At 45.7% G+C, this 926,616-nt stretch overlaps 4 protein-coding genes, 1 long non-coding RNA gene, 1 other non-coding gene and 2 pseudogenes across 10 annotated transcripts; 3 read left to right on the top strand and 5 right to left on the bottom strand.

Moving 5' to 3' along the window:
• Positions 1-16,955: 16,955 nt before the first annotated feature.
• On the bottom strand, positions 16,956-416,271 carry ZCCHC10 (zinc finger CCHC-type containing 10). Of its 2 annotated transcripts, XM_050792876.1 has the most exons (6): positions 416,268-416,271; positions 48,367-48,415; positions 44,550-44,615; positions 26,768-26,929; positions 20,116-20,157; positions 16,956-18,827 (listed from the first exon to the last, which is right to left on the bottom strand). In XM_050792876.1, exons 2-6 carry the CDS (start codon positions 48,405-48,407, stop codon positions 18,560-18,562), a joined length of 579 nt encoding a protein of 192 aa, XP_050648833.1. In that variant the 5' UTR covers positions 48,408-48,415; positions 416,268-416,271; the 3' UTR covers positions 16,956-18,559. The 2 variants fall into 2 exon arrangements, with proteins under 2 accessions (XP_050648833.1, XP_050648832.1); XM_050792875.1 differs by lacking the exons at positions 48,367-48,415; positions 416,268-416,271 and adding an exon at positions 45,846-45,945.
• On the top strand, positions 23,659-24,317 carry LOC126956036 (cytochrome c oxidase subunit NDUFA4-like). Its single transcript, XM_050792921.1, has one exon. The coding sequence runs from the start codon at positions 23,718-23,720 to the stop codon at positions 23,964-23,966; it is 249 nt and encodes an 82-aa protein (XP_050648878.1). The 5' UTR covers positions 23,659-23,717; the 3' UTR covers positions 23,967-24,317.
• HSPA4 (heat shock protein family A (Hsp70) member 4) lies at positions 71,369-121,275 on the top strand. Of its 2 annotated transcripts, none has more exons than XM_050792786.1 (16): positions 71,369-72,562; positions 85,217-85,274; positions 87,641-87,781; positions 90,980-91,102; positions 94,181-94,280; positions 94,948-95,081; positions 97,605-97,849; positions 107,961-108,037; positions 109,568-109,719; positions 110,224-110,330; positions 110,727-110,860; positions 112,337-112,518; positions 113,194-113,283; positions 116,565-116,717; positions 117,978-118,103; positions 120,982-121,275. In XM_050792786.1, exons 1-16 carry the CDS (start codon positions 72,456-72,458, stop codon positions 121,102-121,104), a joined length of 2,052 nt encoding a protein of 683 aa, XP_050648743.1. In that variant the 5' UTR covers positions 71,369-72,455; the 3' UTR covers positions 121,105-121,275. The 2 variants fall into 2 exon arrangements, with proteins under 2 accessions (XP_050648743.1, XP_050648744.1); XM_050792787.1 differs by having other exon boundaries at positions 72,225-72,596.
• Positions 161,750-163,556, bottom strand: LOC126955990 (E3 ubiquitin-protein ligase ARIH2-like; annotated as a pseudogene).
• On the bottom strand, positions 218,634-631,186 carry FSTL4 (follistatin like 4). 3 transcript variants are annotated; one of them, XM_050792758.1, is made up of 16 exons: positions 630,869-631,186; positions 622,147-622,282; positions 591,955-591,988; positions 425,729-425,977; positions 341,471-341,664; positions 337,633-337,756; positions 272,808-272,974; positions 258,373-258,493; positions 250,341-250,502; positions 249,834-249,968; positions 248,854-248,880; positions 245,427-245,545; positions 241,914-242,063; positions 234,579-234,686; positions 225,725-225,834; positions 218,634-223,597 (listed from the first exon to the last, which is right to left on the bottom strand). In XM_050792758.1, the coding sequence occupies exons 2-16, from the start codon at positions 622,270-622,272 to the stop codon at positions 222,895-222,897; spliced, it is 2,529 nt and encodes an 842-aa protein (XP_050648715.1). In that variant the 5' UTR covers positions 622,273-622,282; positions 630,869-631,186; the 3' UTR covers positions 218,634-222,894. The 3 variants fall into 3 exon arrangements, with proteins under 3 accessions (XP_050648715.1, XP_050648718.1, XP_050648717.1); XM_050792761.1 differs by lacking the exon at positions 234,579-234,686; XM_050792760.1 differs by lacking the exon at positions 248,854-248,880.
• On the top strand, positions 223,766-232,301 carry LOC126956048 (uncharacterized). The gene is made up of 3 exons (XR_007726224.1): positions 223,766-223,940; positions 228,938-229,048; positions 232,209-232,301. It is a non-coding gene; the product is annotated as an uncharacterized LOC126956048 (long non-coding RNA).
• An 89,270-nt stretch (positions 631,187-720,456) lies between the features above and the next one.
• Positions 720,457-738,085, bottom strand: LOC126956115 (dnaJ homolog subfamily C member 24-like; annotated as a pseudogene).
• Positions 738,086-867,407: 129,322 nt separating this feature from the next.
• LOC126957812 (small nucleolar RNA U13) lies at positions 867,408-867,508 on the bottom strand. The gene has a single exon (XR_007726973.1). It is a non-coding gene; the product is annotated as a small nucleolar RNA U13 (small nucleolar RNA).
• Positions 867,509-926,616: the final 59,108 nt, after the last annotated feature.

The following is a 926,616-nucleotide window of genomic DNA, read 5'->3' as shown; positions in this document are numbered from 1 at the left end:
GCGTGAGCCACCATGCCCGGCCTAGGAAACTTTCTATGTAAGAAACAGATAGTAAAATATTTTAGGCTTTGCAGATCAAGTGGCAAAATCAAAGATTTTTTTTCTTTTTTTTTGAGACGGGATCTCACTCTATTGCCCAGGCTGGAGTGCAATGGTGCGATCTCGGGTCACTGCAGCCTCCGTCTCCCAGGTTCAAACGATTCTCCTGCCTCAGCCACCTGAGTAGCTGGGATTACAGGCACCCACCACCACACCCAGCTAATTTTTGTATTTTTAGTATAGACAGGGTTTAATCAAGTTGGCCAGGCTGGTCTTGAACTCCCAACCTCAAGAGACCTACCCACCTTGGCCTCCGAAAGTGCTGGGATTCCAGGTGTGAGCCACCATGCCCGGTTAAATCAAGGATTTCATCTAGGTACTTATATAATAATATAAAAGTTTCCATGAATATTTTATTGATAACATTTACACTTTCTGGGTGTATGTATGGAAAACAGAGTCTCACTGTATTGCCCAGGCAGGTTTCGAACTCCTGGGCTCAAGCTGTCCTCCTGCCTCTGCCTCCTTAAGAGCTGGGATTACAGGGTTGAGCCATCACGCCTGGCTTATTGATAAAATTTAAAATATAGTAGTTAAGTTTTCAGGCCTGTTAACAAGAATAAAGCAATTTTGGCTAGATGCAGTGACTCACGCCTGTAAACTCAGCACTTTTGGAGGCTGAGGCAGGAGGATCACTTGAGGTCAGAAGTTTGAGAGCAGCCTGGCCAACATGGTGAAACCCTGTCTCTACTAAAAACACAAAAATTAGCTGGGTGTGGTCGTGCATGCCTGTAATCCCAGCTACTTGGGAGGCTGAGGTAGGAGAATAGCTTGAGCCTGCGAGGCAGAGGTTACAGTGAGCGGAGATTGATCACACCATTGCACTCCAACCTGGGCTACAGAATGAGTCTCTGTCTCAAAAAAAAAAAAAAGAAAAAGAAAATATCTTTTCACACAGATAGGTACTGCTAAATATGGTATCAATCCACTGTCATGTGATATTATTTTAGAATAATCATTGCTGGAGAGAAATTTATAAAATTCTACTATAGACTGGACCCAGTGGCTCATGCCTGTCATACCAGGAATTTGGGAGGCCAAGGCAGGGAGATCACATGAGGTCAGGAGTTCGAGACCAGCCTGGCAAACATGGTGAAATGTCGTCTCTACTAAAAATACAAAAATTAGCCAGGCATGGTGGTGCTCACCTGTAATCCCAGCTACTCAGGAGGCTGAGGCAGGAGAATTGCTTGAACCAAGGAAGTGGAGGTTGCAGTGAGCTAAGATGGCGTCACTGCACTCCAGCCTGGGTGACAGAGCGAAACTCTCTCAAATAAATAAATAAATAAATCGTATTAGACTCTTCTCTTAATATATGCCTTTGAGCATATACATTGAAAAGTAATCACCTCCAATTGAAGATTAGATGGGAGATCCTCAATTGTACATTTAAACTGATTTTGAAATATGGAAATTTCCAGCTGGGAGCAGTGGCTCACACCTGTAATCCCAGCACTTTGGGAGGCTGAGGTGGGCACATCATGAGGCCAACAGATGGAGACCAGTCTGGCCAACATGGTGAAACCCCATCTCTACTCAACATACAAAAATTAGCTGGGCGAGGTGGTGTGCGCCTGTAGTGCCAGCTGCTTGGGAGGCTGAGGCAGGGGAATCACTTGAACCCGGGAGGCAGAGGTTGCAGTGAGCTGAGATCATGCCACTGCACTCCAGCCTGGTGACAGAGTGAGACTCCGTCTCAAAAAAATAAAAAGGAATATGGAAATTTACTTTATATGTGAGAGCCAAAAACATGCTGCAAACACAGTAGTTCAAATCACAGAAAATATGTATGCTGCAAATTTGTGCAATAACAGATATCTGAGGTCTTATTTTCACTTTGACACCAGGCCAGGGACGGTGGCTCACACCTGTAATCCCAGTACTTTGGTAGACCAATGCGGGCAGATCACTTGAGGTCAGGAGTTCCAGACCAGCCTGGCCAACATGGTGAAACCCTGTCTCTTCTGAAAATACAAAAATTAGCCAGGGCTGGTGGCGCTCACCTGTAGTCCCAGCTACTCTGGAGACTGAGGTAGGAGAATCACTTGAACTTGGGAGGCGGAGGGTGCAGTGAGCCGAGATCGTGCCACTGCACTCCAGCCTGGGCAACAGAGTAAGACTCTGTCTCAAAAAAAAAAAAAAATTGACACCATAGGAAGTGTGTAAATCAACTTGACATTTCTTGTGATTCAAATAACATTATGTATTGCCCAAAACAACTTTATCACAGTAAGAGTTTCACCTATCAATACCATTTTAACTGGTAATTTTAGGTTGAACTTATTAAGAAACATTATCACATCTTCAGCAAAAGCTAACCTCTAAAACCACTTAGTATTCAATAAAACTGGTTGAGGGCAATTCTCATTCATAAGAATTTCCATCTCACAGCATTATTCAGCATAGCCAAAGGTAAAAGCAACTGACTGTTCAACAATGAATGAATGGATAAGCAAAATGTGGTATATACATACAATGAAATATTATTCAAACTCAAAAAGGAGGAACAGCTGGGCACAGTGGCTCATGCCTGTAATCCCAGCACTTTGGGAGGCTGAGGCCGGCAGATTACTTGAGGTCAGGAGTTTGAGACCACCCTGGCCAACATGGTGAAACCCCGTCTCTACTAAAAATACAAAAATTAGCCAGGTGTGTTAGCGCATACTATAATCTCAGCTACTTGGGTGCCTGAGGCAGAAGAATCCCTTGAACATAGGAGGTGGACTTTGCAGTGAGCCGAGTGTCACTGCACTCCAGCCTGGGCAACAGAGTGAGACTCTGCCTCAAAAAAAAAGAAAAAAAGGAAGGACAAGTGCTAAAACATGGATGTACCTTGAGGATATTATGCAAGATGAAATAAGACAATCAAAAAAGACAAATACTATATGATTCCACTTGCATAAGGTACCAAGAGCAGTCTAATTCACAAAGACAGAAAGTAGAATGGCAGTTTCTAGGGGTTGGGAGTAGGGAAGTAATGAGGAATTACTATTATTATTATTGTTTTTTGAGATGGAGTCTCGCTCTGTCACCCAGGCTGGAGTGCAGTGGCGCCATCTTGGCTCACTGCAAGCTCCGCCTCCCGGGCTCACGCCATTCTCCTGCCTCAGCCTCCCGAGTAGCTGGGACTACAGGCGCCTGCCACCAAGCCCAGCTAATTTTTTTTTATTTTTAGTAGAGACGGGGTTTCACCGTGTTAGCCAGGATGGTCTCGATCTCCTGACCTCGTGATCCGCCTGCCTCGGCCTCCCAAAGTGCTGGGTTTAGAGGCGTGAGCCATCGCGCCTGGCCAAGGAATTATTATTTAATGGGTATAGAGCTTGAATGTTGCAATATGAAAAGTTCTAGAGATGGATGGTGGTAATGGTGGCCATGGTTTCACAACATTGTGAATATACTTAATACCATTGAACTGTATACTTAAAAATGGTTAGGATGGTAAATTTAATGTTATGTGTATTTTATCACAAGTTTTAAAAATTTCCTTCTTGGCCAGGCACAGTAGCTCACACCTGTAATCCCAATACTTTGGGAGGCTAAGGCAGGCAGATCACCTGAGGTCGGGAGTTCAAGACCAGCCTGACCAACGTGGAGAAACCCCATCTCTATTATAAATACAAAAAATTAGCTGGGCGTGGTGGTGCATGTCTGTTCTCCCAGCTACTCGGGAGGCTGAGGCAGGAGAATTGCTTGAACCCAGGTGGTGGAGGTTGCGATGAGCCGAGATCGTGCCATTGCACTCCAGCCTAGGCAACAAAAGCGAAACTCCATCTCAAAAAAAATAAATAAATAAAATAAAATTCCTTCTCAGCCCTGAGCTTAAATAAAATAATAAGTTACAACTGCTAAGCCATCAAACTGCTATATGGTAGATCAAGTCAGGATATTCAGCTTCATTTCTGAAAAAAATCCTGGAATTCATAATGATTAAGTCCAGAAGAGCAAATAAAGTTCATTGTTGACACTATTGGCTCAATACACATGATAAATTCAAATATTTCCTGCGATGGTTTTGTTGTTGTTGTTGTTGTTGAGACGGTGTCTTGCTCTGTCACCCTGGCTGAGTAGCTGGGACTACAGATGCACACCACCACGCCCAGCTAATTTTTGTATTTTCAGTAGAGACAGGATTTCACCATGTTGGCCGGGATGGTCTCGATCTCCTGACCTTGTGATCCATGTGCCTTGACCTCCCAAAGTGCTGGGATTACAGGCATGAGCCACTGTGCCCAGCCCCCTACAAGGCTTTAAACATCTTACATTGTCACAAGCTTCGTGAATCTGCCCAGCTAAGTTTCTTCTGTTCCACAAATATTGGTAACCCCATAAATTATAACACATCTTAGCGGATTCCACTTCAGGTTTACTGAATTTCAACTTCTTTGAAAATATTCTTGCGGCCGGGTGCGGTGGCTCAAGCCTGTAATCCCAGCGCTTTGGGAGGCCGAGACGGGCGGATCACGAGGTCAGGAGATTGAGACCATCCTGGCTAACATGGTGAAACCCCGTCTCTACTAAAAAATACAAAAAACTAGCTGGGCAAGGTGGCAGGCGCCTATAGTCCCAGCCACTCGGGAGGCTGAGGCAGGAGAATGGCATAAACCCGGGAGGCAGAGCTTGTAGTAAGCCGAGATGGCGCCACTGCACTCCAACCTGGGCAACAGAGCGAGATACCGTCTCAAAAAAAAAAAAAAAAAAAATTCTCGCATGTACTCATTACATAGAGACTACTCTTTGAAGCTAATTCTTCAGTCATTTCCAATTTAACATTGCTCATTGAATAAATAACAACTGAACAGTATTGCTAACATCCATCACCTTTTTAAGAGGCAAAGACATACAGATAAAAAGGATAAAAGAGTCCAGAAATAAACACCCCACATTTATAAGTAGTTGATATTCAACAAGAACTCTTTTTTTTTTTTTTTTGGAGACAGAGTCTTGCTCTGTCACCCAGGCTGGAGTGCAATGGTGTGATCTTGGCTCACTGCAACCTCTGCCTCCCATGTTCAAGTGATTATCCTGCCTCAGCCTCCTAAGTAGCTGGAATTACAGGTGCCCGCCACCACACCTGGCTAATATTTGAATTTTTAGTAGCGACAGGGTTTCACCAAGTTGGCCAGGCTGGTCTCGAACTCCTGACCTCAGGTGATCTACCCACCTTGGCCTCCCAAAGTGTTCAGATTACAGCATGACACACCTTGCCCAGCCCAATATTCAACAAGAGTTCTAAGACAATTTAATCCAATTGCCACTGCACCCAACGACAATCCAGTTTTTTTTTTTTTTTTTTTTTTTTCGAGATGGAGTCTCGCTCTGTCACCCATGCTGGAATGCAGTGGCGTGATCTCAGCTCACTGCAAGCTCCGCCTCCCAGGTTCACGCCATTCTTCTGCCTCAGCCTCCCCAGTAGCTGGGACTACAGATGCCTGCCACCACGCCTGGCTAATTTTTGTATTTTTAGTAGAGACAGGGTTTCACCATGTTAACCAGGATGGTCTCGATCTCCTGACCTCATGATCCACCCACCTTGACCTCCCAAAGTGCTGGGATTACAGGCATGAGCCACTGCGCCTGGCCTCCAACAATCCAGTTTTTAAAAAATGGTCAAAGGGACCAGGCACGGTGGCTCACGCCTGTAATCCCAGCTCTTTGGGAAGCCGAGGCCAGCAGATCATGAGGTCAGGAGTTCGAGACCAGCCTGGTCAACATAATGAAACCCCTCTCTACTAAAAACACAAAAATTAGCCAGGTGTGGTGTTACACCTGTAGTCCCAGCTACTCAGGAGGCTGAGGTAGGAAAATCACTTGAACCCAGGCAGTGGAGGTTGCAGTGAGCCAAGACTGTGCCATTGTACTCCAGCCTGGGTGACAGAGCAAGTCTCCGTCTCAAAAAAAAAAAAAAAAGATCAAAGGGCCAAGGGCCACCAGCACTTTGGGAGGCCAAGGTGGGTGGATCACCTGAGGTCAGGAGTTCGAGACCAGCCTGGCCAACATGGCGAAACCCCGTCTCTACTAAAAATACACAAATTAGTTAGGTATGGTGGTGCACACCTGTAATCCCAGCTACTTGGGAGGCTGAGGCAGGAAATCGCTTGAACCCAGGACGTGTAGGTTGTAGTGAGCTGAGATCATGCCACTGTACTCCAGCCTGGGCGACAGAGCAGGACTCCATCTCAAAAAATAAAAATGAAAATAAATAAAAAATGGTCAGAGGATCTCAATAGACATCTTTTCTTTCTTCCTTGCTTTTTTTTTTTTTTTTTTTTTTGAGACAGAGTCTTCTCACTCTGTTACCCAGGGTGGGGTGCAGTGGCATGATCTTGGCTCACTGCAGCCTCCACCTCCTGGGTTCAAGTGATTCTTGTGCCTCAGCCTCCTGAGTGGCTGTGATTACAGGCGTGCACCACCACGACTGGATAATTTTTATATTTTTAGTAGAGATGACTTTTCACCACATTGGCCAGGCTGGTCTCAAACTCCTGACCTCAAGTGATACTCTCACCTTGGCCTGCTAAACTGCTAGGATTATAGGGGTGAGCCATCGTGCCTGGCCCTCAATAGGCATCTTTCCAAAGAAGATATACAAATACGAATGACCACTAAGCACATAAGAAGATACTCAGTGTTATTTACCATCAGAGAAACACATATCAAAACAGTGAGGTATCACTTCATACCCCCTAAGATGTATAATCAAAATGATAGATACTTGATTTTGATTATAGTGCTGGTGTCTTAGTCTGTTTATATTGCTATAAAGGAATACCTGAGGCTAGGCAATTTATAAAGAAAAGAGGTTTATTTTGCTCACAGTTTTACAGGCTGCACAGGAGGCATGGTGCTGGCATCTCTTAGGCTTTTGGTGGGGTCCAAAGGCTGTTTCCATTCATGACAGAAGGCAAAGGGGAACCAATGTGTGCAGAGATCACATGTTAAGAGAGGAAGCAAGGGAGCAGGGGAGGTGCCAGGCTCTTTTAGAAACTAGCTCTTGTGTAAACTAATAGAGTAAGAACTCACTCACTCCCTGACCAGGGAGGTAATTAACTTATTCATGAGAGATTCACCCCTATGACCCAAACACCTTCCAGTAGGCCCTACCTCCAACACTGGGGATCAAATTTCAATATGAGGCTTGGAGATACAAGCATCCAAACTATAGTAGTTGTGAAGATGTGAAGAAATTGGAACACTTATAGATTGCTAGTGGGTTTACAGTGTAAAATGGTATAGCTGCTTTGGAAAACAGTCAGTTCCTCAAAACACTTGATCCAGAAATTCCACTCCTGGGTATACACCTAAGAAAATTCAAAACATATATTCACACAAAAACCTGTACACGAATGTTAACTATGGCATTATTCATAATAACCAAAACATAGAAAACAACCCAAATGTCCTTCAACTGATGAATCCATAAATGAAATTGGTATGTACATATGAAATATTATTTGGTAATAAAAAGAAATTAATTACTGATATATGCTGCAATATGAACAAACCTTGAAAACATTATGCTGAGTGAAAAAAAGCCAGTCACAAAGGAAAATACATTTTATGATTCCATTTGTATGAAATGTCCACAATAGGCAAATCTATAGAGACAGAAAGTAGATTAGTGGTTGCCTATGGCTGGGTGGTTGGGGGGTGGACACTGGAAATGGGTAGTGACTGCTAATGGGTACAGGGTTTTTTTTTTATTGTTGTTTTTGTTTTGAAACAGAGTTTTGCTCTTGTTGCCCAGGCTAGAGTGCAGTGGTGCAATCTCAGCTCACTGCAACCTCCGCCTCCCGGGTTCAAGCGATTCTCCTGCCTCAGCCTCCTGAGTAGCTGGGATTACAGGCATCCACTACCATGCCCGGCTAATTTTTGTATTTTTTAGTAGAGACAGGGTTTCTCCATGTTGGTCAGGTGATCTGCCCGCCTTGGCCTCCTAAAGTGCTGCAATTACAGGCGTGAGCCACCACGCCTGGCTAGGTTTTCTTTTCATGGTGATCAGAATATTCTAAGATTTATTCTGGTGGGCCAGGCATGTTGGCGAACACCTGTAATCGCAGCACTTTGGGAGGCCAGTGCAGAAGGATCCCTTGAGCCCAAGAGTTCCCAAGCAGCCTGAGCAATATAGCAAGACACTATTGCTCTTAAAAAAAAAAAAAAAAAAAAATTAGGCCAGGCACGGTGGTTCACACCTGTAATCCCAGCACTTTGGAGGCCAAGGTGGGCAGATCACCTGAGATCAGGAGTTCAAGACCAGCCTGACCAACATGGTTAAACCCCATCTCTACTAAAAATACAAAATTAGCCACGCATGGTGGCACATGTCTGTAATCCCGGCTACGTGGGAGGCTGAGGAAGGAGAAGTGTTTGAACCCAGGAGGCAGAGGTTGCAACGAGCCAAGATCGTGCCATTATACTCCAGCCTGGGCAACAAGAGCAAAACTCTGTCTCAAAAAAGAAAAAAAAAAAATTAGTCGGGCATGGTGGTGTGCGCCTATGATCCCAGCTACATAAGAGGTTAGGGTAAAAGATCTCCTGGGCTTAGGGAGATTGAAGCTGCAGTGAGCCATGATCATGCCACTGCACTCCAGCCTGGGCAATAGAACAAGTCGTGAGTGTTTCAAGAGACAAAGCAGAAGCTGTAATGCCTCTTATGACCTCACCTCTGAAGTCACACACTGCCATTCTTGTACTATTCTATCGGTCACATAGGTTAGTTCTGATTCCATGTAGAAAGGGACTATATAAGTTCATAGGTAACTGGAAATGATTATCATTGGGAACCATCTTAAAGCTGGTTATCACAATCCAAACCATAATTTTAAGCAATTTATACAGGGAAAAAATGCTAATGAACACTAAAATCTAATTTTTAAAATATTGACTCAATTTTATTTCCAGTTCATATCTATATGTATACCCTACATATACATTGCTCACTGTTTGAAGTTTATTCCCTTTAGGTGTATAAATTTATTTGTTTATTGTTTTTTCTTTTTATTTTGAGATGGAGTCTCGCTCTGTCACCCAGGCTGGAGTGCAGTGGCACAATCTCAGCTCACCGCCACCTCTGCCTCCCAGGTTCAAGTGATTCTCCTGCCTCAGCCTCCCGAGTACCTGGGATTACAGGTGTGTGCCAACACGCCTAGCTAATTTTGTATTTTTAGTAGAGACGGGTTTTCACCATTCTGGCCAGGCTGGTCTCGAACTCCTGACCTCAAGTGACCCGCCTGCCTCAGCCTCCCAAAGTGCTGGGATAATAGGAGTGAGCCACCATGCCTGGCCTGTTTGTTTGTTATTTGTGTTTTTTGTTTGTTTGTTTGTTTGTTTTGAGACAGAGTCCCACTCTGTTGCCCAGGCTGGAGTGCAGTGTTGCTATCTCAGCTCACTGCAACCTCTGCTTCCCGGGTTCAAGCTATTCTCCTGCCTCAGCCTCCCGAGTACCTGGGACTACAGCGCACACCCCCACGCCCAGCTAATTTTTGTATTTTAGTACAGGTGGATTTTCACCGTGTTGGCCGGGATAGTCTCAGTCTCTTGACCTTGTGATCCACCTGCCTTGGCCTCCCAAAGTGCTGGAATTACAGGTGTGACCCACCGCACCTGGCCTATTTATTTATTTATTTATTTAATTTTAGTTTAGTTTTAGGCTAGCCAAGTGAAACAATGGGAGTGGATAAGGAACAAATAAAATTGTAACTGGTTGTGATCAGTTAGTTGTAAACACCACAGCACTTGGACCAGCCTCCCTCGGGACTTCTTAAGGAAGGGAATCAGTTTATCAGGTAGACAGCACAGTGTCCAAATACTAAAAAGTTACCCAGCAGTTCTATGGTTTTTCATTCTTGATTTTGTCCACAATTTTTGTTAGAGAAATATCTGGAGCTGGAGATTTATAAATGAGGCACATTACTCATTGTCTTTATTCCAAGTGGTTCTTAGCATATGGCAACTTGTATTCTTTCTTATTTAATTTTAAATTAGTCATGGGCAGGACGCAGTGGCTCACGCCTGTAATCCTAACACTTTGGGAGGCTAAGGTGGGTGGATCACTTGAGGTCAAGAGTTTAAGACCAGCCTGGCCAACATGGTGAAACCCCATCTCTACTAAAAATACAAAAATTAGCCAGACAGTAGTGGCGTGTGCCTGTAATCCCAGTTACGCGGGAGGCTGAGGCAGGAGAATCACTTGAGCCTGGGAGGCGGAGGTTGCAGTGAGCCGAGACTGCAACACTGTACTCCAGTCTGGGGGACAGAGTGAGACCCTGTCAAAAAAAAATAAAAATTGGCCGGGCGCGGTGGCTCAAGCCTGTAATCCCAGCACTTTGGGAGTCCGAGGCGGGCGGATCACGAGGTCAGGAGATCGAGACCATCCTGGCTGACACGGTGAAACCCCGTCTCTACTAAAAAATACAAAAATACTAGCCGGGCGAGGTGGCGGGCGCCTGTAGTCCCAGCTACTCGGGAGGCTGAGGCAGGAGAATTGCGTGAACCCGGGAGGCGGAGCCTGCAGTGAGCTGAGATCCGGCCACTGCACTCCAGCCTGGGCGGCAGAGCGAGACTCCGTCTCAAAAAAAAATAAATAAATAAATAAATAAATAAATAAATAAAAATGTAATTAATTAATTAATGGAGTACTCATTAATCATGGCAGACTGAACATAGATGTTCCTGCTGGGCGCAGTGTCTCACATCTGTAATCTCACCACTTCGGGAGGCTGAGGTGGAAGGATGGCTTAAGCCCAGGAGTTCGAGACTAGCCTGGGCAACATGATGAGACCTCATTTCTACAAAAAATACAAAAACTAGCCAGGCTTGGTGGCACACACCTGTAGTCCCAGCTACTAGGGAGGCTGAAGTGGGAGGATTGCTTGAGCCTGGGAGGTCAAGGCCGCAGTGAGCTGTGATCATACCACTACACTCCAGCCTGGGGAACAGAATGAGACCCTATCTCAAAAAAAAGAAAAAAAAAAAACCACACACACGCAAAGAAAAAAAATGAACATAGATGTTCACTACTGTTCACTTGCAAAATTTCATGATAAAAAAATAAACCCACTAAGACAGCACGAACAGGAGAGGAGTGCATAGGGGTGCATCTCCTTATATAAACTTTCTACCAGTCTGCTTTCAAGCCCTCCTTGTGCCTTGGCTGGCAGAAGTCTATGGTGCCATCAAGTTTGGAAGCTTTTCAGAGTCTGCAGCTGGCTTCCTGTTGTCTTTTACTCACTGTGGGCTTAGGCTTTGGCTTTCTTTGGTTATTCAAGTCAACATCCACTTTTCAGGTTCCAGTATAGTTGTCATTTCTCATCTGTTTCATCTCCTATGGTGATGAATTTGATGTGTCAATTTTACTGGGCTAAGGGATGCCCAGATAGCTGGTAAAACACTATTTCTGGGTGTTTTGCGAAAAGATTAGCATTTGAATCAGTAAACTTACTAAAGAAGACCCATTCCCCTAGGCATTATCCAATCCATTGAGAGCCTATATAGAAATAGAAAAGGCAGAAGAAGAGAGAATTCTCTCTCTTTTTTTTTTTTTTTTGAGACAGAGTCTCACTCTGTTGCCCAGGCTGGAGTGCAATGGTGTGACCTTGGCTCACTGTAACCTCCACCTCCCAGGTTCAAGCAATTCTCCTGCCTCAGCCTCCCGAGGAGCTGGAATTACAGGTACCCCACCATCATACCTGGCTAATTTTTGTGTTTTTAGTAGAGATGGGGTTTCACCATATTGGCCAGGCTGGTCTCAAACTCCTGACCTCAGGTTATCCGCCCACCTTGGCCTCCCAAAGTGCTGAGATAACAGGCGTGAGCCACTGCACCCGGCCTCTCTCTCTTTGAGCTGAAACATCCATCTTCTCCTTTCCTTGGACTTTGGAGCTTCTGGTTCTTGGGTCTTTGGACTTTGGGACTTAACATCAGCAGCCTCTCTGCTTCCCAGGTCTTTTTGGACTCAGATTAAGTTACATCACTGGCTTTCTTGTCCTCAAGCTTGCAGACAGCAGATTGTGGGACTTCTCAGCTTCCATAACTGCAAGAGCCAATTCCCACAATAAATATCCTCATATATATCTATATGTTTATATGTGATATGTGTATATATATATAGTCTCCTATTGGTTCTGCCTCTCTGGAGAACACTGACTAGTACATCTCCTCTTTTTTTTCTTTATGCTCCTTTGTCTATTTTCTGCTATTTTAGTCAAATTTTAAGAGGAAATAATAGTGAAAATTGGGTTCAATTTACCATGTTTAATTGAAAGTTCTCTTTTTCGTGTTCTTTTTTTTTTTTTTTTTTTGAGACAGGGTCTTGCTCTGTTGCTAGGTTGGAGTGCGGTGGCACTATCTCCACTCACTGCTACCTCCGCCTCCCAGGTTCAAGTGATTCTCCTGCCTCAACCTCCAGAGTAGCTGGGACTACAGGCACGTGCCACCACGCCCAGCTAATTTTTGTATTTTTAGTAGAGATGGGGTTTCACCATGTTGGCTGGGATGGTCTCCATTTCTTGACCTGGTGATCCTCCCGCCTCAGCCTCCCCAAGCACTGGTATTACAGGCATGAGCCACTGTGCCCGGCCAACTATTGTTTGTTTTTTTTGTTGTTGTTGTTGTTTTGAGACGGAGTTTTGCTCTTGTTGCCCAGGCTGGAGTGCAATGGCGCAATCTTGGCTCACAGCAACCTCCGCCTCTGGGTTCAAGTGATTCTCCTGCCTCAACCGCCCGAGTAGCTGGGATTACAGGCATGCACCACCACACCTGGCTAATTTTGTATTTTTCGTAGAGACAGGGTTTCTCCATGTTGAGGCTGATCTCGAACTCCTGACCTCAGGTGATCCACCTGCCTCGGCCTCCCAAAGTGCTGGGATTACAGGCGTGAGCCACTGCACCCTGCTGTTTTTTTTTTTTTTTTTTTTTTTGAAAGAGTCTCGCTCTGTCACCCAGGCTGGAGTGCAGTGGTGCAATCTCGGCTCACTGCAAGCTCCGCCTCCCGGGTACAAGAGATTCTCCTGCTTCAGCCTCCCGAGTAGCTGGGACTACAGGCATGTGCCACCAAGCCTGGCTAATTTTTTTGTATTTTTAGTAGAAATAGGGTTTCACCGTGTTAGCCAGGATGGTCTTGATTTCCTGACCTCGTGATCTGCCCGCCTCAACCTCCCAAAGTGCTGGGATTACAGGCATGAGCCACTGCGCCCGGCCATGTTCTTTGTATTTTGTTTGTCTGGTCTCCCCAACTAGATGGCGAATTCCAAGGAAACCACTGTTGAAGTGTTATTTATATGTCTTTGTATAGTACTTTCCAAAGAAGAGTTCTGTTAACGTTTGTGGTTATTACTGATTAGCTTGAATAGCAGACACAAATGCCCTTGGGGGTACACAAAAAACTTTCAAGAACATTGGCAACATCCAGGTCTTCAATTTCCATGGGTACCCACTCCTAAAGTTGAACTGAGAAGGAATCTGTAGCCCAGGTATCATATAGGTTTTCCTTTCTCTCTTCTCCTTTGATAAAGCCGTTCTCCCTCTTTGGCACAAACACACCTCTAAATCTCTTTATGGCACAATTTTTCCCAGGGTGTAAAAACCTACAGGGAAGCATACAAAAGTACAATTTGAAATCGTGTTTTGGGTCAACTTGTTTCAATTAAGGCACCATAATTCAAGGTCTGGTTTCCAGTATTTTCTTTTTTTTTTTTTTAACTTCTGTCAAAGGCACAACCTGGTGTCAGAAAATGGATATTCTCCTACTTCAGCCTCCCGAGTAGCTGGGATTACAGACATGCTCCACCATGCCCAGCTAATTTTTGTATTTTTAGTAGAGACAAAAATTAGCTGGACGTGGTGGCACATGCCTATAATCCCAGCTACTCGGGAGGCTGAGGCAAGAGAATCACTTGAACCTGGGAGGCAGAGGTTGCAGTGAGCAGAGATCGTGCCATTGCACTCCAAACAGGGCAACAAGAGCGTAACTCCAGCTCAAAAAACAAAAAACAAAAAACAAAACATGAAAACCATTATTTGGGGTCAGGCTCAGTGGCTCACACCTGTAATCCCAGAACTTTGGGAGGCTGAGGCAGGCGGATCACCTGAAGTCAGGAGTTTGGGACCAGCCTGGCCCACAGGACGAAACCCTGTCTCTACTAAAAACACAAAAATTAGTCAGGCGTGGTGGCGGGTGCCTGTAATCCCAGCTACATGGGAGGCTGAGGCAAGAGAATCACTTGAACCTGGGAGGCAGAGGTTGCAATGAGCTGAGATTGTGCCACTGCACTCCAGCCTGGGTGACAGAGAAAGACTCTTCAAAAAAAAAAAAACAAAAAAACCATCATTTGGAAAAGAAGATAGTATAGTAATAATTGTTGTAGACAAGGTCCACTGATCCACTAAAGCTAGTGAGTTTTGCATATACTCAAAATATCTTCCCTAAAGTATCTGTCAACAAACAAGGAAAAGGTAGTAATATACAGTGGAAAAATCTGATTATAACCTTTTTTTAGTTAGGGTCTCACTCTGTCACCCAGACCAGAGTTCAGTGGCCTGATCTCAGCTCACTGCAGCCTGGACCTCCTGGGCTCAAGTGATCCTCCCACCCTCTGCCTTCTGAGTAGCTGGAACTTCCAGTGTATGCCATGCCACCATGCCTGGCTTTTTTTTTTTTTTTTTGAGGCGAGGTTTTTTTATTTTTGCTCAGTCTGGAGTATGCAGTGGCACGATCTCGGCTTACTGTAGCCCGGGCCTCCTGGGCTCAAGCCATCCCTCCACCTATTCTTCCCCCGTAGCTGGAACTACAGATGCACACCACCACGCCTGGCTAATTTTTTTTGCGGGGGGATGAAGTCTCACTCTGTCGCCCAGGCTGGAGTGCAGTGGTGTGATCTCAGCTCACTGCAACCTCCGCCTCCCAGGTTCAAGTGATTCTCCTGCCTCAGCCTCCTGAGTAGGTGGGATTATAGGCATGCAACACCATGCCTGCCTAATTTTGTATTTTCAGTAGAGACGGGGTTTCACCATGTTAGTCAGGCTAGTCTCAAACTCCTGACCTCATGATCTGCCCGCCTTGGCTCCCAAAGTGCTGGGATTACAGGCATGAGCCACCATGCCCAGCCATGCCTGGCTAATTTTTGTGTTTTTTGTAGAGATGCGGTTTCACCATGTTGCCTAGTCTTGAACTCCTGAGCTCAAGCAATCCGCCTGCTTTGGCCTCCCAAAGTGCTGGGATAACAGCCGTTAGCCACCGCGCGCAGCCTGGAACCACTTTAATCAAGTGATCAAGGTCAACATTGCCAGTAATAAATAAGACACATGAACATTATTAATCTCATGGTATCATTGACTGAGGACATTCCATTTCTGTGATATTCTTCCAAAAAGCATAACCTCAGTTCAATCACAAGAAAACATCGGACAAATCCAAATTTTTTTTTTTAGAGTCTCACTGTCACCCATGCAGGAATGCAACAGCACGATCTCGGCTCACTGCAACCTCCACCTCCCAGGTTCATGCCATTCTCCTGCCTCAGCCTCCTGAATAGCTGGGACTACAGGTGTGCGCCACCACACCTGGCTAATTTTTTTGTATTTTTAGTAGAGACGGGGTTTTGCCATGTCGGTGAGGCTGGTCTTGAACTACTGACCTCAAATGATCCAGCTGCCTCGGCCTCCCAAAGTGCTGGGATTCCAGGTGTGAATCACTGTGCCCGGCCAAACAAACCCAGATTGAGGAGTATTAGACAAAATAATTCTTTAAAAGTGACAAGGGCATGAAAGACAAGGTAACACTGAAATATTGAGACTGTAGTAAAGGTACAAGTATCTAAATGTATTTTCTGGGTAGTATTCTGGAATATAAAAAGGATATTAGTGGGAAAATGAGCAAAATATGAATAAAGTTTTCAGTTTAATAGTATTTTACTATGCTATAATAGGATGTCTTTAAAAGATAGTGTTTTACTAGATGTTAAATTTCTTGGTTCTGGCAACTGTGACATGGTTATGTAAGATGTTAACACTAATGGGAAGCTAGATGAGGTTTATAAGGAAATTATACTATTTTTGCAACTTTTCTATAAATCTACAGTTCAAAATTTAAAAAGAATAAATATGGCTAAGAATATGAAACAGCCTCTCTGCACTTTTTTCACTTCCAGTGTTAACTTATGGCTAATGCTGTATTTTCATTCTAGGGCAAAATTGCTATATTGTATAGTCTATTAATAACACAGTATGTGTGTGGAATGAAAACCTATGATCTAATGACTCCTTTTGATATGAATGTGGTTAAGTAACATACTCACTACATTTGCCAGAGACTCAACTTCCAGAGTCCTGCCTTCAGGCAGGACTAAAAATAAAACTCTTTAAAAGTTAGTCTCCACTTTGCCATTGATTCTGTTTTTTGTTTTTTCTCACTCTGTCACCCAGGCTGGAGTGCAGTGGCACACTCATGGCTCACTGCAGCCTCAACCTCCTGGGCTCAAACTATTCTCTTGCCACAGCCTCCTGAGTAGCTGGGACTATAGGGGCACATTACAATGCCCAGCTAATTTTTAAATTGTTTTGTAGAGACGCAGTCTTACTATGTTGCCTAGGCTGGTCTCACACTCCTGGACTCAAGTGATTCTCCCATCTTGGCTTCCCAAAATGTTGGGATTAGAGGCGTGAGCCACTGTGACAAGCCTGATTCTGTGTTTTTGAGTGAAATGCTTGACTAGAAGAACTGAGTTCCTGCTCTCTCTACTTCTCCAGTCATACTTTTAACAGCCATAATAGTAAAACTCTAAAATTGGAATTTGTTCAAATGTCTTTACACCTCAAATGGAGTAAGAACTGGCATTAAATAAAACAGTAAAGAGATAACAGAATTTTAAGCTTGTGAGCACAAATTGTGAGTTTTATTTAACTGCAAGTGATGCAACCTATGTAACACATTCTTTTCTCATCCGTGTTCTTTAACTGCTAATATTACCTTTACAGAGACAAACATTATAAAATGTACCTGATTGGTAATTTATTAACTCTATCTGTCAAGTGATAATATTCTGTAGGCAGCCTTTGAAATGATGTTTTGAGAATTTATTTACAACCATTGAACACAGATGGTTTTGTAAAACTGACAATTATAGGCTCCTTAAACTCACAACATACATATATTTTAATATTTAAATAGCCTGTTTTCTTCAAAAGTAATTTTCTACTGCTTTTTCATAAAAATATAAAAAAGACAACATTTATAGTTTTAAAAACCTATATTTAACCCAAATCAAATTTTTTCTACAAATGATACCTCTTTCCAAAAAGTTAAAAAGACATCACAGAATACTGTGATGTTAAACCAAAGACTCATAACAATAACAGCATTTTACTTTTAAGAAATATTGTGCAGTATTTCCTTTTTGACCTTTCATGCTAGATTTCAACTATGTATATCCTATGTAAACACACCAGATTAATCCTAGTCATTCATATATATGCAGTAGACTGTCATATATATGACCAGTTACCATACAAACTGTCATAACGTGTTTTCAAAAATAGCAAAGGCAATCTTTTATGAAAGCTTAAAAAAAGCTTTTAATAAAAGGTGACCAACACTGCCCTAATTTTCAGTAAAAATTACGTCTTCTTCCTACCTTTCCCCCTGCTTTGAATGGTACCTTTTATTGCATGTTAATACACAAAGATATTTCTAGCACTTCTACTTGAGTTAGCCTCTTACATGGCTGCTTTCTTTTCTGATACACTGACTTTTGTCAGAAGGCACCAATATTAGACTCCTAAGTAGTTTCAAATGTTTTGTCCCTTTTTAGGTTCCTCTAGAATAATTTTCCTCAGAAAAGGATAACTTGAAAAACTTAAGGAACCAGAAGAAAATGAATGATATAACACAGTAATTTGAAACTTATAGCATTCAAAAACTATAAATATATTAATAGACTCCTTGAACATACCACTTAGGACAAAAAGTCAGATAACTTTCTGAACATAAATGTAAAAATAGAGCACATTTATTAACGGTAGGAAAACTAAGCTTACAGTAACAACATATTATATCTTACATAACACACAGCCAAAAGCATTAGAAATTCACTGCCAGATGTCCTGATGCACCATCCTGAAAATATGTCTGATACATACCACCAACATATATAACAAAGTATGGCATTTATTTCACAGAGAGAAAAGATAGTTTCATCACACAAACAGATTTGCAGATTTCAGCTTTAAGTTCTAGAGATATATTTTAAAGATAAAAAAGAAAAACAAGATTCACCCTTCAAATAAAAAAGTCTCTCTCTATAAGCCATTATTAATACTCTTTATGCTCTTACAATGTAAAACATTGAGAAACTTTTGAATTCTAGAAATGTTCACCAGTTAACCTACTTGGCCTTAACATATTCTAAATTCCCTTTCAAGAATCACATTAATGTTTTCAGTCCATCGGTCCAATATGGATGGAGCAACTCTATTTCTTTTTCTTCTTCTTTGGTGGTTCATCGTCAGAGCTGCTATCTGTGCTGGTGCTGCTGCTACTGGAAGAACTGGAGTCTGAGTCTGAATCAGAGGAGGAGGAAGAGGTTGTGGAGGAGGCTGAGGATGAGGAACTAGAGGAGCTTTCATCAGTGTCACTGTCCTCTGAGGAGGAAGAGGTAGATGTTTCTTCACTCTCTGATGAAGAATCACTGGCAGAACTGTCACTGCTACTGCTACTGGAACTGGTTACACTCTTAGACCTATCAGACAATACACAGTTATATACATGGGAAGGTGACATGTAATAGAATGTTAAAAGTAATTTCATTTTTTTTTTCTTTTCAGGACGGAGTCTTGCTGTGTCACCCAGGCTGGAGTGCAGTGGCATAATCTCAGCTCACTGCAACCTCCGCCTCCCGGGTTCAAGAAATTCTCGTGCCTCAGAGCCTCCCGAGTAGCCAGGATTACAGGCGTGCACACCCACGCCCAGCTGATTTTTGTATTTTTAGCAGAGATGGGGTTTCACCATGTTCATCATGTTGGCCAGGCTGGTCTCGAACTCCTGACCTCATGATCTGCCCGCCTCAGCCTCCCAAAGTGCTAGGATTACAGGCATGAGCCACCATGCCCGGCCAAAAGCAATTTCATATGATTCCGTTTATAAATATGCCTATATTCTGAAGCTTTGCTAGCATGTTATCCTTAGGTTTGATGTTTTGGAGATTGCCTAACTGCTGTAAACCACAGCTCCTCTCTCTACAAGGCATTGTTACTTCAGCAACTTAACTCTCTTGGATGGAATTCAAGATAAGCATATCTACTATATTACGTTTCAGAGGGAATAATGTTAGAATAAAGCTGCAGTATAACAATTGGGTCTATTTAAACCTCACGTAGCATAGCTGGTGACTATTTCGTCATCTTTATTTTAACTACTTTGGACTAGATATGGCGGGCCAATAATTTCCTACCAGTCTATTAACACTTCCTATTCTAAGCCAAGGGACGACAATTATTTATTGTTTCCAGGTATAAGGACTCTAGAAAGTTGGAGTAAAAGGAGAAACAGAAGCAATGCATTTCCAGACAGGTTAAAAAAAGGAACTTATCGGAAAATAGGATGATTATTTAATTATAAATTGCAATAAGAGACTTCAGATCCAAATCTTATAGCTATTTTTTTTGAGACAAAATTTGCTCTGTTGCCCAGGCTGGAGTGCAATGGCATGATCTTGGCCCACTGCAACCTCTGCCTCCTGGGTTCAAGCAATTCTCCTGCCTCAGCCTCCTGAGTAGCTGGGATTACAGGCATGTGCCATGACACCCAGCTAATTTTGTATTTTCAGTAAAGACAGGGTTTCACCATGTTGGACAGGCTGGTCTCGAACTCCTGACCTCAGGTGATCCACCCACCTCAGCCTCCCAAAGTGCTGGGATTACAGGCATGAGCCACCGCGTCCAGCATAGCTATTATTTTAAAATCACCTTTCCCATCCCTCCAGTTAGTATTACATGTTATCTATAAAACACTACTAAAACCACACATACCTTTTTTTCTTGGCCTTTCTTTCCACATTGGTTTCTCCAATGCTGATAAACATGAGGGGGAAAAAAGCTCCTGTTAATAGAGTGATTATACACAGCTCAGACAAGCCCTTCTGCTATCCCCCAAACCATTTTACTCTGGAGAAACATTCTGTCTTTTTATCACATCTAGAGTACAGTATTTCTTATTATAAGCAAGTGGAAAGTCTGCTATTGTTGGATGTATATGGTACATGCAGTCAACTTAACCAGCATTTAAGCAAGATAACATATCTTAGCACCTGTATAAAAGTCGGGTAGGTTAGTAGTTAAGATGATTACTTTTTTTTAGTCTGAAACTGAGGCTGACATAGCTATATCACTACTTACTGAACAACAGAACAAAGCAAATAGCACAATAGCCGTAATTTGTAGTTTGAGTTCTCAGAATCATATAAATAGCTATTTCATAATTTTTCAAAATCAGCCCTTTAATTTAAAATATTTCTTTTTCTGTATGTCCCCCAACTGTTGAGTTATTTACTTTTTTTTTTTTTTTTTTTGAGATGAAGTCTTGTTCTGTTGTCCAGGCTGGTGCAGTGGCACGATGTTAACTCACTGCAACCTCCACCGGGTTCAAGCAATTCTTCTGCCTCAGCCTCCTGAGTAGCTGGGACTGCAGGTGTATGCCACCAAGCCCGGCTAATTTTTATATTTTTAGTAGAGATGGAGTTTCACCATACTGGCCAGGCTAGTCTCAAACTCCTGACCTTACGATCCGCCCACCTTGGCCTCCCAAAGTCCTGGGATTACAGGTGTGAGCCACCCTGTCTGGCCGAGTTACTTTTTTTTTTTTTGAGATGGAGTCTCACTGTCGCCCAGGCTGGAGTGCAGTGGCGCAATCTCGGCTCACTGCAAGCTCTGCCACCAGCGTTCACACCATTCTCCTGCCTCAGTCTCCTGAGTAGCTGGGACTACACGCGCCCGCCACCACACCCGGCTAATTTTTTGTATTTTTAGTAGAGACAGGGTTTCACTGTGTTAGGATGGTCTCGATTTCCTGACCTTGTGATCCGCCCGCCTCGGCCTCCCAAAGTGCTGGGATTACATGCGTGAGCCACCGCGCCCGGCCAATTTACTCTTTAAAGACCAGAAATTTGGCCAGGTGCGGTGGCTCAACCTGTAATCCCAGCACTTTGGGAGGCCGAGGCGGGTGGATCACGAGGTCAGGAGATCGAGACCATCCTGGCTAACACGGTGAAACCCCGTCTCTACTAAAAATACAAAAAATTAGCCGGGCGTGGTCACGGGCGCCTGTAGTCCCAGCTACTAGGAGGCTGAGGCGGGAGAATGGCGTGAACCCGGGAGGCGGAGCTTGCAGTGAGCCGAGATCGCGCCACTGCACTCCAGCCTGGGCGACACAGCAAGACTCCGTCTCAAAAAAAAAAAAAAAAAAAAAAAGACCAGAAATTTAATACTTCAAAACTATGTTCACTCACATTATTTATAAAGAATAAAGTCTGGTAAATCTGAACAAAAGGGACAAATGGCTTGCTGCTACTATTCTGTCAAACAACATGCATACTAAATCAGGTTTTCAAATTACAGAATTAGGCCAGGTGCAGTGGCTCACACCTGTAATCCCAGCACTCTGGGAGGATGAGGCGGGCAGATCATTTGACGTCAGGAGTTTGAGACCAGCCTGGCCAACATGGTGAAACTCTGTTTCTACTAAAAAAATACAAAAATTAGCCAGGCTTGGTGGTGCACGCCTGTACTCCCAGCTACCCAGGAGACTGAGGAAGGAGAATCTCTTGAACCTGGGAGGCGGAGGTTGCAGTGAGCCGAGATCGCACCATTGCACTCCAGCTTGGGTGACAAAGCAAGACTCTGTCTCAAAATAAAAACAACAACAACAACAACAAGAAAAAACAGAATTAATTCTATCACCACTGTCCTGAAAATTTAACTTTTTTTTTTTTTTTTTTTTTGAGACAGGGTCTCACTGTTACCCAGGCTGGAGCGCAGTGGCACGATCTTGGCTTATTGCAACCTCTGCCTCCCAGGCTCAAGCAATCCTCTCATGTCAACCTCCGGAGTAGCTGGGCATACAAGCATGCACCACCAAGCCTAGCTAAATTTTGTATTTTTTGTAGAGATGGGGTTTTACCATGTTGCCCAGGCTGGTCTTGAACTCCTAAGCTCAAGCAATCTGCTCACCTCAGCCTCCCAAAGTGTTGGGATTACAAGTGTGAGCCACCACACATGGCCAATGTTTTTATCTTCTGGCCTTCTCTATATTTCCTAGATAATGCTTCCATCCTTATTTCCTGAGTCTCCAAACATAAACATGTATTTATGTAAAGTTTTTTACACAATGGAATTACTTACTGAATTGTCATTTTGGGAGTAAAATAAGAGGGTGAAGTATACTTACTAAATTATAACTGAATCAAAACTCAGCAATCTTTTTTTTTTTTTTTTGAGAATGGAATCTCCCTCTGTTGCCCAGGCTGGAGTGCAGTGGCGTGATCTTGGCTCACTGCAAGCTCCACCTCCCGGGTTCACGCCATTCTCCTGCCTCAGCCTCCTGAGTAGCTGGGACCACAGGCGCCTGCCACCATGCCCAGCTAATTTTTTTGTATTTTTAGTAGAGATGGGGTTTCACCGTGTTAGCCAGGATGGTCTCGAGCTCCTGATCTTGTGATTCACCTGCCTCGGCCTCCCAAAGTGCTGGGATTGCAGGTGTCAGCCACGGTGCCCGGCCAGCAGTCTTTTGTTTAACAAAGCCAGATTTATGTAATTATATACGTTTTAGACCAAAATACTTGTGAGATACAATTAGAAAAACATAAATGTCAAAATAAAATTTTATTTATTTATTTATTTTTTGTAGAGGTGGGTCTTGCTATGTTGCCCAGGCTGGTCTCAAACTCCTGTCCTCAAGTGATCCTCCCACCTTAGCTTCCCAACGTGCTGGGATTATAGGTGTGTGCCTAAACTAGAATGAAAATTTTCATAACCCGTATTTCATTCTTTAGGACAGGGGTTTTCAAACATTTTTTTTGCTTACATTCCTAATAAAATAATTTCTGGAAAATTTGTACTAGCAATTCTAAGTTTCAGTATTTGCAAAGGGCATGTTATATAAATATTATAAAAAGTTCTACAATAATTTAATACCTATTATTCACATAAGAACATGTGAACATGTTTAACAGTTGATACTTTTTTTTTTTTTTTTGAGGCAGAGTCTCGTTCTGTCGCCCAGGTGGGAGTGCTGTTGCGTGATCTCGGCTCACTTCAACCTCCTCCACCTCCCAGGTTCAAGCAATTCTCCTGTCTCAGACTCCTGAGTAGCTGGGATTACAGGTGCCCGCCACCATGGCTGGCTAATTTTTGTACTTTTAGTAGAGATGGGGTTTCACTATGTTGGCCAGGCTGGTATCGAACTCTTGACCTCAGGCGATCCACCCACCTTGGCCTCCCAAAGTGTTGGGATTATAGGCGTAAGCCATCACACACAGCCTTTTTTTAAGGAACAGGGTCTTGGCGATACTACTTAGTTCAGGGCCTGGTGGCTAGGCTGGCTCTCTCCTTTCCTGGCGGAGGCTTCTGCCGCAAACATGCTCCGCCAGATCACGGGTCAGGCCAAGAAGCATGCGAAGCTGATCCCCCTCTTTGTATTTATTGGAACTGGAGGTACTGGAGCAGCACTGTTTCTCTTGCATCTGGCATTGTTCAATCCAGATGTTTGTTGGGACAGAAAGAATAACCCAGAGCCCTGGAACAAACTAGGTCCCAATGATCAATACAAGTTCTACTCAGTGAATGTGGATTACAGCAAATTAAAGAAAGAAGGTACAGATTTCTAAATGAAATGTTTCACTATAAAGCTGCTTTAGAATGAAGGTCTTCCAGAAGCCATCTGCCCAATTTTCCACTTAACCAGGAAATATTTCTCCTCTAAATGCATGAAATCATGTTGATGTAATCTACTGGAGATTACACTGATTAATAAATAACTGAAAGTTGAAAAAAAAAAAAAAAAGAAACAGGGTCTTGCTATGTTGCCTAGACTGGTCTTAAGACTCCTGGCCTCAAGTGATCCTCTTATCTTGGCCTCCCAAAGTGCTGGGATTACAGGCATGAGCCACAGCATCTGGTTGATAGTATAAAGTTTAATAATTATTACATTAAAACAAATTTATTGGTAATGTATATACACATATGTGTATATGTGTGTGTGTGTGTGTATGTGTATATATATATATTTTTTTTCTTGGTGAGATAGAGTCTTGCTGTATCACCCAGGCTGGAGTGCAGTGGTGTGATTTCAGCTCCCTGCAACTTCTGCCTCCTGGGTTCAAGTAAGCCTCCTGCCTCAGCCCCCCAAGTAGCTGCAATTACAGGGTGCACCACCGCACCCAGCTAATTTTTGTATTTTTAGTAGAGGCAGGGGTTTGCCATGTTGGCCAGGATGGTCTCGAACTCCTGACCTCGAGTGATCCACCCACCTCGGCCTCCCATAGTGCTGGAATTACAGGCATGAGCCACTGTGACCAGTCCGGAAATGCATTTCTTAATGACAGATTTTTTTCTAGTTTATGTATCTATAAATAAATATTTCTTCATAGTAGAATGTGACCAGGTTTGGCATCAATTAAATTCCTATTTTTAAATTTTATTTTTTCAATAGAGATGGCTCCTGGGGAATTAATTCTTATTATTTATTTTTTTTTGAGATGGAGTTTTGCTCTTGTTGCCCAGGCTGGAGTGCAATGGTGCAATCTCGGCTCACCACAACCTCTGCCTCCCGGGTTCAAGCAGTTCTCCTGCCTCAGTCTCCCAAGCAGCTGGGATTATGGGCATGCACCACCAACGCCTGGATAATTTTGTATTTTTAGTAGATACGGCGTTTCTCCATGTTGGTCTCAGGTTGGTCTTGAACTCCCAACCTCAGGTGATCCGCCCGCCTCAGCCTACCAAAGTGCTGGGATTATAGGCATGAGCCACCATGCCCAGCTTAATTCACGTGCCTGTACTCCCAGCTACTCTGGAGGCTGAGGCAAAATCACTTGAACCTGGGAGGCAGAGGTTGAAGTGAGCTGAGATCGCACCACTGCACTCCAGCCTGGGTGACACAGCGAGACTCTGACTCAAAAAAAAAAATTTTACTCTCAAAAATTATGGCCAGCTGGGCACGGTGGCTCACCTCTATAATCTTAGCACTTTGGGAGGCTGAGGTGGGTAGACTGCTTGAGCTCAGGAGTTTGAGACCACCCGGGCAACACGGCAAAATCCCATCTCTACCAAAAATACAAAAAATTAGCCAGGCGTGGTGGTGGGCACCTGAAGTCTCAGCTACTTGGGAGGCTGAGGTGGGAGAATTACTTGAACCCAGGAGGTGGAGGTTGCAGTGAGATGAGACTGCACTCCAGCCTGGGTGGCATAGTGAGACCCTGTCTCAAAACAAACAAACGAACAAACAAACAAAACTATTATGACCATTCACTTTCTCAGCACAAACGTCACCATTCTGAAAAACCGTCTAGGTTTTCATACATGAGGACAATACACTAAGGTATGTTAGAGATGGGTGAGAGGTATACCTTTCTTTTATGAGATTAGAAAAGCATCGTTAGAAAAGGGGAAGTAGAAAAGGAGACCAGTAGGCAAGTCCTCATCCAGATTTGTTTTAGGAAGAATTGTATATGAATGTTGATAATCTAGAAATTGGTTATCTGTTCCTGCATAACTCTTGAAGAACTTTCATGTCCACAAATTGGAAGACTGCTGCCTTGAAAGTCTAAATACTTAAGACACTATTCTACAGCTAACAGCCCTTACGAAGATGCTGCTTTTTTTTTTTTTTTTTTTTTTTTTTTGAGACAGAGTCTCGCTCTGTCGCCCAGTCAGGAATGCAGTGGCACGATCTCAGCTCACCAAAACCTCCACCACCCAGGTTCAAGTGATTCTCTTGCCTTAGCCTCCTGAATAGCTGGGATTACAGGTACCTGCCACCATGCCCGGCTAATTTTTGTATTTTTAGTAGAGATAGGATTTCACCATGTTGGATGGTCTCAAACTACTGGACTCATGTGATCAGCCCGCCTCAGCCTCCCAAAGTGTTGGGATTACAGGTGTGAGCCATTGTGCCCAGCCAATTCTTCTTTTTATAAACATAAATCATAGCATATTATATATTCTGTTCTCTACCTTATTTAATATACCTGATACTTCTTGGATAGCTTTCCATGTCAGTTCATATAATCAATCTCTTAATTCAATTGTCATTTCATTGACAGTTGAGGCAATAAAGCAAAATGACTAAGACCATGAATCTGGGGGACAGGCTGCATGCTTTAACACATACTTTTTCTTCTTACTAGCTGTATGACAATGAGTAAGTTATTCAAATCTCCTTGCTTTAGTTTCTTCATATGTAAAATGAAGACAATAATACTACCCACCTTAATAGTGTAGATATCAGGTTTAAATAAACTAATACTTATAAAGACCCTAGAATAGTGCTTGGCACATAGTAAGCATCCATTAAACATCACTAACATTATAATTAAAATCTGGAGAACCACCATTAAACATTTGGTCCTTTAATAAAGTCTATAAATACACATTAAAAAAATATTCCTTTGTATACCACATGTAAACCTACCTTTGCTGTAATAATAATCTGTTTTCTTTTTCTTTTAAAGCTTTCTTTAGTTCTGCTGTCCTTGAGGGCCTGTGTAGGTATTTTCTTTTTCCTGTGCATTCGTAAGTCCAATGTCCAAATTCCAAGCATTTCTGACATCTTACATGTTGCTTATTTGCTTCACTACAGAACAAAAAGTAGAATACAAGCCTTAAAATTCTATCTTGTGACTTTCACACTGAGAACTACAAAAAATATGAAGAATAAAATTATGTTTACTCTTATGGTCCAATTCACAAAAATAAACATTTTATTCTTTGTATTATGTGAGACTGAATACAAGTCTAATAAGTATAATTATATGGTTTGGCTGTGTCCCTATCCAAATCTCATATTGAATTCCCACATGTTGTGGAAGAAACCTGGTGGGAGGTAACTTAATCATAGGGGCAAGTCTTTCCTGTGCTGTTCTCGTGATAGTGAATAAATCTCACAAGATGTGATGGTTTTAAAAATAGGAGTTTCCGGCCAGGCACGGTGGCTCATGCCTGTAATCCCAGCACTTTGGGAGGCTGAGGCAGGCGGATCACAAGGTCAGGAGATGGAGGCCATCCTGGCTAACACGGTGAAATCCCATCTCTACTAAAAATACAAAAAATTAGCTGGGCGTGGTGGTGGGCGCCTGTAGTCCCAGTTACTGGGGAGGCTGAGGCAGGAGAATGGCATGAACCCGGGAGACGGAACTTGCAGTGAGCCAAGATCGTGCCACTGTACTCCAGCCTGGGTGACAGAGTGAGACTCCATCTCAAAAAAAAAGAAAAAAAAAAAGAATCAGAAAATCAGGCCAGGCGCAGTGGCTCATGCCTGTAATCCCAGCACTTTGGGAGGCCGAGGTGGGTGGATCACGAGGTCAGGAGTTCGAGACCAGTCTGGCCAATGTGGTGAAACCCCGTCTCTACTAAAAATACAAAAATTAGCTGGGCGTGGTGGCGGGCACCTGTAATCCCAGCTACATGGGAGGCTAAGGCAGGAAAATCATTTGAACCTGGGAGATGGAGGTTACAGTGAGCCTCGATTGCGCCATTGCACTCCAGCCCGGGCAACAGGGTGAGACTCCCATCTCAAAAAAAAAATAATCAGCAAATCAACAAGGGGGTAAAGAATAATCAACCTGACCAGCTGAAGTGGCTCACGTCTGTAATCCCAGCATTCTGGGAGGCCACAGGTGGAAGGATTGCTTAAGGCCAGGAATTTGAGACCAGCCAGGCAGGACAACACAGCAAGACTCTATCTCTACAACAAATTTTGGAAAATTAGCCCAGGCCAGGCCCGGTGGTTCACGCTTGTAATCCCAGCACTTTGGGAGGCCAAGGCAGGCAGATAATTTGAGCTCAGAAGTTTGAGACTAGCCTGGGCAACATGGTAAAACCCTGTCTCTACAAAAACTACAAAAATTAGCCAGGTGTGGTGGCAAACACCTCTAGTCCCAGCTACTTGGGAAGCTGAGAGAGGAGGCGCAATCGAGCCCAGGAGTTCAAGGCTACAGTAAGCTATCATTGCGCCACTGCACTTCAACCTGGGTGACAGAGGGAGATTCTCTTTTTTTTTTTTTTTTTTAAAGATGGAGTCTCACTCTGTTGCCCAGGCCGGAGTGCAGTGGCACGATATTGGCTCACCACAACTCTGCCTCCCAGGTTCAAGCGATTCTCCCACCTCAGCCTCCCAAATAGTTGAGACTACAGGCATGCACTATCATGCCCGGCTAATTTCTGTATTTTTTGTAGACGTGGGGTTTTGCCATGTTGGCCAGGCTGGTCTCAAACTCCTGGCCTCAAGTGATCCACCTACTTCGGCCTCCCAAAGTGCTGGGATTACAGGCATGAGCCACTGTGCCCTGCCTGATTCTGTCTCTTTAAAAAAAAAAAAAAAATGGCCAGGCACGGTGGCTTATTCTCGTAATCCCAGCACTTTGTGGGGCTGAGGCAGGCGGATTGCTTGAGGTCAGAAATTCGAGACCAGCGTGGCCAACATGGTGAAACCCGTCTTTACTAACACAAAAATTGCCAGGCTTGGTGGCGCACACCTGTAATCTCAGCTACTCAGGAAGCCGAGGCAGGAGAATCGTTTGAACCTAGAAGGCAGACGTTCCAGTGAGCCGAGATCACGCCACTGCACTCTGGCCTGGGCGCCAGAGTGAGGCTCTGTCTCAAAAAAAAAAAAAAAATTAAAACAAGATATGGAACAAGACAGAAATCCAGAGTTCAGTCAACTTCTGTGCTGGGTGTGTCTGTCCATCACAAGAGAGTAAGTATCACATATTACAAGCTAAGGAGACAAACTCTGCGTCAGAGTTAAGACGAAGGGCTATACCCTACGAATAAACCCAAGTTTTTACAAACTTCAGCCAACTTCTAGTTACCTAGAAGACTGAGAAAAATCCAGTCCCTGAAATTGGACTGATACAGCCAAGGAAGAAAAAGAAATAAAAGAACTGAAAAGGAAAAAACCTGTCATTTCTTATCGATTACGCATTAGGTACACTGTAAATCCTAATGAATCTACAGATAAAATATTTTGAAATAATTAGAATTAAGTGAGTTTAGCAAGGTTTTACATTTGGGTCCGCAATTTTTTTTTTTTTTTTTTTTTTTGGAGACAAAGTCTTGCTCTGTCGCCCAGGCTGGAGTGCAGTGGCGCGATCTCGGCTTACTGCAACCTCTGCTTCCCAGGTTAAAGCAATTCTCGGCCGGGCGCGGTGGCTCAAGCCTGTAATCCCAGCACTTTGGGAGGCCGAGACGGGCGGATCACGAGGCCAGGAGATCGAGAGACGATCCCGGCTAACACGGTGAAACCCCGTCTCTACTAAAAAATACAAAAAAACTAGCCGGGCGAGGTGGCGGGCGCCTGTAGTCCCAGCTACTCGGGAGGCTGAGGCAGGAGAACGGCGTAAACCCGGGAGGCGGAGCTTGCAGTGAGCTGAGATCCGGCCACTGCACTCCAGCCTGGGTGACAGAGCAAGACTCCGTCTCAAAAAAAAAAAAAGCAATTCTCCTGCGTCAGCTTCCGGAGTAGCTGGAACTACAGGCACACACCACCACGCACAGCTAATTTTTTGTATTTTAGTAGAGATGGGGTTTCACCATGTTATCCTGGCTGGTCTCAATCTCCTGGGCTCAGGCAATCCACCCGCCTCAGTCTCCCAAAGTGCTAGCATTACAGGTGTGAGCCACCACGCCCGGTACAGGTCAGCAAATTTTTCTGTAAAAGGTCAGGTAGTAAATATTACAGTCTTTGTGGAACAAGAGGCAAAACTGTGGATGTTATATAGGTACTCATGTAACATGAGAGAAAACAAATTTCCATATTTTGTGGACAAAATGGAGGCTCATACATAAACAACATTCTTAGCTTATGAGCCTCCAAAAACAGGTAGCAGGCAGGATTCAGTGACCATGGTTTGTGGAACCTTATATTAGCTATAGAGGCACCATATAAAGATGAATTGAGTTTCTATACAACAAAAACAGTTTTTGTATTTAGTTTGTAGAGATGAGGTCTCCTTATGTTGCCCAGGCTAGTTTCAAATTCCTGAGCTCAAGTGATCCTTGCACCTTGGCCTCCTAAAGTGCTGGCATTACAGGCGTGAATCACTGCACCAAGCCACAAAAACAGTTTAAAAGGAACTTTTTTTTTTTTTTTTTTTTTTTGAGATGGAGTTTTGCTCTTGTTGTCCAGGCTGGAGTACAATGGCGTGATCTCAGCTCACTGCAACAGCCACCTCCTGGATTCAAGTGATTCTCCAGCCTTAGCCTCCCCAGTAGCTGGGATTACAGGTGCCTGCCACCATACCCAGCTAATTTTTTTTGTATTTTTAGTAGATGCGGGGTTTCACTATGTTGGTCAGGCTGGTCTCGAACTCCTGACCTCAGGTGATCCACCCACCTTGGCCTTCCAAAGTATTGGGATTACAGGTGTGAGCCACCGCACCTGGCTAAAAGGAATCTTTTAATTTAAAAGAAAATTTTTTTTTTTTTTAAGAGAAGAGGTCTCACTAAGTTGCCAAGGCTGGTCATGAACTCCTGGGCTCAAGCAATCCTCCTGCTTTGGCCTCCCAGATTACAGACATGAGCCACTGCATAAGTGAACATTTTAAAAAGATAATATTTATAATAATCCTAGAAACTACCAAATACCTAGAAAACAGAGAAAAGAAGTGTGAGACTTTTAGGCAAAAACAAACCTTAGACCAGGCATGGTGGCTCACGCCTGTAATCCCAACACTTTGGGAGGCCAAGGCAGGTGGATCACAAAGTCAGGAGTTCAGGACCATCCTGGCCAAGATGATGAAACCCCATCTCTAATAAAAATACAAAAAAATTAGCTGGGCACAGTGGCAGACACCTGTAATCCTAGCTACTCAGGAGGCTAAGGCAGGAGAATTGCTTGAACCAAGACCAGGGCAGTAGAGGATGCAGTGAGCCAAGATCACACCACTGCACTCCAGCCTGGGCAGTAGAGTGAGACTCCATCTAAAAACAAAAACAAACAAACAAAAAAACAAAAACCCTGACTGAGATAAATTAAATACCAATATAAGTAGCTAAACAAATAGAGGGATATACCATGTTCATAGACTGGAAGGTTCAATATTATAAAATGTCAATTCTCTCCAAATTCCTGTATAGATTCAAAGCAATTCCAATAAAAATCCCAAAAGTTTCTTTGGGTGCAGAACTTAACAAGCTCATTATAAAATGTGTACACAGCCAGGCTCGATGGCTCTCTCCTGTAACCCCAGCACTCTGGGAGGCCAAGGTAGGCAGATCACTTGAGGTCAGAAGTTCGAGACCAGCATGGGTAACACGGTGAAAGCCCATCTCCACCAAAAAAAATTTTTTTTTAAATTATCTGGGCATAGTGGCATGCACCTGTAGTCCCCAACTACCTGGGAGGCCAAGGTAGGCAGATCACTTGAGGTCAGAAGTTCGAGACCAGCGTGGGTAACATGGTGAAAGCCCATTTCCACCAAAAAAAATTTTTTTAAATTATCTGGGCATGGTGGCATGCACCTGTAGTCCCCAACTACCTGGGAGGCTGAGGCAGGAGAATTGCTTGAACCTGGCAGGCAGAGGTTTCAGTGAACCAAGATCGTGCCACTGCACCCCAGCCTGAGCGACAGAGAGGATCCATCTCAAAAAAAAAAAAAAAAAAAAAAAAAAAAAAAAAAAAAAAGTGGGCCAGGCTCGGTGGCTCACTCCTGTAATCCCAGCACCTTGGGGGGTCGAGGCAGGCAAATCACCTGAGGCCAGGAGTTCAAGACCAGCCTGGCCAACATGGTGAAACCTCACCTCTACTAAAAATATAAAAATTAGCCGGGTGTGGTGGTGTATGCCTGTAATCCCAGCTACTTGGGAGGCTGAGGCAGGATAATTTCTTGAACTTGGGAGGCAGAGGTTGCAGTGAGCCAAGATCATACCACTGCACTCCAGCCTGGGCAACAGACTGAGACTCCATCTCAAAAAAAAAAAGTGTACAGAAATTCAAAAGGCTAGTAACAGACAAAATATAACAGAAAAACAAGATGAAGTAGAATATGAAAAGACAGTACAAAAATGGGACTAGGGGCCAATCACAGTGGCTCATGCCTGTAATCCTAGCACTTTGGGAGGCCAAGGCGGGTAGATCACTTGAGGTCGGAAGCCCAAGACCAGCCTGGCCAACATGGTGAAACCTCGTTTCTACTAAAAATACAAAAAATTAGCTGGGCATGGCAACACACACCTGTGGTCCCAGCTACTTGCGAGGCTGAGGCAGGAGAATTGCTTGAGCCTGAGAGGCGGAGACTGCAGTGAGCCAAGACAGCGCCGCTGCACTCCAGCCTGGGCGACAGAATGAGGCTCCATCTCAAAAACAAAAAACAAAAAACAAAAAAATTTTTAAAAAGGGACTAGGAAACACAAATGAACAATAAACATATGAAAAAGTATTCATTAGTAATCAAAGAAAAGCAAATTAAAACCCCAACACCACTACACCCCTCCCAGAAAGACTAAAAATAAAAACTAGTAATAGCAAATGTTAGCAAAGATATGTAGCAAAAGAGGCCAGGCGTGGTGGCTCACATGTGTAATCCCAGCACTTTGGAAGGCTGAGGCAGGCAGATCACAAGGTCAGTAGTTCGAGACCAGCCTGGACAACATAGTGAAACCCCATCTCTACTAAAAATACAAAAATTAGCTGGGCATGGTGGTGCGCACCTGTAGTACCAGCTACTAGGAGGGCTGAGGCAGGAGACTTGCTTGAACCCAGGTGGCGGACACTGTGGTCAGACAAGTTTGCGCCACTGCATTCCAGCCTGGGCAACAAAGCAAGACTCCGTCTCAAACAGAAAAAAAAAAAAAAAAAAGTTATGTAGGAAAAGAAACATCCATCCACTGTTGATAAGAATACAAATTGGTACAACTATTTTGGAAAAAAAAAAAAACCTCAAAAACAACCATTTACTATATTTGAAAAGATATGCTTACTCTATGGCTCAGCAATTCTACTTGCATGCAATAGAAATCCACGCGCAAGTATACCAAAAAATATTTACAATATTGCTTTTCCTTTATGTATTATAGCTTTTAAAAATTTTCAGTCACAACCTTACAGAAAAGTTCTAACTCTGTTTCAAATTATTTTTCCTGAATCATTTGTAAGTTGCCCACTTGATTCCTCATCAACCCAAAATATTTTACTGCATATTTTCTGTAAACTAGAAACTTCTCCTATATATCAATCAAAATCAAGAAATTAATATTGATACATTCCTACTATTTACTCTTTAGACCACATTTAAGTTTCATCAAATGTCTTAACGTCCCGTATAGCAAATTCAGTTTAGCGCCAGAGTTGCACTTGTCACATTTCTTTAGTCTCCTTCAGTAGGAAGAGTTCCTCCGTCACGTCTTGCTTTCATGATCTTGACACTTTTTTGAAAATTACAAGCCAGGTATCTTTGCAGTGTGCTTTAATTTGAGTTGGAAAATTTGCTTCCAAGCCCACTCATGTGGCTATTTGCAGAAGGCGTTAGTTTCTTGCCATGTTGGCCTTTCCACAGTGCTGCTTACAACACAGCTTTGCCCAGAGTGAATGACCAAGACCATCACTTTTGCTGTATTCTACTGATCACACAGACCAACCATGGTATAATGCGTGATTACACAAGGGTGTACCGGGAGACAGAGATCATCATAGTCCATCTTGGAGGCTGGCTATCACATCTGATATCTCTGAGTATCTTTGGCAGGAATAAAATAGAAGTGATGCTGTGTACTTCTCATTGTATCCTAGCAGGTTACCATAAGACTTAAATTTGTCTTATTACTGATGACGTTCACTTTGATCCCTTGGTTAAGGAGTGTCTACCAGACTTCGCCATTGTGAGGTTTTTTTGTTTTTTGTTTTGGTTTTTTTTGAGACTAAGTCTTGCTCTGGCACCCAGGCTGGAGTGCAGTGGCATGATCTCAGCTCACTGCAGCCTCTGCCTCCCGGGTTCCAGAGATTCTCCTGCCTCAGCCTACTGAGTAGCTGGGATTACAGGTGCGCATCACCACACCCAGCTAATTTCTGTATTTTCAGTAGAGACAGGGTTTCACCATGTTGACCAGGCTGGTCTCGAACTCCTGACCTCAAGTGATCTGGCTGACTTGGCCTCCCAAAGTGCTGGGATTACAGGCAGAAGCCACAGCGTTTGGCCTGTAAACTTACTTTTCATCCTTTTGTAATTGTGGCAGTTTTAAAATATGTCCACAAATTTTGTGGAATTGTAATTCCCCTCTCCTTGGGTGTGGCTTGGACTTCACAACTTGCTTCCAACTAACAGAATGAAGCAAGGTGAGGGAGTGTGACTTTGAAGACTAGGTCAAGCAGCTGTCATGTTATCAAGATAGTCAAGCAGCCGCCACAATGACCTATGTGGCAAGGAACCTCACCCTTCTGTCAATAGCCATGTAAGTGAACCATCTGGGAAGCAGATTCCTAGTTCTGGTCAAGCCTTCAGATAACTGCTGCCCCTACCAACATCCTGATCACAACCACATGGGACAGCCTGAGTCAGAACCACTCACCTAGGTCACTCCTCAATTCCTGACCCAGGGAAATTATGCATTAATATTTATTGTTATAAGCCACTAAATTTTAGAAGTAATCTGTTACACAGTAATTGGTAACTAATACAGTAATTATTTTGTGGGCTAATACTTGAAAGTCCATAAATATCCTACTCCTCATTAAATATTTAGTTCCTTTATTCATGAGTATGGATTAATGTTTTTCAATTTTATTCAATGGGTTATAATCCATCACCATCTTTTAGTCTGAGGCTCAAATTGTCACAGTTTTGGTCAGTGGGAGCCCCTTCAAGCTGGATTCTGTGTTCTTTTGACACGGCTCCTTTATTATTTGAGTATTTCCTTGCTTTCTGGTACAACAACAAAAACATCCAGGCTCAGTTTGTATTTTCCCTGCCCTAGCCTGAAACCAGCCATTTCTCCAAGGTGCTCTGATAATGTTTGGAGCCAACATGGGGGCACACACATGCTTGCTGTTACTGGGATATTGCTGCTCCTAGTTAGTGTCAGCGGATAGAGCTAGGGAACACACACACCTACTCATCTGTCAAATATACACACTTACATCTATATTTAATATTTTGAAAACCATGATTTCACACTGATAATCTTAATTCTAACCCAAATTCACAGATTTTTAAAATTTTTCTCCACTTCATCTTAGCCAAAAAGCCGAGAAGCAACTATTGTTTATTTTTCTCTTTTTTTTTGAGACGGACTTTTGCTCCTGTGCCCAGGCTGGAGTGCAATGGCGTGATCTCGGCTCACTGCAACCTCCACCTACTGGGTTCAATCGATTCTCTTGCCTCAGCCTCCCAAACAGCTGGGATTACAGGCGCCTGCCACCACACCCGGCTAATTTTTACATTTTTAGTAGAGGTGGGGTTTCACTATGTTGGACAGGCTGGTCTTGAACTCCTGACCTCAGGTGATCCGCCCACCTCAGCCTTCCAAAGTGCTGGGATTATAGGCGTGACCCACCGCGCCCAGCTATTTTTCTCTTCTATATTTCCTTCTTCAAGAATAAACCTGGTTGCCACTATCCTTAATAGATTACTTATTTGGTCAATTCCCCTTACGTAACCAAATACCCATTGTTGCCACTGCTGACTCCTCCCCCATATCCTCTTCACTTCACTTGAGATCTGCCCTGCACCCCCACCCCCCTGACTCCCATTGCCAGGCGGGCCCCCCAGCCACATTTCTCTTTATACTCAGGCTCCGGTACCCTATACCAAATTATACCCACCCACATACCCTGTGTGGATGTTCTCTCCATGAGGAGACAACTTTTGTTAAACTGCCTTGTGTGGACACCCCTGACCCAGCTTGGGATCTGACGCCCTGCACCAGACTTCCCCACTACTGGATGCCCTCTGCAACCTGTTGACATCACAAGCCAGTTCAAGCTCCTCTGTAGGTGCTCTCCTGACTCCACATTCAGCTCTAATATTTCAAAGCCAGGTTGATCCTCTGCATAGACACCTAGTGTGCTTATTCTAACCAATACCTTTAGGATTGCATTGTTCAGGAAAGGAAGGAGAAGAACTATAAAAATGTTTATAGCATGATTTTTTCATTTTTGAGACAAGAGTCTCACCCTGTTGCCCAGACTGGAGTGCAATGGTATGATCATGGCTCACTGCCCCCTCAATCTCCTAAGCTCAAGCCATCCTTCCACCTTAGCCTCTCAAGTAGCTGGGACCACAGGTGCCTACCACTATGCATGGCTAATATTTTTAGTTTTTGTAGAGATAGGGTCTCGCTCTGTTGCCCAGGCCAGTTCCAAACTCCTGGCCTCAAGCAATATTTCCACCTCAGCATCCCAAAGTGCTGGGATTGTAGGCATGAGCCACTGTGGTTGGCAGCATGATTTGCAGTATCCTCAAAATTGGAAATAATATGAAAGTAGAACAGAAATTTGTGGTACAGAATACAGTGGAATACTTCATGGTAATAAAAAAGAATAAATTACAGCTTTATTTAACATAAGATATAAGATAGACTCAAAAGAATCCAAATTGAACGATTCTATACAAAGTTTAAAGAGATAGCCAGGTGTGGTAGCTCACTCCTGTAATCCCAACACTTTGGGAGGCCAGGTGGGTGGATCACTTGAAGCCAGTAGTTCGAGACTAGCCTGGGCAACATGGCAAAACTCTGTCTCTACTAAAAATACAAAAAATTAGCTGTGTCGTAGCACATGCCTGTAGTTCCCAACTGCTCGGGAGGCTGAGGCCTACGAATCGCTTAAACCCAGAAGGTGGAGGTTGCAGTGAGCCGAGATCATGCCATAGCACTCCAGTCTGGGCAACAAAATGAGAATCTGTCTCAAAAAAAAAAAAAAGACAAAATTAAACTGTAGTGCACAGACAGTAAAAATATAAACCGAGGCCAGGCGTGCTGGTTCACACCTGTAACCCCAGCACTTCTTTAAAGTTTTAAAGAAATCTTTACTCTTCCACGACATAGCTATATGATCTTCAGCAAGCTGATTTTTTTTTTTTTAATTACAATAGAGACAACGTCTCACTATGTTGCCCAATCAGGTCTCAAACTCCTGGGCTGAAGTGATCCTCCCTCCTTGGCCTCTCTTTTTTTTGAGACGGAGTCTTCCTCTGTTGTCCAGATTGGAGTGCAGTGACGCAATCTCAGCTCACTGCAACCTCCACCTCCTAGGTTCAAACAATTCTCGTGCCTCAGCCTCCCAAGTAGCTAGGACTACAGGGCGTGCCACCCTGCCCTGCTAATTTTTGTATTTTTAGTAGAGACAGGGTTTCGTCATGTTAACCAGGCTTGTCTTGAACTCCTGACCTCAGGTGATCCTTGACCTCGGCCCACCTTGGCCTCCCAAAGTTTTGGGATTACAGGTGTGAGCCACCATGCCTGGCTAAGCAAGCCGATTTTTGAACTGAGTTCCCTCTTCTGAAAAATGTGGTAATACTGGCCAGGTGTGGAGGCTCATGCCTATAATCCCAGTACTTTGGGAGGCCAAGGCAGGAGGACTGCTTGAGGCCAAGAGTTTGAGACTTACCCTGGCCAACATAGCAAGACTCCATCTCTATTTAAAAAGAAAAAGTAGTAATATCTACTTTACTAGGTTATTCAGAGAATTAGCTGAGACCATAACCATGGCTCATACAAACTGTGTGCCAAGAATTTAAGTAAGTACTACTTATATGTGGTCACACCCAATCATAACAACCCAATGAATTAAGGGCACTATCTACTCTGTAGATTGGGAAGCAATATCTCCATTCTATAGATTGGAAAGTATATAAAGCAAGCAGTAAGGCATCTGACATAAAGTAACAAATAAATGAGAGCTATTATTACTAATCCACATATTAGAGCAATCAGAACGATGTGGACTAATGATACACAGAAATTAACATGTTCTCAAAACATGGTTGTTGGTTTTTTTGTTTGTTTTTGAGACGGAGTTTCGCTCTTATTGTCCAGGCTGGAGTGCAATGGCACAATCTCAGCTTACCGCAACCTCTACCTCCTGGGTTCAAGCAATTCTCCTGCCTCAGCCTCTCGAGTAGCTAGGATTACAGGCAGGCGCCACCACGCCTGGCTAATTTTGTATTTTTAGTAGAGATGAGGTTTCTCCATGTTGGTCTGGCTCGTCTCGAACTCCTGACCTCAGGTGATCCATCTGCCTCGGCCTCCCAAAGTGCTGGGATTACAGGCGTGAGCCATCGCGCCCAGCAAAACATGGTTGTTTTAAAAATAAAAGGTGTGAAGTCGCATGCAGGCCTCCCACCTCCCAGGCTCAAGACTAGCCTGGATAACACAGTGAGACCTCATCTCTACAAAAAAACAAAAATTAAGGCTGGGTGTGGTGGCTCACACCTGTAATCCCAGCACATTGGGAGGCTGAGGCAGGTGGATCATGTGAGGTCATAAGTTTGAGGTCAGCCTGGCCAACACGGTAAAACCCCGTGTCTACTAAAAATACAAAACTAAGCCAGGCGTGGTGGTGGGCTCCTGTAATCCCAGCTACTAGGAAGGCTGAAGCACGAGAATTGCTTGAACATGGCAGATGGAGGTTGCAAAGAGCTAAGATTGTGCCACTACACTCCAGCCTGGGTGACAAGAGCGAAACTCTGTCTCAAAAAAAATAAAAAAAAAAAAGTAGCCCGGGCACAGTGGCTCACACCTGTAATCCCAGCACTCTGGGAGGCCGAGGCAGGCGGATCACGAGGTCAAGAGATCGAAACCATCCTGCCCAATATGGCGAAACCCCGTTTCTACTAAAAATACAAAAATTAGCTGGGCAGGGTGGCGCGCGCCTGTAGTTCCAGCTCCTTGGGAGGCTGAGGCAGGAGAATTGCTTCATCCTGGGAGGTAGAGGTTGCAGTGAGCCAAGATGGCGCCATTGCATTCCAGCCTTGGCACAGAGCCAGATACCGACTCAAAAAGTAAATAAATAAAAATAAAAATAAATAAATAAAAAATTAGCTGGGTGTAGTGGCACCCCATAGTCCCAGTTACTCAGGAGGCTGAGGTGGGAGGATCATTTGAGCCCAGGAGGTTGAGGCATGTGAGCCATGATAGCACCACTGTGCTCCAGCCTGGGTGACAGAGTGAGACCCTGTCTCAGGAAAAACACAAAAACAAAAAAGTCATTGAGGGAGCCAGTAGATATTGTCACTGGTTCAAAAGATAATTCAGGCTGGGCATTGTGGCTCACGCCTGTAATGCCATTACTTTGGGAGGCTGAGGCGGGTGGATCACCTGAGGTCAGGAGTTCGAGACCCGCTTGGCCAACATGGGGAAACCCCATCTCTACTAAAAATACAGAAAATTAGCTGGGCATGGTGGCGGTCACCTGTATTCCCAGCTACTCGAGAGGCTGAGGCAGGAGAATCACTTGAACCTGGGAAGTGGAGGTTGCAGTGAGCCGAGATCATGCCACTGCACTCCAGCCTGGACAACAAGAGCAAAACTTCTATCTCAAAAAAAAAAAAAAAAAAAAAAAAGATAATTCCAACAACACACTTATATGGGCAATCAGTAATGCTGAAATGAATTTACAAATAGTTGACAACTGGTCAGTAGACATTGGGCAATAACTGATTGTATTGCACTGCCTTTTTAAAATTTTATTTTATTTTTTTTGGAGATGGAGTCTTGCTCTGTGGCCTAGGCTGCAGTATAGTGGCATGATCTCAGCTCACTGCAACCTCTGCTTCCCGAGTTCAAGCAATTCTCCTGCCTCAGGCTCCTGAGTAGCTGGGACTATAGGCATGCACTACCACACCTGGCTAATTTTTGTATTTTTTAGTAGAGATGGGGTTTCACCATATTGGCCAGGCTGGTCTTGAACTCCTGACCTCAAGTGATCCACCCTCCTCGGCCTCCCAAAGTGCTGGGGTTACAGGCGTGAGCCACCACACCCGGCCTTTTTTTTTTTTTTTTGAGAGAGGGAGTCTTGCTTTGTCACCCAGGCCACTGCAACCTCCGCCTCCCAGATTCAATCAATTCTCCTGCCTCAGCTTCCCCAGTACCTGGGATTACAGGTGCCTGCCACCATGCCCGGCTAATTTTTGTATTTAGTAGAGATGGGGTTTCACTATGTTGGCCAGGCTGGTCTCAAACTCCCAACCTCAAGTGATCCGCCTGCCTCGGCCTCCCAAAGTGCTGGAATTATAGGTGTGAGCCACCACATCCAGCCTGCACTGCATTTTTACGAGCAAGAATCTTCCGCAATACTGTAAGTTTCCTATGACTTAAAGATTTGAGAAACAGTGCAAAGACAATGAAAGAAGCGGGCCCTCATAGAGTCACATAGCCAGGAAGGGTGGACTAAACGGAGCACTCAGTAATCATCTTGTCTTTCTGTCCACTTCAAAGCCTTTCACGACTTTCCCTAAAAATGAAAATATGTGAGGGTGTTGGGGGTGGAGGTCCATAGTCTTCTTTTCCAAGCTTATAGGTTGTTTTCTCCAAATTGAGAAATTGATAGCTTGGGACCCTAGTCATTAAAAATATCCACCAGATATTGTGCAGCTTGTTTTTTATTGTTATAAATATGACATTCACAAATATCATCTAAAGCTCAGGTACGAGGCTGGACGCAGTGGCTTACGCCTATAATCCTGGCACTCTGAGCAGCCAAGGCAGGATCACCCGAGCTCAGGAGTTTGAGACCAGCCTGGGCAACACTGTCTCTAAAACAAGAAAAAAAAAAGAAAAAAAGGAAAAAAAAAAGAGAGAGAGAGAAAACAAATGAAGCCCAGGTATGATTATCATATTTTATATGTATGTTTTAAACACTCACAACTCACGAATCACCCCTAAAAATACTAATCTTCCATAAAGATTGCTGAGTTAGACAAACATAATTTCAAAACAAACACAATTACCATTTCTTTCTACCCAAATGAATTATCTATTCAAACAATATTTCATTTCTGTTTGCTAAGGTAAAGTTGAAGGATGTATTTGAATGGTACAGGCTTTTTACGTGAAACGACGTTCTTTGATACCAAAAATACTAGGACACACTTCCCATATTGGCAAAGTTGTTTTTTTAATGCCTATTGTCGGCAAAAGCGGGGAATAGCCACTCTGTAAATGGACACCGCTGGTGAGAATGTAAAGTGGCACAAATTTTTCAAAGAGCAACTTGTTAATATGCAACGAAAAAATTTAAAATGTGCACACCAGCCAGGTGCAGTGACTCACACCTATAATCCCAGCACTTTGGGAGGCCAAGGCGGGTAGATCACTTGAGGTCAGGAGTGACCTGTTGACTAGCCTGGCCAACATGGTAAAACCCTATCTCTACTAAAAATAAAAAAATTAGCTGGGTGGGGTGGTGCATCTGTAGTCCTACCTACTCAGGAGGCTGAGACAGGAGAATTGCTTGAATTCCAGAGGCAGAGGTTGCAGTGAGCTGAAATCGTGCCTCTGCACTCTAGCCTGGGTGACAAAGTGAGACTCCATGTCATAAATAAATAAATAAATAAATAGTGCATACCAAAAAGGGAACATAAAAGATGACCATTTATCTAGAAAATACCTAAGAATCCAAAAAATAGAGCAACTAGACCAGGCACAGTGGCTCACGCCTATAATCCCAGCACTTTGGGAAAGAGAGGTGGGAGGATCATTTGAGCCCAGGAGTTCAAGACAAGCCTGGGCAACATAGCGACACCCTGCCTACACAAAAAATAAAATTGTGACCAGGAGTGGTGGTTCACGCTTGTAATATCCCAGCACTTTGGAAGGCCAAGGCAGATCACTTGATACCAGGAGTTTAAGACCAGCCCAGCCAACACGGCGAAACCCTGACTCTCCTGAAAATACAAAAATTAGCCTGTAATCTCAGCGACTTGGGAGCTGAGGCATGAGAATCACTTTAGCCAGGGAGGCAGAGGCTACAAGGAACCGAGATCGTGCTACTGTACTCTAGCCTGGGCCACAGAGCAAGACTCTGCCTCAAAAAAATATAAATAAAAAAATAAAATAAAATTGCTGAGTGTAGTGGGTTGCAGCTGTAGTCTCAGTTACTCGGGAGGCTGTGGTGGGAGAATCATTTGAGCCAGGAGTTCGAGGCTGTAGTGAGAGATATGATCATACAACTATACTCCAGCCTGGGTGACAGAGCAAAAGCCTGTCTCTTTAAAAAAAAAAAAAAGAGCTACTAGAACTAAAAAATTAGTAAGGTCAGAGGACATAAGAACATTATACAGAAGACCACCAGCAACAAGTGAAACTAAACATTTTTTTTAATTTGTATTTATTTATTTTTTTGAGACAGAGTCTCGCGCTGTCACCCAGGCTGGAGTGCAGTGGTGCAATCTTGGCTCACTGCAAGCTTTGCCTCCCAGGTTCACGCCATTCTCCCACCTCAGCCTCCTGAGTAGCTGGAACTACAGGCACCCACCACCATGACCAGCTAATTTTTTGTATTTTTAGTAGACGGGGTTTCACCATGTTAGCCAGGATGTTCTTGATCTCCTGACCTTGTGATCCACCCACCTCGGCCTCCCAAAGTGCTGGGATTACAGGCGTGAGCCACAGCACCTGGCCTAATTTTTTGTATTTTTAGTAGAGATGGGGTTTCACCGTGTTAGCCAGGATGGTCTCGATCTTTTAACCTTGTGATCCGCCCACCTCGGCCTCCCAAAGTGCTGGGATTACAGGTGTGAGCCACTGCGCCTAGCCTTTTGAAACTAAAATTTTTTAAAAACACTATTACAATACTTCAGGACAAATCTGACAAAAGACATGCAAGACCTCTACCCTGAAAACTACAAAACACTGCTAAGAGAAATTAAAGATGACCTAAACAAACGGCGAGATATACACATGCACGGATCAGAGAACTCAATACTGTTAAGATGTCAATTCTCCATAGGTTGATCTGTACACTCAACGCAATCCCAGCTGAAATTGCGGCAGCTTTTGGTAAGCTAATTCTAAAATTTATCTGGAAATACAATATAAAATAGTCAAAATAACTCTGAAAAAGAGAAAAATCAGAGGGCTAACACGTGGTTTCAAGACTTACTATGAAGCTACAGTAATCATGACACTACCAGACTTTATAAATACTGTCCATTCGGCCACTCTAAATTTACAAATTTTTTTTACTTCAATATTAAATTCATCTTAGCTTACTATAATTTTACTTGATAACTTTTTTTTTTTTGGAAACAGAGTCTTGCTGTGTCACCCAGGCTGGAGTGCAATGGTGCGATCTCGGCTCACTGCAACCTCTGCCTCCCAGGTGATAGTGATTCTTCTGCCTCAGCCTCCCAAGTAGCTGGGATTACAGGTGCCCGCCATGACACCTGGCTAATTTTTTGTATTTTTAGTAGATATGGGGTTTCACCATGTTGGTCAAGCTGGTCTTGAACTCTGGACCTCAGGTCATCTACCTGCCATGGGCCACCCAAAGTGCTGGGATTACAGACGTGAGCCACCACACCCAGCCTACTTTATAACTTATAAATGTTTAAAACTTTTTGACTCTTTTGTAATAACAACACACAAACACATAGCTGTACAAAAATACTTTTCTTTCTCTGTATCTTCATTCTATAAGCTGTTTTCTGTTAAAATTTATTTTTCTTTTTAAACTTTTTTGTTAAAAACTAAGACACACACACATTAGCCTAGGTCTACACAGGGTCAGGATCATCAAGATGTCACTAGGCAATAAAATTTTTTTTTTTTTACCTCCATTATAATATTATGGGACAACCACAGAATTAATATATGGGATCTGTTATGTGGTGCATGACAAAACAGAGAAAGATCCAGTTACGGCCTGCATGGTTTGGTACTGTCCAACCTTTTTTTTTTTTTTTTTGAGACGGACTCTCGCTCTGTCACCAGGCTGGAGTGCAATAGTGCAATCCTGGCCCACTGCAACCTCTGTCTCCTGGGTTCAAGCAATTCTCCTGCCTAGCCTCCTGAGTAGCTGGGACTATAGGCGCGTGCCACCACACCCAGCTAATTTTTGTAGAGACGGGGTTTCACCATGTTGGCCAGGATGGTCTCGATCTCTTGACCTTGTGATCCACCCGCCTTGGCCTCCCAAAGTGCTGGGATTACAGGTGTGAGCCACCACACCCGGCCTTGTTCAACATTTTCATAAATGCCTTGTATGAGGACACAAATGTACATATTTATCAAACCTGCAGTTGACACAAAGCTGACAGGGATACCTAATAACGATGGATGGCTGAATCAGGATCCAAAACGTCTTGACAGGCTGCAACTCTGTGTCGAATCTAACAAGATGAAATTTAACAAGGACAAAGGTAAGTCTGACACTTAAGTCCAGAAAATCAGTACAAGGCAGGGGAGGTCTGACTTGATGACAATTCAAGTAGAAAACAAGGTTTTTTAGCCGACTGAAATCATAGCAAGGGTCAAAAACAAGGGAGTCAGAAAGAAGTGAGGTTTAACTTTATAAATATTATTTCTTTTCAGCTCAACATAAACTTTTAGATAGATTTGAAAAACACAACAGGCCACGTCAGGAGGTAGTACACATTACTGGAAATCTTCAAGCCAAGTTTGATAACGACTCTGGATGTTGAAGAGGAAGTAGTGGAATCTCATATAAGGTTTAATAGAAGAAATGACCCCAAATGTTGCCTAGATTCCATAGTTTACTTAATATGGGTATATGTAAGTACAGTTTACAAGGTAAAAATAATTTCATTCCAATTGATTTAGTAGACTGACTAGTTAAGTCTCTGAAAGAGCTACTCAATGAGGAGTTTGTATTTAGGCTTTTTTCCCCGTTTTCTTCTATTAGTCCAAAGATCTTTTTTTTTTTTTTTTTTTTTTTTTTGAGAACGATAAGGCCAGGCGCGGTGGCTCACGCCTGTAATCCCAGCACTTTGTGAGGCTGAAGCAGGCAGATTACCTGAGGTTAGGAGTTCGAGACCAGCCTGACCAACATGGAGAAACCCCGTCTCTACCAAAAATACAAAATTAGTCAGACGGGTGGCACATGCCTGTAATCCCAGCTAAAGGAGGCTGAGGCAGGAGAATCACTTGAACCTGGGAGGTGGAGGTTGTGGTGAGCCAAGATTGTGCCACTGCACTCCAGCCTGGGCAACAAGAGCGAAACTCCATCTCAAAAAAAAAAAAAAAAAAAAAAAAAAAAAAAAAAATGATGATAGTACTTTCTCACTTCTCATTACTAACTTAAAAACTATTTTAAATTTGTTGTTATAGAAGTAATATATGCTCCTTGTAAATAAAATTAAACCTTTTTGATGAATATAAAATGAAAAGTAAAGGCTCCTCTTCTGCTTTCCCCCCAAATACATTCCCCAAACTCTCTTGGACTTCGCAAGCCTCTAAAGGCCCTCCTTTGCTGAATCCCTTGGAGACTTACACTCTGTATACTGTCCGGAGCTGCACGCCCCGGCCATAGCGAATAATAATTAAAGATTAAACGCCTGAGCTATATTCATTTCCACCCCACACCTTCTCCCTAGATTTACCTTCTTCCCTGTATTAATACCGCCATTAAAAGATGGCGCTCTTCCTGCTTCTTCTTCATTCATTTTTCCTGCGCCCGCGAAAAGACTACCTGACTGCGCAGGCGCAACATGACGTCCGACCAACCGGAGAAACCGAAGCCTATCTGGCCACACCTTCCGCAATGAGGTCATTTCCGCCTTAGCCCAACCCCTTCCCCTCCAAATGTATATAAGGCATTGCATTACCACCATTAAACCAGACTTGATCAGAGCACTGTCTTGTCTCCATTTCTCGTGTCTCTTGTTCCCCAAATTCCCACCCCCTCCTCCAGGGCCTGCTCTGACTATCCCGCGGGCCGGGATACGTGGCGCCCAACGTGGGGCAGTATACCACAACGGTTTTTACAGTATGCCACATGTTTGCTTCCCAACAGGACCAAAAGCTCCTTAAAGGTAAGATTTGTCTTTTACAAATCATGTAACTCATGTACCAAATACAGACACGTTGTAGATATAAAACATTTAACTTTTGATACTTCTGAAACAATAAATAGCAGTATTATCCAGATGCTAAGTCTTATTTTCACTTCATATTTAAAGTGGACATTAGTTTTGCCAATCCTGCATTCATTTACCTCCTCTGACCTATCTACCCTGGTTATCATTGGCTTATGGTCATCCATTCAGTTGTACTGAAAGGAGAATAAGATCTCTAAATCAATCAGATATTCACAATCCCACAGGCATAGTTTAACATTGGGCATGTAATCCAATCTAGACCAAAGAAGTACAATCAACTTGAAGCTGAGAGAATATAAAGGACCCTGGATACTGCAGCCATCTTGGGAGCAAAGAATAGAGCCTATTCAAATATGGAGCCAACAACCAAAGAGCAAGTGTGAGAGACAGACAGGGAGAAACGGAACCTGGTGACATCATTTAGCACTCCCTTTAAGTATTATCATCCCATTTTTGATCTCAGAATTGTCTGACTTAATGGTAGGCACAGTGGCTCATGCCTGTAATCCCGGCACTTTGGGCGGCTAAGGTGGGATCACTTGAGATAAGGAGTTCGAGACCAGCCTGACCAACATAGTGAAACCCCATCTCTACTAAAAATACAAAAATTAGCAGGGCATAGTGGTGGGCACCTGTAGTTCCAGCTACTCGGGAGGCTGAGGCAGGATAATCATTTGAACCAGGGAGGCAGAGGTTGCAGTGAGCCAAGATCACACCACTGCATTCCAGCCTGGGCAACAGAGTGAGACTCCGTCTCAAAAAAAGAACCGTCTGACTTCAAGCCTTCTTTCTTCACCAAGCTTACTACTCTAACTCCCTAAGTCTGTCTGTACATTTGAGGAACTCTTCTTATCAGGCCTGAAAGTGTAGATGGAAAGGAAAAGAGAAAAAAAGGGATTATTTGAATTAAAAATATATAAAAAGATATAAATACACATATATATACTAGCAGACTTTGAGCTATATATGGACATGAAAATGGAGATGGCATGAAATATTTTATGAAAAAGAGGCAGATGTTTGGATGTGCAAAGGCTGTTGGAAAAAAAAGCTTTATAAGAAAGGGCATCTGGGGTGACCCTTGCATTATTTGTCAGGTGTGAATCTCTTCTGCCACTCTCTCTTATTCATTAGGCGTAATGGCCATCTTTCAGTTCTTTAAAAAGTAAGTTTCAGCCTCAAAGCAATTATGCCACTATCCGGATGCTCTTTCTCCAAATCCTCTTACGACTGTTAATTTTTCACCCTTTAAATCTCTGTTCAAATTCCACCTCTTCAGAGATGCCTTTTCAGTCCAACCAACCTAAAGTGGGCCTTTCTCTCTTTCCATCACAACAGTTTGTTTCCTTCAAAGCTGTTATCACCAGCTGTATTTACATTTAGTAGTTTATCGACTGTTTCCATCACTAGAATGTAAGCTCTCTGAAAGCAAGGATTTTTGTCCTAAAAAACACCTCTTTTTCTTTATACCCAATGTCTGGCACAGAACGGTAGGTACTAGATAAATTAATATTTATTGAAAGAATGAGTACCAAAAAGTGATAAGATAGCTTGGGAGGGCAGTCGGCATTGTAGGCAGGATTCCTAGGGAAGGCGCTAGAATAAGGAAGTAGGAAAAGGCAGCAGGGATGGACGCTAAATAGGAAACTGAAGGTTTACGTCGGCCGGCATAAAGGTGTCGGACCGGGGCTTCAGGGCTCCCTTGTCGACGCCTGGGGTTGGCGGAGGGGCATAAATCACTGAGTGACCAACTGTGGGCGTTCCCTTCAGAGAAACCAAACGCGACAGTTGTCTTCAAACCCCGCTCTGTCCCGTGCCGCAGACTTTACACGGCTGTCTTCCGTGAAATCGCTAACCCACGGTCACCAGACTTATCGCTCGGGCCCGAGCCCCTCGGGAGCCAGAAGCGTGTTTGAGAAACAGACATTCTCCGCCGGTCCCAACAGGGGTCCGACACTAGCCCGTTGACGCGCGTTTCACCGCTCCCAGCCCGCCGGTGGGCCCGAACCGGATCCTTACTTACGCTTGTCTCCGAGCTATGAGCCGATGCATGGGAGTCGCCATCTTAGCGCGGTCAAAGCCGGCCGCGCAGGGTTTTGGGAAACTCCTCGGAAGGGCGGGGCTTCCAACCGGCAGGCCGTAGACGTAGGCGAGGCCAGACAGGCCTCTAGGGGTTCTGGGGCAGCCTCCGCGGCAGGATCTCAGTGCCGGCTCGGGAGGGGAGGGAGGGGAGGGGAGGGGAGGGGAGGGGAGGGAGGGGAGGGGAGAGGCTGGTGGATCGGGAGGGGCCGGTGTCTCCAGTGTGGGTCTCGGGTTCTCTGGCGGAACCGGGTTTCAAAGGATGATTACAGGCAAGAACATTATCTGTGGAAAATGAGGACCACATTCTCGAACGAGGGATACACATACAAAGACAAAGAATCAAACTGTGGTGTTCAGAAACTTAGTAGTCTGGAGAATAGAAAGGAATTAGTTGACCAGCAATTGAAAGAATGACTTTAGCAAGCCATAGAGTGCAAACATACACGTTATTTCTGTTTTGTATCTATTTCACAGGGTTGTTACAAGTACTGTGTAAAGCTGCTTTGTCAAGCAGAAAAGGACTATACAAATATTTTACAATATTTTAGCTGCACCTACATCTAATGTCAGCTCACGGAGCTATTATTCTCTTAAAACACGTTCTCTGAAATATATATAACTTTCTGAAGTGTATGTGTGTGTGTGTTTCCGGGTCATCCATATTTTTTCCTTTTTTTTTTTTTTTTTTTTTTTTTCCATTTGAGACAGAGTCTCGCTGTGTCGCCAGGCTGGAGTGCAGTGGCGCCACCTTGGCTCAGTGCAACCTCCAGGTCCCTGGTTCAAGAGATTCTCTTGCCTCAGCCTCCCGAGTAACTGGGATTACAGGCACACACCACTATGCCCAGCTAATTTTTGTGTTTTTACTAGGGACGAGGTTTCACCATGTTGGCCAGGATTTTCTCGATCTCCTGACCTCATAATCCGCCCGCCTCAGCCTCCTAAAGTGTTGGGGTTACAGGCTTGAGCCACCGCGCCCAGCCATATGTTTTCAATTAATAATTAACACTTAAAATGTTTTAGGAGCTGAGGACAGAGCATTTGAACAAATAAAATCCGTGTACACATGGAACTTTCTACACACCATGAATGAAAACTATTCCCATGGGATAAGTACTCTTAACGAAAAATATCTTAGAGTAAGGGATTAAAGAGTGATTAGGAGTTAGGGAGAGTGATGATGTGACCTTTGAGCACAACTTGTTCTTCAAAAATCTTGGGCTCTTACGTGTTGTGTTTTCTAGCTTGCTTTTTTCATTCATCAGTGTATTTATGAAAATGTTTCCCGGCCAGGCGCAGCGGCTCATGCCTGTAATCCCAGCACTTTTGGAGGCCGAGACGGGTGGATCACCTGAGGTTGGGAGTTCCAGACCAGCTTGACCAACATGGAGAAACCCCGTCTCTACTAAAAATACAAAGAAATTAGCCGGGCATGGTGTTGCATTCCTGTAATCCCAGCTACTCGGGAGGCTGAGGCAAGAGAATCACTTGAACTCGGGAGGCGGAGGTTGCAGTGAGCCGAGATCGCACCATTGCACTCCAGCCTGGGCAACAAGAGTGAAACTCCGTCTCAAAAAAAAAAAAAAAAAAAAAAAAAGAGGCCGGGCGCGGTGGCAGCACTTTGGGAGGCCGAGACGGGCAGATCACGAGGTCAGGAGATCGAGACCATCCTGGCTAACACAGTGAAACCCCGTCTCTACTAAAAAAAATACAAAAAATTAGCCGGGCGTGGTGGCGGGCGCCTGTAGTCCCAGCTACTCGGGAGGCTGAGGCAGGAGAATGGAATGAACCCGGGAGGCAGAGCTTGCAGTGAGCAGAGATCACGCCACTGCACTGCAGCCTGGGCGACAGAGCGAGACTCCACCTCAAAAAAAAAAAAAAAAAAGAAGAAGAAGAAAAAGAAAACTAACTTGGATAACTAGGGGAGCAGGGTGACCACTCATTTTGTAAAGAAGAGTGGCTATGCAAGGGGATTTGAGAATGGCCATTCTGGGCCTCTGTGGGTAAGAAGCTCTGATTCTCCAAATGAAAACAGGATTGGCTCTTGAGGGCATGAGTAGTGCCTGAAACTCCCCAGAATGAGGTGAGAGCTGCTTTCCTCAGTTTATTTCCACTTTCCAAGATGACCTAAAAACAAAATGCTCAAAAGTTGTGTCATGTTTCCTTATCTTCAGATGAAGCTTCTTGGTTTCCTTAAAGTCCTTGGGTTTCGATGCAGCACTTTGCTGTAACATAGATCATAAGGCTGTGTGATTGTGAGTCCAGGATTTGCTGGCTCCTCTGGTAATTTAAACTAGTCTGCAGTAGAAGAGAAGGAAATTGACATACCAAGAGAAAGAGAGATGAGAGACAGAAAAAGACCTACCTAGACTTGATTTGCTTTTCCTTTGATTATTTGGGGTTATCTCAGCTTCCTCAGTATATTCCTTTTTTTTTTTTTTTCTTTTTTTTTTTTTTTGAGATGAAGTCTCACTCTGTCACCCAGGCTGGAGTGCAGCAGCATGATCTCGGCTCACTGCAACCTCTGCCTCCCGGGTTCAAACAATTTTCGTGCCCCAGCTTCCCAAGTAGCTGGGATTACAGGCATGTATCACCATGCCTGGCTAAATTTTTTGTATTTTTAGTAGAGATGGTGTTTCACCATGTTGGTCAGGCTGATCTCAAACTCCTGGCCTGAAATGATCTGCTCGTCTTGGCCTCCCAAAATGTTGGGATTACAGGTATGAGCCATCGCACCCAGCCTGTATTCCTTTTTTTATTAAGATAGTTCAAGTTAGGTTTCTGTTTCTTGACCCCAAATGATTCTTGACTTTATCACCAGAGGTAGGGTTTATCCTCATTTTACAAAAAAAGGGACTGAGACTCAGGCATGTTAAGAGATGTGTCCAAGGCCCATAGCCTTGAGCTTTTTCCATTACACATCTGTTCCTCCCCTTCAGCCAGTTTTGTTTGAGATAACATAGAACCAATTTCCTTATGTCAATTCAGATTCGATTGTAAGAAAAACAAAACAAAACTCTGGCTAAATAAACAATGAATTTATTGGAAGTTTGTTGGCTAGCTCATAGTATATAAGTAATTGAACACCCAGGCCTTGCAAAGATCTTGAATCAGAAAAGTTCAGATCTCAGGACTGGGAACTTGTGTGCTTCCTTTTTAGACAATTGCCAGCAAGCAGATCATCAGGTTCAACCCCCTGCAGTATCAGTGTACCTAATGTTGCCTCGGCTTGAGCCGAGGTCACACCACTGCACTCCAGCCTGGTTGACAGACTAAGACCCTATCTCAAAAAGAAAAATACTAAATCAAGATTAAGTTTACATGGTGTGTAATGCAAAATAAAACAGTAATTATAATTTGTTTTATAAATAAGAATGGCAAGATAGCCTGTCTCCACAAAAAGCAAATATAGCTTAAGAACACTTTAGGGCCAGTCATGGTGGTTCATCCCGGTAATCCCAGCAGTTTGGGAGGCTGAGGTAAGTGGATTGCTTGAGCCCAGGAATTTGAGACCAGCCTGGGCAAAATGGCAAAACTCTGTCTCTATTATATATATATATATGATAGAACTATATTATATATAATTTTAAAATTTGTTTTTATTTAATTTTATTTTTGAGACAGAGTCTTACTCTGTCACCCAGGCTAGAATGCAGTGGCGCGATCACAGCTCACTGCAACCTCCACTTCCCAGGTTCAAGCCATCCTTCCACCTCAGCCTCCCAAGTAGCTGAAACTACAGGCATGTGCCACCACACCCGGCTAGTTTGTGTGTGCGTGTGTGTGTGGGCGTGCCCAGGCTGCTCTTGAACTCCTGGGCTCAAGTAACCCACCAGTCTCAGCCTCCGAAAGTGCTAGGATCACATGCATATTAAAGCTTGCTTCAAATTTCCAAGTATTGCCAGCATTTGTAAATGTGTCCACTTTAGGTAATACAGTACACTTGTTCATTTATTATATATGGGGCCAGGATTATTTTTGTGACAAAATATTCATGTTCTATCTTTGCATTTAAGAAATACTGTTTCTGGCCAGGCGCAGTGGCTCACACCTGTAATACCAGCACTTTGGGAGACCAAGGCGGGCAGATCACCTGAGGCCGGGAGTTTGAGACCAGCCTGACCAATATGGAGAAACCCCATCTCTACTAAACACACAAAATTAGCTGGGCGTGGTGGTGCATGCCTGTAATCCCAGCTACTCTGGAGGCTGAGGCAGGAAAATCGCTTGAACTCGGGAGGCAGAGGTTATGGTAAGACGAGATCGTGCCACTGTACTCCAGCCTAGGCAACAAGAGCAAAACTCCATCTCAAAATAAAAACAAAAAACTGTTTCTTTTCCATTTTCTCTGATGAAATTTTATTAGAGGTCATTTAAAAATCGATGTTCTGAAGGGCTATTTTTTAAAATTTTAATTTAATTTAATTTAATTTAATTTTGAGATGGAGTCTTGCTCAGTCGCCTAGGCTGGAGTGCAGTAGCGTGATCTCGGCTCACTGAAACCTCAGCCTCCCAGGTTCAACCGATTCTCCTGCCTCAGCCTCCTGAATAGCTAGGACTATTAGAGAGCAGTGGTGCATTCATAGCTCACTGCAGCCTCGACCTCCTGGGCTCAAGCCATCCTCCAGCCTCAGCCTCCTGAGTAGCTGGGATTACAGGCATGTGCCATCATGCTTGGCTAATTTAAAAAAATAAAATTGCCGGGCGCGGTGGCTCAAGCCTGTAATCCCAGCACTTTGGGAGGCCGAGGCGGGCGGATCACAAGGTCAGGAGATCGAGACCACAGTGAAACCCCGTCTCTACTAAAAATACAAAAAATTAGCCGGGCGCGGTGGCGGGCGCCTGTAGTCCCAGCTACTCAGGAGGCTGAGGCAGGAGAATGGCGGGAACCCGGGAGGCGGAGCTTGCAGTGAGCCGAGATCGTGCCACTGCACTCCAGCCTGGGCAACAGCGTGAGACTCCGTCTCAAAAAAAAAAAAAAAAATAAAAATAAAATAAAATAAAATAAAATTGTGGGAGGATAGAGATAGGGTCTTGCAGGTTCACGACCACACAGGCTAGTCTTAAACTTCTGGACTCAAGTGATTCTCCTGCCTCAGCCTCCCGATTAGCTAGGACTACAGGTGCTCACCACCAGATCCAGCTAAAGGGTTTTTCATCATTGATAAACCCTCAAAGTATATTTTAATCCCTGGCACTTTTATGTGTACATACCTACTGCACCTGCATCATGAATTTTGTATGTGGTAGACTGATTCGTTAGGGCTCCTCAAATTGCAAGTGAACCAAAATCAATCCTTGAAAAAAAAAGTGTATTTAAAGGATGGGAAGATACTGGGAGATGCCAGAGCAGGGAAACTAAGCTCCTCGGTCCAAAACCAAGGATGTGATGCCTTTTGGCAGGACAGACTAGCCTCTGCTTTCCTCCAAGTAGTGGTCTCTTTCCTTCAGGCCTCTCTGACTGAAAGTATGGCCACTGAAACCTTGGGAACACATTCTTATGATTCCACAGCCTGTCAAAGACAAAACCCAAGCAAATAAGGAAATGGATTTTATTCAGGCTGTTGTGATAGAGAAAGCACCTTAGATCTGAAGGTCAGACTCTTGACAGGGTATGTTTGTCTGACACTTACAGGGAGGAGTCGATAATTCATAGGTGGGCTGTTCTATAGTTGGAATTGTTTTTGTGATCAAGGTGAGTCTCAATCAGCTGAACAGGAAATATCTCTATGGCTAGCTAGTCTCAGGGGGAGAAACAGTTCCCCTTATGAGAAAATGATGCAAATTTGGAGAGTCTGTGTCTGGTCTTGCCATAAGTAAACAGGGGTGTCTTCAGTGGCCTTATCTAAGTCCTATCCAGAAGAGTGATCCTTTGCAGTAAGCTGGGACAAAGGGTGTGTGTGTCACCGGTTGGTGGGGGGTGGGGGGCGGTTGGTTCTTAACCATCTCAGTTTTCCAGAAGTGTAGGACTTACATAGAGTTCAACATTGTGAAAACAGGAGAAAGAAAGACTATTCCACCAGCTGAAAGAGACACTCTGAAGAGAGCTCCATATGCTTGGTCACATGCTTATCTGCTTATCTCTCATTCAAATCATCGTGGTCCAGTGAGAGGAGGTGCTGTGAATAACTCAGCTTGGGTTATGCCCACTCCTATTGTTAGCGTGGTAAAAAGAATGGGTCCTGGGCAGATCAAGAAAAATCACCACCACAGTGGGCAAACTGTCACAATTTAATTCCAATGGAACTTAATTTGAAAACTTTTTCTTAGAGCAGAAAAAGACACAAACTTTTGTTCAAAATTAGATTAAAAATTAGATAAAATCAGATAGTGGCACTATAATGATGATGCTCCTAAGTTACCATGAATCTTTTTCTAGACCTTTAGACAGTCTAAGGAGTCTCATGTTTCCCTTCCTCAGAAAAATTGCCCCTCCCTCTTTCAAATCTTAGTTCTATAAAATTGAGACAGCAAGGCCAGGCGTGGTGGTTCACGCCTGTAATCCCAGTACTTTGGGAGGCCAAGGCAGGCCGATTACCTGAGAAGGCGGGCAGATCACCTGAGGTCGGGAGTTTGAGACCAGCCTGACCAACACGGAGACATCCCGTCTCCACTAAAAATACAAAATTATCCGGGCATGGTGGCGCATGCCTATAATCCCAGATATTCAGTAGGCTGAGGCAGGAGAATCGCTTGAACCTGGGAGGTGGAGGTTGTGGTGAGCCGAGATCATGCCATTGCGCTCCAGCCTGGGTAACAAGAGTGAAACTCTGTCTCAAAAAAAAAAAAAAAAAAAAGGTGAGATGGCAAATGTTAAGAAGCGTTGGTAATATTTTTTTTCCTTTTTTTTTTTTTGAGATGGAGTCTCACTCTGTCACCCAGGCTGGAGTGCAGTGGCACGGTCTCAGCTCACTGCAAGCTCTGCCTCCTGGGTTCACACCATTCTCCTGCCTCAGCCTCTCCTGTAGCTGGCACTACCAGGCATCCGCCACCATGCCCGGCTTTTTGTATTTTTAGTAGAGACGGGGTTTCACCGTTCGAGCCAGGATGATCTCGATCTCCTGACCTTGTGATCTGCCTGTCTCGGCCTCCCAAAGTGCTGGGATTACAGGCATGGGCCACCGTGCCCAGCCGTGTTGGTAATATTTCAAGTTACTCTGTTTTTGACAATTCTTTTGTCAGTACTTCCTAATTTCCCATCCTACCTCAAGGCCTAATTTGGCTTAATGTGAGCTAGAGGTCACAGAAGTCCCTATTCCCAACACCTAAGAGCTTTAAAGCCTCAAGATATCTGAATCAGTAAGGTGAGAAAACAGCCTTTCAATAATGCTCCAGGGAAATTGGATTCCTTGGGCCAAAAGAAGCAAATATAGACAGGAAGTCTTAGAGCTTAAGAAACACAGAAGAGTTTTTAAATCCTTACCTTTCCATTCCAACCAGTGAAAATGCAAACAGGGAAAAAGAGCTCAGAAATCTCTTCTTGTGAATAATTGGATTTCCAACCAGTAGTTAATTGGGCTTAATGTAATCACAGGTTATTTAATCAGGCTACTATTAGTGAAATCTACGTGGTTTTCTTTTTTTGACCCTTAAAATTATAACCCAGGTGTTACCTAGGGGCTTTGTTGAACTTGGAGAACTGGGTTTTCTTGGCTCCAACATCTAAAGTCTAGGGTAGTTGAAAGATGACTCTATACTTTTAGGGATTTAATTTCACATAGGCTTCACTGTCTCTGTTCCTGCTCCAGGTCACATCTGAATAAGAGGCTGCATCTCATTTGTGGGTGCCCACCAGAAATCCCACTGCGCCAAGCATCTCATGATTTTATTGAAGGTTTGTGGGCTGCAGTAAAGGATTGTCACATGCCAGATGACGTGACCGCTGTCTCTCTGGCTCTCAATGACTTTCCCCACTTCCTCTCTGATCAGGACCCCTTCCAAAACCCCACACTCCCTACATATCGCCTTGCGAAACTACTAGAAAGTTATGTAAATAAGTGTCCCCTCCCCTATATAATTTAACTCAAAGCCCACCCAGGCCTATTTGGATTCCTCTGCTCACTGGTACTCTGGTGCACAACTTTTCCTCTAATTACATCAACACTGTGAGATATCTTTTAAAGTTTTTTTTTTTTTTTTTTTTTTTGAGACGGAGTTTGGCTGTGTCGCTGAGGCTGGAGTGCAGTGGCATGATCTTGGCTCACTGCAAGCTACACCTCCCGGGTTCACACCATTCTCCTGCCTCAGCCTCCCGGGTAGCTGGGATTACAGGCGACCACCACTACGCCTGGCTAATTTTCCTATTTTTAGTAGAGACAGGGTTTCACCGTGTTAGCCAGGATGGTCTCGATCTCCTGACCTCGTGATCCACCCGCCTTGGCCTCCCAAAGTGCTGGGATTGCATGCGTGAGCCGCCATGCCTGGCCAGGGTATTTTTTTTTTTTTAGACAGAGTCTTGCTTTGCCGCCCAGGCTGGAGTGCAGTGGTGTGTAATCTCCTCTCACTGCAACCTCCGCCTCCTAGGTTGAAGAAATTCTTCTGCCTCAGCCTCCCAACTGCTAATTGTTGTATTATTAATAGAAACGGGATTTCACCATGTTGGCCAGGCTAGTCTTGAACTCTGTCCTCAAGTGATCCACCAGCCTCGGCCTCCCAAAGCGCTGGGATTACAGGCGTGAGTCACTGAGCCCGGCCATTTTAGTATATCTTTCTAGTTCATGATGATAGTCCTCTAAAAACTGGATGTTGGTGACCCTGTACCCCTAGCCACACTTGACTGAACTAGTTTGATCCGAGCTGGGTCAGTCAAGGCCTCTTATCTGAAAATTTTATGTTAGAACTGACGGTCTTAGATGCTGGGTGCGGTGGCTCACGCCTGTAATCCCAACACTCTGGGAGACCGAGGCAGGTGGATCACGAGGTCAGGAGATTGAGACCATCCTGGGTAACACGGTGAAACCCTGTTTCTACTAAAAATACAAAAAATTAGCTGGGCGTGGTGGCGGCGCCTGTAGTCCCAGCTACTCGGGAGGCTGAGGCAGAAGAATGGCGTGAACCCGGAAGGTGGAGCTTGCAGTGAGCCGAGATTGCGCCACTGTACTCCAGCCCAGGCAACAGAGTGAGACTCCATCTCAAGAAAAAAAAAGAAAGAAAGAAAAAAAAAAAAAAAAAAAAGCCGGGCGCGGTGGCTCAAGCCTGTAATCCCAGCACTTTGGGAGGCCGAGACGGGCGGATCACAAGGTCAGGAGATCGAGACCATCCTGGCTAACACGGTGAAACCCCGTCTCTACTAAAAAATACAAAAAACTAGCCGGGCGAGGTGGCGGGCGCCTGTGGTCCCAGCTACTCCGGAGGCTGAGGCAGGAGAATGGCGTAAACCCGGGAGGCGGAGCTTGCAGTGAGCTGAGATCCGGCCACTGCACTCCAGCCTGGGCGACAGAGCCAGACTCAGTCTCAAAAAAAAAAAAAAAAAAAAAAAAAAAAAAAAAAAAAAAAAAAGAACTGACAGTCTTTACTTTTCATCCCTGTATAGGGCTGGTCCTGAAGCATGTATATTCAGAGCTAAGGGGCAGCCAGTGTCTGGAGAGAGAGAAATCTGGTCTACAGAGAAAGAAGGCTGAGGCAGGTGGATCACTTGAAGTCAGGAGTTCAAGACTAGCCTAAAATGGTGAAACCCTGTCTCTATTAAAAACACAGGGCCAGGCATGGTGGCTCATGCCTGTAATCCCAGCACTTCAGGAGGCTGAGGCGGGCAGATCATGAGGTCAGGAGTTTGAAATCAGCCTGGCCAGCATGGTGAAACCCTGTCTCTACTAAAAATACAAAAAATTAGCCAGGCATGGCGGTACATGCTTGTAGTCTCAGCTACTTGGGAGGCTGAGTCAGGAGAATTGCTTGAACCCAGCAGGCGGAGGTTGCAGTGAGCTGAGATTGCGCCACTGCATTCCAGCCTGGGCAAGAGAGATTCCATCTCAAAAAACAAAAAAACAAACTAGCCGAGCATGTTGACACATGCCTGTAGTCCCAGCTACTCAGGAGCCTGAGGTGGGAGGATCTCTTGAACCCAGGAGGTGGAGATTGCAGTGAGCCGAAATGGCGCCACTGCACTCCAGCCTGGGTGACAGAGTGAGACTCTCTCTCCGATAATAATAATAATAATAAATAAATAAATAAATAAATAAATAAAAATAAATGCTTTTTGTAGAGACAGGGTCTCACTATATTGCCCAGGCTGGTCTCAAACTCTGGTGCTCCAGTGATCTCCCCACCCAGACCTTCCAAAGTGCTGGGATTACAGGCGTGAGCCACCGTGTCTGGCAACCATCACTACTACCTGTTTCCAGAACATTTTCATCATCCCAAATAGAAACTCTGTATTCACTTAAAAACGATTCCCCATCTGGCTGGGCATGGTGGCTCATGCCTGTAATCGTAGCAATTTGGGAGGCCGAGGCGGGCAGATCACGAGGTCAGGAGGAGTTGGAGGCCAGCCTGACCAACATAATGAAACCCTGTCTCTACTTAAAATACGAAAATTAGCCGGGCATGGTAGTGGGCGCCTGTAGTCCCAGCTACTCAGGAGGCTGAGGCAGGAAAATTGCTTGAACCTGGGAGGCGGAGGTTGCAGTGAGGCAAGATCGTGCCATTGCACTGTAGGCAGGGTGACAGACTGAGACTCCATCTCAAAGACAACCAACCAACCAACCCCATCCATTCTGCTTAGCCACTGGTAACCTCTATTTTACATCTGTCTCTGTGAGTTTGCTTATTCTAGGTACCTTTTATAAGTGTAATCATATCCTATTTGTCCTTTTGGGTCTGGCTTATTTCACTTAGCATAATAATTTCAAAGTTCAGCTAGGGGGGTGGTGGTTCACACCTGTAATCCCAGCACTTTGGGAGGCCAAGGCAGGTGGACTGCTTGAGCCCAGGAGTTTGAGACCAGCCTAGGCAACATGGCAAAACTCTGTCTCTACAAAAAATACAAAAATTAGTGAAGTGTGGTGGCATAAGTCTGTAGTCCCAGCTACTCAGGAGGCTGAGATGGGAGGATCACTTGAGCCTGGGAGGTGGGGGTCTCAGCAAGCCGAGATTGTGCCACTGCACTCCAGCCTGGGTGACAGAGTGAGACCCTATCTGAAACAAACAAAAAACAATGTTTTCAAGGTTTATTCATGTTCTAGCATTTATCTGGATTTCATTCCTTTTTATGACTGAATTATGGTCCATGTAGAGCCGGGTATGGTGGCTCACGCCTGTAATTAATCTCAGCACTTTGGGAGGCTGAGGTGAGAGGATCACCTGAGGTCAGGAGTTCGAGACCAGCCTGGCCAACCAACATGGTGAAATCCTGTCTCTACTAAAAATACAAAATTAGCTGTGCGAGGTGGTGGGCGCCTGTAATCCCAGCTATTTGGGAGGCTGAGGTAGGAGAATCGCTTGAACCCAGGAGGCAGAGGTTGTAGTGAGCAGAGATCATGTCATTGCACTCCAGCCTGGGCAGTAAGAGCGAGACTCTGTCTCAAAAAAAGAAAAAAAAGTCGGCCGGGCGCGGTGGCTCAAGCCTGTAATCCCAGCACTTTGGGAGGCCGAGACGGGCGGATCACGAGGTCAGGAGATCGAGACCATCCTGGCTAACATGGTGAAACCCCGTCTCTACTAAAAAAAAATACAAAAAACTAGCCGGGCGAGGTGGCGGGCGCCTGTGGTCCCAGCTACTCGGGAGGCTGAGGCAGGAGAATGGCGTGAACCCAGGAGGCGGAGCTTGCAGTGAGCTGAGATCCGGCCACTGCACTCCAGCCTGGGCGAAGAGCGAGACTCCGTCTCAAAAAAAAAAAAAACCAAAAAAAAAAAAAAAAAAAAAAAAAAAAAAAAAAAAAAAGTCTATGTATATAGCACATTTTGTTTATTTATCTGTTGAGGGACATGGGTTGCTTCCATCTTTTGGCTATTGTGAATAATGCTGCTATAAACATTGACGCACAAGTATCTGTTTGAGTCTTTGCTTTCAATTCCTTTGGGTATACAGGCACTTGTGAGTGGAACTGCAGGCTCACAGGTAACACTATGCTTGGCTCTAAATTAGATACAAAACTTGTTATTCTACAGAGCATAAAAACATAATTTTGGAGAATATTTTATCTTTTTTTTTTTTTTTTTTTTTTTGAGACGGAATCTCACCCTGTAGTCCAAACTGGAGTGCAGTGGCGCCATCTCAGCTCACTGCAACCTCCACCTCCCGGGTTCAAGTGATTCTCGTGTCTCAGCCTCCCGACTAGCTGGGACTACAGGCATGTGTCACCATGCCTGGCTAATTTTTTGTATTTTAGTAGAGATGGGGTGTCACCATGTGGCCCAGGATGGTCTCAAACTCCTGAGCTCAGGCGATCTGCCTACTTCAGCCTCCCAAAGTTCTGGGATAACAGGCATGAGCCACTGTGCCCAGCCTTTTTTTTTTTTTTTCAGACAGAGTCTTGCTCTGTCACCCAGGCTGGAGTGCAGTGGCGCTCTCTTGGCTCACTGCAACCTCCACCTCCCGGATTCAAGCGATTCTCCTGCCTCAGTCTCCTGAGTAGCTGGGATAACAGGTGCTTGCCACCAGGCCCAGCTAATTTTTATATATTTTTTTTAGTAGAGTCAGAGTTTCACCATGTTGGCCAGGCTGATCTCGAACTCCTGACCTCAAGTGATCCCCCTGCCTTGGCCTCCCAAAATGATGGGATTACAGGCGCAATCCATTGCTCCTGTGGGGGAATATTTTTTTCTACCAGATACAAATAATTTACATCTCAGCTGGACATGGTGGGTGAGTTATGCTTATAATCTTAGTACTTTGGGAGGATGCAGCAGGTGGACTGCTTGAGCCTAGGAGTTTGAGACCAGCATGGGCAAGATGAAGAAATCCTGTCTCTGCAAATAAAATAAAATAAAATAAATTAACCAAGCATAGTGGCATGAGCCCGTGGTCCCAGTTACTTCGGAAGATGAAGCAGGAGGATGGCTTGAGCCTGAGAGGTGGAGGCAAAAAAGAAAAGGAAAAAAAAAAAGAAATAATTAATATCTCTACCATACAAATAGTATTTGCAATTTATCAGTCTTCTATAAGTTAACAGCTAATTTTATAGTCCGAACCTTAATCAGTAGAAAACGGCAAGTCAGTTACATTTTCTTTGAGAAGTGCATGACTATTAGATGGACTCATTAGACAACGATTTAGTATGATATCGAAAGGTCAAGCAAGTCAGGTGCGGTGGCTCACGCCTGTAATCCCAGCACTTTGGGAGGCCAAGGCAGATCACCTGAGGTCGGGAGTTTGAGACCAGCCTGACCAACATGGAGAAACCCCATTTCTACTAAAAATACAAAATTAGCCGGGTATAGTGGCGCATGCCTGTAATCCCAGCTACTCGAGAGGCTGAGGCAGAAGAATCGCTTGAACCTGGGAGGCAGAAGTTGAGGTAAGCTGAGATTGCGTCATTGCACTCCAGCCTGGGCAACAAGAGCAAAACTCTGTCTCAAAAAAAAAAAAAAAAGAACTTCCATTGAAAGTCCTAGAGAAAGACACTAACTTAAGGAACTTGAAAGCAAAGCAAATGCTGAGTGGTGTGTGTGTGTGTGTGTGTGTGTGTGTGTGTGTGTGTGTGTGTCCAGGTGGGGAGAGATAGAATCAGCAAACTTGTGTACTCAGAGAAGGCAAATAAATGAAATCTTTGACTTGAGTGGTTCTCAAAAGAGGAGCCCTTTCTTTTCTGTACTTTTCCCTTTGCCATTTTTCTTTTTCTTTCTTTTTTTCTGAGATGGAGTCTTACTGTGTCGCCCAGGCTGGAGTGCAGCAGCGTGATCTTGACTCACTGCAACCTCTGCCTCCCAGGTTCAAGCAATTCTGTCTCAGCCTACCGAGTAGCTGGGATTATAGGTGCCTGCCACCACACCTGGCTAATTTTTTGTATTTTAGTAGAAACAAGATTTTACCATCTTGCCCAGGCTGGTCTCGAACTCCTGAGCTCAGGCAATCCACCCGCCTCGGCCTCCCAAAGTGCTAGGAATACAGGTATGAGCCATTGCGCCCAGCCACCATTTTTCACTCTTGCCCTTCTTAGGCCATATTCTTTGAGCTGAGGCTGCACCTCCTCCTCTTCATCCTGGCATGCAGTGAGGTCTCAGGAACAGGCATCAGGGGCCTGCCTACACTAGGAAAAGAATGGCCTGTTTCCGGGAATGATCTCCCAGAAGTTCAAGATGTGAGTTTATAGGATTTTAACTGTCAGGCAGAAGTGTTAAGAGCAGCCTTCCAAAACCAGCCAGGTACCACAGGTCTTCATTGTTTTCTGATCTGTCCCTTCCTTCTCCAATCTTCTTAATTTATCCCCGCACACAGGCATTGTCTCTCCCTATGTTACATGTGCCTGCATGCCCACACACCCACAGCTGGGCTTGTAACTTTAAATTCACAGTCCCTTTGCAATCTGGCTTGCAACTTCATATTTAAAGTCCCTTTGAAGCTATTCCATGTACTCCCTGAACACTAAGTTAAGATTTGACCAAATCAGACCCAAACAAATGAGGAGTCATGATGCACCTAGAGAAAAGGTTGGTTGGTCCAGGTACCCTGTATTCTATAGTTAGGCCATGGTATTTGGAATCCTAGTTTTTGATTCCATCTTATCTTCTCATGGTGTGTGTGGGTTTTTGTTATTTTTATTATTATTTTTGAGACGGAGTCTCACTCTGTCACCAGGCTGGAGTGCAGTAGCATGAATAGGGTTCACTGCAGCCTCCATCTACTGGGCTCGAGCAATCCTCCTGTCTCAGCTTCCAAAAGTGCTGGGATTATAGGCATGAGCCACCATGCCCAACCTCCTGGTGGTTTTGAATTAAAACAACATCCTGATTTGGCCTGTGGTAGGATCTCTAGAGGGATTCAATATGCTGCCACATAACTTTCCATTCCTTTAAAAGGGTTCTGTTATTAATGTTAAATTATTTTTGCCACTCTCCAAAAAAAGCCTACTCTAACTGGATTAGATAGTGCATAGTCGGCCCCTTCAGCAAAACGGTAAAGTTGGTAACGTTTGTCTGCCTTTGCCCCTTTGAGCCTTCCTTCTTGTGCTTGCATTACATGCTTTTTCCTAAACTCCTCTCATTTCTGTGGTTATCATTTGTCTTCATTCACATGGAGATCTCAGACTGTTACTTTGTCTCCTAACCTTGGAAAGGAATTTTACTTTGAGAGAGGATGCCCTTGGAAAGAACATGAGAGAGAAGCCCTAATGGAGATATTTCAGGTACTGTTCTAAACTACAAAAAGTTATTTTTAAATTTTATTTATTTATGTATTTATTTATTTACTTACTTATTGAGATGGAGTCTTGCTCTGTTGCCCAGGCTGGAGTGCAGTGGCACAATGTCGGCTCACTGCAACCTCTGCCTCAGCCTCCTGAGTAGGTGGGACTACAGGTGCGCACCACCATGCCTGGCTAATTATTTTGTATTTTTAGTGGAGACGGGGTTTCACGTTAGCCAGGCTGGTCTTGAACTCCTGACCTCAGGCAATCTGCCTGCCTCAGCCTCTCACAGTGTTGAGATTGCAGGCGTGAGCCACTGCGCCCAGCCGAAAGTAACCTTTTTAGTATAGGTAGGACGCTCATATACATAAAGAAGAGTTTATTAACTTAAATGATCACAGGGTCCCACAATAGACTGTCTGTAAGCTGAGGAGCAAGGGAAGCCAGTCCAAGTCCCAAAACTGAGGAACCTGGAGTACAATGTCGGAGGGCAGGAAGCATCCAGCACGGGAAAAAGATATAGGCTGGGAGGCGAGGCCCCTCTCCTCACTTCATGTTTGTTTGCTTCGTATTTGCTGGTGGCTGATTAGATGGTGCCTACCATCTAATCCCCAGCCTGCCCACCATCTAATTCCCTATCCCACTGACTTGAATATTAATCTTCTTAGGCAACACTCTCACAGACACACTCAGGATCAATATTGCACCCTTCAATCAAGTTGATGCTCAGTATTAACCATCACACTGATCCTTTATCAAATTCACACTCACCGAGGTGACTCACGCCTGTAATTCCAGCACTTTGGGAAGCTGAGGTGGGTGGATTACCTGAGGTCAGGGGTTTGAGACGAGCCTGGCCAAAATGGTGAAACCCAATTTTTATTAAAAATACAAACAAATTGGCCAGGCGCGGTGGCTCATGCCTTAATCCCAGCATTTTGGGAGGCCGAGGTGGGTGGATCACCAGGTCAGGAGATCGAGACCATCCTGGTTAACACGGTGAAACCCTGTCTCTACTAAAAAATACAAAAAATTTGCCAGGCGTGGTGGCAGGCACCTATAGTCCCAGCTACTAGGGAGGCTGAGGCAGGAGAATGGCATGAAGCCGGGAGACGGAACTTGCAGTGAGCCAAGATCGCGCCACTGGGCGCAACAGCCTGGGCGACAGAGCAAGACTCTGTCTCAAAAAATAATAAAAAAAACCAAAAACCAAAAACCAAACAAATTAGCTGGGTGTGGTGGTGAGCGCTTATAGTCCCAGCTACCTGGGAGGCTGAGGCAGGAGAATCGCTTGAACCCAGGAGGCGGAGGTTGCAGTAAGCTGAGATCGTGCCATTGCACTCAAGCCTGGGCAACAGAGTGAGACTCTTAAAAAAAAAAAAAAAAAAAAAAAGTTTTGTAAGTTGCAGGTATGAGATGGCAGCTGCTGTTACTGCAGTATAGTTCCCTGTAGGGGCCTATATACTCAGTGATAGGACAGGGACAGGCCAGGCCAGAGCAGAGCTAAGCAGGGAATCATGTTGGGCATCAGCATACTAGGCCAGTAGGCAGGACTTGGGGGTGGAGTTGGAACATTAGCTGCTAGAGGTGGAAAAAGACCTAGTCTGGGGCTAGGTGAGGAGTGTTGGAGCCAGTGAAAATGTGAGTCATGTCAGGAAAATCACTGATGATCAAGGGTCCTAGATGAAAGGGTTAACATTTCAGAATAATGTCAGCTTATGTGGCCCAGAGAAATCTGTGCAGAGTTCCCACAGCATTTAAAAGTTACAGAGGGAAAGGGCTGGGACTATTAATGACACTGCAAGCCACATACATTAAGTGAACCAACCTGAATAAGGACAAAAAAAAATAGGGCTTAAGAGAAAAGGCCGCTCGATTAGATCATAGTGCTGTTACATAAGCAGACAGTTTGATAGCCAGAGTGGAGTAAAGACCCTGGGATTTTAGCCAATTTGGAGTTAGAAGTGAACTGTGAGGCCGGGAGCGATGGCTCATGCCTGTAATCCCAGCACTTTGGGAGGCTGAGGCAGGCGGATCACGAGGTCAACCTCGTGAGGTCAATCCTGGCCAACATGGTGAAACCCCGTCTCTACTAAAAATACAAAAATTAGCTGGGCGTGGTAGCACGTGCCTGTAATCCCAGCTACTCAGGAGGCTGAGGCAGGAGAATCACTTGAACCAGGGAGTCGGAGGTTGCAGTGAGCCGAGATTGCACCACTGCACTCCAGCCTGGCAACACTGAGACTGCATCTTAAAAAAAAAAAAAAAAAAGAGAAGTGGACTGTGATGGTAGTTTTTGTATCAAGAGCATTATGGGCCTGGCATGGTGGCTCACGCCTGTAATTCCAGCACTTTGGGAGGCCAAGGTGGGAAGATCACTTGAGCACAGGAGTTCGAGTCCAGTCTGGGTGACAAAGAGAGACCCTATATATACAAATAATTAAAAAATTAGCTGGGTGTGGTGGCATGCACTGTGGCCTGAACTACCTAGGAGCCTGGGGCAGGAGGAGGGCCTGAGCCCGGGAGGTTGAAGTTGCAGTGTACCATGATCAAGCCATTGCGCTCCAGCCTGGGCAACAAAGTGAGACCCTGTGTCAAAAAAAAAAAAGCGTTATGCTTAGAAAAATGCTTGAGTGGCTGGGCGAGGTGGCTCAGGCCTGTAATCCCAGCACTTTGGAAGGCCCAGGTGGGTGGATCACTTGAGGTGAGGAGTTCGAGTCTAGCCTGGCCAAATAGTGAAACCCTGTCTCTACTAAAAATACAAAAATTGGCCAGGTGTGGTGGCTCACGTCTGTAATCCCAGCACTTTGGGAGGCCAAGGTGGGTGGATCACCTCAGGTCAGGAGTTTGAGACTAGCCTGACCAACAAGAGAAACCCTGTCTCTATTAAAAATACAAAATTAGTCAGGCGTGTTGGCGCATGCCTCTAATCCCAGCTACTCGGGAGGCTGAGGCAGGAGAATCACTTGAACCTGGGAGGTGGAGGTTGTGGTGAGCTGAGATTGTGCCATTGCACTCCAGCCTGGGCAGCAAGAGTGAAACTCCATCTCAAAACAAACAAACAAACATTAGCTGGGTGTGGTGGTGGGCACCTATAATCCCAGCTACCTGGAAGGCTGAGGCAGGAGAATCGCTTGAACCCAGGAGGTGGAGGTTGCAGTGAGCAGAGTTCTCGCCACTGCACTCCAGCCTGGGCAACAGAGTGAGACTCCATCTGAAAAAAAAAAAAAAAAAAAGAAAAATGCTTGAGTAAAAAAAGCAGAAGACTAAACTATGTTCTCCCAGTATTTTTAACCTGGTATTTCTTTCTTTTTCTTTTTTTTTTTGTTTGAGAAGTCGTCTTGTTCTGTTGCCTAGGCTGGAGAGCAGTGGCGCGATCTCGGCTCACTGCAGCCTCTGCCTCCCAGGTTCAAGCAATTCTTCTGCCTCAGCCTCCAGAGCAGCTGGGACTACAGGTGCACACTGTGACGCCCAGCTAATTTTTGTATTCTTACTAGAGATGGGGTTTCACCATGTTGGCCAGGATGGTCTTGATCTCTTGACCTCGTGATCTACCCTCCTCCGCCTCCCAAAGTGCTGGGATTACAGGTGTGAGCCACTGTGCCCAGCCATTAATCTGGTAGTGTTTTTTTTTTTTTTTTTTTTTTTGTGAGATGGAGCCTTGCTCTGTGGTTCGGGCTGGAGTGCAGTGGTGCGATCTCAGCTCACTGCAATCTCCCTATGTTCAAGTGATTCTCCTCCCTCTGCCTCCTGAGTTGCTGGGGCTATACGCATGTGCCACTGCGTCTGACAAATTTTTGTATTTCTGGTAGAGAAGGGGCTTCACTATATTGGTCAGGCTGGTCTTGAACTCCTGACCTCATGATCTGCCCGCCTTGGACCCGCAAAGTGCTGGGATTACAGGCGTGAGCCACTGCCCCCGAGCTCCCAGTATTTCTTATATTTATATTTTTATTTATGATTACACAAAGTTAAAGAGGTTTTCCACAGGACTTCTCGGAACCTTAAAAATGGTAATATTAACCTATCGATATCTCCTAGAACAAACGCTGTCCTGTGAAACACAGTTTGGGAGGCCGAGGTGGAAGAACTGCTTGAGGCCAGGAATTCAAGACCTGTCTGAGCAATGTAGCAAGACCCCCATCCATTTCCTTCTTTCTTTCTTTCCTTCCTTTTTTTTTTCTTCAGAGTCTCGCTCTGTCGCCCAGGCTGGAGTGCAGTGGTGCGATCTCGGCTCACCACAAGCTCTGCCTCCCGGGTTCATGCCATTCTCCTGCCTCAGCCTCCCACGTAGCGGGACTACAGACGCCCGCCACCACGCCTGGCTAACACTTACCTGATGGTCTCGATCTTCTGACCTTGTGATCTGCCCACTTCAGCCTCCCGAAGTGCTGGGATTAGAGGCGTAAGCCACCGCACCCGGCCTCTTTCTCTCTTTTCTTTCCTTCATTTTCTTTCTCTTTCCTCTTTTCTTTCTTCTTTCTCCCTTCCTTCCTCCCTCCCTCCTTCCCTTCCCCTTCCCTTTCTTTCTTTTCTCTCCCTCTCTCTCTCTAAGACGGAGTCTCTTTCTCTCGCCGAGGTTGGAGTGCTGTGGTACCATTTCAGCTCACTGCAACCTCTGCAACCTCCACCTCCCAGGCTCAAGCGGTTCTCCTGCCCCTGCCTCCCGAGTAGCTGGGATTACAAATGCGTGACATCAGGCCCAGCTAATTTTTGTATTTTTAGTAGAGAAGAGGTTTCACCATGTTGGCCAGGATGGTCTTGAACTCCCAACTTCAGGTGATCCACCCGCCTCAGCCTCCCAAAGTGCTGGGATTACAGGCGTGAGCCACTGCACCTGGCTACAAGATCCTCGTTTTTACAAAAAAATAAAAAAATGAGCTGCATGTGGCAGCACATGCCTGTAGTCCCAGTTACTCAGGAGGCTGAAGTGGGAGGACTGCTTGAGGCCAGGCTGCAGTGAGCTATGACCATGCCACTGCACTCCAGTCTGGGTGACAGAACATGATCATCTAAAAGAAAAATAAATTGAGAAGCAGTGTAGTTGTGAGAAAGTTGTGTGATCTTGAACAAGTTCCTTAACCTTATCAGGTCTATAAAATAGGAAAAATAACAACTACCTGATGGGTTTGCTATGTAAAGGAATTATGATATTGAAATCAGTAAAATGTCTGCCATAATGCTAGCATATGCTGTAGGAATGCCAGAGACATGGTAATTACATTATTGAGTTATTGGAGTTTTAGAGTTTAAGAAAGAGTTGTTGCTTTGACTATAGGCATTGATCCACTCACTGTAAGATCAGGGAGGTCAGAAAATCACCATTACCTGAGGAAGTAGTTTCCTTGTGAAGCAAAAAATTGCAGAAACTGCTCCAGAGTGTAGGGCAGGATTCCACTGGACACTTGGCAGGGAGAAATATGAGTCCCCAGTTGATGGAGAACCTTTTGTCTTTTGGTGGGCAGCCTATGAACACTGTATATCTAAAAACAAACACTTCCGGAATTGCTTAGGACTAAATTTAATCATATTTGAGAGTGGCATTTAACAACTTCCTGCTTCTAAAATACTTAAATACTTAAGATACTCTGCCAAGTGGAAAGAATTTGTCCTCCGATCACAGTGTCTCCAACATTAAATATTCTGGACACTTTGTTGGTTCACAATTGTGATTCTTGGAAACTTGCCACTTTAGATTCCTCAGGATTCTAAAATAACCTTTTCCTGACTTCATTTATTTAAATATCCCAGAATAATCTCTTGAGCTATAAGTTTGATGATCCAGGAAACTATTTATAGCAGGATGAGTACTCTCTGTGACTGATGGTAGTTATGTTTTATTTTGAGAAGGACAAATCATTAAAAAGATTGATAGGGCTGGTGGTATTTTAAACTGAAAGCAGAACCAAGGCAAACAAGGTAGTTGAGGTATGAAGTTGGAACACAATAAGATAGGGGTGTACTTTTCATCAATTTAGCTAAGACCTAGGGAGGTCTTCCAATAGACGGAAGGCAGAAACAGGCAGTAACACAGACAGTGATCTTTAGGTCCACTGGACAATTTAGCATAGGCAGCTCGGGCTGTTTGCTCAGTGATTAACAATTGAGATAAACAGATGGAGACAGGACTGTGTCATAATTAAGGTCAACAGTGTCCTTGGTATTACTGATACTGCCCCTAGGTAGGAGAAAAACAGACAGAGGAAGAAAGGTCAAGGTCAACGTAACTTAAAAAAACTTTAAAAAATTATGATTAAAATATACATAAAATTTACCATTTTCATCATTTTTAAATGTACAAATCAGTGTCACTGATCATGCACATTGTTATGCAACTACCACCAGCATCTATCTCCAGAACTTTCTCATCTTCCCAAACTGAAATTGTGTATCCCTTAAACTCTCCATTTCACTCTACTCGTGAAACCGCTTTTCTCTCTTTATGTAGTTGTCTATTGTAGGTGCCTGATACAAGTGGAATCACATTAAATTCTGAATATAAAATTAAAAAAATTTTAAAAAAATATTGATATTTTTGATTTGACTTTTCACTTAGCATATTTTCAAGGTTCATTAATGCTGTAGCATTTATCAGACTTTCATTCCTTTGTCTTTTCAAGGCTGTATAATGTACTGTTGCGTGTATACACTAAATTTAGAAAACTAATTAATCTGTCAATGGACATGTGGGTTGTTTCCTCCTTTTAGCTGCTGTGAATAAGCTACTATGAACACGGGTATACAACGTACAAATATGTCCCTGCTCTTGTTTTTCCAAAGGCTGCTCCTTGCTGCCTCCACTCTTTTTACTCCCAGTACCCTTTTACAGGTAGCACCTGGTACTTGTCTTTGAAGCAAAAACAGGTTTTAATTAGGCAAAATGTGAGAAATGTGTGGCCATTTGCAAGTTTTAATGGTAATCAACCCGGGTTTGGGGTTGCTCCTATAAAGTGAAGTACCTCCTGAGGTGGCAGGAAATGCAGGTATTTAAAGGGAAGGGCATACCAGGGCAATGTAATTTCTTCTTTGCTCATTCACTTTTAAAATGGCTGAAGGGCAGGTACTCTAGCCTTGAGACCTTCAACTCATGGTGTACCCTCCAGCAACAGAGAACTTCTTTTTAGTCCTTAAACTATGCTCTCTATTGCTAGTTTTTCAAACTTGAACACAGCCTTTTCCTTTTCTGGGAAGTTGTCCTAGTCTCCACCATTCTGTGCATATAGCACTTGCCGTTCTGTACTGGGGTCACCTTTACTTGTTTAGCCACCCTCATGATGGGGATGATCCTGGTTTTGTAGAAGTGAAACTTATATACCATTGGGGGGCCCTAAACAAAACAAATAATTAAAATGACAAATCCCAACACATTACTAGAGACTTGGAGATTCAGATCCTCCTTCTTAGATCTCTCTGGGTAACTTATTAGAAATGCTTACATAGATTTGCTTCCTAATCCCTGGGGCCCATGCTTTCTACAGTCTACAGTAACAGGACTGGAGAAAAACACCCGAAACTCTATGAACAAGAAATTGTCGATCCCACGGAAGCCACTGTAAAACCGAAGAGGAAAGATGGACCGAACCTGAACTAGTTACAATCTAAACCCCTCCTGGGATTACCCCTACCCAGTCCCCTCCCTCACCACACTCCTCTTATGAGGAACCTCTCCACAACTCTCAGCAACTACCTGTTCTCCCAGGAGGCCATGCAAGCGAAGGGTCCTGAAGCTTAAGATTTATTAGCTTCATATAAAGGTCTGAGCGGACCTTTCAGGCCAGGCAGCGTATCACTTGCCTATGTTCCTTGCATCCAGGTTAGGGCCTACCACAGGGCAGGTGCTTGGAATGTGCTGGGGATTAAAGGCTTAAATCCTGCGGGCCCCTCAATCTGATCTAAGGACACGAGTGGCTTAGAAAACGGCGCGACAAGGCTGAGCGAAAGAAAACAAGGTGGTGTGGCTGGGAGTGGGCTCCTTCCCTCCGCTGGTGAGGGTGTGATCTTAGACTCTTGACAGAACAGGACATAAGGGCCGCGTTCCAACGGCGGCCTTCTCCCCTACCGGGGATAAGAACAGAAAGCACCCTGTAGGATCTGCAGAACAGCTCGCGTCTCATTCCAGGCGCCCGACAAGATGGAATGCAAGACACCCCACTACCGGAAGTGTCTTTGAGAGAAAAAAAAAAACGGCGGAAGTAGGCCGCAGCGCTTCCTCAGTATAGTCCCTCAAGTCGGCTCGCCTACTTTCTACGGGAAAGGGAGGTCCTCCACATTTCCATGCAGCTGTGCAGCGCCGCGGGTTCCACGCGCAGGCTCGGTTGGCCAATTGCACCTCCCAGCCATCTTTTAGCCACCCAGTCCTTTCCCAGGTTCTCGAGCCAGGACGTGACGTATTCATACGTACGGGGGGCGGGACCTGAAGGGGAAAAGCGTTTGAGCCGGGATATCGCGAGAACATTCCGTTCTTTCGTAGTTCTCGTGCTGCGGCTCAGCTCTCGTCGCAACGAGATCTTTCGAGATCTTCTCCGCCCCCGCTACCGGCGCCTCCTCTGCGGCCACTGAGCCGGAGCCGGCCTGAGCAGCGGTCTCGGTTGCAGTCCCCACTGGAAGGACCTAGGCGCTCGCGTGGACGCCGCACGCCCCTCAGTAGCCTCGGCCCAAGAGGCCTGCTTTCCACGCGCTAGCCCCGCCGGGGTCCGTGTCCTGTCTCGGTGGCCGGACCCGGGCCCGAGCCCGAGCAGTAGCCAGCGCCATGTCGGTGGTGGGCATAGACCTGGGCTTCCAGAGCTGCTACGTCGCTGTGGCCCGCGCCGGCGGCATCGAGACTATCGCTAATGAGTATAGCGACCGCTGCACGCCGTAAGTGTGGGCCGGGCCGGCCGCGTGCACTGGGGTGAGGAGCTAATGCTTGTTCCAGTCTGGGACCCTCGCTGCTTGGGGAACGCGGGCCGAGGAGTCTCCTCCGTTCCAAGCCGAGGTCCCGGTGGGTCAGGGACCCCCACTGGGTACTAGGACACTAGGGGCCGCGACCCACTATGACCGTGGGTGTGTGCTAAGCGCGAGGCCTTTTCCCCGGTGACCAGCCGGCCTAAGGAAGGCTTCTGGCCGGTACGCGGACCAGCGGAGGGCACGGATAGGAACTGGAAGGACTGCAGGCGTAGGATGTAAACGGATCGCGGTCCTTTTCTGGAGGGCAGAGACCAGGCCCAGGTCGTACTGAGTCTTGTGAGTCCAACAGAGAGCTCAGAACTTTGCACACAGCAGGCGCTTAATAATAGTTGAATTGAACGGGTTCTGGGGCTTGCCAGCCTCGAGACCGTGGAGCGGTCAGCGTCCCACGTGAGTGGGGGCGGGGCAGCGCCCGGAAGAGAGCGAGCTGGAGCAGCCTCAGGCTCGGATTCCGGATGGACTCGGGATCTTGAGATTGGGGTGGCACGGATAGGAATTTAATAAAACCGGTGCCCTTACGGTAACTTTACAGTCGCTTTTGTTTTCCACATTATTTCGGGGTATTGTACTATATTGGGTCATCCTCTGTTTTGTGCGCGTTAACCCCTCAATAGGGTTGCACTTTCCTGATAATGCATTCTAATCAGCGTGTTGGCCACTAGTGGCTCAAGGGCCCTCGTTGACTTCTAGAACCCATGGTAAGTTTTGGGACCAGCACACACAGCTCTAAAAAATGGTGAGTCACTCAGGTCATTCATTGGTTACAGTAAAAGAGTCTGCCTTTCGAATACATGTAGATACATTTTAATCCATTGTCATGTTCTTAGACAAAACCTTGTAAGAAGTTCTGTATTTTCCATTCAGGGTCTCAATTTTTTTTTTTTTTTTTTTTTTGAGGCAGGGTCTTATTCTGGCTACAGGCTGGAGTGCAGTGGTGCGATCTTGGTTCACTGCAGCCTCGACCTCCCTGGCTCCTGGCTCAGGTGATTCTCCCACCTCAGCCTCCTGAGTAGCTGGCATTGCAGGCCTGTGCCACCATGCTAGGCTAATTTTCTGCATTTTTAGTAGAAATGGGGTTTCACTATGTTCACTCAGGCTGGTCTCGAATTCCTGGACTCAACCAGTCCTCCAGCCTCGGCCTTCCGGAGTGCTGGGATTACAGGCATGAACTGCCGCGCCCTGTTCAGGGGCTCAGTTGTTACTGATTGATTGATTGAGGTGGAGTCTCGCTCTGTCGCCCAGGCTGGAGTGCAGTGGCATGATCTTGGCTCACTACAACCTCGGCCTCGTGTTCATGCGATTCTCCTCCCTCAGCCTCCTGAGGAGCTGGGATTACAGGCTCGTGCCACCAAGCCCGGCTAAATTTTGTATTTTTAGTAGAGACAGGGTTTCGTTGAGTTGCCCAGGCTGGTCTTGAACTCCTGACCTCAAGTGATCCTCCTGCCTCGGCCTCCCAAAGTGCTAGGATTATAGGAGTGAGCCACGGTGCCCGGCCCCAGGGACTCAATTTTAAGGTCCATTATTTTCACCCTGAATTTTTGTCACATTTCTTTAGCAGGTTTCAGCCAAACTAGATTGTTCACAAGTCTCACATTTCCCTTCTGATTGTCAAATTTCTGCACCCTCCCCACCTCCTAACCCAGGTGCTTCCCCTGAAAACTCATCCCAGAAACCAAAACTGTAGTTTGCCGGCCCTTTGCTGAGTTTAGTCTTGTTAGCAGCTCTATTAAGGTGTCTTTTCTTTTTTTTTTTTTTTTTTTGAAAAGGAGTCTTGCTGCTCCCTAGGCTGGAGTGCAGTGGCGTAATCTCGGCTCACTGCAGCCTCTGCCTCCTGGGTTCAAGCGATTGTCCTGCCTCAGCGTCCCAAGTAGCTGGGATTACAGGTGTGCGCCACCACGCCTGGCTAGTTTTTGTCTTTTTTAGTAGAGAGGGAGTTTCACCATGTTGGCCAGAGTGGGCTTGAACTCTTGATCTCAAGTGATCCGCCTAGCTTGGCCTTACAAAGTGCTGGGATTACAGGAGTGAGCCACTGCACTCGGCACAGTTTTATTAAGGTTTAATTCATATACTATACAATTTACCCAGTTGAAGTGATCATTTTTAGTGTAGTCACAAAACAATGCAACCATTACTGTAATCAATTTTAGAACATTTTCATCACTCCCCCCAAAAGCCCTGTGCCCTTTAGCAGTCTATTTTCCCTATTTGTACTTTTTAACAATAGGTAGTCTAACTTGTATCTCCAGAGAAGTGTATCGTCCTCTTTTTTTAAGCATTAAAGTTTGTTTTTAAGCAATTTAGTATTTGAGAATATCTTTGGATCCGTGTTTTCTTGGGTCTGTAAAATGTCTCCCCCAAGGAACTGAAAAGGCTAAAGCGCTGAGTTAATGTATTTAGTGGCTTGGTCCTTTCCTGCCCTGTGATTGAACACACTTTAGCTCCAAAGGAGGCACAGGAAGAGAATCCCAAGTATTGGGAAGAACAGTGTTCCTATCCTTTCTTTTAGATTATTATCCCGTGCTTCTGTTTTTCTTTTAGAAAGACAGTAGCTGCAACAATTATACCATGAATTGTATTTGAAACTGAGTTGTTTCAAATAAAAAATTTGCCTCAAAGACATTGATGTATGACCCCATACACCATGAAATTGTGATAAGAAAATTCCATTTAAATACTTTAATTTTCCTTACATGTTTTCTTTATATTTTCTTTCCTAGTTTTCATTGACATACAGGCATGCCATACATTTCAAGTAATTTCTGAACTGTATGACTTTGATTCACTTTGATTACTCTGTTGGAGTCTTGGGCTAAATAGAAAATGGTAGCAGGAAGGTTGATTTATTTTTATTTTTTTGGTAGCGGTTATGGAGGAAGGGATTCGGAGCTCATACATACAAAAAGACTGCATGTTGTGGGTTTGTTTTAATGTGAGAGTGGAAATGAGATGCAAGTCTTAGAGGGTTTGCTATGGTGGAAGTACCTCGTTTTCAGATTGTCGATGTAACAATCTGGATTAGGTTTTTGAGGAGCCAGTGGAGTCTCATCCAGAAGAGACCCTTGATTTTCCACCCAATTTAGGCTTCCTTCATTTTATCAGATGTTGAGTGCCTCTGATGTGGTAGCCATTTTTCTAAGGACTGGAGGTACTGTCGTGAACAAATAAGATCATGTTATTATGGACATGGCTGGTGGATTAAACCAAATGCTAAACAAAAATATATAGTAATTAATGTGGTAAAGGGCAAGGTGGAAAAGTACAGAATACAGTGAGAGTATAGAATAAGCTGGTCTAATTTAAATTGGATGGAAGGATCTGGCATGATAGCTTATGACTATAATCCCAGCACTCTGGGAGGCTGAGGTAGGAGGATCGCTTGAGGTCAGGAGTTCGCAACCAGCTTGGCCAACATGGTGGAACCCTGTCTCTACTAAAAATACAAAAATTAGCCAGGTGTGGTGGCCGGCACCTTTGGTCCCAGGTACTCTGAAGGGTGAGGCAGGAGAATCGCTTGAACCTGGTAGGCAGAGGTTGCAGTGAGCCGAGATCATGCACTGCACTCCAACCTGGGTGACAGAGCGAGACTCTGTCTCAAAAATAAGTTGGATAGGAGGTGCTTTGAAAGAAATACCATTTGTGACCTGAGGATGAGTAGGATTTTACCTTGGAGGTCACAGATTTGAGGAAGTGTTGTTGCAGGCAGAAGGAACAGCAAGTGGGAAAGACCTGAACAGCAAGAGCTGCATGCTTGATATATTGAAGAGCAGCCACGACTCTTGCAGCTGCTTGAGAGAATGCTGTGAGATGAATCTGAGGAATTAGGCAGAGCCTTGTAAATAATAATAAGGATTTTTATCTAGGTGCGGTGGGAAGTGATCCAGTATTTATTTTTTGAGACAGAGTCTCGCTTTGTCACCTAGGTTGGAGTGCAATGTTGTGATGATGCACGTACACGTGGCTAATTTTTGTATTTTTAGAGAGACGTAGTTTCGCCATGTTGGCCAGGCTGGTCTCGAACTCCTGGCCTCGAGTGATCTGCCCGCCTTGACCTCCCACAGTGCTGGGAATACAGGCGTGAGCCACCATGCCCGGCCTGTAAAATTCTATATTATGGCTCTAACATGTTTTATTCAAACAGGTTATTTCTAATTTTTTGCTGTTACCAATAGTTCTTCAATAAGTAGCCTTACATATTTATGTTACAATGTTAATGCTTTTATTTTTGTTGTATAGATTTCCAGAGGTGAAGTTGCTACGGTAAGGGATATACTGTATATACTTAAAGTTTCAGTAATATTGCCAGAATTCTTTACACAAATATAAGGGATTAATTTGCAGTAGGAACAGATGTGATTTCTCTACTTCATTGGAGATTATGAGAATTATAATGAGTTAAAACTATAACTCATACCTTTTTCTTGCCATAGTGCTCAGAATAGTGCCTGGGATTCAGTAAATACTACCAAAGTATTTGCTAATGATACTATTACATATTATATTTTTTATTAATTTTTTATGAGATTAGGACAGTAAGATGAAATCTATGGAAGTTTACCTTTTGGGTTCTGCAACTGTGTACTTTTAAAGTGCAAAGGTTAATTACTGAGGAATTTGCTGTGTTTTTAGGAACTGCAAATCTCAAAAGTATGAGTTGTTTGGTCTGTTTGGTATCAGCCCTTTTTGGTACTTTCTAGTCCATGGCTAATGCAGTAACCAGAGAGTACTCTGATTAATGTCTCTATTTCCATTCCAGTTTTGCCTATTAGTTGTATTTGATCGTCTAATTATTGCGGTTTCTCTGAAAAGCTCATTTTCTCCAATTGTTGAAGAAAGTGAATTAGAGCAACAGCTGTTGTAATATCCTGAGAGTAGTTCTGCATACTTTTTTTTTTTTTCTTTTGAGACAGTGTCCCACTCTGTTGCTCAGGCTGGAGTGCACTGGTGCAATATTGGCTCACTGCAACCTCCGCCTCTCAGGCTCAAGCAGTTCTGGTGCCTCAGCCTCCCAAATAGCTGGGACTATAGATGCATGCCACCGCGCCCAGCTATACATACACTATAAAATCGAAACTATACCTTTTAAAGGATCTGTGCCAATTGCAGCTGTTCATAATATCCTCTCAGAATGTGCATAAATATTTGGTCAATAGTCTCTTTTAAGAAAGGGAAAACAGTGATATTCTCTGGCTGAAAAAGGATGTAATTTCTAGGACTTAAAGATTAGAACAGAGAGATCTTAAACTTGATTTGAATTAACTCCCTGCAGTTTGGAATGGAGGAAAAGCAGTATCAGTCAAACAGCAAATGTATGAGTACTTCTTAGGAGTTAAGCAGCATCGACTTGGCATTGTGTGTAGTATACAGGAAGTGTAAGATAGAGATTCCTGCTGTCTAGTTGTAATCAATGTAGTTAAAATATGAATAACATCAGCAGCAGTAAATAGAATGAGTCCAGTTATGGACAAGGCTGTGTGATACAGACCTAAAATATGTTCAAAGGAGATGTAAGCAGTGGAGGCTAAAGTGATGAGGAAAGGCTGGAGTGAGACTTGAACAAATAGGATTAGATAATACATGGAATAAAGGATTCAGATAGTTTGAGTGACGTATAGAAGTAGGAATGAATTAAGGCTGGCGGTGGTGGCTCATGCCTGTTATCCCAGCACTTTGGGAGGCCGAGGCAGGAGAATTACTTGAGGAGTTTGAGACCAGCCTGGACCCTGTATTTAATTTTTTAAATACAAAAAATTTAAAAAATTAACAGGCTGTGGTGGTATGCCAGCTACTTGGGAGGATGAGGTGGGAGGATCACTTGAGGTCAGTGATCAAGGCTGCAGTGAGCCGTGATCGAGTACTACATTCCAAGACTGGGCGACAGAGTGAGAATCGTCTCTTAAAAAACATAACGAGGCTGGGCACGGTGGCTCATGCCTGTAATCTCAGCACTTTAAGAGGCTGAGGTGGACGGGTCACCTGAAGTCAGGAGTTTGAGACCAGCCTGGACAACGCGGTGAAACCTCATCTCTACTAAAAAATACAAAATCAGCTGGGTGTGGTGGTGCATGCCTATAATCCCAGCCACTCGAGGCTGAGGCACGAGAATTGCTTGAATTCGGGGGGTGGAGGTTGCAGTGAGCTGAGGTCACGCCATTGCACTCCAGCCTGGCCAACAAGAGTGAAACTCAATCTCAAAACCCCAAAAACAAAAACAAAACAAAACAGGGCCGGGTGTGGTAGCTTACACCTGTAATCTCAGCACTTTGGGATGCTGACTGAGGTAGGGGGATCACTTGAGCTCCAGAGTTCGGGACCATCCTGGACAACATGGCGAAACCCCATCTCTACAAAAAGTACAAAAATTGGCCAGGCGTGACTCACGCCTGTAATCCCAGCACTTTCGGAGGCTGAGGTGGGTGGATCCCCTGAGGTCAGGAGTTTGAAACCAGCCTGGCCAACATGGTGAAACACTGCCTCTACTAAAGATACAAAAATGAGCTGGGCGTGGTGGCGCGGGCCTGTAGTCCCAGCTCCTCAGGAGGCTGAGGCAGGAGAATTGCTTGAATCCAGGAGGCAGAGGTTGCAGTGAGCCGAGATGATGCCACTGTAGTCTAGCCTGGGTGACAGAGCGAGACTCCGTCTCAATAATACAATAATAATAAAAAAAGAGGCTGGGTACGGTGGCTCATGCCTGTAATCCCAGCACTTTGGGGGGTCGAGGCAGGTGGATCACTTGACGTCAGGAGTTTGAGACCAGCCTGGCCAACATGGGAAAACCGTGTCTCTAAAACTACAAAAATTAGCTGGGTGTGGTGGCAGGTGCCTGTAATCCCAGCTATTTGGGAGGCTGAGGCAGGAGAATCACTTGAACCCGGGAGGCAGACGTGCAGTGAGCCGAGATTACACCATTGCACTCCAGCCTGGGTGACAAGAGTGAGACTTCGTCTCAAAAAAAAAAAAAAAAAAAAATGAGCTACGCATGGTGGTGCACACCTATAGTCCCAGGTTCTTGGGAGGCTGAGGTAGGAGGATTGCTTGAACCTGGGAGGTGGAGGGTTGCAGTGAGCAGATATGGAGCCACTACATTCCAGCCTGGGTGATGGAGTGAGACCCTGTCTCAAAACCAGAAAAAAACCCAAAATGTGTGTATACATGGAGTTTGGAGTCTGATGGTCCTAATTTTGAATCATAGACTCTAATACGTTTCTGGGCACATTGACTTGACTTGAATCAGCTCTTCCTCTATACGAATCCCATTTCTCAGAGAATTTAGGATTATCAAGTGTAGGCTGCTTAGCACACCACCTGGCACAGAAGGCTCTGTAATGAGAACTATGAAACAAGGAAGCTTGACCTGCTTGGATGAGAGAGGATTCCTGCTATGGATAGGGATCAGGGATGTAGAGTGTGCAAAATTTGAAAGTTCTTGTTGACTGGAAAGTAGTAGATGTATTTCCTTTGAATGTTCTTGTCATGCTTATTCCATGTCAAAATCCTCAAGGAATAATTCAGCCATTGAAGACTTTTCAGAGCATTTATTGAGGAGAAGCAAACTGATAGTGGTATATCAGTTTTACTTTTTTTTTTTTTTTTTAAGGACTTACTAGATTTATTAGGATTACATAGGAGTATTTACCTAAATGTTAATAGTGGCCCTCTGTGGTGGGGGGAGGGTTGTGGAAGTATATATAGTTTTTATTTTTTTTCTTCATACTTTTCTAATTTTCTACGGTAAACTTGTACTAAAAAGCATTGAATTAGGTTCTAGTGCTAGCGCTAATATTCAAGTTATTATTTTTGAGTATTCATCTCATTTAGATATTAGGTTTATGTAAGCTTTTAGTTTTCAAAATCCTTCAATTTGGGCTGTTTTACTTTTTTTTTTTGCGACGGAGTTCACTCTGTCACCCAGGCTGGAATGCAGTGGCACAATCTCGGCTCACTGCAACCTCTGCCTCCTGGGTTCAAGTGATTCTCCTGCCTCAGCCCCCTGAGTAGCTGGGATTACAGGCATACGTCACCATGCCTGGCTAATTTTTGTATTTTTAGTGGAGACGGGTTTCACCATGTTGTCCAGGCTGGTCTCAAACTCCTGACCTCAGATGATCTGCCTGCCTCGGCCTCTCAGAGTGCTGGGATTACAGGAGTGAGCCAGCACGCCTGGTGCTGTTTTACATATTGACCCAATTCAGCAAATTGATCATACTCTGTTTTCAGTTGTCCTTTTTTAATGGAAGTAGTACTTTTTTTTTTTTTTTTAAATCCCACATCAATAGATAATTTTAAAGGTAGCTGACTGGGTTTCAGTTCCAGTAGGTGAAACAGTATTTTTTTTTTTTTTTTTTGGGACAGGGTCTCACTCTGTCACTCTGACTGGAGTGCAGTGGCGTGATTATAGCTTACTGCAACCTTGACTGTAAGAACTGAGTTTTAAATTTTATTTAGTTTTAAATAATTTAAATTTAAATAGCCACATATGGCTAATGGCTGCTTCATTAGACAGCATGTATCTGTAACAGAAGACTTCGGATTTTACATTTTTCATTAAGACCTGGTACACGCACACATAACTGAAAAGCTTCATTAAACAACAATACATTCACATGCAATGCATGCATGTTTTCTTTTTTTTTATTTTGAGTCGGAGTCTCGCTCTGTCACCCAGGTTGGAGTGCAGTGACGTGATCCCCGTTCACTGCAAGCTCCACCTCCTGAGTTCACACCATTCTTCTGCCTCAGCCTCTTGAGTAGCTGGGACTGCAGGCGCCCGCAACCACGCCTGACTAATTTTTTGTATTTTTAGTAGAGACGGGGTTTCACCGTGTTAGCCAGAATGGTCTCGATCTCCTGACCTCGTGATTCACCCGCCTCGGCCTCCCTAAGTGCTGGGATTACAGGCTTGAGCCACCGCGCCCGGCAAATTATTACTTTTTATTTGGGGGTCGGGGTGGGGTGAGAAGGCTTTACAGACAAAATAGATGCCATTTCTAGAGAATACATGAAGGTACTGGGCATTTCAGATGTAAAAAGTGACATAAGAAAAGTAGGAAGATTGGGATACTTTATTCAACTTGGGTTGATTGTGTGGATGAAATACAGCTGGAAAAGGGATTGGGTTGGGAGAAGCCTTAGGTTCCATATTAAGGAATATAGATTTTTGTTTGCTGGTAGTTGGTTTTGTTAGGAAGATAATTGGAAGCAAGACGGTTTCAGAGTTACTGATGTAGAATAGGAAATTAACCCTACAGCAGGATTTGCAGGAAAGTTGGGAAATGTAATTGTTTTGAGGAGATAAAGGTTTGAAAAAGGGCTGCAGGAAACAGTGGAAGATGAGTAACATTGCTGTTTCATTATGTTGTGATTGGGGTTATGGTGGGATATACCTTAGAAATTTAGATCTGGTGGTATTTAGAAAGATGGAGGTGTGCCAATTGTTAGGCTTATGCTAGGCAGCCTTTTTGAGGTGGAGGAAGTGGGTAAGATTGCCTTGGGCAATTTCCTAAGGGGCAATATAGGCTTTGAGAGGAGTGACATTTACTTGGTACTGAGGATTTTGTTTATTTGCATCTAGTGTCTAAAACAGATTTTATTTGTTTTAGTGATTGGTGACATAGTTGCAGAAAGGCAGAGCTTGACACCCTTGCTTTTGAGGGGCTACTCCCAGCACTTTCTAGGCCCAAAAGCTTAGGATTTGGAGGAATTCTGATGAGGTCCTAGGGTATACCATGTTTGTTCTTCCTGTCATTTAATAGAAGGTGTGGCTTCCTGTAGCTGCCCTGGGAGATTGGCTCGCAGGGGTTCTTCGTCATTGGTTGTAAAGGACCACTGAAGCCCAGGGAGGCCCAGCATTCTACCAGTTTCCACAGGGCTCTTAAGTTTATGTTTCTGCCAAATTAATAGGTCATGTAATTTAGTCAGATTTGGACCAAGGCAGTATGGTTCCAGAGCTCTTATTTACTCTGTTGACTTGGAAGAATCAGGAGTTCAGCGAGGATAAGAGTCAAAGCTTTAGACATCACCTACAGTCCTGACTCCATTGCTTTCAGATTGCATGACCCTGGATAAATTTATTTACTATGGTCTTGCTCGCTCTGTCTCCCAGGCTGGAGTGCGATAGCATGATCACAGATTGCTGCAGCCTCAGCCTCGTGGGTTCAGGTGATCCTCCTGCCTCAGCCACCCCCACCCTGTGACTCCGCCATAGCTGGGACTACAGGTGCTCACCACCATGCCCAGCTAAGTTTTTTTTTTTTTTTTTTGAGGTGGAGTCTTGCTGTGTCGCCCAGGCTGGAGTGCAGTGGAAAGATCTGGGCTCACTGCAAGCTCCGTTTCCTGGGCTCACGCCCTTCTCCTGCCTCAGCCTCCCGAGTAGCTGGGACTACAGGTGCCTGCCACCATGCCCAGCTAATTTTTTTGTATTTTTAGTAGAGACGGGGTTTCACTGTGTTAGCCACAATGGTCTTGATCTCCTGACCTCATGATCCGCCTGCCTTGGCTTCCCAAAGTGCTAGGATTACAGGAGTGAGCTGCCGTGCCCAGCCTTGTGTGTTTTTTTTTTTTTTTTTTTTTTTTTTTTTTAATAGAGACAGGGTTTCACCGTGTTGCCCAGGTTGGTCTTGAATTCCTGGACTCAAGTGATCCACCTGTCTTGGCCTCCCAAAATCTTGGGATTACAGGCTTGAAACACTGCCCCCAGCCAAATTTACGCTTTTTTGTTTTGTTTTGTTTTTGAGATGGAGTGTTGCTCTTGTTGCCCAGGCTGGAGTGCAGTGGCGCGATCTTGGCTCACTGCAACCTCTGCCTCCCAGGTTCAAGTGATTCTCCTGCCTCAGCCTCCCGAGTAGCTGGGATTATAGGCGCCCACCACCACGCCCAGCTAATTTTTTTGTATTTTTAGTAGAGACAGACCATGTTGACCTGGCTGGTCTCGAACTCCTGACTTCAGGTGATCTGCCCTCCTCGGCCCCCCAAAGTGCTGGGATTACAGGCATGAACCACCGCACCTGGCCAAAATTGACTTATACTTACTAATGCCTTTTTTTGTTTGTCTGTTTTGTTTTTGAGACAGAGTCTCGCTCTGTTGCCAGGCTGGAGTGCAGTGGCGTGGTCTCGGCTCACTGCAACCGCCAACTCCCCGGTTCAAGCAATTCTCCTGCCTTAGCCTCCTGAGTAGGTGGGATTACAGGCACATGCCACCACACCCAGCTAATTTTTGTATTTTTAGTAGAGACAGGGTTTCACCGTGTTGGCCTGGCTGGTCTCAAACTCCTGACCTCAGGTGACCCACCTGCCTCGGCCCCCTCAAAGTGCTGGGATTACAGGTGTGACCCACCGTGCCCGGCCAAAATTTACTTATTAATGCCTTTTTTTTTTTTTTTAAGACAGAGTCTCGCTGTGTCACCAGGCTGGAGTGCAGTGGTGCGATCTTGGCTCACTGCAACATCCGACTCCTTGGTTCAAGTAATTCTCCTGCCTCAGCCTCCTGAGTAGTTGGGATTACAGGCACGTGCCACCACGCCCAGCTAATTTTTGTATTTTTAGTAGAGATGTGATTTCACCATGTTGGCCAGGATGGTCTCGATCTCCTGACCTCGTGATCTGCCTGCCCTGGCCTCCCAAAGTGCTGGGATTACAGGCGTGAGCCACCGCGCTTTTTGAGCATAAGCACGGCGTTTTTTCTTTTAACCTTCAAGCAGGTTTCAGTTTCGCCTTTCTAAAAGAAGCAATAAATAGATTAAATCAGGAGATATTGTATGAATTGGTGATTTAGAAGAATGTTCAAAAGTGGGGATGAAGTTCCTTGCAGAAATTCTGAGTCCTGGCCAGGTACAGTGGCTCACGCCTAAATGTCAGCATTTTGGGAGTCCAAGATGGGTGAATCATCTGAGGTCAGGAGTTGGAGACTAGTCTGACCAACGTGGTGAAACTCCGTCTCTACTAAAAATAGAAAAATTAGCTGGGCGTGATGGTGCATGCCTGTAATCCCAGCTACTCGGGGGGCTGCGGCAAGAAAATCACTTGAACCTGGGAGGTGGAGGTTGCAGTAAGCTGAGATAGGGCCACTGCAGTCCTGCCTGGGCGACAGAGTGAGACTCTTAAAAAAATAATAAAATTGAGTGCCTGGAAACTAGTTTTGGAAAAATTACTTTTTTACTTATTTAATAGGGCGAGAATTGTTTTCAGGGTTTGTAGACTATATTCTTGGTGAAGTTATGAGCTGTCTTAAAAATGTTAATTGATACATTGATATGAGGGTACATTATTTTATACTGGGATTTTGAACAGGAGACTTGAAAAATAATTAGAGAATGGTAGAGACTGTCTAGTCCACCTCTCTTACAGGTAGTTATCACATCAGACCTGTGCTCCAGCATGTAAATGACAGGACTCAGTTGTAAGAGGCAACCCGTTCCATGGACAGATTTACTCAATAGAAAGGTCAAAATCATAGATTTGTACCATTAAAATATATGACATTTTAGCTGACACTCAGATCTTGCCTGCTATGCTTTTGGATTTATTATTGCAGGAAGATTTAGTTCTTAAAGTGTGTGTTTTGTCTTCCAGGGCTTGCATTTCTTTTGGTCCTAAGAATCGTTCAATTGGAGCAGCAGCTAAAAGTCAGGTAAAGTTTCATTTTTTTTCCTAAACTGACTTACTTCTTCTGTTCATCCATGTGTTCAGCAAGTAGTTGAATGCCCATTATGTACCTAGCACTGGTAGACCCTGGGTATACAACTGACATACACACCTGTTCTCTGTTCTCATGGACAGTCAGCCCTCAGAATTCCATGGGTTCTGCATCTGTAGATTCAAACAACTGTGGATCAAAAATATTTTTGGGAAAAAATATAACACTGCAATAATAAAAAATACAAATAAAAACAATCCAGTGTAACAACTATTTACATAGCATTTACATTGTATTATGTGTTATAAGTAATCTAGAGACAACTTCAAGTATACAGGAGGATGTGCATAGGTTATAGGCCAATACTGTGTCATTTTGTATAGGGACTTGAACATCTGTGGATTTTGGTCTAATTCAAGGGGTGCCCTGGAATCAATCCCCTGCAGATACCCAGGGACTACTGCGTCAGTGAGAAGCACATAGCCTTAAAATAGCATTAGCAGTATAATCTGTTTAATGCAAACTGCCAGGGTGTATTTTGTCCAGATCTTGTTAAGCAAGGCTTGCTTGTTCCTTGATATTTTACATGCTCCTTAAGTCTGTCTTGTTGGGCCTTTCATCTTACTCATATATAAGGTAAGTGTTGATCTTATTAATCAAGTTTCTCAAGGAAGGAAAGCATATCTCTAGAAATACATCAAAGGACTTGCCATTAGTTTACTCTGTAAACCAGGAACCTGATGTAGTTGCTGATTTCTGAATAACCAGAGCAGCAGAACCCCAAGAGTTCTGTATTCTAAGTGTCTGAGATATCTGTAAAATTAAAGAGTTGCATATTTGACCTTCTTATGGTTCAACCTGGAGCAACCCTATAGGGTGAATCTGTTTTTGAATGGGGCAGGGCTTAAAATTTACTAGCCTAAAAAAGTGGTACTTGGCCAATTGGTTTTAATTAAGTTGGATGTTTTATAGTTCATTTTCACAGTGTTAGAGATTTTTTAGGAGATAGCAGGTAGACAATATTTAACCATTTTGAGATCTCTTTCCTTCTGAAATTTGAGTCGATGGCTCCTGTTTTTTAAACTTGCTTTTCATGATTGAGAAACAGTTACTATACTAAACTGGCTGCCCACTTCTAGGTTGATACAGTTATTGTGTTACAGAGTTTCTGTTTGGCAGCTTACTCAAGGAAGACATGATTTGGGAGGCCTCATCTGTTTCACAAAAGGACTTCTGTGTGTTCCCTTTCATCTAGGGGATACAGGAGCTTTTTACATCTCCTACATTGGGAGGAGGAGCCTGTAAATCTTAAGCAGAAGGTCATGGTCATTCTGGAATTTTTTGAATGTTTTTGTCAGCATTTTCCCTTCATAAATTGTGATAGCTTATTCTAGAGGAATTAGAAAACATAAATAAAAAAGTGTAAGGAATTTGAAAATCACTTGTTCAACCATTATTCGAAAATCATATAGACATTTGTCTTACCACCTTCTGAAAACTTTTACGTATTATATATTTCATTGTATGAATATACTATAATTTATTTAAGCATTTCCCTGTTACTAACCATTTAGGTTGTTTCTAGGCATCTGCTGTTGCAAATAATAGTCTCCCAATATCCTTTTGTGTTCATTTTTGTGTACTTAGTACATTTTTTTCTTTTATGAGCAATTTGTTTCACTGGAACTTCTTTCTTTCTTTTTTTTTTTTGAGAGTGCAGTGGCCCTGTCTCAGCTCAGCACAACCTCCACCTCCTAGGTTCAAGTGATTCTCATGCCTCAGCCTCCTGAATAGCTGGGATTACAGGTGCACACCACTATGCCCGGCTAATTTTTTGTATTTTTAGTAGAGACAGTGTTTCACCATATTGGTCAGGCTGGTCTCGTACTCCTGACCTCAAATGAGGCCCTGGCCTCTTTCAAAGTGCTGGGATTACAGGCGTGAGCCACGACACCCGGCCTTAACTAGAATTTCTGAATCAATTTATGTATTGCTGAGTTGGTTCCTGGAAACTTTCAACCATAAACTATGGGCAACTTTTAAAGGCTACAAGTTATTTTATGTAAATGTTTACTAGAAATTTAAGAACAGAAAATACTTATACAAGTGTAATGACCTGACTTCATGGGATATAGGAAGAGCAGGGCTCTGTTTTTAGCCCTGCCGCTCTGAGACCCGTGCAAATCCCTCATCCCTCACTTCAGATGCTAGTGGGCACCATTTAGAAAAGTTTAGTGTCTGAAGAAACTGAAACCAAGGAGACTGTATAAAGTTAAAATGTTGCTAATTTAATATGAGGCTGTTGAAATTAAAAAAAAATTATTAGTAGTTTTTCCACTCTTTGATATTCTTTCTCTTAGGTAATTTCGAATGCCAAGAACACAGTCCAAGGATTTAAAAGATTCCATGGCCGAGCATTCTCTGATCCATTTGTGGAGGCAGAAAAATCTAACCTTGCATATGATATTGTGCAGTTGCCCACAGGATTAACAGGTATAAAGGTAAGGTTGTCAAGTTAATGCCTTATAATTAAAATGCAGTATTATATTTTATCAGTTCAATATCTATCTGTACCTTTCTGATGTCAGATTGTAGTGAAAATGCTTACAGATGCTTAGGAAAAGTTTTTTTCTGGTGAAGACTATTTGACATTTTTTGAATGATCTGGATTTTGGTTGGGAGCCGTGGGTGGTGCTCTTAATATGGGTTGGATGCCTGGATAGTGATGATTTGAAGTTAATACTGCCATTGCTGCTTGTTTTGCTCACTGATGCAGTGGCCTTTTTAGCGTGATTTTAGGGAATGACTTCTGGAAGAGCAGGCAAAGGAATCACAGTTTTTTTTTTTTTTTTTTTTTTGAGATGGACTCTCCCTCTGTCACCCAGGCTGGTGGGCAATGGCGTGATCCTGGCTCACGCCTCCTGGGTTCAAGTGATTCTTCTGCCTCAGCCTACCAAGTAGCTGGGATTACAGGCGTGTAATCCCTCTGCCTCCTGGGTTCAAGTGATTCTCCTGCCTCAGCCTACTAAATAGCTGGGATTATAGGCGCGTGCCACCACACCTGGGTAATTTTTCGCATCTTTAGTAGAGATGGGGTTTCACCGTGTTGGCCAGGTTAGTCTCGAACTCCTGACCTTGTGATTTGCCGACCTTGGCCTCCCAAAATGTTGGGATTACAGGCGTGAGCCCTGCGCCCGGCAGGAATCACAGTTTTAAGTCACTAGCAAATAGATGGACATACTCTTGGATATAGGACTTAATTTAGAAAGAGATGTTCTTCTGAGGAAAAGTGAGTTTGGTCTTTATCTCTGGTACATCTAGTGGAGTCTCTGTGAAGTATGCAGTGAACTGATCACAGAAAAGAGGTAAGAGGCTGGGAGATGGATAGGGTGGACACATTTGCCTTTCTTGTACTCAGAGGTAGTAAGAGGAATCCACAAGGGGGGAGTAGGGGCGTGATTGGCTTTCCAGGCAGGTGAGTTTATGGCGATATTTGGTTTTGGAGACCAAGAATCAGGAGAACAGGCTGAAAAGCCAGGAGATGTTGAGAACCATGAGAAGAAGGTAGTCTACTGTTGCAGTGTAGCCGTTAATTTAGTTGTATTTAGAAGTGAAAAATTCTGAAAACTAAAGAATGATGACTGGGTTTACTTAAAATATCTGTGGTAATTAAGGACAGTTTGAATGGGATAGTAAAAGATGAAGCTGAAGCACAGGAAAGAGAAAGGGGTTAAAAAGGGAGGTGAAGAAATGGGCAGTACTTACTAGTTACAAAAGAAATAGGATAAGTATTGGCAGATTTAGTCATAAGCATTGCAAGATCCAAAGAAGAAAAAGACTAGGAAGAAGATTTGGGAAACAAGTAGATGCAAGTCTAAAAGTGGAGGACTTGACCTCAGAATTAGGCAAATAGCAGGGAAGAAAGAGATAATTTAGAAAGGGCACCAGGAGGGATATTTCCCTATCTTTATCATGCAATATAGTAAGAGCTGTTCAATTCTAAACCAGAATAAACTGTGGTTGGGTTGGGGAGTGAGAAGGTGGCACGCAAGCTGAGTTAGGGCAGCAGCTAAAAGAAGAGAGCAACATGTTCTATTCTGGATTGTAATTGGGGAATATGGGCATGTGGGATGGGATGGGATTATTTTAGGCAGTCTTTCAACATTTAAAATTCATAACTGTTACCAAAGTTGCAGACTTTTATCTGGAATAGGGCTTTATCTTGAAGCTTTGTTCATTCATTATTGTTACTTATTTTATTTTATTTTTTGAGACAATCTCGCTGTGTCGCCTAGGCTGGAATGCAGTGGCAAGATCTAGGTTTACTGCAATCTCCGCCTCCTGGGTTCAAGCTATTCTCATGCTTCAGTCTCCCTGGTAGCTGGGATTACAGGCATGGATCATCACACCCAGCTAATTTTTTGTGTTTTTAGTAGAGAGGGGTTTCACCATGTTGGCCAGGCTGGTCTTGAACTCCTGACCTCAAGTGATTTGCCCGCCTCAGCCTCCCAAAATGCTGGGACTACAGGTGTAAGCCACTGCACCCAGCCTATCTTTTATTATTTAATTCAACCAGTATTTATTTATTTATTTATTTATTTATTTTTTTTTTTTTGAGACGGAGTCTCGCTCTGTCTCCCGGGCTGGAGTGCAGTGGCCGGATCTCAGCTCACTGCAAGCTCCGCCTCCCGGGTTCACGCCATTCTCCTGCCTCAGCCTCCCGAGTAGCTGGGACTACAGGCGCCGCCACCTCGCCCGGCTAGTTTTTTTGTATTTTTTAGTAGAGACGGGGTTTCACCATGTTCGCCAGGATGGTCTCGATCTCCTGACCTCGTGATCCACCCGTCTCGGCCTCCCAAAGTGCTGGGATTCCAGGCTTGAGCCACCGTGCCCGGCCTCAACCAGTATTTATTGTGCCAGGTCTTGTTCTAGGTGCTGGAGCTATGGCAGTGAACAGTCAGACAAATGCATGTCCTCATATTAGATTGAATCCTAATTGTGGAGATGGATAATAAACAGTAAACACATTAAAATATACATAGTATGTCAGATAGTAAAATAGTTTCTACCAGCAGCCTCTTTATGGAGGGACAGTGTGGGTTATGGTGAGCTACACTGATTTGCCTTTGCAAAGGAACTTTTCTTAAGATTTGTCGTTTTACATTGTGGTCCTTCATCTCCAAGTATCGTGTTTGGTTGAAAGCTAAAATAGTCTAGGTGTGGTGGCTCATGCCTGTAATCCCAGCACTTGGGGAGGCCGAGGCAGGAGGATTGCTTGAAGCCAGGAGTTTTGAGACCAGCATCAGCAACAAAGCAAGAACCCTGTGTCTACAAGGAAAAAAAAGAAAAAAATTAGCTAGGTGTGATGACGTGCGCTTTTGCTCCCTGCTACTTGGGAGGCTGAGGCAGGAGGATTGCTTAAACCCAGGAAGTTAAGTCTCCAGTGAGCTGTGATCATGCCACTGCACTCCAGAGAGAGAGAGAGAGTGACAGAGAGAGACCCTGCCTCCAAAAAAAAAAAAAACTAAAAGTGACCTTCAAGGTATTACTTGCAAAACTAGCTTTTTTTCAACCCCCTCTTGAGATAATGTTGTGTTGATAATGGGAGGCATTATTCATTTTAGCTTTTAGGACTAGGACATGAAGAAGGAAATACAATAAGTCTAAGCCTTTTTGTTGTTTTTGTTGTTTTCTTGCAGGTGACATATATGGAGGAAGAGCGAAATTTTACCACTGAGCAAGTGACTGCTATGCTTTTGTCCAAACTGAAGGAGACAGCCGAAAGTGTGCTTAAGAAGCCTGTAGTTGACTGTGTTGTTTCGGTGAGTTTGATCCCTATACATTATTGGGAATTTGCATGAAGAAGCAGAGAGAAGAAAGCTGCTAATTTCAAGTAAAGTTTTTTGTCTCAGGTTGTAATGGTTATTTAAAAAATTTGTCAGGCTGGGCGCAGTGGCTCACGCTTGTAATCCCAGTACTTTGGGAGGCCGAGGTGGGTGGATCACCTGAGGTCAGGAGTTTGAGACCAGCCTGGCCAACATGGTGAAACCCTATGTCTACTAAAAATACAAAAATTAGCTGGGTGTGGTGGTGGGCACCTGTAATCCCAGCTACTTGGGAGGCTGAGGCAGGAGAATTGCTTGAACCTGGGAAGCTGAGGTTGCAGTGAACCGAGATGGTGCCATTGCACTTCGGCCTGGGTGACAAGAGCGAAACTCTGTCTCAAAGAAAAAAAAAATTATGAAACTAGTCTTCATTTTCTTACTCTCTTCTGCTGCTTAGCTTTTGCTCAGGCCTCCTTTGTTATTCTGCCTATTTAAATCTCTTCTGTTCTTCAAGGTACATTCATCTCAGCCTGCCCACTTCTTCCTGGATTTTTTTCACCACCTAGCATAGTGCCTAGCGTAGCACAGGGTAGTCACTCATTTGTTGAATTAGCTGAATACCCCCAATTGTAAATGGCACTTGTTCTTTATTTGTATTTGCTGTTGGTATCTAGCATTAAAGACAAAGGCAAGGGCTGTGCTTGGTGGTTTAATCCCAGCACTGTGGGAGGCGAGGGCAGGAGGATCGTTTGAGACAATCCTGGGCAACACGATGAGATCCCTGTCTTTACCAAAAAAAAAAAAAAAAAAAAAAAAAAAAAAGCGTGGTGGCGCACATCTGTAGTCCCAGCTACTTGGGAGGCTCATTCGAGCCCAGGAGTTTGAGGCTGCAGTGAGCTGTGATCACACCACCGCATTCTCGCCTGTACAATAGAGTGAGACCCTGTCTCAAAAAAATTATCCAAAAAACAGAAAGACATGGCAGCAATTGACTTTATCTTTTGCATATCTCTGTTAAGATGAAAGCCTGGCTGCTGTAGCTTTGTGCTTTAGTATGGCGGAATCCTTAGGGACTGTTGAAATATGTATGGTTACGTTGGCTTTGCCACCAAATCTCCTCATTCTGCAATTGTTACCTGATACTTTAGTTTTGTGGCCTCTTTTGTCTTAATGTTGGTGCATTGATTGGCAAAGCATGGACTGTTAGGTGGCTTTTTCACCCCAGAGTCTGTTGCCTGACGGATTCCTTGGTCCTTGGTTATCGTAAAGTAGAATTGACATTTGTCAGAAAGAATTGGATTATAGTTGTGTACACCATTCTGGGAATGGGCTTTATTCTTTATAGAAGAATAAAAATGCTGTGTTCCTTTAAAAAGCTCAGATTCAGTGACCTTGATTCCCCAGTGGCTGATACACCAGATGCTGTATTTCTTAGATGTTTCCTACCTTTCCTCGCCTCTCCATTGGTCTCCCAGATTTGTTTCCATTCCTCCATCTAGTGCCCCTAGCTTTGCTCCTGCATTACACTGTGTGGGAGTAAAATATATGTAAAATATTGGAATGCCTAGGTGTCTTTTCTGGTTTTGGGTAAGAGTCATGTTTGGGCGGGGCCTGAAGATCACACTTGAGTTTTGGTAATTTGCTTAGGAGGGTTCACAGGCCCTAGCATATAGCTATTCTCGTTTTTTGTTTTGTGTGTTTTTTTTTTTTTTTGAGACGGAGTCTTGCTCTGTCACCCAGGCTGGAGGGCAGTGGCGTGATCTCGGCTTACTGCATGCTCTGCCTCCCAGGTTCACGCCTCAGCCTCCCAAGTAGCTGGGACTACAGGCACCCACCACCATGCCCGGCTAATTTTTTTGTATTTTTAGTAGAGGTGAGGTTTCATCATGTTAGCCAGGATGATCTCCATCTCCTGACCTTGTGAACCGCCCGCCTTGGCCTCCTAAAGTGCTGGGATTACAGGCTTCCCAAAGTGCTGGGATTACAGGCTTCCCAAAGTGCTGGGATTACAGGCGTGAGCCACCGCGCCCAGCCGCATATAGCTATTCTCATGCTAAGATTTATTATAGTGAAGGGATACAAAGCAAAATCAACAAAGGGAAAAGGCACATGAGGCAGAGTCTGGAGGAAACCAGGCACAAGCTTCCCAGAGTCAGCATGTGCTTAACTCCAGCAACAGGTTGTAACAATATGGGTGAAATGCCCTCTACCACAGGAGTTCTGCCTGAGCCTGGTCCAGGGTTTTTTTTTTTTTTTTGAGACTGAGTTTCGCTCTTGTTTCCCAGCTTGGAGTGCAGTGGCATGATCTTAGCTCACTGCAGCTTCCACCTTCCAGGTTCAAGCCTCAGCCTCCAGAGTAGCTGGGATTACAGGCATGTGCCACCACACCCAGCTAGTGGTTTTGTGTTTTTTTTTTTGTATTTTTTGTAGAGATGGGGTTTCACCATGTTGGCCAGGCTAGTCTCAAACTCCTGACATGAGGTAATCCACCCACCCCGGCCTCCCAAAGTGCTGGGATTACAGGCAAGAGCCACCGTGCGTGGGTAGTCCAGGGTTTTTATCGGGGGTCAGTCACATTGGTACCCTACACCTAGCATGAACCAAAATTCAAGATTCCCAGAAGGAAAGCCGGTAGTCAGCACAAGCTACATTTTTGTATAAACAGTTTAGGTACAGTGAGCCACTCTTAATCATTTAGGGAAATTTTTTCTGTTGATTTAGTGAACTGTTTGTGAATCAAGATCCTAGATGCCAGGCAAGGACCAACATGCAAGCAGGCGTTTTCTAAGGATAGCAGTTTCTGGCCTCTATATTAACTCTTCTCTGCAGTCACTACTTTAGCTGTTGGTATTTTGGTCTGCCATGTAATCTGTGTATGTGAGGTAATGGTATGGCTATTGTGTATCCTAACGCTAACACTAAATACGCTAACTTTTCCCTACGAGTTTGAAATATTTTCTTGATCATATACAGAATAAATTGCTGTAGGTATTTGATGGCATTCTTGGAATTTACTAACTAAAATTAGAATCTATAATATAGTAAACATTCATTTTTTTTTTTTTTTTTTTGTAGGTTCCTTGTTTCTATACTGATGCAGAAAGACGATCAGTGATGGATGCAACACAGATTGCTGGTCTTAATTGCTTGCGATTAATGAATGAAACCACTGCAGGTAAGGAGGACCATTGATTAATTTTTTGACTTGGTTAATATTGAAGATTGTGAAATTTTAAAACTCTAGGGTTTCTTGCTCTTTATTTTGCTTTCAGCATTGCTACTCTTGCTTACCACCTGTGTCATGGTGTTTTTGGACACTGTGTCACTTGTGAAGAATTAATCTGACCAATCCTTTTTGTGTACCCTTATAGCATGCATTTTGGTATTTAACCACATGCTTTTTGGGGAAGGAGCACACTTAGCGTGTGGAACAGTGCTTTCGGTTAAAGATTGGTCTTCTCTTAGACTTGTGGACTGGTAGAGTCAGAGGAGTGGAACATTAAGCAGCCTCTCATGGGCAGAACATGTGGGGATGTTAAACATAGCATAGGGGTAGAAGAAATCCAGGAAAATATATTTGGAAAATGGGGGAAATGGCTTGGGGAAAATTGTGCTAGAGTCCATTGGCAGCTATAAGGAAGTCTAAGTGAATGTCAGTATTTAACTCTTGGAAGATAATCTTTTTCTTGAATAAATTATATAGTGCTTATAAAGAATTTGATTTCTAAAACATAACACATGTAGTTGCGTTCGTTATACATAAAACCTCTTTTTTCCTGCTTAAATGAATCTTATTTACTTAGATGTTGTTACGTTTAATTTTTGTGTTTTTTCTTCTGTAGTTGCTCTTGCATATGGAATCTATAAGCAAGATCTTCCTGCCTTAGAAGAGAAACCAAGAAATGTAGTTTTTGTAGACATGGGCCACTCTGCTTATCAAGTTTCTGTATGTGCATTTAATAGAGGAAAACTGAAAGTAAGCATGTTTTTCTTTTCCCCAGAAGACTGTGTTACTATATGGTAATTATGAAATTTCGAGAGACAACTATTTTTTCTCATTTTACAATATGGGAAAAATAATGCATACCTTACAGGGTTATTCGGAGGATTTTTTTCTTTCTTTCTTTTTGTTTTTTTTTGAGACAGAGTTTTGCCCTTGTTGCTCAGGCTGGAGTGCAATGGCGTGATCTTGGCTCACTGCAACCTCCACCTCCCGGGTTAAAGCGGTTCTCCTGCCTCAGCCTTCCAAGTAGCTGGGATTACAGGCATGTGCCACCTCGCCTGGCTAATTTTGTATTTTTAGTAGAGACGGGGTTTCTCCATGTTGGTCAGGCTGGTCTTGAACTCCTGACCTGAGGTGATCCACCTGCCTTGGCTGAGGTGATCCACCTCCCAAAGTGCTGGGGTTACAGGCATGAGCCACCATGCCCAGCAGGAGGATTTTTTAACATGTAATTCCTTGGTGAATTTTACACTGGGGATTGAGAGGGTGGTACAGGTGCTCTGTCCTCTTGAGGTTTTGAGTGTTCTGGAAAAGGGGTTTCTTTTGGATTCCAAAACAAACTGGACTGGAAATTATAGATTTCTAGAAAGCCTAAAGTGTAAGCGGTTTTGTACACACAGAAGTATGGAAGGCAAGGAGGGGCCAGAGGGTGATCTCTGTCACAGTTGAGTTTGCTGGTTTATGCTAGTTCCACAGTAAGGTATAAAATTCTCTGTCTGTCTAGGATGAGTTTATAGATGAGTTTATCTAGAATTTGGTGAATAACCAAGGATTTCTCAAGTGTTTGCTTTAATTATTTGAAATGCATATTAAAATACTTGGTGCTGAAGTCTAAATTGAACCCCTTGTATCCATTGGAGATTGGTGGAGAGGGATTACCCCAAACTAAATATTTGGTAATTTTGGAGGCATTTTGAGACTTTATTTGTTATGATCTTGTTTCTTTGAAAAATAGACATTTCCACTTTATATTCTGGTTTATATTGTTTTTAGGTGGTTTTGTTTTTAAATAAAAGGAAAGCGAATCTTTTAGATAATTGGGAAATGAGAGATTTGTGATTTTGCTTTTTTACAGCTATAAGTGTGGGCCAAATGTAATTCTCAGTGTTTAAACTTTAATCACTAATAGAATTTCTAAGATCTATGCTATGCTTTCATCTTTTTAAGCAGAAGAATCTGGTCATAATTTAGCCTGGCTTTGGATCAGAGTGATGTATATTAGTAGCCATCTGCTTCTGTTTTTCTAAATTGTCCTTCAGTGTCACCTGTTACCTGTCAGTTTTCCAATCCTTTTGATTACTTTTAAATTACAAAAATAATCATTACAAAAATCTCCCCAAATTGGAAAACACTTATGTGTAAAGAAAAGTATGGGCAACATGGTGCAACCCTGTCTCTACAAAAGTTAGCTGGGTGTGGTGGTGTGCCTGTAGTCCCAGCTACTCTGGAGGCTGAGGTCAGGGGATTGCTTGAGCCCAGAATTTGAGAAGAGCCTGGGCAACATGGCGAAACGCTGTCTCTACAAAGAAAATACAGAAATTAGCTGGATATGGTGATGTGTGCCTGTAGTCCTAGCTACTTGGGATGCTGAGGTGGGAGGATTGCTTGAGCCTGGATGGTTCAGACTACAGTAAGCTGAGATTGTGCCACTGCACTCCAGCCTGGGCAACAGAGTGAGACCCTGTCTCAAAAAAAAAAATAAAAATAAAAATAAATAAATAAATAAATAAAAGTTACTTACAATCTTACCATTCTTGGTGTATTTCATTCTAGTTTTCTAAGAAAACAACTGGAGTCACTATATTTAGCTCTGTGTCCTGTCTTTTTTTTTCAGTTTAACATACTAAGAAAATTTCCCCCATGACGTTTAGCATTCTTTGAAGAGTTTGTTTTTACTGGTTTTATTCCTTCCTAAGGATGTCATCACTTATTTAGCCTAACTTCTATTACTGAATCTAATTAGATCTAGTTTGCTTCTAATCTGTTAGAGATTTGAAAACGGGTAACCCAGGCTAATTAGACTTCCAGGTTAAATAGAAACACATTGCTGTGAGCTAAGGCTGTAACAAATCCTTTGGTAGTAAGCTGCAGAGAGTTGAGCCTTTGGTATTACTCAGTTTTGTGATAGTGAGTAGACTAGAAGTATGTACATGACACGTTAGTATATTTTACCTTGGACATGTAACTGCTATTGGGAGTCAGACTGGTGTAGTGGGGAGGGCATGGACTTTGGAATTAAGGAGATTTGGCTTTGAATTCCACTTCTACCACTTAGTAGCTTTGTGAACTGCAGTTTATCTCATCTGTCTAGGTCTGTAGCATTATCTGTAAATTGGGGATTATAGTACCTATTTTTACAGTGTGGTCGTAATAAGGATTAACTGATGTATACATTGCCTTGTTTTAACCTTAATGTAACCCTCCCTCTTTTTTTTTTTTTTAAATAAGCAACTTACCAGGTAAATATATATCCATAATTCTCATTTTTTCCCTGAGGTTCTGGCCACTGCATTTGACCCAACATTGGGAGGTAGAAAATTTGATGAAGTGTTAGTAAATCACTTCTGTGAAGAATTTGGGAAGAAATACAAGCTAGACATTAAGTCCAAAATCCGTGCATTATTACGACTCTCTCAGGAGTGTGAGAAACTTAAGAAATTGATGAGTGCAAATGCTTCAGATCTCCCTTTGAGCATTGAATGTTTTATGAATGATGTTGATGTATCTGGAACTATGAATAGGTAAGTATATTACTATTTTGATGTTAAAATGTTCAGTGAGTTTTCTCCACATATGTTAACCTTAAATTGACTAATTGTTATTAAAATTATCATGGGGGTTATATGATAATTTTGGTTCTGTTTTAAAAATTAGAAACCATTCAGGACCCTGCTTTCTATGAAAAGTTGGGTCTGGTTATTCTAATAATGTAGACTAATGTTTTTGTTCTGATTAATTGGATATTCCAACATGTTGGTAATTCTTTACATATGCATTTGTCATACATGAAATTTCCATAAAATCAGGTCAAAGGGCTATAATGCAGAATTAAATTGAAAAGAATTTACCCAGTGATTAAGAAATTGTTCTTTTTTTTTTTGAGAGAGTTTTTGCTCTTTTGCCCAGGCTGGAGTGAAGTGGCACGACTTCGGCTCACTCTAACTTCTGCCCCCGGGTTCAAGCGATTCTCCTGCCTCAGCCTCCCGAGTAGTTGGGGTTATAGGTGCCTGCCACCACGCCCAGCTACTTTTTGTATTTTTAGTAGGGGCGGAGTTTTGCCATGGTGGCCAGGCTGGTCTCAAACTCCTGACCTCAGGTGATCCACCCGCCTCAGCCTCCCAAAGTGCGAGGATTACCTGTGTGAGCCACTGCGCCCAGCCTGAAATTTTTCTTTTTGAAAGATTGGGTTCACTTGAGGGTGACAGCTCTTTTTGTATAGTGCTGCAAGAATTCTGGGTAATTGACATTTCGGGGTTATCCTCAGAAACACCCAGAGTGTTACTGTTGCCTGGTTCGGTTGCTTGGATGATGGGAGTAAGATGTTCTTTTGACTGTGAACTCTACTGGTAGAATTTAGGCAAGACTGGTGGTGTATTTGGAGACGTGTGCCTGAGCTATCCGTAAAAAAATTGAAATGGTGTTTATTGTTGCCTTGTATCCAAATTTTTAGTCACCTCTCCCCCTACTTGCAAGAGATGGCTTTCGTTTTTGTTAAGCAGCAGTCTTGTGTGTGTGTATGTGTGTTCCATGAAGTCTGGAGGTAAGCCAATATGTTTCAGAAATTGTTAGTGAAATGTTACACGTTTGTAAGAGCTAAGTAGATACTTATTAAGTAGTTCAAATTTTTTAAAAACTGAATTTGCCTGTGTGCTGTTTTTTGAAAATAGTTGTGGCCGGGCACGGTGGCTCACACCTGTAATCCCTGGGAGGCAGAGGCGGGTGGATCACGAGGTCAGGAGATTGAGACCATCCTGGCTAACACGGTGAAACCCCGTCTCTACTAAAAATACAAAACATTAGCTGGGTGTGGTGGCGGGCGCCTGTAGTCCCAACTGCTGGGGTGGCGGAGGCAGAATGGTGTGAACCCGGGAGGTGTAGCTTGCAGTGAGCTGAGATCGCACCACTGCACTCCAGCCTGGGTAACAGAGCGAGACTCTGTCTCAAAAAAAAAAAAAAAAAAAAAAAATAGTTGTACTGTGGTGGGGCGTGGTGGCTCACTCCTGTAATCCCAGCACTTTGGGAGGCAGGTGGATCACTTGAGGTCAGGAGTTTGAGACCAGCCTAGCCAACATGGTGAAACTCTGTCTTTACTAAAAATACAAAAAACTAGCTGGGTGTGATGGCGGGCGCCTGTAATCCCAGCTACTTGGGAGGCTGAGGCAGGAGAATCGCTTGAACTTGGGAGACAGAGGTTGCAGTGAGCTGAGATCGTGCCATTGTACTCTAGTTTGGGCAACAAAGTGAGACGCTGTCTTCAAAAAAAAAAAACCCCAAAAAGTTCTACTGTATCTACATCATCAGAATACATAGCTCTTATATGTTCTACATTATAATCTTCATTTAGTGTGATTGTTGTTGCTTTTTTGAGACAGGATCTTACTCTGTCACCTAGGCTGGAGTGTAGTGGTGTGATCTTGGCTCACTGCACCCTCTGTTTCCTGGGCTCAAATGATCCTCGTGCCTCAGCCTCCTGTGTAGCTGGGACTACAGGCACATGCCACCACGCCTGGCTAATTTTTGTATTTTTGTAGAGACAGGGTTTCACCATGTCGCCCAGGCTGGTCTTGAACTCCTGGACTCAAGTGATCTGCCTGCCTCAGCCTCCCAAAGTGTTGGGGTTACAGGTGTGAGATAACCGTGCCTTTTAGTCTTTAACATTCACCTTTGTTTAAATTGATGAAACCGGATTTTTTGACAGCATATTTCTTTTAATTAATGGTTTCTTCACTTAAAAAAAACTTGAGGTGAAATTCACGTACCATAAAATTAAGCATTTTAAAGTAAACAATTCACTGGAATTTAGTACATTTCCAGGGTTGTGCAATGGCCACCTCTGTGTAATGGAAAAACATTTTCGTCACCCCAGAATAAAACTTCATACCCAGTAGGTGATTATTTCTTGTTTTCCCTTTCCTTTTCCCTTTCTCTGGTCCCTGGTGATCAACAGCCTGTTTTCTGTTTCTGTGGATTTATATATTCTGTATTTTTCATATAAGCGGAGTCATGTAATATGTGTCTGACTTCTTTTGTTTTAACTTCTCAGTGTAATGTTTTTGAGGTTCATCCACATTCTGTATCAGTACTTAATTTTTTTTTTTTTTTTGGGCAGATGTTATTTTCTTGTGTGGATAATACCGCAGTTTATTCATCCATTCGTTTGCTGATGAACATTTGGGTTTCTACTTTTTAGCTATTGTGAATAGTGCTGTGGACATTTTTGAACAAGTACGTGTTTTCGGGTCTTTTGCATATATACCTAGGAGTGGAATTGCTGGCTTATACAGCAGTTTTATGTTTAACTTTTTGAGGAATCTCCAAACTGTATTTCTCAGTGATTACCCCACCAGCGCTGTACTGGGTTTCAGTTTCTCCACATCTTTGTCAGCACTTATTTTCAATTTTTTGGATTATTTTAGTAGATTACTAGTAGCTTTGTGTTAATTCATTGTTTTGATGTTGGAAGTGCATTCTCCTGCAGATTCCTAAGGGATAGCACATGTGAATAGCGTTCCTTAAGTTCTTGCATGTTGATGACAATTTGCCATGTTTATACTTAAAAGTCACTGTAGTTGGATAGAACCTTCTTAGCTTTTCTTATCTTGTTGAGTGTGTTAAATACAGAAACAGTCTATTTTTTTTTTTCTTTTTTTTGAGACAGAGTCTTGCACTGTCACCCAGGCTGGAGTGCAGTGGCACGATCTCGGCTCACTGCAAGCTCTGCCTCCCAGGTTCACGCCGTTCTCCTGCCTCAGCTTCCCGAGTAGCTGGGACTACAGGCGCCTGCCACCATGCCTGGCTAATTTTTTGTATTTTTAGTGAGACGGGGTTTCACCGTGTTAGCCAGGATGGTCTCGATCTCCTGACCTTGTGATCCGCCCGCCTCGGCCTCCCAAAGTGTTGGAATTACAGGTGTGAGCCACCGCGTTCAGCCAGTAACAATCTATTTTCTTTTGGTGTATAACATTGCTGTCAAAGTGTGACAGCATAGTTTTTAGATATTTGTCACTTGTTCTTTTTGCTTAGATGCCCAAATGTTTTTGATTTTTTTTTTTTCTTGAAAGTCCATTTGGGTGTGGTGGCGCACACCTGTAATCCTAGCACTTTGGGACGTTAAGCCGGCGGATGGCTTGAGCTCAGGAGTTCGAGGCCAGCTTGGGCAACATGGCAAAACCTCATCTCTACTAAAAATACAAAAAAAATAGCCTGATGTGGTGGCATTCGCTTGTAGTCCTGGCTACTTGGGAGGCGGAGGTGGGAGGATGACCTGAGCTCAGTAAGTCGAGGCTGCAGCGAACCACGATCATACCACATTGCACTCCAGCCAGGATAATGAGAGTGAGACCCTGTCTCAAAAAGAAAAAAAAAGAAAGCTCAATAATTTTACTACAGTATGTTTTGATGTTGATTATTTTGCATCAGTTTTTTTTCCAGGTACATAGTGTGCCTTTTTGTTATATAGTTTGACATTACAAATCTAAGTTTAATTAAATTTTCTTAAGTTTTCTTGAATTATATTATCTGTTGTAGTGTTGTGGTTTTCTTTTTTGGGAATTCCTACATAATTATGTTGGATCTTCCTTGCCTGTCTTATTAGGTTTTTCTGATTCTGATTTGTTCTTTCATTTCCTGTATCACTTTTATTGAGATATAATTCATATTCCATAAAACCTTACTATTTTAAAGTGTACAATTCCAAGGTTGTGCAACTGTGACCACTGTTTAATTCTAGAATGTTTTTATCACCCCAAAAAGAAACCTTGTACCCATTAGCATTTACTCTCCATTTCCCTCCGTACCCTAGGCAATTACCAGTATGTTTCCTGTCTCTCTAGATTTGCCTGTTCTTTTTTTTTTTTTGGAGACAGAGTCTCAGTAGGTCACCCAGGCTGGAGTGTAGTGGTATGATCTCGGCTTGCTTCATCCTCTGCCTCCTGGGTTCAAATGATTCTTATGCTTCAGCCTCCTGAGTAGCTGGAATTACAAGTGTTCGCCACCACACCCAGCTAATTTTTGTATTTTTAGTAGAGATGGGGTTTCGTCATGTTGGCCAGGCTGGTCTCGAACTCCTGACCTCAAGTCATCTACCCGCCTCTGCCTCTCAAAGTGCAGGGTTTATAAGTGTGAGTTCCTCTTTTGTTTTTGTGAAATGTTTTAAAAATGTGGCTTAACTTTCTGAGATGTTTTCCCTCCCTCTTATCTTCTTGTATGTTTACTGTGTTGTCCTGCTTAGTTTGGATTTTTTAATCAGTAGTTTTTCTTCAGTGTAGTTCTTTTTTCTTTGAAGGTAACTTTAGGTTGGGCTCAGTTTGCTGTGGTCCCTGAATACCTCGTTTTAGGGCCTTTTATACTTGTTTTGAAACATGCCAACCCCTGCTGATTTCAGCTTCTGTTTTCAGTTTGGCCCTCTGAGTTAGGTTATTCTGGAGTTTTCAGGCCAATTATATACCCTTTTGTTTCCTTCTGTTTATTTTGCACAGAGCTGGTACTAAGCAGGAATTGTAACTGTGGGTGGTTTGTCTCTGCCTATATGTATTTTGAGGTTTGTGGGCATATGTCGTTACCTAATTTTGTTGTAGGATTGTTTAATCCCAGGAGATGGAGGCTGTAGTGAGCCATGATTATGCCACTGCACTCCAACCTGGGCGACAGAGGGAAACCGTCTCAAAAACAAAACCAAAAAAATCCGCATCAAATTATCACATTATTCAGCAATTGTATTTCTAGATACATATTCAAGAGAAATGGAAACACATGTCCACAGAAAAACTCATATGTGAATGTTCATCGCACTACTCATAATAGCCAAAAAGTGGAAACAACCCAAATGTTCATCAACTGATGAAGTGGGTAAAGAAAACATGCTCTGTCCATACAATGGGATGTTTTTGGCAATTGAAAAAAATGTAATACAAATACATACTAAAACATGGATGAACATTGAAAAGTTCGTGCTAATGAAAGAAGTCACAAAAGGCCACATTTTGTATGATTCCATTTATATGAAATGCCCAGAATTGGCAAATCTATAGACAGAAAGTAGATTTAGTGGTTACCTAGGGCTATGGGAGTTGAGGAAAGTAACAGTTAAGGGGGATGAAAATGTTCTTTTTTAGACTGAAAATGTTTCAAAATTGATTGTGGCAATGCTTGCACAACTTTGTATATATGAAGTCACTGAATTGTATACTTTAAGAATATTTTTGTACCAAAACCTCATGCTCAAAAGTCAATAATTACATCTTTATTTTTATCTTTTTTATTTTATTTATTTCTTTTTGAGGCAAGTTCTCACTTTGTCATGCAATGTGGAGTGCAGTGGTACCATCTTAGCTCACTGCAGCCTCAATCTCTCAGGTTCTAGAGATCCTCCCACCTCAGCCTCCCAAGTAGATGGGAGTATAGGTGTTCACCGACATGCCTGGCTAATTTTTGTGTTTTTTGTAGAGGCAGGATTTTGCCATATTGCTCAGGCTGGTCTCAAATTCCTGAGTGTAGCCACCCTTCACCTGATTACAGGTGTGAGCCACCTCACCCAGACGGGAATTACATACTTTAAATGGGTAATTCTATAGCATGTAAATTGTATTGCAATTAAACTTTTTAAAAAGAAACTATCAAAAAACCTCTACCGTCCAGGCGTGGTGGCTCACGCCTGTAATCCCAGCACTTTGGTATACCGAGGTGGGTGGATCACCTGAGGTCAGGAGTTTGAGACCAGCCTGGCCAACATGGTGAAACCCCATCTCTACTAAAAATACAAAAATTAGCTGGGTGTGGTGGTGGGCACCTGTAATCCCAGCTACTCGGGAGGCTGAGGCAGGAGAATTGCTTGAACCCAGGAGGCGGAGGCTGCAATGAACCGAGATAGTGCCTCTCTGCTCCAGCCTGGGTGACAGAGCAAGACTCTGTCTCAAAAAAATACCAAAAAAAAAAAAAAAAAAAAAAAAACCAAAAACCAAAAAACCCCCAAAAACACAAAAATTATCCGAGCTTGGTGGTGTGCACCTGTAGTCCCAGCTACTCGGGAACCTGAGGCGGGAGAATCGCTTGAACCTGGGAGGCGGAGGTAGCAGTGAGCTGAGGTCGTGCCACTGCACTCCAGCCTGGGTGACAGAGTGAGACTCCGTCTCAAAAAAACAAAACGAAACAACAACAACAACAAAAACCTCTACTGCTGTTGCTATCTTCTTACAGTCTTTTCCTTTGCTTTTCACAATTTTGATTTCAGATATTTTCAGACATGAAACAAAGTTGGAAGAATTTTACAGTGAATGTCCTTATGTCACCGCTTAGGTTCTACTGCTAACATTTACTGTACTTGTTTTATTACATATTTGTTCATGTATCCTATAAAGCCATCAATTTTTAATTATTATTATTATTTTTTGAGATGGAGTTTTGTTGTTGTTGCCCAGGCTGGAGTGCAATGGTACGGTTTCAGCTCACTGCAACCTCCGCCTCCCGGGTTCAAGCGATTCTCCTGCCTCAGCTTCCCAAGTAGCTGGGATTACAGGCATGCACCACCACGCCCAGCTAATTTTGCATTTTTTGTAGAGATGGGGTTTCTCCATGTTGGTCAGGCTGGTCTCGAACTCCCAGCCTCAGGTGATCCGCCCACCTCAGCCTCCCGAAGTGCTGGGATTACAGGTGTGAGCCACTGCGTGGCCTGGCCTCAATTTTGTTTTTAACATATCTCAAAGTAAATTGCATCTGTGTACTTCTTCCAGAAACTTAAATTGCGGACATTATAAATGTAGACTTCTCCTCAAATACTAAAGTTTGCATATTGTCCAGAATTCGTTGTTTTTGGATATATTTTTATATAATGACACACTCAAGTTTTAAGTGCTTATATACTGAGTTTCAACATACACATATCTTTGTAACTAATGCCTTTATTATGAAATAGACCATTATGTTGGAATGTTTCCTCAGGCTTCCGTAACCACTGATGTGCTTTTTGTATTTTTCAGTCTGTAGATTAAGTTTGCCAATTCTGTAACTTCTTGTAAGTGGCATCATGTAGTATGTAGTTTTTTGTGTGAGGCATTTTTTTAGTCAGCATAAAATTGAGATTCATTTGTTTATTCCACGTGCCATTTGTTCTTCTGTATTGCTAACTACTATGCCATTGTAGCTTTGTTGTTATTGATGGACAGTGACTCTTCAGCTTTTTTTTCTATTAGAAGTAAAACAGTTAAAACTTCTAACATGTAAGAGCTCTGGTTGCTACACATCTCACCAATATTGATGTTAGCAGTCCTTAAGTTTTGCATGCTCTGGTGGGTGTATTCTATACTTTACTATTCTTTTTTTTTTTTGAGATGGAGTTTCACTCTTTTTGCCAAGACTGGAGTGCAATGTCGTGATCTTGGCTCGCTGCAACCTCTGCCTTCCAGGTTCAAGCGATTCTCCTGCCTCAGTCTCCCAAGTACCTGGGATTACAGGCATGCGCCACCGTGCCCGGCTAATTTTGTATTTTTAGTAGAGACGGGGTTTCTCCATGTTGGTCAGGCTGGTCTCAAACTCCCGACCTGAGGTGATCTGCCTGCCTTGGCCTCCCAAAGGGCTGAGATTACAGGCGTGGGCCACCGCGCCCAGCCTACTATTTTTTGTTGAGATGTAATTTAATAAAGTCACCTCCTTTTCCCCTTTTTTTGGAGAAAGGATCCTTGTTGCCCAGGCTGGAGTGCCATGGCTTGATCATGGCTCACCGTAGCGCCATGGCTTGATCATGGCTCACTGTAGCCTCGTCCGGGTGATCCTCCTGCCTCAGCTTCTTGGATAGCTGACACTACAGGTGTGCGCCACCATGCCCGGCTAATTTCTTGTATGTTTTATAGAGATGGGGTTTTGCTGTGTTGTCCAGGCTGGTCTTGTACTCCTGGTTGAGCTCAAGCCTTAGCTTCCTGATGTGTTGGGACTACAGGCGTGAGCCACTGCACCCAACTAGAGAGTCACCTTTTTAACATGTGTAAATCAGTGATTTAAAAAAAAAAGAATTTTTTTTGTGTGTGTGTGTTTTCATAGAGCTCAGCGGCCATCATCACAACTAAATTTTAGAACATTTTCATTACATCTTAAACCCTAAATGAGTGAGCAATCAGGCTGTGAAAAGACATGGAGGAACCTTAAATGCATATTGCCAAGTAAAAGAAGCCAATTTGAAAAATCTGCATGTACTGTTGGATTCCAACTATATGACATTTTGGAAAAGGCAAAACTATGCAGACGACCGGGTGCGATGGCTCATGCCCGTAATCCCAGCACTTTGGGAGGCCGAGGCGGGTGAATCACTTGAGGTCAGGGGTTCAAGACCACCCTCACCAATATGGTGAAATCCCATTTCTACTTAAAAAAAAAAAAAATTAGCCCGGTGTGGTGGTGCATGCCTGAAATCCCAGCTACTGAGGGGGCTGAGGCAGGAGAATTGCTTGAACCCGAGAGGTGGAGGTTGCAGTGAGCTGGGATTGCACCACTGCACTCCATCCTGGGCAACAAGATTGAAACTCCATCTGAAAAAAACTCCAACCCCCACTCAAAAAAAAAAAAAAAAAAAAAAAAAAGACTAGGCAGACAATAAAACAGTTAGTTACCTGGAGTTTGGAGCAGGGAGGGATGAATAGTTGGAGCACGGGGGAGTTTTAGGGCAGTGAAATTGTTCTGTATGTTACTGAAGTGGTGAATACTTACACATTGTTAAAACTCACGAAACACTAATAGAAACTATCATATTTATCACCATTGACTCATTAATTGTAACAAATGTATCTTACTAATGCAAGATGTTAATAGAGGAACTGGGCTGGGGCTGAGGAGGAGATATATGGAGATTCTTGTCATGTTCGTTTCTCTGTAAACCTAAAACACCTAAAAATGTATATTAATATAAAAGAAAGAGACATGGTTGTACATGCCTGTAGACCCAGCTACTTGGGAGGCTAAGGTGGGAAAATCACCTGAGCCTGGGAGCTCACTGAGGTTGCAGTGAGAGTGAGCCAAGATCGTGCCACTGCACTCCAGTCTGGGCAATAGAGTGAGACCCTGTCTCAAAAAAAGAAAAAAAAAAAGAAAAGTAAAACCCTGTACTCATTAGCTGTCCTTCCCATCTCTTCTTCTTCCCTTTAGTCATTGGTAGCCACTCGTCTCCTTTCTCTGGATATACCTATTCTGAATATTTCACATAAATTTGTGTTCTTGTTTGACTTCTTTAACCCAGCATAGTGTTTTCATGTGTTGTAATATGTATCAGTTCCTCTTATTGTATTCATTCATTTGTATTGCTTCATATAGTTGATAGGCATCTGGGTTGTTTCGGCTGCTTGTGAACATTGATACACCAGTTTGGTGTGTGAACATGTGTTTTCTGTTCTTTTGGCTGTATACCTAGAATGGAATTGCTGAATCGTATGCTAACTCTCTAACATCTTGAGGAACTGCCAAACACTTTTCCCAAGTGGCTGCACCATTTTCATTTTCTATTACCTGGGAATGTATGAGGGATCCAGTGTCTCCACATTTTGCCAGCACTTGTTAACTGTTTTTTGTTATAGCCATCTATTCCACATACAAGTGGAATGTGATTTAATATACTGTGTTTTTTTTTTGTTTTTGTTTTATGTTTTTTAATAGAGGCAAATTTCTGGAGATGTGCAATGATCTCTTAGCTAGAGTGGAGCCACCACTTCGTAGTGTTTTGGAACAAACCAGTAAGTATTTTTGTGATTGAATTTGTTTGCGTATCTCAGACTCTTTGGAAATTGTTATTTATTATCTTAGCTTTGCAAGCAGCGATACAAATTTTTATTGTGTGAACTAATTCAATAGTATATATTAAGCTTTTAAAAAATCTGTATCTTCCCCCTGCCCAAAGTAATCTTTTGAAACGTCTAGGGAAATCTAATAGAAGTTTCTCCAAGACACTGAATTCAGACTGAAAGTTAGATATAAGCCTCACAATTATTTAATGGTGGTAAAAATTGTCTTTTGCGATGCTGATACGGTAGTCTTGTAAGCTTTTCTGTCAGTGAATTCTTCCCTAGCTGGATGAGAGCTGCAGCAAAGGGATAACCACATACTTACTTAATGCTTTAATCTTGTCTCAGGGTAAAGGTGACTGATTTAGGAGTATATACTAATTTTCCTAAAATCTTTGACAAACCATTTACCTGCACTTCACTGTTGCGTTGATTGCTATTTCAGAGTGTTGAGATATACTGTCAGCTTGGCACAGGCCTTCCTTTTTAATTAGTGATGATGGCAGATAGGCTTATTTCCACATTGAGAAAGGCCATTTCTTTAAATAGCCCTTCTCAAGAAATTATCAATGGTTGTTAGATAAAATGTGACAAGGAAATCAGGTGTTATTAAGAAATATTTTATGAGCAACAGCAGATCATTGATACACATCTTCTTTCTTTCTGATACGAAGAAACTCTACCCGTATTTTATTTTTTATTTTATTTTATTTTTATTTTTTGAGATGAGAGTCTTGCTCTGTCATCCAGGCTGGAGTGCAGTGGTGCAATCTCAGCTCACTGCAACCTCTGCCTCCTGGGTTAAGGCAATTTTCCTGCCCTCAGCCTGCTGAGTAGCTGGGATTACAGGCGTGCGCCACCACGTCTGGCTTATTTTTGTATTTTTAGTGGAGATGGGGTTTTACCACGTTGGCCAGGCTGGTTTTGAACTCCTGACCTCAGGTGATCTGCCCGCTTCGGCCTCCTAAAGTACTGGGATTACAAGCATGAGCCACCATGCCTGGCCTCTATCTGTGTTTTAATGTGGACTATGTTTATGTGTTGGATTAGAACACTGGAGTAGCTGGATGTGATTCTCCTTTTTTTTTCCTTTAATGTCAGGTCAGAGTAACTCAGTGCTTTGAGGCCCTCTTATTTTCCTGACGGCTAACATATTTGTTTGGTCTGTTGATGTTTTAACACTTCTTTGTGTGATATTGTGTGAGAAATTCAGTACCTGTACACTGCATTACATTTGAGTATTCCTGGCCCTCACTTCCTAAATCCCACTAGCTACCCTTCCCCCATTATTTTAAGAATTAAAACACCTACTTGTTTCCAGATGCCACATGCCTCTGTGAGTGTGGGCATGAGTATATGTGTGTTGTGGAGGTGGGTGAGGGAGTGGAGGAGTTTTGTTACACATCTGAGTTGTTTCATCGTGGTAAGATGTTACTGTTCTTTCGTTTAATTAAAAAAATCTGTCTAATTCTTTAAAAATAGAGTTAAAGAAAGAAGATATTTATGCAGTGGAGATAGTTGGTGGTGCTACACGAATCCCTGCGGTAAAAGAGAAGATCAGCAAATTTTTTGGTAAAGAACTTAGTACAACATTAAATGCTGATGAAGCTGTCACTCGAGGCTGTGCATTGCAGGTGAATATTCTTTCTTTTATAGGTAACCGTTTATAAATCATGGTAACAAGATGGCAGTGGTTTATGTATCTAATAACCTGGGGTTAGCTCAGGGTGATTTCAAGGTGTTGAGATTCCAAAACCTTTGTTTTAAAATAGAGGTGATGTTCCTAAAAGTAATTGTACTCTATAGCACATAAGATGAATTAATTGACTAGAAACATAGGTAACTCTGAGCCTGAAGTATGACTAGAATTTGGCCTGTTACCTATGTCTGTATGAAATAGTGTACATCAATTAAATAAGGGTTGGGGTTAATAGAAAAATAAGGAATAGTAAGGAATAGCTAGATTATATAGGGGATTGACATGATAGAAGTTTGTGAAACTGTTCAGACACCATTAAATTACTAATGTAAATATTTTAAAAAGACCATTGATTTCTGAAGTCATTTGTAGGTTTAGTGATATTATTCAGTTTATAATGTCTATACTTGTTAAATGGAATTTTTGAAAATTATTCTAGTGCGCCATCTTATCGCCTGCCTTCAAAGTCAGAGAATTTTCTATCACTGATGTAGTACCATATCCAATATCTCTGAGATGGAATTCTCCAGCTGAAGAAGGGTCAAGGTATCATGTTTATTAATCATTTATATACCTAAAGTTGACTATTAGATCTGAGTAATATGTTGCTCTTCATTTCAGTTTACATAAATCCGTAACATTTTATCATAGTGCATGAAGGAAAGTGATCATTTATTTTAGTCAGAGTAAATTTGTGTCCTTATTTAGTTTATCACACTTGATTCTGCTGAAATCCTTGGTGCCTTTTATGTGCAGATTGACGTATTTCCTTTTTTTACTGACTTTATATATAAAGATTCTTGGGAACTCTTATAATCTGGAAATAATGCCATTTGAAAAGAGAGAGAAACTAACACTATACAATAATTACAAACCTAGAACACATGGGTAAAAGTGTTAGGAATATCCTGAATTTGTTTTTTGTCTTTTTCCTCCATTCAGTGACTGTGAAGTCTTTTCCAAAAATCATGCTGCTCCTTTCTCTAAAGTCCTTACATTTTATAGAAAGGAACCTTTCACTCTTGAGGCCTACTACAGCTCTCCTCAGGATTTGCCTTATCCAGATCCTGCTATAGGTAAGAGTTGGGAATTTAAAGGAAAAAAAGGCACAGTGGCTCACAGCTGTAATCCCAACACTTTGGAAGGCTAAGGTGGGAGGATCACTTGAGCCGAGGAGTTCGAGATCACGTAGTGGGCAATGTAGTGGGACCCTGTCTCCATTTAAAAAAAAAAAAAAAAAAAAAAAAGAGCTTATCTACTTGGAGAGTTGGCGTAGTAGAAAGAACAAGTACGGTATTCTGAAATTTAGAGGCTTTAGATTACAAAAGAAAACCTCTTCCAGTCTCGTTAACAGGTTTAGAACCAGCCAAATGGCTATTATTTAATTGGATCTCCCATTGTATTGGCAGTTTTTCTTGGTTAACGCACATTGTAGTTACAACTTGTGTATAAGGTGGGGCTGTATACTGTAAGGAATTAACGAAATTCAATTTGGACCCTAACATACAGTTATAAGATGTATACAGAAAATCGCCAGGCGTGGTGGCTCATGCCTATAATCCCAGTGCTTTGGGAGGCCTAGGTTGGCAGATCACAAGGTCAGAAGATCGAGAGCATCCTGGCTAACACGGTGAAACCCGGTGTCTACTAAAAAAATACAAAAAAAAATTAGCCAGGCATGCCGGTGGGTGCCTGTAGTCCCAGCTACTTGGGAGTCTGAGGCAGGAGAATGGTGTGAACCCAGGAGGCAGAGCTTGCAGTGAGCCGAGATCATGCCACTGCACACTACCCTGGGCGACAGAGCGAGACTCCGTCTCAAAAAAAAAAAAAAAAAAAAAAAGATGTATACAGAAAATTATTAGGAGATGGTGATACAATATCAAAGCATCCTAGGTTTCAGAACCGTGTTATCTAGAGTATAGACTCTGAGAAACTCTGGAAATAATACTAGTTGAGAAGAGAGAGAGAAACTAGTTATACTATAAAGACCTAGAATATATGGGTAAAGAATTAGGAGTATCTGGCATTTAGAAGCTGTGGAAAGTTAACCTATTCTGTTTTCCCCATCTGTAAATCTGTAAAACCAGGAATAACAGTGATAATTCATACTTTTCAGAGTTCTGGGAATGAAGAAAATGTAAATAAAACGCTTGTACAGTAACTGGATCTAGAAATGGCAATTTACTGAGAAATGACAAGCAGTGTGGAATCATTTTTTTTTTCTGTTTTGTTTTTTCAGTAGAGAATGTGACAAATATGTTTTAGGAATTAATCTGAAAGTACCATTTAAAGATAAATAGAAAGAAATTGGAAGAAAGGAAAGAATTGGGAGATATTTGAGTTCTTAATTGGGGCAGGATAATAAGAGACTGAAAGAAGAAAGAAATCTGATGATTTAATAAGATTCTAAGAGGACCCATTTTGCTTATTTTAAGCATCATGTTACTGAGCTATCATTGAAAAGTAGACATAATGTAACAGTGTAGGCATATATTCATGCTTGAATTCATCCTCTTAGGTTATGTGTTCTTTTGTCTCTCGTATATCCCTAGCTCAGTTTTCAGTTCAGAAAGTCACTCCTCAGTCTGATGGCTCCAGTTCAAAAGTGAAAGTCAAAGTTCGAGTAAATGTCCATGGCATTTTCAGTGTGTCCAGTGCATCCTTAGTGGAGGTTCACAAATCTGAGGAAAATGAGGAGCCAATGGAAACAGATCAGAATGCAAAGGAGGAAGAGGTAATCTAGACATTGTATACCATTTGTGATGGCCCAGAGGTGACTTGGGTAGAAATTATAGCAAGTAGACTTGGTAGCAAGGGAGGAGCGTTGTGACAGAGCTGCTGAGTGAGAGTGGATTTATATGTTTGCCCTTTCCCCAATATAAGTGAACCAGCAGTAGATTTTTATGCAGAATTTGTATAGAAATGGAACACAGTTGATTTCTCCTTTCAGATCTTATACTTCTCAACTTGAGTTATTCTTGATTCTGGTTATTGAATGCTCTGAGTCTCAGTTAATTATTTTCAAAAGTAGAATAGATTGTACACTCATTTGTTGGAGTTATGCACTGGGTGTTGTCTTTATTGTGCATCAGAATCAAAGCTTTATAAAACTACAAATTCCCTATGATTCTAGCACTTTGGGAGCCTGAGGCAGGAAGACTGCTTGAGCCCAGAAGTTTGAGGCCAGCCTGGGCAACAAAGTGAGACTCTCATCTCTACTAAAAGTAAAATTTAACCAGGTGTGCTGGCACACACCTGTGGTCCCACCTACATGGGAGGCTGAGGCAGGAGGATTGTGTGAGCCTAGGAGGTCGAGGCTGCAGTGAGTCCTCATTACACACTTTGTCAATGTGTAATGAAGGTTGTTTAGTCTTCCTAATTGCAAGATTTAATTTGACCTGTTTTTCAGAAGATGCAGGTGGACCAGGAGGAACCACATGTTGAAGAACAACAGCAGCAGACACCAGCAGAAAATAAGGCAGAGTCTGAAGAAATGGAGGTATGAATTGTATGTTTTTGGTTTTTGTTTTTTTTTTTTTTAAAGGCAGACTTTCACTCTATTGCCCAGGCTGGAGTGCAATGACATGATCTCGGCTCGCTGCAACCTCCACCTCCCGGGTTCAAGTAATTCTCCTACCTCAGCCTACTGAGTAGCTGGGATTACAGACGCACACCACCATGGCAGCTAATTTTTTTTTGTATTTTTTAGTAGAGATAGGGTTTTACTGTGTTGGCTAGGCAGGTCTTGAACTCCTGACCTCAGGTGATCCACCTGCCTTGTCCTCTCAAAGTGCTGGTATTACAGGTGTGAGCCACCACGCCCGGCTGAGTTGTGTTTTAGAGTATGCACTGCAGGCTTTTTAAAGTACATGGTTTTGACTGAGGGGCAGTGTCTTGAAAGATAGTTATACTTAGAAACTCAATTTATTTGAACATTTTTTTTAGCAAGATTTTGTAGTGATATTTGTAGTGTGCTATTTGCAAGATGGCCTTTAAACTCTCTCCTGGTTTATACATGGGAAGAAAGCACTCAGGAAGCCTAGTTTTACTAGGCTAGTGATTTATTTATGCTGGTTTCTGAATGGCTTATACTAAGTCATTCTACCCATAATTTAATTCATTACCGATAAACAATAATGAAACTGAAAATTTTTTCAAAATTATCAATAATTTTTTTATTTTTTTGAGATGTACTCTAGCTGTGTTGCCCAGGCTAGAGTACAGTGGCGTAATCTCGGCTCACTACAGCCCCCGCCTCCCATGTTCAAGTGATTCTTACGTCTCAGCCTCCCGGGTAGCTGGGACTACAGGGGTCACCATCACGCCTGGATAATTTTTGTATTTTTAGTAGGGACAGCGTTTCTCCATGTTGGCCAGGCTGGTCTCGAACTCCTGACCTCAAGTGATCCTCCCGCTTCGGCACCCTGGGATTACAGGCACGAGCCACTGTGCCCAGCCAAAATAACATCTTTTAATAAAAAGGCATGGGGCCTGGTTAAGTGGCTCACGCTTGTAATCCCAGCACTTTGAGAGGCCGAGGTGGGTGGATCACTTGGGGTCAGGAGTTTGAGACCAGCATGGCCAACACGGTGAAACCCCATCTCTACTAATAATACAAAATTTATCCGGGTGGGGTGGTACATGCCTGTAGCCCCAGCCACCCAGGAGGCTGAGGCATAAGAATTGCTTGAACCTGGAAGATGGAGGTTATGTGAGCTGAGATTGTGCCACTGTACTCCAGTCTGGGCGACAGAGCAAGACTGCATCTTAAGTTATTTTAAATCATGGAATAATGGATTTAAATGTATTTTGTGAATAATGTAAATAATGTATTTATTTCAAAAAGAGTAGTAACATTTTTGAATGAATCCTTTACAACCTATTATTTAGTTTTTAGTTGTCATGTTTAAATTTTATCATTGAAAATATCTTTTAAGTTATTTATAAAATTACAGCGTATAATCTTGCCATCTTAGGAGTTTCTAATTTTAAAAAGTTCTGATTTAAAAAAATTTCTAATTTAAATGTGGCATTTAAAAAAGTTGGACAGAACCTTAAAGTGGCTTAAGTCTGTTATATATTTTCATGTCAATTAACAAAATTTAATTGCTTTCCTTTAGCTGTGCAAGTAATATTAAAAAAGAAAATGGAAAGGAAATGGTGCTTACAGATTCTTTAGTTGGGTCAGGCCTTTTTCAAGATGGAAGACCCTTTATGTTGTTGGGTGGGATGGGGGCAGCAGTGGCAGAGACAAAGACTTGTTCTCCTATGTGTTTGTGGAAGGTGGGTGAAGAGAAGGGAGAAATGACAGCCCCTTCCCCAATGCCCTTGAGCTGTGGGGGGTTCTAGAGGTATTAGTTATCTAGGCTTCCTTGGGATGGCTCAGAAACTAAAGTGCCTTTTGCATAGTATTGCTTCTAAAGGCAAATGAAATAGAAATGATAGATAAATTTAAGCAGCCGACTTAAGTTAGTTTGATAGGAGGTGGGAAATGACATTAAAATTTTGCTTTATCATAGAATAAATTGAATTCCAGATGAATTCTAAGGTTCAAAGTTGAAAAGGAAAAAGCTTGAAGTGAATATTTTTCTAATCTGTGGATGAGGAAGGGCTTTCAGAGTATGAAAGCAACATAAGTAATCTCAAAGGAAAAGATATGGATATATTTGACAGTCAAAACTTACATATAGACAAATAATACAGTTAGAAAAAACTTAGAAGAGTCGCTGTAGCTCACGCCTGTAATCCAGCACTTCGGGAGGCTGAGGCAGGTGGATCACTTAAGGTCAGGAGTTCGAGACCAGCCTAGCCAACATGGCGAAACCCCATCTCTACTAAAAATACAAAAATTAGCTGGGCGTAGTGGTGGGCGCCTGTAATCTCAGCTATTCAGGAGGCTGAGGCAGGAGAATCTCTCGAACCCGGGAGGCAGAGGTTGCAGTGAGCCGAGATCATGCTGTTGCACTCCAGCCTGGACTACAGAGCGAGACTCCATCTCAAACAAACAAACTAGAAGAGTCAGTTGTTTGTGGGGAAAAAAAACACTGCAATCCTAAAAGAACAGTGGATAAAATATTACTAGGCAGTTTGAGGAAATAATTAAGTATGGCTTGTAAGTGTCTGAAAAAGGTTAAAAGAAAGTCATACTGAGTAACAGTGAGATGATGTTAAATGAATTCTCATTTGTGGATAGGGTGCAGTGAAATGAGTTTTCTCTGTCAGAATGTAAATAGTTATAGACAGTATAGAAATCAAATTACCAATATGTTACTGATCCGTAAAAATTTCATACCCTCCTCCCCACTAACTTCATTTGCATGTCTATATGTTTAAAAGTAGGAGAAAAATTTTTAATAGTGATTATATATTGATATGGGATTATAGGAGAGAGGTATTTTGTAAAATTTACCATCTTAATTGCTTTTAAATGTACAGTTCAGTAGTGTTAAGTATATAGACATTGTGGTGTAACCAGTCTTCAGAACTTCATCTTGAAAAACCGAAACTCTATACCCATTAAATAACTTTCCATTATTCCCCTCCCCCATCCCCTGACAGCCACTATTCTGATTCCATTTTTATGAATTTGACTGCTCTAGATACCTCATCCTATTGACGTAGTTTTTATTTTCTAGATGTTATGGTAGTCCTAAGTTACTTAGATCATCATCAAAAGAGAACGAAGTAAAAAAAGCAAAAACAGCTTTTCAAACATGACCCATTTTGAAGTTTAAGGTAGTCTGTATGTGTGTTTGTTCTTAATGATTTCTATTGTTTTAGACCTCTCAAGCTGGATCAAAGGATAAAAAGATGGACCAACCACCCCAAGCCAAGAAGGCAAAAGTGAAGACCAGTACTGTGGACCTGCCAATTGAGAATCAGCTATTATGGCAGATAGACAGAGAGATGCTCAACTTGTACATTGAAAATGAGGTTGTTATTTAAAGTCTATTGGAACAATGAGCTACTAACAAATTAACGTTACTATAGTATTCAGACTCTGCGTTGAGTGACTTAATGCATTTTTGATTGTTTGGACCTCGAGAAAATAATTTAGACTTTTGCATGGTATTTTAAGGGCAAGTTGAAGCAATAGATCCCATGTTATTTCAGTTCTTCTATGGTGGTACTAATATGTCTGTATTGCTAGAAGCTCTGTTGTGAAAATTTTGACATATAATGTCTTTGGTGTAGGGGAGGTATTGTTCATTTTTGAATACGTGGGTATATTTGTTCACTAGAGATTGGGATATTTGAGGTTGGTGGTCATGAAAGTTGATCAGTAGGAGAAATCATATAGCATTGATGGTGGCAGTATTTTGCTTATTCCTTTCTGTTGCCAGTCAGTATGTAAATATAGTAACTCTTATTGAGAGATGTAAGGTTTGGGATTTGTGAGCACATTTATTGAATTAATTTTTGTCTATGAGGTTTCTTTCCAGGTTTCCACTGGATCTTAGAATAGTTTTGTCTTATAGAAACTTCAGCATTTATATTGCATGAATGAATTTGATTTTTGTTGTCTCATAATAAATAATACAGCAGAGGATATCACTTAGTGACATTGAAAACAATAGGTTTTTTCATTTAATAGATGTTTTAAAAACAAGAGGCTTTTAAAGTTCTCTTTGTCTTAAATTCTTTAATTTTGCTTTTGGGTGTCTATACCTTGATGTTTCTATTGTTCTTTTTTTTAATCCCACCCACAAAACTCTTTTTGATATTCAAAGTCTGTCAAGGATTAGTCTTCCCACTTGTGTTTGTTATGTGACTTGCAGAACTAAAAGGATTTGGGGAAGAAAGCCTCTACTTTTTTTTTTTTTTTGAGATGGACTCTGGCTCTGTGGCCCAGGCTGGAGTGCAGTGGTGTGATCTCTGCTCACTGCAAGCTCCGCCTCCTGAGTTCACGCCATTCTCCTGCCTCAGCCTCCTGCGTAGCTGGGACTACAGGTGCCCACCACCACGCCCGGTTAATTTTTTGTATTTTTAGTAGAGACGGGCTTTCACCATGTTAGCCAGGATGGTCTTGATCTCTTGACCTCGTGATCTGCCTGCCTTGGCCTCCAAAGTGCTGGGATTACAGGCGTGAGCCACCGCATCAGGCTCTACTTTTATAATTATATTGGTATTTAAGAGGAAATGATTTCGGTTGTCCTAATGTCTAATTAATTTATACATAATATTTATTCTCAGGGTAAGATGATCATGCAGGATAAACTGGAAAAGGAGCGGAATGATGCTAAGAATGCAGTGGAGGAATATGTATATGAAATGAGAGACAAGCTTAGTGGTGAATATGAGAAGTTTGTGAGTGAAGATGTAAGTCTGCCGCAATATGCCTAACTACTGTGTGTCTTCTGTGAACATCTTTAAATGGGTTAGAAGGGAAATCTGCAGCTATATGTGTATAATAGAATTATTAAAAAGTTTTTTTGGGGGGGCGCAAAATTTTATATATTTGTCTATTAGCACAGTGTTTTGCAAAGTTTGGTCTTTGTGCATCATGTTCACAAATCACTTTTGACACATTCGAATATTGTTATTTATCTGCTATTTTTCTTTTCTTTCTTTCTTTCTTTTTTTTTGAGACAGAGTTTTGCTCTTGTTGCCCAGGCTGGAGTGCAATGGCATGATCTCGGCTCACCGCAGCCTCCGCCTCCCAGCTTCAAGCAATTCTCCTGCCTCAGCCTCCTGAGTAGCTGGGATTACAGGCATGCGCCACCACACCTGGCTAATTTTGTATTTTTAGTAGAGATGGGGTTTCTCCATGTTGGTCAGGCTGGTCTCTTAACTCCTGACCTCAGGTGATCCGCCTGCCTTGGCCTCCCAAAGTGTTGGGATTACAGGCGTGAGCCACTGTGCCCGGCCTGTATTTTTCTTTAAATTGTTAAAGCTCACTTTTTCCTGTTTATTGTTAAAAAAAAAAAAAAAAAAAAAATTTTTTTTCAATAGCTCTTGGGTTCAGGTGGTTTTTGGTTACATGGATGAATTATATAGTGGTGAATTCTGAGATGTTGGTGCACCTGTCATCCATGTCCTGTACGTTGTACCCAAGATGTAGTTTTTTTATCCCACACCCCACTCTGTCCTCCCGCTTTTGAGTCTCCAAAGTCCATTATATTACTGTGTATGCTTCTGGGTACCCATAGCTTAGCTCCTACTTATAAGTGAAAACATAACAGTATTTGGTTTTCCATTCCCAAGTTACTTCACTTAGAATAATGGCCTCCAGCTCCATCCAGTTGCTGCAAAAGACATTACTTTGCTCCTTTTTATGACTCAGTAGTATTCCGTGGTGTGTATACCATGTTTTCTTTTCTTTTTTTTTTTTTTTTGAGACAGAGTCTTGCTCTGTTGCCCAGGCTGGAGTGCGGTGACACGATCTTGGCTCACTGCAAGCTATGCCTCTTGGGTTCACGCCATTCTTCTGCCTCAGCCTCCCGAGTAGCTGGGACTACAGCGTCCACCACTGCAGGGGCCTTTGAAAACAGTATGCTGAGAATAGATAGGGCTCAAGGACAGCATCTCCAGTTGAACTTTTAATGAACTCCTGTAGGCGCCAAGAAGGTGGGCAAATAAAAAAAAGCATAGAAACAAGGAACTGAGTAGAAGGTTACATGTGGGAAAAGAAAGTTTGTTTTGCATTGCATTCTTTCTGCTGACGTGAGGTTTATGGAGTATAAATAAAGTGAGGCGGAGGCGCTGAGTGCGGCCGCCATGTTCTCTGTGTGTCTTTGTCTTTGTGTGTGTTCTTTCATTCTCCACCACCCCCGGTGCGGCCCCCAACACACCACTGAGCCCGGCTAATTTTTTTTGTGTGTTTTTTTAGTAGAGATGGGGTTTCACCATGTTAGCCAGGGTGGTCTTGATCTCCTCACCTCGTGATCTGCCTGCCTCGGCCTCCCAGAGTGCTGGGATTAGCGGCATGAGCCATTGCGCCCAGCCTACTACTTTTGCTTTATTTACTCATTGGTTGATGGGTACTTAACTCAGTTGTTATTATTTTTTAATTTTTTTGAGATGGAGTTTCGGTCTTGTTGCCCAGGCTGGAGTACAATGGCATGATGTTGGCTCACTGTAACTTCCGCCTCCCTGGTTCAAGCGATTCTCCTGCCTCAGCCTCCCTAGTAGCTGGGACTACAGGCGTGCTCCACCATGCTTGGCTGATTTTTGTATTTTTAGTAGAGACGGGGTTTCACCATGTTGGCCAGGCTAGTCCTTACCTCAGATGATCCATCTGCCTCAGTCTCCCAAAGTGCTGGGATTACAGGCATGAGCCACTGTTCCCGGCCACACTTGCTTTTAAATGCAGTTTTTAATTCTGAAATTTTTTAACTTATCCAAAGTCCTCCACGGCAGGGAGAATAATATAATAAAACCCCCCATACCTATCAAGTGGACCAACATTTGCCAGCCTTGTTTTCTATGTCTCCCATCTCCTTCCTCCCCCTGTATTTTATCTTATTTTATTTTTTTTGAAATGGAGTATTGCTCTGTCGCCCAGGCTGGAGTGCAAATGGCCCCATCTTGGTCACTGCAACCTCCGCCCCTTGAGTTCAAGCCGTTCCCCTGCTTCAGCCTTTCTAGTAGCTGGGATTACAGGTGTCCGCCATCATGCCCAGGTAATTTTTTTTTGTATTTTTAATGGAGACAGGGTTTCACCATGTTGGCCAGGCTGTTCTCGAACTCCTGACCTCAGGTGATCCACGTGCCTTAGCCTCCCAAAGTGCTGGGATTACAAGTGTGAGCCACCACGCCTGGCTGCCATCCGTATTTTAAAGCAAATCCCAGATACATCATTATATTCTTTTTTTTTTTTAAATTCTTTTTTTTGAGACAGAGTCTTGCTCTGTCACCCAGGCTGGAGTGCAGTGGCCGGATCTCAGCCCACAGCAAGCTCCGCCTCCCAGGTTTACGCCATTCTCCTGCCTTAGCCTCCCGAGTAGCTGGGACTACAGGCGCCCGCCACCTCGCCCGGCTAGTTTTTTGTATTTTTTAGTAGAGACGGGGTTTCACCGTGTTAGCCAGGATGGTCTCGATCTCCTGACCTCGTGATCCGCCCGTCTCGGCCTCCCAAAGTGCTGGGATTACAGGCTTGAGCCACTGCGCCCGGCCACATCATTATATTCTATGCCTCTGACTGTATTTGGGATGTAATTTTTGAATGACCTAATTATAATATTTTCTTTATCATTAGGATCGTAACAGTTTTACTTTGAAACTAGAAGATACTGAAAATTGGTTGTATGAGGATGGAGAAGACCAGCCAAAGCAAGTTTATGTCGATAAGTTGGCTGAATTAAAAGTAAGTGACTCTTGAGAGTAGGGGTATCCAGAACCCTTGTTGAAGCTTCCTCTGAGGACCTCAGATTTGGGAGGAATTCTCAAGTAAAGAAGACAGACTGAAAATGATGTTTGATTAACTAAACCCTTTATGACTTAGGCTCATTGTCATTCTCACTTTTAGAACCTTGTAATAACAAAATGATTTTTCTGAAAATTGAGTTTAGGTTTATAATACTTCACTGAATTGGATGTCTAGTGCATTCTTGGTGTCAAGAGATACAAAGACTAGCAAGACTTAGTACCTTCCCTAAAGGCACAGGGAATGCAGTTGGGGCAGGGCTGTTTCTGTTTATGTAGTTTGGATTCTCAGTAAAAGCAAAGCATCTGGTGGGTTTTCTTTTTTTTATAAGACAGAGTCTTCCTCTGTCACCCAGGCTGGAGTGCAGTGGCGCAGTCTCAGCTCACTGCAACCTCTATCTCCTGGATTCAAGGGATTCTTAGGCTTCAGCCTCCAGAGTAGCTGAGATTACAGGCATGTGCCACCATGCCAAGCTAATTTTTGTATTTTTAGTAGAGACAAGGTTTCACCATGTTGGCCAGGCTGTCTCGAACCCCTAACTTCAAATGATCTGCTTGCCTTGGCCTCCCAAAGTGCTGAAATTATAGGTGTGAAGCCACCACGCCTGGCCACAGCATCTGGTTTTGTATTTAAAGCATCTCATCTTTTAACATTAGGATTAAAAATGCAAAGAATTACATAAAATTGAGGCCGTTTGTTTGGAAAAGGTTGCAGATGCACAAGAATGAACTTTTCACATTTCTCTTTAATTTTAGCTCTGGATTACTTTCTTGTGGAACTGGGCCATTTTGAGTCTCACTCTGTCACTCAGGCTGGAGTTCAGTGGTGTGGTGATGGCTCACTGCAGCCTCGACCTCATGCTCAAGCGGTCCTTCTGCCTCAGTCTCCCAAGTAGCTAGGATTACAGCTGTGTGCCATCACGCCTGGCTGTTTTAATTTTTTTGTAGGGAAAGGGTCTCCCTGTGTTGCCCTGATTGGCATAGGAACTCCTAGACTCAAGCAATTCTCCTGCCTTGGTCTCCCAAAGTGCTGGGATTACAGGCATGAGCCATGGAACCTGACCAAGCATTTCTTAATATCGCTGTTGTATTAAGTTTTCAAGTTCCAGTTATTTCATAAATGATTTTTGTGTTTGAATTAGTATCCATATAAGGCTCATGGATTTTATTGATGTTGCTTATAACTGTGTCTGTAGTTCTTCTTCCATCATTTCCCCGTGTTGCCCCACCCTTTCCTTATTTATTTTATGAGGAAATTGGATCATTGGTCCTGTAGGATCTTCCTGTAGTTGGATTTTGCTGATTTTCACCTCCATGGTGGTATTTAATATTATTTGTCAAGTTGATGGTTACATTTAGAGGCTCCATCAGATTCAGGTGTTTAAAATTTTAAATTAAAGCACTTTTTATTTTTGGCAAGCATACTTTATATTTAGTACTGTGTATCTATATTAGGCGGCACCTAATTTTTGGTAGTCTCCCTGCTGTGTTTTGAGAATAAGGGCTCAGGTGACAAATTGAAGCGATACCACATAGAACAGTACTGAGGTACCAACAGTATATGAAAATAATCAGCTCTTTCAAAAACAAGGTAACTTTTTTTCTTTTTCCTACTCTTATTTTAGTGAAGTTAACTTCTTTTTTTTTTTGAGACTGGTAGGCTGGACTATAGGCGTTCACTGCAGCCACTGGGTTTAAGCTCCTGGCCTTTAAAGTTAACTTCTGAGGCATTTACATAGCATTTTTTTCTCTTGTTCTCATTAACTTGTTTAATAGCACTTTTTATTTTGGATATTAACGTAATGTGGAATGTTTTATAACATCTTAATAAGAACCATAGGATTTGCTATATCTCTTTAATAGGTGGAATCTGGAATTGAACAGTGTTGTTCAGTTTCCTTTTCATTAGTGTTTGACTTAACATGCTCTATCCTGGTCTTTCTAAGAACACCTGAGGCCCAGTAATTATGCACACAGTACCTTTATAAGGTAGGGGGTGGTATCAACATATATAGATAAATTCCAACTTATTTAAGCCTCATTTTCCTTAAGCAACATTCAGGGTCACTAAATTGGGAGAACTGTCATTTAGCCAGAAGTCTGACTCCAAAGTTCAGACTTTGGAGTATAAAGTTCCTCCATTATACCCCAGGTTCTTGACATATTGTTAGTGTAAGAAACTTTGAGTGACAAATTGAGCTTTTGTGGTTTTTTTTTTTGACAAGTTCTCACTTTGTCACCCAGGCTGGGGTGCAGTGGTAAAATCTCGGCTCACTGCAGCCTCAACCTCTCTGGCTCAAGCAGTTCTCTTGCCTCAGCTACTTTCTCAGTAGTTGGGACTGTAGACATGTACCACCACACCCAACTGGGGTTGTCTTTTTTTTTTTTTTTGAGATGTCATTTCACCATGTTACCCAAGCTGGTCTTGAACTCCTGAGCTCAAATGATCCACCCACTTCGACCTCCCAAAGTGCTACGATTACAGGCATTAGCCATCAGGCCCCGCCTTTTTTTTTTCTTCTTTTTTGTGAGACAGGGTCTCAGTCTGTTGCCCATGCTCAAGTGCAGTGGTGTGATCATAGCTCACTGCATCCTCAGCCTCCTGAGCTCAAGTGACCTTCCTGCCTCAGCCTCCTGAGTAGCTGGGACTACAGGCATGTGGCCCTCATGCCTGACTAATTTTTGTATTTTTTGTAGAGACGGGCTCATCGTGTTGCCCAGGTCTTGAAGTTATGGGCTTAAGTGATCCTCCTGCCTCAGCCTCCCAAAGTGCTAAGATGACAAGCGTGAGCCACCACACCCAGCCTGAAAGGCCTTCTTTTTTTTTTTTTTTTTTTTGGGACGGAGTCTCGCTCTGTTGCCCAAGCTAGAGTGCAGTGGTGTGATCTTGGCTCACTGCAAGCTCTGCCTCCCAGGTTCACACTGCATGCTGAAAACTTCAGCTGTCATATCTAATGTAATTTTTTTGCATTGTGAAATTATCTTCATAAGATTTTGTATAAATCAGGTACTGCTGTTTATCTTGTTGAAGCCTTTTAATTGATACCTTATGAATTTTCTTGGCCTTTAAAATTTAAATCTATCCTGAGTGTATTGAAAAATTGGGATTAGGTTTCTTTTGAATAATGTCTGTTCAGATTGTGAGGCTAAATATGCTTTATTTTTTGAAAGATTATAAGTTTTTGAAAAATGGCATGAAAGGCCAAATCAATGGAGTGGATGAATAACAAGCTAAATCTGCAGAACAAGCAGAGTGACATTGATTGATTCCAACACTTGTTTCTATTAAAACAGACTATTATAAAGCTTTAAGTTGTCAACTTTGTTCTAAATATCAACTAGAGCAAGTGAATACTGAAGATTTCTTAGTCAGTTTTTAGGGGATTTTCGGGGAGGGGATATAGGTAATGTATGGAGCATTTTGACTTCTAAATAGTTAGATACAGAAATTAAGTGCATTGTATCTTTTTCATAATGGTACTATTTAGAAGCCCAGTTAGTCTTACTGAGCTAATGCTTCACTCCTTTATGTTTAACCATGTGTCTACAATAATAAGTTTGTTTTGGAAAGTTGAGCTATAGCTACAGCTCTAGCTATCCGGCAGACTTTTCATTATGACTTACATGGCAGGAGCTCTAATTATGCTTTAAAAATCTGTTGTGGAGATAGCTCTAAAGGCTCCCTGCCTGGTGTGGGGATGGGGTCTCCCTCTTTGTGAGGGTTGGAGCATGGCACAGCATGGATTAACACGGGAGAGGAACAAAGGTGTGCTCTGAACGTCTTCATATTTCACCTTCACCCTCACCTGTGTTCTGTTCCCTATCTCCCAATAAAAGGGCTCCCATTATAAATGCCATGTACTTCTCTTGGGAAAATAGACCCCCTTGCCTAGAGTAAGTTGTTAACTGAGGGCTTTAAACCTGGAGGCTCTTTCTGAAAGTTTGTTCACGAATACCCCAATCATCAGGGTCTAAATAATTTTCAGAAGATTAGAATTGGGTAGATATACTGTTGGAGATAGCCATGGTAAATTTAACTGAGGAATTAAATCCTTGTTAATTTTGGTGTAAAGATTTGTATCCTGGCCTGTTTATTCAGGTGGGAGATGTTCTGTATAATTTTGAGGTATAGCTTGAACTCCTAGGACAAGAGTTAAAAGTTCTTTTTAGCTCATTCACAATCACTTGTGTGTTGTGTTAATATCTATCATGAACCTGCCAATTTGTACATGTTAAGCAGCTGACAGATGATAGAAAAAAACTAAGATACACTGGATTGTACTGGATGAGTCTGAAATTAGTGTTAAAGAAGTGTGGTGCCTGATGTTATAACAACACCTCATTCTTAACTGTGTGGCCAGTGTCAGGTATACCAAAGCATTCCTCTGACTGCTTTTTGGGGCAGTGTTGACAGGAGTGAGGCATTTTGGAAACTCCAAGGGAAGCCTGTGTTTGAGGCCAGAGTTGGTACCTGCTTTAAGAAACTGTTAAAAGACTTGTTGGTAATGTTTTGGATCTTTGTAAAAATTGATATTCTGTATAACAGAGTGCCTCTCTGTTACTTTTGGCCTATGTTGTTAGAAATAAGATGATATGTTGCGTAGTTAGAATTAAGCGTTTGTCCATCTCTAGATACATCGAAAAGTTTGAGTGTTACAGGCTCTCAAGTGCTACAGAGAAAAATTGCTTAGGAGGAGGAAGGGGAAAGTATACTTACACTGGTGTGTAAGCACGCATGGAAGCCTCGCGGCACCGCAACAAGGCCCTGTTCTTAGCACATCTCTGTTCTCTACCTGTCATGCTTCAAGAGTTCCAGCTGGCCTGCTGTGAAGCCAATAGCTATTATAAAAGTGCTGGCTGCAGGATTAAGCCAACCCTTGTACAACTGGCCAAGTCCTTAATGGCCATTTCTTCTAAAAAAAAAAAAAATTGTTTTTGTTTTTTTTTTGGTGTGTGTGTGTGTGTGGTGGGGGAAGGGTGTGGGTGTTGGGATGGGGTGAATTTGAAGTTGAAACAAGATGATGTGGTCTACTTGCTCTCTGCTTAGACAGACTTTAAGACCAGTTGGATTTTCATGGAGGCCAGGACAGAGAGAGGTAATTGATGGCTTGTGTAGAGACAAGCATTTATCCAGGTTGCGTTATCCAAACTGATTTGTTAAAGCTCCAGGTCACATTCTTACACTAAGAAAATCATTCAGTAAACATGAGACAAGTTTAGGAAAAACTAATAAAGTAAACCTGTCTTACACTTGAATGGTTTCCTTAATTCCATAATGAAGGCTGCTGGGTGTGTGTGGGTGTGGGTGTGTGGGTGTGTGTGTGTGGGCGGGGCGAGGTGTGTGTTTTCAATAATAACGTTCTCTAGGAGTAGGAACCCCCTGAGCTAAATTTCACTTAGCATCTGTTGAAGACCTCCAGCCTGAAGAGTGACAGCTGAAGCACTGCCTACTTTGTAAGAAAATGTTGCTGATTTTTCTGTACTCCAGTTGAGTCTTGGCCCAGTTCCTTTGGTGTTAGGAATCCTTGTCTTGCTCCTGTGACTGGGCCTTACTTTGAGGGTTTTGTTAGCAGAAGGTGGGGGTTATGGCATAAAGGTAAGTGCTAGGACTGATACCTGGCCAAAGAACAGCACGGCCCAGAGTCCTAGAACAGTTGCGGCCACTGGATATGTGGTGTGGCTGTGTGGAATGTGTGTTGGTGTATATATATGGTGGTGATGGGTGTTTAAAGGGCATGAAGCCAGTGAAAAAGACCTTAATTGGAGAAGGCATGGGTCTAGATGAGGAGGGGTCGGGGTCTTGTTCCCTGGGTCATGCCCCTTACACAGTCCTAGTCCTCTGGCTGTAGGAGCGGCTTACCTGCCAGGGCCTACCAACAGGGCCTATTGTAGCCACGTGTCTTAAGAAATGTGTCTCTAGTAGGTTTGAACATTTAAGTGGTTTGTGTAGGGGAATTGTTAGATGTGGTAGAAAGAGCTGAGATAGCTGGGTGTGATGGTGTGCACCTGTGATTCCAGCTACTTGGGGGGCTGAGGTAGGAGGATCACTTGAGCCCAGGTGGTCAAAGCTGCAGTGAACCAAGATTGCGCCCTTGCAACTCCAGCTGGGGTGATAAAGTGATACCCTGTCTCCATAAAAGGTGGGGGGCTGAGAGATCAGGGTTCTGTTGTGGGGCAGTGGGAGCTGTTTTGCGGGGGCATAGGGGGACTGGGGGATGTTGGAGGTAGTGGGACTTGGTGCACCTTTGAGGGGACAGCCAGATGAAGGGGAAAATGGCTGGTTTTGGTACCTGCAGGAAGAGGGAAGATGTAAGCATGGTTCCAGCTCAAAACCATGCTTTAGAAGTTGGGATAGTAGTTACTCTTTGTGGAGTAGTGACAAGATGATGTGAGACTTGGTGATCCTTCTTTCTTGATCTGACTTTTGATAGTGTACTTATATGTACACTTGATCTATTTCAATAATTTCAAGTGGCTTTAACAGAAAGGTGTGTATTATTATTATTATTATTTTAGATGGAGTCTCACTTTGTCGCCCAGGCTGGAGTGCAGTGGTGGGATCTTGGCTTACTGCAGCCGCTGCCTCCCGGGTTCAAGTGATTCTTCTGCCTCAGCCTCCTGAGTAACGGACTACAGGCATGCGCCACCGCGCATGGCTAATTTTTGTATTTTTAGTAGAGACGGGGTTTCATTGTATTGGCCAGGCTGGTCTTGAACTCCTGACCTTGTGATCCGCCTGCCTTGACCTCCCAAAGTGCCGGGATTACAGGTGTGAGTCACCATGCCTGGCCTACATTTTTACACAAGAATGTAGGTTATAAAACTACATAGCTTCTCATGTTTGGAAATAACATTAAATGGGTTTGCAATAAAAAAGCCAGAATGATTTTCCCAGATGAAGTGGTTTTTAGGGTGGGATTGTGGGTGATTGTAGATTTTTTTTTTTTTGAGACAGAGTCTTGCTCTGTCGCCCAGGCTGGAGTGCAGTGGCGCTATCTTGGCTCACTGTAAGCTCCGCTTCCTAGGTTCATGCCATTCTCCTGCCTCAGCCTCCCGAGTAGCTGGGACTATAGGCGCCCGCCACCACACCTGGCTAATTTTTTTTGTATTTTTGGTAGAGACAGGGTTTTACCATGTTAACCAGGATGGTCTCAATCTCCTGACCTCGTGATCCACCCGCCTCAGCCTCCCAAAGTGCTGGGATTACAGGCGTGAGCCACCGTGCCTGGCCTGAAAGATTTCTACAATAAGCATTTAGGGCCAGGCATGGTGGCTCATGCCTGTAATCCCAGCCAAGTTGGGAGGATTTCTTGAGTCCAGGAGTTCAAGACCAGCCTGGGCAACATGGGGAGACACGCCCCCACCACCCCCCACCTCCTGTCACTAATAAAAGCATTTAGGAATTTTATAATGTTAAGAAAACTAGAAGTGTGTTTTAAGAAGAATGGCTCCAAGGTTTCAAACCTAGAATACAGGATATGATTGTACATGTGGAGCTTCTAGTCTTGAGGAGTCATTGGAGATGTGGTGGGAGTTTAGATTGAGAAGTTTTCCTGGGTGAGGTTGAGACATTGATGCTCCAGGTGGGTGTGGATGGAAGCTTTTGGGGCTGGAGTTGTGTTCCTGGTTGACGGGATGAAGACTTGTGTTTGGATGTGTTAGGAAGAGGAAAGTAGAAGCTTTGAAAGAAGGAACTGCCAGAGAGGAGTTATGATGCATAAAGCATGTTGGGAGGAAGGGAGCTAGAGATGTGAGATGTGGCAGTGGCCAGCAGGGTTAGATTCTTCAGGAGGGTGGGAGCCGGGTGGGTTGAAGGGGCTTGAGGTGAGGGTCAAGAAGCTTGGCCTCTCTGAAAGGAGGCATCAGTCCGTGAGAAAGGAGGTTGGGCAGTGTCCTGTGCCCACAGTCCTGTGTGTAAATGGGGATGGTTCCCACCACTTAGTTGAGACTATTGGGAGTCTTGGAATTGCCAATACATTCCTTGGATGTACTTGGCTTTGGCTGGGGCAGCCCTGGGCCATGACCCTCTAACCTGGAATGCCACTGTTTTTGTGAACTGCTATTTTGAGCAGATGCTGCAAGAAGTGTAGAAGCTAAAGAGGTGACGTCTTAAGCATCAGTCTATGAGGCAAATGGGGAACATGGCCAAGTTGAGGTACAAGCAGCACATTTGGGAAGATAAAGGAGGGTGTAAATTTTTGGAGGATCAGGGAGGGAAAGACCTCAGAGGATGTGAAAAAAATACAGAATGCTTTCCAGATTTGCTCAATATCCATGAACAAGTGCCAGGCTAATCCTGACCTTATTCGTCCAGTTTCAGCACACGTCATTAGAACAGGGAGAGTAGAGAGACTCTTTACTCTCACTTCCTAAGTGGCATTCGCCAGCTTCAAACAACACAGAAAAGAATTCAGAAAGCTGTGTTTTTATCGGGCCTGTTCACTAGTGTGTCTGGGTTTACATCCTTCAAGGGCCAGGTGGACTATTAGATTTGGAGTCCTGGATCAGTGGAGGGACAGAACGCACTTCAAGTGCTTTTCTTATCACAAGTAAGCAGACCCTTACTCACAACATACTGGAGGTCTCACATTTTTTTTTTTTCTACATGAACTTTAAAACGTATTTTAAAATATCTATTATTTAAATTAGACTCAGCTAATGCTTGCAGAAGAGAAAGCTGGAAACAGATGGTGTTGGAAGACCAGTCAGTGGCCCAGCTTCCAGGATGTAAATCCCGGCAAAGCATGTCTAAGGATGAACTGGGTCAGTATATACTCCACAAAAGGATGGTTCCAATTATAGGGCACCTTTCAGGAGTGCTGGCGGGGGGCTTCATAGGACCCATGTGAGGTTGCCGTGAGGTTACCATGAGGAGCCAGTGAGCTGTGTGGGTTAGGAAAGTTGAAAGGGCCCATGCGGTGGCAAAGGAGGCTCCAGCATGAGTGAAGGTCTTTCCTCTGTGACTGGTCCTGTCCTTGTCTTCTACATCCCACAACTGAAGGAGGGACTCTGCCTGGGTTACGGCTGCCTGCCTGCAGCCTGGCATGAAACAGGGAATGGAGAAGGCGCTCAGTGAATACTTGAAGGCGGAAATGCAGTATTTTATTGTTTTATATTATTTTCAATGAGGGGAAAAACGGTAGAACTCCTCTTGAAGTCCTCTTATCCGAACTTCCATTTTTGGGGATGAGGAAAGAGTCTCTCAGAATGGGTGGATGGCAGAGGCAAGAATTTTGATGCCAACTGTTTTGAAGAGTGTTACACTTCTGGAAAGTTGTATGGCTAGACTATGGGGCTTTTGCCTTCCAAAAAGTCGCCCTGAGTATAGCATTAGTTGGAGTCACACTCCCTAAGAATCTGATGTTCCCCTCCGGCCAATTCTGATTTGGTCTTGTGTGAAATTGCGGTGCTTGTGTTGCCACATGGGGGCGCCATCGCTCTTCTTTTGCCGTGGTGGCTGGTTCCGTGCGTAGATCAGACTTCACTCCTTGAGGAGTCCCACAAGTTTGGAGAACACAGCCAGCCACCTCTTCCTCTGGGTAGCTACAAGCAAAATAAGTATGGTTTAACAGAGTCCTCAAGCTAGCAAGCAGGGGCTCAAGCAAGAAAGTAGGCCTTTTGCTACTGACTTCTTAGGTCCTTATCACCCAAAGTATGGCATCACTGTTAAAAAGAAGAATCTTGGACTGATCCCAGACCTCGGGTAGATCCCAGCCCGGTGCTTCTCAGTATACCTAGGGATCTTGTTAAAATGCAGATTCTGATTCAGCAGGTCAGAGTGGGGCTGAAGAGTCCATTTTTTTTTCCTTTTTCTTTTTTTGAGATGGAGTCTCACTCTGTCACCCAGGCTGGAGTGCAGTGGCGCAAGCTCTGTTCACTGCAACCTCTGCTGCCCAGGTTGAAGCAATTCTCCTGCCTCAGCCTACCAAGTAGCTGGGATTACAGGCACCTGCCACCATACCTGACTAATTTTTGTAGTTTTAGTAGAGATGGGGTTTCACCATCTTGGCCCGGCTAGTCTTGAATTCCTGACCTCGTGATCCACCTGCCTTGGCCTCCCACAGTGCTGGGATTATAGGCGTGAGCCACCGCACCTGGCGAAGAGTCCGTTTCTAACAAGTTCCCAGGAGATGCCTATCATGGACTGTGCTTTGAGAAAGACAACCTATAGGACCCTCAGTTCCTTCGTCTGTAAAACGGGGGTAACAGCAGGCCTGTCCGGCATGTGAGATGATGGATGCGGAAGGCACTGAAGACAGGAAGAATAAAGGTATTGCTCACAACAGGTGTGTAACTTGCCCTTTAAAGTGCAGAGTAGCTGACCCAGACATCAGCAGTCCGAGTTACCGCAGCCTCCCGGCCTTTCTTGTCCTTATCCCACCAGGAGCCCAGGCTCCAGAGGAACAAGGTAGAAAGTCAACCTAAGAACTAAAGATGTACCGCCCTCCCGTGTGACCTGGTCATAGTCCCTGGGTGGGGAGGGAGTGCTGCTTCCTGTCCCTGGGGTGACACATGAATCCACCTGGATGGAGGAACGGAGGTCCCTCTGTTCCTTTTGACTTGAGCCACTCCAATGGACTCAGCCTCGTGTGATCCCATTAGTAGCCTCAGCAAGGAGCAGGAACAACACACTAACCCTGTTCAAGGTGGAGTTCTGTAGCTGTGGATAGAGACTCCTAGAAAGCAGCGATTTGCCTCTGAATCCTGGACATCTGTTGCAGAGAAATGAGGAAGAGCTTCAGAATACCTGGGTTCCGTGTGAGGCTCCTCAGGCCCAGTTTTGTTTCCTTGCCTAACTTGTGGTGGAGAGGCCAAATATGCATGGCATAAAAGAGACAAGGCCTGGTGTGGTGGCTCATGCTGTAATCCCAGCACTTTGGGAGGCTGAGGCAGGCAGATTGCCTGAGGTCAGGGGTTCAAGATCAGCCTGGCCAACATGGTGAAACCCCGTCTCTACTAAAAATACAAAAATTAGCCTGGTGTGGTGGCGGGTGCCTGTAATCCCAGCTACTTGGGAGGCTGAGGCATGAGAATTGCTTGAACCTGGGAGGCAGAGGTTGCAGTGAGCCGTGATTGCACCACTGTACTCCAGCCTGGGTGACAAAGCAAGACTGTCTCAAAAAAAAAAAAAAAAAAAAAAAAGACAAGATTTCTTGGTGTATGAGGGTTCCCTCCTTCCTTTGAAGAGGATTGCCTCTTGGCATTCATTACTGTCTACAAGTTCTGTCTTGGTCATCTTGTTTTCCAGATTTCTATAATCCGGAAAATGGGCAGAAGAGACAACACAGGAGAGGCGGAGGAGAAAGGGTGGGAGGACGCTCACTGTGGACCAGCTCCCGGGCTCTCCTCTGAGGTAAAGCAGCGGCTGAGTGTGCATCTGAATCCCCTGGGGACCTTGTTACACAGACGACTGGGCCCGCCCTCCAAGTTTCAGATTCCACAGGTCTTCAGTGGGGTCCTGGAGTTTCATTTCTAACAAGCTCCCAGATGAGTATGCTGCTTTTGTTCTGTGGATAGAGAGTCTGAGTGATGGGTTAAAGGAGAAATAACTGGGACTGCTGATTAACATCACAAACAGCTGCGGGTGATGGAGGTTGTGGGCAGGAGGTGGAAAGAGCGAGGCTGAGTACAATGGTGAGGAGAGGGAGAGGCACAGTGTTTCTGAAGAAATGCCAAGGAAAGTTTGGTATTTCTCTGGAACTGTTTCTGACCACAGGACATTGTGTCTTGTGGGCTATGTGACTTGGCTCTAGCTTGGTTGTGGCCAGTGCTAGTATGCGGAGTGGTTCTTGTCCAGGCGACTGGCTTATCTCCACAGTGCTCCTGGCTCCCTGGTCTCACCGGGTAGTTGGCAAGTCTGTGACTTCTTTATCCACATGTGTCTTTTTCCTGGCCAGGTGGAAAGCTTCCCCAGGGTGGAGGAGGCATTTGCCAGGTTGAGGTCCCTTCTCTAATGGCACCCACAAGCCAAGCTGCACCTCTGTCTGCCCCTCTCCACCCTTGTCCTCAAAGTGGAGAATGGCTCTGTGACTTGGAGGGGCCCTCACAGCCCAAGGGAAAGGCCTCGGGGTCTCCCATGTCCACAGGTGAAACATGCATGTCAGTCAGTTTCCATTAAATCAGATCCAGCGCTTCAGCTTGCTCCACACAGCTTTTAAGGGCACTAAAAATAAGCCTTTAATTGGAGCTAACTCCTCAAGCAGCACTATCTGTTAATGAAATTGCTTCCTGTTAATTTGAGTTTACAGAATAAGTGGCGCCTGACAATCTGGCATGGCTGTCATGGCACCCACCCCCAGGAATGGGCTGCTGGTGGAGGACTTCACCTGGGAGCTGAGGACTTTCTGGCCTCAAGTGCTGTGGCAACTGAAGGGGACCCAGCGGTTACGACAAATGGGGAGCCTGGACTTCGTTTCTTGGCTTATTTGGTCCCTTTTGTCACCATTCTCTGAGTGGCCAGTTCTTAATCTAGCAGGGCCTGCAAGTAAATAATTAACAATCAGTGTGCAAGGTAGCAGTAAGAGAAGTACAAGGAGCTAGGGAGCAGCCTGAGGAGGTAGCCAGGAGTGGCGCGGGGGTCAAGGATGAATGTGTGTCGGCTGCATAAGTGAGTAGAGAGAGGGTTTGGTGAGGGAGCTGGAGGCAGAGGGGACGGCTGGACCACAGACGTGCAAGGAGCGACCAGTAGTCGGAGTGGAAAGCTCAGGGCAGAGAATGGAGACAGAGAAGGCTGACAAGATGCTAGCCAGGGCCTGCAGCACAGATGCTGTCAGTGGGTGAAGTCACATAAAAGGTTCCCCCACCTTTTTGCAGTCACTACTTGATATAGGAGTTGGGAGGATGCTGCTCTTGAAAAGGGGGCCTTGTGAAATTTAAGATGATAGACACCATCAGAGATGGGGTGATGACAAGCAAAGTCAGATTCTAGGAAAGGGCAAGGGGTGCCTGGCAGGGAGGAATCTAGCCTCATGATACAGGAGGGAGGAGGGCATCCTTACCCCTACTCCCGCAGCTTGAAGGCATCTGGGTGTGGGCATGGAGAGAGCTGGCCCCCAAGTCACAATGCCTTAGGCCCAGGCACCCTTGCTGGGGGGCACTGCTGCCTGAGTGTGGCACGCTTGAATAGGCAGGAGAATGGGTCAGGGAGTTGAGCAGGTGTAGCGCAGCTTGCGGGCTGCTTGCGGCTCTGGGGCCTGGCTGTGGAACCTGCTGATGCCTGGCACCCCTTGTCAGACACAGCAGCCAAGTCATCCATGTAAGCAACATCTCAAGGAGGCCTGAAATATTTGGGGGAAGGAATTCCTGGAGCTCAGAACACTTGTATCTTTCATACTGAGACAAATGAAGGCTTCATTTGTACCTAGACAAAGGGCCTTGATTTTTTCCTTAGGGTATTGGTAAACCATGGTGAGTTTTTGTTTGGTTTTGGAGGCAGGGTCTCACTCTTATGCCCAGGCTGGAGGACAGTGGCATGATCATAGCTCAATGCAGCCTCAAACTCCTGGGCTCTAAGTGATCTTCCTGCTTCAGCATTCTGAGTAATTGGGACTACAGGCATGAGCCACCATGCCTGGACAGCCATGGTGAGTTTTAAAGCTAGGACACAGCCCTCCTCCTCCAATGCCTGGCCCTCAAGGGACAGGGAGTTGAGGGTGAAGGGGAAGGACTGGGTGGGTTTGCAGGAAGAGAGGCTTTTGTGAGGATGCACCATCAGAGATGGGGTGATGACAAGCAAAGTCAGATTCTAGGAAAGGGCAAGGGGTGCCTGGCAGGGAGGAATCTGGCCTCATGATACAGGAGGGAGGAGGGCATCCTTACCCCTACTCCCGCAGCTTGGGTTTGGGATGAGGGCAGGACTAGGGGGCTCAGATGCTCACTGTAAGACATGCTGGCTGTTATCCTTGTTCAACCAGCCTCTCTCGTGTCTCACATTCTATTGTAAAATAGCTCTGGGGCTGACCTGTTCCTGGAAGGGTTGGCCCCCATTTATAATAGCAGCGATCAAGGCAGCTCCCAGACAATGCGTGACCTCACCTTTTCTCTGAAGCAAATAGGAAAGAAGAATAGGTCCATCCCTGATGGCAGAGGATACAGTCCAGCAGGGTCAGGGCCTGATAGTAGGGCTACTGTTCTTAGGAAGGACACACGGGGCCGGGGGCGGTGGCTCACACCTGTAATCCCAGTACTTTGGGAGGCCGTGGCGGTTGGATCACTTGAGGTCAGGAGTTTGAGAACAGCCTGGCCAATATGGTGAAACCCCATCTCTACTAAAAATGCAAAAATTAGCTGGGAGTTGTGGTGCGCACCTGTATCCCATCTGCTCGCAGGCTAGGACATGAGAATTGCTTGAATCTGGGAGGTGGAGGTTATAGTTAGTCAGGGTCATGCCACTGCACTCCAGCCTGGGCGGCAGAGCGAGACTCCATCTCAGGAAAAAAAAAAAAAAAAAAAAGGAAGGACACACGAATGCTGCTCTTTCAGGTCAGTCCCTGTGTGTCTTCTACTTAGTGCCCGCTTTGTTTCTAGTGGACCTACATGTGCTATTATTGGTCATTTTCTCCTCCTGGTGAAAATGTGGATTGACATCCCTACCTCCCTTTCACACTGGGCCTTTGGGGAGAAGCTGGGCAGTGTGTTAAAGGGTTTCTGTAGAGGCCGTGGGGATGTCCCCTTCATACTGTTTTCTTGGGCCTTCTTTTTCTTTCATAGACAGACCTGACGGTGAGTAAACTTCGCTTTTCTTCAGTCCTATTTGTGTTAAAATGGCCCAGTTTACACTTCACCAAAACCATGGAATCATGTGGACACTTTGTTAGGGCCCCTCCTGGGCCCTGGAGGTGCAGCCTCATGTTAGGGTGGATGCGCCTCTGCCCTGAATCTGCAGTGGGCCAAGTGCAAAGCTGTGTGGTCAGTGCCAGATGGCCCAGTGATAGTGAGTGTACTGGTTTCCCAGGGCAGTCGTAAAAAAGTATTCAAGCCTGGGTGGCTTAAACAGCAAAAGTCTGTTCTCTCACATTTCTGAAGGCTGGAAGTGTAAGATCAAGAGGCCAGCAGGGCTGGTTCCTTCTCAGGGCTGTGAGAGAATCGTCTTCATACCTCCCCCCTGGCTTCTGGTAGTCCCAGGCATTTCTCGGCTCATGGAGAGCCATCTCCCCGTGTCTCTTCACATAGTCTTCCCTCTCTGCAGGTCCCTGTGTCCAAATTTCCCCTTTTTATAAGGACACCAGACTAGATTAGGGCCCACCCTAATGACCTCATTAACTCTAAAGACCTTATTTCCAAATAAGGGGATATTCTGACGTGCTGGAGGTTAGGACTTCAACATATATTTTTTAAGGGGACACAAACCATTACAGACCCCTTTGCCTGTGGATTTCTTGGGGACTTCCAGGGCACACATGCTCAGGCAGGGCCGTGTTGACTGAGGGTTTCCAGGGTCACCCTTGGAGCAGACCTAACAGGTGGCCTGAGAGGAAGGGCTCTGGGCTTGAGGAAGGATGCCAAGGAACTGTTGAGAATTGTTGGGGCAGCTCCACCTTCCCAGACTCTTCACTGTTCTCCCTACCTCCGTGTCCCCCCAGTTCCTCGATGGGCAGTTGTGTGAGGAGGCTTGGGAGCAGAGCTGGTTGCATGACTGCCTTCCTGGAGTCTCCACTATGGGAGTCCTGGGAAAGTTCCAGAGAACCTGTATGCAAATCACATCCAAATGTTCATGAACCCACCTTCCTACCTGGCCTGTATATACGTGCCAAGAATTAGGCTGACTTGGGTTCTGGAGGGGTGAGAGGGGCCTGGCTTGCTGGTCCAGGTTTGCATCGCTTGACCTGTAAATTCTGAAAGACAGGGGCTGGCGACCCCATCTACCTCTCCTCCCAGTACTGGGGTGGTCAGGGCTGAGCTGCGGGTGGCCTGGCCTCTGCTGCGTGTCTGTCCTCTGCTGTGTGTTGTGCAAGGTTCTTTTCTGCATGTTCACAGGAGTTGAGTAAATTACGAGGACATCAACTCTAAAATGTAGCCTTGGCTTCAGAAACGTGGGACAAAATGGCAACAACTGAATTTCAGATGTAGAGCTTGTCGCATTTAACATTTATGAGTGGCAATAAAAGGGAAGGTTGGAATTGTATCTGCGGTTTCCAACCACAAGCCATAATTTTACACACTCGAACATCTGTTTTAAGATCGTAGCAGAGAGTGTTGGGTAATTGGCTCCCTTTTGTCCTGGGCCCATCAGTTAGGCCCCATCAACTTTATTATAAATTCTCAGGGATTTATTAGTAAACAACATTTGGGGAGCCTGATGCTGCCACACTGTAGCCAGGGAGCTTGAAGTGTCTAAGTTAGGACCTATGCATCGGTGCTTTCCTGGGCAGTCAAGAGCTTCTAACCCAGGGAGCCTCGACTTCTCAAGAAGCCCTTGGGGCAGGAGGGAGCAGGAGAGAAGCTAGAAGGTGTGCTTCCTGGGAAGGAAGTGCTGAGGGTTTGTTCCCACAGCCTGACCTGCCCTGGGGGTCGGTCTTGGGAGATTTGGGTGCAGAGGTGTTTGGCAGGACAAAGGTGGAAGGCTTTGGAATTGGATAGGCCTGGTCTCATCCTGGCTTCACCACAGGTATGCTGGGTGATGATGGGCAAAGCGTTTATGTTTTCTGTGCCTCAGTTTCTATATCTGTAAAAATGGAGATGACGATAATACTCCTATTTCCTGAGGTGATTGTGGAGATTAACATGAACACATGTGAGGGCTCAGCACTGTCTGGGCACATGGAGAGACCTGGCAAGTGTGATATTAGTACCAGGGAAGTGAAAGGAGAAGGCAGAACCAAATAGCTGGAGAAGCAGATGGCTGTCTGCAGGAGCACTGGGGGACCAACAGAGCTGCTTCACCCACAGTTCCATGTGGCTTCCAGGTGTGGGCCTATCAGGAGGGGGAAGTTGCTGACTGTACCTCCGTGTCAGGGCTGGGAGAGTGGGCGGTGTCCCTGCTAGCTCTGCAGGCCTCATTCTAGCCCTTAGGTGGTCCTGGTATGCCCACAGCCCTTTGCCCGACCCCTTGTCCACCTGCCAGCCCACCAGCCTGCCTCCACTCCTTCAGGGGTGCTGAGCAAGGCCTAGTGTGGGCTGTGGTTGGCTGCAGGGAACTCCCACGGGTGGGTGGTTCTTAAGGAGGCCTGGGGTAGGGTCTGGCCCAGCTTACTTCCTTACTTATATGGTGGGGCACTCACAAGACAGGAGGATAATGGGAAACCAATTGGTCTGCAGGCCTGAGCGTCAGGGTTTGGGGGGAGGGATTGTCTGGCTTGGGGCCTCTCTTTTGGGTTTATTGGCCTTGGCACAGCCTGGCTGGCTGGGCTGCCTGGAAGAGCTGAAGCTAGAGCAATTAATCTGGGAGGTGAATGTCCCAGGATGGCTGCTCTCAGCCTGGGCCAGAGACAGGCTCAGCTTTCCTGTTCATGACCAAATGCTCCAACTGACCTCCCTGGGTGGGGTGATGAGGAATCCCAGTCTGCCCCAGAGCACCTGAGGGTAATGGGATCCCAGCAGCAAACACACAGCCTGGCTGTGTAGCTAAGACAGCCCTGAGCCTGCATCCCCACTGCCCTGTGACCCAGCCCTGGAGCCTCTAATTAACCTCTCTAAACCTCAGCGTCTTCATTTGTGAACTGGGGGTAATAATAGAATCCTCCTGTGAAGATTGAACAGGATAATGCGTAGCAAATGCTTAGTGCCACACCTGTCACCTACTAAGCACTAAATCAGTGTTAGCTGTTCTTGTTCATGAGGTTAAATGCGTTGGCATTCAGTGGGAGATAAACCTAATCCAGGCCTCTTGGTGAGGCATAAAAACACAGCCTCTTGAGTTGCATGAGGCCTGGTTCAAATCCTGCCTCTGCCATCTGTGTGACCTTGGGGAAGTTACCGCCTCTGGGGCTCCATGTCCTCCTCTGTAAAGTGAGTGTAAGAATATGACCTATCTCGGCCGGGCGCGGTGGCTCAAGCCTGTAATCCTAGCACTTTGGGAGGCCGAGACGGGCGGATCACAAGGTCAGCAGATCGAGACCATCCTGGTTAACACGGTGAAACCCTGTCTCTACTAAAAAATACAAAAAACTAGCCGGGCGAGGTGGCAGGCGCCTGTAGTCCCAGCTACTCAGGAGGCTGAGCCAGGAGAATGGCGTAAACCCGGGAGGCGGAGCTTGCAGTGAGCTGAGATCTGGCCACTGCACTCCAGCCTGGGCGACAGAGCTAGACTCCGTCTCAAAAAAAAAAAAAAGAATATGACCTATCTCATAGGGTTATTGTGAAGAGTAAATGAAACAGTGTCTCACTCAGTAAATGTACTTTTTTTGTTATTAATAGTATTATTCACATTCAAGGGAACATTTTTTTTTGAGCCTGCTTCTCCACCCCAACATGTCCTGGCCCAGTGCCCAGCTACGTTGAGGGTGTGGGGGCAAACCCTGTCAGTGTTTGGCATGAGAGGTGAGGATCCCCCGAGGCCAAAAAATTCACCCACAGTTTCCCTGGGATCAGCATGTATCCATGTATCTTCTCATCCCCAACTCCAAACTGCCCAGGGAAGCCTTGAGTCTCAAGGCACAGCCAGAAACTGGTGTAATTCGCGTTCAGGTCCTTGCAGGTCCAGGAGGGAAAAGACGGTTTTTTTGGTCCCAAATAGGAAATTAGTGGCAGGAGAGGCCAGCTTGGCAGAGAGCTTCTGCCACGTTGTCTGCCAGCTGGATTCAGAGGCATCCTCACTAGCAGCTGGAGCTCTGGTCTCACCCAAGAAATAAACCCGCATGTCCCCCACCTCACCCCCAGGATGAGTGCAGTATGGCCCTCGGCCTGTGATCACCCCTGGGAGTGACTACCCTGAAAGGTGCCCGCTTTTTCCTGTTACAGCCCAGGAAGGTGCGCCAGGCCTCTGTTTTCCACCAGCAATAAGACTTTGTCTTGTGTGATCTCAAAGGGCCTGGAACAGGCCAGGGCCTCACCAGTAGGGGAGGAAGGGTGACTCAGTGTCAAGCCTGCCTTCTACCCGAGTGACTCGGAGCATGCTCTCCAGTGGCTTCTGGTGTGCTTTGAATCAAACCCACCCTCTTCAACAAGGAGATCTGGGTCTGGCCTCACCCCGACCCACTGCCTTCCTGCTCCCCTGGACTCCAGCTTCCTGAGCCTGCCTTTTATTCCTTGAACATGCCCATGCTTGGTTCTGAGTCAGGGGCTTTGTGTAGCAGTTTCCACTGCCTGGAAGGCTCCCCCCACACACTCTCCTGCCTCCCTACCTCACTTCCTTCAGGTCTCCGTTTCTCCCCAGAGAGGCTTTCCTTGATTTCCCACAGCAAGAATGGCCTCACCAATGGCTCTTTCCTGTCACCTCGTTTCCTTCACAGGGCCTATCACAAAAAGCGCAGAGTGAGGGGATTGAGAGGAAGGCCTTAGACCTAGACACACCTGGGGTGGCTGTTCTTGATCTCCCGTTCACTGGCTGTGTGACCTCAGACAAGCTACTTACTCCCTCTGCGCCTCATACATAAAGTGGAGATAATAACAGGACTTTCCCTTAAAGGACTAGATGAGTTAATCCATGTAAAATGCTGAGAATCATGCTTGCCGCAGAGTCAGTGCTCAGGAAATAAGAGCTATTATGATCACAGTCTATACTTCGTTACTGGTATTGCAGTGGCTAGACTATAAATTCCAGGAGGAACCACATCTAACCTGTTTATTGCTCTACTCCATGATATCAAGGGTGCTCAATAAATGCTCACTGAATAAACCAATGGTGCCAAGGTGATCACAGTGAATAGCTTAGCCTGGTCTCAGGTGCAGAGAGGCTTGTTCTGAGGCCTGAACTTTGTTCATTTCCTGCTGACAGTCCTAGGTCAAAACATTTCGAATTATTTTAACTCAAATACTCTGGTTCAGTTTTATGCTTTCTCTCAGGAAAATGATTTATAAAACAAAAGGGTGTCCCTTCTGCCCACTCAGGCTTGGCACCGAGCTCTGCTGTAGCAGGAGCATCTTGGTCACAGTGGTGAAGGTGAAATGGGGCGGGGGGCAGAAGTCAGCCTGGCCTTCCCTTGCCCTTCACAAAGGCTGTCTGCCAGAAAAGGAGACCCGCCCCTGTGTGCGGGGTGGGGAGTGCTAGGGACTGTCGGCTCTGCCCTCTGGTGCTTGGATTCCCACACAGGTCTGCACAATGGCCTGGTCTTTCCCCCTGGTGTCCACTGCAGCCCAGCCTGGTGCTCTGGCCCTGGGAGATGAGTAGAGAGGGGCCTTTGGGGCAAGGATGGCATGTACTTTGGAAGATGGGCCTGTGTCCAGTTTTCCTGAGGGGTGACTGGGAGAAGGGGCTGGCAGTGTGGCCCTCAGGGTGTGCCTGGCCCGTGTTGGGAGAACACTCAGGTGTTGGTATCTGCCTCCTGGGCAGCAGGGAGACAGGAGGCTGAGCCCACTTTGGCTACCTCATCTTGGACACTTCATGTGACCTCTGAGAGCCTCAGTCTTGTGTGGAAATAGACATTCTGTCTTATTATCTCCTCTCCCCTCTCCATCTGCCATATTTTTAGGCCTGTGGCAGCACCAGGCCTGGAATTCCACAGTTCAGGAACCACCTAGGCAGGTGAACTGGAGTCTCCCCTCTTGGCACCCCTGCCTGTCATGAGTGATACTCAAGCACCCACATAGGTGTGGGAGCTGCACCCCTTTTCTTGTCCCCCTCTGGCAAGGGACACTCTGCAATACTCTGCCCCTTCCTAAGAATTCCCTCTTTATAACATAAGTGTTAAAAATGCTGGAGAGTGTCTCCTCCAGCCTCTCTTCTACAGGCAGGAGGGGTGACAGGGTGGCTAGATGAAGGGCCCACTTGGCCACGTCTTAGTAAGTTCTGCTTAGGTGACCTAGGTGCTCTTTTTAGAGTGGGACTTTCCTCCCAGTGTCCTGAGTTTTGGGGTTCAATCCAAATTCCAAATCAGGAAAATCCCATCTACTGTCATTGACTCTGCTTCGTCAATAGATCAGCCTGGCCAAATAACAATTTATTGGAGGGGAGGGGCCTCCTCCTCTCCCGCTTCCTCCCTCCCCTTCTATCCTCTCCCCCCTTCCTATCTCCCTGCTTGGCTGGGGTGTCGGAGCATGCAACTACTAGAACACAGCATTCACTCCACAAATATGTACTCACTACCTGCTATGAACAAGACTCCCATTTCTGCCTTCTATTTAGCTTGAGGTCCACTGGCAGAGCATTTGGGGAGAGCTGCATTAGGAGCCCATGGGAGTGAAGCTCAGGCCCTCACCTTTCCCTGTCTCTTCTCCCCAACTCTGAACTCAGTGTTCGCAAGACTTAGGGGCTGCTGGCCCACGTCCAAGCCTCCTCATTACTAAGAGGACCGCAGCTTCATTTGTTTGATTTATGTTTAATATTCTACTGGTTTATACCTTTTCTCAGCAGTTTAATAATGATCCATAAACCTGTCTCTCTGGATTTAGATTTGGAAGGCCTGTGTCTCTGGGGGCCATTATGATTTTACAAAATTTTTAGAGTAACCAGGGGTGTAAACTGTCCTGACTCAACATATTCACACCTGTTCCCTGATACTCAGCCCCATTGGGAACCAGTGCCCAGCACAATTTCCCCCAACATTTTGTGATTCCTTTGTATGTTCATAGGCAGGCTGAGTTGGGGACCATGGCGGTGTCTCAGTTGTGTTCTTTCTCCTTGCTCCAGGTCCTGTCTGCTGGGCGCTGGCAGGTCCCATGGGCCCTGCTGACTCTGGCTCCAGTTCTGAAGGGCACTGTCATCTCTCCCTGGAGCCACTTTCTAGTGTACTTGAGGTTCACCCATGTGGCCCTGAGCTCATGCAGAAGTAGAAAGGTACCTGTTCCTTATTTGTGTTTGATTCAGCTGTGGGGTCCTGTAGCCAGGTTTTTGGGGTCCTTTAGCACTGCAGTGTTTGCACGAGAGAGGTTTTTAGGTTTCAATTTCTAGCTCTCTCCTTTCTTGCACCCAGGTTGAATCACCAGGGACAGAGCTGGCGATGCCTCCTTTCTTATTGCCAGGTTTGTCTCTGGGTCCGGTTCATCGTGCCTGGCCCTTTCCATCTCAGGACAAGTCCTCTCCTGGGAGAGGCCTCAATGTCTCAGCAGGTGGATACCTGGGGGCCATCATTCCAGGCTGTGAAGCCTGCCATTCATGAGCCCAGCCAGGGTCACCCTGAAACATTTCTCCATGCACTTTAGGCTTTAGGGAGTTGTTTAAGGATGATATATTTCTCTGAAGAATGTTGAGGGGCCTGCAAGATGAGGGCTGCCTGTGTTGGTGGGGACAGGTAAGGGAAGATGGAGCTGCCCATGGGTGGGTAGGTGGTTCTGGTTTAGTGGACCCCAGATTTCTTAGAGAAATGCCTAATGCTAATTTTCCTACGGTCACTGGTGTTCCTTAGAGGGGCCTCAAGAGTGTGCCTGGGAGAGTGCTGGGATGTACGTTCCTGAGGATGTGGATAAGTGGCCCTGAGCCATTGCATTAGGATTCTCCAGAAAGACAGAACCAGTAGGAGATAAGGAAGGAAAAGAGAGAGAAAGAGAAAGAGAAAGAAAAAAGAAATATGGGAGGGAATTTATTAGGGGAATTGGCTCACATGATTATGGAGGCTGAGAAGTCCCACTCCAGGCTGTCTGCAAGCTGGAGACCCTGGAATGCTGGTAGCATGGCTCAGTCTGAATTTGAAAACCCTCAGACAAGGGGAGCTGATGGTGCAACTCTCAGCCTGAGGTCCAAGGCCTGAGAAACTGGCAGGTCACTGTTGCAAGTCCCAGAGTCAGAAGACCAGAGAGACCGGAGTTCTGATGTCTAAGGGCAGGAGAAGACGGATGTCCCAGTTCCAGTGGGGAGAGAGGGTGAGCTCCTCTTTCCTCTGCCTTTTTGTTTTATCCAGGCCCTCAGTCATTTGGATGGCACCTGCCCACATTGGGTAAGGGCGGATCTTCCTTATTGGGTCCATTGATTCAAATGCCAATCTCTTATGGAAACATCCTCACATACCCAGAAATAATGCTTTACCATCTGACTATCCCTTAATCAGTCAAGTGGACACCTAAAATCAACCATCACAGACATTCAGTCTCACTCAAGGGAGTTATAAATGAAGGGTTGGTGTCAAGGGTCAGTCTTGGGCCATTGGGGACTGACTGCTAGGCTGTGTTAGGGAGAGGATGTGCTGCCTCTGAGAAAGACTGCTTGGCCTATGACATTAAGACCCTGATCTTGTCCTTATTCATTGCTTATTTATACAATAATTTTTCACTGAAGGTGAATGATGAGCAAAATAGATGCTATGGCCCCTGGACTCTACTGGGGACAGACACGTAATAACCACACATATGAAAGCATTGCTGTAAACTGACAAGTGCCGTGAGGAAAATGTACACGGGCGGAGAGCCTTCCACCATGGGAAGGCATGTTTAAGCTGAGAACCTGAAAGATGACCTTGAGTTAATTGAGCAAGAAGGGTGGGGTGCGTGTGTGGGTAACGACGAGAAAGAACACACACATCCAGGCTTCAGACTCAGCCAAGAGGACTCGGGGCTTCCTTTGGGCAACAGGAATGATGAGGAGAACAGTTTGCTTATGCAGTGTGACCCTCTTCACTACCACTCACCCTTTTGGGTGGGCTGTGGCTATTCTGGAAATGATGCCCAGTGTTTTGCTTATCTTGCTTATTTGATTTTTTAACACCACTAAAAAATCAGTGGTGTTCAGAATAAGTTTTTTGGCAGGCTGAAGATATCCTTTTGCTTTGCTTTATTCGTTGTTATGAATTGCAATCAAAGACAGTTTAATGGTGAAATTTCTATAAAATGGCAGAGAAAACATTTCTTTGGGTATTAGTTTTGTTTTAGTAAATTTCAAAGCAGTGATTTAACTTGCCACCTTCAGGATTATTTCTGCCTCTCAGTGGGGTAATATAATCAGTGAGATCTACTACAGCCTTCATTTTCTAGAGAACACAGATAAATAATCTCCCAATATGCTCTTGAGCAAACTAAATTACCTGTGACATTTGATATCCCCCATACGGAACCAAGGGATGTCACTTGGAGCGTGAGGGTGTGTGTGGAGGCTGCTAGAGATTCATGGGAATTCTGTAGCAAAGGAGACAGAGGATTAAAGATGGAAATTGGATCCCAATGGAAAATCACTTGAAAAGGGTCCCTGCATGTGTGAATGTATGCAGGAGTTTCCCAATGGCATTGCTGCACCAAGACTGGGAGTCAAATTTAGCTACGTCCGCAGACACATGGGAGTCCAGAGAAACGGAAGGAGGCTGGAGCACAGCCAGACCTCTCATGATGCAGGCTATTTGTGCATCATGAGCTTCCCAGCTGACATTTTAGTATATGTGCTGCCACAGTGACCACATGGCTGTTTATTTTTTTAAAGTTTTTTGAGACGGAGTCTTACTCTGTTGCCCAGGCTGGAGTGCAGTGGTGAGATCTTGGCTCACTGAAACCTCTGCCTCCTGGGTTCAAGTGATTCTTCTGCCTCAGCCTGCTGAGTAGCTAGGATTACCGGCGCCTGCCACCATGCCCGGCTAATTTTTTATTATTAGTAGAGATGGTGTTTCACCATGTTGGCCAGGCTAGTCTTGAACTCCTGACCTCAGATGATCTGCCCGCCTCAGCCTCCCAAAGTGCTGGGATTACAGGCGTGAGCTGCCATGCCCGGCCACACATGGCTATTTAATACACATTTTCTGAGTCTCTACTATGTGCTTGTTGGACACTGCTGGGGTAATAGGTTCCACATCTGTCCTCTGCAGAGCTCAGAGTGTAGAAGGGCACTGAGACTTGAGTACCATCAAGTATGTTGTTCATAGGACAGAATGTGGGCCAGTGATCATTCTGCCTGGGGCTCTGACAACACTCCACTGAGCTAAGGGTCTGGCTGAGCCTTGAAGGCTGTAAGAACTATTCTAAGCAGAGAAGGGAAGGGAAGGAAGGACAGTCCAGGCAGAAGGGACATCATGGGCAAGGGTGCAGAGGTGTGAAGTCCTGCTGTTGTTGAAGGCAGTGGGCAGGTGCAGTTGCCGGAGGGTGCTCTTTGAGGGAGAGAGAGTGGGAGGAGGGTGGGACCTGACGACAAGAGATCTTGAATGATAACTCAGACGGGGCTCCTCCTCTTGGGCCTGTCTTCAGGATGGAATGGTTTCGGGATTTTGGAGGAGCCCCTCTGAGACCCGTCTCTTCAGCCTAATTCCCTAGCTAGAGGGGCTGCCTGTGGGAAAGAGAGAGAGGGAAGGGGCACAGAGTGGGCTGTGGGTAACCTGGGACCTCATCTACTGCATCACTTTTACTGATACCATATGTGGCTTTGGGTAAATCACTCAGCCCCTTTGAGCCTCAGTTTTCTCATCTCTAGAATGTGATAGTAACCTGCATCTTCCTTGCCCCCTGGCTGTTAGAGTCTGATGAAGTCATGGGAGCACCAGGTACACAGAATGGGACAGTCTGTCCCAGGGATAGGTATCTCTGTGTTTTCCCTGCCTTCTCTGCTGGTCCTGGGGAAGAAAAGGTTTGCCTGACAGAGGAGCTCTGCCTGAGCAGTAGTGAAGCTAGTGAAGAGGCAAGCTTGCTGGGTAGTGTCCTGGAGCCTTATTGCTGAGAGGAGCTAACCCTGCTTGGATCATGCGAGAAGAGGGAGAAGACTGTGGTGACAGAACAGCTCTCTCTGCAAGTGGCTGGAACAGATGACCTTGAGGGGCTTCTAGGGAGGGGGATAGCCTTCTGAGAGGCAAAGTTCAGTACATGGAGGGTGACTAGAATGCCTGGAGGAGGACAGCCTGGCAACTGTGGGGCCTGGGCTTTGCTGAGGGGGGTGTGCAAATCTGGGGCTAGACCTTAGTTGCTCAGGACAGTGGAGGTCCTGTGAGTCATCTTCAGTACCCTTTGCTTTCTGTCTTTGCCATGGTGCTTGGCTGTTCTTCTGACTAGCTGCCAAGCAAATAGTTAGCAAATGTCAGTTCAAAAAGGTCCCAAATGGTTAGGGTGGCCTCATGTCTTGGTCTGGACTTAAAATAGTGGTGGTAGGGTCTAGAGCTGCGCTGGTCAGTGTGGTAGCCACTAGCCACATGTGACTGTTGAGCATGTGAAATGTGCCTGGACTGAATTAAGATGTGCTGTAAGCATAAAGATACACACTGGATTTTGATGACTTTGTACAAAAAATATAAGCTGAGTACATGGTGAAATAATATTTTAGATACATTGGGTTGAATGAAATGAAATATATATAAAATATAGTATTATAATTTAACCTGTTTCTTTTTACTTTTTAACATGGCTACTAGAAAATTTAAAATTAAATGTGATTCGCACTATATTTCAATTGGACAGTGCTGGTCTAGAGGCTGAAGGGAGGAAGCATTGTAGATGAAGAGCTCTTTGCATCTCCAAAGAGGACTTCCTCCTGCCTAGACTGGGCACTTGAGTGGCAGCTGCTCTGGGAGGCTGGGCACTCAGTTAATGGCAGCCCCACATGGGTGATTGTTCCCCTCTTCTGTTTTCTGAGTCTGCTAGGAAACTGTCTCTGGGCTAGACAGTGATGGGGCTGGGACAACCAAAAAGTATTGAGGATCCCAGACAGAGGACATATTCAGGCCTACAGAGAAGGTTACTGCATGGCCTTTATTCATAAAGGCTCCTATTCATTAGACAGAGGTCTCTCTGGATGGGGAGCAGCTCATATTCATTCTTATAGCCACAAAACCTGGCACAGATCTTGCATACAGTAGGCTGACTGGATGGATAGGTGGACAGGTGGCAGGATGGTTTTTTAAGGACATGAATGGAACATAGAGACTAAAGACAGTGCAGCTGGATGAAAGGTGGCTGGATAAGGCTCAGAGAGATGGACAGATGGATGGCTGGGTGAAAAGATGAATGAATGAAGGGGTAGATGGAGATAGAGGATGGTGAATCTGGGGGCAGATACATGAAAGGAAGATGGATGGATGGATGGATAAATAAATGGGATGGGTAAAAGGAAGATGGATGATTAGGCAGGTAGATAATTGAATGGTAGGTTGATGGAGGATGGAAAAAGAATGAAGGGGCTCATCCCAACACAAGCAAGCATTGGTCAAAGTTTGTTAAGGACATTTTACCTCTTCTGCTCAGCATGCAGCACCTTTCCCTAACTCTTTTTGTTTTGCTCAGACATGTCTGGAGCTTCTCCAGGCTTTCATTGGATTCTCTGGAGAGTTCTCATTGCTGTAGCTGTGCTAATCAAGTCTCTCTCCCTAATTAGAACTGTCAGCTCCCTGGTGGGCCACCTCTGTCATTCTGGGGGTTGGAGAGCAGGTTGGCAGGCTGGGACATGTGTATGAGGGTGCAGATGATGTGTGGGGAATTCTTTATGACAATCATTGTTTTATACAAACATCACAGGATTCTCCAAATAATCAAGGAGTCAAGAGTGTGAGAGAGGAAGAGAGAAGAGAAAGCGACTGGAAGGATTCTGAATGAATGGGATAGGGGAGAGAAGAAAGAAAGAGATTTCTTTTTACAACCCTATCCCTGAATTTGTTGGAGTATAACTGCCTTCACATGTACACACATGACTATGACCTTTCAGAAAGTCCTTTCTCTGATAGCCCATTCTCCTTTTTCATGTCCTAGAAGGCCACATGGAAAGCTCAAGTCTCCTTTGGAGAAAATGAGTCTCAGAAGAAAGTACTGCCTTGGCATTTCTGGATTTGAGTGGTTTCTCTGGAGGTGGCAGGAGTGGGTGCTGGATGGGAAGCTCATAGCCTCTCTAGTGGCAGGGATCCTAACAATACAGAGGAGAGAACAGTCATTCATTGTTAGCTAGTGAGGCTGCATCACTGCCCAGGACAGTGGGTGGGGGCGCCTGAATTTTCTGCATCTGCAAAGGCTTTAATTGTTGTGATCAGCAGTCAACTCATCACCATTAATTGAATTGTATTTCAAACAAGCTTCCTGGAGAGGTTCCACTGCAAATGATGCAGAAGGATGGCTGGAGCTCTTCTGCATACCACAGCTTGTTCTGCATGCTGGGGAGTAGTCTGAATGTGTAGTTGCCAGCAGTACTTTTCTCAGGAGATACCCAAACCTTTCTCTACCTCCCTTTCCTCTTATTTTTAAGATTACAACCACCAAATCTCATCTTTAATACTCTAAGTAGCAAACAAATCACTTTCCCTACTGTATAATTGAAAGAAAACTGGACTTTCTTTTATTAATGCAATCTCAGTACAATTAAACATCCAAAGGAAAGGCACAAGGCCCTAGAAGCCTTGCGAGGGTCATGAACAGTGTTGCTGAAGGTTTCCTTAGGGGGGTTGCCAATGGGGAGTTATTTGGCAAATTTCCTAAATGTTCTCTCTTACTGGTTTATCTCCTTGATGCCTGGATTTTCTAGCAACTGCTGAGCTCTCAGCTTTCTCTTCAAAATGCTCAATCTCTGGGCTGGCTTTCTTCTCTCTGGCTCTGGCCAAGACCATTTAAACAACTCCCAGCTCCACAGTTTTGTTTTCCTTCCAGCAAAGTCAAGTCCATCCTTATGCAGATGATTTAGACTCTGGCTCATTCCTGTTCTCTTCTTGTTTCTCACCCTGATCAGTCTGATGAAGGGAGCCGGCCAAGCTGGTTTGGCCAAACGCGTGTGGGGGTAATTCTACCTTTTGGATGTACAGGCTGATCTAGGAGTGGCAGCCTCTGGAAGGTGAAGGCTGAGATGGAGAGAAGTCAGGATGCTGAATGAGGTGCCCTCAGAGTGCTCCTGGCATCCTGAGATTTCACCTTTAGAAATATGTCCTCGAGTAACAGAAACCCACTTATACTAGTTCATGGCAAAAATCATTATAAAGACATAGGTGTTGGTTTCAGAGCCTAAGACCAGGAAGGAAGCTGGAACTTGGGAATGGGCTGAGACTAGAACCTGGACAGCTGTCAGTTTCCTCACTTGCTCCCTTGCTCTCTCCTTCTCCTCCCTTCAATTCTTCTCTCTCTCTCCCCCCTTCCACTTCCTCTCTTCTCTCTCCTCCCCTCTTTTTTTCTCTGTAGACCAGCTTTCTCTGGCCATAAGGGGGAAGATGGCCATCCCACACTCTTTGAGTTCTACTTGGCCCTTAGTTCCAGTCACACGAGGAAGTTAATAACTGAGTCTACCTGGAGAAGATTCTCACTGACCCACCTTGGGGCAGGTAATCTTCCCAGGTAATAGGTCCTGTCACCTCTGGCCAGGGAGATGTGCTTCTGAGGTGCACACATGGCTGCTGTGACCCACACTTGTGGTGTGGGAAGGCAGTTCTCAGGATGATGGGATGACCCACGGGCTGGGTGAGTCATCCCTTTAAGGTGTTTCCCACAGGAGGCACTTATGTGACAAATACGAGGAATACATCACCCAAGTAGGGGAAACGCTTATGGGGCTGCTGTTGCTATTAATGTGGCCAATCAGACTACATAGGATTTTGCACTATTGTCTGAGCAGTTTTCCATGTTATTACAAACATTTTATAATAGAGACTTTAAGTGACTTTATTACAAATTACTTAATAAGTATCTCATTGTGGGACACGTTTTAATTTTGTTTCCACCATTACAGGTAATATAGCAGTAGTCATCCTTATGTATAGGCCTCTATCTAGGTTTCGGATTATTTTCTTTGAAATAGATTGCCAGAGGTGAAATTATAGGTTAGGGTTTTTATTTGTAAATGAGCGAATCCACTTTCTTAGACGTAGATGTTTAAGGAGAAAGGAGTCTTCATAGAAGATACTTAGCCACTTGGGGAGATGGGTGCAAAGAACCAGGTTGGGATATGACAGCAAGGAATGATGTTGCTAGGATGAGTGCTCTGCCCCATTATGGGACTTTCCAGTGAAATATCGCTGCTGCTGCGACCTGCTGCCTGGCACGAATGACCCCAGGGCTGGTCTTTAGAAGCTCTGCCATAGATTCTCTAAAAAGACCAGTTTTCTCCAACATCATACTACTAGAAGACTGAGCTGCCTGCACATGACTGTCAATTCATCTCCCGTTCCATCCATATGGATGGTTCTGATTGGCAGAACCTGGGACACTTGTCCTCAGTGTAGAGTAAGGTTGTCTGATAAGTGGGCTTTGACTTTGTGGTACAGGAAGGTAGGACTCATGAAACTGCCAAAATATCAAGGAGTTATTAAAAAGATGCCAGTTGTCTATGAATAGTGGATACCTACTATGTGTTCAGATGTAAGTTTAGAGGAAAAACTATACAGGCTGGAACAATGGCTCAGTGATATCGTCAAAAGCTCAGGTGCTTTCTCTCTTCCAATGTGTTGACAGAGTGTCCCATCATGGCCCAAAACAGCTCCCACAGTGCCAAGTATCACATCCTTGTTTGTAGAATCCCAAGGAGGAAAGGAAAGTATGGGAGCAAAGGGGATTTATTCTTAAGAGCTCTCCCTTTCCAGGAATCAAAGTCTCCAACAGGGCTGGGCACGGTGGCTCATGCCTGTAATCTCAGCAATTTGGGAGGCTGAGGTGGGAGGATCATTTGAGCCCAGGAGTTTGAGACCAGCTTGAGCAACATGGTGAAACTCTGAATACACACACACACACACACACACACACACACACACACACACACACACATATATACACACACACACACACACATACACACACACACACACATATATGTGTGTGTGTATGTATTAGCCAGGTGTGGTGGTGCGCACCTGTAATCCCAGCTACTTGGGAGGCTGAGGCAGGAGACTAGCTTGAACCCAGGAGGTGGAGGTTGCAGGGAGCCGAGATCGTACCACTGCACTCCAGTGCAGGTGATCCTCCCGCCTTGGCCTCCCAAAGTGTTGGGATTACAGGTATAAGCCACTGTGCCCGGCCTCAGATACTATCTCCAAAATGGTTGTACCAACTTAAATTCTTATGAACAGCATATGGGTCTATATGTTTTAGCACATCTTTGCCAGCTAGTTTCACATATTTATTTATAACCGTGGTACTAAACTCTATTCTTAGTAGTTCTGATAGTTTTTTAGATTAAATGACCTTGAATTTTATAGAAATACAATCTTATGAATGAATACGTGGAAATGATTTTAGTCTCATTTTTAATGGTTACATTTTTAAGTATTATTTTTTACATTATACTTTAAGTTCTAGGGTACAGGTGCACAACGTGCAGGTTTGTTACATATATATGTATGTGCCATGTTGGTGTGCTGCACCCATTAACTTGTCATTTACATTAGGTATATCTCCTAATGCTATTCCTACCCCCCACCCACAATAGGACCCCGTGTGTGATGATCCCCTTCCCGTGTCCAAGTGATCTCATTGTTCAATTCCTACCTATGAGTGAGAACATGCAGTATTTGGTTTTCCGTTCTTGCGATAGTTTCCTGAGAATGATGGTTTCCAGCTGCATCCATGTCCCTACAAAGGACACGAACTCATCCTTTTTTATGGCTGCATAGTATTCCATGGTGTATATGTGCCAATTTCCTTAATCCAGTCTGTCACTGATGGACATTTGGGTTGATTCCAAGTCTTTGCTATTGTGAATAGTGTCACAATAAACATACGTGTGCATGTGACTTTATAGCAGCATGACTTATAATCCTCTGGGTATATCCCCAGTAATGGAATGGCTGGGTCAAATGGTATTTCTAGTTCTAGATCCTTGAGAAATCGCCACACTGTTTTCCACAATGGTTGAACTAGTTTTCAGTCCCACCAGCAGTGTAAAAGTGTTCCTATTTCTCCACATTCTCTCCAGCACCTGTTGTTTCCTGACTTTTTAATGATTGCCATTCTAACTGGTGTGAGATGGTATCTCATTGTGGTTTTGATTTGCATTTTTCTGATGGTGAGTGATGATGAGCATTTTTTCATGTGTCTCTTGGCTGCATAAATGTCTTCTTTTGAGAAGTGTCTGTTCATATCCTTTGCCCACTTTTTGATGGGGTTGTTTGTTTTTTTCTTGTAAATTTGATTGAGTTCTTTATAGGTTCTGGGTATTAGCCCTTTGTCAGATGAGTAGATTGCAAAAATTTTCTCCCATTCTGTAGGTTGCCTGTTCACTCTGATGGTAGTTTCTTTTGCTGTGCCGAAACTCTTTAGTTTAATGAGATCCCATTTGTCAATTTTGGCTTTTGTTGCCGTTGCTTTTGGTGTTTTAGACATGAAGTCCTTGCCCATGCCTATGTCCTGAATGGTATTACCTAGGTTTTCTTCTAGGGTTTTTATGGTTTTAGGTCTAACATTTAAGTCTCTAATCCATCTTGAATTAATTTTCGTATAAGGAGTGAGGAAAGGATCCAGTTTCAGCTTTCTACTTATGGCTAGCCAATTTTCCCAGCACCATTTATTAAATAGGGAATCGTTTCCCTATTTCTTGTTTTTGTCAGGTTTGTCAAAGATCAGATGGCTGTAGATGTGTGTTATTATTTCTGAAGGCTCTGTTCTGTTCCATTGGTCTATATCTCTGTTTTGGTACCAGTACCATGCTGTTTTGGTTACTGTAGCCTTGTAGTATAGTTTGAAGTCAGGTAGTGTGATGCCTACAGCTTTGTTCTTTTGGCTTAGGATTGTTTTGGCAATGCAGGGTCTTTTTTGGTTCCATATGAAGTTTAAAGCAGTTTTTTCCAATTCTGTGAAGAAAGTCATTGGTAGCTTGATGGGGATGGCATTGAATCTATAAATTACCTTGGGCAGTATGGCCATTTTCACAATATTGATTCTTCCTATCCATGAGCATGGTATGTTCTTCCATTTGTTTGTGTCCTCTTTGATTTCACTGAGCAGTGATTTGTAGTTCTCCTTGAAGAGGTCCTTCACATCCCTTGTAAGTTGGATTCCTAGGTATTTTATTCTCTTTGAAGCTATTGTGAATGGGAGTTCATTCATGATTTGGCTCTCTGTTTGTCTATTACTGGTGTATAAGAATGCTTGCGATTTTTGCACATTGATTTTATATCCTGAGACTTTGCTGAAGTTGCTTATCAGCTTAAGGAGATTTTGGGCTGAGACAATGGGGTTTTCTAAATATGCAATCATGTCATCTGCAAACAGGGACAATTTGAGTTCTTCTTTTCCTAACTGAATACCCTTTATTTCTTTCTCTTGCCTGATTGCCCTAGCCAGAACTTCCAACACTATGTTGAATAAGAGTGTTGAGAGAGGGCATCCCTGTCTTGTGCCAGTTTTCAAGGGAAATGCTTCCAGTTTTTGCCCATTCAGTATGATATTGGTTGTGGGTTTTTCATAAATAGCTCTTATTGAGATACGTTCCATCAATACCTAATTTATTGAGAGTTTTCAGCATGAAGGTCTGTTGAATTTTGTCAAAGGCCTTTTCTGCATCTATTGAGATAGTCATGTGGTTTTTGTCTTTGGTTCTGTTTACATGCTGGATTACATTTATTGATTTGCATACGTTGAGCCAGCCTTGTATCCCAGGGATGAAGCCCACTTGATCATGGTGGATATGCTTTTTGATGTGCTGCTGGATTCGGTTTGCCAGTATTTTATTGAGGAGTTTTGCATCGATGTTCATCAGGGATGTTGTTCTAAAATTTTCTTTTTTTCATTGTATCTCTGTCAGGCTTTGGTATCAGGATGATGTTGGCCTCCTAAAATGAGTTAGGGAGGATTCCCTCTTTTTCTATTGATTGGAATAGCTTTAGAAGGAATGGTACCAACTCCTCCTTGTACCTCTGGTAGAATTTGGCTGTGAATCCGTCTGGTCCTGGACTGTTTTTGGTTGGTAGGCTATTAATTATTGCCTTAATTTCAGAGCCTGCTATTCGTCTATTGTCTATTCAGGGATTCAACTTCTTCCTGGTTTAGTCTTGGGAGAGTGTATGTATCCAGGAATTTATTCATTTCCTCTAGGTTTTCTAGTTTATTTGTGTAGAGGTGTTTATAGTATTCTCTGATGGTAGTTTGTATTCCTGTGGGGTCAGTGGTGACATCCCCTTTATCATTTTTTATTGCATCTATTTGATTCTTCTCTCTTTTATTCTTTATTAGGCTTGCTGGCGGTCTATCAATTTTGTTGATCTTTTCAAAAAACCAACTCCTGGATTCATTGATTTTTTTGGAGGGTTTTTTGTGTCTCTATCTCCTTCAGTTCTGCTCTGATCTTAGTTATTTCTTGCTCTCTGCTAGCTTTTGAATGTGTTTGCTCTTGCTTCTCTAGTTCTTTTAATTGTGATGTTAGAGTGTCAATTTTAGATCTTTCCTGCTTTCTCTTGTGGGCATTTAGTGCTATAAATTTCCCTCTACACACTGCTTTAAATGTGTCCCAGAGATTCTGGTATGTTGTATCTTTGTTCTCATTGGTTTCAAAGAACATCTTTATTTCTGCCTTCATTTCATTATGTACCCAGTAGTCATTCAGGAGCAGGTTGTTCAGTTTCCAGGTAGTTGAGTGGTTTTGATTGAGTTTGTTAGTCCTGAGTTCTAGTTTGATTGCACTGTGGTCTGAGAGACAGTTTGTTATAATTTCTGTTCTTTTACATTTGCTGAGGAGTGCTTTACTTCCAACTATGTGGTCAGTTTTGGAATAAGTGTGATGTGGTGCTGAGAAGAATGGATATTCTGTTGATTTGGGGTGGAGAGTTCTGTAGATGTCTATTAGGTCCGCTTATTGCAGAGTTGAGTTCAATTCCTGGATATCCTTGTTAACTTTCTGTCTCATTGATCTGTCTAATGTTGACAGTGGGGTGTTAAAGTCTCCCATTATTATTGTATGGGAGTCTAAGTCTCTTTGTAAGTCTCTAAGGACTTGCTTTATGAATCTGGGTGCTCCTGTATTGGGTGCATATATATTTAGGATAGTTAGCTCTTCCTGATGAATTGATCCATTTACCATTATGTAATTGCCTTCTTTGTCTCTTTTGATCTTTGATGGTTTAAAGTCTGTTTTATCAGAGACTAGGGTTGCAACCCCTGCTTTTTTTTTGTTTTCCATTTGCTTGGTAGATCTTCCTCCATCCCTTTATTTTGGGCCTATGTGTGTCTCTGCATGTGAGATGGGTCTCCTGAATACGGCAAACTGATGGGTCTTGACTCTTTATCCAGTTTGCCAGTCTGTGTCTTTTAATTGGACCATTTAGTCCATTTACATTTAAGGTTAATATTGTTATGTGTGAACTTGATCCTGTCATTATTATATTAGCTGGCTATTTTGCTCGCTAGTTGATGCAGTTTCTTCCTAGCACCGATGGACTGTACATTTTGACATGTTTTTGCAATGGCTGATACCTGTTGTTCCTTTCCATGTTTAGTGCTTCCTTCAGGAGCTCTTGTAGGGCAGGCCTGGTGGTGACAAAATCTCTAAGCATTTGCTTGTCTCTAAAGGATTTTATTTCTCCTTCACTTATGAAACTTAGTTTGACTGGATATGAAATTCTGGGTTGAAAATTCCTTTCTTTAAGAATGTTGAATTTTGGCCCCCACTCTCTTCTGGCTGGGAGACTTTCTGCTGAGAGATCTGCTGTTAGTCTGATGGGCTTCCCTTTGTGTGTAACCCAACCTTTCTCTCTGGCTGCCCTTAACATTTTTTCCTTCATTTCAACTTTGGTGAATCTGAGAATTATGTGTCTTGGAGTTGCTCTTCTTGAGGAGTATCTTTGTGGTGGTCTCTGTATTTCCTGAATTTGAATGTTGGCCTGCCTGACTAGGTTGGGGAAGTTCTCCTGGAAGATATCCCGCAGAGTGTTTTCCAACTTGGTTCCATTTTCCCTGTCATTTTCAGGCACACCAATCAGACATAGATTTGGTCTTTTCACATAATCCCATATTTGTTGGAGGCTTTGTTCATTTCTTTTTACTCTTTTTTCTCTACACTTCTCTTCTCACTTCATTTCATTCATTTGATCTTCAATCGCTGATACTCTTTCTTCCAGTTGATCGAGTTGGTTATGTTATGCGCGTCCATGTGAAGAGACCACCAAACAGGCTTTGTGTGAGCAACATGGCTGTTTATTTCACCTGGGTGCAGGCGGGCTGAGTCCGAAAAGAGAGTCAATGAAGGGAGTTAAGGGTGGGGCCGTTTTATAGGATTTGGGTAGGTAAAGGAAAATTCCAGTCAAAGTGGGGTTGTTCTCTGGTGCACAGGAGTGGGAGTTACAAGGTGCTCAGTGGGGGAGCTTTTTGAGCCAGGATGAGCCAGAAAAAGGAATTTCACAAGGTAATGTCATCACTTAAGGCAAGGACCGGCCATTTTAACTTCTTTTATGGTGGAATGTCATCAGTTAAGGCAGAGCAGAGCATTTTCACTTCTTTTGTGATTCTTCAGTTACTTCAGGCCATCTTGGGGTATATGTGCAAGTCACAGGGGATGCGACGGCTTGGCTTGGGCTCAGAGGCATGACAGGTTAATGAAACTTGTGAATTTGTCACGTAGTTCTTGTGTTATGGTTTTCATCTCTATCAGTTCTTTTAAGGTCTTCTCTGCATTGATTATTCTAATTATCCATGCATCCATTCTTTTTTCAAGTTTTTAGTTTCTTTGCGCTGGTTACATAGTTCCTCCTTTAGCTCTGAGAACTTTGATCGACCGAAGCCGCCTTCTCTCAACTCGTCAAAGTCATTCTCCATCCAACTTTGTTCCGTTGCTGGCGATGAGCTGCATTCCTTTGGAGGGGGAGATGCGCTCTGATCTTTTGAATTTTCAGCTTTTCTGCACTGCTTTTTCCCCATCTTTGCAGCTTTATCTGCCTTTGGTCTTTGATGATGGTGACGTACTGATGGGGTTTTGGTGTGGGTGTCCTTTCTCTTTGTTAGTTTTCCTTCTAACAGTCAGGACCCTCAGCTGTAGGTCTGTTGGAGTTTGCTTGAGGTCCACTCCAGACCCTGTTTGCCTGGGTATCAGCAGCGGAGGCTGCACAAGATAGAATATTGCTGAACAGTGAGTGTTGCTGTCTGATTCTTGCTCTGGAAGCTTCGTCTCAGGGGTGTACCCTGCTGTGTGAGGTGTGAGGTGTCGGTCTGCACCTAGTGGGGGATGTCTCCCAGTTAGGCTACTCAGGGGTCAGGGACCCACTTGAGCAGGCAGTCTGTCGTTCTCAGATCTCAACTCCCATGCTGGGAGATCCACTGCTGTCTTCATAGCTAACAGACAGGGGCATTTACCTCTGCCGAGGTTTCTGCTGCTTTTTGTTTAGCTATGCCCTGTCCCCAGAGTAGGAGTCTACAGAGGCAGGAAGGCCTCCTTGAGCTGTGGTCGGCTCCACCCAATTGAGCTTCCCAGCGGCTTTGTTTACCTACTTAAGCCTCAGCAATGGTGGGCACCCCTCCCCAAGCCTCGCTGCCACCTTGCAGTTAGATCTCAGGCTGCTGTGCTAGCAATGAGGGAGGCTCTGTGGGCGTGGGACCCTCTGGACCAGGTGTGGGATGTAATCTCCTGGTGTGCCGTTTGCTAAGACCCTTGGTAAAGCGTAGTATTAGGGTGGGAGTTACCCGATTTTCCAGGTGTTTTGAGTCTCAATTTCCTTTGGCTAGGAAAAGGAATTCCCTTCCCCCTTGTGCTTCACAGGTGAGGCGATGCCTCACCCTGCTTCAGCTCTCACTGGTCGGGCTGCACTCGCAGACCAGCGCCAACTGTCCGACACACCCCAGTGAGATGAACCTGGTACCTCAGTTGAAAATGCAGAAATCACCCATCTTCTGTGTTGCTCACGCTAGGAGCTGGAGGCTGGAGCTGTTCCTATTCGGCCATCTTGGGCGTGCCCCAAGTATTATTTTTATGTTACTGTATTGATCAGGCCTTTCTGAACAGTGTTTGATAATAGTGGTGGTGATGAACATCCTTGTGTTTTCCTGATTTTAATTTCAAAACTACAGTGTTGTTTTGGTATGTGTGATGTGAGTTGTTCATTTGAGATATATCTTATTTTCTCAAATTAAGCTATTGCTTATAAGATGCACCAACTTAATAACAGCTTTTGGAGGGTGGAGTGGGGAGAGGAAAAAGCTACTTAACCATACACATTGACTGAAAGATATTCTTATTGCAATGATGGCAAATGTGAAACAAATATACCTTAGAATAACTAAAGGAAAAATTATATATAAAATTTTTTCCCTCCCATTGTTAGTGTCATAATTAAATACACACTCACTTGATGTAAGCAGTATCCTCACAGAAGATAAGTTCTTTTTTTTTTTTTTTTTCTCCTGAGTTGGAGTCTCGCTGTGTCACCCAGGGTGGAGTGCAGTGGCACGATCTCAGCTTACTACAACCTCTGCCTCTTGGGTTGAAGCGATTCTCCTCCCTCAGTCTTCCAAATAGCTGGGATTACAGGCGCCTGCCACTACGCCCTGCTAATTTCTGTATTTTTAGTAGAGATGGGGTTTCACCATTGTTGTCCAGGCTGGTCTCAAACTCCTGACCTCAGGTGGCCCACCCACCTCAGCCTCCCAAAGTGTTGGCATTACAGGCGTGAGCCTCGGTGCCTGGCCAGATAAATTCTTTATACAGTATATACTTTATGATATTCAGCAAGCAACATTCTATTCCCAGTTTTTAGAATTTTCATGAGAAATGGATGTTGAATTTAACAAGAGTCTAAGCAGAAGGCTATCATTAGAAAGATTGATGCCCTGATATGAATAATTTCCTAATGCTAAACCATTTTTGCAATCCTGGGATAAACCTTACTTTATTGCTCTGTATTATTCTTTTAATAGTCTGTTGAATTCTATTTCTGGTATTTTATTTAGGATTATTACAGCTATTTTCCTAAGTGAGGAGGATCCATGGGATTTTTTTTTTTTTTTTTTTTTTTTTTTTTTTTTTTTTTTGCCTATTCCTGTCAGATTGTGGTGTAACAGTTATGATCATTTCATCACATAAACTCGATTACTGTGCATCTTTTTTCAATGTGGTAGAACAGTTTATATGACAAAAATTAGCAGTTCTTGAAAGCTAATTCAACATCTGGAACTAGAGTCTTTTGCGGAAGTAAATATTTGGTAACATCTTCAACTTTTTTCTTGATTATTGGTCTTAAAAAGCCTTATAGGGTCAATTTTGAGAATTTATATTTTCCCACAGAAATTCTTGTCACTGAGATCTTCAAATTCGTTAGCAAATAACAGTGAAGTGTCTCATAATTTTTAAGTCTTCCCTTCATCTGTTTCATTTATTTATTTTTTATTTTATTTATTTTATTTTGAGACAGTGTCTCGCTCTGTTACCCAGGCTGCAGTGCAGTTGTGTGATCTAGGTTCTCTGCAACCTCTGCCTCCTGGGTTCAAGCAATTCTCCTGCCTTAGCCTCCCTAGTTGCTGGGATTATAGGCATGCGCCACGATGCCTGGCTGACTTTTGTATTTTTAGTAGAGACGGATTTCACCATGTTGGCCAGGCTTGTCTCCAACTCCTGGCCTCAAGTAATCCACCCATCTCAGTCTCCCAAAGTGATGGGATTACAGGCATGAGCCACTGCGCCCAGCCTGTTTTATTATTTTTGAATTAATTTACTTAGCTCCTCTCTGCTTTTATTGAAGTCATCTAATGCTCTCAATCCAATAAGTGTTATGCCTCATCTCATCTCGTCTCTTTTCTTCTCTTTTCTTTTCTTTTTTTGATGGAGCCTCGCTCTGTTGCCCAGGCTGGAGTGCAGTGGCGTGATCTCGGCTCACTGCAACTTCCACCTCCCGGGTTCATGCCATTCTCCTGCCTCAGCCTCCTGAGTAGTTGGGACTATGGGTACCTGCCACCACGCCCGGCTAATGTTTTTTGTGTTTTTAGTAGAGATGGGGTTTCTTTCTTTTCTTTTTTTTTTCTTTTTTTTTACCAAGATAAAGCAAATTTATTTGGGAGGAACAATTCCCTTCAAAAGTAGATCCCTATCTTTAGGAGACAAAAGGAAACACTGTGATGAACCTACGGCCCCTAGTTTGGGGGTCCACAGGCCCACCCTCATGCTGCTGTGGGCTCTAGCCTCAGTAGCCAGATCCAGGTAAACCTCAGTTTCAAGAATAAAGGTGAGCCACAGACATGCAGCACCACCAGAGACAACAACATCCCGTGGCAAGAAGGCCAGCCTCTGGACTGTCTCCGTACTGCCATGGTAAGGCAGGAGGCATGCTGGGACTCCTTGTGCTCCGTGCCCATTGCACAGGCCAGTTCAATTCCCTACCATCTGCCACCCATGCTCTTCCTTTGGGATTCCAACTCTGGCCAGACAAATGTGAATCTGGAAACAGAGGCCCAGGGCCCTCTTGCAGTACAGACATTTTGAGGTGGGTAGGCAGCATATGTTACATTCTAAGTAAAACAGCTAGAGGGTAAAATACTCCAACGCCAAGTTATTTTCAAAAAGGGCTCTGTGTTATCCTATAGTTTGCCTTTTTTTTTTTGTATAATTGTACAACCTTTGAAAGTTACATAAGTTGTAATGATCTAGTACTATTAATAGCCATTCAGAAAACACTTTCCCTCCCTCCCAACAACCATCCAGGGGGAAATAAAAGTCCTGAAAAGAGGCCAGTTCAATATGGCCTCTACTCTGGCAGAAACAGAAAGTGAAAAGAGAAGAAAACAGAGATCAACTAAGAGGTGTTGCCAGTGTCTCTCAGGAGTGGGGCCCTGGCTGTCGCCTGGGGTCATGAAAGGCAGAGCCTGCGGCATGCAGTATGGCAGCCGGGAGACCTTGCAGCCACATCTTCCTCACTCCGGCACATCCACATCCCAACTTAGGTGTCATGGAAATCTTTCAGCAGGGTTCTCCTCCGCTGCTCTGCTATATGCATCTGGTTCTCCAAGTCCCCTCTGTCATAGCTGTCTGCACGCTCCACTTTCCGTGAGAGGTTTTCGATCTCAGCCTCCAGCTGAGCCTGCTGGTATTCAAACAGCTTCTTCCTGGGTCCGGACTCCATGTAATATGCATATGGGTAGGTGTATCGACACTTGGCCAACAGCTTGGCAGCATTCTGTATGTACTGCCAGTCGATCCATGTCCCCAGATTGTTCATGACCCTCTCCTGAATCTTCTCGTGAATCCACTGGTATGTCTGTGCCTCAAGCTGCAAGCTTTTGTTGTGGTTTTTCCCACCTCTCCAAGTAGAATAAGTACTTCTTGACGGCTTCCCTCACCTGGGCTTGTTGGCTCTGGTTCACAATGTCAGAATTCTCCTTGTAACGACTGCACTCACAGTATTCACTGCCATGAGTCTTCCAATCTCCTAGACACATCCAGCAGAAGTCATGTTTACATTTGGAGCAGTGCATGTGATTGCAGCCTCCATTCTTCTCAATGCAGATGTTGCACTTGGGACAGTCTTTAGTGTGGGCACTAATGTAGTTGGCTGTTTCAGAGTTGTCTGCACACTTTGTGAGCCATTTCCGGATTGTGGCGTGTCTGTGGGTGCATGATACATCTGATGACACTTGAAACAGAAGACCTCGTTGCACCGATTGCACTGTACTCGGCAAGCTCTAGGCTCCTGTACCCAAATAACCATGGGGCAGTCTGCACCAGGGCACAGCTGGAGCTGGTAATGACTCTCCACATAGTCCCTGAAGAGGTAGCGCCTGTATTTCTTTCTCAGTTCTTCATTGGGAAGCAATGGAAACAAAGTCCTCTGGTGTATGGAGTGGACAGTCCTAAGCCATATGAGAGACTCCCATGCCCACGCCGTCCTTGATGAGAACTGAGCAGTGCTGCTCCCAGCAGCTGCAGCAAAACTGGTGCTGACAGGCCAGAGAGAGTAGGTTTTCCTTTCGCACAAACTGCATACACACTGCACAGTGGTGAGGGGGATGGGATGTGGAAACATGTTTTGATGGATTAGGCTGAACTCGAGCCTCAACAAGCAGTTGAGCAGAATTGGACTTGAATCTGTCCAATATCTCTGAAACTTGCCAGTAGAAATTAACTAATATAAGTTTAGCAACTGAATGAGATACCTTTAGGACAGAAGCTAAGATGCTCATGTGCTCATTGAGGGCACCCTCAGATTCCTTGTAGGTCAAGCAGGTGAACTGGTACTCCTCGGGATCAAAGGCATCAGCCCCCTGCTGCTCCACATCACTGGCTACTCCCACGTAATAGTCCTCTATGTCCCCAGGGTCTTCATCCTCTTCTTCCTCTTCCTAACAATTTGGGTCACAGTACTCTTCATTGCTGTCAGACCCTTGGCTATTCATGTCCACCGACATCTTAGCATCCAGCCAAGTTACAGATCAGGAAAGCAGTTGCTTTTTCCCCCTCCCCACAAAACTGCTGCTTTTTCAAATGCATTAGTATTTTTGTCTTCTGTAATTCTTGGAGATCTCTCAGGCAGATGTCACCCAAGTATTCTACGTAATAGGATTTCCATCGGGAGCTGCGCCCTCGCGGCTGCTGAGCCCAGACAAGCCAGACCGGGTCAGGCCGGGCCAGAGGGACCACACTGGGGAGAAGCGGCGGCGGAGGCGGCGGGCCGACACCGGTCAAACCCGCGCTGCTTCCTCCAGAAGCGAGACAGGGTTTCACCGTCTTAGCCAGGATGGTCTCAATCTCCTGACCTCGTGATCCGCTCACCTCCGCCTCCCAAAGTGCTGGGATTACACGCGTGAGCCACCGCCCCCGGCCTTTTTTTTTTTTTTTTTTTTTTTGACAGGTAGCGAGAATTGGGCTCCCAGTTTGACCTGTGACTGTTTTGCTGCTGTGTTTTGGTGTTTCTGGATTGTTCCATGAGTAAATGCTAAGGGGAAAGGGACTTTGTTCTTTCAGTCTCTGAAGTTTCTTGAGCATCTAGAACACTTCCTGGCCATAGTAGGGGCGCAATACTTATTCGTTGGGCAAATGAAAAAATGACTGTGGGAAACAGGTGAGAAGTTGCCAGAAGCCTCCTTTTCAGGGAAGACCTCATAAGGACAGAAAGAAGTAAGCAACAGGTCTTCTATTGTCTACAAAGGTGAACTTTTGCTATTGCCACTCCCCACCTCACCCACCCACGACCACCGACCACACAGTTCAAACGGAATTCTTTCTTGGAGCTGGTGGTGGGTGACTGGTGTAAGGAACCATCCCCACTGAGCTCCCTGTTCCCAGGCCTGAGCCTTCAGGGCAGTGAGGCCTTCTGATCACGAGATGCGCAGGCAGGAGCATGATGGTGGGGAGACAGGCGGGCTCCTGGAGGAGGAGAAGGTGACCGCTAGGGCAGGAGATGAGTCACTGGGATAGGGGGCTGGGTGGAGGAGGTCTTGGGACAGGGGTTGAGGTAAGAAGACAGTTACTTTAGGTAAGGTTGAACTTCTGGTCCTGGAAAGCTCTGAGCTTGAGCCTAGGATAGGTGAGCTGTGGCTGCTGACCATGAGGGTGACTGCATCAGACTCTGCCTTAGGGATGAGGGGGCGCCCTGTGGGCTGGCCACGAGAGGCCCTGAAGGTGGACACCTGCCTTCGCCTCATCATTGGGAGTTGCCAGATAAAATGCAGGATATCCAGTTAAATTAGAATTTCACATAAATGATGAGCAATATTTCTTTAGTATGAGTTTGTCCCATGGATTTGGGACCTCTTGATTTACCCATCTCTGAGGCAGGGGACTCCCAGGACCTGGGAGAGGCTTCTCACTGGGAAGGCAGGAAGGCGCCTCCCTCTACCCCATATCCCCCTAAGATATTCTCAGCAAAAGGGAATCTTTAGCTGCAAAAGAGCAATACCCCTCCTCCCTCATCCATTCTTGCTTCTCAAATGGAGGTGTGAACTAAGCATACTCTCTACACACTCCTCTGTTTGGGGGTGGCCTTCTGGCCAGCTTTATGGGCTCTGCTGGATACAGAGAAGAGCCTGAGGAGTGCTCACTTTCCAGCAAGCCACAGTCAGTCAGAGCAAGTGAGGCATAGGCCCTGTAAATAGGAGTCTAGGCAGGCTGGTGGGCTTCTGTAACCTAGGGGTGAGGGGCACAATCAGAATGGTGGGCTGGAAGGTGAGGTGGGGAGGAGGGGCAGGCAGAGGCCAAGGGGAGCAGCCCGATGGTGTACAGTGGGAGGGGCAAAGCAGGAAGGTCCTGAGCCCCGCCTCCCAGGTACTTCCTTGGTGCTATCTAATCTGAGGTGCTCTGGAAAAGCTGAAGGTCAAATTCTAACTTCCTGGGCTAGAAAGTAAGCTTTGGGAAGTAAGTGTTGCGAAGGAGACAACCTCTAGGTATTGTCACGAAGTTTGTGTTACCCTCAGATTAGCCTCATTTATTTCTGGCAGAAGGTTAAAAACTATACAAATAATTTTTATGGACATAATTATGTTCTCATCCCAAAATAATGTGGCACAGTTCCATAATTACTCAGAAATGATCATTGTGTGAACAGCTATTAATTAGTGAATAGCTTTGGAAAAAAGTTTCAATAGGTTTGGGAAGCATTGTTAATAACCCATTATGATATGTCTGGGGGTCAAATCACCATGTCATGTCAAAGCATAGATTTATAGTTCCATTTTAAATCATTTCAAAATAATTAAGAATGTGCTGTGCATCTGAATGGGCAGAGTTGAGGCACAAAAACCATATATCTGCATTAGGAAGGGAACGGATCATTTCCGGCCAAAATGGAGATCAAAGCTCTTTCAACATCCATTTGGCAGAAGCATGCACATTTTATGGCTTCTCAAAAGTATCAGTGATTTTAGATAAATAGCATTCAGCTCTTCTTTCCCTTTCCCCATGGCTTTCTTGCAAGCCAAGAGAGGAAAATTACAAATCATCAGGAACTTCTGACCTTGACTTAGAATTTCAGGTGGGAGGTCAGCCATATGCGCTCTTCCTGGCGGAGTAGGGGTATTTCTACATTACTCTTTGCCACCTTCTGGAGTGGGTCTTGGGGAGGCAGCTCGGCTCTTTCCTTTGAGACACATTCTCTTTTTGGGGTATGTGTGCTAGCATACCTTTAGCCCAGGAACCTTCCTGCCTCCCTGGAACGCTAGGGCACCTCTAGTCTTTTGGAGCCGCCTCTCCTCCTGGTCGTCCTTGGAGACCTTGTTGGGGAGGGGAAGGAGGCTGTTCCTTACTGAGTGTTGATGTGCTCCGGTCCCTCTGCTGCACATTTCATGCACTTGATTGCAGCCTCTGACTGGGCAGGTACTGTCATCCCCGTGTGGCCAGGGAGGAGATGGAAGCTCAGAGAGATGAAAGGATTTCTGCAAGCTTGGGAAGGAAGCCTACAACTGGAGAGAATCTTTAGGTTCAATACGCCATATACCCTTAGATGTTCGACCCCTCTCCACCACTCCCTTTTTTTCTTTTTTTGAGACAGGGTCTCATTGTGTCACCCAGGCTAGAATGCAGTGGTGAACAATGCTCACTGCAGCTTTGACCTCCTGGTCTCAAGTGATCCTCCCACCTTACCCTCCTAAGTAGCTGGCACCACAAACCTGTGCCATCACTCCCAGTTTATTAAAAAATTTTTTTGTACAGACAGAGTTTCGCCATATTGCTCGGGCTGATCTCCAACTTCAGGCTCAAGTGATCCTCTTGTCTTGGCCTCCCAACATGCTAGGATTACAGGTGTGAGCCACGACGCCTGGCCTGGCTCCCTTTGGTGACTTACCCATGATGAGGTCATCTAGCCCAGGCTTAAACACCTCTTGTGGAGTGGTGCTCACTGGCAGTGACCTGTTCCACTCAGCATGATTAGTATACACCCATTGTTTAAACCAAAAATGCATATAAAGTAAAAGATGATGGCCTCTCCTATGCCCCTGCTAATCCTATTCCTCAGAGGAAATCACTGTCAGCAGTTGGGTGTGTATCATTCCAAATACCTTCCTATGCTAGATGTATGTACACTGAAAACATGTCAGTAGAATCATACATACTGATGTGCTTTTTCACTCAATAAATTGTGGATGTTCACTCAGGTAAATGTATGCACCTACATCATTCTATCTATTGCCTGTTGACCTAGCTTTCACTGACATTTCTTTCATCTCTGTTTTATCTCTTTCTGTTTATTTGCATAGTCAGTTCTGTCTTCCAAATATAATCTTCAAAGTAGATCTTACCGCTTCTCTCACCTTGTCCATCTCTGATGTGGACTATTATCATAGCCTCCTACCTGGAATCCCTGCTTCTGCCCTGGTCCTGCCCTATAGCCTGTTCTGAACCCAGCAGGTGTAGTGGGCCTTTCAAAATGCAAGTTGCATCATGACACTTCTCTGCTCAAACCCTCTTACGGCTTCCCTCCCATCAGAGTTAAAGTCCAGCCGTCCCACAGCTCGGAGGCCCTCCATGCCCCTGTCCTCCTGCCGTCCTGCTCTGTGTCTTTGGCTTCATCTTCCCATTGTTTTCTCTGCCCCTGCCATGCTGGCCTCCTTGGTGTCCTTTGGACTTGCCAGGCCTGCTGCTATCTCTGGGCCTTAGGACTTACCATTCCTACTGCCTGTAAAGTTCTTTCCAGAAAGCCAGGTGGCTCGCACTCTTACTTCCTTTCAGATTTTTGCTCAAATGTCAGTGAAGGCCTTCCCTCCCTCCCTCTCTGTAGACTGATATGATTTCTTAAGGCGAGTTTAGAAAATCATCTACACATGTACGCCAAGTCAAAGCTGGCATTATACTTACTGATAAAACAATAAAAGCATTCAAATTAAATGAGGTACTTACGTACCTGCACTGATGGTCCGGGAAGAAAGAGAAAAGACAAAGAACTGGAGGGTCTAGAGTGGTCAGTGATTGTCCAGTGTGGCAGTAGTCTAACAAGCTCGAAAGGGAGGGCATGGTTTGAATTAACGATACTGATAGGGGAGTATTATTGTTGGATGACAAAGTCCAAGATGGGATGCTGAGCGGCCAAGATGGAGTGAGCAAGGACACTGGAGTGAGGTGGTGATATGGCTTGGCTCTGTGTCCTCACCAAATTTCATCTTGAATTGTACTCCCATAATTCCCACATGTCATGGGAGGGACCTGTTGAGAGATAATTGAATCACAGGGGTGGTTTCCACCATACTGTTCTCGTGGTAGTAAGTCTCACGAGATCTGATGGTTTTATCAGAGATTTCTGCTTTTGTGTCTTCCTCATTCTCTTTTTGCCTGCTGCCATCAATGTAAGATGTGACTTGCTCCTTCTTGCCTTCTGCCATGGTTGTGAGGCTTCCCCAGCCATGTGGAACTGTAAGTCCAATTAAACCTTTTTGTTTTGTAAATTGTCCAGTCTCGGGTATGTCTTCATTAGCAGCATGAAAATAGACTAATACAGGTGGTGAAGGAAGTGAAGGTCAGGGTGCAGGTTGGGCCATCCATGTGGATGTTGGTTGCCTAGGAGGAAGGAAGGACTGAGGCTGGAGGGGAAGGTGGGCACCAGGTGCCCAAGTCTCAGATGACCCTCCTCACAACACAGTGAGGAGGGTCCTGGTGGTGGGGAAGTAATGATGTAAGAGCAGAGAGGACAGGGACTCCACTTCCCATCCCTGAGGGCCCTGGGGAGGTGGCATCCACTGTGGAAAGCCAGGTTTCATTCAAGGCAGAGAAGGCCTGAAGGCTGGTGATGTGGAAGGGTTTTGAGTAGAGGCTGGTGATATGGAAAGGTTTTTGAGTTGTGGAGCTGCAGCTCTGGAAGGCCCAGAGGAAGGCTGGGGTGTTAAGAGAGCCTGTCCTACAGAGCTGCAAATAGTAAAAGTCTTTTTTTTTTTTTTTTTTTTTTTTTTTTTTGAGACGGAGTCTCACTCTGTAGTCCAGGCTGGAGTGCAGTGGCCGGATCTCAGCTCACTGCAAGCTCCGCCTCCCGGGTTCACGCCATTCTCCGGCCTCAGCCTCCCAAGTAGCTGGGACTACAGGTGCCCGCCACCTCGCCCGGCTAGTTTTTTTTTTTGTATTTCTTAGTAGAGACAGGGTTTCACCGTGTTAGCCAGGATGGTCTCGATCTCCTGACCTCGTGATCCACCCGTCTCGGCCTCCCAAAGTGCTGGGATTACAGGCTTGAGCCACCGCGCCCGGTCAGTAAAAGTCTTAATTGAAAATTTCAGACATCCTAGGCCAGGCGCAGTGACTCACGCCTGTGATCCCAGCACTTTGGGAGGACAAGGTGGGCGAATCACTTGAGGTCAGGAGTTTGAGACCAGCCTGGCCAACATGGTGAAACCCCATCTCTACTAAAAATACAACAAACTAGCTGGGTGTGGTGGTGTGCACCTGCAGTCCCAGCTACTCAGGAGACTGAGGCAAGAGAACCGCTTGAACCCAGGAGGCGGAGATTGCAGTGAGCTGAGATAGTGCCATTGCACTCCAGCCTGGATGACAGAGTGAAACTTGATTTCAAAAAAAGAAAATTTCAGTCATCCTTAATGTATTTATCATATTTATACTTATTTCCCTTCACAGTTTATCAATCTAAGTATAATTAGCATCTGATTGAGGCCAAATTCCTGCTTTCTTTCTATACACTTTATGATTCCACTGTTGTCTCAGTTGGCATGTCACCTCCCAAATCTGAGTAAAAGTACCTTCTGCTCTAATTGCATCCCCTCTTTCCGTAAATTCACACCAGAATCCATGAGCCCAGCTGGGGGCCAGTATCCAAGACAGCTTCCGGCTGGATTCTTCCCAGCCACCATCCTTCTGAACAGCAGGCCCTGGACATGGGCAGCAGTGGCAGGAGTGAGGCCCTGTCACTCCCAGAGAGGGCTGTTTGGCCTCATGAGAGATTGCCCCAGAGACCCTATTTTTACTCATATTTCTGGGGAAATCTTACTTGAGGATCAAATGGGAGAGAGCCTATAAAAATGTTTAGCAAGTTGCTTGGTGCATAGTAGGTTGTGTGTTTTGCTAGTTGAAGGCATTCTTCTGGCAGTGGGATGTCCGAGCAGCTTGTCTAGCCTTCTTGTCGCACAAACACTGCTGCTGCAGGCCCCATCTATCAGAACTGTTGCCGTCATGGAAGAAGTTGCTGATGCACAGCCATGAATCACAGTGTGAGAACTGCTCATAATTGCCTCATATATGTTTTCAGTTCTCAAATTTAAAACCATTTACTGCTGGGAACAGATGTTAAATTCAGGACGCTTGTCAATTGTTGGCGCGATACACAAAAAAAGATGCTTAAAATTAGAAGCCTGATTGAATTTTAAGTACAGTGATCACAGTGGTTGGAATGAAAATAATTGAAAGGGTAAACAGCTTATTGTGAGAGATGGAAGTACGTAATGGAAGGAGAACTGAATTTGAAATTGGAAAACTCATGATGTGGAATTGTAATAGGGATTCTACGATGATCATTAAGTTAATTAATACTTAATTGTAATAGAAACTCTCTAACAGCACTTTAGGAACATTAATACCAGATAGACTGATTCATAACTTAGGTGATCACAAGAAAAGCCACATAAATTCAATAACAGTAACAATGATTACTCTTATGTGTTGGGCACCTACCATGTGTCAGATAATGGACTTGAACCTGTATCTATCTGATGAGCATTTAGATCACTGTTCTTGGAGACCACGAAGAACTGGCAGTCCCTTGCTTTGGCCAGTTGAAAAAATCATGCTAAAATGACATAAAATTTACCATTTTAATTATTTTGAAGTGTAAGATTCAGTAGCATGAAGCAAATTTACAACACTGTGCAACCATTACTACCATCCATTTCCAGATCCTTTTCATCATTTCAAACAAACTCTGTACATATTAATATTAAACAGTAAATTTCCAGTCTCTCCCACTCTCTGGTGGCCTCTACTATTCTTTCTATCTCCAGGAATTTGCCTGGGCCAAATTTCATAACACTAATGTCACCTCTACCTCACCCCAGCTCCCAAAGTGCTCATTGATGACAAGGTCTGCTGTCCTCATTATGCTGATTCCTCATGGCATGCAGACCTGGGCAGGCTGGCTGGAAACACCTCTGGACCCCCGGAACGTTCTCAGAGGCATTTGAACCACAGCAACTCCATCTTGAATAGGAGCTGGGTAAAATAAGGCCAAGACCTACTGGGCTGCATTCCCAGACCATTAGGCATTCTAAGTCACGGGATAATATAGGAGGTCGGCAGAAGATACAGCAACTCTGTCTTGAATAGGAGCTGGGAAAAATAAGACTAAGACTTACTGGGCTGCATTCCCAGACCGTTAGGCATTCTAAGTCACGGGATAATATAGGAGGTCGGCAGGAGATACAGGTTGTAAGACCTTGCTGATAAAACAGGTTGCAATAAAGAAGCTGACCAAACTCCGCTAAAACCAAGACGGCGACAAGAGTGACCCCTGGTCATCCTCACTGCTACAGTCCCACCAGCGCCATGACAGTTTACAGATGCTATGGCAACGTTAGGAGGTTACCCTATATGGTCTAAAAAGGGGAGGCATGAATAGTCCACCCTTTGTTTAGCACATCATTAAGAAATAACCTTAAAAATGGGCAGCCAGCAGCCCTTGTGGCTGCTCTTCCTATGGAGTAGACATTCTTTTATTCCTTTACTTTCCTAATAAAGTTGCTTTCAAGATGGACTCGCCCTGAATTCTTTCTTGTGCTAGATCTAAGAACCCTCTCTTGGGGTCTAGACTGGAACTCCTTTCTGGTAACATCACAAGGAGGTCGTTCTCAGAGAAGGCTGGACACCTGCCATCAGGCTGCGGTAGGCCTGCTTCCCCTGCGAAGGCCATGTGCTGGCTGCTGGCTGCGTTCCTCATCCTGTCAGGGCTCAGGATGGAACGAGCACGTGGAGGGTAAATCCTCCCATATTGCACACCAACTGCAGCAGCTGCTTCTAGTTTTGTGAGTGGGCCACAGCCTTCCTGGCTTCCAGGCATTTGGACATGTTGGTGCTTCTTTCAAGAACACTGGCCCCTCACTGTCTCTTCTGCTTTGCAGAGCTAACTTATAATTCTTCAAGTCTTGGCTGAGAAGTTCTTCCAGGAAGCTTCACTGGTTCTGCCAGCGTGCCCCTCCTCTGCCTGGTGTGGTATCCAGCATCCTCCCAGGGTGTTCCGTGTGTCTTATACCCCAGCTCTGATCACACTGGGCTGCTGGCATCTGCTCACTGGTCCCTCCGTCCTCCCAGCTCAGGGGTTGTGTGAGGCAGACCCAGGTCCCATTCACGGCTGCAGCCCCCATCATTGGCACCATGCCTGGCACATAGTTGTTATTCGGTAAGTGGGATGAATTCCCTCCATAGCCTCTGAACCCTGGAGAAAATCACAGTACATGGCCCCTTCTCTGCCTATTTTGACTGGCATGTGCCCGAGTCCCCATGCTCCTGTGCTCACAGGGTCGCCCAAACACATGGACTTCTGGGAATAGATGTATATGGAGGGTCCATAGAAAAGGGATGGAAAGGGGAGGAGGCTGCCGATCACCCCTGCTCAGAGGCTGCACTTTGGCTCCCTGAGGGGGAAGTGTATTGTGTTGCACAGAAATGGGTATTTGTTGAAATTCAGTGAGTTCAGGTCACGACTCGGTTTGTTTCCTTCTGAAGTTTGCTCCTCAGCTGGGATTCCTGGCTGCACGTGTGAGCTGTGAGTCTTACTTGCTTCCTGTTGTGGTTGCTGGGGGACTGTGAGCAAAGTGAATTTTAATTTTCCTAAACCTACAAATGTTATTTCAGTTTGAAATGAAACAGAGATATCCTATTTCTGCCTTGTTATCTGTTTCGTGTGGTGGGTGAGAAAATTATGATGTAAATACTGTGTGACGGGCCTGGATCTTACATAAAGAACTCAATGAAAAGCACCAAGAGGGATCCAGCCATCCAGGGAAAGTCCTTGGTGATGTCTCAGGGTCAGAGTTCAAGTTTCCATTGTGAGGTCTTGACGTGGAAGAAGCATGACCAGCACAGTCCATCAGTGTGAACAGAGGACTGACATGCAGCTTGGGAAAGTCAGAGCCCCTCATGTCTCTTTCCTTTACTGAGTCCTCTCCCAAAGGTGCATCTTAGAGACATGTGTCTATAAATTTGTAATTGCCACAAAGCAGTGAATGATTAAGATAGAGCTAGATTTGAGTTCAGGTTCTGTCACTTATTAGCTCTGTGACTTAGGGCATGTTACTTACCTCTTTGGGCCTCAGTTTCCTCATCTGTAAGTTGGAGGTGACAATTCCAACCTCCTAGAGTGGTTGTGAAAACAAAATGAGACAAAGCAAGTGCTCACCACTAGGCCTGGCATAACACGAATGTTAAGTATAGAGTAGGTATAGTTTTAGTTCAGTGGCGACTTAGAATTGCTAATACACATTGAATTTGGGTTGCAGTCTCCCATGTGCTACCAGACAGACTCTGGTTTCTATATTCTTTCTTCTTTCCAGACTAGAATCATCCGTGATTCCTATCCTGAGACCAATTTATTCTGTGATCGAATAAAAGATCTTCAGCAGGGCGTTCCAGGCAGCTGTGTGCCTCCCCACTTGGGGAAGACCCTTCTGTCTCAGGTTATTCCTGCTTAAGGTGTTTGGCAATACAACCATGAAGGAGAAATGTTTGGTGTGGTTGGGGCAGGTAACAAAGGACTTCTTGTGGCAAGTCTGGGTGACCCTATACTATCAATTGTGTGCTCCTCAGCAGGCAGGGCCGTATGCACATGGGCATGTGTATGTACATGGCCATGGAGGCCTCACTGTGCCTGCTGGGGGCCTGGGGATTGGCCCAGCTGTCTAATGTTGACTAAAGCTGCTGCTGTGACAGATGTTCTTTTGCTTGCAGCTTCACTGTGGAGTATTTAGTACAAGAACTTGGGGTAAGCAGTTACTGCTTGAAGATTCATACTCTACATTAAAACTTCTTTATTAGCAATCTGATTTAATGGGCAGATAATCCAGAGTCCTGGAGACAGTCATCTGCTACCAATTGAACACATTTTATCAGATAATGCTGTGAGAACTGTCTGGGCAGCAGCCCTGCAAGGGCGCAAGTTGCTCTCAGAGCTCCCAGGATCTACAGAAGTTGTTCTTTTTTAAAAAGTGTCTAAAGGTGTCCTTCCGTTTCCACTTTATCTCAGTCCTGCTAGTTTTTATATGCAAAATCCCTGGTGAGTGGAGTCAGAGGGAGAGTTGGGCCTGGAAGTCAGGCTCTGCTGTTTGTTTGCTGTGTGACCATTTTGCCTCTCTGGCCTGGCCTTGTGACCATATCATTACCTCTTATAATACAGATTATGGAAAATTCCCTCACAGCCCCTCGGATGCAGAGTTCTGGTCTCATGGAGGAGAATGGGTGATCACTCAGCTCTCACCACTCCTGATGACAGTGCTCTAAGCTCCCAAAGCTTTCCATTTATCTTCCAAACAGCCAGGGTTATGGATCCCTTGAGAGGATTGCCTCGCAGGCCTGGCTATTCTGGGGTTAGGAAACTGGCAATGGAAACAAGATGCAATGGTTGTCGAACTCCCGTTGTGTTCTGTCTCCTGGGGTCTCTCTCATGGGTATTTTGTTCTTAGTGGATTCTGGAGAAGTCTGAGGAATGGTGGCAAAGGCAGCTGGAATGTCTGTCATGCCAACAGGTATGCTTCCTTCTCAGGACACAGGAGCCTTGTTTGCTGGTTAGCCATAGAATTCTTTTTTCTTTTGTCTTTTCCATTGTCTGTCTGATATATTGCCTCTTTTCAAAAGCATTAGTAGGTAGTTTTCTTAAAACAAGAAAAAGGCGCTGGGCGCGGTGGCTCATGACTGTAATCCCAGCACTTTAGGAGGCAGAGGCAAACGGATCACCTGAGGTCGGGAGTTCAAGACCAGCCTGACCAAGGTAGAGAAACCCTGTCTCTACTAAAAATACAAAATTAGCGGGGCATGGTGACTCATGCCTGTAATCTTAGCTATGCGGGAGGCTGAGGCAGGAGAATCGCTTGAACCCAGGAGGCAGAGGTTGCAGTGAGCTGAGATGGCGCCATTGCACTCCAGCCTGGGCAACAGGAGCGAAATTCCATTTCAAAAAAAAAAAAAAGGAAAAGAAAAAGTGAGAAAAAGAAAAATAGTTTGAGCCAAAGCAAGAAAAATATTGAAAAGTAAGATCCTTATCTAGTTTGTCTAGCTTTGCAAAATCTTATTTATCTTGACAAATATTTCCATATTTCATCTTATTCTTCCTTATGTATTCATATATTAAATCAATGTGCTGTGACTTGCTCTAGTAAAGTGGAACTGAAGGTCAAGAATTCAATTGCCCAGTAGCCACAGGGATACTCTTTGGTGTAACACTTGACTGGTTAAGAGATGGATTTCCGGTTATGGAATCCATTAGGGCCTGCAGTGGTCCTCACAGTAACTCACAACAGAAGTGTGGCCACTCATCTGTAAAGCCCGTATCTCCTTTTGAGGGCTTCCTCAGGCATATCCCCAGACTTGAGGGGATGGTGGCATATGTGTGCATCTGGCCTTCCACTCTCCTGCGAGAACCCCCTTCCTGGTGTCAGGAGCTATGTCTTGGTCTGTAGGGCAAGGAGTGGGCCTGCAGGGCAGGCAGTGCAGGCTTATAGCAGATGACTTTGCTAAAACTCAGAGAGTGTTGTTGGCCTGGAAAAAAGTTGTACTCAGTCGCTAGCTTTCCTCTTACCTGGACCCAAGCCTATAGAGGTACATGGCTCTTTGTGGTGAGGTTTGCAAGGGCATCAGAAAAGTTCCCCATTACCCTGAAACACTGTCCCCACCAACTTGCATTTGTGTTTGACGTCCTAGAGCTCTGCCCTTTTTGTGTTAAGACACCCCCCGCCCCCCATGAGGGAGCATCTATATAACTATGACCATGGTGCTGGAGGACACTGGTGGTTCAGCTCCTTCCTCTGAGGTCGGGGCTGGGCCCTGGGACAGAAGAGGTAGAATCTCCAAAGCCCTACTGGGCCTGGGAGCTTTGTCCCATGTCACACTGTCAGTTTGTTTCAGAGTGATGCAGTCCTCGCCAGGTTGCTAAAGAAGAACTTAGTCACTGGAGTGAAGGTGTTTCCTGGGGCTGCTTGACTTGGGCCCTGGGATTCAGTAAATTCTGGGATTATAAGAGCTGAAAAGGAGAGTGACAAGGCTGGGTGCAGTGGTTCATGGCTGTAATCCCAACACTTTGGGAGGGGCAGGAGAATTGCTAGAGACCAGCCTGGGCAAGATGGCAAGACCTCATCTCTATAAAAATTTTAAAAAGCTGGGGTAGCCAGGCGTGGTGGCTCATGCCTATAATCCCAACACTTTGGGAGGCTGAGGCGGGAGGGTCACTTGAGGTCAGGAGTTCGAGACCAGCCTGGCCAACATGGTGAAACCCCGTCTCTACTAAAAATACAAAAATTAGCTGGGCATGGTGGCGGGTGTCTGTAATCCCAGCTACTCGGGAGGCTGAGGCAGGAAAATCGCTTGAACCTGCAAGGCGGAGGTTGCAGTGAGCCACTGCACTCCAGCCTGGGTGGCAGAGCGAGACTTCGTCTCAAATTAAAAAAAAAAAAGAAGCTGGACATGGTGGCACGTGCCTGTAATCCCAGCAACTCGGGAGCCTGAAGCGGGAGGATCACTTGAACCCAGGAGTTTGAGACTGCAGTGAGTTATGGTCACACCACTGCGCTCTAGACTGGGTGACAGAGTGGGACCCTGTCTCCATTAAAAACAAAAAAAAGTGACATGGATTTAGCTGGTCCAAGTTTGTTGCAAATCATAATCCCAGAGAAGAGAAGATGATTAGAGGAAGGTGATTGCCAGAGGTGGGTGCTATGTGCAGACAGCTGGCCTCTGCTCCCTGTGTCCTCGCTAACTTCCTATACCGCCAGCTTCCCCAGTCTCCCTTAAGAGGATGCCCTTAGCAGTTGGGCCCCTCTCCTCCTTGGTGTCCCTCCGTCCTCTCTAGCTCTGTATTGGTCTTTGCCAGCTCCTCAGCTTCTCTGGCTCAAAAAAATCTCTCAGTCCTATCACTGCTGTGGTAGCCCCACTTTTTTCTCTTGGAGTTTTCTGGTGGCTCTCTAGGGCCTTCGGTGGGTCTCTGTGTGCAAAGGGGCTGAACTTCAGGCTGAGGATTGGCTAGGGTGGGAAGGCCCAGCTTTCCTCAGTGTCCTTGTCCTGCCTTAGTATCTGTGAGGGGCAAGGCCTAGGCTCCTGAGCCCTGACAGGAGGCCAGAGTGTCTAGAGCAGGGTGGCTTGTAGGGATGGGTGTTCCTAACCCTAAAGAGCTCTTTTGTTGGGGGCTGTCAGGCTTCCCCTCCTGAGGAAGTTGTATTCCAAGCTCTGCCTGAGCTTCCCCACCATGCATCTCTCCTGTGTTATGTCCCTGTTTCTGGACTGGGAACCACAAAGCTTGGGCCTGTATCCTGGTGCCTGGCCCCTTCCAGGGGTTAACGAAGTACCAGGTTGGGGATATTTGAGGACTGGGTGCAGTGAGGGGGATTTTCTCTTGGAGCTCAGTAAAACGATCATGGGTAGAAAGAAAATGTTCCCACAGCCCTGAAGCTGAAAACAAGGGGAGCAAAAATAATTAAGACAGAAAATCCTCTGGGGCTCATGTCTGAGGTGGGAGATACAGATTTGATAATCAAATTTCATCCAAGTGCCACATGCAGGCTGGGTAGCCAGGCCCATGAGCAGCAGAACCAGGACGTCTCTCCAGCCTGGAGTGTGACACCATCTGATGCAGGGGAGTGCAACAGAGATTCAGCTAATACCTGTAATTTCCAGAGAAATCAATTTAGGTGTCACAATCAGAGCATGGAATTGGAGAGAAGAAAATGCCCAGGAGCTGATGAATGTCTTCAAAAGGAATTGGAATTTCATGCATAATTTTTTTTTTTTTTTTGAGACGGAGTCTTACTCCGTCGCCCAGGCTAGAGTGCAATGGCACGATCTTGGCTCACTACAACCTCTACCTCCTGGGTTTAAGCAACTCTCCTGCCTCAGCCTCCTGAGTAGCTGAGATAACAGGCACCTGCTACCATGCCCGGCTAATTTCTGTGTTTTTAGTAGAGACAGGATTTCACCATGTTAGTCAGGTTGGTCTCGAACTCCTGACCTCAGGTGATCCACCCACTTTGACCTCCCAAAGTGCTGGGATTACAGGTATAGGCCACCGCACCTGGCTCAAGCACAAATTTCATATTCACCAGAGATGAGCAGAGGGAGCATGAGGAGGAAGATGTTTCTTTTTTTCTTTTTCATTTCTTTTTTTTTTTTTTTTTTTTTTTGAGACAGAGTCTTGCTCTGTCTCCCAGGCTGGAGTGCAGTGGCGCAATCTCGGCTCACTGCAAACTCCACCCCCCGGGTTCACGCCATTCTCCTGCCTCAGCCTCCCGAGTAGCTGGGACTACAGGCACCCGCCACCATGCCCGGCTAATTTTTTGTACTTTTAGTAGAGATGGGGTTTCACCGTGTTAGCCAAGATGGTCTTGATCTTCTGACCTCGTGATCCTCCTGCCTCAGCCTCCCAAAGTGCTGGGATTACAGGCGTGAGCCACCACGCCCTGCCGGAAGACATTTCTTAAATGTTGTGTCACAGATCAGGCCCTGGGACTTTGCCTAGAAGAGATTGTGTAGAGGATCCTGATGGAGGGGTCATCTTTGTGGTCACACCCCAGGCACTAGATAGAGGGGTAGGCCAGTTCTTTAGTCAGGAAAGTAGTGTGCGAGGGACGAAGTTCACTTTTGACTGCATTTGTTCAGGTCAGAACCATTTTGGAGGGCTCTTTCTTGGTCTTTTTGCCCTTTGCAGGCAAGGTTGTCCAAGGCAACGATTGTCCTTCCTGAGGGTTGGAACCATGAGAGCCTGGGAGTTGCCACAACTAGGAGGGGATAGAGGATCTTAAATATTGGACTGAGCTCATGGCTAGTAAAGACAACAGGAAACCAGCAGGTGCTGGTAGGTGTCACTTCCTTTAAAACCTCTCCCAGGGCTGGGCGCGGTGGCTCATGCCTGTAATCCCAGCACTTTGGGAGGCCGAGGCAGGCAGATCACGAGATCAGGAGATCGAGACCATCCTGGCTAACACCATGAAACCCTGTCTCTACTAAAAATACAAAAAATTAGCTGGGTGGGGTGGCAGGCACCTGTAGTCCCAGCTACTTGGGAGGCTGAGGCAGGAGAATGGTGTGAACCTGGGAGGCGGGGCTTGCAGTGAGCCGAGATCATGCCACTGCACTCCAGCCTGGGCGACAGAGCGAGACTCCATCTCAAAAACAAACAAACAAACAAAAAAACATCTCCCAGGCCAGGCTCGGTGACTCATGCCTGTATTCTCTGCACTTTGGGAGGCCGAGGTGGGCGGATCACCTGAGGTTAGGAGTTTGAGACCAGCCTGGCCAATGTGGTAAAACCCCGTCTCTACTAAAATACAAAAATTAACTGGGCATGGTGGTGCATGCTTGTAATCCCCGCTACTTGGGTGGCTGAGGCAGGAGAATTGCTTGAACCCAGGAGGTGGAGGTTGCAGGGAACCGAGAGAGTGCCACTGCACTCTGGTCTGGGCAACAGAGTGAGATTCTGTCTCAAAAAAAAAAAGCCTCTCAAACATATATACAGTCATGCACCACTTAGGATGGGGATGCATTCTGAGAAATGCGTCATTAGGTGATTTCATCATTGTGCAAATATCATAGAGTGTACTTGCACAAACCTAGATGATACAGCCTAATACACACCTAGGCTGTATGATACAGCCTGTTCCTCCTAGGCTACAACCTGTACAGCATGTTACTGTACTGATTATGATAGGCACTTGTAAAACAATCTTAAGTATTTGTGTATCTAAACATAGAAAAGGTACAGTACAAATATATTTATACATATATACATATATGGTATATTCTATGTATTTACATAAATACAAAAATACCCATGGAAAATTCATAGTATTTATGGGTATGTTTTATGTGTGTTTAAAAATAGGAGAGGTAATATATACATTCTACAAACTTGCTTTTTTCATTTAACAAAATTTCTTGGCTATCCAGCCATATTATCAGTATCTAAAATTCTCTTATTTTTAAAAAACAGCTTCAGGATTGTGGTAGGCAGAATAATCCACTCTGCCACCCAGTCCTCTAGAACCTGTGAATATATTACCTTGCATGGCAGAGGAACTTTGTTAATGTGATTATGGGTAAGGACCTTGAGAGGAAGAGATTATTTTGGATTATGAAGGTGGGCCTAATCTAATCAATGGGGGCATTAAAAGTGGAAGAGGGAGGCAGAGGGTGGGTCACAGAGAGGCGATGGGAGAAGGACCTGCTGTTTGGAGGATGGAGGAATTGGGCCATGAGCCAAGTAATGCAACAACCTCTAGAAACTGGGAATGGCTCTCGGCTTGCAGCCAGCAAGAAAAAGAACAAATCAGTAGGAAATGAATTCTCCCCTCAAGCCTCCAGAAAGGAACACAGTCTGGAGACACCTTGATTTTAGTCTGGGGAGACACACAGTGACTTCTGAGCACCAAAACTGAAAAGGAATACATTTGTGTTGTTTTAAGTTGGTAATTTGTCATGGCAGCAATGAAAAGGACCGCAATGGTGTTCCTTGGGGTGGCCTCCCCGTGGTTCATTTAGCTGTTCCCCTGTTGGTGATGGAGGTTTACATTCCTCATTTTCTTTAATGGAACGCTTTATGGGAAGTGTACACACTTCCTGCGCACAAGGCAAGGTGTTGTTCTAGGACAGGGTTTTCTGAAAATATCTTTGATAATCTCTAGTAAGAAATACATTTTATGTAATGATCCAGTGGACACAGCCACATAAAAAACAAAACTTCAAGAAACTATACTTGTCTTCACTACCTGTGTTACATTCTGATTATTTTCCTGATAATACTCTATTCTATTCCATTCAGAACAAATGCTGGTTGCCAGCCACTAACTTTTTTTTTTTTTTTAAATATACTTTTTAAGTTCTAGGCATAACGTGCAGGTTTGTTACATATGTATACATGTGGCATGTTGGTGTTCTGCACCCATTAACTGATCATTTACATTAGGTATATCTCCTAATGCTATCCCTCCCCAGTCCCCCGACCCTACAACAGGCCCTGGTGTGTGATGTTCCCTTTCCTGTGTCCAAGTGTTCTCATTGTTCAATTTCCACCTATGAGTGTGAACATGTGGTGTTTGGTTTTCTGTTCTTGCCATAGTTTGCTGAGAAGGATGGTTTCCAGCTGCATCCATGTCGCTACAAAGGACATGAACTCATCCTTTTTTATGGCTGCATAGTATTCCGTAGTGTATATGTGCCACATTTTCTTAATCCAGTCTGTCATTGATGGACATTTGGGTTGGTTCCAAGTCTTTGCTATTGTGAATAGTGTGGCAATAAACATACGTGTACATGTGCATTTATAGCAGCATGACTTATAATCCTTTGGGTATATCCCCAGTAATGGGATGGTTGGGTCAAATGGTATTTCTAGTTCTAGATCCTTGAGGAATTGCCACACTGTCTTCCACAATGGTTGAACTAGTTTACAGTCCCACCAACAGTGTAAAAGTGTTCCTATTTCTCCACATCCTCTCCAGCACCTGATGTTTCCTGACTTTTTAATGATTGCCATTCTAACTGGTGTGAGATGGTATCTCATTGTGGTTTTGATTTGCATTTCTCTGATGGCAAGTGATGATGAGCGTTTTTTCATGTGCCTGTTGGCTGCATAAAAGTCTTCTTTTGAGAAGTGTCTGTTCATATCCTTTGCCCACTTTTTGATGGGGTTGTTTGTTTTTTTCTTATAAATTTGTTTAAGTTCTTTGTAGATTCTGGATATTAGCCCTTTGTCAGATGAGTAGATTGCAAAAATTTTCTCCCATTCTGTAGGTTGCCTGTTCACTCTGATGGTAGTTTCTTTTGCTGTGCAGAAGCTCTTTAGTTTAATGAGATCCCATTTGTCAATTTTGGCTCTTGTTGCCATTGCTTTTGGTATTTTAGACATGAAGTCCTTGCCCATGCCTATGTCCTGAATGGTATTACCTAGGTTTTCTTCTAGGGTTTTTATGGTTTTAGGTCTAACATTTAAATCTCTAATCCATCTTGAATTAATTTTTGCATAAGGTGTAAGGAAGGGATCCAGTTTCAGCTTTCTACTTGTGGCTAGCCAGTTTTCCCAGCAGCATTTATTAAACAGGGAATCCTTTCCCATTGCTTGTTTTTGTCAGGTTTGTCAAAGATCAGACAGTTGTAGATGTGTGGCTTTATTTCTGAGACCTATGTTCTGTTTCATTGGTCTGTATATCTGTTTTGGTACCAGTATCATGGTGTTTTGGTTGCTGTAGCCTTGCAGTATAGATTGAAGTTAGGTAGCGTGATGCGTCCAGCTTTGGTCTTTTTGCTTAGGATTGTCTTCACTCTACGGGCTCTTTTTTGGTTCCATATGAACTTTAAAGTAGTTTTTTCCAATTCTGTGAAGAAAGTCATTGGTAGCTTGATGGGGTGGCATTAAATCTATAAATTACCTTGCGCAGTATGGCCATATTCATGATACTGATTCTTCCTATCCATGAGCATGGTATGTTCTTCCATTTGTTTGTGTCCTCTTTGATTTCACTGAGCAGTGGTTTGTAGTTCTCCTTGAAAAGGTCCTTCACATCCCTTGTATGTTGGATTCCTAGGTATTTTATTCTCTTTGAAGCAATTGTGAATGGGAGTTCACTCATGATTTGGCTCTCTGTTTGTCTGTTATTGGTGTATAAGAATGCTTGTGATTTTTGCTCATTGATTTTGTATCCTGAGACTTTGCTGAAGTTGCTTATCAGCTTAAGGAGATTTGGGGCTGAGATGATGGGGTTTTCTAAATATACAATCATGTCATCTGCAAACAGGGACAATTTGACTTCCTCTTTTCCTAATTGAATACCCTTTATTTCTTTCCCTTGCCTGATTGCCCTGGCCAGAACTTCCAACACTATGTTGAATAGGAGTGTTGAGAGAGGGAATCCCTGTCTTGTGCCAGTTTTCAAGGGGAATAGTTCCAGTTTTTGCCCATTCAGTGTGATATTGGCTGTGGGTTTGTCATAAATAGCTCTTATTATTTTGAGATATGTTCCATCAATACTGAATTTATTGAGAGTGTTTAGCATGAAGAGCTGTTGAATTTTGTCAACAGCTTTTCTGCATCTATTGAGGAAAATAGATGGCCTTTTCTGAATCCATTGAGATAATCATGTGGTTTTTGTCTTTGGTTCTGTTTATATGCTGGATTACGTTTATTGATTTGCGTATGTTGAACCAGCCTTGCATCCCAGGGATGAAGCCCACTTGATCATGGTGGATAAGCTTTTTGATGTGCTGCTGGATTTGATTTGCCAGTATTTTATTGAGGATTTTTGCATCAATGTTCATCAGGGATATTGGTCTAAAATTCTCTTTTTTTGTTGTGTCTCTGCCAGGCTTTAGTATCAGGATGATGTTGGCCTCATAAACTGAGTTAGGGAGGATTCCCTCTTTTTCTGTTGATTGGAGTAGTTTCAGAAGGAATGGTACCAGCTCCTCCTTGTACCTCTGGTAGAATTTGGCTGTGAATCCGTCTGGTCCTGGACTTTTTTTGGTTGGTAGGCTATTAATTATTGCCTCAATTTCAGAGCCTGTTATTGGTCTATTCAGAGATTCAGCCTCTTCCTGGTTTAGTCTTGGGAGACCGTATGTGTCCAGGAATTTATCCATTTCCTCTAGGTTTTCTAGTTTATTTGCATAGAGGTGTTTATAGTATTCTCTGATGGTAGTTTGTATTTCTGTGGGGTCGGTGGTGATATCCCCTTTATCATTTTTTATTGCATCTATTTGATTATTCTCTCTTTTATTAGTCTTGCTGGCAGCCTATCAATTTTGTTGATCTTTTCAAAAAACCAGCTCCTGGATTCATTGATTTTTTGGAGGGTTTTTTGTGTCTCTATCTCCTTCAGTTCTGCTCTGATCTTGGTTATTTCTTGCCTTCTGCTAGCTTTTGAATGTGTTTGCTCTTGCTTCTCTAGTTCTTTTAATTGTGATGTTAGGGTGTCAATTTTAGATCTTTCCTGTTTTCTCTTGTGGGCATTTAGTGCTGCAAATTTCCCTCTACACACTGCTTTAAATGTGTCCCAGAGATTCTGGTATGTTGTGTCTTTGTTCTCATTGGTTTCAAAGAACATCTTCATTTCTGCCTTCATTTCGTTATTTACCCAGTAGTCATTCAGGAGCAGGTTGTTCTGTTTCCAGGTAGTTGAGCGGTTTTGGTTGAGTTTCTTAGTCCTGAGTTGTAGTTTGATTGCACTGTGGTCGAGAGACAGTTTGTTATAATTTCTATTATTTTACATTTGCTGAGGAGTGCTTTACTTCCAACTATGTGGTCAATTTTGGAACAAGTGCAATGTGGTGCTGAGAAGAATGTATATTCTGTTCATTTGGAGTGGGGAGTTCTGTAGATGTCTATTAGGTCCGCTTGTTGCAGAGCTGAGTTCAATTCCTGGATATCCTTGTTAACTTTCTGTCTCGTTGATCTGTTTAATGTTGACAGTGGAGTGTTAAAGTCTCCCATTATTATTGTATGGGAGTCTAAGTCTCTGTAAGTCTCTAAGGACTTGCTTTATGAATCTGGGTGCTCCTGTATTGGGTGCATATATATTTAGGATAGTTAGCTCTTCCTGATGAATTGATCCCTTTATCATTATGTAATGGCCTTCTTTGTCTCTTTTGATCTTTGATGGTTTAAAGTCTGTTTTATCAGAGACTAGGATTGCAACCCCTGCTTTTTTTTGTTTTCCATTTGCTTGGTAGATCTTCCTCTAGCCCTTTATTTTGAGCCGATGTGTGTCTCTGCATGTGAGATGAGTCTCCTGAATACAGCACACTGATGGGTCTTGACTCTTTATCCAGTTTGCCAGTCTGTGTCTTTTAATTGGACCATTTAGTCCATTTACATTTAAGGTTAATATTGTTATGTGTGAACTTGATCCTGTCATGATGTTAGCTGGCTATTTTGCTCATTAGTTGATGCGGTTTCTTCCTAGCATCGATGGTCTTCACAATTTGGCATGTGTTTACAGTGGCTGGTACCGGTTTTTCCTTTCCATGTTTAGTGCTTCCTTCAGGAGCTCTTGTAGGGCAGGCCTGGTGGTGACAAAATCTCTAAGCATTTGCTTGTCTGTAAAGGATTTTATTTCTCCTTCACTTATGAAACTTAGTTTGACTGGATATGAAATTCTGGGTTGAAAATTCTTTTCTTTAAGAATGTTGAATATTGGCCCCCACTCTCTTCTGGCTTGTAGAGTTTCTTCCAAGAGATCCACAGTTAGTCTGATGGGTTTCCCTTTGTGGGTAACCCAACCTTTCTCTCTGACTGCCCTTAACATTTTTTCCTTCATTTCAACTTTGGTGAATCTGACAATTATAGAGCTGCTCTTCTCGAGGAGTATCTTTGTGGCGTTCTCTGTATTTCCTAAATTTGAATGTTGTCCTGCCTTGATAGGTTGGGGAAGTTCTCCTGGATAATATCCTGCAGAGTGTTTTCCACCTGGGTTCCTTTCTCCCCGTCACTTTCAGGTACACCAAGTTTATTTCACAGTTAATGAATAGATTTCAACCAAAAGCTAAAAAAAATGCTACTCTAGAAGCTGCCTGCCTAGGCTATCATGTGGTAAATAAACTAAGTGAACATGTACTCTGACCACCACTCAGCCCAGCAGGGACACCAAAAAATGAGGATTCATTTTTTTTTTTTTTTTTTGGTTCTTAATTTTGAGGAGTCATTTTTGATGACATAATCTACAATTCTGCCATCAGAAAATTTAGAAATAAGTGATTTTATTTTAGTATATGTTTTATGGTTTAGTATTGCTCTTATTCATTAAATTTGAAAACTTTTTATTTGGAAATATGGAGTCCCAAGAAGTTACAAAGACAGTACATAGAAGTCCTGTGTACCCATCATCCAATTTCCCCCAGTGGTGACATCTTACAGAATTTTTTTTAGAGATGGAGTCTCACTTTGTTGCTCAGGCTGGAGTGCAATGGCATGATCTCAGCTCACTGGAACCTCTGCCTCCCGAGGTCAAGCGATTCTCCTGCCTCAGCCTCCCAAGTAGCTGGGATTACAGGCACCTGCCACCACGCCTGGCTAATTTTTGTATTTTCAGTAGAGATGGGATTTTGCCATGTTGGCCAGGCTGGTCTCGAACTCCTGATCTGAGGTGATCCACCCATCTTGGCCTCCCAAAGTCCTGGAATTACAAGTGTGAGCCACCACACCCAGCCATATCTTACATAATTATGGAACAAGATTGAAACCAGGAAACTGACATTGGTATGATGTATTGTATGGTTAATATCATTTTGTCAGTTGTGTGGATTCCTGTAGGCATCAGTGCAATCAAGATACAGAACTAGTCCCTTCCTGTAAAGATCTCCCTGGTGCTACCCCTTTAGAGTCAGACCCATGCCTCTTCCTCAGCCATTCCTAACCTCTGGAGCCACTAATCTATTTTCTGTCTCGATAAATGTGTCATTTTGAGAATGTTATGTAGATGGAATAATACAGTATGTGACCTTTTAAGATGGGTTTTTTCACTTAGCATAATGTCCTGGAGCTCCATCCAAGTTGTTGCATGTATGAATAGTTCATTCCTTTTTACTGATGAGTAGTATTCCATGGTATGGGTGTTTGACCGTCATTGTATTAAGGGAGGTTTTTATTGTTTCCAATTTGTGGCTATGGTAAATAAAGCTGTTATGAATAATCATGTTCAAGTGTCATATGGATATTTTATTATTTCTCATTGATTTCTGGGTCAAACACAATTGCGAGTCATATGATAAGTATATATTTAATTTTTAAAGAAATTGCTAAGTTGCTTTCCAGAGTGGCTATATGAGCAATGTGAGAGAGATACAGTTTCTCCACCTCCTTGTCAAAAGCAGTTGGCATTGTCACTATTTATTTTAACTGCTCTAACAGCTATAGTGATAGCTCATTGTAATCTTGATTTGCATTTCCCTAATGGCTAATGATGTTGAACATCTTTCTTGGGCTTATTTGCCATCTGTATATTCTTTCCAGTGAAATGATCTTCATGTGTATTGTTTTTTATTTTGAGAGTTACTTCTTAGTCTGGTAGGAGATGTGGTAGAAGCACAATATTTTTTGGTGATTTTTAGTGCCGAATGGATACTAAGCTTTGAAATTTCTTGTCTTTGAATAATCAGACATAGACAAAGTGACTACAGTAGTTTATACTTCTGGCACTTTTTGGGGTTTCTGTTTCCACATACCTTCATAAATATTTAATGTTATTAACCTTATTCTTTTTTTTTTTTTTCCAATTTGATGAGTCGCAATTGATCCACCTATTTTAATCTGCATTTGACTGAATACTAGTAAGGATAAGCATCTTTTTATAATGTTTTGGGCATTTCTATTTATTCTAAAAAATTATCTGTAGCTTTTGCTGCTTAAAAAATGAATCTTAAGTCACACAAGTAATTTACATCTTATTTATTTATTTATTGAGACAGAGTCTCTCTCTGTTGCCCAGGCTGGAGTGCAGTGGCATCATCTTGGCTCATTGCAACCTCTACCTCCCAGGCTCAAGCGAATCCTCCTACCTCAGTCTCCCAAGTAGCTGTGATTACAGGCCAGTGCCACCACAGCCAGCTAATTTTTGTATTTTTAGTAGAGATGGGTGATTTGGTTTGGCTGTGTCTCCACCTAAATCTCATCTTGAATTGTAGTTCCCATAATCTCCACATGTCATGGGAGGGACCTGGTGGGAGGTTATTGAATCATGGGGGTGGTTACCCCCATGCTGTGATAGTGAGTTCTCATGAGATCTGATGGGACACTTCTCCTTCCTGCTGCCTTACGAAGAAGGTGCCTTGCTTCTCTCTCGCTTTCTGCCATGGTTGTAAGTTTCCTGAAGCCTCCCCAGCCATGCAGAACTCTGAGTCAATTAAACTTCTTTCCTTTATAAATTATGCAGTCTCAAATATGTCTTTATTAGCAGTGTGACAATGGACTGATAACAAAGGGGTTTTGTCATGTTGTCCAGGGTGGTCTCGAACTCCTGAACTCAAGCCATCTACCCGCCTTGGCCTCCCAAAATGTTGGAATTTTAGGCATGGGACACTGTGCCCAGCTTGTCTTATTATTCTTAATTATCTTTTTTAAAAAGGAAAATTACTGGTAAGGTTAAAGTCCCCTTTGAATACCGTTCTGTCTCTTAACATATCACCCCAACACTTAGTTGCTTAAAATGACAATCATTTATCCATGAGTCTACAGGTTGGCTGGGTGGTTCAACTGATTTGGGCTGACCTTACTCATGCATCATGACCTTGGTCAGCTAGCTGGATGCCTGTAGTGTAGTTGGTCTGACGGCCTGGATTGGAACAACTTTGCTTTCCTGCTCTTATCTTTCGTATCTTTCCATTAGGGTATTCTGGGAATGTTCTAATCATTTGAGTCCAAGAAACATTCAGGCACTTTTTGACCCTTCTTCCGTCAATTCTGCCTCTGTTCCATTGGCCAAGGCAAGTCATATGGTTAAGTACAGAGTTAGTGTGCAATGATACTACTAAAAGGCACAGATAGAGGGAGGCATGAAACTTTGGGGCCACTAATATAGTCTACCATTGTGCACTTTTGGCCACAACTAACCATATCCCTCCCATATGCAAAATATTCTCACCCCCATTCTAGGATCCCCAAAAGGTTATCCAAACACGTAATTATGTTTGAAGCCTAGCATCTCATGATCTGTATCAGCTCTGCTTGTGGCTCCTTGGATACAATTTCTCTTGATCTGGGGACCTATGAACTAAAAAGATAATTTATCTCCCCCTCCCAACATACAGTGGTGAGACAGGGATAGGAAAATTACAATAGATACTCCCACTTAAAAGAGTGGGAGGTACATTGCATCACTGTCATAGCAATTCTACAATCTAGCTTGGAAAACATTGTCAGGATCCCCTATTTTGGGAAGAACTTCACTTGCAGATACCCCTTACCACAGGGGTGGTGAATATCCCTTGATGAACACCCAATTCTGCTCACTCAGAGTAGCTTTCCTTCGTTTTTTTCTTTTTGTTTTGAAAGAGGGCTTCTAGTTTCTATGAAGTTTTCAAATCCACTATTTTCCAAGGCCCTTGACTTCACCCTTTGAGGTGTCCTTCTTCTTCCATTATCCTCCTTGCCCACTTCTGAAGAGAAAATACGCCCTTTAAGCAATGTCCCTCTCAGCCTTCTTCCTGTCCACAGGCCTTTTTTCATTTTGAATATTTTCTACTCAGGCTGGGGGCATTTATGACAATGGAACATCCTCAGAAACATTGTGGGTTTTCTAGGCTTCTCATTGCATTTAATGCCATTTGTCAAAAGCCACACCCATAATTTTTTGAGAACTTTATCTTTTTTAGACGTAACCACTGCTGCTCTGGGCATGTCAGACATGTTTTAAAGACTCCTAGATTCCCTTTTTTCAGGGACAGGAACGATAAGGCAATGCCAAGTGTTCATTCAAGCTTCCGCTTATGCCAAGTTTTCTATTGCCCCATTGGCCAAAGCAAATACATAGCTAAGCCCAGTGTCAGTATGGGCAGCACTGCAAGAGGGCATGGATTCAGGGAAATATGAAAAATTGAGACTTTAATGCAATCTATCTATCATAAAAGGTAATTTAAAAAAGTTTGGTGTGATTTCTTGGGTGTGTGTGTACATAAATATTAACTGTGTATGATTCTGCATCTTGCTATTTTCACTTTGCAGTATCTTTTCTTTGATAAATTTCTTTTAACTGCTATAAGAATTTCATTGTACAAATGTATAGTGCATTTTATTGAGCCATTTCTGTGATGAATGAACATTTAGGTTATTTCTAATTTTTTCACTATTACTTTATATAGTCTGAGATGTACTTTTTTCCCCCCTCATTTTATCATCTCTGATATTATTATGATACCTTACAAGTATTTGAAAGTTTTATTCTTAGTATGTAGAATAACGATGCATCTTGTAATCAGTGTTGCTTTAGTTTTGATAAAATGTGATACAGACGTTGATGAACATTCTGTGTGGACTGATTTGTGAATCAGTTTAACCATTTATACTCTCAGCATTGCTTTCCATCCTTGCCAATAATAGGTTCATCGTTACAGTTTTTTGTGATTTGCCAACATGATAGATGTGAAATGGTATTTCATTGCAATTTTAAATTTACTTTTCTGATTACTAGTTAGGTTAAACATTGCTTCATATTTATTGGCCGTTTAGGTTTTCTTCTGTGCTAATTATCTGTTTAAATCTTTTCCCCATTTTTGTAGGGTTGTCTTTTTCTTATTGATGTGTAGAAATTCTTTATATATTATAGACACTAATCTTTTGTTGGTGTATTGCAAATATCTTCTTCCATTCTGAAGTTTAACTTCTTTGTTTATAGTGTTCTTTATTATGCAGATAAATTGAATTTAACAGAGTTGAATTTTTAAAATTAATTTTTTTAATGGTTTGAAATTTTTGTGCCTTGTTTAAAACATTCTTCCCTACTATTGCTGTCAGTAGTAGCAGCTACTATTTCTCGAACAGTTACTGTGTGCTAGGCACTATTCCAAGTGTATTAACTAATGCAATTATCATAATAACTCTTTTGGATAGTTTTATTATTAACCTTACCCTACACCTAGAAAACTGGGTGAACCAGTTTGTGCTAGGTTAAATAATGCACCACCCAAAGATAATCACATCCTTATTCCTGGAACCTGTGGATATTACCTCACATAACTAAAGGATGGATTTTATATGGTGAGATATATAATTGAGGTGAAATTATCCTGAATTATTTGGGTGTGCCTCCAGTGTAATCATAAGTACTCTCATGAGAAGGAGGCAGAGGGAGGTACCACATAGTAGAGGAGGGGAAGGCAATGTGGCCACAGAGGCAGAGGTTGTCATGATGCAGCCACAAGCCAAGAAATGCCAGTACCACCAGGAGCTGGAAGAGGCAAGGAACATACTTTCACATTATTGTCTATGTGTTTTTCCTCTTTAATGAATTACCTGTCTGTCCACTTTCCTACTGGGTTCTCTTTTTTCCTGGGAGATCTTCATATAGACTGGATACCTAGTTATGTGTATGATACATACATATTTTCCAGTATGTAGCATGACTTTTTGTGTTGCTTATGCTGTTTTTTTTTGCCAAAATTTTACATTTTTAGTCAACTTTATTATTTTTTCTTTATATACATCTATTTGTGATTATTATGTATGTTTCTAGAGACAGGGTCTCATTCTGTTACCCAGGCTAGAGAGCGGTGGCCTGATCATGGCTCACTTGAATCCTAGTCTCAGGCGATCCCTCTATCTCAGCCTCTGGAGGAGGTAGGACTATAGGCACACATCACCATAGCCAGCTAATTTTTTTTTTTTGAGATGGGGTCTCGTTCTGTCACCCAGGCTGCAGTGGCACTATCTTGGCTCACTGTAACCTCTGCCTCCCAGGTTCAAGCGATTCTCCTGTCTCAGCCTCCCGAGAAGCTGGGATTATGGGTGTGTGCCACCACGCCTGGCTAATTTTTGAATTTTTAATAGAGACAGAGTTTCACCATGTTGGTGGTCTTGAACTCCACCATATCAGGCTGGTCTCGAACTCCTGACCTCAGGTGATCCACCTGTCTCAGCCTTCCAAAGTGCTGGTGTGAGCCACCATGCCCTGCCTAATTTTTAAAGTTTTATGTAGAGGTAGGGGTTTTGCTGTGTTGCCCAGGCTGGTCTTGAACTCCTGGCCTCAAGAGATCCTCTTGCCACAGCCTCCCAAAGCACTGGGATTATAGGTATGAGCCACTACACTTGGCCTGTTTGTGATTTAAGAAGATTTTCTCAAACTTTATATTGTCTTCTAAAGCTTTGACTTTTTGGAATGTTTAGGTTCTTTCATCTATCTGGAATTTATTTTTGAGAATAGTGTGTAGGGACATAATTTTATTCAAAAATAGGGAGTCAGTTGCCTCAATACCATTATTAACACGTCCAGTTTTCTCCCACTGACTTGAAGTGATGCTATCTACACATGAACCCATTTCTGACATCTCAATTACATTTCTTTGGTCCATCTGTCCTTACTCTAAAATCAAACAATATTAATGCCGATAGTTTCATAACATGTTTTGATATTTGGTAGGACAAATTCTCCTCTCTTCGTTTCAAAACAGTTATTTGCTACTTGCACATATTTACATTTTCATGTGCATTTTAGAATCACCTTATGCAAGTCGTTGCAAATCTTGTTTTGGTATTGGGATTGTGTTTGCATTGAATGTTTAGATTATTGGAAGGGAGCTGAAAATGTTATTATAACAAACTTCCTGTTCTCGAAAATGGTTTCTCTCTCTGGGTCATTTTCATTATTGTTCAGTGAAGTCTTACAGTGATACTATTTCTTGCACATTTCTTACTAGGTGAATGCCAAGGCACATTATGGTACTGATATCTTTCCTACTATAAAACTGGTTAGTGCTAATATAGAGGAGCAATTGATTTTTTGCTGAAGTTTGACTTAGTTGGAGTTGTAGTCAAATTTATGTTTGTTTTTTTTACTTTAATAGCCTCTAGGTTTTAAATTATATGAAGGAACGTTTTCTCCCAGTCATCATGTTGGATATTTACCTGTGTTTTTTTCTAATATTTGTATGGTTTCATTTTTTAACTTTTAGGCCTCTGATCTGTTTGGCGTTTATTCTGGGGTTTGGTGTAAAGGATGGACCCAGTTTTATCTTCTGCTCCATGACTATCCTAGTGCACCAACTCCGTTTTGTCCCTAAAGCCTATCTTTCCCCACTGATTTGAGATACTGCCCTAATGTAAACTAAATATTCTTATTACTGAGTTTTCTCTTCTGTTGATCTGTCTAGTCATGCCCAGTACTCTACTGTCTTAACCGTAGAAGCCGTATAATGAGTTTTCATGCCTAGTAGGGCTGGGTGCGTGTGATTTATTTATTTTGGCACTTAGTGGGCCCTTTCATTCTGCAGACACATGTCTATCTTCTGTTGTGGGAGGTGTTTGTTTTTCTTCCCTCTTCTTTTCCTTTGCTAATTTTCTTGGGTAGTTTCTATCATTCTATTCCTTGATGACCAGTTCTGGAAGAGCTCTAGGCCTCTGATTCATTCTTTAGATGTGTTCATTCTGCAACTCAGCGCTTTTATTATCTTTTTAATATCAACAGTTCAATTTTTATTGAGATTGGTTCTTTTTTCATGGCCTATTCTTTTTATTTAATGGATGTTGTATCCTCCCACATTTTTCTAAGCATATAAAATATTCTTATGGTAAAAGATTCTGTTCTAGTCATGCTATTGACTCTGTTTCCTTTGAGCTCTCCTGTTTGGTGAGTTTGTCTCTCCTTCATGTCGTAGACAGTCCTCAAATGTTTGGAGATCTGTCATTGAGTGCTTATTTTTAATGGAGAATCCTTTAGCGCTTGTTTGTTGCCTGTTATGATAATTGCCCTCTTAAGTTACCTCTGACCCAAGCCTTCTCTAGCTCTGGGTTTCTACTGTGAGCATGAAACATCTTGTGTTTTACCATCATTTTCTTTTCTTTTTCTTTCCCTTCCTCCCTTGCTCCCTTCCTCTCTCTCTCTCTCTCTCTCTCTCTCTCTCTCTATCCTGGCCAATGGCATTCCTTTGCCGCTTTCTTTTATTTTTGTCTTTCAGGGACTCCTCACATTTTGTGGTCAGCCAGAGTGTCCCTTCTTGTTTTGAGCATGAGTATATAGTAATTATTAAAATTTAGTCCAGTATTTGAATAGATTTGTTGCAGGAGTGGGAGACTATCCTTGATTTAGTTCATCATCTTGAAACTGCAACTTCATCGTGTTTTCTCTTTTCTTTCCTTTTTAAAATTTTGAAATAGTTTTTTTCCAGATTCGTGGTGGATTCATGGTAATTTTTTCCCCAACTAAAAATATGTTGGAATATACATAACATGAAATGTACCATCTTAGCCATTTTAAAATGTACAGTTCAGTGGTATTAAATACATTAATAATGTTGTGCAAACATCACCACCATCTTTCTCCCAGAAACTTTTCATCTGATAAAAGTGAAACTGTATACCTGTTAAGCTACATCCCATTAGCACTCCTCACAGCCCCTGGATGCCACCATCCTACTTTCTGTTTCTATGAATTTCACTACTCTAAGGACCTCATATAAGTGGAATCATAAAGTATTTGTCTTTTTGTGACTGGTTTATTTCACTTAACATAATGGTCTAAAGGTTTATCCATGTTGTAGCATATATCAGAATTTCTTACCTTTTCTTTTGTTGTTGTGTTGTTGTTTTTTGAGACAGAGTCTCGCTCTGTAACCCAAGCTAGAGTGCAATGGTGCCATCATGGTTTACTCCTCGACTTGCCAAGTTCAAGCAATCCTCCCAGCTCTGCCTCCCGAGTAGCTGGGACTACAAGGTGCATGCCACCACACCTGGCTAATTTTAAAATTTTATTTTGTAGAAACTGGGTCTTGCTATGGGCTCAAGTGATCCTCCTGCCTCGGCCTCCCAGAGTGCTGGGATTATAGGCGTGAGCCACCGTGCCTGGCATTCTTACCTTTTTATGGCTGAATAGTATGTATACCACATTTCGCTTATTCATTCATCTACTGATGAATGCTTGGGTTGTTGTCACATTCTAGCTATGGTGAATAATGCCGCTGTCAACATGAGTGTACAAATATCTCTTTGAGACCCTGTTTTCAATTCTTTTGTGTTTATCCCCAGAAGTAGAATTGCTGGATCATATGGTAATTCTATTTTAAATTTTTTTTTTTGAGACAGAGTCTCACTCTGTCACCCAGGCTGGAGTGCAATGGTGTGATCTTGGCTCACTGCAGCCTCCACCTCCAGGGTTCAAGTGATTCTCCTGTGTCAGCCTCCTGAGTAGCTGGGACTAAAGGAGCATGACACCACGCCTGGCTAATTTTTTTGTATTTTTAGTAGAGATGGGGTTTCACCATATTGGCCAGGCTCCTCTCAAACACCTGACCTCATGATCTGCCTGCCTAGGCCTCCCAAAGTGCTGGGATTACAAGTGTGAGCCACTGTGCCCAGCCCCTATTTTTAATTTTTATGGAAGCCTCATACAGTTTTCCACAGTGGTTGTACCATTTTATATTCCCACCAGCAGTGCACCAAGGTTCCAATTTATCTACATCTTCTCCAACATGTTATTTTCTGTTTTTAATTTTTTTTGATAATACTCATCATAATAGATATGAGGTGATAACTCATTATAGCTTTCATTTGCATTTCTCCAGTGATTACTGGTGTTGAGCATCTTCTCATGTGCTCATTGGGCATTTGTGTATCTTTAGAGAAATGTGTATTCAAATCCTTTGCTTCTTTTTGAATCAGGTTTTTTTAAAAATTTTATTTTGGACATTAATCCGTTATCAGATATAGGCTTGCAAATATTTTCTCCCATTTTGTGAGTTGCCTTTTTACTTTGTTGATATTGTCTTCCAATGCACAAAAAATTTAAAGTCCAATTTGGCTATTTTTTCTTCTGTTGCCTGTGTCTTTGGTGTCATATCAAGGAAATCATTGCTAACTCTGGTGGTACAAAGCTTTTGCCCTGTGTTTTCTTCCAAGGCTTTTATGGTTCTAAGTCTTACATTTAGGTCTTTGATCTATTTTGAATTAATTTTTATTATGGTGTTAGGTAAGGGTCCAACTTCATTATTGCGCATGGATATTTAGTTTTCCCAGTATCATTTCTTAAAAAGACTGTTCTTTTCCCATTTAATGGTCTTGGCATCCTTTCAAAAATCATTTATTTGACTATGAGAAAGTTTATTTCTGGGTTCTGTATTTCTTTGGTCTATATGTCCATCTTTCTGTTAGTACCACACTGTTTTGACTACCGCAGCTTTATAGTATGTTTTGAAGTCAGGAAGCATCAATCCTTCCACTTTGTTCTTTCTCAAGATTCTTTTTCTATTTGAGTTCCCTAGAGATTCCATAAATTTTAGAATGGATTTTTCTATTTTTGCAAAAAATATCGTTGGGATTTTAATAGGGACTACATTGAATCTGTAGGTTGCTTTGTGTAATATTGACATCTTAACAATATAAGCCTTCCAATCTATGAACATGGAATGTGTTTCCATTTATTTATGTTATCTTTAGTTTCTTTCAGCAATATTTTATATAACAATTTTTGTTGTTCAGTCTTTGACCTGCTTGGTTAAGTTCCTAAGTTTTTATTATTTTTGATGCTATTGTAAATGGATTTTTTTTTTCTAACTTTCTATTCAGGTACTTCGTTGTCAGTGTATAGAAATGCAACTGAATTTTGTGTGTTGATTTCACATCCTGTTACTTTACTGACTCATTTATTAGTTCTAACTCTGTTTTTGTGGAATCTTTAGGGGTTACTTCAGAAGACCAAATAACTTGTGGATGGAGAGAATTTTACTTTTTTCTTTCCAATTTGGATGTCTGAAAAAAAAATACATATATTTTTATGTTCCGTCAATACCAAGTTTACTGAGAGTTTTTAGCATGACGCGCTGTTGAATTTTGTCGAAGGCCTTTTCTGCATCCATTGAGATAATCATGTGGCTTTTGTTGTTGGTTCTGTTTATGTGATGGATTACATTGATTGATTTGTGTGTGTTGAACCAGTCTTGCATCCCAGGGATGAAGTCAACTTGATCGTGGTGGATAAGCTTTTTGATGTGCTGCTGGATTTGGTTTGCCAGTATTTTACTGAGGATTTTCGCATTGATGTTCATCAGGGATATTGGTCTAAAATTCTCTTTTTTTGTTGTGTCTCTGCCAGGCTTTGGTATCAGGATGATGGACTCATAAAATGAGTTAGGGAGAATTCCCTCTTTTTCTATTGATTAGAATGGTTTCAGAAGGAATGGTACCAGCTCCTCTTTGTACCTCTAATAGAATTCAGCTGTGAATCTGTCTGGTCCTGGACTTTTTTTGGTTGGTAGGCTATTAATTATTGCCTTAATTTCAGAGCCTGTTATTGGTCTATTCAGAGATTCAACTTCTTCCTGGTTTAGTCTTGGGAGGGTGTATATGTCCAGGAAATTGTCAATTTCTTCAGATTTTCTAGTTTATTTGTATAGAGGTGTTTATAGTATTATCTGATGGTAGTTTATATTTCTGTGGGATTGTTGGTGATATCCCCTTTATCATTTTTTATTGCGTCTATTTGATTCCTCTGTCTTTTTTTCTTTATTAGTCTTGCTAGCGGTCTATCAGTTTTGTTGATCTTTTAAAAAAACCAGCTCCTAGATTCATTGATTTTTTTTGAAGGGTTTTTTTGTGTCTCTATCTCCTTCAGTTCTGCTCTGATCTTAGTTATTTCTTGCCTTCTGCTAGCTTTTGAATGTGTTTGCTCTTGCTTCTCTAGTTCTTTTAATTGTGATGTTAGGGTGTCAATTTTAGATCTTTCTTGCTTTCTCTTGTGGGCATTTAGTGCTATAAATTTCCCTCTACACACTGTTTTAAATGTGTCCCAGAGATTCTGGTACATTATGTCTTTGTTCTCATTGGTTTCAAAGAACATCTTTATTTCTGCCTTAATTTCGTTATTTACCCACTAGTCATTCAGGAGCAAGTTGTTCAGTTTCCATGTAGTTGTGTGGTTTTGAGTGAGTTTCTTTTTTTTTTTTTTTTTGATGGGGTCTTGCTCTGTCACCCAGGCTGGAGTGCAGTGGTGTGATCTCAGCTCACTGCAAGCTCCGCCTCCTGGGTTCCCACCATTCTCCTGCCTCAGCCTCCCAAGTAGCTGGGACTACAGGCATCTGTCACCATGCCTGGCTAATTTTTTGTATTTTTAGTAGAGACAGGGTTTCACCATGTTAGCCAGGATGGTCTCGATCTTTTGACCTCGTGATCCCCCTGTCTTGGACTCCCAAAGTGCTCAGATCCCAGGCGTGAGCCACCGCGCCCAGCCTTGAGTGACTTTCTTAATCCTGAGTTCTAATTTGATTGCACTGTGGTCTGAGAGACAGTTTTTTTTGTGATTTCTGTTCTTTTACATTTGCTGAGGAGTGCTTTACTTCAATTTTAGAGTAAGTGTGATGTGATGCTGAGAAGATTGCATATTCTGCTGATTTGGCGTGGAGAGTTCTATAGATGTCTATTAGGTCTGCTTGTTGCAGAGCTGAGTTCAGGTCCTGGATATCCTTGTTAACCTTCTGTTTCATTGATCTGTCTAATACTGGCAGTGGGGTGTTAGGTCTCTCGTTATTATTGTGTGGGAGTCTGAGTTTCTGTGTAGGTCTCTAAGGACTTGCTTTATGAATCTGGGTGCGCCTGTATTGGGTGCATATATATTTAGGATAGTTAGCTCTTCTTGTTGCATTGATCCCTTTACCATTGTGTAATGGCCTTCTTTGTCTCTTTTGATTTTTGTTGGTTTAAAGTCTGTTTTATCAGAGACTAGGATTGCAACCCCTGCTTTTTTTTTTTCTTTCCATTTGCTTGGTAGATCTTCCTCTAGCCCTTTATTTTGAGCCTATGTGCGTCTTTGCATGTGAGATGGGTCTCCTGAATAGAGCACACTGATGGGTCTTGACTCTTTATCCAATTTGCCAGTCTGTGTCTTTTTTTAATTGGGGCATTTAGCCCGTTTACATTTAAGGTTAATATTGTTATGTGTGAATTTGATCCTGTTATTATGATGTTCGCTGGTTATTTTGCCCATTAGTTGATGCAGTTTCTTCATAGCATCAATGGTCTTTACAATTTGGCCTGTTTTTGCAGTGGCTGGTACCAGTTGTTTCTTTCCATGTTTAGTGCTTCCTTCAGGAACTCTTGTAAGGCAGGCCTGGTGGTGACAAAATCTCTCAGCATTTGCTTATCTGTAAAGGATTTTATTTCTCCTTCACTTATGAAGCTTAGTTTGGCTGGATTTGAAATTCTGGGTTGAAAATTCTTTTCTTTAAGAATGTTGAATATTGGCCCCCACTCTCTTCTGGCTTGTAGAGTTTCTGCCGAGAGATCTGCTGTTAGTCTGATGGGCTTCCCTTGGTGGGTAATCCGACCTTTCTCTCTGGCTGCCCTTAACATTTTTTCCTTCATTTCAACCTTGGTGAATCTGACAATTATGTGTCTTGGGGTTGCTTTCTCGAGGAGTATCTTTGTGGTATTCTCTGTATTTCCTGAATTTGAATGTTGTCCTGCCTTGCTAGATTGGGGACGTTCTCCTGGATAATATCCTGCAGAGTGTTTTCCAACTGGGTTCCATTCTCCCCATTGCTTTCAGGTGCACCAATCAAATGTAGATTTGGTCTTTTCACATAGTCCTATATTTCTTGAAGGCCTCGTTCATTTCTTTTTACTCTTTTTTCTCTAACCTTGTTTTCTTGCTTTATTTCATTAATTTGATCTTCAATCGCTGATGCCCTTTCTTCCACTTGATTGAATTGGCTATTGAAGCTTGTGCATGCTTCATGAAGTTCTTGTGCCATGGTTTTCAGCTCAATCTGGTCATTTAAGGTCTTCTCTACACTGTTTATTATAGTTAGCCATTCATCTAATTAAGCTTCCTTGCGTTGGGTTAGAACATCCTCCTTTAGCTCAGAGAAGTTTGTTATTACTGACCTTCTGAAGCCTGCTTCTGTCAACTTGTCAAAGTCATTCTCCGTCCAGCTTTGTTCTGTTGTTGCTGAGGAACTGCGATCCTTTGGAGGAGAAGGGGTGCTCTGATTTTTAGAATTTTTGGTTTTTCTGCTCTGGTTTCTCCCCATCTTTGTGGTTTTATCTACCTTTGGTCTTTGATGTTGGTGACCTATGGATGGGGTTTTGGTGTGGATGCCATTTTTGTTGATGTTGATGCTATTCCTTTCTGTTTTTTAGTTTTCCTTCTAACAGTCAGGTCCCTCAGTTGCAGGTCTGTTGGAATTTGCTGGAGTTCTACTCCAGATCCTGTTTGCCAGGGTATCACTAGCGGAGGCTGCAGAACAGCAAATATTGCTGCCTGATGTTTCCTCTGGAAACTTCGTCCCAGAGGGGCACCTGCCTGTATGAGGTGTCTGTTGATCCCTACTGGGAGGTGTCTCCTAGTTAGGCTACACGGGGGTCAGGGACCCACTTGAGGAGGCAGTCTGTCCATTCTCAGAGCTTAAACGCCGTGCTGGGAGAACCACTGCTCTCTTCAGAGCTGTCAGACAGGGACATTTAAGTCTGCAGAAGTTTCTGCTGCCTTTTGTTCAGCTATGCCCTGCCCACAGAGGTGGAGTCTAGAGGCAGTAGGCCTTGTTGAGCTGCGGTGGGCTCCGGCCAGTTTGAGCTTCCCGGATGCTTTGTTTACTTACTCAAGCCTCAGCAATGGCCGACGCCCCTCCCCCAGTCAGGCTGCCTTCCGGCAGATGGATCTCAGACTGCTGTGCTAGCAGTGAGCAAGGCTCTGTGGGCATGGGAGCTGCCGAGCCAGGCACAGGAGAGAATCACCTTGTCTGCCGGTTGCTAAGACCTTGGGAAAAGCACAGTATTTGGGTGGGAGTGCCCCTTTTTTCCAGGTAGCCTGTCAAGGCTTCCCTTGGCTAGAAAAGGGAAATCCCCCAACCCCTTGTGCTTCCCAGGTGAGGTGATGCCCCACCCTGCTTCAGCTCACCCTCCGTGGGCTGCACCCACTGTCCAACTAGTCTCAGTGAGATGAGCCAGGTACCTCAGTTGGAAATGCAGAAATCACCCGTCTTCTGCGTCAGTCACGCTGGGAGCTGCAGACCGGAGCTGTTCCTATTTGGCTATCTTGGAACTCCCTCCTTTTTTTTTTTTTTTTTTTTTTTTGAGATGGAGTCTTGCTCTGTTGCCCAGGCTGGAGTGCAGTGATGCCATCTTGGCTCACTTCAACCTCTGCCTCCTGGGTTCAAGTGATTCTCCTGCATCAGCCACCTGAGTACCTGGGATTACAGGTGCCCACCACCACGCCCAGCTAATTTTTTGTATTTTTTAGTAGAGATGGAGGTTCACCATGTTGTCCAGGCTGGTCCTGAACTTCTGACCTCAGGTGATCCACCTGCCTTGGCTTCCCAAAGTGCTGAGATTACAGGTGTGAGCCACCACACCCAGCCAAAAAGAATTTTTTTTGAGACAGAGTCGCACTCTGTTGCCCAGGTTGGAGTGCAATGGTGTTATCTTGGCTCACTGCAACCTCTACCTCCTAGGTTCAAGCAATTCTCCTGTGTCAGCCTCCCAAGTAGCTGGGATTATAGGTGCTTGCTGCCTTGCAAAGCTAATTTTTGTATTTTTAGTAGAGACGGTTTCACCATGTTGGCCAGGTTAGTCTTGAACTCCTGACCTCAAATGATCTGCCTGCCTCAGCCTCCCAAAGTGCTGGGATTACATGCATGAGCCACTGTGCCTGGTCGCTGAAAAGGATTTTTATTTATTAAAAAAAATTAGAAAATTATATCCACCATCCAGAGTTACATTTGTATGCATGAATAGATGATCACAATTCATGGTATGTACTTATTTATTTGTACTTTAAATAATAAAAAGCATAGCAATGAGTTGTTTATAATATGAAATACAGTAAAGTATAAAAGTTGGAATTCTCTCAAGATTTTTTTTTTAAATGTATCAGTTATTAGGTTCTTTGTAACACATTTAATGTACCAATTTGTGAGGATAAACTCCTTTCCTCAGGGCAAATAGATCACAAGTAGCCCTGGAGACAAGAAACAGCTTTGATTTTTGGTAAAATTTGCAAGTCCACATCTTTCTGATCAATCCTGCACTGCTTTGTAATCTCATATTTCTCTTTATGTGTCAAAGATCTCACCTTCCTGGCTTCTGGGCTTTCTCAGCTGCTTCTTGAAGTAAGCAACAGCGAGATTATTTGGGATTTTCACATTGCTGATATTAATTTTTGTGGAGGTGGCAATGATAATTTCTGGTGTGTTCTATAAAGAGGAACTTGCTTAAAGACCAGAGGTCTAGTCACAAGCAGCTCAGCGGCTTCAGAAAAGCCACCCTCTTGTCTCTGTAGTGCCCAGTGAGGATGATCAGATGGTCCTGGGAGCGATGCTGGCTCAGTTTTCTTGGATGCTAACTGAAGCTTTAAAGGCACATGGCGTGGCAGCTTTAAAGGCACATCTTCAGTAGGGTAATATTTGGGCATTTTGCGATGTTTACCCACCTGGATGCTACTATTCTCATCACCAACAGTTTTTTGGTTTTGTGATGGTGGCGAGAACCTTCTTCTTTTTCTTTTCAATCCTGGATTTAGTGGCTGAGTATTTCCTCTTGTACTGGAATTACCTGCCAGTTCCTCTGATGAGGACAGGATTTCAGCTGTCATGGGGCTTCCCCTTCTTGGGATTTTTGGCCATGAGATTATCCTTTTTCACCTTGCCACCAGCATCAGCCTTCTTGGCTTCACATTTCTTCTCTTTAGTATCTGGCTTCTCGACTTTTTACCTACCAAATAACTCAAGATTCTTGAATTATTTCCAGGCTGGGTTTAAACTTAAAAATTATATTCATTATACAGAAAAGTACAGAGGAGTGTATAGCAAATACTGATGTATAATCGTCACTTACTGTCTGCTACTTTATCAAATGTCAATGCTATATTTAGATTAATTTTATTTAGATTAAAAAATAATAGAAAAAGTCTTATAGATACAGTTGAATTCCATTACACACTTCCCTTCTCCGATTCTCTTTACTTCTACTCCTGAGGTAACCATTAATATGGATTTTTTTGGTTGTCATTATCATATGTATTTCATTACATATAAATGTAGCAAGGGACAATGCATAGTGTAATATTTTGAGTATTTAAAAAGCTATATAAATGGCATACTGTGCACATCTTTATAAAATTTCCTTTTTTCTTTTCTTTTTCCTTCCTTCTTTTTTTTTTTTTTTTTTAGACAGAGTATTGCTCTGTCACCCAGACTGCAGTGCAGTGGCATGATCAGAGTTCATTGTAACCTCAATTTCTTGACCTCAAGTGATACTCCCACCTTAGTTTCTGAGGCATTGGGATTACAGGTGTGAGCCACAACACCCGGCCTAATTTTCTTTTTAAACTTGCTTGACATTTATCCATTAATACATATAAATCTAATTCATTCACTTAATATTTCATTCTGTAAATATACCACGATTTGTCTGCTCTTTTGTCATGGTCATTTAGGTTGTTTCCAGCTTTTCTCTATTACGAACAGTGTTACTGTGAACCTTCTAAAAATGTTTCTTTGTGCATATGTACCAGAGTTCCTCTAGGGTATATACTTAAAAATGTAACTGCTGGATTGCAGGGTGCACACATCTTTAACTTAATTAGATTTTGCCAAATTGCTCTCCAAAGTGGTGGTGTCAATTTGCACTCCACTAGAAGTGTATAAGATATCCTCTTTTTCCAAGTGCTCATCAACACTGGGTTTTATTGAACCTGTTAATTACTGTCACTCCTCTGAGGGTGAAATTGTATTGCAATGTATATTTAAACAGCATTTTCCTGATTATTAATGAGATTGAGTAACCTTTCATTTGTTTACTGGCCATCAAGTTTCCTTCTATGATTTGCGTGTTCATATCTTTGTCCAGTTTGTATTGGATTATCATTTTCTTAAGAATTTCCTTATGTAGTCTGGGTAGTAATGCATTATTTATTGTATGACTATAAATATCTTACTTCAAATTATATGCCTTGTGTTTTTACTTTGCTTATGGTATCTTTTGAAGTACAGACTTTAAAACACTTGTTTGTAAAATAGGTAGTATAGTCATATGGTTAATGCTATTATAAGTACTCAGTTCCATTGGGGTACCTTTGTCTGTCCCTGCAGCAATACAACTGTGTTTTAATTATTATAGCTTTATAAGAAACCTTACCTGGTAAGATTAATTCTGTCATTCCCTATCCCCCAGATGGTCTTGATTATTCTTGGCCTTATAGGCATTTGATTGGATTTAATTGGAATTATAGTTATGCACTGCATAATGATGTTTCAGCCAATGATGGACCACATATGTGATAGTGGTCCCATAAGATTATAATGGAGCTGAAAAAGTTCTTTTCTATGTGTAGATACATTTAGATACACAAATACTTACCTGCCTATAGTATTGAGTACAGTAACATGCTGCACAGGCTTATAGCCTAGGCGCAATATGCTGTACCATATAGGCTAGGTATGTAGTAGGCTATACCATCTAGGTTTGTGTTAACTATGATGTTTACACAATGGTGAAACCACTTAATGATGCATTTCTCAGAACACATCCCTCTCCTTAAGTGGTGTGTTACTGTACATAACATTTATAGATTAATTTGGGAGAAAACTTCTATCTTTAGGATACTAGGCCTTCCTAGTCATGAACATAACATATCACCATTTAAACAATTTTATTTGTTTATTTTTTTGAGACAGAGTTTCACTCTTGTCACCCAGGCTCTTGTCCAGTGTTGTGATCTTGGTTCATTGCAACCTCCCCCTCCCTGGTTCAAGCGATTCTCTTGCCTCGGCCTCCTGAGGAGCTGGGATTACAGGTCCCTGCTACCACGCCTGGCTAATTTTTGTATTTTTAGTAGAGATGGGTTTCGCCATGTTGGTCAGGCTGGTCTCGAACTCCTGACTCAGGTGATTCAGTTCAGCCTCCCAAAGTGCTGGGATTACAGGTGTGAGCCACCATGCCTGGCCATATCATCATTTACATGAGTCTTTAAAATGTCTTTTATAAACATATAATTTTCTCCATAAAACACCTGCGTACTTTTTGGTTAGATTTATTTTTTGGTATGTTGTATTTTTGTGCTATCATACATTATGTATTACTTAAAAATTATATTTTCTAATTGTTGCTATTATATAAGATCACAACCAACTTTTCCATATCTATTGGCAAAGTTACCAAACTCTTATTAGTTCTTAATAGTGTATCTTTAGAAACTCTCGGATTTTCTACACATTTATATCCACTGTAAATAATGATATTTTAATTTTTTCTTATGCAGTTCTTATGCTTGACATCTGTCCGTCTGTCTCTCTACCTTAGTACATTTGCTAGAACCTCCAGCTCCATACTGAAAGGAGGGAGGCATGCTTGATTTGTTGTTGACTCTAAAGTGAATGGGTTTAACATTTTACCTTAAATGTGATATATTGTTTCATTACCTCCATTAATTAAGATAATATTAATAGCGGCTATAACAAGCATCAAAATCTCAGTGTCTATAATAAGTTTATTTTTTGCTCAATTAAATTTCAAAATATGTATTGTTGATGGGTGGCCAGTCTCCAAAAGATCACTTAAGTGGGCTGGGAATGCTGGCTCATGCCTGTAATTCCAGCACTTTGGGAGGCCAAGATGAGTAGATCACTTGAACCCAGGAGTTCCAGAGCAGCCTGGGAAATCCTGTCTCTACAAAAAAACACAAAAATTAGCCAGGCATGGCGATGGGTAACCGTAGTCCTAGCTACATGGGGGGCTGAGGCAGGAGGATTGCTTGAACCCAGGAGGTCAAGGCTGTAGTGAGCCAAGATTGCATCACTACACTCCAGTGTAGGTAACAGAGTGAGACCCTGTCTCTCGCAGAGTAGGATTTCATGGGCTAGGCCTGGAAGTGGTGTGCACCACTGATGCCTGCTTTCAAATCAAACTCCAGGAGATCTCCAGGTGATATGCAGGCCTCTCCTTTAGGTCCTGATATAGTTTCTTGTCACGTGGGGATTCATGATTTCAAAAGACAAGTCCCAGCACCCCCACCACCCGTGCCCCCGTGAATGACCAGTGGTGTTGCAAGCACAGGAAAAAGCACAAGAAGAATTAGTATTTAGAAAAAGGAAGAGGAGAGACATAGCTGTGCCTGGTCAGTAGCAATGATTAAAAGCTGCCAGGTAGGTATCGGGAGGTCCCTCTGCCCACTCAGTTTCAAGTGTCAGCAGTCTCACCCAAAGATCATTACTAGAGGGAATTCGCAAATCTGACTTATTTCCTAAGGAAATTGCTATCTATTCCTAATTTATTAGGAGTGTGTGTGTTTTTATTAAGGGGTGGGAGTCTTGCTGTGTTGCTCAGGCTGGACTTGAACCCCCAGGGTCAAGGGCTCCTCTTGCCTCAGCCTTTTGAGTAGCTGGGATTACAGGTGCATGCCACTGCACCTGGCAGGAGTTTTTTTTTATTTTTGTTTATTTATTTTGTGATGGGGTCTTGCTCTGTTGCCCAGGTTGGAGTACAGTGGTACAATCTCAGCTTACTGCAACCCACTCCTCCCAGGCTCAAGCAATCCTCCCTCCGCAGCCTCCTGAGTAGCTGGGACTACAGGTGTGTGCGCCATCATGCCTAGCTGATTTTTTAGTTTTTTTGTAGAGAGGAGGTTTTGCTATGTCTCCCAGGCTGGTCTTGAACTCCTGAGCTCAAGTGATCCATTGGTCTCAGCCTCCCAGTGTGCTGGCATTACAGGTGTGAACCACCATGCCCGGCCCAGAGTTTTTTTAAACGATGAATGGGTATTGAATTTTATCAAATGTTTTTTCCGTATCTACAGAGGTGATCACGAATTTTTCTTCTTTAACGTGTTAATGAAGTGAATTACATTAATAGATTTTCTAAAGTTGATCTACACTTGTATTACTGGGATATTCCCTTCTTGATCACGAGGTATTCTAAAATCTGATTTGCTAGAATGTTATTTAGCATTTTTTCTATCTATTGCTCCTAAGTGAGATTGGCCCATAATTTTCATTTCTTTTACTGTTCTCATATGGCATTTGTTTCAGGGTTTACTAGTGTCATAAAATGAATTGAGGAGCTTTTCCTTTTCTATTTTCTGAAACATTTTATATAAGATAGAATTGCCTCTTAAACTGTCTGGGCCTAGTGCTTTTGTTTTTGTGTGTAGATTAACTATTGATTTGCTTTCTTTTATAGACTTACTTGGGTTTTCCACTCCTTTTTGAGTTTGTTTTGGCAAACCATTTTTTCTAGGAAATGGTCCATTTCATTTAGGTTTTTATATGAACTGCATAAAGTTGTTCATAGTGATCTTTTGTTTTAAAAAATCTTTGCTTAATCTGTGAAAACTGTGTCTTCTTGTTCATTCCTAATGTTGTTTATAGTCTTTTCCTGGTCACTCCTGCTATGCATTTGCTATTCTATCAGTTTCTGCAAAGAGTCAGCTCTTGTTTTTTTCAATCCCTTTTATGATTTGTTTTCTTCTTTTAAAATGTCTCCTCTTCCTCCTCTGTTTTTGACCTCCTACGTTCTTTGGTTTTACTCTGCTGTTCTTCTTGCAATTTCTTGAAGTAAATGCTCAGATCTCTGATATTTAGCCTTCTATTCTTTTCTAATGTAGGCATTCTTTTGTAATGTATACACTTCTATTACTTCATGTGCAGTATAAAGCTCTGATATATATCCCTAATATGTCAACTAATGTATTTATGATTTGATATATTTATGTATATCAATATATATGTATGTATATAGTTATATCTCTGATAATTTAATTGGAAATATTTTCTAATTTCCATTATGATTTCTTCTTTGAGTTCTGGATTAATTACACTTTTTTTTTTTTTTTTTTTTTTGAGATGGAATCTTGCTCTGTCACCCAGGCTGGAGTGCAGTGGTCCCATCTCAACTCACTGCAACCTCCACCTCCTGGGTTCAAGCGATTCTCCTGCCTCAGCCTCCCGAGTAGCTGGGACTACAGGCGTGTGCCACTGCGCCCAGCTAATTTTTGTATTTTTTGTAGAGACAGGGTTTCACCATGTTGGCCAGGCTGGTCTCAAACTCCTGACCTCAAGTGATCTGCCTGCCTCGGCCTCCCAAAGAGCTGGGATTACAGGTGTGAGCCACCACACCCAGCCTAATTACACATTTAAGTCTCCAAATGTCTGGAGATTCTTTGGTCATCTTTTCAGTCATTGATTTCTATCTTATTGCATTGTGGTCAGATAATATGCTCTATGATTTTGATTCTGTGGTAGTTACTAGAATTTTTCTGTGGCATCGTACCTAGTAAAGGTTAGTTTTTTGTATAGTTTCATGTGAGTTTGAAAAATATTGTATTTTTTTCTAACTTCTATATGTAGGGTTCTATGTGCATCTATGGATCAAGCTTATTGTGTGGCTCAAATATTCTGTTTTTTTTTTTTTTTTTTTTTTTTTTAAGTACAGTGGTGCAATCTTGGCTCACTACAATCTCTGCCTCCTGGATTCAAGTGAATCTTGTGCCCCAGTCTACTGAGTAGGGGTGCTACTATTACAGGCGCATTAGGATTACAGGCATGTGCCACCACACTCAGCTAATTTTTGTATTTTTGGTAGAGATGGGGTTTTGCCATGTTGGCCAGGCTGGTCTCGAACTCCTGACCTCAAGTGATCCACCTGCCTCGGCCACCCAAACTGCTGGGATTACAGGCATGAGCCACTGCGTCTGGCCATTTTTATCAGTTTTTATTTGTTCAAGACAATTACTGAGAGAGCTATGATGCGCTCTCTCTCTCTGCTGTGATGATAGATTTGTCAGTTCCTGGTAACACTATCAATTTTGCTTTATATATTTTGAGGCTATGTTTTTAGAATTTTTTTTATCTGCCTGGTGAGTAGACACTTTTATCATGTAGTAACTCTTTTTATTCCTGCTGTTTGCCTTAAAGTCTATTGTCAGGTATTAATATGACTACAACAGTTTGTTTTTTAAAAATTATTACTTGGTGTGTATTTCTAATCCATTGTTTAAAAAATTTAGATATATTTTATTGAGATATAATTCACATACCATAAAATCTATCATTTTAAGGTATACAATTCAATGGTGGTTATAGTTTATTCACACAGTTGTGCAATAATCACCACGATCTTTTTCCAGAACATTTTCATCTACTGCCAAAGAAATATTATAGTTAGCTGTCGATCTCCATTTTCCTCTCCCCCAGCCCCTGGCAGTCATGAATCTCTCTGTCTCTATAGATTTGCTTATTCTGGGCATTTCATATAAATGCAGTCATATGACACATGCCTTACTGCTGTGCCTGTCTTCTTTCACATAGTATAAGGTTTTCAAGGTTCATTCAGATTGTAGCATGAATTGATATTTCACTCCTTATTTTGGCTGAATAACAGTCAGAGTTTTTTCTGATACTTTTTCATACTTTTTCTGGTTTCCCTGAGCTAATGGGTAAATTCTTCTCTAGATCACTCTTTCCCTGAAGATAAATTCCTTTGAGTGTCTCAGGTTTATTCAGGAATCTCAGTTGACAATGTTTCACCTTGCTTGGGTCTGAGGTTTTATCTCTGTTCACACTTGTGTATCACAACCCAAGCCCCAGTTTGCTCATACTTTCTCGTATTTATCTTTCTCTCTTTTTTTTTTCATGGCTGTACATTTTTAAAGGTATTTGTTTTCTTTTCTCCAGCATTTCTGGGTTGTAGTGGATTTTTTTTTTTAAAACATGGTTCGTGATATTGCCAGAAACAGAAGTCTTTTAATAAACATTTTAATGTAAGATATAACATAATGCACAAAAGTACATGTAACATAAATGCACAGTTCCATGAATAATTACAATCACTACCAGGCCAAGGAATAGAACATTGTAAACACCCAAGAACCTCTTTTTGTGCCTCTTCTCAGTAGTAATCTATTCTCGTTTCTCACGATTCTGACTTTTGGGATAAGCATTTCTTGCCTCTCTTCATAGTTTTGTTACTTATATGTGTCTGTGATAAAGGACAGTTTAATTTAATTTTGACTGTTTTTGAGTCATATCTACCCTTTTGTTTGACATTACATTTGTGAGACTTACTTGTAATGTTTTGTGTAGCTGTACTTAGTTCATTTTCATTGCTGTATTCCATTATATAAATGTATCATTGTTTTCTTTGTTCTGCTACTGAAGGACATTTGCATTGTTTCCAGTCTTTGCTATTACAACAAATGCTGCAATGACTATTCATGAACATGTATCCTGGTGTATATATTCCAGCAACATTTATCGAAAAAGTTTGTCTTTTCCCCACCAATCTGGAGTGCTACCTCTGCTGTACATAACATTTTCGTATATATATATATTTATTTCTAATTCCTATATTGTTTCATTGATCTGTTTGTGTAATGTTGCTCAATTACATACTGTCTTAATTACTGTAACTTTATATTAAGTCTTGTATTTGATAGAGTAAGTGCTCCCAAACGGTTTTTTTTTTTTTTTTTGAGATGGGGTCTCACTCTGTTACCCAGGCTGGTGTGCAGTGGTACAATCTTGGCTCACTGCAACCTCTGCCTCCCATACTCAAGCGATCCTCCCATCTCAGCCTCCTGAGTAGCTGGGACTACAGGTGCACACAACCACACTCAGCTAATTTTTGTACTTTTGGTAGAGATGAGGTTTTGCCATGTTGCCCAGGCTGGTCTTGAACTCCTGAGCTCAAGTGATCCACCTGCCTTGGCATCCCAGAGTGCTGGGATTACAGGCCTGAGCCACCATGCCCAGCCCTTCCCAGACATTTTTCTTGAAGAATTTCTTAGCTATTTTTGACCTTTTAAACTTCCATATAAATTTTAGAATTAACTTGCCAAAATCCCTTCTTAAAATTGTAATTGGGCAGGCACCTGTCGTCCCAGCTACTCGGGATGCTGAGGCAGGAGAATGGCACGAACCTGGGAGGTGGAGCTTGCAGTGAGCTGAGATCGCGCCGCTGCACTCTAGCCTGGGCAAGAGTGCGAGACTCTGTCTCAAAAAATATATATACATATAATTGGGTTTGCTATTATTCTCTAAATCAGTTTGGGATAAATTAATATTATTACATTATTAAATCTTTCAATCAACATGGTGTACCTTTCAACTTAATGTTTTTAATGTCTCTCAAAGTTCCGGAATTCTCTTTAGAGAGATCTTGTATATCTTTATTGATTTTATTCCTATTAAAATGTTATTATAAATGATATTAAAAAATCATTTAAACTGTTGCTGTTATGGAAAAATATAATTATTTTTGTTGTATTAATTTTTCATCATCAACCTTGCTAAACTCTCTTGCTAATTTTAGTAATGTATCTTGCATATTCATTTTAATTTTCTTTTTGTAGAGACAGGGTTTCCCTCTGTCACCCAGGCATGGAGTGGCACAATTATAGCTCACTGCAGCCTCACTGGGCTCAAGCAAGTTTCCCAAGTAGCTGGGACTACAGGCATGTGCCACCACGCCCAGCTAATTTTAAAATTTTTTGTAAGACTGAGTCTGGCTTTGTTGCCCAGGATGGTCTGGAGTTCCTGGCCTCAAGCAATACTCACACCTTAGCCTGCCAAAGTGTTGGGACTATAGACATGAGCTACCTCGCCCTGCCCCCTCATTTGAATTTTTTACATACACAATTATATAGTCTTGTTTCTTTCCAGTTCTTACACCTTTTGTTTCTATTTCTTATTTTATTGATCTGGCTAGGACTACAGTGTACAGTGCTAAGTCAAAGTGGCCAAAGTGGATCCTTGCCTTATTCCCTGTATAAAAGGGGGCACTCTCAATGTTTTACTTTAATGTTTTTACTTCAGTGAAGCATGTTTGCTATTGACCTTCATCTCTAATAATTAAGACAATTTCTGTTTCTACTTTGCTTAGAGAAAATCATGAATATGAATGAATTTAGGATTTTCTCAATGCTTTTTCTACATCTCTTGAGATGCTCATAGGCTTTTCCTTTAAGCTGATAATGTGGTGAATTACATCAGTTTTTTTTCCTAATGTTAAATCAACTTTGCATTTCTGGGGTTCATCCAACTTACACATAATGCAGTATCCTTTTTTCTAAATTGCTGGATTTAGTTTGCCGATATTTTGTTTAGCATCTTGGTATTTACATTATGAGTAAAACAGGCTGGTAATTGTCCCTTTCTGGGGTTGTTCTTATTTTCTAGTATTGCAACCTGAGTTGGGGATTTTTTCATCCCTTTCTATTCTCTGGAAGAATTTGTGTAAAATTGATGTTACATCTTCCTTAAATGTTTGATAATATTCACTGGTGACACCATCTGGGCCTGGAGGTTTTCGTTTTTTTCTTTTGAAATTATTACAGATTCACATGCAGTTATAAGAAATACTATAGCAAGATCCTGTGTACTCATGCTCAGCTTCCTCCAAAAGTAACATCTTGCAAAACCATAGTACAAGATCACAGCCAGGATACGGACACTGACACAGCCAAGATACAGGGCATTTCTGTTGCCACAGGATCTCACATGTTATCCTTTTATAGCCACACCCAGGTCCCTCCCACTGCATCCCCCTTCTGCATCCCTGATGATCATTAATCTGTTCTCCATTTCTACAATTTTGCCATTTCAGGAATGGCATATACATGTATACGTATGCAAACTTGGAATGGAATCGTGTACAGTATGCAACATTTTGGTATTAGCTTTTTCACTCAATGTAATTCTCTGGAGAGTCACTCAAAGTCGATGTGTCTATCACTAAGTCATTCCTCTTTATTGCTGAGTAATATTCCACAGTATGAATACACTGCAGTTTGTTTGACTTTTCACCTGTTGAAGAACATCTAGATTGTTTCCCATTTTAGTCTGATATGAGTAAAGGTGTAATGAACATTTGTATAGAGGTTTTTCTTGTGTGAAGGTAAGTATTTCTGTGGGATAAATGCCCAAAAGTGCAATTATTGAATCAAATGATAGCTAAATGCTGATTTTTTAAAAAAATTGCCAAACCGTTTTTCAGGGAGTCTGTTCCATTTTTTATATTCCCATCTGACATGCATGAGCGACCCAGTTTTTCTGCAGCCTCAGCAGTGTTTTTTGTCACTGTTTATTTTATCAGAGTAGTATTTTCACAATTGTAATAGGTGTATAGTGATATCTCATTGTGTTTTTAATGTGCATTTCCCTAATGGCTGATAATGTTAAATTTCTTTACCTGTGCTTATTTAACATCTGTATATCCTCTTTGGTGAAATATCTGCTTAAGAATTCTTTTTGCCCATTGTCTTTTGTCTGTCTTTTTTTTTTTCTGAGACGAGGTCTCGTGCTTTCACCCAGGCTGGAACGCTTTCACTCACGGTGTGATCTCAGCTCACTGCAACATCCAGCTCCTGGGTTCAAGCAATTTTCCTGTCTCAGCCTCCCAAGTAGCTGGAATTACAGGTGCATGCCACCATGCCTGGATAATTTTTGTATTTTTAGTAGAGATGGGGTTTCGTCATGTTGGCCAGCCTGGTCTCAAACTCCTGACCTCAAGTGATCTGTCCACCTCCACCTTCAAAGTGCTGGGATTATAGGTATGAGCCACTGTACCTGGCCTTTTTTTTTTTTTCCTATCTTCTAATTGGATTGTTTGTTATTTTACTGTAAGTTTTGTGAGCTCTTCATGTATTCTGGATACTAGGCCTTTGTTGGATATGTGGTTTGCAATATTTTCTCCTGGAATGTTGTCTTTCCATTGTTTTAACAGGATCTTTTATGTAGCAAAAATGTGAAATTTTGATGAGGTCCAGTGTATCAAATTTTTGTTTTATGGATCATGCTTTTGGTGCCAAGCGTAAGAACTCTTTGCCCACCTGTAACTCTTGCCCCCATTTCCCTGTGAGGCCATTGGAAGGAAAGCCCAAGTGTGTGTGGAGAGGCAAGCGCTGTTGGGAGAGAAGCAGCTCCCTGCCCTGCCCATCTCTGGGCGCTCACTTCTGCGTTCTCTCCTTATCTCCTGGATGATGTTCTTTGAAATGTTTTATTCCATGTTTTTAGTGGTAAAATTGTTCTGAATGATTTAATCTTCCCCCTGAAGAGGAAGGGAGATCTGACCATTGTTTTCGAGGTAGAAGTTGGTGAGGCACTTACAGACTTGGTGGTAGCCCGAGGGGAATTCTTGCCTGGATATAGGAATGAGTCTATCTTCTTCAGCTCATCTGTTTTGTTTTCCTCCCCTTGGTTGAGGGGCAGGAGTGGGAGTGGTGGGGGGTGGTGGGAAGGAGTAGGTAGGATCTACAGGCTCTGTAATCGTGTCTCACTTTTGGGAGATAACAGTCTCCCCTCAGGGTGCCCCTGTTTACCAAAGACATGAGTCCTTGTTCCTGACTGCTGCAAAGGGAGCAAGGGTGGATGGGGAACCATACTGTCTGTGTCGTACTTGTGCCACTCAGGAATGAGTGCCAATGTCAGGTTTCTCTTAATCTTAATCACAGAAATGATGCACACAGTTTACTGTAGAAGTTCTAGACAATAGAAATAAACACGTAGAGGAGAACCAGATCCACTTATAATCTGAGAACATTGTGTTTAATATTTTAGCCTATTCCTACTTGCCCCACCAACCCCAAATTCTTTTTTTTTTTTTTTTTTTTTTGAGACAGGGTCTCTGTGAGGCTGGAGTACAGTGGTGTGATCTTGGTTCACTGCAACCTCCACCTCCTAGTCTCAGCTGGGACTACAGGTGTATGTCACCACACCCAGCTAATTTTTGTATTTTTTGTGGAGACGGGGTTTTGTCATGTTGCCTAGGCTGGTCTCCAACTCTTGGGCTCAAGTGATCCACCCACCTTGGCATCCCAAAGCAGTGCTAGGATTACAGGCATGAGCCACCAGGCCACCCCCGCCCCCTGGCTCCCACACTCCAGTATTCTTTTATAAAATGAGAATATACAGAATGCATTTTCTTATATCCTGAAGCAATGTGAGTGAGTTACCTAGCAGTGCATCAGGAGGTGCTGATTCAGATTGCCTTGCAGGTTCCAGAAAGCCTGATCATTGGGAGCACAGGGCCTGGCTCCTTTTAGGGTTCCCCCAGGGACTGTAAATCACATTCTCTGTCTTGTGCCCCAGGGATGCTGAAAGTCTCCCTGTTGTTGCTCTGCCTGGGGTTGCATTGTCCTCATTGCATACAGGGTCCTGGGGGCTGTCACTTACATCCCTTCTTCCTGGGCCGCCCAGTTCCACTGGTCACTGCTGACCAATATCTCCTGCCTGATAACTGGATTTCACTTTGGCAGGAGACTTTGGTTCAAAGGGAGGAACTCTGAACATGCGGATGATGGCCAGTGGCCTTGGATAAGTGAGAGTTAAGGAAACATAAAGTAATTTTCTTTGGATGGAAGTTTACACATAAAGATGATACTCACTTAGACTTGCAGATAATATGATGCACTCTTTATTGCATAAATACATTTGATTTTAAAACAATATTAATTTTAGCTCTGGGCATATCCAGCCTTCGCTAACGGAGAATTGTGGCTCTGGGACCATCTGCTGGCTACTTTCCAGACTGCCACACCGGTCTGGGAAGCTGGCTTTCTTGGGATGGAGGTTAGAGCAAAGCCCCCGCGATAGGTAGCCTGTGCTTCCTGGCGTCTGCAGGGAAGTGAGGCTAGAGCAGCTGCAGTTCAGACATTCTCATGGTGGTGGATGTCGCAGGTAGCAGGATCAGCAATTAGAGTGCGTGTTCTGACCACAGACGTAGATTCGAATTCTGGCTCTGCTGCTCTGAGCCTCAGCTTCCTCTTCTGTAAAGTGCGGATAACAATAACACATACCTTGTTGGGTCATTGTAAGGTTTAAAAACAGGTGTTTATTAAGTGCTTATCACAGGGCTAGGCACATGTAGCAGGTTACTCCTCCAGTAGAGATGGGGAGCAGCACCTTGTTTATGTCACCGTGATGATTAATTTTATGTCAGCTTGGCCAGGCCACTGCTAAAGACTGAATGTTTGTGTTCCCCACAAATTCATCTCTTAAAACCCAGACCCCAGTGTGATGGTACTGGGAGGTGGGGCCTTTGCCAGCTGATTAGGGTGTGAGAGTGAATGGGATTGGAGCCCTTAGAAAGAGGCTCCTGGAAGCTCCTTTGCCCCTTTCACCAGGTGAGGACACAGTGAGAAGATGGATACCTAGGAACCAGGAAGTGGCCTCTCACCAGACACCAAGTCTGCTGCTTGGGCCTCCCGAACTCCAGAATGATGAGAAATAAATTAGTTTATAAGCCACAAAGTCTATGGTATTCTGTTATAGCAGCCTGAACAGACTAAGATAACCATGGTCTCCGGTGTCTATCAAACACTACTCTAATGATTCTGTGAAGGTATTTTAAGAATGAGATTAACATTCATTTCTTTGTTTTTATTTTTTGAGACAGTGTCTCACTCTCTTACCCAGGCTGGAATGCAGGAGTGAGATCATGGCTCACTGCAGCCTCAAACTGCTAGGATCGAGGGATCCTCCCCACCTCAACCTTCCAAGTAGCTGGGACCACAGGTGCACATCACCATGTCTGGCTAATTAATTAATTTTTTTTTTTTTTTTTCGTAGAGACGAAGTCTCCCTATGTTGCCCAGGCTGGTCTCAAACTCCTGGGCTCAAGCGATCCTCCTACTTTGGCCTCTCAAAGTGCTGGGATTACAGTCATGAGCCACCATGCCCAGCTCAGATTACCACTTAAATCAGTAGACTTGGAGGAAAGCAGATTACCCTCTGTGATGTAGATGGGCTCCATTCAATCAGTTGAAGGCCATAATAGAAAAAGACTGGCCTCCCCCTAAGGAGGGGATTCTGCCAGCAGACAGCCTCCGGACTCAAACTGCAACTCTTCTCTGTGTCTCCGGCTGCTGCCTACCAGGCCAATTTTGGCCTTCACAGCCTCTATAGTCACATGAGCCAATTCCTTAAAATAGATCTCTCTGTCTCTTTCTTCACATACACACACACACCCTAGGGGTCCTGCCTGATACTGTCATGGCATAGCCATCTTAAGCTCGCTGAGGGCAGGTGCTGTGTCTCCTTCGTTCAGCCCTTTATCACCCATACCCGGCACAGTGCTGGCTCCCCAGTAGCAGCCTGGTGATTACTGGGCACTTCCCACTTTCTGTGTCTCAGTTAGAAGCTCTGCCCCAGTGAGAGCCCAGAGTGGCCGGGGTAATAGATTCACGTCTGGGGCTGTAGTGAATTTTTAGTGCCTGCCAGGGCAGATGTGGGGTGGTTTTGAACCAGATGTGGTTGTGCATTTTGGGAGCTGAAACTTCCACATGGGGAAGAGAGACTTCTGGGTCCAGGTGCCTGCCTTTGTCCAGCCACTCTTCGGACTGGCCAGAGCACGACTATCACACTGTGATCAGCAGGGAACTGCAATTGCGATGGAAAGGTGGGAGAAGGACGCTGCGTGGTTTTGCCTTAATCAGTTCTCACTTTAAAAACTGCAAACAGACTGGCACCAGAAAAAGGTAACTTTTCTCAAGTTTTATTGTAAAATCCTCAGAAAAAGAGCATTTACAATGACAATAGTTTATGATAATTTGGAGTCATCGTTATACCAAGTGGTACTGCAAATACACCATGTGTTCAATACTGTGTAATAGGTCAAAGTAAACACAAACTTATTTCAAATGCCACATACAGTTACTGTGTTGGTACAAATTTCTACTAAAGTTGATGTATTAAAAATAATTTATATATATTTTATAAATAAGGAAAAATTCACATGTATAATAATTACAGGAGGCCTTTTGAGAAATAGTGGTGAATACAGAAAATATATTTTGGATGCTACACAACGGTTCAAAATAATGTAATCTGCCTTGACATGAGAGATCTGAGAGTTTTCTGAGGTGAGGAAGCATGAGACTCGAATAGGACAAATGATGTGTGTGGCTTCACATCTTGAGGGTCACTCAGCTGCACTACAGCATGAAACGGTGTGTGTGACCACGCCAGCAAAACTCCATGCCCAGTTCTGCTTTGAGATCTTCTCACACAGCCTTTGGGAAGCATGAGAAGCAGGGGAAAGGTAGGAAGCCACAGGGCCGGGCCAGGATAGGAAGGATGAGGGGGCTGGCCAGCCGCGGGAGCCAGGCAAGGAGGGAGCTGTGGGTCTCTGGTGTGCGGCTTGCAAATCTGTTTCCCTCACCTCTCCCAAGTAGCACAGGACCCACAACTCTTCAACCTATGGCAGATATCATGCTGGGCAGTGGATAAAGGTTTAGATTTGGGGCATTTTCTCAATTTAGAGCTCTTGGGCCTCACAACCCAGCCAATACTGGTTGATCTTACTCAGAAACAAAGCTCTGATCTTGAAGAGGGTGCCTCTGAAGGGCAGCAGTATCTGATTCTGCCAAGCACATGTCACCAGGCTTGCTGTAGGGGTAAGTCAATAGTTATTGCTTTGTGGAGTGCTGGCTGATCCCTCGAAAGCCCTCTAGTGCATGGCCCATGTTCTCTGGGGCCACATGAGCAAGGGCTGGTTCCACAGATGTAAAGATGAGCTTGGAAAGAAGTGTGCGTGAAATGTGGCTTTTTTTTTTTTTTTTTTTTTTAAGTGCATGGTAAACACTCTGGTGCTGGCTAAAGAAGCCTCGCTGTGAATTTTGGAGGATAATCCCCACTCTTGTATTCACCATAATTTCATACATTATTATTTAGTTAAATTAGGCTTCCCCACTTGCTGCCCATGGCTCCAAAGGAGGATGTGGATGCACAGGACAATGCTTGTTTGTGTCCCAGGGCCTACTGTGCGGCTGCTGCCTAACGCATGCAGGCCCAAATAAGATGCTCAAATCCTCATGTGACTTAGCAGGTAACCTGGTATAGATAAAAGCAGGGAGTGGATTGTATTCCACTGGCTACTTGGGGTCTTGTAGTCATACCCTGAAGATAGGCACTGTATTTTTTTATCCCTTGAATTTTTAAAGCATCTCTGTTTTATGATCTCTATAATTTTGGAGAGAAACCAAGGCAGCTAGTGACTTTCTTGAACAAAATTTCTTTGCCTACGTGCCAGTCTGGCAGCACATAGTAGTATCTGGCCTATGAATGACTTCTGGTTTGTACCCCACAGCAGGAAAGCAGCACGAGCAAAGACCACGGGGTAGGGGCTGGTGTAGCCATCAGGTCAGTTGCTCCTTGAATGGTCGGAGCTGTTGTGGAGTGGCTCATGAGCAGGGGGCCTGGACACAGGAATGGAACAGGAAAGCGGGGAGAATAAAAAGGGAGTTGGAGGGAGGTTGCGGGGGCTCGGGCCCTCTGAGAGATGATGCTTCGCTGAGATGTCATGGTCTCACTATTCCTGCCAGAGAACACCTGACTTCCTTGATGGTTCCCAGCCAGCTGTCTCTAGTCTTGGTCATCTAACTCCAAAGGTCTGCAAGCAAGGGTTTGGAGGGTGTGATTCTGGGCAGCAAGGGGCTGTGTCCCTATGAGTTCTGACTGTACTTGGAGTGGAACCCGGGGTCCCGGGTGGGGAGGCTGTCGAGGACTTCTGTGGCAGTGCTGCAATCTTATTTGTTGCCTGCCTGGCCTCCTGGCTGGTGGTGGAGGGGAGTAGCATTCCGGGGGTGCTGGGTGCAGGGGCGAATGTGAGGTAGATTGGTGGATGCATAGGAAGGATCTCGGAGTGGTAGTGTCAATTCTCCTGGAGGCTTGCTTCTGAAAAGGAGGGTTGAAGAGTGGGAGAGAGAGAGTTGTGGGATTTGCTAGTGAAGATGGTTCGGTGTCTGTAATAATGGAATGAAACACGTCATGATAAATGAATCAACTATACTTTTTAAGCCCCTTGTAGAAAAATATATCCAGAATGAATCTGTTTCACATCTGAGTTCTGAAATCTTTAGTTCACAGGTTACTGGTCAACAGAAAACAAGATGTGGCTGTACAAAGCCAACTCCTGGCTGCTTTCCTAAATGAAGACTCAGCAGTCGCAATCTCTATGGCAGCAGGCCGTTCTCTGCTTTATTTGGGGTTGAAAGCTGGCTTCTTCCAGTGCCTACCTGGAATTGGGAGCCTTGTCTGGACAGATGGAGATGGGGAGATGTCTGGGTTGGGGGTGGGAATTGTAGGGGTTGAGTTTCTGTCTCTGGTGATGCTATCTCTAGGTCATAGTACCTGAAGTTTGGTATTAGTAGTTGGCCGCAGCCAGGATTTACAGGGCTCTTCCAGCTTCTTCCTGGAGCTTGGGGAAAAGTAGGACACTCGAATGGTTTGGAGACTGAAGAAATAAGCCTGGGCCAGCCCCAGGCGGAGTAGGCTAGGTCAGTGTTGGTGAGGCTGGGATGATGGCTTTGGCCGTGGGTGCGACGCCCGTCAAATCTCCTCATGCAGGCGGGTTGTGCCATCATCCAGAAGCCGACAGTCCCCCTTCCTGTCATCCATCTGGGGCTGCCTGGGTGGGCTTTTGGACCCAGAGCCTTTATGCAGGGTTCTGCCCACTGGAGCAGAAGAATGAGGGCCCCTATTTCAAAGCCTTCCTGTCACCACAGGTGCAGATTATTTGTCATTTTGGGGAAAAAAAAAAAAAACCTATTGCATTTTTGTGAAATTAATTTTATTGCAAAATGACTGAGGGAGTTTATGTAAATAGCTTTCTTGATGATTCTTTTGGTAAAGTCAGTACTTCTTGAATAGCGTAAGGTATCAGTGTGAATTGTGGGTTCATTAGGAGGATTACTGGCTGGGCTTGCTACAGGAGGCCCCCTGTAGTGAGGCATTTCCTACCAGTGGCTTTCCGACTGTGTCCCATGAACCTCTTCTGGGGTGAAGTACGGGAGAAAAGGCAGGCCGATCTGGCCTTCTTCTTCCTCCTCCTCCTCCTGCCCCTGACTCCCCACCCAACCAACTCTATTGGTTTCCCTGCTAAAAAGCATTTACCTGCCTGCATTGGTGACTTTGCCTCCTGGGGCTGGACTCCTGAAACCCTGACCCAGGCTTCAGGCCTGCTTCGATTCAGTTGTGTCTGGCATGCTGTCAGTGAGACCTAAGCCTGCCGTCTCCAGGAACTGCACTCTGAGGACAGTGAAGGGCAGCTATGCTTTTTAGACACACTCCGAGATGAAAGGGACAGTGAGGGAGGAACCGGTGCTGCAGAAGTTGACTCTGTCACTCCTGATTATTTTAAAAGGCCAGTTTGGGTCGAACTGGTCTTTGACTTAGGAATCCTGCTGCCCAGAGGGGCTGGTGTTCTGGCCTGGTAGTTGGTGGGACTTTTCCTCCTTTAGGCTCAGAGATCCTTTTTCTGTCAGGGGCTGATACAATTGAGATTTTTCCAAAAAGAGAAGTTGATGAAAGTTGGAGAATTTTAGTCATAAAAATGGGAGATTGGGAGTAAACATATCAAGATATTGAGGCAGGAAAAATAAAAGGGGCGAGATGTGTCATCCATGCATCCCAGCAACGGTGAAACTGCATTCTAGGCTTTTGAGGTGAGCTTCCTCAACTTCTATCTACATAGCATATCTTTTAGAATAAAAAACAGATGTACATGTCTAGGCACACCCCTAGGAGTTGCAGGGGACAGGCATTTGGGGGACCAAGATACATGAGACATACAAGACAAGTGATTGGTCTCACGACAGCTGGGGCGGGGGATGCAGGTGGCTTGGGCAGTCAGGCAGGAGGGAAAGGAGCTGTGGATGTTGAGTGACACAGAGTCTAGGGTTTCCTCTCCTTGAAAGGGTTTGTTCCTCAATGGCAAAGGAAAATCCTGGTGATGTCAGTAGGTGAAGGTGGCCAAATGAGCAAAGATGTCTGTGGTGAGATCACCTCTCCCAATCTGTGTGGCTTGCAAAATGATCATTCAAACCAGAACACATGTAAGTTCCACTCAGATGCGGGAGAGGGAAGGGGAGCCTGTTTTTGCCGAGTCTCTGATCTAGGCAGTCTCCAGAGGGCTGTGTGGGTTGTACTTCTTTGACGGCCACCTGAGAGTCACCGCAGCCTGAGACACGTAAGGAGAATGCAGTGGTGCCAGCCTGTGGCCTTCCGCTCTGGGCTCTGCAGGGTGTGTGTGTTGACTGGGGAGTGTGGGTAAGAAAACCCTTGCTGGAATGTGTTCTCTCCGCAGTGCTGATGCGGGGATGGGGTACCAGAGATGAGTGGGTAGGCCACAGGCAGGAAAAATAAATCTGTTTTGACAAGGTATAGCTTCAGGAACTCACCTGGCCCCACTCGTGTCCCTGGGGTTTCTGCATTGAGCCTTGGGGCCACCCATACCTTGCCAGGCAAGCCCAGTCTGCCCTGAATCTGGGGTCCAGAACCTGACTAATGAGATGTCTCCCTTCTGTGCTGACAAGCAGGCACACAGAACTCGTCCTGGTCTCTTGGGGTCCCAACACAGAACCGAGTCCTTATGGATGAGGTGGCCTGGTCTGCTCTTGGAGAAGCAGGGTGGCAATAGTTGACAGGGCTGGTATTCTTAGATGACCATTGTTCTCTCTGGCTGTGGAATAGGGGGGTTGTGACCCCCCTAGAGACTCGGCCTAAGGCAGGGAAGGATACAGTTGGACCTCGGAGAGCATCTTTCTGCTTACTAGCATTTGAGATTATAAAAATTTTTTTTAATCAAAAATTTCCAAAATAAAGTGAGTGATTTCCCCATCCCCCAAGATGCAGTGAGTCTTGCTGGCTCTCCCTCAGGCTTACAGCAAGTCAAATGGAAAGAAAAGCAAGAAGCAGCTGCGAGGGAGAAGATGTGGTCCCACGCGAGGACCGATGGGCTTTCAGTTCGGGAGGGAGGCCCCTGCTCCTGCTCGGCCTCTGCTTCTGGGCCACTCCGTCAGGGCGGAGTCTGGCTGGGTCTGGCGGTAAGGGACAATGACTATGTGAAGGCAACCGACAGAGGTGTCCGCCTGGAGAGCAGGATCCCTTGGTTCCATGATGTCCCCAGGTCACGCGGTGTGCAGCTCGGCCCAGAAATGATCCCTTTACACAGCAGCATGTGTTCTCATCGTAGCTCAAGGCATAAATCATACTTCCTAACGAAAAAACCCCAATCTTGGTAGCAGCGCATACCTTATACTAGAAACTTGCAAGGAGACCAGTGTTGAACCACAAAGCGAGTACAGGTTTTTGCTTTTGTCTGTAAAAATGTACAGCGCACCTGCTTGGGGCTGCAGTGTCAGGACTAGGGGGTGCTCCTTGGCCCAGGGCTCTGCTCTGGGCCCTTCATACCTCACCCACCCACACCACTGTGGTCCCCCCCTTTATACCTGACACCTCACACCGCAGCGTGTTTTGTCTCCCATTGATGAGGAACAGAGACTCTCGGGCTGGTGTGAGGAGGTACTGTCCAAACAGCCCACTGTCCCTCATGATTCTGCGGGCGCCCCCCCAGGGCTGGGGTGGCCCTGTGGGTGGCTCCTTTAAGTTCTTCAGTGTGCCCACCTTCCCTGTGGACAGCTCCAGGAACAGCAGGTCTGGCTCCGTGTGCAGAGCCGCGTAGATGTTGTATTGATTGCTTTCAGTGAAGGAGCGCTGGAAGGCCAAGTCTGAGATGCCTGGGTTTATTTGCAGGTCATACAGGGTCTGGATCTCCCCCCGCACCGTGATCTCCTGCACGTGCAGCCAGGGGCTGTCAGCTGCAGCGCTGACTATGAAGCGCCCGTCGGGGGATGTGTGTGGGGTGCCTGTTACATCACCGTTGGGGCCAACCACAGAGTCTGTGACACTGTCAACGAGCAGCTGTCGGGCAGCAGAGGCAGGGCTGTCCTGTCGGCACTGGATGAAGAAGTAGCCGCCCAGGTGGGTGTGCGCCATGGCCTGGGGCACGCAGCCATGGTGGTGCAGGCCGATGGTCTTGAGGGGCATCAGCGTTTCCAGGTCCACTTTGTGGACTGCAGGGTCAGACTTGTTGAAGATGAAGCCAAACCTGGGAGGGGAAGAACTGAGGTCAGAAGTCACCTCCAGGGGTGGGGAATCTGTCATTTTTCTTAACCAATTACATCTTCTGCCTTTTCCCTTTATTATAATCCTTCGTGATCTAATAGCTTAGTAATAAGATCTATCATTCTGCAGGGGATGTCTTCATAAAGAAATTTTCTATGATCTCAATCCAAACGCAGTGGAGTTACAAATGTTGCTGGGTTGATGCTCTTGTAACATGCACTCATCATTGGAAATGATTGTGGAGGAAGGCGAGAGGCCCTTCAACTGCTTCTCCTTTTGTAATGCCTATGATCTGCTTCTCTGAGGCCCATGCCAGCTGGAAAGGGGTGAGTCTGTGTCTGGACGGTGAGCATGGAGGAAAAGGGCAAGAGATCCCTGCCCCGATTCTGCCTGTTACAAAGATATGAGTTCTATATCCTCGCTGTTTTCTAGACTAACTGGCAAGTTAGAATTTGAGGATGCAGATGCAGCCCAACAAGTGCAGATTTCCTATTAGTACCCTCTTCCCCTGGAAGGGAAACATGCGGGGGCGGTCTCTTTTCTGGCCACACTGGTGGTGTGGGTAGGAAGAACCCTGGGCATTGGGGTTGAGGACAGCTTTTCCCTCTGGAGCCAGATGGCCTGGTGCCGGGGCATTGCCCTGCTAGCTGCAGAGCCTGGGGCAGGCTGCTTGCCTCTCTGAGCCTCAGTGACTCTAGCCAGGGTAGCTCCTTCCTAGGGCTATTGGGAAGATTCAAAGAGGGAAGTTTAGCAGAGGGGCTCAGGTAGGTGGGAGTTGCTCACATCTGGATTTTCTAAAATTCCTCTTTGGAGGCTGGTTGGAAGTATGGAAAAGCCTGGCTCCAGGCAGGACTTCCCTTTGATCTTGAGAGCCTGTGCCTAAATCCCTTGCTCACAGAGGCCTTTTGGTGCTGTATACACTTACAGGAACAGAGCAGAACCTCTTCTGTAATTTTCTTTAGAAAAACTGTACCCCAGAGTGGAGGAAAAACTCCCTCCAAGGCGTATCTTTAAAGCATCCTTAAAGAATCAGAGCATGGAAATAGCAAGAAAGAAAACTTGGCTCTTAAAAGAAACTTTAAGTTAAAAGCCACACACAGGAACTACAGAGCCTCTGAGTGTGCCCGACCCCCAGCTGAATACAGCTGCTTTACGAGGGCTTCACCATTTAATATACTCTCAGAGGCTCTTGCAAAGGCTCTCTCTGCAGTGAGAGGGTTCATAAAGTGGCTTTCTTCCTTGGGTAAGGGTGAATGGGTGCATCTCCAGCATCAGCTTGCAAAAACGAATCACTTCTTTCTGCAGAGAGGTGCTTGATGGTGGATTATAGAAAGGTATAAATAGTGCTACAAGACATTTGGGGTCTTGATGGCTTAGAGACAGGCTTGGTCGTCTGGCAGTGGTAAGTTTATAGAAGATGTTGGGGGCTCTCTGAAGTGAATAGGGATGGGGACTGACCATGCTGGGCTGAGGTCTGCAGTTGAGACCATGGCTCTTATTATTGGGTGGTTGTTTTAGGTAGTGGCAAACCATGGCAATCAGGAAGCCTTGCCTCTTTGTGGGCTCCTCGCACAGATGCTCTGGGGGTTCCTAAAGTATTATGGGCTGTGGTTAGATGGGAATGTGGAATAATGGTGCACTGAAACAATACTTGGCTTTACATTTAGTCTGACTTTGCCAATTCCTACCTGTGTGACATTGGTCAGTGTCTTAACGTCTCTGATCCTTATCTATAACATAGGGGTTAAGACCACTTGGACTAGATTTTTGTGTCTTGCAAGCAGAGGGTGCTCAATTTACCACTACTGTTTCCTTCTTTCCTCTGCTGCCCTTACCTTGAGGATGGGACTTCCTGACCTTTCTGGGCCCCTGAGGGCATTAGGAGCTGGGTGCCTTCACTATAACAGAGTCACTGACCCCAGGCAATGAGGACTAGGCACTGGGTCTGTTTTACTGGACCTTCTCTATTCCTTCGTGATGGGGTCCAAATTCAGCATAGGAGGAGTAGGGGAGACAGAGAAATGAGTAGGTCCCATGCTGGGCAAAGCTGCCCCTTGCAGGGCTGAGCTGCAGCGGGGAGTGCCTTAGAGGCATCATGGGCCAGTCTCACCTGATGTGGTTGATGATGAGGTTCGTTGGGGGAATGAAGAAGTCGTCCACTCCTGCGAAGGGTGTGCGGATGAGGTGTTGGTCCTGGCCGGCGCTGGCTTCTGTGATCACCTACAACACAGAGTGGGAATCCTAGTGAGGGCCCATGCAGGTGGGGGCTGAACCTGGAGACACCTGTATGGTCAGGTGGAGACACCCTGGCAGAGGGGTGCTTGGGAGAGAGATGACTAACCTCAGTATCAGGGAAGAGGCATGAGCAAAGTGGGAGCAGTTCAGGAACATCCTAGAAAGGGGCTTGTTCTTCCTGAAAGAGGAAGTGGTGGGACAGGACTGACTGCCCAGATTGCCCTTGCTCCATGGTTACGCCTGCCTTGCTGCACTTTTTCAGCCGCCATGATGGCAGAGTGAGAACCTGAGGGGTGGGGATGGGGTTTCCAAGGGAAGTCCCCGGAATGGAAACATCACTGTGGTTGCTCAGAGACCACCTCCTCTTGCAATGAGGAATCCTACCTTCGCAACATGTAAGCCATGCTAGGGAAAGAGGGAGAGGGCTTTCAATCATGAAAATGTCACGTGGTGGAACTGTCTACTGGGAATTCCTTTTTCTCTGGTGCCAGATGCCTGGGCCAGTTTGTTGGTAGTCTCTGTCAGATGCTGCTCACAGGCGTTCTCTGAGGTACCACTCCAGGATTGACGAAAGACAGTAGACATCCTACGGGATGCCACTCTGAGATGCTGGGCTGTTTAGATGTCTTGCAATTAGAATGCTGGGAAGAGGTCCTGGTCTTACAGAGGAGACTTGCTGTAGAAAGTAAACAATTGGGCCCTGTGTCTTGTACAAATTGGTAGTGACAGAGCACGGCCGCCTCTGTTTCCCTGGAGGTAACCCTTTCTCCCCTGTGGACTCGGCAGGAGGAGAGGAGAGCTTTTCCCTGGTGTGTGTCCCAGCTGCACCCACGTGTCAGGGAGGGCACAATGGCAGCTCCGAGCAGAAGCCAGGTGGTGTGTGAAGTCACATAGGATGAGTGAGTGGTCCGGAGTCCCTGCCGTGAAACCCCTGTGGTCAGGCTGGGCAGCCCCTCTGCCAGCTAGTGAGGCCAAGCCAGCCAGCCTGTGTCCTCCTGCCTTCTGCATATGCTCATCAGCCTTCAAGTTCTAGGCCACTGCCCAGACAGCAGCAGACTAGTGGCCCGATGAGGGGCTTGGCCAACTTACAGGCCCTGAGGAGAAGCCCAGACCATCTGTGCAGGAGAGGAGGCAGATGCTGAGCCCACGAACGGGAAGCTGGGACACTTTTTTGTTTTTTTGAGACGGAGTCTCGCTCTGTCGCCCAGGCTGGAGTGCAGTGGCGCAATCTCGGCTCACTGCAAGCTCCGCCTCCCGGGTTCACGCCATTCTCCTGCCTCAGACTCCTGAGTAGCTGGGACTACAGGTGCCCGCCACTGTGCCCAGCTAATTTTTTGTATTTTTAGTAGAGACAGGGTTTCACTGTGGTCTCCATCTCCTGACCTTGTGATCCGCCCGCCTCGGCCTCCCAAAGTGCTGGGATTACAGGCGTGAGCCGCCGCGCCCGGCGGGTGAGACACTTTTACTGATCATCTGATCATGATATTGTGGCCATATGTGTAGAAAGAAGGGTCTAGATTTCTGAAGCCTGAGGCTTGGCCTGCAGGGTGAGAGCTGTCTGTGGTGGGAGCTCCTGACTCCCATGGCTGAGAGCTCTGGATGCTTCTACTTTTTAGGAATGGAACTGCCTTCTGGCTTTTACTTTTATGACAAAACAAACAGCACCTGGCCTGCCTCCTCAGGCAGGCTGGAGGCTTGTGTCTTTTTTGGTCTTGCTTTCCTCTGCAGTCGGCAGGCAGAGTGCTGGCTGGAGTGATGCGAGCCATGATTTTCAGGCTTGAGGCAGTCCTCACGTTGCATTAGGTTATTTCTCTGTGATTTTTTAAAAGAGGCCAAATGATTACTTCTATGGCAAGTTCATAAGAAAAAAACTCATAGAAGTGGGTGTTAAGAAAATATCAGCATTAGGAAACTGGATCTTAGAGAGTCTGAAAAGAAAATGCCAGGGAATTCCAAGGAGCCATGCAATCATTGCTTGATATCAGGCCTGTCATTTTAGCTCACAGCAGAGATGGAAAATTACAGGCTGTCATCGGTCAGCGTCATTCATGCTTCACTGCTCTGACACCCTATATTCAGAGGTTACTTCATCAAAACGCAGTGCCACGGGCCGTTGAACTGATGTGGGCATGTCAGCCTTGTTTCTCTGAGTCACGAGTTCCTCCTTGGCTTTTTCTTGAGTCCTAACACACAGCTGGGCCCACAGTGCCCTAAAGATAACTGTCAAGCCCCTCACATTTGCTGCGTTATGGGCATGGTTCAGGAGATGTATGCGTGTGCCTGAATCTCAGGATATGCCCATCAGTTGGCAGAGTGGGGACAGGAAGGCTGGGCATCTCCCGCAGAGGGGTGTACGAAGCCAGCTGGGAAGTGGCATGTGGAGGGGCGGGAGAACTTGGTATCTAGAGGACAGGCTGGGAGGCAGCTAAAAGCTGGCCTTAGAAAGCAGGTGGGCCAGAGAGTGCTGGGCAGCATCGGAAAAGATGCCAAATGTTCCAAACCTGGGTGCTGAGGAGGGCTTTGGTGGAGGGAGCCTCATTTGTACAAACACGTTCATGTAGTCTTCCCAAAGTGTGTTCAACAATTCCTTCAGTGTTGGATATTTAGAAACAATATTAGGATATTATTTTTAATCTCTTGCAAATACAAACAATGCAGTAACAAACATTGTATTTGTGGGAGACTAAAAATGTCATAGCTCAGTTTTTGTCCACTTCATGGTTATGGCCTTTGCAAAAATTCTGAGAAGTTGCTGGATCAAAAATTACTCTTTCACTGGCCAGCCATGGTAGCTCACACCTGTAATCCCAGCACTTTGGGAGGCTGAGGTGGGCAGATCACTTGACGTCAGGAGTTTGAGACCAGCCTGGCCAACATGGTGAAACCCCATCTCTACAGAAAATATAAAAATTAGCTGGGTGTGGTGGCGTGTACCTGTAATCCTAGCTACTGGGGAGGCTGAACACGGGAAGAGGAGGTTGCAGTGAGCTGAGATTGTGCCACTGCACTCCAGCCTGGGTGCAGAGTGAGATTCTGTCTCAAGTAAATAAATAAATAAAAATAAAAAATAAAAAAATTACTCTTTCAGGCTTTTGGTTCACACTTCCCAATTGCTCACCACAAAGGCTACGCCAGTTGAATTTCCAGGAGCAGTTTTTGTAAGCACTGGTTTCTTTAACCCTAGACCACAGTGGTGAAGGTAGGTTTATTCAAATGATTTCATACTTTTTAAAATGATAATACATATCCTAGTCATTTAGGCAAGGGTAAACTATTGGTTATTGGTTTTGGAGAAGTAGTCTTTATTATATTTAAAGAATTTCCTTCTATTCCTATTTTTAGGCTTCTTATTAAGAATGCCTGCTGTATTTAATTAAATGTCTTTTCAGTATTATTGAAAACATCCTACATTTTTCTCTTTCAATTTGTTGGTGTTATGAATAATATTGACTGATTTCCTGACAGTGAACCATCATTGCATCCTGGGAATGTGTTCCCTGCTTGAGCATTTGCACACATTCCTGGGTTCTATGTCTTTTTCTGTGTGTGTGTGTGTGTGTGTAGTGGTTTGTTTATACACCTGCATCTCTCCTGTGAAACTCCCTTTTTAAAATAAATTATCAGCCGGGCACGGTGGCTCAAGCCTGTAATCCCAGTACTTTGGGAGGCCAAGGTGGGCGGATCACGAGGTCAGGAGATGGAGACCATCCTGGCTAACACGGTGAAACCCCGTCTCTACTAAAAAATAAAAAAAACTAGCCAGCTGAGGTGGCGGGTGCCTGTAGTCCCAGCTACTCAGGAGGCTGAGGCAGGAGAATGGCATAAACCCGGGAGGCGGAGCTTGCAGTGAGCTGAGATCCGGTCACTGCACTCCAGCCTGGGTGACACAGCAAGACTCCATCTCAAAAAAAATAAATAAATAAAAATAAAAGAATAAATTATCCTTGCACAATATTCCTGGATTTGTGTGCATCTCTCCTGTGAAACTCCCTTTTTAAAATAAATTATCCTTGCATAATATTCCTGGATTTGTATGTTAGACAAGGACATGGGTCCAAGTCATCTCTTGGATCCCAGTCATTCCTATAACCAAAACCAATTCTTCACAATTTATTCATTTAAAAAAATCACAAGCCATGGGGCTTCAATGCGCTTTATTTTGAATTCAATTAAAAAGAATTTAACGAGTCAACTTTTCCCAAAGAAAACTTTATATTCTATTTTCTTTAGGAGCTCAGTGAATATAAACATTAAGTTTCAATATCAAATCTTTAGAAATACTGTAAAACTATTTAAACAGTGGTAGTTTGCATCTCTTTGTTTGTAATCACTGAGCCCATGAAATTCAAAACCAGACAAATCCTTGTACTACTAAGGATCATAAGCCTGAACTTCTTAAAAAATATCCTCAAAGCTTTGGAATCCAGTAAGAATTAGGAAATGAGTGGGATTCAGAACAACCCAAGCAAAACTAGCGCAACCCCACAAAACGTGTTCAATTTGAGTTTTCATCCTGGACTCTATTTCTAATGGGATGTTAGAATTAAAAACAGAATTCTGCCTCTGTATTTATCAGTGAGATTAGTCTACAGTTTTATTTTTTATACTATTTTAAATCAGGTTTTATAATCACAATTACACTGGCTATTTAAAACAAACTAAGGAACTGTACTATTTCACCCTATGGTCTTGGGATAGTTTAAGTAAAATTATCTATACTTTGAGGACTTGACAAAACTCAGCTGTACATTTTTCTATGGTAGATTTTTCTTTAAAAAATCCATGGTAATTGCTCTAGTTCAAGTTTCTCTTTTTATAAGTCATTTATTTATTTTTTAACATTTTGCAAGCATTCACTCATTTCCTCTAGGTTCTAAAATTTGTTGCCTCAGAGTTGCAATGTAGTGTTATTTTTTGAGATAAAATCTCACTCTGTCACCCAGGTTGGAGTGCAGTAACGCGATCTCGGCTCACTGCAACCTCCGCCTCCTGGGTTCAGGCGATTCTCCTGCCTCAGTCCCCTGAGTAGCTGGGATTACAGGCACGCATCACCACACCCAGCTAATTTTTGTATTTTTAGTAGAGACAGGGTTTCACCATGTTGGCCAGGGTGGTCTGGAACTCCTGACCTCAGGTGATTCACCCACTTCGGCCTCCCAAAGTGCTGGGATTATAGGTGTGAACCACTGCGCCTGGCCTATTTTTCAAGTCTTTTCATCCTCCTGTATCTGCAATAAAATTCCCTTTCTCATTCCTCATTTTGTCTATTTTTGTTTGCCTTTTTCTTTATTGGAGTTGTGAAGGATTCATCTTTTTTGTTTTGCTTTCTATTAATTTTAGTCTCTATTCTTTCTTGCCACTTTTGTTCTCTTTCAATTTCTTAAATACCTCCTTTTCAGGCTTTTAAGCCCCAGTAATTAGTTGGTACAGTCTTCTCTATATCCTGTAAATTTTGCTACAAAATAGTCTCTTTTTCATTGCTTTTGAGACCATTGGTAGTTTTCCTTTTAATTTCCTCTTTGATCCAATAGATATATCCAGGAATGTTTTCTTAATTCTCAGAAAATATAGTTTACAACATCTACTTTTACAAAAATTTAAAGTTTCTTTAGTGATATTGTAGACATTAAAAAATTCTATTTGACTGATGAAAGGCTTTCTATATTTTTATTAAAGCAAACTTCTTGTTTATATTCAATTTTCCTCTCATCTTGTCTCCTTTGTATGTACTATTTAAGTATATTTTAAATCAAGCTCTTCTGTGTCAATCACTTTTGTTTTATGTATTTGTTATGTTGTTTGATATAGATCAGCTGTTCAGCACCTACTGTCTCTCAACATGCTTAGTGCTCTTAACCCTAAATTCCACATTGCCTGATGCTACCATGCGTGCATGCTTTTTTGTTCACCTGTCATCACTATTCTCACCCCTTTAAGGGCAACCTTTTATTATTACTTTATGTGTGTTTCTTGGAAAAAATTTATTGCTAGTTTTTAAAACCAATCAGCTCATCTCTGCTTTTAATTGGAGAATTCAGTCATATTTGGTATAATGAGATATTTCTCAACTACCAATTTCAAACAACATTCTCTGTATCCTCTCTTATCCCAAGAAAGTGAGGTTTAAAGTAAGGTTTTGAGTATTTTTACTCCCCCTTTCTGCATACTCCCTACTTTTGCTTATTTTTTGAAACAGGGTCTCACTCTGTCACCCAGGCTGGAGTGCAGTGGCATGATCTTGGCTTACTGCAGCCTCCATCTTCTGGGCTCACGCGATTCTCCTGCCTCAGCCTATCAAGTAGCTAGGACTACAGGTGCGTCATCATGCATGGCTAATTTTTGTATTTTTTTTTTTGTAGATACGTGGTTTTGCTAGGTTGCTCCTGCTGGTCTCCAACTCCTGAGCTCAAGTAATCCTCCTGCCTCAGCCTTCCAAAGTGCTAGGATTACAGGTATGAGCCACTGTAACTGGCTCCTACTCTTTTTACTGAAATAATTTATCTTTAGTTACAGCTTGGTATCAGAATTTCTTTCATTGTCTCTCTCTTAATGCAAATATCCTCACCTAGCACTTATTGCACAGTTCCAGATAGCCTCTCCTCATCCATTTTACTTTTAATTTTAGATCTTCCTCTCCTGGTTCATTACTTGCCACTATCTCTGTCCACCTTGATGTCTCTAATCTGGCTCATCTGATGTTTGTCTAGTATCTTTCCTTAGGTGTGGCCCATGAGTGATGGGCTCCCTGAGTTCCTGCATACCCGTATATCTTTCTTTTGTCCTGACAGGTAAATGATGCCTTGCTTGGGAATAGAACCCTTGGAGCATGTAGATGGGATTCCATGGTCTTCCAGCTCCTGTTGCAGGTGAGAAGTCCACTGTCAATTTGATTAGTTTTCCTTAAAACTTGGAGTTCTGGAACTTTATCACTAGTGAAGGGATGTGTCATTTCTCATCAGTTTAGCCTGGGACTTGTAGATCCCTTTTAATCTACAGGATTAAGTTTCTTCAACTTGAATATTTTATTGGAAACTTATTTAATGTTTGACTCCATTCTAATAGTTATCTTTTCTTTCTAAACTTCTGTTCTTCCCACTTCACGGCTCAACCTCTTTATGGGTTTGCTCTGTGAGTTGAGAGAGCTTTTTTCGTTCTTTATCTTTCAGGCTACTATTTTGGGTCTCAGTAGAAACCATGCATTTGTTTGTTTGTTTGTTTGTTTTGAGACAGAGTCTTGCTGTGCTGCCCAGGCTGGAGTGCAGTAGTGCTATCTTGGCTCACTGCAACCTCTGCCTCCTGGGTTCATGCGATTCTCTTGTCTCAGCCTCCCAAGTAGCTGGGACTACAGGTACGCACCATCGCGCCCAGCTAGTTGCTGTATTTTTAGTAGAGACGGGGTTTCACTATGTTGGCGAGGCTGGTCTCAAACTCCTGACCTCAGGTGATCTGCCCGCCTTGGCCTCCAAAGTGCTGGGATTACAGGTGTGAGTCATCTTGCCTGTTCACATTTTCCAACTCATCTATTGCAGTTTTAAACTGCGAAATCTGTTTTGTTCTTTTTCTGGTGGCCCCTCCCCTTGAATTTTCTGAAGTGCTTTCCTATTTTTTTTTTGTTGGTATTTCTGGCAGCTGTATCTCTTTGGGCTGGTACTCTGTTCTGAGTGACCTTTATTCTGGTGTCCAGGCTCTCTGATAGGTTATTACTACTTTTTGTCAGCTCACTGGGCCCAAGAATGGTTGGTGGCTTCCCCTGTGTGACAGTGGCCTCAGCGTGTAGAAACTGAAGTTGTGAGTGGTGCAGAGGTGCAGGTAGGTGGTCAGTCCCTAGGAGAAAGCATCTCCAGACCCTGGTCTTTCTGCCCTCTTGCCAGTCTTGGTTCCAGAGGGTTCTACAGAGGAGTTAGCTCCATTTGCAGCCCTTCTCACCTAGGGTTCTGAGAGAGAGCGAGAGACCCTAATCTCCAGAAGCATCCATTATTTTTAATGAATTAACTTTTCTCCTGTGCACCTAGAATGGTTCTATGCACCATCTTTGGGAGAATTGAGAAAATAGGCATTCAAATCACTTTTTATAGGGCGCAGTCCTCTTATGGATCCCTGATGGGCAAGGCTGTGCAGGGCATACTCAAATTACTCAAGTCAGGGTTGCTATTGACCTTTCTTGGCTGATGGGGGAAGGGATCCCATGGATCTCTGGAGCCCAAGCTCTACCCAAGGGAGTGCTAGATGTTTGGGCTCCAGAGCCACACTGTCCAGGGTGGACCATAGGCAAATTATAGAACTTTTCTGTACTCTAGCACACTGTAAGCACTTGGTAAGTGGGCTTTTGTTTATGGATATAATTGCTGCTGCTTCTCCTTCTTCACTGGCCAACATGTGCTGCTTGCTTTGACACTATTCTCCAGCCTCCCTTCTAGATCACAGAGCCCCATTCTGTTGGGACCCAGGAACTATTGGCTCAAGAGAGGCAGGATTGTGGGGCTGGATGGGTATTGGGTGCCACGTTCTGATTGTTGTGATGTCAGAATCCTATTCATCATCATTATTGCTGTCTTCAATTGCCTGTGAGGGGCATTGGCCTGAGGCTGTTTCCTACTCTCCTTGAGCCTTTATGGATATATTTTGGACAAATGTAATTAGCCACCTGGGGAAGCAGGAGATACTTATTTTATAGGGAGAGAGTTCTTCTCTCTGGAGTGTGGGTATCAGCCTCCATGTGCTCAACATACCTGGAGACTTGGCTGAGACTTGTGCACGTCCCCCCAGCTCAGGACCCACACTTGGTCATGTGACTTGTCATAGGCCAGCTTAGCCGGCAGAGGGTCCACACCTATGGACTTGAAAAAAAATAGTGACAAGTTGGTCATCATTGTTGTGAAAGCTGACATGATGGTCATTTCTGGGCATTGTATGCATGGGCATCACTCCTGGGTGAGGGGAAAGCCAGTCTAGGAGCCTTGCCAATGGTGCCATTTGGGAACACAGGGCAGAAGCTTCCCCTCTGGCTTTTCTCTTGGAGATACACACACACACACACACACACACACACACACACACACACACTTCTTTTTCCTTTTTTTTAAGATGGAGTTTTGTTCTTGTTGCCCAGGCTGGGGTGCAATGGTGCAATCTTGGCTCACTGCAACCTCCGCCTCCCAGGCTCAAATGATTCTCCTGCCTCAGCCTCCCAAGTAGCTGGGATTATAGGCATGCACCACCATACCCTGCTAATTTTGTATTCTTAGTAGAGACAGGATTTCTCCATGTTGGTCAGGCTGGTCTTGAACTCCCGATCTCAGGTGACCCAACCCCCTTGGCCTCCCAAAGTGCTCGGATTACAGGTGTGAGCCACTGCACCCAGCCCAGAAGCATAAAATTAGTTGTCAATAATGTTCCTTATTTTCCTGCATGTTTTACTGAAAGGGACCTAGACCAGCATGGCAAAAGTCTGAACACAGAGGCTAAGTTTTTCACTCACGAACCAGCTCCAGGGTTCCTTCACTCTTCCTGAAAGTCTTGGACCCTCAGCATCCTTCCCTAGACTACTGTGTGGCCTAGATTCTGGTGAGTTGGCCCTTCCTCCTAGGTCATCTGAGGTGGACTTTGGGATCATCCATTATCACCCCTCTCTATCTTTGTTCTATTCTGGGCAGTTTCTATCTTGCACAGCCTTTGACTGGTGCCTCTGGGACTCAGACTATAGCATCAGCAGATGTGCTCTTTTTTAACTGCAGTACTGCTATCCCCGATGATATAGTTTCTCCTGTGGCTCCGTCAAATGAAAGCTGTTTTCTACTTCTTATAATATAGATTATAAGCTCAAAAACTCTGTTCTATAATGCTCATGTCACCAGACTATGGCCCCCCGCTCTTATTCTTGTCACTGGTCAACATTCTAGTCACTCCCTTTGCTCACTGTCTTCCTCTCTACCATTTCCTTGGTCACTAACTTTGGTGCCTTCAATCCATGTGGAAGATGCATCCAAAGCCCTCCTTTCTTAGTTCCTTCTTGGTTTCAACGATCTTTTCCTCCTCCCCACCTCAGCCACCATAACTTATACTTTGTTTTATTTCACCCACCCATATTCTAGTATTCTAGTCTTTCCAATGTGGGGGAGAAAAACCGCATCATCTCTGCCTCCATTGGCCAAAACTTTTGTAAAGAAGTAAGCATTTCTCCTTAACTCACTTTCACCAAGTTTCTGAATTCATGCCAAATTCAGAGATCATTTTGTAATCCTATTTGACATTTCAGTAAGATTCCATATGATTAAACCCTTACATACCCTTCCTTACATCAGGTGGCCTCCCAACTTCCTGGCTTCTCCTCTTCATTCTGACTTCATCTTTGACTGTCTTCTCTCTACCTCCTTTTACTGGAATGCCATGGCTTCTAATAACTCCCTATACTCTGATGACTCTAGAATTCATTCGTCTGTTGATGATCTCAACCTAATGTATACAGAATTGAACTCCTGATTTTTCCCACCCTGCTGAAATATATCTCTTCTCCACTCATCACCATCTTTGAAGTCTCCCTTTACTATCTTGCTTTAATTAAAAACCCTTGTCTCCTGAGCCTTAAGTAGAAGCTGTTTTTATTTTCTAGACTTTACATACCCCAAGTCCTTTGTAGCCTCCAGCTACCTATATTTGTTCCTGTCAGCTTCTCTTTATTCACCAAAGGCTTTGGCACCTGACACTGTCTTCCTCTACCCAAAGCTTCCTAATCCATCAGTAACAATACCATCTTGACAACACATTCTCTTCCAGCTATCCTGTTAGTTTTCCCTCTTTATAGGAAAACTTCCCTCAAGTTTGGACTTTAGCTATTCTCTCTCCTTTCTGCTTAACCTTCTCCCATTGGATTTCATTCTCTCATTCTGAGGTGGTATGGAGCAGGAGTCTGGAGAACTTAAACCAAAAATCATTTAAATTCAGGACAGAATTTTTTACAGTCTCAATGCACTGAGCAGCAAGGCTATGGCAGGCAAGAGATCTGATCCTGGCGAACAATCCCTAGGATTAGGGGCAAATCAGAGGCAGGCTGAGCCCTAGCCCTACAGAAGCTGCAACTCAGTCTGTATTCTCTCTGCCTAGCAGAGGAAAGTGTAATTTTCTATATAGAGTGTTTGCCATTAAAAGCTTTATTAGAAACAGAAGACAGATTGATAGAACATACCCAAATTGAAGCAGAAAGAGACATGTGGGACTCAATGGAAAGTCCTAACTTTTCTTTTTTTTTTTTTTTTCTGAGACGGAGTCTCACTCTGTTTCCCAGGCTGGAGTGCAGTGGCACAATCTTGGCTCATTGCAAGCTCTGCCTCCCGGGTTCACGCCATTCTCCTGCCTCAGCCTCCCGAGTAGCTGAGACTACAGGCGCCTGCCACCACGCCTGGCTAATTTTTTTTTTGTATTTTTAGTAGAGATGGGGTTTCACCGTGTAGCCAGGATGGTCTCAATTTCCTGACCTCATGATCCGCCTGCCTCAGCCTCCCAAAGTGTTGGGATTACAGGCGTGAGCCACCGCGCCCTGCCTAACTTTTCTTTTAAACAGAGTTCCTAAAGAAATGAGAGAGAACGAGGCAGCAGAATATTTGAAAAAATAATGGCTGATCTTATTTCAATCTTTTGAAAGATATCAATATACATATTCAAGAAATATACATATTCTTTGTAAATCCCAAATCATAATAAACACAAAGAATACCATATGTACACACATGATAAACTGCTAAAGACCACATAGAAAAATCTGGAAAGTAGAGAAAAATGATACAGCACCTTTAAAATAGCAAAAATAAGACTGACAGTTGACCTATCAACAAAAATAACTGAAGATAATGAAACGATAGCTTGAAATGCTGAAAGAAAAGAATTGCCAACATAGAATTCTGTACTCAGTGAAAATTCTATACTCAGTGAAGAATAGAAAGTAAAGATATTTGTTTTTTTTTTCTTTTTTTGAGACGGAGCCTCCCTGTGTCACCCAGGCTGGTGCAATATCAGCTCACTGCAATCTCTGCCTCCCAGGTTCAAGCGATTCTCCTGCCACTGCAATCTCTGCCTCCCAGGTTCAAGCGATTCTCCTGCCTCACCCTCCCTAGTAGCTGGGATTACAGGCCTGCACCACCATGCCCGGCTAATTTTTGTATTTTTAGTAGAGATGGGCTTCACCATGTTGGCGAGGCTGCTCTCAAACTCCTGACCTCAGGTGATCCACCTGCCCCGGCCTCCCAAAGTGCTGGGATTACAGGAATGAGCCACCGCACCTGGCCTGAGAAATAGAAAGTAATTTGAAAAGAAAAACTGTGAGAATCTGTTTCCAACAGATCTTCAAGCAAAGTTGGTGTTAGACCTATTCAGGAACTAATGGCAAATGTGTGGGTGAATATAAATTAATATCCTGTGGGGTTAAATTACATATACAGTTAAAATTCATTACCACTACAGTGCAAAAGTAAGGGGCAGGAGGGTGGAAGGAGTTGAAGTGTTTCATGGTTCTAGCATTATTGGAGATATTAAGTAACAATTTGTATGAGACTGTATTGATGCAATGATGCATGTTATAATCATAACGATGTTAACAAGAGTGCATCATCAACAACAGAATAATAAAAATGTTTGACAAATCCACAAGAAAGCAAAAAGGAGAAAAAAGCAACATAAACAGGTAGGTCAAATAACAAAAGTAACATAGTAGATAAAAATCAATAATATAATTAATTACATTAAACATAAATGGATCAAATACTCCAAGTAAAAGACTAAGATGATTAAATTAGATAAAAACTCAACTACACATGGCTTTATAGAAGAGGACCTTAAGTATAATGACCCAGAAAGGTTGAAAGTTAAAAAGATGGAAACATTATACCATTAGAACACTAATTAAAATAAATCTGATTTAGCTACACTAGTGTTAGACAATAGATTTTCAGGCAAGCAGCATTACCAGAGATAAAGAGGGATATTTTATAAAAATAAAAGGAAAATGATATAATTTCAAAGCAAAAATGGATAGAACTTTGAGAAATAAAGTACAACCATAGTGGAAGATGTTAATACACCTCTCTGCAGCTGATGGACTAAGCGGACAAGAAAATCCCCAAGGATAGAAGATCTGAACAAGACAATGAACCAAGTAGATATAATTGACACATATATAGAATACCATATCTAACATCAAAATGCACATTCTTTTAAAGTGCACATGGAACATTTACCAAAATTGATCATAAGCTCAGTCATAAAACAAGCTTCAATAAATCTCAAAGGATTGAAATTATTCAGAGTATGTTCTCCGGCCAGGGGAATCAGTAACAGAGACAGCTGCAACATGTCCCATTATATTTGCCAAGAGAAACACGACCCTGGCTACTTCCAACTTTCTTCATATAACAAGCCTTTACTGGGGAAACTGAGCATTGTTGAAAATATACAACTCTGCGCACTGGTCTCACTTTAAATTTATACCCACAATTCTTAAGTGGGCCCTCATTGTTGCCCAGCAGTCCTATCATATTTGCCTGGCCAATTCTGTCTCATGTTCAACTTTTATCTCTCTCTTCAAACCTCCAGGCTTGACTGAGAAAAAGCAACTCAAAAAAAAGTTCATCTAACTACCACCCATTGCATCACCTATTTGTACTTGTGCCTGTACTTGTAAGATATTCCATTTCCTCCTGTTATAATGAAAGAATGTGATTTTATCTGGGGCTAGATCTCCACTTGTGTGCTTTGGATTTCATTGACTCCTGCCTACAGTCAATGTAGGATGAGGATGCAGGAAAGAAGAACTGTGGGAATAGTTATTGTCAGTAGCATACAATGTTGTAATGTCATCGACTTTAAAAAAGTTATTTTGGCATTCCCTTCCAGGCATTGCCTCATTTCCTTACATTTACTCACCTTTACAGCAAAACCCTTCCAATATGATTGCCTGTATTCACCATCTCCATTTCCTCACCTACAATTCTAACCAGCAGGCTTGCATTCCACCATCATTCGATCTGTTCCTGCCAAGGTGATCCACAACTCTATGGTACCATATCCAGTGGTCAGTCCTCAGTCTTTATAACATGCACATGCTCATCACAGCATAACTCTCCCTTGAAACACACTCTTCTTTTAGCTTTAAGAATATCTCTTTCTCCTAATTTTCTTCCTATCTTTCAGATTACTCCTCCTTGGTCTCCTTTGTTGGTTTCTTCTCTCCTTACTAATCTTTAAATCTTGGAGTACCTTAGGCCTCCAACCTTGACCTCTTCTCTGTCTATACCACCTCTTGATGATTTCATCCAGTTTTCTGGATTAATACAGTTCATATGGTGACGATACCCAAATCGATATCTCTAGCTTAGGCCTCTCCTTTGACTCCAGACCTGTTTATCTAACTGCTACTTGACTTCTCTACTTACATATCTAACAGTATTTTAAACTTAAATCACCCCCCAATCTGCTCCCTGCCTTGCCTGAAGTCTCTTCTATTGTAGTGTATTAGTTTCATATTGCTGCAGTAACCAATTACTAGAGATTTGATGGCTCAAAACAAATCTCTTACAGTTCTGGAGACCAGAAAGCCAAAATCAATGGAAACCAGTGCTCCTTCTAGAGGCTCTAGGGGAGATTATGGTTCCATGCCTTTTTCCAGTCTCCAGAGCTGCATTTCTTGTATCCCTTGGCTTCTGGCCCCTTCATCCCATCTTCAAAGCCAGCAATTCAGCATCTTGTTTCAGTTTTCACATTACCTTTTTCATCTATGCAGTCAAATTTTTCTTTGCCTCCCTCTTATAAGGACATTTGTGATTGCATTTAGGGCCCATCCAGGTAATCCAGGATAATCTCATTTAAAAATCCTTAATTTAAACACATCTGCAAAGTCCCTTTTGCTATATAAGGTGACATCCATAGGTTCTGCAGATTTGGATATGGACATCTTGGGGGCTATTATTTAGCCTACCACACATTGTAAATGGCATCACCCTTCTACAGTTGCTTAAGTTAAAAGACAACTTAAATCCTTTTTCTCTCAAGCCTTATATTATCTGTCAGAAAGAATCTATCAGTCTTTCAGGCTTCATGGTTAAAATACGTCAAGAAACTAATCATTTCTCACCACCCCTACTGCCGTTGTCATCTCTTGCCTGGATTACATCAGACCAGATCCCTGCTCCATCTTCCCGTTCTTTTGAGACAGAGTCTCGCTCTGTTGCCCAGGCTGGAGTGCAGTGGCGTGATCTCGGCTCACTGCAGCCTCCACCTCCCAGGTTCAAGTGATTCTCCTGCCTCAGCCTCCCGAGTTGCTGGGATTACAGGCACCCGCAACCACACCTGGCTATTTTTTTTTTGTAGTTTTAGTAGAGACCGGGTTTCCCCACCTTGGCCAGGCTGGTCTCGAACTCCTGACCTTAGGTGATCCGCCCACCTCAGCCTCCCAAAGTGCTGGGATTATAGGTGTGAGCCACCACACCCGGTCCCTGTTTGTTAACACATCCACCAGGTTGTTTCTTTAAAGATCTAAGTCAGATTGGATCAATCCCCTGATGAAAGCCCTTCTGCAACTTTCTCACTGAAATGTCCTCACTTTGGGTTTTGTTCTAGCTCCTGACTGGCCTCTGAGGCCCTGTGTGAGTGGGCCCTTGCATGGCCTGACTTCATCCTCCCACTCTACCCCCTCACCACTCTGCCTGCTATCAGAGTCTCAGTTCTACCTGGCATCTCATTCACCTTGAGGGAGAAGGCCAATTGAAAATAGTCTTCCAGTTCCTCTTTTGCTTTGAACCCGGATTTTCATAGTCCTTATTACTTACAGTTCTCTAAAATTCTCATTTATGGTCTGTTCCCCAACTAGAATAGGAATTCTAGGGACATTATTGCTCATTCATGGCTGTTTCCCTACGTAGTAGACAATCAATACTTATTGAATAATTACACATGAATCTTTCCCCCCTTTAGTCTGACCGGTTGGCACAGGAGCTGGGGAGTATGCAGAAAGCAAAGAAGAATGTGGCAAGCTGTGCCCCAGAATTTGGAGTTTTCCTCACTCCATTAAAGAGGTGTACCTGTAGGACTTTCTGGGCTCGGATGTCAACCACAAGGACTCTGCTCAGTGCTGGCTGGGCCACATAGATGTACCGGTTCCGGACGTTGACTGCAGATGCCCACTGGCAGGGCTGGGTTGCATTTTTTTCTCTTTGAGGACAGATTTCTTCCTGAAAAAGAGATAGGCTGTCATATATCTTCTTAATTGCCCTTTCCCTCCAACATCTCTAGGTACCCTCTCCCCTGATTCTCCTCTGTGCCTTTTTTCCCCTCTCAGAATCCTTTGGATCCATAGAACAGAGCACCCAAGCCCTCCCACATCACCAACTTCTCACTTAACATTCCTTTAATTTTTGGGGGCTAAAACTCCCTTTGCACCCGCTCAGTTAGCAGCTTCCAGGTCCATGTTCTTCTATTCTGTATGCTACCTTCTCCCTCTCCTCATCCTCATTTTAAAAACTTCTGTTCATGGCCAAACTTCTGAAAGAGTTGCCTATACTCTTTCTCCACTTCCCACCTCTCGCATGCTCCTTAACACTCTGGCTCTAGTCCTCAGAGTTGACATTTTCTCCCAGAGGTCAACATGGACTCCTTACTTATTACGTTAAACCCGTGTTGACTCGCCCTCTGTTCCCTGTCCTCCATCCTCCCTTGGTGGCTGATCCTCTGTTGCTGGACTCTGCTCAGTGTGCTGATCTCTATATGCTAGCATGTCCAGGGTTCTTTCTTGTTTCTTTCTTCTCTAAAATCCACCCCCTTGTTACTCTCATTGAAACCTCTGGCTTTAAACACAGTCTATGTGCTCACAATTCATACCCAATTCATACCTTTAGCTCAGGCCTCTTCCCCGGACTCCAGACTTGAATAACCAACTGCCTAGCTCCACTTGGTTGTTCAAAATCAACTCTTAATTTTACTTCCTAATCTTGCTCATTCTACTGAAAATCTGGCAATTGTGCTATTTTACTTCCATAGGCCAAAACCTTACAATCTAGTGAAAGGCCATCCTTGATGCCTCTAACCTCAGGCCCCATCCAATGTCTCACAAGTCATTTCAGCTTTACCTTCACAATATATCCAGAAATAGGCTTTGACCATTTCTGCTTCATCACTCTGGCTTAAGCCACGCTACCTGCCACTCAGGTGACTGCTATAGCATCTGGATATGCTCCTGGGTTCCACCATAGCCTCCCAACCTGTTCTTGACACAGCAGCCACAGGGATCGTTATAAAATGAAAGTCAGATCATGTGACTCGTCTTTCTCAATTCCCCCTCTCTCCCAATAACATTCTTTCTTGCTCAGAATAAAATCCCAAGTCTTTCCTACAAGGCCCTCTACGTTTGGTCTCCTGCTTTTCTCTTTCCCGCCCCACTCCACGCCATGGGCATGTTCAGCATTCCTCAGTCATGCTGCTCTCCTGCACCAGGGCTTTTGCCTTGGCTGTTCCTTTTGCTTGGAATATTCTTCCCCAGATATCTACAGGGTTTATTCTCTCATTTCCTTCAGGTCTCTGCTTAGTGTCACCTTATTGGGAGGTCTTCTCTGACCTCATCTATCTCAGCTCTCCTTCCACCCTTACTCTCTTACCGGCTGCATTTTTCATTTACCACTTGAGTTTCTGCATTCATTTGTCTAGCTGCGCACAACCTTTCCTCCTTCGCTAGATTGTAAGTTCCTTGAGGGCAGGTCTTTGGTTCACTGCTGTATAATTGGCACCTAGTACAGTGCCTGGCACAGAGTCAGTGCTTAAAATGTATTTGTTGACAGAATAAATGAGTGAAAAAGGGGACCTTCTTTTCACTTGTCTTACATGATATACGGTCTCATGGTTTTCCTCATGACTGTGGCCCAACTCTGTCTCAATCTTCTTTGTGTTTCTTGTTAGTCTGCCTGTCTCTGAACTGTTGGTGACCCCAGGGTTCTGTTCTAAATGCCCATCTCAAATCACTTGTGCCCGCCCTTGTCTGTCCCATTTGGCCAACACTCACATGCTAATGGCACCCAGATCTGTCTTTATCTCAGAACCTTCTTCTCCAGCTCCTGCTTAGTTCTCTCATGCCACCCCCATTTCTCTCCTAGGTGACTGCAATAGCATTGAAGCCAGTCTCTCTCCTTTTACTCTTGTTCTCATATTTAATCCTTACATAACCCCAATTTGCCTATGAGACACCTGCGGCTTAGAAAGGCTAGGTAACTTTTCTAAAGCTACTTAGTCTACAGAGGTGGGATTTGAACCCAGGTCTACCTGACTCTGAAGCCCATGTTCTTATCTGTGACATCACACTGCTTCTTTCTGGAAAATGTAGACCTCTAAGCCAGCAGAGAGGCCTGACGTGGGATGCACCAGTCTCCTACTCACCAGCCCTTCAGGAAGAGGCTTGTCCCATTGTAACTCTCGTTAGGTGTTTGAGCAGTTTCTAGATGCAAAAATCGTTCTTTGGGATTGTTCCCCAGCTCACCATACTCTTATGTTGCCTGAAACACCTTCAGGACCTCTGTGTCTTGTATCTAGCTTCTTATCCAGGAAAACTGAATCCCGGTTAGGATTTGAGAGAGTCCCTCCAAGTTACAGGTTAGGTTATTACAAATGTATGAGAAATGTGTGCCAATGTGATGGAGTGCAATTATTTAAACCTAATTGCTAGAACTCTTTCTAACTGGTTTCATAGCTGTTATTAATATATGGAAGGAACATTGATGGGAAATAACACTTCTAAAAAATAATTAACTCAAATTAAACAGCCTGGAAAACAGCTTTTCCCAAAGCCACAAATGTGAGAAATGGAACAGCCTGAGATATACCAATAGCCAGCACAGCAATGCTTTAGGAACTTGCCTGGGCCAAGCCCACTTCCTCCATGGGCTCCAAGTCCATAACTATTCACTGAGTGGATTGTGCACAGTTATTGTGTACAACTGAGGACACACTGTGTGTATCCTCAAGGGGAAGGCATATGGGGGCTTGACATGACCCTTTGGGCTTCAACACTATAGTCCTATCCTCAAGGAGCTCAGAGTATCCCACAAGGCCAAGTGGGAAACAAGCCAGAGGAACAGAGGCCTGGTGTGGGGCTATAGCCCTGGGGCAGGCCTCCTAAGGCTATCCCGGAAGGGCTTTCCTGGATCCGCTATCAGCATCATCTCTCCTGCCTCTGCCCACTGAATGTTCCACTGTTATTTTCTACCTGGCCTTAGTTTCCTGAAGGCCACTGAGAAAACACCTGTTTGGCAGCTGTCTGTTCACATTGCTGTCTCCATCATTTGACTATGAATTTCTGGAGGCCAGGAACCCATTTGTACCGCCTGGGCCTCACCTGAGGCTCAGTGCAGAGAAGTGGCTTCTGGATGAAGGAATGAGAGTTGTAAATTCTCGGCCTCCTCTATTGCTCTCTTAGCCTGGGAAAAAATTTGAAACCACACCACATACAGCAAATGGAATTTTAGAAATCAAATGGCATGCCTGGTTAAAGATGGACTTTTAGGATTTTGCCTGTGTATGATGTAGAAGCCGCCCCAGGCACAGATACTTACATAGCTCATGAAAATCTTTTCCATGGGTTTGAGGTGCCTCTGGATCTCACAGTCCACAGGATGGATGATGATGATGCCGTCGTCGGAGAAGACATAGAACATGTTTCCCACGCTGAGGCCTGGGAGGAGCAAATGGAATGGGCATGCCCCTCCAAGCAGTTGGCCCCTGGGCAGGGTCACACGCAGCATTGAACACACAAGAAACCGGCCACGTGGATGCATCTGGTGCAGGCACGAGATGCAATTCCTGGTCAGGGTGGGGTAGAATGAGCAGCCAGCTCGTAGCTGGATGGGTGCAGAGAGGGCCCCCAGGACTATGAATCAGTAAAGCATGTCACAGGCTGCGTACAGCTGCCCTAAGTCATCTAGGGTTGGCCACAGGTTTTCAGATAAAAGCCTTGGCTTTCACATGCATTTGACATTTCCTGTTCTGAAAGGGAAAGCCTCCCTTGATTGTTCATTATATACTAGTCACATCAGGATGGCTCAGTGGATGCCAAAGTAGCAAAGGCTTTCATTTGATTTTTTAAACCCGTGTATGTACAGTGTCACTTCCTGGAATGTGGAGTCCTAAGAATGCTGCCCTTTGCCCAAACTTTGTCCTGGCTGTGCTGGCCAACCCCTCTTTCCAGACAGCTTACTCTGACTTCTGCCCCCGTCCCCGCCACCCTTGTTTCTCTGTGGCAGCCCGTGCCAGGCAGCAGAGCCTACACTCCAGTCATGCCCCCCTGCCAGCCCTGACCCCGGCCCAGGGCTTTGGCTGTCTGCGGAGAGGGTCTAAGCAAACTGGCCGAGAAGGGGCCTTGGGGACCAGTTAGCTCAGCCTCCTTATTTTAAAGACAAACTGAGGTCCAAGGAGGGAAAGGGGCTTGTCTGAGGCCACCCGTCTCTGTGCCAGAGCTGGGGCTAGATCCTGGGCCCTGCCTTCTGGCCTCTGTCCCTCATTCTGTCTCTATAAAGGGGAAACAAGGTAAAAAGAGATGTAAGCTCTAGAGTGTTCCTTCCCTCTTTCCTTCTCCCTGTTTTTCTGTCTCCTCATTTCTCTCTCCCCTTTCCCTTTCTTTCTTCATTTCTTTTAAATCTAGAACATTAAGATCTCTATAAATTCTAGGGTAAACATGTAGAAAAATCTCTTTTCTAGTTTTTTTTTTTTTTTAAGCATGCTGAAAAAACTGGTATGCTGGTTTAATGGACTATCTGGGCAAGTTTTTAGTGAGTTAGAAAACAGTAACACAGGAATCACTGTTTTACTTTTTTCCAACAACTCTGCAGGCAGTTTTCTGGGCCTTAGGTCCTTGGCAACCCAGAGGCATTAATGGGGGTGGTCCTTGCTGTTGAACAAGGGGCGGACTCTATGATAACCCGCAGCCGCCTCCAGCGTCTGTGCTGAGTCAGGCTCTGGGCAGGAGGGCTCCTGCCAGCAGAAGCAGCTGGAAGCCAGCCTCTCAGAAGCTGCGAACACCAGGGAGTACCCAGCATAGCTCTCCATAAGCAATCCCTGGGGAATCTGGGGCACTGGGCAGCCTATTTCTCGAAAGCCAGATGAAGCTCACCTCCCTCCTGCCAAGAGTCTGGTCTTAGCTCCACAGCATCTTGGTGTTTGGAGCCAGCACTCCAGCACACACCTGCTCTGACCCCATCTCTCTCACCCACAAGAGGAACTTCTCTTCTGTCCTCTTTCATCTGGCAAACTACTTCCACTCAAACCTAGGGGCCAGAGGGGGTCCAAAGTCCCCGCTAAGCCACAAACTCCAGGAACAGCCACCCACGGCTGCTTGGAAAATTGGTAGCTGGAAGAACCAACATAAGACTGAAAGCATAATAGAGCCCACATGGGGTTTGTGGCTATAGCTACATGCCGGGCTGAGTGCAGTGCCTCGGCCTTGCTCACAGTCGGCCCTGGAATATGAGGCTCAACAGTCATTCAACAAATAATTGACTTCACGGGATACCCAGCTGCCTGATCCAGCTCCCTGGAAGCTGCCTGAGTGTAGCTTCTGCTAACAGGGCCTGAAGGAGCTGTTTTTGCTTTTGTCTGTTCTCATCTCATTTCTCCTATTGAGACTTAAGTGTCCCCTGAGGCCTGCTGGCTTCTTCATTTTGGCTCCCTATCCCTATTTCCGGACCTCGACTTTCAGGAGTGAAGGGTCCAAGCATCTAGCTACCCAGGCAGGATGGAATTTGTTCACTGCTCAATTGTTCAATATACCTACCAACCCTATGCCCCAAGGCGGCTGTGGGTCTTTAGTGGGCACTTGGGTCTTTACAGCTGATTTCACATCCCACAGGGCCTCTTGCATTCTTGGCAGGTCTCTACTTCTGAAACTTGAGACCCTTTGTAGTAACCTCCCCTTAGCAAAACACCACCTCTTAAACACTTGAGTGACTGTGCATCTCAACCTAGGTGCTGCTCGTTCAGCAGCCGTGAGAGCCTAAGGGACCGCCGTGATCAGCGACTGTTGCTATTGACAGCAGTTCCTCATTTTCTGGGCTCTGCCTTTGTTTTGTTCCCAGACTTATCATGTCAGCTTTAGTGCCTGACGTTCAGGGAATTGTTCTGAGTATGTGTCTGCATTCATATGCCAGACTGCAGGTAACACCGTGTGAAGTTCTTGAGGAAAAAATGAGATGGGAAATGTCTTGGTTTTCAAACAGGGAGATTTTGTGCTTAACCCATCAATCACAGGGTACCTCCTGCTGCTGCCCACTGAGCTACAGAATGAGTTGTCACAAGGGGATCTGGACTCTTATCTGTTTGTGGGGACAGGGACCCGGGCACGTATCTGTACCCCACACAGTGACTCAGGCTCTGCCACCAGCTCCCACACGTGCCCACTATATTTTGAGTCATATGAAATTGTCAATATTAGACCACTATGATGCACAAAAATGGCAATTTCATATGGCTCAACTTACTAAAGATTTGCTTGATAAATATATTTCTGAAAATCTATACATTTAAAAATATACATTGGCAGAAATTATGGCAGCTTTTGTCCTCCGCATTTCCTTAATCAAAGCATATTTAAGGTACAGTGACTATCTAGTAGAGATCGACAACTTTTTTTGTCATTTTTAAACCACACAAGATAAGCAAAGCACTAAATCCAACACCAGTCAGCTACTGGAAAAAAATTTAAGGCCCACATCTGACCAGGAACCCCTGCCAACTGTTCTGCTTCAGCGGAGGTTACGAGCCACTTTCAATGAAAGCTTTGCGTTTAAAAATTTCTCATTAAAGACATGAGTACATTTTAAATTTGATTCAATGCATATGCCACTTGAACTTGACACTGACTTCCTGCTCCCATACTTGTAGGGCTGCTTTGCGTGTGGGAAACCTGATGGCAGTTCACGGAAAGATGGCCCATCACAGAACCACACACACATGATCACAAGCAGGACGCAAAACAATGAAGCTTGGTACCTTCCTCTCGCCACAGGATGTTTGCAACTGGAGCAGCAGAGAATGAGGAAAGCAGGAATGTGAGGGAGGAAAGGAAAAAGAATAAAGCAGTATCAAACTTTTACTGTAGTGATTCCATTTATGAAGATCCTGGTACCTAGTCCATCACTTACAGAATCTGCATTGCCCTAGGAACAGTATCTTGGGGGAAGCTCTGGACAAGAACAAATGCTTTCAGGTCTCCAGACACTTTTGATTCCTAAGTAAATCTTTGAAATCATGCCCCAGGACCACAGAAGCTAATGGAATTTCTCACATTCTATGGATGATCAAGAGTAAGCAACATCTCTCCCAGATTTCCTGGACTACCACCAGGAGAAGTGACTTTCAGCTAGGATTCTCCTAGGATGACCATGTGAAATACTTCTGATTATCTACTTTGATGAAAGTCGCTTAAGCCTGGAGACTTTGACCATGATCAACACCCACGTCTATGAAATCACACCTGCAGGCCTACCTGGGGAGCAGTGGTTATGAGGAGAGCACACTTAGCACACCGATGGGCCGGATCCCTAGCGTAAAGGCTACCACACTCCCAAAGGTGTGCATGTGTGCACAGGCCAGGTTCTGAGCCACTGTGGGACATCAGTACCTGGTGGGCGGATAGTGTAACTGATTTTGTGGATGAAGGGCAGAGGTTCAGGGCATACAGCAAGTAAAAAGCAGAGCTGGGACTCCACTATTTGGGTTTCCTTGTGTTCCCGGGCTCTGTCTGCTGTCCAGGGAGTCTCCCTGTCTGTTTTCAGAGCTGTCTAGGTTGCCAGGGAAGGCCTGCTCACCTCTGGGTGCCCTCTGATTCCAGCTTTATGCACAGAGGGATATGAAGTCCCTGTCTTCACGGACTCATGGTTGGCAGCTGTGGCCCTGGTCAACTGGTGCCCTCCTTTGCCACCCAACACCCCTCAGCCAGCTCAGAAGCATAAATGCAAGTGTCGACTCACGGGTCTTTCTAGCTGAGTCTTCAATGAAGAGCGAGGAGATATCTTCATCCACGCCCACTTCATTTTTGGCAATGCAGGTGTATGCCCCTGTGTCTTCATACCGAACACTGCTGATGTGGAGTTCGCTCCCATTGGCTGCAGAAAGGACAGTGCTCAGGGTGGACTGCTCAGCTGGAGACGCCCTCACTTTCCTTTATGGGGCTATGAGAGTGTTAGGGCTGCCCAGCCCCTGGGCAGCCAGCAGCCCTGATCATATGCCTAGGAAGGGCTGGCACATCTGAAATGCACTGAGGGTGAGCTGGACCCGAGTGACAGCTTCTCATTATTGCTCTCAGAAAGCTCAAAAAGACCTGTGTGAGCCCAGATAACAGGGAAATTTGGGAGCCATCTGTTCATTCCTAACCTGTCTGACTTAGAAACAAATTATACTTCTCATTTCCATTCCTGGCGTCTCAGCTGGATTTGAATGGGAATATCACATAGATGTCTACCAAGGGCAGTTCTTACCTAAAAGGGAGAGCTGTTTAGACATCTGAGTTGAGACATCCACGCCGTTTTTCAGCCAAGTGATTCTGGGCATGGGAATGCCCTCGGCATGGCATCTCAGGCTGGCCGCCACTCCGGGCTCCTGTGCCTGGCTCTCTGGATAGACGCGGATGACTGGCGGCACTGTGGGTGAGAGTCAGTGCTGGTGAGAAAGAGATGGCCCTGACCTGGACTTGGGCCTGTGGTCCAACCTGAGACCCTGCTCCAGAGGGGGTGAACCCAAGAGGTGACTGGAGTTCTGTGTTTAACCAGCTTACAATAATCCTGTCTAGCAACTCTAGCTCTAAAAGAAAGGGCTGTAAAATGGATTGCAGACAATAAACATGTCAGACTTTGTACCCTATGACTCATGGCTTTCATCATTATTCTAAATACGATCAGAAGGCCATCCAAATATTTAATGCTGTTCAGCTGCTACATGTAAAGAGCAGCAGCCACTGAAATTTATTTCTGAATAAAATGAATAAAATTTAGATATATTCCCTTTCTGTTATCAGAAAGCCATTGGATAGGGGTTAATTTCTTGCAGGAAATGTATCACAAAACACTTATGGCACTGACTGGCAGGGCCTCTGTTCTGGGGAAGTCCATTCATTTTCCAGTGGATCATTTTCATTTCTCCACTTCTCAACCCCCGGAACATGGGTGAAAGGCCAGGTGTGCCCTCCTCAGCTTGAAGTGACTCAGCCATGGGCCCTGGCAGTCAAGTTCAGGGTTGGGGGTGTGACCCTGCCCACTCACCAGACAAGCATGGGTGGGCAAGGCTCCACACCCTCCACAGAGCTCTGGCCCTACCCAGTGTGGCTGTGGGGAGGGACCTGGAAGAAGCAACGAGGGTCCTCCCTCCTACCCCTAGCTTTGGGTCCAGGAAATAAGTATCATTTTTAGTGGAATTGAGGGTTCTTCATTAGCTATACCTTTTACTTTACACACTTTCAAAAAGGATTTGTGACATGTAAACATACCTGCATATTAAACTAAACTAAACTAAACACACTGCCCCTGGAGATGGGGGAGATGGATTCTTCTTGAAGTGGACAGCTACATTTTCCTAGAGTCATCTGGACTGTTGTTCAGTAAAAGAAAGCATCTAGTACTTTAGAACTGAGATTTTTTTTTGGTTTTTCTTGGGACCAGAGCATAGAACAAATTGGTACTTATGTAGAAACAGGCAATGGTGTGGATCCCGGGACCTGAGTGGGGTAGAATTTTTGTGACTCATGTGGGGTGGGCAGAGGATAAAAGAAAAACTCCACTGCCTCACTGTGAGAAATGAACTCTGTAGCTCCTGTCACAACTCCTCAGGGGCTGCTCATAATTCCATCAACTCAGTCTGAATTTCAAGTCTTCTCTTGTCTGTGGGACACAGTTGGGGGCAGGGGTGAAAGCTAAATGGACAACCGCCAAGGGAGACAATCCCATCCAATGGCCCAGAGCTGTGACAATAACATGAGCTCAGAGCACCCAATACCAAACCACACAGAGACCCAAAACAATAAAGTCGGAGTCCTCGCCTCAGTTTTTCTTTGTTTTAAGCTCTGGGGGAGAATGCCAGGGAGTGGCAGAAAAGCCTGTCACAAGTCAGGCCACTAAGGATGGAGGAGGTCCACGGAGCTCCAGCAGAGGCACATCTGGAGGACTGCTTCCAACAGAAATGTGTAGCTCTCTTCTCTGACCCCTGTTTGATCCAAAGAGGAAAGAAAGAAACTTCCCTACACCTTGCCTTGGGTAGAGGGAGGAGTAGGGTTCCCTTTGAATAGATAGAATTTTGGTCGGGATTCAGGAACACAGAGATAGAACCTGGAGTACTGGTCTGGGGGGTGGTTGGAGAAGGTGGTAGGGTAGAGCCACCAGAGTTCTAGAGTAGGAATGGCCAGGACCTGGGGTTAATAAGCTTGGGTTCTTACTAGATCACTGTCTATTTCTACAAGCCTGCCTGGCAACCACAGAGTAAACTTAAATAAAGTAGAAGAATCATCAGTGGAGACAGAAGCAAAAATGAATGAATCAACCAGAAAGCTGAAGAGCAGAACTGGTAAAAAAAAAAAAAAAAAAAAAAAAAAAAAAAATCTAAGAGCTGTTTGTAAAACCCAACAAAACAACTAAATTCCTGGGACGTTTGATCAATGTAAAAATAGAAAAAGAACACAGAGGGGATTAATATATATGAGAACATTCAATTATTGGTAATAAATGTGAAAGTCTCAACGAAATGGATCATTTAAAAGGAAACTTTAGACCAGGTGTGGTGGCTCATGCCTATTATCTCAGCACTTTGGGAGGCCAAGGTGGGCGGATCCCTTGAATCCACATGTTCGAGACCAACCTGGGCAACATGGCAAAACCCCGTCTCCATCAACATACAAACATTAGTCAGGTGTGGTGGCACACACCTCTCTGGTCCCAGCTACTCAGGAGACTGAGGCGGGAGGATCCCTTGAGCCTGGGAGGTCGAGGCTGTAGTGAGTCATGATTACGTCACTGCACTCCAGCCTGGGTGACACAGCAAGAACCTCTCTCAAATAATAATAATAAAAATAAAAAAGGAAACTTGGAAGTACCAGCATTGAATTAAGGGGAGAATATTTGAAACAACCGTAAAGTACTACTAACTCAAAAGGCATTCTGACAAGTTTTTTCAGATAATTCCTTCATTCATTTAAGGAATGAATAATTCTTAGAGCATAGAACAGGGAAGATGTTCCAAATTACATCATGAAGGTAGCATAACCTGGACACCAGAACCTGGCAGAGAATGCAAAAAAGACTACAGACTGATCTCACTTAGGACAAGATACACCAAAATTCTAAGTAGAATATCGACAAGTCAAATCTAGCATGGTATTAAAAGAACATACTATGGGCAAGGGTAATATGTTTCAATGGCTATTAGGAAATCTACCATTAATCATTCCGAAGTCAAAGAGAAAAACCATTCGATTCTCTTGTTAGACACTAGAAGGGCCTTTGAAAAAAGTTCAAAATCAATTTCTTGGGGAAAAACTCTCAATAAAATAGGAACAGAATGATATTTTCTTCATGCAATGAAGAATATCTCTATAAAAAGAAGAAACGGCACCATTCTTTTTCAAATGGTGAAACATTAATTTGGGAAAACAGAAGAAGGACAAAGGAAGGGAGACAATACCAGACTCCCAATGTCATGCTGGATGTTGTCAATGGAAGGCAAGAAATGAGAGGTACAAATAGTACCAAGGTGGAGAAAAATGATATGTGGCTATATCCAGGTACTGCACCAATAAAGCTATAAGGATTAATTGGTACGTAAAGAGGCCAGTACCAAAACGTACAAAATTAACAGTTTGCTTATACACCAGCAATGGCCAGACAGAAAATATAATGGAAGTCAATGAAGAAAACAACAAAACTTCACTGATGATATTAAAAAAGGCTTGGATAGTTGAAGAGAGATGTTCTTGGGTAGAAAGACTTAATATCGTTAGGAAACAAATTCAAAATTAAGCCATATGTTTAATCTAACTCCAATTAAAAAATCATTTGGTAGGTGCCAGGTGCAGTGACTCATGTCTGTAATCCCAGCACTTTGGGAGGCTGAGATGGGCAGATTGCTTGAGTCCAGGAGTTCAAGACCAGCCTGGGCAACATGGTGAAACCTTGATTCTACCAAAAATACAAAAAATTAGCCAGATATGGTGGCATGCACCTGTAATCCCAGCTACTTGGTAGGCTGAGATGGGAGGACTGCTTGAGCCTGGGAAGTTGAAGCTGCAGTGAGCCTAGATCATGCTATTGCACTCCAACCTGGGCAACTGAGGGAGACCCTGTCTTAAAAAAAAAAAAAAATCAATTGGTAGGGGCTTGACAAAACAATTCTGAATTTAGAAGAAAAAATATGCAAGAACAGCTGAGGAAATTTTGAAAAAGGAGAGTGATTGTATTTTGCTATACCAGATAGTACAAAGTTTGACAAATGTTGCAAAGTGGGGTGGAGGGAGAGAGGACCACGGAAAAGCTGAGGGCCTTCTGAGTGTGGCACCACCTTGATGATCTTGCTGCATTTTACAAAGCTGTCAATTCAATACTGTGTAGCCAAAGTTTACTAAATGCCAGCCAAGTGTCAGGCATGTCACACACAGCAGTGGGTGAGACAGCCTCAGGCCCTACCCTCATGGAGCTTTCTGTCTGGGGGAGGTGATTCAAGAATTAACCATGAATGAGACAATCACTTCCAGAGGGAGCTTTGGGAGCATGGGGACAGTGGTCCCAGAAAATTGTCAGAATAGGGACTAGGCTCCACACTCTCAGTTCATCCAGGAAGTGCTTCCTGATGTCTGCAATGCCTGTCCTTTCACTGGTGGTGGGCTTGTCCAGTGAACTGGAAACTTAAGGAATGAGCTTGCCTCTGTATGGTGGGTGGTACACCGGCCCCTCAGTGAGGTGGCCAGCACCAGTGCTGGACACTGGCCTGTGCCTCAGCCCTGGCCTCTGATAGGAATCCTGCAGACCCACATGAATTGCACAGAGGGCACATGGCGGGAGCTTGGTAAAGCACAATGCTGGGCTCACCCCCAGTGTCTGATTCCTAAGATCTGAGATGGGGCTGGAGGATGTGCATTTACCTAACAGGTTCCAAGGGAGACCCTGAGTCAGTCCTGACTTGGAAGCTCTCCCAGACCAATTCAGGGCTAATTTTGAACTGAAGTGCATGCCAGTGTTCTAGAACAAAATGAAACCTGACTGCAAGTCAAGGGTGTGGAATGAATCATTCACTTAAAAATACATGAGTAGACCGGGCACGGTGGCTCACACCTGTAATCCCAGCACTTTGGGAGGCCGAGGCAGGTGGATCACGAGGTCAGGAGATCGAGACCATCCTGGCTAACACGGTGAAACCCTGTCTCTACTAAAAATACAAAAAATTAGCTGGGTGTGGTGGTGGGTGCCTGTAGTCCCAGCTACTTGGGAGGCTGAGGCAGGAGAATGGTGTGAACCCGGGAAGTGGAGCTTGCAGTGAGTTGAGATCGCACCACTGCACTCCAGCCTGGGCAACATAGCCAGACTCCGTCAGAAAAAAAAAAATTACTAAATGCAAGACACCTGGGTCTCCATTAGCAGGGGCAAAAAAATGGCTCACATGTACCTAGAGTGAGATGCGCACTCTGCTGGTCTTGAGGGTTTTTTGAGCCAAAGCAGGTTAGATGACTCCCCACTGGCCTCCAGCCCTTCAGCAGCACTAAAGAGGGAACCTCAGATGTGTCTGCTCCAGCTCTGGTGCCCCTGTGTCTCCCCAGTTTTGCCCCAACTCTCTACTGGGGATCATTAGGCCTCTTCTCCTCCTGCCCCTTATCCCAGATCATGCCAATCTCCACAAGCAGCCTAGGCCTCTGGGGCATCCCTCCTCCCCAGAACCTTCTGTTATGCCTTCTGGAACTCATGTGCTGTCATTAGCAACATCTCCCACATCCTCAGACTCTTCTATGAGTGCTCCTTCACCTTCTTGCGCCAATGGAAACCTGGCTTCCTCCTGAGGATGCAGCTTCTCCTGCAGCGGCTTCAGAGGCAGCCCCTTTCTCTTGGTACCACTAGGGTGGGAGGTGGGGTAGGCGTCCTCCTGGGCCCTCGTTGCCACTTCCAGACCATTCTCATGTCACGCCCACCTACTACCTAGACACCATCCCCGCTTGGACATAGCTCCCACGCCTTTCACTCCTGCATCCTGGTCCCCTTTTCTACTGGATTTTTCCTGTTAGCCCACATAATGCTTCTATTTCTCCTACCTTGGAAAAAAAAAAAAAAACCTTCTCTTTACCCCAGTTTCTCTCTCAATTATGCCCCATTTTTCTCCTTGAAAACACCCTGAAGTGTTGTCCACACTCGAAGTTAGAGCCAGCTCTGGGCAGCTCCTACCCGTGCTGGAGCTCTGGATCCAGCCTCCCGCCAGGAGGATGGAAGTGTGGACAGGGAGCGTCTATGTGGGTGTGTGAAGTTCCTGGGGCCCTGCCAGGAAAGGCGGAGACCAAGCTCTCTGCTGGCAACATGGCAGAGACCCAACTCTTTGGCCCTGATCTCTTTTCCTTTTGTGTTAATCCACACATTAAAAATAATGTGAAATTAATATATCCTAGGCACACACATTCATTTTCTCCCTTTTTTTTGAGATAGAGTCTCCCTCTGTTGCCCAGGCTGGAGTGCAGCAGTGCTATCTCAGCTCATTGCAGACTTCACCTGCCGGGTTCAAGCGATTCTCATGCCTCAGCCTCCCAAGTAGCTGGGATTACAGGCACATGCCACCACACATGGGTAATTTTTGTATTTTTTGTAGAGACAGGGTTTCACCATGTTGGCCAGGCTGGCCTCAAACTCTTGGGCTCAAGCGATCCAGCCTCAACCTCCCAAAGTGCTGTGATTTTAGGCGTGAGCCACCACACCAGCCTCATTTTCTCTCAAATTTGAAAACCTTCAAGTGAAAACATTTGCATCCATAACACAAAGGCCCACTGTCTTTGGGAAACACCGACCATTCCCAACGTGAAAGGCAGCGTAAATACATCCTTAAGTAGGAGGCACAGCCACGAAAGTAGCATGCAGGAGTAATAAACAGATTCAGGAGGTTATTATTGTGTTTTTGGGAATGAATCGCGACCTGTCTGAACTGTGGGGAGGTCGAGAGTGTTTTTAATTTAGTGGATTAATCATTTATGTCTGAAGTTCTTTTTCCTTCCTATGAAAACAATGCAAGAGGTTTACCCAAAGTTATAAATCATTGTCAGTGCTCTGGCCACATCTCTGGGAGGTCTGGGCCATGGGCAAATTATACTAATAATTTGAAAGAGGAAGTAGTTGCCTGAAATGGTTTCTTTAGTCAATCGAGTCAGGGCAGAGTCATGGAAGGGGAAGTCCGAGAAGCTGGCGGCCCCGCCTGTGTATGGGATCCTGCCTCCACTGCTGGCAGTGTGGCAGCTCCAGGGAGAAGCGGCCTATATTCTATTCTTGGTTTGAACATTTTCTCTGGGTCTTGATTTCCCAATCTGTATAATGGGAAGGAGGCTCTCTGAGGGGCCACCAGCTCTGACCATCTGTGTGCACCAACTATAGCTAAATTTGGCTTGAGCTACACCAACAATCATCCCCGTGTCTGCCCTACCTTGGACTTTGAACTACATCCTCTGCCAGGCATTTCCCAAGCATTATATACATACTCTATTTCATCAGACCAGATTAAGGCAGCCAGCAGTGTGACCTAGAGGTCAGAGTATAGGGTTTGGATCCAGAGCAACACCCAGCAGTTATGTGACCCCAGGCAAGTGACCTTTTTTTTAGCAAATCATCCATGAAGTGGATTAAGATACATGGATAGGAAGGTCTATGTGAAGGGCTGATTACAGGGACTGACCAAGGCAAGTGCTGGGAAAACCCTGGCCACTGTAATTACGAGGCAGTGAATTCTTCAGGGACTCCTGGCAACACAGAAGCCTGTGAGAATCAAGGAAAAGCTTCCAAGCCTCAGTTTCTGTCCTGGCTTGTCTAAGAAGAGGCTCATTGGGCCTCCTGGGGAGGGAGATGGACACAAGCCCTTGTCGGAGGAAATACAGGCTCCTAATTGAACAAGTGATATGGTTCCATACCACCTGGAGTGGTGGGTTTCAGTTTCTGCTCTCGCTGGATCCAGAGGCCACAGCGGCTCACCAGCACCGTGTTGCCTAAGGGGCATGCTCCACACTCCACGTGGTCTGTGGGAGCCCCAGCTGCCGAGTGTGACTGGCCTGAATGGCTCACGCCATGGCACTTGGATTTGTTTCATCTGTGGAGGCTTTGGTTGGAGCCAAATAGGAAAATTGGTCAACAGACTCTGCCCTTTCCACACAGTTCCCCTTTACTTATAAGTGAGATGAGATATTTTGGGGTTAGATATTTCTTTAAGAAGACAGAATACAGGAGGGTGCGAGGGTTGATCTGAGCAGCAGTTTGGGGAGGCTTTGAGGGGACAACATGCATGGAGCCATTTACTAACCATTCACCTGCAGGACGTGGGTCTGGAACAGCTGCTCGTGGCCGGAAGCATGGCAGGTGTAATTGCCCATGTGGATGGTGGTCACCTTGGTGATGTACAGGGAATCATCCTCTCCGAAGTCCTGCACAGGGCAAAGACGACGATGAGACCGGCCTCTTTATTGAACAGGCTGGAAACCATAGCTGTCTCCTGCTTTTCCAGAAATCCTGCAGCTGGGAGACAGTTCCTTTCTGCCTGGCCCTGGCTCAGCCAGGGCTGTCTGCAGGGGTGAGCCGTCCTGGGCAGCAGCAACCAACCCTATCTCGTCTTCACATGGTGGGCCCAGAGCCCTGCATCTGTTTAAGGCCTTGTGTACCTGGCACCTCCTCCATCAGGCCTGGTTTGAATCCTTCCCCCAGCACATGCGCTCTCAATTTCAAGCAACTAGGCCCACGTGTCCCCCCATTTACCTGCTGCATGCTTGTTTCTCAGGGATCTTGCTCACCTGATGAGCAGCTCTGTTTCTGGAGGCCAGGCCTTGTTTGGAGCAGGGGTTAGCCGACTTTCTTAAGGGGCCAGCGAGCAGGTATTTTTGGCTTCCTGGGTAACACAGTTTCTGCCAAATACCCAACTCCGCCATTACAGCATGAAAATAGCCTTCATGACATAAATTAATGAACGTGGCTGTGTTCCACTGAAGTTTTATTTAAAGTTGGTGGCCTGGATTTGGCCCATGGGCTGCAGTTGGCCTGCCTATGGTTTAGATCCCACCTCAATCCCAGAATGATTTCAGGCTGCTTGCAGACATCTTGGTAACCCAAGGGAAGGGAAATAGAACTAAGGGGAAAATGGGGCAAACAAAAAAAACAGGGCAGGAACATCAGAGAGCATGAGGAAGGGCAGAAGCCCACGGGTTCCACAGGAAATGGCTTAATAAGCCTCAGCACTGTCATCTCTGCAGCCTCACACGATGGGGTCTTATTGGGCCAGTGCATAGGGGAGGGATGGGAAGGAGGGGCTTTTGGCTGCATCGGAGTCCCCTGATGAGCACTGGGCACCGAGCACTCGCCCAGTCAGCTGCCTTCCCTTTTGCAGACCTGTGCCCAATGCTGGCCCTTCTAGGCACCAACTACAGACATGCCAGGGATTGGAGTTACCCACTTTCTACAGAGAGCCCTCATCAGGTTGGGCCTTGGCTACCAGACATCTCCCAGGATATGGTGCTCAGAACTGATGGTACAGAGAAGGCCCAGGCTCATCAGCACTGTCATCGGCGGGGAGTGATGGGAACTCAGGAGATCCAGGATTTAGCTTGAGCTCTGCCATTGACCAGCGTACCCAGTCTCTTGGGGCACTGGCTTCTCTACCTGTAAGTTGTGGACAATATATATGGCCTGCCTGCCTTATGCGGTGTTGGGAGATCTGGTGAGAAAATGTATATGAATGTATTTTTGAATGTGGGGTGCATGATATACATGGGGGATGTTATTTTTCTTGTTATTATTAGCAGAAGATGTAAAACTCCTCTTGACCTCCTGGAGCAAACACCAAATCATCCCTCCTGCCATTCCCTGGCCCTTTCTGAGCTCCCTTTTCCCACAGAAGCATTCTGGTGGCAGGAGAGAAGGCCATGGTGGCATGAGGGCTAAGAGCAGCTGAGGGCAGCTCCCTGGGTCCTCCACTGATATTCATGTGAGCTCCTGTCCCTGAAATGCCAGTGTTCTCTCTTGCTCACACTCCAGAAGGCCCGGCCACAGTGGTCCCGAAACCCCTTAAAGACACTTTCTGGGATGGGTGCGGTGGCTCATGCCTGTAATCCCAACACTTCCAGAGGCCGAGGTGGGCAGATCACTTGAGGTCAGGAGTTTGAGACCAGCCTGGCCAACATGGTGAAACCCTGTCTCTACTAAAAACACAACAACAACAACAACAAATTAGCTGGGCATGGACGTGGGCGCCTGTAGTCCCAGCTGCTCAGGAGGCTGAAGTAGGAGAATCGCTTGAACCCGGGAGGTGGAGGTTGCAGTGAGCTGAGATCGTGCCACTGCACTCCAGCCTGGGTGACAGAGCGAGACCCCACCTCAAAAAAAAACAAAAAACAAAAAACAAAAAAACAAAAGACACTTTCTAGCTAATTAGCCAGATGAAGGGGTGCCGGCCCAGAGTGAAGCTTGGGGTAGGGCAAAGGCAGGAAGGTAGACGGTGGGCACACGCAGCCTGCTTGCAATAGTCAGGAGAAAAACTCCTAGCAGTGCTCCCAAAGAAGTAAAATGTTGCAGAGGCCTGCGGGAACCCTGAGAGTTTGCTGTGAAACATTGCTCTGCTTCAAAGAGCCCTTTCCTACCATTCTGCGGAAGCCTCCATAATAAAATAAAACACCAGATAGCTGATTTGTCCTGCATCATAACAGAGTGATAAAAGGTTCATACCTGAGTTGCTTATGAAAAGTTAATGACTAGTCAGTTCTGGGGCCGACATATTTCTAGTCTAAGCTGTTTCCTGTGTCAATACCTAAGTCTGGAGGAAAATCTCTTTAGCTTGGAGTCTCAGTGGTGGGATGGCATCCTGCGATGGTACAGCCATTTCAAAGGGAAAGGGGTGGCAGGGCTTGGAAACTCCTCAGCGCCCCAGTTGGCGGGTCCCAGGGTAGACACCATCCCAGAGGGCAAAAACCAGAACTGCTTGCAGGGAGCCTGGCGCTGTGAACGTGCTGGCATTTTCCCTCCAAACTGCCTTCCTGAGCCTTCACACCCATAGCCCCTTCTCATGACGGCCCTTGAAGCTGGTCTCAGGCCCTGGCAGGCCCTGCCCTCATCACCACCTGTATGATGTTGCTTAGTCATCAGCACCACTACATTCCTCAGGTTGAGATGGGCCCTGGGCTCCGAGGGCTGCCTCAAGGCCACTGTTCCCAGCTATCAGCCTCAGTATGATACTCATTAATACCAACATATGGTCTTCAGAGGTTACCGTGTGCTGGGAACTTACACATCACCTTGTATGTATTTAATCGTCAGGAAAAAAACCCTGAAAACCCCAATCCAGAAAACAAAACAAAAGCCCAGTTCCCCAGGGGCTGAGACACTAGGCTCTCCTTGCAGATTCATTCAGAGTGGGGTCTTCTCCCACCACCTCCACGGTTCCTGCTCTGGCCCGTCGCCACCTTCCTGGGGGATGCTAGGGACCCCGGCTTCCGGCCCGCAGCCTCTGCCCTGAGGCAGATGCATCATGCCCCTCATACTCAGAGCCTTGTTTGCTGGGGGCCAGCCCCTCTCAGACCCTGTCCGCTCGCACGCTCCCCTTGCTGTTGCTCTAGGGTGCCAGGCATGCTCCCCTCCTCCCGGGCCGTCTGTCTGTCTCCCTCTCCTGCAAGTCTGCTCCAACCTTGTCTGGCAGCCCCATCTCTGGAGCCTAACCTCTGCCCCACACCCTGCTTGGCACCTCCTGTGGACCCACTGCTGTGCCGCCTGCTGCTTTCTGTACTTACCTCGTTTGCTGTCTGTCTTCGCTTGCAGAATGTGAGCTCTGCAGAGGAGGGCAGGGAGGCTTGTGCCCTGTGTGCGTGGCACAGTCCTGGTGCACAGTGGGCCCTCAAAAAATAGCTGTCGAGTGGACTGCACAGGGCACTGAGCTAGGCTTTCTGTGGGGATTCTTTCAGTTTGACAGCCGAGGTGCCCACCTGCCTTCCCATCCACTCAAATATTACCCAGCCACACAGGCTCAAAATGAGGCAGCTGGTGGGAAGAGCAGAGCACTGGTCTCAAGTCTCGTCCCCACTTCCTCACTTGTCCCCTTCTCCATCCTGCAGCCCTCGGGAGAACTCGAGGCTCCTTTGCGCTCCTCAGGCTGGGGCACGCTGGAATTGACCAAAGCTCAGAGCAGCAGGAAGAGCTGGAAAAGCCTATCACACATGGATTCCCACCCTCTACTGATGACTTGTGCTGTGCCTCCAACATAGTCATTTAACCTCGCCGTCTGTTTTTTTCTTGCTTACCAAGTACAAATCCCTGCTCCCCAGGAGCAGACACTTAACTCTTGGGCAATCACTCAGGTGCTAAGGGGTGTGTGTCAGCTCTTGGAGGACTTGAGGGGCTGCTGGGTGTGTTATGGCTCTTCTGTGAGCACCTAAGCATCACCTGCCTGTGGCTTCAGCACGGGGGAGAAGCTGACTCTGTAATAAGTAAAATAACATCTCTGGGTGAAAATGATGGGCATCATATAATGACAGAACAAAGTGCATATTGTTTTCTGGATATGAATACCGGCTACAGAAATCAAATTTACCTCATTGAATGTGAGAAAATTACTTTAACAATTGATTTATAAGAAGCTACATAAAACTAAGCCTGCAATCCTTCCTCTCCTGAATGTTCTTTGAGATACATCTGAATACTGCTATCAACGCTTGATTGCATCTCTGTACTTGTCTCTTTATGGATAGCTTTTTTTTTTTTTTTTTGCTCTGATGCATAGAACTGTATTAGCAAAATCAAGGTTCCTTACAGAAATAAACAGATGTCAGATTAGACTATTCTTTGTATTGATGCATATCTGTTTTTTGGGAAAGAGATGATTTTAAAGACATGGTTCTCGCCTCTTAAAAAGCAATTTTCTAAGTATCTGCCCTTAATAAAGAACACAATTAAATGAGACTTAAGTATTAAACAATAGTTAAACAGAGATGAGATGGGGGATGTTGTCACAGTGATCCATGGGAGTCAGGTATAAGCAATATGGAAATGAGCCATCAATACTGAATATTTAGTGACTAAATGTTCAACGCAAGGACTCCAGAGTGATATTAGAGTTTAGGTTAATGATGCTGTCAATGTTACAAGTTCAGACTCAGTTTAGAAACAATTATTCAGAGCTTTTCCAAGGTTGCCCTCCTCAGGAGCACCCCTGGCTCTCTTTGTGGGAGGAGGGAGTAAAGGGGGGGTTCTCTTCCCCCACAATCCTTCAATTCTGGCTGCTAGAATGCCACTAACTGTAGCATCTCACCGCACAGTCGAATGCAGCGAACCTAAACACAGAGTGACATGCAGTGCCTTGGTGATGGCCATTCCTCAAACACATCTAGACTTGCCTGGCCCTTATCCAGACCAAGCCAGGACAGCATGCACATGTGGGTGAGCACACACAGGCATCCACATGGACACAGGCAGTACATGTGAACGCACACATGGGGGAGGGAGCACACTCAGACATCTACATGGATACATGGCACACATGATGGACATGCATGAGTGCACACACATACCAACACATTGGCTCTCTAGTGCTGACCTCCGTGACCAACACTGAGGTTACAGCGCCATTCACTTCCTTCCAGCCCGTCATAGGACAGACTTGCCATCCTGCAAAGACCTGAAGAACCATCCTCTTTCTCAGAGTCCTCTCAAGAAAAAGAAGTCTCTGCAACTTGGAGCAATCTCTAAGTAGCTGACTGAGCCCCCTGGAAGAGGGCTGTTGTGGGCAGCTGCATTCAGTGTGAACAACTCGGAGTGGCCTGTCCTCCTGCCCGTTCCCAGGTTCAGGTCTGGAAGAGGGAGTTGGAGGCATGAGAGAAGCCACTGTGGGGAGAGCACCTCGTTCCTCCAAGGCTCAGGGCATGTGTGGTCCCTGGCTGACTTGGGTGTCCTCTGGTGTGTGCGGTCAGTCTCTCCTTCTGACCGTGGGTGCCAAAGGGGAGGCCCTCATCTCTTGAGGATGACTCATCTCTTTGTGCATGACTGTATTATCCTCAGCATGTCATATGGTTCCTGTGCGTAACTGGAGCTCAATGAATATTTGCTGACTTCAGGGAGGTGTGTTAGCCTAGCATGCTACCTTCTGGGGAGCCCTGAGAGGAAGAATAGTGAAGAATTCATATTACCCAGGGAGGTCTGGCCTTGCCCTCTTTGGCTACAGGGAGGCAATCTCTAGGCTCTGGAATGTCATGCCTCATAGGGGTCTCTTTATTTGCCTGGGGTCTTTGGGCCAGGTAGTATCAGTTCTGCCTCTGGAGGGGCTGGGGACAAGGGGGCAGCCACGTGGGCAGTATTTGAATGAGCTCCAGCAAAAACTTTGGACACCGAGGCCTGGGTGAGCTTCTCTGGGAAACTGACGCCATGACAGTGACGTGTCTATGACTCCACTGGGAGAGAACAGAGGTTCCACGTTCAGAGCCCTCCTGGGCTCTACCCTGTGGGCTTTGTCACTTGGCTGACTTTAATCTGTACTCTGTTTGCTGTATTAAACTTTAACTGTGAGTATAACACTTACAATGAGTTTGTGAGTTTTTCCAGCAAACTGTTGAACCCTAGGGTGGTTTTGGGAACAACCTGACTTCGTCTATGTCAGAATTGAGGGCGTCTTCTGTGGAAGAGCCAACTTCAGTTGGCTCAAAAACTCAAATGGGGAAGTTCTGACCTAGTGGTATGTGTGCTGGAATTGCATAGAGGGACAAACCTGATTATCTGGGTATACACAGGTGCCCAGGCACCTGCAACAGAAGGCTCATGCCACAGACATTGCTCTGAACCCTCCACTTGTCAACCCTTAGAGGCCAGAGGGCAAATACCTCTTGACCTGCCAGGACTCCAGAGTGTTATGTAGTAGGGGTGGCAGCTAAGGGGCCCTCTGGTGAGGTGCAGGCCTGAGCCCTTGAATGGGGCTTTGGCTCCTTGGCTAATTAGCCTGGCATCCCCAGCTGGGGCGGGAAGGGACTCAGGTTCTAGACTGCACTGCAGCAGTCATCTGAAGTTCCAGACCACCTCACACCTACTGCTTTCCTTTGGAAAACCTGCAACCCTCTTCCTGGGGACCCTTGGATCATGGGGACCCAGGCTGAGCAGTCTTTACCAAGGGTTCCAGCTCCTGACTCTAACCTGGACCACACTCACAGCCATGACAGCTGATTCCTGACCTTGAGACACTCCAGAGAGGATTTAAGTAAATTTCCTTCTACGGCTCATTTCAGGGACCAAGACGACTTTCAGTTAGAAATTTTCTCCTGACATGGTGTTCAAAACTCTCACACGTTGTTGGAGAGGGCGTGGACTGGTGCAGCTATTTTGGAGGGAGATTTGGCAAAATCCATCAAAACTGAAAATGCACCACTTCCAAGAACTTATCTTACATGTCAACTTACACACATGTGCAAAGAGGTGTGTGTAAGGATGTTTACTGCAGTCTTGTTTGCTGTAGACAAAACCTGAAACAGGCTGAATGTGAGCTCCGCTGCATGGGGCTGGGGAAGGGGAGGAAGAGCAGTGCTTGGGCATGGCTCAGGGGCTGCAGGACCTCCTGGTGGCTCCCTTGTCCTTGCTCAGTGCGGAGAGTGCACCCCACCTTGGAGGGGTGGTCTCCAATCTGTAGTGGCCAAGAGAGGCACCAATCGGCCTCCTTCATTGGCTGGGCCTCTGTAGGGAGGCAGTGAGGAAGAGACTCTGTGGGGAGTTCCTGGGCTCTGCACTCAGGGTATAGAAGTGGAATCAGAACCTTCCTGAAGGACCCTGTACCTTGGAGATGGGGCCGGAAGTGGTCACTGAGTACAAGTCAAGCCCTGAGGCCAGGGCTTCCCATAAGGCTTTCCCCTAAAAGGGGAAAGAGGACCTCAAAAGAGGCACTGAGAAAGCAAAGGCCAGAGGAGACACTTGGCGGGGCAGAGTCACCCCACAAGTTCCACAGGCTGGAGTACCACAGGCCCCGGCCCTCATATCTTGGAGAGCTCTGGACAACACTCTCAATGGTTTGAACTCATTCAATACTCAAAAGAACTGGATGTTCAGATGTTTTTGTCACATGCTACAGAGAATTGGTCAAAGCCTTTAAGTGCTTCAAGTGTAGTGTTTTCTAAGATTTTAAAACAAAATGTACCCAAGCGTTTAATGAGATTATTTTAATGCAGAGCCTACAACCACTGTCTATCGTGGTGCAAACAGCTCTCCATGCTAATCAAACGCCTCTCATCTTTTTACAATGAATTCATGACTGGTTCATATAAAGACAATAAAAATTAAATGAGTCATGAGCTCCTAAATCATTTTCTTTTGGTCTTTTTAATAACTCACTTCCAAAGAAGAGCTAGCTGAGAGTATACGCTTCATTAGAATTATTTGTTCCTGGTTTTATACCATTTAGGTAGGGGGAGAAAAGTGAACCTTTTTTAACACATCCTTCAAACACTGCCACAAATACTTTCTTCTAATAGGTTTTGTTTTTCTGCTTTTATCACCGTACTCTGCCTGCCAACATTTGAAAGCCCCAAATAGCGAGACTCAGTGGAAAAAAAAACAAAAAACAAATCCAAAACAAAAAAGAGTGGCTCTTTCAAGTCATTTAAAATATACCAAGTTTGTTGTAGGCCTTTTTGTTTTTTCTCTTTCTTTTTTTAAAGAATACAATAGAAAAATGTTTTCTCCCCCTCAGAATATCCTTGCTAAACAATTCCACGTGCTGGTCTCAGAGCACGTTGCTTCCTTCCTTGCTGGGGCCAGAGGCCAGCAGCCAGTAAGAATAGGAGCTCCACACACAGGGACCCATATCCAATTTGATACATTCCACTGGGGCCTGGGAACTACAGACAGCCCCACAGCAAAGACTTGGAATTGCTGGGGGCTAGGTAGTATGTCCCACAAGCAAGGAACCCAGAGAGCTCTGGGCCAAGGCATGTAGGCGGCTGTAGGCCCACAGACAAGTTCTCTACTCCTCTGAATGACTTAACCTCATGTGCCTCATGGCGCAGGGGTATGGGATGAGGTGATGCTTATGGCCTGACCGGCACGGAGCCTGCGCTGTGTATGAATGATAACAACACTGGCAACAACACTTGTGATGGTTCAGCCCATCAGCCATTACCTGTGACTTTTGAGATGCCCTGTCCCTATTTCTGCCAGTTCCTGTTCCCTGGCCCTCAGGATCATAAGGGACAGTGAGGAAGACAGTTATGAGACAAAGGGCGAGTGACATTGTTGAGGCAGGACATGCAGACTAGGTTTGGGGACAGTCACTTCACCCCTCCCTGAGTGGCCGCTGTGCAGGCTGGGTGGTCAGAGCAGCAGAGGGCTGAGGCCCAGAATGGGTTTGCATGTTCTGCTTCTGCAGAAAGTGAGGCAGCACCCCATCCTTCCCAACCCCAATACCTAGAATGGTATTTCCCAATACCTAGAATGGGGGCCAGAGCAGGGAGGGAACGTGTGGATCTGCTTCTGAGATGGGTCTCACCCCAGCCCCCAAAGCCTGGACCTGAGTCCCCAGGAGACAGGGGCTGCAGGGGAAGCTCACCAGGGAAGGGTCTCCTGTGGGGGCTCCACAACAGGAGCCAGGGGTGAAGGCTCCCCTTCTACCAGACACACTCCTGGGGGCAGCCAGGCCCAGGCCCAGGTCATGCAGAGCACAGGGTGCTGCTGGTGGCCACCCCTCCGCTTAGCTTCTGAGGTAGGGGCAGTGGGCTGTGCCTCCTCAAGGACTGAGCTGAGCGGGGGCACAGGGCCAGGTCAGAAGCATATCCAGACACACAGCTGCTTCAGTAACGAAACCCACAGTCGGCCAGGAAGTAAACAAATTACAGGCTGCACTTGTTAGCTCTGGGGAACATGAGCGTGAGCAGACACTATTGATTTCTCATCAGACAAACAGAAGGCGGCGTCATAATCCAGAGAGTCACTGCCATGAGGGGCTGCAGCGTGTGCCCTGGGCTGCTGAACTGCTGGGGAGCACCTGTCTTTGGGGGCCTTACATGATTCGTCCATAATTCTAGCCTCGGCTCAGTGGTGGACTTGTTTTCCCTCCTGCAAGCTGGGGGGTAAAGCTGAAGCCTCCTGCAAGGCAGTGGCTCAGGTGTCCTTAGGAGACATACCAGGTCCAGGCCCAGGCTGAACTTCCTGACAACCTTAAGAAGGCAAAGGCCAGGTATGGTGGCTCACACCTGTAGTCCCAGCACTTTGGGAGGTCGAGGCAGGAGGATCACTTGAGCTCAGGAGTTCGAGGCCAGCCTGGGCAACATAGCAACAGCCCTCTCTACAAAAAAATAAAAAAATTAGCCAGGTGTGGTGGTGCATGCCTGTGGTCCCAGCTACTCTGGAGGCTGAGGTGGGAGGATTGCTTGAGCTCTGGAGGTCGAGGCTACAGTGAGCCAGGAGCATGCCACTGTGCTCCAGTCTGGGTGACAGAGAGAGACCCTACTGTCTTAAAAAAAAAAAAAAAAAAAAGCAAAGTGAAGACATCATGAACTGAGCCCAATGGAGCCAAGGCTCTATCAGGGGAGCCTTGGGTGGAAGCCAGGCGGACTCTGGGGCACTGCTGCACTCCAGTGTGCTGCTGGGGAAGTTACAGAGAAGGAAGATTCGGAAAACATCAACAAGGCTCCCCTCACTTCTGGGCCCTCTGTTATTTGAACTCCCTCTTGGATGCAAAAGGCTGGAAAAGGCGCTCCAGACTCTTGCAGCACACACATCTGACCATGTCACTCCCCCATCAAGCATCTGTGCTTCCCCACTGCCCACAGGGCAATTGCTAAGACTCTTAATGTTAACATTCAAGGACCTTTATGTTCTAGCCCCAATCTGTCCCTATACACTTCTTTCTTACTCACTTATTCCTGTCTCCTGAAGCCCCATTCAGAAGGGCTCCATTTCTGTGGCCCCCAGAACAGTTGTTAGCAGATACCTCGCCTCCCTGGAGGCTGCGAACAGTGTCTTTGTTCTATACTCTGGTACGGAGCTTGTGACTCTCAGGCACTTAGCAAGTGAGTCAACCCAAATGATGACTCCGCATGTACGCCACCTGGATGGGCCACACGCGATTGGGTGACTCATAAGTGCTTCTGAGAGCAACATTGCTCGCTGCAGAATCTGACTGGCTCCTTCTTACTTGGCTCCAGGCGAGAGGGGTACATTTACTTTCTGATCAAATATTATTCTGATGCTCAAGGCATGCTTGATGTTTGCAAGTCAGAAAAGTTTAATTACATGTGTCATTAGAATGGCATTCTATAATAGCTCTGTGACTGAATTCATTAACAGAATTCTTAACAGATAAGACAAGACAAATTAATATTTTGTTGCTCACGAAAGCTTCTCATTAAGAGAGTAGTGAAAAAGTGATTAATATTTTGTTGCCAATCAAGATGTCTCACACAAACGACAAAGACAGGAGGCCCACACTCCTTCGTGCTCTGTGATCTCCCTGCCTTGGGTTTTGAAGGCCAATCAGCTTCCCCCTGTGCAGGCGTGTTTGGGCATCACCACTGATTACAATGCAGGTGACCGTATTTCATCGGTCGCTGAGACACCTCAGGCCGAGGGACTCTGGGAGCCTCATCAACCCCAGAATCTTTGCTGCATCAGTGTTGCAGTCCTGGGCTGTTCTCCCCTGACTAATTCTTGCTTCGAAAATGCAAGTGAATCCCGATGACCTGGCTCTAGCCCTCTTCAGCCTGATTTCTTGCAAGGGTTGCTTTCCGCACCGTCCCGAGTGGGGCTACTGCTTAGGAGCACCTCTTGTGTGCCAGGCACTGAGCTGGGTCCTTGACACACTTCAGCCTAAAAACACCCATGTAAGGAGGACATCATGCTTTTTCTCCACAGGCTCAGAGAAGTCTAACAGCTCACCCAAAGCTGCTCTGGATTTGCTGGAGGTGGCGGGTCAGTGCCTCTCTCCCTGGGTGAATCAAGGCTGACGTGGACAGTGAGACTTCAGTCCCCACTGCCAGCAGCGGGGGCATGCCAAGGTCCTATCTGCCTGACCGGGGAGCCTCACCCAGCTGTTGCTGGCTGCTTGGTCGGGACTCAGGCTGCAAGATGCTGAGAATGCTATTTAGCAGCAGCAGGAATAATATGAATGATAGCAACAATAGTAATAATGATAATGACAGTGATAATAGTTAGCATTTATAGAATACCATATGTGAAGAGCCTTACATGCATATTCTCATTTAATCCTCACTGGAACCCTATGAGGCTGGTTCTATTATTTATCCCCATTTCACAGAAGGGGAAACTGGAGCTTAGAGCAGTCAAGGTTACTAGACTAGTAACTTTCCAAGGTTCTACCTAGTAAGTGGCAGATCCCAGGCTCATGCCCTTCACTAGCAAGCTGTGCTGCCTCCTTCCCTCAGGTAGGGGAGGTGTGCGTGTGTTTTGTGTGTTTGTACACATCGGGCTTGGACCCCTGCGGGGCTGGCGCTACCCTGCTCCCTCGCGTAGGGGTTCTGAGAGGCACTGGGCCCTGCCTATTTGCGGGCTACTGACTCAACCACGAGCAGCAAGTGTTTCCTGGGAGGTAACAAGGGGCCATTCATCTCTGGTTGCACCCACAGTTACCCAAATTGCTAACCTTATTGTGAAAAGTAGAAATGCAATTGAGTTGGTGCTGGAGGCATGTTTGAGGGAGGGGCAAACCACTCAAAGTAATTTAATTAACTGATGGCAAGTACATTAAGTGGAGTCTTGCCTCTGCTTTTATTTCTGATGTCTTTCAATGGAGCACCAAGTAATGCACATGAAATGCTCCCACAGACACAGGTGGACCTGTCTCAGTACTGATCAATCTTTACTGGCCAAACATGTTTAAAAGCTGGCACTGTACCTTGTGAGCAGGTACAGTGGAGGATATCACACTCACAAACATGCACCCCAACACAGTCCAGTCTTTACAGACAGGACACTGCTCTTTCTTGTTAAGTTCTCAGACAAGCCCTCGCCATCGCAGGCCCAGAAAATGAAGGGTTCTGCCCATCCAGCATCTGTCCAGCAAGCACCCACCAGGATTGTGCTGCGTTGACACTCAAAGCTGTATAGGATACTGGCTATGTTCACTGTGGTGGGAAATCACAAGGAAACCATCCCATCCAGTGTGACGAGGGTAGGGAAAGGGCACTCCCTGGCAGCGCTGCCCGGGGTGGGACCTCCAGAGTGGTCCCCTCTTTCCATCTGCTTCCCCCATGATCCCCAGGGTGTAGCTGAAGGGGCCTACAGAGTAGGAGACGACTAACTTTGGTGGTTCCTGCAGCATTTCATGCTGGGTCTCTCTCCCCACAAGTCTCAGAGTTGGAAGGGACCTTCAAGGTCACTGGGTTTAGCTGCCCTCTTGTGGCTAGCAGCATTGCTGACCCAGTCCCTGCTTGAGCTTGCATATGCCGCTTGGGATAAGGAGCTCCCTCATGTGGCGGCTCCCTCCCGTGGCGGCTCTCTCTCCATGGTGGGGCAGGTTTGATGGCTGGAATGGGGTTCCATCCAAGGGGCCCAGATTGATCTGTTGAGGTGCACCTTGTGCTAGTCCAACTCATGGGGTCGCACAGCCCAGGTCAGCTCCCTTTGCCCCAGCCCCTACCCCACCACCTTCGAGATGTTAGCAGGAACTGACCATTCATCCCACGGGTCTTTCTTCTCTGGGCAAGCATCCCACTGTGGACCAGCTGCCCTGTCCTGTGCCAACAAGGCTAGGGCTGCCCTCTCTTCTGCCTGAAAATTATATACCTGTTACTGTAACCCAAGACCTGTCAGCTGTCCTGGCAGCTCACTACATGGGTGACATCACTCTGTCTTCTCACATGAACTTCTGGGAAGCCACGTCACCTCTTGTGCCAAACCTGGACCAATAAATATCCTTGAATTATGCCACTTCTTTAAGTCCAATAGAAGGGAAGTATTGCTAATGTTTTTCTTATAGATTAATTCATTGAGGATCAGCAGGTTAAGAAATTACTCAAAGTCACAAAGCTGACGTGGGTAATGCTGGGACCCCAACGGAGGCTGCCTGGTTCCTTAGAGCACAAAAGTACCCCCTGATGGCCACGCTAGGCTGCATGAGCTCAGCTGCTTTCTTCCACACAGCACCACTTAACTCATCACACCCTTGTCCCCTCACCCAGCAACGAACGTCCCCAAGGTAGGTCCCCTCTGGCCTGACCTGGTTTCCCTCCACCTTCTCATCTGGCACCTGGGACTTGTCCTCCAGCCAACCCAGCCCAGTGGCTCACCTCTGCCCTCCACAAGGACCACCCCTTCCCTGCATGCAGCTGTCTGCAGCCTACCCAGCATTAGGGCCCAGAACCTCCTCCTAAGGTAACCCAGCCCGCTGTTCTCTCAGCTGTGGAGCCTGCTGCACTCTCTGCTGGCCTGTGGTCCATCCCTCTAAGCCCTGTGAGCGGGCCCACACAGCCCATTCTCAGGGTCACCTCCAGGCCTTTGCTAATGCAGCCCCGTTCAGAGGCCTCCTGTCCTGCCCATCGCATCCCTCTTCTCTTCCTTAGCCAGACATAGCTACAAGGCTGATGGCCACCATCCATCTATTTTCTGCTGTGGTGGGACTTGGATTTTCTGATACTGCCAAGCTGACAACGGGCTAGAAAAGCACCAAACACGGGATGTTAAACTAAAACTCTCCGGCCCTGCCACTGCCTGTGGCATCTTACCCAGTGTACTCTCCCAGGGAGGTGCGCTTGAGCTCAGAGTGCATTCCAAGTGACTTACATTGATGTCTTCCAAGTCCAGGAAGTTCAGGATGAGCCCGTTGCGCTTCCAGATGATTGGTGGCCTCAGGTCTCCACGGACGGCGCAGGTCAGCACTGTGCTCAGCCCCACGGTCACTGTGGTCACACTGACCCTGTCCTCGGGGGCGAGGCTGAGCTGAACCACTTCTGCAGAGGGAAAGGAGGAGGCACGGTCAGGTGCAGGCCCAGGGAGTGGAGTCTCAACTCAAGGTGAATAGCCATGAATTTCCTGGGTGGAAGGGGCCCAGAAGGGCTCCACGGCTCCCTGAAAATTGTTTACAATGTGCTGACTAAATGTAGAGATAGACACTTTTGCTGGGCGATGAGCCAAGACTTAGGTCAAATGCCCAAGAGGCTGTGTGAGTCCAAACAGGTCAAGAACCATAGTAAATGTGCAGGGGACAATCTGAGCCATAGATTTGTGTCAAGCCAAGAATGTGGGCTGCTAAGGCCAGGGGGCCCACCAAACAGAGAGACCAGGGGGGAAGGGGTGCGGCATCCTGCTCACAGCTCCCCTGGACTACTGGAGTCTGGGCCTTGCTAAGCGCAGACAAGGTCTGCTGAGTGAGCCAACAGGTTTCTCATCCATCTGGCGTCACTTTTAAAGGTTGCGCTGTCTGAAATCTGGGGAATGAACTGGCTGATCTTTGGTTTGTTTCTGTCTGAGGACTCGCTGAACTTTGGATTTGGATTTCTGTTCTGTGACCATGCACTGTAGCTTTTAATTTTCTGAAGCATACTTCAGGCTGCAGAAATTATTAGTCCTCGCCATTTTGCACTTGATAACTGGCATTAGGACTGATCATTCTTCAGGCAAATGGTAAGAATCTAAGATATTTCTCTGCAATCACAAGTTTTTTGAAATTCTCAGGATTTATGAAAAAATTAATCAAACTCAGGCTGCTCAAATGACCAAATGGGATGGGCTTTAGGGGAGAGTCAGAGGCCACTGATGGGACTGGCTCGTTTTTGCTCTTCTCCCAAATCTGTGCACTCAGGGAGGCTGGGGCAATAGCCAGAGGGGGCATGAGCTGCAGGAGGCAGGCTGGCTCTGGGAGCAGTGGGTACTATTTTGTCTATTCCCTATTCATGCTTACTACTCTATTGGGACCTGGGGGACCCCAACAGATACATCCCCCTGAACTGGAGCAAAGCAGAGTTGGGAGCTGAGCTCTGTCGTTCTGCGGGATGCTTGTGAGCTGTGGCCAGGCAGCAGCAGCCCCGCAGCAGCACATCTGTGCTCACACCCTCTTGCCCTGGGAGAGGGAAGAGGGAGGGAAAACAGCCGCAGGTGCAAGGCACAGCAGCGCAGCTGAATTGAAAGCAGGGCCCTGAGGTCAGACCCTGAGCAGCAAGCCCTCCCTCCTCCACAGATGCTGAGGGGCCCCGCCCTGGGCTCACAACGATGAACCAGATACGCTAGGTGCTTCATCAGTGCTGTTGGATGGATGGATGAGAAACGGAGAAAATGAAATAAAGAAGTAAAAGAGCCAACAGGCCAGTGGGGAGGGGACAATCACACTCAGGAAAAATGCGACTCACGGTGAAGGAACCCTCAAGGAAAGATAAGCACCGAGTGATGGATGCAGATGCAACTGGCATAGTATTTTACCAACATTAAAGTGATGCATTTCAAGTTCCCCCTTAAATCAAGTTCTGCTCACTACCCTCCCACCTCCAAGTCATGAGGCTTATTGCTCAGGGCAGGAGAAGGCACTAACTCTGTAGCAAGACCCGGGCTTTGGAGAGGGGAAAGAGAGTGAGAATGTGCTAAAATGGTTTAGCTCCCACCGTACTCTGCGGGTCAGTAGGACTCAGACCTCAGCATTCCCCCCAGGAGAAGAGGAGGTATCCTTTCCTCATCAGATGACCAAGAGGCTCCCCTGGGCCACGAGGCTTTGTGCCGCTGCTCCTGCCACCTGGGGCAACGATATGTGTCTGGGCAGAGCCAGAACCGCCTTGGCTCCTGGTATGGAAACAGGCCCAATTTTCCCAGATAACTGAAGCTTGAGAAACTTCAATTTGTTTTATCTGAGATTTTTAACAGGAAACCAACCACCAGGCCTCTAGATTACTGCAGCCGGACAATGAGACACACACCTGCTGCCTGTTGACCATCTCCTGTCTTACCCCTCCCTAATTCCCCGCTATCTAAACTCTGAACTTTAGTCAGAGAGATGGATTTGTGACTAGTCTCCCATTTCCAGGCTGATGTCACTGAGATTAAAGTCTTTCTTCCCTGGCAATACTCATCCACTCCTTGATGGACTTTCTGTGAGGTGAGCAACCAGACGTAGGCCGAACCCCTGCTGTTCAGCAGCATCATCTCTGTACCTGAGAACTGCCTTGAGCTGCCAGACCAAGGTCCAAAGGGAAGTGCCCCTAGCCTCAAGGGGCATGGAGGCCAGTGGTGGCTGTGGGGGGCCTTGCTTGGGGGAGCCTCCTGACCCCCGAGTCCACCAGGCTGTGAGCCCAGATCATGAGCACACCCAGGGCTGAGCTCAGCTTCGAGTGACCTCAGACAGGGCAACCCAGAGTCCCTTGCCATGGGAAGTGAGGCTGCAGTGCACCACCACGCTGCTTCCTTGGGCACTCAGAAGCCAGCGGGGAGAGCAGCTGGAACTGGGGCTGGCGGGCGGGGGGGAGGGGTGGGGGGGAGGAGTGGGAGGGTGGGGGTCTGGGGGGTGGAAGCTAGAGACAGAGCAGTTTTTAGAGCACTACTTACGTGGACTGTTAAAACTGTCAGCTCGCGGTAATCTTTACAATGGATTGAGCATTTAGTTGTGTTTTTCTCCCAATGGGGTGAGGCTTGTGAAGTCAGGTTAGTTACAAAAGGAACCTAGATTTTCCCTGCAAGTCTTATCTGTGGTCAGACTTGAAGGAAAAGACCAATTGGGCCTTCGGGGAGGGGCTTGGAGGCCACAGCAGGGCTTCCCCTGGGCCCTAGAGATCCGCTTCTCAGGTGTGGCTTCCCGGCCACCTGTATCATATCTCTGGGGGTGGGTAATTAAAACACAGATTCTTGCCCCTCTACCTCAGGCTGATGCAGACTCTCTGGTGGGCTGGGTGGACATCCAGATTTTAACAAGCATCCCCAGGGGTTCTGTGGTGGCCTGAGAACCACTGTGTTACAAGATGAGAAGAGCTCTGGGTACATAGAGAGGGGGAATGCTGGTGGGAGACAGGGAGACGAGGTAGTCTGGTAGGCTGTGGTTTCCTGGGGCTCCAGACACAAGGCTAGGAGCATGGCCCCTCATTTGGAACACGGGACTGATGTGAAACGTAGTATGCCCTCCTCCATGTGGCCCCAAAGTCATATATTCCAAGCAGCTCTAGAAAAAGGTCTGCGGGAGCCTCAAACATGGGGCTAATAGGAAACAAAAATCCAAGTGGGAGATGGAAGCCTTCTGTGTCCCTCTGGTCCTGTGCCGGCTGGGATAACTGGCTGCTGCATCCTCTCTGAGTTATTCCCAGTCATTTGTATGTAGAAGATGTGCACTTTGCACAGGAAAAACTCATGCAAAATTAGAATGTGTGAATACTGATAGAACCATCGTAATTCTGCTCCTGTCAGCTACGTGAATATTAACCAAACAGCAAATATTTGGATCACTTAAAGTTTAATTAAATGAATGTTTTATTGGATTTAATTTGTGTCAATATTCCCCAGCTCCTTTCACAATTCTGAAGGGATTTAAGGCTACTGAGCCCTCTCCTTCCACCCTCACTCCCAGTTATTTCCTGGTCAACAAGCCTCCCCCTGGCAGGTCCTCCTTCCTTGCTAAGTGGCAAGAGTAGGACTAAGTGGCTTCCCAGTGTGACTTCCAGGGAGAGTAAAAAATAAGACAGCATCATGTGCTGGGCCCCAAGTGAGCAGGGCAGGCCACCTGGCCCCCAGGCCTGGCTCTGCTACTGACAAGCTCAGTGGCCTTGGCAGCTCCCTTCCTGTCACTGGGCCTCAGTTTAGACATGGATACAATGAGGGCTTGGGCCCCCCCTCGCTTTTGCCTCGAAGCCGATTATTCTATGTTGATGTCCCCGGAGACCCCCTGAGTCTTGCAAGTGCTCCCACTGCATCTTTTCTTGCCCCTAAGTGTGATCTGCCCCTGTTCTTTGCCCACTTACCCATGATGGTAAAAGTGACACCTCCAGCGGCAGCACCAGTGGGTGCCAAGTCCCACTGAGGCTTCCCTCCTGACACCCTCTGAGGACTCCCCTGCCCCACCCCAGGCCCCCTATAGCCTCCTGCATGGTCACCCCTCCAGTTTGCCTCAGCTGCCTGCAAGTCTCTTGTTGCCACTGGCAGAACAAGGTACATCTCAGCCCTGCTCAACAGCTGCCAATGGCTGCCTATTACCCACAGATCACCACATAGAATCCAGAACAGTCCCCAGTCTTGCCCCTGCTGTGTCTCTAACATTTTTAACCACTGTGCCAGCTAGCTCCCCATGGCATTTGTGTCTTCAGACCTCAGTGTGGGCCTGCTTGGCACCTGCTACTTGCCCATTCTGAGCTCCTCACACTGTTGGCCCCTACCTCCAAGATGACCTCATGGGATGTTTCTGGGACCCTGAAGTTTTTAATGTAAACAAACACTTGGACAGATAGTAGGTGAAGAAGATTGAAAGAAACTGTCCTGGTGAATTTATCAGAACTTTTTCAGGCTTAGTAACAGAAACACTCAGAAATGCTCATCTATTAATACCTTAGGGGAAAAAAGGTGGTTTAGTTCCCACAATGGGAAATCCAAGGGAGGTGGAAGAGGTTGCAGGCAACCAGGGCCTTTGACAGTGGCATTCTCTACTTGGTTGCAAGATGTCCATTGGTGGCCCCACACTCACATTGTTTCTGTATGTGGGATTCCAGAGGAAGGGACCAAATCTTGCCTGTGAGCCCTGGAAAAAAGCATGGGGGAGCTCTGATTGGCCACATACAGCTCCTGTGTTCTTCCCTGAAGCAAACACTGAGGGCAAGAGGATTGAATATTGTGCAGGTACAGGACTGATTGGCCCATCAGGCCTGGGCTGAGTGGCCACCTCCAGGGGCAGGGACTAGGTGTTTGGGCTGGGGTAAAACGTCTCACGGAAAGGGTATACTGGGCAGATCGACACCCTGTGACCATCATAGGGATGCAGTGAGGGCCCCCTCCCTTCCCTCCATCTCCATCACAACTGCATCAGGAAGCCTGGGCATCGTGTGTGATCAGGGTAGATAGCCGCAATCATACAGTGAAGACCGTAAGAATCATCAGAACTGAAACCTGATCTAGGCTGCTGCAGCCCTGCCTCAACCCTGCCCCTTCTCTGGAGAGTGATGCGGGCAGCTTTCACAGGGAGGCGATGTAGCCCAGCTAAGCAAAGTCCACCATCCTGTTGAGCCTCACATCCTGATGGCGAGGGTCTGGAATTTGTGGAGATGGCCTTTTGTCAGTGTTCAGTGATCACACATCTGAACCTCACCCGTGCTGGCCACATCTGCAGGGCTGTGGACCAGCGAAGTCCCAGGCCTGGTCTCTGCTCTGGTGGGGAGCCAGGTCACATGAGAGGAAGGTGAAGATGCCACATGCAGCCCTCCAGGGGACAACGAGTGGTCCTTCCAGCCCCTGGCTGTGGCTCCAATGCCCCTGTGTTGACTGACCATCTGTGGGCTCATTGGCCACTATATGGGAAGGTTTCCAAGGTCCCTGGAAGACCAAACGAGATACGCCCAGCACTCAGAGTATGATCAGGGGTCAGTAAGAGAGGGCTCGGCCAGACACTGTGTCTGGGGTGAGAATGTGTCTACACATAGAGGCTGGTGTCTTTGGAAAGAGAGGGCTGGGCTGGGGGTCAGAGCAGCCCATCAGGGAGCTTGTCTGGCACTGCTGGGCGGAAGTCTGTGCCCACAGAGAGACTGACGCCCCGCTATGAGAACTGGCATTGGAGAGCTGCTCTGTAAGTAGGGAATCTGAGGAGGGCAAGGGAGTTGGGGGGTTCTCAAAGCTCAGGGCGTCCCATGATATCCTCCTGGGATGAAAACACATGGGCCACACTGCAGTGATGGCCCATCAGTGTGGGTTGGTTAGCACAAGACAGAGCTTCCTGGGCCACTAGCTAGGCTGCATGTCCCACAGTGGGATTCTGGGCAGGGCTGTTTGGTACTCTGGTGTCTAGCATAAGGCCTGGCATACAGTAGGTGGGCTCAAGGCCATGACCTGTCTCTCTTGACCCTTCAAACCAGTGCAGTAGCATACCCTTGGTTTTCCAGACATGAGATGCCACAAACACCCGTCCTCACCTTTCTCCCTGAGTCTTGGAGCTTGGAGACAAAGGGCGATCACAGGGAATTAATGGGCTTACCATAAGCAGGCTAACAAACATCCTTCCTGAAAGCAGGAGGCCATAACATTTCAGTTGTTGGAGAATTGGGTTTTAGTTCCCATTACAGCTTTCCCTTAATCTCAGGCGCTATTTCTCACACTGACTTGAACTCGATGAGACACTCATAAACCCATCAGCACCCTCTCAAACAGGATTCTGGTGCTTTGTAGCGATAGAAATTAAATTTCTCAAATTCTTGTCAAGCTGGTGTTAGTTTTCCTAAGTCAGAAACACACTAATGGAACACATTCCTACTTGGACATTTGCCATTTTTCAAATGATGCTGTTGGTGAAAAAACCCTGTCAAAAGCTCAGTAACCTGCCTGCACATCAATATTTTTGACTGAGCCTCGGAGGGCAAACTCAGGCTCAGGGGCCTGCTTGGGAATGAGGGCAATTTGGAGAGAGCACAGGCCAGGCGCTTAGACACAGCTCTGTAACTGCAGTCTCTTCCCACATTGCTCTCCCTCTAAATTAATGTGCTTCCCTGAAACAAACCCCTCAGGTGACCTGGGTGCCACCAAAGAAGCTGTGGCATTGGAGTGACAAAGCCTATTGTATCTGGTCCCATCCCTGTGACCAGAGCCACACTGTGAAGTTGGTGAGAAGGGGAGGAGCCAAGGTAGAGTGCGCACGCCCAGTGTCTCCTGACCAAATAGGGCAACATCCCAACATCTCCTGGACCTTGTGACTTTGGCTGGTGTTTACAGAGTGAAGCTGCTTTGGCATGTCCTGGTGGGCCGGGCAAGGCGGGTGGGAGGGATGGTGTGCTTTTCGTCTCCTCTGTTCCCTCTACCGGAGATTGTCACTCTGGGATTCTTTCAAATAACTGCTGAATCTTTGTGGATGGGAGGCTGGGGACAGGATGTCTTAAAGCCTTTCATCTTGACATTCCTGTTTAGAGCACCAGGGTGCATCTAGCCTGCACAGGTGCCTCTGTATTAGCCAGACTTGCTCCAAAGCCATACAAGAGAGCACTTGCCTCTGTGCCAAATCTCCTGTTTCCTTATGTGTAACCAGATTCAATCTTCCTGCCATTGTCATTCCCTCTTGCTGGCTTCATTTTGGGGATGGCAATAAAATTACTAGTTAATTACCTGCGGGTCAGTGGGTAATTTACTTTTTCAACTGGCCTATGTTGCTTGGTGTTGCTTCAACTTTTATTACAGTTTAGTTACCAAGTTCTGCTCTCTGGTGTGAGCAAACACCTTTGTAAGCTGCATAAAGGCAGAGACTATATCTGTTTTATTTGTGTTGTATCCCCAGCACCTAATACAATGCCTACCACGCAGAAGGGACTTAATAAGCAGTTTTAAGCAAGTGAACTACCAGGGTAGTGCTCAGACAACAATTATTTATGGGGCTGGTACCAGGAGCCAGGATACAGTGAGAATATACTGGCGAGAAAAACAGGCCCAGTGCTTGCTAACCTGGAGCTCATGGCTTAGCAGGGAAGACAAGTGTCAAGTGGGGAGGGAGAGCAGAGGCCTGAACCTGTCTACAGACCCCAGGTTAAGGGCCCGTGATGCCTGTAGAGCCTGGTTGCCCTCTTTCTTGGTAGAGCCCTCCCTGTGTGCCCGGCAGACCTGTGTCCTGCTATCAAGACATCCCATTCTGGTGTAGTATCCTCCTTGTTTGCAGGAGGGGCCTGTGCAGGGGCAGGGTTACCTGGGCATCCCTCTGGGCTCTGGGGTTCCATTTAGCCTCCTCTGGCCAATACATCTTTTTGGTTTTGGGAAATCTAAACCTCAATGTGACTGCTATGTGCAGACGAAGAGGAAGTTAGAGCAGAACTCAGTGCCCAGGGGCTGTGACATCACCATCCTGGGTGTCATGGGGTGCCACAGTGTGGCAGGCAGGAGAGGCATCCATCAGAAGGAGCAAAGGGTCCATGCTGAGGTGGACAGCACAGAGCCTCCTGGTCAGCAGGGGCATGGCTGTCACAGTGCTGCGTACCAGCGCTTCCACCCCCGCTGGTTCCTGTGTGTGTGGGGGGTAGCCTTGGTCAGCTCAGCCAGTCTATGAGTCTCTCCCACCCTACCGAGTCTACACCCAAAGATGACGGGCATACCTCTGCTCAAGATATTTGCAAAAGGAGAGTATCTTAACTGCCTATTACTTTGGTGTCTTAAGGGAGAAAAGAATGTATTACCTTATATAATTATACAGAGCTACTCAGATTTTACAAAAATTCATACAGATCTCTAAGGTTGGGTCCAGAATCTCCTGAGCAAGTCAGTGGAGAAGAGCAAACCGTTTTTACCTAACTAGCAAGAGGGGTCCATGCTGTGTGTTTCCAAATGCCAGCTCATCTTCCAATTCCTGTGCACTCATCATGACTATTTCCTGGCCTCTCTTGGAGCCAGAATGAGGCCATATCATTGGGTTTGACATGGTAGGTGATGGGAGGTGACCATGCCTGGCCACACAACCTCTGTGTCATTGTCTTGGTTAGTTTTATGTGTCACCTTGACTGGGCCACAAGGCACCCAGATACTTGTTCGAGCATTATTCTGGGTGTGTCTGTGAGGGTATTTCTGGGTGAGATTGACATTTGAATCAGTAGACTGAGTAGAGCAGATCGCCCTCCCCAGTGAGGGTGGGCCTCATCCAATCTGTTGAAGACCTGGATAGAGAAATGAGCCTGGGTGAGAGGGAACCCTTCCTGTCTCACTGCGGAGCTGGGACATTGGTCTTTTTCTTGCTTTCAGATTGAAACTGAAACACTGGCTTCAACAGGAGCCAATGTTTTATTGGTTCCATAGAAGACATATACATCTTCTGTTGGTTTTATTTCTCTGGAGGATAACACAGTCATCATCCATGCTCTCCCCTCCCCGCCTTTGGAGGCTGTGTGGTCATGCATTTGATGAGAGTGAAGAACACGGTCTAGTCACTGTTGAGGGAGAGCTGCCTGACCCCATCAGACATGATGAGGATGGGAAACCAGTCTTTACTGTATTACACTACTGAGATTTGGGGATATCTATAGCAGCTGGTGTTAATTACATAACACACCCCCCTCAGGAGGGAAAGAAATACCAGTTAACGTATTTCCACTGAAGAAGTCATAAGGAAATGGGAAAGAGACTTTTGAGAAGCCAAGTCACCCAGGTCAGGAACCTTCTGAGAATGTTCTAACAAGAGTAGATCCAACTTTGGCTCCAATCCCCAGAATACCCTGTGTACACCTCCTTCACCCCACAGCTGTATCTGTTGCTACAGTGTCCAAACTGCTGGCCTGAGGGAGCAAGGGCTGGGGGGAGGGGGTGTCTCAGATGGGCTGGCAGAGAACGTGTAAACAAATTACACAGTACAATAAGCATTATGGATAGAAAGAACAAGATGAGAGAATACCAAGAGAGTAGCAGGGGAGGGCTATGAAGATGTGTGTGTGTGTGAGGTGGTGGTGGTGGTGGCAGTGGTGGGGGAAGCCTCTTTGAGTAAGGAATATTTAAATGAAGATCTTTAAAATGAGAAGAAACCAGCCAAGACAAGAATGGGAGCAAGGATATTCTAGTTAGAGAAAACAGCCCATACAAAAGCCTTGAGGCAGGGTGGCGGCTTCGAGTGTTCTGGGAGCTGAAACAGACCAGTGCGGCTGAAACACAGGGCACAAGGCAAGGGCATGTGGCACAGATGCGGTCAGGGGCAGGAAATAGCCAGTTGGAGTGGGCAGAGCAAGGTAAGGACTGATGACTTTAATTTAAGGGAATGAAAAGTGATCAGAAGGATTTCTTTTTTTTTTAGGAGTCTCGCTCTGTCACCCAGGCTGGAGTGCAGCGGTGCGATCTCGGCTCACAATCAGGATTTTAAGTCAATCAGGGATGTGACATGATTTGCATGCTGAAGGACGCTGTGGCTGTTGTGTGAATAACGGACTGGTGGGAGAGACGAAAAAAATGCAGGGGGACCATTTAGGAGGCCAAGGTGGTGGTTCAGGAGAGAGACGGGTGGTGACTGTGGAGATGAAGAGGAAGGGACAGGGCTGGGAAATAGTTTGTATGGGGTGGGGAGAAAAGAGAGTGTCAGGAATGACTCCCGTGTTCCTGACTTGATCCTCTTGCATAATATGGTGTGATTTCCTGTGATGAAGCAGGCTGGGAGGGGAGGTCCAGGGACCCCACACAACCTTGAGGTCCCATCTTTGTCTTGATGATAACCCCCTAACCCTCCCAAGGCATTTGATTTGAAATGTAATTTGGGATCACTTTCTTGGCCTCCTCCAGTGAATGTGATTTGACGATGATTTCTAAACTGTGGCATTCTTGTTATTAAAAACCCTCCTCTAAGGAAGCAGAATAGATGCAAGTCTTTATCATCCGGGTCCCTGTCCTCCCAAGTTTCCTGGGGTTGGACTGTGTACGGCGGGCCGCTCCAGCAGCAGGAGGCAGACACAGAGCCTCCCCTACTGCATCCCTTCACCATTTCCACCCCACAGCACAGGCTGTGTCCTCTCCAAATGGGGGACTGTGCTTCACATGCAGGAAGGGGAGAAGCCACTGCGTCCTGAAAGAACATGAATAAATATAACTTGTTTTCTGTTTAATTATCCAGTCTCCTGAGAACGCTCAGTCATGGCTGTGTTTTGTAAACAGGCATCTGCAGACCATTTTGAACAGTTTACATCAGTGTATTTGTTTTTGATTCCAATTTCCCGTGTGTGCCATGGTGCTGACGAACTCCTGATGAGGGGTTCCTGTGCCAGCTATCAGCTCTGCTGCTCCCAGGGACCACGGGGCTCCTGCTGCCTTCTTTTTGTAAAGGAAACATTGCTCACAGCTTCCTAGCCCCTCTCTACGCATGGCTCCCAGGGACCTCCGTCCTCTACCTCCTGGTCCAGGAGAAGCCGTGATCAGACTCTGCTCCTCACTATGGGAGACTCCTGGTATCCTGGTTTCAGGGCTCACCTGAGAAGCTCTTACAGCTTGTTTGCTGAATATTTAGTAACCTGGGTAGGGAGTTCAGCTGAGCCCAATTGTTGGAAGGGCAGGGGCACTGGCCCCTGATGGCCTGGTTTGGACTTTGGCAGAGGGGTTCAGGAGCGGGGTTTGGAAAAGCCTCATCCCTCTCCAACTGATGACACTGCGGGCACGAGCAGAAAGCGGAGACGTGGAGTAAGGAAGCCCTCTGAGTGCAGTGGTAAGAAAGGAGGCTGGAGATGTTGGGAGGGCTGGCGGGGCCTGTGGTCTGGTGAGGAGTCTATGTTTGATTTTCTTATAAGCTGTTGTAGGATTCTATGCAGGATACTAAAATGGTCTGATTTACACCTTTAAAGACCATCTGTGTATTGGTTGAGATGGTCTTCAGCTGCATTAACAGAAAATCCTGACTGGAAATGGGGCTGGCTAATTCGGAAATTCGACTATCTCCATCACGAGAAGGCCCCAGTGCATGTTTTCTGGGCAGGTGAATTCCATGGTTCCAGAATGTGACCAAAGCCTCAGGCTCTCTCTTTTCTGCCCTGCAGTCCTCAGTACGCTGCCTTGATGCCCGTCGGGGTTACTGGGAGGCCTACAAACAGGTGGAGGCATCACAGGTAGGTACACATCTGGTGGAGAGGATGTGAATTTTAAGAACTATAAACAAAAATAAAATCCTAAGATACCCACCAAATGAATGGACCCCCTCTTAGCCAAGAGGACCCCAGAAAACTCTTAAAAACTGAGTTCCCAGCCATGAAGGCAACAAAGGTTGGACATGCCTTGTTATATCCACTCTGTTTTGCAGTTTAGACACAACAATGGACCAGCATTCATGTTAAAACAGAGCTCATGAGAGTGACAGGCCAGGCGCGGTGCTCATGCCTGGAATCCCAGCACTTTGGGAGGCTGAGGTGGGTGGATCATTGAGGTCAGGAGTTTGAGACCAGCCTGGCCAACATGGTGAAACTCCGTCTCTACTAAAAATACAAAAATTAGCTGGACGTGGTAGCACGTACCTGTAATCCTAGCACTTTGGGAGGCTGAGGCAGGCAGATCACTTGAGCTCAGGAGTTCAAGGCCTGCCTGGGCAGCATGACGAAACTCCACCTCTACAAAAAATACAAATAATTAGCCGGGCATGGTGGTGAGTGCCTGTAGTCCCAGACTACTCAGGAGGCTGAGGTGGGAGGATCGCTTGAGCCCAGAAGGTGCAGGTTGTAGTGAGCTGAGATTGCGCCACTGGACTCCAACCTGGGCAACAGCAGAGTGAGATCCAGTCTCAAAAAAGAAAACAAAAAAAAAAAAACAAACAAAACCCAGTGCCAGAACAGATTCTTTGTGGTAATAAAATACCAAATTATAAATGGGACACAAAGCCATGCCAGGCAAGGGTTAAGTCTCGCACCCCTATGCTTGAATAAACTGCGCTCTACTTGCCACGAGGCTTTTCCTTTCCTCCAGTGGCTAAACAAGCTCTGGCCTTGAGATAAGCAATGCTGGAACAACTGCAGCTCCCCTGGAGGCCGACTCACTGCCCCAGCCCCTGTTCCGCAAGTCACAACTACAGCTTCGACTGGACAAGAGACTGATTTCAGTGACCTTCTCCTGATAAGAAGACCACTGCCCCTGGACTGATCCTGGCTGGTTTACACAGGCTGCACACTTGAGTGCCTTCACATCCTGAAAAGACCCTTTCACCTATGGATCCTAACTGTAATAGAGTTAAATGTTAATTTTCCACCCCAAAGTGAAAATGGGTCATATGTTACATGCATGTTTGTACATACATACACATGCACCAGGACCACCTTCCTAAATATCCACAGCTCCTCCCGTAACCTGTAGAATATGTCTACTTGGCCAACCACATTCAGCATAAAGCTCCAACCCCAACCCCTTCTCCTTCTAAACGCCTGTCTCTGGTCTTTTCTGCAGGCTGCACTGCCCAGCCCGCGGGATGGCCACCTTGCAGGCTGTAATCATTTATAAGAAAGAAAGTCTCCTTTTCTAAATTGACACTTGTGTGATTTTTTTTTTTAAGTTCACAAAACAAAGAAACTTCTCCCAAAACTTCCCAGCCGACTTCCCCTCAGGTTCATTGGCCAGATCTGTGTCACATCACTCCTAAACAACTGTGGCAAAACCACCCTGACTGGCACCAGGACGTTGGTGGCTGTGGGGGGAGGTGGGCAAACAGGTTCTGTCAGGAGGGAGGGAGGGGTGAGGGTGTTGGACAGCACTCTGTTGGTTTGGGTGTTGGGGGGTGGATGATAGAGGAGGCTGCCACCCAGGCATGGCGCTCCGGACCGAGCATGGCTCTGAGAGCAGGTGCTGGGGGCGGACTGATCGGGCCACCTGCTGGAAGAGGGGCCAACAGGCTTGACTGGATGGGGAGATTGAGGGAAAGGGAGGAATCCAGAATGAATACTGGGTTTTTGGCCTGAAAAACTGTGTGGGTGATGGTTCCATTTGCTGAAAGACTGAGGGTTAGGATAGACATTTCAGCTGAGATGCAGGGTTCTGTCTTTAACCATGGGAGGTGGGCTGAGGGGGTAATCAGTTGGATATGGGAGTTTGGGGCTCAGGAGACTGGCCTAGGCTAGGCATGCAACCTTGAAATTCATTGATGCATAAGTAATACTTAGAAACACAGGATCACATGAGATCCCTGGGGAGAGAGTGTGGAGTGAGGAGAGATCTAAGGGTGCAGTTTCTGGGACCCCCAGTGTTTAGAGGTGAGTGGATGGGCAGGGGCCAGTGAGGAGGGTAGGGCTGCAGAAGGAAGGACCAAGGAGGGTGTGGGTCACTTGTACCCAGTGTGGCCGAGAGCTCCAGGTGGATGAGGAGTGAGATTTGGCCATGCGCTTGGCAACACAGAGGTCATTTGGGGCCTCTCATGTTTCATTAAAGCCCTGGGGAGTGAAGCCATCTTTGGAATGGGTTGGACAGAGAACGGGAGGTGAGAAGGTGAAGAGGCATTCTTTAGAAGGGTTTTGTCATGACGCAGAGCAGAGAAACGGGATGGTAGACAGAAGGTCAAGGAGAGTGGGTTGTTACGTTTTTAAGGTGTTGTGTTTGTATGCTAGTGGGAGTGATCGGATAGCGAGGGAGAATTTCAGAAGAAAAGTCTCTGAGTGGGTGAGGCAGGGGCATGGAGCCTGAGTGGTGGCCCAGCCTCTGATGGGGCAGAGACCTTGTGCAGTGTGATAGAAGGTGGGCAGAGCCTGGAGTATAATGGGGATGTGGGAAACTGGACCCAATGGTGGAAAGATTGGGTAAAACCCATTTGGTATACATTAGTGCTTCTCAACACAAAGCAAGTTTTCTCAAGAGACATTTGGTAAAGACTGGAGGTATTTTTGGTTGTCGCAACTTGGGGGAGGGGGTGGTTTCTTACTGGCATCTGGTGGACACAGCCTGAGGATGCTGTGGAACAGCCCAAAATGCACAGAACAGTCTCCATGACAAAGAATTAAACGGCTCCAAATATCAATAGTGGCACTGTTGAGAACTGTGCTATATATTAATAACCACAATGCTAGCAAGGAAAATGTGGCTTGCACACCCTTAAAATAAATACTTATCTTCCGTGTGTTGGGAGTGGCTGCCCACCCACTGCCCTGCCCTAGGCAGGGGAGATCGCCTGTGTGGATACGTCCCTGTCCTAAATCACCCATGTCTTGGTGGTTACACTCTGAGGAGGCCGCCTGTCATTCCTCATCTGAGCTGGACAAGGCCAAACCTTGCCCAGGGGTGTGGCTATCAACTCTCCCGCAGACACCAGGCTTGGCTGGCCCACCTGCCGCTCCTGGTGGTGGCGGGTCTCAGTGCAGGCAGCTGACTGGGAGGGAGACTCAGAAGAGTGGGTGTCACCACCGTTATCACTGTGACATAAAACCAATTCCTTTGCCTTTGCCAAAACCTTTTCTGTGTTAGGCAGAGGCGTGGCAGCAAAGTTTTAAAGTACTGGGATGTGAGAAATCTCTTTCCCTTATATGGGACGTTTCTCTCTCTCTTCGTCTTGAGTAGGTTCTTTAAATTATCTTTCAGTGAGAACCCTATCATGCCATGTATGCTTTGTCCAAGGACAGGTCTTGGTAAGAAAAATGCCTCCTGTTTCCTCTCCAAAGACTCCTCCGCCATCTGTCAGTTTGGAAATCTCCACATCTTGACCCATGGCAAATTGCTTCTCAGCAGCCCTGATGTGGCACTTGCTTTAGGAGGCACAGGCAGAGGCTGCCAGCTGGCTGAGTGAACGGTCCATTTTAGGGATGAATGAACCAAAATCTCATCTACTCTCCCCATCTTAAAAATTACAGCCAGGTACCCTCCCACTCCTCTGAAGCCACACTTTTCTCTTCATCCCCTCTGTGCTGCTTCCAGTAGGGACCTCAGCATTTGGAGCCAGGAGGTGGCCTCTTCCCTGGAAATGCTGACCATGGGGTGGGTCTGTGTGGCACCACCTCCTAGGCCCCTTCCCCCACATTGTCTCGGAGGGAGCGGGCTCCTCTGCCTGGCACTGAAGGCCTGCTAGCACCTGGTTTCCAGCCTCATCTCCCACAACTCACACTGAGCTAGACACAAGTGGAACTGCCAGCCACTCTCCAAATGTCCTGGGCCTTCCCCCATCGCTGGCCACCAGGGAGGGCACCACCTCACAGAGGAGCTCAGAACTATGCAAATACGCCCAGGTCGTCTCAACTCAAACTGGGCAGCCGAAAGTCAGTGTGAAAGTTCCAGGCTTTAGTGACACCTCTGCCCTGCCCTTACCCCACCCTGCCTCTGGAGGTGGCACAGGTGTGGTGACTGCCCTGCATCCAGTGAGGATGCCTGTCTGGGGCCGCTGGGGCAGGGGTGGAGCAGGACACAAACCCACAAAAATAAATTTCAATGATCACAAAGGTAGGGGTGAAACTAAATGTTTGAAAAAGCATCTTTTGACAATTTGCCATGTGGTGGGCTGGATTTTGGAGAATTGGCCTGTACTCTGAATGCAGGGGAGTCACTCCCCCTCCCACTAGGGACCCACAGGCTGGTAGATGCTCCACAGGTTGCCCCTCCCCCAGCATCCCTGCAGGGCTGGTCATCCTGGACCTGATGCCACTGACAGGCCTGTCCATGTGGGGATGTGAAAGCGGAGGTCCAGAGAGGTACTGTGGCAGGACCAGTGCCCCGGGGGGGATTCCAGCTCACTTTTTTCTTCTTAGGACCCCATTTCAATGCACTCGGGTTGGAGAGAGAGGGGGACAATGATAAATTCAAGGAAAAAAATCTGGATCTCATCCTCACATAGCTAACAAGTTAGTGAAAGGTGATTTAAGACTTAGACATGGTGCCTCTGCTCATTCTCCCACAACCCACCCAGCCAGGCTAGGGAGGGGGCAGGGGAAGCCCCCAGGAATAAGTGCTGTCGCGACTGTCCCTTGCCCCATTTATACTCCCCGGCAACAGGAGACTGATTTCTCTTGATCTTGTGTGGTTTGTTTGCGGTTGTGGTGCTGATGATTTCACTGTTAGAACTGAACAGGCTCACACAGGCAGGGCCACTGCAGGGGTCCCAGTGCCCTGGGTGGAGGGGCCACACGCACAGCCTGAGCAGAAGTCTGCATCCTAACAAATAGCTCCTGCATCATGAGGTCTACAGCCCATGTTGGGCTCAGTTTCTCTTTTGCACATTGTAAAAACTGGATCACATTCAGGTTCAAAAGCCTCAGAAGTGTTTGGGATAAAACCATCCTCTGGGTTCTTGGGAGGCGAGACTGTGGCTCCTTTATAAACATGAATCACATAAAGAAACCACACAGATACCCCATGGCTAGCACTGCCCTGCTCCCTCCTTCTCTATCCCTGGAAACCCCAGTTTCACCCATGTACCCTGCTTTGTGCTGACATCTGGCTGCCAGGAGTGCCCTTACGAGGTGGTCCTTTCAGCCCACCCGTAACCCCAACTGTGCCAAGAGGGCCCCTCTCAGTCTCACCTCCCCTTCTCCACTCTGGCCCATCAAGAAGGAAAGGGTTCTGAGAAACTCACTCGTGCTCAGGAAAGATCAACTGATGGCAACCAGGTGTGTTCCCCTCCCAGGTCCCGGCTGTTTTTGGTCTCCCCCAACCTCTCCAGGTCCACCTGAGCCTTCATCTGCAGAGGTCTTGAGAAGGCTAGGGTGGTCCATCAGTCCGTTCTTGCATTGCTATAAAGAAATATCTAAGGCTGGGTAATATATAAAGAAAAAAGGCTTAATTGGCTCACGGTTCTGCAGGCACCAGCATCGTCTTGGCTTCTGGTGAGGCCTCAGCAAGCTTACGTTCATGGGGAAGGTGAAGAGGGAGTGAGAGCAAGACAGAGAGGAGGAAGAGCCAGTCTCCTTTCAACAACCAGCTCTCCCGTGAACTGAGAACTCACTTATCACCAAGGGGATAGTGCTTGGCCATTCATGAGGGGTCCGCCCCCATGACTCAGTCACCTCCCACCCGGCCCCACCTCCAACACTGGGCATCTCATTTCAACATGAGATTTGGAGGGGACAAGCATCCAAACTATCTGGGGTGGGAAAATGATCCTGACACCAGGAAGCCTCCACTTGCCCTCAGCTCCACAGATGCTGCACAGCACGGCCTGTCTGCAGCCCAGGGGCCAGCCCAGCAGTCCCCATAAAGCCCCGGGAGCCATCGGTGGCCACTGGCTCCTTCTGCTAAATCCGGGGTGCTTCAGGAGGGCAGAGTTACTGTTTCAGATCCCAACATGGCCCTCTTGGGGAAAACAAATACGGCGTGATTGGAAAGCAGTCACCAGTGTGAAATGTATCCATCCACGCAGCTGCTCACCATACCCTGGAGATGAGTTTCTGCTGGGAGCCATCCCCGGGTGGCCTCTGAGAAAAGCCACAGCAGTCTGACCCCTGGCATTCCCAGCTGGGCCAGCCTAGCTCTGTTGGACCTTGTCCTCTATGTCCACAGGACATCCACCCTGGGTGACTTGTCCCATCCCTCCCTTATCTCCCCTGCCAGTTCCACTTTCCCAGGCTCAGCCTCATCATCCTTCCCATCCCTCCTTCATCTCCCCAACCAGTTCCGCCTTCCCAGACCCAGCCTCATCATCCTTTCTGGCTCCTTCAGGTCCTGCCCTCCAGTCCTTGAGTCCGAGCACCTTCTGCTTCCCAAGCCTTTCAGCTTGGCCTCTCCTCCACTCCCATAGCCACAGGCAGAGGCTCTCCAAAGGGCTCCTGCTTGCAGGCCATGTCCTGGACATGCACCCTGACACCTGGGACAGCCTGGAGACCTCAAGTGTGAGCTGGCTTAGCACCTTCTTGAGTCTTCCCTGGCAGCCCCTCACTCACACCTTCCTCTCGCACCTCGTGTTAGGATCACAGCCTATCAGGGTGCCCTGAGCTGGGTTTTGTGCCACGTTCTGTGGAGGCCAGGTAAATGGGAGGCATGGGGAGGCATCAGCTGAGAAAGCAGCACCTGGTGGGGCACACAGGGCGGGGTGAGGGGTAGGTGTGGTTGAGTGGCAGGAACGATCTCTGCCTGGCTTCCACACCTCCTCAGTGCCTTGCACGGGGCCTGGTGCTCAGCCAACCCCAACAGACATTAGCTGAGTGAAGGAGCCATGCTTGCCAACTGGAGAGGAGGAGGAAAACGGGTACTGTATGCACTGAAGGGCAAAGGAAGGCTGAGGAGCAGTAAGGGTCTCAAGATGCTTGGGCCATGGCAGGCAGCAGGGAGAGGGGCAGGGGTCCTGGCACCCTGGTTTTCCACGCCCCACAGCAGGCACCTCACACCCCCAGTCATGAGGTACACTTGTGGGTGAGGGGAAGGCCTCAGGGGCTACAGAGATGACACACGGGGGCTGCACTGAGCTCAGCTGATGCACCGGGCATGCTGCCCAGCACCGAGGTAGGGGCCCTCTCCCAGGGGCCTCATTTTGCTGTGCTGAGCGGTTGGGACTTCACAGCCTACCACCTACATGATGGGGGATTGTCGAATGGCTCCAACCAAAATGTACTCTCCCTAGAGGCTGGTGGCAGCCCTACAAGTCCTGGTCATCTTGTCCCCACCCAGGCACACAATGGAGTGCCTGAGCCCTCGCTAAGCGTGAGCGCACCATGACTACACAGCTGGCAGCCCCGAATCCCACCGCCTGAGCCCGAGCACTCCCATGATTCCCTCTCTGGACACCGTGAGCCCAGCCAGCACTGGCCAGACAGCTCTGTGCATGCAGAGAGCAGAGCCCAGGTGTGGGGGCCCCTGTGGGCAAACCCAGGGTACACAGACCACAGCACGCACACCCAACATGGCTGCTGACTATTTTCAAGGTCCTGACCTTGGGAGCTGAAAATGAGTTTCCCTTCTCCTGGCAGCTTCTACAGACGGATTAGGAAGCTGTGGGCAGAACAGCTTTGTGCTGTCCTGAAACAACACTCTGGTTTAATGAGCTCCCTGTACATGCAGGGCAGTTGTCAGTGAAATCTGCCTATTAAAATGCATGTGGTTCGGAAGGAGGCTTGGCTCTCTCCCGGCTGAGGCCAAGGCTATGCCCGGCTCCTGCCTCTCCACCCTTCCCCAGGGCTGCTGTCCCCATGGGCTCGGAGAGAAGGCGTGAGCCAGGAATGCTGTGGAGCAAATCGCTGCATGTCAGCAGAACCTGGGCTTCGGGATGCCTCTGTCCCTCTGTGAGAGGCAGGTGAGGCAGCTGCCTAGATCTGCCCAGTCCCTCGCTGACTAAGGAGTGGGGGAGTCCGTGGCAGCAGATGGTAAAGGACACCTGTGTCTCCACACCTGTCCTCTGCTTGCCTGGTGTCCTGGGAGCTGGGAAAGCTGGATCAGGCCTAGGACCCCCTCTTGGTCAGCCTGCAGCAGCTGAAGCAGCCTCTGCTGCCCTGCTCAGAGGGAAGCCTGGGCAGTGGAGGTCTGGAGCAGTGACCACAGCTTCCCCTTTGTCCCTGGCTCCTCACTCGGTGTCCTCAGCTTTGGGAGGGTCCTGACGTTTCTGGATCGCCCCCATGGGAACCAGAAAGGGATGCGCGTGCCGCTGCCCCCAGTGCCTTCTGAGAGCACAGAGGTCCCCAAAATCACACAGGTGGAGAGTCTGGCCTGCCAGCTGGGCAGGGTGGGCTCCTGTGCTGTGTCTCCACACCTGGAGTCTTCCTGATCCCATGTCTCAGAACCACTTTTCCCAGGAGGAGGAACAGTAGTAGGAAAAACTGGGTGATGTTGATTCAACAGGTTCTGGGGATAGGGGAAGAAAAGGGAGGAGATGGGGTCTGGGAGGAGGAGGTGCAGGATTCTGGTGGGGGGTGGTGAGGAGGCGGGCACGGGACACATCCAGCACCTGCCACCTGAAAGCTGCAGACTGTGTTTTCATGGCGCTGTGAGGGCCTCTCCCTGAGCCCTGGCTTAGGAAGGCCCCGACACCTATGAGAGGGCCTGGGGCTGGGGTTAAACAGGCAGGGGCAATAAAGACAACCCATTTTTCACAAAGCACACTCGTATCCACAGCTGCATAAGCCCCACAAGGAGGCTGGGTGAGGAGCATCTGCCCATCTCACAGATGAAGAGGCTGAGGCTGAATAAGGTGAAGCAATTTGCCCCAGGTCTCAAGTGGATCCTCTCCCCTGATGCCCAGGCTGATCAGAGCAAGCGAAGCACCATGGCCACAGTGGTCCTGCAGTGCCCTTGCTAAAGCGGGGACTTGGTGTTGCTCTCCTGCCAGTGGATGCCTGAGTCCATCACTGAAGATTTGTTTCAGAAACTGAGACACACCTGGGAAGGAACCACCTGCCATGCTGTCAGTCATTAACACACAGGCAGAAGAGACTGCTAGATAGGTTCCAAATCGGGGAAGTGTGGTTTGCTTGGGGCAGAGGTCAGGCTCCAGAGAACAGGAAGAAGGTCATGAGACACAGGAGGCAAACTCTCCCGACCTCCACATTTCACTGGCTTGGCTGGGGCAAGAAGGGCTGTGTTTAGAAGGCGCGTGAACCACACATTCAGGCTGGGCAGAAATGAACAGTATCACTGAGGAGCTGTGTCTGCCACTGACTCTGGAGGAATTTGCTTTCACTAGCATCAGCCATCTAACCGAAATTTTACCTTAAAAAATGCCAAAACTAATGGGCTCAAATAAAGTGTTAGCTATTATGTAGTAGTTTCTAAAAAACCCAGCTGGTCACACCTCAAGCTTTTAAAGGGAGTTCACTTGGAAAACCTAGGTGCCAGAGACATCACGTAATCAGAACAGAACTGATAAACCCACTCAATAGGCTTTAGCATGAGCACTGTTTTCACCAAAAGTGGAGGCTGGATTCCCCTCCCTGGGAGCTTCCTCTGTTGTCGCCCAAGCTCCCAGATCATCAGGTTACAGCACAGAACACTTTGGGTCTGGTCAACTTTGGTCTGTGCCTTCTCACACCACATGATGGAGAATTTTATGCTGACTCCCAGGGCTCCAATGCCCCCTGACCTGTGTGCTGTCCCCTACTTTGAGTGAGACAAGTCACTACCCCTCTACATGGGCGCTGTTTGAAAAGTTGGGCTAATGTGCATTTGAGTTCCCGGGTGACTGAGGAGTCCTGCGGAGCTCTGAGGCCTTTGCAGGTCAAATGGGAGGTGGTGGAGGCCCGGCTCATTTGTCTTGGTAGCCCGGCTTCCGCAGGAACACATTCTAAGTGCAAACCTCAGCTGCCTTCCTGCTCATCCCGTGACAGGGAGGAGGGAGTGGCTTGTTTCATTTTTCCTAACTTCGGAAACAATAAGACATTTTTCCTAACTTCGGAAACAATAAGACATGGAGATAAGAGCTGGTCACTTTTGGAAGAGTTGCCAGGCACCTGCAAAATCAGGCCCCTCAGGAAGCCTCTAGTGAAGGTATCCAATGGTATACTTGCACAGATGTGCAAAGATATCTGTGACCAACGATGCCAATTGCAATATTATCTAGTGAAAAACTAAGAACAACCTGAATATCCATCATCAGGGGATTGGTTATTATGTTTTGGTTTCAAATAGAATTTGAAAGAGCCAGGCAAATCTATTTGTACTGACCTGAAATGGTTTTAAATGAGAAAAGCAAGTTGCAAAACAATGTGTGGAGTCTGATTCCAGGTCACAAAAATACCTGTGTGGTGTTTGTACATGCAGGAAAGAAAGCCTGCGTGGGTCCAAGCAAATTGCCAATGGAATTTATCCATGGGGCGTGAGACGGGGGATAAGACAGCAGTGGGATCTGGGAGGGATTATCTTTCAACTTCTTATGTGCAGTAGTGTACAATTAGCATGTATTACTTTGAAACAAAATATATTCCAAAAGAAAGAAAGCCCTGAGGAACATCCCTGTCTCAGGGTCTAACGACAGCCACACAGAGGCAGCTGGACTTGAAGGATATGTTCTTAGGAACTCATGCTCACTTGGGTTCTGGGGTTTTTCAATCAGCCCAATGCTCTGGCCCAAGCCCTCAATAGAGGTGGTCCTTTGCCTGCTCCATGTAAGGGGTGCTGGAACTGTTAATCCCATTTGCCTTTGAGCTCACTTTGGTTGGGGTCTGGAAAGTTCTACCAGGCACATCGATGTGTCCTCTCTCATCTCACTGGGTTGCTGACTGCAGACTTCACTGCAGCTCGGACCCTTATGAATATGGGTTTGGTGAACACTGTGCTTGTAAAGCTTAGAGAGGAGGTCTCGAATTTGACGGCATCTGTTGCTGCCTACCCAGTTCCGATGGAAGCCTCCATGCCCACACACCTGCTCTGCTTCTCTCTCTCCTTTCCTCTCCAGTTTCTTTAATTCAGGTCAACCTTACCTGGTAGCCGCTAACTCAATAAAGTATGTGTGCCTACCATGGCCCTTCCTGCAGGGTTCCACTTCATTATCTCCATAATCCAACCTGGGACTGGGGAAGAAGAGCACAGCCACTCTCCAAGTGATTTAACGGGATGCTTTAATGATGTATTGAAAATGAACATTGACCCCAGGTAAGAGGTGCTAAACTGATACTTTAAAAGCACACCGTCCATTTCACTCTGATGGACTCTCCTCCTTAAATCACCGTGGTGTCATTTTTACGATGCAGATCTAGCTATTGAGGCTACAGGACTGTGAAATGTCATATAAAAAAGCCAATAAGAAAAAAATAAAATTAAGTTGCGGGGAGCGTGCATTAGCATTTCAAAAATGTTCTGTTGCATTATGCTATTATTCTCTCTCTGTCAAGGGGCACTGGGATCCTGTCCTCCCCATAAAGAGACTGTGCCACAGAATGTATTAGCGCTCCATTCCTGAAACGGCATGGCAGCTGAAGGGCATAGTTACAATAATGGCAAAATATATTCTGGACTAAATTTGATAGGACATGGGGGCAGTCCGCCTCCTCTGATGACAAAGTCCTGATTGTTTCTCTCCTTGTTGGCTCAGTCCTGCGGCTTTCAAAGTTTTGACAAATGAATGTTTTCAGCATTTCTGCCCTGCAGGAAAGTGAGGAATGAGAGCTGCTGAGGTGAGGGTCTGACTCTTGCACCTCAGATGACAATGCGGGGGCTAGGATTTTGTAAAGGGCAGGTCACCCCCACTCTATGCTCTTCTCCCCACAGCTGTATGATTACCCCCACATTATCCAAGGCCCAGAACTACTCCAACTGCTGGGTCTAGGGTTGCATAGTCACGACCCACTGTGCCATCTAGAAAGGACGAGTGTAATAACTCACAATGGGCCTCGGTCTTCAGGACTGGAAGCCTTTGAACAACTTTACCCCCATCCTTGGAGCTCGAACATTTGGCTCTCTGAGGTGCATCTTCCCCTGTAACTTGGAGTTCAGTTATAGCTGCTTCCTGAGCTCACCTTCCAGGCCTGAGTTGGGCCAGACAGAGGGAAGTGGGTGCAGTGGGAAGAGGCTCTGCTAACCCTTGCCCGCCTTGAAGGGCCCTCTCAGTCTCCTGGGTAACTGTGGGAATGTGATTCCTTTCGATGGCTCTTAATTTGCCCAATTGGGGAAGATGAATCTAGTGCCCCTGGTAGGTGATTACATTAAGCCATTGAGACAATTGCAGTGCTTTATCTGGGACGTTTCAGAAAGCTGACTTGTTCTATAGGAGCCATCGGCTTAATGGAATTCCACTGTGTTGTTTTCCAATGGGATGTGCTGCAAGATGGGTTTGGTCAGCACTTTGGTTTGGGGAATATATTTTCATTTGAGAAGATGCCTCTGCTGGGCTTCTTGCGGCATTGGTTTTGGAAGCACAGATTCTCAGCCCAGCCGAGGGAAGGCCATGACACGTACAGGGTGTGGAGAGCACAGACCTGCTATAAACTTCCTGCCAGGAGTGGCTAGGCTTTCCCGCCCCCCACCGCCCCAGCATCAAGCCCAGCTAGTGAGATTCTGTTCTGAATTGAATTTTAGCCTTAATGAGATACCAAGTCCCTTCTGTTCTCAGTAACAGAGACCTTGAGAGTTTTTATTAGAGAGTGAGCGAGACAAAACTTTTCACTGTTTTCATGTTCCTAATAACAGCCTAAGTCGTAACCTGAATTTTTATGTAACTAATTATGACTGTGACTTGGGTATGAAAGATTTATACAATCAGAAAAGAAATTACCTGGGTTATCTCTGAGCAGGCGGGGGATGAATTGTGTAAGGAAGTTAATCAGTTTTCTAGGTCATACAAAAGGCACCTGCACGGTGCTGGGTGGCATGGCCAGTGGTAGAGGGAGGGAGGGATGCAGGGGATGCTTTCCTGAGACCTCAACGGAGCTGCTGTTCCTCCTCCACCCTGAAGAGCAGCCAGCTTTGACGGGGGGCGGGCTTTGGAATTGATACTTTCTCCCAACATGACTTTCCCACCCCCTGCTTCCTAAGACCGACGCACGGGACTCAACAGTCCCAGGGAAATTAAAACACAGTGAGGTGAGTGGGTTAATGGGAAACAGGAGACATCTCAACAAGGGGAATGCGCCAGGAATGTCAATTCCTACAATCAGAATGGAAGCCAGAATTCTATTAATTTTTGCGCCTTAAAGTTTCATTTCAGTTAAAAACAGGGACTGAAAATTAATGACACGGCCATTTCTCGAAGCTCACAACCAAAGGAATGAGTGTTTGCCAAGAAGCAATAGCTCTTGTAACACTTACACTCACTGCATTCTTAACGCATTGTTTATCTGTGGAAAAAGCAGTTTGCCCAGCGTGGCACTAAGGAGGGCATGATGGAAAGCCGGCGTGGAGGGAGAGAGGAGGCACGCGCGTGCAGGGCCGTGATGTGCATTTAGTTACACGACGGCTTCTGGAGGCCCACAACTGATTAATATACACGGGCTTGTTCATTTACTCAGCATTACGTTTAATCATTTAATTTCGCAAGAGTTTTTAGATCTTTTAATCATCCTAATATTCTTCTTATTGCAACATATTACTAAGCTGTTAGTTCAATTCAATTAAAAAGTGTCATCCAAAAGTAATTTATTCCATATGCGTTGTTAAGTGGATACCCCAGATATGTCTGCGTTTTAAAGGAATAATAACTCTTCCGATTTTATTAGTCTGTAAATGAGTGCGCTGTGTTAGCACTAAAGGCAGCATCGCGAGTGGTGAATGTTCGTAGGCATTGATGTGGCAACAGATCTATAACTGTTTCTCTGGATTTTGTACTAAAACTCAGAAGAGAAGATGAAAACTTGGGCCATCTGTCAGGACTTGTAATTCTCAGGTGGCCCCTGACACCCAGTTTGACTTTCTGATGCTGATAACATTTGTCATAGAACAGCCCTTCAGTTCCCCTTCTGGGAGCTTCTTGCCAGGGTTTCCCATCCCCTACAGGAGGAGGACGGATTGGGCCATCAAGGGCCAGAGTTGCATGTGCTGGGGGCCAGCGCTGGGCGTGGGGAGAGGTTAGTGCCTTATCACCGTTCTGACTTTCTGTTTGACTCTTGTGATACTTCCTCTGTTCTCTCCAGAGAAGTGCTGTCCAATGGTATGGCAATGCAAGCCACGTAATGTAAATATGTGATTTACATTTCTTGTAGCCACGTAAAAAGAAGAAACAGCTGATAGTAATGTAATAATATCTAAACTATTATTTTAACATAAAATCAATGTAAAAATTAGTTAATGAGACATTTACCTTCATTTTCCACAGAAGGCTTTAAAATCTGGTGTGTATTTTATACTTACATCTCAATTTGGACCAGCCTAATTTCAGGTGCTCAGCAGCCACACATAGCTAGGACTTGTAACATAGCCATGTTGGAGACTCAGCTCTAGAGTCCTCAGGCCTGGGGCCCCGTGTGGCCTGTGGCTGTGGCTTACCTGGGCCTGTGGTTCCTCTTAATGGAGGAGGGAGCTACTTGGGGTCAGGGTTACCTGGGGGATCTTCCTGAAGAAGTTGGCAGCCCTGTGCTTGGAGGTTCTCCCAAGGGGTGCAGAACAGTGGATACTGGCTACTGATGACCTCTGAGGTTTGTCTTACCCTGAGGTTGCAGGAACCCAGCAGGCCCCAGGCTGGTGGAAAGAAATAGCTGTAAAGATGCTTGTGACCACGTATCCGTGTTCACAGGCCTTTGTGTAGCTGAACGGAAACCTAGTTTTGCAGGTAGAGGAAGGAGTAACCCACTCCAGGGACAACAGGGAGCTCTGTCCAGGGAGGGTCCATATCCACCTTTCACTCCACCGTCCTTCCCCCAGGCATGAGTCAGGGCATGCAGGAGGTGCCGACACACAGGGGAGGTCCCTTCTGCGCCTCCAGCAGGGGACTAGCCTGATGACTGAGCTCAGAGAGTCAGCTTTGTCCTTAGCCTGCTGAGTCCCACAAGGAAAGATTTACTCTCCTTGGGGAACAAAGTCTTCCATGATGAAGACATTTGGGATATTAATGCCTGCACTTTGAGGCCTAAGTGTTCATTTTTCTTCGGCAAACTCTCAACACGGCCAGGGCGGTGACTGGGGCTGATGGAGTCGCTTGCAGAGAAGTCCTCTGGGCAAGCAGGGATGTTATTTAATACTTGAGTCTGGTGACAGCAGTCAAAGGTGGTTCCCATTTCCTGGAACTTTAAGCAGTTAATCCCCTGGGCCTGTGTCCTACTTGGGCCAGCAGAGGAGCCTTGAGAAGTCAGGGACAAATACAGAGACCTTGCAAAATCTTAATACCCTTCTCTACTTTTGCAAAGTGCCATGCTTATTAATATCTCATTCTCAGAAAAAGGGCAATCTGTGCTTTTTTTTTTTGAGAATAGCAATAAAAAAGGAAAATTAAATTAGCAACTCTGTCTGAGCTTCTCATCCATTCAACTGTCTTCAACTTCATAACCTGTTAACTTAAACTCTGACCACCTATTTAAGAGGTCTCAAGAAGACACCAGCATTCTGCCTGGCCCCGTTGGAACGTCAGCCTAAGGGACACAGGTCTGAAGCCTGGGGGGCTGGTCCTGAGTGAGAGGGCTCTGGTGGGGTGGTGTGCTCAGCCTGCCCACGTGACCCAGAAAGCTAATCTTTCCATCAACACGGCGGTCCTCGCTCCAAAGCACACACTCAACTCCAAGAATTAGTCAAATACAATTACACACATGAAGTAGCCTCTCCAACCCCTATTAAATAATGGGAAGATAAAACTGTCTTCAGAGCAAAACATCGCAAAGAAACTGCACTTAGTAACTAGGACAAGGTAGCAGTAATAGCTGCTAACAGTTATTTGGTGCCAACTGTATACCTGACTCTGTTCCATGCATAAGACCTGCTACATAATTTACAGGGCCTTGTGTAATATAAAAACGCAGTTCCCTTTGTTTAAAAAATTATAAGAATTTAGGCTGGACACAGTGGCTCATGCCTGTAATCCCACCACTTTAGGAGGCCGAGGCGGGTGGATCACTTGAGGTCAGGAGTTTGAGACCAGCCTGGCCAACATGGTAAAACCCTGTCTCTACTAAAAATAAAAAAAAATTGCTGGGCTTGGTGGTGCACACTTGTAATCACAGGTACTTGGGAGGCTGAGACAGGAGAATCACTTGAACCCGGGAAATGGAGGTTGCAACGAGCTGAGATTGTATCACTGCACTCCAGCCTGGGTGACCGAGGGAGACTGTCTTAAAAAAAAAATTATAAGAATTTCAAGATGTGGCCAGGCACAGTGGATCATGCTTGTAATCCCAGCATTTTGGGAGGCCCAGGCAGGCAGATCATCTGAGGCAGGAGTTTGAGACCAGCCTGACCAACATGGTGAAACCCTGTCTCTACTAAAAATACAGAAATTAGCTGGGCGTGGTGGCGTGCGCCTGTAATCCCAGCTACTTGGGAGGCTGAGGCAGGAGAATCACTTGACCCTGTAAGGCAGAGGTTCCAGTGAGCCAAGTTTGTGCCACTGCACTCCAGCCTGGGCAACAAGAACAAAACTCTGTCTTAAAAAAAAAAAAAAAAAGAATTTCAAGATATCGACAGCAGAGCATTAAAGCAAGCATGGGCCCCTTCTGAGTGTGGACCCCTGTGTGACTACGCATGTCTCAAGCCAGGAGGCTGCATTGCATCAACTGGTTTAATTCTCACAACAAAATACATACGAATACTCTCTCCATTTCACAGATGAGCAAACCAAGGCTTAAAGAGCTAAGGAGACTGTGGGAATGAAGGTTTTGAAGTGGGCTGAGTGGAGAAAGAAGCAGTGGGAGAGCTGAGTCATTAGGCAGCACATGGCAAGTTAGCAGCAAACCCCGGAGAACAGCAGCAGGCTGCCCCAGAGTCAGCCGTGAGCGCTGATTTAGTTTCAGGAAAACAATAACACTGTCCCATTAAATTAATGTTGTTAATTTGAAGTTTATTGGTTTTGCAGTTTGCTTTTATTTCATTTATAAATTTGTTTTAGCTTTATGGCTGTTGAGAGAGCTCTCCACATAAGAAACGTGTACCTGGTTTTATGTTTGTACATATTTAAGTAACATTATACTAAATATAACTCAAGTCAACAGAGAGCAATCACAGTGTTTCCCGTTTAAGTGGGGTCTGCACATTCCTTAAGGAGGGAAATACATCTCTTGTCCCCCAGGGTGGAAGCCATAGAGGGTGCTCACAACCCTGTCCTCAGCTGGTTGCCAGCAGGGCTGTCCTGGCTGGCTTGGGGCCTGTGCTGGATCCCAGTGGAGAGGGAGGGCACGCGTAGCAGGCTCCTCTGAGCAGGTGGCTGTCTGCAGGCTGAGGATGGCAAGGCCCTGGCCTCCCTCCTGGCTGCTGCCCTACATTCCTTTGCCTTGGCCCAGGGAGCCCTTAGCCTTATGGCAAATTCTTGAAGAGTGTCCCTGACCCAAAGGCAGGTAGGGCCCTGTAGGAACACCCAGGGGCTGAAGGCCATGGTGGGGGAAATAGTAATGACCCCTCAAGACTGTGTCCCAAGCTGGCCCTGAATGGGTACCTTGGGGCCAAAGGCCATCCCTCCCCACTCCCCACCATGGTTAAGTGTCTACTCTTTCTTATAACAGGAGCATGTTTAAAACCAGGCATCCATATCTTGTTACTCTGTGCATATTCTCCACCAGCAATTTGATGCCAAGAGATAGATTTCCGACAGAAATGCATACCAAAGGCTTGCACAAGAACATTTGTGGGACCATTATTTATAATTTTCCCAAACTGGAAACATCCCGGTACATGAACCCAGGTGGCATATTCTTACAACAGAATATTATCATCAATGAAAAGGAACAAACTCCTGCTATAGATGAAGTGACAATAGGCAAATCTCACAGACATAGTTTGAAGCAAGCAGCCAGGCACACAGAGGTCATTCTGTATGAGTCCATTGATATAAAGTTCAAACATAGGCAAAATTACTCTGTGGTATTAGAAAGACAGGATAGTAGGCTGGGAGTAGTGGCTCACGCCTATAATTCCAGCACTTTGGGAGGCCAAGGTGGGTGGATCACCTGAGGTCAGGTCAGGTGACCTCAGCCTGGCCAACATGGCGAAACCCTGTCTCTACTAAAAATGAAAAAATAAATTAGCCAGCTACTTGGGAGGCTTAGGCAGAATTGCTTGCACCTGAGAGGTGGAGGCTTGCACAAGCCAAGATTGTGCCATTGCACTCCAGCCTGGGCGAAAGAGCAAGACTCGGTCTCAAAAAAAAAAAAAAAAAAAAAAAAAAAAGAAAAGAAAAGTGTGATGATAATTGTGTCAGGTAGGAAGACGGGTATGGGGATTGGGCGCGGGCAGGAAGCGGGGTGTCTGAGGTGCTGGCAGTGCTGTATTTCTCATGGGGACAGTGGCTGCACAGCATGCTCTTGTCTGCTTCATTGAGCTGTGCACTTTTCTATGTATGCTACACTCTACTTACAATCTAAAAAATGACGGAAATATTATCATAGAAAACAAAGGGCTAAACAGCACATAAAATCTTTACAGAGGAAAGAATGTATTGCTATTCCCCATCAGCTCCCATCTCTCTGTCCCTAGGCAAGTCCTGGGAGGAGCCTGCAGAAAGGCTGGGGTCCTCCTACACCTGACTTGCCCCTTGGGGTGGCCCCTGCTGCTCTGGATAAAGCAGCCTCATGAGTGGGGCTGACTCTGGGGGATCCTGGGGCTCCAGGCTTTCTTCCCCACTGGCATGATGTAGGAGGAGGCCCTCTTCTGAGCTGTTATTGGGGGTTCATGCCAGGGACACTTGGTGCTGACGTGAATTCAGCGAAATATAAAGAACAGCCAGTCTGGGGTAGGCAGGGGCCTCATAGCAAAGATGCCACACAACAAGGGGTTTCATCACCCTCTGTCCATTCCTGTGACCAGAGCTGTGTGCTCCTCTGAGCTCAGTCCCATGGCCTAGAACATGCGGCCCTCACCACAACAGCAGGAAGGTGAGCCTAATTCACAGGTGGGAAAACTAACCCCACGGACCTTAAGAGATTTGCATGGGTGCTCCCAGGATCACCCCCAGCACATCAGAGGTGACTGGTCTCATGGCTTGTACAAAGTGCTGCTGGGCTGACACAGTGACATTCAGAAGCAGAGAGGTTCCATGACAGCCTGCAAGAATGGCCAGTCTATAGGAGGGCCAGGCATCCTGTCCAGAGGCCCGCCTCCCCAGAGCTCTGGGGTCCCATGTGGCATGTGTGTTTGGAGCAAAGGGGTCTTGTGAAGCCCTGTGTAACTTTCTCAGCTCCCCAGGCCCTCTGCCACACCTTGGCTGCAGTCTTGGCTTGTGTTCCCAAATCCTATTTGTCTTCCAGCCACACAGACAGCCCTTCCATTTTCAGGAGTCCCACCTCCCAGCAGGGCTCTGTCTGTGCTGGAACTTTCTTTCCCATGTTCTGTCAGGGCTGATACCAGCATATGCTTCCTGCTCTCTCAGAAGTTGGGTGTGTCTTAGTGATGACTTTTTCCCTGCAATACAGTCTAAGGGAGCTGAGACCTGGTCTCCCGCCTGTCCTGGAAGGCCATATCAGGTGAGGTGGCATCAGGAAACCTCTTGGGTGACATGAGAGGTACAAGGAAGACCTCAGTGGAACACTGTACCCTAGGAGCTGAGCTCAGATGGACATGTCCCTCCCTAGAGAGGGTTCCGACAGGTCTGCAGGCCACTGTCATCTAGAAAACACCAGCCACTTCTTCACAGCTATGCAGGGGCATTTCTTGCTTCAGATCAAGATATTAGGCAGGCATGAACCCTTCAAGACAATCTGATCCCCTGCTCCTCCCACAGATGAATCAACTAAGGCCCAGATGGCAAGGTAGCCTCATGTATACAGGGCAGTAACAGCCTTCCTGGACCTGAGTAGCTGAAGAGGTAGCTGCACATGTGTTTTGCCCGCCCTGTACTGGGAGGCCCCAGCCCCTTGCCAGCCCTGCTCAGTAGGCTTATACTGTGTGGTTGCAACTCAAATGCTGCTGTGAAGCTGGGGGTTGGTGCAAAAGAATGTCAGTTTCTATAGAGAAGTTCTTTTGAACTGACTGTGTGTTCTCTGTATGTCTAGTGCCCTAGACCAGGGCTTCTCAATCTCTAGGTCATGGATGGTCCATGGCCTGTTAGGAGCCGGGCCACAGAGCAGGAGGTGAGTGGCGGGCACTGAGTTCTGCCTCCTGTCAGATCAGCAGCAGCGTTAGATTCTCAAAGGAGCACGAACCCTATAGTAAACTGTGCATGTGGGGGATTTAGGTTACGCGCTTCTTATGAGAATCTAATGCCTGATGATCTGAGGTGGAACAGTTTCATCCCGAAACCATCTCTGTTCCCCGCCCCCAACTCCCAGTCTGTGGAAAGACAGTCTTCCAGGAAACCAGTCCCTGGTGCCAAAAATGTCTGGGCCTGCTGCCTTAGACTGTTGTCAACAGGTGGGGCCCAGGAGCCTGGCAAGGAGATGCAGGCTAAGTCTGGGTTGGCCATGTGCACACATCTCCTAGGATGGTCCAAGGGGAATGTGAACACGGGGTGGGTGGAAGCCACAGGATCAGAGTGGTCAGGTGGGGTGGAGGGGTCACAGGGCTGGCAGGCCTATGAGACCCGAGTCAGGGCATGAGGCAGGGTCATGTGGCAGGGGCATCCTCCTTGGGGCCTATGGTGGGTTGAGTAGTGTCCCCAACCTCTCACCAAATTCATGTCTATCAGAACCTCAGAATGTGACCTGATTGGAAAATAGGATCTTTGCAGATATAATTACTTAAGGATCTTGAGATGAAATCATCCTGGATTTACTGTGGGCTTGAATCCAGTTACTGGTGTCCTCAAGAGACGAGGAGAAGACATGGAGGACAAAGGAGGCCCTGTGAAGATGGAGGCAGACACTGGAGTTACGTTGCTGCAGGCTGAGGAATATCAGGAGCCACCAGAAGTGGAAGAGGCAAGGGCCTGGAGCCTGTGAAGGGAGTGTGGTCCTGCTAGCACCTTAATTTCTGAGTTCTGGCCTCCCAACTAGTGAGAGCACACTGGTGAGAGCACACAGTAGTTTAAAGCCACTGTGTGATCAGCTCTCATATCAGCCCTAGGAAACCCATGGAAGGTCCTTTAGTGCATTCAGGGAGCAAATCAACCTCTAGCACCCTCTAGGCCTCAATGTGGCCACCTGCTGTGACCCCGGCCAATCATTTCAGTGCCAATCACAGCCACATTACATGGACGTGAGTTCAGGTGGCAAGTGGCAGGTGGGCATGGGGATGGGATGAGGGGAGAGACCTTGAAATGGCAGATTGCAGGCTCAGTTGGCCCACTCAAACCCGCTGCACTTAGCACAGAGCTCGCCGCCTCAGCCCAGGCATAAATATTTGTGAGCTGAGTTATTCCCAGTTAAGACTGATGCCATTTGGGACATGGACTAGGCCAGGGTGTGCAGATGAGGCATAAAAGTCATCCCCAAGCTGCTCTGAAAACTGCTCTCAAAATGTGGCAGCACCAAGTCCTCAGCCCCAAAGCAGGTCTCCAAGATACTGCCCATGACTGGAAGGCTCCCCTCGACTGCCTGGTTCTGCTCCTGGTGTTTTGCCAGGGGCTCAGCACAGAGCCTGGGAACACACATCCTCCAAAACCAAGGCCCACTCAGAGCCACAGGGTAGCCACTGAATGCAGAGTAAAGACCATCCTCCTTTTGTGATGGCCTCCCTTACAGCTTCCCTGGCCTACCACGCTCCAGCCACACTGGCCTGCCTCCAGCCTTCAACTACAGTAAGCTCCTCCCTGTCTCCAGGGCTCCTAGACTCCTAGATATCTGGCTAGTTCCTCTCACCTCCCTGTCTCTTCCTTTACATTCTCAGACAGGTGCCCTACCCATAACTACCCTATCTAGAGCAGATTGCCACTGTTTTCCTATCTTTCTCCCCAGAACTGTAAGTTCTCCAAGGGCAGGAACCACAACTGGCTTTGTTCACCATCAAATGCTAGCAGCCTGCCCAGTGCCCCGCACATGGAACATGCTGGGTAAACACTTGGTGGGTGAGCAGTGAGCCTGCACACTGGTGCCTGTGTCTGGGACACCCCCTGCGATGCTCTCAATGAGGAGTCGCTTGTGTCCTGCCGTTTCCACCAGCCTGACCTTGTTGGAGCCCTGAGACAGCTGGTTCTCTCCTTTAGCTCAAATCCTGGGCCAGGTGTTTGTGATCTGCATTAATGGCCTTGAGGGACACTTGAAGGTCTTGAGTCCAGAGACCCCATAAGGTCCCTGCTGACTGTTGCCTGAAACCCTTTTCCTAGGAAAATATCTCTGAAATAGGTTGGACTTAGGAGGCAAATAATAACATTAGTAAAAATCTGACATTCCCTGAGCACCCTGCCTCGCCCTCTGCTAAACCCTTTACACACATTTTCTCCTTGAACCCCCAGAACAACGTTTCTGTACAACTACTTCCATTGTACAGATGAGAAAACTGAGGCTCAGAGAGGTAAATCTGCCCAGCTCTGCAGGATTCTCCAGCTGAGCTCCCTAAAAGCTGCTGCAGTCCTGGGCCAGGACTCTTCTATGATTTGGGCTGAAGAGCTAGACCCAGAGAATACAAGTGGAAGGCTGTGATGGGCATGGAGACGGAAGCGAAGTGGCCAGGGACGGGTTTTCTTCTCTCCTGAGCTACCAGTTGAGGGTCTGCACTGGCAAGGCCCCCTGTTCTGGACTAGGACAGTCCCAGCCCCCAGGGCATGAAGAGGGGATATAGATTTAGGAGGATTTGGCTTTTCCAGGGCATGGGTTGGGTCTCAAAGGAACAGGTCGTGGGGTTTGGGTCAGGACTTCTGGGGAGAGTGATGGCTGAGATTTCACTATATGAGTTGTTGACAAACCTGGGTCTGAAATCCAAGGTTCTAGGCTCCCCGACTAGAGACCAGGCCAGAGCCTGGCCTACCAGGTGGGTGGAACTGGTTGGGAATCTGAGGACCTATGTTTTCCCCGAAGCATGAAATCATAGAGCACTCATGATGTGCCAAGCCCCATGTAAGCTCTTGGGAATGGCGGATGAGTGAGTCCAGGGGAGGGAGATGAGAAGAGACATGGGAAATGCTTGGTGGGCATCTGCGGTGTCCTCAAGGCCTCTCTGAGCAGGAGACACTAGAACTGAGTCTTAAAGGAGTTTGCCCAGAAGATGGGAAGGCTAGGGTCTGGGGAGGGGCTTCCAAGCAGAGGAAACAGTATATGCCCTTCTGTGGGCACAGATGAACAGGGCCAGTAGCACTAAGCCACGTGCTCAGGGAGTGGTATAAATTCCTGAAACACTGGGGCCCCAGAGGAGTCTTCCTGGTAGATCCTTGTGTGTTCCAGGGCAGGAAATCTGTGGCCATTTGGGGGAGAAGCCACCAGTTCTGGTTTCCTGCCAGCTCACAGTTGCATTGTTGAGTTCCAATTAACATTCACGGAATAATTGAAATATGTAATTGGAAAACTCAAAATGCATTTTAATCCCATTAGCAGCAGGATCATTTCTCCCATATGATTCTTCTTGGGGGTGAGTTGGAGGTACAGCAGTGGCTCCTGTGGGTGGGAGCAGAGGCCTTCTGTTCTGGGAACGACAGCCATCCCCTCTTCATGCCCTGGGGGCTGGGACTGCTCTGGTGTCCCCTGAAAAGAGACCTGAGTTACTTCGCCCGTGACTGCAGCCTACTGACTCCATCTGGTCAGTGGGAACTGCCCTGAACCCTCACCTGTGCTCAGCCCCATTGAACCAGGAGTTTGTCACACTTGTTCTAGTCGTCTGAGGCCCTGAACTACTGCTCTGAAAGGGTCTGTCCTGACCTTGTTACCACAAAGAGGAGAAGCCCCTTTCCCAGGAAGATAACTTTCTCTAAACAAATACTACAGTCTTGCAATGCTCTTCTGACACTTGTCTCTTTCCAAAGAGATAGCCATTAATACTTGTCAAGTTCTGAGAAATGATTTGGGAGCAGAGGGGCATGGAATGTCTGTTAGCACAAGCTTGGGGTCCTGGGCTGGAGGAGATGCACCCCATCAAAGTAAACATGCCACTGTGTTCTCACCAGGCACAAGGCAAACCTGCTGCTCACCTCTGAGAGCTGCTCATCCGTGACAGGTATTTTCAAGAGTGGTGGTACAGAAACTGGGTGTCCTGAACCGTTTGTACCCTAAAGGTGTGCTACCCTTCCTGGGGTCCTCTGGGCCTCTAAGCCTAGCTTGTGTGTGTGTGTGTGTGTGTGTGTGTGTGTGTGTGGCAGTGTTCTCTAAGGCTCTAACGGGGCCCTGCTATGCCTTAAGACTCCAGCTGGCACAGCTGGCTGGCCCTTGTCCAAATGGTGGACAGTGACCTGGGCCTCGTCTTGGAAAAATGTGTCCATTGGCAAGTGATAAAGAAAGCAATACAAGTCACTGAGACAGAGCTGGTGAGGAGTCCACTGCACGGTCCAGATCCAGGGGACAATCTGCCTTCCACTTCTCTCACCTTCTTGTTCATCCCAAATAATGCCAGACACATGGTGGCATTCCTTCCTCTACAGACCTGGGGAAGCAGATCCCCAGGGATAAGCAAATTCTAGTGCTGCTTGGGGTGGAATTGAAAGCAGACCCTGGAGGTGTTTGGCCAGAAGGTACAGATGTCAGGGGCAGTGGCTCATAGAAACCATTATGAGGAATTGGACAGTGGGCTGTTGGCTCACAGCACTGCACGGGTGTAGGGCAATATATTAGTTTATTCTCACACTGCTATAAAAAACTACCTGACACTGGGTAATTGATGAAGAACAGAAGTTTAGTTGATTCACAGATCCTCAGGCTGCACAGGAAGCATGGCTGGGAGGCCTCAGGAAACTTACAATCATGGCAGAAGGCAGAGGGGAAGCAAGCATGTCTTACTATGGCAGAGCAGGAGAGAAAGAGCAAAGGGGGAAGTGCTACACAGTTTTAAAACATCAGATCTTATGGAAACTCACTCACTATCATGAGAGCAGCAAGGAGGAAATCCGCTCCCATGATCCAATCACCTCCCACCAGGTCCCTCCCGTAGCATTGAGAATTACAATTCAACATGAGATTTGGGTGGGGATACGGAGCCAAACCATATCAGGCAAAGACCAGGAGACATATGTAGAAGGCAAGATATTATCTGCACAGATGTGGGAGGGGGCTGCCCAGCACTGGCCCTTCTCCCACGCTGACCCAGCTCCAACCTCAGAGAGACCATCTGCAAATCTGGAACTCTGAGCACTTCATAAGGAGCAATTCTCACAAGTCCATGCCCCTGGGTCAGACCACTGCTAATCAAAGTGTTGCTTCCTCTAATTAGAGTGAGTCAAGTCATTAAAAACACTATCTTTCAATTGTTGGAGTGTGACATTTCTTCTTGATCCTAAGACAGATGCCCCTCAGGGCAGAAGTGGGACTGGAGGGAGGGGAAGGAGTGGGCAGAGGGCAGCAGTAGTTCCACTGCTGAGGCCCTGCTGATGTGAGCAGTGCCTGCCCAGGCAGTCTCCTCCCTCTACATTCTTGCCATTATCCTCTTCCTCTTCCCACCCAACCTGTGCAGACAGCCCCTAGCATGCGCTGGTCTGGAACCACTCCTTGGACTCTGCCTTGTGCACTTGCTTTTTTACTTCAGTCCTTGGGCAACCCTCGTGGAGAAGATTCAGGCATCCAAAACTTAGATGAACCCCCATCAGCCAATATTCTTGGCATTCTCTGCTTTGAAATGGTTATAAACTGTCTCAAGTCAGAGAGGATGCTCGGTGTCAGATGCTGGAGGATATGTGACATGGTCCTTGCCTTCCTTAACATATTAGCTTTTTGCTTGGAGGGAGTCCTGGGGTGGGGTAGGGGAATAAACAGACCCATGGTAAGAGACAGGCCGAGTAGGGTGTCAGGGTGCTGTGAAAGGGCTGGCTAGGGCATGAGACCTAATGAGCAGGCAGAGGTGCTCAGACTTGGTGAGCTGGGAAATAGGGAGCCAGCGAAGGCTCTGGAGTAAGTGGGCACAAGATGATAGGTGATGCTATGGAAGGCCCATTGGGTGGCCCTGAGAGTAGTCAGAACATGGCACTGAGTCATCATGGACACCCTTGGTGTTGCCCCTTCTAGCTTGGCTAGTTCATGAGGGAACAGGGAGATTTGCACAAAGTTTATTTGCCCTCTGTTTATAAATGGGCAGGGCGCTGTTTGAAAGAAGAGAGAGAAGGCAAGAAATATTAGTGAACAATGAGAAGAGAAGCGAGAAGACAAATGGAAATCTTGGTGGAGGTGGCACTGCTAAAACTCTGTAATAGGAATAATATTTCAGCTTTGACCAGTGTCCTGGCAGAAGGAGGGGAACACATACAGCTCAAGTGAGGTTCAGTCAGGTGCCAGCTGGCTGGGACCCTAGCCTTTCCCTGAAGGCTGCCTGTGGCACCAAAGGTTCTCTCTGACTTGGGCAGGAAAGGTCCCCCATTCCCTTGGCCCTAAAATATTACCCTCAGAACTGCCATGGAGTAGGATCTGAATTCTCACATTTTCCTCTTAACAGTTCCAAAGGAATGATTTCCCAGTTTCCTCCAAGGCCATCCTGCCACCACAAGGAGCCTCCCTCACTCATCTCACGTGATCTTCCTCTGTGAGGAAGTCACACAAAGTTCCCAGCTGTGGAGTCGGTCACACCAAGCTCCCTGGTGAGTCAGTCTCTGAGGATCACTCAGACTATGAGGTTCAATGGCTCCTTTGCTGTCCCAGCTGCACCCAGCTCAGCACCGCCTGGCCCGGTTTGGTGCTTTGCTTTCCATAAACCTCAGAATGGGCCCCCAGGCTAGGCCACGTCCAGGTATAGACTTTACCAAGACCTGTCCACTGGGCTCTCAGCACTCTCAGGGTTGACCACGAGTAACCCTGCATGAAGCTCTGGGAAGGGAGCTGGATCGGTGGTCCCAACTCCCAGGGCACCAATAACTCAGCTCTGCACCAAGCCCTGTCCTGGGTGCCTGAGCACAGCAGAATCTGACCTGCCCTGTGTCCATGGCACTTGCAACCTAGGTGTGTGTGTGACATGGTCATGACACAAGGCTGACCTCTAAGCATCCCTGGGTGTGATGTTGTGCAGTGCTTAGGAGTCTGGGTTCTAATCCCAACTCCACCATTTACTGACTATGCAACCTTGAGCAAATTTCTTAACCTCTCTGGACCTCAGTTTCCTTTTCTATAAAATGGGACTCAGAATCTGCCTCATAGACTTTTAGTAAGGCCTGAATATGTGAAAAGTATTTAGCATGTATCAGGCACATGGTTAACACCTGCTAGGTACTAACAGAGAGTGACAATGGACCTTAGAGCTTTGGAGGCCCTACCCAGAGCTCCACATTCGGGCATGTAAAAACACTTGTAATGAGGCCTCACTTTTTCTGAAGAGATCTTGTTTCTGTGGAACACGTTTTTGATGTACATCCACCCGCTACAAGTTAATCGTCTCTTCAATCTTGACAAAAACCTTTCTTATTACCCATAGGCTATGGTTCAAAAGGCTTAAAAAATCAACTCATGACCCGTGTGGCTCTCTGGAGCCCACGGATGTTGCCCCAGCTGGAGGTCACATCATCACATTGGCCCTCCACTATGCATCTGAAGCAAGGTAGGACTGCAGGCAGCGGACTTAGGGAGGGCTTCTTGGAGGCGGCGGCATCTGAGCTGGCCCACAGTGGACTGCAAGGATCCTAACAAGCAGATGAGCCTTCTGTGCTGCTTTTTGGAAACAATTTTGTTTCTCTCTGTTTTTACTCAAAGTGTCTGTGAGCATCTGGAAATTTTAAGACACACTGATCACCTCAATGCTGCCCTCAGACCATATCTCTCCACGGGGCTTGAATGGAGCATTTTCAATCCCATAAAAAGAATACCTAATTTGAGAAGTACTGATTGTAAATATCATTCTGTCTTTCTCACTTAAAAAAAATCCCTCGACTCTGGGCAGCCCCTGCCTTGCCTGGCTGCATTCCCACCTTTATGTTCACAAGTCCAAATACCAGTGCTTTTCAGGCAGAAATCCTCAGCTTCCAGTGTGTTAAAGCTTTGTAGGTGACTATTCTACTGAGGAGGTGAACACTACTGCTGGGAGTCTGTGAATGACAGCTGCATGCACATCTGTTGAATCAGCAGTGGCTCGGGATGCTACCTGGGTGCTGGCCTACGATGGAGGCCGCAGTTGGGTCATTTCATTTCCTAAGATGCAGGCATGGGCATCCCAACCAGCTCAGCCCTGGTTCTGCTTCTCCCCTGCCCAGAGCTTTGGATGGCTATTCTTGACCTCACATTCCAGGCCTCTATATTCTGACTGACCTCACACTGTGGTGCCAACTGCCCCCTGCTACCTGCACTCTGCTCTAGGATGACAGCAGTGCTGTTTCTTGAATATATTCTGTGTCCTCCAGCCTCACTTCTTTCTTTGCTCCCACTGTTCTTCCTGCCCTTTACTCCAATCGCACACATCCTTCTGGATGCCACTCAAATGCCAAACACCACCTCCTCCAGGGAGCCTGCCTTCCATGACTGCCACATCACAAGCACTCTGCATCTCTCCCTCATACCATATCCCCAATCTCCTGACTCAGGAAAGCAGAGAAACGCTGTTTCTTTTGGACTTAGACTTGCCTGGATTTAATCCCAGCTGTGCTATTGCCCGACCTCAGTCATCTCATCTGTAAATTGGGGTTAATAATAGTACCTGTTTGAGGACGGAATTACATACAATATAAATGATTTAACATAGTGCCTGGCACAAAGTAATGCCTCAGTAAAGAACAGTTATTATTTTTAAAAATGATTAATGTATTTTGAGTATTCCAGCCCCACCTTTTGCTAACTAGGTAGCCCTGGGAGGGAGTGACTTAACCTCTCTGAGGGTGGAGCTTTGCGGACTCTGCAGGCCTTAGACAAGAGTTTTGGAGACAGGCTGCAGGGGCCCCGTAGCAGAGGCCCCTCTGTCCCCGGGGGCCCCCACAGTGGGACAAGGAGCCCCAGATGCCCTCAGCAGCACAGCCAGGGAGAGGCTGCTGCCTGCCCCTCCCAGGCCTGTCTGGGTCTGCCCAGGCCCCACTCCTGGCCCGCTCGCTGTATTGAACTGTTTGGAGCGATGTTGCTGTTCATCTGGAAACAGTGTCATATTCAATACCCACAAGAACAAACACAGACCCTGCCCAGCCACTAGGGGCTCAAAACCTGTCATAGTCACAATGCTCAGAGCCCCCAGCAAGAAACTCATCAAGATGAAGCACCAAGCTTTTAAAGAGCCTCCGCCTGAGCCCCTTGGCCCTGGATGCTGGGACAGGGCCTGCCTACGGAGAGCCTTTGTGTCCTGGAAAGTGGAGGTGGATCCAAGACCCCAAGGTGCCTGTGAAAAGGGCTCTGGCCTCGCTTGACTGACCTATCTGAGTGGTAGCCCCTGTCAGGACAGCTGGACAGTGCTAGAGGGGGCATCTGGGGACTAAGCATCACTCCATTTTTCTGGGTCGCATGTCCGCCTTGATAATTGTTCCCCAGTTACAGGAAAACTGTCTGCTCTCTTTCTACAAAGACCGAGGTGAGGGTCTGTAAGAGGCTGCTCTCCATACCCTAGAGGTGGTGCTGTGCCATCCTCCTGTCTCTGCAGCCTGGGCTCGGAAGCACAGCCTGGCCTGGAGGAGGCCCTTGGGCAAGGAATGTATGCCCCTCTTTGATGTAGCATTTCTCAGGAGCAAGGTCAGCTCCCAGCCACCCTTGGGAACTGGGATAACAGTGGGAATCTTAGGGGCTGCGAGGTCTGGAGCCTCAGGGCAAAGCAGGGCAGAGATGAAAATGAGGTCACAACTCCAACTCCAACTGCCCCGCCATTGATCTGCCCACCTTTAGCAGGTACTTAATACTGAAGGAATTACATTCTTGAATTGCCACTCCTAATCCTTCCTCTGAGCCTTTCTCTCACCTTGAAGTAGAGCCCTTGCCTTCTCTGTCTGTCCAAATCTATCCCATCTTCATTCTTCAAGATCCAGCCTAAGCCCATCTTCTTCCAGGAAGCCCTCCTGGCCGTCCAGATGGTTCCACAGCACCTATCATCCCAATCCTGTGGTTTAGCACTTGATACTTACATACCTCCCTTCTTGCCTGGGAGCCCCACTTCCCTAGATGGGTTGGGAGCTGCTGAGAGCAGGGCCTGGGCTGCCACTTTCTCGCTTCCTGAATGAAGGACTGCACGTGTCTCCCTTCCCTAGGATCCATGCTGAAGGAAAAGGCCTCTAAGACACAGGGCAGAGGCGCAGGTGTCCTGCTGTGGTGGGCCCCTGTCTTCCAGCTTGCCTGACTCTGGGACTAGTCCTGCAGCCTGTCCTGGCACAGATGTAGCCCGAAGCCTGACATTCTGCCTCCAGAGCTGCCCAAAGACCAGCACCAAGCCCTTGACTGGTAACACAACCTGACGGTACCATGTCCCGGTGATGGGTGAGGGAACTTATTTCATCTGGCTCAGTCAGGCACAGAGTTGTTTATTTCAACTCTCTTAGGCTGTCAGTTCACTTGGCGAGAAACAGAAATGGAGCAATGACTTCTGAAACAAAAAGAATCTTGTCTCAATTGCATTTGTATTCAAATGGGCAAAGTAAATTCCAGGGCCTTTCTGAGAGTGTGCCTGAAGTGGGGCCTGCGTGCAAAGGGGGTGCTGATGGCTCTCCAACCCCGAGAGTGGCCAAGATCAAGAATTCAGCCTCAGAACACATCTTTGGCGGCCAATCTGTTAGGCAGCTGCACAGGTGCAGCACCAGCAGGAACCCTGTCCTCCCTGCCCGGTGTGGCCCCTCGTAAAAGCAGGCTGGTGATTAATTACTGTGTCCTGCCATCCAGGACTGTGAGGAGGAGAGTAAATAAACGAGAGGGAATTTTATGTACCCGTGATGGGCAGGAGACAGGTAAGACTGTTTGCTGCTCTAAGTGAACAGAATGTCTGGAGCTGCATCAGAGGGCACTCGCCATGCCTGCACCTCTGCTGACCCCGTCTGCCACCAGCACTGGGCAAATGAGGAAAATGGAGCTGGGGGCAGAGCTCCTGTGAGGGCCACTGGGGAGTCCTTGAGCCTCCGCGGCATGGAGACAAGGCAAAGTTTCCAGCCTGGGTCTCCCCTCTTTGTCCGGCAACCCTGCTTCCCAGCAGGCCAGCAGCCTTGGGGAGGGGTCTCACACGGGCGACTGGGGCCCCAGGGCATTGTACTTTCCGCTGGGTCTGTGGATTATGATGTGGCTATCTGAAGCCCCTGAATTTTAGCTCTAGGCATTATGCCTAGGCTGTGTGGTCTCCCAGGATGAGGTAAAGCAGGAACCACAGGGGCCACAGCAGAGGGTGGCATGTGGCCTCCAACACAGCCCCCCTCGGAGCCCTCTTGGATGGCTCTAAGCACGGCCCTCAGCTCAGTGACCTCAGCACACTTGGGGATGGACAGGCTGGCAGACAGGGGCCCATGGCTCCAGGACTCCTGCCCTTGACCTGCGGTCACTTGCCTGCAATGTGGACCGCTTCCCTTCAACATGACCCTCTGTAGGACCCCACTGAAATGCCAACGTGGCTGAGTGCTGGCCAGCCCATCAGGGAGGAGCTTGAGCCCAGTGAGCCCCCAGTGCTGCACTTCCCACTCTCATGCCACATCTCCCAGTCCCTCAGTCTCCCCAGAGCCTCCGTCTCCGCCTCCCCACTCTTCTCCTGAGCCTGCGCTCAAGGTCACGTGCAGCTTCTCAAAGACTCAGCCACCCACTTGGAAGCACTTAACGATCTGATTACAAAAGAAGTACAATGGGAAGGGGGAAATATGTTGGTGATACAGGAGACACAGGAGGGGAGGTGAGTTTGGGGGAAGAGCGGGCAGTTTAGTCACACTCAGTGTGTGGTGCCTCTAAGTAATGACCCTTGGATCCCTTGGTCCCCTTGGACCTTAGGGACAACTGAAGACCTGGTGCTAGAAACCTCATGTCTGGAGGCTTGGGTGGGACAAGACCCTCCCCAGGGCAGAGTAAATTGAGGGGAGCAGCATACCTGACTGTCTCAGGCCCTCCGTCTGTTTTTGTAAATCAAGTTTTATTGGAACACAGACACATTCATTTGTTTACATCGTATCTACAGCTGCCTCACGTTACAATGTCAGAGTTCAATGGCTGTGGCAGACACTGTATGGCTTACAAGGCCTAAGATGCCTACGTCCTGGCCCTCTACAGAGAAAGTATGAGGGGCTGGCAGGGGAAAGGAGCTCACTTTCAAAGAAAATGGAGAACAGGTGGCCAAAGAGGTGGACAGCAAATGAGCGTCTCAAGGAGAGAGAGGTCCAGAGGGCCTGATCTGCAGAGAGGTCAGACTGGATAAAGTTAGGAGTGTTCTCTGGCTATGCCAACCGCAGGGCAAGAGTGACCTGTTGCAGGCCTCGGTTCCTGTACAGGTGTGGGGGAGGGGGGGAGGGTGTGGACAGAGCACAGAGGGAAGCCAGGGGTCAGGATTAAGGCCATGGAGTTGATGAGAAGAGCCAGCCTTTCTGAAGACACTTGGCTAGTTCAGTGGGAGGGGAGAGGGCTGTGGGTCATAGGGTACACGTGTCAATCCCCAAGCCCTTCGATTTCAGACCTAAGCCTAGAACACTTTTCTAAAATATCGGAGACTACTCTCCTACCTTGGTTACAACTGTCCAGCAGCTTCCCAGACTCGGCCCTGCCAGGCCTTAAGTCTCCACCCAGACCCATGGAGATGGGCACTGGCAGATGGAGGACCTCAGAGAGAGGGGAGAGGTAGACCCAGGGCAGAGCCTTGGGGTCGTGCTGCCCTGGTAGTGCCCGAGCCTGGGTCAACTCGCCAGTTCTTTCTCCATCTCTGACCCCTCTTCCACACCAGAATGCAGAAAACAAGTCCACCTTGCCATTGTGGCTCCCAACCCTTCCTCCTGGGGCTGTACTGGCCTCTGGGTTCTCTTTGTGGAAGACCTTTGTGGCCCAAGAGCTCAGACCACCAGGCCTGCCTGGAAGGGGCCAAGGGGTGTGAACCATGCCCTTTCCTCCAGGCCCCAGTCCTCCTGCCTCTACGTGCTACCTCCCAAGGCTGTGCCTACCTTCCCCTACCTCGCACAGCTTGAGCACAGGGGCCACTCCAGGAGGGGTTGAGTCAGCCCACTGGCCTCCTGGGGTGTGCCATCACGATTCATCACAGTGGTGCCACAGCCAGGCCTGAGGCCCGCCTGTGAATTGAAAAAAAAAAAAAAAAAAAAAAAAAGAGTGTGAAATAGCAAACTCATCATATGAGACTCTCACGCTTCCCGAGATGAGCTGATTCCCATTAACAAAACACCTTCATTTTCAGAAAATCCATGTTCACAGCTTGCTCTGTAGAGCCTGCCCCCACAAGTTATGATTTATATTTTATTACAAGGTGAAAAGAGACAAAAAAAAAAAATCCTTACAAGGGGGGAGGGAAAAAGAAAAAGCCCACTGACTCTTTACAGCAACTCCTAGGGCATTTGATTTAAAGGGACATTGTCATCTTTAATGTTTTCATCCCAAGGAATTAAGAGAGCGCCACTGCGATAATTTAGCAGCTCCTGATTTAAGGGGCAGCCATCGTGGTCTAGCTTCACTGTATTTCCCTTTTTATGATTCCAGAGAGTATTTTCTGAGAGATAATAATGTTGGGTGATATTTCTCCTTTGTCATGTGGAGGCCTGAGAAGAAAATTAAAAGAGATCTTCTTCTCCCCTCTGTGAGGCCAGGCTATGGACTGTGGAGGACCATCACGGCCACCTCACGCCACTCCATCTCCACAAGGCCTGACCCTGCCTTCCGGCACCCCCAGCGCTGAGAAGGAGAGGCAGGGGGCCATCTTGGCCCTGTGGGGCGCTCTCAGAATGGTCTTCACTGTTCAGCTCCTTCTCTCCCGACCGCCTCCCCAGGCAAGGGCCACAAGAGCCTCCCAGAGTCATCTTTCTTTTTGTGTCCTTTTCTGTTCCCTTTTTCATCTGTGTTCAGTTTCCTAGTCCTCACTCTACTGTCTCTGGAGTTTCCTAGCCCTCACTCTTCCCTGTGGGTGTCCATGGGTCGGTCCTCCTCAAACTGACTTTGACCACACCCTCCATGCTTCCCTGGCTTCCTTGACACACCAAACTCTGTGGCCTGCATGTCTGTGGCAGAGAATGCTGTGTTCACCTCAACCTGCATCCATTCCCTCCTGTGGACACAGCTGGACTACATTTCCCAGCTCTTCCTGTGGTTAAGGGAACCATATGACTGAGTTCTGGCCAGTGGAATGTGTCAGGAGGGATGGGTGCAAGGGCTTTGCTGGGCTCCAGAACCTCTCCTGCAAGCCTCTCTACTCTCTCCATCCCTCTGTATACCGGCCAGATGCAACATCCAGTAAAGGAATCTGAGGCCCCAGGAGATGGAAGAACCATAAACTGAGAATGCCCGAATCCCCATGTCACCATGTGCACAGAAACTGAACACCAGTATTGATCCGCTACAGGAATGAAGAACAAATCTTTGCACTAATAAATATTGCACTAAGCCCCTGAGATTCGGGGGTTGTGTGTGACTGCATTTAGCTCCCTAACACATGCCCTTGCTGCTCTCATTCTAATCCCTCCCTCCAGCATCATCTCTTCTCTTTTATTTGTCAATGGCATGGGACAAGTTGGCCATATCAGATGGTCTGGAGCCTTCCCATCTGTTCTTATGCTTAGGCTGTTGCCTCTGACTGGGATGCCTTTCCCCACTCCCATACCCGCCTATGAAATCCCATCTGCCCTCCTTTGTGAAGACTTGTAGCATCATTTTGCTTAGCTGCATTGCAGCCTCCTCTCAGTTTCCATGGCGTTCTTTTGGCAACCGTCCCACAGCCTTTTGCCTTGTTTTTGCACACATCTTATTTTCTCATAGCAGAGTGAAATTCTCGGGGCCAGGGACCAAATCTTACTCATGGTCAACCTGTCTGTGTTGGAAGGTACACCATGGTGTCCAGGGTATTAATTTTGGAGGACATCCCCTGATTTGAGTTTCATCTCTACCACCGTGTACAACTTTTTGATGCCTTAGTTCCTTTTCTGTAAAATGGGGATAAAAAGAGACCCTGCCTCAAAGAACCTGCTCTTAGGGAGAGAGGGAAACCCCCATGCATGTGCCACGTGCCACCCACTGCCCCTCTTTGCTGCAGTCACCTGCCAACTCTGGGTTATGCCCCACCCCATTTCCTGTGTTGTAGCCTATGGTTAACAGTAGTCTCCCCTACCTGCCACCTGTGTTAGCGCCAGGTGATTTAAACACCCAAGTTGATTATTTGCCAACTCTCCACCTTACAGGCCCTCACTCCACGGCCATATCCTGGAGTCCAGACACTGTCATTACAAATAACAGCAGCCTGAAAAGTCATATCTTCAGGCATCCTACTCTTTGGTCACCTCCCATCTCTTCTGGTTTATTCTGTCTGGTATCCAGACTCCAAGAATTCTTCAGCTCTACCAGGAATCTACTGACCAACTGTATGCCTGTCACCTATTGTGATGTTGCTCCCTCCTTACCATGGAATTCCATGGAATTTAAATCACTGGAATGATACTGTTGCACACACTCAATTCCTTTACCCGTCTTGACAACCCTCCAGCCCTGGTGAAATCTGTCTGGGTGCTGTCTACTTATACCCGGGTAGCTGAACATGCTGGGGAAACAGCCACCCTGCTGACTAGTCTCACTTTGGATTCAGGACTAGGACCCTCAAGTGGGTCCAAAAGCTGCCCAGAGATCACACCGCCTCCTCTGCATCTGTCCCTCTTTCACTCTCCTACACAATCGTTCCCGACCTTCTTCTCCCTCCTCAGGCTTCCTCCCCCATCCTCACGCTTAGCCATGACCTTGCTTCCTGATTCACTGAGAAAACAGATGTCTGCATATGCACCCACCACACCGACCCACCCATCTCTATCGGCTCACACGCTCAGGCTTCTTTCCTGTTAACTGGGTCTGCCGCCCATGCATCTAAGACAATCCCCAACCTGGGCCCTGGATTCCACCTCCCCTCGCCTACTCAAAGAAGTCATCTGGTTGTACTGCCTCTTCCTTCCACAGCCTCAATTTCCCCTTTCTACTTGAATCTGCTCATCCACAGACATACTGGTTGCCCCTGTCCTATTCTGTACTTTGCTGCAAAACTCCTCAGAAGACTTATCTTCAGTTAGTTTCTCCAGTTCCTCTCTTCCCACTCCATCTTAAACCCAATCCAATGAGACTTTCATACCCCTCTCCCATCCCATTGCATGGAAACTGCCTTTCAAGTCAAAGACCTCCAAACGACTAATACAGGTCTCTTTTCTTTGTCCTCATCTTAACTGAGCTTTCAGCACTTGGCATAGCTGACCGCTTCCTGACTTACTCTTCTCTTGGCTCCCAGGACATTGCACTTGCCTGGGTTTCCTCCACCACTCTGGCATCTTCCTCTCATTCTCTTTTGGGGCTCCTGCTCCTCTTCCTGACCTCTTCCCATCAGAGGCTCTTAGGGCTCAGTCTTGGCTTCTCTTCTCTATCCACATTCACCTACTCAGTCATCTCATCCAACTCATAGCTTTAAACGCTGTCAGTATGCTAAGGGTTTCCAAGTTTCCATCTCCAGCCTAGACTTCTCCTCATCTATCCAATTGCCTGTTCAACATTGCCACTTGAATGTCTGATAGCATCTCAAACTCAGTATGCCCCCAAGTTAACTCCTGATCTTCCCTCCCAAACCTCCTCCACCCATGGTCTCCGTCTCAGTTAATGGCAACTCCATTCTTCCACTCCTCATGCCCAAAACCCTGGAGTCATCCTGGACTCCTTTCTTTTCTAATAACCACATGCAACTCATCAGCAAATCTCTTGGCACCGCCCTTCAGAATACACCCATGATGCCGCCTCTCCTCACCACCATCGTGCCCAATACCTGGATTATTGCAACAGCTTCCTAACTTGTTCACCTGCTCCTACTTTTGCCATGTAACAGTCTTTTCTCAAAACAGCAGTCAAAGTGCTTCCTTTAAAATATAAAGTCAGATCACATCCCTTCTCTACTCGAAGCCCTCCAATAATCTAGTTTTACCATTGTGAAAACAAAAGTGCTTAGGTCAGGACTTCTGACCCTGCCCCCAGCTTCCCACACCACTCCAACCATCAGACCTATTCTTACCTAGGGGGCTAGGACACATCTTCCCCCAGTGACTGCATGGCGAGTGCCCTCACCCCTTCAACACCTGGCTCACGTAGCCCCTCTGGATGAGGCTTTCCCTGGGCTATCGTATTTAATTTTGGCCACCCCTGCCCTGCCCTACCCTGCCCTCTGTGTTGCTGTTCTCAAAAGTACTACTCATGTTGTAATCTATGCTTCCATTGTTGTTTATCTGTGTCCTCTCCCTGCAATGCAAGTTCCGTGAGGGCAAGAGTTTTTGTCTGTGTTGAAACCTGTTGAACCTCTGCAGCCTAGAACAGCTCCTGCCAGGCAGTATTTGTGTGAATGACCGTGTGCTGCCTCCAGGGCTAAGTGCTTTTCACTGGCAGGCCCGCCTTGGGGGCTGGGGCTGGTGGGGACACTGCAGCCTCAGGTGTAGGTTCTAGGGGGGGGCACCTCTGAGGTCACATGGGCAGGGAGTACCTGCCTACCTTGACGGCATCAGGAAGTCTTCCAGAGTTCATAATTGCACCCTTTGATGGAAAACATTTTGAAAAAAAGCTCTCTATAAGAGAAAAAAAGGATAATTTTTCATGCCAAATAGTGTTACCAAAAAAACTGTTTTTGCACAAATGGTATCCTACATGCAGGATCTCAAAGCATTTTGCAAATGTGTATTAATTGGTTATCACAACATCCCTGCCAGACACAGGAAGAATCAGTCTCCTGAATAAGAAAAGAACACTTGGTTTTCATGATTAAATCAGGCACAAAGATGGAATGTGTGAGCCCCAGGTTTCCAGGAACAGCGAAGGGTGCTCCCACATGTCCTGAAGCCAAGGTTCGGTGGGACTCCTGGGTGGCAGGTGGCCTCATCAGATGTGCTGATGGAGTGCTGGAGCCATCATGCATGGGTTGGAATTTTTGGTCTACTGGGTCACTGCAGGCAATTACTTAATCTCTCTGTGTCTCTGGCTCTTCACCTCTAAAATGAGACACATGGGCTGGGTGCAGTGGCTCACACCTGTAATCCCAGCACCTTGGGAGGCCCAGGTGGGTGGATCACGATGTCAGGAGATGGAGACTATCCTGGCTAACACCATGAAACCCCATCTCTATAAAAATACAAAAAATTAGCTGGGCATGGTGGTGGGCGCCTGTAGTCCCAGCTACTTGGGAGGCGGAGGCAGGAGAATGGCGTGAACCTGGGAGGAGGAGCTTGCAGTGAGCTGAGATTGCACCACTGCACTCCAGCCTGGGCGATGAGCGAGACTCCATCTCAAAACAAAAAAAAAGAGACACATCGTATCTTTTCAAAAGGATTGAATGTCACTAAATGAGATAATGTTAAGCTGCTCAACACTCAGTAAATGTTATTAGTAATAACAAATGTCACAGCACATCCACTGGCCACAGCCTCCTGCACCCTGCCTCCTTCATGAGACTCCTGTGCACCTGACTGGCCCCAGCTCCCACAGAAGTCTAGAGTGGGCACATGAAGTCTCAGGAAGAACTTGCCAAATTGGGATTCGGACCCCTGAGGCCTCACTGTAGTTCTTCCTGGACTCTGCTGGGTAGCACAGATTCTAGAAGCCAGGGTATTTCTGATGGACTGGGCCTTGTTGGACAGGATGCCAGGTGGGGTGGGCAGCGTTGGGATCAACAGTCCTCCATCCCTCATCTGGACCAGCAGTCCCCTATCCCTAGCCACTGGTACGTGCAAGGCCAACACCTGCCAAGTTTGAGGTACCAAAGAGGTCTCCTGAAACAGATGCTGGTGACCAAGATTGTCTAGAATGACTTGAGATGCAGCATAGCTTAGTAGGTAAGAACATAGGCTTTGAAGCTGAACTCCTGGGTTCAAACCCTGCCCTGTAACTCCCTAGCTGACAGGTGGGCAAGTTAGTCTAGCATGGTGCCTCTGGGCCTCATCTATAAAAAGGGGATAATGATAGTTCCTCCCTCATAGATTGTTACAAGGATTAATGAATTCACTTAGAATAGCTTAGCATCAACTATCAATGTTGTATGATTTCCTGATATTAATTATGTGGCTTCAGAGGCAAGCTCTGCAACACATGGTGAGCCCTGCAATGCTCTGCTCCTGAGGAGTGCGATGCCTCTACACCAGGTGCTGGGCACGGTGTCTGCCCATCCAGCCAACACTCCATCGTGGGTGGGCTTCCCCACTGTGGGCCCTGGACTGGTTTTCCAGTAATCAACTTGCAGACAGGATAACAGGGCCAGGCTTGTCGCATCACCATTCTTTTCCCAGGGCCCAGTCCAGAACTTGCCTGGGGCAGATGCTAGGCATGAATGAATACATGAGCGCAAATATTCACCTGTTGTTTTGCTTCAATTTGGGGTGTTTCCTTAAACTCCTGCCTACTCAGAGCTGAAGTCCAAGAGCTTCCTAACCTGTTGGTTTTGTGACTTCAAAGACCACGTCTATGACATCTGAGAGCAGGAAACTCAGTCATGGTGCTGATCCATGTGGCACCTGTAGGGGTGTCTCAGTTCGCTCTGGAAGCTTACTATCCTCTGCAGAGAACTGAGGGACAGCCGCTTGCCAGGCCACTCTCCCTGGAAGTGCCCATGGCATCACAGCATCTTCATCTGAGGATCAGGAACCGGGGCTGGAGACCAGGAGGCCAGTCCCTTTGGTGAGACTGAGGCCCAGGCCAGAGCTCTTATGGTCATGCCATTGTAAGGACTGTACTGCTCCCGTGGGATGTGGGCTACTCCCTGCAGCCTGGGCATCTTGGTAGACATTTTGTTTGTAGACATTACAGAGCTTGTAAGGGCCTGAACCTTCTGAGACACTGTTTTCAAAAGGAACAGGTTGGGTGCAGTCAGTCTAGTCTAACACAGACTTTTTAAAGTCACGCTGCTCAGACTGTGGGGCCTGGGAATATTTCGTCTGCTCAGCTGCCTGGCTAGGGCTGCTTACAGAGGGGCTGGGGCCTGTGGTCTCAAGGGCAGGGATCATAGGCTTGGGCTGAGTCTGGCAAGATCAATTACCTCTCTGACTTCAAAGGGAGGTGCACACATGAGTACAAAGGCTCAAGAAGGGCCCACATGGCCAGATGTCCCCAGTTTCTCTCCTTATGTCCATTTAAGGCAGAATAGCATCTGCCTTTAAGGTGCGGCCACTATTGCTCCTTTTCCAAACCCCCACCTTTCTCACAGCTGGCCCTTCTGCCACTGAACATTCCACATTTTCTGTGTTTTGCCAAACTCAGAAGCCCTTAGCTTTACCAGGAAGCTCTGTCCATCTCCTGGCCACCATTCACAGGACAGTCATTCTGTAAGTGCCCTAAGCGCTCAAGCCTCAAGGGTGTCTGTGGAGGCCCAGGCTGCAGAATGGCCATATCCAGTTGCACCTTGCACCTACTCTGCTCTCTCTGCACTAGGTGACGTGAGGAAGGAGACATGGTGGCCACATCTCCCACAGGGACAGAGTCTGCTTGTTACCAAGTCCGCTCATTCACTCAGCACTTCCAGGTGTCAGGGGTGGCAGGGCCCTGGGCTAGCCTTGCTCTGGAGCTTTCTAGATGCTGAGTGATTTAACCGGTAGTACTTTTAGGCCCAGTTCCCCACCGACCCCTGTTTGTTCTGTCTGAGGCAGCCAGGAGTCGACTCCACTGCCTTAAATCCCCTCCTGTGCCCTGAACACGGAGCAGTGGCCTCCCCAGTTGTGGCCGGGTACAGCTGCTGCCTGGACAGTATTCAGCCTGGGGCTTCCTGCGAGCTCCTCCGAAGGCTGTCAGCCTTCACCAAGGTGTCAGCAAGTTACCCTGAGGGATGGGTGTTCTGAACACCCATGAAAGGCAGGGATGTGACTTTTGTTTCCAAGCCATCATTTCCCCAATGTTGAACCTGCTGCCAAGCATCAGCACATTTCCAAGCACCATGGCACAGAGGTAGACTACTGAGGGTCAGGACAAACACCAGGGCTGGAGGTGGCTCAAAGAGGAGTCTCTGGAGGTGCATTTATTTGTGGGAGCTGAGAAGGAATGGATATTTGATGGGGTTTGGGTTTGAGAGACAGCAGCCCTCCACGGACACCTGTTCTGAATAACAGGTCTACTGCTCAGGCCCGCTTTCTCTGTGGAGCCGGAAGCCTTGAGCTTTGTCAGGAGGTTGGAAGCGTCAACTGCTGTGGTTCTGCAGGACAGTAATCCTGCTCTTTTCACACTGTCATCTGAAAGGGACCCAGGTAAAATGTGTCTGAAAACACCTGTGGCATATGGACTTCAGGACTCAGAAAAGATGCTAGTTCAGGGACCCTGCCCTCTGCAGCAGCAGAGGTGAACAGCTCCCAGAGAGGGTCTGCCTCACTGAGCCCACCCTCTGCCCACCCCAGAGTCACACCTCATGGGGGAAGACACAAAGACTCCAAAGAGTCCTGGCTGGAGCGGAAGTGCAGCCAGCATCCTGCCAAAGTGCTGAGGTCTGGAACTGTCACACCTGGCTGGGAGCTGGGCTCTGCAGCCCCAACCTCCTTGGGCCTTGGTTTCCTTATTTTTGGAACTCGGAGGTCAGGAGAGGTGCTGCCTGCCAGATGCCTCGCAGGGCATGTGGCATGCAGTGAGCGCGCAGCCTGCAGTGGTTGCTGGGAAGCAGTGGGCTCTGGAGAGCCATTAGCAACTCACTAGTGGAGGCTCTGTCTGAAGGGGTGTGGGAAGATGAGTAAGCTGAAAGATGCCACTTAGATGGAGAATGTGGGGTGGGCTTGGAGGTACCGCTCCATACACTGCCCATCCCACCACCTGTGGAGGGGGAGAGAGTCCTTTGGGGCCCATTCCCACCCCACCTGGATGCATTTTGCAGTCCCAATAAGTGTATAAACAGTTGTTCTGCCTGAAGCACGTGTCTGACGACAAATTGCCCATGCCATCTGGAGAAGAACAGCTCTCCAAGGGCACAGCTTGCAGGCTGCCCCAGGCGGCTTGCACAGAGGCCCCTTGCACCTTCCCTGGGCAGCTCTACAAGGGGAGTGGGCACTGGATGGGACTCTTGCTGCAGTGTTAGAATTCTGGCAGAAGCCCAAAATGGAAAGCCATTACCAAATACCCCCATGCTAAAGAGTGACAGAAAGCCACCTCATGGTGGCGACCAAACTGCTGGGTGCTCCTCAGCTCATCACCCTCCTCAGCCCACAGCCAGGGGAAGGTTTGGATTCACCGGGAAGTCTGAGCAGAGGAGAACAGAACTCTTCTCCTGCTTGTACCTGTGCTGAGTCCAGCCTGTAGTTCCACAAACTAGTTATGAGTGTTCGCTTGTCCCAGTCAAAATCAGGATCCCAAGGGTCCAAAGATGCTATCAGCCTTCATATGTAAAGGCAAAAATCTGGGACCTCCAGAACCCCACCAAATCCTGTGTGAGTTAAATGGGAACTCCGGGCTCTGAGCATATGGCCGTTAGGCGTGTCCCCTTCTACGTACACTCAGAACATCTGCTCCTCCATCCACGGGGAAGATCTCTCATTGATTTATTTCCATGCTGCACTTGCGATAACCTTTCTCTTCCTGCTTATCAAGAACACAAATAAATACCCAGAAAGATCAACTTCCACAGCCACTGCCATCCTCTGACTTCACAGGTCTTTCAAAAAGGGAAATCAGATAAGACTTGGGTACGAACACTTCACTGCAGAGCACATTTTAATCCCACTCTACCCCTTGCCTTGGGCCTCCTTATGGTATCCAGGGAGTCTCTGGGAGGCATTGGGTAAGGACTTGTCAGATGCTCTGTTATAAAGGGTGCTAAGGGTGGCTTGGCACTGTCCTGTGGGAGGCCAGCTTTGGGGGAAACAGGAGTCCCACCAGGACAGCAGTGAGTAAATGAGAGCATGGTGCCAAACCGAGGGATGACTGCAGGTTCCATGGCTCCTCTGTGCCCCCCAGCCCCCGGCTCACAGACCACTGTGTGGAACCATGGTGGGCTGCTCACCCGGTGTGTGCCACATGTGGGCAACAGGATGCCTCGACCATCAAGGGGAACCCTCAGGTCTGTTCTTCCTTCTCTCTGGGAACTGCCACAACAGCTCTGAACATTTTCTCTTTACTACAATTTTTTAAAAGTCCACCATGGTCTTTAATCCCTAGGATAAATGTTTGTCAAGCACCTACTCTTTGCCAGGCTGAATGCCCACCGCATGGAAAGTGCTAGGCTCCTCTTCCCTGCTCTGCTGGCCTTGTCCTCCCGCTGGAGCAAGACCCTTGGGCTGGAACCACCCTGCCAGCTCTCAGAAGTCACCCCTACTTTCCCTTTGGCCTTTGGTGCCTCCTGTGTTTGTTACTGTGTAGTCCTGCTGCTGTCTTTGCATACACTCATTAGTCCTGTGGCCTCTGCCTATATTTCAACCACCTGGCAACTCTCCTGCTCTCAGCCTGCCTCGGTCCTCAACCCAGAGTGAGGGTGTGGGGAATAGCTGGTGTCTGGGTTAGAAGAGGTGCTTCTTAGCCTTTGGGGCTAAAGAGTTGCTCAGGAAGGGCCACGATAAGTAGGGATCAGTATCGCTGATGCTGAGAAAATCTCAGATGGGGCACTGGCCCATCTTCTGGGGGTTTCCAGCTCACTCCTCATCTGCTGCTTCAGGCAGGCAGTAGTAGCTCAGGTGTCCAATGCCTCTCTCTGCCTATCCAAGGACTGTCTGTCCCCAGGGGGCCAGTTTGGTGCTGAGGCTTCTGAGTGCCCCGGCCTTGAGGGTGCCCACAGCTGTTCACCCAGTCAGTCGCTATGTCCCATGTAAGTGGAGTTCCTCTTACATCCCCACCATTCCCTAATCCCGGGACACAGTTTGTTCCTGTGCAGCCCACAAGCTGGGCCTTATAGCAGTGGTGGTGGGGTTTTACAGGGTGCTGTCATGGAGCCTGAGAATGGGTGATCAGAGAGGAAGGAAAGAGCAACAAGCTAGAGGACGAGTGACTGTGCCCTAAGCATCCTTCCTAGGCTGGTACAACCTCAGGCAAGGTTTACCTTTCAGAAACATGCCAGGGTGGGTCTTCTCCACACCTTGGGACACCTGGTTATCACAAGGTACCTCAGAGCTCACACCACCTACACCCATGCTGAGACAAGGGCAGTGCTGGCAGGCCAAGGAGGCAGCGGGCTGGGGGCCTCCATGTTACCCTCAGTTTGGTTTCTGGGCTCCTGCCTGGAGTCTGGGAGGTAGCCTCGGTCATGCAAAGATCTCCCTTGAGATGCGAGCTCTGGATGACTCAGGCATTCACATCCTAAGCCCCGTCAACACTCCAATCCAAGGGAGCAAGCTGAGAAATCGGGAATGTGACCTTCAGTGCTTAATTGCATGTTGAAGTCCTCACAAAAGCTTTGCAAAAACATGGAGATTTATAAGGACAATATGGTGCTATCATAGTAAAAAGCTGACATTTAAATTGTTCTCATTTTATATCTTTGTAATGAAATTCTTTGTTTCCTCTGCAGCCATTTTTGAGTATTTACTAACATTCAGAGAGCTCTCTCCTGCAGGCAAAATTTCAAGCTTCACGATGTCAGGCTGGGCTGTGTGACACATGAACACGAGACTGTAGTGCAGCCCCTGGGGGAGTTCTTACTCCAGGAATAGCGAAGGACAAGGTGTCCAGCCACCCCACTCCTGCCTCTCCCTCCAAGAGGAGGGTTTTAAAAAATCACCAAAGCTTCATATTTTAATGAGTTTTCTTTGCAATTTGTATATAATAGATTTTCAATAACAACCTGTAATTAGTTCATTTTCTGCTATTCAATTGCTCTGCACGGAGGCCATTGACAACTTCCAGCTGGGATCTTTAAAAATGGAAAGTGCTTGAAGACTCAGCTCCAGACAATGACTAGAAAGTGCCGGGTCCCACCATGCAGCTGTTAGAAGTAAACCATTGAGATGGGAACGGGGCAGTCTGGGTTTGAAACTTCCAAGTGTGGGAGAAGAAGAAACTGCTGCAGGGTGCACTGACAAGCAATCACCAGTTCTGGTTCAGAATCAAGCCCTCTGTGGTGTAATGGGGGGCAGAGATTGTTCCACCCAGAACCCTAATGCATAGTTCGAGGCCCCATTCCTGCCACCCCTGTTCCTCATGCAGATGAGGCACTCATCAGACACTTGCTAAGGGGCTCTTGACAACTTTTCCTGCATAGCAGGGGCAGGTGGAGGCAGGCGCATGCATCAGTTGTGTTTCTGTCTTTATATAGCAAGGGACAGCCAAAAAGGACAGAGTCCAGAGCCCAGGACATCAGGAGGTCTTAGATAACATGTCTAGGTCCTAGGAGGTCTTAGATAACAGCTCTGCTCACATGTCTGTCCCGACAGTCATCACTGGAGGCCTTCAAAGGCCAAGTCCAGGTCTCCAGCTGATAGTCAGTCCCCTCTCCAGCGGCTCGCAGGCTGGTGTACCTGCAGTGATGGGGACTCACCGCTCACTGGGCAACTCTGGAGAGGCTGGGGAGGGTCCCCCTCAGAGCCGAGCTAAGCCGCCCTTCTCCAAGCCCTGGGCTCTGAGTCTGAGTTCTGCCCCCGGGGCCCTAACTGTGGTGGTGGCCTTTCTGCCCTGGGTATTGCCTCTTCCCTCAGGCAAGTCCCTTGTCCCTTGGGATCACATGCTCCCCCCACCTGCCCGGGAAACCTTTTTCCTCACCCTCTGTCTGGTTATCTCTAGCTCGGCGTTGAGGTCTCCGCTCCGATGTCCCTTCCTGACCTCTCTGGGGACAGTTGGTCCTCCTGCACCCAGGACGCTCTCTCTCAGCTCCTACTTTGTTTATTGGGTCATCTTTCTGTTCCCCCACCCCCACCTCTCTACCCAGGTGGCAAGCTCCTCATGGGCAGGGCTGCTGTGGTCTTGCTCACAGCTGAGTCTCTGCCCAGCGCTTCCCCGAGAGTGAGCTCTGTGTGCATTTGCTGACCTAATGCCACCTCAGCTTCCATGGTTTTCCTCCTCCTACGCTTCCCAACCTCAATTCCTGACCCTTTCCCTGTGCTGCTCTCCCTGCTCTGGTCAGGCTCCTCTGAAAGGCTCAGGTTGGTGGCCTGCCCTTTCCATACGACTCCATGCCAAGTATACGGATGAGAGAGGAGACAGGGCCTGTCCCTCCCTGCCCAGGAGCTCACCCTACTTTCAGAGAGCCTTGGCCTACAGCAGCTTCAGCGTGGACCCGCTGGCCTTCCCACAGTGGTCTTCCTTCCAGATTTGCCCTCACCTGCAGTTGGGAGCTTGGGTATTTGTGGCCGATGGTTTTGCTCCAGAGGCCTGACCTGCCAGCCTGCCAGGGCCCAGCATGGAAATACAAACCCATATTCTATGCCTATGGATCATTTCCAAGGTATGCAGATTTACACAGCCAGCAAAGCTGACCTCCAGGTGAGGTGGCAGGAGTTGGGCTGGGTGGGGCTGTTGGTCCTAGGCTGCTGCAGCCGGAGTCTGCTGCATCATGAGGGATGTGGCTGTGGGCCAGCAGGCATGCAGGGCTGAGGAGCGGGCTGAGCAAGAGCCCTCCTCTGCACCCGTGGTTGCCGGAGGTGGAGGTAATTATGCAGCCTGCCAGCCGACCAGAGCACTTACTCTGAGGAGGGCTGAATGGCCAGTTAGTGGCCCTGAGGTCAGGATGAGAGCTTTCCAGTGGGAATTGCTTTTATCTTCAATAAGGTGTCATTAGCCCATGTGAGAAGCAGGGGCTCCCCTCACACCCAATTGCTCATCCAGTGATTAGGGATGTCTGGACTGGGGATGTCCAGCTGCCCTGCTCCAGCCAGGCTGATGCTTCTCTACCAGGGGCCCCAGCTGTGGGGCCCCAGCAAGGCACTTCCTCTGCCCCTGTTTTCTCCAGGCCCCCTGGCGGCATGCAGAGACCCTCTGGGATCGCTGGCCACAGCTTCATGTCTGGACTCCTCTGCTGGCCCAAGGTATTTCTCCATGTCCTTCATGCCCTCAATGAGCAACACTGACCAAGGCCTCCCTGGGTGACATACCCCATGCTGCACAGGAGTGCAGGATGAGTGAAGCAGCCTCTATCCTCAGGGAGCCTCTATCCTGCGGTCTAAAGGGGGAAGGACAACAATGGCATGGCACAGGGTGATGGGGCACACACAGAAATCTTCATCATCACCCTCACCGCCACCATCATTGACTTGGTTAATGTTTGCCTAACACTTACTATAGGCAAAGTCTCATGCTAATCACTTTACATTAAGTAGCTCCTTTAGTCCTCAATAACCCTGTGCATGGTTGTTATTCCCATTTTACAGATGGGAAACTTAAAGCCCAGTTTAACCTCCTGTAGGGAGCTGTCCAAAGTTACACAGTTAGTCACAGAATAAAGATTCAAAACCAGGTCTAGCTTGGACTCTGGAGTCCACACTCTTAATGATCAGGCCACAGCCTTGTTAACTGAGGGCTGTGAGCACACAGAGGAAGATGTGTGGGGCTTGGTGGAGGAAAAATAAATAGAGGAAGACCTCCTGGAGAAGAAGACCATTGAGTTGGGGCTTGAAGTTAAGGGAAATCACTGTGAGGACAGTGAGATTCTCTTCAATGGAGAATGCAGATGTGTTGCAAAGTTTGTTTAAATGCATGAGAAAGTTCTAGAATCAGACATGCCCATTGAATCCTGACTCTGCTACCTGCTGACTACGTAACCTTGGGTTAGCTACTTCTCTGAGTTTCAGTTTCTTCATCTGTGAAATTGGACATAGTGTACAGTGCTGACACGTTAAATGCTGGGTATCACTTTATACAACTGGAGTACGAAGAGCCTATTACTAACCACAGCAATCCTGACGAGCAAAGTCATTCAAATGGAACACTGACTGTGAACCCCGTCCTCCAGCGCTGGCCTCAGGAGCTCACATGGCAGTCTTCTTGAAGCCCTCTCTATACACTTGAAGTCAGGACAGCAACCCCACTTCTGTCTCTGGGAGGAGGTGGTGAGATCACCCCTTCTGTCTTCCAATTTTCAGTTCCTCCCTTGGCCACTCCAGCTTTAACTGTTTTGTGCCCTTGAGAAAATGAGGGACCAAGGGCAGTGAATCAGTTCTTCGGCCACTTTATTTGCAAATCCTGTGTGGCAAAACCAGTGTCTTCCTTTGGGGTAGGGGGAGTCATTGGCACCTAGAGTCTTGGCTTCAGTCAAAACAGACCAGCTCATAGGCATTGCTTGCTCTCCGAATTCAAGAGCCGAGTAAATTCAGATAAAATTTTTGATGAACCCCATGCTATTTAAAATCTTGTTACTTACTATCCAAAACTCAGGAATGAGAGGGATTAGAACAAAGCAATATCCTTGCTATCTAAACTCCTTGTCTGAACTCACCCTACCCAGATAAAGAGCCAGATAGATCTGGGTAGTGAGGATGCTTACGGTTGCTTATTTTACCATCCTGCTCAGTACAGGGTGGGTGTGAGGATTGGCTGAGATAGTGTGTATGGAAGTCTGGTATGGTGCCAGGCACTATTAGTTCCAGAGGATAGGGGCGTGGTAAGTGAAGCTGCACCATCCTTTCACTTAGCAGCAGAGATGGTGAAAAAACAGCTGTAAATTCACCAGATGACCATATCATCTGTTTCATAGAGTTGCCCTGGCTGTAGTGGTAGTGCTGTAGATTAAAACACCGTTTTCCTTTCTGCTTGCCTGGAGTTTACACATGTCAGAGGTGAGGAAGGGTGTCTGGTTCCCCGGCATTCAGCACCCCAGGTCCTCCTGACACTCTGCCTGTGTGGTCCCAGGACATTAACATGTGAAGCCCTTTATCCTGCACTGCTAGCTGCTCAAAACCTTCCCATGCATCCAACACATTTGTGGGTTTTGCTCTCACAGGAGTAATTAAAAGGACAACTATTTTCTAAAAAGCAGAAGAAACTTGCAATGAATTTAAAGTGAGAAAAACCTTTGTTTTAGCAATGTGTTTTCCCCGATCCCAACCTGAGCATTCAGAACAGTGCAAAAACCATGCATTATTGAGAAGCTTTTTAGATGAGCAACTTTGAGGTTAATTTACTGTGATGAACAGACAGGGCCAGCACACACCTTGCTTATGGTGACCCTGGAGACTGGGTCTCTGCCATGGCAGGGACAGGTGGCACCACTCCTTGTTGGGCTGGTGGGAGGTGGTGTGGGGAAGGGGAGGCAGAGGGCATGTGCTGGAGAAGGACACTGAGCCTTTAGTTCCTAGATCAGCCTGTGGTTTGGGAAGCCAATACAATGCAAAGAGAATGTTTAGTTGACAAAAGGAGGAAGAGGGGGCACCCTCATATTTCATTCCTGTCCCTGTACAGAGAGAGGCAATTGGGAGGCTTGGCTCCATCTGACAATCAGAAAGAGACTTAACTGACTCCCATGACTAGGCACTGCCTGCCACCCTGGAGGAGAGTCACCTGTTCCTCACAGCCAGTAAGGGGGTGCAGCCCCATCACGAACCAGCTCAGCACAGACAGCCACCAGCTGTGGGACTCCTAGCATCACCCCCTGCTGGCTGCAGACTGTGGCAAGCATGGCCCAGCCAGGGCCAGGCCAGCTGCACGGGAAGACATGATTTAGGAGACCTCTCCCACAAACCTCAAAAACTGATAAATACAACTTCCTTCTCTGGGAAAAACAGCCCCAAACCCAACATCCTTTAGTAAAGTGATTGACTCTGCATCGGTAGGCTACAGAGCTGGAGTCACCCCACAGACCTCCCCCTGCCTTACACCCAAGGACGCCAGCAAAATAGAGACTAGAAAATAAAATGCTAATGCCTCAACCTCTGCCAGCCCATCAGCTCTAGTTTTTAAAATTAAATCCAGAATGTTGTTGCTGAAATGTTTGAGATATTACTTTCTGGGTTTTAGTGAGATTTCTTTAATGCCCATCGATTGCTGGATAATAACTTGTACCTATATGTCTCATTTCAATTACCTATTTAAAATTCGCTGAACCATAAATCTATTCCCAGAGCTATGGGAATTTAGTTTAGAGTTCCTGTGACTTTGAAAAACCATTGATCCCCATATGCTCCAAGTGGCTGCATGTCAAGCCTTTATAGTGGGGGTTAACTCATTTTGCGGCTTGCTTAATGGCTGTGAGTTTACGTTTTATTGCATATCTATTATTTGGGCTGGGCTGTGATGAATGGTTTGGCTGTCTGGTTCAAAACAAGTCCAAGGCGACAGCAGAATCTAATTTGTTTTAAAAATGATGATTATAAAGCTTTCCAAATAATAATCCAGGAACGAAGGGAGCTGACACCACATTGCTCTGTATGAGACATGTGGCTGGAGGTCAGGTAATGACGTCCTTCCCTTTCCAGGGCAGCTCATGTTTATAATGACCTTACTAGGGAAGCTGGAGAGGCCTCCTCTTTCATCATAGGCAATAGGGATGCTTCCATTTCCTTGCGAGCAAAGCCAAGAGCTTGCTGTTTGGCCCCAGACCCATTCACGGGAACTGTGCTCATAAAGCAGAGGCTGCTGTGGTACCAGGCACCAAGATGGTGCCCAAACAGTGCCATTATCTGCTTAATGATGGCATCCTGGGACATTAAGTAATGATGCCCAGTATGCCCTGCAAATCCCTGAAGTCCAGTTTGGCCTCTGGCTCTAAAAATGCACTGAGCTTTTCCTTCATCACTCCTTTGGCAGAGGGGTCTGGGTTCAGAAGGCGTTTTTGGGAATGTCTTGGAACTATCCCCAGAAAACATGTTGCTGCTTTCCTGACTCGGAGAGCTGCTGTTCCTGTAACCTGCCCTAGCTGCTCGAGCCTACTCTTGTTCATGTTCCATGGAATCATCAAGGAGTCTCAGTGTGGGGAGGCAGGTAGGGAGGATATTGCCAGAAGTAGACTCCGAGGGCAGGAGAGATGGTCTTGTCCAGTGATATGTAGGTCAATGTTTAACAACCGGCTCGCTAGAGAAGAAAAAATGCTCCCCCTTCCCTTTTTTGGTAGCATATGTGTGCTGTGAATTTCTATGATGTAAATATTCCCAATGTGGCCAATTTAATGCGACCAAGTATTTAAACTGCTTGCAAAATTCCTGAAAATTTAACAATGGGCTCTTGTGAACCAGGTGTGGGGAGTTGTGGATACTTCCACACATTCCAAATGTATTTCCAGATGTATTTCTGGAAATAATCTCTTTGGCCCACAAGACAAACACCTCCACAGCAGGATAAGTCTACCAGTCACTCTCACCTTATTATGAACCAGCACAGGCAGGTATGAGTTTGACTAGTGGGCAGGGAGGAGGATGATGGGGACCCTGCACAGTCACAGTAAATCAAGCAAAGCCCTGGAACTGGGGGGTGGACTTTGGTACTAAGGATGATATGAACTAGAAAGGCCCCTGAAACCAGGTCAAGCTCATGGACACTTCCCATAGGGAAGAATCATACTTGTTTCTCTCCTTCTATGTCATCCAAGTACCTCTCTATTTGCCACAAGAGCCCTGCTTGCCAACAAATCATAAGGATCCCTCTTCAGGCCTTGTGAAGGTGTGGAATAGCAACAGCCCAAAGAGATGTCACTCTGAAGCAGGAATACTTTGCTGGAAACGGGACTCCAGGTAAAGGCTGGGGTTGAGGGAGGATGCCAGGCTCTGTGGCTAAGGGCCCCTGGGGGTGGGGTGGGCTTGCACCCACCTCCTGAATGCCAGGGCTTGCGCTTAGGAACTGTGAGCTGGCAGGTCACACCCAAGGGTATATGCATTGCCCACTTTAAGCAGAGCTTGAATATCTTCTAACGTAAGGGGCTTCATCTCTTTTGGGCCAAGGATGTCCCCTCTAGTCTCCAGCGTGGGCCCAGCACCGCCCTTTCCTCTCCCCTCTGCTGAGCCCTGCCTGGAGCTACACAGGGCTCTTGTATCTTGCATTTCTTGTAAGTCCTGTCCCAGCACCGCCTCTGGTTAATGTAATCTCTTGGAAGATCACCTTAGTAAAAGATACAGGTCCTGAAGGCACCCATCCACTTGCATATGCACCAGGCACTCCCTGGAGGGGCACTCAGAGTACCTCCTGTTTTCAAAGAGCACCCACTTTCCCTTCTTCTCCAGGGATCCCCTGCCTCTCTTCACTTTGGACCCTCACTCTCCATTGTCCTTGGGTAGTCACTGCTTCCTGCTGCTGCATGGCCAAGCCTCCAGGTCCTCCTGCAGGGTGGTTTCCTCCAGGCAGGGCTCCCCACATGGCCAGGCTGTAGCCTGAGGATAGCCCTAAAATCTGCTTCCTTCTCCTTCAGTCATAGAACCCCCAAGTGGGGGGGTGCTCACAGTGCCCTCACGGCTATGCTTCAGTTACAGCCCTGGCCCCTCAAAGAGCGAGAAAAATCTTTATTCAAAAGGAACAGGGCAAGCCCTCTCTGGCCCCATCCACTCTCCATTTAGTCTTTTCTTAAAGCTCAGGCTTGTTGCAAAACAAATTCAACAGCTTTTCTCTGTATAAGCAACCAACCTGGGAGACAACTGAGGACAGACTCCAGGCACCCAACAGCATTTTGGTGCAGGAGCGCCTGGGGAAATAAGCCCTTTTCCCACTAGAACCCAACTTACGGAAGGCCATGTAGAACTCGCGGAGAGTCAGGGAACTGTCACTGTTGTAGTCGTCAAATCGGAGGAGGTCACCTGGTGAGCAACCAAGTAAGTCTTCATCCAGGTCCTGCTTCTTCAGCACATGCTGTGGGGTGAGGAGGAGAACAAGGCCAGAGTCAGGTGAGTTTAGAGTCACGGGCATTGATGAAAATGACTCAGGCCAAGAGGGAATCCAGGGACAGTTCAGTGGGCCTTGAGGGGTACCTGAAGCTCTTTGGTTTTGTCTTGTCTGACTCCTTCATTTTATGGATGAGAAAACTGGGGCTCAGAGAGGGGACGTGGCTTCCCCAGGTTCACACAGTGCTTGGGGCAGAGTCTACACTAGAGTGCAGGTGTGTCTTTTCCCTGTCTAGGCAGACAGACCCAGACCGTCTGAGATGGGAATCCTTGAGGCCACTTGCTCTACTGCTGTGTGCTATAGATGGGGAGACAGGAGAGAAAAGGCCCCATCAGATAAACCCAGCAAACTGTGGCTGAACTCAGTATGCGGACAGAGCTCCGCCAGCTTCCAGCTGTGTAGAGCTGGAGGTCACTGCTGCATCATGCACCCACCCACCACCCATCAGCCCTTACCCATGGCAGGCAGTGCTGCCTGGACACAGCACACTCCCAGACCCCTCCGCTCTATCCACCTAGACCTGAGCTTCGCCCCTGCCTGCCCTGTCCTGCCCGGGACACAGATGTCCACCTTTGTGACTCTGGCATGGAGGCCACAGATGATACAGTAAACTCCTCTCCAGCTGTGGTCTGAGCCATAAGACACAGAGGCCTGCCCAGCACCATCAGCCACATGTCCCAAGGTAACTAAGGGTAGAAATTCTAGGCACCCTCACTCAGCTGGAGCTACGGCCAGAGGCCAGTGTGCTTGGAACTGAAGGTCTTGCAGGGAAAATGCTCAGAAGGAAATCTCAGAAGAAAGAAAATGATTTTGTTTTATTTTGGTGCGGGGGGAGGGAGGCAGAGGCATTTTCTCTTTATTTAACATTCTCAGCTTGGTCTGCTGTATTAAAGGCAATTTAATGTGATAATGTTAAAAAAATGACCCTTCACCCAGCAAGTAAGAGTGTTCGATAAAAGGGAGATCAACCATAACGCCTGAGATCAATCTTCTGAAGACGGAAATTTCCCTTTGTCTATTTCTGCATTGGAAATTGATGAACTTTTTATAGGACTGACGAGTTTTTTTCCCAGCACCTTTGATTCAGTGTCAAGGAAAGGCCCACTTTAGCCGGGCTCTGCTTGGCAGATTTATGAAATGGACTTTAACTATATTAAATTTTAAAGAGGAAATCATTGTCCAATTACCACACTTCTTAATGGCTTCAGGTGCCTCAGGCCACATATCTGCCAGGTTAGAACGAAGTGCCTGGTAAGGTTCTGTTTACCTGGAGCTGTGTGGGCCTGGATACCAAGATCTCACAGCGGCCTCTGTTAAAGACAAGCTGATGCCACCTGCCCTCGGTGCTCCCTGCTCGGTGGTTTGAGGAATTGCCAGGTGGTTCTTCCTGCAGGTAGCTGTAACTCTCAGGACCTGGGATTTTCTCAGAGCAGCCTGAGTCACCTGTAGGTCCCTGGACCTGCCCCTCGGGGTCTTAGCCAGAGCTGAGGCCTAGTGCTGATGGAGGTGGTGACATGCTGGCAGGGTGGTTGCCCTGGGGGCCAGGGGCAGCAAGCCTCCTGGGATGCAGGCCTTGAATGGGCTTGCGTGAGTCGCCCAGGTATGGGTGAGCAGAGCAGAGTCATCTGAGATTCCCAACGTGCTTCCTGGAAGCAGGCTCAGGACTGCCTGGAACAGAGGGCCTACGTTCCAAAGCTTCTGGTGGCTGCTCCTTGCTAGGGTTCTGTGGGTACTTGCTGTCCCTACAGACCTTCAAGGAACCATGCGGTGCCTCTTGGTGGGAGCCATTCTCCCCAGGGAGATTCCGAGTGCTCTGAGGAGAGCAGACGCATGCATGTCAGCCTGCCAGGGTTTTATCTCAGTTCTATCATGTCCCAGGCAGTGAACAACTCAGGCAAGTTGTCTGATTTCTTAGAGCCTCAATTTCCTCATCTGAAAATATCTGTGAAGTGGGATAATAGTAGTCTCCTCCTTACAGCAGAGGATGGTCAAAAGATTTAAGGAGGAAATAATAATAATAATGATGATGATGTCAACAATACTGATGACTCTCTCTATTGAAGCGCACCATGTGGCCAGGCATGGTGGCTCACACCTGTAATCCCAGCACTTTGAGAGGCCAAAGTGGGCGGATCACCTGAGGTCAGGAGTTTGAGACCAGCCTCGCAAATATGGTGAAACCACATCTCTACTAAAAATGCACAAATTAGCTGTGTGTGGTGGTGTAAGCCTGTAATTCCAGCTACTTGGGAGGCTGAGGCACAAGAATGGTTTCTGCCCGGGAGGCAGAGGCTGCAATGAGCCAAGATTGTACTGCTGCACTCCAGCCTGGGTGACAGAACGAGACCACGTCTAAAAAAAGAAAAAAAGAAAAAAAGAAAGAAACATACCACATGCCAGGTACCACTCTAAGGCATTCACTGTCTTAGCTCATTTAACCCTCATGATGACCCTGTGAGGTTCACAGATGAACACAGAGGCACAGCAAAACGACATTGTCTCCCACGGTCCACTAGCTCATACATGCTGGAGGCAGCACTTCACCTTAGGCAGTTTGACTCTAAAGTCTGCATTCTTTGCCACTATCCTACATAACAATGAACCCTTCTGAGTTTATTAATCACAGGTCAAGGGCCTAGCTCAATGTCAAGCACATGGCTCAATGAATGCTAGGGCACTCCCCACCCCACTTCCTCCCAATGACTGGGCCACAGACTTGAGAAGGTCCCTGTGCCATGTTTAAGATTTCTTTAAATTGGCATCAAAGGTGGGGACCTGTCTTTATTATCCATCCACTGGGTGGACAGTCTGTGGTCACAAGAAAAGAGCTGCCCACCGTCCCCCACCACCCAACTTGGGGAGGCTGATCTCACTCTCCTTGCAGATCTTGCACCTGCTTGGTGTGGCTCTAGGGCTCCAGACCCATAGAAACAAACCAGTAAGCAGAAGTAGGAATGCAGGCCCCTCCAGCCCACCCCAGCTTTTCTACCATCAGGACTCTACAGGCTCCTCCCTGCAACTGGCAGTGGCTGTGGCCCCAGTGAGTGAGGTCACTCTTTCCTTGCTTTCTACGCTGCAGACACTAACTACCCCTGCACCACCCTGTAGCTCAACAAAGGACATGTGTGCTGTCCAGACTAACACTGCAGTCTCGGGGGAGGGAGGCAAACAGCAGGGTGTAATGCAAGTGTTTTCCCAAATGAGAGCAGTGCTTGGTGGGGGTCGACGGGTAGACACAGGGCTTTCTGCAAACAAGCAGGCTGAGGTTTGGGTTCTTAATCTTCGGATACCAAGGAGCAGTAATGTCCTAAGGTAGAAGACTTGGGGACTTCCAGGTTATAGCTCCAATGGTGTTCAATGGAAACCAAGCACTGCTTCCTTGTAACTTTTCTGCTGAGTAACTACTCCTACTCAACGAAGAAAAGATTGATTTCCGAGTCAAAATATGAGAGACCAGGCCCTCTGAAGTGAGTTTTTCGCCAGATAGCTGAGAGGGCCTGTGAAAGCTTGTTTGTAAATAGAGGCTGAAGGTGGCTGGTGGGAAGAGGAACCTGACCTCATTTTGTTTGTGAGATGTTCTCAGAGGTATTGAACACACGCTTTTAGACACCTGGAGTGGGGGTTGGGAAATGGAAAACTGGATTCCCCCATAATGTGACTTTCACTGAACGCCTTGCCCACCTGAGCCAGTTCAGAGCTGCTGAGGTGGCCACTGCCATCTGCATCTAAGTCCCTGAACAGAGATTCCACCACGAGGCGCTTCTGGGAGGCAGGGTCTTGTCTGCTGTCTCCTTCCCGGAGTGGCTGCAGGCGGGTCTGGAGCGCCAGAAGGACGTTCTTCAAGCGGGCATAGCCGGCTATGGTGCACGTGTCACCTGAAAGAGAAGGTGAGGTTATTATAATGAGACTTATCCCGTGGTCTTGAGAGAACGCTCTTGCCACTGGTCCATTCATCCATATCACTCACAAATAGGCACTGGGCATTCACTATGTGCAGTGCATGGTGCAACTGTAGTCAATGGGACTTGTTTGTGTTCTGCTCACCAATTTATCCCGTAAATATCGATCGAACATGAAATGCATGCTACACATGATGCAAATGCTGGAGGGAACCTGTTTGTCCACCTGACAAATATTTATTGAGCACCTACTACAAGCCAGACTACAGTAACTGCCAGATGGAATGGGAAGTTCTTCCAGCAGAATATATAGCGGCAGCCCCACAGAGGTTTTAGGAAAGCCGCCCCCAATTCCATTTTGTAATCGCTGGTTTTTGCCTTAATCCTACCTTAAAGGCTGCTTTTGAATACTTGGCCTCCTAGATTAGGGAGTTTTAGTTAACAGGACTAATAAACCCTGCTTATGTTAATTAGGTACCCTCCCAGAGCTGGATTACTTCAAAACAAACACATACACAAGTCTATGACCAAGAAACAAAAAGCAGCTTTACAACATTAAAACCAAAGCACACAGCTCGTTTTATCCCAGGCGTGCTTGCTGAACGGCAGCAGAACCGTGCAGTGTTTGGGCAAGTAAGGCCTGGGATGCACTGCAGCATGGCGTAGTTTATCTTGCTGGTGACGGGCTTCTAGGATGGACACTACGCAGGGCATGGCCGGTACACTGGGGCTGCAGGAGTGTCAGCAGAGAGGGCAGCCCCTCCAGTCCCACTTCCCATCTCCCTGGGGGATGAGTACTTTCAGCGCCTGGCTTTGCTGAATCCTGGAGAATGGGCACGGGCTCCTCACTGACCATTCCAGGTTGAAGGCCAATGGGTTGATGGAGCCTGGGGCGCTTCTCTTTAATTCCAAGGCCAATTTAGGGCCTGAGGTAATATCCCAGAGTTGGAGAGTCAATAGGAAGAAGTGCTAGAGAGCATGGGCTCTGAGGTCCCATGGGTTTGAGCTCCAGCTCTGCTGCCACCATGCATGTAGCCTTGGACAGGGTGTCTCAGTGACCTCATCCGTGAAATGGAGACACCAGTGTCTCCCACACGGGGTCGTTACGAGGATTAAATAAGATGTGCACATACAGGCCTTTGCACTGGCGTGGCACCCAGTAAGGGCTCATAACATGATAGCTACTCCCTCCCTTGTCATTATGGGAACCACATTTACTGAAGAGCAACTGTCAGGGAAGCTACTGGGGGGAAAGGGGTGATGGGGAAGTCTGTCCGTTTCTTTCTTCTACCCTTCCTCTTTTCCTCCTTCATACCCTCCCTCCTTCCCTCCCTTGATAAGCCTGGACAGCCCAACCACTTTTTCTTGTGCTTGTTTATATTTCTAGATTTTCTTCTAATTTGGGGTCAATTGATTTCCGCCAGAAACAGATGCCCGTTACCATTTCCTCCTGCATGTTTATTTAGAAAAAAAATCAATTGTTGTGTTCAATATAATCAGATCTATTTGCTCTCTGGGAGTCTTTGTGCTCTGACAAGAATGCCTCTCTCCCACCCCTTCACCTTGCTCGCATCCCTCTTTTGACTAGTAGGATATTGATTCCTGAGAGTTCTTGGGGCCTCCAGTTGGCAAACCCAATTCTCAAGTCTGTAGAGCTACATGGCATTGAAAACAGTGGCTTTGTCCCCCTACAAAACTTGCCGGGTTCTTCCTTTTTCTAGGCCTGGATAAGGATCAGTTTGGGGGAAAGGGAGGAATAGTTTTGCCCGAGTCTAGCTCCTCACTGCCTGAAAGAGGCTGAAATTTGGTCCTGGCAAACGGACTAGAAGTGGGGGTACAGAATGAAAGTGGAGGTGGGGCTGGCTGCTGGGGTAAATGGAGATGGATGTGTGCCTGTGTGGAGGGTCTGCAGGAGCCAGCACTGGGGGTGCTCCCAGGACTTCCTGGAGTGGGGGTGTTTATATCCAGATACTGAAAAACTGACGTACACAGCAGGTGGATATGGTGTCAGGAAGAGGCTGTACTCAGAAATGCTGGTGAGTAATCAGGCTCCAAAGAACATGCCACAGCAGGGCAACCTGAAGGTGAGGCCAGGCTGGGTCAGAAGGGCAGGATGCCCCATCCTTGCAGATCCCCCCAACCTTCCTCCTGGACCTTGGTGGGGTGTAAACCACTTCTGAGCTGCCAGCTGCCCTGGGCAAGATTCCCTTCTGGAGCCTCTTGTTTCGTCTCAGGACCCCAGTGGCCAGGCCGGCCTAGGCATAGAGAGCGCCCTGGGAGTTCTTGGGATCACCAGCTGGCAAACCCGTTTCCCAAGTCTGTAGAGCTACATGGTGTAGCTGGGGTCTCCCTGTGAGCAGGGGTCTGCAGCTAGACACCTCCAACACCGGCAGGCGGGGGAACCATCCAGGTGGGTCTTGCTGGGATGGAAGTGGGGTGCTGCGGCATCCTCCCCAGGCTCAGCCCCTCCTCACATCCTCACAGCTGCCTGTGAGCACAGACTGCTGGCTGCTTCACCCTGGCAACTGCCCAGCAGACACCTTCTGGTCAGGAAGGTATGTGCAGGTCTAGAAGTTAATCATCTGGGGGAAAGGGGTGGGTTCCCCAGGTCTCCAGCATCAGCTCCCTGAGCCCATGGTCCCACCCCTTGCTAGGGCCCACACTGGCCAGGCCCCTCCTGTCCTTTTACCAGCGTTTATTTACATACTGTGTGCCTGATGCTGGGCAGCTTCTAGTCCTGGGGACTCTGGGTGCCTGTGGTGGGAGGCCAAGGGAGGGATGTTCAGGATGAGACCTGTAGGATGAGGAGTTGTGGGAGGGAAGAGCAGGCCAGGAGCAGGACTGTGTGTGTAGGAGCCATGGTGCGGCACATCTGGAGACTGGTGAAAGCTGGTGTGGCTGGGCTGGAGGGGCTGAGTCAGGTGGAGAGTGAAACAAGACAGGCGGGAGAGGGCAGTGGGGCAACCCAGGCAGAGCCTCCAAGGCCGTGGGGAAGTGTGTGGCCCCACACATCATGCTGTTCAAAACTTCCTTTGTCATTTCTTCCCTTTACTGAGGGCACTCCATCCCTGGGCCAAGCTTGCCACTGGGGTCCTGAGATGAACCAAGGGATTCCAGGAAGGGAATCTTAAATTATTCTTTATCCCAGGAACAATTGTGCTTTAATGAATTGCAAGAGAGAACTCTGCCCAAACTCAAATCATGAAGTCATTTGTCCAAAATTACTGAGCTCCTCTGGTGCCTGATAGCACTGGGGAAGGGCTGTGGACCCTGGAGGAAAGGTGGCCTGATGGTGGGAGCTCTGCTTCTGTGCAGATGATCACTCAACATCCCAAAGCCCAAACTCTCTTTCTGGGAAGGATTTTGATCCTTCATCTCTAAGGGTTGCCCTCTTGGTGGCTCCCTGCCTTCACTCCCTGCCTCTGTCATCCGAATTCTATAGGGCTTATGGTGGGGTGGGGGAAGGAAAACTTCCTTCCTTGCCTTCTTCCAGCCCCCAGAGGCAGGTGCCCCAAAGCTGCAGCCTCTGGCTCAGTCTCCCAGGATAGCTTTCCTCCCTCACAGCTGGCCTTGACTTCCAGGATGGGTATCTTCCTAGCAAGGTGTGTCAAAGTCATAGGTTACCAAATTCCAGTTTTATTTTTACATTCCTGCCCTCTGCTGGTTTCACTGTGGGGTCAGATAGGAGTGACACAGCTGTGTGGAGCACTGGGCATTTTGGACACCACAGGACATGGTCTTCAGCTAAAGGCTCCCTCCCCACTTCCAGTTTCAAACATTTGTCTAATTCTAAAAGAAATACATGCCCATCAAAGAACCACTTGGAAAGCACAAATAAATATAAAGAAAGAGAAGATAAATCATCCTGAAATCTACCTCCCAGAGGCAGCTGCCGCCAACACACTGCTGGCCAGAAGTGAAGCTGGGCCCTCTCCATGAGTGACACTGAGCCCATGACTGAAATGAGCTCTTTCACGTGGTCCAGCCCTCGTCTGCTGTGTGGGCTCCAAGGTCTGTTTTCTGATCTTCCTTCTATTCTTCTCAAATTCCAATCATTTTGGGAAGAAAGTGTCAACACCCAAGGTTCATCTCTTTCTTATCTTCACCCCAGTCAGCCCTGCCCACCTGCCCAGCAATTCCACACAGGTGACTGCAAGAGAGGCAGGGGGTGTGGGGGGACCAGGGGGGACAACTTCAGCAGCAGTGATCACTGGGCATGTTCCTGCCCAGAGGCCTGGCATTGACTGTCCCCCTGGCTGGAGTGCTATTCACCCAAATCTCCACCTGGTGTACTCATCCTGGCCGCTGCTTAAACATCACCTGACATAAGCTGGCACCCCTTACCTTCATCACTCTCCGTGCCCTGATGCTGTGTGTGTGGGACCTGGCTCCCAGGGAGGGAGGGAATCAGATCTCTCCGGACAAGGGCAGGGTCCAGTCTTAGCCTTGGTCCACAGGATACTTTCCTCCTTCAGAGGGAAGGACCCTGGGGTGCGTGGCAGAGGCTTGGGGCTCACCCCACCCCTCCCTGTTGCCCTCGTGTGTGATGGTCAAGATGATGTTGAGAATGATGGTGGCAGGCCGCGTGCGGTGGCTCATGCCTGTAGTCCTAGCACTTTGGGAGGCCGAGGTGGGTGGATCACCTGAGGTCAGGAGTTTGAGAGAATGGTGCAAGAGCATGCCATGAGGAGCCCTGAGCTGGCGCCCAGATCCCATTGCCAGGGCCTCTCCAGCTTAGCCTGGGATGGGGAGACTCGGAATACAGTTGAACTTCAGCATTGATTAATCCAGAGGCGTGACTCTTCCAGAGAGAAGTTGGGATGCTTGCATATAACCTTGACGTCCATGCCTCGAATGAGGCTCAGCAGGGGCTTCCCAGTTGGGACCCGCAGGGGACCTCCTGCATGAGTGGGCAGGACCGCCGTGATTTGGACTGAAGAGGTTTCAGCCCACATGTTTGGAAGTCATTTCAGTGTTTCCTCTGAGTCTTGCTGGTTTCCAGGTAAAGAGAAATTTGTGCTGTCACAAATAAGGGGATTTTGTTTTTGCCTTTGCGGTAACCTTGGCTAGGTCAAGCCTTACAGTGAGGTTTGGAGAATTTCAGGGAAGCCCCCTCTATAGCTGGAAACTCCCTGTGCTCTGAACACAGCTCCCCTTTCTCATGCTGCCCCACTCCCTTCCTGTCTTAGGCCAATCTACCTCATCTGTAGGAAGCCTGTCCACTTACACACACACACACACACACACACACACACACACACACACACACACACACACACAGAGGACTGCTTTCTCCCTCAGCCTTCCTTTCTGCTTGCTATGAAATCATTTCTGGGTGAGGCTTGCCTCAGCCTTAGTTTGGGCTCCCCCAAAGCAGACCCTGAGATGAGGATCTAGGGGCAAGCAGCATATTTGAAGATGATCCCAAGAAGTGCTGGAAGGAACAGGAAGTAGACTGGGAAGGGAGAAAAGCCAACAAAGGGTGCAATCATGAGTGGGTTGCCGCTGTGGGCAATGGGGGCTCAATCCCATGGGGTCCTCAGAGGGACTGTGTAGAACACACCGCAGAATTGCTCCACTGAGGTGGGAGGGAGCCGGGATATTTTTCTACCGACTTCCATCCCTGTTAGCTGAGGTTGCTCTTGGAGGAATTCACCACCTCCAGCTAGCAGTTCTGGACCTCTCAAATGAGGACTGAGCACACGCCTGAGACCAGAAAATGCCCTCAGACTGAAGCTGCAGGTGCCTGGGATAGGATGCTCTTGGCAAGTGTTATGGGGAATCGTCCACCCAAGCTGCACATTACCTCTGGGGTTGACTGAGAGAAGCTGGATGGGCTGCTTTCAGCATCTGCTAGGTCCCCTCAATGGGATTACACGTTCTGAGCAGGCAGGGGTTGAAGTGGACAGTTCCCCATGCAGCAATACAGTATGAAATGCTTGTTGAATGAGAGGACCAGAGTCCTGTGGCTCCAGGGCAGACAGTCTCATGAAGCAGCCAGGGTGACGGGCTCACCCTGTAACAACCTTGTCTAAGGTCTTCAGGTGGACGCAGACTTCATCATAGGCTGCCGTGTCTACCTGATATCAACACTGCTAATGACAGTCACCACAAGGCCAGGCAGAGCACTGGCTGGGGGATCAGGAGACCACCTGACTTTAGCTGTGAGACCTTAGGAAAGGCATTCACTCCCCTGCCCTTCCTACTCCTATTCCTTATCTTAAAATGGGGATAATAATAGCCTCTTACTGCCTTCCAGGGTCATGACATGCAAGGAAATGTGAGGACATCAGCAAGTGGTTGGCCAGGCCTGGGGTCTTCTCTTGGTGACATGGGCTCAAAGCCCCAAGGTAGGGGTATGGCTCATTTGTCTTTGTCCCCTTTACTGTGGGGCCTGGGACACGTTGGCCACTAAATCAGTGCTCATGGCTAAACAGAAGAGAGAAGATGTCCTGATCTCCCTCCCGCCCTCCCTCCCGCCCGCCAGTGCACATGCCCCGTCTGGGGCTTCTCAGGGAGACAGGCTGCATGTCCCGGTCAGCCTGACACTGACAGCATCATTGACAGGCTCTGTGAAGGGCTCAGCCACCTTCCTGCTGGCCTGAGTGCCCTCCATGCCACGGGGCTGGCCTGGCCAGCCCCTGGCCCTGGCCTTGGGCTCCTTGCCAGCACATGCGTGGGGCTCCTCCTGCTCCCAGACCAGGCCTGCTTTGGCAGATAAAATATTGATCAGCCTGCCGAGCAGCCCAGAGTGTGATCCTATTTTCATGTCAGAACTTGGTAATGAACTACATTTATCAAGCCCGTTCTCCATGAGAAAGGTCAGTCGCAGATCCGGCTAAGTTGTTATGACACCTCATTAATCTAGTTCCCTCAATAATTGTCCCTCTTTGAAGATTCTAATGTTCTCCCATTCCCACTGCACTCCCTCCACACAGAGGAAGATGATTATAGCAGGAGAACAGGCACATCCACATGTAATTTTTGAGCAAAGGGAGATAGGTAGCAGGTAGCAGTCTCTGGAATTAAATGCCCATCAAAGAAACACTTTCTATTGCAAAACAAAGGGAAGCAAGGGAGACATTGTAAATATTCCATCAGCCACGTGTGCCCCTGCCAGACTGTGCTCAAAGGGACCATCTTCATTCTGTGGCAGGTGAAGCTCCTGTTAAAGGTGTGGGTGGGACTGGGAGACTCCGAAGCACCAAGGGGAGGGAGGCATTGTGTAATGTGGGCAATGTGGAAGCCGCTACACAGGCCGCCAGGAGCTCAGATTCTGAGAGGGAGACAGGCCACGTGGTCAAGGCCCAGGCCTTGAATCCCAGGGGTGAGGCACCTGCATGGTGGTGGGGCGGGAAAGGGGGCTGTCTCTTGCTGCCCTGTCCTACTCTCTCACCACAAGGTATTTCTTCACCGACTCCTTCAGCCTCCCTCACCTAACACACCAATCCTGCCTAACGGGGGCCCTCGTGTGCTGCCCTGTTCTCTCCTGCCAGCCTTCTCCAGCCTTCAATTTCTGTGACTTTTTCATCCACTGTGGATCATCAGGCTCCCTGTTAGACTGTGAGCTCCTCCAGGGCAGGGCGGCCTTGCTTACAGGTGTACCCCCAGCACCTGGCCCAGCACGTGCACATAGAAGGGGCTCATTCAATGTCTGTTGCCTGTATGACGGTGGAAGACGGGCGGCAACTGGGCTTGGAGAGTGGTTACAACCCTGCCCTGAGGAAGAGACAATCCCAGTCATGCTGCACCATGGTGACAGGTCTGGATCTCTGGAGGAGACTGGTGCCTGTGTCACCCATCATGTCAGTTCCTTGAGGGGCGTGCTGAGCATGTGCTACATGTGGCCATGCTCACTGAAGCCCAAACCTCCATACCTCACCCAGTGGGGACACCCCAAAACCTGCAATGCTGGCTCCGTGGAGTGAACTCCAGCATGGCCAGGCTGGGGGTGGTGGCAAGGTGGTCTCTGGACATAGGTTGCATAGAAGTATGGTGGGCACAAGAAAGCTGCCTGGGAATTGCTTCTGGAGAGGAGGAGGAGGAAAGCTGTTGTCCTCTTGTCTTGGCATTGCTGGTCAGGACAGCCCTGGATCACCCTGTGAAGAGGCCAGCTGGGGCCCCTGTGCTTGAAACAGCCACCCAGGTAAGGAGGCCTGTGGGTGAGTTGGGCTATGGCACACCTTCAGGAAAGACCCTGTTTTTTGCCCCGGCTCTGATCTGTGTTCTTGGGGACAGCGTTATACACAGGCAGAATGTGGCGTCAAGGTGGGTGGGGGGAATCCCCAGGCCACTATAAGACCGCAGCCCCACGAGTCTCCAGGGTGCTGGAATTTCCCTTCTTGGGGTCACTGTACTCTCAGGAGTCCCCCCTTTGAAGAATATACAAAATGTACTAGAGAGGGGAATGCAGGGCAGGGCTCAACCTCATGAAAGAGCTCAGCTGCCACTGCTGGAAGCAATCCCTTTGGGGTAGGGGGCGTGGACCAAGCGGCAAGGGCATGGGGAAGAAAGACTTGCTTGAGTGGGGGATGGTGGGTCTGCTCTGAATGCCAACAAATGGGATGAGGATCTCTCTTCCCAAACCAGACACAGGCCATCCCTGCGGAAACCAGCCACTCTCCGGAGCCGTGCTCAGTGGGCTCCAGCCCCTCTTCAGCCTGGCAGGGTGGCTAGAGCTCGGATCCCCAAACCTCACCTGAGAATCCCCAAGAGAGGCCCAGGGGAGAGACAGGACGTGCCCCCACCCTCTTGGCTGCCCATCCCCAGACATTAGCAACACTGGTTGCCATACTTTCCCCATCAGCCTGATAAGTCATGTCACGTGCTGGCCCAGCAAAGCTTTGATCTTCACCACTAAAGCAAAAACCTGGCTTAATTGTCTGGCACCCACATTATAGCTCCGTGTGGCTGCGTTACAGGGGCCTCAGTTGTGATGTGTCATCCTGAGGTCTATTTTGAAACTGCTAAGCTGTGCAAAGAACAAGCAGCATTTTACTCCCAGATCTAATTTAGGAGCTGCTGTAACTTTGCTGGAGTTTAGCTTAAGAGGAACAGATGTTTAACTTGATGTAAATTCATGAACATTAACAATCTTTCTGCTGCCATTTCTGGGAAAATTCAATTAACAATAAATGCCAAAACCAATGGGCTTATCTTTAAGATACATTTTAGCTAACATGATGTTGTTTCACTGACAGTGTTGACTGAGCCACAAAATTCTGAAAATTCCAAGAGATTGTTACACACATATGATACAGTCTCCTCACAATCTCCAAACAAACATAGACAGGTGTACTGGAAGTTGTGCCACCTGGTAACCCACTGCCGCTATCCCTTGGGGTCTGTGACTTCTAAGTGATTGGGTCACTATCCACTTCTCTCAGCCCCCTGTGGCGGTGTTTATGCCTGTCATTGGTCTAAAACCACTGGCTACTCTAGCCTTGAAGGCCCTCCCAGTGGTCCCAATCTGGCTCCACTGACTTCCCACTCCCTGCCAGAAAGCCCGCCCACAGAGCTTGCTCCCAGGTGCCCCACTCCTGGCAGGCCCTCTCTTCAAATCTGACTTTTCTGCCAAGGCCAATTCCACAGAACTGTTTCCATCCCTTCCAAACCATACACTCTGGACCTTGGCTCTGTGAGCCTGGAGGGGTTTGTCCCTGTCCTGTCTCCTAGACTGAGCTTCTTGAAGCAAGGACTGCTCCCAGCATCTTTGCATCTCTTGGGTGAATAGCTTCATGCTCTTAGAGAACACTGCTAACAGGGACCTACGGAGGGCATACCTTCACCAGGTGCTGCAGCCTGCCCATGGCTTGGAGGAACTCAGCCTGCCTCCTGTCCCTTCCATCACTTGGAGCTCTCCCTGGAACACTCCTCACTCCTTAGTCCCAATACCAGAACCAGCAATGAGCCAAATGTACTCATTAGACAGATGGGAAAACTGAGGCCCAGGGTGGGGAAGGGACATGACTGGACCACGGGGCTGACTGAAGCAGATCCAAGATCAGAATCTGGATCTCCTGACCCTGGTCTTTCAACCACATAACACCAGGGCCTCAGGAAACTCAACGAAGAACCTGTTTACTCTGGCTTTCCCTAGAGGAAGCCCAGGACAGGCCTCGCTGAGGAAGCGCAACGGTATGGGAGAGCTGCTATAGAGTCTCACCTCTAGAAGGTCTGCAGGTCTGTTAGAAACAAATTTTCAGCTTCTAGAAGGGTAGCAAGTATGGGGTGAGGCCCGGAAAGCTGCATGTTAAGAGTCTCTGCTGATTCTGGCACAGATAGTCCACTGAGCACACACACTTTGGGATACACAGTTTTAGCAAACATGCTTACCTTCCCCCTACCTGACAGAGCTCACTTGGCCACCTTGCTTGAGAGCTGACTGGCTCTCAGGAGGGGCCTGGAAGGGAAAACTACCAGGGATTAAGTCAGAAAGAGAACCTGGGTAATAGCTGGAGGGTGCCCGCCTCTCAGCCAAGACCCAGAGACAGAGCTGAGCAGTTCCTTCCAATATCCTGGCTCTTGCTTCCCTGCAAGGCATGGTTGTGCTGCTGCCTCTAACTGGGAAACAGAGGCCAGTATAAGAGCTTCAGGAGGAGGAGGGCGTGGCTACAGGACTGGGTCTGTCTCTTGTTGAGCTGAGCTGAAAGCCATCACAGGCCGCTGAGTTTGCAGCTGAAAGGGTTGGTTCTCTCCAAGGTCACCTGCTGGCATTTGGCCATGGCAAGGTCCTGGGATCCTACACAAGGATTTTGGCATGTGAGTACTCTAGCAGTCAGGGACTGGCTGAGGGAAATCAAGTGGTTACAGCTTCTTAGATGCAGCCCCTCATCCTCCCAGGATTCAAAGAGGGCCTTGCATCAAGGCTGCCAAACTATTCTCGGTCAGTTTCCATCTGGTCTTTTCCCTGGAGTGTCCATATTTGTCATTTCAACTAATTTTGGATTTTCTAGGTTGAGGGTACAAGGCTCACTTTGGGACCACAAACAGAATCTGCATGTCTAAGGCTTGACATGGCCTTTTACCTGGGGTTAAACACACACGAGGCCATACAAGACCTTGTGCCTGATTCCCACCTGCGCTGCACTGGAGCAGATCCAGCCGACTCCAAGGCTGGTGGAAATATCCACCGCCACTTGCACCTGAATCTGCAGACGATGCCTCATCTCAATTTGCACCCCAGCATCAGGTCATTTAAATTAACAAAACCACCCAGACCTTTGTTAGATAAATGGTACATTTGCTCATGAATGCCTGGTTCAATTGATGTTGCTATACAATCTGCCGTCTGACATTTACAATCCTCTCTTTTATTCCTATTAGAGAAAGCAAAATTGGTTGGATTCCTGGGAGAGGGATCCACATATACTTTTTATGGTTGACTGGCACATCTCTCAGGTGGCCCCAGAGTGAAAGAGTGCTGTTTGAAAACATGAATAAACGCTAAAGCCCTCCTGGCATTAAGAACTTTATTTTTTACTGTTAGTGGAAAACCTCCACCAGCCAGATTCCCTAACAGGTCAGCATTCCTTGTGGAAGGTGGGAAACAGCTCCTTATGAACTCTGGTCCCCCTTTTCCCTGTCAGCAGCTCAGCTCTCCTCCCACTCTCCCCGTCACCAGCCCCAAGAGCAGAAGCAGTAGTGCTGGACTAGCGGTCAGCCACCAGGCGGGGAAGTCAGAGGGGATGTGGGATTGTGGGCACCTTCCCCACCTCCTATTTAATTGTATTAATTTTGTTCCCAAGACTTCCTTGGGAGGCTGCATCCTCCCAAACATCTAACTAAGGGGAAAAGGCCGGCTGTTGAAATGGCAGTAACTTTGCTCAGCATCGGCGAGGCAATGGCGTCAGCGATGTCCAGAAATGTAGCTGCTTGGAGCTTGAGCTACTGTGGTCTTTGAGTGGCCACTAGGCTGGGTGGTGGGCACATCCATAGAGACACGGCCGGGTCTGAGGCTGTTGCTTCCTCCTCGAGTGATCAAGATGAGGGCTACTGGCTCCAGAGTGAGGCTGATGGCTCAGGCAAAGGGGGCACTTTGCTCCCACATGGACTCATCACACATGCAAGGAGTCTCTATAAATGGCCTCAACAAGGGCAGTGCTGTCCCCAAGAGGCGTTTTGGAATTTGGTGGGGATGTTTTTGGTTGTCACAATGATTGGAGGGCCTTGGTGGCACTTAATGGGTGGGGCCAGGGGTCCTAGTCATCCTGCCCTTCGTGGTACCATTCTGCACCAAAACTTCCACTGGCCTGGTGTATTAATTGGGGTTCTCTTAGAGAGCCAGAACTCAAAGGAGATATATACATATATATATGAGTTTATATATATATATATGAGTTTATATATATATATGAGTTTATATATATATGAGTTTTTACATATATATATATGAGTTTATTAAGTATTAACTTACACACCTGTAACAGGTTCTGTTTGCAGCTCTCACAAGGTCCCACAATAGATGGGGAGCACCATAGATGCTCCTCAGTCTGCAAACTGAGGAGCAAGGAGAGCCAGTCCGAGTCCCAGACTGAAGAACTTGGAGTCTGATGCTTGAGGAAGCAACCAGCCCGGGAGAAAGATGTAGGCTGGGAGGTTAGGCCCATCTCTCCTTTTCACATTTTTCTGCCTTCTTTATATTCACTGGAAGCTGACTAGATTGTGCCCACCAGATCAAGGGTGGATCTGCCTTCCCCAGCCCATTGACTCAAATGTTAATCTCCTTTGGCAACACCCTCACAGACACACCCAGGATTAATACTTTGTATCCCTCAATCCAATCAAGTTGACATTCAGTATTAACCATCACACCTGGCATCTCATCTGAGTTTTTAAATGTCTCAGTCATGGCAGCAAAACATCTGGTTAATATTACTTGAGCCTAAAATCTAATGTGTTACACAGCATTCCCCGCCCCCCACCCCGCCAGGGTTTGGCAAAGGCATTCCAAAGACGCACCTCTGCTGTCAGTTGTAAATTTTGTTTACTATTCTATCAAGAATCATTCACCATTTTGGAGAAACTCATCTCTAAAGTAATGACACTTGAATATTCAAGTTGTGAACATAACAGACGTGTAACAGGTTCTGTTTGCAGCTGTTGTGTTCTTAGGGTTCCACGTGTAGGTGCTGATGTCTGGCCTCCATGGGTACAGCTGGTGCCCAGATATTTACATACTGAAAGGTTTATTTTATGCTCATCACTTTCCCTGCATTTCTCCTTTTTATCACATTGTGTTAGGCTGTTCTTGCGTTGCTATAAAGAAATACCTGAGTCTAGGTAATTTATAAGAAAAGAATTTTAATTGGCTCACAGTTCTGCAGGCTGTACTGGACGTACAGCACTGGCAACAGCTTCTGGTGAGGTCTCAGGAAGCTTTTACTCATGAAAGAAGGTGAAGGGGGAGCAGGTACCTCACAGGGCAAGAGCAGGGGCAAGAGACTGGGAAGAGAGGTGCCACACCCTTTTAAACAACCAGATCTCTCAAGAACTCACTACTGAACTCACTACTGTGAGGACAGCCCTGAGGGGATGGTGCCAAGCCATTCATGAGAAACCCACCCCCCCATGATCCAATCACCTCCCACCAGGCCCCACCTCCAACACTGGGGATTGCATTTCAACATGAGATTTCAGGGTGCAAATATCCAAAGTATACTGCATCACACATATATGGGATAGAACTTAGATATCTCCTTTATATCAAATATATGTCATATTTGATGACGTATCCATTTCACGATAATAAAGGGGGGTTTTACAAAAGATATGCTATAAAAAGGTGGCTTTAGGTCCAACAGGGGATAAAGACAAGTGATTTACATGAGCAACCCAAATCTGTGGCCTTGTTTCTTTTCACACTCACAGGTACTGTGATTTTTAAAGAACAGCAGGAACAGTGTGGGAGTATGCCTGTGTGTGTATGTGCTGAAGTGTGAGTGTGTCCCTGTGGTTATGCTGTGGACACACGTGCACCTGTGTGCAAGCTCTGCTAGCAAGGTCAAAAACAGGGGGGCAGGGGATTCAGGGTCATGCCTGGGGGCCATGGAGGCTCCTGGCCTCTAGGAAGGCGGTCCACAGCAGCCCCGGAGGAAGAGGCATCACCTCTGCACACTGGGGTAGAGACAGCAAGCCCCACTGAGCGGGAAAGCAGCCCCATATAGGTCCTGGTAGGGCCTCCGCCAGAACTGGGCTCTCTCCTGTCTCTGTTCTCCCAGGACACCCCCAGGCAAGGCAAGCGTGCCCCGAAATAACAGGTGGGGAGACTGGGGCAGTAGCAGTTTCTGAGCAGGCGTCTCACAGGCCTGGCGGCTCACGGTGTTTTGCTCTCCTCTGTGTTGATCCTCAGCTTCTGAGCCAAGCCAAAGAGTCACTGGGTTTTAAAGACAACAAGCAGAGATTCTGGTCCTCTGGCATGAGGGGTGCCTGGACTGCAAATCAATGCCATTGAACTGCGGTCTCCAGGAAGGAACTCCCCAAATGTTAACACATTCCACATTCACCTGCGGAAGCTTTGCTGGGCTCCTGGGGTCATTTACTTTAGAAGAAAAGGTGTTAGAGGGAAACTGCCTCAGAATGCTCTCAGAAAACAGGTCTGCTATAAGCCGGGGATTCGTGCTCTTCCATGAGCTTGGCAGGAAATGGCATTTCAGAGAAGAATGACCCAAACAGAGGGTTTTAGACGTGAGATGGCTCACAGAAAATTCCTGAGGTTTGAAGATTTATCTTAACCTCTCAGACTTGAACGACTGACAGTAAATCCCTGGTCAAAATAAAACAAAACTCCACAACTCTGACAGCGGACACCAGCCATTTCAGGAGATCTTTGGAGTATTTCCAGGGCTTGAGCCTCTGGGAGGAGAGTGAGAAGGCTGTCTTTCCCCGTCACCTGCACTGCTGTTCTGGAGATTATCTATACGGGAAACTTATCAAAATGTGGGCAGCTTGTGGAGGGAGCTTCAGAAACCTTCATTTCTGTGAAAATCGGTGCCGGGCGGAATGTGTGCGTTTTTCAACCCGAAGCTTCTGAGCTGATGAGCAGGCTGTGGTCCCAGCTCACACCCAGAATGCAGGGCCTGCCAGTGTGAGAAGCCGGGGCTGCCGAGGGAAGGTTGGCAGTGGGGATGAACACTAAACCAGGTGTGGGTCCACTGAGTGTTCAGAAAGCCCTCTGCTTCCAGCGATGGAGTTGGATTCCAGACACATCTGTCATAATGCATCTGCACTGCTCACTCCCTGAACACTGGGAAAGGAGCGAAAGCAGCAGCCTGATGGGATTTAGCAGATGTGCTGGCTCTCACTAGACTCACACACTGAGCAATCACTCCAGCCTGCTCTCTGCCTCCATATTTATCAGTTCCCGGAGCCTGAGAATGGCCTCCTGCCTGCCTTGTCTGTCAGGGTAACAGATTCAGATACTTTGAGAAGTTCAGGACCCACGGTTGATGGGAGTGACAGGGACCCTCTTGGATTCTCCAAAGGAAAGTGTACACGGCTCAGAGAATACCTGGGGCCGGAGAGGCGGAGCCAGTAGCCTGCAGCCTGAGGTTGTTCCCATCTGAGATCCCAGCAGGAGCCCTGTGCACCTGTGTCCCCATGGATACGGCGCAGATCCCGTGTCATAGAATTAGCATGCTTTGCTTCAGGATGTGTTTACCTGTTTTCTGATTCAGGCTTTGAAAATGTGGTTAAAATGTTCATAAAGAACTTTCCGGGCAGAAGGGCAAATACTGAGAAATCACCTGGTAAGTCAGGCTCAAGAAATGCCACTTGATGATGTCATGGCTCCTAAGAAAAACAAGAGCCATCAGCTAAATAAGCCAATCACACCGTCACCTCCATTTTTGTTTTTACCATGATTGGTGCTCTCTGTTTGGTGAGGATAACTCTCTGGTAAGAGTTTCAAAAGGGTGGGGTGAGAAACTCTTTCATTTCTTTGGGAGGCTTACGGCAGCCAGTATAGGCTCAGGTGCAGAGAGGACGCTGGAGAACAGGTCCTTGCATGTGCAGGCGTCTCTCTCTCTGTCTCATGCACACACACACACACACTCACCCACACTCTCACACACAGCTGTGGATCTTGGTGTGCATCCCAATGACACTGCTCCTGTGGCGGCAGCTCAGCCCCAGCCCCAGCCCCAGCCCCATCCAGTACCCTGTTTGCCTCTTGGAGGCTCCTATGCAGCTGGCCCATCACAAATCCCAGGCCACAGAGCCCAGGAGCAGGGATAAAGGTTTTGGAATGATGTAGTCCAGGCTCCTCATTTATTGATTAGGAAACTGAGGCCAAGGAACAGTGAGAGGCCTGAGGCCCCGGGCATTGGTGATACAGCCGGGCCATTGTCTGCCTGTCATTTTGTGCCCCGCATTTTTATTTTCTTTCCTGCCCCAGCTCCACCTCCTTTCTCTTCTGCTTCCAGCCGTCCAGCTCTAACTGTGATGGGAGAGGACAGGAATCTCTATAGCACAGGGACCATGTTGAAACCCTGCCCAGGCATAGGGGCCTCTTACTGGGCAAATCTTATTGTCACTAATACACTGGCACATCCTGCCTTTTCCTGCCAACAGCTGTGGTTCAGAAATCCAGATGTCTGGGCTGGTCATCTATCTCATCCAGGGCTGAGAAATGTAGGGAACACAAAGATGGGATTTCCAGGTCTTTTAACTGACAGGAGTGACCTGTAGCTGATTCCCAGAGCAAGGTGCCTTTGGAGGAAGCAGAGTCACACCCAGTGAGGGCATTTCCACGTCAGGCAGAGGCTGACCTGCATTGAGCAGGGCCTCCTGCATCAGGCAGAGGGTAATGTCTGAGACTGAAGGGAAAGGAAATCTGGAAAGATCCATGTTGCAGGATGTTCTTCAGGGCCCTCAGACACAGAGCCACGAGTATAGCTGCTCTTGGGAAGGGCAGAGTGAGCTGGACCCCAGCCTGAGCCAAGAGGGCCCTTCAATGCCCCATGTCTGACCTCTGAGGCATTGGAAGGGCCAGACCCCACCCAGGTCCTGAGGTCTCACCTAGGGCAGGAGGAAGCCTGAATGCCAACAGGAGATCTTTGTTTTCTACTCCACTGGTAATTTGTATTGCTTCCACTCAAAAGTCTGTCTTCCTTTGGGCGTAGTGTCTAAAAATGGTTCGAGTTCCAAACTGATAAAGCATCTGAATCCACTACCATGACAGACGAGTTCCTAGATGGTTGCTTCATGTTCTACGTGCAGCTCCCAGTCACAGGCGGCGAGGGTCCTGCCATGCTCACTGGGTCCTTCTCTTCCACATTCATATGAAGCTTTCCTTTACCTCATGGCCTCTGCTCTCTTCCCTGTTTCCCCTCTACCTGGGCACTCCTCTAAGTGGCTGCACTGGTGTTAGCCACCTTTCTGCTTTGTCACAGTCGCACCCTCTGCTCTTTCAAAAGGCTACCTGAGTAGTGGTTATGCTTGGGTAGGTCATGCTTGAATGGAGCATGGTGTGGGGGAGTCTGGGCGCTGGTAAGATTCTGTCTTTTGATCTGGGTGCTGTTTACGCAGATATGTTCTCTGTGGAAATTCATTGAGCTATACACTTATGATTTATTCATTTTCTGTCTGTGTTACGCTTCAATGATATGTTTATTTAAAAAAGGTAACCTGATGTTTCTCAATATGTCTGAAAGACAGCAGTTGCTTTGAGTAGACAGTATTTGTCCTCAGCCAAGCCCAGGCCTAGGTACATGAAGGAGGGGTGGGAAGGTGCGGGGCTCACAGGAGAGGGTCACTGATAGGGAAGTGGGGGCAGCTCATCTGGTCCCTGAGACTCTGCCATCCTGGGCTGGGCATCCCTTCAACCCAGGGCTGCCAGGAGGCCTGGGGTCTCTGGGGAGGAGGACGGGCGGGGGTGTGCGGTTTGCTAAGCAGCCTTAGGAGAAGAATACAAGGCCTAAGAGTCAGGGATCCCCACTGCCCCAGGGCGTCCTGGCCTCACCCCATACTCAGCTCCAAGAGATATCTAAAGGAGGCTCAGTCCAGGAGCTAGGATACCTTGGGGTGTCCCACACAAGCCCAGTGAGCAAGGCTCCAAAAAACCTGGCGGTCTGTGCTGACACGGCACCACTTCCTCATGCTGAAGGCATGGCTGACCATGGCTCCTGGCTCAGAGGTATCAGCATGCAGGCAGGTGCTCAGTCAGTCTGTTCTTGGTGAGGGTTTATCACGGGCCCTGACATAAAGCTGGGCCTCCTTGGAGACCCCTGAGCACACAGGGCCAATGTGTAAGGCCTGAGGAGCCTCTCACAGGCCATGCTCTGGCCTCATCAGCCCTGCTGTCCCCTCCTGGGCTCCTCAAGGTTTTGAGGACTGAAGTATGCACTCAGGCATGGCTGGAACTCGACCTTCATGGCCCTGGCTGTTCAGCTCACCTGACACAAAAAGCGACATCAAGGGTCTCCTGCTGAGGAGGAATCAAGATGGACCTTCTGTCCCCTCCCATCATGGTCCAGTTGTGCCTGACTGGCCAGGAAGCCACCCCTGGACAGGCCCAGCCTCCCTGCCTCCAGGCCTTGCATGGTTGGCCTCCTCTACCTGAAATGTCCCCCTGTCAGCCCCTAACCTGTCCCCTGGGTACAGCTCAAATTTCTTTTTTTTTTTTCTAGAAAGCCTTCCCTGAATAGCTCTCCCCTCCCCTTTTTTGGGGGTGACAATCAGAGTCCAAATTATGCACTTAACTTTCAACATTAACTGCCCTGTACAGCGGATTCTTCCTCCAGTGTGCAGTGTGATGCCCACCAAGCAGATGGGCCCTGATGCACCAACACTGGGATCCTCGGGACAGGAAGAGTTTTGCCTTCTGCGTTATTATACCCACCATACCCATGAGGGACGCTTCTTAATTATTTGGAATGAACTAATCGATCCCAAGCTATGAGGCTTGCACTGAGGGAGCAGAGGGACCTCTACTCGACAGTGGGAGATATTTATAACCATTCCAAACATCTGGCTTGGCAGAGATGGGCAACCCATAGCTTATCCTGCTCTGTGAATTCATGAGCATGTGAATTACTTCTGGAACTTACTGTAACTCTAGATCCCAGATTGAAAATAGACCAAATATGCACAAGGCAAAGAGCTCCAAACCATAACCACGGGGCAGCAGCCCTAATCATTTTGAGGCCCCGGAACTGTCCCTGACCCTTGCCTCATCCTCCCCAGCAAAGCTGGGCTGTCCAGCTGTGGGAGGAGGCAGGGATGGGGTAGGGAATGAGCACAGCCAGCCCTGAACAGTCCTCATCACTCAACAAACAAGCACTGACCGACCCCCACCCCACCCGCCACTGCACTGAGGTGTGAAGTGGGTAGAGAAGTGGGTGAGGCTTGGGCCCTGCTCTCCAGAAGCCCATGCCCCAGGACATGAGAAGATGTGGGCACAGCTGGCTGGTCAACTTCCCTTCTGGCTGTCTCTCTCCCATCCTGCTCCCCTCTCCTGACCACAGCCTCCTCTGCAGTCAGCAAGAGTGCTGAGCGCTGTGTGAATGCTCTTCCATTCAGGAGGGTGAGGAAAGGATGGTACGGATTTTATTCTCTGCCCCCATTGACCCAGGGCAGGGGTGAGAGGCTGATTGATGAAGTCACTGCCTAGACTTGTCAACAGGGCCCCCACATCTTCTTCAACACATCCTCCTGCCCACTCCATCTAAACAACCCTAGGGCCAGTTCTGTCCCATGGTCCCCTGCAGACCCGACCCTGTGTGCCCTTCTTTCTCTTGAGCCAGCCAGGTCCTTCATCCTCCCTGGGTCCTTTTCTGATTCCCCAGCTTGTGCTGGTCTCCCTTGAGCCCTTGTAGGCATTTGGCATCTAACGCTTGAAGAGAGTGAGCACCATTTCCATGACTACACTGTGCGCCCTGGGGCAGGGGCTGTGTCCACCCCTTCCCAGGTCTCTTCAGATTCATGGGGATGGTGGGCTCACAGTATGTCTTCAAGACATGTGACCACTGATGGAATGATGAGTGATTTGCCCTATCACAGCGACGCACCCCTGTCTCGGGGAGGAGGAATGGGACACCTCTGGCAAATGGGCACAGGCCTGCATTCGGGGATGGCGGGCTGCAGGCCCACAGTGCTCGATTTGGGATATTGTCCTCTCCGGTAAGGTCCAGAGACCCCAACCTGCCCTTTCACCAGCATGGGGCTGGGGTGGGCAATCTGGGCCTTACCTCCAGACAGTGTGCACCAGGGTGATGAGGCAAACCACTAAGAGACATCATGATTGCATTCTAGGTGGGGGCTTCTTGCACCTGTGACCCAAATGCAAGGCCAAAGGTACATTTTCCAACTAGGAAGCATCTGTTCACAGTCCTCTGCAATGGACTCTTGCCCACATTTACCAAGTTTTTAAATGGAGATGAGGTATAACTCACGGTGGCGGCTGCCTCTGCTTGTTTAATTGGGGTACATTAGCGCTGAATTGGAGCCCGAGGCTTCTTCGAGGAGTGGATCTGGGTCCATTCATCTGGATTGCATCCACCTGAGCAAACGGCCATGATTATAGCTTTTAAATGACTTCCTAGAGCTAATGGATCACAGAAAATAGTGTGGGACTAAAAGTAAATATAAAATGAGGGAGTTGGCTGGCTTGAAAGCTGGGCTGCCAAATGGGAACACCAGCAATAATTACATTTGAAATGCCACCCATGTCTTAGGAAATTTTCCCAGCTTGTGCCTCCAAGTTTCAGGCTGAATTAGAGTCCATGCTGCATACCACTCAGAGCTTTCAACATGCGCCAGGTAGCTAAGGCTAGTTGTCCCCTCCACCAGAAAGCAAACATAAGAGCTAGAGAAGCATCTTTTAAAAAGTGAGCCAACTCAGTGGAGTTGATTTGACTTTTAAGGCAATACAGGTAGTGAGTATTTTGGAGGATAGGATACTATTTGAAGAAATGGAGATCAAATGTGAAGACAGTCATGGTTCTTGCCTACAAATCTCTTATAATTGTGTGGCCTTAGATGAGGGGGTTTGGGTGGTGAGTACGCGTGTGGAGGGCATCTGGCAGGAGAGCTCCAGGGGTGTCTGTGCATCACAGGATGTATCCGAGTGTAAGCGTGATTGTCTGGGTCCTTGGGTGTGTACATAAGTCTCCCAGGTCACCCGTGGGGGGACGTCTAATCGGCAGGTGTAAATGTTGATTGAGTCATGTTTCTGGATGACTTGGGTCACTCACTGGCCCTGGCCCTGATGAGCCCCCGGGTGTGTGCCCCTATCCCTGTCTGCTCCATGCTTGGAGGCCCTTGTGGGGGGTGTGCTGACCCATTTATGCCAGTGCACACTCTGGACTGGCTCCTGTGGGAGAACACAAGCATGGCTGTGGAACTGGCCTCTACCATGCTCCATCTTCCCACCCTGGTGTTCTCAGGTCCCTTTAAATGTGATTGTTGCTGAGAGTATTTGGCTGCTTCTCCTGCCCCATGCTTTTCGAGGTTCCCAGAAACTGTGGTTCTTTGGGACGTGGGGTGCATAAGCTGTCCAGAAATTTCCCTCTGCTCCCCATGGACACTCGGTTTCCTCAATCAAGGGCTGGTGCAGGGGAAGCTTGTAGTGGTGTCTACTCACTCTCCAGCCCAGGCCCTCTCTTGAGCTCGTGATGTCACACCCCACTATTGGCCTGACATTTCCCTACATCGCCCCACAGGCCCCTCGACTCAATATGGCCCAAACGGAACTCACCATCAAGATTGCTCTTTCTTTTACATCCCAACCTCCACTGACAACCCCTCCACCCAAGCCCCCTGCTCCCCAAATCGCACACCTGGCACTACCTCGCCATCCTGCCCATCCCCAGCCAATCAGTCCTGGCCCCGGTCATTTCTACCACTGTGTCTCACAAGGTGCCAGTTTCCCACCACTCCTACCACCTCTGTCCTAGTTGAGGAAGCCATTAACACCCCCGGATGACCACTATGCCTCTGATCATGTCTCCACCAATCCTTCCCCACTCAGTAGCTGGAGGTATCTTATGGGGGTTCCCACTGCCTTTGGGCTGGAGCCAGGCAGGGCCCTCCCTGACTTGTCCTGATACATCTCCAGCCTCATCCTTCCCCACTTACACACCAGTTCTGGTGACTCTGCACCACACCAGTTCCTTAAACATGCCTGCCATTACCTTGGGGCCACAATGCCATAGCCAGAATCTTGCCCCCGCATCTTTCCAGGCCTCTTCAGATCCGTGGGGCTGTGCAGAGGGCTGGCTTGCAGCATCTGCTCAAGACACGTGGTCACTGACGGAATGATGAATGCTTTGCCCTATCATGGTAGTGCAATCCTGAATAGAGAGCAGGAATAGGATACCTCTGGCAACTGGGCACAGGCCTGCTCTCGGGGAGGGAGGGGCGGAGGGCTTTGGATCTTAGCTGGCACGTGGCTTTCCTGCATGTCACTCTCCTGACCACTCCTGGCTGGGTTCAGCCTCCTGTGTATTCTGAGAGCCCTGGACACCCCCTCAGAGCATTGATCATTTCTGCTTCCTCTACTTGTCTACATGTCCCTCCCACCATCGACAAGAGCCAACTGGGATCCTAGAGTACAACAAGCACTCAACAAACATGTGCCAGATAAACGAAGGAACAAACATACGGCTTTGTCCTGAGTTGCTTCTACTGAGACATGCATGGCCTCTAAGTTTCCTTTGACCCCGAGTCCAAGCTGCCATAGGACAGCCCCTTGGTAAACTGAACACGAATATTCCATGCTCACAGGCCTTCCCTTTTGCTTCCCCTTGGAACCTTCCTCTAGTGAAATCCAACTCCTTTGCCTAGGTGAGAGCAGGAGAAGAGAAACCGTGACAAATACATCCAAGTGTGAGGTGCTCTAGCTCGGAGCCCTGTCCCTGGCTGGGACCAGCCTTGATAACCTGGGGTCTGTTCTCCTCTTCAGAGATGGGGGAGGGAGCTTTACTCATTGTGAAAAAGTATGGGGATTGGAGTCCCTGTGGCTTGAGAATCCTCCCACTTCTCTCTTTTGCTTTTATTTCCCTGCATGGGTGCTCACAGGACAGGCTGGAGGGCACGGGGTGCTGTTTCTCCCCCACACTCGTGTTCTAGCCATGGGGGGTCTCAGAGCAGAGCAGCACCCACTTGCTTGCTTGCTGGAAGCCCAGGTCTTCTCTCCCTGGGCCTCATTTCCTCATCTGTCAAAAGGGGTGATAATCTCTGTGCTGTAATTGCTGTAGGAGTCAAGGCCCGGAATGGCACCTTGCCTGGCCTGGCTCCAGGGGAGGAGCACCCCGGATGACAGAGAAATACTCTGCATTTTAGTGGGTCAGATTTTCATCCCTCTGAGGCGTGGGGTGCGTGTGGTGTGTGTGGAAGGTTCTGGGGCCAATGTCTCTTTGGAGGAAACCTCCAGGGGTTTGATGCCAGGGAGTCCACGGGATCCAGGGTAGATGTCCCCTCCTGGCAGAACTGTGTATGTGGGGCACTCACGAGGTGACTGTAATGGAAACATAAATTGTCCTACTTCAAGGCAGCCACTTCAAAATGTTATAATAACCATCATAAACCCATTCTCTGCACACCCACTAATAAATACCTCAGTCCCACGTCACATTTCCTGGTATCTCCAAAGACACCAGGAGAAGGCAGGAAGGCCATAAAAGAAACATAAAAATACAGTTGTAGATGAGCCTAAAACCCATTTCTTTGAAGCTTAATTGATGGGAAAAGCTTCTGGCCCTAGAGAACTTACAGGCTCATCGTGCAGATATTTGATTAAGCGTCCTCATATCACAGACCACGCTAAACTGGAAATCATTATGCAGTAATTGCAAATACATTAATAAAATGATGATGTGGGTTTGCTCAGGACATAAAAAAGGAATAAAATAATTCACTCAGATAACTCAACAAAAATGTGCAGGCTGCCCCCAAGACAGCTAGAAGAGAGCCTCTTGAGACAGTGCCTGGCCCTCTATTGTCAAAAGCTTTTAGGGTAAGTGGTTGCATAGCTAGGCTTCAAAACCACCTCAAGGCCCAGGTGTGGTGTGCCTGAGGGTGCTCCAAAGTCACTGTCCACAGTAGGGGCCGCCAGCCCACTCTCATTCGCATCCCACAGCAGGGAAAGACCAGGCTCTAAAGACAGTGCTCCTTAGACAGCTTCTGCAGACATGACCTCTCGGAAACTAAGAGCACAGCAGAGAGTTCACATTAACTTCACTAGTTAATGTGAATATGTTTGAGTTTCTGTACACATTTTTTTTTTGTTTTACTTAGGGGAAAGTAAAAAAAAAAAAAAATACGTGCTGGAACTCAAACAAAAAATATGTGCAGGAATTCAAACACATTCACATTAACTAGTTGAGGTCTAAGACAAGGTCAAGGTGACTCCCTAACCATGAGCTGGCTTCCCACAGGACGTGAGTCAGGCCCAGCGGCTGGTTCTCATACCCCAGAACACGGCCTCTCCTGGCATTTCCCTTGCACGTGGTCCTAGGAGTGCCTGCCAAGCCCCCGTGTGAGTGCATGTGAAAGAAGCAGCACGGGATGAGGGAAGGGCCAGTGGAGACCTCTCAGACAGGAACCCTTCCCCCTCTCTCTCCTGTGCTCTTTTGTGAGGGGAGCACAGCCACCTACCAACACCTCTGCTCTAACTCCAGGGCCTGTCACTTCTCTGTGCCATCCTCTCCAGCCCCTGCTCTCTACTTCTCCATATCCCATATGTCCTACCAGGCCCACTTTGAAGCATTCTTCCTTTAGGAAACTCTAGGTGTCAACCTTGAATGTGCCACTTATAAGCTATGTGACCTCGGGTAAGTCACTTACTCTCTCTGAACCTTAGTTCTGTCATCCATGATGCAAGAACACTAACAGTTTCCATCTTATTGATGTAGCTGTGGCCCTCCAATGTATGACAGTCAACCCCCACCTCTCCAGCCCATAAGAGAGCTAGTACCTTTGCCACCAGGCCTAGTACCTGTTCCAGCACTGTCTCCCAGGCACTCACGGCTTCCTGTGTGATTCCTCTGAGGCTGGAGCCATCTTCTCTGGCTCTGACAACTCACACAGAGCCCACACAGGGTGGGGTCCACAGAGGTCCCAGGAATGGACAGGGAATCAGGCAGACGAGTGGCAGGAAGGGGAGCTGGAAGGAGAGCCTTCCTGTTGACAGGGGGCGGCACTGAAGGTCTGTGGTGAGGTCGCTTGAAGCTCAGGAAATGGCAGCATTGACAGGAGGGAAACAGGCGCTTGGACCCCAACGTAATTGGAGAGAGTGACGGCAGCGGTGGGAGGATAAGCTGTGGGATCAGGCTGGTCGACACCGTGGAGGGGCTTAGGGAACACCGGGGGCGGGTTGCAGAGAAGGGACGGGAAAATTTAGCTTGGAGTCAAAGAAAACAAAACTGTGCCCCTGCCAAAGCAAGGAGTGGAAAAATCCTGTGTCAATGATCTCCGAACAAGCAGCACCATTCACCTTCTACTCACAGCACCGCAGTGAGGAGGCAAGCTGCCAACCTGCTCATCGCAGCGCTGTCACCCCAACACCTGATCAGGGAGGAACATCTGGAGTCGGCCTCTGCCTGTCTGCTCTGGCCTGGGCTGTGTGTCCCACGAGTCTTTCTGAAGGGCCTACTGTGGATGTCCAGCCCAAATCAGATACTGCAGGTGAGCTGAGCAGAGACACCCCAGATACAGGGCAAACATCAGTTAAAAGCAAATTAACATTGCAACCCTAACCATTCCCCTTTCATGGGGACTATGAGAAAACTTGGGAAAAAGAAAAACAGAATGACTAGTGATTCTCAGACCTCTAACAAGGCCACATCGATTTGTGCATACTCCCTTTGTCGTTTGCCTTCACACTGTGTGTGTTTGCACATGGCAGCCATAGAACTGTGGTACCTAGAGTTTGCCTTTCCAATAATCTCCCAGAATACCCTGGTTTCTGATTGCTCATGGATCCTTACACTGTAAGGGGAGCTGCTTTCCACCATCCCTAGAAAACCCACCTGCATGTGATTGTTCTAATGACTGTGGGAGTCGAGGCCTTTCCGTCCTAGGAGAAGCAGGCCAAGGACCACCCCTGCCAGCCCATTGAGATGAAAGATGCTCTTATCGCAAGGGTGATTATTGTGCATCATCACAAGGGCTCAGGCCACCTGTCCTGGAAAACCTCATTTTATTTCAGTTAGCAAGAGGTAAAGCAGGGTGCAGATTTCCTTAGCAACTCTGGAAGAAGACAGAAAGTTCTGAGTCCTCTGTGAGGAGGACAAAGGGAGGGTTGAGGCTGGCTCTAATGTGAAATGTCTCCTTAGGGCCACTAGCGGTGCCAAGAGAAAGCAGACATGCCTTGGCTGGGCTGGATGCTCAGCACGGGTGTGGAGACAGCCTGCAGCCAGCATCTGGGCTCCCTGGGAGGCTGGCCCATGGCCACCTCTCTGTTCCTGGGAACACCTGAGCAGCTCAGCAGCTTCACACAGAACATGGAATACAGAGGACTTTTCAAAACACTGTGGCATCTTTCTGAACCCTGGGGCTTGAGAGTCTTAGGTTTTCCAAAACCACACATATCAAAAATATACGTTTTGGTCAAACTGCTTAGTGCAGTTGAAAGACTCTGACCCTGTACTTGAAACAAAGTTTTTTATAACTGGGGGCTGCAGTTTGGTGATGTTTGGTTGTATTCAAGGCAGTAAGAGACATTTTGTCAAGGGCACAGTTTCCATCTACTGGGTTTCTGTTTACTCTGCAAGACCTAATTCTGTATTGTCATTCCGTGAGCAACACTGCTTGAATTCAATTGCTAGATTGTGAATTTCCTCAAGCAAGTTCTATTTAGTTGAGGCCAGAATCTCAGTGGGTGGTAATAAATATCATAGCACAGGATGGTCAAGGGAAACAAAGTAAAAATCCCAAATCAAATATGATTATTGATCAACACTGAACTGCTTTAACCATTCCTATGCTAATTCCAGATAAATACATACATATTGGCATTTTCATTACATAAATACATTCACTACATAAATACATTGACATTTTCAGCTGAGAAAATATATTGAGCAATTTAAAATTGCTCAATTCTTTGGAGAATGGAAGATAAATAAAAATATAGTAAAAGGCACAGAGCAGAAAAGGCAGTGAATTCTTACAGGCCTGAGATAGCCTGTGAAACACCTTCAGATATTTAATACGGCACCACTTTCTTGAAAAATTTTTAAAAGCAAAATATGCATACCATGAAAAAAACTGTAAATAATACAATTGGATGAATTAAACAGTCTTCCTTGCCCCTTCACTATGGAAAACAATCGATTCCCTGATCTGTCCCTGTTACTTACATGGTCTAAAACATTAATTTTTACCTCATTACATTCTGTAACTATAAGTAATAAGTGTAAGTTTCTATTCATTGACTCTAAAAGTGAAAATGAATAAAGAACATTATCAACATTCTGATGATGTAACCCTCATCCATGGCAGAAAGATACAGTGAACCTCACCGCAGGGGAGATGTCAGCCCAGGTGACTCACCTGTGCTGTTTGAAGGAGATTATTTTAAGCTTGATAGTTAAATTGTTCTCTTTCTTCATCTTCCTTTAATTGCTCAAAATCGTGACATATTTTAGTTTGCTTAATATTTTATGATGCCTTTCTGGTTTAGCAATTTGCCTTCCCCAGAATTTTTAACTGCCTTAACAAATTTATTGAGGGATAGCACATATGTATTCTTCATCATATCTCTGAGGTCTTCCAGCTTATTTTTGTTCAATGGAATTAACTTTCTTCTTGAAGACTTGCTTTTCAGAACCTTCTGACTTTCTCTTCTAACTTGAATGGGATTATCTCCCAGGTTTCTTACACAGTTGTCCCACATGTCCTGCCGGGGTGTTTTCATTGGATACCTGGCTTAGCTCTTCTGTTTCTTGGACCAGCTCTTCTTTCTAAGTTCCTTTTCTGTCTTGTTGGATTACACTCCTCACCCTCCATGCCCTACTTTTTAAGTCAGAAAGATATGTAAGAAATCTCATTTCTTGGATATCTGAAAATGTTTTTATTTGGTATAGAAGTCTAGGTACAAAATTGTTTGCCCTTAGAAATGTGAAGGCAAGTGTCTGTTCATATCCTTTGCCCACCTTTAGATGGGGTTGTTTTTCTCTTATAAATTTGTTTAAGTTCCTTGTAGACTCTGGATATTAGCCCTTTGTCAGATGGATAGATTGCAAAAATTTTCTCCCATTCCATAGGTTGCCTGTTCACTCTGATGATAGTTTCTTTTGCTGTGCAGAAGCTCTTTAGTTTAATTAGATCCCGTTTGTCAATTTTGGCTTTTGTTGTAATTGCTTGTGGTGTTTTAGTCATGAAGTCTTTGCCCACGCCTGTGTCCTGAATGATATTGCCTAGGTTTCCTTCTAGGGTTTTTACGGTTTTAGGTTTTACATTTAAGTCTTTAGTCCATCTTGAATTAATTTTTGCATAAGGTGTAAGGAAGGAGTCTGGCCAACAAACATATGAAAAAAAGCTCATCATCACTGGTTATTAGAGAAATGCAAATCAAAACCACAATGAGATATCATCTTATAACAGAATGGCGATCATTAAAAAGTCAGGAAACAGATGCTGGAGAGGGTGTAGAGAAACAGGAATGCTTTTACACTGCTGGTGGGAGTGTAAATTAGTTCAACCATTGTGGAAGACAGTGTGGTGATTCCTCAAGGATCCAGAACCAGAAATACCATTTGATCCAGCAATCCCATTACTGGGTATATACCCAAAGGATTATAAATCATTCTACTATAAGACACATGCACACATATGTTGATTGCAGCACTATTCACAATAGCAAAGACTTGGAACCAACCCAAGTGCCCATCAACAGTAGACCAGATAAAGAAAATGTGGCACATATACAACATGTAATACTATGCAGCCATTAAAAAGAATAAGTTCATGTCCTTTGCAGGGACATGAATGAAGCCGGAAACCATCATTCTCAGCAAACTAACCCAGGAGCAGAAAACCAAACACCACATGTTCTCACCCATAAGTGGGAGTTGATCAATGGGAACACATGGATAGAGGGAGGGGAACATCACACACTGGGGCCTGTCAGGGGGTTGGGGGGCAAGGGGAGGGAGAGCATTAGGACAAATACCTAATGCATGCCAGGCTTAAAACCTAGATGACGGGTTGACGGGTGCAGCAAACCACCATGGCACATGTATACCTAAGTAACAAAACTGCACATTCTGCACATGTATCCCAGAACTCAATGTATAATAAAAAAATTTAAAAATAAAAATAAAAATAAAAGAAATGTGAAGGCAATTACCCCACTGCCTTCCAGTGTTGATAATGCCAATCTGCCAACAATGATTCCTGATCCTTTGTTGATAACTTGTCTTTCATCTCTGGAAGTTTTGAGAATCTTCTCTTTATCCTAAATGTTCTGAAATTTCAAGAGGATACATGACTATACAACTGTGGGTTTTTTTTCATTCCCCCCTGCTTATGTCTCAGTGGGTCATTCCTTTTGAAGGTCTATATCTTAGCTCAGCTCTGGGGAGTTTTCTTCTGTTATTCCTTCGGTAATTTCCTGCTCTTAAATTTCTTTGTTCTCTCTTTCTGGGTTGATATTAGTTAGATATTGGTATCACTAGTCATCTGTGTTTCTCAGTTTCTCTCTCGCCTTTTCCATTTCTTTGCCTTTTAATCTAAGTTGTAGGATACTTCCTTGACTTATTCTTTGGCTCCTTCTATGGCATGTTTAATTTTGGTGATTGTATTTTTCATTTCCAAGAAATATTTCTTGTGCTGTTTTCCTTTCTCATAACATCCTGTTCTTATTTTATGGAAATGTTTTATCAAGTCCCTCTAAAGGGTTTTTTTTTTTTTTTTTTTTAGATTTAAAAATTTTTCCTTTGTTCCCTATCCCCCAAGGCCATTTGCTCTTTTCCTTCCTGTTGGTTCTTCCCTTTTGTGCTCTTGGCTTTCTCAAAATGTCTCATGATCCCCATTTGTCCACTGCATTGTGCATGATGGGTTGATCAGTGCAGGCAGTAGACAGTGGTGTGCATTGCCTGTGGCTGTGTAGGTCTGTCTCTTCCTCTGGGAGGGCTGTGTGTGAACTCCCTCTGTGGGGAGGTGTGTCACACAGCAGGCTCAGTTTAGGATGCTCCCTGGGCAGCATACAGGTGACCCCACCCAATCCTCTTGACTTCTAATCTTTTTTATTTTAATTTTTTTGATACAGAGTCTCTGCTGCCCAGGCTGGAGTGCAGTGGTGTGATCTCAGCTCATTGCAACCTCGGCCTCCTGGGTTCAAGTGATTCTCCTGCCTCAGCCTCCTGAGTAGCTGGGACTACAGGCGTGTGCTACCATGCCCAGTTAATTTTTGTATTTTTAGTATAAATGGGATTATAGATGGGATTTCACCATGTTGGCCAGACCGGTCTTAAACTTCTGACCTCAAGTGATCCACCCACCTTGGCTTTCCAAAGTGCTGCGATTATAGGCATGAGCCACTGAGCCCGGTCTTGACTTTCAATCCCTTGAGGTCAGATCAACACCATGTGTTTTCCTTTTCTTAGTCCTCAAGAGGACCTTGAACAAGACAATCATTAACTAATAAAACAAAAACAGACAAAACCTCCCTTATTATTCATTAATGGCCCACTCTGAGCCAGGTATGTTATAGTTGCATTATTTCTATTTATTGTATTTAATTCCATAAACAGCCCTATTTTCCATTTTAGAGAAGAGGAAACAGACCCAAAAAGTGTGAGACACCTGCATCATAGCCAGGAAGAACCTGAGAGACCAGCATATCAAACTCCTCACTCAAAAGACAAGGAAACTGAGGCCCAATTTTGTCCAAAGCCATAGTTTGGTGAGGACAGTATTTCAGAATCATGGCCAGTGGTTTTTCATTTTCAGAGAATTACTTTTTCTCCTGAGTTCTTCCACCATTAAAATAAGATACAAAACTGAATGTTATGGCCTCAGAGAAGAGTATGGTGCACAGAGCATAAAGGTATCAAACTCTTGGCTCTTGAAAAGCATACCAGAGACCATTTTCTGAAAATGAAGGCTTTTCATTTGCAGAAAAAAGGCTTTTGAAAGATAATTTATGTCTAAAGCTGCAAAATCTTAGCTTTTCATAGCAAGGAATAAAGCTATGGAGTCCATAAAGTTTAGAGCCTAAGCAGAGCTGCTGGGGAAAATGTGTAGGAATTTCAGAGCTAGTTTCCCTCCCAGTGAGAGATCAAGTCACTTCCCCGGGAGGGAGAAGGGAAAGGAATTGGGAGATGAGAACAGTAGAGACAGCCACTAGAAGGGGGGTCTACATCCCATTTTCCTGGGAGGAGCAGATCGTAACCCCATAGGAGTTGGTGGGGATCCCAAGATGCCATGGGAAAGGGTCTGGAAGACTGTGAGAGCCCCCAAATCTGGTCAGGTGCAGGAGATGAGGGGCAGACAGGGCACGAGTGCTCACGGAGGTGACTAGGCAGGAGCGGGCCACTCTCAGCTGTGTGTCCTCCACCTCGCGACCTGTGCCTCTCTAGTCCAACTGCTCAGAACTCACAGCTTGCTGCCTCTGCTTCCTTGTGGAGGGACTGTGGGCTACTTATCTGTGCCTCAGTTTCCTCATCTGAAAAATGGGGATACTAATAGAACTTGCCACACTGGGTAGCTGTGAGGATTAAGTGAAATGGTGTACGGAAAGTCCCCAGCATGGAGCCTGGCACAGAGAAACTGCCTGGAAAATGTAGCTCTTATCACCATGGCTAACAATGACACACCAGCTTTAAAATCAACCTGCTTGAATCAGCACAACTAGGGTACTCCTGCATGGAGGCCAATTAAAACAGCTAAGTCATCACCATCTTTTCAATAAGTGCCACTTAGAGCCCTGACACCAGGGCTTGTATGGTTTCTAATCGTATTCAGTGAGATCTCAGAATAGTTCTCTCAAGTACACAGACCCCATGTCCCCCTGAAAATAAATAAAACACATCTTGTAACAACTTCAGTCCTCTTTGCAGAGGGAAGGCTGGGATGTGGGCCCTGCCTGTGTGTGAGACTCACACACCCAGAGATGAGCAGTGGGCGGCCCTGGGGAAACACCAAACACTCTTAATTGCTAAAAGATGGAGTGCAAGGCTGCTCCCCGGTTGAAAGCCTCTGTGTGTGTGTATGTTTCTCCATGTGTCCTCTTCCCTGTAGCCCCATCTCTCTGAGGAGCTTCCAACGGTGCAGAAGTCATTGACCCGCAAGGCACAACCTCACTGCACCAAAGAAGCTAAGAGTGCAGCCAGCACAGCAGAATACTTCAAAATGTCATGCTGCCATGCAACTGTAAAGGACCCACGGGATGGACTATATGTTTTTTTCTGTTCTCGGAGATAGTGTCATACAACTACCAAGAGTGATGGTTATTAGAGGCACTGAGACAAACCCCTGCTGGGGGCCAGCACTGCTATGCCCGCTGGAGCCCCAGGCTGCCTCTCTGCGTCCGGCCCCATGAGAACTCGCTGTTGCAGGAAGGGCTCACACAGCACAGGCAGGTCTTCCCTCCAGTCCCAGGCTCTCAGGGTTGACTACCTCCCCTGGTTCTTCACTCCCTCTCTTCCTTCTCAAGGTTTCTCTCAAGGTTTAGGTTCCTGTTTTCTTTCCTACAGTCAAAAGCTCTTGGGCATGAGCAAAGATTAAATTTTCTGTAACAGGTACCGTCCACATAATGGACTAAACAAATGATAAGTTTTGCTGTCTTCATGTAAAAGAACACAGAGGTGGGTGATCCAGAGCTGGCATAGTGTCTCCATTAACTTATCAGACCCAGGGTCATCTCAGTTCATCATTCTGCCATCCCCTGGGTGTGGCCTTGGGCTCCATGGTCCAGGAGGAAGCTAGCCAACATATTCTCCTTCCAGGCCGTGATAGGGAGGAAAGGAAGGAGGAGGATATCCCCTCTCTTCCTTAAGGTGGCTTTCTGGAAATCTCACTTCTGCTTCATCTGATTGAAAGAACATGGTAGGAAGGCTAACTTAGCTATAAAAAAGGCTGGGAAATGTAGTTCTTATCTGAATGGCAGGGTATCCAGGTAACTTGAAGATTTTGTTACTAAAGGAGGAGGTGGGGAGATGTTTAGTGGAAGTAGTACCTGCATATGTAAATATTTATTTCCCAGCAGAGGGAAAGCGGCACAGATGTCTCCATTGCCCCTTCGCTGCATTTCCAGTCCCTATACCTGAGCCCTTCCCGTAGCTTCTAATATTATTCCATTGTGTTCCGGCATCTGTTGTGTTTTTTCTACCTATATAATTGTCCCTTTGTAGGTAATATGTCTTTTATCTCTGGTTGCTTTTAAGCTTTTCTCATTATCTTTGACATTCTACAATTTTACCATTAAGTCTTGCATCACTTTTATAATTTTGCCTGGAACTTATACTTTCTCAATCTGAAGATGAAAGTATTTTTCAATTCTGGAAAATTCCCAGCCATTATCTCTTCAAACATTACTTTTTCATTCTTGCTATTTTCACCTTCTATAAATCCTATTAGATATATATGGGTTCTTCTCATTGTCACCCATATCTTAGCTGCTATTTTATGCTTTCCTTTTCTTTTTCTCTCATGCTATATTCTGGGCTATTTCTTCAGTTGTCTTTCAAATTTTTAATTCTCTCTTCAGCTGCCTAATCTATATTGTTAATTTTTTTTTTTTTTTTTAAGTCAGAGTCTTGCTCTCTCAGGCTGGAATGCAATGGCATAATCTCCGCTCACTGCAACCTTCACCTCCTGGGTTCAAGCAATTTTCCTGCCTCAGCCTCCCTAGTAGCTGGGCCTACAGGCACGTGTCACCATGCCCAGCTAACTTTTTTATTTTTAGTAGAGATGGGGTTTTGCCATGTTGGTCAGGCTGGTCTCGAACTCCTGACCTCAGGTGATCCACCCACCTTGGCCTCCCAAAGTGCTGAGATTACAGGCGTGAGCCACTGCCCTTGGCCTTATATTTTGAATTTTTAATTAAATAGCAATTACATTTTTTCTATAAGTCTAGTATGGCTCTTCTTTTTATTTTTGAAGAGTATTTAGATCTGTCATGATTTCTTATTGCTTTAAATATTTAATTTTGCTTTTTGTTCTGTACTTTTTAGAATTGGGGGTACATATGCAGGGATGTTACAAAGGTATATTGCGTGATGCTGGGGTTTAAAATATGACTGAATTCGTCACCTTGGAAGTAAGCATGGTACCCAATAGGTAGTTTTTCACCATTGCTCAGTGCCATCCCCCCCACCCAGTAGTCCCCATGTCTTTTGTTCTCATATATATATATATGTGTGTGTGTGAGTGTGCATGTGTGTGTGTGTGTGTGTGTGTGTGTATATATATATATATATATTTTTTTTTTTTTTTTTTTTTTGGAGACAAGTTCTTGCTTTGTCATCCAGACTAGAGTGCAGTGGTGTGATCCTGGTTCACAGCAAACTCAACCTCCTGGGCTCAAGTGATCTTCCCACCTCAGCCCCCCAAGTAGCTGGTACTACAGGGACATGCCACCATGCATAGCTAATTTTTATAATTTTTGTAGAGACTGGGTTTCACCATGTTGCCCAGGCTGGTCTCAAATAATGTTCCCATCTTTATGTCCACATGTACCTGATGTTTAGCTCCCACTTATAAGTGAGAATATGTGATATTTGGTCTTCTATTTCTATGTTAGCTCACTTAGGATAATGACCTCCAGCTGCATCCATGTTGTTGCAAATGACAGGACCTCCTTCTTTTTTATGGCTGCATAGTATTCCATGGTGTGTATGTACCAGATTTTTTTTTAAAAATCCAATTCACTGTTAATGGGCACTAGGTTTGATTCCATGTTTTTGCTATTGTGAGTAGTTTATTGCTTCATTTTAAACACTCTTTAAAAAGTTATTTTTTAATCAAAGATACATAAGCCCATCATTTACAGTCCAATAATTATTTAAGGTTTTTAAATGACAAACAGCAGATCTGTCCCCTTCTTCCCATTTCTCTCCCCTTCCAGCCCATTTTGTTGGTTCTTTTGGAATTTACCTTAAAATATCCTACTTGTACGTTTGGCATCTATCAACTTCCCAGTATAAAGACAAGAATTTAGCTCTTTTACACACTTCCCTACCCCCTGTACAAAGAAACACCCTCCTGCTCCTCCACCCCTTCAACAAAGATAGACAGCATTTTGGTTAGTTCCGTGTTTATGTAATTGGGCCTTATAAATGCCATTCACGGCCAAGCCAGGAAATGCACTGTGAAAAGTTCTTTTCTTGAACAGCCTTTTTTCTCTCCTACTTAATTTTTGATGATGAACAAATAACCCCTCTGCAGAGGAGGAAGCAAAGGTCTGCACGTGGGCTGGAGCCAGACTGTTCCCTGGCCTGAAGAGGTGTGCAAGGGGTCCCTTCCACATCCCCAAAAGGGGCCCCAGGCACTCCTCCTGCCCCCCTCTGGCGTTTGGCAGGAGAGTATGTGGGGCACCGTTTCTCAGATGGGAACTAGGAGTGAAAATGAGGAAGTGTTGTATAGAAAATGAGGGACAGAGTTAGGTGAGGTGGGGGTGGGACAACCAGAGTCATACAATTTGGATTAACACTTTCTAGAAGTTTTTCTTAAAAAGTTGCCGCCTGACAGTGTTACAGCAGAGGCCGTAAGGCCAAAGACAAAAATAACCGTACACAAGCACACACACACAGTTGCCATCTGAAGTAACAACCTCAGAACAGGAAGGAGGCATGCTGCCTGCGGGGCTTTGTTCACCACGGGCCTCTGGGTTCCAGCAGCACTTCCCAGAGGCCAGTTCTTTGAGCAGCGGCAGGAGCCCTGAGCATGCTGGACAGTGTTCTGGACATGCCGGCCAGTGCTCATCCTGCTTGGCTCTTCCCTGCTGAGGACAGGCAGGCCAGAGCTACTGAGACTGGGGTAGAGGTCAAGGGGTGGGCTTTTGAAAACAGGCCCCTGCAGCTATTCTGCACAGGCAGCAGGGTCAGGAGCTGCATCTGGTCTTAATTCTGCTCCTGCTATGTGGCCTTAGAGAACCTTAGTTTGTGCATCTGTAAAATGACCCCTATTATGCAGGACTATTATAAGGATGGAGAGATAGTGGCCAAAAATTTAAAAAAAATTTAAAAAGCACAGGGAGTTGATGATGCTATGGACTAGGTGGGAAGCCTTTCAAGGCCTTACCAGGGTGGAAAGAGACAAGGAGCTAGAACGACACATGCATGAGCTAGTGCCATTTGGCCTTGCAACAGAGGAGAGCATGATCCCTATTGCTGAAATGGGAATGTGACCTGCTGTTTCTAAAAGGGGTTCCATGAATGTTTTCAAAGACGAATGGAGATGACTGGGTAGGTCTGGAAGCTCCCCCAGCTCAGCCCTCATGGTTGAGCGTGCATTGAAGTTTTGACATGCAGAGGACATCCTGGCGAGCCTTGGTGGCTCAGGCCCTGGTCTCACTGAGGAAGTAAAGTGAATCCACACCTAGCAGTGACTGGCAGTTCCTTTTACTTCCTCAATGAGACCATGTAACCTCCCTGTGAACAGAGTTTGAACTCATCCCTCCTGTGGCCTCAGAGAGTGGGCAAAGGGCGGGTCACTGGGCAGGGAATCCATGAGATCAATCCATAGATATTGGTATAACTAAGGGCACAGCACCAGCCCTCTAGCTGACGGCCTTGAGACAATCTTATAATTCAAAGGCCACAGCTGTGCTCATGCAGATCTGATGTCACCTACATCCCACCTGCAGCCCCAGGAGCGCCATCTTTCCACCAGAGAGTGAGACTGACAGCACCCAAGTGATGACAGTAATGTACATGCATGTGTGGGATGAGGAATGTCACTGCTGTGCTGACCTGGGCAAGGCCTGCTCTGTGCCTGCTGGTTCCTGTCGTGCTGATGGTGGGCTCTGTCTACTGCTAATTGAGTCTAGGAAGCCCTGCTGTCAGCAGCGGTCTTTGGCTGTGGTTGATGCTGAACTCCCAAGGGCAGATTTTATCAGTCCTAAGCAGTTGTTGGTATGTAGTTTACATGTTAAAAGAGGCTTAGCATCCTGACAGGCGCTACTGGAATTGCAGAATACATATTTACAGGTGCCAGCCACCTGTGCTAGATGTCTGTGCAGCCTGGCTGAGGGAGGCAGTGCTCTAGACACTTGAGTGCTCTCCTCAGCTATTCCCAGACAGCTTCCCAAGTTTTGAAAACAAACAACACTTAGCATGAAGCTAAATTGAATACGAGTGAATCTTTCCTTGGGTTCAAAAGACACACCAAGCTCTAGCAGAAACTTAGGACTAGCATTAACAATGTCTAGTTTTGGGCTGGGCATGGTGGCTCACGACTATAATCCCAGCACTTTGGGAGGCCGAGGTAGGTGGATCACGAACGAGGTCAAGAGATCGAGACCAGTCTGGCTAACATGGTGAAACCCCATCTCTACTAAAAATACAAAAATTAACTGGGTATGGTCGCGCATGCCTGTAATCCCAGCTAGTCAGGAGGCTGAGGCAGGAGAATCGCTTGAACCCGGGAGGTGGAGGTTGAGGTGAGTTGAGATCACGCCACTGCACTCCAGCCTGGGCGACAGAGTGAAACTCTGTCTCAAAAACAAACAAACAAACACAAAAAGAACAAATGACAACAACAAAACAATGCCTAGTTTTGTTTTAAAAGAAAGGAGGAAATAAATCTTCCAGTTATTTAGGTTTTAATGGCCAAGAAGGGGTTTCTAATCCTTTATTTCAGACTCAGAATTCTGTTTTTGTGCTAGTCTGTGCTCCCCTTCACACTCCTGAGAAACTCCTTGAAACCAACACCCATGGCTGTGCCCTGGTCCCATGGGAAGGTGCATCGAGAACTGTCTGACTCCTCCTGAGGACTGATGTCCGGGCCTCTCGGGCAGTCCTCGCATGGCTGGTGTTTTATCTTTTAAGAGGAAGAGGCTCAAGGCCTCTTACAGAAGCATGGGGGCCTGGGTCCCAGGGGGCCTTCTGGGTCCCAGAGGCCAGTTATAACTGCTGCCCAAACCTACCCCACAGCCAAGGGCTAAGGGGGCTGTGCTGTAAGAAGTCCTGATCATGAAAAGCATAGTCTTACAAAGCAGACAACTACGTACACTACAAAATAATTCTTATTTGCCATAGATTCAATCACAGACCATACTGTGTGCCTACTGTGTGCTAAGCCCTGGGGACACCACTGTCATCACCAGCCATAGCCCCTTCATTCATGGGCTCATGGCTTGTGGGTGCCAAGACAAATCTGGGCATGTCCAAGTAGTCCACTGAACTCTACCTGCATATGCCACTGAACCTGGATTTAGAGATGAAGTCTGGGAGGGCCTCTAGGAGGAGGTACTGGGAGGGGGAATTTGAGAGGAAGAAGTATGTCATGGAGAGTTTTGATGGCCAGGGCCAAGTTCTAGACCCGAGGTCCAGCTACCTCCCCTGGGGAGAGGCCAGGCTGGGAAGGACAGGGGGAGGCCCCTGCAGCATGTTTCAGGAACCTCTCAGCTTTCTTCAGATGGGACTGGTTACCAGAGAGGCCCCAGGAGCTCGTTGATGAGTATATGGTAGTGACAAGTGAGCAGAAACCACTTTGTAAGTGTCAACTGTAGGGATGCCACAAGACTAGAAACTTAAAGGGAAAAAAACCACGAAAGACCCACCTGGGTGGTGTGAAACACGGCTGCCTCTTGGACTGCCTCACAGGGATCCCCCAGGCCTGCATGGTCTTTTTGGCAGGGGACCCCCCAGCTTCCTGCAGGAGTTTTATGGGGACAACGCTGGGCATGCAAATGAGGCCCTAGGCCACATAACACAGCCCCTTCCCTGCCCATCAGGAAGAGCATGTGCTGGGGGCTGAGCTGGTAAAGGGCCATGCCACCCTCTTTTCCATTCCAGGTTGGTTTTACAGTCCAGGGCCAGAGTGGGGCCCAGCACCCAACTAAAGGTTGCAGTAACTCTGGAGTCTGAGAAGTCCATTGGGCACAAGTGTGGAGCTGGGGCGAACTGGGAAGCCCTGGACAGATCCCGGGCAGGGACCAATAGCCTGCTGGTCAGTGTGGCCAGATCAGATCCCTGGCAAGTGGGAGAGGAAGGACAGCATGTTTGAGATTTGGTGTGATTCACCTCAGCTGGCCTTGGAAGCACAACTCTGATCCTTTGGCAAAGTCTCAGTCCCCCTCCTGTTTGTGCTGTCCCTGTGCCCTGCCCTGCCCCTAGGAGAACTCCCCATTTGCCTCTCTTTCTGCTCCTCCAGACTGGGAGCACCTCCTTCACTTTCTTCCCTCCCTTCTGCCCCCAAGGCAGGAGCGGGGCCCCTCTCTCTAGTTGCACCTTCAGCCTGGCTCACAGGAGATGCTGATAGATATTCATCATACAAACAACAAACTGGCAGTAAGTAAAAAAGGCACAGGGGTTGGGAGCCAGGGAACTGATTTCTAGTTGTGTTTGGCCTATCAATGCCTGTTTACAGTTTAGAAGGGGCTGATTTCAGCTAAGACTTAAAGCTCTGACATCATCCCTTGTTAAGCAAAATGGAATTCTTCCCAAGTAATCTAACTGCGAGAATGGTCATTTGCCTCCAAACCTACAGGGCCCTTTCATTGCCTCATCGACTTCTGCAGGCTCTGCAGACCCAGGTTTCTTGTCTACCCCATTTCTTAAGATTTACTCCTTCTGGCCTCTCTCCCTAGCACCCCCCACATCCCCTAAAATGAGGCCAAAGCAGTTGACTTGGGCACAGAGACACCTACGCTGAGGTCCCCAGAGGAGAAGTGTGCTAGGGCGACAAAACAACTGGGGCCTTCCGGAGGTCTCTGCTGCCTCCAGCTTCTCAGCCCACTCCTGTTCTGGTTGAGTGTGGGCAGAGGCAGCACAGTTAGCGCTGGTGCCCGCTCAGGAGGACCAGTCGGCTTGGGTTGGGCATAGAGCTCCAGCCATGCTAGCCAGTCTGTGGTCAGCTCAGCCTGGCAAAGTGTGCAGTGGGCCCAGGGCCACCTGTCATCTACTTGGCTTGTCCTTGCCTGCTGCAGGATGCCACCTGGCCTGACTCATCTCAGTGTAGCATCCTCAAATCTCTGACTCTGACCCCCATTCACATAGAAGAACCCTTATGATTACATGGAGTCCTCGTGGATAATCCAGGATAAGCTCCCCTGGGTCTAGATCCTTAACTTCACCTGCAAAGTCCCTGTGCCATGTAAGGGGACATACTCACCGTTTCAGGGGATTGGCTATAACTACCTCTGGGGAGGGGGAGGCGGCATCCTGACTAATACACTGGCAGATTCCACCCATCAGCTCCCATCATCAACCTGGGGAGGCTGATTAGAGGAATGAAGGCTTTACATGTTGTTCTCCCAGTGAATCAAGCAGCAGGGGCAGGACTCTGAGAGCAAAGGCAGCCCCCAGCAGGGAGGGTGAGGTGGCCTGGGCGGGGTGTGCCAAGCGCTGTCCTCCCGAGGCCCTGGAGCCCATGCTGCCAACACTTTGTGTTCACTTGCACGATGGTGCCCATCCCCCCCAAAAAAGGTTCCATTTCCTTTTTTTTTTTTTTTTTTTGAGATGGAGTCTTGCTCTGACGCCCAGGCTGGAGTGCAGTGGCACGATCTTGGCTCACTGCAAGCTCCGCCTCCTTGGTTCAAGCAATTCTCCTGCCTCAGCCTCCCGAGTAGCTGGGACCACAGGCACCCGCCACTACACCCGGCTAATTTTTTGTATTTTTTTTTTTTTTTTTAGTAGAGACGGGGTTTCACCGTGTTAGCCAGGATGGTCTCGATCTCCTGACCTTGTGATCCTGACCACGGCCTCCCAAAGTGCTGGGATCACAGGCGTGAGACACTGCGCCCGGCTGGGTTCCATTTCTTCTCAGGGTGTGAATTGTCCTGCTTCTCTTCTCTGGGGTCAGGTGCGCAGTGGGGTGACAGATTTGCAAACACTTTAAGGCCTTTTTTCCAGAAGAAAGGATTTTCCTGGGACACTTCTTTTATTTTGTTATTTTATTTTATTTTTTTTGAGATCCAGTCTCACTCTGTCTCCCAGGCTGGAGTGCAGTCGCGCGATCTCAGTTCACTGCAATCTCTGCCTCTCGGGTTCAAGTAGTTCTCATGCCTCAGCCTCCTGAGTAGCTGGGGTTACAGGCGCCCACCACCACGCCCAGCTAATTTCTGTATTTTTACTAGAGACGGGGTTTCAGCAGGTTGGGCAGGCTGGTCTCAAACAAGTGATCCACCTGCATCAGCCTTCCACTTCTTTTCAATAAAATGCTATTTCCAGATTGCAAAACAGCACATACTCTGTGAAGACAGACTGGAATATAAAGGAAAGAACTAAAAAGGAAATAAGTCTCTGATGATCCTAATATGCAGAGTGAGCATTCAGGTCTGGTTACCCATGTGGAAATTCTCACACACTGGGGTCTTTCTGTACACTCTGACTTTTTTGCTCTTAACCTGTTGGCATTTTCTTTTGCCATTGGCCGCTCTTCTGGCTACAGCGTGATGTGTAACAATGCACAGGATTTGGTCCTTCCCTTCTCCTATAAATGACTTAATCTTTGGTGGCCAATCTGTGTGCCTTTTTCAATAATATTAGTAATGCTGCCACCTACATCTTTTCGTATCATTGTGATAGTTTCCTTGGGACAGATTCCTGGCAGTAGAGAAGCTGGGTCAAAAGGCGCATAGTAAACTCCAAGAAGGCAGGGACTGTATCTATCATTTTCCTGGTTTATCTGCAGTGTGAATTACTGTGGATATGTGAAGACTGACTGACTATGAGAGACTAATGAATAAAGGTGATGAATTTCAAAAATATTCAGCCGAGGAAAACAGGCCAGACACAAAAGAGTACATACTATATGATTATGCTCACAGGAAGTTTTAGAACAGGCAAACAAACCTATCAGAATAGAAATCAGGTCAGCAATGGCCCTTGGCAGGGCAGTGATGGGGGGACTGACTGGGAAAGCACCGGCGGGAAACTTCTGGGGGTGACAGCAGTGTTCTGTATCTTGATTGGCACAGTCGTTACAGGGGTGTGATGCCTTTGTCAAAACTTACTGAATTTAGCCACTTATTGTTAGCAGTAATATTAGTGTCTTGCTTCTTATAGCTTTAGAGTACACTTGAATTAATGAAAGGCCCCACATCTGCCCCACCCGCACTCAACTTTTAAAAGCATTTCCTTTACTCTTCTTTGGCTTAATTGAAGTCACTCTTCTCCGAGCCCCCTTTCCTGCCTGTTCTGCAGATGGTGATGGTCTCAGTTGTCCCTCACAGGAGCTTTCCTGGGGAGCCAAGGAGGCCAGGGCAGGTGTGGAAAGGCCTCTCCCTGACTCCCTGTGCTGTCGAGACTGCCCTGGCAGACTGGGGAGCCAGCATTCTGAGCTCCAGCCTGCCCCAAGGCCCCTAAGCTCTCTGCTTTCTAAACCCCATAAGCGGGTTCCAAGAGAACAGATGTCCTAAAGTGCTCCCCAGGAATCAAACAGCCCTAACAGTGGGCCCTCAGTGTGGCTTCCCTTACCTGCAGGGCTGGGGCCTTCATGGGAACACACCCTGTCCCTCTCTTCTTCATCCCCAATTGGGTACCTATAAAGTACACTCCAAGTACGATCTTCTCAATATTTTCTCAAAATAGGAAGGAGAAATTCTGGCGATTTTCCTCCCACCAGCACCTCGCTGTTCCTTGACCTTTTAAAGCCCATTTTATGATGAGAAAGAAATAACCCACTGTTTAATTCAAAGCTGGCTCTAGGATCTGACCTTAACACATGAAAATGTGTTTTGGTCCAATGATCATTTTGCAGAATCTAAGTCTGAAAATATTTTTGTTTCAAATCTCAAGTTAAAAAACATAAACATCACTATAGTGTCTCTTAGAGTTTGTTTTCAGGCAATAATTTTTTTTTTTTTTTGGCACCAAGTCAGCTTTCATTATTCGTGAACAATCTTTAAATTTACTAAGTTTGATAGGCTGGAACAGGAACCTAGACAAAGCAATAAAATCTCAATAGCAAAGTTCCTACTGATGTGATTACAGTTTTAAAGAAACAAGAGATGACACATTGAAAAAGTAAACTTTTTATATTGTCCAATTATGCTCAGTAAAAATAAAAATAAGCTCATAGAAGGGCTATGTTTTCAACATCCACTTTAATTTCAGGCAGTTAAGTGCAGCAATGCATTACCCTTCAAAAATAATAAATAAAGTTCCAGAGTACTTGAAAAGCCTCTTCATCTCTTCTGAGATGGTGCGTCCCATTCTCTGTCATGTTTCTCAATTATCACCGTGAGTGATACTCCCTAACACAGGGAGCTTAATTGCCATCTTACCATGTGTTGCATTTACCGTGTATTCCTAAAGCAAAATTTGGGAAATTAAATCTTTGAGAATAAAACTGTTCAATCACAATAACACAATTGTGTAGGACCTTTTCTTCTCTTCTTGGAGTTTACAAACCTCGAAATTCTGCTCTGAGCAGGAAACCAATTTTAGAAATGAGTTAAATGACCCAGAGTCAGGAGAACATCAGATTAACTTTTTCTGAGCCCTTGCAGCTGAGAGCAAGTCTGAAACATGATTCCTGACCTCTTCTCGCTCTAATAAACTTTCCAAGGAGGGGTTGCATTCCAACCCTGCAGTGCTGGCTTCTTTCCAGAGCTTTCTAATGAATTGGTATTGTCTCTGGATGAAAACCATCTTGGGAGTGGGAGACCCTTACCTCTGCCCCTTTGTATGTCATCTTGAGATTTCATGGTTGACTGCGATAATCCTTTATAGTTATTTACTATCTAATTGAGAAGCACCCTTTCTGTCATCTGCAGTTTCTTCTACAATAGCAGCAGGCCCTCTCAGTGGGCCTCTTGCTCTGCCTGAGCTCCAATCTTTCCTCTTTTCCAGCTGCTATCTTTAGTCTCCAGAAAGCCCACTTTATCCTTATCTGCCCAAGGATCTCTGGGCTCCCTGCAGCATCAGACCAGTATATCTTGGCCAAAATGCATAGGTATCTCTTTCAGAGTCTTCTGCTCTTGCTCCTAAATGTCCCTTTTTACCCCAAAAATTTCCCTAAAAATATTGAGGCTGGGAATGTATAGCCACAAGGAAACCCAAAGGAGGTGTCAAATGTCTTCTAGTCCTGACAAGTTTCCCCCTCTAAGACAGTGGTTCTAAGTGGGGCAGAACTGCATCATAGTGGTTTTTCAGAAATCACTGGGGCATTTTCAGCAGTCTCAATGATTGAGGTGGGGATGGGGTTGCTATTAGTATTGAGTGGGCAAGGACCAGGGATACTAGACATTTTGCATTGCATAAGACAGTCCTTCACAACAATATATTGTCACGTGTCCCCATTTTTTGAATATCCCATTGGATATTCATGTAGTTGAAAACATATTTATAATTATTTGAGCCTAGAACCAAACTCTAGTTATCCATGAATACAAAGTATTTTGCGTATGGCTTAATATACTTGGAATTTCTCTGGGATACAACTACTATAAAAACCAAGGAATGAGTATACATTATTTTGTTCAGAACTTTATCAACAGTTGTTCATCATTATCTCGTTGCCAATGGCAACACAGTGTTGTGGTATATGAGCTGCCAGTTCCATACACCTGTATCAGTTGCATTTGTAGAGGCTGCCTTCATGCCAGCATCTGCCTACATCATTATGAATTCCGTTGTGGTCTTGCATATTGAAATATGTAATATTTGACTACAAATTACTTTCTGTGTATTTCTCATTTATATTTTAATTAGGACATCACATTGTGAAATTATGTGTGGAAGTGGATTATATTGTCTATAATTTTCGTTTCAGGGCAATACATGGGGTATTATTAAATATTTGTTCTAAAAAGTCACACTGGGTCTGAAAGAGTTGAGAACCAGTGTTTGAAGATTTGGCAGTGGAATCCAGCCACTCCTCCCAAAAGAGGGCAGGAGGAGCCTTTATTCACTTGCTTGTGTCTGTTGATTACTTTTCACTCACCCAGCACGTAGCCTGAATGCCTTCTCAGTGCGTCTGTGGGGCTCCCTGTCTATGTGCTCAGGATTTCTCTGATAGGTCTGGGGGCTGAGGCCTCTGGGCCTGCTGTGTGCCTGTGCACATGGGAAGGCAGTCCTTGCCCATGGAGACTGGAAAATGCTCCCCCTCCAGAGCAGGCAAAAGAACACAAGGGGGAGGTTGAGCACAGGAGGTGCTTCCAGGCCTGGTCCCTGCTGGCCGGGAACTCCTTCCCATAGTCTCAGCAGCCATTTCTAGATCCTAGTTAATTTCTGTTTTAAAAACATCATCTCATACTTTTATTTTAACTCATCAATTACTATGCCTTTAACCTATCTCCTTTTTAAATCATTAATTTTAAAATTCATTTTTTCTTTCTTTTCTATTTCATCTTAAGTTTAACATCTGAGATTTAAATTCTAGGCTTCTAATTTCTCCACTTTTGTCTCCAATAGCTGTCAGCCTTTTAGACCTCTTATTTAAAACCTCTTCTGTTTCATTGATTTCTCTTTCTTCTAACTTATTCCTGTTTTACCTCCATTTGGGGTTTTATGTTTGCTCTATCATTCTTAAAGAAAAACAATTACCCTTCTTTATTCTTTTCTCTTTCCGAATAATCTGCATACTTCACAGAGAAAAAAAAAATACAAACAAAACCAGGTGTACAAATTACCTCATGGTTAAGCATGTGGTGGGGGGCACCAGCGACAGGTACCAAGTGCCCACAGAAGCTGCCCACATTTCCATCAGTGGGGGTGTTCCAGAAGGCACCCAGCTCTAGCACTGCTTTTCCTTTGGGAGATATCAGGTTATGGGGGAGTCATTTACTGTAGCCCCCTCAATCCTTGTTTTCCCCCAGCAACTCCAGAAATTCCCACCCTTAATGACTTTTCTTCTTCTACTTGTCATAATCACTCCTTTCCTCAAGCTTGGCCACTAATAGGAAGGTCTTCCCTGACCACTGCAGCCTGAAGTACTCTGTCCAGCCCTGAATTTGAATGGCCAGCTGCAATGTAGGTCTAACTACATTAAGTGCCTTTTCATTTCACTTTCCTTGCTCTTGCCTTAACAATAACATTTAGCATCCATGTGGGAGGCCAACAAGGCTGCTCCTGAACCTCCAGCCAGTGTTCTTGGAGATACAGACAGGATGAAACCTGGGCTGAGAGCATCTCAAAGCTGGAAGGCTGTGGACCACAGGGACCAAACTCCTGCTTACTACCTTGGTTGAGCTGCAATTTCACATCCCAAGGGTTGCCAAAAATGAGGGCTGCCCACACCCTGCCCATCCCTGTCTTTCCATCAGTCTTCACAGATGACTTTGTGTCACCTTTGTGCAGGCCCTGTCACCACTGAGCTGGCCTCACACTGAGCTAACTCTAGTGTTCTGATGACCGGGGTGGTTCGTAGACAGTGGCGCAGATGGCACTTAATTAACACCTGCCACTTTGCAATACCTCACCAGCCTTCCCAGGGATGCTTTAGGCCACCTCTGGGCCCTGAATGTGCTGCTGGGGACAGATCTTTCAATAACTCCCTTCTCACTGAACAGGACAGCCTGGCTAAGGCAGGACACGCCTGACATTCCAGCATCATAAGATGATTGACAACTCAAAAATATGGAACCAAGAGTGCCCACGGGGTCAACAGTTTCCAACACTGCTCAGCAAGGGACATGTTCAAAGTGCATCTTGAGCTAGACTCTGTTTCTGAACAGAGTCCCCAGACTGCTTGTAACAACTAAAGCCCGGTTCTGTTGGAGGTGTGGGGGTGGGCAGTGGTGGTCACAAGTAAAGCCTGCTGTCTCAAGGCCTGAAACTTCAGAGGGGACTCTGAGTGTACTTCCAGTAGGCACCTGCCCTCCTGATCAAGGTAGCAGCAGGCCACCACAAAGGAGGAATTGGCAGGGGCTGCCCCAGGCCAGGGGCCTCTTACACCTGCTGAGCCCTGATTCAAGGTCCTATGATGAAGACTCTCTGCTCCTCCCGCAGGAATCATCCCTCCTGACACACATTAGCAAGCAGCATTTGGGAAATTGTGCAGTTATGAGGCAGGCGCCTAAATGAATCCTGAAGGAGATGGTACATTTTTTAAGCCACTTAATTGAATCTGTGGCAGTAAATCTTTTAGTCTTCTCTCAGCATTTAGAATTTCAATTTACTCCATGGATTTTTTTGTGCTCAACCCCCAGTGAAAATGAACATTTGTGCTGAAAAGCTTTTAATCAACCGTTCTCAAAATGTCAGTCCCCCTTATCTCCAAAGCCCACTGAAATCTTTGTGCCTGTGGTTTTAAAAATATATTCTGTGTGTGCCGTTTCTCCCTTTCAGATTCTAGCATTCTTTATCGTGGCTTAATCAGAGTCATTTTTGATGTTCATCCCTCTCTTAATCTCCTTAGATTTCTTTTAAGGTGAGCTTTCCACTTCAATCTAGCTTCACTGACCTATTAAGATTCTCTGAGGCCGCTGCCTCATAGATGAAGACACGCTTCTGTGGAAAGCCCTCAGAAAGCCCTCTGTTTTAGCACACAGAAGGTTAATTGCCCAGTCTTTAATTAAATCAGTCATTTTCCTTTAATGTTGTTTGTGGAACTCTGTAGTAAATTAAGCCATAAACCTGTCCTCCTTTTATGAGGAGTTTGAGTTTTGACTGTTCTTGCTCACAGTCCAAACTCAAAAAGGCGGGTCACAGCAAAAGTTAATTTCTAAATAATAATAATAATAATAATAATAAACCTTAATGGAAAAAGAACACAAGATATCCTGAAAGAGATCAAATTTTAGGGATTTTAATGGCAAATGTTTTATTTGGGGAAATGTGCTTTTTAATACTTTTCTGGTAAAATGGAAACGATCTCCAGCCAAGTTGCTGAACCAGGGAGACCACCCAGGCAGGTGCAGATGGGACCTCCCCTCTGGGGTCTTTCAAATGTGGCTGTCATTTGAGTGGCCACCAGGGGACAGCATGCCCCCACCTGCTGACTTGCTAATCAGCACCCCTGCGGCCCTGACCCCCTGCAGGAGGCAGGATGTTCTATCGATTTCTCCCTGGCCCTCTGGTTTCCCATGAGCCTAATCAGCGGTGCAGTCTTCAGTCCTTGCTCCTTGATTTGTCAGGAGAATGAGTTATCCGAGCTGACGCTCCCTGTGATTTGTAGGTTGGAGAACTCAGCCATACTGCTGTGACCTTTTCAATATTCTGTTATTAGATGGGCTGGCCATTTCAACTTCCTCCTGAACAAAGTATCTTCAACATGTGCTGAAGAGGGAGAATGGCCAGTTAATCAGAACACCGAATGCTGAAAAGGTCGGACCAGGGCCACGGGTATTAACATTCACCGTCTGCGTCAGTCTCCTGCAGCTTGCAAGCCTCACAACTGGCAGGGACTGGTGGTACCCGACAAAGGGATGAGGGCTAGCCCTCAGCCCTCCTTCCACCCCTTGCAGACAGGGACTGCTTCTCCCAATATTACCCTCCTCTAATGGGCAACCCAGACTCCTAACCGTCGTCCACAAGGCCCCACCTGCCTGGGCTTCTGGATCCTTCTCCAACATCATCTCCTACCACCCTCTCACTTTTGATGCTCCAACCACGGTGGCCACTGTGTGCCACCTTGAACGTGCCAAGCTCCTTTCAGGTGCAGCGCCTTTGCACTTGCCGAGCCTTGGCTTGGGTCTCTCTTTCCCCTGATTTTCGCATGGCTGCCTCCATCTCAACATGCAGCTCTCAGCTCAAATGTCGTTGCCCAGAGGCCTTCTGAGGATACCCCAGCCACTGAAACTCCGCATTGGAACATTTCCCTCAATGCTTTTCTTTATGGTCTTTACCGCCTGTCATCCTTGTCTGTTCATGTGTTTATTCTCTGTTTCACTCTATTCAAATGTGAGCAGCTTGAGGGCAAGGATGCCGTCTGACACGGTCACCTGTGGTATTGCCGGTGCTTGACACAGCACAAGTCCACAGCAGTCCTCAATCCATGTTTACTGACAGAGTGACAGTGACATGCAATTTATTTTTAAAAAATCCATAACTGCGACTTCTCTCTGGTCACTGAAAACTTTCTTCTGCCTGCTTCCCCATGTCTCTTTCCTCACTTTCTTCTTGGAGGACCCACAGCACACCCTCTGGTGACTCAAGAAGCCAGGTGAAACCCAGCACTCAGAATTTGAACTCACTGCAGCTATTCAGTCCAAGGAACGTCAAGGGACTACTCCAAGATGAAAGCGTCTTACACAAGCACAAGGCAGCATCCTAATTTATGGTAACGGGACCATTTTCAAGACTCCAATTTTGAACTGAGGTCTACTTAAAATACTAATAGCTTGAAAAGGCCAAAAAATTCCTAGAATTCCCTTTACTTAATTTTTTGGTGCAGAGCATTCTAATACTGTTAAATGATGTATTTAAATGTTGAAGTATTTTAAATGAATATTTAAATGTATTGAAATGTTGAAGCCAAACAACAGCAGGATGAGAAGGCAGCCCCTGCCATTCAGGGTTCTCCCCTTGAAGGTCTCTCCTGAGGGTGACTCTGTTAGCTGCTTGGGGGCAGACTTTGGTGGAAGACAGCTGTGCTTCTTTCCTGGAACAGCTCAGCTCAGGACTAGCAAAGGATGAGACAGAGCCAACTGATCTGCTTAGGCGGCAATGACTAGAACAGGCACCAAGATGTCCACAAACCCTACAGAGAATAAAGACTCCAGTCAGCCAGCAATCCCTGTTCCAAAGGCCTGAGATTCATGTCTATATCCCCACAAAGTGGAACAAGACTGGTTTTTAGCACCACAAAAATGTGTGAGGTTGGATGTGTTGTCTCTGAAACAATGTGGAAGATTTCAGTCCAGAATGTCTCTCTTTAGCCCCAAGGTAAACAAGGAAACAGCCATATGGCAATGCTTTATTCTCAGAAGTTTTCTAGGAATCCAACCAAAGGCATCCCAGAAAGACCTGCGTTTTTAATTCCTTTCCAATTAGACCCTGGGATTTTAGGACAGCAGCATGGGGAGGTTTCACCGCCATGGCATGTGACAAATTTCTGGGAGTGCTTTCACTCCAGATCTTGGTCGGCAGCAGGCAGAACCGTTTGAACAGCTGCAGCTTGGCCACGCTCTCTCTCCTTGGCTCTTCCGCACCTCGAGGATGAAAGATGTTAAGAAGTGCAAGGAAGCGGGTTTCCCTGCCACTGTGGGGTTTCTGCAGTAGGGCACATCAGGAGTTGGAATCAAAGATCAGGAGAGTAGAAAAGGAAATTAAAGCTAATGGTTTTAAAGAGCCTGCCAGCTATGATCCTTGGGAGAGAACAAATCAAATGCAATTCCACAGGTGACACGGGATGTACCTGAATAGAAACCTAACACAGTTTCACGTTTCATTTGGCTGGAACTTTGTTCTCCATATTCTGCTGTGAATAAACACAGATCCAACAGGCAGGATCAAGATTCCAGAGTCTAAGACTTTGGTGGAACCAGGAGACCATCTTGTCTAGCCTCTGCCTAAGAAAGATACCCTTGTCCAAGGGGAGTTCTGGGCTTTGCCCCCTGCCCCTGGGAGGGGATTGCTAAGCCCTTGGACTGTGTTGCCTGATAAGAGCATTTTTGTTTACCTGGGGGCTTTGGGCCATGACACAGTCTATGCTAACAATGTGATTTATGGTGGGGGGCCATGGACCATGTGGTGTCAGCTCAACCTCTGAAAGGCCAGAGACTACGGTCAGCCATGCAGCCAGCCGGCCATATCCATGTGACTGAGTTTCAGTAACATCCTTGGATGCCAAGGCTCAGGCAAGCTTCCCTGGTTGGTGGTGCTCTGAGTGTATTGTCACACACCAGTGCTGTCTGCACAACTCCACTGGGAGGGGACACTTGGGAGTTATGTGCTTGGAACTCTTCTGGGCCCCATGCGCCTCTTCCCTCTGTTGATCTTAATGTCTCCTTGTGCTGTAATAAGCCATAACCATGAGCATAAAGGTTTCTGTAAGCTCTGTGAATCCTTCTGGTGAATTATTGAGCAGCTGATGTCAGAAGTGAGGGTACCTTAGGGGACTGCCAACCTCTGTAGAAACTAAGGTCCAAAGAGCAACAGGAAGAGCCTGGGAGAACTCGGGTCTCTTGATGCCCAGTCGAGTTCCCTAGCACGGGAAGTGCATCACACGCAGATAGTTTTCCTGAGCCAGGAAACAAATGTGCACCAGAACAGAACCAGTGGGTAGTCGTTCCTGTAGTTTAGCCCCATGGGCAGCTGTGCCCTTGGCCTTGCTGTCAGATGTACCTGGACCCTCCAAGCCAAAGTCTACTTGGTCCCCACTTTGTCCCCCAACTGTGGACATGCTGGCTTGTCATCTAGCCCATTCTAATAATTTTATTTCACTGAGTGAAGATCAGTTGGCAGGCCAAGACTTTTCCTACTGCCAACTGGCTTTTTCTGCAAAAAGGGGATTTTCCATCAGATGGTGCTTCAGGGATTCAGTTTGTCTTATGCTGGGAAAAGTCAGTCTTGAGCCAAATGTAGGTACCCATCCCAACAGACGAAGAAGCCTCAGGAACTGACTTCCAAGGTTGGCTTGGGCTACATGCAGGGTTCTGGCAGGCACACCCACACATGGCCTGCTGAATGCCACCAGCCTCCAAAGCTGCCCAAGTTTGTCCTTTTCTTGTTAATGTTAATCTCTATATCTCCAAAGTTTAATGCCCATCTGGCATTTGAGGCTTGGCTAAAGAGAATCATGCCTCTTAATAAAACAAGAAGCCAATTACACAAGTTGTTACATTTGGCAGCTGGTATCTTGCTAATTTGCAGCATGGGTAGTCCCTCTGTTAATCCCCTCCCTGGGCTCATTGCTCCTGTGGCTCCTCAGCAGGACCTGGGTGGAAAGCCACACCGAGACATCTCATGCCACTCACAGCAGAGTCTCAGAATATCACGACGAGAAGGGGACTGAGAAAACAGTAAGGCCAACCCCCTCTATTGCACAGAGGAAGAAAATGAGGCCACCTGGCAGCGGGGTAGGTGGGAGACCAGACTCATACTGTCACAACCCAGTGAGGCTAGAACACCAAGTCCTGGCACCCAGCCTGACACAGCCCCTCCTCCCACTGCCCAGGCACCTACTTTCTTATTCGCCACAAAATGCTCAGCTTAGGTGGGCCGCATTCTGACAGGTGGGCGCCTCCTACACAGTGTGATTTTAAGAGACTCTAGAAGGCTCACTGGGCCTCAAATGACACCATTAAGGGCAACACACTCGTGCCATTTGATTTACTGGGTGGGTTCTGTCACCTGGCATCAGCAGGGCTTAGTTAACCCATTAGGGCCCCACTCCAGATAGTCTCAGAGCTGAGGAATCCCTGGTGGCAGAGGACACAGGGCAGCTAGCTATGACACAGGTAGAAGAGCACCTCCCTCCCTCCCCAGGTGCCAGCGAGGCACTGCTGATTTGACCCCTTTGTTGGGGTTGGTCCTGTCTAGCAGGCCTGCCCTCCACCCACCCAAGCCAAGACCATCCTACTGGATTCCAATCCCCCTCCTCCGGGAAGCTTCCTGGCCACCCGGCTCTCACTGTTCTAGATCCTTTGAACCGTCACCGTGCATGTGGTCATAACCCCGCAACCTTCATCTTCAATCATGCCCTAATATTTTCTGTCTGCCCTGATGAGACCCAGAGTTCTGCAGGGCAGAAGAGGAACGTGATTTCTGCCCAGAGTTCTCTGCTTGTCGCTGAGGAAATGACAAGGTCGCTTGGAATATGGCAGCTGCGGTTGGCAGGCTGGGCCGTGGGCAGGGAAACAGGCTGAGACTGAGATGGCCCCTCACTTGGTATCTGTCTGCAGGCCAGCCTCTCTAAAGTGAAGCATCTGGATCCTATTGAAGGAGCCTCTCCCTGTGGGAGAGTCCTAATTTTTTTTTAAAACATTAGCCATGGTTGGGCAGGAAGCCTGCTGGAGGATACCCAAAGGAAGACAGGGGTCCCAGGCCTGAAGGGAAACAGGACAATAGTTCTCCCGGGCAAGCCAGTGTACTCAGGGTCCTGTGCCTGGCTTCCTAGGCAGAGTTGTGTGAGGACAGGCTTGGGGAAGGGCAGCATGGGCCCTCAAGCGTGGTCTTTGGGCAGCTTTGGGGTTTGGACTCCCGTCCCGCCAGCTGGAGAGAGAAGGAATGGGGGATGAGGCGGTGCTGTGGGAAGTGGGGAGAAGGGGTAGGCAGGTGTGAGGCAGCAGTGAGTCAGAGGCTCAGGCAGCCTCCACCTCAGAGAAGAGGAGGTGGTTTCAGGAATGAGAAGAAGGAAAGAAAGCCAGAGTTCAAAGACCCACTGGGGTCTGAGGTGACTGGCTCCATGGAGCAACAGGGAAAGGCAGGTTGGGGTCATCGAGGGGGTGCTGGGGTGCTGAGTCAATCCAGGGTAAGAGATTGCTCTCCCCTGTGATGACTGGCTGCAAACGGGGTCCCCAGCACAGATGTGAGCTTGGACATCAGGCCTGTGATGACAGAGGCCCTGGCTGCCTCCCTGACCAGCACCAGCCTGGCTCTCTGAATGCCTGGGTAGTTCCGGGCAATATTGGCAAGCAGGGCCCATGCAGGGATGGGGCATGGAGGGACAGGGCACAGAGGGCCAAGGGCCCCAAGGACTCAGAGGGTCACCAACCCCAGGCCATCAAGACCGGCCAGCTCTGGGACTTAATGGGATGAGTTAAGTCCTAGAAAGGGTGTCCACTCCGAGACTCTGACCACGTAAACTCTGCCCATGTTTTGGGGCTGCCCAGAAACCAGCACTGCTTTCCCAAGGCCCTCACTGCAGGAGGCACTCCTGACATTAAACATATCTACTCCTGAGGGTTTATCCCATGTAGCTCTCATGAAATTTCAAATCATGGCTAGTGTCCCTAAAACTCCCAGGGTGGGAAAAACCGAGCATGAGGGAAGAGGGCCTAGGGAAAGTGTGGGCCTGACTCCTGGTGGCAGGACAGACCCGTCTAGGGTATGAGAGCCACTGAGTGTCCCTACAGCAGGGCCTCCACTTGTCTGGCACAACACAAGAACTCCCTGGGGAAAAGCCTCCATTTGAAGTGTCTGTAAAGTAATGTGGAATGTGGCAGATGATTCATATGCGTAAATATCAGTTGGAAGACAAGGAAATGTCATTTTCACCTTTGTTCTAAGATTCCTTTGAAGTGCGAAAAAAGATGGTTTCAGCGATCACTGGGCATTGTTTGTTACAGGAGCATCATTAAAGAAACTGATTTGGGGCTTGAAAAATACTGAGGTATGAACACTGTCTATTACAGCTGGAAGGATTCCTCGTCGTCAGACCTCGCTCCGGAGGCAGAAATTCCTCCGCCTCTTCCCCAACAGCCTCGGCTGCTGCTTGTCCACTCCCGGAGACAGGATGCCCACTTGTCACCAGGAGGCCCATTGCAAAGACAGCCCTAGCTGTCGGAAGGCTCACCATTTTATGGTGGAAGCTGCTTCCAGGAGAGAGGAATTGAAATCCATGACACTGACAAGCAGGGCATTTGAAATCGGCTTCCCTGTCACCCACCCACAGGCTGAACGTCTGCCTGCTGGGGCTGCCCAAACACATCTCATCAAACTTTCAGGTGAAGGGCCATCAGCTGGAGACAGTTTTCATGTTTCTCCCACCAGGGAGATAATGCTTCATGCTGAGGTTTGAGGACTGGCAGGGGAATAATCTATCTATCTATCTATCTATCTAATCTATTTTTTAAAACTTATTGTCCTTGTAAGTTTTGTCCTTATTGTCCTTATCCCACTTATTGTGGGATAAAGTTTCTAGACTGTGTGTGATCCTAGTCTTTGCCCCCGGAGGTCACCTGTGTGTCAGAATCCCCCTAAGCATGTGACACCAAGGAGAGAACACATGTTTATCCTGAGCTCAGTGTTTATCCTGGTATTAGGACTGACTGGGTCATGGCCCAAGGCTCCTGGTCACAAACCTTCCAGGCCTTTCCACAACGAGCCCTGCAGTCAGCAGGAAGCCAGCCTCCAGGCTTCTGCAAAGGAACTTTTAAAGGTAGTAAAAAGCCAATGAGGACAATTGCAATTCCAAGCAACACTTGGAGTGGGAGTCATGAAACCAGCCCGATGAAAGAGAGGTGTTGTGTTTTAGTGTTAACATCACTTACAGGGGAATGGATCCAGACACATTATGAACAGCCTTTGTTTCCCCTTGGGTAGCCAGCTCCTCTCTGGAGAGTTCAGGGAATCTGCATATCAAATGTGGCATTTTATGGTGCGAACTGGGCCTCCAGTGGGAGGAACTGAAATTTCTGGCATATACAGGCCGGGCACTCTGCTTTAATTGTGCCCAGAGGGAGAGTGGCTCCTTGTAACAGGCTTCTTCATGTTCTTGGTTACAGCTGCTTTCTCAGCAGCTCCCCTCTGTGGGAACATCATGGCTGGCTGCTATGGACTGAATGTGTCTCCCCAGAATTCATACATTAAAGCCTAAATCCCCAAGGTGAAGGTATTAGGAGGTGGGAGGAGCCTCATGAATGGGGTTAGTGCCTTTCTCAGAAGAGACACAAGAGAGAGGATCTCTCTGCCATGTGAGCATGCAACAAAAAGGTGGCTGAAAAGCCACTCCAAAAAGGTGGAATACAATTTCCATAGTTGTTTAAATCACCTATTTGGTGCTATCCTGTTAAGGAAGCCCAAATGGACTATTCTAATCCCTTCCAGGAAGGCCTGCAGCTATTACAAAGAGCCCCCAGGGATCTGCAGCCAACAAGCGCTGACATGATACCACCAGCCCACTGCCTTTAGGGGTGACGCAGGAGGTGGGTGGTCAGCACCTTGAATCTTGGGCTGTGGGAACTATAGGGATTGGAAGAGTTTGTTGCAAAGGTAACTTCCTTGAAACACATCCTGAGAGTAAGAATGTGAAATCCATGAGTAACACCACCATGTGGGAGGGTTGCACAATGAGCTATATGTAGAAGCAGAGATCCACTGGATGCATATACAAGAGGGAACCAGTGTGAACAGGCGGCAGCACCAATGTGAATATGAGTGAGCTGGAATATACTGCTTCATGGTCAAGCTAATCCATGACTTAACACCAGGTTGGGTGTGTGGGATGCTGGCCCCACACTGAACAACTGTTTGCGGCAGACCCCACCAAAGCTACCCTCTCTTCTTGGGAAGACTTGATCATAACCTAGTCCATGCAGACTGGGTTGGGGCCATAGGGCACCCTCCATCTCCCTGGGTGGGGCACTAAGATGGGTGACCAACACAAGCACCTGAGCAACAGTGGTCCCCAAAATCTCAGGATGAAGCATCACTTGCCTCTACCTTCAGCAGCATGATGCCCTTCTCTATATTGGCTTAAACAGAACTGGTCACAGAGCTTCAGAATTATCTCCACTCTTCAAGAAGCATGGGAAGTTTCCTCCCTTAGACTCCCCTATCTCCTGCAGTAACCACACTCAGCAGCACAGATGTGAGGGCTAAGCTGCTTGCCTCTGCCTGACCTGAAATGAAGTCCCTTGGGCAGGGAAACCCTGAGCTCCACACTAATCTATTCCAGCCATGCCCTGAGTGGTAACTTAGAAGGGTGACTTCATAGGATCTGGGAAGGTCCTCCTGCCCCCTCCCCTGGCTTCCCTATCCTCCTCCAACTGCCCACACTCAGACTTACTGACTTGGGCACAAAGGATTTTATTTGATAATTACAGGTAGTTAGATGTGCAACTTTCTCCTATTCGGTCATTATGGAGACAAATTTATTCACAAGAAGGCCCTTTCTGGAAAAGGGTCCATTGTACTGGTGGAGCTGAAGGGAGGAAAGGGGTTCACACAGGGGTTCTGGGCCCAGGGCACATAGTGATTTAACCAGAGACAAATCTGAATTCACCATTTCTTCTCTGTGGAATTGAGCTGTGCAGATGAAATGGTCTTTTAATATTATCTCTTCTAGATAGACATTGTGACAGTACTACTATCTTGGTTAAATATGAACTTTCCAATCATATTCTTGGTGGGCAGTCAAACAAGCAAACCAAAAACCCCTAGCTATGGACTGAATGTTTGTGTCTCCCCAAATTCATATGTTGAAGCATAAATTTCCAACGTGATGATACTTGGAGGTGAGGTGTTTGGGAGGTAATTAATTCACAAGGATGGAGTCCTCATGAATGGGATTAATACCCTTTTAAAAAGAGACAGGAAGAGATGATCTCTCTCTCTCTCTCTCTCTCTCTCTCTTTCTTTTTCTCTTTCTCTCTCTCTCTACCGTGTGAGGTCACAGCAAGAAGATGGTCATATGCAAACCAGGAAGAGGACCCTCATCAGACACAGATCTGCTACCACCTTGATCTTGGACTTCCCAGCCCCCAGAACTGTGAGAAATAAATTTCTTTAAGCCACTCAGACTATGATAATCTGTTATAGTACCAGACTAAGCACCCCTCATTTCAACAATTCAGGCCTATGACAGTGTCAGGTGACATGGGGCCACAGATCTGAGAGAAATCTTGGAGTCCCAAAATTTTAGAGTTGGATGGAACCTTGAGAGACAATCAAATTCATGTCAGCCATCTAGAAATCAGTAGGTAGTATTCTCGGAGTGAGCTGGTGCATAACTTGGTTGGCAGTCTCAACTTAAACACCTCTGTCCCTCCTGAAGGGATTCTCTGCACTTACCCTGCAGCACTCCTGAGCACCCAACACCTGCCGTTTTCCAAAGAAAACAATGGTTTGACTTACTGTTGAGTAAAGAGATCCATTTATAAAGAGCTATTTTGAAAAAAAACCCCAAAACATAGGATGTGCATGGCATATCTATCTATCTATCTATCTATCTATCTATCTATCTATCTATCTATAGAAAAGACTCTGAAGTTACATACCAAAATATTATCCCTGGTTCTCTCTGATGGTAAGTCACTTTTATTTTACTCTTTTGTGCTTTTCTGTGTGTCCTAAATTCTCTGGAAATAATACATAATACCTTTGTAATCAGAAAAACAACAATAAAAAGAAAGCAACAGCAGTTACTTTTAAAGACCCCCAATCAAGATTTTCCTGCCTTGATTGAAATAGCAAAGCCTCATGCCAGTTCCCCATTGTCAGAAAACAGCTGGAGTGTTGGTGAAAGCATGAAAGGAAATAAACTGGTTAGTAAAAAGCGGTGGAGGAGCTTTAAAGTAGGTGCTACTTTGTGATAAAAATGTACCTTATTCTCCTCTCACTCCTGTTTGGTATAGTTGATCCATTAGAGGCAACTACCAAAAATATTTACGTGTCTAGAAATCTGGCTTTCTGTCACATTGGGATCAGTAATAGCCTCTAAAGTTAATTTGTTCTTCCCACATTGACATGATTTAAAGTGATATGGACCCTTGTGAGATGTGTGGAGATAGGAGAAAATATTACAAGTTGCTGGAAGATCCATGGCCTTAGAGAGCAGACATACTGCTTGCATCAGCTGATATTTATACTTAAATAATGGAGAGATATACTAGGTTTACATATGGAAAGCCACAGTCTTGTAAACATGTTGATTCTTCCTGAATTTACCCATAGACTCAATGCAATGCAAATCAAATTTCCAACAGGGTGTGTGTACACACACATGTGTGCACTTGACAAGCTGAATCCACAATTTATAAACATGTACAACGTCCTGAAGACAGCTTCAGAGCTCTCAAAGGAGAAGGACAAGGGCTTGCCCTATGAGATATCAGAACCTGATATGATGTGAAGCTTTTGTTTTTAAGACATTGTGGTATTGGTACAGGAATACATCAACTGAACAGAAGAAAGAACTCTGCAATAGGCTCCTGTAGAAACAGACATTTGCTACAAGACAGAGGCAGTATTGTAGATCTCTGGGGGAACAAATAGACTTTTCAATAAATGGCATTAGGGCAAATTGGAATTGGAATCCATGTGAAAAATAATAAAACTAGGCCTTTGCATTATACCATTTATAAAACATTAAATCCAGTAGACTAAAAAAAATAAACATTGGGTCCTGCTTTTAGAATGATGGCATATGGAACTCTGTAGACATGCTCTTCAGAGAAATAACTATAAATGGTGAAATGATGATTTGATTAAAAAAAAAAAAATCCAAACCCAACCAGTTAAAGTGCCTGGAAATTTTCCTAAGTACCTATAGCACATGAAGAAACATTTATTCAAGAAAATCTACTTTTGGAAAGCCAAAGTGGGGGGATCACCTGAGGTCAGGAGTTAAAGACCAACCTGACTGACATGGTGAAACTCTGTCTCTACTAAAAAATACAAAAATTAGCCAGGCGTGGTGGCGGGTGCCTGTAATCCCAGCTACTTGGGAGGCTGAGACATGAAAACAGCTTGAACTTGGGATGTGGAGGTTGTGGTGAGCTGAGATCGTGCCATTGCACTCCAGCCTGGGGGACAGAGCAAGAGTCCGTCTCAAAAAAAAAAAAAAAAAAAAAAAAAAAAAAAGAAAAAGAAAGAAAAAAAATCTCACATCAATAACCTAATCTTTCACCATAACACACTGGAAAAAGAAGAGCAAACTAAACCCAAAACAAGCAGGGCAAGCGAGTAGTAAAGATTAAAGTGGATATTAATGAAAAGAGAATAGAAAAGCAATAAAGTAACTCAACAAACCCAAAAATTGGTTCTTTAAAAAAAATCAACAAAATTGACAAAACCTTTAGCTAGAGTAACAAAAATTTTTTTTAGAAGTCTGAAATTACTAAAAACAGGAAGGAGGATGATATTACTATTGACTTTACAAAATAAAAAGGATTATAAGGGAAAAGTATGAACAAGTATATGCCAATAAATTAGACAACTTTGATGAATTGGACAAATTTGTAGAAAGACACAAACTATTGAAAGTAACTCAAGAAAAAATAAAAAATCACTATATAAGTAAAGAGATTTAGTTATTTAAAAATCTCACACAAAGAAAAGCATGGGACCGAGTTAATTCACTGGTAAATTCTATCAAACATTTAAAGAAGAATTAATACCAATTCTTCATAAACTCTTCCATAAAATAAAAGAGAAGGGAATATGTTTCAACACATTCTATGACTTCAATATCAACCTTATATCAAAACCAGGCAAGACAATAGAAGGAAACTACTGACCAATATCCATTATGATTATAGATATTAAAAAATCTTCAACAAAATACTAGCAAACCATATCCAGCAATATATAAAATATATATCATATATATAAAACTTATAAAATAAATTTATAAAATATATTTATTTATCCAATTATACCCAATATCAAATCCAGGGTAAAAAAAAGGACTATACATCATTACCAAGTGGGATTTATTCCAGGAATGTAAGACTGTTTTAACATATGAAAATCAATTACTGTAATAAACAATGTCAACAGGAAAAAGGGCAAAACCCACAACAGTCGCAGAAAAAGCATTCTGTCAAAAAGGGGTTTTGATAAAAGCACTCAACAAAGTAAGAACCGAAGTGAAATTCTTCAACCTAGTAAAAGGTACCTATAGAAAATTCACAACTCATATACTTGATGGTGAATGACTAACGTTTTCCCCTTAAATAATGAACAAGACAAGGATGTCTGCCCTCATCATTGCTATCCAAAATTGTACTAAATCTTCTAATCAGGGAAAGAAAATAACACGTAAGGCATCTAGATTAGAAAGGCAGAAGTGAAACTATTTTTACTTATAACCACACTATCTTTTTATAGATAATCCCAAATCATTCAATTTAAAAACTACTAGAACTAACAAATGGGTCTTGCAAGTTTGCAGGGCACAAAGTCCATATACAACAATCAATTGTATTTCTATACCTTAGCAATAAACATTCTGAAAATGAAATTGTGAAAACAATTTCACTTGCAATAGATTGAAAAAATAAAATATTGATAAATTTAACTAAAGAAATGCAAAACTTATATTCTGTAAATTACAAAAAAGTTGAAATTAAAGAAGACCAAAATAAATAAAGACATCCTATGAGTTGAAAGACTTAATACTGTTAAGATTGGCAATACTTTCTAATTGATCTACTCATTTTATGTAATACTGTTCTAAATCCCAGCTTGCTTCTTTGAGAACTTGAGAAGCTGATACAAAAATTTATATGAATTTTTAGGATAGTCAAATGATCTTGCAAAAGAATAACAAGTTGGAGGACTCACATTTCCTGACTTCAAAACTTACTACAAGGCTAGAGTAATCAAGACAGTTTGGTATCAGCATAAGGACAGACATATAAGATCAATGGAATAGAATTGAGATCCAGAAATAAACCCTCACAACTACAGTCAATGGATTTTTTACAAGACAATTCAAAAGAAAAGAATAGGGATTAAAACAAATGATGCAGGGATAACTGGATATCCTCATATAAAAGTCTGACACCAACCCTGACCTCACACCGATGCAAAAAGTAACTCACAACAGACTTAATGTAATGTAAAAACTAAGTATAACAGCTGAAATGACAAAACTATTTTTGAGACACAGTCTTGTTCCCTCACTCAGGCTGTAGTGCAATGGTGTGATCTTGGCCTACTGCAACCTCCACCTCTTGGGTTCAAGCAATTCTCCTACCTCAGCCTCCCAAGTAGCTGGAATTACAGGTGCTCACCACAACGCCCAGCTAATTTTTTTTTTTTTTTTTTTTTTTGTATTTTCAGTAGAGACAGGGTTTTGCCATGTTGGCCAGCCTGGTCTCGAACCCCTGACCTCTGGTGATCTACCTGCCTCAGCCTCTCAAAGTGCTGGGATTACAGGCATGAGCCACTATGCCCTGCCCAATAAAACTCTTAGGAAAAAAAAAGTGGTGGATCTTTGTGACTTTGGGTTAGGCAAAGCCTTTTTAAATATGACATCCAAAGCACAAGTGACAAAAGAAAAACATAGATAAACTGGACTTCATGAAAATGAAAAACTTTTGTGCTTCTTAGAATAAAATAAAGAAAGTGAAAAGAAAACCCATAGGATGGGAGAAAATATTTTCAAAGCATATATCCGACAAGGGACTTGTATCCAGAGAAATATATAGAACTCTTGCAACTCAATCTTAAACAGACTAATAATTCAATTAAAAAATAGGTAAAGGATATGAATAGACAGTTGTCCAAAGAAGATATATACACATGGTCAATAATCACATGAAAAGATATTCAACATTATCCACCAAGGAAATGCAAATCAAAATCACATGAGATACCACTTTAAGTTCACTAGGGGACTATAGTTAAAAAGACAAATAATAATAAGTGTTGGTGAGAATTTGAAGAAGTGGAAATTCTTACACATTGCTAGTGGACATATAAAACGGACATATAAAATGGCAGAGCCACTTTGGAAAACATTCTGGCAGTCCCTCAACATTAACTTTATTTTAGAGTTAATTTTTGTATATGGTTTGAGGTACGAGTCCAACGTCAGACTTTTTATGAGGATATCCAGTTATCCCTGCACTGTTGAACATAAAATTGACATATGACCCAGCAATTCTACTCCTATGTATACACCCAAGAAACATAACATATGTCCCCACAAAAACTTGTACACAAATGTTTATAGCAGCATTATGGCTATTCATGATAACCATAAAGTAGAAGCAACTCAAATGTCCATCCACTGATAAATGGATAAAATTTGATATATCCATGCAATAGAATTTTATTTGGAAATAAAAAGGAAGGAAGATTGATGTATGTCAAGACATGGATGAACCTTGGAAGTCGGTCACAAAAGACCACATAATATCATTCCATTTATGTGCAATGTTTAGAATAGGCAAATCTTTAGAGACAGAAGGTAGATTAGTGGTTGCTAAGGGTAGGGGGTGGGTGGGTAGTGGCAGCAGTAGGAAGGGGAGGAATGGGGGATGACTGTTAATGGATGCAGTTTCTTTTTGGGGTGGTAAAAATGTTTTAAAATGGATTACAGTGATGGTTGTATAACTCCGTGGATACATTAAAAACCATTGACTTGTATATTTTGAACGGGTGAATTGAATAGTATGTGAATTATATCAATAAAGCTGTTACGGTTAAAAAACTGAAAATGAAAGGCAAAACTGTAAAGTTAGAGATGATGTAGAATAATGTAGGGCCTCGGGAGCAGGGAAAGATTTATTTTAAAAGGCACAAAATCTACTAATCATGAAGGAAAAGATGGCTTAATTCAACTTTATGAAAATTAAGAACTTCCATCCTTAAAAAGAAACAAAGATAGAGTGAAAAGTTGAGCCACCAGTAGAAGAATGTTTGCAATAAATACAATCAACAAAGAATAGATATCCAGAATATATTTTAAAATCTTCCATAAGTCAATACAGAAAAAAAAAAAAAAAAACAACTTATATGTAAAAAACTTGTGCAGGTACTTCACAGAAGAGGAATCAAAATGGTCAATAAACACATAACACGATGCTTAGCTTCATTTGTAATCAGGAAAGTATCAATTAAAACCACAAAGAGATGCCAGTCATACCTAACATTTTTAATGTTTTCTAGTCACAGGTGTTAGTAAGCACATGAATTATGGGAACTCACACACTGTTGCTTCCAAGGAAAGTTGGTCAACAATTTTGGCAAAGAGTCTGGTGGTATCTAGAAAGGAGAGCAAAGTAACAGTGCCTAGGGAACATGCTAGAGGAACACTTTCACAGGTGCACAGGAAGACATATCCGAGAATGATTCCAGTTGCACAGCTTGGAATATCCCCAAATGGGAATGAACCCAAATGCTGGCTGTCAACAGTAGAATGGATACATTGTGGCACAGTTATACAAGAGGTTATCCAGGAATGAAGAGAACAAGGTACAACTATACCCCATATGGACTAGCCTTACAAATAAGATACTGAGTATAAGAAATACATCTGAAAAGAACACCCACAGCATGGTTCCCATCTATATGGAGTTCAAAAACAAGAGAAAGTAAACTATGTTAATACACATTTATGAATATAAATCTAGATAACTATAAAGAAAGACGGAAGATGATTATCACAGAATGGACAGTGGTCACCTCCAGGCAGAGAGGACGTTGAGTAGGGAGGGACACGAGAGAGGGAGCATTTCTAAAGCACAGCCTAATTCCTAAAATGTGGCTCTTGTCTTCATGATCATTCTTTTAACTGCATGTACACATTTTCATCCCATTGTCTGTATGCCATATGTCATAATAGAAAATGAAGAAAAACATTTCCTTTTCACCAAGTGGTTTCCCTTCCAATTCTATGAATGTGCCAGTCGGTCAGCCTTGCACATGGACACAGCTATGCGCAGGGTTGTATGTTCAAGCATTCCTATAAGCACTCAGCTCACTCTAGTTAAACACGCTGGTCGGGGTGCCATGGACTGAGGAAGAACATGAGGAAGCAGGGCGTCTGTCCTCCATGGAGAAAGTTAGCCAAGTTAGCTGTGGCTGTGTGACTTACTTTTCCAAGGAAATGGGGGTACGTGAATGTGTGTCAATTCCAGGCTCTACACTGAGGTTTTACTCCCTCTTCACATCCCCTTCTGCACCCTGCACTTCCTCCTGGTCATCCCAGAGCTCAGACCCTGGTGGGCTCAGCAGGGGCTGCCCAGACACCCCTTGAAGGGGTGGGGAGTGCCACCCTCTCACGGAGGAGGTTTGCTCAGCACACCGCTCACCTGCCAAAATCCTCCTGGTTCTCAGATGCCTGGCCTTCCTTACAGTGCTGACTGCAGAAGGCCATGTGGGCCTGGGTCTGCCAGCCGAGCCCCTGCTCATGTTGGATGTATTGTGTGAGTAAGAAACTTTTACTGGGGTGCCGAGGTTTTGCAGTTGTTTGTTACTGTGGCATAACCTAACACTCCTCTGAAACCTCCATTTCTTTATGTGGGTAATAATTTCCACCTACTTGTGATGATTGTTAGTTCTCATCATTCCCTCCTGCTCCTCCTCCTCTCACTTTAAACTGGATGCAAGAACACTGAGAAATAACTCATTTGTTGAATTAGTCATTTACTTATAATCCAGACTGTGATTGTTTGGAACATTGGAGAGAGGGATTTCTCCAATAAAAGACAAACTTGCTGACTCATGTGGGGTTGACAGCATTCACAGGATCATGAACAGTCAGATGGCGTAGTTCATCCCCCGATGCTGGGGAGCATGGGTGATCACCTATTTCAGACTGAGCCTCAACTCTGCTAGGGAAACTGCTTAACTCCCTCAACAAAGAACTAGTAGCTTGCACCACATAATACATACTCCCAGTTAACTGAGAAACACATTATTTCAGCCACTTGTTTTAGATATGTGTAGGCACACTCAAGTCAGACGTCACAGGGAGGGCATGGAAAGGGAAAATGAAATAGGAGGTGAGAAGATGAGGAGGAGTACAGGGAAAGAAAGAGGGCACAGAGAGAGACAGAGAGAGAGGGAGAGAAGAGGAATGGGGCAAGGAAGAACAGAGTGTGTAACTGCCTGGTGGATATTCAGGTGGCTGGACCAGGCTCTGCGTGCCCACATGAACTTTACTGACATGTTACTCTTTGGCCCATTTTGAAATGACCTCTCCATTGGCAAGACCAGCTATTCCCCAGCTGGCCAAGCCCAGCCCACCCTGATTTTGTCCTACCCTGAGTCTCAAATGTCTCCCAGTCACAACTCTTCCTGTGGACCACATCCTGCACTTCCTCCTGGCCATTCCAGAGCCCAGACCCTGGCGGGCTCAGCAGGTACCACCTGAAGGGGTGGGGAGAGCCACCCTCTCAGGAAGGAGGTTTGCCTTCTCCTTTCAAAATTCTCTTGGTTCTCAGATGCCCAGCTGTGCCCTTTGGCTTTGAGATTCCTGGGGCTAGAAACCCCCAACCAGAGACTCTCAGTGGTGGTGCTAGGGTCGCGGGAGAGGAAAGCCTTTCTGAAGGATGTGTCCTTTCTTGGGTCAGGCAAAGGTACTTGTCAAAACCAGATCTCCATCCCATTGAATGACAAGCCAGTGCCCACTTCCCTGGAAGGAGTTTTTCTCCAATTAACTTAAGTCATGTACCTGTCTGTCTAACTGACAGACCCCAGGGCCTTGGGAGAAGACAAGACATCCCATCACTCGGCGGGGACACCTCAAACATTTGCTTTGTTAATTGGCTGCTGCCTTATGAAGAGGCGGGTCTCCTGCCACAGCCTTCATTACCGATTTCCAGGAGTAACTAGGCTCCCCCACGCTCCAGTCACCAAGGCGGTTGATTAAATACCCTGATTCCCACGTCTTCGAACTCAGCAGCTTGCTGGCCGAGGTGTGCATTTCCCAGACAAAAGTATCCTTAGAAAGGAGGCACACTTGGATCTAATCAGCAGCCTTTGCGCTCTGCCACTCCTCTCCCTCCATTTGTGGACTGTTCTTTTGTTCTGAGAAATCCGACGCCTACATTCCCCTTTGGTCTTTCTCTCCTTAAGTTTGCATCTTACATTGTTTGAGTGTTTAAATATAATTTCAAATGGATATTGTTTAAATCATTAAGCTTCTGGAAGAAAAGAAGACTTTGCTGGGAAAAATGTGATTGGCAGAAAGCACCTCTAAGGCTGGTGGATGAGGAGAGGTAAGGACTTCCGGAGTCAAGCGCTGCTTCCCCACCCTCCTGCGGAACCCCTGCGTACTGGAGGTGGAGGTTGCAAGTCAGGAAAGGATGGTGCAATGACCCTAGAGTGCAACACTCATCCAACTATAGTCCAGGACAGGGACTGAGCCACAGGGTAGGAGAATCACACTCTGACTTGGGCTCCAAGCAGCATTTCCTTTCTGAGTCAGTGGCCCGCTCTCCAGATGGGGTGGTGACAGGGTGCGCCCTGACGAAGGGCTGACACTTCCACAGGGCTGTTCAGGGCCCAGTCCAAATGGGACACTCGGCTCCTGTCAGTTGAAGGATTTCACTCAGGCCTCGCTGAGATGACTTGTACTTCTGCTTAGACAAGGACTGGCTAAGGATGGAGGCAGGCAGTTAGAACCATCCTGGGGTGGGCAGGTGTGATGGTTAATTTTCACAATCAGTGCCTGGTCCTGCCGACTGTATTTTTCCTAAGGGGTTCTCCGGTCTGCCAACTCCCCCTGATTCAGGCCTCTGTGTGGCTTTGCTGAATGTCCTCGATGCCTTCTGCTGGGCCCCTGCTTCCAGGGTCACTCTGTCCCAAGGGCAACACAGGTGATCTTTCTGAACACCAGGCCTATGGTTTAACACCCCAGAATGCTGCCTGCCCTTGCATCCAAGAGAAAGTCCATGCTCCTTAACCTGACGGTCCAGGTCTGGCCCCAGCTTGGTCAAAGCTCCTTTCCAGACTTGACCTTGCTGCTTTCTCTCTGCCCTAAACTCTGTATTTGGAGAAACACCAATTGGCTTGTGACTCCCTATGCTGGCTTCATACCCTAACACTTGGCCTAGAAGACTCCTTTCCTCTTTCCCTAACCCATTTCTCATCATTTAGTACTCAGTCCATATGGCACCCCCTCTCGGAGTCCTCCCTGTTCCTTCCATAACAGACTGGACGTGCTCTGTCATGATGCTCCCCATCCTAGTTTACAACAGGCAGGGGGTGTGTGTCCCCCTCAGCTCCCCAAGGGCAGGGCCATCTCACACTCCTCTTGGACCCCCGCCACCAGGACCTCGACTAGGCCTGGTACACAGCAGGCTGTCAGCACTGTTTGTTGAAGAAAGGAAATGCGGAATTGCAGAAGCCTGCCAAGGCACGAATGGCCCAGATACAAGAATCACAGATCTTTCTATGAAATCGTGAAACACAAGAGTGAAACTTTTTTTTTTTTTTTATACTTTAAGTTCTAGGGTACAAGTGGATAACGTGCAGGTTTGTTACATATGTATACTTGTGCCATGTTGGCGTGCTGCACCCATCAACTCGTCAGCACCCATCAACTCGTCATTTACATCAGGTATAACTCCCAATGCAATCCCTCCCTGCTCCCCCCTCCCCATGATAGGCCCCAGTGCATCATCACTGGCCATCAGAGAAATGCAAATCAAAACCACAATGAGATACCATCTCACACCAGTTAGAATGGCAATCATTAAAAAGTCAGGAAACAACAGGTGCTGGAGAGGATGTGGAGAAATAGGAACACTTTTACACTGTTGGTGGGATTGTAAACTAGTTCAACCATTATGGAAAACAGTATGGCGATTCCTCAAGGATCTAGAACTAGAAGTACCATATGACCCAGCCATCCCATTACTGGGTATATACCCAAAGGATTATAAATCATGCTGCTATAAAGACACATGCACACGTATGTTTATTGCGGCACTATTCACAATAGCAAAGACTTGGAATCAACCCAAATGTCCATCAATGACAGACTGGATTAAGAAAATGTGGCACATATACACCATGGAATACTATGCAGCCATAAAAAAGGATGAGTTTGTGTCCTTTGTAGGGACATGGATGCAGCTGGAAACCATCATTCTCAGCAAACTATCGCAAGAACAGAAAACCAAACACCGCATGTTTTCACTCATAGGTGGGAAGTGAACAATGAGATCACTTGGACTCGGGAAGGGGAACATCATACACAAGAGTGAAACTTGATCCATGCAGCGCTGAAGACAGGGACCACTACTTTACTTTCCTCAGGAGTGTGAAGAAACAGGCGCGATGAGGTTTAGAGCACACGCTGGTACTGCTCATGGGTTCCTGTGCGATGTGCACTAGAGAAGCTCTATTCCTGATCACACCCACCCTGAATTCCTTTTCCAAGGCTGCCATCTTGGGCTGCCCCACAGGTTCTGGTTCCCCTAGAACCCAACCTGGGCTGCACAGAAGCTGAGTCCACTGGTAGCAAGTCTAGTTAGCAGCTCAGTCCCGAGCCCACTCTATCCATTGGCTCCTCTGAGGTGAGCCATACACAGTGCCCGGCTTTTTGCTAATTTTGAAAAAGGGAGAGACTGTGCAGGCGCTCACTGCAAGGCCTCCTTTCTTTTCTAATTACAGAAATCATGATATACATAGACAGTGTGGCACAGTAGAAGGAACAAAGACAACAAAGAAACAAAGGTTTTAAAAAACCATCGCACTTCCTTTGTTGAGTCAAGAGTGGCTAACAACATGGGCACATGTCAGCTACACGTGCAGAAAGTTTCCTTCAGAACACAAGTGAGAGTGCAGGCACAATCTGCCCAGTTGCCGAACGATAATCACTGCGTGGTTTTAAAAAATCATACATGTAAGAGATGTGGCAGAGCAGACAGAGCAAAGACAACATTTGACATTTCAAATCAGTCTGAATTGCAGCTCTCCTCCTCACTGGTTGAGTGGTGGTGGGCAAGTCATTAAACCTCTGTGAGCCTCAGTTTCCTCACCTGCCAAGTTACGGGTAATAACAGTCCTTACCCTGAAGGACTGCTGTAGGATTAAAGAACAGAAAGTGCACAGAATGCTCAGCCTTGGACCTGGCATGTAACAGGGGCTCTTTGAGTTAGTTGTTACCCTGCCCTCCGTTCTAATCCAATCTCTATTTATTCAAAAAGGGTAAGATGTATAAAATCACAATCATTTGCTGCAAAGTTTGATGATTATAATCACAGCCAGCAGAGTCTCCATGGAGCTATAGCCACAGGAATTGTGGTGGTGCCTTCACTCTGAGTTCTTTCTTTCCCAGCCTTCTAGACAGGCACGCTCAAGTGTGCATCTTGTTTTGTGCCAACTGTTTCTCTAAATTAGTATCTGGGCTTCTGTCGGCATGTTTTACAGAGAGAAACCACGTTTCTCAGCAGTGGACTTTGCCTTCCTTTTGTATAGATTCCCTGTTTCTTCGGGTCTTCGTGATACCCACAATTGTTTACCCTGAGAACCACAAAAGTTTTTAATATGGAAAGTTTGCTCCTTTAAAATCACTGAGAGAATGTTTATTGAGACAAGCCTGGCACATAAACAAGATCTTCATGTCACCGAAATTTGGCAGGGGGCAGAGGTGGGGACGCTGGCGAGAAGGAACCCAGGCAGAAGTGGAGAGACAGAAAGGAGTGACCGAGAAATATGGGCGTTTTTCTTCCTGTGTGATGAAGCCCTCACCCTGTGTTTCACGTGGCATTGGCGGGGACTTTCTTCCTTTGTAATGTGCTCACTGGGGCTGTGACATCACATAGCCATGTGGAGACAGCCACTGAAGTTCAAAGACAAGATAAGTGTAAATATGAATCATTTCATTAAAACAACTGGATATACAATACTTGATGTCTGTGGTAACTCTAACTTCTCCTCATTTCCCTTTAGGGGAGTGAGGGTTTTCAGGTACCTGCTGTCTGATCAGTTGCAAGTGCCACGTCTGGTGAAGGAGGAAGGAATGCAGCCATAACATCAGCAAAGCTGCATGAAGTATTTCCCTCTGCTGCTGCCGCTGCCCTGTACCTGGTTATTCACGTCCCACCCACCCAACCTTCCAGGTTCAGGTCAAGCCCCGCTCCCCGACAAATATCCCTCCTAACCATAGGAGTGGTCACTGGCACCCAGTGAAAGAGGATAGGCAGGTGCCAGTACTGGTGCTGTCATTTACAAGTTCAGTAACTGGGAAAGTTATCTGGCTTCTCTTTGCCTCTCAGTAAACACCAACTAGGAAGAAGAGTACATGAGATGTCCATACAGCCCCTGGCAGTGGGCTGGCAGCCTGGCAGATTCTCACTGAATGAGAATGTGTATTTCCCATGATGCTATCCACCCCACCCTGATGACCATTCCTTCTTCTTTTCTGCAAGGCTGTGTCCCATGGTGGCCCTTTATTGTCTTGGGGGTTGAACTTCTACCTTTCTCTCTTAACAGAGCAGCTCTTCTGCCTTCTTTGCCTTTTCTTGGCAACAGAGTTTGGCTCTCATGCATTTCCCTCTAATTGGTTAATCACATTGTATCGACTGCAACATTACAACTAATAGTTCAGGCCTTCCCAATCATCCTGATCATGTCACTGGCATACTGACACACGCCCATGAACAAAGGCTTCATCACACAAGGAAGACACACTATGACACGCTAGAGTTTTCTTCTATTTCAGTTGCAGCCCTGCATGCTTTCTGGTGAGCACACTCTAGCTACCGAGATGAAGGCACGGGAGGCTCCACTGTAGGGTCGAGCACGTCAGTCAGTGGCTGATCCTTCCCATGGTCTCTGGATACACCAGTGAAGACATGAGGTGAAGTCTCCCAGGTCAGCTGGGAACAACCAGGGACACTTGTCTGGGGCTGTGTGAGGTTCGTTCTGGGCTCTGATGGCATATTGCCTTCATGTATGCTTTTTAACATACTGAGTCAAGAATTAAGCGTCATCTGTTGAAATTCCCATAAGTCAGTCAAGAAAATTAAGTGTACTTAACCTCATCATTTACCCTTTGCAATTTTTGGTAACTATAGTTGAAAAACTTATTTAGACACCTTCTCATTTCAAGAGGCCCTGTGCTCACCTAAGCCTTGAGTTCCTCTTTGTCAGATTCTCTGATTTCTCTGTAGAATGTGAACGGCTCATCTTTCACTTTTTTCCCCAGCCAAGAGTACATGGGTGGTGTATTATTTGAACCCTTGCCTAGCAGAAAATACTTTTATTGTTTCCACACATGGATCACCATTTGATAAGTATAAAATTCTTGCATCATGGTCTTACCACCTCAAAACTCTACCAATAATGTTTTTTTCCTTTATATCAGACAGTATCTGAGACTCACCTTTCACACAAATGTAACTGAAGGGGAGAAGCTTCCCCTGGGCAAGCCGGCCAGCTAAAACCACTCGAGAGCCCCCAGTGCAACACCAGGTGGTTTTATTTTGTCTGCTTTGTTTTTCTCTTCCTGGACACTTCAGATCAATTTAATTTTTTTTTCGAAACCTAAAATTTTAGCAATTATATTTTGACTTATTTGATAAATCTTTCAGCATAAGACACTTTTTTTTTTCAGATCTCTCTTTGCTTATTGTGTCCATTTGAATTGCTCTGAGGTCTTTAAGATAACCAATCACTGTTATTTTAAATCTTTTATCTCTGTCTTACATATCTATCATCCTCTCCCACATTATTTTTTAAATCTTCTTCTCATTTCGATATATTTGGGCAGCGGTTTTCAAGTTTGTTTTCTGTATTGGAACAACTATGATTTCTGTATTGTTAATCTTTTCTTTTACTGCTTGAAGTAGAAAAGCAACTTCTGCAATTGTATTTCAGGTTCTTTATATTCTTTCCTTACCTCCCCCAGCTTCCATTTTATTTTTGACTGTGGCTCAGCCAATTTACAATCCCATTTTTTATCTCATTTCAGAGTTCATGTTTTCTTGAATTGGAAGAACACGTTGCTGTCTAAAATGTGCTCCTGTTTCTTGTAATAATTTTTCCCCAAAGCATGCTCTTTTGCTGCATCTTAAGTGTGTGCTCTCCTCCTCCTCCGTTGCAGAAGCCAGCTTCACCTTCATTCTTGTTCAGACAGGTCTGTTCAGGCTTCACCTCTGTTTACTCTCACCGCCGCCCAGTGAGATTGACCAGACTGGAATTACAGCTAAATCTATGGTCACTGCCATGACATGCTGCACCTGGAGAGGGGTCTTAACTTCCCTGTAACCAGCATTTATGGCTAAACAGTTGAGAGACGCCCTTGAAGATCTGGAGTTTTGCATGTGGGTGGGAAGGAGAACAAGCGAGCTCACTGTCTACGGAATTAGGATGATGTGTCACTGACCCTTTCTGGTCCCATCTCTGCCCCTACCCTGGTGTCCCCTTCCGAAACCTTCTCCTTGGTCTAGGATATTTCTTCTTTTGCAGCTTTATAAAAGACATCTTCCTCACCCCTGCTTTCCTGTCCATCACCCACCTATCCAGAAAGGTTCTGCCCTTCAGAACCTCTGATGGCTCTAATCTAGGGTTCCCCAGCTCATCGGACAAGCTTGAATGGGGAAAAGATTAAAATCTCAGAAACGAGGACTCACGCAGACCTGGGTCTGTACAAGCTCCACCTGACTGGATACAAGCAAAGATCTCTGCAAATCCCTATAAAAATACCTTGGATTTATTATGTTTTGATGGAAATACGGATCACTGGATGAGCCACACAGCATCTGAGAAACAGAGACAAAAATGGGGTGGAAGAAGACAGGAGGAGACAGAGATGTACAGGTGTATTGGAGGAAGAGTCAGAGAGCTAGCCAGGCAGAATGAGCGAGGGAGGCAAGGGCTCAAAGAGGCATTTGCTGGCCCACTGTAGACTAGGCCTTTGGGCACACCTTAGCCAACTGAAGGGAGCATGGGGTGCACTGAACACAAGCAGTGGAAGAGAAAGCACAAGTTCCCTAAGGAAGACAGGAAAAGAGAGATGGCTGCTAAGTCCCTGGATGAGCCCTTCTTTCCAGCTACAAAGAGAAATGCATAACTCAGATCACCCTGCTTATAGTAAGTGGATGGAGTTCACTGCATCTGGCTATTTTAATTACCTGCAAGCAAAGTGATTTTGCTACTTTCATCTAGAGGAGCTTTTTGAAAGTAGTTTTCACTCCGATTACTTTCATTAACAAGTGATCAAAATGCATCAAAGCAGAAATGAGCACAAGAAGAAGAAAAGCAGAGGGAAGAACTCTCTAGGAGATGTTCAAACCCAGTAGTCACTGTGAAGCTCTGTCTTCCCTCAGTAGCCTGGAGAATACATGTGTTCTGGATCCGGCCCTCACAAGGCACCCAGGTGCAGGACTGGGCACAAGCTCACCTACAATCAGGAAGCATGGGTGGCTCCCAGAGACCCAGGATGCTGTACAGGGCTGGGCCCCAGCTTTCTGTAGTTCTGTCCCTCAGTTCTCCTGGCCGAGGACTCAACTCTACAGACCTTACATTCAGTTGTTTGGTGGGGCCTTGTTCCTCATGCATCCTCCAATGAGCTTGCACTGCTGGGAAGTGTTTACTCCTGAAGACTCTCTGCTGATGGAGATGAGCCATCATTTACTCTCCCCCAGCTCACTGCCTCTTGACCCCCCTCATTTCTTTCAGTTAATTTGATACAGTGGTAAGTGCTCCTCCCTCTCTTTGGAGAAAAGAAGATGGCCCAAACTGGGTCATTGCTTCCCTGTCCAGAAAAGCAGGCAGAGAGGCTGAGTGCCCATGCCAGGCACAAGGGCTGGGGCGAGGGAGGAAACAGTCCAGCTCCCAGGCCTCTGCTCAATTCTTGTACCCACTGTCCTCCCAGCCACTGGTCCCTTCAATGCCTTATATCACCAGGCAGCAGAGGAACCTGAAACGGATCCCACATCTAGAAAAGAGCACGAAAGTTCTATCCTCGAGCTTGCTAGTGAGCATAAAACACTTTGAGGCAGGCGCACAGAGTCCACGTATTTGAGTTGTGGCTGGTCTGACAGCTGCTGAGTCTATCACACAGATAATTAGATAAACTGCTTGAGCACAGAGATTCAATACATGGTGTCATTTAGCAGCTGCTACACGGGGGCCTTGATCTTAATTGAAGGCACAATAGGGGAGAACCTTAAAGGAGCACCAAATGAACTTCTTGCTCCAGTAATTAAACATCTGACTCGTGGTGATCATCTGAAACCTCTCGAGTGTTGGGCATAGGGTCCACTCACATGGATCTGAGCACCTGAGCCCCCGGCACCCCTCCTGTCCACACAGGCCCTTCCTCAAACAGCCTCCTGTGGGGAAGTCACTGCCTCCCCTTGTCAAGGCCACTTCTGGGTGGGCCTCATGGAGTAATGAGAAGTAATGAGTAATATAGCCTAGTGGCAAAGAGCTTGGGCTTCCAATGGCCAACAGGGTCCTGTGTGGAGATCAACCACATCAGCTTCTCTTTGCTACCTCACCCTGGTCCAGCAACTCTGGCCCCTTGTGAGTCCCCAAACCTGCTAGACAAGCTCCCACCTTAGGATCTTTGCAAACTTTGTATTGCCACTGCCTGGGATACTCTTCCCCCAGATATTCAAATGCCTCACTACCTAACCCCCCAGCCTCTTGCAGGCCTTTGCCCAAATGTCACTTCTCATATCAGAGGCTCTGGCTAACTGCCCTCCTGGCTTTATTCTACTCCATGGCACTTGTCACCATCACATAGACTTCATCTCGTTTACTGTCTGTTTCTCCCACAAGACTGTACCTATCATGCGGACAGGGCTGTTTTTTTCCCTGCTGTGTCCCCATATCACCGAATAGTATCTGACTCATAGTACATGAATGTTGCTGAACAATTGGACAGAAGGGTTTGAGCAGGACAGCACCATGGTCAAACTTCCATCTTGGAAAACTTATTCTAAATGCCATATGGAAAGTGGATTTGAAGAAGCATCTGAGCTGGGGCTCAGAGAATAGCTAGGAGGCCATATAGGTCATCCAGCTAGGAGATGATGGTGGGATGGACCATCCCAGGTGGAATGAGAGGTAGACTGAAACGTGAGGAGAGGTCAGGCAAGAAGATATGGTTGGGTCTTTTCTCATGGGACAGTCTGGGTCTTTGAGGCATAGCTGGAACTGTGAGAAGAGGGCCCCAGGGGACCCTCCTGGAAGCAACTGGTATAGAAGGAGGGGCCTATGGAGAGTCAGAAGGATGGTGGCTGGTCCCCAGAAGACAGTGGAACAGGTTTGCAGCGAGGATGACAGAGCTCACTGCAGGAGGGATGCAGCAAAACCAGGCCTGGAAAGTGCCTTCTTGGCATTTAGAAGGGTAAGGTGATCTTAGCAAACTCAGTGACAGGGGTAACAGGACAGGAGCTAGGTGCAGACCCTAGACAGCAGAACACAGGGAAGCTGCAGAAGTGGAGACAGCCAGTGCAGAAAATGCTCTGCGGCCTGAGAGGGAAGAGATGAAAGGCTACCTAGGAGGATGCTGGGACAAAATCCTGCGCCTTTGGGCTTTAGGATGAGAGAGATGAGTCCGCCAGCAACCAATGGGAATGAAGAGTGCACAGCAAAGGAGGGGTTGGAGAAAGAAGGACGGGGTGCCAGAAAACAGCCAGAAACAATGTGGGGGACTCGGAGGCTATAGCTTGTTTCCATAAGAGAAATCAATGCACCGCGAGACTTTCTCAGCTCAATAACTTCTTAGCAATTTTTAATTACCAGAATGTAATTAATTCATTCAAAGTGCAGCAGTTCTATAAAGCACACCACACATGCCGAACTGATAATATTCTTGCACATTTGCGAAGTGCTCACACCAAGACATTTCCTTGCATAAAACCTAGAGGAAATATCCAAAGAACACACATGTTTGTTTTAAGTCACTTTTCTTGATCCTGGAAGCAGATACTGTAAACGGGACAACTGAGCTCCCAGGGATGCTGGACTACGGGGCTATGAGTGAATTTTCAGTTCAGTCAAATCCTAGCTGTTTTCACAGATGCTGACAGAATCTGTGGAGTGAGGAGGGGGTATCCAACATGAGAGACAGTCCGTAAAGATTCCCATTTGTGCTTAAGGTCTTGGAGGCATCTCTGGCTAAAGCAGCCCCCAAAGGATAACCCAGAGAGTGGAGATGTGTGGCATTTCTTTTGGCTGTAAATTCCTTGAGGTCAGGCCTGGTGTTCTGATCCTACTGGTATTCTCAGGTCCTGGTACAGCCTTAGCACCCAGTGGGCATTCAACAGATGTCTGTGAAGCTGAGTGTCTTGGCAGAAAATAGCCAAACCTCTTCTGTGGAGCTTAAAGTGAAGGCCAGGAACAGGGCTGGGTACAGAAAGATCCTTTTGCAAAGACCGAAAGAACAACAGTGGCCACTGGACAGAAATGTGGGTAGGCCCAGAGTGGAAGGGCAACTGGAAGAACAGGAAAGGGAGTCTGGAGAGAAAGTGGAGTCCAGCTTCCAGAGCCACACCAGGCTGAAGGTGGGCTTGTCCCCAGAGGCTCTGCCTGCTTTTGACCCCAGGTTCTCCTGGCAGCCTTCTGGGTATCTGTGGGTTTCCTACTCTTTCCTTAGAAAGGAGACAGGGGTCTGGTTTCCTGTTGTCCAGAGGCCCTGTGAGTTTTTGATGATTGAGCCAGTTTTCTCTGGAGAAGCTGTAGCTGGCTTCTTAATGACCTGTAGAGCAGGGAAGCCCTGCCCAGCAGTGGCATGCAAGGCCCTTTCCACTGCCCATGGCTCCTGAGCCTTCCTTCTGCACCACGAGGTCTCCTGGGGGAGAAGCATAAAGCAATTGCATCTGTTGGGAACGTGTCTTGCTGAGACCTAACTAAAAACAGCCCCAAAGCTGTTGGTGCCTTTGAAGGGCCTGTTGCAGCAGCAAAACCTGGGCCCTGGCTCGGCTCTGCCTGTGTGACTTGGGACAGGTATTAGCTCTCTCTGGGCTTCAGGGTCCCTCTTTGGGAAATGAGAATGTTGCAGTAGCTTACCTGACACCCGGTCAGCTTGAGTTCAGACTACCCTGTTTGGCACACAAGGCCTTTCCCCAGCTTGCTGTGATCCACTTGTCTGCCTTTATCCCCAACTATACTCTCCCCCACACCCAGGATCCCATAATCACTTGCTCTTGCCTGAGACTGGAGGTACCTCATGCTGGTACCCCTCGAAAGCCTTCTCCATCCTCTCAACCTAGCAAACCCTCCCTTGCCCTTCGAGATCCACCTTCAAGGTCTCTTCTCCTCCAGCACCTTCTCTAAACATTCTCATCCTGAGTTGGATGAATTTTTACCCCAGGCTCCACTGGCATTTCCTGAGAGCCCGGAGGTACATTCTAGGGGCTTTGTCCGGACTGGGGATCAGAGACACCTGATTCTCCCCTTGCTTTTCTACTAACCTGCTACATGAACTTCAGTGGCTCCTTACATGTCTTTTCAAAAAGCAAGACAGTTGGAGAAAGTGATCATTAAATTTGACCAACTGGAGGTCAAATTCTAGGCATTCATTAAATAAACATGAAGGGCCAATGTTCTTCTCTCCCCTCATTCACAGGAGGACCCACCACCCCGACCTCCTTGCTCATTACAGAGTTGTCACATAAACGGGCAAGTGTCTTATAGCCTGTTGCATCTGCTCCTTAAACAAGCCGTGGTGTTACAACGGCATCACCATCATCCCTTGTGCTGTTGCTACTGCTTAGAGAAGAAAGCTCACTGCACGCCAGGTGCTGCTCCTGTCATACAACACTCTACGAGGTAAGTGCTGTTATTACTCCCATTTTACAGATGAGAAAAATGAGGCACAGAAAGCTCACGTGCCTTGTCCAAAGCAGCACCGTCGAGCACGTGCCACATTGTCCCATCAGCCTGGGGCTCCCTGATGCTTCCTCAGGCCCCAGCACCTCTTGCTGTAGGGACTGCTCCAGCAGAGTTACACCAAATCCCCTATCAATGCCTTACGGCATCACAGCCCTGCAGCAGGATTGCACACATCCCAGGAAGTGAGTCTCCTGCTGAGAGCTGGACTGGGCTGACAAAGCTGGGGATGTGAGAAGCTTTCCCTGGCAGGACAAGAAAGACTTGTGGAAGTACAGAAATGCCCCTGGAGGTGTGGGGCCCAACTTCAATTCTTAAAGTAACAAGACTCAAAGTAACAACAGCAACAAAATAAGAAGAAGAAAAATAAAAGGCTCTTAGGCAGCAAGCTCTATTTGCTCTGCTAACTTCCAACAAAATACTGAGTTTTTATACCTGTTTAGTAACAAGTAAGAAAAAGAGATTTCTTAGTGAGCCTGTAGTATGCTTAACTTGTTTCCAAACATGGAAATGACTTCCTGTCTTTCATCAGCTTGTGAACTCTCCTCTGAAGCACCAAAACTACCTGAACCACCATCAGGCTGAGGCAGCTGAAGGGCCCCCTTAAAACGGAACCTCCAACAGGCCCCTATCTTCCATAATTTCATGCTTTGTTTGGAAAACTGCCCAACTATGACATTGTGTCATCTGGTATAATACAGCCCTGGCTTGGTGAGTGATTGCTGAAAGGGAAGCTCATCTTCTTGAACAGCGTAGGAGATAAAGCGTGAATTCAAAACCAAGAAAAATGGGTTTAAAAGTGCCAACTAATACACAAATAGGAATGCGATGTCACAAGATAACTTTGAAAACACAAACTCTATAAGTAGTTAAACAGTGAAATCCATCCAATATCTTGGCATTCTCTTGGTAGGATTTGGTGTTGAGGAAAAATGTGACTCTAATTTTGCCACAAGAAGAGATACATCTTTCCCACACCCCCTTTTGCCCCTCACTTTCAGTGAGATCCTGCTTGTGACTCAAGAGATCTGGGATCAAAGCTGTAAACTCTAGCTGCAGCAATCCTTTTGAGTCTGGTTGATTTCCCGTACATGCTAATGATCCCTAAATGATATATTTCATTTTACATTCACAAGGAATCCCATTGCCATAGCAACTGGAATGTGATACCAGAAGTTTTCTTATAAATGGGATTTACAATGCTGCCTCTTATCCCTTGCTGGGTGATGAAGGCTATGTGTCCCCCACCCCTCCTCAGGAGAACCCCTTCCCCAACAGGAAATCAGGAGCTCTGGCCACAGACAGGGAGCTCCGAACTGCAGTGACTTAGCCCAGCACAGCCCATCACCTCTCTTCTCTTGCTCCACACATTCCAGCTGCACAAGGAATTGTACTAATATTGACTTCTGGGGGCACATAAAGTCCCAGAGATGAAGTCACAACTTCTTCTTGTAAAGTCTGATAGAAATAGAGAATGAAAGATGGATGATTTTAGAATTTTTGCTTGCATGAAAAACAAGGTTTTTTTTTTTGTTGTTGTTTCCTGTATTAATAACTCCCTGGAAATTTAGGACAAATGACAAACTGTCATCCATGGACCTCAAGCTGTTGTTAAATATTCTGCCATTGTAGGGTGGGGACTGTAAGAACTTGTTTATATTCTCCTTTGTTCCAGGACCCCCCGTCCCCACAAAAGCTCCCATCTGTTTCCTTCTATTCCCCGCTGGAGCCATGGTTCCGGTCAAAGTGAAGTGCTCACATCATGGAACTCACCTCGGGGCTGGCCTGCTTTCCCTTCATCAGGCTCCTGCGAATGAGCGCCCAGGTCTTTCCTGTTTGTTGGGCACTCCCTATGGAAATGACCAAGGAGGAGAAGCAGCCCAGCTCTCCTGCCCTCCCATCAGGACTAACAGCTGACCCTGAGGGTGAGGCACTGAAGGCTTTCAGTGGAATCCAGACCCAAGACGCCACCTGCAGAAAGATAACCCCAGCTCTAGGTGGACACTGCTGGGACAGGCCCGAGCAATGTGTGTCTGCCTGACACTCATGTTTTCCTCACCCACTCTTCACGTACCTTTAAACAATCGGGGCCCAGAAATCTCTCCCCACACCTCCCAGGCAGAGCCCTTGTTCCTGTCTCTGCGTTCTTCAGAATTTGTGCATCTGTCTACTCTCAGCGTGTGACCATGTTGAATTAAATAATGACGGCAGGTCTCATGAACACTAGATCCATGCAATGCATCACGGCGTGTGCTAAGCGGTGTTTGTGCAGCCCCTCTTTTACCTCTCTCCAGGGCTGCAGCAGGTGGGTACAGCTGTTAGTCCCATTTTACACCCGAGGAAAAAGCCCAGAGAAGCAGAGTGATGCATCCAAGGCCACACAGCTGGGAAGTACTGTGTCTGGAACTGATGGGTTCTTGGTCTCGCTGACCTCAGGAACGAAGCCGCAGACCCTCGTGGTGTTATAGCTCTTAAAGATGGTGCATCTAGAGTTTGTTCCTTCAGATGTTCAGATGTGCCCGCAGTTTCTTCCTTCTGGTGAGTTCGTAGTCTCGCTGACTTCAGGAGTGAAGCTGCAGACCTTCACCGTGACTATTACAGCTTCTAAAGACGGGGCATCTGGAGTGGTTTGTTCTTCCCAGTGGCTTTGTGGCCTCGCTGGCTTCAGCAGTGAAGCTGCAGACTTCCGTGGTGAGTATCACAGCTTTTAAATGTATCATGGTCCCAAAGAGTGAACAACAGCAATATTTATTGTAAAGAGGAAAGAACAAAGCTACCACACCCTGCAAGGCAACCCAGTCAACTGCTATTGTCTGGCTGCGGCAGCCTGCTTTTATTCCCTTATATGACCCCACCCACATCCTGCTGATTGGTCCATTTTATAGAGAGCTGATTGGTCTATTTTACAGAGAACTGATTGGACCGTTTTGACAGGGTGCTGATTGGTGCATTTACAATCCCTGAGCTAGACACAGAGTGCTGATTGGTGCGTTTACAATCCTTTAGCTAGACACAGAGTGCTAAACAGAAAAGTTCTCCAAGTCCCCACTAGGTTAGCTAGATACGGAGTACTGATTGGTGTATTTACAAACCTTGAGCTACACACAGGGTGCTGATTGGCGTATTTACAATCTCTTAGCTAGACATAAAGTTTCTCCAAGTCCCCGCTATGTTAGCTAGATACAGAGTACTGATTGGTTTATTTACAAACCTTGAGCTAGACACAGGGTGCTGATTGGTGTATTTACAATCCCTTATGTAGAGAGAAAAGTTCTCCAAGTCCCCACTAGACTCAGGAGCCCAGCTGGCTTCACCCAGTGGATCCTGCACAGGGGCTGCAGGCTGAGCTGCCTGCCAGTGCCCTGCCCTGTGCCCTCACTCCTCAGCCCTTGGGCGGTGGATGGGACAGGGCACTGCGGCACAAGGGGCAGCGCTGCTTGGGGAGGCTCGGGGGCGCAGGAGCCCATGGCGTGGGGGAGGCTCCGGCAAGGCGGGCTGCAGGTCCCAAGCCCTGCCCTGCGGGGCGGCAGCTAAGGCCCGGTGAGAATTCGAGCACAGCGCCAGCAGGCTGGCACAGTTGGGAGACCCTGCTGCACCCTCTGCAGCTGCTGGCCCAGGTGCTAAGCTCCTCACTGCCTGGGGCTGGTGGCATCCGCTCCCCGCTCCGAGTGCGGGGCCCGCCGAGCCCACGCTCACCTGGAACTCACTCTGGCCCGCCCGCGATCACGGCGCGCAGCCTGGGTTCCCGCCTGCGCCTCTCCCTCCACACCTACCTGCAAGCAGAGGGAGCCGGCTCTGGCCTCCGCCAGCCCAGAGAGGGGCTCCCACAGTGCCGTGGTGGGCTGAAAGGCTCCTCAAGTGCTGCCAGAGTGGACGCTGAGGTGGAGGAGGTGCCCAGAGTGAGGGCTGCTAGCATGTTGTCACCTCTCAGTACCAGAGCTGGGATGCCACCCTTGGTCTTTCTGGGAGCTCACAGGCACCACTCTCCACCAAAAAGGGGTCCTTAAGAGAGGAGTTCTGCTATACCAAGTGGGGGGCAACTCACAATCTGTGAAAACCTCAATGAGTCAGAAGGATTCAGTGGATAAATTCAATCAACATGAAGCAGAACTGAGCCCTGATCTGCTCAAGGCTGCCTGCCCCCCCGCCCCCCCACTCCACGCCAGCTTGTTCCCATCCCTCCTCACCTCGGTGGGTTTTGTGGTGGCTGGTTTTTCCCTCCCATGAAATGAGAAATGTTGTTTGAATAACCGATGGTGAGGGAGGCTGTGCACACTCTGATGCAGAAATAGAAACCTTTAGGAAGATGCAATTTAGAGGATATTGGAAACCAGAGAATGGAACATCAGTCTATAAAACTCAACACGGCCAATAAAGCTGGAGCAACTGGTCAAGTGTTTTAGTGTGCACAGTTGCAGAGGAATTGGTAGCACGTGGCCGGGCAGCGCTTCCAGACTGGGGACGTTTTTCCTAGGCTCATTTTGGCCTCATTTCCATAATGTGTCTCATGATCTCTGAAGCACCTCGGTATTAGGATTATAAGCACAGCCGTGAAAGTGTCCAAGACTATTGTCATCACCAGGTAAAGGCACCTTTCCCAAGCCCTGCCCTGCCTAGCACTCCATGCTGCCACGACTGCTAAGTGGAGTGGCCCATTAGGTGGGTGCAGGTGACACAGGTAGATGTAACAGAGGCAAACACACCTTTGCTCCACCACCTCAGCCGTGAATCCGCCTCCACACACACGTGTCATGCATCACACCATCCTCAGCGGGGGTCTGTGAGGGTGAGGCAGGAGCTCTGCCCCTTCCCACTTGGTGCCCAGGCCTCTACAGCCTGAACTGCTCTCAAGCCTTTGTCTCCCAGTGTTGCAGGCACTTGGCAAGTCTCTAGTCCAAGCATCCTTCTCTCCTCCCTGCACAACCTAAAGCACTTTCCTGACCTCATGCAACTCCAGGTGGGCTCTCCTAGCTCAGGCTGTGTGGGCCTGTTTCCATCTGCCTGCAAGCTGCTTCTGTCTTCTACACATTTCCTAATTCATGTATACCCATTTTGTACACAAATATTTGTACACAATAAATACTTCTACAGGCCATGGCATGTACTATTTACCAGGGCCACATCAATCAACACAGGATGTGCATTCTGACTCTTGTATCTTCAAGCATCTGGGAGCCATTGAGCATTTTCTTGGCGCAAGGCACTGTGCTAGGTGCTGCAAATACATAAGCGCATAAAACAGCCATAGCCGCTGCCCTGATGGCTCTTACCGTCTAGTGGGAGCTGGTACTTGCCTTCTCTTCTGACTCAATCTCAGCCCAAAGCATGAATCCTTTGGCCCCAGCTCCATGGACATATTCTGATGTCCACCCAGAGGCTTCCTTGTCTTGCTCAGAGGTATTTTGGACAGGTAAGACATGGGATGCCTTCCCAATGACAACTACTCCAGGCCAGATTTTGTGTTCTTGCCATGCTGGGAGCCATTGTGCTGGTGTCTGCCTGACCACATTCTATGCACAGCACAGCCTCCTGATTCATGGGACTCTGTGCAGAAGGGTAAACATGGTCCTTGTCACAACCTTGCAAAGGCCCATCCTGTATGGAGAACTGGGTAGTGCCCTGTTGTCTCGTTACTAGTGAACCTGTACCAGCCAGGGTTTAATTTGACCTGCCTGGATTCTGCTCCCCAAGAAGCTTCCTCTAAGGGCAGGGGTCTCTGGAGGTGGCACACAGGTAGAGTATGCATCACCAAAATGCCACTGCTGCCATTTTGTTACACACCAGTCTTTGTCTTTATTTCCTACAGATATGTAACTTGTAGACTCAGCACCCAGGTCACTTGTCAAAAAGGCATTAGAAGATCCATCACAAAACTCAAAACCACAGGGCAAGGGCCCTGTTCCTACCTTTGAGGAAACAGTCCTTGCTGTGGATGACAGTGATCTTCTTTCCCAGGAGGCAAGCGGCACGGTGGAGCTTACAGTGGTTTTCATAAAACCTCCCATCAGAGCCGCACACAGGCATGTAGCTGGGCCTGCATGCCTCCAGGCACTGGCATTCAGGCTCCCCTGTCTTCCTGCTGAGCACGCACCGGCTCCCTCGGCTGCAGAACTTCTTCCCGCAGGAGGCTAGTAGCTCACTGTGGCTGGAAAGCCCTGCCGGACACACAAACACAGAGGGTCAGCTACAAACACTCAGGGGGTCTGGGGTCAAGGGCCTCTTTTGTAGCTCACAAGCACAGACTCCATTTGCCTGTGAAGCCAAGCTACTCAAGGTGGGGCCTGGGGACTTGGGGTCTCCTAGGGAGTCCCTGTCCCTCCATGAGGTGGCCATTGGTGCCAAGAAGGGTGTCCTGCCTTGCAGAGCTCAGGTTTCATGGCTGACTCCCTCTCAACATCTGAAACACAACACCTGCCCATCCTAGGACCCAGCTGGGGGCTTTTGATCAACTCTTGGTTCTTTCTTAGACTTACTTTTCCTGCTTCCAGTTGAAAAATGAAAACACTCAGCCATTCTGTGCTCACAAAGAAGCACCTTACACCGAAGGACAAAGCCTGCTACCACTGCTCCCAGGCTCACAGTCAGCCTCCCGGACTAGAGACCTATTAAAATCAATGACTCTTTAAAAAGCTATCCCCCCACCCACCCCCTGCCTGCAACAACTTTTCCTTCCTTCCTTCTTTTCCTTTACTATATCATGACTTTGGACCAGGCTGTGTACTAGGCACCTTAGGGGTCTCAAAGATGAACAAGCCATGCCTTTTCCTCTTTCTGACTTTGTCATTCTGTAAGGTGGTGACAAGTATGCAGATCAGGCAAAGGGCATGGGAGCCAGGGAGCTAAGTTTGGGAGAAGTAACTGGGAGTGGTAGAGATGATGGAGGGGGTGATGTGCCAGTGGGCCCTGCAAAGGAGAGAAGAGTTTTCCCAGAAACACAGCAGGATTGAGCCAAGACTCCCCCAGCTGCCCTGTGGGTGGCATTCGCAGGTCTCAGAAGACTAAATGTGAGTAGGAGTTTTGTACAGCGGTGGGGTTGGGGGGCAAGGTGTGATTTCTGGGAGACTTGGAGAGCCAAGCAGAGAAATTTAGGTACTCTATTGTAGGCACTGGGGAGCCATTGCAGGGAGGAAGCATGGCATAAGAAGAAAGTCATGCTCCAAGTGTTCAGGAAGCGGGTGGGGATAGCTGAGGTAGGGAGACCAGTGACTGGCCATTTCCTTGGGGGAGAATGTGGTTCTCCAAGACACACGTCATCAGGGGAGACACCAGCAGCCTTTCCCCACCGCCCAGTCCTTTCTAGCACAATGTTGCAGTTATGGGCAAGAAGGCTGAGCCCCTGGAAATGGCAGCTGCCACATTGCTTGAGTATCCCCTGCACCCTACAACACCCACAGTGAACTCAGGCAGCAGCACCCAGAGCTCACACACCAAAGAGGTCAGGGCAGCTGGAAAGGGCACGTTTAAGTAAAAGGCAAAACAGGCATCCATCACCAACATCACACTGCATTGTGGGAGTCTGGAAATGAGATAATCGGCACATGTCACTGAAGGTACAGATGGAAAGTTGGGAATTACACAGGGACACCAAAAGACAACTGAAATGTGAATACAGACTTTTATGGCCTCAGAAGACTTTGCTTTAACTGTTAATTAAATCTCCATCAAAATACTCAGCAAGACAGAATGGTCCTAGTAATCATGAGCAAACTTTCAGCCCTAGCTCCTACCCATAGGATTAAAATGTCTAAGCAAAGAAGAAAGAAAAGAAAAGAGAAGAGAAGAGAAGAGAAGAGAAGAGAAGAGAAGAAGGAGGGAGGGAAGGAAGGAAGGAAAAGAAAAGAAAGAAAAGAAAGAGAAGAAGAAAAGAAAGAAAAGGAAAGAAAGAAAGAAAGATCTCCTTTTTCTTGTTTTTGGTTAAGTCTGCTTTTCATCATTATAGATTTAAAGGGAAAAAATCAGTTATTGGCAGATTAACTGCTTGATTCAATAATTCATTTAAATTCCTCCAACCCTGGCAAGCTAAGAAGTATTGACTTTTTCTTGAATCATAATAAACTAGAAGGTCAAATATCTCTGAGCAGTGTAAAAGTGCAGATCCTAAGCGGGCGGGAATCTCTTTTATCCACTTTGCTAATTGTCTGCATGTCACCATGAAGGCCCAGTGGCATTCAGCAGCCCCTCTGCACGCCTTCCTGTCAAGGTTGACGGTGGTGGGGAGGGAAGGAGGCAGAAGGCAGGCAGGCGCCTGGCAGGGAGGCTCTGGGCTGGAGGCCCCCCACTCACGGTGTTTATGGCTGCTTTGCCACAGAGCATGTTTGATTAGCGTGATTCTCCTGGGTTATTGGAAAATGGGTTACCCTAGAAAGTGCTGGCGGCTACTAGAACAAACTAACAGCTCCAAAAATATCAGGCTTTGTTTCTCTCCCAAGACAGGGCCAGGACGCAGAGCACTGCCATCAGATCACTGTTTTAATAACCTTCCCATGCAGATAGGATGCAACCCACTAATTGCCCATTTTGAAGAAACAAGAGGCAAAGTCTCTGCACCCTGGGCTCTGAGCCTGCTTCAGGGTGTGTGCCCTGGCCCCCATTGCTCTCTCCCTCTGGTTAAACCAGTTCCAAGTCACCCTTGTAGGCATTTCCTCTATGAAGTGCTTGCTACCAGCCCAAGTCCAAGTGTCCCTCTCTGAAGCCTCCTACCCCAAAGTGCCTGCCCTGCCCTGGCCTCAGGAGGCCCCAAAAGTGCTGGGCCTTTCTCTTCGTGTGGCCCCAGTATACTCAGGTTTTAAGAAATGCAGAAATGTTCAGAACTGATCTCCTGAAGGCTAATTCAGTGCAGGTAAGAAGCCGGCTAGGGGTCAGATGGGGAGGCTGGTGAAGCCTCACATGTGTTGGCCCAGTGGGGGTACATTTTCCCTTGCCTTCTCCAAAGCAGGCAGGAGGGAAGTGGAAGGGTAGATGTATGAGGGGAAGATGGATGTCTGTAGAGATGGGCTTTCTGGAGTAAAGAGAACTGGAATCCTGGAGAAGCAGAGCTGGAAGGGGCTTCAGAGACCACCTCCTCCAGCCCAGGCAGGCAAACCAAAGCCAGTTCATGGGGGGCTGGGGGAGAAGCTACTTTCCCCGACCCCTCCTTTGAAAGCGGTGTGTCCAGATGGTAGTGAGCACCTCTGAGGCCCAGCATCACACAGGGCAGCAGGCGCCCACGTTTGCTTAGCTTGCTGGGGAGGCTCCCATGGCCTTCCCTGCAGGCTGCACTCCGAGGGTCAGTGTTAAGGAAACACTGGTGCCAACCTGTGGCTATTGAAGTTTTCAAGAACACTCATGTTCTCCCTGACATGGAAATTGACTGTCGGCAAATATTTGATTCCTGATTACTTGCAATTAAGACAAAAGTAGCATGAAGGCCCTGCATATGCCCTTCACAAAGGCCCCACAGAGCGTTGAGAATACCTTGGGTTGGGGAAGGCCCAGAATCTGATCCACAGCCCCAGACATGCTGACCTAGGGGTGGGCTCCTCATTAAACAAGCCCCTTGTTACCACTTCCTCCTTGTCATTAAAACAATGAATTCCCCACTCCTACTACGATGACGATAAAACAGTAATGGGAAAGGTAACCAAGTGAGACTACCAGCAACTGCCTATAGTATTTATGAGGACAACTACAATGCATGAAAAGTACAATGTGCTTAATTTATAGTCATCAAGAAAGCCATTTAGTCAGGTTAAAAACTGATCATCTTGCCAAATAAGCTGCTTTTCAACACAAATTAAATTTACTGAACATGGTCAGAAATGGGAACTGTTACATTAACATTATGGCGGCAGGAGAAACAAGTCTATTGGTACCAGTTGGTGCTAAAGACTCCCGCTGTAATCTGATTAAGGATTCTCAATAAGAATGCCACAGACCCAGGACTGCCATGAACTGGGAGCATGGATAGGTACAGGTGGTGTAGTTGAGTGGTTGTGGAAGGCAAGCCTGTCTGGCGCCGGTGGAGGGCATAAAAGGAGGCTGAGTTCTGAGATGGGCCCCAGAGAGAGCGGGTCTACATCCACCTGGAGCAGGAAGCCCCTCCGTTGTTTCACCACAGCCAGCCACAACCAAGAGCACAGAAAGTTGGGTAATTTTGCTTCCAAACTCTGACTCAGCCTCTGTAACTGCTTCAGCCCAGAGAAAACTCATGAGTGCTCCCTTCTCAGGGATAGTGCCCCGAGTGGCAATGAGGGAAAAGCCACGAGCTCTTCCACTCTTGGATGCCAACGGCCTGCTGCCACATTCTTCCCAACACAGCTTTTCTGTGTCTGAGACCTCATCTCCAGCTTGACTACTGATGAGAGCCCATCTCTCCTGACAAGGCCTTGGGAGCTCCCTGCTCCCATCTCAGCCAGAGGTTCTGCCTAGGCCTCCTCTTGAAGGCTGTCAGTGCCCCCAGTACACGACCTAGCACTCAATTCCCAACTCACTATGAGGCCTCAATGAGGTGATGGCTTGGCTCTGAGGAGGCCACTCACTGGAAAGCCCAAAACTGACTGAGAAGAGCAGGGTGTGAAGGCAGAAGACCAGAGGCAGTGTGTGCAGCACCAAGAACCTCAAGAACCTCATCTGCCACCTGCCACGAACCCCAGCCCAGCACAGCAGCTGTCTCCAGCTTCTGCAGCAGAGGTACTTGTCCAGCCAAGTGCCTGTCATGGGCAGATACAGCCTTTTATACATGGCCTTATATACTTTATCCTCCAGGTCTTGACATACCAACACACAGGGGAGCGGCAGCCCTCACCTGGGGTCATGGTTGGGTTTCTTAATGACCCAGAGCTGAGGCTTTGCCTGTGGAAGAGCCACGTGCATGTAGCCATGTGCAGATATGTGGGGTGCGCCTCCAGGGATTGGAGGCAACAGTCCCAGTATTCTTCCCTGCTTTAAGATAACTTATACTTTCACACGTGGCAAGGTGATCCAGGGACAGAGAGTGCCTATCAGTGTTGACTCTCTCATTGCAGAAACCACCCAAGTGCCTGGTATGCGGCTAGAGAATTCAGGATTGTGTGAGAACCAGGCAGAGCCCCACGCTCCAGTCCCATGCCATGTCCACCCTAAGACAGGGTGGGTGGTAACAACGGGGCACTTCCGGAGTGCCTGCTTGCCAGCTTGCCATCTGTCTATTCATCCAACAAATATTTACTGAGCACTCACTATGTGCCAGTCCCGATTCCAGGTGCTGGGGATTCAGACAGAATAGGCTCCTATCCTCAGGGCACTACCATGACAGTGTAGGAAGACACACAAGAGGGTGAACTGGCAAACAAGAAACAAGACAAGCATAGATGGTGTTAAATGAGAAGAAGGAAATAACCAGGGTGCTGCAGCCGGCACACTTTACTCTGGTGGTCAGGGAAGCCTCTTTCAGGAGGTGAGATTAGACCTGAGACCTGATGGCGAAGATGGCAGAGACCTGGGGGAAGGAGAGAGTGAAGTACCCTCGGGTGCCCTGGAACCTGGCATACAGGGCGAGGAGGCCTGGTGTAAGAAGAGGCCTGACTCCTGAAGCCCTGCCCCAAGGTAAACATCACCAGGCAGACTCAGTCTGCAGGGAGCTGTGAGGCAGATGCAAAGTTTCACCCTGCCCAACTGTCCTACCTGGAAAGTAGGGTGAGGCCCCGCCACCCCACCACTCAGTCCCCCCAGCTGAAAGAGGTCTGTCCTCCTCTTAGGGGCCAGAAAACTCTCGGCACCCCTCAGGGCTGCTGGTGGGAAGAGAGCAGCCCTCTCTGAGCTCTGACCACAGGCCACCTTGGTGAGGGCCTCCATACTCCTAGATGCCCTGGGTGCTGGGGCTGCGTCAGGTCCACCTCCAGCCTGTAACGCCTCATTTATACTCAAGGGTTGGGAAGAGAATCTGTGATTCCTCCCAAGGACATATGTGTGTTAACACCCAGCCAGAGAAGGTCATGTGTAAAGTGACTATTATTTACTGAGGCATGCCCACCAGGCACCATGCTAAACTCTGAGAATCTATGTGTTCGTCTGATGCTCCTTTAATCCTCCTCAAAGCTCTATTAAGTAGACACACAGGCCCTAGTCAGCACATATTTGTGGCATGAATATATGCCCATTTTACAGATTAGGAAACATGAGTCAAGTGACTTGCCTATGGTTAGACAGCAAGTAGGTGGTAGAGCCTAACTTTGCATCAGTCTCACTCCAAATCCCTCGAACTTGGGATAATCTGCTCAGCTGGCAATATGGTCCCTGCTTCAAGGAACTCATGCCAGGAGGATCTAGATGTCCATAGTGTGAGCTTCTCCAGCGTCAGGATACATCCACACATCAGCAACCCCGGCTGCAGGATGGCTGCTGCTCATCCACCTCATGGACACATAGCTTAGAGGCCCAGGTAGCAACTTCTATAAAGGCTAGAGGTTTACAGGGCTGCAGAAGGAAGCCCTGCTTGGATCTGTGAACATCACAGGCCCAAACCCACTCCTTGTCATGCATGGACACCTGGCCATTAAGCCCCTTGCCCACTATGATGTTTCCAGCTTCATCACCTCCCTGTCTCCACTCCTGCTATTTTGCCTGAAACGGGACAGGTGACTGCTGGGCAGATGTGATGTACGCTCAGTGACCACAGGTGATTTCAAACTCAACCAGTGAGCACAGCCTGTATGCTGAGGTTCTTGTGCACTTGATGAAAGCAGTTTGACCAGCTCTGAAAGACTTGACCACATTTTCCAATCCCAAAGCTCAACAGAAACACATGGTTGCCCATTGCTGGAAGGTAGTGCAACCTGTCATGCATAATGTTTACAGATCCTAACCTGAGGTCTGATAAATTGACTTCAAAGTCAGAAATGCCTGGAACAAGAAGAGACAAGGAACACCTTTCATCTGTCAGTAGGCCTCTCAATTGTGCCAAAAGAGTTTCTATCTAACCAATTTGTATCAAACCAAAGCACAAATAGGTTTCTACATATTGTCCAATGCCCCAGGGCACGGCTTTTGGAGGTGGTTATTTTTGGTCACAGTTGAAGATCAAACACCAAACACAAGTGCCAAAGCATACTTTTCAAAAACTTAAAAATGTGACTGTCATGAGAATCTAAAATGAGCATGTGTTAAAGCTGTGTTTGCCTTCTTAATGAGAGAGCCCACAGTGCAGATGCTGGTTCACAGGAGGACTGGAGGAACCACATGGGCACCGGAGAAAGAAGGCTGGGATGAGATGCCTAGGCTAGGCACACAGTAGGTGAGTGACCTGCCTGGTAAGAAAACCACAACATTTCGGGTTCTCTTTTCCACCAAAAAGAATCATGTGCATTTTTACTGGGAACAAATGTGAAAGTTAACATGTCACTGCAGTCTGGGCCTTTAATCAGTGGTAAATTGTGAGTTGAACAAAGACATAACCCTCTAGCCTGGATCAGCAAATAATCCTTGGGCAGATCTAGTAAACAAGGTCCCAGAGGGAGGACTTGCCACCCTCTCTTTGCCTTATTCCCAAGTTTTGGATAATTTTCTCAATACCACCAAAATCCCTACACTAACCAACATCACCTGAGGGAGCTGCCAAGGACTCTCATCTCTTTCTTCTGCCTGGGGCATCTTCCTTCAGAGCCCCCAGCCTCACAAAAAGACCCCAGAAAGGGAGGAACGTGAGGCTCCAAGTCACTTAGCGGAGACTTACTGAGACAGAGAGAACTTTCTCCTGGGAAAGGCCCCTGGTAGAGCAGAGGGAGAAGGCGCTGGAGCCAGAGGCCATGTTGCTGCGGTGGGAGCTGACAGAGCTGACAGGCAGCTCCTCTTCACTGGGGCGGGGGTGGGGCAGGGGCAGGGGCGGGGGTGGGGCAGGGGCAGGGGTGGGGGGCGGGGGGGGTTGGGGGAGTGCTGCAACAGAACTTCCTACAGCGCTTGTGTTAATCCCTCTCGGTCTCAAGTAACACAGTAACACAGTAAAACCTTGGCCTCCACCCAGTCCTGTGCTCCTTCACAGTTGATAGCTGCGTAAGCCCAGACAAGGTTCCACCATCTTTTCCCTATTTAAAAGTGAGGATAACAATGGTCTGCCCCTTACAGGATTGCTTTGAGGATTACATGAGATAATTCATGTAGAGAGCTTGGCGCTTAGTAAGTGCTCAATTCGGACACTCCGAATTGGTGAAAGGTTGAATAAATAGGACTGGAAAAGAAGTAGCCATTTGGTTTTACTGATTCAAGTGCATGCAAATGTGGGGTGGTTGCTGTCTTCGGGAGGCCAGCCTTAATGGAAAGGTGAACATATTTATGTTGAAAGTATTGAATGGTTTTTAAAAAGGCAGATGCAAAATAGCACGCTTCAAAATACCCCAAGGAAATGCTTCCCTTACCATTTCCCTTGCGCCAGGGCTTCCAAGGTGGGGGAGTCTGAAATTATACATTCTCAGGGCAAAGTGACTGGAACTAACTCACAGCACAAACTGCAGGCTCCACTCAACACCTAAGGGCAGTGTCAGGTAGTCACCAGGGCCGCTGGCCTGCCAGAGGAACCCTGGAGTTCAGTTTCAAAGGCATCCCCTGACCTGGGCCCAATGCCAGCATATCTTGCAAACCTCTCAGGCTCACCTGCTACAGATAGGTCCTATGGTTTCCCTCCTTCTGGGAGCCCTTTGCACTGTGTGTCATCTTCCCAGCTACTGTGTGTGACAACAGTGAAACTACCTGACTCACCATTTCCAGAGATTTCCCCCCAGCCTTCCCAGGCCTCTTCCACCTAAAGGATGCTGCCAGGCTGCTGGCCTGAGGACCCCACTCCTGTGGTTCCTTAGGCAGAACAGCAGGCCCTGAGGCAGGGCCCCAGCAGCACCTTCACAGCTGCTCAGAACTCCAGGCTGGGCGTCAGGCAGCGTCTGTGGTTTCAGGGCTGGAATCAGGCTCCACTTCAGAGCTCAGCACCGGGCCTGGCACAGAACGGGCTGGGTGGAAGACTGAATGTGATGAAGACACTGCAGAGACCAAGATTGGCTGGATAGAGAGCTGAATCATCAATCAATGGTTTTACAGAAACAGAGACCCAAGATTGGCTGGATAGAGAGCTGAGTAATCAATCAATGGTTCTACAGAAACAGACATGGTCACAGATTGAGTGGAAAGAGTGGAGATTGTAGAAAGCCCTTGGTGGGAGAACAGCGACCTGGGATCTACAAGGTGTGGTGAGCCTCAGTTTCCTCATGGGTACGTGAGAGGGCTGCATAGCGATCCCTGAGATCGAAAAAAATCATCCCACATCTATGAATTGAGGATGTACATCAGAGCCTGTGTTTTAACTTGGATGTCTTTTGGCGATAATAAAACTCCACAAACCTTTTTCTTTTCCCTCTATTTGTCTTATCAAGTTATCTCAACCGGCTTTTAAAGGGTTATTTTGGAGACCTTCTTGGGAAGAAAAGCTGCATAAAAATGTCAAGTACAATAGGATTTCTGCCCTTGGGAGAGTTTCTTTTACAAAACGGCTTTGTTTTAGAACACTTCCTCCAAATATATTCCTACCCCCGAGTTCCTTTCCTTTGCCTAAAGCCTCTTCAGCTTGCATCTGTCTTATTCCCTGTCACCAGCCCTCATTTTTCCTTCAGGTACTTAGCTCCTTTGTCACTTTCTCCAGCTCCTCTGGGCTCCTTCCGTCTTGGAGCCAAGGGGACCAGATGTTGCTGCTCTCCACGGTCTGCACCGTCTCGCTGATGCGCCACTACGTGGGTTCTTTCCTGCTTTTCCACCAACTAATGATTCAAGGCCGTGACACCCCAGGCTGCCTCCAATTATTTCAAGAATCACTGTGGAGTTACTCGTGAGCCACTGTGATGCTCCTTGTCACTTTATCCTTGGAGACTTGCCAGCACAGATGGGGAGCTAAATTCTCCCAGGGCCCTTTACCTGCCATACAAGGGCCGCCCCGGTCCGCACCTTGCCTTGGTTGGATCACCTGTCATAGATGTGTATCACAGTAACAACATGCTTTTCTCCCTCATTCTACTTTTAAAGAAAAAAACAGGGGCCCAATTAAAATATCTAATATTAGCACAAAAAACTACCATTTTATAATCAGGAGCATTTCAATTTCTCCTCTCAAGGATCTGCCCTTGTCTCTCAATGGGATTATCAGCCATAAAAACATGCACTGGATAATATCAAGACAAAGCTTAGTAACAATATTGGACAATTTGATTTCATCTATTTTCAACTTCAATCCCCTGGCTCAACTGAGCCAAGCAGTGGCTGAAGCCTCTGACAGGTGGGCCTGAGGGTTCTGGGAGGCTGGCTTTCCTGAATGCATGGGTAGGCTGGTCTGCTCTACCCCTGAGTCCAGGAGAGCACGTGGAGACCAGGGGTCTCCACTGGGGCCTGACAACCTGTCTACTTCTACGAGAAGCTCATAGGGTCAGCAACTGCCCTATCAGGTACTTTCTGTGAGACCACCACCACCTCAAGGTACTTCAATGTTGCCTTCAAACAGGCTATGGAAAAGAACCATATACATCGGGAGCTCCAGCCTCTGAAAAAACGACTAGAATTACAGCTACTGCAGGGGAGGGGGGACACCTTAAATAGTGACAACAAAATACCAAAACACCACGAGAATCAAGCGCAGCACAAAGAGGGTTTTTGAGGGAACTATGATTTTTGAGCCGACAAGAAAATCAGGAGAATTTCAGGAAAGAATTTAAGGAGATAATGTTCACTATTAAGACTTCAAGTCTTCCAAGGTTAAGAAAATCAGGGCAATTTAAGGAAAGAATGGTCACTATTAAGACTCCAGTCTTCCAAGATCAAGTAGAAGACACATCTCAAAACCTAGAGTGAAAATAGAAATAAAGAAAGTCTTAAAATACAGTAATAATTCCATTTAAAACTTTAAGGACCAAGAAATAGAAGAAAACTCCTTAAATAGCCAATCGCTAAGTGTTTCCAATTAAAATCAGGAGCCAGACAAGGATATTTGTTATCACCATTCTTATTCATAAAGGAAGTATAATAAGACAAGAAAATGAAATAATCATTAACATTTGGAAAAGAAAGACAGCTAACAACAATCTCTTTTTGCTGATTATGTATCTGTATACTTAGAAATCCAAGAGACTCCAGTGAAAAAATATTAAAATTATAACAGAATTATGAAACTAGTTGGACAGATGATAAATATGCCAAAATTAATCATTCCTCTTAACAGTAGCAATAAATAATTAGAAGTGAAAAAGGGAAAAACCGTCTACTCATAATCATGGTAAAAACTGTAAAATGTTAATAAACAAATTTGACAAGAAAGCCACAAGACCAATATAAAAAAAGGCTATAAAACCCTATTGAAGGTCATAAAATAAGATTGGAACATTTCTTATTTGTGGGTAGGAAGACATTCTCATAAATATACAAATTTAATGCGATTATTTTAGACTTAGATAAAATGATCTTAAAAAGTTCATTTGAAGTAATAAGTGCCCCAGATAACCAAGAAAAATAAGAGAAAGAATAGTGTAGGGGGATGTGCCTTCCCAGATACTAAAACATTCAAGCCAGAAAACTGCTGTGATAAAATCAATATGAGATCGACCTAGGAATAGGCAAATCGATGACTGCAGATTTGGCAATAAAACAGAAAACAGGGTCAAGAAATAAATCCCAATGTATATGAAAATTAGATGGGTAACAAGAGTTACCACTCCAATGGGAAAATGATAGCTCTCTGATAGGTGATGCTGGGGCAACCTGCTATCTACCTAGAATGAAACAACATTGGAAACCTATTTCACACCACATAAAAAATCAAATTTGAATAACTATAAATGTTTAACTTATTTCTATTAAATAATGAGTAGACAGAAAAGAACACTCATCCACTCTGTGGATGGCTTAAGCATTATCATACAACAAACATGGACGAATCCATTCATTTAAAGAAAAAGAAACGTGTCTTTCATTTTGAATTTTCCCATTTGTCCCTCTCCAATTCTATTCCCTCATTGCCACTCAGAGATAGTCATTAGCCTGAATTTTGTGTTTATCATTATTTTGGTTTATCTCACCTTTGTATTTCTATGCAGTATGTTGTTTTACATGCTTTTGAACTTCATATAAATGAATCACACTCTATGTACTCATCTGAGACTTTTCTTCTTTTGCTCTCACACTATATTTAGTTACACCCATGTCTGCATATAGCGGTGATTCATTCATTTTCCTTATAGTACCCTCACATAAACATGCTATTTATTTAGTTTATATTAGATTGTTTATTTGCTTTTTTCTGTGGTCCTCTTTCTCCCTTTTGTTTCCTTATTTTGAATCAAATACTTCACCCTGATTTTCTTCTTCTACTCATATAAACATTAAATATCTCTTTTATTCTTCTACTGTTTATCTCAAATTTTAAAATGTATAATTAAGCCAAAGTCTATAATCAACACTTTAACCCTCCCCATGAAGAACCTTAGAACACCTTAGAACCCTTCCTGACCTAACTATATGACAACACTCTATATTGTGAGTCTATCTTTATTCCTCATAATTCCTTTTTTTTTTTGAGAAGGAGTCTTGCTCTGTCGCCCAGGCTGGAGTGCAGTGGCACGATCTCGGCTCACTGCAAGCTCTGCCTCCCAGGTTCACGCCATTCTCCTGCCTCAGCCTCCTGAGTAGCTGGGACTATAGGTGCCTGCCATCACGCCCGGCTACTATTTTGTATTTTTTTTAGTAGAGACAGGGTTTCACCATGTTAGCCAGCATGGTCTGGATCTCCCGACCTTGTGATCCGCCCGCCTCGGCCTCCCAGAGTGCTGGGATTACAGGCGTAAGCCACCGCGCCTGGCCCATAATTCCTTCTTATACCTTAAATTATCTTTGTTATGTTTGTCTAAAATGTCTAGTTTATCCTAATTTTAAAGAGCTATTTATGCTGTGTAATTATTCTTACATTCATGTATTTTTTTTTTCTTTCAACTTGATAAACATTTGCCCTCTGGCTTTGTTGAGATGTCACCTGATAGCCTTTTCATTCCTTTGTAGATAATCCATTTTTGATGTTTGGATAATTTTAACATCTTCTCTAGTTTTCTGCAATTTCTTTGTGATGCAAACACACATACTTCTTTGCATTTATTCTGCTTATAATTCATCAGGTTTCCTGACAGTGAGGATTTCTGTCTTTCATCAATTCTTGAATATTCTTACCTATCTTCCATTAAATGGTATCTCTATTCCATTCTCTCTCTCCTTCTTTCCCAGGTATTCTAATTAGACATATGCTACAAATTTTCATTCTATCTCTTATCTCTGTCACATTTCTCATCTTTAGTTTTTCTATGTTGCATTGTGTATAATTTTTTCAAACCAGTCTTCCAGCTCTTAACTTACCTCTTCAGCTATTTCTAACCTACTGTTGTTACACTCTTCTACTGAGTTTTGAATTTTGAATTTTCAGAAATTCTTTTTAGCCATTCATAAAGATGATTGGTCATTTGTAAAATCTCTTGATTTTCAATCATATTTTTAATTTTTTAAAAATACTAAATATACATATTTTATATTCGGTATCATTTTGTTATTCATAGATTATGTTGGTTCTTACAGGGTACCCTCTTTTGGTGTTTTGATTTCTTTTTAAAAGAGCTCACATTTTCTAGAAATTAATCTGTGAAAATGTTTGAGATATAGTTTGGATATAGGCTCTTCTTGATTGTGCCAGGCATCCAAGGACTAAATTTTATGTTTTCCAAAACCTAAATTTTATGTTTGAGATTTTTCAGGCTACTCAGGTAGTTTGCATATGAGCTACAATTCCTTATGGAGATCAGCCTATGGTTATAAATTATCAAGGAAATTTCTCTGTCTCTACTCAGTGCCAAGATTTGAGACAGGAACATTTTCTTGCCAGTCCTTGGGACTGGGTGGATTTCTCTTTCTTGTTCACCCTTACACTGCAGATATAGCCCTTGAGGGGCCCAGGTGTATATATATATAGGGGACTGGGAGTGGGAACATTCCACATATGCCCACCTCGGAAGGACCCTGGGATTTGTCCTTGGTACCCTGAGTCATGGAGGGTATGTAAACCAAAACCAATGTTCACCTAGTTTGGCAAAGCCCTCAAGGTAAAGTCAGTCTCACAGCTATCTTACCTCTCTGGATTCCTGATTTCACTTGTATTTTTAGCCTCTAGATAGTCCTTATTTTCTTACCAAGCATACCAATGTTTAAAAGGATTTTAAAAATCTTTATCTGCCATATTGCCAGAGGCCGAAGTCAGATTATGACTTTTAAAAGTAGAATCCAACAATTAAAGAAACACTTCGAGGTAAATACAGGGGTATTATTTTCAACACAGTACCATTTAGCCCTTTGGAGAAGAGACAAGAACAGGTCCTGTTGCAGAGGAACCCCAGGAGCCTGGGTTATTGCCAGACAGCCTATTTTCATTTTCCTGAGCCCACCTGCATGTTAAAAGCAAGTTTAAACTTTCCTACCACCAGGAATTTAAACAATATAAAGAGAAGTATATTAATGGGGTACAATGGAGGAAAAAAATGGACACATTTGTTACCAATAACCTTTGCACCTCTCTTTCACCTCCAAACCCAACGTAGAAGCCCTTAGCATCAGTACTTTCTTTCTTCAATATGTAGATGTGGCTGGCTACAAATACAAGGTCAGTGACTAGTTCCTTTTGAGCCACTTCTGATAGAAGAAATCAAAAGACTGAGTTGAGTTTGAAGTATCTTCTGAGCAGGCAATGCCTTGCTTTAGGCAGGCCCACCACAGTGTGGGTCTCGACCTATAATGTCATCTGGTCTCTCATCTATGTTAGTCAGGACAAGCCTGTTTGACTGGTCCTGCTCTCCTGAGACAGTAGCATCCAAAAGTGAAGGCTTTATCCTCCACTGTTGTTGATGTATTTCCACCTAAAGCTTGGACAAAAGTCATTCTAAGTATTGGCTCAGTCTTACTTATGGTGGCAAAATTAGACAATCTTAAAAATCAAAATATTCTTCTGAGCAGGTCACATTAACCAAAACTAAATTATCTTTGATTCTTGTTAATATACTTAGATCTCAACTCTAAACACATAAGAATGACTTTTGCCTTTTTTTAATTCCAAGGAGAGGAGATTCTAACAATGTTTTATCTTCAAAAAGTCATAGTAAAGAGGAGGGTGGCAGAGCATGGTGGTGGCCAAGTAGGGGTCAAGCCATTACAAAGAAAGGGACATCACAAGTGGGAGGGTGGCCTCTTCGGTCTCTGGTAGGCAGCTAAGGTGGGTGGTGGCAAGGTGGGATTAGGTGCAGGAAGGTGGCTGAGTGGTGCAGAAGCTTGGTAGGGGCAGGAGATTATTTCATATAGAGGAGAATCTAACAGTACATAAATATATTGAGGACAGTGGGAACTAGGTTTTTCATGGAAGAAGAGAATTACAAATATGAAAAGAGGGAACACTAGAATGAACTCTGTGGTTGGACTGGCATTGGAGGTATTGAAGGGAACTCATGGATTTTAGCTCAAGGTACATATGTATGTGTCTATGTATATATAGGTCCTTATCCCCGCCTTCAGAGAGAATCTGCAAACAGCAAAACCCAATAGCAAGGAGCACGTTTAATGCTCACATCTTTGCTTCTAAATATAGCTCACCACTAAAAAGAACCAAGGCTTTTTGAAAAAATGGTTTGTTCCAGGGAAGGGGCAGGGAAAGAATAAGAATAGCCTGGAACATCTTGTACCAGAAAGTAAGGAATCACTTAAAGAATCATGAGATGCATCAAAAAGGACAAGAAGGCAGTCTGAAGAAGCTCCTACTGGCCAAGTCTGGGACATTTTAAGCATGAAAATCAGGATAGTAATGGATAATAGCTTTCTGTTAATTCGGTGGAACTGATTTTTAAAAAGTGAACAAATAAATGGGGATAAGAGAAACTCTTCTTTACAGTAAATTTTAACTTGTAAATGTAGAAGAAATGATGGAACTAGAACATTTTCATTTGGCAATCATAGTACTGTTAATTCTGGTTACAAGCCATCGAGACATGTTAATATTAGTGGGTGAAAGAGAAACAACAGAATATTTACATAGTCTCAAAGTATCTCATCAGAAAATATTTATTATTTTTATACATTTTATTAATTTTAAAGAAAAACAGGACAAGCTTATAGTGGAGAAAGCTGGCAGATATCACTTTAGTCAAGTGATCAAAATCAATATTACCAATGGTGTCACCAGTTGACATTACTTTCCTATTTGATGGGATGTGGAGAGAAGAGTTCGGCATAATTTCAGTAATATTCTTGCCAAAAGTTCATGAAGAAACATCAGACAAACTCTAATAGAAATAAGTGGCCTGTAATTTTAAAACTGTTAAGGACATAAAGATCAAGGAATGACTCAAGCACTGTTCTGAATTGAAGTAGGCTGAGGACAGATGACAGCTCAGTGCAAGGAGTGCTCTGGTTTGAATTTTCTATCAAGGACATATTAAGACAGCTGGCAAAATTTGAATGGGGTCTTTGGGTAAAGGATATGGGAAAGTTCTGTGTACCGTACTTGCAGTTTTCCAATAATATTGAACATACTTGAAAAAAATAGGGCATCCAAAATTGCATACACAGAATTCTACTTCTAACTACGATACAGAAGTTTGAAAAGATTGCTGTTCTCATAACAGAAAATGCCAAATAAACTAAAATTCATATCTTTTTAAAAGCCATGGGGCAGTAATGAAGGAATATATGTCCAAGTCAATCATATTCCAGAGAAGAACAAGCCTTTAGTAGAAGTGATATATACAATATCTGAAATAAAGGATTAATGGGCTTTGATAAGATTAAGAGCTGACTGGACGTAGCAGAAAAAGGGATCAATAAATTCAAAGACAGGTCAATAATAAAAAAGGCCCATACTGAAGCACAGAGAGAAAAAAGAATGAAAAAAAAATTAAACAGATCATTAGAGAATTATGGGACAATAAGAATAGGACCAACATAATTGAAATTTCAGAAGGAGAGGGGATAATGAATAGGGCAGAAGGAATATTTGAAAATATATTGGCTAAAAATTTACAAAACTGAAGAAAGACAACTCAATATCCGAGGCAAGGAATCCTCAAGCAAAATAAATACAAAGGAAATCACAAAGGCAAATTGTCGTCTGACCACTGAAAACCAAAGATAACAAGAAAACCTAAGAAGCAGCCAGAGGAATAAAAGACAGGTCGTCTTCAGAGGAACAATAAGAATGAGGTTTCAGCTGGGTGTGGTGGCTCATGCCTGTAATCCCAGAACCTTGGGAGGCTGAGACACGCGGATCACTTGAGGTCAGGAGTTTGAGACCAGCCTGGCCAACAAGGTGAAACCCCCATCTCTACTAAAAATACAAAAATTAGCCAGGCATGGTGGTGCACACCTGTAGTCCCAGCTACTAGGGTGCCTGAGGCAGGAGAATCTCTTGTAGCCAGGATGTGGAGGTTGCAGTGAGCTGAGATTGTGCCACTGCACTACCGCCTGGGTGACAGAGTGAGACTCCATCTTAAAATAAATAAATAAATAAATAAATAAATAAATAAAAAGAGATTTCACTTCTGATCAGAAAAAATGGGAGTCAGTAGACAGTGAACTAACTTTCCACCTCAAGAATAAAGGAAAAAAGAAAGAGTATACCAAAAGGTAGCACAAACAAGAAAAATAAGGAAAAGACATCACTAAACTAGCAAATGAATAATAGAGAAAAATCAGCAAAGCTAAAATTTGGTTCTTTTAAAAAATTATGAATGTATAAACTCTTAGCAAGTCTGATCAATGAGAAAAAAGATGGAAATTATAAATTACCAATATCAGGAGTGAAAGAAGGAGTATTTCTATAGATATTACAGACATTAGAAGTTATTAGGTGATATTAGAAACTTTACACTAATAAATTTGACAAATTAGATAACATGAAAAATTCTGTAAAAAGCATAATTCATGAAACAGGTCAATGTGCTCATGGATTAGAAGACTCAATATATCTAAGATGCGGATTCTTCCTAAATTTACCTACAGATTTGACACAATCTCATTCATAATACCAGCAGACTTTTTGAAAAAAATCGACAAGCTATTCTAAAAATTGTATGTAAATGGTTATAGAAATAAGGAAATAAAGTCTACATAGAATATGCAAAGCAATCTTGAAAAAGAACAAGTTTGGAGAACAAATGCTACCTCAACTCATGAATTACTATATAGCTACAATAAATAAGACCATGTGGTACTTGAATAAGGAGAGCGACTGAGAGAGGCCAGAAATAACATTATACTATACAGTCATTTGACTTTTAAGGACACACTTTCATTGAAGTATAATTGACAATTAACTACACCTATATACAGCATACAATTTGAAAGGTTTTGACATATATGTACACCCATGAAACCATGTCACAACCAAGACAACAAACACATCACCCAAGATTCCTCATGCTGCTTTGTAACCCTCCCTTTGCCCCTCCCTGTCCCTCCAACCCAAGTCTGATCTGGCTTTTGTCATCAGACATTAGTTTGGATTTCCTATAATTTTATATAAATGGGATCACGTAGTAGTGCTCTTGTTTTGTGTGGCTTGTTTTACTCAGCATAATTATTTTGAGATTCATTCATGTTATAGAATGCATCGATAGGTTTTAGCTTCATTAAAGTTTGCCATGTGCCAATAGTTCATTCCTTTTTTTATTTTTTATTTTTATTTTTTGAGATGGAGTCTCGCTCTGTTGCCAGGCTGGAGTGCAGTGGTGTGATCTTGGCTCACTGCCACCTCCCAGTTTAAGTGATTCTCCTGCCTCAGCCTCCCGAGTAGCTGGGACTACAGGCATGCACCACCATACCCAGCTAATTTTTGTATTTTCAGTAGAGACGGGGTTTTACCACATTGTCCAGGATGGTCTCGACATCTTGACCTCATGATCCACCTGCCTCGGCCTCCCAAATTGTTGGGATTACAGGCATGAGCCGCCATGCCCGGCCAGTTCATTCCTTTTTATTGCTAAGTAGCATTCTACTATATGGATATACCAGTTTGTCTGTTCATTCAACTGTTAATGGACATTTGGGTTGATTCTGATATTTTACAATTTCAAATAAAGCTGCTATGAATATCTGTGTACAAGTATTTTTATGGACATATGCTTTAATTTCTTTTGGGTAAGTAGGTAAGAGTAGAATGGCTGGATCATATGGTAGATATAGGTTTACTTTTTAAAGAAACTGCTAAACCATCTTCCAAAGTGGTTATATATACCATTTTACATCCCCATCAGCAGATTATGAATGTTCTGGTTCCCCCAGATCCTTGCCAACACTGGCTATGGTCAGTCTGTTAACTTTTAACCTGTTTAAATTTAGTGGTATATCACTAAATGCGTAGTGGTATATCACTGTATTTCAATCTGTATTTCCCAATGACTAATGATCTTGAGCATCTTTTTATGTGCTATTTGCCACTCATAGGTATATATCCAAGAGAAATGAAAGACTATGCTCACAAAAGGACACATATAAAAATATTTATAGAAGTTTTATTCATAGTAGTTCCCAAATGGAAACAAACCTAATGTATGTTAACAGGAATCACAAAACAAACTGTGATATAGTCATACAATAAAATACTACTTAGCAATAACAGGGACGAGCAATGGATTTTCCTAGCTACATGGATAAAACTCAATGTTATGTTGAGTTTGAGTCAAAGAAGCCACAAAGTTTCCTTACTGTATGCTTCCACTTATATAAAATTCAAAAATAACTAAAACTAATCTATGATGCTAGAAATCAGAACAGTACTTGCCTCTGTGAATGGGAGGGTTGACTAGAAAGATCATTTTCTAGGTTGATAGCAATGTTTTATATCTTGATTGAGTGATGGTGTATACATTTGCAGAACATCATTGACAAGAATCTATGCATTTAATTGTATGTCAATTATACCTTAATTTAAAAATAATTCATATTCAGGTTTTACTTTTTGTTCAAACCACACTTGTGATTAAATAATCTCAAGTGGAAATTTAAGAAACCTTTCATTCCTCCCAAATCTTAACAAGCAATCCAGGGCTTCACACCTGTGCAGGCTGGCTGGCAGGGGCTCTGGCCCACTCTGGGCTCTGAAGATGATGGGGTCTCTCAGACAGGGGCTTCTGTGCAAATTCCCTAACCTCAAATGATGGTGCCACCACAGCAGCAGGAGCAAGAAGACAACAGGGACCTGGTGTGGTCCAGAGTTGCTCAAACTGCAGAGATGCTTCTAACGCAGGAGAGGGTCACATGGTCATGCTGGTGGGCCCTCTGTTTGTGGCTGCAGCCAGGGCTGGCCCATGGGTGCATGGCTGGTAGAGTAATACAGGGTCCCACACTCAGAAGGGCCTCCAGCTTGGGGCTTACTGCTGGGGTTCTTGTCTTGAAATGCTTGCTGATTCTCTTTGAATTTGTATTCTGTAAGAGAAGGGTGATGGGACAGTGGAGAATGTACCAGGGCTTGGAGCTTCGGCTCCTGTGTGGCCCTGACTCTCACCTCCTCCTCAGCATCCCAGAATGGCTCTCTGCTGCCTGCTTCCCACTTTTATGTCCTGGGTGGCCTCCCCCACTCACCCCTGCTGCTGCCTTCAACCTTGAACAGCGACCTGGTCACACTGCGGGAGGGAGCATTCTGCTGTTGCCCTCCACCCCTGGCAGGGGCCTGGGTGTGGGTATGGGTGGGGCAATGGTTGGGCCCACACCACCAGGCATCTCAGGGCAGGGCAAGGGGATGGCTGTCGCTGCCCAGGCTGACAGCACCATGGCACATACAGCGGGCCTCTTGTTCACCTTCAAGTCAGGTTTTGAACACATCCTGGTACAGGGGTTGCCAGCTGTTGGACGTTGTCTGTCTGTAGAGGGTTGGGCAGTGGGCCCAAAGGAAACCCCTGGCTGAGGCTCTACATTTCCCTTTTGCAGTGGGTCCTACAAATTATGTGGCCAGTTCTGGCTACAGCCACTGTCGGGGGACTCCCCTGCCTGCTGTCTATATACTTTCCCTTGCACGATCCCAGGCCCGACAACTGAGCATATGGGATACGAGTTTCCCCATTCGCTGAGGTCTTCGCTTGCCCTTGTGGTGTGCATTCCACGGGGTGGCCATTGCCCTAACGGTGGGTCACACTGGCAAGCTGGTCCAGGAGGTGGAGCCATTTCCAACGCCTTATGTGCTCTCTTCAGAAATGATCTCTTAAATGCTGCTCTCGGGAGGACAACAAGTGAGCCCATCCTGCCACCTTGAATGACAGCCCATAGGACACAAAGATAGGCAGCAAGCTCCTTTGGGTGGGCATTATGCTCACTCATTCATTCGTTCATTCATTCAGATATCTACTGAGTATTACTGTGTGCCAGGCCATATTCTAAGTGCTAGAGATACAGCAGTGAACAAAACATACAAAAATCCCTGCCTTTATGGAGCTATATTTGAGTGGAGCAGACAGGCAGGAAATGACAAGTACCATGAAGAAAAAGAAAACTAAAAAAGGAGATAAGGAGTGAAGGGACAAAGGATATTTAGATAAGGTGGTCAGGGAGGGCTTCTTGGAGGAGGTAGCCTTTCAGCATGGAGTGAGGGAACAAGCTGGAGAGGATCAGAGTCCAGACCAAACGCCAAGTCCCTCGGGTGGGAGTGAATTTGATGTTTTCAAGGAAGAGCAAGAAGGATGATTAGGATGAAGGAGAGAAGAAGGACGTGGGCGAAGATGGGGTTAGAGGCGAGTTGGGGACAGAGCAGCAGGGCTGGGTGGGGAGCTCTGGCTGCATCCTAAGTGTAGTAACAAGCCACTGGAGGATTTTAAGCAGGAGAGTGGTACAACATGATCTGTATTCTTACAAATGCATGCTGGCTGCTGGATGGAGGATTGATGGAAATGTGGCAAAAGGAGAAGCAGGGAGGCAGCCTAGGTCTGAGAAAGAGAGGTGGGCCTGGACTGGGGGTCGCTGAGGAGGAGCAGAGGGCTTGGTGAGACAGTGGAGGGTAGTGTGAGTGAAGGAGGCGGGGTAAGAAGGACTGTGTAGGTTTGCGGATGAAAAATGAGGAGGATGCTGTTTACCATTTACTAAAAGGGGGGAAATGTGTCAAGACCAGGTTTGGAAGGAAAAAAAAATCAAAGGATTTGTTCCAACTACTTTAAGAATAGGATGGCAAGTAAGTATCTAAGTGGGGAAAATCAAGGGACAGTTGTCCAAGTGAACCTGGAGCTCAGGAGGGAGGTGTCCCTGGAGAGGCAGAAATGGAAGATTTTAAAGTCACGGGATAGATGACATCACCTAGGGAATGAGAATAAATAGAAAAGAAAACAGTGTCATACTACACAAATTACTCTTAGACAATTATTGAGCATGGTAATTTGTGAAATTTAATAATTCTATCTCTACATTAGAAAAGGTGTGTTTGACTTGAAAATATGTGTTTAATTGGGTCATTCAGACCACTTTAAAACTCTTGCCACGTTTATTTCATTTTTCCTGTATGGCTGCAAGTTGGAATGTCTTAGAAACAACACCCAAACCCCTCTGGGCTGAAGTGATTGTTCTGACGAATGAGGCTTTTCATCTTCTGAGAGAATGAGGCTAAATGAACAAGAAACAGGCCAGTGCTATGCAGGCTCTGAACGGCTGAGCTCTAGGTTTGAAGTTTCATTTGTACAGTTGCTGTCTGGGGGAAATGGAAAGAAAAAGAAACGATCTCCTGGTATTTCTGTCACAACAGGTTGGAGCTGGCCCGCTGGCTTTGTTCTTGGACTGCACGAATAAATGGGTGGCTTGTTTCCCGGCCCCTTTTGACTACTCTGCACTGCTCACCTGAACTGGGGTCTTGGGACATTCCTAGAATTCACTGACATCAGCAGAAACTTCAGTCCTAAATACATCCAGGCGGTACCTTGTGCTGTCCTGTCTGCCAGCTAGGAGCTGGAGAAGGCACATCCTCCCTCTGCCTTGCTCTCTTGGGTCCTTCCTGCCCTCCTGCCAAGAGCCTCTCACAGCAGTCTCTGTGGAAGAGGCCCTCAGCCTCCCTCCTGGAACCTCAGAGGGTAGGGCTGCCCAATTCTGCTGCTACCAGAGGAGTTAGCCCCTGCCACAGGAGTGGCAGAGTAGATGGGGTGACAGTAGTGAAGGCAAAGGTGGCTATGGTCATTGAGGGGTGGTGGGGATGATGGTGGTGATTGCTAATGGTGGTGGAGGCAATGTTAGTGTGGACGGCAGGGATGGTGGTGGTTGATGGCAGTAAGGATGGCGATCGGGGTGGTGATGATAGACGTGGTTAGAAACAGCTCATTTTCTTCCCCTCTGAGAATGAGTACAGACAAATGACTCATGACTGAGGCCATGGGACTGCTCTCTGCACAGGGCAGGAAGACGACATACATAACTGAGTATAACTTTGTCACAACAGAGCACTCGGTGTGTGCACAAGACTGAGTGTGCACGTGCCAGGACGAGTCCCGCGGTGCACACAGCGCACGTGAGCTGAAGCCCAGCAAGGAGCTGAGAACAGCGCTGGGGTCCCGGCAGTTCACTAGCTTACCACCAGGTGTCGCTGTGCGCACAAGGGCAAAGGGCACCTGCAGACCAGCGTGGCGGAGCACGGCTCTGCAGAATTGGATTGGGCTCCCTGTTGGGAGACCACATTCTGTCTGACGCCGGCAGAAAGAGTGCCTGTCCCCAAGATTTCAGGGGACACCTCAGACCCGAGTCAGGCAGCAGCTCCGAGGCAGGTTGTGCCCCTGAACATTCTAGCCGTTCAAAGTCAATGCACATCCAAGCATCTGCTGAGTGATTCTGCTGCGCGGGTAACCAGCCAGCCCCGTGAACAGTGCAGGAGGCCAGTTCGGAAGTTATCATAAGACGATCACCCAGCATGATGGAAGCATCTCCTGGGACCCGCTGACAATTTGGGAAGTTTACAGAGCACTTGAGAGAGATATAACCCGAGGGGACTGTTTTGGAGATGGGAGATAAAAAGAGATGATATTTGTATTCAATACTTTACAGACAGGAAATGACATGTTCTGTGAGCTTTGCATTTCCCAGCAGTCTCTCAGATGATGGTCTTTAGAATGTCCAGGGGCACCTGGGTTCTCTACAATTTCCCTGGGTGTGCTGTCCCACAGCGTTTCCGGGTTGGTGACACTCAAGCACTACAGGGGTACACGATGGTGTCCTCTGAGAGGCACCATGGCATATCTCAGGCCAGGGGAAGGCTGGTCTGGACAGGGAAGCTGGCAGAGACCGTGTGGTTACTAGGGAGCATTCCTATAGCTGGGCTCACTTCTAAATACCACATAAATAGGAAAGAGTACTGGCTTTGGAGTCTAATGATCTTGAGATCTTGAGTCTAATTCTCCCATTTGGAAAATGGGAGAATACGCCTTTCCCTGAGGCCTGTAGAGAGAAGCACATGTAATAGTGAAATGTAAGGCACTTAGCATAGTTCCTGGTGCACAGTGGGTGTGGAACATGCTAGGCCTTTCCGCCATTCCTATCAAATAGATAACCTAATCAAAAGAAGATCTGTAAAAACAACAAAAGATATAGCAGCCTTTCTTATGTGCATCAGATTGGGTCTAACTATTAGACTGTGGATTAATCTATTTCAAGTGAGTATTGATAGAAAAGATCTATGGGCTCACATGTATCGCACATTTGTTATGTTCCAGACACTATAAGGACTTGATGTAGATTTTGTTACTGATTTTTGACAACACTTTATTATAAAGTTTCTAGTTTGTAAATCTTTTTAACATTAAGATTTCTTCAAAGTGACCTAAAAGAAAGTACCTTAGCTAAGTCTGAGGTTTGTCCTGGGAGCTTCCCTCAAGCTGTTTGAATGGCCTATCCCAGCCTGGTCTTGTCTCTCAGCAGGAGACCCAGAACAAGTCGGCCAAAGGCTGGCAGAGACAATGCCATCCTCAGGTGGCAAAGCTGTTAACCGTGCATCGCCAAACCCTCCAGGCATAAGGTTTAACAATGGCCCACAGCAGGAGTTGTGCTGAGATATTAAGAAAGAGACATAAGCGAAAGCTATTTTGATTGTGAGTTCAAATTGTTCAGCAAAAAACCTGGAAAAGTAATTAGCAGACTCTTATAAGGAAAGATTTAATGCCCAACTGACCTCCCAAGACTCTGTGATATCTGAATTTCCACTGTTGGAGATTCATTTCTTTGAATGGCCCTTCTGGGCTCCTCTCTGAAACTCTACATTTAAACTTTAAAGTGAAAGCATTAATTAATTAATTCACTCATTGAATAATTCTGTGTTCCTACTATGGGTGAGGTGCTAGGTCCTGGGGACACAGCAGAGAATAAGGGAGATATGGATTCTGCCCTCAAAACTTATGATCCAGTTTCTGGCTGTCATATGTAGCCGTGTGGTTTGTCCACTGCACAATAAGCCAAATGGCAGATGAAATCCAGGAGCTGGTTGGGTCCAAAGGGAGAACAGGGACATAGGAAAAAGTCTGTATTTGAAGTTAGGGTGAGAAGAAGGGAAGCAGGAATGACGCGGGGGGCTCTAGTCTTCCTGTCCAAGTGCCGAGGACGCCCCTGGGCAAGACCATTCTCTCTTGGCCTTGGCCTTCGGCCTTCTCCTCTTCCGCATATGGGGAGCTGGGAGTGGACCAGTCTTGATTTCCTCTGTAGCTTTCACCTTCCTCATTGCCCCAGTGTCCCTGAGAGTGTGCCTTTGATCTCAAAAGAAGTCATCTTTCCCAGTTAGGAATTTTTTTTTTTTTTGAGACAGAGTCTTGCTCTGTTGCCCAGCCAGTTAGGAATTTTCAAAACATCGAGTGTGCTAGCCGAAGAGTGAGTGTTGTCCTTCAAGCCTGACGGAAGGAAAGCCTTTCTCATGAAGGGAGGACACAGGGAGCAAAGGATAGCCGGGAGTCTGGGGATGTGAGAGGGGGAGACCTGCCTCTGTGGCCCTCCTGGGCTGTGCTGACCCACAGGACCAGTGGCTTGGGTCTCCTGCATAATGAGCCCATGTCACTTCAAGGGGGTTCTGGGCAGATGAACGGCACTGTCCTGCCGGCTCCGCACTCCCTAATTGGAGAATGTCATGAAGTTGGTCTCCAGACAGAGATCATTAGGAAGAGACTAACAATTCTGATCACTCATAACACAGCTCTCATGGCCAATTAGCAGCAGAGGAAATGGAACTGTACCATGGGTTGGGTAATGATCAATGCCGGCATTGTGCCTCCTGGCAGGGTGGGTCACTGGGTGACTGGGGAGTGGAGGCAAAAGTGGCGGAAGTGGTGGCAATGGGAGCTATGGAGGAGCAATCTCTGGCTGGAGGCACAAGCCTCAGTCCTGTTATTTCCCAGGCAGACAGTCGGCCAGTTCTGCTTTAGTAATGCACTGATAGAAGCTCTAGTTCTCTTCTGTAGCTTAGCAAACACCGCTGCTACCGCAACCCAGAACCCAAGCCAGGCTAAAATGTTTCCTTTCTCCAAAAGCGAGCACAAGTTCTGGAAGGAGTAAGCTGAGATTTCGGGTTCTAAAACAACCAAAATCTCAGCGTGTCTTATCATGTTCTCAGTGTTTCGTCTCTCAAATGTCCAACAGCTGAGAGGAATTGTGGTTTATCAAACCTTGAAATACCCCAACATTCCTCACAGTACTCTTCCGTCCTATGAACTAGCTCACACTGCCCCCTCCGAGACTACCCCGGCAATGTCACCGCTGGAGAACACGCAGGCTCCGGAGTCAGGCAGCCCTGGGTTACAATCCCACTCCGGCTGTGATCAGCTGTGTGACTTGGACCAGCCACATAACCTCTCTGGGCCTCAGTGTCCACACCTATAGAGCATAGATAACAACTAGTATTTTCCCCAAGGATGAGAGGTGGCTCATGTGCAACGCCTAGCACAGTGTGGGCCACTAGAAGGTGCTCAGTAACTGGAAGGGTGCCTTGTTTTATCAGCTCCCACAGCTGAGCCCCGTTCTCAAGGAATGAACCCAGGAGCCTGAGAGGATGGAGCCCCTTTTAGCAGTAGAGATGTGATAGTCCACTTCCAGGGCTTACCTTTCCCAATCTGCAGGGCTACTGCCTTCTGCAGACCTCCCAAGCCCAGGAAACTGTTGGTAAGTGAAAGGGTGAGTGAGTGTGTGTGTGTGGGGTGGGAGTTATACACAACACGGGGGGCTCTCCTTATTAGTGCTTCCAGCAATTAGTGCACACAATGGCAGGGGGAGGGGTGGGGAGTGGCGGGGGCAACAGGGGTAAAAATGCAGATTCCTGGACTCCACACCCAGTGACCTTGTTCAGTAGTTCTGAGGCAGGTTCTAGGAATGTGCCTTCTTAACTAGGACCCTGACTGAGTTAGGTTACAAAGCTGTGGTCTTAGATCACATGTTGAGAAGCCCTACAGGGTTACAACTTCTGCCATCAGGACAGACAGGGCTTCTGTTTACATCCTTCTGAGAGGTTTCATCTGGCCCTGTGGCTCCAGAGAAGTGTGAGGGTTTGGGTTTCTCTGGGGAGGTCCACACAGGACCTTTGGTGTCTATGGTTGAGCCTTCTGGAAACACTGGGCAGGCACAAGGGGTGAGAGATGGAGCTGGGGAGGCAGCTATTTCAAGAACTCTTCTGAAGTCCCTAATGGGAGACAAATCACACTCTATACCCAGATATCAACTTCTGTGAGTTGGGAGGTCACAAGTAATGTGTGAATAACAATACCTAAGGTCTGCTGAGTTGGAAATGAGTTGCTTTTATGATAATGAATTTTAAGTGGATTTAAATTTATCCCTGTAATAATATCATTGCCATACACTTATACTATGAAAAACTGTGTGTATAAAAGAGATTGCAGCCAATGTGTGGAACTGGGCAGGACTCTTGATCTATTGTACCTGGGTATGCCACACAGATGATGTAATCTGTCATACATGTCATGGCAGAAGGAGGGCCTGCTGCGCCATCTGGGCTGTGATCTCTGACTCTCTGGCTTGCCCTAGCTGCCCTGAGGTGGTGCCTTACTGAGCTCACTTTGCTGCCACCTCTAACTGGACAATGGGTAGGGGCTGCCCAGGGCCTTGCTTGACAGGCTTGTGGAGGGTACCCTGTCCAGAACCAATAGGACATGAACAATAGAAGGTCAGGCCCATTCTGGGTTCCAGCTGTCCACTGTGAGGCATCTGCTAAGGACATCCTGGGCATGAGACCTGTGAACTGGCACCTGTGCTGTGCTCAGCATGGCAGCACCTGCAGAGACCAAGGCCCTGAGCGCCAAGTGGTCACACAGCAGAAGTGACTGCCCAGGTGCAGAGGTGCTACAGACAGGGGCTCCTGTCCTCACTCTCTGCAGAAGCAGCCTCAACTCCAGATATTGAGGGCTGCCTCATCCTGGATGCTCCTTTCTCTATGGCCACTAAACTTAACATGACTCTTCCAAAGGGTTCTTCTGAGAATTGTCGATGCCAGCACAGGGCTGGCATGCAGTGGGCATGCAATGTTTCATTGTTAAGAGTAAACTACGACACACAGAGGCACCATTTCCGTTATGGTGTGAAATGCAAATGTCATCATCCTAAGCAGCTTCCCCAAGTCTCAGTTGTAGTTTCCAGAAATAAGTGACTGCCTTCTTATCCACATGCAGGAACTTCAGTTATTTCTTCCTGGCCTTAGTGGTGGAATCTTAAGGATAGCATAAATCAGGGGAAGAAACCCAACATTACAGTTTCCATAGAGCATTACCTTGTGAAAGCCTCTTCTCCGGAGCGCCCTAACCTGGGTCCCAGATGTGGTTAAACTGATTTGCCTCTCGTTGGCCCACATCAGCAGAGATCTGCTCGTAGGACACCCACAGCCCATGGAATCATGAATGCCGAGGAGCTGCCCCCACCTGGCAATGGCACTGATGTGGGCTAAGCTCTTAACACACGCCAAGCTCTGTGCAAAGTGCCCTCTGGAAATGATCATCTCCACAACCATCTCACAAGCGAGGTAGAAATAATGCAACCTGTTTCCATTTTCTAGGTGGGAACACAGGCTGAACGAGGATTCCACCCCAGGACTGCCTGGCACCATGTCTATGTTCATGACTCCCCCTCCCCAGGGATGAAGGGAAGAAACTGCATAAGCTGGAACAACAGTCAAGCCAAGAGAGGATGTCAGGAATGGAGGATGACTTTAAGCTCACTCTCCCTCCAGAACCTGCCTTCTCTAAAAGTAGGCCTGTCCTCTTGATTGTGAATCTCCAGGCTTCAGGCTTCTAAAGACTTATCAGGTCATTTGGATTCCCTGTACTATGGGTTTTTGGACTCTTGGATGCACCGTCCTATGGGTTGCTGGACTCCCTGGGTTGTCTACAAGAAGAACAGAGCATGGTAAGTTTAGGAATCCCTTCCCCGTGGGGCGTCCACCCTCAGCATGAGGCCACCATCCCTCAGTGGCCTCCCAGAAGCCATCAGCTTACTCCACCTCAAGATGTAACTCAATTAGAGGATAAAGTCCCTTCTCTCCTATTTCAGGTTAATTGGGTCTGTGCCAGAGTTCACACATTCTTGTTTTCGCATCTCTGACTATTGATTAATGACAAATCATTGGTAATAGACACACACTGCATACTATGAGTATTTGAGACGTGAGTTGTAAATAAACGCTCATAATTAATACTTGAGAAAGATTGGACAGCCATAAGACATAGAAAGCACTTGGGAAATGTGAGGTGCAATTTTTCCTTGTCCAAGCAATTTTCAAACTCTAGATAGAAAGCTGCTTGGGTGTAGAATGTAAGTTGAAAGTGAGACTTTCACACTAGGGGCAAACTTTGCAACACAGGAAACAATTGTAGAAAAACCAATTTAGCTAATTGTCTTTGTTTCACCTGCTGTTTATGTGTACCTGGAGCTTGACGCTCTCCTGAAGCCTAGTCTTGCTCCAGTTGGAGTGGCCCTGTGGGGTAGATCTTGCTGCTTCTGCATATATTTCCACATCTCCCAGGGGTTGGGGTTAATGAAAAAGTGGTGTCTGCAAAGGGTTTGAGGAGTGGCTCTAGGACAGTGATGTTTGTTGCCATGGAAATGAATATAGTCTCCAATTCATCACTATCATCTCAGCAGGACCTGGGAGAGGAATGGCCAAGCCAGAGACCTTACAAGTTTGGTCACAGATGCACCCATAAGCTAGCAAGAGAAGTGGAGGAAAAACTGGTCAGGCATGCCTCAGCACTGCCTGTGTCTTTTCAGCCAAATGAATACCAAAATCTTACTCCACAGAACAAAAGGGTAAAACATGACTCCAAAATAACAGATTGGCTTGCTCTTCCCTCCCTCTTTCCCTTCCTCAAATTCCTGATGTACTTTTCAACATGATTCCACTGGTGGAATTAGAGGTAACACAAATCATTGGTGATATTCACCGACTATTTTTTGAAGAATGCTCCCATAACTGGATATTGAGATGCTTGGTTGGCTATGCTTAACTCTAACTTGGCAAAACTATACAGAGGGGTCAGCAGAGTCTTCAGTCAAGGCCCCACAGAGGAGGCTTAGAGGAAAAGGGCACCTTATACAAACAAGAGTTTCCCCTCCATTCCTGCAAAGTGGTGGTGAACAATAAAGTGTTCTCTAAAACTTCCCGGTGGACAATAACTAAATGCAACCAGAATGGACTTTTGATGGTAAAAACAGCACATATATGTTGATAGGAAGAAAACAGGAGAGACCTTGAGGGATGCATCATGAAGGAGAAATTTGTAAGTCAAAGGTTGCAAAGATAGGGCTCCCAGGCCCCCATTCCCCCAGCAGACAGTGGTAAACATCCGGCACTTTTCCACTGAGCCCAGGTGTGGCCTTCTCATTTACCTTTCTCATCACTCCAGGCAGCCACTACCAAGAGGGCTGTTACCACCTGTGGAAGATTAAAGATGGCAACACATTCTCTGATGCTCCTTCCTCTAGGACGTAGAGTACAATTTTTCTCTTCGCAAATGGGGCGTGGCCTTAGTAACTTGCTTGAACAACAGAACGGAACAGCTAAGACTTGACTTCTGAAGCTAAGAAGGCTTGCAGCTTCCACATGAATGTCTTGGAACACTCACTCTTAGACCCCTGAGCCACCATGTAGGAGATTTGACTACCCTGCAGGAGAGACAGTGAAGAGATGCTCTGAGACTGCAAGGGGTGGAGGAGTACAGCCAAGCCTAGCCTTCCAGCTGACCATATCAAGATGCTAGATGTGTGGGTGACACTGGATAAGGCCCTCAATTATAGCCCGGCCAGCAGCTGAATGCTACTGACACTACTGAGTAACCCCAGTCAGTGCCACCTAGAGCAGAAAAATCACCCAGCTGAGCCCTGTCTTAATTCCTTATTCACACAATCATGAACTAAAATACAATGGTGGTTGTTTTAAGCTCCTAGGTTTTGGGGTAATTTGTTACACATCAGTAAACAACCTGAATACCACACAAAGCAAAACTCATTGGCCACCTGGGTCTACATAAAATTTGTATTCAGGGTCCAGAATGAGTCCTTGGGGTTGTTTTTCATTAATAATTACAATAGTGATACTAGCATTTATTAAGTACCAGATATGTTGGAACCATTTTATATGGAAGAACTCATTTATATGCAAAATCCAAGTACCCAAGGATAGATACAAACCCCCATGAACTGAGCCAAACACTGATGGACCTACCTCAGCTAAGAGTTAAGTAACAATTCAGTAAGACAGAGGGTGTAAGTATCAGTTGTCCAGTCACATCTGTTCTGTCATTTGCACTTCACTATACCTCCATTCAAGCTGGGAAAGACTGATTTCATTATCTTTTAAAAAAATGGATTAGAAAACTGAGGCTCAGAGAGGTTGTGATTTGTTGAAGTTCACACAGGTTAGTGAAACAGGTAAATTCGGAATCCAGATGTGACAAGTGCAGGACATCTTTTTGTACGTCGCAGTGCCTCTCTAAACATTAGCTAATAGAGAGAAGTTCTCTTCATAATGACATTTCTGCCTCTCCCACAATATCTACCCAATGCCATGAACATCAGACAATACCCTGCAAAGGAAATAAACTTTCAAATAGACATGCACTGCACGAGAGATTTGTAGCGCCTAATTTCTCAGGTTCCCCTCTGCCAAACCTACCGTGTGGGGGTGATGTGAGGGTTAAGAGTTCGAGTGGCTATGAGACTTGAGCCAGATGAGGCACACAGTAAGTGCTCAGTAATTGGGGAAAATATTACTTCTCCTTTAACTTATTCAACAATTATTTATTGGGCATCTGCTATATGCATGTGCTGTTCTAGGCACCAAGGATTTGGTGGCAAACCAAATAGGCAGAAATCTGCCCCTTACAAACCTTATATTCCAGTGTCAAGTGGAAACCTATGGAAGATAGGATGCTGGGTGGGTGGCTGGCGAGGCCCACTCACTTGGTAACGGACTGATTTTCACACAGCAGCACTGGATTACACTTGATTCAAATTTATCCACAGCAACATAACAAATCTCCATCTTTAGAGATCCTTGCAGTACACCCCAAGCCACAAGCACTAAATCTGGCAATTTTTCATATGCTTCTGTGCCTTGCTATGTGTGGTCATGGCTCAGATCTGTTAAGCAGTCCTAAGGAATGACTTACAAAGAGAGTGCAGAAGGCTTCTTGGGTTCTATCTCATTAAAAGGCATCTGGCTCCTCTATTCTCTCTGCCCCTGACTCCTCAGGCTGTCAAAGAGGGAAAGAGAAATTTCTGGAGTTGCAAGGCAAAGAAAATCTAAGCTGTTCTCTTTTTCAGTGAACTAAAAGCCAGAGCTGAAATCCTGCATGTTTAAAACTGGAGCTCATTGGAATTCACCAAAACCTGGACAAGTTCCCCAGAGACCTGCAAAAGCTTAATAGTCCTATTTGTTTTTGAAGTAGGGGACACTGTGCAAATCCATTCCACCTGCCTGTCCATATTAGTGTCATTTTCTGGTCTGGTGGGTTAGACGGGGGAGGGATTACCCACTAACTGGCAACAGGGCACCCACGCAAGGGTAGGGCACCCCTTCAAGTCTGGAGATTTTCCAAAGTATTGGAGTTTTTTGAGCACTGTTAGTAAGTCAAGCTGTTTGGCATGATTTACCTTTTTCAGTTTCAATGAAATGTTTTTTGTTTGATTTCTATTTCATTCATTTGGCAAGCATTTATTGCCTACTAAGTGCCAGGCAGTGTTCTAAGTGAATATAGCAGCCTGCAATGGAGTTTATATTCTCATGGGCAAAGCTTAGACAATACAGAAAGGAATCAGTTAAGAAAAAAAATCAGATGGTTGGGAGTGCAGACAATTAAAATACACTGATTCGATAAGTAAATCAGGGTGGCAACTCTAGGTAATCAGGAGGCCTCTTGGAGGAGGTGGATTTAAGCTGAGACCTGAGGAGGAGTCAGCTCTGCAAAGAGCTGGGGGAAGCATGGCAGGCAGAGGGAAGAGCTGGTGTCAAGGCCAGTGCAGGTGTCTGGGCCAAGAGGGGAGGCCAGAAAGGATGAAGCACGGCAGGAAGGGAGGGTGGCAGGAGATGAGGTCAGACAGGGAGGCAGCAGTGGGATTTCAGGGGCCTCCCAGCCGCGGCAAAGGGAAAAGCTTAGAATTTTTTTCAAGGTGTGATGGGAAAGCCCTGGAGGGTTTTAAGTAGGAGGTAATACAATCTGATTTACACTGAAAACAGATTACTCTGGCTGTTGCATGGAGATTGGTCTGTAACTGGGCAAAAAGGGAGGGAGAGAGACCAATGGGAGGCTTCTGAGTTTCTCAAGATGCAAGATGGTGGCTTTGACTACGGCATAGTAGTGGTGATGAGAGAAGTAGACAAGACTCAAGGTGCATTTTGGAAGTAGAGTTGATAAGACTTGGTTTGATGGATTAGATGAGGAGCTGTGGGGGAATGTTATAAAATAAATGGAATGTTTTTCAGAGAGAATAACTCCATATTTTACTATATTTCACCCTAGTCTTTTCCAGTTACATAAATATACATATGTACTTTATAAAACTGGAATCTGGAAGTAGTTTTATATCATGCTTTTAAACTTAACATTCTTTTTGTGACTATTTCAACAAGTCATAATTTTTAATGACTGAATAATATCTCGTCATATGGGGCACACCATACTTCCTTTAACCAGTTGCTGCTTGACATTTGGGCTGCTTCCAAAACTGCTTTGACAAACAAGGCTACAGTAAACATCCCTGAACATAAATCTTTAGGTGATCTCTGATATTTTTCCTTGTGATAAATTGCCTGAAGCGGAATTACTGAATCAAAAGCATTTTTAAAAAGATATTTGATAAATAAGTACTGCCAAATTACTGGCCATGGAGTTGGTGCCATTTTATATTTTCATTGGCTGCGTTTGAGAGTCCACATTTCACTCTACCCTTGCTAAAACTGAATTTTATCATTAAAAGTTGCCAATTTCATAGCCCAAAATGTATTATGTTACTGTTTTAATTTGCCTTATTTTGATTATTAGGAAGGTTCAGAATCTAATATTTAATAATGATATATATTTGGTGGATGGATGTGAATGTGTGTGTGCCTCTGTTCATGTTCTTCACAAACTTTCCTATGTGGATGGTCATCGTTTTTGTTGATTACTAAGAGCTCTTTATATAGTAAAGTCATTCATACCTCCAACTATTTTTTCCCCAGTTTTTCATTTGCCTTATGATATACAGAAGCTTAAAGATTTTATGTCATCAAATATATCAACCATGTCTCTAATTGTATCTTCATTTTTTATTTGGTTTAGGAAAGCCCCCCACTCACCTTAGTAAAAGTACAAAAATATCTGCTCATATTTATTTGAGGTATTTTATGATTTTAAGTGTTTTATTTAACTTTTTAAGCCACCATTTCCCAAGTGATTTCTGTAGAACATGAAACACCAGTCTCATAAAATACTCAAGTAATTCTGGGAAAAGCATGTGCTATAGTTCCCTCTTGGGACTGTAGCATGTACAGTAGCATCAAAGATGGTTAAAAGTCCTGCAATAAAAATATCTGCTTAACTTTGCTTACCATGGTGTTTTGCAGATGTATTTACTCCAGAATCCTTTTCTTGTCATGATTATTAATGTCCTGTAAGAGTGTTTTGGGACAAGTGCTTTAGAAGAGCCATCATATCCTACTGCAATATGGGGTCATCCACCTTTTTAAAACAAATACTTAATCATTTGGCCCAGTACGATTTGAAAATAACTGATCCTTTTCTCACAGTTTTGAAATGGTGTGTTAGGTGAGCACTGTGTTCTAAGGTTTGTTCCTGGCCTTTCTGTTCAGTTCTACTGGTATGTTAAATTCTCACACTACGATTGTGCTCCTATTTTCCCTTTTATTCCTAACAGTAATCACTGATACTGTGTTATTTGGTACATAAAGCTCCATGAACACAGCATCTTCTTTATGGATTTTATCACCATAAAATGACCTCCCTTTTTCTCATTTAGTGTTGCTGCCTTGAATTCTACTTCCCCTCTAAATTGCTAGCCTTGCTTTCTGTTTTTGTTTTTGACTAATAGAACTTTGTCCACTCTTTTTCCTTTAATCTCCTTGTGCCATTTGGCTTTAACTGTGTGTCATTTCATTCTCTCATTCATCAGAAATGTCTTGAATACTTCCCACATGCCAAGTGTTAGGCACTAGAGAATACAGCGGTAATCACAAAAAAATACAATGCTTACCCTCAGAAATAAGTACAGTATAAAAGACAGACATCAGCCAATAGTTTCATAAGTATATGTAAAATTACAATGGTGGCCTATGTTTTATGGTATATAGCATTATGAGCTAAGTGCTACAAAAGTTTACAATGGAATGACAATTTAGTTTGGTGGAATTGGCTCAGGAAAGACTTTCTAAGGAGGGGACATTTGGACTCAGCTCCGAAAGATGTGTTTGTTAACTAAACTGGGTAAGGGGGAGGCACTGGGAGTGCTCCAGATGGAGGATGACCTGTGACAGGAAAGAGCGTGTTGTCAGTTAGTGGGGTGAGGCATGGAAAACCAAGAGAACATGGTATAAGTTGAGGCTAGAAAGGTTAATAGGGTCAGACCATGCAGCATCTTTTGGATCCTGCTGAGAATTTGAGCCTTTATTCTAGAAGCATTGAGAAGTTATTAAAGGGTTTGAAGCAGAAGTTTTACAAGCAATGATATGCTGGAGACTACTATTTATAAGGGCAGATGATTCGTATTTCTTCCCAACTCTGTGTTCCATGACGTCACTGGACTGGTCAACTGAAGTCATCCACGATAGTAGTATGTACACTATGGAATTGGCAAATGCTATGAATCAGGACTTTTCCCACCAAGAGCCAGTTGTTAAACATTTATCAGCACACCACTGATTGACATAATCACCAATTGTGTTTTGGAAAGAAATCACTCTGGTATTTGGGTGGAAAACAGATTCCAGGGGAGCAAGAAAGAATGCAAGGAGACTGGTTAGGATGTGATTATGAGAGTCTTGTCGAGAAATAACTGTATTTTGAATTAGAGTGGTGGTAGTGGAGATAGAGAGAAGTGAATGGATTTGAGATGTGTATAATATTTAGAGCCAAAAATTAATGATGGATTGGATTGAGTTGCTACAGGAGACAGAGATGACAAAGATGGCTCAAAGATCTTTGGCTTATGAAGACGGATGAATGGTGGTACCATTTACTGAGATAGAGGCACTGGTTGGAGAATGGTGCTTTTTTTGGTTGTTGTTTATTTGTTTGTTTTTCTGGCAGGAGGGTTAGTGATGGGGAAAGACCATGAGTTTAGATTTGGACATTCTGAGTTTTAGTTGCTGCTGAGGCACTCAAGTGCCTTTGTCAAGTAGGCAGTTGGACATATCGGCCTGGAAATCAGAGCAGAGGTCTGACTAGGAGCTATCAGTGAGAGACACGGCACTTGGGCACTATTTCAACCTTTGGGCATGGTTGAGGTAGCCTGAGAAGGGAATATGGAATCAGAAGAGAAGATTGCTCATTTAATCTCTAAGATTTGAGTTTGAAGAAAGAATATTTAGTAGCCAACACTTAATGCAAACTGTGTATAGTATATAGTAAATAGGTGTTTTTTTTGTTTTTTTTTTGTTTTTTTTTTTGAGATGGAGTCTCACCCTGTTGCCCAGGCTGGAGTGCAATGATGTAATCTTGGCTCACGGCAACCTCCGCCTACTGGGTTCAAGTGATTCTTCTGCCTCAGCCTCCCGAGTAGCTGGGATTAGAGGCACTCACCACCACACCCAGCTAATTTTTTGTATTTTTAGTAGAGACCGGTTTTCGCCATGTTGGCCAGGCTGGTCTTGAACTCCTGATTGCAGGTGATCCACTCACCTCAGCCTCCCAAAGTGCTGGGATTACAGGCATGAGCCACTGCACTTGGCCAGTAAATGGTTTTTTTTTTTTAAGTCAATTTGGAGTCCTTTGCATTATCATTCAGAAGTTGTTCTTTTTACTTCATTTAAAAAATTTTTCCATCATTTATGTTACTGAGCTTTCTCCCTTTGTCCTTTTCCTTTTATTATTATTATTGTCTTCAGCTTTGTGGGCCAAGTTTTCTTTCTTTGGTTGGAATTTATAGCTAATGAATTGTAACGTATTACTCTAATTATATATATTTAATTCTATAATTGACTCATTTGGAATCTCATGGCTCATTCTTTTATGATACAGTTTCTCTTCCTGAGTTATTTATTTTGATTCATTTATCAATTACATGGAGTATGACTTGAAGTACTTCTTTTAAAAAATAAGAAAAAGCAGGAAGATAGTGTATATCTGAACTCTTGCATATCTGAGAATGCCTTTCTTTTGCCTTTAACATGAACAACATCTAGGCGAGGATAAACTCTTGGATCATAATCTTTTGTCCTTGAAACATTCCAAATACTGCTCCATTATCTTCTGGTATTCAGTGCTTACAGGCAAGAAGTCATGAGTTGATTTAATTTGTTCTTCCAGGATGCTAGTACAGTTTTTTGGTGTGGGTATTTCAAAACCCTTTCCAGGATATGTCCATGGAGTAGATGGTATTGATTGGAAGGAGAATATATGATATTGGTGGTAGGAATTATATTAGGGGTTGTTAATAGAAAAGAATATATGAAGTCCCTGAATTTAGGGACACATGTACATGTCACTAAGATGTAGAGAAATAGATACAGGGTGTGGAGGAAGGAGGTGGATCTGGTGGAAACTGCAGAACCTTTACATTCACATGATCACAAGTGTGGGACGAGTGAGGAACACAGTGGGAGTTTGACTAAGTAAAGATTTCAGTGAAGGCTGAAGTGCAAATTCATCATCCGGATTGCCCTGACAATGGGGCTCACACCTCATGGAAATGACATTATAATGAGGAAAACCCACATGCAAGATATAAATTTGATTTCGAGGATGAGCAGAACTGATCTAGTTAGCTGTGCCTTTGGGGAAGGTCTGAGGAGGAGTTAAGGAGGTATCTGGCTGCAGGCTAAGAATGGGGTTATGTGAGAAACAATTTACATTATATAAAAAAAGGGCTGGGATGAGCATGGATGCTCAAGATCTTCTGGAACCTCACACGCCTTTGATTCCTCCTGCCCACTTTGGTGGATGTCGGTGTAGATAATAAAGCTTGTACCTGTGAAGTCACATTGTCTCGCTCTTGATCTACTTATTGTAACACTGTCTAGAAGGAAACTTGGACAGGGAAATGGCCAAGTGTGTTTCCCAGTAGCCTGGGATGAAGTGATGGGCTGTAGGGATTTTCTCCCAGCCCTTGCTAACATCTAAGCAGTTTGGGCCACCTGGGGATGGGGTGAGGTGGACAGGGTGGACAACGGGAATAGAACAAGAGTGTCTAGGCATATCTTCCTTTTTATGTTTCCAGAACTCTATGAGACCTTTGAATCTATTATTTATTGACTTTCAATAAAACATTCTTTTTAGAAGCCTTTGACATGACCAGGCCTAAACTTGCCAATATTTGGTTACTCCTGGAGCCATGAATTTCTACCTTCAATCAGGACAAAAGCTATTTGAGGCCTCTGGGTGGGATTGCTATTGATACCACACGTTAAATTTTTTATTCTGTTGTTGTCAGCTGGGAGGCTGGCTGTCCTTTCTACCACTAAAAAGAAACAGCTCAGGATGACCAGGTTGCTAGCTAACTTAAGAAAACTCCTTGCCTTCATCCTTCCTGCTTCAGAGGTCTTCAAGTGCCAGCTCGTGGGGGTAACTGGGAGAGTCACTTCCCTCTTAGGGCTGATCTCTCCCTTCGTCTAAAACAGGGCTTAGAATGAGAGGTGCTGCAGGCTCTGGCGCCAATATCTATGAGGGCAAAGAGAGGGTCACTCTCCAAAGACGGCTGTGCCTGACAGCGTGCAGGCTCCAGATGCACACGGGCAGAGCAGGCCACGCCATTGGGAAGGCTTTGCCAAAGGGGGCGGGTACGGGGTTTTCATGTACTTAGCCCACCCCCACCCTCTTCCACACGCCTGGCACCACCAGTGCTAGAAATGCCTTCATTAGGAATTCACTTCCTCAGTAGTAGGCATTGTTTTATCCAGGGCATAGACACCCTGGGAGGGGTCAGATGTTGATCTGTGCTAGCTGGAAGCACAGAGGATCTGTTCAGTCATGCTGCAGACCCACAGTTCTTAGTAAGCAGGGCCCTGGGGGTGGGGGCCACGTGGGGGTCGGGAGGAGGGAAAGGAAGAGCCACCCTGGAGCACAGGCCCTGGCTGTGGAAGAAGGGCAGGTCCAGCTGGGCGGGTGGTACAGGAGAGAGCTCTGGAACCCGGGGCGACACCCATTCACTGAATAACTTCCGGGCGCTGTGGAGGGAGAGGGCCTCAGCGGGCAAGGCGGGCACAGGAACAAGACACATCATTTGGGTGGCTGTGGCAGCTCAGGGGTGCCCGTAAGATGCCTCACCAAGCCTGTTTTTGGCAAGGGTTTGGACTTCCAGGCCCTTTCTTGTGGAAGGCTCAGCATCTGCCAGCTTCTGCTCCACAGGCCCACTGGGAGCTCTCATCAGCCAGCCTAACGTGGGGCTGCACTGAGCCCTTACATCTGGCTGGCCGACCAAGCTGCTTATGGCAATGTCAGGCTTGAGCTGAGACTTTAAATTCAACTTCCTGGGAGAAGCAGTCGGTACTGGACTTAGCTTATCGCCTCCCCAGGACGGATGTGCCAAGGAGTGCTAATAGTTTTCCACGGAGCTGGGCCACCTCCCTGGAGGCACAGGGTAGTGTCCTGAGTCATTCCACTGGCACAACACAACCTCTGAGAGGCCTGGGAATGTCCGAGAAGAGGGAAGAGAAGACAGTGGAGACTGCAAGGGGCCTAGCCCAGACACAGTGTGGAAGTCAGGTTTCAGGCAGGACATGAGAACCACGTCCCCAGCCCTCACCCATCACTTCTCCACACCTCAGCACCACACAGAGGAGGAATGTGTCCTAGAGGCTCGGATACAGTGACTACTGCCTCCTGCACTTGGCCTCCTGGGTCTGGGTCAGGGCCAGCCCTGCTCCTGAAGATAATCAGAAAAAGGAAGGAAACACTCCTCGTGTCAGGGCCTGCACAGCACAGGGCCTGGCTTGGGGCAGTCGGTGCCCGTCTTGATGTGGTTCCTCTGAAATCAGACTCTGAGTAGTACTTGAATGCAAATATATTGGGAAGTGATATCCTAGGAAGCACTGGTAGGGAGATGGGGACATGAAAGAAGGGAGAGAAAGAAGCCAAGACAGGGCAAATTAATGAGCAGGTTATCACTGTGGGCAGCTGGGATTAAGCCTGCCAGGAAGGCACCTGGGAGATGGGGCAGGATGCCTTCCTGTACCTGAGGGGTGCAGAACTGGTACTTATCCAGCAACTCTTGCTCATTGTTGGTTGAAGGCTGCTCCTGGACACATGAACTCCCAGCACTCCTAGCCTGCCCTGTGCACTGACTAGACATGCCCCTGCATCTTGGTAGCACCCCAAGGGGAGGCAGAGAGTTACAAAAGATGCCTTCAGTGTGTAGGGAACAATGAGAGCACTGCCAGTATCTGCTACAGTGGCCAATAAACGTTTAGTGCAGATAGGCAAACTGTGCCTCCAGCCCTCACCCATCACAGTGACAGAGGGATGCAAGTGGATAATCCACCAACACGGAGCGCAGGACGAGGGAGGGCCACCTGCTTGGAGGCCTGAGGCAAGCAGGTGACAGACAGGGCTACTGAATCCTGGAAAAGTCCAGGGAAATTGAATTACTTCCATGAGGCTCTAGAGATAGCTGGTGGCAAGGTCAGGACCAGAGAACTCAGATTTCCCCACTCCAGCAATGTTGCCACCAGAGCCCACTCCCTCCCACAGGCATGCTCCAGCGCAGCAGGGTGGGCTGACACTGCTCCACACGTGGCAGCTTCACACAGTAAGTGATTGTCGACCTGGCAAGCCTGGCTTCTCTCTTGCATGGATTTTAATCCAGGCTGGCAGGGCCTGGGACAAGCGGATGTTCACTAGTGGAGCTCTTTTCATGCCTCTGAATGGGTATGGGTGGCCATGCTGCCAATCAGCCAGTGAGTTTCTGGCATTGTACCCACAATGGTGAGAAGCTGGGCTGGTAGGGACAGCCCCCGTCACATGGAGAAACCCCATTCTGTGGATTTGAGCTCTCAATAAGTTCTCAGACGTGCAGGTCAGAGGCAGGGCCAGGCAGCATCCTCCAGGGGGAGTGAGGGTGAGTCTCCATGCAAAGGTCTCAGCTGATTATCTGAGGTGGCAATCACCTTCCAATGGCTAATTGGCTAAGGATAAACCACTCAGTGGTTAAATCCTACAAGTGTGCACCTTGGGATAACAAGATCCTAGCTATCAATCTTCTTTTATTTGGTTACAAGAAGAGACAACAGGACTGAAAATTGATGATACAGGCATCCCTTTCAGCTCCCAATAACTTCTCTTTGTTGCTAATTATATCGTTGTGATATCTGGCCATTAAGTCATTAGAACGAAAGATGCTAAATAGAGCTATGCTTGCATGGAGTCAGATCCATTTTTATTGAGCCTTCTCTTCTGCAGCTTTTCTTGAGATGTGATGTTGATGCTTTTTATCTACTATTCATCAAGATTAAGGAAAAAAAAAAAAATCCTTATCCGTTTTTGACCAGAGTCAATAAAAGCATGTTCAGAAAACCCAATATAATATAGCATGGTGTCATTCTTTTATTTAGTTTTAAAAAAATGCTCATGCAGTGGTACATAATCTTAAGCCCTGGTGGAAGTGAGAATTAAACACATGGAGGCATCGTGGTATGACCCCCTGAGTCATAGGACCCCTAAATTTCATGTCCTCCCTTCTCCTGAGTCATAGAGGCTCAATCAGGTTTTTGGAGTCAGCAAAACAAAAACTGCTCAGTGGCAAAGCCCACGTTCTACAACTGACCAACGCCATCAGCATCCCCAGAGTTGATACCTGATCTATAGGTTTCACTTTCATCGTATCCAAGGCCTCACACCATACCTTCTTCAAAGCAACAACAGGTATCCTGTATATCTTATTAAACATGAGCAAAGCACAATAAGTCAAATCTGGTGATTTTTAAAGAATACTTTTGAAGATTCCATTCATCAGAAAATTGTTACCTCTAAATACACCTGCAGAAATATCATTCTTGTTCCATATGGACCACCTTTATTTCTGCGCATCCTCAAGCTCCTTTGGAGAACGTCTTCTGCACGACACCTTGTGTTCCTAAGGTAAGTGTCACATTCTAATTAGAAATCAAACATGGGTGGTAGAGTCTAAATGTGGAATTTAAATTCAAGGTCCAAAAATATCCAATCATTCCTATCTGAGGTTTTTTCCAGGTGCAAGAAGTGATAAGCGGAGCTCGATTCCTCTAATGTGCCTTAAAGAAGAAATTGCACCATTTAAGGATTCCCATCTGGGAAAGCAAACACTCAACTGTTCTAAACATCCAAGCTTGAACTGAAATTGTCACACTCTCTCGTGTTGGGGCAACTCATTCATGGTGTTGGGAGCTCCCCAGTCCCTTCTGCTAGGACATCTGTTTCTTAAAACCAGGGCAAATGGTTAACCCTTCAGGCCCATCCCTCCAGAAAAGGAGAAATACTGGGCTTTCACCTAACACGGCTGCTTTTTAGATGATGTTCTCCAGTCTGGGCCTGGGCGTGTCTGGACCTGGAGTGCTTTGGTGGTGCTCTGACTCCTCTTAGTCAAGAAATCCAGCACCTCTCAGGCCAGCCCCTCTGTGGGTTCAGCCCGATGTTCTGAGGAGGGCACAGACTGACTCACTCACTAGTGGGTCAATTACTGCCCACAGGGACCCTCCAGTCTCATAGGAGGCCCCATCCCATCTCTGCCCCTTGCACCATATTCCAGCCACACTTTACTATCTGCGGAAACCCACTACCCCATATGGGGTTCTGTCTGGCCTGGCCTTTCACATACACAATTCTCTCAGTTCAGAATACTCCCCTCACTCTCTTGCTTTAGACCCCGGTGGGCTTTCAGTTTAGACATCACTTCGTCTGAGGCACCCTTCCTATATCTCCATTTTGGGGCCTGGGGTTCCTCCTGCATGCTCCTACACACCCCCCTCTTTTCCTCCTGGGCACCTGTGCTGGGCTACAGTTGCTCACCCACCACGGCACATGGAAGGTAGGAGCCACGTCTGGATTGGTGACTACTGTATTTCCAGTCCTTAGTGTCTGGCTCACGGCAGGCACTCAACCATGTTTGTTAAACAACTAAACAACTGAAAGGAAGAAAATAAAAATAAAAACATAAAGACAGACAGATAGGTAGGTACCTTCTTGCCCACAGTCCCCATGGGAGGATTCACCCTCCAGACCATTCATGATTTCATGGTTAGAAGCACTGAGCATAGTTGGGCCACCTGGCTTCTCCAGGGCCCACCACCAATGAAGGCCAGTCCTGGGAGCTCCAGCACCCTCCTCATCTGCAGCTGCCCTGCCTGGCAGTGCCCAGCCCTCTTTGGGGACCATACTGGCCCTCTGTTCCCTCTCTTGCCCAGACATGTCATGCTCAGACTCAGTTCCCTCTGTTCCATGCAGGGTGATCAAAAAAGGTCTGTTACATCTTTTTATTTTTTCTCTCTTGCTAGACCAACATGTGCTCCCAGTGCTGCTCTATCCAGGCCCTGGCCAGCCTTAAATCAGAGGCCTGGAGCTGCTGGGCCCTGGCTTTCCCTCTCTGAGCCCAGCTATAGCCCATGGGCTCTCAGGGACTGGGCAGGAATGGAATGAAAGTGAAGTAGGAGCTTCTGCAGGGCACTGAGTGGGGCTGTCCTTGGGGTAACTCACAACTCACTCTTTCCCCAGACACGTGGTGCTTATTAGCTGTGGGCCCCATGGCATGAGGGATGAGATGAGCACACACGAAGGCTCAAGCAGCCCCTCACCTACTCCATTAAGCCCATGGCATCTCTCCTTCCAGCTTCCATTTCTGGGGCCAAGGGAGGAGGGTGAGATGCCAGATTGCTCCTAGCCCCAGTTTAACCCCCCACTGTCTCCTACTGCTGCCACTGACCTTGGTGCGTAGCCTGTGGAAAGGTGGAGGCAGCCTCCAAGCTGGGCCCAGATGGAAACACACACCTCGTAGCATGTGTGAAAAAACATTAAACCCTGCACCTAGCACATAGCACCTCTCGAAGGGTAAGGACTGAAGACCCAACAATCCAGACCTGTTTCTGCTCCCAGTGTTTTCACATTCAAGCAAAAGAGCAAGTCTGCCTTCTTTTGGCATGGAGGTACCGTTTACCTTCAAAAATCAGAGAAGCAGAGGGGCAGCTCCCAGCTAAAAAAGCTTTGCTGATGAGGGTCCATCTGTGGGGATTTCCAGGTGAGGGACTGGCCTGGCTGCAAGAGTGCTCCCTCAGATCACTGCCGCGGGGCAGTGCAGGCCGGGGAGTGCTCCCTCAGATCACTGCCGTGGCGCAGCGCAGGCCGAGGAGTTTGGGTCTGGCCTCGTCTGGGTCACCTGTGGGCCCGCTGCCACCCCATTGGCCCTGTCTGCCCTGACACCTGGCTGCAGTGCTGGGGTATGCTGGCTCACCCAGGCCCTCTGTCCAAGGACCCCCAAGGCCACTCCTGGGAGCCAGCTGGCCCCACCTGGGAGTCTCTAAGATACCAAGCTGAGCATAGACTGGGATGGGTAGCTGGGAGTATGCCAGGGGCATCCTTCCCCAAAGCGTGCAGGCCCTCCCGGGTCCCCAGGCCTATGTATTTGCCTGTCAGAGCTGCAGCAATATTTAACAGAGAGAAATTCTTGGGGATTATTTAACTGAGTTTTGAATTTATACTTGAGTTTTAAAGGAGAAAAAAAGAGACAATCTTCTTTAAACAACTTCCATGAAAGGTTATAAAACACAGATAATTTACATACAGGAGCAGATGGCAGGCTGGGTGCCATTCTAGGCAAACCACGTGTCCCCTGGCAGTTCTTTTTAATGGATACTACAAGTTTATCTGTGGTTTATAAACTCAAGGGCTAGCCATTTCCCCAAGTGATTGATTGGAGGGTATAACAATGATGGCAGTCATGACCTTCATTTCATCTGAGGAGACTTCCCCACCCCACCCCTGTTCGGGGGCAGCCAGAGCTATTTGAGCCCCATCAAAACCCTCAGGCTCTCAGGCTGGGCGTGGTGGCTCACGCCTGTAATCCCAGCACTTTGGGAGGCCGAGGCAGGCAGATCACTTGAGGTCAGGAGTTGGAGACTAGCCTGGCCAACATGGCGAAACCCTGTCTCTACTGAAAATACAAAAATTAGCCAGGCATGCTGGCAGGCACCTGTAATCCCAGCTACTTGGGAGGCTGAGTCAGGAGAATTGCTTGAACCCAGGAGGCGGAGGCTGCAGTGAGCCGAGATCATACTATGCCACTGTGCTCCAGCCTGGGTGACAGAGCGAGACTGTCACAGCAGCAACAACAACAACAACAACAACAACAAATCCTCACACTCTCGTCCACTGGTGGGTTTTACTGGCTACCTGTTCCACACTGTTGGGCTCTCTTCTGCTCCCAACATGCTGACACTGGTATTCCCCCCACTCCTCCAAGCGTTCTCTTTTGAGTGGTTCCTAACCCACTATCAGGAGAGCCTGCCTGGAACACATCGGGGCTCCTCCCTCCCGGGGCCCTCCGCATGTGGGAATCAGGAGCTGGTTCTCTTTCAGGTAGCTGTATTCCCACAGCCCAGCCCCCTCCCAAAGTCCACAGCAAAGGTTCCTGTTTCAGCACAGGCCCCTAAGAGGACGTGTCTGCACAACGTTGCTCCCTCCTCTGATGGTGGATCCAGGTTCCAGGCCTCGCCCCGGTCCTCCCCAGTTCTGTGGCTCCACTCATCCTGTTCCCTCTGTGGACCTCCGTCTCAGGCACTCTGATCACCCATGACTGGGCTGGCGGCTGAGGGGGGTCTGGAGGCAGAGGAAGAGAGCACAGGTCTAGGGTATTCAGACCACAACTGGTTCCTATAGGCTGAAAAGACAACTCCTACAAAGTACATCTTTCAGCTCTTCAGGACCCAGGAGACTGTTCACTGTGGGCTCTCCTGCTGATGCTCTGAAGCCACCCGTGTGCTGTGATGTCAGGGCAGCAGAAGAGGCAGTAGGAAGAGCAGTGACACTGATATCCAGGAGGACTTGTGTGCCAGGCCCTGGGACAAGCTTCTTGGTGAGCTGTCACCACCAGCCTGTGTGACAGCCAGGAAAGTCAAGGCACAGAGTGTGGGCACCACCTGTCCAAGCCTCTCTATGGCCAAGTGTGCAGCCCAGGTCACCTGATGCCCAAGTCTGCCCTTTAAACCACTGTACTATTCTGCCTTTTCTGAAGGCCCAACTTTCATCTGATGAATCAGAACAGTACCTAATGCATCTCCCAGAAATTTCCAAACCCTGTGCTTTTGAGAAGCACCTGGCTGGCAGAGCAGAAAGAACAACATGCTTCGTAAGATGGTGGGTCATGTTCCTGCAGTTAGAATTCCCTAAAGTTCATAGAAACACATGATGAGCAACCATGTATGTCGGATTATAATTTCTTTTTTTTCTTTTTTCTTTTTTTTCTTTCTTTTTTTTTTTTGAGACTGAGTATCACTCTCACCCAGGCTGGAGTGCAGTGGCACAATCTCGGCTCACTGCAACCTCCGCCTCCTGGGTTCAAGTGATTCTCCTGCCTCAGCCTCCCAAGTAGCTGGGATTACAGGTGCCCACCACCACACATAACTAATTTTTGTATTTTTAGTAGAGACAGGGTTTCGCCATGTTGGCCAGGCTGGTCTTGAACTCCTGACCTCAAGTGATCTGCCCGCCTTGGCCTCCCAAAGTGCCGGGATTACAGGTGTGAGTCACTGCACCCAGCCCAGGATTATAATTTTCTAAGATGTCATTTTAGTGCAAGCTACATAATCCCAACATTGTGATGGAAATTTCCTAATTTTTCAGCAGAACGCTCCCTTTTTTTTTTCTTTCTTGGAACAGACGGCAAGATTTTTTAATTTCAGGTAACTTCAAGGAGGAAATTGTTATTTCTCCTCTTTGTTTGCATGTGTGAGTACCATGTTTCACATTTAGCATGAAAGTAGCTGTGGTTTAGTCTTTGCTCACACTTGAGATGCTGAGAACACACTTTAAATTAAGCACTATCAGTAAACAGTGATCATAAAGTAACAGGAAGATAACATTCCGTTAATTCGCTCCTGCTGAAACCATATGCCACTTCCCTCCCCAGGGCTGTCCTGCCGAATGGTTTCTGTTCACTCTGTAGTCACAGTCATGGCTTCTAGACTTCTCCCCACACCTCTAATTTCCACAGGCCCAGCGACCTTCCTCAGTGGCCCAGGAGATCACCAGGCTCAGCACCCACGCCGTCTGAAGGAGAGAAACAGGGGGGTCCCCGCATGCTGCCAGTGGCACAGCCCAGAGTGCAGGTGTGTGGATGGCTTTTCGTAACCCGTCCCCTCCAGGTGCCACCCTTGGCTTTTCAATGCGTTCCCTCAGAGCACACGATGTCAGGTGCTCCCGGCTCCTGGGGCTCACAGTAGGGGGCACACAGAAGTTAAGGGGTGGTAACAACAAAGCGAACGGGAGCAGTGGGCGCTCGCCTCTGTCAGAGCTCACCTCACTGTCACTGTCCTCACCATGACACCATTGGGAACACACTAGCATCCCCACTCTCGAGATAGAAGACTGAGGTGGAGAGGTCACTGACAGCTCCCGAGGTCAGACAGCGCGGCTTCAGAATCCCCAGGGGTGCGGGAGGTGAGGGGGGTTCAGAATTTTCCACCTTTTGCACAAACTCCCCAGATGCTTCTTAAGCACAGTGAAGTTTGACACCCAAAGGTGATAAGATGGGGTTTTAAATTCAGGTCCCCAAATCTAGTGCTCTTTCTAAGCCACAGCTGCCACCAATGTTTAGGTAATCAGCTGACTAATTCTCACCCAGATGTTTAATGGCGATTGACTAATTTGTACTGGGGAGGTAATTCTGACAACTCCCAGATAACATTTCCATTTTAGTGGTAGCCTTCAGGCATATATATGTATATATTATACAGGCAGGGATTGAAAGGGAAGGGAGTAGCTCTGAAAACAGCCCCACTCCTCTGATCCCCTGAAGATGCCCCCACACAAGCACCGAGCGTTCTACAGAACGATCCGCCCCACGCGCGCCTGTGCTGCTGCGTCTGTGCACACAGTAGGCCTGGGGGTAGGGTGGCCTTGCCCTGCACTGCCCCTTCGCGCCTCACCTTGAATCTGCTTGCCAGGTGGATTCCTGGCACTGAGGCCACCCTGACGCCACTCTTCAGAATGCTGGGCCTGGTGCCTTGTTTGGGGGCATCTCAACCCCAGCATGTGGAGTTTCGTGGCATCAGGCATCACACAGAACCCTTTAGGGTCGTGGGAGGGAGGCTGGCATGACACTGTCCCCTGAAAAGCTAGCAAGGCCAAGGGAAACCATGGCCAAATAGTCTAACACGCGCGGGCCTCTGAAAGGCAGGAGCTGTGGCTGGGGATGGGGCCTGGAGACAAGCCTGAGGTTTGGGACCCAATAAAGCAACCAGGAGGGATCTCCGCGTGGGGAAAACCTGGAAAACAGACAGTGGCTGAAAGGGCAGATTCCAGGGAGAGCCTTCCTCAAGCATCCACCCCAGGCGGGGTCCGAGGTGAGGGGTGAGGTCTGGGTCCCTCCTGTGTTTCAAGGTCCATCACAGCAGTTGCCAGACTTCTTTCTGAGATGGTGGGTTTTCCCTGCGGGGTGAGCTCTTTTCATCTCCCTTCCCCCAACGCCACTGTGCAACTCATTTTCCCTGTGGGTTTTTTAAGCATTGGCAAATGCAGGAAATTTTTAAAAAATGAAATGGAGGGCAAATTAGATTTCATCTTGAGCGAAAGGAATCTATAGAATTGATCCCCAGGCCCTCTGCTCTTGGGGTCCCACTAGGCCTTTACTGGGGACATGCTGTGGTCCGTTGTCTAGCAGAAGTTACAATCCAGGCTTCTCTTTCTGCGTTTAGGTCCAGTTTGCTTCAGAAATGTGAAAGGGCTTTTGTGTTGGCAGCCACTGTACAAGTAGCTTTGGAATAGCCACTTACCAGCTGGCTTTGAAAGAATTCTTTTTGCTAAGAGCTTTACCTAGGTTCCTCACCAAACACGAATGCTAGTCTTTCCTCCATTTCCATGCCCAAGGCAAAAACAGCCCAGGATGCAAACCCACAGCAAGCACGTCGATTTCTATCAGGGGAGACTTTTACAGGCAGACCAGCTGTAGGGTCCATTCTCTTTATGACATGCGTTATGGATCTCCCCAAGAGAAGGAGGCAGAGGAGGTCACCTGAGGGTGAATCTACTGAGCCCAGAGTGATGGGCCCCTCAGGAGCTGGGAGGCTCAGCCAGGACCGTGCCCTAATGGCTGGGGGAGGCTATGGGCTCCGGCCCTGCTGCTTCCTTTTAGCCATCTGCACACACACCAAGCACTCACGGCCCACAGGGCCCAGGGGAGCTCTGAGAACCACCACTGGTCTTGTCCATCTTTCATAATTCAGGAGAATCAGGGTTAAAAAAAGTGCATGAGCAATTGACATAATTTATATGCTGCAAGTGGACGAGCTGGCATCCTCTCGCATCATAAAGTTTAAATAATGGTGGTTTAACACCAGATGCAAGTGCAGCTGTCCTGAGCGGAACGCCATTAGCTCCATTACAACAGAAGATGGTACTTTTCCCAGTTCAGCATCCCCAGGTAAACATCACACCTGTCATCTTGGTGCCACAAGCAGCTGACTTAATGCAGAGTCTACCAGCACCTTTTCAGATCAGATCCATCAGGGAGCTGGAGCATTCATAGAGGAGGGGAGATGAGGGCTGCAGACCAATGGGGGAGAGCCAGGTGATGCCAGCACTTAGTGCATGCTGGACAAGACCCAGACCCCAGGTCTTCCCAGTAGCCAGACTTCACCCTGGAGGAAGAATGGGGTGAGTGGAGGGAGACAGGGACAGAAGGAGGGAGAGGCATGATGGGAGGGAGGAAAGAAGAGGAATTGGGAGAGGAAGAATGAAGGAAAGGAAACCGAAAGGATGGGAGTTAGGTCTGGGCCTTAAGTAACTCGGAGAAGGAAGCTCTTTCCCAGTTATGGCAAAGTCCCTAGGGGGCAGGTTGAATTGATTTAGACAGGCAGGGTCTGCACACATTGATTTGTTCCACCTGCACTGGCTGAGGGTCAATGTTTCCCTTCCAACCAGGAAGACTTCTGAGGGCCTGCTGTTTACAAAAGGAAAGTTTGAGAATGTTGGCCCGGCGCCGTGGCTCACGCTTGTGATCCCAGCACTTTGGGAGGCAGAAGCATGCGGACCACCTGAGGTCAGGAGTTCAAGACCAGCCTGGCCAACATGGCAAAACTCTGTCTCTACTAAAAAAACCCAAAAACATTAGCTGGGCATCGTGGCAGGCGCCTGTAATCCCAGCTACTTGGGAGGCTGAGGCAGGAGAATTGCTTGAACCCAGGAGGGGGAGGTTGCAGTGAGCCAAGATCGTGCCACTTCACTCTAGCCTGGGCAACAAGAGCGAAAGAAAAAAAAAAAAGAGAGAATATTAACATCAGGAAAAGGCCAACAGAGCCAAAACACAGCAGAAACACATGTGTGGAGCATAGCCACCAGCCTCTGTCTGTACCTGGGCTGAGCCAGGGTCCGTGGAACACTCTGCTGGATACACAGCAGCCTCATCTCAGAGATGAGAAACTGAGGCCTGGGGGGAGGGACAGGAACTTCTCCAAGGCCCCTGAGGCAATGAAGGAGGAAACAGAATTGTTGAAGTTGGGCAGAAGAATTGAGTAATTGAATATTTCTGTTTGTCTGGCAATGGATTTGCCGTACTTCTCCACCAAGGGAAGAGAGCATCGAGATTGCCCATGAGGACACCAAGGGGGCCACGGCCAAAGAGAGAAGGAGCCATCTGTCCTGCTGTCTGCCTGCCTCGTAATGCTTCCCTGTCAGGCACTGTGGATGCAGACATAAAAAGCATGGTCGCTCTTCCCCCAGGAGCCCACATCTGGCTGGGGAGAGAGACCTACAGAGTATCTGGGGCTTCCGTGGAGTTCCACACAGCAGGCTGTTGCGGCACAGAAGATAGAGCCCTCCCAACTTGGCAGAAGAGCCTCGCCAGGAGAAGGAGAAGCTGGCTGCCTGGCGTCACTCCCATTGGAAATAGAAAAACTCCAGCCGCACGGCAGAGTGTCACTCTTGCCTATCTGATTACCTGGGGAGAAGCATGTCTAAGAAGATACAGACTATTCTTGTATCATCCTTTGCTCATATCTCTCAAGTACCAAACCAAACAACTGAATGTTTTAAAGGCGACAAAGGTATTTGTGTTTCACTGAGCAATGAGAGGAAAACAACGCAGGAATACTTAGCAGGATCTGCAGCCAGAGAAATTTTCCTGAGCTAAGAGATTTCTGTGCAGGCAATTTCCATAGGCACTTCTCATTTAAATGGAAATTCCTCCGGAAACACCACCACCACCAATAGCTAACATCTAGTGCTTGACTAAGTGCCAGGCGCTGAGAGGTGTACATGTATTAACTTACCTAATCCTCACAACTTCCTTATGAGGTAAGTGCTCTTATTAAATATACTGTTTGGATGAAGAAATTGAGGCTCAAAGAGGTTAAGCAGTTGGTCCAAGATCACTCAAGTTGTAAGTAGTAGAGCCAGGATTTGAACCCAGGAAATCAGGAGCTGTGCTTGGGCAGCCCCAGTAGATGCTCTTCCAGGGACCCCAGGCAGCTGAGTGGAGTGTGCTGTTGCTATTCCTGCCAGAGAGACCACACATGGCACAGCTGTGCTGTTCTCAGACTACATCTAAAAGACAGGACGGCGACAGTTCTTTAATGCAGGTGCACTCTGTGCAGTGTCCCATTTAGTCAGAGTCCTACCAACAACTCTATGAAGCGACTGAGGCACAGCAGTGAAGTGACTTGTTGGAGGTTATACAAATGGTGCATTGTGAACTTGAATTCAATATCAGTGCCCAGGACAATGCCTGTGCGCATACAGGCTCAAAAATGAATGAATGAATGAACAGATGAATGACTCCAGATCCAAGCCCAGGCCTCTCCTCAGTGTGCCTGTATCTTCTATGTCACTCTTCTTCTACATCCAAAGACAACACAGATAGCGAGAAGGCAGGAACAGAACATGGCATTTTTTTCTCCTTCCTGAAGGGCTGCATTCATGCCACCTTCTCTTGAAGTCTGGAGTTCTTCATCATCACCATCATCATAATCATCATCATCATAATTCCCATGGCCTTCATATGACATCTGAGTGTACAGAGACTGCATAATAGCTTTTCCAAGATCTTGTATTCAGACTAGAGAACTTCTGAGCGGATGCTCCCACCTGCAGGCAATGGAACCTGTCCCTGGGAGCAGTGCTTCACTACACCGGGGCAGAGGGGCCTCACATAGGGGCCTATGCTGTCTTATCTTGGGCTATCTCAAGACAAGTCCCTCCTGGACCCAGGCCAAGGAGCTGGGGACCAATATCTGCCTGAGCTTAGACCTTGGGGCCAGCCCTGACTCTTGCTCTCCTAAGACTGTCACTTAGAGAAGGAAATGGAAGAGAAGGAACAAGCCACTTTGTTAGAAACCTCCCAGTGGGTCTGTGGTTGGGAGCCACAGCATTCCCCAAGCAAGGGCACTGATGCCCATGAAGGGCCACCATGTCCAGCACAGAGTTACCGTCCAATAAGGACTCTTAGGTCATCTCATGACTAATCAGGAAGAGGGGACTAGGTTGAAGGGATGGAGGCTTTGGAGGAACAGTGGCAGCCCAGCCTCTAAGGCAGTGTTTTCATAGTCCTGAAAACCATTACAGCATTTTTATCTTTCCCAAGAAGTGGAAACAACTAAGTTGGGTTGGGATGAGGCATCCCAGCAACACAGCAGCTGTCAGAAGAGAAGCATAAACCATTCTCAGCAATATAAATATCATATTTCCTCCCAATCAGCGAGTTTTAATTTATTTATCTAGCCGAGCCATGATGGATACAGTCTGCCCAAATATATTACATGGGGATAATGCAATCTCTTATCCAGAAAACCACCATATTATAGATACTATCAAGCCACTTTCTCAAAAGCATTTGGTACCCTAGCAACCAAAAAAGAAAAAAAAAACAACAACAACTAGGACATAAAAATTACATTGCATCTGCAATACTTTGTTGAAATTGGTTTTGCAATAAAGCATGTATTGTAAAAACAAAGGTTTAATGATATATCAGTTTGGTGAAAATCTGATTACAAAGCAAAAATACGTACATCTGAGTAAAGTTGCAGAGCTTTTAAAAATGAAACTTGGCAAGGAAATCCTGGACAAGCTTCAGCTGGAAGGGTGCTGGATTTTAATTTTTTCTGAATGGTGGGTTTGCACCAGTGACACCCCTTCCTCCACATACAACTTCAGCATCAATCCTGAATCTGAACCTGCAGCAGCAGTCGCTGGAGCTCATAAGCTCACAGAGATGGCAGATGGCTGCCTGGACATAGAAACTATTTGTCAAGAAAAGAAAGTATCTCTGCCCTCGAAGGCAGCATTTCTCTCACTATGGAATCACACGTTAGCTGGGAACATTTGAAGGGAATTCATGAGGCAGCCGAGCGCAAGTCACGATGGCTGCCCCACTCTGTGATAAGCCACCACCCACATTCTGTTGACCTAGAACTTGTCTGTTCTGAACACCACACACAGTTTGCCAGTCACCCTCTGGGGCTTGAAGGCTCTTTTTCTTTTCTGTGGGGGGTGGTCCCTCAGCAACCAGACTGGGCCTGCAATTTCTGAGACCCCAAGATGTGTGGGCTCCTAAAGCACTCTCTCCTATCACTGGGGTCTCCTCATGGCATTTCATTTTAGTTTTCTCTGTTGACAATCTCCTTCACAAACTGAGATCGCCTTGAGGGCAAGGCCTTGTCTTGTTGGCTCTGTGCCCCACCCCCAGCGCAGTACTTGGTGCAGAGTAGGCCTCACTCAACATGGGTTGGTTAAATGAAGGTGTGAGTGCCAGGCTCCATACCAAAGGAGCAGGGTAGAGAGATGAGGGAGATGTAGCCCCTGCCTTGGGAGGTTTGTGGTTGAGTTGGGGAAGAGTAGAGGGGGAGAGGTGCACATGGCACACTCAGTAATCTTCCCATGTTTAGATTTCCTCCTCTTTATTCCTTCACCTACCCAGGCTACTCTTCTTAGTACTTCCAAGCTTACCTGCTATAGAAAAAAGATAAACTCATCCTATGAAAATGCTGGGCGATTATCTTGAGAGGTATTTTTATTTCCCAAGAAAATAATAGGCAAGGAAATGCTTAACCCAAAAGAATGAATGAGAGCATTTCTGGCATAGTGACCTCTGGGTGAAGGTAAAACATTGCCACTACTACCAATAATACAGCAAAAGATAAGAGAAATTTGTTTTTTAAGCATATATGTATACGTACCTCACTGATTACATTTCTTAACATAGATTGCGTTTTCAAATACCTGCTAGAAAGGCCTAGGAATGCAGACTTAGCCAGCTGAAGCTGACAGAAGAGGGTCTTTGAAAGAGGCCTGCAAAAGAGAAATGTCTAGAGGGGGAGAAAAGAAGGAAAATCCCAAGGGAAGTTTTATGTCAGCTCAAGACCAGATTCAAGGAGGCTTCAAGAGCAAAATGATACTTAAGGTGTTTGAAGAGAAGTGAACGGTCAAAAGGCAAAGGGTTGGTGACGTGGAATTATGAACAAGACTCCTGGCCTGGTGCCCACACTCCACCACAGCCTGAGGACAGCGACTTCTGCAAACTTGTGCTGACCTCCTGCTCCCTTGCCAGGAAGGGGATGCCTCCAGCCTGCATGAGCACCTAGAAGTTCATGTGCATGCTCCCTCTGAACCCACAGGGAGGCTCCTGGAGGTCTGACAGTCGCCGAATACTTCTAGGGTCCCAGCCCTCGTAGTGTCTTGCCATCAGCAAGTTCTACTTGCTATGTGTGAGGCAGGGGAGGGCGTTCTGGGGACAGTAATGTCAGCAATGCAGGTATTTCCTGTAAAGAACCTCAGCCATGTGGATCAGCCTTTTGGGCATAATGTCCTGGTTATATTAGGACCCCAGGGACCCTTGGAGGAGCTTCTCAGGGTCCTTCTTTATCTCTGATTTCTTCAGCACGTCATTCACTGACTCACATGTGCACATACACACACCCTAGCCCAAACCTCCTGGTGGGAGGAGATGAAGCCCACTGGCTGTGAAGCTGGCCATCCTGAGAAAACAAGTGGGCCATGCTCAGGCTGGACGCCAGCTTAGGCCTTGTGATTGCTTTGACTTCCAGTTTTTGCTTTAGCTTTGATGTGCTCTGGGTTACCCACTAGACTAGTGAGCCCTGCTTTCGGATGGTCACCCTCTCCTTTCCTCAGTGTAGCTTGCACATTAGTCCAGCTTAGCGAGGGGGAAAACCAGCTGATTCTCTGCCTCCCGCCTACAGTGCCTTCAAAACCCAGACACAGGCTTTCCCTGCTCAGGACAACAACCTTTGGTGGTCACTGGCACTTTGGGTTAGGACCCAGTAGTATGAAACTTTCTTTCTTTCCTTTTTTTCTGAAGACTTGTCAATGATCAAGGCATATCATACAAAGTTCTACTTAAGAAAAACAAAACAAAACAAAAAAAACAACCCTGAAGCACAAGTAACACACCACATAAACCTGAAATTTTCTTCACTATGATTTTGCCCCAGCATAGGAACAAGCCCCCAGCTATCTGTGACATGAACGGTTCTGAATTGAGAAGAGCCGGGAGTACACACAGCCTGGCAGCTCCCAGAGGATGCCCCAGGACACCTGTGTGCTTCCTACCTCTGGTCCATTTGTGCCCTGCTGACTTTCTGAATTTTTGCCCTTCAGATCTCTACTCAGTGCAGGAACTTGCTGAAAGACCTCATGAAATATGACTGGTGAGATTCCATTCCACTGACCCTCAGCAAGGATGGAGCTAAATGCACTGGGTGGAATTTACAACCTATAATTTTCTGTAACATTGTTCCTGGAGTGGGGAGATAGAGAAAGAAAAAAAAAAGAAGAAGAAAAAAGAAAGCTAAGAGAAGGAAATATAATTTCAATTCATTCATGATTTATCTATTCCCTCCCTGTGGCTGCAGGGGAATTTTAACTCGGTTGCAAGATGGCCTGGTTGTGCAAGATGCCACATGCCATGGAGCTGCAAACAGCATGAGCACATTAACCTTTTCTTTGCTGGTTGCTTCCAGCCTTTCACCCTGCTGCTACCTGGCCTGACATTTTATAGATTTCAGCAACTGGGCAGAACATCACGGGCCTCCTGGAGCACACAGGTGGGTGGTACCTGGTATGCATAGACGCACCCCTTTCCCCACACAAACAAAACTCTGGAGCCAATATGAAACAGAGAATGTTTGAAATCTGTGTCCTTTCCACTTCTGCTGCTTTCTCCTTTATCCAGTGCCTTTCCTTTGAAATGCTGTGAAGCCCTGAAGGGATGCGAGAGAGCTGTGCAGAGGAGCCTCTTAGAATTGTCAGTTTCCATGTTAGCCAGCCAAGGCAGCGGGGCCAATCAAATGCTTCTCAGCTGCCTGTGTCATTTGTACCGATGGGCTCCATCTACAAAGGAGTCGTCAGCATCTCAAGTCTGCATTGCCCCACTTGGTGTAACAAAGCCCTTCCCCATACATTTCCCCATTCAATCTGCTTCTGCCATTTAATCAAGGATTCTTTAACTTCCAGAAGAAAAGGGAACACAGTGACCTTGGAAGGAGTGGATGAGGCCATTAATCAATGGTCTTTGCATGCAAGTGAGGAGCAGCCAATTCCTACAGCTAAGCATCAGATTCCAATTAGTGCACAAGACCGAGTCCGGGAGGAAGGGGTTAATGCCAATGTCACCAGGCGTAAGAAACACAGGAAAATTCATTCCCATAGCCGGGCCTCCGACAAGCATCCATCTATCTATACATTCAGCTGAACTTTCCCTTCCCACTCTGCGCAGTGAACAGTCATTGTTTAAAAATGTCACGATAATAATCAGCTTTTGCGGCAAAGATATGAAAAATGTATTTTAAGATCAAAAGGATGATATTGTCTTCCAGGAGATTACACATTCCGCCCACAGAAAAGGCTAATCTGATGTCCTCAGAGAGGAAATAGGTAAACATTTTCAACATTATCACCATCTGTGTTTCATTTCTTTGGGCCTGCTCAAGAAAAAAGTTATTTATGTATTAATAAAAAAGAATGATTTTGTCCTTAAGAAAATGGTAATGGCAGCCTTGAAATATCTGCCTTGGGTTTTACAATCCCAGCCGTGTACACTTAGGAAGAAACAGGGATGCCATCACCCCACATCCTTGGGTAGTGAGCCTCCTTCTTCCCCATTCTCTGTCTTCACCCCAAATTGAAGTTAGGTCTGGCATTGGCCAAGGCAACATCTTATCCCATGTATTTCATGAGGAGAGAATAGGCTTCCTTAATGGCAATGCCAGAGAGGAGCCCTGGGGTTGGAATCCCCGTCCTTCTGCATCTGGCAAGCCACATGTCCTCTCTGGGCCTGGGTCCCATCTGTGGACTGGGGATGGCCTGGCCTCATGGGAATGCCCTCAGATGATGGGCAACTGTTTTCCAGTTACCAGGGCCTCACAGACACAAGCACTGGCATCACTGTTGTCTGCAGGAGTATTATCACCAAACACAAGGAGGGAGAGGAGGAGGGAAGGATTCAGTGCTGTAAAACCTGCAACCTTTTAGATTGTTTCAAGCGTTGGCTTGGACAGCCTCCTGTGAAGGCCCCATCACATCCTGCAGGAGCTCTGGAGCAGCAGGGTGCACACACGCCCATTGTAGAAGGGGATGGAGGAGAGGTGCAGGGGACATCAGACACCCCATCTCCCATGGCCTTTGAAAGTCAGGCTGGTGCTGATGGATGGCTCAGACCTCTGCCTTAGAGGTGTGGTGTCACTTCCCCCACCTCCAACAGACCCCACCTGCCTCTGGAAGCAGGGAGGCATGTGTGGGGCTGAAGGCTCTTGGGAAGCTTTCAGTCAGCAGTCTTCCAGAAACTGCAGAGATTCTATTGTTTTTCCACATTTCCTTGGGCCTGAGAGGCTGAAGCAAAGGGCACATACGTTTATTCTGAGGCTAAAAACAAAGAGCAAAGCAAACCCACCAACAGTCCCCGAGAGTGCTTTCCCTTTCCCACCGCCCTGGGGTCCAGGGCAGCCCTTCCTCCAAAGCAGTGGAGAGGGAAGCCCCCATCAGCCACCACCCATGAAGAGTCCGCACATGGAATTAATACCATACCAAGAGTCATCATTCAGTATTTAGGACAATTAAATATGACAAGGATTAGATTTTTAAATTCCAGGTTAAAAAAGAAACACTTATCTAGAACTTCAAGTGTCAATATTAAACAATGGTGTTGTTTTTTAAAAAATGTTATGCTCTCAAAAATCTGCCTTAGAGTTGAGTAAATTAAAAATTCAATCAGCAGATATTATCAAACATCTGCAGAGGAGACTGTGGAGAATTAACAACAAAGCGAAACCAAACAGACAGTCCTTGTCCTCAAGCAGTTTGTAGTCTGAGGCAATGGGTCACACAGGAGAGGAAAGAGGCTGTGGGGGCCAAGGATACCTCTCTCTTGGGAGAACAGGAGACCATAAGCGCCAACTCAGGCTTTGGGAAGTGAAATGTTGTGGCTTTGAGTTCTTGGGTTACCTTTGATGAACTCTGGCTTATCCACACTGGACTAGCGAGCTGTGTGTCTCACCACCCTCCCCTTTCCCTAGGCAAGGAATCATGCCACACTCTCCCCCGGCCCCTGTCATGGACACAGGGTCCTCCCTTTGAGGTAGGAAAATAGGATCTGGAGGCAGGAAACACATAAGGCTGATTCACACTTCAGCTACGAAAGGAAATATCCTCCCCATAGGGTGTACGCCGAGTAAATGACTTTGTAACTCTACTTCATCCTCTTCACTTAAATAGGGTGTAAACCAAGTAACCAATGGAATCCTCTAGAAGGTATTTAAGCCTCTGCAAATTCTGTAACGGGGCCCTTAAGGCCCTATGCTCAGGCCTGCTTCCACATTGTGGAGTGTACTTTCATTTTCAGTACATCTCTGCTTTTGTTACTTCATTCTTGCTTTGTTTGTGTGTTTTGTCCAATTCTTTGTTCAAGACACTGAGAACCTGGACACCCTCCACCAGTAACACCTTCCCCAACGCTCTTTCCAAGGGCAGCAACCAAGCCACCTGGGGTGGGGGGTGGGGATGACAGTGCCACCTAGTGTGCAGCTGTCTGTCCGCCATCTGATTTTGGAGTCCCGGCTCCTCCTTGCGCGGACCACACATTCCCTGCTCCTGGTCTTTTGCAGTTTCCAGCTAAGTTAGTTTCACCTTATCCTTGCTTCTCGCATGAACACACATTTCTTTTCTTTCTGTCTATGAGCTCCAAGGCTCTATTCCTAGAGAAACCTAATAGTCGTAAGCCTCATCTCCATTTTAAGAAGGAACAGGGCATATTTTATAGTGAAACTGGAAAAACATCGACTTTCCAGTGCGGCCCAAAGCTACCTAGAGGATCTGATTGTCTCTTTGGCAACTTTCTACAAGGAGTATTCACTGGGTCAGGGCAAGCCTGAGTGCTAGTCACACTGCTGGCTGTGTGACTTTGGGCTAAGCACCAAACTTCTCTGAGTCTCAGTTTCCTTATTTGATAAATAAGGACTTGAACTCAGCTCTGACTCACACCCCTTCCAACTCTTGCATGCTATGAGGCTAGCTTCTCATCTTCTTTCAGTTAAACCTGTTTCCTTCAGGTTACACCAAGCAAGAGGAAAAAAAAGGAACAATTTTCCTTTCAGTGCTACAATTTTTCTTATAACACTGGGTTCCATGATATTAATTGTATGTATAGAGTAGTTTTTAGCAACATTAAAGGTTAAATAAAGCTTTGGACATTCATCCAGAAGTCAAACCACATTCAGGAGAATACTCCTGTGGAAAAAAATGCATTTTTGTTTTCAAAGGTCCGGATGACTGCCTAATGCTAAACTGCTGGGAACAAAACCCTCTTGCGAGTTGTGGACTGCTTGCACAAATCACTTACTTAAATTCCGTCTGTCAATGTGGCTCTGATATTAAAATTTCCAATCTAAAGGGACAATGCCCTAACTAGCATGGGTTTCAATCCACGACGCAATATTGGGGCCTCCATCCATCCTCCCCTGGCATAACAGACTGATTACCTCCAGAAGCGGTTCTTCAAGAACAGGGTGAGTGTCACATTTTCAGCATTTTGGCCTCTTGCAAAGGACTTAATTATGTTTCTAGGTAGTTTACTGGAGCTTTAAAAATTTTCCTGTTTCAGCCGGGCGCAGTGGCTCACGCCTATAATCCCAGCACTTTGGGAGGCCGAGGCAGGCGGATCATGAGGTCAGGAGATCGAGACTATCCTTGCTAACAAGGTGAAACCCCATCTCTACTAAAAGATACAAAAAAAAATTAGCTGGGCGTGGCGGCAGGCGCCTGCAGTCTCAGCTACTCGGGAGGCTGAGGCAGGAGAATGGTGTGAACCCGGGAGGTGGAGCTTGCAGTGAGCTGAGATTGCGCCACTGCACTCCAGCCTGGGTGACAGAGTGAAACTCCATCTCAAAAAAAAAAAAAAAAAAAAAAAAAAAAAATTAAAAAAAAAATTTGTCCTGTTCCACATCCTAACTCCATGGTGCAATTTCCCAGTTTTAGTTCACCAGTGTTTGTTGCTGTAAATCTGTCCTTGAAACATCCTGGGAGGAATGCAAATTTGATTTTCACCCCCTAAACAAACAAACAAACCCTCCAAATTAGCAAAGAAATTCTACATAAGTTATAAGCTAGGCTCTGTTGCTGACTGACAGGACATATCTGGGGCTCCCAATAAGATATTTTTCACTCCAGTGACCTTGGAGAAGGGTTGGATGCTTCCTTCTTATTCACTATTCTGCTATTCATATCAAAGCATTTTATACCATTTATATGATTTATCATGCCATTTGATCAGCCTGCGTAATAAATCTCATAAATTGTATTCATTTGATAACTTTACTCCCCCCAACACATTTAAAAATAAAAGACCGAGACCTAGGATGTTTAAATAAGAAAATAACTACACATTATCACAACCACACCTCAGAACCTCCTGGCTCTCAACAAGGATGAGACAAGCTTTAGGCCTATGCAAGTTTAGAGGAAGAGTCCTGCCAAGCACAGTCCCTGCTGCCAGCCATGATATGAGAAATAAACAATGGTCTCAGGCAGCACGTGGGGGCCATCTGCTTTCAAAAACCATCTGACCTCACCTGAGTCAATCACAGACACTGTCTAAAGAAGGGGCAGTTGGGAGAGAAAGGTAGACACAGATCTCAAGACCACATCCTCACTGGGGCAAGAGAGCCATGACAACTGCTTCTGTGACATCCCCCGATGTCCCCTCTGGCACCCCAGATGATGTCTTCTCAAAGAGAAAGCTGGCCAGGTGCTCACACGCAGGCTTGGCACTCATAGCCCTTGAAGGGCAGGGCCTGGGAGCTTGGTCCTCCCTCTCCCCACACCCTGGAGAATTCCTAGGAAATACGCCAAGCTCTGTGTCCCTTTGGTGCCAGGGCACATGCATGCTCTTGATCTCACTCCAAGATGTAGAAAACACCTTAATTATCTTTCAGCCCATCAACACTCAACTCTGTGGCCCAGAATTCAATTTAATTCAAGTGGACTCAAAGTAGCACATGTGGAGGATTCAGGGGTTGACTCTGGAGCCTCTACTTCACTCCTAATGATTAACAAAAGACACTCCTGAAATCCCACTTCCATGACAATGATTGGTTCGGGAAGGAGGAGGTGGACTACCCCGGCCAATGAAATGTGAGGAGCACTAAGAAGGATTCTGAAGAGATAAGTCTTTTTCTTTGGATATGGGTTTGTGGGTGACTCTGCACAGTCCAGCTGGAAGGCTAAGCTGACCCACGAAGGATGACAGAGTGGAAGGAAGCCAGTGCTTGATATTGGTGATGGTTCTGAGCCTGGTGCCAGCCCTATTCATGGACTTAGCAATGTGTGAAAATAACTTTCCCTACTATTTGAGACAGTTTGGGGCTTTCTGTAACCTGGAAAGCAGGTGAACTGACAGCACACTCAGTTTCTGAGCTGCCCCTGGGCCAAGGTCTCAGAGATGGGAGACTTTGTGCTCCTGGAGTTCGCAAGCAACCAGAGTCTGGCTTCATCTTCCTTCCAAAGCCTGGCTGAGGAACGCCATGTGAGGCAGGAGGTCTCTTCTAGGTCTCAGGGATTCGACCATCTTTACTATGCATGAAGCCCCAGCAAACAATCACGGCAGGCTCAAGGCCACGCCAGCATCCTTAGTGACTGTGTGTTAGGCCTCCCAGACACTCCCTGTCCTGTGAGTACCTGGTAACAGAGACTTGAACAAATTTTAGTCAGGCTTTTTTGAGCCCTCTGTTTTGTAGGGCCTAATCCTTGGTCTACTGGGCCCAGTTTTAGCAAAGAATCCTGAGAAGCCAATTTATCTGGATCCTCCACTCTTGATATCTAATCAAGTGTCTCTTCCTCCACCTAGATGTCTAATCAAGTTCCCCACCCCCTACACCAAACTAAGCCCTCTTGGTAATTTTCCATCCTCTCCCTTACTCTACCAGCTATAAATCCCTACCTGTCCCTATTGTATTTGAACTTGAGTTCAACCAAGTGTTAGAGCAATTTCTCTTCACCACTGGCCATCCATTTTCCCCTTGTGCTTGTGCTTTGTATTTCTTCACTGGGGTGCAAACCCAGAGAGCAAGGCAGGGGAAATGGTCTGTTCCCCAAAGCATCCTCTCCTCCCTCATCTAGTCCTGGCTTCTCAACTTCCTAAGACAAAGTTCTTACATAATCAGGGGACTGGGTTTTTCAAACAGCTATGAAGATTAAAGTACAATATCCTGTGTCAAGGAGCTTGACTTTAATATATCCTGGCATAGATGACTGATAGCCTTTCCTGAGAGCAAATGAGGAGACAGAATGAATACAAGTGACTGCATGAATGAATCAATTACTAAATGAAGGTGCTGAGCACTTGAAGGTGGGTTGGAGAATAGGAAGGACCAGCAAAGTTAGGTGGAGGCTGGAGAAGCCATGGACTGGCTTCTTCACTGGCATTACCAATTTGGTGCAGGGCAGTTCCAAGCCTTCTTGCCAAACTATTCTTCCATGTTAGTATCGATTTGTTGTTTTGAATTCAGTCTCAATCACCTCCCAAGGTGACAGTCCCTGAACCTGGAGTGTGTACTCACTGACATATCACAACTGTGATGGATCAACCATCTCACGTCTCAAGGTGCCCCCGGATGTTCCACCTAGAAGCTCTGCTCCCAAGATGACATTTACACTAAGCAGGGTTGGGGCCGCCCCTCCCCGTCTGCACAAGACATCTGTAGCCTAGCCCTGCCTCTGCTCTATCTGAGTGCAAATCTACCAGGCCAGGTGCAGCAGTGGAGGTGCCCACAAGAGCCCAAGTTACTAACTTGAAGGCTGCTACATTTTCTCAATAACAAAATCACTCTTCATTGCTGAATGCATATGCAGGTTTTTCTGGTTTAATAATGAGAAAGACTGTCCCACTCCCCACCACCAAATACCCCAAACAAAACCATAGCCCGGGCTTAAAAGGTTCCAGTTGTTCAAGGGATATTTCTCTCTCTTTCACAAAAGGAAAACCTCTACTAGTTTTACAAACACAGCATCAGCAGAAGGGCCAGCCTGGGGGTAAAAAAGGGCCTTGTGGGGAAAAGTTCATTTGATTGCTGTAGCACAAGCAACTCTCCCAGACCAGCAGCTTCCAGCACTGAGCTCATACTCCTACCCTCCCCACCTGGAGGGAGAGGTGCAGGTCAGCCATGAAGGAGGGAGAAAGTCGCTGTGAGGAAGTGTGGGGAAAACGTGGTCCCTGGACCTGGAGGCCACAGAGAGTCAAGCCAGGGAGTTGCTCACCCAGCTGCAGGATTTGATGGGGGAAATTCTCAAAGGTTATGCAAAAGAAGAGGCTGTTTTCATACTTTTTACACATCCATATGAAATATAGTGGAGTTGACTAGTAATTTAAGTGGGACCTTTCTGTGACCTGCCCTGATAGGAGCAGTCTCTACTCAACCACATCTACAATACATCCCCAAGAATTCAGTGCTTGGCTTCCCCAACCCCCACCTACCTTTGCCGGTCCTTCCTATTTTCCAACCTGCCTTCAGGTGCTCGACACCTTTGTTGATTAATTGATTCATGCATGTGGTCACTTTGTATTTACTCTCTCTCTCCTCATTTGCTCTCAGTAAAGGGTATCAGTCATTTATGTGAAATGGTGATTTGCACATAGGGCAGTCTGGCCTGCCATCTTTGCTAGTCCCTGGAAGGCGCTGCCACATTGGCCTCCCCTGGCCTCTGCCCATGCCATGCTCACTCCTTCCTTTGCCTGGTGTTCCCTCCATTGGGAGCACCCATTCTATTTCCTACCCACCCTTCAAAGTCGGGCTCAAGTTCTTATGGCCTCTCAAAGTCTTTCCTACCTGATTTAGCCCACATTAGTCTCCTCTGAGCTCCTCTCATCCATAAGACTGTGCCACAGAAATATGAACAGGACTCTGTGCTGTCTTGTATTACCCTGTTACTTTCCCCCCAAATAGAGAATAAGCTTCCTGAGGCCAGGTCCCATGCCACATATTCTACGAAGCCCCAAGCAGAGTGCTGAGCTCAGTCCATGGTGGGAGCAGTGGGTGATTCAGAGGAGAGGCAGACTTGCCCTGGGTTCTAGTCCTGGGCGGGTGACCCAGAATCAGTTCTTGCCCTGGGCAGAGGGTGGGGAGGTCACTCCCCACACACATAGAGGAGCACAGTGGGGTTGGGCCAGTGCTCACTGTCCTGGCAAGGGAGCAGGTCCTCTCAGACCCTGGTGAGTGGCAGCACAGCTGCAGGTGGGCCTGGGTGACAGCGACTATGTGAGGGACAGTGCAGTCTAAGGTGAGAGGAAGAAAGTCTTAATGAGGACCCTGACAAAGCAGCATGAAACATGGGCACGGAAACCAACTCTAACATGGATACCATATTTCCAAGTGATTTTGTCGACAATTGAAGGCTCAACATCGTTTGGATGATGTGGGAGCAGGGGGTGTTTCTTCAGAGGCAGGAAAAGCAGATCAAAGAGCAGAGGCTGAGGAAGCCGGACTGGGGCGCAGAGGCTGTTGAACCCGTCGGATGGGTTTCCAAGAGGCCAGGTCCGGGCTCTGAGAGGAGATGCACAGCAATTCAAGTTGCTGTCATCTTAAACTCTTCTCCAACTACCATGGAATTTCTCAGGCAATGAATATCAACCTTTGTGTTGGTAAGAATCCCCAGGGAAGCCAGTTTGAAATACTTGTTCCTACATCCCACTTACATACACACACACACACACACACACACACACACACACACACACACACACACACACTCTCTCTCTCATATACTCTCTCTCTCTTTCTCACACACACACACACACTCATATACTCTCTCTCTCTCTCACACTCTCACACACACACACACACACACACCCCAGAGATGCTGATTCAGTGGGACTGGGGTAGGGCCCAGGAAGCTGACTTTTAAGAAACTCCCCCCGTGATGTGAGGCAGGTAATCTGTGTCTCATGTTATAGCAACCATATAAGTCCCAAGAACAGAACATACCTCCTGGCTGTAGCCACCTCTATTTTTCAACATAAAATCAAGGAAAACTTTCAACAAATGAGCGTCTCGATTTTTCAGTTCTTTCTGTGAGGACACAGAAGCGGGTGGCTAGCTTATCCTAGAGACCAGACCTCTAACTCCTATGCCAACAAGCTTTCACTGCTTAAGGGAGAGATTAAGTTAGGATTTGCACATTTTCCTGCAGTGGGGCAGGGAGAAGGAATAATTTGTGCCCCTCACTTGGTTCTGAGTGGAAGGAAATGGGACATGGCCTCTGCCATCAAAGTGTTTACCCACTTCTTGAGCAAGTTTCTTACCACACCCTGTTCCCCACATGGGAAAGGAGGGGGCAGGATGGGGACAGAGTCCCCGATGAGCCAATCCATCAATCTCTGTCTCTCCCCCGGGGTTCTTATTTTGAGTGGAGTTGAGGTAAAAGAATTCCTTGGGACAAAAACATTCAGCAATCCTCAGGGTTGCTCATTCATTCAAAGTTCATCCATCTACCCATCTACCACGTATCCAGTCAACATTTATTGAATTCCCTCTGAGTAAGAAATAGACCCTTTGCCACACGACAGGAGTATAAAGTAAACAGGGCAAGGCCCTGCCTCTCTCAGGCTGCTGACAATCTGGCAAGGGCAACAGAGAGACAAATGGATGCAAGACAGTGTGAAAATGAGATAAGTCCTAAGCCCAGCGCAGGCACAGAGAAGGGAGTACCTGACTCTTCCCGCCACGGCTGGGGAAGGCTTCACAGGGAAGGACGTCTGGCCTGAGGAATGAGGAGCAGTCTCGGGTCAGGGTGTGAGTGTGTGTGTGTGTCAGTGTGAGTGTGCGTATGCGTATATGAGTATAAGTGTAAGAGTGTGTGTGAGAATGTGAGTATATGAGTGAGTGTATGTGTGTGTATGCTTATGTATGAGTGTATGAGTGTGAATGTATATGTGAGAGTGTGTATAAGTGTGTGTATGAGAGTATGATTGTGTGTATGAGTATGTGTGCATGTGTATGTGTGAGTGTAGGAGTGTAAGTGTGTGTATGTATGTGTGAATGTGTATGTGTGTGAGAGTGAGTGTATGAGTGTGTGAGTGCATGTGAGTATATGAGTGTGTTTGAGTATGAGGGTGTATATGTGAGTATGAGTATATGAGAGTGTGCGTGTGTGAGTGTGTATGTGCACACCACCGCATTCCCTGGGACAGAGGCTCAGCAGCATGACAGAGCTGGGCCTGCAGGAGAAGGCTGGCTCTCCCCTCCCTGATGCCAAGGGTTGTCTGATACGTTGTCTCCTAGCTTACAGGAAGCCACAAACCCGTTAAGAAGTGGCAAATTAGGATCTGATTGTGTTACTTGTGTCTTGGGCAGCCCCTACCGCAACCGAGAGGAGGGCAGCTGGGAGGAAGACAGTGAGCTCAGCAGGGGCTGCTGTAGGAATCCAGGTCACAGAGGGTGGGCCTGAATCAAGGCTGTGACGGAGGGGATGGGCAGGAGACAGAATCCATAGGTCTTGCAGGCGATGGGGAGAGAAGGGCAGGAGTTCCCTCAGAGAAGCCAGGAGTAGAGGCTTACACCCCCCCACCCCAATGGAGCACACGGCTCACCTCAGAAAGGCCCCGACCTCCTGAGCAGCCTGCGCTCCCTGGTGACTGCTTTCTGGTTGTTTGCTCAGACGCGGCTGGCTGTGAACTAAACACTCCTAAAAAGTTTCTTATACATTGCAGACGTTTTTCTACCTTGAAACACTCGGGTGGTTTAATTTGTTTTCTGAAATAACAAAAGCAATTAGAGTAATTGCCTTCAGAATGGGGCACTCATAGGGAACAACCTCAACCCCACACAGGAGGTGCCTGGCAGATTCCTTTCAGGTTCATAATTTATGGAGCAATTTGCCTGTCCTGTTACAGGCAGGAGCCTCTCAGCAAGGGGAAGGTGTACCAGGCACCAGGTGCCTCACTTTGTAGCCTGTTTGTAGCTCCTCTTGCTGGGAAGATGAAAATAAGAGATAGTTACTTCCTACCACGGGGAAGGCTGGGGGAGGCCCGCCCACCCGGCACAGGACCTCTGGGCACCAACAAGGGCTCTATGGGCCTTGTCTTAGTGCCCCGTGGGTGTCCGTGCCCCAGGCCGTCGCTCTTCTGGTTTGCAGATGACTCCATCTCACTGAGCCAGAACCAGACTCCGGGTCCCAGTCCAGGATGGGTGGGAATGATAAGCTGGATGTGGTCCATGGCTGTCTGTATTTTGGCTCACTTCTGAGACAGGTGATCAGCAGTATTAGGGTGAGTTAAGAATAGAAGAAGGTGACTGTGGCTTCGTCTCTTCCTGTTTTCTTATGAAGGCCGACTCGAAGTTTCTCTGAGAGAATTACTAGACCTGCCCACTAAAGCAGAGGAGCCCAAGCCGTGGAGCCCCTGCCTTTTCTCCATCTAGCCATATCAGCATTGTATCAGCAGCACCACCATTCAGGCCGCAAGTCAGCTGCTCAGCAAGCCACACCCCAGCCTAAGGTCCAGGTCCCAGACCTGAGACTTTTAGTGTGGCAGCACTGGGCAAACTCCCCCAGTTGCTCCTGTGCTGCAACGTCTGCCAAGGGACTTCTGACAGGCAGGCCAGCTATGACCAAACTCACCTCCAGGACTTTCCAGCTCAGTGCGGGAAACAGACGGCTCCCCAACTAACATGCATGTACAGGGCAGAATGACCTATACGCTACACAATAAGACACAAGAAGGAAGAGCTGAAAAGGTGGAGAGGGGTGAGAGATTCCCTACAAGTGCAGGAATCACGAAACTTCCTTGGGGAAATAGCATTTAATCCAGGCCCTAAAGGAAGGGCAGTATTTGAAAGGCAGGTATAATTACTTGTAATTGCAAAAACCACAATTACTTTTGCAGTGACCAAATAGAAGTCAGTGCATCTCAAGCTGAAAAAATGCACAGATATGTGAAGGCAGAAGATATGTCTGAGAGCAGACTGCTGGTCTCACTTGGCCAGAGGGCAGGAGCCAGAGGAAAGCAGAGAGAGGTAAGGTTAGAAAGACCCCTCAGGACCGGATTGTGAAGAGGCCGAATGGCAAACAAGGTGATGGATTCTCCTCTGTGTGCTGGGAGAGCCAATGCTGCCAGTTCTGAAGACTGTGGGCTGCATCGGCCAGGGATGCAATGGAGCCAGGAACTCTGTTGGAAAGATCTGCCCAAGGAGAAGAGAACTGTCCAAGAGCTCATAACTAGAACTGCACTGAGATGTGGATATGGGAAAGGGATGAATGACAGATGACCCAGTTTTCCAATTTAAGCAAGTGGGTGAATTTTGGTGCTGTTCCCTGTAGCCAGCATAACTGGAGGAGATGCGGATAGTGTTGGGCCTGGCAGAGGGGATGTAACAGCTTTGCTTTGGGCATGTTAAACTGGTGATGCCACGTGCTAATATTAGAAAGCCAGATGTTTCAAATGTTTTAAAAACCAAAGGGGAGGGTTCAAAATGACAGGGAAGGTACATGCATTTCTTTCTTTCTCCTGCTGAGACTCAATTACAATGTCTTTAAAAGAGTAAATCACAACAGTAAAGACAGTGGAAGAGGCACCCTTGGTGAGCAAGGGATTTAAATACATTTCCAGAACATTCACTGGTGCACAGGGCAGAGGACACCTCAGTCCACAGCCCACAGCCCTGAACATATGCAGAAGAGGCAGCCGCCGTACAGGGAGCCCACCTCCAAATAACACCTCCCTCATAGGCACAGTCAAGATAAGGATGGGGAAAAAATTGAAGCGCTATATGTGGAAAACTCTCTTATGCAGAAAAAAAAGAAGAATTTTTTGCCTAAAGAAATGGAATCCACAGCCTGCGGAAAACCACGGTGGTTTCTGTGGGTGTTAGCACCTTCCTTACTCTGGAAGGGCATTGCGTAGGGGCTGCTCACGTGACATCCAACTCTCAGCCTGCTCATCCTAAAGTGGAAACTGCCAGCTGACAGGCCCTGCCCTGAAATAAGAGTTTCCAGTCAACCCTTGTGCCGTCCTTACTCCCATATTGGAGTGGACAACCAAGAATTGCCAGACCTGCAACAGAAAACACACAGAGCAGGATCACAGATGAACTGAAGACAAACAGATGAACAAACAATGACAGCTGACTAAAAATAAAATCCAAACAGAGATAATCCATGTGACAGAAGAAAACTAAAAGTAAAAGCATAATTCCAAAAGAAAGCCAAACACTGCCAACTAGTATCCTCAGTGGGTTTCGACAAGATGCCACTTCTAGGAATCAGAAAGCAAGAACGTGTGCTTGAAAATTAAAAGCATGAGTCTTAGACCAGGAGCAGTGGCTCATGCCTGTAATCGCAGCACTTTGGGACGCTGAGGCAGGCGGATCACCTGAGGTCAGGAGTTTGAGACCAGCCTGGCCAACATGGTGAAACCCGTCTCTACTAAAAATACAAAACTTAGCCAAGAGTAGTGGCACACGCCTGTAATCCCAGCTACTCAGGAGGCTGAGGCAGGAGAATCGCTTGAACCCGGGAGGCAGACGTTGCAGTGAGTCAATATTGCACCACTGCACTCCAGCCTGGGGAACAAGAGTGAAACTCTGTCTCTAAATAAATAAATAAAATAAAAAAGAAATAAAAGCATGAGTTTTGAAACAAAAAGTTCAATACGCAGATCAGATGATAAAGCCAAGAGAATTTTCCAGAATATAGAATAAAATATATAGAACAGACACTTTGAGAGAAAAGTAACAGAAAATATTGATATAGGAGGTCTCATATGCTATTAAGATTTCTAGAAAGACAGAAATCTGAGAAGAGGAAATTGTTTAAGAAAATTAGAATTGCTTTTGTTTGAGGAAGGATATATGTCTTTAGGCTGAAGGACCCAGAGAAGGAACCACAAAGTCAGACACATCGTTGCAAAATTTTATAATGCCAAGGACATTAATGTTATTTTGTTCATCATGGATTTTTTTGCATTATTTTGATTTTGTAAAATATTGCATGAAAATATTATTTGTTTTAACTACTGAGTCTTTGTGCTGGAGGCACGCGCCTCAATTGCCTCGCTCTGATCCTCGCCCTGTTTTGTGCCAGGCATAGAAACTGGAGATAAGTGAGTGAATCAGCTTCTACTCTCATGAACCTTAAATGGTTCATGAAGGGATTGCTCTGGTCCCAATGCTGTGTCCCCCTAAACTCATATGTTGAAATCTTAACTCCCAAGGTGATGGTAGTAGGATGTGGGGCCTTTGGGAGGTGATTAGGTCACGAGAGTGGAATTCTCATGGATGGGATTCGTGCCCTTATAAAAGAGATCCCAGAGAGGCCTCTGCCCCTTGTGCCATGAGAGGACACAGCTGGAAAGTGCCATCTATGAACTAGAAAGTGGGCCCTCACCAGACTCTGACTTGGCCAGTGCTTTGATCTTAGACTTCTCAGCCTCTGAAATTTTAAATTTCTGTTGTTTATCAGCTACCCAGGCTATGCGATTTTGTTACAGTAGCCTCAGTGGACTAAGACAGGGATGATCCTAATAGCTTCCAGATAGCTTAAATGGGTCACCCACAAGGAATAAGAATCAGTCTAGCATTGGGCTTTTTACCAATGACACTGCTTGCTTAAAGATGATACCTTTAAAAGTATGACACTGTGGTTTTTCTCTCCTGGATACAGTTACACTACACTTTTCATCTCCCTTGCTCTAGAGGGCGCCATTCCACTAGGCCTCACATACAGGGTGTGAGTAGAATATGTCACCTCTGGGCTGGGTCAGTTAAGAGCTGCTGGGCATTTTCCATGTTCTTTCACAATCTCTCTCTCATCCTTGTCCATAGTGACCTTGGGGACCACACTATAGAAGGAATCTTGTTTCAGAATTACTGTGTGGAGCAGAGAATCCCTGTACTCCAACAGGGGAATGAGCAGGCTGTGCTGTGACTACACAATAAACTCTATTATACTACTGATATTTGGGGGTTATATAGCAGTCACACTACCTTGACTATTAGAAGAAAAATTTTCAACCTGGAATTCTATATTCAGCCAATCTGTCAATCAAGTACAAATACAGAATGAAAGCATTTTCAAATATTTGAGTAATAGAAAGCAGAACTCTGGTGCACACTTTCTCAGGAAATAACATAAGGGTGTACCCCAGAAAAAAGAAAGTGCATGCCAAGAAAGGAAATTCAGGATATCCTGGGAAGAAGAGTGCAAGCAAAAAGAGCATTCTAGATTAGAATAAGAAAAAGAGCCTCCAGAAGAGAGGACTCCATGAAAAAACAAAACAAAACAAAACAAAACTGATGATAAAAGAAATCGTATTAGTGAATGCCTAGAAAATGTGAGGATATGTGGAAGGCAATTCACGGAGGGTAAAAAAGGAGAATTTATTTCAGCCTGATACCAGAAAAGAGTCTTCACTGAATGGCATAGAGTTGGTATGCTGGATGCATAGAGAACTAAATGAAATACTAGGACATGATTTGACTCTCCAACAATGGCATCTCATAGTCATACTAATGTAAATGTTATTTATTTGTCTTCAGCTTTCAGAATCAGCTTACAGACAAATGATGGGAGACCATCCAAATGCTGACACGGCAGGGACATCTTGGTCATCAAGTCTAACCCCAGCCTTGAAAGATGAATACACCAAGGTTTGAACAGGGATGTGATTTTCCCAAGGTCCCTGAGTGTGTAGCAGGGGTTGGAGGGCAATGGCCTTGGGGCCTGTATTCCCAGTTCCACTGTGCCCTGACTCTTGTACTGTTCACTTTGCCTGGACTCATACTCACAAGCTGTGGTGGGGGAGCTCCTGCCCCTGACCTTGCTTTCTCATCAAAGGCTATTGTGACTCCTGCAGGGTTTATCATCTAGTTCCAGTTCTGACACGCCTTCCCCTCCCTGCTTTTTTAGATACTTTTCCTCCCAGTAGGGGCAGCTGTCGATTTCTTCTCCAGAGTAGATAACCTTGCCTGTCCAATGTGCTCTAATCTAGTGCTGTTTCTATAGTTTTCAGATGTTATTGGAGAGACTCTGATTTGAAAAGAAAAAAAAAAAGAATCGATGGTGTGCTTTGTGGAGGTGACACATCAAAGCATGTCAGCTGCTTGGCAGTTTGACTCCACACCGCCCGGTCTGCAGCATCAGCGACAGGGTACAATGCTTGGCCCTTTGGTCGTGACTGGATGAAGTGGCTCCTAGCTGCACGCAGTGTGTCCCTCCTATGGTCTGAGATCCGCACCGACCAGTCAAGCTTGACCCCCTAACCACTTGGACAGCCATCGGCACATGCTGCAGCATCACACATGCAGTGTGTGGTGATGGCTGCCCAAGAGGTTAGGGGGTCAAGGGGTTATTAGGCCAGTCCTCTGCCTCTGCATCATTACCTACATCTGCTTGAATAGAGGAGTCTTCCACATTTGGAATCTCTAAGAAAGGTGTAATGACAGAGACAGAACCTCTACAGAAATATTAGGTATTAGTCTGTTCTCATGCTGCTATGAAGAAATACCCAAGACTGGGTAATTTATAGAGGAAAGAGGTTTAATTGACTCACAGTTTCGCATGGCTAGGGAAGCCTCAGGAAACTTACAATCATGACAGAAGGCACCTCTTCACAGGGTGGCAGGAGAGAGAATGAGTGCAGGGTGAAGAGGAGAAAAGCTCCTTATAAAACCATCAGGTCTTGTGAGAACTCACTCACTATCATGAGAACAGTGTGGGGGAACTGCCCTCATAATCTAATCACCTCCCACGAGGCCCCTCCCCCAACACGTGGGGATCGCAATTTGAATTACAATTCAAGATGAGATTTTGGGTGGGGACACAGCCAAGCCATGTCATCTTGCTACAGGGATGGTATGATCTACCCCACAGTAAAGAAAACAGATTCTAAATCTCACTTCAACTCCTGCTGTATTTTCTTTCCACCCTAGGCTCATCTTCAGGGGCAGCTGAGACATGGGGAGTGCAGCATCTGAGGTGGCATCTTGCATACAGGTGGTGCCTAATAACCAGGGAACGGGACATTCACACAATCCCTCCATGCCCCAGTTTTTGACCCCTGCATCACCCTCTCTCATCATGTCCTCCACTCACGCTGCCCAAGAATGAACAAACGGGAGATGGGGCCAAACCCTTGCTGAGAACCAGCAAGTGCCAGTGCCCAGTTAGAGAGCACAGCACCCTCTGGAACACAGGTTCAGGCTGGGCATTTTCATCTGTAGCTCCCGTGAAGGAGTGTCTCTAGCTCCATCAGCGCACTGAGAAATGCACAGGCTAGCGGAAAATGCCAGGATTTGCTCATTTCTGTTAACAATTCTATTCTGTAGCTGTCATTAAAGGCATTCTGTGCTCAAGGATGGGCAAAACTCCACGGCTTTCGTGACTTACAGGCAGGCACTGCAACATTAAGCAGCTATTTGCGATGAAGAGCCTTCATTTTCTGCTTCCCTACCCTGGCATTAATAAGGAAAGCACATCTAATTGCCAAAAATGGTTGATGCAATGAGAGAAAACTCTGAGCACCAGGGTCAGTGGAAAGGGCTGGCGCGCCAACGATTACTCTTAAATTATCTTTCCTGTCTTAGCAGCTTCCTTTAAAGGCAGTAAACAAACAGCAACTGCTTTGCAGTTTTGAGTGATAATTATCTCATGAACGAGGCCCGTAATTTTAATTGATGGCACCCACTTCCTCCCAGTGCTCCCAACACCCATGGGGGATCTCAGCCTCACAGTGTCTGTGGGGAAACCCAAGTCATTCCATGGCCCCGAAGTCATCCTAATATTAGGTTCCCAAAGGCTGTCCTCAGTGCGGAGAGAATAGAAAGGAATGCCACAGCTTGTGCGTCACAAGCAGGCTGTGAGCCTCGTGTACAGTCCAGGCTGGCCCCAGGACGTGGCCCTGGCAGGCATTTAAGTCTGGGAAGCAGGGGAGCTGGACGTCTATCACATGTCTCAGTTAAGAACTAAAACTAAGCTCCAGGCTTCTGTTCCTGAGAATTTGCTCCGTCCTAACAACAACTGCATCAATTTTCCCAGTTAACTACCAACAGGTGGGAGAGAAGGGCACACACCAAAATGTCATTTATAATTTAAAATTCATTATTGAAAAGGGCTCTGCAGTAATAGTTCAACCTCAATCTTCACAAAGGCGGCGTCCGACTGTGGGAACGCTGTCCGACTGTGGGGAGGCCAGGCGGGTTCTCCAGGGCTGCCTTCCCTGTTCCCTGTACCATGCCTCCCTCTCCCCTGCCACAACCCTCCCGTCAGAAAGCTATTTTATCTCTGGAGAAGTTTTATGCCAGGGATATATGACCAGAATACATGAAGGTCTTTTGAATTTATTTTCAATAGCCCTGCTACTCTCTTCTCTATGAAATATTTAGCATTTAACTCGTTATTTCTGCTGCTGGCAAAGTCTCAGGTGCAGGTGGCTTTGTAGAGATGGCAGAATGTCACACCAAGGTAATTGTTTCTCTTTATTTCTTCTAGATAAAGAATAAGTAATAGGCAAGTCTGAATTATCGGGCGGTGCTTCCATCACGGGCTCATGTGATAACATAAACTGGGAGATTGAATTTGGAGTGGTCTGCATAATCAGCCCTCCCCTCTACTTCAACAATTTGCCTATGAGTGAACCTGCATTCATGAGCCACCGCTGCTACTCTGCTCTCACATGTGTGTGATAGTTCCTGCCTTCTAGGAGCTCTGAGTGGTGGAACTGGCTTTTAATGTCCACCTTCCAGAGGAGTCCAGGCCAATAGGGCCTACCTTGTGGGGCTCTCTGAGATGGTGGCAGGAGGGTAAGGTGGGTGAGGGGTGCACAGCAGAAGCAAAGTTCAGGAAAGGAGGAGGACGAGAGAAAAGGAAAGTAGCAGAGGCAAAGAAAGGTGCTGAGGTCTGCGGGAAGGTGTGAAGAGAGAGGCTGGCCAAAAACGAGATCATCACTCCCGGACAAGAGGCTTGCTGAGCAGCTAAACCAAATGGAATCAGTCTCCAAACCTTTTGAAGCTCTGTCATTCAGCTTGAGGCAAATTCCATTAAGCTCAGTTACAAAAAGATGAAGGAATCGGGTGACCAGTGAGTGCTACATCTTGGGCGACGTGCTTATGGCCCCTCGACTGCCTTGTCTTGTGTATACCTTTTTGCAGTTTGGTTTTGATGCATGGCTGAATGGGCTTGACATGAACACTGGTTAAGGCCCTCAGTTTAGCAGCACATTGTTATACCAATGCTTTCATAGCTCTCAGGAAAATTTAAGACTGAGAACAAAGTTTGTTCCTCCAATCCCCAGCATTTTATGCAGATGTAAATATTCATGCATCATGGGAAAGCTAGTTAGAGAGAAGTTGTTGTGGAGAGAATGGTTCTGTGAAATTTTTATACCCTAGTCACTTACCTTCTTGGCAAACTCACACAGAAAAAAAGTGCACAGGTGTCAAAATGTCCACCTTCACTGACGTATGTCCATTCTCTCAGGATAGAGGAGAAATCTCTGTCCATGTCCGACATGTCCTTCTGAGCCCTGTTTACCCAACTACAATTCCCCTATTCAAGGGTCAGAGCTTGTCCTTTCTCCGTAGAGTGGACCTCACTGACCCCGAGTTAGTGGGACACTCACTGAGCCATCTATATCTATATCTATATCTATATCTATATCTATATCTAATCTACATCTATATTATATAGTGGTCACGGGATCCTTCTTCACCTGAAGATCAAGCCAATCAGAATGAATCTAACGGACCCACCTAAAGGTTACGCCCATGACCTTGGCCTCTTAGGCAGTGCCTCAACATCTGGGGGTGGGGCTGCATCTGGCACACAGTATGTCCTCAGTAAGTCATTTTCTTATTGAAGACTTTTGGGCCCCTGCAGCCTTATTCTGCTGTCAGCATTTGGCTTAAGGAGCAAGCAAACTAATACTATTGACATGAAGAAGTTTACTGTTTATGTTTAAAATTTGGTTTACAATATGTCTAAATGATTCAATAATTATTAGTGAGAAAAAACCCAAAAAGAAAGAAAAAAGGAAAAGAAAAAGTTTAAAATATCCTCTTCAAATCTGCGGATAGCTTAGTTGGCTTATACAAATACTACTCTGATTTCTAAAGGAAAGGAGTCAAATGTCTCACAGATAACCAATAAGCAGTTCAGCCATTTTCTCTCTCATTTGCTTTGCTATTCTAACAAATTCCATTCTTTTTAGGTCTTTTCAATAGACTACCATTATGTTGGGCATTTACTTTATGCCTGCTAGCCTGTGTTCAATGATTTTCATACAACTCATTTAATCCTCCTAGCAAACCTGTGGAGACAGGGTGTAAGTATGTTCCCAATTTACAAATAAGGAAACTGAGGCTGGAGAGCACATGCAGCTCGCCCAAGGCCACCAGAGTTGTGAATCAAACTGTGCTGTGTGATTCCCAAAATCCCGCTCTTAATGGACTCAAGTTCTTCTCTTCTCAGGAAGACACAGGGGGGAAATGACCCTTTAATGTTTTGTCTGCTTGTCTTAGAGAACAACCTGCTGAAATTTTAATTGGTTTGGGTGGCGCCTTTTCTGAAAGCATCTTCTTCAAACTTTATCTTCAAAGCTCTGCAAAAAATTGTTTTTTTTTTTTCTTTTCCTGAGAAGTGCCAATTTTCCAGAGAATTCAGACAGAAATTTGCCCAAATAATTAATAACTCTGTCTTTGGTACTGAGGCATTCCTCTTGTTGGGGACATTTCATGTCACTTTATGCTTCAATTACTGGAAAGTTCCCATTGTCTGGCCAGTGTGGCTTTGACAGCAATGACATCTGAGGGAGATGCCAATCATTAATGCTGGCCATACAAGTATCTCTTCCTGATTTTCACTGTGGTACATACTGTTGTGTGAGTGAGTTTCATTAAGAGGCAAATTATGTTCTTCTGCTGAAGGTCCCCATTGAACCAAAAACCACTTTTGATGTTCTTCCAAGATATTACTAATGAAAAATGTGTGGGAATGAGCCACATAACCAATTCCCTGATTTTTTTCTCTTAATAAAATGTATGCTGCGTAAAGCCCACATTGTGGCCCCATTTGGGTTTAGGCTCACTCAGCTACCTTCATCCTCGCGATTTATGGTGTTCCTACACACACAAGCAGTCTAAAAATATCTTGACTGCTCATCTGAAATTCTCACTGTATCGGTGAGCAAGTCGTCTGTCTCTGGACTACTTCCATAACCCGCTCGGGTTCAGACCACAGGAAGGAGCATCCGTAACTGTGGTAACAGGCAGGGATAAATAATGCATTTTCAGGAGAGAGCCTTATTTTGCTGCAGTTGTTAGAATGCATTCCCCATATTACAGGCTTGCAAATTTAATCTTAATTTCTTCTGTGAGTTTCTCTCTAAGATTCTCCATTGATCCCTTGAGTCAAGAAAATGTGTAGTTTATCATCTGCCTGATCAACAATAGCTGAGTTGCTCCAAGTTGCCTCATCCTTTTCCTTCCATCAGATCAGGACAAGATTTTAATTTTTCATGAAGAGCAAAACTGTAGCTTTCTACATGGCCAGATAACTGGGGTAATTTGCTCACACACACGAGTGCAGTTTTAGCTGGGGGCTACTGAGGCATCTGCGCTGACCCGGATTGCTGAATGGAAAGGAGGGTGCCTTGTTAGGCAGGGATGGTGGCAGAGGGAAGCGGGGAGTCCTTCACTGACCCCACAAAGTATGGAGAGAAGCTGCCCCATCCACAGGAATGTCTCAGTCCCTAAAGCATACAGATAAAAATGATTTCTCACCTCTCAGATCTTTGCACATTTTCTATGTAAAGTGAAATTTATTTGGATAATTCTTTAAGTAAAATAGAAATGTCTATTGCTGGGGAGAAATTGCAAGAAGTTTAAATAAAATTAAAAAGCAGAAAAATTCTAAAGTCCTTATTACATGTCTCCACATTATCTTATTTGATTTCCTTCCCAGCACTCATCACTACCTAATACTCACCTGCCTTGATTTGCTCACTTACTGCTTGCCTGCATGACAATCCCATGAAGGCATGGGCCATGTGTGTCTTACTCGCTGCAGGGCTCCCAGGGCTGAGCCCAGTGCTGGGCACAAAAAAGGAGTAAATAGGTGTCGGTTTCGATGAGTGAATCAACCAGAAGGCACTGGCCTGGGCCAGCCAGACTCCACGGATGATGTCTATACCGAGGCCATATAGACATCCTTCTCTAGGATGCAGCTTTTTCCATCTAAAGAGGGTAATACAACAGCCAAAAAATGGAAGCAACCAAGATGTTCGTCAGCTGACGAACAGATGCACAAGATGTGGCACGTGTGATGGAATATGATTCAGCAACCAAAAGACATGCAACAACATGGAAGAACCTCAAGAACACTGCGCCCAGTGGAGAAAGTCAGAAACAAAGTGACACATTGTGTATGAGTCCATTCAAGACATGCCCAGAGGAAGCAAGAGTACAGTGACAAAAAGTGAGTTAGGGGTTGCCTACGGCTCGGGTGGGCACGGGGGTGCCTGGATAACAGCATGAAGTTTCTTTTGCAGGTGATGAAAATGTTCTAAAATTAGATTGTAGTGACAAACTAATTTTAGAAAATTCTGTAAATAGACCAAAAATCATTGACTTGTACATAAAATGGATCAGTTTTATGGCATGTAAATTATATATCAATAAAGCTGTTTGAAAATAAATACTATGTTAATGCCATGAGTTTTTTTCCTGTGGTCTTTGGGAAATGCATAGCAGTGTGGCCAATGTGTCTTTTATCTGCTTAAACAAAATAAATTGAATAAAAACTCCAAAAAACTAGAAAAGAGGGGGATACTCTACCCTCCCTATGAGGATCCAGTGGGACAATGTTTGTGACAGGACGTAACACCAAATGCAAGGGAGAAAGGCAGATGTGGACTCCAGGCAAAGTAGACCCTGCTGGTCATACCACGCCTGCGTGCAGAAGGCAGATGGGGAGGGACTCACAGTCTGGAGCCAGACTGCCTGGGTTCGAATCTCAGCTCCACCACTAACTAGCCTGATGACCTTGTGCAAATTACTCCACCTCTGTAAGCCTCAGTTTCCTCATCTGCAAAATTGGGACCATAATATCAATTTCACCGCGAGATCTGTACCTGGTACAGAATAAGCCCTATGTAAATATTTTCCATTACTACTATTTGAGTTTCTCATAGAAACTGAGGCATTTAAAATGCCCCCAAAGTGCTTCATGATCATCCTGCGGCATTGAAGGTGAGAGGTATGGGTATAAGTGACCTCTGGAATAGCACACATGGTTTTCAAAGTCACCAAGGGTTTGCCTAAGTGGACATTCTCTGATTCAACACCAGCCACTCCTTGTCCTGGTTATACCTGACTTGGATCAACGTGAAGCCAGTTCTACTTGTGGGCCTAGCTCCTGGAGAGGGGGGTGACAGAGCCCTGGTATGGAAGTGGTGTGAGTCAGAGTCTCCTCTGCCTCAATGTTTTCCACTGTATTCTCCCCAGCGAGGCCTCTAGGCAGTCCCCTTACAATCTAACATCTAGTCCTGGAATCTCTGCTCCAGATGCTGCCACCCCAGCTGAATAACCTTCTTCATGATCCTGAAGAAATTGCTTTAGTGGATGATCTTCTGTTTCTCTGGGAAGAGGAAACTTGATTTTTAAACAAGATTTCTCCCCAAGGCTTCACCTACCTTTCAGCAAAACTTCCAAGAAAAGAGCAGCTCCTGACGCCAAACAGCAGGTGCCGCACATCACATTTACAGCCCTGTGTGTGGAGGAAGACAGGCCAGCCCATGATATAGCAGCAGTCCTAGTAATCTCAGACACCTCTGGAAACCAGGCTGGAAAGGACCGTGGCTGTTGGCCTAATAAGCCCTAACAAGCTAGCCTGCCAGGGGCTGTGCACTGCGCTGTTTGCCAAGGATGTACTGAGGTCAGTATATGTGACTCCATGAGCAGTGAGCATGTGGTTCTCTGGCCTTGAGATGTTTAACCCTTGCTTGGCATTAATCTTGATTGCAAGTTTTATTTCTGAGACTGATCATTCAAGAGCTATTGGTCAGGCATGGTGGTTCACATCGGTAATCCCAGCACTTTGGGAGGCTGAGGCGGATAGATCACTTGAGGCCAGGAGTTTGAGACCAGCCTGGCCAATATGGCAAAATCCCCATCTCTATTAAAAATACAAAAATTAGTTGGGCATGGTGGCACACACCTATAGTTCCAGATGCTTGAGAGGCTAAGGCAGGAGAATCACTTGATCCTGGGAAGCAGAGGTTGCAGTGAGCCAAGATTGCGCCACTGCACTCCAGGCTGGGCGACAGGGTGAGACTGTCTCAAAACAAAAAACAAAACAAAACAAAAGCTATTAAGCATTACTATGGAGGGAACTCATCACAGGTAGTCAGCCGCTCAGCTTGAGAGAACATTCTATTTATTTGTACATTCAATAAATGTTTATCAAGTGCTCACTATGTGCCAGGCTCTGGGCCACTGTATGGGTTCACAAGGGTGAACAAGTCAGACATAGCTCCTACCTACATGGAGCTTACAGTCTGATGAAGAAGCCAACAGAGCAATTGACCTGTCATCAAAAGGAAGAGGTCTGCTGCTGGGGACAGCAGCTCAAGTGCAGTCATAATGAAAAGGGTTGTAAATCTCCAATGCCTCTCTGTGCCATCTAAGAGGGCATTCAAACACCAACAAAACCCATGAGAATAGGCAGAAAGTGCTAGGTCCAAGCTTTGGGGAATTTGTCTTGAGAAGGAGGGAAGGAGCAAGGGAAGCTGCCTCCAACATGGAAAAGGAAAACATCTGAAGATGAGCTGGGCTGTGGTCTGGCGATGTCTGCCTGCAGATGCAGTGCCAGTTTCACTAACAGCTAATGCTAACTGATGCAAAAACGTCCATATTGCAAAGGAAAGGTGGAATCCCAAGACTGTTGATGGAATCTGCTCATTATGGAAGGAAATGCCATGCAAACGTGTGTTTGAAAGAGAATCAGGAAGCCAGACTGCAATGCCAAGAAAAATAAACCCAGTCTGATAATCCAGACTACCCTGGGCCAAAGAGCCAGATCTGAGCATTGCACAGGTTTCTGGCTGGCACTACCCTAGCATCAATGCTGCAGAGCAACATTTACTACAAGCAACTGAGACAACAGAGGAGTCTGTTAAAAATAATCAGGCTCCCGTGAAACATGACTGGCAAGGGTAGGGGCTGCCTAGGGGTTAGTCTGGGTTCAGCCATGGTTGTTGCAGCCCCTCAAGAGTTCACAGAAATGGACTACTTCCAGAGAATGCTGTAGGGCTAACAGAGGCTGACCCCTCACCTTGCCCATGGTGCACTTCTCCTTGCCAGAGAACTAGCCAGGCCACCCACAGCACAGCCTCACAGCTCCACAGTAGAAACACAGATGCCAGGGGCCCCGGCTATGGCGAGAGTGAGCAGGTGGCAGGGGCTGTCTCACCACAGCACATGGCTTGCAGGGTGTGCAGGTGAGGAGAAGGTGTTGGTGTGCATGAGAGTGGGGATCCCAAGGCCTCCAAGGGAGGGCAGAGGCTCTGAGATCACTCAGCTGTGCAAATTGGCAGGAGGGAACTTTAGAGTAAGCCTACAGGGAAGCTCTGCATTTCCTGGGAATGATGACTCTCGGGCCCCTTGCTGATAATCCAGACTACCCTGGGCCAAAGAACCAGGCTGGAGCATTGAACAGGAACTTGCAGGCTGTCATGGACCAAAGCCACCTTTGGAGAATGATATGATTTGGCTGTGTCCCCACCCAAATCTCATCTTGAATTGTAGCTCCCATCATCCCCATGTGTCGTGGGAGGGACCCAGTGGGAGGTAACTGTATCATGGGGGAAGGTTTTTCCCATGCTATTCTCATGATAGTAAGACTCATGAGATCTGATGGTTTTATAAAGGGCAGTTCCCCTGCACATGCTCTTGCCTGCCACCATGTAAGATGTGCCTCTGCTTCTCCTTCACCTTCCACCATGACTATGAGGCCTCCCCAGCCATGTGGAACTGAGAGTCCACTAAACTTCTTTTTCTTTGTAAAGTGCCCAGTCTTGGGTATTTCTTCATAGCAATATGAAAATGAACCAATACAGAGACAGCATAAGAGCTCAGCAAAGGGCGTGTGACTGAAAGCAGGCCTTCTTCAGGGATGCAAGTGTACATGCCCCTTCATGTATGTGGACTGCAGAAGCCCATTCCTAGCATCCATCCTGATAAAAGGGCTGGGATAAGCTGGCTGGGGCTCTCACTGGACCCTATTTAAAGCCAGATCATTTAAGGCCACTCCAGTCCCCCATGGATGGGCTAGTTATCGTCTATTCTTTCACCACAGTTCACCCTCTGACCCTGGCTTCAGAGCTGCCTCATTATTTAGCCTGGAGGCCAAGGCCAGGTCATGATCCAGCCTTTTCCTTTTGGTGTTTCAGTGCCTCTCATGATCAGTCTTTGTGTTTCAGCAAGGCATAGGCGGGGCATGGTAGTGGGAGACATCAGTAGGTCTCCAGGGCAGGTAGGGGCCTCTGGGCAGGGGCAGAAGGTGCTCAGCAGGAAACAAAATCCTTTCCTGCTGCCAGTTCTGTTACACAGCCCACAGGCTGCCTCCTTGGCCCTCACCCAGGGCAAGGCCTTGCCCAGCATTCTGCACTACAGAGGTACTGGCTATAAAGGCTTTCCTGTCTGTGGCTCCTCCCTGTAGCCTGCCAGGCCTCCAAGCGAGAATGTCCACTCCTGCTGTCTTTCTCTGGACAGAAAAGTCCAGCGTCTTCTCTGGAGAGAAGACTCTCCCTACCCCTACCTCAAATCTCCAGCTCTCCACATCCTGACTCCAGCTACCTGGCTGCCTTTACTTCCTTCCACCTTCCCCCAGATGCACCTCTGCCTAAGTAGGAGGTCCTTATAGATTCTCCCCCTCCGGGTGTGGCACCTTCCCTGCTGTACAGCAAATTGGGCAATGTCCTCCTCTCCCAGGCATGGACTCCTGAAGCAAATGGAAGGCTCTGCACAAGTGGCACCATCACCATCTCTGAGCCCTCCCTTTGCAGAACATTGAAATGGAGGAAGAAAAAAGCTTTAAGCAGCATTTCATTGAAAGGCCTTCTCACACAGAACTTTGACAATGACACTGGAAGAGAGGCCACTTATACAAATAAAACTTTTTAAGAAATAGAGTTTAAAATCTCAGTTTTCTTCACTAGTCCAGGAGGAAGGAAGAATGGAAGATATCTACTAGCCTACATGGGAGAAAAGCTTTATTCTCTTACATTTATAAGAACCATCATGTGTGAAAGAAAAATATGCTATTCTATAAGGTTTAAAACAAGTCATCTTAGAATTCTCATCCTACTTTTGCCAAAACATAAAGAGAATTTCCCCTGCTTTCTAGACCTCCACTGCTTTATCTGCCCTTGGTGGAAGCCCTTTCTACACGCTGCTCAGCAACATGTTCTACCGTCTCTTAAGTAACAACATAACACAGTGAAAAGAGCCTAGTGTCAGCCGTCAGGACGCTTGAAATGTAGCCACACTTCTGCAACCGATGTCAGTATGAGGGCTTCATATTCCCCTTCTGTAAAATGGAGACTCCTTCCTTCTTACTTTGCATGGTTGTCATAGAATCAATTGAGATGGTGAATGTGACAGCTCAGAGCTTTCTAAACGTAAGCACCTTGTATTTATTAGGTAATAGTTCTTATTATTGCTGCAGGGAAAGGTGCCATGCAGTTCAGACTCAAGCTCAATTCAGGCGTGGTTTGAAGGGTAACTTCACCCAAAGAACTTTCTAGCTCTTCTCTTTTTTCTTTGTCAAGGATTTTAAAACATTAATATTACCCTTGACAGTAACTGTAAATTTTGGCTTAAAAATGAAATGTGTCTGCCCCAGGTAGTGCCATTTCTCTGTCCAGAAAATAATTTCATGAGACATTCCAAGAGTTTCTTTCAATGGCCACAAAGAGGACCCTTGAGCAGCCCCTGCTGTAGGAACATTTGTTCTCTTAAGCATGTGCTTCTGAACAACCAAGGAGGCAGAGTTCACATTCTCAGCCAGCCCTTGGGAGCAGATGCTGAAGAATATCCGCCTGGAGACTCATAGAGAAAGCAGGAGGGAACCCTTTATGGGCAGGTAATGGCGCTGCTTCCCATGCAGGCAAACCTCGCTAGTTCAGGCTAATTGGGAGGATGGCCAGCCTGTGTTGGCAACAGTTGAATTTGGGAACATTGAAAGTGAAAAGTAATTTAATTTCAGTATATGCAGCAACTCAAATTAGGCTAAGGATGCATGGCCAGGACTTGCTGCTCAGCAGAGATCCTTTAAACCCAGTTTAAGGGAGGTAAATGATTTATAATCAGCACATTCCAAGCAAATATGCAAATAGCAAGAGTCATTGCAGCTGCAAACAAGCTGTTGTCCTAAGTGGGCTGGCAGGGCAGGCAGGAGGCACTCCTTCAGGCTGAAGCAATGTTTGGGTCCTCAGCAAGCACTCTGGCCCTGGAAAACTCAGCCTAGCTGCTGGCTAAAGAGTCAAATACCGTGTAGGACCAGGGCTGAGTTGCCAAGGTTTGCCTCGAGTGCCTGGGAGCATCTTACCCACTGTACATGGACACGTTTTGTTCCTGAACCACAGTTATCTGAGGGAGTACATCCCCATTACCTCACCACATTACTTGTCACAGTGGGCTTCTTCCAGAAGACAGACTCTACTTCAAGTGGCAAATCCCAATTTTCTCCAGTTCTGGACTATGGAGCCTGTCTTCCCATTGGTAAATGGGCATATTCCCAAGGGAGCAGGAAGTATGAAGGACCAGCTCCTGGGGCAATGGCAATCACGGCGAGATTGGCTCACACTCATGAACATGTTGCCTTCATGCGACCATCGGTAAAACACGGGCTCATGGAGGAGAAAGAGCAAGGTGTGGGCGGAGGGGCCTGAGAGACAGACAGAGACAGGACTGGGGGAAGGAAGGAGAGAGAGAGCGGGAGCAAGAGACTGACACAGAGAGACACACTACGAAAGTATCAGAGAGAGACCTAAAAAGGAGGAGGACAGGGTACGAGGGGCAGGGAGCAGAAGAGACCAAGAGCGGGCAAGAAAGAGACACACACAGAGACAGTGAGGGACGGAAGGAGAGTGATGAAGAGTGGGAGGGAGAGGAGGGGAGAGACAGGTGCGGGGAGAGGGAGAAAGAGAGGAGAGGAGGGGGGATTGATTTCTCTGAGGAACAGGAGAAAGGGACATAATTCCAGCAGACATTCCCTCTCCTGGTCTGTGCTTCATTTTCTTTAAAACTAGCTCAATCATCAACCACATCTGAAAGCACATTTGAGGAGATAAGTTGAAGAAAAACGTGTTTCCCTATGAAAAATCCATCACCCAACACAAGTTACTCTCATCTCTTGTGCTGAGAAAGTCAAAACAACCCCGGTGACCCTTTACAGCTGTGCTAGTGCTAGAACCTAGAAACGGCCCCTCTTCACCCTGCCAAACCCCAGCTCCTGGTCTGAAGCGATGGCCCCACAGGAGCCAGTGATCCCAGAGCAGGAGCTGGTGGTGGGTGGGCGGAGCAGGAAGGAGCTTTGAACCACACCTTCTTAGGCACTAACATACATATTGAAGTGCCACAAAACACAGCAAAGTAATATTATCCCTATTTGACCTATGAGGAAATTAAGGCCCAGGGAGGACAACTTGTTCAAAGTTATACAGCCAGTAGGGGAGAATCCGGGGCTCCCACCTGACACGTGACACTGGCAGGAGGCCCCTGACCCTGCCTTCTGAGAACTGCACACTCTTGCAGCACACAGCTTTGCCAAGGAGTGCCACTTACTTATATTACCCTTGCCAGCAGCTGTGTCTGGGGGGAGTGAGTCTGATTCTGGAATCCCATACACCAACGAACTGCGTAGAAGGACCCTGTGACACATTGCTCAAGAGGACGCTCTGATGTAGACATTTTCCTCTCTGAGCACGTGGAAGGCCTGACACAGAGCTCCTGGTCTCACTGCCCAAGTCATGCCCTTACATCTCCCTGCACTTGGCACGTGGCTGTGCACCCCTCCCAGGGTGACCGGGTTCGGGATGATCACACACAGTAAGGAGCAGGTGCCTGCGATGTATGTTGCTGCTTGGTATTCGCTTCCTTCTGCAATCTGAGCTGTCACCATCTCCTTGCAGATGATGGAGCATGAGCCACTCTGAGGTTCAGCAGCACTCACAAAGTCCCTGCATATGCAATGGCAGGGTCCTTGTCTTGGTGAACTGTTCTGCTGTCCATCAATCTCTGTGATCTCAGGTGAGCTCCTGCCTCTGAGCCTCAGGCTTTGGTTTATTAAATGTAAAAGCCGTACCCCATTGGGTTTTTGCCAGTGTTTCCTGAGTTGATGTACATTTCAGCAGGGTGCCTAGTTGATGACGAGTCCTCTCTCAGTAAAGGAGAGTTGGCCCTTTACTACTTCTCCCTATGCAGGTGCTTCTCCCTACGCAGGTGTGGCCAGGGACTGTGTTCACCTCACCATCTCAGGATGGTGCTGACCACCCCCAGCAACTGCCCCACTGAGCTCATTCCCAGCCCTCCACTGAGCCACAGCAAAGGACTAGCATAAGCACTTCGTGACTGTCTCTGAGCTACTTAAAATCCTGCAGACACCGGGTCTGGCTCTAACTCTGCTGCTGAGGACACTCAGGCAAGTCTCCCCACTGGTGTGGGCCTCAGTTTTGTCATCTTTAGAAAAAGGCATAGATCATTAGGTCTGAAAGAGACCAACCAGTCAAACACCAGCCTTTTGCAGATGGGAAAACTGGCATTCAAAGAGGGAAGGGCTCACTACTAATACGAAGACAATGAAGGAAATAGAATTCAGACCTCTTCCTGAACAGCTGATGCTTCAAAGGACTGGAGCTAATTTGAGTATCTGCTACCATATACACAAATGGTTTTTAACTGGCATTTTATAATTTTGATTTTTGCTGACATAATTATCCTGCATTATTTAGGATTATTTTGAAAAAGAAAAACCAAGAGAGCTAAGATAATCTTTGTGACGAGCTCTTTTTTTTTGCCCAGGCTGGAGTGCAGTGGCACAATCTCTGCTCACTGCAACCTCTGCCTGCTGGGTTCAAGTGATTCTCATGTCTCAGCCTCCTGAGTAGCTGGAATTACAGCCGCCCACCACCACATCCACCTAATTTTTATATTTTTGTAGACATGGGGTTTCGCCATGTTGGCCAGGCTGGTTTCTAACTCCTGACCTCAAGTGATCTGCCCACGGTGGCCTCCCAAAGTGCTGAGATTATAGGCGTGAGCCACCACACCCAGCCAAACTCTCGTCTTATGGTAAGAAATATATACAGATTAATGACGGGACATGTCCTTTCATGCATAGGGTAGAAATCATGTTTATCTCTAGATGAGAAATATGCCATTAAAAATGTAGATTTGGAAGAAAATTCCCAAACCATTGCCAATTTTTATTCTCGAGGAAAATGAAAACATAGTAGTAAGAGCTTCTGTGGGATGGAAGTCGGTGTGGGGGTGCTGGCTGTGAATGAGCCATGGCTTCAGAGGGCCACCCTCAACCCAATCTCATGGGCCCCAAGATGCCCCTCACCCCTCCCACTGCCTCTGGATGACTAATCCTACTCTCTGGCATCTGGAGACTGCCCGTGAGAGATTCACAGAGCCTGGAAACTCCAGAGCTCCTGCTGCAGGACCTACCCAAAAGGCCATCTTGTCAACCCCCCACTGGACAGAGGGTAGGAGTACTGAGAGGGGCCAGGTAGCAGGGGTTAAATGAGCACAATCAGTGCTATTGGATGGTTGACTCCTCCTTCCTCTGGGCCCTATCCTGGCACAGGGTGCCACTACTAATCAGGCCCAGAAGCATCCAAAATTCTTAAGATAAATACCAAACTCTGGACCTCTGAAGTGATACGGCAGACCCTCAGGGGAACCCATTTCTCAGCTAACCTTCTGTGGGGCATCTGCCTGGTCTAGTCCACTGCAGAAACCTGGTTCCTGTTCAGAGATGTTCATTGCACTCAGTGTTGAGATGGGGCCAAGTGTCATGAGAAGTGAGGAAGATCCTAGTCAGCTAAATAATGTAATAATCCTATACATGTGGCAGTTCATGCAAGTGATTTCCATGGCCGCCACACAAAGTAGCACAGAGGGCCTCCATTTCTCTTTTCTTTTTTTTTCTGTCACATGTCTGTACCGGAGGCTTCCATTTTTCAAGTGAGAAATGCTAGAATGCCTTTGAGGTACTATCTAGAAGGTTCTGCTAGCAGGTATTGCCTGTGACATTCAGGAGAACTTGGGGCTAAGACTCTCGAAATATTCTTAAGAAGACATGCAAAGAGCCAGGCTCAGGGACCAATGCCAGTTCTGGTGGAGAAAACGTTCCCTTTTACACACAGACAGCACACTGCCTCTGGGCAATGGATACATAATATGTCATCGCCAAAATAGCCCTAGCTTCTCCACTCCATGTTGACGAAGAGAGCTCCTTGACTCTACCTGCAGGGCCCTGATGCCCTCCCTGGGTGATGACAAAGGACAAGGAGACACTTATCACTGACATTTGAACAGATGCCCATGAACATTAGTGAGATCAAAGGCTTACCTCTAGCCCTGAAAGCTAGCCTCCAGCCTGAAACCAGTGACATCATCTGCTGCAACTGCAACCAGTGACATCATCTCCTACAACTCATTCCTTTTGCCAGGAAATGCCTGCTTCCATGCTAACCTTGACTGCCAGGAAACATCTCATTCCAGGTTCTCAGTACAGGACATTCTCTTCTTTGCCAAATTAGTTTCTTGCCTTTATAAACTTAATGTTACCTGCCCTGGTTTATGTGTATTTTCCTCATAAGTCTCCTCCCATCTTTGCCCCATTGATTTTTTTTTTTTTTTTTTTTTAAATCTGCAGGGTGCCATGAAAAATGCAGAAATGTCCTACAGTGGAAGTGTTTTGTTAAGGTGTCACCGAGTACTAGTAGCTGTGTGGTGAAATTAATAACAAACTGACTTACTTCTTAGGTCATTTTAACCTTCGAGTGAATTAAAACATAATTCACATAGAACAGTCTCTGGCACATAGGCGTTATTGCCAGTCTTGTCAGAGTTTGACAATTTTGAAAAAGTTTTTCTTTTTTTTTCCAGGAGGCCAGATTTTGATTTTGTTGATCCTCACTATTTCTTTATTTTCTATTAAGCCATGCTGTTTTCTGTATTATTTTTAAAGTACTTGAGTTGAACTACTGGCTCTAATTTTCTAAAATTATACTGAAGGCTATAACTTTTCCTTCAAGTATTACTTTAGCAGCATCCTATATACTTTAACATGTAGTGAATTCATTATTGTTTGCTTCTAAACTTTTGGTGGTTTCAATTAGGACCTATTCTCTGACCCCTGAGTTATTTCAAAATATGTTTTTAAGTTTCCAAATGTATGGCTTTTTGTTTATTAATTTATAATTTTGGTGCAAATTAGTTAAGGAATATGGCCTATCAATTAGTTGGTATTTGTTGACACTTGTTTTGTGGCCAAAAATGTGGCTAATTTTTGTATTGTGCATGCAAAGAATGTGTGGAGTTTTACATATAATGAATGGATTAATCTTATTAGTTATCATTTTCAAATAGCCAGTGTTTATTGAGTATACACGGACACAAAGAAAGGAACAATAGACACCAGGGCCTACTTGAGGGTGGAGTTCAGGTGAAAGGAGTGGAAGGACTAAAAAACAACTATCTTTACTATGCTATTTACCTGGGTGACAACATTATCTGTACACCAAAACCCTGCAACATGCAATTTATCCACATAACAAACCTGCACATGTACCCTGAACCTAAAATAAAAATTGGAAAGAAAAAAAAATCCAGTTTTTAATAAATTTTTGTTTGCTTGACATCATTTTATAAAAATATGTGTCACAATATCCTATTATTGTAGATTGTAAATTTGTCGATATTATTGTATAAGTTCCTAGACTTTGCATTATGTCTATTTAGGAGCTGTGTTAAATGCATATAGCTCATGATTATTATGTGTTCCCAGTGAATTGTTTCGTTTGTTACTGTGCAGTAAACTCAATAATGCTTTTGTGCCTTAAACAATACTTTGATATTAATGTTACTACAAATAACTTTTTATTTTCTTTTTTTTTTGAGATGGAGCCACCGCGCTGGCCTAATTTTCTCTTTTAGTATTTGTTAGTATACATTTTCCATTAATTTCATTTCAAATTTTGTGCCATTATATTTAGACATGATCTTTGTAAATAGCACATCCCTATATTTTAAAAATTCAATCTGAAAATTGCTGTTGACTAACAGATAAATCCAATCCACTAAAACATATTACTGATATATTCGGTTTTTGCCAACTTAATTTTAGTATTTATTTAATATTATTTTTATTTCTACATATTATTACTACTTATGATGCTTTTACTTTGCTTCATTTTGTCGACTTCCCTGCCGTCTACTGAGTTGCAATCTAGGCATTTATATCTTTAAAAACAAATTTAGGGGCCAAGCGCAGTGGCTCACGCCTGTAATCCCAGCACTTTGGGAGGCCGAGGTGGGCGGATCACAAGGTCAGGAAATCGAGACCACCCTGGCTAACACGGTGAAACTCCATCTCTACTAAAAATACAAAAAATTAGCCGGGCGTAGTGGCGGGTGCCCGTAGTCCCAGCTACTCAGGAGGCTGAGGCAGGAGAAAGGCGTGAACCTGGGAGGTGGAGCTTGCAGTGAGCCGAGATCGCACCACCGCACTCCAGACTGAGAGAGAGAGCGAGACTCCATCTCAAAAAAACAAAAAAAAACAAAAAAAAATTTTTGGAAAAGGCCTTGCTATTATCATTTCCAATGTTTTTTTTCCCTCACCTCCTCTACATTTTTCTTATGGACAGCCCTACTTGTTCTTCAAAACTCTTAATAATATCTTTTAACAATATTTCTTAATATTTCAATATCTTAATATTTTCTCTTAATATCTGTTTTATATTTTCCATCTTTGTGTCTCTCTGAGTTCTTCCCTGAGTAATTTCAGAGCTATCTTCCTGTTCAACAATTCTCTCTTCAGCTATACCTAATATGTTTTTAAATCATTTATTGTATTAATTTAAATAATGTTAATTTCTAGAAATTCTACTTTTCCAAATTTGCTTGTTTTTCCCCTACAATTCCTTCTTTATAATTCTCTTCTCTCTTTTTATTATTCTAATAATTTCAAATATGGATTTTTAAATAGTTTTAAAAACGATTTTTATATCGTTTTATTACATGAAGATTCTGAAGGAGCTAAACCAAGTGGGTTGAGTCTGGGGTTAACTCTTCCCAATGGCAAATTAGTTCCTTATGATCTGCAATTTTATGTTGTAAGTTGAGATTTTCTTTTTCCCATTGGCATCCTGTACATTCTGGTGTGGAGATGGTCCTTTAGAATGGATTTACATGTGTTTCTTCTAGGAGCTCTAATGGTTTTACTGATCTGGGACCTATCTTTCAGTTTATTTCTAGGTTTAGAATTTCTGTAACATGTAAGTAGTGTAAATTCAATGTGGTTCAATGTCTAGGCAGACCACAAGCTACTTGCCACATTCCTTGACCATTAGGTAAAATTTTCTTAGAGAGGGTAGTCCTCTCAGGTCTCAGCCTTAAGTAGAATCCTTTCAGTAATGTGCAGGCCCAAACCACACTTGCTGTCCTGGGATGGAGATCAAAGCCTTTGCTCCTAGCCCTAATGGCCTATACTGGGTCTGACGCTGCCCCTCAAACCTCAGGGCGCCATGACACTGGCTTGCTCATTCATCACTGCCTTTGAGACTGGTTTGTTCATTTTTTGTAGCTAGAAACTTCTCTAACCTTCAAGTCCAGCCATATATTTAGAAAAATAAACATTTTGCCCAGTCATATTTTAGCTGGCATTTCTATATGTTTGGAGTCAGGAAAATGGAGGGGTCCAGGGTCAACTCAGATCGTCCTTCTGCCAGATGTTGAACCTTCTAGCCCCTTTCTTCAATATTTATTTTCTACTGAGACAGAAACCTGCCCCCAGCCAATCACTGCTTCAAACTACACAAGGTTATGAGAAAGAAATCCCAATAGTGAATTGCAGGGCTTCAGCATGTATAAAAACAGTAGCATATTTACTAGGTGCCAGACACTGTTTTAAGCATTTTAGCCATACTAAGACATCTGGTTCCTATGACAGCCCTGTGAGGTAGGTATTATTATCCATTTTACAGTTATGGATACTGAGGAACAGACATACTGTGTGCTTAATAACATGTAAACAATGGCAGAAAGAAATAAGAAGAGATTTCCACTTCCCCTGGAATCTGGGATGATGGAGGACTTCATGTGCGATGTTTTTGCGACTGTTACCTGCCACCGGAGCCCTTACCGCTATGTTATCCTGCCTAAGATGATCATCGTGAGATTTTTTTGTTGTTGTTTTTACAACACTGTGTTGTACTAATGTGTAATTTAATTTCCTTGAAAGCTTTCCAAGTCTAGCATCGCACAGGAGTGAGCTCGCTGAATCACTGGTGTTACTAATGTCCCTAGCAGACATTACCACAAACGGAATCCTGCGCTGAAAACACATTTTCAGGCATTTTTGGATATCCTGCCAGCACAGAATACACTGAGAGGCAGTAATTTTTGAAGATAAAATGTTCAACAACTGCGTCTTTTGACCTTCTGGGATTCCTATCATACGTTTTGATCAACTTAGTCTGAATTCCATGGGGCTAAACAGTATGTGAGAAATGTGAAATCCTGATATCACTTTGAAGAGTATGGCCTGGTTTATGCACACATTTATTTCAGTATGACATTTAACAGAAGAGGGGCTGTGGCCCAGGCATACTGAGGAAACCCCGCTCCTGAGACTCTCCTTGAGCACATCCCGCTGGCACACTGAGGGGCACCGGCTCGCATTTTAAGGCATCTTATGCAAATGTTTTTATCAACGTGGAAAGTGAACTGTGTGTTTTCCCTCCTCTCAATCCTGGAACTGTAGGTTACGTTTAGTAAATATTTTGACTGGTGAGGCTGTAAACAACTGTCTCCATTCTGAGGCAGAAAAGCAAACATATCTGTGTTGAATCAACAAAGCGGATGGGATGTTTCATGTCTTGGCCCGTAGCATCCTGACAGGAATCCATCCGGGGAAATGAGCAGCCGGAAACGTTTGTGAGAAGGATCCACGCACATGCTAGTCCACTTACACACCGGTTGGGAATGAGGGATTGTAGCCAGTATGAGAGATGGGAGAATTGTGCTATTGATGAGCAAGGCCAAAAACTTGACCAGGCCCCTGCGGGGAAGGGCTGGGTGGATAAGTGGGTACCTCTGAGCTCAGAGAAACTCTGCAACTTATCTCCAGGCCACTCACTGTGATTGCTGGAGAAAGGAGCAAGGATCCCATGATGTGGCAGGCACACCCAGGAGGCAGCTGAAGTAAGCGCCACAAACCATACCCTAAAATTGGTTCATTTGTGGACACCTCTAAGGGGATGAGCGAATAATCCAAATAACTGAGCTTAAGGCCTTTACATGACAAAATATGTTTTATTCTAAGTATAAATATTTTGGATGAAGTTCCTGCAATGGGTTTTAACACTCTTCCACACCTTCTACAAAGAGAGAACTGAAAAGTCTCTGGAGCTTGATGGAGAAGTTAGGATCATCACAGTGAACAGCAATGATGAGCCCATGCTCTGCTCCGGAGACCACCCCGGGGCCTAATGAGAAATTAGAGGGAGGTTTGAGGCAACCCTGTGAAAACTAGTGGCCTTCTGTCCACTTTTGCAATTTGCATTTGGGTGGCCATCTGTCCCCTGCACTGTGACCAGAATCTGTCTCTGAGAGCTCCTTTCCTGCATCTCAATGTCCATAGGCCGTGAAATCAGATGATCAAGGTGGTTGGAATTATGTTTAAAGCAGGAGTCACGAGGCTGTGAGGACACCAAGAGGGGTTCCTCCACTGAAGTAAGTAAGAGCACATATGCAGGGACAGTGGCCTCGGCATGGGTAGCTTAGGGCTCTGTGGGGCTCCTGCTGGGTTTGGTGATGTTCAGAGGCAGCGGAGGGCAGATGTGTGGTGCTGCAGCTCTGCCGCTGGGAGCGGAAGGACCAATGCCACCTCTAGCACATAACCTGAGATTCCATCCTCCGATCACTCACTTCTGTCTATACCACTACACTCTACAGCATGTGCCCTGACATCCAAGCCCACCTACACCCAATTCCTTTAAGTAGAATGTATGCAACAGTGTGAAATAAAGCAGGGAGATGTAGCAAATGCTCTGTGGGTATGGAAACACTCAAACAAACAAAGAAATCTTGTAGATAAAAGTCCTGGGTGCTCTCCAAGATGTTAACTTGGAAGAGAAGTAACTGCCCAATTCCGTAGTCTGACACTCAGCTCTGTCTCTCATGCTAATCCCCTTCAGAGGCCAGGTGTGCAGACGTCTAAGATTTAAGACAAAAAACCACAATTGACTGAGCTTTTCCACTAAACCTGGCCACATGGCCCTCCCACCAAAGGAATCAGGGAGCCCTGGGACCTGTGTTGTAGGCAAAGATCTGCATTCACAGCATGAGGCTTTGAATCAACCCAGGACCAGGAGAGAAGGCTCCTGCATTCCCTGACGTGGTATCTCTGGCCACGATACCCTCACAGATACCCCATGACGAACATGATAGGAGGCTCCGTAGGAAATGCAGACACAAGGACAAGGAGTGAGGTGATCCTGGCCTGCCCTTCCCCTGCCTTTGCCCCACTCTCAGACTGGGGCTGTCCCAGGAGGGAGGTTCTAAGGGACACTCAAACCATTTGCAACCAGGCTGCACTGCCATTCTTCCCCTGCCAAGCCATCGCAGGCCACTGTCCCGCCCACTCCCACTCAGCAGCTAACCTTGCTCTTTTCCTCCCTGTATGTCCAGCTGGACTTCCCAAAGCCCTGACTCCCCCTCACTGCCTCCCACTCACCTTCTGGTCTTAGCTGGCCCCACCCCAATCCTCTCCCCTCACTTGTCCCCTCAGGGTGCCAGGGCCACCCCCCTCCCCACGGGAGCCCAGGGAGCCTCTGCCCACCTCAGTCCAGGGTCTGCTGTTCCTTCATGGGTCCCGTGCTGTGAACATACTTATGCTGACAGAAGAAACCGGAAATCTCTTCCCTAGGCCCATCCTTACCGGCATTGCCCACGGTGCCTAGCTCTGAAGCAACAGGTCTACCACAGCATTAGCTGAGATCCCCACTTCTCTATGAAGAAGGAGCCTTTGCTGGAGGGAGCAGGTCACTGAGCCCTGGGCTCAGGCACGTCTGAGTTCTGTCACTCAGGTGGCTGTGTGACCTTGAGATGGTCACCTTCCTTAAGTTTCCTCTCCCGATGGAAGATGATGGATAATGAAGCCTACTTCATAGAGGGGTCGGGGAAATCAGAATAAGATACATACAGCACTGCTGAACACACAGTGCATGCTCAGTAAGTGGTAGCCATAGCTGCTGAGAGTATTTTTGCTGTTGTTTGCCGGAGGGGGCAGGAGAAGCCTCTGCATCCCCTTCAGCCCAAGGCCAGGCAGCTCCTGAGGCTTATTCCTTATCCTCATTCACCAGGCCTCTTTCTCGCACATCAGATCCTGAATCTGTAGGGGCCACAAAGGCAGGAGGGCAGGCGGACAGGGGAACTGGGCTGAAACCCTCTGACCTGGCACTGGGGGGGGTGGAGTCTATGATGCATGGACATCCATCTCTGATAAACTTAGAACATGATTCAGACCCTGATGCATGAACTTGCTGCTTCCAGAGGATTCCTGCCTACATTTTTCGCCCTTGCTCTTTACATGGAAAGCATAATAGAATATAGTTATACAACTAAAAAGAAAAATGTTTTCTAGGTAGGAGATGCTCTCAAGAAAGACAGGATTCAGGTGAAGGTTTACAGAAAGGAAATTTGCATGAAAGATTTTATCCAGAAGGTGCTTCTGCTGAAAGCACACTAAGTGGTCAGAGGGGTTTCTGAGGGCCCAGTTCTGCGCACTGGGCTTATCTGTGACTTTTGGGGTCTGTCTCCACGCATGGCACCCAGCCTACCCATTAGTGGCAGTGAGGGGCAGCTGGAGAGAGGGAAGCCTCCACTCTCTCAGAGTATTCTTTAGCACCTCCCCTATAAATCCATACTGGGAGTCGCAGCAGTGGGTATACTGTGCAAATGGGACTTCCAGATAAATCCTCAGGTGCCTCACCACATGGTGACTGCCTCCCCAAGCCCTTCTCCTCAGAGCTTCCAGAGCTGCTGTTTGAGCTAATCCCACATTCTCTCGTCTCTGTCTTCAGTGAAATAATGTTTGAGAAAGTTTCCTCTCCCCAAGACTCATTATTCATGGTCTTGCTTACTAAGAATTGCAACACAGAGGTGGATAGAAGCCAGGATTATTATTACAGGGTCTGTACATCTATACATTATCTATATGTCTATACATTAAAGTTATCATTTAAAAAATAATAGATCAGTCAGGCATGATGGCTAACGCCTGTAATCCCAGCACTTTGGGAGGCTGAGGCAGGCAGATCACCAGAGGTTGGGAATTCGAGATCAGCCTGGCTAACATGGTAAAACCCCGTCTCTACTAAATATACAAAATTAACTGGGCATGGTGGCACACGCCTGTAATCTCAGCTATTCAGGAGGCTGAGGCAGGAGAATCACTTGAACCTGGGAGGTGGAAGTTGCAGTGAGCCAGGATTGTACCACCACACTCCAGCCTAGGTGACAGAGTGAAACTCAGTCTCAAAAAAAAAAAAAAAAAAAAAGGATCATACCTTGTGACCATATTCTCCCCTCCCTACATATTCAATCCACACCAACTCACTTACTTTTTATTGAGCACCTGCTGGGGCCTGTCTTCTATGAGGTCTGTTTTAGCAGAACTAGAGATGGGAGTAGGAACAGACACAGACCCTTGCCCTCAGGGAGGCTCTTGGGAATCAATGCCTGGAATCCCAAAGGCCACCATGTTTTCAGCAGCAACAAATTACACACACACACGCACACGCGCACACACACACGTTACACTCTCAGGTAATTTTCTAAATACGTAACAACTGATGTAGCATGAGCAGTGACCAATCAGAATGAACCCAAGTCATACATGCCCAGTTCGACCACACAGTTGCAGATTGAGTGAATAACAGTTCTTCTCATGACCATGTTTCAAAAACTACACACAGGAGATTTGCAAAGCAGCTCTCACACCATCCCTGTCTAATGTCCTGGGATGGCTGGTTTAAGTCAAATCTCTGGAGGGATCTGATCATTTGACAGAGCCCTCTTATGGCCACGCACATCACTGTGTCCTGGAAGTGCCTGGGAGACGTGGTAGGATTCCCCTAGTAAGCAACACAAGGGGAACACACACACACACACACACACACACACACACACACACAGAGTGAGTGTGGATCTAAGCAAAAGTCAGACATCTGTGAATCCATGATCTGGGCTCTGAGGGTGGTGCAGCTAGTATCAGCTTGCACAAATTGCAATTACCAACTGCTTCCCCAAATCCAAACCCAAGAAACAACCTTCTAGGTTGCAGTTCAGCTGAAAGGTGCTGTTCATAACAGTGACAACTCATATTTGCTTCATTGAAGCACACTCTTACATGATTTTCAATTCCTTCTGTGACTAAGCACAGGCTTGACTGATTAATCCTGTGCTGGGGATTTGGGGCCTCTGACATGCTGTCAAGGCCATGCCACCCAAGCCTCTCTCTCATCCCTTTTAAGTCCTTGAGGCAGCAATGATCTGTACTCATCTCCACCTCCCACAGTACACATTTTAGCTTTATTATGAGATCCTGGAAAGGTAGAGCCTAAATCCTGCCATATCATATTTTGTTTGACATTCATTTATTTGATCAACCAATATGTATCTAACATCTACTTTGAGCACTCTCATCTTTACCACTAGATCAGAGGGGCTGCAAACCATGCTGCATATTTCCTTTTTATCACCTCTCATGGGCCAGGAAAAGGCTGGGGATGTGTAGGGCGCTTCATAAACACTTAGAGCATTGAATCAATATTTGCTCTGCTACAGGAATAGGGCAGGAGTTCTAAGAGCATGTCCTGGGCCCCATTTTAAGTTGAAGGCTTACGATGAGTGTTTTTATTGCCTGGGCCTGGCTCACCATCCTCCTCTTCCCTGAAGTCTTTACACTTTCATTTCTATGAACTCATCTGATCCTTGAGTGTCCCTGGAAGAGAAACTGAGCTTTCACTTTACAGACAAAGAAAGAAGTTAGCTGACTTGTCCCTGGTTTTGTATGCCAATGAGCCTCAGCATTGAGACTGGAGCTCATGCTTACTGAACTCTGAACTTGGGCTTGTCACCCTGCCTGACTCTGCCTTTGAACAAAAGGTAGTAAGATCTAGGCTATCGGTTCAATTCCTTCCTCAGAAGGAACGCCTCATCATCCTTTCTTCACAGAATGCCCCACAAGACAAAGCTTTGGTCTCCATGGGTCCAGTTAGACCAGATATGCCTGGAACTTTACCTTGGCAACAATAAGACCCAGCCTCCTGACTCCAGGGTGTCCTGTCATCTTAGGGGTACAAAAATCAACACACATACCCACAAAATAATGAAGCTGTTAATTTTCCAAGCTTGCACTCTCAGGCTATTTTACAAAATAGTCATGTTAAAAAAAATTAAACTGATTAACATATTCACCTTTCAGAATGTAAAAGCTGATAAAATAGCCAAACCTATTTCCAAAAAAGATTTCCTAATGACTAATTCTACTCTCTAACCTTTCTAGATAGAGTAGATGATCATATAATAATTTAGCATAATTAAATTCTCCAAAGGAAATTGCCCAGAAGAGAACAAACTGGACACACAGTGGGAAGCCATTCAGCTTTCAACACTCTTGTAAAGCACAGAAACTGACAAGACTCCTGTTTGCTTCATGAAAAAAAAAAAGTCATCTGCTTTAACTTTTGAATTTGCTTGACATCTGGAGGAGGGGGAGATAAAAGGGAGACTGTAAGTGCCGTGTAATTTTAGCCAGTTGCAGATGGAACATGGCTATCACTCATGGTGGGAAATGCACTCCTGGGGAAGATGAAAAGGGAGGGCAGATCACAAGGTGGCCATAGAGACGACTCCAGCCTGAGCCTGAGTGTGCTGAAGAGTGAGGTACAGCAGACGGCTGGGGAAAGAAGACGTCTTCCAACCACAACCATGTGAGAGAAAATGCAGAGCAATTTGTTATATGCTTTACAATTTTAAGAAAAAAAAATAAAAAGCAAAAGCAAACTTTCCTTTGCTGGTGATTGGAGCACAAAATTGATCATGTTTGAAGGATAGGAGAGTTCTTCATTTTCACTGTGTCTTGTACCAAATATTGTAATCAGCTCAGGCACTGAGTTTCTAGGAGTCTGTCCCTCTGGAAGGAGAACACTGCAGTCCATGAGAAAGTTCTGTTTGTCAGGCAGACAACACTCAAAACTGGAGGAAGGAGGAAGGTATAAACTGAAGTCATCCAAAGAGGCACCATGGATGACACGGGATCTATTTTTAGGTGAGTCAGCAGATGAGACAATTATTTAAAGGGCATCTTTGAAGACTATGGTAGGCAGAATTATAAAAATGCCTCCTCACCACCCGATATTCCATGCCGTAACCCCTGGGACCAATGAATATGATGAAGCACCATTCCTGTGATTATGTTCTGTTTTGTTACATAGCACTGTTATGGGTTGAATTAGGTCCTTCAAAAACGTATGTTGAAGTCCTAACTTCCAGTACCTGTGAATAGGGCTTTATTTGGAAATAAGGTCTTTGCAGACATAATCAAGTAAAGATGAGGTCATTGGTGTGGCCCTAATCCAATACGATTAGTGTCCTTATGAGAAGTGATAAGTTTGGACACAGACACCACAGAGAGGAGAATGCAGACACACAGGGAAGAGACCATGTGAAGACAGAGGCAGAGATTGGAATGATGCTGTCATAAGTCAAGGGACACCTGGGGCTTCTAGAAGCTGGAAGGGGCAGGAAGGCCTCCTTTCTTAGAGGCTTTGGAGGGAGCACAGCCCTAATGACACTTTGATTTTGGACCACTAGCCTCCAGAACTATGAGAGAATAAGTCATTCCCAACGCTTTAAGCACCCATTTGGTGGTACTTTGTTATAGCAGCCCTAGGAGACTAACACAGGCACAGGTGGTGCAAAGACAGAAAGGTTATCCAGGTAGGACTGATAGAATGACATGAGCCCTTCAAGCAGAGAGCTTTGTCTGGCTGATGGCAGAGGAGAAGTCAGAGAGAATCAAATCCTGAGAAGGGTCTAACATGCCACTGCCAATTTGAAGATGGAGAGCCACATGGGAAGGGAAGAATGTAGGTGACATTTAGGAGCAGACAGTGTCCCCTAGCTAATAGTCACCAAAGAAAGCAGGTGATATGGTTTGGATGTGTGTCCCCACCAAATATCCTGTGGAATTGCAATCCCTAGTGTTGGAGGTGGGGCCTGGTGGGAGGCAGTTGGATCATGGGGGCAGACTTCTCATGAATGGGTTAGCACCATCCCCTCAGGGTTGTTCATGTGAAATAGTGAGTTATCATAGGGTCTAGTTGTTTCAAAAGTGTGTAGCACCTTCTCCCTCCCTCTCTTCCTCCTGCTCTGGCAGTGTGAGACATGCCTGCTTTTCCTATGCCTTCTGCCATGACTGTAAGTTTCCTGAGATCTCCTCAGAAGCAGAAGCCACTATGCTTCCTGTAGAGTCTGCAGAACCATGAACCAATTAAACCTCTTTTCTTTATAAATTACTCAGTCTCAGGTATTTCTTTATAGCACTGTGAGAGTAGCCTAATACAGCAAGGATCTCAGTTCTACTCTCACATAGCACTGAATTCTTTTGATTGATTTTAAGTTTGTGAGTCCCTAAACAGAGAATCTCACTAAGCCCTCATGAGGACTCCTAATCTACAGAAACTTTAAGACAATACATTTATGTTAAGTTGTTATGTTTGTGGTAATTAGTTACAGCAGCAATAGAAAACTAATACAGAGACTGAGGAGGTTCACTGTCTCAATGTAAAGTCATTTGCTTACTCCCTCATTAGCAGAAAGGACTGGTAATTTACGACAAAATTAGAGACTTTCCAGAAAGACATAGAAATGATCACAGATCATGCTTACTCCCAGATTCCAAGGGAAAGAACCCACAAAGTTGCACTAGAAGCAAAGATGAGTTGGTTAGAAACAGAGATATGCTGGTAAATGTTAAACAACCAGCACTCCAGGAGGAGGGAAAATTTTTTTTTTTAAAACTTGATTAGTAGAATTTGACAGTTTCCACATGTGATTGCTCCTATCATGGCCAGTATCAAACAAGCGGCTCACAAAATTAGTGCAAGTTTAACAATAAGCTCTCCTGAGCCACTATGTACTGGTTCCAGCACACCACTGGGATCACAAAGCAAATGAAGGGAAGTTGTCTTGAGGGAATTCAGATAGGTTTGGTGTGAAAGAGACAAGGAGACCCAGCCCCAAATGCATCCACCCTCCTATGAAAGAGCTCAGTGGCTCTGGCTCTTCAGGCCCTGTGGTAGACCTTCTCTTCAGACTCTACCTTTTTGCCCCAGACAATTTCAGCCACTCATGGCTTCTTTTGCCATCCACGTGCTGATGACTCCCAAATCTCCATATTCAGCCCAGTTCCCTGTGATGCATTCCAGCCCTACATAGCCAACAGCCTGTGTGCTCTCTCCTCTCCCACTGGCACATCCAATTTAACATGTCTAAACCAGAAGTCCATCATTGTATTAGTCCATTCTCACATTACTATGAAGAACTGCCAGAGACTGGATAAATTATAAAGGAAAGAGGTTTAATTGACTCACAGTTCCCCACGGCTGGGGAGGCCTCAGGAAACTTACAATCATGGCAGAAGGGGAAGAAAACATGTCCTTCTTCACAATGGCGGCAAGAAGGAGAAGAATGAGAGCTGAGCAAAGGGGAAACCCCTTATAAAACCATCAGATCTTGTGATAACTTATCACAAGAATAGCATGGGGGAAACTGCCCCCATGATTCAATTACTTCCCATCAGGTCCCTCCTGCCATACGTGGGGATTATGGGAACTACAATTCAAGGTGAGATTTGGGTGGGGACACAGCCAAACCATATCAACCATTTACCCCCAAAAGACCTGGTCCTCCCCCGAAACTCCCTGTACTAGTGTTTAGTGCCTCTGTCCAGGTGAAAAAGGCAGGAATCTAGGAAGTATCCCTGAAGCTCCTTTTTCACTTTCCATATCCAGTAAGTCACCATATCTGATCAAAATGCTTCTAAAACAGAAGGAAAAATAGGTACAGTCCATCTATTTCTCCCATGCCTACCATTGTACTATTCCAAACCACAAGTGTTGCTTTTCTAGGTTATTATAGTAGTTTCCTAACTCAGCCTCTTACAGCTACTCCATAATCCCCATTCTTTACAACAGAATAATCCTTTAAAACTATAAATCTCATCAAGTCACAACCCTGATTACAACCTATTGATGCTTACCATTGCTTTGAGGATAAACTCAACATCCTTCACTGGGGCTCTGAGTGATCTAGTCCCTGCCTACCTCTACTGCATTACCTTGTCCCATGTATCCCCTCACTCTCTAAGCCATGCTGGCTCTTCTCAGATCCCAGAGCTCTCGTCTTCCTCTCACTCTTATCCTGGGCTCTCTTTGCCTAGATAACCTTTACTTAGCTACTAGTTCTTGGCCTTCATGCCACTTCCTCAGAGAAGCCTTCCTGATTTCCCCAGACTAATCAGGTGCCCACAGCCCTCTGTCCATTTCCTTCATAGCTCTTATCACAATTGCAATCAAATAATTACTGATACAATTATTTGTTTAATGCCTGCTCTCCCCCCATGAATATGAACTTGAGTAGGGTCAGGACCCCTGTAAGAGACTGGTCACTGCTGTATTTTCACAGTTCAGATGTTGTCTTTATGCAGAGATGCAGAATATATTTTTTAAAAAACAATAAAGAAAAAATATAGTGCTAAGTGAAAAACCTCAGGTCACAGAATAGATTGTACAGGAAGATTTCAATTTGTGGAAACAACATAAATGCATTAACAGAGAATGGGCTGGATATAAATCAGAGTAATAACAAAGGCTATTTCTAGGTGGTGGTATTACAAGTAATTTTTGCCTTCCTCTATTTATATATTCAATTTTTTTCTAAAAAGGACAAGTTTTGTTTTTATCATCAGAAAAAACTATAAAGAGTATTATTTTTGAACACAGCAGAACAGGCATTGTGTCTGAGGTTAAAGAACAGAGGAGGTTCCTGTCCTCCCTTCTCCAGTCATCAGCAAGTCACTGAATAAATGAGCACCCTCAAAGCACACCTGTGGCAGCAGCAGGTTTCAGCAGGTCTGTGTCCCAGAAGGTGCTTGCCCCAGTAGATGCCGAAGACAAGATTCTCTTCCTAAAGTCTGATTAGCCCAGAAGACAAACTATAAGAGAAGAAAAGCCCATCCTTATAAGTCCTTCTTAATCAAAGCCCAGGAGATATTCTGAGCCATTAGACAGGATTTTTATTTCCATTGGGATGAAGATATTTTGGAATAAATTCTCTGTCCTGTTCCTTAGAATGAATTCTTTAAAAGAAGGGATGCATTCCCTACAGCTGCCCAATTTTTTCACAAGTGGATGAGAAACTGCAACTCTATCACCTACGTGATAAATTAAGGTTCCTACTAGCAGATGAAGGAACGGAAGGTTGTTTATAATGTTACTGCTCCCGAGGCCTGAAATCACAGCATCAGGGTTACATATCAACATCCGGCAGAAACAAATCAGTTGCAAGATAAAATCCAATAAACTACACTTCGTCTCAATCCCCATCAAAAATACCCATCCTATTTGCTTCTGAATATATTCTTTGAGTAGGTTTATTTAAGGAAAGACAACTGCAGAATCCCAGACAGAGGGCAAGTAGGCTGCCTGCCAATCCTGGCAAGGTGGGAGTCTCTTTTGGAGCTGGGGAAGGACCTTCACCTTCAGGAAGTCTTCGTTGAATGGAAAATCATCAGAGCTGTCACCCAAACCCACCTCTTACAGAAAATTGTTTTGTAAAAAAATAATGACTGTCAATTCATTTGATTGTCCAGGGATTTGTGACATGGCAGAAATATGCTCTTACCTCATTATGAAGTTTCAGTACATGTGTTTCCCTAACTCTAGCTAACACAGGATCTGTTGGAGCCAAAGGCAGGGGATTTGTCTGACAAGCTGATGACCTTGTGCCAGGATAGCAGCAAATGCACAGCAGGATAATATTAAGCCATTATTAGCTTCCTAACCATTCGCAGAGATGAGTTGATTCTATCAACTTGTCACTCTGAAAAGTCAACAGCTCCACTCTAGAGGAATGAGAAAGGGGACAGATTTGGTCTGATGAGCAGGGAGGGAACAGAAGAAAGATCGGAAGCTCAAGTAGGTGGACAAGACAAGCAGGATGAATAAAAATTCTGGGTTTTGATTTTTCACTTATTTGGATGGTTCATATAATCGCTACACAGTCTTGGGCTCCATTTGCTCACCTCTGTAACGGAGGAATAATTTGCCCAGCATTGTTATGAGAGTAGACGTGACACAAAGTGTTTCATGAATTTGAGGGTCAAGGCAGGGCACAAACAAAGGTGAGAATTAGGTTGAAAACAAAGTTGTCCAAGCACCCATCTTGGCTCTCAGTGCTCAGATAAGTGCCTGGCAAAAGTGAGGTCATTCAATAAATATTTGTTGGATAAATATTTGTGGGATGAATGACTGGCTGGCTGAATGAATTAACAAATAGCAAGTCTTTCTGAAAGATTCACTTGAAATAAATTAGACTGAGCCTTTAAAAAGCAGGCAATAGGCCGGGCGCAGTGGCTCACGCCTGTAATCCTACCACTTTGGGAGGCCAAGGTGGGTGGATCGCCTGAGGTCAGGAGTTCCAGACTCTCCTGGCCAACATGGTGAAACCCCGTCTCTACTAACAATACAAAAATTAGCTGGGCATGGTGGTGCATGCCTGTAATCCCAGCTGCTTGGGAGGCTGAGGCAGGAGAATCACTTGAACCCAGGAGGCTGAGATTGCAGTGAGCCAAGATCACACCATTGCACTCCAGCCTGGGTGACAGTGAGACTCTGTCTCAAAAAATAAAATAAAAAGCAGGCAATATAAATATTGGTTTAGTTTAATTTTTTAAATAAAAATGAACAGAACAATGCAGGATGCTGTACCAGCTCTTAATAATCTTGCCAAGCAGGCGAAAGTGTTTGAGCCCATTAGGTCTTTTCTGCAGGCTGATCAGAAAGCTGCTTTGGAACCAGCCCAGAAACTACCTTCGCCATTTCCACAGTCTACTGCTCTTTTTTGAAAGTAAGTACGTACAGTCGGCCCTCTGGATCTGCAGGTTCCACACCTACAGATTCAAACAACGGAGACTTGAAAGCATTTTTTTTTTTTTTTTGATATGGAGTCTCGCTCTGTCGCCCAAGCTGGAGTGCAGTGGCATGATCTCGGCTCACTGCAACCTCCACCTCCTGGGTTCAAGTGATTCTCCTGCCTCAGCTTCCCAAGTAGCTGGGATTACAGGTACCTGGCACCATACCTGGCTAATTTTTGTATTTTTAGTAGAGACGGGGGTTTCACCATGTTGGCCTGGCTGGTCTCAATCTCCTGACCTTGTGATCCACCCTCCTCGGCCTCCTACAGTACTGGGGTTACAGGCATGAGCCACTGCACCTGGCCAAAAGCATTTAAAAAAAATAAACAAAAAAAATAACACAACCATAAACAATAGAATTTTTTAAAAAATATAGTATAACAACTATTTATACAGCATTTACATTGTGCGAAGTATTACAGTCACAGATTGCTTAATGATGGGATCAGTTCTGAGAAATGCATCATTGGGTATTTTGTCTGATGTCATCATTGTGCAAAACTGTATTATGAAAGGGAACAGCAATGAATTTTTCTATTAGCTACACTGGTCCCTGGGTGCATGAGTATGGGCCCGCTAATTAGGTTACTAAGTCTCTTTGCACCTCACTTTCCTCATCTGTTAAATGGGATTAGAATAGCACCACCCCCACAAAGTGATGAAAATTAAATTGCAGGTAAGATTGCTGCCTGGCACTCAGCAAGCACGCAGGGAATGTTAGCTAACTGTTATTAACTATTATTCTGCTATGGGGATGGGTGGGAATCATCTTAAAATGCAAGGATTCTAACATAGAAAGCTCTTTCCTCTGAGGTCAGGCCTCATGTGTCAAATGCTTGGCTTTGTATCTTGAAGGTCTGAGCTACCTTTGGGAGGGTCACCCATGGATAAGCTAAGTACTCCCCAGCATAGTTTGCAGTCGGTTTGTTTACACCTGCATTGCCACAAACACGTGAATAAGGATTATGCTATGATGTGACAACAGCTATGATATCACTAGGTGATAGGAATTTTTCAGGTTCAGTGTGATCTTACAGGACTTCCACTGTATATGCAGTCTGTTGTCAACGGAAACATCATTATGCAGCACATGACTAAGGAATCCAGAGATGATTTAAAGTGTATGGGAGAACGTGTGTAGGTTATATGCAAAAACGACACCATTTGTAGAAGAGACTTGAGCCTCTGAGGATTTTAGTATCTGTGGAAGTCCTGGAAGCACATGAGTGAGAGGCAAATAACTTTAAAATAGCATTAACAGTATAATCTGTTTAATGCAAACTGCTAGGATGTATTTTGCCCAGATCCTGTTTAAGCAAGGCTTGATATTTTACATGCTCCTTAGAGTCTGTCCTGTTGGGCCTTTCATCTTACTCATATATAAGGCAAGTGTTGATCTTGTTAATCAAGTTTCTCAAGGAAGGAAAGCATACCTCTAGAAGCACATTAAAGGACTTGCTATTGGTTTACTCTGTAAACCAGGACCCTGACATAGTTGCTGGTTTCTGAGTAACCAGAGCAGTACAACAAATAAAACGAAATAAATCTAGCTTTGATTTTCAAAATGCAGGCCTATTCCAGCCACCCCATCATGTTCCCATCCCTGTGTTTAAGCCTCCTTCAGACCACAGCAGAGCTGCCCTGCTACGCTGGGTGAGCTTTTCTCCTGCAGTTTTGCCCTGGCTGCAGAGCTGCCATCCCCACACCTCATCTCCTCTGGGTTCTAGATTCTCACGAGACAGAAACCTCCTCTTTTTTACAAGACAGCAAAGACCTGGCCAACCTTCTCCGTCTCCTCATTTTCATGGCCTGTTCAGATTTTTGCTTTTCTAATTTCCTCTTCTGATTCTTTATCAGAGAGGCGCCTTTGTGGTCCCAGGGCCTGCCTCCTCCTTGCTCATTACAGCCAGCACCCTGAATACCCTCACACAGAAGCGAATCACTCAGCAAGCACCAATTTATCCCAAGAAAACCTTTTAAGGGGTTGAGACCACTGAGTGTTTGCTGTCGCTATTTAAACGGTTATTGCTCTCAGCCCAGGAGTATGGCTGTTGGAGCTTTCACTTGTTTTCTCCTGGAAATGATTCATTTCATAACAACAGAGTCCTTCAGCGAAGGACTGCAATAGCTTCTGGGTTGCTAAACACTCTGAATGTTTCATTATGGATAATGGGCCTAACACGATAACATATGTAAGCAACCAAGAAAGGAGAACAGATACAAAGACAGCCGTGAAGCTGGGCAGGCAGTGTGCCAGCTCTGTCTCTCCTGCTGCCCTGGGCAGTGCCCACTGGCCCAGAGCCTTGACCTTGAAATGCTTGCTCTGAACCTCGGCAGGAACCTCAGAAGTCATGCACATGTTCACTGACTACAGAGCTCTAGGGACAAACATCTGGTTTCAGATATGGAGAGCAGGCAAAAGATCTGGTCCACTCACTCATACTTCATAATCATAACTGAGGATTTAGTGCCCACTGTATGCTAGGCCCTGTGCCAAGGAATTCAGTACGTTATATCCTTTAATCCTCAGAATAACCCTATGAGGAAGGCACCAGTATTATCCCCATTTTACAGTTGAAAGAACTGAGGCTTAGTGTGACTAACGAATTTGTCAAAGGTCACAGAGTTAAGTGGCACGGCCAGACAATGGAACGCTTGCCTTACCCTCAATGCCGCAAAACAACAGACAACAGCCCATAGCAACACCCTCCACACAGTGGTTCTGGGCAAAACACTTTGTTGGCATCATATATTAACAAATCCACTGACCCCCAAAAGACCATGTGGTAAGTTAAATGAGCTCCTATTTCTATATAAAAAATTACTTTTCACACCCTAAGGACTGTGCATGGATATTCCCAGGTTGGGCTGACACCCATGTTGTCCAGGTGGTACCTTCCTGTCAGCTGTCCACATTTAATTTATGACTCTGGAGTTTACTATTGGACCTACCCAGCAATGTTCCCAGCCTTCCCTGAGAACAGACCACACAAGCTTTCAGGAAGATCAATTTTCCCAGCAGAAGGAAAAAACCACAAACTCAGCTCACTTCCCAGATTTTATCTCCCACTCCAAGAGAATTGGGGGGAAACAAAAAATTTTAAAGGCAAACAGGAACAAAATGTAGTGCAAATGTTACTGAGGGCGCTGTCTTCATGGAGCCCCAGGGAGTCCTTTCTGGAAGGCAGGAGCTTTGCGATCCTGTCCTCTGCCTCCACCGGTGAGCCAGCAAAATGGATCTGAGCGTAAGGTTAGAGCCACGGCCGTGTCCCGCTCGATAAGGTTTCTGCTGGTTCTCTTCTCTGATGTCAGAACCCATCTGTGAGATGGGGACATGAAAGGCAGCTCTTGGTCAAAAATGGTTTCTGTACAGCTCTGGGGCTGGCCCCTGTTTCAGAAGCCATTCTTAACAGTGATTTTGTAGCAACTGATGTTTCTCTTGCTTGGTCATCTCTCACCTCCAGCTCAAGGAGTTTTTGCGAGCTCAGTTTCTGGGCCTGAGATGAGATGTATCCCCTTTGAGTTCCATCAAGGCCACAGGCCATGCCTTCAAGGACACCCTAAGCACAGCCAGACCAGCTGTGGGCCAGGCTCCTCTGGGTCCCTCAACCTAGGCTGGCATCTCTCTGTGGCACAAGTGGTCTGCCATGGGCCTGGATCCCTGGTTAGGACATGATCAGGGCCCTGATATGCTCAGGATCATTCAGCAATGGAGTTTCATGTGCTCTTCTTCTTTCCAGTCAGACCGTAAAGGACAAAGAACCAAGCTTCTGGATTTGTGCTGTTCCCTCCTCACCTCCCCAGTAGCCAGCAACATCATACCAGTCCTGTCAACCACAGTCCTTACCATACCCACAGCCTCATCTAACGAAAACTCTTGACCGCAGACCCAACTGACTAAGTAGCTCCAGGCAGCCATATTTTGTACCCCACAACTTCTTGTGACCACGTCTAACTGGAGCAAGGGGCACATGTGACCCAAAGGCTGCAACTCCAAAGTCTCTCCTGTGACACATCCTAAGAGGTGTGCAGAGCCAGCTGGATAGACCTTTTTGAGAATTTAAACTGAAAAAAATGATTAATTTTTCAAGTGATTTATCAGTTTGCCCCACTAAAAGTGAGACTTGGAGGAAGCTTCAAAATGAGGTATGCCAGGAACCAGAGGGATCCAAGCCAAGCTGAGTTAGGAGGAGGCAGAAGCCAGGAGCATTCAGAGGCTGAGAGGCAGAGGAAAGAGACAGGGCAGCGGGGATGCGGCCAGCTGACATAGCCGTCGTGGGTGGAGCAGGAAGACTGGGGGGCAGAAGTGAAGACAGAGCTGAGTGTCATTCAAGGCGGGGTGATGGAGTAGAGAGTGAGGAACCACAGCTGCATGGTGGGAGCCAACCGCTTTGGACCAATTCCAGTTTCATGGCTCTACCATGTTTGTAGTTTTCAGCATTCTGCAAGGTCCTTGCTCTCTTATTGCCCCTCATGTAACCCACAGTACCCTCCTTCTATATCCTTCACTGAGAAAGATTCCACAGGACATGCATGCAGGCCAACACTGGGCGAGGCCATTCCTCCCTCCTCCAAAGCCCAAAACCCACGCATCATCCTGCCTCACCACAGCCTCACTCTTTCCCTAGGGCTGTAGGCGGCAGACTGTGCTTCTCACCTGTGTCCTACCCACCTCTCTCTCTGCCACATGTGGTCTAACACACAATTCAGACTCGATACTGACCACACAAATCTCCCCACAGCTCACTGGATTCTCTTCAAGACCCTCAATAGGTGCTGCAGATTCCCAAATGACACAGTGAGCAAACAACCATGTCGTAGGAAGGATCTGTGATCTTACTTACAAGGTTTGGGTTTTCAATAGATTGGAGATTTGGAGTTTAAAATCGGCTATGGTCCAGTGAATTTTTCCAGTTTGCTTTTTAATAGAGATTTGACATAGAATAATGTGGGTAATTCTTCAAAGAATTTTACACATTAGACTTTTATAGTACATGTCCTTCAATTATACTGCTACATATCCCAAGCAGTATTTTAGGCACTTGCATGTGTTTTTCAATCTCTTTCCACTCTGCATCATAAATTATGTAGTATATTCTGTAAAAAGATAAATGTGTACCTTCACACATATCTATATACCCAGATACCTGTACACTCAGAAGGAAGAGAAATGGCTTATGCATATGATGCTGCAGTAGACTTAGTTGCCAACAGGGAGGTAGGACTGGGTGGAAAGGTGATGCCCAGAGATTGGATAAGATTTTCTTTCTTTCTTTTTCTTTTTGAGACAGTTTTGCTCTCTCTCTCGCCCAGGTTGGAGTGCAGTGGCATGATCTTGGCTCACTACAACCTCCGCCTTCCAGATTCAAACGATTCTCATGCCTCAGCCTCTTGGGTAGCTGGGACTACAGGCATGAGCTACCGCGCCTGGCTAATTTTTGTATTGTTTTTAGTAGAGATGGGGTCTCCCTATGTTGGCCAGACTGGTCGTGAACTCCCGACATCAAGTGATCAGCCCGCCTCAGCCTCCCAATGTTCTGGGATTACAGGCATGAGTCACTGTGCCCGGCCTGGATAAGATTTTCTAGTATCTCATAGACCTCCTCCAGAGAGCTGTGCCTTTGCTAATCCTCTTCTGTAACAGGCATTTTGCTTTGATGATGCCTAATTCCAAACTATAAGCATGGAATATCTTGGTATACTTATATTCACATCATATATGTTCCAATAGGGCAGAATTGTTTCTTTTTACAAATATGTATATTGTCATATGAGGAGAAATGTTGAATTGTATTCTTTGGTCACAGAGAACAACGGTTACCACTAGGACAAGCAGGAATATATGAAATTCATGCCGACACAGTGGGTAAGAGCAGAGACCCCAGCAGCAGTATACACTATGAACTGCAGTGTGTCCTGTGCCCATCCATGTGTTCAGCAGGGCACAGCAGCAGTCAGGGGGGCTGGAAGAGGAACTGCATGAGGTGGATTCTTCCTATAGAATTCTTCCAATCCCAATTCTATGGAATTGGATGCTATTAAACCTGTCTTCAGTCATCTACGTGGACAGACGACAAAGACAAAAGCTTCAAACATCCTGGCTATTGGTCAGCAGTGAGTGGGAATGGATCACTTCTTTTTCAGTGGTAAGTAAATGTGATTTAAACCCAACATGAGGCCTGGTACAAAGGAATGGGGATAGAGGTGGGAGTAGAATCTGTATATTGAGACATATAGAACATTATCCTGAAGAGTACTCTCTGAAAATGATCTACTTTAGAATTCAGAAGAAAATGTAAGAGAACTTCAGCACCTCAAGAGAATTAAATAAGCCATCAGTTCAGGGAGAGCAGGAGGAATCCCTAGAGAAGAGGAACAGATGAAGAAACAAGAGGGTGAATCAAAGGCTCAAGAGAAGAGGATAAAGGAAAAACACGAGGAAATGAGAAGTGAGGTGACTTAGAAAAAGGAGTTCAAGAGGTGGAAAATGCATTGCATAATTAGCATCCACATAGGAGCCAGTAAAGAGCAGAACTGAAATGATACAAAATTCAGACAGTGACATGTAGGACAAACTTTAGAAGCTTTCCCAGAGTGCAGAGAAGAGAAGGAGCAGATGCGCAGGGCAGGCAATAGAGTTTCCACTACACACAGATAATTTTAGAAGACAAGGCTAGAACAAATAATCAAGACAAAGACATAGTTGTGGGAAATGTTCCCAAAGACTGAAGCATAGATTAAAAGCGTTTATCATGTTCCAGAAGAAAAAAATGGTAAGAAATCGATACTATACTTACCCAAATAAACATTTGGATAATCAAGACAAAGGACAAGTGATTCTAGCATTTTAGCCAGAAAACCACAAAACATTTTTTTTTTAAACAAAGGAAACAAACCAGGCCTCCCTTAGACTTTTATTCTGCAATATAAAATACTGGAAGATAATGGACCAATGTCTACATAGTTGTAAGGGAAAATAATTTTATTTAGGAAGTATAATAAGAAAGGTGGTCTTTACTATATAAAAGTAATACTTTGTATTCTTGGATATGCAATATTCAAGACAATATAACACTCATGCATTCTTCATTCAAAAACATCATTTGAAAAAGTAATATTAATATAACTAACCTAAGAAAAGAAAATTAACATCTGAAACCATAATATAGAAGAACCCCCAATAAGCCATGCAACCAAATAAATAAGATAAATCTAAACAAATGTTATAATGTTGGTTAATAAGTTGAATAAATTGTCAGCATGTTTTAGAAAGAAAAGACTAACAAAAAGTTTTTCATTGGTTGGCTCCAAATTCCTAAAAATAATAGAAACTAAGAAGTGGTACAGGGCCAGGCATGGTGGCTCACACCTGTAATGCTAGCACTTTGGGAGGCTGAGGTGGGAGGATTGATTGAGATGAGGAGGTCAAGGCTGGAATGAGCCATGATCACACCACTGCACTCCAGCCTGAGCAACAAAGTGAGACCCCCATCTCTTAAAATGAGAAAAAAACAAAACAAAACAAAAGCTTTCAAAATGTTTAAAGGTAACCTATGGGAGATTTAAGAATAGGGAATATACAAGGCACTGAGAGATGATAATAAAATAACAACAATTTATAGAGTATAATACAGGAAACAAAGAAAAAGAAAGCATAAATTCAGAAAACAAAATAAGCTGCAAGAAGCAATTCTGATCATAACACACATTATAACAACTATAAATAGGTTAAATCTTCCTGTGATAGCATAAATAATTCTCAGATTGGCTCAACAAGTAACACCTGCTTTTTTTTTTTAAAAGGAAAACATACAAAAAATATAGATTAAATGATAAACCAGTATAAATTAGTATTTAGAACATAGTATGCACTCAATAAATATTTGCTGGCAAAGTGAATATCAGAAAAACCAAATAAATAAAAGCAAGGATGGTAATAACATCAAAGTACTTAGGATGGCAAACAATATTCAACAATACCGTATATTGAAAAAACTGAGTTTCTTAACTCATTTTCAAAGTACATCAGTCATCATATGAGAAATGAAATGTAAAAACTAAAATCTACAGCTCATGAAAAGTAATGCAAAAATAAATAAATAAAAACCATAAGTAAAGGATACCAAATCAAACCTAGCGCTATTTTTTTTTTAAAGAGTAACGTGCCATGACCAAGGAGGACTTATTCTAAGAGTTCAGTGATATTTTACCAATATCATTTTAATGAGTAACTTAGGAGCATTCCTTTTACTTTCAAAATTGAGACAAAGAAGCTCACGTACTATGTACTAAGACTTTGTTTTCTGGAAGGTCTAGACTTTGCAGTTAGACACGAATACAAGTTAATAGTCAAAAAACATTGAAAGGAAGATGAGAAAATTATCATATTTTCTGGAAAAAAATCTACAATTCACAAAATTACTATTAGAATTTGTAAGAGATTTAGTGAGGCACTGTTTACAATATAAATTAACAAACACACTTACACAAAACCAGAAAATTATAATGACAAAAAATCCAAAAGCAACCAAAAATATAAAATGTCTATAAAATGTGCAAAACACCTATGAAGAAAATGACAAAAATTTATTGAGAAAAATAGGAGGGTTGAGTAAATGGAGAGATTCTATATCCCTGAATAGGAAAATTCAGGATTGTAAAGATTTTAATTTCCTCCACATTCCCCTATAACAGTAACACAATTCCAATAAATTGTGAATGGGATTTCTTTTGAGAACATAACAAAAGTTATTCAAATTCACTCATGTGGAAAATATTTCCAAAGAAAGATTCAGAAAAGGTCGTCTGAGGTGTTGACTCCTCTAACATTAAAGTGCATCGTAAAACTAAGGTTACCAAAACAATGGGGTATGGGAGCAGGAACAGGCAGATCAAAAAAACAGACTAAAAATCTAGGAAGATACATGTAAATAGAGCGTCATTTCAAGGAAAAAAAGAAAGGATATGTCATTCAATTTATGGTGTTGAAACAATTAGTTAACCACATGGAAGATAATTAAATCAAATCTCTGCCTCTCTGCCTTGAGACTGGGCACAGTTGCTCACGCCTATAATCGCAGCACTTTGGGAGACTGAGGCAAGAGGATTGTTGATCCCAGGAATTCGAGGCTACAGTAAGCCATGATTGCACCACTGCACTCCAGCCTGGGAGACAGAGTGAGACCTTGTCTCAAAAAAAGAAGAAAAAAAAAATCTGCCTTATAGCAAACATTGAACTCTCAACCGACTAAAAAATGTACAAACTGGCCAGGGTCTGTGGCACATGTCTGTAATCCCAGCACTTTGGGAGACCAAGGTGGGTGGATCACCTAAGGTCAGGAGTTTGAGACCAGGCTGGCCAACATGGTGAAAACTGTTCTCTACTAAAAATACAAAAATTAGCCGAGCGTAGTGGCAGGTGCCTGTATTCCCAGCTACTCAGGAGGCTGAGGCACAAGAATTGCTTGAGCCCGGGAGGTACAGGTTGCAGTGAGACGAGATCATACCAGTGCATTCCAGCCTGGGGGACAGAGTGAGACTCTATCTCGGGGCAAAAAAAAATACATACACATACACACACAAACTGAAAGCATAATAATACTAAAAGAAAATATAAATAAACATTTACATAATTTTTGGCTTGTATGTTATTAATCAGAGTTCTATAGAGAAATAGAACTAATTGTGTGTGTGTGTGTGTGTACGGTGATTGAGGGAGAGGGAGAAATAGATCTTTTTAAAGGAATTGACTCATGTGATTACAGAGGCTGACAAATCCAAAATCTGCAGGGTAGGCTGGCAGGCTGAAGCCCCAGAAAAGAGTTGATGTTACCACTCAAGTCGAAAGGCAGTCTACTGGCAGAATTATCTCTTCTTTGGGGGAGCTAAGTTTTTTTCTGCTAAGACCTTCAACTGAATGGATGAGGTCCACCCACATTATGGAGGGTAATCTGCTTTACTTAAAGTCTACTAATTTAAACATCAATCTCATCTGAAAAATACCTTCACAGAAATATCTAGAACAATGTCTGACCAAATATTTGGGCACTATGGCCTAGCCAAGTGGACATACAAAATTAACCATGCCAAACTGCAAAGCACTTGCTATGCACATAAACAAATGCTGATACCATAAAGGAAAAAAAGTTAAACATTTTTGACTAAATAAACATCAAAAACCTTCTGTGTGTCAAGCCTACCATAAACAAAATTAAAAGACAAATGACAAATTGGGAAAATATTTGCAAAATGTATGCCGAAAAGTCAATGTCTTTAATATATAAAAATGTTACTTTACAAATCAATAATAAGAAGGAATACATCAATAGAAAAAAGACAACGAGCAGTCAAACTACAGAGAAATCAATACAAGTGGCCAATAAACAAATGAAAAAAATGTTCATCACCACCAATAATCAAAGAAAGGCTAATTAAAACAATGAAATACCATTTTATACTATCAAATTAGTAAAGATGTTTAGAAATGTTAACACCCCCTTTCTGAAATGGTTGTGTTCTAATGTCTGAGCTTAAGCAAAGGACTTCAAGCACTCTCTAAGACCATATTACCAATATGGCGGTGAATATCAGGTCTCTCAGACCATATGGTGAATAGCAGGTCTCTTTCTAACGTGTTCTCTGCTGCCCTTGTTCTTCCTGATATATTCTGAGGGCAAAATGTATATAAAAATGGAGTGTAACATTCAGCAAAAAAAAAAAAAAAGAAAAGAAAAGAAATGTTAACACCCAGCAAAGGATAGGTGGGGCAGGGGGGGCGGCATCATCTTAAATTTCTGGAATGTGAATTGAATAACCTTTCAAAATGGCAGTTTGACACTATAGCTCTAAAGATCTGAAACTCTGCATATATTCTGCTCTGCATTCCAACAATTTTACTACTAGACTCTATGTTAAGGACAAAATTTGGAGTATGTGGACAAGGGAGTAAGAACAGAGATGCTGAATGCTTGTTTTTCTTAACCCATGCATAGGAAAAAGCTTGGCTGGGAGATACATGCCAATGGTAATGGTTTTTAATGTCTGGATGATAATTTTAAAATATTTTTATGTGCTTTGCTCTATTTCCAAATTGGTTACAATGCAAATTTATCTGTTTTGTAATTGGGGGAAAAGTTTAAAATGTTCTTAAAACCAAATTACAAAGGATACTTATTCCCTGACCCCCATGGAATGTATTACATTAACAATAATCTTTGTATGTGGTTAGTACTTGAGTCTTTCATCAATCCAGTGAAAGAAGAAAGACTATTATTAGCACTACTTTACGAATAAAAGTATGAGACCTGGAGGGAAGAAAAAAACTTTTGTAAAACCAAGCTCTCCGTTTTGAGTTTCACTTGTCAGGCAGAGTCCAATGTCCTCCATGCAAGGAGCAGGTCCCCTCCTGCCTCTGTCCCTTAACACTCCATTGCTTGTCCTTACAATCTAACATTGCTCACGGTACTTTCCAAAGGCCACCATTTGTTCTGATCATTGTAAAAACACACAACACATTTCCACCCCAGGGCTTCTCTTCTATAAGCTGGAATGCGCCCCTGCTTTCTGGATGTACACTGACTAACCAGGTACTAGAAGTCACACACATACGGTTGACTTGCTCCCAGATAAACACCTCTCAGACCGGGACGAAGTCCCTTCTGTTCCTATCCCAGCACCTGGCACCTTGTGAGGTGCTGAGCTGGCCTCAGGAAGCAGGTTCTGGGTTCGTGCCTTGAGGCTGTCATGCCACCAATCACCAAGGTGCGCACTTCTTTCTGTCTGTTCACTACAAAGTAGCAACATAAAGGAAAGCCAGGATGGCCACAGTCAATTTCAACGTGTCAGCCTTTCCGAGAAGGGCAATAGCAGTAATGATGGTGCCTGAGCCCCTTTGGTATTTTTCATGCAATAACTATCTGTACTTTTTCAACCAGATATTATTCCTCCTTCCCCAGCAAGTTGCCTTTTATAGAGAATTTTGTTGTTTAGCAAGAACCATTTCTGCCCTAAGAGGCACAATCAGGAAGAAGAAATCAAAATAAGTCATTCTAAGATCTTCTAATCAGAGAGTGAGGGCACTGAGCTTTCGACCCTGCAAGTCACATGCATTTCATTTTGGGTCTAATTATAATACTTAGGCAGGGGATGTAGGTGTCACCCTAGCAAGGCGAGCTACAGAGGATTGAGGGTAAATTTTTTACATGAAATTACTTGGGATAAACAAGTAGCTAGAGTAGACCGTGGGCACCACTGTGTTAAAAGAGCAACAACATAAAACAGATGCACACGAAAAGAACCTGCAAGTGGCAATTGAAGGTGGGTTTCCACACTTCTTTCCTCAATTTTTCTTCCTTGTTTTCCTCTTCTCCTCTCCTTTCTCAGGACCCTCCCTCCTCCTCCTCTCATTTTTCTTTTTTTGCAATGTGGCTGCATTGCTTATGTACCTAAAACCACAGGTTTGGGGAAGAAGGTGTGGAGTGGATGGGCGGAAAGCTCTCAGACGGTGTCACAGGACACTGGAGGAGGTGCAGTGAGCAGTAGAGATGGCCCTGTGCCCACTCCTTCTCTTCCACGCTGCAGGCTGCTTCTCTTCATGGCCTCGAGAAACCCATTTCACTCAACCATCCAGAGTACACCACAGAGGGCTGTGGGGAGCACCCAGATGGGAACCACAGGGCTGCCCCCAGAGATATCTGGCATTAGGGTGGGGGTGGGAGGGGCCAGAGGAGAAGCAGCCAGTGATAGACAGCACTTTCATAGGACACAAAGGACCTGCCCTGGAGCGCAGCACTTCAGGAAGAGGAAATAGTACATTCTTCCAATGGCAAGGTGCTAAGTGTGAAATTAGGGGGCTGGTGGGTTCCTGCTGTCAGCAAAGTGTAATCTTTACCTCAGATCTGTCAGAAGGCAGGGGAGGGTGCAGAGTGTTCACTGAAGGGGTTTGAAGAGCAGGGTTGCTTTCATTAAAAGTCACATATGTCATCCAGACGCAGGTACGTGTGTGTATTCTGCATACATGTATTTCTCACTGTGCATAATATAGAATGATGCAGCATTTGGGGCAGCACAGAGCTAGGCACTGAGAAGAAGTTGTGGGCTAGATGGGTTCTGATGGGACAGAGGGGTGGGTCTGAATCACCGGAAAAGCTGATGTGGAGGAAGAAGGTTGTGGCAGGGGGGATGAGGCAAATATTTCCCCTGCTGCTTCTGAAGAAGCACCATGTAAGGAAAGATGTGGGTTCAAAGTCCCTGTGTGGATTAAACTTTCTCAAGTTTATTTTCTCCTCTGGTAAAAAGTAACTACCTTAAAGAAAATTTTTTTTTCATCAAGCATCTACTGTTCCTTCTCAGGGCAAACATGTCCTGAGCTTGCGTTAGCAAAATGACGCAGTCCCACTCTTAGGGTGAAGCTGACCCCCATCCCCAGCAGCAGGGGGAACATGTCTCCACTGAACCTTAGGCATAGCAGCCTTTCCTTCTCTGTGTAACTGGTGTTCAGGGATGGCCCCAGGACCCAAAGTGGTCCGGCAAGAGGAAACCTCAGAGATTCAGCTGAGCAATCGGGCAGGCTGTCACTTGCTTCCCTGCTGAGCCCTGAATCCAATCCAGCAATAATATGGAACCAGTTATCATCAGACTTCCCAGTTACAGATCCTTTTCTCCTGGCTTAAAGCACTTTGGGTCAGATTTTTGTCACTTGCAGTTGGAAATCCTAATTGATGAGGACTTGCAAGCTCACCAAGGCAGGAGCTTTGTACTGCCTGCCACCCTATCTTCAGCACCCAGGAGACTGGCATCTAGCTGACTGTCAGAAGTCTCTGAGGAATCATCAAATAAGTGATTCCAAAATAGCCACTCCTTTGTGAATCTGCTACATTTTAACAGAAGAAATGATTCTCAATAAACATTATTTCCTTTTCTATTTTATTGCCCATTATCCTACCAACTCTTTCTAAATTAACACCCAGAGAGGAACCCTATTAAGTCTTTATTTGGCTATTAATGTCTTGTGAGAATTTTTATTTAATTCCCTCTCATGGAGAGGCAGAGTGGGCAGCCATGACATTGCATCCATCTTTAATTTCTAAGTAAGAAAGCCGCTAGATGTTTTGGCCACAAAGGGGCTTCACAGGTCATCTGATTTGATCTCCTGCCTCCAGGTAGATGGATTTATAAACTGCAGGGTTGTCCCAAGAGAACAGTGATGCAATTGAGGACAGATGCCAGAAGGCAGAATTAGATGATGTAAAGCTCTCTTAGTGCCAAAGATGTGGAAACTTCAGGAGATGCTGTGCAAAGCAGAATAAGGGTGTAGATCCCCAGGTCCTCAGAGTTCCCCACAGTGACATATAGCTGTGGGGAAAATTATCTATGAGGAGCAAGAATTCTAGCAGGTGGGAGAGGCTTGAGTCTATGCACATTAACCATTCCAGACAAATAGCTGTCAAGACAGGACCACCGATAGTGCAATTCCCTTGCTGGGAATTAATTCAGCATTTAATCACACTAAAAATCAAAATGATTGCTTCTTTGCCTCCTCCACTTCTCTTATGCTGGACTTGAGCCCATGACTCCTATTAAATTTCCCAAGAAAATGTTAAACAGTTGGTCAGCATTCTTCCCTTAACCACCCTAGAAGATAGTAATTACCAATGTGCCACAAGCTCTCGGGCTTTGGGATTTAAAAATAAAAAACACAACTCTTATCACTTTTTCTCATAGCATTATTTTCTCTCCCTTAATTCATCCTGTTGTTTATTTCTGGACCTTCTCCAGCTTTCTCACATCCTGCCTAAATTTTGGAGGCCAAATCATGACATAATGCTGATGCAGCCATCTCTCTGATGTGACTTGCAGACTAAACAATTTTCAGTAGCATCTTTCACATTTACTATTTCAGTGGCTGCCACTTTTTAAATTAAGCTAATTGATTATCCAATTGACATGTTCTTAGCATGTGTCTGCCCCAGTGGCCCTTCAGAGCTGAGGGGCTTCAACAGGGGCATCCAGTATTCATTCTAAAAGCCCCAATTATCATTAATGAAGCACACAACTCAATGAGTCCACGATTTGAAACGCTAAGTGCCTCAGGGGCAGGGATGCATATTTTTGTAGCCCTCAAGCGCTGAATGGGAACTGTTAATATTACTTTTGTATTTTAATCAGTTGGGTATAATTAAGGCATTGGAAAAAGTGTTTTCACAGAATGTGTAAGGGACTGAATTGTGCCCCCACCCCACTCAGCCCCCATTCATGTTAATATCTTAACCCCAATGTGACTATATTTGGAGTTAGAATTTTCAAGGAGGTAATTAAGGTAAAATGAGGTCAGGAGGGCGGGGCTCAAATCTGATAGGACTGGTGTCCTTATAAGAAGAGACACCAGCTGTCTCTCTCCCGGCATGTGTGCAGAGGAAAGGCCATGTGAGGACACAGCAAGAAGGCAGCTATCTGCAAGCCCAGGAGAGAGGCCTCACCAATCCTCCTGGTACCTTGGCCAGGCATCCAGCCTCCAGGACTGTGAGAAAATAAACTTCTGGTGTTGAAGCCACCCAGTCTACGATATTTTGTCATGGCAGCCCAAGCAGACTAACACGGGACAGACACGGGAGAAATCTGAATGGACTGGCATCCATGCCTGGAGCTGCGTGGGTGGTGAGTGGGTGGGAAAGAGAAAACCAGCCAGCAGGGAAAACCACCAGACAGTGGATGACATAGCAAGTCAGATACTTCTTCTTTAGAGAAAGGGCATGGGTTTCTGAGCCAGTCACACCTGGGCTTGAATCCAGGCTGTTATGCCTATTACAAAAGTGAAAATCAATGTAACATTTGTGAATCTTGGTTTTTTTCATATGTAAAGTGAGGGTAACACCACTGGTCACTTGGGGTTGGTGTGATGATTAAATGTGGAGCCTGACACATAACAGGTACTCAATAAACAGTAACTACTCCTATCATTGTTGCCATTCATTCATTCAACAGCATTCCAGGGACCTAATATACAATTTATTATTTATTATGTTATCCATTTATTACACTTGTAAATTTGAAACACAATTTAAAATACCAAGTCTGACAGGACATTTTTGTCTTAGAGTTGACATCCTAGTCCACTGTACAGACATTAAACAATAAATAAGACAATTTTTGATAACAACAATTGCTGTGAAAAAGCTAAAACAAAGTCACAGGCAGGGAGGGAAGAGGGGCCTCCTTGTGATGGGAATGTCAGTGGTGGTCTCTCTGGGAAGTTAACATCTGGGAGACACCAGATGAGACAGCAGCGGTCACAAAAGATCTGAGGGGAGATGCCCAGGGAGAGGGGACAGCACAACACGTGCACAGGCCCAGGCTGGGAGCAGGTGTGTCCTGCTTGAGGGGCAGAAGGAGGACAGGTCAGTGTGTCTGGAGCATAGGAAGCTGGAGGGAGAGATGGACGGGCTTGAATGGAGAGAGGCAGGCAGAGGTGAGATCACACAGGGCCTTGGAGGCCTGGGAAGAAATTGGATTTTATCCTAAGCCTAATGGGAGATCACTGACAATTTAGGAAGATAAATCATTTTCATGACTGTGGGTTTTCCAAGGTCTGACATGATAAAGGGAAAAGGCTTTGTGACGACTGAAGAGTGAAGAGCCAGAGTCACAGCCTCTGGCAATGCAAGAAGAAAGGGGAGAGCAGTGTCAACCCTGAGGAGTTTGTAGGGAATACACACCATTTGCCCGTGTGTCACTTTGCCTCACTTGAGATGCTGTAACTTGCAGAACAGAGGGCTAAAACCACTTCGCGCAGAGAAGCCTGCTGTAGACAGGGGCACCACAGAACATGTGCTTCCTCCAAGCTGCGTCTCTCTGGACCAGTACTTGCAATACTAACAGGTGCATAGAGGGCCCTCTGGAAATGCACCCCCCACCCCGCCCCGGGGTGGATGTACAATACTGCAGTGATTCAAACGTATAGGGCTAAAGCCAGGAAAATCACAACCAACACACAGCCCCCATGGGCCTCTGCACACACAAGGCAGCCATCCCCCTGCCTGGCCCAGCTAGTGAGTGAGGCCACCCACTGGGCACCCACTCAGATGCACTGGCGGATGTTAGGTTTCCAGACTGAATTTGTCCTCACTGAATCAGTCCTCCTCACAGCCCTTGGAGTCACCTCATCTTGCTAATTTGTCTGTAAGTGCTTTAGATGAGGAGTCCCTGAACAGACACACACACCACTAACTTCATGGATCGGAAAGTCCTCTGAAACTTTACCTTTTCAACCCTGTTACATGGAGTCTTCTCAGCAGACGGGTGCCCCAGCCTTTCCACTGTTCTGGCAAAACAGGCCCACGGTCAATATGTCAGTTTGATGTCTCAAGGGCTACCATTCATTATGTATCCCTTTGGTTAGAAATGTAAATGACCCTTGGCAGTCATTTAGATCTCCATGTGAATTTGCTTATCATGCACATTCCACCCCAAACAGAGCTGGCCAAGCCAAGCGTGATGCTTGATGTGGGCTAGGTTATTTCTCCCTGCACTGCCCGAGTCCGTGTCTGGTTAGCCTGTGCCTGGCTTCCGCCTCGCAAGGATACACAGAGTTCCCACTCAAAGGCAGCTGCTTTGTTTCCCACTGAGAAAGAGCTGCTTAGGGAGAATTAGAGCAAGCTAAATTAGTGGCATTGAAACCATCCTGCCCAGTGGTGTTCCCCAGCTGTGGATTCATAGCTTTCTCATTTGATGGTGAGCGGGGAGAGTTTCTCATTCATCTTAAGCAGTCTCCTCACGGCCTCTGTTCTCCTGAGACTGGCAAATGATCATCAGGAACCGTCCTGGCCTTGGCAATGATGCCAGCCTCACTAACAAGCTATATCTCAGCAGTGTAATTGCCAGTTAAAGAGCACTTCGTCCTAATTAACCTCTTCAGGGAATGAGTAAAAGCATCAAGAATTCCAGAGTTCACAGAACCTGTGCACAAGCCCTTGTCATGCAAATGAAGAAATTGAGTCTCAAGGTGATCAGGACCCGAGGTCCCTCAGCTGACCAGCGCAGGACTCGGACCAGAATCTGGACTTCTAGACTGACTCCTGAAGCCCTGGTTTACTCCACCAGCCACTGGGAACAGTCAATATTCTCCTAGTTCTTTACACCTTCAAATTTGTCTGTCAAAGACATATTAGTTGAGTATGTATTACATGCTCAGCACTGTGCTGAGCGCTCGGGTCACGGGGGAGATGGAGCAGCTTGTTATTCTCTCAACTGTCTACTGAGCACCTCTCACAGGGAACACACTGAGGGCCCTGGGAAAGCACTACTTTAACAGATGAACAGTGTTGATACCTAGCAGTGTAATTTTCTAACTACAGTGAGACATTGATACTTATCACACACAGTTATTGGACATACTAAATGCCATGATATTTATGAGGCCCACGGTAAGCAATCAATACACTGTAGTTATTTTTATTCTCTTCATTACATAGCTGGGGAGATGAAGCCACCCATGAAACCAAGAGGGTAGCCTCATTATCAAGCACTGGACAATGAGGGGTGGGGTTTGAGTGGTGAGGGAAAGAAGGTGAACAGGAGGGAACTGAGAAGTCTTCGCAGAGATCAGATGTCAGCTGAGTCTTGGAGGAAGAGGAGAATCCATTCGCAAATAGGGAAAGCCCAAATGTACAGCTGGAACGAAGGCGGCTTGCTGGGTTAGGGTGTGACTCCCATTGGAGAGGTAGGGTAAGGATCCCCCATGGATGGTCTCGAAATTTTGGCAGAAAAACAGTGAGGGTTCCCAATGACCCCTGGAGGCCATTTAGATCTCCATGTGGATTAGCTTATCACACACACTCCAACCCCAACTGAGCTGGCCAATGGTGAGAAGATAACATTTGCAGATGAGTTGTGGAGTGGCACTATGCAGACAGGGTCAGGGAGGCTCACGGGGAGGCCTTTGCAGGGAGCTGGGGATGAGGACTTTGATCACATAGGAGTAGCGGGAGGAGGTGGGATGAATGCGAAACAGGAACAGAACTTGGCCAACCTGGACAATGCAGACTCGGACTAAGAGGAGCTGGTGAACGGGCTGAAGTTTGGAGCTTGAGTGGACAGAGTCGCCAGTCAACTTCCTTCACCTCCAAAAGGCTCTCTGGAGGCAGTTTCCAAGTCCTCCCTTTTCTCACCCAACAGAGGGGCAACTGGCAGCAAGCTGCCAGTTGTGTAAGTCCACACAGCCACAATCACTGTGGACGAGGATAAATCTTGAGTGCAGCCCTCTGTCCTGAGAAGCCCATCAGGCCTGTGTGGCTATCTCCAACAGACTGCTAATGCACTGATTCTCAGTCTCCGCATGTCCCCACTGTCTCTTGTTTTGTTTCTATCCTGCTGGAAAATGAGAGGTTTCAGCAGAAGATGGAAATTTATCCTTTATTTTGATTCTGTGTTTGAACACCTTCCACTTCTCTGCAAATTGAGGGGTATATTTTAATATAATGCTTGGCTAATGGAACCAGAGAATCAAAAATTAGTCAAGGCTCCAAGAAGACTGGTGAAGCTTTATGCCTCATACAGACATGCTACTTTCACTAGAAACTGCTTCTGACTCCTCATGAAGACCAGGGTTCACCCCCAAATCAGGCAGGGCTAGCCAGTGCCTGTTCTTTCATCCTCTCAGTTGTGATCTCTTTCTTTTTCTCTGAGATGTGCACACACGTACACACACACACACAAACCCATGAGTGCATTCACTGTATAACTGACCAATGTTATAAGCATTCCAGACACAAGATGCTGTTAAACAACAAGCATCATCCCTGAAAATGCAGGCCTGAACCGATGCTATAAGAACTATAAACTGAACAGCTGAGGGAACTCAGAGTAGCAAGTCATTCACATTCTAAAATAGTCTCCCCCTCCCCCCATTGCACTTTTCCTTATTTGGAAACATGAAGGTGAAGGTGCAAAACACACATCACACACAGACTGAGCTATAGAGTGATAACCAGCAGGCTGCCTGGTCCAGCCAGCTATGTCAATTCTGGGCCCAGACAAGAGAGTCCAAGTGACCCCCTGATATCCAGGGGTTAGCCACCCCACATGGCAGCCTTGGCCTTGCTTGGCCTCCCACCCTCAAGGAACACTGAGCACTCACCTGCAAGTCGTTAAGACACAAATCTCATTAATTTAGCTCCCCCAAGCCAGATGCCTATGTTGGGAAGGAGGGTGAACCTAGTCATCAGGGTTAGTCCAAGCACCACAGCATAACCTTGGTAAATGTTATCATCTCAGGGATTTGGTTCAGGTGTACACCGTGGAACAGGCGGAATGTGGTTGCAGGTAAAATGCCATGTTCCCTCTTGCTGTTTCAGTCACAATTTCAAATACACACTATTATGGCTGTAGGAAATAAGTCACCTTTAACATAGGGGGGATTTCCCACAGAAAGGTGAGCTGCCCATTAGGCCTCACCATGGACTACAAGCTCTGCCAACCTTTCTGGTCTCTTGGTTTCTTCTCCTCCGTCCAACATCTGATCATATTGAGTTTTCGTTCCTAACTCAAGCCATGCTCTCTTGCTCTCAGGACCACCGCTCATGGAATTTTCTCTGCTTTAAACACCCTCCCTCCACCTGGCCTCTGCCCCAGCCTGCCCCAGCCTTCCCCAGCCTGCCCCTGCTGGGCCATCTCCTTCTGTTCTCTGGTTAGATGACCTGTCCTTGGAAAACACATCCTGACCACCGCATGTGGATTCGACACCACATGCAAGCTCTCATGCTTCATGTCACACTGAACTGTGATTCCTCCTCCCTGAGCTTGTCATGGGACAACTGCATCCCCAGCACCCAGGGGAGAGCCTGGCACACTCCTCTGTGAACAGTTTTTGAATTGAGTTATGCTGCTGAGACACCAGCAGAACCCCCGCCCCACTCTTCTGCAGGCCAAGGCCACTGTTTCCAGCCAATAACTCCTTTGTCCAAACAGCTCCTTCCATGCCAGGTGACTTGATAATCCATTATAGCACATGGTTCCCCCAACAACCCATGTAAGTCAGCATAGAGGGATACCACCTCATATTTTAGAAATAAACAAATTGAGATATCTAGTAAAACCTGTTCTCCTTGTTTGGACACAGAGCTGTTTGCTATCTTCAGCCTCTCTTGCCATTAGATGTGGCCATGTGATTAAGTCTCCTTCATGAGAATATGCATGGCAGTGAGCAGTGCCACCTCCAGCTCTGGCCCATGAGAACGTCCCACAGGCATGCAGGAGTCTCCATGTTCTTTCTCCAGCTGCCTGGGATGTTGACGTCCAGGGCAATCTTGGAAGCCATTGTCAGCCTGGATCCACAAATGACCACGTGGAAGACAGCTGCCTTGACAATCCGAACGCCTGCTCAGAATTATTCCTGGAGCAAGAAGTAAATGTCTATTGTATGAAGCCACTGAAATCATGGAGCCTATTTGTTATTGTAACCTAGCATTCCATATGAATACCCAAAGACTCAGAAAAGATAAATGACTTGCCCAAAATATTAGCAACAAATGCCAGCACCAGAATCCGTGTTTTAATTAAGAATCCTCACATGCCTCTGTGCGGAACTAGCATTCATCACAAGGTATTTTATTCAGGTGTCTCCTTTGTCTTCCCTACTAGACAAAAACCAACCCAGACACAAACAGTCGGCCCAGGAACCTACCGAGCTAGCACCATGCCTGGTACATTGCAGGCTCCCAGTGCTTTCTTGAGCACACACTGACATAATGCTTACTATGCACCAATCTCTGTTTTAAGATTTTTATAAATTTTAATTTCTTGAATTCTCCTAACTTTATGAGGTATGATTATCATCATCTCCATTTTATAGATGAGGAAAATTAGGCACCACTGCCTCCCTAGTGCCTGATCAAGGAGCTGAAAAATCCCCAACCCAGACAGGGCATTTCTGGTTCTAAACCCTCTCCTAAACAAACAGGTTCAGCAAATGGTAAAGTTCTGCTTCGTTGAAGACTCACCCTTCAGAGTTGCTGGTTCAGAACTCTGTTGAATGGTTTTTTGTATATTGCTATTCATCTGTGTAACATTTATTTTCTATGGGAAAGGAAAATAACGCAATAAAATGTTTTGGTATTTTTTTTTTAAAGCATCCTGTATGATTGGATTTGTGCAGCAGTCCTCAGAACACTGATTCAAACCAGTACATGGTTACACTGGCTTTGTGTAACCATTTCTCTTTTCTAAGGCAGCGAGTCCAGTTTTTTAGAGTGTGACACCCAATTTGCTTGTTTGGATTTTGTTGCACTTTTTTTTCTTTCCTGCCTCCAAACTCAGTTAAAACTGCTGTATTCTGTGTATTTGGTTTTTGTTTGAAGCAAATGGTGTCGAGACTTCTGTGCCAGCCCTTGAGACAGCTGGAGACACCCTGGGGTGCTGTAAAACCGAGGGTGGGAATCACTGATTTCAGAAAGAAGAAAAAACAGTTCAGGGAAAACTAGCAAATCAGCATCTTCTGAAGCTGCAGCATGAGCCAAGAGTGCTGCGGCCCTGGACAGCCCCGTTAGGAGCCGCAGAAATGCCTCCCCACTCACCGCTGGAATTCAAGGTTACGGCAGGTTAAAAACACCTCGCCGGACTCCACGTGCCCACCTCAGCACCTTCGCTGCCTGCTCAGGGTCATTCATGATGGAGCAGTTCTCAGGGCCCATGTGTAATCCTCAGTCATGTGACATGCATTGTGTACTCAACACTAGCCTAGGCACCTTGAAGACAAAGACAAGTAAATAAGCTTAAATGAAGCAAATCTAGTTTCTGCCGTCAAGGAGATTGTGGTGAGGAAGAAGATAAGACACGGCATAATACCTTGCATGTGTCCTGGAGAACATATGACTTTAGCTAGAAAGAGAACCTCATCTCCTCCAGCAAGAAATTGCTGTGTGGCTGTGCCACTTTTAGGTGACTTATGGCCAGGGACCCTGCCCTGACCACAGGGACCCCTCCCCATGGAGCCCCAAAATAAACAAGGCACATTGGCAGAGAAGGGCCAAGAAACCCCTAACTAAGGGCTACACTCAGGCCCCACACCCCAGTGCAGAGACCTGGCAGGCTGAGCTGGGCCAGAGACGCAGACTCACACAGGCCCTGAGTGGGCTCTCCGTGGTCTTTCCTCTCACACCCACAGACTCTCATCTGGGGTCTTGCCCCAGTGCCCAATGCTGCGCAAGCCTGGACCACAGTGGGCTGTGCCCAGACTGGACATGGGCCAGACTCTCACATCTAGGAGGTGGGACTGGAGATGAGGCTGGGCCCTGGATGGGGCCGACATTCTTCTTTGCCAGGAGAGCGAATGCAGAAAAGGATGGGCTCAGACACACGAACTGACTCCTCCTTGTGTCTCGCTGGCTGACCATTGATGGGACACTCTCTTCACACTGTTTCTTTCAACATCTTTCCATCGAAATCTTAGCAACCTTCTTGTCAACACATTCCTTTAAAGCAATTGTTACAACGCACCTCTTTGGGAGAATGTGTTGCCCCCTTCCCCCAGTGCTATGAGTTAGGCATGAAAGGGGAGGAGGTGAGGTATCTGGAGCTCTGACTTTGGCCTAACCTCCGTGGTCACCTTGCCAGGGAGGGACCCACATCATGAGTTTCGGGATTATTCCTACCCATGACTCATGAGGCCTTGAGCGTCCTGCTTCTGCCGTGGAAGATCCCCTGGGAAGACTGAGGGCCAGAGCTGAGTGTGGAGTGTGTATGCCTCCACACCGGCAGCAGCCAAGCCCCACCACACTGCATTTGTTCCCTAAAAGAACATTTTTCTAAGCAGGCCTCTCAGCTCTGGGGAATGAACAGCAATTGAGTGAGCAACAAATTGTTTCATTTGCTAAGACTGTGAGCTACAACTTGCAATAAATCAGTGTGAAATGAGAAAATAGAAAAGGAAAGATGATCCTTCTCCAATTGCCAGTCAAGCTTTAGTTTACGGCACCACAGGTTTGGTGATGGGGCGGAAATCATCAGACTCCTCGCTCACAGTCATATTCTCAAAGGAACCATACTGCAAGTATTCCAGTGAGCTCATTCCTGGTATCCATCCCCACAGGACGCAACCCTTCAATAATCTGCATGCCTTTACTGTGGGAAGGAAAACCAAGCACATTCCAGGTCGGGGTGGAACAGGGCATGCCTCGCAATAGATGGAATAATGGCCCCACAGATGTCCACGTCCTAGGCCTGGTACCTATATATATGTTCTCTTACACTGCCAAAGGGACTTTACAGAAGTGAGTGAGGTAAAGATCTTGGATGGAAAAATTATCCTGCAAGATCCAGGAGGGCTCAATACAATCACAGGTCCTTCTAAAAGAGAGGCAGGAGGGTCACAATCAGAGAAGGAGACACGATGACAGAAGTAGACAAGTAGACGTCAGAGTGATATGGAAACACAAGCCAAGAAGGCAGGCAGCCTCCAGAAACTAGAAAGTTCAAGGAAATAGATTCTCCCTTAGAGCATGTAGAAAGAACTGCCTCTGTGCTTGTTGGCAGCCACATAGGCCAACCATTATAAATAACTTTCAGGAATCTACAGTCACCACAAACTGCCCCACATTATCCCCTCCATGCTGTGTATTTTCTACATTCCTAGCATAGAGAATTATGTTCAATATCATCTCCAGGTCCGATTGGGAATACGAACAGCCTCCTTTGTGGTTGTGTAGGCACATGGCAAAGACTCCATTGTAGAATAAGGCCAGGGAGGGAGGTATTCCGGTTAATCCAGGACACTGTTTACTCAAGAGCTCCCAAGGAAGACCCTACTAGAGGGAATGGAGGCCCCTCCTATGAGCCACTCATAAACAGGACTCTGGGCGTCAGAACCAGGCCTTATCTACCCCATAAGGACTTCTGATTCTCTAAACACAACAGGACAAAAATGTGCATTGCATGGTAAACATAAGCTGGATTTGCTTTCATAACCAAGGTCAGAACCTTCTTTAACAACATCAGCAGGGGCAATGTCACCTGTGGCCATCCTGGCTCAGAAAGGCTGGTCACAGATGGGATGGCCAGCCAGAGTCCTAGAGTACCAAGCCTGAGCCTCCCCTTTGGTCAAGGGCCCTGGAGTACCTGGAGAAAAACCATTCAGAGGACAAAATACAGCCAGGACAGGTGATCTCCAAACCCCAAGCATCCAACCAGAAATTAACCCCAGAGACCCTGTCTCAGCTGTGAAACTTCTAGGGCACAGTTCCAGGGATTCCTGCTCAGCAACAAATAGCATTTTGTGGATTCTAGGAGTTTATGCAAGAAACAGAGGGCCCCGGTGGGCTTTATCATGGAATTAGAGTTACCAAAAATAATCCCCATGGTCATGATGTAGCTTTCACACCTTGATTTTAGCCTAGTGAAACTGATCTTAAACTTCTGACTTCCAGAAGTGAGATAATAAGTTTATGGGCATTTGTTGGATTTTGTTTGTTTGAGACAGAGTCTCCCTCTGCTGTCTGGGCTGGAGTAAAGTGACTGATCTCTGCTCACTATAGCCTCAAATTCCCTGGGCTCAGGTGATTCTCCAACCTCAGCCTCCTGAGTAGCTAGGACTACAGGTATGTACCAACATGCCCAGCTATTTTTTTGTATTTTTAGTAAAGACAGGATTTTGCCATGTTGGCCAGGCTGGTCTTGAACTCCTGGCCTCAAGCAATCCACTCACCTCAGCCTCCCAAAGTGCCGGGATTACATGCCTGGCCAGTAAGTTTATACTTAAGCCACCCAGTCCATGGTAATTTGTTACAGCAGCAATAGGAAACTAAGCCAGGCTCTCCATGCTCACAGTTATCTCCGCCCTGCTTTTGGCAGGACAGACCTTCAGCAAAGCCTAATGAGGAGCAGAACAAACATTCGCTTCATCACCAACTTCATCCCACATCGGAAATGAGTCACCCTGACTGCCCACCCCAGAGCAGATGGACTGTGAGCCTCAATAAGGAAGACTGGGTGGTGGATCTAAGTGCTCCTGAGGAGTCTCCATCCTGCCCCAACGCCCTTTCCTGCCCCAATTTCTCCCCCCAGGTGCTCCCACAGCTCTGGCTCCCCTGAGCCCTCACTCCTGCTGCAGTGCTCCTCATCCACATCTCCTCCTGAAACCTCGGGCCTAATACTGTACATTGGGCCTAACATTCTCCTGCAGCACCTACTTGTCTTCATCTGTTTTGTGCTGCTATAACAGAATTATCTGAGACTAATTTATAATAAACAGAAAGTGATTGGCTTATAGCTCTGGAGGCAGGGAAGTCAAAGAACCCATCACCTGGAAAATAAACTGGTTGTATTAAAAAAAACTGGTTGTAAAAACAAACAAACAAAAAAAAAAAACAAATAAGTAAACTGAGTCTCCTATGAAATAGCGGAGACTCCATGTTAAAGCTAACAAATCATCCTAAACTATCAGAAATAAATTACTTTTCTGTCACTTGAGTTTAAGAAAAAGTCGGTAAGAAATTCCCTCTGCTGTTTTCCAGTGAGTCAAGGCCTTCTCTGCCTTCTACAATTTGGTCCTAGCTCTGGGACAAGTCCAGGCACAGCGTAGCGAACTGAGCCCCAGGATAAAAAGTGGATCTTCTCTAAGACATCTAAGTACAGTAATGAATTCCTTATATTCTGATGTATTTCTTCACACTATTCCTGTTACTTTTATGCCTAGTGATGGAGTTTCAGATACTCTACCCTCCATGTGCCCATGATGACTATTATTGTGGAATCATGAAATTCAGAACTCATAAGGTCCAGCCTTGGAAGAATAATATGCTTGAAGGAACATAGCCCCAAGATCAAAAATAATTTTAACAACACAAATTCTTTCCTTGCTTTTTCTGAAAATGGTTACTAGGATACAAATATCTAATTCATGGGGACATTTGATAACATCCCTTCTTTTCTCCCCCATTTCCCTCACACGCCCCGCTGTCCCCAGCATCACATCCCCAGCTGTCCCCAGCATCTCTCCCACAATGGTCTTAATCTCTTCACTCCCAGCTTCTCTGCAACTCCCTCCCTTTTTTCCATGCAACCTCCTTTTCATCCTTTTAATATGTGGGCCGACCTGCCTCTTAATGAGGAAAGAAGGAAAGAGGGGTGCTCTGAACTGGTGTCCCCCCCAAAATTCATATGTTGAAATTCTAATCCCTAATGTGACTGTATTTGGAGTTAAGACCTTCAAGAAGGTAATTAAGGTTAACTGTGGTCATATGGAGGGGGGTTATCTGATAAGAGGGTTGGCCTCATAAGAAGAGGCACAAAGAGCTCTCTCCCTCTCTCTAGCATGTGAAGACAGAGCAAGCAGACAGCTATCTACAAGCCAGGTAGAGCACCCTCACCAGAAATCAAGCTGGTCGGCATCCTGATCTTGGACTTTGCAGCCTCCAAAACTGTGAGAACAAATGTCTGTTGCTTAAGCCACCCAGTCTATGGCATTTTGTTATAGCAGTCCAAGCAGATTAGGACAAGGGGGATAGAAATTGGGTTAGAAATTATGGGATTTTCTTTGGTGGACTGAAGGAAGAGGAAGTAAACGTTCTCATACTGTCATTTTGTGTCATAATAGTGCATATGGTACAAGGTTATTATTTATACAGAGACTGAGACACTGAACTCCAGAGCAGGGACAATGCCTTGTTCATCTTTCTTTCCCTGTCTCCAAGCAGAGGGCCTCTCACACACAATAGATCCTCTGCAAATACACATCAAATGGTGAATAAGCAAGTGAATGAGTGAATGAACTGAGCACATGATGGAAAGATATGCACTGGTCTCTGGTTAGCATCAGATTTTACTCCCATTATAAAAGTAGTATCTGTTTATTGTGGGAAAATATTAGAAAATACAGATAATAAGGAAGGAAAGAAAAATTATTCAAACTGACTAGTCAGAAATAAACCTCAATTTTTAGTCCATATTCTTCCATATTTATCTCATTTATTTATTTATTCAAATTAGAAACCTACAGTACATTCTATTTTTATAACTTGCTTTTCTCCTCCCTTAACAGCATATTGTGAACAAATTTCTATTTCAACAAAATACTTGTAAAGGTACAACATTGTTTTAAATATTTGTTTAGTATGCTATGGCATGGTTGTATTGTCATTATTTCAGTCAGTTACTTTTGGGGGACATTTAAAGGTATTTTATTATTATAATCAATGCTGTAATAAGTATTTAAAATTTCTTTAAAATTATTTAAAATTAACTTCTGAATAGAAACAAAATAGTTATAAAGTATATGTGGCATATGAAATAACAATACAATGATTATCCATGTATGAGCCATGTATAATAATTTTACTTGTTTTTGTCACTTGCTTCTTTTTGCCAAATAGTATGTGCCTGAGATTTATCAATTTTATGACATGTAACTGTAATTCATTCATTTTTCACTCTGGGTATAGTATTCTAGATCTATCTCTTTATATTTTATATATTATTATAGAATAATTGCTATATCTTCATCACTGTAGGCTATTCACGATTTAGAATTTATACATTCCTCTGTTGCTAGATCTTTACGTTGTTTATAATTTTAAATTATGATGAACAAAGGTGCTAGAACTTTCTTGTTCGTGTCTCCCAGTACAAATATGGAAAAGATTCCACGGGAGGTTGCTCCTGGGAGTGGAGTGCCTGGTTCCTAGAGTACAGCATTTTCAGCTGTATTAAATAAAGCCAAACTGTTTCCCCAAAGAGTTGCACGAGCTTCTGCTCTCACCAGCAGTGTCTTGTGCTATTTCTTTAGGATGGCCATCATTATTTCTGGTCCTTTGGTTTCCACAGAAATCATAGAACCCACTTGTCAAATTACACACACTCATTCACATACTTTTAATAACAAGTTAATATACTGTTCATTCTGGGGGAGAATAAACTCCTTCACAATACTGACCTTGCTATTAATTAATTAGGCCCTTCAACAGAGTTTCATAATTTTTTCTCCATGAGGACCTTATGCATTTTAGTTATATTCATTCTTGGGGCTTTATATTTTTGATGCCAGTAATGGTATCAATTTTAAATTGCATTTTCTCTTTGTTACTGTTATATGGATAAGCAGTTACATTTTGCATGTTGATTTTGTATTTAACAACCTTATTAAAAGATATTAGTTATCCTAATAATGTATTCACAGAGCATTTGGCTTTTCTACACAACCATATCATTTGTGAATAATCACAGTTTTGTTTCTCTCTTTCTAATTTTCATATGGTTTATTTCTTTCTCTTGCCTTACCGCACTAGCTAGGACCTCCAGTGCAATATTAAATAGAAGTGAGATAGCAGGTGCTCTCATCCTGCTCATGTTTATTTTGATATCATTTCAAACTCACAGAAAAATAGCAAGAATAATATAAGGATTTCCTATACTTTATCTCAGATTTAGCATTTTGTCCCATTTGCTTATCATTTCTCTCTCTCTCTCATTCATATATATATACACACACACACACACACACACACATATATATAGATACACACTATATATGTGTGTGTGTGTGTGTGTATATATATATGAATATAATATATATATTTTATATAATGAATATTATATATACAGATAATAATGAAGGAAAGAAAAATTATTCAAACTGACTAGTCAGAAATAAACCTCAATTTTCAGTCTGTATTAGTCTATATTTATCTCATTTATTCAAATTCCATACACACACAAATATAGTGTATCTATATATACACACATACATATATAAATACATAGGCATACATGTATATATGTATTTTGGGGGTAACCATTTGAGAACAAGCTAAAGCCCCATGTGCCTTTAATCCTAAAGCATATATTTCCTGAGGTCAACGCAGCCTCCTACAGTATAACTGTAGAAATCAGCATTGCTATGATGCTATTACCTAATCCACAGTCCATATTCAATTTGTGTCAATTATCCCAATAATGTCTTTATATCTAATTTTTTTTCCTAGTCCAGGTTCCAACCCAGGATCACATATTGCATTTAGTTGTTATGTCTCCCTAGTCTCATTTTATCTGGAACAGTTCCTCAGCCTTTCTGTCTCTTGACCTTAATATTTTTGAAGGGTACAGGCAAGTTATTTTGTAGAATGTCCCTCAACATGGATTTGTTTGATATTTCCTCCTAAGATTCAAGTTATAAATTTTTCACAGGAATACCAAAGAACTGACACGTTGTCCTTCTTAGTCTATCACATCAAGAGGCATATGATGTTGGTTCATCCCAATATTGGTGATGCCAGCTTTAATTGCTTGGTTAAGGTTATATCCACCAGGTGTCCCTAAAGTAGAGTTACTCTTTGTCCTTTTGTAATTAAAAAGTAATGTGTGGAGAAACACTTGCAGAATATGTAAATAATCTGTTTCCCATCAAATTTTGACTGTTGGTTTTCTGTATCCACTGAGACTTTTTTTTACCTTCATCTTTCCTTCTATATTTCTTATCTGGCATTCCACCAGGAAGAGCTTTCCTTTACATCCATCTGCTTATTTATTCATTTATGTATGTAGGGACTCATGCATTCCTATTTCATTCAGTGTGTTGTAATTATTTTCCAGTAGTGTTTTGTTGTGTAACCATTCAAAAGCCTGGGGGTTTGACACAACATTTATTTTATTATCTTTCACGGTTTCTGTGGGTTGGGAATTTGGGATGGACTCAGCTACGTGATTCTGGCTCAAGGTCCCTCATGTGGTTAGAGTCAGACCACAGCCAGAGCTGGGAGAGTTGGGGGCTAGCCAGTTGGGGGCTTGTTGAGCATCTCTCTTTCTCTTCGTGTAGCCTCAGAGCACCTCCACTTGGTCTCTACATGTTGGCTCACTTGGGCTCCTTCACAAGATGGTAACCTCAGGGCACACTGTTTATATGGTGGTTCAGGGCTCCACTGTGAATAATCTAGCCAGCAAGGTGATGATTTGTCATTTGTATGACAAAGCTTTAGAAGTCATACAGAATCACATCTGCCACAGTTACAACCTGCCCAGATTCAAGAGGAGGGAAATAGATCCCATCTCTACATGGAAGAAAGGTCAGATTCATGTTATAAGGATATGCGTGATGAGAGATACTGTTGCTGCCATCTTTGGAAAATCAGTCTGCTATGATCCACCCTCTGGCCACAATTCACATCCCTCCCATATGCAATAATCCTCTCTCTAATATCCCCAAATCTATTAGTGCAGCAGCACAAAATCCAGGATCGAAATCAGGTTATCTGTTATCTAAATCAGGTCCAGGTTCAGACAAGACTCCTAAGGTGAGGTTCCTAGGATTTGGCTCCTCGTGCACCGTCCCTCTGAATCTGAAGACCTGTAGACACTCACCCCATAGGTCCATGCATAACAGTGGGGCGGCACAGCACAACTTCTACAGATATTTTCATTTAGAAAGGGAGAAAATGTGAGGCCCACATCAGGTGCTGATCCATAGCAGTTCTGCAATTTAGCCAGTATTTGTTTCTAGTCCCTTGATCAGGACTCAGGTCGACTCCAGGAATAATTCTCCAGGGCTCTTGGCTCCACCCTTCTGAGTCTTTCTTCCTTTCCATGCAAAGTAACCCATTTTAAGTAGTTTTCTCAGCCTGCTTCCTGCATGTAGAAGTTAGGACATTCAGGGGCCTCTTCATTTTGCACTCTCTGTCACTTACAGTTTAAGCTTGTATAATATTTGAAAAAACAAACTTGCATTCTTTTAGTGTATCAGTTTACAGTGTATTTTGTGGTGATTAGTGTTTCATCTTGGCTGGGTCACAGAGCCCAAATATTTCATCAAACATTTTACTGGATGTTTCTGTGAAGGTTTTTTATTTTTTTCTTTGATAAGGTAAACATTTTAATAGCGACACTTTGAGTAAAGCAGATTATCTTCCATAGTGTGGGTGGGTCTCATCCAATCAGTTGAAGGCCTTAATAGAAAAAAAATTGACCTCCCCCAAGCAAGAAGGAATTCTGCTAGCAGACATGGCCTTTAGATTCAAACTGCAACCCTTCCCTAGGTCTCCAGCCTGCCAGCTTACCCCATCAGATTCTGGATTTGCCAAGCCTCCACAATTGCAAGAGACAATTCCTTAAAATAAACACATTTTTAAACACACACACACACACACACTCATTCTCTCTCTCTCTCTCTCTCTCTCTCTCTCTCTAGGTTCTGTTTCTGCAGAGAACCCTAATACATACTCTTTCCAAGAAAAGTCAAACTTGTAAATCTCTTTGAGACAAACCCTACTGTTTCCTGGGCTCCCTATGGGACAATGCTCTTAGAAGCCCTATTGTTCAGCAGCAAGGCACACCTTAAGATCTGTAGAAGTCGTTCTTTTTTTCCTGGATAGAAGGGCCTATGATACCTTGAATATTTCTGGGGTTTTAACAAAGAACCTTATAGGTACCCCTCATGGATTTTCTTTTTGCCCTGAAATCTTTTCTTAATTTGACAACTTTCCTCCACCTTTGAGAGGCTGGGAATGAGAACAAGTTTGACTTTCAAGCCTGGTGAGTCTTGGCTCCTTTATATTTAACAGTTTGTTCTCCAGTTCACCTCTCCCTCTCATGTTTTAACAAAAGCAAAAAAACAAAAAACAAAAAACAAACCAAAAAAATCCGAATCTGGTGGTACTTTCAAAATTCTGTCTAATAACCTCTTTAGTGGAATCCTCAAGTTTATTTAGCATATTTCCTATCTTTTTGCATTACCAGAGGTGACAATATTACTACACCACCCACTACCCCATATCCAGGGTTCTTCCATCCAAACTTCTTGGAACATTTTCCTCCCTTGACTTTAAGTGCCCACTGAGAGCCTCCTCAGGAGGCCAGCCCGCTCACACAGCCCCTGCAAGCTTTCACCAGCAGTCTCAAGGCCTCCTGCCACCAAAACCAAGGTCCAAAACCAAAGTCAGGTGTTCTGAGGTTTTGTCATGGTGCCATCTCATATTTTTGTCCCTAATCTATTATGATTATCTATCGCTATGCAAAGAATTGCCACAAAACGTAGTGACTTAAAACAACAACAAGCATTGCATTATTTCTCGATATTTCTGTAGGTCAGATATCTGGGGAGGGTTCAGCCAGGTGGATTTGGCTCAGGAGCCTCTCACGTAGTTGTTGTCAGATGGTGGCTGAAGCTGTTGGGGGCTGATGTGGCATTCTTCTCTTTTCAGGCTCTCTCCACGTGGTTCTTCCACGTGGACTAGTTTGCACAGGGACCTCAGGACAGAAGACAGTTGACATGGTGGCTCAGGCTCCAGCATGAGTGTTCCAGCCAGCATGGTGGAAGCTACCTATCTTCTATGATTTGGCCTTGAAGTCCTACAGCATCACTTCCACAAAAGTCCCCAGGTTCAAGGGGAAGGGACATAGACTCTGCCTCTCAACAAGAGGAGGGTCAAAGACACATTGTAAGAAGAATATGTAAAATGGAAGATACTGTTGTGGCTAGCTTTGAAACATATAATATGCCACAAATCCATTAACATGTTTTTTCCTTTTTATAGCTCAAATTGTCCAGATATGGCCAGCATGAGTCCTTTAAGTTGGCTATTGTGACATTTAACAAGTCCCCATGATGCTTTGAGTGCTGCTTTAGTTTTGTGACACAAAACAACCATCCAGATTCATTGTAAACTTTTTCTGCTCCATTTCCCCACTTCTCCAAGGAAGCTTAGTTCCCTTCAGTGGAGAACCTGGCTGCTAGGGGTGTACATTGCTACTGAAGTATCACTGCTTCTGTGCCTTCTCAGCACACAGAGCTAGAGAATGTTACACACACACACACACACACACACACACACACACACTCTTAAGTGACACTTAACTGATACTTCCAACTCCCATATGAAAACAAATGTACCATTCTAGACTTCCCACTTTCCATATCTATAAAACCCTTTCTTAACAGTGAAAAACCTTGCTCACATTATATATTAAATACATTTATTATTTGCTACTGGGTTTTAAAAATGGTGTTTGAAGTTAAAGAAGTTCCCTTCTATTTAGTTCTCCTTGTGTAAGAATTTTTTCTATAATAAATGAATGGATATTAGATTTTTAAAATACTTTTCTTACATCTATTGAGATGATTATATGACTTAAAACTTTCTTAAAACTGTTTTGTGGTGAAATACATCAAGAGACTTCTAGTGGCAAACAAATATAGTTTGAGATAAATGCAAATTGTTATGGTTTCTTATCTTTTATTAATAGACTGCTAAATACAGTTTGCTAATTTTTGCTTAGGACTTTCATATTTATGTTCAAACTAGCATTTAAAAAAATTTTTGCCAGGTTTTGGTGTCAAATTTATGCTATTCTCATCAATATACTCACTTTTTCTGGATTCTGGAATAGTCCATATGAGATGAAAATTGTGGTTCTTTGAAAATTTGTTAGTACCCACTGGTAAAATATCTGGATCTGATATATTCTTTGTGGGAAGATTTCCAGTTGGAAATCTGATTCTATTTCTTGAATGATTCTATGACTGATTAGATTTTTTATTTCTACTGAAGTGAGTTTGGGCAAATTTTTTTTTCAGGAAATTTGACCAGCAGAGCTTTCAAATATATTGGTGAAATAAAATTCTATTATTGTTTTGATTTCTGCAGCTTTAATTATTACATACTCTTTTCATTTCTCATATACTTTCCCTCTGATATATTTATTCCCTCCTCCTCCCTCTCTCCTCTTTCCTTTATTACTCTTGACAGAGTTTTGTTCATTTTATTGGTTCTTTCAAAAATCAGTCTTTGGCTTTGTTGAACCTTTCTGTTGTACTTTTTGTTTTTCAATTTTATCCATTCTTTTTTATTATTATTCTTTATTACTTCCTTCTTTCAACTTTATTTGGGTTTACTCTGCTACTCTTTTCCCAACACTGTGAGGTAGAGATGTTTAACTCATCAACTTTGGTCCTGTCTTGTTTTTTCTTGTCTTGTCTTGTCTTGTCTTCTTTTCTCTTTCTTTCTTTCTCTCTCTTTTTTTTTTTTCAAAGAAACAGAGTCTTGCTCTGCCACCAGGCTGGAGTGCAGTGGTGCCATCAGAGCTCACTGCAGCTTCAAACTCCTTGGCTCAAGTGATCCTCCCACCTCAGCCTCCTGAGTAGCTGGGACTACAGGTGTGTGCTATCATGCCTGGTTAATTTTTTTATCTTTTTGTAGAGACAGGGTCCCACTGTGTTGCTCAGGTTTCTCTCCAACTCCCGGCCTCAAGCAATCATCCCACCTCAGCCTCCCAAAGAGTTGGGATTACAGGCATGAGCCGCCATGCCTAGCCTCTTTCTTCTCTTCTAATGGAGTTATTTAAGATTGTGTAATAGCTCCCATTGTGATCATGAGCTTGTCTATTTCTCCTTAGAAGTCTGTCAATTTTTACTTTACAGATGTTAATCTGATCTTACTTGGTAAATACATACTTGGAATAGTTATTATCTTCCTGGTGAATTTAATCTATTATTACACAGTGGTCCTCTTACTCTCTAGTTAAGCTTTATGCCTTTATTATATTGTGTTTCACTTTATTATACCTATACCAGGCTCTTTTTGCTATTTTTCTGGAATATTGTTTTTCATCTTTTATTTTCAGCCTTTATCCTTGTATTTTAGATATGCTTGTTTGTGAAACAGCTGGGCCTTTTTTTCTATTCCTGTAACTATCATCTCTCAATTGGAAGATTTGGTTTGTTTACATTTATTGTAATTACTAATATACTTGAATTTAAAGCTAATATTTTGTATTTTCTATTTTTTCTGCCTTTTCTATTTTTCATTTCCTCCCTTGAATTCTTCCTGGATTTTCTGAATATTTTTCTCACTTCATTTATTGTCTACTACTAAACTTGAAAGTTATGCTTTGTTAGTGGTTTCCTTAGACATTTTTACCCTCTATACTTATCAAAATTAAGTTTATAGGTATCTTTTTTCTTTTTCTCAACCATACAAGGATTTCAGTACAGAAATTCAAAGTTGACCTTTTTTTGACTGATCTGCTATATTCTCACATATTTTCTGCCAAACTTTTAAAGTTATGAGACATTATTTCATACAATTCATACTTAGATTAACACAAATATTCCCACTTTTAATTAATTAATTAAAATTAAATTAATTTCCAAATATTACACCAAACATTGCCACTTTCTTTACTCATTATTACTTCTTATATCTTAGACTTCCTGTTTTAAAACATCCATTAAAATTGCCTCAAATGAAAGTGTGTTAAAAGTCTTTTATTTTATTTTTTTCAGAAATGTCTCCATTTAAAAATTGTATTCAAAGATATTTGATGGTATAAAGTTCTATACTGAGGAAACATTGGCAACTTAAGGTTCTGGCTTCAATAAAATAGATGTCATTTGACTTAAAAATCACTATACAGCGGGACAAGAACTGTAAAACAATTGTTTCTAGGCCCTGGAGGCAGGCATCACGTGCTGCTATTCTTGAAAGAAAGAAAACACACGAAATGAGCACCACACTCACCCCAGTTTTCTACCCGAGGGTAGTTTTTAATGGGTTCACGGCCAAAACCTTGTCACAGGGAAATGGAGCTCAAGTAGAGAGCAGCCGTCTTACTAGGCAGAAGAAAAAGATGTCAAAGTCTGAGATTTCAGAGGCTGGAACTGAGCTCAGGATAAGAGCAAGTTACAGAAAAGGAGCCCCAAAAGCCTGAATAGGGTTTCTCTTTGGTCCTGGACTAAATCCTAAGCTGCATGAACAGCAGCAAGATTTCAGGGGCCTGGAAATCTTTGGGAAGTTAAGAGCTCAACAGATTTTACAGGTTGTATAGCACCGAGTAGGTGAAATTCCGGCCCAGTCAAAGTATAGAGACCTTGGTAAATACCCTGAACTTTTGGGCAGTGGAGACTCAGTGGTATAATAAAGAATTTGACTGGTATTTGTCCCTGGTTTCTGAAAGGGAGAAGATCCTTGGAGTAATAGGAGTGTCTTTATTATTTATGAGCCCCTTATATCACACCTGAGTTTACATTACGAGATGGCTCAGGACAGGGGCAGGTCACCAGAAATATCAACCATGTGAGTAGAGGTTAGGGCTTAGAGCTAGCCTGACTTCTGGACAAAAAGAGGTATGATATATGGTTTGAGAGTGCTCCTCAAGATTCCAGTGTGAGATTTAGTCCCCACTGTGGCAGTGTTAGGAGCTAGAGTCTTTAAGAGGCGATTAGGTCACTAAGGGGGATTCATGCCACTCTCACAGGACTGGATTAATTCTCAAGGAAGTGACTGAGTCCTTGCTCTCACAGGACTGAATTAGTTACAAGAGTATGTTATTATAAAGCAAGGCTTCTCCCTGAGTTTTCCCCTTTTCACACCCACCCACTTCCCTGCTGTATTATGGCATGATGCAGCATGAAGCCCTCACCAGAAGTCAACCAGATGTGGCTGCCTGATCTTGGACTTCTCAACCTCCAGAATTGTGAGCCAAAACAAACCTTTTTTCTTTATACATTACCCAGTATCAGGTATGTAGTTATAGTAACAGAAAATAGACTAAGAGAAAATTGACACAAAAAAGTGGGGCTACTGCTATACAAATACCTGAAAATTTTGAAGCAGCTTTGGAACTAGACAATGGATAGAGGCTGGAACAATTTTGAAGCGAATGCTAGAAAAAGCCTATATTGCCATGAATGGAGGATTTAGGGTTCTGGTGAAAGTGCAGAAGAGAAGACTAGGGATTGTCTAGAATTTCTCAGAGATTATCTAAATGGTCATGATCACAATGTTGACAGAAATGTGGACAGTAAAGGCCATTCTGACAAAGTCTCAAATGGAACTGAAGAACAAGGTCTTGGAAACTAGAGTAAAGACCATCCTTGCTATAAAGTTGTAAAGAACTTGGCTACATTGTGTTCATGCCCTAGGGCTCTATGGATTACAGAACTTAAGAGCAATGAATTAGAATATATGGTGGAAGAAATATCTAAGTGGCAGCAAAGTATTCAGCCTATTATATGGCTACTTTTAACCACTTTCATTAAGTAGTGAGAGAGGAAAAAATGACTTACAGATGAAATTCATAATCAAAAGGGTAGCAAAGTAGAAAGACTTAGAAAATTCTCAGCCTCGCCATGTAAAGAGTGAAAAAGTGGCTGAGCGTGGTGGCTCATGCCTGTAATCCCAGCACTTTGGGAGACCAAGGTGAGTGGATTACCTGAGGTCAGGAGTTTAAGACCACCCCGGCCAACATGGTAAAACCTCGTCTCTACTAAAAATACAAAAATTAGCCAGGTGCGGTGGCACATGCCTGTAATCCCAGCTACTTGAGAGGCTCAGGCAGGAGAATTGCTTGAGCCCAGGAGATGGAGGTTGCAGTGAGCCGAGATCATGCCACTGCACTCCAGCCTGGCTGACAGAGCAAGACTGTCTCAAAAAAAAAAAAAAAAAGAGTGAAAAAGTGTGCTCAGGAGAGGAAACCAAAGATGTGGTCCAGCAACCTTTTGCTAAGGAGATTAGTAAAGACAAAAGGGATAAGCAAGACAATGGAAGACAGATCTTGAAGGTATTTCAGAGAACTTTAAGGCTCCTCCTTCTATCATACACCCATAGGCACAGGAGCGCAGAATGGTTTCAGGAAATGGGCCTAGGACTCCCTCCACAGGCTTGCTTCCCAGGGCTCCCTGAGGTCTCTGTTCCCCACATTCCAGTGTAGCATTCCTCTGCCAACCCAGCCACGGCTCCAGGTATAGCTGGAGCCACTGCTCTAGAAAGTACAAGTTGACCTTTGTGGCATCCATGTGGCATCAATTCTGCAGGCATGAAGAATGCAAGAGATACGGGGGCACAGCTTCCTCTCCCCAGATTTCAAAGGCTATTGTGAACACCCTGGGAGTCCAGGCAGAGACTTGTCACAAGGATTGAGCCACTGCAGAGAGCCCCCATTAAGCAAGGCCTAGTGGAGTCATGAGAATGGGATCGCCATGGAGACTTTAGAACCATGGAGCTATGAGCATGCAATACCATTCTGGGAGACCTGAAGTGTGAGACATGGAGTCAAAGAAGATTATTCTGGAGCCTCAAAACTTAATGTTGTTTTCCCTGTAGGGCTTTGGACTTACTTGGGGCCTAATACCCCTTTCTTCTTGCCTGCCTCTCTCTCTCTGTCCTCTCTCAGAATGGAAATGTCTATCGTATACCTGTCCATTCATTGTATCTTGGAAGTAGATAACTTGTTTTGATTCCACAGGCTGCCCGCAGGTAAGACTTGGGACTTTTGAGTTGGTGCTGGAAAAAGTTAAGACCTTTGGGACTATTAGAATGGAAAAATTGTATTTCACATTGTGAGAAGAACATTAATTCTGGGGGCAGGTGTGAAATGCTATGGTTTGAGTGTGTCCCCCAGAATTCATGTGTTAGAAATTTGGTCCCCAGTGTGGTGGTGTTAGGAGATGGGGGCTTTAAGAGGTGAATGGGTTGTTAAGAGGGATTAATGCTGCTCTCACAGGACTGAGTTAATTCTTATGAATGTGGGAGCCCTCCCCTTCATTGGACTGGATTAATTACCACAAAAGCAAGTTGCTATAAAGTGAGGCTGCCCTTGCATTTGCCCTTTTGGCATGCACTCAGCTTACCCTCATGTTACGATGAAGCATGAGGCCCTCACCAGAAGACGATCAGATTTGGCAACCTGAGCCTCTAGAATCATGACCCAAAATAAACCCCTTTTTTTTAAAAAAAAATTAATTAACCAGTCTCAGGTATTACCTTATAGCAGCAGAAAATTAACTAAGACAAGAGGGGAAACTGGATTACATGGCCAATCATTAAAGTTACATGGCCAATCATTAAAGCGATAATACCTACAAAATAAAATCCCAATAAAAACCATGGACACCCAAGCTCAGCAGAGCTTCCTGGTTGGTGAACACACTGATGTGCCAGGAGAACAATGTAGCCTAATTTCATGGGGAGTGGGCATGGAAGTTCTGCATTTAGGACCCTCCCAGACCTTGCCCTATGTATTTCTTCATTTGGCTTCATCTGTATCATTTATAATAAAATGGTAATAAAAAATATAGAACTTTTCTGAGTTCTGTGAGTCACTCTATGAATTATCAAACCTAAGGGTGTCATGGAAAGGATTTATAGTCAGTATTTATAGTCAAGAATTTATAGTCAGTAGGTCAGAAATGCAGGTGGCTTGGGGGAACCCTGAACCTATGGTTAGCCTTTAAAGTGACAGCAGTCTTATAGAGGACTGAATCCTTAACTTAGGGGGTCTCCTAACTCCAGGTGGTTAGTGACAGAAATGAATTGCAGCATACTAGTTGATATCAGACTACACAAAAAGGCTTTGTCCTGTGGGTAAGAATCATATCCTAGGAATAAGGCCGATACACTACAACTGAGGGAGAAACCAAAAAAATCCCCTAACAAAGTCTAAACATGCGCAGCAAAAAATGGCAACCTGTAATCATGAGATAAAATCATCAATTGAGGTAGACCTAGAGATGCTAACACTATGGGCATTAGCAGACAGAGGACTTCAAAATTACTATCATCAGTGTGGCAAAGAAAAGAAAGAGTAGCTCAACAGAGAACTGGAACCCATAAGAGAGAATCAAGAGGGCACTCTAGAACTGTAAAATATAATATTGAATTTTAAGAATTCACTGGCTAGAATTAACATCAAAGAAACTCTGAAGAAAAGGTTAATTAACTCAAAGGTAGATTGAAGCTTGAAGGGGGAAAAAAGAAGGGAAAAAACATAATGAGTAAGAGTGTTGTGGAACATGGTTAATAGGTCTAAAATTCTAGATTGGCCAGTGTTTTCTCTCAGCATATTAAAGATATTCCAATGCTTTCTGATTTCTACCAGGAAATAAACTGTAAGTCTCTCATAAGTAATCTGTTTTTTCTCTCTAGCTACTTTGAGGTTTGTCATTTTGTCCTTAGTATTCTGCAAGTTTATGTTGTAGATAGCCTTACGTTTCTTTTTGTACATCCTATTTGGGATTTACTGGGCTTCCTATATCTGAGGATAGCTGTCTTCCTTTGGTTTTGTAAACTTTTTTTAAGCATTATCCCTTCCAATATTACTCTTCCTGTTTTCTCTCTTTAATCCCAATTACAAATGCTTGAGTCCTCCTCATCCTAGTCTCTTTGCCTCCTAACCTCGATAGCTTTGTCTCCTCCTTGCATTCTGGTTATATTTTCAGATGTATCTTCCAGTTCTCTTCAGTTATGCCCTGTTTGTTCTGAAGTCTATCCTTTGATTTTTAAAATTTCAATTACATTTTTTATTTCTAGAAATTCGACTTGGTTATTTTTCAAATAATCAAGATAGTTTATATAGGTTTATTCTTTGTTTATATTTTCAGCTCCCTTTTTATTGCTTATAACATAGCACGCATAGTTTTTTAAATGTTAATTCTATTATCTGGTCTTTATAGTTCCATTTCTGCTGGCTCTTCTTTTGGTGTTTTGCACCCTTTCATTTTTTAAAATTTTAACTGGGAGCCCATATTCCTTGGATGGAAAACTGTCAAAATTATTTGAGGCCTATATTGAAGAAGAGTTCTTTTACACAGGATTTGTGTTTGCTCTGCCATGTACCTAGGAACACTATCAACCAGGACTATTTCAAGCTAAAATCTTGGCTGAGGCTTTCTCAGACTAGTCTGTTATATGAATTCTACTGAAAGCTTAGCTTGTGGTTCCTGTTCTCAGAGGAAACATTTTGGCTCCCACTCAGCATCAAGGTTTAAGGCAGGCAATTTTCTTCACGCATCCTTGAGAGAAGACAGGGCATGTTTATTTTTAATTCACCCTTACACTAAAGAGGTAGCCTCCTGGGGTCTGTAGAGGTCTCAGCTTTTACATAGAGGAGGTTTTCTAACAGGCTGATCTGCCTTAGGCTTGACTCCTGTCCCCATATCTCTCGAGGTCATAAAAATCAGAGCTCAAGATCACCTGCATTGGGCAAACACTCTCAAAGCAAAAGTCTGCTTCAGAACCGAACTTTCTTTGAGTTTTGGCCTCTTAAGAATTCTTTAGTTCCTGCTTTCTCACTGAGGTATTTAAAAGATTGTTTAAAAGTTTTATCCATTATTTAAAATTGTTTTAAGTGGGAGAGTCAGCGAAGTTATCTAGCCTCCCACATAGCCAGAAACAACAAGCTGCACAAATAGTTCTAAAATTTTCTTTTTATTAGTACCTACTCTTCCTGAAATGGTGGATAAATGTGATTACTCAGTTTTGAGGAAAGAAAATAAGTTGGTCCAGTTAAATCCAAGGCTTTCTAACCCAATGCATTTCAGTAAGTATTCACCAAAGACATCCTAGTCCCCCGTACTATAGGCCCACTTAGAATCAGAAGTCACAACCCCAGGCAACCCCAGCTCCAACTGTGGGTGAATAATAGCTAACAATGATGGCTAATATAGGGCCTACTCAGAAGGTGGGCCAGTGCTATGCTAGGCTTTTGAATATGCATTTAATCCACACAACTGCCATAGAAGGTAGATAGAATTATCACCACTATTTTAGATGTGAGAAAACCAAAGCACAGAAGTTTAAATAACTTGTTCAAAGTAATATAACCAGTACATTGGATCATACTCAAAATGTCTGGCTGTATAATTTTGAAAAACTGCACTGAATAATTAGAGAACACAGAAGGAGACAACTCTCAACTCAATGAGATCATATGAGTAATAAGGGTAGGATAAAGTCCCAATGTAATGGTGGCTGGAAATGTTATAGAAAGCCAACTTAGGTAGAATGGAGTTTGGCTCTTCTCACTGTGTAAGTGATGATTTTCTTGTCCTTTTATATAGCATGCCATATTATGTGGTCATTGTACACTTACAATGCCTGCCCCAAGCTAGAAGGACTCATCTTGCTCCTCTCCTCCTTTAGGGAGGGAGGTTAGAGTTTCCATGCAGACCCTGTTAATCCAACTTTCTTACTATTACTTAGAACATGTTTCTAATAAACCTCCTGGGATTCATATAAGTTCTTTCATAGCAGTCAAGCAATTGGGAATGAACCATCCTAAAGACAACGGGCGAGTCACCCAAAGCAACCAACAGCACCCAGCATCGCCAGCTTTGTTTTCCTGGGTCTTGCCTTTGTTTACGATACTTGGAGAACAGCAAGTGTGGGAGAGAGGATAAAACACAAGATAGCTTTTACAAAATGACTAATAAAGAAATAATGGGAACCCAATAACTACCAATTACAGAGGCAAGAGAAATAATAAAAATAATAAAGCAGAAAATGTACAAAGCAAACAATTAAGACTATTTTATCAAAACAATACTGCGACTCAGCAAGCATTAATTCTCACTGCACAAGGGCAGTAACTGTTTATCATCTGAATTTTGCACATTAAGAAAATGACACCAAGGGAGTTAATAAGTTTCTCCAAGCTCTAGGACACTTCGGAGCCCAGATTAAAAGTTAGCCATGCTCACGCTCAGCTGAGATGTCATCTCTCATTAAAGTCTAAATCAGCTCAGAGAACACACCACATTTATTACTTTTTATAAAATCGTATGACTGATTCTGGAGGAGCCAACAGTATCTTTGGGATAAACACACTGATTAAAAACATACTTTTAAAATGTCTCTTTTTCTAACCCAGTGGACCAAATATATAAATTAGAGCTATTCTGGTCTACTGAGTACTGTAAATGTATATTTAGATGTAACAAAATACCAGCTGGAAATATCTTTGGAAAGTAATTACTCTGCAATATACGTGGAATGTCTTAAATGCTTAAAGCAATTGCCTCATTTTAAAGACATAACTTACATAGAGAGGCACAAATATTAATTACCAAGCTCTAAGCTTGCTTGTAAATTTATTGCCTAGAGGGAATATTTATAGATTAAGGCACAAATATCAAAAAATAAGATAGAATGATGGAAGATTTAACTGCCTAAACCAAGGACCCACTTCTAGACACCAGCATCATTAGAGACATTCAAGGAGGGCTGAGGAGGTAAAGGGTTGCTCCAGCCTTTACTCTAAATTTCCCCACCTTCTCTCCTACCCTCCACTTTCCTCTCTCCCCCATCTCCTTACTGACATCTGACTCTACTGGTCCATAATTAACAAGTTCTATACCTTAGTACAAAACAGGGATTGAAAACTCAAATGTCTATGGAGACCACACAGGTAATTTAAGGAGCATAGGTCTTCTGGAACTTCTACTTGGTTATATTTATTCTACAGAACTGTATCTAACACTTAGTCTCACTATGAGGAATGCACTAGGGAGTGGTGAGGACTGTGGAAAAGCAGGAGAGCATGTATACCCTTCAAAGACATGGCTGCTCTCACCCAACCCTGTTGCTGCCATGAGGTCATGTGGGCCCAGTGTTATCAAAGCATTTTACTTTCCAAGATCATCTGTATATTTGGATATTTGAATCTGTTGGTAAAATGCCCTTATTTTTAAACTATGGCAACTCATCTCATTCATATTGAAATATTTTTATGTTTACAAAAAACATCTGCAGGCCAAGACAGCATAAATCAAAATATGGCTGCAGGCAGAATCTGGCCCACGGGCCACCAGTTTGAGACCGGTCATATGAAACAAATATGGACCAGAAATCAGGCTCAAGGGTCTTAGGAGAAACCTGTCTTAGGTTTTCTTACGAAGAGGCAGACAGGCTTGGTGAGTTTCCAGGTAGGAGATGATGTGGCTCAATGAAAGTTCTGCTATTCCTTCAGGACCCAACGTGATTTGGTGGGTATTCATAAGGAAACAGGGGATGAAGCCCTAACAGTGGGTGTTCTAGGAATTAGCAACAGATAGGAGAGATATATGCGTGCAAAAGTCTTTTCTGGACACTTGTACATGGTAGAAGAGCCACAGAATTCTCAACTGTAGGGTTCAGGGCAGGCAGCCTCTGGGTAGTCTCCTGGTCCTGCCGTTCCCTGTGCTCCAACCGCAGTGGCTAGTCTCTTGCCGTCAGATCTCCGGGCCTGCAAAACATAACCCTCCCTCTGACCTCCAGGGGGCGCGGGAGAGCAGGTGAGTCCCGTGGTACCTGGAACCCACAATCTGTATCAAGAGACAGGAAGCCTAGGTTTGTCCAAGACTAACAGCCTGGACCAGCATCTTCACCTCTTTTCCGAGGCATGGCAGCAGCTTCTCACTGTCTTGCCTCAGACGTTTCTCTCCCTGTTTCCCTCTGTCCTCCACATGTTCCCCTCCCATCAGGCACAGCTATGGGTGCGCCCGCTCTTCCTAAGCTTTTCAAGGACTGTCCATTTAGAAGTGACCTTGCAGACTTGCCTGAGAGCTAAGAGTCCTCAGGACAAGGGTCCTAGCAAAGCTACAGTAGCAAGACACAGGGACACCCCACCACAAAGGACTAAATATTTAGGTATGGTGAGGTCAATAAATAAGTCACTACTGAAACGCCCAGCAAACCAAATCACAAATCCTTTCAAAGCTGTGTCTTCTCATTTCTAAAACAGAGTATCACATGATCTGGCCACATTGAACTATTGTGAGTGTTAAAATAAGCAAAGCATATGGCATATGGTGGAGCTTTAATAACAACAGTTGTCATCATGTGCCCCCTCCCATATAATCTCCTATCCCCTAGGGCTGGAAAACAAAACATGTAGGAATAATCTAAATGAAAGTCAAAACATAGAACTTAACTAGAAAACTCAGTTAGCCAGGACCCCCATCACTAGGGTATGGTAGCTAATTCTCTGGGATATGTTGGACACTGTGCCACCCTACAGAGAAGGGAGAACCTAGACTCAAGGGTGGGAAGCAAGGAAAGGAAGCAAGAAAAACAACCCAGAGAGCCCTGAGAATTAAGAGCACTGGCTCAGAGCCCCAAATCCCTCCTCTGCTACTCACTAGTCCCGGGACCTCAGGCACGTCACTGTACCTGTTCAAGCCTACCTCATCTGTCCAAATAAGGGGTGACCCTGTGGGGCCTTTGATCTGGAGTTGGATCATTTGGATGATTCCATGAATGGTAGAGATGAGAAGCAAGCCCAACCTTGCAAGGAGGGAATGGTCACCACCATGCCCAGCATTCAGGCAGGCTGCTTGGTGGGTGGAGTGCAGTTGTGAAGACTGGCTACGCAGTTGACCTTTTGGAAATCCAGACAGCGAGCTTGGGGAGGTGGGGGGAGGTGCCTGGACCACAGTGGTGGGCACATCTAGTGCTCTCTCAGGTCATCTATATGGGCCTCTGCTGCGGGTAGCATGTTTCTCGCTATATTCCAAATGTCTCTGATCCATGACACTCGCATCCTAATGGGTCCTGCTGTCAGCAATGGATGAGCATTGAGCTAATAGATGTCAAACAGCATTTACATTTATGAAATGGCTTCATCTGCTCCCTCTCCCAGGACTCTCCAAAGTGAAATTTGAAATGTGGACAGACGGGTCAGCTCTGGACAGCTCCACTTCCAGAATTCTCACGGGCAAGAAACAATTATTTATTTTTTCCTAAACAGACAGACAGCGCTGAGCTTATTCAACAACAACAACAAGCTGCTTTTCAACCTTGTCGTCTTGGAAAGGCGTGCAATTTCCTAAGAGGCACATGGAAATATCTGTCACCTTGTAGCTTAAATAGCATTCATTCATTCATTCAAAGCACACTCGCAATGAATTACCTTGTTCATTCGAAATTCTGCAGAAGACCAGTGAGAGGTTTGGATTGGAGAGAGCATGGGGGAGTTTAGCATCTGCGATGTGGTACGAGAATCAAACCGCGCTGCTAGATTCACCCAAGCGCCCTCTGCATGATGACGGCAGGGTCAGAATGATATTCTCAGTCTGGGTTTCAGTAGCAGGGACATCTGTAGCTATCAGAAAATGCTGTGGAATCATCTGTCTAGGGACCATCTGTATTTGGGGGTTATTCCAATGTAGCACCTGACACATGATAATGAATGGATTTTTCTGGCTCTCTCTGGCTCTATTTTAAACTGTCATCATTTTAAACCATGAAATATGTCAAGTGATAATTAAACCTCACCATAGACAGGTACTGTGAAAATGATTAACTTTTACCATTTCCTCCATACACATTTTGAATATTTTGAATACCCCAGGTATGGGATCATTACATTGACAGATGAGAGAAGTCATCTTTACAATAATTTATTTTTAAAAGAACCAAAACAGGGCTGAAAATTCTGTGTTTTCCCATTGGGTTTTAATTTGAAAACTTCTGCCACAAACTCCTATTTACAGAGGAAGCCTGGTGAGAGGAATACAGAACTGGACGCCATAATCTCCAACTCTGCCTCAATTAGCTGTGTGACCTGGGGCAAGTCCCTTGCCATCTCTGAGCATCAGTCTCCTCCTCTGTCAAATACCAATGACCATATCTTCACTCTTCCTAACTCACAGGCTTTCTTGAGCGTATTAAATGAGAGGACAAATGGGAAAGCTCTTTGAGAGCAAAAGGCACACCGGTTACCCTATCTGAATGTAAGGTATTATTTTAAATTCTGTATAAAGGGGAAAAAGTAATATGCCAGCACAGCTTTACAGGCCTACTGTTTTTTAAAAATAAACACATACACAAAACCAAAACCTCAACTCATTTTATTTTCAGCTGAAGTTTCTGAGCAGGAGATTAGATCTGACCCTATCAAATCAACGTCCCCTCGGAGCCACAGGACTCCCATTTTGTGTCCAAATACGCAGGGGCTCACACAAATGATAAAAATTCAAATGAAGCAGCCAAGCAGCTGGATGGGAATATTGCTTCCAGCAAAAAGGAAGAGCAAATAACTGCTAAAACTAGTAAAGCAAACAGCCTGAAATATATTTTTACCCCCCACAACTCATTGCCTAGACCTGTGAATTTTTTTACAGGCCTATTTCTTCTGAACTTGGGGTTCTCCACTCCCCTTTGGTAGCAGCAGCAAGACACAGCTCCCCGAGATGGGAGGTTGGGGGAGGCCCCAGGACCTCTGACTCTGCAGGCATGCTGACTGTAGAACAATGAATCCACGTTTTTGAAAACGAATATTTCAATCAGAATTACACAAACATTGTCAGATTCTCATAGAATGTGTCTTCCTGAATGACCTCAGTGAAGCCCATTTTAATTCTTTGATCAATTTCCTACAGAGTACAAAAGGTCCTCATTTTTTAAATTTACAAAATAAGATTGCAATGCCTATCTCAGAGGTTGTTTATGAAGATTAAATAAGAAGTTGAACGTGAAAATGTTTCCATTTCCAATCTACAGAATTTATAGTAAAGGACTAAACCTTTTGCCTCTAAATTGTTTTGAATGTGTGAACGCACAGGAAATTACTTATTATAAAGTGGCTCCTGGTAGGGCGCAGTGGCTCACGCCTGTAATCCCACACTTTGGGAAGCTGAGGCAGGTGGATCACCAGAGGTCAGGAGTTGGAGACCAGCCTGGCCAACTTGGTGAAACCCTGTCTCTACCAAAAATTACAAAACTTAGCTGGGCATGGTGGTGCATGCCTATAATCCCAGTTACTCAGGAGGCTGAGGAAAGAGAATCACTTGAACCCGGGAGGCACAGGTTGTAAAAAATGGCTCCTGAACAGCAGCCCTGGTTATAGGTAAGGTCCATCCTCCAACCTGTGTTCCTGTCTGCCACCCCATGCCCATTTAGAAGCAGCCAGCCCAGCAAGCCTCCACCAACCCCTTCCCAAGAAAGAAGGCGATCTCTTATGAAAAACAGAAAATAAAAGCTTCTGACAAACATCATCGAGGAAAGGACTGAAGCCACTGCCAGGGAAGGGGCTTGCTCATTCACTTTTTTCTCTATTTTGGGTGATTTCATTTGGTGTTCATTTGCTTTTCATCTTTATGTACTTTGGCTAAAGGGCTAAAGACAGGATATCATGTCTAGGGTAAACCCCTCTCAAGTTGCGGCTAGTGAATGCTTGGTGCACCTCCCCAGGTATCTCCTGCACCTACCCTAGGAGACAGGACAAAAGAACAAGGTGAAAGAACCCAGTCGCTGGAGGCAGCTGTGATTTGAAGCAACAAAAAAGTGCCCTTTATTTGTCATCAGGGACCTGAGTTCAAACTCACACTCTGTTAGAAGCTCCTGTGACGTTGGGTCAACTGCTTAATCTCTTAGCCTTGGATTCCTTCTGAAGGCAGAAGACAGCACCTCTCCCTGAAACGCTAGGTAAATGTTTGCTGATTCTTAGCCTGCTTTTGAGGCACTCAGAATCCTTTTAGGGGTGGAGGGTGTGACAGACACCCAGATGTGAAACCATTAAGTAGATGTTAATATACTTAGGGAATTTCCTTTTACCTTCTTGCTTCTGTGTCTCTTATTCAGACCCAATTGCCATTTGGGGATCCACCTTCCTCTCACTCTCACTTCAGGATATCCTGACCAGGGGTATGGCTGGTGACTGTCAGGAAACCCAGCAGCACACAGCATTAATTAAGAGCATGAATCGCATGACCTGAGTCTGTCCAATCCCAGTGAGCTTTAGCACTTTTGTGGGATACACTGGACTAGAGGCCATCTGTCTTCCACCGGTCCCAGAGTTGTGAGGAGGGGAGGCTGGCATTCACCATGAAGGGGAGCCCCCAGAGAGGGGCAAAATGGAGGGAGAAGCCAGGTTCTTACATTCCCTATCAAGTATATCTGAAGCCACCCCTCACCTTCCACCCTCACTGGACTGTCCAATTACATAAGCCATAAGTCCTCTTTTTGTTTGAGCTAGTTGGGTTGAGGTTTGTTATTTGCAACAAAAACGTCATCAATGGTAAAGTATGCCCTTAAAAGTCAAAGGGGACCCTCTGCTGAGGCAGCCAGGCTTTGGAGAAAAGATCCTGAAACTTCACCTCCACCAGAACATTCAGAGAGTTGTTCTCCCAGATTCCAACATCAATTACACTGAACAAATGCTCTCTCTATGTTGCGAACCCACCTGCGAGGTGGCTGGCCATGGTGCAGGTACACCAGGTAGACATCTGTCTGCAGGACATCTTCTCAACTGACTCATCTATAAGGTCAGGGACTATGCTGGGTCATCTCTGCACACCAAACTCCAATCAGCCCAAGGAAACTTCTATAAGCAACCAATAAAGCCTCAACACATGCCCTGATAATTATATTCACCTTTCCACAGGAGTCATTTCTCCATTACAAGTAGTAGTTGTCATACTAGGGTCCCAGGTACTGTTTTTGAGACACTGATGGGGTGAGAGAGCCATTGAGGGGCAGAGAATGGAGTTGAGAAGCTGGAGCTCTGAAGAACAGGGCAGGGGCAATCACTGGCTTGCAGTACATGGGAGAACCAGGCTCTGTACACCATCCAACTGCTCTGACTGCACTCAGACCCCGGCCCAGGTCTCCCCACTCTTGGCTGCATTCTTATCCCAGAAGGCTGTGGGTCACTGTCTCCATGGAGCCAGTGCCCATCCCACCTGCTCATTTCTGGGGCACATGCTCCCTGACTTCCTGGAGAGCTCAAAGCAAGATTCAACACTTTGTGAAAAGGTGTTTTTTTTTTTTTTTTTTTGTTTTTTTTGTTTTGTTTTGTTTTTTTAAATGCAGGCCCTGAAGCACTTCTTGGAACTCAATGGCAGCCTTGGCCAAGAAATATAACCCAAATAAGAGTGTGTAGAGACCAGTGGGTGGGTTAGAATGCACAGGATTTTCCAACCCTGGTTGCCTGATCTGCCAAGACACCATGGCTCATTCACCAAGCCCAACTTGTGCACCTTGGAAGCCCTCACCACTGCCACAGGAGAGAAATGGGCGAAATGCAGAGTGAGTGAGGCCAATCAGGAGAGAGAGCGTTGGTTGGCAGGTCTTGCTAATTTAGAGGAGAGGTCTCCCGTTACAGATTATTTCCATCCTGACTCTGCTCCTGCTGAAGCAGAGAGATTACAGATTTGTTTAAAAAAAAAAAAAATCTTAAAACAATGAAAAGGCAGGTTTGTCGTTTTTTAAAAAAGAGCTTTAAAAGATGAACTCATTTTGATGAAAAGAATTGAATTAGACTATAATGGTCAGTTGCATTCCGTACCTCGTTTCCTAATAAAGAAAGATTGTCTAGCAGCAATGAGACAAAAGAGACAGAAACAAATGATTTTTAAGTCACAGATAATTAACCCCAGAGGCTTGTGGATAGCACATTAATATGCTGGGGCAAATAGCTTAATGAGGTTTGAAAAGGGCTTCCATGTTTATATGGAGAAGATAATTTCAAGGGTTCCTGAAAAGCAAAGAAATGCCTCTGGCTTGGGGACCAGTCAAGGAACAAAGATGACAAATGTCAAGCTTCACTTCTGCTGGGATCTCAGAGATGAGGGTGAACCTCCTGGGTGGGGTAGGGACCTCAGCAGGTGTACAGGGAGCACCATCATCTCTCTCCACGGTCCTGAGGGGCAGGATCAGCGTGCTTCAGGCTGACGCCATCCTGTCTTTTGGTCCTCGGGAATGTGCAGTGGTTCATACCCCTTAGGAGTCATGAGCTCTTCGACAATGTGACTCTTTCCACAAATTCCAGATAGTGACCTATGCCCAAATATTGCATTGCAACCTCTAAGGAGACCCCTAGGCTTGCCTAGGGGTTCATTATCCTGCCCACACTGACCAAGGCTCTATAGCTTGCCCATCATAACCACAGAGGTTTAGCTCATGTGCATGAACACATTTTAAGCTCCTTCTGGCGGAAGAAGCCACGCGTTGTTGGAAAGGGCAGAGGAGCTCTCTGAGGATGGTAGTTAAGGAAGGTGAGCATTCCCAGGGACTGGTGGGAAAAGCAAGCACAGCAAACAGGACCAGGTATCCTGGAGCTCTGGGGTTCACAGTCAAACAACCTGGAAGGCCCTGTGCCTGCGATCTGACCTTTGTGAGAAACGGAGAGATGACATAGAGCCAAGTCAGCCCTGGGACATGCCAGGCATCTAACACTTGTTCAGTGCCCATGCTGTGTCAGGGACAGGGGACCCTGGGAGGAAGACACCTAACCCCTGCTTTTCCAAAACTTGTGCCTGCACGGCAGCATGAGAGCTGTCCAGGGCAAAGGCTCCAGGTACCAGTGTCGCTGTGGCTCTTGGGGAGGATTTACATACCTCAAGTTCAGACAGCATCACTGGCAGATCCATCATGAGCCCTGAGCTATCCACCACAAGGTCCTGCTGCCTCCAATCCCTGGAGAGAGCTGAGCTCAGCCAGAGGATGGGGTGGAACAGCCACTTACTCAGGGCCTGGAAGGCCTGGGATCAGGGAGATCATGTGCAGGGACAGGAGTGAGAACCCCGCTCACCTGTACTGTCTTAGTCCAGGCTCGCCTTTCCAGTTCCAGGCACTAGAATTACATTGGAGAATCCTGGGGAACAGAACCTTAGAGTTATCTGCAGCCTGGGAATTCTCTGGATAATGCCGTGCTTGGTCCTCTGACCCCAGTGCTCAGAAATCTTGGGAGATTTTGGGATCTTGGGAGAGAAGTTTATGTTTAAGTACTTTTTTTTTTTTTTTTTTTCTGAGACAGAGTCTCACTCTATCACCCAGCCTGGAGTGCAGTGGTGCAATCTCGGCTCACTGCAACCTCTGCCTCCTGGGTTCAAGTGATTCTTCTGCCTCAGCCTCCCGAGCAGCTGGGACTACAGGCATGCACCACCATTCCTGGCTAATTTTTTGTATTTTTAGTAGAGACGGGTTTCACCATGCTGGCCAGGTTGGTCTCGAACTCCTGACCTTGTGATCCAGCCACCTCAGCCTCCCAAAGTGCTGGGATTACAGGCATAAGCCACCACGCCCGGCTGTTTGTCTTTAAGTTCTTAAAGGCACCATCTTAAAGGCTTAGTTCTTCTGATTGTAGAATGAGAGAATTAGAGCATAAAGTTAAAGACTCTGACAGAGGAAAGGGACCAGAATAGGCTAAGTTTAAGATAATTCTCCGGCCGGGCGCAGTGACTCACACCTGTAATCCCAGCACTTTGGGAGCCTGAGGCGGGCAGATCAAGAGGTCAGGAGACAAAGACCATCCTGGCTAACACGGTGAAACCCTGTCTCTACTAAAAAAAATACAAAAACCTTAGCTGGGCATGGTGGCGGGCACCTGTAGTCCTAGCTACTCAGGAGGCAGGCTGAGGCAGGAGAATGGCATGAATCCGGGAGGCGGAGCTTGCAGTGAGCTGAGATTGCACCACTGCACTCCAGCCTGGGTGACAAAGTGAGACTCTGATTAAAAAAAAAAAAAAAAGATAATTCTTCATAGAAAAGTCAATAGGCTACAACATCCAGTGTCTCATGAATGCATCTTGGAGACAGAAGAATGAACTGGCTTACTTGAGAAAGGCCTCTATGTCTATGGCCAGGCCTGTAAGAGCTCTAGTAAAAACTACCCATGCACTGAGCACTGCCAACACTGCCCATCCTGTGCCAAGGGCTCTGCATACACAGTCACCCCTCCCAGTATGTCCATGAGGCTGTGTGGGCACCGACCACATCCCTGCCCAGAATCTTCGTTTGAGGACAAACCATTGCCTGTGGCCTGGATGAGGATGATTTTGCAAATCCTGATGGGATTTTTCTGGTGTCATTCTGGGGGAAAGTTTCACCCTCTGAGATGGTGAGCAGGCAGGACTCTGTGAGCTGCAGCTGCTTGTGGCCATCCTGGAAGGCTGCCTGGAAGAGGCCAACGTGCCAGGAGAAGGAAGGACAGGAAGAGTGTGAGAATCCTTTTATCAGCTATTCTTGAAGCCAGATCCACCCTTAGACTCTGCAGCTTCATAAGCCTCTCAGGCTTCGGCCAGCACAAGTTGGGTTTCTACAACTCAGAATTCGGACTGATGGTTTGTACTATTACTATCCCCATCCTTTTTCAGGTAAGGTTGAGTAACTTACCCAAAGTCACGCTGTGAGTAAGCTGCCTACCAATTGGTCATGATCAAAACCGGACACCAAATCACTACTTAAGCAGAACACATGAGCTAGGTGCGCGATGCACTCCCCATTCAACTTCCGGCAACCAGACACACTATAGTTTCCCAGCAGCTGAAAAAAGGCAACACGACCCAGAAAGAGCCAATTTCTGTGAGGCTGGGGGACAGGAGATAGATGTCACTTTCAACTTCTTTGAGCCCAGTGACTGTAGAAGAACACGCAGTGCCCCACTGCATGTGAGAGACGGTGGGATGGGGGAAGGAAAGCCATGTCTTTCCCCAGATGGCAGTCTTGAATTGAAAAAGAGCCACGGTTCCAGGCACTGTCAAATCTGGATGGCTCCCTTTAAATTCCCTACATCTGCAGCTATTAAAGAAGTTACCTCAAAATAACCTAGGAGTTTATTAATCTGTTTCACTGAAGACACTCAGCCACTTCACATTACACCAAGATAGATTAGGCAGGGAACTGAGAGATCCAGAAAACATCTGCTACACAAAATCAAAATTAATGGTAAACAGAATGCAGTTCTTGATAGCTGAAGTTCACCCAGATGCAGAGAACTATAAAGGGGCTACTGGAGGCAGCTGCCAATGAGGGACCGATTCCATGGGTTTTCGGAAAGTGACGCTCTAGTTTCACACTCAAGACTGGCAGGTCACGTTTGCTTAGGAGATTTGCACTGCGAAGCAGCCAGAGCCACGCTGAGTGTGCATGTGATGGTCACCCTCTTTTACCCTTTTCTCTGAAGACAGCAGTGTCCCTCCTCTCCCGGGCTCCCTCACAGCCTTGCTGGAAGCCAGGCCAGGCTGGACAGGGCTAGGATATGTGCGGGAGCCAGCATAGCGGGGGGAGGTAATGCAACCTGACATTGGTGCTCATCCCCAAACTCGCAGCCCCTAATCACAGCACAATCACAGACATCTGGAATAGCTCACAGATCGCCCTATGCTCCTCAGAGATGGCTGACAAGGGCTGAATTATCTCTGCCATTTGCTCAGCCTACTCAAGTGTTTGCTCGTGGCTGTAATTCAGCGTGATGGGATCAGTCAGAGAAAAGCACTGGCTTGAGTAGATGAATTTTGGCAGTCGCAATCAGCACTGGCCCTCACAGTGGACACGGGAGTGTCTCAGAGAGGTAAGGGTGGCACTCTTTGCTGAAGCTTCAGAAAAGGGTGAAATTAAATTTTAGTTGTCTGGAGGGAGTTATAAAAATACCTGCATTGGAGAGCACAGAGAGATGCAGCCATCACTCCTTCCCATGCAGCTCGCATAGGTAGGTCCCAGGCATGAATATCCAGGGTCACACAGGACTCCCCTAAAGGAGGAATGGCTCCGTCTCCCTTGGGGAGGCACATTACCTTCCCAGGGGACACCCTATCAGTCTCGTAGTCCTGCCACAATCTTTGCTACAGTGTCTACCTTCAAGTCTCACAAATCTAACTTGGAAACAAAGCACCCCCAGGAAGTCCCTCTCAGCTCTCTGGGCTTGGCAACCAACATAAGGTACAGACACTCCGGGATGTGATGAAGCAAGATCAAGTCACTTAAGCAACCACCACCCATTAAAGAGAGGTTCAGGGCATCAGAGAGCACCAGCCCAGAAGCATTCCTCATCCCTACTAAAAATTAACATGAAAAGGAAGGAGTCTCATGTGTACAGGGCTATCTGCTCTGCGTCACAGGTTACTCAAGGAAAAGGGAGGTAAAGAACGTGAACGTTCTCTGAAAACTTCAGAATGACCAAGAAGATATTCTCATTATTGCTGCCACAGTGTTCTGTGCATGCACAGCCCATGGAGCACAGTCTGGTGCCTGGGCACTCTGAGGAGGAAGCTCTCCCTCTTCCTGGGCGCTCTAGGGCAGGGTTTGCCAAAGGCACTACATGGAATGCCTGCCCTGAGATGGTCAAAAACAACACAATTAATTTTGTTAAATTCCACAGAAAACCAAGTTTGGAAAATGCTGCATATTACATTCCTTGTTGAGAGCGACATTTTGCCTATGAAAAATCCTGGGAGATTCTCCAGTCAAAATATCATCATCAACAACAACAATGAAAACTAAAGTTTACTGAGTCCAACATTTTCCAAGTGTATTACTGTCCTTGGGCCACCATAATAAAGTTCCACAAACTAAGTGACTTAAAACCAGAGAAATGGATTTTCTCCCAGTTCTGGAGGCTGCGAGTACAAAATTAAGGGACTGGCAGGGCCATGATCTCTCTGAAGGTTCTAGGGATGGAGGGTTCCTTGCAACTTGCCAGCTTATGGTAGTTGCCAGCAATTCTCTGCTTCCATCATCATATAATGTTCTCCTTGTGTGTCTGTGTCCAATTCTCCCTTTTCTTATAAGGATCTCACTATTGGATCAGGGCCCACCCTAATCCATTACGACTTTGTCTTTATATCTGCCAAAACCCTGTTTCCAAATAAGGTCCCATTCACAGGTTCTGGGTTAGGACTTTGACATGTCTTTTTGGGGAACATAATTCAACCCATAATACTAGGCTTATCTGAATTTCATCAGTGCATCAGCCAGGAATATCTAATGATAGCCACAGATCATTTCTTTAAAAGTGCCTTTCTAGAACCAAAGGGCCCAGTGCCTTACTTGGATATTACTAGCAAAGGCCAGAATGAAAAGGCAACACACACAAAGCAAATATGCAGCTTGCATTTAATTTAAGAAACAATTGTTGGTTAACTACCGGCCCTGAGCTAGGGCTGTGAGGAATTTGGGGATGAAGGAGCGGGGAGGGTCTCTGATCTCAGGAAATTAACAACCTGATAGGAGCCCTTCCCTCTCCAATTAGATAGGGTAAGCTAAACACTTCAAGAAACAGAGTTGGAAAGGATGAAGGGGAGGTGGATTTGACAAGGATGAGGGACAAGGCATGCAGGAACAGTGTGAGGCCAGAGGCAAGAAAGCTAGACAGCATGACATCTATAGCTGGAGGGGAGGAGGGGGAAATGGGGCAGAGGACAGGTCTAAGGCACACAATGCATTCACTGTGCCCCAACTGTCCCTAGTTCCCACTATGATTTGACCTGGACTCGATTTTCACTGCTAACATTAGCCCCTCTCACTTCTCAACACACATACTTAGTCAAGAGTTTCCGAAAGTCACATGGTGCGAAGTTGCAGTTGGTTAGCCATCTGTGGCTCCAAACCTTCAACGGAGTGGATGCTCCTGAGTCAGGTACAGCATTGAAATAAGACAAACCAAAACAGAAAACCTCCTCAGGTTCTGTGACTGGGAGCTTCCTCTCCAGACTTGAAGACTTTCTAGACTCTCCTGGGCCTCATAAACTGTGCAGAAAAATCAACTATTACTCATCTGTTCCTCTTTCAGCCCCGGGTCAAGTCATAGCTGGGAACCAACCCAGATGTTCATTGCTAGACAATATCTTACTTTTCTTTGAAAGAAAAATAGTTTACTGAAGCACCATAGTGCTTCTATTATTTTTATACTTGTACACTGTTCTGGAGAAGATTAACAACCCCACAACCCAAGTCAGTGAGTCAGTGAATTCCCAGACCTAAAAATACTTAGAACCAGCCGGCAAGGTCCCACTCCTTTTCTTCCTGCCAGGTTGTAAGCATTGACGTTACAGCACTGGGCTATTTCAGGAACTCTCAAACATTTAACTTTGACAGAAACAAGCAAGAAAGACATCAGTGCACAATAGGAAGAAAAAAGTTTGTGTGATGTCAGAACAAATTTGCTAGTACAAACCCACAGTGTATGTTCCTAGTCAACCATCTGTGAAGGCTGACGCTTCCAGCAGTGGAGAGGTTATGGATGAATGCAGTGCAGCCTGACTACACCTTCACTCATCCTCTGGACACTCTCATTCTTCCGGGGTTTTGAAGTCATAAGTTCAATCAGGCCTTTTTCATGCATTTGAATAGAAATACATGGCTCTTCTATAACCCCAGCCTTATTAGAGACATTTTCAACACAAGGACAGTAAGATTCCAAAAAGGTTAAGTTTATATGTGATTTTATAATGCAAATCAATTCCAAACATTCACAGTCGGGATACTGGCATAAACAGATATTATTCAAAGCCAAAGTTCAGGTCAAACTCTCCTCTCCTTACAGCTATTTCTCTCCAACTTACACGGTCACAGTACCCACTGTGAACACTACTTTCCATAAGAAATATCCTTCCCAGCCCCATCCACCTTCATCCATTTGGTTTTGGTATCCAAACAATGCAGTTTGCTTTACAAATTGCCCTACAGTTCAGAGGACATCGAGTCTGAAACCAAAGATAATGGCAAATGGGAATGCAAGCCAGAAAGTTCATCTTAGAGTCAGATTATCCAGATCCTATGACCCTAGGGATCCAGCACCATGGACAGCAACAAACTACCCGCTGGCCACAATAGATAGTGTGAAAACTTTGTGTTACCAAGCTCTAGCAACACATGTTGATAACATAGCCATCCTATGTCTTTTGCTGTGTTGCATAACACAAGAACTAATCAGGAGGCAAAGCAATGTTAGATTTAGGAGTCAATATAGAATTTGCTAACTTCTTTTAGATTGTCTCCCTTTTTGGAGACAGTACCACAGAGAAAGACGTGGTGAAGGCTAAAACCAAAGCCACATTCTAGACCAGGAACTTATTTTCATTTCTGATCTCATCGTTCCATCCATGTAATAAAAAGATGATTGCCAATGATTCCACAAATCATACAAAAGACATCCCTTATTAGAGACTAGGTATTACTGAAAATGAATAAGGCAAACTTCAATTTCCACTAAAAGATTTCTGAAATTATCACCCATATATGTTTACCTCAGAGACCATAAAACAAATGTGCTACAAGAACTCTGGCAGGGGAAACAGAACATCATGGAATTGTTTTCAAAAGGAAAATTAATTAGTTATTTCTATTTCAGCTTAACTGAAGCTGTAAGAAATCTATTCAGAAATATTTTTCACAGAGGTATCTCTTCCTAGATATTGAAATACCACAAACCATAAGCAATTTTTTGTGTTGTTCGTGTTGTTTTGTCGGGTAAAACTAATAATTATTCCAAGCTTCACTCAAAAATGTGGCTTCTCTTAAGAAACCAAAAACATGATTGTGAATGAGCCAGTTCTTCAAGTACCCCCTCCTCTGGTACTTGTAGGTAGAAGTCATAGTTTTCACAAGCAAATCTGGCCTTCAGTCCATCGAGTCCCTACAGACAAATACCAAGTAGTCGGCACCCAGAAAAGGCCACATGAAATTTCAAAGAATGAGCTGCCCACAGTCTGAAGTTCATCTTAGTTTCAGCAAACTACTTCAAAAATGTCAACACTGAAAAGAAAATGGGTATGAGTGCGTTTTTCCTACCTTCTCTTCTTGTGACTTCAAAGCTTCTGGGCTCCTGCAAGAAAAGAAAGACTTTGTGTTTTTTGAAGAATAATTCATATGTACAGATACTTGCAAATATCTCCTCTCTTGTTAGTCACATATTTATGAAAAGGTGAACAATCTACTAAGAAGATGACACTGAGCAATGTTGGGTTTACTGAACTCTCAACATGTACATCTATAAATGTAAACAACTTGTTGCTTTGAGGGTTTAGGCAAAAAACAACAAACAAACAAAAAAAACACTGTTAATCACAAAGTTTTCAGTGAGCACAGCTAATTCTCAGGGTCTTCCTTATTTGGAATCTGGGCTGGTACCAAGTGTTAAGGAAGACTCTTCCAGGTTGATGACCCACCCTCTGCCTGAACTGTAGGTGCTTTTAGGGACTGAAGAAAACATAAGCAGACAGGGGCTAAAATTATCTGGCTAGCAGCAGCTTCTTCTTCGTGGTGCTATGGTGAAGACCACCACTGCTCCTGGGTATGTCACTGACATCACCTGATGATGGATTAAACACAATTTATAGTTTCCAAAGGGTGATATCCTATGAACAATTTGAATAGCCAGTCCATGCTACTGAACTAAATTAAGCCCTTGGGTTTTCCTAATTCAATCCCATCTTTATTGATGCCTACTATGTGCAGGGCAATAAGTAAAGTGCTCCAGAAGTTACCCAGGTAAAACAGAGTACCTACATTGATATTCACAGTTGATTGGGGGCTACAGAACAAATGCAAATTACTGAGAAATCAAAGGGTGATTTGTCTTGTAAATACCAGTATTTCACATTCCAGTTGGAAACATAAGGAAAAGTGTTTTTAAAAGAACCTTTGAAAATAGCACTGAAGAATAGGCAGGTTTTCAGACAGAAATGGAGGAGGGAGAGTGGACCAGGAAGAGTGAATGGCATAGGAAAATGTTGGGTGGTAGGAAAATTCAGGGTAGCTCTAGAAGAAGGAAAAGTCTTGGTGAGAAGCAGTGGGGGGAAAAGACTAGAAATGCATATTGCAGTTTCATAACTAATAAAAAGTATCTCCAACTCATCATAAATGACATGTTTTGGATAAAAAGCCTAAGGTTAAAAATAAGCTGAAAGTCCATACTAGCAACTAAAGAAGAGAAGAGAAAACACCAAACTATGACTACCGCCTCAACACCGCAGCCAAGAAGGTAATTCGGCAACAGTGCTTTTTAAGGCAATAGCATTGTCTTTCACACCTTAGCATTCTTGTCTAGCATCCTCTTGTGGTCAGAATGGGGAGGCAATATTAGAGATGAAACTAAGAGGGCACTGGGAAGGTTGTCCTACCCAAATTACATTCCCTGATTGCTACCTTTCTACTGAGCAAAAAGTCCCATTGGAGACCAGTGGAAGATCCACGTCACATGCTAACAGCCCATCACACAAACCAAACTCTGGTTCTTGAAGGAGTACTCATCAGGTAAGGGTTCAGAGGTGGGGGCACAGAGATGACAGGTGTAATGCAGGAAACATAAGCCACCGAGCATATTTTGCACAAAGCAAACCCAGCTCCTCCCAAACTTCCTCAGTAACCTGCTCCAAAGCCTGGCATCTCTGTTTCTTGAAACAGCTAGTATTCACGGAGCAGGAGATATTCATAATCAGCTCCAGAAAAAAACTACAAAACTTTTGTTGTGGTTACATAAAATTTATAAATTAATTTAGGGAAAGCTGACATCTATATAATATTGCATGTTCTTATCTAATAACATGGGATTTTAATAATTGTTCGAGTCTACTTTTGTTTCTTTCGAGAGTATTTTATAGTTTTCCTTGTGCATATTTTGAATATTTCTTTTTTGTATGTCTTTTGTTATCATAAATGTTCTCTTATTATTTCTTCTAGCTAGTTTACCAATATACATTTTATTGAGTTTTAAAAATAAATGTATGTGCTAGCTGAAAAACAGCTTGTTCCTTTACTCATTTGTTTATTGACTGTTTCCCTCTAGTGGAATATGGGTTGGGATGGCGCCAGTATCTTTTTCACTCTTGCATCATCAGTGCTATAGCAGAACAGATGCTCAATACATATTTGTTGAATAAAAAATAAAATAAAATAAATGTGTTGGATTTTATCAAGTACTTTTCTCTGGCATTTAAGGAGATAATCATATGATTTTTTGCCTTAGTTCTATTAATAGGCTGACTTACATAGTAGATCTCATAATATTCCACTACCCCTGTACTTCTGAAACAAGCTATTCTTAGTCATAATATACTTTTTAAAATATGCTGCTGGATTCCGTTTATTATTGTACATAAATTTTGTACATATATATGTACCAAATTATTGGTCTATAATTTTTTGTATTGACATTCATAAATGAGATTGGTCTACCAATCTCATATTTTTCTTATCAGATTTAGAAATTGGCGGGCACGGTGGCTCTCACTTGTAATCCCAGCACTTTGGGAGGCTGAGGTAGGCAGATCACAAGGTCAGGAGATCGAGACCATCCTGGCTAACACGGTGAAACCCCGTCTCTACTAAAAATACAAAAAATTAGCCAGGCATGGTGGTGGGCACCTGTAGTCCCAGCCACTTGGGATGCTGAGGCAGGAGAATGGCGTGAACCCGGGAGGTGGAGCTTGCAGTGAGCTGAGATCGTGCCACTGCACTCCAGCCTGGGCGACAGAGCGAGACTCTGTCTCAAAAAAAAAAAAAAGGAAATTAAAACAAAACCAACTTTATGTAATGAATTTGGAAGTTTTCCTTTTATTATATTCTGAAATAATTTAAATAAAAATATGATTATCTGATTTAGTTTAAAATTTTTTAATTTTTGAGACAGAGTCTCACACTGTGGCTCCAGCTGGCGGGCAGTGGCACAATCTTGACTCACTGCAACCTCTGCCACCCAGGTTCAAGCAATTCTCCTGCCTCAGCCTCCCAGTTCTTCCACTTCATTTCTAAGAGACTGACTGAAAAGGGAGGAGAAGTTAAAGTTGTCCAAGGTCTCACATTTTGGTCAGTGGGCAGCTAAGATTTAAATCCCAAAATCTGATTCGAACGCCTATGCACATAGCATTCCAACTTTAAAAATAGTCATGATAGTTAATTCCTAGGGACACTGAAAATTTTATGATAGACTTCTTCTTTGTGCCATAAAAAAAGTAGCATGTATTAGACTAATACTTCTGCTACCAACAACTATAAAAGTGGAATTTAAAAAAAGTTTTTGAAGGCATCCAACAGCAACAAAGCAGCCAGAATTTAAAGGAAAGTTATGAGAGAAAAGTCGATTGAGATGAGCCCCATATTCACAGCCACATTTCCCCTTTGCGACATTTGCTGTTTTGCATAGAAGCCAAACAGAATGTAATATTCTAGAACTTAGAGAAGTCTCTCTGAGATGGGAAATAAAAATCAGAGTCCAAGGCTACCAAAGAAGCCAGAAATTGAGGGTCAGAAACCCTGGAAAAGGAAACCAGAAAGAACTGAGCTCAACATTTTCAGCTTCCCCTTGAGTTATATGATTATGCCTGAGCTACACATATAAAGGGCAAAAGGCCAAGAAACAAGTTAAAAAGTAGCCTCAAACAAGCAAAAAAAAAAAAAAAAAAAAAATGAAATAATAAAATCTAAGTATAGATTTTGAAAGTACATGGCACTAGAGAGACAAAAATTAGGCTTTCCAAGAAATAATGGTCCTGGGAAATGCAGCAGACTTACTGCTAAGACCATATATTCTCAAATTATTCCTATTCTTAAGTAGATAAAGATGATATTCCAGGGCTCTAACAAAGAAAAATAAATCCTCTGTGGAAAACAATAAAGTGATTCACAAACTTCACAATTTTTCATATATAATCTCCAGCATTCAATCTAAAATTACCAGGCATAGCAGCAAATGGGATTGAATGGCTAAAATCCAAGAAAACAGACCACAGAAACAGCCACATGTTATCCAGATCTTAGAATTCTTAGGCACAAGCTTTAGAATAACTATGGCTAATATGTTTAGGAAAACAGGAGAAAAGATGCTGAACTTCGTTATAAAACTGGAATCAATTAAAAGACTATACATTGGGTAGAGTGTATACTGCTCAGGTGATGCAGGCACCAAAATCTCAGAAATCACCACTAAAAAACTGTAATCAAATACCATCTGCTCTCCAAAAACCTATTGAAATAAAAATAAACAAAAGTAATCAAACAAAAATTTCATAACCGAAAATTAAATAACTGAAAAATTCAATAGATGGATTTAACAACAGATTAAACACAACTGAAGAAAGGAATAGTAAGATGGAAGCTAGATCAGTAAAAAATAACCAAATAAAAGATCTGAAAGGAAAAAAGATAAAGAATGAAAAATACAGAAAAAAATATGAGACACTGTAACATGGTGAAGAGTTCTAACAAGCATGTAATTAAATTTTCAGAGTGAAAGGACAGAGGAAATTGGGCAGAATCAATATTTAAAGAGATGCTGGTTGATACTTTTCCAAAATTAATGAAAGACATCAAGATAGAAATTTGGGAATCTCCACATGCCCCAGGCAAGATAAATACAAACACAACCATACCTAAGTACTCAGTAAAATAGTTGAATATTCAAAGACAAACAGAAAATCTTTAAAACAGCCAAAGGGTGGGTGGTAGAGATGGGGAGAACATTGCCTACAAAGGAGCAACAGTAAGTGTGATAGCTGATTTTTCAGGAGAAAATAATGGAACCAGAAGACAATGGAATGCCATCTTTAGTTTTTAACTTTTTTAACTTTTATTTGAGGTTCAGGGGTACATGTGCACATTTGTCATACAGGTAAACTGCATGTCTTGGGGGTCTGGTGTAAAGCTCACCCAGGTAATAAGCATAGTGCCCATCATCTTTAAAATTTGAAAAAAACATAGAATCCAATGAAAATATGGGTATTTATAAGGTAAAATAAATGAAGGTAAAATACAGTGATATTTAGACCAAAAAAAAAAAAAAAACCCTGAGAGAATACATTGCCAACAAATTAACATTAAAAACAATACGTTATAGGGAACTTTTAAGGCAAAAAAAGGCAAAAAATTATTCAGATGAATGTATAGCTATGTAAGAAGAAATAAGGAGCACTAAAAAGTGTAAAAATAAATAAATAAATAAAAATACATTTGGGCTACTTAACAATAATGCACTGTAAGATAAAAATATTTGTAGAACTAAAATACATAGTAATATGATTTTTTTAAAAAGGTCAGGAGATCAAATGAGATTAAAGTGTTATAATGTCCTAGTACTGTCCAAAAAACCAGCAAAATTAGTGCTATGACACCAAAGGAATGAAATAACCAAAACTGTCTCATCCAAAAGAAGACAAGAAAGGCAGGAGAAAAAGGAATATAGAACAGAGAAAACACAGGTTTATATTTAAACTTGTTTAGCTATAAATGGGCTAAATAATCCCACTAAAACACAAGGATTGGGCCAGGCGCGGTGGCTCACGCATGTAATCCCAGCACTTTGGGAGGCTGAGGCAGGCGGATCACAAGGTCAGGAGATCGAGACCATCCTGGCTAACACGGTGAAACCCTATCTCTACTAAAAATACAAAAAATTAGCCAGGCATGGTGGCGGGCGCCTATAGTCCCAGCTACTTGGGAGGCTGAGGCAGGAGAACGGTGTGAACCCCGGAGGCAGAGCTTGCAGTGAGCCGAGATCGCGCCACTGTACTCCAACCTGGGCGACAGAGCATTACAAAAAGGCTGAATGTAAAGATTTAAACGATAACCCATATTAACTTCAACCAAGAAAACATGGCCATACATAAAGTAGGCAAGAATCATTATTAGTGATAAAAAGGGATGGTTCATAACTAGAAAAGGAACAACTTAACAGGAATATACAGCAGTTCTAAACTTGCACATACCTAGTAGCATAGTCTAAACATATACAAAGCCAAAACTCAAAGAACTAAGAGGAGTATTTTTTTAACCCACAATAATGGTTGGAAAATTTTAAAAATCTCTGTCTTTCACTGGTAGAACAAGCAGAGGAAAAAAGCATCAGTAAGGATATAGAAGAGTTGAACATTATAATTTTAAAACTCAACCTAATTGATATACATCAAACACTGTACCAAATAGCACTTCATTTCAAGGGTCAATTCAAGATTTATAAAAATTGACCATATGCTGAGACTTAAGCAAGTTTAAACACATCATGGGAACCTCATGGAAAAAATGTAGAACGTATCTTAGAACATACATGAAAATCATTTCCTGATGGATTATAGATCTATATGCGAAAAGTAAAGCAGCTAAGTCTCTATAAGATATCAAGAGTATCTTCATGACTTTCATGTAGATGAAAATTTCTTAAAGAGGATGTGAAAAGCAATACCAAAAGAATATCTCAGACTTTATTAAAATTAGGACTTCTGTTTATTAAAAGATAGGATCAAGACAATGAAAAGGGAAGCCATTAAGGAAATATATTTGCAATCCATATATCTTACAAATGACTTACTGAGAACATATAAAATACTTTTGCAAATCAATAAGAAAAATACAAATAACCTAACTGAAGAATAAGTAAAAGATTTGAATAGGCACTCCACAAGTTGAAACCACAGTGGGATACTGTTATAAACCACAATTATATGTGATTTATAGATGACATTTAAAAAAACTGATAATACTAAATGTTTACAAGGATATGAAGGAAGTATAATTTTTATACTCTCAGAGGAACCAGCACCAGCAAAACTTTGCTCATTGGTCTGAGTCCCAGTATGGCGAGGCTCCTCCCCTGGAGACAGTAGTGATAAAGGTATTCCTTCCAGCAGGTACTGCTCTTAACTATTGCCGTGTTTCCTTTTCCACCTTCTTAATCCTTTCATATCTGTTTAACCAATTCCCCGTAATTAAATTATGTTAAAATAACTATGTGACATCTATGTTCCTGACCCAACAATTTAACTCCTAAGTAAATGTCCAACAGAAGTACATTCATGTGAGCACCAAAATGCATGTATAAGAATGCTGAATGCAGCATGATATGTAATGCAAAAGTGCACCAATGGTAGAATGGATAAACTGTGGCATATCCATACAACGAAAAACTTCACTGCAATGCGAAAGAAAAAACTTTGCAATATGTGATAATGTAGCTGAATCTCACTGTCATGACACTGAGGGAAAGAAGGCAGGAACAAAGAGTACAATTTATAAGATTTTATTTTTATAAATCTCAGAAACAAGCAAAACCAATCTCTGATGATAGATGAGCAGTAACCTTTGGGAGAATAATGACCGGGGGGACACAGAGTGGTTTCTGGGATGCTGGAAATGTTCTATATTATCATCTTGGTGGTGGTCACGTAGATGTGCTCACTTACAAAATATTCACCAAGTGCCACACTTCAGATATGTGCCTTTACTATATATTTGATATGCTCCAGTAAAAGTTTTTAAAATTAGACAAATTACCCAGGAGTAATCAGAAGTTTGTTAAATAGAGGGAACAAACCCCACTTCCTAATTTACAGATGAAGAATGATGTACTGAGGGAAAGACTGCAACTTGCTGAATATCACGTGAGAAGTGGCCACATCAGGACTAGACTCAAACCTCTGAGGTCCTACCACTATACTTCCTCCAAGGAAATAGTCAACACACGTTCATGAAAAATATGACAGGGATTAAGAGTGGGGGCTCTGAAGTCAGATGGATTCGGGCTAGATCCTCACTTGTTCCTGCCAGCTGTGCCTCTGTCACCTTTGTTGAATTATTTAACATTTCCTAAGTCTCTGTTTGTTCATCTGTAAAGGCAGAAATAGTACATTCCTTATAGAGTAATTGTGATGATCAAATGAAATAATAATAAGCTTGTCCCATGCTTAGCATGGTGTCCGGCACATAGGCAGTCCTCCAACATGTGCCACCATCATCATCAACGTTACCATTCATGAAATGAGCTAAGAGAGGGAGACGATAAGATTATTTTTGGGAGGTAAATGAGTTCAATGGCTTCCTCAATTATTGAGGCTAAATAAGAATCCATCTTTCCAGTCCTTAAAAAAGCAACCCCTCAAAAGCTGTAGCAGAAATGTAAGGAATGAAATTCATTGACATAATGACACCAAGGCCCTAGATGCATTGTCTAAGGAAGAAATTATTTTCTGCAGAAGCTTCAAACCAGATGGTTATAAATGAGACTTAGCGCATGGGCATTACTTAATGACTAAATTTCTTTAACTAAAAATCTAATTTTATTATAGTATAAATCACACTTTCTTGAAGCAGGGAATTAATTTTAGATGTTTCATTCACTGTTCATAACTTTTCTACGAGTTTGACAGCCAAATCATTTAAAATGTCATTTAACCAATACAATACAACAAATACAACAGCTTTATTCCTCATTGTGCCCTTCCTGAATCCATTATCTCTTGCTATAATGTAGAAGAACTTAAATAAAAAATTACCATTCTATAAAGCTGTATTTTACTATGCAGTTAAACTACACAATCTTTATTTTTGAATCAATATGAGTGCTGAGCAATATTTTTCATAATCCAAAAGCCGATTACAGATTCTCAGCTACCAAAAAACAGTTTGAAGGCTGCTGAAATAGTATAAATGAGCACTCTCAAATTCCACCCCTAGATCCATCCCATGTCTATCTTGGGCACGGGGGGTGAGGCTCTAGAAAAAAACGGTGAAGCCCTGCCCCAGACCATAGTCACGCTTCCGCATCCATGCTCTCAGAGGTCCTTGGTTAAGGAGTAAGCCTCAGTCTGTCACCCAAAATATTATGGGATTCACTGGAAAAATATTGGCTATATGGGTTAGGAAAGTGGGGGATCAAAAGCATCCACACTGAGAAGAGAATGAAATGAAACAGTAAATGGAGTAGAGTTCAACGTGGCCAGATCTTCGTAGACAAAGCCGAAAGGAGTCTGCTGTACAAGGGGCCCAGCCTGAGGAGGTCCCTGTGCCAGTGCCCTGAAGATGGGCCCCTGACTGGCAGCACCTCCATCCAGCAGCAGAAGGGCTGAGGAAATCCCTGGCTTCAGAGCTCCTCGGGCCCAACTTCCTGAAGACACACAAAAGGAAGCCCACATGTTCAATTTATGAACCAATTAGTACAGATGAGATGGAAGCTTTGCCATGGGACTCATTGCTACTGAAATTCTGACGTCTAAGTTTTTCATATCTGAGATGCTCTTAAAATGAGTGCTTCTTTAATAACCTTTCTTACAGTTTTTCACTTATTCACTTGAATTTTAAAAACTTGACTCTAAGCAGGTTCATTTTTGCTAGCAAGACACTATTCTGCAATTAAAATCTTCACTTGGACTGACAAAATACAGCTAAATAAAGTGGCGCCTTATGTAGCACGTATTCCACTGCTGGCTCCCACTTACTGTGCACACAGTAAGAGTTTTGCACACTTTATCTCATTTATATGGCTTAGTTAAAGGCAGAAGGAAAACTATTGAGTTGTTATATTTCTCAGCACACCATGTCTGGGTCTTCAAAGCCAGAGAAGGTTAGGGAATTAACCCTAAACCCGGGGCTAGTTTGAAAGCCAAGCTGAATAATCCAGCAAAGAACAGGATTTTCTGGGGGGGTCTAAACACCCCCTGCTTCCTCCAGTTATGCAGAGCCTGCTGCAAGTGCTCAAGAAAAACACGAAAGGGGTGCTGGCTCTTGAGAAATGCCACTTAATCGAGGGGTCAGAGTTCCCCTCCTGCACCACAGAGAACAGTGTCAGATGGCTCTGGGGTTAATGAGAGGTGTGTGTAGCCCTGGTGGATGGGCTTACTGCCTTAAAGGCCAGTCAAAGGTTGGGGAGGCACAGCCACCAACACTAAACCTTTAGGGGCTTAGATAGCTGAGGGAGTTTGATAAAGGCCAGGGGTCCCTGCACCTTTCAGCCAGCCCTGCCTAGGAGTTGCCCAATCAGCAGAGGTTGAGCTTGCCTTTCTCATCTTCCCAGGAGACCAAGTCTGAAGGGGAGAGGGCTGGACATGGCCATATAGGCAAAGAAAGTGCAAGTCTCCTTTGAGCCCAGGGGTTCAAGACCAGCCTGGGCAACATGGTGAAACCCTATCTCTACAAAAAAATATGAAAATTAGCTAGGCATGGTGGTGCCTACTTATAGTCCCAGATACTTGTGAGGCTGAGGTGGGAGGATCACCGGAGCCCAGGGAGGTGGAGGCTGCAGTGAGCTGTGATTGAGCCACTGCGCTCCAACCTGGGTGATAGCGTGAGACCCTGTCTCGAAACAAACAAACAAATAAAACAATGCAAGTTTCCCCACTTTGGGGCTGAAACACAGACGGTACAGCAAGCAAGCTCTGTGTCCCCTGTATTGCCTATCTTACAATAAATGACAATAAATGGATCAATGTAAGGAAACCAGTGTTACACGGGGCTGGGAAGTCTAAAATAACTAAGCCAGAGAGTTTAAAGGGAGGTTTATCAAGACAAAAGGAAGAGATCATGTCAGACGACTTTTTAAAAATACCAAGGAAATGTCTTTACTGTTTAGGTACTCTTTTACTTTACTAATTTAAAAAAGAATCACCATGATAAACCCATCAATAGCTTCTTGTGGGGAGACCTGGGAATACCAACTTTATTACGCCCCTGAGGGCAAAGCCTTCAGTAGGTCTGAATCACCTGATTCTTTTCAGTAGCTGCTCCACCAGCTGCAGTCCTGAGGAAGCCACCCGGATACTTCCCACTCCAGTTTGCCCATCTGTAAAACAGGCAGACCCGACAGCCCAGCCAGGACAATTGAGGCGATATCGCAGAAACACGGGCAAAGTCCCACAGAGAGTTCTGTCCAGGGCTTTCTGACGGGAAGCAGAGGGTGGTCAGTGAAGGAGAAAGCTGTGATACTCTAAAAAGAAACGGAATTAATGGTGATTACCAGACACTAGACAAAAAAGAAAGCAAAGGGATATGTGCCCATCTTCAGAAATTAAGATGATTTGGAAATATAATATGAGAATTTAAATTCTAGATATCATTTAAAGCTTTATGCTAAAGGTTATTCATTTACAACTTAAAAAGAAATGTTAGCCCTGAATTTAAGACAGTCTTTGATAGTAAATCCACCAAAGTGACAATATGAGTAAACACTCAGTTACATTTGATGAAATAAATGTCAATAACTGATTGATCACTGCTCCTTGTTAAACACAGTCGCCTGCACACAGCCAGATTAAGGGACCAAGAAGGCAAGAGGGGAATTTTCTCATTGTATCTCTCAGACAACCCAACAAATTAAAAACTAATTAACTTTTTGATTTGGAAAGTAATCCACATCTCTCAGAATGAATAATCACCATGTCCAAGACCATCATAACAGTTAGCAGCATGGGGCTGTAACTCAGCACCCCGAGGAATGACCTCATTAATATGTCATTGCTATTTCCACTGACATTAGGAGGGCTCGACCTAACACAGTCATTATCTGCAGAACTGCTTAACCACAAAAGCAATGGTCGTTACCAGACTGTAACCACAAGAGGGGTATCCATCTCCCCCAGGGTCCACAACTCTTTCATCTTTTACTGCAGCACAGGGCCTGGCATGGCATAGGCCCTAAACACATTCTATTGCTAGAATGAAATCAGATTATCCCAAGATCTCCGGGTAAGAATACGGAGGTGAGTGCAACTTCCCAATTCGCTCACGGAACACACCAACTACCACTGAAGCCTGACATTCTCTACTTTTCCTTTTGTAGATAAAGTTTCTACGGAAACACAAGGACAGCCTGTGATGCGTTCCTCCTTCTGAGATGCTTCATGTCCACCAGCTGTCCAACTGAACAAGCTTCTTTCCTGCACTGACTTTATTCCAAGAGTCCATGATCCATAAGAAAATCATGACAGTCTTGTAGGTGTCTGGGGGAGGAGAGAGGACAGCAAGGACAAGTGGCTCTTGGGAGGAAAGGGGGCAGGAGTTCATGTTTAAATTATTTATGATACCCTCCACGAACCATCCAATAAATGATACAATTTAACATCCACCTGTTTAACATGATATTCCAATCTGCTACTTGTTTTTTTTCTGCCAACTGCAAGCCCAAGATGAGGTTTAGAATAACCTGTGCCTAGAAAACTAAAAGACAAAAAAGGAAGAAAGTGTGCCCTCCAGCACAATCCTCATGTCTGAGTCTATTTTTCATTCTTTGTTTTGAACATAGAGTTAGGGAGTCACAGATACAGATGGTCTGACGTGAAGATGCAAAATGTGCCAGAGTCATGGTGGGGCCAGCGGTGATGGATCGGGCTGGAGCCTCTGAGAAGGTGAGCAAGCTGGGAAAGGCCGGCTGGGGACAGGACTGGGTGCAAGTGGTGTCTGATTGGGATAAGCTGAAAATACCCAAAGTGGCCAATGCTTAAGGTCAGGCATACCCTCTTCTCCAAAGGGACACCTGAAGACCCCTTAATCCAAGACTTCCCACCAGAAACTGTCATCTGACACAGCAATAGGTTCCCTCCCCTTGGATCTTCCTGCTAGCCATGTTCCCTCTGTCCTCCTGAGCATCTCCTCTGCCCCCTCTTCACTTCCACTCCCATCACTCACAGCCTCTGTGGGCTCAGCTTTGTAGATACCTTCCCACCAGGTCCTACCTTGCAATTCCCACCTCCTCGACCCTCCCCAAGACCCTCAGCCCCATCACCCAGGGCTCTCAGCAGAGCTCTTGATGGACCTCCTGAGCAATTCATTTCATCATCCCTTTGTCTCTTCATTCAATAGATATTTATTGTCCTGGAGATGTAGCAGTGCCAAGACAGCCCCAGCCCCAGTCCTTACGAAGCTTAGGATCTCACTGGAAGAGACAGGCAACAAACAAACAAACAAAGGAAATATAGAGAATATCTCATGCTAAGAAGCGCCATGGTGCAAAATGAAACAAGGAAGGAGGATAGACTGCCAGAGGGGAAAGGCTTTGCTTTTTAGGATCAGGCGGTCAGGCCGGGTCCCTCCTGGGGGTTGGTACTGGAGTAGGTCTCTACTCCAATACCCAATCTGAGCACCTTTGTCTGCTCAGGACTGTTCAATCCCTCCTGCCCACTCGGTGAGCCTCTCTCTTTACTGTCATCTCCCCACTTTGTAGCTGTGGCACCAGCAGTAAGAACTAGCAGGGGAAGCAGCGGAGGTCCTAGGGATGGCAGTAGCATCCCAGTGGCAGCTTCTATTTGCTAAGCAATTACCCATGCCAGGCTCCATGCTGAGCCCTCTCCACACCCGCCTCCTTCAATCTTCACAGCCCCCAGAGGAACTTCCGACTCCTACCCACACCCACGAACCTCCACCATGCATGCCTTCCTCAGAATCTGGTGATTTTTGATTGCTGTCTGAATAAATAATTGGTTTGGGCTCCCACAGGCTTTTTGTACGGGGAGATAAATCCCCATACACACTTTGATTAGAAGGCACTTTCATTGTACCACTATAACACTTATATTAAAACTGGAACTTAAAGTAGTTTAAATTAAACGAGTTATATTTAATTAAAAAGCCTTTAAGGCACAATAAGACTGTTTTTCAATTTTCTTTTCCAACAGAGTCAAAAGGCAGAAAGGCCCCAGTGGTCAGCAGAGCTAGACCGGTGTTTACTTAGGACCTGGCCCATCCGAGGATCCCAAGGGAAATCCAGTTTTATTCCCCGTCCTCTTTCCGTTCCTTAGGTAGGATGCACCATGAGCTTCAGTTTCCTCGTCTGAAGTGGAGATTGAAAGGTGCTACTTATAAGGTTGTCGTGAGAAAGGAATGAGGGAGCATGCAGACAGCATGCAATGTCACTCCTCAAGTAGAGAAATATCTGCCCCACACGTGCCATGTCAGGAACCAGGCCAGCCTTAGCCACCCACACCTCCCAGGAGGGTCCTTATGCCTGGGCAAAGGCACAGGGAAGCTTTGTCCCCTACAGCCTGAATCAGCTCTTTCCCTTGAGGAGTAGGTGCTGAGAAAGACAATGAGGGCAGAAGTGGGCATTCTGCCTGCACTTCTCTCATATGCTAACACAGCGGTTCTCAAATGGGGACATTTAAATAATCCAGAGTACAGGCCATACCCTAAACCAATTAAATCACAATCTCCAGGGGTAGGACACAGGCATCAGTACTTTTTGAAGCCACCCCAGTAGTTCTAATGTATGGACAAGTTTGGGAACCACTGGGTTAATCACGCATCTTAACACCTTACAAACTCTTGCCCCAGTGAACCTGGCCAGTGTGTGCACCATGGTGCCCAGCAGCCTCAGACAGACCTCTGCAGGTGACAGCGGGCTGGCAGGGTCCTCCACTGAGGGTGCCCTGCTACTCCCACCTATGGAGAGGGGTGTCCCTTCATAACAGAGGGTATCAGCTGGGTGTCGCAGGCACAGAAACTACTGTAAACAGTGGTGCCAGTTTCTCTTTCCAGCAAGAGTCAGTGGAGCCAGAGGATGGCTTGGGCAGGCCCACACCAGCCTTCCATGAGGACCGATGCCAGCTCAGCATCCAGAACTCAGTAGGCACAGGTGGGAAGAGTAGGCTCGAGCAGCCAGGACCGAGAAGCCTCCCAGTGACAGGGAGAATGGGGTGACTGGGCTTGCAGTGCTCGAGCCACAAAGGGGTTCACCTGCACCCCAGACCCCCAGCACTGGGTCACCATATGCATGGCATTAACCTTCGGGAGCTTGTTTCCTCATCTGCAAAATGAGATAAGGTAGTGCCTATGAGACAGTGGTGAGAACTGAGAGAGCAGGGCACAGAGCACTCCATCTGGTGGCTGCTGTCCACTTGCCAATTTCCACCCACAAACAGCATCCTCGCTGTGCCCCCCAGCAATCAGCATAGCACCCAGCCTGGAAGAAGTACTCATCATTGTTTCTGAGACTCTGGAGTGGGGAAAGGTCCCCTAGTTCTACTGTGGTCAGTAAGCAACAGCTGGGAGACACAGGATGGGGGAAAGGCATCTGTTGGTACAGTGTCAACCCATGGGCCACGGCCAACCCCTGTCGACACTGCTCCCTCACACCTCTTCTTCCTTCCATGCTAGGCGCTCACCCATGACTTTCTCTCAGTCTTTGGGGCTGCCCATTGGCTCATTTGCTTCAATCCACTTGAATAGCCAGGATGCCTTCCACTTGGTCTTCTGCAGGTATAGATACCTCATGTGTCCTGGGCCCTGTATGTGCCTGGGGTATCCCTGTCCTGCCCATAGCGATGCTCTCCTCTCCTCACTCATGGGCAGCTCTGACCACTCACTAGCCATGGCCATCCCATAGAGCAGGGGTGCTCACCCACCTAGATGAAAGGGGCATACTCCGAAGGAGCCACCACGGCTCAACCAATCTTTAGTACCCAGTGTGCCTGGGGATGCCTGACACTCCCACCTCTGAGGAGGAGGCTGTCCCTCCATGGCAGCACCTCCAGCAGGAGCACATGAGCTTGCCTTTGGCCTCATCTCAGCAGCAGCCCTGCTGCTCTCTCCAGCAGCCAGTGGATGAGTCAGCAAACACCAGCACATTCCCACTGGGTTTCCTGACCCTCCAAAAGCCCTGTAACCAGCTTGGTTGCCAATGCTGGGAATCTTACCTCCTCCTTAAGATCAAGGCCCCAGAACCTTGCTTCTGAAAGGGAGACTGCTGTGGTCAACCCTTAGGAACTTCCCAAGGCCAATTCTTAAAAGCAGAAACAGAGACCACCACACATCACACACTTAGTCCTCCATCCAGAACTGACACCCACAGACACTGCCCTCACTGTCCCATGTGAGGGCAGTAGTTGCCAAGTGCCCACTGGAATCCTGGAAGAAGTGCAAGGAAATAGCCAAAGAAATGTTAATATGTTAATTCTCAGAGGTTCAGTGGTTGCCTGATGGTGAAAGAAGACAAACTGTGGGGGAGGAGGGTGAATGGGGCAGAACTTATCTCTCCCCACAGGTCAAGAGGCCCCCCACAGCCCAGCCCCAGGAGACCACCACAAACTCTGCTGCCCTCCAGGAGGAGGGATGCCTCCTCTGATGTGATGTTGTCTGCTTTGACCTTCCAAAGCTCAATGTCATCAAATGTCCTTTCCCTAGACTCAAAAATATGTCCTTGGGGATTAGAGCACAATACTGTGGTTAGGAATACATGCTAGACAGTCAGAAAGTCAGGTGCAAACCCTGGCTCCACCACTTACTATATGGGAGATCTCAAACAGCTCACTTATCTTGAAGCCTCAATTTCCACATTGTGCAAAAGAAACAAATTAATAGTACCTCATAGACTCTCTTTGAGAAGTAGTGAATTAATCCACTTAGTGCTTTGGCAAAATGAAAGCTGTTTATTAATTCTATCACTATCAGTAGCTATGGAACTAAAAGAAATTCATATTAGGAATGAGAATTCCTATTGGGAATCTCCTATTTATTTATTTATTTATCTGAGACAGAGTCTTGCTCTGTCGCTCTGTCACCAGGCTAGAGTGCAGTGGCTCGATCTTCCTCTTTATTCTTATAAGAGAAGGATAAGAGGAGCCATTCAGAATTCCAGCCCAGAGCTCCAGAGGACACTGCCCTCTTTCTTCCTCACCCGAGAGATGCCCCTGGCTCCCTAGCCCTCTCTAACTCTTGGCTACACAGAAAGAGACATCACAACAAAAACCACATTTTTAATGCAAGAAGACTTTGTACCTAGCCGGGAGCAAAGCTGAGATTCAGAACTGGTGAGGTGGGGAGTGCATCTATCGCATCTTGTCTTCCGTGATGAGAGGCCAAATTATCCCACAGCAGCTCAACTGCTATTTTGCTTGTTGGATTCAGCAGGGTGGTCGACCTTCTAAGAAGAGGCATCTGGTCAAGCCATGACTCCCCTCCCATGTAACCCCTCTTTCTTCCCAAGAATGATTCCAGCTAAACCTCAAAGCAGCTGCACTGAGGAGCTCCCTATAGCCACAGGATATGTATCTCTGGAGTCACAGGGCCACAACTGAGCACCAAAGCCTGTTCCCCTTTAGTGAGTTGGATAGGTCAGGCGTGGACACAGGCTGCCTCAGCCCATTTTGTGCTGCGATAACAGAATACCTGAGACTGGCTACTTTATAATGAACAGAAATTTATTGGCTCACAGTTCTGGAGTCTGGGAAGTCCAAGATTGTTGGGCTGGCATTTGGCAAGGGCCTCCTTGCTGCTTACTCCCATGGTGAAAGGTCAAAGACAAAAGCAAGAAGTCCAATTCCCAGCCGCAAGCCCTTCTATAATCGGCATTCCTGAGGGTGGAGCATGGAGCCTTCGTGACCTAAACACCCCCATTAGGTACCATCACCCAACATTGTGGCATTGGGGATTAAGTTTCCAACACATGCTTTTTGGGGAACACATTCCTACCATAGTACCCTAGGAGCCAAGGGCACTGGCACCAGGATGGAGGGGAGGGCCAGGGTAGTGACTGGCAAAATTCAAGTCGGCCTGTGGAGGCCAAACCTATGTTACAGCCCATCTGCAGGGACATCCTAGGAATGGATACGTTGGGTTCCCGAGCTGCCCAGCCACGGACAGGCCGCGTTGGTAAGGTAGGGTATGGACAGGGTGCCGACAAGACAGGGAAGAAGGCAGGCAAGCAAAGCAGGGGAGCAAAGATTTAACAGCACAAGGCAGGCCTTACTGCCCAGGGCCAACCCCTGCTCTGAAGATCCAAAAATGCAACTCCATAAAATGCTCCATGTCTATACAAACTTGCCTCACATTTCTCTGTGTGCTTGTTGAGAGGTTTGAGGCTGGCTCTGCAGCCTTGCCAACTGTCCTCCACCCACAGTAACCTCCTGCCACTCCTTCACAAGAACCACCCAGCACTGCAGCCACACCCTCCCCTCAGAGCCCCTGGAGGCCTCCTCACCCGCTGGGACCTGCCTCCTGGCCACAGGCAAATGGACCTGGGAAGATATTCCCCCAGGCTTAGCCAATAAGGCTCTGCCCCTTGAGAACCTGAGGACACAGACAGACCTCAAATGAGACAGTCGGGGCCCAGAGCTGCAGCAAGGGCTATACTCAGAGCTCCCTGGAAAGACCAGTCTCTGGAGAGAACAGGCAGAGAAGAGAGAAATGGAGAAAGGAGACAGTGTGGCTCAGAAGGGAGCTGGAAGACAGACTGCCAATGCCTCTAAGCCTGAGCCCACAAGGGCATCCTGCCATTGGCTTTGGGAGAAGATCTGGGGCCTCATGACAACCCTTCTTTGTACATGAGCATCTTAGCAGGTGATTCTGCTCCTGGCCACCAAGAGGTCCCTGATGAATCCCCTGGTCCACAGTCCCAGATACTCACCTTAACCAATATCTTCAGTTTTCCCCTCCTGCCAGATATGGCCCTATTCCACCCTACACCTAGACTCAGAGGGTTCCTCCTCCTTAAATACTCTAATACTCTGCCCAGATCTTGGTCTTCCTCTCCAAATACCACTGCCTCCAAGAGGTCCTTCCCAATCCCACCTTCCACGCAGCGCGTTTTTGTGCTAAATTCTCACGTCACCCACGGTTTGGCCTGTGCAGCTAACTAAACACGCTCTGTGCTGCATTCACCATTCACCATGCGCTCACCACATTCTTAAAGCTGTTTGTGATTATTTTTTCTTCTTTCTCATAATCCCATGGCGAAATATCAGACAAGAATTTCTTGTACAGTGCAGTTCATGATCATCTTTACTTGTAACACAAGAACAGTCATTTTGAATAAATTCAGATTTAAATTACATATACCATTCTCATCTGGAATAGATAATGAATCACAGATAATTTTGTTTCAGTCAGCATGGTCATAAAAGTGTTTTTATTCCTAAGAATTACTGGACAACTGGTGCTATGGTTTGGATGTTTGTCCCCTGCCAAACCTCATGCCAAAATTTGGCCCTCACTGTTGGGGGTGAGGCCTAATGGGAGGTGTCTGAGTCATGGAGTTGGATCCCTTAGGAGTGGCTTGGTGCCATCCTTGCAGCAATGAGTGAGTCCTACCCTACTAGTTCCCAAGAGAGCTTGCTTTTAAATAGAGCCTGGAACCTCTCACTCCCACCTTGCTTGCTCTCTTCACCGTGTGATCTCTACACACACCCATTCCCTTTAACCTTCTACCAGGAGTGGAAGCTTCCTGAGGCCTCACCAGAAGCAGATTCTGGGCCCATGCTTCTTGTACAGCCTACACAGCCATGAGTCAAATAAACTTATTTTCTTTATAAATTACCAGACTCAGTTATTCCTTTATAGCAACACTAAATGGGCTAAGTCAACTGTCTACAATCAATTGGACCAGGAAGGATACGTGGACCAAGGTGCAACTCTCCAGCAAGGAATAAGACCTCCAGTAGGACAGTTTTGGCCACTGGGGTGGTAGTGTCACATGCTGCAGTACCCTAAGCAAGATGAAGGACGACAGAGGAAGCTGGAGTCTCTAAGTGTCATCCACACAGGATAGACACAGTGCTGAATGCAGCAGCCCTGTGGGTGTCCAGAACCTCAACAGTCCCCTTCTTCACCCTCTTTCAACACCACCCCTGGCCCTGAAACTTGTCCACCAGTAATAATGAGCACTCACATCCTCTACACTACCAGCCCAAGTCCTCTGAGGGGAGGTTAGGCGTCACTGAGCCGATAAGAACACAGCCATATCACGTGGAACCACTTCAGGGGAGAGGTCCCAGAGCGGCGTAGGCTCTGGTGGATAAGTTTTGGGAGGGAGTGTTGAAGGATGGTAAAGGAGGGGCCTGGTGGAGGTTCTGGACACCAGAGGGCTGCTGCATTCAGCATTACGTCCATCCTATACAGGTGACACCTAGAGACTTCTGGCTTCCTCCAGCCCCCAACCCACACTCTTGAGGACTTTAGAACAGCTGAGCCAGGGGCCAGGACAAATCTGTGACACCAGATGTGCTATCAGCCACATGCACCTGGGTGGGGAATGTCTGGACCATGAGCACAAGTGTCCAGCCCTGGGACCAGGCATGGGAATCAGGGAGGCACATAGACTTCCTTCTTTATTAACATGTATTTCTTTCTAATAAAGATGTACTTCCTTATTACTCAATAAATATGCCCGCTTTTCTTTAGGCTAAAGTTGAGAACTTAATTTAATCATTATATACAGACTAGAAAACATCATTAACTAATGTAGGTGTTTAATCCCTTCTGCTAACTTGGAATCCATTCTGAAGCAGCTGATTGCTCCTACCTCCCACCCCCATCCCAGTGGTCCTCAAGCCTCAAGGATGGAATCGCAAATCCCCCCCATTTCCCTTCAGCCACTTAGCCAACCTTAGTACAGGCCAGGCACACAGCTAGGTGCTCAGCGGATGTCTGTTGATTACTAAGATTTAAGTAAACCAGAGGTCCCTATTGGCCAAGCCAGTCCAGGGCTCAGAGACCCTCTAGGTAGGGATACAAGAAAGTCAAATGGTAATTTCTGCTTCAGGACACAAAGATATGATCCTAAGCCATACTGCCAGGCATGAACACTCAAGCATGAAGCAGAGAAGCCTACTGTTTTTGTTTTTATTGAGACAGTCTCACTCTGTTGCCCAGGCTGGAGTGCAGCGGTATGATCTTGGCTCACTGCAACCTCTGCCTCCTGGGTTCAAGCGATTCTCCTGCCTCAGCCTCCCAAGTAGCTGGGATTACAGGTATATGCCACCATGCCCAGCTAATTTTTTTTTTATTTTTGGTAGAGACTGGGTTTCGCCATGTTGGCCAGGCTGGTCTCAGACTCCTGACCTCAGGTGATCTGACCGCCTTGGCCTCCCAAAGTGTTGGGATGACAGGCATGAGCTACTGCACCCGGCCAGAAGCCTGCTCTTCACTCTTCAAATGCTAATATGAGAACAGCAGTAACAACCAAACAGAAAACAGCAGAGGAGGAAGAGGAGGCACCATGGGGCGTATTTCAGAGCCACTCCAATTAGAGTATCTGCCTGGCAGGCCTCTCCCGTTCGATACCTCCCGGCATCCCCACATGAAAGCCTACTTACCTGGTATGGACACTCAAAACGTGGCATCAGCAGAACCAGCGGAAACTTGACGTCTTTTCTACAGAGACCAAAGTTTTCAAGGACGTTTTAAATGCAAGGCCAGAAAGGGAAATAAATGGAAAAAGACTTCTGTTCTCTTTATTTAGAGAGCAAGCTCTAAATGACAGCAGAGCTCAAACAAGCCTTCAGTTCAATTGTCCTAAGACTGGCATTAAGGAAAGCCATCAAGGGTCTTATACCTACTTAATGACATTTTAAAAGAGAAGTTCTGCTCCTTTCTTCCCTCTGTGGAGATGGCTGGCAACCACCTACCCCGGAGCCACAGACTATTTCTACTGACCCTGAAAATTCTAAGCACAAACAAAGCATCCTGCATTTGTTTGACTTTACATTTCACTCTGCGGGCTCATGGTTTCGGCAAGGGTCTGGCTGGCTGCCAGTGATGCTGGCCTCTGCAGAGGAAACAGAGCCAAGCAGGCCCTCAAAGTCATTCTAGGAAGGAGATGGCAACTGAGTCAGGGTCCCACCTGTTCCTACACACAGCCCATAGGACTCTCTGAAGCCTCTCCTGGTTCAAGAAGAAAGTTAAGAAGATTTGAAACTGATGGGATTCTGCCAGAAGTGGCCAAAGGCAGTCCAGTGACTATTTCCTGGGATTTCTTATGCAAGGGGTCCCAAAACTCAAGACACCTTGTCCAAACCCCATATGATGACAAAATGAATAGTATAAGATGGCTGACTCATTCACTTATTCAACAAATATCTGAACATCCTGCTGTGTGCCAGGCTTTCTGGACACTGAGGATATAGGGCCCAGTCCCAAGGTATTTACCACTCCACTGAAAAGAGGACCCTCCCACCCTGAGGGCTGCCTTGCTACATGGTATGTGGCCATGGCCAGCAGTGACAAGAACTGCAGCAGCTGAAGTTGACATATCAGGCTGTGGCTCACAAAGGGCACACAGTCTTCTTGACAGCCACCGACTGAGGTTCTGGGATGACAATCACAAAACCACAGCTCTGACTGCCATGTTCTGTGGAGGCAATCTGTTCCGGGCACCTCACGTACCATCTTAGTGCTCATGACAACCCTGAAAATGGTGCTGTTATCGCTGGCATTTCACTTGTGGCAAACCTAAAGGCTGGAGAGGGCGATTCCCTTAGCTCCACAGCTGGCAAGGGAACAAACAGATTTTAGCCTCCGGACCCTCTGAGTTGAGGGTTCAGTAGAAGCAAAGGCAGGGCCGAGGATGCCTTAGGCAGCAGCACAGACAGGTGGCAGGCAAAATGATTTAGCCTCAACAGGAAAAATCAACTATGGGGTTTTAAAACAACAAACACCCTGGAGGAGAAAGTGGCAACATAAAACACACGAAGTGAGAGTTCACAGGGTTCCATGGCGGGAGGAGAAAGTGGTAACATAAAACACACGAAGTGAGAGTTCACAGGGTTCCATGGCGGGGAAGGAGGACAGCAGCCATTTCTCCCAAGAGCCTAGAGAGCCACGCACATCCGCCTGTCTACACTGAGAGCTAGCCCTGCCACCAGCCAAGCAGGCCACCAGAAGCACTGAGGACTTTCAGCCTGAGCAGGGGAAGAGGTCCTCTGAAAAACAGGCCATGCTTCAGGGGCCCAGGCCCCCAGTTGGGGCTGAAGCCTGGGTTGTGCTGGGGGTGTCTGTCACCTCTGAGGCTAGGCCAACTCCCTCACAGGTCGGGAAGCGCTTCTGTCAGCTGCATCACAGGCTCGCTGGTGGTCTCACTGATTCTCCGGAAAGGGCTTTTGCAAGAAATAGAATATGACTTCCCTTCTCAACTCTTAAAAAGAAAAATACACACACAGTTTTCAATCTAGATCCCAAATAACACGAAACCTTAACCTTCAAAGTATTTTAACAAAAGCAACAGTGGCAGCTTCCATCTCCAGCTGAACCCTCCAGAAGGGTTTCGATTTGTACCCGAGGCCGTCTTGGAACAAACGAAGAAAAACCAAGGGCTCAGTGTCTAGATGCAGCATCAAGCAGGTAAACAGGTGTTACCTTAGCCCAGGCCCACCGACCAGTCCCACCCACCAAGGGAAGACAATTCTCTCAGGGTCTCCTGACCAACGCCAGCAGCAGCACCAGCTCTCCCCACCCCAACCCCTGTGCAAGATCAAACTGAAACTCACCCTGTGATTGAGGGAAGACCCCAGCCCCGCAGGCCACTCACACTCATTCTTCACCTCTGTCAAGAGCACACACTCCTGGCAGGAGTAAAACAAGGCTGATTTTTATTAGGAGGAAAGAAATTGGGTTTCTCTTGTTCCAGACCTTCCTGACTCAAGGGAATGCCCCAAAGGATGGCTACTCATCAAGAGAGAGGCGAGGCTGATGGACAGATGGCTTCTCAGCCACTTGGCCACACTTCCTCCCCTCAACACCAATGTGCCAGCACCCACCACAGTGTCCTCGGTATCGCCTGCTCAGAGCACTGGACCCATATCCTCCCACATCCTCCATGTCTAGATCTAGTATGCTCCAACTCCCAGGTGGCTGGTGACAAGACAAACCCCGGGAGCCAGTGGCAGAGACCACAGCCATGGAGGCAGAAGGACAATGGCTCTGGCTTGGCAGCCCCGAAGAGTAAAGCCCACTCATTGGGCCTTGTTAGATCCTGCCTGACACAAGGACGACCTTTACTTCCATCCAAATGGGAAGCAAGAGCAATAACCCACAGGGCATAGGCGATAAATCAAGCAGATGATTGGGACTTGGCAGATCTGTGCTGCCAACTCCCCAAAAAATGGAAATTGGAGCCCCATTTACAATGCATGGCCTGATGTCCTGATTACAACGGTGGGAAGTTTCCTAGAGGAGTATAGATTATTTAGCAACAGAGGCATAAATAAAGTAGTTAGATGAGTAAATGCTAAATTAAGAGGAAGAAAAATAATGGTTTTCTGTGAACTCATAAATGCTCATTTTCCTGGGTCATAGAACTTTTCAGGGCCAATTAAAATTCTGTCAACTATGATCTCAAAATACTAAAGAGGCACACAGTGCACTAACTGGTACAGTGTGGAAGGGCTGGCTGGGAGCAGTGGAGAGAACACAAAGAACAAAGACAGCGACTTTCCCTGTTCAAGGATAGAGAGAAAAAAAGACTCCAAAACAGCGCACCAACGTAGCAATGCTCATCCCCAAAACAGGCTGGCTGGCTCTGGGGGCAGAGAAGGGACAGGATACCAGTAAGGGAGCCACGGTGGTGGTGAGAGGTGAGTGTGTTGTTGGTCCTCGGAGCAGGCGGTGTGGGCTAAGCCTCAGCATTTAAACTCACCTCTCTCAGAATTTAAAACCACCTACAGACAAGCCAGGGAGGAATCACGGGTTGTGAGAGCTAGAGTTACCTGTCCCGCTGCTTAAAAACAGGTGAAAATGACCCTAGAACCAAGGTTAAGTTCATCTTTCCCATCCCCTACCTGCCCCCTAAGCGAGTCTCATCAAGCTATTTTCCAGCATGCCTGCAGCCTGCCCATTTCTCTCCTTTTCCTGACTGCAGTCAGCACCATCATGTCAGCAAGAACTAAAAAAAGGCCAGGGTCAATCCAACTGGGACTCTCCTTGCGTGTGTGCACGGGAGGAGGCAGGAGGCTCTTCTAAGGCTTTTCTGCCCAGTGTCCCCTGGGATCTGAAGTATCAGCATCACCTGGAGCTCAGAATCTTGGGACCCACATCAGATTTGCTGCATCAGAATCTGCATTTTAACAAGATCCCAGACCATTCACAAGCACATTGCATCTCAAGAGGTGCTGGAGCAGGGTACAGCACACCCCATTCTATAATTGGGAATGGGCTCATCCCTGAGACCTTGGGAGGTTCTGCTACCATTGTTTGCCTTGAAAATTATGAATGTACTGATAACATCTACAAGTGGGAGGTTGTGCCCTGCCAGTTTTACCTGAAAAATGAATATACATATCCTCTGACTCAGAATAATCAGCAGAAAGCCCTGGCTAAGTGTTGGGGACCCAGAGAAGCAGCCCCCACGTCAACTAGCACCGCATCTGCAGAGGAAATTCTGGATCCTTTTGAAAGGGGTATGTGGTTTGGTTATCCCAGGGCTCCACAGCCCTAGGGAGAAGACCATTCTCGTCTCTTGCTGAGAGACTTTGCCCAGAGTCTCATCTTCTTTGAAAGCAAGTCAAATGCTAGAATTTGCAATGGTGAGTATCACAAGGGTGATGCGGCAGAAAAGCCATGAGAGATGCACACATACTGCAGGTGAGGCTTAAGAACACCCAGCTTGGACCCCCGTTGGTTCACAGGAAAGAAAGAGTTTCTTTTATTTATGCCCACAAACCAGCTGAGGGCCAGGGTGAGTAGAGACACCAACGGGCAGATCTCAAACCCTACAGACGATCAGCTGTTCACCAGTAATCAGTCAAAGAGCACAGTCAGGGTTATGGGTGCTGGGGAGAACTTTATCAGAAAGGGTGATTGGGGGTGAGGGGCACTAGTGTTAAGACAACCAATACACAAGAACAGTGAAAGTGTTTTGGAAAAATCAATGCTCAGTCTTCGCAGCCCAAGTACTACTGAATGCCCAGCCAAGGCAGAACGAAGCCACGGAGCATCTAAGGATGCTGCAATTTGAGGTTGCCCTTGTGGGGACAGGAGTGCCATGCCTGTCGTCAACACTTGTAGCAAGGGGAAGGGGCCAGGCAATCAGGGTAGGATCAATGCTGTCTTAGGCTGACCCCTGAGGTTAGGGAGGCGGTGAGTCATGTTTAAGTTAGCTGACACCACTCCACATATTTCTTCTGCAAAGACTTTACTTTGAGAGAATTTGCAAATACTGAAAACCCATGGTGTCTGAGCTCAAAACCTATCTCTGGTCTATAAGCACTGAGGCATATGAGGTGACAATTTAAGAAGGAATCAATATTAACATGTACAGGTATATAGTACGTGACTATGTATATGCCATGGGTAAGAGTCATCTAGAAAAAGTTCAGTAAAATGCATGAAAGATGTATAAGACCATGTAACGGCCACCATTCAATCCCAGAGCCCAGCAAATAGATGAGATGCTGGTGCTGCAACACAGCACCCAGGACCCAAAAGTGGGGTGCTCCCACAATAGCATCCTGGCCCCAAAAGTGGGGTGGCTCCAATGGCAGCACCGAAGCCCCAAAAGGGGAGGTTCCTGCCACAGCACCCAGGCCACAAAAGTGGGGGGCTGCCACTGCAGCACCCAGGCCCCAAAAGTGGGGGGCTCCCACAAATGCCTATTTCTCAAAAGCAGGTCTGCTCTTTGGAGGCTGCTACCATATCACTTCTCACCCCTTCCTGGTTCCTTGGTTCCCCCCGAAATATAAAATTCTACCAATATTGATTTTACTACTATATTTATCTTGACCAGCGTACAGACAGTCCCTGACTTAGGTTTGGTTTGACTTAGGATTTTTCAGCATGAAAATAGTATGGAAATGATATACATTCAGTAGAAATTCTACTTTTAAGTGCCCATACAACCCGTCTGTTCGTCACTTTCAGTACAGTATTCAATAAATTATATAAGATGTTCAACATTTTATTATAAAATAGTTTTTGTGTTAGATGATTTTGCCTAAGTGTAGGCTAATGTCAGTGCTCTGAGAATGCTGAAGGCAGGACAGAGTAGGTTATGATGTTTGGTAGCATAGGTGTATGAAATACATTTTTGACCTATGATGTTTTCAGCTTACAGTGGGTTTATTTGGATGTAATCCCATTGTAAGTCAAAGAGCATCTGTGTAGGATAAAGGGGGGGATATAACAACATTTCATTATTTCAATAAATTGTACCTCTCAGAATTGTTTCCTCTGAATTGAGAATTCCATTAGTATTCTAGGGCACGTTCTGCCACTCCACTCTTACGAAAGAGGCACTCCACCCAGCCGTATTTCTTTTTATCTATGTCTGTAAAATGGTAAACTCCTTGAAGCTATTTCCACTGCAGTCTCTGTACATAAAACAATAATTTAACACTTGCTATAATTGCTTTAAAAATATGCGCACACACACTCGTTGGTCATTTAATTCTATTTACCCTTAGGTCATTCAAGTAATTGGTATAATAACTTTAAAGGTAAATCAAATCTTATTAATGCTTTCTAAGTACTTTAAAAATCTTAAGTCAATGAGTATTTGTGTGAAGTACTACTATCAGGAAGAAACATACAGAAACAGTTTACTATCTGGTTCCTAAAAAAGGTTTTTGACTTATTTAGAGTCTCAGGAAACTCTGCTGGTTTTGATTCTTCCAGGAAATAAGACTGTCTGAGGAAACTGCTAGAGGAGTTTAATATAGTTTGGACTGTGAGTTATCGATACATTAAAAGCTACAATTCAAATAAGAAACTACCCAGAAACTATAACGCGCAAGGACTATCTTGGATATTAGGATGCAAGCCTGCCTGGCCTGCAGGCTGCTCACAGATTGGCTGGGGAAACCATCCACTTCCGCAGTGGGAGTGAACCTGCTGTGCAGGGAGGTATGCCCTGTGCTGAAATATCTGATGGTCTGGTCTGAATTTTGGAAGCACCAGAGTGACTTTATGACCAGGACCAAATGTCACATAAATATCGATTGGCTTAAAAATGCATTGAACCTCTATTTTGCTTATAAAATTATTAGACACTGTGAGGAAGAAAAGATAAATAAGATAGGCTCCATCCATATGCTAACATAAATATAAAAGAGTAAGAAGACAAAAAGAGAGAGGAAGGACTAAGAGTTCAGAAAAAGAGACCAGGTGTGACCAAGAGTGGTCCAAGAAGATTCTAAAGAAAAATTAAGAACCAGAGCTGGGCCCTGAAGGAGGAGGAGAGTCAGGTGTAGAAAGGAGAGACATAGAAAGAAGAAACAGCACGCCCCGCAGGAGGCCCCTGGTAAGCAGGGCCGTGGGAGTGCATGGAGGGATGCACAGAGTATGAGCAACGGATGCAAATAAATCCACTAAAATAAGTGCTCCACTCTCTGTTTTCTTTTTTTTCCTTCAGGTTTTTTCTTTTTCTTTTTTTCTTTTTTCTCAGACATAGTCTCACTCTGTCACCCAGGCTAGAGTGCAATGGTGCAATCATGGCTTGTTGCAGCCTGGACTTCCCCAGGCTCAGGTGATACTGCCACCTCAGCCTCTCGAGTAGCTGGGACTACAAGAGTGCACCACCACACCCAGCTAATTTTGTATTTTTAGTGGAGACAGGGTTTTGCTATGTTGCCCAGGCTGGTCTTGAACTCCTGGACTCAAGTGATCTGCCCACCTCGGCCTCTCAAAGTGCTTGGATTATAAGTGTTAGCCACCGTACCTGGCAGTGTTCTGTTCTCTGCAGCTAAACATTTAACCTAGGCCATCCTATGCCCTAGGTCCATTCCCATTATCATCTCATTTAATCACTGATAGAAACAGTTTCAATGATTAGAAGTTACAATATTGCAAAAACAAAAGCTATAGCAAAAAACTATATATATGATCAATAGGGCAATAGTTCCTGTGGTGCAGAATCTACACAGTCATCACTTTCCTTTCCTAAAGCAGCAACACTCCTGGACTTGGAAGACAAAAGCTACCCTGGAGCGGGGGTTGCAGGGGAGCAAAATAACAACCCCCAAAAAGCGTTACTTCCTCCCAATGACTGGCATGTGCTCCTTCTTGTTGACACACAAAGAAGTAGGGTGTTAACAGCTAAGATAAAGAGGCCCTGGGTTGATATTAACTTACCTTCAACTTACCTCCAGCTAAATCCCACCTTAATTGACTTGACACTTTTATTTGAAATAAGTGGTTTAAAACAGTGGGCTGATGAGCCCCAATAGTAGGAAGACTAAGCTTTACTGTGTGTTTGTCTGTTTGCTTTGCTATTAAATATTCAACAATATATGTGTAGGATTTAAGTGATCATTTTCTCTTCGTATGGATATGAGTGTGCTGATAAAGCCGTTCCCATAGGGAACTGCTGTTCTCACCAGCAAGCCAGCCTCCAGACTCTTTCAGAAGAGCATTAAGTCGCGTCCTTCATGGATTTAGATGGCAGAGATAGTGTTTCTATTTAATCATCTGCTCACCACAAAAGGAAGGCACACTAACTTCAGCAGGAAAAGTGTACATTAAATTACTTCTGAAGCTCCCCAAAGATTAAGGCTGGTAGTTTTGGGATTGCATTACAATTAAGTAATAATGAAAGAGAAATCATGTCTTTTGATCAAATAATGCATTAATCCTACCCTACACTGAGTAACCTTATTCACTCTCCGGGAATGTTGACTTTTTGAGGTAATTTTTATTTCTCATTCTGCGAGACAGGAAACAGGGACAGAGAAAAAGAGAACGGCAGGCATCAAGGAAGACAATGGGAGGAAAAGCGCCCTGGAAAGCTCCCTATTAGGAATGAGTATTCGTCACAGCATAGAGAAAATCCCAGGTGGTTTTAATGGAAGGGTGAAGCCATTTCTTAAGGGTCAGCACACACAAAGCATTTTCTGCAGAAAAATACATTTTGCCCACAAACCCCAAATTCATGGGATCTATTACCTTGGGCAGGGCCAGGTTGCAGCTTAGGAATCCTCTTTACTACTTAAGACCAGGGTTCACTAAGCAATTAGCAGAACATCCAGACTCTCCAGGGAGGTATTTGAGAACAAGTTTTTCAAGCACTTTAGAAGCATTTATATATACCTAACATGCCATTAATCATTCTTATCTGTTCATTAAAACACTCTCCCTTAGGACCTCCACTTGCCAGTTCTTTCTCAGCCTGGTGCTTTTTATCTATATACCTGAAAACTAGTCCATTTCTTTTCAAATATATTTTATAATTAAAATACTTCATTAATTCACATGGGTGTACTCCACCAATTACTCTGCATTTTCAGGGTTTTATTAAATATACAGAAAGGCCATTCTCTTGAGGGTCTTTGTAGAGACTAACCAGGCAACTCAAGCTTGGTTTCGGAATACATTTTCAGCATCTGAGAGGTTTCAGAGTCATCACTCACGTCGTATTATCAACCTCTTGTCCGTATCCACACGTTGCGGCCTTCTGTCCCCCACCAAAAAGGAAGTGCAATTTTAATTCACTCTGTGATCTAATTGATCTAAACTAAAGGTGGAGAGGAAATCAGATACTGTAACATCGGAGAGCAATCAGTTTGAAACGTTATGCCAGCGGGGATTTGACTATACCTCTGCCTGTGACTCCCCCACACCCACATCCGGGCCTCTGCTGGTTCCTGGGTCCGTCCATCCCAGCGCGGCCGGCAGGGAGGCTCCGAGCAGTGTGAGATGCAGCCAAAAGCCTCCTGGTTTCATTTTGTTGAGTCTGTTGAAGAAATGACAAATGCTGAGAATAAAACATTGTGAGACAGATATAGTAAGTCACAGTGAGTTAGTGTGTGTTCACCAGAATCAGATAAACCTGGGTTTAAATCCTGGCACCAAACTTCTGTTCTACCTCAGAGAAGTTATATTACTTCTGAGCCTTAGTTTACTTATTTCTAAAATGGCAATAATACATACCTCAAAAGGCTTTTGTGAGGATTGAAGGAGTTAGTGTCAGGCATATAGTAAGAACTCTATAAATGCTATCTGTTACATAGAAACCCATTTGAAATGCCACCTACCATTACATCTACAAGAACAAACCAGGGTGAGGCAGCTGGGTCACCTCTATTAGGTTGCCATATAGCCATGCCTTAGTTTCCTCAGAAAGCATTTGGGGCTGGGCACACAATTAGTGCTCGAGAAATTATGATTATGGCTGGGCACAGGGGATCACACCTGTAATCCCAGCACTTTGGGAGGCCAAGGCAGATGGATCACTTGAGGTCAGGAGTTTGAGACCAACTTGGCCAACATGGTGAAACCTGGTCTCTACTAAAAATACAAAAATTAGTCGGGCACGGTAGCGGGTGCCTGTAATCCCAGCTACTCAGGAGGCTGCGGCAGGAGAATCGCTTGAATTTGGGAGGCAGAGGTTGCAGTGAGCCAAGATCACACCTCTGCACTTTAGCCTGGGTGACAGAGTGAGACTCTGTCTCAAAAAAACGAAACGATGATTAAGAATTGTTACATCTCTGGCACCTCATTTGCAGCCGACACCTCAGTTTATAAGACAGCTTCAAAATGGCATCATAAGGTCTAATATCTTAGTTTCAAGACCAACCATTTTGTAGCAGAATCCAAGCATCAAATGATAACAGAATTTCAATAGCCTTTAAGGTGTTTCCTGAGGCTCACTAGATAACATTATTGTAAACAGTCCTAAAAGACAAGAAGTGAGCAATTCAAGGTAATCAAATAATTACATGGATGAAAAAACTAAGGATCAGCTACAACAAATATTCAAGTCCAAATCATGTGCTAAGCATTGTGCTAAGGAATGAGGACACAGACTATCTTACTTGTCCAATAAGCTGTACTTTTTTGGAAAAAGTTTTCTACTGTGAACACAGTCCAACCATAATTTCAGTATTCTGATTATGAAACATAACCAGATACAGCTCATTATGCAGTACTTAGAACTCTTACTCAAGGAAACTTTAGGGGTTATTGATTTCTGCTCGTACCAAACAATTTAGTGCTTAATCACATATGGTTCACACTGCATCCTGATCTAGGCTGGTAAGTTAAAGACACCGGAGCTCCTTGGAGGCCAGCACCCAGCATGAACTGGCCTAGGGCTGGTCCAGAGCAGACATCCAAGTCAGAAAGAACTGGGTGTTTGAGGGACCTGGCAGTCCACCCCTGCTCACTGCCATAGGCAACAGCTTCGGAGCATCCCTACTTTGGACAATGCGGGGTGGAAGTTGTCACACAGTCACTAGTGCTGAGGCCAGGGCTGCCAAACAATTACACTCCTGCCACATTCCAGGTTTCGTTTGGCTGCCGTCCACATCCAAATAGAGCTGCCTCTCCACATTTGCTTTATGTCTCCAGCTTGAGACAGAGATGTCCACACGGAGGAAAAGTCAGACTCAAAATTGTGGGACTCTAGCACTGGCCCATGAAAAGGCAAGGTTATAAGGTATGACTATCTTTTAAGAGAAGGTGGCCGGGCGTGGTGGCTCACGCCTGTAATCCCAGCACTTTAGGAGGCTGAGGCAGGCAGATCATGAGGTCAGGAGATCAAGACCATCCTGGCTAACATGGTGAAATCCTGTCTCTACTAAAAATACAAAAAAATGAGCTAGGCATGGTGGCGGGCACCTGTAGTCCCAGCTACTCGGGAGGCTGAGGCAGGAGAATGGTATGAACCCAGGAGGCGGAGAGCTTGCAGTGAGCCGAGATCGCACCACTGCACTCCAGCCTGGGTGAAGAGCGAGACTCCGCCTAAAAAAAAAAAAAAAAAAAAAAGACAGAAGGTGTCTGCTTGTTTTAAAAAGCTTCCATAAGCTCCCACTCCTATATCTGTTTCTTCGGTCACTCATCTTTGACATCTGTTGACAAAGCTGAGCTACTGGGGAAAGAGTCTGGGTGGCCAGTAAATACAATCTGAAGGTCACAGTCTCACCATCAGCACCTGCCCCACACTCTGAAGAAGGCAGAGTTGAGTGGAATAGTGCCACTTCAGCTGCCACCCGGGAGACGACTGTGAGGACTGCGACAGTCACAGCACCCCCTCCGCCGCCCCCCAATGGCTTCTGCACTCTTGATCCAGCGGTCTCCCTAAGATGTGTGAAATCTTACAGGGAGGAAGAGCAGGAAAAAAAAATAAATCATGTTCAGGACTAAGAGAGAATAAAAATGTCTTCTCCTTACTGCAACCTGTTTTCTTGTTTTCTTGAGACAGAGTTTCACTCTTGTAGCCTGGGCTGGAGTGCAGTGGCGCAATCTCGGCTCACTGCAACCTCCGCCTCCTGGGTTCAAGTGATTCTCCTGCCTCAGCCTCCCGAGTAGCTGGGATTAGAGGCATGTGCCACCACGCCCAGTTAATTTTGTATTTTTAGTAGAGATGGGGTTTCTGCATGTTGGTCAGGCTGGTCTCAAACTCCCAACCTCAGGTGATCCACCTGCCTCGGCCTCTCAAAGTACTGGGATTATAGGCATGAGCCACCACGCCCGGCTGCAACCCATTTTTCTAAAAATAAACAAGGTAATTCTCTATTCTCTGTAAGTGATCCTCTTCTGATCACAGAGTCACTTTCCAGAGACTGCAGAAAACAGTTAGTGGATTTTTCAAATTTTCAAAAACCAGCCATAGGAATTTAAGCTAGAACTAGAAAGACATTGCTTCTTACTCTGATTAATTTTTTCCTACTTACCTACTATCAAACATTGCTTACAGAGTAAGGTCTACTTTTCTCCCTTTCCATGCCTCCTAGCTCACATAAACTAAAAACAGCAAGATAATCCAAATCTATGCTAGTTAATGTACAGATGTCAACTCCTGGAGGTATGAAATATACAAGCCATAAAATCCGGTATTTAACTTTTGATCTGCTTTGTAATCTAAGATCAATTATGTTTTATGTTTTGGTACTAATGGGTAGCATTAAAATACAATCTATTCATTTCAACTGTGATTTTGGCAAGCACCAAATCAGTTCATAAGAGGATGCACCAAGACTGCTGGTTTCTGGGTTGGGTTTCAGGAAGCCCAAGATCCAAGCCTGGAGCTTGGCCTGGAGTTGCCACTAGTTTTATCTGGTTTGTGTTTATATTTCCTGTAAGAATTTAATTGGAAACAGGGAAACACGTGAACCAGGCCAACTACTGAAATACTCCCGGGCAGCTTGTTTGTAAAGTTTAGCTCGGTCTGCCTACCACTAGCTGTGATTTCATTTGCACTGTGGATGTGTTTTAGATGTCATTTTATACTTACAGTGATTGACAATCCATTACATCTACAGCACCAACAGCCTGGAAATTTACAGCTCAAGTTTTATGACAGTTCAGTTCATAAAAAAGAATTAATATTGGGTCTAAATCAATTTTGATTATCTGTCTAATAATCAAATAGAGACTATCTATTTGGATAACACTTATATAGCAATTACGATGTGTCAGGTACTGTTCTAAACACTTCACAGGTATTAACTCATAACCCTCCTTTTTCTACTCCATGATGGGGGCAATGATTATCCCTTAATCAGATGACAGAGGAGATGGGGTCACAGAGAGGTTAAGGACTCTGCCAAGGCCATGTGGCAAACAAGTGGCAAAACTGAGATTCCAAGTCAGGCATGCAGACCCACGACATCTCTTCTCTTAACTCTCAACTGCTGCTGCCTGTCTTTTTTGTTTTGTTTTGTCCTGCCTGTTTTGTTTTGATAAACAGTTGTTTTTAGTATAATGGGGAAAATCTAGAGACAGTAAATTAGGAGGCCCTGGCCCCGAGACTCTCCTTTCCTCTGAAAGCTGCCAAGAGCTGCTCTCCTCCTCATGGCTCCGACCAAGGGGAAACAGCCAAGCTGCTCACCCTTAATTCCCACACTTTACCCTGGGATGGGGGCCCCTGGGCAGACTCTCCTCAGTCCTCACTGCTGCTCTATTTATGGGCTAAGAAAAACATATGGTAGAAGGAAGGAAGGGAGGGAGGGAGGGGAACCATGAAAAGATGCACAGAATCCCAGGCAGATGCCCCTCAGCTCACGGAAAGCGCCGGCATCATAAGGCTAGTCACTTTGGAGAAGTAGCTCTGTTAACAAATTAATTACTCCTCAATTCAAATTGCCCTACTGGCCTTCAGATAGAGGCAAATGCAAGAATCTCACCATTATAGAATTGGGAAGGTGCCATCCATAAGGTCACAAATCTCCCTTTTTAACCTAGAGCTCCTTTTGAGATCAATTTAGATTAATAAGTTTAATTCAATCCTTGCTAAGTCCTAAGTATTAATTATAAATCTACCTAGGATTGTCCATATATAAAGAGCTGAGACTACCTTTTGTTCCAAACAAGTCATAAAGTACACTGACTTGATACTTAAGCCATCTTGTTTGGAAGGGAGGTGTTTTATTGCTTCCCCTGTGGTTTCCTACCTGAGCTTCAACAGACATTCCCCCAGTCAGGAGAATCTGGTGCTAACCTGGCTGCCGCATAGATAGGACACCAGAACACCAGAAGGTGGACGAATCCACCGGGGTTCGACGACAAATCAGTGGCCAGGCCTAGACTGGAACCCAGGCATCCTGCCCCCAGGGCAACTGTTTGGTTCCTTATATTATCGCACACTTACATCTAGAATGGAAGTTTGCATTCTCTGTTTAGATAGGCAGATTTTGCTTTTCTTAACGCTGAAGGACCTCCACTAGATCGTCTGCCTCCCTGTGAAAACCACAGGATTTTCAGGTGTTCTAAAATAAGCTAATATGTGTGTTATTATTTATCTGTATTTAGAATTACAGAGGTACTACAGGTTAGTATGATGTAACATTCCAAATACTGACTTGTTTTTTAAAGAAAAGCATGACATAGGAATGCAAATTGTTAGGGAGAAATAGGTATTCATATGAAAATACCAAAATCTGCCCCACCCAGAAAACACACACAGGAATGTAAGCTGTCTTTATTGACCAAGTTCACAGGCCAGAGAGAAGCAATTCCATTAAACTGGCAATGGGTTTAATACAAACTTCTCTTTCTATTCCAGGAACCAGCCGTCTTGGGAAGAGTGGGAATTCTGACCCTCAGAGTTTCGGTGGCATTGTTCATCCATTCTCTCTCCGCCTCTCTCCCAGAACTTGGTAACTTGACCAGACTAGCCATTAAGGATTAGCCATATAGAAATGGCTTCTCTTTGTAACCAACAGGACCAGAAATTACAAAGATGAGTTGGCAGAACCAAGCAATGCCACCCAGCCTTGAAGAGAACAGTCAGATTTGTGACCCTGAAGCATCTACATTCTCAGCCTTTCCAGATGAAAAAGTATCTGCCCTACACACACACTGTAGGTAGCATTTTATTCATGGCATGTTGGCAATCGACACATAAAAATCAACTGGGAGCACCAAAACCCTGGAATTCTCTTCTGCATGTCTGCTCAAATTTAAAAGGAAAAAAAAAAAAGCCACATCAACCTCAACCTGAAACCTGTAAGGCTGTATGGGAACCTCTCAAAGGCTTAGGACCCTAGTTCTGATTTGTGAGTGTTTTAGAAAAAAAGAAAGCAATACAGATTTCCTAAGACAGTCCCTAAAATACCAACCCAGGGAAATTAGGCATGGAAATAGAGCAAGCTAACCTTGCAGCAAGCCATAATGAAGTTAAATTGCATTTCCTATTAATTATCTACTCTATATCATTAGTTAATTCTTTCCCAACACTTGATAAATTAGATGCCTAAATTATTCTACGTGCCATGTATAAATCTATGATATTCCTATTTACTATGAAGTTTAACACAGGCACACATGTGACTTCCAATAACCTTTATCCTTCCAACCTTCAGGTTATACCTCTTAAGTACCACATTCTCTTGACTGCAGTTCTATTTTATTTGAAGTTCCATGCCTTATGTTATGCATTGAGACAGAAAATGTAAAGCAAGATGTGCTCTTGAAATATCTAATTGCATTAAGCTAGGAAGCACATGACTGACCACACATAAGCAACTCAAGAAGGTTGAGTTTGCAGAGAAACACTCAAACAAGGCTTAGGAATTAAGATAGTTTTATTAAATAATGACTATTTAATGCCAGTCTCTGAATATAGTGTTAAATCAAACAAAAGATCATAACGTGAAGTTCACGTTTAAAAAATCCTACAACCCTTAGTAAAAGGGAAAAACGTCCTCAGTGACTGACTGGTCATGGTGGAAAAATCCAACCTCCTCTTCCCTCACCCACCTCCAGGGCACAGCCCAAAGGATAAAAGTTCTCCTAATACCCAGAAAAACAAGTTGGCCCTTTTCCAGAAGAAAAAGAGCTTTCCTGGAATCAACAAAAATTGAGGATGATCATAAAATTCTAAGAGAGAAAAAAGCACTAGGACAACTCCAACGAGCAATTTTAATACATTACATCAAAGTGGACTATTTTCTTGTGTGAACTTTGGTTCAGTCTGAAGTCTTGGGAGAGGGTGGTGCCTTTTTTCCCCAGGATGGGAAGGAAAAAGCGAACATTCAGCAGAGTATGGCAGAAACGGTCTAGTGACGCTGCAGTGCCCAGTGTCTCCTTTCACAACGCTAAGATGGGAAGCAGACACGTGCCCTGCAGGGCATCTGCTCATGTGTCCGGCTTGAGCTCCTGCCTGAGAGTTGCTGCGGCTCTGGAGACTCAGAAGCCATATCACTCACGCCTCTGACCATTCCCTTCCAAGGTAGACCCCCCACAAGACCACTGCCCAGACCCAGAGCCTATCCTGGGGTCCAGAGGGGCAGCCACAGAAACTGGCACCTGGCCCCCAGGATTAAGAAGACACTATAAAAAAAAAAAAAAAACCTTGGTTTCCCCTAAATTTGGCAGTAGGAAAATAACTTCGGACTTTCAAGAAGAGTCCTAGTCGCTCCCTGATCTGTCTTTTCCCCTCACAGATTGTGACACAGGCCCATTCCCGGTGAACATTTTGGCTGGCAGTTACTTCACCACCTATTGAAATTCTGTTTACGTTTGGCCCAGAGAACCTGGACGGATGTTTGTATCTCGGGGGCCCCATCTAGTACAATTCCTGGTGCACAGGCTTGCAACAAATTTATGAAGGGAACAGACCAAGCTGCCGGCGCTATTTTTCACTGGCGGAAAGCTCGGCGGAAGCGACACCTAGAGGGGACCGGCGGGCTGTAGACGCGCCATTCATCAGTGTCGGCGGCCCGCGGCCGCGAGCAGGGGCTGCTGGACAGCGCCCCGGCACCCGCTCTCGGGCCGCGACACCGACCTCGCCGGGCACGCCCCCGCTGACCTGCGCACTCCTAATGCACTTGCCGCGCAGCCGGGAGGCTCGCCGCGCTCCGGAAACCGAGAAACCCCACTGCCTCAGCGGCTTTCCGCTCCCGCAAGAGTTGCGGGCACAAAGTCCTCAGGTGGCAGGCCTCGGTTTGGCGCCGCTTTGTCGTCTGCAGGGAGCCCCAAAGACTAGCGCCGCGCTAGTCCCCAAACTCGAGGCGACACGCGTCCAAAGCAGAGTGCTATGCCTGCCTCGTCCAGGTCCCTTCCGAAACTCAGAACTCGTCTTTGCTTTGCGGGCGCAAAGAGGGCGAAGATCATCCACAGTGCAAGCTCTCTTAGGACCAAGCCCCCAGCCCGAACGCTGAACGCCCCCAACACACTGCTCCCTAGACACCCTCAAGCGAGTACCCCGGGCCGCTCGCTCTGGACCGCGGCCGGCTGCGCACAAGCAGCGCCGCAGGCTGCCTGGAGTCGGGTCGTGCACAGATTCCCTCTTCCCCAGCCTCACACTCGGCAGACCCCGGAGTATCCGGGGCCAGGCGAGGCACAGCGGGCCCTTTGGGCTGCAGCGAGGAGACTCAAGTTTCCCCGCAAAGCCGCGGGGAGGAGGTGCTGAGAATGCCTGCCCTGCGCCCAAGCCCAGAGCCAAGGGCACCGGGTCCGGGCCGAGGGGCCGCCTGGGGTCCTGAGCCCAAGAACGGCGCCTGCAGGGTTTCGGAGCCGGGCGCGAGCTACGGGCTCGGCCCGAGCGCTTCTGCGGGGCGCCCCGCGTGCCAACCGGGTCACTCCGGTCCCCACCGCAGACCCCGGCCACAAGCCTCGGCGTCCCAGCCTCTACCTCGAGTCCTGGCCTCGGCCGGGGTAGCCCTAACGAGCCCTGGCCCGGTGGACCCTTCCCCGCGGGCAAACTTGGCTCTCCCGGTGCGGGCAGTAAGGACAAACAAGCGCCCGCGCCGGGCCCTGCAGCAAGATGCGGGGCCGCGGGCGCCGGGACCCCAGTGGGGCGCAGCGGGACCGGCTGGTGGCAGCGCCAGCGGAATGGCATCCTCCCCGCGCCCGCTCCGGAGCTGCGCCCGCGTACCTGAGACGGCTGGGGCCGAGGGGAAGACCAGGTGGCCGGACTCGGGCGGGAGGGAGGGAGCGCCCCGTGGCGGCGGCGGCGGCAACCTGGCCCCGCGTCCTTCGGCTGGTTTCTCGGGCGGTCAGCGGGTCCCGGGCTCGCTGGAGGCTGTTGAGGCTCCAGCTTCCTGAGCCGCCGCTGCCCGCTGCTGTGCCACGGCCGCCGCGGCTGCCCTATTTCTGCCGCCGGGACCGGAGCCCGTGACGTCACCCTCCGGGCCCCGCCTGCCCAATCGCCGCCACCTGTGCGCGCCGCCCGCCCGCCAGCCGGTCAGACCCGCGCGGCGGCCACGGCAGGTGCGCGGAGCAGGCGGGCGCGCACGCGGGGCGCGATGACTCGGGAGTGCTGGGGCCATCTAGGGCCCGGCGGGAGGAGGGCCTGCGTAGCGCTCCTGCCTCTGGCTAGCGTGGAGCTCCGCAAGTGACAGCCCCTCTTCACCTCTACCCGCCTCCAGGCTCCTTTCCGGGCAAGGTTCCCCAAGGCTGTGCTCTCCAGGCGCACGGGGAGCGGAGGGGGGGGGGTCTCTGAATCTGCGGCCATTGCTCGTGGAGTCCAGGTGGGCCGGTACACCACAGCAGGAGAGCTGTCCCTGGGGACAAAGTGGGTGAAACCCCCCACCGTTGAGACCCAACAACCTGTGAAACAGCAAAGGTTTTCTTCCTCTTTCCTGAATCTTCCCTCTTCCAACTACAGAATCTTAAGACGTTCTGGGCATACAGGGGCAATCCCAAGTGACATTTGCCTACCTGACCTAGCTGGACCCAGAGGGTCCCTTCTCCCTAACAAGACATTTCCCCCTACTGATCCCATCCCCAAGCCTGGGGCTCCCAAACTTTTCTGGGTCCCTCTTTAACATCAGCAGCTTTTGAAATCAGTCTTGATTCCCGAATGAGCTAGAAACACCTTTGTAACAACTAGGGCCCCATAAATGGTCATACCATAGCCTCAGTCTGGCAGGAAACTTAGGCGGAAGCCCCTACCCAGGCCAGGCTGATGGCCAGGAGCCTTTCTGAGGCCCTGCCTCCTGCTCTGGCTGCGTGGGCACCAGGGGCCTTCCTGGCTTAGGTGAACAGTGTCCTGTCCATGCCTCTGTGATCTCTCCTGGCCTGGGGGAGGTGACAGAGGGGATTTTTCTGAGGATGAAGTTAGTTAAATGTAAGGAAAAGGGGAAGAATAATGGAAGGCTAACATGAAGAAAGAGATATTACATTTGTTTTTTCCTCCCAGATTGTCCTGCTGCTGAACCCCTCCTATGCAGCAGGCACTGTGCTCTTAATAATTGCTAGAGATGCAGCAGTGAATAGGCCAGCGTGTTCCCAACATCACACAGTTTTGGTCTGAGGTCCAGTTCTCCCTCTATCACGGCCCAGCTATGTAATGCAGAGCCAATCGTATCTCTGCTGTAGGTATCAGTTTCCCCACTTGTAAAATGAGGGATTGGACAAAACCTGGTTGACTTCCCATGTGGATACCATGATTTTTACTCAGAATGATAAAGGCTACTCCATCCTCAGTGACCCTGGGCCCTAGCCAGCGTGATGCTCTCTCGGATTTGACTATGAATCTTTGCCAAGGCCACCATGACTGAACTTCTGAGGCTGGCTAGGGGCCAGATTCTCCATGGCAGGACTGGGGAAGGGATGGCACTTTTCATCTTGGGAAACAGAAAAGATAAAATGAGTATAAAAGGAAGCAGGGAGGCCGGGCGCGGTGGCTCACGCCTGTAATCCCAACACTTTGGGAGGCCGAGGCGGGTGGATCACGAGGTCAGGAGATCGAGACCATCCTCCTGGCTAACACGGTGAAACCCCGTCTCTACTAAAAATACAAAAAAAAATAAAATAAAATAAAATAAAATTAGCTGGGCGTGGTGGTGGGCACCTGTAGTCCCAGCTACTTGGAGGCTGAGGCAGGAGAATGGCGTGAACCCAGGAGGTGGAGGTTGCAGTGAGCCAAGATCATGCCACTGCACTCCAGCCTGGGTGACAGAGCAAGACTCCATCTCAAAAAAAAAAAAAAAAAAAGGAAACAGGGAAGTTTGGAAATGTGCTGTGCCTCCCTCTGTGGTCAGGAAGGTACCCCATGGCTTAGAGGCCGGATTCAGCTCTCCTCTCAGACATGAGGTATTTGGAAAAGCAGATTTCTGTTCTCAGCTCTGATCACAAAGTCCCTGAGTCAGCCTAGTGGCCTTATTACATAATCAAAGCAGGACTTTGTGTATTTTTTGTTTTTTAATAACTCAAGGTCATATGTAAATCAGGGTCTATAGATTGACCAAGATCAGAAATAGCTCTGTTTAATGCAGTGAACAGGCACTGAACTTCTACACGCTTCCCAAAGAAGTAGAAGAAAGTAGTTGCTGCAAACCAGATGTATGGAATATTCCTTAGAGAGAATGTTAACATCCGAAGTGAGCTGTTTGACTACTGTGCATAAAATAAGAGTGAAATTAAAAGTCACCTTGGAATGAGAAAGGTGAAGTGTGAATGACAAAATAAAACAAGGCTCCAGGGAAGCAGCATCAGATGCCAGTAACCTTGACACCTCTTTGAATTGCTCTGTGCTTTTACCTCTCAGTGTAATATTTTGTTTAATAGTACACCCCAAATTGGAAAATAGGCTAGATTTCACACAGAGAATTTCAAAATTTGCCTGAAACCCAGTTTCGGAACTTGCAAGCATACTGATTCTCAGTAGCCAACTAGGATTCTTGGGGGAAAAAATGGTTAAGTTTTGAATTTCATGTAATTCAATAAGTTTGGAATAGGGGAGCTAAAAGGAAACATAAATTCCAATTGCTGCCCCCAGCCCCACTCTAAGTTATTGGTGAGTGGTTCAGCCAGAGACACATATAAAAATGTTATTAATATACTTTTACAAGATCAAAAAGTTTAAGCAACCCAAATATTTTTTACTTTGCCAGTTTAAAATCTTTTTTCTTTTTTTTTTTTTTTTTTTTTTTTTTTTTTTTTGAGACGGAGTCTCACTCTGTCGCCCAGGCTGGAGTGTAAAATCATTTTTCTATTTCTAATCCTTACCAAAAACACAACAATATGATAAAAAAAAAAAAAAAAAAAAACTACTGCCAAATGATGTGTGTCTCTTTTGGTCATTTCAGATTATACCTGCATATCAGTATACTCAGAGATGACACACAGCCATGGGGATCAGGAGGAAGCAAGGCACTTTCTCCAGATGCAACCAAAAGTATCTGCATCACTAACTGTGGGTCAGCTTACCCTTGGGAGTCACCACTAGGCTGGTCAAACAGTGCCTAGAAATACCCATTAGAAACCAGGCCGGGAAGTCATGTGAGAAGGTGGGAAAAGGCAGGAAACAGTCTTCCTTGTCTTGCATAATATAACATTCTGCTGCCTGTTCAAAAAATGTTTTTGTCTTCAAACCAAACCATGCAGTTTACTGAAGAGCCAGCCATGTGCTTAGGAGAGCCCTGGATGGGAGGCACAAGGATGGGGTCTCTCTCCTGCCTCAGCCTCTACGGCTCAGTGAGCCTAGGAGAGTCATACCTTTCCCAGATCTTGTTTTCTCTTCTTTCAGCTGGGAATTGGGGATGGGTAGGTGGGAGGCAGTCATACTAAATGAAACGTCTAAGACCATTTTCAATTCTAAAGGTCTTTGCCTTTATTTTGCCAGTATTTATAGAAGTTCAGTTATTCTGATCTAAACAGAGCTATGATGTTGAAGTTTTCCTCTAATATTAATGCTTATTTTAAAATGATAATTCATTAATCATCTAGAAATTAAGGGAATGTTGGCAGTAAGTTCAAGATCCTAGACCTAAGACCACACAGACATAGTTGTTTTTAACTTTGATTCAGGGAGAAAAGTAGCTAGCATGGAGATAAGGTATTCATTCAAGGGACAACTGTGATTGGGGAAATTTTTCAAGACAAAGGAGAAGTGGTATAGAGTAGGAATTTTAATGAAGAAGTTGGGATAAATGAGAAGATGCAGTGATGGAAAGGGAATTGTGAATGGTACAAATGGAGGGAGATGAACATAAAACCCTCACCATGGCATTATTACCAAGGCAAATTCCCATCAAACTCCCAGGGGCTGGACTGATGGCAGAAGGGGACCAAGAAAGGTGCTGATAACAGGAGGAAACTGAAGTCTGCTACTCTTAAGAATGTATTGTTTACAAGGGACAATTGGGGATGAGATGTCCAGGCCTACAGCCATGAAGTAGTATACCCTACTGAGCATAGGCAAAAGGGATGAAAGAGGGAACATACTAAGAGGAGAGTGAAGAGAGGGGCCAATTTCCTTTCTTCAAAAGGGACAACATAAATTTTTATCATGACCCTGTTTTCCAACTCACCAGTATAGAATCGTAAATAACGTGAAAATCTAAATCTGTCTATGTATGTATGTATGTATGTATGTATGTATGTATCTATCTATCTATCTATCTATCTATCTATCTATCTGATTTTAAAGGTGAACTGCTACCTTAGGGAGCTTCCATTCTTTTTTTTTTTTTTTCTCTTCTTTTCTGAGACAGGGTCTTACTCTCTCACCCAGGCTAGAGTCCAGTGGTGGGATCACGGCTCCCTGCAGCCTCAGCCTCCCTGGGCTCAGGTGATCCTCCCACCTTAGCCTCCCAATAGCTGGGACTACAGGCATGCACCACCACACCCAGCTAATTTTTGTATTTTTTGTAGAGACGGGGTCTCCCTATGTTGCTCAGGCTGGTCTTGAACTCCTGGGCTCAAGCAATCTACCCCGCCTCGGCCTCCCAAAGAGCTGGGATTACAGGCATTAGCTACCTGGCCGGCTGAAGCTTCCATTCTTCTAAATAAGCATTCTATTCAAATGAATATGCCGTGTTATGGTGGGTCACTTCAAGGGCTATGAAGACAACTATCCAACCTTCAGGGGTATAAGATGGTACTGGACTTAGTTGATAGGACACCCTAGATCTAAGCAGCCATTCTGACCTCTTTGACCCTAACCTGGACCAGGGCTTTGGACCCTTATTTGCCTTGCTTCCTAGCAAGAGTGACCCTATTAACTGTTCCATGCCATCTCCACAGTCTTAGAGCTAGTTCCCCTCTGCTGTTACTGCCACTACTTCAGATCAAGAAGTCCTGTCTGGCTGGGCACGGTGACTCAAGGCTGTAATCCCAGCACTGTAGGAGGCCTAGGCGGGCGGATCACAAGGTCAAGAGGTCGAGACCATCCTGGCCAACATGGTGAAACTCCGTCTCTACTAAAAATACAAAAAATAGCTGGGCGTGGTGGCACCAGCCTGTAGTCTCAGCTACTTGGGAGGCTGAGGCAGAAAAATCACTTGAACCCGGGAGGCAGAGGTTGCAGTGAGCCATGTCGTACCACTGCACTCCAGCCTGGGCGACAGAGTGAGATTCCATCTCAAAAAAATAAATAAATAAATAAAATAGTCCTGCCTGAGGCACCAAATGACAGTGAGAAACTGGCCTCCATGCCTATGCATTTGTCAGACTCAAGACCTGGGGCTCAGGCTTCCCCAGAGACCTCCTGAAGAGGCCACTCAATACAGCACAGTTAATGCCCTGAGGGCTGGACTTTGACCAGTGGGAGACTGGGCACAGGAGGAAACCAGCAAACAAATTCCCCCTTGTTTCCCTGGATGGTCTCCATGGAGATGCAGTGCCCCAAGTCTTCTTTGAAGATACCCTGGAGGCCCAGCACATACACAGCTGCACTTGTTACAAGGCTGTGGCCTGCTCAGCATTCGAGCTTTCTCCTTCCCTGCACCTGCTTCCCTAGGATTATCCTTCTTGTTGATAAAGTATTTTAGCTTATAAACTTTAGCTCCAGTTCTGTTTTCTAGAGACCCCAGACTGACAGAAGTAACTGGAAGTAAGAGTGGTGACTTTTCAAGATGGCAGAGGACAAAGTTTTTTCACGGGGGTGCTTAGGCAGAGATATGATTAGGTGAGGGGTGACATACGAGAAGATCTAGCTGGGAGGGCATTTAGGCAGAAGGCCTAGAAGGTGTAAAGAAAGAACTGGCTGATGTAGCTAAGCAGAGGGATCCAGGTGAAGAGTTGCAGAAGAAGGAGCGGGCTAGGCAAGGACCAGATCACACAGTGTCCTGACAAATACAGTAGCCCTTCGTTATCCACGGCGATATGTTCCAAGACACTTAGTGGATGCCTGAAATCATGGATAGTACTGCACCTGTATATACTGGTTTTTCCCATACATACATACGTATGATACAGTTTAATTTATAAATTAGGTACAGTAAGAGATTAATAACAATAATTCATAACATAACAATATAAAAAAGCCATGTGAATATGATATATATCTCTTCCTCTCAAAGTATCTTATTATATGTAATGTTTTAGACCGCAGTTGACTGCAGGTAACTAAACCTGTGGAAAGTGAAAGTGAAACCTCAAATAAGGGGGAACCACTGTAAGGACTCTATATCTGATGTTAGGTGTAAGGAAAGCCATGGGGGTGGGGGATAGAGCAAGAGAATGACAGGATCTATAGTATGTTTTTAACAGATGTCTGTGGCTGCTGTATGAAGAACACACTGGATAGAGAGGATAGCGACCAGATGCAAGAGTTGAAAGCAGGAAAGACTAGATGCTCAGTTGTCGAGAGGTGCAAAGTGATGTCTAACCCATTATCATCATCACTACCATTCAACCAGCACCTAAGGTTTATTGATTGCTAAGTATGCCTTGGACACCAGTCCTAGCCCTTTATATGTATTGTTTTGTCTAATCCTCATGACAACTCTGTAAGATCCTTATTGTACAAATTAAGCTCAAAGAAGTTACCCAGTTTATCTAAGGCAATTTGGCTGGCAAATGGCAGAGCTAGGATTTGACTCAGAGCCTGTCCTCATAATCATTACACAATTCTGTATCAGTTCCACACTGTGTGTGTATATAGCAGCTATCATGTATCTCAGAATTTATGTACTACAAATAGGTGACTGGAGAACCTTCTCTTCTGAATCTATTGGTATATTTAATTAATTGTCCTTATCATGAACCCTTGTCATGTAAAATCAAAATTAAACATGTAGTCTAAGAAATTATGGTAGACGTTGTTGATTGGATACTCAAAATATATCTCTCTTCTTTTCTGCATATAGAATGTCAATTCCATTCAAGTTTCTCACCTTCAGCATGGTCTAAGCCAATCTTGAAGCTCTTTTCCAGGAACTTGCCAGTGGTGATCAGGGAGCCCACTTCTGGCTGAGGAGAGGTGAGAGAGTGTCAGCTGGGGAGACAAAGAGGTACACAGGAAGAGGTGGTACTTCTTTTCCCTCTTGATACTGTCATTAAGTATAAAATACCCCTAGACCCACAGCCACCAAGTTGTGACCCTGCAAATGGCTGAGTTGACTCATGGAGGATGGTGGAACAGGGAAAGAAAAAGAACCTCGGTCCTTAATGAGCTGCTGAAATAACCCATTCTAAAGCTGACCTACCTCAGGATTTATTTTCCTTCCTACTTAGATCAATTGAGTTGGGTTTTTCTGTTACTCAAAGTGGAAAACACATCAAATGAGAAATAAGTCAAAATGTAAATAAAAACCTGATGCATTATTTGACTGGCTTCAGGTACACAGCATGGGAGGCAAATGCTATTAATATGGGCATCATCCCCACTTTCCACGTGGAGATGTGTTTTGTACATTATTTGCCAAGAACCCCAACCCAGTGCTGAGACATATGGTAATTTTCAGTTATGGAGAACATTTAATTAACTAGGACCCTCCGTTTCCTAATTGCAGTAAATAAAAACAGTGGGCACATAACAACTGACATAAACAGGATGCTTTAAAACTGACAAATGCATGTACACACATCAGCATTGCCTAGCCATATGTGACTTGCATGCCTTTCACTACAACCCTCTTCAAAACATTTTAAAATAGTTTTACCATTTTGGTGTAATATATAACAAAGAAGTGATTTGAAGTTTAAACAAATTATTTCAGAGTATCATATTGAATGTTATCTTCTAAAATTGGCTTTAATGCAATCATTAATAACATTCATGAAATACAGTCATTACAGATAAGTTTCCATTTTGTATCATTTAACAACAAATACATAATATTTAATTTTTATTTAATTAAATGAAATAAAGCATCATTTTCTGACACATACACTAAAAAATGATGTAATATCTAGTTTGGGGACAGAATGTGTATGAAAAAAAGTGTTTTAGGACTTAAATCCTTGACAGTGCCTCAAGTATAGGCAAAAAACTGTCTTTTAAGAATTGGTATCTAAAATTCTGGAATTTCATGCTTTAAAACACTACCGTTTTATTTATATATTTTCTATGTTTTGTTTATAAATGGCAGGAGGGGAAAGATTTCAGGCCACTATTTCCAAGCGCTCTGCAAATAACATGTTGTGGGTGTGGATACAGCCTTTATTCTCAACACATGAAAAACCAAACTGAATATAATTGTCACTCTATTTTTCTCTTTTTAACACTGTTTTTGAAGTATGAAAGACAGCTTGATAGTCTATATATAAGGATTTTTATCAGATGAATGCAATTTACAGATTGGTGAAGGTAATTTTGAAGCAAAATTGTAGACTTAAACCATTTTTTGCTCTTAATTAGCTTGTATTTCATCATCAGGTTCCTTATGTTTCTAGTCTTTAAACACAGCCTATTATGGGCACAAATCAAACATACATGACTAAGAAAAGCACCAATTTAAAATTACAACAGTCTCAAGCATCCCAGCAGTCAGTGATGTTCAACCAAGAGATAAACTGAGTAAAGGAATCATGAGTGTCCTCATCTGCCTTCCTCCACCTAACCACTGGTGTGCTTGCTTATTACATACCAACAGGCTTTCAGTCTCTTATTACAAATGGAAAAAACTGTGGTGATCAGGGAACACTTCTATACTGCTGGTGGGAATGTAAACTAGTACAGCCACTGTGGAAAACAACGTGGAGATTCCTTAAAGAACTAAAAGTAGAACTACCATTTGATCCAGCTACTGGGTATCTACCCAGAGAAAAATAAGTCAATATTCGAAAAAGACACTTGCACATGCATGTTTATAGCAGCACAATTCACAATTGCAAAATTGTGGAACCAACCCAAATGCTCATCAATCAATGAGTGGATAAAGAAACTGTCGTATATATACACGACAGAATACTACTAAGCCATAAAAAGGAACGAATTAAGAGCATTTGGCCGGGCTTGGTGGCTCACGCCTGTAATCCCAGCACTTTGGGAGGCCGAGGCGGGCGGATCACGAGGTCAGGAGATTGAGACCATCCTGGCTAATATGGTGAAACCCCGTCTCTACTAAAAATACAAAAAATGAGCCAGGTGTGGTGGCATGCACCTGTGGTCTCAGCTACTCAGGACGCTGAGGCAGGAGAATGGTGTGAACCTGGGAGATGGAGCTTGCAGTGAGCCGAGATCACACCACTGCATTCCAGCCTGAGATTCTGTCTCAAAAAAAAAAAAAAAAAAAAAGAGCATTTGCAGTGACCTGGATGAGATGGGAGACTACTATTCTAAGTGAAGTAACTCAGGAATGGAAAACCAAACATTGTATGTTCTCACTGATATGTGGGAGCTAAGCTATGAGGATGCAAAGGCATAAGAATGATACAATGGACTTTGGGTACTTAGGGGAAAGAGTTGGGAGGGGGTGAGGGATAAAAGACTACAAATATGGTGCAGTGTGTACTGCTTGGGTGAAGGGTACACCAAAACCTCACAAATCACCACTAAAGAACTTGCTCATATAACCAAATACCACCTGTACCCCAGTAACTTATGGAAAAATAAAATAATAAAAATTTTTAAAAAGCAAATGGAAAAAACCTAATATGTCACTTAGTGATTTTTCGATTTTTTTTAAATTTTGAAATAATTCTAGATTCACATACATTTGTAAGAAATAATACAGAGAGATCTTGTATGCCCTTTACCCAGTTTCCTCCAATGGTAACAACTTGAAAAACCATAGTATAATATCACAACCAGGTTATTGACATGGATACAAGGAAGATACAGGAAACTCCTATAACAAGAATTCTTTCTGTGGTCCTTTTATGCCCATCCCACCTCCCTTCCCTCTCTCGCTCCCTGCTTAGCCCTAATCTCTGGCAACCTCCATTTTTTTCTCATTTTTATAATTGTGTCATTTTAAGAATGCTAGGTAAAGGGAATCATACAACATGTAACCTCTGGTAGATTGGCTTTCTTTGCTCAGCATACCTACCTTGAGAATTATACAAGTTGTTTCATGTGTCAATAGTTTACTCCTTTGTATGACTGAGTAGTATTCCATGGTATGGAAGTGCCACATTTGTTTAACCACCTGGCTTTTTCTATTTTTTGGTGGTTACAAATAAAGTTGCTATAAATATTTGTGTACAGGTTTTTGTGTGAACATAAATTTTCATTTTTCTGGGATATATGCCCATGAGTACAATTGTTGGCTTGTATGATAGTTGCATGTTTACTTCTTTAAAAAAAGTGGCCAATTTTGAATAAAAAGTTTCATGAAAAAGCCAAAAAAAAAAAGAACCAGCAAAACTAGTTTTCAGAATAGCTAAACTATTTTAGCTTCCTACTAGTAATGTATGAGTGATTCCATTTCTCTGCATCCTTGCCTGCATTTGGTGTTGTCATTATTTTTTATTTTAGCCATTCTGACAGGTGTTTGGTTTTAACTTACATTTATTTAATGGCTAAGGATGTTGAACATCTTTTCATGTGCTTATTTGTCATCTGTATATCCTTTTTGGTGAAATATCTCTTCATTCTAATTGCATTGTTTGGTTCTTTTACTGTTGAGTGTTGAGAGTTTTTTATACATTCAAGATGCTAGTTCTTTGTGGATGTGGTTTAGAAATGTTTTCCTCCAGTCTATAGCTTGTTTTTCCAATCTCTTAATGGGATCTTTTGCAGAGCAAAAGTTTTTAATTTTGATGCAGTCAGACTTACATTTTTTCCATTTTGTGGGTCTTGCTTTTGGGGTCAAGTCTAAATCCAAGATCCCAAAGATTTTTCTCTTCTTCTTTTTTTTTTTTTTTTTTTTTTTGTATTTTTCAGTAGAGATGGGGTTTCACCGTATTAGCCAGGATGGTCTCGATCTCCTGACCTCGTGATCCGCCCGTCTCGGCCTCCCAAAGTGCTGGGATTACAGGCTTTAGCCACCGCGCCCGGCCTTTTCTCCTCTTTTTATTTTTTTTATTTTTTATTTTTTTTTGAGACGGAGTCTCGCTCTGTAGCCCAGGCTGGAGTGCAGTGGCCGGATCTCAGCTCACTGCAAGCTCCGCCTCCCGGGTTCACGCCATTCTCCGGCCTCAGCCTCCCGAATAGCTGGGACTACAGGCGCTGCCACCTCGCCCGGCTATTTTTTGTATTTCTTAGTAGAGACGGGGTTTCACCGTGTTAGCCAGGATGGTCTCGATCTCCTGACCTCGTGATCCGCCCATCTCGGCCTCCCAAAGTGCTGGGATTACAGGCTTGAGCCACCGCGCCCGGCCTTTCCTCTTTTTAAATAAAAGTTTAATAGTTTTATATTTTACAATTAAGTCTGTCACCCATTTTGAGGGAATTTTTATACAATGTCTGAGACTTAGGACGAGGTTCTTTTTTTTCCTACAAATGTCCAGCACCATTTGTTGAAAAGGCTATCCACCGACTTATTTTACATCTTTGCCAAAAATCAACTGGATAGAAATTGCAAGGGTCCCTGAATAGCCAAACCAATCTTTTAAAAGAAGAACAAAGTCAAAGGGCTCACACTTCAATACCTACTACAAAGCTGCAGAAATTAAAAGAGTGTGGTACTGGTATAAGGACAGACATATAGACCAATGAAATAGAGTTAAGAGTCCAGAAATACACATCTATGGCCAACTGATTTTCAACAAGGGTTCCAAGACTATACAATGGAGAAAGAACTATCTCTATGACAATTTACCCTAGGATAACTGGATATCCACATGCAAAAGAATGTGTTTAGACCCCTACCTCATACCAAATTTAAAAATTGACTTAAAATTGATCTACAACATAAATATAAGAGCTAAAAACATAAACTCTTGGGGGGAAATCATAGGCGTAAATCTTCATGACCTTGGATTTGGCAACATATCCTTAGATATAACACAAAAATCATGAGTAACAAATATAAATAAATTTGAGTTTATCAAAATTTAAAAAGTGTTGTGTATCAAAGAACCTTATCAAGGAAATAAAAAGACAACCTACAGAATAAGAGAAAATATTTGCATATATATCCAATAAGGAATAAGAACTTGCATGACTCAACAACAAAAAAGATGAACAACTCAATTAAAAGCTAGGCAAAGGACTTGAACAAACATTTCTTCAGAGAAGATATACAAATGGCTGAATATTTGCATTAAGGAAATACAAATCAAACCACAATGATATAACACTTCATACCCACTACCAGGAAGGCTACAGTAATACATATTTTTAAAGGAAAATAACAACTGTTGGTGAGGATATGAATCACTGGAAGCCCCATACCTTGCTGATAAAAATGTAAAATTGTTCACTCGTAGAAGACAGTGTGGCAGGTCCTTAAAAAGTTAAACATAAAATGGTCATATGACCCAGCAATTCCACCCCTAAGTATATGCCCAAAAGAATTGAAAATAAGCACTCAAAAATTTGCACATGAATGTTCACAGCAGGAATACTGACAACAGCTAAAAGGTAAAAACAACTCAAATGTTCATCAGTGAAAGAATAGATAAATGAATTGTAGTATATGCATACAATGAAAAATTATTTAGCCACAAGAGGAATAAAGTACTGATACATGCAACAACATAGCTGAACCTCAAAAATATGTTAAGTGAAAGAAGACATACACAAAATGTCACATATTATATGATCCTTTTAATATGAAATATTCAGAATAGGTAAATCCATAGAAACAGAAAGCAGATTGGTGGTTGAAAGAAGGAATGTAGAGTAACTACTTCCCATAAGCTATGGGGTTTTATTTTGGAGTAATGAAGATGTTTTGAAACTAGCCAGAGGTGATGGTTGCACAACATTGTGAATGTGCTAAATGTCACTGATTTATTCATTTTAAAATGGTTAATTGTATATGAATTTCACTTCCATACAAAAAATACTCAAGCACATTTTTTTGGGTTTATTTCTAGGTTCTCTATTCTCTCCCATTGACCTATGTATCTGTTTCTCTAACAACATCACATCATCTTGATTTCTATAGCTATGTCTTGAAATCAGTGATTCCTTACAATTTTTTTTTCAAAATTATGTTAGCTATTCTTGATCTTTTATCTTTCTGTATAAATTTTATAATCATCTTGTCTATATCTATAGAAAATCCTATTTTAATTTTGGTGGGAATTTTGTTAAACCTGTATATCAATTTGGGGAGAATTGACATTTTACTATGTTGAGTATGTCTCATCATTTAGTTAGATCTAACTAGATCTCTCTCATTTCTTTCATTTCTTTTTAGTAGTTTTCTCTTTATTTCTCTTGGTATATAATTCTTTGTATATTTTGTTGTATTCTCTGGTAGTATTTCCATTAAGAATGTTTGTATCTATATTTATGACAGATATAGGTCTTTAGTGGGGTTTTTTGTAGTGTTTTTGTCTGGTTTTAGTATTAGGGTAATAACAGCTTCATAACATGAACTGAGACATATTCCTTCCTCCTCTGTTTTCTGGAAAAGATCGTGTAGAATTGGTGTTAGGTCTTCAAACATTTTGTAGAATCCTCCAGTGAAATCATCTGAGCTGAAGATTTTCTTTTGGAGAATTTTTAGTTATTAATTCAATTTTCCTAATACTTATAGGACTATTCAAATTACCTTAATATTGGAGGAGTTGTGGAAGTTTATGTGTTTTGAAGAATTATTTCATTTAATTTTGGTTGTCAAATTTATATGTGCAGAGTGGTTAATATTACCTTATTCTTTGTTTGATGTCTGAAGAGTCTGTAATATTCCTTGTTTAATTCCTGGTATTGGTAGTCTGTGCCTTCTCCCTTTTTTATTTTTGTCAGACTTTCTTAAGGTTTGGTGTCAAATGTATTGATCTTTAAAAGTAACCCTTTGTTTCATTGATTTTTCTCCATTGGGTTTTTGTTTTCAATGTCATCAATTTCTTTTCTCATTTTTATTATTTCTTTAGTTCTGCTTGCTTTGGGTCTATTTTAACCTTCATTTTCTAAGCTCTTGAGTTGTGAGCTTAGATTATTTGAGATAGTTCCATGTACTTTTTACATATATATATATATATCATATATATACATATAATAGAAATGTAAAATTATTCAGTCATGGAAGACAGTGTGGCGGGTCCTTTAAAAGGTTAAACATAAAACGGTCATATGACCCAGCAATTCCACCCCTAAGTATATGCCCAAAAGAATTGAAAATAAGCACTCAAAACTTTGCTCATGAATGTTCATAGCAGCAATACTGACAACAGCTAAAAGGTAAAAACAACTCAAATGTTCATCAATGGAAGAATATATATATATTATATATATTATATATTATATATATTTATATATATATATAAAATTTGTGTGTGTGCATGTGTGTGTGTGTGGTAGAGACAGGATTTCTCCATGTTGCCCAGGCTAGTCTTGAACTCCTGAGCTCAAGCAATTCACCTGCCTCAGCCTCCCAAAGTACTGGGATTACAGGTGCAAACCACCACACTTGGCCCTCTTTTCTAAGGAATGCATTTATGCTGTAACCTTCCCTCTCAGCACTGCTTTATGTCCCGTAAATTTTGATATGATATGTTCTCATTTTAATTCAGTTTAATATTTTTTTTAATTTCCTTTGAGACTTCCTCTTTGACCAATGGATTATTTAGAAGTGTGTTATTATGTTTCCAATTGTTTGGAAATTTTCCTGTACTTTTCTATATGGATTTCTAGTTTTGTTTCATTGTGGATGGAGAATGCACCCTGTGTGGTATAAATTCTTTCAAAGTTAGTGAGGTTTGTTTTATGGCCCAGGATATGGTCTATTTTGTTATATGTTCTGTGCACACTTTTAAAAATGTGTATTCTGCTGTTGTTGGATTGAGTATTCTGCAACTATTGATTGGATCCTGTTTGTTGATGGTGTTCTTGAATTCTTCTTTTCCTCTACTGATTTTCTATCTAGTTGTTCTAACAATTGTTGAAAGAGCAGGTTTTGAAGTCACCAACTATAACTGAATGTGTCTGTTCCTCCTTTCAATTCTTTCAATACCTGCTTCACATATTTTGCAGCTCTATTTATGCTGCATACACATTTAGGATTGCTATATCTCCTTGGTAGACCAACCCTTTTACCATTATATGATGTTCCTCTCTGTCTCTGACTTTTTTTTTTTTTTTGCTATGAAGTCTACTGTATTAGGCTGTTCTCACACTGCTAATGAAGACGTTCCCAAGACGGTGTAATTTATAAAGAAAAGGGGTTTAGTTGACTCACAGTTCCACATGGCTGAGGAGGACTCACAATCATGGCAGAAGAGCAAGGGATGTCTTACATGGCAGCAGACAAGAGAATGAGAGCCAAACAAAAAGGGGTTTCCCCTTATAAAACCATCAGATCTCATGAGACTTATTCACTACCATGAGAAGAGTATGGGGGAAATCACTTTCATGATTCAATTATCTCTCACTGGGTCCCTCCCATAACAAATGGGAATTATGAGAGCTACAATTCAAGATGAGATTTGTGTGGGGACACAGCCAAACCATTTCATCTATATTATCTGCTGTTAATATAGCTACTTTGAATTCTTTTGATTAATGTTTGTATACTTTTACATTCAACCTGCCTATATTGTTATATTTGAAGTGAATTTCTTACAGACAGCCTATAGCAGGATGTTTTTTAATCCATTCTGAAAATCTCTTCTAATAGCCTATTTAGACCATTTACATTCAATTGATATGTCAGTGTTTATGCCTGCCATTTTATTTTTTGTTTTGTGTGTGTTTTCTCTTTTTCATTTATGTTTTCTTTTTCCTGCCTTCTTTTGGGTTAAACTTCTAAGATATATTTATATATAATATTTTTGTATTATTGATATTTATTTTGATTCAATTTGTATTTATCTGTAGTGTTTTTGAGTATATCTCTTTGTATGACTTTTACCTGGCTGCTTTAAGAATTACATTATATAAAACTCACTCAAAACCACACAACTACATGGAAACTGAACAACCTGGGTAAATAAGGAAATTAAGGCAGAAATAAATAAGTTCTTTGATACCAATGAGAACAAAGACACAACCTACCAGAATCTCTGGGACACAACTAAAGCAGTGTTTAAAGGGAAATTTATAACATTAAATGCCCACAGGAGAAAGCAGGAAAGATCTAAAATTGACACCCTAACATTACAATTAAAAGAACTAGAGAAGCAAGAGCAAACAAATTCAAAAGCTAGCAGAAGACAAGAAATAACTAAGATCAGAGCAGAACTGAAAGAGATAGAGACATGAAAAACCCTTCAAAAAAATCAATGACTCGGGAGCTGTCTTCTTCCTTCCTTCCTTCCTTCCTTCCTTCCTTCCTTCCTTCCTTCCTTCCTTCCTTTCCTTTTTCTTTCTTTCTTTCTTTTTTTTCTTCTTTTTGAGATGGAGTTTTGCTTCTGTTGCCCAGGCTGGAGTGCAATGGCACCATCTCAGTTCACTACAACCTCCGCCTCCTGGATTCAAGTGATTCTCCTGCCTCAGCCTCTCAAGTAGCTGGAATTACAGGCACGCACCACCACGCCTGGCTAATTTTGTATTTTTTAGTACAGATGGGGTTTCTCCATTTTGGTCAGGCTGGTCTTGAACTCCCGACCTCAGGTGATCCACTCACCTCAGCCTCCCAAAGTGCTGGGGTTACAGGCGTGAGCCACTGCACCCAGCCAGCAGGAGCTGTTTTTTCTGAAAAGATAAACTAAATAGGTAGACTGCTAGGCTAGACTAATAAAGAAGAAAAGAGGAAAGAATCCAATAGACACACAAAAAAAATGATAAAGGGGATATCACCACTATTCCCACAGAAATACAAACTACCATCAAAGAATACTATAAATACCTCTATGCAAATAAACTAGAAAATCTAGAAGAAATAGATAAATTTCTGGACACATACACTCTCCCAAGACTAAACCAGGAAGAAGTTGAATCCCTGAATAGACCAATAACAAGTTCTGAAATTGAGTCAGTAATTAATAGCCTACCAACCGAAAAAAGCCCAGGACAAGACAGATTCACAGCCAAATTCTACCAGAGGTACAAAGAGGAGCTGGTACTATTCCTTCTGAAAGTATTCCAAACAACAGAAAAAGAGGGACTCTTCTACTCATTTTATGAGGCCAGCATCATCCTGATACTAAAACCTGGCAGAGACATAATAAAAAAAGAAAATTTCAGGCCAATTTCCCTGATGAACATCGATGGGAAAATCCTCAATAAAATACTGGCAAACCGAATCCAGCAGCACATCAAAAAGCTTATCCACCACAATCAAGTCGGCTTCATCCCTGGGATGCAAGGCTGGTTTGACATATACAAATCAATAAATGCAATCCATCACATGAACAGAACCAATGACAAAAACCACATGATTATCTCAATAGATGCAGAAAAGGCCTTCAATAAAATTCAACAACTCTTTATGCTAAAAACTCTCAATAAGCTAGGTATTGATGCAACATATCTCAAAATAATAAGAACTATTTATGAAAAACCCACAGCCAATATCATACTGAATGGGCAAAAGCTGGAAGCATTCCCTTTGAAAACTGGCAGAAGACAAGGATGCCCTCTCTCACCACTCCTATTCAACATAGTATTGGAAGTTCTGGCCAAGGCAATCAGGCAAGAGAAAGAAATAAAGAGTATTCAAACAGGAGGAGAGAAAGTCAAGTTGTCCCTGTTTGCAGATGACATGACTGTATATTCAGAAAACCCCATCGTCTCAGCCCAAAATTGCCTTAAGCTGATAAGCAACTTCAGCAAAGTCTCAGGATACGAAATGAATGTGCAAAACTCACAAGAATTCCTACACACCAATAACAGAGAGCCAAATCATGAGTGAACTTCCATTCACAGTTGCTACAAAGAGAATAAAATACCTAGGAATACAACTTATAAGGGATGTGAAGGACCTCTTCAAGGAGAACTACAAACCACTGCTCAAGGAAATAAGAGAGGATTCAAACAAATGGAAAAGCATTGCATGCTCATGGATAGGAAGAATCAATATCGTGAAAATTACCATATTGCCCAAAGTAATTTGTAGATTCAATGCTATCCCCATCAAGCTACCATTGACTTTCTTCACAGAATTAGAAAAACAACTTTAAATTTCATATGGAACCAAAAAAGAACCCGTATAGCCAAGACAACCCTAAACAAAAAGAACAAAGTTGGAGGCATCATACTACCTGACTTCAATCTACACTACAAGGCTACAGTAACCAAAACAGCATTGTACTGGTACCAAAACAGATATATAGACCAATGGAACAGAACAGAGACCTCAGAAATAACGCCACACATCTACAACCGTCTGATCTTTAAAAAACCTGACAAAAACAAGCAATAGGGAAAGAATTCCCTATTTAATAAATGGTGTTGGGAAAACTCGCTAGCCATATACAGAAAACTGAAACTGGACCCCTTCCTTACACCTTATACAAAAATTAACTCAAGATGGATTAAAGACTTAAACATAAAACATAAAACCATTAAAAACCCTAGAAGAAAACCTAGGCAATACCATTCAGGACATAGACATGGGCAAAGACTTCGTGACTAAAACACCAAAAACAATGGCAACAAAAGCCAAAATTGGCAAATGGGATCTAACTAAACTAAAGAGCTTCTGCACAGAAAAAGAAACTATCATCAGAGTGAACATGCAATCTACAGAATGGGAGAACATTTTTGCAATCTATCCATCTGAAAAAGGGCTAATATCCAGAATCTACAAGGAACTTAAACACATTTACAAGAAAAAAACAAACAACCCCATCAAAAAGTGGGCAAAGGATATGAATGGATACTTCTCAAAAGAGGACATTTATGTGGCCAGCAAACATATGAAAAAAAAGCTTATCATCACTGGTCATTAGAGAAATGCAAATCAAAACCACAATGAGATACCATCTCATGCCAGTTAGAATGGGGATCATTAAAAAGTCAGGAAACAACAGATGCTGGAGAGGATGTGGAGAAATAGGAATGCTTTTACACTGTTGGTAGGAGTGTAAATTAGTTCAACCATCCTGGAAGACAGTTTGGCAATTCCTCAAGGATCTAGAACCAGAAATACCATTTAACCCAGCAATCCCATTACTGGTTATATGCCCAAAGGATTATAAATCATTCTACTATAAAGACACATGCACACATATGTTTATTGCAGCACTATTCACAATAGCAATAATTGAAACCAACCCAAATGCCCATCAATGATGGACTGGATAAAGAAAATGTGGCACATACACACCAGGGAATACTATGCAGCCATAAAAAAAGGATGAGTTCGTGTCCTTTGTAGGGACATGGATACAGCTGGAAACCATCATTCTCAGTAAACTAACAGAGGAACAGAAAACCAAACACCACATGTTCTCACTCATAAGTGGGAGTTGAACAATGAGAAAACATGGACACAAGGAGGGGAACATCACACACCAGGGCCTGTTTTGGGGTGGGGGATAGGGGAGGGATAGCATTAGGAGAAATACCTAATGTAGATGATGAGTTGATGGGTGCAGCAAACTACCATGGCACATGTATACCTATGTAACAAACCTGCACGTTCTGCACATGTATCCCAGAACTTAAAGTATAATAATAGAATTATATCATATATACATAACATTACACAGTCTTACTAGTTTCATAATTTCACCAGTTCAAGTAAAGTATATTACCTCCCTTTACCCTCACCTGTTTATAAGTGTCTTAAATATATTCTCTACATACATTTAGAACCACATCAGATGGTGTTATAATTTTTGCTTCAAATATCAAACATAATTTAGAAAACTCAGGAGGAAAAGGAAAATCTGTTGCATTTACCCGTGTTTCTGCTTACCATGTTTTTTCTTCTTTCTCAGTGTTCCAAAATTCCATTTTTGTTTTCTTTCTTTTTAGAAAATTTTCTTTAGATATTCTTTCAGGGTAGTTCTACTGGAGACAAATTATCTTAGTTTTCCTTTTCCTAAGAATTGCCTTTATTATCGTTTTATTCCTGAAGAATATTTTCTCTAGATATGGGATTCTGAGTTGACAGTTGTTATTCTTTTATCAGTTGGAACAGGTTGTGTCGCTTCCTTCTGGCCTCCATAGTTTTGTGTTTTTTGTTTGTTTGTTTGTTTTGTTATTGTTTTCTTTTGAGACAGGGTCTTGCTCTGTTGCCCAGGCTGGGGTGCAGTGGCATGATCATGGCTCATTGCAGTTTCAACCTCCTGGGCCTTAAGCAATCCTTCCAATGCAGCCTCCCAAGTAGCTGGGACTGTAGGTACATGTCACCACACTCAGCTAATTTTTTTTGTATTTTTGTAGAGATGGGCTTTCACTATGTTGCCTAGGCTGGTCTTGAAATTCTGGGCTCAATGATCCATACAACTTGGCCTCCCAAAGTGTTGGGATTACAGATGTGTACCACTGTGCCTGTTCAGCCCCCATAGTTTTTAATAACTCTTCTGTCATTCACATTATTTTTGCCATATGAAGTCTTATTTCTGTCTTACTGCTTTCAATATTTTTTTATTTGTCCTTAATTTTCAGAAATTTTAGAAGTTATATTGGTGTGGATTTATCCTGCTTGGAGTTTGCTAACCTCCTTGAATGTAAAGGTTGAGTCTTTTGTTACATTTGGGAAGTTTTCAACCGTTATTTCTTTGAGTGCTTTTTGAGCCATGTCCTCTTTCTCCCTTCCTTCCAGGACTCTAATAACATAGGTCCCGCAGGTTCCTGAGACTCTGTTAATTTCAGTCTATTTTCTCTACTATTTTCAGATTGGGCAATATATTGTTCTATCTTCAAACTCACTAATTATTTCCTCTGTACCCTCCAATCTGCTATTGAACCTATTTATTAAATTTTTTATTTTAGTTATTGTATCTTTCAGTTTTAACATTTTTATTTGGTTCTTCTTTATATCTTTTATTTCTTTGTTGAGACTTTCTCTTTTCTTTCATTGATTTCAAGTGTGTTTCTAATTGCTTACTGAAGCATTTTTATGATGCCTGCTTTAAAATCTTATCAAATAACTCCAACATTTCTACCATTTCAGTGTTGGCATCTGTTGATTGTACTTTTCATTGTCTTCCTGGTTGGTTGCATGATGAATGAGTTTTGAATGAAACCTGGCCATTTTGAACATTATGTTCTGAAACTCTGGATCTTATTTAAACCTTCTGGTTTAACCAGTTTTCTCTGACATCACTTTAGTAGGAGAAGGGACAAGGGTGTCATCTGTTACTCCCCAGTGGGTATAGAAGTCCAAGTTCAATACTTAATGTCCACTGAACTGAGAAGAGGTAGAGGCTCCTTGCTGGTGCTTGGCAAGGGTGGGAATTCAATCTTCCTATTAGGCCTTCACTGAAACCTCTCTGGCAGGGAATGATAGGAGTGGCTCATTATGGCTCACCACATGGCTTCCACTGACATCATGGGGTGGAGAGAGGTGGTGGGAGAGTGGCCTTGTTACCAAGAGACAAGCAGTGGTGGTAAAGGTCCTGACTCTCCACTAGGCCTCCTCCGACGCCACCTCAATGGCAAAGAGAAAGGGTGCCTTCTTCCTGCTGGTGGGGTACAAAACCAGGCTCCCTACTTGGCCATCTCTGACACCATTGTGGTGAGGGTACTGGGGCACCTTGTTTCGGCCTGGCAAGTATGGAAGTCTAGGATCCCTACTTGGCCTTTGTTGGTGTGTGTAGGGGTGGGGTCACAGGTCTTTCTGGGATGTTTGGGTGGAGTAGACTGGCTATTGTCTAAAAGTTTTCTGTCTTGCTAGGCTGCCTCTTTCCTGGTCCTTTGGCTGGAGAGAATAGGCTTTTTTTTCTCTCTTTCTCTCTCTTTGTTTTCTCTGTACCTGTTGGCATTTCCAGATTGCTGCCTCTTCAGCTCCAAGTCTGGAACATATGAGGCGAAAAGAAAACCCAGGGAACTCATCTCTGACATTCCTTGGGTCCTAAATTCCCTAATTAGTCTGCCTTCTTCTCCTCACCTTATGTCTCTTTATAATGTCCAGGGATTTTAGCTGTATTTAACATGAAGAACGGGGTGGGGGTGGGGAGAAATGTCTACTCCATCATCCTAGAAGTAAAAATTCATTTGTTTGTTGTAAAAATAGCAATCTGTACTCTCTAGAATATCTCCAGTTGTGAGGTACTTACACAGATAACATCAACTGAGATTTGTGATATGTCAGACAGGTTACCAATTGAGAAAATGACTATAGGATAAGGTTCTCGTGCCTGTTCCCCCACCATTCTTTGTCTAATCTTCTCCAGAGAGTACCCTCAAACTCTACAGCAAATAGCATGACAATTAATATCCCCCAGGATTCAGACACAATATGGATTGTATCACCTTGTTCATCCAGAGCTTAGTTATAAATCTATTGTTTTTAAAACAATAGACTCCAGACAATAGGATCTCTTATTTATTGCATCCTTGGTGAAAGGTAAAGGAATAAATACTTCCTCTACTTGGCACTTTATTGATCTCTTGCCTATTCTTTAAAAAACAAAAAAAACAAAAAAGAAACATAGACACCATAATGTCATACCATCTGTTCTTTATGTCCAAGTTGGAGTGGAAAGCAGTCCCCTGCTAGTTTACATATGAAGGCAGTTAGGAAGAGAGGATACAATGGTTTCAGGAGGCTTCAGTGGTGAGTCATATGCATGATGTACTCTGAGGATCAGACTCCACAGGGAATGAATGATTAAAACTCAACAGGACTGCTGTGGTCAGAGAAGACAAGGTAGCCTCCAGAGAGCACTGCACTTACATGCTTAATAACAGTAGGTCTTGATGTGAAGTAATCCAATTGCCCAATTGCTGCCATAATAAATGTGGAAAAAGATGACAGCTACATCCCTGATATACATATATGGGAAAGTACATGGACCAGAAGTCTTACCAGTTCCTTAAAACTGCCTTGGTGGTTGGGCACAGTGGTTCATGCCTGTAATCCCAGCATGTTGGGAGGCCAAGGTGGGCAGATCACCTGAGGTCAGGAGTTCGAGACAAGCCTGACCAACATGGAGAAACCCCATCTCTACTAAAACTACAAAATTAGCCGGGCGTGGTGGCACATGCCTGTAATCCCAGCTACTCGGGAGGTTGCGTTGAGCTGAGATCGCACCATTGCCCTCCAGTCTGGGTGACAAAGTGAGACTCCATCTCCAAAACAAAACAAAACAAAACTGCCTTGGCTCCTACTTTCTGTGTTTGCAAAAACAGTGAAAATATCACCACTCCTTTCTCTTCCCCCAGAAAAATCCAACCAAGTTCAACGTAAGCCCAGTGGTGAAAGGAGAGGTCCTGCTGTGGGCACATATGACCTTGGGTACGAGAAGGAGGCAGTAAAATCACTACAGTACAGTGTCACCTCATAGTGTATGGCATCACATGAGCAGGGACTCTGTGCTGTCATCATTATATCCCAGGGCCCAGGTCAGCACCTGGCCTATAACAGTCCCTCAATAAATATATGTTGAATGAATGAATTAACAACCTTGAGGGGCTGTTAGGACAAATGGCTGTTTCATAGAAGATATTTACTGGGTTCTGGTTATATTCAAGGCAAGACCAAGAATCAAAGACCTAGAGGTCCTAGAACAGAAGCCTGACATTCATTGGAGAGTTTATAGTCAGGCAGGGAGAGAGGCTGGGCTCATCTGCCACAGTGTAACTCAGCAGCCTGAGAGCTCCACTCTGAGTGGGATAAAAAGGAAGGGCTGTGGGAATTCCAAAGTTGTGTTTTGGAACTCAGCGGTCAGGAAGCCCAGGCTGTGGGCTCTTTGAGGATATAGGCAGGGTCTTTTACATGTCTAAACCCCTTGGTGTCCAGTGCTGGGTCTCATTCACAGTAAACACTCAATAAAGGTTTACTGAATAGTGAACGAATAAAATGATCTGACTCTTCTACCTATGAGCTGTGCAACCTGAGACAAGGCATTTAACCTCTCTGTGCCTCAGTTTTCTTTTCTACAAAATTGGAACAATAATAGAACCTACCACTTAGGGATTACTATGAGGATTAAATGAGTTAATATATGTAAATTACTCATTTAGTTGAGAGTAAGCACTATGTAAATATTTGTTGTTATGATTATTGTTGTTATGTCTAAATGAATGGATAGTTTTTAACAGGATCCTAGAGATGATTTTAATAGATGGACTATGGTGGGAGGAGTAGAACTAGTACAATCAAACATGAAAAAACAGGAATAAAAATTATTGCTATGTTTTGAACAACAACTGAACATTGGTGCTTAACAGCCCAATGAGGAAAATATAATTATCTATATTACACAGATGAGGCAACTGAGGCTCAGAGAGGCTAAGCATCTTATTCATGGTTACACAGCCGGTAAGGAACATAGCTGGAATCTGCACTGTTTGGCTGGAATGGAAGCATAAGTAGAGGGGTAGTAAAAGGCAAGGTCAAAGGATAGATGGCAGCAGGATTATGGCAGGAGAGTTTGGAGTTTATTCTATAGTCGTACAACAATGACAACATGACACCCAGGCTCTTGAAAGACGACCCTATTTACGAAGTGACAGGACAGACTGGACTTGATGTCATAATTCTTCCACCTAGAAACTCACTTCTCTCTTTTCTGTCCTGTGCTTGCACTTTCTTCTCCCTGAAACCTACTCCAAACAGGCTTTCATTGTCACCACTCCACTGAAACTCATCTTGTAACGTCATCTACAACCTCCCCATTGCTATTAATACATCCAATGGCAAATTTTCAGTCCTCATCTTATTTGGCTCCCTTATTCACTCAACAAAAATTTTGGTTGAGTATCTACTACATTCTACGTCCTAGTTTAGGGGCTGGAGACTATGCATAAAATAAAATAGAAAAAGGTCCCTATGCTCATGGAAGTTGCAGCCCAGTAATCAGTAGAACTAGACACAGCTGGTCACTCACTTGTCTTAGAAACACTTTCTCCACTTGCTTTCTGGGACATTGCACTTCTGGTTTTCTTTCTATCTCCTTGGCCATTTCTTCTCAGTCTGCTATGCTGGTTTCTCCTTATGTCTCTTCCATCTAAAAGTTGGCATGCTCTGGTTCCTAGTTCTTGAATCTCTTCTCTGTCTCACTTGTGTTGAAGAGCTCTTCCTCTTCATGGGTTTTGTCACCTTGTATAAGATGATAGCTCTGAAACTCACATCTCCAACCTGGACCTCTCTCTTGAACCCTAGACTCCTACATCCCATTACCTGAGCACTTCCACTTGAATGGCAAATGGGCTGTTAGCTGACTTAATGGGCTCAAATCTGAATTTCTGATCTTTCTGCAAAACTGTTCCACTCAAACTTTCTCAAATCACATCATAGCAGCTCCATCCCTTCAGTTAATCAGTCTGAAAGCCTTGGAGTTATCCTTGGCTCTTCTCTTTCTCTCACATTCCAATCCAATCTATCAGCAAATCTTAGCTCCACTTTCTCAATATAGCCTAAATCTGACAGCTTGTCATTGCCTTTACAGCCACCACTCCCTTATAGGCCACCATCAACTCTCAGCTGCATCCGGAGCTCCCTTCTTCCCCTCCTCACTCCCCAGGACTATTCTCAAAGCAGAAGCAGAGCTATCCTGTGAAATAGCTGTTGGATCACAGCACCCCTGTCTTGACTCCCTCCTCAGGACTTCTCATCTCACTCCAAGAAAAAGCCTGAGTCCTCACAGGCCCCACACAACAAGACCCCTGTCATCTCTCCAACTGGGGTCCGACTTCTCTCCCTCTGCTGCAGCTCCCCTGGCCTCCTTGCTATCCCCAGGATATTCCAGGCATGCTCCTGCCTAAGGACGTCCCTCCCTAGGTACTCACTGGGCTCACTCCCTCCTCTTCCAGACCCTGCTTCTCAATGAAGCCTTTTCTGACCAGCCTCCTTAAAATTTCAGCTCTTCCCACCCTAGTATTACCTGTCCCCTTTCCCTGCTTTTTCTCCCATAGCATTCATTGTCTTTCTATATTTTGCTTATTTCTTTTGTTTTTGTCTATATCTTACCACTGACATATAAGCTCCACGAAGGCTGGACTTTTGTTTTTTATATACACACACTGCATATAATTTGTAAATTGCTTTTTTTTTTTCACTTAAAAGTATATCGTGAACACTTTCTCATGCCCCTGCATACTCATAGCTTAGCTCCTGTCATTAAGTATTTCTCTATTGACATGTATTTTAGGGTTTTTTTTTAACCTTTTAAAATGTGCTTTATTGGAACTTTTATTATTTATTTTTTATTTTAAGTTCTGGGATACATGTGCAGAAAGTGTAGGTTTGTTACATTGGTATACATGTGCCATGGTGGTTTACTGCACCTATCAACTCGTCATCTAGGTTTTAAGCCCCGTATGCATTAGGTATTTGTTCTAATGCTCTCCCTCCCCTTGGACCCCACCCCCCGACAGGCCCCAGTGTGTGTTGTTCTCCTCCCTGTGTCCATCATTCTCAGCAGACTAACACAGGAACAGAAAACCGAACACCGCAGGTTCTCACTCATCAGTGGGAGTTAAACAATGAGAACACAGGGCTGGATTTTTATCTATTGGGTTCATTACTAGGTCCTCAATACGTAGACTCGTATGTGGCAGTAGTCGGTGCTCTATAAATATTCACAAGTGGGATGTTGAGATCCAGAAAAGGGAGGGTCTGTGGAGAGCCATCAGGTGTTTCCCAACCGCAAGTGAACAAAGAAGCTATGTGAGGCCTGTGGGGTGAGCTTGGCAAGGCACAGGATTTCCCATGCGGATGAGAAAGCCTTTGCTCCTTCCCTGAGAAGGGCCCTCGCCCTGTTCTCAGAGCTTGCCTTGCTTCCAAAGCAAACCCAGAGCTCTGAGTCAAGTCGGAAGGTTCCAGACAGGGCAGAATCCCTGGAGGAGGAAGGGAAGGACCTGCTACTCTCAGGCCATCTGTGGAAGCCCCATGGTGGGCAGGGAAGGGCAATGGGCACGGAGGAACCTCGAGGGGAATGCCTTCTCTCTCTACCACATTACCTCTGCCCATGTTCAGGAGGTCCCATCACAAGTGGGACAAGCAAGCTTTTATCCACCTCTTATGTGCTACCAGCCTGGGGTTGAGCTTGCATGCAAGACAAATGTCTTCACCCCACCCAGAGTGATCTTTCCCACAAACTCTGAAGGGTCAGCACCTGAGACAGGGACAATCTCCAAGCCCAGACTCTATGAGCCAGGAATGAAAAAGCCAGAACTGACTTCTTAGAAAGAGAAGAAAGACTCTGCACTGGTTTTGATTAACATTAAAATACAGACCCCATTCACACCCACCACAGTTATGTTAAGCAAACACAAAAGTAACAATAGGCATGGTACAATGACAGAGGACCCTACAGTTATCACAGTGACAAGGTGTGCCTTGCCCACAGGCCATTCTAAAAGGCTTTTCACTCTGATGATGCATGAAATTACCCACCCTGATGGAGCTGCGCCTACATTCATGCCAACTAGCAACATGGCATCTCCTCATTAGCCCCTTGGTCACAAATCCACCTGGAGAGATGTGATTAATGAGAATCTCATAAAACCTGGGGGAATGGGCCATCTTAGATGCCTTGGAAGGGAGAAATTGTCATTCACAGCTACATAAATCACCATGTGTCAATCCCTGCTTTCTCACTGTCACACCTTGGTGAGGTGCCCTACCACCTCCAAGATGTGACATGGTTTCTAGGACAGCAGAACCTTCTGCTCTCTGGGACACCTTGTACCTAGCTTCAAAGCAAGGTCAGAGTTGAGCTCTAACTATCCCAGTACACTCCTGGCTCTGAGACCTGCTAACAGGGTGAAGGAAAGGAGGAGGGTGTTAACATCAGGAGAAATACCAAATGTAGAGTGCTGGCCTGATTCATTTCACAGCTGTAGTCTTTTTTGATTTGTTTGTAATTTTCTACACTACTGCTTCCAATTTGATACTGTCTGGGCCTGGGATGACAATAAGAACGGGATAACAGATGATGAGCTCAAAATACTGAACACAATCATACTCACCCTGCATGTATGTACAACCAATATGTCACTTGGAAGAAGTGACCATTGGCCGCTGGGCAAAGTTGAGAATGTAAAATGTCACAGAATTTAAGATGCATTTCTTATGTACTTAGGAGCTGTCACCAGAGCTGCCTCGCTGCTCTGGAGAGGAAACTAGGCTTAATGTTTCATAATCAGCTACCTTACACAAATGAATTAAAAGTACAAAAGGAGTATTGGAAGAATTTCCATGTGACTGCTCTTGCTTTGCTTGGCAGGGGTACCATGTACTGTTGTGCAGGTTGTGTACTGCACGACTCAATGGGGCACAATTCCCATAGACTACATTTTCAAATAGCACCCCCTAGAGTCATGAAGTCATGACCCTACAACCATATGCAGCAGCCCTGCTGCTGATTAACTTGGAGTATTCCTAAGGGCACATGGGAATGTCACAAATAGATCACAAAGACTCAACCATATAGTGCCCACACTGATAGCCAAAAAAAAAAAAAAAAAAAAAAAGGACAGAATTACTGATACAGTTATCTTACTGTTCTCAGGCTCAATAGGACAAGGGACCATTCCATTTATTCTAGATATTCTGGAATAATACATTTTTTGTATACTTGAATATTTTTAAAACTCCCTCAACTTAACAACTGTTTTAAACATGGTCTTTCTTTGCTGAGAGGCACTTCTGCAAGCTTTTGGGAAGACAATGTTGTAATATGTATAAATATGTTAGATTTCAAATACTCTGGGACCAACACTTCTACTCCTAAGAATTAATCCTATAAATAAAAGTGTACAAATATATTTGCATGTTTGTGTATATATGTGTATGTGTACATACACATACATAGGCAAAAATGTTCTCTATAATATGGCTTTTAGTAGCAAAAAATAAAGGAAATTATTTGAATTTATACTAATAAGGGATTTGCTAATTACAATATATGCATACAATGAAATACAATGTAGTCTTTAAAAGAATCCACTATAGCTACTTGTACTTGTAAAAGACTATTCTTCTTTTTCTCCTCCTCTTCTTCCTCCTCCTCCTCCTTCTCTTCTCTTTCTTCTTTCTTCTTCTTCTTTCCTTTTTCTTCTTCCCTTTCTTCTTCTTCTCCTTCTTCCCCCCTCTTCTTCCTCCTCCTCCTCCTCCTCCTTCTTCTTCTTCCTCCTTCTCCTTTTCTGGATTCCTGGCAGCTCTTGAACACTATTCTAATGTTTGCGAAATTAACTGTCTCTCATTACCTTCTTCCCAAGGTAGAAGGCAGACATCACACTTCCGGGCTTCCTTTGCCACCAGGTCCCAGCTACGTAACCTGATTTCACCAGTGAAATACACCACATAAGACTTCAAAAGGGAAGTAAGGAAATGGGATCAGAGAGGGGCAGGGTTTTTCTGGCAAGAATAGTGCTTGAAACAACCTCTTTTGGCACTTGCAAGGCCGAGCTTCTGAGGTAGAAGTGCTATCAGTGTTAGTGGCAGGGGCAGTTTCTGCAAAGATGAGTCCCCAGCAGAGCCAAGCACTGCATCTAAATGGCTTACTGGTGGCAGCACTGGGGTTTTCTCATCAGTGCAGTTCTGCAGTGTGGGTTTGGCCATTGTTCCTCAAAGCAGAGCTCCAAACCTACTTCTTTGTCTTTCCAATGCTTCTGTGAGCTGTCTGATCTTCTTTTAGTAAGCTTCTTTCTTTTTAATGAGCTCAGTCAACTCTCTGCAAAGACATCCATGATACATGATCCTTAACTTTTGTTAATTCACACTTCTGTATACCACCCATGGAGACCCTCTAAGCCACCATTCAGATGCCAGATTTAGACCTTCAGAACTCAGCAGAAGGATACATACGCAAATTCTGCAGGGTAGCACTGCCAGCCCATCCCCAACCTAGGTTAAAGAGCATGGCCATCTCTGTCTGTACAGCAGGACAGAGTTGTACAATTATGCTCAAATATTTTATTGCATTATGCTCATTAGCTTAGAAAAATAAAGAATAAGAAACTTAAATGTTGACATGTACAAGAAGAAGACAAAGTCTAGTATATGCTTAATAAAATTGAAACAAAGAAATCAAAGGAAGTCTTTGGCCTTGATTTGCTACTCATCAAACTTGAGCTGGTGGACTTGGTGTTCAATCGTAAAGTACAAGAACAAATTGCAAAAATGTGAATGAGATGCCAAGATAATCTAGATCTCTGAGACTGCAGTTACCTTAGAAAATGTATGTCTATTATTCACTTTTGCATATTTAACTTCCCAACGTCTTTTCAAAAGTGTATTATGTGTGAAAGTCGGAGACTGCCTATATATTCTAAAGTAAAATAAGTAGGATGCAGAAGAGTTTGCATAGGTTTGAGCTCAGCTTTAAAGCATACGTATATGTATATGTATGTATTTTATATAGGCATTGAACAAATCTGGATGTATACCCAGCAAACTCTGAAAAGTTGTCAAGTCTGTGAGTTGAGATGGTAATTTCCTGTGCTCTTTCACACAGCCTTGAATTATTTGAAATTTTGCAATAAGCAAGTTTTTCATGCTGTTATAATCATCAAAAACCCTATAAGGCATATCTGTTGGGAAGAAAAGGCACAATGGCTCTTCAGCAGTTCCCAAGGCCTGAGGCTATTGTGTAGGGATGAGCCTCAGACCCTAGGTCTCAGGAGGCCTTTGTCCTCCTCCAACCCTCCTTCAGGCTGATGTGTGGTCGGGGTGCCTGCCATGTCACCCCTCTATGCCTTATGTCTAATCCCTAATATTAGGAGGTTGGCACACACTATCATGGTGGTCCTCCAGAGTTCTTCACAACAAATGCAGGACTTGATCCACCAAGCAGGTCATCCACCCCAGACAGACACTCCTTGCCTAAGCTGGCAATAGACACAAGAACTATGTCCTGTCTTAACAGACAGTGCCCCGATGATGCAGTGTGTGGTGTGAGCAAGACTGATTGACCGTCCTGCCTAATCAAGTGAGATCCTGCCCTGAAGGGGGAATAGGCCACAGAGCTCACAAGGATGGGAGAGAAAATCGAATGAAGCCAGTATTACCCCATACTGACAAGGAGGAAGGTGAGAGCCTCGCAGCAACTCAGGAGAGGATGAAACAGCATGCAAAGAAGACACAAGGATGGGATGAAATTGTTCTTATGTTAGCGCTTTGCAGGGAGGCCACTTGCCCTTTCTAACATTTCTAATACTTATTTTATTCTTCTAGTAAATAAAATAAAAAGATTTCCTAAATTCAAGTGGTTATCAAAGTAAAATGATAGTGGGAAAAGGGTAAAAGTATTTTACTTGGTAAAAGGTGTCCTTCCCAGGGCCACAGGGATGCACTGTGCTAGGAGAAATGAAGGGTCATTGGACACACAGAGGAGATACGTAATCTGTGCTTTCAGCTGGAACACCCCCTCTGGTCGCTAGAGTCCGAGCTTGCAGCTGTGCTGAAAAAGACCATATCATTGCTCATCCTTTTCTTTGTTCCAACTTCTGAGTAAAAAGCTAAAGTTGTTTTTTTTCTTTTTAACCCTGTGGCAGGGGCAGGAACTGAACTGTGAAGCCCACAATGGAATCAACGTTCTTGCTGAGATTCCTCTGCCTGGTCCTTGTTAATGTCATGGTGGCCTTTAGCCCCTGCTCTCTGCAAGTCTCTCCCTTTGCTGTTGGTTCAGCATCTTCACTCACAGTGGCTGGGCCCCAGAGTGACAACAGTAGTGTAATTGTTGGGATGAGGATGCAGGGCAACCACTGTGGTGTTGCTGCCTGCTGACCTGGGAGGACAGTTATGGCGGGGAAGACATGGAAGGAAAGACCAACTGGAAGTTTCCTACTCATTGTTCACCTACATCAGACTAAGTGACAGCCTGATTCTTTGAACCAAGGCATTGCTGGGAACCTGCTCTGCTGGTTACTTTCCATTCGTCTCTCACCCAGACCCATACCCTGTCCTCTACCTGGCTCTGTGCTTTAAGAGGCTGACCTCTATGGATTATGGTCAACATCCATAAGCTACTTTTTCCTCTGGTTCTAGCTGGGTTCTGCCAGCTGGTAACACCAGTAGATCAGAGGCTGGAAGAACAGATTGGGTATTTCTTCATTGGCCCCTCCCTGCTTTGGCCCATCTCTCAGTGACTACAGCTCCCGACAGGCAGCTCCCCTCCACAGCCTCAGTTCTCATAGGGCTCTGTGAACATTATTTCCTCCCCTGTTCCTTTGGTCCTAATGGTGGTAATAACTTCCCACTGGGGACCTCATGACCTTTCGGTTTTTTCCTTCACCTCTCCACTATACAATATGGTAGCTCTCTTATTAAAATCTCTTCATTTGACCCATCTGCATGAATTCTGTGTCCTTTCAAAATCCTGATACATCTGCCATTCTTTTGCTTTGGAGGTCTGCTTTTTCCTCACCAGTGGGTGATGCAGAGGGTCTCTGAAACTGAGGGTACACCTTACCTATATCTCTGAAGTAAGAGAAGACCCAAGAGGTGTGCATGATTCTAGGATGGTTAGTGAAGCAAGTGCCTCGAGTGTGTGGGCAAGTGCTGATGCTGGATGGCAAGCACCTCTTGGAAAGGACACCCAAGGACAGGCATTTCTAATCAAGGGTAAGGGCCCCTGAGAAAAGCTGGCTGGTTTCTCTGGTATTACTTTTTTTCATTCATTCAACAAATGTTCTTTGAGAACTAACTAGGTGCCTGGTACTTCACTAAGTATAGTAGGCTGACTAGTAACCTCCCAGAAGGATACATCCATGTCCTCATCCCCAGAACCTGGGGATGCTGCTTTTATGGACAAAGATTTGATTAAAGAGTTGGAGAGGAAGAGTTTGTCCTAAATTATCTAGGCAGACCCTAAATCCAATGACAAGTATCCTCATAAGAGTGAGGAAGCGGGAGATTTGACAGGAAGCAGAGGAGGAAGCAATGCAACCATGGAGACAGAGACTGGAGTTATGCAACCACCAACTAAGGAACACCTGGACCACCAGAAGCCGGAAAAGGCAATAAAGTTTCCCCCTCTAAAGCCTTTGGAGGGAGCATGGCCCTCCCAGCACCTTGAACTCTAAAGCCTTCGGAGGGAGCATGGCCCTCCCAGCACCTTGAATTGTGACTAACTGGGTGGCTGCAAACAGCAGACAGAACTGTGCAAGAATAAATGTCTGCTGCTTCAAGCCACCCAGTTAGTGCATTGTGTTATGTCAGGCCCAGGATGTGAATACAGCAAGCACTGGGGATCCAGTCGTGATCAAGAAAGACATGGTCCTACTCTCCTAGAGCATACAGTCCAGGAGAGCAAACGGATAATGATCAGCTGGACAAAAATACACAGTTACAAACTAATAAGTGCAATGATGTGCTTAGACAGAGAAAAATGCAAAAGAGACCTTATTTAAACTGGGGGTCAGGGAAAGCATCTTTGAGGAGGTGACCTCTGAGTTTGGACTTAAAGGATGAGAGGGAACCAGCCATAGAAATCTCTCAGGGAGAAGTGTCAAGGCAAAGGAGAAAATCAGTCAAAGGCTCTGAGTGGGGGAAGAGATTAACATGTTCAAGAAACTCAAAGAAGTCTAGTAGAGTTGGAATGAAGTCAGAGAGGTAAGCAGGGCCAGGAGGCACAGAGATTATGGGCCATGGTAGGGTCTTGGGATTTTATTCTGTGATGAGAAGGCTTCTCATGGTTGAGAGCAATGGAATGCCATGAGCTAATTTAAGGTTTTACAACAACCCCTCTGGTTACTGGTAGGGAACATGTTGGAGGGGGATTGAGAGAGAGCAGGGAAACCAGTTAGTAAACTGTCATAGCCTTCCAGGGAAGCAGTAAAAATGAACTAAGGTGATCCCTTCAAGATGCAGAGGAGATGGACTGAGGACATAGTTTGGAGATAGAACTGTCAGGAATTGATGAATATGGGATATGAGAGAAAGACATGAGTAAGGATGACACCAAGATTTTAGGCTAGAGGAACTGGGTATATGTGGTGCCATTTATTGAGATGAGAAGATGAGGAGGGGTGAGGAAGACCCAGGAGAACGATATAACTGGGAAATGTCCCCCCACTCCCTTTACATTTGTTATCAAAGTCTTCTGAGTTAGAAAAAGCTGTGCCATTTTCGTTGTTTTAGAGGCCCAAGAGAAAGTATCCTGGCTCCTGCCAAGGCGTTACTGGAACCATTGGTCACCTAGATTTAATCGCCCTAGCACCACAAAAACAACATAACAAGGAGCGGAGAAAACCACAGAAGTACAAAGCTGGGTCTTCTAAAGGCAATGTTTGTTTTGTCTCCTATGCTGCATGAAGAGGGGCCCAATGTAAATTGTGGGTTCCATGGATTGGGATCTAATCTAATAACCACCACACCCCACCTAGTTGGCTCTATCCACTCACTGTGGTCTTGACTCCATTGGAGGCACTAGGAGAAGATATAGCAGAGGGAGTGGTTGAGAGATATATCTGAATATCTGAACAACCCACCCCTTACCAAACACTCCACTAAAATCATTGATGTTTTAGCCAAATGTTACCTCAGTATATTGAGTTCCATAAATTGACTACACTTCTCCCTCAAATATAGGATTATGAGAAAGTGATCCTGAGAAGAAATAAAATACCTACATCATTTAAACCTTCCTCAACTACTAATCTGCCTTCCAGGGAGCAGAGACAAGGCGACTTGCAATGATAGAGCCTGCGCAGGGCCTGCCAGGAAACTCTGCAGTCTTATACTGAAGTCCTAGATGAGACTCTTTCTGGGGAAGACATCTGAAGAATCATCTCCCAAATTCATAGGTTATTTCTTCATCCCTTTCCAGGATATAGCACACAGCTAAGAACAAGGAAGAAGGAAAAGATGCACACACAGCCTCAAGCCATAAGCTAAAGGTTTATGCATATTTCTCATCAGAAATCCAGAAATCCATTCACTCTAGTCTTTTTACCCTCCTTAGGGTTTAATTTCTTATTTTAAGGCCATGAGTAACTCTAACATTCTTGATGACCTGATTTCTCAAGTTAGATCTTAGCAGTAATAACTATGAAGGGAAGTGATATGGTTTGGCTCTGTCCCCATCCAAATCTCATCTTGAATTCGCACGTGTTGTGGGAGGGACCCAGTGGGAGGTAATTGAATCATAGGCCCGGGTCTTTCCTGTGCTGTTCTCATGATAGTCAATAAGTCTCATGGGATATGATGGTTCTATAAAGAGGAGTTTCCCTGCACAAGCTGTCTTTGCCTACTGCCATTCATGGAACATGTGACTTTCTCCTCCTTGCCTTCCACAATGATTGTGAGGCCTCCCCAACCATGTGGAACTATAAGTCCACTAAACCTTTTTTTCTTCCCAGTCTTGGGTATGTCTTTATCAGCAGCATGAAATTGGACTAATACAGGAAGAAAAATAATTCTAGAACCAGTACCAACCAGTGAGTGACACCTAAAAGCATGAGAAAAAAAGAGGTGATAGAAAATACAAATTACAAACCAGAAACAAGAATTGGAAAAGTCTGGAGCTAAATAGTGCCAGAGCAAATGTTCTGATTCAGTTTAGTAGCCCAAGGGGGAAGCTCTGAAATGCTGCATGGTTTAATAATTGATTCCAAGCACAGCAACTGGAAAGGAGGGTATCCTCTGACTACAGTTGTCAGGCCCAACCTTTCCAGGACTGGGCTCAGGGTAAACTGTCTCTCTCTGGGCTACCCCCATACCTGACCCTCAGCAAGACGGGGACACATAGTCCATAAAAGTAGGCATTCATCAACCACCTATGGTATATCCAGCACAATTCTAAGCCTGGGAAGAAGCTTAATGCAGCTGCCTCCAGAGTCATGGGATGCTTATCAGCCACAGTTCCCCTGGCTTCAAAGGATCTGTTGAGTACTGACACTCTGCAGGCCAAAGAAAGGGACCCAGTGCTGACTTTTAAAAAATGGACTTTATTTATTAGAGCAGTTTTTAGGTTCACAACAAAATTGAACACACAACACAGAGATTTTCTATATACTGCCACCTCCCACATGCATAACCTCTCCTACAATCAGCATCCCCCACCAGAGTGGGACATTGGTTACAATCAATGACCCTACATTGACTCATCATCATATATGTGTGTCTATAGTTCACATGAGGGTTCACTCTTGATGTCGTACATTCTATGAGTTTGGACAAATGTAAAATGACATGTATCCACTATTATAGTATCATACAAAGTAGTTTCACTGCCCTAAAAATCCTCTTTGCTCCACCTATTTGTCCCTCCCTTCCCCAACCCCTGGCTACCACTGATCTTTTCCTGTCTCTGTAGTTTTGCCTGTTCCAGAATGTCATGTGGTTGGATTATGTAGTATATAGCCTTTTCAGGTTAGCTTCTTTCACTGGGTAATATGCATTTAAGGTTCTTCCATGTCTTTTCATGGCTTGATAGATCATTTTTTTATAGTGCTGAATAATATTCCATTGTCTGATGTGCCACAATCTATCCATTTACCTACTGAAGGACATCTTGGTTGCTTCCAAGTTTTGCCGATTATGAATAAAGCTGCTATAAATATCCATGTGTAGGTTCCTGTGTATAGAGTTTTCAACTCCCTTGAGTAAATACCAAGGAGTGTGGTTACTGAATCTTATGCTAAAAGTTTTAAAAAGATATGTTTAGTTTTGTAAGAAACTGCCAAACTGTTTGCCAAAGTGGCTGTATCATTTTACACTCCCACCAGCAATAAATGAGCATTTCTGTTGCTCTACAACATTACCAGCATTTGTCAGTGTGCTGGATTTTGACCAGTCTATAAGTGTGTAGTGATATCTCATTGTTGTTTTAATTTGTATTTTCCTGGTGACACATGATATGGAGCTTCTTTTCATTTGCTTATTTGCTATCTACATCTTCTTTGGTGAGATGCCTGTTAGGGTCTTTGGCCCATTTTTTAATTATAATGTATGTTTTCTTATTGTTGAGTTTTTAAGAGTTCCTAGTGTATTTTGAATAAGGGTCCTTTATCAGATGTTTCTTTTGCAAATATTTCCTCCCAGTCTGTGGTCTGCCTTTTCATTCTCTTGACAGTGTTGTTTCCAGAGCAAAAAATGTTTCATTTCAATGAAGTTCAGTATCTTAGTCCATTTTATGTTGCTGTAAAGAAATAGCTGAGTAAGTACTTTATCACACACACACAAAAAAAAAGGTTTATTTGGCTCGCAGTTCTGCCAGCTGTACAAGAAGCATGGTGCTGAAATCTGCTTGGTTTCTGGCGAGGACCTCAGGTTCCTTCCATTCATGGTGAGGGCAAAGGGGAATCAATGTGTGCGAAGATCACATGACGAGAGAGGAAGCAAGAGAGATTGGGGAAGTGCCAGGCTCTTTCTACCAGTCAGCTCTCATGGGAATTTACAGAGTGAGAACTCACTTACCCAAGAGAGGGCATTAATCTATTCATGAAGGATTCACCCCCATCCCCAACATTGGGAACCAAACTTCAACATGAAGTTTGAGGGGACAAATATCCAAACCACAGCATCTACTTAATCAACTATTTATTTTTTGGGTTGTGCCTTTGATGTTATATCTAAAAAGTTATTGCCATTATCACCAAACCCAAGGTCACCTAGATTTTTTCATATGTTATCTTCTAGGAATTTTATAAATTTGAATCTTAAATGTATGTCAGTGAAACATTTTCAGTTAATTTTTGTGAAGAGTGAAAAGTCTATGTCTACATTCATGTTTTTGCACATGGATGATCAGTTGTCCTAGCATCGTTTATTGAAGAGGTTGTCTTTACTCCATTATATTGCCTCTGCTCTTTTGTCATATTTATATGTGTCTATTTCTTGGCTCTTTATTCTGTTCCATTGATCTATCTGTCTGTTCTTTTACCAGTAAAACACTGTGTTGATTACTACAGCTTTACAGTAAGTCTTGAAGTTGGGCAGTGTCAGTCTTCTGACTTTGTTCTTGTCCTTCAACATTGTTCTGGCTATTCTGGGTCTTTTGCCCCTCCATATAAACTTTGAGAGCAGTTTGTCAATATCCACAATCCATTCACCAAGTTGGAAAAACCTAACGTCTTGAATATGTTGAGTCTTTCTATCAAGGAACATGAAATATGTCTTCATTTAGTTCTTTGATTTCTTTCATCAGAGTTTTGTAGCTTTCCTCATACAGATCTTATATATATATTTTTTTATATGAAAAGCATTTTATTTTTTGAGTGCTAATGTAAAAGATATTATGTTTTTAATTTCAAATTCACATGTTGCTGGCATACAGAAAAGCAATTGACACTGTGTTTTAACCATGTATCTTGCAGCCAGGATATAATTGCATATTAGTTCCAGGATTTTTTTTTTTTTTTTTTTTTTTGGTCAGTTCATTTGGATTTTCTACATAGACAATCATGTCATCTGCAAACAAAAATAGTTTCATTTCTTTCTTTCCAATTTGTACAACTTTTATTTCCCTTTCTTGTCTTATTACATTAGCTAAGAGTTTCAATACAATGTAGAAAAGCAGTGGTGAGAGGGGACATCCTTGCCTTGCTTATAATCTTAGAAGGAAACTTTCAAGTTTCTTGCTAAGTATGATGTTAGCTATAGGGTTTTTTGTGGATATTCTTTATCAAGTTGAGGAAGTTCCCCTCTGTTCCTAGTTTACGGAGAGGTCTTTTTTTTTTTTTTTTTTTTTTTTTTTTTTTGAGACGGAGTCTCGCTCTGTCGCCCAGGCTGGAGTGCAGTGGCGCGATCTCGGCTCACTGCAAGCTCCGCCTCCCGGGTTCACGCCATTCTCCTGCCTCAGCCTCCCGAGTAGCTGGGACTACAGGCGCCCACAACCGCGCCCGGCTAATTTTTTGTATTTTTAGTAGAGACGGGGTTTCACCGTGGTCTCGATCTCCTGACCTTGTGATCCGCCCGCCTCGGCCTCCCAAAGTGCTGGGATTACAGGCGTGAGCCACCGCGCCCGGCTACGGAGAGGTCTTTTTTATTATTATTATGAATGGGTGTTAGATTTTGTCAAATGCTTTTTCTGCATCTATTGATATGATCATGTGATTTTTCTCCTTAACCTGTTGATGTGATGGATTACATTAATTGATTTTTGAATTTTGAACCAGTCTTGTATACCTGGGATAAACCTCACTTGGTCGTGGTGTATAACTCCTTTTAAACATTGTTGGATTGACTTTTTTTTTTTTTTTTTTGAGACAGAGTCTCGCTCTGTCGCCTGATTTGCTTATATTTTGTCAAGAATTTTTGCATCTATGTTTATGAAAGATATTGGTCTGTATTTTCCTTTTCTTGTAATGTCTTTCTTTGAATTTGGTATTGGGGTCATGCTGACCTCACAGAATGACTTAGAAAGTATTTCCTCTGCTTCTATCTTCTGAAAGAAATTGTAGAAAATTTATATAATTTTTTCCTTAAATGTTTGACAGAATTCACTGTCATCCATCTGGGCCTAGTGTTTTCTGTTTTCTTTAACAGATATAGGCCCTTTCAGATTGTCTATTTCTTTTTGTGTGAGTTTTGGGAAATTGTGTTTTTCAAGGAATTGGCTCACTTCATCTAGGTTATCAAATTTGTGAGCTTAGAGTCGTTCATAGTATTCCTTGATTATTCTTTTAATGTCCATGGGATCTATAGTAATGTCCCCTCTTTCATTTCTGATATTAATAATTTGTGTCTTCTGCCTTTTTTCTTAGCCTGGCTAGAGGTACATCACTTTCATTAGCTTTTTCAAAGAACCAGCTTTTGGTTTCATTGATTTTCCTTATTGATTTTGTTTTTAATTTTATTGATTTCTGCTCTATTTTTTTATTTTTTCTTTTCTTCTAATTATTTTGGATTTAATTTGCTCTTCATTTTCTAGTTTCCCAAGGTGGAAATTTAGCTGAATGACTTTAGATCTTTCTTCCTTCTAATGTATGCATTCAGTGTTACACATTTTTCTCTAAGTGCTGCTTTCATTGCATCTCACAAATTTTGATAAGTTATGTTTTCATTTTCATTTAGTTCAAAATATTTTAAACTTTCTTTTGAGATTTCTTCTTTGACCCATATGTTATTTAGAAATATGCTGTTTAATTTCACAGCATTTTGGGATTTCCTAGCTATGTTTTTATTTACTTTTACTTTTTGCTTACTTTAATTCCATTATGGTCTGAGAGCAGACATTGTATGATTTCCATTCTTATAAGCATGTTAAGGTGTGTTTTACAGCCCAGAAAGTAGTCTATCTTCATGAACATTCCACATGAACTTGAGAAGACTACATATTCTTCAGCACTGACTTTTTAAAATCTGAAACAAGGACCACACTTATTTTGGTTAACATTGATATCCAGACAGTATTGTAATCAAGCCATAGATGTATTAAATAAACATAAATATGACAAAGAGATGATCGTTTAGGAGAAGTAACTGCACCCATCATGGTAACAATGGATGTCTTGCCCACATTCCATCTCTTGGGGGTTTAATTTTCATTATAAAATTATCCACAGACTGAGATCCTATGTCCCTGCCAGGACTGGATTCATATACACAGAAAATAGTCTATATAGAAGTGCTCATTCCTTGTGAGTGTCAGTCAAACACTGCATTAGGCTTTAGACAAAACAAGACATAACACACACACCTACACATACATACACATTCACACTACAGAGCACAGGCATGCTGAGTCAGGCTATAGACTGTTAGTGCTAGAAGGAAGGGCCTTGAACGATGATGTACCTCTGCCTCCTCCTGAGGGAAAACTAGGTGAAGGAAGGAGAAATTCTAAAATCCCCTCAGTTCAAACATGTCACCATCCTGACCCACAGACGTATGTAGTTCACATAGCGTTTGTCCCTGGGGCCTCATCTCCTCAGCAGATGATGAACTTTCTGAGGTGAAGTGCAACCCACAAGGCACCCCAGCCAATTGGAGGCCTCCAGTAGAATCCTAACCACTCTGGGTCACAAAGAGGAGCCCCGTGTGAACGCTGGCTCTGGGTATCTCCCTCAGGACTGCGTCCCTCCCTGCTCCAACTCAGGCCCCCGCATAGAATCTTCTTCCTCCTGCTGACGATTAACTGTTCTGCATCTTTGGCAGGAAATGAGTTCTTTGCTATTTATTGTGGTCAAATCCTAAAATGAAGTCAATCCAGCGGTAAAGGCTGGATAAGCTGATGTCTCTTTATTAATGCATGAGGCACTTTGCAGTCCACCACTGTCCATGCTGAGATTGATGGAAGCTGAAAAGGAAGTGCAAGTTAAATTATGTCTTTGATAACTTCTGCTTAACTTGCCTGTCAGGGACCGAGAAGATTAAACATCTGTGATTTATTCCCATGTTAATCTCAACAAACACATGCACACGTGCACACACTCACGCACATGCACACACGCCTGCACACACTCACGCACGTGCACACACGCCTGCTTGTGAGAGACTGCGCTGGGCTGCATTGTTAAAGGCAATTCTAACAGTCCGCAGTGGTCTGCACTGACAGGACAGGACAGAAGGTTCATTATTCCTTTCTTTATTCCTTCATTCCTTCATTCATTTGCTCATGCAAGCTTTCCTCATCGGCATCTGTTCTTTCTATGAAGGGCCTTGTGCTGGGCAGGAAGAAAACTCTAACGGCCCTAAAGTTTGCCAGTTTCTGGGGAAATGGTCTGACAGTAATTAATCTAGAGGCTTATTTGAAGCAGTTCCTAGCAGCTCCAGCCCTGCCTCTCACGGGTGAGGCTGTCTGCAGCCAGCTCCCTTTCCCCAGTCACTCTTCCCTCATGAGCAAACGGTGAAACCAGAGTGCTTCGTAATCATCGCAGCTACCATTTACTGACAGTCATTATGCATGGGGTCCTTTACATGAATTATTTGAGTTAATCCTCCCCACAGTCCTCTGAAGGAAGCACAGTAGTTTTGCTCTTTTTACAATCTGAGGCTCAGAGAAGTTACACAACCTGTCCAAAGTCACCAAGGCATAAAACAGGGATTGTAAGCCCAGAAGGTAAGACTTCAGAGTCCATGTTCTTAGCCCCCACCTCAGACTCTGAGTACAGTCCTCATACACTGGCATCAAGGCCAGGGGGGTGATCTTACAGGTCTCTGTACTGCTCTGGGCCACAAGTGCTCATTGCCTGCATTCTCTATGGTTTTCCAGGGATCAGCTTGCTACTGTCTTTGAGTGATGCCTTTATGCTACCTTTTCTTTTTGAACTTCTGCTGACAATGCTGGTCATGTGGAAGGGACTTGTCCTAGCCTGGCCCTCAAGGACTCCCAGGGCTGAGTACAGAGCCATGGGGATACCAGGCAAGGGTGAGGAAAGAGGACAAAGTGATCAGCATCCTTGCTGGAGAGCGCCTGACACAAGTGCAAAGGGATCCACAGGGATCCACAGGGATTCAGGTCCTTCCTAGAGGTAACAAAAGCCTCAGGACTGCCCCGGCCACCTCGAAATCTCAGGAGAGCCCTCTGGTATTGCTTGAGATTCTCCTTGGACATAAGTTGGGGATCACATTTCCTTCCACTGCTTCAACCTTCCCTATGCTACAACACTTCCATGAGTTGATGTCTCCAGTCCCCACCTTACTCCTAAGCTGCAGACCAGAATATCCAACCAGACACCAACATCCGTCTCCACCAGGTGCCCCCAGAGACTTTTCCAACCCAATACAGCTCAAGCTAGACTCAATGTCTTTCCCCTACACCTATTTCCTCCTGTGAATCTTTTAACTCTCCATCTAGTCCGGAACCCGGCTCCAGACCTCAGGTTCTTCCTTCTTTTCACCCCCTCCTATCAGGCCTTTCTCTTCTTCCCCATAATTACTATCTGTGTTCAGAATCTTTACATTTCTTATCTCTTCACCTTAGATTAAGTCAGAGCCTCTGGCAGGTCTCCTGCCAACATCCTCTAGCTATCCCAGTCCATCTGCACACATACTGCCAGAATGGACTTCTGGAAAGATAATCCTGAATCAAGTCACTTCTCTGCTCTAAGTCCAGCAATGCTCACCCCTGCCCCATGCCTTCACAGCAATTTTCAAATTGCCATCTTAATGGGCAATGACAGGTACACAGTGAGGAGAATCTTTAAGAAGCTTTTAAGAATGGTGTTTATTAAGACTCATTTACTAAACAAATGTCTCTTGAGTATCTTCTATGATCCAGGCCTTGTACTAGGAACTGGGGATGCATTGGTGAACTACATATTGAATACTTGTGTTCACGGACCCAGAGGCCCATGAAGGGAGACGAAAACAAAAAATGAGCAAACAGCCTTGAGTATAATATCAGATATTTTCAGTGGAAAAAAAAAGACAAGGTAAGGGAAGAGAGAGTAACAAAGCCAAGACTTATCCTAGTTGGGGTATTCAGGGATTGCAAAAGATAAGGTTTATGGAGTGCTCACTTCATGTCAGGTTGTATTCTAAGTGCATCATATTTATTAATACATTTACTAATCATGGTAACCCAGTGATATAGGCTGTTATTATTACTCCTCGTTTTGCAGATGAGAAAACGTAGCACAAAAGCTCAAGTTCACAAAGATAGTGACTAGTGGAATCATGCTTTTACTCCAGGCAATTTGTTCCCAGAGCCTGCCCTCCTGGCCACTATGCTGTGCTGCTTCTCCTGAGAGATGATGTTTAAGTTGAGAACTGACAGGGTAGGGGCTACCTTAGTCTGTGTTCTCCTAGAAGCAAACCTGAGACAAAGATTCATGGGCAGGTAGTTTATTTAAGAGGTACATCTCAGGAAGCCCTGGTAGGGGAGTGAGAAAGTGAGACAGGGAAGGGAAAGAAGCCAACAAGGATTATGTTATCAAGCAAGTTACCACTGCAGGCAAATGGAGCTTAATTCCACTGGGAACTCTGGGATCCAGTGTAAAACATATGTCTCTAAGTCTCCTTCCCACCCAAAGGGATGAGGGAGCTGGAGTGTTTATACAACAATTCCCATTTCATTGTTTGAGGGCTGCTGTCAAGGACAGTAATTTCCTGGACTTATGACCTGCCATTTGCACAGGCAGTGACAGTTCTCATCCGAGAAAGCCCTTGGGCAAGGAGGCACAGGTGCTGGCAGGTGGGAGTCTGGCTAAACACGACTCAGGGGGAATAGAACCAACGCACCAACAGCTTCCGCTCAAGCATTCTAGGTGGAAGGGACATCACACGTCAAGTCTCACAGGAGAGAACAGGCTTGGTGTGTTCAAGGAGCAAAGAGAAGGCTCTGGCTACTGGAGTGATGAAGGCAGTGTGGTGAGAATGGCATTAGAGGCCCAGCCAAGTAAGGATGCGTGGGCCTTGATAAGGTATTGGCATTTTACTCTAGGTGTGATGGGGATGCAGTAGAGTGACTTTGATTTGTGTCTTTAAAAGAGCACTTTGGTTGTTGGATGGAGAATAAACTGCAGGGTGCAAGAATAGAATAAAGAAGACCAGGAAGGAGACTGACAATAGTCTAGGTGACAGAGATGTTGACTTGCAGTAGAGTGGTGTTTTAGTTGTGATTGGATTCTGGCTATTGTTTAAGTTGACTGTTGGTAAGGATTAATGATGGAATGGTCAGGGGGTATAAATGAAAGAGAAGAGTCATCGACTAAGATGGAGAAAATGAGAGGAGATTCAAGTTCAGAGCAGCAGTGGGGAAATTCAGAAGTCAGGTTTGGACATTTGGTAACTCTGAGATGCCTATTAGTAAGCAGAGTGTTAAATACAGGAATGTGGGGCTCAAAAGAGAGTGACGAAGTCCGCTATGCTGTTCTATAACCCCTCCCACCTTTCCTTGCCACTCCAGGAAAGCCCCCCCGCCCAGACACACAGGGCAGTCTGTAGCACATGTGGCACTGAGTGGCGCATAGTTTGCAAGAAGGATGGTGGACTCAGAAACACGGTGGAGAGCCGTGATGTGGAAGATCAGTAACTCTGAGCCAAGATGACCAGGAGAAGAGTTAGCCCCAAGAGATAGCAGTTACCATAGCACCCACGTGACCATGTTATATGAGACGGACAGGGACTTCTTTTCTTCTTTTGGTCCTCAGGTGCGCAGAGTTGAGTATATCACATTGCTCAATTCAGTGCACACAATGTCCATTGGTTCACGAAGTGCTCTTCTCTAGTTTTGTTATTTTATTATTTCTCCTAGTTCCCTGTTTCCATATCTATTCTTTTCTGCCCATAGGCACCTTCTCTAACATATGTATTAATGTTACTAGATATCTGGGTATCCTTGAAAAATATGTAGTGTTGTTTTACATGTTTATATAATTCAAAATGTTATGCATTTCATTATTCTTTTTTACTCAATACTATTTTTAAGATCTATTTGCATTACTAAATGTAAATCTAACTTTTTTTTTTTTTTTTTTTTTTACCAACTTCTGTGTAGTTTTTTTCTAAAACAGATGTATAGACTACATTTTCTCCTAGGGACACCTGGGCTCCTTTAAACTCTTCCTTCATAAATAATGCTACAAGAAATAACATTTTAAAATATTAGATTTTAGTAAATAGTCTTTGTTAAGATAGGAAATTTTCCTTGTATTCTGGTTTTCTCAGAGTATATTTTAAAATAATGAATATGAATAGGTGTTGAACTTTCTCAGATATTTCATTTGCATCTCCTTAAATGATCATGAGTTTTTTCTTTTATTCCATTAATAGACTGAACCACAGTTATAGATTTTTTTTAAAGCTTACACTTTCTTAAATTCTAACTTGATTGCAAGTTTTAAAAGATAAACTGTTACATTTGATTAGCTAATATCATATTCTGGATTTTCACATCTGTGTTCATAGGAAATTGACCTAAAATGTTCTTTCACTGTATCATTTTTATTCATTTTTAGGATCAGGTTTATACTAATCTGACAAAGTTATGTGAACAGTGTGCTCTTGATTTCGGATTTTTTGTAGCAACATTTTAAGATTGGGATTATCTATTCCTTCAAAGTATTGCTGAACATAGCTGTAAAACTATATGGAGTTGGAAATTTTTTGGAAAAAATGAGAATGATTTCATTTCAGTTTAAGAGTTATAGTTCTACTAAGATCTTGGGACATTTGCCACATTTTACATTTTTCCAGAACTTTATCTAGGTCCTCTTTTTATCTCACATTTTTAAAAATTTGCATTTCCTCTTCTTTTATTGGTGTCACCAGAGGCTTATCCATTTTATTAGTCTTTCTGAAGAACACTTCCAGTTCATTTCCCATTGTTGTTTTTTTCTCTATATTTATTAATTTCTGCCTATCTTCTTATTTATGTTTTTATTGTTTATTTGGGTTTACTCTGTTTCCCCTTTGAATTTTTTAAAGATAAATCTTAACTCTCTTGCTTGCATTCTTTCTTAATTTCTAGTAAATTTAAAGCCATAAATTTACCTTTGAGTACCGCTTTGAACATGACTCACATAATTTAACATGTGCTGCTTTTAAATGGTGAATTTTCATTCACCTCTAAGTATTTAACAATTTCTCTTTGGTTTATTGTATAGCCCAATGCTATTCTGGAGTATTTTTAAATTTTCCAGACATATAGGGTTTTAACATCTAATTTGATAGCATCATGGTCAAGAACATTGCATGTATGATGTTGATTCTTTTAAACTTATAAGGCTTTTAAATCTAAGCAAAGTTTATTTTGGGCTTACCACATTATAATTTGTTTGTGTTTGTTCTATATGCATATGAAAAGAAAGTTTTTTGTTTATTGGGATAGATGGGAACAGATAAGTTATATTACTATAATGTTCCATATACTTGCTTATTTTTGTATGCTTCAAGTATTAGTTTTTGAGACTGTGTATTAAAACCTGAAGCTATTTTTAAAATTTATTTCCCACCCTAGCTCTGTCAGTTGTTGCTGTATGTCCGTTGATGACACATAATCAGAGGTGTACATGTTTGTTATCATTATATTTCTTGATATATTACTTGTTTTACCAATATATAGCATCCTCATTTTCCCTTTCTAATAGTTTATGATTTAAATTACTATCTTTCTGATACTACAATTTCTGTTCTGGCCTATTTCTGGTAAATCTTTTCCTATCTTTTCTGTATCCTTTTGTTTCTAATATGTATCTTGTAAACAATAGATTGCTTGATTTTTATGTTTTAAATTCACTTAGAGAGTCATTATACTTTGTTTAATGAATGACTTCAAATTATTTACTATTATTGTAATTCCTATTATAAATATATTGGAATATAATGTTAATATTAATTGTAAAACATATGAACATTTATTTCTGCTTTGTGTTTTCTATTTTCCACATCTTCTTTTTCCCCTTTCCTTTCTTATATTCTATTAGATAGATCGGATTTTCTCCTGCTAGCTTAAAAGTTAAATATTTTATTTTTATTCTTCTAGGAGTTGTGTTTTAGCTATCAAGAACTGTTTCCCCCCTATCAATTTCTTAAGCTATAAATATCTATTAATATTTTTTCCTCCAGAAAAATAACTTCAGAGAAATGGACAAAAACAAGCCCAAGTGACAGAGAGAAGAAAGGGATTAAGGGAAGGAAATAAAGGAGGGAGCAAGAGGTCAGCAAAGCATAGAACAAAAAGAGACAGAGAGAAAGATAAGTTGACAAAAAGAAAGAGATAGGGGCTTAGAGAATGAAGCCTGGAGTTTTGTCTACCCAATATGCTCAAATTCAAACAGTGAGAAAAAACTCTAGGCGTCATTGGTTTCTTTCATGTAATGTCCCTAAATCATTTTCTTTTCTTCTTTTGGTTGGGAAAACATGGCAAATTATTGAATGTTTATTTACTAACCAGTCACTGTGTTCTTGGCCCTCTTTCAGGCCTGGAGACAAAGCCGTGAAGAAGGAGACCCTCTCTTTTCCCTCCTGGAGCTCACGGTCAAGATCAGCAGCTTGAAAAGCGATTACAACAGAGTAAGGGAAGCACAGGCACCTGAGGAGCATCCAGCAAGGGAAACCTAGCCTGGTCTGTGGGAATTAGGGAAATCCTCCTGTACGAAGTGACAGCTAAGCTGAGATCGGAAGGATATAACTCCTTCACCTGTGGTGCCAGCAGCAGAGGCTGGCCTTACCTGCTGCTCTCCTGCTGGCCACAGGCCCTCTGCATCCTACGGGGCTGTGGGCAGAACATTCCCAGATGTGAGTAAGGCCATGGTGCTGCACTCAGCACAGAGTCACGTGTCTACAGCCTACAGAGAACTGAAGTTGTCTCAGTTCAAATGCCCAGGATTCCCAAGGAGCCCACCCTGTCTCTCTCCCCAGCCTGCACCACGGGGTGACTGCAGACTCATGTCATTTGGTTCCTGAGGCCTACCACTTTTCTACAAAGCCTGCCTACCTATTTGCTCAGTGTCTTAATTTTCTTTTATACACAGTCATAGTCACTAATTTTGATAGATTGAGGAAGGAGTCTGTTAAGAAAGATTTGAGGAAAAAAAAGCAATTATTATTGTTTTCAAGGAGTAAATCCAGTGTTGCCTACCTTGACTGACATCCACGCTGGCTTTAAACAACAGACAGACAAAAACCAGCATGGAAACAGTAGAGGAGCTCGTGAGCTCTAGCTTTAGAGACAGCCACCTGTGTTCAAAACTTTATTTTTTTAATTTTTGTTTTTTTGAGATGGAGTCTCGCTCTGTCACCCAGGCTGGAGTGCAATGGCATGAGCTCAGCTCATTGCAAACTCTGCTTCCCAGGTTCAAACGATTCTCCTGCCTCAGCCTCCTGAGTAGCTGGGATTACAGATGCGTGCCATCATGCCCGGCTAATTTTTGTGTTTTTGTAGAGACGGGGTTTCACCATGTTGGCCAGGCTGGTCTTGAACTCCTGACCTCAGATAATCCACCCACCTCAGCCTCCCAAAGTGCTGGGATTACAGGCGTGAGCCACCGCGCGCGGCCTCGAAACTTGATTTTACCACTTACTGTCACTGTGACCTTGGGAACACCACTGAAGTGCTCTGAACTGCAGGCTGTTCATTTGTAAAGATGTAGTAATAGCTTCACTCGGCGGTGGTGAGGATTAAATAGCACCGTGCCTGGCACATGCTTAGCACAGAGCTGGTACTTAATAAAAGCTCAACAAGGTAATTGCTCAGCATTCGTATTAGTATAAGTAATAGATGTAGTATCAGCATTAAACATTAGTATTAGCTTTAATATATTACAGCCTAACCTGGTAGTGGTACAACATCATCATGAAGGAGATGATGTCACTATTTTCTCCAGTTAGAAATGTATTTTGAATAGAGGCTGCCTGTAGTTAATCAAAGCATGGAAAAGTATGAAAAGTGGTTTCCAATGGATGTATAATACCCAGTCTACAGTATCTCATAATCATTCCTTAGAACTGGTTTAAACAATAAACAAAGCTCTTGTTTATAAAGATAACTCTGTAATTAAGTGAGGGCATTACAACAGATTTTTTACAAACTTCTGTGTTGTCCTTAATTGGTTTCATTTAAGAATCTAAGGCACCTGGTCACATTTTTATTAACTTGTCCTTATTCATTTACTTAGTCACTCATCATGTATTCAACAAATATTTGTTGGATTCCTATCAGAGAAGCATATGCACAAAGTAGGCATTCAATTAAAAAATAATTTTATTACCAGAATCCAACCATACATATATGCTTGATTATATTTAAAAATAGAATCAAGTTTGAGTTTTACTTTGCTTAAACTTTACAATAAGCTAGCTGATCTATAGCCAGTACATTTTTACTTCTTGAGGATTGTTTTAGAAAATTTATATTTCATTAAACTTTCCAGATTTCTAAAAAGGCTTTAAAAAAATCTAAACTCCCTGTATAGTGCCAATGCTGTAAATAGATAAGCTCACTAAATAATCATTTACATTCCTAAAACATGAGCAGCTTTCTTTTCTATCTAATCCTCACTTTTTACATATTTTACTTTTCCATTTACAGTTGAAATGCTCTGCCGTGCTATTAATATTTGCCAAATTACAGTGGATATTTTCACTCTGTGGCTAATCACTTCTGAGTTTACCACAGTTGGAATGGAATTGGAATTTGCACAACTTTTCTCCAGATCAGACAACCCTAGCATACAGAACCCCTATGAAGGCATACACTGTGGAGGGAGGAGGGAACGTGACAGTCTGTGGATCCTGCCAAAATGCTTTCCTAAAAAAAAATCTATAGGTTGACAAGTTTAATTACCCTTGATTTTTATTCCTGCCTTTTAAAAACACTGAAATCTTCAGGCTATGAAAAATGTTAGTGTTTGAAAGCACAGAATCGTTAGAAGAGGAAGGCAGAGGCTCAGGTGTGTCCCATTCACAGTTCCAGAGTCCCTGGGAGCTCCCCAGGGCTGTGCTTGCTGTGAACGCTCCTGTGAGGTCACCTGGCTCAATGTGGCTCAGGCTCCCTCCTCTTAAGGTACTGGCTGTGGGGGTGTGAGTCACTCTTCTATCCTAAGCCAAAGGTTTATTCATTTAACTGTGTGCCTTGGGGAGGCTTTGTCATTGCTCAAGTCTAAAATGGAATGCCATTCAATAATTTAGGATCAAGAGTACATATATGTAAAAGATTCCCGTGAGCATTACCCCGAGTGAAAAAACAAACCAGTCTCAAAGGCTTACGTATCGTACAATTCCAATGCTCTAGCATCCTCAAAGTGACAACATTATAGTGGTAAAGAACAGATCAGTGGTTGCCAGGGATTAGAGTTGCAAAAAGATGTGATTATTAGGGGTAATGTGAGACCATTTCTTTGGTGACTGAACAGTCTGTAATTGTGGTGATGGTTACTTGAATCTACACATGTAATAAAATATCATAGAACTACACACACACACATACACACATGAATACATATCAAAACTGGTGAAATCCAAATAAGGTCTGTAGCTGAGTTAAATCCAAATAAGGTCTGTACTATACTAACATCAATGCCCTGGTTTAGACAATGTACTATAGTTGTGTAAGATACTGTCACTGGGGGAGGTTTCACGAAGGGAACTAACTCTGCATCTTGTTCTTGCAACTTTTTGTGAGCTTTCAGTTATTTTTAAATAAATTTTTAAAAAGGTATCAATAAGCCTTTCTTCACCAATAACTTTTCATGGGACCAAGAGAACAGCCATTTGTTAATTGATGAGTGTTTTTGTTTGAGAGTAGAGGTGCTAACACGTGCCTCTTCACGTGCCTTATCTATATTACTGACAGCATGAGGAAAGGGGCGTTCAACTGCTGCACACATGGTCTCATTGCCATGACATGCCTTTCTGCTAGAGTTGAATGATGTAGGAGTGAAATTCAAAAGGGGATCCTTCCACTGACTTCACTGTAGGATAGAGAAGTTTGAGCGAGGAGGGTTTTCAAGCCAGAAGTGCTCCCTGATGGGCTCTGGGCTGCTGCTGTGCCTTGAGGCAACATGGCAACCAGGGCAAACGTAAGCTGCAGGGTCCTCAGACCAGGGCCTTTGACAACTTGAACAAGCCAGGAAGGCCATCCGGGAGGTGATGGGTCTGGAAGCCTCTCTAGGGAATCTTCCAGTGCTTCTGTGAGAGAGTCAGCCTGGAGAGCCGGTGTGGGGAGCCTTGTGTATATGGGTGGGTGATACACCCTGAGTGCTATGAGCAAATATCCAAAGGGCTGTTGAATGGGAGACCAAATGGACTTGTAGTGTATGAGTGTGGGGGCAGGGCTGATATCTATGGGCCGCAGCTACATAAAAGCATGTTTCAACTCAACACAAAGAATTGTCTAGTAGGCCTTCTTTGACAGGTAATAGGTTTCCAGACACTGGAAATATTTGAACATAGATCAAATGATCACGTGTCAAGGAGGCTATCAGGGGACCCATTTAAGAGACTCATTGTACTGTAAGAGGATGACACCAACAGTGAGGACACTGTGGGTGGGGGACCCTGATCTGAAGACATGGCACAGCATAGCCTGCTGATTCTGTTTTAAAAACATTACAGTAAAATTTCCTGGGCATATTAACTCTTCACTGGTTTATAGTGTCCCAAAACAAATCTCACCCCTCCAGTAGATCCATTGGCCTCTTGATGAGAAGGAACATCGCCTCTACTGCTTTTCTTTCCCCAGGAAGGCTGGCACAAGGTGAGTCAGAAGCAAAGCTCTGTAAACACCTGACTCCAAGTGAATGGTAGCTCTGGCATGCCTGAGGCAAGAAGCCAGACTGGCTGCCCACTCAGCGTCCTCTCACCCTGCAAGTTCATATATTTTATGAGCCCACTGTGCTTCCTGGCCCAGACTCCCTCCAATGGTGATTCATCTGTCCTTTGCAGCTTTGTCAGTGTTTGGGTTTTCTACTTAGTTCTCAATGAACTAGCTATCATAGTTATAGCTCCCTAGAAAATGCCATACAGTAACTCTGTCAGGGGTTTTATTTGCTTAGATGGATCATTTTATTTCAGCAAGGTGTTTTACTGGCTTAGAGCATCATGAATCACTTCTAACATAGATGAAAAATGACCCAGTATACATGATTTTATGTGGAATGTGGTTCTTTCTATTGAAGATCATGTCTCCTTGATTAGGAGATGAAATCAATTTAATTTCATGCAAATTATGAAAAATAGAACCATATCAGCATTTCCATGAACCTACCTGGCTGGAGCTAAGAAGTTGACTCCAACACGTTTTGGTTGCCACCACTCAGAAAATCGCCCATGAACATAGGGTTATAATGGCCCCAAATGAAGCAGTATGAGGCTCCTTCTCTGAAGCATATGCCTTATTGGGCCCAAACCACACCAACGACTAAGACCCCCAAAAGTATGAGAGTGGGGTTTTGAAAAAGGAATTGTAGTATTTAGGATACAGTCTGCTATGCTGCAGTAACACCTAAATCCCTAAACCTCAGTCGCTTGACCCAACAAAAGCTTACTTCTTATTCTCATCAGGTTTCAATGAGGTTTGGTCAGGCCATGTTCCATGGTGACCAGGAATCAATTCGGTCCTCTTCCATCTTGTTATAGAAGGAACATGGTCGGGGTGGGGGGATAAATAACTCTATTGAGTTTTAAATGGCTGGGCCTGGAAGTAACACCCATTGCTTTTCCTCCCAGCCTACTGGTCAGCCCCAAACTACAAGAGTATCAGAGAAGTAAGGGAGCACCCAGATATTCTAAGCCTGACATGCCTCTGCCACAGTGCTTGCCCCCTAAGAATAACTTTCTCAGTGCCCAGATATCGCCCTGACCTGTCATCCTGGTGGCTGCTGGCATCAAGGTTTGTTCAGGTGTGTATGCTGGACTGAGAAAGCAGCCTTCACTTCTATGCCTGGAGAAGAAGGAGGCTGCACATCCCAGAAAGCCTCTTCTAGAAGCAAAGGCAAGGGTTAAACGTGCTGAACCTGGGAACATCTGACTGACATAGGGGTATATAACAGAGGGGGCTGAGGGTCTCTTCCCCGTCCTTTGCATTCCAAATCTGAAAGCACCTATCCATCAGAAAAATGCAGAGCAAGAGAGCCCAGGCCCCTCTCTGCACAGCCCTTGCTCAAAGGCTCATCTTGGAGAGCACCTCTGTTTGAAGCCTGTAAGCTGGGCCGTTGCAGAATCCAGAGCATCACATACCTGGGCCCCTTAGGATTGGCAGCTCAGCTGCAGCGCTATCTCTAGGCCCTGACCTCACTGGCTTAACACTGATCAAAGTCCCCTTTAGGAAAGTCAAGAGTGGCAGTGTTCACATATCCTACCACTTGCCAATTTAAAAAAAAAAAAAAAAAAAAAAAAAAGGATAATCAGCAAAGGAATAGCTGCTAAGACCCAGCAGAATCTCATCTGCACATGAACCTGCCAAGCTGCTCAGATATTATATTATACTACTATGGAACTCACGTTATAATATCTTCAGTGTAAAGAATCACTTCAGTGAGCAAAGCACTTTTTTTCTTTTTCAAATCCTGTTTTAATTAGAAAATTGATGGAAAATATAGAACTACCACCCCATAGTTACTTTTAAAAAATCTATTTGGAAGCCTTGAAAATATTGGTGAATTATAAAAGAAATTGAATTCTGATACTTTTCTCCCATTTTATTGTTCCCTATTCCCTGAAAAGCCTCTAACATTGTATTTCTGTAGTTTGGAATAAGGACATATTTTGCCCTTAGAAACTGTAGGTATTCTAATTATATGTAAATCAGTTCACAGAAATAAATATCCATGGTTAAAGGATATTTAAAATGTTAAAAGCTTTTTCTCCACTGTTCGCTGTTAAAAAAAAAAAAAAAAAAAAAAAAAGTCTATTTCCAGAACCCTGGTGCCTTTAACACCCTTTTCCTCTTTCATGAATGCACACAAGAACCTGCTCATGCGATGCAGGTTCTGGGCTGTTCTCCACTCTGAAAAAGCAATTCTATGTTAACTTCCCTTTCCTAACAGTTAAAACTTTTTTCTTTCTTATTCAGAATCAAAATATTTAATTGGACAATGAAACAGAATAGAAATTAAGGATGTTCCCATGCTGAAAAAGGTTTCTTAAGTATTATCTTTTACTTTCTGAAAACATTGCTATGGTTGTATTTTTAAAGGATCATTATTTCCCTGACATCTGAATTATATTTTATTCTAGTCTCCTGGCTATAAACACCATCAAAATGATGGATGATGATCCCCAAATTTCTATCTCCACCCTTGAGTTCCAGGCTCACGTAACCAATTGCCTATTTAATATCTTCACTTGGTTGTCTAATAGGCATTAAAAACTGAGCCTGTCCAAACCTAATTCCTGATCTTCTGGAAATCTGCTCCTCCCTAACTTTCTCCATCTCAACAAAGGGCCCACACCATGCTTCTAGGTTCTCAGGACAAAAGCCTTGCAGTTACCCTTGATTCTGCCCTCTCTCTCATAATTCACTTTCAACTTCTCGGCTGAATTCTGCTGGCCACCCCTCAACCTATGTCCAAAATGTTACCAGTTGTTATCACTTCCACCATTATTACCCTGGTACAAGCCACCATCATTGCCTACCTAGATTTTGGCAATGGTTGTCTCTTTGATTCTGCCCTTGCCCTCCTACAATCGAATTTTAACACTGCAGCCAGAGTGATCCTTTTAAAACATAAAGATGATGTTGTTTCAGTGCTGTAAACCCTTTGTGGCCTCCCATCTCAACCAATTTTTAAAACAAAGTGCTTTAAATGGTCCATAAGACCCTGTTTGGCCTTATCTCCTCCAACTCTTTCCTGACTCACTGAGTTCCAGCTCGAACATACCAGACCCACTTCTGCCCCAGGGCCTTTGCACTGGCAGCTCCTCTGCCCAGAAGGCTCCTCTTCAGATATCTGCAAAGCACTCTCACCTCATCAAGTCCCCATTCCAACATCACCCTGACTACTTACAGTGGCAACATCCTCACTCCTAGCCTGCCCTCCCATCCCTGCTACATCTTTCTTCATATTACTTACCACCATCTGACATACTTTATATTGTACTTATTTGTTTATCTGTTATTTTATTCTACTAGATTATAGACTCCATAGGGACAGGGATGTTCATCTGTTTTATCCACTGTGATGTCCATGCAGAATGGTGCCTGGCACACAGTAACAATAAACATTCACTGAATGAATGAATAAAATTGCATTCAGTGGTGAATCAATGTATTTGGCTAAATTAGGGTCTCATGCTTACCTTTCATGCCTGATAACACTTCTCACTCACATGTTTGTGGTGAGTGAACCAGTGGCTGGCCAGGAAGCTCCTGTGACAGGACTAGCAGGTGCTAAACCTGTGTGTGGACTTTAGGGATGATTTCAACATAGCATGCTGGAATACACCCCTGGGCTCGCTGCACAGGGTCAGTCACCGCAGGCACGCTTATGGACTGGTCAGCACAATTCTGTCGTATCAGGAACTAAGAAACCCTCAGGAAGACCATCCATCCTGCAGGGAAAACGGAGCTTCAGGGCACAGGGAGTATGGGTGATTCAAAAGCAAGTCATGTGGAACCAGGAAATCAGCCCCTCTCCTACACCCTTGTCTGGTCAGGGGAGGAATGTAAGTAAAAATGCAGACTTATTTCACTAAATTTGATAGAATGCCTGAAGACAGGTGTATGACAGAGGATACCATTCTCAGATACCATACCATGAATCTCTATTTCCTCTACGTTCTGCGAGCTGCCAGAGTGAATGGTCTGAGTATCCAAGAGATACTCTCGGGGTATATTACAAAAACATGCAGGAAGGGCTGCAGGCCTGAGTGGCCAGCCTTGTGCTAGACCTTCTGACACTGGGTTCTGTTGCTAACATGACCTTGCTAGTAGCTAGAGATTGGCTGGGTCTGGAGACACTTGGGCCCCTTTTGGATGACAGTTCCAGCTCTGATGCTTGCCTGGATACTGTCTTGTGACATCATCAAGCTGGAGGTTAAGGCTGCCCGTGGAGGGGTGATTTCGGGTGTGAGCTCAGTTGTCACCAAAACAAATGAGCATGGGCCCATTAGGCATGGTGCATTAGATGAGTTCTGAAAAATTATAAGATGTGGAGAAATCTGATGAAATATGTCATAAGCAGAAAGGGCAAGAAATGTTTCCAAGTTTCATTCGCTCTTATGAAGTGACATCTAGAAAGAAAAGGAATCAGATAAAAAGGAAAAAGCAAATTATGATATTAAAAATTCATTCCCATTTAGCAAATTTGCTATTAGCATCACAATTCAGGATATTTTAATAATTCCAGCCTCACAGAGGTAGCATAATTGGACGCTTCAATGATGGGATTTAGGGAACAGCAGAAAAATCTCTTCACCAAAATCACTTCTTCAAGAGCCTGAGCTCACTCACTACAGCTGGACATGCCAGGTTCTTCCCTGGCTCCTCTTGTAAAATCCACGTTCCCCAGGGGTCAGCTACAGAGACTCAGCACTTCCTGGTGAGCAGGTGGGGCAGATGAGGCCCCAAATCCTGAGATGGGAGGCAACATGAGGTGGGCAATGAGGCTCTGGGCTGGCTGCCCTGCACCCCGGGGGCTCATCCTCCCTGAGCACTTCTTCACAGCCTGACCAAAAGTGCTCAGGAGGGCACTTTTTTTTTTTTTTTTGGTTTCATCAAGGAACGCTTTTCAACCCAGAGTTGGGGGCCCCAGAAACATTTCCACCCTGTGGGATTTCAGAATTATTATGGAGTAGTGACTAGCCTGTTTCAAACAGGAGCGTTTATTGCTATTATGTTGTCCCTGTCTCATCAGCACATGCTGAGGGTGTGGGAGACACAGTCCTTTCCTTTCTCATTCACTAGGTCTCCAAAACAAAAAGTGCTCCATCTGGATTTTTCTGTAGATTTTATAAGATCCTGAATGTTAAGCATTAGGCCAGGATGGGATGAGACTTTGAGGGTCTTCAGAGGGAGTGAGTACATTTTGCATGTAGAAGGGATGTGAATAATTTTGATCAGAAACCACCTTAAAAGAACAAATGGGCTTTAGAAAATAGTTACAAATCATATCTCTGAGAATGAAGGAAGTCTTGTTACAAATCAGGTTTATGAATAGAAGATTAATACGGATGGCAAATTTATGAAAAAGGCAGTCAACACCTTTAGTCATTAGAGAAATATAAAAGCCACACAGTGAGTTACCACAGACTGGTATATTGGTTGTACAAATGGCTTCAATTCCATATCTACACCTTTTGGGTGTGGCTTCACATCTCTACCCATCAGGACCTGGAATCCATCTCCAGGTCCTTTGAATCTGGGCTGACTGTGAAATTTCTTTGGCAGATAGGATGAGGAAGAGGTGATGGTGTACCAGTTCCAAGCCTAGGCACATAAAGACTACTATTCTTTTGATCTTTCTTGGTTTCCTGCACGCTCCATGAAAATAAGCCAGTGCTAGCCTGCTAAGGGGTGAGACATTGGGAAAGACAGCCGAGGTGCCCCAGCTGATAGCAGACAGACTCCAGGAGCAGAGTTCCCTGGATGACAGACAGCTGATAACCCAGGAATGAGACAGCCCCAGCCCCAAGGTGGCCTTGTGCCTCTATCCCACTGTAGGCTTATTGCTTGAGCAATGAGGTGCAAAAAAGGCAACTTAAATACAGCAAAAACCCACATCCCCAATAAATGTGCACCTCATTTTATGTCAATTATTCTCCTACCAAAGCTGTTAAAAATGAATAAATGCAAGACCAGAAAAACTATCCAGATGAGCCCTGCCTAAATTGTCAAACTGCAAACAATCTATGTAAATGCTTGTCCTTTAGGCCGCTCAAGTTTGGTATGGTTTGTTACACAGCACTACATAACAGATACACATGCACCATCTCTTTTAATCCTCACAACAACCAAAGAGATAGGTGCTATTATTATCCATATTTTGTAGGTAAAACTAAAGGTTAGAGCAAGTTTCATGGGTATCTAATGTTACAAATGCTTGTTCCTCAGTGCTGTAAAGAAATAGCACTTGAATATAAATTTAATTACCTCAGCAAGGCCGTTTTTACTTTCTGCAGAAAGGGTACAATCGCCAGCAGTTTTGCCACAAGAGTACGACAAACAAAGGAGGCAGGGTCATTTATAACCTGGTGCGTCCATCCTACTGCTGTGTCTGGTTTCCATTGGCTGGAATGGGACCTCAACATTCTGTATTTGTCCTGATTGGCTAGCAATTTAGAACTTTGTTAAGGAGGCAAAGGCAGAGGAGAACAAAGGAAGGAGGAAGTAACTTGTGGAATGCTGAGAAAGGCAAAAACACCTTCAAATAAGGAAGAGGAACAGGCTATGACCTAATGCTTGCTTGGACCAGTATGAGTATGCCAGGACAAATATTTAGGCTAAATTGTGGGAGCTAAGAACATAAAGTACATTGATTTCTTTATTACGGCTGGCAGATATTTAAGAATGTTAGCATGGGTCTTTGAATAAATTTTGCTTCTAAGAGAAGTTACTATACATTCCTAATTAGATGGGGAGGAAACCCTGTGAACCTCTACTTTACTTTTTACACTAAGGTCGTACAACTGGCAATGGCTTTTAGTCAGCAGAGCTGTTTGTTAATATCCTGGTTCTCTTTTCAGGCACTTGGTGAGGTTAAAGTTGAAGAGAGAGTCTTGGGACATGCTTTGGATGATAAAACTGAAGTGGAAGCAATGTGTATTACTGCCAGGAAAAAGACTATTATGAAATGCGTGATTTGTAATGTTTGCTTTCTCTTGCTACCGTACTCGATGGTGCCCTAGACAGTGATGGCTCTTATAGCCCAGGTATCTCAGTGTGACTTGGAGCACAGTCCCCAGCCACCTCATGATGGGCATGAAACATGATAGTGAAAAAACGCATTTTTGGTTTAAGCCAGTGAGATTTGGGATGATCACTGCAGCACAGCATAGACTGTCCTGACTGATACAGTGGCTGAGTTAGAATTAAACTTCGTATCTATCTGGTTCCAAACCCATGCTCTTATTCACGAATGAATGGGTGAATAAATGAACTTTGTCCAAAGGACAAGACCAACAGTGCTAACTGAAGTAAAAAAAGAGAAAAGATTAAAGACAACAAAATCAATGCAACTGAGACAGCAGAGGTGAGGGGAACACATTTTCTGTCCAGGGTTCAAAGCATCTATGGAGGTGTCGAGAAAGGAGGTTCTTCCTGCCACAGCCCTCCAGAGCTGTGCTGCAGGGCTGTGAAGAGAGCTGGCTTCTGCTCCTCATCCCAAGAGATTTGGAGGAATCAACGTGTGAACCCAGGAAATCTGAGACAGATTTCAGTTAATTTAGAAAGTTGATTTTGCCAAGGTTGAGGATGCGCCCGTGACACAGCCTCAGGAAGTCCTGACAACATGTGCCCAAGGCAGTCGGGGCACAGCTTAGTTTTATACACTTTAGGGAGACATGAGACATCAATCAATATATGTAAGAAGTACACTGATTCAGTCTGGAAAGGCCGGACAACTTGAAGCAAAGGCAGGAAGACCGGAGGTGGGGAGGGAGCTTCCAGGTCACAGATAGGTGATACATAAACAGTTACATTCTTTTGAGTTTCTGATTAGCCTTTCCAAAGGACGCAAATCAGATATGCATCTATCTCAGTGAGCAAAGGAGAGACTTTGAATAGAAAGGAAAACAGGTTTGCCCTGAGTAGTTTCCAGCTTGAGTTTTCCTTAATGATTTTGGGGGCCCAAGATATTTTCCCTTCACAAACTCGAAGCAGGCACTACAGGACTAGCTGTGAGTCCAGGTGTGGCACCTCCAGCCCTTCTCCGTGATGCAGGAAACTCAGCAGTCACCAGGGCAGAGCAGCCCCAGACTGGACCACCCAAAGTCCCTCCCAGGGTGGGGGTGTCCCCTCCTGGCTCTGCTATCCTGGCTGTTGCTCACTACTGGATATTCCTTCCCTCAAAATAGGTGGAACAGGGTGGCTTGTCAGCTCACCTGTCACTCAAACCTCTTCAACTCAAAGGTAACCAAGATCGCCTAATTAACCAGCTTAGATCCCTAATTTGACATCTCATGAGGCCTGCCAACCATTGTGGATTCAAATTCAACTCATCTGCCTCTACTTTGAATTCTCCAATTTAAGTGACATTTCCAGATTCCAAACCTTAATTCTATGCAAATCAACAAATGCTCATCTAGAGCCTATTATATGCACAGAGCTCTGGCCAGGAAATAAATAAAACATCTTCTCTGCCTCCAGGGACTCACAATCTAGTGAGGGAGAAAGATACAAGTAGAAGAAACCGTAATTCAAAGCAGCCTTTGATACGGGCTGTAATGGAGGGACAAAAGCAACAAAGAAGCCGGGAGGGCAAGACTCAAACTCTCCAAGTTCCTCTAAGTGCCAGAATTAACTCCTCTGTTTTTGTTCTTACTATAATTTTTCACATTGCCATTCTTATTGTTTTTGCCTCAATAATGAGTAGTCTTAGGAACATCATTAAGCTTTTGTGATGACCCTGGCAATCACCTTAATGATAATTACAGTGCACGCTGTGTTACGGCCACAACAGAGGCCCCCACCATAGCAAAGGCTGGGGGCCTGCACGGGGGCGCCAGGTCACTACATTGTGAGAGGACTGACAACCCTTCCTCCACCAGTGACAAGCTCCCGGCACTGCTGTCTGTGAAACGCTGTTTTTATCCTGCCAACTTAAGTCATTCACAACGATCTGGGTGCTGAAGGCTGTTCTGCCTTTCCACCCAGTAAAACGCATCAGCCGTATGACAACAGTTTCCCCCTCTGTGAGATATTTATTCCCACCTACCTCAAAGCTTTTGGCTATCTTCTTAATGGTGGAGGTCACTGCAATTCTGGCCTTTAGATAAATGGGGATTGTAGGATCATTTCTGATACTACCAGTAACCATAAGGATATACCCTTCACACAAAATAACTGAAAGAGAAAAAGGATCTTCATGTACTATAATAAATAGGAAAAGCTAACTTTATTAATTTAGATCCCGTTAAGATGAAAAGAAACTGAGAAATTCCGTAGCGAATGAGACCGGCAGACCAAAGAGACTTCCATATGTGTATATGTGTGTCTGTGTGTGTGGCAATAAAAACTGAACCGATGCATGAGAGAGACCTTTTGTGGTTCTGCTGCCTGGGGATCATAGTGTGTGTCAGAATACCATGCCTGGCACACAGTGGTGCACAATAAATGCAAATTGAACACAATCCGTGCAATCACATGAGTTGTGTGGGTAATGAAAGGGGAATGTGCTCATAGGCATTAGGGTAGGAAATTGAATGCTCTTCTTCACGTAAGCTGGCAGATTGCTCATGATAATCACATATTCATTAATTTAGCCAAGACACCTATTCGATACCCTTGTATTGAGTTCATCCTATGTTTCAGGTGCTAATTTAGGTACTAGGCTCGTTGCAGTGAATAAGTGCTCATGGAGATTGCATTCTAGTGGTGACACAGACAATGAAAAAGCAAACAAACAAACTTAAAAATCAGGTCGTGATTTGGTCTCTAAGAAAATAATCTGTACAACTGTGAGGTGATGGTGCTGGGGCGGGGGGGTCCACAGGGGCTCATGAAGGCCCCTCCGAGAAAATGGCATCTAAGTAGAGACCTGATAGGAAGGCTCTTTCCATCCATGCCACAGGAAAAGCATGAGGGCAGAATAAACGGCTAGCACAAAGGAGCTCATGTGAGAAACAGCTCGGCATGGAAATGGGAACACAGAGCAATTGGAAAAGTGGGAAGTGTGTTTTTAAACTGACATTTTAAAAAAGCGATTTGTTGCCAATGTCTCCAAATCACAATCTGAAGGAGTCAACAGAAGCCAAAGATTTTTTTCTTTTTTTTTTTTTTGAGACGGTGTCTCGCTCTGTCACCCAGGCTGGAGTGCAGTGGCGCTACCTCGCTCACTGCAAGCTCTGCCTCCCAGGTTCACGCCATTCTCCTGCCTCAGCCTCCCGAGTAGCTGGGACTACAGGCACCCGCCACCTCACCCAGCTAATTTTTTGTATTTTTAGTAGAGATGGGGTTTCACCTTGTTAGCCAGGATGGTCTCAATCTCCTGACCTCGCAATCCGCCCTCCTCGGCCTCCCAAAGTGCTGAGATTACAGGCGTGAGCCACCGTGCCTGGCCACCAAAGATTTTTAAACCAGCCATTCTTTGCTACCGATGGCTGAATGTGGTGGCCAGAAGCCTGTGGGTCTGCACGGCTGGGCCTCTTGCTCCTGTGGCCCTCAGGCAAGCCATTCCCCACTCGGCCCCAACACCACTGCCCACAGGAGTGTTTACAAGGATCTAATGAGAGAATCCGCTGTGTCAACGTTAGTGCTGGTGCCAATGCCTAGCATGGTGCAGACCCTGGCAGCAGGCAGGACAGTGCATGAGCACCTGCTGGACTGGGCCACAGGAGGGCTTTCTGCCAAACCAGGCCCCAGGACTTGAGATTTAACTCTTCCTGGCTGGCTTGCCCTAAATTGACTGGGATTCACAGTACACAAAAATTGGGGATTAAGTGGGAAGAGCCTACTAATTTCACCTGGGCAGATCTTAGAGAACCTCTCAGGGCATTGCAGAGGGGCAGAAGGAGTCACCATCACTCCTGAGCCTAGCCAGGGGAAGCCTTGGTCTCCAGGCCTGGCAGCAATGCAGAGTCAGCCTACGAGAGTCTGACAGGCCCTGGGACCAATGGGAATACTCCAGGGTCCTGCCCTTGGTGTCTGCCATCCAGACACAGGCCCTCACCACCCTAGACTCCATGGCCAGGTCCCAGGGGGCTGGGAGACCCTCAGATGTATGAATGAATTCGAATGTTTACTTTCTGCTGGAGTAGAGGATTTAAGAGACATTGTTACAGACCACAGCAAAACACAATATGGGGTGGGAGGATTAATTTCTGCTCACTATATTCGTTTTCTAAGAAATATCTTATCCTAAGAATTTTTAAAAAGAAGTTTCCCACCCTGAAATTAGTGTGGAAAAATAAATGAGGTTTACATATTTCTTCTATCTTATAACCCTATGGACTAACACTACCTCTGGGATTTTTCTGGTTACTTTTCAATCCCTTTCAGATAGATGGAGAAAACTCATAACAATACCTTTTGTTAAGAACACTTTAAATTCAAAGTGTTCTTCATTTTCTTAAAGTGATCCTGCTTAATAGGGCTTTTTATTAATTAGTTTCTTCTTTCAAAATTTCAGTTCTCCAAAAGTCCTTTGAAATGTAGCTGTTCTCCTTGCATTTTTCTTTTTCTTAGAATAGCCTTCTTCTCAGCCTTAGAGTTTGATAATAACCAATTTGGAGCTTAAAAGCAAAAAAACATTAGTGCTAACATTGCCAATTTTCTATTACATGAAGATGTAAGAACACCATGAGGTTTTGCTTTTGACTAAATCTACAGGCTCAGATATTTAAAAGATAGATAGTTCTTTTGGGCTTCTTAGAATAAAACTGAGTCAAGTTTGTGTCAGCCTGAAAATTAAGTTGTGAATATTGTTATAATGGAAATTTCTTACATTTGCAAACCAGTCCCTTCATCAGAAACTGGAAAGAAAAAAATGTATATTTCTTTACTTCTCTTGTCTAATTCTGTATTCTGTTGAGTCTTTCGATGTTAATAGTTTAAATCACTCTGAGTACTTTTCCACCGTGAGGGTTTCAATCCTGCTTTCAAACATCTATAGATACAACGATGTGCTTCCCCAAATGCCATGAGACATTTTATGAACTCTTTTAGAACCCTTCCCCGGAGAAGGTGCATTTAATAGACGAAAATGTCATGTTTCATTAGTACATTCGTGCTCACACAAATTTAGTCTTTGGAAAAGACAGTGCTTGTAAAACTGAAACCAAAATTGACAAATTGTGCCTCTGTTTAAAAGCTGAAATCCTCAAATAGAGAATCGTTCGCACACACGTCAACCTGAATCCATAAAACATTTACTTTCCCCTGGAATGAAAATTCTTCTGCTAAGACTCTTTCCCTGGGAGGCAAATCTAGAGGACCGAGTCCTGGGCCCTGGAGGTCATTTAGCTGGATTCCGTGGGATCTAGGCCGTTTTATCCATGAATTAGCCCCTGCATGGGTGTGGATATGGAATTGGGAATGCCTTATACTCTCATTGTCCATGCAACAGCACATTAAGGACTTCTGAGGTCTCTACTGCACTTTGCCTCCAGCTATGAAAGCAGAAATGCTTTGTGCAGAAAGACCATTAAGTTAAGAAGCAAAGTCGATTCCATCCACAGGACACACTAACGGAAGGATAGTAAAAATGTATCCTGCAAGTGAATAGACTTAATTTCTGATCGTAAGAAAATAGTCTCTCCAAGCTTTAAGCAGACTAGAAAGAAAATATGATGTGAAGAGTCTAGCAGAGCATTCAGATCCGTAACTTTGGACTCGGTAGATAATTTAAATCTGGAATCTGCCATTAATAACTCAGGGACTTTGGTCAAGTTGCTTAACCTCTCTGAGTCTTCATGTCCTCAAGCAAAGGATTAAAAAAGATGCTACGTTTATTCATTTATTTATGGACAAATAATTACTAAAAATACCACAAAGGCCAGGAATTACTCTAGATGCTGAGAAGAATGTAGTAAACAAGCCAATAAGGTTCCCACTCTCATGCAGCTCACGTTTTTAAAATAATTTTTTAATTGACAAAATTGCATATATTTATTACGTGCAACATGATGTTTTGAAATATATGTATGTTGTGGAATGGTTAAATTAGAATAATTAACATATGCATTATACCTCACAGAATTATCATTTTTGTTCTGAGAACATTTAAAATCCACTCTCTTAGCATTTTTCAAGAATATAATATATTAACTACAGTTACCACATTGTGTGTGGAGCCCACATTTTAATACAAGGAGACAGATAATAAACCAATACATGTAGATGATGTTGGGTGGTGATAAGTACTAGGCAGAAACATTTTAAGAGCATTGCTCTTGCTGTGGTTGAGAACAAACTCTAGGGAGACAGAAAGAGAGACCAGTTAGAGGGCTGTTATAATAAATAATTCAAGCAAAAGGTAATGACAGCTTGGACTTGGGGGGTGGCAGTAGAACAGTGAAAGCTAGACAGATTCTGGAATTACTTTGATGGTGAAGATGATGGAATTTGCTGACCGCTTAGAGGTGGAGTATAATAAAAGCAAATCAACAAGGGTAATCCCAATATTTTAGATCCAAGGAGCCATTGGATCAATGTTGGTAGCATTAACTGAGATGGGGAATTCTGGGAGAGGGGCAGGTCTGTGTTTGAGCGTATGTGTGTGTCTGAGCGTGTGTGTGTGTAGCAGGAAACCAAGAGTCCAGTTTTGGACATGCTCATTTTGAGATGCCACTGAGGCATACAAGTGTAGCTGTTGAATACAGAAGCAGAAGTCCAAACTTCAGGGAGAGAAGTTGGATGGAGTTACAAGTACGAGAATCATTGCCGTCTAGCTGGAATTTAAAGCCCTGAGACTAGATAAGATTACCTAGGGGAGGGAGTGCAGATCTAGGAGAAAACAGAACCCAGGATGAAGGCCTGGAGAAGTCAGTATTTTGAGGCTGGGGAGAAGAGCAGGAGCCAGCAAAGGAGGCTGAGAGAAGTGGGAGGATGGGCGTGGCAGGATGCGGACGGAGAATTCCTTCTGCATCATCATGTTGTTCCATACCACCTTGCTGTTGATCAGGGATCTTGTTTCACAGCAAAAGAAGTATAAAAATCTGCTCAGCAACATCTCAAGGCTATACCACTGGATCATGAGCAGGGAAGACACAGACAGAACCTGGAGGAATCTGTGTGCAGGCTTCCCTATGCTCTCTCCCTCACAGGAGAGGACACATAGAACTCGCTCTTCCCCCAGCAACATGCATGCAACATTTCTGCCCAGGGAAGCTCATTAGAGCCCAAGGTTTTAATTGCAGGCTGGTCACACAGGCACCCTCTGCCTAGCATGTACCCAAATCCCAGACTCCCAGGAAGAAAGCAGGTGCTCAGCATAAACAACACTCTTGGTATAGTTTAGGCATAGTGAGCCACCCTTATCATTTAGGGACCAGCCAAGTTCCCAGACACTGGCCAAGCACAGCCTTGAAAGAAGCCTATCTGTGGGTGGCAGTCTCAAGCCTGCCATGCTAACTCCTTTTTGCACAGTGGGGATCGTGCTCCCTCAAGCATCTGAGGACTCAGTGCTGGTCTTGGACCATTTCCTAGGAACCTGGGTACCCAAACTCCTGAAAGGCCTCAGAAGGTGGGCCCATCACTTCATGGAAGCCAAGAAGGGACCTTCTTGGCATGGACTCAGAGAGCTGGAAAGTGGTTGGATTAATTGTAGGCCTCACATGGGAATTCCTGAAAGTAAACTATGACAGTGCCTGCAAACAGGCCACAGCAGTCATCTATTTGCAGAACGGGCTGTCTGCTCAGGTCCCGAGCATGTGGGAGCTGCCCTTTCCATAGGAGGTCTCTGCACATGGCCTCCTGCTTGCTCCTTAACCCACTGACCTCATCCTATCCCAGGCCTACCCAGATATCAGGCCGCACTTTCCTGGACCATGGCAATAGCCCCTTATCTCTACCGCTAGCACTATACCTCCCTTTCCCTCCAACCAGGTAGCTTCCTGTCACTACTCTCACAAGAAGTCCACCCCGTAGTACCCACAAACAGGTAGGATGCATGTGTGGCCATGGATGAGACCGTACTAGAACTCAGAAAAGTCAAGATGGTGAGAGGAGCTAGGATGTCAGAGCAATGGGCAGGTGTCTTGTTTTATTTTGATTCTGTAAATCATAAAACCTGGTCATCTCAAGCAACCTCTGCTGGCTCCCCAAAGTCTACATACTAAAGCCCGGATTGCATTCCACAACATGGCATGGTCTTCCATGCCGTCTCACTCACTCATTAATTCATATTTTCATTCATGTGCTTGTATGTTCATTCATTTATTCAACACTACTGAGACCTACTATGAGGCCCTGTGCTGAATTCTGGAAATACACAAATAGCATGCCACCCTCCACACTCCAGAACATGCAGCTAAGGGAGGAGGCACACCTATAATCCAAGGATTTCCACCAGACATGTAGCACCTGAGCCAGCTCCAAACACAGGATCCTTTCCAAAGTGGTGGGCCCTGCGCTTCCAGCCCACCCTCATACCCCCTCCTTCTGTGGGATCCTCACGACCAAAAGTAAGCACTCCCTGTCCAGGGTTCCATAATACAAGGCCTCCACTTCTCAAAGGATTACTGAATTTCACCCTCTGATCTCCTCTTCTCAATGATCTCATAGAGGACAAGAAACAGCCCACATTCATTATTGCTGAAGGGCTTGCCTCCCAATGGGTCTTCAGTACACACCTGCCAAATGAAAACTCCTTGTCAGCCCCATGAGACAAGGCTCCTCCTTATAGGCACCCTGTCCCCACTTTTGGCAGAGGGGAGGGGTGGACACAAAGGCCAAGAAGTTATCTGGTTACAGCAGAATGAATACTGACTGACCTCATAACAGCTGCCACCTGCAAGGACTTAGAGCACTGGGGATTCCATGCTAATGACTTCACGTGCATTCACTCCTGTTACAGGTGAGGAAACTGGAGCTCAGAGAGGGGAATGCCTTGCTCAGGTGATGCAGCTAGTCATGGGCACAGTCAGAGCTGGACGCAGACCTGTAGGGCTCTGGGGCCAGAGTCCTTCTCCACCATGTGCAGTGGCCTCTCTACTCAGGCCTGGATGTCTGAAGGATGGACAGAGCAGGGGCAGCCAGGGCAGCCGAGGTGTGCATGACACAGGACCTGCCAAGGGAATTCCATGTTCTAATGAGTGTGCAGTGAGTGGTGCAGCACCAATCTCCTGGAGGGGGACAGGCAGGCACGTGGGCAGGCAAAAGCCCCAGGCTTGGCCTCCTGCTACATTTCCAGATCCTCAGCTGTCCAGGGAGGGCAGACCCCAGGCAGGCCTTGGCAAGTGGTCCTTCACCCCCTTCTTTCCCTGAGCTGCCCCTAAATGATGTGAGGCCTGGGCCAGAAGCGGTGAGTGAAGCAGGGCCGACCTCCACCACACTGGCATATGCGCTCCCACCTCAGAGGGATCCGAGGGGACTGCGACAGCCCTTCTTCACTGCAACAGGACTGAGTCAGATGTTTCCCATCTGGAGCCACCAGACAGACTTGGCTGCGACCTCCGTGGAGTCTGTGATCCAGTCCTAGATACCTTAATATATTCTAAAGCCAACATGTAAGACTGATTTACTCATTGAAAAATCAAAGGGGAGAATGTCTGATCATCCTGTTACTGAGGAAAAAGAAAAAAAAAAAACTTGACTGTTGTCATTGCTAATGTGATGTACTTGACTCGCATGTTTCTGGGGCTGATTATTACAAAATGTGATGTTAGAAATGCTGCTAATCAGGAAGAATTGGGCCCCCCGTGAGAGGAGCAAGGCTGGGGACATTCCAGCTGCTGGAAGCTCCGTGTGATGGGAAAGCAGAAATGACCCATCACCCAAGCAGGGTGGGCCTGGTCTCTGAAGGACCCAGCAGCCCAGACTCGTCCTTGGGTCCCTCTCGTATAGAAGAGACTGCTGAAAGCCACCCCAGATCGGAACTAAGGGGCTCTCTGAAGCAGTGAAAACTTGCCAGGGGCAGAAGTGTGAGTTCAGCCTCCCAGGTAACAGCAGAAGCACTTCCCTACTCTTGCTCCCAATCCCCCTAGTCTGTCCCAGATCACAGCACCCATCTCACTACATTTCCATTTTCTCCTGTTTTGCTCCTCGAAGGCAGGGACTGCCTTGAGTTAATGCCTAGAATAGCATAAAGCCCCCATGTGTAACCCAGTGGGCATGGAAAGGACTTACTTGCTAAACACCAATGCTGGCAATATGCGCAGCCATCTACCACAGGAAAGTCTTTAAGGAAATGATGCTGCCCCTTTCCAGGCACCTGGATGATAGATAACACACCGCAAGGGGCTGCCCTAGAGACAGAGCTTCTGAGAACAACCCAATTTGTGCACCATTTGTCACTGCAGTCATGTGACTGGGAGCCCTGAATGGCTATGACCACAGAGCAGCCTGAAATGCTCACACATTTGACCCAGCTGAAAGGAAAGGAGGGCTGGTGGGTGGGGTGGCCTCCTGCGGAAAGAGGATGTGGGGTACAAAGTCCTACGTTTAACCAGCAGTCCTGGCGCTCAGGTTGAGAGGCTGCGTCATAGCCTCCCTTCCTTGGGATCCATGTGTCGATGCTGAGGCCTGTGTTGGGGCCAGAGAAAACCACCAAGTTCTCCATTGTAGCAGAGTAAGGCTTGTGTACAGTTACCCTCCAAAATTTGCTTTGGAGACCACTGAGCCATCTTTTTGGGAAACCCAAGTGACTAATGTCAAGATATCTTTGGAAGAAATATTTATTTAGCCTTTGGGATGTGGTCGAAGCCTTTGCACATCACAGAGAAGCAGAAAAAGAGATTTTACATGGTCCATATTTTCCCAAGTATTTTCTAGGTGTGTCTGCCAAGGGGTGTTGAAGCACAGGTGCAGATCGGCAAGGTTTGCATATTTTGAGACCAGCTACAGGCAGAGGAAAACCCTAACGAGAAAAGATGAATATTATGTTTGGTATGCAGGGAGGGCACCAGTGGACAGTTACATCTGCCATCCCCTAAATTAGAGCTATTTGTCCTCATAGAATTAATTGCAGAAATAAATAAAATTTATCTTCAATGTTTGGCATGCGATCTCAAAAATTAGAATTCATGAGTTCACATTTTCAATAACTCACATATAAATATAGACAAACGGATGTTTTAATGCAAATTTAATATACAGTAGTTAAATTAATGATTTTTCTCCATTCGTTTTTAATTGAGAAAAAAACCCTCAGAGCCACACCACATAAATCAAACCTGCCCAGCGTGTTTGCGTGATAGAGAAGTCGGCACGTTCACAGGCCATGCATCAAGATCCGATTTGCTTAAAATAAATGGCTCCTGTTTCCAGCTCCAAACGCAGCATCATGTTAATGCATATTCATAACTGGCCATTTATTTCCTTTTTTCCCCTCTCTTCTCAGTTTTATATTTTCTAGATTGAAAACATAACCAAGGACGTTGATTCCCAGAGGCCACATGGGTCAGGAATGCTGTGTTCAGTAGGATTAAAGATGTGGTAAAGCTTCTCCCATCATCACAAACGCGGAAAGGCAAAAGGCACCTGCTTCAGAACTGGACTTGGGCTGCTGGATGGCGCCGCAGGAGCCCTCCCTGCTGGGGCGAAGGCGGGTGCGGGCACAAGGAGATGGTGAAGGACGGGACCCTGGACGTGGGCTCTGCTAATTGCTGCTGCGTGTAGCTCATCTTGCCTTATTCGCAGTGATTGCCTCTTGATTTCATGCTGGATGGCTATACTGCTATCGGGAGCCTCTTGGTGAATTTGTGGACCATGCCAAAAAGGCATTTTTATCACCGGCTTAATGCCCCATGGCTGACAGGGAACAGGCGAGAGAGAGAAGTGATGCTACTGCTCGGGCATTAAAGGGATCATTGAGCTCTGCGTTCGGAAAGGTCTTGTTTTCAGTTACATGTCAAGCTCAGGGCTGAAAGTGACAGGTAAGCAAAAGGTAACAGGGGGATGCTCACCTTGTCTGGGCAGCTTCTGCCCTGCACCCTCACCTTCCTCTGTCCTCCCCAACCCTCCCAGGTCAATGGCTGGGGAGGGAGGGCGCAGAGGGCAGAGCACCCGTGAGGCTCAAGGTCCATTTATTGGTTGCATGCCTCTGGGCAAGTGATTCAGCCTGGACTCCCTCCCAGCACTTGTTGCTTCTCTCTCTCCTTAACCTCCCAAGCGCAGAGAGGCAGATACTGGCACTGACCTTCTCCCTTATCCCAGGCCACTTCTGCAACTAAGACTTTGCAGTTTTCTCCCTGAAGTACCCATTGAGGCCTTTCTTTGATGCTTGGCAGACAGAGTTACATACAGATTCTCTGTCAAACCTAATCCCTGGTCTTTCTGCCTTTGAATATCCAGGGACTCATCACTGAGATGTAGAGTTTGTGGAACATAAGCATTCAACTAGGGGACTCGAAGCATTTCAAGAAATGGGAAATTGTCCTCATGGTACAATTAACTGGTGCATGGATATCACCCACGGTGATGGCAGTCTGGAGAGATGGCTCCATGTAAGGAAGAAATCAAGTGTAATTGAGGGCTGCATAATTTACGGATGACCTGGGGCAGCTGTAAATAATGAACATCCCCAAATTATTATTCATTGTTTTATTAGGCATCCTGCTTCTTTCCAAAGAGAAGCTCCAGGGATTGAGATGTATTTGTGACGAGATTTAAATGGCAGACACGCTTCACTTTAGTCTACACCCAGAGGATCTGCTCCAAAGAGCCTATACATTCTTCTCTAGCAAATGGTCGGTAGCGTCGAACTCTAGACTAAGTGAACAGGGCCTGTCCAGCCTTGGCAGGGTCAGCCAATCAGTGGCAACAGAAACATACCGTTCTAATTTTCAAAGGGCATGGGCAGCATCTCCTCTGGTGCAAAGGACTTTCAGGAGCCTGCGCCTGGGGGCTCAGCATCTCTCCTGGGATGGGGCCCATCCACTCTTTTAGATGGTCATTGGATTTCTTTTGTTGGAAATCTGGCTTTGAGATGACAAACCCTTCCCCATTCAGTTCAAGGTTTGTGTGCTTTGATTTGAATATGGCTCCTCAGAAGAAACATGACAGCTGACATTGAGGCACAGTCCTTGGCTGGCTGTGTTGGGAAAGGGAAGCTAAAATGGTCCAAAGAGAAAATCTCTATCCATATAGCAGTGACCAGCAAGAGCCTAGCACATGCTGTGTCTACAGAGAGGAAAACACCCAGACGAGCAGAATGTAGCAGATGAAACAAGAGACATGCATGTGCTTGGAGACAGTGAAGTGCTGCATTCATGTAAGGGATGCTCACTCCACTCCTGCTGCTTTCTAGCACCTCCGCAGGCCCCACCCAGGAGAAACTGCCTCACCCCTCACAGTGGGATTCTCGAGCCCTCTTGGGCACCCACAACATGATAGTAATGGAAGTTTGGGACAACTAGCCAGGCATGAGCCAGAGAGTGTGGGCTCATGGCCAGTGCTGGCAAGAGGCAGGCAGGCCCCAATTCCCTGGGGACAGAGGCCCCATCCCAGGGATTTCAGTCCTGAAATCAGTCCCAATGGTTCCACTGGCAACTGCCTTAAAATCATCCGCCCTCACTGAGTCCCAGCTGTGTTCCCTGAGGCTTATCAGCTCTGACATACTCCCGACTCATTTATTTTTCTTATTCTCCACACAGTCTCTTCTAGAGGGGTATAATTTCCCTGGCAAGTGGCGTGGTTGTCAGATCACCTGATTAAGAGGTCTGCATTCATTACTGTGAAACTGCCCAGCCCTGCATCTATAAGGAGCGCACAGGACAGCACAGGGTACTGTTCTGGGATTTTTGTTTTCTCCTCCAATGTCAAATAAAAATTACAATTATGAGCGTCCTACATGTCTTCTGTGACAAAGCTGTCATCCCTGTGGCCCTTGCTGGCCTTGGGAAAATAATCCACGTAGAAGTGAACAGCCCAGACCCTGGAGTTAGACTGCCTACTTTCAGACCCTGTTCCTCTACTCACTAGCTCTGCGCCTTAAGTAGTGTCATCAAACGCTCCTCAGTTCTTCCACCTGTAAAATGGGGACGAGAGAAATACCCACCTCAGAGAGTGGCCAATAGGATTACACGAGGTAGTGTTATAAGGTAATATTATAAAATGCTTACATAGTGTCTGGCACATGGTCAGTGCTTTATAAGAGTTTACACAAATCAATCAGGCCCATCCTTTGGATAGTTCATTTTGTTTAGTATGAGAATTAATTGTGTTTATTGGATGTGACTCAGAAGCCACATCCAATAACACCGTGTGGATAACTGTTGTGTACGTCCATGTCTGTGCAGAAGCCTACCCTTATCCACGCATGTTCTCTCGATACCTAGAGGCCAGGTGGGATGGGCAGCAGAGGTATTATCATCCCCATTTCACATACAAAGGGACTTAAGCCCAGGGGATAAGGGAAATGACTTATTCAGAGTTATAAGGATAGAATGAAACCAGGGTCGCTTGACTCATTTGTTCCTTTCATTGATGTTTACTCTGATCTGCACATCAGGAATTAAGGTGTAGGCAACCCAAGCTGCCAGAGGGGAAGACTCCGGAGCACAGACCCCTGCAGAAACACATTTTGCAATGGAAGTAAGATTGCCTTGGGAGCAGTCAGGCATGGAAGAAGCCTGGTCCGTCTGGACAATGGTGGGTGGGAAGAAGCAAAGGCTGAGTCTTGGAGGATGAGATGTTCCCCAGGTGAAGGGGGCAGGAAGAGCACTGCAAGTGTGCACACAACAAAACATACACGGGCACCGGAGGAGGAAACGGTGGCATGCCTGGGAGCCACAGGTTGCACAGTGAGCCAAGCCTGTGGCCCAGGGCAAGTGTCGGGGGAACTGGGACTGAGGACCCCACACGTCACAACTCAAGGAGTGTGGACTCGATCCTGCGGTCAGCAGGGAGCCACTGAGAGGCTAAATAGGGGGGCATGGGTTGTATGGTAGGATCTGCATGATAGAAATACTAAGAAAAGTGATTGTGTGGACTGGACTGGGGAGGAGAAGGTGAGCCTAGCGGCAGGAGGCCAGGTTGGAGCTTTATGTCTTTGAATTCAACCAGCACCTCTTATCTGCCAAGCACGCTGTAGTGTGAGGCTAAGTGGTAAGCAAAACAAAGCCGCAGCCCTCTTGGAGTTTACCTTTCAATACCACAAGAGGTGGTAAGCTCCTCAGCCAGAACAGTGATATTCCAACACACAGGGGAGGAGACAGATCTGAGGAATACCCAGGGGGGCTTGACAGGGCGTGAGTTAAAACTCACTGCACACTGGAAGTCTTTGGAAAGCCTTCCATTCTTCCTTCTTACTGAGGAATGCCCCCGGATTCAAACATGTTTTGCATTGCCAAAACTAGAAGGTGGTTTGTTTAGGCACATTCCTCATTCTCCAAATGCATACATTCAACTTTCAAATTAAGAATTATAATTGATGATCTAGATGTAGCTGCTATGAATAGAGATCCAAAATAGTAGTAGCCTAAGTCAGAGAGACGTCTATTTCTCTCTTGCACCACAACTTGGGCACCATCAGTGCAAGCTGGTGCCGTGGCTATTACACGCAGTGTCAGGAGCCTAGACTCCTTCAGTCGGCCTGCTGCACCCATCCCCAGGGAAGCTGCCTCCTCCACAGGTCCCAGATGGGTCACCCCCACTATGTTTGCATTCCTGACAAAACGGGAAGGAAAAAGGGGGAAATAGAAGGTGGACCCTTTAAAGGAACCACCTGGAAATAGCTCACATCACTGTGCTCAGCTTGGCTGGAACTCAGTTAACTGGCTAAACCTGGCTGTCAGGAAGGCTGGGAAAAGTAGCCAACTAAAAACTGGAGGTTCTAGACTGGGCACAGTGGCTCACGCCTGTAATCCCAGCACTTTGGGAGGCCGAGGCAGGTGGATCACTTGAGGTTAGGAGTTCGAGACCAGCCTGGCCAATAAGGTGAAATCCCGTCTCTACTAAAAAATACAAAAAAAATTAGCCGGATGTGGTGGAATATGCCTGTAGTCCCAGCTACTCAGGAGGCTGAGGCAGGAGAATCGCTTAAACCCAGGAAGCGGAGGTTGCAGTGAGCTGAGATCGCACCATTGCACTCTAGCCTGGGCAACAGAGCGAGACACCATCTCAAAACAAACAAACAAACAAAAAAACAAAACAAGCAACAACAACAAATGGTGGTTCTAGAGAATGAGAAGAAAATAGATGTTAGGAGACAAACAGTTCTCTCTGGCATAAAAAGTTTTGGTGCTTTGTCATTGACTTGAAAATGCTTTATGACTCAGCCTCAAAACAGTCCTTGTCCTCCACTGTTCTCAACCCAATCATTCTGAGGACAGAACAGAGATTCTGTAGACAGAGCTCACACAGAAGACAACTGAATTTAGCCTCCAAGGGGGATAAACAGGTCTCACTCAGGACTCATTTTTTTCTAAAGTCAGTGATTCTGACATCCTCAGTAAATATGTGACTTTGATGGGAAATATGACAGGGCCCACAGTTCTGATGACCTGCAAGGTGGAAACTTGTGCTTAGCTGCTGACTGTCCCGGACTTTCTGTTTTGTCCCTACCATGGGGCCAGGGATGTCATCTGCTAGAGCCCCACACCAGGGGAACTAAATTTCAGAGCCTGGAGAAACAAAGCCCTGTAGCCTCCTTACACAGCTTGGTCCTTTAGCTCCTGGGTGTGGGTGGCAGCCACTCACTTAGGGTGACAGGAGCCCCTGCCACAGGCAGAGCATCGCTAACTGTCTGGTGCCATTGCTTAGGTCCCTGAGCAGGGCCCTGCAGCCAGCCACTCGCCATCTGCCCTCCCCATGGTCCTCAGTGTTTTCCCCTGCTCCACATCTTACCTTTCTAACCCCTCGACCCAGTCTCTCCACAGTGGCCCTGTTGGCCAGCCAGTTCCTTCCCTCCCACCTCTTCAATCTGACCTTGCCTTAATTCCAGAACAATCTCCTCAGGGCTCATCTTGGACCACTCCCTTCCCTTGTCCAGATAACTCCCATGCTAACCCCACCTGGGGCATGGTGCCCTACTTCTGACGCAGGAGGTCCTCATCAACAGCACAACTGAACTCCAAACTCGAGAGCAATTATATAAGTTTAGAAAACATTGCTTGAGGCAATCCACAGTGCCAACCAGCTACTTCAAATTCAGTAAACCTTTTAAACACATTTGCATTTTTTCCCACAATAGCCTCAATGTATTCAGATACAGTAGTGGGTATATGTGTGAGAAAGATTATTTATTTGGTCTACAGATAGTTGTGTATGCTGTGTGGGGCACAGGGATGGGAGGATCTCCTGCAAATCTCTGAGCCACTCAGGGAACTACAGTACCCTGAATAAAGAGAAAACTCTTTCCTTTGGGGATCCAGGTTCCTGACCTTCTGACCCTGCCCTACTTTTTCAAGCTTCTTGTTTCTTATACCCCAAAATTCAACCCACAACCACAATCAGGCTAGTGGTCTCAGCACTCTAAGTGCCCCAACAAAACTTCCCCCAACAGGCTGGGCGCGATGGTTCACACCTGTAATCCCAGCAAATTTGGGAGGATAGGCGGGTGGATCACCTGAGGTCAGGTGTTTGAGACCAGCCTGACCAACATGGTGAAACTCCGTCTCTACTGAAAATACACAAATTAGCCAGGTGTAATAGCGGGTGCTTGTAATCCCAGCCACTCGGAGGCTGAGGCAGGAGAATTTCTTGAACCCTGGAGGCAGAGGTTGCAGTGAGCCGAGATCGCGCCATTGCACTCCAGCCTGGGCAACAAGAGTGAAACTCCATTTCAAAATGAAAAAACAAACAAACAAAAACTTCCCCCGGCCACCCCACCAGAACTTCCCTTCCACAAATCAACTCATCCTCATCTCCATATCTGTGCCCTGCCGGGAACATGCCTATCTCCTCTCTGTCACTAAAATGACCCCCTCCTCCCATTATTCCATTCGTAAGATCAGACATAGATCTAGTCCTCTCCTCCAAAAAGGCTGTCTGCCTGCCCAGCCTTCTCTGGATCCTATCTCATATCCAGAAAGGACTCCATAGTCAGGACAAGAAAGAGAACCAAGGTGGAATTATGCCATGCTTGCTGACTTTGTCTTGCAAGCAAAATGCCACTTTCCTTAAATGAAGGATCATGACACATATCTGCTGTCCCTCAAATACGCTTGGCGTTAGAGATCAATACATTCCTAATGGTGGATTATAGTTACTGAAAACCTAGCAGTTGATTACAGTTCTTAGAGAAAGAATAAAGCATTTTCAATTCCTGCCTGCATGCATATAGGACCCCATGTAGGGACTATCAAGCATCTGGGTGAATGATAAATTCCACTGATGCTCCAGATGTTTCTAAATATAAAGATGCAGGGCAAACACTCGGGGGGATGAACTGAATTTCTGACTTTTGATGTGAATGTTTTGTGGCTATGCATACACGACTTAAAATCTTTTTTGTAAACCTTCGCCTGTAGAGACAGTGACTTGCACATCCTCTGTCCAGGCATCTCCAAATTCAAAACTTCTTATTTGCTTCTTCTAATAATTTTCCTCTGCCCACCTGCCTGCTGCTCCGTTAACATGGGATGACTCAGAAAGAACAAGCCCTCCTTTGCTGTCACGTTTCCTCCACCCCAGCAGGGGCATCTCAGGATTTATGCTGTCTCCCAGAGAGCTCCATAAAAGATGAGCTAACTAGCTGGGAGAACTTCGGGAATCAGGGAAACTCTGAGCTCCCAATCATAACCGTGCCATGCTTTGGATCCGAGGATACTGAATTAAACCTTTCTTCCCCTTAACCACATTGGTTTCTCACGACGTCTCTGAAAAATCAATTTGGAAAGGCATTGAGAGAAATGGGGAGAAAACAAATAAAATTTTGTTACTGAATTTTATTTAGAGAAAAATGCAGTGCTTTCCTATAAAAATACAATTTGATTATATTACAATTTCATCCCTAATCTGTGTTTCCTATGCCAAAGTGTTCCTTAATGGATCAGAAATACATAATTGCCAGCCATATACTCTCTTGTAGCTTCCAGAAACAATGTTTCTCTAGTGTCTTCTCTCCAGGGTCTGTATTCTTGGCAACCCTGGGGCCAGGGTCCCACCAGATGGATGCCCCACCCAGCTGGCAATGTTCTGCCAGCCAGTCCATTGTGATTACAGAGGTGGCTCTGACCCACATCTCAATTCTGAGCTGCCCAGGGCTGAGGGATCATTAACCTGAAGGCATGGACCCCCCCCACATCATGTCTCTACTTATTTCTGAATTCTTTGCTTCTGTCCCAAGAAGGGTTCAAGGCCGAGTCACTGCTGAACTCTCCTTTGGTCCAAGTCTCACACTGAATCCCGCTCTTATCCATCCCTGCAAGACTGAATGCTGGAGGCTGGGGTGAATGGAGGGAGGGTTACCTGGCCTCCACACTGACTCACTCAACAAGCAGAGAAATGGTGCACAAGAGATGCTCTGTAAATAGTGTCAACAGGAAGCCACAGCCTGCACAGGGATAAGGGTCCATGTGAAGACAAACACTCTTAAGTAGCTGAGAACATTCCAGTGATGGCAGGGGGAGGTACAGAGCCACCTTGAGCTGTATCTTCACCACTCACTGGTTTACTGAACACCTACCATGTGCCACCTATTATGTACACATTAATAGCACACTACACTATAAATAAAACAGATGTGTGCTTGGTCTCATAGAATTTATAGTCTAGACGGGTAAAACAAATACTGAGCAAGCATCTATAGTAAAATGTAAAGGAAAATTAGAGCAAGGAGCTGGAAAGAGGGGTGCAGCAGGAGTGATGGGAAGCTGCCCTGAAGAGGTGTTTTTAAACTGACAACAGAAGGAAGGGTAGGAGTCTGCCAGATAGATAAGAGGGCAGAGTCCTGTTGGCAGGAAGTGTTATGAGGAGAGTAAATGGTACATGCAAAGACTCTGAGGACAGCATGATGAGTAGGGCACATTCACACCCCCAAGATGAGCCAAGTGCCTGGAGTGGACAGAACAGAGGCCACGAGGATCTTGGAGGAGGTTGGAGCCTTAGCGTGGGTTTCATCCTTTGGTTGTGGGGAACCACTGGGGGTTTGAGCAGGCGTGTGATGTAATCAGATCTCTCCCTCATGAAGATCCGTCTGGCTGTGAAGCATGGCATAGTGGCTGTTGTTAACTAGGTAAGACACAGTAAGAAAGGGCGGTGGCCTGGGCTTGTACCAGAAGAGCTGGATTCAGTTCTTGGAGCCACAGCTTGCAAAGCACAGAAATTGGGACAGAGAACCCCTTGAATAGAATGTTGGTGAAAGAGGCTGGGCTGTGGGGGCTCTGACCTCTCCAGCAAAGGTGCAAATTCCATATGCTCTGAGATAAGATCCTTACCTGTCTGGCCACGGGAGATGTGAGAGGAAGAAGTGGTGTCTTCCAAGAGGAAGCAGAGAACAGGTCAGACTCCCTCTCACTTCCTGCTGCTCCCTTGACTTGGGGTCAACCTCCCCACCTCGCTTATTATCCAATGACTTCCTACTCAACCTTCACAGCCCAACTCAAATATCACTCAAATATCACTCAGGGGGCCTGCTCTGACCTCTCGCATTACATCAGGCCACTGCCATCTGCCTCTGCTGCACTGTGTACCTTGCACCAGTGCTCATGTTACAGTTGTGATGTTATGCTTCTTAATGAGAATATTTGAGCCACATCTCTCTCACCCTTATGTGGGTGCTCCATGATGGCAGAACTACAACAATGCCTGGCACACAGTGGGTGCTCAATAAATGCTTTTTGAATGAGTATGAACTAAACACAGCCACATGCTTTGTTTCTGGCAGATGTGAAGGGATTTCCATTTGTGAGGAAGTTCGCTCACTCATGGCTCACCCTTCTGGGTGGACAGGGGCTTGACAGGGCCTTGCCTCTGCTTTGCTGATCCAGCCCCACCGAAAAGCATATGGCTAGTAGAATCCAAACTTTACACCGACTCTCTCACAAACATTTTAAAAATAAGAAAACTTTTAAAGACGGACCATTCTGGAGCTCAAAAAAACATCCTCTCATAATTAGAAGATTAGGGAGCCTTTTATGGGAACAGAACTATAATCATCACACTTTATTACAAGAAATTATATACAAATTATACAATTATAAAAAAATTGTTGCATCCTCCCAAATTACAATACCCTATGCATCTCCTGAGGAAAATTGTACTCCGTTTCCACCCAGAGGGAAGGAGAGATTCTGATTTGACATTTTGAGAAGAACCGGCACGGATTAGTGTCAGCAGCCATATTTTATTGATAAACTGATTTCCTTGGTTGCTCCAGCCCTGACCTCCCAAGGACTCTGACTGCCACCTTGATATGGATAAATGCTTCCTGTGCCAGACATTATGAGCTGTCTTAGTACATTTTGTGCTGCTCTAACAGAATACCTGAGACTGGGTAATTTATGAACAATAGAAGTTTATTTGGCTCACAGTTCAAGAGGCTGGGAAGTCCGAGATCAAGGGGCTGCATCTGGTGTAAGTCTTGGAATCTAAAGGTTGGAGACCCTGGTGTTCTGATGTCCAAGGGCAGAAGGAGAAGAGTTTCCCAGCTCCAAGGTAGCGGGGGGATTGCTATTTCTCTGCCTTTTTTGTTCTGTCTGGGCCCCAACCAACTGATTGTTGTCCATCCACATTGAGGGCAATTCTTCCCCATTCCATCTATAGACTCACATGCCCATCTCCTCCAGAAACCTCCTCACAGACATGCCCAGCAGGCATACCTTATCAGCTCTTTAGGTATTCCTCAATCCAGTCCAGGCAACACCTAAATTTAACCTTCCTATAAGCCCTACCCGAATTCTATGTGGAGGTGCAAAGACTTCATATTCCAGACTCAAATACTCCCTCCGATCCCCAGCAAAGCCATGAAAAGCATCAACTGATACAACCTGCGCCTAGGATGGGGATGGGACCTGGGAGAGGAGATCAAGAACCTACCCTACAAAGGGTGCCACATCTGGACTGTGCTGTTGCCCTGGGCTCAGAGTGGGCCCCATCTGTGAGTGCCACAAAAGCCTGGATATACCTGAGGGCCTAAGGCCGAGTTTGCCTGGGTGATCTGCCATGCACCTCCTCCGCACCTACACTCCACAGAAATTCTTTAGTCTCCTCCTCTCAATCAACAACATTCATCCACAAAACATTAACTTAGCATGTGCTATGTGCCAAGCACTTTGCTGGGTGCTGGGGCACTGGGGACTGTGAAACTCAGCATAGTTCCTGTTCTCCTGGAGTTCACAGCCTAGCCTGGGAAACAGAAGCTGATCTGCACGCTCCCACATAAACACAAAAGCATGAGCTCTGTGTGGGAGCACACAGTACCCTCCTAGTGCTCCAGGTGCTCCGGGTTCCTACTTTCAGCACCTGTGACCATTCATCTTATGTCTTAGTTTCTTCAGGCTGCCACAACAAAAATACCATAGACCAGGTGGCTTAAACCACAGAAATTTATCTCTCATGGTTCTGGAGGCTGCGAAGACTTAGGTGTCAGTAAATCTGGTGTCTAGCAAAGGTCCTCTTCCTGGTTTGCAGATGGCCATCTTCTTCTGTGTCCTCACATGGCAGAGAGCAGAAAGAGCAGGAAGCAAACTCGCTTGTCTCTTTTATAAGGGCACTAATCCCATTATGAGGGCTCTGCCTCCCAAAGTCCCCACTTCCTAATACCATCAGCTTGGGGGTTAGGGTTTCAACATATGAATTTGGACTGACTACAAACATTCAGTCCATAATGCCTTGTTTTGAGCCACTGTGTTGTGGCATCAGATGAGGGCTAGGACCCTCAGGTCCCTCCCATCCCAGAAGCTTTCCAGCAGATACAGGGAGTGAAACAACAGACCTGCCAGGCCTGCCATGATGTTGCAGTTGACTGCAACCCTCTTTGTTAGCCACTTCTTCCCCATGATCATCATCATGAATGCCATCATAGCTACCAGCTTCTGAGCACCCACCAGCAATGAAGCTTTGCTAGCACATTCTCAACTTCCCCTCTTGGTTGCAAACTGTTACCCTCACTGTGCATACCAGGTTCTGGCTCACATTTGTGATCTGTGGTCCCAGGCACCCAGCACAACAGCGAGCACCCTCACTCACACTATAAGCTTAAAGAGAACTCCACATGTCAAATGTCAGAAGGAAGGGCAGGTTTCCCTTCTCAAATGTCAAAGTAAGCAGAACATTTATTCCCCTTAAACCATCATTTTCTTCCAAGAGATTTGTACATAAACATAGTTCCCACTCAAGCAGTCCTCTCCCCTAGGACCAAAGAGGTCATAGCTGGAGACCTTACTCCACTGACCTAACGCGGACAGCAGCCACAGTAAGGAAGATGCCTGGGATGCCACTGAACCGAACATTCAAGTCCAGCTCCTGCTTCAGCCAAGCTCTTTCAACCTGTCATCATCCGGATCCTGAGGCTAAGCTCAGAGCCAGGTACTGCTCCTGTCCTCAGGGGGCCCCAGACAAAGCCAGGACAGCTAGAGACCAAAGACGACCCCCTTCCTTCCCTGCACACCAGGAGTATGTAAGAATGTGAGAAGGGGAGATGGGACAATATGGAAGTAAAGATGTGAGTGGCCTCCATGGAGGCCAGCCTTAGCAAGGTCTATGCTGCCCCTGAAATGGGACTCAGGTTCCAATGCCTACTTCTGCTGGCTCTGTTCCTGATCAGACCAGCCCACCTTCCTCATTCCTTCTGTTCTGAGATAAAGCCACACTTCTCCCAGCACTCCATCTCCATTTAAACTCTGGGACAGAGTCTATGCTCAGTACTTTCTATATATTACTTAATGTAATCTTCACACACACAAACCCTGTGAGGTGGCTCTTATTCCCACTGTGTCATCTAAAGAAGTTGCAGACTAGCCTTTTCCCATGGCTGGTCCATGGAAGCCTGCAGGGAGAAGACAGGGCTGCCTGGCTCTGAAGCCTACGCTCCTGACTTCCATACTGACCTCTCTCCTCCTTCTTTGCTCACTCCTGGTTTTCAGGGCATGCAAGTGACTGGGGGGTGTCTTTGGTCTTCAGCTGTCCTGGCTTTTTCTGGGGCTCTGAGCTTTGCCTCAATATCCTGCTGAAGTCCTGTGACTGTCCTCTGGGCATCTGCCCCATCCACTGGCCTTCCTGCAGGCCCCTGGGGCCCATCCCAGGCCTGTGCCCTGTGCCTCTGCTCATGCTAACCCTGACCGTAGAATTCCCCTGCCTGATCTCCCTGTCCTCGAAGCGCCAGAGCCCTTTATCTGGGCTCACCTCTGGCATGTTGTACTTCTCATTTTAATGAGTCATGTCTCTCTCCCCTACCAAAAGGTCACCTCTGATCATTTCTGCATTGCACACTTCTCTGACATGTGGCTGGCCTTCACAAAAGTATCTGTTGAGTGAATAACTACACGTGGATAAGTGAACAGATGGACAGATAGACAGATTCCCCAGGTGGCTCCAGTTCATCTGGGTTAGGCAAGAAGGGCTGTGGGGAAGGAGGAGGGGGAAGCCCCAGCTATGCAGCCCCCATGAAGACACCCACAGCCTCTGCGTTAGGTGTGGGAGTGGGTGCAGGGATGTGTGCATGCTCTCATGTAGATAGGAGTCTGAAAATTATGCTGTGAAATCATCAAAGTGTGAGGCTGAGAAGTTGTCCTTTCTGAGCCATGGCCTGGGGGCCCTGAAGCCCAAATGGACGCCAAGCTTGCCTGTGGGAGAGGAGCCCCAACACCCTAGCATGAGGTCCTTGGACCAGACAATGCAGCTACCTCAGCCACAGTGCCCGAAACACAGGGCGATTAGGAGGAATTAGTGGAGGGCAGGGGGAGGGCTTGGAAACCACCATGGCAACTGTGGGCACATCTTTTGTGTGGCACTCCTCTTTGTCTCTGCCAGTGACTAGCAGGGATATTATATAAGCAGCAAACGTGCTCTCTGTTGGTACTGAGCCCACACCGCTGGCAGACCAAGGGCTGGGAGGCACCACATGAGAATCCTGCTCTTCCCCTCTACCACCCTGAGGAAGGACTCGGTGGGGCTAGCCAGGGTCAACTCAGGCAACCCCAGGTGAAACCCTGCCCAATTCAGCACCCACTCTCCAGACGCAGCCTCTCCACCAGCCACACTGGGCAGCCAGCGTACGGGATCAGCAGGTTCCTACCCCTGCCCCATACCATGCTGACATCGCCCCGATGACAAATAAACACACTCATCCTCTCTGTCTTGGAAGCAATGGAAAAGACCGTCTCCACCCCACCTTCTCCATTTGCATGAATTTCCCAAGAAAACCCAAGGCACATCAACAGCTAATGAGGAGTGAAAACTGAAGCCCCACTTGTCAGAACCTCTTTATTTTTAAGAGGCTGAATTTATAAACTCAATCTGAAATGGGCCCCTTGTGGCACGACAGAGAGCTCCGTGTAGATGGCAGGCTTCAGCAGTCCCCTCTGCAGGCTCTGGCCCTCAGAGGCAGGGGAAAGTGAGGGCCCGTTGCCCATAGCCCAAGGAAGGGTCGCCACCTTCCCAACCTCGTGTGAGACAATCCACCAACATGGCCTGGCAAAATCAGCAAGGTGCCAGGACCAGCTGTGATTCTCAACAGATAATTTCCTGCTGGAGGACACATGTCCACTGTTCTCCCCCAGTGTCTGTCCCTGTCACCAGGGGAAGTACTCCCAAAAAGATAGCTCCCATAGGTGAGGGCTTATCTCCAAGTCTTTATCCTCAATAGGACAGCTTTATTTCCACTTGGGTTCTAGCATTTTCTGGAGGGCAGATTCTTTTTTCCCAATTCAATTCCATAAGGATTTATTAAGCACCACTGTGTGTGGCTTTCATAAAAGAAACCAAACAGAGCGAGCTTTCTCTGACCCCGACTATCAAAGTCAAAGCGACAGAGAGGAAGCAACTACTTCATACAACCCACACCCTGCTCACGTCGAAAAATCGTTCAGGCAGCAGCAAGCAGCACCCTCCAGAGACAGGAGGACAGGATCCAGAAGCCAGGGGCCGCCAGAAGCTTCCAGAGACAGCAGGAGAGCATCCGTACTGAGGGCTGAGCCTCGCCAGACAGACTCCAGGGAAAGTAGGAAGGACAGACAGAGAGGGACAGTCATTGTGGCAATGAAGAGTACAGTGTGAATCACAGACCTGAGTCCAAATCCCAGCCCTGCCACTTATCAGTCAGGTGACCTTGGCGGGGGGCACTGTCTCCCTCAGCCTCCATTAGCTCTTCTGTCAAACAGTGATGGAGCCGTTGTGACTATTACATGTGATAATGCGTGATTATTATGCACAATAATGTGTGACTATTACATGCGATCATGCATGACCATTACATGCAATAATGCATGACTATTACAAGTGATAATGCATGCCAACGTGCTTGGCACAGCACCTGCAAAGATACAGGGCTCCATATGTGGGAGATGATTTCCCTGTTAGGTAAGCGAGGAGATCTCAGGACTGTCCTAAAAGGCTCCTTGAGAATCTGGAGCTCTCAAGCATCTCACAGCAATGGCCAAAGTCCCCTCTGGGCTGGAAGGACTGACAGCTACAAAATACAATGAGACCTTGGGAGGCCAGGCAGTGGTTCTGTGAGACCTGGTGGGTTTCCCTCAAAGGAGACAGACCCACCACACTCAGGTACACCACCTTTGCTTTCTATTCAGAGAAGCAAATTTATTCCTGAAGCCACAGTATGAACTGCTCTGACCTGTCGCTTATAGGATGACAGTGACAAGCCAATGCCTTGAGGGACAGCATCTCAATACAGCCAGAAGGAGAGGCAGTCAATGGTGTCCTGGAGGTCAGGACCCCCTATAGCCCAGGCCTCTGGACCCCAGCCCTCTCACCAGTCCCTCCTTTCTGAGGGCAGAGTGTGACATTTAAAAGAGCTAAGAGGAAGGAAGGTGCCCTCAACATGAGAGTTGGCATGATGTCACTTAGGCTCACCAGTGTCCACGCAGGGCCTGAGGAATCCGTACCAGATTCCACTTGCTTCAGCCAGCCAGGCCATTTGGAGCTGGGAAGCCAGGAGGAAACAAAACTTGCCAGAATCAGCCTCTGCCTAAAAGCTAGACACTTCCCCTCTGCTATAAGGACCATTTGCATCAAAAACCACCCCAAGGAAACTCCGCCTGCTCAGAAATGAGTACTTACTACACACCGAGAACTGTGCTTACCTCAGCTAACCCTCGCAACTGCTCTACGAGGTTGGTATTAGTGTTTTGATTTTATTCATAAAGAAATGGAGGCTCAGAAGAGTTAGGTACTTCCCCAAGGAGTAGTGCTAGTCTGCTTTCGCTGTATAACCAACAGCTTCAAAAACCCCAGTGCCTTACACAACATTCATTCTTCCAGGTCTGCAGGTTGGCTACAATTTAGGTAATCTAGCCTGGGCTCGGTTGTACCAGACTGAACTCCAGACTTCTTGTTGGATTCACATCTGCCCATGGTCTTCATTCAGGCCCCTGCTGCAGAATCAACAGCCACATGGGGTGAGCTTCCTTAACCACACTTCGAGTAAGCAAGCCACACCAAACCACCACACCAAACCATCACACCAAAACACCACACCAAACCTTCACACCAAACACCATGCCAAATCACCACACCAAACCATCACACCAAACACCACGCCAAACCACCACACCAAAACACCACACCAAACCACCACACCAAACCTTCACACCAAACACCATGCCAAATCACCACACCAAACCATCACACCAAACACCACACCAAACCACCACACCAAAACACCACACCAAACCACCACACCAAACCTTCACACCAAACACCATGCCAAATCACCACACCAAACCATCACACCAAACACCACACCAAACCACCACACCAAACCACCACACCAAACCTTCACACCAAACACCATGCCAAACCATCACACCAAACCACCACACCAAGACACCACACCAAAAGCTTCTGCTCATGACAGGTCTGCTCATCTTCCAACAGGCAAGGTGAGTGTGCCTGATGGGGCAGGTGCTCTGCCTATGCCAAGGGTACAGATGTATCACTGTATTCCAGGACGGAGTACAGCCCCAGGAATGATACCCAAACCTACTGCAAACAGCCCCCAAGGGGCAGAGGCAAAAGAGGTGAACTCAGGCAGCTCATTCTCATTACTACTCTGCCATCCCAGCCACCATGTGACCTCTCAGGGCCTCAGGTTTCTCATCCACACAGGGGGTAACACATGACCTACCTCACTGGGCTTTCTAAAGCTTAAATGGAGTCTGAAGATGAGTCTTTGAAGGGACCTAGGCCTGCATTTAGAAAGAAGTTATTCCCAGCCTTCATTTGGAAGTCCCATAGGACTCCAACTCTTTCACGCACAGATGTCAGAATGACAAAAAGGCAGAACTGCCCACAGATTCAAGAAGGACAGGCCTCTCTCTGCTCATTCAGACACAGGCTGATCTTTAGGTACATTTTGTGTGGATAAGAAATGTCAGTGTCTCTATCATAATTGATAACTTTCCAGGGTTGACCAGGTTGACTGCCCCGGGGGGACATTCCATATTAAATAGGAAAAGCAGGTGAGAGCCAGTCATGGTGGCTTATGCCTGTAAACCCAGCATTTTGGGAGGCCAAGGCGGGCAGATCACTTGAGGTCAGGAGTTCAAGACCAGCCTGGCCAACATAGTGAAACCCCATCTCTACTAAAAATACAAAAATTAGCCAGGCATGGTGGCAGGTGCCTGTAATCCCAGCTACTCCAGAGGCTGAGGCAGGAGAATCACTTGAACCCAAGAGTTGGAGGTTGCAGTGAGCCAAGAGCGTGCCACTGTACTCCAGCCTGGGCAATAGAGCAAGAGGCAGTCTCAAAAAAAAAAAAAAAAAAGAAAGAAAGAAAAGAAAAAACAGGTGAGAACCTGGTCAGAAAGACACACACACACACACACACACACACACACACACACACACACACACCCCACAGGCCAGCCTCAGTTTCCCTGAATGGCATTGCTGAGGAATGCAGGTGACTATGGTTGGAGGACATAGCTCGGTACTGCACAATAATCTGTTACTCTTCATTGCTGGTTCTTAGTTCCTCTGTACACACCTTCTGATTGGTACCTTTTGATATTTCATTTTCAGATCAAAGTAGCAGCAGGGGTCAAGCTTAGAAATGGTAGCAGGAACGCAAAAAGCATAGGGTTCTTTATAAAATGCACATAGTAGAACATGTTTGCATATTTTCCCCAATAAAACACATGAGTGTGTGCCCCGTGCAAATGCCTGAGCTCATCCCACTCAGTTCCACAGAGAAAAGCCAAGAGAACAGGTCCTGTAATATCCCTGCCTGGGTTCAACTGATGCTGTGAGCACTCCATAAGGAAACCTATGAAGAGCACGTAGCTCATGTCCTGGTGCCCAGGAAATCCTCCGTAAACTCCACCACTATCATGAATACCAATCTGCTGCTTTGACAGGCAGCCCCTGAAACCATCCCCCACCCCAGATTTCTCTCCAGCTTTTGTACAGATTCTGGGAACCAGATATCCACATGTCCCTAAGGAACACATTTTAGTACTGAGCACACATCACTGCAATCTGATTTGAGGCATCGCTGTGTAAACATACGACCCTTTAATTCTATTTCAATTCAATTATGCAAATCTCATCACACATTCGGCATCAAACCATTTTTCTTTCCTCTCAAAATCTGTCCACCAATAGCCAACTGAACCTACTATCAAACCCAGACTCAGAGTGAGCAGAGTCCCAGCATCTTAAGCTTAAGCGCTAGAGAAGGCTATGGCTCCTCGGTCTGTGCACAGGGCCAGGCCAGCGGCAGGTGCTGGAACCTCAGAGTGTTGGGGCAGGAGGCAGGACCAAGAATACCCCTCCAGGCCCATTCACACTATGCTCCATGGGGCCCTCAGAGTCCAGGGGCCTGGGGACCTCTCTGTGTTGGGGAGCAAGAGGGCTGAGTGGGAACAGGCAGGAATACAGGGCCCATCCTCCATCATCCTTCAACACCACTTACCACTTGCCTGTCCTCTAGACTGGGGCTCCAGGGAAACTTTGGTTTGGAAGAAGTATGCTTTTATAGATATAAAAGAAGTGGTTAATTAGCCTTATTCTAGAATCCTTCTTCTAGAAGTGGAGAACTGAGGACTGAGTTCCAGGGAAGGAAAGGAGTTAGGTAAAATCTTGGAGAGTCTAGGAGCCAGAGCTGAGAGCAGACTCCAGGGCAGGGCTGTTCGTGCGCAGAGCCCGGCACTCACTGAAGAGGCGGGTCACTGGAGCTTCCTCCACAGGTGCCAGGCACACAGCTGCAAACGGGCCAGCACATGCCCATGGCTCTGTCTTCTCCCTACATGGGGACAGGAGTGGAAGGTGCTGTGGACAAGGCCCCTGACACAGTCACAATGCTGCCCCACCATGCTCTGTCGGTTCCCATGACAGGGAGGCCCTGTGGGCAGGAGAGTCGCGCCACCTACTATGGGGAGACAAGAGGCCTGCAAAGTCTTAATATGACCTGTCTTAGCTTATTAACTGGAGATGGATAATATCTGACAAATGACAGGAGATAAATTGTTAAGCAATATGCAAATATGTCTGCAGCAGGAATGGAAAATTACTATACAGTAAAAAGCTTTTATGGCTGCAAGAAAATTCAGAGGTAATTTGTCTCTGCGTCTCCTCCAATTCCAATCTCGCTGTTAGCTGTGGCAGAATGCTACATCCGTTACCATTCCAATTAGATCATTTTAAAGGGGCTCCTGCATAGCCATCAACTTTGAAGGGCTGGGAGGAGAGGGCATTTTCAAAGCCAGAGTCCGCCCCTCCCAGGGCTCTATCTCTCTATGGACTGTCACTTAGACAAGAGTCCAGATTAGATACTAGGACTATCTCTGCCAAATACATACCCATCTGGGCCATTAACAATCACTGCAGCAGGCCCCACTGACGGTTCTTTGCCAGACACTTCTGTAGAATGTCAGATAGGTTGTACCCTGGCTGAAGAGAGGGGTCAGCCAGGATGGAAAGGTCTTTGCACCTGAGGAAACTTCCAGAGAGGAAATGGAGCCATCTGTGAAAGAAGCACCTGCAAGAATGCCCAGGCTCAGCCTGCTGCAGAAACAGAAAATGAGACGAGGCTCTGCAGGGTCCCAGGCAGGAAGAGAAGGCCAGGAACTCGCTGAGGGCACAAAAGTAGGCCCCTGAACTGCAAAGCCCAGTGAACTTCCAGAGAGAAATGCCTCAGAGAGAGGAGGGGACTCCAGGGCCGAGCAAGGGATGCTGCTCCTGCCACTCCAGGACATGCAGCTAGCACAGGCGGCAAAGCTTGAACTTCACTCCGCTCAGGCCCCTTGATTTTCCTTTGAGAGGCAATACAGGAGAAAAGCCTCTGATGGAAAATTGCATGTTCAAAACTTGTGGACACCTGCTACTCACCACACCAATGTGAGGCTGGGCTGTCCTAGGGGTGGAAGGGTGGAGGGACAGGGAACAGGACTGGGCATAGGAAGAGGCCATCATCTCCACACCATCAGAGACAAGATCTTGACTGGCGGCAGAGGGCCTCTCTGGAGTGCTGCAAACAGCTCTGTCTATGTGATGGAGGAGGAAACTGGGAAATTCAGCTCCATAACGAATTTGTTTCAGGGCTTGTTTCTGCTTTAGGATTTGATTATTTTGGCTAATTGTTCTAAGAAATTGTTTTTGCAAATAACTTCATGGAATTGACTGGCAATTGTGAGAACCTGTGGGCACAGCCCTGGTGAAGGATCTAGAGCAATAAGCAGAGATCTAAGAGACCAACTTTATGGTTCCCGTGTCTCCCTACAGGCCAAGGCTGGGGTCAGTGACCCAAGGGTTCAGGCCCCCAGGTAGAAGGCAGATCCACAGACATTCAGCTCAGATTGAACCGGGAAGTGGAATGCCAGTCCTAAATCCTATATCCCCATCAAAGTGGCTCAAAGGTACCAGGCTGCCCTTGTTCTTACAAGGCAAAATGCACCCAGGTAACACCTGGATATGGCCAGGGGCATGTCTTGATCCAAATTCACAGCAGTTCAAAGGTTCTTTTCCTCTGTGAGGCTCCCCAGCCTGGGCATGATAAGGTGTCATCACCAGTGTGGGCTTCACTCTACCCTCTGGGATGTACCCAATGCTTGTCCCCACTACTTCAGGTGACTGCCTGAGGAAGAGGCCAGTTCTGCCAGTACTAACCTCTGCTATGTTCAGGCGTGGTGTCAGCCGGGTCACACACCACATCCTAATGGCACACCCACTACTGTCGTAAGATGTGACACCAGCAGAATCAAGGTTCATCTGTGATATGCAAACATGAAAACGCATTTGCCTGTTCCCTGGGAATTATAACTTCAGGTGACAAGACATTTCTTCCATGGGGCTGAATGGCACAGGCATTTGGATACTGGCTAAGTGCCTCATGCCTGTGGTGGGTTGTGAAGGTTAGTGGAATATATGTTTTTGTTGTTGTTTTGAGATGGAGTCTCGCTCTGTCGTCCAGGCTGGAGTGCAGTGGCACAATCTCGGCTCACTGCAACCTCTGCCTCCCAGGTTCAATCAGTTCTCTGCCTCAGCCTCCCAAGTAGCTGGGATTACTGGTACCTGCCATCACGCCCAGCTAATTTTTATATTTTTAGTAGAGATGGGGTTTCACCATCTTGGCCAGGCTGGTCTTGAGCTCCTGACCTCATGATCCACCTGCCTCGGCCTCCCAAAGTGCTAGGATTACAGGCGTGAGCTACTGCGCCCAGTTGGAATATGTTTTACAGATTAATTCTAGCCATAGTCAGGGAAATGGCACAGAGCCTGCCTGCAGGCTCCACACACCTCCTTCTGGAATGGTGGGACCCTGGCTCTCCTCTGCTCTGGCCGCCACCAGGCCTCTGTGCAGGTTCCTGCTCACCTCCTGGCTCTGGGGCTGCCTCAGTTGGGCCATAAATCCTTCTCACAGGACCCCTGACAACCACCACAAGACCCAGGATCCCCTTGTGTGTTCCTGTGATCCTGCAGGGATCTTCCTAGGGGATTCATCAGGGACAACCCAGGAGATTAGGTGTATGGGACTTGGCAACAACAGAATCCCAGTACCTGTGTGAGCAGCATCTTCAAATCTCTCCATCCCTGTGATGGGTCCTCTGAGTTCCCAGCCCGAGCCCTTTCCCCTCTACTCATCATCTCCCTCACATTATTCAGGATCCAAATCAAGTTGCTTCTCTTCCAGAAAGCCTCCTGCAACACATACATACACACACACACAGACACACACAAACACTCTGTGACTCTAGCACTTCTCAGCTATTTGAATCATGTGAATGGCAAGGAACCTTAAGCACCTTGTTTGCATTTCCCTTCTCCTCTGTGTTTGGCCATCTCCCCAACTACACTAGAATGCACGGGCTGAGTGCGCCCCTGCCAATGCTCCCATAAAGTCTGGCAACAGCATAGGTGTCCAATAGCACCATAATAGGAAGGAGGTGAGCACAGAAATGGAATCAAGCCTATCCCTATCCCTTGGTCTGTATGGTCTTGGATGCATTATTTAATCTTTCCAAACCCTATCTGCCAATTACAGGCAATAATACCTACTTAATAGGGTCATTGGAACAACTAAACAAAATTCATATCAATTATTTAGCACACAGGACCTAGTTTATAGTTAGCATTCAAAAACTGATATCTATCATTATGCTTTAATTACTTGTATATCACCATTATGATCAATACTGGAAAATAGATGGATGATACCTTTTACCAAGCATGGTTAGCAAAAGGATGTTCTGGTTCATTAAACATCTTAGTTAAAAGAAAATTACCAGAGCTGCTTAACGAGAATTACCAATTTTTTCAAGGAGTAAAATAAAATACACTACAACTTAATAATTGATGAGACTGAAGGCGTTTAAGACTCTCAGAAGGCTTTTAGTCATCATGGTGAACGCTGACCATCTTTTGTACTGGGAAATTTCATAAATGCCATGTGACAGAGCTTTCCGACTGCTAGAAGGACGTTTTATCCACCCTTTACTGTGCAAATTACAGACTTGCATATTCATAAACACTCACAAGCGTGTACTTCTGGCCAGCCCACTTCCACGAGGCTCTTCCACCTCCAACCAACACAACGGAAACAGGATGGTTTCATCCCATCCCTCCCTCCTGCTATACCAGAGCCCTTGAATTTGGAAACCATGCAATACTGCTCCGGGACAGGATGACCTGGAGGAGGAGTTGTAAGGCAGTGCAGATGGGCCCCAGCCAGTAGCAGCTTCCATGATTCTCTGGCAGCTCATCATGTCTCCACTGGGCTCTCGGGAGGCCACAGCCCACACCCATGCAGATGCGGAAGGAAAGACACTTTCTCTCATCGCATCTTCATGAGGTCATAAGCACAACGTCATTCCCTTTATCAGGAGCTAAGCATCCATGAGAATCTGAGGCTTAGGTGAGTTTCCCTCTTCTACAAAGAGGAGTGGTCAGAGGACCAAACTAGTGCCTGGCTAAGGAGCACTGGGCAGCTCCCTGACTCACCTCTTCCCTGCTGCTGCTCTCCCAGTCCCTAACAATCCTCTGGCAGGGTTTGTTTATATTATAGGTATGATTTCATGCCCCCGTTCCTCCAGGATCCTGCCCACCAGCAGTTGCCAAGTTCCACAGTCTCTGAACGCTCCCCTCTCACTGATGTCTTGCCTATCACATGGTCTAGGAGGCTGATGAGGCCCACAGAATCCTCTGGAGCCAGCCAGCAGCTGTTGACATTTCAAAAGGTCAATCAATCACTCCATTTCATGGAACATAATCATCTTCTGGGACCTAAATGCAACAAAAAAATCAAATAGCGCCAAACAATTGTGGAAAATGAATGATGCACACGAAGGAGGAAGGCTGTAGCTGGCTTGGAACGCATCCCTGTAGCCTGGGTCAGGAACAGGAGCCTGGGGCCCAGAGCTCTGTACCTGAATCCCACTCCTTCCATTAGCCCTGAGAAAGCCCTTTCCTTTTCTCGGCCTCAAGGAGGAAGTGAATTGGTTTTGGAATGCTGTGCTCTGAGGACTAAACAAACCTTTCTTCAGAGGAGGAAGTATAGGAAGCTGGTAAAGTTCATAAGACCCCACAGGGTACTCTGTGGGGTGGGAGCCACCAGGCTAGAGCAGCTCTCCAGAGGCTGCAGCCATCCATTTGGGTTGCAAAATGGGCCCCTCTCACGCCCGCCTAGAGCCCTTTCTGCACAGTGCTTCCCTTAATTCCAGGCTTCAGATGTTGCTTGAGGCCCAGGCACCGGGGAGGCTTCCTTGCATTTCAGGGCCCTCCCATCTGTACTCTTAGGAGGCATGTTCAATTATCAGGTTAGAAATTCATCTATGGATTCCTCGAAAGCTGGGAATGTGTAACTCCAATGCCTGGAACAGAGCCTAGTACATGATATTGTCAGTAACTAGCTGTGGGGTAGAAAGAAAAGAGGGAAGGAGAGAAAGGGGGTAGGAAGGGGGAAGAGAGGGAAAGGGGAGAGAAAGAGAAGGGGGAGGGAGAGGGCAAGGAAGGAAGGAAGGGAGGGAAGGAGGGAAGGAGGCAGGGGTGGGGAGGGGAGGGGAAGGAAGAAAAGAGGAAAGGACTCAGTTCATTAAAGACGTCCAGTTGCCTCCTCCTCTCTAGAATGAGGTGGCTTGCATGTATTTGGCTCTGGCTACACAGTTTCCAAGGTAGGTTTCCTGGCAATGCCCTTTTCATCTCCTCCAGGACCCCCTGTGGGTGGGTCTCTGCCCTATGTTGTCATGGTTGAGGCTGCTATACTAGGGCTACTCCCCAGGTGGTCTCTGCCCTTCACTATGTGACCTGATTACTCTCACTGCTGGGCCTGAGTCATGAACCAGACCCACTGGACCTGACTGCTCCTCCTCCCAGACCCTGGCTTGTCCTGCTTCATTGGAGCAGACACAACCTGCCTCACAGGCTGTGTATGGCCCCAGTGGCACATGGAAATCCACAGAGGAGGGGACAGTCACAACCCTGGCCATGTGTTCCCTAGACACAGAGCCAAAGGAGCTACAACTGTCTCTCCTGACATTACCTTCCTCTCTGGTTAGTCTCTCCTTTTAAAAATTTGAGAACTAACCAGTCAATGTGGCCCAAATGTAGGCAGGCCCAGGGAGTCACCTATGATGTGGGGGCTATTGCCTTGGTCTAGGTCTTCCTGAGATGGGAGAGAAACATAGCGGGCCTTGATTTACAGGGAATAGGAGAGCCAGTGAAGTTTCTCTCCTCCACCAGAAAACCAATTCCAGGAGAGCAAGGGCCTTGATGGCTGTATTCACCACTATATTCACCCCAGGCAGTCTCTGGCAATAGTAGGCACTCAATAAATATCACCTATTGTGATTGATTATAATAACAATCCATAACAAACTTCCCCAGGGCATTAAAAAGAGATCTGAGTTATACATTATTTTATACACAAAACTGTAGACACATGGACTGTGTCAAAGTGAAGCACAGCTGTCACATACAGGCAGGAAGGCCATCTCTCCAGATTACAGACCACCCGGGGTCACACCCATTTTGATCACTTTAGAAGGAACTAAGAAGACGGGGAGGAAATGAAGGATTTTTATAGTGACTGGACCAAACATTCCCCAATCAAGAGCCCATCCATTCACTGGAATCAGCTCCAATCTTGAGACACCAGCTGGCAGTTTTGTCAGATAAACCACATTCTCTCCCGTACGTGCAAACTCCACATTTGACTTCTATAATACTTGAGAGATGAGCTCTACAAGGACTGGCTTCACTTACTCTGAAAACACTGGCTCCTCCAGTATATTTTCTTCAGTCTATTTTTCCTGCCTTGGCAGCAGGAAGAGCACTTTCAGAGATGTTTATTTTCCCTAATGAAAAACAGCCAGCAGTTGCTCTTGGCATGCTGAGTGGCTCGGGCCCCTCTGGAGCATTTCAGAGCAGGCTGCAACTCCTATGTCCACCTTCCTGGAGCAGTGACTTGTCCTAATCATGCCATCTTTTCCTTCTTCTCCTCCCTCACTGCCAAGATGACCAGAAAAATGATGGTTTCATCTCAAGCCACCTGAAGGGCCAGAGACTCCACTGTAAATATTAATAGTTTCCAGACATAGCATAAGGCTCATCCATAATGCTCATGCCCCCAGTCAGTTCTAAAGGAGGTATCTGTGAGGATAGATCTCACTTTTATGTAGGTGATTAATATTATTTCTATTGGCTTGGAGATGAAGGGGCTCTGATACATCTCTGTAAATTTGCAGAAGCCCAATATGCTCTCCCTGGGGCACACTGGGCAAGAGACCAGAAAGACACTGAGTTTAGGAAACTACCCCTGCAGAGCCTGAGATGTGTCTTTCCATGCTCTGCAATCCAGAAAGATCTGCATCCAGAGGATCTCAGTCAGAACTGACACTGGCATGGATGGACTCAGGGAGGAGTGCCATGAGGCAGGGGTCAGCCCACTGCACGGGAAGATGGTGCTTCTCTCTGCCCTGGACATGAGCTATCAGCTCTCAGCCATCAGCCCTCCACAATGCCTATTCCTTGGATAGAGGAAAAATGGACTCTCCAATATGCTCACCATGACGATGGTTGGTTGCACCTGACCAGACCATCCCTTCCTGGGGATTTACAATCTGAATACAAGTTGGGCCCTCCACCAGGCTCAGCCCAAGAGCACCTATCTTCATGAAGCCTTCTCTTGGCTCAAGTGAACCAAACATCCCATTTGCCACGGGCAGCCTGGGTTTACACTTACTGTCCATTCTATTTATCAATAGAGCCCCCTGTCACTCAGGCATCCCGGTTTGAATAACTGGGATGAGTGTCCTTTTACTTTCTTACCCCAAATCCTCAGATGCATGCACCCATCAGATTCACACTGCTTCATGGGGCACAAACCCACCTTCCTGGGATTTGGCAGTTACCCATGGAATGGAGGCCACATCTCCTTTCTTTTCTCCTGGGTACTCCACAGCCCTTGGCCCCAGCCTGGCCATGCAGAGGTACCACTAGAGCTGGTTAAAAAGCATGATCCTGGCCTAGGTACTTGGCCGTGCAACCTGGTTGTTGTATAGAACCAGTCAAATCATAAGTAAATTGGCAAAGAACCAACGTTTGAGGACAGTTTCAGCATCTGTGGGTTGGGAGACAGTGGAATGGCTCAGAACATCCTCATCATGTGAGAAAAGAGTAACCAAATAAATGTTCACACAGTACCACCACCATGCCGCCTTTGTCCCAAGACTTAAAATAAATACTGTCAGGAACAGTAAAATTTGCAGGATGAATGAATGAACAAACATACGTACAAATGAGCAACTGAACAGGGGAAACCTTTGTCTCTAGTTGCACTCTGTGCTCACAGAACCTCTCTCTTCTGAGCCTCACAGCCTCCCAGATTCTGGTTGGATGTGCACCTGGTCGTGTTCTCAGTCAGAGAATTTAAGTACCAAAGAGCAGTAAACCCCTGTTGGGTCCCAGTGCTGGGAAAATGGAGGCCCAGGTTCCCAGGGAGCTCCGTCTCTGGAGGAAGGAAGACAGCATTTGGGATGGGATGCAGCTTGAAGACCAACCAGTTTCTCTGGTTGGACACTTCATTCCATGGACTTTGGGCACATTGGGCAGTTTCTAATGCACTGTGTGAGGCAGAGGCTAGATGGAAACCGAGCCCTTGGACCAACCTTCCAAGACCCAACCATGGGTGCTGGGTGAAGAACCCTTGGGCTGAGAGGAAAAATAGTGGATGAACAGGAGTGCTGCCATGTTCTGAGCTCAGGGCTTTAACTCTTCTCACAACAGCACACAGAGATGTTGGCTTCATTTCACGGATGGGAAAACTGATGACAGCTCAGAGAGGTGACGTAACTTACCGAAGGTCACACAGCTATAAAATACCCTGCCCAGGGCTTTGCACTATTCTCACCACCCCCAGGTCACCCAAGAACAAGTGCAATACAAGGGGCTGTGTGATAACCAGAAGGATGAGCTATCCTATTCAGAGCAGGCAGTTAAAGTCCACTGAGGCCAACTCAGAGCTGTAACTCCCCATCACCATGCAATTTATGCAGACGTTTCCCATTAGCTCTAATGGATGTAGGGAGCATAAATTCCAGGGCACAACTCCAGACAGGCTCTTGTGATCTGAATGCCACTAAAATCAATGGCATCATCCGGTATTAATGTGGCAATTGTGGCGCTTCATAAATAGGCCTGTGGGCTTGGAAGGAGAAGAGCGTGGGCCCTGTTGCTGCAGCCTGCTTCCGTGGTGCCCCATCTGGTGGGAATGGTGCCCCTAGATAGGCAGTCTGGCAGAGTGGGCTGAGAGCTGATTTCAGAGCTGGGTTGACTGGGTTCAAATCCTGGCCCCAACTCTTTCCAGCCAGGTGACTTGGCAAGCTATTGAAGTGCTCTGAAACTCAGTCTCAACATCTGTAAAGTGGGGATTAATGAGTTAACATGGGTAATCCCTGAGAACAGTGCCTGGCTCCAAGGTAAAATTTCACTTCGAGAAACACGAAAGGCCTGCGAAGTCCATTCCCAAGGGAACCTCCCCACTGGGTTACAAACCCAAGCTGAGGTTAGAGCTATCAGGTTGCTCGTGGATTTGTCCTGGAGACCTTCTAAGCAGATGTCAGCACTGAAGTTCAGTTGGCATAAGGGCCAGGATTCCCAAGGGGGCCACTTTGAAGGCCAACGCCCATGAGGCTGTGTGGCATCTGGAGGGTCAGGTGGGAGAGTGAATGGCCGCCCAGCTCAGTCCCTGCAGGAGGTCCAGGTCATGTGTGATTCTTGTAACCATCCCACTTCTTTCTCTCCCCCACCACGGGACAGATGAGCATGTAAGAAGCTGGTGCCAAGACCCACTAGAAGGCCAGAATTCCATCCTACTCTTGACATCAGAACCAAACCAACATTTCAATCAATATTTTGAAAAATAAATATACAAAGTGATCCTGTTATCCCAGGATAACAGGTACCAAAAACAGAGCCACAGCAAATCCACACAAAACAGGTACAAAACCCATAGTGAAGGGTGAAGAAAAGTTTTATTGAGACTTTATCTTAAAAATTAAGATAAATTTATAATGATATGTTTACTTTTATCTTATATTTTAAAATCTATGTGATAATTGCAACTCTTCTAATTATTAGAATGAACAAAGAATAAATTATGAGTTGGCATAAGCATCTAACATTTGCTTTAGACAAACCCATAAAAAAGCAAAGCAAATTGCATGATCTGATAGGAAGGAAATAGCTCAGGACCTGCCTTGCCTGGCTTTAGCTGCCCTAAGGCTGCCAGGCTACCCCTTGCTGCAAGATCCAGATCTGACTGATGCTACCTTTGCACTGTAGAAAGCAAGCACCCAGTGGTGATGCAGATAACTTGAGATTGAAAGAGAAACAACAAAAGTTCCCAGGATTCCCAAAAGGCAGGATAGATGCACTGAATCAAGAAGTCATGAGCTCAAGCTAGCTACCAGACAGCTTTTGGAGGATCCTTCCATCTTCCCAGGATACTCTCTGTTTGGGCCAGTCCAACCCCCAACTAGGGAGCTTCATCTGGCTATACAAACCAAGCCACTGAGTCCCGGGTGGGAGAGGATGGGAAGTGTCGAGTCCTTGATCTGCCTCAGATCTCTGTCTGAGCAAGATCTGAGAACTTTGGAGAAGAGACATGACCAGACTAGAAGAGATGGGATAGCTTGTTTTCTTCCAATGTTGAAACTCAGGAAGTAGCAAGAGTGAAGTCATTTCAATCCATCATACGCTGTAGTGGTGGGCAATGCACATCCACACATTGGCTCTCCCATAAACTAGACCACAAAGGGCGCGTGGACGCTGAGCCCCTCTTACAGCTAGAACCCTGGAGACACAGAGCTGTAGCCAGGGTTTTTCTCAAGCAACAGGGCACGCTCCAGGAGGGACTTGCTTTTCACAGACCCTTGTCCACTGACCCACAGAAGAGATGAGAAACTGGACACAGCACCAGGGGCCTGTCCGGGCTCTGGGTTTGAGTTACACAATAATGATCTGGGCAGAGGCTACTCCGCAAAGACATGCCTCCAGCTCAGCCCAGCCAAGACACACATGGAGAGAGAAAAAAATGAAATACCAGATGTGACTGTTGTCCAACATGGTCCCCCCTCTCTGGCAACATAAAATAACCTTCGCTTATCAAGCCTTTTCTACAAACCAGGCCCTGGGCTCCATTTAATCTTCTCAACAACTCTATGACTCACTTACTCATTTGACAAATGCGAGAGCTAAAATGCACGCCTGGACAGTGGTGTAGCCCCAGATTCTAACTTATGCAAAGCCCATGCTCTTAACCCCGAAGCCTGGCGATCTCACCAGGAAGCTGAGAGCTCTGCAGATCAGATGCCTGAACAGTGTCTAGTACAGAGGAGGTGCTCAAAAATACTCGACGCCTCTTGGCTGTGTCTATACTTTACAACAACCTGGAGAATTGAAAAATCTTGGCAGATAATTTAAGCTTTGTAAAACTTCTGCCAAGCTGTGATGTGAGTAAATCTTGACTGTGGACTCTTGAAGGTAGGAACTGAGTCAGATCCTTTACTCTCCCAGAACACCATATGCCTCCCCTACTTTGCATGGAAGTGTGGTCTTGTGATTCATTAAGTCATGCCTGTCTCCTCCACTGGGATATGTGTTACCCCAGCGTCATTTCATGATTGGTACATAGTGGGCAACAATGCATATTCCTTGAATGAGGAGGCTAATAACCGGCAAGGACGCTGGCGTGGCTGGAGCTTGGCCAGGAAGACAGTGAGCTCCAGAACTGAGACTTATGCACCAGCTGGGTCTCCCAGACATCCCTTATGCCCTTGAGTTTTCTCATCTCTTCAGGATCTCTCCATGGGATCAGGGCAGCCTTGGTTTCCTGGTTCAGCCACCTTCAGCATAGACATTACTCAGTCAAATCTTCAAAATATTCCTCAGTCATTTAAATATGAAAATTTTGTCCTGAACTGAAGAAAATGCTCTGAAAAATTGTGTTGTCTTTCAAATGAGCAGATTCCCTAAATTATGAGAGCAAACAAATTAGGATAGAAGATCTCCAAATAATTGCATAAACTCCAATTTCCTATGTTTTAACATAAACATCAAAATAATAAACTCACGCATATACAGGGAGAAGAAAAAATCCAGCCTGAAGATGTTGCAGTCTTTAGAAGCTGAAACCTAAATGACTAAATTGGCAGTTTATTAACAGGAAAATTATGCTAAGTAGCTTCATGTTGATGTCAAGAATTTTATGCAGGGAGTTATGGCGTGGTACCCTGAGTGCTTCATTTGCATTTTCTCATTTAGAGAGAACAATGGCTCCAAATGAGTGCATCATGTTCACATTACAAACCCAAGAACATCTGCACAGACAGAAAGGCATATCTTGATACCATAGTGATTAAGCCTTTTGTTCATTATGCTTCAGCATAGACTTAGGGGAAAGAGGGCAGATTAACTTCACTTAGGCTGGTAATGAGGGACCTGGGCCAGAGCTCTTAAACTTCTCAAAGTACAAGCAGCCACAGCCCACAGGACTCCTTATTTTTCAGGACTCCCCTGTTTGATTTTGCTCAATGAGAACTGGGATCTGTGTAATAGGTAAGTAAATACACACCCTACTTCATATCGTGGAATGCCTTGCGAAATCCCAAACATTGTGAAGAATAGGAAGGAGACTCTCACACAGCCCACATCTGCTAAACCTGGGCTGCTTTGCTTTCCCCACTCAGCTCCACAGAGTGGGTACTTCCCAGCCCCTGGCTTGTTCAATCGATGCTTATTGAAAACACACATTTATTGAGTATCCTCATTGTGCTTAGTCCTCAGCTGAGTGAAGGAGCAAAAGAAAGCACCATGCCAACTCTTTAAGAGTTCAAGAAAGAATTCTTAGATGTGTAGCACTGCTAGAAACCATGTGGTCATCGATAAGCAAGTGCTGGTTCAAGTGCCATTAAAGTGTCCAAATGTATGTGCAGTTAATCAGGCCATGTACCATGGATGAATCGTTAGAAGAAGTAACACTTGACTGAGTGTCTAAGAATGGATCCAATTTTTAGCTCATCCAGCAAGAAAATGGAAGGCATTCCAGATGGAAGAAACTGCACAAGCAAAAGAATAAAAGCAAAAGTGAGCACAGAATCTGATGTAGACCATCAGGAAGAGTCGTGTTCATTCATGCAGGCTCATTTCTCAAAACCACAGGCTATCAGCAGAGATGTGCCTCATCAGTTTATATACTTTATATAAGAATATATAGATATTCTTATATAAACTTAACCTATTCAAGACTTAACATGGCAGAAATAATGCTATGTGTTTGCCAAATCTCATTTCATACCCCTCCTTAACTGGGAACATGTTAAACTGTGTTTTAAGCTTCCCTACAGTCAGGCAGGACCATGGAACTACTTCTGTGTAAAAGATACTAACTTTTGTCATTTAATCACACAGAGATTTGGAGGGTGTTTGTCACTGTGGTATAACTTATTTTATCTTGACTAATACATTGGAAAAACCATATTCATTACTTGAATCCTGACTTCATAAATTTATACAATCATTCCAAAAATATTTAAGAGCCCACTGTGTGCCAGGTACGTTAGGCGTCGGGAACACAGGAGTGAGCAAAACAATAGTCTCTTATAGTTAAATGGAAATCATTCCCAAATATTAGCTTTTATGAATCACAGAAACAAATTCCATTTTTAAAAGAGGGAAACTTTACACAGAACATTTCTTAAATTACAGAATTGGAATAATAGCCTCCAATCCAGTATTTCATTCAATCTAAGTATCTATCCCTTGGCCAAAAGCCAGTTGGACTTTTGGCAAATCCCTTATCTGGTTCCTAAAAATCAAGAGTCTGTCCTGAACCAGAATGACCCATCAGGCAGCACCTCTTTGGCCTGTAAATGGTTTCTCCTAACTCCCATCACAGAGCAAAAATCTGGGGGTTCATCATCACACACAACTATTCAAACTAGTTAAAGGTTGGAAACAATCCAAATATGAATTGACTATTTCCGACCTTTAACTAGTTTGAACCGTTAAAGTTCCAGCAGTTGAGTGGATAAGCAGACTGGTATATCCATACAATGGAATACTATGTAGCAGTGAAAGGAGCCCTTACGCTCCTTATAGGGTCCTAATTGTAGAACTTCAAAAGAGGCCTGTGAGAAAAACATTTATTTTCTCCAGGACAATACTAGTATTTCATTAGGATGGCAGAAATATGCTGATTGTTTTAAAGTTGATTGGTACTATTTTGTTTTTTAGAAGTTCTTTATTTGGGGATAATTTACACAGAGTAAAATGCACATATTTTAAGCATAATGTTGATGGATTTTGATAAATTTCCACTCTCGAGTAACCAGCAACTGCAATTAAAATATAGAAAGTCTCCATCACAGCCAAATGTCCCCTAGTGCCCCATTCCAATCCCACCAACCCTGGAGCAAACAATAATCTGCTTTCTGTGGCCATAGATTTGTCTTTCCCAGAGGTTCAGATAAATAAAACATTACAGTACCTATTCTTTTATGTCTAGCTTCTTTCATTCAGTATAATGTTCTTAAGCGTCATCTACGTCATTACATCCATCAGTAGTTCATTCCTTTTTATCGCTGAGTAGTACTGTATCACGTGGATACACCATACTGTCTATTCATTTATCTGTGCATGGACATTTGGATTGATGCCAGTTTTTAACTATTATGAATAAAGCTGCTATGAACTTTCATGCATACCTTTTAGGGTAAACGTGTTCATTTCACTTAGGTAATACCTAGAAGTGAAATTGATGTGTATTTTTAACTTTATAAGAAACTGCCCAACTGTTTTACAAAGTGGTCATATCATCGTACATTCTCACCAAGAAGGTATGAGAATTCCAGTTGCTCCATATCCTCTCCAGTGTTTGTTTGTTTGTTTGTTTTTTGGTTTTTTTGAGATGGAGTCTCTCTGTCACCCAGGCTGGAGTGCAGTGGCACAATCTTGGCTCACTACAACCTCTGCCTCCCAGGTTCAAGTGATTCTCTTACCTCAGCCTCCCGAGTGGTGTGTGCCGCCATGCCCGGCCAATTTTTGGCGTTTTTAGTAGAGACAAGGTTTCACTGTGTTGGCCAGGGTGGTCTCAAACTCCTGACCTTGTGATCCTCCTGCTTCAGACTCCCAAAATGCTGGGATTAACAGGCATGAGAAACTGTGCTTAGCTAGTATTCTTTTCATTGTAGCTACTCTAAAGAATATGCAGTGGTCTCTCCTCGCGGCTTTATTTTTATTCATGCATAGATCTTCACACACCATACACATATAATTTATTGTATAATGTCTGAATGTTCCAAACTTTAGAGTTTAAATACATATACTCATGCAAGTTTATTTTCTAATGTCTTATTTTGATGTTGAAAATTTATTCTTGATTGACAAATAAAGAGAAAGCATTTAATTATCTGACAGGGAGAAAAGGGAAAAAGAAAATAGAGAAAGGGAAATATGATGATGTCATAACATCATTTTCATTAATTGTCTTCAACCACATTTTGATTTTACAGATTTGGCCTGTGAGTGATTGTGGATTTCTATGTGACAGCCCTAATGGTCACAGATATTCACATAATTAGCAAGCATTTACTCTTTTGACTTGATTATTATCTCCTATTCAAGTAAATGTATTACTGCCATTGAAACCATGTACTTGCCAATAAGCTATTTGCTGTTCAGTTTTAGTTCTTTTTAATTGCTAAATGTAAAGAATAAGCAAGATATATTTTACAAGCTATATTAGTTCAAAATACATAAATAAAATGTAATCCAAAATAAGTCATTTAACTTTATGATAGACATAAAAATATTTTGGAGGGAAAATCTGGATGACTGCCTCACTTTTGAATTTTTGGTTTTATAGATATAGTGAAAGTAATCTTCTGTTTTTGAGTATCTCTTATGCTTTGGCTACATTTACAAGTCAGAGTAGTAACTATTCTTACTTACAAATCCAATCTGACAATGCTAAGAGTTGGACCTCAGAAAAAGCTGCTAAATTACATGCTTAGTACACACATTTGAAGTAAAACGTTTCAGTGATTCCATAAAGGATCCCTTAAAGTTCTTTAAATGAGTTCTTACTTGAACTGTACACAGAATATTAAATACATAGAAAAATAAATCTTTAAGGGATCTACAGTCTGCTATGACCAATAATAATACATTATAAAAGTCCATTTGAGGCCAGGCACGGTGGTTCATGTCTGTAATCCCAGCACTTTGGGAGGCCGAGGCGGGTGGATCACCTGAGGTCGAGAGGTCAAAACCAGAGTGACCAATATGGAGAAACCCCATCTCTACTAAAAATATTTTAAAAATTAGCCAGTTGTGGTAGCACATGCCTGTAATCCCAGCTACTCGGGAGGCTGAGGCAGGAGAATTGCTTGAACCCAGGAGACGGAGGTTGCGGTGAGCCAAGATCGTACCATTACCCTCTGACCTGGGCAACAGGAGTGAAAAAAACGAAAGTCTAAAAAAAACAAAAGTCCATTTGAATATATTAGTGATGAAATAGTTCCTTATTTATAAATATAGGCATTAATACTATATCTTAATACTCTGAAAAAGAAAAGTAGTATGCCAATTTTCAATTATTTTTATAAAGCTCCCATGTCCTATATTACATTTAAAGTTGAAGATGGCAGTATTTAGTAGCTTTGGAAATACAGGATAAGATTGGAGTCAAGTCTTCTGACTCTAAAGCTGTTTTTCTTTCTAGAGTTGCTACTTCACTTTCTTTATTAACTTTGAAGTAACCTCATGGATATCCATATTCAAGCTTCATTATGGGAGAATTGGCTTCACATGTATCCACAAAGATTCTAATTTAAGTTTAATGACCATAGAATTTGAGATAGGTGTATAACAGGCCTATAATTTAGCAGCAAGAAATATCATCTGTTAGATCAGAAACTTAGTAACCATAAAGGAATGCAATGATACTGTTACCCATTAAAAAAGGAGATGCTTATATTAGAAAAAGAAAATTCTCATTTTGTATCAAGGAGAAAATGAAATAATAAAGTCCTTTGGAATACACTAAATATAATTTGTAATTCAAGTTCTTTTTGTGGCAACCTGTAAATACAAACTCTCAATACATGTAAACAAATAAATTAGTTTTCTATTAATCTGAGGTGGACTTTGCTTGACAATCATATTTTCATTGAAAATGATAGGACTAACAAAAATAGAATCTATTCCCTTGAATGGACACAGGTCAAATGGCCTTTCCTCACCATGTCCAAGTACACAGGACAAGGATTCCAAGTAGTGAAGAATTTTACCAATAATGAAGAAGTTCTATAAATAGCGAACATATATCACAAGAAAATAGATTAACTTCTTCTGCTTCATCCTTGGAAACACTGTGTTTTCTGCCACATTGGCAACTTGGGGAAAAAGAGTCATCGTCATTTTTCCAAGACAGTTTTTCAAGATATCCTTGAGCATCTACTGGCTCCATGTATCTTAGATCATCTTCATGCCACTGAGGGTCATACTCTTTTTTTTCTCTTCATTCCCTAGAATTTTCCATGCCTGATCAATTTCAATGAATTTCTGTATACAGTCCTCCACTATTCCTGCTGGCACATCTGTACTTTGTTAATATGAATGATACATTAATATAAGTTTTTTATACTTTTGTTTTAGGTTTGACACATTTTGGTCTGTCCCCCAAAATGCTATATCAATTATTTTCTGGCATCAGCTCAAATGCCATTATCCACTGAATAAGAACTGGGCCTTCTCAGATGAGCAAACTTCGTATATAGCAGTCACCAGTGCCCACTCTTTGCCTGCCACTGGCCGGAACTTAAAACCAGCTTCTCTTCCTTGTGGTTTTAATTTGCATTTTCCCAGTGATTAATCCTGTTGAACATCTTTTTATGTGCTTATTAGCCACTCACATAGTTATTGTGTGTGAAACAATTGCTCAAATATCTTTTGCCCATCTTTTTTATCCTCTACCCACAACAACTTGTTTTTGATGTCACAACTTACATATTTTTATATTGTATATTTTTTAACAACTCATTGTAGCTTTATTTTTGATGACTTTTTGGCTTTTAACTTTCATAATAGAAATTTATATGATTTATACACCAGTGGTATTATAGTTTTCTGGATCTGGCTACATATTTACCTCTACCAGTGAGTTTTATACTTCCATATATATTCATGATGGTAATTATTGTCCTTTTATTCCCACTTTAAGAACTCTCTTAAGCATTTCTTGTAGGGCAGTACTAGTGGTGATGAATTCCTTCAGCTTTTCTTTATTTGGGAAAGACTTTACTTCTACTTCATTTCTGAAGGACAGCTTTGTTGGGTATAGTGTTCTTGACTGACAGTCTTTTTTCCTTTTAGCACTTTGAATATATCATTCCATTCTATACTGGCCTGTAAGGTTTCTGCTGATAAGTATACTGATACTGTAATGTAGGTTCCCTTATATGTAACTTGGTGCTTTCCTCTTGCTGCTTTTAAAATTCTCCCTTTGTCCTAAACTTTTGACAATTTGATTTTCTGTCTTGGAGAGGACCTCTTTGGGTTGTATCTATCTGGGAACCTTTGAGCATCATGAATTTGGATGTCCATATCTCTCTGAAAACCTGAGAAGTTTTCGGCAATTATTTTATTAAATAAGTTTTGTGTCCCTTTCTCTGTCTCTTCTCCTTCTGTAACTCCCATAATGCAAATACTTGTTTGCTTAATGGTAGCTCATAAGTCCCATAGACTGTCTTCACTGTTTTTCATTCTTTTTTCTTCTCTGACTCAGTGATTTCAAAAGACCTATCTTCAGGTTCACAGATTATTTCTTCTGCTTGATCTAATCTGCTGTTGAAGTTCTCTATTGCAGGGGTCTCCAAACCCTGGGCCATAGACCGGTACCAGTCCATGGCCTATTAGGAACCCAGCCACATAGCAGGAGGTGAGTGAGTAGTACTTCCTGAGCTCCACCTCCTGTCAGATCAGCAGGGGCATTAGATTCTCATAAGAGTGCGAACCCTATAGTGAACTGCACGTGAGGGATCTATGAGAATCTAACCATGTCTGATGATCTGAGGTGGAAATGTCATCACAAAGCCATCACCCCACCACCCAGTCTGTGGAAGAATTCTCTTCCATGAAACTGGTCCCTGGTGTCAAAAAGATTGGCGACCACTGCTCTATTGTACATTTTTTGTTTTATCAATTGAATTCTTCAGCACCATGATTTCTGTTTGGTTCTTTTTAATGATATCTCTTTGTTGAATTTCTCATTCAGACCATGAACTGTTTTCCTGATTTCATTAAGTTGTCTATTTATATTCCCCTATATCTCACTGAGTCTCCTTAAGATCATTACGTGAAATTCTCTTTCAGACAACTCATAAATTTTCATTTATTTGGGGTCAGTTAGTAGAGAGTTACTGTTTTCCTTTGGTAGTGTCATGTTTCCTTGCTTTTTAATGTTTCTTGTATCCCTGCATAGGTGTCTGCACATCTGGTGGTATAATCGGCTCTCTCGAACTTTATAGAGTGGCTTTCAGAGGGGAAGACTTTCATCTGTGGATGGGCCTAGGGTTTTTGGCTGAGCAGGCTCTGGTGGCTCTCGTTTCATGTGGGTGAAGGGATGTAGACTCCATGCAGCTTCTTCAATTGTGATCAATATCAGTGATGAATGCAAGTGCCTCAGTGGTCTGGGCTACAGAAGTTTGTGGCCATGATGGTGGCTACATAGGTATTAGGTCAAAGGCTTTAGTGATCCTCCTGTTTTTGTCTTCCCCACAGTTAGGACTCATAAATGAGGTGATTTCTCTCTTGGTGTTGGGTCTTACAGGGTACACTGGCAACTGCAGCAGCACTGGGATCTAATGCACAGGTGCACAGAGCAGCTGTAGAGCCAGGGTCTGGGTTTAGGATCTTGTGAAAATACTGTAGCACCTGGGATGTGATGTACAGTTTCACTTTTGAGGCACAAGTAGATACAGTTCTTCCACTAAGCTAAGGTCTTTGTTCTGAGTTATAGCCCAGATACTTGGGCCCATGAGGTTGGGATGTGGCTGTGGTTCTGACCCCAGGGCAGGAGGGCAGCAATAGCATGGCTCTGGAAAAGGAGAGGTACTCCAGAGTCTCAGGCCTTGGAGAGCAGAACACAGCTATAGTTTGGGATGCAGAATCCATATGACACAGTGGGAGCTTGGCCTTTGGGGGATGAGGTACCCCACAGTGGTGACTCTGGGCCCTGGGGTAGTGGGACATGGCAGTAGCCCAGGCTCTGTGAGGCCAGGTGCAGCAGCAGCAAGGACCCAAAAGTGGCAGGCTATCACTATGGCTTACGAACCAGCAGGAAGGAAGCAGCTCAGCAATGACTCCACTCCTCAGCGAGGTGGGATGCCTCAGCAGCTCAGACTATGGGGCTGCTAGTCCAATTCCAGGTTGGCAGGGGATTGTGGCTGTTCAACCTGGAGGGCAGAGTGGCACTGCTCAGCCAAGGCTCCGATTCCCTGAGAAACAGGGGCATGCATCTACTTAGCTCCAGGGAGTGTAGCTACATGGATCAGTGAAGCCTTTTGATCCCTGGGGGATAGGTCATCATGTCAGCTGTGGCACTGGGGAACCCAACTACTCCAGTGTGCTGGAGGCCTAAGGTCCACATTGGCTGGGGAACAACTTCAGCTCATCCCTAAAAGTGTACCAGCAACTGGGCTGGGAGAATGCAGCAGCTCCATGGTAGCTTGGCCCTAGGGGTTAGGGCATAACAGCAGCTCAGCTCAGGGATGGTATACTGCCAGGTGGGCATGTTGCAGTGGCAGCAAAATTGGGCAGGCTGTGCTATCCTCAAGGATGGAGGGGTACAATGGCTACTTGCCCTAGAGCAGGACACACCCCAGCAGTGGCTCCCACTCCAATATGGCACAATGCAGTCACAGCATGGGGCACAGTGGAGGTTGGGGAAACAGTGCCAGCTCCCTCTCTGGGGGTAACTCAGTATGTGGCCTTGGGAGAGATCTTTCAGCTGGGCTTAGAGCCTGTAAGAGTCTTTGGTAGAAAAGACTGCAGGTGTCTGTGGAGGTGACAGAAGCTGCTGGGGTCCTCTTGCTTATCTTTTCCCTGCAGAAAGGAGTCCCTCTTGGTTCCAAAATGATCCTAACTAAGGAGATCGGGTGGCAGAGTCAAGGCATTTCCTTCCCTTCCCTATATGACCATCCTGGGTTTCTGTGCTCTACAAGATTTCTGCTGCTGCTTTGCTGTTCTCCAGAGCTCTCCTTTAGTCATTTTGGTTGAAATATAGGTGTTTATTCATTGTTTTGTGTTTTCCTGGTGGGGGACGGGACGAGCACTAGGAGCTTGTAGTCAGTCACCTTGTTGACATCACCCTTTTGCCCATTTTTAAAATGGGGCTATCTTTGAGTTATTGAGTTTTGAATATTCTACATTCTAAATGCAAAATATTTGTCAGAAATATGTATTGAAAATACATTCTCTCAATCTGTGGCTTGTTCATTTCATTAACAGTGTCTTTAAAAGAACATAGTTTAATTTCATGAAGTCAAATTTATCAGTTTCATCATTTCTGTTTCTTGGTTTTGTGTCGTAAGAATTTTTGCCTATCCCAAAGTCATGACTATTTTTCTTCATATTTTTCTGGAGGTTTTATAGTTTTAACATTTACATTTAGGTTTATAATCCATTTTGAGTTGACTTTTGTGCATGGCATAAAATAAAAGTTGAGGTTCATTATTTTCCTTATGAGCATCCAGGCGTTCCAGCACTATTTGTTGAAAAGACTAACCTTTCTCCATCAAATTACCTTGACAACTTCATTGAAAATCAATTGACCACCTATGTAAGGGATGATTTCTGGACCCTATTCCGTTTCACTGATCTATGTGTCCATATTTATGCCAATGCCATGCCATCTTGATTACTGTAGCTTTATAGTAAGACTTTCAATCAGGTAGTATAAGCCCTCCAACACTGTTCTTCCTTTTTAAAGAAAAAATTGTTTTAGCTCTTCTCAGCTCTTCCCATTTTCATATAAAATTTAGAATACTATCATTAAACAGTATTTAGGAATGTGGTAAGTTTCACAGTGTTGACTGTGGCAGAAAAAAAGCTGAAACTAGATCCAGAGATGAAAACTTAGATGCAAGTTGGAGGTTGGTTAGTTCTGTGCAGTGATGGGGAAAACGGCCTATGACCAGGATGCAGTATTATTCTGTCCGTAAACAACAGTTCTACACAGAGATGTGTTCTCCACGAGCCACCCACTCCTCAGAACTGTGATTTGTTTTGTTCAGGAGAGGAATGTCTTTCAGATACACATGCCACACATTTACATTGTTAACGGTAGAGACAACCAACCTTCAAAGTCCTGCCTCTATTTCACTCCTGTCTTTTACCAGGTCTTCTCACCTCTGGGTGAGTTGGCCTGGACCACATGTGGGTACTCACAGGAATGTGGAGGGTGGTAATAAAACACCATGATGGTTGAGGAGGTTTGAAAAGGATGAAGCTCTACATCAATATAAGGGGTTGTTATTAACAATGCTGTTTGTAATATGTGAAAGAGGGTGGGGTGTGTGTGGAACCAAAGCTGTCTTCATGACTCCAAAACTTCAGTCAGTCACATGAAAAGAGCAGTTTACCTTACGTTTGGCATCAGGTGGATTTCCATTTGTTGAAACTAGGGAGACTCAGTTTAGGAAAAGCAAGAGGGCAGGGTCTGGATCAGGAATTCTGTTAGCACCTTTGTCATTCTTGAGTTAAAGTGTGAAAGGACAGTCACTCCTCACCAGCATTCTTCTGTGGTCTGAAGAGTGCCAGAGTCCAGATCAAGCCAGCTAAGAATAATGTTACCATCAGACCATCCTTATTATATTTACCTTCTCCAGAACGCTGAGTGATCCTGCTTACTATTAGCTGAGAAAATATCAAGGCATAGCAGATAGCATCTCCTCCATATGGAACTGATACCCATATGAGCAAGTCAGTGTCCCTATGCCTGTCTCCTGTGCCTGAGCCCACCTCACCCACACAGACGAGGGAAGCCAGGCTAGAAAGTGGTTGCATGACTCAACTCAGCCATGCCACATATCAAGACCTTACTGAGAACCCTAGATTAGGCAGCTGTGCTGAACATTTATGTACTTGGTATCCAGAGATGCCATTGACTCTGAGCACAACATGCCCCACAGTCCCTGAAACACTCCTCTTGCAAAAGAAATCCTGAAGCTGGCAGGTCCCCATCCATAAGGAAGGGCAGCTTCCCCATCTGTATCCTATATGGGGAGTTTTATCTCACCGAAGCACAGCCATCCTCACTCTCCTCCAGAAGATGTTACTGCTACTGAAATTATTCCAGTTTCCTTTATCCCCATGAATGAGCCAGGAGAAGGCACAGAGGGGGTTTTTGTGGCTCTAGGGGCCATCTCTTTCCATTGTAGAGTTTAACATATTTTAGTATTGTGTGCACTGAAAATAACAAAGGGATAAATTCAAGAGGGGCCGGGCAGTTGGCTTCAAATACAGCCCCTTGTGTGGGAAAAGGATCCCAGCTGAATAATGCACCTTCAGCTTCAAAAAAGTATGAAGGGATTTAATTTGTAAAACCAATCAGACTTCAAATAATGAAAATAAAACCAGTTTGAACAATTCTTTCTTATGCCCCCATTCTTTGCTGAATGAAATTAAGAAAGGCATATCGCCACTTCACATGCAAGATAAAGCACTGTTTCACATAAAAGCAGTTTCATTTTTTTCAAAGTCTGGATCCTCCTACGTTAATGTTTGAATTATTCCCGAGCTGCAAATTGGAGACCATGGCATGTTGGTGTATTAACTATGCATTGGAAAGCTGGGTGGCAGGTGGGGAACCATCACTTTATTCTCAACCATGTCTTCACATCATACAAACCACATCCCACATCCAGAGCTAACCACGTCCCAGACAAAGAGAAGATGCAGGGACCCAGAGACCAATCAATGTTCAGAAGTAGCAGGACAGAAAATGAAACGGAAAAGCTCTAGCAGGCAGCAAACTTTGCAACAACAAAGGGCATTTTAATGACTATAAGGAGATTTAGCTTGACCCTAGTGCAAGCTGAAATTCAGATGGCTACTTCCTGAAGGGTTAAAGAATCATTGCAGACAGACCAGAACACTAGTTTAAACTTAAAAAAAAAAAAAAAAAAAAAAAAAAAAAAAAAAAAGGTTTTCCTCTTCCATTGTTGAAGCTGTCATCTTGCTGAAGCTGTATCTATATAATAAATGCATCCTGAAGACCAGCAGGAGAAAATCAACATTCCACCCATCTTCCCACCTGGCAGACCTGGGAACCAGTCACCAAGGGCTGTGGTGTGAGGCTAACTGTAAAGGGACAATTGATGAATAATTTCTCCAAGAGCCCAGGGACTGGAAGAGACTGCCCTACAAGATTAAGGTAGGATAAGGAGCCTCTTCAGGGTCAAAGAAGTGAAGGCCCAGCCAATATCTTAGCTTCTAAGTCCAGGAAGACTGCAAAGCAGGACACAGATTTCTGCTCACATCTGAATCCTGGAACCATTCCATGCTAGAGTAAAAAGGAAAGTTCAGTATGAATCAGTGGCCATCCTGATCCTGTTTCAGACAACTGAAATAAACCCTTGGAACCCAGTGTCATGAAGACAGTGAGGAGACTGGGAACAGGAAAGGATTCCAGGATGCACCATCGGGGAGCCAAGAGCACGGGGGCTTTTGCTGGCCTGAAGACAACCTATCACCATGCCTTGAAGCCCCATTAGGAACTGAGAGTCTAGTGGAGAAAGGATAGGAAGAGAAGAGCATCAGTAACTTACAGACAGGTTTTGCTGGCCCTTTGTGCATATAAGGAGAGAAGGGTGAGGTGAAAAGGGGCCAAGACGACAGTAGCAGCTGCCCAGCCTGATCCAGCACAAGGACAGGACCTGCAGAACAGGTGGTATTCCAGCCTGTTTACAGGGACCTGTGCTTTACAGCCACTCAACAGATTTGTACTGTTCCAAGCCTGGGAGCAGCTATTTGAGAGAAATGGGAACAAAAACAGGGATCATCACTAGCACATGGCAGATTCTGAGCACTCAGCAAATAACTGTTGCATAGCCACATGGTCCCCACTGCTCAAGGACCTACAGTGAGAACCTGCAGAAGCAAAACTCTCCCAGGTACAGGCTCAGAGTTGCCAGGCACCCCCGTCAGTGCCTCTGCAGTTAGTATGCCTGGAGATCTGTGTACCTTCAATCAGGGAAGTAGCCTCCAGAAAACCTTCTCAGAAGGACCCACACTAGCATACGATTTGGAAACTAGGTGCTGGCGTAAATAAAGTCTATCCAGCTTTATCCCTGGAAGCCAGACTTCATGCTTCCTGAGGAAGACACCTCCAAATCAAGGGATAGGACTAAAAAGATGCAACTGACAGGAGGATATGATTCCTAGATTCCTGAAGGAAAACTCCTTTGTTAAAAGGAACTGGAATCAGTCTGCGTGACATATGATAGTCCTCAATGTGGTACATTTCTCCTTGGAAATTGCAACATGGTATGAAGTGACTTAGAGCCAGAATGGTCTGTAGTCAGACTGGATGTCTAAGCAAATAAAAGAGGTAGGGAGAGTATCAGATAATGTTCTTTAATTGTGAGCAATGTGTATCAGAAGGAAGGAAGGAAGGAAAAGAAGGAAGGAAAAGAAGGAGGGGAGGGGAGGGGAAAAAGAAAAGAAAAAAAGGAATTTACCAGAAGGATAAAGTGTAGCTCAGCTAGTCAAAGGTCTTCAGAAAGACGGGATTAAATCGGCCCAACAACTGCCTCGGGTGACATGAGCTCCCAGGCCACGACCTTTGGGAACAGCTCTGTGGAAAACTGCATTCTACATTCCAAGGCCAGGAGACAGTGTCTGATAGGCCCAGTTCAGCCACGTGCTGAAGCTGGGAGGAACAATTTTTGGAATTAGGTGGGGGAAGTCCCTGAAAGGCAAGAGGGGTCCTCTTACCAAGGAAATAAAAGAACCCCATCACATACAACCCCTTGGTTGCCTGGCACATGAATTCCTGCATATGTAGATTCATGAACACACACACATACTCATAACCCTGTCCAGGCAGCCATATAACTGAAGGGTTTTGAAGGCAGATTGTCAAGGTTTGAATCTTGGCTTGACCAATGCATGATGTTGGGAGAGCCACTTAAACTTTGTATGTCTCTTTCCTCATTTGTAAAACAGGTATAATATCCCTACTAAGTGTTGCTGGGAGGGTTAAATAAATAATGCATATGGAATTTTAGCACAGTGTCTGGTACCCAATTAGTGCCCAGTAAGTATTAATTATGAAGGTTTTCCACACATACTTTTTAAAATCCCCCCAACACCTAACATTGTATTACCATCTCATCTCTTCTCAAAAGGAAACAGCCCCAAACCACTTCTAGTTACTGCATTTAACTTCAAGCCCAAGATCTCTGGATAACATTCATTCCTCCCACCTCAATATTCTACCACCTACAGAGTAAATGGTAAATTTACCCACCACCAACACACCTTACTAAATGAGGGAGAAGAGAAGAAAAAGAAGGAAAATTTCAGGAGTATATGATTCAGAAGGCAAGGAGATACCTAAAGAGTCCTGCTCTTTGCATTACCCCACCCCCCCAATCCTGAGGGGAAGATGCCAGGTTCTGAAAACACCTGACTTTAGGTTTGAGAGGAAAGAGTCTCTCGAGTGGAGGGGCAGGCTCAGTGGGAAGAGCCCTGAGGACACCTGACACTCCTGACTCTAATTCTGGGCTCACCAAACAACCTTCAGACAATTCAGGCAGTTCCATGGTCCCAGAAAATGCAATGTGGCCACCTGCCATCTGATAGACTGCTTGTCCACTTTTCAGATAGCTGACTAGTAAATTGACTTTGACTGTGGGAGCCTGAATGAGATTGATGTGAGGTTAGCCTGGCTGAAGCAGTCCTTTTTGGACTTGATTTCCTGTATATGGACAGACTGAAGGCAGATATCAAAGTCATGTGGGAAGATATAACTCTGCCATTCCTTATTTCTAGGGCAGTGGCCAGAGAGTTCCAAAGTGGAGGAAATAAAATTTCTCATCTGTCAACTGTGCTCCCTCATCAAAACTCTCCATATTCTTCTTGAAGAAGAGCCAACTATTTTTCCTCTAACTGTGTCTTATTAAGCCCCTTCGGTGTCAGGCTTCATGACATGAATGAAAGTGAATTAGACAGGACTCAGGAGACCTCACTTTTATTCCCAGCTGTGTGATCCTGTCAGCACACTGCCCTCTGAGGCCTCAGATCCCACAGCTGCACGATGATGGGAAGGATGACCTGGTATGCCGGACCCAGCCCAAATCACTCCTGATCCTACACAAGTCTAGAGAATTCACATCCCAGCTGGCTGTTCCTGGACAACAGTGTCCTTCATCAAGTCCAGCAAAGCTGCTAGACGCTTTCTGGAAGGAAATATGGCCAGGCCCAGATGGCTGATTAAAAACAGAAAGTTCCTGTGATGGCAAACCAGCCATCGAGGAGAGGCATGCAAAGTTAACTGACACATCTGAGCCTCCATTTACTTTGAGATGATTTTTAAATTTCATCTTGGCTAAAGAAACCAGCCCATCTGTCTGGCTTCTGGAACAATTAGAGAACACAGTAGAACTTGAAAGTCAGAAAGTGAAACAAACAAACAAAAAAAAGAATGAGAAATACAACCAAAAATGGGGCACTTAATGCCTTGGATGTGTCCAAGAGAAGAAAAGAGATGGGAGGTGGACCCTGGGGAGTGAATGCAGACTCTGGACCTGACTAGAACACTTTAGGGCCAGATGGCCTCTCTGATGCTGCTCTGCCTGAGAAATCCCAAGCAGTATGTATGTGGGGCAGGCAGAGAGCTGGCCCATTTTCCCTTTATAGAATCAGCAGAGAAAAGGGGTAAAGAAACAACGGGCACAATTTAGGGTGGGCACTTGTTTCTTGCCTGATATCAGGGCCGACACTGGAAAGCTCTCTTGGGGAGGTTGTGATCAAGTCATCTGCGTCCATGGAAACTCCAATTATAACCCATTCATATTTTGGTCTGGACAGGACTCGACTGGACGAGCCCTGACCTGAAGACAGGGATGGAAACAAAGCAAGTCATCTACACTCTGGAAAAGATGCAAAACACTGTCTCAACCCATCTATACTGCAGCCTACATAAGAAACCACATCCCACAGGAGGAGAGTAGGCTTAAGAGGGGAACATCACAGGGAACCAGAGGTCAAGAGATACCTCAAGGCCACACAGCAAGCTAGGAACACAAACACTCTAACACATGGTCCAGTTCTCTTTTCACACAGAATCTGGAAAGTGGAAGGGAGGTTTCTCAGGGAGCTGATAGGCTGGGAGTTTACACATATGCAGGAAAAAACAGACTAGGTATTTAGAGCTTGGCTTGAGTCGGGGGCCAAGGGAGTCAGAGGGTCACAGTTATCTTTATACTATGCTCTTGAAAATAGCAATAAACAAAAAGGGAAAAAAGATAAAGCAGGACAGAGGGGCTACCAGCCGGCAGTGGGATGCCTACTGAGTCACAGAGCATCCCTCCAAGGTGCAAGGAGCAGCTGACCGGAGATGAGGCAGACAGACACTGCTGGAGTGCTGGCAGTTTTCCTTTCAATCTGGTCAGAGACTTACTCCAAAAGAAATAAGCATTTTCTAATTATCTCTAAAATTGGCATTCCTTCCTCTCCCTCATTCTAAGATTCCAGATACTCAAAAGTTTTTCCAGCCCCTTTTTTCCAGAGGGAAGGAGAGATCCAGCTCAGGCATCATCTGATAAATGCCCATCCCATCCCTCAACCTGAGGATGGTCCCCAGGGACTCAGGCACAAGCAACCTGTGTGCTTCCCACCAGGCACCTGGAGCTGATGGCTCTGTCCTAAGAGTAGGATCCCACTAAAGTCAATCTAGAGCCAGGTACCTCTATCAGGCAGGCCCCAAACAGGCTCTGAGGAGCAGGAAACCTGTTAGGTAGTCTGTGCTCACCTGGGGCCCCCTGAACCTGTTTACTAGAGCGAGAAGAAGGGGAGGTGTGTGGTGCAGGTACCAACCTGGGCCTGTGTACTGATCCTTGCTGGGTCTGCACTGTGGGCCCCCAAGGAAGATGGCCCTGCACAGGGCGTCAATCCACAATCAGCAGACCCTCTAGAACTCCCAGAAGAAGAGACACTGGGCAGAACCAGAGGGCTGGAGACACTCCAGCAGGTAACATCTCAATTACTCCCTGCACATCTCTGGGGCCTGTCTGCACCACAGATGCTTTACTTCCCTAGTCCAGCTCCAGGAACAGGGTGAGAAACTTCCAGAAAACCCATCCCTCAGCAGGTTCCATCTCCCCACCCATACCCAGCGAAAACTACCAACTCACCAGTACTGCTGACTACCCCTTGCACAGCCTCCTCCCGGGCTCCCCTTCTCACCCACTTACATCAGTCACTTACTTCCTGCTGCCCGCCCAGCTCCAGATCCTGCGCCTGCCCACTACCACTGCTTTCCTCTTTGCTTTTCCATATGCCTAGGCCCTCCGGCAGCAGTGAATTCAGCCCAAGCCTGCTCGGCCCACAGTGCAGGGGTCCCCAGGCTCTCCATCCCCACCTCCAGTCGGCTACCCCTGATGAAGGGACCACCTGAGGTGGCTCAGAGTAATAGCCAGACCCAGCCAGTGAACAGGCAGATGGATGCTGCTGGCTTTGACTTCTCACTGTGTCACCACCTGACCCCTCATGCCACGCATGGCTTCTCTATGCTCAAGTCCTTAATTGCATTCCTTCCTGAACAGTTCAAGTTCTGACCCCCACCTAGCATAGTGCTTCGGCCCATGGGCGTTTCTCAGATACTTGTTGAATTCACAAATAAATGACATTTATCCTCAGGGTATTTTTTCGCCCAAGAAATATATGTGGTACGTATCTCTGAACTTTTGTACATAAGAATCAGTCATTCTGTTGTCTTCACTCACATGTAAAAACCAACTTCATTGGTTATAACACTCTCATATTCCTAGTGTATCCCATGGTGGGTAATCTAGTTTTTCTGACTACATGTTTGCAATGTAGGTAGAATTTTCCCCTCCATCCTTGAAATTCAAAAGTGTTGCCCGACCATCTGAAACTCACTGATCAACATTAACACTCCCATATGTGTTATACCCAGACAGTGGGTACCTCCTGATATTCATAATCACATACACAAAACGCTCCCGTGAAGTATTCTGGCTAAAAATACTGAACCCAAATCAAGGTTCTAGAGTGAACTTCCATTTACAGGAAATAGAAAAAGCAGAAAAGCTAGTTAAATGACACTACATGGAAGTTAACAGAAAAATCCAGATGGTGGGACATTCTGTAAAACAACTGACTCTATTTCTATAGCATGGAAGAAGAATAATAAAAGGAAGGGTGTGCTGTAGATTAAAACAGAGTTTAAAATAACAACTCCATTAGCTATCTATCACCGCATGACAAACTACTCCAAATTTTAATGCTTAAAACTCAACAAACATTTATTAGCTCATGGTTTCGTGTGTCAGGGGTTTGGAAGTAGATTAGCTGAGTCACAGTGGCCTGGGTCTCTCGTGAGTTTGCAGTCAAAATGTGAGCTAGGGCTGCAAACTCATTCAAAGGTCTGACTGAGGCTTGGATGCTCTTCCACGTGGGCCCATTCCCATGGTTGGAGCATTGGTACTGAGGCCTCAGTGCCTCCCTATGTGGACATTTCTGCAGGCTGCTTGAGGGTGCTAATAACATGGCAACTGGGTTCCCCAACAGAGAACTCTCCAAGAGAGCACAAAGTGTAAAGCCAAGCGTCTTCTATATCCTAGCCTTGGAATGCAAATATTGTTACCTCTGCCTTATTCTTTGTTAAAAGAAAGTCACTAGATCCAGCCCACATTCAAGGGGAGGGGAAGGAGTCTCCACCTTCTGAAGGAAAGAGTGTCCAAAAATGTAAGAACATCTTAAAACCACCAGAGCAAGCAAATGTAACATAGTGACTTTTATTTGGATCACAACTAAGACAAACCAATTGTAAAGGCATCCTGCAGTCAGGGAAGTTATATTATGGACAGGTATTATACAATACCAAAGATTATTGTTAATTTTACTAGGTAAGATAATAGCATTGTAGCCATGTGAGAAAAATACTCACATTTTTACAGATGTGTACCAAATATGTGGAGGTATTGAGATTTGCTTTAAAATACTTCAGCAAAAATTAAAAGAAAGAAAACAAAGGGAAAGGAGAAAAAGAACAAGAGAAGAAAAGGGAATAGATGAAGCAAATGTGATAAAATTTTGATGACTTAAAATCTGGGTGACAGGCACATGATGGGGAGTCATTGCACTAACTCTCTACATCTATGTATGTTTGAAATTTTTCATAATTTGTTTTCAAATTATTATAGCAGGCTATAGCTAGTTATAGATCTCATTTCACTTATCATGCTTGGAGCATGATGAGCCCTTTCAGTTTGTATACAAGTCTCATTTCTCAGCCCAGCATTTTCTTCTATAATATCTTTATTTCTTCTATTTCTTCTGCTCTGCTCTCTTTGGCTAGTTATCTATGTGTCAGATCCTGGTTATCTGTGTGTCAGATCTCCACTCTCTGCCCTCCATGTCTGTCACTTTTCCCCTCCAACTCCTTTGCATTGAGGGGGAGCATCTTGTCGGCAAACCCTCACCATCATGGGTCAACAAGTGAGAATGAACAGGGAGCTGTGCAATGCAGGAACTCAAAGAACAGGGGGCCGCATGGGACTGTCCAAGGAAGCTCCTTATCACAAAGTGCTCCTCATGTTCTCCCACTTCCCAACAGGCCTTGCAGCACTGAAGGAAAGTCCCTCTTCACAAACATCCATTAGAATTGAGTCCCCTGGCATGCCCCGGAAGCACGTCATGCCTTACCCATCCCACAACCAACATGAGTTTAGAAAAAAAAGGCCAGCTGGGTGCGGTGGCTCACACCTGTAATCCCAGCACTTTGGGAGGTGAGGGGGATGGATCACGAGGTCAGGAGATCAAGACCATCCTGGCCAACACGGTGAAACCCCATCTCTACTAAAAATACAAAAATTAGCTGGGCATGGTGGCGTGTGCCTGTAATTCCAGCTACTCGGGAGGCTGAGGCAGGAAAATTGCTTGAACCAGGGAGTCAGAAGCTGCAGTGAGCCGAGATTGAGCCACTGCACTCCAGCCTGGTGACAGAGCAAGACACCATCTAAAAAACAAAAACAAAAACATAAAAGGCCACAGCTCACTCCTCATGATGGCTTTTTTCCCTTCATCATTCCCTTCACCAAAACACTTGCCTGTCCCCAAACAACCTTTGCCATTTTTAATCGCTGTGGCTGCCTTCCTGCTTCTGAGTCATAGTCTATTAACAAGGGTCTGAGGATTTCTTTGCAACTATAGAAATAGAAAAACATATTTACCAACCTGCTAGCGTGGGTCTATTTTCTCAGAAGCAATGCAGGGCCTCTGCAAGCTGAAGAGGGACCTCACATCTCTATAATAACATGGATTCTATTGTTGTGACCCCTCCATTTATATGGTCCTAAGCATAAGATAAATATCTTCCTGAAAACCTGCCACAGTGCTTCAGCTCTCCCGAAACAAGGAGAGAGAAAACAAAACTGTATCATGGTAGAGTTGTGAAAGCTAGAATTCACTTCTCCACTACCCATTTTCTGACTCAGTAAGACAAGTCTCCAGTCTCTGATGTTGAAATGCAGAGGAAGACAACAGTGGGTAGAAAGGTTTGTTACCTACACCTGACCATCCCTGGCCTGGAGGCTATCAGTTGACAAGGAGACAGGACGTGCACAGTGCCTGGAGGATGGAGGGGACCAGGAACCAACTGTGCAGGGCCTTGCAGACCATGCCGAGGAGTCTTCCAAGGAGTATGGGCCTTGGCCTATGGTAAAAGCAAGCCGAGGAGGACGTGTTCAGTTGTATTCCAGAAAAACCTTTCTGTCCACAGTGCAGAGGAGGGACTAGAAGAGGCGGAATTGATGGTAAGAAGACCTCTTAGAGGTTGTTTTCAAGTCCATGATACCAATTATTACTTCAATTCTGGCATTAATTACTTTAATGCACAACCCACTCTTGTGGATACTTCTGAACCACAGGCTCTGAAGGAGGCAAGAGAGGCCGCAATTCCCCTAACTTTTCCTGGAATGGCACCTCTTGTCTTCCATTAAAACAACAGCAGAAGGAACGTGAGATTTAAAGCCACAACCTTGATTCTGCTAATCTGGAAAAAAGAAAATTATTTTGAAACACTGGTGCCTTAGTGGTCAGTCATTTGTGACTTATGACTCTTTTTGCCACCAACCTGGATGCATGAGGAGCAGGTGGCAGCCTCACAGTCCAGACGAGAGACGCCAGGGGTCTGTGAACCAGGGGTGCACAGTGGAGAGATAAGTGAGGGAGCAGACATGAGACAAGCTGAGGACGCAGAGCCAAAGGCACTGGTGCCTGGGTCCCTGCTGAGCAGCCCCTCAACTGCATTGCAGCCTGCTGGCATCCCACCTGCAGCTTGGCTCCCCAGGAACAGCAGGAGACAGGTTTGCAGATGGACTGCAGCCTCGTCAGCATCAGTCATGGGTCCAGCAATGTGAGAGGCTGGCTGTGGGAGATGTGTGCATTCTAATGCTGGAGATATGCCCACAGGGAACAAGGAGATCTTTTTTAAAAAATGTTTGTGGGTACATAGTAGGTATATGTATTTATGGGGTACATGAGATGTTTCAATATAGACATGCAACGTGAAATACGCATATGATGGAGAATGGGGTATCCAACCCCTCAAGCATTTATCCTTTGAGTTACAATTAATCCAATTATGTTCTTTAAATTATTTCAAAATGTCACCCTATTATGCTATCACATAGTAAGTTTTATTCATTCTTTCTAACTATGATACATAGTTAGAAAAAATTGGTATATTTTTTGTACCCATTAACCATCCCCACCTCCCCTAATCTCCCCACTACGCTTCCCAGCCTCTGGTAACAATCCTTCTACTCTCTATGTCCATGAGTTCAATTGTTTTGACTTTTAGATTTCACAAGTAAGTGAGAGCATGCAACATTTGTCTTTCTGTGCCTGGCTTATTTCACTTAACATATTGATCTCCAGTTCCATCCATGTTGTTGTTACAAATGCAGGACCTCATTCATTTTTACGGCTGAATAGTCTTCCATTGTGTATATGTGCCACATTTTCTTTATTCATTCATTTGTTGATGGACACTTAGGCTGCCTCCAAATCTTAGCTATTATGAACAGTGCTGCAAGAAACATAGGCGTGCACACATTTCTGATAGACTGATTTCCTTTTTTTTTTTTAAATGGAGTCTCACTCTGTCACCTAGGCTAGAGTACAGTGGTGCGATCACAGTTCACTGCAACCTCCACCTCCCAGGTTCAAGAGATTCTCAGGCCTCAGCCTCCTGAGTAGCTGGGATTACAGGTGCCAACCACCGTGCCCAGCTAATTTTTGTATTTTTAGTAGAGACAAAGTTTCACCAGCTTGGCCAGGCTGGTCTCGAACTCCTGACCTTGTGATCCAGCTGCCTCTGCCTCCAAAAGTGCTGGGATTACAGGCATGAGCCACCGCGCCTGGCCTGATTTCCTTTCTTTTGGGTATATACCCAGCAATGAACATGATGATTTTACTGTGTGCAGGAAGGAGGTGCTAAGGACACCCTTCAGGCCTCCCCAGCAGTGCCTGTTTCTCCAGGCTGGGGGTTATCAGTGAGCTCTTGGGACGCGCTGGAACTGTCTCTGGTTCATTGAGTAGAAACATCCCATCCGCATCCTAGCCAGCCTGTCTTCATCCGTGGCTCCCACCAAACCAGACGTAAAGAATCGCTGGACTTCTACCTCCCAACATCGCTCTCTCTGTCCTTCAAAATATGGAGTCTCAGAGCTCAGAGACTTACTGGATTATAGCCTTCCTAATTCAATTTCCTTGGAGTTTTCTCTCTGAGGATCTCAGTGCTCTGAACTGTGAACTTATCGAGGTTTGCTTGTTTGTATGTCTGTGTTCTTATAAGAGCATTTCATAATTTAGACCTCAGTCTCCACTTGTGAAGGGTGTGGAGCAGGACATGGTCTGAGCCTCTTCCCTCTCCTCCTGTGACCTGAACAGGCCTGGCCAAGGCCATGTGTATGATGCAGCACCTAAGGATGGGCCACATGAATGAGCCTGTGTACTTGAACAGGCTCCAGATCCCCTCCTCTGCATGCACCCACTCTGCTCGGCCATGGCAGTGGACATGAGAGTGGCTCTCCTTCTGACCCAAAGAACTTCTGTGGCCTCTCTAGACGGTAAATCGGGCCCTGATGCTGTCTTACTGCTGCCCCTTGCTTTCCACCTGCTTTATCCTGGGGGAGGTAGTACACTTCCCATAAGAAAAGATCAAGTTTTCAGGTGGGGCTAAGAGATGACAGGAGCAAGTGACCACAACATGGACAGCCAGAAAGACCCCAGAGTTGTAAGCATTGTGTGTAGGAGTCAGGGATGCCATTCTGGGTCCAGAACTACTGATAAATGGAGATTTTACTTCAACGAGGCACCAGAGACAAGGCTGGGGCCCCACAGACCTAACCCACCCTTCCTCCTTATTCCTACTCTCATTCTTTCCATCCAGAACTTTGTAGGGGTCCTTGATTGGGGGCCGCACAGGTTGCTGCTGTGGGCTTTAGTGGGCTGGGGTTTACTGATCAATTGCCTTGAGCCAGTGCCACCCCCTCATGGAAGCAGCTGTGCCCCTCAGAGCCCACAGGTGCCAGGCACAGGATGGCTACACAGCTGCCTACAAAGCACCTGTGATTTTTTTTTTACTGAGCACCAAATCCAAATTCCTGTTAGACTCAACTCTCAATTTCACAGAAACACTCTAACCCAGAGGGAGAACCACAAATAATCACAAACTGCTGATGATCCAAAAACCTGCCACACAGAGCCTATAAAACCAATGAGGGCTTTGATTTTTCTTTTTCTTTTTCTTTTTTTTTTTTTTTTTTAACATTAAGTGGTTTTGTGATTGTGTGGGCCTTGTGCTGTCATCGAAGTGAGCCCGCCAGGAGGCACTGGGTAGGGAGTCACAGGCAAGGAACAGCTACAAAGCCAGACCCACTGCCAGCAGAGAATCAAGGCTCCGCCCAACTGGGTCTTTGGGAAAATCTGTGTTTATCTCACCCAATCAGAGGGAGAGTCAGATCTGAACTTCACCCACCCTAGAAGAATTTCTGAGAAGAGCAGAAATCATGCAATTGGGTCTTTCTCCATCATTAAACCAGCCATCCCACAGCGTAACCTAGGAGCCTGTCTAAATCTTCAAGCGTCCACAGGCAAGGCCTAGGCCCTCAGAGGAAAAGTTCACGTTTACTGAGCACCAACCGTGTCCCAGGCACTGTGCTAACACATTGCATATACAATCTCCTTTAATACACGATCTCCTTGAATCTTTACAATAATACCTTCCTTCTGTGGAGAAGGTACAGCTATTAGCCCTGAGGCACAAACGAAGAAACCGAGGCTCAGAGAGGTTAAGTAGCCCACCAAAGAGCTCCCAGCTAGTAAGGAGGAGAACTGAGATCATAATGAAACATAAGCTGTTTTTTGTTGTTGTTGTTGTTGTTTTGTTTCTTTTTTTTTTTTTTCTTTGAGATAGTGTCTTGCTTTATCACCTAGACTGGAGTGCAGTGGTACAAACACAGCTCACTGTAGTCTCAACCTTCCAGGCTCAAGCAATTCAACCACCCCAGCCCTGCAAGCAGCAAGGACCACAGGGGTGCCCGACTAAATTTTATACTTTTTGTAGAGACAGAGTTTTGCCATGTTGCCCAGGCTGGTCTGAGTCCTGTGCTCACTCAACCTATCCGCCCTGGCCTCCCAAAGTGTTGGGATTACAGGCATGCGCCACCGCGCCCGGCCCAAAACATAAGCTCTTAAGTGCTAAGCAATGCCACCTTAGACAGGTGGAAGACAGTTGTTTCATTCTCCTTATACCTGGGATTGACACATCAAACCCTAAGAGTGGGGCAGGCATTCTCTCCTATAAGCACATGTCTGAAGGCCTGCCCCTGCCCCCCATCTAATGCATAAAGCAATCCAGGCCCATTTTGTTAATCCCTCAATCTTGATATTAAAATACATACGACACTCAAACCCATACCTCCAGCCTGGCCCAGAGAGTGTGTGCCAACCCGCCCCCACTCCTCACCGCAGGCCATGCGGTGTTGACCTGCTGATTGAAATAACACAATTAGGGGATATAGAAAATCCATTCCACGTGGTGCCATCTGCATTCTCTTCTGACAGCTAATTTGATTGGTGCTCTGTAATCAATAAAGCACTCACGCAGCAGCCAGATAATTCACCTCGATTTTTTTCTACACCATTTATAAGTGAAAAACACTCCCTCTCCTGCATCTGCCAGTGGCCAGGGCCAGGTGGCAAGCCTCTGAAAAGCAGGCTTATGCAATGGTGGAGAATGGACTAAAGGTGTATCAGTGCCGGATCCACAGGGCCATTTCCCACTTCTGAGTGGCTGTTCTTCTTGGCTGGAAGCAATGGCATCCACCCTGGTAGATGCCAGCCTAGAAGGGATGGGTGGCCCCATGCAGGACAATCTGGGCAGAATCTGAATCCTAATCTTTCCTTTTATGGGAGAGTTTGAAGTCAGCCTCTGGATGGATGGATGGATGGATGAGAGGGTTAACGGATAAATGAATGGATGGGCAGGTGGGTATATTGCAAGCATATGAAACACCAAAGGAGGGGAAAAGAGAGCAAGGGTAATCACACAAAAAAGAGAATGGGTTGGCATAACTAGAATGAATGGAAGACACACCCACCACCAACAACTGCTAATAGGCTTCCAGACACACCTATGCCGATGACATGACCCTGGTCAACCAAGTGTCTTAAACCATATTCCCAGAAGCAGAACCTAAGGCAAGGATTTGAATCTATGTGATTTGTTAAGCAAATATTATCAAGAAAGGGGGATGAAAGAGCAAGACAGGTAGAACAAGGGCATGGTTGCGGCTGGAGTCTGGCTGCAGTCAACTCTGTGGCATGCTCTGAAGCACAAACTGCCCCTCAAGGCCGGCCCCACCTTGAGGAAAGTGACCTGGCCTTTTGTGTCTTCTTGTTATTCAGTCACTGGCTATGGACTGTCTCCCCATGCAAGGGTGGAGGAAGTGGCAAAACTTTCTTGGCAGAGGGTGATTCCTAGAGAACCACAGCCTGTGAGCAGCAACCACCCATAGCGGCTAGGGAATGGGAGAATTGGCAAGAAAAGTGGCCAAGACAGGACCAAGAGCATCCACTCCATCACACAATGAACAGCAAGAGCCAGAAAGCCCTAAAAGACCACAGAGGCCTCCCTGCCCAGGTGGGAAACCTGAGGGTCAAGGTTGTCACAGTAAAACTCAGGTATCCACACTCCCCGCTCTGTGCTGTGGCCTCAGGCACTTCCTTTGTCTACAGGCCATGCACTCAAAAGCTAACACAGGATGGCACGAGGAGCCAGTGGCGCCTCTCCCTGCCAGCTCTCATGACCGAGGGCAGTGTAAAACACTGTTTAGGAGATGTTTCTATCCTCAAGAAGACATTCAGCACCATGCTTCAGAACTCAGACTGGCTTCTCACAACTTTGAAAGAGTGCATGACTCTTCACCCCCTAGAGGCATCACCACCCCAGGACAAACAGCCCTCCATCATGAAGGACCAACATTGCATGAACTGGTGCTGGGCCCCACCGGAGGGAAATGTGAAAGTAGCATTTTGCCCACATGGCTTTCTTGCATGGGGTCACTACATCGGTGCTATGGACCCCTGCACCCTCTTACCTTTGGCAGGTCCACATGGTGACACAGCAGCTCATTAATTTTGAACACAAACATAGTCAATCATCCTGACAGTTGGCCACATGATGCCAAGAAACTAGCAAGGCCACCCTGTGGAGTATGCTGAGCAGACCGACATGTGGCCGGGCACACCCAGGCACCATCAGAAGTGTCATCTCATGCCCCCAAGCCGCAGCTTCCCAAAGCCCTGACGGCATCATTGACGCTGGCTAGGCACAGCCATTTACAACCACAAGGGAGATGTATACAGAGAGAGAAAAAAATCAATGTCCCCCAAATTAAAAGGGAAGTGATATATAAGGAAACAAAAGCTATTTTCAAGATTGGTGACAGAGACACCTACATAACTGGAGGAAGTGAAAGCTCAGATGTGACTGTCACTGGGCATCCTTTCAGCAGTAATACCAAGTTGGTAATACAGAGCAACATACTGACGTATGTGGGTACCTGCTATCCCTCAACCATGAAAGGTCCTCAGCTCTCGGAGGGCTGACCCTGAGGAGACGGAAAGGTGGAAAGGACACCATGGCAAAACCAGATAATAGGCAGAACAAGCTACTGAAAATTAAACTGTTTCCTCCTCTGGAGGCTGAGGAGGTGTGAGGGGGTTAGCGCTTTCATCTGATCCTATGAACTGGAGACCCATGTGGGCTCTCTGGTGTCCCTGAAGGAACAGGGAGCACAGCAGGCTGGGGGTGTTCAGGCAGAGCACCTGCCTGGATGACAGGAGCGCAGAGTGGAGATCAAAGTCCCCGGACTGCCTGGTGATGTCCTTCAGGCAGATCTACCGTCATCTCGCCAGAAAGTCATCCCCGGGTGTGACTGTTTGTGGCTTTTCAATTCTCTGAGATTAGCAAATAAAATATTTGAATATTTCTTTCATTTAGGGGAAAAACAAGAGCCTATCAAAGGAGCCATCTCTCTACCAGGGGAAAAAATTCCTTCTGCCTCTCAGGAGAAAAAAATCCAAGCACAGCTCAGACTCAGGGAGCCCTGGGCTATTGTTGAAGGTGGGAAAGACCTGAGAGACTGTAGAGTCCAAGCTCTCATTTTGTAAGTGAGGCAGCTGAGACTGGGAGAAAGCAAAGACCCAAGGTCTTCAGGTGGGTTAATGACAAGAACAGGCCTGGAATCCAGGAATTTGGAGAGCATTTCTTGAGAAAAACCCGAAAAAATATTCAAACTCTTTGTTGTTGGAAAATCCTCACCTTGCAATATGTATAACATAGTGGTTCTGGTACGGTATCTTTAAATACATGGATTTGGAGTCACAGACCAGGGACTGAGCTGCTGGTTCTACTATTTGCTGTCTTTGTGACTCTAGGCAAATCCATTCACTTCTCTGTACCTTGGCTTCTCTACCTGTACAAAAAGATTGATGATGATGGAAGATAACAATGTCAGGCATTTGTGTAAAAACTAAATAATGCAATTCACATGAAGTGATTAACATATTGTCTTCTGTGAGATCTAATGGTAAATTCTCAAATAAATGGTAGCCACTGCTATTGAAGAACCTGTTTTCATTATACTTATCTGTAAACAAGATACTAGCAGGCAAAGCTTTGGGTAAACTCAGCCATGTCTTTTTGGTGATGAATATTCATTGCCTGCCTTTCTGAATCTAACCCGCTTCAACAGCTCCTGATTTCCATTTGGTTCCCATACCCCAAAGATGGAGCTTATGAGCTCCTTCTGTCCACCAACAATTGGTTCAGGAGTAGTCAGGTGACCCCAGCCACTTCAATCAAAGTGAATCTCAGGGACTGCTGGGAAAGTTGAGATACAAATGTTTCTACTCCCTGCCAGACATAGAGGAAGAAGCCTATGGCCCTAGGAGCAGCTGGCAGCCAGCGGAGGCCCATCTAGGAAAGAAACTGTCTTTGGTGACATCATTCAGTTCCTGGATCAGTCCTCACCTGAACTTACATCTGGACTTTTTAATTCACTGAACCAGCACATTTCCTTCATGCTTTAAAGCTAGTTTGATTGGGAGGAGGAAGGGGAGTCACCTGGAACCCAAAGATTTATAACCATCCTAATGAACTTAAATGCCAAAGCCACATCTTCCCCTTTTCTAAGTTGGAACTTCTCTAAGCACAGTTGAAACTTCTGTCTTTCTTAAAAACAAGCCACATGGAATCTACCCATTCCTCTAAGACCCCAGTCAGGACCATGATTCTGTGGTTTCTAGTCCTTGTGTCAGGTATGAGCCCAGCTCCTGCTGCGTGATAAGGGCCCCTTGTAATCCAGGCTCTGTGATTCTGTAGCCCACAGCCCCCGCTGTGCCGCATGGTGCTGCAGACAAGGCTGTCACTAGGCACCACGACATTGCTTTGTAGGTCCTGCCCTGGTATAGAGTGTGTGGGCGATGATACCATTGAGCAGAGGCAGCTGTGACTAAACTCATCTCTTTGCTCCAGTGGAAATTAAAGCTCTGGCTGCTCACCCTTCTTCCTTGGAAGCATAATATTACACCACCCAGGACAAAAAGCCGTATCATCAGCTTTACACATTTTCCTCCATCTGTTTCCCCCTTTCTGCCATTCAGGTTGAATGCAAGCAGGCATGCACTGGACTAAGATGCACCCTTCCTGCTCACTGAAGTGTTGGTGGGATGTGGGAACTCGGAACAATTTCCTTAGAGTATTTTAAAGATTCCACTTGGGTTTCCATGGTGATTTTACAGAGCCAACATTCAGTAAGTGTTTCCTGGATTGAAAGTATTGAAAAGTAAAGTGAATTGGATATTCCCATACCTGGTCTGCATCGCCATGGAAAACTACCTGGCCCATCGAAGGGACAGGCTGGGAGTTGGAGGCAAGGAACTGCTATCAACATTGGGGTCAAGGCTGTTTGTTTTCAGGAATGAGGAGCCAGATCTGGCCTTCTTCCCATCTGTACCAGGAAGATGACATCCTGTAAGAAACCAAGGGTGCTTATTTTAGAAACCTATTTTTAAAAAGAGACACTTAATGCTAGCCCATCCTGCCATGAGCAGAAAGGTTTCCAGAGGGAGGGCCCTTCTCCTCAGCACAGGCAAAGCCCTTTCAGTGGACATACGCCGAGCACCTCCTATAGACCCAGCTTCCCTTCCAACTGGATGATCCTCAAGCTTTGCCTTTATTGGAAAATGTTTTAGACCCAGATTAGAATTTAACAGGCAAAACAGCTGAATAAGGGCAAAAGTGAAAAGCCACCAGCTCTAGCAGGGAATCAATAGTGCATAATTCAATAAGCACATAAGAAGTCAGCCACAGAAGCTGCTGGTGGGAGGAGAGGGCTGTGTAAAATTTAAAAATCCACACATGGTATATACATAGATTAATGTTCTTTTAGCCAGAGACCCAAATAGATACAAATGTTGCCTTCCCTAAGGGGGCCAAGCCTATAGCAGGTGGGCTGAATTGCAAATAAACTATATCCTTGGAAGAAAAGTAGAATTAAACAGGGACTCCAGGTTGCCCTGCCCTTTGACCTCTTGGCCTCCTCAAACTCATTCATAAGAACTTTGCTCAGGGCCAGAGCTGCCTGGCAGATTCATCCACAAACCAACTTCATTCCATTTGCTAAAACTGCCACTCGTCAGCTTTGTTAAAACTACGAACTGTCATTTTGTCAATAAGTACAGCCCATTTCTGAGGTTAGATCGATTCCAGAACAAAGTTTTGAGTGACAACATTACCCCTGCAGGGGTTCCAGGAGATTTTGCTTTTGCATCCCCCTCACGTTAATGGCAAACAAGTTCCCCGTGATGGATATACCTGCAATTAACATTGGAGGGACAGTTAATGATTTTAAGGCACCATGATACAGGCCTCATATTTCAAATTTAAAACTCTCCTTTCAATGTAGGATTAGTTTTCAAAGCCTAGAAATGAATGCTAATAAATTAGGCAAAACAAGTTTTTTAACACCTGAGAAAATAAAGCAAAGAAAATTAATATTAAGGACTCCACTCAGTTGAGACAGCCCCATTATCCTTGAAAACCTCACAATGAGGCTTTGTCCTAGAGGCTGTCTTGTCACTGTGTTTCAAAGGATTTGAGATCTGCAAATCACGGATTCAAAAGCATACGATATATTACTTGGAAAAGCACATCAGTTAGCAAGCACACTTAAGTATGTGTGCGATTCTCTTTCTCTTTTTTAGCCTAGTGGAGATTATAAACAAAAGTTCATGAAACTACATGGTCCTGTCCTTCTCTCAGACGGGCATAAGCAGACAGCTATTTGCATATTTCTTAGGAAGGAAAATTGAAAACTTACAAAGCAAAAAAAAAAAAAAATGCACTTTATATCTGAATCATGTAAATCAGTTTGTCTTCTGAATCTGGAAAAAGTGCTTTCCAGAAATAGTGAGCAGAAAGGTTTCAGAGTGAGGGATCTCACTCTGGATAGAAAAAATAATTTTTTTCTCAGACAGAAAAAATAATTTCTGGCTCAGAAAGCCAGACAAACTGCTCACAACAACCAAATGAAACACCAATTATAAGCTAAATGAACAAGAACCAGAATAGACAGAAAACTGGTATGGCAAAAAAGACATTGCCAGTATACAAAAAACAATTGCATTTTCACCAGGAAAGCAAACAGAAACTGGATAGACATTTAGGTCTATTCTAATTGTCTAAATGTTTTTGCCTAAAACAGCAAATCTAACCATTGAAAATAACAGTGGCCAGTCATTGTCCACTGCTAAACTACCTGAGTTAGCTCTGAGAATAGCTGGCAGATGAGAGAATACTCATTCAGGATATTCATCCAGGGGGATGAAATAGCAAGCATACTTAAGTGTGCTTGTTAACTGACCCAGGCATCCTGATGGACTTGGAGAAAATGCCCCCAGTGACTCCTCCTGGCCACCAGGAGCACTGTGAGGGGAGATGAGAAGCTTCTCTTTGGCCATAGAGCACCCAGCCTAGAGGCTGTGGCTGATCGGCCTCATGCTACCCCTGCCTGTTGTTTCTATTGCTCTAAGGTGGACCTTCTCCTGCAGGCCTGCTTTGGTGCCTGTGACCTCCTGCCCTCTGCAGCAGTAGGCACAGTGAAGGCAGGGCTGAGAACCCTAGGGCACAGGGACAGATCATTGCACTAAATTTGCCAAGCAAATTATTCTTAATTTAAAAATTTGAGTTTTCCTTCCTAACTTCAGCTAGCTTTGGCAGGCCTGTGGAAGCTAAAGTACCACTCCAGAGAACCCAAATCTAGTGATTCCATCAGAGCTGTGGCACCTGGTAATTTAGCAACCCTTTATTGAAATGCTAATCAATCCTGATGGCAAATCCCATAACCCAGAGTAAGAACTGTTAGTAGCAACCTCTCATTGTACAGAGACCTCAGGTTCTCCCAGATTCATGCTCACGGTAAATTGGCTCAGCCTACCCATCCCAGCCAGATGTATGAATCCAACATGAGGCTCCCAAAGTCTATTATTGCCAATTAAAAAAACAGGTTAAGAGAGTATGTAAACCAAGCTAGATTATGTAATCAGGCTCTAATAAGATCAGCGATTAGAGAATGAATCTGGGTTAATTTTCTTTTTATTTTATTAGCACCTAAAGAGCTGCTGGGAAACGTCTCTGTGTCCTTGGTTGCCTCCTCCCTCTTCTCCCTACCTTCTGATCTCACCTACATCCTGAGGGCAGCTGGGAGTGGGGCTGGTGTTGGACTGGCTCTGGAGGATGGTTTTAGACAGATTGATCCAGTGGGTGATGAGTGGGGATCAAATGGCTGATACACCCAGTTTTGAAAACCCAAACCCAGGCCGGACACAGTGGCTCACGCCTGTAATCCTAGCACTTTGGGAGGCTGGGGCAGGCAGATCATGAGGTCAAGAGATCGAGACCATCCTGGCCAACATGGTAAAACCCCATCTCTACTAAAATACAAACATCAGCTGGGCGCGGTGGCACGCACCTGTAGTTCCAGCTACCCAGGAGGCTGAGGCAGGAAAATCGCTTGAACCCAGGAGGTGGAGGTTGCAGTGAGCCAAGATCATGCCACTGCACTCCAGCCTGGTGACAGAGCGAGACTCTGTCTCAAAAAAGAAGAAGAAGAAGAAAAAAAAACCCAAACCCTTCTTCAACCAACTGCTCCCTGCTCTTGTGAAGTCGCTGGGAGGAATTTAAGCATAGGAGACAAAAGAGAGGTCAGGTGTGGTGGCTCACACTTGTAATCCCAGCACTTTGGGAGGCCAAGGCAGGTGGATCACTTGAGGTCAGGAGTTCGAGACCAGCCTGGCTAACATGGCGAAACCCTGTCTCTACTAAAAATACAAAAAATTAGCTGGGCATGGTGGTGCATGCCTGTAGTCCCAGCTACTCTGGAGGCTGAGGCAGGAGAATTGCATGAACCCAGGAGGCGGAGGTTGCAGTAAGCCGAGATGGTGCCACTGCACTCCAGCCTGGGTGACAGAGTGTGACTCCATCTCACACACACACACACAAAATAAGACAAAAGAGAGTTCCTGAATTGCTAACTGGTGATTTGCAACCCCTCCCCACAAGATGCTCAGGGAGGGAGCTGGGCAGACTGGTTAGGTTGGGAGGTTTTTGCTCTCAGCTGGAGGCAGCAGAGTCAGCCCTAATGTGTTTCTCCTGAAATACAGGCACACTCCACATCGTGACTTGATGCAGTCAGGCCTTCCTAAGGTGGGGGCAGCAGCCCCAAGCCCTGACTACTCAAGCATTTGGAAGGGAAGAGAAGGCAGAGAGAGAGAGAGAGAGAGAGAGAGACAAAGAGAGAGAGAGAGAGAGAGAGAGAGCATTGAGAATATGAGCGAGACAGTTCCAAGAGCAGCTCTCTCATAATAGTCAGGGTCAGAGATGCAAAGCCCAGAGATGCAAACCTAGGGGCTTTGGGTAAAGAGCAGACACATAAGACTATGAACACAGACCCACCCTCTCAAGGACAGGACAATTGGTGCTTCCGGCAGGAGGAAATGCAGGTCAGAGGCAGAGGAAGCTCTCTGGGAGTGGGTTGGTTGTACGTAGATAATAGGTTAGAAGAGTTGATCTTGACCAGTTAGTGCCAGACAGAAGCCACTGGCTGAGCTCTGAATCCCTTAAGGAATGCAATGATGAATGAACATCAGAGAAGTGGCACTGGGAACCAGGGACAGGGGTACGGTTTAGGGAAGTGGCAAATGAGAAGCCAAAGTGGAGGGAGTTAAGGCATGGGTACACTTTCTTGGAGGGATTCAGAAAGCATAGACTTCTGAGTGACCAGGCTTCACTCTGAGACCAGCCTGAGGGTTCCTAGCCAGTGCCACCAACCAGCCTGTTATTTTGTATGAACCAGAAAATGTGACGCCCCTGGGCAGATACAGTCCCCAGGGCCCACAGTTGATATTGCAGTGAAGACTGGATTTCAGCCATTTGCTCCCTCAGCTGAACTCCTCTGGGCAGTGTACAACCTGTTCAAGAGTCCAGCTGTTCAGTGAAATAACAGCCACAGGCTGAAAGCAAGAACCAAGGCCCACACACATGATGCTGACACCTAATAACATGTTCACATTTTGCCCTTTCCGAAGCCTCCCACACCGTTACCTCCCATGGAAGGGATAAAGCAGGGATTACTGGCCTGTTTCACTGATGAGGGGACAGAGCTGGAACCAGCCTCATAGCATGTATCTGGCAGTCAAGCTCTTCCCTCCCACAATCACTGCCACCCTTCTCAGTCCTGTTGCGAGGTGGAGGTGTCAGAAATAAAAGCATCGCATCATCACTAAATCACCCTGAGCCTTAGAAATGACTTGAGTAGGGTTTAGGGCAGAAATGCTTAAACCAGGTATTAAAACAGCTCAAGTGACATTGTGAAAATCTCATAAGAAAATGTTTTAATCCACTTCCTTCTTAAGTTAAATGTGTTCTGCAGAGGGGAACAGGCCACAAAATCCTCTTCTCCCCAGGGGGCTCCCAATCCAGGTCTGTAGGAATTCACTCCACCACGGTGTGAGCTGACTAAAGATTCATGGGAGGGGTGAGCTGGGGATGAGATGGATAAAATCGTATTTTGAGCCATAAAACAAGTCAGAGTTAGGTGACATTTTTCACAAAATGGCACCAGGAGAGGACAATACTGGAAGGTGCAGGACCCAGAGGGACCCTAAGAAATCATTTTTCTGGTAGGTAACCTGACCTACTAATTATCTACGAAATCCAGGGCAAGTGCTTGCTCCACAAAGTAATTATTCAAAAAAAGCCCAAAGCAGTGGTGAATTAAAGCAAAATGTTGGCGGAAGGTGCTTTTTGGAGAATCACTGCACACTTTCTGTGCCCATTTCCTCACTGCCCTGGCCTCTGAGGACGTCTGCCATTTATGAAACAAAAAGATGTTCTGACTCCCAGCTTCCCTCCCTCCCATCACAGCCCAGGCCCCCCAGGGTGTGGCACCGAAAGTGACAGTCAGAGGGTTGGGACCAGCAGGAGCATCACCGTGGGCGAGGGCAGATGTGCCTCTGAATCACAGGCTCGGGTCACGGCCCATGAGGAGAGAGGAACGTGAGGGAAAACAAGTCCCTAAAGCGGGTGTGAGAAGCCCACCTCCAGGGGCCTGAAGGAGCCCAGCCACCTCCCTGTCCCCAGCTCCTAACATGGCCATTGGCCTTAGGGATTCTTCTACTAAAACACCCCCAGATGTGGGACCCACTGCCCGCCACAGGGTGGGCCTCAATAGTGGTCGCCCCTGTAATTAGTCCTGGAAGCTCTCCCTCCATGGCTGCAGGGCTGAGGCACAAGACACCCCCGCCCTCTGCCTGCCACACATGACCACTGATCTATGCTGACCGAGGTCAGAAGTCTACAGCCCTGAGAACGCATCCCTGCCTCTGCCCACTGGGCAGCCTCCCCGGCCCAGTACTCCAGTGGGCCACTCTGCACTTCCACTGCAGAAAATAATTTGCATGTCTTCACCCTTCCTGTCCCCCAAGTTTGCCCCTTATCAAGGCCCTCCTATCCTTCACCACCCTATGTGCACCCCACCTCTGCATGAAGCTTCTTCTGACCCAGCTCCCTCTCCCCCCAGCCCTCAGGGTTCTCCCCCACTCAGAAGCCCTACCTGCCAGTCAAGCCTGTCTCAAAGGCCCCCAAGCAAGAGCTCTCACTCCTTGCTCCTTCAACTCCAAGAAGACCCCAGGAAACAGGACACAAACCCTTGCTTCTCACTAAGAGTTTTGCAGGCCCTTCGGGCTACGAACAAGGCACTCTGGAAGAATTCTATGTCACAGAAGGCAAGGCACGTTCATCAAAGTCAATACACAGTGTATTTCAGCACCATTTGTCATTCCAGTGGCCTAGTTATCAACTTCCCATCTTGTAAATATATTCTTCTGGGAGTAACTTTTTGTTATCTAAGGAAATTGTGAAATACTAGTGTTCAATGGAACAGTTGTCAAATCTGGCTTTGGAGTTCCCCATATAGTAGGAATTAAATGTTTTCTTCATCTAGCCATATTGAACAGGCAAGATTGCCATGGCCAGTCATTAGAGAGACAGATGCTCCCACGTTCAGTGGGGCGTCTGCAGCAAGAGGCACAAATTCCGGTAGCAGATGGAGGGGGAGGGAGCAAGGATAATCATAAACAAACTGGAATTATTGACTGTCTGAGAGGTGTCGGGCAAAATAGACTGCATCTAGAATAAATAGTCTTTTTAAGAAATGCTTTTGGGAGGTACAACAGCAATTTCTTCTTTCTCTGCCCAAAGCTCTCTGCAAGAGGGGCACAGACCAACTGTTTCTGCTGAAAGCTTTTTGGAGTCACAGGTGGGTTTTGGAATCTTTACCTCATCAAGTCTGATAAATCAGTTGCTAATGGATCAGACAAAGGAAGACTCACTGGCAGGTCAGCAATGTTATCCCTTCTCCACCGTCTCTGCTGCTAATGGAGGCTGGATGGCAAAAGCTGCCAGAACGTTGGCGGGTATCCTGCAAGCCCTGCCCTCCCAGGCACACTCGAGATGCTGTCTACCTGAGATGCTAAGCCAAGGAAGGGGCTGAAACGGCAACCAAAAACCTAGACAGGTGAAGGGATTGGGCCTGCCTTTGCCCAACCTGCTCAAAACACTCTATCAGGACTGGATCCTTGGTTGTGGGCCTCATTTTGGGTAGAATCTTAAAAACCAAAGGAGTATCTATCTCCAGCTTCAAAGAGCAAAGTCAGCAGCTTATGATTAACCCAGCACTATGGGCCCCTGGCTCAGACCCTGGGAGTGACAGAGAGGGCAGCAAAGGCAACAGCGCTATGGCTGAGCCTACGGGTTTTCCCAGTAACTTGTCTGGCCACAATCCCCCTCTCATAAGGTCAGGAGTTTGAGACCAGCCTGGCCAGCATGGTAAAATCCCGTCTCTACTATAAATACAAAAATTAGCCGGGAGTGGTGGCCGGTGCCTGTAATTTCAGCCACTTGGGAGGCTGAGGCAGAAGAATCGCTTGAACCCGGGAGGCAGAGGTTGCAGTGAGCTAAGATTGTGCCACTGTACTCCAGCCTAGGTGACAGAGTGAGGCTCTGTCTAAAATAAATAAAATAAAATAAAATAAAATATAAAATAAAATGGCTTCCTTTCCTAGCATTCGTGGAAAAAGTGAGTGTGGAATTTTGAAAGTCCTCTTCCACTGCCTATATAACAGTGATCATTTGTTACTCCGCAGGGGTCATGGGGGGAAGTGGGGTCAAGGGTCAGTGCTGCCAGCACAGACACCCCAGAATCCCACACAGAGAAAAGCCACCACAGCCTGTTACTAGTCGACCAGCTCTCTCCCCGTCTAATGAGGTCAAGTTGCAGTATTTTCCTGTGCTCTGAGCCCCACACTTCCTTTCTTCATGTGAATGTGGGTTTTCAAGAAAGAAAAGAAAAAACAAGACCTCTTTGTGATTCTCATACTATTATGATTCCAAGTATAATGGTTGTTAAGAAATAACCCCTTTAAAAGAAAACTATACCATAATGAACCAGCTTCCCTTACATGATCAGAAAATGTAAATATGTTATAACAACAAAAAGAAAGAGTCTTTTTGTGGTCATTCCAGGACCAAAGTTACCTGTATGCATTTTTCACAATAAAGGCAATCCAGGCTTGCTCCCAAGTCCACAAACTGAAGGGCAGCCTTCTCTTCTGTTCCCTGCTCGGCATCTTGCAAACAGGGAAATGAGATCTGGAGGGTTATTTTGGCTCCTTCTAACCAGAAAACTGGACCCTGCTGAGAGCCACAAGAGCCCCACATGGGCATGCGTCCACTGGCAGGCATGGTTACTTCCAGCCAGTGACCTAACAGCCCTCATCACTGATGCTTGTTCTTCTGACTCCTCTGAAATAAAGGAGGGTGGGACCCAGCAGTCTCCAATCTCAGGTGGCTCACATTGCCTGGTTCCCCCATCAAATTGGCCACTCAGTGAGCTGGAGAAGATTCACAGACACTTATATGGGAAACTGAGCTAAGCCAGGTGGTAACTCTCACTAGGGGCTGGCATGGGGACTGGACACATGGGTCCTGCCAGCTGTACCACTCAATAACTATTTGATCCTGGACTTATCCCTTCTCTGCCCTGGGTCTTTGTGTGTCCACATTTGGGGGGTGTGTGTGTGTGTGTATGTGTATGTGTGTGTAGTCACAGGGAAGGTCTGGCCCAGACGTTCTGTGACCATAACCAACCCTCCCCATTCCTGCATAGCATCAGGCAGTGAGTGGCTGTCTGGGCACACCAATACAGTGAGCCGTAGTGCAGCCCAGTGTTTAAACTATGGACTTTAAATGCAGATAAGCCTAGGTTCAAGTCCCAGTTATGCCCCTTAACTTCTCTAAGCTGCAGTTTCAGCCTCTATAAAATAGGATAAGAAAGGAGAATGCAACAAGAAAATGGCTATGAGTGTTAGCATGACGACTAATAGTGGGGAACCCAGACAGGAAGCTCTGCTGCACCATTCGTGCCCTGAGGATATTGCAGCCCCATGTTATGCCAACAGAGGAGGCAACTTATACACAGCACATGAAGTAATCAGAGTCAGACAGGAGAATTCGACTTACAATTCAATCATCTAACTCTGGGCAAGAGAGCAAACCGGAACCATCTCAGGGAGCCTACTCGTCATTTTGTAATAAATGAGTGAAGAAAATAAATATAAACTATCTATTTTTATCCTAGTCATAATGAAGTTTATTAGAAAGTATGATCGCTATGAAATAGAACTGACAATGATTAAAATTCCACACTGTACACTTTGTTAGAGCTAAAAGATATATATATATACACACACATATATATCAAAATGTCTTAATGAAATTTAGATCTGCAAATATTTGTCCATGTAAATTGGATTTGAAAGAAACAGTGGCCACACAAAAATTCCCAATGGCAGAAGTTATAATGGATACTGTCTGATAGATGTATTCAATTCTCCCTGTATAGTTTACACAAAACAGAATTAAATTCTTTGAAATGACTTTAGTAAAATTAGTATTAGAAATAAGTTTACTAGACAGGATAGAGAACTGATGAAGGAATTAAACTAGTTTAATGAGACTCACCTGAGAAAACCCATTATGTCTGCATTCATAAACACCAAGCCCAAGAGACCATGGTCAAAATAATCTGTGTTAGGTCCACGCTCTGGGGACAAAATGTCCAGTGCCCACTAGAGGGCAGTATCCTGAGCCCAATGGAGCTCAGACGTGTGAAAACATGTTGATTCTGCTCTAACTCTAGAGCCTACCATTTAAGACAAACATTCCTGGACACCATCCACCTTTCCAGCCATCCCTCCCACCTTCCCCCACGTCTTGAAATCAAACTGGATTATTTTAGCCTGGGTTCTTTCATGTACATTATCAACTCTGTCTGGCAGGTCTTCCCATACCCTACTTCCTACCCTTCCTTCAAGACCTAGCTCCAGCTCTTCCTCATTGCCTGTGACATGGTCTCCATCCCCCTGCAAGCCAGACCTCACCCTTCCTCATAGGCTCCTCCTGCCAAAGTCACCAATGACCTCTGTGTTGCCAACTCCAGGGGAAACTCTCAGATTGCCTTCTCTGCCCATCACTCCCTCCTTCTGGCAACCATTTCTTTCCAAGTTTCCACGACCCCTTGAGCAATGCAGTTCCTTTTGACCAAGGGCAATTCCTAGAAAGGGATGCAGCTGTGAGCTGTTATCAACCTATACCCAGGCTAGCACCCTCACTCTGTCCCAGTTGCCTGGAAATATCATTTTTATTTTCTCTAAACATTCTGATGACCAAGAGCTGGTCCTGGGACAATAAAAGCAGCAATAAACCTGCCCCTCAACCTGATATAGCCAGAATACCACCATTATCCTTCCTCCACCAGCTCTCTGGGCTCAGAAATGGCCCCAAACCCAAAGCAGTAAAACCCAAGCACCTCTTCCATCAGACCCTCACATCCTCTCCTCCTCCTGCCCACCACCTCTCACACATACCCTAGACCTCACCCACATTTCAGCATACCTCAAATCTTGACATAAATGTGTACTCCCCTTTTTCTGCCTGATGGCCTTCTACTTGCATCTTCAAAATCCAGCCCCAGCACCGCTACCCAAAGCACCCTTCCCCATGTAGATCATAGCCGGCTCTCTGCTTTACAGGAGGACTGGTTCTTAGCACTGGGAGCTGAGACTCACCTTCCACAATGCTTTGGACTCCAAGGGGAGCACCTGGTGGGTATAAGCATAAAACAACCCTATTCTTTCTCACAACTATCTCTCTTCATCAAACTGTGTTCAGCCCATCTTCCCTGCTAAGGGAGAAAATCTCTGGCAAATTTCACAGCTGTTTGGTCACTGTCATTTATCCATATCACAAATATTACTGAATGCCTACTATGTCCCAGGTTGCAGCAACACATCAATGAACAAAACAAGAAGCAAAATACAACACAACAAAAACAACCTTCTTGCCTTCACAGAGCTTACGTTCTAGTGGAATACACAGGCAGTAAGCAAAACAGTGCAGAGCATGTTAAGTAGGGAGGAGGCAGCTGGCAAGAGTGGGTTTATAATTTTAGTCAGTCTGAGAATAGTGGTGTTTGGGTCAAGACTGTAGGAGGAGAGGAAAGGAGATGCACAGACACCTCAGGCAAGGCATTTCGGGCAGGAGGAAGAGCAGGCACAATGTCCTGGGATGGGATGTGCCGGGACACCAGGGAATCTGGGTGGCAGGAGTGAGGTGGACGGGGCAGGAGCAGAAGATGCAGCAGAGAGGGTCTGCCGGTCCAGTTCACACGGAGCCCTGCCATTATAGGACTGTGGCTTTTACTCTGTGTGGCAGAGAAGCCACTGGGGTTCCAAGCAGAGGAGGGACCTGATTTGACCCATATATTAAGAGGCTCAATCTGGCTGCTAGTTGAGAAGAGATCATGGGGTAATAAGTGCATAGCCTTTTGGTCAGAGTTTTAAAGCTCTAAATTCGACTAGTTTAAGGTTTCCTTCCCCTAGTTCCAGCCCACCATGGGAAGAGGGGTTGTCAGGGGCTTCTGCACACCCCACCTTGGTCTTCACTTCTTCTCACACCCACCGAATGCACCTGGCCCTCCGGCATGGAGGTGGGGGAGGGAGTGCGGGATAGAGGCAGGGAGGGTAGAGCTGTGATTTGTCATTGGTGCTGTCTGGACATAGCAGGTGCTATATCCTGAGCCTTTCTTCTATGGGTACTGTGGTGAGGTTTTTTTCTAACAGATCTTTCACCATCCCTGGGGGGTTGTGTTGGGGGGTGGGGTCTCTCTCTTGCAATCCTCTGGTATGGTTAATGCCTCCTCCTGCTGCCCACTTTGGAACCTCCTCAGTAAGCAGTTTCTGGGAATCTACCATGTACAGAGGAGTCAGCTCATACCACCCCAGACAATGGTCTCATGTGAAGCCCCTCTCAAGTGGCCCCCATCTAACTCTTCTCTTTCAGCGGGAGCCCTATCTGGCTCACCAGACTTACAGGAATCCTGGGCAATTTGCCCCCAGAAACTCCAGAATTGCCAGGCCCCTCCCATTTATCAAATCCTGCACAAATGGTCTAACCCAGTGGGCTTCGTATGTAACTTCGTATTTTCTAGTAACCACATTAAAAGAATAAAGGGGTAAAATTAATTTTAATAATTTTCTTTAGCTCAGTATATCTAAGATGTTGTCATTTCGGTGCGTAATCAATATAAACATTTATCAATGAATATTTTACTTTTTTTCCATACTAAGTCTTCATAATCCAGAGTGTATTTTATGCCTGCAGTGCATCTCAATTTGAACTAGCTGTATTTCAGCGCTCAATAGCACATGGTGATTGGTGGCTACAATACTGGACAGCCCAGGTCTAACGGCTTGCTTTAGAATGTGGGATACTTGGCAGCTGAAATTTTGTTCTCCACCTCAGAAGCCTTAGCTAAATGGTAAGACAGGAAAAGATGGATTTGGCATCATGCTACATGTTTGCTGAGTTAACTGATTCCAGCAGCCCCACCCTCATGGAGCACTCGGCATGGTGTGGAGGACAACCTAGGGTGCCCTGAGCTTCTCTCAGAGGAGTGAGTAGAAGGAGCTGGGAACACAGAGCTCGGGATGCGAGACAGTGAAGACCTCAGACAAAGACACCCGAGGCTCTTCTAGTTGATTCAGGGACGCGTCATTTGCATGATTTCCACATAAATTTGAATGTTGAAGTCAAGAGGTGGTAACTCCACAGATGTACAATATAAAATGCAGCTAACTAATTTGTACCGCCTACAAGGATTTTAAATCCAAGGGCTTGACACATTTGAAAGGCAGTCAATCTCACTGCTATGGAATGAGAGCAGCCTGGAGCCCTGTGAGAGCTGGTAAAACAACTCATTATGCATGTTGTATGCACACACTCTTAATACACGGTTTGGTTACTTTGAGTCAAGGGAGTCGGTATAGGTAATGTTTGCTTTTATTTCCTTTGATTATGAATAAAAGCAGTAGCAACAAATACTTATGGGACGTACTTACCATGTACCAGGCACTAAGGTCAATCCTTTACATCAACTATCTGATTTCATCCTCATCAGCCACTCACTGAGGGATGTGCAATTATTATTCCCATTCTACAGACATGGCAGCTATAATTCAAAGAATTGAACCTAGGAAGGTTGAGAATAGATATATCACTGAATTCATCAATTTTTAGTTACTGTTAAAGTAGTCTTATCATAAATAATCAATTAGAAAATACAAAAATAAATCTGATTCACAATATCAACAAAAAATATAAAATGCCCTAAGGAAAGTGGGGAAGGACAAGACCTAAACAAATAAAACAAGTAAGTTTACTACAGGGCACAAAAGAATATTTCAATCTGTGCTGCTGGACAAGAAGAACCAACACTCTTCTCCCCAAGTAAAGGAAAAGATGTTGCCTATTCCCAAAATAAGTATAAATTCAATGCAGATTTAGTAAAAATCCTAAGGGATATTTGTGACATTTGCCTACAAGTAATTGATATTCTTTATAAATAAAAATCCCTTACAAGTCAATAGGAAAAGACAAATACTCGGCATTATTTATGGATTGCAGCATTACAGATTACCCTCAAAATTTAGCTGTTTGAAACAATAAACATGTATTATTTCACACAGTTCTAGGCGTCAACATTTTGGGAGGAGCTTAGCTGGGTGGTTCTGACTCGGTCTCCCACAAGGTTGCAGTTAAGATGACACCACCAGAGCAGTCATCTGAAGGCGTGGCTGGCTGGCAAGTTGACGCTGCCGCTGATAGCAGACCTCAGTTCTTCAGAGAGCTGCTTGAATGTTCTCACAACATGGTGGATACTGTCCCCTCAAGCAAACTATTTCAGAGGGTGGAAACTGCAAGTTCTTTTATGAGCTAGACTTAGAAGTCACTTTTTACTTCTACCACATTCTGTTATTCAGAAGTAAATTGCTAAATCCAATCCCCATTCAAGGGGATGGGAATAAGGGTCCACCCTTTGAAAGGAGGAGAGTCAAAAAATGTGCAGGCGTGTTTTAAAACCATCACATAGTCCAATAGAAAAATGAGCAAAAGATATAAACAGGAAATTCTGAAAAGACTGATAAGTATATGAAAAACTTCAAGTTTGTTAACAACCAAGAAGATGCAAATTAAGCAAGCAAATCTCAGACTGGCAGAGGTTAAAAAGAATGCCAATACTCAGTGGTAGAGGTGGAATGGAAAATGGGCCCTCCTGTACATGCGTAGTGAGAGCATCACTTGGCACAGCCCTTTCAGCGAAATGTGGTAATTCGTATGCACCGATCTCAACATGTAACTACTTCTGACCTACTCATGCGACTCTGGGAATGTATCCTGCCCCAAAAAATTCAGAAATGTGCTCAAATATTTACCTACAAAGCTATTTATTATGGCAATGTTTGTAACAGAGAAAACTTGTTAATGGCCTTAAAGTCCAACAATAGGGCCCAGTACTATGTGATATACACAAATATAGCACTATACAAGTATACAAAAAGCTTTAAACTATATACAAAAACATATGTACAATATAATCCTATTTCCCTGATTCTCTAACTGTGTACCAAGGCACCCTGGGTGCTGCAGCTATTCATAGGATGCCATGGGATATTTTAGATTTTTGAAGGAAACACAGGGCTACTTAACATTGTTGGATGCCACGTGAACTACTAGCTTGAGTCAGTTCACCATTTCAACACTAAATGATTCTACACTCTATTGTAGAGGAGATGAGAGGTGACATTTTTGTTTCCCACTGTGCTTCTCTGTTTAATAAGGATGGCAAAAAACAACAAACAAAAACACATAAAATGAAAACACTAGATGCCAAGATGTGTTTTATGTTTGACCGCTGTGGAAAAACCAAACAGGCTGAGCACTTTTTCTCCAGCTCCCACTTCATCCCTATCCAGGTTCCTTGGTTCTCGCAGACAGTCTATGAGGACAGCAAGAGAGAGGGTCCGTCCCTGGAGATTGCACAGGGCTTGCAAAGACAGGTTGGTCCTGAGAGCATCAGCCCTGTCGTGACTGTACCCCAAAGAGGCATCAGGCCCTTGGGGAGGTTGGACAGGGACACCAGAATGGCCAGCCTTGACTGCAAGTCCCTGGATTGGTGAATGGAAGCCACAGAGTCACTAGATGTCTAAGGGCCACAGAGTCATTTCAGGGCTCCTGCTCTTCCAGTCTCACCAGAATTATGTGGTTCCTGGAAAGGGAGCAGAACCTCTACTTTCCAGGAGTCACTGACTGGCCACTGACTTCCTCATGGCCTTCACTGTCTGGTGCAACTGGGGGGTCTCTGATGCCTCCATGCCATCGTGCAAGAAAATGGGACCCCAGGGCTGAAGCCCCATCTCTATAGACGCACCACATTTGGGCCTTATCACTTGACCTGGAGTGTCCAGTCAGGGCAATCTCCATTTAAGGGTGATGGGGGTAGCTCTCTGCCTCTTCCTTGCCCAGTGCACTCTGTCGTTTTCCCAAAATCCCATTCTATACCATGGTCTTGGGCTTTTAAAAAATAAAAGCCAACAAGAAGTCAGGCAGGTGACTTCTGCTTGCAGCCTGGCCATGCAGGTCCGCTGAGGCAACAAAACCCCAAGTCTGCTGCCTGCTAGAGTGAGAAAAAGGAAGAGGGGGAAAACTTAGGAAAAACAAGCAAGAAAAATGAATATCTCAAAATATAATTCAGCCCACAGGCAATATTTGCTCAGCCATGATGGCTTGGTGTGGTAGTGAACCAGAAGAAGGTGAGTGGTATTTCATCCACTGACCTCTAGATTCAAGTCACACCACAAAACGGAGAACAGCACGGCCAGCTCCAGGCAGAGGGATGTGGAGAAGTGACCTTCAGGCGCAGCATGGCGGAAGCTCCTTGCACACAGACTTCATCCCGTTAGAGCTAAGCCATAATTGATCACCGCAGCAAATCAATGTGAGTGAGGTCCCTCCCAAAGCTCTGTACAAACTGACTTCATAATGAAATATGAGCTTGTGGAGTTTCTCATTTTGTTCTATTCTGACATTTCTTGCAATGTGATTAAAATATAATAAGATCAAATAGAAAATACTATTTGCTCAATCACCTCCAAACCTAACACAGTCAATAGTCCAATTCCATCCAGGAAGAAAAGTCATTTCGAAGACTCCATAAAGAAGCCTACATTTAAATTTCATGTTCTCTGCTGTTACTGTGAAAAATTACATGTTTTAAATATAGGACAAATACAGGGTAGGCCAATTCTTGTTATAATAAATTTTATCCTAACATTCTCGGTAAATAAAATCTCCAAGCTCCAGCCAATGAATGGCTGCTTCAAGGTTCATTCAATAATACATAATTCCAGTCCAAATAATGATTTGCTCAGTTCCTTTGAAGTCTAATTCAAGCCCCATTTCCCCTGAGAAAACCCAGATTCCCAACAATCGTTTTCTTCTTCCAGACTTCTTAGAATATACACAGCCTTAAATGTGGCCTAGCTGTTAGGTTTGTGTACCTTCTCTTCCAAGCTTGACACAGCAGCCCCTCAAGGTCAAGGGAGGCTCTGCCCTTTTTAACATCATCCAGAATGCCTGAATTCCTGGGTACCTGGCCCAGTGTTGGACAGGCTGGAGGTGCTTGACAGTTGTTTACTGATTGAAAGAGCCTGTAATGATGGCATTTAACCCATGGCAAGCTTTCTAGCCATCCATCTCCTGTGCTACTAGTCCGCATCACACCAGTCATTTCTAGTGAAGACATTATGTTATCCTCTGAGACCTCGACACACACAATCATTTTACACATTGTCAGCTGCATCTATTAATTTTCTTACTGTCAGAGACAGTTAAGGGAGCCTTTGTGGAAACATCTGAGGATTTGTAAAATGGAAGCCTGTTTGTTTGGCTTTCCCTGACACACAGGCTAAGAAACTGTGCAATTTTAAGTACCAGAGTGAGCTGAATGACTTACAGATAATTGACTGTGGGAGGCAAGAACACAACTTGGAAAGAGAATTTTCTCTCTTCACTAGTAGTTTCCAATCCACAGACCATTTGAAGAATGAACCTAAATCTTCAGGTTGGATTTTTCTAGATCTAGATCACCCTTAACCCCCAACATACCACAGACTAGTCCAGCCTCTAGACCTGAGTGCCCCAACAATGCAAAGAGGGTCTTTCCATGCTTTTAAAGGGAACTACGGTGACTGGACTAAACAAGTGCCCAGCACAGGTCAGCTTGTAGATTCCAACCTCTAAACAAGCAGAGAACTAGCCCTCAAGTCACAGCCCCAAACTTTTATTTTCACCTCCTTTGGGCTGTAGCCCCAGAACATAGACTATAAAGTCAAATAATCAACTTTTAGGACTGAGAGGATCCTTAGAAACTAACGTGTCCTGGCCCTGTGTGTCAGTTAGAGAGCACTCGATGCAAGAATGAAGAAAGCCAAATCAAACTGACTTGAATGATAAAGGGATTTATGGACTCGTATGTACAGAAAGTCCAGCTCCATTTCCTTGTAATCCTCTCTGCTCTGCTGCCCTCCATGTGTTAATTTTATCTTCAGATCAGCTTTCCTCATGGTCCCAAAATGGCCACCAATAGCAACCAGGACTCCATGCTTCACTTTTTACATCCAAAGGGAAAGAAAGTGTCATTTCTGAGACCACTGAACTAAAGCCCTAGGCTTTGTTCTGACTGGACCATCTCTGTCTCTCTATCCCTCCAGCAAGTGGGGAGTGGGATTTTCCTGACTCACTTGGGCCAATCAGGTCCACCCAAACCATGAAGCTACTGGACCTGGGAAGGGTGAGATGGATGCTGGCAAGGCACCCATGGTGTCCATTTCCTCCTGCATCTGAGCAGGGCAGCACTAAGCTCTCCAACCTTCATCCTCTTCCTAACAGTTCTGTCTCCTTCCTTGCAAATGGCTTTGGGTCCAGGAGCACTGTCTGTGATGGCATTCAGTTTAAGCCAAACCTCAGGAGTCCTAGGAATGCTGAGAACCACTCATCTCCCCTCCAGGATTGTGAATCCTGAAATCACCAACCACTTTGGACACGAATTCCTCTATTCACTAGGACATGCCCAGTAGCCCTTGCAGGTGTGTCTAGAACTCTGGGATAGGCCACTGGCCATGTTTATCTACAGGAGCAGCCAATTACTGCTCTGCCATTGAGAGTATGTTAAGCCAGTCTTGCTCATCTCAGCCCTTCAACATCTTGGAATTAATTAAGTGACTCTAACAACTGACTCCTATTCTCTAAAAAGGGCCACATCATCAGCTGAGGGCACAGATGGAACCCTAGCTCCTCCTTCCTTGGTTTCCTTGACAAACAATTCCCCTCGTGCATTTATCTGAATTACAGATGAACCTCTCATGACGGTCCCACAGCCCCTCTGAGCCTCCTCCGTGCATTTTCCAGGCAGACCTGGCTCACTGCGAGCATCTGCTGGACCAGCTGACTGCACAGACCCATAATCCAGACAACAAGACCCCATCCAGCACATTCATATGGGCCTTTGTTTCCCCACATGCCTTCTTCATTTTATAGTTTATAAAGCTTCATCACAACTCCTCCCCAACTCCCCCATCCAACCCTGGGAAAAGGAAGAACAGATACTGCTAACCATTCTTCAAAAGAGAGACAGATCAAAATATGAAATGGGGAGGCAGGTGATCCGCGGTACCCCAAGGGCAAGAGGCAGACCCAGACCCCAGGCCCCTGACCCTTCTCCACCTCCACAGACTGCTTTGTTCAGGCAGCCCCTGGCAATATTTCTGGAACAGAAAAACATGGCAGCAGACGGCCCGTGCTCTGTCCACCAGACTCCAAGCCAGCCCAAGGCAGCTGCTTCCTGCTACAGAGAGTCACTTCAGAAGTGCTTTGTGCTACAGTCCCTGCCTACGGCATCCAGGGCTGGCCAGAGCCCAAGCCCTCCCCAGGCTCAGAGGTAACTGCTCAGAGAGTGAGCTTCAGAAAATCCAATTTGTCTTTCCTCCTGCAGTCTTTGCTTTGCTTATTGCTTTGAGATTTCTTTTGCAGTGATGTGGGTCTTTGATTCACAGTTTGGGTCTTTGGTGAATACAGCCGTTTCCTTCCTCCTTCCTGCCCAGCTCCGAGCCCAGCCTTCCTAGAAAACCAAAGTAGCCTCTTTCCTTCAGGAAGATGCCAGGCAGAGGGCTCTGGGATCAGAGCAGCCCAGGTTCAAGTCCTGGTGTGGCCATTTTCTTCTTTCACCTATTGAATCATTCAGCCTACAAATACACAGTGGGCCCCTATGATGCACCAGGCATGATCCCAGGAGTTGGAACCTGGGGACCCAGCAGAGAACAAGCCAAAGGTCCCCCTTCATGAGGCATCTCATCTCCTGAAACCATGCCATAGGCAAGCCAAAGAATTAGCTCCCCCAATTCCTTGCAAATCCAAAGAAAAGCTCTAGGCTTTCTCCCCCAAAACAATGCACTTAAGCACAGGCACATAAAACCATGTGCCTTTTCAGAGAGCTGGTGGATCCCTGAAGCTCACAGGCGGACTCCCGGGGGTCTGAGAACACCAGGTTAGAAACCTCCGAGCAAAGAAAAACTGGTACAAGGCCCTCTTCAGTGGGCAGAGCTCTCTAAGGGTTCTGTTCAAATACCACCATGATCTGTTGAATTCCTTCCATGGATCATAGTCACATTCGACCCCAATCTTCAGATCTTGACTTTCCTGCATTCCAAAGACAGATTCTTACAGGTGAGCTTCTTAAGATAAAAGAGTAGAAGAAATATGCATTCTGGAATGTGAACTAACTGCCCTGTGGGATTTGGGGGTAGAACATCCACATCAGACTTGCAAATTACCTTTTCCTCACATACGTGGGGTAACAGTTTTCTCCAGGTGAGCATGAATATGCTGCGCTTTATGCAGTCCCTATGCTCCGGAAAAGTTATACCTGAATCAAAACCTTGCAAATAAAACCACTTAAAATGCACTAAGGGAGCTTGCTACTTTGTAAAACCTGGCAATGAATTCTTCTGCGAAGCAAGGGAAACTTTGAAATGTGCAAATTATTTCTCCCCTTTGTTGAAGTGGTTTCTGTAGAATGGGTAACTATAAGTGAATAATGAAAATGGGGAGAGGGGGAGGTCAAAGCATAAGGTTTCTATTTATCATGTATCTGTGCATCCAGGAAGAGTTTTTCATAGAAAATATTACTTTGTATTCTCTGTTTCAAAAACTAAATGAGCCAGTATACAACTAAATTTTTTGATGTGAAGAGGACAGACAGGAAGTCTGGGGACCTAATTCATCACGAAGGCACCCACCGTGGAGAACAGAACAGGAAAAGGGGCAGACATGCAAAAAAACTTGAGTCCAAAACAGCACTGGGTGCAGCCAGCAAGGGACACCTCATTGACTACTGACCAGCTGTGATCTCAGGCCAATATCAGGGCCTGTACCCCTGCAGAGCTCAGGGGATCAGCAATGGAAGAGGTCTGGCTATCAGTGTAAGAGAGGCCATCAGTGATTCTTGGGAAGGCCCTTGAATGGCAGGAAGGGAGGAGAGGTGGGTGAACAGAGGCAGAGCACAGTGGAAGAAGGAGGCTACAATAACAAGAGACAGGCACCAGCAAATGTGGTAGGGAGGGGTAAAGGATTGGAGCCTATTAGGAGGTTAATATGGGGTGAGTTTCCAAAGGAAAAGCAGAAATAAGATTATGCCATTACACTGAAAATTCATTAAGCAGCAGCAGCCATTTAGGAAGGCAGAGACCGCTGAATTCCAGCCGAAATTAAAATTGTAATCAAGTCAAGAGAGCCATGCTGAGAGAGAGCAGCCATGGCAGGATGGAGCAAGAGCTGTGCAGAAAAAGTTCCCCACCCAGATGATGGCCGCTCCCTTCAACCTCTCAGGCATATTTTCAAACACCTACCAGATATGTACCCACACTGAGGAGGGGACCCATGAGGAGGAGTGACTTTGCCAGACAGGTGCCAGGCAGAGTGTAGGTGCTCAATAAATGCTGGATGGGTGAATTGCTGCATAAATGCAGGGATCAGAAAACCTTGGCCTATGGGGCCAGGTTCAACCCATGGTCTGTTTTTGTACTGCCTGACAACTAAGAATGGTTTTCCCTTTTTAAAGGGTTTTAAAATGGAAAAGAGGAGGATGATAAAGAGAAAGGAGAGGAAGAAGAAGAAAAAAGAGGAAAAGGAAAAAGAAGAAGAGGGGGAAGGAGGGAGGGGAAGGAGGAAAATATGTGACAGAGACCATATGTGTCCCACAAAGTCCAAGACAGTTGCTATCTGACCGTTTACAGAAAAAGTGTGCCTACCACCGAACTAATGAGTTAACACCTTGAATTTAAGACTCACCTTGTATTTTCCTATCCCCATAGACACTATCCTAATAAATGATTCACTGAATTTATTGGTTGCCTGGAGAATTTTAAGAGCCCTTCTTGGCCTTTAGCTTGGAGGACAATTCTGAGGGGAGACTCAACCGGTCTCCACAGGAAGGCTGTGGGGCACTGTGCCACTGAGTCTCAGGTTGAGTGCCCTGGCAGAGTGAGAGGAAAGAGAGGGTCACAGTGACCTGGAAGAGCTGGGGGTGGAGGATTAATGTCGTCAGCATTTGTTGAAGATCTAAGTGCCAAGCTCCAGGTTAGGCATTGCAGGAAATAAAAACGTAAAAAGGCCTCATTCCTACCAACGAGACAGACATCAAATCCAACAAACAATATGACATAGAGAAGGGAACCAACAGAAAGTGTGGTGGGAGTGCTGGGTGGGGTCTTTTGATGCTTCCCATGCAAGTCCACCTTTCAGATGAGCCTAAACATAGCAGGACTCTAGAAGGCATCCTAGGTGGAGGATGAGGCTTGAGCAAAGGTGCAAAGACAGGTGGAACCAGAAGATGGTCAAGGAAAGGCAGAGGCTCTGGTGAGGAGACAGAGTAGGAAAAGGTCAGTTGGTGACTTAATTTGGGTTCCTCTAGAAGCAGATCCTGCAATGAAGACTTGAGCACAAGTAGTATATTTAGGAGGTGGTAACTCCTGAAGGCTACCGGAGTTAACCTGATTGGGGAACTCTGGGAGTCAATGCAGAACAGGAACCTCAGAGTTATCCCACCCAAGGGAAAGAAAGCTGTGATATATCTATAGCAACTCCCATCAGTCATTCATTTATCAAGAGTGGTTCTCATGGGTGAGGGGGCATCAATTCTAGCCTATCATGTGCCCTTATAGAGTGGGTTCTGCATTTGCACAGATATGCCAGTGAGCCCTCAGGCATACGGATGCAGATATTGGCACCTGGAGGGTGGAAGGTGGGCCTGCGGGTGCTGATATGGTTAGACATAAGGGATATGAGAGGGCATCGACAGGATCTGCTGCAGCTGGGTCCTGATTGTGGAGAGCCTTGAGTGCATCTATGCTAGGGAGTCTACTGGTCTATAGGGAATGGGAACCAACAAGGTTTTTGAGCCTGGAAGTAGCATGACTACAACCTAGGAAGCTACGTGACCACAGTACAAATGAGTCAAGGGACAAGTGAGCTCAGACCTTCATGGAAAGATTCTGTAACTATCCAAAAGGCTGATAATGGGGGCCAGAACCAGGCCCCCATGATACTGAGGTTGGAGAGGAGGGAACACATGTACACAGTGATGCCTGGAGGCCATCGATAATGCTCCCATGGTTCTAGCACTCAGGCAGCTGTGCAAAGAAGCAGAGAGAAAAGTAAGGTGGATGGGTCACAGGATGGGTAGGGGCTCTGCAGGGGTGCTGGTTTGTGCAGCATCTCCCTCTGTAGCAACTAGACTGGAGTCTGGAGCTTTAGAGAGAATGCAGGACTGAAAACTCAGGTGGAAAAACATTGACAAAAAGGTCAAGGCATGGCCAAGATTACTCAGGGAAAGGATTTTGAAAGATTTATATGAGAACTATGAAAAATATTTATGCTGATGGAAGAGGAGGAATGAGTCAATGAAGCAGAAGAAAAAAGCTGGGAACCCAAGGAAGAAACGAGAGGACATTTAGCAGCTAACTCTTTCCCACACGAAGGTATTCCTCCTCCCGGGGTCCACACCCAGGCCCAGCACCATCTCTCCATCTGGAATGGAGCAGGTAGTGTACCCGGGGTTGTGGCGAATCCAACTCTCTGCAATTCAGGACGATGGATGTTGTCATACCCCTGTGTCCTGAACCTCAAGTGTATATATTTCTGGATAATCTGAACTTTCAACCACCACCAGCGGAAGTGTTGACAATACCTAGTGTGCCTGTGCAGTAAGCATTTTGTGGAGGAAAGGATCTTTCATTGATTCTCAAAGGGCTCTGTGAACCTATGAAGGACAAGAACCACAGGTCCAAAGAACCAGTGAAACAGCCACTCTGAACACTCATTCATCATTAGCCTGAGGTGGAATGGCAAGAAGTAGACCAGAGACCTCCCTGAATAGGCAGGGATGAAATTTTCCCTATACTTTGCAGAAAACTGTCAGAACCAAAAAAACTTGACCTGCCATTGCTGCAGGCACATCTACCAAGGGAGTTCATTCTGTGTAAAGTTTGCTCTTGTGCCTGCCCCCAGACCACTGCCGACCTGGAAGATCTGCTGTGCAGGCTGCTAACAGAGCCACTGGGCAGCAGAAAGATTACCCTGAATCTTCCCTCAGAGAACAGAGAAGCTTCTGTTATGGAAAAAGGAAGGAGAATAAAGCTACAAAATTTTAAAAAGCTTTGAAAAATGTTTCAATGCAAGGAAGTTAGCTCCACTGCTAGGGTACTTTGACGCTCAAGAAAGACAACTATTGTTTCCTGCATTTTACATCAGGTATTCAAGGCTCTTTGGGTCTGTCCTGTGGATCACAAGAATTGTTGTGTGGAAAGCTACACTGCTTCTCCAAATAGGACACAGAGCCTGTTGCAAAGACATCAGTACATCTCAACTTCTGCTTGCTGGCTTCACCAGCAGCTTCTGGCTTCAAAGAAAGTTCTTTGGGCGATGCTTTCTAATTCTGGAAGAGAACAGGAATCGGTGATCCCGGTGGCTGGAAATGTGCCCAATAGCAGACATTTTTCCAGAATCATTTATCAGAAGAGGTGACAGTGCTTGGTCTCATCATGGCTCTGACACTGGTAAATCTCTGGGATTCTGTTTCCTCCTCGGTATACAATATTCAAAAAGATGTGGACCATATGACGCCAATGTCTCTTCCAGCTCTGACACGCTGGATATTTGACTTCCTGAACATACCACTCTGTAGGGTCGGGTCACCCCTGCTCCACCTCCCATAAAGCTACTCTGGCCCATCAGCATCATCAGTGGCAAAGAAAGGGGCCCCTAGCTCTGCCCAACACAGCCATCTACAAATCTTCTGTGGGGTTATAGATGGTAGCAAGAGTTCATATCTGTAAGTAAGTATTTCCATTTCCAGTCTTTATAAAATTACATAAACTAATTCTTTTTTTAAAATCTTTATGTATTTAGGAGGTACAAGTACAGATTTTTTATATACATATATTGCATAGTGGTGACACCTGGTCTTTTAGTGTACCCATCACCTGAATAGTGAACATTGTACCCAATAGGAATTTTCCATCCCTCAATCCCCTCCCAGCTTTCAAACCTTTTATAGGCTTTGGTGTCTATTATTCCACTCTATATGTCCATGGGTACCCATCGTTTAGCTCTCCCTTATAAGTGAGAACATGTGGTATTTGATTTTCTGTTTGAGTTATTTCACTTAGGGTAATGGCCTCCAGTTCCATCTATGTTGCTGCAAAAGACATGATTTCATTCTTTTTGATGGCTGAGTAGTATTCTGTGTTGGGTGTGTGTGTGTGTGTGTGTGTGTGTGTGTGTGTGTGTAACATTTTCTTTATCTAATCCTCCATTGATGGACACTTGAGTTGATTCCATATCTTTCCTATTGCGAATAGTGTTACAATAAACATACAAGTGCAGGTATCATTTTAATATAATGGTTTCTTTCCCTTTGGGTAGATACCCAGTTGCTGGATTGAAAGATACTTCTATTTTTAGTTCTTTGAGAAATCTCCATTCTATTTCCCATAAAGGTTGTACTAATTTACATTCCTACCAACAGTGTGTAAGTATACTCTTTTTTCCACATCCTTGCCAATATCTGTTGTTTTTTGACATTTTAATAACAGCCATTCTGATGGTGTAAGATGGCATCTCATTGTGGGTTTAATTTGCATTTCTCTGATGATTAGTGATGTTGAGCAGTGTTTTCATATGTTTGTTGGCTGCTTGTATGTCTTCTTTTGAAAAAGGTCTGCTCATTCCTTTGCCCAATTTTTAATGGGGTTTTCTTGTTGAGTTCCTTACAGATCCTAGATTTTAGCCCTTTGTCAAATGCATGGTGTGCAAATACTGTTTCCCATTCTGTAGGTTGTCTGTTTGCTCTGTTGATTGTCTCTTCTGCTGTGCAGAGCTTTTTAGTTTAATTACATCTTCTTTATTTTTGGTTTTGTTACTCTTGTTGTTGTTGTTTTGCTTGTTTGAGGACCTGGTCATAAATTCTTTGCCTAGGCCAATGTCCAGAAGAGTTTTTCCTAGGTTTTCTTCTAGGATTTTTACAGTTTCAATGTATGTTTAGGTCTTCAATCCATCTTGAGTTAATTTTTGTAAATGGTGAGAGGTATGGATCCAGTTTCCTTCTTCTGCATGACTATCCAGTTTTCACAGCATCATTTATTGAATAGAATGTTCTTTCTCCAGGGTATATTTTTGTCAACTTTGTTGAAGATCATTGAGTGTAGGAGGGTGGCTTTATTTCTAGGCTTTTTATTCTGTTCCATTGATCCATGTGTTTGTTTTTATAGCAGTACCATGCTGTTTTGGTTACTACAGCCTTGTAATATAATTTGAAGTCAGATAATACATTGCCTTCAGCTTTGTTCTTTTTGGTGAGGATTTTTTGATGATTCAGGCTTTTTTTGATTCCATATGAATTTTGGGATTGTTTTTTCTAACTGTGAAAAACAACATTCATAATTTGATAGGGGTTGTATTGAATCGGTGGATTGCTTTGGGCAGTATGGTCATTTTAACAATATTGATTCTTCTAATCCATGAGCATGGGATGCTTTATTTTTTTGAGTCTTCTACAATTTCTTTAATCAGTGTTTTGTAGCCCTCCTTATAGAGATCTTTCATTTCCTTGGTTAAGTATATTCCTAGGTTTTGTTTAGTTTTGTTGTTGTTGTTGTTGTTGTTGTAGCTATTGTAAATGGAATTGCTTTCTTGATTTGGTGCTCAGCTAGATTCTTATCAGTGTATAGAAACACCACTGATTTCTGTATATTAATTTTGTATCCTGAAACTTTACTGAATTCATTTATCAAACCTAAGGATTTTTTTTGTGGAGTCTTTAGGGTTTTCTAGATGTAAGATCATATCATCAGTGAACAGGGATAATTTGACTTCCTCTTTTCCAATCTGGATGCTTTTATTTTTTTTCTATCACCTGATTGCTCTGGTGAGGACTTCCTAAACTAATTCTTTAGAAATTAAAGATCTCTTTCATGTACATCAAGAGAGCAATAGCAGTTTGTGAAGATCAGATAAACCTGCAAACAAATCAGTTTTGTAATCAATTTATAACTTAGCTGAACAAGTGCTAACTGCCATAGTGGGTTTCATCATTATACTCTTTTCAAATGTTCTTATTCTTAGTTATACATTATTTAATTTCTACTCACAATGGATCATTGGTTAGAGTCAGAAAGCATGGAAACACTGATGTTAACATACAATAAATTAATGAAGACTGTAAAAAAGGATAATAATTCTGCAAAATAACCCAGGATGATTTTTGCCAGGTAAGTAAGTTGCATCCATCTGATCAGAAATCACATATAATGCATCTAGATGTCCTTAGTACTGCAAAATTAAAATGCTTAAAGAAGAAAATATAGTGACAATTACATCCAATTTGGCTTTCCATTTGTTGGAAATAAAGACTGCTCATAGATGCCATATGTTATTTGTGGCAAAGTGTTTACAAACAACAGCATGAGGCGATCTCTCTTATCTTGTCATTTAAAACATAATGCAAATGTTGTAAAAATAAACCATTTGTTTTTTTTAGTGCAAAAAGCAAGAATCCAAAATATCGGGTCATGAAATTAGTTTTTGTCCATTTGATGTTGAATCATGTAAATTTCAATCTGCATTTTAATATATATTCAGTCTCCAACTGTCTTAGTCCAGTTTGTGCTGCTATAATAGAATACCACCAACTGAGTAATTTATAATGAACAGAAATTTATTTGGCTCACAGCTCTGGAGGCTGGGAAGTTCAAGATCCAGGGGCCATATCTAGAGAGAGCCTTTTTGCTGTGTCATTCCATGGAGAAAGGTAGAAAAGCAAGAGAACACATGTGCACGAGACAGCCGGGGAGGGCCAAATTTGCTTTTACAACAAATCCACTCCTGCAGTAACAAACCCACTTCCAAGATAATGGTATTAGTCCATCATGAGGGCAGAATCCTCATGACCTAATCACCTCTTAAAGGTACTATCTCTCAACACTGTTGCATTGGGATAATTTCTAATAACGAACTCTGAGGGACACACACAAACCATAGCACCAACGAACGTCATAATTTCTTTGTTGGCAAAGCATGCTTTTCCTTATGTAACTAATTAAAAAGAAACTAAATTGACGAATGCCTGTAAAGCACTTAATATGGCACCTAATATATAAAAAGCACAAAATAAATGTTATTATTTTTATTATCAAATTATCAATTGTCAAATGGGAAAAAGTTAAATTTGTTCTCATATGGAATTAATATTACTAAATGTTATCTATGGCAACAAATTATAACACAAACTTTAGCAATATTGATCTCAATTTTTTAATTAAAATTTTACCTTTATTATATACCATTCAAGAATGACTAAGTGATTTTCTAAAATTCTTATGAGGACTGGGAGACTAAAGTACTGCAAAATAAGTTCGTACGACCAAAAAAAAAAAAAAAAAAAAGTTGAGAAAGAGCAATGACCCTGCTCAGCCACTGTCTTGATTTGTCCTCGATATTTCTTTCCGCTTTTCTCTAAGAAGAATGCTCTGTTCTGTGTCTGGGGAGACTGACCTGTATAGATTGCAAATGAGTTTCCTTCACCTCTGGCTTCTAGTTCACCCAATAGGAGGCACCAGGTGATTAGAGGGTAGACAGAGAAGACAGAGTATTTATTCCCCTACCTTCTCTCCTTCCAGGCAGCAATTTAACAGGAGCCACATTTCTCTACCTAAGAAAACAATAATGTAATAGACCTCGCTCCCTTGTCTACAGCTTTCTTTGGGTCCCAGTAACAGCTTCTTTCCTTTCCTCCTTCAGTTTAGAGAAGGTATCAGCTTACTGTTCTTACTAGTCCCTGGGTGTTTCATCTTCTTTTTGTGAGTTCCCTTCATCCTGCTTATACCTTTATAAATAGTACTTGCATTAAGCTCTTTTTAATTACTCTTTTGAGTGTGTCACTTTTCTCCTGACTTTTAAAATAATTGGTATTGGAACTGGCCCCAGGAAGCAGGCCCTAAAACTAGAATTTGGAGATTGGGTTACTCATCCATTTGTAGAGAGCATAAACAAGCTTCTAAAGGTAGACGGGATAGTGATCATCTGTAGCATTACAATTAAAATTATCACTGGCATATGATGGAGTGCAGGTGGAAGAAAAAGTGTGGAGAGCTGAAGTGGCTCTGGCACTTTGTCACTATAAGAGCAATGGTGATTATGAAAACCCTGGGATAGGCTAACTGCTTCTCACTGCTCTAGAGAGAATACATACAAAGAAGGACAAAATGAAAACAGTGAATTCCTGAGTAAAAGAATAGCTGGAAATCAGGAAGACTTTCTTGGCAGTTTTGAAGGAGTTTTTCATCATCTGTAGTTGCAGAACAGATATGGCTAAAGATCAAGCATAAAGCCTAAGTATGAGGATGACACAGTTGTGGTACCAGTGAATATGTATCTTTGCCAGGGCTCTTATGCTAAGGCAAGGATTCTCAGTCAGAAGTGGTTTGCTTGTCAGGGAACATTTGGCAATGTCTGAAGACATCTTGGGTTGCCACAACTGTAGAGGGTACTATTGGTATCTAGTGGTTAGAGAGTAAAGATGTTGTAAACATCCTACAATACACAGGATAGCCCCCATAACAATTATTTAGCCCCAAAAGTTATTAGTATTGCTGAAGTTAAGAAACATTGTGCTAAGGTCATGTCACTGATGAACAAAATCTAAGACACTGATACATGGGATAGGGACACTTACATAGTTGAGAACATTGAATCCCTAAATCCTCTTAAAATTTGTTTGCTGGTTGAAACATACTCTTATCTTATAATAAAAGCCATTTTCTTTCACATGGCAGGTATGGCAGTATACCTTTGCCATCTTATCTACCTATAGATAAAGCTATTATCTACCCTCCCATTCTCTGTCACAATATAGCCTTAATTGTTTTGCTATCTCATAGAAAATCACAATAGTCTGTTACATGGATATTATTATGCTAATTGTACCTTTTGAGCAGGACTGAGTAAGAACCATACGTATTTTAGCAAGACATGCATGCCAGAAAATGGATGATAAATCTCGCAAAAATTCAGACTTGACACATAAGTGAAGTTTCTAAGGATGCAATAGTCTAGAATGTATAGGTATATTTCTTCTAAAATGACATAAAAAAAAATGTTGCTTTTCCTTCCATCATTCACCACAAGGAAAAGCACAACTTGATTGAGGCTCTTGGAATTGCAGAGGAAACATATACCTTGCTCTGACCTCTTGCCAAATAATGGGTAAGTCTCCTAGTTTGTGAGAGGTCTTGATCAAGAGAAGTTTCTATAGACGGTCCTGTCAATAAACTTCTCTATTATTTGGTGATCCGGTATATCCAGTTGTACGAGAAATATCTGTGGCAGATAGAGATGTTACACAGAGTGTCTAACAAGCCTGAATAGGGAAATTATAGCATAAACCCCATGGTTTTAAAGTAAGAATTCTGCTAATAATTGTTCTCTATCTGTAAAGCAGCTTCTGCCTTCCCAGTAAGCCCTGGCAAAGACCAAACACCAGACCACGGGACACCAATCTGGTGGGTAGAGGCTAGAGATGGTGTAACACCCTAGAATTCACAGGATAGCCCTCCATAACAATTATTCAGCCCCAAAAGTCAGTAGTGAAGTTGAGAAACACTGTGCTAAGGTCATGGCATTGATGACAAAAACCACCGATTATAGTGTTATGTGATCCACTGAATCATAAAATTGGAAGTACACAGCAGAATTCCATTTTCAAATGGAAATGATATTTATAAGTTCAAGCCTGAACAGGCCCAGAAGGTGGAAGGGTACATTGCACAATAGGTGACTTAGACTCCTATGGCACCTACTCCTACTGATTCAGCAGTTCTATCTTGACCCACACCTCAGAGGAAACTTCCTATAATCAATAAATAGGAGAAGAAAGCATGGCCTTCTTCATTACCGACGGTTTGCACAGTGTGCTGAAATGAGTCAGAATAGACAATATATCACAATCCCACTCAAGGGTGACTCTAAAAGACAATGGTGAAGGGAATGCTCCCAGTGGGCAGAATCGATGTTAATTGTTTATTTTGTTCCCCCTTTCTTCCCCACTACCTTATATGAAGGACACAAATAGAAGCTAACATTTTAAGTTGATTCCTAGGAATTGACATCATCCCAGTAAGACCCATTAGCTGATGGGACTCTGTGTTCCACTGTGTAGGGGCCATACTTTTTCCCTGACAAGAGAGTAGAGCAGGGGCTGAACGTGCTGGAGAGTCCCCATTTGCCCTCCAGGTATATCCTCCACCCGTCTCTACCCTGCTCTGTGCTCTGGGTGGCAGCCTACAGAGACTACATCACCCAAGTTCCCTTGTCCTCTGGCTTTGTGGTTAAATTTGTCAATGGGAGGTACCAGCAGCTAGAGGAAAAAGAGACTGGGGTGTTTATGTCTCTTTATGCCAAATCTCAGCTTAGAATAATAGCTTAAGGCCACAGATTCTGTTTGGCAGCCTCTCTCATGACTACAGCTCTCCTTGAGTTCCAGTAACATCTCCTTCTCCTTTCCCCTTCAGTCATAAAGGTAGTAATGGTTTGCCTATGTTGCTAGTCCCAGGGTACAACAATCATCTCTTGCTGGTTCCCTTAATCCCACCCACAGCATTCTAAATAGCCCCTTCTTTAACCTCCCTTAAATTGCTCTTTTGGGTTTTCTATCTTTTTTCCTGGTAAGATCCTAACTGAAGCAAATACCTTTATTTCTCAGAGCAGAAAACTGAGGCCTAGAGGAAGGATAGGTGCAGCTTCTCCTTGACTGCCCATGAGAGGCACTCTGGGGACCTGATCACACCGCATACTTACCTCCAGAAACCTCCTTTTCTGTTTTCAGATGACAAAATGGTTTGCAGGCTGGTGAAAAAGGTTTTCCATAGAGGGAAACAGAGTCAGTACCAAGGTAGGTCTCTAACCCAGGGCTCTAGAGCCCCAGAACCAAATGCTTCCTGGCCATCTTTTGTCAATGATTTCACAGAGGAGGACTTCATGTCCAAAAGGTCCCACTGACCTGGCTTACCCGCCTCTGGCTTGAATGTATGGCCCACCCCTTTGTGCCTAAATGACCCTCAAGAGGGCCATGGATAGCCTACCCCTTAGAGAGTACCTCAGCCTCCCATCACTCATTCATTCACACACACACGTGCACATGCACTGACTCCCCGCCATGTACCAGGCACTGCACGAACCATGGAAATAATGATTTTATTTGGCTCACAAGGCAGGTGGAAGAGTTCCTAGGCAAATAGATATCACTTTTAAAATGGGAAGGAAAAATGCGAAATAAACATTCACAACGGAAAATTACACAGCTATTAAAGATATATATATATATATATATACACACATAGAGAGTTTGAAACAGCATAGAAAGTTTTTATGACAAAATGTTTAGAGGAAAAGTAGAATACAAAATGTTATATAGTGTGCTTATGTAAAATGCATAAGGAAAAAATGGACTGGAAGGAAATGCACCAAAATGCTAGTAGTGGGACGTAGTGTGACATTTCTCTGTATTTAACAACTTTCTTATAACAGGCATCAATTAACTTATGTCTTGTTATGAGCTTCTTAAATACATAAGTAGTTTTGAACACTATTTTTTAGATATTCAAACTGCAGTTATGAAACAAAAGCCCAGTTGAGAATGCCACTTCTAATCCCAGTCTCCTCCCAAGACAGTCACTGTTCTCAGTTTGACTTGTGTGGTTTCTCATGTACAGAGAGAAAGTTACTATTTATGGGAGGTTTTCGACATAAGTGGAACATTACACAAATTATTCTGCAACCTCACTTTTTTCACTTAATAATAAAGCTCGGGGATCTTTCCACAGATACTGTACACATATCTAGCTAAGGATTTTAAACATTAATAGTGGATCCTGATATGGCTACTCCAGCACTTATTTAATATTCGGGCCATGAACAAATTGCAGTGAACAGTCACATAGGTGTCTCTTTGCACATATGTAGGACTTTGTGTCTAGAACGGACACTAAGAAGCAGACTTTCTTAGTTGAAGTTTTGGATATTTTAATTTTAAAAGTTTCCATATAGAGATCCCATTCCCCCAGACACCACTAGCTACTTCTGGGAAAACTGGGAGTCTCAGCTGTTCACTGGGCCCTAAGGCTCTAGAGGTGGGGTTTCCTAGCATCCTCGAGGTCCTTGGGGTCTCTGATGGGCTGCCTGTCACCCAGGAACACAGACCTTCTACATCTGCCCCCAAGATGTGCCCTGTGGATCAGACCACAGGCCCTGCCTGGTGCCAGACACCCGCAGCATCCTGTTTAGCATTTAGATCATGAACAAATGAGCAACGTGGGGGAAAAGGCTTCTCAAAGAAAGCCCACCACCCACTGAAGTTTACCATAGTTCTTTTTGCCTCATGCAGAAAGGAGGTATTTCCTCTATTTTTAAAAAAAAAAAAAAGTCCCTTGGGGGCCTGAAAGTCAGAGCCAAGTGTTTTAATATTCCAGATAATTAATTAATTAATTTCTGGGAAAAACATAACTTAGAATGACCATCATTGCTTTCTCAGGAAATGTTATCTTTCTTTGCAGAGGCAAAGTGAACTTCAGCTCAACCCAATTGCAGCTAAAGTGAGTTCATTCTGGCCCTTATGCTGAAAAGAGGGTCCTCAGGAGAGCTTGTGGGAACTCTGAGCTTGTGGGATGCTGGGATACACACCCTCCACTCAGTTCACCTCACAGAGGCTGTGACAGAGCAGATGCCTCTGGGAGAGAGGGAGCCTTTGGCCTTTCACATCCCAGGCAAAGCTCTCTCCAAAACCTCCCTTTGAAAAGCCTCAGAATTGGCCTCAGAAGGGTTTCGGCACTCGCAGCGCTGACTCTCTTCACTCCAAAGCAAGGAACCAGCCCTCGAAAGGGGCAAAATCTGCCCAAGACCTCACCATCCTGCCAGGGCTCTTCCCACATGACTGCTCTCACAAGGCCCAAGCTGGGCACAGCCTGGCAGCAGGAATTAAGGCAGGGCACAAGTAGCTGGGACAAGGTACAAAGTGACCCAGTAAAAAGGCACCAACAAGGGCTTCCTGGGTTCAGAGGAAGGTTACTTCTTGTCTCTATGGTGGGGCAGGGGGAGGACCCATGGAGTAGGACCTCTGCGGGACCCTAGTGGCCCGTAGTACCCATCTTGAACTCTTAGACCTGCTATGACTTTGGGAAAACTATAAAACTGAATCTGTATTGTCAATCATCTACTGATCCTCCAGAACAAATCCCAAGTCCATCTCCTTGGCTCCCCTCCTAGTCCAAGTCCATCCTCTCTCCTGGGTGACTCCCACAGCCTCCTTCTACTCCTGTCCCCTAATGGTCCATTCTCTACATGGTGATCAGAGAGATCTTTGCTTATAAAATAAATGATGTGGGCCGGGCGCGGTGGCTCACACCTGTAATCCCAGCACTTTGGGAAGCTGAGGCAGGCCAATCACAGGGTCAGGAGATGGAGACCATCCTGGGTAACATGGTGAAACTCCATCTCTACTAAAAATACAAAAAATTAGCCAGGCGTGGTGGCAGGCACCTATAGTCCCAGCTACTCGGGAGGTTGAGGCAGGAGGATCACTTGAACCCTGGAGGCGGAGGTTGCAGTGAGCCGAGATCTTGCCACTGCACTCCAGCCTAGGCAACAGAGCAAAACTCCAACTCAAAAAACAAAAAAACAAAATAAAATAAGTGATGTGATATAACTCCTCTGCCTAAAACCTTCCAACAACTCCCCACTGCTCTTGGAAGAATTCAAATCTAGCATAGCCTACAAGGCCCCAGATGACCCAGGCCCTGCCTAACTCTCCAGCCTCGGCTCTATCCCACCTCCCCAGCTCTCTGCTGGTCTTCTCACTGTTCCTGTGACAGACCATGCCCATTCCTGATTCAGGGTCTGTCCCAGGTTTCCCAGAAGCAGAACCTGAGAGGAGGGGTTCATGTGAAAGTGCTTATTAGGGAAGTGTTCCCAAGTACAGAAACCCAAGTACAGTAGGGAGGTGAGCAAGATGGATCAGAAGGGGAAGGAAGCCAAGGAAGTGAGTACCAACCCACCAACGCCTACGGAGGGTGTCTGTGACCCAGTACCTCTGGGGAGCCACGGAAACAGCATACGTCACTCCTGGAGCCATCCTCATCAGGGACAAGAGGGCTCTCAGGTACACACCCATCAGTTGTAGGTCAAGGGCTGCCCCGATGGGGATGAAAATTCCCAGCAACCTCCTGCTATCTAGGGAAGGACAGCAGTTCCAGCAGCCTGAGGCCAGTCCGCCAATGCAGAACTGCCAAAGAGCTGCAGATGTGGGCACTGGGAGGAGGCGTGTGCACAAGCAGGGGACACAGACACGTGGGGACATGAGCAGAGCAGCAACAGCATCTCTCTCCCTGCTCTTCCCATCTCCTTGCATGACTCACTCCCTCTTTTTCCTACAATGTCCTCTCTATTGTCACTGGCTCCATCTCCCTAAAATCACCCTCCGTCCCACCCTGTCACTCTGCCACCTTACCCTGCTTCAGTTATCTTCATGGCCCAAACTCCCTCTGAAATGATCCAAGCAAATCAGTTTGTCTCCTGTGTATTGTTGGGGTCTCCCACTGGACTGGAAGGGTGGGGACCTGGCCTGGCTTATCTGCATCTTGTATCCCTAGCACTTAGCGCAGAAGACATTTTGAGGACTTTATTAATACTGCCTGGAGCATAGCAGGGCAATTTACATAACTATTTAAAGTTCATTTATTTCTATTTCACAAGCACCTGCGTAGAATTTACTATCTAAATTCCTTACAACCTATTTAATCCCCAGAATAACCCGATGAGGTAGGTACTATTACTATCCTCATTTTCCATGTTGGGAAAACTGAGACTTGGAGGCTACAGAACTTGCTCAGAGTCACACGGCTAGTAGGAGATGTGGGCCAGGGTGCCAAGCCCAGTCCAGAGGCTTCAGAGGTTCTGTTGGCTCTAAACAGCCTGCTGCAAGGTGGCAATCATTATCCTCCATCCAGAAGAAAACACTCAGAGAGGTTCCGTGACTGAGCTCAAGCCCCAAATCTGGCGATAAGTGGAACTGAGATTCTGATTCCAAAGTCATCCCCCAACCCAGGTGCCGCTATGAGTGACTTTACTGGCAGCATGCGCAGATGCCTTGTCCCTCTTCCTCTGACTCTTCACTGCATGCTCTTGGCCCTCTGCACTGGTCCCTGGTGATCACCTCCAGCCCACTTTCCAGGGAGGAGAGAGATGCCGCCCCATGGCTGAGGAAGCCTCTTACCTCCCACTTTCTGCAAACTACACAGGCTATTTGGTGGCCCAGCTGCGACAATAACAGGTCCAGACATCTTGCAGCCAGTAGCCCTCCCTGCAGCACATTCAGCTACCCCTTCCTACAGGTAGAATACAGCTCTCAAAAAGAAGCATTCCAAACAAAGTCACTGATTTTTAAGCAGTTGTGTGGTGTGTGTGTGTGTGTGTGTGTGTGTGTGTGTGTGTGTGTGTGTGTGTGTGTGTGTGTGTGTGTATGCATGCACGTGTTGTCTTAGAAGGGGTAGGAAGGGCCAGAGGGATGTGTGGACAAGCAGATGAGCTAGCAAGGCCGGAAACCTCCCACCATTACCATTCAGAGTGAGACTTCATTAACCCAGATACCACATTACTGGAGACTGGAGGAGGGTGCAGTGTGGCCCACCACATCACCCACCAGCAAGTCAGATCCCCTGAGGGGAACCCTCCGAATTGGCGAAATGATTCCTGCCACACTGTGTGTAGCCTGCTCAACAACCTGGCTTTGAAACAGACACATGTGCACCCCCCCACCAACCAGCATGCCCACCTCCCAGCTGAGCGTGCCAGCAATTATGGCAATTCCTAAATCACAGTAGACAACTCACTGGGGGTTATTCAGTACCTTCTAATTAGTGTTACACACTGATTATCTAAGGCTATTGATATTGACTTTAATGGTAATTATAATTTTCACATAAAATATTTAATAACCATTCATAATACAAGAAATTTGATTAAGGAAAAAGCATTTTTCTTGGATTTCCACATTGATCTCCTGAAGGCTCAGCTGGGTTTATTCCAAGCAGGAGTAAATATAGCTGACACAATTACCCATCAAAGGCTGTGGAAAACAGCAAACTCAGATTTACCCACCCCCACTCTTCTGAAATACTCAACAGCTATGAAAAATGGGCTAAGGCCACAGACAGGAGATTTACAAAAGAAGAAATGTAAATGGCCAACACATCTGTGGGAAAATATTTAGCCTCACTAGTAATCAAGCAACACCCATTTAAATCAGACACCATCTCTTCTATCAAATTGGCAAAGACGTATTTTATAACTACAACTGCTGCTGTTAGCAAAACTATATACTGGGCCACTACAGACTTGTCTGCCACATTCTTCCCCTTCTAGAACATGCACCCCCTTCCTGCAAATAATCACTTTTCCACCTTCTGCAATCACATAGTAGGAAGTGGTGCTGTCATTTTCTTTCTTTCTTTCTTTCTGTCACCTCCATCTACTGTAAATGGCCAGAAGTAGATCTTCAACCTAAGACGAGCCCGTCACAGATGCCCACCTCACTGCCCTTCACGACTGGTCGGCCACAGGCATGTGACCCAGCCAGGCCAATGAGAGTGCTTCCCTGTGATCTTTCCATCTAGGATCCAAGAGCGTAGATAGCTTCAGTACCTCTTAACAAAGGGGCAAATCTAGGGGATGGAAGCTGGGGGAGCCAGCAGCAGCCATCATCCGTCCAACTCTCTGTGACACTTAAACATGGAGTTGTACAACCAAGACCCAGAATACTGTAGAGCTAGTTAGTGTTTTTGTCATCCACAACAGCAAATAGTACCCAAGCCACATCCCTCAAGTCCCTGCCTATTTCCCTCAGAAACTATGACAATTTGCCTGAGTTCTCATCCCAGGCCATCATAAGGACAATACAGAAAGCTCAGAGCAAGCTTGGAATCAGGCCCTCACGCTGCTCTATGGGAGGGAGGAGGAACCCTGTCTACTACTTTCCTCTGTCAGGGACTTGCAGGTGGCGGCGCAGGGGATGCCCTTCTGTAGGCATCCCAATGATTGCTTTGCAATGTCAATTCTTAGCACCCTCACCAACACCCCTCCCAACACAAAAAACACTACAGAGTGTACATTTCGTGAAGTGATTTCCAAACCTCTAGAAACACCCTTGATGTGACAGAATGCAAGTACAGAAACTCCCAAGTGCTCACAGTTTTTGCAGCGCCCCCAGCCTTCCAAAGAGCTCTGTGGCTTCCCTCTTCCAAGATACCTACTCTGTGTCAACCTCAATGAAATTAGGTTCTCTCTCACACGACTTCTAAATGTGGACATGACTCCAACCAGACAAACATGATCCAGCTCTTCAGAAGCCAGAAGGGCTGCTTTAATAAATAAATAGGCATCATTATGATTGTACCCAAGGACAATCCCAGCTTAATGCCTTTTATCCCAGTGTAATTATTAATAACACCTTTCCCTCTCACAGGCATCCTGGTTTAGGTGATAAATTAGCCTTATCTATCAATAAATCTATAAACCAGCCAGTCCCAGCCCAACACACACATGGCCTCACATAGCCTCCTGCTGCTTTCATCATAGTGGAAAACAATGGAATCTCTTGCCTCGTCTGAGCTCCAGGCAATATCTTTTAAACTTTCCTTCCACTGTGTGCAAAATGACGGAGAAGGAAAGTCCAAGTTTCATTTGCCATCAGCTCACAAAATGGCTGAGCCAGCCCTGTGCCCTTTTCTTTGTTTGTGGGCTGTGCTGCCTCGTCCTTTCCAGCATGCCAGCATCCTCAAGTGGTTTGGGGGAATGTTTCTCTCTCCAAACTGGATTGTAGTTCAAGGGAAGTTACAAATCCAAAAGAAAATGAATCACCTTTGTGAGGCTCCTTTTTTCAGGTTTGTAGAAAACAATAGAAATTCCTTTCCACTGTCCCTGCCCCGCTCCCCTCCCCACATACACAGAGTCTGCAAGAACAGTTAGCTCACAGGCAGGAGTTAGAATTCCTACCATGCAGGTCTCCTGCCCTGCAGTCATACTCCCTGGTTCAAACCCTGCCTCCTCCACTTACTAGTTCTATGACCTTGGCCACCTTGCTTAACATCAGCAGGTTCAGCTGCATCATTTACTGAGTTATGAGATTAAATGGGAAAATATGTACAGGGAATTTAGCCCAGCGCTCCGTACCATGGGAAGCTTTAGATAAATGTTAGCTATCGTCATTAATAATAGTAGTAAAGATCTACCAATGGCAAGTTTAAAGTAGATGGGTATGGTATGCTTTAGTGAGAAATTCACTCGGCATTTGAAAAGTTGACTTGCTGATATTTATGACTAATCTGACCACATATTGTCTATTTTATGGCTGCATAAACTGAGGCCAGAAAAAACAAGTGCTTGCCCCCAAACTCCAACCTCTAAAAGGCCAAGCAGGGCTGGAAGTTCCACACTCATGTCACCATCCTGGGGAGAACACCCCATTCCTTGAAGAGTACTGGTCAGAGAATTCATTTTATAAGCATCATGTGAGGTGGACATCGTTGTTATACCCATTCTGAAGTGGAGAAAACTGAGGTCTACAGAGGTTAATTAACTTTTCCAAGGCCACATACAACTTGTAAGTGGCAGAATAGGGACATGATCTCTGTGTCAAAGTCCAGATCCTGTGATATTAAGGAGTAAGTTGCATCCTGGCTTCCACTACTCCAAGAAAAAGCTTTTGCTCTTGCCTAATGGTAGGGCAGAATTAAGTGAGACCTGTTAACGTCTTATTTCCCTTAAAAAGAAAAGCAGCAAATAATAAATTATTTTGGCACAAAGTTTGTTTTCAGGTTTCAGGGCTGGATATTCGTATGGTCCTGTGTGTTTCTATGAGTGGCTGTTGGCATGAGAAAATTCTCCTCCTAGTTTCTTCTAAATGAAATGGTGAAATGGTGACTTTGGGGGAGAAAGAGTAGAGACTCCAAGGGAATAAGGCCATGGGGAAGATGACAACCCAGCCCACAGGGACACATTCCTGCTCCTCTGAGCTTGAGAAGGAACAGATCTACTCCCGACAGGGTACACCCAACACCTGCTCTGCCTCCCCTCACAAAGCTCTCAGCCCTCAAAGCACACGAAGTCTTACAAACCATGCCGGGCTCACCCGCTGAGGACATGCTGGTGAGAAAGCAGGCACTGCAACCCCCATTCCTTCCTGATGGTCATGTGCAGCTGTGCTCCAAAGGACAGATGGGCCTAAAACCAAGAGACCAACTCCAGGTAGAAACATGCCCTGATTCAAAAAGGCACCTATAGGCCTAGAATGACCTATCACAGGGAAGGAAAGCCTGGGAACGTTTGCCAAGATACCTTTAGCAGGTAACTCGCCTTTACTGCCCCCATCAGGGTCCAGGGAACCTCTACATGCCCAACTCAATGCTCAGCTCAACGCCTCTGACCAGTACTCTTCAACGATAGAGACATGAGTGTGGGAACTTCAGCCCTGCTTGGCCTTTTAGAGGTTGGAGTTTGGGGGCAAGCACTTGTTTTTCCCAGCCTCAGTTTATGAATCCATAAAATAGACTTAGTATGTGGTCTATGAAGAGGAAGAGGAAGAAGGTGCCACCTTCCAGAAGCACAGCACATTGTCCAGGTATGGATGAGAAACACTCACGGGGCCCTCAGTGGAGAACAGAATCGAGGGCCAAGTGGTGTGGCTCAGGATGAGGTTGGGTTCTTTCAGAGACAGAAGTCATGGCCGTGTCTGGGACAGCCACGGTTGCTGAAGCTTGGTGGAGAAAGGCACATAGACAATGTCTGCAGGGTCACAATCACCTGCCTGTTCTCCCAGATGCCCGTAATCACCAACCAGCAGCACGTAGGCCAGGTGAAGCTGGCAGATGCCAGCCCACTGTCAGGTCTGTGCTGTTGTTGGCCAGGAGGTAGGACAAGTATGACACCTTTGCAGGATTTTTGAGGACCCTGAAGTCACAGTGCCTCTAACCATACACCCACGATGTGCTGGCATGCACCTTTCTGCCCTTGGTCAGTAGAGAAAAAACTTCAGCATCCCCAACTGGGCCCTTACCTGACCCCTGTACTCCCAGAGCCTCCGTGATTCTTCCCCACCCAAGCAAGCCCAGTTTTGTGTACTTTCCAAGTGGCCTTTTCCTCCCCAAGTGCCTACCAGCAAAGCAGGTCATCCTGGACTCTACAGCCTCCCTTGGGCCAGGCCTGTATCCTGGACCATCCCACTTTTCTGAAGAATGGAACAAGGGATGTTTTCTATTTTAATGGCTGCAGTTAAATGTTTCATGGGCCAAAACTGAGGCCAGATCACTTTATAATCATTCTTCTGGCTCCTGCATAATTGATGCCCTTATGTACTTTTCATGATCTAATTTATCTACCTCCTAAAATATTTTGTAAAACCTGAATCCCATCTGTAATGATCTATGTCCCCTTATAAAGTCTACCAAAGAATTTGCCATACAAGCTGAATTTGTGGATCTACACTCAGCTGCATTAGGTGAAGGCAGGACTGTTTCCAGGCAGGGCTGGAGGCCCGATGGGTCAAACAAGTCTAACCTTGGCTTGGGAAACACACCCAGGGGAGACGGATGCAGGGAGGGGGAATTCCCAAGGGAGGCCGGCCTTGAGGATTGTGAGGAAGTGAGACAGGCATTGAGGGAGCAAAAAGGACTTCCTAGGGTCAACTACAGAGAGCCTGTGTGGCCCATCAGGTGGCAAAGATAACAACAACAATTATAATAGCAATAGTAATGATGGTGACTGCTCTATCCAGACTGTTAAGTGTCAGGTACTATGTGAGCACCTCCCAGGCATAAGTTCACTGATTCTCATTCATGAGGTGGGGACTATCACCATTCCCATTTCACAGATAAGAAAACTGAGGCTTAGAGAGAGGTAAGTAATTTGCTTGAGTTCTGGTAGTCAGTACATTAGAGAGATGAGATTCAAACCTGAGTAGGCTGACCTGGAGCCAGGCTCCCAATCTCTGTACCACTTCGTACTCCTAAGTGAGTCTGCCTCCTCAAACTTGATGTCCTAGGAACCTAGAAATCCTTGAGTTTCAATAACCAATCAGCAAGGCTTTTAGGGTAAAGTTACCAGATTTCGTTAAAAACAAAAACAGAACACCTGTTGTGTGGGCAATATTTGGCATATACTTATACTAAAATATGATTCGCTATTTATTTAGAATTCAAATTTAATTGGGTAACCTCTATCTTACCTGGCAGTTCTATTTTGGGGCCACTCACCATGTGTCCAGGACTGTGCTAGGATTGGGACTACAGGGACTGCCTTCAATTGGAACCCAGCCTGCCTGGGCTTAAACGAGATGGACACCAGCACAAGGGACAAACATGAGCAGGGGCAGTCTGATCCAAATCTGCCGGCTGAATGCCTACGGTTGTTGAGGGTCAGAGGTTCACAAAACAACATCTTCCTGGAGGAGCACGGGGCCTGAGCTGAGCCCAGAGATGGGAAGAAGAGCAAGGACAGGAAGGAAGGGAGGCTGCCCTCCCCACCCCACCCCCAGTCCCACGCCCTGCTCCTGAGGCCTGCACTCCCCTCCTGGGTGCGGTCAAAAACCCCACTGGAGCCCAACACTCACAGCAACAAACTCCAGGGCAAGGCAAAACTTGGGCCAGGCCCATCCCATAGGAGGCCCCACCCAGACGGGCCCGCCTGCTATCCCATGGGCTGACCCAAGTCCACAGCTCCCACACCCACAGCCCCAGCCTGTGCTCACTCTGCCCCTCCCACTTAGAAGCTGCCTGTCCTCCCCAGACCCCGCCTCTCATCAAGGGCCCAGCTCCATCCTCCCCTGTTCTACCTGCCAATCTCACGCCTGCTGGCCTGCCCTTAGACTATATCCCTTAGACCAAACGTTTGCACATTGTTTATTAGGCCCCTAGCATGGAGCCTAGAACTTTGTTAGTGCTCTGTAAGTGGTTGTGAATGACTGAGGGTCACTCTGTCTGGCACCTTTGCTTTCTATGTGTGTGGTTACCCAGCAGAGGTTGGAACGGAGGGCGTGCCAGGGGAGATCCAGGGACAACACTCAACAGAGGAATACTGATATGTCTCCATATCCCCAGCGCCCAGCCCAGGGTCTGGTGTGGAGGAGATGCAAGAACTGTTTTGCCGAAGAGGGGGACATGAGATCGGGAGATCAGAAGCACGATGGGAGAGTCCAGGCCTGGGAAGTGCTGCCTCTCCTCTGCTTCTCTCCATGGCTTGTTCTAGGACTCGGACAAGTCACAGACCACTCTTCACTTCGGTTTCCTTGGCTGGAAAATGGAACATGGACACATTGCTCTGGCTGCCCAGCAGCTGGTTGCTAGGATGATGGGATCACTATAATAGTAGCACCTCCCTGCAAGACGAGTCTCACAGGAGGCCTAAAATGCAGTTGACTTGAGGTTCTGGACCTTGGTAAGTGCCATTCACACCAGTAGCCTCCCAAGCCCTGACTGGCCACGGCCCTGATGGCGACAAACTCCCCCTCCATGAACCCGGCCACACATCACTTGTCCATGTCTCTGTGGCTTCTCCAAGTCCAGCCTCTCTGAGCAGAGGCCAAATAAAGATGGACTTGCTCTCTCTCGCAGCAAACAACACCTCCGTCAATCTCTGGGCACCCACACCATGCTCATTGTTCTTGTGTGAATTCCACAGATGCTTATAAACACTTCCATTACTTCTGAAGTTTTATTTATGGTTTTTGTTAAACCTTTACTCTGAAATTTGCCATTTTAAACACTCCCTGACTGAGTAAGATTTACGCAGTTTCCTCCTACAGAAGCTACCTATAATGGACAGAGCCAAAATCAATTTATAGGGCCTCCAGAGCAGTGGACAACTCATTTTTATTGGAAGAAGGTGTTCTCAGGAAAGAGAAAAAAAATCCATTATGACCCCAGAAACATCCACTCCTCCAAGAGGCTGATTGCACTGGGCACCCATCTCTACTCCTCCTTCAAAATGAACTCAATAAAATGGCATAGAACCTGCTCCCCTTCAGACCAGAGATGGAAACAAGGATGCCAGCCTCCTCAGGAGAGGTCCCTGCCCCTCAGTGGCTTGGGATACACAGGTAGGGCACAGGCTAACCTGAGCCCAGTGATTCAAACAGAGCCAGGAGTAGGAGGTGGCCAGGGTGGTGGGGGAAGGTTGGCCATGTTACCAATTCATTCATGTTCTAAATCCCCATCTGAAGGGAACCTCACCTACATCTTTTCAGGCCTTGTCAAATAAATTAGGAAATCTCTTCCTTTGAAGATCAATGGTATAGAGATGACTTTGAACTCTTAATATCAGGCATTAGCAAGGTAATGTTAGGTTTTATAAGGAATGAAAAGAATTTACCAATTTTCTTCCAGCAATTCTCTCTGGGCTCTACAAGGAAGCTAATCACTAGATAATTGTTCAATGACTCTTCAGGTCCATTTAAATCCATTGAATTTTTAGAGAGGGAAAAAGTAGAAGTCCCTTAAAGGACCAATTACCAAACGGCTGGGACCTATACCTTTGCCAGAAAACACAGTTCTAGGAAAAGCCGGGATGCAAAGAGATTGGTGTATTAGTTGGCTCAGGCTGTCGTAACAAAGTACCACTGACTGGGTGGCTTAAACATCAGATGTTAACTTTTCTCACAGTTCTGGAGGCTGAAGTCAAAGATCAAGGTTCTGGCTGATTCAGTTTCTGTCAAGGGCATGCGTCCCGGCTAGTAGATGATGACCACTCCTCACTGTCCTCATATGTTAGGGTGGGGGAATCTCTGATGTCTCTTCTTATAAGGACATGAATTTTACTGGATTAGGGCCCTGCCTTATGTCCTCATCTAACCTCAAGTAACCTCAGGTTTACTTCTTTGGAGGCCTCATCTCCAAATACAGCCATATTGAGGGCTAGGGCTTCCATACATGCATTTTGGGGAGACATAAATATTTACCCCATAACACTGGGTCTGCCACAACTCGGTTCTCCACTCACAGGATTCCATTTCCTACCCCCACTTGGTGGCCCAAACCTTCTCCATGCTCTCCACCTCTGGTCTCCACCTCTCCCTACCCAGTACTTTCTGCAGGAGGCTCCGGTTCCCAAGCCACAGCTCAGAGTCCTTTCTCTGCTCAAAAACTTCAGTGGCTCCCCCATCATGCATACAATTAAGTCCATAAGTTAGAGAGCCAGTAAATGCATTGATCTAAAAATGAACAAACAAACTTCAGAGTCAGACAGACCTAGGTGAAAATCCTGGCTCTGACCTGTAGTAGCTGTGTGATTTGGGATAACTTACTTAACCCCTTAGAGCCTCAGGTTTCTCATCTATAACATGGGGAAAATAACAGCTCTTACTTCATTGGTTTGTGGTAGAGATGAAAGAGGGAATGCTGGGAAGTGCCTAACAGAGTGCTTGGCATTTAAAACCAAATGAAATGTTAGCTCTGGGTGTCATTACACTCTCTCAACAACCCACTGGTGATTGCAGCCCCTCTTACGGTTTTAACACCATCTAAAGGCCAACAGCCCCTACATTTACATCTCCAGCCCTGATCTCTCTCCAGGACTACAGATGAACGAAGCCAGCTGTCCCCTCAACATCTCCACGCAGATATCAACAGGCATCTCAGGATCATCACATGTAAAACAGCTCCTGATCCACTCCAACCTGCTCTACTCACAGCCTTCCTGATCCTGACTGCTGAGGCTGAAACTGTGAAGTCACCTTTGATTCCCCGCTGTCCCCGGTGTCATCCCACCTTCAGATGTTAAGAAATCTTCTGTGTCCAGAACAAAACCACTTACCGCCTCCACGGCACTCAACTAGCCCTCGCCTCTCACCTGGAGGCAGCGGCAGCCTCCTAACTGGCTCCCTGACTCCACCCTTGCCCCAGAAAGCTCAGGTTTTCACACACACACACACACAAAATAACACTTTCAAAACAGAAGCCCCCATCTCACAAAGGGTAAAGTCCAAAGCCCTGTACTGGCCTGCAAGGCCCCATTGCTCTCTGATCCCTTCTCCTACCACAGTCCCCTCGTTCACTCTGCTGTAGCCACACTGCCTCCTTGCTAGTCCTTAGCATGCCAGGCACACTCCTGCTTCAGGCTCTTCTGCCCTTGCTACTCCTTTAGCCTGGAGTGCTTTTCACCAGATAGCTACCTGGTTAGCTCGCTACAGCCTTCTCAAATTACTCAAATATCATCTTCCCAAAGAGGTCTACTCAGCTACCCTTGGCGAAATTGCAACCTACACGCAAACACACACACACACACACACACGCACACACAGTTCCCATCCTCCTATCTCATCCTACTCATTCTTGTTTCCTTGTACTTACCTCTCGCTAACATACTATATACATGACAGGTATATTATATTTATTTGTTTATTGTCTGCTTCCCCCTGTAGAAACTAAATTCACATAGGAGTGATATTTACTTGTTTTATTCACAGCTATATATCCAGCCCCTAACATAGTGTCTAGCACACAGAGGTCACTCAGTAAATGTTTGTTGAACTAATGAGAGCTGAGCCATTCACTCACACATTTATTTAACAAATATCTGCTGAGCATCTTCCAAGCCCATCAGGCCTTTCCAGCCACTTTCCCTGGATGTCCCTCCACAGAACCTCTTACTAAACTGCCCTCGTCTGTCTACACACCTGCATTCTGAGTGCCCTTTCCCCTGCAGCCTTGCCCACTCCTATTCCACCTGTGGAAATCCTAGGCCTCCGCCAAGGGCAGCTCCCCTCCTTCTCCTCTGTGAAGCTTTGCATCCGATGTGGGGGCCTGGCCTTGAGTTTCCCCATGTCTTTCCTCTGGCCATCTTCCCATTCTGCTGGGCATCGGCATGGGTTATGTCCTGTCCTACATTCCTGCTAATCGCGCCTTGCTCCTCTCCACCTCACCCGTGGTGCCAGGCATACCTCAGCTGGTCCAGATTTAGGAGTGAGTTGGCATGCCTTTGTATCAGCCTGTAAATTCAGAAGGCAAAAGTAAACCTTAGTCTTGGAGAGTCAGCTAATTTGGCCCCTTGAGACAAGAGTGGCACATAATTATACAATTACCTTCCTCCTGCCAGGCTCACAACCCCATCAACAGCCCCAGAAGGAACGCGCTGCCTCTCCCTCATGCCATGTCTCCATGACGCAGCTGACCTGTGTCCTCCCACCAAATGCAGCTGCTGCACAGCCTGCCCTCAGGTCCCACCCCAGGCCCCCGTTAGGACTGTTCCTCCCAGCCCATGAAAAAGACTGTGTGCATTCAGGAACAGAACAATGATACACTTGCTATAAACACGGGTTCTACCAGGCACCACACTCCAGTTCAACTGGTTTTAATCCTCGAAGGAATGAGTTGTTGGGCAATTTCTTGCTCAAAAGATGGAATAAGCAATGCATATGATCAAAAGCATGTCTACCAGCCCTGCCCTGCAACCTCATTCTCTGAGAAAATAGGTGACACACCACCCATGACATCCCAGAGTTCATGTGTCCCCAAAGCTTGCTTCATCCATGCACATACATGTAGAAATTAACATAAAAACAACATCCTTGTTTCCATCACTCCGTCTGTCACCGACTTTAGCTCCTGCTCCTAGCGGGGGACTGAGGCACCGAGGTTAGGTGAGGAAGGCGTGGCCTATGTTGTAATCACATTTCCTCTCCTTTTGCTCATCTTCCCAGAGGAAAATGCAGTGGAAGTCATGGAAAGTCGAAGAAGAGGAATTATGTTAAATGAGACATCCCTCCTCAAGTCAGCAGTGATCCCACGGCCCAAAGCAGCAATCCAAGTTTTATTTGCTCATAAACATTAATGGGACCAAACCTCAGGGAAAGGAAAAGGAAAAGCCAAATGGCAGAGAGCACAGTGACGCTGTAAAACTCAGGCTCAGAGCAGGAGGGGAAAGGTCAGAGCTCTGGGGAAAGGGGCGCTCACGATCTCCCCTTCACAGAGGGACTGTCCTTGCTGGCTCTGGGAGGTGGATCTGGGCAGGTTTTTTAATTTCTTGGAATTCCATAAATGCTTTTGAGGAGGAAGAAAAAACTTAAAATACAAGGTGTGCTTTTAATGGCCAACCTCTGCCAAAGCGCAGTGACAACTGAGGCCCACCCCTCAGGCTCTACATCCCTGACCAGCTGAGACTTGGGGAGGGACCATCCTCTTGGTGCAGGGACAGGGCATCCTAACAGAATAGACAGATCCCAATCCCAGTCTCCGCCCTATTAGTGACAGCCAAAAGGATTCTAGGTAAACTCATACAACCGCTCTCTGTCTCTGCTTTGTTATCCTCGCCACGGGCACGTCCCCTCTGCCTGCTGCTGGGGCTTAGAGCTGGTGCAAAGCACCGTGTGAGCAATGAAGGTGTTCCCAGGCACCGTGCTGAGCTCCCACCCACACCAACTCATTTGATCCTTTCAACAACCCTGTGAGCTAGGCACTAGGCTCCCCGTTTTACAGATTAGAAACTGAGGCTCAGAGGACCTAAGTCCCTGGTTTAAGGTCTCACAGCTGGAACATGGCAAAGCCAGGACTAGAACTCAGGTCTGTGTCAGCAGTCCGTGTTTTTCAGCCGGAAGCTACCTGACCTGATTCCACACAGCGGCAGCCCAAGACTAGCACACAGTAGCTGCTTAAGCAAAGCCTGCTGAACTGAATTGATGCCCAGTCCCGCGGTCTCACATCTTCCAGCAGCCCCTCAGGGTCAGCACCACCTCCTACCCTGGCCCTACTAGAAGAAGCGCTGGGTTTGTTTCTCCCTCTCTGATTTGGAGGGAACCACAGGAGCCTTGAGGCCATTTCTGACCTTCCAGCTCTGTATCCAGGTTTTAACTTAGAGGGAGGAAAAGAGAAAGTATTTTCTTTCCCAATTTCCTCTCTCATTTGAATGTTGAATTCTGTGGGATCTGTAGACGCCTAGTTCCCCGGAGGAATTCCCTGAGAAGCCATCTGCTTGTGTGCTTCTGAGACTCCTTGGCAAATGAAAATGTAGGAGGCTAATCAATCATCCTGGGGAGCCGCTTGCCCTTTCCTGGGAGATGGGTGTGTACGCACGCCCTTGAACATGGGGCGGCACCTCTGGAGCTGCGGGCTGTGCAGATGCACTGCCATTCTGGAATCGTCTCTGACTTGGGCCAGGTGTATCCAACCCAGAGGCCAAGGCAGTGACAAGGCCAAGACAGAGGGTCAGGACAGCATTTAGAAGGGCTCATGCTTTGGGTCAGAAATGCCAGGGGGCCACCACTGTGTGTTTGCCCACAGCAGACCCCACCACGGTTACAGACAGGGATGCAGACATAACACTACAAGCATATCCATCAGGAGTCAAGTCATGGGGCTGTCCCCAGGAGGTCAGCTCATTAGTGTGGCTGGCCAAGGCCATGCTGGCCCTTAGAGGTGGCTGCTCCAGCTCCAGCAGCGACTCTGTGGGCAGGAAAGCCCGGGTTCTGATCGACCCACAGGAGACCACACTCGGGTGGGCCCTGTAAGTGAAGCCCTTTCTTCCAAAATGGCCACTGGATCCAATTTCTCTCACTGGGAATCAAGGCAGCATTGCAGGTAACAAACGTGTGAACAGACAAGCCAGCTTCCAAGTAGAATCCAGTTACATAAACCCCAGAGGGCATCTGGTCACCCATGTAGTTCTATCAGTGGGCAAATCCAAGCCCTCTGGAGAGGGACAAGTACTTGCCTAAGGACTGCAAGACTCCCAACCCAGCACCGTATCCAAGCACACACCAGACCATGACCTCCCAGACTCCTGACCAGCAGTGCCCACCTCTTGCAGCTAGCAGGCAGAAGACAGGAGAAGATCCATCGCCAGCCACCCTTGAGCCATTCCTGGACCTCTCAAGGAAGCTCCACCTCTGAAGTAGTTCCTCCTTCCCATTGGCCCTTCAACTCCTCCCTCTAAGCTCGTGGAGGGGGGGGGTTTCTGTCACATGTTCAGGCTGCTCCTGGTGCCTTGACAAAAAGGTTTTCAAAATGAGAAGAATTTAATATTTCATCATTATATGCAAAACAAAGCAGTCAGAACAGCCCGGGGCCTGAGCAGCTGCAGGTAACTGAGGATGGGACAGATGGAGAGTTTCTGCACACATCCTGTCCCCTGCGGAGCTTCCTGGCCCCAAGTGAGCTTTATTTGTCCGTGAAGGTGAACGTACAGGCTGGCTATGGGGCCAAATGCTCCGACTGAAGCAGGAAGCAATCCGTCTGCAAACTCAGGCCGGCAAGGGGATAGTGGGGTGGTGCAGAGTGAGCAAACGCGCCTGCGCCCTAGAAGCTCAGGAGAGGCCACAGCAAGCCAGAGAATAAATGCCCTGCCTCATGTTCACTGTGGAAGGAGATTTCAAGCTTGTGAGTCCACAAGGCAGTTAGCATGAGAATATAAAGTCATCAGAGTTCCCCAAGGTGTGCATGTCAACTTTCATAGCTTTCTATGACAAAAGGGATCTGTGATTAAATAAGTTTAGGAAACACAGGATTAAAAAAAAGTTTAACAGGTTTCTTTAGAAGAAGGATTTCTGAAAGCTTTGGAATGCTGATGTTCACTGGGAATCTCTAAGAAGGAAGCACAGAATGGGACATTTTCCAGGATTATTCAGTTGGCCGTAGGCAGCATAAACAGAGCATCTTAGGAGACTCTACCCCCATAAGGCCTTCTGAAATGGAGTGAAATCATGTCCAAGGAAGTTCTGAGAAAGACACAAGTGCTCACAGGAGCCGAGTTTCTGTGGTTTTGGGTAACATGGCCTCCTCTTCCATGCAGCCTAAATTCCCCACCTGGAAATCTCCAATGAGTAAGGGAAGCACCATGCCAAAAGCTTGGAGTCCAAGCGGACATGTAGAGTGTGAATCCAGGCCTGCGTGGGAAGGAAGTCACCTGGAGTCCACAGGGTCTCCCAAGCACTGAAGACCCTGGCCCCCTGCTCAGTGTCCAACACCCCTGCCCTGCACTTCCAACCTCTTTTTTCCCCTGGTCACTAGTCCTTCTGCTCTGGTTACCAGCCCCTCTCCCGCTCCTCCAACCACTTTCCCATGTGTTCCTTACACAGCTATCCCTCAGATAAGGACACAAATCTTATTTGAAACAACAGAGAAATCTGTGCTACTGAAATGGGAGAGTTCCCTGATCCCCCTGGCAGGACATGCAACAGGGGTGTAGCTCACCTGTTCAGTCACTGCTGCTGCTCAAATCCCTTATGGGAGGGGAGCACACAGGCAGACAGGTGCAGGAGCCCAAGTGGGCGTGTGTTACAGTGTGCCCTTTCAGCCTTGCCGTCTGCGGAAGGCTTGACTGTCAACCAACTCAGTGGACCCTCTGCCTTTCTGCAAGGGCAGAGGACCAGTGTGACAGCTTCCTGTATCCCGAGCTCTGGTCCAGCATCCTGGAAAAATCAGGCCACACACGGACTTGAAGGATGAATGCAGGGGTTTTATTGAGTGGTGGAGGTGGCTCTCAGAGGGATGGATGGGGAGTCACAAGTGGGGGATGGAATGGGAAGATGATCTTCCCCTGGAGCCTGGCTGTCCAGCAGCCAAATCCCTCTCTGACCGCCCCCAACCAAACTCCCCTTGGTGTTCAGATGTTCCTCCTCTTCTTTCTCTGCCACGTCATTCCACCGTTCTGCCATCTGTCTGTCTGCTTGTCTCATATCCTCACCTACTCTGGAGCCTGCAGTTCAGGGCTCATATGGGGTACAGGATAGGGAGCATGGTGGGCCAAACGACAACTTTTTGGGGATGAAAATGGGCATGCCTGTTCCCATTTAGGGCCTTGGGTATCCAGGCTTGAGGGTGAGGCCTTTGCCAGGGAACCACCCTCTTCTACCCAGTGTTTCGGCCTCCTGTCTGTGTCACTACCAGATTCACCAAGTCAAAAAAGTGTTACAAAATCTTGGAGACGAACAATGCCCATCTTGGCTCCACTGAAGAGTAGACTGCATTGAGCCCAGGACTCCTCAGTCCCCTTCACACCCTTCCTCTTGTTAATGGAAAAACCAAACTCTGGTACTATATTTTAAAGAGATTTATTCTGAGCCAATATGAGTGACCATGGCCCGGGGAAACACAATCCCCAGAGGTCCTGACAAAGGGCACCCCAGGCAGTCATATTCCAGTTTGGTTGTATACATTTTAGGGGGGCAGGAGTTACAGGCAAAGACATAAATCAGTACATGGAAGGTAGACATTGGTTTGGCCTGAAAAGGCAGGACGTCTTGAAGCAGGGGCTTCCAGGTTTAGGTGGATTAACGGATTCTTTAACTTGCGGTTGGTTAAAGGAGTAAGGCTCTGTCTAAAATTGGGAGTCAACAGAAAGGAATGTTTTAAATTAAGGTAAGGATACTATGTAGTAAGACTGATGGCCCGCCGGCTTGACTTGCAGTCCTTGCCTTGCATGGCCTTAGATCTTGTTTATAATTTGGCATCTTATTGCCACAAAGGGTCTGTTCCATCCGTCTTAGGATCTCTATTTTAGCATTAATGCTGGTCAGTTATGCCTAAACTCCAAAAGAAAGGGGGTATAACCAGGCGTGTCCAGCTTCCCTTCCTGTCATGGCCAAGCACTCAGATTTTCAGGTTTCTCTGGGGCCCTCTTGGCCAAGAGGCAGTCTGTTCAGTCAGTTGGGTGGGCTCAGGGTTTAATTTTTAATTTACAGTTTTCTCAGTTCTCCGTAGGAGTCCAACTCAACCTCCTCCTTCCCCAGGACTGGGATGCCTTATTTGCATCTTCCATCAACAAACACCCCTTGCTCCAAAGCCCCATCTCATACCCTGAGCAGTGCTTTGCTCCCCAAACATGCCCTGAGGTCAACCAGTCCCCTGCAGGGGACCCAGGCAACCCCCACCTTCAAGTTTCAAGACAGTCTACTCTAAAAACAGCCTCCTGGCCCCAGAGCACAGCCAAGAAAACCTGGATATGCCAAACCTCTTCCTCCCTCCCCGCCCCACACACACCATCGTGCAAGGGCAACACTGGCCTGCAGCCTCTTCCCTCGCACAAGAATCAAACAACACCTACAGCTGAGCCACAGCAAGTGCAGCTTGGCTCATTCCAATCCTACCTGGCCCTCCGCTCATCCGTGAACACGGGCCCATCCCAGACCGTACTGCTCAGCGTACTTGCTTTTTCTCAAGTGATTTGCTCCTTCTGAGGTTTCTCCCCCTCAGGCCAAAAAGAAGTAAAAATAAAATTTTAAATCATATATTTTGAGTTTCCAGAAGATGGGTTCTGGAGGTTTGAAATGTTATAATCCTTGAAATGCAGCTACTTCAGCCACCTCGCTTCCCAGAGGAGCAAACTCAGGGTGAGCGGGATGAAGGAGCTGTGATTCTCAGAGGGGGGTCTATACAGGGAAGTTTTAAAAAATACCAGATTTTATCATTGTGGACAAATGAACTCTTCTCATAGATGTGGTTCCTAGACATGGTTTTATGTTAGCTAAGCTGTAAGACTAGATTTAGAGAAAAACAAACAAACAAACAAAAAGGCACCAAAAGGTATTTAAATAAGGGAGAGCTGGAACAGAAACAAGGGACGCCATGTACAGGTACTGGGCTCCCCCTTCTCTCCCAGTCAATCCTCGCGCACAGGGCTCTGACCCAGCCAACCTCATGATATCCTGCATTGGCCATACCCAGCCATAACAGAGAACATCCAGGGACAACCAAAAACTCAGGAAGCTTCTTTTCCCCCCTCAGTTCTGTGGGCTCCTACAGCCCTGTACTCCCCAAACCCATCACCCCCATGCTTACCAAGCAGCTGTCGGTTCTGTCTGCCTTTCCCACACTGAAGGCACAGACCTTAGTCATTGTATCCCCAGCCTCCTATGGTGGGCCTAGGACACATTAATTAATTTATTAATGGAGGTGGGGGAGGGAGAGAGAAAGGGAAGGAGAGAGAGGATAAGGAAGGGAGGAAAGGAGGGAGGGATGGAGGAAGGGAGGGAGAGAGAGGGGAAGGGAAGGAATTAGAGGGGAGGAGAGAGGGAGGAAGGTAGAGAGGAAAGGAGGTGGGGAGGAAGGGAAAGAGGGAGGGAAGGCAGGGAGAAAGAATCCAGCCAGCCACCCCGACTGGTGAGACACCAGCTTCCCTGGGTTCCACGTGCCCCTCTTCTCCGGGGCACGTAAGCTAATGTTCACAGGTCTTCTAACACTGGGATCTTCCTAGCACCCCATGGGCACCAGTCCCAGGGACAAAACCTAGCTGGGGAGCCAACACCGGGGGTGAGCCATCCCTGCAGACCTTTCTGGTCTGGCACTCTGAAAATGGCCCACTGTGACCAGTACCCATTCAAGCTAGTTTCAGCAGAAAAGAACTTATGAGGTCACTAAAGCATCCCATGGTGCCCAGAGCTGGGACCCAGGAAAATTCTAGAACTGAAGATGGGTTAAGCCACAGACACTTCTCATTTTCATACCTCCAAGCTCCTCACAGGTGAGCCACTCTGCCCTTCCAGAAGCCCACCTGTCAGCAGCTCCACACTAGGTACAGGGCTCTGAGGCAGGCCCTGGGAGCCCACTCAGATTCAGAGACACGGGGTACCTGTGGCTGGCAGGCACAACCCTCCTACCCTGCCCCCAGCAGGAGGTGGTTGTATGCTATCTGCAAATTCTTACCCATCTCATCTCTCTCCCAGGCTGCGGCTGGTAACACCTCCCTCTCCTGGCCCAGCTTGCCTAGCTGCCCTCACCTTGACAACCACAGAAAAGCCAAAGACTAGACACACGTGCACCACACTATTTACCTCCTGCCTGTGTTTGCTAGGATAACCCCACATAAAACATAACAAGGCCACAACAGAGATGCGACACGTGCCACGTACCAGCTCCCCGCACTGCTCAAGGAGGAAAGGCACCTGGTGATATTCTGCAGTTCATCCCCCGCAGCACCTGAGCACCCTTCTCTCTCAGCATACATCCCTGCCTGCTGGGGGAAAGCCAGGGACCTGCATGAAACATCGGCACGCGGCGTCCCAGCCTGTGCAGTCGTCATGGACGACAGGAGTTCAGGGGAAAGTGCAGGGCCTGTAGACCATGTGGGCTTCAGGAATTCAGAGAGCTATCAGAGTCCAGGATGAGTTAGGGAAAGGAGTTTACAAAACAGCCTTATTTTGGAAAGGTTGGTGCTGAGAAGCGGTCCTTCCAAATGTTGGAGGCAGTCAAAGCAAGGGCAAAGAGATGCAGATGGGACAGAGACAGTACCCAGGGAGGGGACAGGGAGGAACCACCTTCCTGGCCAAGGCTGGTGAGGCACAATCTTGCACCAAGGTTTAGGGCAGGGGTATCCAATCTTTTGGCTTCCCTAGGCTACGTTGGAAGAAGAAAAATTGTCTTGGGCCACATATAAAATACAGGTGCCTAAACGTCATAATGTTTTGAGAAAGTTTACGCATTTGTGTTGGGCTACATTCAAAACCATCCTGGGCCACAGGTTGGACAAGCTTCGTTTAAGGGAAACAGGGACCAACTGCTTCCTCCTCCCACTGACTTGTAAGCTGGCATTTTCTCCTTCCCCTCCCCCCACAAATGACCACCTTTCTCAAAATAACTACTTTGCAGCCCTTTCTTGAGGGGCTTTTAATGACTTTTGAAATAAGCCCGGAGCTACAAATGCTGCCTGGCCAATTTACTAGAACGCTTCACCTCCCCAGACATTTTTTCTAAAATGACTTTCCTTCTTCCACCACTAATAGAGCCTTTGGAGCAAGGGGCCTTTTAGTCAACAATTATAAGAAGTTTTAAAAGTCACTTTTAAAAGGCTGTCATGGCAAAGCTGCTCAGCTATTTCTCTATTCCTGAGGGACTGCCTGGTGGTGGCAGGAAGCAGGCACCGGCGGGAGGTAGGGAGGTGGGGAGCAGCCTTCATCCATCACGCTGCCGCGACAGGCCCTGGCACCCGGGGGTCCTTGAAGTGCACATCTGCAGCCCGGCAGCACTGGCATGATTTATCGCAGGCAGGTTGTCGCCTTCACCTGCTCGGGTTTCTCCGTTTTCTGGCTGCTTCTCCTCTCACCGACCTCCACATATTTCTGTTCCTTGGGCCCGAGGCCTGGTCCATCCTGATCCCACACACAGGTGCCCACCGCTGCGACTTTCCTCACTGTCTCTAAACCAACAGCTTCCATGCCTGTGTCTCCAGCCCAGACCCAGAGACCAACTGCTTTCCAAGCATCTCCTCAAACTCAATGTTGAAGAACACATGTGCTTATTTCCTCCCAATCAGCTTCTTCCCAGCCTTCCGTACCTCAGCCAGTGGCACTACCATCTCCCCAGGCCACAGGCCTTGCCATCACCCTTCATTCCTCTCTCTCTCCACACCATGTCCCAAACCAGTTCCATCCATGAGACCAGTTCGCTTCACCTCCTAACCACGTCCTGAATCTGACGCTCTACACCACCTCCGCTGCTTCAGCCTCCTGTAGCAGGCACCATCTCTCACCTCCACAACAGCCTAGCCTCCTTTCTGTCTGCCTCATGCAGCAGCTAGGGAGGCCATCCTGCAGCAAGCATAACCACCGCGGTGTGCCGGCCCCCCAGCCAGCCAGGGCCTTGACGCGAGTTCAGCCCAGGTGCCGTTAGGAGAACCCCTTCCTCCTCTCCAGGTTATCTGGGGCTGGAGAGACAAGAGGAGGCATGGGGGAGCCAGACAGTACCCATTTCTCTGATCTCCCCTGAGGGCTCCAGTGGGACAGAAGCAAGTTCCCACTCCCAGGCGAGCTGGAGATGGCAAGTGGAGACCCTCAGTCGCTGCTCCTTCCAGCCAGCAGCCCTGTGCTCCCTGGTCAGAGCCTGGACATGCAAACACACCTCCCACTCCCCACCCCTTTCACCTCATCAAAATCCGAAATCCAGCCCATCCTTCCTCTCTCAGCTTACTGTGCCCTTCTCAAGGGAGCCTCCTGCCCCATGGACCAAGTCAGTCCTGAGCTGTCTGAACACCTGTGCCTCTCCTTCAGAGCCCACTGCTGCTAAGTAATATGTTAACCAACTGGATAATGTCTTTGTGTTGAACACCTGACTTCCCTGATGGTCTTTAGCGTTTGTTCTCTGCCTAGAGGTACCATCATCCCAGCCCAAGCCTCTTCCTGTTCTGTTTATTTCTGAAAATAGATTGCTGTACCTGCAACTTTTATTCCTTTGGGGAACCATCCCTTCTGCTCTCCTTGTGGTCCTGTGGGACTACCAGTCACTGTTTCCCTCCTCTAGCCCCAGACTCTCGCCACGGAGGTGGGCGGCTGTGCCCAGCTGAAACAACTACAGTGCCACATCTCACCAAACACAGTAACTGGTATAGGCGTACACAACTTAGCAAGGCTTCTCATTTCCAGGTGCAGATACATAGGTGTGGAGAGGAGGCTTGCTTTCCACTGACTGCCAGGCTGAGGCCATGTAAGCCCGGAGCTGCTAGCAGCCATTTTCCCTGACTACATGAAGGAAGCTCACCTGCAGTAGGGGGAGAATTAGACTCACACAGAACAAACAATCAGGGCAGAACCAAGAGAAGGGGGAGAAAGACTATCATTTGTTTTGCTGGATCTGACCTTACCTGAAAGCAGGCACCCCTGAATGTCTCACTTTGTGAGTCAAACAAACTTTTCAGCTTGAGAGGTTTGCCTGTTGTGTACAATCAAGAGTACTGATGAATATAGCTTTCTTCCTGAGACACTCCCCAGTTTCACCCACATACCTGAACAAACTCACCTCCTCCAACTCCAAGCCAAGTGTCTAAGATGTCTGAGATCATAGTCTGCATGTAAGAGCTGGCTAGGCGACAGAAAGGTAGAAGGGAAATCACAGTTGGGCCCCGCCTCTATACTTCAACCCAACTCCCAGGGATACACCTCCCAGTACAGGCTTTTGTTTCCCCACCTTAGGAAGCTTGGAATACAAGAGCCACAATTGTCATCTCCCCAAGTCCAAGAGCACCTCCTGGAGTCCCAGACCGTCCCTCCTTCTAAATGGGAAAAAATCCCTGGAAACCCACTATCGACCCCACCCTAGGTGGCAGAAACATGGGGGCAGAAACGTGGTCTTTCTGGGTGGAGTAAGGATGCCCCTCTGAGTTGTACTCCCACCCACTCTTCGTTTCTTCAATAATTGTGTGTTTAGTCCTTACTTTGTGCCAGGCACTGTGCTAGGCACTGGGGCTACAAAGACCCTCATGCCAAACTGTCTGTTGTCTACCTGGTATCAGTAGGCCTCTTTCTACACCCTCTTCCACATCCCAGGAGTCCCGTATCAGCAGGGTTCCAATTAGAGTATACCAGTGAGAGGCACTCCTGTGAGATTTGGAGGGCAGAAGAGAAAGATAAGCCCTGACTTTCAGGTGGAAGCTATGAGCCAATGAGTTGAGGCTCCACCAACGGCCTCCAGGTTTCCTCTGAGAATCTCCTGCTTCAAGGCTGGAGGCAGTTGAAATCCTCAGCTAGCTTCCCATAAGATGCTTACATTTCCAAATCCTGAATGTAGCCTTTCTGAATTTTGCTTAACCCCACCCCATCTCCAACAATTGGATAAGCCTCTAAATCCCTATATTCAACCCCTTTCTGCTCAAAATGCCTGGAAAGGTTCCTGTTCTCCATGCCCTAAAGGACCTTGGCCTCATCCTGGATAAACACAACAAGACAAACTCTCCCCACAGTGGCCCAGAAGAAAAATTGGGTCTCTTCTGGCACTTTGGAGAAAAGCCTTGCCTGGTCACATTGTCCTCAGGGCCTACCAGGATACCGCACTGCTGATACAGTGCAGTGCCCACTACACCATAGCAAGTCAGCACAGCCAATGACTGTATGGTCATTGAAAACTTGGCAAAGCCTTATAGGATCACACCAGGCAAGGATAAGTGAACTTAGCCTAGTGGGTATACTATGACTGAAAACACACACACACACACACGGAGTAAAACTGTATCTCTGACCCCTAAACATTGAAAGGGCAGGATAGAACAAGCCATGAAATAGTCTGACTCCTTGTTGACTGATCTGCATGATACCCAGAAAGGGGTGCAAGGAAGTCATTTATGCCAGACCCAGTCACCCACTGTCACCAGTATGGAACCCTCCTTGGCTGGGGCTTTGACTCTCTTCCTGACTCTCAGAACTGCACATGTGGGGACCCTCTTCACAGCCCCTCAGGCAGCCTTCTCCTAACGCCACCTCTGTCTTAGCCCCAACCCCACTGCCTCCTTGGTTTCTTAATTCCCTCTGCTTGCCCCTCCCAGAATCCCTCTCTTGGCCTCCTCAGTCTTCAGACTCAGTACTCCTTCATCCACTTCACCCACCTCCCCTCATTTCCCAGCCCATTTCCCCATCGAGCTTGACAGCCAGGCCCCTAGGGAGGCAATGAAGGTCCCACATTCAAAAATGCACCAGACAATCATGCCCCTGCTCTGCTAGGGAGTCCACCCTAGGCATAACCGCATGCGCTATTATGCAGAAAGGGCCTCCGCCTCCACTCCCTCCTTGAGCTGCATCACTCAAGAGTCCCTTGAGCTCTCCCAACTTGGCGTATGCCCCGCAAGGAAGGTGTGTGCCATGCTCCAGCCTCAGAGGGTAGAGAAGAGGGAGCAAAAAACCCAAGCTCCCAAATGTGCGTATGAAAAGAAATGCGCAGCAATGTGACTATCGCATCCAGAGTGCTGAGATGATGGGGTTGTTTCCTAAGATTCCCTGTTATACATGATCCTTTCAGTAAAAAGAAGAGAAACAAATAGAAAGAGATCACATGATCACTTAAATCTTCCTGAAGGTTTGTATGAGTGCAAAATTAGCCCAGGCAGCACTGTGGGAGAAGAATTTTTCCACACTCTCCTCTCCCAGATAGATGTTCCACCTCCAGGATGTCCTGTGCCCTGCTCTGCTCAGTTCTCCCAACAGGCTTGAGACTTCCACGATACTATTACTTGAGCGCCATTTTGAGTTTGACCTGTTTGGAGACTGTGGGTGCAGCCCCTCACCAGCCCTCAGTTCCCTGCCAGACTTCTCAGCTCTGGGTCACTGCTCTGAATCTCAGTGTCATCAACTCTATGTGGCAGAATGTGCAAACTGAGTTCACATCACAGTCAGGCTGGGGCCAGACCCCCAACCCCCAATCAGAAGGTTCCAGTTCACCAAGTTGCCTGCATCCCCATGTGTGGGACACCGCCTAATGAAATTTGCTGGAATCACCCCAGCCAATATTGCTAACTTTTCTTTTATTTCCTATTCTGAAAATCTGTCAAACTCATCATCTCTGGCCCGCAAAACAAATTTATTTTTTGAGTCATGTAGGAAAAAATTGAAGTTGAAATGCTGTGAGGGTAGAGGCTTTTGTCTTGGTGTCAGGCATCTGTGAAATCTAATGGAGTCGTTCTCTGACAACATTATCTGTGTTTGGTTAATTTGGTGGAGTAGACAACGTCCTCCATTGAACAGAAAGAATAGAATGCACAGTCCTAGAAAAGCAGAGAGTTGGCCCATCGTAGATAATTTCCTTCTACTATTCATCCTGCAGATAGGCACTCAATTACAGAGGTGCTCATAGGTACACTTCCATTCATTCTTTTATCACCTTGCAAATGAAATAGTCATTTTTTAAATAGCATGAGCAGAGATGCATGTCAGTAAACAAAAGGGCAGGCTTCCTTATCACAGTATATTTTGTCCTGATTATTTGTTCTTCTATCTCACAGAAAGCTCTGCATCTAATTCAGAGGTTTGGCCACCTCTTGCCAACTTTTTCTTATTAATGCAGCCCAAACTGGGTTGCTGATGCACAGTAACAGGAGTAAACCCTTCCTGAGTTCGACGTTCAGGGGCCTTGGCCCAGGGCTGAGTGGATAGAGGATAGGAAGTGCCCCCGCCCCTGAGAATCCACTGAGTGCTGCTGGGTGGTTACTGGTACCAATTGCTGGTATTAGCTTCTGGTACCAATTATGCTGCCCCATAACTGCTTATTTTCTGAAGCGGTACTTGGAGCAACCTGGATGGGGACACCCTGCTGTGCATAAATGGGAAGACAAGTACCCCAGACGATCCTCCGGGCAGATGCCACCTAAGGGAGCCCAGTCTTTGCAGAGCCCACTGAGTCAGGGCGATGCCCATAATCATGACTGAAAGGACTTTTGAGGATGCTCCAGGGAACATTTCAGGTGTGGGCTGTCAATCACACCCACACTCTATGAATATGCATAAGTTTGATGGATATTCATAAGTATCCCAGCAACCTCAAAGTTCCTCCTTACAACAATAGCACAATTCCTTTTGTTGTTAAACAGCCTCTTCACATTAAGTGGTCTGCTGGGTCAGAAGAGGAGGCTGGGAAGGAAATATACATCTCTCCTCTCTGTTCCTCAGTCTCCCAGCCAGCCAGGGCTAATATTTACTTACTGTAGCTAAAATGCTTCGTGCCTCAAGGGCAAGCGGCTGCTTTCCAGATGCAAACGTGACCCCTTGAGTGCTGCTCACCTCACCCAGCTCTATATAGGGAGACTGTGTTCAAACTGTATTTCTGTAAATAGAATTCTACTTCAGAGAGTTTTTCCTTAAAACATTCTTTTATGATCAGCTTAGATGGGGTCAAGGGGGCTCCTCACACTTTAAATGGAGGACAAATGGCATAATCAAAAAGGATGTTCTCCAAACAGATGTTTAACAGCACAGGAGGGCACTCACATTTCAGGAAGCCTGTGATGCTGCTCTTCTCCCTTGGAACTCTGTTCCCTCTCTTTCCACCAGCTGAATTGTGCCTCTGATAGTCAGTGAGGATGCTCTGTAACCAGCAGAGCTGTAGGTATGTGGGCCGTTGAGGCAACACCCTGGAAACCAAGAGGTCTTTGGTAAACAGGATAGGGCAGGGAGAACGACAGGTTACCTCTTGAAGCTGAGATGGCCAGAGGGTCATGTCCTCTCACCGCAAAATCCAAATGGAACTAAGGGAGACCCAAGTCACACATCTAGACAGCTTACCTTATGAGTGAATCTGGTCCCTGATGGTAGACAGTGTCTTCTCCTCATGCTTAGGATGGTTCCTTCTGGGAGAACCTCCTTGATTTCCAGCCTGAGTCCTCCCTGCCCTAGCCTTCCTGCGCTCAGCTTCCCAGGCACTCGGACACTGCCTTCTGCTGCCTTGGATGTTTTTCTACCTCTGTCTCTACCCACCAGGCACTACGAACTCCTTGAAAAAGGAGGAGTTCGTCTGCACAACCTGAAATAAATCCTTGTTAGATTACACACAGAACTTCATGTTTCTAAGGCATGAAATATGAAATCCTCAACTGAGGCTTTATTTTGTAATATAGTCAAATATTTTATTTTTCCCCAGAATTTAAACTTCTATTAAAGTTGTCACTCCAAACTAGAATGCATCTTTTAAGACATAGTACATCTCTAACAGAACACAACATGTGGCTTTTCTAAGTAGCCAGGGTGCTGAGAGTTCGTGGAGCCCTCGGGGCTAGACCCTGGGAGGACAGACAGAGGAGGGGAGCGTCCCGGGACAGAGCAGGCTCAAAAGAATGAAGCCATGTTGTTCAATCTGGGGAACATCTGGTGAAGCTCAATCTCCAGTCCTGATAGTCCAAGTCAATTAACTGCTACCAGATATGACTCTCGTCATCTTGTCCTCCAACCCACCCACACTTGAGGGCTAGTGTGAAGCAGGAACCAAGGAGAACACCTGCAGCTGGAAGTCCAGATGTTAAGGGACTTCAGTGTGAACTTCGCAGTATTAAAAATAAAATCAAAAAATTAAAGAGAAAAGTTAAGTATGCTGTCTTGGCTTGTTTCCTTCCGGATGACTTTGAAACCCTGATAGTGAAACTGAGCCTTCTGAAACGTTTTCCCTCGCATCTCCCCCAAAGTCAGCGAAAGAGGACATCCAGGAACAAGCCAGCTGGAATTGTACTCAGCTGCCCCTCCATGCCTCTGTGCTGGAAGAGAAGATGGAAAAACCCAGAGCCAACCTGACAACCCAAACACCACAAGGGGCAAACGTACCCTTCACTCACTCCCCGCCCCTCCCCCCACCCCTCCCCCACCCCTGCACACACACAAAACACAACTGAACCTGGAAAACAGAACAGAAAAAGGAATTCAGTGAACTACCAGGACTGTTTGGTCCACAGGACGTGTGGTCACTAGCAGCTCAATCTGCTCACTTCAAGGGCAGTTCTTTTGGACAGGTTGTGTGAACTTGAGTATAAGGGCCACAGACGAGAGGGCTGTTTCCTAGTGGTAGGTATAATAAGATTACCTCAGGCCAGGTGCGGTGGTTCATGCCTGTAAACCTAGCACCTTGGGAGGCCAAGGTGGGCACATCACTTGAGGTCAGGAGTTCGAGACCAGCCTGGCCAACATGGTGAAACCCCATCTCTACTAAAAATACAAAAAATTATCCAGGCATGGTGACGCACACCTATAATCCCAGCTACTCAGGAGGCTGAGGCAGGAGAATTGCTTGAACCCAGGAAGTGGAGGTTGCAGTGAGCGGAGATTACACCACTGCACTCCAGCCTGGGTGACAGAGGAAGCCATGTCTCCAAAAAAAAAAAAAAAGACTTCAGAGGGTAACATAGATGCTGAAGGTGGTGTGGCCAACAGAGGAGTGCAGGAGTATCTCGTGCTATCCCCAAAGCGTTCAGTCTGGTGTGTCCTGGCATCCCCTCCTGGGCCTGCACCCTACTTTCAGTAGAATTGGTCTCAATGAACAAGATCTGGTTTCAAAAGCTCCAAGAAATAAAGTCTCCCCCAAGTCAGGATAGCACCAAAAATGGAAAAAATAAAAAATAAAACAAAAAGAAAAAAAGAATGTTGTGTAGAAATAAATCCCAAACTACCATGTGCCAGATGAGACCAGTTCGCAGAGACAGAAGGAAGGAGTAGGGACCAGTGTGAGGACTATACCCGAAGAAGCCAATGCCACGCATCCCACAGCTGTCAGTGGCTGCACGGAAAATGGAAGTTACGACTTCTGCCTCTGTGTGAGGTCTTCCCAGCCTGATAGTCCAGATCGGGAGGACATCACTGCCTTCCAACTAGTCCAGAGGCATTAATCGAGCACCTGCTATTTTCCAGGCCTGGTGCGGGGGTCTGGGAATAATATCAAGACTCACAAAAACAGACCGAGGCTGCCCTCAAGGCATTCTGGCTCAGCGGGGGATACATTCAATACACAATTACACGAAGAGGAGCAATGCATTGATAGGCGGGACAGGTGCTTCAAGGCTGTAAGGCTCTTTCAAAGGGTACCACATGTGCCACAGACTCAGCTCATTCTTGAGAGCAGGGAGAGCCTGGGAATGACACCTAAGGACCTCCTCTGCATAAAACCTGTCCATGCAGGTCTTCTGGCTTTTGAGGATCTGACTCCCAGGGCCATCACTACTAGGGTTGCCCCTTACAAATGACACCCTGAGGCTGGCTCAGAACCTCCAGGCTCTGAGAATCCTCCAGTTCTTCTCACACAGCCTTCCCAGGAGCCTGTGTCCAGCTCTCCAGACATGATGGCTACAGGATTTGTATTTCGAAAATTCAGTTGCCTTTCCCATTGCCTCATGCCAGATTAATCAGCCTCAAACACCACCTTTATTTCATCATTCTGAAACTGCATTGTTGTCTGTGGTAATACCCAAGGTCCATTGTCTCATGCCAAGAAAATTAAGGACAGGGACACATACAAGGCGTGCGTTTAGGACTGGGGGTTTAACAAGCAAAACAAAGAGAAAGGAGAATAGCTGTCTCTCCTGCGAGACAGAAAGGGGCCCCTGAGTGGGAATTCTGGCCCACAGTGGAGTGCACCAGATTTTATGGACAGACTTGAGGAGGTGGTGTCTGATTTACATAGGGCTCAAAGATTGGTTGGACCAGGTGTGACATTTACATAAAATGTGGGGAAACTGACTGCCCCACCTAATCTTATTATGCAAATGGGGTCTTTGCCCGGCCAGCGCCATGTTGCCTGTTCCTTACTGTACATGAGACTGGCAAAGAGAAGGAAGATGCAGCCACCATTTTGAACATGCCTAGTCCCAGGTAGTCTTTTCCTATTGGCACAACTGCTGGCATTCACCTGTGCAAGCTTCCAGCTTGTCTATACTTGCAGCTCGATTTTACAGGCTCCTCTTTGTTAGAAAAGAAAATTATTTGGTGGCTGCTTTTCATTAAAAGGAAAACCTTACCAGGGGCTCCCATACCCTCACTATCTGCCTAAATAATTTCTTAAGTCCCATATCAATTGCACTCCTCAAAAGTGCATTATTTCCAAGCAGGCACTCATGGGCCTGTCCAGCTCTATTTCCCTTATGCACCGAAACAAAACCTCTACTTTTGATGAAAAAGCAAAAGTTATTGAGTTCTGATATACACAGCTGTCACACTTACCCTAGACCTCTTCATAATCCATTTCCTTTTCACCACTTCCCCCATGCACTTTGAGCTCACTTCCACCTCAAGGTTTGGTTTCACACCTAGCGGGCCCTCTCATATCTTTATTCTCACTGCCTTTCAAGGCTTGCTCAGGACTTGCCTCTTCCATGTAGCCTTCCTAGATTGCTCTCATAAGTGGGTGTCTAAAATCCTATCCTGAACAAAAGCTCCTTCTGCAGCTTCCTGGGTATACCCTGGGACTCAGCCAGCAGGATTGCTGCCTGAGGCATTCCCAAGAAGCGTGTCTTCCCCACCCAACACTGAGCCTCCTTGGGCCTGGGAATTCCTCAAACACAAATCAGCAAAAGGCCAAAAACTAAGAGTTTATACCTGACGCCACGCAGGGCTAAGGAGTTTTAGATTTTTTCAGGTTTGGCTTCTGTACTTTTAATCAAGTTTACCTTCACCTTTGGTGGCTTCTCTTCCTCTGCTCAGCCTCTAAATATGGGAAGGCCCTAAAGCCTGGGGTTTCCAGAACTCTGCCATTCCCCATCTACCCTCGCACCCCTGGGGAGCCCATCCAGATGTGCAGTTGTAAATGTCACGTCGGTGCCCACAGCTTCCTTGTTTCTATCACAGGCCCAGACCTTTCCCCTGAGCTCTATCCTGGGTCGTAGACTCAAGATCCTCCTCCCCTGTCTTCACTTGAAATGTCTCAACATGTCTGAAACTGCACTCTTAATAACCCTTTTAATTCCCACCTGTTGCAAAATTCATTTCCCCCACCCAGGCCTCTTCATCTCAGTAAAGGACACCACCAGTCAAGTATCCAGTTGCTCGGGATAAACATCTCGGCATCATCCATATGCCTCTCTTTCCCTCACATTCCACAGCCGAATGATCAGCCACTCCAGACAGCTCTACCACCAAAATAAATTTTGAATTCAACCACCTCTTTCCACGTCCACTGCGTCATCCTGGTTCACTCACTACCATCCCTTGCCTGGGAGGACCCTCTTCAGTGGTCTTCCTGCTGCCAGGCTCGTATCTCTGTGGTCCATCCTCCACTAAGGGGCCAGAGTGGTCACGTCACTCCCAGATTGAAACCCTACAGGGTTCCCAGAGTCTCAGACTAAAATCAGAACCCCTTACCATGACTACAAGGTCCCGCATGATTTGTCCCGTGACACTTCTCCATCCCCAGTTCCTACCACACCCTTCCTATGGGTCTTCCTTCTGGTTCTCAAACACACCAGGCTTGGTGAAGACTCAGGGCCTTTGCTCCAGCTGATCCCTCTACCTAAAGCATTGATTTTTCACATTTCTGCATGATGGGATTCTTCTTGTCATTCACTCTCAAATGTCACCTCCTCAGAGAGGCTTTCCTAGACAACCCGGTTTAAACCCACTCAACCCCGCGTCATTTTCTACTCCGTGTCTCCACTTTATTTTACATCTATGCAGCTATCACTGCCTAAGGCATCTTGTTCATTTATTTACATACCCGTTTATTGTCTGTCTCCACTACAGAATATAAGCTCCAGGGGAGGAGGAGCTTACCTGCCTCATCCACCACTGCATCCTAGTGCTCAGGACAGTGCCTAGCACTTGGGAGGTGCTTAATACATTCATGATTGTTGAGTATTTTCCCAGCTCTATGACATGGGGGCTCGGCTGGTTCCTTCACGGTAGCACTTCTGCTTTGAACAAAGAAAAAACATAAACTGGGCCAAGGTTTCCAAAAGACAGTTCATTGGAAGATAGCTCCCTTTGGGACATCGTGTTAACATTCTGTTGATTGGCTTTCCAGGAAGAACAGACTCTGGCAAAGGAGAGGCTAAGATGGGCCAATGAGTTTCTCAACCACACGCCCACACTCCCCTCCAGAAGTCAGCAGCCTCCTGTCCAGCGCAGGAGAGTCCGCTCTCCTGCACACTGTCCTATAGAAATGCAAACCACGCGTGTAGCTTGGAATGGTCCTGTGGACACATTTTTAAAAAGAAAAAAAGAAACGTGAAATAAATCTCAATAATACATTTTAACCCAACATATCTAAAATATAATTTTTCATTGCTTCAGACAAATAATAAAATAGCATCATTTCAATCAATATAAAACTTTTATTGAATATTTCACTTTTCTTGGTACCAAGCCTTCAAACACCTGAGTGTTCTTTATACACATTGAACATCTCCATTTGGACTAGTCACATTTTAGAGGCTCAGTAGTTACATGTGGCTAATGGCTGCTATATTGAACTGTGGGGACCTAAAAATAACCAAGCTTCACACATGTAGATTCGAGGAGAGCACAATGTCAAATGTAGGATGCATTTTGTTCTCATATGTTTTGTCTTTTTACACAATGCAGGATTTCTTGCCATAAGACTAAAACACAAAAGCTGCATTGATTTTTCTTCTTTTCCCCTACATTTCTGCAATACATTCCTTTGGCTTGCCTTAAATTTGCTGCATGTGTAAATAATGGGCACCAGCCCTTCCCTGCCAAGGAACAGAAGCAGTGTTTCCCCCCCCTCCCCATGGCATTGCTACCATCAGGCTCCTATATTTCCTGGCTTTGAGTTCACCAAGAGACTATTACAGTTTATTAACTGACTTCAATAGGGATCTGTTTCTAATAGCAGAATTAATGAATCCTATAAACCAGTAGCACAGGGTGAGAGCAACTCCATTGCAAAGATACAATATGCTTATTTGGAAATCTGAGCATGTGTAGGAATCATACACTTTCATATTAGCAAATCTCTCCCCTGACTCCTACAACTAGCTTATTGTACTGGGCTAAACACCATGCAACAGGGGCTGGGAAACCAGGGACTGTCACCAAAAAGGACGGCAACAGCCTGCTGAAGTGAGAACGCAAAACCTGACACTAATACTTCTCAGGCTTGCCTCTTCGGGGGGATCCAATGTGGGAAGAGTGAGAAATTTAACTGAATTTGATGCAGTGAGTTTTTCCTGAGGGCTGGCTGGGTCTTCATACAGGAGTCTGGAGAGGAGAAAGGGAGGAATTGGGCAGGATGTGCATCTTCCGGTTGGAGGTTGCAGGGAAGCCATGTGGAAAGTGAAAAGCGGTCTTCCAGTGCTCACCATAACAAGCACGTTGCTGTCTTGGAAATTGAATCGGGCAGGAGTCCCTGGGTGTGGCTAGAGGGTGTTGGTGGATAATCTGTATTCCATGCCAATGCCCCTGGCACACCATAGCAGAGAGTGACACCACCCAGCCCAGGAGCTAGGTCACACTAGAAAAAAGATGATGGAGAAAAACACAAGGGATGGCTGCAGACTTCCTTCTCCTCCTTTCTTTTGATGTTCTGGAGAGAAAAGGTTCAGTTGACTTAGTGGACCGAACAGTTAATCTTGCCCTCACAATAAAAATAAGGGCCAGAGAAGGCACAGACAGTGAAAAGCAGCATTAAAGGCAAGCAGGAAACCAAGCAACTCTGTCGAGAGCAGAAGTCTGTCCAGTCAGCAAGCAGGGATCAGAGGGTGGCCACCATCAGTGCCGTGTTGAAACAAATTGCAGCAATGAGAAAGATAGTTTTAAATTATCTGGAAAATGGAGTAAGAAACCTCAGTGATGAGAAATAACTAGAGTATAGTAAGGGAAATTCTAAACTGTGCCCTAAGTTTTCTATTTTCTTAAATTTTGCTCCAATTTGTTTCCCCTCATACTGCACACATGTATGTGAGCTACGTGGCTTGTTCCAGGGGCTTCTCAAATCCAGCTCACATCAGAACCAAACCCAGGGCCTCACCACAGAACAACTGAATCCAAATCTCAGTGCGAGAGGTCTGGGTATCAATACGTGATTTTGAGGTGCGGCCAGGGTTGAAAACCACCACTCTAGGATAAGACTCGTGGCCTAAAAGGACAGAGATGTGGATACTGATCCTCTAATGGAGAAGATTCTAACAGGTCAGGCTGTTCTTGGAGTCATCAATATGGCGAAAGAGTGAGCTCCTGTAGCTGGAAGGGATCTCGCAGGGAGTGACTACAGCAGAGGAGATTCTTGAACTATTTGGCTAAAGTAGCTTCCAAATCTTAGATACCAAGAGAATTAAAAATCAAAGGCTTCCTGATGATTTTTCTGGAAAGGGTACAGTTTCCATTTCCTAACTCAGGACCTGAGATCTTGAGAATGCCTCCTGCCTGATCTATGTTTGAGAGGTGGCCTGAGAGATTCACCTTGGGTAAAAAGCCTGAGGCGTTCTGAACTATTTCCATGGTTTATGGGAGCAATGGAACAGAATGCTTGAAATACGACTGTCCTCAGAAATGTAAGATGTGGTGTTGTGGTAAGGGTAATTGGCTGGCTCGTGTGCCAGGGTTGGTACACTGGAGATCAGAATTACCTGGGGGAATCTGGTTTTAAAATACACATCCCCAGGCCCTTCCTCCAAATCTACTAAAGCAGAATATTAGGGGTATGGTTTGGGCTCATATTTTTAAATATTTTCCCAGGTGTTTCTGGCACAAAGTCAGGTCTGAAAACATTTAGTGTATAGTCTTCTCTGATCCACAGGTGGGAAAGCTTAGGTGACTGGCCCGCACAACAATATCCTAAAAGCTCTGTCTTCTTGATACAAGTACCCAGAATTGTACAAAGGGCCCCAAAAGGAAGTCCAGACTCCTGTAGGGTTGACCAGGCAATCCCATGCATTATAGAGACCAACAAAGACACTCCAGCCTGACATTTACAAAGACCTGGAGAATCATTTAAAGGAAAACATAATGACATATCTATTATACAATACAGAGGAAGACAAGAAAGACAGAGTTAAGCGGGCTCTGGGCAGCCAGGGAAGGTTCCTTAGACCTTACAGAACAAGTAGGATCTTCAATCATGGACAGGAGGCCTGAGCAAAGTAGCCAAAGACTAAGGGGCTGTACTGAGCACCTTGGAAGCCGACCTATCTGAAGGCGAGGATGCTTGTGAGGCAAGTGGGCTCCCTGCAGTGAGGGCACATGGTAGAGTGGAGGCCTTGCTCTCTGGGCTGCTGGAGCTACTCCAAATATGTGGTTCCCAGTTCCAGGTCTCCAGGACCACCTGGGAAAAGGCAGGGCCTGAGAGTGTGGAGTCAGGTGGGCAGTCTACACTGCCCAGGTGACCTGCTTAGGATGCAGGTTGTCTCTGCTGATTCGGATCCTTCCAAAGTTTGCACAGTCTTGGTTTGCTCAGCACAACTCTTCCCTCCTAGAGATGAAAAGCCCAGGGAAAGCCATTTACAATAGAGATGCTGACCTGGCACTCCACAGGAGCCTGAAGGATGGCACATCAATCGGCTCCCAGGCCCTGCAACTCCCAGATAACCCCCGGGCAAGGCCAACACCACCAATCCCCACTGGACTGTCTAAGCAAGTAAGTGCTGAGAGGTTTGGCCATTGAGCAGCAGATAAAATACTGTAGCTCTCCAAACCCCACGAGTGTCATTCTGAGGGGAAAATAACATTATAGGTTTGTGTTAGGTCATTGGCTAATTAGGTGAAATGAATAAGTAGATTTTAAAAGCCACACTGCCAGCAACTCTTCAGACAGAGGCACTGACCCTTGCTCTCTTACCTGAGCTCTGGAGACTTGGGGGAAAAGCCATGGCACCAGGTGGCCACAGGGAGGGCCTAGCCTCTGGTGCTTAGCTGAAGCTCTGAACCAAACTGGGAGGAAGTGACAGGGAGATCAGGGGTGTAAAGACTGCTGTACTCCAGGCAGCCCCCATTCAAGCCTCCCATGGCTCCTTGCTGCCCACAGATACCCAGGCCCAGGCCCACTGCCTCACTTGCCCTTCCCAGTGGCATCCCCAACACTCCTGGGCCAACCTGAGAAAGCAACACACACATCTAGAAACAAACCCTCATGTTGTGTTGATGTTCACTATCCCACTGTGTTAACCTTTTCACTTCTATTGTTATCTTTTTAAATCCTTGCGACAGCCCTATGAAGCTGAGTCTATTATCATCCCCATTTTACGGATGCAAACACAGAGGCTCAGGTCACACTGCAAGTAAGGAGTGGAGCCAGGGTGTGCAAACCTTGTCTTGTCTGACTCCAAGGCCATGCACTTGTTATAACTAATGGGAGTTCCACTGTATCAGTCACAGTCCGGTCAGGGAAACAGAAACCATGCTAGGTCCTTCAAATAGAGGAGTTTTCGCATAGTGAATTGCTTACCAGGTGCTGTGACAGTAAGAAGGAAGATAGGGTGACCAAAGATTAGGTAATGCAGGAAGCCAATATCTCCCCAAGGGCTGAGAGTCACAAAGACAAGAGAAAACGTGACCTAAACCTGAAGTCTAAGAGGACCGGCTTCTGTCCCAGGAGCTGAGAGCATGGAGGAAGGACCACAGCTGCCCCTGCCTCAGAGACACCCCTAGAAGAAGACAACGAGCAAGAGAATGAGGAAGAAGGAAGGCTCCTCTCTCTTCCAGCCCTCTGATCTCCCGTGGGCAGAACTTGACAGGGAGCCAACTGGAAAGGGAGCCCAGAAAATGCAGTTTGTGGGTGTTCTGGCCCAGAAACACAGAGTGTGGAGGGGCAGGTGAAAGCTGGGACAGAGAATAAAGAAACAGCATGACCTGGCACAGTACTAAGTGCTTTCCATACCTTAAGTCACATCATCCTGCTAATAACCTATGATGCCAGCAAAAATAGTGGCCCCATTTTAGAGATAAAGAAAATGAATCTTGAGAATACACATGACACGTTCAAGGTCATCCAGTAGAATCTGGATTCAAACCCATATCTGCCTGGCTCCTAAGCCCAGGGAACTGGGGGTAAACATGGCAACCTCGTCCAAGAGAACTTCAATCCAAGAATCTCATGGCATGCGGCCCACCTGAATGACTCTCCTTCCACGTGGTGCAGTCCTGTCACACTTTAGGGAACGTGAGCACGGGGGTGAATCACATCTGACCTTCTCACAGCCCTCGGCATGCTCCAGGTCCCAGAAATTCTGACAGCAGCAGCAAGAGTCAACAACGGGCTGTGGATTAACAGCATTTACTCCGCAAGGAGCTTCCAGGACTGGGAACACACAGCATGGCCATGCAGGGGCTGTTGGCCAGAGAGGCAGCCCCATCACAGAGCCCAGCTGCAGGCCAGTACTGAAGGCCTGGGGCTTGCTGCTTTGGGCCACTCCCAATTTCATCCACATCCCAAACTCCACTAGCTCTGCGTGCTACCTCCTTGCTGGATCCAGTTACTGGAGAGGGGAGCCGGCTCTGTCACTGGGGAACTTAACAAGGCTAATTCCACTGAAACCTCCATTAACTTTACTACTTCCGTGTAAGTGTTTCATTGTAAATAATGATTCCGCACCACAGAAACACACTGCCAGAATCTCCCGGAGGACATAAAATTAAATCCAGCCCCCACAGCCTACTCATGAAGTGCATTGTGATAGCTGCATAATCTTCCAAACCACAGAGGGCTGCAAGCCTTTCCACCAATTTCAGGGGAGGCTTGACTTTAATCTGCCCTAATGAACAGATCTATGCACCCCGACACCTTCCCCTGCTTCACACCAAATCCCCTCTCAATTCAGATTCCTTTTCTAGGACGAATTGTACCACAGTTCTGAGCACAAAAGAACCTCACTCGTCTCAGACAAGGACTTGGCTTAAAGCCCCTCACCCAGCCTTTCTCTTCCAACAAAGTCCAGCAAAAGATGTTTTAGAAGATATTATATATATACACACACACACACATACACATATATATGTATACATACACACACACCCACACACACATACACAATTTCCAGGAAGAACAGCAGAATTTCTAGACCCAAGGAGATCCGCCCAGCCCTCCACCCACGTGCCCAACCCCCACACACATAGCTTCCCCAATCCTTTCTCAATGCTGGGTCAGAATCTGCTGTTTCGCTGCCTCACGTTTGCATGGAGCACCTCCCTCCAACCCTGGAGAGAGACTGCACAAAGTTCAGCTAAAATAAGAACCACCTAGAACAAGAGAGTGAAGTCAACTTCACTTTGAAAATAAACAGGCATGTCCTCTGTCTCTCCCAGCCTGGGCAGGGGACAGGAACGGCTTTTGGGTGCAGGGCCCTTGGGAGGAAGCCTTTCCTTCTGAGTTTTTAGATACAGGTTTCAGGGATGCCCGGACCACCAAACCTCTGTCAGCTCCCTGCTCCCACCCTGCTCCTCTACTCTGCTCAGTGGCTGAGAAGCACAGGGTGTCATTGCTGAGCTCTCAGGAGCCTCTCTGACCTCCTGGAACCCACACCAGGCTCTTCACCCTCTCTGCGTAAGGACACTCAGCCCAAGGGGCGCATTTAACTGCAGGCTATAATTTAAGTGTCTGTTTGTGTGCTCTTCACTTGCTAAACTCCTAGCACTGTTGGAGTCGCAGGTAGGTTTAGGTGACCCGAGAAATTCACAATACATCCACAGATCAAGATGAAACCGGGCTGCCCACGCGTTGTTCCAGATGACACCTCCTGTTTCCACATTCAAATTTCCAATTCTGATTTTAAAGAAGAAAAGCAATAGTTGGTTTATCAAAAACTAAAATCCTGAATGAAGCCTTGCACATGAAGAATATTCAGGTTGAGGGACCTCCACATCAACTGCTCCTGGCCTGCACCTCCTTGTTCACCAAATGACAGCGTGGCAGCCACCCTCGCTGCCCTTGGAGATGGGCTGTTGCGTTTGATCCTCACAGCAGCCCCGTCAGGCATTCGCTTCAGCTCCATTCTTCACGTGAGGAGGTGGCCACTCCTAGGCACACTGACTTGCTCAAGGTCACACAACTATAGAAAACGGCAGAAGGAAGACTCAAACTTGGGTCTTCTTGCTCCAAATCCTCTTCCCAGCATGGCATCACGCAGGTTCTGCAGTGCCTCGTGTCAGCAGGCCTGAGGGGTTGCAGTCGCAGAAGCCTGTGTACTCCAGGGCCCCTTCCGACCAACACCTCCCCCCCCAGAAGTCCTTCCCCACGGAGCGGCGAGGCTTGCCCGGGCCGGCTGGGAGAGACCAGCTGTCAGGCTGCATTTCTCTCCACGTACTTCTGCTTCCCTCATGACCTCAGTTTCAACAAGATGTGCCTTTAAATTAGATCCCAGAAGGAACTTCAAGGCAAATTCCCACATTTGTGATGTTTATGGAACTTGTCATTGTTTATGCTATTATAGTGCCATCAGCTGCGAGGGCACATTCTTCCTGGTTACAACATTGTTTTTCTTCCCTTTGGGAGGGAAGCACCCTTGAAACCAGAGGCTTGTCTGGTACCGGCATAACCTCCTCATTCCCTACTCCACTTACGTATATTTTTCTCTGTGGATCATGTACATGGTCTTTCAATTTCGTGTCTGTGATTTATACATTACAGTGTTTGCTATCCTCTGTACAACAGAGGAAAATAGTTACTTTACAGGAAGAACAATATGACAGGCTTCCAACTCTACAACATTCGCCAAACCCAAAGTCAAGTGCAGCCTGAGCTTTTGTAAGTGCTGGAATTTAGGCTTCGTGTTTCACTTTCTCTTGTAGGCAACTAAAGAGCAGAAACCAACTCTTTGTGGCCAGCCCTGAGCTAGGGACCAAGGAGGAACCAAGACATGTAATATCTTATATCCCCTCCCTGGGGACTTCTCAACTTGTTGGAGGGAAAAAAGATTCATTAAACTATTAGAAAACAATGCAATGTGTGTTTTTGATAGTGTGTTTTAATAAATAAGCTGCTATTTTCAGAGAAGGGTGGTAATAGGAAATGTTTAAGATTTGAAGGGAAGTTATAAGAGAAAACATTGATTGTGTTTATAAACTATACATTTTCTGAAAACTTGTTTTAATGTATCCCTTTAAAGGCTTAATACAAACTACATCATAGGCTGTTGCCAAACTTTGAAAAGTTCACAAGGAGGTAAGGAAAGAAAGAAATTATTAAATTATAAAAATACTGATTAAAGGAAGAAGATCCTTACTTTAGAAAAAATAACTTTTTTCTGGTTAGTCACAAAATTTCTTGAGGGCTTCATGCTAACATCATGCCTTCAGCAAAAGGTCATGATTTCTTTCTCATCTTGTTCTTGATAAGCCTGAGCTAAAGACAGACCCTCCCTGGAAATGAGCCATCAAGGACGAGAGAGACAGAAGCTGAATGCAGTAGGAGGGAGAATGAAGATGAAAAGTGAAAGCAAACAGGGGTAGAACACAGCTACAGTGACCACATGTCCTGGCTTCCTGGGACAATTCAATACACACCCATTGTTCCAGCATAATTATTAACAGTGTCCCTTTTCCTTACCAGAATAATCCTGATTGGGATAATAAGTAACAAGGGCCACTCTAGAAACTGTGGGAACAAGAGTTCAGAGGCAGGAATTGTCAGTGTGTGTGCTCAGGGGTGAGAGGTGCTATGAAGACTCCAGCTCAAGTGGAGAGTTGAGCACATGTGGGGAAAGGGAAGAGGGTGCTGTGGAGGAGGTGCAGGGCTGGATCTAACAGGGCCCAGAAGCCAGCAGGGAGGAGCTCCTACTTCATCCTGTGGGTATATTAGGAAGTCACTGAGGACTCTTGAGCAGGATAATTATGGCCCCAGGCAACATGCTCAGAAAGGACAAGGAGTGAGATACCAGAGGCAAGGAGACTGGTCGGAAATTCAGTTGCCAGGAGTGTGGCGGTGCAAGGAGGAGGAACACGAAAGGCAGGAGGATCAGACGCCAAGGGTCTTACAGGAGCCCAATGGGGGCACAGTGAGAAGGGAAGAGTGAAGACAAGTGACCGTGGGGGTCACACTCAGGCACATTTCTCAATCAAACCTTCTGCACTTCCTGAGTGATGAAGATGACTTTCCTCCAAGACTCTGCATTGCAAGAACAAAGAGAAAAGCTGATATGACAAAATGCTTAGAATTATGTCTTTGATGTATGAACACTCCTCGCCCCCTGGACCCTGAAAAACAGAGTTCACCCCGATTCCCTTGATGAATCCAAAGTGCACATCTTTAATAACAAGAGGTCTCTGAAGGTAGATTTCCTCTTCCATTTGTGGAGCTATTTCCATTTTTAGGGGCTTGGAGATGCTTCCGATTAATTGTTAAGTTAGCCTTTTGAGACCTCAATTTATATGCAGCATTGACCAGTGTCTGCAAATAATCTGAGCAGAGGAAGGAAGAGGTCCTTAGGAAATTAATGTAATCGTTTCAGCTCATTATTTGAAGAGCATGTTCTCAGAGCCCAGAAACTTCATTCATTCATTCAAAATTGCTCTAAAATCCAATTAAAATCAGGGGTCACATACAGCACCATTGTTTATTTCTTCATTACGGAGAGGGGAGAGCAGACTTTAAAACTGCAGAAATCTAAGGAAGGTGAGGGTGGAGCCGTAGGGAAATCACGCAGGGTCCCCAGTGAAGCCAGAAAGCTAAGGATGTGAACATTCCAGGGGGCGTCATGGAAAGGCACACTCACCAACGCTTCTGGAAAGGCAACATTTCAACAAGAATATGAATCCCATCTTTAAGAAATAGTTTTTAGTCCTTCAGCAGACATTACACATCCTTTTTCGGATGCATGAACTCTAACGCCACACAAAAGGAAGTCCAAAACCAAAAAACAAAGAGTAGAGAGTTACCTCCCAGAGGTAATTCTGGCAAAAGTCTGAAGATACGTGGGAAGGAAATGTGATTCACTTATTCATTAGTCTTTTAACAATATCCATAGAGATCTTACTTAAACTACAGCAGTGAACTAAACAGACAGTATCTCTGCCCCGGAGTAGCTTCCATGTGAGGGCGGGAGGTGGGGGTGAGGACATGGGCACGGAAACCGACCATGAACAATAGACAAGGTAAACAGGTAAAGCACGTGGCACACTAGAAGGTGATCAAGCACCACAGCACTCAGGAGACAAACCTTCAAGGCAAGAAGTCAAGAACTTCTAGATGAGCAAGAACAAAACGGAAAGAAAGCAGGGTCAGGAGCTGGCCACCACCACACTCCTGGGCCGTTCATAGGTCCCAACCAGCTCCTCTCAAAAGTAGCTTCAGCACCCCAGGAAATACGTTGAAATGAAAACATCAGAAGAGAGTGTCCCACAGCAGCCCTTCTAGTCCCCTGAGCAACAATCACATTCCACAGGAAAGGACTTTAGCACAGCCCCAAACCATGCCCCTGTACCCAGAATCTCTCCCCACCCCTGCACTCTCCTCCTCTCCAGGGGCTGGTTCAGGCCCCTTGGACAGAGGGAGCGGTGAGGCCTTAGTCTGAAAGTCAATCTTAGGGGACTTGTCACACAGAGGGGAGATCTCACTAGAGGCCAGATCCTCAGGATATCAGAGACTCAAACACCCAGCAGGGCTGAGAATATTTCCCAGAGAGGCAGTATGGTGTCCCGGACAGAGTGCCCCCCTCTCCCTCCCCACTCCTCCACCAAGCTAGAAACCAAGGGAGTCCTGCTGGGCCAGGAGCCTGCTGGGACACATGGACCAGTCCACTCCCCTCTCTTGTCTCAAGTCCCTCTGTTGTAAAATGAGGAGGCTGATTGGGTGGTTTCCTGACCAAGGTCAGCATACTCTGGAACTGGGGCATGGGGAAGTCCTCATGCCCCCCACAAGGCCAGCCTGCCCCTGGGGAGAAAGGGCAGATGGGAGGGCTGCAACTCCCCCCTGCAGAACAGCTCCCCTTTTCTTTGTCTTACATGTTGAATTTCCTCATAAGGTTTAATTTTTTAAAGAATGTTGCTACTAAATAGATGTTTGAAAGCCACTTTTAGTGTTCTGAGATTGAGATAAATACCTTTGAAGAGACAGGACAAAGAACAAAGCGTTTTTCCCTCTGCCCCCACATCACCCAGCCACTCAAGAGAAGGCTTCTGACACCAGACGCACGGGAGGGTTTTCTCACACACCACGCAGTTCTGCAGGTGATTCTCTAGCAGACACCAGCTTCAATTCAATTCCGACACTGTCTACCTGGAGAGAGCGTCAGATCCCGCAGGACTGCTCCCACTCCAGATGCCAATCATAAGTAGTGGGTTGCCACCTATGCTTCTGATGGACCCACTATAAATGAGGGTTCCCACATCCCCCTCCTTGAGTTCAATTAATTTGCTATAGCAGCTCATAGAACTCAGGGAAACACTTTACTGACATTTACCAGTTTAATCCAGGTGGAAGAGATCCACAGAACAAGGCATGTGCCCCTGTCCCAAGGCTATCTAGGAGCCACCAGCCATCTCAGAAGCAGAAAAAAGACACCCATATCCCTCTAGAGATTCCAAGGGCTTCGGGAGCTCTGTGCCAAGAAAGGGGGATGAAGACCAAATGTGTATTTCACAGTATCACAGTACCTGAATGTATTTCACCACCATTAAACAAGAGGTGATGCATGACTCAGCTCCATCAGAGAAGTAAGAAGACTCGGGGCAAAGAAGGCCCTATGCCTTTCTCTGACGCACTGGAAGCGTCTACTTGTGTGCCAGCTCCTCACCAGGACCCACGTTGCCAAAGCAACCAAGTTCGGCTTTTCCTGCCCAAAGCACACAGGCATCCTTGAGCAGGGGAGAGGTGGAGCCAGGCATGCACCGGGAAACCACCACATACCCAGTGGCTGAGCCCTTTGACCTGCCAAGGTTGCTGAATGGTACTTGAGTCCAGGACTCCCACTAAGACACCCAACTCCACAGACAGACAAGTTAAGAAATCACAGGGTGAATCTCCTTCAGAGGGTGGCTGTGTGTAAAAACAGAGAGGGCAACACAGCTTCCTGCCTGCCTTTTCTTGGTGTCCCTGGAATCATTCATTACAACCACAGGGCAAGAGTCTGGGGTGGCAGAGATGAAGAGGCTCAGTGGGCTGGCTGCACCTCCTCCCTTCACAGAGACACGGAGGTCACTCAGGGACTTGGTGCCTTGCCCAGGAGTCAAAACCAGGCCTTGGGTCTCCCTACTCCCATGCCACCTTGGAGGACACACCCCCCAGAAACCACAGCTCACTCCTTTTTCAGGACTTCATAGTCAAGAAACAAGCCCAGCCAACCCTTTGCTCGAAAAGTCCCAAGGCTGAGATGCAGGTCTTTCAGGTGGTCACCAAATTTTGGTCTAGAATCTTGAATTCATTTCAAAGTGTTTCTCAAGATGGTTCTTGTCTAATTTCCATGTTAGCACAAACTAATATCTCCTCATTGCAATTCCTCTGCCTCTGCAGCCATTTACCACTGCACTGACCTTTGCTTCTAGGTTAATTATCAATAGTTTTGTCTATTGAAAAATTGAACTGAATTAGCTTAGTTTTAATCTCTCATCAACAATTCAAATGACCATTTCCCACAGATGAAAAATAAAATTGCCCGGGTGGGGTGGGTGCAGCAGAGCCACCAACTCCTAATGAGGCTTCACCAGGCAGGGAGGGGCATGGCCCTCACCAGTAGGCATCAAAGCCCTTCCCCTGGCGTCCCATGCTTGAGTGCCCTCGGTCTGGACTGGACACATGCCAGGGAGCACGGAGGATGTCCCAGGTTGGTCTGGCCCTGTCTGACAGCCCATTAGCTCCAGCTGTCAGTGACATCTGTCTGCTCTGATTACTGTCAAAGCTGCGGAGAAGCAGCGGCCCCCAGCATCGAGCTGTCTCCCCCTGCACTCAGCTGTCATCAAGCATTGTGCTTCCACCTCGAGGCACTCAGAACCCATTCCTGGCTGCTATTTATAGCCTTCCTGTGAGGTCATCTGCCAGTGAGGCTGCAGAAAGGGTGTGCCACTTCAGGGCAAAAGGCCCCAAACACCACCAACTTCCTGCCACTGCCTCCAGGTGAGAAGCAGGCAACTTCTGAGCTGAGCAAAATCAGTTCACAAAGTACATGCAGCATCAGGCCAGCTTCCACTGCGCTCCATGGCTGGGGACTCCAGGCTACACGAGAGGGACACTGAGACTAGGGTAGCTTGCGATGTCACCAGAGGCCTGGAGAGATGGATTCAGATGGCGCCACATGGCTCCACGCTCAGCCCGACAGGACTGCCTCTGATATCTAAAAAGATGCCACAGTGATTGCAGAGGGACTGAAAATCCCAGCCTTTGACGTGTGCTGAGCCACCCATGTTAGTTTCCTGTGGCTGCCGTAACAAAGGACCACAAACTGGGTGGCTTATAACGACAGAAATGATTCTCCCACAGCTCCGAAGCCCAGAAGTCCAAAATCCTGCTGTACCAGACTCCCTCCAGGGACTCTAAGGGAGAAGCTGCCTTTGCCTCTTCCAGCTTCTGGTGGCCATCAGCGTTCCTTGACTTGTGGCTGTATCACTCCAACCTCTACCTCTGTGGCCACGCTGCCTCCTCTTCCTGTGTCATCTCTGTGCCTCAAATCCCCCTTGGCCTTTCTCTTACAAGGACACTTGGATGCAGGGCCCACCGAGGTAATCCAGGAGTATCACCCCATCTCAAGATCCTTAATTTAATTTCACCTGCCAAACTCTTTTTCCAAGTAAAGTCACACACACACGGGGCTCACCTTTTGGGGGCCCACCTATCCAGCCTATGGGAATAAAGCAAGAGTCTGGCATTTAGAGTCAGGAAGCACTGGATTTGAATCCCACCACTGCCACTGACTTAGTAACTACAACTCTGTCTTTTCTTAGGATGTCACCAGCACCCAGTGTAATTCCAATAAAGGGGCCCAGCAGGGCAGGGATCTGAGAACAGGCCTTGCCCTCCTCCCCTCTCACCACAGAAGGCCCAGTGGCACGCCCGGTGACAGTCCCGCCCCAGGCCCAGATGGGAGCAGGAACTTCGTGGGTCCGTGAAGATGGCCTGCAGAGGAGCCATTTGCTTTCCCCACTCAGGGAAGCAGCACTCTGTCACCTCTTATGATACTGCTCGTCCTCGGCTCTGGGACCTGGCTGCCTGCCTGCCTGTTTCTGCCTCAGCGCCCCCAGCAGCACCAATAGGTCTCCATCCAGGCTTTGTTTGCTTTTAATTACTAAGCCAACTAAGCGAGCCCCCAGCACAGACACACCTGGCTGCCTCCGACAGGTAATGAATCGCTCAACCATGTTCAAGGACAGGCCTTCCTGACAGCAGCCGGGAGATCAACTGAACAAAGTCAGGGTGAGCTGGGAGGTCAGAGAATGTTGACTAAGGAGTGTCGCAGACGCCTGCCTCCCCGACACTGCCCCTGAGCTCAGCTGATATTGATGCAGATACAGTCTGGGGACCACAAGTTTCTGACCAGGAAGATTGATTTCTCTAGGAAAAGGGAGAGTGGACACCGAGCAAATATTCTTATATATCAGCACCAACATGGAGATCCTTTAAACATCACTTTTCAGTGACCAAGCGAAGAGTTTTTCTCAAGGCCAGAGAGAAGACATCCAAGTCTGTGAACTCCTCTAGTATGACTTTCCTCCTCAGGCTGAAAAGACCTGCAAGGTCATGGTTTTCTTCCATACCATCTCACCAAAAATTCTGTACATTGTACACAAGGCTGGTCACACACCTCCCTGGAGCCATCCTCAAGCAGGAGAGGGTCATCGTCGACGACCCAGGGTTGACAAAGGACAGAGCATGAGGCACAGGTACAACTGGGAGTCTTGCAGGTTGTAAGGATCAGGATTTGCCTCAAAACCTGAGAGGTCAGCCACACCCGGTGCGTCAATAGCTATCCTAGCCCCCTGGGCAGGAGAGAGCTGCCAAGAAATGCGGAACACTTGGCATCTCCTGGGTCACAGAGCCATCGAGGGAATCCAGAGGGTTGGCCACCCCAACTCCTGTCCCTGGCAGCAACATGGAAACGCCACCCCGGCAGACACAGACCTGTGGGCTGGGAACGTACGGTCAGTGTTCAGTTGCCCTCCTCTGCTGTGTGTTAAGCTGGGGAAGATTCCCTAACGGAGGACAAGGGCTGGGAACAAGGCTGGCTTCATGTGAGCTGATGCGTCTGGCAGCTTCCTGGGGAACCAAAGACACCAGGGCTGTGAGGGGAAAGAGCAAGTGCGCTTTTGACCCCTGTCTCATAAAAATTCTAAGTACATACGTATAGGTATACATAGACACAGGTGCCTAGTGGATCCTAAAGTTTGTGCATTAAAGTGTTCACAATGCTTCATCCTCAGACATGGGATTTTTCACTGTGCTTTGTCTCTATTTTCCAAATTTTCTACAATATACACCATATTACTTTTATAATGTGAAAAAGTGCTATTTTTTTAAACTATACAAATGCAAAGAATTGGCACTCTTAGTCTCAGATCACTATATCCATTCTGTAGGAACGAGTGCCCTATTTGTCAACTGTTCGTAACAGATTGTGCCTAATTAAATTCTAGGAAAAACCCAGCCACACCCTCGGCCAATTGTGCATCAGTCACTATGGGCACCGTGATCCTCCAGGCTCAAGGGGACACCGGACTGCTGGTTCCCTCCTCTGCAAACACTGAAGCCCCAACACTGCTGTTTATCCCATTCAAGAATAACCAAAAATACAAAATAGATTTCATAAATCACTTTGTCTTTACAGTTTGCTCCTCAAGGACACGCATGCAGGCTTCTAGCAAAGACGATGCAAAATAATAAGACAGATGTAGTAACTAATACGAAGTGCTTGCTTCACTAAACAAAGAGCTTTTGATGCTGTAACTCAATTTGCGTTGGCATAATAGGATCTGAGTGGGGCTAAGAGGAGCCACATAACAGCGGGCAGGCAGCCTCACCAGCAGAGGGGAGCATGGAAACACATGGCAGAGCCCCCTGGGGCCACATGCTTCTCATCTGGGACCTCCAAAAGGCACCATTTCATCAGGTGATCCTCAGAGGGATTGCTCATGTTCCTCCAAGAAAAGGCTCAAACAGCTGGGCGCAGTGGCTCAGGCCTGTAATCCCAGCACTTTGGGAGGCTAAGGTGGGAGGATCACCTGAGGTCAGGAGTTCAAGTCCAGCCTGGCCAACATGGTGAAACCCTGTTTCTACTAAAAATACAAAAAAAAAAAAAAAAAAAATTAGCCAGGTGTGGTAGCATGTGCCTGTAGTCCCAGCTACTCAGGAGCTGAGTCAGGAGAATTGCTTGAACCGGGAGGTGGAGGTTGCAGTGAGCTGAGATCACGCCACTGCACTCTAGCCTGGGCAACAGAGTGAGGCTTGATCTCAAAAAAAAAGAAAAGAAAAGAAAAGAAACAAAAAGCTCAAACATTTCATGGTTGTTTCTGGTACCAAAACCCAAACCAAACAGCCCTTCCTTCCCTGTGCCCTGCTTTCAGCACCTGCTCTACCTACTGGGTCCACCAAGGTGAGTAGGGAGAGGAATTAGATACAGTTGCCAACACTCAGGAGTTCACAAGCTGACAGATGCTTTCCTCGTGTTGTCTGGGGAAGAGAAAGGGTTCATGGTTTTACTGTCCCTGCTGCCCCAAGAGTGGTAGAAAAGAGCCAGAACTGCTGGCTCCCAAAGGTCCCAGCACGGGGAGAGATAGAAGAACCTCATGCCAATTCTTCTTATGAAGTCTGTTCTCCTCAAAGAGGCCGTTTCTAGAGCCTTGCTGCTGGGACTGAGGAAGAAGTCCTTCCTAGAGACAGGGTCTCTGGGGTTTGCTCCAGGGAGACCGGTCAGCCTTCCTCCACCCTTATAGCTATAGTCCCTCTGCCGAGAAGATGCTCTGGGTCTGGGAATCCAGTGATCTGCCCTGGCTCAAGACTCCCATGAGGCCTTGAACAAGACTCTAGCCCCCACTAAGGGATGGAATCCCCCCTGGTGACAGCCAAGGTTGTCCTGGATGAGGACGAGGAGTGGGCCCACCTCTGCCCTCAGACATGCTCTGAGGATGCTTCCCTGACATGCAGGCCCCAGTGATAAGATCAACAAGCATGTCCTCACATCAGTGGACAAATGGGCTACTGAGATAGTCATAGCCCTGACCCAGAACCATGGGTGTTCATTTTGTGCTCAGACTTGAGTACCCAAGTCAAGGTAAAAGGATCAGAGGGGTGTGGGATCTGGAGCTGCCTCGGTGATGAGTTAATCCCTGACTGAGCAGGCTTCTTGGCCATAAATCTGGATGTGCCTGTGTCAGAAGAGCCAGCCACTTGGCTGTCTGTACCCAGGGGTGCTGCCCAGCATGGCTAGAAGCAGCTCTCAGAGGCCCTGCCAGGGACCGGGTCTGGAAGCAGCACCGCATGGAGGAAGCGGGGAGCCACCATTGCCAACAAGAGCACAGGGCTGGGGCGAGGCCCTGCCTCCCTGTACTCACTCTCCCTCCATCTCTGCCCAGCCTTCCAGAGCCAGGGAAGGGACACAGAAGCACAAATGCTTTCTCAGCAAGCCTTCTATGTGATTCTCACAGGCACGGAGACCATCAGGACAGAAAATCATTCCCACTTCCCAGATGAACAAACCGAGCCTCAGGCAGGGCCGTGCTTGAAAGGACAGAGCTGGCACCTGTGCTGGCCTCCTGCCTCCAGTCCCAATGCTCCCTCCTCTACGCTGCTCTGCCTCATTTAGGGGAGTCCTCATCAATTAAGTGAACACCCCAGACTCTGCAACACAGCCTGAAGCACCCGCCACCTGGCACTGGAGCTTCCTCTTTTCTCCCATCCATCTATTTAAAGGCCGGGCCTAGGAACTCAGAGAGATGGTCTCTGTTCTCTGCTTGGCCACTCACCAAGAACAGATCACCTCCGAGCCTCAGCTTCCCCATCTGTACAGGGCATCCAGGGCCTCCCAGCTCTCCCCACTATAATTATAGGGGCATCTGGGAGATGTTCACTACCTGTCAGACTGCTGAAAAACACAGGGCTGAGACCCTTAGCAGGTGGAGAGTGCAAGTTATTTCTGCCCTGTTGTTGTAAAAGATACTGAAAATGAAACCGTGGTTCCACACAGCCCATGAGTCAAGGCTGTCCACCCCTAGGTGGATGGATTTAAGCCCCAGTGAGTTATCTGAGTGCTCCTAGAGGAGGTAGCAAGAGAGCAGGACCCCATGGAAGGGTATGTCTGCAAGGCCCATGGTCCAACCTCTCAAACAGCAAGGCACATCCAGGCTGCTGTATCTGTGCATATAGAGGCCTTCCCTGAGCTACTAACTCCAAGAAGGACAAGGGCCCTACATCTTGAGGTTACCAAATTCCTTTTAATGACTCTTTAAGTGCTTCCTTACAATTTTCTATAAATCCACCAGCTCATCCCCACCCCAGAACTCCACACGCAACCTCATTAGGAGGCAGTAAGTGGTGGAAAATATTGATACTTCTGGCTAATGGCATTATTAATACCATTACCATTCGTATCGCCTCGTAAACAACTTTTATAGGACATTTAGCATGGCTAAGTCCAAATGAAGATAATATTGTTGCTAATTATATCTCTATAAACTTACTTTATGGCAGGGAACAAGGGCTCTTATATCTCTGATTACTCAGTTGCCAGAACCATAAGGAAGTAGGAAAGACTGCATGAAGACGTGCCCTCTGGGGATGATTCATTATGAGGAAGTGTGGTTTGCAAGAGCACAAGAGCTGTTTGGAGATTTTTAAAAAGAAAGGAATGCTAATTTGTGAGAGAGGGGACAGGGAGGAAACATCTCAGGGAGCCAGAACTGAGCAAGGCTGACTCTGGAACCGCGGGCAGGATTCGCAAGCTGACTCTCTTGGGTCCCTGTGTCCAAGGGTCAGAAAGCAGCCTAGGTAGGGCATGCCTGAGCTGCTCATTTTGGTGATGAATACACAGTGGAGCTCCAGGGAGGGAAGCTGAGCAAGTGTCTTCATCTCATGAGAGGGTTCTAAATCCAGCAGCCCTACAATCACGTTTTGAAATGACTCGCATTTTCTTATTTACTCAGTGGCTTACTTAGCACTTGTGGACTTAACTGGGGCTTGTCTGAAGCTGGTGGAGGGGTTTATGCTGTCTCAGGAAGCAGTGTCAGCCTTGCGATTTCGCCTCCTGCATTGTTTGGGAAACATTACTCCCAGATAAGAGTCCAAAGTGATTGCTCTAAAGGAAGCTGTGAATAAGAAAATAAATGTTTTTCTTTTTCTCTTTCTAGCTGAGCTCAGACGATTTACAGTATTAAATGTCCCCTCGTACTCGGGAGAACTAGAATAGATTTTTTTTTCTTAAAACTGCTCATTGGTTTGCTTATAAATTTCTCTAGCTGTTGTTATCAAGTTGTAAATTGCAGTTATGAGAATCACCACAGATCGATGGCAGTCATTCTAAGGGAGGACCAGGTCTGTGTGGACAAAGGCAATTCAGGCTTTTGACAGACATTTATAGTCAATTATCTTTAGTTCAGATTTGATTAAGAATTGGTGAAATCTCAGCCAGATACTAGGTAGGAATTTACCTTCTCTCTACCCATGGGCCAGTCCATACAGCTATTCACCAAATATTTCCAGCTTTTCTCTCTACATACATTTCTCCATCTCTTTTGCAGTTAGGCAAGACCATTAAACTTGTTTTGGCCAACAAATTGTGAGTATGAGTATCACATATTAGTGCCTGTTAGGTGGTTTAAAACAAGGAACAGAGAACTTTTTTATAAAAAGCCGGACATATATTAAGGCTTTGTGGGTCATATGGCCACTGTCACCAACTATCCAACTCTGCTACTGTGGCACCACCAAAGCAGCCACAGATAATATGTATCTAATGGTGTGGCTGTATTCCCATAAAACTTTACTAATGGATACTGAAATTTGAATTTCATATAACTTTTGTGTCACAAAATCTTCTGGTTTTTTAAAACCATTTTAGAACGGTTTAAAAAAAAGTTATAGAATGCACAAAAAAATGTGACAGGTTGGATTTGGTCTCAAGGCCATAATTTGCCAACCCCTGCCATAAATAAAATCAGTGGATGATTTGTTATATCCCCTCTCCCTGCAGAGACAGCTCCACCATAGGTCCAGGTCCATGAGTGCCCATGGGAGCAGAGCCCACAGTCAGTCCCCATTGGACATGGAGAGTGAACAAGAAAGACACCTTGATTGTTGGAGTCACTGAGATTTGGGAGGTTGTTACTGCAGCAAACCCACCCTTTGAAACAGTCTATGAGGGATTTTTAAAGATAATTAATGGACTAGACAAAATTGCAATATAAAGAGATTATTAAGGAATGATTTTTTTGAAACATACTTTATTTTTTGTAGTACCCATTTTTATTAAAATCATAAATTATGCATAATATTAATCTGTTCACTAAAGCAGATCCTGAATATGCTGAAACTTGACAACATCTCCTACATCTGTTTAGAATCACGGGGAAGTTTCAGAGTCATGACCTTTCTTTTCCTTTTCAAGGATATTTACATTCAGCCTGGGCTTTCTCCTCATCTGTCTCATCAGGGACACTGACGGTTTGGGAATCTCAGCCTCATACCAAACCTTTCCGTCTTTAACCCAAGAGATGAGTAGGATTCCAGACAGAATTAACCATTCCAGACATCACATTTCAATAATAAATGAGACAGGAAGAGGCAGAAGCAGGAAGGTATGCCATGTGACTTCGGGTATGCCCCTTGTGCTTTCTGGGTCTTTTTTCCTCCTGTAAAACTGGGAGTTGGAATAAATAATATTTGTAAGCACTTTTAGTTTAGATATTCTAAGACTAGATATAATGCCCAACAATTTGAAACAAACCCTTTTGGATCTGACTACAAAAACAAACTAGAAAGAGCCTTTGGACCCACTCAATCTAGCTCTTTATCTAAGAGTCTTCTAAAGAAGTCAGATGTGTCCCTATTTTGATCCCACAGAATTAATCTAGAATGACTTGGAAACTGACCAAAGAAGAAATACAAATGAACAATGAACAATGAAAGTCTGAGAAATATTCAGTCTTGCTAGAGATTAGAGTAATACAGATTTAAAGATCAAGAACCATTTTCCATCTACTGGCTTTGCCAAGGTTCATAAAGAGGACCATATCCCACGTTGGTAAGAGGAGGGAGTCTAGAGACCCTGTGCTAATGGGGAAGTAAGTTGGCATGGTTTTTCTAGAGCAATATGTATTGAAAGCGATAAACATGGGCACCCCTTTTAACCAAGCAATAGCACTACATCTGTTTTTTGTTTTTTCAAAAAAATGGATAAGCACGAGACTTAGATAACACAACAAATGGATACAGCATCATTTCTAATGACAAAAAAAAATAGAAACAGTAAATGACTAAAGGTAAGGAATTATATAAATTAAAAATGGTACCTTGATAAAGTGAAATACCACCCTGCCATTAAAGATAATGCTGCCATACATTATATGAGCCTAATTTTGCGGGGGTGGGGGGAGTAAAAATTATAGACATACATAAAAAAAGGACTGGAAAACGTATCAAGATGGAAATACCAAATATCAAAAATATCAAAATACCAAAAATGGAAGTAGTTATCTCTAGAGGTGTTAATTTTCTGAATTCTACTTTTCATTTTCCATATTGTTATAGAATCAGAAAAAATAAGCATTAAATGGAAGTAAAAACTAAAAAGTATAAATCTATATATTTATTGATTTCAAAGGTGTTCTTGACACAATTGAAAAGTATTTTTTCTAAGTTAGCTATCAAATAACATGTATAGTTAGTTAGATCCTGTTTTGGAAAATGAGAAAAAGACTGAAAATATCTTTATGATACTTATAATATATGAGATACATATTTTATGAAAAATGCATAAAAATTAAGTGATTTGTGGGGTAGGGTTATGAGTGAATTTTTTTCTTCTTGTCTTTTTTTCTGATTATTCTACACTGAACATATATGTGTAAAAACAATAAAAAAGAAATAAAACTCTTTAAAAATAAGTGAATTAAGAAAGATCCAGATGCTTCAGGCAAGTTTGCTCTCAATGCTAAATAAGTCACTAGATCAGTCCCCTCCTCCTACACACACACAAAGACAGCAACCTCCATGGTCTTCTATAACTTCCCCGTGATTCTATAACACCACTGTGTGGATGAACAGGCTGCCTGGAAGAGGCAGGAGGGAACACTGGGAGCCCAGCACACTTAAGACTAGGGACACACTTTTGATTCTTGCTACTGACTCTCAAGGGTCCCGATTCTGATATTCTGTCTTTCCACTTTGGGGCATCTCACAGACAATACCCGTCAGCCCATGTGTGTTTTGTGTGTGAGTCTCAATTTGCTGACTGATATAAAATATTAGGCAGTAAGAAAAATATGGTTCTGGAAGAGCACCAAATGGAGGTTTGGCATTCTTTAAAGTTCTTACCAGTTCCTGAAATTTGTTCAGGTAGTTAGACACCCAGGAAGCAGGGAACTTACTGTATAACACTTGGATGTAGCAGTATACTTGATCTGCATCATATGAACCAGGAAGATCTCTCTTCGTGAGTAATCTCTATTTATACATGCTACAGAGATCTTCATGAGCACATAAGACCACAGGAAAAGCAAGCTCTAAGAAAATGCCTGCCCCGCTATTATTTTCCACTGATACTTGTTTTTATTTAATTTGTCATCTGCTAGTGCTAACTTCAAATAAAAGGTATCAGGACCCAGATATTTAAGAAAAAAATATATGGGAGAAAACTTAAAGTTGAGAAAACTATATTAACTTGAAAAGAAAATTTCCTACCATGATTATAAATAAGTCTATTTCTGCTTTTGAGTCTAACAATTTTTGCTTTCAATATTATGAAGCTATGTTATTAGGTGCCTATAAATTTGGATTTGTTATAGATTCCTAGTATGTTGACCCTTTATCATCATGAAATGATTATTTTTATCTCTGGTAACGATTTTTGCCTCTACACATTGTGCCTCTGATTAATATTTGCATAGTAAATACACAGTAAAAGTTACTTTTTCTCCTTTTACTTTCAAATCTTTTTGAATTCTTACACATAAAATTATGTCTCTACGAAACATAGTTGAGTTGTTTTTATCTAGTCTAACGATCTTCATCCTGTAATTAATTTACATTTGATGTAATTACTGATATATTTGAGTTTATAATCTTATTGTTTAATTTCCACTTGTCCTGCTTGTTTTATGTTTTTCTTTTTTTCTTAATTTCTTCTGGATCAAGTATTTTCACTATCTCATTTTTCTTCACTCTTAGCTAGTTAGTTATGCATTGTTTTACAAATCTTATAGTGCATACTCTATATTGAGTACATTCTTGACTTGTTAAAGCCTAAAGTAAATTAGTATTTTGTATTATTTCTTGGACAAATTAAAAATTTTAATTTCGTTTATCCCAAACCCACTGCCTTTTGTGCTTTGTGTTGTGTATTTTAATTGTATATTTATAACCCTAGAAGACATAGTCAGATTTTTACCCATACATATACATATACACACACACACGTATGTGTGTGGATATATTTATACTTTTTGTTGCTTCATTCATTCCTCAATTTCCATGTTTCCATCTGGGATCAACATCCTTCTGTCTTCAGAAGTTCTTTTTTTTTTTTTAGGGTGGATATAATAATTTCTCACAATTTTTGTCTAAAAATGTGTCTCTGAAGTTTTTCACTGGATATAGAATTCTAAGTTGGAGATTATTTTGTTTCACTATGAGTGATATTTCAGTGCCTTCAAGTTTCTGCTGTTTCTTGGAAGTCAGTGTCATGCTCACTGTTGCTTTTAGAAGGAATTTGTCCTTTTTTCCTCTGAATTTTACAAGATTTCCTCTTGTTCCTTGATTTTCAGTCATTTTATTGTGATGTGTCTAGGTGTATTCCTTTTAATTTTTTCTATGTGGGTTCATAGTGCTTCTTGAATCTGTGGCTTGATGTTTTAGTATGTTTGGGGAAATTCTTGTCCACTATCTTTTCAAATATGGCTTCTACCCCCCGCCCAAGACTCCAGTTACGCATGTTAGACCATCTCACCGTCTCACATATGTCTCTTACACTCTTTCCTGTACTTCCTATCATTTTTTTTTTCCTGTCTTTTAAACTGGAAGTTTTCTACTGATCCTTCTTCCAGCTCACTAATCTGCTCCTCCACTGCACCTAATATGCTATTAAATAGACTAATTACAGGATGAAGATCGTTAGACTAGATAAAAACAAAACTCAACTATGTTTCATAGAGACATATTTTTATGTGTAAGAATTCAAAAAGATTTGAAAGTAAAAGGAGAAAAAGTAACTTTTACTGTGTATTTACTATGCAAATATTAATCAGAGGCACAATGTGTAGAGGCAAAAATCATTACCGGAGATAAAAATAATCATTTCATGATGATAAAGGGTCAACATACTAGGAATCTATAACAAATCCAAATTATATATGAAGCCTCAGTTATTGATTCCTCAATTCTCAAATTTCTATTTGATTATATAGTTTCCAATTCTCCACAGAAGTCTCAGTGTTGTTGCTCAATTCTGGAACATATTAACCACAGTCATTTTAAAGCTCATGATGGATAACTCCAATTTCCAGGTTTCCTGTAAGTCTATTCTCCTACAGGCACTATCTCTTGGTTTTCAGTCAATTATTGTCTTTGTGCTCACCTAGTTATTTCTTTACTGGATTCCAGATGTTGTAGAGATAATCTGAGTTTTTGGATGATGTGGCCTCGTTCAAGAGAGGGTTCATGTTTGTTTCTGGTGGCAGTTAGAGTAGGAAGAGATGACCTTAATCCAGTAAATAACTGAGCTGATTTAATGATGGCCTTTGTGAGAGCTGGCTTATTTCAATGTCAACTTTATTCTTATAAATTTCAACTCAAAGTTGGGGAGGTGTTTACCAGGACTTCCTATCTGGTAGAACCACAATTTTCCCCTGAAGCCCCATGAAAATGCCAAAAGCTGTGATCAACATCTCAGGCATTTCAAGCGACTTTCTGCTCAGCCTCTCAGCAGCTGCATTCACATCAGCAAACTTGGGTAAAAGTAGCACCAAGTATATGGCTCTCCCCTTGGAATTTCCTTTATTTTTATTTTATATATACATATATATATATATTTTTTTTTTGAGATGGAGTCTCACTCTGTCACCCAGGCTGGAGTGCAATGGCACAGTCTCGGCTCACTGCAGCCTGTGTCTTCCAGGTTCAAGTGATTCTCCTGCCTCAACCTCCCCAGTAGCTGGGATTACAGACACCTGCCACCACACTCAGCTAGTTTTTGTATTTTTAGTAAAGACAGGATTTTGCCATGTTGGTAAAGCTGGTCTCGAACTCCTGACATCAGGAGATTCACCCCACTCAGCCTCCCAAAGTGCTGGGATTACAGGCGTGAGCCACCGCGCCTGGCCAGGATTTTTCTTCTTCCAAGAATCTTGGCCCTTTTAGCCAAGCTCTTGTCACCTTGATAGCTTTCCAAAGACTTCAACTCATGTTTTATTTAATTTTGTAGAGTTGTATTCCAATTACTATGGCAGCAAAACAAATTCCCCTAAAACTTAGTGGCTTGAAACAATGTCAGTCATTTATTATCTCCCACAGTTACTGTAGTCAGGAATTCAGGAGCAGCTCAACTGGACAATTCTAGCTTGGGGCCTCCCACGAGGTTGCAATCAGATGCTGGCTGAGCTGGACAATTCTGGCTTGTGGCCTCCCATGAGGTTGCAATCAGATGCTGGCTTTGGCTGGGCTCATCTCAAAGGCTGCTTCACTCACATGTCTGGTACCTAGTCTGGGAAAACTCAAATTGCTAGCAATTGGGCTTCTCCAGTGTCTCTAACTACCTTTATGTACCCTCTCCCTATAACTTGCTACCACACGGAAGCTTCAGATTAGTTGGACTTTCACAAATTGGCTAAGGGCTACCAAAAGCATGTATCCTAGGAGAGAAAAGGAAAGGCAGGAGGTAATTTCTATGGCATAGTCTTGAAAGTCACACAGTTTCACTTCTACTGCATTCTGCTGGTCATGACAATTACAAAGGCCCGTCTGTGTTGAAGGGAAGAAACATAAAAGCCACCTCTCAGTGCAGGTGAGTCATTGTCTCCCTGTAAGGAGACATCACACACATGGGCACACAGCATGGGCGAGCTAGTGATGTGGCCATCTGGAAAATACAACTGCCACAATGGCTCCAGTTGTCCTTGATAGGAGGTTCGTCTCAAACAGAACAAGTCAGTCTGCCACTTCCAGGAGTAGAAAATCCCCTCTCCGTTAACTTGGAGTTTTCTGTCATCGAGAAAAGACTGCCATGACTGTGTTCTAATGGAGATGCCGCCGTGTTGGAGCCCTTGTGTCAGCTCAGCTGAACCCATCTTCTCAGAGACCCAGTAAGAGCTTTGGCACCATTTTAGCAAAGCTAAGGCAGACATGGCCTGAGGCTCCTGCTGCCCCACTCAGACTCACTCCCAAGGCTGGTTTCTAGAAGCCCAATAAAGAAAATCCACACCACTCCTCATGGTCCACTCTACCTTTGCTTTATTCCTGCAGATGAGTACTGCAAAAAGAATATTCTGTAAAAATGCTGTTTGTACAAAGTATGAATTCTGTTAAAAAATTTTTTTCAGAGAATTTAACATATTCTTTCCCCCTCTTCCAGATTCATAATGCATATTAGCATAAAGCCTCTGAAAAGTCCTGTAGCAAAGAAACTTTGTTTCATCCCCATTTTCATGAATTTATTTAATGACAGAAAGTGGGTTGAGGGGCTATCTTTTTTATTAACAGGACAGAAATGAACACCCCATGAGCGTTGTACAGAACACGCAAACATTGAACAGAGCATCCCTAGACTTCTGATCCCACACTGCTCTTGTGGGACTGTGGAGCTAAGTTGTTCATAGTAAAACATTGTGTCTCAAATTGCCTTATGGGAGTTAAGTCATGGCTGAGCGCCCCTTTGCTGAGTGGTATGCTTTTTTGGGTGTTCCAAAGCAAAGATGGGCCATGTACCATTTTCCAAATTAGGCTGATGAATGCATCAACCTTTTCCACCTGCCAGTAACACAACAAGAAGTTTTTAAAAGGCTTTTGTTTACTGTCTGCCAATACACATGGGGCCATTAGCCAGTTGGCAGGTCTTGTGTGAGCTTCGTTTCTGCCAGCTTACAGTGAGCTGCCCACTCTTTAGCTGAGAGCCACGATCAATGCCGCTTCAATGCTAAAGGGCTGCAGGGGTGAGAGGTGGGAGAGAGTAAGAAGCAAGGAGAAAGGGACAAACCTTCCTTCTACCCTCCACATTAGAGAGCCCTCCCACTCAAAGCCTCATTACAGGCACTGCTGCCTGTCTGTTCTACCAATCTCTTGATAATTTAGATGTGTTTCCAATTGAGAGCTGTGTTGTTTAATAAAACAGAGACAATCGACTCTTCCTCAGTGTTGTAATAGCCTCTCTGTGTGTTTACTTGAGAACAAATGCTGTTATAATTTCTTTGGGGAATCAATATCTTCCAGTGCATATGCACAGCCCTATTGGAGTTCAGATTGTGTAAGGAGAGAAGGGGAAATTTATTGCCTTGTAAATGCTGGCAGAAGGTAGTAGGTTTAGTGAGAGCTGTAATTAAACTTTTGCTGATAATAAAAAATGGAGGCAATAAACACTCAGGTTTTCCAGTCCTCAGTCTCAGAACGGTTGAACCATCACAGGGTCCTGGACTCCTGCTGGTCTCTGCACAATTAGCCTCTGAAGGTGAAGGCCCCAGGGCCCAAAGGCTGCCAGCTCCTGGGCCCTTGAGATGCCCTCCATGTGCTCACAGGCCCATCTGCTTTCTTCAACTTTAGCAGCAACAAAGTCAACCTTTATTTTACCAACTGCTTCTAAAGCTGGCTATTCAAGCCAGAGCTACCAGGCTAAAAGTCTACACAGGATTTGAGAATGAGGAGTTCAACCTGGAGGCAAGGACCTTTACTCCAAAAAGAACTGAAGTATAAGGGGAGGTAAATCACTCCCTTCTCAATCTTTCTACAGGGGGACCCCTCCCCGGGAATTCACTCGTCTTCCAGAATAGCACACAAAGATTTTCCAAAGGTGATTGCTTGTTTCTCAGCTAAGTACTTGCTGTGCAGTTTTGTATGTGCTCTAGGTTTGATGGAGGCAGAGGAACTGCATGGTTAGGAAGGGGATGAACACCTCCTCATGCCCACAAGGTGGCAATGTCCACAAGGTACCACTGACACCTTGCCACTGGCTAAGGACATCTGCATTGTCTTTTCCAGCTGGGATGAAATCACAGTCACCTCTCTCCCTGCAATTCCTGGCTGTGTCCACAAGAGTGTCAGACTATGGACGAAGGAGGCAATTTCTCTGGCCCACTGAGATAGGGGCTTCTTCAAGGCTTCTTTGGCCCTGAGTATCGAAGTAAGATCAACTGGCCTGGGAAAATCAGAAAATATCCCCACTCAGCAGCTCCACTACCACCATCACCCATAGGTTAAGCTCCCAAAGGGGAAGAACTTTGTCTATAATCTCTGTAGCCATCCAGACAATAAATATCTACTGAGCACCTACTGTTTCCCATGCACGGTGTCACCGCACCCAGCACCAAACACTTGCAGAAAGAACAAACAAGTGAACAAACTGGCCTCCATATCCACCAGGAGGTTCTTCTGAGAACAATACAGGAGCCTGAGTTCTTCTAGAAATAATAAGATGCTCCATACTGAGCACCTGCTATGTACCAGCTGGCCTACACAGCCCTTTACACATGTCCATTCTCTCCTTTGGTCCTTACAACCACTTCCCACTGTGAGGTAGAGATGGTGTTGTTGATAGTAGAGGACAGTAAGGCTCAGAGGGGCTAGCCGTGTGCCCAGAGCCAGTGCCACCCAACACACAGCACAGGGCCAGCGGGGAAGGCCCCAGGTGATGGTGCTCCAAAGCCCACATTCTTTCCCTTATGCCATGTTCCCTGTCAACAACGTCACATGAGACCCTCACCTGCCATCACTTGCCTTCTCCTCTCAGGGTCTGCTGAGAGAGCAGGTGGAAGGTGCAAAAAGAAGTTCACCCCTGAGTACTTGAGAGAGACTAGCAAAAAAAGGGCTGAGCAGGGCTGCCAAGGAGCACCACGGGGAAGCAGCAAAGAGGTCTAGGGCTTACCTGTCCATAGGAGGCAGGCCTGGCTGGGATCACTGGCTGCCGGCATCTCTGGATTCTCTGCCTTTCTCTCCTGTCTCATCTTCCACCCTCCTTCCCTCCTCTAAAATGTTCAGAGGACTAAGAGCCTGCAGGGAATCTCAGTCCAGTCCCCTCGCCAGCCCAAATGCCTCCCACTGGGTGGCCCTTAGCCCTGGGGCTCCTTCAGCCAGTGCCAAGCATATGCAGCCCCTTTGCAAGGTTGGGCACATGGGGTGCAAAACCAGCTGGGCACCAGACGTAATAGGGTACTGGTGAGGTGCAGAGGCTGGCTGGCCCCAGAACGCAAGACCCTCCCGGTGTACAGCCCTCTCCTGGGCAGCTTCCCCTAGAGAAACAAAGCTTCCAGCAGCGAGTCCCAAGTCCAGGATGGACCTGCACCAATTCTGATGCTGTGACTGCAATCTCTTTCTTCAGATGCCTAGCACTTGCACAAACTTCAAGTTGCGCATCTCCAAATGAGTGAGAGACTCACCCTGTCATATCAGCTGCCCTGGATTCACCCACAGGGAGCAGCAGGCCCCAGGGGAGAGTCTGGAGAAAGTGTCCACATTTGCAACTTTCCAGCTCTGGGGCTTCTCCAAGGTACCCAATGGCCCCAGATGGGAGCTCCAGAGCTCAGGCTGCGGTGGGGACCCTAGGCCGCTGATTATCCAGTAACATTACCAGCAGGCATTAAATCTATCCTCAGTTAACCCAATGTCTTTAATAATAAAAAAGATTTTGCACTGGGGATAAATACTGTGTCTCATTTTCTCACTCTCGCTGGTCTCCTGTCACTGTGCACTTATTAATACAATCGCTAATATACGGCTCCCAATCAGCCACTAAAATGCTGCTGTTATTCCTACTAATTTGACAATAAAATATGGCTGTGCCAGGCCATAAAAAGTAGGCTGCCATGTGACTGGGGGCTCTGTGGGAGGTAAGCCAGGGAGCCCAGGGCTCTAGACTGGCCACCAGGAACTTGGCCACCATGACCACAGCCCTGCAGGCCCTGACTTCCAAGGACCCAGAGACCACCAGAAACTCAGAGGTGTTCCCTGCTATATTTCCATTACTATATAACAAATTACCACAAACTTAGGAGCTTAAAACAACACTCATTAATCATCTGACCGTTCTGTAGGTCAGAAGTCCAGGCGTGACTAAATTCTCTGCTCAGGGGCTCACCAGGCTGAAGTCAAGGTGTCAGCTGGGCCACATTCACAGTGGGAGGCTTGATGAGGGCGGAATCCACTTCCAGGTGCATCTCATTCAGGCTCTTGGCAGATTTCTGTTCCTTGCAGCTGTAGGACTGAGGTCTCTGCTTTCTTGCTGGCTAGGGCTCACTCTCTGCTCCTAGAGGCTGTCTCAGGTCCTAGCTCCGGGCCCCGCTACAATATGGTAGCTTCCTTCTGCAAAAACAGCGGGAGAGTCTCTCTTCAGTCTTAAACTGCGTAATCTAATCGGGGTAGGTGATATCCCCTCCTATCCACAGTCCCACCACATTCAGGGGCAGGGGCATTGTGCAGGCCATGTACACCAGGGGTGGGAATCTTGGAATCCTGCCATCTCGGAATCCTGCCCACCACACATGGATTTAAGATCCTCCACTTCCCCGTCTTTGTGTGGAGGCAGCCTTTCTGCTGATAACTGGACCTTGGTTCTAATCTCGCTCCCCTTCCCCCACACACCAGAGAAGAATCCTACAGCATCTGGCAGCTCTTCTCCCAGGCAAAGCCTCCACACCTGGCCAAGTGGAGAAGAAAGCAGTGGGCTCAGGTACCGTGGATGTGCAAGGGATGGACGGAGGGGCTCAGGAGCAGTCCTTCCCCAGGCCGCACAGCACGGAATAGGTATTTGCAAAAGCATTCTCTTCACCAAGTAGCAATAATCCACTTCCAATCCAAAGAAGGCCCTTCCTCAGACCTTCTTACGGCTTCTCCTAAAAAACAAATCTCGTTTTTGTAAAGCTCCCAACTACTGAGGCAAGCAAATCCCATTACCCACCAGGTTATTTCCTCACCCTGGTTCTGGGCACCCAGATTCCTGGACCCCACCCCCAGATCAGTGCACCCAGAGAAATGGGATCTGCCTTTGTAAAGCTCCCAGCCAGAGCTGCTGCCCAAGAGCCCTAAGGGAGAAGCAGGCCTGGGCCTTGCCCTGATCCAGCTGCTTTCAGTGAGCTCTTCAAGCCCAGAGAGGAAACAAAAACAAACTGGCTTTTGATTTGAAGAATCAAGTTTATATGAAAATCCACCCATCGCAATTAAAACACCATAACCCCAAATGACCCCGACAGCCTTCCAGATAAAGTCCACCTTCTTCTGGCTCCCCACTCCCAGGCCTGTACAGGGGGCCCCTCACCCTGTCTCACCGGCCTTCTCCACTCCACCCAGGGCCCCTTACTCCTCCAGAGCCTTTACTCTTAGGGTCCCCTCAGCTGGGAACAGTTTGGGAGGCCGAGGCAGGAGGATTGCTTGAGCCCAGGAGTTCGAGACCAGACTGAGCAACATGGTGAAACCCTGTCTCTTAAAAGAAAAAAAAAAAAAATTAATTAGCTAGGCATGGTGGTGCATGCCTGCAGTCCCAGCTACTCGGGAGGCTGAGGGTAGGAGGATTGCTTGGGCCCTGGAGGTCGAGGCTACAGTGAGCCATGATCATATCACTTGCACTCGAGCCTGGGTGACAAAGTAAGACCCTGTCTCCAAACACAAAAAAAGGTCAGATTTTGCAAAATCTGCAAATGAGAGTCAGACTCAGGTGACCAGAATCAACTTCTTTAGGACTAGATTCTTGGCAGGTGGAGACCTCACCTAAAACCCTTATCCCACCCCCTAAACTCAGGTGGCAGGGGACAAAGACTTGAGGCATGGCAACAGACTGTGACTTTAGAATAAAGGTGGCCAGGGCCGGGCGCGGTGGCTCAAGCCTGTAATCCCAGCACTTTGGGAGGCTGAGACGGGCGGATCAACAGGTCAGGAGATCGAGACCATCCTGGCTAACACGGTGAAACCCCGTCTCTACTAAAAAATACAAAATAAAATTAGCCGGGCGTGGTGGTGGGCATCTGTAGTCCCAGCTACTTGGGAGGCTGAGGCAGGAGAATGGCATGAACCTGGGAGGCGGAGCTTGCAGTGAGCTGAGATCTGGCCACTGCACTCCAGCCTGGGTGACAGAGCGAGACTCCGTCTCAAAAAAAAGAATAAAGGTGGCCACAGCCATCGGCGTGACTATGAGCTGCTGGGCATCAGTGCCTCTCTCCTGGCAGCAAACCAGCCCCACGCCAAAGCCTTGGGGCAAATCTCAGAGAACAGGCCGGGCAGAGGGCCCTGGCAGGGGAGTCAGATTAGGTCGTGTCCTGGGGACAGCTACACGCGGCAGTCCTGCCGCCCACCCCCTGTGTCTCCACACTTTCCCTGGCATCTGGGACCTGGAGACTCAGAACATGTTTGCATCTGTCAAGCCCAACAAGTCATTAATTACACCTTGGGGAAAGTCACAGAGCAGGGTGTGGATGGGCAAACACTGTTCAAACATGCTGAGGCAAACCTTGAGATTTGTTTGACGCTGCTGGGGTTATTGTGGTCTCTGTTTTGGTTGACTACAAATCCCAAAACTTTCCAGTGTTCCTTTTGGAAGGTCTTTGAATTGAAAGATTCAAGCCTATACTGCTCTTACATTCCCTGAGGGAGTTCCCTCAGTCACTGTGACCTCACCTATGGTCCTTGAGGCCTGAGGGGTCCTCCACAAGGTCCCTCTCCCAGTCCCCAAGGTGAAAATTCCACCCCCAGAGCTAATGCCAGGGGTTAGGAGCAGGATTAACCTTTTTCACAGCCCTCAGCCTGCTACTGTTCTGACTCAGGATTCTAGGAAGGAGTTTTGGGGTCAGGAGTCTTGTTTGGTTTGTTTGGTTTTAAGATGGAGTTTCACTCTTGTTGCCCAGGCTGGAGAGCAGTGGCGGGATCTTGGCTCACTACAACCTCCACCTCTCAGGTTCAAGCGATTGTCTTGCCTCAGCCTCCCGAGTAGCTGGGATTACAGGCACATGCCACCACTCCCGGTTTTGTATTTTTAGTAGAAATGGCGTTTCATCATGTTAGCCAGGCTGGTCTCGAACTCTTGACCTCAGGTGATCCACCCACCTCGGCCTCCCAAAGTGCAGAGATTACAGGCGTGAGCCACCACGCCCAGTCAGGACTCCTGTTTTACAAGTGGGCTCAGGCTCACAGCAAGCAGGGTCCTATCTAGCTTCAGCTGAGCTCTGAGTTTCTCAAACTGTAGAATCATCTAGGAATCCTGTAAAAGTGCCAGTTTGGACTCAGCAGGTCTGGAGTAGCACCTGAAATTCAGCATTTCCCACATGCTCTCAGGTGACACCCATGCTGCTGGTTCACAGACCACACTTTGAGTAGCAAAGCTCAAGAGTAGCACTGCCCAGCAGAAACAGAAGCAGAGCCACATAAGTCATTTTAAAGTGTCTCCTAAACACATCAAAAAGTAATTGTCATAATGTATTTTATTTAACCCAATGTGCCTAAAAGAGTATTATGTCAACATATAATGAATATAAAAAATTACTTACGAGATAGCTCACATTCTTTTCTTGTACTAAGTCTTCAAACTGCAGGGTGGATTTTACCCTTACAGCACATGTCAATCTGAACTAGCCACACTTCCACACTCAGTGGCCACATGTGACTAGTGGCTGCTGTTTTGGACAGTGCAGCTCCAGGGAATGGGAGAAAAGGAAAAGAATATGAGAGGAAAGAAGAAAAATCAAGGAGTCGCCACTGGGTGACCCACCTTGGGACAATACAGAAAGAGCATAGCAATGAGTTCTAGACTCAGCCCTGCCTCAAGAGAGTCAGGTAAAGTCTGGACCTAGCCCTTTCCACCAATAAAATGGGTACAGCAATGCCTGCCCATCACTCGGCCCAAAATCTGGGCAAGACACTATTCCCAGCTTATGGGGCTTGTCAACATTGGATTCTGCAGAGCAGAAAACTAGAGTCTTCAGGCAATAACACCTGGCTCCCCAGGGTGGGGCCTGAGCCCTCCAGAGAGCTCCAACAGGAGAGTCTTGATGTTCACTGTTCACACAGGGTAGGCTGGCAGGGGCTCTACCCCACCCCCAAACCACCCTGAACAATCTGGCCCTATTTAGGAAGGGCACTTTGCTGTCCCTGCGAACTGAGGAAACGCAGGCAGATAGAAGTAGTGCTGCCCATGCATCTCACACTGCCAGAGGAGCTATTTTCAGGTCCTTGCTGCTGAGATCATCTTCACATCCTTTGCTCTTTTCCCTGTGCTTCAAGAGCTGAAGCACCAGAGAGGTCAGTCCTGGTGGGTATTTTGCTCTGGCCACTTCCTGGATCTCTGACGCCCAGTAGGGATTTGGGGGAAGTGAACTTTGTAGAATTCAGGAGCAGGGTGGGGCACGAGGTTTGAACACCAGCCTATACTAGTGAAGCACTGAATGCCACATATAATCTTAGTTACCTACACTTTACAGACATCAAAGCTGTGGCAGGAGGAGGAAAAGGAGCAGGAGGAGAAAGGTAAAGTCAGGCTAGGTGACAACATAACCCAGCAAATCCCTAAGCCAGGACCTGAGCTTTCCAATTCCTGGTCCTGTGATGCTGCTGCACCAGTGGATGCCAGGTGAGCCAACTGCCCACCTCTGGCTCCCCTTTGGGGCACCAATGGGCAGAGTGCCTGGTCCAGCCTCCAGGGAGCCACACACACAGCTCAAGGGCCTGGTTCTCTGAGAAAGCAGTGAACCTCCCACCAATGCCCCGGACTCTTCCAGCCCCGGTCAAGAGGCAGTCTTGTCTCAGTCAAACAACAGAGCCTGAGCCAGGGGTCCTCAGCGCCTGCCTGTCTCATGTCCCTGAAGGAGGTACCCACAAGTCCTCCAAACCCCAGCCAGGAACCAAGCAACCCCAGGCACTGGAGGGAGCTTTTAGGTTAAACAGAGGCAAAAAGAACCTGTGGACTGCTTCCGCACCAGCTGGAAAGGGAAGGTGGGTCTGATGGCCATGCCATCTCCCAGCAATCCCCAGAAGAGGGTCCCAGCAGGAGAGGTCACTGGCCCCTACATCACCCTTAATATGAGGGCACTCACTCATCTTCCTTTGGGCCTTGATGAAGTTAATAAAAATAAGTAATCCCCTACCCTACCCGCTGGAACCACCTCTTGGTCAAGCTCTCCTTGCTCGGTGATACAGTTCATACTATTTTTTCCCAAGCTGTTTTGTCCCCCAACTGGTCCAAAGGTCTGAGGAAAAGAAACACTCACAGTCGCCCCTCCCCAGCCTAAGACAACTTCATCATGTCAGGTGGGCCCTGGTGCCAGTGGCCCCTTGCTGTCACCTCCACAGTCCTTTGAGCTCCATGGGTCTGACCATGTGTGTCCTCATATCTCATAGCATTCCTCTCGTGGTGCCAGGCCTGCACATGGCAGACCCAGTGCCCCCTGCTTTTCTGCTGGAGGAGGGAAGTGCCAGCAGGGTGACCTCTGCTCATCCTTCAGAGTTCAATTTAGACATCACCTGTTCCAGGAGGCCCTCCCCGGCTGAGCCACGTACCACTCCTCCAAGCTCCCACAGAACCCCATCCTTCCCCATTCCCAAGGGAAACTGGGAGGTAACATGGCATCTTTGTTTGACCAGTGACTGGTATATGCAGTTGGTACTCCAAAAATTCTGGCTCGTGGAATGAGCATGCTTCTTAACAAATCCAGCAAACCATACGGCCTGGGGCACTGACACACACAAATACTCAGACTCAGCAAAAACACCCTCCTGAGCCATGACCGCAAATATCCTGCTGAGAGCGCCTTTGAAGTTCAGAGAAATGCTGGGCACAGTTCCTCAGGCCAAGATGGGGACAGCTGAGTGGAAATAGGACCCCTGCCAGTGCCACTGCCTACCCGCTTCCCCCACCCCAAGAAACCTACACAGCACTTTCAGGATGAAAAGCAGCCAACAAAGACAGCAGCTGCCTCCCTCGACAGCCAGACCCCCAGAGATTTTAAATAGAAATAAAATAATCTCACTTCGTCGCCCCAACCACAGATAGGCACAGTCAGGGGAGAACAGCCGGCTAACTGCTTCTTTGAAGAGGCGAAGACTCTTTTACCCAAAAGCTATTTGTCCTCTGTAAATGGGATTTTAGAAACAGTGCTGAAAGGGAGGCTATGGCCGCAAGAGCCTAAGCTTGTATTATACATTAGACAGATATTTAGAAATAAAGCATGATTAAAAGGAAAGCTACAAAAGACAGCCGAGAGCTCCAGACCCTCCGAGGCCTTCATGCAAATGTCTTGCTGCTCCGTCCGTCCCAGAAATCTGGGCCAAACTGTAACCATCTCTTTGATTTTTAAAGAACTGTTGTCACCCCCAGCTTCTTTGAGGGGCTCTGTTCTGTCCCTGGTGGTGGGCTCGGATCTGAGGACAGAAGGGTCTGAGCAGAGACCAGCACTGGTCTGAGCAGAGACCAAGCACTGGTGCCGGGGGGCCCCTTGGAGCCGCCATCCCACAGAGGTCTGTGTGCATGCTGACTGACTCCCCTCCGCAGGCTCCCCTGAACATTACCTGGTCCAGGAGGCCTCCCTCATCCATCATAGGGCTAGGTCAGTGTCGCCTTTTCACAACACTCATCACACCCTGTGCCACCAGCCTGTGTGTGGCTTCCAGGGAACCCTGCCCTGCTCTGGGCAGTCAGTGAGATTTACTAAAGAATGGTGTGTCCCGCACACACACACTAAGAGGCATGTCAGGAAGGAGGCCAAACCCCAGCCAGTAGACACCTGTGTAGTCAGCCTCACTTGGTCTTGTTAGTTACTGCTGTTATTATTAACAACATTCATCAGTGATGGCTACAGTTCTAGCCTTTGGCTAATGCCTCCATTTATGCCTAGCGTTCCATTATTGGAATGGTAAGCATGTGGGAGTTATTTATATCCTACTGCTCAAGTTCATCACCAAGGTCTGATTTTTCAAATTCAAAAAATTACAACCTCAGGCATAAATGAGTTAATCACTGTTAAGACCCCCTTAGAACTACCATAGGCTAAACTCTTCTGAGTCTTCCCTTTGCAGAGAAAATGAGCTTACTTCCTGTTGTTTTTTAACTGAAGTCCATACTTTATTCAGATTTTAGTAGTTTTTGCCTGGTGTCCTTTTCTTGCTCCAGGATCTTCTCCAGGACCCCAATTACCCTTAGTTGTCACATCTGCTTAGGCTCCTCTTGGCTGTGAGATTTTTTTCTCATACTTTGCTGGGTTTTCATGACCTCAACTGTATTGAAGGGCACTGGTCGGGTGTTTTACAGAATGATCCCGTATCAGAATTTGTCTGATGTTTTCGTCATTATTAAACTGGGTTTATGGGTGGAAAACCACAGAGGTGAAGTGCCATTTTCATCATATCATACCTGGAGTACATACTATCAACATGATTTATCATTGTTGATGTCTATATTGGTCACCTGGCTAAAGTAGTGTTTGTCAAATTTCTCTAGATCTTTTAATTGAAATCTTTCCCACCTCTCTGAAGGCCACATCAAAAATCTCCTCCTTCTAGAAGTCACCCCAGATTACACGTGCACACACAGGCACACATCCTCTATTGGCTCCTCTCAGGACTTCGCACACCTCAAAGTATTTCAGATGTCTGTGAACTTTCCAATCTTATTTTGACTGCATGCTCTGTGAAGCAGTGACCTAATGCCCAGCAAGCATCTAGCATACAATGAAAAGTGACCACACATTTAGTGCTCACTGATAGTACCTCATAGGCACTATCTGGCTATAACCCAATGAGGGAAGAAGGTCTCTTGTTATTGCAATTTTACAGATGAAGAAGGATCTTGTACAGCAAGTAACCAGCGGAGCCAGGATCTGGCTGTGTGGCTGTGCAATCGTTTCCTTCTTGGCTCTGCTCCACTCCTTCCCCCGTGGGTAGGTAAGCACTCTCAGCTTATCCTCCACAACTGGTTCAAGGACATGCTGATGTAATGGAGGCAGAAATGTTTGGTGGGCTAAGACTCTGGGGCCTCCAACAGCAGCACCAAGGACGTGAGGCTCCATCCCACCCAGGCTCTGTCCCACTCCCAGCCCTGGCAAATATGGACCACGACACCAGCACACCCACAACCCCATAAATCCTCAAACAACCACAAGCTTTCTTTTTTTTAACGTCAGATGGGTAATATGCTCATGTCATAATGAGGCTTAAAGGAGGCACACTGCACATGAGTATGAAAACTCAATCATCACACTTAGGAAACACAAAGGATCAAGCCTTACCATTTTTGACATCCAGAGACGGGAGGCTGGGCTGTGTACTTGCTAACATGCTGTGTCAGCGAGAAGTTGAATGATGTACGTGGAGCTGGAACATCTCTCATAAATTTTGTTTTATTAAATTTTAAACTTTAATAAAACAATGACACAATTCAAATGGCAGCTCTGGACTTCCTCATCCCCACCACCTACCATCGTGGGTTCTCCAAGAACCCTCCCACTGGCAGAGTCTTCAGAGTGTTCAAGGCTTTCCTATGGTGTTGGCATTGGACTCTGAGCCCTGGACAAGGGAACCAGAAGACAGGGGGCCTAGTGGGAGTAGATGACCTCAGAAGGCCCAGGCGGGCACACAGCTAGATATGACCCAGGCAACCAATATGAGAGGTTTCTGGTCTTCAAGACAGCAGAAAGAGAGAACCGGTATTGTCAGCTCTGATTAAGGATGAGGCTCTCTGTTGATTCCCCAGGGACCCAGATTTCACAGTGGAATTAAGAGCTAGGACCCCAAGTTTCCTAGAGTCAGACAGATGGTAAACCAGGCTCTAGAACAATCACCCACTTCTCTCCAACAGCTACACCAGAATAGCAAATCCTCCCTTCTGTGCCCCTTCTCCTCCATCTTCCTTCAGATTCAAATAAAAGGTAGGGAACAAAGTAATCAGCATCCACTCAGCCAGGATACTACTCCAAACTTCACTTCTCTGAATCATGCCACCACCACCCTGGCTCTGGTCTGGGGAGATCAGATGACTATCCATGTGTCCCCACATCAGCCTCCTTCAGCAAAAAAGGAAGTAAGGAGGTCTCTACCTCTGTGGGCAGGGCATAGCTGAACAAAAGGCAGCAGAAACTTCTGCAGACTTAAACATCCCTGTCTGACAGCTCTGAAGAGAGCAGTGGTTCTCCCAGCACAGTATTTGAGCTCTGAGAACGAACAGACTGCCTCCTCAAGTGGGTCCCTGACCCCCATGTAGCCTAACTTGGAGACACCTCCCAGTAGGGGCCGACAGACACCTCATACAGCTGGGTGCCCCTCTGAGATGAAGCTTCCAGAGGAAGGATCAGACACCAATATTTGCTGTTCTGCAGCCTCCACTGGTGATACCCAGGCAAACGGGGTCTGGAGTCGACCTCCAGCAAATTCCAACAGACCTGCAGCTGAGGGACCTGACTGTTAGAAGGAAAACTAACAAACAGAAAGGAATAGCGTCAATATCAACAAAAAGGACATCCACACCAAAACCCCATCTGTAGGTCACCAACATCAAAGACCAAAGGTAGATAAAACCACAAATACAGGGAGAAACCAGAGCGGAAAAGCTGAAAATTCTAAAAACCAGAGTGCCATTTCTCCTCCAAAGGATCGCAGCTCCTTGCCAGCAACGGAACAAAGCAGGATGGAGAATGACTTTGACAAGGTGACAGAAGTAGGCTTCAGAAGGTCGGTAATAACAAACTCCTCCGAGCTAAAAGAGGATGTTTGAACCCATCTCAAGGAAGCTAAAAACCTTGAAAAAAGATTAGATGAATGGCTAACTAGAATCAACAGTGTAGAGAAGACCTTAAATGACCTGATGGAGCTGAAAACCATGGCACGAGAACTATGTGATGTATGTACAAGCTTCAGTAGCTGATTCGATCAAGTGGAAGAAAGGGTATCAGTGATTGAAGATCAAATTAATGAAATGAAGCAAGAAGAGACATTTAGAGAAAAAAGAGTAAAAAGAAGTGAACAAAGCCTCCAAGAAATATAGGACTATGTGAAAAGACCAAATCTATGTTTGTTTGGTGTACCTGAAAGTGATGGGGAGAATGGAACCAAGCTGGAAAACACTCTTCAGGATATTATCCAGGAGAACTTCCCCAACCTAGCAAGGCAGGCCAATATTCAAATTCAGGAAATATAGAGACCACCACAAAGATACTCCTCGAGAAGAGCAACCCCAAGACACATAATTGTCAGATTCACCAAAGTTGAAATGAAGGAAAAAATGTTAAGGGCAGCTAGAGAGAAAGGTCGGGTTACCCATAAAAGGAAGCCCATCAGACTAACAGCAGATCTCTTGGCAGAAACCCTACAAGCCAGAAGAGAGTGGGGGTGAATATTCAACATTCTTAAACAAAAGAATTTTCAACCCAGAATTTCATATCCAGTCAAAGTAAGCTTCATAAGTGAAGGAAAAATAAAATCCTTTACAGACAAGCAAATGCTAAGAGATTTTGTCACCACCAGGCCTGCCTTACAAGAGCTCCTGAAGGAAGCACTAAACATGGAAAGGAACAACCAGTACCAGCCACTGCAAGAACATGCCAAATTGTAGAGATCATCGATGCTAGGAAGAAACTGCATCAACAGGCAAAATAACCAGCTATCATAATGACAGGATCAAATTCACACATAACAATATTTACCTTAAATGTAAATGGGCCAAATGTCTCAATTAAAAGACAGACTGGCAAATTGCATAGAGTCAAGACCCATCAGTGTGCTGTATTCAGGAGACCCATCTCACATGCAGAGACACATATAGGCTCAAAATAAAGGGATGGAGGAAGATCTACCAAGCAAATGGAAAGCAAAAAAAAAAAAGCAGGGGTTGCAATCCTCGTCTCTGATAAAACAGACTTTAAACCAACAAAGATCAAAAGAGACAAAGAAGGGCATTACATAATGGTAAAGGAAGTAAGGGGGTCTCCTGCACAGGAAGGGCAACGTGGCCCCCCAGTTCCCCCGTGACACAGCAACCAAGGCCCTGCTTCCTCATCCCCAGCCCACTTCTTGCCATTCACTGGATTGCATGCCTTCTAAAATCAGACTTCCTGCAGAAATGCTTTAGGGAAAACATTACAAAACAAACTGGTGACTGCAAGTACAACACTGAGCTTCCTGGCACCCCGCCTGACATGCCCCAGTCCCTCCACCATACACTCATGATGAAACCCCTGGGAGGCCCCCATGGAAGTTCAGCCTACTTAGCTCAGCACCTTTCAAGCATCATTTCCAGCCATCATCACTGTTTTCCAGGCCAGAAATCTTGTTGAAAGAATGGAAGAGAAGAGAGACAGAGATCTGCTAGCCTCGGAACTAATCCATTGTCATTCCAGCCAAGGGGCCCTCCATCAGCTTTGTAAAGCTCTCACTATGAAGCAGCTTCTAAGTCCAGGCAAAGAAACCAGCCTATGGAATTCCATCAAGGATCCAGGAATCCTTGGAGCTGGCACTACAGACCCTCCCCACTGGTGTTGGATTTCAAGGGCCTCCAGGATTGCTGACTGTCCGTGCTGCAGCCGCTGCTTCCCTCACTTCCACACCAGGCCCATTAGGTTTTCTTCAATTCTTAATGCCCTTCAAGGATAAACATGTTTCCTTAAAATGAAGAAATTTTTTCTCCCCCAAAGGTGAGAATGTTTCACACTAGGGAGAAGAATAGGAGAAACAGTTCAATTAGGTTTAAGGCATACGCCCACCAAACCCACTCTTTTGTAATTGAAAGTAATGAAGTTTAATAAAAAACCAGCACAGCCCCTTCAGCGTCAGATTAGATAGCTGTCACTGAAACTCATTTGAGCGCTGTCTTTCAAGGTTCCTTCCGCAGGGCATTGCAATGAGCAAAAGCCAAGGAGAAGGAGGAGAGGTTAATAGTTCTGACTCCCTTCTAATCAGCCTCAGCTGGGAGGGGATTCTGGGATTGGATGCCTGCTGCCTGCCAAAGCCCCTCGCCAAGACCTGTGGAGCCCACATCAGGGCTCAGTCTTCACGGTCACTTCATGCATTGACTAGGCTGGGAACACACAAATGTGCACACATACACACACACACACAGCAGGCTTGCGGAGCCCAGGCCACAGCACCCATCCCTGCCAGCACCCTCTCTCACCCAGCAAGGGTCCTTCGATCAACTGCCAAGGAGCCCAGGGTCATCAACCCACCAGCAGAATGCTCACTCTGGCCAGGGGCATTTTCAAGAGAAAGATTCATAGATTCACTCCTTGAACTCCGACCCTCTTCTCCTAAATGTCGTGGGGCCTAGTCACCAAAGCACAACTAAACAGAATCATCGAGCACCTTTCACCCAGAACAACTACTCCCCGTGACTTCCCTAGTCTTCTCTTCCATGTTCTTATTACAAAAGTAATAGATGTTCATTACAGAAAATTCAAAAAATACAGAAAAGTCATAAGAAGAAAATGAGAATCTCTCATAATATCACCACTCAGAAATCACATTAACATTTTGGTTTATAGTCTTCCACACATTTTTGTGTGCATATGAAGACAGGTTTTTGGTTTTGTGGGGTGTTTTTTCTAAAGCAAAAATGGGATCCGAACATTGGCTTCCTTATCTCTATTCCTATCAAAGTGCATTCTCTCTCACACAGACTCAGAATCTATGACTCCCGCTCCCCCAAAACCCACTTCTGGGCACTCACCGAGCTTGTGGCACCTCCTTCATTTGTCCCTTTATCTGCATTCTCACTGCTTTGTGGCTGCATTCAGATCCCCCAGTGCCCTAAGGCCAGGCTCTCATTACCCTCCTCGCTGGTCTGACCTCCTAGCCCAGGAGGAGGGAGAGGTTAATTGGTTTTGCCCACCATCTGTCTGTGTTGTAAACACATCTGAGCAGAGTTCACAATCAACGCCCTCTGCAAGGAACGGATTGTGTCAATCCCAGAGATTGGTCAGATGATGGTACATTCCAACCACGGAATACTACGCAGCCATGCATAAATGGTGCAGTGGGACAATGTTTAAGACTTGGAGAAACGTTAGACAGCAGCATACACAACAATATTTACAGTAAAATCTCAATCTTGTTCAAAATTGTGTACATTTGTAAATACATACATATACCTATAATAATGAAGTGATGTGCACTAAAAAATTAATACTAATCAGCAGATTATTGAAAATTTCTTCATTGTGCTTCCCTGGATCTTCCAACATTTATATATTGAACATTTCTGCTTTGGGAAGTTTTTATTTTTAAAAACGTAAAAGCTTGGGAGGATTTAAAGAAAAAGCTGCTTAGAGCAATGGTTCTCAGATTTTATCCGCATCAGAATCACCTGGAGGATTCATTAAAACACAGATTGCTGGGCCCCATGCCTGGAGTTTCTAACTCAGTGGGTCTGGGTAGGAAAGCCTGAAAATTTGCATGTCTAACACGTTCCAGGCGGGGCTGATGCGGCTGGTCCAGATCCTTTGAAAACCACTGTCCTAGAAGCTCCCAGCAGATGGCATTTAGGAAGAAGGCAATACCACCATGTTGAATCAATGATGGGGAAATACCTCCTCACTCCTGCAGGAAGACATCGACCTTCTAGGGATACCTGAGCTTTGTCCCACGTAGACAATGCACAATAGACACCACTTGTGTCCCTGAATTGTGTCCAGAGGACACTGATGGCCTCTCCTTTTCCCAGAATGGGCCCTTCAAGACCCATTCACCTTGAACTTTTTTGGACACTGCTCTGTCCTGCCACTGTGCCCTGGGGTCCAAAGAGATGCTACAGGAGGGATGAAGGGCGGGTCAAGGAAGCTGCCAAGCTGTGAGCTTCTAAGGACCCAGGAAAGCCCCACATAGAGATAGCCAAACACAGAAAACAGATGTCAGCGCACACTCCTCCCCATCAGGGAAGGACTCCTCCTCCTATGGCCCCATGTTGCCAGAACACTCTTCCTTAAATAGCAAACTCTCCTGAGCCCATGCCTTCATTCCTTACTTTCAATTATCTGTCTTGTGTCTGGCTCGTCATCCTATCTAGCCGGACAGAGAAGAAACCAATTATAGCAGTGCAGGGAGGCCCATCCTAGGACCGAGGTATACATGAGGGCCATCGGCACACCAAGGAGGGCCATTCAAATGGTCTGAGGACAGCAAAAGTGTTTAAATAACATTGGCTTAACAAAGCAAGACAGCAAAATGGTTAAGAAGGTGGGCTCTGAGCTCATCCAGGGCTGGATTCAAATCCCAGCTCTATCTTTTACTAGCTTAACCTCTCTGGACTACAGTTATCCCACCTGTAAAGTGGGTGGGTAAGCAGTTTCTAAGATGATCCCCAATGATCTCTGCCTGCTGTATTCACACCCCAGTGGAAACCCCTCCCCTTGAGTTGAGTGTGGCTGAATCTAGCCACCGGTTTCTAATAAATAGAGTACGGTAGAAATGATAGAATGTCACTCTTTTATTTTCTTTTGAGACCGGGTCTTGCTGTTGCCTAGGCTGGAGCAGTGGCATGATCATAGCTCACTGCGGCCTCCAGCTCCTGGGTTCAAGCCATCCTCCTGCCTCAGCCTCCTGAGTAACTAGCACTACAGACATATGCCACCACACCCAGGTAATTTTTTATTTTTATACTTTTAGAGAGACAGGGTCTCACAATGTTGTTCAGGCCTCAAGCAATCCTCCCACCACGGCCTCCCAAAGCACTGGGATTACAGGCTTGCATCACTGTGCCTGGCCAGGATGTCACTTCTGAAATTGAGGGCTGTGGCTTTCACTTTGCATTCTTCCACTCTCATTCTCTTTCTCTTTCTCATCATTTGCTCTGGGGGAAACAAGCTGCCAGGCTGTGAGCAGCCCACTGGAGAAGCCCATGTGACAGACTGAACCGAAGCTTCCAGCCAACAGCCAAACCTGAGTTAGGAAGTGGGCCCTCCCCTAGTCAAGCTCTTAGGTGACTACAGCCCCAATTGACACATTGACAGCAGTCTCATGAAAGACTCTGAGCCAGAACCACCCAGCTAAGCTTCTCTTGGATTCCTAACCCACAGAAACTGAGAGATAATACATGTGTGTTGTCTTGAGCTGTTATTTGTTACACAGCAGTAGATAACTAATACAGTATAGATAGTAGTGGTATCTGACTGCAGGGTCGTAGTAAGGAGTGAATAGGAAGTGCAGATAGAGCTCCTACACAGAGCATGGCACATAGTTAGTTCTTACAAATATTATTAATTACAATAGAGAATATCTGCTTCCCACAAGTGCCCCTAAAGGAGCGAGTCTGGTGGTATCATTGTGGGCACATAGCAAGCTGCAGGTAGAGAGTCAAGGGTGCATGGATCCTTTCCCACTGCAGCTGTAACAAATTACCAAAAATGTACTGGCTTAAAATGATACAAATGTATTACTTGATAGTTTATAGCTGGGGAGGTCAGAAATCCAAAATGGATCATACAGAACTAAAACCAAGGTGTGGGCAAAGACGTGTTCCTTCCGGAGTCTCTAACAGAGAATGTGTTCCTGGCCCTGTCCAGCTTCCACAGGCTGCCCACATTCCTTGGGTCTTGGTGGCACCACTCTGAGCTCTGCTTCCATTGTCACATCTCCTTCTCTGACTCTGACACCCTTGCCTCTTTTTTTTTTCCGTTTTTTTTTTTTTTTTCTTTGAGACAGAGTCTCATTCCATCACCCAGGCTGGAGTGCAGTGACACCGTCTCGGCTCACTGCAACCTCTGCCTCCTGTGTTCAAGCGATTCTCCTGCCTCAGACTCCCAAGTAGCTGAAACTACAGGCATGTGCCATGACGCCCAGCTAATTTTTGTATTTTTAGTAGAGACAGGGTTTTACATGTGGCCAGGCTGGTCTCAAACTCCTGACCTCAAGTGATCTGCCCACCTCGGCCTCCCAAAGTGCTGGGATTACAGGTGTGAGCCACCACACCCAGCTGCCTCTCTCTTAAAAAGACCCTTGTCATTTCATTGGACCCACCTGGATAATCCAGGGTAAGTTTCCCGTCTCAAGACTCTTCACTTGTTCACATCTACAAAGCCCCTGATGCTGTGTAAGGGAAGCTATGCACAGTTCTGGGGATGAAAACATGGACATTTTGGGGTACATGATTCAGCCTACCATAGCAGGATTCCTCCAGGGTCTCTGAGCCTTCTCTTCCCCGGTCAAGGCTGTTCTCTATTCCTCCTACCAAAGAATTCCTTTCCAGGCCGGGCATAGAGGCTCATACCTGTGATCCCAGCACTTCAGGAGGCTAAGGGAGAAGGATTGCTTGAGCCCAGGAGTTTGAGACCAGCCCAGGCAAAAAGGCAAGAACTTGCCTATACAAATTTTTTTATATAATTAGCTGGGCATAGTGATACACACCTGTAGTCCCAGCTACTAGGGAAGCTAAGGCAGGAGGATCACTTGAGCTCAGGAGTTTGAGGCTGCAGTGAGCCATGATTATGCCATTGCACTCTAGCCTGAGTGACAAAGTAAATCCCAGCTCAAAAATAAAATGGAATAAAATAAAATAAAATAAAATAAAATAAATTGATCTGAAGGCCGCCTCTCCTCTCAATGTTCTCTATGTCTCTGCCACCTGATTCTTTAAAAAATCAGGTTGAGATAGGAAATCTTGACACTGTATTCCCACAGGACTGAATTTAATAAGTGAAGATTTTGGTTCTCACACATTCCGCAACACTTCAGGAAAACAAACAACATATCCTCACCGCATCTCTAACACTGATAGCAGCATGAAAATTCCTACTTCCTGTTCCAGCAGCTACAAAGTTGCTCATATGAGAAAAGGTGAATTATTCAGTGCGGTGTTTAACTAGCATTTCATATTTGATCAATTAGCAATCTTTGATCCATTTCTAACAGTAGGATGTGCCTGGCTGCTGTCACAGGATGAACGAGGCTCATTTCAGGAGGTGGCTGTGGGTGTAGGCTCACGTGTATGCAAGTGTGTGCACATGCATGTGCAAGGGGGAAGAGGCGCGCACACACACCTGTGACCTGTGCATGAAACACAGAAGCAGAAGCAGCCCATATTGAGACTTGAGGACAGCAGAGCTTCACAAGTTAGCAGAGTAGATGTTTCCCTGGGAGTCCCCTGCCTCGCCCAGCTGAGCACCCACAGGGCTACCTATGCCCAATCAGCTTGCATCACTGTCACCGCCACCATGGCTTTGGCAGCACCATATGGGCACACAGCACAAAACTAGCATACGGTCAAAGAAACAAGTGATCCAAACTTGGGGGGCTCAGTGAAACCTCTACTCCCAGATGTCCTGTAGGTTTGGACTCAGTACCACCAGTCCTTGCCTCCCACCTGCAGCCAAGCAAGGACGGTGGAGGAGTTTAAGAGCTCATGTAAATGTTCTTTATCCCAACAAAGGGATTAATTAATCACCTTCAGATGGATTGTCTTCTACTTTGCCAATTGTCACTTGCAGGAAACTGGATACTTGCTTTGATCTTCAGTTTCTAAAATGAGAATGTTACCTACAAAACCAGTCCCCACCCAGAAAGTGAGGTCTTTCCTTCTTTGGTGCCACAGAGCCAGTACACATCATCAAAAGTGAGCACCGAGCAGTGCAAGCTTTATTTGATGGCTGTAGCACTGAGAAGCAGGAGGGGCCAGGTGTGGTGGCTCACCCCTGTAATCCCAGCACTTTGGGAGGCCAAGGCGGGTGGATCACAAGGTCAGCAGATCGAGACTATCCTGGCTAACACAGTGAAACCCCCGTCTCTACCAAAATTACAAAAAAAAATTAGCCAGGCGTAGTGGCGGGCACCTGTAATCCCAGCTACTCAGGAGGCGGAGGCAGGAGAATGGCGTGAACCCAGGAGGCGGAGCTTGCAGTGAGCTGAGTTCGTGCCACTGCACTCCAGCCTGGGGGACAGAGCAAGACTGCATCTCAAAAAAAAAAAAAAAAAAAAAAAAAAATTGAGAAGCAGGAGCTTGGCTTACAAATCAACTTCTTGACTAGTGAGGGATGAAGGGGTTAAAATATAGACACCAGGTAACAAGAATGCTGCAAAAAGAGTAATGCTACTCCTGACTCATTAGGGAGAAGCCTGGGCATCACACAGACACACAGGCACACATATGCACATACATACATATCTACACGTACTCATGTACGTATACACACATACACTTCAGGAATCTCTCCAGCCAAGCACAGCTCATCTTGGGAGCTAAGAGCCAGTAACTACTCTGAAAGAGACTGTCTCTCACAGGTACCTTCCTACCTTCAGCTCAAGGCTCCTAGATGGGAAAAGGGCTGTAGAGAGGAGGACTTCTGATCAAACATGGCCCAGGACCTGGCCACATTGTCAGAACCCTCCTGCCACCTTCCCCTATTTCTGAGCAACAGTACAAGTCAAATGTGCTGCTTAACAAACCAAAAGTGGTACTTTTATATCAGAATGAGGCTTTATAAGTTTCTGTGCCTCTCCTACTGTGAAGCAATTTTGGCATATCCATTTACTTGTCCCAAATTGTGAAAAGAACTGGGGCTTTTGTTGGTTAGGTATTATTAAACACGACCATCAGCACCTCCTATATATGTTATTGATTGAGATAAATGACACTATTTTTTACTTAAAAAAAAAATCTGCACCTAATGAAGTCTCTTTGGTGCCAACATCTCAGCAGTAGAGATAAATGAGAAACAATTTCTTGGTATCCATTATTTTAAATTACAGACATCAACCCTGATGTCATTTTCAAGGTTTATTGAATTTTCGTAGACGATCATCAGCTTCGACATTCCACACATGTAACAGAAACCTGATCTCAGAGAGGTTTGATGGCCTCCTTTTAAAGCCCCTTTAAAGTGAGAATGAGCCTCATATCCCAGACTCCCCAAGAAACCCTCCAGAAACTTCCAGGCTGTCTTGGGCAGACCAGGAGAGAGAAAGAGAGGGAGCAGAGAAACCTGCAGAAGGAAGAGAAGTGGAGGAGGGGACAACCAGAGGGGGTCATCGCTTTCCCCAACTCTCTCTGGAGCACAGAGGCTCATCTGTCCCTCTCCAGCCTCCCAGCTGAGCGGGGCATCACTTCTGGGTGCCTGGCTGCCCAGCTGACCTCTCCCAAGCCTCGCTTCCCTTTTGGATATAAATTCCATGGAAAACTAGACCCACCAGTACTTGACTATAGCCTAGAGTAAACACGTAGTGAGAAGGCATTTTGACACCATAAACCCTCAGAGTCTCTCTCCATCCTCACTCCTGGGCAAGTCCCTCCAGACTCCTGCGACCTTCCTCCAGCTGCCACAACTGACCTGGCACATCCCACGTTCCACACTGTGACCTCCAGGGGTCACTGATAGACCAGGAGAAGCTGGCACATAAGTTCATGGATCACCAAGGGAGGTGATCACAGAGAAGGTACTGCTATCTCTGTGCAGGTAAGCTGAAGCCCAGAGAGGCTAAGCTGACACAGTGTGGCCGCACTGTAGGAACACTGGTGGCTTCCACAAACTGAATCACAAATAAATGGAAGGAGGTCAAGAAGTTCCAGGCCCACTTGCTCAGGAGCAGCCTCTGTTCCTAACTATCTGAAAACCCCAAGCTGCCAGAGCCTGCAGAGGCTTCTGGTGTATGGATACGTTGGCATGTACACCCAGGCTCGTGTCTGTATGTAGGCACACATACGTGGGGGTGCACATTCATTTGACAGATGTTATTGAACACCCTGTGTGTGCCACATCTTGGGAATTGAGCAGTAAACCAGATAGTGCTGGTCCCCCCAGATTGTATCATCTAGAAGGGGAGACGAATAGTAAACAGATAAATTTAAAAGAAAAGTAGGTAGGAGTCCTAGTCAGAAAGTAATGGCACCACCAGACCTGCTACTTGGAGGGGGGACTATTGATTAAGGTGTGTGTAAGGCAGTACTTAAGGAGGAAGCAGTGACCTCTAAGCCTGAGAGTCAAGGGAAGAGCAAAGTTTCTGGAATGCTGGGAGGGGAACTGCATGGAAAGAATCCCCTGACGGGGGCCGAGGCCTTCCTCAAAGGGACACAGAGGTCAATATACAAACGTGCCCATCTCCCTTTCTTTCTACCCTCCAGCCTCTGGCCTGTGCCCACATTGAATAAATCCAACAAGATGCTGGAAGCAAGGGAGCCCCGTGGCATGGCCTATGCATGGGAGCTTTCCAGCCCAGAGCCGGTGGCGAGGGGTGCAGAGTCTGAAGGGAAGAGTGGACAATCCAGATATAGAAAGACAAATTATTGCTGGGCAGCATGGGGCACAGCAATAAGATGAATGGGAGGGAGGTCAGGAAGATCTTTCTAAAGAGTAACTTTTTTAAGGAGAGAGGATGAGGATGAGCTGAGGACCTTGGAGGCAGGCACGTGGTGTGTGAGGAGGCTCAGGGTAGGAGGGGCTGGAGGTGGCAGCAGCAGCAGCTCCCACAGGCTGAGAAGAAGGTGGTAAGAGTCCAGGCTTCATTCTGAATGTAATTAGAGTCCACTGGCAGACTTTAGGAAGAAAGTGACAGTAAAGGGGTGACATCCACAAAGATGTGAATGAGATAGGAGGCGAATGGCATCCAAATGTAGGCAGCTGGAAAGCAGATGGGTAAACAGTGACTGACACAGCCGACCAGGGAAAGCCAAGTCGAAGCTAGCAGGGGGGAAGTCTGGAAGCAGCTGATTTGCAACCTCCTCAATGCCACCCGGGCTCTGGAACGAGAGGCCCACACGCCTGTGAGAGTTGGGGGAAGGTGGCACTGCACACTGAGGGGCTGCCGGAAATCTATGGAAGAAGCACTGGATCCCCGTGCCCTCCTCACCTTGTACAACTGAGAGCTGCACCCCATCCCCACCTCCCCACTTGTCTCTGGCAGGCTGGAAATTTTCTCTCAGGACACGCTGGTCCCCAAGGGCTGCTCTCTGGGACCCCAGGCCCAGCTGAGCGAAAGATAAATGAAGTGGAAATCTACTTACCAAATGGCGAGAGTCCCAGCCCCTCCCCTTGCCTGGTTCTGATAACATTGGTGACCTGGCTCCCAGGAAGATTACAGCCTCAAGAAAAGAGACTTGTAGATACAGACACACAAGGGTCCCCCTTTCTGGTGGGTTGTCATGTCCACTCAGAACCTCAGAATGTGACCTTCTTTGGAAATAGAGTGTTTGCAGATACACAAATAGTTGAGGTAAAAACCAAGACAGGATCATATTGGGTTAGGCTGGTCCCTAATCCAATGAGAATGTCCCTGTAAGAGACAAAAAATGGACAGAGAGAGACATTGGGAAGGCAGCCGTGTAAAGACAGAGGCAGAGACGGCAGTTGTGCTGCCATGACCCAAGGACACTAGGAGCCACCAGCAGCTGCAGGTGGCGGCCCTGACTGCAACTTGATTTCAGATTTCTGGCTTCCAGAGCTGTTATAGTCATTTGTTGCAGCATTTTTAGGAAACTAAAGATATAATACCCCTCAAATCCAATTACCCTCTGCAGTGAAGCCCACTGCTAGACAGCACACGGGCGTGCACACACATCACACACACACAGTCTTCCATTCTGCGCTTTAGTGCCTCACTCTTAAATACGTGCACAGCTCTGCAGAGCTGTAATTTAACAGGATACTCAACCTTTTCCCCAAGGGGGTGGGGCACAGAGTTCAGACAGCACTGAGGTCTTCTTCCTCCTTGCTGCGCGGCTGCCTGGCCTTGCTTCTCACCTGAGGAAGCAGAGAGAGCGTGAGCCTCCATAAGCAGCGTATCTTCTCTCTCCTGCCTCCCTCCCATAGCAGCCGGGGCCAGCACTCCCCAGAGCCCAGCAAATCCTGGCAGCCTACCCACTGGATTGCCACCCCTTACTGGCCCACCTCCTAGAGCACAACCCCCATCAGGATAAGCGTACCCTGGCAGCTCTGTAGAAGATGCAGAGGCCATACCCTGGGGCCACAGGGATGTGAGGGACCCGTGGGGTCTGCAGTATCTGTCCTCACTTTCCTCTGTTTGCGTACACTGCCTGGGCCTAGAGACTGCCCAGTCCAGGACTCACACAGCCCCTGGAGGCCTGAGCTCCATCCCCAGCTGAGGGGGCGATAGGCCATAAGGCAGCCCTGGCCCTGCCAGAAACGCAGAAAGCCAACGTTACACTCCCCAGTATTGCTTTTCCTTTCACAATAAGGTGTGGTGTCCCTTTCAGCATCTGCAAGGTGAGAGGCCAGCCCTCCCTGGCTTCAAGCTTTAGGCTGGAGGCCCTTGTCCTCCAATCCTTTCTCCAACCAGCTCAGCGCTCCAGGTGGGGGAGCAGCTCCAACCTCAGAGGGCTCCATAGTTCTGCCCACAGGATGCCACCCCTTTCTGGGCATACCCTGCTCAGAATCCCCAAGCAGAGAGACAGAAGAGGAGCAAGTGCAGACACCTTGCTCTGGCCTCTCAGGCCCCCTGTGATCTGACCTCAAAGGCTCTGGCCCCTCTTCTTGCACCCCATGCAAGACAGCCTGGATCACTCCTAACATTGTCGTCTTTTCCTACCTCTGAGCCTTTGTCCTTGCCACTGCCTCAGCCCAGAATGCCTTTCCCCTTCCTGTTTATCAGCCCTGCCCATACTTGTAGTAAGAAGTGACTCAGCTCCAGCCCTCACTCATAGTCCCCAACACCCCTGTGATTTTTCTTCCATTCACTGAGATCAGGACTTGCTGAGGCGCAAGCTGTGTACTTGGTCTGGGGACACAAAGACTTAAGGATGAGACTCCTGCAGTGGCGTTTGAACCACATAATCCCACAAGCCAATTCTGTCTCCTCCACTGGACTGTGAGCTCTTTGGGGGAGTTCCCTCCCCGCTAAGCACACACGGCCACCCTCAGGGAAATGCAGCAGCCACTTTGTGATGCACTTGGTGAACACACAGGTGGAAACATGTCCACAGACTCCGGGACAGCCAGCACTACAGTCTGCAGAGACACAGCTGACCGCATGCCCTACTTTGCAGATGAGAAACGGTCCTTTGAGAAAGGAGAAGAGGCTCCTGGGAGGAGAAAAGCCCAAAGTGCTCCTCCAAGGATAAAAAGGATGGAGAATGGAGCCTTGAACTTAGGTCCCTTGGGGCCCGGAAGCCTGGGTTTGCATCAAGTCAGGTTCTTCTCTGCCCTGCCATATCCTCAGACCCACAACAGACACCCTCATCTCATTCTTGCTCCCAGACTTTTCCCTTCTCCTCTTCATAACTTGCCCCAGTCCTTCCAGAAGCCATCTCCAGCTCATTCTGTCCCAGTCCAGGCAGATCTTGCCATCCGCTCGTCCTTACAGTAAGCTTTCCAGGGCCACAGTCCTGCCCTCAAGTACAGCCGGAGCCTGGGATCCTGTCCATGGCCTCAAAAGGTGGCCCAGGCAGGGGGGGAGTGCTCACTGGGTCTCTGGGTGACATTTAGCCCACCTCTCTGACCACTTGTCCTGTGCATTAAATATTAGTATCTCGGCTCATCTAGGATTACTGAGGCCTTTAGGTGTGCCAGGCACAGTGCTGGGTGCTGAGGGAACAGCAGAAACCAGACATGCTGCCCTCATGGAGCCAAAACCATACCCTGTCCTCATGGAGCCAAAGCCCGGTTTGGAAGATGGCCAGTGAGCAAATACGCAGAACTCAGGGTGAGAGCCGTGCCGGTACCACCCTGGGGAAGGTAGCACCATTTCCACACCACACTCTGTCCGCTCCCCTAGCTTCCTTGACATGGAAGAGAAGTTGCCTGAGACCTACCAACTACAACCCGTCCCAGCCCCATGGTCTTAGCCAACTCGGGCTCTGGCAGGTGTCGGGGGAGTGGGGAAGGGAGGGGGTATGTATGCGTGTGTGCACGCGCGCGCGCGCATATGCATGCATGTGCCTGTGTGGATTTTCAAATACTTTCAACTTTGCAAAATAATGACATCTCTAACATAAAAACAGGGAGCCCATCAGCTGCAATCTGCCATTATATTTTTACTGGGACCCTTGTTGATTGAGAGTGTAATCTGTAAGATAACATAAGTGCTAATAATATTTTCCAGGGAAGCATTTCTCTCTGTTACGAACACAAAATGCTGTTAGGGGGTATATTTGTTAACGTTGATGAGACATAGATTACCCAGTTTCTGCAACAAGATGGGAGCAGGCTGATTCTTTTCCCCTCTAAGCTGCTCAACTTCTGAAAAAAAAATTAGCATAATGTGCTGAACATTCTATACAATTCTAAGTTAATCTTAAAAACTCCTTTGTGATTCCTCTCCCATTAAAGACTTTAAATATCTTTATTCTCTGTTAATAGAGCAATTCATCAATGTATTCCTCTCAAAGGTAAGTAATATAGAAATATTAGATGGGGGCGAAGGGTGACATGTTACATAAAAAGGAAGGCTCCATCAGAATGAATATGCTAATTAATACCGCACCACTTAGTAGGTGCTTAATAAATGGATATTATATTACTTGATTGATCGAAATTCCATAACATTTATAAAATAAAGCTTTTCAATATCATGTCAAGATTTTTAAAATACGAAACGCTTAATCATCATTTCCTGTTTAATTTTAAAGTTGGGTAGATTCTCGAAGCCCTCGCGTGCGACGGGCTTTCCTGCCCAGCACTTGGATCTCAGACTTTGACACAGCGCCACCTACTGCCCGAGCCTCACCACCTTCTTGCAGACCCACTATTAATAAAATCGCCACAAGAAAAAGTAGAAAAGAGTGCATTTTATTATCAAGCATTTAGCCAGTCCTTACTCTGTATGAGGCAGACCCTGGGGGAACAGACAAGACAAAACGCATCCCTGCTCCGAGATGTTCAATCTACAAGAGAAATGACCAGGGAGGCAGAGCTAAACGGGATGACATCCACTGCGGGATAGGTCACAAGAGAGAAGCCCAGGTCAGCTACAAGCCCCCAACACTTCCCACCAGATGACTGGCCATAAGCAGGCAAAGCCCTCTTCCTCATCCACTCAGACCCCTTTACACACCCAACACAGCTGCCAGGTCTCTCCTGGTGCTGACCTCTGTGTGAAGTAACGGTCCTCGACCAGGACAGTGACGATGGCTGGTCAATCGGGACTTGGGTGCTGGCCATTAAAGCTGCACTGTGTGCAGGAAGACTCACAAGGAGCAAACAAAGGCTTTGGCAGCTCTCAACTCAGGCCTGTTCTCTACATCGCAAACAGGTTGTATCCCCATGTTGGTCAGAGATACAATTAAGCTATTGATCCTCATGCAAAATGGGCATTGATAAATCAATACGGAGCTGATGCTGTAGATAAACAGCGCGAGTCATCAGGAGGCACGGCATGTGTAAATGATTCGATACAGATTGGTATCTGGGGAAATTCTCCCTCAATATGGCCGAGAATGCCGAACGCTGTTAGGATGAGCAGCAGCTGCTTTTGCCCTAATTTATTGCTGTTCTCTTATTTACTCAACAAGAAGAGACTGAGCACCTTCTGTGAGCTTGGCTGCGTGCTACATCTGAGGACACAGGAACAATTGAGCCTCCCCATCACCATCCCCCATGAGCTCATGACCCAGGGCAGAGCTGGTAGAATTCTCCCTGCCCTCTGGAAGGTGGGAGACCTGAGTCAGGGTGGTCCCCTGCTGAGTACTTGCTATGTGCCAGGCCCTGGGCTGGACATGCTGTGGACAAACCTCTCAGTCTCCAGATGGGTCCTGAGATAGGAGTTCCTGGCCCAGTTTTACTACTGAGAAAACTGAGGCTTAGAGAGGTTAAGCAGTCACATAACTAATAAGTGGTAGAGTGGGGATTTGAACCCAGGCTCCTCAGTTCTAAAGCCTAGACTCTCCCCTTATCTGGTTTATACAACCAATATCTTAGATCTGATCATCAAACAGGCTATTTCCACAACCAAAAACCATTCTCCCATCACAGGCAGCCAAGTGGCATTGACCACGTGAGAATGGGGACTCCTAAGAGCAGCCTTGCCTGACCTGGGAGGCCAAGGCCCCTAGCAGGTGGGTAGAGCAGGAATACAGTCACAGACACACAACCACTAACCGCATCTCCCTTGCTAACAGAACCCTGGTGCTGTCCAGGCATCCATGCAGCAGGAAGGCTGGCCTGTATCCCAGCCCCACGGCAGGATGTGAGGCTGGATTAACCTTAAACCAATTAGGGCAGTTGCATTCCTTTGCTGATGACTAGCTTAGGAACGAGCACATTACAAAATTCTGGCCAAGGAGACATTGCTCAGGAGAACAAGTCTGCTAGAGAGCCTCCTGGGAATGGAATGATTTCCTAGCTCTTAAATAGAGACACAAGAATCATTTTTCACCCACCATATTGGCAAGAACCCAAAAGGTTGAGAACACATGCTACCAGTGTGGGGAAACAGGCCACTCATACGTCGCCAATGGGAGTATAAACTGGTATCAATCTCCATCTCCCAAAAACAAACTCCCCTAAAATAGCAGTGAGTATCTTAAAGTGACAGAAACCCACAAGGACAAAGAATAGAGAACATGGTAGAAAACAAGTTATATCAACAAGACTTTGGATGTTGAAAAGCAGAGGCAAGAGCTAACTGACTCAGCAGATCAGAAGGAGCTGAAACCTAAGCCTCAGTTTGCATGAGTGAGCCTATTCAGAACCCAGAAAACCCAGGAATTGAGAGAGCACCAACTTCCTCAGAAAGCAGAGGCATAGGTGGGATTGAAAACAGGAGGAAATTAACACTCAACAATAAGAAAATAAACAACTCAACTGAAAAGTGGGCAAAAGACCTCAACAGACACCTCATCGAAGCTATACAGATGCCAAATAATCATATTAAAAAAGATGCCCTACATTATATGTCATTAGAAAATTACAAATTTGACCAAACACTGTGATGACTTGGCTCTTGCCTGTAATAAGAGCACTTTGGGAGGCTGAGGCAGGAGGATCACTTGAAGCCAGGAGTTCATGACCTACCTGGGTAATATGGTGAAACCTCATCTCAAAAAAAATTTTTTTTTCAATTAACCTGTAGTCCCATCTACTCTGGGGACTGACGCAAAAGGATCATTTAAGCCCAGGAGGTCGAGGCTACAGTGAGCCCTGATTGTGCCACTGCACCCCAGCCTAGGTGACAGAGCTAGAACTGGTGGAAGGAAGGAAGGAAGGAAGGAAGGAAGGAAGGAAGGAAGGAAGGAAGGAAGGAAGGAAGGAAGGAAGGAAGGAAGGAAATTCCAAATTAAGGCAATGAGATACCACACACCTATTTGAATGGCCAAAATCCAGAACATTGACACCAATGCTGGTGAGGATGTGGAGTGCCAGGAACTCTCATTCATTGCTGATGGGAATGCAAAGTGCTACAGCTACTTGGGAAAACAGCTTGGCAATTCTTACAAAACAAAACAAAACAAAGAAACAAAAAAATTTTTTTCACAAAAAAACAGTCTTGGAAATTAAAAATATGACAGCAGAAATGTTTTAATCAATAAAATGTTTGAAAAATAGAGAAAGTCTCCATTAAAATTAGGGGGAAAGTAGAAAATAAGAAAGATAAGTAAATTCAAGGATAAATCTAAGAGGTCCATCACTCAACTAACGATTACAGAAAAAGAAAATAACACAGAGAGAATGCAGTTATAAAAAATAATATAAGACATTGCTCCAGAACTAAAGGGACCGTATTTCAAGATTGTATTGATTATCTAAGTGCATGGCACCATGAATTAAACCTAAAAAAGAAAACAAACATATCCCAAGGAACATAATCATGAAATGCAGAACACAGAAATGGAGAAAAATCCTAAAAGCTTCCAAAGAAAATAAGCAGCTCAAATACAAACCTTGGAATCTGAAAGGCATCTGATGTCTCAACAACAATGGAAACTAGAAGACAATGGAATAATGCCTTCAAATTTCTGAGGGAAAATGATTTACAATCTAGAGTCAGCCATACTATCAATCAAATATGAGGCTAGAATAAAGACATTTCATATAAATGAGGTCTCAAACACACTTAACCACTTTTTCACCCTTTCTCAGGAAGTTACCAGAAATATTTTCCCCCAAAGAACAGAAAGAACCAAGAAAAAGCATGATCCAAAAAGATGGAATCCAGGGTCCAGGGAATGCCCTGGTTGATGGTGACAAAGTTCCAGAATGAAAACCTGCTAGAGAACAGCAATCTAGACAGAGGTGGGGCTGGGAGACTCTGCAGGGCCGTCTGAAAAATAAGCAAACAAATAAAACAAGCAGATTGCCTGAGGTGTTTGAAATATTCAGAGATTTTCAGTTCTGTCATGGAGTTTGAGAAGTAATTTGTAATTGATACCTATAAAACAAACAAATGAAAAGAAATGGGGCAATAATTAACTTCTGAGAAAATTAAAAGTTGTACAAGAAAGAAAAATATAATCATAGTACTACACGTGGCTCGCTGTGAACAATGGCTACATAGTCATAATAACGTAAACATTGAATATTGACTTAGCCCAAAATGAAGATTTAACATTCTCAGGAGGCCAGGGGAAGTGGAAGCTTGTGGGGGCCATGGGGGAGGCTGTGCAGGTAATAACAATAAAAAAGCCTTCCCTTCCACAAAGGGAAGTCAATTGATGACCTCTAAAATGGAAAATAAAGAATAAAAAATAGCAGTTACATCAAGTTTCATAGAAATGTAGAGAAAATACAAGAAAAACTCACTTAAACACTGAAAACAGGTGAAACCCAGGAGATGGGAGCAGGGGATGAGGCGGCAGGGCACTACCATCTTTCACTACAAGCCCAGTAGTTCTATTTTGATACCTATGTACACAGAACCTGGATAGAATATTAAAGAAGAAAAAAAAAAACCACAAAGTGTTTGCTGATCTCCTGGCATGCAGTCAGATCTGCATCCATTTTGGGGAGGCTGAGAAACAGCCAAGGACCCAGCTCCTGGCCTCTGGAACTTATAAGTCAGCTGAGAAGCAACACAAGAAAGAACACAGGCTGTTTCAATGGTGCCCTGTTACAGTGCTATGGCAAATATCATGCCTCTTTGCTCATGTATGCAGGTATTTCTCTAGGCCAGAGATCTTGAAAGCTGAGTGGTTGGGACAATGGCGTACCTGGTTTAAATTTTAATTGCCCCCTGCAAAGGCTGTACCAGCATACACTGCCACCAGCAAGGAGGCAGAGTTCTCCCTCATCCTTGCTGACACTTGATAATAGCAATCTTTTTAATGCTTGCCGAACTGCCAGGTGAAAAAAATTGCATTTTTTTAAATTTACACCTTCATTATTACTGTCATGTTCTATAGTAAATAAACAGGGAATAGCCTGCAACAGTTAAAAAGGGTAAGGTGTTGGCAGGAAAATATCTCCAAAATGTATTGTTATAGGACCAACAGGTTCCTGTGTTTGCTGCTCAGTAATAGACCAATATACTGAGACAGCAGGGTTTGTGGGTGGCAGAGAAAAGAGTTTAATGATCACGGAACACTGAGTGAGGAGATGGGAGGAGACCCTCAAATCCATCTCCCTGAGGAGTTCTGGGCTGGGGTTTTTAAGGGTTTTTATGGAGGGTGAGGGACTGGAAAATCATAGTCACTGATTGGTCGGGGTAAGGGAGATTGAATCATCTGGATGTGGAAATTGCATACTCTGGTTAGTCAGCTCCTGTGGGGCCCTTCACACCAGCTGACAACAGTATTGAAAGAATATCTCAAATGGAAAACAATGTTTTATAGTGTTCAAGTTATTGTCTACAGAGCAGTTAAGAGGAACTACAATCTTGTGACAGGATCTACATGATTCTGAGGCAGTTGGCACCAAACAGCTATGAGGAAGCAGGAGGTCAGATAGCAAGCTGATCTCATGATCAATGCTGGGTGTGCTGCAAGCTTGGTTTACTGTCATTTCTCCCTCTCCCTTCTTTCTTTCCTTTTTTTCTCTTTTCCTTTGAGACAGAGTCTCACTCCATCACCCAGGCTGGAGTAAAGTAGCATGATCTCAGCTTGCTGCAAACTCCACCTCCCAGGTTCAAGTGATTCTTTTGCCTCAGCCTCCCGAGTGTCTGAGATTACAGGCGCACATCACCGTGCCCAGCTAATTTTTTGTATTTTTAGTAGAGATGCGGTTTCACCATGTTAGCCAGTCTGGTCTTGAACTCCTGGCCTTAAGTGATCTGCCCTTGAGATTACAGGTGTGAGCCCCTGAACCCTGCCCTCTCCCTTTTTTCTTAATTTTATAAGGTTTATAGGTACAATTTTATTGTTCAGTGAAGCAAACAAGTTGCAAACAATATGTAGCAAATGATACTACTTATGTTCAGAAACATGAAAACCTGTGTGTGTAAATTCTTAGGAAGAGGTATGAAACAAGACAGAACAAAGCATAACTTTGGTCCTCTGTGAGAGGGAGAGAGAGTCAGACTGGTGGGTGAGAGGCAGTGTTCTCAAGAGAGACTTTCACCTTCTCCATAAGGATAGATGGAAGCAATTGTAGGGAAGGAAAATAATTTTCCTTCTACTTTTGTGAGTTCTTAGCTAGAACTGCTGTAACAAAAGACAGATCAGCAAGAGAAAAACAAATAAAAGCTTATCAATATGTATATTTCATATATACATGGGCAAAAAGTCAGGGAAAGAGTAACTCTCAAAGAGGCGGTTTCAACTCTGGGGTATATAGCATCTCAACAAAGAACAATAAATTTTTAGAGAAGCGACAAGACAAAAGAAAAAAACCTTGAGTCTCTAAAGGAGGCAAATTGTGGGAAGGCAAATATATAGGAAACAAGTGGTAAAGACTAATTACTAAATTTTGGTACATAGATTCCTCTAGTGCGGTCTCCTGACTAATTAGGGTCTAAATTGTCTTTTGCGATCAACCTTTGTCCTTCCTGGTAGAGAGGGGAGGAGGGACACCTTTGTAAATGTATGTCCTGTGTTAGGCAAAGATGGGGAGGGCAGAGAAATTTGTGTGTAAATTCACGGGAAAAGGTATGAAACAAGACAGACCAAAGTATAACTGTGGGCTTCTGTGAGACGAGGAGAGAATAAGATTGGTGAGTGAGAGGGAATATTCTCAAGGGAGACTTTCACTTTCATAAGGATAAATGGAAGCAATTGTAGGGGAGGAAAAATAATTTTCTTGTATCTGCTTCATTTCAATTGCCTTTAGCTCAAAATAATCCTTATGCCAAAGTGGCATTTTAGGGGGTGGCATATTCTGCGACCCTTTGCAACATAGCATAGGAATCAAACGCATAGGCTCTGGCCTGCCTGGGTTCTAAGTTCAGCTGTGTGTTCTCAGGCAAGGGTGTCCATGTTCTCGTGTATAAAAGAGAAATAATACCTACCTCATGGGATTATATGGGGATTAAATGTAGTATACATACATATATTCAAACACATAAATGTCTAAAATTAGGACTGTATGTTAGCTTTTATCATCCATACTCTGATTTCTTATCAAGAATTATTTCATATACTAATCATGTAATCTTTTCATCTTAAAGAAGGAAAAGAAAAAAGTGAAACCAAGTTTGGACAAAATATGACAAAGAGCTCAACCAAGCCAAGAGTTCATACCCACAGTACCAATCCAAAAGGAACCTGTTCAGCATGGCCACCGCCACCAGCTGCCAGAGAGGACCAAGGTGAAAGACCCAGCACCCTAGGGTGGGGGTCCAGAGCTTAGCCCTACCCCTTACCAGTTGGGTGACCTGGCCCACCCATTCCCTCTCGGAACCACATTCTCCTAACCTGTACAATGCAGGGTGGGGAGGCAGGGCACAGTGAGAGTCTAAATGGTCTTAGGAGTGTGGCTGCCTGCCATGTCAGCACCTCCCCTTCTCAACCTTTACCTCCTTCTCCACAGCAGCTCCACACCCACCTGGGTAACCTGAGCCTTGGGGTGCCAAGTTCAGAGCCTGCTGCAAGCACAGGTCCTGCTGTCAGAGGCATTTGAACCAGAGCAACTCCATCTTGAATAGGGGTTGGGTAAAAGAAGACTGAGACCTACTGGGCTGCATTCCCAAAAGGCTACGCATTCTTAGTCACAGGATGAGATAGGAGGTCAACACAAGATACAGGTCACAAAGACTCTCCTGATAAAACAGGATGTGGTCAAGAAGCTGACCAAAACCGGGATGGCAATGAAAGTGACCTCTGGTCATCCTCACTGCTCATAAGCAGTTACACTGCATTAGCACGCTAAAAGACACTCTGACCAGTGCCATGACAGTTTACAAGTGCCATGGCAATGTCCAGAAGTTACCCTATATATTCTAAAAGGGGAGAGACCCTCAGTTCCAGGAAATCCTGGCCCCTTTCCTGGAAAACTCATGAATAATCTATCCTTTGTTTAGCATATGATCAGGATATAACTCTAAGTATACTCAGTCAAGCAGCCCATGCCGCTGTTCTGCCTATGGAGTAGCCATTCTTATATTCCTTTATTTTCTTAATAAACTGGCTTTCCTGTTACTCCATGGACTCACCCCAAATTCTTTCTTACATGAGGTACAAGAACCCTCTCTTGGGGTCTGGACTGGGACCCGTTTCCAGTAACACTGCCAAACCAGGTCTTCCCAGAGCCCACAACTCTAGAGGCTCTGTGCCCTCCTGCAACCATCTGGAGGCCCCAGGGTCTCTTACCTCCAGGCCCAGACACTGCCTCCCTTTCTCCTGCAAAAGCCAACCTGTCCACCCCAAATGTGGGAGGATGCAACAGTTTCAACAAGCCCCACATTCACAACAACGCTCTGTCGATCCCAGCATGACCCTGGGCCCTCAAAACAACTTCTTCTCTGCCCACATCACACATAGTCTCTGGTCTGGGCCAACTGGGCAGCTGCCACCCCTTGACCACATATTCCTGCCACCAGCACCCACCTCACTGAGAACCAGGTTCCCTGTCCTGGCTGCAGCCAGAGTGGCATTTCAGAGCCCACAGGTGCCCACTCAGTCTCCCTCTCCTTAAAACACTTCATACAAAGGCGCTTTTATCTTGCTTTGAAAGCTTTAAAAGTCTTTGCAGTGGTTTCCCCATGTTCTGGTCTCTTTCAGATGATAATAGTTTTAATTATAACAATCATTATAGCATAATACCTTCAATTTAGGCAATCAGCTCCATTTGGAATATTCAAATAGGAGGAGGGTGAGCTTGTGTTTTAGAAAGAAGCTCCTAGCTTTGGCGGGTGCCAGCTACAGCCCCGGGGGTGGGAAGCCAGCTCTGAGGGGAAATGCCTGGACCTCCCAGGAACAGACCTAGAGGGAACCCCCCATTCCAGCCCAGGAATCCCCAGGCCTCCACAGGAATAGCCCTGCAACCCTCAGAGACCTGCTGCAGCTCTCCACTGCCCAGAGAAGGGTGCTAATTTTTCAGCCCTCCAGGCTCATTTGCATAGCATTGCTGCACACACCATCCGCAGCAGGCCCAGCTGTCTAGTGTTTCCACACATAAGACACAACTTCCCCAGCCTGGTACTAGGCACTGTGCTGGCAGGGTGACCAGTTGTCTGTCTGAATTTTAGCTCTGAAAGTCCTGTTACAGTAGGTAGTCAGGCAGACATGAGCAGGACAGGAGACAGCCCCCAACATGCCCCCACCCCTGCCTCCGTTCTGCAACCAGAAATGTCAGATGACCATCAGATGGTGGTCAGGCAGCTGTTACACTGTCTCTCTAAAACAATAATTGATCATAGCTGGCAACAGGGAAACGCAGTCTCCCAGTAGAAAAAAAAACCCTGAAACTGGTGATCAGCAGCTTCCCAATAAGATCTCAGAAGTTGGGTGAGTGGGCTCCGCGTACACACTAAGAGGCAAAATGGCAGAGTTTAACTTGTCTATGACCTTCTAGGAACATTCCACTGGTAAGGGAAGAACACCTCAAGTGAGCATGCGTACAACTCCAGTAAACACACTGTACATGCTTCCCTCCCAAGTACTGGCAGGCCGCTGCACATTCTTCCCTCAAGGGAAGAATCAAGGGAGAAGTAACACAAGACCCTGGAAGTATGACAACATAGAAAACCCCATGTCAGGTTAAGCTACACACTTGACCTTGAAAGTCACCCCTTTCGCCCTCTTCCAAGTGTACTTTCCTTCCTGCTCTAAAGTTTTTTAATAAACTTTCACTCCTGCTCGAAAACTTGCCTCACTGCCTCACTCTGACTTATACCCTTTGGTCAAAGTCTTTCTTCTCAGGAGGCAAGAATTGAGGTTGCTGCAAAAACCTACAGATTCACCACAGTCAGAGTCCTACGTGCCAGGACATCCCTCAGTCTTCATGCAAACCCGGATGCTTGGTCACCCCACGTGCTAGGCACTGGGCATCCAGTGGTAAACCAGGCTTGTTCCCTGATCTGACCAAGCTCTCGGTCTAGAAGGGAGTGAGAGCTTACAAAATATTAATAGGGATTGTTTCAGTGTCATGGGGCTGCCATAAAAAGTCACCACAAACTGGGTAACATAAAACTACAGACATTTATTATCTCACAGTTCAGGAGGCCAGAAGTTCAAAATCAAGGTGTTGGCAGGGTTGGCTGTTTCTGGAGACTCTGAGGGAGAATCTGCCCAGTGGCTCTCCCAGTCTCAGGTGGCAGCTGGCAATCCTTGGCGTTCCTTGGCTTTTAGATGCATCACTCCAATCTCTGCCTCCACCCTCACAGGCCCTTCTTCTCTATGTACTCTGTGTCTTCACCTCTTCATATAAGACCAGTCATTGGATTCACGCCCACTCTAAACCCAGGATGATTTCTTCTCAAGATGGTTAGCTAATTACATCTGAAAAGACCCTATTTTAAATAAAGCCACATTCTGAGTTTCTGCATGGACGTGAATGTTGGGAGGATACTATTCAACCACTACAGGAATGAACTCAATAAATGCCAGCTGGGTTTGTAAAAATCCCATGGGACCTCCAAGGCTGGAGGGAGAGGAAAATGTTATTCATTCATTACCCAGATATTCCCTGAGCACCTACTACACACCAGGCACTGTTCTGCACTCTAGGGAAACATCAAGGAATGAAGTCAGGAATCCTTGTACTTTTGGAGCTTCTGGGGAGTGGAAAAGGAAGGACTGGGAAAAAGTCCCAAAGGGTAGCCGGAATTTGGCAGACATAGAAGAATGAGCGGTCAAGAACAGCCCTTGGTGGGTTGAAAACTACGTGAGCCTGTGTTCTTAGACATAGGCACAGGAGAGAGGGCTGCTGTTGGTAAGCCTCCCTCAGCCCAGACCAGACCCTGAGAACAGTGGCAGAGATAACAAGTGGCTGGGGGTGTCTTTGGGGCCACAGCTCTATCAGTGCCCCAACTCTTGACAAGATGGTTGCCCATGTTTCCCTGCACATGTGAAGCGCCACACAAACGTAGCTAGTCCTCTAGCTCCATCCTTGCACAGACCCTTGCCCTGAGCCTCTCCTTCCCATGGAGGAACTCTAGAGCTACAGAGTTCTCTGTAGGAGAAGCCTGGACTTGGTCCCGAGAGCTGTTATCTGAACCTCAGCTCATGGAACCTCGTGAGGATCTAACAGAAGTGAGACCTTTTCCTAGGGTTGGGCCATTCTGCTGAGGCATTCAAGGCTTTAATGATCACTGTCCTGAGAGTCACAGAATCCAGCTCAATGCCTGCCTCCAGGAAGCCCTCCTGGACTCACCCCTCTTGTAAACACCTATCATACTTTTTTTTTTTTTTTTTTTTTTGAGATGGAGTCTCGCTCTGTCGCCCAGGCTGGAGTGCAGTGGCCGGATCTCAGCTCACTGCAAGCTCCACCTCCCGAGTTTACGCCATTCTCCTGACTCAGCCTCCAGAGTAGCTGGGACTACAGGCGCCCGCCACCTCGCCCGGCTGGTTTTTTTTTTTTTTGTATTTTTAGTAGAGACAGGGTTTCACTGTGTTAGCCAGGATGGTCTCAATCTCCTGACCTCGTGATCCGCCCGCCTCGGCCTCCCAAAGTGCTGGGATTACAAGCTTGAGCCACCGCGCCCGGCTCATACTTTCTTATAGCTGGTGTGTTCACTTCCTCTCACCTCCTCAACTATACCATGGAGGTATTTCTATTTCCTTTCTTTTTTTTTTTTTTTTTTTTGAGACAGTCTCGCTCTATCACCTAGGCTGGAGTGCAGTGACGCGATCTCGGCTCACTGCAAGCTCCGCCTCCCAGGTTCACAACAGTCTTCTGCCTCAGCCTCCCGAATAGCTGGGACTACAGGCGCCCGCCACCACGCCTGGCTAATTTTTTGTATTTTTAGTAGAGACGGGGTTTCACTGTGTTAGCCAGGATGGTCTCAATCTCCTGTCTTCGTGATCCACCCACCTTGGCCTCCGAAAGTGCTGGGATTACAGGCATGAGCCACCACGCCTGGTTGGTATTTCTATTTTCTATGAAAAAGTGTGTTGTACATTCCCAGCTCTCGACCCACTCTGGTCACTGAGACCCTGGCCTTCTCCTGGAGCTTGACAAAATAACACACCAACCAAAATCTTCCCACCAGAGAATCCTACTCTAGGGCAGAATCAGACACTTCCTCAGTCTCCATTTCCTTCTGCTTTAAGTGTGTGACAGTCAGTCACCAAGTTATGCATTGTAGCCTTTTCCTTTTTAACACCAGGGAACCCTTCCTTCTGTGCTACAAACAGTCATTCCCTACTAAGAGTCAGTGGTCCTGGGACTCATAAACCTCAAGTTATTACTAACCAATGTGTGTCTTTCCTCCGGGCTATAATCTTTCCAATAAGCCATGGCTGGGCTGCAGTTCCCTCAAAGATTAATGTGCATGCCAATGCTAATGCATTCACCATTGTCCCGTCTCAGAAGGCATCTCACACACACACACACACACACACACACACACACACACACGGCTCTAGGGCTGGCCAGTCTCTCACCTTCCTGCACACCACACCACCTTGGAAGGCGATGTGGCCAGGCTCTTCCCTCCCTCTTCAAAGTCTGGAAATGGACTGTGCGAGCCAACAGAAGCTTGTGCTACACCCAGACTGTCCTTGACTTCTATGCCCTCCCCATGTACCAAATGTCAATTTCTCAAGCTGATGGGGACACAGAAGGGGGGCGGGGCTCATCCCCTCACTGAGGAATTTCCACAGAAAGAATGATCAGTCTTGCCATTTCCCTGCTCAGAACTCTGGCCCGGCCTCCTGTGGCTTTTAGGATAAGGACTCACAGCTCACCAGTCCCAGGGACCCCGTGAAGCTGAACTGCATCCCACTGGCCTGGCCTTCCAGCCTCAGCCCCAAGCAAGCCGTTAGCTCCCTCAAGGCACCCAGCTCTTTCCTTCTTGCGGGTTTGCCCCACTCCAGCTCCCCTCCCGGAACTCCCCTCTCCCTGCCGCCTGCACATGGCCATCTACTTCCCAGGTCCAGTGGGGGCATGCCCTCCGCTGGCAAGGCTTCCCTGCCTCCTGAGTAATCCAAGTTTACTTTTTCTTCTTTTTTTTTTTTTTTTTTGAGACGGAGTCTCGCTCTGTTGCCCAGGCTGGAGTGCAGTGGCCGGATCTCAGCTCACTGAGCTTTTTTTTTGTATTTTTTTAGTAGAGACGGGGTTTCACCGTGTTAGCCAGGATGGTCTCGATCTCCCAACCTCGTGATCCGCCCGTCTCGGCCTCCCAAAGTGCTGGGATTACAGGCTTGAGCCACCGCGCCCGGCCTACTTTTTCTTCTGTAAGAGGCAATAGCACACAGTGGTGGATGGCAGGGGATCTGGAGTCAGACTTCCTGGTTCAAATCCCGGTCTGTTGCTCACCGGCTTGTGGACCGTGGACAAGCTGCTTAATCACTCTCTACCTGTATCCTCATCTTAAAGCAAAGCTAAATCCATAGAGTTGTTATGAAGATAAAAGGACAATGTCATCCCCTCTAAATGTTTTGAATCGTGTGGGGCATGCAGCGAATAACCAGTGTCAGCTGTTGTTATCATTACCATCACTTCTAATCTCGCATCACTCTCCTTCTTTTGCCTGCCCAGCCCTTCTCATGGGTGGTGGCTGCACAACTACTTGGTGGTGATTTGCTGACTGCTGGGATGTCAGCTCCAAGATGATCATAACCTGAAGCCTGGCATTGTGCCTGGCACACACAGGTGCTAATTAACACCTGTTGATTAAAAATCATCATCACTGACTCTTCTTGACTTTAAGGGTCACTGTCCTGGTGGAAGAGGGCTATAGAGGAGAGAAGTGGTCGGGACAGATGCCGAGTGACGAGCTGAAGCCCCCACCGGGGACACAGATGGACAGGGCAGCCTGGGAGCCACTCTGCGGGCAGCTGGTGAAGCCAGTGCCTGATCAGGCTGCCCAGGCCTGGGGCCCAGCTCTGCCGCTCCTCCCTGTGTGGCCCTGGACAGGCTTTCTAAACTTTCTGACCCTTTGTTTCTCCACTCATAAAACTCCAGTGGGAGGCCGAGGCAGGAGGACTGCTTGAGCCCAGGAGTTTAAGGCCTGCCCGGGACGGGACGAGGGGCAACATAACAAGACCCTGTCTCTTAAAAGTAAAAATAAAACACACACACACACACACAAACAAACTCCAGCAAGAAAGCTTCGGTATCTAGTTAAGGCAGCATCCTCTACAGGAAGAGCAAAGAAAGGCTGGCCCCTCTTTCTGCCTGCTTCTGGCGTGGCTCCTGGCTGTCCCCAGCATCTGCATTGCCATCTGTAGAGTATGTAAATCCATACAATTAATACTCTTCATAATCTTACCGCAACCATTTTTCTTCACGAATGTGTTCAGTTTCAGGAAACGCGGCATGTTCTGGAGGCACATTTACATTTCATTATCTCTAAAAGTTTAACTACCGTAACTAATGCTAGATTAATAAGTAGCCTCGTCAAACAACTACTTTAAACCCTACCACGCACATGGTCTCCCCGGTGGCGGAAGAGGGTGCTTTCAAACAGCGGCTGTGGCTGAGAATGGGTCAGTCCAGGAAGTGAAGCAGGTCTGATTTCTGGATCTCCCTTGGGAGACTTTATATTATTCTATCCGAGCAATTAAATCTCAGCCAAAGCTATCAATTTCCTGATAAGCCTGGGACTGAAAGGAAGTCCAGGTGGAGTCCCTGTGGGCCACCTGGAGCGTTCCTGATCCCCACACCAAGGGAGAACCCTGACTGGCCTGGACTGCAAGCACACCTAGCTGTGAGGCTGTGTGCGCTAAGCACCAGGACCAGACAATGCTCATGTGCAGCTGGAAACTCATGTACAGCCTTTAAAAGAAGAAAACAAGTCACCAAGTTGAGAGACATCAAAATCAGACTCTGGCTGAAGGCGCTGGGACTACCTCCCTAAAGGACAGCACATGAACCACCCTACTGAGGCAGCCGCAGGGAGCACGCTCCCTCTGGCCCTTTACCAGCAATCCTGGCCCCCAGAAGTGCATGCTTTGTAAATTCCAAGCACAGCCATTTGGGCAGGTATTCATTATTACCATATTTTCATGACACAGGTGAGCGCAATGTCACAGTCAACTATCAGTGCAGGTAGACAGTGGTGTCCAGAAATCTCTCCCTCCGGACTTTCATCCCACCTGACACCTTCCTCAGACCCCCAGCGTTTTAGCTCATGCAATTGATTTGGGTTTGGCTGCTGCGATGTCTCTGGTTTGTGGAAGATGCTTCTCCCACAAGGATGTGTTCTGCTCTGAGAACTTGGTCACAGATGCTGGATGACGCAGGGGCCTTCATCGAGGGGGCTGGGCTGCCCCTGCCCTCCAGTCACCTCTGCCCACTCTATGTGTCACTGGCTAGAGACCCCTTGCTCCCCTCCCATAAATGCTCTGGGCCTACCCATGGCCTTCAGCGTAGCAGACCCAGCAGACCCAGGCCCAACTTGTAGGGAGTGGGCCCGCCCTCAGCTTCACAACTGGCAGCCAGGGAGGAGGCTTGCTCAAGGAAAGCCCATCCTGTGCTCCCTCTGCTCCAGGAGAAGAGATTGAGGCCCTCAAATTTCTGACTCTCTGACTGTCATCCACGTCAGACTACACAGAGGCCCAGAAGCTAAGCCTCCACTGTTTACCAGCTCTCCTCCCCAGGACCGTCCTGGTTCTCCCTGGGCTCCAGAGAGCAGCGCCAGCACCCATTGTGACACGGGTTACCGCTCGCTCAGTGGGCCTAGAGTCTGCATGCTCATCTCCCTGGCAAGTGCGGTGAAGCAGGGCAGGCCAGAGCACCTGTGGGATCTTGCCCCAGCTCCGTGGGGTGACAACTCCAGCTCTGCACCAGGAATTATTTTGATCACTATTATCCTTCTTCCACGTACCCCACCAAAAATATCCATTTCTCAGGAAGGGCTGAGTCCTGGACGACACTTCATGGGGAGTCAGAATTCCCCATCATGCAAAGTGACTGACTAGCAGAGCCTGCCACTGAAGGTCACATGGACAGGGAGGCACACATGGAACACAGGCGGTCTCATCCCCTCCCCCACACCGTGACCCTAGGAAAGCTCACCAGGGCAGAAGCCAGCCCTGCCGGCTAGACTCCCCCTGCAGCTCCTCAGCCAGAAACAGGGAGGTTAATAAAACACGGGATGAGAGTCTCCCGAGGGACAACTCTTGGCTGCCTCTGAAGTTTACAAAAGCAGTGCTTCTGATGCCTCAAAGGCTGCCTGCCACGGCTCCCTGTGAATTATTACACTGCAGGTTTTCAGGACATTCTGACTGCAATGCCTTGGGAATTAGAGTAATTGTATTTTATCTGTTTGCCAAGAGTTTTCAGTAAACTCCTTTAATGTACTTTAAAACTCACAGCCCCAAATAGCAATGTGTTTCTTCTAGCTTATGCACCAGGCACTAAATAAACACATCGTGATATATGGGGCTGGAGAGGACACTATTCATATATTTACACCTTTTACCAAAACACACATTCATCTTAATGACGTTACTTACCACATAGTCCAATAAATGGAACCCTCTGAAGGTCATCGTCACAGGCGTTCCTCCAAGATGTCGTCCTCAGCTTGCAGAAGACTTGCCCCAAGGCAGTCCTTGTTCCAGGGATTCCCCAACATAGAAAATCAGATGTCCCCCCGCTTCCCTGTGAATCAGAACCTGGGGCAGGAAAGCCACCCAAAGCCTCTCCTCCTCATCCCCCAGCAACAGGGCAGACAGCTGGTGGACACCAACTACCACCCCTACACCCAGACTTCAGCAACAGGGCACCCTCAAATTGGCCCCAACTCCTTCTTCAACCAGGACAACGGGGAAGAGAAATAGGAGGAGGAAGATGAAGCAGAGGAGAGAAGCGGAGAAAGGAGGGAGGGAAAAGTAGGGGGAGCTGACAGGGGAGGAGGGTGCCTCAGTGTGAGGGGGAGGAGCTGGGAGGAGGCAAGGGCAATGGAGGACAAGCAGAGTGGACCTGGTCTTCGGGCGACACCCCCTATCCTCCAAAGTAAGGGTCCAGTCGAGACCAGGTGTGGAAAAAAAGCCACCCAAGGGAAAGGCCTTGGGCAATGGTGTGCGAGGCCAGAGGCTGGATCTGGGGTTCCGTCCAGCCACCAGCCCCTAGGGGGAGCTTGACAAGGGTTTCCCCTCACGCCCCCTCGGTCAGTTTCCCCATCTAAAACAGAGGAAGTCAGACCAGTGATCTCTTGGGGCAGCCTTCACCCTCACAGCCGCCATGGTCAGTCCAAACCGACAACTGTCTCTCCCTCTGTGTGCCTCTGCCTTCCTGCAATGTCTTCTCCACACAGGAGCCACAGCAGGCCTACTAAAATGAAAAGCAGGTCATGTCATCCCGCTGCTTGGAACCCTCCAATGCCAACCTCTCAACCAAGACCTACTAAGGCCCTCCAGGATCTGGCCCCTAGCTCGTACCCTCTCCCTCACCTCCCCCACTCCAGCCACACTAGCCTCCTCCCTGGCTGGACCTGGAAGCTACCGAAGCCCTGGGTCTTTGTATCTGCTGGTGCCTCACCTGGAATGTCCTTCCCCGAGATATCTCCAAGGCCTCCTTCCTCTCTGCCTTCAAGTCTTTCCTCAAGAGGCCCCTTCTTTATGAAGCCTTCCCTGGCCAGTCACCCTGTGGCCCCACCTTCCTTTCCTGCCACTTCTTCTCTCCTCAGCACTTACGATTTCCTCCTGTACCATACATTTTACTTACATTGTCTATTGTTTCTTCCTGTCTGCTCTCTAAGAAGAATATAAGCTCTGTGAGGGCAGGGATTTCATCTGTTTTGTTCGTTGCTGTATACCAGTGCCTAGAATACCTGGCAAAGGGCAGGCACTCAATGAATACCTTCTGAATTTTTAAGGACCAAGTCCTTATCTAACCCATCCAGAAGCCTTGTTTTATATATACATACATGCATATATATATACACATATGCACACACATGTATATATATCTATAGAACAAAGTTCCAATTTACCTTCAAACCTGAAATAGAATACAAATCCCACATCAATTAAGTAGGACCTGGCCAGGCACAGTGGCTCACACCTGTAATCCCAGCACTTTGGGAGGCCAAGCCATGAGGATCACTTGAGCCCAGGACTTCAAGACAAGCCTGGGCAATATCGAAAGAACCCCATCTCTACAAAAAAAAAAAAAAAAAAAAATTAATAAATGATCTGGTCATGATGGCACATGCCTGTCAGTCAGTCCCAGCTACTTGGGAGACTGGGGTGGAAGGATCAGGATCACCTGAGCCCAGGTATTCAAGACTGCAGTGAGCTATGATTGTACCACCACACTCCAGACTAGGCAGCAGAATGAGACTCAAAGACAAAGAAATTAACTAGGACCTGCTTCTTTTGAAGCAGGCACACTTGGAGGCTGCCCCCACCCTGCCCTCATCCTCTGTTTTCAATACCATCAGGCACTCTCTCCATGCCAGGGGTCAGTGTCTCCTCTGATCATCACATGGACTCCAGCATTTTTGCAAGAGAGCTGTCTCACTGTTCATATCACACAAAAGAATGGTGGAGTTTAGCTCTCTGGTGCAGACACCTCCTTCTTTGGAGCTGAGGAGATCCTACAGAAGTCCATACTGGCTCCCAAGTTAGCCATATGCACCCAGAATGAGGTCACTAGGGCCAGGCATCCTGCCTTGTTGGCTGCCCTAGCCTGTCCAGCAGCTTCAGGAAAGAATTCTAGACGTGAGGGAAGGTAGACATTGGACATGGGCAATCTTGGACATCGACATGAGATGGCAATTAGGCATAAGGGATCATAGACACAGACACAGGAGAATAAGGACATCGGACATGGGGAACCATGAACACTGGACTGGGGAGGCCACAGACGTCAGCTGTGGGAGAGGGCAGCCATGGCTTCAGGATTGGGTAGGGAACCCAGGACTCTTCCTTCACAAGCCTGTCTGGAGGGCAGACCTCAGCTTTTTCCCCTGGGTGCCCACTGTTGTGCTGGACCCCTATTGACTCCAATAGCGATGGCATGAGGTTCAAGAGGCTGAAGAAGAGACCCAAAGCCAGCAAAAGAGACAGGGTTTTATTTGGGGAACTTACATACAGGGACAGTCCAGTGGCTGTGGGCTGGACAGGAGAACTACAACCACTCGCAAAAAGCATGCAGCTTGGCCAGGCGTGGTGGCACATGCCTGCAGTCCCAGCTACTCAGGAGGCAGAGGTGAGAGAACGACTTGAACCCGGGAGGCAGAGGTTGCAGTTAGCCAAGATTGCATCATTTCTGTCCAGCCTGGGTGACAGAGCGAGACTCTGTCTCAAAAAAAAAAAGTATGCAGCTTATATAGCACCTTCACTTAGCACCTCCCTCCAGAAACCTCTTTGTGGCAACCCTCATTTCTCAAAGCATGCCATTGCTGTCAGGTACATCTGCCATCCAGGGTCATTCTCAGGGTATGGTTAAGTTATTGTTGTCAGGTGCATCTACCATCTGCCAGGACCAGACAATGCTTATTTGCAGCTGGAAACTTCATGTACAGCGCTTTTAAAAGAAAAACAAGTAGCCAAGTTGAGAGACATCAAAGTCAGATCTTATATGGCCCTGGAGCCGGACTCTACAAAGCCACTCTCTGGCTCTGGAGGTTAGTGTGTCCTGCACTTGGCTCTGGTCTCCTCAGTGAGAGCCAAGAGTGCCCAGTGGTGGTTAGCTCCTGCCGCAGCATTAAGCTGATGAGGTAAATGCTTCCACACTACCTGGCAGGTAACCGGTGCTCATCAGATGAGCTGCAGCCACAGTGAGCACTCTCCAGGAGGCTTGCTGGCTGATCCCTTAATGGTGTTCCTCATCTTTCTTCCTCCCTAAGTTTAGACCAGGATTCTGCAAGAGCCAGGATTTCTTCGAAATCCTGATTCCCATCCTGACCCTGCAAACATTAAGCCTGCTCTTCCCACAGCCTTCCATTTCAGAGAGGGCCCAAGCCATCCTTCCAGTTGCTCAGGACAAAACCTAAGAGTCATGTTTCACTCCTTCCTCTCTCTCGAAGACCACATGCATGTCCAATCTGTCCGCACGTCCTGCCAGGTCTACCTTCAAAACATGTGCAGCGGTGGCTCATGCCTGTAGTCCCAGCACTTTGGGAGGCTGAGGTGGGCGGATCACAAGGTCAGGAGATCGAGACCACCCTGGCTAACAAGGTGAAACCCCGTGTCTACTAAAAATACAAAAAATTAGCCAGGCATGGTGGCGGGTGCCTGTAGTCCCAGCTACTCGGGAGGCTGAGGCAGGAGAATGGCGTGAACCCGGGAGGCGGAGCTTGCAGTGAGCTGAGATCACGCCACTGTACTCCAGCCTGGGTGACAGAGCAAGACTCCGTCTCAAAAAAAAAAAAAATGTACAGGATCTGATCACTTCACTCCACCTCCATCTTATAACCCTGGTCCAGGCCACCACCCTCTCTGGCCAGATTATTGCCTTGGCCTCCTTCTGCTCACCACCATCTAGTCTGTTCTTATGATAAGCAGAATGATGCCCCCAAAGATGCCCCCCTGTTCATCCCTATAACCCATGACTACAATGCCTTACATGGCTAAAGGGCCTTTGCAGATGGGGCTGAGGTTCACGACCTTGAGCTAGGGACAGCAGTCCAGATTACCCAAGTGGGCCCAGTCTAATCACTGGTGTCCTTAAAATCAGAGAACCTTTTCCGGCTGTGGTCACAAACATGACAATGGAAGGAGGAAGTCAGAGAGAACACAGCGTGAGGATCCAACAGCGTTGCTGGCTCTGACAGGTAGGAGGCTCCATGCGAGGATCCCAGCAGGGCCTGTAGGAGGCAGGGGCAGCCCCAGCTGACGGTCAGCAAGGAAGCGGGACCTCAGGCCCACAACCCATGGAACCGAACTCGGCCAATATCTGAAAGAGTGAGGAAAACTGACCTTCCTCTAGAGCCCCGAGAGGAACACAGCTCTGCTGACACCTTGATTTTAGCCAAGGTCAAGAGCTTTTCAGACTTCTGACTTAGCACTGTAAAGTAATAGATTTGTGTTTTCTTAAGCCACTAAATTTGTGGTAATTTGTTACAGCAACAGTTGGAAACTAATCCAATTCCCCATCCAGCATCCTGGCAAAATGGGAATCAGATCATGTCACTTCTCTGCTCAAAACACTACAGTGGCTTTTAATCTGACCCAGGGTAAAAACCAAATTCCTTACAAAGGCTGGAAAGGCCCGTGGCTTGGGCCCTCCCTCTCCTGCCCTTCCCTCTCCCGCTTCCCGGCTGGCTCTCCCCAGCTCCTCCTGGATTTCTCCTTGCTGCTGCTCCAATGCACCGAGTGCATCTCTGCTCCAGGACATCTGCATAGGTTACTCCCTCTGCCTGGGACCTCTTCCCCCAGATGTCTGTGAGCCTCCTTCCCTTCCTGCAGTGTCTGCTTAACGTCATCTTTCAGAGGGGCCTTCTCTGACTCCTGCATATGCAAGTGCAAACCTCCCCCCGCCCCAGGACACCCCATCTCTCATCCTGCTTTACGTCTCTTCTTAGCACCTCGTATATATGTATATTCACTTACTGTCTTTTCCTCTGTCCCACCCCACCTCCATGAAGGCAGGAATTTTGATCTGTGTTTGTTACTTCGCTATGTTTGTTACTTCACTGTGTATTTCCAGCCCCTAAAGCAATGCTTTGTGTGTACCCAGGGCCCTGGAATATTTGGTGAGGACTGCATGACCTTGCCCCTGTCTCACGGAGAAACAGTATTGTAAGGGAAGTGGGAGGCTGTCTATTCCCACGGCCCACATCCCCAGCAAGTTTGCCTCTGAACTCTTTCCACCCTGTGTGATGACCCACGAGGGCCCCAGAACCTGGCCCTCTGCCCACACCCACCCCAAGCAGTGGCCATGTGGGCAGGAAACAGCATGCACAAAGGCCTGAGGACTGGCCCAGCACCGCTTGCTGTCCCGGATCCCCTAACAAAAGGTAACAAAGGATGATATGTGATCTGCCCTTCCAGGTCCAGGGACTGTCCCCTCCCTACTGTGGGCCCTCCCACACACCCACCTAGAACAGCTGGAGCTGTGCTGCCCAATACAGTAGCTACCAGCCACATGTGGCTTTTGAGCCTTGAACTGTGACTAATATAAACTGACATATGTGAGCATAAAATACACTCTGGATTTCAAAGACTTTGTACAAAATAAGAATGTAAATATAAACTCTCATTAATAGTTTTATATATTGATTACACATTGAATGATAGCATTTTGGAGAAATCAGATTAAATAAAAAGCATTATTCAAATTAATGTTACCACTCCTTTTCACTTTTTTCATGTGGCTACTAGAAAATGTAAAGTTGCATGTGTGGTTCACACTGTATTTGTGTGTAGGACAGTGTTGATCTGGAGGTAAAAAGCCACTTGGGAAGCAATGCTGGGCACACGTGGGAGGCTTTCCTCTGTGGTCCCCGTGCTCCCTCCCCAGAGAGTCGCTTCTGCCTGTTCATCACAACAAATGAGAAAGCTGTATCCTCCTCTGAAGCCAAGAAGCACTGGCCTCAGTGGTTGCTAATGGAGCTCAAAATTCCCTGCAGCCTGGGCCTCAGACACTGGCTAGAAAGGTCAGCCATACCTGCTCCATGGGAGGCTCCTTTGCCAGATGTGGCCTTTGTGCCCAGAGGGCCCCAAACATGGCCATTCCCTTGGGTGAGTCTCCTGTGGAATGCACTGAGGTCAAAGAAGCAGCTGAGGTGGAAGCCCTGCCTCTGCAGACTGGCATCTCTGTCCAAGTTGGAATCATATAGATTTGAAGCCCAATGTAGGCCCTCATTTTGGTTTCTGGCTGTATCTCCAGCACTCTGTGCCAGGGTCTCGGCCCATGAACACCCGGGGCATTGTTGTTGGAGGACATGGCCTGAGGTGTGGGCCGCAGCATCTGGAGATGTGGCACTTTGTTTTTAAAAATAAGATGAATCCCGGGTTTCTGGCACTAATGACTCTCAGATCCTATCACTCTTAAAAATATCCTCCAAAGGCGGCTGTTGTCACTGCATTTTTAGCACATACTATTTCCAAGGCTGCAAACATTCTGGGGCCCTGCTGGAGTGGAGATTGCAGATGTGTGAGTCTGTGGAGGCAGCAGCAGCTGCGGAGGTGGAACCAGTCCCCTCTGAGGCTGGCAGGCTTGGGGACTGTGTTTAGCTGCTGAAGAGTGGGGGTGGATAGCAAGGTGGGGAGCCTGGCTCAGAGGCAGGGTGACCTGCCCTGGGAGAGCCACCTTGACCATCCAGACACAGACGCTCAGGAATCAGCCATCAGCCTCCCCCAAATCCACCTCTCACCTCGTCCCACATGCCCAGGTAGCTTAGAAGTCTCTTAGAGACACACTGAGGCAGACACTCAGTGGATCTGCAAATTCTAAATCTCCCAGTTTCCCACCCAGGATAAACAAGTTGATGATAGAAGCCCAAAAAACCAAGGTCCACATTTACAACATTTTTTGCTCTTTGGAAGATTCAGAGACATCCAGTTGGAATAATGAAGTTTTAGAAACTCACACAGGTGTCTCAGGATTAAATCACAGGACTCCCTTTACATTCTCCATGAGGCTGCACCCTTTCCAGAGTTTCCCAAAGTTTCAGAGCTGTCACAGGCAGCTTCTCTCCAAGTGTGAATTACCTGGTTTCTGTGTCCCTTGGGCCCTGATCACTGCCCAGCAATTCAGAGAAGAAAAACTGACATAGGTTTTTGCCATCTATAAAAAAATAGACATAGAGGCCCTGGGTGTATCCCAAAGCCACCTCTGGGTGTCTGGGGTGGGGGGTGGAGTGACAGTCTCTGTTTTGGATAATCTTTGGAGTGAATCCCTGACCAGTGGGCTGAGATGGAGAGGAGGCTTGCAGAGGAGCCATGGAAGCCATCCACCCACCCCTGCCCCTGGAATCGACTGCATGGAATGGCCCTCAGGGATCAGGATGGAGATGAGCCCAGCCCTTGCTCTGGCCTCTGGGACATCTCTTTGCCCTCGGAGGATGGCTGGGTCTGGGGTTCAAGTACAGCTGGAATATGGGAGTCTTGCAGGTAAGCAGCCCTGATGGGGAGCACATCACTGAGTCAGCCCCCACCTCTGGCCTCGGACCCACCAATCTATTGGCCTTGAGAGCCGGCTGAACTTGATGGACGTCTTCTTTCCTCTGAGTGGATCTGGCTGGTATAGAGAAAGGACTCAAAGAACAGGGCTCATCAGAAAGGATCCAGGACTTGGCCTCCCCTCCAGCCAATCCTCCCAACTGAGCAGTGGAGGACAGTGGATGCTTAACAGCACAGACTGTAGAGTCAAAAATGCATGGGTACCGACTCCAGTTCTGCCATTTTGTGGCTTTGAGACCTTGGACTGGTGACCTGACCTGACAAACGTGAATAATAATACCCAGTTTGTTCGTTGGCTGTGAGTCTCAGTGAGACGCGGCGAGGAAAGTTTTTAGATTCTCCAGAGGGCACCACTGGGGACAGACCCAGGGCAGGCAAGGAGAGGCTGCCTCCACAGGTGCACAGGGTAAGCCCGTGTGGCCCTGGAGCAAGACTCCTTCTTGCAATGGAAGCTGCTGTTTCGCCCATGTATCTAACACTTCGAGGTCCACTCACCCCGTGCTCCTCCCAGAACATACCCCATGCAGGGTCGTCCCACCACCCTCTGCAATGAGCCAGCCAGATGAAGCTGCTAAGTCTGGGGGAGGGAGCCACTCTGCCTCCTTGGGCCTCAGAATCAGAGCACGGAGCCCCCAAGATTGGCGAGTTGTTTCTGAGTTCCTCACCCCCTCCCCATGCTGCTTGGTTATGGACTTTTAGGGCCTCCCCATCATGACCAGTGATGACCAGATACATAAACTTGGCTAAGTTCGAGATTCTAGTCCAGAGACGCTCGCGGAGGACTTGGACCCATGGCTTCCATTAATAGAGCATATTTCAGCAAAGGGCTCTTAAATCATGAAGGCTCCGGGGCAGGAGCTGTGGAGTGATGGATGCACTCACTCTAATGGCTCGACAGGAGCTGGAAATCAAAGTGAGGGGAGAACGTGTGCTGGTTGGAAGAAGGCCTTCTGCTGTCCCTTTGGGTATTGAGAGTTGAGTGACCTCTGAGGGCTGCACCAATGCCCACCCAGAGTGCCAAGGGATCCCTGGCCTGCGAGTCAAACCACCCACCACCAGCTCACCACAGGAGCTCAGACTGGGTCTTCACCACACTGTGCCTCAGTTCCTTCATCTGTCCTGTGAGCTGGCTGAGCTGGATGGTCTCTAACTGGAGGCCCTCTCTCTTATGTTAGAGGTCACAGCTTCTCAAAGTTAGAGGCATGAGGCATCAGATCACAAGGCATTGCCTCCAAAGAGGAAAACTGGGTGTCTTGTCCCAGAGGGACGCAATTTTCCAGGGACTTCTCAGTCGTGATGAGAGCAGAGGGTTTGGGGATCCAGCCCACTCAGGAGTTTGAAAACAAAGAACTTTGAGAACAAAGAACTATCAGAGCTGCTTTTAGTCTCCCCAAGGGCAGAGACAGTGGTTCAGCCAAGAAGGGACTTGGGGCTTGAGAATGCTAGAAAGAGAAAGTTAAGATGGCCTGTGGCGCTAACCCCACCTTGGTCCAAATTACTTCTGACCCATGGAACAGGACCAGGGACACTGCCTCTTGACTTCTGATTGTGAGAAAACAACATTTCTCTAAACATTGTGCAGCAGCATCCTTCAAGACCCTAAGACAGTGGCTGCGCAGCACAAAGTCCTCGCGTTCTTTGCTCACCTCTTGCCTCTCTTCCTTTCTGCCTCCCTTGTGTGTTTTCCTGTGTCTGCTTTTCTCCAGTGTTCACTGTCTCTTTATGGACACTGACAGAGTGTTCTCTCTCTGCATCAGTTCTGGCAGGAAATGCACGAGCTGACCTCTTTGCTAAAAAAAGATCAACTGCTGACAGAATTTCCTCGGGCTCCAGGGTCTATGAGTGCAAAGCTAGGGAAGTATGTCCCCCTCAGGGTCCCCAGGGCTTACCCCTGTGCCTGCACCCAACACCTCCACAATAAATAATTCTTGAAAAACTTTAAGAATAAATTCTAAAACAAAATCTGCACATATATCTGCCTAGGGAACTGCTAATAAAAACCCTAACAAACCCTAGCTCTAAGTAGTAAAAGCTAAAATATGACCCTGATATTATCTATACCAAAAAAATTAAGCAAGGGTCACATTGCAACAGATAATGTTGATTTGGTAGCAAAGAGAATTGTGAGATACACAAAGTTACAGCAGAATATTTTCAAAAAATGAAACAATAATGACAGTCAACAGAAATAGGCAGTTCAAACACTATGAACACAAAATAGATGCAAGAAAGATGGATAGCTCTATGCCCCTAACTGTACGTTCTACTCTCTAAGGGACAGATCAAACAGACCAAGAACAGAGAAACTATAAGCCTGACGAACATGGCAAATGTGGCCTAATAGCCAACACATGGAGGGAACGCATATTCATTCCCAGGGCTGCCACGACAAAGTGTCATAATTGGGAGGCTTAAAACAACAGAAATTTATTCTGTTGAGTATAAGAAAAAATTATTCTGTTGAGTATTCTGTACTCTCCAGAGAGTACTGCTCTGGGAGCCAGAAGTCTGAAAGCAAAGAGTCAGGAGGGCCATGGTCCCTCTGAGATCCTGGGTGGAGTCCTTCCTCACTTCTCTTTGGCTTCTCATGGTTAATCCTTGCGGGCTTTTAACTGCATTACTTTAATGTCTGCCTCTGACATCACATGGCATTCCCCACATCTCTCCGTGTGCAGTTTTCCCTCTTCCTATAAGCACATCAGTCATATTGGATTAGGGTCACCCTAATGGCCTCATCTTAACTTGATTATACTTGCAAAGGCCCCATTTTCAAATAAGACCACATTCACAGATGCCCGGGACTAGGACTTCAACATATATTTCTGGGGACATAATTCAACCCACAACAGAACCCAATGACAAAGCAAGAAGATGCATTTTCTTTGCAAATGTGCTAGTGGCACCAGGTACAATGACTTGGACTCTGCAGATATTCTTCCACATCCACATATTTATTCATATAAATGAAATCAATATTCTCCACAAATCTTACAAATCTCATTTATATTCTTTGTTGCAGTTCATGTTTTATTTCTGGTTTTATCAGTTTATGTTTTGGTTCTTTGATCAGTTGGACTAATGGCTTTGTAGATTTTTTCAAAGGCCTAATTATTGGTTTTGTCCATCCATACGCATTTTTTCCATCCTATTTATTCTTTTTTTCCATCCTATTTATTATTGCCTGCTTTCCTAATTTTCTTGACCTCTTTCTCACATCTCTAAGACCTTTAAGGAAGAGACTTAGTTTACTGTGTGTGTAGGTGTGTGTGTGTTTAATCTTTCCTACAGACATAGGGATTTAAAATAATATAATTTTTCTTTTGGCAATATCCCATATATTTTGATACGTTACACTTCTTTTTAATTATGATTTTTGTTCTGGATTTTCTTCTTGGCTTAGGCATCTTTTAAGGCAATTCTTTTTAATGTCCATTAGTGAAGCACCCCAAAATTACATTACTTTCTGTTTATTTCTAACCTTCTTGTGCTATGGTTGGGAATGTGTTAAGTGGAATTTTACCCACAGTCCAGCACGCTCTAGGGGAAGTGGCACTGTTTGGGGTTCCAGGTGTGATGGCTGACTCAGCGACTGTGATTGCTGCCTCAACTCCTGATCTCTTCTGCCCCTCCTCCTTCTTACAACAGTTTTTCTGCTTCCAACCTGTGTTTCTCTGGCCTTCCCAGTGTACATCTGCCTGCTGAACTGACCCTACAAAGACTAGAGTCCTCTCAGCCAGGGACGAGCTAGGGGAGGAGGTGAGAGAGGAAAAGAATGTGGTTCCATCCTGGTCACACTTGTGACAGGGGCCCTGCTCTCCCTGTGTGAAGCCAGCAGCTGGGTGCAGTTCTGTGAAGTCAACAGCAGAGTCCTGGGGGTGTTCTGGGGGCCTTTGATGCCAGGCAGACAAGGATGTAGCCAGGCCTTGGCTCCTTCCCTATCGCCAGTGACATCCAGGAGGCAAAGCCACCCTCCTCGAAGCACCCCCTCCAGCCCTCTGAAGTGGCGCCCCCTACCGCCTGATCAGGTCTCTCCTTCCTGAGGGCTCCCTGGCTCAGCCCCAACCCGCTATCATCACTGCGTTCACTTGAGCGAAAAGGCCATCACTGTGTTCACTCCAGAGACTGGCTCTAAGCTTGTCTTGCTTCCTTCGCCACCACCCCCACACTCTCAGAGGCAGGAGAAGGCATGCACCTTCCCTGTGCCAGTCTCATTGCTTAAAATATTCTGACTTTGTCTGGCTCTTTCTTACTCACGTTTCGGGTCTCAGATTAATAGCTGAGATGTGAGCACATGCTAAGTGCCAGTCACTATGCTGAGTAATTTACGTATATTAATTCATTAAATCCTCATAATAACCATATGACATAGATAGATGTTATCACCATTTCATAGATAAGAGACTGAGGTTCAGAAAGGTTAGCTGCTCATCCACAGTCCCTCAATTTGCAGAACTCGGGCTTACATCTGGGGCCACCTTACTCCAAAGTCCCCACTCTCCATCACTGACTCTGGAAGGCCTTCTCTGACCCCTGCCCTCTGCTCCTACCCTACCCTATGATGGCCTGTGCCTCCTCTGGTCCCACAGCCCTGTGGCTGCGCTGATGGGTAATCGCTTGTTTGCCTTCCTGCCTTCGCCTTTAAGACAAGGAGCTTTTTGAAGGCAGAAATGAAGGGCAGGTTGTCTGCTGCTCGGTTACCAGCACTTAGGAAAGGGCTTAAAGGTCATTAAGTGTTCACTAAGTGGATTAATGGATAAATGGGTAGATGGGTGAATGGATGGGTGAATGGATGGGTGGATGGGTGGTTGGATGAATGGATGCATGGGTGGGTGCATGGGTGGATGCAGGGCTGGATGAGTGAATAGACAGATGGGTGGATAAATGGGTAGATAGATGGATGAATAGGTAGATGAATGGCAAATACTGGGGACATGGAGAGTGCTAAGACACTGTACCTGCCCTTGGGGAACACTTGGTCTAGAAAAGTCAAGCCAAGGATAAGGATGCAGGTGACTAGGTGTAGATGTGTGTGTGACTAGGTATAGATGTATGTGTGACGGCCTGGTAGTATCAGTCTGCCAGCATCTGGTTCATGGGGCGCATGCTCAGTGAAACCTCCTCAGACAAAAGCTCTCATAGGTGGGACATAAGGGCTGCCAAAGGTTTTGAATTCAATGCTGCTACGAACGCCCTTCCTCCATGCATGCCCTATAGGATTAGGTGCGGTCTCTAAGCTGGAATGCCACATGTAGATTCTGCTCTAAACCTGAGAAATAAAAGTATTGAGATTATTGAGATAACTCTTGAGATTACCTCCTTCCAGATTAGTTTTCTAAACTCTGAAACAGGATCACATTCAGTTAAGGGGACGTGGGTCCTGATGAACTTTGACGCTGCGAGTGAAGTGAAAGCACTCCAGTTGCAGCCACAGCAAAGCAACAGTATGGAGTGGGAAACAGATTCATGCCCAGCAGCCATGGGGGCCTGGCAGAGAAAGGCAGAGGTTATACGGTTGGAAAGCTAGTTTGGGGCCTGTTGATCGTTTCCAGAAAAAGGAGTTCGAACTTGGTTCTGTAAGCAGGGAAGGAACACTGATGTCGCCAGAGCAGGGCTTGGCATGCTTGCAGCAGTGCCTTAGAAAGACATCTGTCTAAGGCACTCAGGAGGGCGATGTGTGCAGGAGGGCACCTTAGTAGAAAGGGGAGTGTGTCAGGACATGGCCTCTCACGGGCTCTGGCTGGACACAGGGAAGCTGTGGAGGATCAGGTGCCCTTAGTTTGGCAAGACTCAGGAATTGAGTCCCAGGAGCCGCTGCCATTCCAGGACAAGTTTGTGGAAGCCCAGTTGTGAGAAGTCGGTGGGGTGCGAGGAGGGGAATGGAGTGGGAATGGTGGAATGGTCTGAAAATTACAAGCTATCAGAGAAGTTTTCTGCCTAGTTACACTTTAGCGATTTGGATCTCCAACACTAATTTGAATATTAATCATCATGAAAAAAACATACACATGCAAATATTTTTCCTTTTAAACACCTGTCACCACCATCCTGATAAATGGCTTGCTCAGCAGCCCTGCTTGCATCCAGAAGCTCAGCCCAGCCATCCCCCTTTCTGCACAGTCTCACCGACTCCTCCCTCCACCAGGGCCTCATGTAGCACTCTGACCCCTCTTCCCTGGCCAGGTCTGGTCTCCCCACTCTATCCTCAAGCTCCCCCAAAAGAGGGGACCACTCTGCCCTTCCGCTGCCTCCCCCAGGACATTCTGCACCCACTTGGCCAGCACCAGGTGCTTCGGTGGCTGATCTTTCAGTTAAGTTTGCCAAGTGTCTCTAAGGATGTCATCCGGCCACCTCCTCCAAGCATGCCTCGGGGCATACAGGCTGGGCCTGAGGGTCCCACCAAGAGAAGAAGACTGAGGGAAAACCGGAGACAACAAGGATTTCTGGACTCCCAGGCAGCGAGTAGTGGGCAGTACCAGACAAGATGCTCATTTGTGAGCATCTGGGGGAGTTAGTTAGAGGGTACGCAGTGTGCACACCCGCTATCTCCAGGTCTTATTGCCTGCCTGGCCAGGACTGCAGGGAAAGCTCTGCAATCAGGGGCAGCTGAGATGTTCCTGGAAACCAGTGAGGATCGCAATAGGTGCAATGGTCATGATAATGGCAGTGGTGGGAGTTGATGTTGACTGAGCCCTCCCTGCATGCCGGGCACTGTGCCACCCACTTTCAGGGCGTCACCTCATGTAACCCATACCACAGTGCCAAGAGATAAGTGTTATCATTATCATCACTTTACCTTTGAGAAAACTGAAGTCTGGAAAGGTCATGCCTCTTGCCCAGTGGCAGCACCAGGATTGACCCTCTTCTGAACCAAGTGCCTGCCTTATTAACCTCCTGTGCTGTGGTGCCCTTGGCCACCCCCACCCCCGCTCTCCTTGGCATCCCAGCTTTGTCCCTGTACCCTGGCCTCTGCTCTTCTCTCCTGTCCTTCTCGCTGCCCTCCCCGGTGCTTTCTTTCTCCCCTCCCCTGAGAAGGACCTCAGATCCCATCCTGACCTCAGCCAGTAGACCCAGCTGTGGATCCCACATCCACCTCAGAGGCCCCGGCCTGGCTGCTCCCATCTGCAGCCTTAAGCTGTGCTCCAGTTGGAATCCACATGTGGATAGGGCCTCCTTCCCCTAAGTAGGAATGTGTCACTGAGCCATGCCTTCCACAGGCATTTGGTGAGCACGTGCTGTGGCCAGCATGGTGCCAGGCACAGGTGAAAATCCCACCAGACCACACCCCCTTTCCCCTGGCCTGTGGTTCTCAGGCTGCTCTCTGATGGGGCCTATGGGCACCCTGACACTCTGTCTTCACCAGTGAACCTCCTCAGACATCTGATTACACCAGAGTCAGCTCCGTGCCCAGAGTCAGAAGTTTTACTGCCACTGGCACATGCGACCTCTTGTCCCAGCCAGAGATCTCCTGGGGATGCAAGAGACTGAGGTCAAAGGCAGGTGCCTGGCCATCGTGAGTGATTGCTCCATAAATGAGGGACCATGTAAGTTCTCAAATGCAAGAATGAGTATCAGGGAGAAAGGCCAGAATTGCCTTTTCTAGGGTGTTTATTGAGGAGGAATGCAGAGAATTCCCTTCTTGAAGGAGGCAGGCACAGAGTAAGCCTTATATCTCTGCAGCACTCTGTGGTTTGCAAAGTTTTGCACATCCATTGTTTCGTTCTCATCTCTCACAAAAACCCAGGAGATGAGGCAGTCCTGGGAATATTGTGCTGAATTTACAGATGAAGAAACTGAGGCTCAGAGATGGGAAGCAAACTCCCTAATATAACACAATTAGTAAGGGGCAGAGACAGGGCCTTCCCTTCCCCAGCACCACCACAAAAAAAAAAAAAAAAAAAAAAAAAAAAAAAAAAAAAAAAAAAAATCAGGTGAATTTCTTAGGCCCTGCCTTCCTGAAGAGGGTATATGGCTGTGGGGGGGAGGGGTCTTTCTATGTCTAACTGCCACATGGCAGAGCTGGCTGCTTCACATACAGAGAAAGGCACTTGTCTGCATTTCTGAGCTGGAGGGGTCATTGCTCAGGGCTTGTCAAGCAACCACATGCATCTCTAATCCAGATCTGGGAGGGGGAGACTAATTGCCATTTGTGACCAACCAACTCTCAGCAGTGACCAAGCTCCTCCGTGACAAATTATGGTGCCTATTACTCCCTTGGCCCTGAGGCCGGCTTGGCCTCTTGAAGTAAAGTTCTGAGTGCTATGGTGGCTGGCACTAGGGCCCCTGCTGCATGGCCAGCACCTCCCCTCCAAGCCCCATGGGATAGAGAAGCTAATTTATTCGGATGTGTGACAGCTAACAGGCTTATCTAACTACAGTAAAATCATTTTCTGAATTATTCATGTGATATTTGAAATCATGATTGTAGGAACAAATTAGCTACCCAAAAACTGGGAATGAAGGCTGCCTCGTTAATAATACATTGGGCAGGACAGGCAGGGTAGCAGGAGCTCGGAGGACTTGGCTCTGAGCATACTGATCGGGGCAGCCTCATTTCCAGCGGGCCCTTCCAGGACAGGCATCACACGGTCTCCAGCAAGAGTGCGTGAGTCTGGGCCACTCCACGCATGTGTTTCCTCTTTGAGGATGGGTGTGTTTGGCCCTCCCGGGGTCCCTGATTTTCTCCTCTGGTGTCCCCAGGGCTCACCTTCATCTGGCCAGGAGTGCTCCGTCTGCCCCTCTGACCCTCGGCCTGCCTGGGTCATGAACGAGCTGACTTCACATCACAGAGGTGAGGGAGACTTGACACTGGTCTCTGAGGGTGTCTGGCTGGGAGACCTAGCACCTTCGCCGATGAGCAATTGGATATCCTTCTCTCATCCTAGGAAATCTGCCTGCGGATCATGGAATACACAAGACCCCAGAAGTCACAGGTGACTCAGGCCAGTTCTCATAGTGGTTGTGGTGAAGCAAAGACAACACCACCAGCCAGTCTCTGTAACTTTTTATAATTGGGGGTGGGAGGCAAGAGTCCAAACTTCCTCATCTGTGTCAGATCTGGTTTCTCAGGCTGTGCACCTAAGGACTTAGACAGGCGGCTGTGGTACATCAGGGCTTCACAGCTCTGCTGGGCCTGATGAGAAAACCTGGGCAAGTCAACAGCCTCTCTGGGCCTCAATTTCCCCCTCTGGCAAATGAGATTAGTAGGACCTGATATCATAGGATCATTTTAGAAGGAAATACATGAGAGCCCAGTTGGGAAAACTCTTCAGAAAGTATCAGTGTGTCACAATGTGTCATCAATGTGGTAAATCGGTGTTGCCAATTCATTTATTCACCTAATTACATCTAATTGTTCCACAATAATTAGATGATTATAACAGTAATATCTGTCATAATCTCTTTAGCAACATCTCTAATGCCAAGCACTGGCCCTTTGAGACCTTGAGGCCCCTCTGGGCTCATGTCCTAGGTCTCCCAGGCAGTCCTGGACTGGCAGCATTTGGGAGGGCGTGTCCCTCCAGAGAGGCTGCCTCCTGGAGGTTGGTTTAGCAGGTTGGATGTTTCCGTAAACAGAGGTAAGTGCAGCCTCAGAAATAATTAGGGAGGTGACAGGTCCAGCTCTAACATGAAATTGCTAAGGGCCAGGCACGGTGGCTCACACCTATAATCCCAGCACTTTGGGAGGCCAGGATGGGTGGATCACTTGAGGTCAGGAGTTGGAGACCAGCCTGGCCAACATGGTGAAACCCTGTCTCTATTAAAAATACAAAAATTAGTTGAGTGTGGTGGCAGACGCCTGTAATCCTAGCTACTCAGGAGGCTGAGGCAGGAGAATCGCTTGAACCCAGGAGGCAGAGGTTGCAGTGAGCTGAGATCACACCACTGCACTCCAGCCTGGGCGACAGAGGGAAACTCAGTCTCAAAAAAAAGAAAAACGAAAAGAAATTGCTAGGACCTCATTAAAACCTGCACTCATGAGTAAAGCTAGAGCCCTGGCAACCTCTCCCAGGATAACATCAGAGCAAACCGGCTGTCACACCTGTGACAAGAGTGCAGGGGTTAAGATGTGGAGGAAGAGGAGGCACCACGTGCTGACCGAGGCATTCAGACTAGAGCAGGGCCTGCAGCTTCCAGGTCTGACAGTGGCCTTCCAGAGGGCCCCAGGGGACAGAGGCATTTTGTGCTGCCTGGAGTGACTTCATCTTATCACTGTCCCCCACCCGCCATGTTCAGGAGCATCCCCCAAGGCTTCTGCCAGATGGTAGCTCCTATGAGCCCAATGGCCACCTCCTGGAGCCTCGTCGGGCCAGACCCAGCCACAGTGAACGCGTTAGACACCCACAGACCTGACAGCAGTGCCATCTGCCAACACAAGAAAGGGTGAGAAGTCGAGATCCACCAGGAGGCCACAGGCAGAAAAGAGCAATTTAAATGCTCAGGCCCAGCTTCTCAATACATCAAGTAGGATGGTGCCCCCACTGCCAAAGCACACAAACAATTTCCTCATTTTTTGTGCAGGCAAACAAATACATTCTTTAAAACATTAATGGCAAGAATTACATAATAAGCAGATTTTAGCTACTCTTGTCACCAATATAAGAAACTATGTGAGATTTGTTAATCTGTTTCACTATAGATCTGTTAACCTGCTTCACTACAGATCTGTTAATCTGCTTCACTACAGTAACCACTTCACTACCTGCATGTATCCCATAGCATCGTGTTGTAAACCTCATATATACGCAATAAAATTTATTTTTTAAATATGCATATTATTACCTGGGAAAAAAAGTATATTTGAAATCCACAGGGATGGGCAGTGATAGTGTGGGCATTTGCCACCAAGGTGACTGAAAGACAGAATGTAGTCACCTTGTCAGCTCTGCCAGCCTCAATCAGACGGGTGATGCTGAGCTGTACTGTGACCTCAAAGTAGCTACATAAACCTTGGGGGCTTAAGAAGGTTGCTAGAAAAAGAAAGAATTGTTCTGGAATTCAACCCAGCAAGGGCTTGCTGCACTCCCACTGTGCACCCAGGTTGCTGGCAGCAGAGATGGAAAGGGAGAGGGTCAGGAGGAGACAGCCCCTCTCCACAGCCCTTGCAGACTCCGATAGAAGCCAGATGCAGCTACGGTCAGGTGAGCTCAAGAAGGTTTCCTCAGCAGACCTTCTGTGCTCCAGGGTCTCTTTCCTGATCCTGTCCTAACTTCTGCCACCTAGCTTACTCCTCCTCATCTTCAGAGCTCAGCTCCCTCGTCACTTCCTCCGCGGAGCCTTTCCTGACTTTGATGACTGAGTCAACCTCCACACCAGGCTCTCCCAGCACCTCATGTGTGCCTCTCTCTTGGCATTTACCACCACTATAAATTCACATGTGCTCAGGTGATGAACAGAGGCCGAGCTCCACCAGAGAAGGCTTCACATCTGCCTCACAGAACATACTCAGGATACACTTGCTGAACAAATGAGTGAAGAGCAAGTGAATATTTCTCGGGTTCTGGACCCCAGAGAGGCACCCAAGTGAAAGATTTCCAAACGGACTACAGATAATAAGAACAAGGGCAGCTGGGTGAGGTGGCTCATGCCGGTAATGCCAGCAATTTAGGAAGCTGAGGTGGGCAGATCACTTGAGGTCAGGAGTTCCAGGCCAGCCTGGCCAACATGGTAAAACCCCATCTCTACTATAAATACAAAATTAGCCGGGCATGGTGGCACATGCCACCCAGCTACTCGGGAGCTACTCGGGAGGCTGAGGCAGGAGAACTGTTTGTACCCGGGAGGCAGAGGTTGCAGTGTGTGGAGATGGCACCACTGCACTTCAGCCTGGGTGACAGAGCAAGACTCCATCTCAAAAAAGAAATAAAAAGAGCAAGGGCAAAGGAGCCACCTCCTACGGGGCCCTCAGTTCCGGGCACAGAGACAAACACGTGGGAAAACCTCGTGCCTCACTCCAGGGGACGGACCGCATGGGGATGGAGACAGGAAGAAAACCAAGAGGTCTCCGGCTCAGGTGCCCAGTGAGCCTGTGCTATAGAAAGTCCTGCTGGGTGGACCAGGAGCCAAGCAGGCTGCAGCATTCATCCCAGAAACACACTGGTAGGGGCTTCAGACTTTAGGAAGAGTGACCAGCCAAAACCCATGAGCTATCTTGAATTTAAAAACAGAATAAGGGCCTGGACCTTACCCCTGACAACTCAGCATCCGTCCACGAGGTAGAAAGTAGGTCACTCCCTCCCTGGTGCAGAGGTGCTGTGTATTTTTATAACTAGGTTTGAACATCATCAGGTGATGAGCTTATAACATTGTTGTCCCTTAGGGCATGGCCTCAATTTATGAGCCTTATTTTTAACTGGAGTGGAACAGGATGGATCAAATGCTACTAATGTGTTAAGATCCCCTGGGCCTCGTGTATGGTGCGGAGTGATCACTCCAGGTGGGTGGTCTGGCCATGCGAGGCAGGGCAGTGCCTAATGACTCATGCCTGCTGGGTACCTGTGCATCCTCAGGGCCTTTCTGTGGGGCATTCTCAGCTCCGAGTCCACCTCCCCCTGCTCCTCTTCCCTTCAGGGCTTTATCATCTCTAGGTGCCTCCATTGGCTTGAGAAGCAAGCTGGGCTCATCAAGTATTGGAGGCCACAAGGGACGAGAGGCCTCGCCCATGGTCACCTGGTGCCTTGGTCAGGGCTGGAGTCCAGCCCTAACCCAGGGTCCACTACTCAGGGTTTCTGATCCTACAGAGGCACTGGGGTCTCCAGCAAGGGGACCATGCAGCCTGAGATACATCAGCATTCTGAGGCTGCAGTCAGCTCCTCCCATGTGGCCAAGCCAGACCTTACGGCAGAGCACTGCATAATTCAGGGGCAATAAGAACAAGGACAGCAGGGCCCCATCCTGCTGGGATCTCAGAGCCAGACACAGGGCAGGGAGGAAATGCAAACGCCCAAAAGGCCTTATTTCACTCTCCAGTGGACCATGTGCACCATAACCTGTTTTGCTCTCCTCCTGGGCCCTCAGTTGCAAGGCATTTCCCAGCTGCCCTTGTAGCTAGAGGTGGCCATATACCTGGGCTCTGACCAGTGGGATGTGGGCAGAAGTGATGGGCTTGCCAGCCTGGCCCATCCAAACCTTCCACGGGAGATTCACCCTGCTGCTTTCCATTCTGGCTGGAATGGAGATGACCCCTTAGTGATGGGGGCGGGTCATTAAAGTCAGACGGGTCATGACACAGAAGAGGACCTGGGTCCCCAAATCACTGCCTGGAGGAGGGCTACCCGACCAGGGTCACTCCTACTGGACTGGGTATAAAAAGGAAAGACACCGTATAGTACTGAGCTCAGCTACAGAGATGGCAAGCGTTTTCCATCTCAGCAGCAAGCATTTGCCCTGATAGACCCCAGGGACTGGGACTAGTAGTGCCTGGTCTCCTTTCCAGCTCAGCTGTCTCCTGAGCCAGCACTTTAAGTCACATGTCCTTCACAGAGTGATAACTGAGGATCAGGGACCTGGCGAGGGTCAGACATCAGCCACACAGAAAAGCAACAGACACCCTCGTGGGCTCTGTCCTGGCCAGAACCTTCCCATGGGTGGAGACTCTTTGGCTCCAGGTTGGGCCTCCCAGGCTCATGCACATCTCATGGCAATGGGAGGTGGGCGGTCCTAGTGGAGACTACCTGCCCTCTAGAAATCTGGCTCCCCTGCAGCATACCCCTAAGGGCCTCTCAGAGTCCTCCCCTATCAAAAAACAAACCAGCCCAGAGAGCTGCTAATAGTGTTACTGGGAGAACTGAGTGATATGACAAAGGAGGAGGTGGTCTGAAAAGTCAAATAAGGAAGGGTCTTTTTCCCTGAGGGAATCTCTATCCTGGAGGAATGGATCTCACTGTGGCTTCTACCTTGGTGATGATGTTGACTCACTGCAAGCAGTGATCAGCCTAAAATGTGTCTAAAGCGGTTGTCCCATTGCTCAGAGGAGCTCATGGCTCTTCTGTGAAGGCGAGTGTGAGCACTAGCTGTGGGACCTCAGCCTTGGCCTCTCTGACCTCAGCCACAAAGGGGGAAGAGGACTGGTGAGGATTAAATGAGGTGCTGCATGAAAGGTGCTTTGCACAAAACAAGCACTTACTAAATGTTAGCTGACATGCTTAGACGGAAGTGGAGAAGAGGGCGGGAGCCGAAGACTCTGGCTGAGGCTGTGGAAGGCCCTGGGCCTCTGTATTCTTCCCTCTTCCAAGCCACAGGGGCAGACTGCCGAGACTGAGCCCGCAGCCTGAGGCTCGAGAGCTAAATCTTGGCAGACAAAATGACTGTCCAGCCCCTGAGTCACAGCTCTGAGCAGCCATGTCCACATCGGGGAGCCTGCCTGCACAGGGCTCCATGTGACTCCAACCTGCAGAAAGGGCCTAGCGGGGTCCAGCCAGGCAGATGGACTAGAGACCCTGCTCTGTGGGAGGCGAGATCCAGCCACAGGAGCTCCCGACTGCCTCACAGGCAAGAGCTGGCGAGAAGCCTACTGTGCTGAGGGGCAAGCATCTGGAAGACCGAGATGGCAGGCCCTGAGCTTGAAGCAGGTGCAGCCTGCACTCACAGGACCCAGAGGAAAGCCCAGAGGCTTTCCACCTTCCCCCAGAGGCCACGGCCTCACATAATCTCTGCAAATAAGCCACGGGGCCCTTAGCAGCATGCTAAACAGATGGAGGCTGGGCCAACAGGAGAGGCACCAAGGGCCTCTTCAGAGGCCACCCTGGGAGCTGCACCAGAGGGACCACCATCTCCCTTAACTCCGCTCTCACTGAGCCCCAGCATGGGCCACCAGGGCCAAGGGTTACTACCCTGAACTGTTATTCTAGCTGCTCCTTTGTCCCTAGGCTCTCGTTATGCCTGAAGAACATCTCCATTTTGTGCAAAGAGCCTGACCCTCCCTGCCCCCCATTCCCACACCTCACACTCTCTTCTCCCACTTTAGTTCAACTCAGGAAATGTTTCATTCTCCACCTAGACTCTAAACCAGTTTATAAATACGACACTAAAGCAGGTAGGGGACCAAAAGGTCACCTTTATTTCTAAACAGCCTGAATTGGAGACCATGACTTGTGTCTAAGGGCAAATGCCTTTCTCCTCTTCTACCTCAAAATGAGGGAGACTGTCCCATTGAGTCAGGTGAGGACACGCCATAGGACTGAGAACAGTTAGGAGCACACACTGTCGAGAAGCAGCCCGGCTCCCAGGACCAGGAGGAAAGAGATGGGCAGGTGTACATGCCCCTTCCTGCCCCACACCTGTCAGCCAGGAACAGCCAGGGTGGGGCAAGAGGCCAGGAGCGACTGGGAAAGCAGAGGTGTGGGAAGTGCTATTCCCCTAACGTCATGGCATAGACAAACACAAACAAGCCCGGGGGAGGAGGCACAGAGTAGGGGTGGCTAAGAACACAGGCTTTGGCCGGGTGCAGTGGCTCACACCTGTAATTGCAGCACTTTGGGAAGCTGAGGTGGGTTGATCATCTGAGGTCAGGAGTTCAAGACCAGCCTGGCCAACATGGCAAAACCCCGTCTCTACTACAAATACAAAAAATTAGCCAGGTATGGTGGTGGGCGCCTGTAATCCCAGCTACTCAGGAGGCTGAGGCAGAAGAATTGCTTGAACCCAGAAAGTGGAGGCTGCAATGAGCCAAGATCATGCCATTGCACTCCAGGCTGGGCCACAAGAGTGAAACTCCGTCTCAAAAAAGAAAAAAAGAACACAGGCCTGTGTTCCACTCTTGGCTTCACTAGCTGTGTGACGCTAAGTCTCTTAGGCTTTCTGAGCCTCAGCTTCCTCCTCTGTAAAATGAGGATAGCCACACACCTGCCTCATAGGGAGACTGAAAAACCAAAAAGATAATCCACATCAGGCCTTAACCCAATGCCCTGCATGTGATGGTGGTGGCTGTTGTGGCCATTGAAATTATCTGAGCCTCTCCTTCAAGGCCTCACAGTGCAGGAGACAGGTGGCCACAGACAGGACATCACCACACAGGAGCAGAGTTGGGCAGCTGGACCCATGCCCAGCTGGACTCATGTGGGAGGTGCCATGACAGAGGGTTGGGTCTGGAGGCAGCAGCGTGGGGCAGGCATTTGGGAGAAGGCATTATTTCAAATGGGCCTTGAACGGTAGATGGGAGCCAGGGGTGTGGTTGGGGCAGTGATGGAGGTTGCAGGAAGGAGAAGGATGGGGGGGAATTCCAGGTAGGAAACAGCATGGGTGAAATGGGGACAGGTTGAAATTAAGGCTGATTAAGGGCCTAGGAAGCAGCTGCTGGCAAAGGACAGGTTCATGTTGGGTGGGGTTGGGTGGGATAGAGGAAGCTATGGGAGAAGAGGTGAGAAGGTTCTGGTCCACCTTGAGATGGGCCCCCACTGGGATTCTGAAGCCAGAGGGAGCCAGTGATGGAGTGGAGACATTCATTCAGTACATGCCAAGCTCTCACCACCTTAGCGCTGACACACAGTGAACAAAACAGATGAGAACCCTGCTTGGTGGCATCTACACTCCAGTGGGACAGACAACAATGAACAAACCTAAGAGAACAAAACACGGATCTCGTCAGTTACCAATGGAAAAAGCAAGTAGGGAAGGGGAGTAGGCAGTGTAGAGAAAGGCTGACAGAGAGGGTGACAGCTGAGTAAAGACACGGTCACATCTGCATGCTCAGGAGTCTGCTTAGGTGATGCTGTAGTGAATCAATAGGAGACAGGGGCAGCTGGACGACTGGCGTTGCACTTAGGGGCTAGGGCAATGGTTGGGGTTGGTGAGCCCTGCTCCCTGCAGGCTGAGCCCGGTGGCTCCCCAAGCTCACAGTAGCAGGGTGGGTGGATTCTATGCCTTCTTCATTCTTAGACACACTCGCTGAGCTGAGCTGTGAGGGTTACTTCTAGCAGGCCTGGAATTCATCTGGGCTGCGTTACTAAAATAAGGGCTGTACCTACACAGTGCTGAGCCCTGGTCAGGTTGAGAAACTTACTGATTAACAGTGTTGCTTTCCAGCCATGGAGTTGCAGGGCAGTTTGTACCAGCTTGATGCATTGTTTACTGATAACTCAAGATTGATGACACACCTGGTCTCAATGAGGCCACCAAAGGGCACTTCCATTGGGGTGGTACCCTGATAAGAAATATGCCTAGGTGGCCGGGCGCGGTGGCTCAAGCCTGTAATCCCAGCACTTTGGGAGGCCGAGGCGGGCGGATCACGAGGTCAGGAGATCGAGACCATCCTGGCTAACACGGTGAAACCCCGTCTCTACTAAAAATACAAAAAACTAGCCGGGCGAGGTGGCAGGCGCCTGTAGTCCCAGCTACTCGGGAGGCTGAGGCAGGAGAATGGCGTAAACCCAGGAGACGGAGCTTGCAGTGAGCTGAGATCCGGCCACTGCACTCCAGCCTGGGTGACAGAGCAAGACTCCGTCTCAAAAAAAAAAAAAAAAAAAAAAAAAAAAATATGCCTAGGTGACCAGCAGGATATCAGAAGCCCCGGTCAAGACTGCATTTCAGGTTTCCCAGTTCTGAGGCATTCCGTTCACATGTCAGTTGTTCTTGATTCAAGAAATTGCAGCCAGGATGCCCTTTCACAGTGAGGACAATCGGAGTTCACATCTGGCCTCTTCAGACTGCGATGAGGCACTGGCAGTGATACAGTTCCTGACTGTAATGCTACTGTTGTCTTATATCCTCTGCTTGCAATAAACCATAGATTTGTAAGCACTGTCATTTGGGTCCTGTGCGTCTTCTTTAGCCATCGAACCCTGTCTAATTGCCACCCTCGGTGCTTTCTCTAGCACTCTTCCTGTTTTAACTGCTGGGCAGGGTTTCTCTGCCTTTCTAAATTAGATCTTAGAACCAGGCCACCAGTGCAGCCTCTTTCAAATTTGTCTTTCGCTCTGTGCTCCAGAACTGCCCATTGCTGGTGAGATGGGGCTCACTCAAAATTTCGAAATGTTTCCAAATTCTGGGGGGCAAAAATGTTTTCCTGAATTAAAACTTGTGATAGTGGAAACTTGAATTTCACATCAGATTCTCTAACTGAATTGAAGGCTATGCAATTAAGCAAATGAATGACTAATGAAATGATTATAAAGCACTCTGCAGAAATGTTATGTAAATGCAGGCGGAAAATAACAAATGTGATGACAGTCGCACTGCCATTGCTTCTGATTTGGGAGAGTGCAGTTCCGAGTCCTCCTGCAGGGACGCCAGGCGCTGGTATTCAAAAACACCTCATTGTCTTGACATCTCTGAAGCTGGGCCCCTTGGGAAAAGCTGGGTATCCTGACTGCGGGGCTTGGGAGTGGTCTGTAAGCCCAGGCGTCCACTGTGTCCTAATCGGCAGGCAATTGGGATGGCCTCAGGCTAGGCTGCTGGGACAAGTTCGGCAGCATGTCAGGAAATGGTCTTTCCAGGACCCCCCTTCCCCAGCAAAGTGACCTGTGGTGACAATTAGGACTTAATGTCGAAAGAAAACACACAGGACCAAAATGACAGTGATTACAAATCTATGGTTTATTGCAAGAAGAGGATATAATACAGCAATAGCATTACAGTCAGGAATTGTATCACTGCCAGTGCCTCACCGCAGTCTGAAGGGGCCAGGCATGAACTGTCCTCCCTGTGAAAAGCATCCTGGCTGCAATTTCTTGAATCAAGAACCACCAACATGTGCACGCAATGCCTCGGAACTGGGAAACCTGAAATGCGTAGATTCAACCTCTTATGAAGCTCAAGAATATCTGCTCACATACCTGCGCAGGGAGGAGCAAGGACTCTGCCACCCACTCTGTCCTAGATTGGTCCATGTTCATTACAGAAATGGCTGAGGCCCATGGACTGCAGGGGCAGACAACACCGGGGAACTAGAACTCACTGTGGGCAGCCAGACAGAATAATGGGCC

The sequence above is a fragment of the Macaca thibetana genome, chromosome 6 (genome assembly GCF_024542745.1).
Source record: "Macaca thibetana thibetana isolate TM-01 chromosome 6, ASM2454274v1, whole genome shotgun sequence".
Taxonomy (NCBI): Eukaryota; Metazoa; Chordata; class Mammalia; order Primates; family Cercopithecidae; genus Macaca; species Macaca thibetana.
The sequence above is the reverse complement of the archived record's forward strand: the minus strand, read 5'-3'. Positions and strand labels throughout refer to the sequence as shown.

Excerpts from the sequence above, each read along its gene's own strand:
- FSTL4 (XM_050792758.1), bottom strand. The coding sequence starts at position 622,272 with ATGAAACCAGGAGGCTTTTGGCTGCATCTCACACTGCTCGGAGCCTCC. Across the intron at positions 272,975-337,632 it reads CGAGTTCTACATGGCCTTCC|AAGTGGTTCAGCTCAGCCTC; the intron begins GTAAGTTGGGTT and ends TTCCCTCTGCAG. Across the intron at positions 250,503-258,372 it reads CCACGTCCTGCAGGTGAATG|TGCCGCCAGTCATCCGCGTC; the intron begins GTTAGTAAATGG and ends TCTCACCCACAG.
- ZCCHC10 (XM_050792875.1), bottom strand. The coding sequence starts at position 45,904 with ATGAAGAAGAAGCAGGAAGAGCGCCATCTTTTAATGGCGGTATTAATA. Across the intron at positions 44,616-45,845 it reads GTATTAATACAGGGAAGAAG|ATTCGACACAGAGTTGCAGC; the intron begins GTAAATCTAGGG and ends TCATCTTGTTAG. Across the intron at positions 18,828-20,115 it reads AGAAAGGCCAAGAAAAAAAG|GTCTAAGAGTGTAACCAGTT; the intron begins GTATGTGTGGTT and ends ATTGTCTGATAG.
- HSPA4 (XM_050792786.1), top strand. The coding sequence starts at position 72,456 with ATGTCGGTGGTGGGCATAGACCTGGGCTTCCAGAGCTGCTACGTCGCT. Across the intron at positions 87,782-90,979 it reads CAGGATTAACAGGTATAAAG|GTGACATATATGGAGGAAGA; the intron begins GTAAGGTTGTCA and ends GTTTTCTTGCAG. Across the intron at positions 94,281-94,947 it reads AATGAATGAAACCACTGCAG|TTGCTCTTGCATATGGAATC; the intron begins GTAAGGAGGACC and ends TTTCTTCTGTAG.
- LOC126956036 (XM_050792921.1), top strand. The coding sequence starts at position 23,718 with ATGCTCCGCCAGATCACGGGTCAGGCCAAGAAGCATGCGAAGCTGATC.